Below are 1153433 nucleotides of genomic sequence, written 5' to 3' on the forward strand. Positions count from 1 at the left end.
TACTGATAAATCTCACTTTAGAAACACAATGGATGACAGCAAGCGTACCAAACGTAGGTGCTCTGAGAAATGAATCCAAATGAACAAGATCATTGGACCTTAACATTAAAAGAACTACCTGGCTGTATTTTGCAGAACTAAGTTAATTGAGACTCCCTTCTTTGATAATTATAATGCAGGTTGTAAAACAAACAGCTCGGCCACATATACAGAGGGATGCAGTCTAGCAATCACATTGGAAGTACTAGAATTGTACAGTATTTGTTCAAAAGGCAAAGAAAAAAAAATGCTACTAGGTGGGGGTGGTTTGTGGAGGTGGTGGGTCTAGCAAAGGATCTGATACTGTAGAAGTGAAAACCTCTAGATTTCTAAAAATCGTTCCCTGAGAAAAGTTCTGCCAATTAAAGTGAACGTGTCCCATTCTCTGCTGCTCTTTTGGGTGGAAAAGTTATCTAACTATATAGGGATTAAAATGTTATGTTTCTATGCAAACTAAATAGATTTCTACAGAAGTTTCTCTAAACACCTATAGAATTCAATAGAGAATGACATTCTTTGCATAGGTGTAGTCCTCCTGCCCTGTTGGGGGTATGAGAGAAGCAGCTCACACAGATAGCCTCACATAGGCTGCAGAAACTGAAACCACCTGGTTTAGCCTCTATGAGAGACCACAACCAATTGTGGCAGTTGGGATAGAGGAGGAGTTACCAGGATGTGGTGTCCCTATCCTCTGTTTGTCAGAGGGTGGAGATGGATGGCAGGAGAGAGCTCACTAGATCATTACCTGTTAGGTTCATTCCCTCTGGGGCACCTGGCATTGACCACTGTTGGTAGACAGGATACTGGGCTGGACAGACCTTTGGTCTGACCCAGTATGGCCATTCTTATGTTCTTATGACAGAGCCCTGACTGCCATGCCTGGGCAACTAACTGAAGGCCCCAACAGTCTGCACATTGCTGAGACTGCCTGGACATGTGACTGAACATGGACAGACACCGTGTTTGGGGGAAGGGGGCTTGCTACTGGGTGTCTGCTTCCAGCAGCACAAAGAAACTTAGTTACTCATTGCTTAATAGGGGAACGAGAGATTTGCCAATCAGAAGCACCCAGCTTCACGGGGGATGTCCCCTCTCTAGGGTGACCAGATGCTAAATCCAAAATATTGGGACCGCCGCAGGGGGAGCGCCTTTTCAATTGTTACACTCACTCGGCCCGTTCGGCGGCGGGAAACAAATCTTGCTGATGAAGAAAGAAGTATCCACCGCTGAAATGCTGCCGAAGCCTGTCAGCAACTGAGTTTCCTGCCGCCGAAGTGCCACCAAAGACCCGGACGTGCCGGGCTCCCCCTGCCTGTCACCACCGCCTAAGCAAAAAAAAAGGGCTGCCTCGCCCAAAACAGAATATCGGGACAAATATCGGGAGAAACTGCTCAATATAGGGATGTCTGGTCACCCTATCCCTCTCAGCTAGCTGTTCCTGGAACAGTTTGGTTATTTAAAGCTTCAGGCAGAAATAGAGAAGCCAGTACTCTTAAGATCACCAGTCCTAAGGTTGACAGATGTCCCACGCAGTTAGATGTCTTAACAGTGAATATTGGGATATTTGACCTAGTTAGCCAAGGGCATGAGAGTGAGGTGTCTTTTGGAACCACATCACATACAAAGTACAGTCAGGTGCATGCCTCCCCATTTTCCTTGAGAGACTGGAGTTTTAAAACACAACATTATGTGCACTTCTTTCATGAAAGACAGAAGCTCTTGGAAGATTTATTCTTAGGTTTCTCTTGGGATCTATCTTTTCTTGTCTGGAAGTTGATGAACATAATAAAGGCAGGAATTACAGGATCCACAGAAGCTGTAGCTCACAAAAGCTTATGCTCAAATTGGTTAGTCTCTAAGGTGCCACAAGTACTCCTTTTCTTTTTGCGAATACAGACTAACACGGCTGCTACTCTGAAACCTGACAGAAGCTTCAGTAGACCATAGAAGATATGTACGTGAATCAGAATCATGTGTGTCCCTAAATAGGTACAAACCAGGAAAGGAAGGTCCTGAGATGTTTATGGATTTTCAATGGATTGTGATGGATGAGGTTATGAATGCAAGGGGATTTGCTGTAAAGTCTTAGTGCCATATTTTCATGTGGTGTTGGACTCACCTTTCCTTTCTTGCAACCGGATTGATGGGAAAGAAATGCGCATAAAATAAAAGCACCATCCTCTTGGGAATTAAGAGAGGTTTTGGAAGATTAACAGAGCAGTGTGCACAGAAATCTCAAATGTCAGGCAGGAATCAATGAGGTCACTAGTTCACATGTATGGTATACAAACAAGGCCATTTTCCATTGTGCAATTTCAGATGGAATGTTAAAATCAATACCTGATTTCACTTGGACTGCGCAAGAAGGTTCTGACAGGGGAAGTACACGGATTACTTTTAGTATGTGATAAAACTCAAATGATAAAACTTTATTTCAGGCCATCTAAAAATTAGAAGTACCTAATTTTCAGGCATGTAATTTAGTCGTCAGTCCAAGGCAAAATAAGTGTAGGATCTGGGTGTGACATAAGAGATATCTAACGTTTTTAGGCTATGGTAACTTATGTTATGAATAAAAAAGTTAGATCATATTGTACAGACAAATCTTTGTGTACACATTATAGAGTACAGTGGATCTCTTGAGCTGGTTTACACTTTTTTCCTGGAAAACCTTTCTAAAAGAAAAAAAATGCATTTACAATTAAAATTATGTAGGAAATTTCTAAGGAATTCCTAGGCAAAATTTAAGACGGGAAATTAACTTAAGTAAGAAACCCTTCTCACATACAGGCTATTCAGATGTATGGCTGAAAGTTAGAATCTTCATGAGAATGAAGTTCAGTCTGAAAACAGTTATTATGTACAGTGAGACTGATATGAAGTAACTAATTTTATTGTAACTGTGTGCACTATTATGATAACTAATGTTTTCTAGATTATGGGGAGATTAATCCCTATGAAATGGTTATTTTATTTCTCACAGTAGTAATGTGAAATTCCTAGATTCATAGTTTCCGAGGCCGGAAGGGACTGTTGTAATCATGTAGTCACATCTTCTATAGATGATGGGCCATAGAATTTGCACAAAACAATTCCTAGGCATATGTTTTAGAAAAAGTCCAATCTTGATTTTAAAATTGTCAGTGATGGAGAATCCACCATGACCCTTGACTAGTTGTTCCAGTAGTTAATTACTTTCACTGTTAAAAATGTACTTCTTATTTCAGTCTGAATTTGCCTAGCTTTAACTTCCAACCCCTGGATCGTGTTATACCTTTCTCTGCTAGATTCAAGAGTCCATTACAAAATATTTGTTTCCCATGGAGGTTTTTTGACTGTTATTAAACCACCCTTTAGCCTTCTCTTTGTTAAGCTTAACCTCTTTGAGTCTGTCACTATAAGGCATGTTATCTAATCCTTTTATCATTCTTGTGGCTCTTCTCTGCACCCTCTCCAATTTCTCAACATCCTTCTTGAATTGTGGGCACCAGAACTGGAAACAGTGTTCCAGCAACGGTAGCATCAGTGACAAAAACAGTGGTAAAATAATCTCTCTGCTCCTACTTGAGATTCCCTTGTTTATGCATCTGAGGTTCTCATTAGCTCTTTTGGCCACAGTGTCACACTGGAAGATTATGTTCAGCTGACTCTCCACCATGACCCCCAAATCTTTTTCAGAGTCACTGCTTCCCAGGATAGAGTCCCCCATCCTGTAAGTATGGCCCATATTCTTTGTTCCCAGTTGTATACATTTACATTTAGCCATATTAAAACAAAAACAAACAAACACATTAAAAAATTCCTATAGTTAATTTCCAACTAGAGCTGATTAAATACTGAAAGCAATTATTTGCTAAATAATTTATTCAACAAAGAATAGCAAAATTTCCCCCAACTAATTTATTTGACTAATAATATCCAACCAGCTCTAATTTAAACTAACAGTTCAAAAGACTCCCTGCTGTTTCTAAATTAACTTTACCAAAATGACAGCTGTATACAGCCAAAGTCTGAGGCCATCAGATAGAAGAATTTTTCAGCTATTTTATTTTTCTGATAAGGAAGATAAGATACAAATGTTGACAGATATGGTAATTTTCTGTATATCCCTGGAAGACTTTACTGAATTACATTTAAGAATCTTTGGAGTCCAGTGTATTAGATGAATGGTTGATGTGTTATTTTTAGCTGAGATTGTATGTAACCTCTCAAGAGAGCAGATGTGACAGATATTAGGCCTGGGAGTTCAAAGGACTATATTGAAAATGTGCCAGACAAGAATGGACTTTGGGGACAATAAACGTGAAGTGGATTTGATGGGGGAATACCTACGTAGAGGATGCAAATTTACCACCTCCGATTATGCAAAAACCCAGCCTTTTGAAGCTACAGCCTGAGGAGTCTGCTAACTACCTGTTCCTAGAGACAAGATGATGGGCTTGAGCTGCATAAAGAAATAGCTGAACAGCCCAGCCTGGGTTCTGATTCTGAATCTGAGACAGTTTTTAACTTGTAACCATGGGGAAAACCCAGACATGTGTTCTGAAGGACTGACACTTACCGGAGTCAGAGGATGGAATTAGAATGACATGTGGTAAGCTTTTAGCATGTGCGTAGGTTCTTTTATTATTTTTAATATGTTTTTTCTCAGTAATGCTTTCTCCTTCAGAATAATGGTGCTTCCTTATAAAGAGTTCTGTGGTAATTTATAACTGTGGGAAATACAGTGGGTATAATCTCTGGAGAGAAAATAAAGTGCAGATGCTGACCTTGTAGGCAGTCTGTCTTGCCGGGCATATCACCGTGTAAATTAGGGAGTTGTGCGGCCTTAACACCCAGGTCTTGGGGAAGAGAGATCTGGGATTTCTGCCCAAGAGACGTGACAGTTAAAGAGCTGGAGTCCTAGAGTGGGTGCTCTTGGTGGACTAAGGGGGGAATATAGATGCCATTGCCCTGAGCTATGACATGAATTAAATCATAGACCTTAGAGCCTACACTGCCATATAGGGTGCCAAAGAATCACGCTTAGCTGGGCTGAGCCACACTTCTCTCATGGAAAGATTTCCCAATAACCTCTGTACTTAAAACAAGATTTTATTTTTCCACTACTAAGGGAGAGATTTTTAATCGTGTTCTTGTTAAAACCTAGGCAGGGTTTACAGTATCTTCCCCCATTCAGTCACAAGCCCAAATTTAATGTTCCCATGTATGTGATTTTGATCCCTTAGGTCTGATTTTCCTCTCTATTCCATAAAGTTACTCCTGATTTGCACCAGTATATGTGAGAGAAGGAAGCCTACAATTTGCAGGGGTCCTATCCGTATGGGTACTGTGTAGATAGATGGTAAATACATGTTTTTTTCTAACTTGGCTTGAGTCAATACTATGACTTATTTTACAGTTTCTAAACTCAAAGTATGCACTATAAAGGGTGCAAAAATCATTTTACAATGCTGGGTAGGGGGAAGGGTAGGATAAAAACACACACCAAATTTTAGATGAAGAGAGTGAACAGCAAAGTATCATCTAGGCAGAGCCACAATACACTACATCAGACACACCAACATTGAAGTTTCTGGGACAATTTCATCTCTGAAGGTTCAGGAAGTTTCAAATCAAGCTTCCTGTATCAGTAAGGCCCATGACAGTGAGGTGAGCAGCAATGTATCCACAGGGTAATGCCCCAAAGAGTCCACCATGGAAGGTAGCTTTAGCCCTTCCTGTGGTGGCAGCACTGGATATACTGTGAATCATGCTCCTCTATGACTTGCACACAGATTGCAGGTAACTTGTGGCACCACAATCACTTATCTCTAGAGGCTCCTCCATCAGAGCCTGCACTGGGCAAGCCAACACGAACATGTACGAGATTCTGGCCCTCACATGAAGAATCTGTAAAATTCGATGGTTTGTGAGGTTCCTGTGGTAGTGCCAGTGCTTTACTTCAGTGTATATGTATTATATATTTATATTGTAATAAAGAATATTTTGGGGTCCTCTTCTATAATGGAGACCTTTTACTGACTCAAGATATTCACATGAAAAAGACAAAAAGTCTACAGTCCTGCTGCATGTAACCCATGTGGCTGTAGAATTCCTTGCTAGAAGAGATCAGACAGCCCAAGCCTGATGTGGCTTGAAATCAAGATTAAACCATGCCTTTTTAATAAAAACTTTGAATCAATGTTCTTAGAAATAATAAGGAATAATCGCACAATAATAATAAGGGAGAAGTAATAATCTCAATCACACTCCACTGCCGGGAAGAAAGGAGAGAGTTTTGTGCTCTGTAGTTATGTGACGTATTTAGATCTAAAGGAACTGGAGAAGAGTGGCTGTTAATAAGCAAGCAGAAGGTTAGCGAAAAGGCCAATATGTCCATTTACTATACAGATCCACCATGTAAAACTCCTGCTTGGGTGAGCAAAATGGGCAGGTGTTCCATTGTTAGGAGGAGGATTCCTTCCCCTCCACTCCAGCACAGTTCAGCCTGATAACTTTTAAAGGAATTTGCTCTCTGTATTTGTTTGGAAGAAAAAATAACTGAGCAACATTAATGAAGTCAGAAATGAAGAGCCAGGGAAGAATATCTGTCTGCAGCTATATCAATTGCATCCCATTGTCCGATATTTTTGGCTAACGTTAGGACATATTTTGTTAAATGTTTGTAAATCTAAATGGTTTATTACTCTTAGGTTTAGCATAATTAACTAAGCTAAGGTCACAAAATGAACCCTCAGATCATAGAAACATAGAATGTTAGGGTTGGAAGAGACCTCAGGAGGTCATCTAGTCCAATCCCCTGCTCAAAGCAGGACCAACACCAACTAAATCATCCCAGCCAGGGCTTTGTCAAGCTGGGCCTTAAAAACCTCTAAGGTTCGAGATTCCACCACCTCCTTAGGTAACCCATTCCAGTGCTTCACCACCCTCCTAGTGAAATAGTGTTTCCTAATATCCAACCTCCCCCGCTGCAACCTGAGACCATTGCTCCTTGTTCTGTCATCTGCCACCACTGAGAACAGCCAAGTTCCATCCTCTTTGGAACCCCCTTCAGGTAGTTGAAGGCTGCTATCAAATCCCCCCTCACTCTTCTCTTCTGCAGACTAAATAAGCCCAGTTCCCTCAGCCTCGCCTCGTAAATCATGTGCCCCAGCACCCTAATCATTTTCGTTGCCCTCTGCTGGACTCTTTCCAATTTGTCCACATCCCTTCTGTAGTGGGGGGACCAAAACTGGATGCAATACCCAGGTGTGGCCTCACCAGTGCCAAATAGACGGGAATAATCACTTCCCTTGATCTGCTGGCAATGCTCCTACTAATACAGCCCAATATGCCATTGGCCTTCTTGGCAACAAGGGCACACTGCTGACTCATATCCAGCTTCTTCTCCACTGTAATCCCGAAGTCCTTTTCTGCAGAACTGCTGATTAGCCAGCCGGTCCCCAGCCTGTAGCGGTGCATGGAATTCTGCCTTCCTAAGTGCAGGACTCTGCACTTGTGCTTGTTGAACCTCATCAGATTTCTTTTGGCCCAATCTTCCAATTTGTCTAGGTCACTCTGGACCCTATCCCTACCCTCAGCATATCTACCTCTCTCCCGCAATTTAGTGTCATCTGCAAACTTGCTGAGAGTGCAATTAATTCCATTGGCCAGATCATTAATAAAGATGTTGAACAAAACTGGCCCCAGCCCCTGGGCACTCCGCTTGATACCACTTAGATGAGTCTAAGTATCCTTTTAAACTGGCTAAAATTCAAAATGAATTATTAGAACATGGAGGAGTTTTTAAAATGTCCTAATTTATCAAACTGCTAAAATAATCTCAAATTACTCATACACCCTGAGGTTTTTTAAACATTCCCTCTTTCAGTATCCCTCTAGAACATTTCCATTTTAAAAGTGTCATTATTTGTAATACACTCTTAAAAGCTTGAACATAACCATTGTTTAACCATTTTACTTACTGATTTTCATCCAGCAAACAATGCATTGTTTTTGTATTTTTGAACAGGCTTATGACTACCTCCTGCAATGTTCACCAACATCCCTGAAGCTTGTTAACACTGCTCTTGAACAATAAAATTCTCAAAGCCTTACACAAGTAAACTTCATGCAGTAATCCCACTGAGATCTAGACAAATTCTCAGATACATTGGGTAAAATTTTCAAAGGTGCCTAAGTGACTTCAGAGCAAAAGTCCCATTTTACAAAAGTGACATGCAATTAGGAATCTATGTCCCGTTGACCATCAATAAGTTTAACTTTCAAAAGCCAGTGTTTTGCTCCTTCCCACCTAGTTTCAAAATACACCTAACCCATGGGCAGGCTCCCAATGCTCCCAAAATGTGAACTCTCTCTAAAGTTGCACAGCCACTTTGTGCTTGACTCAACCATCATTTCAAAAACAAAAAGTAGATGCATAAGCTCCCTAAATGCACTTAGTTAGGTGCCGAAAAAGGTTATCTACCTTACAGTGACTATAGTTCTTCAAGGCGTGTTGTCCATATGGATTCCATTCTTAGTGCACATGAACCCCATGTGCATGAAAGCATGTCTTTTTGCCCAGCAGTGTCTGCTGGAGATGTGCCTGGGCTGTAGATATCCTGAGAGCATAAAAGGAAGAGTGGGCCCAACTGTCCCTCAATTTCTTCCCTATTACAGAATCCTAGAGGAATAGGAGTTTGTAGTAGTGGGGAAGACAGGTGGTCATGGAATCCATGTGGACAAAACATCTTGAAGAACCACAGTTACTGTAGTATACGTAACCATTCTTTCTTCTTTGAGTGATTGTCCACATGGATTCCACTCTTGATGACTATTAGACAGTTATCTATTTGCTTGGAGGTGGGTAGTAGGAACATCTCACTACCAATGCAGACTCCAGAGCTATACCTGTATCCCTCCTTTTGGTGTCTGAGGGTGCTTGTCTAGAGCACTCCAAGAGAAACAATTTTAAGTGGTCTTCTCTAGCTTTTCGAGTCTGCTTAGAGAAGGAGCAACATGTAATAGATTGCTGAGGAATATATCCCTCTGGTAAACAAAATAGGAACTTACAGTGCCCACCACTGAGTGGCATTGAAGCTTCACAGGAAGGGCAGGTTTTTAACTCTGTAGATTTTGCTTTTGACATTGTTAGTCTCTCCACATGGGCAGGGGGTGCTGTGGAGCGGGAGGGGTTCAAGGGTAAAAAGCAGAAACTGATTAAACTATTTCTGTATGTGTTTGGCCAATGGGCAACAAAACTATCCAGCACAGTATGCAGAGAAGCAGGTGGACATTGCTGGGGTTCTGTCTTGCTGCCACGGGTGGCAAGAAGAAACTGAGGGATGGCTAGGCCCACTCTACCCTTTATGTCCTTGTGGGGAGGGTAAGCAAAGGCACAATCCCAGTGGATACTGCTGGACAAAAGAATCCAATCTTGCATGGTTGTGAGGTGGGGGGCATGCACAACAAGAGTTGAATCTGTGTGGACAATCACTCAAATAACTGTTGTGTTTACAAATGAGATTTTCCAAATCACTCAGCATTGGCGTAAAACTCCAATTGACTTAAATGGGAGTAGAGTTAGGCCAATGTTGAATATGTTTGCAAATTGCACTCTGCCTGCCTATCTACCTCTGAAAGTCTTGGCCAGTATTTATTTAGATTTTTAAAAATCTATATGAAAAAAAATACAAAATATAGCAAATATAAATTTTCATTCTAAATTATAGACATTAGGAAGAAGCTTTCTCTATGGTTAGTTTCTTTAAAAAATTGCCCATTAGTGTGGTTTCTTGTACCTTCCACTAAATGTTTAGTGCTGGACTATATTGGAGACAGGATATCAGACAAAATGGGCAACTGATCAGATGTGGTATGAAGATCTTTGTGTCCCTAAGTTAACTAGTTTACAGGTAGAGTTTTCAACCACTTTGTACCTGAATGGTCCAGCAGACGAGAAGAATGTTTAGATATTATGGTGATGAGAGCTGTGGAAAACTAAGATCTACAGAAAGATGGAAGTCATGTATTTCAGATGTCTTGACAGAATTTATAAGCTCCTTAAACCTTAGTGGTTTGGTCTACGTAGGCTGCATAACCTCCCTGTCTGGGCAAGAACATCTCAGCTGATGCAGTTTATAAAGTCTGCCTGATCCCCCTTCTCTTTCATGTGGTTTCAGTAGTATACGCTCTTATCATAAAGTGGAGTGAACAATCTGAACCATTTATTGGATATTGTTAGCAAAGTCTGGAAGCAATAATATGGCATATTGATGCTTTGGTCTGTCTGGTAAGACATAAATATATGAAGAGGCATGTGGGGGAATAGTTTTTTGATGAACATGTGTAATTCCTATTAACGCTGATTGGAATGCTGTGCCAGTATTTAGAGGAAAAATATACTCCATAGTAATGACACATTTCTGGCATTTACATCTAAATATAAAAGGTTAGTTTTTATAATGTGGCTATTGAGAAAAGCCACACACAGGGATCTTTCTTCTAAGCAGTTTGATTTAATCATCAGTAGAAAAAGCTATAATTACATTGGCTCATTAAAGCCAACATTCTTAGTTTATTAGCTTCTGAGGATTGGTTTTCTTGTTGGTTGGTTTGCTTTGTTTTGGAAACTAGGGCATCACTTGTTTCCTCCTGTATGAAAAAACATTACTGGGCCTCAATAGAAATTATGTTTGTTGTCATCTTAATTAAAATTCTTGAATGTCAAATTGGAAAAGTATTATTAAACCAGTCTTCAAATTTACATGTCTGGTAATTGTAATGAAACCCTTTGTTACATAGTCTATGACACACTTTAAATTCCAGTTTAATTACTTAAGTCTCATTCTTTCTTCCATAGATGTTTATTGTAAAATCTCTATTGACTTCAGTAGTGCATGATAAGATCCTAAATTGTGCCCTTGGTTATGTGTTTGCAACTCAATGGATTTTCATAAGAGTTGCAAGCATGTACCTGGAATATCATGTGGCACCATGCTGTTTTTGCAGGCATATAATAACTGTAAAAACATGAATCACTAATAATCTTATTTATTTAAGACCATAGTCTCATGGCAATGGCCTTATCTACACTCATTATTTTCCAAGTTTGAAAATGGTTGGGCACTATAGGATATTATGCAGAGCATAGTTTACACTGACCACTGAATTGTGGTCAGCGTTGGCATCTAACTCGATTATTCACAACAGTGTTCAAACATGAGAAAATTGTATAACATATATAAGATCACTGAGTAAAGATTCATGCATAAGATTCACCACGTATTGGTATGAGAATGAGTTCCTGAATATTACCTCTCTGTTCTTGGCATTCCAAACGCTCCTTTGGTAAGCAGAAAAGAACCAGTCTCAGCTGAACCTTTGACACTTGCTTTGGTGAATTCCATCTGACTTTACATTGAGATTTAATTTTTCTCCCATCCAAAAATCATTAAGTGAATCTAATAATAAAGAAGGGCACCTGATCAGGCACTAAAAAAAGTAAAATATTTTATTTATCCACAAAACAGGACTAGAACAACTCTAATTAGGCTTGGCCCTAGCTATCTTTCTGAGCATCTAATTTCCGATATACCAATGTTTTTCATAGTTATAAAGGAATGGAACTGTTAGAATTTAGAGGATAGCAGTATTTTCTGGCTTTACCTCTGGTAGGAAATGCCCTTCCTTCCTTCTTGTTCTCAGTAAGGTCATAAAACTAACCCCTTTTAAAATAGCCCTGTATAACACAGCTTTTTATGTCAGAAAATCTTCAACAAAGAGCATTGATTTTATTTCGGACCCTACACTAATATTTTCTCAATGCTGTATGTTTTCAGTCTTTTCCTCAGTGTTTGTGTTACAGTAAAAGTAGCTAGCCTATGCATAACCTAGCAATATGAAGCAGAAGTTCACGTTCTATGCTGTCCCACCAATACACCTCAAAGATTAATTAAAGGAAGCTTTTTTAAAAAGGTGTGTATCCATGACCATTTGATTCTTGGCTTCTCTGTTGAGACTTCCAACAAGGTGGCAATTAATGCCACTTCTGACTGGTTGGTGATGTAGTCATCAGCCTGCTGGAAACTGAATTGTCATGTGAATGGCAGAACCCAGTTTTCCTGTTATTTCCTATAAGTGCTTCTTGCTCTACTATCTTTCAACATAGAAAGGGAGAACATTTCTTTCAGAATCATTGTTGCTGAAAGTTATTTCATTGCATGCTAGATTAGAGCATTCAAGGTTATTTCTCATTTTTATCTCTTTTTCATTTCTGTTATCTATTATATTTTTATTTCTCATATTTATCTAATTTCTTTGTGCAATTCAATTAGTGCTGCATCTTGTTTTTAAAAGTACATAATTCAAACTTAAAAAAAACAAAACAAAACAAAAACACAAAACACAAAGACTTGAATACTGGCATAATTCCATTGATTCCAGTGGAGCTATTACTGATTTCTATCACTTTTAAGATATAGTCCAATTCCCATTTGTAGTTGATAATGAAGCCTATTATTAATATGTTTATTACAGTAGTGACTAAGGGTCAACCAAAAATAGGATGGGCAAAGGGGTATAACACACAAGCAGAGTGAATAACGTGATGGCAGCAAGTGTCATGTTAGTTACACAGGTTTCAGAGTAGCAGCCATGTTAGTCTGTATTCGCGAAAAGAAAAGGAATACTTGTGGCATCTTAGAGACTAACCAATTTATCTGAGCATAAGCTTTTGTGAGCTACAGCTCACTTTAACCAATGAATGCATCCGATAAAGTGAGCTGTAGCTCACGAAAGCTTATACTCAAATAAATTTGTTAGTCTCTAAGGTGCCACAAGTACTCCTTTTCTCTTTGTTAGTTACACAGTTTTTGAGGGGAGGAGATATGCTAAGTGGATAAAAATGAAGCGAGTGAGGGAAACAGGGTAGGGAAGAAGAGGGTGAGAAGGGCAGATGAGGAGTGAAGCTGAGATGAAGACACTCAAGTCCCAGCCCTGGGTCCCTATCTATGAGCCTTTTCACTGAAAGTTGGATCATATCCTAGTGAAATCAGAATCAGGCCCTTCCATTATCTTTCACTGGGTACTTTAAAGCACAAATATGTCCAGGACATGAATTGCGTTTGTGTGGCTTGAAGACTACAGACAATCTATTTACAAGATTGCTAGTGCCTGTGATGTCCAAAGCAGCATGGATCTATCCACAGCTCCTGGAGCCTGCAGAGTGGCTCAATATCTGTCAAAACTTAAGACTCAGCCTTACTTCTGATGAAGGCATTATGAATTTGATCAAGCCACTGTCGAGCTGTGTTGTGTTGTATTACTGTAACAACCAACAGCAGCAAAGTCAGAGTCCATTCACATCTTTAAGTCCCAGTGTAATGAATATCTTGAAAATCAGCTTTAACCCTTGAAGAACCTAAGATGAGTACAATTAACCTTAGTAAAATACTTAGGACATATATACTTATATGTCCTAAGTATTTTACTTATATACTTAGGACAAATATACTTAGGACAAATATTTGAGTTCTGGATACCTTAGGCTACTTCATTCCTCCAAACAAATGGCCTACTCCCCATCTTATCACAGTTCCCTTCTTTACATTCTTCTGCCAACCACCCAGCTTTCTCCTAGCTCTGAGTACAACCACTGAAGAGCCCTTTGGAACTGAGTGTGCACCGGGTCTAATTTCTCACAGCCCACCTGTTTCGGGCAGCTGTCTATTCTTCCTTATGGCACATACAAGCACATGATGTTTTGCCCCAAATGCTTTGCAGCAGAGAGGTGTATCTCAACCTAGTGGGCCAGTTGGCAAAGAAGTGGTCATTTCTGAAAAGGAGGAAGTGGGGGTAGATGGGTCATAAGCCACAGATCCTCCCCGCCCTCCCCCTCAGCACAGCCACCAGTAGCGATCTCACAAAAAACCCAGAAATTAGATTGTTCCCAGAATTTATTCTCCTAGGAAACAGAAAACTCCCTGTAGATTTAGAGGGAAAAGGAAGCCACTGGATGCAAAGCAAAAGAGTAGTCAGAAATATATCTTGAGCTGAGCATTAATAACCAGACAGTTCATTAGTCACAGTTCATTTTTCATGTGCATTCCTCCTTTTCCCCATTTTGTAGCCATTTAGATAAACAATGTCAGAAGGGCAAACCTGAGCTGGAACCACACTACCAGCAAGCCATTGTCTGGTGCTAGCTAAAGGCTTCATGAATCTGTTCAGCTCATCCCTGCAGACAGAGAACTGTATTTATTATTACTGCTTATTTGTATGATTAATTGTCAATATATTCCAGCCTTCTGTCTACCACACAGTGTGAGAGTGTGCCTGTTCCTCAGACATAGGGAAAACATGACAGAAGTTAATAATTCTTACCAGCCAGAAGGGAGTTAGATGCAGCAACCAGCAGCCAGGGCCCAAACAACCATTTTAGGGCTGTAGCTTTTGCCCCTGCCAAGTTTAAAGGGCCAGCCCTCAAAGAACATGCTGGGAAAAAAGTTCCTATAAGAGGGTCAGTACAGAGTAAATACTCCCAAAGGAAGGGACTACTGCATTTTTTGTACATCAATACATGTCAGACATGCACATTACAAAAGGGATCAGAGCTGAAGTGCCTACGCACACATTATTTTATAACTGTAGAGTTTTTTCTTAACACTAAAATGATAATGTCTTGCTCTATTTATTCAGACACCTTCCTAAAGCAGAAATAATAATGAGTGCTCTTTACAGGTGCTAGAAATTCTTTTTTCCTTAAAATACCTTAAAAACACAACAAAAACAAACAAACAAAAGACCCTAAAGATGAGCTGTTTTATAGAGACTTTACCAAAATATAACTGAGGCTTTGTACATTTATAGTTTTAAGATGGGTTAGATAAATGGCAGTATTTACTCTATTTGTACAGAGGTTTGGATTTTGAACATTATATCACATTACTCTACATTGTTTGGGGGGAAAATGGACTCTAATGGTGCAGTTTATTTCTATTTAATTCTGGGTGTTCAATTACAGGCAGTGAGAATTATTAGAGACAGAAAAACAGTCATATGAATAGAGATTTTGAAAAATTGGGACTGTTTATTTAGAGAAGAGGGAACATGATAAAATATGCAAAATAAAGAATGGCATGTAGAGAAAAAAGAGAAAAGAAACTTCTATTCACCCTTTCATAACACAAGAACAAAATGGCATTCAATGAAACTGAAAGGTAGCAATTTCAAATCTAACATCAGAAAATATTTTTCCACATAAAGAACTGATATCCTGTGGAACTCATTGCCACAAGATATTCTTGAGGCCCAGACTTCAGCAGGATTCAATAATGAGATATCAAGAATATTTGGAATTACAATAATAAATATTTTTTAAAAAAACAAACAAGAGTTTTGGAAAGGATATAAACTCTCAAACTTCAGGACATAAACTAACATCTAACTATTGGGAGTCAGAAGGAAACTTTTCCTGAGGGCAGGTTTCCCATAACTTCCTACTGCTTCCTACTTTCTCTGAAGCAGCTGGAGCAGACCACTATTCAAGATCTGATACTAGACAAGGGGAATCATTGGTTCTGATTCATCATGGTGATACCTATGTTCTATACAAATTCTGATAGCAAACAATGCATACTTTTAAAATTACGATCAAATAGCCACAAAAGCCCTGTAACACTTTGAATTTGAACTTTTAAAGTTCTAAAATAGTTAGCAGTAAGATGAATAATTTGCACTTCAGATGAAAATATTATAATCCTTTTACTTTGATCTATATAGCTATAATACACTCCTTAGGTTACAAGACACATGCAATTTGCAACTCCTGTCTCTTTGAGGCTATGTCTGCACTGTGCATCAGTGGCATTGGCATGTAGGATATGTGTATCTGCACACCACAGTGGAAAAGCTACGTCCACACTGCAGTGTGTAGCTATGTGTTTTAGTGAAAGGCTTTGTTGGTGGGAAGCAGCAGGGAAAGGCTTCAGCATCTCCCCTCTTCACTGCCAGAGCCTTTCCCCTCTGCCTTCCCACTGCCAAAGACTTTCCCTGCTGCCTCCTCTACCAGAGCCTTTCCCCATGGCAGGAGACTTTTCCTGTGGTGGGGAAAGGCAGCTGGACACTACCCAGCTAAAAATAGCAGTATAGATGGGGGAGGCACTGTTCGGGCAAATAAAGAACTGTGTGGGTATGTACATGGGTATATATGCACAGATTTCAAGCCTGTATTTACTCTGCTGTCTAAGCCAGGCCTCATCATCCACACTGCTATGTCTACCCGAGCTAGGGGGTGTAACCACGTACGTACTCTACACAGTGCCATAAGGAATGTGCTGTTTAGATATACCTTGAGTTTTAGGAAAGGGCAAACTCTAAGATCCCTGAAGCCATATAAAAATGCAACTGTCCTCACTGCTTAAAAATTCCTATGTTTTAAGATTTTCCTCAATTATTATAGAAGATCGGACAGTCACAATCAGAGAAATCTAGTGTCGACATGAGAGAAATTTACTGCAAGTGACACACAAAGGTGCTCCAAAATACTGTACATTCATGGCAGCCACCATTAGGCTTAGACAGTCTTAGTTCCATTTCAGCCTGCTCCATTTTAGTAGCTGTGTGGACAAATGTCCCTAGCGCCAATAGTTCAAATAGTCCTGCCACCAGCACTGTGTTATCCTTCCAGGCCTTCAAAATTGGTTTGTAGGAGCTGTGCTGGGAACTGCGGGACAGGTATCCACGGGGGAATATAATGGTGTGTAGGACACCTCTACTGAGGACATGAGGTATTGCTGCAATGGTTCATAACATGAACCTGCATGGTTAGTGTGCATGCACTCAAATGTAAATAGTGACCCAAAAGTATTTGCCAATGTGCTGTCAGATAAACATTTGTGATGATACTCATGGCCCTTTTTATTTGCTTTCTATAAATATTCATGACTGATACCCCAGTGACCACAAACTATGATCATGCCTGATAGACTGAGCTGTGCTTAAGCATCTCCATTCTTTTCTCTTTGAGAGGCCTTTAGAGTAGCACTGAGTGATTTACTCCTGTGCCCTGCAGTCTGTATTTACCACACTGTGACATTCCCCTCTGGTATTACACCCAACATGACAAACTTTGCATTAGATACCACACAATCATATTATAAGAATGAACATGGGGATGTAGGGTGTTCCCCCAAGGTACAGAATGTCACACTCCACAAGTTTCTGTTCTTTCACCATTCATGTACACTGTGGATGGGAGGCTGACGTGGGAGTCAGGGAGGCTGTTTGGGGTTCAGTTCTACCGCTGTGCTGCCATTTGGCATTTCTGCTTATTTAGCTATCTAAACCAATGTGTTTCATTCTTCCTTTTAAAAAAAAAGTTAATTGCACTGTCTACTCCTCTTCTTCCCCTCCCTTCTCATTTGTTCCTCTCAATCCCTCCCACTTTTTCCCTATACTTGCTTCTCTATCATCTAGATCCTTTTCCTTCCCTCCCCCTATAGATGTTTCCCAGTTGTCTGATCCCCCACTTCTGCATGTGCTTCCCTGCTGCTTGATGTCATTTCCCTGGACATTCTTGCCAATCATCTGGTCCTCTTCTCTCTCTCCTTCTCAGCTGCCCATCTACCATATTTGTTTCTCCCCTGGGCCTTCCTCTCCCATGGGTGAGTCTGGCCCTGAGGGTGAAACCTGTTTCCTCTCTTTCTCCATTTACATAGCAGTGGATCCTGGCAGAGGTAGCCAGCCTGCTTCTTCTTTCTTGTTTTCAGATACTTTTTTACTAGCCTCCAGGCTCTTTGCAATAAAAGATGTAGACACCTGTAGAAGCAGCTGGAAACAAGGAGGTGAGCCAGTAGCATGATACAAATCCATTCTCCATGGACCAGTTTTAGGGAAACACATTCAGTGAACAGTTCTGAATTATATCTAGATTTGTAAAACACCAAAGTCTCAGAGTCCTAATATCAGAGAGTTTTCAAAACAAAAAAAGAACTAAAATCCCTGTGACATATTACTCTGAATGTTTCAACAAGCACTGCCCAATAATCTTAAACTGTTCCCAAAACGTAAATTTTCACTAACCTAAAGCATAACTTCCCTTCTGAACTGAGAGTTCACATTAGTCCAGATCCTTCACAGTAAATGTTATAAAGCTAAAGGTGCTGTACAAATTTTAATTGTTTTATCTCATTCATAAAAAAAAAAAAACTCTTACATCCTTTGGTAGGCAAGGTGAGACAGGTATACAAGTGCTTTATGGGTGGCTGAAGGCATTTGAACTTTGGTCCCTGCCACTGTCTCATAATGTACAGAATGTATGTAGAACTGTAAACCTTTTGGACTAGCTGCTTCACCCTTCCCCCCCTCCCCCTCCAACCACATATACTTGTTACTATTGCTATAAGAAAGCAATAATCTCATTTCTGAAATTTTGAATCACAGCACGTTATTTATAGTTAGATGATGTCACCTTGACTTGGGTATTACCCCAGAGGAGATGTTTCTATGTTCTAACCCTATTTAGCTCACTCTGATTTTTGGTCCACAGGTTTCCTGAGACAGTGCTGGGAAAGAACTAAAACTCTGAAAGGATTGGGAAGTTTACAACTGCCTCTGAAGAAAAGCTTGTGTAAGCCTTTGAGGAGAAGTTAAAAAGAAATGCAACAAATATTTCAAAGTACAAAGGTGATGTCCTGCAGTGGATACTGACCTTTCATGCTTGACCTAAGATTCACATATAAATGGTCTATTTTTACAATAAAATCATGCTAGATAACCTGGTCAAATTACATGCAAAAAGAAAAGGAGTACTTGTGGCACCTTAGAGACTGACAAATTTATTTGAGCATAAGCTTTCGTGAGCTACAGCTCACTTCATCAGATGCATATCCACTGAATGCATCCGATGAAGTGAGCTGTAGCTCACGAAAGCTTATGCTCGAATAAATTTGTTAGTCTCTAAGGTGCCACAAGTACTCCTTTTCTTTTTGCGGATACTGACTAACATGGCTGATACTCTGAAAACTGGTCAAATTATATTATTCTTGTTTATTTTAGTATTTTAACTTGAAAAGAAAAACAATAGTTGTATACGGTTTTTATGGACATTTTTATCTGGTTGTTATGTTTGCTAATTGTGGCCACATAATGCCATATATTGTTCTTTTTTTATAAGAAAATCAGAGTTGTTCCTTTAAGACATTTATTTATTTGTAAAGGCTTATATTTTCCCCATTCTTAGAAATATGGCTGTTCATTTCAGAAAAGCCTCACAGTCCTACAGCTAACTTCATCTCAGGTCATATATATACTACTACATAATATGGAAAAGAAAAGTAAACTACAATGTATAGAGAGCTCTTCTGTGCCCTTGGTTTCTCTTTATGGCCCGTTAGTGAGCAGTAGGCTGCTTTCCCATTTGCTGTATGTTAAAGGGTGGGACTCATCATCCCAGCATCACCCCAACAGAGAGGAAGACTGAAAAGGTAACAAGACAGTGGGTCCAGTGTGTAAAGCTGTGTGCATTCTAGGTTCTCTCTTTTATGACAGCCTTTGCCAGATCTGCTTTACAGATACACTATTGGAGTGGGAACCCTCAGGTACACTTTTCCTCAGGGTAGAGAGAGAGACTCATTAAGCGGAGGAGCGATAGAGAAAAATGAAGGGAATTCAAAAACTGGTGGGAAAAAAGGAGAATAGGAAGCAGGACTGCATTAAGGAAGAGTGTGTGTGAGGGGAAACTGGGCTAAACAACCCCACATATAGCCCCACTCCCAATATTTCTCTGTCCAATTTTTGCAGTGGTGGTGACAGAGGCCACAAAATCCATACACTGCAGTGGCAGGGGACATGAACTATTCAATTGTAGATGACTGGTGGTCACCCTATTCCTTGTCTTTTAGTGGGCTACATTCAGGAAAAAGGGAGCCCTGGACTATATTGCCAACCCCCAAAATTGTGAGTCAGGCCCTTCCAAAAAAATCATGAGATAGGCTTAAAAATAATGAGTTTTAAAACATATTAATGTGGTTTGGTTTATTTTTATTTGCTTTATGGTTTCTGAGCCTTTAGGATGCATTCCCTTCTAGTTTCTATGCTTTTCTATGCAACCATGAGTGGTAGAAACTTAATCTTTTAATCATACCTGAGATTCTTGTGCCATCTGTTGATTCCAGCATTTGGGATTTTCTGAAAAACCTAAGTATTGTGAGACTCATGATAAAAATCACGGGAACTGGCTACACCGAGACTCAGCTGCATGTAGAATCTCTCCTGCCATCCCAGCAGAAGGCACTGTGTGGAAATCTCCTCTTGACAACAAACATGTGCTTTTTATAAGGGGCTTTCCTGCTACCCACCTGCCATCACAGCATAAGATCCCATATGAGGAGCCCTTCTTGCCCTCCCGCCCCAGCAGTAGCGGCACTGTGTTTATGGGGGAGAGAAGGGGCACCACTGCTACCACAACAGATGGAACTACCTCACAAACACAAAGTCTTCTGGTGGGGGAGGGAGGCAGGAGAGATTCTCTACACAAGGTCCTCTGCTGGGATGGCAGAGTGGTGATGGGGGGAGGGATCCCCACACGTGTAATATCTTTTGCTGGTTGGGGATGGCAGGGTGGGACCTGCACACAGGGTTCTTTGCTCCATGGAAAATAAAATAAAACAGAGGCAGTTCTCCACTCCCTACACAGGGCCTTGTGTACGGAGGGTTGCTGCCTCCTCTGCAGACCCTTTTCGTTAGGATTCTTTAGTCGTGTGTAGGAAGTACTCTTCCACCCTAGTTCCCTACAGACATTTCCCCAGATATGGCATCACCAGCTGCAGTAGGCTGGATTGTACGCATAGCCATAGTTGTGGAAGCCAGGAGCTTCCTTCTCCCTTGCCATCTGAAGAAGAGGACTGGCAACAGCTGGGGAGGAGGAATATGGTCCGTTACTCACTTGAAGAGAAACAGGAATGGCAGTGACAGCAGTCAGGTCCCTGTCATCTCCAAGCGCACAAAAAGGGGCATAGGAATAGTAGGCGGTCTCTTCTTCTTCCCTGGCCTCCTGAAGGTCAGCTGCAGCACTAAGGTTCAACCTCTCCCAATCCATGGCTGTCTAAACAGTAGTGTCAGCAGATGGCAGAAGGTCCCTTCATTCCTGACCTCCTAAAGAGCAGTGGCAGAGAGTTAGGAGCTCCTGGGTATCCCAAGAATGGCATTACTAGTGGTCGCAGTTCATCTGGCCCCTCCTGACCAATGAAAGAATGATAGCACAGGTTTCTGGGTATCATCCCCTCTGCAGGTACCTAAAGAACAGTGCCACCTGTATTCCTCTGTCCTTCCTCTACCCCTTGGTGAGTAGCTGTAGTCGTGGTCTGGAGTCCCTGGTTTATGTTCTGTCTGATTTTTGGCCAGCAAAGCTCCTTTATAACTTAATTCAGCTGGGCAGCAATTGGTTGCACATGAGATAGAAGTATTAGGAAAATATTTACATATATTTACTCATCTTTAGTACAATAAATATTTTGTCTATTTTGAAAACAAGTTAATCACCCTGTTTACTCTTCCTTTAATTTCCCCTCACATCTTTTCTCTCAGCTAGAAGGGCACCATGACATGAGCCAGCTCTCTGCAAGCCAACAGGAAGTTGTTCATGGACAAAGGTTTGGGATTTGCTCTGCTAGATGTTCTAGTACATTAGACCAGAGTTTGTTACATAGAGTGAAAGTTGTAGTGCTAGGGAAAAAAAGCCTGAGCCTTGAATAGTAACTTCTGAAATAATATATTTGTCTAAAATTGCATTCCTTTGATGCCTCATAATAGAACAGTTGAATTAACCCCTGGCTCTGCAAATCTTAATTATTCCATTCACTTGGTGAAGATACCCTACAGATATTAGCCGGTGCAGCAAACAATGAAGAAAAGTTACTTATCTGAGAAACAAAATTATTCTAGCAATGGTATTTCTTCATTTTCACTGATTCTTAATAATAATGCTGAATTTTAAATAAAGGTGAATAGCAGAACATGGGCTGGTTAATTTTTTTTTTAAGAAGTATTTCATCTTCACAGTGAGAAATGTTATTCACTTCATTCCTTAATTTTTACACTTGAATTGATGTGTGAAATCTCTCAGGTTCAAATACCGTAAGTTTTTATATCTCTCATTTTCTGGCCCAGATTCACTCTGGTTTCTGCAAGCTGCTTTCTAATGCATATCAAGGCACACAGTCCTTGGCAGTAGAGTCCCTTAGTAAGGAGGTGCTGCAACTTCCCCTCTGTCAGGGAGCCTATGGAAGCTGGCACACCCTGAAAAGAGAACAGTGCTATGCAGAGATGTGGCCAAGATTCTGTGAATCCATTTGGCAGCAGCTGCTGATGGGGCTATTATAGAGCTCTAGTGTTGCTTTTAAAGGTGCTCTTCCCTGCTTTAATCCCATAAAGGAGGAGAGTGGTGGAAAATCATCTGCCCTGACCTAGCAGTCGCTGAACCACAAGTCTAGGGTGTAAGGAATAAAGGGAAAGAGAATGGAGGAAATGTGGGGCAGAACGTTTGTATGTTTACAACTAAAATGCATGCACATTTTATATTAAAGAGTAGTATAATAATTTTTGACCGTATAATAAGAGTTTTCATTTTTAACATATATTTATTGGATTCCCTCAACAATCATCACTTTCATTCTCTCAGCATCTGGAAGGATCTATAGCCATCTCAGGAATACGTTAAAAGGAAAAACAGGAGAAAAGTATAAGAGGAACCAAAATACTTACCAACTGAAAGGAAGGGAAGTTCAACCTGTTTTAATTTACAACAAACATATTAGAGCTGCAGTTGATTGTTGTATTTAATGTTAAAGGGTTAGTTACCAGTGAGGAGCACGCAAAGAAAGAGTTCATTGGTTGCCAGGTAGCTAGAATAGTAGCTCACTGAAAGGAGTTAAATTCTTAACCCTAAGACACAGGGAGCTGGATGTACATTATTCTCTTAGACAGTTATAGCCTGGTGATTCAGGTAGCTGGGATACTTATGTATGGTTTTGTTGCATTAATGCAATAAAATCCGGAATTCCTAATATTACCTGAAGTCTACCACTACACACTCAAAACAAAGGCATTTCTAGATATTATAGAAAATTACACACAAACCTAGGTTAAAATAACATTCAGGTTGCAATGGGGTCCTAGTTCGTAACTAGGGCTTCTCAGACGGCCTTTGGTGAATATAAAGACATTTATAATATTTCACATATTAAAAGAGGGAGAAAAAAGCTTCCAAAATATTGCTGATTAGAATGAAGAGAAATGTGTCCAGACCCAGGGTAAAAAAATAATCTAAGAAACTGGCATATAAGAGCAAAGATACAAGACAATCTTTGAACCTGGAAGCTTCCGGTATCAACCGAGGTCCTTCTCAATAAGGAATAGGCGAGCATGTGATTATGTGATGGTTTGAAAGGAGATGCACTGCACATACATAAAGGAGTCATCCAGGGCACTCTGATTTAATTAGTACATATTTAGGTATTTTAAATAGTTAATTTTAGAGATATTCAGGCAAGTCTCATACTCAAAGTGAGCAGGGAGCGAAAAGAAGCTTGACTGCCAGTGCTTTCTCCAGCAGGAGATGAATCTGAGCATTTTTCTTGAATTTAAAGAGACAAATATTGTACTGTTTCATTTGACTAATTTTGGAACTGTTGATTTATTTTAACTATGATATGATTCTGACCCACTGAAGTACATGCTTAACTTGAAATCAATCTGACTTGTATGTATGATGAAATGCTTTGATGAACTGGGGCCTTAAAAATCAATTAAATATTAGATTTTCATTGTGACCAGTAGAGCTGGTCAGGAATTTTTTTAACAAGAGGGTTTTTCATTGGAAAACCCATTTAACTGAATCCAAAACTTTTCATGGCAGTGTATCTGTTTCAATGAAACTTTCATTGGGAAGGTTTATCAGGTCTCAAATTGAATTTCTCATCAAAACCAGAGAGCATCCCACCCTAGAATAGCCAATCACCCAGTGATAGGTCAATCAAGTGGGTTATAGGAGACCAAAGCTCAAGACCCTCAACTCAGCCAGGCTCTCTCAGTCATATATATCTGGCTAAGTACATGGATTATTAAGGGCAAAATTTGAAGAGGAGAAAAATGGCTAATAAAGTCCTTAGAATAATTAACAAGCAAATATATGAATTTAAAACTGTTAAAATAAAACCTGCTTCTGTTGCAGTGCGTAAGGCAGGCTGAGTTAGAGTGCAATTTTCTTTTGTGGCAATGATATTCTCATCATGTCCTTTAAACATAAATGAAAAGGTGAGATTTGTTTATAAAGAGAATGAAACCAGTCCCTCCTTCAATTAATTGGCAATTCTGGTTCAATTCTTAACTGCATACTGAGATAGATACCTTTGTATTGCTGACATTCTTTTGAGTAGAGTGACCTCAGTGTGGTGTATTGAAAACTGTGTAAAAGTAACAAGCAATCACTTTAATGTTGAAGGGGTTTCCTTGTCCTGCTTGCAGGCTAGGGGGCTGTGAGGGAAGCAAGTGATATGTCTACACTGCAGTGTAAACCCAGGATAAGGAGAACTCACGTTAGCAGACCCTGGATTTGTTAATCTAGGGCTTGAGCATCTACACCTGTAGTGGGCAACATGCGGCCCGTGGGCCACACACAGCCCATCAGGGTAATCCGCTCGCAGGCCGCAAGACAGTTTGCTTATATTGACATGGCCGCCCACAGCTCCCAGTGGCCGCAGTTTGCTGTTCCCGTCCAATGGGAGGTGCGGGAAGCAGTGTGGGCTGCAGGGATGTGATGGTCGCTACTTCCTGCAGTTCCCATTGGCTGGGAATGGTGAACCGTGGTCATTGGGAGCTGTGGGAGGCCGTGCAAATGTAAACAAACTGTCTCGTGGCCTGCGAGTGGATTACCCTGACGGGCTGCAGGTTGCTGCAGGTTAGGAACTGTTAAACCACGAATCCCAATTTGCAGTTCCATGGTCTACACTGCATTATGCAGACTGGAATCGAACCACCCATACCTCAGACTTCCTAGTGCCCTCCCAAAATGTGGCTACTCTAGCCCTTCATAAATGTGAAATGTGGGAAAACTTGACTCTCCACCAAACTTGAATGCCCAGAGAACAAAGAAAGTCTGCCCTTGGGATTGTGGAATACTTGTGGTGGATTCCCAGAACATAGGTCCAGTGCGGAGCTCTACACTGAAAAGCTATAGGACTTGAACCCTGGGCCTAGGCTTGACTCAGTCTCTAACCCTCCATGCCTGTGGGGTCCTGGAACCCTGGGTTTAAGCCCTGGATAGATTCAAGGGAGGCGGTTAGGTTTCAGACTGAGTTTGAACCCTGGTCTTATATTGCAGTGTAGACGTACCGTAAATCTTCTGTAGTCTGTCTGCAAAGAGCCAGCTTAGAGCAAGGTGGACTGAGTTATGCTTCTCTTCCTCATAAAACAGCGTGCTTTCTCTGTGTTTGTGTGTTTTTAGTTCTTGTGTGTCATGGTTGAGGATTTTCAGAAATAAAGTAGTGTTTCGTTGCAACTTTCCAGAAAGAGTATTTTATTTTTGTCCAACTTCTATGTATATTTCATGAACATAACCGAGAAAACTAGTGCTGAAGGAGGGATTATAAAAGAGAGAAAAATAAAATTGCTACATATGGCAAAATGGATTTTTTTCCAAATGAATGAAAAAGAGAGATTTTGCAACATATACTGAGAGACTTGAGCAGTATATTTGTGCAAATGTTAAAGAAGACACTGATAAACAAAGGACTGTTTTCCTAACTTTGGTGGAGAAAAACAATATTTGCAGTGCTTAAAGATTTATTTTCTCCATAAGAACCTCCTGAGCTGTAGTATAAGGACATAATAGAGATACTGAAGAAACATTATATATCATAGAATCATAGAATATCAGGGATGGAAAGGACCTCAGGAGGTCATCTAGTCCACCCCCCTGCTCAAAGCAGGACCAATCCCCAACTAAATCATCCCAGCCAGGGCTTTGTCAAGCCTGACCTTAAAAATATCTAAGGAAGGAGATTCCACCACCTCCCTAGATAATGCATTCCAGTGTTTCACCACTCTCCTAGTGAAAATGTTTTTCCTAATATCCAACCTAAACCTCCCACACTGCAACTTCAGACCATTACTCCTTGTTCTGTCATCAGCTACCACTGAGAACAGTCTAGATCCATCATCTTTGGAACCCCCTTTCAGGTAGTTGAAAGTAGCTATCAAATCCACCCTCATTCTTCTCTTCCGCAGACTAAACAATCCCAGTTCCCTCAGCTTCTCCTCATAAGTCATGTGTTCCAGTCCCCTAATCATTTTTGTTGCCCTCCGCTGGACACTTTCCAATTTTTCCACATCCTTCTTGTAGTGTGGGGCCCAAAACTGGACACACTACTCCAGATGAGGCCTCACCAGTGTCGAATAGAGGGGAACGATCATGTCTCTTGATCTGCTGGCAATGCCCCTACGTATACATCCCAAAATGCCATTGGCCTTCTTGGCAACAAGGGCACACTGTTGACTCCTATCCAGCTTCTCGTCCACTGTAACCCCCAAGTCCTTTTCTGCAGAACTGCTACCCAGCCATTCGGTCCCTAGTCTGTAGCGGTGCATGGGATTCTTCTGTCCTAAGTGCAGGACTCTGCACTTGTCCTTGTTGAACCTCATCAGATTTCTTTTGGCCCAATCCTCTAATTTGTCTAGATTCCTCTGTATCCTATCCCTACCCTCCACCATATTTACCTCTCTTCCCAGTTTAGTGTCATCTGCAAACTTGCTGAGGGTGCAATCCACACCATCCTCCAGATCATTTATGAAGATATTGAACAAAACCGGCCGGAGGACCGACCCTTGGGGCACTCCACTTGATACCGGCTGCCAACTAGACATGGAGCCATTTATCACTACCCTTTGAGCCCAACAATCTAGCCAATTTTCTATCTGCCTTATAGTCCATTCATCCATCCCATATTCTTTAACTTGCTGGCAAGAATACTGTGGGAGACTGTGTCAAAAGCTTTGCTAAAGTCAAGGAACAACACGTCCACCACTTTCCCCTCATCCACAGAGCCAGTTATCTCATCATAGAAGGCAATTAGATTAGTCAGGCATGACTTGCCCTTGGTGAACCCATGCTGACTGTTCCTGATCACTTTCTTCTCCTCTAAGTGCTTCAGAATTGATTCCTTGAGGACCTTCTCCATGATTTTTTCCAGGGACTGAGGTGAGGCTGACTGGACTGTAGTTCCCAGGATCCTCCTTCTTCCCTTTTTTAAAGATGGGCACTACATTAGCCTTTTTCCAGTCGTCCAGGACTTCCCCGGATCACCATGAGTTTTCAAAGATAATGGCCAATGGCTCTGCAATCACATCTGCCAACTCCTTTAGCACTCTCGGATGCAGCGCATCTGGCCCCATGGACTTGTGCTCGTCCAGCTTTTCTAAATAGTCCCAAACCACTTCTTTCTCCACAGAGGGCTGGTCACCTCCTCCCCAGGCTGTGCTGCCCAGTGCATTGTCTGGGAGCTGACCTTGTTCATGAAGACAGAGGCAAAAAAAGCATTGAGTACATTCGCTTTTTCCACATCCTCTGTCACTAGGTTGCCTCCCTCATTCAGTAAGGGGCCCACACTTTCCTTGGCCACCTTCTTGTTGCTAACATACCTGAAGAAACCCTTCTTCTTACTCTTAACATCCCTTGCTAGCTGCAACTCCAGGTGTGATTTGGCCTTCCTGATTTCACTCCTGCATCCCCGAGCAATATTTTTATACTCTTCCCTGGTCATTTGATGAATCTTCCACTTCTTGTAAGCTTCTTTTTTGTGTTTAAGATCAGCAAGGATTTCACTGTTAAGCCAAGATGGTCACCTGCCATATTTACTATTCTTTCTACACATCAGGATGGTTTGTTGCTGTAACCTCAATAAGGATTCTTTAAAATACAGCCAGCTCTCCTGGACTCCTTTCCCCCTCATGTTATTCTCCCAGGGGATCCTGCCCATCAGTTCCCTGAAGTTGTCAAAGTTTGCTTTTCTGAAGTCCAGGGTCCATATTCTGCTGCTCTCCTTTCTTCCCTGTGTCAGGATCCTGAACTCGACCATCTCATGGTCACTGCCTCCCAGGTTCCCGTCCGCTTTTGCTTCCCCTACTAATTCTTCCCGGTTTGTGATCAGCAGGTCAAGAAGAGCTCTGCCCCTAGTTGGTTCCTCCAGCACTTGCACCAGGAAATTGTCCCCTACCCTTTCCAAAAACTTCCTGGATTGTCTGTGCACCGCTATATTGCTCTCCCAGCAGATATCAGGTGATTGAAGTCTCCCATGAGAACCAGGGCCTGCGATCTAGTAACTTCCGTGAGTTGCCGGAAGAAAGTCTCGTCCACCTCATCCCCCTGGTCCGGTGGTCTATAGCAGATTCTCACCACGACATCACCCTTGTTGCTCACACTTCTAAACTTAATCCAGACACTCTCAGGTTTTTCTCAAGTTTCATACTTGAGCTCTGAGCAGTCATACTGCTCCCTTACATACTGTGCAACTCCCCCACCTTTTCTGCCCTGCCTGTCCTTCCTGAACAGTTTATATCCATCCATGACAGTACTCCAGTCATGTGAGTTATCCCACCAATTCTGTTATTCCAATCACATCATAATTCCTTGACTGTGCCAGGACTTCCTGTTCTCCCTGCTTGTTTCCCAGGCTTCTTGCATTTGTGTACAGGCACTTGAGATAACTCGCTGATCGTCCCTCTTTCTCAGTAAGAGGCAGGAGCCCTGCTCTCTCGCACGCTCCTGCCCGTGCTTCCTCCCGGTATCCCACTTCCCCACTTACCTCAGGGCTTTGGTCTCCTTCCTACGGTGAACCTAGTTTAAAGCCCTCCTCACTAAGTTAGCCAGCCTGCTTGCGAAGATGCTCTTCCCTCTCTTCGTTAGGTGGAGCCCGTCTCTGCCTAGCACTCCTCCTTCTTGGAACACCATCCCATGGTGAAAGAATCCAAAGCCTTCTCTCTGACACCACCTGCATAGCCATTCGTTGACTTCCATGATTCGACGGTCTCTACCCAGGCCTTTTCCTTCCACAGGGAGGATGGACGAGAAGACCACTTGCGCCTCACACACCTTTATCCTTCTTCCCAGAGCCACATAGTCCGCAGTGATCCACTCAAGGTCATTCTTGGCAGTATCATTGGTGCCCACGTGGAGAAGCAGGAAGGGGTAGCGATCCGAGGGCTTGATGAGTCTCGGCAGTCTCTCCATCACATCGTGAATCCTAGCTCCTGGCAAGCAGCAGACTCTCGGTTTTCCCAGTTTTCCGAGTTTTCCTATCTACCAGAGATTTTTTTTTAAATAGAACAAAAATGCAAAAACTGTTTGCTTCTTGTTGTTTTGGTAATTTTCAAAAAGAGGATCTCAGAGATCAATTTAGTTTTGGAGTAAAATACATAGACCTAAGAGAGATTGTTGAATGTTGTGCATGCATAAGAAGGAACTACCCCTGTAGAAACTGCTATGTTTGAATCCACACCAAAAAAAACATACTAAAATTTGAAAATATTTTGGCCCCATCATGCCATGCCTAGGAAGAAGGCCCTTGGCTGGGGTGTGAAGAAAATGGTGAAGACATAGGTCAGCACTTTTCACAGAGTCTAGAACACACCAAAACCAGAGAGAGTGAGAGAGCAGACTGCTCCCTAAAACAGAGAGGCACAACTAACCCCACCTTACTTTAGGCTGGCTTTTTGCAGACTGGCTGCTACCACATGCTTCCCTGAAGAGTAACCTAGCCTGCAAGCAAGCATAGGAAACCCCTTATAAGTAAAAGTGATAGTTTGTAATGTTAACAGTTTTCGATATACTACACTTAGCCCCTATCAGCTTCCTCAGACTCCTAAATTTAAATATTCCATCACACCTTATTACCTTTTTTTTTTGTGCTAGCATATTGGTTCCATTTTGGTTAATATTTTACCCTCTCCCCATCTACATATTGAGAATCTGATGTTCCCGCATCTAGTTGGTCCTGTGCATGGAATTGAAAACATTTCAGACAAAGCTATCACAGAGCAGTTAGAGTACCAGATATTTTAAACAAAGTCTTTTTCTTAGTAATCTAAATTTAGGTTTGATGGGTGAAATCCTATCCCCATTGAAATTAATGGCAAAAAAATCCAAACTTTCTACATTTTCTGTCTAATTAAGATTGTAAACGCCTCATGTTAGTGGACTTCTGTTTGTATACTAAATGTGTGAAAAACCCCTCATACAATAATAATATGGTCATGGGTTTAGTCAATAAAATGGTTACACTCCAGAGCATTTAAAGTAGAATTTACAAGGCTAAGCTCTTTAGTGATTTTCTTTAATCCCCATGACTCTAATGCAGAGGTCAAAAGGGCTGTTATTATTGGCAACTACATTATAACTAGGCTACTTTAAAAGCAGGCTAGATATGCTCACAGTTTAAAGAATCCATAATGATAAGAAAAATAAAATAAAATATTGTTATTACCAAAGAGACTCAGCCCTTTGTATCACCTATTTTAAGACCTTAAACACGCCTCGAAGGGTTGTTAAAGAAATCTCTGGGAATATTAATGTAAATTATTTCAATAGTTAAAAAAATCACAGACTGAAAGGATGAAATAGAAGATCATAGCAAATCAAGTCTGAGAGCGGGAAAAAAAGAGAAGAACAGATTTCAAAAGTTGAAGAGGATCCATTCAGTAGTGGTGACTTCTGTACTTTGCTTTGGAATATTCTTCTCCAGTCCCCAATGAGGACCCAAGCTGAATTGTTATAGTAATTTCCTCCACTTTCAGCATTTACTAATATGTATCTACCTGTAAAAGAGCATATGTCCGGAACTGCATGGGATGTGCTGCAGCCTCCACTAGCAGGGCTCCTTTGGAGCCATCAGTGCAGTTTAAAGCTGCACTTTTATCCTCTAGCAGAAACTCCAGGAGAATGGCCATAAAAACACAACCAACCTTCTCCAGGGCTGAATTACCCGGGACCTAGCTGACCCAGCTTATCTGCCCATATTATTTGGTATGAATGCAGCCAGGAGTATAGTTAAGTCGACACCGATAACCTGGTGTCATTTTTATGATGAGATGACAGAGAGGTGGAGTTAAAAGAGGAAGAGGAACCAGTAGGTTACAATATACTACCACCTCAGCTACTGTCCCCTCTCTATTTCACCTACAACAACATTCACAAACTAACTTAACTTTCTGGCGTGTATCTTACAGCGACATTTACATACCTCTGAATTGAGCCTCATGGCTATACCTACACTAGAGTTTTTCAGACCTGTAATGACAATAGGCATAGTTCTATCAAGAGTACCATTAGTGGTGGCTGAGGCAACGCAGGATATACCTACACAGGAGCTGGAAGCATGCTTCCCAGTGTGGGTAATAATAACCCAAGTACAAACCCCCGCCCAACCCAAGGTACGTACTTGGGCAGTTAGACCAACCTGCCACCAGTACTGCCACGGCCACACTGTTATGTTTAGCATGCTAGCTCGAGCAGAACGAGCACATTTGCCTACCCATATTGATAAGCGTGCTTGCAGCTGCTGTGTGCACGTTCCCACAGTGGTCAAAATGGGTGAGCCCGTTTCAAGCTGTTTACACTACTGCTACGACCAGCAGAACTACAACCACTGGGAATTGCAGGTCTCAAAATTACTAGCATAGACAAGGCCTTACAGGGTGGTGAATAGTCTAAGAGGTATATATTATAAATGGATTATAAATAAATCTCTCAAAAATCTGTCATTTAGATGAATAGCCTTATTTGTTTGTGAGATTTGTTGCATCTGCCCTCACAACGTGATACAAATTACTGGATCAACAAATTATAAGTGTTTGTATGGTTGTACTCAAATATTCAATTTACTTCAGAAATCCTCCGCCCCAACCCTCATCTAAAGTTTGGAATAACCCCAAGTGTGCAGAGCTAGTTAGGCCAAAATCTAATTTACAGCATATTATATAATGAAAAATGCATAAGTGAAGGGTCTCATTTGGTTCATAACTATGTAATAAATATTGTTTGAGGAGGAAAGCACAGTTTTTAAAATGCTTATCTAGTTCTGTACAAAGCCAATTTCAATTGTTGGGGGGAAAAACAATAGATGCCAGAGAATTAAAATGTATCTGAGTTTTTAGTATTCTTTTAGAAAAGAAATGAATACATACTATGATCTGGCAAATTAAAAGGAACTGGGATAAATAAAATATATCAAAAAATTAACTCGTCAAATGTATTCAGCAAAATGTTTTAAAGTGAGACAAACATTTCAACCAAATGAAATAAAAACTGGGACACTATCTTCACTCAAGGAATTACTAAATATTTTTTTTTCCATGTTCAACAGCTATGATTTAAACAAGACACATAACAACTTTTTAATGTTTTTGTCATGGTCCCGACTTAAGCTCTGATCCTGCCACAAGCTCTGGTGCGGGTGGACCTGTATGGAGGCCCACTGGAGACAATGGGGTTCTAGAAGAGTGGATCCACCTGTGGGAAATGCAGTGAAGAATGGGGGATAACCAGTGCCCAGTAACACTTGGAACCTACTGACTCAGCTCAGACAGGTTTTCTAGCCTGATTAGTACTACAATGATTAATGAGTAATCACTGATTAATGCTATTTATTTTTGCAACTGTAAATTTGCATTAGAGCTTTATTTGTAACCATTAGAATTAGAGTGGTGCAATCCAAAACACTTAAATTAAAAGACTGTGTTTTCAGTATTAAGAATTATTTGTAGGAATTTACAATACAAACAGTATAATTTCACAGAGTTGAACTGGGCATAAAAGATTTTAGTTAAGGAATATTGGACAGTTATGCTAATCTGGGGGAAAACATAGAGGAAAAAAGAAAAAACAGTTTTTAACACATTACTTTTTAAAAATAATACTGTTGCTCAAAATCAGCTGTTTTGGTTGTTGTTAGTTTTCAAGGAATTAGTAGAAATAATAACCAGTGTAAACTGTAGACTAAGACAAATGTTGTTTAAATCACTCTTTTTAACAATACTAAAGGCTAGATTGTGACTAGCCTAAACATGGCCAAGTAAAAAAGATTAAACACAAACGCATCTCCTCCCCCTCCCCACCACCTCTTTGTGCGGCAGCGGCAGGCAGGACGGGCTCTAGGCACCAGCAAAGCAAGCACGTGCTTGGGGCTGCACAATTCCAGGCGGCACAATTGTTTGCTTGGGCAGTTGCACTCTCAGAGCTTGGGGTGGCAAATTTTTTGCTGGGGGGGGGCAAAAAACCTAGAGCCGGCCCTGGCGTCAGGGCTTCCCAGAGCACAGCTCCTGGTGCTTTGGAGATTACAGGGCCTTGGGGAGAAGGGGGCAGGGGAAATGGAGAGTAAGCAGAGCTAGACCTCTGCCCCTCCTGATTTGCCAGCCTGTAGGGCTGGTTGGGTGCATGGTGCGGACTATACTGTACCCTTTAAAGGTCTGTTGCTAATTACTTTAATATCTTCCTCTCCAAACCTGACAGGAGTCACTGAAGGAATTGTGCATCAGAGAGATCTCTCGTTAACAAACAAACAAAAAACCTCAAAAAACCACACCTCCATCCGTGTGTAGCTGTGGGACAGTACACCTATGCACCAAACACTACTCAGGCCTGAGCCTCAAGCTAGCCCTAATGATTTTTTTTAAAATTGAATATAATCAGAAGGATATTTAAACACTTGAAATTCAAGCATGAATGTGCATTTCCAGTGTTTACTTAATAGACCATGGTATATTCCTGCAGTCCAGGGTAAATCACCCATGAACTACAAAGTCCCTAAGCAGGATTTGATGTGATAAACTTCAGTGATTCTGAAGGAAATCTGAAAACCATCCTGTCTTACTCCATTTTTTAAAACTGTCTTAACACCATATATACCCACTTACATTTGCTGAGCGTTACACATTCTATAGGGCTAAATCCTGAAGTGTTTAGTTAGATTTTACTCAGTTCCTAGTCAGGCAAAACTCTGGAGAGCTAACCTTCAGCAGAAGAGGGCAAAGCTCCATCCAAAATAGAACAATAAGGGAGAAACAACACATGGCAACTGTCACACTGAGTCATTCCCCAGAGTCCTTTCCTGCAGGCTTTTTCTCTAGTAGAGGAAGATCTGTGTCAATATGTCTTGTCTCCTCTCCATACTCCTACGTAACTGCCATTGTCATTAAGTAGAACCGGTCAGGAATTTGCCATCTAAAATGATTTATTTTGAGAGAAAATGCAGTTTCTGCAAAAAAATCAGAACTGCTTCTGGTAAAACATTGATTTTGCCATAAAAATGTTGATTTTTGTCAGGAAAACAGGAACAGGATATTTTGCTTAGGGTCAGGTTGACATTAAGTCTGTGTTTGCCGGAGAGGCTGCAGTGTCTCCTGCGAGCTGTAGGTCAGGTGCTTCATGCCCCCATTTTCTTTCCTAAGTTGCCACATTGCCTCAGGAGAGTTGTATATGGTGTGCCTCGTGCCCCAATTTTCCCTTTATCGACTGAGCTCCACAGCAAATCTACATCCCTCATGATGCTTTGTCGTCATAGGAAACCTATAGTACATAAGTGGAAGTTTTGCTAGAAGGGCAGCTGCAGTGCATAAGGGGAGAGGTAATTTGGCCAGACAGATGATGCAATTTAATGTCCAATCAAGCTGAAGTGAACTGTTTCACTTCAGTTCAGCGACCCAAGACAAAATATTTACATAATAGTTTATTAAACTATTTATTCTGCCAAAAATGTTGATATTTTAGTGTTTTTGTCCTGACTTGCACTGAAAACTGTCAAAAATACCCCAATTTCTCACAGAGTAGAAGTTCTGAATTTCAGTCAGCTCTTCTACTTATCAAAGTTATATGTGGTTATGAATAGATTAGGTCCTGACATGTTTATTCAGCAATCCATCATGGATCCAAGTGATAGATTATATTAATAGGCCACTGATTTATTTTTGGATGTACATGACTGGGACTTTTGATATTATTGTGAACAAAGAAGATTCAACTTCCAGCTACATTAATTCAATTGATAAATATCTGGGACATACAATGCAATATGTTCAGAGCTGAGTCCAAATAGCTAAGCTGATACCTCAATAAGTTGGAGAGATAGTCAAGATTTTTATCCCTATTTTTTATTGTTCATGTATCTATGGGGTTAAGTCACATCATTAATAAGATTTAACTATAGTCTCTCATGAAATGTGAATACTCTGACACAGACATTTTAGCAAATGTGAGTAGCACATCTTGGGAGTGCATGCTACAACTGATTCCTTTTGACCTGATATTTGTCATGCTTCACGTTAACCTGAAATGAATAATACTTCCGTGTTGGAGAAAACTGGTTCAGCCATTTTGAATTATGAGTGCATGAAATAAGCCAACTAATCTTCATAGGTTCCTTTCAGAAATTTTGCACACAGAGCTCAACAACTGATGCCAAAACCCTCAAACTTTGTTTGAGTGCTAGTTCTAAGCAAAAATCCAAGTTTAAAGAAAATTAGTTTGATAGTTTTACTTTAAAATTCTTTCTCAGACCAGTTGCAGTCAGTGAGAGTTCAGACTGAGATAAAACTGAAAATATGCTTCAGAATTTGGCCCATAATTATGAATGCGTATAGTGAGAAATTTTATAATGTAAAATAAAACGTTGACATGTTTTTAGACTCAAGCTAAGGTTCCAACCAAGCAGTACACCTGGATAACATTGCTCACATAATTAGCCCCATTGAGAAGCATCATGGTTTGCAGGATTGGGCTCTAAAATGGAAACAAGGCCGAGAACATTGGAGATACCAAACCACTTACAATATAAGCTGATTTAAAAGTTGACAAGCTTCTTATTTGAGAAGAATGAGGTATTTCAGAGAAGACCTCAAGAAAAAACTCTATAGTTTTATACCCTTGCTGGATTTGATCAATGAATTAGAGGTGTTTCAAATACTGGAAAGGCCGAAAATAGCTGAACCTAGAGATGAAACCAAAAGCAGATTTTGTCATTGTCTTTTCTGTGTACTGTACTTTTAAATATAGAGGAGTCTCTGTGCTGGGGCAGCTAGAGGCAGCTGCCATTTTATATTTTAGCTTAGCTGCAGAATGTACAGAATGATTCACTGTTTTCTTTCATATTATATCTATTTGTTCTTTAATGTGAACTAAATGATCTACAATTAAAATACACGTTTTGCTTTTTCTACATGGGAAAACAATGAAATCTGGTGGGAAGGCTGGGATAGTAAAATCACAAGAGCTCAATAAAAGTGAAGCAGCAGTTTAAAGACTTTTGTGTTAAAAAAAACAAAACAAAATCAAAAACAAAACCTAGAGGTTGAATATGGGTCACCTAGGGAAATATGGGAGGTTTCCAGCATAATGAATAGGAGGAAGGGTATAAAATAGATCTGAAGTGGCTTTATGTATGCAAATATTATTGAAGACAAGAGAAGATCTTTTTTCCCTATCATTTGTGGGGACAATGGTATTTGTGGTAGCTGGAGATTTGTCTTTTCCACAGTAACCTGACAAGATGGAGGCCATGTCTATTCTGCAAAATAAAGTTAACCTAATTTACATTGGGATACAGATAATGCTGTAATTAGATCCTTTGTGCATATCCACAGTATACTCCTGTTGTCAGTAGTGCACATCCTCATTAGGAGCGATTGTGTCAATGCAGAGAGCAGTGCACCATGGGTAAGTATCCCACTGTGCAGCTCACCCCCATCCAGCGCAGGGTGTTTTGGGAAGTTTTTGCAGTGCCTCATGGGGCCAAAATTAGTCATGCTGGGTTACTAAGACCATGGATTCAACTTTCCATAATGGAGTATTCTGCATCCCACAATTACAACTGCACCAAATAATGTTTCACACCTCTTTTCAAAATCCTGCAAACCCATGGGTCCGCTTCACTATCTGCCCTCTCTAACAGAAGCATGGAGCCTGCACAACTTTGCACTATTCTGATGAGTGTTGCATAGAATCATAGAATATCAGGGTTGGGAGGGACCTCAGGAGGTCATCTAGTCCAACCCCCTGCTCAAAGCAGGACCAATCCCCAACTAAATCATCCCAGCTAGGGCTTTGTCAAGCCTGACCTTGAAAACCTCTAAGCAAGGAGAGTCCACCACCTCCCTAGGTAACCCATTCCAGTGCTTCACCACCCTCCTAGTGAACCTAAACCTCCCCGACTGCAACTTGAGACCATTACTCCTTGTTTTGTCATCTGCTACCACTGAGAACAATCCAGATCCATCCTCTTTGGAAACCCCTTTCAGGTAGTTGAAAGCAGCTATCAAATCCCCCCTCATTCTTCTCTCCTGCAGACTAAACAATCCCAGTTCCCTCAGCCTCACCTTGTAAGTCATGTGCTCCAGCCCCCTAATTATTTTTGTTGCCCTCCACTGGACTCTTTCCAATTTTTCCACATCCTTCTTGTAGTGTGGGGCCCAAAACTGGACACACTACTCCAGATGAGGCCTCACCAATGTCTAATAGAAGGGAATGATCATGTCCCTCAATCTGCTGGCAATACCCATACTTATACAGCCTAATACGCCATTAGCCTTCTTGGCAACAAGGGCACACTGTTGACTCATATCCAGCTTCTTGTCCAGTGTAACCCCTAGGTCCTTTTCTGCAGAACTGCTACCAAGCCATTTGGTCTCTAGTCTGTAGCGGTGCATGGGATTCTTCCGTCCTAAGTGCAGGACTCTGCACTTGTCCTTGTTGAATCTCATTAGATTTCTTTTGGCCCAATCCTCTAATTTGTCTAAATCCCTCTGTATCCTATCCCTACCCTCCAGCGTATCTACCTCCCCTCCTAGTTTAGTGTCATCTGCAAACTTGCTGAGGGTGCAATCCACACCATCCTCCAGATCATTTATGAAGATATTGGACAAAAAACGGCCCCAGGACTAACCTTTGGCGCACTCCTCTTTATACCTGCTGCCAACCAGACATGAGCCATTGATCACTACCCATTGAGCCCGACAATCTATCCAGCTTTCTATCCACCTCATAGTCCATTCATCCAGTCCATACTTCTTTAACTTGCTGGCAAGAATACTGTGGGAGACCGTGTCAAAAGCTTTGCTAAAGTCAAGGAACAACACATCCACTGCTTTCCCTTTATCCACAGAGCCAGTTATCTCATCACAGAAGGCAATTAGATTAGTCAGGCATGACTTGCCCTTGGTGAATCCATGCTGACAGTTCCTGATCACTTTCTTCTCCTCTAAGTGCTTCAGAATTGATTCCTTGAGGACCTGCTCCATGATTTTTCCAGGGACTGAGGTGAGGCTGACTGGCCTATAGTTCCCCGGATCCTCCTTCTTCCCTTTTTTAAAGATGGGCACTACATTAGCCTTTTTCCAGTCTTCCGGGACCTCCTTCGATTGCCATGAGTTTTCACAGATAATGGCCAATGGCTCTGCAATCACATCTGCCAACTCCTTTAGCACCCTTGAATGAAGTGCATCCAGTCGTGAAGTGAGCTGTAGCTCACGAAAGCTTATGCTCAAATAAATTGGTTAGTCTCTAACGTGCCACAAGTACTCCTTTACTTATTTTTTGTGTTTAAGATCAGCAAGGATGTCATTGTTAAGCCAAGTTGGTCGCCTGCCATATTTACTATTCTTTCTACATATCGGGATAGTTTGTTCCTGCAACCTCAATAAGGATTCTTTAAAATACAGCCAGCTCTCCTGGACTTCTTTCCCCCTCATGTTATTCTCCCAGGGGATCCTGCCCATCAGTTCCCTGACGGAGTCAAGGTCTGCTTTTCTGAAGTCCAAGGCCCATATTCTGCTGCTCTCCTTTCTTCTTTGTGTCAGGATCCTGAACTCGACCATCTCATGGTCACTGCCTCCCAGGTTCCCACCCACTTTTGCTTCCCCCCTACTAATTCTTCTCAGTTTGTGAGCAGCAGGTCAAGAAGAGTTCTGCCCATAGTTGATTCCTCCAGCACTTGCACCAGGAAATTGTCCCCCACACTTTCCAAAAACTTCCTGGATTATCTGTGCACTGCTGTATTGCTCTCCCAGCAGATGTCGGGTGATTGAAGTCCCCCATGAGAACCAGGGCCTGTGATCTAGTAACTTCCATTAGTTGCCTGCAGAAAGCCTCGTCCACCTCATCCCCCTGATCTGGTGGTTGAAAGCAGACTCCCACCATGATATCACCCTTGTTGCTCACATTTCTAAACTTAATCCAGAGACTCTCAGGTTTTTCTGCAGTTTCTTACTGGAGCTCTGAGCAGTCATACTGCTCTCTTACATACAATGCAACTCCCCGACCTTTTCTGCCCTGCCTGTCTTTCCTGAACAGTTTATATCCATCCATGACAGTACTCCAGTCATGTGAGTTATCCCACCAAGTCTCTGTTATTCCAATCACACAATTCCTTGACTGTGCCAGGCCTTCCAGTTCTCCCTGCTTGTTTCCCAGGCTTCTTGCATTTGTGTATAGGCACTTAAGATAACTCACTGATTCTCCTGATTTCTCAGTATGAGGCAGGAGTCCTCCCCCTTGCGCTCTCCTTCTCATGCTTCCTCCCGATTTCCCACTTCCCCACTTACCCCAGGGCTTTGGTCTCCTTTCCCCGGTGAACCTAGTTTAAAGCCCTCCTCACTAGGTTAGCCAGCCTGCTTGCTCTTCCCTCTCTTCATTAGGTGGAGCCCGTTTCTGCCTAGTATTCCTCCTTCTTGGAACACCATCCCATGGTCAAAGAATCCAAAGCCTTCTCTCTGACACCACCTGCATAGCCATTTGTTGACTTCCACAATTCAATGGTCTCTACCCGGGTCTTTTCTTTCCACAGGGAGGATGGACGAGAATACCACTTGCACCTCAGACTCCTTTATCCTTCTTCCCAGAGTCACGTAGTCTGCAGTGATTCGCTCAAGGTCATTCTTGGCAGTATCATTGGTGCCCACGTGGAGAAGCAGGAAGGGGTAGCGATCTGAGGGCTTGATGAGTCTCGGCAGTCTCTCCATCACATTGTGAATCCTAGCTCCTGGCAAGCAGCAGACGTCTAGGTTTTCCCGGTCATGGCGGCAGATAGATGACTCAGTCCCCCTGAGGAGGGAGTCCCCGACCACCACCACCACCTAACTCCTTCTCTTCGTAGCAGTGGTCGTGGAACCGCCATCACTAGGACAGTGCATCTCATGCCTTCCAATTGGTGAAGTCTCCTTCTACTCCCTTCCCTCAGGTGTATCATCTAGTCCACTCTCCGCATAAGTATCTGTGGAGAGAACATGAAAACAGTTGCTTACCTTTATCTGCATTCCTGGCAAGCACTGGCCACCTGATCCTGCAATATTTGCAGAGCCACAAGAGGAACCCCAGGGAACATGATTATTCATTGGAGACCAGATTGTTGTGAGACATAGAAAGAAACATTTCAAGGTTGTTGGTGGCATTCATGGAAAAGCTTCAGAGAGTGGTGCACCAGTTCTGGGCCCGAGAAACAAGCACTGACTGGTAGGATCGCATTGTCATGCAGTTTTGGGAGGACGAGAAAGTGACTGAAGAACTTTCGGATACACAAGGCTACATTCCAGGATCTGTGTGCCAAACTTGCCCCAGCTCGTCAGTGCAGTGACATCAAAATAAGATCCACACTGACAGTGGAGAAAAGAATGGCAATCACACTCTGGAAACTTGCAATGCCAGATTGCTACTGTTTTGTCAGGAATCAATTTGGAATTGGGAAATCCACCATGGGAGCTGTTGTGATGCAAGTGTGCAACACCGTTAATCACCTCCTTCTACAAAGGACTGTGACTCTGGGCAATGTGCAGGACATACTGGATGGTTTTGCAGCAAAGGGGTTCCCAAACTGTGGTGGGGCCACAGAGTATTTCAACAAAAAGTGGTACTTTTCTATGCTAATGCAAGCACTGCTGGATCACTTTACCAACATCAGTATGGGCTGCAAAGGGAGGCAAGCACGGGATTGCTGAATCTGCAGATCCCGGGTTTGCAGCATGTCTGTTTGCTCCCTGGCAACTGAAAGCATCTCCTGTTGCATATCCCCTTCCTTTTCCTGTGCCTCTCTCCTCTCCGCTCTATCCCTGGCCATCCATGAGGGTGATCCTCCAAGCCCTTTGTTCAGTATCTTAAGCAGCAGAGGTTTGCAGACTCTCTGGGAACAGGTAATTCTGAGTCCTCTTCCTTCTTATCTGGCTCAGCCATTTGGCTGGTGTGGATGGAGAGACCCTCAAGGCCACATTTGCAGCAGTTGAAGATACAATACACAGAGCTACCATTGTCAGGGTATTCACAAGATAAATCAAAACTTCAGATACTGAACTCACTCCCCTTACAAGTTGTAAGCACTACAGCCTCACTTCTCCTTGGGATTTATACAACACGGCAGCAGTCTCAGCACCAACCATGGTGCGTATGTCCCTGGAGAGGGGTGAACTGGGGAAAATAAGGGAGGTTAGCTCACAGGCATGAATGTATGTGTATAGGGCTGGGAAAGTGAGCTGAATTCTGAGACTGTTTTCCACAGGCGGTGGTGATTATAGCTGCTCTCTGACTCCTGAGGGTAATGGAGGCTGAAAGGGAACAGCTCCTGCAGGTGTTCAGCTGCCACCCAGGACTACATGCTGCTAGCCTGTGTTCTGCAATGGTTTCTGCCGAAGCTATCACTGAGTGGCATGGGACAGTGTCCTACTGTGGCAGAAAGAATAAGGCAGCCCTCCCCAGAAATATTCGGCAGAGGACTATCTGCAGGAAAGTTTCATCAAGATCCCTATGGAGGGGTCTGGTGCACATAAATCGAGTGTTCTGCAGTGCCCCCTCTGCCTAGCTCTAGGGGGGATGAGAAGCAGAGAGCAACTCTACCTCTAATGGTTGTTTCACTAACTCTTCTAGCATAAGTAAAAAAGAGTAAATGAATAGATGTGTCCTGTGACTTTGTGGGTTCCCTCCCTGTAATTTCAAAGCAAACAGCATACATACTAGAGGTCCCTTCCCATACCTCAGGCTCACCTGTGCTGGACTGTAGGGATTGGATGGAGTTAAAAAAAAAACAAACATGTCCTGGACTGCTGTGTAGCTGGCTCCCCCAGCTGCCTGTCCCCCACACTCCTCCTCCTCCTTGTCCAACATCTCCTCCTCACTGTTGAAGGCAGGAACCTCCGACTCAGGATCCTCTGAAGTATCCAAGGGGTTCTGGGAGAGAGAGGGGTTTCTGGTGAGGATGGCATGTAGCTCTTTGTAAAAGCAGCAGATCTGCAACTCCACAGCAGAGTGATTGTTAGCCTTGCCTTCTGGTATGCCTGCCACAGCTCCTTGGCTTTCACATGGCACTGTCACTGGTCCCTCTTGTAGGCCTTCTCCTGCATGGCCTGAGAAATATGCTTGTAGATGTTGAAGTTTCTATGGCTGGATCAGAGCTGTGCCTGCACAACCTCTTCTCCACTCAGATCCAGGAGATCCAGCACCTCCTGTGTATTACAGGTAGGAGCATGTCTGCAGCGTGTAACTGGCATCGTCAGCTGGGCAGTTACTTGGTGTGGTCTCCAAACAGAGCTACCAGGAAATGGAATTTCAAAAAATTGTGGGGCTTTAAAGGGGATGGGCAGCGGAGTTCACAACGCTGACCAGAGTGGTCAGGGTGGGGAATTGTGGGGCACATCCTGGAGGCTACTAATAGTCCATATGAGCAATGCAGTGTCTACATTGACATTGTGTTGACCTAACTACATTGACCTTCGCTCTAGGTTGCTCATGGAGGTGAAGATATTAAGAAGGCATAACAGGGCAGTTAGGTAGGCAGGAGCAAAATTTAAGTGTTGACATGTCCATAGTTAGGTTGACGCAAGACAACTTACGTCATTCTAACTCTGTAGTGTAAACTAGGCCAAAGTATAACAACTTAATGTTTTTTAAGCATCTCTATTAAGTATGAAAAACAAATTTTGTAGGTGAAAGCTATGCTTCATCTGAGAAACCTAATGGATGAAGGAAATCTCTGAATTTCCAAGTAGTCTACAAAAGCTTTCCTCTATTTGTAATTTTTGTGAACTTTTGAGAGATGCCATTAGAGATTGTTTTGATTTTTGTGCTGAGGATCTTTGACTTAAGAAAAAGCAAGCTGAGTGTTGTTTTAATAAAGGCACTGGACCTGGAAGGAGCTGTGGATATTGCTGTAATGTTCAAATCCACAAGGAAAAATGCTCTACAATTCATTAAAGAATGTCTACCAGATTTCCAGGAATGAGAAGGACCCAGTCCTCAGGCTAAGACAACAGGGATTCTCACATATTTGTAGAGGTTTCATATTTAATTCTACGTGTAGAGAAGTAGTTGCACCATCTCCTTTTTTGCTCAGCTGTTTATCTTGACTGATAGCTCCTCAGAATCTCTTTAAGAGAAAAGACAAGTTAATACAAGTGGACAAGTTAATACACTATATGAACCAAGTTGCACCTTCACCCCAAACAAGCTCCCTTTTCTGGGGTTCATTAAAGCTCAAAGAACATTTTGCAGATGATTTTTAATTTTCTTATCCCCCTCTGCACATCATGGTTCTGGCTGAGATGGCCTGATCGGTGGAATGTTTCTGATCTGAATGGAAGCCGTGTGTGTGTGTGTGTGTGTGTGTGTGTGTGTGTGTGTGTGTGTGTTATATACATACACACAGCTACACGTTTGTATTGATCTAAGAAAAAGTGACAGGAACATGGAAATCTTACGAGGAAATATATAAGCTGCATCTACTGAGTTAATCTCCCTCTCTGGGCTGAGCCCTGCAAGGCTCTGAGCACTTCCAATTCCCAGGGATCATGAAAATCCATTTTATCTGTAGTCATGAACAGTGCTGCCATCCCATTAGAAATCTAAACAGGTATCAGTCTGGCTGTAGGAAGATTCCCTAAAGCAATTTTAAAATATTTAACTTTCAGCGGAAACAGATCCAAGTGATTTGGCATCAGGAAAAAAAAAGTGATAGGCAATAAGTTAATAGCTGAGTCCAAAAAAATGTGTATAAAATTGAAATAAGATATGGCATGGTACAGGCTTTGTATGATAATTTTTGGTTTTCTTTTAAAATAGGGTTCAAAGGGTAGCCGGTATATTTTTTCAGATTTTGCCAGTGGACTGGTTTGAGGTCTTCATATTAAATAAAGCCTTTTCTTTTTTAATAGTATTATTTATGTGAAAGGTAGGCCAAGGGCTGACAATGTTTATTCAATGATTTTTATATTCTTTGTTCTTTACCAGCTGTTGCATTTCCTTTGTTTTATGTATTCTTTAAAAACGTAGTAATCAACATAGCTTGTGTCTCAGAGCTTATTCTGTAATTTAGTGACGTGAGCTAACCCCCAAGCTTCTGCACTTCACAATAGCCAATTATAACTGCAATCTATCCAGTGGTAGCCATGGTATCTGCAGGCTTTTCTGGTTGTTCTCTCAGCAGTCTCGGAGCTTAAATAAGCTCAGACACTAAGTCCGACAGTTCAAAATTCGTACTGCTCTAGCTTTTTCAGAAGGATCACACTTTCACTCATTAGGGACTGTGGAGCAAGGCTGCAGAACCCAGAGGGCTTTGTGCTATGCTAGCTAAGCTTCACAAGCACAGGAATGTATTTTCAGGCCCAAACATATTATAATTTTTGGTTTATTCACACCTATATATTCCGTGCACTTATACGATACATGTTGTGTCAGATTAACATTTGTAACCTGGTTCCAAATGATGTATGGGAATGGGAATCAAAATATTTCATTCTTGAGTTTGTATCAAAGTCCTAATTTAATAAGAAAGTAAAGGGACCCAATCTACTATAATCATTGAGTTTACAGTGGCAAAAACAATGGGTACAAGATTCCACTGTAAGTCCTTGGTTTTACTTGCTTGTAATTTGAAAAAGCCATCTTTATGGTGAAATCCTCTATTCTTGGTCTCAGGGTAAAGTGATTTGTTCTTGTACATTTGAAGAAAGTGGCTGCTGGGGGTGTTGAGTTATGGGAAAGTGAAAAAAACAAGCAGGTTGATTTTGATTGTGTGTGTGTGTGTGTGTGCGCGCGCGCATGCACGCACACGCACTGTGAGCACTAATATGAGTGGCTGGGAACAAAACCCATAGGAAGTAGGGAAGTATGCATAGAAGAACAACCCAGAGACGGTGAAACCATTGCCTCCAGAGGCTGGGACTGTTTAAAGACCGCAGTCACACCTGGTCACAAAAGATGTGGGTGTCATGCTGTTACAGCCGGATTCTTGCAGACAAGCACAGAAATCAGAGAGATGCATAAGTGGGGCACTTTGCCATGTAACCTCACCTGTAGTAGAGAGGGCCCTCTCCTGGCCCAGATCGGTAGTATGCACAGTCACAGATCCCCAACAGAAATTTTGTGGGGAGGGTTGCGGGAGAGCAGTCACAAAACACACACCAGAGAGAACAGTGCATCCTGTAAAAAGAAAAATCCTTGGGGGAAAAAAAGGTTCTGAAATCCAAGGAATTAATGACTTTGTAATTATGTCCTTTTCTAGTTTAAAAATTCCACTGGAAGAGATAAACCAATGAAAATAAGAGCACTACCTTGGGCAGATGCAGACACCAATTAATTCCCCAAGGGCTTTACCATATTGCAAAAAACTGAGAAACTGAAGTTATATAGTGAAGCTTGAATATATTCGTCACAGAATAGCCCAACTCCAATGTATTCACACACACACATATATGTAGACGCACACACACTTTGTGCAGACTCTACAATATACATATTAAGATACACCATATCTAATGAGTAGAATTCATGTACCAATGGTGGGATCGAGTATGGAGAATTCAATGTTCCTAACAGATCATAATGAGCATACAAAAAAGAATAACCAGACAATAGCATTTTTCGGGGTGTGTGGAGGGGCCACAAGGGAGAAATTAGTAAACATCCATGTCATGTTCTTTGGAGTCATTAAAATATCAATGGCCAGTCCCTGCCACTCTTTTGATTATTCTGTGATGAATGGGACAATGATGCCTACTACTGCCTTTCACCCAGCAATGCTACTCAAAAAAGCTGCTTCCTTCTGCTTCACTTGTCTCCCAGAAATCTGGGCAGAGCTGTACCATACCAAAGTTTTTTCTCTTTTGTTTTTGTTTTTTTTTAGGAAGCGGGGCAACAGGGGTGCCTGGAAAACCTTTAAGCTTAGGCCTCTGGACAGTAACAGAGACAACTAGCTTATTACTCATTGGTTCACAGTGAGCACATATAACGATCCCTCTTCTTTGTGATAAAGGGGATTAAAATGTCATCTGCTTACCCACTTGAGTACATGGAATAGGCTTAGTTAATGAAGATCCAGAATAAATACCATGTACTTCTTCCAGCTCCTGCAATAAGTGCCATCATAGCCTGAAAAATGAAATTTCAGACTGCTCTGTAAAAAAACTGCTTTTATGTTTTCCCAAGCGTGCAACTACTAACCTTTTTATACCCAATATTGACCTTCATTTTCTGGTGACGTGAAAATATTTTGCATGAAACACGCACTGTTCACAGCAGTTCAGTGAACCTGAAAATGGGGACATTTCAAGTGTCTTCAATTTCTTGTCAAATATTTTGCACAGCTTTAATCATGACCCTATTTGTGCCTTTGTTAACAAATCAAAGTCTTTGAAATGATTGCATGTACAGTAATTAAATGAGAGCAAAAAAACACATGCCTAGTGTATAATAAAAATATGATTATGGAAATACAACAGTCCTCTATTGCTCCACAGAGGAAGCACTGAAAGATAAAAGAAAAGAAAAACACAGAGAGCTTAATTAATTACCTCCAACACAAGAGAAGTTAAAGATATCTTTGTAATCATATTGAGCTAGATTGTGCCATTTTAGACACAGGCCTGCATTGGGGGAGAGGATTACAAGGAAACATTCTGCCTCAAAGAAACAGAATATCTTCTGGACATTCCCTGTGGATACTTGACCTCTGAATAGGTGGAGGGCTCTCATGAAGAAGAGCTATGCCTGTGCCTACTCATTCCCTTTGGATTCTTGCAGTGGTTTTCAACCTTTTTTCATTTTCAGATCCATAAATTTCAAATGGAGGGGCAGACCCTTTGGAAATTTAACTTGTGGTTCGCAGACCCCTAACACAGAAGTCTTAAACCAAAAACGGACTGAACAGAATTCAACTGTAAGTGTTGCACATGCCCGGCATGGCATTTGATGCAGCGTGAGAAACAGTTCTAAACTGTGGGCTTCTATGGTAACGACAACACTTCCAGTTTTTGACCAGTAGGTGGGGGTATTCACATACATTTAATTGATCAGAAAAACGGAATGCCTTTTCTGAGATCTGAAACTTATTTTCATAGTCATCTTTTGTGGACCCCTTAGATATAGTCTGCTGACCCCCTGGAATCCATGAACCACTGGGCTATTGTATGCCCTGCAGGAAGCATGTTAATATCAGGCCTGAGCTCCCCTCACACCAAGGCCAGCAATTCGGGCTATCCCTTGCATGGCTTCCATGCAAGATGGGGAGACACCTTACTCCCTTCTGCCACCACAGGCTGCCCTTTGTAAAGGCATGTCAGGATCTAGGCAATTAAATTAGAGGATGGTAAAACTAGAAGAACATCAACATTTCAAGCTGAGCAAGCATCAAAAATATTCCTGGTGAACTAGCTCTCTATCCTTTAAGTTATTCCAGACATTTCTGGTCTCCCTGGAATATAGCAGAGACGTAGCAAATGCTTGGTCACTTACTTTTGCCATTTGCCATTTCTGTCAGTAAAATCAAATAACTTTCCCTTCTTTCAGTGTCATGAGGTTCCACATGTAATTAGACTTACTTTCTACTAAACATCAGAGGGGTAGCCGTGTTAGTCTGGATCTGTAAAAGCAGCAAAGAGTCCTGTGGCACCTTATAGACTAACAGACGTATTGGAGCATAAGCTTTCGTGGGTGAATACCCACTTCATCGGATGCATGTAGTGGAAATTTCCAGAGGCAGGTATAAATATGCAAGCAAGAATCAGGTTAGGGATAACGAGGTTCGTTCAATCAGGGAGGATGAGGCCCTCTTCTAGCAGTTGAGGTGTGAACACCAAGGGAGGAGAAACTGCTTTTGTAGTTGGCTAGCCATTCACAGTCTTTGTTTAATCATGAACTGATGGTGTCAAATTTGCAAATGAACTGAAGCTCAGCAGTTTCTCTTTGAAGTCTGGTCCTGAAGTTTTTTTGCTGCAGGACGGCTACCTTTAAATCTGCTACTGTGTGTCCAGTGAGGTTGAAGTGTTCTCCTACAGGTTTTTGTATATTGCCATTCCTAATATCTGATTTGTGTCCATTTATCCTTTTACGTAGGGACTGTCCAGTTTGGCCGATCAGTACCTTCCTCCATGAGTCATCTCACTGCTGTCAATAGGACTACTCATTCATATCCTGGTGGCAGAATCAGAACTTTAGTAAATCTTGGATTTTTCCAAAATGATTCAGCAATAAGGTGACCTTTAATTAATTCTTTTTAGTCAAGATATAATTTAGGGCTCTTAAGTGCTTCTGATATATAAAGCCATAACATTCATATTCACAACATTACTTTTCCGTAGTGTTCCATGATGCTTCCAACATTGCCAGCAACAGTCTATATTAGCATTTGTAACTGTGGCTCTTTTGCCTACAAGTGTCCACTTTTACCTTTCACCATGTGTGATCATTTTATAGTCTCCATATGGAATGGCCTTCCCCTATAACTAGCAAAATGACAAGTATAACTGAAAAGGCTTTCAAAATTCTCCCTAGAAAGACATATACTTGATAGCATTAATATTTGGGGCTAGATTATGGCTTTCAAGCCACAGCCCCAAAAGATTGTGCCTCAGAACTTTGCAATTATTTCAATTATTTAAACACAATTGAATCTGGCATTCAAGTATGTTAAATCCATCTTCTGATAAGTAATGACCATGCTGTCATTAATAAATAATAAAGAGATACATGCCAAATTCAGTACAAAATATATCCGTCCATTTGAAACTGGAATGGGCTCTAGACTTGCATAATCTTCTCTGGTGGTTTTCAAAGTGCTTTTCAAAAGACGGATTAAAAGACCAATCTGTAGGAATCAACCAACAAACCATGCATGGTCTCTGGTCACTAGAAAACCAGATAAAGATATATCAGAGCCACCACCTTCCTAGATATTAACATAATGATAGATATTAACATAATTAACAAAAGTGTGTGGGGCTACCCTTTAAACATGCATACGACTGTCTAATTTCCCACCAGTTTTTCAAGCATTTACAAAGTTAAATGGCTTCTGGCTGGTTTTTGTGTTAGAGGTAAGATATTCTTGATTTGCACCATTAAAGTTAATAATGGAAGTGTCCTACTGAAGTGAGTACGAGTTATCCACACAGTTCCTTTTGCATGAGTGGATTTAAAAAACAATACTTGAATCATTTGAGGGCCTTTACTGTATGTGTATTAAATAGGCTGAGCCAGACAGTTGTACAATGTGATTCTGATGATAATCGTGCATCAGAAGACCCAGTCATATCACACATGGGACTTGACCAACTCTACTCTTGCAATATTGGCTACATTATAATTTATAACAAAACTAGATGAATTCCCTTGTGAGGTAAACCACATTTATTCTTAAAGCCTCAATGACATGTTGCTTGCTATGTATCAAACCCAGAGATGCAAACTGAAGTGTTTGGTGTTGTTCTTTAAATAAAGCAAATAGTCTTGTGAGTGTTGGGAAAAATAGCACATCCCAGACATTACAAGGGTTTTAGTTTTTATCTTTGATGTCACGAGGTACTCTCTAACGGTATTACTTTGAGATACAAATGCCCGAGACCTCAATACCAGTATTTGTTCTCTCTTTGAATTAGATCCTTAAAGTAAATTGGTCTTGCTCCAGTGAAGATTATGCCAGTTTACTTCAACCGAGGGTCTGGCCCATTATTGCTCTCTTATGTCTGGTTCACCTCTGTTTACATGCACACTATTTCACTTATTTTGTTTTTTTTAACTCTTTTTAAGTGAACATCTCAAAAATGAAACAGTTAATGTAGTGGAAGTCTGTGGCTTAGAGTTTGGTCACTGTCTCTTCTGAATTCCTACATCTGTCTCTATGACTGTACAGGCAATTCTCCCAGAGCAGGCAGGAAGTCTATCCCCTCTGAGTGTTATACCTAACCAGACAATGTTTGTATCCTTATTCAACTCTGCATCTGCAGTGTAGCTCTTTCCCTGATGACATAGGGGAATCCCCAGACTTTCCCATTACCTCTAGTTTGCATTTTAAGGAGCTTGGAACTATTTCCACCCCATTCCAATGTATCTATTGTAAAAACAGGTTCACAATAAGATAGTCAAGGCGTAGTCTTCTTATCCCAAATATATTCTTCTTCTGTACTACAGATATTGGGCTTATAACTGCAACTCTAACTCACATAAGTAAAGCTTAGTCAGTTGAGTGCAGTCCCACTGATTTCAGTGGGGATATTCATTTGAATAAAGCATCTCTCTGTACTTTTTGTTCAGTTGATGTGCTCTTAAACTGAAAAAAAAAGTGTTATGAAAGTGACAATCAAACTTTGTTATGTGTCTGTCTGGTCGGTTAGGTTTTTATGCTAGCTCTTCATCACAAGCATGCTATGCATATTTAGATTCCACGAAGGAGTGCAGCTAACAGGTGAACTGCAGCTAACATGTGACCTGTAAAGGCACTTGTACCCTAGCCTTTGTAATTTTCATAACATGTGCTGCAGCTCAAATCAAAATGCACATAGCATTTTCAATGCCCCTCTGCCATGTACATTGGCCAGACCAGACAGTCTCTACGCAAAAGAGTAAATGGACACGTGTCTGACATCAGGAATCACAACATTCAAAAACCAGTAGGAGAACACTTCAACCTCTCTGGCCACTCAGTAAAAGACTTAAGGGTGGCAATTCTGCTACAGAAAAGCTTCAGAAACAGACTCCAATGAGAAACTGCTGAGCTTGAATAAATATGCAAACTAGATACCATTAATTTGGGTTTGAATAGAGACTGGGAGTGGCTGGGTCATTACACATATTGAATCTATTTCCCCATGTTAAGTATCCTCACACCTTCTTGTCAACTGTCTAAATGGGCCATCTTGATTATCACTACAACAGTTTTTCCTCCTGCTGATAATAGCTCATCTTAATTAATTAGCCTCTTACAGTTTGTATGGCAACTTCCACCTTCTCTGTATGTAAATATATAAATCTTCTTACTATATGTTCCATTCTATGCATCCAATGAAGTGGGCTGTAGGCCATGAAAGCTTATGCTTTAATAAATTTGTTAGTCTCTAAGATGCCACAAGTACTCCTGTTCTTTTTCCCTCCCAACTGTAATTTTGGCAATGTTGATGTGATTAATTAAAAGCTTGCTGATTACATGCTACTTTGTGAAGTTGTTGTTATCCATTGTGGTCAAATGAACATAAGCCAATGATGGAAAGTAGCTAAAAAAAAAAAATCACATAATTACTATATACTCTGTTTTCATTACTGGGAGTCTTTCAGGATTCCCGAAACTCTTCCTCTGCCCCCCACACTCACCCTTTAGCATTATTAATAGGATTTCTGGACAATGTGTTGTAATGAAGTGCATGAGGATGACTAACTTCTGATATAATGGCCTGTTAAAAAATAGGAGACTTCTTCCAAAAGAAACAGCCATAGAAAATTGAGAAAGAAGTCTTGATAATGAAATAACTCTCTCTCTCCCGCTATTCCTGTCCAGTCTGTAAAAAACACACTAAAAATTGAAAATGTACTTACTCATAAATCTTCATGCTAGTGTGTGTTTGATGCAGAGCTGAGGGGTTCATTTTTCAGTGGAGTCGTATAGGGACCCATGTAATTAAAGATGAGACAGAGGAACTTTACTTAAAAACAGAAAGCTTTGGGAAATCTTCACAGATGCTAAGGATGGTTTTGTTTTCTTGTTGGTTTAATATGTGTCATGGTTAAAGTGATCATGGATTTCAAATATTTCACTAATGGGGAAAAAAGAGGTCTATTAGCTGTTAGAGATAACTGTATGTTTCAGTTCACTGAAGATTCAAACAATGGCAGATTCATTGTTAACCTTCTGTCCTCACCCTCATTTAATGAAGTCTGCAAATTTTTTTAGCCAATAGACAGGGTCAGGTGTGCTTGCAGCTTACAGCAAGTGCAGCATTCTGCATCTTGAATATTTATTTCTCTCTTTTGCTTGATGCTGAAATAATGTTGAAAAGAGCCCAATCTATTCAAATGTCCTGTAAACAGAAAGGTAGGGAGAGTAAATAGCAATTAAAAACCTGTATTAAAAATTATGTAGAAGGAAAATGCCATTCATTGTGCTGGAAAGCACCATTCTTATTTCATTATGAAAATCACAAGGACCCCCGTTAATGGACTTAAGAACCCATTGGACACTACAGAGTCAGGCTGTTTCTAAGGCACAACATTTCTTTTTTAGGATTAGCTACAAAAGACAGATCGTCACAATGTACAGCTCCCAAAGTGGGGAAGTTTCTTCAAATCATCCCCAATGTATTCTGAAAGCTGTTCTGTACAGAAGGTGTTTGGCACATTTTTGAATGATAGGATATCCTTTTACCCCAAGTGAAGTCACTGAAGAAATGAAATACAGGAGCAATTTCATACAGTATGTGCAAAATGCTTTTCTTTTACTTCAATCTGTCCTCAAACTTGATTTGTTTTCCACAAAGGTTCTTCTGACAGAGCTTACGGATATTCACTTTTCTTTAAAGTATTAAAATTCATGAAACAGATAATAGTCAGCAAGACCTTGTGGACAGAAGCCTAGACAAGACATTTGCTGCTTTGACAAGTAGTTCTATGCTATTCAATACTGAATGATGCGTGAGAATGCTGCTGTCAGTTTTGTTAGCAGCATGCATCATTCCCCCTTATAATCAATATCTTCAATGGCTGATGACTAGTAGGGGACCAGAAGCGGGAGAATATTTAGCTGCTTGTCTTGCCATATGCTGTCATTTAACTTCATCCTAAAAGCTGCCTTAAGGTGTCATTGAACAGAAGTAAGAGGCTACAGACCAGTACCTTGAAATTAGTCTTTCATTTTGATGTTATTTTTATCTTGATGTAAGGCAACATGTTGTCACTATACTAACAACTAAGAGCCTAGTGACCTCCTTATGCCAGTAATCCTTTCAGATTTCTATTTTGGTCTTCAGCAGAAAAATATTTTACATCTGTCCTGCACAGACAGTAAGACTAATTCCACATATGGCACCTGTTAATAATATTAGCAATGTAGGGATCTTGCCAGATCTTTGGATGAAAACCGAAATATTTTGATTTAGATATGCCATCACAATGCTCCATGGATGTAATTTGGTTGCCTCATGTTCCCCATTAACCTCTGTGGGCCAGGGTCCCAAACGAGGCTTGATCTCCCATTATGAACCATGACCATTATTCTCACCACCAAGCAAGACTGTGGTGCATCATGAGAAATATCGTCTGAGCAGAGATTCCCAACTGAGGGAGGAGAATGGGAACATGAGGTATCCAAACAATGCCTCCCATGAAGTACCATGGAAGCATTTTCAAATCAAAATCTTAGATTCAGCTAAAATATTTTGGGTTTCATTTTTTTAAATGACCAAAAAAAAAAAAAAAAGATTTCTGTGGAAAATGCCAATGAAAATGCATTGTCAATGTTTTCTGAAGAAATTTTTTTTCTAACCAGCTCTAGTTCAAGCATTCAGAGCAAGATTCTCAATTAGTGTAAATTGGTGTAGCACTACTGAAGTCAATGAAACTACACCTATTGACATTAAGGCCAGCTATTCAGCTGATGTAAAGCATACATTCCAAATAGATGAGCCTTGCATTTCATTTACACTGCAAAGGAAGACTTAAGGATACACTAACTGGGAGGATCTAAAGGACTAGCCATTTTAGATTATAGGGATTCTATCCACTTAACCATCCTGTCCTTTAAGCGTGAGCATGAAATCTCATATTCCATTTTCTTGTCATGCTTATTTACAGCCCTGGGATGTTTACATTTGTCACCACTTCTTAAATACATGGCTCTAACCCCACCTGATTCATCACCTTTAGACCCAGACAGGTATCTGTCTAAGTTTGACTATATTGGAAATTAAATATATTTTCACTCTTTTGGCCCTCTCTTTATGGGCACAAAGGATGTGTTTTTCAAATGTGTTCCTCCCATAGGCCAAAACAGACAGCTAACCCATCTTCAAATGTGTTAGCCTGCATCTTAACACAGTGAAGGCCTTTTCAGTCATGTGAAACTAACTTGATTGAGCTAACATGATTGAAATACACACCCTTTTAGCCCATCAAGTTAGAGCACACAATGAATTAAAAAAACCCACTAGACTTGCCTTTCTCAGTATTCTGCCCACTCCCCCCCCACACACACCCAGGGATAGGCTCAATAGCTCTGACAGTGATTGCGGATGATGTGCCTCTAATCAACTGTGAAGAAATAAATATTTATATTTTAAGCCACTAGCTGAATACTGATTACCTTCTACCTGCATGCTGTAGTGGAAGTCACGGGGTGTTCACAGAATCATAGAAATGGAGTTCTGGAAGGGACATAAAAAATTATCTCATCCATCCCCTAGAATTGAGGCAGGGCCAAGCACACCTACACCATCCCCAACAGGTGTTTGTCTAACCTGTTCTTAAAAACCTTCAAAGACAGAGATTCCATAACCTCCTTTGGAAGCCTATTCCAGTGTTGGACTATCCTTATAGTTAGAAAGTTTTTCCTTCAATGACCATGGAGACCAGTTGAACACCACACTCTTTAATAAGAGCGCTCAACATATTTAAAGGCTGTTACCAGGTACCCACTCAGTCTTTTTTCCTCAAAAGTAAACATACATTTTTTAAACCTTTCCTCATAGATCAGGTTTTCTAAGCTTTTTATCATTTTTCTTGCTGTCCTCAGGACTCTCTCCAGTTTGTCCGTATCATTCTTAAATAGTGGCACCCAGAACTGGCCATAGTACTCCAGCTGAGGCCTCATCAGTGGTAAGTGGAGTGGGACAATTACTTCCCATGTCTTAGATACAAAACTTCTGTTAATACAACCGAGAATGACATTAGACTTTTTTGCAACTGCATCACATCATTGGCTCATGTTCAATTTACTAGGAACTGAGACATTTTGTTCTTTTGATTTCTGGGCTCAGGGTTGACCATCCTTGTCAATAATTTTGAGATTTATCCAATTTTTTAACTGCCTCAAGGTAACCTTGTCCAGTGATATCAGTGATATGGGACAGACAGGGGTATGTGACTAAGAGACATTGCAGTAGAAGAGGCAGGAGAGAGATTGTGAAGCACTGTGGGAAGGTAGAAGGAGACAGAGAAAGGGAATCTGGGAAGAGAGAATGGAAGAGTAGGAGGAAGAGAAAGGGGAAAAAGAGAAAGGGAAAATGAATAATTATCTAAAAGTTGAAGTGGAAATGGAAACAAAACAAGGAAACAGGAAGATAAGAGAGAAAAAGCAAATTAAGACAATATATGGATAAAATCAGTTCTTTATTGAATACTTTCATCTCAGTGTATTGCTCTAGGAGAAAACGTGGTGAAGAAAACAGTGTATTATAACTTTTACAGAGAAAAGGTGGGTGAGGTTCTCTGTTATTGGACCAACATCTGTTGGTGAAAGAGAAACTTTCAAGATTACACAGTCTTCCTGAGACCTTTTAAATATACTGCCTCACCCACCTTCTCTCTCCAATAGCCTTGGACTAAAACAGCTACAACAACAATGCAAACATATTTTATCTTCTACTCTTTACACAACAAAAGTTATATGAATGGACCCTACTGTGCCTGTGTAGTGCAAACCACATTTACTAACTTTACACAATATACAAGATCTAGCTACATATATACACTGCTGCTGTGGTAGAGTTCTAAAATATAGCAGACAATAAGGGCCACTAGAGGGCTCACCAAATTTTTAAAGTGATACTACCCAGTTCTTATACCCTACAGAGCTGGAGTCAATCTGGAGCCTTGGCAATGTTAGGGTTCAATATTGGTTTCATGCAAGGAGAGCACTGTGCAACTGACTGTAAGACTTGGGGGTGGAGGCAGGTAAAAATAGGTCTTTAGCTTTTTTCTTTTCATGGCCCAAGGATGGGCCCCCCTCAATTCAAGTACTTGCACTGATCTATCATTTCCATCCCTTGAATGCCTGATTACGTCACTGATCTATTTTGTCATTGCATTTTTGATATCTTTACTCCTGAAATAAAGGGTATCAGACAGGAAACCATGGATACAGATTTTTATTTTTATTTTTTTTTTGCACAAAGTGTGTTACAGTTTTATTCTTGCTATGCACTAGTTACAAAAAGGTTGTGGGGTCGGCATTGTAAGTTCTCTTACTGGCCAGATCTGCAAAGATATTAAGGCACTTGTCTATCTGTTTACATGTCTAAGTCCACCATTAAAATGCTACTGATGTTCTCAAAACCACTGTTCAGCTGCGACTCAACCCCATAGGTGTTTAAGTCCCCTAGGCACCTAAGTTTCCATCTGTCTGCATTTGCAAAGTTACCTAAGTGCTGCCACTGCCCCACAGCTAATAAGCTGCTCAGAGCCCTAGTTCAAGCCAAACACTAGATGCCCTGAAGTGAGATTCTCACACTAGGCTGAGGAATGCCTACCTCACCAGTGGGGCCCAGCCCCATAAATGTCCTCAGAGCATGTCTCAGACCTGTCAGAAAAAGGCACCTGGGTGTGAGCAGGTCAGGGATTTGTGTACAGATGTGTGAATGGTTAGGGCATTCCCCTAGACTGTAGGAGGCGCAAGTTCATATCCCTGATTTGGAACAGAGAGTTGAACTTAGGTCTCCAATGTGCCAGGGGAGTGCCCTAACCACTGGGCTATTGGCTATTCTCTGTCGCAGCACCACAGCTCTGGATCCCAAATGGCTGGAGGTTCCTATCAATGGGACTTAGGTGCCTAAATACATGTGAGGATCTGGAGCTAAGCCCCACCCCTTTGCTCTGCCTTTCTCTCCTTTATAGCTTATGTGGATTCTTACTTAGCTTCTGAGGATCATAAGAACACAAAAATGACCATACTGGGTCAGACCAAAGGTCCATCTAGCCCAGTATCCTGTCTTCCAACAGTGGCCAATGCCGGGTGCCCCAGAGGGAATTAACAGAACAGGTAATCATCAAGTGACACCTTCCTTAAGCAACTAACTCTCCCCCGTGCAATGCATAGGAACATGGGCACTTAACTCAGGGATGAGAATTCCATCAGCTGGCAGCAGGAGCAAGCCAGAATTTTCCTAAGGAGTAGGCCCAGGGAAAGGACCCTTCTCCATCCCTCAGTGGACAAGATAGTGGGGCACAGGGTGCCATGTAGACATGGGTTGGCTCATGGCCTACAGAGGGCAGAGCCAGTTGCAGGCAGGTTTTCAGGGCTGGTTCCAGGAAAGGAAGTACTGGGATGTGTCAAGCCTGGGCCTCCAGTGCCAGGGTAGGGCTCAGCCCAGAAAGTGCAGGGTGTGGGGTACTGTGCAGCCCCCATAAGCCTCCAGCATCCCAATTCCCCATGGAAAGCCTCAGCATCCAGACTGCAGTCCCTATCCCTGTTGCTGATCTGACCAGGCAATGAGGCTAAGGGAAGTGCCAGGGCTTCTCTTCTCAGCCCATAGTGCCAGGACTCTAGCAGGGATTCCCGTTGGGAGGGGATTCCGGGGCCAGCATGTTTCCTCCTATCTGGGTGGCAGGTTCCAGCCACAAGGCTGCCCTGTGCTGCAGTCTCAGGCATGGCTGGGAGGGAGGCAGCAGCTGCTGGGTCTCCACTTCTTCCTCCTCCACCCTCATTACACACCTTGTTGGTAGAGTGCCTATAGGCTAGGCATTGCAATGTCTAAGTACCTTTGTGGATCTGGCCCCAAATGCTTCCTGTCTCTATGCTTACTGAAACTCCAACCAATGCAGATAATACACAGTCAAAGTGTTTAAATGCCATAATTTCTCCAAGACGATGAGTGGAGATTTTTTCTTCCATTATACTGATGTGTTGAATTAGTTTTATTCTGTTAAGTGATTCATATATTATGACAAAATCTGTCAGTGCTGTAGCATGAGTCACAGGAAGCATTTATAATAGAAATTAAATTGTTTTAAGTGGCAAAACTCATCTTATCCAGAGATCAAAATCCACCCAAACTGTAAACTAGACCTTTAGTGACATTCCAGACACTTTTGCAAACCTAACAAGATCATACTGGTAGAAACACTGCACCTCTACTAAAAGAAACCACCAACTGGTCTTTTGTTTTGGCTGGTGAACACACATGGAAGGAAAATAATCTCCTCGTTCTTCCTTTAAAGACAAAGGGTAAGATCCTTCCCCCTCACACACACTCCAGTCCCTTACATCAAGGTAAAAGGGCAGGAACGTTGAAAAGGGTCCCTCAAAGTCCCATATCTGGTTGTGGGAAATTTTCCTACCTTATGCACTGCAGTAGACAGTCCTAAGACTCCCTCCAAGGATTCCTCCACAAGCACTGGTACAGGGGGTGTACCTGGGGAGGGAGGGCATTGCAGGATTGGGGCCACCACATGCAACACAGCACATATTCCAGGATTTGCTGTAGTCCATAGGGCAGCCTGGGCAGGTTCCTGTAACAGTAGAAAGGCCCCCAGGGATAAATTATTTTGAGGGCCTTTCTAGCAGCCCAGGATCAGGAAGGTAGAGGCGTTGTTGAAAGCCATCATCTTCCCCCAACCCTTTCCAATGTGCTTCAATCACCTCACAGAATATCATCCTAAATCAGTATAACACACTTTCAATCAAAGTTATATATATCTGAGAGCAGACAATTTCAGTTTAGTACAGCAATGGGGGAATTCTTGTATATAAACTGTATTCTTACTGTTTTGTCTATTTTCACCAGGGCTGCAAATTATGTAGTTAGTGTTTACTAAGTGACAGTTATGAAAAATTATATAGGGATACTTTCAAACTAATTGATTAACTTGTCTGAACAATAAAACTTTTCTACTCTAGCAGGGGCCTGTCCTTTCAAGAAGTGATAACAAAAAGTACTGTCTGTAGCACACCAGGGAGACCCTCTCTTTCAAGCTACCTCTTTCTGAGTTATTATAACACTTGAACCCAGCATGAGCTCCATCTCCCTGTAATTGGAGCATTTGCAAACTTCTCAATTCCCTTTTTGTATAGAACAAGCTAGCCTAGGTCCCTAGAGCAGCGGAGAATTCACTTGTTGCAGAAAAAGCACAAGCTGAGTTGCTTTGACTGGGTAGCAATTTCAAAGAAAAGGCATAAAATGCTTTGTTGAAGTTATGTGATTTTGATATTAATAATAGGAAAAGTTTCAAAAGACAAAATTTCTATTACATATTAATAGACTTATTTCTTGTCTTAGATACCTTCAAATAACCTGTGGAATTGACACGGTAGAACATAGTAATTTAATATCTAATTTTCAACCCTCATCCACCTTTTTCTAGATATATAATCTGTATGTTTTATAGAAAAAAAAATGTAAAAGTCCTATCTGAACTGAGGATCAAACTTCAATGGAGGAAAAACATAACGGCGCATTTACTTAACATAATGCTGCTGAATGTTTTATATGCAAATTGGTTAGAGCACATTATACTGTACAAAGCTTTTCATAGTTTAGATGGTGTCAAGATTTTTACAATCAATGAAATCTGTTTTCTGCTGCTTAATTGACTAAGCTGAATGCCTCTCAACTGTAATGGCTGCACCGCACATTAAGTGGTGAGGACCGGTGTCTGGCTTGCTGGAAAAGGTGTGTGCCCCTTAAAGGACTAGATACAGAGTGACTTGCCATGGCTACTTCAGACCAGATCAGCAGCTGACCCATCCTCCTGCCCAAGGTGACTGGAACAGAGGGGAATCTATTTAGATAGACAGGGTGCAGGAAACTTGAGCCTGATTTAAAGATCCATTCAGATGCTTCACAAGGTATAAGTTTTGGAGTATTTTACCAAGGCAGGTGGTGTGTTCAGAAAAGACCCTCCACCTGGATACAAAAGGGTATAGTGAAGGATATAACATCCTCCCTTTCCCCGCCATTGTAGTTGCAGAGGTCATTTGGAGACTGAAGTTCGGTAATAAAAAAAGGCTGTTTCTGGTGTGACAACATAGCAGTAGTACATGTTATCAATTGCCAGCCCTCCAGATCACACAGGTTATAAGTTTCGTGAGGGCATTTGTACTACAATGTTTAAGCTTCAATAGTTGTTCCTCTTCCAGACATGTCCGGGGTCGATAATGACATAGCAGATGCATGGTATCCTTTTCAGATGGACAGAATTCAGGTGCTGGCACTAGGATCTAGCAAGGAACCCAAATGGATGCCACTAGCACTATGGAGCCTTGGCATATGATGATTGTCAGTGTGGCACAGACATCAGTGGCTTCATGAACATTACTGCACTACAAGAGAAGTTTTAATGATTTTGTGCAATTTCAGGAGTGGGCGGGTCTGTCACTGATATGGCCCATTATGGAGGAATGGCTGCTGCAGTACATGGTGTCATTAACAACCCAGCAACTGGTGTCAACCATCTCCACTTGTGTACTGATTTGTCAGTAGATTGAATGGTTACCCAGACCCTTGTAGTTTGGAAGTTTCGAGTGGACTGGCCTCAAAGCACCAACCCTGGGAAGGATACATGTCATCCCCATTACTGTTAATACGTTTAGGGATCTGATGCAGATCCTAGAGTCCATATGTCATTGTGGACTACGGGTGGCCTTATTCAGGGCAACATTTCTGGTGGCAATTTTTTGGAGCTTTTAGGATCAGTGAACTAGAACCTGGTTCCTCTAGGGACTGTTCTGGAAGGGCTTTGGAACTGAGGGATATACACTGGGAGGGGAGATCAGTGATATTAATCTTGAGGAGGTCAAAGATGAAGGAGACTGGGGTGAATCCATTATTCCACAGAGGGTGGCAAACCTAACATCTGCCCTGGGGAGGGTGTGAGGGCATACATGGCAATAAGGCCAGGGAGGGATGGGGTCCCCTCTTAATTTATGGTGATAGAAATCCCCTCATAACATACCAGTTTTCCACACTTCCCAGACATGGACTGATGAGAATGGGGCTTCCAGCACATGAATTTGATTTCCTCATGTTCAGGATCAGGATGGCCACAGCAGCAGCCCAGCCATTCAGGCAGTGCCATTCAGGCAGTTGGCATTCTGATGCCAACAGAATGCACAAGAGACCCCCAAGTAGGGAATCAGTGTTAGTTTTCCTTTGTGCTTTCATTTGAAGCGCTGGCAGATTGGTCAGGCAGATGGTGGTGTGGATCTGTGGGCATAGTATTGTTTACTGGGTGCACAGGTGGGCTTCTAGGCTGTCTGGAAGTACACAGCTAGGCCTCAGTGGAAGCCGTCCTGAGTTGGTATGTTATGGAGCCAACTGTTGCCCCTCTATGGTGGCGTGTGAGCAGATACCCAACATCAAAGTTGTTCACCTTGGGGAAAAGTGATTTAGGAACATGTAAGAGGACTTGGGGCAGATCCTGGCATTTCTCCGAGGAGTAAAAATTATTTGGTTAGACATGGTGCAATGCAGGGTGTGGCGGGGAGCTGTGAAGCCCTCTTGGGTCAACTAGGCTAGGAGGTATGTGAATAGGGAGGTGGCCAAACTCATAGGCTGCATTAGCAGCTAGTGTTGAAAATTTCTCTTCCAGATATAGCATACAGCACACCAGAATTATTTGGGGAGGATGGTGTCCACCTGCCAGACTTGGGACGGGAGCTGACACACTTTTGGCTGATATTAAAGAGGGCATTAATAGATGTCTGGGAGCTGGCTACATACTCGGGGGTGGGGATGGTGGCCAATCTAATTGCTGGCACCTCCTTGTGGCAGATGTTCAGGGCAGGTACTCCACATGGAAAGGATATTGATCAGATCAAACGGATTGGTAAGAGATTTAAAGGAGGTATTCTTTAAATGAGTGGAAAAGGGAGCATTTGGGGTTCCAAAATGTGGTATGGCAGGGAGTCAGCTCCCTACTGCCTCTCATTTGAGGGGTGGTGGTGATGTCCCAGCAGCAGGTGGTCTGGGAACAGAGATGGATAAAAGGGAAGGACTGATAGCAACTCCCCCTCCCCAACTATATGTCCCAGATTAGGGAATTACTAGCACTGTACATTTTTGTCTGCTGGGTATTCCCTGAAATTTAGGAATAACACTGCAGCCTAATTAAATTACACTCAGTGTCTCCTGTCCTTCCAGCATAGCCAGACACACCGAATCACTGGAGTCAGGGCTGGTCTTCCATTTTCTTATCAGCAGGAGCAGTGGCGGATTAGCCACTGGGCCAACAGGGCCCATACTCAGAGGCCCTGGCCAACTGGGGGACCCTGAAAAATGTGCTGCTGGGCAGCAGAATCCCAGAACCCTGGCCACCGGGCACTGCCCGAGCCTGTCCGCAGCAGAAACAGGAGGGGAAGCACCCCACCCAATCCCGTTCTCCAGCAGAAGCACTGGGCGGGCGGGGAAGGAGAAGCCCCAGCGTCCCGATCTTGGTCCGCCACAGAAGCGTGGGGGAAGCCCCAGCACCCAGACCCCATTGCAGCCCTGGGACTGGCGGAGCTCTCACTCCCTGCTGTGGCCCCAGTGATGGTGTGGGGACAGAGCTTCTCTGGGCTTGGGGCTGCAGTGGGAGGAGGCAGAAAGGAGCAAATGGGTTGTGGGGCTGCAGTTGGGGGATAAGCTGGGAGGGACCCTGGGTAGAACAGGAGTGGGCTGGGGAAGGGGCAGAATGGGGTGGGGTTGTGGGCAAGACTGCAGGTGGAAGTTGTGGGGAGGGCCCCCCCCTCACTTGCTCTGGCCCAGGGAACCTTAATCTGCCTCTGAGCAGGAGGCCATATTCTGTATTTTTCAAATTCACCTGATCTTCAAAAGCATTTTGTTCTGTCTTCACATAGAGATGTGCTACTACAATGGGATTTTTCAACCTATTTATCACCTAATTGTTAAATACTTCACTTTATTATATAGTTGTATAATATATCCAAGAGTCATGCTTGAAAAGAACATACACCACCTCTGTAATGTACGTACCTTTAAATTAGGAATTGTTCAATTTAATATTAGACAGGTGAAAATAAATGAAATAAGGTAACATGACAGGTTCATGTTTAGCTCTTTTTCCTTGCTAAAGGTACTGAACTTTTGGGCAATGACCTCCCCCAGTTAGTAATTCTAAACCCCACAGGAGATGCCAGCAGGTGCTGAGGGAGGGGATGGTTCTTGAAATATCGATGCTTCCCTACCAGAAATAAAGGATTATGACATTCTATTAAATTGCATGAGAACTGATCCCTACTTGCAAGTGCTTTGGACACTGACAAGAATGATTCCAGGGAGCAGTTAGAAGTACTGCAGCATGTTGAGGTGGCAGGGAAGGGTCTGCCCAGGTAGTTATAATAGGAGAATGTTTGAGATCATCAGGTTTTAATCTCTTACCTGTTCCAAAGCTTTAGAATGATGGCAAACATCAGAGGAACAGAAACCACTGGGAATGAAACATAAACCTTTCATGAGTTACACACCAGTGGGAATCCAAACTATAATAGTAAATTATTATACACACACACACACACACACTGAATAAATATAACAAAATACTGTGTAACTCCCTGCATATTGATTTCACTGATGCCATTATGTCATTTGCTGTGAAAGTTGCTTCCTGATAAACTGCAGCTTGATGGAAAGATAGTAAATATAGACACAGGGCTCTTGTTTAAACACAGTGAAACAAACATGATGGGCTTCACAACCCCTTTCCCTTGGATCTGAGGCAGAGACTGACAGCCAAAAATAAAAAGGAGCTAACCTGACTGATATTCTGAGTTTATCAGGCTGGCCAGTTGCGTGTTTTTTTGCTATATTTCAGATATTTAACATTGTATCTTATTTATGTATATGCTCAATACTTTTTACAAATCACAGAAAACTTATATGGAAAATCTGCTGGGTCCCCCACCGGAGAGCTTACCCAGCGTGAGAGGGTGAGGAGATAAGAACAGAAATGAAGAACACTAATTCACCATCTGATGCACCAGGTGAAAGCGAAAATAAATGGGTGATTTGGTCAACTGAGTTGGGGAAAATGAAACTGGGTGAAATTGCAAAGTTCAAAGAAAGCTTTTCAGGAGTTGGTAGAGTAAAACAGTGTTGAGTAACTCCAAGAATGGAATGAAAGGATTGAGCAGGAGTGCTGCCAATGGCTATATTTAATGCTTTCAAAATAAGATTATTCTGGAAAGGTAATCCGCTGTGCCAAATTTTTTTAAAGGAAACCATAAACTATAAGAATTCTTTGGTGACCATCAAAATAAATTAGGAAAGCAATTGTCTATTAAATATTGTCAACTAATTAAATAAAGTTGCAGCCTGCCCAGCTGTAGATTACAGAGTAGGGGGAATCTGTTATTTTTAGCTTATAGTGCAGCCTCTATGTTTGTTTCTCTTGTGGGAATGGGGAGGGCTTAGCTCGGGAAGTACTGCTCATGTATCTTCCAAATGACCAACCTTCTTTCCATGCATGTGCAGCACAGTTTCCAAGTCCGTCAATTTAAGGAGGCAGCAAAGATTCAGAGTGTTCTTTTATAGAGTCAATTTCCAATGCTATGGGTGGATGGTTCAGAAATTCAAAAATGCCTCTGTTCCGGAAGCCTTAAACTCAGCCTCTGGGCTGTTCCAAAGCCCATTGTCACACAAGGGTATGATACACAGGTACATTTGGTCTTTCAATACAAGGAAGGGTTAAACTATTGGACAGAATTTGCCACCACTGTGCTGTATGTCCTTAGGCAAGTCTGCATGCAGTGCCCAGTATATGTTTTTTCTACTCACCCAAGATGAAACTGGACTTGATGGCTTCACTCTCTGTGTCAAGGCAAAGGTCAGTATCCAGTGTCTACTGTTTCAGGCTCTATTAGTGTGAGCCACTTTCCATCATTTTTCAATGTGTGTATGGGTGTATGTGGTGAAGAATTCGAAGGATCCTTTCTAGTTGCTTGTAAAGGACTACCTTATAGCACCCTCTTCTGGCTGTTTCCAGGCTTGTGCCTGCAGATCCAGCTCTCTCCCTTGGAAAATCCTGTCTGGGGCCCTAACACAGAATCCAGGCAGGATAGTTTTCAGTCAGATTAATTAGTGTGGGTTTTATTTCAAGCCTTCTTAAAGAAAACCTGGATCACCGCTTCACAGTCTCTCCCACCAAAGTCTGCATAGGTTTAAGTTCCTATCCTCTAAGTCTGTCCCTCACCCCATGACCTCATCAGCCCTAAAATTCCTGGTTCTTACCTCAGAGCCTTTTTTGTGATAACAGGGATTTCCCCAGCCTCCCTGCTGTCTATCTGTTTCTTAGATCTCCATCTCCATCTCCATCTCCATCTCCATCTCCATCTCCATCTCCATCTCCATCTCCATCTCCATCTCCATCTCCATCTCCTCCTCCTCCGGCAGTTACTCCAGCCTCTAGCAAGTACTGCAGCCCCCTTTTTTAATACCTGCTCCTCCCTTTATAAGGATCAGCCAATTAGGTTGCCTGGCTTTTTTCAGGTGCAGCAGGTGGGGCTAATTAGCCAGCTTCAGGTCTCTGACCCCAGAAGAATACTAGTCTTAATCCTTTCACAGTGCCCCAGACCTACTCCCACCCAACTCAGTGCAGACTGAACCACAAGGAGCCCACATGGAAGGTGTGGTCTTACTATTAAGGCTTGCATTTAAGCAACTAAATTATTTTTATTTAACCATTACATAACAGAGCAATGATATCCCACTATAAGCCTCATCCTACCAGTCTGTTCTGACCCCTATAGTCCAGAGACTCAGCTTCCAAAGTGCAGGATAACCTTTGGTCTGGGAAAAAAACACTCTGCATCCTTACACAACAAGAACAGCTACCCTACTCAAAGGGAACTTCCATGATGGTAGAATGGAGGAGCGTGCTGCGGCTGTGGAATGCTCCCATTCTGTGGACATAGGCTTCGCTCTGCAGGTGAAGGGGGCATAGAGCCATTGATGTTTAGGCTAGTAAGCTGCCTTGAGATTCTAGTGGACTAATGTCCTTGCTTCGTGCCTTTGAAACATTAGTTTTACCTTGTGGATGTGGGAAAAGGTGCATTTAGTTTGGCCGTTTCATTACAGTCCCTGCTGCAACAATGTCTAGCTCACAAATCCACCATACAATTCAACACAAGCATGACAGTCTCTGCTCAGGGGATGCATAGCTAGCCAATACTAAAACAGCAGAGTTGCTGTAAGTCAGGACTGAAGTGGCTTTGCAGAGATGTATAGAGATGTTAATGCACAGCTCCTATCAGTACTGTGCCTTGCACCAGCCAGTGCTATAAATCTCTCATTTTCATGAGCACTAAAATCCACCAAACTCACAAAGAAAAATAAATGCAATAAAAAGTGTTTTCCCAGTGCCTGAATACAGTTTATTTTTTTATGAATATACATGTGCTTTTTTGTGACCTACCTTAAATCTAATGCTCTGTCAAGAGCTGTGTAAATGGGAGCTAGAATATATGCAAGGTACCTTTGGAAAAAAGCAACTTAAATACAAACATAAACCATTTTCTAAGTCCCCTGAAATATAGTGTGTTGGTTCTGAAAATCTTTGATTTTTTCTTGATGCTCCCCAGCATGAAATAATTCCTTGTATGGAGTAAGTACATCTCAGGGCAGGGCATTTTCAAATTTACTATACACTCAGTAGAGAGCCATAGAAAGTACAATGGGATTTCAGGCCTGGACATAGACATAGAATCATAGAACTGGAAGGGACCTCGAGAGATCATCTAGTCCAGTCCCTTGCACTCTTGTCAGGACTAAGTGTTATCTAGACCATCCCTGACAGGTGTTTGTCCAACCTGCTCATAAAAATCCCCAACGATGGAGATTCCACAACCTCCCAGGGCAATTTATTCCACGCTTAACCACCCTGACAATTAGGAAGTTTTTCCTAATGTCCAACCTAAACCTCCCTTGCTGCAATTTAAACCCATTTCTTCTTGTCCTATCCTCAGAGGTTAAGAAGAACTATTTTTCTCCCTCCTCCTTGTAACAACCTTTTATGTACTTGAAAACTGTTATCATGTCCCCTCTCAGTCTTCTCTTCTCCAGACTAAACAAACCCATTTTTTTCAATCTTCCCTCATAGGTCAGGTTTTCTAGACCTTTAATCATTTTGTTGCTCTTCTCTGGACTTTCTCCAGTTTGTCCACATCTTTCCTGAAATGTGGCACCCAGAACTGGACACAGTTGAGGCCTAATCAGTGCAGAGTAGAGCGGAAGAATTACTTCTCGTGTCTTGCTTACAACACTCCTGCTAATACATCCCAGAATGATGTTTGCTTTTTTTGCAACAGTGTTATATATGATCCACTATAACCCAGATCCTTTTCCGTAGTACTCCTTCCTAGGCAGTCATTTCCCATTTTGTACGTGTGCAACTGATTGTTCCTTCCTAAGTAGAGTAGTTTGCATTTGTCCTTGTTGAATTTCATCCTATTTACTTCAGATCATTTCTCCAGTTTGTCCAGATCATTTTGAATGTTAAACCTATCCTTCAAAGCACTTGCAACCCCTCCCAGCTTGGTATCGTCCACAAACTTTATAACTCTACTCTCTATGCCATTATCTAAACCAGTGGTTCCCAAACTTGTTCTGCTGCTTGTGCAGGGAAAGCCCCTGGCGGGCCCGGCCAGTTTGTTTACCTGCCACATCCACAGATTCAGCTGATCATGGCTTCTGGAAGCGGTGCGGGCCGAGGGATGTACTGGGTCATGCAAGACAGTATCAAAAGCCTTACTAAAGTCAAGCTATACCACATCTACCACTTCCCCCTATCCACAAGGCTTGTTACCCTGTCAAAGAAAGTGATCGGGTTGGTTTTACACGATTTGTTCTTGACAAATCCATGCTGACTGTTGCTTATTACTTCATTATCTTCTAGGTATTTGCAAATTGATTTTTTAATTATTTGCTCTACTGTCTTTCCGGGTACTGAAGTTAACTGAGTGGTCTGTAATTCCCTGGGTTGTCCTTATTTCCCTTTTTATAGATGGGCACTATATTTGCCCTTTTCCAGTCTTTTGGAATGTCTTCCATGACTTTTCAAAGATAATTGCTAATGGCTCAGATATCTCCTCAGTCAGCTCCTTGAGTATTCTAGGGTGCATTTCATCAGGCCCTGGTGATTTGAAGACATCTAACTTGTCTAAGTAATTTTTGACTTGTTCTTTCCCTATTTTAGACTCTGATCCTACCTCATTTTCACTGGCATTCACTACGTTAGACATCCAATCACCACCAACCTTTTTGGTGAAAACCAAAACAAAGAAGTCATTAAGCACCTCTGCCATTTCCATGTTTTCTGTTATTGTGTCACCCTCCCCCCTCATTGAGTAATGGGCCTACTCTGTCCTTGGTCTTCCTCTTGCTTCTAATGTATTTTTAGAATGTTTTCTTGTTGCCCTTTATGTCCCTAGATAGTTTGATCTGGTTTTGTGCCTTGGCCTTTCTAATTTTGTCCATACATACTTGTGTTATTTGTTTATATTCATTCTTTGTAATTTGACTGAGTTTCCATTTTTTGTAGGACTGTTTTTTGAGTTTTAGATCATTGAGGATCTCAGGAAGTATGGCAAAATACCACCCTGGCTTAACCATTCTGGCCTACGCAGTGGGATAGTTTGCTCTTGTGCCCTTAATAATGTCTCTTTGATAAATTGCCAACTGTCTTCAATTGTTTTTCCCCTTAGACTTGCTTCCCATGGGATTTTACCTACCAGCTCCCTGAGTTTGCTAAAGTCTGCCTTCTTGAAATCCGTTGTCTTTATTGTGCTTTTCTCCCTCCTTAGAATCATGAACTCATTCCTTAGAACCATGAACTCTACCATAACAGTTGTATTTCTATTAGTTTGTAAAGGAGGGACATATACAAAATATAAACTTATTACGTTTATTAAACTGTTTCTTTTTATTATTGTTATTACTATTATTATAATTTTATCATGTTGGAATTATTGTTTCATTTGTAGTTTGAACTTTCTAGCCCTATAGGAGAAATGGGATCCTGCTTATTGTTATGTATATTGAGGGATTTGTGAAATGACAATATATCCATTAACGTAGCTGTAAAGCAATAACACTGAAAACATGCTAACGTTCGTGCATCTGCTGTTGATGATAGTCCTATTAACACAGATTTTATTTTTCATTTTTCCAAATAATGTTTCAGATTATCTAAAAATAAACATTTCTAATGTAGCATGATATCTGGAATGGTTTAGGCTTCAATTGAATATACACATAAGTTTTAGTTAAATCAATAAAAGACCTTGTAACTGTATAAGAAATGTCAATATGGCACTGCCCTGCTATCTGCTTCCAATTCCAATGCACTAAAACACATTAGTATTCTGGTCCTGCATATAGCTTACAACATCTTGAAATGCATATAATTATTTTGCTCATATCCACTCTCTTGAAATGGGCTTGATAGATAAGGCTAAGTAAGACAAAAGAATAGATTTGTTTGTGTAAAGATTATTTTAAGCTTGCTAGAAGCAGTCGTGAAATCTCAGGAGAGGAAATAAAAAGCAGGCAGGCAATCTGTGTGCCTCTCATCTCCCTGCAATTCCTAGAGGTTACATATAAGAAGCTTAGGAAACAACGCACAGACACAATTGAAAAGCTTCCTAATGAAAACAAATTTGCCATGTTTGATGGTTTATATTTATCATCATTCTTTGACAGCAGCATAATGCGGAAGGACAATTTAATGCAATACAATGATTTCAGTTTATAAACAAATTGTTTGGGATAGTTCCCTTGCAAACACAGAAAGAATTCAAATGACACTGGAATAACCCAACCCCAATACTCAAAAAGGAAGGAAGGAAGATGTTGATGAAAGTAACTCCGTCCTTTCACCTGTTTCATTTTCTATGGGGAATGGCAATTTCAGAACGGCCAAAGTTCTGATGCTTTGGCCAATGGAAATATGATAACTGCGGGGACAGTCCTGAAGTCCTTATTAGGGCAAAACTCTGATTAACAACATATGCATCTCACTTCTGAGACAGAAAGCCCTATGAGCCCTAATGAATCCATCATCTCCAAATGCAGGACTGTTCTTTTTCAATATGCTTTTGAATAACTTCAGTGATTGAACCTCCATTACAGTATATTCCTTGGGAGACCACTCCATAGATTAACTGACTTTATTATTAGGAAAGTGTTCATATTACATTCAAGCTTCCTGTGCTTAGAGGTGAAAGTAAGCCGGTATGCCCCAGTACGGCGTATTGGCAAGAGCCTGTGCACCGTACCGGGTTGGACCGGCTTCCCCAGGTGGCAATTTAAAGGGGCTGGGGCTCCCAGCAGTGGCTGGAGCCCCAGGCCCTTTAAATTGCTGCCAGAGCCCTGCTGCCAGAGCCCTGGGGAATCGGTGGCAGGGCTCAGGTGGCGATTTAAAGGGCCTGGGGCTCCTGCCGCAGCTACTGACCCAGGCCCTTTAAATCACTACCGGAGCCCCACCGCCGCCTCTCCAGGGCTCCGGCAGCAGGACTCCAGGGATGATTTAAAAGACCCGGGGCAGTAGAGGCAACTGGAGCCCCGGACCCTTTAAATGGCCGCCTGAGCCCTGATGCTGGAGCCCCAGGGGTCGCGGTGGCAATTTAAAGGGCCCAGGGCTCTGCTGCGGTAGCGAAGACTGGGAGCCCCTGGCCCTTTAAATCGCCGCTGGAGCCCCCAGCTGCCACTGCTACCCCAGGCAGCAGGGCTCGGGTGAAGATTTAAAGGGCCCGGGGCTCCCACTGCCACTACCCTCTGGAGCCCTTTAAATCGTCACCCGAGCCCCACTGCTGGAGCCCTGGGGTAGTGGCAGCGGGGCTCCGGCGGTGATTTAAAGGGCCAGGGGCTCCCAGCTGCCACTACTGCAGCGGAGCCCTGGGCCCTTTAAAGCTCCGCCAGAGCCTGGGGCCCTGGGGTAGCAGTGCCAGCCGGGAGCCCCTGGGGCTCCGATGGTTATTTAAAGGGCCTGGGGCTCCGCTGCGGTAACGGCAGCTGCAGCCCCGGGCTCTTTAAATCACCCCCGATCCCCAGGGCTCCCAGCTGCCTCTGCAGCTGGTAGCTCTGGGGTGATTTAAAGGGCCTGGGGCTCCCAATTGCTGCTACCACAGTCCCAGCCCCGGTCCCTTTAAATCTTGACTTAAAGGGCCCAGGGATATAAAGGCCCCGCCTCTTCTGGTAGAGGTCACGCCTCTTCCAGTTGAGGCCCCGCCCCCTCCTAAGGACTCCGGAGTACCAGTAAGTCCTTTAAGTTACTTTCACCCCTGCCTCTGCTCATCTTCATCCCACTATTTCTTCCTAGAGACACTGTACAGTTCCTCCCTTTTCTTAACATTGGTGCCTATCAGTCACTCAGTTCTTCGTAATCTGTTAGCAAACCTGTACATATTTTAGTCTTTTCTTACAGTCATGATCTTCCTCAGAACTTTATAATAGCAGTTGATCTTCTCTAGATTCCTTCCATTTTATCAATGTCTTCCTTGTATTGGTGACCTCAAAACTCCAGGGGCTTTATTAAAATCAATAGGAGCTACTCCAATCCATGGCACTGAGAATAAGGGTAGGTCTACACTACAAATATATACCGGTGCAGCTGTGATGCTGTAGCATGTCTGTTGAGGATGCTTTAAGCTGATGGGAGAGAGCTCTCCTGTTGGCTTAATAACTCTACCTCTGTGAGAAGCCGTAGCTATGTTGCAGAAGCTCTCCCGCTGATGTAGCACTTTCTACACAGTGGGTTAAGGTCACTATAACTACATCGCTCTGGGGTGTAGATTTTTCACACCCGTGGGAGACACAGTTATACCGAAGTAAGTATGTAGTGTCGACCAAGCCTAAGCCCCTTGTTGCATTCAAAGTTAATTCACAGAAGGTTAAAAAAGAACATTGGTTTACAAAGTCAGGACTCTAAAGATAGGACATGACAGGATTTGTCTGTGCAACCTTAATTCTACTCCCTTGTATGTATGCGACTATACTGTAGTCTTTGATTATAAAATCACATGCTATTATATTAGTTAATTATTATTATTATTTGCATTCAGTTCACAGGAGGAATGGTGCTCAGGGGAAAAGATCAAAATAGAATTTTTTGATATAATGAAAAATGTTTAAGCAACCTCAATAGAGAGGCGACTATCAGCCCTGTTATATCTACTTTTCTGCCCAGTACCAACTCCAACCTTTCTGGGCATTATTGCTTTCCATGTGCTACCCTTGCCTTAGACCACGGGCAGGCAAACTTTTTGGCCTGAGGGCCACATCGGGTTTCCAAAATTGTATGGAGGGTCGGTTAGGGGAGGCTGTGTCCCCCAAAACAGCCAGGAGTGGCCCAGCCCCCACCTCCTATCCAACCCCCCTCCCCCACTTCTTGCCCCCTGATGGTGCCCCCGGGACTCCTACCGCATCCACCACCCCCTGCTCCCTGTCCCCTGACCACTCCTGAACCCCCCCCACCCCTGACTGCCCCCTGCCACCCCATCCAACCCCCATTCTAATTCTTGACTTGCCCCCTGGGACCCCTGCCTCATCCAACACCCCTTCTACCTATCCCCTGACCACCCCAGACTCCCCACCCCTGACTGCCCCCTGCTGCCCCATCCAACCCCTCCTCTCCTTCCTGACTGCCCCCCCGGACCCCTGCCCCATCCAACCCCCTGTTCCCTGCCCTCTGACTCCCCTGGCCCCTATCCACACCCCTTCCCTCTGACCACCCCCCCGCAACTTCCCTGCCTCTATCCAAACCTCCCCCCCCCCGACTCCTTATTGTGCTTCTGGAGCACTGGTGGCTGACATCACTACAGCCACGCCGCCCAGAGCACGGGGTCAGGCTATTGCACCGGTGGCGGGTAGTTCTGAGGCTGCGGGGCAGAGGGGACAGCAGAGGAGGGGCCACGGGCGAGCCTCCCGGGCCAGGAGCTCAAGGGCCGGGCAAGAGGGTCCCACAGGCCGTATGTGGCCCACGGGCCATATTTTGCCCACCTCTGCCTTAGACAGTAAGTTTGTATTTTAGATAAGTGTTCTGCAAATCGGTTTTTATTCAGATAGAAATGACATTTTAAAAAACAATTTCTTTCAAGTTTCTAATTTGTGTAGATCAATATTTATTTAATCAGTATTTTCCTAAGTGCTTGCAATATGTCCTGGTTTAATACTGGCCGTGAGTTTAATTAATGATCTTCTTTCATTCTTTTCCAGTTCATTAATGGAGAAGTTAAAATCAGACCCAACCTCCGACTTGCTCATACACACCAAAAGTAATGAAAAATTACAAGTTTCTCCGGAGTAACCCAAATGTACTAATTCCTACAGTAATTGATATCATGCTTGCAATAGCTCATAATTAGTTGGAATACCAACTGTTCTGAAATATGATGGAGAACTCTATTGTAATATTAACTTAATGCTTAGGTTACATTTAAAACTGGTTATTATTCCCAATGCAACTGATTAAACAAAACCCACCAACAACCCTGCAATCAACGAGATTTTCACCTTCAAGTTGTCAGTGATTTCAAGAAACAAAGAAAACATAAATATGCAGTAGTTGCACAGTAATTCTTAGACCTTTGCATTTTTAGATGTCTGTCAACTGCTTTTATTACACCAACCAAACACTGTATTCAGGCTTATAAAACTCTCTGTTTTATCCTATTTATCTGTCTCTCAATAGATATCCCTGGACAATGTCATGCACAGAAGCTTTACACAATAACACATTGTTGATCTGTGGAGAATATGATGTTTTCCCCTTTTCATGTTTAAGATACACATTCATATTGTGTATTTATTTATAGAATTTTTAAAGAGTGATGAGTCTCTTTCTTTTTCATTACTAGTCTCATATTCTCTTTTCACTAAGCTGTTTACTCCTGAAATATGACAGAAGATAAAGTAGAAATCTATACAGGCTTAGAGTGGATTAATGTGTGATATCTGTTATTCAGAATGGATATATACTTGCACACCTATGGAGCCTGGACTTTTCAAATGAGCCTATAGGAATTAGATGCCAATTCCTCTTGAATGGTATTTGTGTGCCTAACTCTCTTAGGCTCTTTGAAAATCCCAGCAGTAAAGTATAAATGCTACACAAAGGGGGAGGGGTGACTGTGGACACATTAAATATTTCCAGGAGGTATTGATGATGACTTACAAGTCATGAATATCAGAGCAAATACCAACCACAAGCAAGTTACTAAAGGTCATCAGTAAGAATTAGAAATAAATAATGCATCCACAATCTACATTGGTTAGTGTCTAAGCAATAGCATATTTTTGTTTTTATGGTTTTGTTTCCCCTGACATTTTACTTTGAGAATTAGTAGCTGAAATTCCATACTGCCACCAGAGTGTAATTCATAAAGTTATGTGTGTCGACAAGCTGAAAACAGGGGCTCTTGTTTCCATGTACTGGGTTACAATGAGCAATGTTTCCATTTGGACACATTCCCCAAAGTTTGTGCACGGAGCTGCCCCCTGGTTGGAGGTACAACCACTTCTTTTTTACTCCACAGAGCTGTTATACCCACCTTCTCTAATCAACTGTCACCTTTCAGTTGCTGTAGAAACTTTGGGCTCCAATACTTCTTCCGTTCTCACAGGGCCCAGCGAGGATTGAAGCTGGTGATATTCTGAACAAAAAAGAGCGCTCAGCCGTGCTTGTCGCTGTTTCCATCACTTTATACTGACTCAGAATACATTCTAGGCTTCAAAGTGACACACAGAATGACTAACATGTGAGAATGGTGTGGATTTGTGGTGGTGGTGGTGGTGAAGGAGGGGTGTGTGCTGCCACGTATTTGGGGTTATTCTGTGTGCTGGTTGTGTTGTTGTGTAAGTGGTTCTGAACAACTGTGGCAGTTGGGCCAAGTAATCCACCATCTGTGCAGTCTTCCTCATACAACCAATGAAACTGTTGCATGCAAATTAACTGCGGAGTAACTGTGATGATTGGTTGTTACCCCTGATATCACAGTGGTCTAGGACTCTTCGCATGGCACAGATACATGACATACTGTAGCTGAAAGTGATATCATGACATACATTAACTATAAACAACCCTCAAAAGCAAGAAATAACTTTTGTGAAATGACCTAATTTAGAACCAGATTCTACAAATGGCTCTGTGCAGGCAAAGGCACCTATGAGTTGTAAGATCTAGGCTAGTCCTCTCCTTCCTGGTTCCTGTTGTAATATTATTTTAAGCAATTCCCTTAATTTATGATGACAACCAGCAAAAGAAAATAACAGACTCTCTCCCTGCCCACTCTCCAAATATGCAGGCTTTTCTGAAGATTGAGTTGGATCTAGAGATGTGTATCTCTACTCACTGCTAATAAAGTAACAAGATTGTGGGAATTGGCAAGGAGGGCTGGGACATCCAATACGACTACTTTGTATGAACTACAGGCTTGGCAATCTTCAGTTTCACACCCCATGTGTTTCCTTTAAGTTGGTCATTTTGCACTTGGCAATCAGCTACTTCCTCATTCATAGCGAAACTCAATTTATTATTAAGGTCAAATCAAGAAGTGGAGGATTTACTGAGTTATGGATGGTTCCTGAATCAATACAATAGAGTTTCTTTTGTAGGGAGTTTGGATGCCAGAGTTGGACCTAAATGTTTAATTGGATGCATCATGGGGTCATTGGGTCTGGGCTTTCCACCAGGGCAATGGTGGTGATTGGAACTGGGAGGGGATACTAAAAAGCAGAATCCTATTGGAGTTCTTTCCCAGACCAGTGACAACCTGTGGGAACAAGGTCAGGAGCGAGAGAAGTGATCCTGAAGTGAAAAACAGGCCGTGGTCTATGTTTGTAACTACTAGTGCTTCAAAGTCATTCTGAATGTGAGGTGGACTGAATTTGATACTTGGTACTGGGATCCAATGAGAGGCCCCGTTAGGTGCTGTTAGGCCTCTGGAGCCTTGGTTATTGATCAGATTTGTTTTAGTGCAAAGCATCTAGCATCATGAACATGCAGGTGTATATTAGGGGTATTGAAGAATTCCCCAGAACTGGTTAAAAAAATTCTGACAGAACAGAAGGATGTTTGGATTTGCCCCCAGGCTTCCCAGCTCCCTGACTGCCCAGCTGGTGGACCACTCGGATCTACTCCACTACAACAGGCAACACTAAAAGTAAAACCAAATCCTTTCTCTGAGTTCTGGCTTTATGATTGGTTCTTGCAGTAGCTTCCAGCTTGTTCCAACTCGGCACGGGATTCTAGGCTACCCAGGAAAGACAGACCCGATCCTCTGCCACCATTAATGGTGTAGTCCAGGAGAGAGTCTCCTAGAGTCTCAGTGTGGTACTTCAGGAGCATCTCCTCCAAAAGGGTTACATAAATTATGTGTCACTAACTTTTCTTTTTAATTTTGGGGGGAACTTTCCCATTACCAGCTATGTAGTTCTTGCTCAAGGATTGCAAGGCTTGTTGCTCTGACAGGGATGCACAGATACATAGGAAGACAATGGAACTAGCAGAATGCACAGAGTCAAAACATGGTCTTGTGCCATTAAAGATAAACCGATTGGGCCTTTTGAGTGCTACTGCAATTTAGAATAATAGAAATGTAGGGTTAGAAGGGACCACAAGAGGTCATCTAGTCCACTCCTTTCACCTCCTTGCTGAAGCAGGATTAAAGTATACCTAGATCAGCCCTATATAGATCAGTATCTGTAATGGAAGATACTACAGTGATGAGCATGGTAGAAGAACCTGTATAGAATAGAAGTCCTTTGAATTAATGTTTTAATAATATTTCTGGATGCTTCCCCCAGTTTAGGATGTGGGGTGGGCTGGGGGATGCACGATACCCACCCCATCCCAAAATATGGATTCTTTCATGCTAGGTCTTGCTCTCACTGTTGGTTTGAAAGGCTGCAACTTGTGGGACAATCTTTTAATGGGGTTTTGAGGAGAAAGTGCAGCAGTTTACAAATGTTATGACTCTTTTTCTTCCCCCTCTATAGGGAATATACCAAAATATTACACTCTGCATTTAAAGAAGCTCTTGCAAAGAACAAAACACAAAGGTACTATAATATGCCACTGCCCGACATTCAGCACTAAATGTAGCAATAGACTGTCAATGACATCTGCTGTACTTATAGAGACATCCAGCTCACTTAGAAAACATTTCAACCCACAGTGCAGTAGCTCTGACTACAAAACCTGGAAATCAGAAAGATCTCCAATTAAAAGCACAGGTTACATTTGGTATTGACTTCAGCAATGTGAAAGCCCAGATAATACATTTGAAATGGACGGAATCCAAAGAAAAAGAAAATAATGTGTTACACCTAACTGGCATACCTGGAAGTAATACCCTGATGTGTCGAAGCCTTTTGTGATGCTGTGTATGGAAGATGCTATAGGCCTTCGCATGGAAGTCTCTTCAGATCATTTTTGACCTAGAACTGCATACACTGCAAAACTACCTGCACTAGTTCTCAGTGGCATTTACTTTACTCTAATATAATGACATTATATTGTTTTTTAATATAAGAATCCAATGAATTTGCATGATAGATTAGAGCTCAATCCTGTTAAACTTAACCTTACACAGTGAAGCAAATAAGACGACTAGTATCTAAATTGAAGCACGTGTGTAAAGCTTTGCAAGTTCAGGAATATTCAATATATGCAATATTCAAATATTGCAAGTTCAGGCAAGCAAACGTCTTATACACTCTCCACCCCAAATTGTTTCAGAGACACTGACACATGGTGTTTCCAGTTAACTACACTGCTGCTGTTTCAGCAGTGACACTGACAAGAGTGTCGTTTTCACTCAGTGGCTGTTGGAGCTCCCAAGATATTCAGCTTTGGGGCAGCCATTCCATGCAGTCTGCCCCCTGTTTGGGGAACCCAGGGGGTCCAGACTCCTGGGCCAGCTGGCTTCTGGGGTGGGCAGGGTCAGACTCCTGAGCAAGAAGTCTGGGAAGCCAGCTGGCCTGGGAGTCTGGAAGCCCTATGTTCCCCAGCTCCAGGGCCATGCAAGATGGGTTGGCAGGCAACCAGGCAGTTTTCTGATGGAGCCTGCTTGTAATTCAGCAAAAGTTTGTCAAGCCCAGCTCTCTTTCACAAGAAATGTTGGTTCACTGAACCGGCATTTTCTAATTAAACTGGTGGGGGGGGGCGGGGGGCGGGTTGGAAAATTTCCAACTAGCTCTACTTACAATACAAATTACCAGGAACCTTTAGAGTCTCTCCTTCACCTCATCCCTGAATTACATCTGCAGCAGGCACATTTCAGTAATGCATGGTGCAAAACTTGATAGATTCCCAGTGAATTCAAGTCTCTTCTAATGCTTGGAATTATCAGCCAACTCCTATCATACGAAAGGATTGAACTCCAGTCATTTAGTATACATCTGTAGTGTTGGATAATCACTGGAAATACCAAAAATAATTATTCCCTTAAGAAAAAGTGGACTTGAGGGAGAGAGGGAGGTGTTGTGGAAAATGGTTTTTAAATTCTTTATACCCCTAAATCTCTTGAGAACAAAATAAGAGGAATTTCACTGTGTAGTGTGAGCCCTCTTTTGTTTTGTTTTTTTTAAAGTGTCAAGTTGGAAGAACAGAAGAGAAACTTCTAAAGAACTGCATAGAGCACTGGAGCCACAGGTTACAGACCTGAGATTTTAAGGAAATAAAAATTAGGCTGTACTTCTTTTATTAAAAGACCCTTTTCAGTTTTTCCCCCCAGTCACTACCCTACAAAACTCTCAAGCTCAAGATAAAATACAAGGCAGCTGATTTTGAATGTTTCTACTTGTTTTTAAATTAAAATTTAAAAGTGGATTATGAGCCTGATTGTGCTCTGACTTACATCAGTATTAAACCCGACGTCAGCCCATTGACTTCAATAGCCTTACTCCTCATTTGTAATGGCGAAAGTGAAAGCAGAAGCCGCGCCTCTCTCTCTCTTCAGTATTTGTACACAACAGGCAGTATTAAAACAAAAACAAAAGGGGAAACTGAAAGCAAAATAGCACTAATCTCATATTTGAGCCTTCCCTAGAGGCAGCACTCTTTTTTGGCAACAACAGCCAAAAAATCAATAATATCTCAGTTCTCCAGCTACAAGTCTTTAACCATCAGAGAATGCCAAGACTGTTTCAAGTACGAAAATGCCTCAAAGATGCACAGTGCCTTAAGATACACTTGAAGTTTTGCCCATTAAGGGCCAGATTGTGCAGACTTGGCATTCCATCAGGACTGAAAGATCAGATCCTAAGAAAACAAGCTTGAAAAAGTAGCATAGAGGACCGCATTTTACCCTTTGACACAAGTCATGGGGCCAATCTCTCTTTTCCACTGTGTAAGTGGGAATTTTGTATCCACTTTACATGTGTGTGGGAGAAGAGCAGTAAGTTAGATATCAGACTACTTTAAGATCTACATTGTCATATTTGCTAGGGTTTCAATACCTATGGGTACCCCTTTATTGTAATAATTGGGTGTGCAAAATTATCTTAATTGGAAGCTCAACTAAATATCACAATAACCTATAACAATAAATGTTGATGGGAAAAAATGTGAAAAGGAGAAAGAAGAACAGAATTAGTCCAAAGAAGGCGGCCAACTGATGTAACTCAACAACTATGTTAAGATCACACCAGGTGAACAAAAGAAGTGTGAGACTGGAAATCAAGGCACTAAACTTGGTGTGCTGAAAATGAGGCCTAATTGGTAAATAAAATAATGAGGTGATGGGCTATTCCACCCAACACTCCATTTTTTAGGTCCTCAGAAAGAGACTTTGGGGGGACAGATGAAAAAGCGAAGGGGAGGTGAACAATGGTTGACTGAAAGGTGACAGCCATGGTGGTGAAGCTCGCTTCTTCCCTTCCTGTCAACTCCATCATCTCCTGGGACCCCCAGAATCCACTGACATCCCTGGACCTTTGTCATCCTGATCCTGAGAGATGTCCTGGCCAGACTGTGCCAGAGAGATGCACCCAGCTGACACCACCACCTCCATCCGTTCCCCCTAAATCCCAACCACTACCTCCTTTCTTCTCTTTCCCTTCTGTTTAACAAAAGTATGGATTAGTCAGCCATGACTATATATTTCGCAACACTGCTGTAAGCCTGTCACCAGAGAGCGGCAGCTTTATGCATTGCCCTGAACAGCCCAATGCTGGTACAAGTTGCCAGGTCATCAGAGTGGCCAATTAGACAATGTGCTGTGCCTATATTTTTCCAGCAGCAGGAACTGTCCCAGTCTTCTTAATATCTCCTCATGTGGCAGTTCCATATTCCCAATCTTTTTTGTTGCCCTTCTCTATACCTTTTCCCATTCTAATAGTTACATATTATATACCTCATTATATGAGAACAACTTTTAATCCTTATTGAGCTGGGCTGGATTCACATTGGTGACTTATGGGTCAAAGGCATATTAGCAATATCCGGACATAGATGTCCCACACTTTTGAGGCTGAGGCTTGATTTCTGGAAAGATGAGTGTATTAAAAGACAGGAAAAGGGAAGCACTTTAAACGTCTTGCCTCCTCTATAACCTTACAAATTAGCAAGAGCCCCAGTCTTTTAAGTTGATGCACAGCCTTGGGATAATTCTGGACTCCTTAATGCTATTAGATATCCACATTGTCATGTCCAAAGCATCAGGTGAATAGCCATTTTCACAGGATTTGGCTGCATCCAGGGAGACCAGAATATAAAATAGTTTTGAATCTGACCTGGAATGAATGGGGTAGGAGTGAGTTCATCTCTTAGAATTTCAGCCTGAATCCCCATATCCTTGAAATTGAAAGGGGGGTAGAAGACAAGGTTCTAGTTTGGACCTTCCCTACTTTTTACACCCAGAGTCTGGCATGTGTAGGATTCTTTATAGATGTGATTTTGTTTCTACTGCTTCAATTTTGTTTTCAAATATAGAGGGGACTTCCTAGGAACTTTTTTCAAAAACGTGGAATAGCCCAGATCAGCTTACTAAGGCTATGTCTACACTGCAATTGTAGGGGTGAGTGCAGCATGTGTAGACATAACCAAACTAGCTGTAATATAGGTAGTGCAAGTACTAATAGCAGTGAAGATATAAATGCACAAGTACTCAAGAGTCCTGGCTGACCTTTTAGTGACTTCACTAATACAGATACCCAAGCTAGCTAGATTAAAGCTAGCTCTGGTATGTTGATATGTGCTGCAATTACACCTCCAACTGCAGTGTAAACATACCCTAAGAATGAATAGCACTAGCAGAAGAATGTTGTAATGTTCTGCTAAAATTCTAGTGTTCTGGCAGTTAATTCAAAAAGAGCTTTACTTGATGAATAGTCCTGAAGAAGTTTAAAAACAAACGAACAAAAAATCCCACCCACCCACTTGTTTTTTAAGCAGATCAAGCCCATGCACAGCTTGTTCACATTTCTCTACTGAATAATGGTGGTTAGCTGCTAGGACTCTGGAGTGTCAGAAGGAAATTAGCTAATCTCTGGTAATACGAAGTTCAGATGATGTTCAATGCTGTACAAGTAAATATGTTTCCTTTGATGTGACATTTGATGGACAACACATACAGTTTTAAAGAGAGACACATAAGATGCTAAATATTTTTATAAACTAAAGGGAAACCTAAAATCAAAGAAAAATGGAAATTGGAGATAGAGAAAACCTATCCAATTTTCTCACCCATCATCCTGATAAGAAAGGATTGATTGATACATTATACAACCAGAGTATTTTTCTAGTATAACTTTAAGCAGCACAAGCAATGCAACATCCACCATTTCCTAGGGAGATTATTTCACGTGGAAGTAGCTTACGTTCTAAGGCCCAGTCCTGCAATGAGTTCCAGGTAGACACACCCCAATGCCCAAGTGGAGATTGCAGTAGGATCAGGGCCAAACCTGCCAATCAGATCTGCCTGAGTGGACCCCTGCAGCCATGCAATGCCTAATGTGCTCCCTAGAGTGACAGAGATCTAGCCGTGTGACCCCAAATTTGTGACTGAAGTTCAAGAAAGGGTAAAATAAGGAAAGCTACAGAAAAAGAAGGTGTCAGACAAAATGGGAGAAGCCTGTTTATTGTTCTTCCTCCTACAGCCCCAGTCTATCCCCTTATAGTTAAAGTTGCATTAGTTCTGCCAGTCATTAAATGTCACACTTTAAGTGTGTTACAGTAAGTTATACTACTTTACCACTTACACTTATTGTGTGACAAACTCAGTCTCAATATGTGCGGCTGCTTATATCACCGCTGAATTTAGCCCTCTGTTTCTGATTATTATTCACCAGGTTTGTCTGGCACTGTTCCCTCTCCCCTTTATAAATCCATGTTATTTAATTGCTGATGCTTCTGTTATTCTCTTGGGGCTGGATATTGCATGTATTGGGCAAGGAATGCATGTTCAAGCCCTAAATTCTTACAGATAGTTTTACTCAGTACAGTGGCTACAGTGGATTGAAACAGGAGGAGACGCTCTCGATTCACCCGCCATGGAGTTCAGAGAACCAGGAGGGTGCCAGGAGAGGACGAGCCGCGTTCCCCACTCCTGACTTCAACTCCTATCTTAATATCCATTTTATTTTTAAGTTATTATTATGACTAGAGGATGTAGTCAGGCTTACCTGCCAGCAAAAGTCAGGAGATCTCTTCATCTTTTTTTGAAGATCAATGCCACATTTGCTGTATTTTCAATCCTCTGGTAATAGTTAAAGGGACACAATGTAAAATGTTTTGAGGCTGACTCCTTCAGTGTTCTGACAGGGCACACTTTAATTGTATGGCCTGATTTTTTATTATGATTATTTTTTAAACTCTTTTAAAAAAAATATAAGGGGTTTTCTGCTCCCATGGTGATAACTGGAAGGATCTTTGGGGGCAGTTCCAAGAAGAACATTAAGTAATGCAGGATCAGGGCCTAAACTTGCTTCATCCCATCTTCACATTTCTCTCTGGGAAAGCAGGCATTTCCTTTTTTTCTTCAGTTTCAACTTTGCTCTTGCTAATCACTCTCTTATAGAACCCAGGAAAGAGTGTGCACAGCCTCCCCTCCTTTGGGAAGAAAGAAGTCCAGAAAGACAGGACGTGCGGCTGGCCATGCTCATGCTCAAAGTTCTGTCACATGGTCAAAGTAAACAAATTGACAAGAGAAAAATCTTCTCTCTCTAATCCCCTTCAGTTTATAGATGTTACTTGCAACAATAGGTACAAAAGGTCAGATGCAAATATGATTTTTCACCCCCCGTGACATATAAACATTCCCAACAGCTGTTTGGTGACAATACAGGTTTCCCAGGAAATGAAGTATGTGCAAAATTTGTTCATTACAAAAAATGATGGGCTTCATGGTTTTCCCATTTTATTCAAACAGTTAACAGATACAGAAATAAATGACTACATTTCATATCGTTTCTAATCATTCCAGGAGCGAGGTCCTGGAACAGCCACCTAATAGGAGCAGTGGAAGCAAACAACCCTATGTCATTTTAAGATGGCATTTGATAAATTTATCAAAGGGATTATGTGATGGGGTTGTTTGAGATACCACGGGACTGGATGTGACCCAGGATGTCTCTTCTAGTCCTACATCCCTAATGCTTTCCTTAACAATGATCTATAATAAAATCATTAGTGTGTATATAAGTTAAACCACCAAACAAAGTAATGCAGCAAATAGTTCCATGTAACTCTGAAATGTTAAGTTATAACTAAATACATTCACAGCTTGTTTGGGAAATAAAAAATGATGGGTGCAAACCCTGAAGACTAAATATTTAATAGATCTCCAAATGCAAGTCCTAAAGATAGAATTCTGCAGGGCAGAACTAATGGAAGAAAATATGCCTGTCGTTACTTTAGCTTATACAGATTCATAATATAACTCATGTCTCTGTGTTTGTGGGGGCTGGGGTTAGGGTGAGCATCTGGCACCATCTGTGGGGTGCAGAGAGTGGCTAGCACCATCTGTAAAGGAGAGATCAGCTGGCACCATCTGTAAAGGAGGAGAGAATGTGAGCAGCCAATACCATCTGCAAAGGGAACAGTGAGAGTGCAAGCTGCTGGCACCCGCCTAAGGCACCATATTGGAAGTGTTTCCCTCTTAAATGTTATTTTGCCTAGACCGAGTCACTTGGTTGCTTTCTCGCTTTGTTAAAATTGAACATTAAACAAAAAACACACTAATTCTGTAGATTTAATAACTCTAATGACCAGAGCTCATTGATAAAAATGTTATCGCTAATCAGAATTTGTCTAAATTCAGCTTCCAGATATTATATATAGTCTTATATTTTCTAGTTTAAAGAACCATCTACTATCAGGAATCTTCAAGTAGGTACTTATAGACCATTATCACCTTCTCTTTGATAAATTAAATAGAGATAAGTTATTTAAAGATAGGTTTCAGAGTAGCAGCTGTATTAGTCTGTATCTACAAAAAGAAAAGGAGTACTTGTGGCTGTAGCTCATGAAATCTTATGCTCAAATAAATTTGTTAGTCTTTAAGGTGCCACAAGTACTCCTTTTCTTTTTGCGGAAGTTATTTAGTCACTCACTTCAAGAGGGTTTTTGAATCTTGAATCATTCTCATAGCTCTTTCTGAACCCTTTCCAACTTGCCAACATCCTTATTAAAGTGTAGAAACAAGAACAGGACACAGTATCTGTGTCCAGTGATTCATATTATTTGTGAATACAAGTAAACAATGAGCAAATTTTATCCTAGAGCAGTGGTCACCAACCGGTCAATTGTGATCGACTGGTCAATCCTAGAGAATCTCCCACTTGATCGTGATCTCTGGTGGTGCAGTAGGGCTGCAACTAAGATAGGCTCCCTGCCTGCCCTGGCCCCAGGATGCTCCTGGAGGCGGCCAGTGGAGCCCCATGGATGGGGGGGGCAAGGGTCTCCCTTCATATGCTGCTCCTGCCTGCAAGCACTGCCCCCACAACTCCCATTGGCCGGGAAGGGGGAGCTGTGGCCAATGGGAGCTGCAGGGTGGTGCTTGCTGAGAGGGGCAATGCTCAGAGCTACGTGCCGCCTTCCCTCCCCCCGGGGCCGCAGGGATGCATTGGTCCCTTCCGGGAGCAGCGTGGGGCTGGGTTAGGCAGGGAGCCTGCCTTAGTGGCAGCCATGTTACACTGCTGACTGGGAGCTGCCAGAGACAAGTGCTGCCCAGTGGGAAGCCACATCCCAACCCCCAGCCCCCTCCCGGAGCAAGCACCCTGAACTGCCTCCTGCACCCCAAGCCCCCTCCTGCACTCCAAACCCATCCCTGAGCCCCCTCCCAGAGCCAGCACCCCAAAACAGCCCTGAGCCTCCTCCCAGAGCCAGCACCCCCCATGCTCCCCCTGCACCCCAACCCCCTGACCCAGACTCAGCGGAGAGCCCCCTCCCACACTCAAAGCCCCTTAGCTCCAGCCCAGAGCCCGCACCCCCTCCCAAACCCCAACCCCCTACCCCAGGTGGTGGAGAGCAAGTGATGGAGGGGGGGATGGAGTGCATGGGGCAGGGCTTTGGGGAAAGGGAGGGGCCTTGGGGGAAGGGGTGGGGTAGATCCTGGCTTGCCCTTAAATTCAAAAAGTGATCTTGGGTGTAAAAAGTTTGGAGACCACTCTCCTAGGTTTCAGAGTAGCAGCCGTGTTAGTCTGTATCCGCAAAAAGAAAAGGAGGAAAGTCCTCCTTTTCTTTTCACTCTCCTAGGGTATCTCCTTTGACTTGAGAATCAGTGGAGTAATATCAGGGATGAATCTGGCTCTACAAGTAGATTTGGATATTTTGGACAGATTATAAAGTAAATGGTGTGGCTATACTTAGATTAGGGCTGTTAAGCGATTAAAAAAAATAATCATGATTAATCGTGAGATTAACCGCACTGTTAAACAATAACAGATTAAATAATTTAAATAATTATTTAAATATTTTTGGATGTTGTCTACTTTTTCAAATATATTGATTTCAATTACAACACAGAATACAAAGTGTACAGTGCTCACTTTACATTTATTGTATTACAAATATTTGCATATATTACAAATATCTGTAAAAAACAAAAGAAATAATATTTTTCAATTCACCTAATACAAGTACTATAGTTCAATTTCTTTATCATGAAAGTTGATCTTACAAATGTAGAATTATGTACAAAAAAACCCGCATTCAAAAATAAAACAATGTAAAACTTTAGTGCCTACAAGTCCACTCAGTCCTATTTCTTGTTCTGCCAATCACTCAAACAAGTTTGTTTACATTTTCAGGAGATAATGCTGCCCATTTCTTGTTCACAATGTCACCGGAAACTGAGAACAGGTGTTCGCATGTTGTAGCTGGCGTTGCAAGATATTTACATGCCAGATGTGTTAAAGATTCATATGCCCCTTCATCTTCAACCACCATTCCAGAGAACATGCATACATGCTGATGAAGGGTTCTGCTCAATAAGAATCCTTAGCAGTGCAGAGCGACACATGTACATTTACATCATCTGAGTCAGTTGCCACCAGCAGAAGGTTGATTTTCTTTTTTGATGGTTCAGATTGCGTAGTTTCTGCATCAGAGTGTTGCTCTTTTAAGACATCTGAAAGCATTCTCCACACCTCGCCCCTCTCAGATTTTGGAAGGCACTTCAGATTCTTAAACCTTGGATTGAGTTCTGTAGCTATATTTAGAAATCTCACATTAGTACCTTCTTTGTGTTTTGTCAAATATGCAGCGAAAGTGTTCTTGAAATGAACAACATGTGCTGAGTCATCATCCGAGACTGTTATAATGTGAAACATATGGCAGAATGTGGGTAAAACAGAGCCAGAGACATTGAACTCCTTGGAAGAGAATTGTGTCACAAATTTAAATAACACATTATTTTTTTACCAAGAGTCATCAGCATGGAAGCATGTCCTCCAGAATGGTGGCTGAAGCATGAAGAGACATACAAATTTTTAGCATATCCGGCATGTAAATACATTGCAATGCCAGCCACAAAAATCCCATGTGAATGCCTGTTCTCACTTTATCCTGACATTGTAAATAAGAAGTGGGCAACATTATCTCCCGTAAATGTAAACAAACTTGTTTGTCTTAGTGATTGGCTGAACAAGAAGTAGGACTGAATGGACTTGTAAGCTCTAAAACGTTACAATGTTTTGTTTTTGAGTGCAGTTATGTAACAACAACAAAAAATATGCGTTTGTAAGTTTCACTTCATGATAAAGTGATTGCACAACAGTACTTGTATGAGATGAATTGAAAAATACTACTTCTTTTGTCATTTTTGCAGAGCAAATATTTGTAATAAAAATAATATAAAGTGAGCACAGTGCACTTTGTATACTGTGTTGTAATTGAAATCAATATATTTGAAAATGTAGAAAAACATTCAAAATATTTAATACATTTCAGTTGGTATTCTATTGTTTAACAGTGCAATTAAAACTGTGATTAATAGTGATTATTTTTTTTTAATCGTGATTAATTTTTGAGTTAATTGTGTGAGTTAACTGTGATTAACTGTCAGCCCTAACTTAGATATTTGCTCACTTACTTCTATGATCCTGGCAGACGAGGGGCCAGCTCATGTCAAAGCCCCAGGCCAATTCACTTGTGTATTAGTATAAATCAAAGTGTTTGTTAAATGCACAAGAGTGTATTTGGTGTCTAAACTTCAAGAAAATAAATGGGCTATTACTTGCATTGTTTTCTCTTATCTGTACCCCATTATAATGTAATAGCAAACATTTATATTGCGTATACCCCTGTAACTAAAGAACGCATCAAGTGAGAACAGGCTTGTGGAATGCAAATGAAGAACTTTAAAAGTGCTAATTTCAAAGCAAGTGGTCATTGTGTGTGATGATGAGAAGAAGCTATAAGTGCGGATTCAGGGAAGGATCCTTCATCTCTGAATTGTTTCGACTCTTACAGGGAAGTGTACCAGATGCAAAGCGGAGATCCCCAGAGACAATAGGGGTACCCTGAAAAGACTTTTGGGAAACTGGCAGTTTATTACATCACTGCCACCATTTGGAATTACAAACTGTGACTCACCTGTGCATATATTTTACCCGCTTTAACTTCTCAATAACTCTCATTTCCTTTTCTTAGCTAATAAACTTTCAGTTAGAATACTCTAGAATTGGCTACCAGTTTGTCTTTCGTGTTAGATCTAGGATACCAATTGATTTTGAGTAAGTGACTGGTCTCTTGGGACTGGAAGGAACATAAATGCGATGTGATCTTTGGTAGAAGAGACCATTATCAATAAGTCCAGTTTGTCTGGGCTGCAAGATGTATTGCAGAGTCTAAGGGATTGTCTCTGACTCCATGGTAAGACTGGTATAGTGATCTAGGAGTTTACATTTGTTACTGGTTTGGTGAAATCTAATTATAGAACACATCACCAGATTGGGGTGTGTGCCCTGTTTTCTGATAGTCTGCCCTGAGGTAGGCACTCACAGTCACACACGGACAGCATGACACCTTCTATAAACAAAAAATCAAGTGTTTGTAGTAGAGGTGTAAATGAATCTGTCTATCCTATTACCTCGGTTATGGTCTGTGCCCATGAGGAATCCCATTGACTTCAGTGGGGCTGCACATGGGTGCAAAGGTCCATTCAAACAGAATGCATTGTAGGATCAGGGTCTTAGTTGTATAATATTTTTAAATGGGTAATTCACTGATTAAATTTTAAAAAAATGAGTAAAATTAGAGATAGCTATGGGAATATTAGATTTGAAACAAACATGCACATATTGGATCATTTCTTCATGCAAATGTTGATTTCCTGGTAGCTAGAATAATATTTAAAGGGAAACTACTAAACATGACACTTTGCAAATTATTTGCTTCAAAAAATTGTAATTGAGTTTGTAGTTGCCCTGAATTGTGACAAGTCCCTAGCACAGAGAGTCCCTGGCTTCTTGGCACTACTGCAATATAATTGAATAATAAATAAAAAAAATTACTACTACTACTGTGGCTTAGGAAGGGGTGGCGTAGAATTCTACAACTGAAGAGTGAGGGGAAAGGAAGATCACTATTATAATGTACATCAGCTTAGTGCACCAGAATACGGAGGGGTTCATCAATTTGCTAGCTGCATGTCAGAGATGAGCACGTTTGCGTTTTAATGTCATTCACATTTTAATTGGATACAGACATTCATTCTGTGAGGCCAAGGTAGAGGAAGAGTAAAACAAGGGGCAGGAAAAAAAGAATGAAAAATCTTTTTTTAAGATATGTAGATATGTCACTTAACTTTTTTCCTGTCGCCTTCCCATTTCACTGCTCATGTTCCAATGATATTTTAAGGATTTGCCACCATCATAGACCGTGCAACTTTTTCTTTTTAATTGAAAGGATACCATCTTTGCCAAGTAGGTTTCCCTAAGGTTTTCCAGCTGTAATTCAAATGTTATACATCACCATATATATCTCCATCACATTTCAAATATGGTTCAGTAATTTCAATTTATTATAGCATCACAGTAGTAACACTATAGTTATGGTTGAGGAGGTACTTGTATTATAAACTCCTGTTTTCAGACACTTATAACTTTGTGAAAAAATGACCCTTTGAGCTGAAATTTCTTATACTTGTTCCTAGTCTGAAGGTGAATTTATATTCTGGAAATTTAGCAAACTTCCATTTGTTCATTTTAAAATAAGTTAACCACTTAAAACATGAAAGAGCCCTCACTTTTTTACAACACTATTCAGATGATTTGCATTTGTTTGAGAAACTCAGAAACATTTTGCCTTGAAAATTCCCAAAACTGATCCACTTCATTGCTTTGATAAATATGAAAAAGGATTAATAAAAAAGTTTGAATGAATGGAAATAGCAAACCACCTTTAACATTAAAACTTAGAACAACATGCTTTGATGAACCTACAACCTCTGTGTGTTTGGATTTATTTCTCTTCTCTGTGTCTTCTGCATAAATAACTAACTTAGATTATGGTATTGAAATGGTTAGTTATATATTACAGTTCCAGCCAACCAAAAAGTTTGCTTGTTTGTTAGCTAGAAGATTAATATACATTTTTTTTAAAGATGGGACAAACTCAAAAATGTCAAGGCCAAAAGTTTCCAAGAGTGGCCACCAATTTTGGGTGCCCAGCTGGTAATACCTTGGGACATGAATTTTAAACTGGGATCACCCACAAGTTCAACTCAAGTCAATGGAACCTGCAAGTACTCAAAAACGCAGACTGAGGGACCACTAGCAGCTACTTTTGAAAAGTTGGCTGCATATCTGGATCAGGATTAACCTTTGTAAGCTACGGTTTTATACAGAAACAGCAACCATAGGTTGCCCTGTTTCTATGCAGTGTTTAGCAGATTTTTTAAGAATGTTTTTAAAGGACATTGAAAAATTGAAGAAGGTGCAGCAAAAAGCCACAAAATTAATTAGAGGGCTGAAGAAAATTCCTTACAGTGGGAAAGTTAAAGACTGTTTACCTCATTAAAAAGCAGATTGAAAAAAGTGACTTGATTAGAGTGTTTTAGTACTTTCACTGGAAGAAAATGCTAGGTACCAAAGGGTTCTTTAACAGAATGGAGAAAGGCACAGCAAGAACTAATGACTGGAAGCTAAAGCTAGACAAATTCAAATTAGAAAAGAAATAACAAATATTTAACAGTGGGGGTAATTAATCATGGAACAAACTATCAAGGGAAGCAGTAGATTCTTCATCTCTTGATGTCTTCAGATCAAGACTAGATGCCTTTCTGGAAGATCTGCTTTAGTCAAACAAAAGTAATTCAACTCAATGCAGGGCTAACAAGATAATATTCCATGACCCATGATATAAAGGAGGTCAAACTAGATCAGGGATCGGCAACCTTCCAGAAGTGGTGTGACGAGTTTTCATTTATTCACTCTAATTTAAGGTTTTGCGTGCCAGTAATACATTTTAGCTTTTTTAGAAGGTCTCTTTCTACAAGTCTATAATATATAACTATACTATTGTTGTATGTAAAGTAAATAAGGTTTTTAAAATGTTTAAGAAGCTTCATTTAAAATTAAATTAAAATGCAGATCTTATCAGTTTAGTGTAATCCTTGCCCTTGCTTTTCCTTGCTGAGTTTTCCAATGTCTGGCATGTATTTGGATACTTTAAGCTGCACTTCTGACAGGCTTTGAGTGATCAGTTGTTAATCAGCTCCGAGAGGGACAGAGGACAGATTTCATGTGTGAAAATACCTGTTTACACATGTATGTGGGATCCAAATGTTGAAAGCATTGCAAACGCAATTTTCTTCAAACAGTTAAATTTCACTGGCAGGGACATCCAGCAGCTCATAATAGAGGCCTCATGATCTCTCTCGGTAGCTTCAAGTACACTCTGCAGATCTCCAAACTTTGATGCCCACAATTCTGAGCTTTTTGACTGAATGAGCTGCATTTCAAACTCTTCAACACCCATCCACTGAAATACAGACAAATCCAAGTCGCTTTTGTTGAACTTTTTAGGTTTAATTAGAAAAGAAAGCATTGGGCCAAATCGCTGGAAATCTTGAAATCTGTCAGAAAATTCTGATTCCAGTTCTTGCATGTACATTCTAATCTCAAAGTCAAACGCAGTGCACTGTTCCATGTAGCGTGATGGTGATATAAGCAGCAAATCAGGACTTAAAAATATCCCAGTACAGTGGCGCTGGAACAATTTTTAAGGTGGGGTTGCTGAGCTGTACCCCCTCTTGCCCTTGTCTGCACCCCTCACTGCCCCAGGCTGAGGCCAGTGGGCCACAGCTGAGGGCAGCTGCAGAGCCCTGGCTGGCAGCCGGGACCCCAGACCGGCAGCAGAGCCCCCCGGACCAGTGTCTGGGACACGGGGTCTGCAGCAGGAACCCCAGCTGGCAGGGGGCCAGAGGCTGGTACCCCAGGCCTGCAGCGGAGCCCCCGGGACTGGTGGCCTGGATTTGGGGCGGGCAGCAGGCTGAGCGGGGCCGGCGGAAGGAACCCCAGCTGGCAGGGGGCAGGCGGCCGGTACCCCAGGCCAGCAGCAGAGCCCCCTGGGACCGGTGGCCAGGACCTGGGCAGTGTGAGTGCCACTGAAAATCAGCTCGCGTGCCATAGGTTGCCTACCCCTGGACTACATGATCTAATGGTCCCCTCTGGTCTTAAAAAAATGCTGTGAATTTGACTCTATAAGGTGATTTAGAGTCCATCCTCCCAGCTGAATGGTTCCTTACAGAATATTTCCCAAAATAAATGTATATGTACCAGATTATGAGGATTCAACTACTTTCTCTGGGAAGTGCTCATCTTCCATGGACAATTTGGAAAGAGAAACACAGAAGGAATACTTTCCTCACTGCTGAAATGTATCCATCCACCTTTAAGGTGGTACATGGGGCACTGAAATTCTGCCCTATATCACTGGACAGTAAGTTAAATTAACTGAAATTACAGGGGAATGTGATGACCTAATTTAGAATTTGGCAAAGTTGCTTACACTCTTGTGAGACCACACCCAGAGACTTTGAAAAAAGCCATGGAACCTCTAATGACCAAAAGTGTTCAGGTCCTCAGCATTTCACATGGCCACAGCATTCATTAGAGAGAAGACTGTAACTGCAAGTATTAAAGTTATGAGCAAATTGCTAAACCACAGTGAAAACCACAGTGAAAACCACCTTATCCAGGATAATGGTCAAAATTCTGTGATTGCATCCACTGTGTCCCAGCATGTCCAAACATAGTTGAGACACAGCAAATTATATTACTCTTGAAAATGTACTCCATTACAACCTTTGTAGCAGCATGTAGTCTCTTTCTTTGCAGATCTTGTTGGCAACAAAGATGATTAAGAAGCCTTTTTGCTATTGATTATTCTACACCTCTTCATTACTATTTACTTCTGTCTCTTTCTGTATGTTCTGCATGAACACACTTAATTTCATTTTTGATTTTGGAACATTTACCAAAAGACTAATTTAGCAGTGTCTTGTGAATGCTCTTTATTTCTGATTTGGAGCTATTTCCATGTCACTAATCTGCTAAATAAATGGTGATGAACAGCACTAATTTTACAGATTTTTTAGTAATTTTTTTGTCATCCAAAATAAATTGTAGTAAACAGTTTGAGAGACATATTAATTAGGTAAAGGATAAACTGGTTCATCTGATTTTGATATGTAAGAATCTGGGACATTCAGAAGCAGCATGACAGGCTTGTTACTTGGGGTTGTCAGAACCTCCATAAGGGGTAACTTAACGATTTCACTCAAAGCAGTGTAAGGAATAAATCAACAGGAACCCAGCACTTCCATCTGATAAGATTCAAGCAAGTAAGTGTGCTCTATCTAACACTGCAGTTTATTAGATTTAAGCACACACAAACATAAACAATAGGTTTAGAACATCCCAGATATGTACCTAACATCTGGAACAGTACTGAGTAATTAAGAGCAGGTTTGTAGTGGCCAGTTGCTCACCCACAGGTGAGAAAGGGTGTCAGGAAAAACGTCTCTCAGGATGGCTTCAGAGGACTACTCCAAGTATATTCTATTAACTAATCTTTTATAACTAACCTCTATAAAACACATAGGTCATAATGACCCCTACTGTATCATCACTTTTCTAACTGTCAATAAACTGAATATCAGAGGTGCCTAGACTCAAGGTTTTCCATCCACCAAGGTTTTCAGTCTCAGTTGTTTACTTCTTTGTCCCCGCCTCCCCTTCTGATTAGCAGAAACTGCCAGCTAGACATGACCTTGCTTCTAAAAGCCTGTCTCCAAATTAACCCTTAACTACATGGTGTTCTATTTCATTACTTCAGGGTCGCTGAATGCACATAACATGGTTGCAATTAGCTTGATCACATTCTGCAGTATACACAACCTTCAAATCCAGGGCAACAGGCTCTCCAGATCCTAAAGTCAATCTTTCTTTTAACTAACAGATTTAGTGAGATGAATCTCACTCTTTGGAGAGTAAACAAACACAAACAAAAAAACTATCCCATTACTTCTAGTTTAATTTCATTAACAAAAAGGTAATTCCAAAATAACACTGCATGAACCTCATCTTAAGCCTTTTTCCTAGGCTTGGCTGTTCCTACCTTCCTTCTTCCAACCTCCTACCTTGGCTGTTCCTTCCTTCATTCAAATCTCTGCAGAACAAACTGTAGCTCCCAGAAGGCCCTTGTCCCTTATACTCGTTGTGGCAAAGTACTTCCACATATGATATCTTAACTTTATACTACCCAGCAGTTCAGAGTAACCATGAACACAGATGCACTGTCTATTTTAAGCAATTTTTTTTCACGTTTATTATGCAAGGTATTTTAAAGAAATAATAAATTAACTGGTCATATTTAACACTGGGACAAGTGAGATGAAACTCTTTATAACCCATTTCAATTTTCCTCAAACTTCCATTTTTTAATTTAAATCTTAGTGTTTTTCTAGACAAACAGTATGTGGCAAGCTGGTTGTAAATCTACAGCTCACTACATTACCGTGCACTAACTATCCGTGTGGACCCTGCTACACCATACTAAAAGTTCCCTAGTGCGCTTTAATCTACTTTGCTTTGAAATGGGAGTAGATCAGAGAACATTAAGGAACTTTTAGTGCACACTAGGAAGGCCCACATGGACTGTTACTGCACGGCATGCTAGTGAGCTGTAGATTTACACCCCAGCTTGCTGTGTACTAACTGTTCTCCTATACAAGCCCTTATTGTGATGTTTTCTGACCATATTTTTAAATTCTTTAGGTTCTTCAGTATTATTTCTCTGTCCTCGCTGGTATCTATTAATTTTGTTAACCTATGTTCTCCTTTTCCAGATTACTTATAAAGATATTTGAGAAAACCAAACCTAGCACAAATCCCTGTTTTTATTAGACTTGGTTTAGAATCCTTCAGCCAATTTTCAGTTCATGTCACCATGCTTACATCCAAGCCAATCTGAATTAAATTTAGAGAAAGAGCTCATGAGAGTTTTTAATAAAATGTTTTACTAAAACCCAAATATATTATTTCTACTGCATTCATCCACCAAAATAGAAATTGGATCCAGGCTGGAAAACCCATGGATGTGCATGGAGCCACACTGACTCCAGTAGAAAGTTCCCATGGGCACAAGATTCTCCTGACACAGTTCAGTCTCAGGATCAGGACCTAATTTCGTAATGCTGTCCCTCCAAAAAAATAAAAGTAAAATAAAATAAAAATTCCTCACCTGGCAAGCTTTATTCCTTATAAACGTATGCTGGTTATTGATTATATTTCTCTATCCTTTGGGAGGGGGGTATGTGTGGAAGGAAGTTGATAACAGCTCTTGTTAACTACAGTGAAGCTCCCAGGTGCTCCATGCCTAGATCATAATTTCTCTTATCTGTTGAAGAGCCCCATCTTTTCCTCTTTAATCACAATTTGTAGCATGAATTTTATTTGTTTGAAAATTTATACTGACGAGGTGTTTTCCACTATTCATTATTCTCCTGTTTCAAAATTTCAGCTGTCCAGTCAGGAAGCTGTGATAGGGAACACTCACTGCTATTGCTACCTAGTGGTCAAGTGAGGGTTCAGCTGCCTACTTCCTGGATGTCCCCTTAATTCACTGTAGAGCCTCTCTGTGGTGAGCTCTCTCTTGTGACTCAGCCCTCCACCCAAGTCACACATTCCAGTACACCCCTTTCTAGGTACACATACACCAAAAAGACCAGTGATGGGGCTGTCTTCAGATGCCTGCAAGGGCTTCAGGGCTTTCTCTTTAGGTTGGAGAATTGGAGGTCTTGACCCTTGTATATTCAGGGCCTTCCCCATTTAGGTTCCCTATTAAGTGACAGGCACCTAACATTGTTCCCTCTTTAGGAGTTGGTAGGAGACCATGGGCCTACCCTCTCCACTTGGCTCCACTCCAGGGCCCAATGCAGGGCAGCTAAATCCTGCACCTTGGGGTGATAAGTAGCTGCCTCCCAGGATCACTTCCACCCCTTATTCCCCACAAGGTAAATTAAAGAACTGAACACAAAATAAAGGTTCTGACCTTCAAAAACAATCACCAGTCCCTCCTTTGCAGGCTTGGTCAGGTCAGCATCACCAGACCTCCAGCAACAAGAGCTCCTGAAGTACTCCTTTCCCAGAGCCTAGGTCTTCTCCATTCCACTATCTGCCTCTCTCCGAGCTTCCCTTTTTAAGCTCCGCCTTCAGCTTGTGCAGGCTCTGCAGGTGCAGCAGTGCAGGGCCAAAGCAGCTCCCTAACCCTTTCTCCATTGTGAGGTTTGTATACTCCATCACAGGAGCAGAAACAGTAATATGTGAATACTAGCAGCACTGGTGATACATCTCCAATGAAGAGAAACTTATAAAGTGCACCTGTCATGTTTGCAAAGAGTTAAGTCAACCAACTCCAATTCCCGCCCCCTCCCCGCAATATTTCACCACAACAGTCTGCATTTCAGAATTTCCTTTGATACTGAAAATACTGTTGGCACATAATGCCAGTTCCTCACTTCTTCCTTTTTTGTCTATTCTATACAATAATTGCATCTGAAAAAAACACCCTACATTAAAAGAAGGTTAAGGTTGCATTGAAAAGTTAGGAAAGGCCTGAATTAAAGTAGCTTATGTTTCCTGCCAGATATCTGTTACACTCATTTCATTATAACCTTCATCTTTCAGTATCACCTTCCTCTCTTCTGATTTGTTTTGAATACCTTTTATATTTGTGTACAGATTTTTTGGTACATATAACTCTAATTTTTTCCCCTCTTTTCTTTCAGAAGAACTCTTTGCTCTGTTTTATTTTGCCATATTATTTGAATATGAAGATATAACTCTCCATATCCTTACTTCCTGAATAGTTTTAAGCCAGTCTAACAAGTTCTGATGGTCTGGATGCAGGAGGTTGGTGTGCTATCTACTTAAGCAGAGGCTAATTCAAACAATTCCCTCCTGCCATGAATCCAATCCTCTTTTCCCTACAACATTGCTGCATCCATTGCCAGAAGGAGCTTTATGGTCTCTAAATCCCTAAATTTACACTTGAATAAAATGCATCTTTCTCCAATGATGTAATTTGCTCCCATATGTTCTGCAGGCAATTAGAATTCCCAAGTATTCTTAAGGATCCAAGACATGCTGATGAGGACATTCATTGTGATGGCACCCATGAAATAAAGAAAACAGGATGTTATCTTATCTGGCCCTCTTATTACTGAGCCATCAATCAGAATGAGTCATCTATTCCCTGCTTTCAGTAGCTCCCTTTCTGTGCTTTTTGCTCTTGGCATGGATCCTTCAAGTCACAAAAAAGCATCAGGGAAAAGAAAAAATACATGGCTCTATATCAGGCATTGGTGAATTCACTTTGCTCAATTTCAGGCCATTTTTACATATTAGGTTCATGATTTTGAACTCCGCCTCAAAACACTATGGGCTTGCATTCTGCACAGAAAAGATACTCCAAAGATATACACTATGTAGCCCCTTACCCCTGGTCACGTCTTCCCCAGAGGACAGGGTTTGCTTTGCATACAGAATAACTTGTAGATAATAGATACAATTAAATACTGGGAAGTTCAGCTAACAATTTGACGTAAAACTCCCTTTGACATCAGTAAGACTTGTGTGTGTACAGTACACATCTGTGTCCTTTAAGCCAGTTGTTCGCAACTTTTTGGGACACTGTAATAGTTCATCAAATTAGCAATGTGCAGCAATGTGAACCAGTGTCTCCTGTCACATATTCAACTATGCATGTTCTAATGCACAGTGAAGTTCAGTCTGCTAGAAACACTAGTATCACTCTGAGGTTATGGTTTAGAGAAGCCTAAGACAGGAAGTGACTGTTGCTCTATTTTCAGACATACATTTTCCCCCTTTCTATATCTCTTTGCAGTGCAAAGATCAAAAAACCATTTTAGTGCAAATTAAATACCCAACAGCTGTTGAGAACACTTTTGCACTGTTCAGAAAAGACTGATGCATTGCAACTTCATTTGTCTGAGGAGAAACAAAAAGAAAGTGCTGGAAGGGACTGGATCACTTGTGGGACTATGAACCGGATATTTGCTGCCTACAGAAATCCAGTTTATAAAAGCCTCTATAGTAAACCTGCATGCTGTTTTTAAAGAGAAAATGTATTTTGCTTAAAGGCCATGATTCACTCAGAGTTCTCTACACAATGATGGGAGCTCCTGCTTTCATACTAGATATGTCCCAGCAATCTGGTGTGAAGAGAAATTACAGTTAGAGTCAGAAAGTGATGTGACAACCCCAGGACCCTGGCTGCAGAGGCAAGGACAGTCATAAGAATGGCCATTCTCCATCAGACTAAACGTTCATCTACCCTAGTATCCTGTCTTCCAACAGTGTCCAATGCCAGGTGCCCCAGAGGGAATGCACAGAACAGGTAATCATCAAGCAATCCATTCCCTGTTGCCCATTCCCAGCTTCTGGCAAACAGAGGCTAGGGACACCATCCCTGCCCATCTTCGCTAATAGCCATTGATGGACATATCCTCCATGAACTTATCTAATTCTAGTTTGCATCAAGTCCTGGAGCTATTCTTTCCCTACACATTTTTCATGGTTTCTGGACAAATCCACACAGTACAATGCCACTGAGTGAGACATGTTTCTGCACTTGTGGCCCAACACCTTGAAATCAGAGTGACTATCCTTCAATGTTTGATGTCTTCATCTTGAGCCAGCAACCAGCACTTGAGTACTGTGGGACTCCATTTTAGCTCTTAATAATCACGCTGTTTCATATAAGCCTTACAGAGGGAGACCTGCAATGTATATATTTCACCAACTAGGCTGACATTTCTGGCCTGAACAAAAGCAATAAATCCTTGCAAGAACGTCTGCAGCAATGAGATCTAATTCTTGATTGCCGAGCGAAGGGGTTCAGACAGAATAGGTAATATTCAGAAAATAATTTGAACTTTGGGGGAGCTTACCTGCATCCAACCTCTGTTTCCTAATGTACTTTCTGCACAGGGAAATAGAGGATTGTTTAAAATAAGCAGAAAATGGAGGCTGAGACCAGAGAAGCAGAATTCTCCCCACACTCATGTCAGCTCTAATTCAAGAGAAACTTCCTCAGAAATAAGGAAGATCCTACTGGTCTGGAGCATTGCTGTAGTTAGGTAGGATGATAGACACATCCAAATACCTTAAAATAGAAAGTGGAAATCTGAATACAAGGCCTTACTATGTAATAATGCAGAAATGATGAGAGTGAGAGAAATCACATCCCTGGTAGGTTGAAGATCAGAATGTATATGTAATGCAGCTGACAGTAATTTGGTTTTGTGGAAATAAGGGTATAATTTATGCCAGACCTGTTAATTAAACTCTAAACATCTCAACACATAATGCTTACCCAGGGGTTAATTTAGCTAATCTGGATGGACATGGAAAGAAGACTGTACAGTGTGTCCATAATGGAAGCTCTATATTAATCAAAAGGCCTTTGAGGCTGGTGCCTAAGGAGCAGTGAGTTGGGGCCCACCATTTTGGAGATGCAGTGAGGAAAAGATGTAAACATGGGAGAAACAGCAAAGGATGCTAAATATGAGGGCCTTGAAGAATGATGGCTGGCCAGTATATATTTAAAAGCAGTAGATATGTGCTGTCAAATTAGCAGAGGAACAGTAGTGAAGCGTACAGTTGTACATACCAGAGGAGTTGCCTGCTGGCTGGTGGGGATGAGGCAGGGCGGAGGGGGAAAGGGAAGGAGAAGAAGCGGAACACAGAACTAGTTGAGAAGAGCTGTCTAGACTGCAGAGGAGCAAAAGGGTAGTAGAGTGATGGTAAAACAGCAAACCTTTGATCTGTGAGCTGTTCCCAGTGCAAAGAGTCACTGCATAACCAGATTAAGGAATGATACTGCAAATTGTTTCTGGAGAAGATGGGCATGCTGTACTGAATAAAGCGACTCACATGAAGTATTCTGCATTGTTCAGGGTTTGTCCTGTAGTCTTGACCTGCATTGGGAATACGAGCACAAAGAAAACTGAGGGCCAACCCATTAGGTTGATCCAGCCCTGCTTATGAAGTAGTGTGCACTGGGCACTTATGGGTGCTGTAGGTATGTCTATACTGCAATTAAAAAGCCATGGCTAGCCTAGGTCAGCTGACTCAGACTCACAGGGCTTGGGCTGCCAAGCTGTTTAACTGTAGACTTCCAGGCTAGCGCTAAAGCTGGGGCTCTAGCAACCTGCAAAGTGGAAGGGTCCCAGAGCTCCAGTCCAAGCCCAGAGGTCTACATTGCAATGAAACAGTCCTGCAGCCTAAGCCCCATGATCCCGAGTCAGCTTTGATGCGTCAGCTATGCGTGTCTATTTGCAGTGTAGACATACCCTCCGAGGCTGACTAACTTTAAAGCCAGTCTACATTAGCTTTTAACAGAACTCTTAAAGGTTTTATACTTTCTATTACAGTCATCACCTTTTCTGCAGGTCAGACATTGTTTCATCCACATATTAAAGCTTTTGATTTTTCATGTTTTATATACATTGGAAAATGGTCCATTTTATTGTCACTTACTGTACTCCTTTCTGGAAAAAAAATAGTTTTCTGAGATTAAGGCACAAGCAGGATTATAGAGATTCCATCAATGAAGAGATGATTAAGCAATGAATACAACCCCCCATTCCCAAAATAAATAATACATGAACTTGAGAGAGGGAGGGAGGGAGAGAGAGAGAGAGAGAGAGAGAGACCGCCATTTCATTTCCTTGTGCCTAATTAAAATTAGAATCATATATGTACGGTTCTTTAATAACAGCTAATCTTTGAACTTTACCTTTCAGCACAGCTTTTTTTTATTTGAACACAAATCCAGTGATTACTTTGAGTTCAGAAATAATTTCTTTTGCCACTGAAATCAGAGCTGTATCATGACAGCTATATACCAAAGCTATCTTCTGTTGAAATTCCTAAATGTAGCATACATCAATGTCCATTTCTTAGAGCAATGTCATTGTGCTCTACAAAAAACACCAGCTAATCAATCTTTGTAATAAATAAATTAGGCTAAAAGTAATTTTGTGTCACTTTGACTTTTAACTATATTCACACTGCAATATTACAGATTCTACTTTTGCTTCAGGGAATGTTTTCTTTTTTTTCTCCTTTTCCATCTAAGGCTCACTTTTTCCAATTTAGATTAGGCAAAAGAAAAGTCAGAGATAGAAAAGTATAATTGACTTAATTTGGTTTAATTAACTGCAGGAGAATGAAGACAATTAGTTAATGCATCTTAATGAATTGAATTATGAAATGCATTGCTCCCAATGGGAGCAAATGATCCCTGTAATGGGAAAAATGGGAATGAAAATACATTGAAGTGTCTTTTTTGTTTGTTTCCCCCTCTCTCTCCCTCCCCCTCTCCCTCACCATTAGGGTGGCCAATTCAAAGTAGCTGGAGTGTTATAGATACTTCGTATGCATGTACTAGCAGGCCAAAAGCTTAGAGATGAAATCTACTTGGGAGTTCAGAGTGAATTCTATCACCTACAATTCCCCAATAGGCCCCATCTCCTGATTTCTAGAAATGATTGGCAGTGTTAATCCAGCTCCCAGTTTATATTTGTCAGTCACTGTACAAAGGTGGGATTCAATGATTAACTGAAATAGAAAAATAATAAAAAAGACAAAACCCCTTTTTCAGGGCTAATATATACGTTGTATAACTGAGTTGATTTAGCTGCTACAGCAGATGAAGATTGAATATGAACCACATTTCATTCAGAATTCTTACCATTACCAACTAATATTCAAATTCTCACCCCCCCCTCCAAAAAAAAATAGTGCTACAAAATCCTTTAATTCTGAAGTTCCATATTTTCTAGGGGCAAACAGGTCTAATTATAAAAAGAAAAGGAGGACTAGTGGCACCTTAGAGACGAACCAATTTATTTGAGTATAAGCTTTCCTGAGCTGCAGCTCACTTCATCGGATGCATTCAGTGGAAATTTATATACATAGAGAACATGAAACAATGGGTGTTACCATACACACTGTAAGGAGAGTGATCACTTAAGATGAGCTATTACCAGCAGGAGAGCGGGGTGGGGGTCGGGGGGAAGAAAACCTTTTGTAGTGATAATCAAGGTGGGCCATTTCCAGCAGTTAACAGGAATGTCCGAGGAACAGTGGGGGACTACCAAAAGGTCTAATTATAGTATACACAAGGTAAATACAATGCTGTAAAGAGCAAGCTTCCTTCAAAATTCATGTTGTACAGTGTGTCCATAGTTCAGTAGAAAGAAGAGATTAATTACATTTTGGAATATAAATGAACTATCTTAGTTTTTTCTGAATTGTCCTTTGTTCACATAATCATCGTATATTACAAAAAAATCTGGTTATGTTGATATCACACCTTCCATTTATTTCCACTACCATTTAATGTATTTTATTCATTTAACCCAGCAGAAAATGAGATATTCACAGCATTCCCTTACTAACTTGATAACAAATACATTCCTGGAAAATTACAAATCTTGCATTAAGTCAGTTGTAAATATGAAACCTAATTGTTACTGATAGTTAATAAAATTCATTCTGCCACAGTCATCACTTTTGTCCAATATAGGGTTTTATGATTTGAAAATTTACACCATTTTGAAACTTTAAGGGGTTTATCCATAAGTAATTTGGGGCATTTAATACTCAATTTGTATGTAATTTCCACATGAAAATTGTATTATGCCCTGATACTATGTAAATGAAATGAAATTGATACTCATTTACTCAGGTTTCACAGTGCTTGATGGTAGAGGGTGTTCTAAATGAAAAAAAGATTAGAAAGATTTAATATAAAGAATGCAGCATCAGCACATACATAGAGTTGCTAATATTGGGGTGGGGGAACTGTTACAAAGTCTCTAAGAAGCAGGGTCAGTTAAACCAATATGTGACAGGCACCTCTTTATATTCTGAGTCAGAAACATTTGCCAAGCCAAGAGAAGAGGGTAACAATTGCAGAACACAGCTGTCCTGGCTGTACCACTCCTTGGAGAGCTACTATAGCAGAGTTCACTAATCAAACAAGGAGAATTGGGCTTAAAAATAGACTCATCAGAACAATATGGTTAGTGAACCTCCCATTAAAAGGACTAGAGAACATTTAAAAAGTGCTTTTAGTTGTGGGGCCATAATAAGACACATTTTGAATGTATTTTTTCCTGTAGGTCAGAAGGTTGAAGCAATAGGAAGGGAATTACAAATAACATGTTTTCAGCTTTGCTTTCACAATAGTTTCCAGTTCCAGGGACTTTTCCTGAAATATTTTCAGTTTCTGAAAACTAGAGCTTTATCAATGAAAGTGAAACAAGTCAACTTTGTTTTAACAAAAGTTCAGATGTAGCTCTGATTGGGGACGCTTGAGAGCACATCAGTGGCAGTCTGCATTGCTAGTGCTGACAAGAACATTTCACTGCCCCTCAAGAAGGACCTGTACTTAATACTTAATTTTAGAACATAGTAACAATGTGATCTTTTTACTGTGTAAGCTTTGTCTTTCCACACTTCCTATTGGTTGATGCTAAAAGGCGTTCTGTCACATCTCAAATTAAATTGCAAACTCTTCGGAGATAGGATCATGTCTTTGCATTTTTGCTGTACAGTTCCTTGCTAGTGGAAGTGGTAGTAATAATAAATATTGGCCAGATATTACTGGACGTTAACTAAAGAAACCCTGATTTGTAAAAGGTTGCATGATGAAATAAGTTGCATTGGGATTTTGCTAGATGGAGCTAAATCGTAGTTATGTGTTGCTTAATCTAACATGATCAGAGTCAGCATAACTAGTTAGAACAATTAGTTAAAAGAAATAATGAGCTTGATTTTTCTCTTTCTATGTCTTAAAATAAAACAAAATATTTAGTGATAGGAGAACCCATGCATTCTGTGGGCTTCAATGACTAGCTCTTCAAAGTCTTGTATGTCTCTTGTGCGTTGTCAGGGAGATTTTCAAAAGTACAAATGGGGGTTAAGCACCTAACTGGTATTTATGCCTTTGAAATCTCCCCCATGTGCCTCATCAGTTAAGTGTAAAAAATCATTTCCAGTTTCCCATGTAAGGCTTTACTCTAGCTGTGCAGTGCATATCACATCATCGCACACTTATTTGTGTCCTCTTACTGTTAAAGACCAGGATGCCTTTCCAGATTTGGGCACTGTAGAGCCAAATAGGAACAGAAGTCAATTCTTCAAAAGGAAATGTGTGGGTGCATGAGCCTTTCGGGTCAGGCAAGTCTAGATAAATGAAGTGAAAGTCCAAAAATATTACATTACATCATCTTCATCCCACACATTAATAAAGAAATCATCTTTTCTTCTGTTAATGCACAGAGTAATTATATGTACATATGTTAATAATAATTAGAACTGGCCCTCTAGACTAGAAGTCAGGATTTGATTAGATAGCATGAAAATCTTATGAGTTGTTTTGGTAAGGATTGATCACCAACAGTTTCTTCTATCATAAGTTGAAATCTTACAAGAAGAGAAGATTATTCACCAGGAATCTGCTTTAATATAGTCTTCTCTTCCCTTATCTTACTGGGCAACCACCTTGGCTAGCGATGGTACATCTCAACCAGTCACAGATCAGGACACCAGATCCACCAATCAATTACTTTCCCTCAGTTAGTGAGACTTCCACAGAAGGAAAGAATCAGTCAAAAGCATAATAGGTGGTGTAATGCAAATAGAATTGGTTGGGAATTTTCTGTCAAAATGTTGTTGTTTTTTCTCCAAATAGAAAAGTCAGTTTCTAAAAATTGAAATTGTCTGTGGGAATTTATCCAGGCAACCCACCCAATAGAGGAGACCTAAAGACCTGAGCATCCAAACTACATTTCCCATGAGGCATTGCAGAAGTTTAGGTGGACACAATTCAATGCTAACCAAAAACAAAGCTGAACAATGCCAAACCAAATCAATACATTCTGATATGTTCAACAATCCAAAACTAAATATTTTTATATTTCCTTCTGAATTAAATGTTTTCAAAACTTTCTGTTCAGCAAAAAAAATATGTATTTACACTTTTCATCCTGATTCTGGATGACAAAAAAAAAAAATCAGAACACTGGAATTTCCCAGAAATTCCCATTTTCAGCTAGCTATAACTCCAAGCAACATTCCATGAGGAGATGTAAGAGGAACAAACCAGATTGTTTATAATAGTTTTGAGATTTTTCTCCTGCATAAAAAAATCCATTTTTGAAGAACACACTAAAATATACCTATAAGGTTTTATAAAATGAAACATAACACATATAAAATGATTTACTCTGTAATCACATTTACTCTTCAAATGAAAAAAGGCACACACTTTATCCAAAATGAAAAGTAAAACTAAAACACAATAGAGTCCCCAGTCCATTAACTAATTTTGGACTTTCCATATTTTAAAAGCTGTTTTTCAATAACAATAATCTCTTACCAATGTATTTGCTTTCCAGCACCTACTCTGTTATGAAGTTTTGTCCAAATCAATCTGAATGTGCTAAAAGTAAACATGATTGAGTCTGAGCTCGCTGGACAGGAGTAGAAGTCTTTTAAAAATTAGCAACGTTTTAAATACAGCCATCCCATCTTCCATTTCCTACAATTTCTGGTGTAATGAAGTACAACAGAACAGCCTTTAAAAAAAAAGTAGGTATGTGGATTTTAAATACTGAAAGAGAAGGAAGTAATTTAGGATTATCTCCCATTAGCAACATTTCAGCCTCTACTTTCTGTTCTGAGCACAACCCATGACCCTTGCATTTGATGTCAGTCATGTTGGCTGAGTAATGGAAAAGTTCCCTTGCTTCTGTAATCCCTCTGCTAGTGGTTAATGGCAAGAAAAAAGGTCAGCTTCAAAATATCGAAGATCCCTCTTAAAACTAGCAAACACCAGCAGCTCAAGACCCCACTAAGAATTTCTGGGTTCATGAAATACCTCCTCAGGACACCTGTAACAGTCCACACTTTCTCAGCTGCAAGTATAGGGTTCATGTATGAAACAAGGAAAGCGTTACTGGGGGAAAGGGAACTTAACAACAACTTGGGAAAACAGCAATGATTTATCTATGTGGATGATAAATAAGGCACCTGCACAACATGGTAACTTTGACAGGAGTCTGTTAAATTGGTTCCCCACCCACTGCGGGTATATCCAATTGGTAAATTTCCCCTATACCATGTTACTTCCCTCTCCCACATCTGCTAAACCCAACTCACAGTGTGATGTCAGTTGGTAGTGTAATCCCAGATTCCTGAGCTGCAATTGGCCATGTCCCTTGGGAAGTGCTGCGTAGTCCCAAGGCTTCACCATCTAACTCAATTGTAGTGATTTCAGCTTTATTTAGTTGCAGAGTAGGAAGTGTCTCACCAGAGTTCACTCAGCTCTGCTGTTGTCCTCTATGGCTTCAGTAAAAGTAGCCTCTGTGTCACCAAAGAGTCCCTCAGTGGTGTAGAATCTAAGAACATATAGGACTCTTGAGCAGAGTCCTTGCCAGAAGATAGGAGCCTCTTTTCCCCATCTCCCTTTGATTCCTCTATTCAACCAATTCTGAGTTTGTGTACAGTTATGGTGTCTCCCAAAGTGCCACTGGAGAAATTCTGGGTAGAAAACTTATAGAAACGACTCTCCCCCCTTGTAGCTATACTTCGTGCTTTAACCAATGGATGGGATAGAGCTCCTTCACCTCTGGAATTTCTAGGTAAATAATTTATGCAGATGAATCATAGAATCATAGGACTAGAAGGGACTTTGAGAGGTCATCTAGTCCAGTCTCTTGCACTCATGGCAGGACTATATTATCTAGACCATCCCTGACAGGTGTTTGTCCAACCTGCTTGTAAAAATCCCCAGTGATGGAGATTCCACAACCTCCCTAGGCAATTTATTCCACTGCTTAACCACTCTGACAACTAGGAAGTTTTTCCTAATGTCCAACCTAAACCTCCCTTGCTGCAATTTAAGCCCATTGCTTCTTGTCCTATCCTCAGAGGTTAAGAAGATGGATGAAGATCTGTGGTCATTCTTCCCCTCTGTTCAACAGATGGGACCAGAAAGCTTTGTAGTGTCTAGGGCTTCAGGCCACTGGGCTTACACTTCTCTGAGTAGAGTTTTTCTTGCACTGTTCCAGTTCTTTGTTGTTGCTTAGCTCAACAAGATTTCCCTTGAGACTGCAGTAATAGTGTCATTGCCCATAATTTGTTAAATCCCTCTGATACCATCTTCAGAATCCATTGTTGTGTAACTTACTTGCCATGTTTATATCAAAATCCGTGCTGTACCCAGCACAACATTCAACATACTTATGTTAGTTGGGTGGAAATGTACAGGCAGAGGGCTCAATCTTGTCATCTAGCCAAGATGGATTGAATGCAGCACTTGAGGTGAGACATGGAAAAAGTTGGGTATATTCTTTCTTTACAACCCCCTTAATCTGGGGGCCATCTCCATCTCATAGTACAAATTAGATCAGCCCAGAGGCTGCTTTAATTAGATCTGGTTGATGACAGCTCCCAGTGTTCTATTATGTCATCCTAGATTTGCTAGACCTTCTTCCTTTCACCGTGTCCCTTTTGCTGGGGGCTGGGGGATACAGCCAGCTTCTCTGGCTGTATGTTACCCAATGATTCTTCCACACCAGGGGACTTCTCAGCTGGCTGGGAAAGCAAAGTGTAAAACCCCTTAGTGCATCTGGAGTGGCTCAGAAGGGCCATAGATAGAGGTAGAATCTTGTCCATGATCTTCCTGACAGTTCCACTAAATATTTTTTGGCAGCTGGAGCACCAATCCTATTTTTCAATCAACAAGCTATGAAGCTCATGGTTGTGGAAGAATTTAACCTCCACAGTGTGAGTTAGGACTGTGTGAGGTAATTCCGCTTTCTCAATTTAGTTTAAGGAATCTTCCAAATGTCCATAAATTTGGACCTGAGATGTCCTCTTGGATTTTTCATTTTATTTGTTGTCTGAGCAAATGGCAAATACCTCTTTTTCATATACCCTCCATGTCCTTGGATAGTGTCTTCAGCAACTTGAACATAATATTCTGTGTTACTTTTCAGATGTAAAATCACTAGGATTAAGGAGGAATGCATTTTCCCTGTTGCCTGGATTCTTGTAGCCATTATCAGGACATTTTTCATGTTTGGCCAAACATATGTATTGAAGTCACTGTTGATTTTTTATTATTCTTAGCTTTTCCTCAGCCACACTGCAGATGAAGATTGCCACTATCAAATAGTGTAGATAACATCACTTCCTCACAGGGGACAAGCTATTATCTTGTTTAGGTTAGCTCCCAGAGAAGCAGAGAAAAAGTACATCAACTCACCTCCACTTTCACAGACAATGTGGTTCCTGACCTCAGACAGGTGAGTTACCTTCCCAGGGGTACTATTTTTCTTTTGCCTCAGAGTATAGCAGTTGTCACATTTAACAACAAGGGGACACATTTGATAGGACAGTCTTGTAAGATGCCAACTTTCATACTTTGACTTATCTGGCTCATTGAATATGCTTCTTGCAGGGTAAAGTGCTAGATCCACAAATAGATGTAGGTGCCTAACTGCCAATTTTGGTGCCTAAATCCAAAATTTAAATCCTCAAAAATCTCTGTTCGACAGCTGCCTAACTTTATTAAGCGCCTTTCCAATGGTAAAATCCCCTAGCCATCTATATTTCTGCTGGTGAGCATAAGCAGAGCTACCTAAGTCTTGGTACTGCTGAGCTGCTCACTATCTGGCTCACACCGAGCACCTGCAGGATCCTCATACTGGGTGTTCTCTTTCCTTGCCCATCTCACCTGTGAGACCTGATCAGATAGACATGCTCTGAGCATGCCTAACACAGAAAAATGATGTGATTGTGATGGTACCTACCCCCATCTCTCTTATTCCCTATAGCCCAGTGGTAGCACTCATCTAGGAGGTGGAAGACCTAGGTTCAAGCCTCCATTCTATCTGACTTGGAGCAGGGATTTGAACCTGGGTCTCCCCTATCCACTAGGTCACAAAAGGGTAGTCTGAGGTGGGAATATCTCCTGTTGAAGCTGTTCTACTTTGTATAAATATTTAAGCCTTCGTTGGCCAGAGAGAGAGTGTGAGAATGACTCTATAGCCTGGTGGTTAGGGCACATCTCTGTTAGAGGCTGTAACAGTTCCCAGATGGGGAATATGGGGAAGGGGAACCCAGGCCCTCCCACTCCACAGAGCTCTGACCCAGGGCCCTTTGGGCTACCAGTAGTCTGGCAACCAAGGTTGCCCTCCATGGGCCTCTTCCCCACTGCCCCAGGAGGTCAGCTTAGTCCAAGGTTTTCCCATGGTTGCGAAACCCAAACCACAATAGATAAGAGGAAGTTACCAATGTCCAAGGTTCACAGCATACTTCTCTCTCTGGTTGTCTCCAGGGTGCCCTCCCCCTTTCCTGATGGAGGGCCCCTTTGGACAGCTGTATCAGTCTTAGGCTTCCCTCTGCTCTGCTTTGCTGGGGCTGTGGGCTGCAGGTCTTCTCACCTCCAGCTCTACCACCCAAATGAGCTAATTCCCTGCCTTTTAATTTGCTCCAGCAGATGGAGCATTTACTGAAGTTGTGGCAAGGCAGGGCTGGCTGAGCCTAAAATAATCCCTCAACCCCTTGTTGTCTAGTGTGGGGTTTGTACACCCCATCACAGAGAGACACTGAGGTTCCAGTTCCTGCTCCCAATTAATATTTATTTATTCAGACAAAGTGAAACAGCATCTGTGAGAGAGGTATAGTGAGACCATCTCCAGAATAAGGTGGAGCCTGGTGGCTAGGGTGCTCACCTGGGAGATCTGGGTTTAATTTCCTGCTCTAGGTGGGCTATTGGATAATAAAAAAAGAGAATGGAGATGATGCCTCCTTTTGTGGATGATGCCTAAGACCTCTTGGAAATCTAGCCTGAAAAATTGAAACCTTTCATTTCAGTATGTCCATTGTTTACTTTCTTTAGTTTCAACTGACACAATTCACTGAACTCAACACATTCATAAAATGTTTCGGCCAACCCAAATCTGCATTTTTCACTGGAAAAATGTTTTGGACAAAAATAGTCATCCAGATCATTAGACCCCAACCTCAGAGATATGTGTGATTCTTCTTACAGATGTTAGACTCCATGGCTTCATGCATCTATGTGACATCATTAGCCAAACTATGCTTGAGGCCTCTGCAGGGCTGTCTATGTCAGGAAGCAAACTAACTGCATCTTGACAGCATGGAAGCACTGGTTTACAATGCCTCAGGACATTCAAGACTCATTGTTGAGGGAACAAAGGAGAAACATGTCTGTCAGGGAGTTCCTTTCTCACCAGCCTCATCTTTTGCAGAAATAAGTCTCAGAGTGAGCGCAAATGCTTATCTAGATCACCACAGTACTGATGGTTTATGGACTCTGCAGGAGATGTTCCTCTGTGCTGAAAATTAGAGCTTTCTCCCTCTCATTGATTCCAAACCCATACAAATACTGACAAATAAAACCACAATGATGTATTATTACACCAACTGCCAAGATATAACTTGATCATTACATCTCAGAGGCGAAATCTTGAAGTCACTTGTAATTAACACTCCTCAGAATCACCTCATGAAAAGCCTTTATTTTTGTATTCTCCCAAGAGTAAGGATGCATATGGACAAGCCTCAAAAGGACAAAAAAGTCAACCTACAATTATAACTGTTCTCTGAGATGATTTTTCATGTGGCCCTATAATCATGATATCCCTCTTCACTTGCAGCCCCAAGTGCTGGCTCTGAAGCTCCCATTGGCCAGGAACCACGGCCAATGGGAGCTGTGGGGGCAGCGCCTGCAGATGGGGTAGCATGCGGAACCGCCTGGCCACACCTCCACGTAGGAGCTGGAGGGGGACATGCCGCTGCTTCCGGGAGCTTCTTGAGGTAAGTGCCGCCTTGAGCCTGCACCCCTGATGCCCTCCCGTGCCCCAACCCCCTGCCCCAGCCCTGATCTCCCTCCCACCCCCCAAACCCCTCAGTCCCAGCTTGGATCACCCTCCTGCACAACAGAACCCCTCATCTCCAGCCCCACCCCAGAGCCCACACCCCCAGCTGGAGCCCTCACCCCCCTGCACCCCAACCCCCCTGCCCCAGCCCTGATCCCCCTCCCACCGTCTGCATCCCTCAGTGGAAGTGGAAGTTGTTAGGCCACTAGTAGGATATGTCCATAGCTGCAGCTGTGCCAATATAGGACATCAGTGTAGCCACTACAGAGCTGGAGGGGTTCTCCCATCATTAATCCAGTTCCCTGAAAGGCAGAATTCTTTTTTTGTTGTTTTTGATTTAGCACTGTCTACACTGGGGGTTAGGTTGGCTTAACTAGGTCTCTCCTGAGTGTGAATTTTCCACAACCCTGCAAGACATAGCTATGCCAATGCAACTCTTCAGTGTAGACCAGCCCTTAGAAAGGGATTCCTCCTCTCTAGGTGGGTAGGCTCTACTACCCAAACCACGCCCTAGGGTGAAATATACATCCACATGTATTGTATAGACATACCATGCTAACAGCAGATCCAGATACCATATGAATGATTATTAAAGCACTCTCCCATATTTGTCACAGAAATCATCCATACATTTCAGAGAGCCCAAGATTCACCTGTAAAGAATTAAAACCTTACAAAATGAACAGTAACGGACTGTTCTACTATTCATTATTTTATGTCTTTCTTTTTTTGTTTTTGTTTTAATTACTCTGTTTGTTCCTCTTTTTGTCTGTTCTCTCATTGTAATAAATAACCTGTTATAACCTATGCTGTGTTTTAGCCTGTATATTCTTTATTATGTAAAAGTAGGTCCTTGTTGTACATGATCTTCAGAAAAATGGACTATTAAATTATAAAGTCCTTGTACTATTCATCAAAATAATTTATAAACCATCACACATTTATGGTGGTATCTGAATAATAAAATATAATACTAGTAAGAATATATACAATAGATATATCTGTAAGCTTGCAGAGAAAACTTTCCTTAATGTTTTTGTTACTTGGCTACTTAAACAGTTTGGAGAACCAATGGGATAGAATAGTTAGGAAGACAACTCATAGATACAATATGCTTTCCTTACAGCAAACAGACTGACAACATCCTATACTTCTGTTCGCATAGGAGATCTGTCTTTGACTTCTGTGATCAACTCCACAGGCTGCTGAAAAGTAGAGTGAGTCCTGTACTTCAGAAAGTACTTTGTGCCTCTGTTTTAGTTATGAGGTCTCTTCAAAAGGTTACAGTGCATATACATTAGCTCAAATAATTCAATTATCAGTGTCTTGCATGCCTCATACAATCCATGGATATTGTGCTGAAAATTATACCAGCATTCACTTTGTTCCAAGGACACATCCTCAAAAGAAAGTCATACACTATGATATGCCTCTATTCCCAAATGTCTTAGGAGCATGACACTATTCCTGGACCTATTGTGTGAGCAGTAAACAATGAAGAAATCTGTTAAAAGAGAAACTATTTCCACAGCATAAATATGCAAATGCCAAAATATTATAACATATGGATTTGCAAATTACCTGGGTTCTACTCATACTCCTTTTAATGCTGCACGTTAGGAGTGCAAATTTAGATTTTGGAAAAAGGGCATTTTGCATCAAAAATCATTCAGATAGAAAATTTCCAACGAGTTCTATTAAATAGTGAATCTTCACAGCAGTCTGTGATTATAGGTAGAACAATAAGTAATGTTTTTTTTAATTGTTATTTAGACTGTAAGCTATAGGGCAAAGACCAGTGTGTTTGAATAGTGTTTAGCACAATGGGCCTTGATCTTCATTGGAATCTTCAGTTTTGCCAACCCCAAGCATTCAGAAATCAGGAGACCCTTCCCCCACCAAAATAATCAGGTTAAAATACACTTTAGATCCTTTTTATTTACCCTCTGGGATTTGATTCGTTAGGTTACACTTGGGTCATATTTTCAAGCTTTTCTCTGAAAGCACAAAAGCCAGAAACTTACCTTTTAAATGTTAAAACTTGAAATTTTCACATATTCACATCAGTCCAGGGGCTGGCTTTAGGAAAAACATCAAGTATTGCAAGACTTGTGATATAATAGTAAGAGCTGTGCTGCTTTTAGATTCTCCAACTCAAATGCATTAGATGAAGATGCATCTCTCTGACTCACTGTAAATTAAGAAGAAAGATAGTCTGAAGACTAGCAATAGACAATAGGCCATAGACATCTCAATCTGAGACACAGCTGATAGGAGGGAAGAAGAGCAGTATGAAGCTTCTACATCTGGGGCTTACTTGTTCTATTCCCTCTTAATGCTAATCCTCTATTGATCTGCATCTTTAGCTCTTCTATGAACATCATAGTAAAGATGTGCAAAATGATTTCCTATGACTAATATTAAACAGAACTTCAAACAAAGTTTTTAATGTTTTTAAAATATCTCTGGAGCAAAAATTCAGGATACAGAAGCAGAACTAGCTGCTGTAAGAGGTTCTGAAAAAAAGGGAGAGAAAATCTAGTGCACATTGTTTTATTTTGTCACAACTCTTCCTATTTAAGTGATTTCATTCATGAAATTTAAATTCAGTGCACTTCCAAAAGGCTATAGAGTTAGGTCTTTAATTTTTCCAGTTTATTGCAGACAGCACAAAAACAAGATTAGAGTCAAGAGTCCTAGATTTATTTGCCTTCATTCCAGAGAGCTTTCCTGGGATGTTTGTTTAGAAATCAAGATTATGTATGATTTTGCTGCTTTGGACTAAATCCTGCCACCCATACTCACACTCAGAAGTACCTGACTCTGCGAGATTCCCCATTGAGTTGTCCCAGTGGTATCACCAGCAGAGGATATTGGGGAAACTGATTTGTATTCAGCATGAACATTAGAATGTTATGCAGCATATGATAATGCAACTGGAGTCCACAGTCCCTTTTTGAGATTTATAAGAAAGTGAACATTCAAAGTAGCCTGGTGTGCATTCTTCACAATGCTTTCATCAGTATGAAGTCAGAGTTCATTTCAGACTATTAGCTTATTAGCTCCATTTTCAAGAAATCTGTAATCAAAATTCTGCATGTAAAGTTAAATGTTTTAGTACAAAAACACCTTGCTTTGTTTTTTTCTCAGAGACTAAAATTCAGATCTTAACCTGAATTCCTAACTAGAATTATCAGTGATGCCTAGTTCTGTCTCCAGTGACATTACAAACTACACACCCACACACACACACACACACACACACACATCCTCCACAAATAATTTAGCACAATAGTGAATTTGTATTTCAGGAAGGTCATAGAGGAGGGAGGCCACATTTCATATGAATTCTATAGGGACTGATCCTTTCAGATCAAGGCAATAGTCACAGGCAGTTCAAGGCAGACTGTCAGATTCATACTTGCTTTTGTACATGGTTCTATTATTAAACCCACATAAAGTCAATTTCTACCCTTGGCTGCACAAGGTGATATGCCACAAAATTCAGTAAGGTTCCACTTGTGTAAACTGGAATAGATTTTAACCCTTAATTTTTATAAATTGATTTAACTTTGATTCCTCCCTTTTGTAAAGAAAACAAAACAAAACAAAAAGCCTCTACCAAGCCATGTGAAGATCATTAGAATAAAAATTCTTCTTCTTCAATTCACATCCAACAGGTCACCAATGGCAATGGAGCCAAATGAAGTAATTTTCCACTCTGTATTTGTTTTTTATGGTCTAAAATTCACCAAGTGTTCAACAATGACTCTGTGGTGTGCACTGGGAGAGCCAGACTTGCCCTTTATTAGTGGTTGCCACCACTGGCTACTCTCCTTACAGATAGCATGCCAGCTGAGGTAAGGTCCTGGGGTGTGGCACCGTGGGGCACACGAAGCTACCTGGAAACGCTAGTGAGAATTGAGAGATTTGCTAGGACCAATTGCAAGCAAACCACCCTTAAAAATGTGGCTGTCTACTATGCAGAGGGGACTATCTGTTGAGCTCACCCCATGCATCCAATTAAAATGATTAGTTATGGAATAAAAATAAAGTATATAATACTATTAATCAAACAGAGGGAAACACATTTTTCAGCACTGGTAATTTCCTGAAAAAGGACATAATCTTAATTTTTCAATATTATTTTTAAACTGCAATATTCATATATGAGTTTTAGGTTCTGGTCATCATCAGTACATTGACTATGGTTTTATATTTAATTAATAAGTGCCTGATGTTTATGTCATATTACACTGACTGGCTTCATCAAACCTATTTTAGTCTTTAGCCGTGCCTCGTTTTAAATCAGCTCAATGCTTGACTTTTTGAATACGGACACTAATCAACTCTCCAGGAGAAATGAGATGTTAGCTGATTCAATTCTTTCAGCTTTCAAAACAGTAAATATCAGCCTGAAATGATCTATTCTGGTGGCAAATTAGTCTAGCAATTTCCCTTGAGAGACAGCTGACAGGTGCCAATCAGATCTGCAAAATGTTGTTTTTGTTTAACCATTGAGCATTGTATCTCGGGAATTCAGAAGAACTGCAAAGAACATTAACTTTGACACATCAGATGACCTATTTGCCTTTACTTTACAACAATAAAGTTTTAAAAAGGCACAGCAAGTGGTGTTTCAAGCAATTAAACGTTTTCCAATGAGTTGTCAGGGTCGGGCTACTTTCTCTACACCATATGTGACAATTTTAGTGCATAGATAGTTTGGGTTGAGACAGAATTAAGGTACATATCTGCATTGCTATTTATGTTTTGTAAAAACTCATGGCAATTTAAACATATTTGTCTTGTCAGCTAGAAAAACACATTTTAATTTCTATTGTTGTCTGTTCTGCCAAAAATAAAATAAAGTCCTTATGGGGGTGGGATAGGAACGAATTAAAACCATTTTGTAAATATGCTTTCTGAGATCTGGAAACATTCATGTTGAAAATTCAGACAAGATTCTGTGTTTTGCAACAGTATTCAATCTAAATGTAATATTTATTACAGTACCACAGAATAATGGTGAGTAATATGATTGACATTCACAATTTTTACACTGTTAGTTATTGAGGCCGGATTCTTTCATCTTTATATTAAGTTGTACTCTGTGTTCAGTCCCATTTTCTTCATTGGAATTGCACCTGAAATAGGACAATACTCAATGTGAGTAAAGGTGGCATAATCTGACCCTGAAATAGTCTCCTTATTACTTATCAGGTAAGTGTCTTCATTCTCCTCCTTCAAACCTAACTTCTTTTAGCAATCCCTCCCTTGTTTTTCATCATTAATAGTCTCTCCCACTCCTTCTCCTGAACTGCTGGCCTGTATTTTCTCTTGCATTTGTCTTGTCTTACTTCAACTCTTCAGGAATGGGAATGTGTCTCTATTTATGTGTGTATAACACCATTTAAAAATGATGGTGCTGTATAAAAGGAAGGATTTACAAATATTTGACAATTGCCACCTGCTCGATGTCCCATTCTGACAAGTTAATATTGAGCTGGTAATAATATAGAGTTGGACACTGTTTGACAGTAATGACCAGGGACTTAGTTTTATCTGGATTAATAATCAGACCAAATGTGTGCTGCTTCTTGCCCAACCAGAAGGCCATCAGCTGCATCAATTCACCAAACTGAGCAAATTGGCATATTCAAGATCTTAAAGCAGAAAGCAGAATGGTGCTTAGCTTAACACCATCAACAGCTTCCTCCTCAAGCTTATCCATCAACCAAACAAGCAATGCCAATATTGAACAATGATGGTGACAGAACACAGCCTTGCTGAACTCCTAAGGAGACAGGAAGCCATGCCATGTATCTGCCACTGACTTCATTAAATAAATAAAGCTGTGTACTTTTTACTCTAATTGACTTTTGCCCTGGCTATATTGGCTCAATACAAATCCACACCCTTTTGCGGCTTGGCTAGCCCAGAAGGATATGGATATTTTCTTATGAATCATGACAGTAAAATTATGACACATCAGGATACCATTTTTTAATTTAAGGGAAGACCAAATTCTATATGTCAAGGGATGAAAAATCAAACCAAACATAACACCACAAGAATGAAAGAAAGTCCCAGAAGAAGAGGTGTGTGTAGATACCCCTTTGATTCTAACTTCCATTATAGAGTTAAAAAAGAAAATCCACTAGCCAGTTAGAAGACATTAACTTTTCCCTGTTACCTTGACAGATGAAAATACACTTATCAAGAAATTCTCTTCCAGTCTTTCATTCCTGATGATCTTATGTGAAGTATACAGTCCTTCATTAAACTGCGCATCTTTTTAGTCATATTGGTCATTCCAGAACTGCAGCAAATTCCTGGCATAAATCATCGAAAGCACAACATCATTTACATTTGCACTGAAGTCCTTGCAGAGGCTACTTAACAAGGAGACTTTGACTTACTTTGCAAGCTTTCTTTTAGAAAGCCTTATAAAAATGCCGACCGGCTTTACTCGTTCCCTTCTCTCATTGTGAAAGTGCCATAAGACTATTGGTAACAGAACTAAAACTTCTTCATAATTTAGAACGGAATATGCTTTTAGATGTTTAATAAAATTAACTCTACACAAGATACAACAAGAATCACTCAGCAATAAGATAACTCCATTGTAGACAGGTCCAACTAGAAATCAAGTTGGTATGACTAGTGAGCAGTTGAGATATTCAACACAGCACAATCTTTAAAAGGCAGATCAGTGTCTGAATTAGAGTTTGTTTCCTTTGGAATTGCAACATAGTGATAGACATGGGATTAGAAGCAATTTGGCCAGCAGAACCAAGAAAGCCATGCCATTGTTGGATGTGTATGTTTTGGGTAACAAAACATTTACAACTGAAAGTCTGAGGAACACCAACAGTTCCTAGCAGGCTGGGGTCAAGTAGGGCTGATCTGAGGAGAATGTGGGTGTGTAGGGGTTTGATCGACACAGTTTGTGAGTCGGCAGGTCTCATCTGTGTTTTTATGCTATTTAACACCTCTGTTTAAATTAATATTCATCAGGAACTATGAATACTTAAGAACAACTTCAGAGTTAATGTAAATTTACACAATGAGAGGCAAGGTTATAACAGAAAAAGCAACTAAAGTGGGAGTAAGGAGGAATAGTATAAAGCAGAACCTAACACCAATTTAAATGCACGATGGCACTGTACTTTACACAAGAATATACAACACCCTCTCTATTTGACCTTTATATTATGAGCTGCTTGAGGGAAAGGCCCCTTTTTCTGTACTACACCAGGCACATGCATGGTGGTTGGTAAAATTAATATTATTTATAAATAAAATAATGTGGAATAATTTATTAATCCTGTGTTTATTCATTACTCTCTCAAAAGAGAAATAACCCACTGAATGTCTATAGCTTCCTTAATGCATAGAGGCTGAAATGTACTATTGATTACTTTCCATAGTGATACCATTGTGTACCACGTAAACCCAAATGTTTGAAGTATCACTGTACATATACGATAACAACATGCAAAGGCACAACTTGTTTAGGACAACAGGAGAAACAATACACAAAGAAATACTTTGCTATGGTAATTTTGTAAATGACAACATGTTTTTTTCTGACAAGAATATCAAATGTTACAGGTCTGTCTGAGTCACAATGTCCTGCCACATGACATGTTAAACAGATATGTTAAAAGGGGTTTTAAAATTAGCTTTAGGGAGTAAAAGTTGGCAGCATCAGAGATATTGAGGCAGGTGTCTGACTCTTAAAAAGAACAACAACAATCAACACTCATCAAATTAAGTGAGAATTACATTTGCTAGCTCGGAATACTAAAGTGTAAATAGAGCCACTATTGGGCATTCACAAAATCACTTTCTCTCATTAGCCGTAATATGTGTGATGCGTACATTTCCATTAAGATGTGTTATCTGTTATATTACCTTGTCTTTATATCTATGTTAGATACTGATTTGGCCCCTCTTGCCATAGTACAGGGATCAGCAACCTTTGGTATGCGGCCCGTCAGGGAAACCTGCTGGTGGGCCGGGACGGTTCACTGTTCCAAGCCAATGGGGGCTCCGGGAAGCAGCATGGGCCGAGGGATGTGCTGACTGCCACTTAGCGCAGCCCCCATTGGCCTGGAACGGACAACCACAGCCAGTGGGAGCTGCGATCAGCTGAACGCTGTGAACAAACCGTCCTGGCCTGCCAGCGGATTTCCCTGACAGGCTGCATGCCAAAGGTTGCCGATCTCTGCCATACTATCTAGGTCTCCTGTGAGGTAGGGCACGTGATTTGGCTAAGGTAACACAGAAAGTCTTGCAGAGCAGGGACCTGAAGCCAGGTCTCCTAAGTCCTAGATTAGTGTCCTAACCACTGAATCATCCTTCCTGTCAATAAGAGCCAGATTGTGGATATTAAAACGACTTCAATTCTAGTGGATGAAGGACACTACACAAGCAGAAGTTCCTGGAGGCATTCTGCTTCCAGAGGAGAGGAAGGCTGTCTCTGGGTGTGCTGGGAGGTAAATACAGAGCACTAACCACTGCTAAATCCTCCAACATACTGCATCCGCAATCCTATCTTGTACGTGGTGTGCAAGAAGGGCATGCACTTTCCTCTTCCCTGATCCCTTTGAGATACATAAGGCTGCTGCAGGCACTAACCCACCTCTCCTGTGTGCTAAGGGAGCAGATAGAGCAGGCTGCAGCTGGTCCCTGTACGAGGGGCACAAGAGAGAAGAGCTGCCTGTGCCTTTTTCCTCCTACAGTGTGCACTTCCTAAAAATGCTGAAATATGTATTTATATGCCACGCCATATATTGGCTTCCAAAGAAAACAAAAGTAGAAAGGGTGTATTTCTGTTTACTAGAGAGAGCTTAAAATAGGGATCAAGGTTAGGATTAAGAACAGCCATGATTTCTAGTTTTGAAAAGTTGACATTGAGTTAGGGGGAAAGTTATATCCTGACAGCTAGTGGGCTAGAGAGATGTACCTTCCTAAAAATCCTGTAAGGCAGTTTCCCTGGGGTACAGTGACTGCTTTAATACCCTTATCATTCCTGCCAGTGGCTGGAAGGTACAGCACACACTACTCAAAAAATCTAAAACATGCTGTCATTCAGCAGGCACACGAAGCACTAGTGCCTGACGCTGGGATTCTTTGGGGAAATCTGACATATGTTTGCACTAGTGGGACCGGACACATGTTCTGAAGATGTGATGTTCATGGCAATTCCTCCTCTTTGATCCCAACAAATCCAATAAAGGCTCTCTTGTTAACACAACAAGTGGAAGAGGATAACTGGTTTTTGTGAAGTGTAATTTTGCAGCCGAAGAGGGAAGCAGTTTGAATGTCTGCAGATCCCCCCCCCCATATTTATTTCAGGCATCAGGACCAAATTTACTTAAAAGAGACACATTTGTTTGTGCAAAGTGTTGTGATTCCAAGACTACATGTATTTGTTCAATTAACGAGTTTGGCTGCAACACAATTGAATTGAGTGTCCAATCATGCAAATTGCACACAAACGTAGGCATGAAATTGTGTGAATTAGCACACATTGCTTGGGTTTTATTTGAAAAATGTATGACACTCACTGTTTAGCTTTTGAAAGTTCTTGAAGACTGGTCAAACAAAGGATTGGACTGGGCAAAACTGATGATCATTTGTATACCATATTGAGGGGGCAGGGGTTGAATTGCTTAGAGATTGGCTTATGCAATAAGTGTAGCTATATATTTCACATTTTTTAAAACGGCACTCATTTGAAGCTTCTCCCCAAAGTACCACAGAATCTGTCTTTGGCAATACTGGCTTGTGAAGAAAAGACCAGGAGACAGAACAAAGCACGGACAGTCATATGCACGTCACAACAGGTTATTTATGAGCAGAAGTAGCCAGGATACACGCATGCACTACAGTTCCACCTCCAGAAGGAGCTCTGGGAGGTATAAGGATCACATGCCATTAAGAATGCTTCCCTCTTGTCCTGACAAGTTATGAAACCGAACTGAGGCCCTGGAACGAATAGGAGCCAGTTGTGCTCCAAACATCTCCTGTAACTTTGGACTGCCCCCGTCTATGACCAAGCAGGAAATGGATGACCAGGAACTCTGCCCACTCATTAGGAGAGGCAAGAAGATCCCATTGGAAAAATGGCTGAAATAACCTCAAGGTTGGAGGCAGTCAAAAAATGTACCTCTTCTGGTGCACCCCTGGTACTTGGCTTCTCCTTAGACCCTACTAGTCACCTTCTCAGCCCTCTCCTTACAGAGTTTATGGGAATGCAGAGAACTCATGAGAAGTGATTCCATCAAAGAGACATGGCTTTGGGTAGAAAGAAAAAGTCTGAGACAGCTTGTTTCCCACCACAATCCCACAGTGCACCTAAAAATTACCTACTATCTGTCCACTAAAATAACAAATACCATACAAACCCTAGCACTAAAACATCAAATTAAACGTAAACAGATGCTATAAACTATTACCAAAATAGGCATGTAGTGAGGTGGTGTGGCTCCCCACCACTCCAGAGAGGGACACGCCCATCCAGAGGCTGGGGTGGGCGGAGCTAGGGAGCTCTGAGCCCGCCCCTCAGAGGGTCAGGCAGCAACCCCGAAGTATAAAGGCTTACCCTCGGAGCTCACTGGAGGGACAGCCGCCAGGGAGGCCAGATGCCTCCAGCCTAGCCTGCGACTGGGAAGCCCCTGTGGCCCAAGGTGCATGCCAGGACTGGCCTAACTTGCCCTGTGCCCACTACCCAGAGGAGGTGCCGGACCTGCCCTGTGCCCCCTACCCGGAGGAGTTGTGGGCCTGCCGCTCGCCCACTACCCCGAGGAACCCATGATGCTGGACCCCCTGGAGGACACCACCGTGACTCAGGTACCACAAGAGGGGGAGTCAGGAAGTAGCCGGGGTCAGCCGACCCTAGTCTGGCTGTACCACTGCCAGAGCACATGTCAGCGTGTTGCGGCCAGGATCCCCACTGACACAGCAGCAGGTCTTCTGCCGCTGCTAGGGCCCCGGGCTGGGATGCAGTGGAGTGGGAGGGCCTGTGTCCCCCCTGCCACCCATCTCGTGGGTGGAAGTCTCCCCCTCTCCCAGACCGTTTGGAGGCTTGGGCCTGCTGTTACTGCTCAGCCCTGCCTGAGGGCCTGAGCTCCTGATTCAGTATTGTCCTGCCCTGACCTAGGGCTGGGGCTTACTACTGTTTATATTGCTACTGCTATAGTATTATTGCGCAACCCCTGCCTGAGGGCCTGAGTCATTGTTGCCCCGCCCTGACGTAGGGCCCTGGCATAACTGTACTTATTTTCTGCCTCCACAAGAGCCGCCGGGAAGACTTCTGCGGCCGAACTAATTCCCCAATACTCAGCTGGGTGTAGTAAGCCAGTGTGGCTCCCCACCACCCTGGAGAGGGTCGAGCCCCATCTAGCCCATTTACAAGGCAAAATACATGATACAAAGTAGCCTCAGGGTAAAACTGCATTAATCTTGAGTTGTGGGAAATCTCGGTAGGTTCCAAATTTGTATGCTATTCTAAAATACCTGGCACTGTGGGGACTTCATGCAGCCTCACAACCCACAGCCTCCCCAAACAATCTTGTAAGGAAGACTGATGGACAACTATGTCCCTCTGGCATGGGCCATTAGTACCCCTGTGTCTTCTGGCCAATAGGCAATGCCACTACCCCCTCAATTTGTGAATAACCTTTGGGAAAGATGAAGAGCAGCCCTTCTCCTCACACAATGTAGCAAGGAATAGAACAGAGCGGTTCCCTCCTGTCATTAGCAACTTCTTTTCTGACTGGCTCAGATAGCCCAGAAAGCCACCTGCTCTGAATGAATGAATAAAAATGTCTTCAACTATCTTTCCAGAACGCATAAGGTAAACTCAGGCAGTCGGGGGGGGGGGGGGAGGGGCAGGGCAAAGCCAATACAATGTAACTTATGTGATCAAATACAACCAATTTACCCAGCTTGAAATATGGGAAGTAATCCAAAAATTTGTCAACCTCAGACATTTTGTTTTCAAAGTTAACAGGTTTTGTTTTTTCCCCACAAAAAGGCTATTCTTCAACGGAAAAGCTTTTTGTTTAAAAGATTTCTAGCAGTTCCCATCACAGCATTGTCACTGTCATGCTTAGAGGCAAAACAAAAGAATAATCAAAAATATTTTCAAATATCATAAAATGTCTCTCTTTTTTGAGTGTTCCAATAAACCAAACGCAGTCTAATTTGGCAGGAAAGATCTTTTTTTCATTATTGTGTAATTCTGATGGAGATCTTGTGAAGCATGTGGTATCTGGAAACCTATACGAGCTGTAAGTCATTTAGCTTTTTGTACTTTTCATTTTCTCTTTCTTTATGATAAAGCAGTTAAAAATAATCACAAAAACACACACCCCAAACCCATCACTTTGGTCAGCTCTAGCAAAACAAGTATGCAGATGCATCTGTGATTATAAAGGAAATCAAGAAAAAACAAAGATTTCTAAAATATGCTTTCCCCCGGGACATCATAGCCATTTGTAACAGGGAGAAGGGAAAAAGATATTGTATGAAGTTTTGATCTGAGAGTTAGACTAGTAACAATTAGAAAAAAAACAAAGGGGTTTGGAATGGATATCAATCCTCAATCTTCAGGGCCTTTTAAAACAACCTTTTAATTAACAGGATTAGCACATCATTGTGAGCACATCATTGCTGGTTGTGTTTTAAACTCACTTTCTGCTGAATCAGCTGGTGCTGACCACTGTCTCAGACAGGATATTGGTTAGCTGGACAAGTGGTATGATGCAGAAGGGCAGTTCCTAGGATTCAATGAGCCATTCACTGGACACTTTTACCTGTGAAAAAATTATGGTATCCTACATTAGAAAGAATATTAATCCAGTGCATTTTCACATAAAATCACTTCCAGGTGTCACCAAATGAGTGATATTCACAACAAGGATGAGGATGTTGGGGAACTTCCCAAACCTGAGCCATCTTTTGTAGGTGACAAATCTGAGGAATTGTCACAGATTGAAGTGTCACTACAGGAGGTTTTGGAATTAATTGAGAAACTTAACAGTACAAGTCACCGGGAACAGATGGCATTCACCCAAGAGTTCTGATAGAACTCAAATATGAAATTGAAGAACTATTAACTATGGTTTGTAACTTGTCCTTTAAATCAGCTACTGTACCCAATGACTGGAAGATAGCTAATGAACGCCAATATTTAAGAAGGGCTCTAGAGGTGATCCTGGCAATACAGACCGATAAGTCTAACATCTGTACCGGGCAAATTAGTTCAAACAATAGTAAAGAATAAAATTGTCAGACACATAGAAGAACATAAATTGTTGCACAAAAGTCAATATGGTTTCTGTAAAGGGAGATCATGTCTTACTAATCTATTAGAGTTCTTTGACGGGGTCAACAAACATGTGGACAAGGGGATCCAGTGGACATAGTGCACTTAGATTTCCAGAAGGCCTTTGACAAGGTCCCTCACCAAAGGCTCTTACATAAATTGTCATGGGATAAGAGGGACGATCCTTTCATGGATTGAGAACTGGTTAAAAGACAGGGAACAAAGGGTAGGAATAAATGGTAAATTTTCAGAATGGAGAGAGGTAACTAGTGGTGTTCCCCAAGGGTCAGTCCTAGGACCAATACTATTCAACTTATTCATAAATGATGTGGAGAAAGGGTAAATAGTGAAGTGGCAAAGTTTGCAGATGATACTAAACTGCTCAAGATAGTTAAGATCAAAGCAGACTGTGAAGAACTTCAAAAAGTTCTCACAAAACTAAGTGATTGGGCAACAAAACGGCAAATGAAATTTCATGTGGATAAATGTAAAGTAATGCACATTGGAAAAAAATAACCCCAACTATACATACAATATGATGTGGGCTAATTTAGCTACAACTAATCAGAAGAAAGATCTTGGAGTCATCATGGATAGTTCTCTGAAGATGTCCATGCAGTGTGCAGTGGCAGTCAAAAAAGCAAACAGGATGTTAGGAATCATTAAAAAAAGGGTTAGAGAATAAGACAGAGAATATCTTATTGCCCTTATATAAAACCATGGTACGCCCACATCTTGAATACTGCATACAGATTTGGTTCCCTCATGCCAAAAAAATATACTAGCATCAGAAAAGGTTCAGAAAAGGGCAGCTAAAATGATAAGGGGTTTGGAATGGGTCCCATATGAGGAGAGATTAAAGAGGCTAGGACTTTTCAGCTTGGAAAAGAGGAGACTAAGGGGGGATATGATAGAGGTATATAAAATCATGAGTAGTGTGGAAAAATTGAATAAGGAAAAGTTATTTACTTGTTCCCATAATATAAGAACTAGGGGCCACCAAATGAAATTAATGGGTAGCAGGTTTAAAACAAATAAAAGGAAGTTCTTCTTCACTAAGCGCACAGTCAACCAGTGGAACTCCTTGCATGAGGAGGTTGTGAAGGCTAGGAGTGTAACAGGGTTTAAAAGAGAACTGGGTAAATTCATGGAGGTTAAGTCCATTAATGGCTATTAGCGAGGATGGGTAAGGAATGGTGTCTCTAGCCTCTGTTTGTCAGAGGGTGGAGATGGATGGCAGGAGAGAGATCACTAGATCAGTGGTTCCTAAAGCTGGTCCTCTGCTTGTTCAGGGAAAGCACCTGCCGTGTCCGCAGGTTTGGCCGATCGCGGCTCCCACTGGCCACGGTTCACCGCTCCAGGCCAATGGGGGCTGCGGGAAGGGCGGCTAGCACATTCCTTGGCCCACACCACTTCCTACAGCCGCCATTGGCTTGGAGCGGTGAACCGCAGCCAGTGGGAGTGGCAATAGGCCGAACCTGCGGACGCGGCAGGTAAACAAACTGGCCTGGCGCGCCAGGGGCTTTCCCTGAACAAGCGGTGGACCGGCTTTGAGAACCACTGCACTATATTATTACCTGTTAGGTTCACTCCCTCTGAGGCACCTGGCATTGGCCACTGTTGGTAGACAGGATACTGGGCTGGATGGACCTTTGGTCTGACCCAGTATGGCCGTTCTTATGTTCTTAACAAGGTTTGCTGCAATACAAGGTAAAGTAAAGGGAATTTTCATGAGAAAGTATCCCCCAGTGTCTTAAACAAATTCTCAAATAATAAAATTTATCTCTGTGTGAAATTTATTTATAGAGCTTATTGCAAAAGTATTATACTTGCTTTTGCTATATTGCAATTTCCTTGGTTTATCTTGCACCCACTTGGCTTCCAGCAGAGAAATAGCAAGTTTTATTTGGGAACTCACTGAAGAAAATCCAACCAAGTGTTGATGGCATTACAGTTCTCCATTGTGTTGGGACAATTTCATTTTGTAGGAAGCCAGCTCAGCTGATGAGACTGACTGCAGGCTGGATGAGCGTATATAAGACTCAAGGACCTGTCACTATCCCTCACAAAGCATTCACAGAACACCAACCTTTAAATGAGTTCTCACACACAAGTACTGTGTCCAGTTTTGGGCCCCACACTACAAGAAGGATGTGAAAAAATTGGAAAGCGTCCAGCGAAGGGCAACAAAAATAATTAAGGGACTGGAACACATGACTTATGAGGAGAGGCTGAGGGAACTGGGATTGTTTAGTCTGCGGAAGAGAAGAATGAGGTGGGATTTGATAGCTGCTTTCAACTACCTGAAAGGGGGTTCCAAAGAGGATGGATCTGGACTGTTCTCAGTGGTAGCAGATGACAGAACGAGGAGTAATGGTCTCAAGTTGCAGTGGGGGAGGTTTAGATTGAATATTAGGGAAAATCTTTTTCACTAGGAGGGTGGTGAAGCACTGTAATGTGTTACCTAGGGAGGTGGTGGTGGAATCTCCTTCCTTAGAAGTTTTTAAGGTCAGGCTTGACAAAGCCCTGGTTGGGATGATTTAGTTGGGGATTGGTCCTGCTTTGAGCCGGGGGTTGGACTAGATGACCTCCTGAGGTCACTTCCAACCCTGATATTCTATGATAATTACAGTCAGTCTCCGGTTAGTACCACTGGTGATGAGCTTGCAGGCAATTCATTCCCATCACCACCTTATACAGATTACTGGGCTGTAACCTATGCTTCAGCTCACATCCTGTACCAGAGTAAGAACCTGATTCTCGCAAGACATGTGGTGGGCAAGGAGGAAAAGGGAATAAGTGGGGAGACAAAGTAGAGAGAAGGAATACAATAGAGAGATAGAATGAATAAATAAATGTAGAAGAATTCATGTAAGAATGAGTAGGGAAGGAGGACTAGACTGAAGTATAGGGGAGAGAATAAAGGGGGGCGGGAAGTAGGAGAGGATGAGGGAAAAGTTGTGGTAAGGGAAGACCAAAAAACCAGCCCAGTGTATACCTTCTTAACCCTGGTCTTCACTTGGGGGGTAGGGGGGAACTGATCTAAATTATGCAACTTCAGCTACTTGAATAACGTAGCTGAAGTCGACATACTTAGATCGACTTACCATGGTGTCTCCACCGCGGTGAGTCGACTGCTGCCGCTCCCCCGTCAACTCTGCCTGCACCTCTTATTTAGGTGCTGGAGTTCCGGAGTCAAGGGGAGAGCACTCGGGGTCGATTTATCGCGTCTAAACTAGACACGATAAATCGATCCCTGCTGGATCGATCACTGCCTGCCCATCCGGCGGATAGTGAAGACATACCCTTAGACTCATAGAATCACAGGTTTAGAAGGGACTGCACGGGTCATTTAGTCTACCCCCCTGCCAAGCTACAGGATTTGTTTATTTAAAGCATCCAAGACAGATGGCTTTCAAGCCTCCTTTGAAAACCTACAGTGAAGAAGGTTCCACAACCTCCTGAGGCAGTCTGTTCCATTGTCCTACTGTTCTTAGAGTTAGGAAGTTTTTCCTGAGATTTAATCTAAATCTGCTATACTGTAGTTTGAACCCATTGCCTCTTGTCCTGCCCTCTGTGGCCTGTGGCAAAAGAGAGCAACTTGTCTCCATCTTTTTTTTGTGTGTCAGCCTTTCAAATATCTGACTTAATCTCCTCTTTTGCAAACTAAACATACCCAGTTCCTGCAGTCTTTGCTCATATGGCTTACATTCCATCCCTTTGATCATCTTTGTTGTGCACATCTAGATTCTTTTAAGTGTCTCTATATCCTTTCTATACATTAGTGACCCAAACTGGACACAGTACTCCAGCTGAGGCCTAACTAGCACTAAGTAGAGTGGTACTGTCAACTCCAGTGACTTGCATGCTATGCCTCTGTTAATGACACCTAAAATTGCATTTGTTTTGTTTGCAATGGTATCACATTGCTGAGAAGGATCTGGGGATTGTGGTGGATCACAGCCTCAGCATCAGTCAGCAATGCTCCTGCCAAGCCAGTTTTTCCCCATTCTGTATTTTGGCATTTAATTTTTCTTCCCTAAGTGTAGCATGTTACATTTGTCTTTGTTGAATTTCTTTTTGTTGTCTATAACCCAGTTCTCCAATTTATTAAGATCCCTCTGAATTTTAGCTCAATCCTCCCAAGTATTAGCAACCCCAACTTTTATGTCATCTGCAAACTTGAGCAGGATGCTCTCTATACCTACATCCAGGTCATTAATAAAAATGTTAAACAACACTGGACCCAGAACAGATCCCTGTAGAACCCCACTTGAGACCTCCCTCCAATCTGACATCATTTTATTAACAGTTACTCTTTGTGGTTGCTTAACCAATTCTGTATCCACTTAATGGTAGTTCTGTCAAGCTTGCATTTCTCCAGCTTACTTATCAGAATGTCATGTGGGATTGTGTCAAAAGCCTTGCTGAAGTCCAGGTATATTATGTCCATTGCATTCCCCCTATTCAGCAAATCAGTTACCCTGTCAAAGAAGGAAATCAAGCTGGTTTGGCACGATTTGTTCTTGGTAAATCCATGCTGGTTCTAGCGATTCCACCTTCATCCCCTAGCTAGTCACAAATTGAATGTTTGACACATTGACCTATTGGCTTCCCAGGTATCAAAGTCAGGCTGACAGGTCTATAGTTCCCCGGCTCCTCCTTTCTCCCTTTTTTAAAGACAGGCACTATGTTAGCCCTTCTCCAGTCTTCCTCTCCTGCCATCCATGAGTTTGTAAATATTATTGCCAGTGGCTCTAAGATTTCTTCAGCTAATTCCGTCAGTACCCTCGGGTGAATAGCATCCAGCCCCACTGATTTGAATTCATTCACACTGGACTGGACGTTCTCTGACATCTTTACTTATCCCAATCTGCATCCCTTCACCTTTATTGTCTATGGTAACTTCACTAGTCATCCAGTCACATGTTTTATTTTGTGAGAAGACTGAAGCAAAGTAGGCATTGAGCAGCTGTGCCTTTCTATCTTCCATTACCAGGTCACCTTCCCCATTGAGCAGTGGACCCACACTATCCTTGATCTTTCCTTTTTGTCTGACATATTTCAACACACCATTTTTGTTGTTTCTAACATTTCTTGCCAGCTGTAACTAATTCTTGAGCCTGTCCAACATCCTTCTCCCTTTATCTATTACCCAGGAAGAGTATCCCTGTTGTTAAATGTGAAAAACTGATCACCCTAGGTATGCCAGTCCTGATTTGAGTCTTCATTCAATCAATAAAAAGAATACACACAGAAAGCAGTGCAAATTCTGATCTCAGTTACACCACATTAATTCTACTAGTTTTCCAGTGAAAGAATAATTCCACTGCTGTATTTTAAGTCAACAGAGTCAGCTTGATTATTAACAGAGCAATATATAGGGGAGACTGCTAATTAAATAAGTTCATTCTCATGTCTGGTCACCAGCTATCAAACAGTTCTTTGAGATGATCATAGACTATTTCTTTGCATCTTAATAAGGCTGAAAGTGAAATAAAATTAAAGTTAGTAAACTTTGCTTAGTTTCTACTCTCTCACATTGAAACTTTCAGTTAATAGAATATAATTGCTTCTTTCTTGTTGCAGTTGCTTCACGTCTGCAGCTAAAAATAAATGGAATAAGCTTACCCATCCAAATCCATTGTACAATAAATCATACCTGTGTTTTATGAAATAATGTTATCTCTAATATTGAAACTTTCATTTTTTGTACTCTGCTGCAACAATTATTATTTATGATACACAATGGAATACATCAATTTGATTATACTTTTTTCACTTTACCAGTCACTCTGCTGTCCATGGTACTGCTATACGCAGGCATATCATATCAATTGAATAAGGGCCAAGATGGTTCTCTCCATATCAATAGACTTGTTAACATTGACTTTTTAGAATTTTCCAGTGAAAGAGAGGTGTCTCTACTTAAATTATATATTTTACTGAAAAATGGTACCTAAAGTATATTGGGATGCCTTCTGAGACCTCTTTCCACTCTGGTCCCCAAGAACTCAGTTTGATTCCAGACTTCATCACTCAGGTATCTTTATTTCGCATATAGCAACACTACATTAAGTTGATTGGACTCAAGCACAGATGGGTAGATGCAGGGTACATCACAGCTCCAAAGTTGCACAGAAATTTTCTCTCATTTTGTCCCTTGTTATCTAGTTCATGGTAAATAGTTCCCTGGATGTTCTCCTTATTTTAGCTGGCTTAGATATTCTTTCTTTTTAGCCTGCTGATCTATTTATTTACTTTATTTAGCACAATTTTCCTGGTTTTAGACAAAGAATTTGTTTACCTCCCTAACCGTATCTTCTACCCATGTGTTAATTACCCATGTCAGGCCAGGCCTCTGCTAGAAAGTTAAGCTCTTAAATGTCTTTGTATTTACCTAAATAAGTAACCTGATTTTCTAAAAGTGCTGAACACTCAATAGGTCCCACTGAAGTTAATAGGAGCTGCTGAGTGCTCAGCACTTGTGGAAAATAAGACCACTTATTTAGGTATAAATAAGCATTTAAGAATCAAGCTTCAGGCACTCAACTTGATCTAAATGGGCACAGAAGGAACGGAAATTGCACTAGTTATTTGGCTCAATATACAGGTAACTAGGTGAAATTCTATAGCCTGTGTTATACAGGAGATCAAATGGGATGATCTACTGGTTCTTCTGGTCTTAAAAATCAGTGAATATATGAACTTCGAACTTTGTAGATACACTGATTCCACCTATGATTCAGCACAATAATCTTTCAAATTTAATTTGATGATATTACAGAGTATTGTAAATATGAAAGCTGTGGAAAAGATACAAATTCTCCAGAGTTTGGAGGACACAAAGTCCTGCTACTTTATCATGCATAGCAACCAGACGGAGTACAGCCAGTACCCAGAAAGCAGGAGAAATACCAATGCTTGGCTTGAAGTAAAACAAAACCAGCTTCTTACCATGAGAAGAGCAGTGATTTAGAATAGATCCATTTAGCTTTTCTAATCTAATAGGATTGAGCAGTAGGCAAATAAAGTGCTGTCTGTGGAAAATTTGTACATGCATTAAGCTATATTTTAAATATCTGAAAGTTTAGAAGCCCTTTATTGAAGATAGGATGGATTCAATTCTAAACAAATATCCAACTGTTTTATCTTTCATCTTCTTCTACTAAAAGCAAAGAGAACATAGTCTTTGCTTAATAGTCAGGAAGGTATAAACAGTTAAGTTACCTTTTATGAATCTATGGCAGTGGTGGGCAACTTGCGGCCCATGGGCCGCACGCTGCTCGTCAGGGTAATCTGCTGGCGGGCTGCGAGACAGTTTGTTTACATTGACCATCCACAGGCACGGCCACCCAGTGGCCTCAGTTCACTGTTCCATGTATTTATTAATGTATTTATTTTACATTAGTTAATTTAATATATTACAGTGCTTTTACATAATCAAAAGAAAACCTATTTTACATTATCAACAAAAATGTTGATGGTTCTGAACAGAAAGTTTTCTTAGATTTCATTTTTGCAAGAAATTTCAAAATTTTAGCTATTTGTTCTAAAAATGAAAACAAATTTAGAAATGCAAGTTGCTTGAGATAAGGACCTTGTATTCCTGTGTGTCTGTATACAGGCTATGTAAAGACTGGGGCATGGGAAGTCAGGGTTTGTGGTCAGAGTTGGGTGCCAGGAACTGGAGCTGTGTGTCTAAGCTGTTGACAGAGTCACGCGTCAATCCAAGGTTCAAAGGTGGAGTTAGTCAGGGGATGAGCCAGAGGTCAAGCCCAGGATTGAAGCCAGAGTCAAGCCAAGGGTCAAGCCGAGTCAGGGCATGTCTACACTACAGACATCCAGCTGCCACAGCAATTAAATCAGTAGTGCCTGTCCACACCACACTCCTTGTGTCTCTGGAGCATGTCCTCACTATCAGTGCTTGCATCAATGCTGAGAGAAGTGCACTGTAGGTAGCTATCCTACATTGCAACTCGCCGCAAGGGGATTTGAGAAGGGCTTCCAATGCCTCATGGGGCCAAAACATTTTCACAGGGGGAACTGGGAACATGGTGTCAGCATCCCATGATGCTGTTTCCCCACCCTTTCCCCTGAGCTCAACTACAACCCATAATATTCCATGCGTTTTTTCAAAAGGCTGGCGTAGCCACGCGTACACCATCTTCTGAGAAGCATGGATCAGACTCAGCTCTGCACTATTATGGTGAACATAATAAACACCACACGCCTTTTCCTGCAGTATTTCCAGAGCCACAAAAGGAGCCACTGCATGGAACATGGCAATATCCTTCAAGAAGCCCTGCTGAAAGCCATAGAAAGAAACCATTCCCAGTTGCTTCTGGCAGTAACACAGCAGATGAATATGGTGGAGTGCTGTTTCTAGTCCTAAGCAGCAAGCACTGACTGGTGGGATTGCATCATTATGCAGTTATGGGATGATGAACAGTGATTGTAGAACTTTCGTATGCACAAGGCCACTTTCCAAGAACTGTATGCAGAGCTCTCCCAAGCCCTGCAGCACAGCAACACTCTGACAGTGGAGAAGCAAATGGGGATCGCTGTGTGGAAGCTTGCAACTTAAGACTGCTACTGGTCAGTGGGGAATCAAGTTGTAGTTGGTAAATCCACTATGGGGGCTTTTGAGATCCAAGTATGCAGAACCATAGATCACCTTTTACAAAGAAGGTTAGTGACTCTTGGCAATGAGCAGGACGTGGTTTTTCCTAAATGAGGTTCCCAATAAATGGCATGCATATTCCTATCTTGGCACCAGACCACCTTACCTAAGGGTACATAAACAGAAAGGGATACTTTTCAATGGTGTTACAGGGACTGGTGGATCACTGGGGCATTTTACTGTCATCCATGTGGGATGGTCAGAGAAGGTACATGACACTTGCATCTTTAAGAACACAAGTCTGTTCAGAAAGCTGCAAGTGGAGACTTTCTTTTCAGAATGCAAAACAAGTATTGGTGATGTTTAAATGCCAGTAGTGATCCTAGGAGACCCAGCCTACCCATCACTCCCATGAAGCCGTACACCAGACACCTGGACAGCAGCAAGGAATGGTTCCGCAAGAGGCTGAGCAGGTACCGAATGGTGGTTGAATGTGACTATTTAAAGGGTTGCTGGCACAGTTTGCTTACTAGGTTAGAGCTCAGTGAAAGCTACTTGCTGTGTGCTCCATAATATCTGTGAAGCAAAGGGTCAGAAGTTTCCATAGGGGTGGGGCATGGAGGCAGATAGGCTGTCTGCTAATTTTGAGCAGCCAGATACCAGGGCAATAAGAAGAGTGCAGCATAGAGCACTGCATCTCAGGGAGGATTTGAAAACCCAATTTAATAATGACTCAGAGTAATGTGCACTGCTTCTTGAGTTGCGCCTTCCCATACTGTGAATTTTGCTGTGCCTGCTGGGTTTCTCTCTTGGGCAGTACTGGGGGTGTGTGGTTGAGACTTCCTGTGCCTCCTTCTGATTTAAATAGTACATCCAAACCAATTGGTGGGGCCAGACATCTCCCCCAATCAGGAACTTCATGGGTACAGTCCTTGGTGAGCTAGAACTCTGCTAGCTCAACTTCTCCAGATGTTCCAATGAGCTGCCAGGTTGCAGCTGCTGTCTGAGCACTGCCTGAGGAGTGTGGGCCTGGAGATGAGACTTGTGATCTCTCACAGGCTAGCACAACACAATACAAATATTTAAAAAGTAAAATGCTTAGAACAGCAAGAACAGATTTTTGCCTTATGTTCCTCCTAGAACTGGCTAGTTGAAGTCAACATACTTAGATATACTTACTGCGGTGTCTTCACTGCGGTAAGTCGACTGCTGACACTCCCCTGTCATCTCCACCTGCACCTCTCGCTCCGGTGGAGTACCAGAGTCAATGGGAGAGCACTCGGCGGTCGATTTATCGCGTCTTCATTAGATGCGATAAATCGACCCCTGCTGGATCGATTGCTCCGGAGGTAAGTACAGACATGCCCTATGTATCTGGCATGTAGCAAGGAGCACAACAACTCAGTAATTACAAAACAATGTCTGCAGTTTCTCTGTGCATGGGGCAGTGATTTTTATATTTATTTTATTATTTACAACCTACCATGATTATTCTAAAATGTCCTTAACCTAAAATAGTTAAAAGGGTAATGTAAAGCAGGCTCACTGGGCACACTTTTAATTTCTATTGCACTAAACAGCACAAGCTACACAGATGCCAAAAATCACTCTCTTACACAAAGAAGAAGAAATAGATAAAATACTGATTTCTATTATTTTAGTCTTGTCTCTGCTCTAGCACATAAGCCATCATTTGCTGGTCTTGACATTAGTCTGATATACATTTTACATATCACCATTACATATTAACCATTCTGGGAAACTTGTTTTCACTGAATGTACAGAACCTTTTTCTCTCACTACTATGGTTAGGAAAAGTGATAGGGTACTGACTATTATTTGTTACTGGCATAGTATAAATATACAGATAGAAAAAAAGAAAGAGGGGGACAGTGCATTATCTATTTGAATTATTTATTTGTTATTATTAATTAATTATTATTATTATTATTATAGGAGTTTGGCTTCACGGTGATAGGTTTGACTGTGATAGACAATTAGTTAATTATACTAAACACTTCCTGATTCACACAAATAATAATCCCACTGGCTTAACCTGCGTAGTTCCATTGGCTGCAATAGAACTACTCATGAGTAAAATAATCAGGATATGATTCAAGGTATGTAGCAGTCTAAAGGGTGTTATGTGTACCATCCAAATATTGTACTCGGCACGTAATTTTTTTCTCAGCTTCTTGTTCCATATTAATAGAAAATGGAGAGCATCTGGTGTATAAGGGTATGTCTACACTGCAATGTAAGCACATTCTTGAGTCCAGGCTCAAGCCTAACCTCCTAGTGTGTCTACACTGCAACTGAGCTAACCCAAGGCTTAGACCCAGGGTTCCAGGACCCTGCAGGGCTGGAGGGTCTGAGCTCAAGTTAAGCCAGGACCTAGGGTCTGAGCTCTATTGCTTTGCAGTGTAAGCACAGCCCCACTAGACTCAGGTCCCAGGAGTCAGCCAGAATTCCATGGAACAATTCCTCAGTCCTCTCTATCTGAACAATCTGTAATCCACTCTGTTGAAAATGGAAGCCAACCCCTCCCTTTGCAAACAGCAGCAGTTCAGGTCAGCGTTAACCCACTCTTTTCTGATCACCAGTCTGCAAACACACTATCAGAGAACCTCCTGGGTTTGCAATGGACAGTGATTCCAACAAGCCTTTTGCAAAGCAAGCTACTTCCTGGTAACATGCAGGGTGGGTAATAAAGTTTTCCCACAGTGCACCATGGAACTAGGGCTAGAGAAGCCACATTTCAGGGGGAGAGATGTTAAGGACTCTGGGATATGGTTACTTTGCGCACTGCACTGTGGACACCAGAGTCTTAGTGTGATGGGGTGTCTGCCCCACAAGGTGTTAATAGAGCCCTGGGGAGGCTGCACAGGAGGCAGCCAACTAGAGAAGGTCTGCAAGGAGCAGTCAGTCAGGGCTGGGCTTGCCCATATAAGAAGGGCTGGGGAGCAGAGCAGCTTCAGTCACTCCCTGGAGCTTGAGGAGGGAGGAGGACTGGCTGCCTTGCAGGCTGAAGGCAGCAAGCACCTGGGACAGAGCAGTACTACAGGCAGAGACCTGGAGAGATAAAGGGAGATCCTGGTGGGCTGCAGGGACCTGCAGGCTGAGGCCCTGAGGCAAGGGCAAAGAGGGTGCTGGGGAAGCGGCCCAGGGAGATCTACAAAGGAGTCTGAGGGGGTGCCACAAGTAGTAGCCATCTACAGGGTCCTGGGGCTGGGACCTGGAGTAGTGGGTGGGCCTGGGTCCCCCCACATCCCCACTCGCCACTGAGGAAGTGGGTGGACAGTGGACTGAAGGTCCCCTTGAAGGCAGGAGCACAGAGCGTGGCATAGCCAGAGGGCTGTGTCATGAAGAGGATGCCGTTGTCCTGGGAGTGACATGGGTCCTTGAAGCAGAAGTGATGGTGGTGAGACACCACCAGAAGAGGGCACACTGGCTAGCAGATCTGATCCCCAGGACATCCAGCATGGGGTGCCACAGTAGTAAGCTGCACCCCGTCACACTTAATTTTGAACACAGGTTAGAAAAGTCTTAAGAGAGTTAAAATACAGTTTTCAGAGTAACAGCCGTGTTAGTCTGTATTCGCAAAAAGAAAAGGAGTACTTGTGGCACCTTAGAGACTAACCTCTAAGGTGCCACAAGTACTCCTTTTCTTTTTAAAATACAGTGTAGATGCTCAAGCCTAGGGTCCCGTAACCTGGGTCAGCTGACTCAAGTCTCACTAACCCTGGGCTTACATTGCAATGTAGACACATCCTGAGATGAGGGTAGGTGGAGGCAGGAAAGAGAGGAAGCAAGTTGCCAAAAAATGCAGTGAAATTCTTTAAATCAAAACAAAAGACCTGGATCTCTTTGAACTTACACCAATGTAAACCAGGTTTACTCTACTGAAGATAGTGGAGTACCACTGATGTCAGTCAGAACTGAATAAGAACCACAGTGTGGGTTGTTGTTTTGTTTTTTTAAATAGATATAAATTCTTATCTCAAAAATGTTTCAGTTTTCAGGCTGAAGCAAAACTGAGTCCCTCTCTATGCCCTCTGCCACTCATTTCCTTTTATGCCAATAGTCTAAAGTAATGTTTTTTTTCATTTTCAAACGGGCATAATTAGTGTCAGTGACAGTCAGAGAGCATCTATAAGAAAGTGAAATTATTTACAGAAACTTTCTGGTGAGAAATTATTTTGAAAATCTATCTTCATTTGAATTATTTTCACTCTAGCTTTAGATGCTGCTTTTTCACATGCTCAGGATATCTAGATACCAATCTACTTACCAGAAGTTTGGTAGGAAAAGGAGATATATATATGTGTGTGTGTGTAAACATCTATATAGATTATAGATACAGATACACATACAGAGAGATAGTTGCTGAAACAGAAAAGACAATATGCATTTCTAGTCTAAGCCTGTATTCTACACACAGGACTCCTATTGAATTCAGTCAGAGTTCTCTACACAAATGATTTAGCAGGATTAATCCCCATACAATATAATAGTATATATCTTCCTTTTCCACTTCATCATTTAAACTCACTTTTCTACATCACAAACTCTTGCATGCTACGGAGATGGGCTCAGGTACAAACCAATAAGACAGAAAGATAGTTATACCACAATACTCAATGCATAATAGTATGTTGCATCTCTACAGAATAGTGTTTCCCATCAGAAGATATCAGCATACCTACAAATATAAATGTAGTATCACATCACCCTGGAATGATACGCCATTTTTTTTAAATGAGGAAATTGAGGCACAATGAGATTAAAGTGACTTGTCCATGGTTACACATGAAATCTGTGGAAGAGCAAGGAGCAAAACACAAGTCTCCTGCCTCGTGGTCTTGGGATTTAACTAAAATGTTATTAATAGATACGCAGGTGGAGAGTGACGGGGGGTGAAATTCTGATTCCACTGCCATTAGTGGTAAAATTCCCATTGATTTCAAGGGGGCCAGGATTTCACCCTGTGACTGTGTGGGGGGGGGGAGGGAGAGGTTGGGGATGTTATATAGCTACAGAGGGCTAGGCAAATAAGGTTATAGTAAAGATTATCAGTATGATTGATATCTTGTGTATTTACATCTATATAAAAATAGGCAGGAAGATAGTATGTGTGGCCGTACATTCCTATGGCTATTACCCTCCACACATTCCTATGGCTATTACCCTCATTCTTCCTCTCTGCCTCAGCCTCTTTGCAACACCCTAAGTCCATGCTGCAACCCCCTAAAGACTAAAGGCCTCTGCACAGGAGCAAGAGTCTACCCATGAAGATGTCATTACAACCCCCAGGCCTTTGACAGCAACTTCTTAAGGGCTTGGACTTTAACTATGGGTTTGTAAAGACTGAAGAGCCCAGCACAGTGGGGTCCTGATCCTTATTGGTCACTACCGTAATACAGAGAGATACTCAAACATACAACCAGACGTATATGCATGTGTTTGTGTTTAAATACAGTTAAATGTAATAAATATGGCAGAACAGACATGTAGTTATTTGAAAACTGCATTGCAGCTTTCACTGTCTGATAAATTTATGACAATGGAACAATAATCAATCCATACTTAATAGTAGCACAAAGACAACTCTTTGGAAAGCACCTGGGCTTTATATTTAATTCACAGACTCCTGTATGGAAGGCATTATCAAAGTCAGATGTGATGAAATAATTTTATTTTATTAAAGAAATTCTCTTAGAAAATCAAATTAAAATGGAAAGTTTCGTGATTCTTTTTTTCCATCCAGAAAAGTTACAATCCATAAAAAGCACTCACCGTGGAAAGCAGGTAATTACAGCATCAAGCGTAGAAATACTCATTAGAGTTACAACAAGCTGTTCAAAGGGGAGTTGAATTCTGCTACAGAGCCCTCCAGGCTCTTTGGAAAAAAGTAACAAACTCATTACTATTAACTGTTGAGACTTGGGATAAAAACCTGGCATGAAAGCTGCCAATATATTTTGTTTGAATCAGGTGTTTTTCTCTAAGTATAAGATCAGTTGGGAGACAGGGGGAAAAAAAGCTCCTTAAGTTAAGAAATAAAATGGACCATAAGAGCTTATTCCTCATTTGTCTAGGAGAAAAGAAAAGGAGGACTTGTGGCACCTTAGAGACTAACAAATTTATTTGAGCATAAGCTTTCGTGAGCTACAGCTCACTTCATCGGATGCATGCAGTGAGCTGTAGCTCACGAAAGCTTATGCTCAAATAAATTTGGTTAATCTCTAAGGTGCCAAAGTACTCCTTTTCTTTTTGCGAATACAGACTAACATGGCTGCTAGTCTGAAACTTGTCTAGGAGAGTTCTTATTTGATTATCATTAAACTTCTGCATAAGTCATCATTCTGGAAAGCTTTCTCATTTAAAAACAAGTGGTTTTTTTAACAAAAGGTCTACTTACATTTGGTTTTCACAATATGCTCATACCCCTTATACTCATTTCATCTTTAGATATAAAGGTGCCTTCTATAGCAGAGTACATCTTCATGGGACAATAGCAGTGAAAATATTTTATTTTTTAAGTCAAGAGAAATCCTCTGCAGGAATACAATACCTGTACTATTTATATAAATAATTAAAAAAGGAAAAGTCTGGAATTACAAGTATCTTAGAAAACTTTTAAATAGTGGCATGGGCATTTGGTAGAGATAGTGTTCATTTTGTTCTTCAGTAGGAATCCTTTCTTGCTTTCCTTCAATACTGGTTAGATTTATGGTGCTCAGTGCTGGTTTCAGCACTGGGAGTTTTACCATCAACATCAACCAAAAAAGAGTCAGCCCAGTGCTCTTGAAATCCCATCCCCTGAATCCCACTTTGCAACTATCTCATTAGATTTCGTATTATCCCCTTGGTACTTGAACTGGGGAAAAGAAAAAGTTACACTTTCCTATATCCCTTCTCCATGCAGGGTTAGGGTCTGACCTTGAAACTATTACCACTGCAAGTAGGCAACAGGAGTCACACTGCAAGCTGTGCATTCTTTCCAGTATGTTTTCTTTTACTCCTTTCAATATTTATTTTCTCAGTATATGCTGTTCACATGAATAATGGCTCAGAATGCATTTTATATTATGTACCTATCATCCTGCTGTTCCCCTCCCTGAAATCAACCCCTGCAGAGTTTCATAGAAAAGAAGAGCTTAATTAGAACATACTGTTCCTGCTCAAATGGTTATTATTCTTTGTTTCATTGATTGATTTTTTCCACTCCACTTACTGTCTGTTAGTAGTTCTGTTTCTGCTGAGAGATGGGTACTTCAAAACTAATAGACAACTCAGAGATTTTTCTTTGTCTGCCAAATGCTTTTCATCTTTAATCCAAAAATAGAGTGAAACGCAGATAAAAAGTATCCCCCCCCCGCTACATATTCAACTTTTAAGTTTGAAGATATTAATCAGGATTCTATCAAACAAACAAAACCCCAAAATACACCCCACAAACATTTTACCTATGGGGAACATTTTCAAAAGTGCCTAAGTCTCAATTTCAAAAGTAATTTAGGCACTTAGGAACCTAAGTCCCATTGACCTTTACTATCTTAACTGTTACCCACTGACATCAAATTACATGAAACTGAAACTCAGAGTTAAACAGCAGAGAAAGGAACAAACAGAGCAAGTGGGGAGTCATCAGAACCTCTTCTTGAGATTCTAGATATCTCTGGAAGTCTAGAAGCAGTTGGAGCTGTACTGAGATACTGTGAAATCCCCAAGGCTGGAAGCAATAGCTTTATTACTTTATTAATATTATTATACTCATGTTTATTATGGTTGTGCCTAAGGGTCATTTAAGAATGGGACTCCATTGTGCTAAGCACTGCACAGACACAGAATAGTAGATGGCCCCTACCCCAAAGAGCTTACATTCTAAATAGACAAGACAGACACAAGGAGGAGGAAGGACTATAAGACACAAGCAGAGTGAATAATGTGATGGTGGCAAATGCTATGTTAGTGAAATTATTATTATATTATTTTGGGTTATTTTACTTAGGCGGAGATCAGTTAAATAGAAAGGAAAGGGAAGTGGTTGAGGGGGGAAGGGAAGGGGAGAAGATGGCAAGAGGGTCAGGTGTGAAGTGAAGATGAGGTGAAGAGGCAGCAGAAGGGTTGGAGCAAACAGCCAATCAAACAGAGAATGTCCAGACTGTAGAAAGTTCTCTGAAGGTCCCTGCTTTGGATGCTTTTGCTCCTACCAGCTGGAATCTCTCTGGCTGGCTTCTCTCCACAGTTTTCTCCCACAACTTCCCCATCTCACACATCCCTGAAATAGAGGACAGTACAGGAGCCACCAAAATGGACTCCCAAACATTTTAGACATTGTTGGATTTTGCACTTTTCAGAAACTGAGGGTATGTCTACACTCCAATTATATACCCATGGCTAGCCTTTGACAGCTGACTCGGGCTTGCACGGCTCGAGCTAAATCACCTCAACTAAAGGGTTGTTTAGTTGCAGTGTAGATGTCTAAGCTCAGTCTGCAGCCTGAGCTCTGGGAGCCTTCCACCATGCAGATATAATCAAACAAATACAATTAATACTCAATGGGGACTCCATTCTGAAAAAAATCTTCCCTGACCTCCCTCTTCTGGCCTTCAAACAACCTTCCAACCTCTCTAAGCTCATCATCAGAAACAAGCTCCCCACAGACCAGGATGCACCAACTCAAAACTGAGTGTCTGTTGTGGGGACAGTTTGACAATTTGACCGTGTGCTTGATTGATTGTTTGAAAAGTGTGAATTGGGAGCGCTTTGTTCCAGGTGAGCCTTGAGTGGGCCTGACTGTTATAAAAAGCCAGTCAGCTGTAAACCAGCTGAGCAGCGAACAGCAGAGAGGCTAACAGAGGGAGTTTGCCTGGGATCTCCCTGGGGAGAGCCCACTGAGGCTTACATCTTGCCAGCTTCTCTGAGTAGTCACTACAACTCCTGAGGAAGCTCGTAGAAGGAAGGTAATATGGATGGGGAGTGTTCAGCTGTTGTGACCTGCACTAGATATGCCATGTTTATCTTTCTTCCACAGGACAGAAGCGACTTTGTCTGTACAAAGTGCGAGCTGGTCTCCATATTGGAAGAGAAGGTTCAAAGTCTGGAGAAACAAGTATCGACCCTGCGTTGCATAAGGGAAACTGAAGATTTCCTGGACAGACGTCAGGATATGATTCTACGGACACAATGTTCTGAAGATTCAGAGCAGGCTGCGCAGCGGGGACAGGAGGACGGTGAAGAAGTTTGGCAGCATGTGACCTCAGAAGAAGAAAGGGGAGCGTCTATGTACCAACAACGTAGACACAGGTAACCGACCATTTTCATGTTCTCTCCATAGGTACTAATGCAGAGAGTGGACTAGATGATACATCGGAGGGAAGGGAACAGAAGTAGACTCCGCCGACTGGAAGGCATGAGATGCACCTTCCTAGGGATGGGGGTTCCATGTCCGCAGCTCCCAAAAGAAGGAGGCAGATGGTGGTGGTCGGGGACTCTCTCCTCAGTGGGACTGAGTCATCTATCTGCTGCCCCGACCGGGAAAACCAAGAAGTCTGCTGCTTGCCAGGAGCTAGCATTCACGATGTGATGGAGAGACTGCCGAGACTCATCAAGCCCTCGGATCGCTACCCCTTCCTGCTTCTCCACGGGGGCACCAATGATACTGCTAAGAATGACCTTGAGCAGATCACCGCAGACTATGTGGCTCTGTGAAGAAGGATAAAGGAGTTTGAGGTGCAAGTGGTGTTCTCTTCCATCCTCCCCGTGGAAGGAAAAGGCCGGGGTAGAGACCATCGAATCGTAGAAGTCAACGAATGGCTACGCAGGTGGTGTCAGAGAGAAGGCTTTGGATTCTTTGACCATGGGATGGTGTTCCAAGAGGAGGAGTGCTAGGCAGAGACGGGCTCTACCTAACGAAGAGAGGGAAGAGCATCTTCACAAGCAGGTTGGCTAACCTAGTGAGGAGGGCTTTAAACTAGGTTCACCGTGGGAAGGAGACCAAAGCCCTGAGGTAAGTGGGGAAGTGGGATACCGGGAGCAAGCACAAGCAGGAGAATATGAGAGGGGAGGGCTCCTGCCTCATACTAAGAAAGCAGGACAAACAGCAAGTTATATCAAGTGCTTATACACAAATGCAAGAAGCCTGGGAAACAAGCAGGGAGAACTGGAAGTCCTGGCACAGTCAAGGAATTATGATGTGATTGGAATAACAGAGACTTGATGGGATAACTCACATGACTGGAGTACTGTCATGGATGGATATAAACTGTTCAGCAAGGACAGGTAGGGCAGAAAAGGTGGGGGAGTTGCACTGTATCTAAGAGAGCAGTATGACTGCTCAGAGCTCCGGTATGAAACGGCAGAAAAACCTGAGAGTCTATGGATTAAGTTTAGAAGTGTGAGCAACAAGGGTGATGTCATGGTGGGAGTCTGTTATAGACCACCGGACCAGGGGGAGGAGGTGGACGAGGCTTTCTTCCGGCAACTCACGGAAGTTACTAGATCGCAGGCCCTGGTTCTCATGGGAGACTTCAATCACCCAATATCTGCTGGGAGAGCAATACAGCGGTGCACAGACAATCCAGGAAGTTTTTGGAAAGTGTAGGGGACAATTTCCTGGTGCAAGTGCTGGAGGAAACAACTAGGGGAGGAGCTCTTCTTGACCTGCTGATCACAAACTGAGAAGAATTAGTAGGGGAAGCAAAAGTGGATGGGAACCTGGGAGGCAGTGACCATGAGATGTTCGAGTTCAGGATCCTGACACAGGGAAGAAAGGAGAGCAGCAGAATACGGACCCTGGACTTCAGAAAAGCAGACTTTGACAACTTCAGGGAACTGATGGGCAGGATCCCCTGGGAGAATAACATGAGGGGGAAAGGAGTCCAGGAGAGCTGGCTGTATTTTAAAGAATCCTTATTGAGGTTACAGGGACAAACCATCCTGATGTGTAGAAAGAATAGTAAATATGGTATGCGACCAGCTTGGCTTAACAATGACATCCTTGCTGATCTTAAACACAAAAAAGAAGCTTACAAGAAGTGGAAGATGGGACAAATGACCAGGGAAGAGTATAAAAATATGGCTTGGGCATGCAGGAGTGAAATCAGGAAGGCCAAATCACACTTGGAGTTGCAGTTAGCGAGAGATGTTAAGGGTAACAAGAAGGGTTTCTTCAGGTATGTTGGCAACAAGAAGAAAGTCAAAGAAAGTGTGGGCCCCTTACTGAATGAGGGAGGCAACCTAGTGACAGAGGATGTGGAAAAAGCAAATGTACGCAATGATTTTTTTTGCCTCTGTCTTCACGAAGAAGGTCAGCTCCCAGACTACTGCACTGGGAAGCACAGCATGGGGAGGAGGTGACCAACCCTCTGTGGAGAAAGAAGTAGTTCGGGACGATTTAGAAAAGCTGGATAAGCACAAGTCCATGGGGCCGGATGCGCTGCATCCGAGAGTGCTAAAGGAGTTGGCGGATGTGATTGCAGAGCCATTGGCCATTATCTTTGAAAACTCATGGCAGTTGGGGGAGGTCCCAGGCGACTGGAAAAAGGCTAATCTAGTGCCCATCTTTAAAAAAGGGAAGGAGGAGGATCTGGGGAAGTACAGGCCAGTCAGCCTCACCTCAGTCCCTGGAAAAATCACGGAGCAGGACCTCAAGGAATCAATTCTGAAGCACTTAGAGGAGAGGAAAGTGATCAGGAACAGTCAGCGTGGATTCACCAAGGGCAAGGCATGCCTGACTAATCTAATTGCCTTCTATGATGAGATAACTGGCTCTGTGGATGAGGGGAAAGCAGTGGATGTGTTATTCCTTGACTTTAGCAAAGCTTTTGAATCTGTCTCCCACAGTATTCTTGCCAGCAAGTAAAAGAAATATGGGCTGGATGAATGGACTATAAGATGGATAGAAAGCTGGCTAGATTGTCGGGCTCAACGGATAGTGATCAATGGCTCCATGTCTAGTTGGCAGCCGGAATCCAGTGGAGTGCCCCAAGGGTTGGTCCTCGGGCCAGTTTTGTTCAATATCTTCATTAATGATCTGGAGGATGGTGTGGGTTGCACACTCAGCAAGTTTGCAGATGACACTAAACTGGGAGGAGAGGTAGATACGCTGGAGGGTAGGGATAGGATACAGAGGGCCCTAGACAAATTAGAGGATTGGGCCAAAAGAAATGTGATGAGGTTCAACAAGAACAAGTGCAGAGTCCTGCACTTAGGACGGAAGAATCCCATGCACCGCTACAGACTAGGGACCGAATGGCTAGGCAGCAGTTCTGCAGAAAAGGACCTATGAGTTACAGTGGACAAGAAGCTGGATATGAGTCAAAAGTGTGCCCTTGTTGCCAAGAAGGCCAATGGCATTTTGGGCTGCATTAGTAGAAACATTGCCAGCAGATCGAGGGAAGTGATTATTCCCCTGTGTGTGGTACTGGTGAGGCCACATCTGGAGTACTGCATCCAGTTTTGCGCCCACCACCCCACTACAGAAAGGATGTGGACAAATTGGAGAGAGTCCAGTGAAGGGCAACAAAAATGATTAGGGGACTGGAACACATGACTTATGAGGAGAGGCTGAGGGAACTGGGATTGTTTAGGCTGCAGAAGAGAAGAATGAGGGGGGATTTGATAGCTGCTTTCAACTACCTGAAAGGAGGTTCCAAAGAGGATGGATCTAGACTGTTCTCTGTGGTAGCAGATGACAGAACGAGGAGTAAAGGTCTCAAGTTGCAGTGGGGGAGGTTTAGGTTGGATATTAGGGAAAACTTTTTCACTAGGAGGGTGGTGAAGCACTGGAATGGGTTACCTAGGGGAGGTGGTGGACTCTCCTTCCTTAGAAGTTTTTAAGGTCAGGTTTGACAAAGCCCTGGCTGGGATGATTTAGTTGGGGATTGGTCCTGCTTTGAACAGGGGACTGGACTAGACGACCTCCTGAGGTCCCTTCCAACCCTGATATTCTATGATTCTATGAAGACATCTTGGCATGCGGCCAGGAGGGTGGTTGGCAGAGATGTGTGGTAAGTGACCAGCAGAGAACCTGGTGGAGAGGGCCAGAGCAGAGCCCTGCAGAGGCATGGCAGTTGGCTGTTGGGGCAACGAGTGAGTGCCCAAGCATGTTGGGGCAACGAGTGAGTGCCCAAGCAATGCAGTGTGTAAGGTGCCTCCTCATTCCTCCGCATCCCACTGCCTTCCACACAGGGTGGGAGGTGAACTCTGTGGATGAATCTCTGAACTCTGGGGCTGCACTGGCCAAGGACAGCAACCGTGAGTGGGGTACAGAGAAGGGATGGGCACATTAAATGGACTTTTGGGCTGCTGGACTTAAGATCCTGATGGAGAAAAGACACTCCCCAACTTACTTGGAGATGGGTCTTTTGCTCATGGTTTGTGTTTGTTTATGAACCCCAGTTGCAGTGTTCTCCCAAATTAATGCTGAGTTAATTCCCTCCTTTTATTAAAAGTTTTTGCTACATTCAGACTCTGTGCTTGCGAGAGGGGAAGAAGGGCCCGGGGGGTGATGTTTAATTGTCCCAGTCACTCGGTGCGGGCTCGAACCGGTTTTGTGTTGTATTGTTGAAAAGGAACCCCTAGATACTGAACCCGGGCCCTTGTTGCTGCTGGCTCTGCCTGGCAGAAGGGTTACACACAGGAACAACATATTTAATAACAAGCATATAGTAACATTTCCTAACTACAAACACATTTGAACAGGAATAATAATAATTTACAGATTGTAGCTTTTCAAGTGATTTCCAGGTACTACAAGGCATACTTTCTACAAATTTATTGTGTTTGTGCAACAGTGGTGATAATAGTAGTGTAAACATGGTCACCTTCCTTTTTATACCGTAGTAACAACTGGACCAGGAACTTAAGTGAAGAATAACAGAGTCGGGAGTGGGGGTCGTAGGTTAAAAACTAGGGATCCAGAGGGGCACACCGAGCAGAGAACCCCAGACAGCACCCACTGCTCCTCAAAGGTGTCTAGAGAGGCATCAGACTCTGCCTAGAGGAATTCTGCCCGGATGCATAAGACAAGGAGGAATGGAAATAGTCCCCATAGTTGCAGATCAGGAGGTTGATGAGGTGGTCTCGTGACTTCGTGGGGCTCTAGACAGGGTTTGCATATATGAAAAGGTATCGAAAAAGTGCAGTCAGAACTTCAACAGGAGGTTCTGGAGGAGCCGTAAAAGGGGCTGAAACCTGGCACATTCCAGATAGGCGTGTTCCAGGTCTCCCTCATGCTGCAAAAGGTGCAGGCATTGAGGATGGCGATGAACTGTACCAGGTACATGCCCGTGCTCACGGCTCCATGAAGGAGCGGCCAACTGATGTCCCCGGCGGGCCGTGGAAACATGGTGGAGTACAGTCTGGCCCACCAGGGTTCCTTACCCTCCGCAGGTGGTAAAAGGTCCCACCACTTAGTATCAGGGCAGGACACGAGAGTGAGAAAGTGAAACATGTGGAGTACGATCACATACAGTTGTTTCTTAGGTGCATTCTGGAAAAAAAACAGCTGCAGGGTGCACAGCTGGCTCAGGTTGTGGAAAGGAGGGTGTCAGAGTGGGCTTGCAGGGCAGGGGCCTGATGAAAAAGTCCAGAGAGCCAGGGATGAGGGGCAGGCAGGGAGCACCCTCTCGCAGGACCCACTAAAGGGAAGCCCGACAGATGGGTGATAAGTTTGCCCCCACCTCCTGAAGCATGAGTGGCGGGGGGGGGGATATGAAGGGTGGAGAGCCCCCTGCACTGACCAAGTGCCTGAGGATCCACCCAGTCCCCCCAGTCACAGTTCAGGGGATCTCCAATTCTGGTGGTTTCTGCCAGGACCAGTCTCCAGAACACTGAAATGGACTCGAATGTGTGGCAGAAAGGCAGACGCCCAAATAGAGCAGTGGACCCACACTCCTCGGAATGGCCTGAAGCACGAGTGGGAGGGAGCTAGTCTGCCACCCATCCCCGACCATCAGGCCAGAGCTCTTGACCCAGCTGACCCGGGTGGAGGAGGCCGCTGAGTAACTCGCCTGGCAAGTCTCCACCCATACCAGGTCGCCCGGGTCCTGGACCACAAGGAGCACATTATCGGTATATACTGACAGGACCACCCACAACTCCGGCTCATGAAGCACCAATCCTGTCGTTCTCTGGTGGAGGACACAGAGGAAGGGCTCGACCACCGGAGTATACAGCTGGCCTGAGAGCGGACACCCCTGATGTACCCCTAGCCCAAAGGTGACCGTTTCAGTCAGGCTCCAGTTGAGCTTGACCAAACACTCCACGGAAGTGTACAGCACTTGGAGAAAACCCACAAACTGGGCCTGATGCTGAATGCCCACAGACTGCCCAGAAGATACTAATGGTCCACCCTCTTGAACGCCTTCTCCTGGTCCAGAGACAGGAGGGCAAATGACAGACCATCCCTATACCCGATTTCCCCCAGGTCCCAGACCAAATAAAAGTTGTAAAAGATGGAGCGGCCTGGGACAGTGTAGGTCTAGTCGGGGTGGACCCTATAGCCACAGTGAGATGGCCTTCGCTACGACTTTGTAGTTCGTGCTGAGGAGCAAGACGGGACGCCAATTCCAAAGGAAAAAATGGAAATCCCCCTTCTTTGGTAGCAAGGCGAGCATGGATCGCCTGCACGACAGGTGGAGGACCCCGCTCCCCAAGGACTTGGCCCAGACGCTGACAAGGTCCGGGCCGAGGACTTCCCAGAACATGTGGTAGAACTCCACGGTCAGCCCGTCCGTGCCCGGAGATTTACTAGTGGGCATAAGACAGAGGGCTTCTGAGAACTTGGCTGGAGTGAAAGGCAGCCCCAGATGGTCCCGGTCACCCACTCTGACCGTAGGGAGTTCATCCAAGAGCACTCTGCAAGCATTGGCATCAGTCGGATCTGGGGAGAAGAGGCTGGCATAGAAGGCCCTGGCTCTTCCATGCATCTCTTCTGGATCCGTGACGGGGGGCGCCATCCTCCACCAAAAGGCAGGTGACATGCTTCTTGGCCCCCTCTTTTTCCTCCAAGGTGTAGAAAAACAGCCATGTCGAGGGGCGAAGAGCAGGTCCAGATGGCAAGTGGGGATGGTGGAGGGGGAGGAGTAGATGGGCTAGGAGGAGGGCTTCATGCTGCTCTTCCTTCTCTCCACAACAGCAGTAGCTACCACCACCACAGGAACAAAGTTGGAAAAGTTACTCAGTCCAGCAACAAACCCCCTCCACAGCGTCCTGCAGCATCCTGCGTGCTCTCCCAACAGGGGTCCTCCTCCTTGGTGGCAGCAGCAGTAGCAGCCTCTGACACATCAGGACCAAGCAGCAGCCAGCCAGGAGAGACCCCACTGATGGTGGTAGCAGCAGAGGTCCTCACTCCCCTCTGGAGGGCAGGCCAGCAGGGACCCTCACACAGAAGCAGCAGCCCGGGAGACCTCAAGCCAGCAGGACAGCAGGGAGAACTCGTCAGTCACTGTAGTGAAGCCAACGGGCCTCCCTCAGAACTGGAGTGTGAGGGACCACTACACAGTGGTCACAGTGATTACATTTCTGTGGGGATAGGTGTTACTACTTGTTTATTGTGCAAATACAAATCAGTCGTAAACTCTGAAGATACTAATAAATCAGAATACCAAAACTTGTATGCGAACTGCTTTTGAAAAGTATTTAACATTTGTGATTAATTGTACATCCCTGTTCTTCAGCTATATAACAATTCCTAGCTCTTATCAATAGATCTCAATCACTTTACAAAGGAGGTAAACATTGATATCATCATTTTAAAGATGCAGAAACTGTGGCACAGGGCATGTCAGTGACGAAACAAGGGACAGAACCCAGGTCTCCTACATGCCAATCTCGGTCTCTATGCCATAGGCTATACTGCCTCCCTCCCTTAGTGATACTTGTGTTTCTTCAGGGAAGAAATCAAACTTTATGTTACGATACAATTTTACAGGCTTATAAGTATAAAAAGAAAAAATAACCAAATCAGCATCAACAATACTGGCATTGTCACCTCTGACTCTGATATAATGTAGATTACTAAATATTCTTGAAAGTAGAGTGTGAAATACACCATTGGAGATAATTCATTGGGGAAAAATATGGTATAAAAAGGTGAGAAGGCCAAATTGTGCCCTCAAATGCATGTTTGTGACTTCCAATAAATAAAATAACTGTAATTGTGTCTTCCATCTAAGGATCTCAAAGGACTTGATAAAATGAATTAATGGAGTGTGTTGCAGGATAGGTACCCCCGTGAGGGGGGTGCTATGTTATGGGAGAATTAGAGTAGGGGTTTGGAGGCCTGAGTGGCCTACTCTCCCACATTGCCATAGCAGCCCTGGCTCCCAGGGCAGCACGGCCTAATGGCCAGAGTCAAGGGAACTACCCTCCGATGCGGTTCAGTGCAGCCTAGTGGCAAGAGTCAATATGGCTACCCTCCTATGCGGGGCTTAGTGGCCAGAAAAGAGTGGGACACTACCCAGGGATGGGTGGCAGCTAGGGTAGGGGTACCCAGGTGCTCCCTACTCAACCAGGTCCCAGCCCAGGGCCCTAACTGTGGTGGGTGTATCCACCATGGGGGTCAGTGGGGGGTACTTATGAAACACTGGATCAATGTCTAGTTTCCCTGGAATAGTTCCTACCCTTCCGAGTCTGGGTGTCTCATGGCTTCTGGTCTCTCTCCTCTGTCAAGGTGGTGGATGGCTGGGGGTCGGTTGGCGTCTCAGCCCAGCTGGTTCATAGGTGCTGGAATTAGGGTTGCTGGAAGTACTGCTGCACACTCTAGCTTGAAGTGGTTTCCATCAGACACAAGGTTTACAGTTTACAGCACCCCCACTATAAAAATTATTCCAGCACCCCTGGGCTAGTTTCTGTGTCTTCAAGCTCCAGAAGTCTTTTTGTAGGAGTCTGCAACACACATAGAATCATAAAATCATAGAAGATTAGGGTTGGAAGAGACCTCAGGAGGTCATCTAGTCCAACCCCCCTGCTCAAAGCAGGACCAACCCCAACTAAATCATCCCAGCCAGGGCTTTGTCAAGTCAGGCATTCAGAACCTCTAAGCATGGAGATCCCACTACTTCCCTAGGTAACCCATTCCAGTGCTTCACCACCCTCCTAATGAAAGAGTTTTTCCTATATCCAACCTAGACCTCCCCCACTGCAACTTGAGTCCATTGCTCCTTGTCCTGTCATCTGCCACCACTGAGAACAGCCTAGCTCCATTCTCTTTGGAACCCCCCTTCAGGTAGTTGAAGGCTGTTCTCAAATCCCCCCTCACTCTTCTCTTCTGCAGACTAAATAATCCCAGTTACCTCAGCCTCTCCTCATAAATCATGTGCCCCAGCCCCCTAATCATTTTTGTTGCCCTCCGCTGGACTCTCTCCAATTTTTCCACAGCCTTTCTGTAGTGGGAGCCCCAAAACTAGACACAATACTCCAAATGTGGCCTCACCAGTGCCCGATTAGAGACGAATAATCACTTCCCTTGATCCTCTGGCAATGCTTCTACTAATGCGGTCGAATATGTCATTACCCTTCTTGGTAACAAGGGCACAATTTGAGCCCAATGATCTAGCCAGCTTTCTATCCACCTTATAGTCCATTTATCCAGCCCATACTACTGCTGCCTGATCATATATTTCTGGTTCCAAATGAGGTATGTGGTTGACTGATCAGTTCATAACTCTCGTGCTTGTAACTCTGAGGTTCTACTGTACTACAAAAAATACAAATAAAACTGGGATTGGTTACTGATACCTGATGCATCTCTAGAAACTTATTACCACTTTAATATTTAATACTGCAATTACTTTAAGAAAACCAATAAAATTCTATGACACTAGTGCCTTCAAGCCTGGAGCAATTCCATACATAGTTACTTTTAGTTACCCATTGTTTCCAATATCAGCGATTTTCAAAGCAATATAAAATGTTCCCCATCTAAAGTATACCAAGAATAATGTACCTTAGAGATTAAAGGTTTGGATGCTGTACTTTGGCAAATGTTTTGTTAGGATCCAAGTTTATGAGGTATGTTATATCCTTTTTTCATGTTGGCAGTAGTATCCTCAAGTAATTCCAACAAATTAGTGAGATGTGACCTTTAATTTCTGAAACCGTGTCAGCTGTGTTTTATCAAGATATGGTTTTCTAAATGTTCACTCATTTGATGTCTTGAAATTTCTATTACTTCATCAGTCACTGAAGTTTAACTAACCAGACTGTAATTTCTTAGCCTGTCCTTAGGCTTTTTCTTAAATAATGGTATTATGCTGGCCACCTTCCAGTCTTTCCGGATGCCTCTTGAATTAAATGAGCATGCATAAATGCCTTTAAAAGTCCCCTCAAATTTTATCTGCCTCATTCAATATTCTCAGATATACTGAATGTCTGGTCTTTGTATCTTAAATCCTCTTTTTTTTTTTTAAGATTAAATATATATTTAATTTATACATTTTAACAATTTCTAGTCTGGCCCCAAAGACTGATTTTAGAATTGTACACAAGAAGCTACCCAATATCAACAGCAGAGAAGTATGCTGGATTAATTCAAATTGAGAGAAATTTTCACTCCAAGGGGCAACAACTCTTCAGGGAAGACTCAGTTTAGTTTAATTGAAAACGTATAATCAGCTCCCAAAATTCCCACCCAGGATCCTCAAGGATTCTGTACATTTCTGGAAGACACAACATTATCCATTATCTATAAAGCAATAATTCAAGGTGCAACTTAAAAGCTGCTAACAGATCCAGCAGGCCTGATACATCCATCTAACCCTAAACTAGCAAGAGCTCATTCATGATCCTGAAAATATGGAATACAGACTGGCACCAGCCTAAGGTGTGCCTGATATCTACATGAGCCTGGAACTAAGTAGCCACCACCTTTTCAATTACCTTCTCCAAAAAAACCCAGAAATTAGAGACTGAATGGCAATTAGCAGGCACTCCAGTGTTCAAGAAAAGATTTATAAAGGCAGGGGCAGGATTCTGCTTCATTATGAATTGTCAATATCCTCTTACCAAAAAATAACACATCAATAATGTTTGCCAGTAATGGCACCAAAGTCACACCATTTGTTTTAGCAACCAAAATGGTCAGAATCACAGGTGCTGAGCACCAAGGAACTCAAAGCTCATGGAAATATTCACCAGAAAACAAATCAAACTCAGAAGGAGGGATCTACTGCATTTTTAAATTGCCTGTCACTGTAGTATCTAAAGAGAGCAGGTTAGAGCATGTCTTAGCAGTCAAGAATATGACACTCACCCTATTATACATCAAATATTTACATTGCAGAATCAGAGTTCTCACTCAAGGTTGAGGTTTCAATGTGTGAGGTCAGTGCAAACATATTAAGATACAGTCCTTGTCCTGATGAGATTACCCTTTTAAGACGACAAGAAATAATAGTAAGGTCATCATTTCATGGTTTTCCTTATATATAAACAGTGATTAGTGAAATTAAAAGATTTCATAGGTCCCTCTTACTTAGGCAGCCAGCTCAGATTATTTAGAATTTTGAATCAGAAGATTCCAAAACCCTAGTTTGAACCACAAATAGCCCCATGCTCTCTTCTACTTATGCTATACTCTTTGGCAGAGGCCTGATGACTTGCTATGACTGTCCTGTAAGTTGCTTTGTGAAGTTAGGCCTCCATACAAAAATTAAACCCAAAGTTGTTATTTTTAAGAAGAAAATACTTTTATCCCAACTGAGTTAAACCTCTAGCCCAGGGGTGGGCAAACTATAGTCCAGGTGCCACATTTGGCCCTCCAGCCATTTTAATCCGGCCCTTGAGCTCCGGATGGGGAGGGGGGTCCAGGGCTTGCCCCGCTCTGGAGCTCCAGCTAGGGAGCACGGTCCAGGAGTGCGGCTCCCGGAAGCAGTGGCATGTCCCCCCTCTGGCTCCTGCACATAGAGGCAGCCAGGGAGTTCTGCACACTGCCCCCGCAGCTCCCATTGGCTGGGAACCGCGGCCAATGGGAGTTGCAGGGGCAACACCTGCGGACACTTGGCCGTGCCTCTGCTGCTTGAGGTAAGAGCCACCCGGAGCCTCCCATGCTGACCTCCTCCCATGCCCCAACCCCCTGCCCGAGCCCTGATCCCCCTTCCACCCCCTCAGTCCCAGCCCAGAGCACCCTCCTGCACCCTGAACTCCTCATTTCTGGCCCCACCCCAGAGCCTTCACTCCCAGCTGGAGCCCTCACCCCCTCCTGCACCCCAACTCCCAATTTTGTGAGCTTCATGGCCCATCATACAATTTCCATACCCAGATGTGGCCCTCGGGCCAAAGAGTTTCCCAACCCCTCCTCTAACCTCTTACCCAGATTTTGAGAGTTTAAAAAAAGGCTGTTCAGAGTTGAGCTGTGGAGTACCAAAACATAAAGGGGAAGCGATAAGCATCTGTCTGAAAAACAGAACTGTCCCTCTCTGGGCATGGCTTAGTGAATGTATAATCAGTGTGTTCCTATGATTTTAGTTCCAACCTTTTTTCTAGTATCAATTTTTAAAATTATTTTTGAGTCAAGACTTCTTAGAGTGGCTGTGATAATGCCTGTAGAGTAACCCATGATTTAAAATGTCTCAAAACACCGATAGATCTGCTGACTGACCGGATTTTTGGATACATGCACTTTCTGGGCCCAAGTTAGTGCAATGGGGGGATGTTCTTCATTCACATAAAGATGGCCTAATCAGACCCAATTTAGTGATGCCTGAAGAGGAGTGTCCAATACTGATTCACCAAGAAGCTCCTGAGAATTCCAAGGGAGAAAAACTACTCAGGCCACCATCTTCAAAAACAGAATGAATAGAAGAAGCCTTATGGCTGGTGACTGGCTTGCATGTTTCTGACGTCTTTGCCTGTCATGACTGCTGCTGTAAACATTTGGTTGTTGGCCTATGGCTTTGCAATGTGACCATGCCTGACAAAGAGGCCTATGCTTCCTCCATTCTCCCAAGTGGCCACTGAAGGATAGGAGTCCAGAAACACAGAACACCTAAGACATCTAACAAGAAAGTAACCTCTCCCCAGCCAGCAAGTCCATCAATGTTAAACATTGGTACCAATAAGATTTTCAATCACACATGAGCTGAATGAAACCACAAGAGCTGCAAGGAACATCCTGCATAAGTACAAATCTTTTTGGTGTTGTTTTGTTTTGTTTTAGTAGAGGTATGCCTATATATCAGCATTCTTGCACTTGGATTCTTTGCTAAAATATCATACACATATATTTCATGGGTTAGGAATCTTCTTCATCTGGTTGTTGTAGAGGTAGAGCAATGATTATAATTTTACAAGTAGGTGGTTAAGACAGATAATTGTATGAGCAGTAGTGGAGGATATCGCTGTGATGCCTCCTTTGTATTTTGGGATTGTATGTTTAATCCAGAGAAATCATGTCATTTCTCCTCTAACTTTGCCATGTAAATATTAAAATAGGACAAGTTGTGTCACCTTGAGTTCTGTTTCATTGTAATAGTATGTTGGGGGATGGGGAGAGAAGAAATGGCTATTACCTAACCACCAGTAATTTGGAGAAATTGCCTTAACTGGCATCAGAGCTGTAGTCTCACCATTAGCTTCAACCTCAGAGTGATCTGACCCTCCCTGCATTGGCTATTTGTCTGAAACCTATTGATTGGCATTGACACTGATAATGACACTGATACTATTTTGGGGTCTGATAGTTTAACAAGACTCTGCTTTACCAGATTATTACCTAGAGTTTATAAGGAATTGTTGGCTTAGTTCATATGTTTTAATTATATGGTGGACTAGATTAATTTGATATAACCCACTTAAAAATATTTATTTATATATGTTATGCTTTGTTATTTAGTTTAGTTATTAAAACATAAAACGAAAGCTGTATGGACATTTCCTCTCCAGGCATCAGGGCTCCGATGCTGAGGAATCCCTGGAGTAATGAAGAGGCAATGTAACCCTGTCATACATATAAAGGGAAGAGTAACCACCTTTCTGTATACAGTGCTATAAAAATCTCTCCTGGCCAGAGGCAAAATCTTTTCACCTGGTTAAGAAGCTAAGGTAACCCCGCTGGCACCTGACCCAAAATGGCCAATGAGGAGACAAGATTCTTTCAAGTCTGGAGTGAGGGGGAAACAAAGGGTTTGGTCTGGCTGTGTGATGCTCTTGCCGGGAACAGATCAGGAATGCAGCCTTACAACTCCTGTAAAGTTAGTAAGTAATCTAGCTAGAAAATGTGTTAGATTTTCTTTTGTTTAATGGCTTGTAAAATAAGCTGTGCTGTGAATGTATAGTCCTGTTTTTGTATCTTTTTGTAACTTAAGGTTTTGCCTAGAGGGATTCTTTATGTTTTGAATCTGATTACCCTGTAAGGTATATATCATCCTGATTTTACAGAGGTGATTCTTTCACCTTTTCTTTAATTAAGATTCTTCTTTTAAGAATGTGATTGATTTTTCATTGTTCTTAAGACCCAAGGGTTTGGGTCTGTGTTCACCTGTACTAGTTGATGAGGATTATTATCAAGTCTTCCCCAGGAAAGGGGGTGTAGGCCTTGGGGGGGATATTTTGGGGGAAGACGTCTCCAAGTGGCCTCTTTCTCTGTTCTTTGTTTAAAACGCTTGGTGGTGGCAGCATAGGGTTCAAGGACAAGGCAAAGTTTGTACCTTGGGGAAGTTTTTAACCTAAGCTGGTAAGAATAAGCTTAGGGGGTCTTTCATGCAGGTCCCCACATCTATACCCTAGAGTTCAGAGGGGAAAGGAACCTTGACAAACCCTGTGACCCACTGTGACATGATCCCTGGGATGTGGGACTGCTGAGCCCTCCAAATACACCAACCTGGGCTGCCTCTTACACGGTGATGCTGACATCAACTGCAAACCTCTGACAGGCACTGCACTGACACAGCCATTCATAGGCAGAGACACACCCAAATGAGTTACATGAATGATCTTCCAGTCACTCATGAACCATCAATACAGGGGCTCCAGCCAATTCCCCCACATCCTGGGTCTTGCACCTCAGAACTGTACTATCTTGCACTGGTCAGAAGTCTGGCCAGTGTAAGTGCATTACTTAGTTTGCCATTTGTTCCTAGGAAAGTGGACATGCACCAGCCTTTGTAACCTGAGCAGATTAACCTAGAGTTCAGAGTGGGGAAGGAACCTTGGCACCAGTGCTTGGGAAAAGATGTAGGGACCTGCATGAAAAGCCCCCAAGCTTATTTTTACCAGCTTAGGTTAAAACTTCCACAAGGTACAAACTATTTTATCTTTTGCCCCTGGACTTTATTGCTGCCACCACCAAGTGTCTAACAAATATATAACACGGAAAGAGCCCACTTGGAAACGTCTTTCCCCCCAAAATCCCCCAAACCCTACACCCCCTTTTCTGGAGAAGGCTTGATAAAAATCCTCACCAATTTGCATAGGTGAACACAGACCCAAACCCTTGGATCTTAAGAACAATGACAAAGCAATCAGGTTCTTAAAAGAAGAATTTTAATAGAAGAAAAAGTAAAAGAATCACCTCTGTAAAATCAGGATGGTAAGTACCTTACAGGGTAATCAGATTCAAAACAGAGAATCCCTCTAGGCAAAACCTTAAGTTACAAAAAGTCACAAAAACAGGAATATACATTCCATTCAGCACAACTTATTTTATCAGCCATTTAAACAAAACAGAATCTAACGCATATCTAACTAGATTGCTTATTAGCCCTTTACAGGAGTTCTGACCTGCATTCCTGCTCTGGTCCCGGCAAAAGCAACACCACAGACCGAGAGAGCCTTTGTTTCTCCTCCCCTCCAGTTTTGAAAGTATCTTGATGATGGATATGTGCGGATTAGCCTAAAAGCTGACCAGTTTCCCATTATAATTTTATATGCCTCACATTTGTTCTTCAGGGGAATTTCATGGATCAGCACTCTTCTGGCATCTCACTCCTGTCTGAGTTTTAGGGGACATCTGTGCTGTCCCCCTTCAGTAGCTTTCTGATATTTTTATCTAAATTGGAAAAGATATTTTTGGGTTTAAATACCAGTATGCCTTGCCATTTTGAGATATCACCTTCATTCCCACCGGGTTAGCGATCCTTTTGAAAAATGGAAGAAGGTTTTCAAACTTTCTGGGATTCACAATACCACAGTGCACTAAATGCCCACAACAATGCTAAATTTATAAAACAAAAATTAGAGAATAGTTGGATTTGAGGATCAAAGAATGAACATTCTCAAAACTTAAGAACATTTCATTTGAGTTCATTTCAATGGACTGGAAAATCTTTGGTAGGCAGGAGCCAGGTGTTAATTTTCTACATCAGTTTCCTACCACTTGTTAGGCTCCTTTCAAGCACATTTCCCTGGCAAAGCATGGAAAATAGCCTTGTGCAGAGTGCACAGTACATTTGTAAAACTTGTTAGATAGGACAGTTTTCCATTAATTTATTGCCAGGCCCTGTAATTTACAAGAGTTAAGATGCTTATGTTAATTTGTAGCCTGCCCTAAAACATCTGGATTGCAATATAAAATGTGAGATTTATAGTAAAAAAGTGACATTAGTATTTATTCAGAAAAATGCAGATGAACATTGCAGTAATTTACACTTGATGAGATGCATTTGCACATATCATTCAGAGAGTTCTATTGAGGCAGGAATTTGTATGTGTTCAGCTCTAAAGTTAAGAAACCTAAGAAGGAAAGGAAGCAATAGAGATTAAAAAAGCAACCGCTGTAGACTTTTAGAATTTCTGAGATGCCCATTAAACTAGATGTACAATTTAAAAATGTGTACTTCACAGTCGAATCATTCTGTAATCTCATCATTGTCTGAATCCTGCACAGATAACTGCCAGCTATCATCTGGCATATGCGATTATTATGGCAGTCCATACGCTTTGTAACAGTGGGTGTTCAAATGAAAATTTGCAAAGTCAAATAAAAACGTGACCCAGGCAACAGTTATTTGCAGCTAATTATTAGCAGCTATAACAAACTTCAGGCTCTCATTCAAAATATTTTGTCATTTCTTTAAACTGAATTTTATGTTTTATATCTTAAAAAGTGAGCTAACATCATAACCCTGTGTATGATATGCTTAAGAGCCAGGTAATCTCAGGTAGGTAAGATACAAATGAGTTTCTGAGCCATGTTTTCTCAGTGTGAATGATAATATAGGCTTGCCAGTAAAGTTTCCTGTTAAGAGAATAGCAATGATTAAAAAAAACCCAAAAAACAAAAACACTACAATTCTGAGAAACCTGGGGCCAAGATTTCAGAAGTGCTGAGCACCCACTATTACCATTGAAGTCAAAGGGAACTGAAAGATGCTTAGTGTTACAACCTGGCTAAGTACCACTCTATTTGTTCATTAGTCACTTGCAAGTGGACCCACATGCTGTGTCCCAGATGCTTTCAGGTGAAATGGGTTTAGGGAAAAACTAGTCACTGTTTCCAGCTCTGGAATTACAAAGCAGAATCCCAGTCTCAAATCTCCTGTCTGACCCCCTTCTTTGGGAAATGAGGTGCTGCATTCAGTTGCTTTAAACATGGAAATCAGAGTCTGAGGACTCCAGAGGGCCCCCCTTCCCCAAGAGCGCTACCTAATCTATGGGGATTCTGGCCTTCTAGCTGAACCCTCTTTTGGGACATTGTGGCAGGCAAACAAGGAACACAGTCTTAGCAAAGGAATTTCTTAACCACAGAAACTTTACTCTTAAAGCACTGGAGAGTGGAGCTGGGCAGGATATGGTTTTGAGTTTGTCAGTGTTTCAGCCTAGGCAGAATGCCTCATGCCTTCATCCTCCTGCAAATCCTTCTTGCATATAGCAATATTTGGCTCCCCACTCAGAGCAGCACCCCACTTTTAAGAAGAGTCGTTGGGTTAGCTCCAAAAAAGGACTAGGGCATTGCAATACCTAAGTAGTGGGCACCCTGCCACCTTGTGGAATCCTCAGCTTCAATTTAGGCATCCAGGCACCCCATATAAAAATGGAGAGAACCAGGTGCCTAAAAAGGGACTCTAAGAAGCCAGCAAGCTGAGCAGGGAGCCATCTAAGCTAGCCAGGAGATAATACAAAATAAAGGTACTTAGGTGCCTAGCTCCAGTTGATCTGGGCCTTAGCACCCTGACTGATGGGCTGGAGAGGGGCTCCTCTGGCTGCTTGGCATTCTCAGCCATGAACCCTCTTGGAGTTCAGTACCTAGCCAGGTAAGCCAGAGGTAGAGATCCCCTCACTGCATTATAGCCAATAGCCCGTTGATTAGGGCATTCATGTGGGATGTGGGAGACCCAGATTCAAATCCATTCTCTGCTCGATTTGGAATAAGGACTTGAACACCATCAGTTTTCTAGCCCTTGGGCAATGGACTCTCTCTCTCTCTCTCTGGTTTAATGAATATTTAATTATTTATACAAAATGGCAAAGCTCAGAGAAAGAATGAGACACTTCCACCCTAAAATACCCTGGTGTTTAGGCACTCCCCTGAAATAGGGGAGACCTGGGTGCAAGTCTCTACTCCAAATCAGGCAGAGTGGGGGATTTGAATCTGGGTTGCCCGCATCCCAAGCAGGGCTAATCACTGGGCTATTGGATATGCTAGGGAAATGCACACCCCAAGCCCAAAAGCTTCCTGTCATGCTTGCCCCAGCTGCCTTTTATATGAGGCCTGATCCAGTAAGTGTGATCTGAGAACTCCAACAAGGTTGGGCTTCTCAGGGGAGGTAGGCAGGGGAAGGCCTACTTTGGAAAAACTCACCAAGGCTTTGGTACGAGCAAAGGCTCTGAGCAGCTCGTTAACTGGAGTGGGTCGGGGGGAAGAGCGTCAAGACATAGGCAGAAAAAAACCCACAAAAAACGAGGAGTATTTGTGGCACCTTAGAGACTAACAAATTTATTTGGGCAAAAGCTTTCTTGGGCTAAAACCCACTTCATCGGATGCATGCAGTGGAAAATGCAGTAGGAAGATATATATACATAGGCAGCTTTCTAATATGCAATTCAGAAGACCAACTAACTGGAAATAGTTGAGTAGAGGGCTGATTGAGTCAAGGTAGAATACTCCATGCTGGATTCTGTTGTCTTTGCGGGCCTTATCTATCTGTTTGAAAAACAACAGCAGCAGCTGCACTCTGCACCATATTATTCAAGTGTAGCAATCAGTCTCCTACAAAATTGTGGTTCTATGTAGTTCTAAGTCAGAAAATATTTAGTTACCACTGGTATAACTCACCTCATAGGTGGTGGAGGGGAAAATATATATTGAGCAATCCAGTAACATCTTTTGATTTTTAATCTTCATCTATAAATGCCAGCATATTATCAATATTAAGATTGTAATTTTTCCCACAATCTTACCTCATGTTACCTCTGAGTCCTATTTTCTAACAAATAGTTTTAGGATCCAGATACAAGGATTCTAGGACACCCAAGGAGCAGGAGAGCAGGGACAAACTGCGTTGCCTCATCCAGGGGTTATGCTAGGTAACAAACAGATTTGTAAAGGTAGGGCACCCCCTGTATGCAGAGATGCATTACTTTAAAAATTGTATGACTCATTCAAAAATAAGTTTTAATTTCAAGGATGCAACAGCTGCATTTTAGGGGTTAAAATATGAAAACAAATATACTAATAGTATCTGGGATGGTGATGCCTGAAATGGAGAAGCCAGTTACCATGGATTTTTTTTTTTTTAAGAAATGTCTCAAACTTTATATGTGGCACACCAATGACAGCATAGGAATGTGGCCTGGGGACACAAAATATCTCCACATGTCACTTTTCAGTAAGCTGGCAGCAGACTTCAGGGTAGCTGACAGTACCAGGCAGTTGGAGCTGTGTCGATAGGTTTCTGACAGAAATAAAACATGGCAATGTACATATATCCTCTGTGTCTACTCTGTCAAAGTCCAGTATGTCACACTGCGGAGGTAAGACAAAGAATAGCTTTGAATAACCACCATAACCAGCAGCTACAATGTCTCTGAAGAACACTATAACCAATACTAGAAACAACCTGCTTAATTTTCTAATAGTTAATTGGATATAAATGAGTATATGGTAGACCATATTTATTTGAATGATATGTATTTTTCTTGTGGCAGAAGGGTAACCCAACTGCTTAATGGCAGTCATTTATGCAAATGGATTCATAGGATTCTATGCTGGAATAGAAAAAAGACATGTCTCCAGAGAAATAGTTTCCTGTTAGTGATTTGGCTATAATTCAGTTAATTGCTTTTCCTGATACCTACATTAAAGAAATGGTAATATTGTACACAGCATGTGTTCTAGGGTGATGTTGGAGAATTACTATCTGCAAGTCACTAAGGACAAGGATCTATGTTTGTGACTAGATACGAACATAATTACTAATGAATGGCTATAGTGGGTCAGACCAGTGATCTGTCTAGTCCAGTATACTGTTGTCCAATAGCAGCTGATGCCAGATGCTTAGGGGGAATGAACAGGGCAATTATCAAGTGATCCAGCCCTAGTCATCAACTACCAGTTTCTAGCAGTCAGAGGTTTAGGGGCACCCAAAGCATGGGGTTCCAGCCCTAACCACCTTGGCTAATAGCCATTGATGGATCTATCCTCCATGAACTTATCTAATTCTTTTTTTTTAAACCCAGTTATACTTTTGTCTTTCACAGCATTCCCTGGCAATGAATCTCACAGGTTGACTGTGCATTATGTGAAGAAATACTTCCTTATGTTTCTTTTAAACTTGCTGTCTATTAATTTCATTGGGTGACCCCCAGTTCTTGTTTTGTGAAGGGATAAAGAACACTTCCCATTCACTTTCTCCATACCATTCATGATTTTATAGACTCGTAACCCCCTTAGTCATTTCTTTTCTAAGTAGATCAGTCCAAGTCTTTTGAATCTCTCCTCAGATGGAAGCTGTTCCATAGCCCTAATAACTTTTTGTATATCTCATTTCTGAGGGGGTCAGCAATAATATTTTCTTCCTTATTATGTATCCCTTTCCTAATGGCTCCTAACACTGTTAGCTTTCTTTTACTGCTGAAGGACAGTATAGTTGGGATTATGTTTTCCAATGTGCATTAATTTTCATTTATCAACACAGAATTTAATCTGCCATTTTGTTGCCTAGTCACTCAGTTTTGTGAAATCCCTTTGTAACTCTTCACAGTCAGATGGACTTAACTGTCTTAAGTAATATTTGATCAGCAGCAAACTTTGCCACCTTACTGTTTACTCTTTTTTCTAGATCATTTATGAATCTGTTGAAAAGCACTGGTCCCACTACAGATCCTAGGAGGATCCCACTATTTAACCCTCTTCACTGTGAAAACTGAGCATTTAGTCACACCCTTTGTTTCCTATCTTTGAACCAGTTACTGATCCATGAGAGGACCTTTCCTCTTATCCCGTGACAGCTAACTTTGCTTAAGAGCCTTTGCTGAGGGACCTTGTCAAAGGCTTTCTGAAAGTCCAAGTACACTATATCAGCTAAAGAGGTTTGGATGGAGTGACAAGAAGGAATACAAGGTAGAAGCTAAATGGTCCTGTGGATAACTGACAGATAACTTGGTAGTAGAGCTGGTTGGAAAGAGAGTCTTTCCTCTCCCCGCCATTGACTTTTCAAGTTGAGTAGCTGAATACTTTCAGTCCAAAAGCAAAAGTTTCCATTGAGAAAATAGAAACAAAATATTTCAATTCTGGGTCAGTTCCACATTAAACTATATCTTCCTTTGTTACATCCTGGGGTGCACCCTGGGAGTGTAGTTCAGGTCCCTCATGTTTCCATCCACCTCTATGTGCCAGGGTCCCTGGCTAGACTACATCTCCCATGGTGCACCAGAGTCTCGCCTCCTAGGAGCGGGGTAGTAGATCTGTAAACCATCAGCACAGAGATAGTATTTCACACTTATGAGAACACCCAAAGAAAGGGTATACAAGAAGAAGTGGACGGAACCAAGAACAGAACCCTGTGGTATGCCTGTGTAAAATGGGAGAGAAAAGGAAGACCTGCCAAAAGAGATGCTGAAGAAAAGGGCAGGGATGCAGTAGGGGAACAAGGAGAGTTGTCCATCACAAAGCATGACAAGATTGTGAATGATAGTGCCATGAGGTGGAGATGTAGAGACCCTAAGATTGAAGTAGGTGGAGGAGGTCATTAGAAAGCTGCACAGGCTCTCCGCCAGTCTAGATAGACTACAGAGCTGTTTCCCTGTAGTAATTTGTATGTTCTCATGTTAGTACGTGTTCCTACTTTCCATCTGTGATGTACAATGGTGTTGGAGCTCTTTAACATACCCAGCTGTCATTTAGAAATAGCCAAGAGCTCCAAGTGGCAGGTAAATCTATGATGAACCAACTTTGCTTTTCAGGGACACCTGCATTTAATAAAAAGGATTAAGAGACTATTTACAACATACGCACATAGTATGTACTAAAGCTTTGCATACTGTACTATTTATCATGTCAGTTATTCTACTCTCTAATGCATATAGTATTAAAGGATAAAGTAATTTTCTTCTGACAAATGCTAGAGCACATGAAAAATTATTTTGCATCCTCTTGTATAGTATAAGTATGCTGATCACATATTATTCCCTTAAGCATTAATGAGAAAATTCCTAAACATGAGTCTCCATTTTATGGATGTGCTTAAATTAAGCATTAACAGAAAACAAAAGACTCAAATTCCATACACAAATGCAATTTATCAATTCTAATTAAAATTCCCACGCAATAAAGAAATTCGTTTTTATAAAAAATAAAACAAAACCCACCACATTTTGCAGCTGATTGAATATAATTAACTCTTAGAGCCCTATAAGCACTAGTGGGCAGATCTTAAATAGTTATTGGTTAGCTTGCTTGACCCTTCTCATGCTGAATAGTACCTTACTATACAATCAGGCCCAATGTTAATTATATTGTTATGCTGTCCTTCTGCCCCGCCCTCCCTATTTGTCTGTTCATTATGCATTTTCTAAATCCTGGAGGACAAAAGTAATTTGTACAGTGCCTCCAGACACAGTAGGGCTCTAAGCCCTTAGGGTCTCAAGTAAAGATTTCAAAGATAGTACTCAACATGAATAATGGTGGAAGAGTCAGGCATTAAGAGATTTCATTCAATTTGGATAAGAATTTGCAGTGTTAAAGGTTTTTTTCCCCAGACAATCCATACCCTTTAGGAGCCCTACTCCCTACTCTACCTAGTTTATTTCCAAGCCAAACAACATGATCCCTTCATCCCTAGAATGCTGACCACAGGGTCTGTTGTTTTTGATGATTTAAGACTAAGCAGTATTCCAGGGATAAACCACAACTGTAAATTGCTAGTGTGTAGAGATCTCTCCACTCCCCTCATGAGTTTTTTTTCCCCAAGCTTTTTGAAATTCTCCCATCACCAGACAGGCCTCTCTGCATCCCCAAGTCTTGGGTTTTAACTCCTCTTTTACACAAGGCCACCTCAGTCTTCCTAATGAGTCTTTGACTCATTTGTTCAGGTTGTTTCTCCACTGGCTTCTTCCTCTCTAAAATCTTTCTTCTCTCAGGCTTCCTGTAGTGTATAGGAGATGGGTAATATCCCTTTAATTAGTTTGAGAACCCTCTAGTGGCTTCGAAGCCATCCAAAACAGTTTTCCCATCCCATTAAATTTTTTTGAGATTTCAGGAAGTTTTCCCATTTCAGAAGGAAACCAAGGCCATTCATACTTTTTCATAAAAAATAAGTGACCAAAACCAGACTATCCAATAGTCTGGTGTTTAGGGTACTCATCTGGAATGTGGGAAAGCCAGTTTCAAGTCCCTATTCAGCCTGCTTCAGACCAGGAACTGGAACACTTGGGTCTCCCACATCCCAGATGTGTGTCCTAATCACCAGGTTATTGACTCTTCTAAAGCATGCCTCATGTTTTGACCAGAAATTCCATGCTGGACCTGAGAAACTATTTCCTGAAGAATGTTTGTTGAAATGGTACATTCCTGTGAAAAGTTTCTATAAATCAGTATTTTCTAGTGATAAAATATTTCATTGAAAATTTCTCTATCAGCTCTATTCAGAACCCTGCCAGAGAAGCAGTGTACATAGGGAGCTACATCTTGTATATTTGTACATAATTAATAAGCACAGTTAATTGGACTCCAGCTATGCCACTGTGGTATCCCCCAAATTCTTAATACTGTGTGTTCTTACATTCCACAACACTACCTTAATTCTGAAAATCCTGGAATGGGCCAATAAGTCCTTAACCCTGCTCACCTACTAAAATGTTTCCATCACTCATTTTTACTTTATTTGGAGGAGGGTCTTCAATAACTTAAAAAATAATTTTCATACAGAGAAATATAGATAACATTCCTAGCTATAATGCCAATAAATTGCATGCAGTATCTATCAAGAAACTCAAGGTCCTTTTTGACCCCAATGCATCTTTTAGTGATCAGATAGAATGACACACTCTATAGTATGCCCCACAGTGTTACTGAATGTGCATTCCATCATTGTGGAAGCACAGTTAAACTTCTGAATATAAACATTTATGTCTGTGACCATTAGCATCATTTGACAATATTCTTTTGTTGGTCTTCCGAAGAAGTTAAAGACTGGAAAGGCTTTACACAGTCTGATTTTTTCTCTCCGATATAAGCCAAATCAAAATAATAAATCATTTCGATCCAATTGCTGAATTTCTCCATTGGTTTTACGTGAGTTCTAGCACCAACTTTAAAATTCTGGTGATTGTATATGCACAAGACTTTCCATGCCCTTTTCTCACTCATTGGAATTATTTTATTCTTGCTTTCTCGGCTGTGAGCCACTGTGCTTTCTTTGGCTGGTCTCCTAGAGCTATCAACAGATTCATCTGGCATCGCTTTTCAAATCTAAACTTAAGTATTTTATGTTCGATTTAATTTATCAATACCAATTACGTGAAGAATAAAATTCCCATATTTACATAGGTTTTTTGTGAGATTCATCTATAGCCTTCACTATTCTTCTTTCCTCCGTGATACCACATTAACGTTATTCCTATATAAAAAAAATGAAACCATGGAGAATGTGGATAAAAAAATTGACAGCTACAGTGTGGTAAGATTAATCTAAAAGATGAGCTATTGTATAATACTGGTAGAATTAAATGGATGGAGAGGGGAGGCATTAATTGATGGTACTGAACCTACCGAAGAGACTAGAATCCAAAAATCTAAATTTAAAAAAAATCTGAAAGATTTAAGGAAAATAAGTGTATGATAAATGATTCATAAGAAACTATAAATAATGTTTCCAATATAGTATTCCACAGACATGCATGGAGGATCAGGGCTTATCTACATGGTGCATTTGTCTGCAGCAGAGTGTGTTGTTCACTTACTGGTGTGTATGGGCCTGTGGGCACTCACTAAAAGTTCCCTAGTACATGTTACTGAAGTACAGTTTGAATTGGGACTACATTAGTGAGCACTAAGGAACATTTATGGGCCCTGCTGTGCTCACTACAGACCAGTTAGTGTGCAATACTAGTGCACCCTGGAATTTACATGCCTCTAGTGTGGACTATGCACCATGAAGACAAGCTCTCAGTCAGATAAAATGCCAGGCCCCTGCCTAGAGGGGATAGATAGAAGAATGAGGGTCACAGAGTGTTTAACACTATACACACGTATTATGAAGGATAGAGTTAGGGTTGGGAATGAAGACAGAGGCAAAACAAGTGATCCTTTTGGAGGGATTTGACAGAGTAGGATTCATGGCTCATAGGTTCAAAGAGGATATTCCAGGCATGGGAGCTGGCATGAGACGTTGTGGAGACACTTGTGTTTGAAGGTGATGGATGAAGCTGCAGCACCTGTGATGTGGCTATAGGAGATACAGTACATCTAATAAAGTGTTAGTGTATGGAATTCCACTCAAAACATTTCACACTGTGCATTGTACTGACAGCTGTTCTAGAGCTGCCTAAATAGATACGAGACACAGATAAGGTCACCCACAGGATTAATTGCCTTTCCCAGAGAAGTATCATCAAGTGACAACCAAATGTCAGCAAGATAAAAAATAAAATCAAAGACGCTACTAATAAATGATCCCTTAAGAACAAAAGCTTTCCAGACAATCATAAAGTACAAAATGAGGCAACAAGCATATGTGACTGAGTGCATGGATCAAAACCTAATAATTGAAGAATCTGTGGCTTGAAACAAATGAACTTTGGACCAAGAAAGTAGTCATATCAATGTTGACAAGTCATTCTTTAAAGCAGACTTGTGTGTTATTGATGAGTCTATTTCAAGGTTACTGGATAAAACAAATTAGAAAAAATATTTGAGACACTGAGTATAGTGATTTGAAGATCTTGGGGGTGGGGGAAAAATCACAAGCCTCCATCCCAACCCAAATCAGCTCCAGGAGAAGCATCTAGAAGACCAACACAAAGCCGAATATACTTGAAAATAATTACCCCTTTCACTGTTATTTGTTTTGTGGTTCTCATGAAATTCACCCAATCGGAGCCCAGGGCCCTATTGTGCTAAACATTGTTCAAACATTCAAAACCACAAAATTCCTACCGAGTTATGCCACTGCCATGAAGGAGGCAAAAAGATTATTGTTCCTCCGCCACTGAGGCAGCAAATTCACACCCCACAGAACTTTTCCATGATGCCAACTGTAGCAAAATCCAGACTATCTTGCGCTTAGCCTCATAGTTAGGGCCCTACAAAATTCATAGCCATGAAAAACACGTCACAGACCGTGAAAACTGGTCTTTTGTTTGCTTTTACCCTATACTATACAGATTTCACAGGGAGAGACCAGTGTTTCTCAACTGGGGGTACTGACCCAAAAGGGAGTTGTGGGGGGCGGGGGGAGGGTCAGAAGATTATTTGGGGGGGGGGGGTTGCAATATTGCCACCCTTACTTCTGCGCTGTCTTCAGAGCTGGTGGCCAGAAAGCAGCGGCTGTTGACTGGGCGCTCAGCTCTGAAGGCAGCACCCCACCAGCAGCAGTGCAGAAGTAAGGGCAGCCATACCGCAACCCCCCCCTACAATAACCTTATGTCCCCACACAACTCCTTTTTGGGTCAGGATCCCTACAATTACAACACCAGGAAATACCGTCATACTGGATCAAACCTAAGGTCCATCTAGTCCAGTATCGCATCTCTGACAATGGTCAGCGCCAGAGGCTTCAAAGGAAGGTATATGAATCCTGCAGCTGGAGAGTGTTCGTCTGCACGCTTCATCCACCCATCACATGCACTCATTAACTGTTGAAAATTAGGAGGACAACTTGAGACTGATTTAAACTAAACACTTAAGGTTTAATAACTCTTTCAAAAATTTTGTTAGCAACAACAACTTTGAATATCCCTATATTATATATATCTCCATCCAATCCTTTTTAAAATCTTGCTGTCTTGGCCCTAACAACTTCCCCAATCTAACTGTGCATTGTATGAAAACATTATCTGTTTTGAATTTTTCACCTCGCATTTTCACTGACTGTCCCCTTGTTCTTGTCAGTTTTTTTGAGGGGGGGAGGTCAATCTATTACTTTGTTAATATATTCACAGAACTCCAATAGATTAGCAAGATATGACTTCCCTTTGAAGAAATCATGCTGGTTAGTATATACTATCATGATCTTCCAGGTGTTTTATTATTCTGTTTTTAATTATTATTTACTTTTTAATTATCTAAGAAAGAAGCCACTTGCCGGAAGGCCCAAGTCATAAACAACAGAGCTCTCCATCTGGTTTAGCAACATTGGTCATCATGAATACATCACTCAAGCTCTCTCCTCTTTCTGTTAGCACCCAACTGAACAAAATCCTGTTCCATCACTCTGTCCTAAAATTCAACGTCCTTCCTGGGGCTGATTCTAGCTCCCTGTGCGATTGCCTCTCCCTTCATTCCTGTTACCACTTTGTACCACTGAAACAATGAAATATGGGAAAGCTTATAATTGCAGAATCCAGAACCTTGACAAGAGTAGAGCTGGTCAGGGAATATCTATGGCAATATTTGATTTTCAATTAGAAATATTTAAAATCAAGTTGGATAAATAAAACATTTTGATTCAGTTCAACAAAACATTAAACTGCATTTTCTTATAAACCCTGCCTAATGGAAGTTGCACTTCAGGTCCATATTCCCTCCTATGGGCCAACCTCCCTAGATTACATCTCCCATAATACAATGAGGATTTGTAATTGACCAAATCCATCCTGGCAGTTGTGTAAAATAGGAGTCACAGGACTCTGGGAGCATTATGGGAAATGTAATCCAGCCAGGGAGGCTGGCCCACAGAGACCTCAAGCATCAAGATTCAAAACTACAATTCCCATGAAGCAATGTGTCATGAAAGAAAAATGCAATACAATAAAAACAAACAAATAAATACATAAATTAAATAAAAGTTGGAAATGTCCAAATGATGCATTTAAATTGAAAATATCAAAACAAAGTACTTTGACATTACCAAATTTAAATTTTTCAGAATTAATTTCAAAACGTTTTGCAGAACAAACTTTTTATCTCAATTTGAAATGAAAACAAAGATGAAATATCAGAATTGCTGGTGGGATGGAAATTCTGAATTTCACAAAGCTCTAGACCAGATATGGACCTATGTTATCAAAATCACTCCAACAAGAGATAAGATCATTCCTATCACCACCACTTTCAGAACTAAACACAAAAATCATTTATTCAGTTCAACTTCCCTTCATTTCCCCCCCACACATTCACAAAAAAACCAAAATCATACTGTCAAGGTTACTTTCCCACTCTGAACTCTAGGGTACAGATGTGTGGACCTGCATGAAAGACCCCCTAAGCTTATTCTTACCAACTTAGGTGAAAAACTTCCTCAAGGTACAAACTTTGCCTTGTCATTGAACCCTATGCTGCCACCACCAAGCATTTTAAACAAAGAACAGAGAAAGAGGCCACTTGGAGACGTCTTCCCCCAAAATATACCCCCCAAACCCTACACCCCCTTTCCTGGGGACGGCTTGATAAAAATCCTCATCAATTTGTACAGGTGAACATAGACCCAAACCCTTGGATCTTAAGAACAATGAAAAAAACAATCAGGTTCTTAAAATAAGAATTTTAATTAAAGAAAAGGTAAAAGAATCCCCTCTGTAAAATCAGGATGGTAAATACCTTACATGGCAATCAGATTCAAAACATAGAGAATCCCTCTAGGCAAAACCTTAAGTTACAAAAAGACACAAATACAGGAATATACATTCCATTCAGCAGAGCCTATTTTACCAGCCATTGAACAAAAGGAAATCTAACGCATTTCTAGCTAGATTACTTACTAACTTTTTACAGGAGTTCTGAGCTGCATTCCTGATCTGTTCCCGGCAAAAGCATCACACAGAGAGACAGACCCTTTGCCCTGCCCCCCTCCAGCTTTGAAAGTATCTTGTCTCCTCATTGGTCATTTTGGTCAGGTGCCAGCGAGGTTATTTTAGCTTCTTAACCCTTTACAGGTGAAAGGGTTTTGCCTGTGGCTAGGAGGGATTTTATAGCACTGTGGACAGAAAAGGCGTTTACCCTTCCCTTTATATGTATGACACATACGTACCAATAATTCTATGCACTAATCTAGATAACTCTCCCAAGAACAGGGAAAGGGAAGGGGAAAAAATGCCTATGCTTGGGTGGTGCTCAGTTATTACGTTGATTGACTCATGTGATATATTTGGGTTTAAAATGTTGCTGAGAAGTAGGGTGTAGTTTGAGAGAACTATCAGGCTTGTGGAATAGAGAAAAGAGAATACATAAGATTTTTCTACAGTACCTGTATGCTAAGGTGCTGGCAACAACCATAATCTATGATATGAAATAAAAAATGTAACACCTTATATCTTGCTGCCCATTTTTACATGGGTTTGGCAACAGAAGAATACACTCAACAAAAGAAAAGGTTTAATGCCAGTCTAAAGTTAGGTCACAATCTAAAGATGGATTGGACTAGATCATTATTTCCTCTAAATGTTTTAAAATATTAAAATCTGAAAGCACAAAATCTGAATCTTTTCTGCATCTTATTATTTCACAGGAGTTGTAGCTATAAATGTAATTTAGAAGAGTTCAAACTCAGACAGATTTTAGTCTTAACTTTGTTCCATGAGGAACTATGAGAATGCCTAACCAATTTTCAAAGGCCTTCTACTGATAGTATTAGTTGTTGCCTTTGGTTCAAACAACTGACAGGAACAATAACTTTGAATATTAACTCAAGTTATATGAGAGAGAAGCAATTACAAACCTAGACAGCTTTTGGCTCTAGATTTATGGCTTTTCTGCCAACAATATAATCCCAAAACATAGCATAATTATCTTGAAAATGTACACATGCCAATTTTATTACCAAATGAAAAGTGCATTCTTTATTTCTGTTTTGCTTAGTCAAAACTAAGCTATAAACTTAGGAGCTGTAGTAGCTCTGATAAGATAAACAAGTTACAGGTCCATCATATATGCTCTCAGATATTTGTTTTAGCCAGATGTCTAAAAGATTTTGGTTTTAAATCTCATGGAATATTTAAAAGTTAAATGACAAATCACCATCAACACACAATAGCCATTAGAATAATCTGCTGTTTAAATAAAATATATTTCCAAAACCCATATACATCAGCAACACTATGTTACTTGTTTCAAGAGTATTTAAAATCATTTTTCCAAAATATGACATATTCCAGTGCAGACAACACAAACATAAAGACACTCTTATAAACAACCATCCACGTGGGTTCCATATTTGTGGGTGCACTTTTTTCTCCTAATTGTATCCAGCATAATTAGGATAGTTACATATTTAAGTTCTACCATTACTTGCAAGTGCAAAACTATAAGTTTAGTTATAGCTACACAAATAGACTGCAAGTGTCATAGGGGGATTGGCCCTTTTAAGGGGAGCTGGGCCCAGCCCCACCAGTGAATAATCAAGGGCCTCACAGCATCAGATGAGAGGCAGCTGACCAGGCATTAGCTTAAAGATCACCCGGTCCTCATGAAAGCCAGCAAATAGTTCACTTCAGTGGGAGCTGCAGAAGTATGGAGGCTTTTGTAGGAGACTCTGGATCAGGGCAGGGACCAGGAAGGAGGCTCACCACACTAGCTAGATGAGAGCTGACTGGGGATAGCTGCTGTGCAGGGAGTAGCAGAAGCCCTCTGAGACAGATCCTTAAGAAGAGCCAGGCAGCAGGACCTGTCTTACCTGTTTTGACTGATGGTGAACTGTTTGAACAACTAGTCGATCCTGGGGAAAAGAAGATTAAATAGTGACACTATTGGGAGTTTCACTGATGTACCAAAGAAAGTCTATTTACTTTGCATGCATAGACACCATCTCAGAAGGGCATTATTAGCTAGAGTGATCACTGCTAAAAGTTAATGTTGTCAATTCTAACACTTGCCAAAGATTCCATACCATTCCTATAATTATTTCCTATTTTAGGTATAGGAAAAGTGATGTATCATCTCACATATTAACAAGTGGAGAGGGGACTGTTGGCATGTACTGACATTTTAGCAGTAATGACTGTAATATGGTTTATCTGAGATTTTTTTAAAAAGGTATGAACAAAGACCTAGTAAAAGAAAGGTGGGGATTTACATTAGCAACGTTTTTGAAGAGTTTGAAGACACAGTCCATTACAGTTCTGGGCCGCACACTACAGAAAGGATGTGGACAAATTGGAGAGAGTCCAGTGGAGGGCAACAAAAATGACTTTGTGCACATGACTTACGAGGCGAGGCTGAGGGAACTGGTCTTATTTGGTCTGCAGAAGAGAAAAGAGTGAGGGAGGATTTGATAGCAGCCTTCAACTATCTGAAGGGGGGTTCAAAAGAGGATGGAGATAGGCTGTTCTCAGTGGTGACAGATGACAAAACAAGGAGCAATGGTCTCAAGTTGCAGTGGGGGAGGTCTAGGTTGGATATTAGGAAAAACTCTTTCACTAGGAGGGTGGTGAAGCACTGAAATGGGTTACGTAGGGAAGTAGTGGGAATCTCCATCCTTAGAGGTTTTGAAGGCCCAGCTTGACAAAGCCCTGGCTGGGATGATTTAGTTGGGGTTGGTCCTGCTTTCAGCAGGGGGTTGGACTAGGTGACCTCTTGAGGTCTGTTCCAATACTAATCTTCTATGATTCTCTGATTACACTGGCAAATGATTCAAATGGCAGAGAAAGCATCTGACCACACAAGCACCTAACCACGGGAGAAGAAGTGTTCATAAAACAGCTGAGCAAATCATGCAGACAATTGTTTATGAATATTTATTCCAATTTAAATGCAAGTTTGCTTTGGTCATTGTCATAAATATAAAGGGAAGGGTAACCATCTTTCTGTATACAGAATTATAAAATCTCTCCTGGCCAGAGGCAAAACCCTTTCAGGTTTTAAAGGGTTAAGAAGCTATGATAACTTCGCTGGCACCTGACCAAAATGACCAATGAGATGACAAGATACTTTCAAAGCTGGAGGTGGGGGGAACAAAGGGTCTGTCTGTTTGTGTGATCCTTTTGCCAGGAGCAGATCAGGAATGCAGCTCAGAACTCCTGTAAAAAGTTAGTAAGCAATCTAGCTAGAAATGCGATAGATTCTAGATAGATTTCAAGATAAATTCTTGAAAAATTCTTGATAAATTCTTGTTTTTGTGTCTTTTTGTAACCTAAAGTTTTGACGAGAGGGATTCTCTATGTTTTGAATATGATAACCTGTAAGGTATTTACCATCCTGATTTTACAGAGGTAATTCTTTTACTTTTTCTTTAATTAAAATTCTTCTTTTAAGAACCTGACTGTTTTTTTCATTGTTCTTAAGATCAAAGGTTTTGGGTCTGTATTCACCTATGCAAATTGGTGAGGATTTTTATCAAGCCGTCCCCAGGAAAGGGGGTGTAGGGCTTGCGGGGGAGGACATCTCCAAGTGGGCTCTTTCCCTGTTTTGTTTAACATGCTTGGTGCTGGAAGCATAGGGTTCAAGGATAAGGCAAAGTTTGTACCTTGAGGAAGTTTTTCACCTAAGCTGGTAAGAATAAGCTTAGGGGGTCTTTCATGCAGGTCCCCACATCTGTACCCTAGAGTTCAGAGTATGGAAGGAACAGTCATACAATACTAATATTAAGCTTGTATATTTAAATGATCAGAGAAAATGAATTAAAAATTGTCCTTTCATGAGCATTCACACCCCAAACTTCATTGCAAAAGTGTCCAATCCACAGACCAAAAATCGTACCTTCCGACTTGTGTGGCTACCTGAAGCTACGCAGTGCACCTAAAATTTCAAACATTCGGTACTGAATAGCAAGCCAAAGAGATCACTATTTTCAAACAAACACACACATCTGAGATAATCATGAGCGGCTTGAAGCTCCTATCTGGGTTCTTGCATTAGTATCCGTCACAGTAATAACGGAGCGGTTGCTAAAATTCTTCACGTGAAAAAAAAAAAAAGAGGCTCAAGTTGTTGAATAAAGTATGCCTTATAATTATTTGCTCAGTTCTACTGCACAAGGAGAGCCTAAAAGATTGCCAGAAGAGGTGAGTGATGTCTGGATCACATTATGGCGTAGGAAATTTTTAGACATCCATCATGACTTTGAAATTACCCAGACAAGCAGACGTATCGGGGGAAGCAAAAATAACTCTTAGTGGTAATTTTAATCTGTGTGTCATTAACAATTGAAATTAAAGCACTTCAGCTGATCACTATATCTTGCGGAACACTGTACTAATTTAAGTTTGGGAAACTTGAGTGAAAACAGTGATCTGTAGGAGAAGCACATGAACACAAATACAGCACGTACTCTCTCAACTTTCTTCCAACTCAGTTATTAGGTTGAGTGTTGCTTTATGTTGGGTGCAGTTTTCTATAATTTATTTCAGATAGTGGTCCTGTTGCATTGACAGTACCTCACTGCTATTGCATGCTCAGTAATCAGGAAACATATTTTATTAAAAAAAATTGCAATGCTGAATATAGTGCAAAATGCAATCTGTTTGTAAAATTAATCATAACCAGTGCCTGGTCTCTTAAAAAAAAAAAATCAGCACTTGTTTCTATAGTGACTATAATGCTGTGTTGTGTCACTAAGCTCTGCTAGTGTTGCACTTAATGCCATCACAAAATGACTAATCAGGTTCTTGCTTCAGTCCTGTCCCATTTATAGTGGGCTTTAGATTTATAGATAAAGTTTAACAAAGTCTCCAACTGTTCAAATGCAATGGCAAAAGATGCTGTAACCTAGTTATATGAATGTTCTTTAAAAAAAAAAAAAGACGACATTCCTGGTACATCTTGATCTAATTTTGATTTTGTTATGTCTGATGAGAGAAAAGTAATTCTGTGTGGAAATAAATATTAAAATAATAAATAGCTGGAGGGTGTTATTTTACTTTAAGATTTTAGTTGATGCTAATTAATTCAGTGATTATTATTTCAATATTGCTAGAGCTTAAACTTAAAACTTGAACCTATCTTGACTTTGCAAAAAAAACCAAAACCAAATAAATTTGTGTGTATGTGCAGAGGTAAAATGAATACAACATTTTAGCTGTGCTTCAGAACATTGTTATATTTCATAATTTACATAGCTTAATGTACTAATAGCCTGTTAAACTAGATCAGAAAGACTGATGTCCTGGAGATAAGATATCTTTACATATGATTCAAACTTCCCTTCTTTTCATTCTTTCTGTGAAAACAGCAGGAGAGGATTCAGTCACTAGAAAACTTTTGATCTGTGCAGGATCACCACACTATTTCAACTGGAAAAAGCCAGCTCCAAAACAGAGAAAATTTTTAAAAAAAGATAAAAAATAAAATGGCTTTTCAAGTTGAGAAAACGTCAGTTAGAATTTGCGATAGGTAGTCAACACTCCGTCTTGGAGATGATCCTTTTATTTTTCAAAAGACATTTAAATTGAAGTTGCCCTTCAGTTCAGAATTTTATCATGACTCTTAGTCAGGAATTAGTGGAAATGCAGATACAAGGACTAGAGCCTATTGTCTATTAACACTGATTTATGCTACTCCCAATACATTTAGCCACACTGAAGTAGTTCGTGGAGGACTAACCTGTTATCACAGGGATGCTGTGCCAGCTCCTACATAACAGCCTTCTCAGGCCTGTGGGGTATACGGAGTAGCTGGGGGGCAAAGAGAACATGATCAGTATTTTTCCTCTGCCCTTGCAATATTTGGCTGCCAGAATGGCTCTGTTCCAGTGTCAAATAGAACTCAGCTCTAGTTTTCGCTGGCAACCAGCTCAGGAAAATGCAAATATAACTTTACACCTCCTGTAGTGAATGGTTAAACTGCTTTTCAGAATCGGTCCCAGAAATAGCTTCATATTTACACTGGTGTAACTGAAAGGAGAATTTGGCTCTATCAATCCATTATTCTATTGATTGATAACAATCATTCTGGGACATAGCTCTGGAAAGGCAATGAAGTCTGAAAGTATACAGCTGCCAGCTACTTCTAGTAGTAGCGATACTCTACTCCAAAACAAATCCCTGTAATTAGCTGAGTATCAGAAGACTGGGCTAGGTCTGTCAGACAAATGAGCTGAATTTTGAAAAGACACAATATGCAAGTTGTGTGTAAGAAATCAGAAAAGCAATGAAGACTTTCTGAGCTAAGTATTAGGCCCTTTGTCATGAGTTGTTCTCTCTGTGTTCTCCAGTCTCTGTGACAACAGTATTCATTTCCTTCAAATGACCACATGAAGATAACCCAACCTGCTCACACAAACATTGCTGATTCAACACTCTCCAAAAATCTACAGAATTTGTATGTGAATCATTAAAGGTATTTGTGTTTAGAGTGTAACAGCAATACATTTTAAGGGTTTGATCCTGTAAAAAGATGAGCAGTCTAGTTCCCCACAGAAGTTACTGAAAGTATCAGGTGCTCAGCACCTTGTGGGCCCAAGCTCTACAGTAGCAAAATAGGAAAAACTTATATATGATATGATCAAATATGGCATCTTATCTTGTACCAGAGAGTATTTTTTTCTAGTCCTACCTGTAGCTAAGTGATAAAAAATATCCTTCAACTTTTTTTTGTTGTCTCAATTCCACATCAAAATAGTAGCAATATTTATGCAAATTAAGCCAGTGACTTTATGAATTGAAATTACTCCATTACATTTGTTCTGTATAATCCCAGTTTCACATGAATTCTCTGGGTGGAACCAACCAGTTCATTTGTGTGTAAATTCCATCCCCTATGAACATTTGGGGCTAGATTCACAAAAGACTTCAGTGCCTAATTGCCACACTTTAAGCACCTAAATCCTAGAATCAGGCCTCATACTGCTGCTGAACCAGTAAACACCTAAATTCGCTTGATGCCTAAATGTTTGCAGTACAGGTTCCCTAGGCACCTGTATTTCTGCCTCTAACCACATGCATTGCAGTCCCAAGTCACTCTCCAGCCAGTGGGATAATTAGTTCCTCCAGGCACCTAAGCCCCATTGCGATGCACAAACTGGAAAAAGATAGGCATCATCCACTTAAACTGCCTCTTGGGCCTGATCCGGTAAGTGTGCACAGACCTCACCTACTAGATTGGGCCCTATAACAGAGCAGGCCCCTCTCCTGTTCTGAGAGACCTCACAAACAGCCTTGGATGCTTTTTGATTGGTTATCATCTCTCCATGTTTTATTTCTTACCTTCACCAAACCACCATCACAATCCCCTGCAGCAAGACTATTTATAGCTTTTCCTAAACCTCAACCCTTTCTCAAGGAAGAACTCTTGCCACCCTGAGACCTTTCTTCCTCAGGCTGTGCCTTCCCTCCCTTTTGCACTTCCTTCCTGTGCTTTTAACTAGCTTCCCCAGCCAGTGGGATAATTAGCTCCTTAGCTCATCAACCCCCATTCTGCTTCAAGAATTAAGTACTCTCCATCTCCACCTGGCCTTTCTTGGTGGGGGATAATTAATGGTGATGTGATTACAGTGTTTGGTCACCTACCGACTCTCAGCACTCTGTAACAGGACCCGATAGGTGAGTTTGTACAAAACAATGGTGGTGGGAAGGGAGGTGGACATCCTTCATACTTTTTAGCCCAGTGGTAGTCACGTGCGATGCGGAAGACCTAGGGTTGCCAGGTGTCCAGTTTTTGACCTGAACATTCAGTAAAAAAGGGAACTTGTCAGTGTCCAGTCAGCACAGCTGGCAAGACACGAAAACTCTGGTTGGCCACAGTAACCAGCCTCTGCCACTGTGGGGTGGGAAGAGCAGCAGCTGCGGTTGGAGCCACATGGAGGAGCTGCCCTCTGCTCAACTGCTGAGAGCAGTTGGCTGGCTTCTGGACTGAGCTCCAAGAGGTAGATGCTGCCACCGGGGGGACAGGAAAATCCTGTCCACCCACCCCTCGTGCCCTGATTGCTCTGGCGCCTCACTACAGGGACCGACCCCTGCCCACCCCCTTGCTCCAGGGACCAACCCCACCATGTCACACTGTGCCCCAGCCCCCCCTCAGACCTGCTGTGCCCTGATTGGGCAGGTGGGTAGCTCCATGTCAGCTCCTCCCAGCCTGGCTTTGCAGGCAGCAGGTGAGTCCCAGGAGAGGGGAGAGTGAGCGGGGGTGGAGAGCGCAGGGGGTAGGGCCTTCAGGGAAGAGGCGGGGCAGGGTGCGGGGCAAGGGTGTTCCCTTTTCAGCAATTAGAAAGTTGGCAACCCTAAAGACTCCTGGTTCAAGTCCCTCTTCCACCTGTGAGGAGGAATCACTGGGCTATTTGATATTCTGATATGGAGTTTCCTCAGTGTCTCCTGTTGAAGATGTTCCACTGTGGATAAATAATTTAAAAAATCATTAGAGCAAAGAGACTGGATCCTGGGTCTCCCCACATGAGCGCTCTAACCATCAGGCTACAAGTCACTCATGTACACTCTCTTGCACGTGCAATGATTCCTTGTTTATCCACAGTGGAACAACTTCAGTGGGAGAGACTGAGTGAAACACCCCCTGCCCTCATAGCCCAATGGGTAGAACATGCATCGGATAGGTAGCAGATCCCAGTTCAAATCCCTCGCTCTCAACAGGTAGTGGGGGGATTTGAACCAGTGGTTTCCCACATCCCAGGCAAGTACACTATTTGCTGGGCTAAAGTTTAAAAGGGAGGTCCCCTTTTTACTTTCCTGCTGTTGTCCTCTTCTTGCACAGCCAGGTCTGTGTACAGTTTACACCAGGTCCATCACTGGGCTAGGTTTGCGTCTGCAAAATCCAGACTGTGGCGGCTTCAGACTGAGTTCCATGGTTCACGCAGCCAGCTGCTGCATTGCAGAGAACTCATAGCTCAGACACTGCCACTAGGTTACACTAGAAAAGAATGAGGCTGACTGCCAGGTCAGCTGAACAAGTGGAACTTCATTAAAACACAGTGGACTGCTCTGCCCATGTGGCTTCATTGCTCCCAATTCCACTGATGTTCCCTGAAGGGACTGTTATTTAGGGGATCTTTGACTCCAGTTCCACTTATGGTGCAGGCTACTGTAGTTTCAGTAGTTCTTGAGGCCCCTTCATACAGAGCAAAGAGGGCACTAGGGGAAAACATAGCAACCCTCAGCAAACCCTGATCCTGAACTATGCATGCTCCTGGTATCCTGCCTCTGTTCAGTGGAATTATATTGGCTCCACTGTGGACAGGGTTATATAAAAGACATTGATTTGCCCCTATTTTTTTATGCATACAGATACTCTTCTAGCTATGAAATCTCTACAGACTCCAAGGCCTGACTAGGCTTGCACATACACTATTTCTTTCCAGGTGACAAATTATAGCCAGGATTTAACTTGCATGAAGAGATCAATAACAGAAAATCTCATTTCAACATTCATACTTCACCTAAAATTATATTTCCCTATCATGTACCAGGACACCTTTAAAAGCCTCCTCCAAATAATTACACTTCCTCCAAGAGACATAGACAATAGATCACTGACAGAGGAGGTAAATTGTAATCTGTAATTTTACTTGTTTAAATGTATGTGATGTACTACCAAGAATGGTACCAACATATCAGATGGAGCTGACTGCCCAGCACAGTGATGATGAGCTAAAATAACAGCCCAGACAATTTGGAGTGTTGAGTAATATTTGGGGATTATGGTTGTCCTTAGAAACCCAGCCATGTCTGGCATCTGCTAGTCATTTCATGTCTGTTTTAGTTTTATTGTTTTGAAGTGCTTTGGAGTGATTGCATTACGGGAGCTATATGAAGTGAAGTGATTGTCCGATTGATTCTTCCCATCTCTGCTAGATAAGTCAGGCTATGCTAATAACAGCTGCCAGAGTGAATTCTCTACAGATTGTAAGAAGTACCTATTTATTTCAGATAACCAACTCACTTCATAACTTAAAACTATTGTTGTGTTATTGGATGGTCAAATTATTTTGCTATTAACTACTAATTAATGGGTCTGCAGAATCACTGAAAATCAGATTGGAGACAAAAATATAACTAGGAAACAGCAAACAAAGGTGTTTGAGACTTAGCAAATCCTTTGACAGCTTCCCATCTCTCAGTTTTCTGGGACAGGGCCACAGGAATAAGTTGAAGAGAAAGACAAAATAATGGATATGTTTTGAATAAAATATTTATTATTAACTGTCCATAAGGGAGACATGCACACAGAGACACACAAATCTAGAATTTTCTTATTCAGTCCTGAGCACTTAACTGTTACTTACAATAACATTAACACTTCCTGACAATTGCTAATCTATACGTCAGAGTGGTATTTGAGTTTCTCGTTAGTATTGCATCCTTTACTTCAACTTCAGAGGGGGAAAAAAAAGGTGCACAACGAGATGTCAGGAAGTTTTGTAAATTAATTTTTAGGAAAGTGAAATGCTCAGCATCTTTAAGAAGGGGTCTTTCATTACCAACACTGTCAAATATAGCTCTAAATATGCAGCCAGAATACACAATCAATAAGAAGCAACTCAAGAATAGAATAGTAATATCTGGCAAAACCGTTTGGAGCTGCCTGCTATTTTCTCAATACCTTTTACGTTTAAGAGGAAAACTTATTCAGAAATATTCCCAAAAGTTCCTCGGCTCCATTCATATCGGGATTCTGAAATCACTAAAGATAAGAACTCACTCTGCGAGTGTGTTTGCATGCATGTGGCCACCCATGTATATAAATGCTTTTATCCTAGGGAAATTTTCCACAGGTGCACTGGGATCCTTTAGGTCCCTCAACTTAACCATGGCATGGCAGTTTCCTTAAGAGGAATTCATTCTGATGTTCAAGAATTGTAAGATTCCCATGGAGAGTAAATTGTATTTTTCTGTACATTTGTACAAAATATCAAGACAAACAGGTATTCAAAATTAATGTTTGTTCAAAGTGAGTACCACAAAAATAACAGTGAGAGACTCTACCTAACTAGTAACAGAAAAGTGTGGACTTATATGCTCCACATCCACACTTACAGTACTTCTCCATCACTGATCTTCAGTATGCTGATGACTGTGTAATCCTCATGCACACTGAGAATGACCTTCAGTCCATACTGGATTTTCTTGCACAAGCTTACTGAAGCCTAGGACTCTCATTTAATATTGAGAAGACTAACATGCTCTATCAACCTGCTTCAGGCCTTGCACATGACCCACCACAAATCACCATCGAGGGCCAGACTTTGGAAACATTGAGCACTTTTGCCACCTCGGTAGCCAACTTTCTCAAAACACAAAAATAGACAGTGAGATCGAGCACAGGATCCAGAAATTGCTCCATTGCATTTTCACAGACCGTGACCTACGGCAGGACACCAAGATCCAGTTCTATAAGACAATTGTTGTTCCTACACTCCTCTATGGATGTGAAACCTGGGTGACTATCGACAGCACCTCAAGAGTCTAGAGAGGTATCACCAATGATGCCTCTGGAAGATCCTTCACGTCAAGCGGCAAGATCAGTGCACTAATGCCAGCATACTCGCTGAAGCCAATGTCACCAGCATTGAGGCAATGATCCCCATGCACCGACTTTGCGGGGCTGGACATTGTTTGTGGATGCCAGACTCTTGCCTCCCAAAACAAGTCCTCTACTCTCAGCTCACCTCAGAGATCCCACAGTGGTCAGAGGAAACGCTACACAGCACTGAAAGCGTATCTTAAGAAAACTGTTGTGGACATCAGGAGCTGGGAGGAGCAAGTCACCAACTGACCCCAGTGGCTCCATATCCTCCATCAGGCAGTGACCCACTTCGAGAAGAAGTGCCTTGCCCTCTAAGCTGAAAAGAGAGAGAAGAAAGGAAAAAGAAAGAACATTCTCCCAGCAGGCAGCTGGCTTGCCATGAAATGTCTGTACCTACTGTGGGCAGATTTGCGGTTCCAGGATAGGACTCCTGACTCATCTCAGGACCCATATGTAATTCTGTGGTAGAGATCATTCTTAAATTGAGGGATCACCAATAAAAGCACTCTCTTTAAAATGATTGTTATGCTTGTACCAAACCAGCATTCAGCACAGTTGCCATAGGTATGATGGAAAAAAGAGCAACAAAAGCATATAGTAAAAAGGAGAACAAGGTTAAAGAAAAAAACCCAAAACCTGTTATCAGGGTGCTCCTTTTCTATGTCTTTGCTTCTCTGCCCTCATCCCCAGCTCTAAGATCAGTTGTCCCGTGGTATATTCTGCAGATGCATCAGCATTGGCTGAAATGCAGGCTCAGGTTGTGATACCATATACTCATAATGAATAGCACTTCCCAGTATGAGTAGTTCTAGTTGACAGTTAAATGAGATTGTGTGGAGCAAGGTACTACTCCAGGAGAGTCTATCTCAGGGTCTTATCCTGATGCCCATCACACTGGTATCCGAGAACCTTCCATATAAAATCAATAGCAACAGCAGAGTCTCTTGGAGCTTTTTCACAGAATATATGGTAACCCACTCTCTGCCTTCTTGGGCAGCTTCTCTTTCTGAAGCCAGAGAAACAAATCCTTCTGAGAAGAATTTAACAAATTTCACCTTTAATATATGTGGGTGCTCTGGCATTGATTCATTCTGTAATACTGAATTATTCATTATAAATCAGTCTAATGGGAAGTTTGCTGATGTTTTGTCCCCAACATTGCTGTGACCATTAATGGATGGTTCTCTTGTGACAGAGGATGGGTATTTGGAATGGACCCAGATCTACCATCGGATTTTAGTTTTTTGTTGGTTTTTTGGGGGGGGAGGAGGTGGAGGGAACAAACCTGAAATTTTGAAGAAAGTTTTTCATTAAAAAAAATGCAGTGTTTTTCAATCATCTCAAGTAGTAACAAACCAACTAATTGCTTCTCTATTCCATAAATGTACACCCCAAATTGTTCGTTGCATTAAGCAACATCTGGCTAACACCCAAGGTAACTAGAAGTAACTACATGTCATAATAACCCCGTTAAATTCGACGAATGTGAAAGTTATGAACAAAAAGGTACTATTTAACCAAAAGATCAGTTTCTAATTTCAATGCATCAGCATGATAAAACAATGACCACAGTAAATCAGTACAAAGCCCTTAGGAGCTTTTCCTATTCTATTGATGTGCATACATGACACAACTTAATTTCACTCTGAGAATACCTGTCTAATTGCAAGTCTGTCCCCAAAATATAGTTGCGAGACATACAGTAGTCTCCGTTTTCCCCATAGGTTAATATAGACTTAAGTGCCTCCCACCACCACCATTCCCTGCACACACAATCTAAAGTAGATCACTAAACTTAGTGTCTTTTTGTAGTTTGTTTTTAAACACAAATACAGTTTTGCGAACACTAAAAATCACAATGAAATTCTGAATACCTTATTACGGCAGACAGTTCATTTTTTTTTCTTGGTTTTGTATCTCAGAGCTTTCCTCAAAAAGACAAGCGAACATCCAAGTAACCACTGTCCAGAGCAAAGCAAAACAATCACACCCCATATGCATTCTATTCTAGGCACAAAAGCAACTAGGACTGAGTTGAATACATTATGCAGTGCATCTATCATAGTAAGACACTTTGGGCTAATTCTGTGCAGGTGTGAAAAAAGTGTGTTCCTTAGACTGGGCCTGTTCATATTCATAATGGTGTGATAATGGTGGAGAGACATCACTTACACTAAAATACTAAGTCTGGTTCTGCCATTCATGATAATCTTTGTCTAGGAACCTGAGTCCTATATAATTTACAACCTTTTGCAACACAACACCTGCAACATGGGCAGCACATAAAGCAATTCCTGAAGGTAAACACTGGGCATGTACCCTGATCTCAGCAGATACCTCTACCTCACTATGAGGAGATGTCAATCTGTATAATTCCTCACTACTATGAAAAGCTTCCTTACAGCCAGCAGTGGTGACCATTGTTGTGGTATCCCTCTATTGAAGGCTCAAAGAATTTTCTATTAAAATAGTTACCGTTGTAATCAGATACTCAGAAGTACTGTACAAACATCTTCAGCTCTTTGCAATTAGATTTCCATTTCTCCAATCTCTTCTGCAAATTCTTAAACTGTTCCTTTTGCCTTAATTTGTTCTGCATTACTGGATACAGAAGAACATTCACTGAAACATCAACAATATACTTTTTCTTTATAAATGCTTAGTATAATTGAGATTTTAAACTAAAAGTTATCACGAAAATAAGATACTTTGGAACTGCTTGTTTCTTTCAGTTTAGGCCTTTGAAGCACAATTCCTTTACAAGGCAACTTTGTGCACTCATCTTTATCAAATATCCTTAATACACTCAGAGTTTAGTCATTTCAGCTGTGCTTTCTTGGGGTTAAAAATAAAATACATGTATAATACTTTATTGCTATATTGATCTGCCATGGCTTCATTCAGCCTTGCAAAAAGAGTAACCCAGATCTGCCACAGGCAACATGCATAGGAGATTGCTTCAGAGACAGTTTTGGTGATGTTCTTAAAGGTAGCAGAGGTAAAACTGAATTATTACTTAAATGTAATCTTTTGGTTTTTCTAAAGCGTTTCAGTTGGACTGGACATCTGTTTCTGAAATAAACATGCTATCCAATGGCAACTGTCTAAGGGCTCGCAGCAACACTACAGAAAAGCCCAGGGCTCAGAGTGTAGAACAACATATCCAACTGAAAAAGAAGAGGGTGGGGGGGGGAAGGGTTGGATTAGGCAGAATATACTAGGGTTAAAACTTTTATTCTTGTATTTAGTGCCATGAGAACTTTAAAGGACAACAAACACCACCTCAACTCAGTGGACGGGCAGCACCTCCAGAAACAGAATACACTTTAACAGACTGCTGGGAAGTTAGTTCCATACTGACTTCAAAGGAAGTGGACCACTCAGTAATACAACACCTCGATATCTTCTATCCAGTCACACCTTGTGTGACACTTTTTTGGGGCTACCTGAGGTGTCTGGGATGAATCATTACCACCTGTTTACATCATGAGACAGTATTGTCTGCGTCCACCCGGGGAAAGCTTCCCCAGCTCCCAGCTGTGGGCAACACAAGTGCTTCATTCTGGGCTCCACAAGCCCTACTTCCTCTCTCTCTCTCTGCAGGCTAGCAATATACACATCCCACTTTGGTACAGACAGGTGCCCAGTCCCTTATCTTCTGGCACCCACTATGTACGTGGATTCGCTACCTCCATAGAAACAGAGACTCCCAGTGCCCTGGTTTCACTTCAGTCCAACCCTCTCCTGAGCACAAGTCACTTAGGTTTATAGTAAAACCAAATTGAAGTTTATTTAACAGAGCTTGAGATAAAGTTTCAAATAAAAGCAAGTATAAGAATTTAGAATCATAAGGTTACAAATAAAAGAAAAACAAAAGACCCAAACTACAGCCTGTGCTTATTATGAAGTTACTTGCCTGTCTAATAAGGTATCCCTTACCCAAAGGTCAATTCTTGCAGCACTGGTCCAGTTCCAAGAACTCAGATCCATCTTTCCTGAGACACCCACACCAGCAGTATCTCCTCTGTAATAGATAAAAATCATGTGGCCTTTCCTTTTCTCTTATACAGTTGCAGACTATTGCCTCTTACCCCCAGAAAAAGCTCCCAACCCAATTCAAAGTTTTAGATTTTGACAAATCAGCAATATTTTGTGGGGATGCTTAGGTTTTAGTGAAGTTCCTCTGGAACCCCAAACCTGCCTTGGTTCCTGCTAGTTTGCCTGCCTGCTTGGATCTTCAGAAACATGGGCTTATAGTTCTCCAGCCACTCAGCAGTCCACCTGGTGGGCGGATGGGGAGCCAAGAGACTGGAAGCCCTGGCTCTTTGGCTCATGGGTCTTCATCATCCCTGGCTCCCAGTTCTTTGGGAGACTGTTAGGCAGACTATAGAATATCAGGGTTGGAAGGGACCTCTGGAGGTCATCTAGTCCAACCCCCTGCTCATCAAAGCAGGACCAATTCACAATTTTTGCCCCCTCAAGGATTGAACTCACAACCCTGGGTTTAGCAAGCCAATGCTCAAACCACTGAGCTATCCCTCCCTATCCCAGAGTCAGGATCCCAGGGTTTCTATCTCTGGGGTAGCCTACCAGGCAGACTAATCTGGAGTTAGGTCTCCATTTTCATTTGCAGAGAATTTTGAAATGTTGGGAGGGGGAGTTGTTCTAAGTCTGAACAGACTCACATTTCAAAATAACAAAATCCTCTGAGAAAGGGAGTTACCTTTCCCCATCCAGCTCTGCATAATGTGTCCAGGCCATTACAAAGTGTATGACAGCAAGGGACAACACAGCCTCAGTTGAGAAGATTTGAGTATGATGTGTGGAAGGATGTTTTGGAAAAGATCAGATTAATCTAGAGTATGACCACTTTTAGGAAATCCTCTGAAACCTTCCTTATTTGCTAAGCCTTTGCCATGCTAACCCGAATGACAATCGGCTCCCCGCCTCCTTCCTCCCAGAAGATACCCAACCCCTCTATCACTTGAAAAGGGACAAGACTCCATGAAGTCAACTAAGGACTTTACTGTTGCTTATCTATTTTACATGGAGGCCATTCAGATACTATGCTATGGCCAGCGGTAAAAATAACCCTGAAATGAATTGATATTACCAGCAATTATTCTGTTCTAAAGCAAATAATGAATGACTTTGACTTGGAAGAGTGTAATTCATGTTACTTTGTTGGTTTCTATACTTGAATTTGAGCCAGTTTCAGTTTTAATGAAAAGTTATCACATTAGTAATAAGCTTAGTATTTATAAATCAAAATGAATGAGACGAGAGACTGAAATATCTCATACTCTTCTGGAAGCGTGTGTATTCCACAGTGAGGACTTTTTACCTTTGGAAAAATGGCAGCATTGTCCTACCTCTGACATGATTTATGCATTGCAAGAGTTCAAGTTACATTAGATCCTGTCATTTCGGATAGTCTCACATATATGTAGTCAACCTCATAGACACTCTACACATTACATTTGGATTAAAATCAAAAGGTTATTCTTGCTGTACAAAAAAGCCCAATGGATAGAGTGAATTATGCTTATCCTGTTAGATTGCCTCTCCAATGCACAGTTGTTTTTCTTTTGGAATATACTGAAAACCCTGGGGTTTTTTTGTTTTTTTTAAAGGTGCCAAGGAAAAAGACTCCATCTCTAAAACCAAGAGAATAACTGCCATGTTTTCCCAGAAAGGTGCATAATTTTTTTTAGATTTGCTATAAAGTTCTTCCATTCGTAGTACAATTTTTCTCATTTTTAAAGCAGAATTCAGATAAGAACATTGGTCTCAAGAAGGAAACTAAAAATACATATTGCAGTGAGTCACATGTCCTTCCAAGTAATCCTAGGGAACAAACAAAAGGATTTTCAGCACCTGTTTTTTGGTGGACCTCTAAAAAGTGTGTCTGCTACCATTGCAAGCACGCTCATTTGTGCATGCAAAATCTAGCATTTGCAGAAGCAACCCAAGATTTTACTTGCCAGCTTTCTGCACATTTTCATGGCTATTTGTACTCACTGAAGTTGGTTGGGATTTCTTCAGCAAAATGCTGATTTGTCAAAAATGAAGCTTTTCACCAGAATGGGCTGGCTTCTACAAATTGTATGAACTGAAAGTTTCAATTTCTTTAAAAATGTTTCCTTCTGACATTTTTTAAATGAGGGAAACCACATTAGTGTTAGATAATCTGGAGACAAATTTGCTTCTGTTTGTTGATTATCTTCGAAATTTCAGCAGAAAACAGGATAAGGTACAAAGGAAGTGTCTTAGAACCCTGCAATGCGCTGCTCCCCGCAGAATAAACTCTTCTATCAAGAGACATACACTCTCTCTGATATCATGTTAGCCATTCCTACTCACGACAGACTCCCTCATCTCCTCCTGATCCCTTCCGAATTCATTGTTCCTATCCCTCCATTGTGAAGACCCCGGGCAGGGTCCCAAGCAAATTCCTCCACAACATCTATAACTATCCTTCCCTATAACTCTGTGACTGACAGAGCCATCGGACTGCCTTCACATGCACTTGTTTCGATTAGTATTTCCCTGTTAAATGCATTTTTACAACCTCAGAACAGTTTTTATGAAGCTCCCCAGATTCCCTTTACAATTCAACATTCTTACCAATAGTTCAAAATTGACTATAAAATCAATTAGGTAAACTGCAAGCACCACACACAGAACACTGGACACAGAGTTCATGTTAATACAATGAACCATGACCATCTAATCCAATGAACATGGTGGTGAAAATTTATCTCCCATGTATTCCATTGCCTCTGCTGTTAAGGGTTTCTCCTCAGACAACACTGTATCTTTCACCATGTGTAATAAAGTTTATTCTCTTCTTTCAGATTTCCCCACCCAAAAGATTGTGCTCTCACTGATTTACAAGATCACCAGTTACTGGCTGCACACAGTCTATCATCTAAACACAGAGATCCAACCAGCCTGATATACACTACTATGCTAACAGATGGCAGCAAGGATAAATAGCAAAAAGACTTAGTCAGTGTATGCCTTGTGAGGGTTTGGGCACAGTATGAAAATTTGTGGCATTTCCTTTCACACATCTCCACACACACAAGGAGTGAATCAAATCCCTAGCTGGAGGGAGGAAAGGAAATATAACAGTTTTCAGATAGAATAATTAAAGGGTTGAGTTAACTGGGAGAAATTGATACTGTCATGCTGTTCGAAGCAATTCAATTGCATGGGTATTTCAATTCCCTTCTCTCTCCAAATATAAATTTCCTTTACAAGTTGGCTGAGAAAGTGCCTGATCCAAAGATCATTTAAGTCAATGGGATTCTTCCCATTGACTTCAGTAGAGTTTGGATCAGGTCCCAACTTCCCAATTGCGTTAGCTTGAAATCCTTGTCAGCCTATGTATAATTTTCTCCATAAATATTTATCATTGCTGGAACATCCTTGGAAATTTACATTGCCATATGTCCGTGTATTTACTTAATAGTCTGTTTTGGTGGTTGTTTTACTAGCACCCAGCTAGCTGCCCCTCCTTTGAAAGCAATGACACTTTAAAAATCTCTCTTTTGACTTGCTACCCATGTATCAGATTAATGAGCCATATTATGCAAGGAAAGTAGTGTATCATTTCATAATCAGTCCATGATGCAGAGAGAGGGAGGAAAATGTAGTAGCAATATGTTTGGAGAATTTATGGTCCAGGGCAGTGAACTAGAAATGAAAAGAAAAACTATCCAGTCAAAGGTGAGGTGTAGCTCACCTGTAGTGGATTAATTATACTCGTAAATAGTAAGGCAGCAGAAAATGTTACAGGGCCACATTGGTGATTATTTAACAATTATTGAATTCCCACACTACACTAGGCACTTTGCAGAACAAGTAAGAGATTTTTTTCATGTCTTACAGCTTAAAATATTTGAAATATTGATCTAGACCAATGTTTCTCCTGGGGTGGATCTGTGGGGGGGGGGGGGGGGAAAGGGAGGATTTGGAAATCCTAAATGCCCCAAATCAGGTGTGGTCTCATGTGGTATGAAGAGTAGAGAAGTAGCTTGCAGGTTGTATATTCATTCTGGCTACCGTCAGTGCCAGCTTCTGTTGCAACATGTGTGTATGGTGCTTTTGGGGGTAACATCCATTTATAAGCCACCCTGAAAACTGTTCCTGATCAATTTCCTCTCCTCTAAGTGCTTCAGAATTGATTCCTTGAGGACCTGCTCCATGATTTTTCCAGGGATTGAGGTGAAGCTGACTGGCCTGTAAAAAGGGAAGAAGGAGAAGCCGGGGAATTAAAGATGGGCACTACATTAGTCTTTTTTCAGTCATCCGGGACTTCCCCCGATTGCTGTGAGTTTTCAAAGATAATGGCTAATGGCTCTGCAATCACATCTGCCAACTCCTTTAGCACTCTTGGATGCAGAGCATCTGGCCCCATGGACTTGTGCTCGTCCAGCTTTTCTAAAAACACCTCTACCCCGCAGGTTCGCATACAACGCGGTAAAGCTCTGACACACTGCTCTGAGCAGTGTGTTAAGGGTGCCGGGCTGGGCCGGGCCGGGCTGGGCTGAGGGGTTGGATAAGGTGCAGAGGGTCTTGGGGCAGTCAGGGGCTCCCCCTCCCAGAGTCTGGGAGGCAGGAGCTGTGGGGGGGCACTTTTGGGGGGCCCAAAGTCCCAGAGTGGCCCAGGGGATTAGTGGGGGGCCGGGAGCAGCCCACTCCGCTTCCCTCACCCTAGCCCCAGCCGTTAACTGGGGGGAGGGGATGCCCCCCGCACTCACTGGCAGTAGCGGAAGCGGAGCAGCCCGGCCCCAGCCCGCTCCACTCCGCCAGCTCCCAGCCGCGGCTCTCTGCTTCCCGCCACAGGGGAGTGCGGGACCTTTCCCCAACCCTGCCCCCAGCGACACGGCTGGAGCCAGGGCAAGGAAAACGGAGCGGGATGGGTCTGTGGCGCTCCACTTCGTGCCGCCGGTGAGTGCGGGGGGCGTCCTTTCCCCAACCTCCCCACACTCACCGGCGGCGGGAAGTGGAGTGCTGCGGCTGGGAGGTGGCGGAGTGGAGTGGGCTGGGGCTGTGTTGCTCCACTTCCCGCCGCTGCCGGTGAGTGCCTGTCAGGAGGCGAGGGGTGTGGATAGGGGTCGGAGCAGTCAGGGGACAGGGAGTGGGGGGTGGGTAGGGGGTGATTAGGGATGGGGATCTTTGGAGCGGGTGGTCAGGGAACAAGCAACGGGGGGCCAAAGCAAGTTCGATATAACTTGGTCTCACCAATAATGCGGTGAGATCTTTTGTCTCCCGAGGACCGCATTATATCAGGGTAGTCCTGAACCACTTCTTACTCCACAGAGGGCTGGTCACCTCCTCCCCTTACTCTGCTGCCCAGTGCAGTAGTCTGGGAGCTGACCTTGTTCGTGAAGACAGAGGCAAAAAAAGCATTGAGTACATTCGCTTTTTCCACATCCTCTGTCACTAGGTTGCCTCCCTCATTCAGTAAGGGGCCCACACTTTCCTTGGCCACCTTCTTGTTGCTAACATACCTGAAGAAACCCTTCTTGTTACTCTTAACATCCCTTGCTAGCTGCAACTCCAAGTGTGATTTGGCCTTCCTGATTTCACTCCTGCATGCCTGAGCAATATTTTTATACTCATCCCTGGTCATTTGTCCAATCTTCCACTTCTTGTAAGCTTCTTTTTTGTGTTTAAGATCAGCAAGGATTTCACTGTTAAGCCAAGCTGGTCACCTGCCATATTTACTATTCTTTCTACACATCAGGATGTTCATTCCTGCAACCTCAATAAGGATTCTTTAAAATACAGCCAGCTCTCCTGGACTCCTTTCCCCCTCATGTTATTCTCCCAGGGGATCCTGCCCATCAGTCCCTTGACGGAGTCAAGGTCTGCTTTTCTGAAGTCCAGGATCCATATTCTGCTGCTCTCCTTTCTTCCTTGTGTCAGGATCCTGAACTTAACCATCTCATGGTCGCTGCCTCCCAGGTTCCCATCCACTTTTGCTTCCCCTACTAATACTTCCATGTTTGTGAGCAGTAGGTCAAGAAGAGCTCTGACCCTAGTTGGTTCCTCCAGTATTTGCACCAGGAAATAGTCCCCTACACTTTCCAAAAACTTCCTGGATTGTCTGTGTACTGCTGTATTGCTCTGCCAGCAGATATTGGGTGATTGAAGTCTCCCATGAGAACCAGGGCCTGTGATCTAGTAACTTCTGTTAGTTGCCAGAAGAAAGCCTCATCCCCCTGATCTGGTGGTCTACAGCAGACTCCCACCATGTCATCACACTTGTTGCTCACACTTCTAAACTTAATCCAGAGACTCTCAGGTTTTTCTGCAGTTTCATACTGGAGCTCTGAGCAGTCATACTGCTCTCTTACATACAATGCAACTCCCCCACCTTTTCTGCCCTGCCCAACAGTTTATATCTATCCATAACAGTACTCCAGTCATGTGAGTTCTCACCAAGTCTCTGTTATTCCTGTAACTTTATCGCCCTTCTGGCCAAGATGGAGTCTACTCTGCAAGCAGCTCTGGCTAAGAGACGGCGCACACAGGAATGCAACAGGGAAAATTCCTTCCACCCCAGGGGCACCTGTTCCAAACCCCCCAGAGTGAACACACCCACCCACAGGAAAAGTACAATGGATATAACAAAGGGAGATATTTATTTACAGAGGGATGAGAGGAGAAAAACAACAAGGGGAAATGTAGGGGGAGCAGTAGAACAGGGTTGCATCCAAACCAAGGCCCCCCAGGCCCAGTGGTAGCACAGTCTGAAAGGGCAGACGCTGAACAATGTGTCTGCACCCAGAGTTCAGGAGTCCTGAGCAAAGTTCCAGTCCAGTGCTCAGGCTTGGGTGCTCCTGGTCGTCTTTGGCGCCAGTGAACTTTCCCCAACAAGCACCTCCATTGCCCTCTTCTGCCGCTCTCTGAAAAGCCACACAGAGCGACCACCTCCCCACTTAACTACCTAGCAACCTCCCTCCTTATTCCCAATGCAGAGTACTTACAGCCCCATGCAGCTGTGGGCAGCAGTGATACTGGGTCCAGCTCCCGCCTGTCCTTCTCAGGCAATTCCTCCCTGGCACAGTGCTCCTCCTGGCTCCTGTCCGGGGGCGTCCCCAGTCTGCTGCCCTGTCCTTCCCAGGCTTCAGGCAGGTTCTCTCTCCTTCACTTTGTCCAGGGCCTCCCTGCTGCAGCCCTTCTCTCCCTGGGCTCCAGAGCCACACCCCCAAGTTTCTTTCCTTTCTCTCACTGATCCCCCTCCCCAATAGGAAAAAAGATTTAAAGGGGCCATGCTCTCTAAACCCCAAGGGGTTACATTCCAATCACATCATAATCCCTTGACTGTGCCAGGACTTCCAGTTCTCCCTGCTTGTTTCCCAGGCGTCTTGCATTTGTGTACAGGCACTTAAGATAACTCGCTGATCGTCCCGCTTTCTCAGTATGAGGCAGGATTCCTCCCCTCTTGTGCTCTCCTGCTCGTACTCCCTCCTGGTATCCCACTTCCCCACTTACCTCAGGGCTTTGGTCTCCTTCCCCCGGTGAACCTAGTTTAAAGCCCTCCTCACTAGGTTAGCCAGCCTGCTTGCGAAGATGCTCTTCCCTCTCTTTGTTAGGTGGAGCCCATCTCTGCCTAGCAATCCTTCTTCTTGGAACACCATCCCATGGTGAAAGAATCCAAAGCCTTCTCTCTGACACCACCAGCCATTTGTTGACTTCCACGATTCAATGGTCTCTACCCAGGCCTTTTTCTTCCACAGGGAAGATGGATGAGAAGACCACTTGTGCCTCAAACTCCTTTAACCTTGTTCCCAGAGCCACGTAGTCTGCAGTGATCCTCTCAAGGTCATTCTTGGCAGTATCATTGGTGCCCACGTTGAGAAGCAGGAAGGGGGTAACGATCTGAGGGCTTGATGAGTCTCGACAATCTCTCCACCACATCGTGAATCCTAGCTCCTGGCAAGCAGCAGACATCTAGATTTTCCCAGTCGGGACAGCAGATCGGGGACTCCCTACTAAGGGGGACTGAGTCCTCTACCACCACCACCACCACCACCTGCCTCCTTCTCTTGGGAGTGGTGGTCGTGGAACCCCCATCCCTAGGACAGTGCATCTCATGCCTTCCAATTGGTGGAGTCTCCTTCTGCTCCCTTCCCTCAGATGTATCATCTAGTTCACTCTCTGTATTAGTACCTGTGGAGAGAACTTGAAAATGGTTGCTCTCCTGTATCTGCATTGCTGGTACACGGATGCTCCTCTTTCTTCTTCTGCATGTCACATACCACCAATTTTCTTCACCGCCCCCCTTTCCCCGCTGTGCAGCCTGCTCTGATTCTTCAGAAAGTTGTGCCCATAGAAGCATATCCTGACTTCTGTCCAGGAAATCTTCAGTTTCTCTTATGCAACTCAAGGTCGATACCTGTTGCTCCAGACTGTGAACCTTCTCTTCCAATATGGAGACCAGCTTGCATTTTGTACAGACAAAATCTCTTCTGTCCTGTGGAAGAAAGACAAACATGGCACATCCTGTGCAGGTCACAACAGCTGATTGCTCACCATCCATATTACCTTCTTTCTAAGAGCTTCCTCAGCTGTTGCAGTAACTACTCAGAGAAGCCTGCACTATGAAAGCCTCAGTGGGCTCCCCCCAGGAGAAACTCTCTCTGTTGGTTCGCAGCTGGCTGCCTTTTTATAACATGCCTTTTAATATGTTTGTGACAACTGTTTATTAACTTCTTAATATCTATGTGGCTTTAGAGTGAATGTGTTAACAATGCTACAAACCATTAACTATTGTTAATAATCTGAAGGCTTTGTTTGCAAATGTGTTTAATTAATTAGACTGATACAATAACTTTTACAAGGTTAGTAAGATGTCATAACCTGATGGTATTTGTTTACTGTCAAACAAATGTGCATTTGCCTCAAGTTACTCCCTTAAATAGAGGTCTATAAAACAAAGAACACAGAGCACAACGGTTTTAGAGACATCATCAAAGATCATGTCTGAATTGGATCAACTTCATTGTCATTTTCATGTTTATTAAAATCCATTGATAACTTACAAACTATAATACTGACATACGTTTAATAACTGCAACTTACAAAAGCTTCTATTATTGCATGATTAGCCATTTAGGGGTCAATACTGAAAACACGTATGTAGATTATCGCCATAACTATCAAGAGTAGACAATGGGATATTCTCATGCGGTGTGAAAGGGCAAAATTTCAAAAGTACTGGGTTGACCTAATTTTGTTCCCATTGACATCAGGTGGAGCAATTAGTCCAATGCTAGGTGTTTTTGAACATTCCACTGTAAGTGCTTGCATGATTGTGGTTTATATTTATATGTTTAGCAATTAGTTCTTGCATAATGTTTATATTAGAGCTGGGTGAACAGTTAACTACAGTATCAGCAACCTATTTGCTAAAATTAGCCCTTTTCCCTCTTCAGAAAATGTCTGAATAGATTACAGGTTTGTTTACTTTCAGAATTGTTTTAGGTTTTGTGCAAACAAATCTGAGCCTATGAATTGCGCACAAAGTGTCAGCTGCTAGTATTCACTCAAGTATGTCATATTCACAATTAGAAAACCAACCTGTGTTACTGGTTTATAACAGTGTTATTTCTGGTTAGTGATTTGATCATCAACAAATTATTTATTCTAATGCAGGGCCCAAAAGTTCCATTTTGTTAGGACCCATGCAAACACATACGACATGGTCCCCTGTCCAATGAACTAAGAGCCAAAGAAGGCAATTAATACTAGAAGGGTAGGGGAGAGGGCTACAATCTACTTCAGGACTGTTATGCCAAACTGAGCCTCAGCTAGGCTCAGTAGAAAAATTTCTAACTAAACTTATTTTGATGGAAAACTGGGTTTTCAACTAAATGAAAACATTTGTGGAAAGTTTGCTTTCCTAGAAAATTTTTAAATTTCCTCCCCCTGAAAAACTGGAAATTCAAACCCTCACACCTTTTTCAGTTTTCAATTAAAAGTCAACATTTTCTGCAGAAGATAAAATTCTGACCTACCATAAAAATAGCCTTAAATTACTTTTAGGTATAATGGAAAAAATTTGGAGGATGGATTTGAAGGAAGAGATAGCTCTAGTGAAGGAAGCCCAAACTTAGGGGGCATCATAGAAAAGGTACAAAGCAGGCTATGAAAGAAATGTACAAAAGTCTATTGTCATTGGCAGAGTGGAGAATGTTGGGAATGTTACACACTAAAAGTCAAGAGCGGATAAGAAGAGAGCAGTGGAGCTTTGAATGGCCTTGAAAGTGAGGGCAAAATGTCTGGAATTTGGAAAAAAGGGAGCTCATGGAGGCATTAGAGACTGAAGTCTGACAGTGGTCACCATTTGTAAGTGTCGTGATTTTAACTGTAGTACTGTGTCAAGAACTCATAGGCACAAACAAAAATAAATCTGAATGAATAAACTTGATAGTGTTACTGCTTATAACCTATTCCAACGCCCAGTGAAGTAACTGAGAGTCTTGTCATCGATGACAATGGGCTTTGGATCAGGTCCACAATTCCCATATTTATTTATTACAATGAAATCTAAAGTAGTATTAATTCCTTGCAAAGGAAGTCACTGTATATAATAGTGAAAGATACAGGACTATCAAAATCCAGAGCTGTTTGGACCCAGGATTTGATTCTATTCCATCTGTAACATAAATGTGTTTACAGAAGATGCACAAAAAGCAACAGATGGCATGCTCTTTGCATACTAAGAAATATGACTGAGGTTAATGGGAATTTTGCCTGTGTAAGGACTGCCACATCAGGCCCTTTATTCTATATTTTTTAACCTCTGGATACCCATGTAATTGATAAATAAAACCAAAGCAGAGGTCCTAAATTTTAATGCATGGACTGATTTGCTCTTGGATTTTTATCATTTACAGCATTAAAGAAGTGAAAGGATAATTTCTCTTGAAGGACAAACTGTGTGTCTTTTAACCAAGTGTTATCCTGGGACCAAAAAGAAAAATAAAAAAAATCTGCAAACAGGTGGATTAGTTCACTGTGCACTAAATCTAAAAGGCACTGGGCTGCATGATATGGACTATTCTACATCTCTATGCTTAGCTCAAGGTCACATTTGACTAATTAGAATATTTTTCTGATCAACCAGTTCTGTTAGACGTTCACAGTAATATACCTGACAGGAACTTAAAAAAAAAAAATCCTTCAAAATCAATTTTGAGTTTCATTGGACTATCACATGAATATGGATACTATTTTTAAACACACCTTAGTCCTACATACACAAGAACTTAAAGGTTAGGCCTTGCAATGCTTATGTTGCTAGAAAAATCACTGGAACCACAATGGGTTCCACAAAGCCTGAGTTATACACCTAGGTTCCCTGTACAATGAATGGGGAGAGAGAGATGCCTAAGCCTGTAATCTACACAAGCCAGCATGCTACATGGGGAGCTGCGTAAACCAGCCAATGGAGGATGCTTACCAGAGAGGTATGTCCTAAGCTTCACTCTTCTCACAGAGTTCGGTGCCTAGCTCTGCTTGCAGTCCACAGCTGGAAACAGGAGCAGTGGCCTAACTCCACCCAAAAAGGTTGGGGGAGAGGGTGGAACCTTATAACTTTTAGCCCAGTGGTTTGGGTATTCATTTGGGATGTAACAAACCCCAGTTCACTTCCCCTGATTAGAAGGGATTTGAATAGGGTTCCACATCCCTGAGTTGAATGCCCTAGCCACTGGACTATGGGATAGATATGGGTCTCCCTTAATTGCTCTTTTTGAAGTTGTTCCACTTCTGATTAAATAATTGAATAATTAAATACTTTCTCTGCTGCATTAATAAGAATCACTCCATAGTCCAGTGGTTAGAGCCCTCAGAGAGGTGTGGAATCATTGTTTAAATCTCTTCTCATCAGGCAAGGGGGGAATTGACAGGGTCTGCCACATCCAATCTGCTAAGGGACTATGCTGAACACTGATCTAAAAGTGATAAGGGAGACCACAACCTTCTCCTCCCCCTCCCCAAACCCCCAGATACTGTATGAGGTAAAAAGAAAAGGAGGACTTGTGGCACCTTAGAGACTAACAAATTTATTTGAGCATAAGCTTTCGTGACACGAAAGCTTATGCTCAAATAAATTTGTTAGTCTCTAAGGTGCCACAAGTCCTCCTTTTCTTTTTACCTCATACAGACTAACACGGCTGCTACTCTGAAACCTGTGTGAGGTAAGTGTGCTCTGAACACACATGCATCCAAGATAGGCAGAGAAATGCCTATCATTCCCCAGTTTGCAGATTTTGCTGGGGTTTAGGTGTGAGATAGGCATTCAGACACAGAGTGAAGCAGGACTGTGCATGCCCAGAGGCAGAAATTTAGGCACCTAGGGAACTTTGATAGCAAAAATTTAGCTCTGAGTGAGGTTATTGCTTACAGGGTTAGGTGACAGCCAAGCCTGGGGTTTGTGGATTGCAGTGGTACCTAAAATTGGTACTTAGGAGCCTAAGTCACAAAAGACCAGATCCAGTCAGACCGAGGTGCCTAAGACCCATTGACTTTCAATGAGACACCTTCCTAAGTTCCTGAGGTACTTGGAAGTTTTACCCCTACACCTATATTTCAGTTTTTACACTTTGGAAATTTTAGTCATTGCGTAATGCTTACAGTAGGTATTAGAAATTTATGAAAAAATAAATAGTTAATTTTGGCAGTAATAGTAGCATTTGAACACAATGCACATCAACAAACAGTGTAGACACATACATAGTAATGGGCAAAAAAATTAAGCAACCCTACCTACAGTCACCTTGTCTATTGATAGAACTTCCCAATCCCAGCTGCATCACAATACTCAGACAAAAGCCTATGTCGGAGAAAACCACAGTTCTCACTCTCAGGTTGGGTGCAGCAAGTCAGATACACTTTATTATCTCAAGCAATTGCACAGAGGGAGAGAGTTCACTAGGACACAGGGTTTCCCCCACCTAGGCAGGTCTCTCAGAAGAAAACAATTAGAGCAAGCATTTATACCTTTATTACAGACAATAATAAGCAACAGCTGCATATTGTTTATACATATTCCTTCGTGATATCTTATTTTTCTCACCAATTTCTCTTATAGTCTACATTCTATTCTTATCTAATACAAGGTCACAACAGCCTCTTTCACAGTTCTTTTCCTACTCACTTCACACTATCTCTGCTTCTACAAATCTTGTGTTATTAAAGCTAGAGTTAGCCTGACTCCTGCTCATTTCAGAAGCCTGCATCCAAATTCCCTTTATCTACTTCCACACTCCCCCCTTTTGTGCTTCCAGCACAACTATCAATTTTAAAACTTCCATTTTCATTAAATTTTGTATTTCAAACTCTACATCAAGTACTTCAACCTTAGGGGTTTTAATTGGATACAATGACAAAGCATGGTAAGTATGGACATTGCTTCAATGTTTTTTTTTGATTCAATAAGCTGCAGGGTGTTAGGATATAGATATTCAGGCCTGTCTGTAAAGGCCTGTACTTTAAGAATTTAGGGGTATTCTTATCACCTGGCTAGTTCTAGAGGTATAAAAGAAAGAATCAAAATCACTGTCTGCTGGTGTAAGGGCCTTCTCTTACTGTGACAGTTTGAGGCCCTGTGCTTAGGCTAAGGCCTTTGGCTAAGCAGCAGAGGCAGCCATAAACCAGGAAGCGAACAGTCACATCCTCACATTCCAAACTAGTCACATTGAAAGAAGGTGCTATTGGGCTGTCCTGAATACAATCCTGTCCTGAATACAATCCTGTCCTGATCATTCCTATCACCTCCAGAGAAAGGGAAGTGCCTAGAAAATGTAAAAGGAAACTTAGTTTGATAGCATCCTGTCTGGCAAGAACTCACTTATCAATAGTTGGGATGTGAAATCCTCACTTCTGTATTGTTTTGTCATTATAGTTCCCACTTTGCTATTGTTTGTCTGTATAATCTCTGTCTGGTTCTGTGATTGCTTCTGTCTGCTGTATAATTAATTTTGCTGGGTGTAAACTAATTAAGGTGGTGGGATATAATTGGTTAGCTAATCATGTTACAATATGTTAGGATTGGTTAGTTAAATTTCAGTAGAATGATTGGTTAAGGTATAGCTAAGAATATTACTATATAAATTAGGGGCAAACAGGAAGTAAGTTGGGATTCGAAAATAAGGAAAAAGGAACTTGTATTTAAGCTTGCTGGAAGTTCACCCCAATAAACATCGAATTGTTTGCACCTTTGGACTTCGGGTATTGTTGCTCTCTGTTCATGCGAGAAGGACCAGGGTAGTGGGAGAGTGAAGGAATAAGCTCTCTAACACAGGGGTTCTAAGGGCCCTAATATCCACTAATTCAAATATCAGGTGTTATTCGAGGAGCACTAACAACAAATCAGCTAGGCATACCAGGTGGTCTAATCTCCCAGATTTCACGGTGAATAATCCAATCCCACATGCATCTTCCCCATGGACCCGGCAGGATTTGATATGTGGGAGCCCACACCCCTCCTACTGGCCCATATGCTTGGAAGGAGCACTGCGAGTACTTGCACATCCATCCTGAAAATCTCCAAGTATGTCTCCATGGCCACAAATCAGATGGTACTCCTGAAACTCTAGTAAGGGCGGTGGGCCAAGCCTGATGCTCTAGATCACTCCGAATGGCCATCAGCTGGTCATTCAGGAAATCCTGGATTTCTGAGCAAGCCAGATCCCACTGCAATGCCTTCCCAGTCTCAGTGATATTCAGTACCATCTCTGTTAACAGCTGGGCATGGGTCATTGAACTAAGGGCGGAGATAACATGTAATACACCAACTCCTGCTTGCACCTGGGTCAGCTGTGCTCCAGTAATAAGACCAGTGGCTTTTTCCTAGTTGCCCTAATTTTCCATCATGTTGTTGGCCCTTAAGAATATCCCAAATTGCTGCTGCGCTATTGGCACCATCCCATAAATGTCCAGCTAAATCTCTTTTCTTCCTAGGGGAGACCTATGCCATTTTTGCTGTGCTAACCTAATGATAGCCCCTCTTGAGCAATTTGGATATGTAGAGGTGATCTGAAAACTGGACAAGGGCAGCATGAATTTTATAGTCCCTAATGTAGCATTAATCACAGTCCATCGATATCCTAATACATCTCTTTTTGGTACAGAACTATACCACATCTGTTATTTAACTATTCTCAGGTACTTTCAAGAGGCATTAACATTAATAGCATAGGAGAGGTATATTGTAATATGGTACAGGTTAGATTATTAATTACTGGGACCATCTTAATACAAATAAAATTTCCAGTGGCAGAACACACTCTCTGAGTATGAGTCTGATTGTTTACTAATTGGGTAACTAAATCTTGAACCTCAAGAATAAAATTTTCAAACAAAATTTAAATACTTAATCACTAAAATATATAAAGGCCTTGGCCACTGGGTTTCATCAGAATATATGGCATTATCTGCATTATAGGGGTAGTAGTATAGTGTAGGAGACGTTGGGGGCAGTGGCAGCGAGGCGCCATTGGTATGTGTGTGTGTCATCTGAAAGCCAATTAGGAAGGGCAATACATGCTGAAGATACTTATCCAAAAACAAGGGGCGCAGCCTGTGGAATAAACCCCAAAACCCAATCACTACCACATTCCCAAGCATGGGTCCCACAAGTTCCTTCCTACCTGTAATTCTTTGTTTCTTCACCAGGGTCAGTTCTTAATGTCTTTTGTAATCAGGAAGTCCTGGACTTTGGCAATTTCAGTGGAGCGAGTATTCCTTCTTCTTTCCTGAAGCAATCATGGCTCAGCATCATACAGGGGAGAGGTTACCAGCATGTCACCCTGTAGTGCTTTGCTTTCTTTAGCAAATACTGAATGTAGGTTAGCTTTGTCAGTGGACAAGGGAGAGGTTACTAGCACTTCACCTTGTCCTTTTCCCCTGCTGTCCAAAAGGAGGAAAGAAAAAACCCAGAAGGAGGGACAGGCTAATCAGTAGTTGAAGTGAAGTCATCTCGAGGCGGAGGGGTCTTTTTGCAGTAAGAAGCATGGGTCCAGGCAGTCAGTCCTTGGCACTTCACAGAGGTGTTGGTAGTTAGCAGGACTTAATAAGGGCCTTGCTAGCGTGGGGCCAGAGTAGTCTTTCCTTGATGGACCTTTATGTAGACCAAGTCACCTGGTTTTAATGAATGGCAGGTTTGCTCAGGATTCTTGGAGCAGGATTTCTTTCACCTGTAAATACAGAGACCGAACACATTTCATTAATGTCTGGCAGTGTTTTGCAGATCTCACAGTTGCTTGGGCACATTCAAGCCCCCTTCTTTCTTGGCTGTCAGCCAAATCCTAGTTGTGAGCAGTGCCCTTGAGCGGGTCAGCATCTTATCTTTGGACCGAGCCTGCCAGCTACAGCATTGAATTAACTTGTCCTCTGTTCTTTTTCTTTTCCCCTTCTTGGCTTCTTTTAACCTACAACGGAAACTTCCACTCTCCACTCACACACCTTTTTCCAAAAATGAACACATATACATTGCCCACTATACAGCACTTTAGTCTTATTGTTCAATGTATGCCACATACACCCTTCTAGTAAAATGACTTTATTAGAGAGCTTTGGAGCAACAAGCCAGGACAAGCACACCCACTTTTGAGGAGTCCACTTGGTACAACCTCTGGTGTCCAATAGCTTTCCTCCCTTCCCAGCCCTCTGGCTAGAGACCTTGGGTAGCCAGAAGGATCCCATGTGCAATATGGGGAGTGGGTTAACTTTTCACGTTGTTGTTTTCAAAGTCTGTTGGTGTGCAATTTTAACAACAATTTTTCTTTGCTTTAGCAAGTGCATTAAACTTTAGTATATCAGATTTCCTGATATTATCCAAAACACTTTGTGTTCCAAATTGAATAAAACAAGTATCTGCATTTTGATTTAACCCTTCTATTTGATTTTGAACTAGACTGTCTTATGAAAATATTAAACACAACAATTTTGGCCACAAGACAAACACCACAAGACAGGACATAGAACACATAACATAGTTCCTATTGTGCCAGTAAATTCATGATATGTTGGATTGCTTTTCAGCTGGCATCAGTTTTCTCTGATTTTCTGAAAAACAAAAAGAACATATGTCTATCCCTTCTGGGCAGTCAGTCATTGCTTAAAATATCTCCTTTTTATACAAATATCCTTTGATTTCAGGCAAAACAGAAGAATTACCCCATATTTTCTTGTGTTTGTTTCATAGGCAGACCAAGTTTCAGTAACTTCTGCCTTATCAATTAGATAATTTACATTAACACAAATGCTTTCTGGCTTGCTTTTGGATCCAAGAGATGAAGAGAACACTCCATGTGACTGAATTTTAAAACTTCATTAATAAATAATAAACAACAGAGAGTGTTGAGAACGTTCTCACATCACTCAAAGGAAAAAGAAAAAAACGTTAATGCTCAAACCCTGCCCCCCTTTTATACTCACAAACAAGCTTCCCAGGCTGCCCAGGCCCGGGGGTAGGAGAGACAGAGAGAGAGAGATGGATGGGAGGTTATCCTGTGCACAGATTGTTCAGAGATACGCTGCAAAAATTTCCAACTTGCTTCTGCTTTTGGGAGGTATTCCAGTCCAGGCTGGCTGCCTGTGGCTTCTTTAATGTCCCCAAACCACATCGGCTCCAGGATTGCAAAGGCAGACTGTTGGGTCTCACTGGGTGTCCAACCTTTGCAAATGTAATCTCAGTCCTGCAACTTATTTGCCTTTGTTTTACCTTTATCTATATTTTCTTCACAGCCAGCTGGGCTGAAAGCAGGGTTTTTTTGTGCTTGGCATCATCTGTGTCGATTCTTACCCTTGGACGCAAAACAGCTTTCTCCTTATCTCTAGGCCAAGCTGCCTTTTCAAATTAACCTGTTCCTTTCCGTCCTTGACTTCAGCCTTAACTAATTGGGAATATAAAGAATACAGAGGGGTTAAGAAAAAATAATTTGGGTGGGGAGGCATCCGGGTGCTTTACATTTAATTTTAAATCCTGCATTTGCATTTGAATTTTGCCTGGGAGTCCTTCAGACTCCTCACTCGAGAGTCATGGAGTCTCTTTGTGGCTTCCTCTGAGGTGTATGATTTTATTTAAATTGAAGGTACCTTCGAGTGGTAATTGTTTAGATAAATCATGTAAAAATTCCAATCCTCTAAGTACTTACAAATCCTAGAACTATAATACACATATATATAATAAGCAGGTGTGCCCTTCAGTGGCACGGGAACAGTCTTAGACTGATTTCCACCCATTCTCTAAGCATGTGGGGGTGCCCTGTCCACTGCAGCGGCTCATAAACTAAGACACGTCTCTATCCTGTCTGCTGAGTCAGCGGCTTATAAAGCTAAAATTACCACACCATTCCTCGGGCACTCACACAGGAAACATTTATCGAGGATGTCCACGACCCTCCTACACCCCCCTTCAGCAAAGAGTGTTGGCTTATCTCAGAGTGACAATGCTGTGTACTCTAATTGCCTCCGGTGAGGTGATTAGACTAGTCAGTGGTTCAAACAGGGAGGAGAGGGGGAGGAGAAATGGGGTCACACAATCCTAGACCCAGGCAGACCCCTCACCAGTCATGCCATGCAGAGACAGCCACCTTGGGTCGGATCTTTTACTGATCCACTAAGATGCAGCCACTGAGCTTGTGTTAGAGATATCTCCGGTCATGAGCTTACAGCTTTGCAGGGAGCTCTGGGCATCTTTCGGTGGCCCTCATTCACACTAACACCCCCCTCCCCCAAGGCCTCTGTATCTTCACACCACGATGCATCTCCTGTACAATAACCTTAATGCTTTATGTTCAGACTTAATACAACCTTTGAGGCAGTAACAACTCCTCAGCACCGGTGCAATAACCTAATGCATTAACCTTATACATGAACCTTATTGGGGGCGGCAAACAAATCCCCAATACCACTCTGTGCTTGATCTTCTTGCACAACCAATAAGTTCAGATGGCGTAAGCCCAAAAGGGACAGATGACCTCATGGGCAGTCCTCCTCCGATACCCCAATAGAGATTTCAAAAGGTCTGTCAAGGTTCCTTCCCCACTCTAAACTCTAGGGTACAGATGTGGGGACCTGCATGAAAACCTCCTAAGCTTACTTTTACCAGCTTAGGTTAAAATTTCCCCAAGGTACAAATTAATTTTACCCTTTGCCCTTGGATTTCCACTGCCACCACCAAACTTTATCTGGGTTTACTGGGAAACATAGTTTGGACAAGTCTTTCCCCCCCAAAATCCTCCCAACTCTTGCACCCCACTTCCTGGGGAAGGTTTGGTAAAAATCCTTACCAATTTGCATAGGTGACCACAGACCCAAACCCTTGGATCTTAGGGCAATGAAAAAGCATTCAGTTTTCTTACAAGAAGACTTTTAATAGAAGTAAAGGAATCACCTCTGTAAAATCAGGATGGTAGATACCTTACAGGGTAATTAGATTCAAAACATAGAGAATCCCTCTAGGCAAAACCTTAAGTTACAAAAAAGACACACAGACAGGAATAGTCATTCTATTCAGCACAGTTCTTTTCTCAGCCATTTAAAGAAATCATAATCTAACACATACCTAGCTAGATTACTTACTAAAAGTTCTAAGACTCCATTCCTGTTCTGTCCCCGGCAAAAGCAGCATACAGACAGACACAGACCCTTTGTTTTTCTCCCTCCTCCCAGCTTTTGAAAGTATCTTGTCTCCTCATTGGTCATTTTGGTCAGGTGCCAGCGAGGTTACCTTTAGCTCCTTAACCCTTTACAGGTGAGAGGATTTTTCCTCTGGCCAGGACGAATTTTAAAGGGGTTTACCCTTCCCTTTATATTTATGACAAAGTCTCTTACCTCTTTTGTGGCACTATGGGGTTTGAAGGGGAATGGTCCGCAGCAGCTGCCGTTGTCTCTGCGGGCGTTGCCATCCCGGATGAGCCCCCAAATTGTCAGAGAAAACCACAGTTCTCACTCTCAGGTTGGGTGCAGCCAGTCAGATACACCTTATTATCTCAAGCAATTGCACAGAGGGAGAGAGTGCAGTAGGACACAGGGTTTCCCCCACCTAGGCAGGTCTCTCAGAAGAAAACAATTAGAGCAAGCATTTATAACTTTATTACAGACAATAATAAGCAAGAGCTGCATATTGTTTATATATATATTCCTTCATGATATCTTATTTTTCTCAGGTTTCAGAGTAGCAGCCGTGTTAGTCTGTATCTGCAAAAAGAAAAGGAGTATTTGTGGCACCTTAGAGACTAACAAATTTATTTGAGCATAAGCCTTTGTGCACTGAAGCTCACTTCATCGGATGCATGTAGTGCAAAATACAGTGGGGAGATTTTATATACACAGAGAACATGAAACAATACATGTTACCATACAGACTGTAACAAGAATGATCAGGTAAGGTGAGCTACTACCAGCGGGAGAGCGGGGTGGAGTAGGGGAAACTTTTGTAGTGATAATCAAGGTGGGCCATTTCCAGCAGTTGACAAGAACATCTGAGGAACAGTGGTAGTGGTGGTGGGGAGGGGGGATAAACATGGGGAAATAGTTTTACTTTGTGTAATGACACATCCACTCCCAGTCTTTATTCAAGCCTAAGTTAACTGTATCCAGTTTGCAAATTAATTCCAATTCAGCAGTCTCTCATTGGAGTCTGTTTTTGAAGTTTTTTTGTTGAAGAATTGCCACTTTTAGGACTGTAATCAAGTGACCAAAGAGATTGAAGTGTTCTCCAACTGGTTTTTGAATGTTATAATTCTTGACGTCTGATTTGTGTCCATTTATTCTTTTACATAGAGACTGTCCAGTTTGGCCAATGTACATGGCAGAGGGGCACTGCTGGCACAGATGGCATATATCACATTGGTAGATGTGCAGGTGAACAAGCCTCTGATAGTGTGGCTGATGTGATTAGGCCCTATGATGGTGTCCCCTGAATAGATATGTGGACACAGTTGGCAACGGGCTTTGGTGCAAGGATAGGGTCCTGGGTTAGTGGTTTTGTTGTGTGGCGTGTGGTTGCTGGTGAGTATTTGCATCCAGTGAAGTGAGCTGTAGCTCACAAAAGCTTATGCTCAAATAAATTTGTTAGTCTCTAAGGTGCCACAAGTACTCCTTTTCTTTTTGTGGATACAGACTAACACGGCTGCTACTCTGAAACCTGTCATTATGCAAGGCACTGAATTTAGCCGAACGGAGTGGAAATCTATCAACTTCATGAAAAAAACTCATACAGATACAGACAGACTTCATCTTCCTTTCCAAATGCAAACAGATGGACATCATACCAAAAGGACTGAAGGTAAAAAATCCATTACAATCTACATACCACACAGACTATGCTGACAGCTTGTGCCACACACTCTCAAAGAAACTGCGGAACCACCCGATCAACATCCTCTATAGCAAACAGGGAAAGATTAAGAATGAGCTCTCAAAACTGGATACTCTCATAAAAAAACAACCTTCCACACAAACTTCATTGTGGCTGGACTTTAGTGAGCACACACAAAATATGGTCCATAAAGCATTTGCTGGTGGTTCAGGATGAGCTGGCTGGTTGACTCTCCTGGATTCTAATTGCTGCAGTTTCATTAAAGATTGATTGGGGAAAAAATCCTAAAATTCTTTCCTGAAATTACATTTAAATGAAGGATAAAATGAAATACAAGTTAAATAATCATGTGTCAGAGAGGAGGCAGTCCACAGAGGAATGAATGGGAGAGCAGTAGCTCACAAAACAATACCGTTAAGATGCCATCCACAAGATGAAAATGTTTGAGAACCCCTTCATATGGTTATTTAGAGACAACCAAGTGCTGTCTGGCTTTGTTTTGTCCCAGTGCTAATATCCATGACACATGCAATTGGTGTCAGTGTTTCTCTTTGTCCTCCGAATCTCCGTAACTTCATAACACTCCAGTTCATTCTTAGGGGACGAAAACTGCAAGAATAACTTGAGTGAGATCTATGATCTGTGTTACATTGAAGGACAGACTTGAAATCCATTAAAGAGACTTAGGAAAAGGATGACTCACTGCTCACTCCTCCTCGGTGCCAGACATGGCACAGCAGCTGTCTTCTCGTCAAGTACCTGCCTCTGACCATGGCTCTGCCTCCATGGTGGCCTGCCTTTTCCTGTGACTTGGCCCCCCCCAGCCAGGTCACTTTAAAGTCTCTCCCCTTCCAGGGTATTTCATGCATAAAAAGCAAGGGGACTTAATGTAAATAAACTGAGTTCAGAGGAAATAGGGGGGAATGACCCTCTCAAAGTGCGTCAGAATCTGGCACTCCTTTCCCTCAGGAAGGGGCATTAAGCAGCAGTTGTTTGGGAAGCTCCTACCTTCAATCACTCCTTTCCTCAGCTGCTGAAGGACTGAGGTCTTCCCTGGTCTGCCAGCAAATGAGCATCTCTGCTCCCCTTTTAAGCTCCTCCTCCAGTCTCTATATGCTGAAAAAGGGAACAGTCCAACACATGACCACATCTAATTCCCATGATGGAACTCTGTAATTTAATATAATGCCTCTTAAAAATAAAACAGGAATGCATAAAATGCTGAGTTCATATCTATACATGAGGGAAGTGCAATATGCTCCCTCTGAGTCTCACTGATTTGCTGTTTGGGGTGCAGGGTAAAAAAATTGTTGAGATAAAGCTGCCATTGTAAGGAACAGGATGCTCAGTGTCGCATAAAAAAACTAATGAAAAAAAGTGTTTGGGTCTAGCCTCCCTGCAACAAACTTTGAGGAAATTTGAATTTAGATATGAATCCTGTTCAGGTTGGGTCCTTTCCTACTTTTTACAAAGAGAAGGAAAATATAGATACATTTCATGTGAATGAAAGATAATACTCCATGATAACTAAATATGGGTAGGTATTAAACGTTCTTCTAGATGCTTTCAATTAGTATCCTTACATGTTTTATATTGTACCACTAGCCTTTTCGCAAATGACTACATTGGTCAAGTAAAACCAGAAGAAGTTCTGAAGACTTACAGATTTTTTTTAAAAAATGGTTTTATTTATTTTATTTTTAATTCAGAAGACCAGCACATTTTCGGGAATTACTTTTGTAGCTCTCATACACCACTGAATGTGACACCCATCGTGTACCCTGTGGTTTGGGCACATATTACAAAAATGTGAATAACGGGTATCTTGTAATCAAAAATTAATCTTGGCACATCTTTTCCCGTAATCTTGTGTCATCGGGTTATATCACTTACAAATATCAAGTATTTATAAGCAACCTATGAAAAAAAGGGTACCCCGATATTCTAGAGACAAGGAAAAAGCAGGTTGACCGTTTCACTCATGTGTGCAGGGTATTAGGTATAGTCAGAATCACATTATAAAAGCGGGTGCCCGTATTGGGAAAATGAGTTACCATTGGGAGAACTCCAGCAGGAACCATCTTTCTATTGATGATCAATTTGTGAGGAATCCATCAGACCCTAAGACTATCTAGGAGGATTTGAGTAAGACTTTAGCTATAACTCGTGCACAGGTATTTTTAGGATTTAGATAATCATAACCTTTTCGGTAACTTTAATAAAATTGATAAGGCAGACTAGACGTTATGAATGTCTGTGTTACTATCCTTGCTCTTCATGTGTTCCTAGAGACTCTAGATCTGAGACAAAGGAGAGAGATTACTTTCACATGGAGCTTGAAACTGCAGCTACCAGAGCTGGACCCACAGTGGTATAATACATAATTACTTAAAATAATAAATTAACTATATTCAATTTAAATAAAATATAAGGCTACATGGTTCAGCTGAGTGCGTACATCCCATTTTAATACACTGCACTCACATGAACTTACAGTAAAACCATGAATAAGTGTATTAAAAGAACAGATTTAACTGATATTAAGCAAAGATAATAGAAAGAGAACATGATTACAAACAAAAGTACAGTATGGTTTCTAATAACTAAAACTTAACAGGCTACTATCCTTTCCTAAGGAAGTTTTCTCACCTAAAGATTCCTCTCAGTGTCACAAGCCATTCCCCACCACCCAGGTCAGGATCCAGCTTTCATGGATGCAAAGATTGTTGATCTTTTGCTTCCCTCAGGCTATATCTACATTACAACAGCTATAGTGGTGCAGGTGCACCACTGTAGTGCTTCTGGTGAAGACACTCTAAACCAATGGGAAAGAGCTCTCCCATTAGCTTAACAACTCCTGCTTCTGCAAGAGGCAGTAGCTCTGTCAGCAAGAGAAGCGCTCTCACTACACAGAGCTGTCCAACCAACCATTGCTTAGGTCGGTATAATTAACGTCGCTCAGGAGTGTGGATTATTCACACCCTTGATTGGCTCAAGTTATACCGAAGTAATTTGTTCTGTAGGCATAGCCTCAGTGATGAATACCAAAAATGTCTTCCCCTCCCACCTTTGTTTTATAGTCAAGTAAACCTTTGAAATGTATTCTTTGAGGTATAGCCCAAATTTCCTCTCTCCCTCTGACTGTTCTTCAGGGGGCAGTTGCCATGTCATTCCTGTATTTATTTGCTTTTCCCGTTGACTCAAAATGCAAATAAAGTTTTCATTGTCTCTGGCTCACCTTGTTCCCTTTACATTCAAGATCCAGGCAGATAGGCCACACAACATTCCTTTGTCTGGGACAAACTAGTTTACCATCCCTGCCTGGTTTCATGGTTTGAGCATATATTAAGTATACATATACATCTTTTGTAATTGTTACCCATACATACACCACTCAATTATTATGATGACCATTATGATATAAGCTTTCATTTGATGTGTTACACAACATTCTTTATAGATGAATGCTAAGACAGCAATGGATTAGTTGTAGTGAGTATGTCAGGTCTTATAGGAATTGCTGTTACAGGCCTATGAACCCTTTGCAAGTGGACACTGAGGGGCTCTTAGGGTCAGTGTGGGCATTTTGGGTTAGGATTAGGGTGTGGGCATTTTGGCCTAGATTCACTAAGGGATTTAGATACCTTAACCCCAATTCTAGGCTCCACTGTGATCCATAACCCCCCTGCTCAGCTGTCTCCTAATCCTGTAGAACCTAAACTCACTCAGCAGCTAAATCTTTGTTGTAAAAGTTCTGTAGATACCCAAGTTTCTGCCTCTTGGCATGCACACTGCTGCTTCGCTCTAGGTATCTGGACACCTATTTCATGCCTACACCTCAGTGCCATCCATGAACCAGAGAAGTTAGGGTCTCCTCTGCCTATCTTATCTGTTGGGCCTGACCCAGTAGGCGTGCTTCAAGTACACCTAAATCCACACAAAATAGCTATCCCCAGTCTACCTTATAACCTTTATCCGCAGTGGTTAATGTACTTATATGGGATGTGTGAGATCAGGGTTCAATTTCTCTGAGTTCCTGATGGGGAGAAAGGATTTGAGCAGGGTTCTCCTGCTTCTTGGGAGAGAGCTCTTGCCTCCGGACCATGGGATATTGTGGTGAGGTCTTTTTAATCTATCCTGTTGAAATAGTGTTACCAGATTTGGCCGTTACATTGGGGTATGCTCATTTATAAAACAAATTTCAGAGTAGCAGCCGTGTTAGTCTGTATTCGCAAAAAGAAAAGGAGTACTTGTGGCACCTTAGAGACTGTTAGTCTCTAAGGTGCCACAAGTACTCCTTTTCATGTATAAGAGTTACTCTTCGTGCGGGGGCGGGGGGGATCCTGTAATTCTATCAATGTACTGCTTGTGTCACTTGTGTTCTTATATGGAGCTCTACTTCTCCCTTTTGTAAGTTCCCTCCCAATGGAGCTATCCTGCAGGACCTAGGTTCCCCCGGGCTCGGTTCTTCCAACCCCAGAATCAGACAAACACACACACACCTCTGAGAGGAACGGGTTAATCAGCACTCCCAAGCTGACCCCTTATATGCCCCTGGACTCAGCAGACTTGGTCAAGCAGCACTTCCAAGCTGCCACCCTCAGATGCCCCAGGTTCAGCATGTAACCTACTTGATGAGCAAACCCCACAGGATTTGTGGGTGCTGCAGGGATCTTTAGTTTAGGTATGAGTAGCGTTGCTGCAGAGCGAATGGGGAAGCCAAAAAAACCCGCACCCATGGGGTGGAGGAGGAGGGAGAGAGAGAGAGAAGCAACCAGCTTAACTGTGAAAGTTATTTATTGCCAGGTAATAACCATACAAGGGGAGCCAAACAAACAAAACAGTTATAATATTAAATCTAACTTAAATTTGATTATAAAAATCTGGTTTAGAAAACATAAGTAGGGCATAGGACACATGTCAGAAGGCTAAACCTAGAGAGCATGAGAGAGCTGGGTTCTCACCACTCCGTGAAGCTTGACCGTTCAGGATTCCGAGATGGTGGGGGTATCTGAGGGTCCGGAGTGCTGGAAACAGGCAGAGCCCCCAGCATGATCAGTCAGGAGAAGATGAAGTCCCATGTTAGATCCAGGCATCAGAACACTTTTTTGAGAGTGGATAGGGTTTTCTGTAGGGAAAGAACAATGGTTCAAGGGAGATCACTAGATTTGTTTATGGGTAAACTGATGGCTCAATGGAGTATACTCAAGTTGTTTGTTCAGGCTAGACAATAGGAGCTGATCATTCCTGGCTATAGGCGGTGTTCCTTACAGGGAGCTCACAAATCAATTAGGCAGCTTCAGTATTTTGGATACCAGTAAAGGTTGCACTTTCACAATAAAGAGATTGCAGTACAGTATTTGTATGAGGTGAACTGAAAATACTATTTCTTTTGTTTATCACTTTTACAGTGCAAATATTTGTAATAAAAATAATATTATGAAGTGAGCAGTGTACACTTTCTATTCTGTGTTGTAATTGAAATCAATATATTTCAAAATGTAGAAAAACATCCAAAATATTTAATAAATTTCAATTGGTATTCTATTGTTAACAGTGTGATGAAAACTGCAATTAATCATGATTACTTTTTTTGAGTTAATCGTGTGAGTTAACTGATTAATCGACAGCCCTATTATTTATTTATACAACCTTGAACAGCTTCAACACCAGAGGCTGAGAGAGCCCCATAGTACAGTATACCATCGCCCACTTGCAGGGCTGCTCACGACACATGAGACCCAAGTTCAAATCCCTTCTCTATATCTGGGGGAGGGTGTGGGGGGAGAAACTGGACCTGGGTCTCCCACGTGAGTACCCTAAACACTGGGCTTAAAGTTATAAGGAGGCCAGTCATAGCATCTCCAACTGTTTATGAATGGCATCTAAGTCCTGAAAAATGTTTTGAGGGTGTAACTATTAGGCCATTCATGTTGAATTAGCAGGCAGTTTTAGGGTTGTCCAATACTGCATTTTTTAAGAGAATACATTATTTGTCTGAAAATTTTTGCCTAGCTCCAGTGAACTGTTCAGTACCATTTCATGGATGCGCTTGTTGAAGGATATCTGTGCATCTGGGAAAGAGGGAGAGAATAATAAAGTGAGCAAGCAAATATGCCATTTACAGTGTGTTCCATCTGTAGAACGGATATTATTACATTTCAGATATATGCCTCCAAATTTGAACTAATTGTATGAATTAATACACAAATCAATATGAGCATCAGCCTTCATACACAATCCTGGTACTATATCCTCTGAACAATTCTGCAATTTTGTAATCAACCTTTTCTTCTTCTCCTCTGCACCCCTTTTTATAAGGAGATCAACCAATCAACCAGCTCCCACTATTAGGCATGACCATGCCCATCACAGTTTCAGACAGTTTTATTTTAACATTCACATGATCAAATTATTCAGGAAATAACATGTTTGTATTTGTAAAGTTCAATATTGAAACTCAGACAGAATGTCATATCACAAATTTCGCCATGTTAAAAAAAAAAAAAAGCCCCAAATACAGAAGCATCTTTTGCCCTGCAAGGTAATATTAAATAGAACAAAGCCACTGGACAATTTTACATGCCTCTAACTGTGCTAGTAGGATGAAAATTCTCTAATTAGAAGTTTTAATTGTCTATACTATAGACTAATTAATTGCTGGAAAGCCTGTCACGTCACTGATGCATGTATTTATGACTCCATGAGAATGCAGTGAAGTTATAGAAAGAACTGGCTATTAGAGAGCTGTTACAGGGCATTGTGTCAATAATACATGGATTAAGGGTCTCCAGGAGGACACATTGACAAGACAGACCATAATAGCTCAGTAAGAGGAATCACAGTCCATCATATGATGCCAATGATTTATAGGTTAAGTATGGAGAACTGTCTCATATACTGCCATTGAGATCGCTGGAAAACAGATTAATTTTGTCACTCACATGTCAAAGAAAATTAAAACCAAAATTTATGTATTTGGAAATGTCTAATTCATGAGTTTGAGAAGAGTGTTATCTATCCTATCATCCGGAGGCATGATATAAACTACTGAAAACTGAGAAGCCATTAACTGTGGCTTTCCTTGCTTTATTAGATTTAAGCTAAAACCTCTGTTGTTTAGCTGAATTGTATGTATAGTACCAAAAGAAAAATTAAAAATAATTTTACCACAGTTATTTACTAGTTGTATTGAAGTAGCACCTACAGATCTCAACAAAAATTGGGGCCTCATTGTGTTATGCACTGAAGAAATACATAGCAAGACCAAACGTATTAAATTTAACCGTAATATTTACAGTTTCCCCATTTTACAGCTGGGGAATTGAGAAGTTAAAAGACTTGCCCATGTTCACACAAGAAATTTGTGGCAGAGACAGGCATTGAACACTGATCTAAGTCCCAGTTCAGTGCCTTAACCACAACACCATCCTTTCTTCTGGCAAATATAAAACTTTAAATCAGTGTGTGTATAGATAGATGGAGAGAGAGAACGAACGAACGAACAAACGAACATGAACATTATTTAGGAAAATTGTATTCAGAACTATAAAAAAATAAAAAAGTGGATCCTATGCTATCTATTCATAGATTTCAAGGCCAGAAGGGACAACTGTGATCATCTAGTCTGCCCTCCTGTATAAAACAAGAAATTCCATTGATTCATTCCTGTTTGAACTAGAGCACAACTTTTAGAAAAAGCAAAACCCCGCCCCAACCCTTGGTAAGCTGATCCAAAGGTTAGTTATTTTCACTTTTTGTCTGCTAAACTGAAGAGCTCATCATAAAAGTTTTGTACCCCCATGTACTTACTTATAGACTGATGAAGTCACCACTTAACCATCTCTTTGTTAAACTGAATACATTGAGCTCCTGAAGTCTATCACTAAAAGGCATGTTTTAATCATTCTCATGGCTCATCTCTAACCCCTCTTCAATTTATCAATCTCCTGGAATTGGCTTAATTTTTGAGGTATTTATATATAAAATAATTACATAGTTCTCTGATGGGATGTTTGAGAGGCAACAACTAACTCACATATCTATTACATTATCTTAATTTTGGCAAAACAGCGGCAAAAATCCCCAACCTGACGATCATGACTTCTTGCAGGCATGAATGAAGTACAAAGTCTGGATTCTGGAGCCTGACTCTAACCAGGTCAATACCCTCCTCTATATAGCTGCTCAGGATAGTCCACCATTCATACTAGGGATTAATCCTATCCTCCTGCCTTGCACTTTTAGCATTCCCTTATTATCAGAAAAAAATGTTTACAAATTCAGGGGATGCTGCAGGCAAGCCAAATAAAGTCAATATCATATGATTGCTGCTATGCAATTGAACCAGTCAGAAAAATAACATTGTTTAACTAAATAGCAAACATCAAATGTGTGAACAAAAGACTGCACTGCATTTCACAGAATGCTACAGCGTCAAGGGATCAGAGTAGCAGCCAGGTTCACAATACAAGAACATAAGCTTCCATCTAATCCATACAAAACATTCTTGCAGCACAGAGAAAATAGAGATGACAACTCAGAATCATTTACCTGAATATATTCTTGAATAAGAAGAGACAATAAAGAGAGAAGAGTAAAAAGGCTGCTTTTAAAATACAAAACATACCTCATAAATGTAGCTTGTTTTTAAAAGTGCAGTTTTGCTTTGAAAATAGTCTATGTAAAAGATAGCACCTTCTTACTCAGGCCTGCTACCTGAGTATAGTCAGATTCATATCTGTCAAAAATTAAGCGGTAATAAATTGAAAAGAATGCCAGTCAGGTAGAACAAATACAGCTCTGGCAGAGTGAACTGTATACTTGTGTGGCTTGTACATCATCAGTACAGTTGCATAACTAAAAGTTTCAGGGTATGTCTACACTGCAAAAAAAAAAAAAAAGACCTGCAACAGTGAGTGTCAGAGCATAGGTCAACTGACTCAGGCTCACACTACAGGGATAAAAAAACCCAGAAGTGTAGTCATTCAACCTCAGGCTGAACCCTGGGTTTTGAAATCCGAGGGGGTGGGTCTCAGAACATAGGCGTATGCCTAAGCCGCATTCTCTACCTCAGATTTTTGGCCCTGTAGCCAAATTGACCTGGGTTCTGAGATTCATTGCTGCAGGTCTTTTTTTTTTTTGTTGCAGTGTAGAGATATCCTCATTTGCAAAGCTACTTTACAACCCCATTATTTTCTCTGTTTTGCTCTCAGTTACACTTATGCAACCCCACTGAAAGTAACAGAGTTGCAGAATTGTATTTGAAGGCAATACTTGACCTGTAGAATCTTTATTACTGGTAATACATGAGTCTGATAGAAAACAGCTGAACTTCCAGATCCCAGCCAGAGTTTTGAGGTCTGGCAGATAGAAAAGCCATCTCTAGCTGTAAACTACTTGTGATTGGGAAATTATTGAGAAAAATAACTACTGAACATGACAACACTATTTTATAGTCAATTTTCAGATAGCCATGCACTTTAAGAATTAATCACATCCTGCAGCTTATTCCTTACTTGAAGTCAAAATGCTCCATTTTTGATATCACAATTGGTTGCTATAGAAATGATAATCAGGTCACAACAGGGAATTATGATTTCAGGTGAAGAATAAGGAACATGGGCAGATGAACCCGTAAGAAACGAGAGCTATTTCTCTTGCTTATCATAATAAGTGCAGAGAACAGAAATGAAATACACTTTGTACTATTATATATATATATATATATATAGGTTTCAGAGTAACAGCCGTGTTAGTCTGTATTTGCAAAAAGAAAAGGAGTACTTGTGGCACCTTAGAGACTAACCAATTTATTTGAGCATGAGCTTTCGTGAGCTACAGCTCACTTCATCAGATGCATCCGATGAAGTGAGCTGTAGCTCACGAAAGCTCATGCTCAAATAAATTGGTTAGTCTCTAAGGTGCCACAAGTACTCCTTTTCTTTATATATATATTACACACACACACACACATATATACATATATACACACACACACACAGAACAAACAGCTTATTTTGAATTTGGAGAAATATGCAATTCTATCTGGAGGTGAACAAACACAAACACATATATATATATAACATCTTGCTCTTGAAGGCCCCAATCCTGCAAAGGCAGTACAAACTGTGAGTAGTCCTTTGAAGTTAATGGGATTACTCACAGTGAGTGAAGTTAAGCATGTGCTTAAGTGTTTGCAAGATTTAGCCTGAATAATATGAGCCGCATAAAGCTAAATAAATAAAGCTGGATAAATTTCACTCCTTCTCATCCCTTCTTCCACAAAATAAAGAATGCAATGGGAATGTAACCTCCAATTAATTAGATATTGCATTGACTGATTTTTAACCAGATGTCATGAGGGAGCAGGAAGCTTGGAATATAGCAAAAGATTCTAATTTCCTAACAGGAAATAATAAGTAATACCCGGCTCTTTCATAGCACTTTTCATTAGTAGATCTCAAAGGCTCAGATCAAAGGGAGTTAGGTGCCTAAATACCTTTGAGGATCTGAATCAAAGTGCTTAATAAAGGAGATCAGTATCATTATCCCCATATTAGAAATGGTGAGGCTGAGAAAGAGGGAGGTAAAGTGACTTCCCCAAGGTCACCAAGCAAGCCAGTAGCACAACCAACAAGAGAACCTAGGTCTCCTGAATCCTAGTCCAGCACTCTACTTGCTAAGCAACACTGCCTCCCTAAATAAATGAAAACAAGACAACATATGCTAACACGGTTGGTCCTCAAACTTTTCCATAGCACGACCCCCACGTTACCAAAAAAAAAAAAAATTCAGGTTATCTTTCCATCTACATAAAAAAGAAAGACGGTGGTCATAACAGGGATGTGGTAACAACTTTCAGTTTGAAAACCCTTATGCTAAAGGATGATTAGAGGCATAGAACAGCTTCCATACAAGGACAGATTAAAAAGAGTGGGAAAAGAGCTTAGAAATGAGATGACTAAGGGAATGTATATTATAGAAGTCTATAAAATCATGAATGGTGTGGAGAAAAAGTGTTATTTACCCCTTCACATAACACAAGATCCAGGGCTCTCACTCTTGAAATGAATAGGCAGCAGGTTTAAAACAAACATAAGGAAAGACTTCTTCACAGTAACCTGTCTAACTTGTTGGTGGAGCATGTTGTGAAGGCTAAAAGTATAACTAGCTTCAAGAAAAGTATTAGATACATTCATGAAGGGTAGGTCTATTAATGGCTATTGGGATTTCTTACCCATACCCTTTTGTTTTTTGTTAAGGAGTCCTTAAGAGCAGAGCTGCTTTAAAGGGGTGGGAGAAAGGGGAAAAAACAAACAAACCATCATTCCCTCTCCAAGATCTTATTGTTTGGTTTCTTCTCTCTCCTGAAAGTTCCTTTCCTTGTGGCATGTTGTATATGAATGCTATATTTTCAACTATTATCCAGAGCAGAGAGGAAACAGACTTTCTTTTTATTTCCCTAATTAAGGACTTCCCTGGTTAATGGAGTTATTTCTACAATAGAGCTGGATGAAAAAACTGCCACAAAGATTCTTACCTGAAAAGGAAGTGTCAACAGTTGCTCATTCTAAGGTGAGGGGGAAAAAAAATGAACCTGAATTCACCAACTTTCAAATAATTGGTAGCTCTTAAGCTACAGCCAGCTCAACTATGGCTAAATTTCAGAAAGTCACAGGTGTAGTGCTCTGTGATCAGGCAAAATGGGTGGTGTGGGTGCTTATCACCTCTGAAACTCAGACCACTTTTATTGGGTTTCAAAATATAGAGTTAAGAACTGAACTTCAAGGCACTCAAATTTGAAAATTTAGACCCAATTGAACTTCATTTTGAAGAATGCCACTCATTGTCCCAAGGTTATGTACATTCCACACAAATATGATTTCCCCTGACTTTTCATGTTGAAAATTATTTTAATAAAAAGCCATGAAATTGAGGTTATCATTTTAATTGTCCTGCATAAATAACTGTTTGTATCTATGGTTTTGGGCCTTTTTACCCTCTGAACCCCATATTTGGGCTTAGGCAGAAGTAGGATTCTGAACAAAGTTTACATTTCTTTACAATACAGCAACCTTATCTCTCCCCCATGGGTTACTGTGGCTATTTTTAGTTTAATTTTGATTTTACTAAATATTGTCTTCTAAAAGGCTCTATTTATTTTAAAATACCATCCGTTAATGTATTACTCAAATGATAGATTGCAGAGGAGAAAATATCTGTATTGAAAAATTGCTATTTGAGAATGATGTGTATGCAGTTGTATGGGAAGTTTATGCAACATGGATTAGTGGTATAATTATGGGTGTAGATAACCTTCCATTTGATGCTGATCTATGTCCATGCTTACTGTGTACCTGTATATGTCCTATCCTGCATGCTTCTACATGTACACTGACCTGTATGCCGGTGTAGAAACCTCTTAAAGCTAATGGAGCTGTTGAAAGTCACAGGAGCCTACCTAGAGCAGCAGCATGTAATTATTCACTGGGCAAAAATACAAACTTCCTCTGCATTACTCATGCTCTCTAGACCCCTGGTAATCCCTCCTATGTCATTTTTTAAAAATATCCTCTCAAGTTCACTAGTGTATTATAAAGATTTCCTGAGTGGGCTATCTTGTGGGGAGGTGGCAGGGGGTGGGGGTAGGGTGGAGGGACCCTTCCTCTGAACAGCACGGAGAGTGAGAGGATCTACTGGGACTTGCAGGGATGGGCCAGTCAGCTCCTGGCTGGGAAGAGGTGTACTAGTAGTTCCTACTGTCATTCCTATGGCAGTTCCTGGACAACTTGTTCCCAGTGCCACCCCTCGGCAGCTGGTGCTCATGCCCCATCCTTCCCCTGGGACTGGTGTCTCGACTGGAACCTGTGATGGTCCTACCTGCTCCCCAGCAGCCAACATTATCTCATATGCCATGGTGGCCCTACTCCAGGTGCCACATTAGTCTCCTTCCCTGCATGTGAAACATCGATCTGACCCATCCCACCCCCAATATTTCCACTGAGGGGGCGCTAGTCCCAAGCCTGGTTCCACTGTCTCTGGGGATACCAATATTTCCTTTGTAGCTTCCTAAGACAACAATGGCAAGCAAACATGAAGCATACTTTCAAGTTTCACTCATATTTTCAAACTCTCATTTTTGGCTAATATAAAGAGTTGCATCACTGCTGTACTCATTTATTTATTTGTCAACCCAATTAGTTGTTCATATGTTATGCTGTAGTTTATTTTTAGTATGAGATTTGCAACTGGTACCGGAAAATAAGACCTGTCAAAGCATGGATTCAGTGGGAGAAAAAAAGTCTCCTGAGTTAGTGAATAAAAATGAAACAGTTTAGCCACTGTGCAGCTATCAGCAGTCAGAACTAGGATGGGTACTACGGCTCCATAAATACTCATTAAAAGAACTAATAACTGTAGATGGTTACAAGTACATTAGCTAGAGAGCCTCTTAGCACAATATAATAGATGTGTAGGATATGTGCAGACTTCATCTGATGGTGTCTTCCTCTTTTCCTCAAGGGAGTAATTAAAGTCTGTTTAAACTAAGCAAACAGATCTAGTGTAGGATTTTACCTGTATGGGGGATGGATTAAAAATGTTTCCTAATGAAGGTTAAAATGGTGTCACATGGACAGAAGACTCCTTGGGAACAGTATAATTAATAAGGTGTGAAAGTCACAGGAAAAGCCCAGATTTGGGTTTCTTGCTTGGTTGAAAATGATAATCATTATCTATAATCACGGTAGATATCCCAGAAAAACAAGTCAAACAAATATGGACCTAACTAGACATTGCCTTAAATTACAGGAATCATCTCCTTTCTGTCTCTTCCTCCATTACATTTGCTTCTACAGATTAGCTATACTGCATTGTCTAGCATCTGAAACGGAATGCAACATCAAAAAATAAGTCAGACAATCATGCTAATATTCTCTGGCATTAATTCTTAAGAAATGTTCTATACATAACCACTTCAACAACCATAGTACATGTGTGCATTTCCACCGGAGCACAGATCAGGCTATTTCCTGGGGATCAGTGATTGAATGGGGTTAATAGCCCTTGGCTGCATATCAGGCTAACTCCTTCTAGAAGGTCATAAATTGCAAGAAAATGTCCTGCTTCTTGATTGTTATTACTTAACTATTAATGTGTGTTTTGGTCACTTCAGATCCATGGCCTGTGTCATGCTTCCATAAATCTCCTCTCTGGTGCACTACTGTTCCAGTCAATGGCATGCTATTAATTAGCAAAGCTATGCCAGTACCAATCTCTTCAAATCTTCCCTTTGTATATTCATTCGAGTCTTCAGAAAGCTCCTGGAAAAGAATCAATGTAATGTACCACATTATAAAATATCCAATGAAGTTATAAACAGTATAAAGAGGTGAGTTAGGAGAAGGAACTTAGGAGATGCATACAGAGAGAGAATGGGTGATTCGATAGCCTGCTGGTAAGAGCAGCCACCTGGGAGGTGGGAGACCAGGGTCCAGAGTTGCCAACTTTCACGCAGTAAATAAGCACGCCGTCTTTCACAATAAGCCAAAAATCAAGATAATCCCATTTCAAAACAAGGCCAAAACAAGCCAATCCCTAAGAACCCCAACATGCTATGTGACTAGATCCCCTGGCGTGCAGTCTGGGACTGTGGTGGTCCCGCTGTGCACCCCTGACTCTCTCCCTCCCTTACCCCTTGCCCCTGCTTGCTGGGGGGAGGATCAAAAAAAGCAGAAAGCTACAAGCCAAAAACTAGCCAACAAGCAATTCACAAGCCGATTAAGCCAAAAACACGCCCAATTTCTGTGTTTTTTCCGTGAGTTTGGCATGTCTGCCAGGGTCACGTCCTTTTGCTCCAATGACTGATTATCCAAAATGAAACAGCTTCAACAGGAGAGATTAAGAAGGTAACATCTCATATTTTAGGGCATCTACATGAGAAGGGGGAGACCCCTGTTCAACGTCTTTCTCCCCAGCAGGCAGAGGAAAGAATTGAACCTTTGTCTCTCATATCCTAGTTGAGTATTCTAACCACTAGGCTGATGGCTATAAGGGAACTAATATCTCCACCTCTTCCAGCTGGATTCTGAACGGGGCCTGATTCTGTGGGTGTCCTCAGAGACATCTACTGGGTTGGGAACTGCAGGTAACATAGGTATTCTCTTCCCCTTCCCCTCCCCCACCCCACCCCAAGTTCCCATGGATAATGCTGGGGCTTAGGTGTCCAGACACCTAGAGTAAGCCAGCAGTTTGCATGCCCAGAGGCAGAAATTTAGGTATCTAGGGAATGTTTATAGCAGGCATTTAGGTTACAAGTGAGTTTAGGCTCCTACAGGGTTAGGCAGAAGCTGAGAGGGGGTTTTGTGGATGTGTGATGCCCAAAACTGGGATTGTGGTGCCTAAATCCCATTGCAAATCTGGGCCTTATTGGCTTTGTAAGGCAATGTAATAATATTGTCAATACTTGGGCACATTTTTCAACTGCTCTCATAGATTATTTCTTTTATCATGCCTGCATTTTGACCCTAATTACTGAAATAATTGGCTCCTTGATTTAGCTGTACCAGATTATCCCAATGAAATTTAAGGCTCTTCCATTTATCTAAACTTAATTTCAGCAAAAGCTTACATGTACTGCCTGATCTTCAGCTGGCATAGATGTGGGTAATTCTTTTGACTTTAACCAGTTACAGATCTGTACAATAATATCACTTAAAGATCCTTCAGAAGTGTGGAAAACATTCCCTATACTTTCTACATGAGAAATGTCAGTCTCAAATGAAGGGCTTTTTGTTTGTTTGTTTGTTTTTAAAATAAAAATAAAACACCTTTTCATTAGACCATCAGAGTGCTCTGTGTCCGGACATCATCCACAATTTCCATCGTAAATCCTTAAAGAAAAAATGTACATATTGTAACCAGTGAAACCACTCGGGGAACAGAAAATATTTCAAAATGTCACGAATTTAATAAAGAACAATATCCTACTACAGAATACTATAGGGAAGTTTAAAAATTCTATAGAAAGATCAACATTTTCTATTAAATTGTATAGGGCTTCTCTAGGGGATGTATTTCCATATGTGTAATCTATACAACATTAAAGTTCTCAAGCTAAACTTCTGCATTTTAAACCAGCACGTATAAGACTAAGCTTAACACACTGCAATTTGCCTTTCACTTTGAAATACAAATTGAACCTTTTATATTACTGTTCTGGATCCTGAACATGATGTTCTGTAGGCTTCTATTAGTTTAGATTGGCTGCCATGGAAACTGGAGTGTGAAGTTTTTTGGGTTTTTTTAACCTAAGTCATTTGTCTCTTTCCTCATTTCTTTAAAACAAAATTCAATGATGGCCTAAACAAGTAAAGACAACATCTTGTTTGTTGGGAGGGGTTACTGTTCAGTCTAGAATTTTTGGGAGTGGAGTGTATTTAGTATTCACAAAAGGCGACAGATTTGCACTGATGTCCTCTATTTATACTGAGAACATGTTTGTTGTTATATGTTAAAAAAATTTACACCACTGGGACAGCATTTTAGGAGCACAGCTACAGTCAGCATAACTGATGGAAGAATTCATTCTCTCTCTCCTTGGAAAATAAGGGAGTTCAAGGTGGTGAATACAGGATATTCATCAAAGTAGTTGAAAATGAGTGCATTGATCCCTTGGGGATACTCTGAATTCTAACCCTGGAACTACTACTGTCAGATATTTGGACCTTTAGGGTCTTGATTATTAAAAAAAATAAGTATATCAATTTTTGTGCCCATTTTGCATATGCAATTGTATTCCTAATTTATATTTCCATATGAGTGCACAACTAAATGGATAATTTGTATGCAGAAATATTCAGGAAAATACATAACTGGCCATTTACACACAGCATCAGCTGATTTCTGTGAACAATCGTGGTAACGGAGTGTGTAAATTAGAGTTTTGTTTCTTGTAGACTCTATACCTATTCTCAGCTGATGTACAAAACCACTGCTCCCACTGTCCAAAGGAGAATAACTTGTAGGCCATGAATCAGGATATGCTTGTATTCTGTGAAGCTCATGTCACTATTATGATATGTATCCTGTTTTGATCTTACAGTGTAAAATCTTTTCAAGTATTCTCCCTCATCAATGTCCACAGTAGCAATCTTATTTCTGGGGGACAAAGGGATAACAGCTAGGTTACTGGGATGCAGGTCCTTTGCTACTCACCTAGATGTTAGTATATAGGTCTGTTTGCTACCCTGGGCTAGAATTTTGGGTTTGACTTTTTGATACTCTTACACTAATGTGTAAAAAAGGGCTAAACACACTGATGTTGCTTCTGCCTAGTCAGCTGGATTTGTTAGTACAATGGGAACAGATCGGAGCAGTTAGAGTGTTACTGGAGAGCACAGTTTAAGATTGCCTCAACCCCTATCTCAAGGCAAAATCAAGCAACCAGTTGGGAGGGGCAAAGGGGCTTGTGGGTTGGGGGTGGGGGAAGAGGTTTAAAACACTAAAAGACCAAAGAAATGCTGACTGGAGCACAACCTCACTCCTTACCCCTCCCATGGGGTACAAAAGGGGTGGGATGACGACCCCAGACCCAAAATGGAACATCATGCTAAGTTGTAAGGGGTGGGACTGTGGGTGTGTATTTCAGGTATATTTGGGCCTGTTTCATAGATATTAAGGTCAGAAGGGACCATTATGATCATCTAGTCCGACCTCCTGCACAACGCAGGCCACAGAATCTCACCCACCCACTCCTGCGAAAAACCTCTCACCTATATCTGAGCTATTGAAGTCCTCAAATTGTGGTTTAAAGACTTCAAGGAGCAGAGAATCCTCCAGCAAGTGACCCGTGCCCCATGCTACAGAGGAAGGCGAAAAACCTCCAGGGCCTCTTCCAATCTGCCCGGGAGGAAAATTCCTTCCTGACCCCAAATACGGCGATCAGCTAAACCCTGAGCATATGGGCAAGATTCACCAGCCAGATACCCAGGAAAGAATTTTCTGTAGTAACTCAGATCCCACTCCATCTAACATCCCATCACTAGCCATTGGGCCAATTTACCATGAATATTTAAAGATCAATTAAGTGCCAAAATCATGTTATCCCATCATACCATCTCCTCCATAAACTTACCGAGTCTAATCTTAAAGCCAGATAGGTCTTTTGCCCCAACTGCTTCCCTTGGAAGGCTATTCCAAAACTTCACTCCTCTGATGGTTAGAAACCTTCATCTAATTTCAAGTCTAAACTTCCCAATGATCAGTTTATATCCATTTGTTCTTGTGTCCACATTGGTACTGAGCTTAAATAATTCCTCTCCCTCTCTGGTATTTATTCCTCTGATATATTTATAGAGAGCAATCATATCTCCCCTCAACCTTCTTTTAGTTAGGCTAAACAAGCCAAGCTCCTTGAGTCTCCTTTCATAAAACAGGTTTTCCATTCCTCGGATCATCCTAGTAGCCCTTCTCTGTACCTGATCCAGTTTGAATTCATCCTTCTTAAACATGGGAGACCAGAACTGCACACAGTATTCTGGATGAGGTCTCACCAGTGCCTTGTATTACGGTGCTAACACCTCCTTATCTCTACTGGAAATACCTCGCCTGATGCATCCCAAGACCGCATTAGCTTTTTTCACAGCCATATCACATTGGCGGCTCGTAGTCATCCTATGATCAACGAATACTCCAAGGTCCTTCTCCTCCTCCGTTACTTCTAATTGATGCGTCCCCAGCTTATAACTAAAATCTTGTTATTAATCCCTAAATGCGTAACCATACACTTCTCACTATTAAATTTCATCCTGTTACTATTACTCCAGTTTACAAGGTCATCCAAATCTTCCTGTATGATATCCCGGTCTCTCTCTAAATTGGCAATACCTCCCAGCTTTGTATGATCCGCAAACTTTATTAGCACATTCCCACTTTTTGTGCCGAGGTCAGTAGTAAAAAGATTAAATAAGATTGGTCCCAAAACTGATCCCTGAGGAACTCCACTGGTAACCTCCCTCCAGCCTGTCAGTTCACCTTTCAGTAGGACCCGCTGTAGTCTCCCTGTTAACCAATTCCTTATCCTCCTTTCAATTTTCATATCGATCCCCATCTGTTCCAATTTAACTAATAATTCCCTGTGTGGCATGGTATCAAACGCCTTAGTGAAATCTAGGTAAATTAGATCCACTGCGTTTCCTTTGTCTAAAAAATCTGTTACTTTCTCAAAGAAGGAGATCAGGTTGGTTTGGCACGATCTAGCTTTTGTAAAACCATGTTGTATTTTGTCCCATTTACCATCGACCTCAATGTTCTTAACTACTTTCTCCTTCAAATTTTTTTCCAAAACTTTGCATACTACAGATGTCAAACTAACGGGCCTGTAGTTACCCGGATCACTTTTTTCCCCTTTCTTAAAAATAGGAACTATGTTAGCAATTCTCCAATCATATGGTACAACCCCTGAGTTTACAGATTCGTTAAAAATTCTTGCTAATGGTCTTGCAATTTCATGTGCCAATTCCTTTAATATTCTTGGATGAAGCTTATCTGGGCCCCCCGATTTAGTACCATTAAGCTGTTCGAGTTTCGCTTCTACCTCAGATATGGTAATATCTACCTCCATATCTTCATTCCCATTTGTCATGCTACCATTATCCCTAAGATCCTCTTTAGCCTTATTAAAGACTGAGGTCAAGTATTTGTTTAGATATTGGGCCATGCCTAGATTATCCTTGACCTCCACTCCATCCTCAGTGTTTAGCGGTCCCACTTCTTTCTTTGTTTTCTTATTTATATGGCAATAGAACCTTTAACTATTGGTGTTAATTCCCTTTGCAAGGTCCAACTCTACTTGACTTTTAGCCTGTCTCACTTTATCCCTACATGTTCTGACCTCAATAAGGTAGCTTTCCTTGCTGATCCCTCCCATCTTCCACTCCCTGTATGCTTTGTGCTTTTTCTTAATCACCTCTCTGAGATGCTTGCTCATCCAGTTTGGTCTACAACTCCTGCCTACGAATTTTTTCCCCTTTCTTGGGATGCAGGCTTCCAATAGCTTCTGCAGCTTTGATTTAAAGTAATCCCAGGCCTCCTCTGCCTTTAAATCCATAAGTTCTTCAGTCCAACCCTCTTCCCTAACTAATTTCCTTAATTTTTGAAAGTCAGCCCTTTTGAAATCAAAAACCCTAGTTGCAGATTTATTTTTCTTAATCCTTCCGTTCAGTTTGAGCTGAATTAGCTCATGATCACTTGAACCAAGATTATCCCCTACAACCATTTCTTCTATGAGGTCCTCACTACTCACCAAAACCAAATCTAAAATGGCATCCCCTCTAGTTGGTTCAGCAACTACTTGATGAAGGAATCCATCAGCTATCGCATCTAGGAAAATCTGAGCCCTATTATTATTACTAGCACTCATCCTCCAGTCTATATCTGGGAAGTTAAAGTCTCCCATGAATTTCCATTAGTATTTACTTCATTCAAAACATTAAAAAGGGCTCTATCCATATCCAGATTAGATCCTGGCGGTCTATAGCACACACCAAGCACTATCCCAGGGGAGGCTCTACTAGTTTTCTTCCCCATCGTAATTTTTGCCCAGACGGACTCTGTCTTATCCATTCCATCACTTCTTATTTCTTTACATTCTACCTCATCATTGATATACAATGCTACTCCACCACCTTTACTTCTGTCTTTCCTAAACAGCACATACCCTTCAATACCTGTAGTCCAGTCATGACTACTATTCCACCATGTTTAGGTTATCCCTATAATATCTGGTTTCACTTCCTGCACCAGTAGCTCTAGTTCCTCCATTTTGTTACTCGGTTCCTTGCATTGGTGTACAAACATCTTAATTTTTGCTGTTTGGCCTCGCTCACATTCTGTACTGTATTAGGCACGGTCATTCTACTGCCAGTATAACCTATTAGACTGGTATCCACACTGCCCTTCCTCCTTATATACATTCTCCTACCCATGGCTGTATCCTTTCTTACTTCGTTTTCTTCCCTCTCAATGCTAAAATCCGGCGTGGAGATTACCTGGACATCTCCCAACCATCTCCCCCAAATTCCTAGTTTAAAGCTCTCTTAATCAGTTGTGCCAGCCTCCATCCTAGAAGTCTATTTCCTTCCCTACCCATACCAAGAGAACTGTCCTCTGTCCATGAACGCCTCCCAGTGGCCATACATCCCAAAGCGCTCCTTATAGCACCACTGCCTAAGCCATCTGTTGATAGTCATAATCTTGTCACACCTTTGTTGCCCTTCTCTCGGAACAGACATAATCCCACTAAAGATCACCTGAGCCTCTATTTCCTTAAGCATCTTCCCCAGCCTAGCATAATCTCCCTTCATACATTCCAGTGAGAATCTAGCCGTATCATTTGTTCCCACATGAAGGATAATTAGGGGATTCTTTCCCTCTCCCTTTAGGATCCTTTTCAACCTCAGGTCTACATCCCGTATCTTAACACCTGGAAGACAGCACACCCTTCTATTCTCTGGATCAGCTCTAGTTACAGGCCTGTCTATTTTTCTCAGTAAAGAGTCCCTGATCACATAGACCTGCCTTTTCCTGGTGATGGTGCTATTCTCCGGTCTATCCCCTGTTCCCTCTGGCTGCAAGTTCTTTCCATTCCTATTCTCTCTTGTAATCCTCCTCAACCCATCCTGTATCCTCCTGGGGCTCATATTTGGTGTAGTCTCCATTGACTCTTCCCCTTTTCCTATTGGGCTAGCTGCTCTTCTCTTCTTCCTAGCCCTACCACCTTCAGTGACTACCTGCTGAGCCCTTTCTTCATTTTCCAACTCTGCAAACCTGTTCTTGAGCTCTGTTTCTCCTTCACTAGCCCGTCTTTTCCTCTGCCTGGTTCTTTTAGTCACATGCTTTCACTGACCACTTTCCTCACCCAGTCTCCCCTCAGAATTCCTCAGTCCTGCTTCCATCTGCAAGTCTGAGCTTTTCCCTTCAGATACCTCATGTCTTTGCTCCATAATCTGCTCGAACCCCTTTCTAAACTCAACCAGACTTTTCACCTGCATCTCCAAACCTCAGATCTTTTCCTCCATCAGCTCTATCAGACTGTTAAGGAGGAGGAGGTAGGAATAGGGGGAATGGGGAAGGAAAATGAGAATGGGGAATGGAGACACAGGCAAGGCTCTGTGGCATCAGAGCTGGGAAGGGGGATATAGGGTAAATGCTCTGTGATGTCAGAGCTGGGAACCGAACACTGGGAAACAGACTTTGCCGGCTTGTAGAGCTATGGACATGTTTGCTTGGAACTAACCCCAATAAACATTGCATTGTCTACATTTTGAACTTCTGGTCTTTTGCTGCTTGCTGTCTGTATGACAAGAACCAGGGAAGTGGGAGGGTAAAGGGAAAGCCCTCAAACACTACATAAAATCAAAGACAGCAAGAGGGAAATACTTCCAGACTGAGGACAACATTGATGATAATAACCATCACCAGCCCATCAGGATATTCAATCATAAGTGAGGTGGTGTCATACATTGTGCTTTATAAGATGAGCCGAGATGACAGGACCATGCATTAGCTTCCATGCTTGTTAGTACCCTACAAGAAGAGTGAAAAAAAGAGGGAGCAGAGTTAGCAAGGCAAGAAGGGAAGCAGTATTTGGGGGGCGAGGAGAAGACTTGCAGGAGGAAGCAGTCATCAGGTGGTGCTCTTAAGCCCATCTGCAGCTGCTTTTCCCTGGCTAGAACACATCCCCATCTCTGCATGACAGAAAAATATTTCAGAAGCTAGTAGGCGCAAACTTGAACTCACTACTCTCCTCATCACACTAGTATGTGAACTTTTCAAGGTACACTCCAGTTGTCTCAACCAAGCGTTAGTTTGTGAAGCAAAGCTTTGGTTGAAGTCACAGCCCATGCTATGAAGAAAAGTTGTGTTTGGGCTGGTTGAGAAGGGGCAGAGAGGGTGATGGGGATGGGACAGTTTGCCCACTATGGAAATATCAAAAAATACCATGCAGTATACCTCTTAAATGTGAATACACATTAGTAGGGCTGATTTTAAAATGGTAAGCAATTTCCAGGGAAGTTTGAATGAAACAAAAACACTCTTTCCCCCCCCAAAAAAAATTATAAGAAAATGTTTGATTTTTCATCAAAATAAGAAATCACCACTTTTTCTCATTTCAAATGGAATTGTGTTTCTTCAATGGAGTTCCTACCTTATTTTTCTAAAGGGAAAAAAGGAGAGAAAGGGTGATCCCTCTGGCCCCCATCCTCCAAATCCTTATAATTGGAATGAAAACACAAAATATTGTTGATTCTTGTCATCAAAATGAAACAAAAAAGAAGAAATTACCAAACAAAAAAAAAAACAAAAAAAGCAATTTTTCACTGATAACACTTTGACAAAAAAATTTCAACCATTTCTACACATTAGTTATATATTTTGAGGTCTAGGTGCCTTTCTGTAATTGTTACAAAATAATTCTATAACCTTAAATTTTATTGAAACGAATTAACATTAGTTTCCCAGTTTACAGCAGAATTCCATGTTGCTTTGGTGTATAAAGGTCTTGTTCCTGCAAACACTTATGCAACTATGCATGTCCTTAAAGTTAAGCACATGCAGGTATGTGTGCTGGATCAGGGCCTTATACGAGTGAGAATTTTGCACTAGAAAATGTCTTAGTGTTATAGGGAGTTTTCCAATGAATTATTGGATTTGGTTTGGAAAAATATGTTTTAGCTAATCCAAAAAAAAAAAACCCTTTAAGAAAGAGAAACACTATGACTACCTGGGCTCAATTAAAATGACAAATGTGAATTATACATAATATATAAGTACTCTGGATATACTAGTAGGCCATATGTATTATCTACCAATGCTTTCATGTTGGGAGCATGCATCAGTAGGAAACATTTTAAATTAAAAGGATGCAAAGTGGTTGCAATGCAAATAGAGACACTGAAAAGATGATGAGGCTATTGAAAACTGTTAAAGTGCTGCATTTTAAGATGGCATAATGTATGAAAAATCATTATGCAATTATGAGAATTGAGCAAGATTGAATCCAATGCTCAATACACTTACTGTTATTCTTCAGCTTTTGCTTAAAGTTCTGAGAATGACAATTCATTTCTTCAGATTAATTAATTTGATAAACAATTTTTTTGGATAAATTCCCCCTCCCCATACCTATGGCAAGCAGTTACTTTCAGTTCAGCTCCATCACAGTGACATCATTGGGATCATATCAGTTTTCAACACCAAGAAACATTCAAACTAGGGCTGTTGTTTCATTGCAGGTAACTCATGCAATTTACTCAAAAAATTGATAGTGATTAAAAAAATTAATCGCGATTAATTGCAGTTTTAATCACATTGAAAATTTAGAAAAACCATCCCCAAAATTTAAATTTCGATTGGTATTCTATTGTTCAAATATATTGATTTCAATTACAACACAGAATACAAAGTGTACACTGCTCATTTTATATTATTACAAATATTTTCATTGTAAAAATGATAAACAAAAGAAACAGTATTTTTCAATTCACCTCATACAAATACTGTACTGCAATCTCTTTATCATGAGAGTGCAGCTTACAAATAGATATTTTTGTTACATAACTGCACTCAAAAACAGAAACAATGCAAAACTTCAGAGCCTCCAAGTCCATTCAGTCCTACTCCTTGTTCAGCCAATCACTAAGACAAACAAGTTTGTTTACATTTACAAGAAATAATGCTGCCCACTTCTTATTTACAATGTCACCAGAAACTGAGAACAGGCGTTTGCATAGCAGTGTTGTAGCTGGCATTACAAGGTATTTACGTGCCAGATATGCTAAACATTTGTATGCCCCTTCACGCTTCGACCACCATTCCAGATGACATGCTTCCAATGCTGATGATGCTCACTTAAAAAAAAAAAAGTGTTATATTTTTTGATTGAAGTCCTTGGGGGGAGAACTGTATGTCTCCTGTTCTGTTTTACTTACATTCTGCCATATATTTCATGTTATAGTAGTTTTGGAGGATGACTTAACACATGTTAATTTTAAGAATACTTTCGCTGCAGATTTGACAAAATGCAAAGAAGGTACCAGTGTGAGATTTCTAAAGATAGCTACAGCACTCAACCCAAGGTTTAAGAATCTGAAGTGCCTTCCAAAATCTGAGAGGTAAGCTTTCAGAAGTCTTAAAAGAGCAGCACTCGGATGCGAAAACTACAGAACCAAACCACCAAAAAAGAAAATCAACCTTCTGCTGGTGGCATCCGACTCAGGTGATGAAAATGAACATGTGTCAGTCTGCACTGCTTTCGAGCAGAACCTGTTATCAGCATGGACGCATGTCCTCTGGAATGGTGGTTGAAGCATGAAGGGACATATGAATCTATAGCGCATCTGTCTTGTAATGCCAGCTACAACACTGCTATGCAAATATCAGTTCTCACTTTCTGGTGACATTGTAAACAAGAAATGGGCAGCATTATCTCCATCAAATGTAAACAAACTTGTTTGTTTTAACGATTGGCAGAACAAGAAATAGGACTGAGTGGGCTTGTAGGCTCTACGTTTTACATTGTTTTATTTTTGAATGCAGTTACTTTTTGTATATAATTTTACATTTGCAAGTTCAACTTTCATGATAAAGAGATTGCACTACAGTACTTTTATTAGGTGAATTCAAAAATACTATTTTGTATTTTTTATACTGCAAAAATTTGTAATCAAAATATTCAGTGAGCACTGTACACTTTGTATTCAGTGTTATAATTGAAATCAATAGATTTGAAAATGTAGAAAACATCCAAAAATATTTAAATATATAGTATTCTATTATTGTTTAACAGTGTGATTAATCACAATTCATTTTTTAAATTACTTGACAGTCCTAATTAAAACCATTTTGTGATCGTGCTTTGCAGGATTACGACTTCTGTCACTATCCCACATCTGAAGATAATACTGTATCTGATTATGTGATGATTGCCTATAGAAGTGTCCTGAAGAATCTTAGTATGTTGCAGAATTACAAATGAAATATTCTTGTATTATAAAGAGCTTTTAATTAACAAAATCCTGGAGAATTTCTGCTAAAAGCTATCAGTGTGATAATGTCATGCGAATAGTTTGTATTACACCATTCTCATAAACCAAGGCAAATTTTCAATAGAGAAAATATTTTTCTCACAACACAAGACACACATATCTTCTCCTTACTGCACTTGCTTTTAGAAGCCATCATATTATACATTACATTTTAGTAAAGGTAATTTTATTAGGCTGCATTTGTGTGTGTGTGTGTGTGTGTGTGTGTGTGTGAAAGGCTTCCTTTTGTTTTGTGCTATATCATGGCACTGAGCATCAGGTAAGCCTTTTGAGCTGAAAATCCCCAGATTTGCAGGTTTTGCCTAGTGGCAGGCTTTTCTCAGTGGGAAGCCAACTCAGGCAATTTAGTTTAATAGCTCAAAATTTGTTGACCTTCAGTTCGCTCTGTAGAGCCTATTTACTGAGCTTTTAAGGAGCAGTAGGGGTGAATTGGTAGGGTCTTAGGTGGTGGAGTGGTTTACAAGACATTATGTTAGTTTAGGTTCATTTCTATAAAGTGCTTTCATTACACGTACTCAAGCTTTTTGGAAGGCACATTATATAAATCAGAAAAAAAAAAGCAAATATGCTACCATAGATTTTAAATTAAAAGTATGTTTCTTCAATAGTTGATTTATTGAAGTACCTCCCTTTCTGCCCAGTGTTTTCCCAGAATTAATTCTTTGGCTTTAACACGCCACACTTAAGGTTTCTCCAACTAATGTATAGAATATAAGCACTGATGAACCAAGGCATTCACCCACTTGACTAATATTTTGTAGAAGAAACATATGTAATACTAGAAATCAGGTGATGAGAGTTTGAATCCCATCCCTGACAAACCTTTGCTTTATGGCTTTGGACAAGTCAACTTAATCATTCTGTATCTTAGGGCTTGTCTTCACTATGGAGCTAAATCAGCATTGCTACATTTGATGCAGCGGCATTGATTTAACAGCTCTAGTGAAGACACACTCAATCGATGGGAGAGTGCTCTCCCATTAATTTCTGTTCTCCACCTCAATGAGAGGCAGAAGCAATGTCAGTGGGAGAGCATCTCCCGTCAACATAGCATAGGGTATGTCTACACTACGAAATTAGGTCGAATTTATAGAAGTCGTTTTTGTAGAAAGCGGTTTTATACAGTTGATTGTGTGTATCCTCACACAAGTGCTCTAAGTTCATGTAGTCGGCAGAGTGTGTCCACAGTACCGAGGCAACCGTCGACTTCTGGAGTGTTGCACTGTGGATGTCTATCCCACAGTTCCCGCAGTCTCCGCCGCCCATTTGAATTCTGGGTAGAAATCCCAGTGCCTGATGGGGCTAAAACATTGTCGCAGGTGGTTCTGGTTACATACCGTCAGGCCCCCGTTCCCTCCCTCCCTCCATGAGAGCAAGGGCAGACAATCGTTTTGTGCCTTTTTTCTTGAGTTACCTGTGCAGACGCCATACCACGGCAAGCATGGAGCCCGCTCAGCTAACCATCACCATATGTCTCCTGGGTGCTGGCAGACGTGGCAGTGCATTTCTACACAGCAGCAGTTAATTGCCTTTTGGCAGCAGACAGTTCAGTCTGACTGGTAGCCGTCATTGATGTAGTCCTGGGTGCTCTTTTAATTGGGCGCCTGGGCAAACATGGGAGTGACTCAGCCAGGTCATTGCCCTTGTTTCATCTCGTGGCGATTCAGTCCTACCGGCAGTGTGCTGTCTTTTAACCTCCAGCCAGCAGAAGATGATGGCTAGTCGTCATACTGCACAGTCTTCTGCCGAGCACCCAGGAGATGATGACGGCTAGCGGTCGTACTGCACAGTCTGCTGCCAGCAAGATGTATAAAGACAGATGAAGTGGCTCAAAATAAGAAATAGACCAGATTTGTTTTGTATTCATTTTCTCCTCCCTCCCTCCTTCCCTCTGTGAAATCAATGGCCTGCTAAACCCAGTTTTGAGTTCTATCCTTGAGGTTTTGAGTTCTATACTTGAGGGGGCCATTCAGTTTCTCACAAAGCCACCCCCTTTGTTGATTTTAATTCCCTGTAAGCCAACCCTGTAAGCCATGTCATCAGTCGCCCCTCCCTCCGTCAGGGCAACGGCAGACAATTGTTCCGTGCCTTTTTTCTGTGCAGATGCCATACCACGGCAAGCATGGAGCCCGCTCAGATCACTTTGACAATTAGGAGCACATTAAACACCATGCGCATTATCCAGCAGTATATGCAGCACCAGAACCTGGAAGAGCGATACCAGCGCGGTAACGTGAGTGATGAGGACATGGACACAGACTTCTCTCAAAGCAGGGGCCCTGGCAATGTAGGCATCATGGTGCTAATGGGGCAGATTCATGCAGTGGAACGCTGATTCTGGGCTCGGGAAACAAGCACAGACTGATGGGACTGCATAGTGTTGCGGGTCTGGGAGGATTCCCAGTGATTGCGAAACTTTCGCATGAATAAGGGCACTTTCATGGAACTTTGTGACTTGCTTTCCCCTGCCCTGAGGCTCAAGAATACCAAGATGAGAGCAGCCCTCACAGTTGAGAAGTGAGTGGCAATAGCCCTGTGGAAGCTTGCAATGCCAGACAGCTACCGGTCAGTCGGGAATCAATTTGAAGTGGGAAAATCTACTGTGGGGGCTGCTGTGATGCAAGTAGCCAACGCAATCAAAGATCTGCTGATATCAAGGGTAGTGACCCTGGGAAATGTGCAGGTCATAGTAGATGGCTTTGCTGCAATGGGATTCCTTAACTGTGGTGGGGCTATAGATGGAACCCATATCCCTATCTTGGCACTGGAGCACCAAGCAGGCGAGTACATAAACCGCAAGGGGTACTTTTCAATAGTGCTGCAAGCTCTGGTGGATCACAAGGGACATTTCACCAACATCAACGTGGGATGGCCGGGAAAGGTACATGACGCTCGCATCTTCAGGAACTCTGGTCTGTTTCAAAAGCTGCAGGAATGGACTTTCTTCCCAGACCAGAAAATAACCATTGGGGACGTTGAAATGCCTATATGTATCCTTGGGGACCCAGCCTACCCCTTAATGCCATGGCTCATGAAGCCGTACACAGGCAGCCTGGACAGTAGTCAGGAGCTGTTCAACTACAGGCTGAGCAAGTGCAGAATGGTGGTAGAATTTGCATTTGGATGTTTAAAAGCGTGCTGGCGCAGTTTACTGCCTCAGTTAGACCTCAGTGAAACCAATATTCCCACTGTAATTACTGCTTGCTGTGCGCTCCATAATATCTGTGAGAGTAAGGGGGGGCATTTATGGTGGGGTGGAAGGTTGAGGCAAATTGCCTGGCTGCTGGTTTCGCACAGCCAGACACCAGGGTGGTTAGAAGAGCACAGCAGGGCGTGGTGCGCATCAGAGAAGCTTTGAAAACCAGTTTCATGACTGGACAGGCTACGGTGTGAAAGTTCTGTTTGTTTCTCCATGGTGAAACCCACCGCCCCTTGGTTCTCTCTACTTCCCTGTAAGCTAACCACCCTCCTCTCCTCCCTTCGATCACCGCTTGCAGAGGCAATAAAGTCATTGTTGCTTCACATTCATGCATTCTTTATTCATTCATCACACACATAAGGGGATAACTACCAAGGAAGCCCAGGAGGGGTGGTGGAGGGAAGGACAAGTAAAAAACTTTGAGTGCCAGCCTTCTGTTGCTTGGGCAATCCTCTTGGGTGGAGTGGCCAGGTGGCCGGAAGCGCCTCCCCCCATCGCGTTCTTCGGAGTCTGGGTGAGGAGACTTTGGAACTTGGGGAGGAGGGCAGTTGGTTACACAGGGGCTGTAGCGGCGGTCTGTGCTCCTGCTGCCTTTCCTGCAGCTCAACCATATGCTGGAGCATATTGGTTTGGTCCTCCAGCAGCCTCAGCATTGAATCCTGCCTCCTCTCATCATGCTGCCACCACATTTGAGCTTCAGCCCTCTCTTCAGCCCACCACTTACTCTCTTCAGCCTGCCACCTCTCCTCCTGGTCATATTGTGCTTTCCTGCACTCTGACATTGTCTGCCTCCATGCATTCGTCTGTGCTATGTCAGTGTGGGAGGACAGCATGAGCTCAGAGAACATTTCATCATGAGTGTGTTTTTTTCGCTTTCTAATCTTCACTAGCTTCTGGGAAGGAGAAGATCCTGTGACCATTGAAACACATGCAGTTGGTGAAGAAAAAAAAAGGGACAGTGGTATTTAAAAAGACACATTTTCTAGAACAATGGCTACACTCTTTCATGGTAAACCTTGCTGTTAACATTACATACACAGCACATGTGCTTTCGTTCCAAGGTCGCATTTTGCCTCCCCCCACCACGTGGCTAGCCCCTCACCCCCCCCCCATGGCTAACAGCGGGGAACATTTCTGTTCAGCCACAGGCAAACAGCCTAGCAGGAACGGGCACCTCTGAATGTCCCTTTAAGAAAAGCACCCTATTTCAACCAGGTGACCATGAATGATATCACTCTCCTGAGGATAACACAGAGAGATAAAGAACGGATGTTGTTTGAATGCCAGCAAACATACACGGCAATGCTTTGTTCTACAATGATTCTCGAGTACGTGCTACTGGCCTGGTGTGGTAAAGTGTCCTACCATGGTGGGTGGAATAAGGCTGCCCTCCTCAAACCTTTTGCAAAGGCTTTGAGAGTACATCCAGGAGAGCCACAAACGCCAGGGCAAATTAACCATTAAACATGCTTGCTTTTAAACCATGTATAGTATTTTAAAAAGGTACACTCACCAGAGGTCCCTTCTCCACCTGGCGGGTCTGGGAGGCAGCCATGGGTGGGTCTGGGGTGGGGACTGCCTCCAGGCCCAGGGTGAGAAACAGTTCCTGGCTGTTGGGAAAACCGGTTTCTCCGCTTGCTTGCTGTGAGCTATCTTCCTCGTCCCCAAAACCTGCTTCTGTGTTGCCTCCATCTCCACTGAAGGAGTCAAACAACATGGCTGGGGTAGTGGTGGCTGAACCCCCTAAAATGGCATGCAGCTCATCATAGAAGTGGCATGTTTGGGGCTCTGACCCGGAGCAGCTGTTTGCCTCTCTAGTTTTCTGGTAGGCTTGCCTCAGCTCCTTAAGTTTCACACAGCATTGCTTCGGGTCCCTGTTATGGCCTCTGTCCTTCATGCCCTGGGAGATTTTGACAAATGTTTTGGCATTTCGAAAGTTGGAACAGAGTTCTGATAGCATAGATTCCTCTCCCCATACAGCGATCAGATCCTGTACCTCCCGTTCGGTCCATGCTGGAGCTCTTTTTTGATTCTGGGACTCCATCATGGTCACCTCTGCTGATGAGCTCTGGCCAGCGTGGCAAGCTGCAGGTGATCATGAAAACAGGAAATTGAAATTCAAAAGTTTGCAGGCCTTTTCCTGTCTACCTGCCCAGTGCATTTGAGTTGAGAGTGCTGTCCAGAGCGGTCACAATAGAGCACTCTGGGATAGCTCCCGGAGGACAATACCAGCTAATTACATCCACAGTACCCCAAATTCGACCTGGCAAGGCCGATTTAAGCACTAATCCACTTGTCAGAGGTGGAATAAGGACATCGATTTTAAGAGCCCTTTAAGTTGAAAAAAAGGGTTTCATCGTGTGGACGGGTGAAGGTTTACATCAATTTAACGCTGCTAAATTCGACCTAAACTCCCAGTGTATACCAGGGCAGAGTGTGGACCCTGCAGTCAGGAGATCTAAGCTACGCTGACTTGAGTTATGCTACAAATATAACTCAAATTGTATAGCTTAGATCAACTGGCAGCTGTAGTGTAGACCAGGCCTTAGTCTTCCCATCTGTAAAACAGGGAATGAAGAATTCTGAAAACCTTGAAAGATGCCAAAGATTGGAACTGGCACAAAACGGAATGGTCAGCCTTTAGCCAGCTCTAGTATTACTTGAAAGAGCAAAAAACATTTTTTTTTGTGTGTTTTTCCCCCCCTTCCCCTGGAAGAGGTGTTTAAAGTCTACAAGTCTTTGTGTAGCAAGAGAACCTCGGTCTCTGAGCCCTGAACCTGGAACCAAAAAGCCTTTTTCAAAAAAAAGTCTACATTGGCAATGAAACATCTCCACAAAATATTTTACCATTGATGAAAATGCATGTTTTGATGAAATTTTATCTAGCTGAAAGTGTCCCAACTTGTTCTAAATAAAACCTGAAAACTTTCTCCCAAAACTGATTTTTTGGGGGCAAAAATTCTCTTTTGTTGAAGACACGTTTTCACTCTGAGAATAGAGGCTGAGATCACCCAGTGCTGTTAAGTGGCAGAAACAATAAAGAGTGATAAGCTCACTGCTTTACCTTGTCTATAATGCTAGGACTGTATTAACATTTCTCTTAGTGAGCCATGTCCATTAAAGTACAATCAAAATTAAAATTGTTCCACAATGAACTAAAATGTTTTGATAGAGAACTTCATTAATAGGCCAAAATTCTGCCTCATCGGAACCAATGGGAGTTTTACCATTAATTTCAATGAGTCCAGAAGTTCACACACACTATTTATATTAACTCATTTAAGCTGATTTGCACATTAAAATTGGAGATGCACGTGCAACCCAAGCCCCTTACGAGACAAAGGGTTCTATTCTTCCTGGGAGTCTGATACATAGCTCCTATAATCCCATTAAAATTTATGGGCACATGCATCTTGATCTCACTTTTTTCAGTTTCTAGAAACTTAAAGAAGAACAATGACACTCAATTTCAACATAGTGGGAGTCACAACTTTCACAGTGTTTCTATATCAGGTCTGCATGCTTGCTCTTATCTTTAGACACTTCTCTTTCTGGCTTAATTTAAATGAGCTTTCTAACATAGATACAGGAATAATTTCATAATAAGTAGAAATAATTAAAGAAAAATCTCCCTTATCACAAGTCCTCCCTTCAGTATTAGAGCATTATGGGGCCTTTTGAGTGCTGTACATTGAGCAGAAAGATCTCCTCTAAAACTGAGATTAGCTAATGTGCTCTAATCTTTCCTTAGGTTCAAGTGACAACACACAAATTTATGTAAGGTCTCTTTTTCCCCCGCTATCATCTATTTGTTTAAGTAGAAGAGCATAGGATTTAGCTAGCACCAGAAGTCCCAGTAACTCAACATCCAGTCAATTACCTCAAGAAATACATATGTTTCTCTACCGGGATAGAACGGATGTAATAATTATTCTGACAATTATGGGCTAAATCGTGACTTTGACACAAGCCCCCTGTACTGGCGAGTGCATTGTTATACTACCTAAGCGACAGCTCAGCAAGTCACAATCTGCCTCCTGATTTCTTGCTGCTCTAGGAGACGTGGGTTAGAACATATTCCAGATATAGAGCTAGTGCAGGGTAACATCGCACAGCTGCATTGCCCAGTTCATTGGGGTTTAGATCCAAGACTCTACCCCCTTACCATTTCTTCCTACTGACTTGCTCTGGAGAGGGAGCAGTGGTTCTGAAGAAGCTCCCACCTCCTTGCATTACTTTCCACCCAACGTATGCCCCCGTGCGAGCATAAAAAGTGTGACCCACCATCAGGCCTATACTTGTCACAGTAAGTTAAGTGCAAAAAGTAACTGCATTATCAGCACCTACCTCCATGTTTCCAGGTATCAACATTTTTGTAGTGGTCCTCACAAAACCACCTCCCCAACCTACAAGCATATGAAGGCACAGAGGTTCCTGTGTGGGTATTGTTTCTGTCACCCGACTGAGCAACTGAAACCTTTCAAGCAGGATAATTAAGTAATAAATGATTAACAACTACTCTTTTATGCAGGACTACTGATGTTGACAAACAAATACAGGTTTTTGTCTGAAGAACAGACAATCATGCAAACAAACATTTTGAAATACATTTTCATAATAAATAAGAGGTATGAACGTGGTCAAACCAATCAGTTATTTAGAACATGAATGAATGCGTGGAGCATTGTTTTTGCCGTACTAAGGTAGGGTACAAGCCACAAAAATACTTAGGCACCTAATTAGAATTGGGGATTGCACTGTTTCCATGATTTTCTAGGTGCCTACATGTTAGGCATTGCAAAGCACATCCCTTGGCGTGTGCCACTTCCCGCGGCCCACATTGGCCTGGATTGGCAAACTGGGGCCAGTGGGAGCTGCGATTGTTTACCTGCAGCATCTGCAGGTTCAGCCAAACCGTTCTGGCCCACCAGCGGATTTCCCTGATGGGCTGTGCGCCAAAGGTTGCTGATCCTTGACCTAAGTCCCTTTGTGAATCTGGGACCCAGTCTTGCATTGGCATACTGAGCATTCCACTTCTAAATTGCCAGTGGAAATCCATCCCAGGCCGGTAATAAGTTATGTAACCAAAAGTTATCGCCATGTGTCTGATGGCTATTTTGTAGACTATACGAATTGAACTGATTATCTCAATCCATTTCCTGCTGGACTGGTGACTACAACACAAAACCATCATCACACTTGACACTAATTGGCACCCTTATTTGTAGTCTCAGCAAAGAGACCAGGATGGAACAGACTTGGATACAGAATTATCCTATCAGGCTCCTCCAGGACAGGTTTGCAGGATACAGTTGCATGGGGAAAGCTTGTTTGACACTGGACATCCTGTATTTCTTCTCTGGATAAACAACTTTAGTCTCCAAGTAAAAATATCTGGGCTTAGATTTAATAAAGTGCCTAAGGGAATTAGGTACTAAACTTCCATTTAAAAATCCTTTTTGCAAATCCCACCCTATTACCTTTAACGAACATGCAAAATTCATTTAAAAGAAGCAACAGGAGCAAGTGTTGCATAAATTATTCAAATGTAATATAAGGCATAATTAGTTCTGATAGGTTATATTTATTCATAAATGTTTTAGATGGATGCTATTCTTTTTTCAGAAAAAGATTTCCAGGATGCTGAGTTTGCTGGAATCAGTATATGTACAACTACTGAGAAAAGAACACCTCTAATAAAAGGCACAGACTATACACCTTGTGACTTTACTATGCGAGTCAAAATATTAGGTCTTGTAATAGTCAATCAGTGCTGATTTGATTTAAAAAAAAAAAGTTAAACACACACAACAGAATGCAGGCCAAAGCCCACAGAGCACTGACAAAAGTTGAGATACAGCTAAAATTGAGCTGGGAATAAAACCATTTTTTTTTCTAAATAGTGATTAGAGTGGAAGATTAGCCACTCTGGGATTCTTCAGTCCACAGTAACAGATGGCTAAGTTAGTGATGAGCCACTGAGGGGGCTGAAGAGTTGATTAGCAAGACTGACTGGATGCATGCATCCAGAAATTGGCAGAATGCCTGGTAAAAGCAGTGACCCATCACTTTACTGAGTCTTTAAAATATTAAGTGGACAATTCTCTCCTGAAGAAAATGTATTATTTTCAAAAAGTTTTGACATGGAACCAATTGCATGATACTAATTTCTGTTTACTTTGAGTATATATATATATATATATATATATATAATTTTTTTTTCTTCCTTTCTCCCCACATCTTAGTGTGTGCTTTATTATTCAAAAAAGGATTGAATATGATTTCATTGGACATACTTTTTCTTCAAAGAAGCAAAAACAGCTTGGCTTCAGTTTGTGACATGAGGTTGCCTTAATCATCCGACGAGAAGGCAACTGCCATTGTTTGTTTTCAATATTGATCTCAATGAAGCAATTGACAATGTGTATATTTTTGGACAGTCCTGGCCTCAACTCAGAGCTAAAAACACCAAAAAGCTTATTCCAGACTGAAAGAAGGCTTAGACCATTGGGGTGCTGACTTCAAAGATCTTACTCATTTAGGGTCAAATTCTACTACCTTTTCTCAATTGAGTACTACATTATATATAGATTAATTTCATTTAGTAAAGTACTACCCAGTATGATGATAATAGAATCTGGTGTTTGGAAAATGTTAATAGGGTCTTCACTGAGGAAAATTTGGTAGTACCATGGGACAAGACTGAGCCAAACCTTCAGGTGGTGTAAACTGGTGTTGCTCAATTCACTTAATATCTGTCCTCCCTTTCTAATGCACCATGCAAATGAATAGCAATCTAGCAAAGGTTAACTAGCAATAATGTGGGATTTATTCTTTTGCCATTGGAGTTTTATTATTTCAATGAGATCAAGATTAGGCCTATCACAGTAGTTCTCAAACTTTTGCATAACACTGAGCACATGTTTAGAGCTACTAGAGCTGCGTGAAAAAGAAATATTTGCAACCAGAGGAACATCCTAGTTTCACTGAATTTGCAAAAAGCTGAGCATTTTATATAAATTTATTTTCCACAACAGACTTTTAGAATAAGAATATTGTCATTTTACATGTGCACACACACGATATACATGTACAGATTACCCCACTGGCACTGCAAAGACTGTGGTTTAACCAAGCAGCAGGTCTGTTAAGCAACACATATCCTGATCCCTAAACTCCAAGGTCCTAATTGAATCTTCCCCTGATCACCCCTGAATAGCAGTGTCAAGGTTCCTTCCCCACTCTGAACTCTAGGGTACAGATGTGGGGACCTGCATGAAAGACCCCCTAAGCTTATTCTTATCAGCTTAGGTTAAAAACTTCCCCAAGGTACAAACTTTGCCTTGTCCTTAACCCTATGCTGCCACCACCAAGCGTGTTAAACAAAGAGCAGGGAAAGAGCCTGCTTGGAGACATCTTCCCCCAAAATATCCCCCCAAAGCCTACACCCCCTTTCCTGGGGAAGGCTTGATAAAAATCCTCACCAATACAGGTGAACACAGACCCAAACCCTTGGATCTTAAGAACAATGAAAAAAATCAGATTCTTAAAAAGAAGAATTTTAATTAAAGAAAAGGTAAAAGAATTACCTCTGTAAAATCAGGATGGTAAATACCTTACAGGGTAATCAGATTCAAAACAGAGAATCCCTCTAGGCAAAACCTTAAGTTACAAAAAGATACAAAAACAGGAATATACATTCCATTCAGCACAGCTGATTTACCAGCCATTTAAACAAAAGGAAATCTAATGCATTTCTAGCTAGATTACTTACTAACAAGTTCTAATACTCCATTCCTGTTCTGTTCCCAGCAAAAGCATCAGACAGACAGACCCTTTGTCCCCCCCACCTCCAGCTTTGAAAGTATCTTGTCTGCTCATTGGTCATTTTGGCCAGGTGCCAGCGAGGTTATTTTAGCTTCTTAACCCTTTACAGGTGAAAGGGTTTTGCCTCTGGCCAGGAGGGATTTTATAGCACTGTATACAGAAAGGTGGTTACCCTTCCCTTTATTTTTAGGGCAAGCAGTGATTAAGATTACCCCTCCAATAGTCTAACCAATACCTCCCAGAATTCTGATAACCTGGTATCCTCCTACAAGGTGTGTTGTTCTATAAATAGGGTCCTACCAAATTCACAGCCATGAAAAACGTGTCAAGGACCATGAAATCTGGTCTCCCTCCATGAAATCTAGTCGTTTGTATAGCATACGGTAAAAGCACACAGATTTCACAGGGAAGACCAGCGTTTCTCAAATTGGGGGTCCTGACCCAAAGAGGAGATGCAGAGGGGTCACAAGGTTATTTTAGGGGGCAGTCGTGGTATTGTCACCCTTACTTCTGCACTGCCTTCAGATCTGGGCAGCCGGAGAGTGGCTGTTGTTAGCTGGGTGGCCAGCTCTGAAGGCAGTGCCCTGCCAGCAGCAGCGCAGAAGTAAGGGTGGCAATACCAGGCCATGCCACCCTTACTTCTGTGATGCTGCCTTCAGAGCTGGGCAGCCGGACAGTGGCAGCTGCTGACTGAGGGCCCAGCTCTGCAGGCAGCAGCACAGAAGTAAGGGAGGCAATACCATATCATGCCATCCTTACTTCTGCGCTACTGCTGGCGCTGGCTCTGACTTCAGAGCTGGGCTCCCAGCCAGCAGCCACTGCTCTCCAGCTGCCCAGCTCTGAAGGCAGCACCATTGTCAGCAGCAGCGCAGAAGTAAGGGTAGCAGCACCACAAACCTCTCCCCACAATAATCTTGTGACCCCCCCCCACCCATAACTCCTTTTTGGGTCAGGACCCCTACAATTACAAGACCATGAAATTTCAGATTTAAATAGCTGAAATCATGAAATTTACAATTTTTGAAATCTTATGACTGAAATTCACCAAAATGGACCGTGAATTTGGTAGGGCCCTATCTATAAATGAACCAAAATAGAGTATGATGCTAACCCATAGTGTACCAAGACAACACAGATTGTAATATTGAGCTCTGAAATAGGTCAGATTTTGAGAGGGTTCACCTCTGCCCTTTGCTGGAGTTAAATAAATTCCTCCCCCCCGCCCCCCCAACGTACAGCCACCTGTTTAAGGTTCTAGTTGCTTTGCACTAAGACAAAATTAATCAATAACCAAGGTTCCAAAGGCCTAGCTGTTCCCTAATGGGACATTACCTTGCACCCAGCACCAAGTCTCAAATTCTACCCACCTCATACTCTGAGTGACTTCAAAACACAACTCATTCAAGAGTTGTCCAACATTCAAATCCACCATTTATTGAGTTTCCTTAATAAGTTGAGGCCTGGTCTATATTAGAAAAGTTTTGCTGGCATAACAATACCGGTATTGCTAAACCAGAAAACCCTCCAAGTGTAGATGTAGCATATGCGGTCATAAAAGTGCTTTGCCAGCATAATTTACACCTCCTCCCCAAGCTATGACAGCAAAACACTTCTATGCCAATATAATTGTGTAATCACTAGGGTTTATACTTCTCGGCCTCATAGCTAGGTCAGTAAACAAAAAAAACCCACACCTCTAACCAAAATAGCTATGCTGGTATAAGTTTAAAGTTTAGACCAAGACTGAGTCTGGCCATGACTAAGGAGGCAGTGCAAAATACTCATCTGAAGAATATCACCCTGCATATGAAATCAAAGATGGCCAGGCTTGTAGTTCATGCAAAGTAAACTTGGATTCCCCATCCCTATTAGCCTACAACTCTGCCAGTTTATTAGCAGTGAGTAGAAATAGCTGCCTCTATACCCAACTCTGTTGCCAGAAAAGCCAGGCAAGTGAGATGGGGGCTCTGTTTTCCTTTTGCTGGTAGTATTCCTAATTTAGCAGCCTACTTGAAGTCAGGCCAACAGGCTTGTATCCTTTCATGAATCAACTCTTTCTGAAAATAATTTATCCATTTGGCCCATCACCTGTAACTAACCAATCTGGTCTTTGTGCAAATACCCACTCTGACACTGTACTGAACCTTTAGAAGCTGAGCAGAGCACTAATGGGCTTGGCATGTCAAAATAACGAGAGCCTCTGAACAAAAATCCAGCAGATTATCTTGAAAACTGGAGTAATTGAAATAGGATGGAATTTAATAGTGCAAAGTCATGCACTTAGGACCTAATAGACGTTTTTGCTATAAGCTAGGGATGTATCAACTGAAAACGACAGAGGATGAGAAATATGTGGGTATATTGGTTGATCACAGAACGACTGTGAGCTGCCAATGTGATGCAGCCTTGAAAAAGGCTAATGCAGTCCTAGGATACATCAGGCGAGGTATTTCCGGTAGAGATAGGAAACTGTTAGTACCATTGTACAAGGCACTCGTGAGACCTCATCTGGAATACTCTGTGCAATTCTGGTCTCCCATGTTTAAGAAAGAAGAATTCAATCTGAAACAGGCACAGAGAGCAGCTACTAAAATGACCTGAGGAATGGAAAAGCTACTTTAAGAGAGGACACTCAGAGCTTGGCTTGTTTAACCTAACCAAAAGAAGGCTGAGGGGGAAAGATATGATCGCTTTCTACAAATACATCACAGGGATAAATACCAGGGAAGAAGAGGAGTTATTTAAGATAAGTGCCAATGTGGACATAAGAACAAATGTGTGTAAACTGGCCAAAAAGTTTAGGCTTGACATTAGACAAAGGTTTCTAACCATCAGAGGAATGAAGTTCTAGAACAGCCTTCCAAGGGGAACAGTAGGTGCAAAAATCCTTACTGACTTCAAGACTGAGCTTGATATGTTTATGGAGGGGATGGGATGGTGAGATTGCCTACAATGGCATGTGGCCCACTGGCTACTGCCATAGCTGCCCATTGGCTATTGCCAACTGCTGGAGACATGACATTAGATGGGGAGGGCTCCGAGTTACTACAGAGAATTCTTTCCCAGGTATCTGCCTGGTGGGTCTTGCCCACCTGCTTAGGGTCTAACTGATCACCAAGAAATTTGGGGTCAACAAGAATTTTTCCCCAGAATCAGATAGGCAGGGAACCTGGTGTGTGTGTGGGGGGGGGTTGGGGTGGAGGGAAGAGGGTTGCCTTGCTCAGTACCATGGGGCACAGGTCACCGGCAGGTTTAAACTAGCATAAATAGTGAATTTTCTGGAAGCTGAAGTCTTTAAACCATGATTTGATGACTTAATTAACTCATCCAGCGGTTAGGGGGAAATTGCAGGAGTGGGTGAGTTTCTGTAGCCTGCAATATGGGGGAGGTCAGACTAGATGATCACAGAATGGTCCCTTTTGACCTTAATGTCTATGACACCTGTGTCAATACTCAGTTGGCAGGATCTCATCTTAGGATAGCAATAGCATATAAGTACTCTAGATCACACTGACCCGGGCATGACTTTCTAAAGCTCCATACAATTTGTCTTGAGTAATAATAAGTCTCCTATCTTTGATAAACTTGGATTTTCTCATTAATCACAAGAAATATAATGCAGGATATTTTTATACTAGAAAGATTAGTTTTAGGGAGATGCTAACAAGGGCCTTCAAATGTTAGAGATGGTAGAAAAATATCAAAAAATTTTGTGAGAAATTTAAAACCAAAGTATTTTCAAAACAGTTTTGATTCTATATTTTTTAAAATGGTGTTTGACAAATTTTGGTCACATACCCACACCCTATTGTAGTGTTGACTGTTACATTCGGTCAGGATTTTTTAAAAACTGTGTGTCAAAATATCAGTTTGTCACATATATGTCCAAAGCTGAACATTTTTCAATTTCTGTGTTTTGAGTGAAAAAACTGGAAAATTTTGACCAGAAGGAAAATTATATGAAGATTATTCTTGTGGTCAAAAGCCATTTTTCATTGTAAAAATATTTTGATGATAAAAATATCAAGGACTGTACTAAATATATTAAAGATACATGTAAAATATTGTGGTTTTCACCATTGTCAATGTCTTCACTAAAAATTTACAATATTTTAAACTATTCCTTAAAAAAATACTATATGATACTTTGAAAATACTTTAGCAGTATATTTACATCTTGAATTTCACAATAGTCTATGTTTTAAAAAAGTGTTCAATCTGCTGTGCTTTTCAAATTTTAACATTTTGTGATTTAAATGACTAAATTACAATATCTTGAAAACATGTCTCTGCATTTCAGGACTTGTGAAATTATTATATATTTTTTCCAGTTTCTTCCATTTCTAGAAATGACAGCAAGATCATTTCTGGAAGGTTACACTGAAAATAATTTGTTATGAAGGTGTCCAGTGATTCAGATTTAATGAGGCTCATATTTTGGACCTTAACATACTAGAAACAGCAGCTGAAAATTAAAATCACAGAGGACAGCCAGATCTTGTGCTACTGAGCGTTACTTACGTCTTACCTACAATAATGGTTTGGACCTTTCCAGAGAATTACTGGATATACACTACTGAATCAGTCACTTTAATCTCATCCTCTAGCCTGTTTTGTTTGTTCACACTTCATCCCCTATTTGGGCAAAGAAAATGCAGAACAAGATTGCTGTTCTCACTTTAAGTGCTTACTAAACTAAGGGTTCAAATGGATTAATCTAACACCACGTAGGGGGATCTGTATAGTTTACTCCACAGTTATCATTAATCAAAGTTAACCATATGGGGTTTGCCATCTTTTATATTATGGTCTTGTCTTCACTCTGTCATGTTAGGTAGAGGTATAACTCAAGTGCTGCCCCTAACCAGACTCCTGTTCATACACAAGCCTCTAGCTCGTGTTGAGTGGTGCTTTAATCTTGAGCTACCTGATCTGTCAGGGTTGAAGCTTGTATGCTGCTGATGCTTGATATAACGCAGCTGGGATACAGGTTCTCTGTGCTGCTAATACAAACATTCATTTCCTCAGTACTGGACAAAAAAAGCGAACTCCAGTCTGCCCCTAACTTTTCAGTTCCAGTCTCATACCGTGTACTAAGACAATAGTCTTGCTTGGTCTTCCAAATGCTTACTTCACCTCCTAACTCCCATAATCATCATCTTCCCTCTAGAAAAACAAACAGAGTATAGCTACATTTTCAATAGTTCTTCATAACCATGGCTTCTGTTTTTTTCCCCCCTTTAGAAGAGATTAAATTCAACCGTGAGATTCATGGAGTGGAAAATAGAGACAACCACTGGATCTCTTCCTTTCAGTGGAAGCCAAGAGGAACCATGATCATTTTGCTCCACAAGTGCAACAAAAATCAAAATGTAATCTTCTTGATCCAAGAAGGCAAGAAAATATAGGTGTTTAATTCCCTTTTTTCCCCCCCTCTCGAAGGGCTGGGGGTGGGGGTGGGGGAGGGGAAGACAACAATCCTTGAAGAGAACACAACTCATAAAAAGGTGCTCCTTTGCCTCTGTTAGCAACTTCTATGTTGACCCACTCTTACCAGCCACCTTTCTTTCCCTTATAATTGCTTCAGGCCGGATTTCCAGGTTGCTAATGAGCCTCTGCTGACTCATCTCTCTTTAACTCTTTCTTCAGCTTTGAGACACCTCTGGATTTCTATCTTTGTCCATGCTACCAACCATCCCAGAAGCCTGAGGGCACAGCACATTCTGTCGCAGATAGAATAGGTGATACTGAAACCAGCTGAAGTTCTTCAATTGATAAACATACTATGTCTTTATATGCTAAGCCCCCTTTCACACGTAAAGTATCACATGGAAATGGAATTACTCAAGTGGGCACAGTTGATTGTGCAAGATCAGGCCCAAAGTGAGTTGACATTGCTGCTCAAATTCATTGCAAGTACAAATATTGAACCATGGAGAAGTTTACACACACACTGTACGTATTATATATAATAGTACACTAAAAATTCTTTCATACAATAGGTTAAAAATGTTTTGAAAACAAGGGACTAAGGGGAAAATGTCAGATAGTCATTTGATCAAATGACTGATTTTAAAAGGACAAAACCACTCTCCCCCCTCTTCATGATGAGGCTTTTTACGAACTGAAGATTACCCTTGTGTTTCTAGAAGTATTCTTGTTTTCTGCCGCAAGAATACCAGTATCGTCCAGTTGAGGAGCCTCTTTTGTAGTATCAATGGTAGAGCAAAATGGGAATATTTTTCACAATAAATTTTGCAAAGATTCATCTTTGGCTTTCAATGAAAAATTTTAACATTCAGAAATTTATCAGCTCCAGTCAAAGGCAAAAATTTAATTAAAGAGGATTCTTAAAAGGATGTAAGAGGGTTCTGGCAGCATAGTAGAGCTGGAGTGTTTGCCAAAGGAATTTTCATACCTAGTTTTCCAGTAGTTTCTTGTATTTATTGCTCATCAGGAAGTTATTTTCCCTGCAGGAATGTCCTAGAAATATCTACCTACCTTAAAAGTTGAACTTGGAGCCCAGTTGGGTTTGTGATGGGTCCATGCTCAGCACTTCATCTTTGATTGGATGCTGCAGACATGGAGTACACAACACTTTAAAATGAATGTGTTGCTGGGCTTTAACATCAGACACAGAGAAGGACACCCTAGGGGTTCAGTGGGCCACATATTGCAGAAATTCAGCAGATTGCCCAGGCTCACTAACAAGCAATTCCTGCTCTGTGGGGAAAAGATCAGAAGGAAAAGTCCTGTGTGAGTGCCTCAATAGAAATTAAGACACTACAAAATACAGTTGATCTGAGAGCTGGCTTTTCCTAGCTGCCTATCTTTGGATCAAGAGATTTCTACTTTTGAGGACTAGTTCTGCAGTTATTCCACATAAAGAACTCCCATCATTCTTAGGGAGGATTCTGTGTAGCTGGCTGCAGAATAAGATCAAAAACAATTTCACATTTACCTTACAGGATCTCTTAACATTTAGCTAGCTTCTTACTGGATTTTGACTTAAATGGGCCCAGGATTTGGCTCCTAAACCCGGAGACTTATCAGAAGAGGAAAGAGAAATTCAAGAAGCATATTTTTCCAAGTATTAAAGAAAATGTAATGTAGGAGATAATGTTCTGTAGTAAATAATTTTAAAAGTTTTCAATAATTCTAGTGTGTACTTAAGCCTTTCAGGCAAATCACTCCAGTTAATTTGATTTCTACCTAATTATTCATATTCATAGTTTAAGTACCATTTAGTACTCTTTCATGACCCTTTGTTTTTGAACAGTGAACCTGAAATTATTCCATATGGTTCACGAAATTCACCATGTGCTTGGGAGTAGTATAACAATTGAGGCAGGCACCTTTGCACATGGCATCTTCTTAATGAAGAAATTACACCCTTTTGCTTAATTAGAGAGGAAATTAATGACTAAATATTATTTTTCCTTCCATCACGACACATCTGTCACAAAGTAACTTAACATTTCAATGGAATGTGAGTGGTTTCCTCAGTTTACAGTGAAATTGTACCTTCCATTAAACAGCTACTAGATCAGCTACCACCAAAGAAAAGGGAAAGAATTCACATTCCCTAGACCATCTTCTTGATTAATAATGGAAAATTACCTGTGCCACAGAAACCAGTGGGTTCTATTTTGACCTCAATCAGCTTGCTGGTAATTTACACAGACCATTGTTTATTTGAATTCAAATATACAAAAGCTCATTTAATAATAATTAAATCAATCTCATTATAAATTATTGGTGCCATATGCATCCTTTAGACAATGTAAATTAGATTAGCTTTAAATGGATCATCATGGCCAAATTATGGGCATATGGCTGCAAGGTGTTTTTCTGTTATTTTGCATTTTGTTGTGAAAAGAGAGGTTGGGATGATGAAAATGATCTTTCAATGTAATGTTGACCTAAAACTTCCAATTATGATGAATACATATTTAGTGCAAAAAAATAAACATGGCCCTTTTCTAGTAAATCTCTAAGGATCAAGGACTTTTTTAGGAGTAAACATGGTGGAAATCATAATTTTCTATATTGCTATAGGCAAAGTAGTAATTATCAGTGTCCCATAACATAGAAAGCAGGACAAAAAATGACTACCTATCCTCTTACAAATGTAGGCCCTTATTGTGCTATAAGTTCCATCCTGGGAGAGAATACTCCATCTGAGCACAGCCCCATGGAGGTAAATATTTATACTTATAGAATCGTAGGACTAGAAGGGACCTGGAAAGGTCATCTAGTCCAGTCCCCAGCACTCATGGCAGGACTAAGTATTATCTAGACCAGTGTTTCCCAAACTTGTTCTGCCGCTTGTGCAGGGAAAGCCCCTGGCGGGCCATTCCAGTTTGTTTACCTGCCGCATCTTCAGGTTCCCACAGCCTCCCACTGGCCGTGGTTCGCTGTGCCGGGGGGCTGCGGGAAGTGGCGCGGGCTAAGGGACGTACTAGCCACCACTTCCCGCAGCCTCCATTGGCCAGGCACAGCAAACCGTGGCCAGTGGGAGCCGTGATCAGCCAAAATTGCGGATGCGGCAGGTAAACAAATCGGCCGGCCCCACCAGGGGCTTTCCCTGCACAAGTGGCGTCCCAAGTTTGGGAAACACTGATCTAGACCATCCCTGACAGGTGTTTGTCTGACTTGCTCTTAAAAAATCTCTAATGATGGAGATTCCACAACCTCCCTAGGTAATTTATTCCACTGCTTAACCACGCTGACAGTTAGGAAGTTTTTCCTAATATCCAACCTAAACCTCCCTTGCTGCAATTTAAGCCCATTGCTTCTTGTCCTCTCCCCAGGAGGTTATGGAGAACAATTTCTCTCCCTCCTCTTTGTAACAACCTTTTAGGAACTTGAAAACTGTTATGTCCCTCTCAGTGTTCTCGTCTCCCGCCTAAACAAACCCATTCTCCCCCTGCCCCTCCATCTTCTTTCACAGGTCATGTTTTCTAGACCTTAAATCATTGTTGTTGCTCTTCTCTAGACTGTCTCCAATTTGTCCACATCTTTCCTGAAATGTGGTGCCCAGAACTGCACACAATACTCCAGTTGAGGCATAATCAGTGCAGAGTAAAGTGGAATAATTAATATGTGCATGGATACCTGCCTGCAAAGAGCTATCTAGCTATTTTAGCTACTTATATAGCCCTCCATTACCATAGACAGTGAGTTGTTCAGATATTAACACATTTATCCTCACATCTTTGGTAGGTAGGGAAGTACTATTGTCCCCTCTATACAGATGGAAAAACTGAGGCACAGAGTGACTTGTCAAAAGTCACACAGGAAGTCTATAAAAGAGCAAGAAATCCTAACCACTGGATAATCCTTCCTCTCATTGCAAGATTGAAGCCATAGGTCACAGTTTTCAGTAGACTCTGGATACTAACATGCATAAGGATTGCCCATAGGGTTTGCACATTTGCTAAATCAGGCTCATGAGACTTAAGGCACCAATTCTGTGAGACAGTTAAGCAAGTAAGTAACATCAGTGAGTCAAAGGGACTACTCATGATCTTAGAATTAGGCATATGCCTAAGTACCTTGCTGGACTGGGAAACAAAACTAACTATGTTCACTACAGCTGTGAAGAAGCCTTTCTGAGCTCACAAATAATCAGACATTTACCTAGAAACATCCCTCCTATTCTCATCCTCTACACATCTTTCCTACATCAGACCTTCCATTTGTACTACAATCTCTGTATTTATGAGGATGCACTTAATTTTACATTACTCAGGAATTTTATTCCTGAAAGATATGAAAGTAAATAAATTCACAGAATATGGTTTGTCTAATGAGAAAAGGGCCCTCAATATTACCCTATTTATAACTTCTTGCAGAATTGGCAATTCAATTATTTTTAGTCTGCCAATTATTTTTTCTTCATTTTAAGATATTGTTTGATTTATGGTCTAAAAAAATGCCTTACCCACATTTACTGGACCAAATTCTCCTTCCTGACTCACATTGCCATATGTATTCGACACATGCTCCACAAAATATTCTGATACAAGCATAGCCAATAAAATGTACACTGCAGAGACGAGAACTGCAATGCATGTTGCAAGAAATTTTAGATTAGATATGAATTGAATTCATCTACAAAGCCTAGTCTGTAAAGAGGTTTCAACTTGGCCTCTAAAACTGTACCTGCAATGTTTCATACCAATGATTTTGAGACGCAAAACTCAAATTCACACATTTTAGGGAATTGTAACCACCTGATCCACACATGCAATGCAATTCAAAACATAGAAATCCTGCTCCTCCCCCCCATCCCCTGCATTAAAAACCCATTGAATGAAATCCTGACCCCATTAACTTTTGTCATGGAATTCAGTGGGACAGGATTTCACTCCTAGGCTTTGCAATACAGTATTACAGGCACCACTCTGGAGGCTATTTGAACTCTCATCACTGGATTGATAATCCAGGAGGCTGGCCATTCTCCAATAGAACCAGGTGTGGTGACTGAATGGTTAATGAGCTCAACTATGTTCCTGAAGGTTGTTTTTTCAAGTCTTGTTCAATTATATGCTGAAAGGCCCTCTCCAGTTCACCCTGCTGTAAAATGAGCATCTGATCCATTGGGTTAGGGCAGCCCAGGACAGTCACATGTGATGCTGGCCACATCACTCTCTTGTGTACTATTAGCCGTAAAATTGACATGCCTTAATCACATTAGCCCAATGAGCCATTAGCTCAGGGGAACTTTGACTTTACAGGCTGCTTTTGAAGACCCCATAAAAGTTCCAATAATATGCCAGGAGTTGGAGCAGTTCTTGTAAAGTTAAAATAAATTTTAAGCAATAAATCTTAAATCTTCAGCTATGCATAAGGATCTGTTTTCCTTGAGTGATTATGACTTTTGGCAAATCCTGAATGAGCAGGTTGTGTTTAATTATAATTTGGATTTTTTTCCCTAAGATTTTATATCATATATATCTTTAATTAACTCTACAGCACCTTGACTATTGGATGAGTGCTTTATAAATCAAAATACTGCTTGCACACACATTCTTCTTATTTCATGATTTGACAGTCCAATAGCTGCAAAACCTCTTTGTTAAAATAAAGTCAACTCTGCAAGCTGCACTCAGAGATGGAGACAATCATCTTCAGGTGATTTACTCTTGCTAATGCCATTACAAGTGAAGGAAAGAGGTGTCAGCCCCCTACTGTTAGCATGCACTTCCACTTCACTGATGGTGTGGAAATGAAAGTTTTCCCCCCTCTCTCAAGCCATTTACAACAGTTCATGAATGTTTGTGATAAGAACTGCACCAAGGGATTATCCACTGACTCTAAATCCAAAGAATACCCAATGGTTTATGTTTATTTGCACAAGGACATGACAGGACAAGATGTGTGGAGATGCATGCTTGTGTGCCCTGAATAAGTAGGCAGATTTCTTTTTTAAAATCAGACCATTTGTCAGCGGTATAATGGTAATCAATAGTGCATGCATATCCCAGGGGGGGGGGGGACAGGGGACATCTATACAATAATGTGTAATTCAAAGTTATTTAAACAAGGGAATATTTATTCAAAAAATATTACCATGAATGGAGACTAGACAGAAAGTGACTGTAAGGTAAAATGCCATAAGAGAAATAGCAAATTCATTTTTATCAGGAACAAAAAAAGCAGTGAGAGAGCCAATTAAAAGTAAGATACCCAAACATCTGGGATTAGAGAGTTATAGTACCTGGTGTGTTTACAGCCAGCATCAGAAAATTCATTTACTGCAACACACTGATCTCAGTGCTGCAGTAGTTGAGCTAGATCCCCAGGTAGACCAGAACACAAAGGTATGCCTGAACGCAATGTCTGACCAGTATTAAAGAAATCATTGCTCAGTGCTAATTACTTTTTCATGTACCACCTATTGTCTAACCTCTGTTGTTTAAGCAAAAAAGTTAAGCTAGGAAAAAATTCTCCAGTGCTAACCTTCAGCTACTAGAATCATGGTACACTTTTAGGAGATATTATATGAAGATGGAATGCTAACTCAGTAAGACAAAATTTACAATGGTTTACAATTAAATTAATATTTTCAAGGTTTTCCTCACCACCATAAAGAGCCTAATATGTTTTTAAATGGAAGTTTGGATTCTGGAGCATAATTTTGCACCCAGGGGTAGATTCTACAGCAAATTATGCAACCACATTGTAGCAAGCTCTCAGTTGTTCTTCCAAGCCACTGGGGGTGGTGGGGAGCTAGTGTCTTGCCGAAAGGCCTTGGTCACACCTCTCCATGGATGGGGAATTAGCACAGGGAGGTTGGCGCGACACAAGAGTACCAGCCAGAGTCCGTGACGGGCCCTTCAGGCAGGGGAGTGCCAGCAGGAGTCCTTAGGTCTTTATCTGGGTTCTGCTGAGGCAGGGTGGCAGGGGAACGCAGGTCCATCCGACTCCACTGCATTCCAGACTAGGGCCCTGACAGTGGCGGGAGGAGAGGGTACCACCACTGGGTCACCAGGGATCCGTCCGCAACACCCTGATCAAATACTGACTGACCACTCTGTCCAGTTCTGCCCTTGGGCTACTTCCTACCCAGTCTCTTGAGTGGGTCCCTCTGGTTCCTCCAACTCTTCAGGGTATTCAGCCACCGGTAGCTCCAGCTCACCTTTAGCATCAGGCTCAGGTCGCTGCCCAGCTCCTCCAATTTCTCAGGGTACTCTGCAGCTGGCAGTCCTGGTAGCCCAAGTCCTTCCTCAAGGTCAGGTTTCCCCTGGTTCAGCAGCAGGCTCTACAACCAGCAGTCTGTGTCTATCTCCTTCCCTAGTGCTACCCTGACTAGGCTAAGGGCCCTGCCTTTTGTACTTCCTGTTCCACCCCTCCCCTTCTAGGGGGTGGAGTAAGCTTGGCCTGGCTCCACCCACCCAGGCTGAGAGAGTGGCTCTTTACCCTCTGGTTCAGAGGGAGGCCACCCTGGCTCCCTACACACATAATAAAAAAGGTCTTGCATATAAATATCTAGAGAGAAAGGGAGCAGAGGCTATGCAGTGTGTATTATGGTGGCAGAACCATGAAAGTGGCAGACTGAGGCAGAAGCAACAGCATTACAATAACGACAATAAAATATTACTGAACATAAAAGTATAAACTACCTTTCAAGAAAACAACTGACCTGTGTTGTACACAGAGAAGGTGGAAAGTAGTAGCAGTATCACAAGACACTTTCATGAATAACCCAGACTTGGTTTTGAATATATTTTGGCATACTATCTATCTATGATTAACCTGATCTGTTGTGGATGGAATAAGCTGTGCTAATATTAGTACCAACATAAAGAGCACTATTTTGCTTCACAGTTATATAGAACAGATATTCAGGTTATGCTTAAAGCTATCTAACAGCATATAAAATATGCATCCTATAACGCAGGGACATTTCCAGAGGCAGCTCCCTTTGGTACATGATGACCTATGGGAATTTTCTTTAAAGATTTTCATTTTAAGAACTGTAAACTCCATCTTAAACAAACATTTGCATTTCAGATCTGTGCAGCTGTTCCATGGGGCTTCCAGTACAATATTCTAAGATTACTACTGTGGTTCAGATTAGAGCTACAATGTTAGCTCTTTCAGAAAGGGTACAAAGACTATTTTTCCTTTGCAAGGGTGGATGTGGCTTAACTGCAGGAATAAAATTATGCCAAATTATTATAATGAATGGTGTTCTTTTAATACACAATAAAAAGTATGAATTTTCGGTTAATAGAGTATAAATCAAGTGAGTGTTTCTAATCTCATAAACCATGAGAATAAAGTTCTAGTGGTCTGTAAAAACATCAAGACCCTGAGTGATTTACTGTGCATCCCAGTTATCCATGTTACCCAAGCCATTTTTATCAGCCTTTCCATAGTCTGAAATGTCACCAAAGGCTATGGAGTACTGGAAGAAAATGTCAGAAAATATTTCTCCCCAAAATCATGATAACTGAAGCTGTGAAAATCTTCTTGCTTTGGATTCTCTTTGTGGTTAAGGAGTGGTAGTGATAGGTTCAGTAAAGGCCAAGCTTTGAGTTTCATAAAAGGAGGAAGATCACAGGGGGATATGTGAGAGCACATGTAGTGAGTGTCCTTTGAGGGTTTTTACTGCTCCATAATAGCTGAAGTGATGCTAATGACAATATCTGTTAAAACTGTGATAATTTATAACACAGTTATAGTCAGTGCCTATTCCTGCTCCCATTGACTTTAATGGCAGAGGACTGAGTCTTCATATAATACTGCTTTGTCCTAAATGTCTCCTAACCATATATGTGCATGCAGACACACACATGGAAACAGGAATCAAGCAATCACTTCAATCACCAGTGAAATGCAACTGTTCTGGGCAGGGCCAGCTCTACTGCTTTTGCCGGCCCAAGCACTGAAAAAAACTGCCGCCTTGGATGGCAAAAGGAGGAAGCTGCCGCCGATTTGCCACCGCTGATGGCAAAGGGGAGAAGGTGCCGCCGAATTGCCGCCGCGGCCAGAGGAACTGCCGCCCCTTGCTAACTGCCGCCCCAAGCGCCTGCTTGGAACGCTGGTGCCTGGAGCCGGCCCTGGTTCTGGGGTAGAGTGCAGAAACAATTTAACATTTTATAGGAATAAAGAAAGACAGCATGACGGGTTAGGACAGGAAATGAAGACTATATTGCACTGTTCCATTACCAATTGGAATAAAGGTGAATTTGAGAAGATACAATGTACTGCAATTGTAACCCTTCTGGGTGTGGTGTTCTGTTCCAGCTAGTGGCACCAAGACCACTTAGAGTTAAATGAGGCTGTTCTACAAGCACTTGGCTTTTAGCTCATGTGGTAGAGGCTCATGCACTAAGCTCCACAGGTCGCCGGTTCAATCCCACCCGTCCATGCCTGGGGTCTGTAGCATTACGCAATCACCTTCATTGGTCTTTGTCCAACAATGAGACTCTTTCCCCGCCTCTTTCAAAAATTGAAACAAGAGCTTTACAGAGGTCAGATATTACGTTTTGCTTTTCCCCAAACATCTGCAGCTACAGAAGAAGTGTTCCCAACACAATCTCAGAACAAATGTAATGTTGCCAACAGTTTCAATTTTATCATGAGACGCATGATATGTGGTGATTTTCTGAAAGCCCTTGCTCCTGGAGTCACGTGATCACATGAGACTCTCCATTTTAATTTGGGGGGGGGAAGGGATCTAGCTCTCTTGGTTTCAGAGAAAAGCTTGAAAAGGTGAACCCTAGAGACTAAAAAACAAACAAAAACCTCACCAGAAGACATTTAGTAATCAGTCCAACATTTATTAGTTTTAAAATCTCTTGAGTTTTAAGATAATCTCCTGATCTGGAGTTGGCAATAGAGAAATCAGAAAATAAATGTGACACTGTAAAACCCTGACCTTGTTTTAAAGTGTGAATGAATTTAAATACACATTGTACCATATCAATTCAAACATGATATTGCAATATACCATATGTTAATAGCGTTTAAAGCAGTATATCCCACTTATAGTGAAAACAAATTAGTATAATTGTTTGCATTTTAAGAGGGACACATATGGGACAGATTTATTCATATGCTTAGCTGCTTTGTGTGCCCATGCCACAAAGCAATTGCAAACCTCTTTTAGCCAGTCAGTTAAACTGGGTTTATTGCTGCTTTGCATTATTGGAGCAATGGCGAACAGCCAGATCATATTGTGTAATCTAGCCCATATATTTGTACATAATATAGTTCTAGGATGACATTTATAAAATGTCCAGCGTGGACTCCATTGTTCAAGCTGAAACTACATTTTGCTTACAGTGTGATATCTCTTTTATGGTCTCCTTAAAAATAAAATCTACTTTGGGCAAGAAATATTAGGAGGCAACACAAAGACAGGAAAACATACTCACCACAAAATAAAAGTACCAAACATTATAAAGAAGGTATAAATGGATTAGGAGTCTACAAAGTCTAGAAAGTCTTCATCACTTCACATTAAGATGAACTTCCAATCAAACTGCAAGGAGGCTACGTAGTCTGTGATACATAATGACATATGTTCCCCTGCTCATGGATTTACTTCACTCTGTGTCCAATTTTCATATGGCTATATCTTAATAACTATATGGGATGTGAATTTCTATATCTTCTTCGGCTGATGGCCATTATTAGCTAGTCTGAGTGCAAGGATTTGCATAATCTCTGCATGGTTACTTCTTGATAACTATATGCCAAATATACAAATAACTCTACTCTGATTGCTTTCTACACTCAGAATTTTGAAGCTCTTTGCCAGTCACCAAACCCCTATGTTAGCTTTTCAATCCTGTTTGAGGAATCAGAAAAAATCAGTCTTTATATAAAGGAGAACAGGGGAAATCCTGCCCCTGCCCCTGCCCCAAGCAAAGATGACAGTAAAGAGAGAATTTTAAAAGAGTAAAGGACATGGACTCATTTTCTGCATCCCTTCCTTCAACCATGCATTACAAGTCCTTACAATTTATTAACGCTTTTGTCCCCACAGTAACTGTTATATATTTGTGTTCACATTTGGGAATCACAACCAATTCCTGTTAATTCAGTTTAGCAATACAATGCAAAAGTATATTACAGTTATTCTGGGAGTAAGAACTTTATTATTAATTATTATTATTATTAGCATGACAGTAGCACCTAGATGCTGCAACTAAGATCTAGTCTCCACAAGCATTGTACAAACACATTATAAACCCATAAGAACAGAACTGTCTGACTATCTAAACAGACAAGATAGATTGTAAGGGGTGAGAGAAAGGAAATATTATCCCCTTTTACAGACATGAAATTTAAGTAAAATTAAGTGATATGTCCAAGATTACACAGGAAATCTGTAGCAGGGCTGGGAATTGAAATCACAGCTTCTGAGTTCCAGGCCTGTGTCTCTGTCAGAAGGCCACTCTTCCATTATGCCCTTCAGGAAGGGAGGGCAGGTGGAGAGTGGAAGTAAGAGAAAAGAAAGGAAAATAAAAGAGAAGAGACGGGCAATTGCAGTTTTGGAAGAGGAAATACAACTGTACAGTAATGTTTCAACTTTTTCTATAATAATTTACCTTTCAGCAATATGACAATTTTTCTTTTAGTGCCTCTCTTCTTTTAGTTAACATTTATTTAAAAATTCAGTAAGGTAATAACTTGAGGGTCCTTCGTATAAACTTGGTAACAGCCATATCCTTGGCTAATAAAATCCTTTGCCTTCAGCCTCAGTGGTTATTCATTCCAGGTTATGGTTATTACCTTGTCTCAGGTTATTATTATAGGAACACAAGGAATAACTTTGTTAGATCATAATATGAACAGAGACTTCTCCATAATCAAAATGGTACAGAAGCCTGAGCAGATACATTTAAAGTTCTGTTTCTACACTGAATCAAAAGGTAGAATTAGAAACATTCCTTTCTGCTGTTCAGATTCTTTCCAAACAGCACAAATTAGCCTGCTTGCTGTCTGTTCCCTGAACTTATTTAAAATGATCAAATGTATGAACTTATGATCACAGAAAACCTCCAATACAGTTTTGCAGTACATCAATGAACAAAACCAGCATTTTTTTCAATTAGTGTAAGAGACTTGGATGGGTTGCGTGAAATCTGTGAGCATGAGTGTGCCTGTATCAGCAGGAGTGCAGGTCTCTGTGGGCATGCAGAAGAGAGATATATAATCATGAATGAGATTTCCATTTTAAATGACTTCTCATTTTCATATGCACATGTAAGTAAATGTGCATTGAATGATGAGTGCATCAAGATTTTCAGCCAAATTAAGCAGGTAGTTCTCCATTTGTACAGCGTGTTAAAAATAGCTGGATTCACCTACCAATGGTTCAACACTTACCAATACTGCAAAGCTAAAGCTGACCAACTAGATATAGATATAGATATAATTTTCTAGTCTCTCCTCTTGCTCGCCCCAAAAAGGGTTAATATTTACATCACTTAGACATATTTATTCTGTTCCAAATACTTTGGAAAGGCTCAGTTTAAAACCTCCAAAGCAGCATTTTAAATTAAAGAGGACAAGCAATGTTTCTATTGTCCTTGGAATCAAAGACTGGCAGCAGGTTTACAATGTTGTGGCAGCTACAGTAAAATGATCAGCATGAAGTCTTTGTGCAAACTACAATTGTGAGCACAACACAGGCAAATTGTGGTCACAGCTAACAGGAGCTATTTCTAAGTGCAAAACCTGCTGCATGCCCAAAAGTAAGTGGGTGGGTTGTTTGTTTTTGTTTTTGTTTTTGTTTTTTTTACACAGGTTAGCAAAAACATCTGTCTATTAAAGATACGAAAGGAAAAACGACACCTTCACCCTCCAGAATTTATGGTTAGGACCCATCGCCTTGGACCATAGGGTCCCAGCTACCTTAAAAAGAACCAGAATTGGCCAGCAGCTGCTGAGGGAGTTGACCATTCCTACCTGCCAAGCTCCTGATTTGCCCCCTTAGATGCTTTTCCATGATTTATTTGTTGACTGCTACCATTTGTCTGCCATGTTTATTCTGATTGCAAGCTTTTCAGGCAGGGGCTGTTTTCTTTTAGGTATTTCCACAGCAGGTTCAAAATCCTGATTGGGGCCACTAGGTGCTAATAGAATACAAATTATAAGTAACAATATAACAGTCGGCACTAATTGAACTTCTAAATTTGTGGAGGGATATGCATTTCTAGAGAATCACTGAATTGATCAGCATGTTGCCCTCATGGACTGATGTATTAATAGTCCCCATCAACAAGCAACTAAGTGAAATAACAACAAAACATTCTGAAATAAGCATCTGATTTACCCCTCTGATGATAACATTATAGAATGAATGTTCTTTTTGTATGAAGGAAACTGAACTCATGCACACACACATAAACCTTCAAATACTGCTTACCCAAAGACAATGTACAGACAGGAGATAACTATGTGATTTAAGACTGGAAGAGGATAGACCTCCCATTTAATTAATATGAAGAGGGATTGAGTGCCTCTATTGTAACCAATTGATCTCACGGGAAAAGAAGATTTGAGCTAGTGAACTTCTGTATCAGATAGTTCAACAGAAAGTATTCAAAGTGATCTGAAGGACTCCTAGGGTCAATTATGGTTAGTATTGTTGTGAGATCCAAAATCAAAAGCAATTATGGTTAGCAATAATCTAAAGTGAGAGGTAGATTGCTGCCAATTTTAGCTTCTGAAGCTTCAGCTGTATGAAAGAATCAGAATCCTAATGGAACTATTTGAAACAGGTTATCAGTGGGATGATCCTAAAATTGGAAAGCAATAATTGTTGCCAATTGTTCTAGAATTTGATTTTTTTAAAGACAAAAAACTTTGCTTTCAACAGATTACTCTGCATTTGTTTTTAAAAATGAACATGTATCACCCAGAACAGAAAGGCAATTTTTGTCTAGAGCCACTATTGGAGTTTAATGCTAATTAATCCTACAATAAGTTACTGAGAAAATGCTGAATACACTGTAGTAATAGGTCCAGGTTGATGTTCAATTTAAAGACAATAGAAATTAACAGCATTCAGCCTCTTACAAAAATCAGACCCAATTGCCATAGATTTAGAAGTGAAGAGAACAAAGGGGCTGATGTATTTATTTGATGTGATGAAGAAAAGTAGGCCACTGAAAGTATGCCGAGTAATTCTTTCACAAGAAAATTCTGAAGAATTATTTTATGCATTATTCCTATTAATAGTAAAGGGGGAAAAAAACCATGAGCATGTCTTGGAGAGTAGATCATCAGGAACCAAATTTGATTCTGGTACTGTGAATCTCTAAGCTAGGCAATGGAGTGTCTGAGAGCAGCTCCTGCACATCAGATATGACCTGTCAGTATTCTGCCATCCTGTACTAGGATGTATCTGTAGGTCTGCCTGCCTTCTACACATGGGGCCCTCTGAGTAAAACCTCTGGAAGAATGACAAAGTCCCAGGAACCCTCCAAAGGGTTACCTAATGGAGTTTCCTTTTAATATTTTTAGTGTGGATCTCAAGCCACTTCCCCACAGGAAGGGAGTATAGCCTTCCAGCCCTGCACATCTTTGAAATCTCTAGCAAAAGGAAGCTGTAACCCCTTGCAATGCTGGACATCCATGTAGACATCCACGCATCACTGAAGGAATTATATCACAGAGCACTACCACTCCTCCAGTACCACCACTGGCTATCCCTGGTACACACATCATAGCGTCATGGAATCCTAACGAATTGTGATGGCTCCACAAAGCGGGGGACTACAAATCCCATTGGCCCTCTCCCTACTGCACTTTCTTTTCACCCAGGCAGGGAGAGGGAGAGGGAAAGGTCCCGAACCAGAAAATGGTGGTTGCATGTAACAAGCGTGGAGCTGCAGGGAAGCTGAAGCAGAGGCTGCATGGCCAAAAGAGAGCTAGAGGCTGGAATGGATGCAGCGCCATATGTCGCACAGGCTAACTAATGGACATTACAGCTAGGTGTAGGTCTGTGTGGGACTTCTGGACAGGAAGGCAGTGTGGAGGGGCCCCAAAAGGAGGCATTCACTGAGCCTGGCTTGGAAACCCACACACTCATATTTACTGGAATGGAGACTGGACTGGAAAGGGCACCCAGGCACTAGGTCTGAAAAGTCCTGACTCTTAACTGGATTGCCCCAGGGACCCAAATATTTATCATTATTGCTCCCTTTGAACTATAACTGTTAAACCTTCTGTAACTACCATATCTGCAACCTTTCCCTTTCCCGCCAGTCCTAGTAAAATGCCTTTTCTCTTGGCCATGTCTGAGTGGTTACTGGGACACACCAGGGATAGCACCTATAAGGCTTAGCTGCTGAAGCAACTTCAGTGCTTGCATCCAAATGGTAGTGAACCTGGCATGCCACTGGCACCTTAAGAGTTTGAGATATGGTACAGCCCCAATATTTATACTGTAGGGACTTGGGGAAAAGGGCTTCTATGATCGTGCTTTGGGTAATAATGGGTATATTTAGCATGAACTGTAAGCAAGACTTATGTAGCAACTGGAAATAGGCCAGTCTTTCTTGAACCGTTTAAGTGAGTGTAAATTGCAATCAATTTTGGAAAGAATACAATGCCCTTGAGATGCCTGAAAGACGTAATCAATAAAGGAAGCCTTCTGGCTACATGAGGTTTTCTATACCTTTCACCGAACTCCCTGGTGTACTTTGGGTCCATGAAACAGTGACCATGAAACAGTCACTAGATTGTGTATGTTGTTCAAGTGCTGCAAATGTTATCTTGCTTCAATATTTTACATGTTTGCTTTTCTCACATGTGATGTTCTGAAATAATCAAAATGGAAACTGTTCATACAGTATTCAGATAGACTTCAGGCATATCATATAGTTGCACTTAGGTACACACAAACATACACAGATGTAAACCTTTTGCCAGCTGCAACAAGGGTCAGGGTCAGGTGTTAGAGGTTCCTCTTAGCACTACTAAATAGAACAAGCTTGAGTGATTGCCCAGAAATCTGTGAAAACTAAACACCACCCCTAGGTGCCTATGAGAGGCAATACTCACAAGCACTGAGTCTGTATATAACAAAAGAAAACTTATTTTAAGAGGAGAAGGAACACAATATTAATTTGGGAAAACACCACAACAACGATTCAAAAGTGTAAGTAAACACCCACCCCACAGTATCTTGGGCAGTAGTGCTTTGCCTCAGTTTCCCACCAGGCTCTGTAAAAGTCCAAAGGACGAATGCCCTTAGAATCATAGACTCTCAGGGTTGGCAGGGACCTCAGGAGGTCATTTAGTCCAACCCCCTGCTCAAAGCAGGACCCACCCCAACTAAATCATCCCAGCCAGGGCTTTGTCAAGCCTGATCTTAAAAACTTCAAAGGAAAGAGATTCCACCACCTCCCTAGATAACCCATTCCAGTGCTTCACCACCCTCCTAGTGAAATAGTGTTTCCTAATATCCAACCTAGACCTCCCCCACTGCAACTTGAGACCATTGCTCCTTGTTCTGTCATCTGGTACCACTGAGAACAGCTGAGCTCCATCCTCTTTGGAACCCCCTTTCAAGCAGCTGTCCTTGCTGTTGTTCTGACCCTCCAACCTCTGCAGCAGAGCCTGGCAGGGCAGCCTCTGGCAGGCAGGGAGCCAGCAGGCAAGGTGCAGCACCCTGTGCCTCGGAGCATCTACCCTTCTAGGTGCAGAGTCACCAGGGCGGGACTCCTGAGGGCATTCTGCTCCAAAACATTAAAAATTCTGCACACAATATTTTAAAATTCTGCAAAATTCTGCAAATTTTAATTGTCAAATAAATGCGGAGGCTCCACCATGGCACTGGAGAGCACAGGCCACTGGCTGCACAGAGGTGGGAGATCACTCTGCAGCTCCCCCCAGGACACAGACTCAGCAGTAAGGCTGCACCCAACCCTGACACAGTGCAAGGACCAGGCCTGCCCCAGAAACACCCCAGGGTCCTGCCTCTCCGTGCCAGGTCCACCAGGTATGGGGCCGGCAGGCTCAGCAAGGCAGGATCCACATGTGGAGGGGCTCAGTGTGGGGGATCCAGGTGTGGGTTGAGAGGGTTCTGTGTGGGACAATCTGGGTGAGGGCGAATCAATAGGGGATCCAGGTGCAGGCGGGGCTTGGGGGGAATCTTAATGCACAGGGGCTTGTTGGGGGGTTCTGGGTGCAATGGTAATAGGACTCTGCAGGGGGTCCAGGTGAATGTGGCTGGGGCCCAGCAGGAGGGGTCTGGGTGTGTGTGGGGGATATAGCTCAGCAGGGGGGCCTGAGTGTAGGGGGCTCGTTGCGGGGTTCCAGTTGCTGGGGCTCAGTGGGGTGGGGATCCATCTGCAGCTGGTTGGGGCTCAATAGGGTGGGGATCTGAGTGCAGGTGACTTGTTAGGATGGTCCAGGTGCAGGGGGAGTGGGACTCATCAGGGGGGTCTAGATGTGGAGGGATAGAGCTCGGCAGGGGGCCTGGGTGTGTGTGGGATCAGTGGAGGGTCTGGATGCTGGGGGAGTGAAGCTCCATGGGGTGGGGATCCAGGTGCAGCTGGTTGGGGCTCAGTGGGGTGGGGAATCCGGGTATGGGTGGCTTGTCAGAGTGGTCCAGGTGCAGGGGGAGTGGGGCTTATTGCGGCGGGGGGGGGGGGTTCTGAGTGCAGGGTGGTGAGGCTCGTGAGAGGGTCTGGGTATGAGGGGGTCTGGATGCATGAGGTTGGATGGATGGGGAAGCAGTCATGGTGCAGCTGCCCACAGAACAGGAGATGCTGGAAGCCCAGCACATTTCAATTGTGGCCACAAAAGCACCCAGGACAGGAGCTGAATCCTGGTGCCTGTCCTGATAGCACTAGGATGTGCGGTCACTTTCCTCCTGTCACCTGCAGTCACATGGGTCACCTGGGACCCTTGGATGGGAGGAAGAATAAATGTCTCCCTACACCATGGGTCCTCAGCCTTGGAGCTCTCACCTCCCACTCCCCAGGGTCTTGACCCTTCTGACCCCCCTCTATTTCTAAATGGAAGGGGCCCCAAGTAGGTCCAGGCTAGCTGGGGCAGGATTCCCATGCAGGAGAGAGGGTCATGGTATGGAAGCGGTTGAGAACCTCTGTGCTGCACAAACCAATAGCGCAGCCAGGCCAGCGAGAGATGGAGATGGCCAGGGGAAAGCCCAACACTGAGTCACATGCCAAGAGCACCTGAGCCGAGCATGGGGAAGCTTGGGCTGGATTCTTTAGGGCCTCCTCCGGTGATCCCATGATCCTGAGCCCAGAGAGGGATCCTCCAGGCCCATCCGGGATCAGCTGCAGCCGTGGAAATGCTAAGGTGATGGCAGCAAAGATCAGGGCATTTAGAGAGGGCTCAGCCTCCCAGCCCACCACTCGCCTTTCGTTCTTTGCCTCCAAAGGCCTGTCAGGCTGACACCTGCACCTCCCAGCTCGGAGCCTCTTGCTGCCCTCAAAATAGCCTTGGCTCAGCTTTGGCTTGGTTAAATTTGGCTCCGGATCAGGCACCTCAGAGCTCCCGGATTACAGGCGAGTCACATCATACGCTTATTTAACTTACGTGAATTCAACTATACGCGCTTGGCAAAAAAAAAAAAAAGAAAAACAACAAGATACCTGTAAATAGTGTGGGCGATTCCACCCACCATTCCACTCAATGAGCATATGCCCCCGAGTGAGCATGAGATGGGAGACGTGAATCTGCTGTTCCCTCAGTTGGTCTCAGTTCCCGTGTCCCTCTCATAGAATGAGCATCTCGCCGTGCTGAGTGTTGACATGCCCTGGAGGGAAATAACACACTCTCTGTGCATGCAAGAGCAGGAGCAGATCTGCTGGAGTCTGCTTCAGTCACTGAATCAGAGACTTTCAGGGTCCACTAGCCCTCAGAAAGGCTCCCTCGCTCACAAGGAGGCTCCATGAGCCCCGCACTCTGCCCTGCATTATGGACAGCAGAAGCTAAACCATCGCGAGAACCAGCTTCTCTTTTTTCTTCCTCTTCCTCCTCTTCTCCTCAAAATGGTCAATCGTATCAGCAAAGAAAGTCACCTTGTCCTTGGCCTCAATCTCTCTCTTCAGGAACTGCAGCCCAGCCATATTGAAGCCCAGCACATTCCTGACCTCACTGACTTTGGAAATGGTGGTTTTCTTCAGATTCTCTATCACTATCACGAGCAGCTGATTGCTTGTGATGCACCCAAAGTGTATCCTGAGCAGAAAGAGGAGTGCACAGCAGAGGAGTTCCTCCTCCGAGCCCCGCTGGATGTGCTCATTAAAGAGCACAAGCAGGTCAGGCACATACAAGAAGGGCAGCACCAGCAGAGACTCCTCCAATTCACATATTTTTCGTACAACATGGCCCCTAAATGCAAGCCAACTACTTCATCTGGTGCTTAGCCGAAGAACCAGCGAACTGTTCCAACGCTGGGGTTAAAACTGGCTGTGTTGGACTTATTGAGAGACGGTATGTCGGTCTCCAATGCGGCACGTAAATATGGCCACAACGAATCTAGCATCCATGCCATCAAGATTTGAGAGAGAGAAATTCGTCAAGCCGTGGCATCAAGTGCTCCAATAACTGCTAAGGTGACGAGCCAGGTGCATGATGAGACTTTAGTGAAGACTGAAAAGGCATTAAACTTATGGCTGGAAGACATGAACGGTAAACATGTGCCTATCGATGGCAACACGTTGTGAGAAAAGGCTCTTAGCCTCTACACGCTGTTCAAACCTCCCGCCAAAGATGGACAGCCTTCTAATGAGAAGGAATTCAAAGTCAGCCATGGTTGGCTTAACAGTTTTAGGAACCGCTTCAACCTCAAAAACGTGCAGACTACTGGTGAAGCTGCATCTGCCAATGAAGAGGCAACAAAAGCCTACCCCGAACAATTAAAGAAAATCCTAGAAGAAAAGGGCTATCTTCCGGAATCCGATGAAGTGAGCTGTAGCTCACGAAAGCTCATGCTCTAATAAATTGGTTAGTCTCCAAGGTGCCACAAGTACTCCTTTTCTTTTTGCGAATACAGACTAACACGGCTGTTACTCTGAAACCTTCCGGAATCAGTTTTTAATGCTGACGAGACTGGGCTCTTCTGGGAAAAAATGCCCAACTGCACTTACACTTCGAAATCAGAAAGACAAGCCCTGGCTTCAAAGCAGCTAAAGGCCATGTGACTGTGTTGTTTTGTGGCAATGTGGCTGGGCATTCAATAAATCTGGGCTTGCTCTACAGGGCTGCAAATCCCCGTGCCTTCTAACATGTCACTCCCCTGCTCCCTCTGCTATAGCCCACCCACAGTTTGTTGTGTGAAGTGAGTGAAGCCCCGGAGTTTGGGGGTACATTCCAATGCACTTACCACCTTTGCTGCTGCTTGCCATTGTTGCTGGCACCTCTGCTGCACCTCACCACTGTTGCTTCTGCCATTGCTTGCCGTTGCCTCTAGCCAGGGCCAATCGTGGGCGGGAGGGAGGGTGCAATTTGGCCTGGGCCTCAAGCTCAAAAGGGGCCTCAAATTTAGACTCTTGTTAATTTGTTGGCATTTGATAAGTTTCACAACTTGTTTTTATGCGAATCCGTATTGGTCCAAAATGTGACACACTCTCTCAGCTTAGAGCTGCAAATTTAACCAAATAAGACATTTGATTTGGTAAAAGACAATTTTTTTGTTAACTGATATAGATTTTGTCATATTAAAGAGTTAAAAATGTTCATAAATATTAATAAAAATATATTGGTTCTGATGGCACAAGATTAGACCGTGATGAATGTGTCCTCTCAGATCAGCTGATTATATAAAGAAACCACTACTAGTGGCTGGTGCTGGATCAAGTGCGTGTTGAAAGGTAGAGAATTGTTACATTTTAGTGTCTTTATATTTTTATGTCTAGTTGACTAAGGAACAATTTGTTTGTGAGAATTCCTCATTATTATCTTCATATGGTAGCTACAAGAGGTGACTGGTTGGCTGGTTGAGCCCTCGCTTGGCCATCATCATAGGCTTTCGTAGTTTACAGACCCAGATTCAAGGTGAAAATTTGCGAGGACAATCTTGTACAGTGAGTTTTGTGAGGATACACATTTAAAATTTTTGGACTTTATCCCTCTGTCTCTATCATGTCTGTGTTTAATATATATATGTCGTCCCTTTGTCTTCAGCTCAGCCTGTTATATTATACCTTGTGTGCTTGAGTTTTGATTCAGTGATAAGGATAATAATCAGTCTGAAGAACGAGGAGTACTTGTGGCACCTTAAAGACTAACAAATTTATCTGGGCATAAGCTTTCATGGGATAAAACCCACTTCATCAATGCATGCAGTGGAAAATTCAGTAGGAAGATAAATATACAGACTCCAACAAGAAACTGCAGAATTGGAATTAATTTGCAAACTGGACACCATTAAATTAGGCTTGAATAAAGACTGGGAATGGATGGGTCATTACACATCCCCCACTGTTACTCACACCTTCTTGTCAACTGTTGGAAATGGGCCATCCTGATTATCACTACAAAAGTTTTTTTCTCCTGCTGATCATAGCCCACCTTAATTGATTAGTCTCGTTATAGTTGGTATGGCAACACCCATTTTTTCATGTTCTCTCTGTGTATATATCTTCCTACTGTATTCTCCACTGCATGCATCCGATGAAGTGGGCTTTAGCCCACGAAAGCTGATGCCCAAATAAATTCGTTAGTCTCTAAGGTGCCACAAGTACTCCTCATTCTTTTTGCTGATACAGACAAACACAGCTACCGCTCTGAAACCTGTAACCCGTCTGTCTGTTTCATTTTGTGTTCTTAATTAGCATTCCTTCATTTTAATTCTTTTCAGCATTTGAGTACCATTCAGCATTTGTGTACATCTTTACAGTAGACCTGCACAAGAGACTGGTTATGCTGGAGTATGGAAGAACAATCTCTGTACTGTGCACCCTGCTTCATTTTGAACAAAAAAGTGCTGCAAATGCATAAGTTCTCTGTGATCAATCAGGATGGAGCATCAACAAAGGTTGGAGGAAGTTGAAAGACTGAATTCCATCACATGAGAGTTCAACGTCACACAAAGAATATATTGCAAGGAAATCAGCCAGTAGGGCAGCATCAGCTGAAAGTTCAGTTGAGAATTTTCTCTTGACTGAATTCTCTACAGAAAAAACTGGAAAAAACTTCTTGAGCGCATCCTGAATGTCATTCTTTTTCTTTCTGAGCAAGGATTGGCTTTCTTCGGTTCCAGTCAATTTATTGGTGATCATGAAAATGGAAACTTTCTAGCCACAGTTGAGCTCCCCAGCAAATGTGACCCACTTTTATCAGAGCATGTTAAACATGTTCAAGAATCGCAAAGGAGTCAAAAGCGCACGCAAGTCCATTATCTCTCCACACGCATAGAACAAAATGAGTTTTCATTGAGCTATGTGGGTCATTCGTACAAACAGCAATTCTTGATGAGATTCGAAATGCCAAGTATTTTTCAATCATTGTTGGTGCAACTCCAGATTGTTCTCACAAGGAACAGATTACTATGATTATTCAATATGTTAAGATTGTAGACACCTCAAAATTTTCAAATGAAGAAAGGTTTATTTTGTTTGATAATTTCACAAGAAAAACTGGAAAATAAATTGCTGCTCGAGTACTAGCAATTCTAGAAGGTTTTAAGTTAGATTTTCAGGTCTGCATTGGTCAGGCCTATGACAATGGATCTAATATGGCTGGGAAGTACAAAGGTGTACAAGCAGTTCTGCCTGAGCGTAATTCAAACTATTTTCTCCAGCTGTGGAAACAACACACTAAACCTTGTAGGTGTTGACTGTGCTGAATCATGCAAGGAGGCAATTACTTTGGAACTGTTCAGCAAATGAACAATCTCTTCAGTAGCAGTCCACAAAGGTGGAAATTCTCAAGCAATATCTTCCTGTTTCACTGCATGGGATGTCCAAAACTAGATGGTCTGCATGGATTGATGGTGTTCAACTAGTTGCCGCAGCATTTGAATTCAGTGAGAAAGACTTTAAATGACCTGAGAAGAAACAAGGACTATCCATTGAATCTAACCAACAGTGTCTTTAAACACTGGAGATAGATGGTCAAATAATATATAAAACCCTTTAACTGAATCCACACCAGCAGGTAAGAACACTATCTCCTCTATTTCAATTGGATTTGACATCACTACTCCATGCTTAGTGAGGGAGGTTCAATTTAGGGTGACCCTGTCAGTTAGGGCATATTAATTACAATGTGCTGACTTTTACTCATACAATAAGGAACATATTTTATCACCCCTGCATCAAAGATGTAAGTGAATTTTAGCCCCAAAGAGCCAAAATTGGACACTTTGGCAAAGCAGATATGTCTGCTGATCACCTAGACAAAGGTGTGTTTATGCAAATAGTCTACTCCTGAGGTCTTTCCCCCCAGTTAATTAATAGGGGGCAGGAGAAAGTTCAGCCAGTCACAAAATTTCTATATCTGGTTCAGTACACTCTCACCAACAGAGTTCAGCGCCAGATGCTTCAGAGGAAGGTGCAAGTAACCTGTGGTTGGCAATTATGGGATAACCTGCCTGTAGGGAATATTTTTTTGTTCTTAATCCTTAACAGTTACATGTTGTTTTAAGCTCTGAAACATAAGAGATAATATCTCTTCCAAAAATTGTGTTTATACCTTTACTATTATAACTCTATACCATTTTTTACACATATAAATGTCTAATCCCATTTTTAATCCTGCTAAATGCTTTGTGTTAATTATATTTTATGGCAATGAGTTCCACAGTCTAATAGTATATGTGGAAACATTTATTTTTGTCATTGTTAAATAGTTATACTTCATTCCTTACTGATATTTTAGGTATATATTTTTTCTTTCCCTTGTTAAAGCCCTGATTTTTGGAATGTTGAGGCCCTAGACCTGGACCAGTTTTGCAAATGCACTTGGGCTTTCTTTGTGCATTCAGTAACCCAAGCTGCAAGTGCAAATTAAACTCATCTGTACACGCAAGGGACAGCACCCAAAACAATGCAAACAGAGACATCACATTCTGAAACTTTGACCTCGAAAGAATAAATATTTTTTTCACATATTTAATATATATTAGATGTCACCTAATCTGTATATATTATTTTGGACCCTTCAGTTGTATTAATTTGTTAACTGTTGATTAATTATTTTCAATAAAGTTTCCACAATTTTTTTTAAAAGCTTCCAGTTTATTGGCATTGTATCAGCACTAAATATTGACAGCTTTCAGTCCGACATAAATTTGATTTATCTGTAAGTTTCCAAAACTTCTGCACATCCCCTTATGACACAGGTTTGAAGGCTTTAGAAAACCATTTTCCACCTAGTTCTTCCAAATGAACATTTGACTTTTCAGTATGAGTGATGAGTTTCCCCAACGACATGCTTCATCACACTTCTTGGATTTGATTTTCATTTGTAATGGTCTTTGCAAGGGAAAACCTGAGTGTTATTCCTAGGATTTGTGAAAGAAATCAAATAGAAAGGGGATGTTATGTGTATTTTATGATTGCCATTGTCATGATAAGGATATGGCAAGTGGGAACAAATGTTTACAATTAACAGGGTTGGTAGCACTGCCTATTAAGATTGCTCACCATTTATTATAAAACATTTATTCAGTTGCTTATTTTCCAAAACTGGTTGCTATTTTCCAAAACTTCAACCATTGGGGATGAAATTTTCTATGCTGAATGTCTGCCTCAGGCTAAATATTGGTTGAGACAATTGCAGCCAAAACAGTTCAGCCATTTCTAAGAATTAGGGTATGGAAAAAAATAAGTTGTTTTGTCATTCAAAAAAAAAAAAAACAAACAAACCACTCCGATGAACTCTTGAGAAGCTCCAGTGCCCCAGTGCTTTGGAGCAGGGAATTGAAATTTGCCAGGGAGTAGCCTTTTTGTTAGGGACATGCCTTTTGCTGTTCCTTTGAAAATATGCCCAAATTTGGCCATTTTGTAAACCTACAAAAATCCCATTTCACACATGCTCTATAGAGAGAGAGAGAGAGAGAATTTAACCGCTAAAGTCTCTGAAGATTCCAATGCTACAGAGTATGCTCAAGCCTCTCACAGCTTCTAGGGCCCACTAGACAGCCCACATGCACCATCCCCAGAGCAACTGAGCTTACTCCCATCCCCTCACAGCGCTTAGATGTGACTGGACTGCACAGGTGCCATCCCCACAGAGCAACTGCATGCTCTTGACCAAAACTGCAGTTCCTGGCTGCTGCAGGCCAAGGTAGGGCCAGATACTATCACTGAGAGCAAGGACCCTGGCTCTCCTGCATTCTCACTGACCCCTCTACTGGATGCAGTGTTGTTGTAGCCATGTCAGTCCCAGGATATTAGAGACACAAGGTGGGTGAGGTAATATGTTTTATTGCACCAACTTCTGTTGGTGAGAGAGACAAGCTTTTGAGTTTACACAGAGCTCTTCTTTAGGTCACCTTGTGTCTCTGACCCCTCTGCTGTCACCCAGTCAGCATGGAGGAGGAAACCACTTGACCCAAATACAGTGAAAACAAGGGCCAGACTGAAGAGGAAGAAAAGATATATATGAGGACAAGAACCAACCTGGGACTGGGAGCCATGTATGTGTGTTGGGGGGGGGGGGGGGAAGAGCGGGACTGTATGTCACAAGGACTGGCCCTTTGAAGGGTTAGACACCCACCCTACATGTGATAGGTTCACACAAGGAGTATGAGCCAACCCAGACCCACCTGTATATAGTTATTGCCGAAGTAGCTGGGTAGCAGTTAATCAGGGAAAGAACAGATGGGCCTAATAAAGGCTTAAGAGGGCCCACTCAGATTTATTTACTGCACACTATTCAAGCTTCCACAAACCATTACTTTCGAGCAGGGAATATGCTTATTCTGTACTGTTTTGCCAGAATATTAACTTCTTGTATAATATGCACACTCTATGGTGGGCTGGTTAAGAAAGATTAGGACACACTTACACCACTGGATAGCCAAAATAAAGATATTTGTAGACACACGTTTCATTCAAGTCCCTACATGCAAATACTTCACTGAATATATACACAGTCCTTTTTTGCCTCTGTAGAGATTTCATTCCACACCATAATATGACATGTACATCATACACATTTTTTACTGTATATGTACTTTTATATAAATGAACATTTATTACTTAACATTTGTTCTTTCACATCAGGAATCATGTCTTTCAACCTATAAAGTTTGTTAATTTTGAAGTTTGCTCCTTCAGTATCATTAAAAAATGCAGTACAGGCAATCTAATCTCTAAATTAGCTTCTGACTACATAACATCTTTGCTGTTTTATATGAAATTTATAAGTCAGGTTTGATAAACTGTATTATCCTTTGAATCCCAGTGAAAGTCAAGTCAACATGCAAAAACTATTATATTCATGCTGTTCATGTTTGTCCTGCAAAATCAAGAAACATATCAAAGCTTATCGTAGTTGTGAATTGGTACTGGAATGCCTTTAACAATTGGCCTGCTATATGTTTAAATTGCAGCAAGGGAGATTTAAGTTGGACATTAGGAAAAACTTCTTAACTGTCAGGGTGATTAAGCAGTGGAATAAATTGACTAGGGAGGTTGTGGAATCTCCATCATTGGGGATTTTTAAGAGCAGGTTGGATAAACACTTATCAGGGATGGTCTAGATCAGTGGTTCCCAAACTTGTTCCGCCGCTTGTGCAGGGAAAGCCCCTGGCGGGCCGGGCCGGGCCGGGCCGGGCCGATTTGTTTACCTGCCGCTTCCGCAGGTTTGCTGCTCCAGGCCAATGGGAGCTGCTGGAAGTGGTGGCCAGTATGTCCCTCGGCCCGCGCCACTTCCAGCAGCTCCCATTGGCCTGGAGCAGTGAACTATGGCCACTGGGAGCCGCGATCGGCCGAACCTGCGGATGCGGCAGGTAAACAAACCGGCCCAGCCCACCATCTAGATAATACTTAGTCCTGCCAAAAGGTCCCTTCCAGTCCTATGATTCTATGGGAATATTATTTTCAGGTATTCAAACTGCTGACTTAAGACTGCTTACTTGTACAAAAATGCAAATCATTTCAGCCTTTCATTGGTCAATGAAAAATGTATTGAGTGCAAAATACTGATAATCACTCACATGGTTTTATGATCAAGCAAATCTTATTCATCTTAGTAAACTGAAAATTACTTTGCATTTGCCTTCCTCTGACATCTTGATGGTTCCACTGAAATCGAAAAGTACTTAGAAAGACAAAACATTCCCTTAATACTTGCCATTATTTTGGAATTCAGTTGATTCTGTATCAGCTTTATACTACAAATTACAGCAATCTTTCCCCTCTAAACCATGAGGAAAATATATTTCCCCAATAAACATCTGCCTATGGATTGTGGAAGATGCGTTCTCAGTGTTATACTTTCATGAAGGCTTAAAGTGAGGCTATAACACTGATCTTTAAGGTGCTTAGATTAGCTTTACTCTTTTCTGTTGTGCTCCATTTCTAGCTGGAGATGGGGGCATTAGTGGCAGGCAGCACCTTCTGGAGGGTGCAAGAGTGGGTGGTGTATGAATATAACAATGAAGAAAGATTGGTATTAATGTCATGGAGTGAGAACAGATAGTTTAGAATAATGTGGACGAAAACCTGAGGAGCATAAACATTCAAACCAGTGTTGTATCCTGCCTCGAGGCTCTGCACAACTTTCTGCAGGAGTCTTGGTGCAGGAAGAGGGCTGAAGGGAAATCACCTTGTTGGCCAAGGTATTCCTGTGGCACAGATATACCCAGTTGCTGGAATGACTGGTGAAAGTTAGAGCTAAGGCTGCTTCAGGATTGTCTTTCCTCTCTGTCCCTATGCTAAGCTCACCACTATGAAAGGGATCAATTCCAATGTGCTCCTAAAGGCTACATATGCTACTACCAACCATGGAAGAGGCTGTATGTGCATTCTACCTTGTGCCCAAACGTTTCTGGGAACATTACATTCCTCCAGCCCCCCCACAGACTGTCCAGTCAGGGGCCATTTATTCAATCTTTACAGAGGTATTTGGCCCAGAGTGTGGTTTTCCCTTCCCCACCAACCTCAAGGTTACTAGCTGTTAATGGAAAGTATGTAAACTGATCAAAATTATTATTTTTTTTAAACAAGTAAAACAGACAATTATCAGACAAAGAGCAACAGGATATCCACAGTCAGTCTGAGGTCGATATATATTCAGCAAATGTTACTCCCTGTAATTATTTAACTAATAAAAATGATTCAGAGAAGTTGTGAAGAAAAAAATCTTAAAATAAATCCAGACATGTAAAGGTATGAGAAATGTACTGTTAAGGCATCCAAACAACCTTAACTCTGCCCTTTAGTGAGATCAGTAGGAAGGGGAAAGAAGAAAAAATGCAAGTGTCTTTAAAAGTCAATTTACTATAATCTGGGATCAAAAACATTAAAATGCTTTAATGATTGTATGATTTTATAGTGTCGCTACTGGTCAACGTTAAGTTGGCTTTGGTGCCTTAACTGTGCATTAATTCCTAAACTGTGTGGATTTCTTTTAAATGTAATGTTAACTGTGAATTTCCTGAGTTTATAAATCTTATTTTCAGGGATAACTACAGTAGCCCTAAAATATAGATTTACTCAGAGCTGTAATGATGATGAAAATTCTGTTTCATGAAGGATTTTAATATTTGTCAAAAGAGGACTGAAATCTATATATTTTAAAATTCTCCACAAAAGAATATTGAAAAAATGTTTTCGGTCAAATTGTTTTATTTCAACAGCATTGACAACATTTTGATTGTGCCCTGTAAGAGTTTATATTACAGAATTTAAAAATCTTGAAACAGTCATTTTAAAACAAAAATCAGTTTTTTATTCCAAAATTGTTGAAATGGGATGTCTGGATATTGTTGGACTTTTTTTTTTTTTTCTTTCCAGATTTTGCCAAAATGAAATGAAGTTTTGGCAAAATAGATATGATTTTACAAAGCACTTTGACAAAACTACATTCTCGAAACACCAAATGGTTTGAAGAACTTCAACTGAATCAACTCTAATTTTACCTTTAATTTTTGATATGTACTTGTCAACATACTTCAGTGGGTCACGCTGAGAATGCCAAATTCAGGACATACTGCTAAGTAGTAAGGCAGATTTACCACAAACAGGTGATTATTCTATCATTTCTTTTCTTACTGGCTTGGGATAATCTAAACTTCTATCTCACCATGTTAGTTAACAAGAAGTCAAAGAGGCAGTCTCCTTAGGCATTCCAGCCCTTATCTCACCACCACCCAGACACTGGACTGTATGATGAGTGGTTACTGAAAACCAATTTCATCACATATAGGGTCCCTCTAATCACAAGAAATCAGCCACTTAGCCAGGTCAATATATAACTCAGATCTTACCCAATAATCATGCTAATGCCAATCCTTTAGTGACTAAAAGTAAACATTTGATTAAATAAAGGAAGAAGAAAGTTAATAATGATTAAAAGATCATACACATACAAATACTTGCAAAGTCCTTATACCAGGTTTGTAGCAGTAATGGAACAGACTGCTGGCTTATAAAGTTTCTCTGGTAAATTCCAGAAGACTGGAAGGTCCTCAGTCCATAACTCAATATGCTCCTTTTAGTTGTAAATCCACAGTCCAGAGAGCAAGGGTAGGAAAGAGGCAAAATGGAATAATCTCAGGGGTCTTTTATATCCTTTGCCATGTGCCTGGAAATTTCCTGTTTCAAACTGAGCTCACAGTTAAGTTTGTGGGAAGTTAGTAGCACAAGATGGATTCCAGGGTCACATGAGCATATCACCTGACCTTACGACTCACAAGGGCAGTCATTGCCCTGATCCGTGCTGAGGCATCCACAGGAAAAGCTATCTTGGCAGAATGAGTTCCATCCATGGGGAATGCCAAAGGGGGGGTTGGGGTGACTCATCTGTTTTAATTTGTTTATCTGTATTTTCCTGGATGGCTGGTGTTGGTTGCCTTTATTTCCCCTTAGGCAAATGAACCTGGGATTTTTATTTTAATTGTAAAACAATTTATAAATCAATAGCTTTGTGGGAAGGCATAGGTGAGTTGGGTGTGGGACAGTTTAAAACCAGAACTGGGAGGTGAAGCCAAAAAGTCCTATACAATTGGTCTTTAGCTCATAAATTCAGGGCAGACTACTCCACTAAAATGTGATCCTTAGGAATGGGTAACAAGTCTCAGTAATGCTACCTGGCTTTTGTTATCTGAAGTTACGTAAAAAGAATGAATCAATTTCTAAATGCTGCTATTAGATTGCTCCAAGGTTAATCAGTCCCAGGACCTAGAGCTGTTTGTATAGGCACTTTTAAGTTACAGTTTAAATCTAAATAAGTATTTTTAAAATAGGATTTTTAAAATTAAAAATAAATAACCCCTCTGTCAAATAATGGCCTGCTCACTTATTTTTACTCTTCATTGAACAAAATTGACTTATACCATCTGAAACCTATGCTATGATGGTAACTGACAGGACCTATTCTCCCTTGATGTGTGCATCTAACTCCATTAATGTTAAAGGAATAATGCATACATTCTGTCAGTGGGAGAACAGACACAATAATTGCTTTAGGGAAAATTGCAGAAAGAGCTCTTTAATTTTTAACCTCATGAATTTTTGGTTTCCCTCTAAAAATAAAAAGCATTTTCATCTGCATTCTAATGTACAGTGTAACATTTTTACAATAACTTAGTAATAAAAAACACGGTGTTAAGTGCCATAGTTAAAAATGCCCTGTTGGAAAAAATCTTTTAGTCCATTAAGCTGGTATTTACTTGTCACCTACACATTCCCTCTGTTATTGTTTAATAAATTACTTTTTTCCAGTAATATGCCTCTTTTTATTTCATTAGTGTAAATGGATCTCTTTTTAAGAGATAAAAAAATATCTTTCAACATCCATATTTTCAATACATGTTCAGGAGAAAGACAGCCAGTGAAAAGAGGCACCTCTGCCCCCAATTGCCCCAGGAAATCATTTAATCCAGTTTTGTTGAGAGTTGTGTGACAGACTGGTATCAAATTAAAGTACTTGGAATTCAAGAAGCTTTTTTGAATAAACCCCTTTGCTCTCATAGGCACAAAAGTGAAGAACTTACGTCAAACAGTTACCTGATTTGATTGAAGATAAATCATCAAACACTTAAGCCCTCCACTCCTTCCAAAGTACAGTAACTCAACTCGCTGATTGTATTGCACTTGGTAGCAAAAATAACGTATAGCTAAAATATTTTTGATTTGTGTTTTGCTGAATTCAATTGCAGTAGAATTAGATCAAAAAGCCTTGCAGGTTATGTTCTGCTAATGTCCATGCCTGCTCCTTGAAAGTTTTCTCTACCTGCTTCTGAGGCACTGGCCTCACAGATAATTCTTTGAGTCCTTTGCCCCAGAAGTCTTGAGACAACCAGTGTCCAGAAGGTTCCAGACTGTTGAAGTCCCTGTCCCTCTGCTGTCTCTTCATAAGAGAAACTGACAATCCAGTTTCTGTTGAATTGCAGAGTAGCCATCAGGTTCTTCTGATGCAAAATTAATCTACACAGTAGTTAATGACTGTGAGTATGGAATCAAGAAATCAAGTTCCCAGGATGCCCTAGCCTTTTTTCCCCCCACACCCCATCCAAGCACCTGCCAGCAATGACTAGAGGGGAGAGCAGGCCATTGCTCAGTCCCAGGAGCAGGATACCAACTCACAGCTGCTCTCATTAATGATCTATTCAGTTCAGGTTGTATCCATGCCTGAAATGTGGTGTCTGATCTCCTTCCAAAGACTAAACAAAACAAAGTAACTAGCAGCTGTCACATATAGTTTATTCTCCTTGGTCAGAGGAATAGAGAAATTTGGTGTGTGTGTAGTAGGGAGATGGAAGGGAGGGGAGACAGAGGGTTTTTTGGGTTGTTATTTAAAGTTGGTGTGGTATTTGCTTGTGTCCTGGACTGGGGAATTCACTCCCACTGATATAGCTATCTCAAATCTCTCCACTGTCCAGCCAAAATAACACTATTCTTTGACTTGTCCTTCACAAACAAAAGCAAACTGTCCTGGACTGCAGAATGAGAGTTCCAAGAATCCTGTCTCATGAAAAGATTAACTTCACCTTTGCAGGAAGCAGTTCCATTGTTCCAAAAGAGAGGAGTTGTCAGTGAAAGTTGAGGTCCTGGAGTTGGAGATGGTCTTTTAGGTATCCAAGGCTCAGGGCATTCAAAACCTTGCAAAAAAAAGGACTGGGGCAAGAAACACAACATTCTATGGGAAATCAGCAAAGTACAAGTGTGAGGTGCTCACAGTTAGAGCTGGACAAGAATTGTTAATCAGAAAGATTTTCTGAAGGGAAAGTGCCTTTTTCTCAAAATCAAAATTTTACATGGGAAAAATTTAAATTTTGCTGAAAAAACTTATTTTCCATGAGAAAAATTGAAGTGATGGCTGCTCACCTAGAAGGCTTTTGTCAGTTTCACTTTCTGGCTGCTGAGAGAAGTCCATTTTGCTTTTTGGGGCAGGTGAAAGTGAAATTTACAATAGTCTTTCAGGCAAGCAGCTGGGGAGCACAGGCAGGCTTATGCTGGGAAGTAGTGAGTCTGAATGTCCCAGCTCTTTGCCTGGCCCTGAACCTCCTCTCCAGGGGGAAGGTCTTGTCAATTTTTCATTCTCCCATGAGGGAGAACGTGAAATTATGAGTCTTCTAAGCAGGCAGCTGGCAAACTGAAAAATTCCATCTTGTTTCTCCTAAAACTGATTTTTTCTGGACATCCCTTCCTGTAAAAGATGTTGCATTTGACATTTCATCACAATTCAGGGTGACTTTTTTTCCAAAAACTGCAAAGCATTTACACAAAAGCATTTCTCTTTTTCAGCCAGATTTACTCAGAATCACCCACGTGGCTGAGGAGATGAGCTGTTGCATTCTGTACCATTTGGGGTAACACTCCACCAATAGGTTTCAGGGTGGTAGCCATGTTAGTCTGTATCAGCAAAAGCCACAATTACTCCTCATTGTTTTACTCCACCAATAGTGATAGTGCTCTCCTTTCAGTTCCATAAACATGGTTACTTCCACATTCTGGGTGAGACTCTCATCCCCAATCTGACCCTTTTATGCCAAGTAAAAGGGCCAGAGCAATGAAAAACACCTCTCAGAGCCACAAATCTGGTTAAGGAAGAATTTCCCCAGCTCAGGAACTCACAAGCCCTGACATAAGGAGCATGCTGGGGTGGAGACCACAGCTTTACTTCTGCAGAAATTCACGGAAGGCACTGCCCACAGGTAGTCAGAGCTAGGCCTCAGGGCCCTCTAAATTACAACACAGGACACTCCAGCCCCCAGAGCATCCCAGAATGGGGAGGGTGCAAAGTCAGTTAAAGACCTTTTTGTGCTGCTTCCCCTTGGGCTGTGAGTTTGTACTGCAGCTTTCAAAGGCATAGCACAGAACCTCACCCTCTAATTTTGGGTGCCACAGAAGAAATCTCAGGAGATGGATAACAGCAGAGTTTGGACTTCCCATGCAAAGATGTGAAAATTCTAATTAAAATGCCAAGCACAGCCTATAATGGTGAAACATTTCACTAATATTCCTAGACACGCTATAGAACTCTAGTCTTAAAGCACTCTGACAAAATGAAGTGTGGAGTATGTTTTTTATGATCACTGTACCAAGGTATGGCAGAGCCTACCTTTGCAGCACTCCCTTGTGGCCTGCCATGAGACTACTCACCCTGCCTCAGTTTCCCTCAAGGTCATCAATGGTTAGCAGCTACCCCCAACATGGTCCAGTGCTGTGGTGACTTAGCCCTCTGGCTAAAATACATCAAAGTTTCACCAGAGTATCCAAGTTCTAAAACAAAATGTAGTTAATTCCAAACCCTCTGCTCATGTCAACTATGAACTCTGCCAGGGATCATCAGTCACCATTGTATGAAGGCTTCCTGCCAGAGCCTTTCTACACTTGGCAGCTCCTCACCATGGCTACATTTGAGACCCTGGTCAATACTGGTCCCACCAGAGGAACATGTATTCCAGTCCTTGGCTGGCCACAGCCATTCTACTTAGAGTCTGCTTTTCTCAAGTTAATGCTCACCAGCGCTCCCTTTCTCTGGCCTGCTTTCCTTGATGGAGGCTCTGTCAGGCAATCATTTCCCCCAGCATCCCCAGGCAAGGTGCTGAAAATAAATTTAAACAATAGCCCCAAAAGAAACAAAACAAAAGGATTTTCTATCTGCCTGAGCTACCATTACAGCCTAATGGCTCACAGATCACTGACTCTGGAGTTTCTCCCCAGAGACCCAGCTCCTACCCAAGCTACTAACCCTCAAGGCTTCCTCTCTGAGTCCTTCCCTCAATCTGGTTCTCCACAGGTTGGATTTTTATACCCAGTTTATCTGCAGGCTCACTGTCTGGAGGCTGGCCTTTTCCAGGGCCCACTCCAGGATTCTCATTCTCTCCAACCGCCTTCTTCTTCTTTCAGGGCTAGTCACATGAGACTACCTCACTCCTGAAACCTTCCTCCCCAGTTTAGCTCTCCCAGCGTGTTATGAAAATCCCCTGACTCCTTTGCAGCTGGGTCTACTAATTGATCCATTCCATCTGATCCCTAACCAATTAAAATTAGCTTGGGTCACAGTAAGGTTTCTTTGGTAGACAAGGCTGAATGTGACTCCTCTTAAAGGGCCAACCACCTATGACACAAGGTTAGATTGTAGAAACATTAGTGGGAAGGTAGAAGCATTGGAACTATCTGAGACACCCATCTCTTCTTCTCTCAATAGTATCTTCCCTCCATGTATCAAAGTAGCTGAAGCCTCTAAGTCCTTCTGGCAATAGCACTAATTCTGGATGACCAGATAGCAGAAAAGGGTGACCTTAGCTGGTTAGGAAATTTTGCATGTCTCTCTTGAGCAAGGATCTGGCTACCATAATTCATTTGTGATTCTCTCTACCTGGGTTTGAGCCTGGAAACAATACAGAGGCTGCCTTCATCTTGTGCAAAATATGGTGGTGCTCATTCTCAATGGGTTCAGGCACATCAATTCTGGGCTTCCACTACCAGTTCCCCTGCCCTGTCCCTGCAATGCACAGTTCAAGGCCTTTATCCCAGTCTCCAAAGTCATCAAAAGATCAGGCCCAAGCTACCAACCAGCTCACCATCCACGAGATGGTAAAATAGTTGTGATCCACTGGAATAATGCCAATTAATACCAGGATGAAATGGTCTGTCGTAGAGATGGCCAGACTTACTAACCCTCTGAGAAGCATACGACAATCTACAAAAGTTTGAGAGCCAGGACACGCCCACCAGGGCTTGGGGCTTCAGACCTGCAGCGGGGTGGTGGGGCGAGGGGCTTCTGTCCTGTGGAGTCGGGGGATCTCGGGTCTTCAGCCCCAGAGGGCTGAAAACCCGAGACCTCCCTCCCTGCTGGGCAGAAGACCCTAGCCTCACCACCCCACCACAGGAAGGAGCTGCGGGGGGCTTGAGAACTAAACTTTAACTGTAAAAGAGCTGCATGCGACTCACGAGACAGTTTTGCCACCTTTTGGCTATAGTCAGAAATAAAGGGTTATATTAGTCTTTATTTACCTTCTTTTCTGTACCTCTTTTCTTACACTTACCTAAATGGATAGTTTGCTCTGGCAAATGAAGCGCACAATGAAAAATGTCCTGGGGGATTATATAATGTGAGATTTTCACTCTCAAATTTAAGCAGAAATTTGCCGTTGGAAGAATATTGTTGAGAAGAAGAAGTTGAAAACAAACAGTTAGACAAAGAGTTTATGAACGGGAACAGTTTCAAGATTAAATTTCACAGAATGGCTTAGGTATATGTCCATTTATGGTAGTTTATACCAGGAACAAAATTCTCACTTCTCAACAAAAACTCAAAAGAAGTCATAATGTTAAAGATTTTACTGTAAGTGATGGATAATGAAAAATAGTCAGTCATCCATATCCATCAAATTATATTGAATCATAGAAATGTAGGGCTGGAAGGCACTTTGAGAGATCATCCAAGCACTAAAACCAATTGCTACTGATGTTGATTAATGTCTGAATTCAGAGTCCATCACCACAAAGGTTAACATTAAGTGGCACTGATTGAAGAATTTGAAAAATCTCGATGTAAATGGGACCCATACAGAATCTGACTTAATAAATTAACTAATGGAACATGATCACATGTTGTGACTCAAGTGCCTGGTTTCTAGCACCTCGCCAAAATATATACTTTTGTTTTTTGCCAAAAATATAGAAAAGTTGAAGATTGTTTCGTGTCACAGTAATTTCCCAATTCAGGCTGCCTCTGAAGAATGAATTAGGACTTAATAAGGACTTAATGTATCCATACCTCTCTAACTACTATGTGCATTTTTCAAAAATTACCTGGTTGACGTGTAGGTAACAGTGGTGGATTGAGTTATACTAAAAATCCTGTAGCCACAGCATCCCCCCGCCCCTTTAAAAAAAGGGTCAGTTGAGGGAGAAGCTGGCAAAGACCCTGCAATTGGCTAACCCACAAATCAGTTCTAGAGAGGAAAACTGGGGTCAAGGGCTCTTGTTTAAGGACTAAAAATAAGAAACTAATTAGTACAGCCCAGTTCCAAACATGAGAGCTGGGAACTTCTGCTTAATGAAGGACTGGGATGGAGTAACCGAGAGAAGGAACCAGGAAGGATTCCAGAAAGAGAGACTGTTTCAAGATGCAGGAAAGAAAAGTATCCTGATGGAAGGAGCCATAGACTGCTAGTTGGACTGAGCCTGAGAGGACAAATGCCTTGGCTGTATCTGAGTAAAATCCTACTCATGCTTATGACTGGTATTAATAAGTCAGACTCTTAGAAGGGGGTGCTCTCATATAAAAAGGTCTCTCTAGACTGCTTTATAACTCAGCTGAAGGGAAACCAAGAGAGGGCTTACCTGCTATGCCAAACCTGACCGAAAGGGGATGTGCCAGAGTGACTGCCCCGGCATCACACTGCACCTAAGAGCTTAGAATATACATGTAAGACAAGCAACAATAGGTTGACACAGACAGACAGAGAGGGTGGAGTACAAAGAAATAAAAGAGACCCTGTTGGTCAGAAAAAAAGACATTGGTCTTAGCATACCAACGGCCTACTTATTGTCAAGTTTTTTTTTGTAGGGATCATGGCAAAGGAGAATTTTTAAGGAGGATAAGGTAGCTTTATATATGTTTATGGGGAGCTCCTCCCAAGCATGAGGGACAGCATAGGAGAAATCATGAAGATACTTCTTTGAAATTTTAACAAGTGGGCGATGGAGGCTGGGATCATTGGACAATAGGAGATGGGAGTCAGTCTCTCAGTAGTGAACTAGAGATGATTGGTAAGGTGTGATAGCCTGAAGAGCCTTGAATATGAATACAAGAAGCTTACGTTTAATGGAGTAGAGGAGTGGGAGCCAGCAAAGGGATGCAAAGAGAGGAGGTGATGTGCTCAGAGTGATGCGTGAGGGAAATGATCTTTGCAACAGTATTCTGAATGGAATGACTGGGGCTAGCTTGCAGTTGTCAGCACCAGAGAAAAGGATGTTGCAGTAACTGAAATGTGATATGATGAGAGGCATTCCAGTCCTTGTTATCACCACCAAAAACACTAGACTTAGAGATGAATAGTTCTTTAAAACCAATCTCCTCAAATAAAAGGTTCTTCTGATCCCAAAGGATCCCAAAGGAACAGCCACACACCCAGGTCAATATACAACTCAGATTTTACCCGAAAATCACGCTGTTGCCAATCCTTTGGTATCTAACATCTAAAGATTTATTTATAGAAAGAAAGAAAGAAAGAAAAGTTAAAATTGGTTAAATGAATCAAACACATACAGTAATTGCAAAGTTCTTGGTTCAAGCTTGTAGTAGTGATGGAATAAACTCCTGGCTTGACAAGTCTCTGGTTGCATCCAAATCATTGGAAGGTCATCAGTCCTTTGGTTAGAATACTCCCATTAGTATAAATCTGTAGTCCAGAGGTTTGAGCAGGAAAGAGGCTGGAGCAGGAAAGAGGCAAAATGGAGGTGTTTTCAGGGCCTTTTATATCTTTTGCTATGTGGAGGGAATCCCATTGTTCTTACCGTGGAAAATTACAGTAACAAGACGGTATTTGGAGTCACATGGACAAGTCACATGTCCATGTATGATATCGCCTAGTCACAGCAGGAAATCATTACCTATACCTCAAACAGCACATTCACAGGAAAGTCCCATCAGGGTAGGTGGGTGTCTTCCATTGTGACTTAAATGTTCTTTTGATCAGCCTTTCAGTTTGCATAGTTCCTCCAAGATGTGCTGGCTAACTACCTTGTTGTCGTTCTCCCAGGAGCAAACATTTGAAATATAGGTATAGAGCCAATACTCATAGCTTCAAATACAAAAAATGATACATGCATACAAATAGCAAATCACATTCAGCAAATCATAACCTTTTCATAGACATCTTACGTGACATATTTAGTACCAGATTTGTTGCAAATATATAACAGTGGTTGCAACAATGATCTATATGGTCATATTTTAATCAGATAACGTTACAGAGGTCCAAGTCAAAAATCATGCCTTAGTTATAGGGCTGAATGACAGGCAAGCTAGGATGGTGGTGTCCACAATGATTGGAAAGGGAGTTATTGGAGTGGGACTTGGAGGGGAAGATAAAGAGCTCTGTTTTAGCCATGTTGAGCTTGACATGACAGCTCAACATCCATGAGGAGATATCAGAGACAGGCCAAGATTTTAGTTTGAAGAGAAAGGCAGTTCTGGAGAAGAGGGGATCTGTGAGTCATCAGAATAGAGATGGTGGCTGAATTTGTGTTTCTGGATGAGACTACCCAGAGATAAGGTGGAGAGGAGGAAGAGAAAGAGACAAAGGAGAGAGACCTATGGAACTCCCACAGAAAGTTAGAAGGGGGATGAGGAGGATTCTGCTAAGGACATGCTGAAGGAGTGATTACATAGCTACAATACATCTCACTAAAGTTATTTCTTTTTATTGAAAAATATGCATAACTTGGAGGTCAGTTGTTCAGTCGGAGCTATATAATGAAAAAGGAGTGCAAGATTTGGTGTAAAAGTGGTGGTCGACTTGACTATACAATTTTGCCCTAAATAAACTGCAAAGACAGCAGAAACATTGTGACAACTATATAATCTCATTTATGCTACTTTCAATCTATGTTGGGATTTGAGTCAATTCCTAATAAAATGTAAAGGTGGCACACAATTATTTAAAAAAATGAAGTTAAGAAATGACAGTGTACAATTTCTCTTTGCCTTTTTCTCAAAATCATGGAAATATTACTTTACAGAAATTGCTTCTCTAGGTCCATCAAATCTTTCACCTTTCTTGAAGGTATTTAATAGCCTTAATACTTCAAAATGATAAGAACTATATAACAATTTACAAACTCTGATAATAGATCTCTAATGTCATGCTTAAGCTTGTATTCTCAACTTCAGCTCCTGCATGTCCACATGAAATCATCCTTGATAAATGAGTGTCTTTAACCATTTTAAATTATATATTTTTGCATTAATCTTCAGTTTGGTGCTATAAACAATGATACAATGAGGACCATATATTGATTAATAACATGCTTATTATCATGCCAATTATCTAAAAAACCTGGACTATTAGACTTTGAAGACAACCCATTTTTACTCTTTTCATTGAATAATCTGACTGCATATTGAGCATTTGCAGGAGATTAAAGTAAAGCTTTCTTGTGGAAACCTGAACTAACCTCAAGCTAATTAGTTTTCCTGACCTCCATGACTTCCATATAGTGAAGAAAAGCAATAGCATGTGAAGCAGAACATATTTTCCCTGTTTATGGAGCATTATGATTATTTTCTTTAGCCATTTTAATGTTAATGGATGATTATGCAAATTAGATATAATATGAAATATAACACATACAAATATAACTATTACTTTTGAACCCGGGGCAAAATCCTTATGATTTTTAAAAGTGTTTCTTTAAGACAAGGCGAAGACATCTCAGCTAATGTCAACATGAGGGGGAAAAAAGGCAGTTTTAAGAGGCTTGGAAGGTCTCTTAGGGTATGTTTACACTATGAAATTAGGTCGAATTTATAGAAGTCGTTTTTTTAGAAATCGGTTTTATATATTCGAGTGTGTGTGTCCCCACAGAAAATGCTCTAAGTGCATTAACTCGGCGGAGTGCTTCCACAGTACCAAGGCTAGAGTCGACTTCCGGAGTGCTGCACTGTGGGTAGCTATCCCACAGTTCCCGCAGTCTCCGCTGCCCACTGGAATTCTGGGTTGAGATTCCAATGCCTGATGGGGCTAAAACATTGTCGCAGGTGGTTCTGGGTACATATTGTCAGGCCCCTGTTCCCTCCCTCCCTCCATGAAAGCAAGGGCAGACAATCGTTTCGCACCTTTTTTCCTGAGTTACCTGTGCAGATGCCATACCACGGCAAGCATGGAGCCCGCTCAGCTCACTGTCACCGTATGTCTCCTGGGTGCTGGCAGACGCGGTACTGCATTGCTACACAGCAGCAGCAACCCATTGCCTTGTGGCAGCAGATGGTGCAATAGGACTGGTAGCCGTCATCGTCATGTCCAAGGTGCTCCTGGTTGCCTGTGTGAGGTCGATCAGGAGTGCCTGGGCAGACATGGGCGCAGGGACTAAATTTGGAGTGACTTGATCAAGTCATTCTCTTTAGTCCTGCAGTCAGTCCTATTGAACCATCTTATGGTGAGCAGGCAGGTGATACGGATTGCTAGCAATCCTATTGCATCATCTTCTGCCGAGCAGCTATGAGATGTGGATGGCATGCAGTCCTTCTGTACCATCTGCTGCCAGCCAAAGATGTAAAAGATAGATGGAGTGTATCAAAACAAGAAATAGACCAGATTTGTTTTGTACTCATTTGCAAACCCCGCCCCCTCGTCTAGGGGACTCATTCCTCTAGGTCACACTGCAGTCACTCATAGAGAAGGTGCAGCGAGGTAAATCTAGCCATGTATCAATCAGAGGCCAGACTAACCTCCTTGTTCCAATAAGAAACAATAACTTAGGTGCACCATTTCTTATTGGAACCCTCTGTGAAGTCCTGCCTGAAATACTCCTTGATGTAAAGCCACCCCCTTTGTTGATTTTAGCTCCCTGTAAGCCAACCCTGTAAGCCGTGTCATCAGTCGCCCCTCCCTGCGTCAGAACAATGGCAAACAATCGTGCATCTGAGTTGAGAGCGCTATCCAGAGTGGTCACAATGGAGCACTCTGGGATAGCTCCCGGAGGCCAATACCGTCGAATTGTGTCCACTGTACCCCAAATTCGACCCGGCAAGGCCGATTTATGCACTAATCCACTTGTCAGGGGTGGAGTAAGGAAATCGATTTTAAGAGCCCTTTAAGTCGAAATAAAGGGCTTCATCGTGTGGACAGGTGCAGGTTTACATCGATTTAATGCTGCTAAATTCGACCTAAAGTCCTAGTGTAGACCAGGGCTTATAGAGTACATAGGAGAAATGATGACCCCAGTCTGCTACTGTCACCAACTAAATCTAAATCCCACACGTAAACAACCAAATAAAGTGAGATCCTTTTTGGAACTGTTTTAATCCCAAAGTGTTGGCAGTTGGCAGCATGTTTTAGCAGCAATCTTTTTAGAGCTGGAGAATCCTATCTCTTGACATGAAGCTGCGATATATTGATTTATTTATTTATTTATTTAGCATAACTGAGTTCTACAAAGGCATCGGGTTGCCATGTGAGGGATCTAAACATGGCATCTCTGTAGTTGCAAGGCAGTAGAAGAGATGAACAATGCCGGAGTCAGGTTCCCCTAGCAAAGAAGTTTCTGTAACAAGGGCTCTGCTTCTGCCAGCTTTATTCCCATTGGGTAGTACCTTACTCCATCAGTAGTGTTTTGAGGTCAGGTCCTTGTCACAGATAAGGCTACTTGGAAGTGCTCTGGAGGCACAAAGCAGTCTTAAACTAGGCAGTTGGGGATTCTCCTGCTGCAGGGAGAACCTCTGTTGGTGTAGCTGTAGCATAGCTGGCTCTGTTCAGTCTCTCCCAATTTCCAGCGTAAAGGCATACGGGGGATGTGGTCAGAGTTAGACTAGAATCCCTAAAACTGCTCTAATTTATGCCAGAGTCTGAATCAGCATCCTCCAATTCCCTGAGGTTCATAAAAATGACATAGAGACACCTTTGCCCCCACCAGTGTGCTTCCTGGAGTGGAACGTGGCTAAACCTGGGAATTAGGTCACATTATTTACTTACTACCTTAAGTAAATGCACAGTTGAACCATGATCCTATTGATCAGGCTAAACTAAATATCTGATGAATATTTTGAGACTGTATAGAGCTATACAGCTAGGCTCCATGGTATACAAAGATCCTGCAGCTAGCAGATAGATTCCCGAACTCATGCCCACTCGTCTCTGCTGTATAGATATTGACTTCAAAGGCCCAAAGAGTTAAAGGTGTTTATAAACTCTTTCGTTGTCCCATATTAAGCAGTGATAGGTAGGTTCAGGGTTCTTTTAAACAGAGGCTTTGGTTTTACTCTGTTACTTTGCAAATGCCCCAAAGCGTTTTTGTAAATTAAAAATTTATTGATTGAAACACAAGAAGGAACAAGAAACTAAAACAGGCATTTATATGAAACTGTGGTTGAGTGATTGTGCAAAACAGAATCAAAACCTTGAAAGCCTTTTGGAGGCAAAATATCAGAGTCTGTTATTTTTAGAGGAACCTTTTTTTGATGAAAAGTAAAAGGTTAATTTTCCTATCAGTCCTGATGTGTAGAGAGCATTTACTTATTCTGTTCTTAACAAACAAACAGTCAGACACAAGGTGGAGGAGAGTCAGGACAGAAAAGCTGGTGAAACACAGCTTTCGTTGATGATTGTGGGCCACATTCTACCATCTGGTCAGAGATGTCATCTGATTGGATCTTTTCTTCTTAGACAAGGCAGGCTTGGATGAATACTGCACAGCTGACATCAGGATTCAGTAAAAAGCCAAGAGATATGACAGAAGAAAAGAAAAAAGTGGTGGAGGGGGGCAGAAAAAAACACAACAGGAGAAGGGAAAGCAATGCAGGATCTACATGCCTCTGCAATACTGGAAATTAGTTATCCGCACTGATGTGCTGAACATAGGAGCCAACTCCATGGGTGCTCCAGCTCTGGAGCACCCACGGAAAAAAATTAGGTGAGGACCTGACCTTAGCACCTCCCCAGTGCTCCCTGCCACCTCCCCAGTGCCTCCCGCCAGTGGCCTTGCCAATCAACTCCTCCCCCCTCCATCCCAGTGACTACCGCCCACCACAATCAGCTGTTTCACGGGGTGCAGGAGGCTTTGGGAGGAAGGGGGAGGAGCAGGGATGGGGCACACTCAGGGGAGGGGCAGAATTGGGTGGGAAGAGGCAGGGAAGGGGTGGGGATTTGGGGGAAGGGGTCAGGTGGGGATGGGCCATGGGGAAGAGCAGGGGTTTGAGCACCCCACAGGGCCAGAGGAAGCCAGCACCTATGGGGCTGAGGATTGGATGCCATGATAACATAATGACTTTCAGCACTCACAGGTGAAAAAGTTCCTTGAACAAGATTAAGGCCAGCCAGACTTCCTCGCAGGAAGAAAGTCTTTCAGATGAGCCAAGCTGACCTGCAGTGGCAGTTCGGTATGGGGATGAGCTAGGTGCAAGGTGGGACAAAGATGAGAGGGAAAGCAGAACTGAACTATGGCTTTTTAGGAACTCAAAAAGAGGAAAGTGGGCATCCTAGTTCATCTCCATTGTTTTGTCCACCAAATAGGCCTAATATCCATCATACCAATTTTGGTCTATTTTGGTCCTCTTCCCCCTCTTCCATTTTACCAAGCATAATTTCAACAGCCCTGATTTAGACTAATCCAGCTTCTTTGTCTAGTTCCTTTGCATTTATAGAAGGATAGCATTGTAGGTCTGGAAGGGACCTCGAGAAGTCATCCTGTCCAGTCCTCTGCACTCACAGCAGGACTAAGTATTATCTAGACCATCTCTGACAGGTGTTTGTCTAACTCTGCTCTTAATAAATCTCCAATGATGGAGATTCCACAACCTCCCTAGACAATTTATTCCAGTGCTTAACCACCCTGACACTTAGGAAGTTTTTTCCTAATGTCTGTACTAAACCCCCCTCGTTGCAATTTAAGCCCATTGTTTCTTGTCCTATCCTCAGAGGTTAAAGAGAATAGTTTTTCTCCCTCCTCGTTGTAAAAACCTTTTATGTACTTGAAAACTGTTATTATGACCCCCTCAGTCTTCTTCTCTCCAGACTAAACAAACCCAGTTTTTTTTCAATCTTCCCTCATAACTCATGTTTTCTAGACCTTTAATTATTTTTGTTGCTCTTCTCTGGACTGTCTCCAATTTGTCCACATCTTTCCTGAAATGTGGTGCCCATAACTGCACACAAATACTCCAGTTGAGGCATAATCAGTGCAGAGTAGAGTGGAATAATTATTTCTCATGTCTTGCTTACAACACTCCTACTAATACAACCCAGAATGATGTTTGCTTTTTTTGCCACAGCCTTATACTGTTGACTCATATTTAGCTTGTGATCCACTATGACCTCGAGATCCCTTTCTGCTGGACTCCTTCCTAGGCAGTAATTTCCCATTTTGTATGTGTGCAACTGATTGTTCCTTCTTAAGTAGAGTACTTAATATTTGTCCTTATTGAATTTCATCCTATTTACTTCAGACCATTTCTCCCGTTTGTTCAGATCATATCCTCTAAAGCACTTTCAACCCTTGACAGCTTGGTATAATCTGCAACCTGTATAAATGTGCACTCTATGCCATTATCGAAATCATCGATGAAGATATTGACCAGAACCAGACCAATTCCTGCAGGACCCCACTCAGTATGCCCTTCCAGCTTGACTGTGAACCATTGATAAACTACTCTCTGGGAGCAGTTTTCCAACCAGTTATGCACCCACCTTATAGTCAAGATAACCATGTCTACCACTTTCCCCCCATCCAAAAGGCTTGTTACAACATTCAATGTTGTAAACAACTTAACCTATTTTTCATGGTTATTGTAACAACTTATGAACTTTCACATATTTTTTACATTTGCGCTCACAATAGGGTACACCTTGTAAGCCCAATAGTTACAAAATACCCTGCATCTGGAACCTTCTGTGGCCACAAAGGAGGAAAAGGAATAAATCTCATGGTATAAAGCTCAGTGGAATAAATAAATAAATAAAGCTCAGTGGAATAAATCTCATGGTCTTACATCACAGATTCACAATCCCAAAGCATACCCTCCTTGCTGGTCAAGATGCCGCAAGTTCATCCTGTGACAGTTTCTACTCTTACCACAGACACAGAAGGACAAACACCAGCCTCAAATTGAGCGTGATTATTAATAATCAGGCTATCATTTTATTTCTTGTTACCAATAATACACAAAGTTCTGCTGCCTTCCATAGAATTTTTATCTTCACCCTTCTGTTCCGGGTCTGCAGTAAACCTGGTTATTCAGTATTTCTTGTCAGCTCATACTCTGAGATACGGACCTTTCAGAACTATTCCCCTTTTATCCAGGGCCTTAAGCCAGGACTTCCTTTGTCCATAGGTTATTTCTTTTCACCATACATACCATAACTTTCTCCAGACTGATTAAAGTTCCTTTCATGTTCTATCACTAGACTTAGGGACCCCACAAAAGCCTGTAGCCTTCCTGCAATCTCCTTTCACCAGCCCATCATATAGCCAATCTCACTGTACTGGGCAACAGGACCTGGACAGCTTTGTCCCTTCTGTAGCTCCTTCCTTCTCTAGCACACATATGAGCTAAACATTTCAAAGCACCTCTGAGCTAATGTAAACATGTGAAAAAAATTGCAGTAAGCAGCTTAAGAGGCTTTGAAGGTCTTTAATACAGTGCACAGCAGAAATGGTGACCCCACTGTGCTACTGTCACCAACTAAATCTAAATCCCATGTATAAACAAACAAAGAGATTCTTTTTTGGAACCATTTTAACTACCCTTCCTGACTTTATTAGTATCAGCTGGGAGGCATCTATTCCATCACAGGGGAATTGGAACCCAATTCTCTTAAAGGGGCCAGTCATACTGTGACATCCTAATTCCATTTTATAATGTGAATTTTATGAGTCAGTGCTAAAGATCTCAGATTTTGACTATATTGCTAATTTTATTATTACTAAAGTTGGAGGTATTAACACTGCTTCTAGTCTGAGATGATTAAATTTTTCCATTATAAAAACCTGATTTCAGTTGCTTATAAATGTGCCAAATGTTTATTCTTTGGGCTGAAATTTTCCATGCTGGGTGTCTGCCTCAGGCTCATTGGAGCCAATTCAGACATTTCTGAGAATGAGATTTGCAAGGAACACATTGATTTGCCCATGTTAAAAAAAATTCTTACACCTGTTTCATTGAGAAGCTCTAGCACCTCAATGTTTTGGAAAAATATATAACTATGTAATTAATGACTGTATCCTAACATGTACACCTGAGTGGGCTAAATTAGGGTAGCACAAGCACCTTAATTTGGAACATTTCCCAACTTTTCATTCCTTGACTTTGCACTTTCATGTTTTTTTTAAAGCAGTATTTTAGATGTAATTTGTTTTGTGGTAGTACTTAAATGCCCTTGTCATGGATCTTCCCATTATACTGGGCACTGTACAAACACATAACACAAACATGGTCTTTTTTCTTTTCCACTGCCCTAGATTTTAGGAGATAAAGAGTTTTTAAATGTGGTAATTGTATTGCACTTAAACTTCAACTGCTGGATGGGAAGGTATTTTTCCTAATCCATATTATACATTTCTCCCTTTTATACTAATCAGTTACGTGATTTGACTCAGAGCAACTTCATCTTCTCTATTAATGAAAAGTTGATCAAATGAATGATTTATTTTGTAAGGTTTCAAAATTCTGCATAATAAAGGCTTAATTATAAAAGTTTTTTTACTCAGAATTTATACCATATATTAAATATTATATCCAAAAAACCATTAAAATATTACAGTTGCAAAGTCAAGCTGTGATGAGGCATTGACCCCACACCAGCACCGATGGGGTTAAAGGGGCAAGAGATGCCAGTTAACCTTACTTTGTACCTATTGGGGCAATGAGACTGATTGAGAATGAAGCTCACCTGGGCAGGAACAAGCAGGACTTCTATAAAGACTAGGAGTTGAGAATGGAATGGGTAGCTTCAGTCAGGTGACCCTGCAGTCACACACCCTGATGCAAGGGGTTGAGAAGAAGCCTGAGAAAGGTAGAGTAGGAAGCAGTCCAGAGAAGGATGTGAGAGAGATAGGCCTGAACTGCTGGTTTGAAGGTCCCTAAACTGGAAACCAGTGCAGAGGGTGAGCCTGTGTTCTCCTAATAGCCACTGCAGGGTTGGCACAGTCAGCACAGTGGAGATGGAGTCTGCCTGAGACTTTGAGGAAGGAGACTCTGATAATACCTTGTTAGGGGAGGATGATAACGATTTGGCCGAAGGGCCAAGCCACAAAGGTGAGGCAGTACAGCTCCTGAGAAGCAAGAGAGGGGCCTCAGTGTGAGTGACTGAGGCAACAGGCTGAGCGACCACTGGATGGGGCACAGACCATGGTGAGCTAATTCCCCAGATGAGCCATAAGGAGGATCCATCGAGCTGTGAGTAGCAGACTCTGTGACACAAGCTCTGAAAGCTAGCACATTCTAGACTTAAGGATGCCCATGCAACCTTAAGTTTTCCCTTTGGAGCATTGATACAGTATTTAATTACATGGTTGCACACTACTTTTCCTATAGGATCTGTATCTCATTCAGTGAATAGGTAGTTATTAAATGTTTCTTTTTATCCCCCATATTCATTGTGTAGCCCCACACCTTATGTACAGCACACCATTAAAATACTGCACTGAATTAAAACATTCCTCATGAGCTTTTCTATGGCATTTTCACTACACTATCTATCCAAATGTTTCACAGGCATTAATTAATCCATCTTCAAAACATGCTGTGAGAATAGACTGTATTATCCACATTTTACACATAGGGTACTGTGTCAGAGAATAGGGCTAAAACTGTCAAAGCTTCTGTTTTAGTTGAGTGCTCAGCACTGCTGTAAATCTGGACCCATGTCTGTCACACTGGGCACCCAGAGAACTTAGTGGGACACACAATTAGTGACCACCTGTGAAAAGATTGTTTAAGTGACCTGCCCAGCATGACACAGGAACTCTGGCAGAGAAGGGATAGAATCCAATTCTCCAGGATAACACTGATGATCAGTGACTGATCTCCCTTAACCATGCAACCATCTTTTCTCTTCCTGCAATTCCCAGCATTGTTCAGTACACACCTTCCAGCTTCTGAAACAAATGAGGCAGAGGTCCCACATAAAATAGCCTCATTCACTACACAACACCAATTCATTCCCAGAGCACGATCCATCCTCTGCACTGAATGAACCAGGGCTCCTTTCCTGCTCTCACTTCTGGGGCCAGGTGTCACAGCTGCCCAGGGCAGCAATTGCAGGAATTGTTCTGCTCAGCCCTGAACTGGAGCATGCTCAGTCACTCTATAAGGATGGGCATATGGAGTACATTCACAGTTAGGAGCTGTGATGGTCAAGAGCATGCTCAGTGCAGATAGAATTGGTTGATAAATTCTGTGAAGTTTCCAACAAGTCTCTACCGAGCATGTGTGTGAGCTAAGTATTTTTTTTTCAAAGGCTCATAACTTGGCCAAATTTGCAAACTTTTTCACATGTACAGTGTAAGGGTTATCTCTGGAAAAAAAGGCTACCCTTTGACAAATTTGAATCCCTTGCGCTAAACCATGGGGGCAATAAAGCTCCTCAGTTCTATTCATATGTGGCCTGACTATTAGACTAGGTACTGCTGCAAATATAGACAAGTTGAACACAGTGATGCTTTTGAGATCCAAAGATGATTAGTAGTTTTTTTTTAAACATAAAAATGATAAAGGTAACATAATTACAACATTTTTTGTTGGAAATAAACCTTAAAAATCATGGGAAAATCCCAATGGACTTGAGTATATTTGCACTAGTTGAGGATCTGGCTCTATGAAAAGTGTGAAATCCCCACTGGATTCACCTGCTTCCTTTATATATCCCCAAAGATGAATGTTGGCTAGTCTACTTGCCTTTCAGCTGTAACCAGTTACAGGCATTTGGCAGTTGTTGTTTTTCTCTTAAAGGGTCAACTCCTGAGGCTCTTCCTACACCTGGTCAAATTATTTGTTGTAAACAATTTATTCTTTTTATTTAGCCCTTTTTATGTCTGTAAATTCCCAAGTGTTTCTGCTGAATTTACTAATCTCCTGTTATCTGTCAACCATCTAGCCACAGGGCCATATACTTGAGTCTAGTGTCCTTAAAATGTTTGCCTTTCTGTAGAAAACATCAAACCTCTACTGAGTTCCTTTCAATAGTTGAAATAAAGGTTAGATGGAATCTGAACCAGCAATTTTAGGTACTATAGTTAAAGTTTTAATTTTTCTTCCAACTATACTTTTTTTCATCTTAAAGTGATAGAGTTCCTTTTTCTTCTTGATCCATTTGTTCTAATTTTCAAACAGTAGACTAGGTTTGATCAAGAGTATGTACTTTTAAAGAAAAGCTCTTGGTGCATCTCATCAAGCACAATCTTGCCTCACAAATACTAGAATTTTAAAAGGGCATATTAATACAAAGAAGAGAACTCATACAGAGGAACTGTGAAGATCAATATAATTAGTAACATAAGATTTCTCATACCTGATGAGACCATTTGCCCATCAAGTCTGGCATTCTGCTTTCAACAATGGCCAATACCTAATGGTTCAAAAGACAGGTCAAAAACCCAATAATTCATTTAACCAACTGAAGAGTGATTGAAATGAATGAAAGCCTAAGACTCCAAATATCATTGGCTCTTTATTACCCTCCTAGCACCATCAGCATCCAGATTCACATGTTTTGCTTGTAGGTGAATCTCTGATTAAAGAGCTCCTTTTGAAATGCAGGCATATCTCTAAACTTGTGGTTTTTCCAAGATCCCTCTCCCTTACATATCTTAGTTCATGGGACTCCATTAAATGAAATGATGTTATTGAAGTGGTTTGGACACAAAAGAACAATACAGCTTGTAGTTTTTATTTGATTCCTGTAGAGACATAGTTCCTTTCTAGTTTAGTGGGCAACAGTTCTTACTAAAAGTTATTTTTATTATATATAATTCCTCAAATTGGAAAGATTTGTCCCCCAAGTCCCATATTTAAGAAACGTGATTAGGAGGATCTGTCTTATTCTAGACCAGTGGTTCTAAAACTGTGGGTCGGGATCCCAAAGTGGGGTTGCCAGAGCTGGCTTAGACTTGCTGGGGTGGAACCAAAGCCTGAGTCCCACCGCCTGGGGCCAAAGATGAAGCCTGAGGGCTTCAGCCCTGGATGGTGGGGCTCAGGTTACAGGCCCTCTGCCTGGGGGCTTGGGCTCTTCCCCCCTCTCCGTCCCCTGCCCAGTGTGGTGGGGCTTGAGTGGGCTCAGGCTTTGGTACCCCCTTCTGGGGTTGTGTAGTAATTTTTGTTGTCAGAAGGGGGTTGCAAATGAAGTTTGAGACTATTAAATTTGAGACATATAAACCTCCTCGGCATAATTTCCATCATATTCCCAAGAGTATGAAATTTTCCATTCTGGAATGAGTTTTTAGTTTTTAAATAAATGTTGGACAGGTTTTAGATTTTTTTCCTCTTAGAAAGCTTTCCAAATCATTATTACTTCTATTGACCCTTTGTCTAGTTCAATTGATATGCACATTTTTCAGCAAAACATTAACCAGTCTAAATTTGAATTCAAAAATGGAGATATTTGTACCTAAACTGCCTATTGTAGGTTATAAAAGATATTCTAAATTGGTTTATGTGAGAAATTTAAATTGGGGAAAAGAATCTGATTAGGTTTGCTAAATTAATGTTGCTTAGTTGATTGTTGTGGTGTTTACCATCATTTTTGTGGTTAGAATATCTCTCATCTATGTCCTCATTAGTTCTCTAATATTAATGTATATATGCACATCCCAGATTTTTTACAAATGACCACTCAGGAGGGAGTAACTTTCAACAGACTCTGTGATGCACTTTTTTTCCCTTTGTGAGTTTATCCTCACCCACATTCCTTGCATTAAGAGGGAGTATGGGCACAGTTTGTGCAACTGATCCCATACGAGTGTGGGGATATATCTCTAGCTGATGTCTTGATATTCCAAACCCAGCAAAACATTCTTTCTATTTAGCTTTTAAAATTGCTATTTTTGTGCTAACATAAAACCCTTGAGTACAAAGGACTTCTAGGAAAACAACAGCATCCTGGTCAGCTACCAATTCCATGAAAGGGCATCTGTTGCTCTTGTATGAGGAATTTCTGCTGCTGCTTTTTTTTTTAAAGGTACCCTGAAATTGGCCTTCTATTATGTGTTTTTTTTAAACTTACTAGAGTTTATAAAGTGTGCCTACATGTCTTTTAAGCCACATTCAAAAGATATTCTATCTTGACTGCAGCAATGTCAAAACCACTTGGTTAAGCCCATGTTGTAACGTTTATTATAGTTCACCTAGCCTGCAAATCAGTAAGCAAGCTGAGATGCTTGCCATTGATCTAAATCTGCATTCTGCCAGCATTGCTATCATCTTCTGCTGTGAAACCCTAACACTCATTGTTGTGCGGTGTTAACTTCCCTTCCTGATTCTATTGTTTGAGAGGTCTTTGGCTGCTCATCTTTAGTCTTATGCTTACTACACTATAAAATGTCCAGTTCTCTTATATTGCTGCATTCTTGAGCATTGTGCTCCCTTTTCCCCATACTGATAAAATGAGGGTGTTTGTCTGTTCCCCTATGTGGTGATCTGTCACTTTTAGTTTATATTAAAAACCTTGCTGCTGTTTCAGGAAATGGACAGCACCAAATATTGTTCTTGTTGCAGATTTCTTCTATGCCTCAATTTTAGATTTTCTTGCAATCATCTACACTTTCCATGATGACAACGACAAATTATCTACAATTTCATCTCTGTTTATCACTTGTGACATCTCCATATTCACACATTTGTACAAAGCCAGTTTCAGGGTATTGCATATCATTCAAGCAATAACTATGAAAAAGCCAATTTTTCCCCATGTGTCTTAAAAAAACTAGTCTGAACCCTGAAAGTACAAAGATTTCCATTGCCGTAAATTAGCTGACAAACATCTTCAGTGCCAAAATGATACCATTCCTCTAACACAGGAACTCACACACTCTTTCTGTTCACATCAAACTAGTTTCCAGTCTTCTTGTTTACTAGTAAAGTATGTCCTAAGTGTTTTTCATACAATTCATTGCATAATTCAGATATGTTTCTGACAGAATAATTCATGTTTCTTCCTTTTGTAAATTGTGGTCGTGCTGGCACTCTATATGAAATATCCTGGTTTTAACCCACTACCCTGGTACCTTTCAAAAGAATGCTGAATACATTTCACAAATTGTTGGGCCTGGCATCATCTAGTAAATAACCCACATTTAAAATTGTAGACCTAGCTCTTTGTTCCATAATATTCTCTTTGGCTGCAGTACACAGCCTACAACTGCACTGGTCTCTTCTGTGGCAGTATTGCACTATTCAAACTCAGATTGTCTAATTTGCCATCCATTTTCACCACTGGGTCTAGTTCAGCATAGCTATTCCCACATTTCTCCTTACCCTTGAGTATGTTTGTTTCATATTACTTTCCCCCATATATATGTTTGCATGTTTTGAAGATGAGTGTCACTGATATTTTCATTGCTGTACCCTGTAAACGGTAGCTTATTCCACTGCTTCTCAGAACATCTGACATGTGAGGTTTTGTAAATCTGGCCAAGTTGGAGGCTGCCCAAAACTCTTGTTTTGGAAGTATCTTTATGCTTTCACAATATTTCCCTACTGTTCAGATGTGTGTTTAGTATCATAAGCAATCAAAAATCAATAATTGCTTATGATACTAATTTATAGATGTAAAATTCTATCTGCGATGAGGTACAGAATTCCCAAGATTGGTTCAACTAAAGCTATGAAGGATTCATTGCAGATTTATTTATTTAGCTTGGCTTTTGTTAAATCTTCATTATATTTCTTTGTTCAGGTTATTCACCTTCAGGCATTCAACTGACCCTTTAAGGATCTGGGGCAAGAGATCCAATCAAATACAGTATACATGATTTGCATAAATATTTATATTTGCAAAACTTGTAGCATTTATATTGTAAATCAGCCTACCTTTATCTGATATACAGTCTAATAATCATGAAATTGCCTGATTTTTTTGGGAGAGTCATGATGACAAAGCAGTGTGACGCTGTATAAAGGAATGATAACCAGGTATATACTAATGTATCATCACCATTATATCACTCCTGTTACAATCATAACATATCACCAGTGCTACACAATTGCACTAAATCTGATATAAAGTAGGTCATGTAAGGTATTGCTGTAAAAGTTTTAATCTGCTAAATATGGCAATCTTGTTTGCATGCATGTATCAACTTTGTATCTACAGCTATGAAGATTGACTGTATATTTGTATATCAAACATGTTTTCTTGGGTGATGCCCCAAGAAAGATTTACATCTAGATGAGCTATCCCATTGATGGGCCATCTGTGTTTTAATGGGCCAGTGAAGAGACTCAGCTCACACAGTGGGCCCCTCCTGGAGATGTTTCAGAAAGCACTGAAAGGCAATGGCTGCCTTGAGAGTCAGCATAGCATGTAAGGACATGTGATGAGGACATGTGACCAAAAACTCCATCTTTCACCAGTAACTTTCCATGCTTATGTGACCCTGCACTCCATATTGGCCAGTAAATTTCCATGCACATGGGCTGAGGTATAAATTGCAAGCTGTGACATCACTGCTTTGTCTTCCATTCTGCTCCACATCTCTGGATATGATTTCTAACAAACAGCTTTAAACAAGGGACTGAATGACCCCCAATCTGTCTGGGTAAACCAGAGACTTTTTACAAGATAGCAAATTTACCTCACTGCTATGTTCCTGACCTACATCCCTGAAAATCAATTGTAGTGTATATGATTCCTTAACAATTTAATAACTTTTCTTTTTATATTATCAAACCTGTAACTTTGTTACTAAATGATTGGTTATAAGCATGGTTTCTGCGTAAGATCTGAGTTACATATTGACCTGGTGAGGTGGCTGATCCTTTGGGATTAGAAGAACTGTGTGTGTGAGATTAGTCTTGTTTTTGATAACCACTCATCATAAACTCCATGTGTGGGTGGTGAACCAAGGGCTGGAATGCTTAAGGAGATAGCATTTTTGGATTCTTGTTAACCAGTGTTGTGAGACAGAAGTCCACTTTTGTTATTGGTTTGGTAAACACTAATGATAGAATAACTGCCAGTTTGGGGTGTGTCGTCCCTGTTTTTCAGCAGTCTGTCCTTAGTTGGCATTCTCAGCTGTGACCTACTTTGGCATGGTGACAAGTGGATCTTGGGGAAAGATTTGAAGGTAGAGAGGCTAGTGGTATTATAGATCCATTCAAGCAGCATGTTCCATGCATAAGGAGAATGTGGAAGAAGGCACAAGGATGCATGGGAAACTGACAAATGGGCAAACAAGGCTGGCATCATTGGTAGAAAGATGAATGTAAATATAATGTGATAAGAGACAAAAGAGGACAAATAAGGAAGATAGATTTGTGACTGGCATTGAAAGTGAGGCCAAAAAGCTTAAACTTGGGGTGGTGATGCACGGAGAGCACATGGAAAGATTCAAAGAAGAGGATGACTTGACAAAAGTGAAGGGCAAGAAAGCTATTTAACTGCAGTTTGTGTAGTTTGGAGAGGGAGGAATTATGCTTTCTGCCTGTTTAAAAACATGCTTGAGTGTCTCCCTAAATGTAAGTCCATATTGAAGTCCCCTCAACTTCATTACATCCTGTTCAAGCTTGACTTCAATAGGACTTAAGCATGCGTCTTTGTGCTTCACTGAATCATGATGTAATGGTGTTCTCCAAAACCGGCTGACGAGAATGGAAACACACTCGTGGACATTGCATCAGATGATCACTTTGCAAGATAGCTGCCATGTTTACCAGCACACTTCTGGTGTTACAACTGGCAAAGCAGACAAAGCCCTGCCAAAACGGAGGCTACTTACCTGGAACTGGAAGTTCTTTGAGATGTGTGGTCCCTATCTTTATTCCACATGTGTTTATGTAAGCACACCATGCACCTGAGACTGGAACATCTTGCAAGCAGTGTCCATTGGTCTGTGCTTGTGCCCAGGATCTCGTCATTCTCAGCATCAAGGGTAGATGGGGAGGTGTGAGCCAACCACTTCTCCAGTTCCTTCTTTACAGTGAATCCAGTCATGATCCAAAGCAGGGAGGAATGAGGGTAGGTAATGGAATATACCTAGGGATCACATATCTCAAAACAACTCCAATTACATGTAAGTAACCTCAATTTCTTCAAGTGCTGGTCCCAACTCAGAGGCAGTCCAGCTCATTGGTTAAAACCAGGCTAAAGGAGGCCAGGGGTTGAAGTCAGAGTCAAGAGCCAGGGCTCAGAGCTGGAATCGGAAGCTGGGAAGGGGTCACAGGCTGGGACAACATGAAAGAAAAGCTGGAGCATGAGCGATCACAGCTGTAGGCCAAGAGCTGAGCAGCTAGTGACTCCTGTACTGTTGAGCTCAAAAGCAGCCTGCTAGCTCTCTTCAGCCTACCACAACCCATAGGAGCTCATTAATCTGTCCAGAGGCTAGCCTGTTTTGTTCTCAGGATTGAGCACCTTCAGCTGAGCCTGATATCTATGGTGGTGACTGTCAGTGTTCAAATGCGGGGGCTAGGGGGGCGGGGTGTGCAAGGATATAGGTGGCACAGATGTCTATAACACTAATACCAAAGGCTGCATCAGCAAAAGAGGCTTGGACCAAAATGAAATGCTTTGTGAAAGTATGACGAAACTCCAGATTGCTTCCTTAAAATTGTCCAGAACAGGCACTTCTCAAAGAGATGCTACTGAGGTCACCTGTCTCTAGTGAAATGGGCCTTCACCTCATCTGTGGAAGGGATATGTACCAACTGATAGCAAAGAGGATGCAGCCAGAAATCTATTTAGACAGTCTGTGCAAATATTTTCCCCTATGCTTACTCTGCTATAGCAAGAAATAGTTTAGGTGATTTTCTAATTTTTGTTTGTTTGTTTTTGCAGGTAGAACACCAGTGCATGTCTGATGTTGAGATAATGGAATATCCTCTCCTTGCTTGAGGCTTTGGGAAGAATACTAGTAAGTGAATTTATTGCTTTGTGAAAATCAGAAATTACTTTACATTTAATAAAGAAGATGTGGTGGGTCAGGCAGGAGAGTACCAGTTCACCCACCCTCCTGGGCTATGTAATGATGACCAGGAAGGCAGCCTTCATAGACAGAAGAGGCACAGAGCATGTGGTCCAATAAGTACTGAAAGTAAGAGATGTAGGTCCCACTATGGGTTACCTAGGGAGGTGGTGGAATCTCCTTCCTTAGAGGCTTTTAAGGTCAGGCTTGACAAAGCCCTGGCTGGGATGATTTAGTTGGGGATTGGTCCTACTTTGAGCAGGGGGTTGGACTAGATGACCTCCTGAGGTCCCTTCCAACCCTGATATTTTATGATTATATGGTATTGGCCATCATCTACCTGACGATGAAATGCACTAATTGTTGGTTAGTGGATCTGCAGCAAGCTAATAGAAAGACCCCATGTCTTGAGGGTGAGGAGGGAGTTTAAAAATAGCATTCTTTAACTGGTTTTGTTGCACCCAGGTAGAGAAATACCTTAATTCGGCTAGATATATCCTGGTAGAATCTCTCCTGCTGTGATTGAACAGCCTTTGACCATGACCACTCTAGGTCTGATGACCATCCAAATACCAGCCCATGAGATGAGAGTCCAGGTTCAGATGGCTGATTCTGTTGTTCTAAATTTTCAGGTCTGGAAAGAACTGAATACTGATGGGTTGACAGGCTGACATTCACAGCAGATCTGGAATCCAGAATTGTCTGGGCTAATTGGGTATGATTAGAATTACCTATGATTTGTTTTGTTGAATCTTCTGTATACTCTGGGGTAGTAGGCATACCTCAAGTGCCTGTCCAGAACAGGAGGAGAGCATTGATCCTGGAGTCCTTTCCTTGTGCTCCTTTGGAACAATATGCATTGAACTTTTTGTTTAGCTGGGAGGTGAGCAAGTCCCAAGATGGCATTTGCCACTGAGTGAAGATGTTGTTCAGCACTGAATTGGGTGACTCCCACTTGTGATCAGTGGCAAAATGTCTGAGGCCATCAGCCAGTGAGTTCTGAGTGCCTGGGAGGCTGTGATTCCATATACACCAGTTCCATAAATTGGCTGCATTTGAGAGGTATTTTACTCCTCCTTGTTTGTTAAAAGGAGATGGTTATATTGTCTGGCATTATCCATACATGTCAGGCTTGTATAAGTGGTATGGATACATTGCAGCCCTATCTGACTGCGCGTAGTTTAAGAGATTGAAATGCATCTTGGCCTCTCAAGGCTTGCAGACAGAGCAGATGCATCCTGGCAAACAGGATTACATAAGTACAGAATTACATTCTGTGGCCTATCATACAAAGACAGACCCAGATTGTTGTTCAGGGTTTGTAAGTGACTTCATAGAATCATAGGACTGGAAGGGCCCTCGAGATGTCTTCTAGTCCAGTCCCCTGCACTCATGGAAGGACTAAGAATTATCTAGACACTCCCTAACAGGTGTTTTTCTAACCTTCTCTTAATCTCCAAGGGGGCAAGGCATTAGGTATAGTGCTCTCTTGGAAGGTAACCCTTTTTGAATGCAGGATGTGAACAAACAAGACACACTCAAAGCCATGTCTGAGCTAATCTCCCTGGGTAGGAGAAGTGATAGTACATCCTGAACATTAGATTCAGCCAACAAAAATGCTGAATCTGGCTCCATCAGTGGTACCACTGATGCCAGGTGGAGGAAGCTCGGGCTCTTAGACCAGGGGAAGAACTCCTCTTCCTTGAGGTAGCATTTTCTTTTGGGGTCAAAACGTCCCTAAGAAGGACTAGGACCAAAAGTAGAGGAGATTGTTAGGGTGGGTGAAGATATCCTGTGGGTAGTGCATATATATATATATATATATATATATATATATATATATATATATATATAATCAGTCCCAGAGCATGAGGGGTCCCAGGTGTTGGTTCCACTAGCTTTGGTGCAATGACAGACTTAGTGGATCCTTATGAGGCTGGCCTGGTACCAATATAGTCCAGTTTTCAGCTACCAGAGGATGTTGGTCCTTTGGCTTGCTAGTGGTCACAGTCCGCATTGGTGTCAGTATTAGGCTCGGAACCATTGGAGCTGTGCTTCTATACACTTTCCCTAAATCCTATGGACTTGCATATGAAGACTCACCCAACTTCTAAGGAGTCAGGGAAGGATCCCTTTTCCTGGAAGCAGAATTGGAGGTGGCTCTGTTTTTATGTCTGTGAGTGCCCCTTACTGTCACAAGAAGCTCAAGATAATGGGTCTTTACAGTTATCTGATTCCGCGTCTGTTCTGGAGCTTGTGCTCGGAGGTGTGCTGCTCAAGAATCGGTGCTGCTGTGTGTATGCGTTGCGGGGGCTGTGTCTCATGATTCGCTCCTTGAGGTACTTCCTCAGTCAGAGCTCTTTTTCCCCCTCAGATCCCAGGTGGGAAGGAGTGACAGATACTGCACTTGGCAGACATACCGCCCCACGCCCCCCCAAGGCAGTAAAGGCAGCACTGGTGATAGCTGCTGACTGAGAAGGCGTGAGGACAGAACATGGCATTTTTAAATCCCACAATTCAGGGCATAGTCTACTCCTGAAAGGAAGGACATAGAGAATGAACACTATAAAAACCACTATCAGAGTATATATAATTATTACGGAGATGAAAATGATGTGAGGATAACTTCAGCCACAGAGTATTCCTACTCAAGCTATGTGGTGGTAAGAAGGAACTGGAGAAAGAGGAAACTGATGGTGCACCTACACCCCACCCCCCCAGGACATTATTTGCAAGATTTACCAGCCTTGGGTGCATAGAGCAGACCTGTACCTATACATAGACTACACATCGGGACCAGCAATGAAAGAAGAAAGTTATTTTTTTCCTAATCTGCAGAACCCATAAAGGTAAAAGTGGGTGTGGGGGGAACCAGTTATCCTTAAATAAAAAATTATTCTTGAAAACAAAAGGGTACAGTCAGGTGCTGTCAACATATAACCCTGTCAAAATTTCAAGTATGGTAGCTATTTTTTATTTTGTTAGACAGGATCTTTCTTCTGTTCCTACATGTAAGATAGATCCAAACTGTGACATCATCATATTTATTTGGTGCTGCAGATCATATTTGAATTAGATAGCCTCACCAAAACTTTGTAGATCTTTCTCTAGTCCTTGTTTCAATCAATTATATTTATTTATATCTCACCTTTAATACTAAAATGTGTTTTCAGGTTTCCTATCTATTATACAGTTTTTACTGCTATAGTCTAGAGGATGCAATTATCTTTTACTACTCTCATTTGCATTTGCAATTCCTCTGTGTTAGAGGCTCAGATGCATTTTGTTTTTTATTTCCCCTTATACAGTCAAATTAATGCCTGCTGCTTTGGGGAATTCATTCCTGCCTAAAGATCAATAAATTGTTTTCCTTCTTTCACCCACTTCTGTACTAGGTGACATTGTGTGTGTGTTGTGTCATTTGCATATATGACAGAAAAAAATACAAAATAAAGTGACAAAGTAAATTAAGTAAACAGTCCACTTTGCACTCTTGGGCACTTAGTAAACATTGTTTTTGGAATTTATATAGTGTGCTTGCACATGTATTAAATTTCAGTGTCAACTATATTAAGCTTTAATATATAAAATAGTTGTCATGTACAGTATTGTACTATGTCCTGTAGTGTATACGGTGTTAAAACAAGCTATTCAATTGCACTTTCCAAAAAAGGAAAAACAGCATGAACAGTATGAGCAACACAATTGCTCATACACCTGTCTAATCCTTTGGTTAATAGTAGCTATTGTCAAATCTGATATAACTGATTTCAGCATACTGTATGATGTCACTGATTTTAATAAGCATTCAAATAAGGACTAGTTATTGGAGGTCAGTTTTGTATTTACCTTTAGTTCTCCAAACATCAGCTCACTGCTAAGTCTAGTTGTACTCTGGTACTCCAATGTTCTTTGTGAAATAAAACTCAGAACAAAAAGTAATCAATCAATCTGCTAACCTAAGAAAAACATTCCTAAGGACAGTTGTACAATTTACATTAGATGAACAATGTGCAGAAACATGTCATGAAAATCAAAGAAGCAAAGGGAACTGTTTAATTTGCATTTCAAATGGGTATGTGCAGTCCAGTGAAACCGGGGTGGGGGGTGGGGGGGAGAGCATTAAAAATTACCCTATATGTATTTGTTCACATACTATGACTTGCTACAGTATTTATCTGTATTTTTTCTCAGAAACATGGTGGGAATAATTCTTGATCTAATTAAAACGAACATATTTTCATGTATTATGTATATACACCTGCTACTGTATTTTCCACTCCATGCATCTGATGAAGTGGGTTCTAGCCCATGAAAGCTTATGCCCAAATAAATTTGTTAGCCTCTAAGGCTATAAAGACTCCTTGTTATTATTGCTTCTTGTTGTGTCCCACTTGTTCAGACATCTTGAAACTGATTATTGCAATGTTTTATTTCATGTACAGTCATGGAGAGAGACTGTAGAATGCTGATGCTGGATCATAGAATATGAGGGTTGAAAGGGACCTCAGGAGGTCATCTAGTTCAACCCCCTGGTCAAAGCAGGACCAATCCCCAATTTTGCCCCAGATCCCTAAATGGTCCCTCAAGGATTGAACTCACACCCCTGGGTTTAGCAGGCCAATGCTCAAACCACTGAGCTATCCCTCTCCCATGTTAGTCATTAGGAAGAAACAATACTTTAAAGCAGTAGTAGCATCCTATAGATTTCTGAGTAGTGATGGACAAAAAGCTTGGTCTGGTCAAGCATTTGATTTGGTCAAAAATGTAAGTTTTCCAAACAATGTTTTTCTGGTTAGAAAAAATAGGGGAAAAAAAGAAAACTGAGATTAACTGAAATGTATTTGAAAGTAAATACTTTGTCTGATGTTTCATTAGTAAATTGAAAAGTTTCCTAAGAAATTAAAATTTCACAATTTTTCTTTGAAGAGCCATTTTCCCCCCCAAAACCAGCTCTTGTTTGGATAGTAACATTTATCTGAAGCTTAACTGTTATCTGAAATCCTTGTGTCTGTAAGAAAAGCTTCTCAATATTTTTGGCACTTCACCCCCACCATCTTCAGTCCTCTAGCAAGTCCCGCAACTCAACTTTCCTTTGCTGTCTGAACTCTAAGACAGCAGAGATTGGAGCTTGAACTGTAAAAATACTATATAGTGTGTGTGTATATATACAAACACCCTGAAGCATCCACCAACTACAAATAAATTTTAAGCTTACATCATGAGTATACACATCAGAATGGCATATTTTACATGGAATGGTGACCTGCTCATCACTGAAGTGGGATCAATAGAAAGACAGAGGCATTTAAATGAAACAGATGAGAATCTGAGCATACACTTCATGACTGAGGAGCATGGAGACAGTGATTATGAATGAATATAATGAAATTAAATTTAAACATTGCACACAACCATTATATTTTATGGTGGCCTAGTTTTTTCCTAGGAGTGATACTTATCCAAAGCATCATTCAAGTCATGTGTGGTCCAGAAAGTTAAAGGATGAAGGAAATTAAATCTGAAATTCCCTCTGCCTGTTTAACTGCTCCCTCTCCACAAGACATTCAAAGCTCCATGGCTTCTTCAAGCCTTCCATCTGGGAACAGAAATAATCACTGTATGTGACTGATCAGAACTAAAACAGCAGAATTCTAATTTTGAATGCTGAGTATCAAACACTAGTGTGAATGGGTTGCAATGAGAAAAATTAAAATAAAATCATTTAGGATGTTGTTTGGCATAATAAATAAATTCAAGCAAGTCAAGCAGTAAGCAGGAAAAAGGGGTGGGGGAGGGATAAGTTAGCTGAAAGGCTAAAATCAGAGTAATCACTCAGACTTTGCTTATTTCTACTGCAGTTCCCTACCCTACACAACAAAATTCTTAGGAAGCAAGTTCTGCCTTCAAGTTTTATGTATTTGAGGTTTTTTTGATTCTCCCCCATCCCTAGGCAGCTCTTGATTCCTGCATGGGAACTGTCATCATCAGATTCTCCTTTTGCAGGTACCTGCAGCCAGCAGCTTAACTGGCTGCTTCTGCCTGCCTAGTACCAAGCACATTGTTGCTTCCCCTCCAATCAGCTTTTAGGTGCTGTACAGTATGGCCTACAGAAGCAATGTGTAGTTGGTCTGAAGAATTTGTGGAACAAAGCATCAATGCCAGTAGCAAAAGGAGAGCGTAATTCTGGGTTAGTGTGGTAAGCCTTATTGAGGGGGAAATGTAAACAATGCCAGTTCTGGGGCTGGGGGAAATCTGAAGAGATGCAAGCCTTGGGAAGGGGAATATGGTAATATCTTGAACACATTTAGATGACACTACATTTGTTTGTGTGTGGTAACAGGGAAGTGAGGTTAGGGGATCCAGAGACAACCAAATAATTCTTGGAGGAACAAGTGGGAGGGACAAAGGGGAAGGAGAAGAAAAGTCTATACCCACATTATAAATAAAAGCATTTTAATCAAGTCCTTCACTAAATAGTGCTCAACTCAATATGGAGAGTGCACGAACAAGGCAAAAGTAAATGTTTTTAGTGTTCCAAACTAAAGGAGAGAAGTAATTTTAAGCAGGGGTTCATCCAGAACTTTTTCCCTCCAGTTTGGATGAAGAAAGAGGCTTAGCAGAACAGAGGAAGGAGGGAACACATAAGGTAAAGGAAAATAAACAGTGGACAATAATTAAATAAAATGGAAGCTCTAAAATAAGAAAATTGAAGACAGCTAAATAAGTAACTCAAGGGAAAACAGAATTGTGGGACTAAACCCAAAAGTGCCTGATTCTGCCTGCGTATACCTCAGTGGGAAGCACACTCATAACCAAGGACAGGATTAGGCTTTCTACCAGGAAGCTATGTGAAGGCTGGATACAAACAAGAACACAAGTGTGTAGAGCTGAGGAGAAAAACAAAAAGATAAAGGGAGATAAGAGATCACAAAAAGAGAAGTGTAGTACACTCTAACCTTTTTTAAAAAAAATATCACTTAAGCATTTATAATATAGATTGTGAAATGGGTCTTCATTTTACACATAAAATATCTGACATTTTCCCCCCATGTTTTCATACATATTGACTTGTTAAGATGTCAAGACATGAACTCTAAGGCAGTGGTGGGCAACCTGTGGCCTGCAGGCTGCAAAAGGCCCATCAGGGTAATCTGATTGCAAGCCGCGAGACATTTTGCTGATGTTGACCGCAGTGTAGGAACGGCAAACTGCAGCCACAACGTCAGCAAAACGTCTCATGGTCTGCAATCAGATTACCCTGATGGGCCTCATGCAGACTGCAGGTTGCCCATCACTGATCTAGACCATCCCTCACAGGTGTGAGTCTAAACTGCTTTTAAATCTCCAGTGACGGAGATTACACAACTTCCCTAGGCAATTTAGTCCAGTGCTTCACTACCCTGGCAATTAGGAATTTTTACCTAATGTCCAACCTAAACTGCCTTTGCTGCAATTTAAGCCCATTGCTTATTGTCCTATCCTCAGAGGTTAAGAAGAACAATTTTTCTCCCTCCTCCTTGTGTGTACAACCTTTTATGTACTTGAAAACTATCATCATGTCCCCTTTCAGTCTTCTCTTCTCCAAATTAAACAAACCCAATTTTTTCAATCTTCCCTCATAAGTCATGTTTTCTAGACCTTTCATCATTTTTGTTGCTCTTCTCTGGACTTCCTACAGTTTGTCCACATCCTTCCTGAAATGTGATGCCCAGAACTGGACAATACTCCAGTTGAGAGCTAATCAGCACAGAGTGGAGTAGAATTACTTCTTGTGTCTTGTTTATGACACTCCTGCTGGTATATCCCAGAATGATGTTGGCTTTTTTTTTTTTTTTTTTTTTTGCAATAGTGTTACACTGATTCATTTACCTTATGATCCACTATGACCCTCAGATCCCTTTCCTCAGTACTCCTTCCTAGGCAGTCATTTACCATTTTGTATGTGTGCAACTGATTGTTCCTTCCTAAGTGGAGTACTTTGTATTTGTCCTTATTGAATTTCATCCTATTTACTTCAGACCATTTCTCCAATTTGTCCAGATCATATCCTCCAAAGCACTTGCAACCCCTTCCAGCTTGGTATCATCCACAAGCTTTATAAGTGTACTCTCTGTGTCAGTATCTAAATCATTGATGAAGATATAGAACAGAACCGGACCCAGAACTGATCCATGAGGGACCCCACTTGATATGCCTTCCAGCTTGACTCTGATAGTATTGACGGTATAGACCTTAAAATAAAACCTTTTGAAAATGATTGTATTAAAAAATCTTTAACTACTGGTTTATTTTGGAAATTTTAAAAGGCTTAAGATCCTTGCCATGTAATATTAAAAACATTGCTAAAGAGAGAGACATACAATAATAGTAATCAGATCTCTATTTAATGGGACATTACCATATTACAGAGTCACCATCATTAGTAATATCCATGATGTCATTTCTAGTGAGTAAATTCTGATTATACATTTAATAGATCAGGCATGTCTATCAAATATTAATATTCAAAAAATTGGACGGGTGGGCTGGTGTTCTTGTAGGGGATGTACTTAGATATTTGGATACCATTTATTCAATACTCAAATTATCTATTTGTCCTGTCTAATTTGCTTGTGTATGGAATTGGTGCATTCATGTTATTCATGTGTCAAAACTGAGGTACAACTTTTATCTAGAATAAGTGGAAATTTTTGGATACAGCAAAATTTTAATTTTAGGAATAAAGATGGAATATGGATATTAGGAATATAGATTAATACAGAAGGATCTGAGGTTTTTTTTTAAATGTTTTTTATTATTCTTTGGGCATGCTCTTGCTTGAATAAAGTTATCACCTTATAATAAAGGCATTTCTTTTCTGAAATTCATGTTTCCTGTTTTTTGTTTGGTTGTTTCTTTAATAAAGATGGGAGAAGTGTTCTATGACATATGAACCTCTAAGAGAGTGAGATGGTTCTCTGAAGTTAATCTAACTTGGAAATGGGACTATACAGGGCAATCCTCAAAGAGACATCTTATAGGTGTGATGGGACTTGATTTTAAAAATTTCAATGAAGTGGTGTTGTACTAATTTGCTAGGATGACAGTTTTCATTGGCCAGCTGTATTTGTTCCATGTATTTGAAAGAGTGATATATTACAAAGTGTGTTCTTGAGTATAGTTTGTTTTACATAAGGTAACATTACAATATTTCTTAAAGAAGCAATGCCATTTTGCAAAGACTCATTTCCACCTGAAAATTTTGTACCTACTGTTACAAGCAATTCCTAATATTTAATAGGAAACAAAAGATTGAAAAATTTGAGAATTTATTTATAAATGTCAAGTTTACATCTGACACTGTGTATAGTGAGTTTCACTCTTCTGTGACTAGAACACAACCTTCCAAGAGGGTATTTACTAGTGACAGTAGCAGCAAAGATAAAATTGAAACCAAAGAGGGAGGCAGGAGTGTGCACAGACATAAATGAAATTGGGTGGGGAAGGAGGCATCCAACCCCTGATCAGAAGACTCTAGACATTAACAGCAGAGAAACACTAATGTTCAACTAAAACCCCTCAAACAATCAAATGGGCCATGCAGCCCAATATTTTACCTCTGACAGTAGCCAACATGAGGTGCAGGAAATCCTGCAGAAAATAGCTGTGGTATAATCCATTTCCCAGAAAGATCTCATTCTAATCCCTTATTTAGTTAGGCTTGGCAGAATTTTTTTTAAATGGATAATTGATTATTTTAAGCTTTATTTTTACCAGTTTAAATTGTGACAGTTATGGGAAATTATGGGGGTAATGTAATGGTGGGGGAGGGTCAGTCAGTAGCTTTTCATGACAGTTGAGTTTAAAAAAATTAAAGCTTTATAATCTTTAAAACATATATTGTATATTTTGATGTGATGCTGACAAAGTAAATTTCCTTAAATCAAACTAACAAGTTCTCAAGCAGCATTTTTCTTTATAGCTGTAAATTTATATCAATGGAATTTTTTCTGTTGTGTGTACCATGAAATTAACGTTTACTGACACTTAATAAAAAATAATCCTTGCAAGCCTACTTATAGAGATTGACTTAAACCCTGAAAAATGAGGTTTAATATCCTTTTGTTAGCAATAACTATTGTAACAAACTGGATGAAACCTTATTACGGGCTGAGTTAAAACCTTGTTCAACCTAATTCATGAAGTGAGCTGTAGCTCACGAAGGCTTATGCTCAAAAAAATTTATTAGTCTCTAAGGTGCCACAAGTCCTCCTTTTCTTTTTTCCTCCATTTAAGTTAGTGGTAAGAGACAGTTAAGGGCCATACCTACAACAAAGCCTAATATAGACTGCCCAGAAACTAGCACGATGTGGGCATACACTTCAAGTGGGTATTGTAACTAGGTAGGTGTGGGGGAAAGCAAGAAAATCAAGCAGTGGGCTCCAAGCACAGTGACCCCCTGGAATAAGGTAAAGAAAGCACATGTGGGTCTGGTGTTGTCTAAAAGGAGCTTGAAGAACCACTAAGCTAAGAACCTGCTCCTTTTTATTCTTGGTTCTTTGTAAACAAGATGGCAGCAAAGAAAAACCTGGCTACCACCAGTTTCTACTCCCAGCTAGAACACTCACAGAGCCCCGAATTTTGACTAGCTTCTTGGATCAAAAAGGGGAAACATGATTGTAATTCTGGATATTCTTCCTATTATATAAGTGTCCAGTCCTGCTTTGAATCTTGCTTAATTCTTGGCCTCAACTATGGCCTGTGGAAATGAGCTCCACAATCTAATTTCACATCACATATTCCTTTTATCTGTTTTGAATTTTCCACTTTTTAATTTAGGTCTGTCCCCTTATTCTTGTTTTATGAGATGTGAGAACAGAGGTTCCTGGTCTACAATACAGTAGTAAGTGTTTGCAACTTTGCATTCCTAGTGAGTTGGTGTATGAAAACACAAAGTGAAGACTACTTTACCTTTTATACTATCGGAAACTGTACTTGCAGAGTTCAGTTAGGCACAGCTTTCCTTTGTGAATACCTGACCAGAAATAGCATGTTGTTAGTTTGCTTGTTCACAGAGGAAGGGCTCATCTAATCAGCGATTTAGGGTATGTCTACACTGCAGTTAAAAACCAATGGCTGGCCCGTGATAGCTGACTCAAGCTGTGGGGCTGGATCTGGTATGTCTACACTGCAGTTAAATAAGGACCCCGTCCGAGTCCTGCGAACCAGTGTCCACTGACATCGGCCAGCCATGGGTATCTAACTGCAGTGTAGACATATTCTTAGAGCTACCATTTGACTTACACCATGAGACTGTTTTTCAGAGAACTCAAAACAAACTAATACAATTCAGTATGCATCCGATGAAGTGAGCTGTAGCTCACGAAAGCTTATGCTCAAATAAATTGGTTAGTCTCTAAGGTGCCACAAGTACTCCTTTTCTTTTTTAAAATATTTATGCTTATCTAGCTGTGGCAAAAAGTGTACTTCCCCTTTCACAGGGAAGGCTGACAGGCCTGAAAGCTGCTATCAAATGCATTAGGTTTAGTTATTGCATGCAAACCCTAAACAAGGAAGGTTCAGAACAAAAGTTTGGAGCAACTCTGTCTACAGTAAGAAGTCTTTTCTATCCCTAATATGTCAGATTCGACAAATTGCCCTTGCTTCTTTTGGTGATACATTTTCCAAACTAAGTTGTGGGTAAGAGCAAAGGAAGAAAAATAATGGTCCAGTGAAAGATGAGTGAAGAAAATTGTCAGCTAAGACCCACAATTTTTCTTCCAGAAGAAAAAAAACTGTTTAGATAGAGCTGAACTTGAAGCCAAACACAGAATAAATGGCAATAACAGACTTAGTAGTGATAACCTAGTCCCATGACTAATGCTACACAGCACCATATGAACTGCCAGTCATTCCAATATCCCACTGCTGTGACTCATGCTACATAGCTTTAATCTGCTTGTGTTGAAGGATGAAAAAAAGAGCAACTCTCCCATTCTTCCCTCCTCCACCCACAATCTTGAAAAGAGAAGGATTTCTCTATATACTCATGAGAACACTGGAGACAGAAAGGTAGTATAATGCTTTCCCATGTCATAAGGGTATGTACACTGCAGTGAAACACCTGTGGCTGTCCCAGGTCAGCTGACTCACACAGCTCAGGATGTAGGGCTAAAAAATTGCAATGTAGACATTTGGGCTCAGTCTGGAGTCTGGGGTCTGAGACACCACGAGGTGGGATGGGTCCCAGAGCCCAGGCTTCAGCCTGAAGGTCTCTTCTGTGACTTTATAGTCCCCAGAGCCCCTGCCTGAGTTAGCTGACCTGGGTCAACTGTGGGTGTTTTACTGTAGGGTAGTGTAAGTGGTCTATTGGTCACAGTGCTTTATGCAAAGACAATGTCTAGCTCCCCACAAGCTGAATAATGCATCCTGAGCAGTAAGTACTAGCTCTATGTGTGTGTGTCATACTTTGCACCTGCTCCAAAGAGCAGCAAAGCTGGGCATTGCAATCCATCCCTCCAGCTCAACGTAAAAAAGAATCCTCCTCTCACTGCTGGAGCCTTATGTCAGAAGATACTGTTGCTGTATTTCTGTGCTCACCAAGGACGATTTAGTGTAGGTAAAATATCAGGAGTGCATATATGTCAGAACAGTCTAGGGCTGAGGCCTAAAAAATTAGGCATCTCATAAGAACATTGGAATGGCGTACTGGGTCAGACCAAAGGTCCATCCAGCCCAGTAACCTGTCTACCGACAGTGGCCAATGCCAGGTGCCCCAGAGGAAATGAACCTAACAGGTAATGATCAAGTGATCTCTCTCCTGCCATCCATCTCCACCCTCTGAAAAACAGAGGCGAGGGACACCATTCCTTACCCATCCTGGCTAACACCCATTAATGGACTTAACCTCCATGAATTTATCCATTTCTTTTTTAAACCCTGTTATAGGCCCAGCCTTCACAACCTCCTCAGGTTCCTCAAGGAGTTCCACAGGTTGACTGTGCACTGTGTGAAGAAGAACTTCCTTTTATTTGTTTTAAACCTGCTGCCCATTCATTTCATTTGGTGGCGCCTAGTTCTTATATTATGGGAACAAGTAAATAACTTTTCCTTATTCACTTTCTCCACACCATTCATGATTTTATATACCTCTCTCATTGTAGAACTGATCAATGAAATTGTTTTTAACTGTTCACTTTATTAATATAACTTCATAAGCAACGTTTGATGAATGAAGCAACATTCATTCATAAAACCGGTTACCCCAATGACTGGCTAATTGAGTTTCACTTTCAATCCAATTGCTGCTTAAAATCGCTGAAACTTACAATGTTTCAACATTGTAACTTCTGCTCACTGTTTGTCATTCATTATACTTGTCTATATTGGAACTTCTGTTCACTGTTTTTCATTCCTTACACTTGTCCATATTGTAACTCAAACTCCATTTTAAAATGCTCACTTCATTTTGTAAAAGCTTGCTGCAACCTTCATTTTTGCAAAACCATGCTGTAAACTTATGAGTTTAGATGTGTGAATGAGGTATGTATGCATGATGGAATCAACCTCCAGCCCCAGCCTGTCCTGATGAAATAAAGTGTAAACAGCCCTGACAAAGTAAGAGGAGTCCACCCTCAAAAGAAAAGAACAAAAGTACAACTGAAGAAACATCAAAGCCAGGTCCTAGGCTGAAAGTCATGTCTGCAATTGATGGGTGATCAATCACACCAAACCCAGAGGCCGCATGACACAGCAAGACCTATAGACTCTGGATTCAAACTAAAGCCTACAAAAAGGATGGGTGAGATGGAAGACTTTGGAGGGTAACATTCTGCTACCAACATGGAAGGGCATCAGTGCATGCCCAACAGAGACCCAGCTCTTCCTTGTGCCTGGCTTTCCTGGCCAGTTAGCTGCCACAAGCTATGAACCCAAGCCACAAACTCAAGCTACATTCAGGACTGGTAACTATACAGCAGCTGCAGAACCTGTGTGTATGTATGAACGAATGTGTGAAACTGAATGAAATGTTATAGCTATAACTGATTGCCTACTATGATTCTTTTTGTATTCACAATAAATGTGACATTTTGTCTTATCCCCTTTAATAAGATCCTGCTGGCTTTTATTTTATTAGTATAACATCATATCCCCCCTCAGTCTCCTCTTTTCCAAGCTAAAAAGTCCTAGCCTCTTTAATCTCTCCTCATATGGGACCCGTTCAAAACCCCTAATCATTTTAGTTGCCCTTTTCTGAACCTTTTCTAATGCCAGTATATCTTTTTTGAGATGAGGGGACCACATCTGTATGTAGTATTGAAGATGTAGGCGTACCATGGATTTATATAAGGGCAATAAGATATTCTCCGTCTTATTCTCTCTCTCTTTAATGATTCCTAACATCCCGTTTGCTTTAGAGAACTATCCACAATGACTCCAAGATCTTTCTCCTGATTAGCTGTCGCTAAATTAGCCCCCGGCCCCATTATATTGTATGTATAGTTCTTTTTTTTTTCCACATGTGCATTACTTTACTTTTATCCACATTAAATTTCATTTGCCATTTTGTTGCCCAATCACTTAGTTTTGTGAGCTCTTTTTGAAGTTCTTCACAGTCTGCTTTGGTCTTAACTATCTTGAGCAGTTTAGTATCATCTGCAAACTTTGCCACCACACTGATTACCCCTTTCTCCAGATCATTTACGAATAAGTTGAATAGGATCAATCCTAGAACTGACCCTTGGGGAACACCACTAGTTACCCCTCTCCATTCTGAGAATTGACCATTTACTCCTACCTTTTGTTCCCTGTCTTTTAATCCATGAAAGGATCGTCCCTCTTATCCCATGACAACTTAATTTACATAAGAGCCTTTGGTGAGGGACCTTATCAAAGGCTTTCTGGAAATCTAAGTACACTATGTCCACTGGATCCCCTTGTCCACATGTTTGCTGACCCCCTCAAAGAACTCTAATAGATTAGTAAGACATGATCTCCCTTTACAGAAACCATGTTGACTTTTGCGCAACAATTTATGTTCTTCTATGTGTCTGACAATTTTATTCTTTACTATTGTTTCAACTAATTTGCCCGGTACTGATGTTAGACTTACCCGTCTGTAATTGCCAGGATAACCTCTAGAGCCCTTCTTAAATATTGGCATTACATTAGCTATCTTCCAGTCATTGGGTACAGTAGCTGATTTAAAGGACAGGTTACAAACCATAGTTAAAAAGTTCCGCAATTTCACATTTGAGTTTTCAGAACACTTGGGTGAATGCCATCTGGTCCCGGTGACTTGTTACTGTTAAGTTTCTCAATTCCAAAACCTCCTCTAGTGACACTTAAATCTGAGGAATTGTCACAGATTGGTCACCTACAAGAGATGGCTCAGGTTTGGGAATCTCCCTAACATCCTCAGCCGTGAAGACTGAAGCAAAGAATTAATTTGGTTTCTCTGCAATGACTATGGTCTTTAAGTGCTCCTTTTGTATCTCGATCATCCAGGGTCTGCACTGGTTGTTAAGCAGGAAGCCTCTTCTGATGTACTTAAACATTTGGTTATTACCTTTAGAGTTTTTGGCTAGCTGTTCTTTAAACTCCTTTTTGGCTTTTCTTATTACATCTTTACATTTAATTTGGCAGTGTTTATGCTCCTTTCTATTTACCTCACTAGGATTTGACTTCCACTTTTTAAAAGATGCCTTTTCATCTTTCACTGCTTCTTTTATAGTTGTTAAGCCACAGTGGCTCTTTTTCAGTTTTTACTGTGTTTTTTTTTTAACTTGGGGTATACATTTAAGTTGAGCCTTTATTATGGTGCCTGTGCAGCTTGCAGGGATTTCACTCTAGTCACTGTACCTTTTAATTTCTGTTTCACTAACCTCCTCATTTTTGCATTGTTCCCCTTTCTAAAATTAAATGCCACAGTGTTGGGCCGCTGAGGTGTTCTTCCCACCACAGGAATGTTAAATGTTATTATATTATGGTCACTATTTCCAAGCAGTCCTGTTATAGTTACCTCTTGGACCAGATCCTGCGCTCCACTCAGGACTAGACTCAGAGTTGCCTCTCCCCTTGTGGGTTCCTGTACCAGCTGCTCCAAGAAGCAGTCATTTAAAGTTTCAAGAAATTGTGTCTCTGCTTTTTGTCCTGAGGTCACATGTACCCAGTCAATATGGGGATAATTGAAATCTCCCACTATTAATGACTTTTTTATTTTGATACCCTCTCTAATCTCCCTTAGCATTTCATCATCACTATCACTGTCCTGGTCAGGTGGTTGATAATAGATCCGCACTGTTATATTCTTATTAGAGCATGGAATTACTATTAGAGATTCTATGGAACATGTGGATTCATTTAAGATTTTTATTTCATTTGATTTTACATTTTCTTTCACATATAGTGCCACTCCCTCCCCCCCCCCCCCCCGCAACCTATTCTGTCCTTCCAATATATTTTGTACACCGGAATGATTGTGTCCCATTGACTGTCCTCACTCCACCAGGTTTCTGTGAGGCCTATTATATCAATATCCTCCTTTAACACAAGGCACTCTAGTTCACCCATCTTATTATTTAGACTTCTAGCATTTGTGTGCAAGCACTTTAAAAAGTTGTCGCTGTTTATTTGTCTGCCCTTTCTGATGGGTCAGATTCTTTATGTGAATGTTTCTTGCCTGATCTGGCCCACACTTTATCCTCTTCCATCCGCTCCTCCTGACTAAAAGCTAGAGAATCTATCAATAGACTCTCCTCTAAGAGAAGTGTCTGTCTGATCCACGTGCACCTCTGCAGCAATCGGCTTTCCCCATCTCTTAGTTTAAAAACTGCTCTGCAACCTTTTTAATGTTAAGTGCCAGCAGTCTGGATAGTCCTTCCTGTATAGGCTCACCCTATCCCCAAAGTTTCCCCAGTTCCTAATAAATCTAAACCCCTCCTCTCTACACCATCATCTCATCCACGCATTGAGACTCTGAAGCTCTGCCTGCCTACCTGGCCCTGTGCGTGGAACTAGAAGCATTTCTGAGAATGCCACCATAGAGGTCCTGGATTTCAGTCTCTTTCCTAGCAGCTTAAATTTGGCCTCCAGGACCTCTTTCCTACCTTCCCTATGTCATTGGTACCTACATGTACCACGACCACCGGCTCCTCCCCAGCACTACACATAAATCTATCTAGATGACTCGAGAGATCCGCAACCTTCGCACTAGGCAGGCAAGTTACCATAAGGTTCTCCTGGTCATCACAAACCCAGCTATCTATGTTTCTAATGATCAAATCTCTCATTACTAACACCTGCCTTTTCCTAATGACTGGAGTTCCCTCCCCTGGAGAGGTAACCTCAGTGCGAGAGGATACCCCAACATCTGGAAGGAGGGTCCCAACTATGGGAAGGTTTCCCTCTGCTCCTGTTGACTGCTCTCCTTCTCTGGGCCTTTCGTCCTCCTTAACAGCACTGGGGCTGTCTGACCAGAGGTAGGAACAAATCTACAGTGTCTCGGAAAGCCTCATCAACATACTTCTCTGCCTCCATTAGCTCCTCTAGTTCCGCCACCTTGGCCTCCAAAGCCCGTACACGGTCTCTGAGGGCCAGGAGCTCCTTGCACCAAATGCACACATACACCACCTGCCCACAGAGCAGGTAATCATACATGCTACACTGAGTGCAGTAAACAGGATAGCCCCAACTCTGCTGCTGGGCTTCTGCTTGCATTCTCTCCTACAGCTACCTAGGTTAATGATAGGGTTTTTGTTTAAATCAAGACATTTTGATTATAGTTTAAAAGGTTTTAAAGAATGGCAAGTGTACCTTGCCCCCTTGCCACTCCCCTTCCAAACTCCCTCTCGAAACTCCCTTTTAGCAGTCCCTGGTCACTTGCTCACTGCTTTATAAAGCCCTGGCCTTCTTGATAGCCCTGCCCCCTGACTAAGGCTCAGCCAATGAATGGAGGCTTCTAGATTTCAGACCTTGTTTAGAAGCTCACAGCTTCCAACTGCTGGCCACAGCACACGGTCCTTCAAACACAAACACACAGCACACAAGTACACAGCAACCCCCAAACACAAACACACACTACAGACAGCCACTTACCCCAGGGGTCCTGTATTTTCTCCTCCTTCACCTGCAAAACTTCCTCTTGAAACTCCCTGTTGGCTAACAATACTGTTCTATCCCATTCAGGTTAGTTCTCCCACAGTTTGTAAGAGTGCAAGATTAGATTATTTTCTCTCTGCTGCTGTCTAAAAACTGACCACCACCTAAGCACTTCACATTAACTGAAAAGTGCTCACATGTTTTCAAGAGAAAGGAATAAAATGTCACTTTCAGTTACCAGGTTTTGTGAGGGTTTTTTTTCCTTCAACTTTTATAATTGCTTGTTCTCTAATGTACTGTACTTTTTTTTGTATTATAGAATGAATAGTTATAGAAGTTCTTTTCTGCCCCTTGGAAGCCCATGACAAATGCCTCAATCACCCTCACAGTTATCTGTATAATAATGTTACAACTTGATATTTAAAAGAACCTTCTCTGGTGAACAGCTCAGGATAGCTGTTGTCTTAGAGTACACTCTGGCATAAGTTTGAGGCATTAGCAGGTTATATACTATCCTTGCTCCATCAGTTTCGAATGCACTGAATATTTTTCCTCATAAAGAGCGAATGAGAGTGTGGGGGAAAAACACTAAGGCTATGTCTACACTACATAGGTTTTAGCAACATGGCTGTGTTGCCAGTCTGAGCCAGACACGATAGCCTGTTACAAGCCCAGACCCAGGTCTGAACCATATCCCCCCCCAGCAGCTGCAGGCTTAACTGAAAACAGCTTATGAAGTGTTCCTGTCTCTATCACTCCCAATGGGGTCCAAACTCCAAATAAATCCATTTTATCCTGTATAAAGCTTATACAAGGTAAACTCATAAATTGTTCACCCTCTATAACACAGAGATATGCACAGCTGCTTGCCCCCCCCCCAGGCATTAATACATACTTGGTCCCCAAACAAGCTAATCTAGGAGCATGGGCCAAATATGGTACTCTAGGGGGAATTTTATTCAAACTCCCCCATCTGAGATTCAGTTGTTAGATGAAGAATATTCAAGGAAACAATCTTTGAAGTAGTATAAAGAATATAAAATATAATTAGATTATTTATCAGAAAATGTCTTTCCAATAGTCGTATTTCAGTGAATCCTTCCAGAATTTGTCACTCTTTTAAAAATCATAATTTAAGTTATTGCATATAACCATTTGGACACTTGAAAGTGAAGTCTGTTTCCATACCTACATGTATTGCTCTGTTGCGTCTGCACATAGGTTGTGTGTTTTTGGGGTTGCTCTTAAATTGCAATTTAGAATAAATAAATAAATAAAATTAAAGAACACAATGAATTTGTTTTGGAGAAAAAAGAAAAATACTGAAATTAATACATGTACTTTTCAAATAGATGTAAGAATTAAAAAGTGAAATTTACTACATAAAAACCTTGACCAAATTTGTTGAAGTTATATAAATATGGGCTCCATTAAAGTCAGGGGCAAAATCCCACTGGCTTCAATAAGACAGAGTTTTACTCATGGACTCAGCAAGTGAAGTGACATTTCTAGATAAATGTCTGATCATTTGTGAGCTCAGTGATTCTTTAAGAATTCTTTAATGTAAACTGGAAAAAACCCTGCATTCCCTGTTTGATTTGTCATTCTGGCTATATTTCACAGCAAATGTGAGAAGAACCAAGTCCAACAGCAGCCATTTCCTCACACCAAAACCAAATTAAGATAAGTATCCAGATAGATGAAAGAGCTGTGCAATGAAAAGGAATTAAATTCCATCAAGTTAATATTTTTGCCATTTCTGCCCTAAATGCATTTTGGGTGGGGGGAGTTTCTGGTTACTAGATTTATCGCCCCTCCCCCCCACAATCACTATTAGGACTGATCTGGTGATCTCATCCTAGAGACCAGTGAACATTTGCCATCATCTTGAAGCCTGCATGCGACCGATAGGCCCAGGACTGTGTTAGAATATGTTCAGATCATCAAATCAACAAGACATCACCCTTACTCACATTGTAGTCCCACTACCTTCAATGGGAATTAGATACTACACAAGTTAAGTAAGTGTGATGGAACCTGGCCCTTGGATTTAGAGAAAAGGATGCCAATCTCATACCCTTGAGGGCCTGGAACATTGTTTTAAAAAATACATTGTGACATCAGAAAACCAGCAGCATGCCTAGAACCACTTACAAATGTTCAATGTTAAGTAGTGCCCATCACAACCCTATTACACCCTAACTATTGTCCCCCAAAACTTTCCAGCCTGGGTAAGGAGTTGTAATGAGCTTCAAAACTCTAATTTTCAGTCTACATAGTATTACAAAGGGAGTGAATTTCAATGCTTGGGACCCATCATCTCTGGCAGAAGCCCCCTCTTTTCATATCAAGGGACTTCTTTTTAAGTGTTTGTGCTGATCACAGCATGGGTAGGATGGCACAGGGAAAGAGGTGACTGTTTCTATAGGCAGGCATCAGGCCATTACAGAAAAAGTATATTCATCATAATGCTAGAATACGGTTGGTTACCTTTCATAAATTCCAAGGGGAGAGGGGACCATTGTGGTAATCTAATCTGATTGACTTTGTAATATAAGCTATAGAATTTCACCAAAATAATTCCTAAAGCAGATCTTTTAGAAAGACACCCAATCTTGATTTAAAAATTTCTCGTGATAGAGAATCCACCAAGACCATTCATAAATAGTTACAATGATTAAGTTACCCTCGCTGTCAAAAATTTACACCTTATTTCCAGTCTTAATTTGTCTAGCTTCAACTTCCAGCAAACTTTATAAAAAATGTTAAGACTTCAAAGAGAAACTGCAGAGCTACAATTCATTTGCAAACTTAACACCATCAATTTGGGCTTGAATAGGAACTGGGAGTGGCTGGCTCAATACAAAAGCAATTTTCTCCCTCTCTTGGTATTGACACCTCCTCATCAATTATTGGGAGTGGACCACATCCACCCTGACTGAATTGGCCTTCAACATTGGTTCTCCATTTGTAAAGTAACTACCTTTTCTTCATGTGCCAATATATATTTATGCCTGTATCTGTAATTTTCACTCCATGCATCTGAAGAAGTGGGTTTTTTACCCACAAAAGCTTATGCCCAAATAAATGTTGGTCTTTAAGGTGCCTCCTTGTTTTTATAAAGTCCATATGTAAAGAAACTTGTCTTTCCATGGAGATGATCTTGCAACAGCAGACAATTGAGCTATGTACAGAGATTTTTAAATATTAAGAGAGGCTGTTTTTCCTAAAAGATGTACACTAGGAATGCTAGGATGCTTCACGAGGAAGCTTGTTGAGATTAAGTAGGGGGAAAAGGGGACAGGAATCACAAAGTCTGATGGAGTACAGAATAGGTTCTCTTTTGTGGCATGATTTTAACTGAAAATAAGTGAAACTGACTATGTATATGAAGTAGAGTTAAATTAAAAAACAAATAAAATATAAAATGTGAGGTTTAAAGCTTTACAGCCATAGCAGGAAAAATATTGGTCAGAAAGGTAACAATAACATTCTTTTTGGCTTATCTATTTCATATAATCTTCAAAAAAGTTATGTATGTTTAGTCAGACTGTCCTAGCAAACAAACAATCTCAGAAATACATAGGGAAGAACTCAGGGGTGTGGGGAGGGGAAGGTTCTTAATAAAGAAGATGTACAGATACCAAATATCAGAAAAAGTTGACAGAACTTTAACTTCAACTACAAGTTATCTGAATTGGAAAGAATAATTAGGATATCAAACAAATTATCTTCAAACAAACAATTTCACATGCTGTGATTTATACTCTTCTCCCCGTCCCCCATAAACAATGATGCAGTTAACACCTTCCACAGTGCAGACAAGTCACAAGCTATTATAAATGCAGACTGAAATTTCTTATAGTTCCTAGGAGAAGCAGTAGGGTACAGTGGATAGGGAACTGGACTGGGACTCTAGCAACCTAGTTTCTATTCTCAGCTCTGCTGCTAACCTGTTGTGAGACATTGAGCAAGTCTCTTCACCTTTCTGTGTCTTTCTCCTACCACACTTCCTGTGTCTTTAGTTAGATTGTGAACTCACTGGGAGGATTGTATTGTGCTCTGCATTTGTATAGTGCATAGCACAAGGGGCAATAATATTCAGATGGGGTTGCTAGACACAACTGTAATACAAATAACATTATTTCTATATAAAAATATAGAAAAAAACAAACAGTGAAAACCGTAATTCAGACAGAGCAAAAAGAAAGGGGGGAGGGGGAGAAATGGTGGAGGCTAAACCAATAAGAACTGGTTAAAATCATAGGGCTAACTGACCTTCTAATCTTTTAGTAAAGATTCTGACACAATTTGTGTCTGATTAAGCATGTGACGGTAATCAATTGAGCTACACTGACTTACTGTAGGAGTGAAATCTGAAGCTCTGTTTATTTATTTCTTGAATTTTTCCTGTTATATTTCATTTTGATCCTTTTGGGGGAACGGCAATTTATTTCTACAAACAAATCATGTATACTTGTATATGCTTATTATCTGCCATTGATTCCTTCTGGCTTCCATGTCTCCAGAGCCTTGTTTCATGATGGCTTCTGTTCATTTGTAATTCTTATCGCTCTAGCTCCAGAGAGAAAGTTTTGTGGAAGACATTTAATACAGAGGAACCTTTCCACTACATTTGAAAGACACTGTAAAAAAGATAAAAGCAGGATTTAAAAGTGCTCTTTGGCTTCACAAAAGGGCTGTAAAGTTTAAAGCCATTTTGGTACATTTTATATTAAATCTGCTTTAATTACGGTATCTCTCAAAGAACAAACCATAAATATGTCACAGTTTATAAATCAAAAGTTAGTAGGTATCACTAGCTAGAAGTGCTCTTTGGATTTTCAGAAAGCTAATATATGCTTTGTAGGTTTATAGAGGATATTATTAAACACTTTCAATAGTCCTTTCCCCCCCGCCACACACACACTATTTATGTTTCCCTAACATTACAAATATTGCCCCTTGTCATCTACTACTGCATTTTAAACAGGGGTCTGGAAATCACACTGCCACAATTCAAGTAAGGAAAACCATTTCTCGGAATGCTAACCACTGACCTTTCTTCTGTGTCTTATTATTGCTTCTCTGTGTGCTTTTTCTGGTCAAAGACTATATCTCAGATGCAATCTCCCAATCAAAAAGAGTCCTATGAATTCAAGTATCATCTTTAAGAATGACTGTTTGCGACTGTTTTTGCGCAGCCTAATTTAAAGTGAGTTGGAAAACCTGTCACATTACTTAGAGGAGATGATTATTTATGACGATGGCATGTCAGTTGCTATCTAAAAGTAGTATTAATGGAATCTTATTCTTCATATTTTCAGATGCACTGACAGTATTTACAGATTACTCCTATGTCTTATTAAATTCCAAACTAATTAATAACAGCAAACACTAAAATATCTGCAGTAAACTCTTACCCAATTCTACTAGAGGATTGCAAATAATTACCTTTTTAAGAAACAAAAAGGCTAATCAAGACATAGGGACTATCTGCATGGAAGACCATATAATTTTTGAAAGAACTCTAGCCCTGTGATAGGTCCCAGTCCTGTCATGAGCTCTGCACAGTCAGATAACATTGAACTTCATAGAGTCATAGGGTTAGATGGGACCAAAGGGTCTGAGTCTAACCCCCTGCCAAGATGCAAGATTTGTTGTTTCTAGCCATCCAAGACAGATGGCGATCCAGCCTCCTTTTAAAAACTGCCAGAGAAGGAGCTTCAACAACTTCCCAAGGTAGTCTGTTCCATTGTCCTACTATTCTTACAGATAGGAAGTTTTTCCTCAGATGTAATCTAAATCTGCTCTGCTGTAGTTTGTACCCATTGTCTCTTGTCCTGCCCTCTGTGGCAAGAAAGAACAAATTTCTCCATTTTTTTATGGCCATCTTTCAAGTATTTTAAGACTACTATCATTCCCCCCCCCCCCCCAATCTCCTCCTTTTCAGACAAAGCATACCCAGTTCCTTCAGCCTTTGGTCTCATGGCTTGCATTCCATCCCTTTGATCATCTTTGTCTTTCACCTCTGGATCTTTCCCAGTTTCTCTACATCCTTTTTACATATTGGGGGCCAAAATTGGAGACAGTACTGCAGCTGAGGCCTAACCAGCTCTGAGTAGAGCAATACTATCACCTCCCATGACTTGCATGCTATGCCTCTGTTAATGCAACCTAAAATTGCATTTGCTTTTTTTGCAACAGCATCACATTGCTGACTCATGTTGAGGTTGTGATCCACCACAACCCTGATATCCTTCTTAGTGGTGCTGCTGCCAAGCCAGTTATCCCCCATTCTGTATTTAGGCATTTGATTTTTGTTCCCTAAGTCGCACCTCATATTTGTCTTTGCCGAATTTCATTTTGTGGTCTATAGCCCAGTTCTCCAATTTATAAAGATCCCTCTGAATTTTAACGCGATACTCCAAAGTGTTGGGAACCTCGCCCCACCCCCCACCCCCAGCTTTGTATTATCTGGAAATTTGATCAGTATCTCTCTCTATATTCATTGAGGTCTACCCACAGAGCTTATTGTAGGATTGGAGCCTTATATTCTACACCACAAATCAGGGAATCTCTGCTTTATGAGTCATGCTGGTAGAATAAGGACGTGCTTGAGGAACCTCTGATAAAACAAACTGTCAAACAGACATTTACAAATTAGAGAAACAAAATTTCTTCAGGTCACAGGCCTGTACTGAAAAGGTATGTTGAAGTATGCACTTCTCTGATCTATATTCTCTTATCACAGCAAGAGATAGTTGGTGTCATAAATATAAAGGGAAGGGTAAACCCCTTTAAAATCCCTCCTGGCCAGAGGAAAAATCTTCTCACCTGTAAAGGGTTAAGAAGCTAAAAGGTAACCTCGCTGGCACCTGACCAAAATGACCAATGAGGAGACAAGCTACATTCAAAAGCTGAGAGGAGGGAGAAAAATGAAGGGTCTGTGTCTGTCTGTATGCTGCTTTTGCCGGGGACAGAACAGGAATGGAGTCTTAGAACTTTTAGTAAGTAATCTAGCTAGGTATGTGTTAGATTATGATTTCTTTAAATGGCTGAGAAAAGAGCTGTGCTGAATAGAATGACTATTCCTGTCTGTGTGTCTCTTTTGTAACTTAAGGTTTTGCCTAGAGGGATTCTCTATGTTTTGAATCTAATCACCCTGTAAGGTATCTACCATCCTGATTTTACAGAGGTGATTCCTTTACTTCTATTAAAAGTCTTCTTGCAAGAAAACTGAATGCTTTTTCATTGTTCTAAGAGCCAAGGGTTTGGGTCTGTGGTCACCTATGCAAATTGGTGAGGATTTTTACCAAACCTTGTCCAGGAAGTGGGGTACAAGGGTTGGGAGGATGCTGGGGGGAAAGATGTGTCCAAACTACGTTTCCCAGTAAACCCAGATAAAGTTTGGTGGTGGCAGTGGAAATCCAAGGGCAAAGGGTAAAATTAAATTGTACCTTGGGGAAGTTTTAACCTAAGCTGGTCAAAGTAAGCTGAGGAGGTTTTCATGCAGGTCCCCACATCTATACCCTAGAGTTCAGAGTGGGGAAGGAACCTTGACAGTTGGGAAACAAGTGTTTGAAGTAGTATTGTAGAAAATCAGATCAAGTTCAGTAGACACCTTCCTCAATGGAAAACAGGAATGAAGGTTTCTTCATAATGCAATAAACTGGAATATAAATGAAGGGGAAAAAACCTTTCTAAATATAAGGGAGATGCACTTGAACTGTGAAGAAATGAACTGCTGAACAGTGTTTCCTTACAAAAGTTAATTAAGGGTAGCCTGGCATATTGAAAATTTATAAAATCAACATAGATATAAAACTCGAGTCCTGAGGGTCTCTGAAGACTCTAGTAACCCTGGATTATATATTATTATACATATACCATGATTCCCAAAGTGCTCAGTCTTGATTTCAGATATGATCCTATTTACATAGATAAAGCCTTCAGAACCCTGTTCAGGAAACCCCAAAGCACAGGAAAATGAGTACAATCCTAATCATCATCTGACTACTAAGGACCTGATACTCATCTCACTTATACCAGTTTTTTTTTACATGGAATTCCCTTGTTTTCAGTGGAGTTAATCCAGGTTTATTCCAGTGTAAGAAAGAGGCAATTCAGGACTAGAATATTTGAATATATCTTTGATAATCAGGGATGATATATTTGAAAGATACCTGAAAGGACAGAATAATGTTTTCATGCAGCCAGCCGTCATGACATAGGAAATGTTCATGTATCTTGGAAGAGAGGTCATTGTACTCCAATGGCAAAGGTGATAATGAAATGCTTAATATAATAAGTACTTAATATGGAACTATATAGAAGGGGGTAAGTATAGATTGACTTATCCCAAAGGGTGGCTATAGCAACAGTACACGGGCTGTTGCTAAGGGTATTAGGCCAGTGAAGCAGAGCAGTTGGTTGGCAGAGCAGTTAGCTAAAAAAGAGCAGGTAAAAGGAGTTAGTGCTTAGGTCCACATGAAATAGCCCATGCATTTATGCTATTTAACTTGGGCTAAGTGTTTTTTCAGGACACAGGAATAAAGTATGATTAGGGTAGAATAGAGAGACCAAAAAAATCAGAAAGGGGACTGCTTCCTAGCTACAGGGACTGGACAAAGCATCTTTACCTGGGCTTCTGCTAGCGGGGTTGATGATATGTACATAGCTGTTCAGAACCTGGGTCCATCTTGTTTAAACAGGCTAAAAGAAAATACTTTGAGGCTGTCACTAGTTTCTTTGGAAACTGAAAAATGAGCCTCGAATCTGTGCAATGCCTCGAATCTGGCAAAGGGGGAAAATAGTATTATATGAAGGGAAACCGAGTGATGCAAGCTTCCATTTTCTGGGACTCATCTGAAAATAAGCTTCTAGATAAAATAAAGGACTTTAAGGCACAGGGCTCTGAGCTTAGAAGTAATTTGGCAGTAAGCTATTTTGTAAGGAAACTACTGAACAAAGACAAGGACATTTGCTTTATAAGAGACCGGAGTCATGTTACTGTCTCTGTTTCCCCTAAGTAGGCAGTTATATAGACTGAATAGGTCTAGTTATTTCCCAGGTCCCCCCTTCTTGTTATGGTGATGGATAAACTGAGTAGTAGAGTTGCTTAACAACATACATATTTTTGTTATTTGGAAAAATCAAAATATTTCCCAACTAATCATTCCATGTTAAGGCTGGGACGTTAAGCTTCCCCATCTCCTTTGCGTGCAGTTCAGGGAAATATTCTACTAGTCACTGCTCTGAAGCTGTCATAAATAGAAAGGGAAGGGTAAACCCCTTTAAAATCCCTCCTGGCCAGAGGAAATCTCCTCTCACCTGTAAAGGGTTAAGAAGCTAAAGGTAACCTCGCTGGCACCTGACCAAAATGACCAATGAGGAGACAAGATACTTTCAAAAGCTGGTAGGAGGGAGAGAAACAAAGGGTTTGTGTGTCTGTCTACATTTTGTCTTTGCCGGGGATAGACCAGGAATGAAGCCTTAGAACTTTTAGTAAGTAAGCTAGCTAGGTATGTGTTAGATTATGATTTCTTTAAATGGCTGAGAAAAGAATTGTGCTGAATAGAATAACTATTTCTGTCTGTGTATCTTTTTTGTAACTTAAGGTTTTTGCCTAGAGGGGTTCTCTATGTTTTGAATCTAATTACCCTGTAAGGTATTTACCATCCTGATTTTACAGGGGGGATTTCTTATTTCTAATTCTATTTTTATTAAAAGTCTTCTTGTAAGAAAACTGAATGCTTTTTCATTGTTCTCAGATCCAGGGGTTTGGGTCTGTGGTCACCTATGCAAATTGGTGAGGCTTTTTATCCAACATTTCCCAGGAAAGGGAGGATTGTTCATTGTTCTTAAGATCCAAGGGTCTGGGTCTGTAGTCACCTAGGCAAATTGGTGAGGCTTTTTACCAAACCTTGTCCAGGAAGTAGGGTGCAAGGTTTTTGGGAAGTATTTTGGGGGGAAAGACGTGTCCAAACAGCTCTTCCCCAGTAACCAGTATTTGTTTGGTGGTGGTAGCGGCCAATCCAAGGACAAAAGGGTGGAATATTTTGTACCTTGGGGAAGTTTTGACCTAAGCTGGTAAAGATAAGCTTAGGAGGTTTTTCATGCAGGTCCCCACATCTGTACCCTAGAGTTCAGAGTGGGGGAGGAACCTTGACAGAAGCCTTGAGCAGGATCCAGGGAAAACAGAGTGTTTTCCTAGTTACTGTGCGTAGTGGACCCTGGACTGCCTCAAGCCTCAAGTCAGCATGGGTAAAGCATCAGTAGCAACAGGAAGCTGTCTTGTCCTCATTGTACTCCTCTCCTGCAGCAAACAGTCCTCCTACACTACAAGGCCCTGTCTACACTGGGAAAAGCATTGTATTAAAGAGTACATTAGCTTAGGGTTAATATGATGTAAAATACGATTTTTCCCTTTGAGGACAAGGATGGTTGCATTTATAAATGTGTTACGGTTAATGTGTAACAAGACCAGGATGATGTTTCACTGGAGTATAGTAGTCCCTGTTCTCCCCCTGCCCCCCAAATCCAAACAAGCAAACACAGCTTGCAAAAACCCACAACCTGAACACCTTCCAGGAGTACCTCACCTTGCTGCAAGCACACTGAGCACTAGAGCTGTGGCCCTCTGACCTCCCCAATAGAGGTCCACACCTTAAAGCAGTGGTTCCCAAGCTTTTGTACTGGTGACCCCTTTCACATAGCAAGCCTTTGAGTGTGACCCCCCTTATAAATTAAAAACACTTTTAAAATATATTTAGCACCATTATAAATGCTGGACACAAAGCAGTGTTTGGGGTGGAGGCTGACAGCTCGCGACCCCCCATGTCATAACCTCACGATCCCCTGAAGTGTCCCGACCCCCAGTTTGAGAACCCCTGCTCTAAAGAGGCAGGACACTGAAAAATAGAGCCCTGACATTCCATCCAGTTCTCACTAAAAAAATAAACTACATTTACACTAACAGATATTCAAAAGTTTGAGTGCTATATTAGCTGGCTATGCTTAAAAAACAATGTTCATCACCACTATAGACAAAACCTCAAACTTCCCAGGGTAGGAGAAGAGGTTTCCTGGAAGCTCCTTCAAAGATTTAAAGCAGAAGGGAAAAAAAGGAAGTGCAGCAACTTCATCCATCCATAAATGTATTTCATCTCATTTCATTAGAGCACGTGGAACTCATCGTCAAGAAAAATCACTGAAGTCAAGAGCTTAGGGGGATTCAGAAGAGAATATAGATAAAGATATGCAGAGTTCTATTAGTCAATATTACAAAACACAAGAGCCTTAGAAAGGGACATAATCCCTCCATTTTTGGAGCATAAACCTGCTTCCAACTATTGGGAGTGAGATGGAAACGTCATGGGTAGTTTATCTGGTACCTGATGACTGTAAGGTTTCGTCTTCAGACACAGCCGGTACAGATCACTGTCAGAAGCAGGATAACGGACTGGAGGTACCACTTGCCTTTTTCAGTATGGTTTTTCCTGCAGTATTCTGGTTCCGTCATTGCCAACATAACTAGAATACCCTCCTCTGTGTAGTTCAGTTGCTGTGCAAAGTCTACAAGTGTTTACAGTACAAACTGTACTATGGTACAAAGTACAGTATAGTTTCATCCACATGAAAAGAAATATTACACATAATACTGATTAGACAAACAACATACTGAAGGCCATATTTCTCTGTTCTTCTATTCAGGCAACGTGTTCAGTTATCTTAGGGTTTTATAAATCACTTATCACTGTAGTTCTGGATCTAAGTGACTTTTATGCATCTGATGAAGTGAGCTGTAGCTCACAAAAGCTTATGCTCAAATAAATTGGTTAGTCTCTAAGGTGCCACAAGTCCTCCTTTTCTTTTTGCGAATACAGACTAACACGGCTGCTACTCTGAAACCCGATAGAAGAGATGTGACACCAAATATTAAGAGCTAATTATAAAAGCCTCTTAGGCCCAGACAATTATATTGTACCTTTGGCATGGATAGCCGTTGTTAGTGTGCTGGCAAATCATACATTTACACATGTATGACATCACATATGCAGTGGCTTCTACAAATGTAAGAATTCTGTAGCCACTGGCTGCCAATTTCTTAAACCTGTTATTCAACAAAGTGTGAAGAAAAGACTGAAGGATGGCCATGATGTGGTCAAAATGCCAGCAGCTTTCATCGCTACAAGTTATGCATTGCTCCAATCTGAACTTCTTAAAGCTTTTAGCAAAAGTTCCAGCTGAAAATTTTCATCCAGTTCTAGTTTGAAGTTCATGTGAAAAATCAAATATTTGTGTATCCACATGGATACACAGTTATATATTTAGCCACGTGTGCTTTGTGCATACTCATCCAAGAATGCATATGCACAGTCAGAACTCAGCGATTCAGAAGAATATGTGCAAGTATAAATTCAAACAGACTGATTCAGAAGAGACATCTTATAATATCACCCCTCTATATTCAGGGTAAAACCTGCCAGATCACTTTAGATATGAAAGGAACAAAGATGTGAAGATTGGAAACTGGCATAATTACAAAGGCCAGAATTAAAATTGCAGACAACTTTCCATGTATGAGTATCTTAAGGTTGGGTTGAGAATTGTATATTTAACCACAGATGATCATTTCCATAGTTTAATACTTGTTTTGTTTTTGGCTAGTTTGTGTAATTGTATTATGTGTATACACACATATATCAATTTTCAACCTTACCATTCCAAAACAAAATCATAATTGAAATTAACTAAATGTGAAAATCACTGAAAGTGTCAAACCTTGATGGCACTATGAGTAAGGAATATTTTACCAACCGCTATAAAACTCACAGCAAAGCCATCACAGAATCCAGAGTAAAGCATTCAAGGACAGAGAAGATCAGAGAAACATATCTTTCCAGCAGCTGCAGATTATCTAATTTAATATACAACTCCCAAACCACATATAAAGTAAGCAAGTTATAAACAAAACCAAATTTACCTCCACTGCATGAGAAATGTAAATTGGATAATGGAACCTACATGTAACATACAAATCTGCCTGCTTCACCCATTGATTTCTAGGCACAATAAGTTTCTGCCTAATTGTATCCAGTTCCTAAAAATAGTTAACTCCATGGAATGCAAATACTTTCCTTTAAAAATGTTAAATTACAACATTTTAAAATATAAATCCTTTGGTTTTGGTAAATGAGAAAAGAAATCATCCAGCATTTTAAAATTTTAGAATCCTATAAAACTAAAGTTCCGAATACTCCCAGTGTATGTGTCTCAATTCACATAACCAGAGGGTCTTAAACTGAGGTCTGTAGAGCAGCTTTGATGGTTTGCAGATAGCTAATAAATTGCATGGTATTGGCTCCTCCTCCTCCATTTTCAGATGCTAAATTGCATTAAAAATAATCAGAAATAAAGCAAGATTAAGATTTTCAAAGGTGCTTAATGTATTTGGATGCTCAATTTGCATTAATTTTAATGGGAATTTGGGCCTCCATATTCTAGCAGTATCGAAAATGTCAACCTAAATAATCTCCAGAATTACATTTCCATGGAAGCAATTGCTATGGTTATCACAGAGATGTATGTGCATGTCGGTGAACCACCTGTTCCTCCATTCACCATGTATTAAATCATGATCTGAGGCATGGAAAAATTTGAGATCCCCCTATCATACCCAGTGCTGGATGTACATGTGGAAATCAAATGCTTGTGTGAACACATGGACAGACAGCTATATATTTAGCCACATTTACAAATACTTGCTTTGTGCATACACTTCCAGTAGTGCACAGGTACAGTAGGAACTCAGTTGAGTATGCAAAAAAGCGCAAGTAGCCAATCAAAAAGATTCAAGCCCTGTGTTTGTTTGTGGATTATTGGACAAGGTTAGTGTATTAGGACTTTTGAATCAAGGCAACAAGTTGTAAACAACAAGAAACGAAATGCTTGTCTGGTGTAACAGAAACAGAATTGTGTAGTTTGCATGTCCTTTTCACAACATTCTATCCAGAACAGAAAACCCAGAGAAAGGAAAAAGGCTATGAAGCTGTGGCTCACTAGCTCAAATTGTAGCTGCTCGTGCTTTTACTTTTTTAATCCCAAGACGGTTGGTATCACATTTTACATAATAAATTGCAACAAAGTTGTGCACATACTTTTAGAAAATGTGGGATTTAGTGTCTGAAAAACATTCAGACGACATGAATGGGACATTCTTCTCCACAAGAGAACATCTGCTCTACAGAGCAAATGGTCAGTCTCTTTACATTTTGAGGTTATCTTTCCTCCATGGCTGCTTATTCGAAACAATTCGAAACAACCTCTAGAGAGGTTCAGAAGTTGATTTACATTTCTTTAGCACCACAGGACCTTTCTTAGCCACTACTCTTCTTAGACGCTTATTTTGTGCATCTGCTCCTTTCAGCTTCATTTTTCCTCTAAGCATGAAGGAGGAAGAGTTCCCATTAAGTCCAATACTGGACCAAGTTATATTTTCTATTCTTCTTGGGTTTTTTGTATTATGCTGGAGGGCATTTCAGGCAGTCTGCAGCTAACAGCATGGTTTTGTGATGGGACTGTTTGATAGTACAAACTGTTCCTGCACATCTTTTATTATTTCCCTGTTGGCAACACAGTTGACTTTAGAATGGGGGAGGCTTTTATTTTAGCTACTGTCTATGCCTACTTACAATTTACTGAAATCTTGTTTTAGATTTTAAAAAAAGTTGATATCAAACTGTTTCCCTTCTCTTACCCAAGAGATATGACAATTTTAAAGATGTAATTCAAATATTGCACCAACAGCATCTAAATAGAGTATACTGTATGAAACAAAGTACCATAAAATAGGACTTCACCTGATCACCAATTGATAAGTATCTGTATAGTGCCATTGAAAGTCATCCAAAAACTTGCCTGAACAAGTGTATATTATTATTACCACAAGATTTTACAAACGTGCTCATCACTGCAGTGGGTTGCATTTTATCCAGTTTAGATCATAATTAGTCCTTGATCTCTCAATAATATTGACTACAGTTTTTAATCTCAAGGGAGGATTTTGCTACAGAATTCCCACTAATTCCAATGGCAGTTGTGTGGCAGAGTCCACTATTAGGCTTTGGAAACACAACCCATACTATCTCCATAGTTAGGGTTACTGGGCTCCATTATAAAGCTGATTTTCAATCTCCTGATACAGCAGCACCAGATAGCCATCTTTCTTAATGAAGGCCCAGATTCACAAAAGGACTTAAGCATTGAACCAAATGTTGGTGCCTTTAAAAGAAAAAAAAAATCCACAGGAATAGGTGCCAAAGCTCCCTCTACAATGAATGGGGAGAACTAGGAACCTAAGAATAGTGTCCACAAAGCTAGCATGCTAGGAGGAAAACTGCCTAAGACAGCCAATGGGAGATGCCTTCCAGAGAGCTCTGTCCTAGGCTCAGCCCGCTCATGGAGATAGGCATCTAAATCCAAGCTGCAGTGAGGTGCCTATCTCTGCTAGCAATCAACCACCAGGAACCCCTCTCTTAGATTTAGGTGCCAAAGCTGATTCTTGTGAGTCAGGTGCCTGTATTTCTCTAGACAAAATGGGCAGAGGTGCTCACCTTATAACTTTTAGCCCAGTGGTTACAGCATTCACCTGGGCCATGGGAGCCATGGGTTCCACTCCTCCCTTTGCCTGATGATGCAAAAGAATTTGAACAGGGCTCTCTCATCCCTCTCAGGAGAGTGCTCTAACCACTGAGCTATGGGATAATTTGAAAGGGATATAGTCTCTCCTCTTGAAGTGATTTCACTTTTTTGAAATACTTAAAGAGTCATTGGGCCAGAGAGAAAGACAGACAGATGATCCATAATTCAACGGTTAAGACACCCACCTAGCAGGTGAGAGACCCAGGGTCCAGAGCCAGTGACTCTTTTTAATTATGTATCCAAAGTGTAATGACTTCAACAGGAGGGAGCCACTACCATCAGCTCTTCCTCCTCCAGCCAGGTTTTGAATGGGAACTGACCTGGGAGATGGGCTCTGAGCACACTTACTAGATCAGTCTCAATAGGTGACATAGGTGCTCCTTAGCCTGTCTTCCCCAGTTCATGAATCACACTGGAGCTTAAGCAGGAGATAGTCATCCAGATGCCTAGAATGAGGCTACAGAATGCATTCCCAGAGGAAAAACTTAGGCACCAAGGGAGCTTTTACCAAGGAAATATAGGCGACTAGTGAGTCTAGGCATCTACGGGGTTAGGCTGCAGTTGAGGGGGACTTTTGTGGATTGCAGTGGTGTCTAAAACTGGGACTTAGGTGCCTAAATACCTTTGTGGTTCTGGGCCTAACTGCCTAGAAATTCCCCTTATGCCAACCCCAAATGGCATAGAGCTGGAATAGCAGCTTATTCCCCTAGCCCCCCCTGCAGGAGAAAAATACTAATGGAGAGAGGTGTGGTCAGGGCTCCTCTGTGCCCCAGGTGTCCCTTGGTCAAAAAATTTCACCCAGGTCTAAGTAAGAGAGAGCTTAAATTTGGGGAAAACAAACCAAACCCAACCCACTGAGACTAATAACTGAAAGCAATTGGGGATGGATATCTGCTGGATATGCTATGCTTATTCACAGATAGCTGGAGCACAGGGTTAACAGAAAGAGAATGAGCTATACCAGCTGACTAGTTACATGAATAAAGCCTTATGGCAAATGATATTCTGTTTTACAAACTACTGTCTGTGTTGTAATTCTGATTGGAAAGTCTTAAGCTGTAGAGACTCTCAGCTGCATAATGAATTTGAAATCAGCAGGCTAGGAATAAGATGTCTGCAAAATGACTATCTAGCAAGGACACACACAAGATCTGTGTAATGATTGTGCTATTTTAAAATGTATCGATGCAGAGCCAGGAGGAAAATTGTTGATTAAAGTGATATCATCTACATCACTGGTTCAAATACCAAGTGACTGAAAGTCAGCTGGCTGAAGAATGACCTGTGGCCAACATAAAATTTGTTTGTTGGCTTAGCATCCACATCCCAAATCACTCCCAGAAATGGCACCTTTGCCAGCAATCTCAGGAGGCCAAATGGTCATATAGTTTTGGTACTCTTCTAGGCGGTCCCTCCTGATCAAGGCTGGAATTAATGGTAGGTCAGTTTGAAGAAGCTTGTATTGCTGCCTCCCCCTTTTCTGGGGACAGAAGCTGTGCAGTGGTAGCTCTCATAAGTGCTACATTCACTTTGCAAAATTTTGAAAGTAAAAATAAATAAAAACAGATAATTTATTCTTGGATAACCGATTTGCCAGAAATATGATGAAGCTGAAGTGCTTAGAGAAATTAAGGTTAGCATACTTTGGCCCAGATTGTTAAGGTATTTAGGCTTTGCTGTGCTAAGCCTTGCAACACTTAACTGATTTGGAGCCTAATTTTAAATTTTCAAAAAGGCTCAGTCTAAATACCAATGTCTGTCAATGGGATTTTGGCTCCTAAGAACCTAAATCCTTTTGAAAGTTAAATTTAGGTTCCTAAATCAGTTAAACATTGCAACTCTTAGCACACCAAGACCTAAATACCATAACAATCTAGGCCTTCGTGCACAAGACCAACATTTTATGGTATACATTTATTACACTACCGTATACAATATAAGGAGGGGAAACAAAAAGCAACAAACATGGGGGGAAAAGTTTGATTGTATTTAAGGAAAGTGCAGGTGTACTAAGCACTCTTTAAAAACATCATTCTTCATGAACTTCTCCATTTTTTTTACTATTGAGAAGATACTGAATGGATAAAGATTGCCAGTACTGTTGCTGCAGGGATGATGTTGTCATGCCAAGAAACTCTAGCTAGAAACGTAGGGGCAGAGCTTCAGCAGATGCAAGTGGTCATAGCGCCATTGATTTCAAGGATCATTTACATTAACTGATGATCTGCTCACAAGTTCACAGCTGCTACATTAAAGTCTGTGATTGAAATCACCCTGCCCTGCAGCATTTTATGGGTCACGTTTCACCTTTATGGCAAAGGCCTGCACTGGGGTTGGCACAATAACCACTCAGCCCCAAGAGGCATCGTGCCTTCTAAAGCTTCCCTCCAGAGTTCTTTGCCACAATAGAGGCACAACCCCACCCCATAGGAGAGGGCAGCATGCGCTCCATAGGGCATCTTGGTGTTGCTAGCAAGGAAAAGCACCTTCATTCAGGAAAGTGCATGGGTTGCAATTTTCACTTGTATTTGTTTGTGGGGACTCAAGGAACAAGAAGATTCCTCTGCATGTCTGTCACCTCTCATGCAATAACCATGCATAATCTGTGTCTATACTATTGTGACAGGGTGCTCCACTCACCACTAGATGGCACCTCCTCCTGGTTGTTTTAGGGAGTAGCTCATGAGGTCAATGCCCTTTCCCAGGGCTGCATGACATCTTCTCACACTCTCTCCAGGTCCAGGGCCCCTCTCTCACTCCATGAGCTGCTGCTGTCTCTTCATGACTCAGCTCTCCAACCAGGTCACCATACCAAAGTCTTCCTTTTGCAGTCCTAGGCAGTCTTCCCATTCACTGCTTTGTAGTGCCACTCCCTCAGTGGCAAGCAGGGAAATCCAGGCCACTTTCTACTCCAGGTTCCAGTTCAGGGACCCTCTAGCCAGCAGTCAAGCCCTGTTCCCTTCTAGACTTTACTGCCTTTCCCTGAGCCTTGTCCTACCTTCCTCGCTTCCCGCCTCGCTGGGTTTGCCAGCACAAACACACCTCCCTTCTCCCAGGGAGCTACTGCAGATGTTCCCAGCAGCCCCATTCTGCTTCCAATTTCCTGTCTTTATAGACCCAGCCTATAGGGTTTCCAGTTTTGGTTGGACATATTCCTGGCAACTCCAGGACAATCCTGGACTTATTGGAAAACCTACCAGCCTAGCTCTTTCCTTCTCAGCTGGGCCCCCTCACTCAGTCAGATGATTACTTGGCCACCTGATTTGTCTTAGCTGTGGCCTGTTGAGATAATTAGCCCCCCTCTCAGTCTGCATTAACCCTTTCATGGCAAGTGTGGGGTGAATACCCCATCACAACTATATTATAAAAAGAACTAATGGATAGACCTACTGTTCCAAAGTTTTGAAGTATGTCCAAATAAAAAGCCTCTGCTGCATGTGACAGATACATTTTAACATTTCATTGATTTTAAAAGAATGTTATCAGGACTCTGGTAACACAGCAGGTGCCGTGGAGAACTGGGGTAAAAGGATCAATGAGCTTGTGTCACATACTCCCCACCCTTCCAGGCCTAAATGATCTACTTAGCTGGTGGAGAATAAATCATTAGATCTTAAAATTCAGCAATCAGCGGTTAGGACCATGAAGCTACCTTTCATTGGCGTCAAAATAATAAAGCTTGGTGGGGCATATTTTAATAAGTCTTTTCCCTGTAAGCCCTGTATAGCTGCAATTTTACATTTCAATTCTGAATAAGTCATCAATCAGTTATTTTCCTTAAGGACATGTTATCTGCCCAGAGCTTCTGACATTGTATCTCCTTTTTTACGTACTCTGATCACAGGTATTAAAACTGACCTTACTACCCATAAAGTTAAGCTCATTTTCAGAGGCTTCTGACAGTTCTTAGTGGGTCTAAAAGATTAGAATCTCCTATTTGCCTTCTCAAAAAAAGAGAAAAGTCATCTATTGAGGAGTCTTTCACTGGCATGTGACACACACAGTAGAACAATTTAAAAAAAATAACATTAGTGAGATCTTCCTTGAATATTTCTTCTCATTTTAGATCTAGTGGGAAATGAGGAATGACCTAGAATGTCCATTCAGATTTTATTCACCCATATTTGATATATCTGCTTTTTTACTATATTTCCTTTAATGAGGTAGCACATGATGACTCCCATATCTGTAGTGTTAGGATTTCATGCATCTCAGAAACCAGGACTACATAAAGTCCAATTGTTTCTCATGGTGCCAACAATGTATGACCTTGATGGATATACATAACTATACGAGAAATGGAGTACGGCTTCCTCTCAAGGGAAGATCACAACTCCAAGCCACAGCAGAGGAGAATAATGAGGACTAGGAGAGAGGCTAAGGGCTAAATTCAGAGTTGATATGAATAGGTTGTCACTTACAAACCCACTTACTCAAGTGTAACTTGCACCAGAGGGCTGGATTTTGATACCCATGCTCACATTGAGTAGAAACTCACTCCATGAGAAGTCTCATTGGTTTCACTGGGACCTCTTGGGAACTAAGGCACTACACAATGTGAGGAAGGGTTTGAGGATCTTGCATTGAGATGACAGTGTGGCAGAAAGTAGTAGAGAAGAAAAAGTAATCACAGAAGGGAGTAAAGAAGGAATAGTAGAAAGTGTGTGGGGGGGGAGGGGAGGAAATGGACTTTTGCACCTTCCTGTTAATTGCTGCTTTGGTCCTACTAACCCCATTGCATGTAAGTTATATGAATTACACTGTTCTACATCATATTTGTATTTGACCCTAAATGTATAATTTTCTGCAAGTCTAATGGCTTTTTGTTCTCAGTAACTGCATTTTAAATAAATGTTACAGTTCTGTTTACTAAAGTTGTATATTTCAATGCATTCAGTAGAAGAGCATTTAAGCAAAAATGCCTTGAGGAGGCAAGTTGTGCATAGTCAAGTTCAGTATCTTTTTCTTCTCAGGATAACTTTATTTCAGGAATCATAAATTATTTGCAATTTAAAGACACTGAAGTGATTAAAAACTATATTTGCTTATCATTTATGTTTATGGGTTCCTTAGATAAAAAGTTGTGTTAATTACTAGTTTGAAACTTTCTTATTCTATAAATAATCATTACCTCAGGGGAATGAATAGTTAGGGAAATTGATAACTATAACTGAAATGATGTGTTTATCTACTTTTGATTCCTTTAATGCATTTTTCATTAGCCTATATCTTATGTCCCACTTCAGAGCAGTAAGTCAGTCTTCTTGTATTTAGTGATAAGGGTCCTAATTCAAAGTACAGCAAACCATTTGCCCCCTTTGACAAAGTCCATTATGAATGTACTATATAGAGGCTGGCTCTTTACCGTCAGTCGAATGCTTCTTTTTACTGGGCCTGTGATGAAGACCAAGACTAAAAATACGTGCTTCAAATCTTGTTGAGGCATTAAAGGTAGCAAGTAGCAAAGCTCAAATTTCAGAAATCCCAAACTGCATCTGGAGACAAGTGTGCATAGGCTAACATCTGTGCGTATATTGTTGGTCCTTTTTTAAAAATTTTAAAATAACCAAAAGGGATTTCAAAAATGTTGGATTTTGTGTGAGGGCAGGACAAAAAAAAATCAAACAGACACAATTGACTCCATGCTATCATACTCCCTCACTGCCCTATTTGGTTAGCATTGTAAAAATCAGATAATCTGGCGCATATCCTCCTGTGCATAGTCAGGAGGAAGGCCACACACATATGGTGAATAAAAAGAAAAAGCAAGGTGCAACAGTGGGTAGATTATGTAAGCCCTTGTTTAAAGTGGATTGATGAATGCTATGGTCTGCCTAAGCCCCAGCCATGGAACTGCCAAAAACCCAGCTTTACATAGAAACATAGTTGCACTGTTTGAGATGTGGGTTTTGAGAGAGGTGAACTAATCTAACAGACACTGACTGGAGAAAGATGAATCCAAAGTTGACTTAGCTCTGATGTGTGCTGAAACCTAACCTCTGTGTCATCAGAGAAAAATGAAATACTTCTCAGGATTCCATCAAGAGAAGTGCCTTCTGGTATCATGAGCCTTCTGTGAATTCGACTCAAAACTTGCTTGTGTTTTTTTTCCAGAAGCTATTTAATTTAGACCAGGTGTACCTGTTCCTTTACCACCAAGGAGTGGCATGGCCTTCAAAGGAATTTGTGATAAACAAGAGCTGTAAATTCTTCTGTGTGACATTTCAATGACATCATCCCCAAGAGGTATATTCTTAGGTGACGGCTGTGAACAGAATGGCACAGCTCCTGGAACCTGCTAGTACAGGGGGGGTTGATCACTGTGGTTATTCTATTTCCCAATGAAGCAAATTCTTCAAGAACAGGTTCAGCTGTGGACATGTGCACATCTCACAGTGGATGTTGATCCCCACTACATCTGATGGATTTCAACAGATTCACCCCAGTTTTATTGTAAACTATACACAATCATTAGCACAGTGATAGTGTCACCCCTCCTATTGGCCAGAGTGGAAGGATAGTCTTCTACTGTAAACATGGAACTAAGATCTGGGTTCAAGTCCTTGCTGATATGAGAACAAATACGTTAAGATTATGTCACACCCATCAAGAGGGCTGTAGAAGTACCTAAGGCAGACTTTTAGCATCAAGAGTTTGAGTACATATACCTCATGATTACTGTGTTTCTGATTTGTAGATGCACAGAGCAGTTTAGTGAGCACAAATTCTCTCATAGTGGAAAGATGTCTGAGTTTGCTTCTTTGTTAATGTCAAGGGCTGAGGTTGGTTTTTTTTCTTCAGTTTTATCTACATTGCTGTTTTCAAAAAGGTTTAACTTGAGTACATGTGATCATGACTTGATCACATTTATAATGTGCAAGCAGAATAAATATATATATCTGGTGCCTTAATAGAGCCAATTTAACGAAACTTAAAACAATTATGAGCCAAATACATGGGGAAGCATTTACAAACACCTTAATAGATACCCAAAAACCCACAATCACAAAACTGAGGAAGAAGGCTATGTTGGTTAAAAACTGACCTGGTTTAGATGAGAAGCGAAGGCAGGTTTAAATACACACATGCACGCATGCACAGACACTATACTATATATTATATAAAGGGAATAAAAGGGATGTTGACAGCAATGAATAAAAATCAGAAGTTAGGATTTGTAGAAAATTGTTAAGGGAAGCAAAGGAAAACTAGGAGAAATTATGGCCGGCAGGGCTAAGGACTATAACAAGGAGTGGGTTTTTTTAAAAAAAAAATAATAGGAAGAGAATCCTGACAACAATATTGGTCCATTACTAGATGGAAGTGGTAGAATTATCAATAATAATGCAGAATAGGAAAAAGTGTTTAATAAATATTTCTGTTCTTTATTTGGGGGAAAACAGATGATGCATTTTCATCATATGGTGATAACACGCTTGCCATTCTACTAGTATCTCTGGAGAATGTTAAACAAAAGACTCTAAAATTAGACATTTTTAAATCAGCAGTTCCAGATAACTTGCATCCAAGAGTTTTAAAAGAGCTGGCTGTGGAGCTTGCTGGTCTGTTAATGTTCATTTTCAAAAGTCTTGGAGCAGTGGGGAAGCTCCAGAAGACTGGAAGAAAACTAATGCTGTGCCAATATTTAAAAAGGGTAAACAGGATGACCTGGATAATTATGTTTGTCAGCTTGACATTGATCCCTGGCAAGATAATGGAGCTGCTGTTACAGGACTCAATTAATAAAGCATTAGAGGAGGGTAATATAATTAATACAAACCAACATGATTTTATGGAAAAGAGATCCTGTCAAATTAACTTGACATCTCTTTTTATGAGATTACAGCTTTGGTTGATAAAAGTAATAGTGTTGATGTAATAGACTTTATAAGGCATTTGACTTCCTGCACAAACTCACTCACAGCATACTCTTCCAAAAATTATGACAAATTATTGCAAATAGTCTATTAAAAAGCAATGTAGATAATACTGAAGAAAAAAAAAACACCAGAGACAAATTATATTGTGTGGGACAGATTCAGTGCTGCATCTTCTAAGATGTGTTGTTCAAAAGGTATAGCCCAGGAGGAAGGAGGACAAAGTGTTTTTGCCAATTTTAAACCATGTGGACTGTGCCTGTCCAGGCCCAGGCATAGGTTAGAGCACAGAATATGAAGGGGGAAGCATAGGCCCACTTACATCAGATCTATGCTGCTCCTGCATCGGGGAGAATTCTCTCCTAACCTGCAAAGTCCCCGTTTCATCACAAGAGCTGGTGGAGGAGGTGGGTAGGGTAAAAATCAGTGATGACCATAGTATAACAATCTGGATATACTAGAGCTGCTCACCCTATGCTGACTTCTGTAGGTTAAAGTAGTGGCACAGACAATTTGATTCCCACTTCTGCTCATGTGCAGTCATTTAGAAATTTTGTAGTGGCCACGTTTTCCAAGCCACTTTTCTACTCTATCCACTTGTAAACTTCGGCAAATATGCCTCATGGTGGCAGTCGTCTTTTAAAATCTTCAGCAGACGTATACCTCACTGTACTTGTGGACGCAAGTGTCTGTTTCAGTGTCATAAACCCTTTGCAAACCTTTTTAACCATAAATAAAGGTAGTGACATCAAACCAAACCATCAAATAAAACCCAGTATTATATTCTTGTAAACTGGAATAGAAGGTTAGCCTGAGATCATGGTTTAGTAGATCTGACAGAGATGAGATATTACAGAATGCGTGTGTATGTGTGAGAGAGCGCAAGAGAGAGTGAGACCAGAAACAATGGTACATAAAGGGACACTTCAACTATACCTCATTTTAGGTCATCAATATTTCTTCATTTAGGGTGGCAAGTATTTCATTATATTGAAATTTTACTGTCCCTACAAGATTTGATTCCTTCAGCAATGAAGACAAGGCTGTTACTATTTTTCAAGCTTTTGTTTGAAATGATACAAGCTTCTTTTGATTAGTAAAGGAAGAGAGATAGAATGCCCTGAAGTAGATTTCTTAAGTAGCTGCATAAATTCATATGCTGCTGTTACAATTGTAAGGACATTACAGTAGGTGGTCTGTTATTTTTAGCCATGGTACAGAATTTGGAAAGCATATAATTTATTGCTATCCATTTATACAATAGTTATGCTGTGCATAGCCCTAGTGGCTTAGATTCTAAGGCAAAAAAGGCAATTTTAATAACATATTAGAACAAAAACTGATTCAGAATAGATTAAATAGAAAGGATTTTTCTTTTCATTCCTTCCATATCTCAGAACACACACTGCCTAGTATATTTTGCCTTCATAATAAGTATTTGGTTTTATTTTCCAGGCAACAATGAGATCATAGATTAGCCAAGCAATTCATAAATTGGGGGCCAGTTTTGACTAAACACACAGGCTGACACTATGCAAATTTGCAATGTATATTTGGGTCTAGAACATCAGGCAGGATAAATTCACAAAGCTCCACTGACACCAAAAGGAGGTTTTGTCCTCATATCTGCAACTATATAGATTAAATTACCTAAGAAGGAATGGGAGGCAAAATGAAGGTGACAGAAGAAATAAACATGTAGCCCCTCTCCGAAGGTGTCGCTCAAGCCTTCTCCCTAGTCCTTGCTTTTTGGAGTGGCTTCTTCCCTCTCCCACATGGATTGGATCCTGAGTTCTTTGCTATGATGCCTTGTTGCTCCATCCACTCTGTGTGTGGGGGACACAAGGAGTGCTGCTCCTTGGAAAAATAGATAATACTGCTACTCTGAACAGGAAGTTTGATCCAGTACACAAGAAATAAAATGCAATATTACAAATTCCAACAAATGAAATGCCACTCCTGAAAATAACAATGTAAAAATGGGGGTGGGGGAGGCTTGATTGGAGTAGGAAATAGAGGCTCTAGGTTAAGGTTAACTAATACATACTTAAACATTAATAGCACATCAAATTCCCCACCTCCCACCATTCACAATTGTACTGCAGCCCTATGTTCCCTCCCTGACATCTTTCCGGGCACATGGAAAACCTAGGATGAGTCTAGAGACAAGAGTAGCAATGCTGAAAATGTTGGCAGGTTCAGAAAAAACAAACAAGGCCCTCTTACAGTGTTTTCAACCCCAAATGGGGCAGGGTCCTCTCCTGGATCCCTGGTCTAGAGTCCTAAAGAGGTCTTGTCTGGCTCTAGGTAGCTGTCATCAGGTTAGTTCTCTGCCTTTCTGGCTGCTGGTCTCTGCAGGGCTGGAACTGTTCAACTACACGCTAGATCCCACAGCAGTTAAGAACCTATAGATGGCCATACTGGGTCAGACCAGTAGTACATCTAGCCCAGTATACTGTATTCTGACAGCAACTGGTACCAGATGCTTCAGAAGGAGTGAACAGAACAGGGCAATTATTGAATAATTCATCTCCTGTCATCCAGTCCCAGCTTCTGCTAGTCAGAGGTTTAGAGACACCCAGAGCATGAGGTTGACTCCCTGATAATCCTGGCTAATAGCCATTGACGGACCTATGCTCCATTAATTTATCTAATTATTTTCTAAAACCAGTTAAACTTTTGGCCTTCACAACATTTCGTGGCAGCAAGTTCGACTGTGTGATGTCTGCACAAGTAGTTCTGTATGTTTGTTTTAAACTTGCAGTCTATTAATTTCATTTGGTGAGCCCTGCTTCTTGTGTAATTTTGAAGGGATAAATAACACTTCCTTATTCATTTTCTCCATACCAGTCATGATTTTATACACCGCTATCCTTAATTCTCTCTCTTCTTAGATGAACAGTCCCAGTCTTTTTAATCTCTCCACATGTAGAAGTTTGTTCCATACCCCTACTCATTGTTGTTGCCCTTCTCTGTAAGTTTTCCAATCTAATGTGTGAATTTAGATGGTGCAACCAGAACTGCATGTAGTATATAGTGGCATTAGGATACTTTTCTGTCTTCTTATCTTCCCTGTACTAATGGTACCTAATATTCTGTTCGCTTTTTTGCCTGCTGCTGCACATTGAGCAGATGTTCTCAGAGAATTACCCATGATGACTCCAAAATTTCTTTCCTGAGTGATAACAGCTAATTTAGACCCCATCATTTTGTATATATATTTAGGATTATGTTTTCTGATATGCATTACTTTGAACTTCAAAGACTCCCTTTGTGGGGAGGGAAGGGGGCATTAATCAGAGACTCCCTGAGCTATTCTGCTCTTCTTTCAGTTCTATTCCCAACTCTAAAGCCCCCAAATGAAACTAAAATGAGGCCCTTTGTCTCTGAATCAGGTTGGCCCCACCCAATGAGGAACTGAACAGTCCTGGCTCCTTATTGGTCCAGAAAACTGTTTGTATAAATCACCACATCAGAAACTGCTCTATCGGCTTTTGTGGGAGTTTTCAATCTTTTATGTCCCCTCCCTGGACTCTAAGCAAATTGGGGAATGATGCCTGAAGACTCTGGAGCCAACATCATTGAATTAATAGGATAGGACTCCTATGATATCTACATAGCAATGTAAGCCCAGGCTTGAACCCAGGCCCAGGCCAAATTCCCCTTGCATCCACACACCAATTGTGCTAACCTAGGGCTCAGATCTGGGGTCCTACGGCCATGCAGGGCTGGAGGGTCCAAGCCTATGCTAAGCTGGGATCTAGGTCCAAGCCCTACTGCTTTCCTGTGTGCACATGGCTCTGGCTTGACTCGGGTCCCAGATGTCTGGATGTATCCCAGAGTTCCCAGCAGCAGAGAAGCAGCACTGCAGGCAGCCAGTGCAGTGGCCAGAAGCACCATTACTGAATCACACTCCTCATTCCTGCTCCTTTTGCAGCAGCTTCTGCTCCTGCCCCAGCTCCTCCTCACTGGTGAGCAGAGCTCACCCAGACCAGGGAGCAAAGGGGTGCCTCCCATCTGCAGGGATTTGGGGGGTCATCTTTCCACCAGACATGCTGAGCTGGGAGCCCTGCCACTCCCCCTACCCTGAAGGACAGTCGCTTCGTCCCTGTTCCACTCTCTGGCCCTTGATCCTGATTCCCCCTCCCTCCCTGGGGCTGCATGTGCAGGGACACCAAGGCTGTGTGCACCATCAAGGCAGCAAGTGGGAGCCAGCACCAAAACCTCCTCACAGTGAGGAGCCAGAGCTGCCGTCACGAGTGGCTGTGGGGTGAGTTTGGGGGTGGCTCCCACTCTCCGCCTTGACAATTCACTCAGCCCAGCTACTCAGCACTGGTGAGGCCTCAGCTGGAGTATTGTGTCCCGTTCTGCACACCACACTCTAGGAAAGATGTGGGCAAACTAAAGAGATTCAAAAGAACAACAACAAACATAAAAGATTTTGAAAGCCTGACCTATGAGGAAAGGTTAAAATAAGTGGCCACATTTAGTCTTGAGAAAAGAAGATTGAAGAGGGGAACTGATAACAGTCTACAACTATGTTACAGACTGTTACAAAGAGGACAATGTTCAATTGTTCTCCATGTCCACTGAAGTTATGACAAGAAGTAATGGGCTAAACAAAGATTTAGGTTAGATATTAGGAAAACCTTTCTAACTGTAAAGGATAATTAAGTTCTGGAATATATCTCCAAAGGAAGTTGTGGAATCCCCATCTTTGATAGTTTTTAAGAACCGGTTAGACAAACACCTGCTAGGGATGATCTAGGTATACTTGGTCCTGTCTCAGTGCAGAAGGCTGAACTAGATGACCTTTTTTAGCTCCCTTCCAGATATACATTTCTGTGATTTGATGTTCCATAAAGGATACGCTATTCTGGAACTATCCCCTTGTAGTCCATCAGAGTCCAATTTGTTGAAGCTCAGGGCACAGTACAAGGTTCATTTTGAGGTGTGGATTTGGACTGACTTTAAAAACGTGTACATGGATTTAAAGTTGATAAGAACAGGTGCTTACGAAATAAAAGCTGTGTGCAAGAGTTGTGGATATATCTCATAAGGATCACAATATTATACAGTCAGCCATAGTTTGTTAATGCATATGTGTGTGTATATATTATATTGGGAAGTGTTAAACAACCTTAATAAGCAGTGCTACCACCCCCATTTATAAAACCTTGTATTCAATTGCTTATTACTTTGTTAAATTGTGACCATTGGGGCTGACATTTTATGTCTGTTCTCTACTTCAGGCTAAAATATTTTGGAATTTTGGAAATTCCAAAATATTTTGGAAAATTTTGGAAAATTTTGGAAAATTTCAGCGAAAATAGTCAGGCCATATAAGACAATGAAACTAGGAAAAATACATTGTTGTTCCCCTGTTAAAATATTCTGGTGACCTTTTCTTTTAGCAGCTCTAGACCTCCCTGCTTGGGAGCAGGGGCTTGAGATTTGACAGAAGGCTAGTTTTTGTATCAGGAACATGCCTTTTGCCATCTCTATGAAAATCTGCCCCAAATTTGGCCAAATTATGAGTCTTTGACTAATCACAGTTTGCACATGCTCAGAATAGACTTAGTTTATTTTTAGCTGCTAAAATCTTAGAAGATTCCATTTTCACTGAACATGCTTGAGCCGTCTATTGCTGATCAGATGGCACATGTGCCATCCACACAGAGCAATTGAACATGTTCCTTCCCTTCAGAGCTCCTTCATTTGAATATACTGCATATGCACCATCCCTACAGAGCAGCATGCTCCTTCCAGGCCAAGGCTACAGGGATAAAGACAAACATTCCTTATAATGGCTGCTCCCAGCTGCTGTAGGATGGTGTGTGACTGAACACCAGAACTGAGAATAGGGAGCCTCTATCTTCTGTGCTCTCAGTGACACTCTTCCTCCAACAAACACAGTGGTTGGCACTCAGTCAATCTGGAGGAAGCAGTCTGACAAAAAGCTAGACCAGAGGGGAGGAACAAGAGAAGACTGGATTAAGCAGTCTGGTGAGCACTGGAGTAGAGGGAGGGGAGGGGAGGGGAGGCTGATACTGGGAGCTGTTGTGGGAGGAAAAGTTGAGACTGCTTGGGCAGGGAAAGTAGGACTCCTAGCAGAGTGGACAAGAGTCTGAGACTAGTTGGGGCAGGAGATTGGGATTGGGGACCATGGAGGGAAACAGTGATGGGACAGGACTGGGAGACAGTTGTCTGGGAAGAGTGAACACTGAGATCAGACAAAGAAATGTGTGGGATGGATGGGGATGGAGGATCTGAGAATGATTTTGGTGGGAAGGAGGGAGAATGGACTGGATGGGAAAAGAGACTAGGGCAATGCGCTATGCAGGTGTGGAAGACAGACTGAGACTGCATGAGTGTCTGGGGAGGGAGATTAGGACTGAGAGCCAGTGAGGGGGAAGGAAGAGACAGATCAGATTAGTTGTGATGTGGGAATTAGAACTAGATGGGCAAGGAGACTGGGATGGGGTGTGGAGAGGGGGAGAGACTAGAGGGAGGGAGACATTGGGGCTTGGAGGGGGAGAAAAGTACTGGCTGGGCAAGAAGACTGGGACTGGTATGACAAGACTGAAGGGTGGAGACAGAGACTAGGTAGGTAAAAAGAATGGGACTAAGATGAACAAAGAGGCATGGGTGGGCATGAGTCAGGACTGGGATAGGGACAAGTTGGATGGGACAGGGCAGAAGGGCTCAAGCTTGGGGGCAACAACCAGAAAAATCTGTTTCCACTAGAGTACACTCTCCTCTGTACTATGCGAAGTGCTCAGATACAGTAATGATGAACACCATAGAAAAGTTCATAAGGAAATAAATAATTCTGTCTTCAGAACAAAGTTGAATAGTGTGCTATAAATAAGGCATGAGGCCATATATTGAACAATAAGGAGGAAAAATATTGAATTGGATGCTCATTGAGTGAACATCATCCATTCTGTGCACGGAATGAGGCAGGAGTCCAGTGGAAATAAGTGATCATATAATTAAAGACTATATAATAATGCATGAGCACCAGGGGGCTGAATTAAAGTTACACAGGCAACTTTTGAGTGCTTGACTTTGTAACATAAATTATATTCAATTAACATAGCTTTTTGGATGAACTATGACTGTATAATATTTTTGTCATCTTGAGATGTTTCCATACCAGTTAATATGACAACTAAAAATATACTGACAAAATAGGGTACATACAATCAACTAAGATAAATGTAAGTACACAATATAACCTTATTTCCCCCTAGTAGCAAAGAATAAGCAATATTAGGTATCTTTAGAATATAGAGGTGAAATATTTGTATTAATTAATGTAGTAACACAGGGCCTACAGGCTTCAGGCCTGTAAGATATTCACTTTAGGCCTGAAATAGACTAGCATGACTAGCTGACCAAAAGAAAACCCTGTACTAGTAAAGGGTAAAATTACAGTAAAAGGTGGGTTACATGCTGTTGCTGTGGAAACTGTGCAATAATACACTAGAAAATATGCCACAATATACCAATAACTACCACAAGATGCCCACTAGTAATAATTCAGGGGATTCTGTTATAACTATGGTAAATTATTGATGTAGATGTTAGTGAGAATAAGGGGATAGCCAGTGAGATAATGGGATAGAAAGCCTAAATTAGTGGGTATGGAAGGATGGATAAAGAAAAAGGAGTTTTATGGGCCTTATGGATATGTGTGAGCTTTAGCAGGCATAAGCATAACGCAGGCTAAAAAAGCGTTATTTGATCTGCACGTGTGTATGGGGTAGGAGGACACACCATGGGTGACGATGAAGATGATGAGGAAGAAGATAATACTTGACACTCCAAAGGTCCCCCAGCAGGAGATGTGAATGATGCCAGTCGTAGGGCTAAATGCTTTGCACTATCTCTCTATATGCTATTGTATTTCAGTGTTTGTGGGGTTGTTTATCTGCTTGGTGGATTTGTTAATAAAAAGGACTGGTGATAAATTGCAATTGTTTCTTGTGTGATTCTAGGGTCTCTTATTCTAGTGAAACTGAGGGAAATATTCCTGATGCTGTAGTCCTCAGGAGACCAAACCTGTATTGACCACTGTGATCTAAAAGATAATCAGTTTCAATCAATATGAATTAATTAATCAATGAATCACCAATCCACAATAAGGTTACAGTTGCTTCAGCACTTGAGGAACAAAGGAAGATGACAATCTAGCAATTCTAATATAATACAATATTAACCTCTTGGAGTTTCAAATAGCTGTTAATCCTGATCTTTTATTTTTTTGTTTACAGCTTCACCATGCTATAGCAAATTAATGAAATTATCAGACAATCAATACCAATACCCTCAAATGACAAAAATAAACCCTGATTTCACAGAATAGTTATGTATTAAAATACAGCTACTTTGGGCCAACTTAACCCCATGTGATGCATGGAGGTATAGAATGAACTATCCTACCATACCCTGCACGCTTCTGCCTTAGGTGTTGAGCAAGGCAGGAGTATTAATTTAATGATCATTTGCATGTCAGCTAAATGTATCATAAGAATTTGCAGTTGTTACAAAACGTCATGTGTATAGCAAAATTGTTTCATATTTTTTTATTAAAGCAGTGGCCTCTGTGTCTTTGATAATAGAATTTGGATTTACTAGAGAAGTCTGCTTTACATGTGGAAGGCTATGGAAAATAATAGCAAGATACACATTTTTATCTCGGAAATATTTCTAAAAAAATATCTTTAATGTACATCACCACAGTGTGTGTAATCCCCCTTGGGAGTCTGTCAGCTTCTGAAATGCTAGACTGAGCCTCTAGCAGTATGTCTACATAGCAATGTAAGCCTAGGGTTAGTGGGACTTGAATCAGCTGAGCCGTGTCAGGGAACCATGGCTTTGAGCATCTACATTGCATTTTAACCCAGACCTGAGTCAAAGCAGCCCTATCCCAGAGTGTCTAGTGCCCTCCGTCCCCTGTGTTGACACTCTAGCCACTTGAATGTGTTGCACTGTGGGAAAACTCTATTGCCCACCTTGTTTACTAACTGTGACTATGCAATTGATGGGACTTGGATTCACATGATACATAAACTGCATAATTATCTCCTTCAATGCCTGTCTCAGTAAAATGACTGCAGTCAGAGAAGGCTTTATACTGAACTACCATCTAATCTGAGAATCAGGCTCTCCACCTCTAGACCGAGTCACACTGGCAGGAAAATGCCAAGGGGGATCTATTCTGAGGATAATTAGGTCATCAGTCTCCAGGGCTGGCAAACTAGGAAAATGAAACATTGCAATTCTTATTTTTTTTTAAATGGGCTATTCAATGAAAGTGTGTGTTTATTTTTGTCTGTTTTGAAGTTTGACATAAAATGTAGGTTTTGGATGAAAAACACACAGACCCCCCGCCTGTCTGCTGCCAGCTGTGGTGCCGTGAAGTGCTCCAGCACCCCCTGCAGCTCCCTCATCCCTGACTCCAGGAGGCAGGGATAAGGGATCCTCTGGAGGCTGTGGGGAAGTTTGGGGGCTGTCTCCAATTCACTGCCTTCACAGTGTATGCTGCCTCTACACATGCAGCCCCAAGAAGGGCAGGAGGGGCCCAGGAGAAAGGGACAGAGAATGGAGCAGGACCAAGCAGCTACCCTGCAAGGAGGGGGAGTTGCAGAGCTCCTGGATCAGCACAGCTGGGGGAGGGATGACCCCCAACATCCTGGCAGCCAGGAACTGCCTCCCGCCTGGGAGCTTTGCTCCCTGCTCCAGGCAATCTCTGCACAGCAACAAGGAGGAGCCAGAGCTGCTGCCATGGGAGGATTCAGGGAACTTTTGGGGCTGGCTCCCACTCACCTCTCTGACAATGCATGCTCCCCGGATGCCCCTCCACACGCAGTCCCAGAAAGGGTAGGGGGGCCAGAGAACAAAGCAGTGACCAAGCAGCTGCCCTGCAGGGAGAAGCAGTGGCCAGGATGTTGGAGGTCATTCCTTCTCTGACTGTGCTGAGCCAGGAGCTCAGCAGGGTAACCACATTCAAATCTCTGTCCCTCACTTCCCTGCACAGATTTTTTTTGTAACTCCATTAGATTGCTGGCTCATATTCAATTTGTGACCTACTATGGCCTCCATATCTTTTCCAGCAGTACTACCACCTAGCCAGTTATTCCCCAATTTGTATTTTTGTGCATTTGATTTTTCCTTCTTACATCTACTACTTCACTCTTTTCTTCATTGAATTTCATTGTCATGATTTCAGACCAATTCTCTAATCTTTTGAATGCTAATCCTGTCCTTCAGAGTGTTTGGAACCCATTTTCAGCTTGACATCAACCACAAATTTTATGAACATACTCTCTAGTCCCTTATCCAAGTCATTAATGAAAATATTGACTAGTACTAGACTCAGGACAGACACCTGCAGACCCAGCTAAATATGCCCCTGTAGCGAGGTGATGACTTACTGGCGCAGTGCCTCCTGCTGCTTGTCTCGGGAATTAGCTCTTCCAGCCTGGAGTGCCCTCTGCAGGCCAGTGCCTTGCCTGCCACTAGCCCCCATATCCCTCCCAGACCCCGGTGCCCCTCTACGTCAGGGTTCTGCCCCCAGTAACCCAAAATCTGGGTCTCCCCACTCAGGGGAACCCCCAACCCTCTATCACCACCTTGATTCAGTGGCTAGTGCCAGTCACCATCTAGCCCCAGCTCACTGGGGCAGACTGCAGTCTGTAAACCACTCATCGGCAAGGGGGGGTTGGACCAGCTGCCCCTGTCTATTCCCAGGCTAAACCTCTGTAGCCCCAGTACCTTTCCTGGCCTTTAGCAAGGCCTGCAGCCTAGGGTTTTTCCAGGCTGGAGCTCCTCTGGCCTTCCCCCAGCTCTGCTCCACTGCAGCTACCCTTCTCTCCCAGGCAGCCAGTCCTTCTCTCTCAAAAGCGAAAGAGAGTCTCAGCTCCTGGCTCACTGCCCTTATAACAGGGCCAGGTGTGGCCTGATTGGGATGTGCCTTTCCAATTAACCTACCCTATTGGCTCCCCTGGGACAGCCCTTTCCCAGGGCTGTTTTAACCCCTTCAGGGCCAGAGCAGGGTGACTGCCCTGCTACAGCCCCCCTAGTTTGAAAGCAAGCCATGAGCTTTGTCTTCTAACTAGTTAGGCACCCACTTTATAGTGATTTCATCTAGACCAAATGTCCTGAGTTTACTTATAAGAATGTCATATGTCACTATGTTAAAAATCTTACCAAAAGTCAAGCTATATCATTTTTTACTGCTGCACTCTATCCAGTAGGCCAGTAACCCTGTCAAAGAAAGAAATAAGATTGGTTTGGCATGATTTTTTTCTTGATGAATACATGGTGACTACATATCATTGTGAAAGTACTTACAAATTGATTGTTTAAAAATGTGTGCTAATATCTTTTCAGGCATTAAAAGGTAGGCTGACTGATTTATAATTCTCTGAGACCTCTTTGTTCCCCTTTTTTAAAGACTGGTAATATGCTGGCCCTTCTCCAGTCCTCTGGGCCCTCACCCATCCTCTATGAGTTCTCAAAGATAATTGAGAATGGGTCTGAGATTGCTTTAGCTAGTTCCTTAAGTGCCCGCGGGTCAATTTCATAAGGGCCTGTTCACTTGAATACATCTAACTTTTCTAAATATTCTTTAACCTGTTTTTCCCTATTCTAGATTAGAGTCCTTCTCCCTTGTTGTTAATATTAATTGTGTTAAGCAATTGTAATAATTGTGATTCCAATTACTTTTTAGTGAAGACTGAACCTAATGGGCATTAGATACCTCCGCCTTCTTAATGTTGTCTGTTAGTAGTTCTCCTTCCCCACTAAGTAAAGGACCCGCATCATTCTCCTGTTCCTCAAGTATTTACAGAGCCTCTTTTATTGCCTCTTATATCCCTTACTAGATGTACACATTTTGTGTTTTAGCCTTTCTGGTTTTGTTCCTATGTGTTTGTGCTATACTTCTATACTCATCATTGGCAGTCAGTCCATGTTCAATTTTTATATGATTCCTTTTTGATTTTCAGGTCATTAAAGAGCTCCGAATGGAGCCATATTGGCCTCTTACTGTTCTTCCTATCTTTTCTTTGCTGTTACTTCTTTAATATTGTCTCTGAAAAACTGGCAGCTTTCCTACACTTGTTTTTCCCTTAAATTTTATTTCCAATGGACTTTACCTACAGGTTATCTGAGTTTGGTAAAGTCTGCTTTATTGAAGTCCATCATCCTTATTCTGCTTCTCTCATCCCCCCTTTTCCTTAGAACCATGATATCTGTCATCTCCTGATCACTTTCAACCAAATTGCCTCTACCTTCAGATTTGTCACTAATTCTTTTCTGTTAGTCAGAATCAAGTTTAAAACTATTGCCATCCTGGTTACTTTTCTCCATGTATGTAAGCTTTAAGTAGAAGAATGTATAGGGATGCTGATATACTGTACCTGTACTGTGCACTGAAGATAAAGTTTCTATAGAAATGTAGGGGAATCATAAATGCCTGTGCATCACACCATGTAGACTCAAATTGAATGGTTATAGTTTCACACATTTTCAATAACATTTTTGCATGGGTGAATAGTTTTTGCATCCTTTTCCTATGCAAATTATTCATTTCCAATCACAGAGCTAGCACAGATATATGTAGGAAACTGAGTTATTTCCCCTCCATTTGCTCCTAATGTCTAACTTGAATGTCATATCAAACTGCAAATCACAAAAAACTCACCTTAGCAAAAAGACCCATTTTACATGAATGAGAAAAGTAAAGCTAGAGTCACAGTAGATTATATATATTTTACCAGAAACTGCAGTTAATCCTTAATGAAACTCCAAGAAGAGATGTCATCATGATCATGAGTAACTTTAATGCACAGGTAGGAAAGGCACGTACACTCAGGCGGTTTGGTATCAGGCAAAGATCAGGAATGGATAGCAACTGCTGGAATTTGCAGCTCCCAATGACACAGTGATCACTGACTTGCACTTCCATCACCCAAAGATTCACAAGAAGACCTAGCACAGCTCAGATCATTTCACTAGGACTGTTATCAATCAATCATTGGTGGTGAACTATCATGGACGTACGAATTCACAGAAGTGTTGAACTTGACACTGATCATCTGCTTCTGCTGACAAAAGTGCACCTCCAATTTCAAAGAAAGCCAGTTAATGAGCTGAAATTAGTTCCACTAACCAAAAGCTCATATTACAACTAAGCTATCAAGTAGGTTTCTGTTCTGAACTGCTTAAGGACATCAAAGCATTAGAGACTGAAGTCTCAACCTCTCTGTCATCTGAGGAGGAATAGCATTATTTCAAGTCATCTGTGCTGACTTCTACCAGCTCAGCGCTGGGGCCTCAGCCCTACAAACATCCATGGATCAGTGAGGAGATGCTTACAGTTGTTAGAGCTAAGAAAAAAAAAAAAGTGAGGCTACAATTTGAGTCTTCACATACATGTTTGTCAAGAGCAAAAGCAAAAGCTGAATGGGTTAGACATCCTGCTCAAGATTACAGCCAGCTCAGTTTTCAGAGTAGCAGCCGTGTTAGTCTGTATTCGCAAAAAGAAAAGTGAGCTACAGCTCACTTCATCTACAGCTCACGAAAGCTTATGCTCAAATAAATTGGTTAGTCTCTAAGGTGCCACAAGTACTCCTTTTCTTTTTAACCAGCTCAGTGTTAGAATCATAGAATATCAGGGTTGGAAGTGACCTCAGGAGGTCATCTAGTCAACCCCCTGCTCAAAGCAGGACCAATCCCCAATTTTTGCCCCAGATCCCAAATGGACACCCCCAGGGATTGAACTCACAACCCTGGGTTTAGCAGGCCAATGTTCAAACCACTGAGCTATCCCTCCCACCCATGTTAAGTGTTAAGCTGTCCAGAAGGGACACTGAGCAGGTAGTAACTGTCAAATGTTTGGGCCAATGTCATAGACAGTGCTGGAGGATGTTCGAAGGATGTGGACACTTGTATAACAGCAACTGCTGCCATGTTTTGAGCCCATCTGTGGGAATGCTGTGACATTAAGCTTTCCATGAAGCAGCAGATCTATAGGACCACAGTTATACCATTTTTATTGTATGGTAGTAAATGGATGGCTACTTACCCTATAGTAATTGTGGTTCTTCAAGATGTGTGCACATGTAACATGGAATATTTTCACCCGTAGAGTCCAGTAGGGTTTGAAGTCACACTCTTCATGTCATCATGCTCCCTCCCCCAAGAGCATTAAAAGCACAGTGATGCCAGCCACCACTCAGTTCCTTTACCCCCCAGAATCTAATTTATAAGGTTCCAAACTGTGGGTAAGGAATGGCAGGTCTTAGGGAGACCTGCATGTGCAGACATCTCAAAACAACAGACTTACTATAAGGTAAGTAACCAGTCTTTCTTTGAGTACTGCACCTGAGGCTCCCACTCATGATGATGAGCTAGCAGTCATCTTAAATGAAGATGGGAGCTAGGAGGTATTTGAAAAGATATTACAAAACCACCCTTCCAAAATTGGTGTCTGATGTGGAAGCATTCACCCATGATGAATGCTTTGTAAACATTATGAGTTGAAGTTTTGGTAGCTGCTCTGTAAACCTCAAGCACGGACACTTGACTTAAACATGCCACTGATGTCACTTGTGCTCAGGAACAATGAGTCCTAATGTCTGAAGGAGGATTCACCTTATTGTTGTATGCAGTCCTAATATAATCAGATACCCATTTAGAAAGTGTGAGATGATATAGCCATCTCTTTTGGTTTATTACCATAAGCAATAAAAAGTCTTGAAGTGTTATGAAAAGATTTAGTTCTATCCAGATAGCATAACAATGATCTTTTAATATCCAAGATATGTAATTTCATTTCTTCAGCTGTTGACGAATGAGGTCTTGAAAAGAAGACTGATAGGTGAATACTTGATTTATATGAAAGTCTGATAATTCTTTTGGAATGAAGGATGGATGGGATCTCAGAGTTACTTTGTTCAAATGAAAAATCCTGTAGAAAAGGGCTTATCATTAATGCTTGTAGTTCACATATCTATGTGCTGAGGTATTCGACACCAAAAATGTACTTTCATTGGTAAAAGGTGAATTCGACAGCTTGCTAGGAATTCAAAAGGCAGCTCCATTTGAGAAGAAATGGAGTTAAATCCCATTATCAAAAAATCTTTATTATAGGAGGAGAGTCAGACTAGACTCCTCAGAAAACTTTTCATTGATTGATGAGGGGAAACGGAACCCCCTTCTACTGGCAGATGAAATGCTGAAATCACTACCAAATGTACAGGGTCCCACCAAATTCATGGTCATGACAAATGCGTCACGGACCGGGAAATCTGGTCTTTGGTGTGCTTTTACTCTATACTATACAGATTTCACAGGGGAGACCATCGTTTCTCAAATTAGGGGTCCTGACCCAAAAGGAGTACAGGGGGGTTGCGAGGTTATTTCAGAGGGGTAGTGATATTGCCACCCTTACTTCTGAGCTGCCATCAGACCCAGGCGGCCAGAACGCGGCAGTTGTTGGCCAGGTGCCCAGCTCTGAAGGCAGCACCCACAAGCAGCGGTGAAGAAGTCAGGGTGGCAATACCATACCATGCCACCCTTACTCCTGTGCTGCTGCCTTCAGAACTGGGCAGCCGGAGGGTGGCAGCTGCTGACTGATGGCCCATCTCAGCAGGCAGCAGCACAGAAGTAAGGGTGGCAAGGTATGGTATTGCCACCCTTCCTTCTGTTGTGCTGATGGTGGCAGTTCTGCCTTCAGAGCTGGGTGCCTGACCAGCAGCCGCTACTCTCCAGGTGCCCAGCTCTAAAGGCAGCACCTCCTCCAGCAGCGCAAATGTAAGGGTAGCAGTACCACAACACCCCCAACACCCCCCACCCCCAACTCCTTTTTGGGTCAGGACCCCTACAATTACAACACTGTGACATTTCAGATTTAAATAGCTGAAATAATGAAAATTTATGATTTTTAAATTCCTACAACCATGAAATTGACCAAAATGGACCATACATTTGGTAGGATCCTTCACATGTACTTTAAATTGAAGAGATAAATCCAAGTGCTTCAAGTGTAATAAATAATCCAAAATCACCAAACTAGAACACTGAGAGACTGTGAACAATAATGAAAAACACATTTTAGAGAATACTTAATTCTTCTAGATAATTTTCTTCTCCAAAGTAAGACATTCTGTACTTCTGAAAAATACACACTATAAGAAGGACATCTAGAAACCATCCAAGACGTAGTTATGACGTAGACGTAGTTATGCTGGATCTGGGTGTAGAACGGAGTTATGATTTTGAAATATGAACTGGGTGTGTGGTAAATTGGCAATTGGACAATATCAGGAGACCTGAGAACCAGACCTGGAAAGGGCCAAGAAGGATCTATCAATATAACCTGAACTTTTTCTGGCCTTATCTTCCTTAACACCCTGGGACTTAAAGGAAAAGGAAGGAAGACATACATCAAATGATGTGACCTGCTATGGATTCTGGACTCCTTCCTGCTCAAAAACAATACATTGAACACTTTTTGTTCTGACTCAAAGAAAATGGTTCTGTTTGGGGAAACCCCCATTTTTGGAAGTTTCAGTCCAGTAATTAATCTTCTAAATCCCATTTGTGGGACAAGGTCTTCTTTCTACTTAGCCAGTCTACTAAACCATTTTTCTCCCCTGGACAATGAAGAGGAGACAGATTGACATGATTCTGGATATACCACTCCCACAGTGCTTAAGTTGTAATGAAAGAGGTGCCAAGGCTCAAGCAATTTTTTTTTACATTCATGACTAATGCAGCAAGCCCAGAGGTGATGGGGTTATGAACTGCCAAGCCTAGAGGTGCCAGGGCTCAACCCTCACAAGCCCTGGCACAAATTAAGGACTGTCCCACAGTCTTATGACTTCTTGACAAGCTCTGATCTTGTACCTCCCAGTTTGTTTGTCCAATAAGCCACTGTGGAGATGTCCATAAGAATCTGGATAAAAGAATCCTTGATCAGTGGTAAAAACATCTTGTGCAGTATTCATACCAATATCATTTATGTGTATCTTGGAAACCTGACAAAACCACAGGCCATTAGCCTGAACATGACCTATATGTGCTCCCCAACTGTTTTTGGGTCCATCTGACATCGGTGTTGTTCACAGTATCAAAGATCTTAAAACTTTACTTGGAATTGCCATCCTCAGTGACATGTCATTAATTTTTAGTTTGTAGATTGACTTAATCCTAGCTTAGAAGAGTCTCAATAGCAGAATAGGAAAAGGAGCCACAAAGGTTCATGATGCCATGTGGCCTAGAAGTTTGAGACACCTCCTTCAAGATCACCTTCAGACAACAGTAAAGATGAGGATCAGTTGTCTTGTATGAAATCTATTTGATGGAAGGAATGCTCTTATTGCTTGTGAATGTAATTGAGCCTCAATAAACTAAATCTGATTTTTTTTTTCAAATTGATTCTCAAACCTAGGGATGAAAATAGGAGGATCACATTTCTTGCTGCTCTAGTCATTTATTCCTGCAATTTTCCCCATACAAGTCAAATGTCCAGAGTAGGCTAAAAATGTAATCATTGTCTACAAAGATGAGCTGCTTCTATGGACTGGCACTTGGTGAACACCCTCTGAGCTGAATAAATTCCAAAGGGTAGTATTTGGAATTGACAGTGGTTTCCTAAACCAATAAGCCAGAGAAACTTTCTTGGTTTTAGAACGAATTGACATATGAAAATAAGCATCCTGCAAGTCAAGGGTAATGAACAAATTGATGGGAACCAGAGTAGGAATAATTGAAGCAAGAGTTATTATACAGAACTTTGCCTGCCAAATGTATTTGTTTAGATTCCTGAGATCTGGTATCAGATGCCAACCTCCTTTCTTTTTCATTTGAGAAAATAAGGGGAATAGAAGCCCTTTCCCACAAATTCTTGAGGTACCAGTTCTCTCAGACTGATTAGGTCATTTATTTCTTGATGCATAGCATTCTCTTGAGAGTAGTCCTGAAAAGTGACTGGGAAGGGGTCTGGGTAAGAGGCAGAGATTCAGACTGAATGATAACCATCCTTAACTTGAAGGACACATTAAACTGTTGTGATGGCCATGCAAGCCACTTGAAAAAGATGACGTGGGAACCAAAGGGAGGGATAAGGGATATAGATCCCTGAAGATTAGTCTAAGATCCTTAACCATTAAATCAAATCTGATGTCTTTGTGTCTGGCCTGAGAGGTTACCAAAGAGAATGATGGAACAATCTCCTTTTCTGATATCCCAATCACTTTTGGATTAATCATAAGTTTTCTGTTGGTAAAAATATGAGGAAGATGTAGTATTCCTACAGCTCAAGGAAGAAGGCTGAGGACATAACTGTTTCTTCCTAAACACAGGTGTATATAAACCTACAGATCTGAGAGTGGATCTTTGAATCTTTTTAATGAGTATAGGGACTCATCCACTTTAGTACTAAACAAGCTCAGTACATGAAATGGTAAATCTTCAATGGTTGTCTGTCCTTCATTAGGTTTACCTAATGATGGACAAACCATAATGCACATCTCAAAAACAGTTGTAGCCATTGAATGGACACCACTACCAGTCACATCTAGAACAACTTGAAAAGAAGTTTTAATAATCAACTGGACTACTTCACACATGGATCTGAACTCATCTCTAATTTCTGTAGGTAACTTTCCTTAAAGTCAGACAGTGTGTATTATATACAATCATATTTAGATAACATAGCTTGATGACCCACTGCAGACAGGCTGATGTTTTTTTTCCCCCAAACATGTCTAATCTCTTTGGTTCTTCTTTGGCAGTTGACTTTCCCAATTGTTTTGTCTTATTTACAGAAGTAATGACCAATGAAGATGCAAATGGATGTGTATAAAAATACGCAAAACCTTTGGAAAGTACTTGATATCTAGTATCAGCATGTTTTGAAGTCTCTGAAACTGGGGCAGGAGTGGACCAAAGATCTTTTGCCAGTTCTAAAATGCCTTCATTTATTGGAAGAGCATCTCTGTGTTGAGATGTTGGTTGTAAAATATCAAATAATTTGTATGCCTTTTCATATAGCATTTCTTATGGGACTTCCAGTGTTTCCACCATGTGCTTCAATTACTGAAAGTTTTTAAAATCATCAGTTGTCAAAGGCACGGTGAATGAAACAGTCTTATCAGGTAAAGAAGAATTTTCCTGGTGAACTGTACCTCTTCTTCATCACTAGAATTCTGTTGTTCCTCTGTTTCCCTAAATTTGAATTAGGATTGCATGTCTATCCCAGGTATTGTGGGGGAAACTTGCCCTGAATTCTGTAGCTATTGTAGGCATGAGGACCAATATGACAAAGGCACATTTTCCCAGTTGGGGCATAACCAAGGAGAGTAAAGGTATAAATCCTATTTAAATTCATAATGAGGTTCCTTTGTATCATATCTTTCTCTCTCACTCTCTCTCTTTTTTAATTTTTTTTTATTTGCTCTCTTCTTAGAAAAATGGTTCCTATTAGAGTCTGAAGGGGAAATCAGAGTTAGAAGATGAGACTGATTGTATCATGGAACAAAACCAGGAGATTTTAAAATCTGAGTAGCGGGTTGTATTCTCAACCGTATTGATAAATCTTCATCACAACTATCCTACATCCTTCACCAGGAGGAGATTTAACAATGGTGATCCATACTCTGGAGTAATTCTGATAACTAGGGAAGGTATTAATGAGTCTTCCAGTGCTGTGGAATCCCCTTCATAAGACATCTGAGCTGAGGAAGTCTGTGACTCATTTTGCTGCTTTGAAGGCTCTGAAGACAGTGAAACTGCTAATGCTAAAAGAGATGCTCTCATTAAAGATGCCACTAAAGCGGATACCGGGGCAGACTGAAATTCACACACTGGTGATGAAAGGGATGGTGCAGGTAAGTCCTGAGACACCTTTTTAGGACCTTCTTCTCTGCACACCCTCTGGTGTGAGTGCCTTCTATGTTAATAGGCCATGGAGGGCTCTGGAACCGACTTCTTTGGTGCTAACTTAATCAATTCCTTTGATGGAGACTTTCTCCTGCCAGGCACAGGAAATAGAAAGTGGTGCTGAATAACAGATTTTTTTTTTTTTTTAAAGATGGCAGGGATCTAGAACTGCTTCAAAAGTGTTTGCGTGGTCGTTTTAGGCCTTACTCTTGAGCTCAAAGACACATCCCTGGTTATTGGAACACTAAAGGAATCTGTCAGTGGAAGAGGAAGTTCCTGAGTTTTGTCTCTGCTCAGAATTTTTCCATGAGAAAAGCTTTAACTTGGACTGTCTCTTTCTGTGTGCACTTCTAAAAAGATTTATAGATTAATGACAGTATGTTCTTCGCCCGGGCAATAAAGACACATGGTAAGTGTCCCCCACCCCCACAAAAAGAGCATAATTTAAAACCTGTTTATTTGTGTTCTGCCATATCTCAACTAAAATTCTAATTAAAAACCTGAACAAAAATAAAAGTTTAAATGTAACTCTCTTCATATTTTTAAGAGGTAACACTAACATAACAAAAAAGTACTATTGTCCTAACTAACAAGTAAATAAAATAGGGACACTGGTGTTCTAGCTGTTCTGCATAGGGTGTTCCAAAGGAACTGAGTGATGGCAGAGGTCACTGCACTCTTTATGCCTTTGGAGAGGAGTATGAGGACATGAAGAGCTTGAGCCTGGCCCTTACTGGGCACTACTAATGAAAATGTTCAGAGCTACTATGCTGGGGTGCCCACACATTATGAGTGGGATACACATGTGTAGTACTCAAAGAAGAAACATAGGTGATGAGGAAGGCTGAAAACACCAGTTTGATGTTTTTGATTCTCATCATTTTCATTGGCTGCTCCATAGTAAGTGGCAGGACAAGATCAGAAATGAGGTTATTTACATTGAACCCTGAAACCACCTCTATCAACACTGGTTCCGTTTTGGTGGCTTTCCTGGTATGGGCATATTATTAGAATGGAAGACCAACAAATTCCAAAGCATGCGTACCAAGGAATGCTGCAGAGCATGTGGATGCCACAAACTTCAGTGGTGCAATAAGATTGCTGATGGACAGAAACTGAATATCCAGCCTGACCATCTTAAGGACCTAGTCACAGGCTGATCCAGGTGGCACTCAGCCTGCAAGGAGACTACATCCCTTGGGAATTTGCTATGGTGATGATGATGATGATCTTGTAATATATGAAAACGTATGTGTTATTTTTGTATTCTTCTTCCTTGACCATTCATATGCTGTTTGTTTTCCTAGATTGCAATCTGTTCAGAGCAGGGATTGTGTGTGCGTGCGTGCATGCGTGTGTGGCTGGCATCTAACAAACTCTGGGTACTACTAGGATACTATTATTACCACCACTTTTATTCTTATCTTACATAATGGGGTAAGTTTGTTTCAATCTTAACCACCATAGTCTCTAGGTGCTATGTGGTCAGTACAATCACAGATAGCTTTTAAATAAAAATTACACCCATAACACTGAATCATTCCTGTTTTGGTTCTGGGTTCTTACAGAGTCAACTTTATGTACATAATGTTTAAAAACATGTGTTTGTTTGTTCATGAGCCAGCTTGTCTTTCCCATTCTCTTCCCTCTTACTTGATTTCACATTTGCAATTTGTGCAACAGACAGCTGTCCCAATAAGCTCTGAGAAATTGGTGTTAATAAACCATTGATTTCCTGTTACACAGTAGGAAGGCATTTTTAGATTTCTCTGTGTAACTTAACCTGACACAGCATGTACTTCATTCATGGATTGGGTTCTTAAAAATGCAAGTGCTTAGATTTTTAAGCAATTTTTCTGTAGTTTCTGGTATTTAGCTCTCAGATATCTGACCAAGATATCCTTATCCATTTTCTACAATTCCCAGCTATTATCAACTTTACCTTCTTCCATTTCTTGGATATAGATTTTTTTTTTAATAGCTGCCTTTACTTCCCCTCTAAACTAGGTTGTTTTTTAAACAATACAGCCTTCTTACTTTATTGTGAGACTGTGGCTTTCTGGGCACCTCTAAATGTGTTCTTCAATTATCATTTACATTTAAATTATTTATTTCAGCTGATTTGTCTCAGTGGTTTCAGCTTTGTGAAATCGGCCCTATTAAAACACTATGTATACATTATGAGTTCAAACTTCATTATGTTTGCACATCATGATTACTTGTACCTAGGCTACCATTAACTTTTAGCTGTGTGATCAGTTCCTCTGTATTTATTGATATGTTGAGTAATATAGAACCCCCCAACCCCATTCCTTCTTGTTTGTTTGAATTAGGAAATAGTCATCGATAATCTTTAGAAATTCCAAGCATATTTTTTTACTGGCAACATGATGCCGGTCAGATTGAAGTCCCTCAGGACCTTATAGCTTTTTTTCCCCCCCCTTAAGATAGGTACATAAGGAGCTGGTCATCCTCTTCCTGGGTATGATTTGATGGTCTGTAGCAAATGCCAACTAATAGCCCATCCTGTTGCAAGGAGGGATTTGTTAAATAATGTGACCAGTTGTTTGTCAGAACTCAGGTTAAAATTTGCAAGTTCATTTAAAAAAAAAAAGAAAAATATTGCAATATTGATGTAGCTATATGGTAGCTGCAATGTTTTGCAGTGTAAAATATATTTTTTTGATTATCTGTGTTATAAATTGTTAAACAATCAAATTACCCCAAAACCATGTTACATAACAGGGACCTGATTTTTAATTTGGGTTAATTATCAAAATTATCAACCCAACAAAGGGGGACAACAGGCTACGCACCCTGTACCTGATCTTGAAAGATCTACCTTAAATCAGCCTGTAGTTGATATGCTAAGTCATCTGGGCTTATTAATTGTACATTAATGAATTATCATTAGCTGAATCAAAGTTGTTGCAAAAGGGCCACATTCTGCACAATAGATTCTGCACTTATACTGAATTGATGGAAATGTCTTGTTTAATGGAATTTTGTGGTGCATCCTCAGTTAATATTGTAATTGAATTGTAATTAAATATTCCCTTATCATCCACATGTTGGGGATAGCGAAAAGGATCATTTCTCTACTACTTCCAAGCTGAGCAATAAGAAACTGTTCCAGTGACAAAAGAAACAAAGCAATCAGAACTAATAATATTATGTTGGAACCAAATTCAGACTTGCATATGAAGACTCCTAACTCAATAATATTGATTTGGGCCCAAGAACAAGTGAGATGAGATTGAGAACATGACTGCCCATCGGATGATGTTTTATTCTAATGGAGGTGTCAACAAAAACAGGGGCAATTAATAACTAAGACTTGGAATAATATATTGTTCACAGCATGGACTAATAGTATTTGTCACCAATTCATAGACTGAAAAGTAAAGAATACTATTGTCTTTGTAATCATGTTCCTCTTTTTAACCATATTTATGGTTCCTATATGAATACAGGAAGACCCAAATCTGTGAAGACTATTCTGCAAATAGTAAAATATGGGTAAATCACCCAGAGCAGTATAATGAGGCCTGAAATTCGATGGTCAAAAATGGTCCAAAAGAAAGAAATGTTTATATTTTTATATTCTGTGTGCTTTAAGAGTGGCCATATCTTGGAATACAAAGAATTCCAAAGAATTCTTCTACTTGCAGAAATTCTACCCAGTTTCCACAGTGGAGAAAAGGGAGTACTTCTTAAAGGTAATGGAAATGAGAGTAATGTAACTCAAAATAGTAATGAAGCTAACATGCTCATACACCCTGCCATATTATATAAAAAAACCTCCATGTGTAGTGACTGCCAACTATTCACATAGCACCCCCCAAAAAATGCCCTTACAAATGTAGAATGGCAATTGGCTTTTGATTCTTAGAAAAAATTGGTGATTAGTCCAAAATATGGAACTAATAACACTAGAGCTGAGGAACTGGACATTTTTATTGGGAATCATTCTAGTTATTTGTATCTCATGTGGACAAGGAGAATGCAAAGATTATCCAATAATACCCAAATCTGAATTGTTGTAATAACAGAATACTTTGAAGTTGTTGAATAACGTGTTAATCTACCATACTGGGCAATTTGTCCTAATGTTACAGATTGGTCTCTAGTTACTGATAGTGTTATTATTATTAGACAAACCTGACAGATGTTGTTTATGAATGAAATTGACATGATTATTTCATTAGTGTTGGGTTTTTCTACTTATGCTTTGTCTTCATGATGTCCTGAGCTGTACTGAAACTGGATGAACATGTTAAAGTAAGGAATTATCTTTCTTTATCAAAAAGATTAGGGGGAATAGAAATGATACATGAGATCAGGAAAAACAAGAACCTGTAGGATAGAAAAGGGACCTCAGTGGATTGTTAGCATCAGCTGATTCTACTGTTAACACATACAACACTGAATCTCTGTGGGAAGATCAAACATGGACCAAACAAGCCCCGATAAGTATTGGCTTAATATTAAAAAAAAAAAAAAAAAAAAAAAGAGAGGCAAAGGAAGAAAATACAGATGTGCCTATGATGAAAGTTTTGGTCCAGACAGTAATGTTAATTATTTCATTAACTTCACCTAAGGTTGATGCAAAAGGAGGTGGTTTTACAAATGTCTCAACTGCTATGATGTGTGTGTGGCAAGCACGATATTTTCCGTCTCATTTGGGAGCTAAGATTAATTGAACTTCAGCAGTGAGTTATCCCACAATTCATCAATTATTCTTATTTTAATCAAATTATGGACACAAACAATACACAGCCAAATTGTGAGGAATGTAAGTATGCTTCTGCAATGGTAACCTCACATGTGTGTTCAGAAAAGAATCCTAATTTGATTCTAATGACGTTAAAACTTCCATTATCAACCTCTTCAAACTATAAATTTGTGTTAAGTCAAATTCTCTCATTCGAGCAATTACAGGAGGTTGATGATACCATGAGAATAAAGCAATACCTACTACAGGTGCAAATGGTGATGCAATATGATTCATGGGTCAAACCCATTTGGAATGTTGCCAGAAGGGGAAAAAAAAAAAAAAATCTACTTTTCTTTGCACTTGTGATTCTGTGAATAATGGTGAAGCACCTTGTGCAGTGGTAGGGAGCACAAATTGCTCAGTCTACATGTCAAATTGGCAGTCAAGATCTATCAACAGGTTTCATGTTCGTAATCATACCAAATGTCAGAATACAACTTATGGTTCAAATTGTCTCAGTTTCAGAACCCCTATTATGGCATGGTGTGTAGAAGGAGATAAAGTATTTGAAATTAACAAACAGAAGTACCATTCAGACATATACCTAAACCGACATTGAATTTAAATACGGACAATGAGGAGGCATTTTGGGATAACATTCACCCACAATTTATGGTGCCTTTTCTTCCGTTAAGCCTTAATCTAACTACAGTACTTCAAAGAAAGTAAAGCGGGGAAACTAATTTGTAGGAGGACAGTAAGGAAATATAACAAGACATAGTTGATTTCAGTGTACCTAACATATGGGACAAATTTGTAAATATATTTAACATCATAAGAACACAGCCATAGGTTTGTTATATGTTAAGCATTTAAGCTTGTAATTGTAATAGCATTGTTGATAATGTATTGCCAGATGAGAATTGTAATTCAAAGACAGACAGAATCAATAATGCAAAACTAAAGCATTATTTTATCCCTTAGGGACCAACAAGGTCTCAAGTGGGGGAGTGTAAGGAGATAAGACAGTAATTAGGTGAATTTACCTCATGTAAAATGGTAAGGGCCTAAATGCATCTAATCATTTATTTAATGGATCAAATATATTAACATAACATGTATTTATTAGTGATATATATAACCAAGAACATAACCAAAATAACTAATACAAAGGGTGGCCTGTGAGTAACCCTTTCAGGAAGGAGTACAAAAACAGAGCCATTTTGCTAAATAATATTTGGCTTACTGTGCATGCTGTTATTCAACTCTTGAAGTGCCCCTGATGTTTGGGTACAGAAGAGGGATGAAGGTACAATGAAAGGTCACGATGACCAAGCCAAATAGAGTCAGAATAAACAAGGAAAGTCCCTGTCAATATAAAGATGGACAGTTTTGTTATGGTTAATAATTAGATAAGTTATATAACTTAGTGTGTAATGTGGAATCTTATATTTGGTCCTAGAATATTAGTAATGTTATTACATGACAAATCAGAAGAGAGGGGTTTTGATAAAAGTAGGATGTCATTTTAGGTACAAAAGATGGTACTGAGACTTAAGTCTCTGCTCTTGTTTGTGTACAGACTTGTTTGCATATTCTCAACCAGATCACTGGCCGGTCACCCTTAACTGATCACTGGGGTGTGGCACTTTGTACCTATGCTGAAATAAATCTTTTCCTTGGATCTGAACTCTGGAGTTTGCAGTGGTTTTTTTGCTACAACAAGCAGTGGTTGTCTGCTTTGCCAGGTTCTTAAGGTAATGTGTGGTCCTGTTGATGATCCTGAAAACATTTTTACATTTGTGCTTTATCATAGATCCATAAGCATTCATCTTTTTTTGAGTTATCAAAAGTGACTTGGAAACAGACAATGACATTTTTGACAGAGTGCTACTCTCCCTTCCCTTTTGCCCACTCAGTACTTTTAAAATAGTTTATAGCCATTGGTTTTAACATTCCAATCATATGAATCATCCTACCAGCTAGGTCAAATTTATGCTCAAAAATGAGCAATTCCAGTTCCTCTTGTTTGTTACCCAGGCTCCTAGCTTTGGTGTACAGGCAATTCAGTAATTTCTTCCCATCATGTCCTTTGGCTCCTTGATTAATTTTGATCTCAAAAATCTTGATTATGTGCTAAATGAATGCTCATATCTTCCCTCTTTTCACTCTCCCCTTTTGTAATTAATTTAACACCCACCTGACTACTGTAGCCAGCCTGTCCCGAGAAGATTGGTTCTCCTTCTAGTGAAGTGAAGGTATCCAAATTATACAGCCCCCTCTACCAAAATGTGGAGGACCAAAGCTCCACAAAAACAAAACCTCTACCACCTACCTAGCCGGTGGCTCACTTCTAGAATCTTCTGCCTTCCTTCTCACAGGATAGGAATGCTTTTCTGGAAAGATTAGACATTCATCTTCAGAATCTTTCCACGTTTTCTGATGTCACCTGTTATCTGTGAGATATTCCACAATTCAATGTCACCAGTGCTGATAAGAACCATCACCAATAGATCCCTGCCCATTGACTTCAGAAGCCTACCCAGTCTTAGAGTGATGTTGCATGTCTTGGCTCTGGGAGATAGCACACCATCCTGTTATCTGTTTGTCCCTTGCAGAATATTCTCTCTATTCTTCTGAGTACTGAATTCCCAACAAGTATCCTAGGACAGGTGGAGAACTCTTTATGGGCAAGTTTGCTATTCTTACAGGTTGTGCCAAGCAGCCATCTACAGTTTTCTCCATTCCCTTTGACCATCTGGATTTGAGAAATATCTTCTACAGTTTCCATGCTAAGGACCAGGTATTGACTGAGAATTTCTAGCTGTGTGGAATTCCCCCTGGACCTATTTGCTCTGGTGGCCGCATCCTGCCCATCCTTGTCTGTTTCCAGCTCTAGAGAATGCTGATGTGATCCCTTGCCTCTGGTGGTTACAAACTGCAAGGCTTCCTCTCTGACTCCTTATTGGCCATCTTCTTTCTTTGTTGAACCTGGGGTATGGATATTTTCCAAACTGGCTGCCTAGGAACTCCTCAACTTCTCTGATTCTCAGTAGTGTCTCTAATTGCCCCTCCAATCCAATCTTTTCTTGTGAAACAGCCACCAATTTGCACTTTGTCCACAGAAATACCTTCTGGCTTCAGTCAGGAAAGACCCCATGACAAATCCATTGAAGGTTTCCACCATTGTTCCAGCACGGGTCATACTGAAATCACAGGGAGAGCTGAACCTGGAAGGAAAGCCTCTTATATGGACTCTCAAACTCCCTCCGAAACTCTCCTGTTAGCTTCCCTGGTTTGCAGCTCTTGAGCTCAGCCTTGCCTCTCACCACAGGGAACAATTAACCATTCAGAGATGTCAAATAGCAGGTCTGATCAAAGCTCCAACGGTCAGACCCTTCACCTTTCCCAATGAAAGTTTAGTCAAAACAGACATTTCCATGAACAGTTTTGGTTTCAATGAAAATATGTTTCACTAAAAAATTCCCAGCCAGCTAAACTTGAGATCACTATATAAATTTATCATCATTTGTAAGAGTCACATTTTGCACAATGATAGCACTAAGAACCTGTCGTTACACAGGGTGTTGTTAACTCCTCATCCTTCTATTGTTTGTTACACTAACTGGTTGTATCCTGTTATCATGACCTGCCCCTTGCTTTACACGGTGTCTCTGGGTCACTACTACAGCTCTTTTACCCTTCTCTAAGCTTCCTTTCAGGGCACTTGCCTGTAAATATCCAGCAACACTGCCTGCTTTTCCTCACTCTAGTTCAGGGAACGGCAAGCTTTGGCACGCAGCCCTTCAGGGTAAGCCCCTGGCGGGCCAGGCCAGTTTATTTACCTGTTGCATCTGCAGTTTGTTTGTTTATCCGTGTCCGCAGTTCACCGCTCCCGACCAAAGGGGGCTGTGGGAAGCGGCACAGGCCGAGGTACGTGCTGGCCGCCTTTTGCAGGGCGACGACTCACCGGTGCGGCACCTCCTGTCAGTCGTCCTGGGAATTAGCTCTTCCAGCCAGGAACACCCTCTGCAGGCCAGATGTCTCACAAGCAGCTGGCCCCCATGTCCCTCCCAGACCCCGCTGCCCGCTCTATATCTGGGTTCTACCCCCAGAAACCACCCTCAGTTGGGGTCTCCCCACACAGGGGAACCCCCAATCCTCTATCCCAACCTTGCCTCAGTGGCTACTGCCAGTCACCATCTAGCCCCTGCTCATTGTGGCAGACTGCAGTCAGTTAACCACTCATCATTGGCAAGGGGGTCAGCCCAGCTGCCTCTGCTTATCTCTGGCTAACCCTCTGCAGCCCTAGTACCTTTTGTAGGTCTTTAATTAGGCCTTCAGCCTGGGGTTTTGTTGGGCTGGAGCTCCTCAGCTCCCCAATCCTTCTCCAGCACTGCTCCACCCTAGGTACCCTGCTAGTACCCTTTGTGGACCCTTAAATATGCCTGCAGCCTGGGGTTTTGCTAGGCTGGAGCTCCCCAGCTCTCTCTGCCCTACCCCAGCACTGCTTCACCTTAGGTACCCTTCTCAGCTCCCAGGCAGCCAGGTCCTTCTCTCTCAAGGAAGCTAGAGAGAGTGTCTTGCCACTTCTGGCCCACAGCCCTCTCATAAGGGCCAGCTGGGCCCTGATTAAGCTGGCCACAGCTGTGACTGCTTTCCCAATCAGCCTTCTTTTTCCACTCACAGCCCTCTCTCGGGCTGCTTTACCCCCTTCAGGGCATGAGCGGGGTAGTTACCCCACTACACAGCCACTTCCTGCAGCCCCCATTGGCCTGGAGCAGCAAACTGTGGCTAGTGGGAACTGCGATCCGCCGAACCTGCAGATGCAGCAGGTAAACAAACCAGCCTGGCTTGCTAGGGGGCTTACCCTGGTGGGCCGCATGCCAAAGCTTGCTGATCCCTGCTCTAATTCAAGAGCCCAGCTGATCCCTTCAAATCCCTACAACTCACTATGTCTCAAACTTCTGGGTTTTAAAAAAACAGTCAACTTTTATTTAACCACATAAAACATAACAGAAGCATAACAACAGCTTTCAGTAACACTTCTCCTTCTTACTCCTGGAAGGAAAGCCTAATCTTACAGGGTCCTGCCAGTGCTTCCTTCCCTGATCACAGTCCAGCTCCCCAGCCATCTCTGTGACCCTGTCCCATCCTCCTAAGGAGCCAACCAAAGACTCCCGATGTTCCAAATGACCAGTCTGGGTGACCTTCTGTCCAGGAATCCAAGCCTGTTCATTTCTGTGCATCCAGGGACACATGGTTCTTTAGGGCTTTGTCCCAAAACATGACCGATCATGCAATTTTGCTTATCACTTAAAACAACATTTTGTATCAAACAATTTAAAGTTAACATAGTCCTTTCTCCACACTTGCCTTAAACTCTTTGGGGCTGGGACTATGTCTTACTATGTTTTTGTACAGTGCTTCACACATGGTTTCCTGACTCTGACTGGATAGACTCATGGAATCATAGACTTTAAGATCAGAAGGGACCATTATGATCGTCTAGTCTGACCTCCTGCACAATGCAGGCCACAGAATGTCACCCACCCACTCCTGTAACAAACCTCTAACCTATGTCTGAGCTACTGAAATCCTCAAATCGTGGTTTAAAGACTGGAGGTGCAGAGAATCCTCCAGCCAGTGACCCGTGCCCCATGCTGCAGAGGAAGGCGAAAAAACCCCAGGGCCTCTGCCAATCTGCCCTGGAGGAAAATTCCTTCCTGACCCCAAATATGGCAATCAGCTAAACCCTGAGCATGTGGGCAAGACACCCAGGAAAGAATTCTCTATAGTAACTCAGATCCCACCCCATCTAAATCCCATCACAGGCCATTGGGCATATCTACCACTAATAGTTGAAGATCAATTAATTGCCAAAATTAGGCTATCCCATCATATTATCCCTTCCATAAACTTATCAAGCTTAGTCTCTAAGCCAGATATGTCTTTTTCCCCCGCTGCTTCCCTTGGAAGGCTATTTGTCTTGAAACCTTTGTCTAATTTGAAGTCTAAACTTCCTGATGGCCAGTTTATATCCATTTGTTCTTGTAGTTCACCACTGAGGGTACTGAACTTAAATAATTCTTCTCCCTTGTGTTATTTATCCCTCTGATATATTTATAGAGAGCAATTATATCTCCCCTCAGCCTTCTTTTGGTTAGGCTAAACAAGCCAAGCTCCTTGAGTCTCCTTTCATAAGACAGGTTTTCCATTCCTCGGATCATCCTAGTAGCCCTTCTCTGTACCTGTTCCAGTTTGAATTCATCTTTCTTAAACATGGGAGACCAGAACTGCACACAGTATTCCAGATGAGGTCTCACCAGTGCCTTGTATAACGGTGCTAACACCTCCTTATCTCTACTGGAAATACCTCTCCTGATGAATCCCAAGACCGCATTAGCTTTTTTCACAGCTATGTCACATTGATGCTCACAGTCATCCTGTGATCAACCAATACTCTGAGGTCCTTCTCCTCCTCTGTTACTTCCAAGAGATGCCTCCCCAGTTTATAACAAAAATTCTTGTTATTAATCCCTAAATGCATAACCTTGCACTTTCCACTATTAAATTTCATCCTATTACTATTACTCCAATTTACAAGGTCACCCAGATCCTCCTGTATGATATCCAGTCCTTCTCTGTATTGGCAATACCTCCCAGCTTTGTGTCATCCGCAAACTTTATTAGCACACTCCTGCTTTTTGTGCCGAGGTCAGTAATAAAAAGATTAAATAAGATTTGTCCCAAAATTGATCCCTGAGGAACTTCACTAGTAACCTCCTTCCAGCCTGACAGTTCACCTTTCAGTGTGACCCATTGTAGTCTCCCCTTTAACCAGTTCCTTATCCACCTTTCAATTTTTATATTGATCCCCATCTTTTCCAATGTAGCTAATAATTCCTCATGTGGAACCGTATTAAATGCCTTACTGAAACTGAGGTAAATTAGATCCACTGCATTTCCTTTGTCGAAAAAATCTGTTACCTTCTCACAGAAGGAAATCAGGTTGGATTTACATGCTCTATCTTTTGTAAAACCATGTTGTATTTTGTCCCAATTACCATTGACCTCAATGTCCTTAACTACTTTCTCCTTCAAATTTTTTTCCAAGACCGTGCATACCACAGATGTCAAACTAACAGGCCTGTAGTTACTCGGATCACTTTTTTTTCCCCTTTCTTAAAAATAGGAACTATGTTAGCAATTCTCCAATCATAAAGTACAACCCCTGAGTTTACAGATTCATTAAAAATTTTTGCTAATGGGCTTGCAATTTCATGTGCCAGTTCCCTTAATATTCTTGGATGAAGATTATCTGGACCCCCCCGATTTAGTCCCACTAAGCTGTTCAAGTTTTGCTTCTACCTCAGATGTGGCAATATCTACCTCCATATCCTCCTTCCCATTTGTTGTCCTACCATTATCCCTAAACTCCTCATTAGCCTCATTAAAGACTGAGGCAAAGTATTTGTTTAGATATTGGGCCATGCCTAGATTATCCTTAACCTCCATTCCATCCTCAGTGTTTAGCGGTCCCACTTCTTCTTTCTTTGTTTTCTTCTTATTTATATGGCTATAGAGCCTTTTACTATTGGTTTTAATTCCCTTTCCATGGTCCAACTCTAAATGGCTTTTGGCCTTTCTCACTTTATCCCTACGTGTTCTGACCTCAATAAGGTAGATTTCCTTCCTAATCCCTCCCATCTTCCACTCCTTGTAGGCTTTCTGCTTTTTCTTAATCACCTCTCTAAGGTACTTGCTCATCCAGCTTGAACTACAACTCCTGCCTATGAATTTTCCCCCCTTTCTTGGGATGCAGGCTTCTGATAGTTTCTGCAACTTTGATTTAAAATAATTCCAGGCCTCCTCCACCTTTAGATCCACAAGTTCTTCAGTCCAATCCACTTCCCTAACTAATTTCCTTAATTTTTTAAAGTTAGCTCCTTTGAAATCAAAAACCCTAGTCACAGATCTATTTTTGTTTATCCTTCCATTTAGTTTGAACTGAATTAGCTCATGATCGCTCGAACCAAGATTATCCCCTACAACCATTTCTTCTATGAGGTCCTCACTACTCACCAAAACCAAATCTAAAATGGCATCCCCTCTTGTTGGTTCGGCAACTACTTGGTGAAGGAATCCATCAGCTATCGCATCTAGGAAAATCTGAGCCCTATTATTATTACTAGCACTCGTCCTCCAGTCTATATCTGGGAAGTTAAAGTCTCCTATGATCACACAATTCCCATTAGTATTTACTTCATTAAAAACATTAAAGAGGTCTCTATCCATATCGGATCCTGGCGGTCTATAGCACACCCCAAGCACTATCCCGGGGAGGCTCTAGTAGCTTTCTTCCCCAATGTGATTTTTGCTCAGACAGACTCTGTCTTATCCATTCCATCACTTCTTATTTCTCTACAGTCAACCTCATCACTGATATACAATGCTACTCTACCACCTTTGCCTTTATTTCTGTCTTTCCTAAACAGCACATACCCTTCAATACTGTGCTCCAGTCATGACTACTATTCCACCATGTTTCTGTTATCCCTATAATATCTGGTTTCACTTCCTGCACTAGTAGCTCTAGTTCCTCCATTTTGTTACCTAGGCACCTCACATTAGTGTAGAAACATCTAATTTTTTGCTGTTTGGCATCTTCTACCACAACTCTTATAAAAGCTAATAATGATTTAATTAAAGCTTGACTGGAAAATAATATAGTTTCAAATTTCCTGTTGCAATATACTAAAGCTGTGTCTATGGAGAAAATCATACTTTTACATGCTGGTTTTGAGCATTTCTGATAAATACAGACAAGCAAAGACTTCTGCACAAAGAGGAAAGCATCTACTCCTTTTTCCTTTGTGCAATAAATACCCAGAAAATTAAGTTGATAAACAGAACAGAATGAATTCCTACCTCTTTAAACCTGAACAGGTCCTTTCTTCCTTCAACTTTATACAGGGATGTTTGGTTATTCATGTTTTTAAACTATGTTGTTGATCATAATTTGATAAACAAAGGCAAAATTCAAAGAATGATAGGAAAATTTCTTGAGGAAAAATCTCTAGAATCTACCTATTTCAAATATCTCATACTACTGCTTTAGAGGAATTTCACAAGAGGACATATTTAACAATGCAGCTACTACCATTGGGCTTGCTTCCACTCCCACTGAAGCCCAATTGACTTCAATGGGAGTAGGTTTGGATGTATGATCTGTTTTGCTTTAGGTTAGCCAAATCAAGTCTCAAAGATTCAAACATCTCTGATATTATTACTCACTCCCGGCAAATGAGTCAAGCAACTAACTACAGGCAAAATCAAGGTCAGGTATGAGCTACTGCTACCTGACTTTAAAGTCCAGTTAATATCATGTAGGGCTTGTCTACCCTTAAAATGCAACAATGACACAGCTTCAATGTAGACACTACCTACACCGACAGGAGGGGTTGTCCCATCTTCCGTCGACCTAGCGTTGTCTACATGGGGGCTTAGTTTGGGTTAACAATGCCACTCAAGGGTGTGGATTTTTCACAGCCCTGACCAACATAGTTAAATTGATCTAATTTTCTAGTATACACTGGGCCTTAGCCTAACAAATATAACATTTTGCAGGAATTAACTAGAAAATGTGTTGCTAGAGTAAGCAGCATGAAAACACCCCTTATCGTGTACTTAGTTTTTAACCTAATAGTATATGCACTGTATTAACAATTAGGCAAGGTCTGAAAAGCCCTTTGGAATAATCAACAGTCTTTTGTTTCGGGCATGCACTTGAGATGTCAGAGATTCAAGTTCTATTCTTCGCTACAATTCAGAAAAAGCAGGGACTTGAATCTCCAGTATCTAAAGTGATTTCCCTAACTCCTGGGCTATTGGTTATTGTAAGGTGGGTCCCTCTCTTTCTCTTATGCATACCCTAGCATATCTGCTGTTCGTAAATATAGAAAGTTTCATGAAAGTGTGTTAAGTTTCATCATTAACTCTTCTTTTAATAAAAAATAGTTTGATGCTGACCTGTGTAGCCTGACCTGTGTGGATTTTTCTTTCTTGCTAAATTTAGTATTTAGTTATTACTTTGTCCAGCAAATCATAATTTTAAGAGATCTCAGATTTTTTAATTCTTGAAATGCTTACAGTGCATTTCACTGTTGACCAATATATGCTGGCTAGCATGTAATATTAATAATATGTATTATTCACACCATGTATACATGATATGCATCAAGCACAAATAGTATACAGTTATGTAGGCTAAATTGGCCTATATCTTTACTATAATCCTGTTCTCTTATGCTAAGTGTCCCATAACACCTTGCAGTAGCTTAAGTAAGCTTTGGCATAAGCAGATAGGAAACTTGTCAAAAATCAAGATACATTTGTTCTGGGTCTTAGTACAAGCTAGAGAAGCACTTTCATGGCCCAGTACCCAGAATGCTATTATCCAAAACCAAGATAAGGAAGGAACAGAAAAACAAGTTAGGGAAATGGGAGAAACTGATAGATTGCATTTTAGTGACGTGTAAAGAAACATTTAACTTGTGAAATCAACATATAAATAATACCATATAAAATATGTAACTTTGGGAGTACACCTTCTGTGTAAAGTGAATGTAACTTCATTATATGAGTTGGCTTCCCAGAAACTGGTATCTTACAGAACCCTTTTTCCTGTACTATATTCTTATTTGCTTAAAGTAATAAATCTGACTAACATGGTTATTTGGTCTATTAAGCATATTTCATAATAAACCAAAGTATGGTCTAGCAATTGACAATACAAATTATCAGCATCACTTATATAACATCTGTTGTGGTATCAGTAATTTGCACTACAAATTCCATGAAAAATAGACTGTTTTTCCAGTATGCTTTCCAAGTTGGAGAGAGTTTTGTGCTTGTTTGATAACATACATATATAACCCAATATATTCACCTGCATCTGAGGTTCCTGTTTTGATTGGTTTTGAGATGTAGCTTTTCTCTTTTATGTCTTGTATACTTAATATAATTTCCTTTGATCCTTCTCTTTTTTTCTTTGTTGACATTTTTCTTTTTACTTTTGTTCTCCCTCCCCTTTACTGTAAAAAACTTTCATGTAATCTCTGCCTATGTCTTCCTCTGTATTATTGCTGTCATAGTTCTGATGTCTCTTTTTAGTTTTTCTTTTTATCTGGCTATCTGCTGCTGTTTAGCTTTTAATCTTTTAAACTCTCTCCATTGCTAGGAACTCTTTTTATCTTCTCTTAATATGGCTTCTTCTTGTGGCTCTTGATCTTTCAGAGGCGGGTGACAACATTGACTGAGACCATTGCTCTTTACTTCTTATTAAATCTGAGATTAAAACAAATCGATGTAATTATTTTTATACTGCTAAATAGTGTAAAATGTGTAATCTGGAGCTCGAACAGAGAGGTACAGCTTTGCTTCAATACCTTTGAACATCTGCGGGCTGATACTGGAGGCCTATGGCTATGTGGAAACAGTGTTGGATAAACTATTTGACAGTTTGCCCTATCTTGTCTTTGCAAAATGTATGCAAACTGATCATGCTTTTTATGCATTTTATTTTATGCATGTTATTCATAAATTGTCAAACGATTTTTACAAATCTACTCAGCCTGGGAGTTTCATGAACTATTCATACTGACAGGTTTCAGAGTAGCAGCTGTGTTAGTCTGTATCCCCAAAAAGAACAGGAGTACTTGTGGCACCTTGTGGCTCGGTCATTACACAAATTGAATCTATTTCCGCGTGTTAAGTATCCTCACACCTTCTTGTCAACTGTCTGAAATGGGCCATCTTAATTATCACTACAAAAGTTTTTTTCCTCGTGCTGACAATAGCTCATCTTAAGTACTTAGCCTCTTAGAGTTGGTACGGCAACTTCCACCTTTTCATGTTCTCTGTATGTATATATATATATCTTCTTACTATATGTTCCATTCTATGCATCTGATGAAGTGGGCTGTAGCCCATGAAAGCTCATGCTCAAATAAATTTGTTAGTCTCTAAGGTGCCACAAGTATTCCTGTTCTTTATTCATACTGAGTGATCTACTCAGTATGTACTCAGTACTCAGAACTCAGTGTTCAAACTGTGTGATTGGTTCTCCTAAAGTCATGTGACCCTAATCTGCACATGCAGGATTAGTGTTTGAAGAAATTATGTGGGGTGTTGAATCCCTTATAGAGAATCTGTGGAACATTTTAAGGTAAGAGAGAGAGAGAGAGAAACTGACAGTAGATAAGCAGAGCAGGGGCATTTTAGGACATAAAAATCTATTTCTGTCCTCTTCAGTACGAGAAAGAAAATAATATTTGGCTACATTCCTGGATCCAGATTCAAAAACAGTTGGATTCCTTCCTGGTGAGGGAGAGAGAAAGCTATAAGCCACATTTATTGGCTGTCTTGCAATGTGTTTAGTTTTTTTTCCTTTTAAAATTCCATTTGAGTTTGTCGGTAGAGGTTCGTTGGTTAGCAATTGTGTAAGCTTTGGGTGGCCTAGAGTTTGCTAAATTTCCCTTCTCCAGTGCCCCAAGAAACCCCTTCTAACTCCCTTATAAAAGCAACTGGAGAAGCAGAATTCAGTGTCTAAGGATTGGACAGGGTCAGCCTCCCCCACATTCAAGTCCCAAAAGAAATGAATTTAACAACTTAATAAAATCTTATGATAAAGAAACATAATAAATGATACTAATTTAAATTTTACAACATAACATGGCTATTTGATAATCCACATACATTATCTTTACAGTTATACATAAATAAAGAAAACAAATTAACTCTGAACAGGTCAGTCCCCACAGAAACACAGTGAGAAGAAACTCAGAGTTCCCAAAAGCTTAGGAGTTGAGTTCATCTGAGTCTCAGTTAGAGTCTTTCATCTCCAAATCTATCTGGTCTTCTGAGTCAAAAGCAACATCTTCCCTACACTTGCTTGTAGGAATCTTCAGTTGGAATCCATGCAGACTCTTCCTGTGCTGAAATCACTGTTAGCCAGCCAGCTAACTGACTAACCAACCACTCAATTAAGTATATAGATTTAAAAAAAAAAACACCTGTTACAAGAAAATACAAGAATGGAGAATAGCAAAGTATAATTGATTCTTTCCGCATTACTATATTTAAAGAAAAGTTGGTCAATCATACTAGTTTAGACAATTTAACTAAAACAGTTTGGCTAAAATCAAACAACATTCAAGTATACAATTAAAATTGAAGAAATTTGTCCTTTCTATAATTAGCATTGCCCATGCTTCCCTGTTGGAGGGTTAACAATATCACTAACCTGCAGCAAAATGCTTCAGAGTTAGGGACAACAGCTGGCTTTCTGGTCCTGGGCTTAGCTTCTCCCAACTCACACAGTGCCTTTAGTAAATCAGTTGCCCTGACTGCTTGCCCTCATGGAGTCTGACCCCATCAACAATGAACCTACTGGAGCATACCCAAAACTACCATACCCAATTCCAGAATTGTGCACGTGCCTAGCAAGAGTGACCCAGACACAACTCACTCCTACCTCCCAACGATGGGGCTCTTAAAGAGATATCTATCTATTGGGCACATGGATATGCCTAATATATGCACCATGAATATGTTCATACGTTTGTCCATACTAATGGTCAAACACAAATAAAAGGTCCTCCTCAAATATTAATGGTATTCACTGATATATTCAATGTTAATGAAAGAGTGACTGAAAAAAGAAACAAAAATGATGTACCTCCAGATCTGTTTGTCCTTGACAAAGGTGTTGTTGCTTCTGTAAGAACTGAGCGGAGACTGACAGAGGAGAGACAAGCCACTGTGAAATGGATAGTGAGGGGAAAAATACTCTTGTCAACAATCAATATATTTCTCATATTTTTATTGGACAATGGCCATTTTTATCAAAGTGCTAAAAGCTATAGATGAATTACCCGAGTTTCAAGTGTTTGAAATATTTGATTTGCAAACACACAAAATATCAGCAAGTTGGGGCTGCATGCACAAACATATTTAAAAAATGTTGGCCTCAGTTAATTTTTCCCCAAAGCAGCTCTGTCAGGAATATTCTTAAGTTGTATTAAATTCTGGTTGGATGTCATTATGTGGTCTTTTCTGGCAGCACTGTTTTTCATAAGACAGTCTTCTGTGAATACCGGTGTTGACGGTTGGTGTCCCTTCTGCTTTCCGTTAATCATCTGTTTCAGAGAAAAAGATTTGGAAAGTACTGCAAAGGCAACAACTTACCAGTCATTTCTGTTGCATCCCAGCTCTTGTAAAGATATGCAAATCGCATTTGATCACTTTATGGTATGCAATAGATGTTACATATGTGGTTATTACTCCTTCACTTCAGAAAAATATTTTTACCTGGGCAAACTCAGGATAATAAGCAAAAGTTTACATTACTACACTGCCATTCTGTACCAGACACATTTTGCAGATTTAAAACATGACATTTCCACTGCTGTGGATCTTGCACCTTTAAACTTATTTCCAAGTTTTCAAATATTACAAGTTTTCAAATATTTAGGCATCTAACTAAAAGCAGCTTGGTCTTCAGAGATGCGGAGCATTTTTATTTAGAAATATTGGCTTAGCTTAGCTCCCACGATAGGTGAGGCAGTATTGTAGAAAATGATTAGAAACCTCTGAGAGGTGTTTTTTGAAAACACTGCCTACTGAACAGTTTGCATCTCTATGTTTGTGCTTATTGATTGGTGATCTTATTTATTGTGCAGATTTATAAAATAGATTTTATTATCCCACTGAATTTGTAAGAAAACCGAGGGTTCATGTAGGGGGAAGGGAGAAAAGTTAACATTAATAAAGATTAAAGATTAACTCTGATGTTCATCTTTTTTATATGGTTTGTAATTGCTTCACTATTTCTCTTTTCTCTTGATATTATAAGGGTTAATGCCTAACTTCTAACTTTATTCAACTTCTTTCTCCTCCAGGCTTTTCCCTTGTTATAAGGAGGAGATGATCAGCATGTATGAATGTTCAAAGCAAGCATGTGAAAACTCAAAAAGTTCTAACATTTTTAAGTTTGAAAAACTCTTGCATCATAATCCCTTTGAGAATCTTTTATTAGTTCTGATTAAATCATCTTTTCAGTTATATAAGAATCTGGTTCTATTCCTGGGAATTCCCACCCTTGTTCTTAGCCTATCTTCACAGGAACTCTGAGCCAAACCATTTAATTTAATTGCAGTTTCACTGCACACCTAAGGATTGCACTGCAGGAAAAACAGTTGATGCAGGGCTGAGTATTGACTAGAGTTTTAGTGAAGGTGATGGCATGACTGATTAAACCATGACTGTATGTGACATGCTGATAGACACACAGACACTGGTGTAAAAATGAAGTCCTCGCCTACCTCATTGTATTCTAAAGGCTGCCTCATCATGGAAGTTGAAAGGGCTTCACTTTTTTTCTTTCCTAACATTTATAAACATTGGGGAAATTAAACTCTCTTTGAAAGCAAAAGTTTGATTCACAAGCAGGCTGGAGAACAGAGCAAACCTGAAACATTAACTATTAATACTCTAATAATCATACTCTACTTGCTTTTCTTACACAAGTAATACCTCAGGAATCAATGGGTCTATTCACTTAAGTAATACCATCCTCCTTACCTAAATGATTCAGGGTGCATGTCATGCCCCCAATCAAAAAGAAATCCTATGTCCTGTAGGCATAAAAAATGTTATAGCTTTGCATTAGTATCCTACTGTACTAATATCCAGATCAGAATTTGATTATTTATGTTTTAGATGCACCATATCTGATTAGCAGAGTTATTGATACTACAGCTGAAGTCACTTCAGAAAACAAACAAACAAAAAAGATGGAGCGGGGAAGAGCGGGGGAGAGCAAAAAAGAGCTTAGAATCTAATTGTAGACATAATGGATACAAGCAATCAGAAAGGATGGCAGGGAGGCAGCAAAAGGGAAGACAAGATGTGATGGGTGGCAGACAGCATTCATGACCATTACAGGAATCCTTGTAGTTGTGGTTCCCCCACATCTCAGCTTCCTAAATGAAGGAAGGCAACATTAGTCCAAGTGGTCGGAAACTCAGAGGCAGAAGAGTTCCAAGGAGCACTCAAGAGCAGAAGGCAGGACAGCTGCACCCAATTTTCAAAAGTACCAATCAAGAGGGCAGTCTCCCAAGAAGATGGCTGCTGCTTTGTGGAGAAAAGCACTCTTCACTCCCAAAATGTTTTTCCTCATTTTGCATTATGATCTTAATTTTGAATAAGGAGCCTGAGGAACTCAGAGCCTTTGAAGAAACATCACTTTGGGGTGGCTTCTGTCTCAAGAGTTTTTCTTCTGTACCAGAAAACTGTCTCTTCCTGTTCATGGCAAGAACTGTGGGATGGACTCTCATACAGGAAAGTTAAAACAATAAGATTACTCTATTATTTAGGTTAACAATGGTATTACTCTTTTGTATTCATTTTTAAATGCCTCACTTATTACTTCCCTCCTTACTGGGGTGGAGAAGGTATTTGACTGATGAGTGTTATTATTTGAAGGCATTGGAGAAAAAGTGTGTCCTTAGTGGGGATTTGAATTAGATAACAGAGGAGGCCAGGTAAATGAGACTGGGAGGCTCTTCCATTCCTGGGAGCAACATGGAAGAAAGGTCAGATTTGGAGAAGAATATAAAGGTGACATACAGGGTGCAGTGGTAGAGGGAACACAGTAAAAAAGTACTGGACCCAGAATGTACCCTGGAGTGGAGTTGGGCAGAATCTTAAATGAAGAGCAATAAGTATGGACTTTACTGTATTGCAAGGCCAGAAGGAATCATTATGATAATCTAGTCTGATCTCCTGTGTAACACAGGCCAACCACACTAAGGTAGAAGGTCCCAGTGGAGGGATTTGAAGAAAGGAGTTACACGGTATGACATTCCAGAGTGTAATCAGAGTGTAACTGAGACCAGTGAGGGGCTGTATCATCCCTGCCCTGCAACCTAGGGTGACTCACAATGCTTTGCTGCTGTAGCTACCAACCTGGGCTCCTAACAAACAGACAGACATCATGCGTAGCCACAGCCCTGGTCTAGCAATTCTAACCCCAGTAGCCTGTGAGCAAACACCAACCACACTCTGGCTTCCAGCAGCCTTGGCTACTACTTCCAGGGTAAACCCAACACACTCCCAGTTCTGGATTTCCACCCAAAAATATGTGTTCTACACTGCCCAGCCCTCTGCTGGACAGTTCAGATATATTAGGTCCATTGCCCCTCTAAGGGGATCAATATAAAACAGTCTGCTACCTTAAATGGAGTTATCTAAACAATTCAATTGAAAGAGAATACTGGATCAGTATTAATAAAAGAATAAAACAAGTTTATTTAACTACAAAGAGACTGGTTTTAAGTGAGTACAAAGGTTTAGAGTTAGAAGGGTTTAGAATCAGAAATGGTTACAAGAGAAATAAAGATAAAACATTTTCTAAACTTAACAAACTAGTCTTAATTCAAGGTGAAATTCTTATCGAAGGGTCCCAGTAACATTATTGACCAAATTCTCAGGCCAGGATCTGCTCCCAAAGCCCAAAGGATGTTTCTTTTGTCTTCTTAGGTGGGAGAGATGGAGAGGGGGAGAGAGAATTTGGGGGTGCTTTTGACACTTTTATAGGTCAGTCTCCCTTTTAAATGAATTTTCCTGAGGGTTACCTCAAGATAAAATCCCTTCCAGCTGTGAGGATGGAAACATGGGGTCTGTTGTGAGATAGGTGTCATGATGTTGTTTGCTAAAATGCAGAGTTGCCTCATCTCCCTCTTGCTATTTCAAGGACCTTGTCTATTACTTATATGTAAATTGAGGTAAACACAATTTCCTTTGTTTAAGATAGGTCTGCTTGATCAGTTCAGCCTAATCAGAGCTATGTGGGTTTGAACATATGCCACCAACATCATTCAGGGGAAATTAGAAATGGACCCCTGGACCCCTCCTCCCGGGCAGCTGCCCCAAACTCACGGGACCAGGTGGCTATCCCAGACCCTGCAAGGCCAGGCAGCTGTTCCCACTCGACCTCTGCCACTTGGGGAGGGAGGCAGCTGCCCCCCCATCCCTCGCCCCACACCGTGCAGCTGCCCAGGACCCTGTGGGGCCAACTGGCTGCTCTGGACCCTGGAGCTCATGGGTACAGATGGCTGCTACCCAGAGTTCAGGGTAGCCATCCAGCATCGTGAGCTCTGGGGTCTGGGACAGCTGCTCAGAGGGAAGGGTCCAGGCTGCCCCAATGCCTAGTATGGGGGGGGGTTGGGCTCCTGGCCAGCCCTGGGGGGTCGGAGGTCCAGGGCTCCCCACTGGCCCTTGCGGGGTTGTGAGCTCCAGGGTCCAGGGTAGCCACCCGGCTTCAAGGTCTGGGGCAGCAGCCCACCCTACAAGCTCTGAGGTCCAGGACAGCCGGCTGGCCCCATGAGCTCTGGTGTCTGAGGCAGGTGCTTGGGGGGAGGGGTCCAGGATGCCCCACTGCCTAGTGCAGGGGGACAGGCTCCTGGCTGGCTCTGTGGGGTTGGAGGTCCAGGGCTCCCCGCTGACCCCCAGGGGGTCGTGAGCTTCGGGGTCTGGGGTAGCCACCCAGTTCCAAGATCTGAAGCAGCCACCCTACCCCTTGAGCTCCAGAGTCCAGGGCAGCTGGCTGGCCCCAAGAGCTCCGGGGTGTGGGGCAGCCACACGGCAGGGGACGGGGGCGGGCAGCCAGTCTACTCTGAGTGGCAGGGGTACTGGGGTTGGGGCAGCCAGCCAGCCCCGCAGGGTTTGTGGTCCAGGGCAGCTGCACGGTGGGGGACCCTGGTCGGCAGCTGGCCCAACCCAGCCTGCCCCACCCGGCAGGGGTCCTAGGGTCGGGGCAGATGGCTGGCCCCACAGTGTCCTGGGATGTGAGGCCCCCAGGTGTGGGGCAGCTGGTCTGTCCCACATGGTCTGGGGTAGCCGCCTGGCCCCGCAAGATCTGAGGCAGCCGCACAGCGGGGTACAGTGGCAAATAGCCAGCCTGCCCTGAGTGGCAAGTGTTCTGGGGTTGGGGCAGCCAGCTGTGGGTTCCAAGGTCAGGGTCAGGGTCCACTTCCCTGCCACCCAGCCCCTGCAGCTCAGGTTACACATTGTGGGCTGCATATGTGGCCCACAATGTGTAATATGTTGATTACCACTGGTCTAGGCTATGTTTCTCTCTTTTGTTTATGAAAAGATCATGTCAGATAGTATCAAAAACCTTACTAAATTGAGATATAGCACATCTACTACTTCATCTCATCCACAGGCTTGTTACCCTGTCAGAGAAGGATATTAAATTGGTTTGACATGATTTGCTCTTGACAAATCCATGCTGACTCTTACATATCACTTTATTTTCTTCTAGATTGTTTGATTCAACCAATCAACAAATTAATTGTTTTATTATTAGCTCCATTATCTTTCTGGGTACCAAAGTTAAGCTGATTGGTCTCTATTTCCCTGCATTGTCCTTATTCCCCCTTTTATAGATAGTTCTATATTTGCCCTTTTCTAGTCCTCTGGTATCATTCCCATCTTCCACGAATTCTGAAAGATAATTGCTAACGGCTCAGAAATCTTTTCAGCCTGTTCCCCGAGTATTCTAGGATGTATTTCATAATTTTTTCAGACGATACCAGGCTGGGAGGTATTGCAAGCACTTTGGTGGATAAGATTAGAATTCAAAATGATTTTGACAAACTGGAGAAACAGTCTGAAATAAACAAGATGAAATTGAATAAGGATAAATGCAAAGTACTACACTCAGGAAAGAATAAACAATTGCACAAATACAAAACAGGAAGTGACTTCCTAGGAAGGAATACTGCACAAAAGTGTCTGGGGGTTATAATAGATCACAAACTAAATATAAGTTCACAGTGTAGTACTGTTGCAAAAAATGTGAATATCATTCTGGGATGTATTAGCAAGAGTGTTGTAAGCAAGAGACAAGAAGTAATTCTTCCACTCTACTCAGCACTAATAAAGCCTAAACTGGAGTATTGTATCCTGTTCTGGGCACCACACTTTGGGAAATATGTGGACAAATTGGAGAAAGTCCAGAGGAGAGCGACAAAAACTATTAAAGGTCTAGAAAATATGACCTGTGAGGAAAGAGTGAAAAAATTGAGTTTGTTTAGACTGGAGAAGAAAAGACTGATGGAGAATACAGTAACAGTCCAAGTTTGTAAAAGGTTGGCAGAAAGAGGACAGTGAGACAGTACTCTTCTTAACCACTTAGGACAGACAAGAAGTAATGAGCTTAAATTGCAGCAAGGAAAATTTCGGTTAGACACCAGGAAAAGCTTCCTAATCATAATAGTAGCTAAGTACTGGAACAAATTACCTAGGGAGGTTGTGGATATCCCCATCACTGGAGGTTTTAAAGAACAGGCTAGACAAACACCTATCAGGAATGGTCTAGCTAAAGCTTACTTCTGCTTCAGTGCAGGGGACTGGACTAGATGGCCTATCGAGGTCCCTTCCAGTTCTACATTTCTGTGATTCTATATGTTTTTAATGGAGTAAAAAGAAGAATTGGCTTTTCAAAATGCAGAAGAGGCAGTATTAACCTGAATGGGAGTTTCCCTGTTCCCTAGATTTGTCCCAGTAGGCAGCACCTCAGAACTGGCATGTTTGTCAGCCCTAAACAGAACATTATTATGACTTATTTGTATAGGACTCCAACTGAAATCGAAGCTCTGTTGTGCTAGGCCCTGTACAAACATCATTAAGACAGATTGTGCTCTGAAGAGCTTAGAGTCTAAATAGACGAAATGGACAAAGTGCGTGGGGGAACAGAGGCACAGAGTTGAAGGGACTTGCCCAAGGGCATCCAGCAGGAACCTGAGCAGAAGAATCTCAAAAGTGTTTGAGCCCCACAATATTTATGTGGGTCCATAATTTGGTAGAATCAGTTCACATCTCTGCATTTCACTGAGAACATCAGCAACATCTTTCTGTAGATTATTTAGCAAGTTTGTCTTACTGTAGGTGCTTTTGTAATTTCATGCAATACACACACCAACTGCATTTACTATGTATCTTTTGTGCACACAAATTGATTATTCTCAGTTGTTTCATAGGTATAATTATTAAGTGTGCGCAGAAATGTTCCTTTTGTCTGCCCATCCTTGAAAGGCAATAATTAGTGTAGTGTTGAAACTCCACCAAGCTAAAAAAGAAAAATAGGCAAAATTAATGTGTTTGGCAATAAGGGTTAACTCAAAAGCCCTATAGTAAAAACACACAAAATCAAGAGTGGTTAAACTGAAAATATCTTAAAAAACCCACAACAACCACCGCACAACACTTCCAATAAGCCAGAGGAGCTGATATTCTCATTAGAGACAGTTGGAAAGAGACAATTTACTCCTTGACAGGATTTCCTTGAGGGTGTTCTTGCATGAAGTAAACATGTTTAATTGAAGTTGCCTGAATCAATACAGTGAAAAACAACAATTGTGATCTCATAGAGTTGAAATAATACTGAAGACAATGCCTAAAACATAGAGCTAAAGTCTGAAGCAACAGAAGTGCCAAAGGCAGAGCAAGAAAGATGTGTTGTAGATGTAGGAGAGCAGGTTAGACTAGAATTCTGTTCAGGGCAACACAGAATGAAATTTAGCCTAGAATGTGTCCCTCAATACACCCAAGAAAGGGGGCAGCAAGAAATTTACCAATGAAGCCAACTTTTGATAGGAACATTTTCATAAAATGTGAGTTAAAATTGTTCTCTATTTCCCCCCAAAGACCTCTAATGTGGAAGTAAAAATATTGACATTCTTTAAGAAAATATAAAAAAATAAATCCAGATCCTCAGGTGGTGTAAAATGATTTCAATAGAGCTATGCCAATTAAAGCCAGCTGAGAATATGGCCAGCTGGGTTTAAAGTAAAGTTGGCTTTAGTGTGAATAAAAGAGAAGAATTAGCACTTTAAGTTCACCAGTGCATCAAAGATGTCCCAGTGTGTTGTAATATTTAATGTATCCCACCAGTTATAATTTCAGTAAAAGTAAATTTCTAAAGCAAGTCATTTGTGGGCAACAATCATTCTTTCAATACATACTCCATGAATTCCTATCTGCTACTCCATGGGCTAGGTCAGTCAAATCTGGCAACAAAGAATCTCTCACAGTTACCATTAGTCAAACATATTAGATATTTACCCATATTATTAATTAAACAAGTTCAATATCAATTAAGCAAGTAACAATATCAAAAGGTATCCAGAGGCAGGTCAGTACAAAACATCCAGTGTAATTGTAGGCTTTCAAATTCCTTTGCTCTAATTCAAACATTTGATATGAATTAATCCACTCCACTGTTATTTCTATTACACTATTTAAAGCCAAAACAGGGAAAAATCCTGAGAAGTTTAGACAAAATTAACCATGTTCAATGTTAGAAGGCAGCTTTAATTCTTGATGCCACAGATTTTCACTTCTGAACCCACTGCCTACATTATTAAAACAGATATCCCAAGGCCTTTGGTTTCGACGAACAGCAAGTACACAGCAGATAACCCAACCTGACACTGCTCTAGGCATCTGACAAGCTGACACTGACAACATTCTAGGCAGCAATATGGAGGCTGTCTGTGTGTGAGGATAAGCCATATCTCCAAGTACGAGTCAGATAATTTTTATTTCAACATCAGGCATACTTTTCCTTTTGTTCCAAGCAAATATATGTATCGCAGATACTGCCAGGAAACTAAGCTGTTTAATTCTTCCCAGATAACGCTATGGTAAATTGGAGTGAAGACTGAGTACATATAAGTAATTTAAAGTTAAAAATATTACAGGGCTATACTGCAGTTATCTCAAACAAGCAAAAATCACAAGCATTACAAACATAGAAAATTCAGATTTCATGTTAAATTTAGAAGAAATTCAAATATATGAATGTAGGGAAATGCACAATTAAGGCATTCAAACAAAATGAACTTCCAGGTAGTGCTTCCATGCTATAATAAACATACAATTAATATTAGGGCATGGCAGTATTTCTTGCCCCTTATTAGACAAAAATTATTTTAAGGACAGATTAGACACTTTCACTTTCTTCTTTCTTTGTGTGACCACAGGTTGAAGTTAATAATAAATCCATGGAAGATGCATTTGGGTTTCAATAAGTGGCACTCTTTCTTCTGAGTCAGGAACGAACCAACACTCTCATCTGGGTATTAGGACTAGCCACTCTGCCTCTGGAGCTGCTACCTTTCTATCAGGTGAAAAACTAGCGTTCAGACCAGTTGCAATAATTAAAGATCTTGTGGTACTGTTTACTTGTGTAGGGTTGTTAATTCCATTGTCCTGCCTAAATTCCCAAACTGATTGGGTAATTTAATTTCCTTTCCTGTTTCAGTTGGATAGTGTTAGTCTTCAAATCCTCTCCTACACTGCCAAAATTATTGGCATGTTTCAAGTCGTTGCACTTAAGTAGAAATGATGCTATTCCTATTAGTTTGGTTTGCAAATCACTTTGGGATTATTTGAAATCAAAATAATTACACAAAATTAAGGGGCAAAATACTGCCTTGGTGTAAATGGCTTCTGCTGAGCTTATAGTTGTACTTATTTATACCAGGACTTAATTTAGCATCATTTATTAATATTATTGGTCATTCCTGTAATGGCCTATATCTGATTTAAATAAAAGGGTGTAATTGGATTCCAAAGAAAACAAATTGATATACTGTCTTCCCCTTTCATTTTGTACATGCCAAGAAAGAGGGCAGGTAAGCAGAATCATTGGGTTGGAGATTGTTTTGAACACAGTAATTCAGGTCACTTCAGCCTCTCTCTGAATTAACTGTAACTGCTTGATCTGAAGAGGGAAGGGGAAAAAAGTGCATTATATTTCGTCACCTCCGAATGTGACATGATATGTCAAATTAAAAATTTTAAAAAATGACTTTGCCAGCATCCTCTGTTAATCTGCATTCAAATTATTTTTGAACAATTTGGCCCATCTCTAATTATCTCCATGCTTGAGTAAGAATAACGGCAAAAGCACAGAAATTCAGTGCAAGAATGAATTATAGATGGATTATTTCTTTGCAGTTAAAACATTAGTCTTTCTTCAGCCACAGCAGAAAAAAGAAGCTTGGATGTTTCAAGATGAATATTTCTTCTGAGTGATTATAATTTCATAAATCTCATGTAATATTATATTTCAGGGAAAAAAATAAAGGGGATTTTGCTTTACACCACAGCTGACTGCTACATGGATATCTTTTCTTTTCTTTTTTTTAAAGCAAGTAATGCATTATCTCCAGAGCTGTCCTATGAATAATAATGCCAGAAAGTTATATAGATCAGTTCATTTGTCAGGGGAAGCATGAGAGTTTTGCATGTTTTCTTGCAACAGACTCAAAATTGGTAGTGTAGATATTTAGCTTGGTAATTGGGACATCTTAAACCCATAGCTTGGCTGTAAGTTTAACCCTGTAGCAGTTTTATTTCTTCATTAGGGGCAGATTTCTGTTGCTTCAACTGCAGTCTTCACATAAGTCAGTGCAAAAGAGATATAGGGTGAGATTCTGTCCTGTGCCTCTAAGAGTACCTATAAAATAACTTTGTACCCCCCCCCCAACTGAGGGCTGTTCCAGGGTTAGAGAGGCCCCTGGTATAATTTATGCAACCCTGGGGTCCTGTCTAAGTTACAGCAGCCTCCCTAGGCTACCCTATGACCCGAATCACTGCAGCACTGTGTGCTGTAGCCCTTCTCCTAATATATATCCCTGCCATCCCACACGTGGCATACCACCACTTGTCCCCTATGCCAGGGCTTGAGCTTAAGTCCTTGGGACGGTCCTTATGGCTGCTTTCTGCTGTTCCTGCACTGAGGAATCCTTCCAGACTGAATGTGGGGACTTTAGGTCCCCTTTATATAATTCTAACCCTTTTAAATGGGCTGAAGGAGGGGTGAGTGTGACCCAGACTTTTTACCAGGTCTGATCACTTAACTTTTCCCCTTCTTTTTCTTTTATTATATTAAACAGCTTATTATTTTGTCTGTTTGCATTGGGATGTAAATCATCATACCATATTCTGTATGTTTCACACATATCTCACAGTCTCTGACAGAAGATGGGTCTCATTTCCTCTGGTTTACAAATGGGGAAATTGAGGTGCAGAGATGTTAAAAGGCTTGCTGATGATCAGACACAAAGTCAGTACAGACCTCTATTCCCATGACCGATCTTCCAAACTCAGTCTCATCAGCCAGTAGTTCCAACAACCTCCAGAATCCCCAGAAGACTTTGGGGAAGATTATATTATGACACTGTTTTAACTACAGACCAGAATGTCTAGCTGTTTGTTCTGAGATCCGAGTATTTGCCAACATACCATTGGGCCTTCTTTCTCTTTGATCTTGAAAGGTGTCCTGATCAGATGAAGGAAGAACATGGGGAAAGGAAACCAAACAACAATACCATCTCCATAGCAATATCTGAGCAACTTCTGAGATGCGAAGTTACGTTTCTTGCTATTCCCTACCTGCTATGTCAATTTCCGTCACCAATTTATTCCTCCTACCTATCTTCTTTTTCTATTCACTTTTTGTCTAATAAAAGCCTGGCTTAGCCCGTCCAGACAAATCTGACACTGGACCACTGATGTTGCAAATTTGGCAAGCTAAAAGAGCAATATTGTGTTCTGTGCCTGTGCTTTTCCAGAAACAAAACTGCATGAGAGAAGCTGCATTTTCTTTGTCTTTTCTTTCCCCTCACCCCTCAACTTTTTGTGTGTTTTCCTTATTTGGTCTTAAAAAGGAAACAGAGTCAACCTTTAACAGCAGACCCTGGGAGCTAGAAGTGACTATCAAAAACTGACTCACCCCCACACACACACAAACACCCAAAAAAACATTTGATGGCATTTAAGGGAATGTAAAAAAGAGGTTTTTCCTTTAGAAAGACGCCATACAATTAATGAAAGAATAAGGGAATTTATAAAAAATTAAGATTCACATGTTTGAGTTTCAAATATTTTCATAGTTTCTTTCCACCTCCTTTTTGTTCTTTTATTGTGCGTTACAAATAATTTCTTGTTAGATATTTTACAGTAGGAGAAAAGGACTGCATTCTATATTATGTTTGTACAGCATCCAGCACAATAGGTCCCTCTTACCCTGATGAGGGCCTCTGGCTACTTCTGTAATACAAATTAATAATAATCAGAAGTAGCAGCCACTTTTCCCTTCACCATATACTCAAAAGGGGCTCCTACAGTCCCTGATGGCCTGCTTTTTCCTTAGTCATGCTATGAAAAATAGACTGCTTTGTGCACGCGAAGGAGATCATTATGGCCTGCTACTAGAAGCAGCCTCAGGTTGTGCTGGCAAAGCTATGTGGGTGCCTTTGTTAAGGCTGTTCTGTGGCATTTCCATTGGACCTAGTCATCCTACCTCCCCTGCTTGAAGGGTTGCCTTTCTTGTTCCTTTTATGTGCAGATGGCCAATAAAGGCAGCTATTTAAGGGCACTGTTTCATCTTAACATGGGCAATTGGTAACATTGGATACATCTACACTGGACTAAAAGATCCATGGCAAGGCCAGAACTGGCCTAGGTCAGCTGACTCATGTTTGTGGGGTTTGAACTGAAGGGCTAAAAATTGCTATGTAATTGTTTGGCTCAGGGTGGAGCCTGGGCTCTGGGACCCTCTCCCCTCTCAGGGTCCCAAAGTTCGGATTCCAGTCCTAGCCCAAACGTCTACACAGCAGTTTTACAGCCCCACACCCGGAGCCTCTTGAGCCTGAATTAGTTGACCAAGGGAAACTGCAGCTGTTTAATTGCTGTGAAGACGTATCTGGAGATACCTCTACTTCTATCCTTAAATCTTAGCATTACCGATTGAACTCTGGAGATGGGTTATGATGTTAGATGTATACACCATATAGAAAAGGATTATTATGCACAGCCTGTCTTATGGAAGAAACAGTCTTATTTCATTGCATTTCTGCTTTGTTCATGATTCTACATTGTACTAGCAGTATTTCAGCAGTGTTCAGATTTGAAGGTGGTAAGGCTGAAACTAAAAACATTTGTGCTTTGTCAGTATATAGAGTGCAAAATAAAAATAAGTTGACTAATCAAATAAGAGCAAGAGACAGAAAAAGCAGATTAGAGGTGACATTTTGACTATGAGGCTTGCCTCCAGCTAGGGAAGAAATAGAAGAAGTGTTAGCTGGAGAAGAGAGAAAATGAAGAGCCAATACAGAGAAAGAAATGCAAGGGGGGGGAGGGTGTTAAAAAGATAATACATGAATTAAAAAAAAATAGGGTCCTAGTTGTTGAAATGCTCAGATTACATGCAAAGGAGGTGGGGAAGAAAGAACTAATCAGAGGGCAAAAGCATTACTTAGATGATCAAAAGATACATTTTTAAAATGCGGAGTGATTAAAATGAAGCAGCCAGAAAGGATTAGAATAGAGAGGTAATAATTAGAATAGGCTGTTCATTTTTCTCTATTAATTCACAGTGCTGTCCTCATTTGCAAGTTTATGAATTTCTAGACTTTTAACCCAGATTTTGCATAGCCAATTTGTTCCCATTTCATCTAGAAGCCATTAGTAGACTCCTCAGGTAGAAGTGCTGTATGTGTTTTCTGATACTTTTACAGTTTTGAAGGGGTTCCACCTTTTCATCATTTTAGGTTCACGACATCATTGAATTACACATACAACACAGAAGTGCAATTATCTAAATAATGAGAATCTCTATTCCTACTGACAATACAATTAGTATCCATTTATTGTAGCTGGGGTTCATGCCTATCATAGTTTTCCCAGATGAAAATAAATGCAAAATATTTGCAGCAGATTGTTTTCATTCTGCAATATCCTAGGACAACCTAGCTTATTTGTTTTTCCTTTTGAAACAATATTACATTGTTTGCTTCCAGTTCAAATCACACCCTTTAGATCCATGCACATAGAGGATCCTTGGTGTAGAGATCTTTCCCCAGCCATGCAATTGGTATGAGTGTATGGCTCTGGTTTGGCAATGCCTCCACAGTATGGGCTCCACCTGTGACTGGTTCCACAGAGGTTACTGTATGGGTTGGGGATGGTTGCCTGTTCAGGAAAACATCCTTATTCATGACAACATGAGCCTAAAGTTAAGCATGTTTGGACCTGAATGAGTAAGTGCTGTCCCAAACTTAGGTAATGGATATGACCATTGGGTGTGGGTGTGACATCTATCGTCCTCCCAAAGCCTTGTGGGACATCCCCTCAGGTCATACAGTCTTGAATCCTAAGCAGAACCTGTTAATGCTGTGTTTCAGAGTAACAGCCGTGTTAGTCTGTATTCGCAAAAAGAAAAGGAGTACTTGTGGCACCTTAGAGACTAACCAATTTATTTGAGCATAAGCTTTCGTGAGCTACAGCTCACTTCATCGGATGCATACTGTGGAAACTGCAGAAGACATTATATACACAGAGACCATGAAACAATACCTCCTCCCATCCCACTCTCCTGCTGGTAATAGCTTATCTAAAGTGATCACTCTCCTTACAATGTGTATGATAATAAAGTTGGGCCATTTCCAGCACAAATCCAGGTTTCCCCTCCCACCCCCCAAAAAACATACAGACACAAACTCACTCTCCTGCTGGTAATAGCTTATCCAAGGTGACCACTCTCCCTACAATGTGCATGATAATCAAGGTGGGCCATTTCCAGCATAAATCCAAGTTTAACCAGAACGTCTGGGGGGGGGGGGTGTAGGAAAAAACAAGGGGAAATAGGCTACCTTGCATAATGACTTAGCCACTCCCAGTCTCTATTTAAGCCTAAATTAATAGTAAAGAAGAATTCCAGCTGCAGCCTATTGGGAGTAGAAAACCTCTCAGGATAGCAACTCTGTCCAAAATGAGCAAAATGACCCACAAGGTAATGTGAAAATTCCTCTCAGCAGAAACACTCAACTCTGCCACCGGAAGCAGCTACTCTGATAAACAAAGTCATCTGTGGCTCAGAATAGTTCCACTACCTGAGAGTGAGGAAACTATGGCAGAAGCAAGTAAACTATTTTTCTACAAAAAGCCACTTTTGCCCCCACTAAAACCAAGTGTGTTACTTTCTAACTTATTGTAATATTTTAGCAGTGAGCTTTCTAAAAATCAATTTTTAAAAATAGCTTAGTGTTTGTTATTCTTTCGCTTCCCTTTCTTCTTTCCACATTTTCTTTTTCCCCTCAATCTATTTTTCTATAACATATCATAATAGTTACTTCTCTTTCTCTCTGAATCCCCCTTTCCTCCTCTTTCTTTTCCCTTTGTTATGTTCCCTCCTTAATTTCTTATGTTTTCTGTTATGGAGCTTATTCCTTCACCCACTTACTTCCCTGGACCTTCTCGCATGAACAGACAGCAACAATACCTGAAGTCCAAAGGTGCAAACAATTTGATGTTTATTGGGGTGAACTTCCAGCAAGCATGATTCCAGTTTCCTTCCTTAGTGCCCCCCTTCCCAGCTCTGACACCACAGAGCCTTACACCTGTGTCCCTGTTCCCATTCCTGCCCTTAGCCAACCATGATTCCAATTTCCCCACCCCCATTCCCTGTTCCCATTTCCCACCCACACACAGCCCTTAAGGTTAACCTGTCCCCCTTATTTTCAGGCTTGACTTGTTTTTTCACCTCCCTTTCCTGGAGGGCCATAATCTGAGTCTTCTAGTAGCTTGTTTGCTGACCAGATGTATTCATTATTTGCAGCTCCTTTGTGCCCATCAGCTAGGTAATTTGCATTTACACAGGGGCTTACTAGCTTGCTTTTGGATCCAAAGCTGTTAGCAGCTCAGAGACTGTCTTAAAAGGGAAACATTTTACTTCCACTAGAGTTCTGATTACTTTCCACTTTCATCTCCTGCTCCAAAACACACAGAGATCTTAAAAAGAAAGCACAACCTATTGTGGCTCCTTTCGGAGCCCTAATAGGATTTTAATTAAGTACCATGTTTTCTTTGCATTTCTTTTACCCCTTCTCCAAAATACACTGCACACGTCCTGGGAAAATGCACACTCCTTCCATAGTTTAACCTCCATAACATTATATTAGCCATATTAATTTTATACAAGGTGTAACTGCCTCCCCCATGCCCACAGAGTTTTCATGCACACCCACCAAAGCAACAATCTGATCTCCCAGAGACACCCCAAGGCTCAATGTTCCCATCATTTTCTACCAGTCTGATTTTTCTGTTTGGTTCTTTATAGAAGTGGTAAGAAAATTAATCAGTCTATAATTGCTTTGATGAAAAAAAACCCCTAATGGACATTTAATAAAGGAACAACAGGACCATAATATGAACAAATCCATTTCACAATATACAGCAAGCACATTATCCAGTAAGCTATCAATATACTTTATGGGAATTTAGAGGTATTAAGTTAGCTACAGGAGGGCTCCCCTATTGCTCTGTAAGTGGAATATAAACACAGAGAATGTAAAAATAAAGAACTAATGAAAATTGATTATATTTACTTCAGAGATCAAATAAAGTTTGTTCTCTTGTTCATACCATACTCTACAACAGTACGAAATATCATGCACGTTTAATCTAATTTGCCTTTCCAATAAATTAATGAGATTAAGTTGAACACGACTTTCCTTACATCTTTTCTACATATTGTCCCCTAAACAAAACATTTATGAAAACTAATGTTTATGTTTAGGAGCGTGGAAAAGAAATAAAGTTTCAATTCCTGACAGGATAAATACTCTAGATTCCTCATCTAGGGCTTGATAATGAATCCTGTCAAATCGATTGCAAAGGAGCTTCCATTGACTTCAGCTGGTCAATCTTCATGCAGAAGGCTTTCAGAGTCTGTCCCCAAATCTAGTGGTTCTTTGATAGAAACAACTTCTTAACTTGCCTCTAGTCATTCACATCCCTCCCATTATTTAGATTTTTTTCATGTTACTTAAAGACGTTATAAAATGTGAACATTTTTTCCTATAATACCTTCAAATGGGATTAGTAATTGGTAAATGTTAGCTGCACAACAAAGATGGTGCCATTTTGTCATCATGCGTGGAAATACTGATGGTTTTTAAAGACATATAGCTGGATTGATGGTTAAGTGGCAACAAACACAGCTCCAAAACATTAACTGGAAAATTTCTCCCTAATATGTTGATGATTATTTTAGTATGAGACCAATTATCCAAAGCCACACCTTTTGTACAAATCCACAATACTGCAAATGGGGGCCCTTGCTCCCAAGCAGAGCACTACTGTGGCCCGTTGTTACAATGCCAAAAGGTAGAATACAACTGAACACAGGTTTAGTTCCAGTGCACAGCTAATAGGGGAAACCGTAAATGAGAAATGGAGGTAATAAAAACATTTTTAAAAAATGTTACACAAAGTTTGATCAGCTTCTGGGGGAATCTTTTCAAGCTCTTTAGCCTTAGAAAACTGCCTTTCTCCTACTGTGAAAAAAGAACAGAATACATTTCAATGGTCTTGGAAACCCTTTGATTTTTCTCCCCAAAAGTTTCCAGATTAGTGTGAAATCAACATTTAAGAACTCAGTCACTACTGATTAGAGAGAAAAATGATTACATTATTAAGCTTATAGCTTTAGAACTGAACTGTGCATGTAACATGAAAAAGATCACTCAGATGTTCAAATGCATTTTCCTTCATCTTGAATATGTATATGTTCTTTTAAATCACATAAAAGTAAAGGATTAGCTTGATGAGATAGAAATGTTTTCTGCAGAAGAAACTATGAACATCTGTTTTCCATTTCTCCCTCCATCATTCTGTTTTTTTTTCTATACTCAGAATAACAAATTCAAATTTTTAAAAAATTACTGTAAATAAAATATTGTGAATGGTGACAGACTGTGTGTAAAGTGTGCATGGATGCGTTGGGACGGGTAGATTTACAATAGCAGTAGCTAACGCAGGAATCTCCATGCAAACAGTATCAACCTACCTTAGTTTGGGCCCATTGACTTTGGATCCCGACCCTAGTTCAAAACCTTTCCTGAGCCTGGACTACCAAACACGTTAAACTAAGGATAGGTTTCTGATGTGGCTGAAGACAAGGATGAAACTACCAAACTCACTTTTCCTTTGACCTCAAATAAAAACAGAAATCAGGTCTTAAACTGTGAAAGCCTAGATTATATGTATACTGAGCAGCCTACGCCCTCTCTGCATATTTATTCCAGTTTATAATAGACCTCCCATCCAATTGCAGAGGGAACTGTTATATTAATTAAGCTTACCATCAGAATAAAAGCTGCAAAAACTAATATCATGCAAACAAAACCGTCTGTCAGGCCCTAATACCCTTAATCCACTGTCTCCCATATATCTCCCTGCCCCACTCCTCCCTAAAAAAAACAGGACCTTTAACACATGCCAAAGTTTAACAAATCTGGGGTCTGGCAGAACAAGGGGAGGAAAAAAGAATATCCTTACATGGTAGTGGAAGGTGAAATATCATAGAAGGAGATTGTCTAGATGCCAGGACTTTATCAATAGTTGTAAGGCAGCAGCATTACAAGAACTGATGCTGCCAAAACTATCAGTGCTATATAAACAAAGATAACAGAAAAAGAAAAGGAGGACTTGTGGCACCTTAGAGACTAACAGATTTATTTGAGCATAAGTTTTCATGAGCTACAGCTCACTTCATCGGATGCATTCAGTGGAAAATACAGTGGGGAGATTTATATACATAGAGAACATGAAACAATGGGTGTTACCATACACACTGTAACGAGAGTGATCACTTAAGGTGAGCTATTACCAGCAGGAGAGCGGGGGGCTGGGAGGAAACCTTTTGTAGTGATAATTAAGGTGGGCCATTTCCAGCAGTTGACAAGAACATCTGAGGAACAGTGGGGGGGTGGGGTGGGGGAATAAACATGGGGAAATAGTTTTACTTTGTGTAATGACCCATCCACTCCCAGTCTTTATTCAAGCCTAAGTTAATTGTATCCAGTTTGCAAAGTAATTCCAATTCAGCAGTCTCTCGTTGGAGTCTGTTTTTGAAGGTTTTTTTGTTGAAGAATTGCCACTTTTAGGTCTGTAATCGAGTGGCCAAAGAGATTGAAGTGTTCTCCGACTGGTTTATGAATGTTATAATTCTTGACGTCTGATTTGTGTCCATTTATTCTTTTACGTAGAGACTGTTCAGGTTGACCAATGTACATGGCAGAGGGGCATTGCTGGCAAATATCACGCTGGTAGATGTGCAGGTGAATGAGCCTCTGATAGTGTGGCTGATGTAATTAGGCCCTATGATGGTGTCCCCTGAATAGATATGTGGACACAGTTGGCAACGGGCTTTGTTGCAAGGATAGGTTCCTGGGTTATTGGTTCTGTTGTGTGGTGTGTGGTTGCTGGTGAGGATTTGCTTCAGGTTGGGGGGCTGTCTGTAGGCAACGACTGGCCTGTCTCCCAAGATCTGTGAGAGTGATGGGTCATCCTTCAGGATAGGTTGTAGATCCTTGATGATGCATTGGAGAGGTTTTAGTTGGGGGCTGAAGGTGATGGCTAGTGGCGTTCTGTTATTTTCTTTGTTGGGCCTGTCCTGCAGTAGGTGACTTCTGGCTACTCTTCTGGCTCTGTCAATCTGGTTCTTCACTTCAGCAGGTGGGTAACAGAGTTTTTGCTAACTGATGGACACAATACTAGGCTACTACCAGATATGAATTCTAAGCATTCTCCAAGCATTTCTGTTTAAAACATAGACTCACAGAAATCTAGGGCTGGAAGGGACCTCAAGAGGTCATCTATTCCAGCCCCTGTGCTGAGGCAGGACCATGTCCTTCCAAAATAAAATAATAAAGCTTTTACACTTACAATAAGATCTTCGTGGACATTTTTCCAAGAGTATGCACAACAACAACTCTTCCTCCATCTCTCTTTCTCCACTGAAATCTAGGCTCCACTGAAGTCCCATTGACTTCAATAGGGCAAGGATCTTACCTTAGTTACTTTTTTGATGTGAAATTATTTTAAGAATATCTTTTTCAAAAGATTCATCATAGATTTCAGATTTCACCCACCTTGTTTCTCTAATATCCTGGAACCAACACAGCTACAGCAACACTTCATACCTTATATAAATCTTAGCTCTTAATTCCACTATACTTACAGAGGTTATTGGATTTTTTTTAAACCCTCCTTGATGTTTTATGCAGTGTTTTTCAATGGATTGAGAAGGTACTTTGTGAGTAATTAACCCCAAGTAAACCATAAATCAACATACTAGTGCTGGATTCTGTAATCTGATTTGATTCCTTTCCACCTTTAGGAGGCGCAAAGGGTCAGGAAAATGGCTGTAACTGGCCAGCAGAGAATTCCCCTGTCACAGAGGAACTTTATACTTTGGATGCTGCCTGTTGTCTATTCACCTGCACCTCGCACTTCTGAACATATTGGGGCAGGAGTGGACATGTTAGGAGTGGAGACTTGGAATCCAGTCTGAAATTGGCTTCCTTCCATGGGTGTAGGGTCCATTAGAGTATGTCTGCAGTGCATCTGGGAATGAGCCTCCCTGTCTGGGTTCAGACAGTTGTGTTAGTGAGGAAGATGTTATTTAGTATGGAACTCAGTCTCTCAAGGCTGGAGACATGTCATTGAGGTGCTAAAATGATTTTTTTCAAAAATATTTAAATGACAGATTTCAATCAACCTGATTAAAAACAAAACACAAAACAAATTGCAAAACCTCAACCTCATACAATCTTCAGATTTTTGGTTCACAATTTTTTGTTCTTGTTGTTTTGTTGAGATCTTGACTTTTTGTTCCGATTCAGGATGGACACATTTTTTAAAATCGCAAAAGTTGTCATCAGGTGGGCAAACCAGCTCTTGCCCTGCTCTAATTGAAATGACAGCTAACGATTAGTGGGATAGAGAGAAGGACCACTCACTTCAACTTTTCACAATTATGCCCATCTGTGGGTGACAGGGCTAGGAGCTTCTGTGATGGCTCTATATGCAAGGTGGATCTCCTGGCATTCAGAAATCAATAGTTAATCTGACTTTATGGACAGATTCTAACATCAGCACAGTGCAAAGCATCCACACTGCATTCCCAGAACTGGCTTGTGGTTTTGAAGAATTCTTTGTTAATCTACATCCTTGTGCAGAAAATTGAAATTTGACTTGGATGCCCCAAAGCTAATTTATTCCATGCTCTGGCAAATGTCTTTCAACATCTAGGTCTAATTTTAAAGCAACCAGCTTCAATGTTTAACATTGTTTCTTAATGGGCAATGTTCATGGGAAAGTGAACTTTCCAATGGGTGTTTAATTATGTTTATAAATAAAGCAAACAATTAATACAGTTTCTTGAGCCATGCAAAAGATGCTGAAAGTGAGGCTTATGCTAGCAATTCCAGTTACAATTTATGTACAGGAATATCTATTGGCCACATCACTGTAATTCCCAGAGAATTCAAACTGAACCTCTATTAAGGTTCAGGATTTTAAAAGTCAGTTTTAGCAATTTTGACCAGGCTGCATAACTAACATCTGACATTTTCTTTCTGACCCATTAAACATAAAAGTCTCTAACTCATTGCTCAATTGCAGAGAAATAATTAGATCTAATGTCCAATTTAAAAAAAAAATCTATGGCTGTATTTTGAATATCAATGTCTAATGGAAGCGACAAATGATTGATGTTATCTTTGAGAGAGGTGAATAATTTGTTTGTTCATTCCCTTGCGGCTGACTGTAGTAGAACTGCATCAAATGTTTCAGAGTAACAGCCGTGTTAGTCTGTATTCGCAAAAAGAAAAGGAGGACTTGTGGCACCTTAGAGACTAACCAATTTATTTGAGCATGAGCTTTCGTGAGCTACAGCTCACTTCATCCGATGAAGTGAGCTGTAGCTCACGAAAGCTCATGCTCAAATAAATTGGTTAGTCTCTAAGGTGCCACAAGTCCTCCTTTTCTTTTTGCATCAAATGTGGCATTTCAATTGTCATTACAAGAGCCTATTGCTGTTCTGTAGTTACAGTAATTCATAAATAACATTTTACACATTTTTTGACTCATAGATGATGAGTGAAGGTCACTGTGTATTACAGAGTAAGTTCAGAGAAAAGCAACAAAAATGATTAATGGGCTAAAGGGACCGACTTATTCAGTGACTAAAGAGGCTACAGGACATAATGATCATCTACAGAAATATGAATTGTGAAAGATGAAGAAGGTAAAGGAATTATGACATACTACAAAACAGTATGAAAGGAAGTAGTGGCATGTAGTGAAGAAAAGAAGAATTAGGTTACATATAATGAAAAATCACATTGCAATATTTTTTTCAATTGTAGATATTGTCCAAAAAGATTCTCTCTTCAGAAAGTTGATGCCCACCTGGACAAAACAATTTCCAAAGAAAGTAATAATATAATCAGGTGTATAAATATTAGTCGCAATTGAAAATGTACCATTTGCATTAATTTTGTTCTACTGTTACTCTGAAATTCACTATATTCACATTATTTTCCATTCCACATAAATTCGAAGTATAGGAATGCCATCATCTCTCCATTATATAGTCAAAGTTGCCTTATTTTGAAATATAAGTCAAGATTTCCAAATATAGGTGCCTAAAATTAAGCAGCAAGAAAATCAGGCCACTTTTATTTAGACACTCAGATGAATATGAAAGACTGTAACTATGCGAAAGATAAACAGGTTACATTTGAAATAGTCTGAAATCAAGAGTTCAGTGGTGACTAAAGTTGGCTTTTTCACAAGCGTAAGTGTAATACTGCATGAAGTTTCAGCAGTGATGTCCTGCCAAAATTTTAATATAAGGATTCCTCAGGAACTTTCCATCTTTGTCAATGACACATATGACATTCTCTAGATAAAATAAATATTGGTTGTGTGAGTGAACACACAAAATCCATTACATTTCATGTCTATCTCATGCTCAATCCATCAATCCTACAACCCACATCTCTCAGACCATTGTGCTTCTGGCTCCCAAAACTTCAAGAAGATTGCTGTAGGTAATGTCCCTCTGGTGTCAAGCAGATGTCCTGTGGCCTCCTCTTCCAGTATCAGTGGTGGTACATAGGTTGCCATGTGTCTGGAGACGACCAGGGAAAGGACTGGGAAAATAGGTGGCTATTGGGTGTTAAACAGAGCTGATTAGGAACAGGAATCTCCATTCAGCTGGAAATTCTAACATTTCAAAATTGGTCTTTCATTCCAAATTGGAATGAAAAGCCAAAATTTAAAAAATGTCCTATGAAACAAATATCTTAAAAAAACAAAAACAAAACAAAAAAAAAACCCAAACCAAACCAAACCAAACAAAACAAAAACAAAACAAAAAAACCTCCACCCTTCAGGACAGTCAAAACATTTCATTTCAACAGCATCTACATATTTTGTTTCACTGTCATTTTGATTAAGTTATTTGATATTATATTAAGTATAAACAATTTCATAATATGGAAGTTAATATAACAAAAGTCAAAATGAAAATTTCAACTGTTTCCCATTGAAAACGTCATTGAAATCAACATGTTTCCATGAAATGTTTTCATTTTGATGAAACTGCATTTTTCGTCAGAAAACTGGTCCATAAAAATAAATAAATAAGACCAAACTTACTTTTGAAACTCCAGGCTCCCTCCCTGAATTCTCTGTTCAACCTATGGGCTACAGCCAGGCAGTCCCCTCAGGCAGTGAAAGAAGTTAGGAGCAACAGCTGTGGGACTTCTATTTAGTGTAAAAATCCTTGGCCTCATCTCATTCCTGTGGTGAGTGGCCAGCCAGGGATTTCACTCATGATTCAGATTATTCAACTTTAAATTATCTTGCTTTCTCCAGAGATGGAAATCCAAACATATATGTTTCATATTTTTGCTTGCTCTTTACTCTCCCTCCACATCTTCTGTGGAAATTCATTTCTCTCAAGAGCCTTTTCCTCCTTAGTACTCTCCTCAGACAAATGATCTCACTTGAATTAAAGCTTTCCTTCTTTAGAATAACAACAATATAATCTAATAAAAAATCTAATATGCAATTAAAAGCCCTAAATTTTACTGCTGGACAGATAGTGTGTGTGCATGCATGTTCATATGTGTCAGTCTTAATCTCACTTTCTTCCTGGGCAGAAAAACAGAACTACATTTGACAAATTAATTACGTCCCTTAATGCACTACTGGAAGGCACTCGATACCACAGTGGTGGATGTGGTGTAATAACATGAACAGAACAGAATATTTATCTAGAATGTTAATTACTCATGTCAAGGACCTTGTCTTTATACTTAAAAAGGACCTTGTCTTTATACTTAACTTCACAGTGTTGGGACTATGCAAATAACTCCTCTGAGATTTACTGCTTCATCAAATTCATGTTTGAAATTTTTAAAACTTTCCAATTTACAACCTGTGATGGGGTGTACCAGGCCCTTGAGATCTCCCGCTGCAGGCCTCATGGTCCTACCACAACTTGCCCTGGAAAAGGAACAGTGAAGGTGGGTCTTTGTGGCCTGCCTAGAATGGCTGCTTCCCTGAAGCCTATCAGAGCGCAGCAGGCTCCTTTAAAAGCAGCTGCAGGGCCTGAGCAGTTCAATGCATGGCTGGGACCAGAGGAGCCAGGAAGGGTGCTTCTTGCTGGTGCTCAAGGGTGAACGAGAAGACGGGTTCTGGTGGCACTGGCATTCAGTGAGGAAGAATAGGAGTTGAGAACTTCAGTCTTGAGGGAAGGGTGAAGAGAAAGGGTCTATGTGGGAAAGGCCCAGGAAATAGCAGCAGTGAACTAGTGGCCGTGGTATGTGTCTGCTGTTCATAGGGCCTCTGGTTTGGCAACGGGAGTAGTGGGTGGGCTCAGATCCTCTCAGTGGCCACCAGGGAAGTGGCCTAAACCCCAAGAAGGGGAAAAGGCTTGTTCAGAATTTAAAGGGCTGGAATTTAAAGGGCTCAGGGATGTGGCTGAAGACCCTGGTAAGGACAGACAGACCATGTGGTGAAGTCTTGGTTACCACCCCCAGGAAGGGGACTGAACTTAAGGAGTGACCTGGCTGGAGAGCTGAGACACCAGAGAACCACTGAGTACAAAGAGCCCTGGGCGGGAGAGAGCAGTGCTCCATAACAGGCCAGAGGCAGACTTAAAGCTATAAGGGGCTGAGAACTGAGACCAGAGACAGGGCTGCAGATACCAACAATAGCACAGTGATAATCCTTGTTGGACCTCTGTAACACTTTAAGGGGTTTATCCATTTTTGACTAAGAGTGACTTAGCCGGAGGCTGAGCCACTGAAGACCTGCCTGATGAGGACAACAGCCAGCAGGGGGTGACAGGAGCAGATAAAGTAAAGCCTGCAGGATTGCACTCATCTGCCAGGAACAGATGGAGGAGCCACAGGTAGCATGAGACTCTTAACGGATGACCAGAATGGGTAGAGTATGCTAAGGAAACCACTGGTAACATAGGAGGCATCACAAGAAGACTGGCAGGCTGAAAAGAAATAACAAGCAAGGAGGAGGCAGGGAGCCAGAAATAGTCAGTATAGGCGGGAAAAGGCTATAAATACAGATTAGAACCAAACAGCCAAGAAAAATCAGCGTGGGAGGGATGAAATGTCAGATCTGGGCAAAATGGACCAAATCTAGGTCCTGTTGAAGTCAATCGGGATTTTACCATGGACTTCTATGAGATCAGGACTTAGCCCCAGGTTCCCATGTACACATTAAGGCAGTACTATACACCATAGCAAATGCCCACTTACAACAGGTTTGGAGTCAATCTCCTTATATATCACCTTATATTTATTACTCCTAGTATTTAATTTAAACTTTCCCCCACATTTATATATTAACTTATTTATTCATATAATACACGGTTGGTTTTCCTTTGTCCTTTGTTTATCCAGTGCTTACAGCTTTTGAATTTTATACCTGAAACTGTCTTACTAAATTGATGTGCTGTCTCACCTCGTATTGTTCAGTTCCTCTGATGCTGGTCATGTTTCTCTAGCCTTGACTACCCAAAATAATTCTTGTCAGCAAAATTTGGCACCTCATTGCTCACTCCCTTTTGCTGGTCAATTACGTTCCAATATCTACAGTAATTAAAAAATAGTTATTCCTAAAAGGTGGACATTAAATGATGGACTGTTAGGAAGCACTCAGTATAAAATATTGAAAATAATATTAAAGTAGACTAACTGATCATCTGAAAGCTCCTCTAATATTTGGTTTTGAGAGCTGTCATTCAAAGCCATTTGACTGGATTATTTCCAGATTATCCAGAAGTTTGAAAATACGAAAAAAGCCATCCAATTGTTAAATGTATTCTACCTCGTGAACACATTTGGAAGCCAGCTCTGTATTGTAAATCTGTTACACATAAAAATCTGTCAATTTTCTTTCTTTTCCTTTCCACTCAGTCCTCCCCACATCCTAGATTTCAGCTAGACACAGGGATTGCATAAACATGCTCCAACCAGACTCTTTGAATGCTATGGACCCAAACCAAAGTTTCACGCTTTGGGTTCAAAGAATAGGAACATTATTAGTCACAAGGTGGTGGTCAACCAACGAAAGCCTTTCTCTGACTATAGTTCCTACAATGCAGAGAGAAGAGAAGCCGGGTACCTTTGGTTTATTCATTTAAAATTCCATAGGATCTCTGAGTTCCTTTAAACATTTTGCATCTGACTTTAACATAAGAACATACAAATGGCCCTACTGGGTCAGACCAAAGGTCCATATAGCCCAGTATTCTGTCTTCTGACAGTGGCCAGTACCAGGTGCCCCAGAAAGAATGACCAGAACATGTAATCATCAAGTGATCCATCCCCTGTAGCTCATTCCCAGCTTCTGGCAAACATGGCCATTGATGGACCAATCCTTCATGAAACATATCTAGTTCTTTTTTGAACCCTGTTATGGTCTTGTCCTTCACGACATCCTCTGGCAAGGAGTTCCACAGGCTGACTGTGCATTGTGTGAAGAAATACTTCCTTTTATTTGTTTTAAACCTGCTGCCTATTAATTTCATTTGGTGACCCCTAGTTTTTGTGTTATGAGAAGTAGTAAACAACACTTCCTTATCTACTTCCTCTACACCAGTCATGATTTTATAGACCTCAATCATATGTCCCCTTAGCTGTCTCTTTTCCAAGCTGAAAAGTCCTGGTTTTATTAATCTCTCCTAATTTTTGTTGTCCTTTTCTGAACCTTTTCCAATTCCAATATATCTTTTTTGAGATGGTGCGATCACATCTGCACACAGTATTCAAGATGTGGACATACCATGGATTTATATAGAGGCAACATGATCTTTGTGTCCTATTATTTATCCCTTTCTTAATTATTCCCAGATTCTGTTCACTTTTTGACCTCCGCTGCACATTGAGTGGATGTTTTCAGAGAACTATCCACAATGACTCCAAGATCTCTTTCTTGAGTGGTAACAGCTAATTTAGACCCCATCATTTTATATGTATAGTTGGGATTATGCTTTCCAATGTGCATTACTTTGCATTTATCAACATTAAATTTCATCTGCCATTTTGTTGCCTAGTCACCTAGATTTGAGAGATCCTTTTGTAGCTCTTCACAGTCTGTCTGGATCTTAATTATCTTTAGTAAGTTTAGTAATTTACTGCAGCTAACAAATATTTGAGGAGCATTGGCCATGATGCTGAGGAACAAAAATGAACATTATTTTGTTTACTATTTATCACTTTTTTGAATTCAGCATTCACACTGGTAATCTGTTTGATGTCTTACTGCAACTTTGGAATGAACTGCTGGGTATAGTGTACACAGATGTACAGCTGGTGTACATCAGTGTAGTTTCATAAATACAATGGAGCTATGTACATCAGCTGAGGATCAGGCCCAAATTTATGTACATGTGCACACTTTCACTATACTGTGTATAAATCACTCTTGCTCTATAATTATATTAAATCCTTACTAGTGCCTTGTCTTACACCTTTAATATATTTAAGACCTGTACTGAAGTTATTTCAATATCTCTTTCTATGAACTCCACAAAAGTTTATTTTAATTCCTTGAGAATACAAGTAGAAATAAAGCAAAATTTGCCACAGGAAAAAGAAAATGTGACAGTGACATTTATATTCAAACTTCAAAGACAGCAGAGGACAAACCCTGGAGAATGAACATAATTAACTCCTTCATAATACTTTACAATCTTTTTTATTTACAAATAACCACTGAGAGATTGGCCCAAAGCTGAACATATAACCTACTTATGGTACACCAGCATAATGTCTTTACTGGTATTGTGGTATGGATTCAAAGTCCTCAGTGACACTAGTCAACAATGCATGATTTTGGATCAATATGTAAAGAATGTGCTGGTACTTGACTGTTTTTACTATTTAGCACTATTCAAGAGTTCTTACTTAAGAAGGGAGTTACAGGCTCATTAAAATTGTGCACCTTCTCTGCAAAAGAATTATCTCCACTCATACAACACTTTCACATGAGGGGGTTATTATAACACAGCAGATGGAGGAAAACTGTGAGGCCCTACTGAACTTTTAATATCAACTGGTCCTTGATGAAACTTTCTAATTACAGAGAAGAGCCTTAGGGGGTCACAAGACAGAAGCCTTTTCAACTTACAGATCAAAAGGAAAACCAATTGAAAGCACATCCTGTGGCCAGTTCTACAGCTGTTGACTACTGGTGCCCACCATAGTTACTAGGTCAGAGGAAAGAATCAAAACTAACAGACATTCTTTAGTGAAATATCTCTGTTGGGTGTTTACTAGCATCACAGAATGAAAGGAGAGGCTGACTAGAAAGTTAATAGAAACGCAAATTGTATGAGGCCAGATTTAAAACTCCCTAGTAGTAAAATAAGGAGTTACAAGTAATTATATGTTTCAGAGTAGCAGCCGTGTTAGTCTGTATTCGCAAAAAGAAAAGGAGTACTTGTGGCACCTTAGAATGCATCCGATGAAGTGAGCTGTAGCTCACGAAAGCTTATGCTCAAATAAATTTGTTAGTCTCTAAGTTGCCACAAGTCCTCCTTTTCTTTTTAAGTAATTATATGTTCAGCTTCTCAGAGAAAGAGATTTATTATGTAAATTGTAGCCCATTGAAGTGAAATGAGTATTTCACTTTTTAAAAGTATTAGGTATGTAAAATGTTCACACAATAATATGTTACTGTTGTTTTATGGAAAGTAAAATAATTTGTTGCTCATTATGCTAACTAATTATGTATTGTAATCTTGATTAGGACTGTCAGGGAAAAATCACTTGGAACCCATAACTGACCCACCATTAGGATACACTCAAGTTTTAGCCAAAGTATTGCCTATGTCCAAGAATGTGTGCTGACTTGAACTGTCAGTTCACACAGCCCAGGTCCCTCATCTTCTCCTGATGCACAAACAATTCCCCTGCAAACATACTTTTGCTGTCTAGATGGATGTTTCAGAATCACGTTTGTGTAGCCTTCCTGAATGAAGTCCTTTAGGGCTCATCAACTTTTTAAAGAGTAGGTACAGAATTCTACATGACCAATCACACAGTTCATGAGTATGAAAATTTATAGATACTTGTTAGTTATGTATTGCTACTCTCTATAGCAATAAACCTAATCCAAAATCCCCAATTTTACATTCTTTGGTGAAGTCTGGATCCAGACCTATACTATAGTTGGGCAAACTCCAGGAACACATTATAGGTTACCAATTCATACTGAGTTCTAAGTGGCAAAAACTCACAAATGCACATATGTTGGCTGGCTCATAGACAGTGGCACCATTGTCTTGGATAAGGGACTCCAATCATTGATTAGGAGATTAGCAGCCATAACCTGGGGATCCCTCAGGAATCATGGTGTTTCTATGCACAGTGAAGACTGTGCAGCCTCTTCTAATTAAATTGTTGTCAGTGGTACCCAGATAACTCACAATTTCCTTCCTGCCAGCTGAGGAAGGGACCTAAATATTGCTGAGCAGGACAGGATCAGATCGCTTCTCTGTCCTGATACACATCTCTTGTCCTTTCATATCACATTCTCATCCCTGGCCTGGAGTTTTCCCAGAGGTCCTCACTGACAGTTTAAAAGAATCTTGGATACTTTGTGTAAACAGCAGGATCTCCTGGGCAACACTTCTTTGATTGCAGCTAGTAAAGGATGATTCAATAGTTCTGGATGGGACAGTCATTGCCCTGGATTTCCACTGGTCAATGCCCAAAGTTCAGGGTTGCTTCTCCTCAGTTTTTTACTCCTCCTCACCCCTGGCCTTGGATTAATTCAGAAGGACTCTAGTAACCTTTCACTGGCTTTCCAAAGAGGTGCTTTTTCATTGCCATCACAATTAAAGCCGAAACCACAGCTCCAATCAGAAGGCTTTGGGAATGCTGTTGTTTCTTGCATCACTGTTGTAAATAGGACAAAAAGAAAAGGAGTACTTGTGGCACCTTAGAGACTAACCAATTTATTTGAGCATAAGCTTTCGTGAGCTACAGCTCACTTCATCGGATGCATACTGTGGAAAGTGTAAAAGATCTATTATATGCACAAAGCATGAAAAAATACCTCCCCCCACCCCACTCTCCTGCTGGCAATAGCTTATCTAAAGTGATCACTCTCCTTACAATGTGTATGATAATCAAGGTGGGCCATTTCCAGCACAAATCCAGGTTTTCTCACCCCCCCCCCCACACACAAACCCACTCTCCTGCTGGTAATAGCTTATCTAAAGTGACCACTCTCCTTACAATGTGTATGATAATCAAGGTGGGCCATTTCCAGCACAAATCCAGGGTTTACCAAGAACGTCGTGGGGGCAGGGGGTTAGGAAAAAACAAGGGGAAATAGGTTACCTTGCATAATGACTTAGCCACTCCCAGTCTCTATTCAAGCCTAAGTTAATTGTATCCAATTTGCAAATGAATTCCAATTCAACAGTTTCTCGCTGGAGTCTGGATTTGAAGTTTTTTTGTTGTAATATCGCAACTTTCATGTCTGTAATCGCGTGACCAGAGAGATTGAAGTGTTCTCCGACTGGTTTATGAATGTTATAATTCTTGACATCTGATTTGTGTCCACTTATTCTTTTACGTAGAGACTGTCCAGTTTGACCAATGTACATGGCAGAGGGGCATTGCTGGCACATGATGGCATATATCACATTGGTGGATGCGCAGGTGAACGAGCCTCTGATAGTGTGGCTGATATTATTAGGCCCTGTGATGGTGTCCCCTGAATAGATATGTGGGCACAGTTGGCAACGGGCTTTCTTGCAAGGATAGGTTCCTGGGTTAGTGGTTCTGTTGTGTGGTATGTGGTTGCTGGTGAGTATTTGCTTCAGGTTGGGGGGCTGTCTGTAGGCAAGGACTGGCCTGTCTCCCAAGATCTGTGAGAGTGATGGGTCGTCCTTCAGGATAGGTTGTAGATCCTTAATAATGCGTTGGAGCGGTTTTAGTTGGGGGCTGAAGGTGACGGCTAGTGGCGTTCTGTTATTTTCTTTGTTGGGCCTGTCCTGTAGTAGGTGACTTCTGGGAACTCTTCTGGCTCTATCAATCTGTTTCTTCACTTCCGCAGGTGGGTATTGTAGTTGTAAGAATGCTTGATAGAGATCTTGTAGGTGTTTGTCTCTGTCTGAGGGGTTGGAGCAAATGCGGTTGTAGTGCAGAGCTTGGCTGTAGACGATGGATTGTGTGGTGTGGTGTGGTCAGGGTGAAAGCTGGAGGCATGTAGGTAGGAATAGCGGTCAGTAGGTTTCCGGTATAGGGTGGTGTTTATGTGACCATCGTTTATTAGCACTGTAGTGTCCAGGAAGTGGATCTCTTGTGTGGACTGGACCAGGCTGAGGTTGATGGTGGGATGGAAATTGTTGAAATCATGGTGGAATTCCTCAAGGGCTTCTTTTCCATGGGTCCAGATGATGAAGATGTCATCAATATAGCGCAAGTAGAGTAGGGGCATTAGGGGACGAGAGCTGAGGAAGCGTTGTTCTAAGTCAGCCATAAAAATGTTGGCATACTGTGGGGCCATGCGGGTACCCATAGGAGTGCCGCTGATCTGAAGGTATACATTGTCCCCAAATGTAAAATAGTTATGGGTAAGGACAAAGTCACAAAGTTCAGCCACCAGGTTAGCCGTGACATTATCGGGGATAGTGTTCTGACGGCTTGTAGTCCATCTTTGTGTGGAATGTTGGTGTAGAGGGCTTCTACATCCATAGTGGCCAGGATGGTGTTATCAGGAAGATCACCGATGGATTGTAGTTTCCTCAGGAAGTCAGTGGTGTCTCGAAGGTAGCTGGGAGTGCTGGTAGCGTAGGGCCTGAGGAGGGAGTCTACATAGCCAGACAATCCTGCTGTCAGGGTGCCAATGCCTGAGATGATGGGGCGCCCAGGATTTCCAGGTTTATGGATCTTGGGTAGTAGATAGAATATCCCAGGTCAGGGTTCCAGGGGTGTGTCTGTGCGGATTTGATCTTGTGCTTTTTCAGGGAGTTTCTTGAGCAAATGCTGTAGTTTCTTTTGGTAACTCTCAGTGGGATCAGAGGGTAATGGCTTGTAGAAAGTGGTGTTGGAGAGCTGCCGAGCAGCCTCTTGTTCATATTCCGACCTATTCATGATGACAACAGCACCTCCTTTGTCAGCCTTTTTGATTATGATGTCAGAGTTGTTTCTGAGGCTGTGGATGGCATTGTGTTCCGCACGGCTGAGGTTATGGGGCAAGTGATGCTGCTTTTCCACAATTTCAGCCCGTGCACGTCGGTGGAAGCACTCTATGTGGAAGTCCAGTCTGCTGTTTCGACCTTCAGGAAGAGTCCACCTAGAATCCTTCTTTTTGTAGTGTTGGTAGGGAGGTCTCTGTGGATTAGTATGTTGTTCAGAGGTATGTTGGAAATATTCCTTGAGTCGGAGACGTTGAAAATAGGATTCTAGGTCACCACAGAACTATATCATGTTTGTGGGGGTGGAGGGGCAGAAGGAGAGGCCCCAAGATAGGACAGCTGCTTCTGCTGGTCATTATGCAAGGTAACCTATTTCCCCTTGTTTTTTCCTAACCCCCTCCGCCCCCTCAGACGTTCTTGTTAAACCCTGGATTTGTGCTGGAAATGGCCCACCTTGATTATCATACACATTGTAAGGAGAGTGGTCACTTTAGATAAGCTATTACCAGCAGGAGAGTGGGTTTGTGTGTGTGTGGGGGGGGTGAGAAAACCTGGATTTGTGCTGGAAATGGCCCAACTTGATTATCATACACATTGTAAGGAAAGTGATCACTTAGATAAGCTATTGCCAGCAGGAGAGTGGGGTGGGGGGAGGTATTTTTTCATGCTTTGTGTGTATAAAAGATCTTCTACACTTTCCACAATATGCATCCGATGAAGTGAGCTGTAGCCCACGAAAGCTTATGCTCAAATAAATTGGTTAGTCTCTAAGGTGCCACAAGTACTCCTTTTCTTTTTGCGAATACAGACTAACACGGCTGTTACTCTGAAACCTGTAAATAGGACAGTATTTAAATGAACCCTTTGACTTTGCAGGGAAGACAAATGGTAATTCCTACTGGAGCTACAGAAGTCTGTGAAACTGTATTCCTACACGTTATGACACATTGCTATGAATACCTAACAGACATATTCTCAAATGTTTTGCTTTGTTTTGTTTTACTATTATTCTGACTAGCAAATGCACATTGACAGGAGTACAAGGAAATATTGTATTTTCTTCCAATGAGTTTTTCTAGAAAATACTTGAGGGAATGGTCGCTAATTTTTTAAAGAAAAATTGGGGTCTGGGAGAATATTTGAAGTAGCTAGTATACCCCAGCTATTATAATGTATGGGCTAAAGCTCTGATCTTGAAATATATGATCCCTTAATTTAACCTAATTCAGGGTCTGATGCCTCCACCTGGAAATTTCCAGGATATAAATAAAAAGGGTGAAATCCTGCCTCCATTGTAGTCAATTGCAAAATTCTCATCCATTTGCCAGGGTTTCACCCAAATTATCTAATAATGCAGAGCTGGTTGAAAAAAAAGCAAGGCACTCTTGGTGATCAAATATAGATAAAGATATAAAATTAACCTGGCACACATTTAAATGGATTAACAACCGGATAACTGATAGGTCTCAATTGTAACTGTAAATCGGGAATCATCATCAAAAGATATGTTTGTAATGGAGACCTACAGAGATCGGGCTTGGCCATGTGCTATTTAACATTTTTGTTAATGACCTGGAAGAAAACATAAAATTGTCACTAATATAATTTGCAGATGATGCAAAAATTGGCAGAGTGATACATAATAAAAAGGACAGGTCACTGATACAGAGCAATCTGAATTGTTTGGTAAACATGGGGCAAGCAAACAATATGCATTTTAATATGGCTAAATGTATACATCTAGGAATAAAGCATATAAACCATACTTATAGGATGGGGGACTCTATTCTGGGAAGCAGTGACTCTGAAAAAGATTTGGGGGTTGTTGTGGATAATCAGCTGAACATGAACTCCCTGTGTGATGCGGTGGCCAAAGGAGCTAATACGATCCTTTGAGGTATAAACAGGGAAATCTTGAGCAGGAGTAGAGAGGTTACTTTACATCTGTATTTGGCAGGGATACAACCACTGCTAGAGTACTGTGTCCAGTTCTGATGCCCACAATTCAAGAAGGACGTTGATAAATCAGAGAGGTTTCCAAGAATAGCCCTGAGAATGGTTAAAGGATTAGAAAACATGCCTTATAGTGAGAGACTCAAAGAGATTGATCTGTTTAGCTTAACAAAGGGAAGGTTAAGGGATGACTGGATTACAATCGATAAGTACCGATACGGACAACAAATGTTTGGTCAAGGGCTCTTCGATCTAGCAGAGAAAGATATAACATAAATTAATACCTAGAAGTTGAAGCTAGAGAAATTCACACTGGAAATATGGAGTAAATTTTTAACACAGAATAATTAACCATTGGAACAATTTACTGAGGGTTGTGGTATATTTGTCATCACTGGCAATTGTGATTGGATTTTTTTCTAAAATATATTCTCTAGGAACTATTTGGGGGAGGATCTGAGGCCCGTGTTAGGTCAGATTAGATGATCACAGTGGTCCCTTCTGGCCTCAGAATGTATGAATCTATGAAAACTTGGCATTAAAAAAAAAGTCTATCAAATGGCAACCACCACAAGTGAACAGAGATCAAAGTATGATGCAGAGCAAATGAAATAAAAATATATACATAAACCCAATATAAATAACACTATGCATTTACCCTTTCCACAAGATCTAACCTCTGAATTTCAACAAACGATTAGATGTAGAGTAACTTACATTTATAACACGAAGACATGCAGGTGTTCTGAGAGTGGGCTCCAAACTCTTATCACTTGGGTTTCCACCTTGAGCAAACCTCACAGAAACACTTCCCTTTGATATTCAGGATTTCTCAAGGTTTTTAGTTGTGGCTGATGGTCCACAGTCACAGCTACAGCATTGGTGGGATGTATAAACTGTCAGAGAGACACCTGTTTATACTCCAACTAGCACCATACAGCTTCTTTCTGCAGATCCCCTCAATAGAGTGTAGTCTCCCAGACTAGAAGGTCTTCTCAAGAAGAGGGCCTTTTCCCTACTGCAGTACTGCCCTCTAGCAGTATGTCAAATTTATAAAGGATGAAGTTTCAAAACATGGTCAGGAGTTTTAGACCTTCAATTTCTACAGGCTTTAATGGCAGATGTGCACAAACGGCTTTTTAAAAATATTCTCTTATTTATGAACACAACAGATCTTCAGCAAAACCTAAGCTTGATTCCCATACTATTGCAAGACCATGAAATTCAAGATTTTTCGGGGCTTCTAGATCCTGGAGCCTTTCATCTGTATTATGATGTTGTCAGCTACACTCTATAGGTTAGAATGTGGACTAATTAATTAACTGCAATTATCCCTAGCTGTTAGTGGCTTTCCCAAGAGCACAACAAGCTAAGCTTCTATGTCAATAAGTCTCATTTTCCTCAGCTGTAAAATGGGGGAAATAATTGACCCACGTTTGTAAAGCTTTTTGGCTTCTATGGATAAAAAGTGCTACATGTTTGTTATTTTTATTACTTTCCTTTGTTTGTTTAAAAAAGTCTTAATATTTAGTTTTCCATTTCAGAATGAAAGATTGAAGTTTCTTAAAATCCGAAGGTGAGAGTGTCGATCTTTTTCAGATAACTGCTCAAGAGGAAAAAAGGTTTTCTGCATGACTCATTAGGCTCTTTTGAATTCAAGTGGTTTTAATTGGGTTCAGCAACAACTGCAAAACAGCTTTGAACTAAAGAGGTAGAAGACTGTACAATCGGTGTCATTAGGAAATGGACATTTAACATACTGCAGTGTGTTACTTTTTCGGTATTCCTTACATTTAAAATAGGAAACATCATGGTGAATTCAACTGTTGAGGGTGCCAAACACCCACTCCACTGAAGGTCTTAGTTGTTCAAGCCTATCTTTATTGTAAACCTGGTGAACATAACCGTGTGCTGAATAGATCTGAAGCATCCAGATCAGAGGGGTAATGGGAGGAGGAAAAATACAATAGGAGTAGGAAAATAATCTGTTTGATAGAATTAGGTGTCTTTATTTCAGAAATATATTTGGAGTAGATGGGATCAACTGATATTCCCCAAAAGAATACAGTATCTTTGATTATACCAATCAGGATAGCTGGGCAGAGATTAAGCCAATCATATGTCCTCTGGATATCATGGTGATGGTGTTACCCAGGGTTCCACAAACCCAAAGCTTTCAGTAACTTTACTCTCTGTAAGGTGGTGTCAGGACAAACCAAAGGAGACACAACACTTTTGTCTGCTATATGGCTGACACAAACAAATCAAAACCAAGTTCTTTCACTTAAAGCCTCTTTATTAGTGTCCAGCACTCTCATCAAAATGCCTTTACTCAAATTCTCTGCTTTATTTAGTCTTAAGCATGCACAAACACAATAGGTTATAGAGAAACCCAAATAGTTACCTATCGTTTTGAGTGGTCAAGCAAGTTTCAAGCAGCCAGCTGTCTGCCTGTCACTGGGGATTCCAAGAGATGTCCAGAAGATCAAATCCAAATTCCTCAGACCTGTCTACTGCTTTTTTGTTAGTAGCTGCTACAATTATGTCAACAACATGTCAGTCAAATTAAAAACCATTAAGTACGCACTTTTTAAGCAGTTAGTTATACAGATGTGTTTTTGCAGTCTGCAGTCCCATGGGCCCCGACACACACGTCTAATACAGACAGACATCCTGTTTTTCACAGACTCTTACCCCAGCATATCAGAGTGGACATAGTCAGGCCCACTCCTTGTAATTGTCCCCCTTCTTAGCTTTGCCTTAGTGATGCTAAGGCTAATACAAAGGCCTTACAGGATCTACTTCTGGCAATAAGCAAAATAATTGATAGTCAATTGATCACTGAAAAATTGGCAGTGGCTTGCCCACCTGTTTGCTAAAAATGCCCCTCATCAAGGGGAGTGGAATAAGAACCTGAGCAGAGCAGAGGAGAGAAATAAATCTAAGACCAAATGAAAAATTTGTGAATGGATCATCCTTATCTCTGACACATCTTCAGCATGTATTGTTAGGTCCTTCACACCATGGTTATTCAGAATGGGTGCTTGGAAGTGTCATATCTATCTTTAACTGCCCTTCTCAAAATGCTTTCCAATTGCATGCACACATTGACTAGATAGGTTTTATTATTGCATTTTTGCATTCCATTTTTTCCATATTTTCTGTTATATGATTTTCCCTTATAAATACATTGTATAGTTATGATTAACTTTTGCAGCATCCTCTCAAAGGTACTTTAGCCAGCAAGAATCAATCCATTACAGACAAAAAGTGGACAGTCAGGAGCTTGTTTGATACAAAGACCCCAAAGCATAGGAGAGCTCATTCTAAGACAAGTCCTGGAGACTACACAAAAACCATGCAGCCTATAGTATCCTTTCAGATTCAGGCAGCCTCATATGGGCCCAAACTGTCAAGCAGACATGGACTTGAGAAGTGTGTGACTTGTATAGAAGATGAATCACATTATTTGCTAAGAATGGCCTAACACAACTCCTCTTCAGCTGTCAGCATGGTCTTGTCTCTGTGGCTAAACAATGTTAGGGTTTCAGTAGGGAAGACTTAGTAAGTCATGTAGCTTGTGTAAGAAGAGATATATAGATGGAAATCCCACGACCTGAATGACTGGGAAAGTTCAGAGGCACAGTATTTTTTTTAAACATTAACTTCCCAGGATGCCGTACAATAATATGCCAATGTTATCATCAGAAAACGATATTCTTGCATGATGATAATATTTCTGATGGCCACAAGAAAGAATGTGCAACAATTACAAATACAGCAGAATACAAAAGCTGGAATAATGTGATTTATGAATGTTTAGGTAAGAAGTACTGTAGGAGGAAGAGAAACAGTAAACAAATGTGTCTGATATGTTTATGACTCGAAGTTACTAGAACTGAAATTGTGCATGAATTAATGTGTGAATTTTTAAATTAAATAAAACCGGGAATTAATTCCATAATAACTTCTTAGTTCTTAATTGGGACAGCCATTCATTCATCTCCAGTGAATTTAACAATTTGTTCTAATTATATTTCATTTCAGTATTACAAAGAGGATGGTTGCTTTCAGACATGTTGAGATAGAATAATACAATCTAAATTTCAACTTTCTTTTTTGTCACTATGTCTTGTGAAGCATTCAGACTGCATTCTCCCCTTCTACTCCAGTCTGTAATCTAATGGCCGCTTCAGATGGCAGACTTAGATTGGGTTTCAATCTGGGACTATTTCCTTTGTTTCACATGTAGGAGAAACTAAACTATTATCATGCTACCTTGGCTCTGGTCATAAGGGCAGATCTAAATTCTACTAATGTCAGTGGAAGTCTTCCCACTGACTTCAGTAGCCTTTGGGCTAAACCCATAAGGCTTGGTCCTGTGCACATTGAAGCCAATGGGAAAGCTTCACCACCTGAAAGCATGACCATATCACCTCCTTAATGTATTAAAGAATTACTCGCTTGAGTATCTCCATGTTACTTCTGAACCTAATTTTCTTACATGACCAATAAAATATACCTATTTTATGACTGAAAGAATATCTTTTGCAGCACTAACTTGGAATTATTGCTTGCAAAATTATAGTGACTTTTACATAGAATGCATGTAAAGTTTCATCCAAAATTAAGCTTAACAAAATGAACAACAAAAGAGTTAAGACTTATTCATTGTAAAGTTCTGTCACTTGCTTTTGGTACAATAATTCATAAACCATCATATTTCAGTAACAGCATAGTCCATCCCAACTCAATTTTATTCAAATGGTGGTGGAATTTCAGCTAAACCTCACACATGAAAATAAAGCTTGTACAATAGTTTTTTTATGGGGTAGAGAGTTTGATTGTATATTGGGTACACATTGTTGCTCCTATAAAAGTTATTCAAAATAGCCTTGCTCCTATGTAATCCTGATCCTTTTTAATTTATATGCTTAATGCTTGAAAGCATTACATTACATTACATGAGTGTAAGTAGTTATTTATTCCTGTATTCAAATGAATGAATACACTTTGACATTACATAATTTAGTTAGGGTTTTTGTTTAGATGTAGTTTTATAGGGTTTTTTATATGTACATAATACATGTGGAAAGGTGCTTTTTATATATATTTTTTAAAAAACACGTAATCTCAAAGCACTTTTAAAACACAAATTGGCCCTCATAACATCCCTGTGAGTTAGGGACCTTTTTACACTTAGGGAAAGTGAGGCATGATAGTTAAGGTTAGAGTTTTCAAATTTGTATGTTTCATACTGGCACGCAATTTCACACTTAGGCACCTATGTAAGAGTGGTATGATTATTTTCAGAGGTGCTGAGTACTTGCAGTTCCTAATTAAGTTAGCATAGGTACTGTCATAAATATAAAGGGAAGGGTAAACCCCTTTAAAATCCCTCCTGGCCAGAGGAAAACTCCTCTCACCTGTAAAGGGTTAAGAAGCTAAAGGTAACCTCGCTGGCACCTGACCAAAATGACCAATGAGGAGACAAGATACTTTCAAAAGCTGGGAGGAGGGAGAGAAACAAAGGGTCTCTGTCTGTCTTTATGCTGCTTTTGCCGGGGATAGACCAGGAATGGAGTCTTAGAACTTTTAGTAAGTAATCCAGCTAGGTATGTGTTAGATTATGATTTCTTTAAATGGCTGAGAAAAGAATTGTGCTGAATAGAATAACTATTTCTGTCTGTGTATCTTTTTTGTAACTTAAGGTTTTGCCTAGAGGGATTCTCTATGTTTTGAATCTAATTACCCTGTAAGTTATCTACCATCCTGATTTTATAGAGGGGATTTCTTTACTTCTATTTACTCCTATTTCTATTAAAAGTCTTGTAAGAAAACTGAATGCTTTTTCATTGTTCTCAGATCCAAGAGTTTGGGTCTGTGGTCACCTATGCAAATTGGTGAGGCTTTTTATCCAACATTTCCCAGGAAAGGGGGGGTGCAAGTGTTGGGAGGATTGTTCATTGTTCTTAAGATCCAAGGGTCTGGGTCTGTAGTCACCTAGGCAAATTGGTGAGACTTTGTACCAAACCTTGTCAAGGAAGTGGGGTGCAAGGTTTTGGGAAGTATTTTGGGGGGAAAGACGTTTCCAAACAGCTCTTCCCCAGTAACCAGTATTTGTTTGGTGGTGGTAGTGGCCAATCCAAGGACAAAGGGTGGAATATTTTGTACCTTGGGGAAGTTTTTGACCTAAGCTGGTAAAGATAAGCTTAGGAGGTTTTCATGCAGGTCCCCACATCTGTACCCTAGCGTTCAGAGTGGGGGAGGAACCTTGACAGGTACTTTAATATGAGTACCTTTAAACACCTTAATTTGGATGTTTTGGACTAAGGGCCAGATTCTCAAAGATGTTTAGGCACCTAAAGTTGCAGATACATACCTAATGGAATTCACAAAAGCACATAGGAAGATTAGGCATCAATCTCCAACTGAAATCAATAGGAATCAGGCATCTAAACTGCTTAGACACATTTGAAAATCCCACTAGGCACCTATGTGAATATCTGGCCCTACCTGACTTTCCCAAAGCCACGTAGTATTATACCTGCAATTTGAAACCCAGTAGTTCTTGTGTCTCAGCTTTGTGCTCAGACAACTACTCATGCTTTTGTACTCCCACGTCACTCCAATCCAGCAAGAATTCCAACATGATACAATAGAAAGGGACAATGTGACTGAGCTCTAAATATACATTGCAATCTTCATGCTAATTTTTAAGCGACCTTTGAAAATTTTGGGGAGATATGGAACAAATATTAAAATGTTCACAGAAGTCACCCAACCCTTCCAAATGTAGATTTGAAATAGACAAAATAAAGGTTACAAAAATTAAAGTCACTGTCACAAGTGTGGAGTTTCCCATGCATGGTGAGAGAAATATAAAAGGTCAATTTTAAAAATATGACTGACATTGAGCATATGATTCAGGACTTTAATGATTTATTCTAACCTACAAGTAACAAATCAGCCCTCTCTGTGAGCTAAGTAATATTTCCTCATCTTTTCGTCCTTCTCCTTTTTCAGAGTCTCTCCACTTCATTATGCTGTCTAGAAATTTTGGCCAATTTTCCATATCTGAAAGCTGGCTGGCTGGTATAATAACTCAAGGAGTCATTTAAACTGTCTGGGCTTTTAAACTATTAAATGACAAAAACTACACTAGGGTAATTTGTTAAGGGCCTGACAAACATATAGAAGAAAGAAATTTTAGAGTTAGAACTGAAACCGTATCCCTGTCTTACCACCAAGGTGTGCAGAGATAGCAGACGATAAAGGGACAGTGTTGTCTGAAGCAAAAGACTTATGTAGGAACTTTTGCATTCTAATGCTTGCTCTGTCCCTAATGTCCTGTGTAATCCAGTGGCAGAGCCAATAGAGGGTAGAGAAGGAGGTTGCCTTCCCAGTGCCCTTTAGGTGTATGTATAGCACCTTTTCAAGTACTGTATATTTGAAAATGGACACCAAAGACTCATCACCTCTTCTGCTACCCATTAGTTACAAAACATGGCTCCACTAGTGGTGTGACCTGAGGCAATCTCATTATTCTTTATTTGCCTTGGAATTTCCCACCTGCAGAACAGATATAAATGTTACCTACTTACTTCATTGAGTGGTTGCCTCTCCCTCACTCCTGCAACAAGTGTTTTCTATTGTTACAGTAGAACTGCATGTTGACCAGCTGGGATAGTTCATGAACAGGAGCATGATGGGAAAAGAAAGAATGGATAGGCAGCCAATAGTGAGACTGTACATGTGTGTGTGTGTTGGGAAATGGAGCAGGTTGTGGCATTGGCTGGGAAGGGAGATATTGGATGTGAGGACTTGTGTGTGTATTATGTGTATGTGAAGGAGCAGCTGGAAGAGAGAGGTATGTATGTAAGGACAGCGAGTATGAGTGGTAGGAAGAGCAGAAGTAGGTGGTGTAGAAAGGACCAGTGGTGGAGGAGGTGGATTGACTGGGATTGGGTATCATGTGCACTGAATAAGTGGCACCTGGCACTGCATGAGATTGCCAAAATATTTCACCACAGAGCCAAACAGTTGTAAAATGGCAACAACAGTTTGTCATTATTACTGTGAGCCAGATTCTCTGCATATTTATACTTTTATGAATATGCCAGTCTTTATCATGTGCTTTGCTTTACTAGGAATTATGTCATTGCCAGTTTATTGGTTTATTCCCCCACTGTATTTTTTAATTTTAATTTATATGTTTTCCTTTACTACCGAAGAAGCAAAATATTCTCATAGGTAATGCAGTACAGATAATTGAATTTCTATTCTGAAATAAACATAAGCCTTAATTGTTCAAACATAATACTGCAAATAGCTCAGATTCTTTAGCTAAACAAGCTATTATTGCAACTGTTTTTTTCTCTGAACCAGACTGCTTTGCAGAATAGTCCCTCTATCGTGAGTTGAGCAGATAAACAAATACACATATCTGATGTGGAAGAAAATAAAGCTCTCACAGTTTCTGTTAAAATAAATGTTCTTTATTTGCTCTACAACAATCTTCTTTATTCACTGCTACTGAATATATTAGGTTAAAAATGCCCACTGAATTCAAGTTACTATCCTATTTCTACTGTAGCAAAATCTTGCCAGATTAACTAATTATTAAATAAGAGATACTGGGATGTTTATAAAAGTATCATATTTCATATAGCATTCAGGATACATTTAGTTGATCTTGGTAAGACTTTTGCCACAGAATAGTAAAATAAATTCATTTCATTATCATGGATGAGCCTGACAGATTTCTAGACAGGTCTCTGTTGCTCTGATTGAATGTGGAAGCTAACAAGAAGGTGGCAAAAAAAAAAAAAAAACAAAAAAACAAATACCAGAGTGAGCATCAACATTGAAAGCTAGAAATTCACATAGCAGATTGGATCTGAAAATATTGCAGAGAAAACAACAGGAAGGAAACTAGAAAGAAATCCAAGCCCAATTAAAAGCATCAGAAGAAGCCACAAGATTCAAAGGTTGATTATGTGAATAAATCTCATCCCAGCTACTGAGAGAGTGTGTATGTCCTTGGAATGGAACTTTTGGTAATGTACAAAACTTATGCTATAAGCTATTATGCAAAGAGATTGCAGAAGAGGCAGCTAAGAGGGTAAATTCAATAAAAATATTTTTGTTGCATTTTTCTTATAGAAGTATCTCAAAACTGCCCACAACTATACATGGCTTATATATATTTACATACATGAGAGTTGCAATTAGACTATGAATTACAGTACATAGCATCACAGAATCGTAGGACTGGAAGAGACGTTGAGAGGTCATCTAGCCTAGTCCCCTGCACTAGCTATTATATAGGCCAGCCCTGACAGGTGTTTCTCTAACCTGCTCTTAAGACTCTCTAATGATGAAAATTCCACAATCAGCCTCGGCAATTTATTCCAGTGCTTACCCACCCTGACAGTTATGAAGTTTTTCCTAATGTCCAACCGAACTGCTCTTGCTGCAATTTAATCCAATTGCTTCTTCTCTATCCTCAGAGATTAAGGAGAATAATTTTTTCTCTCCCCCTTCCTTGTAACAACTTTTTTTTTTTATACTTTAGAACTGTTATTATGTCCCCTCTCAGTCTTCTCTTCTCCAGATTAGACAAACCCATTTTTTTAATCATCCCTCATAGCTCATGTTTTCTAGACCTTTAATCATTTTTGTTGCTCTCCTTTGGACTTTCTCCAATTTGTCCACATCTTTCCTGAAATGTGGCTCCCAGAACTGGACACAATAGTCCAGCTGAGGCCTAATCAGCACGGAGTAGACCAGAAGAATTACTTCTCATGTCTTGCTTACATCTCCTGCTAATACATCCCAGAATGATGTTTGCCTTTTTTTTTACAGTCTTACACTGTTTACTCATATTTAGCTTTGATCTACTATAACCCCCAGATCCCTGTCTGCGGTACTCTTTCCTAGGTCACACAGGATCTAATAAAAACATAGACAGGTAGACAGACAAAAAGAAAGGAAGACAGAAGTCTGAAAACTATGGCATGATCAGGAGAATAAGACAAACATACTGTAAGGGGGATGCGCTGGATGACCTTGAAAGTTTGTGGGCACATTTGGAATTGGACTCTGACATGGAGAAGAAGCTATCAAGAAGATGGTAATGGAGATTTTTGGTTACAGGTATGTTATTATTCGGATTACTGTAGCACCAACAGGTCCTAACTAAGACTGGGTCCCCATTGGGGAAGGCACTGTAGGAAAAAAAATAGCAGAGGCAAAGGGATGGGTCCAATAGGAGTCGGTCTCATTTCCTCCAACGGCTTGACTGATTATGGTTCCACTTCAGTAACAAATGTGTTGACTAGTAGGAAAAAATTTATGAGCTCAGGAGACACAAATTTCTTAAGATGTAGCCCAAAACTGTAAAAGTCACTGGAAGAAGATAAGTGAAGAGTGGAGAAGGGCAAATAATGGATTTTTTGGTTTGCTTGAAATTCCAAAATAATAATTAAAAAAAAATCAGGTGAACAAAAATCAATTTTTCTTTGCAAAATTTGCAATTGGAAGAGTAGACAATAATTTCATTTCAGTAGAACTAAACATTTCAGTTGATCCTGGGTGAAATATTTCATTTGGATTTTGATTATTTTTAATGCTAGCTTTTAAACTAAAATTAAAGGCAATTTTGAAATCAAAAGTCATTATAAATAAAAAAGCTAAATGTTTCATTTTGAAGATGACAAAATTACATTTCAACTTTATATAGCCTTTTCCTCCCTGTCCCCCTCCCCCAGTCTCCTCCCCCAGTCCTCCACCCCGACTGAAACAATTTGGCAAAATGGACATGATTTTGTGAAATCTGTCAGTGTCACCAAATCTTAATTTTTTCCCCCAAAAAAAATTCATTTGAAAAACTTCTCTCAGCCCCATGAAGAGTTCTCTCCATTTTCAGAACTAATTTCATCTCTTCAATTTAGCTTTCCCATATGAACTTTTTTGCCAGTAAAACAAAAATTAAAATCCCTTATAATGAAAGCAACCAGATTATTACTAGATACAAGGATGAAAGAGAGGAATAGTTCATTCTATTTTTAAAATGTGTAACATACTCAGATACTATGGTGGTGAGTATTCCAGAAGAAGCTAGACAGATAAATAGAGATGGAGGATGGTAAAATTATATGGGCAAATACTTCTACTTCTCCGACATCCAGTTTCACACAGTAGCAACAAATGTCACAACCTAACAAGGATTCTTTTTAAAATAACACTTAAAAAGCATTTGAATGACCTAATGATCTGTATTTAGTTATGTAAGAACATTTTTAAAATAGCATGTAAGGAATTAGACAAGGAAGAGTTTTCTGAAGGAATGAGGAAGATAAGATCACACCACTAGTTCAGCACATCTCAAGGGATTGGAACCAGGAGGGGAATACTTACCAGGCTCAGGGGGAGAGATCTATACATTAATGCAAACTTGGAACCTTTTAGTTCACATCCAGGGTCCACATGGGGAAGTTACAGCGCAGATGCAGACTGCTATTCACACTCTTGTAGTATAAACAGTGGAGAGGTGTAGACATAGCCCAAGCCTTATTGATAGCAAGGAAAATGTAATAGACTATTCCCCATTAAAACTTGCCACACAAAACTAGGTTGTGAGCCAACATATTCCATTAAAGCTCATATATACTATACATAACATACAGATGTTTTACAGTACTGAGTACTCCCAATCCTTATTAAAATATTTCCTACACACTGTCTTCCCATTATTCATGCCATACAGGCTAATGTTCTTTTTTCCTCTTATCTGCTGAGAAAAATTCTTCAAAGACAGACATTTACCTATTAGAAGCTTAATAGCAACTAAATAGCAGGGTATGAATGTGGTAAATTTCTGTTATCTGGCTCCTTTGCCCCGGAAGGAATCCTCATCTGTTATTCTTTTAATTCATGCTTGCTACAGTAGTTAACACAATATAGCACCTTTACTTTGTTTTTTTAGTTCTAGTCTCAGTTTTTCTCATAAGGGGTTACCATGGTGCTAGTTTGAATGGAGTTTTGAAACTTCTTATCCTTTTGCATTTTTGATTCACTCTCTTGTGAAATAATATTTTAAGCTAGTGAATGGTTAACTATTGCTTTATCATGGTAGGTTCCCCTATTGTATTATAATGCCCTGCTAGAGAATTGAACACCAATAAATGGGCAAAATTTCAGGTACTTATTCCAAAACATATCTTGTTGTCTATTTGACACTGTAAAGTCACAGATCATTCATGCTCCCACCCAAACACTAATGAACAATTCCACGGGGCAGAGGGTAGGAGCCTCCTGCAGGTTTTTCTTGGGATTGCAGTTCTCAGAGCTTTGATAGTTAGGATTGCCTGCCAACAGACTCAACATACGCACATACCCTTGTTCTTCCTATATCTTTTTCCCGCTATTATTATATAGTTATTATTTATCATTTTCTGCCTTATCGCTTTTACCCTGCTTTGGCCTGACTGCTTGTAGATTTGAGGGACAAGAAGTTGCTTACGATTTTCTAGTGGGTTTTAGAATCAAATACTAAATTACTGGTCATAGTGAACTCAGCTGTTCTTTCCTAGCTTTCACCAACCAGGAAAGAAAAGGATGTGTTATACAAGTGATGTTCTGAATGCTCTTTGGGCCTTCTAGTGATTCATTACACAGTGTGGCAGAATTCGCTCAGGATGGAGGATAGTTCTGCTTTTCCAGCCTATGTTAGAATGACCTGTTACCACTACTTCCTTATAAAACAAATGTGTCCCTTAATCTCCACCCCACAGGAAAAAAACATTGTGTTTGGGAGCAGCAACGTATTAACATTCAGTCTGTTTTCTGCAAAAAGAATGTAATTTTTTTCAGATTATTTTTGATGAATTGTATTATTAATCTACTGTAGAAACAAAAAGGAAAAATCATTATTTGAATACTATGCTTCTGGTAGTGCTAATAGCATGTCTTTTTGGTCTTTGTACTTTTTTTTTCCTTTAGGTGTCACAGATATAAACCATCTGGTATGCCAGATGCTTGCATTTCTTTGTACATTTACAGAAAGTGTATGTGAGTGGAAAGGCTCCAAAAATCGAAGACAATATTATCCTTTTTTCCTTATCACCATCATAATCTTCATAGCATTTTAATATATGATGTTGCTTCTGTGTTTTGTGTCCTGTAAGATCTGTTGATATGGTGTACTCTGGGTTTTTTTGTTGTTGTTGTTGTTTTTCATTTTTTTCCCTGGTAAGATATCAGTGTGGTTTTAGTGGCCCAGAAATCTGGAATATAGCTTATTATGACTTTGTTGTTCATAAACTCCAGTTTTATGAGTGTGTTCCCTTTTTATGCTAAATGTTGTCTTACATTTTATTATAGTATTTATCAACCTGTCTGTGCTCAGCCAGGTTTTTCTTTCTTAATACAAAACAATTCAAACTTGCTCTCAGATATGATGGAGGGCATATTAGATCTTAACTGACATTGAGTTGTGTTTTCTGTTTACAGATTTAACGTAGTTGTCTGAGGTTTGCCCTGTCTTAAGTATATAGTTCAGAAGCCTATAGAGTAATATGTAATAGAGTATATGTTTAGAAGCGTATAGAGTAATAATTTAATTACCTGAAAGTAGCCATCAAGATAATTATGAGCCACATATTAACCACTTGCTCACAGTGGGCAGATGCTGACATGAATAATTCCATTGACTTCAATGCGGTCCCATGTGTTAAATCTATAGATTGCAGTGGAATTTAACAAGGAAATCAGTCCCAATTGCTATTCTATTCCATCTCAAATCATGTCTATAAAGCCAGCCCTTCTCCCTATAGGGTAGTGGTATTTAATATGATCTCTCAGGATCAGGCAGAAGCAAATCATTAGTGACTTTAGATTTTGTACCTATAGCTTCACAAACAATTTCTCTGTCCCTTGGACTACCATTAGATATTTTTACTTTGGACTAACTGATCAATCTAGAGAATCTCTGAGAGATATTTCTTATATGCAGATATTCACAAATTATAGGAATAAAGAGGAGTTAACAAAAACACTCTAACATTAAATTGTTGACAATTTCACCCAAGGATGCCTCACCTTCCAATCTCCATTTAGATTACACTCTTCCTGACTGCCCCTAAAGCAAGAAGACGGTCTCAGTATGAGACAGGTATTTACAAAGGTGGCACCTCTCACAAATTGGAGATGTAGAGTGAGAAATTGCATATTATGGAGCTAGGGCTCCTTAGGGCGTTAGTAGATTATTGTTCAACATATTGGAATATTTGTATTCTTCTGGTGGTGATGGTCATGAAAGTTATGGTGGATATAATGGCCTTGTAAAAGGTCTACCAGTAGAACACCTTGTATAAGTAGGTATCCTATGTTACTACTACAAATATGTAAATACGTTCACAAAATCTCACCAGCTCCTCTTCCTAATACTATGGATTTACTATTAGTTTAGATGGAACATATGGGCCCAAAGACTCAAAGGTATTAACATAATCCAGTCCAACATTAAGGAAGTTTTAAACAAGGTTTGCAGTTTGGTATACAGAAACCTCAGCCTACTTAGTACCATGTCAAACACACTGTTAGATTTTTTTAATCCTTTACTAAAGATATAGAAAAGAAGGTGGCGGAGGTGAAAGCATATGAAACAAAAGTGTTGAATAATGCTTTCATTTTACCAAAATTTCTTGTTCCCTTTCTCTTTAGCTGTAGAGAGAAAAAAAACACCTTGTCTGATAGTCTTTTAAATAGCTATTCTTTCTGTGAAAACGAGAAGACAGCTGAGATGTGCTGAAATTCTTGTTATTGATGCTGGTATTAAAGTCTGATCCTGTTTCATAAGATGACAAAAAAGACTGAGAAAAGAACAATAAAGATTGGAGCTGCAGATTCTATTTCTGGTGTTGACTTTCACCTGTGATGTCACTGCTGCAAAAACACAGCCCAACACGCTGTCTTATCAGCAACTCTGGGACTTGGCAAACTTGTACCCAGATCGGGTTGCTGTTTATGGCATTGCTTTTGGCTGCCTCTTTGGTCACAGGCTCAAAGCAGTGTTGTGAAATATGTACTCTTGGCCAGCCAGATGCTGATCAAACAGAAAGCAAAAGGAGAAGGATTAGAAAAAAAAAATAAAATAGGGAAGAAAAAAAATACATACTAGCGGCTGAGGAAAGTCCCACATCCCAGCTGGTGTCTGAGATTCAGCCAGAGCCTGTAGAGGTGGAAATGTTATCTGAGTCCCTCTCCCTGGGCTGGGCTGGTTAGGACATCTTTCAGGATTAGCATAACAAAGACCCAGAGTCCTTGGAGATTGGTGAGTGGCAACCATGATGGTGAAGCTACCTCCAGTACTATTTTTTCTTCCTTAAAGTCTCTTTCTTTAAGGACCCCAAAAATGGAGTGATGGGTGGAACAGAGCACCCCTGTGATGGGCTGAATCACAGAAATCCCTTTGGGACTGCCATCTGATGTGCCTGGACTACCTCTGAGACTGTTTTCCCTGCCAGCTTCAGGCTTCAGTCCCTTGCCTGGTTTGAACCAGACACACTTGCCTGCTGCAAACACAGATCCAAGTCTGAACCACGTCCCCCACAAGATGCAGGCTTAACTGAAAACAGCTTAAGAAGTGCTCCTGTCTCCAGCACTCAGATGCCCAACTCCCAATGGTGAATAAATCCGTTATACTCTGTATAAAGCTTATACAGTGTAAACTCATAAATTGTTCGCCCTCTATAACACTGATAGAGAGATATGCACAGCTGTTTGAACCTCCCCACCCCCCAGGTATTAATACATACTCTGGGTAATTAACAAGTAAAAAGTGAGTTTATTAAATACAAAAAGTAGGATTTAAGTGGTTCCAAGTAATAACAGACAGAACCAAGTGAATTACCAAGCAAAATAAAATAAAACACGCAAGTCTAAGCCTAATACATTAAGAAAACTGAACACAGATAAAATCTCACCCTCAGAGATGTTTCAATAAGCTTCTTTCACAGACCAGATGCCTTCCTAGTCTGGGCACAATTCTTTCCCCTGGTACAGACCTTGTTCCAGCTCAAGTGGTAGCTAGGAGATTTCTCATGACTGCAGCCGCCTTTGTTCTGTTCCATCCCCTTATATAGCTTTTGCACAAGGCGGGAATCCTTTGTCCCTCTCTGGGTTCCCACCCCTTCTTCTAAATGGAAAAGCACCAGGTTAAAATTCAAGTGACATGATCACATGTCACTGTAAGACTTCATTACCCACTTGCCAGCACACACTTGCCAGCACACACAGGAAGACTTACAAGTAAACAGAGCCATCTACAACCAGTTGTGGTTAATGGGAGCCATCAAGACTTCAAGCCACCATTAATGGCCCACACTTTGCATAATTACAATAGGACCTCAGAGTTATATTTCATATTTCTAATTTTGGATATAAGAATGATACATTTATACAAATAGGATGACCACACTCAGTAGATTATAAGCTTTGTAATGATACCTTACAAGAGACCTTTTGCCTGAAGCATATTCCAGTTACTTTATATTCACATTCATTACCATATTTTCATAAAATCATATAGAGTGCAACATCACAATCCCCTCATTATTTCATCTACCAATTAAACCTAATTACCAACACAACAATTTTGTTTCAGTGATATTTGATCCCACACTTCTTTACTTAACACAGTCCTTCAATTATGTCAGTAGGCCTTTTTGTTTGGACTAATTCAGTTTGTTTAACTTTTGCACCTTTTCCCCAACAACATTTGTTGTTATAAATTACTGTTATACCTTACAAAGTTTTACTCACTTTTTACAGTTGAACTCACAATTAGGATACATTTGTAGGGCAAATCATCACAACAGTAAAGTCAAATTTAGCAATTTTTTCCTATTTGCAAATGGTCCATTGCAAATGATCTGCAAGTGTATTTGTCTGAAATTATTTGATCAACCTTTTCTGCAAATGTACTGTGAAAATTGCTTGGAATGAGTAGGTCTGATTTTGAATTGCAGCTGCTGGTTTAACTTAAAGGGTAGGTCAAATATCAAATGTCTCTTCCCGGATTGTGGGTCTGATGCAAAACCCACTGAGTTCAGTGGAAGTCTTTCCAATAACTTCAATTTGCTTTAGGGTCAGGTCCATGTAAATTTTGAGTCAGATTTCTGAGGTGAATACACATTATTAATAATTTCAAATGTACTTTCCATGACTATTCTAAAATATTTGCTTAAATGTCCCTGTTTCAGCAAGCATTACTGACACTCAACTTTTTTAATGAAAATATTTGCTAAAAATATACAATAATGGGCACGAATACAGATGAGGCAAACACAGTGACTTGATTTTTCATAAAAATAATTCTGAAAAACACGTACAATGAAAATGGAGTATATTATTTAAGATAGCCTAGTTTCAGTTAAGCCTTGATAAACCTTCATGAATATGAAGTTCTTTAAAAAAAATCTTCTCATTTTATCTCTCATTTTTTCTGCATGTGTCTCATACCTGGAACACCCACAGAAAAAAAAAATGCCAGCAGCCCCCCATCATAGAATCACAGGACTGGAAGAGACTTTGAGAGGTCATCTAGTCCAGTCTCCTGCACTCATGGCAGGACTAAGTATTATCTAGACCATCCGTGACAGGTGTTTGTCTAACCTGCGCTTAAAAATCTCCAATGATGGAGATTCCACAACCTCCCTAGGAAATTTCTCCCAATCTTCTTAACCACTTTGACAGCTAGGAAGTTTTTCCTAATGTCCAACCTAAACCTCCCTTTCTGCAATTTAAGCCCATTGCTTCTTGTCCTATCCTCAGACATTAAGAAAAAAAATTTCTCCCTCCTCCTTGTAACATCCTTTTACATACTTGAAAACTGTTATCATGTCCCCTCTCTGTCTTTTCTTTTCCAGACTAAACAAACCCAATTTTTTCAATCTTCCCTCATAAGTCATGTTTTCTAGACCTTTAATAATTTTTGTAGCTGTTCTCAGGTCTCTCTCCAATTTGTCCACATCCTTCCTGAAATGTGGTGCCCAGAACTGGACACAATACTCCATTTGAGGCCTAATCAGCGTGGAGCAGAGCAGAAGAATTACTTCTTGTATCTTGCTTACAACACTCCTGCTAATAAATCCCAGAATGATGTTCTCTTTTTTTGCAACAGCATTACAGTGTTGACTCATATTTAGCTTGTGGTCCAATATGATCCCCAGATCCCTTTCCACAGTACAGTACTCCTTCCTAGCAGTCGTTTCCCATTTTGTGTGTGTGCAACTGATTGTTCCTTCCTAGATGGAGTACTTTGAATTTGTCCTTACTGAATTTCATCCTGTTTACTCAGTGCCTCTTCTTCCCCCCAGTGCCTCCCATCCACTGCAGATCAGCTGTTCTGTGGCATGCAGGAGGCACTGTGGGGGGAGGGGAGGGAGGATGAGCAAGGATGGGGTGCACTCAGGTGCAGGAGTGGAGCGGAGGTGGGAAAAGGTGGGGCGGAATTGGAGTGGAGGCAGGAAAATACAGAGTGGGAAGAGGCCAGGCAGGGGTGGGAAAAGGCAGGTGGGAGTGAGGCCTTAGGAGAAGGGCTGGAGTGGGGACGGGAACTGGGCAGAGCCTGCAGGAGCACCCCCCCCCAGCATATTAGAATGTTGACACATATGATCACATGTACACTGAAATCATAGAATGGTAGGACTGAAAGGGACTTTGACAGGTCTTGTAGTCCAGTCCCCTGCACCATGGCAGGACTAAGTATTATCTAAACCATCCCTGACAAGTGTTTGTCTAACCTGCTCTTAAAAATGCCCAGTGATGGAGATTTCACAGCCTTCCTAGGCAATTTATTCCAGTGCTTAACCACCCCGACAGTTAGGAAGTTTTCCCTAATGTCCAACTTAAACCGCCCTTGCTGCAATTTAAGCCCATTGCTTCTTGTCCTATCCTCAGAAGTTAAAGAGAACAATTTTTTCTCCCTCCTCCTTGTAACAACCTTTTATGTACCTGCTCACTCTTTTCTTCTCCAGCCTAAACAAACACAACTTTTTTCAATCTGCCCTCATAGATCATGCTTTCTAGATCTTTAATAATTTTTGTTGCCCTTCTCTGGATTTTGTCCACATCTTTCCTGAAATGTGGTGCCCAGAACTGGAAACAATACTCCAGTTGAGGCCTAATCAATAAGGAGCAAAGTGGAAGAATTACTTCTTATTGAATTTCATCCCATTTACTTCACACCATTTTTCCAGTTTGTCCAGATCATTCTGAATGTAATCATATCCTCCAAAGCAAAAATTCTGCAGGTGTAATTTAGTAGCCTCACATCGCAGGTTTAACACATCTTATTTAAGGAAATGGAATATACAATAAGTCATACTTTTAAAAATTGCCATATTGAACCCTATCTTGCTGTCCTTACAAAATTCTCATTAAGGTCAGAAGAAGTTCTACTTGTTTAGGAACTGCAAGTTTGAGCACCTGAATATCTCTGGTTATCTGCTAAAGAAGAATATTTGATTTTTATTTATTTATTTTGCACAGGCACTAAGCACAATAGAAGTATTGTAACAGTCTATGGCATTAATGTGAGCAATCAAGTACCTTTTATGGAAAAGAAACCCACAACAAATATAATAAGTAATAACCATAGTTGTTTGTTTTGCTTGCATCCTATAACAATCATTGGTTGTACTTGTTAAAAGAAATTGTTTCAGCCATAATTCACAACATGTATCTGGCATTTATATCTCAAACAAACATCCAGGAAACCCTTGTGACATTTATCAGGAATGGCTGGGTCTCTGCGAGAAGACTTAGATTGGTTAATTTCCTCTTTCCATAAACACTCAAATGAGCTGACATTCAAGTTTAATGACAACAACCCTGGCTAACTTTCTGTAGCTTAAACTTATTATCATCTCTTTTTTTGCACCATTGAACAAAAATCCAAAGCAACATCATTTTAAGTAATTTTGTAGAAAAAAAACTCAAAACAACTTTAGTAAGAGTCAAGTTAGATATTTTTGTTTGGGTGGAAGAAAATGATGATGACTACATTTGCATGTCTCTGTTGGCTTGCTTTATGACTGACTATTAAATATTGTCCACATGCTATTAATAACTTAGACAGTCGAGACCTAGATTACTAAGTCAGTGGACTGTTATATCAAGGAGAGTTTTCTACAGAGATAATTAATAGTGATAAAATGTTAGCAGTTCTGACTCAGGGAGAAAACTTAGTGGTTGAGTCATGAATCATATGTCATTTTAATCCACATCTTAGCTAATTTGCCTTGGGAAACCCTAAAAGTTTATTTTTTATGAGAGTGGGTTTGGTTAAGAATTAATGGCAGCAATTTTCACGATAGCTGCAAAACCCCTGAAGATAACAGTTAAGTCACCGCAACGGAAGAAAAAAATGGAAAGGTTTGCTAAAATAAGATCTCTCTACTCATTTATACTGACAGGAATTGCTGGAGTTTGGTTTCTAGCACATCTCCTCTGTCATGTTAATATAAAGTTGTTTTTAATGAAAGACTAGGGCTCTGACATAATGGATTTATATTTTCTATAGATGGATGCCCAAAAGCTTTTAGAGTTTTTTAAATCAATTTATTACTAGAACAGAAAGATACTCCATATCACCTGTGCGCAAAGAAAAACAGTTATTTTGCCTTTTAAGTTTGGTAAACTAACAACCTTAAAGCACTGCACAGGATTTAGAATAAGTTGCATCCTTGCCAGATATGTCAGCATTACAAATGTTAAACCGTTTCAAAAATCCAGCAGTAACCACCTTTGTGTTGAAATGCTACTTATTTTGTGTTATGATTGTTTATTGCAGGTCTGGCCAATAACACCACCTATTATAAATGTTACCTAACATTTCACATTATAAAACGCTGCTTTCAGTTGCTCATAACTTTGCCAAAATTTCATTGTTTGCAGTGAAATTTTCCATGCTGGGTATCTACTTGAGGCTGAATATTTTGGAAAATGTTAGCCAAAATAGTTCAGTCATTTCCAACGACAAGGCTAGAGAAAATTACATTGTTTTGCCCTGGTTAAATTCTGGCAAGCTAGGCATCTCAAACTGGACACCCAAAATTAGTGCAAATTTTTGACATAGTATCTCGGTGCCTCAGTTGCCCATCTGTAAAATGGGGATAATACCCCCCAATCATCTCACAGGGGTGTTGTGCAACTAAATGTATTAATATTTGTGAAGCTTTTAGATACTTTAGCAATGAGTATCATAGAAAGATTCCATGAGGAAATTACTAATTCTGTCTTCAGAACAGGGTTTGGATAGTGCTCAGTAAATAAGCCATGGGGCAACACACTGAACAACAAGTAAATAAAATGTCGAGTAGCTGTTCTTTAAGTAAGCATATCTGCCCTGTGCACTGAATGAGGCAGGGGTCCTGTGCAAATATATTTGAGCATGTAATTAAAGACTATCAAAATGTATATACATGGGCAGGGGAGACAAATTAAGGTTGCACAGGAAACCTTAAATCTGGCATATCCTACCTTTGGAGTACTTGACTTTGCAACCTTATGAATGTTCTTAGAACATAGGGGTTTTTTAGTGCAATTTTACACAGGGCGCACAGCAGGGAGAAAAGTATTCTACCATTTTTTTTACAGCAGATTTCAAATTCCCAGATTGTTCTTACCTCTAAAAAGTTGGGATAACACTATTTTTCTTATGTTAATCATCTTAACATGTGTATACCTTGATTTAATAGGATGCTGAAACATAAAAAAAGGATATGTTATGGAGTCTATTTTAGGTTATCATCCTTCATCTCATGTGTACCATAGAATCTCTCTCCTCCTGGGAAGTACCTAGTTATTTCAATATTCTTCTACTGACAAGCATTGTTCCATTAAAGATTTCAGTTTCAAGGTAGCTGAAATATTTTAAAGTAGTTGAAGCTTTTTTCATATTGGAGTACAGCACCAGTGAGAACTCTCAATAATTCCGATAACTTCCTTTGATGGATAAAAATCTTTGTCAGTGACTGGACACACTAGAAATATATTACAGGAAGAAAAATTCTTGGGTTATCTCCTGTATAAGCTGGTTGCAAGTGTTAAACCTGTGGACAATCTTGCTCACTCTGTCCTTCCACATTCCCCTCTGTGCTCTCTCTCTCTCTCTCTCTCACACACACACACACACACACACACACACACACACAGAGAAGATCCCAGGATTATCCGGGGCTGTAGGAACTTTTGTCAAAAAACAAAAATTCAAAAAGAAAGCTGTTAGGATATAGATATTCAGGCCTGTCTGTAAAGGCCTGTACTTTAAGAATTTAGGTGTATTCTTATCACTTGCCTAGTTAGAGGTATAAAAGAAAGAAAGAATCAAAATCACTGTCTGCCAGTGTGAGGTCCTTCTCTTACTGTGACAGTCTGAGGCCCTGTTCTTAGGCTAAGGCCTTTGGCTAAGCGACAGAGGCAGCCATAAGCTGGGAAGCGACCAGTCACATCCTCACATTCCAAAGTAGTCACATTGAAAGAAGGTGCTATTGGGCTGTTAGGAATACAAGCCTGTCCTGATAGTGCCTATCACCTCCAGAGAAAGGGAAGTGCCTAGAAGATGTAAAAGGAAATTGAGGTTGATAGTTTTCTTTCTGGTAAGAACTCACTTATCAATAGACACAGCTGGGAAACTCTTATGTCTTTATAGATGTAGTTGTGAAATCCTCACTTCTGTATTGTTTTGTCATTATAGTTCCCACTTTGCTATTGTTTATTGGCATGGTCTCTGTCTGGTTCTGTGATTGTTTCTGTCTGCTGTATAATTAATTTTGCTGGGTGTAATCAAATTATTGTGGTGGGATATAATTGGTTAGCTAATCATGTTACAATATGTTAGGATTGGTTAGTTAAATTTCAGTAGAATGATTGGTTAAGGTATAGCTAAGAATATTACTATATAAATTAGGGGCAAACAGGAAGTAAGTTGGGATTCGAAAATAAGGAAAAAGGAACTTGTATTTAAGATTGCTAAAAGTTCACCCCAATAAACATCGAATTGTTTGCACCTTCGGACTTCGGGTATTGTTGCTCTCTGTTCATGCAAGAAGGACCAGGGAAGTGGGAGAGTGAAGGAATAAGCTCTCTAACAAAAGCCAGCAGTTGCTTCTTATCTTCAAGCCAGATAAATTGACCAACTTCAATAAAATTGAGTCCAAAGAATAGTTTCTCCCCCCTACAATCATCTGCCCTGGATCCACTAAAGTTTGTGTAAATTGCTGGAGCTTGTAGTGAGAGCCTTGAAGTTCTGCAAACCTGGGCAATTTTGGATCAAAAAGGTGAGGATTAAATTTCAAAGTTTAGGGGACCTTGGGGAGAATGCGGCTGAATATTATGGATATCATATCCATGAGAAGAGATGTAGTCTCTCAAGTAGGCAGGACCCAGGCTGTTTAGGGCTTATAAGGACGAAACCACCTCCTTAAATCCATGTGCTCACAGAGAGGCACTATGCTTATCAAGCAGGCTGCTGCATTCTGTACTGGCTTTCATTTTCACATTGATTTAAGGTACAATCACTTGTAGACAATGTTGCTATAGTCTGATCTTGACAAGAGAAAGGACTGATCATAGTAGCAAATTCTGCCTTTGAAAGAAATGATCATGATTAACACTGGCCAAAAACTTTTCAACTGAACAGGTTTCTTTGGTCCTAAAATCCAGATTCAACAAAATCAAAATATTTCAAGGGAATGTTTCAACTCTGAAGACATTTTCAATGGAAGAAAGTCAAAATAAATCATTTAGACTTTCTTTTTTTCCATTTAGCTAATGTTGAAACATTTCATTTTGATAAGATAAAATATTTTTGGTTTGATTTTTCTCATTTCATTCTATTTTGTTTTGAATGTTATGCTCTACGTATGTTTTCACATCATCTAATTAAACAATCCTCTGTTATCAAAATGAAATATCTAAATGGTTCCAATATGATTTTTTTTTAAATTCCATTTTGTGGGAATGTGTAACATTTCCAATTCAGAAAATTCAGGGCACATTGACACTACAAAATAAAGTTACATTAGCATACAGAAGCTGCAGTAATTAAATCGCTTGGTGTGGCCACGCTACGCTCCTTCTGTCAGTGGTGTGCATCCTCACTAGCAGCACTTGCATCGATGCAGAGACCAGTCAGTGGACCGTGGAAAGCTATCCCACTGCGCAACTCACCATCATCTAGTGCAGCGTGTTTTGGGACCTCATGGGATCAAAACGAGTCACGCAGAGGTGACTGGGAACATAAGTTCAATGTCCCAAAATGCAGTGTTCTCTATCCAATATTTTCATCTGCATCCCATAATATTTCATGCCTCTCTTTTTAAATCCTTGCAAACCCTGCACGTCCCTCGTCACTGTCTGCCAGCTATGACAGAGACATGGATCCTGCACAGCTCTGCACTATAGTGTGAGTGTTGTGAGCAAGGGGTGCTTGATCTTGTGGTATATGCAGAGCCTCCAGAGGAGCTGCAGGGAACATGATGATTCCTTCAAGGCTAGATTTCTGTGGGACACAGAAAGAAACAATTCGATCTTGTTGGCAGCATTCACGGAGTAGCTGCAGATGGTAAAGCGCTGGTTGTGGGCTCGAGAAAGGAGCACTGACTGGTGTGATTGCATTGTGACGCAGGTTTGGGATGCTGAGCAGTAGGTGCAGAACTTTTGGACGCACAAGGCCACATTCCAGGACCTGTGTGCCATACTCACCCCAGCCCTCCTGCACAATGACACCAAAATGAGATCTTCGCTGATAGTGGAGAAATGAGGGGCAATTGCTCTTTGGAAACTTGCAACACCCAATTGCTACTGATCAGTCAGGAATCAATTTGGAGTTGGAAAATCCATCATGGGGGCTGTAGCGATGCAAGTGTGCAAAGCCATTAACGGCATTGAGCTATGAAAGACTGTGACTCAGGGCTACGTGCAAGACATAGTGAATGCTTTTGGAGCAATGGGATTTCCAAACTGTGGTGAGGCAATAGATGGCACACATATTCCTATCTTGGCACCAGATCACCTTGCCACAGAGTATAACAAGAGAAAGGACTACTTTTCTATGGTAATCCAAGCACTGGTGGATTACTGGGGACGTTTTACCAACATCAGTGTGGGCTGGTCAGGGAAGGTGCATGATGCATGCATCTTTAAGAACACAGGACTGTTCAGAAAGCTGTAATCAAGGACTTTCTTTCCATATCAGCAGATTACCATTGGGGATGTTGAAATGCCAATAGTGAGCCTGGGATACCCAGCCTACACTTTACTCCCATGGCTCATGAAGCCAGACACCAGTCACCTTGACAGTGCCAAGGAGCACTTCAACTACAGGTTCAGCAGATGCAGAAGGCCAGTTAAACATGCCTTTGTTTATTTGAAAGGTCGCTGGCATGGTCTACTCACGAAATTGGACCTCAGTGGAAACAATATCCCAATGGTTATAGCTGCTTGCTATGTCCTGCATTATATCTGGGAAGCAAAGGGGGGAAAGTTTCTGCTGGAGTAGAGGGCTTAGGTGGAATGGCTGTCTGCTGATTTTGAGTAGCCGGATATCAGGGCGATAAGAAGAACTCAGCCTGGAGCTACTCGGCTCAAGGAGGCTTTGAAAGACCATTTCAATAGTGAGCCACAGTAATGTGCGTCGCTATAATTTGTTCACTGTAATTTGGCATTGCCCTTTTGTGCCCTAGTATGAGCCTTGTAACAACTGCTGTGTATGTAGTAATATAACATTGCAAATGCAGTTATTACTATTATCTGTGAATCCTGTCAGCCCCAGCCAGCATATGCTATAAACTAATAAAGATGAATTAAGTTTCCATAAATAGACTTTTATTCCATACCCATGCAAACAGACACATTCATAATTTAATGAAGCTGAATAGATAAAGGGAAAAGAACTTTTGGAGAGGAAAAAACAATCATTTCCATTTCAGAAACACATACGCCAACCATGTCTTTCACAGGTCAGTGTATGTTCAGTTGTGATTGCCTGTACTCTCCCCTAGGGTGGAGTGACAGGGGTAGTGCACTGGCCCCAGACTCCATATATAGACTGTGCGGCGGGGGGAGGGGATGGAGGTGCTGGAATGCAGTTCTTTATGCGCTGCAGAGGCAGGTGAGCACAGGACTGTTGAACCTGAAAGGGAACAGCTCCTCCAGGCAGCTGCAGTCTGGAGCCATGTGCTGCTAGTCTGTGTGTTGCAATGGCACCTACTGCAGTAATCACTGAGTGGCATGGGAAAGTGTCCTACCGTGGAGGAAGAAATAAGATAGCCCTTCCCAGAAACCTACAGCAAGGATTTGCAGACTACCTCCAGGAAAGTTTCCTCAAGATCTCTGTAGAGGATTTGTGGGACATCTTGGTGCACATAAACAAACTGTGTGGAGGACTCCCTCTGCCTAACTCTACAGGGGAATCAAAAGCAGATAGCAACTTTCCTCTCTTGGTTATTTCACTACCTCTTCTATTATCAGTAAAAAAGAGTAAATCAGCAGATTGTCCTTCTATTTTGGGGATTCCATTCCTGTAATTTTAAAGTAAACAGCATACTTATTAGAGGTTCTTTCCCATGCATCACACTAGACTGTAGGGACTGGCTGGACTGCCCAGGACTCAAAAACAGGGACTGGCTCACTATGCCACTGGACTCCCAGTCACCTGTCCCCATACTCCTCCACCTCTTCCTCATCCATCTCATCCTCTTCCTCACTCTTCATGCTGGGGGCCTGTGATTCAGTCTCCTCTGAAGTATCCATGGGGCTCTTGGGATTGGTAGTGGTGTCTCTGCCAAGGATGGCATGCAGCTCTTTGTAAAAGCTGTAGTTTTGTGGCTCTGCACCAGAGTGACTGTTAGCTTCCCTTTCCTTTTGGTACGCCTGCCACAGCTCCTTCACTTTCATGTGGCACTGCTGCTGGTCCCTGCTGTAGCTCTTCTCCTCCATGACCCAAGCAGTCTGCTCATAGATGCTGACATTTCTACAGTTGGATCTGATCTGTGCCTGCACAACTTCTTCTCCCCACAGACCCAGGAAATCCAACACCTACTGTGTACTCCAGGCAGGAACGTATCTGCAGCATGGAGCCAGCATGGTCAGCTGGACAGTTGCTAGGTGTGCTCGAGAGTTGCTAGGTGAGCTCTCCAAGCCAGGGAAACAGGAAATACAATTTCAAACTTTTGCATGACTTTAAAGGGGAGGAGTGACTTCTTGTTTACCTGGCTTCTGGGCAACAAAGCTCAAAAAGGTGACAAGAACAGTCAAGGTGGGGCATTGTAGGTCACCTCTTGCAGACCACTAAATTCGATGTAAGTAACTTAAGTTTACTTTAACACTGCAGCGACTTAAGTATGTCAACCTAAACTCTGTGCCGCTCGTGGAGGTGGAGTTACGTTGGAGGGAGTGAAATTTTAGTGTAGACACTTTCATTATTCAACATAAGCTGCCTATGTTGACCTAACTTTGTAGTATAAACCAGGCCTCAGAGATGTGGATTGTAATGGAGGTGCACTCACCTCTTTCATGTGCCCTCTGGTTGAGTGTGTGTGTGTGGCTGCAGTTTTTTCTTAATTTCCCCCATTCATGGTGCCCCCTGTCAGCCACTGTTCTTGTCAGGGGGTTCTTTGATGACTCAGCTTCCTGGCCAAGTCACACTCTGTCCATGTGTGAAACAAACAAACCCTTTCCAGGGTACACAATCCAAAATGTCCCCAATGTTCTGCAGCCCTCCCTGGGCTCAGTCTTTAACCAGTCCAACAGGATCCATCAGGGTACCCTCACTTGGTCTGGCCAGGTTGCAAAGCTCATACTCGAATTGAGTAGTGCCCCAAGGACTTCTTCCCTGGGGAACCTTACCTCTACTAGAGTCCTCAGTGACCCTAGGTTTCCTGCTGAGCCACCACTCTTGGACTCATTTCACTGACCACAGCTCCCCACTGAGTCAGTCCCAGTGAAGCCCCCTTCCCTGGGGTACCACAGTTCTAATTCCCTTCTTTAGGGCATAGCCACTTCCCCCCAGTGGTTGCGGGGAGGACCCAATTCCACCCACTGCTTTGGGTCCCAACCCAGAGACCCTTTAAGCATAGCAGCCTCATGCAGCATCCCTTTACTAATTCCTGTTCTATGTTTCCTTGGGCCACTTCCCTGTAGCCTGTCTTAGTTGAATCCCAGCAGCCAGCCCAGAAACTCCTTCCTTGCTGCCCAGGTCCTTTCCAGCAACTACCAGCTTTGGCCCTTGCAGCCCCTGCAGCCATTCCAGGAGTACCTCTTGCTCCCCACAGTCGGCTGTTAGCAGACTGATCTGTCCAGCCCTCTCAGCCCCTTTTATATGGGCTGCTGGGCCCACACTGGCTTCTCCTTGCAGCCACTTTAGCCTGCTTGGAGGACCTCTCTACTGCTACTTTCCTGGGATGGGTGTGACAGGACCCTGAGGCCACAAGCAGTGGGCCTCTGGGCCTAGTCCACCCTGTCACATGGATTTACAACAACCTTTCCATCGCTTCAAGTAAGTGTCTACACTACAGCACAACAATGTCACAGCCGCAGTGTTTCAGCTGTGCTTCTGTAGTGTTTCTAGTGTAAAACGTACCTCGAAAGAAGTGTGGTTAGCACACCCATCAACTGTAACCAGGTCTGTGATTGGTGACAGTCATTAACACCTTCCAGCACAATACTCTGCATAATCTAATTTGTACAATAGTGACTTTATGGAGGGTCAAGACAAACAAACAAACTGCTCTTTTCTCAGGCTTCATTGCATGAAACTGAGGCCCTGTCTACACTGAAAAGGTTTGCCAGTACTTCTATACTGGCAAACCCTCCTAGTGGAAATGCAGCTTATACAGGCAAGAATACTTTCCCCAGTATAGTTCATGCCAGTTCTCTGAATGAATTAAGCTATACAAGGAAGAACTTTTTTTTGCAGGTGTAACTGCATATACACTAAGACTCTTGCTGACATAGCTATATCTGTTACGGGTGTGATATTTTCCCTACAGTCTTAAGTGGCATTGCTATGACAGAAAAAAGTAAGTGAAGACCAGACTTATAGGTTCCTTTTGTGAGGATTGTATCTATGAAGGAGACTATTTACAATATTTTAACTACCCAATTGTGAAGATTTGGGTTGTTGAATTTTCTTCAGAACTCTTGTTTGAATGAGATGGAAACTGATCTAGGGGACAGTTGCCTACTTGTCTTTTCCTTGTCAATCCCAGGAGCTAAAGCTCTTCGTATTCTAAATCATGTCAAGTGGACAGCAAATTATTCTGAGGCCTCTGGCAGTAAATGGAAATGCAATCAGGGAAGTAAAATGAGAACTTCTATATCAAGTCAAATGCATGATTTCACCATTTGTGTGTTCCTTTGGATATAGCTGTAATTTATGTGAACAGACTGAGTAAACCCTACAATAGAGAAGATTCGGAAGGAAAAAAAAAAAAGCTGTTTCTGAGCTCAGTGAAATACACTTCATCCAAGCAATCAGGCTCTCTATGGGAGAATTCCAGAGGACTAGGGAGATAAAATCTACCCCAGAACCTGGGGCCAGGATGAATTGATGTAAATAGAGTAGTTATATCAGATGCTTCTTATCAATGGGTTGGGTGTTGGGGCCACCAGATGTGTGTAAACAGGGTCCCTGACCTCATGCTTCACCTGGCTCTGAGTCAGAACCAGGTGACTCATCTTACCACCACAGTTCCCTGAGAGAGCCTACCCAGGGCTAATGTGAGGATTGTTTCTTTGGCATAAAGGGGTGAATGTCTACTCAGCCCACAATTGCCTCACACAGCCCTATTGCAGAGCTAAAGTGATGCAGATAGTCTTGTGTTGTTCCCGTCTCCCACAATGTCGATCCCTCACCCAGCAGGCTAGTTTAACTCAAAATATTTTATTAGCATTTAAATTAAACAAAAAAACAAAAAAAACAGACAATTTTTCCTTCTGACTAAGACAGAGGGAAAGCATTTTAGAATTGAACAAAATGTATGCCTGCAGGTAGAGAAGATGGGTGTGAATTTGTAGGCCAATTTGTACCAAATCACCATAGTTATTTGTTAAACTCCAGCAATGTGCTCAAGGCTGTGGAAAACACAGCTTGAAGATGGCTCATTCTCATGATGTAAAAGGCAGGCCAAGAAGGCAGGTAATGACAAGGAAAAAAGAGTAAGTGACATGGAGTACTTTTCTGAGGAGTAACATATGACTGATTTCTTGAGAAAGGTGGAAGAAATGAGGGTGAAATCCTGGCCCAACGGAACTCAGTGGGAGGTTTGCCTTGACTTCAGTGGGACCAGAATTCTACCTTGCATCCTTAGGAGTGTTGGCTTGGTGTACTGGGTGTGCAATGCAAGCAGAGAGGGAATGTAGAAAAAGTCACAGAGATAGGACATGGAGATGAACAGGGCATCAAGGCTGGTTCTGATGGCAGAGCAGAAGAGCAAAGAAATATGAGACAGGGTCAGAGATTTAAGCTGGGGAGTTATATTTGCCTCTGAAGACAAGCAGAAGGATTTTTTTTTTTAATTTGAAGCAAATTAATTTAGCATTACAATTACCCAGACTATTCCTGTGTAGCACGTGCACTTTATGCCCATATGTGCTCAGCATTTTATAAGATAACTTAGGGAGTAGTAAATTTTCACCTTGCATTTGACTGTGATGGTCCCATGTAACTGTTTCAATTCACCTGCTGAACTCAATCAGCCATTAAGTAATCAATCTTTAAAGCCTTGTAAACGACATATGTGAACAAATCAAGTTGTCTATTAACATCATATCAGCAAAATGTGTGTACACACTTCAGCCTTTGTGCCTGCTGCTTTGAAAATGGGCTCCTTTGGGCTCTACCCAAAGCCAGTTGATTGAGTGCACTTAATATATTCTAATGTATCCACTTGATGCTGGATATGTATCATGCATGAAAACCTTTGCAACGCAGTACACACATCCCCGCTTGCAAGTATTGTGCTAAAGATTATGAAGGGTATGCAAGCTTTGCAAAATGCAACTATCTCCCTGCAAGTAGGTTTGAAAACTAAAACCACTGCAGTGATAAAAACTTGCCAAGGTTCCCTATTGATGCAAATATGTTGTAACCATTAGGATATATTTTTCTTAAAAAGTACCAGAGTTAGGCATATAAAAGTGAGGGTGCAAATGAGCTCTATGTAGGAATAAAGCATTGTGGTTTCTAACCAACAGATATTTCACTCACTCATTCTTTCTCAGCCTAGCCTTCCACCATGGTCTTTTCCATTTAACTCTCTCCCTAGCCCCTCTCCCTTCCATTACCATCATTCTCTTCCTGGACCTCTTCTCCCATTGCCACACTTTCTCTCTCTCTTATTAACCTCCCCACCCCTTTTCTATCTTTTTCTCATTTCAAAGGGCTTTCCAATTTTAACTTAGATAAATGGAGTACAAGAAATAGCTGGAGGATACTCCAAATACTGAGATAACAATACTTAGACATATAAGTCAAATGGAAGGCCTTAAGTGTGACCAGGATAAGAGTGTATACATATACATAGGTCGGTAGCACATGCTTTTTTAATACATATAAGTAAATATATATAAAATTGGACTGCTAAATTGCTCAGGCTTGCCAAATACTTAGAGTAAATTTTCTTAGGGAGGATTTTGTAAAGCATGACATATAGTAAATGACATTGTGCCTCTCCTATTATGACAAACACAATTCATTTTTCATGTAAACCTGTTTTGACATAATTTCCTCTTGTAATTTACATATGTATTGTATATTAAACTAGTTACCCTCAAGCAAATTTTATGTGACAAAGTATTACAATATATATATTGTAGCTGGCCTTGCTAGCATAATTTAGAAACCTTACCATTTGCTTTATACGTGAAGCTTTATTTTTTAAAGTTTTTTTTTAAACTTTATTACAATTAACGTCTAACATGTCAGTTGCCCACTTTTCTACTTCTCAAAACAGTATAAACTGAACTGAATTTTAATTTTAGAGTAGATGAGAAAAATGAATATGACCACATAATTCTTTGATCTTGCACCTTTAACCAAAGGATAACTATAGGCCTATAGAGCAACAAATATTTTCCAGTATATTTGCATCTACAGTAAAAAAAGTCAATATTGATAGTACAGCATAGTGTAATAGTAAGAGGTCCAAAATAGCTGCATTACACACAGTACAGTGCCTATGGAACCAGAACTAGACAACTGTAACAGTTTATTCAAGTTCCTTCCCTAGGAAGTCTGAGGATCCAAGGAAAAAAAATCCACAGGATGTACATCCAAATCACTTGTCTTAGAATATGCAAAACAAAACCGAGACAAAATATTTTTTGCAAAGTTAAAAAATTACCTTGTTTTGCCTATAATTTGTTTCAAACAGAGGTGGGCTCAAACGGATTGACTTCCCCTGTCCCGCTCTGCCTGGGGCTTAGAAAAAAGTTGAGAAAGAAGACTAAAAAATAAATACTACATGAATAGAATAAAGAGTTTTGCAAAGAGTTTTGAAATTTGGACCACGTTTTCTTTTCAAAATGGAACACTTACCACTTACATTTGCTTCTTAATATTTTTAAAGTTATCCCCAATCTTTTTTTTGCCCCAAAAGAACTGTGTTCAGGATTCCCTCCCTCCCCATTTTTTTCTTTATTTTTATTAGTATTTCTTTTGCCATTCTAACTTTTCAAAACTTCCTCAACTTTTCAAAAGTTAGAGTGGAAACAGAAGAAAGAAGTGATAAAGAAAACAATTAAAAACACACCACCTCTCTGTCGCCCTCCCCCCCACCTCTTCCAAAAAAGCCCAGGACATCATTTATCCTAATGTGTTCTGAACTCTTTTGTTGTTGTTGTTTCGTTTTGAAAGTGGGTGGGGGTGGGGGGAGAGAAAAGGAAAATGTTGATAGAAAAACTGGAGTTAAAACAACAGAACAAAAGTTTCTCACTATATCTTCTTTTTTCTACACAACCAGTTCTTATCAAAGAAGAAATTCGGTATGAGAAATTTCAGCTAGCTATTAAATGAAGCTACTTCTGCTTTGGATTTGCAAAGATAAAACATACCAGGTAAATTTTTGCAAAGCTTAAATTTGCTCTGCTCTGTATGGAATTTCTTTATATCCTAGTACTGATACTATACTGGTTCCAAAAGGGGCATTAAAATATCAATGGGAAACTTATTTTAAAAAAAGAACATACCCACCCTGTAACATGCCATTGTCACTATATTAGGGCCTTAGAAGGGATATTCATTTTCATACTCAAATATCTGATATTAAAATACTTAGCCATAGCTATCAAGTACTGTTGAAATAAGCAACAAGCCAGAAAAGGTTATTCTGTTTGAAATTACTTAATTTTTTTATTCAAATCAATTATTATTTTGGGCCAAAGTATAGTACTTCTAGTATGGTAGATGACAGTAGAGGGATCATTATTCCCTTCATCTGCACCAGTCCAGAATATGATAAGGTCGCCAAGGAAGGGGTTGTAGAGTGCCATTGCAGCCAGGCTCTGGGTGAGACTCAGAGATATGTGTTCATGTCAGCATGTTAAACTTGAGCCTTATGCCTATTTTCATCTGTTTGAAATTAGCGGTTTGCAATTAGAGTTCCAGGTTAAGTTATTTTCAATTCTTATGCAATGAGATACACCCGTGCTTGTGTGATGTGATAAACTCTAGAGTTCAGAATGACTGGCCTTCCTCTAGACTGTCTCCAGACTGAGAAATAAAACAGGATTGGGTCTTAATTCTCTTGGAATTACAATAAATCAAGATCTCAGGGTGCTCAGAAAGTATGTGATACAAACAACTACATAGGTAGCACAACCTATATGGTTCCAATTCCCAGTTTTTCCAAGAGTTACATCAGCTCCTTGCTTTTGAAAGTCTAAGGCTGATGTCTATCAATAATCCTCCATGTTCCATAATAGTCTCTCGGCCTCAAATCAAAAATGCTTTATAAAAACAAAAAGCAAATAAAAATAATGGTAAGATGATTGACTGGCTTTTAAACAATACCCTGAAATATTTTCTGTTTTTCAGGACAAATGCAACAAGGAGTTTCTTCACCCTTCAGGTCTTGATCCAAAATCCATTGGTGTCAATGAAATCGGTCAATGAGTTTTAGTACAGATCCTAAGACCCTGAACCAACAAAACACTTTAGCACATAATTAACCTTAGCATGAGAACTCAATGGTACACACATGCCTAAATACTCTGGGGGTAAGGGTAGAAGGGCTAAGACCTGAGTGTGTACACTCAGAGAGACCAGAAAGGGGCACAGGGACAAGCAGGCCAATAAACATGACAATACTTTTAAACAGAAATGATAATGGGGAAATCAAACCTGAGCTATTTTAGGTTAATGTAATTATTTGGATTGGATTGGCAACTGTTAGGCTCGAAAGACGATGGTCTAAGCCTCAAAGCAGTTCAGTTACTGTGTGTCATGATGCAGCATCACAAATAGCTAAAATTCTTGAGTGACTGTCCTTGCCATAAATAGTGCAAGAATAAGATGCAGGGCCAGAGGATAAATCCAGTGCACGACTAGCAGTTGAAGCCTGCTACAGTTTCCTCTTTGCTCTCTCCACATTTCTCTCTTTCAACCATCTCTCTTCAGCCTCTGACTCCCTGGCACACCAATGTGGCCTGTTACCAACTGCACCTTCCCAACTTGCAGTGCAGATGTTGGACATTTTCAAGTCCCTCTTGCAAATGTCCTTGAACCTAGGTGCACCCAGTGGTCTTGGAATGTCCACAAGCTTTCCATACAGGAGATCCTTTAGAATGCATCTATTGTCTGTCTGACACTGACGATCAAGCTAATGGAGACGTCCGTGTTTGACAGTGGTGATTAGACTTCTCGAATATTTTTGTGTCCGGAACTTTGTTTTCTCAATTGATATTTAGAATACAGGAAATACAACAGGTATGGAAGGTATTTAGCTGTCTCTCATGCCTGCTGTAGGTGGTCCAGTTCTCAACACGATACAGCAGCATGTTCAAAATGCATGTCTGGCAGACCAGTATCCTGGCGTTCAGTATTAGTTTCCTGATATCCCACACATGCTTGGTCAGTTGGGTGAATGTGGTCTTTCCAATTAGTGAATTAGCTTATCTCTAAATGACAAAAACTTATTTAATATAGCTGATCCAAGAGAGCAGAACTTGTGCACAACCTCTAAGCTCACATTAACTTTTGAAACCTCTGGTGCAGCCAAAGACTTGTGCCATAATCGTCTTCTTTAGACTGATGGTTAGTCCAAATTCATCACGAGCTAGCACAAAGCTATTGCAACGCTGCTGAAGTTCATCTTCACTACATGTGACAAGTACGGCATCATCACTTATATTTGGTGATCAGCAGGTGTTTAACTTTGCTTTTTGCTCTTAGTCATGCAATGTTGAAGAGTTTTCCATCTGACTTTGAATGGCGATGTACACCCTCTGTGCTCAATCAGAAAGCATGATGAAGCAGCAAAAAGAAGGAATAGACAGAGTGTTGGTGCCAAAACACATCCCTGCTTGACACCACTGTGGATTTCAAAGCTGTCAGATTGATCACCATCATGCTGGACTTTAGCCTTCATGCCATCCTGGAAGGATCAAATCACACTGAAGAGGATTGTGCGGCAAGCAAACCTCTTACATAATTGAAAACGTTCCTTTCTTGTGATCAGGTTAAAGGCCTTTGTAAGATCTGTGAAGGCCATATAGAGTGTTTTCCTTCTTTTTGACAATTTTCTTGTATCTGCCTTAGCATGAAAATCATGTTGATAGTACATCTGCTAGCACAGAAGTCCCACTGTTCTCTGGATATACCCAGTCAGCAAGAACTTGCAGTCCTTTAAGAATGACTCTTGTGAATGCCTTCCCAGCAACACTAAAGAGAGAAATGCCTCTGTAGTTGTTCCAATCACTCTGATCTCCTTTGTTTTTATAAAGCATTATGATGCTGGCATCTTTCATATCTTGTGTTATCCCTCCTTGCCCCAGCAGCCAAGAAAGACATTGTGCAGATGTTTAAGCACAACCTGCCCACCTTGTTTCAGTACTTCAGCTAGAATTCCATCTCCTCTGGCAGTCTTTCCTTATGCTTGGAAGGTGATTGCCTTTTCAAGCTCATTTACAGATGATTGTATATGGAACTCTTCTATAGTCTGGAGCCTGGGGTTCACATCTAGGGCTGCTTCAGAAACAGTAGTTTTCACACAAATAGAGTCTGCAATACTGTTCCACCCAGCACTGCACCTGTTTACTTCTGTCAATGATGATGCATCCACAGAGATTTGAATGGGGCAATTTTCTTATCTGCAGGACCTATTGCTTTGTTGATTCCATCATACATACCTCTTAGGTCTCCAGTCTCAGGACATTTGTATCTCCTTGCACAGATCAAGCCAGTATGATTGAGAACAATGCCTTGCTATTTGTTGCAATGCACTCTTGACTATTTTGAGGTTAGCACATATCTCAGGAGTAGGGTTGACATTGTAGTGGAGATATTCCATGTGTTTTTCTTCAATAACTGGACATATTTCTTCAGAGTGTGCTGCAAACCAGTCTTTATCTTGCACAGTCTTTTTACCAAAAGCTATGATTGCAGCTATATGGATTTTTATTCTGACTGTGTTCAGGTCAGACATGTGTGGTCTGGTACTGGTACCACATAGTGCATACAGGATAAAGATTTGATTATGATGATCACTGTCTTCAAAACTGCTTTTTGGAATGTGAGAACAATGTGCATTGGTATGTCAAATGATCTAGAGGAGATCAATGACCTTAGGAAGACCACCATCATTGACAAAGCTGGAAAAGCATGACATCAGCATAGACTCTCTCTCTGGTACCAGACTAGTTGACACAGGATTTCTATGCAAGATGCACTACACCTTCTTCTAGCATCAAAAAAGCAAACAAGACCTCCACGAACACCTGGTAGGTTTTGTAGTCAAAAATTCATCATCATCCATGGTCAAATGGCTTCTTGTAACATCACAATGTAACATATCTTCAAGAATATCTACCACTCATGGCTTAGCTAACATCATTAGTACACCTGTTCCAACACTTTTTTCCACCACTGAAGAAAAAATACTTATCTAACAGCTACCTGATTGTATCTTCAACAGGTGAGTGACTATCTCCTGTGAGACTTCAATTCCAGAGTCAGCACAGATCACAAAAAGTTTCTGCTATGCATTGGTCACCATGGAGTGGAAAAATTAACAACAATGGGCAAAGATTACCGGATGTCTGCATGCACTGAGGACTGTATATTATTCCATTACCTACTTCCAAGGTGGTCAATTCTGGAAGGTCTCACAGAGACACCCCTCATCTAGACACTAGCACAAACTGGATGTAATGGTCATGTGCTTGTATGCTGCAAAATAAGTCTTTCATTAAGGAAGTTTCATTGTACAAAAAAAAAAAAAAAAAAAGGTTGCCCACCCATTAACATCAACACTACAAAAGACCAAGGAAGGTATCTCCAATTTACTACAAATCTCAGGGAATCTATGTCATTGGTTGCACATTCTGTGAATGCTGACACAGCATGGAACACACTCAGAATAAAAATCTATATAGCTGCAACCTTAGTTTTTTGTTTAAAAAAACCTATACAAGATGGAGGGAGGTACACTCAGAGACCAGAAATGGGACACAGGGGAAAGCAGCCCCAGCACCATGACAATACTTTGTTAACAGACATGATGAGGAGCTGAAACCTAAACCGTCTTAGGTATAGAATCTCAAAACTCTTAAACTAGAAATAAAAGAATCTTAAACTGCTCCCAAAGGTAATCCTATTATCAGTGAAGCGGACTCTAATATTACAGAAAAGTGTGTCCTTAAAAACCCAAAATACCCTTTGAAACACTTCCTAAGAAACATTTCTGATCTATTATGTGAACTCACTAATTTTGATATATGTTGTTTTATTTCAGACCTTTCAAGAAATTTATAGTATGCAGAGTATTTTGTCATTAAAAAGGTTATTCCACAGCTTTACTATGTTCTTCTATGCAGAGACTATCATGAACAACCCCCAAAGGTCATCATGCTCATGTCCACACTGAAACACTATATGAAGAGATGATCAAAATGGTTTCTTAGACTCCTTTAGCTGCAAATTGGCTATGTTCCCAGTTTGATTTCTCTACAACTAAAAGAACAAATAGAATAAATTAAAAGCTCTGAATAAAAAACATATTGTATTTACTATATGGCATGATTTATAGCAATTTATCTGAGGCTTATTCTTAGTCCTAGACAATGGTACTAAAATAAAACAAAGATGTTGTAAACCACACAACAATTTGCAGAAAGTCAGAGTATTCTCCATTGTGACTGTGTTTTAATCCTCCATCAGCATACACACCATAAAAAATATATTATGCTTCTTAGATCTCCTAGAGCAGTGCAAAAGTTCCAAAGTTTTGCAGAAAAAGGGAGATTTTTGCAAAGCAACCCTACATGTTTTTCAGTGGGCGAGAATGAAAATAGATTAAGAATAATAAACAGAGTTCAGTTTCAGGAATAGAGAGACATACTGATTGGTGGAACAATAATGCAAAGCTGAGTTAAAATCTTTAGGGCCATTCTATTCCTTCGTGTCCTATTTGATGCAGTGACAGCTTTTTGAATGTACTAGAAAGATGCCATAGAACATTCTTCTGGTCGGGTGATCTCCCCAGGACAGAGTGGTATTCAGATGCATCACAGTATCCATCAGCTAGTGGTGCAGCCTTGAGCTTCAAGAGATTTTCTTGTAGAAAGTATTTTTATTCCTAGTATGTTTGAATCCTGAGTTATTGTCCCTTTTTCCTGCTTTAAAAAAAAAATCAAGCCTTTGTACTGCTGTCTCTTTGACTGGTCTCAGTTATAATAAAATAAATCCCCAGACAGAAATGCACTTAAAAGGGTGATTTACTATTGTTTCAAGCACACAATCCTCTTTCTGTCTCCCTAATACATTTCAATAATAAATCTCGATGAGGGAAGCTCTTAAAAGAGCTGTTCTGATGCACCCAATTTCCTCTTCCACTTTTAGACACTCATAAGCCTTTGTTGGGAAGCCAGGGCCAGGGGCTTATCAGGAAAGAGACACCATTGGCTTGATCCTAAAACACTTACTTGTAACTAGTCTACTCCTTAGTTACTTTAGATGGACATTAGAAGAATTATGACCAGGAGGACTACCCCTGATTTTGATTAGGTTTCCCTTACATTGCATAGCACCTATGTTATGCAGCTTCTGAGTCAACAGGAAAATAGGAAGATTTTGCAAGAAGTGGCCACTGATTTGGGGTTCCTCCATTTTTCAGTGCCCAAACTGATTTTCCTGGGACTGATTTTCAGAAAGTGCTGAGCACCCATGAAATGTAATCATTTAGATACTAAAAACTGGCTAGCAAATTCTTTTCTATAACAACAACAACAGTCTACCCAGAGGACTGGTTAAATGTCTTGTTGCTTGTTTCAGAGTAGCAGCTGTGTTAGTCTGTATTCGCAAAAAGAACAGGAGGACTTGTGGCACCTTAGAGACTAACCAATTTATTTGAGCATAAGCTTTCGTGAGCTACAGCTCACTTCATCGGATGCATTCAGTGGAAAATACAGTGGGGAGATTTATATACATAGAGAACATGAAACAATGGGTGTTACCATACACACTGTAACCAGAGTGATCACTTAAGGTGAGCTATTACCAGTAGGAGAGCGGGGGGGGTGGGCGGGAAGGAACCTTTTGTAGTGATAATCAAGGTGGGCCATTTCCAGCAGTTGACAAGAACGTCTGAGGAACAGTGCGGGGTGGGGAATAAACATGGGGAAATAGTTTTACTTTGTGTAATGACCCATCCACTCCCACTATTTAGTCCCCACCCCCCATTGCTTTGATGTTACTCACTGTTAAGGGACAACTAATACTGCATTATATGTTCTATTTAATGCTTTGCATTATCCACGTGATTGCACATGTTGTACTGAAAATACATCAGATTAATTTTGTACAGATTTCCTAGCTGGAACAATCCTGTGTCTTTTGATTTATTTCCAATATCTGTGCTACCAATTTTTGGGGGGTTGAATTTTAAGCATTTTAGGTTTTATTAACAATATCCACTGAACTCTTTCAGCAGTATTTTCATTGTGGGCTTTATCTTCTTTCAGCCTCCTCTCACACCATTGTTTTCTAGTTTCTTTTCCTCACAGTGCCTGTTTGGACTATCACACCAGTATAATGGTTTCAAGATTATGACTTGCGAAAACGGATGTGTGCTTCTCAGTTTGATGCAAATTTGGGGTCACTCGAAAAAGACCAAATTCTGGATTGGTAACAATAAAGATTATGGTGAAATATTTCCAAAGTGTGTGTGTGTGTGCGCGCGTGTGTGTCTGTCAATCTGAACTCCAGGTATTCGTCAACTCTGAAAATAAAGCCAGTTTTTTAAGAATGAATGTGGACTTGATTGCTTAAAACTAGGCCAAAATTTTCAAGTTTAGGTGCCAAAGATGGTTTTTGTTGGGTTAGGCAAATTGTTTAAAAAAAAAGAAAAAAAAAGAGAAATGGGCCAAACCAGTCTTCTGTGTAGATCTGCATTCTTCAAAGGCTTAGTGTTGTGATACATATAGACAATCACCACATGGTATAGGAGAGAACTGCCCCCTTTTTATGCAAGTGACCCTTTCAGTCAGGCTCTGTCTCTAGAACAGAGGTGGGCAAATACAGCCCATGGGCCACATCCGGCCCGCAGGACCTTCCTGCCCAGTCCTTGAGCTCCTGGCTGGGGAGACTAGTTCCCGGCCCCTACCCTACTGTCCTCCCTCCCCCGCAGCCTCAGCTTGCCATGCCGCTGGGCGTCGGGGCTGCGAGCTCCTGCCAGGCAGCATGGCTGAGAGAGCCACTGGTCTGCCCCAGTTCTCTAGACTGTGCGGCGGCATGGCTGGCTCCAGCTGGGTGGCACAGCTGCCAGTCCTGGTGCTCTGAGTGGCATGGTAATGGGGCAGGGAGTGAGGGGGTTGGATAAGGGGGGCAGTCAGGGGACAGGGGGCAGTTGGAATGGGTGGAGGTTCTGGGGGCGGGGCGGTTAGGGGACGGGGAACGGGGGGGGGGGTTGGATAGGCATGGTTGTCCCGGGGGGCCTGTCAGGAGGCAGGGGTGTGGATAGGGGTTGGGGCAGTCAGGGGATAGGGAGCTGTTAGCCGATGGCCAAGGATGTTTGGTGAGGTGCCAGCTATGCCCGTTTATACCATCTGTGACTTTAACTGCTAGGACGCACTGTCCCTTCGCGGCGGGCAGCCCGGGCTAGGCTGACGGATGCCCCAAGGTCCTAACCACCCATGACTTTAACTGCTAGAGCTCAGAGCTCCTTCGCAGCGGGCAGTCAGGATTGACTGACAGGTGCCCCAAGAGTTTGCCCCGTGGAGGCGGCACAAAAGGCTAGGCTCTTAGTACTCTCACCTAATGGCCAGGCTTTATAGCCAAAACGGCTGAGGTTCTCTAATTGTGTTGGCTGCTTTACAGTAAACCAGAGAAACAAGTCAGGCTTATGCACAAATGGTTACCAAAATTTATTAAACTACATTCTAATCATGTGGTTACAAAATTGCTAGTGCCTACTTATTTAAATGTAGAGATGTTACACACACAAACAAGTTACAAAACTGAAGCTACAATCCCAAAGAAAGAAAACAAAGTATAGAGCTCTATTTCAAAATATGTGTACACTAAAGATAGGAGATCAGGTGTGGGTGCTTCTTACCCTCCTTGCATCTCTCGATTCCAGCGGTGCCAAGCCAGGATCGGTCACTCAATTCCACGGAAAGACGAATAAGGGACAAGGCTTAGGGACCCTCTTAGCTGCAGAAGCCTTGGGAGGCTGTCACTTATCTGACCAGCAGATAGATAGTGAAAAGCACTCAAAAATCATGGTGCTGTAGGTCCCCTACTTATACCTCTGTACTCCTTTATTCTCTTTCTCCTTTCTTGTGCCAAATTGGGGCTGGTCTATCTGGGTGACGCCAGCTCTCGCAAGAGTAGTTTACACTTGCAAGGGAGAGAAACAATAAGTGTTGACTGCTGGACATTCCTTTTATTAGGGTAAATATTTTCCCACCTAGGATGTTGGTGTGTGTGCATCATGCTGTTTAGTAGGGGCTAAGAGCCATGTCTGTCACAGCGCCTCTGCCTGCTGTGAGCCCAATTGTTGTATATGTTCCCAGAGGCACATTGTAGCAGCACACCTGTGTTTCTCTCAGCTTCAAAGGCTGTGCTGGAATTCATGTTAAGTGCCCTGTGGTTTTGGCTTCCGTTTCCCAGCAATGCTGGGGGGGGGGGGGGGGGGCTGGCTGTCTGGCTACAGGAGCAGGGAGGGTTGGATAGGGAGTGGTCAGGGGACAAGGAGAAGGGGGAGTTGGATGGGTCAGGTGTTCTGAGGGGGGCAGTAAGTGGGAGGGGGCAGATAGGGGGCTCGGGCGAGGCTGTTTGGGGAGGCACAGCTTTCCCTACCTGGCCCTCCATACAGTTTTGGAACCCCGATGTGACCCCCAGGCCAAAAAGTTTTCCCACCCCTGCTCTAGAATATGACTGACAAAATCCATCCCCAAATATGAGCTCTTCAGGGCACAACATTGCATGACGCTGACATCATAGTTTTAACAGCACAGCACCATTTGGGTTCACATTTGATACTGTCATGTCAGTATGAAACTCTTCAGAATCACCAGTCCTAGCTTTTATACCATGTCTGTCAGCATAGCATCTGAGTATCTCAACATCTTGCCACTCATCATTTATATGAAGAAAAAGGCAGGATGGCTAGGACCACAACTGCCTGATTCAGTTTTGAACATTGAAATGTGCATAGCAATATAATTCCTAATCATTGTTTTGTATGAAGGTCAACAATCCTATGTTATTATCTGCTTTCTTCTGGTGCGCTGCTATAATTTTTCTTCCTAAAAGAAAACTGACAATACTATATTTTAATGACTCGTTGGATCAGCCAATCGTAGGAAAATACTTAACTAGTATCAAAAGTGATATCTTGAGGTGATAAGATTTCCAATTGCACCGTATTTTTCTGGTTTGAAACAAATGCATTTTATTAATCACTGTACAGTTCCATACACTGATTATTAATTGATACAATTTGCATAATGGCACAAACAGAACTGAGTTAGGTTGAAGGAAGATTGAACCATATGTGATATATTGTCCTTGTTTCAGAGGGCAGTGCTCAAGAAAATTAGGAGGTAAACTCTTTAACCCTCTTTGTATGTGAATGTGTATTAGAAGTTTTACACATGCATATACCATTTACACAAACTCATACTCGTACATATTTTACATCCACATTGCATCGTGTACAGATAGCCTGAACAGAACAAATACGTAATTTTGAGAAACCGCAAACTACACATTTGAAATACACAATATAGGTAGTGAGCTAAAATGCTTCAAGAGAAGGATATTGCACTTGCAGCACTTATATGCAATGATGGGCTTCTAAAGAGGGGTGTGTGTGAAGCCGTGAAGAAAAGCAATTCTATTCTCAGTAGGTTACCACAGTATTTTCAAAAGTTTCTAATTGAAGATATGCTTCATTTGCCTTGGCTATAAAAGAAGTCATATTTAGTCTTGATTATGTCTGTAAATGACCTCATAAAATGTACTCTGGGGGAAAAAAAACAACTACAACACAGTTTGCAGGTTACTTGAGAAACCTTTTTAAAATTTGTAAAGTTGTATGTCTCTTGTTTGTAATATCTACTAAATGGCTAGAGTAGTTAAACTCCATTAAGTTCACTAAATTTCATTTTTATAGCATATTTTAGCTATATTAGGAATACATGTGTCTTATAATATGAAAGAGAAAGGTAGTAAGTCTCTCAAACCCCATCTGTATGATTAGAAAGTGCACAATTCATCATTCATTGTAAATATGTACTGAGGATCCTTCAGGGTATTACAATGAAAGTTTATTAATAATGTGCACAGATTTAGTGAAAACATCCAAACTAAATGATATGGTGTAAAACAATTGAATTTCACAATCTAATTAATTTAACTGCTCACATACAGTTTAATTTTGTAATTTACCTATTTAATGTTTGGTGAATATAGCTATATTTAGAACAATCTTAAACCCAAGTTTGATCTTTATGAGTTTTATATTAAAAACTGTGTGCCACATCCTAGCTCCTGAAAAGGCTTCTTCACACCATTCTGATAGTGTAAAATAGCATCAGCACCATCTTAACTGTCAATGTGGAGTCCTCCTAACATACAGGTATCTCTGGGTCGCATACAGCCCTCATTGTCTGCTCTCCTCCACCTGCTCTAGACAACATCGATTAGGGGGTCTGGCTAAGGAAGAGGAGGCAGGGCTAACATACTGTTGTGCTCCAGTGAGCACCAGCCATCAGAATAGCCCCTTGAGGAACAACACTGCTCACACAATTTAGAGAAGCCCTGAGGCTGCTCTAAATTGATCCTCAGGACTAGTCTGGTTAGAATGGTAGTCCTTCCCACCTCCAAATATGGGGTGCAGCAGGTACCAAGCAGACATTCCTTAGGAGATGGACCTGAATTCCATTTTACTTAACATTGCAAGGGAGTCATGCTCCCCTGGATGACAAGCCATTAACATTGATGGGAAGCACATACAAGGACCAAAAGATGAAATGGCATCTTAAAAAACAGAATGGAACTCTCCCTATCAATCCCCTTTTCTCCCTCAACAGCAAACTCCTTTCAAGATACTACTCCTGCAGCTATCACCCCAGAAATGGTAATTGCCCCCTTTCTAGAGACCTGTAAGGCAAATGCGGCCATCCAATAAGGGGGAAGAATGTTCAGCTGGGATATCAGACAACTCAGGAGGGATGGTGCTTCCTACTCAAGACTGTGGCTGAATGCGACAATCTAGTCCTTCCTCAGGCAAGTTTCTAGTAATATGTACGTAAAAGTGGATTTCATGCAGGTTATTAGCAGGTTATGAATATTTATTTATTTCTACAAAATGGAACAGCCCTAAAAAAGAACACAAGATACTGACTCTGTAGCTTGGTGGTTGGGGTACTTGCCTAGGCTGTGGAAGACCTACGTTCAAGTCCCTACTCTGAATCTGGTGAGTGCCATAGTTTCTGGGTGCCTGGCTATTCTGGGGTGGGATGAAATGGCATTCTTGCTTTCTGGTCATAACTGTATGGCAAAAGAGAGGCAGTTTAACATTGACCTCACTTGAAACAAAGCATTTCAGGTGAGTTCAACAATGATTTCTGAAATGTCAGAGAGTTTTGTTCAAACAAAAATATCACAACGTATTGACATTTCTGAATCTAAACTCAGAATTTCTGTTCTATTAAAATTTCAGTTTGTCCCATTTCATGATGAAAACAAGTGTTGAAGTGTTGGAATTTCCCCCCAGGATAGAAAGTTCAAATGTGCTCATCTCTATTCATTACATTATATTTTTAAGTTTCTATCTGTGAAAAAAATCATTAGCAATTTAAATATTGTAAAAGATTTCGTGAAACTCAAAGCTGCTAAAGATACTAGTATGGCACAGAGCAGTGTGATGACAAAACCAGCTGGAATGCTTGTTGATGAAACCGAGGTTGTCCATATAGACTTGGCTTCCTAATCAAAATAGCCGCACCTGTGTACATGTTAACATATACATTTTCTTCTCCACTGGTTAGTTAAAAGTTAATCTAAGGTAATTTAGCTGAGCCATTTAGAAGACATAGTATATACGGCTGTCTCCAATATTTTCTCTACCTTGGTAGAATAAGTGAAAACATACTATGGTTATATAATGTGAGGGGGGTCTTTATTCTATTACAGTACCAATCTTCAGAGTAACAGCCGTGTTAGTCTGTATTCGCAAAAAGAAAAGGAGGACTTGTGGCACCTTAGAGACTAACACATTTATTTGAGCATGAGCTTTCGTGAGCTACAGCTCGCTTCATCGGATGCATACTGTGGAAATTGCAGAAGACATTATATACACAGACACCATGAAACAATACCTCCTCCCACCCAACTCTCCTGCTGGTAATAGCTTATCTAAAGTGATCATCAAGTTGGGCCATTTCCAGCACAAATCCAGGTTTTCTCACCCTCCGCCCCCCCACAGACAAACTCACTCTCTTGCTGGTAATAGCCCATCCAAAGTGACCACTCTCTTCACAATGAGTATGATAATCAAGGTGGGCCATTTCCTGCAGAAATCCAGGTTCTCTCACCCCCTCACCCCCCTCCAAAAACCACACACACAAACTCACTCTCCTGCTGGTAATAGCCTATCCAAAGTGACCACTCTCCTTACAACCTGCATGAAAATCAAGGTGGGCCATTCCCAGCACAAATAGAGGTTTTCTCACCCTCCCCCCTCCCCCCCCCACACAAACTCACCAATCTTGGAGACCCATGAAGGGAAGATGCATTAGAGTTGTTGGTCAGAGAAATTAAGTGTATGTTGGTTTCTTGTGAGCTCTATTTTAACATGCTTGAAATCTTACAATTTGTTCCTTAAAAAAAAAAAATGGTTGAAGCCATTTAACCCTTCTCACTGATTTTTCCCTAATGAATTTTGCTTTGTGTTCCCTTATTACAGGTATGTTGATACTGGAAGAGAAAGGAAATTGCAGCAACAGCAGATGTTTGGAATCCTGTCTGTGGTTATCATTATCGGAGTCTAGAAATGGCTACAAATATGGTTCTAGAACTAGATTTTGAAATTGGAGGGTGTTGGAAACCAGGTTTTTGTCGGGCTCTTTACAGACTTAGGGAGCTACATGTGACAACTAGATTTGGAGCTGGGTTCCAATTGCACACAGACACATCCCAACAACACACCCCCACCACTCACACAAAGATTTTGGAGTGATCAAATCTGGCATTTGGTTCAGTCCCATTTCTAATTGAACCTATCTGCAACTCAGTAACACAGAAACTCAAGTTTAGAAATGCTGATTATTTTAAATGCTATGTTAAATCATTTACGTTTTATAGTTTCTGAATCTCTAATATAAATTACACATCCCATCACAATTTAAGAGACTGATAAAGAAACATATAAATCAATTTATAAAGAATACTTAAACAGGAAGTAAAATATGACAATGCCTCACACAGGGCTTACATAATTTTTTGCTTGTATGCAATGGAGTATTTTTGGAAACTATCATCTGAGATAAGTCACAGTCAAAACTTTTTGGATTAAATATTTTGCACAAACATAAATGCGCATCTGATAATGGTAATCTTAGATCAGGAGATATTCTTTACTAATTCAGGTGGGATAAGAACAGAAAAGCATGTTACCAGTATGTGTTTGGCAGCTAGAACAAACCACCTCAAACAACAAAACATTAAAAATCAAGCCCCGGCATCATGACACTTGGCTATATAATGATTGTGGATGTGTCTACTGGCATAGTTAACTTGGCCTCTTATGCAGGTTTTAGCCTTAACCACCTTACTGTTCACACAGAAAAACCTATAACCCAAATTTGGAGGGCCTTTAAAACCATGTTAATTTACTCATCTTGAGGGTGGGATTAGAGCACAGTCTCTGAATTAACCCTGACTGGAACCCGCCCACTTTGCAAAGGACATTGCAGACAAGTATCACTTGAGTGTCGATAGTCCTCCAATACCTTTCCACAATTCCTCCTGAAGAACAAACAAATTCTCTTGCAATTCACACAATTGACCGGGCAACAGTAAGAATGTCTCGGCAAAAAGAATCATGGGGCATGCCCCCAGACATACATGGTTATGTGTGCAGGAACAGTGAGGACATAGAACTCAAGTGGGTCTGCTCACACCCAAGCTAGGTTTACCCAGGTGACCAGAGCCAGATGCGAGTCACCCTGGTTAACTGTGCAGTACAAACATAGTTTATGGCTTTGGATCATTGACCATGAAAACCTCTCCCACTGTTTCCTACAGCACTCATCTTTATCTACTAGGAAGGTATTTTTAATGCATATGCTCCCAAGATCTGTAAACAGTCTCGATATCTAATTTCAGGATGTTTTTGCTCTTAGAGTGAAATTTATTTCACACATCTAAAGCCCATCTAATTGGGCTTTATTTAAGAGAAGTGCTTAGAACAGATGAAATCCACCAACCTTAACCAGCCTCCAGGGCATGGAGCTTCCAGTACAGTATAGTGTCTTCCTTTTACCTTTCCTTCCATCCTGCTCAAGCCAATGGGCTAGAATAGCAACTGCAGACCCTCTGGTGCCACTTGTGGTGGATGTTAGAATGTGCATAAATACCCTTACAGGCATGCCCCAATAAGTCTCCAATGCCAATCAGTGTAGACTGGTGCAGAGAACTTATCTGAAGCATGATCTCTACAATACTGCTTCTTGCCCACACAGCAGGTGGTAGATCAACAACATGGCGGGGGTGGGGGAGGCTATGCTGTCGTGAAGTGTGCTACTCATGTTTTGCATGGATCCTCAGGAACACAGTCAGTCAATTTCCCCTTTAATGTTTGTCTCAACAAGCCTTGGATATGTTACTACAAATCACGTTTTCTGTTCTCTGTGGAGACGGGGCAGGTCTGAGGAGCAGAATACAAGTGTGTATTATAAACAGCTGGGTTGGGTGAGGTAATCTCTTTTATTGGACCAGCTTCTGTTCATGAGAGAGACAAGCTTTTGAGCCACAGATGTTGATCCAGTAAAAGATATTACCTCACCCACCTTTTCTCTCTAATATGCTGGGATCGGCATGGCTACAACTACACTGCATACAAAAAGCTGGGTTGCGATGTTGTCCCCAGCAGCACAGTCTGAAGCAAGAACAAAGAGTTTCTGCTGTGAGAAAGCCAGGGAAGGTATTCAGGCTACTTGAAAGTTGTTTGTGCATTAGCAAAATCCACGAGATTCATGAATGTCTGACAGTTGAAAGTCATACTCACATTTATGCAAACCTCTTTACGGCCAGCAGCAAGACTTTCCATTACTTTCAAACATTTCTTTGAGCTTTATGCAAAAAAGAATAGTTGGGCCACACAGAGCTGGTGTAAACAAGCACAGCTGAATAATTTAGCTCTCATGTTTTCTGCAGTATACTGGATTTTTTGTACAGGAGACTTCCAAGTTATTAAAATGGATCAACTTAAAGAAAGAAATGAAAATGATAACTATGGTATCCTCTCTCTCTCTCTCTCTGTGAGTTTGCTTCACTGGTGATTTGAACAAGTTTGTCAGACCACGAAGTTTATGGGCACTTTTCTTTCTTCATCTGATTATGGGTGCCCATCGGGCCAACATATGCAATTTAACGGTGCAATTTGCTGCAGTGACAAAAAACAGGATCCCCGCTGAAAATTTAAAGTGGGGGGTGTAACTATTTTCTGCTTCTATTACTTCATATAATGGGCTCCCAGATGAGACAACATAGCAAGCAACACAAATGAAACACTAGTGACGCATGACTTCCACCAACTGCTTGTGAATTGAAAGCAGATGTGGACAGTAGGAGGTTGGCCACCTCTAAATACAATGCAACTGAAAAAAAAAAAAAAAAAAAAAAAACCTAAAGTCTACTACTGGCAAAAAACAAAACAAAACAAAACCCAACCAAACAAGCAGTGGATCTCATTAGAAACCTTGCACCATCATATTTAAAATAGACTGAAAATGACAAATAAGGATTATGGTGATAAAGATTGTTAATGGAAAGGAACTTTTATCAAATGTGTAATTGTTCCAATGAAATGTACATTGTTTATGTATAGTAAAATACAGTAGCCTTATATGGCATATTTCAAGGTACAAGGCTATCATATATGTACAAATTATTAGAATTAATATTAAATATGGCACCCACAAGTTTAATATCCTTGTAATTTCCTTTCCACATGCTTAAGTGCTCTTCTGCATTGGGGCCAAAGTGAACAGAACTGACCCTGACTGAAGGCAAATCACTGGGGCATATACTAGTCAGCACCTAAATCCTCAGAATGAACCATTTACAGTTACCCTCTGTCACTGTAATTCAGATTTGTTGAAATTCTCTCTCAATTACAATGCAGTTCACTCCTTATAATGTACATATTGACTTAATTTGCTGGTGGTATGTTTTCTATTGTAACAAAAGCTTTCCTGAAGTCCAGACATGCTAACAAATGTCTATAGCTTTCCCTCATCAATTCCTTTTGACACTCCCAAAAACAATAAAAACCCAACAAATGCCATGATTTATAAGATGTGCTCTCCCTTACTAAAAATCAATGCCAACTACCCTTAATTAAAGCCAAAGCTTACTGTTCCAGTCTGCACCTGATTAGAGTTTAGAGTTAGTATACTGAAGGAAGTTTATTGGGCTTCTGGGACTATTTTCCTAAAGCTGCTCTAGATCACTTTCCATGTACAGTGGTAACATTTAACTTCCTCCAGTCTGTCATTTTTCCTTTTTCCAAGAAGATTTTGAACATTCTGGTAACAGCTGAACAATCCTTTTAGCTGCTCACTCAGAATAGTAAGTTAGGCTCTATTTGGTCTTGGCGGTTTGGCAGTCTTCAGAGATTGATATCTGAATGCATCCGATGAAGTGAGCTGTAGCTCACGAAAGCTTATGCTCAAACAAATTTGTTAGTCTCTAAGGTGTCACAAGTACTCCTTTTCTTTTTGCAGATACAGACTAACACGGCTGCTACTCTAAAACCATCCATCCAGGTGTGAGCCTTATTTTCCCCCACTATCTTTTTTTTCCTCCCTAGTGAAATGTAAGTCTTTTTTTTTTTTTAACCCCTGGAATATGTTCCTGTTGTTCACTGTCAATACTGAGGTTAAGAACTCATTTCACATTTTCCTATCAGCTGTCTCCTATTTCAAAAAATTACCATTCTCATCTCATAGGTATGTTTACACTGCAATAAACAAACAAACAAACATGGCAGGAAGTCAGAGAGGCCTGGTCTACATATTCACATTCATGAAGCTTGCACTGTGGCAATAAAAATATCATGTAGACATTCCTGACTGGGCTCTGAAACCCATCCCCCTCCTCAGGTTTCAGAGCTCAAGGCCCAAGCAGGAACATCTACATACATGGCTATTTTTTAGTGCCATAGGGTGAACCCAAGTCTCTAGACCCAGGCTATAAGTCTTGCTACTGTGCGGCATTTCCCCTCCTCCCGCCCAGTGCAGACATACCCTCAGATTCAGATTTCAACCTGTGACTCTAAGGCTGTGTCAGCACTAAGAGCAAGGGTGTGATTCCCATCTTGCATAAACATGCTCATCAAGCTAGCACAAAAAATAGAATGCAGCCACTGTGTACATGCTCACAGGGTCCAGGCATGTTTGGACTTGAGGAGGGGGCTAGGTCATGCTGCTGCTTGCCTGAGCTACAGCAGCTACACTACTATTTTTAGTGTGCTAGCTTCATGAGAGCTATTGCAGATATGTCTACCTGAGCTGGAAATCACAACCCTAGATCCAAGTGTAGATGTAGCGTGAGATTTTGTTAAAAAGAATATAAGTTTCTCGCTCACAGCTGTGTAAATCAACAACTGATTGTGATGCAGCTACATCTGTCTGAGTGTGCTGATAGTCGGAAAGCATAGCTATAAGACATGTAACTCTGAAACCTGCTGCTCAGGGGGCTCTCGCAAAGGCCACCTCAGTACAAGACTCATGGAGGGCCTATCCTATCAGAGCTCTGTGGTGGTTTCACAGGGCCTCCCTCTGTTGTGGGGAGGGAAAGACACCAGCAAAAGAGACCAGCTTGTCTGAGGACAGGGAGCAGGGAGGCCCAGCCATCCCAAGGAGACTGGAACAGTGACCATTCCTCCAGCAGATAGCTCCAGTGTGGGTGGCCTCATGCCCTACTTGTGGTGGTAGGGTCAGGGCACTATATGTATGGGGGCAGAGTCACAACCCTGGGATGCCTTGGAGACTGCTTATGGTGTAAACATAGAGGTATGCCTGTGTACCTCATATTAGTTGTGCAAAGGGTGCCTGAACCAAATGTGGACTGGGATGTGAGGTCCAAAGTTGCCAACTTGCAACCATAGATCTCTTGGTAGTTTTCTTAAAGACACAATTCCTGGAACCATGCAGTTCTGTGAGAATTTCAGCTTTTTGTTAAGTTTGGTTCTACTTTAGTCTTTGTGGTTTAAGAGTAAATCCTGAAAGCCTAAATGCTAAAGGCTCAAAAATGAGAAGAAACATCAAAAGAACCCATAACTAATTCTTAATGTCTTATTTTATTCAGCCAATCTCATGATTGTCTAATTATTTTTAATTGTGGGGTGGGCAAAATGGAAGGTCCCAGTAGAAGCAGGAAGTTGATAGGTCAGGAGAGAGGACTGCAGTTTTATGCACATGAAGACCCTGTTGCTCCAACTACCTGAGCAATGGTACAGAGGCATCACAGTTGCTATTCCAGGACTGTAGTCTTGCACCCTTGTCATGGGTTTGAATTTGGAAGGGATTTTATCCTTCTTCCCTAAATTCAACTTTGGATCTGAAAGTCAATTGTATCCTTTCAACTTCAGCATTGTCTCCATTAACCCCAAGCAAAATGAAGTGTACTATAGATGCAAAAGAGGCAGACAACTTTTGGACAACTAGAGAAGAAAGTTCTACATATAGAAGTTTCCTAAAAATTGTGTTGATAAGCAAATCAGAACAGAATCTAGTTCACTCTTTCATAGCTATGTTGTCTCTGTCAGCAGTGGGAAAAGGAGTAAAAAGTAGTAAAACCTTATTGTCACTAAATTTAACAAATATGACTTTGGAAATGCATAGGTGCCAGATATATGAAGTGTGAAAACACACTATTTACATAGTTGCTTTTCTACATACCTAGAGATACACCATTCTTCAACAGAGTGGGACATGAACTGTAGTCTATATTTGTCTCTGCAGCACTTAGTACAATGGGATTCCTATATTCTTTTGTAAGAAAAATAATGACAATACACAACCTCAAGAGGTGGCAGGTTCAACGGAGTTAAATTAATATTGTCTGGATTCCTAATTTTTATCATAACCTTATTAGAAACTTCTGACACTCCTCCTTCCCCTTCCAGCACAGTGCAATCACTGTGTCTTTACTCCTGAGTTTGTTTTTTTTCAAAATTCGCAACTTGTTCCTTTAAATGCACTTTTGCTGAGCAATGTTCTCCTGTATTTTAGGTACCTGTATTATATTTGGAGGTAAGTGAAGATCCGACTTATTAGTGGTGTTTGTAGAGTTTACCATTCAGAGCTCAGATTTTAATATCTGCTGCAAATGTGTCTCAGTCCCAAATTTCTGGAATATTTTACCTGAGCATTTAAAACACATTTTTGGCAAATGTCCAATATTGGACGAGAAAGCAGCTAGCTCCCTGAACAGCAGCACCACAATTGTGTTTAATTATTAACGAAGATCTACAGTACGGTGTCTGTTATTCCTTTTGAACTAATATGTTCATACTGATACTACTGTATGTAATGACTCCACCTAAATCCAGGAATATGCTTACAATCATTTCCTATTTGCATGAGGATTTCAGCAGTGCAAACTAACCACAAATCAGTGTATAAACAATAACTTTATTCCCGCAGCAAATATAAAAAATAGTCGTACACTGGGAATGGTACCAAGAAAAAGTCATCCGCCAGTAAAAATCCATTTGTTTTGCATAATTATTCCAATTTCAGAAAGGGAAAGGAAGAATATAAAATACTTTTTGTCCATAAACATAATCACTGCATTTTCAGGAAAAGGAGAAAGACAGCACCCTGTACTGGGTAAGATTCCATCTGAAAAAACAGAATAAGCTCTCTGGGAGTACAGAGAAATTTTGCATGAAACAGATGGATTATATCAAAGAGATTCAAGGAGAATTCATTTGAGTACTTTGTTTAAAAGTGTTGCTAGGTTAGTCCCAGCTAGTTATTTCTGTGTAAGCTAAGTCATTGTTATTAGTGGTGGTATGCATGTCAAATGCAATTTTATTTGGAAAAGAGCAACATCAAGATAACAAGAAGCACATCGCTCTGCTTTCCAAGCAGCCTCCAGCTGTTATATTAATTCAAAATTAATGCAATATTGGGACAAGATTAGTTTAGAATTACTCCTGGCTAACTAAAATAGAACTTCATTACAAGCAGTGAACAGATTCATTCTGGAAAACCTAGTAGTATTGCTATGTTCTAAAACTAAACTGTTCCTGGCATGTCTTCATCAAGGAAAGATCACAGTTCCTTTACACATCTGCATTAGATGCTTCTTTCACAGTGAATGACATGCAAACGAAGGTTTTCTGTGTGGTTAGAAACAAATCCTTAATGTTATTTCATTCACAACTCTCAGAATATAATTATGGAACCACAAATAAGTACAATACTTTAAATATATAACATGTTTTGCCAAGTGAGGCTTATTATATTTGAGCTATGCTTCAAGTTGCCATGACCTAAATCCTTATTTGTAGGATGTAGGAAGAACCCCCATTATTTATGCAAACTAATCCTCTTGAAGGTGTTAGAAACTGTTTGATTAACAAGTGTAATAATAAATATCACAATATATTGCCATACAAACTGCCCGCAGGGCTGTTGCCTGTCAAAAATGCACTATCTTTAAAACTGAAATATTGGCTTTTACATTATTAATGTGGTTTTATAAAGGAATTTCTCATTGAATTGCAGCTTGTATTGTTATTCAGTTAACTCAATTACCCCTGGAATGTAAAATACATTATTAACTACTTGTTTTAATTTGTGCTTTATTAGTAGTCTCCCAACATTTATATATATGTGGAAGCAGAGGAGGAACCTCCAAGACATGTAAGAGTTACCATTTACTACTTCTGTATTTTTGGTTATTAAAATGGCAAACAAGTAGGTGTGACAAAGCTCTGTCCTTTCCTCCATGGGTCCCACGTTTCCTGGCGGATTTCGCTAGCCTCAGAGGCTCACTGTGACCCTCCACGTAACCCTTCTTTCTCTAGAGACAAGGGTCACAGTCTACCAAGCCATTTTCATCATAAGCCAGCAAGGGAGGTGAGGAGAAGTTATCCTTCCTTGCACAGTCTCTGTTGTCTCCCAGTCTCAGTGATTAATCAGCAGGCAAAGGTGGGGGGAGGGAGACCGGGCCCACCCTCTACTCCGGGCTCCAGCCCAGGGACCCTAATAGTATCAGCTACGGTAGCTGACCTTTTAGAAACATGACATGTACAATTCCCTGGCTACTTCCCCCACAGCAGCCCTCACTTCCTCAAGCTCCACTTCACCCTTACCTCAGGGCCTTCTTCCTTGTGCCTGATATGGTGTGTACTACTCAGTCTCTCCAACAGCACAACTTCCTCCCACGGCTCCTGACATGCAAACCCCCCTGACTGACTGGGAGGCTTTTAACTAGTTTCAGCCAGCCCCTGATTGGCTTCAGGTGTCCCAATCAACCTAGCATTCTCCCTGCCTTCTGGAAAGTTCTTAATTGGCCCCAGGTGTCTTAATTGACCTGGAGCAGCTTCCATTTCACTTAACCTGGTACCAGGGATTTGTTTAGCCTGGAGCTAATATATCTATCTCCCACTACTTTTCTATAGCCAGCTGGTCTTGCCCCGTCACAAAGGGTAAAATCCAGGCTGCATTCAAGTCAATGGCAAAACTCAAATTGACTTCACTGGCTCCAAGACTTCATCCAAGTGTCAGATTTCTTTTACAACAGCAAAGTACCCATTGGCAACAATGGGAATTTTAGTTGAATAATGAAGTCAAGTTTAGATAGACATATATCAAAAGCCGCTCATTGAGATGAAGTTTAAATTTTATTATATACTGACTTCTTTAAAATATCACCGTTTATAGGGATGCAATTTTGTTCAGGAATATTAGAAACAATTAATTTTCCTTAGGGGATTCTCATATAGCTGAAACTCAACTGGATCTATAATTAATGCTTTCTGATCATATGCATCATGTAATTGAAACTGGATTTTTTTCAGTTACAACTTCCATCTTAAAAAAAGCTGAAAAGCAAGCCTAAAGAAGCTTCATAACACAGCTGCCTTTCTTAATTTAAATAAAATTTAATCTACTTGCTGAAACGCAAGTAGACACGCAAATGTAGAGGGATGTCACTTTAAAGAGCTCTACATGAGAAATTGTTCTAGAAACAAATCATACAAACAGTATCAATACCTAGTAATGGGTATTGTACAACCATGTAGCTAATTTAGACTTGCTGCTTTTAACTTGACAGAGTGGGTCACATAAATCGTATAGTATATCCGTGTTCATGCACGCAATTCAAAAGGCAAAGGTAGCAAAGTCTTGAAATACTTAATTCATTGCATAATTTATGTATCAGAAATGTACACATCTTATAAATCATGAAGGGAGAACATGGAGTGAAGGGCACTTCATATTTTTCTGTATGATGAAGATAAGTGCATAAGCCATAATGATATAAATAAGCTTCTTTGATTTCTGGAGGGCTTTCTATTCAGTGCAAAAAAGGCACTGCAAAACTTTGATGGGAATCAGTTTTCTGGAAGATAAAACATAATTACTAAATAAAAAGAAAGCAATACTACAAATAATTGCCAGGCTGATGCAATTTATAACTCATTCATTTTTAAAAAAGTATAAAGACCATGTCTGAAGGCCAAATTTTACTCATGCTGAGCAGTTCTGTTCTCCACAAGTAGTTTCCTTCATTTCAGCAATTTCATATTTGCATTCTATTTCAGGAATTTCATAATACAGCAAACAAAAATCAGAACTTTTTGTAAACCCTTGTAGTTACAATGTAACTACATTGTAGTTAATGTATCTGTATTAAGTGTGTTGAAAAGTTCATTTTTAGGCTGAGACCAAATGAAATATATGGGAGAAAGTTATAAGCCACTGAGAAGTTGAATTGGTATGAAAATAGGAGTTAATAGGAAAGAGGTGCTATGTTTTGCCCTACTTCAGTCCTCTTGTGTATAGGCATTAGGATACAACTTTAATTACATAGTTTCATAATACTTTTTTCCATAGAATTATAGCCTCATTTAACGTCTGATTCTACACCCACTGAAGTCACCAACAAACTCTTATTAACCTCACTGATGCAGTGCATGGTGCTCTTTTACTGAGGCACCATTTTAATATTTATTTTCATTGTCCAGTGTCTGATCTCAAGACTAATACACGGCACACTGCCACCCCCATCCCTGCACTAAGTGAGGCTGAACTTCTAACATCTAATATTTCATTAGTTAAGGATGAAACTACCCTCCTCCCATAAGCCCAGTTCTGGCACATACTTCTCCCCTAGTTTCACCAAAATCAAACCTGTTGACTCAAAAACTCATACAACAAATGTTAATCCACAGTAGAATTTTACTGAGTGCTGGAAAGTTGGGGTAAAATCAGAGAAGGCATGTAGAATTGTGGGGTCTAAAAATTAGGGTTTAATTGATATTTTTTGAACACAGTTCCCTTACCATTTGGGGATTTGAGAAATGTAGCTCCCAGCAGCCAAGAGACAGAGGCTGGGAATTAAGCTGGGCAAGCAGTGTTGTGCTTCAGACCCTGCTCTGCAGTGGGGCTGAGATAGTGAAGAGCTAGAGGCCAGACTGACATGTCAGGGCAATCTGTTTCATGACCCAACAGCCTGTCTGTGGCTGACACTGCCCAGACACACACATTGAGCATGGAGAGACACAATGTTTGGGGAACAGAGTTGGCATCTGGTTGTTGGCTTCTAGTACTAGAAGGAGATGCAGCTCTTCCGTTGCTCACTGCACCATGAGAAAGAAAATATTGTTTTTGTCTATTGGCAAGAGAGGCTCAGCCAACCAGGAGCACCCAGCTCTGTCATGTTGAGGAGAGAGCCCCAGACTCTATATGCAGAGGAAGAGAGAGCATGCATGTCTGAATGAGTTAGTAGGGGCTCTAAAGAGCTTGCAGTGCATTTGCCTTAATGCAGCTTTGGAAATCCCCCTGCACAGAGCATATACCGGACTAAAGTGTTGTAGAAGGGACTTCCATGCAAATCTAAAATGGAAGTAACAGAAATAGAAACATGGAGCCCCACAATATCTGTTAATAAGGCTCTTTATATTTTACAACAACCCATTTATTGTGCTTTTGAAAAGGTGTTTTGATGAGTTTTCTTGAAGGTTAGAATGTAGGTAAAAGGTTTTTTTTTTTTCCCCCTAACGCAGTGTCCTGGCACTTATTCCTTATTTTTTGTTGTCCAAAGCAGTAAATGGGAAGATTATGAATACATCCTAACATCTAAATGCTTATTGTCCAGATGTCTGCAAATTTAAGGAGAGGGAGAACAACAAAGGCAAAGGATTAATGGCAAAGGATTAATGGCAAAGGATTAATCTAAAAGACTCTCAAAAGTTTCTCAAGTTGGCAGAGAGGTGCCTTTTTTTAAAAAAAAAGGTAAAAATGAATATATTGTACCATCAATTATGTGCCTAAAAAAAAGCATCCCTCTCACTTCTTAGCATGATGCCCAGATCCTGTGTTTCTCAATTATCACTTTTACTTTTCCCAGATAGAAAAGTCTTCAGTGTGATTAATCGCCTGTGGTCTTTAATAAAGAGACATAGATGCACAATTATTTTCATCATTAAATTAACTACTACATGAGTCCTGCAATGTGTCTGTTCAACTTGTGGCTGTGTTATAAATTCCTAACAGGGCATATTAGGAATGAGATTCATATAATCCTTTTGCACAACTGTTCTTTATTAGCAGTCTTATGGGCTTCCTGAAGTCATTGATGAACTAGATCTTGATGATTACATTAGGTGACACTAACAGAACACCACAGAAATATCAGTAATAACCCTTCTCCATGATTCATATGACCTATCAACATATTCTGATAATCTAGCATTTCTTGTTACTGTCTTGTAATATCTGCTATCTGCCACTCTTTGTGTCCTTCAGAAAAAAATCTCAGGCAATGAGGCAGAATATCTAGTAGGGTTGCTATGGTAATTTAATAAGAGGTAAAAATGATTAATAAGGCAGAATTTATCCAAACTGAAGTTGGGACACTTTACATTTAATTTATAGCCAATACAACCCAATTTTATCACAGCACTTCACTTGCAATATTTACAGTAATAGGACTATAAAATTAAATCAGTAAATGCCCTTAAGAAATGAATTTTTGGAGGCAGCAGATGTCATTATAGCTATTGATATTTTGTGAAAGGAATATCCTATATATCCTTTCACTGAAAATTATATTATGCATGGATTAATTTTGCAGTATTTCCTTGGAAAAAAGCTTGACAGGAATTCTGTAATTGAATATATTTTGTCCCTGGTTTTAAATTTAAGTACTAATTTGTCTAAATAAAGGTTGAAGCAACAAAGTCACAACAATGACTCTCCTTGTTGCTAACAGATTCTCTCTCTAAATAACAGTATCAAAGGTCCTAAGAGATGGTCCGTGAAAACTACATCCCAAGAAGTCAATGTAACCTGGAAAACAATATTTCTGATTTTGCTTCCTGCTATTAGTCTCAGGCAAAGTAACATATTTTGTAAGCAAATTTATTCTCTCTCTCTTTCTCTCACACACACACAAAATGATATTTTAAGAACCAAAATATTAATATCAGAAGCATCTCATTTTCTACAGCACTGTCTAGCATTATTTTATAGCAGCAGAAACACAAATTGTGATCATTCCCCTGTCTTATGTCTCATGCCGGTTATTTGTGATTCAGTGCACGTCAGTCTCAAAAATAAGGACATACTAAATGAAATGCATTAGGTTTCTGAGGGGGAAAAAGGTATTCTAAAAAGGCAGCATTTACAACAAGTTAATGTAGCTTATAATGAGGTAGACTTTTATTCTGACTTCTTTGCTTTTGAGTCCCTGAAAAGAAAAAAACAGTATGGTAGACCTTTGAACCAGAGATGATCTTCAAGAGAAGAATATGAAGAAAGTCAGCTTTCTTCACAACCTAGGACAAGTCAGCATGCTTCTGGTCTTGTTTACACACAGGCAGTTAGATCAAAACATTTCTCCTGGGAAACCTAAACATAGAGGATGCATTTTTGAAGTTGTGCATATCTATCCGTGAGCTCACGCACTGATTTTAAAATGTAACCCTCTCTGCTTAGACTTCTGATAGTGGTGCACTATTGAGAAGAGGGTGGGAATGAGCGACAGATCACTTGATGATTACCTGTTCTGTTCATTCCCTGTGAAGCACTTGGCATTGACTACTGTCAGAAGACAGGATACTGGGCTAGGTGGACCTTTGGTCTGATCCACTAATGCGTGAGGAGAGGATGTTTTTTAAAAAAAAAAAATCTTGAAGGTTTGGATGATGAGCTAGGAGAGGACAGGCATCGAAATTGTCATATTTATACCAGGACAATTAAGGATCTAAGTTAGATAATTCTCTAAAACTTTGATATTTTGCAGAAAAAATAGGCCTTTACTTCTGTCTCTATATGTGAGCATTATAGTATTATGTTTTGTATTAATATGGTAATATAGTACTTTAACCTACTCCAAACACATTCATTTCACCTATCATTTTTTCAGATCCTTGCACATGAACTATTTTAAAATTTCACTGCATAACTTTTTATCGTTCTTGGATGAATGTGTCTTTCTTTATGTCATGTGCTTGCAGAAACCCAGGTCCTACCTACAGCTTTATTTTCCACGTGTTAACTTTCCCTCTTTAACTGTAGAGTGCATGTGCATTTCACTAAATACCTTGTACAAAGCAGAGATCTTTCATGTTCTCCCATGCTGGCTATGTCACTGGGGGAATCCTAAAGCGATGTTCAAAATACAGCAAGCCAAAGCAAGGCTGTGTCATGTTTAAAGTACTCAGCAGCTATTGAAGTACCTCTAAGTTTATGAATAACAATATATGTGTGTATTTATATAAACTAGTACAAGTAGTACTAGCGTATTCAGTTACACCCAAATTACATAATGTCCCAGAATATTTTAATCTCTTATTACCAACAAGTCAGATACAACTCCATTTTATCTCCCTAATGCTTTAGAATCTTGGGGCTACATTTTCAAATCACACTATTCTTTTCAACTTTAGATTTCATTCACTTTTTTTCTTAGCTTTGCGATGTTTTGAGAGTTACAAAGGATTGTAGCTTTGACATTGACATAAATGGGAGTCTCGTAGCTAAATCCCTAGACACTGCTTTGAAAGTGTATCCATGATTTACTAGTAATGAAATAATATTTCAAGCTATTTAGGACTATTGTATATAATCTTGGCTAAAGCACAACTCAGATTCTGCCCAAATCAGAAGAACTTGACTGGGTGGTGGTGAGCGGTGGAAATTATAAGTCTTCTGGAGAGAAATTAGTATCAAAGATACAGTGATAAAAAAATCCAACCATTTTTGTTCCTTTACCATAAGTAAGGAAAGGTCTCACCCTGTAATTGAATGATCTCTTGCCCAGGTCGCAGAAGATGCAAGAATTAGGCCAGCCCAAGGTGGAAATAGACTGGAGCCAGTATTGGAATCTGAACAACTCAGCTGGAATCAGGTTGCCTCCTACCCATCTCCCAGTGCACTCAGGTAATTGGGAACACATCTGAGCCAGCTCCTGTGTGGCTTTATGGTTGTCTACCTCCATTAGATTTGACCAGACCCTTTGTAGCCACTGGGATCTTGGGCTGTAAAGAAGAGATGTTGAGAAAATGAGAGGCATGGTCTGGATTGGGTTCATATTTTCCAACTCCATTTACAGTAACCTGTAAGTAACTCCTTGTCTGGAATCAGGGCCTGCAACAGAGCGAGTTTGGAAGCCCAGCCTGCAACAGAGCAGGTCTTCAGGCAACCTAATGAGTGCAGTTGGCCTGCAGTAAACTAGCTAATTGGCTACACCCTCTGATTGGTTAGATTTCTGGAACTCTTATTATTGTCTGTGTATAAATCCACTTTTTCATCACACCACCATGACAAATGCAAGTACTGCTCATAGTTTACATTCAATGTCCTGCAATTTTTTGTCATTTCAAGGAGATTTTTACAAAAGAAAGATTTAAAGATTTAAAACTCTGAAATCTGTAGTGTAATCTTAGCTGTGGTGGAGCTGCCACAGCACCATAATTTATCAAAAATGTGTGTGTTAAACAGCACTTCTGTGTTTGTACAGTGGACACACAAAGTGCATGTTGGTTTCAGAGATATTCCAGGTTTCAGAGTTACTCTTATTGTAAGTATTTCACTAAAAGGAATTGTTTTCCTGTGCCTTGTAGGTGAGTCTCCCTGACTGTTGCAGGGGCAGCTGTGGAGCAATGTTACAAAGTGAGTCTGTGAGAACAGCGACTTATTTGATTCTTGGTTTTCTTAATCTGAAATGAAAGTAACCTAGATTCAAATATGTGATTTGCTTTGTGTGTGTGGGAAAAACACACCGAATAAATACAGTATGCCTTTAAGATGTTTAAAATAGCTATTTAACCGATGCACAAATGATATTTTAAAAACCTGTTTCCTTTTACTTTGTGTTCACAGTTAGACAAACCAACCACACTGATCAGTTTAAGGATACATACAGCTCAAACATTGTTCAACAATAACTCCCTCTGAGCTGTCCATCAACAGTGTTCTGATTAACTAAACATAACATTCAGTCAAAATGAATGTGCTTCAGACCCTAAACCAAACTAAAGATTGAATTAGAAACGTAACATGAGAAACCAAGATTCCTTGTTAAAAATAATAACTGACAGTCATACAGTGCCTTTCATCCACAAATCCCACAGTATTCAACAAACTTTAAAAATCCATACAGAGAGACCACATCACCCATCACTGAAATGCAGCCTCATTCTCTAGAAGGTTGCATTTCAAAACAGACGTATACCTTATCCATTTTCAAACCATAATGTTTCTACCATAATTGTAGTTTATACAATGTATATCACCTCAGTTTTTGTCCCCAAACTTCCTCTTTCACATAACCCATCCATTTTTCTGATGTCTTCTATATGTTCTGTATCAGATTCTGATAGGCCCTTGTGTGGACTCACAGGGGTTGAAAAGAAGGTCCTTCCTGACCTTCTTAATCCACCCAAGGGTCTGTCATAATGGCTTCCCTGACACGAAAGGCAACATAGATTGCTCCCTTAGTACATCCCTGAGGACACATGGTACCTCAATAGACCCTTCTTCACACTCACCCATAGAGAGGTCACACAATCCTAAAAGATTAGGTAACAAGCTCCTAAAGGGTTTTGCAGCCTGCATAGTCCCTCTCATACAGTTAGAAGGATCTGTGCCTGCTTTAAGGTCCAAACCTCTCTGAGGTTCCCCAAGGCAACTCACACCACTTTCTACTGTGGTTCATGAGTGCATAGTAAAATGTGCCCCTTTTGACCAAATTCAAATGTGTGGAACAGCTCATTTGAAGTCAGTGAATTTACACTTGCTCTTTTCTCAATATTTAGAATTCATTGACTTAGTTTCACATTAGTTCGGGGCATCTATTAAGGTAATGTAATTATTGTTTAAAAACACACTAATTGTCTTAATAGATATAAAGGACCGTATCAAGGAATAGGTTACATTGACTTCTGTTGATTTTAGGCAGAGTGAACTCTGATGGCAAATAGGTCAAGAGTGAGGGAACAAGGCTTCATTGGAACTAGAGCTGAGTGGAGAACTGTAATTCTGTTTCATGGAATATTTTGAAATTCGGTTTCATATCAATTTGGAATGAAATCCAAAAATTTCAAAATTCTGCATGAAGGAGAATGGCTCCATAGACCCTGGAAACCTGAGGTGCTGAGGAACTGTGAGCTGGTGCTCTCAGCCCCTTAGCAACCCACCTGCTGAGCAGCCAGGAAGCCCTGGCAGACCCAGGAACCTCAGAGCTTGGTAGCCATGGCTCTCGGACTCCCAATTCCCCTTCAGTCTGTCTGCTGACCTGATGGGGAGCCAGGGAGATAGGGTCCCAGGCCCTTGGCTCCCCATCAGCCCACCTGGAGGACAAATGAAGAGCTGGGAAGCTGAGCTTCCCAGCAGCCTGACAGGAGAGCTACCAAGGAGCTGGGCAGGTGAGCTGGCAGGGAACCCTGTGTAGGTTCCATAGCATCCTTATTGAAATCAAACTAACTCTGTGAAACGTTTTGATTTCGATGAATTAGCATTCTCCGATGGAAAAAAAATGTTGTGTTGGAGAATTTCTGATCAACTCTAATCAGAAAAAGTTGTCTGGCTACCTCCCTTCTAGTAGCAGGTCCACAGCCGGCCAGCACAGCCCAAGGAGATGGGCAAAGCTGGCTGAGGTGGGAAATGTTCAGGCACCTGTGGAGCACACTCAATCAGTTCATAACCTCGGCAGCCTCTACTAGCATGGTTCATAGCCTGGGGCACATTAAGATTACCTTCCGTTAGAACCCAGAGTGATAACGACTGTGCAAACAGCTTCGGCTCTCCCCTGGAATGCAGTTGCCTCTGCTTGCACAGCTAGCTGCAATTTGAGCGAAAGGTGTAACAAAGCCCAAGATCTTTGGGATTGATTTACTCAGTTGCGTGATTTTAATGGCCACTGTTAGACACACAACAATAGACTTTAGTTCTCTTTTGAGAATGCTGTTTACATACTGGTATAAAGCTAAGGAAACATATTTGGGAAGAGTTACACAGTCACACCCTTAATGAAAGTTGTAGCTGTGGTTATCACAGCATGTTACAATTAAATATAAACACTTTTGTGAAGCATTTCCCTTTCTAAGGAAGTCCTGCAACAGTACAATGTATAATCTTATGTGAGAAGAACATGGGAACTACATTTAGGTCTGGAGTCAGTAGTACATTCCAGGTAAGTCCAGTGCATCTCAGAGGTTTTAGAGAATGTTAGGTAACGTGTTGGTAACCCATGGGCTTAATAGGGAGATATCCCTTTAAGAGATCTAGAGACAAGTGGGGTGGGAGAAGCGGATTGTGTCTGGGTCACCATTGCTAAACAGATGCACAATTAGTATTTCACACCCAGAAGTTTCTGGAATTGAGTGTGGTAGTTTTGGGTATGGTCAATCGGTTTCCTGTAGCTGGACTTAGGCTCCATTAAGGGCAAGTAGTCAGGGCAGCTGCTTTACAAAATGACACTTGACCTCCATGGGTTGGAAGAAACTCAGCCATAGGGGCAGAAAGCAGGCTGTGGTTCCCTAACTCCGAAGCCTTTTGTAGCAGGTTAGTGCTATTTTTAACATTCCAGCACAAAGGAAGCATCATCAGTGTTAGTTGTAGACAGAGGAAATTGGGAAGGGAAACTACTTTCATTTTAATTTTATATCTTGAATATTATTAGATTTTTACCCAGACATTTAGTAAAATTGCTTTAACCAGTATGGTTCCCAAACACTTTTACTATTTAAATGTGATGATGGGGAAAGAGTCATCTATATTTTGCTATTCTCAGTTTCGTATTTTTCTTGTAACAGAGTTTTTAATGTATATACTTAATACTGACTGCTTGCCTAATCAGATAGTTAACTGAATGATTCCATAATTCAGCAGAGGAGGAGAAAAGTCTGAAAGGGTTCCAGCTGGAGATTTCTGCAAGCAAGAGGAGGGAAGATATTATTGCAGTGCTTTTGACTCAGTGACTCTGTGACTCTTTGTTCATCAGCAAAGAGCTGATGAACAAAGACTCAGGTGAACACATCATCAGTTTTTGGAGCTCTGAGTTACTTCTCACAGTATTTCGGTGGGGACTGACCTGTTTAAATTTAATTTGTTTTATTTGTTTATATTTCTGCCTAACTGTGCAGATAAGATATGTGGATTATGAAGTAGCCTAAGATTTTATAAAGTTGGTATTCAAAAATTAAGTTAATTCCTTTTGTTCTTTTTGAATCTGATAGTAGGGAGGCTGACCCTGTGCAATCCTTGCTGAAAATCCTCAGTCACTGAATTCTGGATTTCCATTTTCTATAGGAGTTGTGTTTAAGCACTAGAAGAGGGGTGGTGAAGTAAACTCTAGTCCTCCCAAAGTGTACATGTTAAATCAATGTTTTATTTATGGGGCTGTAGGGTGAACAACATGTGACAGGAGATGGTGATTTAATGTCTGAGGACTCAGTAAAGTCCTGTTTGCTTTCTAAGAGCAACCATGGAATATTGGTTCAAATGTGAGCAGCTGGGCAAGGACCACAGGAAGGGAGAGGTCAGACTTCCTAGAGAGAAATGGGTTATTAAGATGTGTCAATGAAGAGACTAGTCCATCAGGGAGTGTAGGTGTCCAGGGTACTGGGAAGGTGGCATTGAGACCAAGCTTGGAAGACATAGGGCACAGCAGCTTCTGAGAAGGAAGTCTGAATTGGGATCTGTCCCTTGCTTGAGAATGTATCTCTAGCTGACCAGTAACTGGAGTTAATTCATTGTAATTAATAAAGTAGGAATTCATTAAACCAAATGTGGGATGGATCTGTAGTGATTGGGTTTTCCTGCAGTGGCCTATGAAGGGTACCGACTATACTCAGTGAGCACCCCGCATCCTGGGGAATGGTCCTTGGAATAAGGGAGAAGAATGAGGGGTGACAATATAAATTTCCAAGTATGAAGGTTGGTAGAGACAGCAGTTACCCAAACCCAGGACATTATAATGACCCTGGGATTTCTGAGGTAATTTGGGATCCTGCTAAGGGGCAAAAAGGAGGGGAGACTTTTAGTTTACAGCTAAGGTTCCCTAAGTGTCTCGGGAGCAGAGGTTTCTGATGGGATACAGTGTATCAGCACAAGGGCAGTAGGCACAGGCTCTCTGTCCAGTATCACTCACATTGTGGGACTCTGCTAATACCCACGGCTCCCTCAGTGCAACCTCACACTACAGAAACCATTTTCCTGGTGGATGTTCCACCACTGACCCTGCACTCAATCAAGCTCTGTCTCGTTGTCCTTATTCAGTTTGGGGGGTTTCTTTAGAGTTGTCTGCTCTGTTGTGAAGAAAACAAAGTGTTCTATATTTTTGTGTCACTCAAATTGTTTTTGCTGGGTTTTCATTCTTAGCAGCCACACTCCTCAATTTCAAATAAAAATGCTCCTTTGATTATGCCATGCACAGCCACAATTGGTTTCTTTGAACTTTCAGAATTAACATTACAGGATGCAGAAGTTCTTCAAAGGTGCCAATATGAGAGGATTGCTATTGGGCAGTATTATCCTGTTGAATGTTTAAATATGAACCTTTGCCTCAATGTTCTTCACTTGATTAGGTAAGCTTTATGCACCAAATTCTACTCTTAATTTCACAAGTGCAATCCCATCTAAATAAAGCTAGACGGGAGAGCAGAATTTGTGTCTCTTACAAATAAGATGATACTGATTAAGAGTATAGTCATGTATCACTCATAGTTGGGACAGTCCAACTGTGATTTAAAACTTGTCTCATGGTCTTGCTGTCTTTGATCTAGACATTTTTATTCTCTCATCTCTGGCAGGGATTGGACTTCTGCTTTGAAAGCAGTTTGGCTTCCCAATCGTGTTCTCTTAATTGCCCCTTTAAAAATGTTTATTCATTTTCTGGATTATGGTGAGAGAATAGTCACAGAATGCAAAGCCAAACCCATTTTAATTGTGAGCATAGTGTTGCATGAGATTTTATTAAATGCTTTGCAAATATCCATATATTACATTTTTGTTTACTTAATATTGAAAGTTTATTAAATGGCTTGCAAAATCATTTGTATATCCATACTATTTATTGTTCGCAATATTGTTGTCACCCTGTTGCCCCCAGGATATTAAAGAGACAAGGTGGGGTGAGGTAAGGTCTTTTATTGAATCAGCGTCTATTGGAGGAAGAGATAAACCTGTGATCTTATGTAGTTCTTCAGCTTGTCTCTTCCACCAGCAGAAGTTGGTCAAATAAAAGATTCTCTCACCCACCTTGTTATACTGCTTATTGTCCATCGTATTTTCTGTTGTCCTCAGAATGTTTGTTGTGTTTTCTTAAGAAAAACATTCTAGACTTGCAGGATAATTGCTATGATCACCTATCTGTCTCAGTATTCACATTCTATTTGCTTAATTCATTGCTCCATGATTTTTTAAAATAATTACCGGTCAATTTATACATTTGTTGCCTCATTCCATTAACATGCTGTGGTGAGTCATCCATTGCTGTTGCTTTGTATATATTCATTCATGTTTTCCAAGTATCATCTGCTCTTCATCAATAGGTATTTTTACTATTTCAGGTTATAGATCCACAAAGAACTAAGTGATCATTTACTATCAAAAACCTTGTATGAACATTGCTCTCTCTAGTTTTCTTCTTTATTACTTTGCTCCTAAGAAGAAAAGGAGGACTTGTGGCACCTTAGAGACTAACCAATTTATTTGAGCATAAGCTTTCGTGAGCTACAGCTCACTTCATCGGATGCATGTTTCCCTATTTTTCTTTGCTAAAAGATGGGCAAAACTATTGCTTTGATTGTACTAAAATGGGGGGGGGTGAGAAAACCTGGATCTGTGCTGGAAATGGCCCAACTTGATTATCATACACATTGTAAGGAGAGTGATCACTTTAGATAAGCTATTACCAGCCCGAGAGTGGGGTGGGAGGAGGTATTGTTTCATGGTCTCTGTGTATATAATGTCTTCTGCAGTTTCCACAGTATGCATCCTATGAAGTGAGCTGTAGCTCACGAAAGCTTATGCTCAAATAAATTGGTTAGTCTCTAAGGTGCCACAAGTACTCCTTTTCTTTTTGCGAATACAGACTAACACGGCTGTTACTCTGAAACCTACAAAGTTATTGTTCATTCTGTTCTGTATTAAATGGGGTTCTGCTGTACCTCACACATTTGAATGGAGCTGTCACGTTTTGTAATTCTGCTCTTCCTTAAGTATTTTATATTTCTCCCTCTTGCAAAATTCTTGTTTCAGTGGCAATGAACTTAATCCCTGTCAATACTCATTTCTCAGAAATCTTCTGAAAAGATAGTCAATTTAAAATTGTATTCTAGTGTTGCTCATCTCTAAAGTCAAAAATATTGTTGTGGTTTTATTTTGCTAAGTTTCTCTCAGTGTCCTTAAGTTAGTTCCTGTCATACCTTCCCTCTCAGTTTAAAAATAGTTGAGGCAAATGTTAAAATATTCAGAGGATTGCTTAAGATAAAAATACAGACGTTTTTATGTGTATACAAAATGTATTCGACTATGTCTGTGACATGTAAATATCTTGCAACCTCGGCCATAACAGTGCCATGCGAACGGCTGTTCTCACTTTCAGGTGAGATTGTAAACATGAAGAAGGCAGCATTATCTCCAACAAATGTAAACAAACTTGTTTGTCTGAGCGATTGGCTGAAAAATAAGTAGGACTGAGTGGACATGTAGGCTCTAAAGTTTTAGATTGTTTTATTTTTTGAATGCAGGGTATTTTTGTACATAATTCCACATTTGTAAATTAAATTTTTATGATAAAGAGATTGCACTACAGTACTTTTAATAGGGGAATTTAAAAAAATTTTTTTTTATTTTTTACAGTTCAAATATTTGTAATCAAAAATATAAAAAGCACTGTACACTTTGCATTCTGTGTTATAATTGAAATCAACATATTTGAAAATGTAGAAAACATCCAAAATATTTAAATAAATGGTATTCTATTATTATGTAAGAGCTCAATTAAACATATGATTAATCATGATTAAGTTTAATTGTGCGATTAATCATGATTTTTTAAAATCTCTTGACAGCTCTAAAGAAAATAAAATACACCTCCCAGGGTTAAATTATGCCTTAAAATGCATCTCCCAGTGGAACCAGCAGAAACTGTGCCTCAAGGGACAAATTTTGACTCTTACAATGTTGTGGTGAAGTAACAAACTTTCACCTTTGGCGACCTAGCTTGAGATATACTTTGAAAATCGCCAAAGGAAAGAGTTTGGTTGTTTTCTCCAATACAAAAATTGTTGTTATAATCTGTCTAGGTTCAGAAGAGGCTAGAGATTATCTAGGTCAAGACTGTTGTGTATCGAGAAGGTAGAATCAGGAACCTATCTGTATTGTGTCTGCCATTACCTAGAGTTCTGTTAACCATGTGCTGTTACTGAAAGTTATTTTTTATTTAGGAGAAGAGTTGCTAATTTGAGATATTGCTCCCCAACACACTTGATCTCTAATCCTTTAAAAACTTAATTAAAAACTAATGTTTCACAGTTTACATGTTTCATTCAGTCCTTTCCCTTCTGAGTTTCCTGTCTTTCGTTACTACATTCTAGTAACCACTGTCTCTAGAAAAAAAAAATCCACTGCCAGAATAAGACTAATAAAATGTCAATCTCACTCTGAAAGTTACTTTTCAGCATCTTGAGTGAATCCCAGTTTAGCAAATATTTTGGACACATTCAGGCCTCTAATATATAGACTGCTAGGCAAATGTCAAAACTTAGAATCTACTATAAAGTTTGTGAACTGTAAGGAAGCTTATTTTCTGCATTGTCCATCAGCAAAGAGAATCTCTATCTCCAATTTTTTTAGTGTATACTGATTCCAGATTTCTCCCTGTCCATTTATTTATGAGCACTGGTTAATCTCAGTGGTGCTGAAGATCTATTCTTTAATTCCAAATACCAAATCCTACATTTGAGCTAGAGAAGATCATCTTTCAATTCACAGGCCTTTTCTGGGTGCTCTTACTTTAAACACTTCTCCTCTGGCTGGGAGATTGAATGAGACATTATGAACCATAACATTGCTACGATAAAGAGTACTCAGGCTTATTCTATATTTGGTTCACAAAATAAAAAGACTAGGCAAGTATCTATTTCCTCTTCTACGGACAATAAGGTCCGACTCATACTGAATCCCCTCAAGCTCATTTCTAATAAGCATACTTGTTCAGAGTAAATCTCCTCTTAAGCACACGGATCCCACTTCTATGCATCTGCATGGTCAATATGTGCAGCTTGGTCATCTGGGAACTTGGTGTCATTTCAAATAATTAATAGCTATTTAAATGCTGCATCCACTAGTCACAAAAGCATCAGATAACCCCTTTATATTACTAAATTATATTCTGTTCTTTCCAATAAGGATATTAAGATACTGACTCAATTCTTTTACTTGAGGATTCATTTACTCTTCACATCACTTTACCTTACCATGCTTTATGCAAATTTGTTTGCAAGAAATCAGCTACTAGATTTGTGATGTTTTCTAACCCCCGCATCTCTCCTTTAGGATACTTGCTGAGTATTTATGACTCAAATCAAGTAATTTTTGACTGTCATATCACTACAGGCATACTGGAGTTTTAAAATACAATCTGTTCTGCACCGGATTTCCTGCCCATCAAAGTAAATTCCACTGAGGAACACTTAGGAACCTCAGGAGCAGTAACAAACAAGTTAATGAAACACCTTATTTTCTATGACAGATCATATTTTCAGTTTAATTATAAATTTGATGGACAAAAGTAATGCTGTGGATGTTTTGAGGTCAATAAGGTTTTGGGTTGAAAGATCTTAAAACAGTGAGCAATTAATAGTTCCAACTAAAAGGGTTCTCAAGTGCAGAATTATATGCCAAAAGAGGCAGAGGATCTTGTTAAAGAGAAGTTTAAGGTCTGTGAATATCAGGAGTTGACAGTAAAATTTGGGGATGCAAAACTCAATAGCATATGTTTGAAATTCACCTTGCACACAGCTGAAATTCCAAGCTGGGTCTGACAACCCAACACTTGAATTTCACCCAAATCACTGAACTGAAGCTGAGTAGCTCTGCCCAGGTCTCTACTCAGAGCTGTTAAGATTTATTTTTTTAAAAAATGTCTTTTCTAAATTAAAGAGTAGCATTCTTTTTTCCCCATATTCTCACATTTAGCATCAGCTATGTGGTGGGAAAAGTAGTTTAGAACCATTCTGAGAATTCCGTATCCAATTTTGCTTTGACAGTATTTACTCCTTTTATTTGCTTTTTGTTCATGAGAGTAAATTTGCTACAACATTTGTGAAATGAGAAAGTGAAGAGAATACTCAAGCAAATTTGTGTTAACATGCATATCCATACCAACATCATAGCTACTTTGAAAACTCATTGTAGTTTTGTGAATTGGAAGAAGAAGGGAGGGTTTGGAAAAGGATGAAGAAAAATACGTAAGTGGCCAGCAGCAATGAGGAGGTGTTAGGGGACTGTTTGCACATCCCTTATCACCATTCCAAAGAGAAACAGAGGAGCATATGTATGTGTATTGGTTTGGAGGAGAAAGAGAAGTCAGAAGGGACTGCAGTGTGGCAGCAATTCCTGGTCAGAGTGTCATGTCATCTTCTGGTTATGTGCAAGTGGTTGCTGAAGAAAAATATTCAGTCCTTTCAATCTACCATTTTAGTTTATCTTTTCTGGGCCTTTTAAAGCCTTGATCCTAGAAAGACTTAAACACATTTCAACTTTACTCATATGAGTAGCCCCACGTAGCAGATCGCTGACTCACTGCTGCGCCGCCTCCTGCTGATTGTCCAGGAATTAGCTCATTTTAGCACACAAAGCACCTCCTACTGGCCAGTGTCTCTCCTGCCTCATGCCCCCACAGCCTTCCCAGACCCCAGTGCCCTTTACTTGGGGGTTCTGCCCACCACAGTACCCCCACACTCTGGGTCTCCTTTCCCAAGGGAACTCACCTATGCCCACCTTGCCTCAGTGGCTACTCCAAGTTGTCATCTAGCCCCCTTTCTCTGGGGCAAGCTGCAGGCTGTGATGGCCACTCATCATTGGCAAGGAGGTTGGACCTGCTGCCTTTCTTAGCCCAGCTGTCCCCCTGCAGCCTCAGTACTTCCTTTGGCCTTCAGCAAGGCCTCAGCCTGGGGACTCACCCAGTCAGAGCTCCCCAGCACTGCTCTGCTTCAGGTACCACGTGCTCCCAGGCAGCTAGGTCCTTCCCACCCCAAAGCTGGAGTAAGACTGTGACCCAGCTCCTCCCTTAGCCTTCTTATACTGGTTCAGCTTGGCCTTGATTGGCTGCCTCAAGCCCGCTCAGGATTGGCTCCCTGGGGCAGCCCTTTCCCAGGGCTGTTTTTAACTCCTTCCAAACCAGAGTGGGGTGACTGCCCCGCTACACCCCACTAATGTCAATAGGAGAGTACTCACATGCTTAGAGTTAACGTGCTTAAATCTTGCTGAACTGGGGCCTAATTTGAAGTAGAGAGAAATACAAACTCCTCTCTAGTTCAAGGTACAGTTGGTCAAAACTCAGAATTTCCATTCCATTCCAAGATTTAAAAAAAAAAATCCAAATAAGAACAAAGTCTATTTTTTTGCAGTTTTCCATTAAATGTTTGATTTTTTTTTCAGGTCAATCAAATGTTTTCCTTTCAATTCTGACTTTTGATATATGCTGTTGTAAATTGTTTAATGTATATATTTGTTTATATTTTAAAATTGTAATATAAAAGATTTACTTATACTCATGTTGTAAACCGGTGACTAAGTCAGTAATTGGTGTAATGTAAGAGTAATACAAATACAATTTCAAAGAGTCATTTCAAAACAAAATGTTTAAATGTTATGTTCACAGCATATTTCTTAGAATTCAGAATGATTGCTCACAAGCACCCAGAAATAGAAAGAGAAAAAGCAGGTTGGTTTAAGCTGGCTCTTTGCAGATTGACTGATCTCACACTTCCCCACAAAGCCCCTAATCTGCAAGCAGGAGCAGCAATCCTCCTCCAATGCCATGGTTCTTAAATAGAGTCTTCTATACACCATAATTCTGTTATGATAAAGGTGAATTCTTTGTTTTGATTTCCCCGCTCCCAAACAACTTTGACACCTTCCACTGGACAGTTTCAATTTTGACAGTCAGCATTTTCCAGTGGAACATGTTATGTTGGATTTTTTTTTTAACCAGCTCTAGTTCAAGGTAAAACATGTATGCCTCAGGGTTTGTGCTATCTTTTTGACTTCCCCCCCCCCTAATGTTACCTTCCCATATTCTTTGATTTTATACTATTTATTGTCTAAAGCTTTAGGCACTTTTGAATAAATTGTTTTTGGGATACTGTCAGATCTTCTAACCTTAGCTTTCCAAAGCAAAAGGGCAAATGTGAGTCCTTAGAGCCTGAAGCCTCCTATTGGCATTCCAAATGTAATCAAAGAGTTGTACTTATAGTAGTGGTTCAGAGTAAATGGTTTAGCAGACAGTTTGCCAAGAAACTTTTTCTAGCCTTCTCAAAAATTTGCAAAATTATCCTTTACATCTTTTTAGGTGTTTTTCCATGCTTCCAAAAGAGTTTGCTTTCAAGCAACATTTGAGAAGAAGTATTCTTTAAATGTTTGACTTGCCTGCCCTTTAATTCCACAATTCCTACAAATTATATTTGTTCAGGCAAAAGCGGCAGTCACATTCTTGGTCTAAAGCCATTTTGATAGAATAATTCTGGCTAACAGATACTGTAGCACACAGCAGCAGATTATATATAACTTCATTCACGAATTAGTGCAGTTGTGCAATTTGTTCATTCAAGTAGGCAAAGGCAATTTTACATTAGAAAAGAAAGAAAGTATAGGTACAGTTTGGAAATGCTGCTTTATAATATTGGTTTGTATAGACTGCACTTACTGGGGGAAGCCACACCGGTAGATATACAGGTGCCTGGTGAGCAATGTGCAGTTTGATAAGGACTGGATAGCCTGTAGCACAGCACATAACTTGAAAATAAACAAACAAACAAAAAATACTAGTTCTTATCCTGCTTGTCATCAGTAGACCTCCAACTGCTTTACAAAGGAGGTCAGTATGATTATCTGCATTTTACAGATGGGGAAACTGAGGCACAATCACTTGCATAAGGTCACCCTGCAGGCCAGAGCTGAGAACAGAACCCGGGTGTCCTAAGTCCCAGTCCAATGGTTTATTAGACAGCACTTCTCTGAAGAGCAAGCAAAAGAGTACACACCTTTACTGCTTTGAAAAGAAGTTGATTGCACTCCGTGTACTAATCTAGCCTACCAGAATATTTGTTGAAAGCAAATCCAAAACTTAATTGAAGCCAAGTTCAATTACATTTTCACAAAGTATTCTGCAACATTTGCCTACCTGTCTTATGAGGTACTTTTAAAAAAAAATCATTTAACATTCCATTGTTTTTAGTTGTAGCTTGTCAGTAATGGACTAGGTTTAAAATCTCAGTGACAGGCATCTAGCTCTATGTACTTTAATAAATAGACAATGCAAAGAAACTGAAATCCAGTACAGAATAGTCTTTGGGTCTAATTCTGATCACAAACATGCAGAAGAATTTCACTATATATACAGCTAACACAGGTAAATTCCTTTGTATGCAACTTTTTTTTAATTAAAAATGCTAAAATCAGTAAATGCAAAATAATATAATCCTACATCTCTTAAATCAAATGTGAGTTCCTTTGATAATGGCCCCACAGTCATTCTGCTAGGTGTTTGCTAGGTACATAGAAGCAGCTGTATGGTGTTTACTGATGTCCTTAATTTCATATAAATAGTTACATTTTGGGGCCTGTTAGTTTAAAGATTTCAGCTGGCATACTGTCTTTGTGTGGTTATTTACTTGATTTCATAGACGAAATCTTTTATCTGACTTTCGAAAGTCCAATCACAGTTACACTATACAAAAATAAAAGCAACACATCTGACTGTGAAAACTACCAGGATCTCTCCCTGATATGTGTTAGATCAGTAGTTTTCAAACTGTGGGTAGCGACCCAGTATGGGTCGTGGAATGGAAGGCACTGGGTTGCAGTGGCTCTGGTACGCACTGCCAAGCAGGCCATTAAAAGTCCCATTGGTGGTGCTGCCCAGCTAAGACAGGCTAGTCCTCACCTGTTCTGACACTGCACTAAGCCCTGAAAGCAGCCAGCAGCAGGTCCAGCTCTAGGCGGGGGGCCACAGGGCTTCGCGTGCTGCCCCCACCCCGAGCACTGGCTCCACATTCCCATTGGCAGGGAACCAGCCAATGGGAGCTGGGGGGGTCGTTGCCTGTGGGCGAGAGCCGTGTGGAGCTGCTTGCACACCTCCACCTAAGAGCCTGACCTGCTGCTGGCTGCTTCCGGGGCGCAGCATGGTCCATCGTGCCAGGAGATGCAGGAAGCCTGCTTTAGCACCCCTGCCTGGTCCTGAGACTAAGAGCGCAAGCCTGTGTATGAAAGACTGTGACCAACCTGCAGTATCCAGTGGGGTGAGAAAAACTGCTTAATCTAGACGTTGCCCTAGATGCTGCTTAATCTAGATGTTGAGAGTTTAGACTGTGTGCTTAAATTTTCTTTTCTTTTGGTAACCACTCTGACTTTTCACTTAAAATCACTTAAAATCTATCTTTTGTATTCAATAAACGTGTTTTACTGTTTATCTTTATCAATGAGTTTGCCTAAAGTGCTTGGTAAATCCGCTCAGATCACAAAGGCTGGAGTATGTCCACTTTTCATTGATGAAGTGATGAACCAATTAATAAACTTGCATTGCTCAGGGAAGGGTCTTGAGCAGTGCAAGATAGTATATTCCTAAGGTACAAGACTGGGAGTTGGGTGGATTTGGCTGGTGCTTTTCTCTGTGCAATTCATGAGTGGGTCTGGGAGCATTCATGCAATCTAATTGGGTGTTGGACTCCACATGTGGTTGAACTGAGTTGTAACAGCACCTGGAGGGGGTTGCTGCTTGCCACCATTTAGGCATTGTGAGAGACAACCCAGAATAGTGAGCATAGGTACTGGAACTAGGGGTGCTGTTGCACCCCTGGCTTGAAGTGGTTTCCATTATATATAGGGTTTACAGATTGCTTCAATGGCTCTCAGCAACCCCACTATAAAAATTGTTCCAGCACCTCTGATAGTGAGTAAAGAGGGCACAACAGTCACACAGTCCCAGGTTGCACCCAGGGGATCCCGACACTCCCACACTTTGGGGAGGATCTTGTGGAAGCCAAAAGCATAATTGGGTTTGGAAAATAATTAGATAAGTTCACGGAGGATAGGTCCATCAATGGCTATTAGTCAAGATGGTCAGGGATGCAATCTCATGCTCTGGGTGTCCCTAAACCTCCAACTGACAGAAGCTGGGATGGGATGACAGGGAATGGATCATTTGAAATTGTCCTGTTCATTCCCTCTGAAATATATGGCACTGGCCAGTGGTGGCAGACTGGATACTGGGCTAGATGAACCACTGGTCTAACCCAGTACAGCTGTTATGTAAAAATTTCAGAGATCCAGTATGGATTTAGATCAGGCTGGAGCACCACAGACATGGTTATTATGATTCAGAAAAATGCATTGAACAAATTATGGAACTGTATGCTGCCTTCATTGATCTAAAAAAAAATCAATACTGTGGATGACACAAGTGACAACCTTCGAAAGGGCATCTAAATAATTGGTGGAAAACTCCAAAGGCTTACTGCAAAACCAGAAGTTCTTGAGGCACTTGTATGTGTAGCCCTTGTCATGGTGACTGTACTTAGTTTTAGTGAACAGATTGTCAGAGGGAACTAAACAGTTTGAACTCACCATTAGCCTGGAAAAAAAGTAAAATGCTCTTCAACCGGTCCCATCAGCCAATATGTACATTGGCAGCACCATCTCCTGTGATGGTTCCCAAGATCAAGAAATATCAAACAGAATATGAAAGGCAAGCCAAGCCTTCAGAATGTTTCACCATAGGATACACAGCCACCATGCCATCCAACTGTCAACAACACTGATAAACAAATTAATGCAGCAGGGATAACATCCCTTTTTATATGGGTGTGAAACATGGACATTTTACCACAGACATCAAGAAACTTGGAAAGTTTCACATGCACTGTCTTCACTGTTTCATGTGCATCTGCTGGAAAGACAAAGCATTAAACAATAACATTTTTGAAAGAGCAGAAACAACCAGCAATGAGGCAATGACTATCAAAACTCCTCTTAAATAGATAGATCATATTGCCAGATGATACACTCCCCAACAAAGTCCTCTATGGTGAGCTGAAACTCAAGTGTAAGAAGGGTGTTCAACATAAATGCTTCAAAGATACCCTTAAGCAGAACCTCAAATCATGCAGCATAAATATGGATAATTTCAAAGACACACCAAGGACAGACCTGAATGGATAGCAACTATAAATAAAGGTTGTAAACCCTTTGAGAAAGACAGATGCAAAAAAACTGGTTGAAAAAAGGGCAAGCTTTGGTGGGAGCCTAGACATTCCTATGTTGACATCTGTGTGTGACCTTTCTCCTCACAGACTGAGCTATAAAGCCACAAGAGAACACAGAAAATGCCATGATGTTGCCATCAGAAATTCAAACTCCATGGCTGTTCATCATATCTGTGTGTTCAAGTGAATAACTCAAATAACTTTGGAAATACAATTGCTGCCAAATTCAGCCGGCCCTATGCTATTCCATTGGTTTCACTAGCATTACACAAATTCTGAGCTTGGCAAATAATTGCCTTTTTTTGGTTCACTGCAGTTCAAAAAAATGGAAAAAAATCTATTTGGGTTGAACCAAATTTGATAATAGTGAAAAATTTTCACCCAGTCAAAAAAAATATTCCATCGTGACATTTTAAAAGAGCTAAACTCACAAATGGGAAAAGGCAGAGAGATCTCCATATAACTTTTAGCTCAGTAGCTGGAGCTCTCACCCAGGAGACCTGTGTTGAATTCTTCCCTCTGCCTGATCTGGAGAAGGGATTTGGACTTGGCTGCACCCTAGCCAGTAGCATGTTCTGGTGTGTGTCTGTTGAAGTTGTTTATCTTGTATAAAAAGTCATTGAAATGGGGACTTGAACACGGTCTCCCAGATCCTAGGTGACTGCTCTAACCAGCAGGCTATACAAATCACTCATGCTTTCCCTGGTCCAATGACTATTCATTGTCATTCACAGTGGCAATTCAGAGACATTTAGAATGACAATAATTACTCCTGCAAAGTAGGAGACCCAACTTCACATTCCTTCTTGACATCAGGCAAAATATGAAATTGAACTTAAGTCTGCCATGTTCCTGATGGATGCTGTAACCACTATGGTTATAAGAAGGGCACCCGTACCACATTTTGTGAATGGCAATTAAGTCACCCCACCCCTGCAAAAATATGATTAAAACTATTTCAGGAGTTCATGTCAAATTCACAAAACGTTTCAGATAGACTCAAACTACCTTTCTGAGGCAAATAATGTATTAATGCATTTTTTCCCTCAGCTCTACCCACATGTAACTCAGAACAGAACTTGCCCTCTTCTTTATAGCATTTTCCTTCATGACCCAGTTTCAAGGTCACAAGCAGCTATTTGAAGGTTACATGATACTAACAAAGTTAAGCACATTTGAAAATGTGTAAAATATAGGACCAGCTAGAGTTTCAGAAACTGGTTTAAAGACTCAAGGTGAATGAATAAACTAAGCATTTAATGAATGACTAATGCAAGCTACCTGCTTGATATAGATTTGCACTCAGTCGTCTCATTGCAGATCAACTATTCATATCTGTTTAAAAAATGGTGACCTTTGACATTATGTGATGTGGCATAGTACATGCCACAGTTCAAAATACTCCTGAAATTACCTTTTCTATTTGCCATCCCCACATCATGGCAGGTATAGCATTTTATTAGACATTATGTAAATGATTATATTTGTACAGTACACATCTGAGAAATTGTATTTACATACAGATATTGGGTGGGCTAATATATAGTAGTATGTTTGGAAGAAAAAATGTTGGATTGTGAGCAAACATGGGAGAGCTTATAGAACAACTGAATTAATAGTAGGGAAAGACGGATTTGGTCACCTGTCAGTAGTCTATCCCCTGATAATGAGCAGTGCTTTATACTGTCTTATTTAAAAGGGAATTAAATGATAGACATGGTGTGACACTCTGTATCTCAGGGGAACACCCTGCACCCCCATGTTCATCCTTATAAAATAATTGTGTAGTATCCAATGCAACATTTGTCATGTTGGGTGTCTTCAGAAGGCTCCTGATGCACTGAGCATTGTTGTTATAGTAATGTTATAGGTTGTAATTTCATGTATATAGTTATGAGGCTGAAAATGTGTCCTTGTGGCTTAAAACAAGCCCAGGCAAAAACTCTCCAAGAGCAGAGGCCCAGGCAAAACTCTCCAAGAGCAGAGGGGCACTTCACACCTCATTAGGGCATGTATGGGACAAACCAAGTTCAGCCTCACAGGAACAAAGGACACTGGCCTAGGCAGCAACAAAGGATCTGTTGGACTCTCGAGTGAGTCATCCCCCTTCCCTTGGTCAGTTTGGGACTACGATGAGGTAATGCTCACCTGACTCTGAAGGGGGGGGAAAGCCAAGAGGGAAGAAAGAATATGATAAAAGGGAGAGACATTTGCCATGAACCCTCTCTTCCACCTACATCTACAGAAACCACCACCAAGCGACTAAAGCGCTGATCAAAGGGGGGAGCCTGGCTGAAGGGCAACCAGATGGCCTGTGGTGAGAAGCATCTAAGTTTGTAAGGGCACTGAAAATGTTAAGATCAGCTTAGAATGCATTTTGCTTTTATTTCATTTGACCAAATCTGACTTCTTGTGCTTTGACTTATAATCACTTAAAATCTATCTGTTGTAGTAAATACATTTGTTTGTTTATTCTACCTGAAGCAGTGTCAGAGACTCCCCTTGGGATAACAAGCCTGGTACATATCAATGTCTTTGTTAAATTGACGAACTCATATAAGTTTGCAGCGTCCAGCGGGCATAACTGGACACTGAAAGACAGAGGTTCCTAGGGTTGTGTCTGGAACTGGAGATATTGGCTAGTGTCATTCAGTTGCACAATCTAAGCAGTTTACATGCTTGCAGTTGTGCATGAAAACCCAGGAGTGGGGGTTCTCACAGCAGAGCAGGGTAAGGCTGGCTCCCAGAGTCAAGGATTGGAGTGACTTAGCAGATCACTGGTCCGGATAACCAGGAGAACATCACACATAGTATTTCCCTTAGGAGCTTATTCCACAGTCTCAGTTAGGATTTTTCCCCTGATATTCAGCCTACAACTTTTTATAATCTCATTTCTAATTTAAAAGATCCAACCCCCTCCTTTCTTGGGTCATGGTATATACGCTTAGCATCTGTAGATTGTTATCTTGTTTCCTCAATTTTCATTTAGCAAAAGTAATTTGCTGCTCCCAGAGCACATCTTAGACCTGAAGAAATAGAAGAAGGGCTTATGATTTGGGGATTTTGCGGGTTTTTGGTGTGGGGTTTTGGTTGTTTTTTTACCAAGTGCCAGTGAAAACAATTCTATTCAGTGTGTTCCGGAGTGATTTAGATGTTTATTCCTAATTACAGCTATGATGGACCTTTATAAAAGAACAAAAGAATTATCATACTACCAGTGACCAGTATCTGATGCTGCTTGTTGCTTATCATGATGTCCCGTGCCTGTGCTACTCCAGGGATGCCAGCCTAGATATTTTCTCTTCTTTGCTTTTTGCACAACCAACTTTGTGCTTGCTTCTATGCTGCCTGCATAGGATGCATATTCATTAATAAAATTAAATCAGTTTTTTTCTGATGCAATAAAATTATACTTTACTCTTATTAATTGCATGCAAGCAGAAGACACCAACAATTATTTCTATATCCTACTGATGCAAATCAAGTGTTGCAAATCAAGTATGCCTACAATGCAATTAAAAACCGATGGTTGACCCATGCCAGCTGACTCTGGCTCACAAGGCTTGGGCTAAGGGGCTGTTTAATTATGGTGTAGATTTTTGGGGTTGGGCTGGAGCCTGAGCTCTGGGACCCTCCCACCTCTCAGAGTCCTACAAGCCCAGGCTCCAGCCCAAGCCCAAATATCTACACTACAATTAAACAGACCCTTAGCCCCAGCCCCACGAACGCAAATTAGTTGGCATGGGCCACCTGTGGGTGTCTAAGTGCAGTGTGGATGTACCCTAAGATCAGAAGTAAGCTCAGACTCCTTACCACTTTTACTTTTTACAGATCCTTAAATTCATAAGAATATTGAATTAATTAGAGTCGCATGTACATTATTAGATCCAGATAAAGAGAAAACTGAGAAAGATGGATTGTAAACTAGACAGCCAAGCAACACTTTGAAGCCAAATGTTTTATTTTGAAACATAAATTAAACCCAACATGTTTTAATGGGTTTTAATACCATTTTAAGTTGAAGTGTCAATTCAAAACAAAATGGGTATTCTAATACAAATTTTAGTTTTGAAAAAAAAAGTTGGAATTTTCCAATTTGGTGTTTCGAACTCAGTTTTTTTCCATAGCTTTTCATACTTTGAAAGTTTTCACTATTTTAACTTTTTGTTTTGATTTGGGAGAAAAAACAGAAGTTAAAATATCAGAATTCCCAGCAGAATAGAAATTACTTTCTATCTATCTTAAATAGTGCTCAGTACTGCAAGGTTTAGAACACCCTTCATTCATATAACTTCAAAGGGATCTGAGACATTCAGGGCCTCATTTTTGAAGGTATTTGTGTTCCAAAGATGCAGAAAGGTGCCTACTGGGAGTTCAGTGGGAGTTTGGCACTCAAGCATTTTTGAAAATCCCATCTTCGCCATTGAAGAGGTGGCTGGAGCAATCAAGTCTTGATTATTTCCACTCAACCATTGAGCCATGCACCTGAAATATTCCAGCTGGTATAAAATGAAGCAGCCCTTCCGATGGCAGATTACTGTGAGCATACCACTTCTGTAGTCTTCTCCTTGCATACTTGCAATTGAATACAGAGTCCTGTTCATGGTCTCTGTTTTGATATTTCAACATCTTCATTGGAGTGACCCTAGTTATTTAGCTTTCCCACAATAAGTTATTCACACACCCTTTCGCTTACTCAGAGTAGTTTTTTTCTAGAGGATGGGAAGAAAGAGGGAAGGATATTATTTCTTCCATTTGTAGCTGAAAACAGGAGGTACTCATATACTATATTGACTGGGAGACAGTAAGTACCTAGATAGATTCTGAGTTCACCTGTCCAATCCTTACCCAATTTTTTTTTGAATTATTAAGACAAACAATTCTGTGACAGGCTCCATGAATCCCAAACATTTGGTAGAATCCTGAAGCTGAGTTGGATTTTGTACTTTTATTTTGACAAATGAATTTACTGAAATGTTTCATATTCTTGAAAAATTTATAGTCACAAATGGGAAATCAGTTGTAACCTAATAGAGTCAGTTAATGCATGTATATCTTATTAAATATCCTGCAGGGAGCCTGGGCGGAGACAAGGTGAGGATATGTGGCACGGCAGAAGGAGGATAGCATGGACATGAAAAACTGCAGTAATTACAGTAAGTTGACCTAACATACATCCACTTAATTTTTGCAGTGTAGACATTGATCTACTTAAACAAATATTGTCATTCAAAACTTAAACAAATCAGAAACAGACAATTCAGAACTATAGCCATTTTCCTAAGGTTATGTTCTCAATTAATTTAATCAGGGCATATAAATTTTCTTAAAAGGACTCTACTAAAATTAGGCTTTGTTTAAAAAAAATGGAGGCAGGAAATAAAAAAAAAAACTAAAGAAAATGTGTTTTTTGGTGGAATTTTAAACAAACATGGAAATAAACCTTTCCCTGTGGTGCTGAAATCAAAATACAATATCACTTTTCTCAGGGGAGAAAAAAGCTAGTGAAACTGGTAGTCTAGTTTCAAACTGTCCAGAGAGAAAAAGCAAAGACTATTAATAGAGGACAATTATATTTCTAAAAGTTTTCTTTAAAATCTATTATTAGTAACAACGTTGATTAAAAGATATTGCACCAAGTTCTAAGGTAATGTGCTGAACACCTACATCAGAAATATATTGTCTATAGCGTCTATAGTCATGGTCACTGAAGTTCAGAGTCTGAGCTTTGATCTCTATTGACCATCCTGGGCATAATTTTCAATGAAGACAGTTCTTTTCCTTGGCAGGAGGTCATCCATTTCCAGGAAGTGGACTGATTATTGTTCCTTGCTCCAAGAAACTCAATGTGTGTGCTTGCTTTATAGATCTATATATCTTTTTAAATTTATCCCTCACACACTATCTATCTAAATGTAATAAAAGACCAAGTAAGACAAAAGACAGCAATAAGGTCTCATATTTTCAATGCAAAATTCAATACACGACTTCTCTCAGGCATTTAGAATGGGTAATGTAATAAAAAAACCCTACATTAAATAGGATTTCAGAGTTGCTAAAACCAACTTTTTTGAAAGCAAATTGGTTTCTTTCTGTTTATGCTGTCTCCTTTTATGGGAAAACATTGCTTTCCCTACATTTGTTAGCGAGGAACTTTTAGAAAACAGTATGAGTAATAATTAATTGCAATTATATAGCAGCTTTCATAAAATCCATACTAGATATGATAATTGTCTATTGGTCTGGTTTGAAGAAGGGCCTTAACCAAGATACCATTTTTGAGACTTTTTGGTCTTCAGTGGTCCTAAACCTTTATAGAACAGTTATGATCTTGCCTACATTACAAAATACAGCCGTGTTTCCGCAAAGAGGTTTTTAAGGCCCAGCTTGACAAAGCCCTGGCCTTTAGTTTAGATGTATTTGGTGTTGGTCCTGCTTTGAGCCGGGGTTAGACTAGATGACCTCCTGAGATCTCTTCCAACCCTAATCTTCTATGATTCTATGACCATGTTTGACAAAATACCATCACTCATTTTCAACTTTCCATGACTAAATTTGGTTCTTACCCCTCAGAGATAAAGCAAGAGACCAAAACAAGCCTGATTCCAATATCTCACACTTGTTTTATTTTCATGTCACTCCATTGACTTCAGGAGCATCATTTCAGAAAAAAATCAGCGGTGTGGTGGTGAGGGAGATGGCAAAGTTGTCAGCATAAGGATATCATATGTGATTATTATATCCTGCAAAGTCAGGGGAAGGGGACAGTTCAAAAAGTGGAAGACATGATGAGTGTTTTGACCTATGAGAAGTCAGAGGCGGCAAACCGAGGTCTAGGTGGGTAACCACCCCTCCTTGACCCATGGAAAATAATGCACCAAGTGACTTCAGTTGAATTACTTCTGAGTTACACAGTGTGAAAGGGAGAACAGGACTGGAAATTCCAAGATTAGCTTCCCCCATTTATCTTAATGATGATAACTTTGAAGCTGGAATTGAAACTCTGATTACCAAGACTAAGAGCTTGTCTACATGTTTTAATGAGCATTCAGGACCTGTTAATGCATCCTAACAGGGTCTAAATGGTCCAATTAGTGTGCAATATGTTGGTGTGCTTTAGAATTCACACCCCTCTAGTGTGCACTACTTCACTGTGTAGACAAGCCCTAAGTGTTGGATCATGATTTTGCCCTGATAATCAATTAGTGCTGACAAATTTTAAATATCAGCTACCCCACACATTCCTTATTCCATTAATGGAGAAGCCTTGGGAAATATTTGTACATAATCATATACTCTGTGGTTACCTTTTACAATGATTTACTGATCATTTACCTTTAAAAATCAGGGCAGTGTCAGTGAAGAATCCAGGAGGACAACTGAACTCACCAGTTCAGTTATTGCAAGTCATTTTGATCTTCTGATATTTCCAAAAGTTAAACTGGTTTGCAAGTTATGCTTCTGGAAAGACTTTCCTCACATGGTACAGTAGAGTTGAATCGAACTGAAAAAGAATTGACATTTCACAGGGAAGCATATCATCCCCTCTGATATTTGCCTATTAACATATCTAAATTGAATTTCCAGTGTCCATCCCTGGCTCAAGAGTCCTATACAGCTGTTAAAATGTACCAGAGGTAAAACAAACAAAAAATTACCAATTTATGCATATGTGTATATATGTTAAGTGGCTCATGTGGAGAATCTAGTGCAGTGCTTTTTTGGTTGGGACCCCTCAGGGGGTCATGAGGTTATTACATGGGGGTCACGAGCTGTCAGCCTCCACACGAAACCACACTTTGCCTCCAGCATTTATAATGGTGTTAAATATGTCAAGAAGTGTTTTCAATTCAAAAGTGGGTTGCACACAGAGGCTTGCAATGTAAAAGGGGTCACCAGTACAAAAGTTTGAGAACCACTAGTCTAGTGTATATGAAGAAATCCTCAAATGCCTAGGGAAGTTGTACAATGAGAAGATTGTGCAAAGAAATATCCCTAACACGGGAAAGTAGGCAATGGTGGTTCATATTGCATTGCTTCATATCCCCTTCCTCTAACAGATTTTGGTCCAAGGGATTATATTTTCCACTTCTCCCCAGCCACTGTATGATATATTCCATAGCTTTTCCTTGGAGATTAGTGACTATACCAAGCATGTTGATATTCTATAGCGTGTGTTATTCAGAAGGTCTGACCAGATCATCATAATGGATGCATCTGGCCTTCATCAGTGAACATTTGTTATATAAGATTGCGTGTGTACACATTACACGTGAATACGGGACTGTGACTCAAAGATGGTTAGCTGTGCCAACCCAAGTTGCTTTTAGAGCACCACTTGTTTCTTCTCTTCTTCACACCAAACTCAAATTGTGGCTTTGCCACAATACCTGAACAAGAAGCAGCATGTCTCTTGACTGGCCCTGGAGCAGACAGAGAAGCAGATTGTGACCCAGTCATTCAGCCTTCCTTTGGGTCTCTCTGTAATTTTCTCTCCCTCTGCCCCAAACACACTCACCCCTAAACAACTTGTATGTATGGGGTGGAGGGGGTGAGGAGAAGAACAGAAACTCTGCTAGACCTGCGCTCCTCCCTGCACTCTGAGTCCTAACCATGGCACAGGTAGCCAGAGCTGGAGAGTAAAGAGGTATCTTATACCACCAGGCAAGCTGTGTTACGATTTAGCCCCCACATCTCTGTTGCTGACTAGACTGTTAAGGGGGTGTCTAGACTCCACCTACACTTTTCCCCTCCAGTTGCTTATGGGAAATCAGGAAAGGAGGGCATACCAGTGATCCTGGGACGGGGGGTACTTTTCTTGCCCACCCAGCTTCCTAATCAAGGCAGTTCACACAGGAGGGTGGGGGACCATGCACTCCTCTTCTGAAGCTGCTATAGTGCTTGTGAAAATCTGGGCTTAGTCAGTCAGAAGTAGGCATAGTGTACATGGATTGTGTGTAGCGCCAGTGGCTAAAATAGAATAAAACAGTGGGGGAACTTTTCTGGCAGCAGCCAAAAAGAGGGAGAGTGCTGTTCAACCAAGCCCAGGAAGAGGAAAAAGCACTCACCCTCTGGTTTTAGCAGAGAAAGGGGAAGCGAGCCCTCTTCCACCCTCCCCCACTCTTCCACTCTCCTCCATTCTGTCCAGGGCTTAAAGTAAATTACATTGGTTTGCACTTACCTCTGATTTTAGCCCTTTGTCTGACTAGTTTTACCCATATTTTTAGTAATGTTGACACAGGGAGGCTGGTTTTAAAATCCAATTCACACCCTCCAATTTACCTAAATTAAAGTGAGATAAAAACTGAGTATTTGAAATGTAATTTTCCCTATTGCAGTTGGATCTTGTTTGCCATGAACAGCCTGTCCTTTAAAAGCAATTCTTCTCCCTTCCCTAGATCCTTATTGGCTCTACACTTTTGAGGATAACTAGATTTACTCCTTGCCAGCTGCTTCAGTCTAGAGTCATCATATCTACTTAAGACCCCAGGTACACAGTATATTCTAGTTTATTTCTTATGTGAGGGAAATGCCATCACAATGTAGGTCACATGAGTTTAGTTACCCTGAAGACAAGATTAATGCTAAATTGGAGATATTCAAGTAATAAAATACTTCTAATTTACAAATCCAGATGATGTGCTTTGTAGCCTGGCCTGCATTGGGATTATATAAAAAACTCCTAGAGATATCGTTCCTTATCTTATTATTGACTGATTTGGAGTGGGTACCCATGGCTATTGTACTCCTGCACACTTCAGAATAGTTTTCACTTTCCAAGGGTACTAGAAAGGATCAGGAATGTGTCCAGGGGCTGGTACAAACACCAAAGGGTTGGTAACTAACCAACTTATAACTAACATTGCTTATAATGTTCTTTCTTTATATTGCAATTTTATTCTACTTAGGTTTTGTACGGCCCTTGTTACCGTAGTACCTATCATGTTCTAAATTACTTGAAATTTCCTTGACTTTAAATGGGTTTTAAGGTCAAAAGTTACTTACGCACTTATGCGAATGGGATTTGGTCATGTAAATCACTCAGTCCTTGCACCACTGAGCAGAGCAATGTTTAAATATCTTTAAAAATCTGGGCTTTGTGTCAGTGAAGAATCCAGGAGCAAACTGAACTGACCAGTTCAGTTATTACAAGTCATTAATGTCACCATTTCAAGGGCTTTGCAATATTTAAATACTTGTCTTCACAAGTAAGAATATGTAAGTTAGGCAGCAAACTTTTTTGCTTTTTTGCTTTTTATATATTGCGTGTACATTTCCTGATGGTAAAGAAACAGTAAAGAAACAAGCACATCTACATCTGCTCTAAGAAATTTTTAAAATCCAACACTAGCCACACAGTTGAGCAAGGCCAGGGCCTTTGTCTTTAGCAAAGAATGGGCAATCTTTGTATAAAATGAAGGTATAGAAGGGAACGGGAGCATCTTCTCCTAGAGTTGTTAAATATAAACTTGTCTAAAATGAAATCAAATAAGCAACAGAAGACCTTGAAGCTTGTTGTGAAACTTGTTTTAACTAACAGTTCAACACAAATACCCTTAGTTATCAGATCCCTGGAAGAGTGTTTTTGTTTGTTTGTTTTTCTATTTTGCCTTACTCATAGAAAACCAGAAAATTAATTGATTGAGTTTGTTTAAATACATTTTTGGAATGAGGATGTCTTGTACTGTAATTTTAAACTTCTCTGGTTCTCTCTGGTGATTTTTTTATCATTATAATGTGTAGGCTTCTCCACAGATCTTTAAAGAAATTCTTTATTTTAGAACAAAAATAAGAAGGCATAGTATGTTCTGTATTGTAGCCACAGACTCTTTGGGACCCAATTATCTGAGGCTCCAATCACCCTATCATGGCAGTGAAGATCATCTAGAAGTCTCTTGTCACCACTGAGTGTAAATTTTGTCAGGGGCAGTTGTAGAGCTTCCTCAGTTGAGTACCCCTACCTTTGGAATTTGTTCTTCACTGTTCAGAGAAAAAGTCTAGCCAGGCTCTAGGAATGATGCAAAATGTATTTATTCTTTTTGAGCATCACTATTTTGTTTCCTATCATGTAATTTCATGTAATTAATGCAATTAAACTTTGTAAATAATCACCAACTGTTATGGTCAAGAATCCTACACAAATCAATAAAATAAATCACTACAAATAAATTATCACAGGAGGCACCCGCAGGAGAATTAGGTAAAACACTAATGGAGTCTGATGTCCTTCAGCTACTGCAGCGACAGCTGAGAATCTTTTGTTATATAAGAGAAGGAGAAAGAAAGCAGTAGAGAAGAGTGGGGGGGGGGGAAGATCCAACTCCTATCAAATTGATTGAATTTTACCCATAAGGTTCAGAAACTAACTGTGGTGGGTTTGTGCACTATGTCTCTAAGAAGGCCTCCAAGTCTTTTTCTGCTTCACAGGCCAAATATACCCTGACATGAACAGACAGCCAGTTGGTCTGCCTGGAATCCCCATAGCATTATGCCATACATGTCCCCAGCATAACCCTTCTCACTCTTGGAACAACACTTGTGAGCGGGAGCACATAAAGCACACTGCGGCTGTTTTGCACAATACCTATAATGGGTGAATTTTCCCTAGGCTGATTAAGGGGCTTTCAAGGACCATGTACACTACTCCAGTACTGCAGATGGACAGGAGCAAGCTGAGGGTGGATTGGTCCATGTACATTACATATAGAGGATGGAACAGTGCAGGGGAAGTCTCAACCCAAGATATATACTAGGATATATCACTGTTAGGGCTGGGAGAAAATTTTCCATCACAACTTAGTTCAACAAAAAATTGAGTTTTCAACTAAATGATGCTAAACAAAGCTTTCCATGAGAAGTGCCTGCTTTGCAAAAGGAAAAAAGTATTTTTCCAGTAAAAATAAAGATTCTAGATTGCTATCACAGTGCCTCATGGGAGTTGTTTGGGTACTTCACACTCTATGGGGTGCAATCCCCAGCCAAGCTACATCAGTCATGTGACTGTCATGATGCCTGGCTTCTCCTCACCAAGAATGGAGTTTGTGATGCATCATGGGAGATGTAGTCCAATGAGTAAGCCCAGACTGCAGTGGAGAATGGCAACATGAGGCACTCAAACCTCATCTCTAATGAGGCATTGTAACAGTTTTCCAAGATCAAGGTATTTGGGGTTTTGATTGTTCATCAAAACTCATTTTCCATAAATTATTGTGACAATTTTTGTTTGCACTGAAATTTTCTGTGGGGAAAAATATTTTCTGACTAATTCAATCACTGTTTACAATTTATGCTTTAAATTAACAAGTCAGTAACTGAAGACAATGATTTCTATTTTATCCTTTCCACCCTTGATGCTGACACTTGATGCTGGGCTAGATGATTGCCCATCAAGAGTTGCTGATTGAATAAATTATTATTTATCCTTTGGTAAGCACTGACAATGCAGTCAATACTGAACAGAAAGGAGGAATATGTCCATGAAAAAAACTAACCATTTAGTTCAGAGACTTATATTTAAAATCTGGTTGTTTACCAGAGCTCAACTCTGCTGTCTGGACATGTTTTAAGTTTCTATAGGTAAAGACTGATGAATTTTCACAGTTAATTTTTTTCACATCTAAAAGGAAAGCATAACCTACTAATGTCTAACTTAAATATCTAACTAAATATAAATGCAATTTATACTTACGAGAATTTAAGGAAAAGTACTGCAGCATCTTAGTTTCAAAATGTACTTAACTTTCTTTAGCTAAAGAAAAAGCTTACCATTTGGGTCAACAAGATGGCTAAGCTGAAAAATAGCTCAGAATTGTGAGCACGCTAATCTCTACTTCCCATCTTTTTTCCTTTTCTCTTTTGCTGTTTATACCCTGCATTAAAAAAAACAAACTCACTCAAAGAAACCTTTCTTTATAGTGAATCACAAAAACATCTTGCTACTTACCAGTATGTTTCTAGGGCAGGGATTTTTTAAAATTTCTAATAGGTCTTATATTTTCTTTCATATTAACAGTTAGAGTGAGGATTGGTGGTGGAGTAGGCAGAGTATAAATGCAATAAGGGAAACAATTGCTATGAATTTATTAGTATCAATACAATAAATATTAAAGTTGAAGAATCTGTATTTTAGGTTTTACACACACACGTACACACACACACACACACACACACACACACACAAACCCTACCTCAAAAGTTATTTGCATTTTACAGTGACACTTAGTGTCCTCAGCCAAGACTGCGTCAGTTGAGTTGCTGTCCAGGCACAGGGTAAGAGACAGCCCCTGCATTGAAGAGCTTACATTCCAAATAGTCAAGACAAATGTTTGGAGGGGAAACAGAGATTTGACTTAGGTTACACAAGGAGTGGCAGAGTTGTAAATAGAACCCAAGTCTTCTGATTTTCTAGCCAGTGACCCATCTATTATGCCTAGAGCTGGTTGAGAATTTTCTGTTTCAGAATTGCAATTCATCAGAACTATTTGTGGGAACATACTAGGTTTGACAGAACTTTGACCAGGAAAGATTTCTTGGGTCCAGATTGGAATTTCTGGTAAAAACAGAGACCAAGGGCACTCACCTGGGATTAGGTGACCCATGTTCAAACCAGGGAGATTTTAACCTCAGTCTCCTGGTCACCAGGCTATTGGCTATTCTGGGGTGGGAGGCTCAGTCTTTTCTTTTGGAGCTGTTTCACTTTGTATACATCTTTAAATGTTAATTAGAATGGGGAATTGAACCTGAGTGTCCCAGCACAGTGAGTGCCCTAACCAATGGGCTATTTCAGGCTGGGCTGGTTTCTCCTTTAATTCCTGAACATTTTCAAAAGGTCTCAGTTTTGTCCTGAAGCTAAATGGGACAAATTTGAAAATCTCATTTTTTTGCAGAAGGGAAACTGCTGAATCTGAATTTAAATCTAATGGCTCTCTTTCATGTCTATGATCAGAGAACTAAAACAATACCCATCCAAATCTAAACTCCCCATCCAAATTCTGGGGAAGTTTGTATCCATATGCAAACTTTGCAACTGACCTCCTATGTACAGAAAAAGACAATCAATATCTCTCCTCACCACTGAGGGACATAAAGTTGCAACATTAGAATACAAACCATGATAAGTAGCGTCATGTGTCAGACATAGGCAATGATTTATTTTATTAGATGTGGATTAATTCAGTGGAGGAATAGCTTTTGTGAGGCACTTGGGATATTTTTCATGTGCTTGGGATTTTACAAAGTAGATGAGTTTTGTGAAATCCAGTGCATAAAGAAATTTGGAGGCAAACTCAGAAGTCGTCAGAAGGGAGCAGTGAAGATTTCCTGCCTTTCTTCCTTGATCCCACATCAAAGTCCCAGATACTGAACTAATCAAACTGATGGCAAGTCCCTTTCTTTAGCATTGACTATGTTCTGGGAAGTAATTAGCAACCCTCCTCCCCACTATCTTTTATTGGGAGCAAGGTGGGGAGAGAGCCTAAACATAATTCAGAAAATTCACTGTACCTGGTGGGGCCACCAGGTAGCAAATAGGCATTTACAACACAACGGATGTGCACACAGAGCATATAATGTGAGTATCCTGAAATATGCACTACCCACACCATGGGCACCATTAGAAAAGTCAGCATGTTCCCAACCTTTACCACACAGCATTACTTAAGATTCAGAAGTTTGTGTAACCCTTCTGCCAGTTGGTGTTGACAGTAACAAGAGTTGGGTTCAATATCATGGACTTCCTCTTAGCATTACAAGATAGAAACGGCTCAAGCACCCACTCAGAAATCTGGGAAAACTAAACACCACCCCAGGCACCTTGAAGAAGCAATACTTTCCCACTCACAAGCACTGAGTCTGTGTATAACACAAACCAAACGAAAAAATGAGGGATATGACATTTATTAATTTGAGAAAACATCACAACAAAAGGATGAAAACCATAAACAAACACCAGCCCCACAGTATCTTGGGTTGTAGTCCTTTGTTACAGTTTACCACCTTGTAGTGTGAAAGCCCAGTGAATAAAGGGGGAGCCCTTTAACAAGCCTCCCCCACTTTCTCTCTGCTGGATCCCACTCACAGTTGGTTATCCAAAGTCAGCAAAGTCCCAGAATTCAGGGGTATATTCAAGAACTCTACACTGGGTCTGATCAGCTCTATCTTCAACCACTAGAGAAGGCATGTCAGATAGAATCTAGAAGTCTTTAAACAGAATTCACGTCAGAGGCAGGAACATCTGTGCCCATCTCTTCTGACTTACATCTGGATTTGGCATCACTACCTGCTGCTTAGTGAGAGGGGTTAAAGTTAGGTCATAGGACTTCTCAATTAGGTCATGCTAAGTACAGTTTTGCTACTCCTTAGTCATACAATAAGATTTACAACATTTCTTTACCCTGATGTTAAAAACTAAAGTGAATTTTAGCCCATGACAACCCAAACCGATCACCGAGGAAAGGATGTGTTTCTACACAAATATTGTCTGCTTCTGAGGTCTTCCCCCACCCCCACCCCCCCGCCAGTTCATCCATAGGTGGCAGGGGAGAGCTCATTCAGACCGTGGCTTACTTTAAAAAAATATTCATGTTTAGGTGCATTGTGCCTGTGCGCAGAACCTAGACCAGGTAGCCATGCTTTAAAAAGGACTTTGAAAATGTGCTTCATGGATTCCCAGTAATACCCCACCACCCCACCCCGGCTTAAAAATTACAGTCATTGCAAAACATGTATATCTTAAAAATGTTTGAGTCTATTCATTTCTAGACAATCCCTCAGGGCTATATAAGCCTTCATCGCCACCACCTTGTATGACTCACTTCAACCACCCACCCATACTTAACCCCCCCCACACAGTTTTTCAAAATATATGCAGTGAAGTACTGAAAGATTAGAAGATTAACATTTCTGTTCAGGGGATTCACTTTAAGGACATAAAGTGGAACTTGTGGTGTATAGGACTGTGCTGAAGCTGTGCAGAGGGGTGAATGTCATCCTGACAGTCTGGAGAAATTACTTCTAAGGACTTCTACTGGAGAACACCCTACTGCTGACCCTTAAACACTGATTTTCAGGCAGTCACAGATGTTGTAAGAGAATATTACTCTATAGAATTATTGGATCAATTTCCCAGAGACAAGTCTATAGCATGAATAAGTCATAGTCAGTCCTGACATTGCACTTCAGTGCACTCATAGATGTAATCCACCTGCTTCTTATCTATTTATGCATCATTTATGTGTTATTTATTTCAATCACTTTGGGGAGTTACAGCTTTATTGTTGCATTCTTATGCTACCTCTGAGAAATGTGATGTGTTTTAATCTGTGTGAAAACCTATTAGTATATAGTTTTTATTTTGAGCTCCCTGCCTTTGTTAGTCACAGTAATGAATTACTTACTGAGGCAGAAAACTAAAGCAATCTGGATTTGTTTTATAATAAGTGGTATCAGATTGTGCCCAGAGGCCTAGGTAGAAAGTTTGTTCAATAATAAGGTCAGTTCATTAAACATTAGAGCATTTTGTTCTCTCCCACTGCTCACATGTTGCTTTCATATGCAATAGTAGAATTTGCTTCTACATTAACATGTTTCCATAATACGTAGAATGAAGTATTTTATACACTATAACCCAGCCACAAAACACAACCAGCTCCCCTAAAAACAAATTAACTGTGAAGGCAAACACTGGTGAATTATTAAACTCCATCCCTTGAATTGAGGAGGAGAATGAAAGAGCCAGGTAAAATAGAGCAAAATTGATCATATCTGTCTTGTGACAGGCTATCATCTAAGATACACTAATCTTACTCTGCAATCTTTACTCACTGATCTGGTTTGAATAGTTTAAAAGCCTGACTGCAAACAGCTCACTGATTTTGAAACCAGGTTTCAATTGGGCCTTTCAAACCCCTTAATTTTTGCAGTTTTAAAGCTAGTTTGGAGCAAATTAAGAGGCAATGCACGTGAATGGTTACGTAAGCACCCCACTTGATTCCGTAATCTTCTAAATTAATTTGAACCAGCCAACACCCATGTCCAAGAGTGTCAAGGAATACCAAACCTGGTAAATGGTTTTTTTTAGGCTCAGATATCCCCTAAACCGAACAGAACATGCTGAGATCCAGAGTTCCCCTTCTCCAATTCTACTAACTGGCTTTAAATTCTGTACATTTCTCAACCCTTGGATATCCAAACTCACATCATCACCAAATAAGTAGGTAAATATAATCACCCCCACTTTACAGGTGAAGTGACTAAAACATAGGGATATTAAGCAAGTCACAGAAGACCACTCAGAAGTTAGTGGCAGAACTAGGAGCCGTATCCATTCCTTTTGCAACAGAGCTGTGTTTTATCTACTAGACCACGGGTTCAGAAAAATTGCTTTAAATCTATGTATTTAGTTCTACAAATGGGGCTACTCAGGCTGAGATCCAGTGCTGAAAAAAAAAACCACGCACTATATAAGTGTTAGGCCCATTTCACAGATGGGAAAACACACATAGAAAGAGTGGGTGACTTGTCTGTGATGTGTTAGGCCTTCATACATAAGCCAGATGACTTCAGTTAGACTCAGGGTCTGCTACTTATTTTCTGTGTCCTTACCTGTACTTTACTGTAGCCATATCATAGGAAGACCATGAATACAAAGAGTGATTGCACAGATTTTTGAAAGGAAAGCGCTATACAATTAATAGTATCTTCATTTCCTTTTATTTGCAGGTTCGGGAAGCAGATAACAGTGCAGGGGAGACAAAAAGCATCCTCTTCCTTTACCCTAACTCTACTGCAGTCTATAGAGTTTAGGGATATGCAAGTGGGATGAGCTTAGATATATTAGGAAAGTCAGAGGAAGGATTTGGGGACTGAAACGTTGAACACACACTTGTTCTGTAGAGAAAGAAGTTAGTTTTAAAGAAAGAACGTTCCCATTGTACTCGTGTATAGCTTTCAATCTGACACACAAAGTTAGAAAATGTTGGTCTGAAGCCTTTGGCATGTCTGGAAAGAGCTCCTGTTGAATTCTACAAAAGCAGTAGTTTGTCCTGGTAACATACCAACTCTCACCTTCTCCCTTTCCTGGGCAACATGCTTGACTGATCCTTTCCAACTAAAGGGCCAGTTCCATGGTACTCTATATGAAGTGCTTTGGAAAGATCTGTTCAAAATATTTTAGTTAATTGGGGCACACACAGAACGTCAGGACAGCCATTTTAGGGGGACAGCTCTCAAACAAGTTTAGACGTACGATAGTGAATAGTACTAACTTTTGCTTATTAGGGACAGTATTATCAAACATTTAACTAGTGCACAATAGTTTAAAGGTGAGTAACCAGATGCTAAATATGTATTAAATTTAAAACTTTACTTTAAATATACAAGTTGCCAAATAAAGATTCAGGGGAACATATTCCTCAGTGGGCAGAAGGTCTCAGTGAAAGACCACTGGGATTCTGAATCTAAGTCAAGGGTAGATAGGTGTCTAACCAAAAGTTCAGTATAAAAAACCCCTATGTGATTCCTACAAAAAACCCTACATTGACAGAATGTTAAGGAAGTTCTTATAAGAATGCAAAATTCAGGAAATACCAAATGTAAAGTTACATGCACAACCTTAAATCTGGTTCCCTTTGCCCATGTGTATTATATGATACTAACTAATTGGATGATAATTCTATTTCTCAAAAAAAAAAAACCCTTCTTTAGATACACATGTGGCATTGTTTAATACTACCTCTGAAATGTAAGCAGACCAAGAAGTACCTCATCAAATGTTCTTAATAAAGGACACCAGGCACCTGTTTCTTTAATCCTTCTGCAAAAACTTTAGCACAAAATCATCACATAAAATGTGGTGCCTACACTCCGACACACACACTATATTAAAGAGAGGGAATGTGTATTATGCTTTATAAATATTCTTGCTCCTTTTTGACCTAAACAGGTAGTCAAAATTTAGGGCCCTGGGGATGATCATGTTGTGAGTAGAAATTCATGCTGGAGCCTGGTATTTTCTTTTATGCAATCATGTATATTTACAAGGCGTATACAAGATTGTTTTGTTTCTGGTTCTTCCTGCATTCAGAGCAGCATAATCACACCTCAGTTTTCTCTCCGTCTCACCCACCCTCCTCACAGAAACCTCTGGACACATGAGGCTACTCTGGGTAGACTCTATTGGTATGTCTACACTACAATGTAAGCCTGTGCTCAAACTCTGGCTCAAGTCTAACCCCCGTTCCACCCACACTCAAATCGTGCTCACCTAAGGCTGAGACCAAGGACCATACGAGGCTGCAGGGTCTGAGACTAGGTCAAGCCCTTACCCAAGGTTTAAGCCCTATTGCTTTATAGTGTAGATGCAGCATTGATTGACTGATGTCCTGGGAGACCTCCAAAATTTATTCCAGAACCCATGGAACAACTTCCTTTGTCTTCTTTTTTCCCCAAGAATCTTGAATCTACTCTATTGGTGTACTGCAGCAGCTCAGTGTTATCAGTGTTAACCCTTCTGACCACCACACTGCAAACACGCCATCCAAGAGCCTTCTATGTTTACAGACTGAACAGAACAAGCCTTTTGCCAAGTACTCTGCTCCATGGTCATAGGAGCAGAGCCTGATTTTGGTAAATCTCTGCTGCAAGACTGTGGACTGGGAGAATAACATGAGGGGGAAAGGAGTCCAGGAGAGCTGGCTGTATTTTAAAGAATCCTTATTGAGGTTACAGGGACAAACCATCCCGATGTGTAGAAAGGATAGTAAATATGGCAGGCGACCAGCTTGGCTTCACAGTGAAATCCTTGCTGATCTTAAACACAAAAAAGAAGCTTACAAGAAGTGGAAGATTGGACAAATGACCAGGGAAGAGATAAAAATATTGCTCGGGCATGCAGGAGTGAAATCAGGAAGGCCAAATCACACCTGGAGTTGCAGCTAGCAAGAGATGTTAAGAGTAACAAGAAGGGTTTCTTCAGGTATGTTAGCAACAAGAAGAAAGTCAAGGAAAGTGTGGGCCCCTTACTGAATGAGGGAGGCAACCTAGTGACAGAGGATGTGGAAAAAGCTAATGTACTCAATGTTTTTTTTGCCTCTGTCTTCACGAACAAGGTCAGCTCCCAGACTACTGCACTGGGAAGCACAGCATGGGGAAGAGGTGACCAGCCCTCTGTGGAGAAAGAAGTGGTTCAGGACTATTTAGTAAAGCTGGATGAGCACAAGTCCACGGGGCCGGATGCGCTGCATCCGAGAGTGCTAAAGGAGATGGCGGATGTGATTGCAGAGCCATTGGCCATTATCTTTGAAAACTCATGACGATCGGGGGATGTCCCGGATGACTGGAAAAAGGCTAATGTAGTGCCCATCTTTTAAAAAGGGAAGAAGGAGGATCCTGGGAACTACAGGCCAGTCAGCCTCACCTCAGTCCCTGGAAAAATCATGAAGCAGGTCTTCAAGGAATCAATTCTGAAGCACTTAGAGGAGAGGAAAGTGATCAGGAACAGTCAGCATTGATTCACCAAGGGCAAGTCATGCCTGACTAATCTAATTGCCTTCTATGATGAGATAACTGGCTCTGTGGAGGAGGGGAAAGTGGTGGATGTGTTGTTCCTTGACTTTAGCAAAGTTTTTGACGCGGTCTCCCACAGTATTCTTGCCAGCAAGTTAAAGAAGTATGGGCTGGATGAATGGACTATAAGGTGGATAGAAAGTTGGCTAGATTGTCGGGCTCAATGGGTAGTGATCAATGGCTCCATGTCTAGTTGGCAGCTGGTATCAAGTGGAGTGCCCCAAGGGTCGGTCCTCGGGCTGGTTTTGTTCAATATCTTCATAAATGTTCTGGAGGATGGTGTGGATTGCACCCTCAGCAAGTTTGCAGATGACACTAAACTGGGAGGAGAGGTAGATACACTGGAGAGTAGGGATAGGATACAGAGGGCCCTAGACAAATTAGAGGATTGGGCCAAAAGAAATCTGATGAGGTACAGAATGTGAGCGAAGCCAAACAGCAAAAATTAAGATGTTTGTACACCAATGTGAGCAGCCTAGGTAACAAAATGGAGGAACTAGAGCTACTGGTGCCGGAAGTGAAACCAGATATTATAGGGATAACAGAAACATGGTGGAACAGTAGTCATGACTGGTCTACAGGTATTGAAGGGTATGTGCTGTTTAGGAAAGACAGAAATAAAGGTAAAGGTGGTGAAGTAGCATTGTATATCAATGATGAGGTAGAATGTAAAGAAATAAGAAGCAATGGAATGGATAAGGCAGAGTCCGTCTGGGCAAAAATTATATTGGAGAAGAAAACTAGTAGAACCTCCCCTTGGATAGTGCTTGGGGTGTGCTATAGACCGCTGGGATCTAATTTGGATATGGATAGAGCCCTTTTTAATGTTTTGAATGAAATAAATACTAATGGAAACTGCGTGATCATGGGAGACTTTAACTTCCCAAATATAGACTGGAGGACGAGTACTAGTAATAATAATAGGGCTCAGATTTTCTTAGATGTGATAGCTGATGGATTCCCTCATCAAGTAGTTGCTGAACCGACTAGAGGGGATGCCATTTTACATTTGGTTTTGGTTAGTAGTGAGGACCTCATAGAAAAAATGTTTTTAGGGGATAATCTTGGTTCACGTGATCATGAGCTAATTCAGTTCAAACTGAATGGATAAACAAAAATAAATCTGCAACTAGGGTTTTGATTTCAAAAGGGCTGACTTTCAAAATTTAAGGAAATTAGTTAGGGAAGTGGATTGGACTGAAGAACTTATGGATCTAAAGGCAGAGGAGGCCTGGGGTTACTTTAAATCAAAGGTGCAGAAGCTATCGGAAGCCTGCAACTGAAGAAAGGCGAAAAAATTCATAGGCAGGAGTTGTAGACCAAACTGGATGAGCAAGCATCTCAAAGAGGTGATTAAGAAAAAGCAGAAAGCATACAAGGAGTGGAAGATGGGAGGGATCATCAAGGAAAGCTACCTTATTGAGGTCAGAACATGTAGGGATAAAGTGAGACAGGCTAAAAGTCAAGTAGAGTTGGACCTTGCAAAGGGAATTAAAACCAATAGAAAAAGGTTCTTAAACCATATAAATAAGAAGAAAAGAAAGAAAGAAGTGGGACTGCTAAACACTGAGGATGAAGTGGAGGTCAAGGATAATCTAGGCATGGCCCAGTATCTAAACAAATACTTTGCCTCAGTCTTTAATAAAGCTAAAGAGGATCTTAGGGATAATGGTAGCATGACAAATGGGAATGAAGATACGGAAGTAGATATTACCATATCTGAGGTAGAAGCGAAACTCAAACAGCTTAATGGTACTAAATAGGGGAGCCCAGATAATCTTCATCCAAGAATATTAAAGGAATTGGCACACAAAATTGCAAGTCCATTAGCAAGAATTTTTAATGAATCTGTAAACTCAGGGATTGTACCGTATGATTGGAGAATTGCTAACATAGTTCCTATTTTTAAGAAAGGAAAAAAAAGTGATCCGGGTAACTACAGGCCTGTTAGTTTGACATCTGTAGTATGCAAGGTCTTGGAAAAAAATTTGAAGGAGAAAGTAGTTAAGGACATTGAAGTCAATGGTAAATGGCACAAAATACAACACGGTTTTACAAAAGGTACATCGTGCCAAACCAACCTGATCTCCTTCTTTGAGAAAGTAACAGATTTTTTAGACAAAGGAAACGCAGTGGATCTAATTTACCTAGATTTCACGAAGGCGTTTGATACCATGCCACACAGGGAATTATTAGTTAAACTGGAAAAGATGGGGATCAATATGAAAATTGAAAGGTGGAAAAGGAATTGGTTAACAGGGAGACTACAGGGGGTCCTACTGAAAGGTGAAGTGTCAGGCTGGAGGGAGGTTACCAGTGGAGTTCCTCAGGGATCAGTTTTGGGACCAATCTTATTTAATCTTTTTATTACTGACCTCGGCATAAAAAGTGGGAGTGTGCTAATAAAGTTTGCAGATGATACAAAGCTGGGAGGTATTGCCAATTTAGAGAAGGACCGGGAAAGCATACAGGAAGATTTGGATGACCTTGTAAACTGGAGTAATAGTAACAGGATGAAATTTAATAGTGAGAAGTGTAAGGTTATGCATTTAGGGATTAATAACAAGAATTTTAGTTATAAGCTGGGGACGCATCAATTAGAAGTAATGGAGGAGGAGAAGGACCTTGGAGTATTGGTTGATCATCGGATGACTATGAGCCGCCAATGTGATATGGCCGTGAAAAAAGCTAATGTGTTCTTTGGATGCATCAGACGAGGTACTTCCAGTAGAGATAAGGAGGTTTTAGTACCGTTATACAAGGCACTGGTGAGACCTCACCTGGAATACTGTGTGCAGTTCTGGTCTCCCATGTTTAAGAAGGATGAATTCAAACTGGAACAGGTACAGAGAAGGGCTACTAGGATGATCCGAGGAATGGAAAACCTGTCTTATGAAAGGAGACTCAAGGAGCTTGGCTTGTTTAGCCTAACTAAAAGAAGGTTGAGGGTAGATATGATTGCGCTCTATAAATATATCCAACGGATATATACTGGAGAGGGAGAGGAATTATTTAAGCTCAGTACCAATGTGGACAGAAGAACAAATGGATATAAACTGATCATTGGGAAGTTTAGACCTGAAATTAGATGAAGGTTTCTAAGCACCAGAGGAGTGACGTTTTGGAATAGCCTTCCAAGGGAAGCAGTGGGGGCAAAAGACCTATCTGGCTTTAAGATAAAACTCGATAAGTTTATGGAGGAGATGGTATGATGGGATAACATGATTTTGGCAATTAATTGATCTTTAAATATTCATGGTAAATAGGCCCAATGGCCTGTGATGGGATGTTAGATGGGGTGGGATCTGAGTTACTACAGAAAATTCTTTCCTGGGTATCTGGCTGGTGAATCTTGCCCATACGCTCAGGGTTTAGCTGATCACCATATTTGGGGTCGGGAAGGAATTTTCCTGCAGGGCAGATTGGGAGAGGCCCTGGAGGTTTTTCGCTTTCCTCTGTAGCATGGGGCATGGGTCACTTGCTGGAGGATTCTCTGCTCCTTGAAGTCTTTAAACCATGATTTGAGGACTTCAATAGCTCAGATATAGGTGAGAGGTTTTTCACAGGAGTGGGTGGGTGAGAGTCTGTGGCCTGCGTTGTGCAGGAGGTTGGACTAGATGATCATAATGGTTCCTTCTGACCTTAGTATCTATGAATCTATGAAACACATTTAAAAGGTATTTTTTCTGGAAAGGCACAGATTTGTGCTCATTCCATTCCTGTTTTCTTAAAATGAACACCTTACACTGCCAGGCCTGTGAGTATGCTGCTCTGTAACCACTCAACTGTGCTGGGAGGAGCTGGACATGTTCTCCATTTACAACTCAGTCCATTTCAGTTACAGGTAGCCGATGCAGTTGATAGGTGAAAAAATCATTTGTGCCAAATTCAACCGAGGTTTGAAAATTTGTCCAGAAATGTGGCGATGGAGGATGGGGTTTAGGGGAAGGCTGTGGAGTTGTGTGTGTTTGCATGTAGCCATAACAGGATGAGACATGTGGAAGTGAACATAGCATCCTGTTGACACCTATCATGGAGTCTGACCTAATCCTGGGTGCTGATAGCTGCAAACCTTTCCTGAAGCAGTTAGATAGTCCCATTTCAGGGAAAGGCATATTTTCCAAGGGCACCTCGGCCACTGAGCGCAGTGACTCCCCAAACCCAAGTAGTTTTGCAATTTTCTAAAGCCAAAAATGCAGCCTTGCATTTTTAAAATATCATTGTGCCTTCAATTATTTTGCTGTGATTAACCAAGCCATGTTCAGGGAGTTTCTGTGGTCTGAAACATCCTTCTCACAACATATTGAAGTTCAGGATGTGAAAGTATCATTTTACGTCCTTGTAATTCCACAAGGATTTTTTTGGTGCTTCTGCACTGAGCTCTTTGAGACAATAACCTTCTGTGTCTTGTCCAGTTCCAGGCCCCTGAACCTTTCCTGATTCTAGTACCACCAGAGCTCGCCCACAGTGCAGCGGAAGCCTGGGCCAATGTACCTTCATGGACTGTTCCAAGAATAAGTGTTTTTGTGATGAGCTCATGGTTGAAGTTCTGGACAGGGCCAACAAGCAGGTCAAGTGCCAAAAACAGAGGGATTTATGGGGAGAGGAAAGGCAAGACAAGAGGCAAGGCTGGCTGCACAACTTGAGGACAGTGTTTCAGCAGAGGAACAGGCACTTGCTTTGCAGTTCCTGGAACAGGAATGGAGGCTAAGGGAGGACAGAGTTCATGAAAGAGAACTGTTTGAGTGGCTGATATCACTAGTGACTGAGAGAACAGTGGTTCCTTCTCCTGCACCATCCACACCGCAGACTGAATCCCCTGTGCACAACCTGTGCTACAGTCCAGAAGCAGTTTGGAAGACTCCACAGCTGTGTGGCCCATGAAATCAGGCCTTATGAGCATCTGGGCAGGGCAAGCTTGGCCCATGCAGCCCTCCATATAGACCTCCTCCCCCGAGGATGTCTCCATCTCCCTCCTACAGCGGCACATGCATGGCAAATATGGAAAGAAGGAAAAGTAGAACAGGTGGCCAGTGGACATGCCCTGGTAGAGGAGCTTCTATCTTGTATGTGATTTTACTGTTTACACTTGTTTGTTCAATTTATTTTTATTTTATATTTTGTTCCGTAAGGTTCCGTTGTTACTGGTGTTGTGGGATATGTCTACACTGCAATTAGATTGCCGTACATACTGACTTGGGCTTGTGGGGTTTGGGCTAAGGGGCTGTTTAATTGCCATGTGGATGTTTGGGATTGGGGTCTAAGACCCTGTGAGGAAGGAGGGTCCCAGATATCACATTGCCAGCCATAGGTATTTAAGTGCAGTGTAGACATATCCTTGGAGTGGTAACGGGAGCTGGCCTGCCTCGGAATGAGTGAATGTTGTACTTTTCTAATACAAGTTTATTTAAATCAAGAAAGTTTATTTCTGTTACTGCTTCACATCATTTGATGTATGTTCAAAATTTCAGGTAAAGACATGATCAGGGACCATTAGGAATTAGTTGGCAAAGACCATCCCTCAGTTTAGTTATGTATAGCCATTCATACTTCAATCACTTTCTTACATCATTCCATAATGTGAGTCACCTTCCTCCCTACATGTCTTTCATAAGTACATTGCATGGTACTAAAACTCCACAGGGGGCACCAGAAGCTGTACCAAATGTGCTCAGAAGCATCAGCCAGTTCATCTGCCAGAGCTGGGTGCTCCTCCTCCTCGTGCTGCTCTATCATAAGCTGTGTCAGGTGCCTTTGGTGGGTCAGAAAATGCTGCTGAAACGTCACGGAAGCTCTGCCCGTTTCCTGACACAGGAAAATGCAAGCAAGAGAACTTCCCCCAAAATCTTCCTCCTCGATGTCGCTGACTCCAGTAGCTAGGAGCACACTGACCAAAATGACTCCTTGGTAGACCGTACTGGCAGGCTGTTCAAACTTCCTGTATCATGTAGGGGGGACACTCAAGTTTTCCCCCACAGTGCACCACAGTCAAAGGTTTATAGCAGCCATTAGGGAGTCTGGGATATGGTTGGTTTGATTCAGGTCTATGTACTGCAGTGTGGATACCAGAGCCTCAGGTTCAAGCCTGGGTTAGAAAATTCTTAACCTAGTGTTAACAATCAGTGTAGATGGTCAAAACATGGGTTCTCTAGCCTAGGGTCAGCTGACTTGAGACCCATTAACCCTCAGCTAACATTACAGAATAGACATATCCTAAGACCTTGTTTTAGGTGTGGCCCCTTAACTGTCTCTTACAACTATTTTAAGTGAAGGGCACATTCACGTATCAGTTTTAATGAGGTTTTAACTTACCATATAAAAAGGTTTAACCCAGTTCCTAATATAAATTAGTCTTGCCCATTTGTGTTCCATACATATTTGTGGCCATATCCTGTTACCTTTCATGTAACTAGACTCAGTGACTTAGGCTAGCTATTAATTTATAGTCCATAGGTCTAATAGTATCTTTCATTATTCTCTCTTTAAGTCCAAGATTCAGACATAAGAAGGGTATGAGCTATCAGACCACAAAAGGACCATCACTACTGCCTCAATCTGAAAAATTTGATATCACTTACTATAAACCTGGAATGGTCAGAAAAAGACAAATGATTCTGATAAACTGAAAATTAATGGAGACACTGTAGTTCCCACCACAGATGCAAACTGCTGGAGAGATTGAAAAGATTATTTAGACAGTTACATACTATTTTTGTATTTGTGCTTCCTGAACTGAAGATGTAACCTGCCCCATATGCCAATTTGATTTTATTAAATAAAATCACTCAAATGAAATAGCTTTTTAAGTGGAATAATGCCTTCTGTATGTTTCTATATATCTAAACATTAGTGTTAAGGACTGTCTCTGTTATATACTGTAGCACTTTCTCATCGTATGACAATGCGTAGGGCTTGTCTACACTTAAAATGCTGCAGCTGCACCTGCACCACTCCAGTGAAGATGCTATCTATGCCAACTGGAGGGGTTCTACTATCAGAATAGGTAATCCACCTCCCCTAGAAGCAGCTGCTAGGTTGACAGGAGGATTTTCCTGTTAAGCTAGTGCTGTATATACCTGGGGTTAGGTCGGTTTCACTGCCTGATGCAGAGATGTGAATTTTTCACATCCTGAGCAACATAGTTATAGTGTCCTAATTTCCTAGTGTAGATCAGGCCTGAATAATTAAATTACGCTACTCTAAAATTATTCATTATGTCAGTACCCATAATTACAACAAATATAGCATACAAGTGTTTATAAGCCTTTCCTAGTGAGAATACTGTCAAAAGGAAGGTGTATCCAGTTTGTACCTATCACTTAGGACAATTTAAGAGGCTTTTTCCTCTGTTATCTTTGCTGTGACTTAAACTACCCTTGCCCACAGCAGAAATAAACCTGTCAAACTGTGTTTTAAAATTTATCAGTTGAAAGCTTCGTTTTAGGGCACCCAAAAGTTATCTATATTGAATTAATTACCTAACACATAGATCTTTGCTTTATCTACATTCCAAAACAGAGTGGGACCAGGCTGAAGTGATGTCTTTCTGACCTGTCTTGGTTGATTCAATACGGTGTTCACTAAAAGCAATTGACTTCCCCCACAGCTTTCTCTCTTTTTGAAAAACACAATTTGGTAGGCTGTAAAAATGTCAGCACTTTTGAAACTCATTATTCAGTTCCATGTGTAAAAAGAGATTACAAATACAAACAATGCTCCAAGAGGAAACAAATATATAACATTAAAATAAATGGAGGAACAGCAGAAAATATTAGTGGGGTGGTTTATTTTATAGTCAAATGATCTACTAAAATGCTTGGCTTTTAAGTCTTGTGATAAGAACTTTTTCTGAGCATGTTTTAAAGTAATGATTTATTATTCAAGAAGATGTGAATGTCCCAAATGATAATATTTTAAACGAGGATTAAAAAAAGCAATTGTATTGTGAAATTAATTTCTTTTAAAAGGAAAAAGAAATCTGCATCAATTCAGTGTGGCTTACAGATTGCTTTACATTCACTTAACAAAATGTGCTTGAGTAACAATCCAAGTGACTTTTTTCATGAATTAACATACATTTGTACACAACCTATTTTGATATTGCTATTCTGTTAGTTGTGCTTTAACAGGCCTTTGGAGCTTTAGAGACTGCTCACTCCCACTTTGTATTACAGCACATCAAGAAATTCAATCATTCATCCTCCATGGGGATCAGTTCCCTTAAAACAATTTCTCTGCTACAACAAGCCGTCTAGAGGTAGCTTTTAAAATCAACATTATGGGATTTTACACTTCATCAGCTAAATGTAAAACCCTTATGAGAACATGACATTCAGCATTCTGTATTTTCCTTTCTATATAATCAAACTTCCCAGTAATTAGTTTTAGTTCCTCAACGCTCCCCATGACAAAAAAAAAAAAAAGTCTTTGACCAAATGAAAGTCTAAAAGAATCAAAGTGTATTAATACTCAGGTAGACTGCAAATACAACCCTCCACAAGAGGAAGGAGGAATTATGAGTGAAGCCCATTTCTTTGATTTCTAACATATGGCATCAGAAGAGGGCTAACTGATGACAGCATGAAATCTATGGCATTGTATTGATTTCATACCCATTTCCCTTTTTCACTTCAGTCTGTGTCTTTGGAATGAATACATTTTGTCCCCGATTCTGTTTTCATTATACTGTGGTTTTACAGCTTCCACAAGAATAGATAACTCCATGCTATTTTTTCTTCTCATTTTACAGAGGAATCTGTCAAAGAAATTTATTTTCATATAGTTTTATTTGATTTTGTGTATTAATTGCAAAGAAAGATTTTTAACGCAAATGGAAAAAGTAGGAAGAATGGCTCCATTCACGTAACAATTTTAAGACCGTCAAAAGAACAGAGTTTTTACCTACTCAATTTAAGGTACCCCATCTATACCCTACCAAGGGCTCAAGGCATGACCTGGTCAATTTAGGCACCCCCATCCTTTCCCTTCTGAGGGCTCAGGGTGTAACGCACCTATCCTTACTCACGGGGCTCAGGAAGAAACCTGGTCAATTTAAGTAGCCACCCTTTCCCTCTAGGCTCAGGACTCTCTACGGGTCTGCAGAACATTTTCCCAGTGAAAGAGCCTTACGCAGCTGTGCTCTAAACATCTGTTAACAACACACAGAGAATACATATACAAAGCAAATATTTTATGCTCACCACTCCCAATATACAGACAAATTTCACCCAATGGCAGGTCAGGATTCATTCATCTGGGGGTTCCTGGCAATGCATCTGCATGTTATGGTCATGCAGGGGGCTCAGAGTTCCAGCAGCTTGATGTTGAACTGCAGTCCAGAAACAGCTCCCAAAGAGCATTGTATTTCATCTACATTATATAGGTAAAACTAGCTTCCTCCTTCAAATTTACTAAACCTATCACATTACCCTACACTCCTAAATAACAAAAATTGGAATCAATTACACACTGACACCTATGTGTCCTCCTTCCTGCCCAAGTTTATTTTATATTTTATCTTTCATGCCCAAATTGTAACTTAGTTGTGACTGTCTCTATTTGTCCAGATGGTCAGCATAAAATGCTGGTCAGAGCTTATGTTACCATTTGTTGTGTCTCTTTCTGTATCCGCCCTAATTTCCCAGCGTCTTTACAACCTTGGTGGTTATAACTCTCATTAGGGACATTCCTGAGGTGGGAGTGCTTTATCAGCAGCAGAACATTCCTTTTTCTTTTTTTTTCCAACTTTAGTGGTGAACTCCCTGAGTTTCACCCAAGATTGGTTTAATGCGGGGGCGGGGAAGGGAAGAGGAGGCTTGATCAGGTCTCAGGTTTACAGAGTGGTCTTAATCCACTAGGTATGAAAGCAACTTAAACCAAGTGAAATGGTTCAAGTTCCATTAGTTTGTTTGACCATCCTCAAAATTGTATTTACTGCCATGATCCTCCCAGTGTACTATGCTTAGCCCTCGTGATTTTGCCTTAATCTTAATCTGTTGCCTTAATCTTTCCCTTCCAATAAATAAAATGTTTATGAGTTGGCATGAATTTGTTACACATAAAACGGGAAGGAATCATATCCTTCATCCAAACTCAAGTAAAATCTTCATAGTGGTCAGCATCTTAGATAGCACTTGGGGTTTTTCTTTTAAACTTTAGGTAACCTATGATGAGAAAATAAATGCACAATAAATGCTTACATCTTAGATAAGTGATATGGCTGAAAAATTCTATGCCTGAAAGCTGTGAATGAGGAAGGGGGCTACAGGAAGTGAAAAAATGTTAGTGATTAAAGCTCTTGTAGTCAGATTCACGAAGTCTGGGTTCTTCACCTCTCCAACAAGTTCCTTGTGTGATGTTGGACAAGTCACTTAGGTCAACATTTTCAGAAGCGTCCAACTTTATTCTGCACAAAGTCATCAAAATAAGATGGCAAGCATTTGAGTGCCAAATTCTGCAGGGAATTTCCACCAATTTTACATAGGTTACTCATGATACAAAGCTTGAAATGGTCAATTATGGTATCTTTGGGTATTTCTGAATGTCCTTCAGAGGGTCACGTTTTATGCCTTCAAAAATGGTGAAGTAAAAATTATTTGACAGGGGAATGATCCAATTGCTTTTCAAACTACAAGGGGTAACAAACCAATCACAGTACTCTTATAGGTGTGAGCCTCAGGAGAAAGGTTTTACATTTCCTGTTATCTAAAGGAAAAAACAGAGGTTCATCTAAAAATACCTAAATTAACTACAGCAATTTATATGGAAATATCTGGACAATATTTGTGAATTGCATACAGCCATTAAGAATGCTGTATCTCTCACTCTATCTTATTTTGCTATTTCTTATTTTTGCAGTAATTTTGTTGCTATATTTTTCATTTCTATGCTTTCAAGCTAATTGTATTGCTAAGTTTATATCTCCAATCAATTCCATATCAGTTTCAAACTCATTTGATTTCAAAGTAGTTTCAGTATTTAAATCATTTAAAGAACGCAAAGGTAGAGTTTCCCCTCTTCTAATCTGTGCTGTCAGAACCAATACACACCAGAGGTAATTTTTTTATGTACATATGGAACACTCATCATCATTAATGGAAGTTATGTATATGCCCAGTGGGAGACCAGACCTCATAGGCTGGTGAAATCATTTGATCAGCAACTGGCATATTTGCAACAGACAAACAAAATGCACAGGCAATTTGCAGATAAAATAATTGCTGTCATTCAAGTGACTACTGTAATTTCTCATTTTTGACTGTTAGCAAAAAAGTATCAGATGCTCAACTCAGCTCAAGATCAGTATTGAAAGTACTGAAGTACACTGTCAACTTGCAAATGCTTACTACCAGGTGTAGTTCTTCCTACGGTGATTAATTCCATTAAAGTTAATGGGGGAACTGTTTTGAAGGTATGCATTATTTCTGGTGTAAGCAATTTGCAAGATTGGGTCTACATTTGACTTCAGTGAAACCAGTTGGGTAGTGAGTTCTTACAGGATCATGATTCAAGGCCTGTATAGTATCAATACCAGTTTAGAAATGTTTGTTCCGACTCCCAGCCCTGGGCTTCATTCACAAAGTCATGATACTTTTATCATACATATCCACATTTGGGTGTAGGAATGGTATTTAACACGATTGTTAAGAATTTGATAGAAAAGAATATATATCTGTTCTTTAAACTTTTTCTTTTAATCATCCTATAAAATACTATAAAAAGGAATATAATTCTCTTCTGCATTCCACAAGAACATTAAGAAAACTATACTAAAAGTATTTTTCTATTAAGTTCTATAGAGCTTTTTTGCAAACTTAGATACTGAGTGATAACTGGGGAGGCTGAAAATGCTAAGACATGGTTTCTTGAGCAGAAGCTTTACCACCCTCTCCAGACACCTTCTCTTCAGCAGGGAAGTTCTAGTAGTCCTCTTTCATGGGCCCAAATATCACTGCTGATCTTTACCCACCACAAGGGCAAGAGTCCAACGTTTAAATTGTCATATGCACCTCCGATTGAGGAAAGATGATCTTGTGCATAGGATAAGATATGAATCTGAAAGGTAGGTGACTTGGGTTTTCTCCTATGCCACAGGTTTCCTGGTATACTTTGGTAAAGTCCTTTGGCTTTGGGAACCCATCTGTAATATGAGGATATTACTAATTATGGAGACTTGCAAGACTGTTGAAAGGCTAAATTCAGTAATGTTAGCAAAGCACTTTGAAACTTCTATAGAGTTTAAGTATTATCATCATCCAAGATCTCTTTGGCCAAAGCAAGAGCTCAACCTGTTTAAGGTTTTGGTTTTTTAACTACAGATTTGTGCCTCTTCCCTATTCTTATCTACCCATAAAACAAATGGAAGGGCTTGGTGCATCGCCAAAAAGTATAATGTCTTCCCCCATTAGATGCTGCTACTAAGTTGAACTACGATGAAAGAATGTACATTTGTCCATTTGAATTTTTGGGAACTACTGTACTGGTGATCATGTCACCAGGGAAAACGGAACACTTTCTGGAATTTTTGAAATGTATTGACAGGCTAAGAGGAAAGACTGTTTGATTATTTGTATTAAAATTAGAATACAAACTATTCTTCACTACTTCAGTTCCCAAGTCACTAGATGTATAAATAAAAACAAGAGACAATGCTACAAATGTAGCTTGTAAGGGAAATTCCCATTAGATATTTAGAAGGAAAACAGGTTCCAACACATACTGTACTTTTCCCATTTTCGTAAGTTTAACAATGTCACATAGAGCACTTGGCTTACATTACTCTCTGCTCTACATATGGTGTCACCCTCAAAACTATTATCAGAAAGACAGAAAAGAAACTTCCAGTGTTACACTGGGATAATTTTATCAGCCACATCCAAATTCAGGGGATGACAGCAAGGTAGACACTGACAGCAAATATCACGCTTGAGGGTATTTAGAAGAAAATCTATCATCTGTAAAGCTAGAGTGATAACAGCCATTAGCTACAAGGGATGTTCTCCTTGTCAATTTTCCAAAAGAGAAAATGCATTTACTGAAAAGATAAACTGTGACTGTCAAGCAAAGAAGACAGTCCTTATCATTGACAAGATTAATCACTAAAAGATACCAACAGGCTAGTGTATTGGGATGGTTTGCAGGACTACCACTGAGTATTGTTGTCGAACACTAAGTTTACCAAGAGGTTGCATTTTCTTTTTGTATGTGGAGAAAAAAAAACAATGCTTTAAAGATAAGTAGAATTTTTTTAACTTAAACATTAATCAAAACCAAACTCAGGTATTTAAAATAGTAACTGCAATCTTTTAAGTTTAGGGCTGGGTGAATATTTTTGGACTAAATGTTTATTCACCAAAAATGGAGATTCCAGTTGACCAACAAATTTCACACATTGTTTTGGTCAACCCCACAACCATCACAAAAAAGCCTCAAAGTCTAAAAGTTTCATTTTGACATTTTCTAACTGAAGCATTTTGACTTTTTGTTTCAAAGGGACTTCATTTTGCAATTTATGTCAATGTTATTAAAAAATAAAAAGGTAAAAAAACCCTTGGAATCCAAATGAAGAAAAAAAAGATTTCAGGTATTTCAGTTTGTTGGGATTATATATGTATACACACACACACACACACACACACACAGTGATTCATATATCCATGTAATATGTTGTAGGTCATTGAGTCCTGGTATGATTGACGCATGCTTGACATGAGTGTGTGAATTGCAAGTTAGCAACCGAAACAAAGGACTTAAGGTCAAGGACTGTTTTTGCACAAAGAGTTCTAATAATCTTATCTTCTTAGAAAAGTACGGAAAATCATCAGAAAAGGAAATAGCACCAGTTGGACTGATATAAAATTGTATAAGAATTGGAGGAAATGGCATACCTTGGATCATGGCGGCCCGCCCAGGATTGTCTCTTTGGAATTGTGTGGGTAGAAGGCCTAGTAAACAAAGGCAAAGAACCGGTAACGCAATGGAATGGATGTCAAATGGATGCCTATGATTTCTGAAAACTGGAGTCATTTATTGATTAAGAGTCCCGTGTAGATACAGATGTGGTTTTTGCTGGCTCCCCACATCTTAGACCTTATCCTGACAGAAGGAACCTCAACTGGCCATCGGGACCATTCTGACCTTTGGACTCTGGTTTAGTATGTTTGGGGTGTGAATGTGGAGTGAGTAAGGTTTGTTTTGTAATCAATAACTAGCATTTAGAGTATTGTATACCAACACTGAGTCCGGAATCTGCTTGCTCCCCATCCCACAGCGAGACCTCTATTGCAAGTCTAACAAGTTTACCAAAACCAAGTTTACTTTCATTTCTTCAGTTCAGTTATTTGCATAGCTATGTTTGAGTAGAAACAAAACAGTTTACTTTCGTAGGTAGTTTTAAGCATCACAGAAAATCACAATCCATGGACAAATGGACTCGTTTGAGTCACCTAGAGGTTCCTAAACAAACACAGACTTTAACAAACAACATCATAAGAGCTACCATAGTGGGTCAAACCAAAAGGTCCATCCTGACCAGTACCAGAGCTTCAGGGGTCGTGTACATACTAGAGTAATTCTGTAGAAATCCACCTGTCTTCCCCTTCTGGCATCCCTGACCATCTTGGCTAATAGCCATGAAAATACCTATCCCCCATGAACTTATCTAATTCTTTTCTGAACACAGTTATACTTTTGGCCACCACATTACAGAGAGCCCTCTGCAGGGCAGTGTCTTGCTGCTGGCCCCTTGTCCCTCCCAGGCCACGGTGCCCTTTACCTGGTGCCCTTTACCCAGTGCCCTTTACCCTAAATTCTCCCTTAGCAGTACCCCCCACACTCTGGGTCTCCCCTCCTAGGGGAACCCCCAACCCTCTAAACCCACCTTGCCTCAGTGGCTACTGCCAGACATCATCTAGCCCCCGCTCACTGGGGCAGACTGCAGTCTGTAATGGCCACTCATCACTGGCAAGGGGTTAGGACTGCCTCTCCCTATCCCTGGGCTGCCTCTCTGTAGCCCCAGTACCTTTTGTAGACCTTCAACAAAGCCTGCAGCCTGGGGGTTTGCCAGGCTGGAGCTCCCTTTTGCCCTTCCCCAGCACTGCTCTACTTCAGGTACCTTGCTCCCAGGCAGTAAGCCCTTCCCACTTCACGGCTAGAGTGAGACTCCCTCCAGCTTCTGACCCACAGCCCTCTTATAGACTCATAGATTTTAAGGTCAGAAGGTACAATATGATCGTCTAGTCTGACCTCCTGCACAACGCAGGCCACAAAATCTCACCCACCCACTCCTTTAACAAACCCCTCACCTATGTCTGAGCTATTGAAGTCCTCAACTCATGGTTTAAAGACTTGGAGGTACAGAGAATCCTCCAGCAAGTAACCCATTCCCCACGCTGCAGAGGAAGGCGAACCCCACCCCCCCCCCCAGGGCATCTGCCAATCTGCCCTGGAGGAAAATTCCTTCCTGACCCCATATATAGTGATCAGCTAAACCCTGAGCATGTGGACAAGACTCACCAGCCAGACACCCAAGAAGGAATTCTCTGTAGTAACTCAGATCCCACCCTATCTAGTGTCCCATCACAGGCCATTGGGCATATTTACCGCTAATAGTCAAATATCAATTAATTACCAAAATTAGGCTATCCATCATACCATCCTCTCCATAAATTTATCAAGCTTAATCTTGAAGCCAGATGTGTCTTTTGCCTCCACTGCTCCCCTTGGAAGGCTGTTCCAGAACTTCACTCCTCTGATGGTTAGAAACCTTAGTCTAATTTCAAGTCTAAACTTCCTGAGGGCCAGTTTATATCCATTTGTGCTTGTAGTTACCCCACTGAGGGTACTGAGCTTAAATAATTCTTCTCCCTCCCTGGTATTTATCCCTCTGATATATTTATAGAGAGCAAGTATGTCTCCCCTCAGCATTCTTTTGGTTAGGCTAAACAAGTCAAGCACTGAGTCTCCTTTCATAAGACAGGTTTTCCATTCCTCGGATCATCTTAGTAGACCTTCTCTGTACCTGTTCCAGTTTGAATTCATCCTTCTTAAACATGGGAAACCAGAACTGCACACAATATTCCAGATGAGGTCTCACCAGTGCCTTGTATAATGGTACTAACACCTCCTTATCTCTACTGGAAATACCTCGCCTGATGCATCCCAAGACCACATTAGCTTTTCTCACAGCCATGTCACATTGGCGGCTCATAGTCATCCTGTGATCAACCAATACTCCAAGGTCCTTCTCATCCTCTGTTACTTCCAAGTGATATGTCCCCAGTTTATAACAAAAATTCTTGTTATTAATCTCTAAATGCATGACCTTGCACTTTTCACTATTAAATTTCATCCTATTACTCCAGTTTACAAGGTCATCCACAACTTCCTGTATGATATCCCGGTCCCTCTCTGTATTGGCAATACCTCCCAGCTGGGCCCTGATTGAGCTTGCCATACCTGTGGCTGCTTCCCCAGTTAGCCTAGCTTTTCCCAGCTGCAGCCCTTTCCAGGGCTGCTTTTAACCCCTCTTTGCTACAGTAGGTGCACCATTGATTTATATAGTGGGATTATGATATTTTCTGTCTTACTTTGTCCCTTTTCTAATAGTTCCTAACATGGTTAGTCTTTTTGATTACTACTGCACATTAAGCTGAAGTTTTCAGAGGACTATCCAAGATGTGTCCAGACAGAGAAGCAGACCGTGGTTGCCTCTAACCTGCATTTCCCAGTTACAGAAATACAGGCTGGGAAGACCGTCCTGTGGGAGAGGTGCCTACTGGAAGAATCTCTCAGAAAGCAGGTGGGAGAGATACAGGAGGAGGTGGCTAGGCTGAGGAGCATCTGCATACACAAATAATTCATTGAAGGTAAGCCTAGGAAGACCCCCAAGGCTGAGAAAGCAATCCCACTGGAGAGGACTGCATTATCACCACTAGGGGAAAATGACTTCTTCACAGGGAGGAAGCTGGCTGCTAGCTACTTCTGGCACCAGACAGTGCTCCATCCATGCTCCCAACCCACTGTCCACAGAAAAAAAGAGAACAGTGTGCTTCTCTGACAATAAGGGATGAGGAATCTCCTCTAAAGGGAGGAGACACCATGTACCATGTACCACCAAGGCCGGGAAGATTGCAGCCACCACTCCCAAGAGGAAATGAAAGGTGGTGGTCATTGCTGACTTCCTTCTAAAGGAGACAGACATCCACCTTCCAGCCTGAATTGGCAACCCAGGAATTGTGCTGCCTGCCAGGGGCTCATATCAGAGACTTTACGGAAGGACTGATGAAGATCATAATACCCTCTGACTACTACCTGGTGCTGCTTATCCATGTGGGCAGTACTTCCTGCAGTGCATACTCTCCGTAGTGCTTCTTTGCTGTGCCTCTGCATGGCCTCCTGGTGGCACTGTGGGAATATTAGCTGTCCCAGGCTCTGCAGACCGAGGTTCTACTCCCTAGTTTTTTACAGAAGGGCCCTGAGTAGATCAAAAGTGACTAAAATGCTCTGAGTGAGGGTAAAAGAGTTGGGAATGCAGATGGTGTTCTCAATAATCCTTCCAATCAAGGGCAGAGACAGACATCCTGGAGAAGGATGCATGGATGGTGTCTCAGGAGGGCTTCAGCTGTCTCAACCACTGGATGCTGTTCTGAGAAGGGAAGGAATATCTTTAGATGAAGGCAGGCTAACCTAGTGAGGCAGGCTTTAAATTATGGTTGTCAGGGGTTGGAGAAAAAATACCACAGGTAAGTCCAAAACAGAAAGCAATAACAGCATGGAGAAAGGAGACTAGAGGAAATAGAGCGGTGAAATCTAATTAATATCTTAGATATCTGTATACTAATGCAAGAAGTATGGGGTGTAAAGAGAAAAAAAACTAGCAATACTACTGAATAATCACAATTATGAAATAATAAGCAGCTCCGAGACTTTGTTTGGTCATTCACATGACTGGAACGTTGGTATAGAAGGATACAGTTTGTTCAGGAATAACAGACAGGAAAAAAGGGAGGCGGCGTGGTCTTTTATATCAAAGATGTATAAACTTGCAGCGAGGTCGAGATAGGGATGGGAGGAAGACCTGTTGCAAGTCTTTAGATAAGGAGTAAAAAACAAGGGTGATGTCATGGTAAGGGGTCTACTGCAGACCACCTAAATAGAAAGAAGAGGAAGAGGAAGGTTTTTTAAAAACAACTGTGCTTTTGGAGGACGTTGTTAAAACTTGGTTCTTATGGAGGACTTCAACCAGGCAGTTATCTTTTGGGAAAATACAGAAAGAAACACATTATCAGAGTTCTTGGAATGCATTGGAGTCAATTTTATATTACAGAAGGTGATAACTAGGGGAGACACTGTCCTATATTTGATTGTGCCTAACAGGGATGAAATGGTAAAGAATTGGAAGGCAGCTTGGGGGACAGGAAGAGAGTAATCATGAAATGATGAATTCATGATTCTAAGGAATGGTAGGAAGGAAAACAGCAGCATAAAGACAATGGACTTCAAGAAGGCAGACTTTAGCAAACTCAGATTGGTAAGACCCCATGGGAAGCAAGTCTAAGTGGGGAAAAAAAGTTCAGGATAGTTGGCAGGTTTTGTTTGTTTTTTAAAAGAGACAGTAAGGCCACAAGAGCAAGCTCTCCAAATGTGTAGGAAAGATGAGAATTATGGTAAAAGACCACCCAGACTTAACCAGGAGATGTTCAGAGACCTGAAACCAAAAAGGAGAGTCACACAAAAAGTGGAAAGTATGTTACATTACAAAAGATACAAAAAGATGGGGGGGTGGGACAAAAACAACAACACAGCCTCACACAACACAAGCATGTAGGGACAAAATTAGAAAGGCCAAGGCACAAAATGAGGTCAATTAGAGACATAAAGAGTAACAAGAAAACATTTTACAAATACACTAGAAGTAAGAGGACGACAAAGGTCCATTGGGCCCAAGAGGAGAGAAAGAACAAAAAATGCAGCAGTTGCTGAAGTGTTAAATGCTTTTTTTCTTTCACCAGATTTTTTTTCATGAGAAAGGTTAGCAGTGACTGGATGACTAATATAGTGAACACCAGTGTAAACTGGGTAGGATCTGAGGCTAAATTAGGAAAAAGAACAAATTAAGAATATTTAGACCGGTTAAAGGTCTTCAAGTCTGCAGGACCTGATTAAATACATCCTAGAATCATCTGACTGGAAGGGACCTTGAGAGGTCATCTAGTCCAGTCCCCTGAACTCATGGTAGGACTAAGTATTATCTAGACCATCCCTGACAGGTTTTTGTCTATCCTGCTCTTAAAAATCTCTAGTGATGGAGATCCCACAACCTGCATAGGCAATTTATTTTAGTGCTTAACTACCCTGACTATTTGGAAGTTTTTCCTAATGTCCAACCTAAACCTCCCATGCTGCAATTTAAGCCCATTGTTTCTTGTCCTATCCTCAGAGGTTAAGAACAATATTTCTCCCTCCTCCTTGTAACAACCTTTTATTACTTGAAATTCTTAAAAATATCCTTAAGGACCTGGCTGAAGAGATCTCTAAGCCATTAGTAATTATCTTTGAAAATTTGTAGAAGATAGGAGATGTTGGGGACACTGGGGCATGGCCACTAGGTAACTCGAGGGGATGGAAGACCACGAGTGTCGATGAAGCCCCCTCGCACTAGGCCCAGGTGTCCTTGGCCCCCCTGTCTGGAGGCACTCACAGCAGTTATGCTGAGAATCTGCAACAATATGTTGCAGAGTCAGACGGCCTGAAACTAAGCAAGGCCAAACAGGGCAGATATGGAAGAACAATGCTGAATAAAGCAGCTTTATGTATGGTCTAAGAAATGATACAGAGAACAAGGGCACTAGCTGGGAACTGGATTGGCTGGCTATATGGATACTTAGGGCAGCTTGCTATTGGATAAGTATGCTGGAAAAAAGGATGTATAAAAGCCTGTGTAACTTCCTGCTCTGTGTGCAGGATTTGAGATTCTATTCTCCCTGTACCTTTTTGCAGCTGCAAATAAACTTTTCTCCTTCTCCACCCCGTTGTGATTATTGGGTGTAGCACAACGGGTAGCGAACCAACCCAAGCTGTTGTTTAGCCTCTCGGCACTGGGTGCCGGCAACAGAGAGATACCAGAGTACTGAAAAGGGGGCAAATATAGTATCTATTTATAAAAAGGGGAATAAGGACAATCCAGGGAACTATGGACCAGTCATCCCAACTTCATTACCCAGAAAGATAATTGTGCAAATAATCAGACAATAGTCTAAGCACCTAGGAGATAAGTAACAGTCAACACAGGTTTGTAAAGAACAAATGTCAAACCAACCTAATATACTTCTTTAACAGGGTAACAAACCTTGTGGAGGGAGCAAGAAGTAGGTGTGATATATCTCAATTGTAGTAAGGCTTTTGATAGTGTCTCACATGACCTTTTCATAAACAAACTAGAGAAATACAGCCTGGACAAATTTACTATAAATTGGGTGCACACCAGGTTGGAAAACTGTGCTCAGAGTAGTTATCAAAGGTTCACAGTCAAACTGGAGGGTCACAGAGAGTGGGATCCCCCAGGGATCTGTCCTGGGTCCACTTCTATTGAATATATTCATAAATAATTTGAAGAATGGCAAAGAGAATACACTTAAAGTTTGCAGACAATACCAAGCTGAAAGGGGTTGCAAGTGCTTTAGAGGCCTGGATTAGAATTCAAAATAATCTTGACATACTGGAGAAACAGTCTGAAATAAATAAAATGAAATTCAGAAAAGACAAATGTGAAGTACTACACTGAGGAAGGAATAATCAATTGCACAAATACAAAATCAGGAAATGACTGCCTAGGAAGGAGTAACGCAGAAAGTCGTCTGGGGATTATAGTGGATTGTAAACTAAATATTAGTCAAGAATGTAGTACTGTTACAAAAAATGTGAATATCATTGGGATGTATTATCAGAGTTGTTAGCAAGACAAAAGTATTAATTCTTCCACTCTACTCAGCACTGATAAAGCCTCAACTGGAGTAGTGTGTCCAGTTCTGGAAACCACATGTGGGAAAGATGTAGACAAATTTGAGAAAGTCAACAGAGCAGAGGAAAGCAACAAAAATGATTAAAGGTCAAGAAAATATGACGTATGATGACAGACTGAAAAAAAAGTTTATTTAGTCTGGAGGAAGAAAAGACTGAGTGGGAACATAACAGTCTTCAATATGAAAAAGGTTGGTTTAAATTACAGCAAGATTTAGGTTAGGAATTAGGAAAAACTTCCTAACTGTAAGGGTACCTAAGCACTGGAATACATTATTTAGGGAGGTTGTGGAATCTCCATCCTTGGAGGTTTTAAAGGAGCTGGTTAGAGAAACACCTGTCAGGGATGGTCTAATAATATTTAGTCCTGCTTCAATGCAGGGGACTATACTAGATGTCTAGATTTAAATTTCTGTGATTCTGTGATTACTCCAAGATCTTTCTTGAGTGGTAACCGCTCATTTCAACCATCATATATGCATAGTTGGAATTTATGTTTTCCAGTGTGCATTGCATTTGCACTTATTGTTGAATTTCATCTACTATTTTGTTGCCCAGTCACCCAATTTTTTGAGATTCCAAAGCTGACCGTGAACAGTTACAAAGCACTTAGTTATCTTGACTAATTTTATATGCCAGAGTGAACATTAGTGCTTCCATTTAATAAGCAAAGACTTTACTGAATTATTATTATTTCCACTGTGGATGCACATAAAAGCTCCAGCCCTGTGATGTTAGGCATTATGCAAACACATCATAAGTTGACAGTCCCTGTCCCAAATGTCATGCAATCCAAGTATGACAAGGGAACAGGTGGGTACAGCAAAAAATTGGGGGTAGCACAAGGCAACAGTGGAGATATTAATTAGCAGTGTGCTCAGCGGTGGTTACAGAACAACAGCTGCCTGATTGAAATAAGGAAAGCTCCAGGGACTACTTTTAGTCAAGATATTCCTAAAATCAACATGGAGGCACTCATCCTGAATAAAAATAGCAAGGAGAGGAAATGGAGATGGGTTATTTATTATCCTCCTTAAGGACAGAGGGTTTTTTTGTTTTGTTTTTTAAATATCACAATATTAATGTTTGAAGAAAAACAGAATATTATACATTTAGATAGGCTCTTTTCACTGAGACTCAGTTTTGGTGAGGATTTTGTCAGAGTAGGATTGTCTTTAGGCAAGACTAAGGGTATCATCCAAAAAAGAATTTCAGTGTTGCATGCCAAGTCATAAATGATCTGGAGGATGGTGTGGATTGCACCCTCAGCAAGTTTGCAGATGACACTAAACTGGGAGGAGAGGTAGATACGCTGGAGGGTAGGGATAGGATACAGAGGGCACTAGACAAATTAGAGGATTGGGCCAAAAGAAATCTGATGAGGTTCAACAAGGACAAGTGCAGAGTCCTGCACTTAGGACGGAAGAATCTCATGCACCGCTACAGACTAGGTACCGAGTGGCTAGGCAGCAGTTCGGCAGAAAAGGACCTAGGGGTTACAGTGGACGAAAAGCTGGATATGAGTCAACAGTGTGCCCTTGTTGCCAAGAAGGCCAATGGCATTTGGGGATGTATATGTAGGGGCATTGCCAGCAGATCGAGGGACGTGATCGTTCCCCTCTATTTGACACTGGTGAGGCCTCATCTGGAGTAGTGTGTCCAGTTTTGGGCCCCACACTACAAGAAGGATGTGGAAAAATTGGAAGGAGTCCAGCAGAGGGCAACAAAAATGATTAGGGGACTGGAACACATGACTTATGAGGAGAGGCTGAGGGAACTGGGATGGTTTAGTCTGCGGAAGAGAAGAATGAGGGGGGATTTGATAGCTGCTTTCAACTACCTGAAAGGGGGTTCCAAAGAGGATGACAGAATAAGGAGTAATGGTCTCAAGTTGCAGTGGGGGAGGTTTAGGGTGGATATTAGGAAAAACTTTTTCACTAGGAGGGTGGTGAAACACTGGAATGCGTTACCTAGGGAGACAGTGGAATCTGCTTCCTTAGATATTTTTAAGGTCAGGTTTGACAAAGCCCTGGCTGGGATGATTTAGTTGGGGATTGGTCCTGCTTTGAGCCGGGGGTTGGACTAGATGACCTCCTGAGATCCCTTCCAATCCTGATATTCTCTGATTCTATGAAGTCTTCAGTCCTCACACTGTGTGCTTTGGTTGTTAAACATACAAACAGAGATGGGGTAAGGTGTAGCATAGTAAGAGTAAAGCAATTTTCAGATTTTTCAAAATAAGAGGTAAGCAGAGTTGTTGCAGCTCTGTCGGTCCGAGGATACAACAGAGATGAGATGGGTGAGGTAATGTCTTTTATGTCTATTGGTGAGACAAACAGCTTTTGAGCTTACACAGAGCACTTCTTCAGGTCTGGGAAATTTACTCAGGGCTTGTCTTCACCCACAATGCTGCAGCGGCACAGATGCAATGGTGCAGCTGTGTCACTGTATCACTTTAGTGAAGACACTTCTACAGCAACGGGAGAGCTTTTTCCATTGACATAGTTAATCCACCTCCCCGAGAGGCAGTAGCTGTGTACATGGTGAGAGGCGGGGGAGAGATTAGGTCAGTATAACTACATCACACTCCTGAGTGATGTAGTTAAATTGGTAGGTCTGTAGTGTAGACCAGGCCTCAGTTTCACAGTCAAATCCAAGGTGAAGCAGATTTTTCAGCATAAGTAGTTAACACATATTTCAACAGACCATTCAAAAGTGTAGTGGCCCATCAATACCCCATCAGTCACAGGATGGAAAGGAAGGGAAGGAAGACAGCTGAGGGGAAGTTATTAGTGGGTTATAACTTATTGTGATATGCCATAAATCCAATATCTCTAAAAATGATAGACTGAATAGCATCTAGCAAAGTTTCAAATTTAAATTCCTGGGCTCATCTTTAGAAAACATTATTCAGGTTTCCTTTGAGGAGGAGGAGAACAGGCAGATACAGAGTGATCACTTTGTGGGGTGAAAAGTGTTCACCCAAAGGTGATATGGTGTTTTTCTCTTATTTTCCTGAGAGATTTCATTTTAGCACATAGTGATTGTTTGGTTTCAGCCACATAGTGGCTCTTTAGAGCACTGGATGAGGTACACACCACACTGTGATAGGCATGCATAGGACTCATGGACCTTGAAAGGGGTATTGTGGCAGGGTGTTGATCATTAGTTGGGATCTGCAGATTTTGCATCTGTTTTTCCAAAAGGTGTTAGTGAAGCTTTAAGTGGGTATGTAGGGAGCTTGTGTTTAATGATGAGCTTGTAGAGGTTGCGGGGAGGAGGGTGTATGAAGGCCAAAAGAGGGGGTTTGGGGAAAAAAGATTTCTTTTTGGATGGGGTCCCCATCAAGTTTGGGCTGTTGTAGTTTTATACTCCTGATGGGTTCCAGTGTGGGGTGGTATATGACAATTGTGGGGGGCTGTCAGAAGAGGTTTTATTTCTGTATTGAGGCAGGTTCTCTATCCTTGACCAGGCAATCTGTAAACATCACATCCACACATCTGCCTATGAAGATAGGTGTGGTGATCTGTGGGTTTCTTGCATACAGTAGTCTGTAGGCCTTCTCCCATGTGACTGGAAGGTTCTAAATGGACCACTTCACCTTGAAGGGCCCCTTGAAATATGTTAGCTACTTATGATAAGTAATCTGTTCCACCTTGTATTTAGCTGTGACACTGCATACATTTCCCAGACCTGAAGAAGAGCTGTGTGTAAGCTAGAAAGCTTGTCTCTCTCACCAACAGATGTTTGTCCAATAAAATATATTACCTCACCCACCTTGTCTCTCTAGTAGTTAATGAGACTATTTGGGATGTACACAGTCAGAATAGGACAAAAATGCCAGACTATAGAAGATATTCTAAATATTGCACCGATACCGGTGTGAAAATACTAACCTCGATGCATGAATACATGCACACACCCACAAAATTGCCATCGATATTTACAGCCAAACTGGAATGTTATAAAGATGTATGCAGTAGCATGACCACCTAGCATTCACTGATGATATGCTGACTGTCACATGCTAGGAACCTAGATAGAACAGAATAGCTATGAAGTTTATACATGTATGTTAGCTCCTGCACAGTTTACAGTCTTTGCATGTTACTTACAAATAATTGATAGCCAACAACAAAAAAGCCAGAGAGAGTATTAGTATACCAACCTTACTAGTCTAACAATTTACACCCACCACTGTATGATTATATTGGTGGAGTTAATACAATCAGAGGGGAAACTGAGGTTCAGACAGGTTATAGGCTCAATAGGCATAGTATTTGATTCTCATACAATGCTACATTGAGTTTAACTTCGTGTTATGTTTGGTTTCCATGTGGAATAAACATTTATTCAATCATAGCAGAGATAAGAACTTGCTGCAGTAGGTAAAACACTGATTTTTTTTCATCTGTAAATAAAATACATTATGGGATCTGAAGAGTATATCATGGTCACATTTTAATTCAAAGACACAGTATTCTCAGTTTCTCCCAAAGGGTAAAGATGACCTAGAAAACTAGACTTAGGTGCCTCATGTATACCCTGCTACAGGACCTGTAAAATCAGATTAGCTGAAAAGAAGAACTTCCTTTATTGAAGTAGAGGACAGGTAGAAACAAAAAGTGGCAAAAGTCAGCTTTAATTTTCTTATGCTTACTTTTATATTTAACAGTGATATCTTTCTTTCTTTTTTTAAAAAAAGCTACTTCAGAAGAGAAACTCTAGATCTTTTACATTTACCAGAACTTCTTCAAATCTTCAGGTTTACAATCTTATTTAAATTCTCCAGGAGTTTTGCCCAAGTAAGACATCTAAGATCAGATGGTCACACATTTTGGCTACTTTTGTTACAAGAGCTTTTTGTGATGTACTTGGTTGTTACACAAGAATAGCTAAGAAATAGCTGATTATCTATAAAGGTCAGCTAAGGTGAGTATGCAACTGAAGGGAAAAAGGTGGAAGTTTATGGGTAGTAGAAGAGGTAGGAATAACAAGACAAACGTAACAGCAGTAAAAAACAGCACAGAAATCAAAAGATAACACCATTTGATTGTTAAGGAACTGAAAGGAAACAAGGAAAAGCTTTAACACCACATCTCTTTCATTAGCAGTAAGGGATGAGGCAGGGAGATTATGAGCATCTGTATAGGCCAATGTTATATGCTGAGAGGTATGTGTTTGTAGTAACTGCCTGCCATAAGGGTGAGCCCTTGGAGTCACACTAAACTACGTCTCTCTTGAAACCTGGCTCCTCTTTCCTTAGTTCCACTCACCACACTACAACATCCAAAGGAAAAAAATCTACACAGAGATTAATGGTGACAAAATAGAATGTTATGGGGTAAGTGCAGAACAACAACTATTGGGAAATGCCCTATGACTCTTGTCCACTCCCTATCCCAGTAAATCATGTTTCTCTTCCCCTTCCCTTAAATCCTCTGCCTCTTGAAAATTTATCCAACCATCTTTAATCAATTGGAAAGGATTCCCTCTAAAGCTTATCCGTTTCATCATTGGGTCAGCTGGATAAGGCTATGCTTCTTCCTCCATGTAACCATAAATATACGGTCTCATTCAGAGTTAATTTGCTTTGGTCTAGGTGGATGCATGAACTGCAGTGCATTGAAATACTGTCCACTATCTAATAGCTTGCAACTCAAGTGCATTGTGTTTTTCATTGAGTGAGTTTGTACAGAAATGTAGAGTAAGCAGAGGGTAGAAGATATAGGATGCAAACAGAAATATCAGCTCTTCCAGTGGACACAACAAAATAAAAACTTCAGTGCCTAATGTCTACTAGGGCTATCAGCTCTAAATGACTAAGGGATATTAAAATTGCAGGGTACCTCATTGGAATATGGCTATCACCACAGACACCATTTAAAAAATTCACATTTGCCATTAGTTACAACACAATAATAGCGGAGTTAATATTGTTATTTGGTATGCTGTGTTTTGTACAAAGAACACCCATTAACTGTGTGGTCGATATTGACAGACATTAACTGGCTGAAGAATACTCCTCTAGCACAGTGGTTTGCCCACTAGGGTATGTCTTCACTATAGACATACCACAACTGAATCAGTTAGAAGTTACTTAGTTTGTTTCAGCCTAATCTGAGCGGTTACAAGCACACTGCAAGAGAACAGTAGCATTCCACACTCATACTGTACCCAAATGCAGGGGATGCAAATGTTTTCAAGGACATATCCTATAAGTGATGGTGCAGTTCGCTGTGCACTATTCTATGCTTGCTTCTGCAAGGTATTATGGTAGAATTTGTCTGTCCCATTGGTAATTGTGGAACAACACAGCCCTGGGAGTTGTGGGAAAGCACTGGAGGATCATCAATCAATCAATTGCTGTGCTTGGTTGTTGACCAGAACTTTCACTTGGTTCACTTCCATTTAGCTGAAAGCAGGACAAAAATAATTCTCAGTCTACACTATACCTTTGAGCAAGGTAGCTGCTGCCACATTGTGTGTCATGAGTAGGATACTGCTAATGCAGGCTGTATATCTGAACAGGGTGCAGGTTAACCAAAATAATCTCAGCAAACAAGCTGTATCTCTAGCTAAGGGAAAACTCACATGGTCATATCAAAATGGAGATGTTAAAATATAAATTGATAAACTACAGAAGGATTGAAGCAATACATTCCAAAACTATTAACAGATGTGGAACTGTTGCCTTTCCTGTCATTGTTGCTGGCTAGCTAAATATAACATTGAAAATGGAATTATAACAAAATATTAAGTGAAAAAGACAGAACAAGATTTCAAAGTTTACTTCTTTGCAACAAAACTGTTTCTCAATAATCTACAAAGCAAGAACTATTCACTGAAGAAATCTACAAATAATTTCAAACAGTAAGTAAAGTCAAGTTTTTTTTAATGTATCCAAGGACAGTTATGATCAGAGAAGAGTTATGAACTAGCAATCCTGGTCTATTATAAAGATAGCAGAATTCTAATCCAATATAAGAATAGAGGTTTTAGGACATGGGAGAAATACCTTGCTTGAAGAATGACCTGACAAATTTGAGGGGATGAGTTATCTTCAGATAAAACATGATTTACTTTAGAAAGTAATTTAGATTAGGGCCCATCATTGTAGTAGCGCATAAGCTCTTTGGGGCAAAGACAGAGTTTGGATCTGTCTACAGTTAACAGCAGCGTGTAGAGTAGAGACACAGGATGCCCAACTAGAATGGGAATAATAGCAGAATAGATGGTGAGGCACTGCTTAAGTGAGGTACTGACCTATGTGCCTGAACCCTAGGGCTCAGCACCCTACACAAGCTCTCCACATGACCAAGCAATGCCTCCTGTACCAATACTGTAATTTTTAGCAACATAGTGTCCCACTGTCTCCACCTCCCTGTTGCCAGAGCATTCCATTGCTGTGCGTAGCTACACACATCAGTGAATGTGGCTGCAGCCTACCTTTCCCTGCAGTGTGTAGCTACATGCACCCCACATGCCACCTGCAAGTGCAGGCAAGTATAGACCAGGTCTTTGTTTTACATTGGCACAGTGCCCAGAGCAGTGGAATCCTAGTCCTTGATTATGATCCTAGGTGCTAATGTAATAAAAAAAATAGATCTCTAATATTGTTTGTATTTTCCCCTTTTCCCTCTGACTACACTTGATCTTTTTCTTGAATCAAGTGCATGTTGACCTCACTGTTTTGTTCACTGTTGTATTACAGAAACACAAAAGTGTGTAAGGTAATTTATACATAGCTCTCAAACATAAATAAAAACAACTATTGCACAAAAATGTGAACCATCACTTTTCACTGTAACGCATTAAAGATATTGCAGTAAAACTGTGAGTTCCCCATTTATGGGTAACAGTTTTATGTCAAGTTCTATAAAAACATATTTGCCACAAACAGAAAAAGAAATAATTGTCTATTGACCTGCGTATAGATTGGATTAGAGAAAAAGGAAAGATGATACCACATATTATGCAGAGAGGGATAACAGTTCTCACCTACAACAAAAAACTCAATCGTTTAAAAAGTTGATAAATATTTTTAAAGTTAAAATGCAGTCAACTTTGTCTTAATAGAAAACAAAAACAAAAACAAAAAACATTTGACTCTATGAAAAATTTCCTATGCATTCCAAGTATGTAATTCACATCACCACAGTGGAGATGGAGCTGAAATTCAAAGTTGGTCTACAGCTAACACATCAGTTGATCTTCATTTCAGTGGTCAACACTGCTTATTATTTTAATGATGGGAGACTTTGGCAGAGGATAGAAATTTAAAGGGGTCAGAAAAATTATGATAGTGAATGAAGGATCACTTCTCTGTGCATAAGAGTTTTCCAGGTGTGTTATTTCAGATAGTGCCTACAAAAACAGCTGTTATAACAGAAGATCTGACTAGGAAAAAGTAGTACATAGAATGAAACGGGGGTGGGAAAGGCAAGCAGTGGTAGCGATGATAAGTTTATTGGCACCTGAAAAACTAAAGAATCTCTACATATGGCAATGAAATAATCACAAACATTATATTTATACCTGGTGGGTCCAAACCAAAAGTCGCAATTCAAACAGTCTAAAATATTAAACAGTTTCAGTCTAGGATTTGTAGTTTACCAATGTTTCTGTAAAAGGTTAAACTCCTGGACTTGGGACAGTTTGGGTCCAGAGTTGATTTTTCTGCCTCAGACCCTCCTAGAGTTCTTGTGTGAGAGAGATGTTTTTCCTCATTTAGAAGATTAGCAGGCAAGAAGAGGCGATTGAGGGTAATAATTGTGGTCTCTCTCACACACACTCAACCAATGTGGCTATTAGTACAGAGAAGTCACAGAATGTTAATGAAGAGTCAACATTCCAAGACTAAAAGTTTGAGTAAATGGGTATTTATAGAGGAGACTTTGACATCAAGGAGTAAGGTGGGCACATTCCCCTATGCTCATCACCCCCACCTCCTTTTTTTTTTTTTTTATAAACACAAAGTTTTCTTTGAGAGAGGAATGGAGAGGAAACCTGACATGACAGATGTTAGTATTCCCTGCTTATTCTTAACTCCATCGGGGAGTTAGCATCTATAGTTGTGGTATTTATGTAAAAACCTAAATACAATCCAAAATACTCTAGCCAGTCATCTTTGGAATGACAAGACAATAATTTAAGAATAAAAAAAATGTACCTGTACAATAAATACAGTCAGGAAGCAAAGAAGAGTGCTTTCCATTGAAACTACAGAGGTGTTTTGATAGGTAAAATGTAATTTCTCCAGAATAGGAAAGTAGACATGATATCAGGATTCATAAAGCTACTCTCACAGGAAGAGTCAGATTCTGAATGAGCACAGGTGATTAGAGCATGCCTGATACATAGCAAGAACTGAATGTGACAACACCATACCGAGGTATCGGTTCACTAATAACCTAGAAGAAAGTATTTAACTTATTGTATTACCAGTATGACTTCTGGTAACAACTGGGTTTTTCATTGGAGGTCTACAAATACAATTCATACTTAAGCTTGTGAGATCTGAGGAGACCTCAGCCCAAGGATGTATGAATTCACGGGAAAAAGCAGTGTATTATGAGCCAATGCAGAAAGAGCCCTACTTTAATCAGGGAATGTGAAAGGTTGTTGCCATATATATGGTTTGAATGTGTTCTATTTTATTTTAATTGAGTTGGATGAGAACATCAGCATGATATACATTCACTGTAGTATTTTTAACCAATAATTTGGTTAGCATAAGAGTCACATAATTACATCATCCCATGCAACATTTAAAACAAAACAGTAACTTAGTATACCTATGGGGTAATTTTTCAGCACAAAACTAAGCTACAGTTTAAACAGTGACCAATAGAACATCTCTTGTACAATGGTCTTGTGCTATATTTTCTTAGTTTTTCATTTCTAGTGTTAATGTGTGTGAATTGAAAGATTCTTGCCATGCTATTCATGAGCATTCAAACTGTGAACTCAGCAAGATGTCTGAGCCCCCATGTCCTACCCAGAAGTTGAAATGTTCAATACTACACATTTGAAATTCTTACAATGGCTTGAGACACCATTAGAGGGTGCTTTCATGAAGTCAATATGTTTGTTCTAAAGCAATCCAAATAATGAACGATAGTAAGAAATTTAGGTTAGCAGCAAGCCCCTTTCCAGGTTTCATCTCATTTATTTGAGCCAGGCACACATTGGTCTTAAGTAGAATGTATACATACCTGGATTCTAAGCACTTTAACTGTTAACTATACTAGCTAGAGGACCTTATTACTACGTCTTCTTCTGATTAATAGGTTGACATCCAAGTAGTTAAGGGCCTTCCAGATCAGCAGCAAACTTACATGCTGCTATCTGTGTTAAAACTGAGAATATATGCCCATTGGAGATTTCTCATAAACCTCTTTGGAAACAATATTTGAAAATTCAGTTGGCTGTCACTGCATGGTTTATTTTACATACTGTAATACATCTTAAAATATATAAGTTGCTAAAGAGTTAATGAGCAAATAAAGAAGTAATTTTTGTGTGCACACAAACAAAAGGACACATTGGAGTATGTTTTAATAAGCAGTTAAGGGTTTGAATGAAAAAAACCTGCTATTTTTGGGTTGAAAGGGTTGTAATGGTGTTTTATGATGGCATGTGCCATATATACATGTATTATGTAAAGCTTATTTATTTCTATGCAGGGTTGAGAAATAAAGAGTTATAGTAATTAATTATCTGGTTTCACTTCAATTTGCTTTCTATTGAAAAAATCTCATGCTGTTTTATTGTACTTAATAAAATCTAACCCATTAAGCAATGTGATAGAATCTGAACATACATATACTAAATCCAGCCCCCTTAGGTTCCAAAACCAATTTATATGTAGATGATATCCATTTTAGTGTAATATAGTTTGCAGTTTCAAGAAGTGTTCAGTTTGTACTTCCTCCTCTCAAAAGGCCACTAACAAGTTCCAATTCTTTCTTCACGGTACAGTCTATTTAAAAAGATAAATATTGAAGCTTTTTGGAGAAAACTTCATTTAACGTACAAAGTAAGCAGTCCTATAATTCATTAAAAAGCCTAGCAATCTGAAAGATTCCTGGTAGGTTGGGATTTGTTCTCAAAGTTCATTGGCAGCATTACTGGTCGGATTAATTAATTAGCTACATACCATTATTTTGATTAATATGAACTTTACTTATGAAAAGCAGAAGACATTGCAGTAAGTAAATTCCAAGGCTCCTAGCAGCAAATTAGTCATTTATTTAAAAAAAAAAAAAAAAGATTGCAAAATTGTATTATCTCTTACAATCTAAAAATAAACAATGCCCTGGAGATATTATATAAATGGTAGGAAAAAATGTTTTGATCAACTGTCCATGGCAATTTTGTCATTTTCTGGTCTTGTAAATCTGATCTCTTCCCAGGGAAAAGTCATTAACTTCACCCATGACTCCTGGAAATCACATCCCTCCGACCACCGAAGACATTTCCTTACAACCAAAGTTTGGGGAAGGGGGCTCCCAAGCATTCCTGATTATCTGCATTACCTAAAGAGAGAGACTCTCACTGACCTATTCAAAACAGATTGAGACCAGAGGGGCCAATAACGTCAATGTTTCTCCTGTCTCAAATAGCACACTGGCAAAGGAAGCTCACAAGCTACCCCTCTGCAATCAGAAGTAGTGTGACAATGTTAAGTGAAAGAAAAAAATATATTAAATCTTTATTTCCAATATTATATATAAAATGGTTCTAGGAATGTTAAGCAAGTATAAATGAGAAAACACTTGAAATATTACATGTTTTAATATCACTTTGCGCAATATATTGAAGAGGTCACCTTGCAAAGTTTTAAAATGCTTATGAAAATCTTGCAATCTAAAATAACCTTCCTCAGACATGGATATAGAGATCTTGCCTCATGTTATATATGGCCCACTAGTCAATATTAAACTATTTTTTTTCTTAAAAAGGCATTAGCCTAGGTCTAGAATATATTCAGCATAGGTGTAATGTTAACATGATGGCAAAACATAGGTTCCCAAACTGTGGCCAATGGGACACCAGAGTTTCACCAAAAGTTGATGATCACATGGTGCCATCTCTCCTCTTTGCTTCTAGCTGCCAAACATTATTTAAAGAAACCAAAGGCAATTTTTCCTTCCACTAGTATTACTGTTTCATTTGTACTGTTTTTGTAGTGCCAATGCAAAATATGTGACGGTAAAGTGGGAGGGGAGATGATTCACAAGACAATCACTTTATAAAGACATGCTCCTCTGGAAGCTTTCAAGAACCCCTGGCCTAGGACCATTCTAATCCTGACATCCCCTAATGATGCCTTTAGGATCTTCCTATGATTTTAGGTGGTAATGAGAAAAAAACCCAAACCTCTTATTTCCCGTCAGATATCAGTAAAGATAAATAGTAAAACATTTAATCTGGCTAACTGAATAAACAGACGTTCAATTAAATTAAACCCTGTACAGCAAGTTATAGAGTCAACGGGTACTGAAAACCTTAACCACCTTCTAATAAAATTTAAGATTTGATGTATTACACACACACTTTAAACACAGAAAGTAATGTAAAAGTAGTACAAAAATTAAAACATAAGTAAGTCACCTATAGACTTGATTTCTGTATAATACAAAGTAGCATTGAGATCTTAATATGAAAACCATTTACAGATGCTTTTGACACAGGGATAACCATTAAAAGCCAGTATTTGCACATATCACTCAATACTCAAGTTACCACTATAGTTTGATGAGAACCTTATATTCTTAAAATAATTTGAAAGAGAATATTTTACTGATTTTTTTCTATGTGTCACACAAGTAAGTTTGGAAAGAAATTAACAGATAAAAATCTGTCATTTTACACACTCACACACACACACACACCCCCAAAAAATATTTCCATCAATAATAGAAATTTGAATATAGTCAAAGAAAGAAAAAGGCTGCTGGAGAATTTAAGAGTTTGTTTTAAGGATGTTTACTTTGTATATTTTGACATGTTAATTTGTGTTTTAACAGTTATAAAGCTTTAATTTTTTGAATCTCAACATCTATCATTAAATAATTGTCTGACTCCCCCCTAACTACTTGCAGCTGTGCAAATTTAAATTAATACAAAATCTTCAAAATAAATATCAATATTATCCATTGAAATTATAACAAAAAATGTAAAATTTGAATGTTGTCAAGCCTAAATGCAAGCTACATAGAGTGAATTGGTAATTAGTACTCTTCTTCACTGGTAGTTGTACAGTATCATTTGACAGAAGTTGATTAGTTAATATCAATCAATGTAACTCAGAGCGGTGTGTAAACACCTACTTCTCTTCTAGTTACTTCCTTTTAAACAGCAATTACTGACTTCAATAAGGGAATCCACTAAATATTATGTGACATACCGGTAATATATGAAAGTTCTAGAAGGTATGTCAAACATCCAGAGAATTTGATCCAGTCCATCCCAGCAACAGATAACAATACAGATATCAGCTTGAGTAAACTGCTATAGCTCCATTGAAGTCAATGAATATGTGATCCAAGTTTCTCAACTATTATATTAAATGTGTATAAAAAGCTTTCAAATTAAAACTAATATGGACTGAGTTTTGCTCACTTTATGCAAGCAAAGCCACCCATTTGTCCTAATTCTATTCTTGTAGATGTTTTATGCCATTAAATGGACTTTAACATGACTACTTGATGAATAAAGGAACCAGAATTTGGTCCATAAAATATATTTTGATTAATCTCTAGTAGTTAATTGAACAAATACTGTGACGGGTTCGGTCACAGAGACCCCATTGGGACTGTCACCTGATGTGCTGAAATTACCTCTGAGCCCATTTTCCCTGCCAGCTTCAGACTCCAGAGCCTGTCCTGTTGAGCCAGACACTGCAAACAGACCCAGGTCTGAGACACCCCTCCCAAAGCTGCAGGCTTTAACTAAAAAAACACTCAGCAGGTTACCTATCTCCAGCACCCAGACACCCAGTTGCCAATGGGATCCAAATCCCAAATAAATCCATTTTACTCTGAAGAAAGCTTATAGAGGATAAACTCATGAATTGTCTGCCTTTTATAACATGGATTGAGAGATATGCACAGCTGTTTGCTCCCCCAGGTATTAATCACTTACTCTGGGTTTACTAATAAACAAAAGTGATTTTATTAAGTATAAAAAGTAGGATTTAAGTGGTTTCAAGTAATAACAGACAGAACAAAGTAAGTTACCAAGCAAAATAAAGCCTAATACATTAAGAAACTGAATACAGGTAAATCTCACCCTCAGAGATGTTCCAATTAGCTTCTTTCACAGACTAGACTTCTTCCTAGTCTGGGCCCAATCCTTTCCCCGGTACAGACCTTGTTAGTTCCAGCTCAGGTGGTAACTAGGGGATTTCTCATGACTGGCAGCCCCTTGTATTCTTTTCCACCCCATTTTATATCTTTGGCACAAGGCAGGAATCTTTTGTCTCTCTGGGTCCCTACCCCTCCTTCTAAATGGAAAAGCACAAAGTTTAAGATGGATTCCAGTATCAGGTGACTTGGTCACATGTCCTCCGAGACCCCCTAATCTCCATTCTTCCATGGCTGGTTGGCAGCTACCCCGGAAAGTTTGCAAGTAAACAGAGCCATTTACAAGTGATTGATTCTGAAGCATCCTTAATGGCTTCCACCTAACATGTTTACATCAGTAATGCAAGTTTATATCTTATTCTCCTAACTGCCGACATAGAAATAATACATGCAAACAAATAGGATGAACCCACTCAGTAGATTATAAGGTTTGTAATGATAACTTACAAGAGACCTTTTGCATGAAGCATATTCCAGTTACATTATATTCACACGTATAAACATTTTTATAAATCATATGGAGTGCAACGTCACAATTACATTTTGAAGAAACTAGGTCAGAAACAAGAAAATATTTGTGTATAATTTTTGGATACTTTTTAAATAAGAACTTAAAACTTGGACATATTAGTTTATTTTAATGTATTATTCTCTGAGTGTTTCGGTATTATTAAAAGATGTATTGTAGTGATTACCATTGTAAGCATTCATTTTTTGTTAATTATCAGACACAGTAGACGTGTAAAAATACATGTTTATATTTTATGACTGACTGCTCCCTTTGGATCCAATCAATTATAAAACTTTAGAAAATTGTCATAGTATTTCAAATGAATGACATACTTCATGCAACAGATCTGAAAAACTTGTTTTTGTCTGAGTAAAGTTCTGTGGAGTTCTGCACCCCTCAAGAAAATATCTCAACTTTGAAAAGAAGTGCAGCAAATTGCAGAAATATTTTATGCAGTAAGCTCTCTGTCAGATGAAGTACACTAAAAAAGCCTTACAGAAATGAAACGGCCTCAGAAGCAAATGATTTTAAAAAACAAAGAAAAAAAAACAACCCACACTACTGACTTTGTGCTTCCTGAAGGATATGACATAAGTCTGTATTTAACTTTTCTTACCTTAGCTGTATTGCTTGCAAAATAAAATATATTGATTTTCTGATAATATAATTTTAGGTCCTAATCCTACAAGTGGATCTGAATGACCAAACCCTTGCATTCACACAGAGCCCCGCTGAAATCAGAGACAGGGATTGGCCCACAAAGATTTGCTTACAAGATCAGGACCTTTGTTATTTGTTGGCTGCTGGCAGTACGTCTTAGGAAATAAGTTAAACAAAACCTACCCAAATTATTTTCTCCTCTGGTTTTCCCTGGTGTGCCCTAATCTATTTTCTTCCAATTGAAAAGGGGAGGGTGGGGCTAGTGAAAAGACTAGGGTGAACTAGATTGCACATAATACATTTCAACAAGTTAATGGAGTTCAAATTCTGCCCTTGTATCAGCTTGTGTTGATCCCCCAATGACTTTGTAGGATGGCATATTAAAGGACAGAATTTGGCCCTGTGTTTTTGTTACACACCCATACAAATCCATTTATTTTTCACATGCATCTCTCATCTTGTCCCTGTGACCAATGTGTATATTTTCATTGGGAGCTCTGTGTGCTACAGAATCAGACCCTCTGAGTGACAGTAAATCTGGGTATTTTGTGTATGCTCCTATTCCAAACAGTTATGAAAAGAAACAAACAAACAAAAAAAAATGTTTGGGGAATTGTGCAAACAGAATGTAAAAAAAATTAACATCTAAACTCCTTCCACTATGCTGCAGAAAAATTGACTCCACCAAGATGATTAAAAAAAAATAACTGAAGGAAAGGACTTGCAACCCCAGTGCAGAGCTCACTCACTGAGATCCTCATGCATATGCTTTTTCTGTAGTTTTATTATCCCATACTGGACTAGGGAAGCTGTCACAGGATTCCCTAGATCTGTAAACTTCTGCTCAGAGGTTGACTGCATTCCAAATTTGGCCTGGGCCTTCTGACATTTTTCTACCAGGCAACGCATAGGAAATAAAGGGTTTTAAAGATTCTGAAATGGCAGGTTTTGATTTTAGAAACTGAACTACTACAAACGTTTCATATGAAAGGCTAGAAATATTGCACCCTCACCTCAGATTGGCAATAATTCTGAAAGTTTTTTTGTTGTGAAAATGTAGAGACATCTGATAGTTCCCAATTCACAGCAGATTAAAAAGACCAGTGGGAGTTCACTAGTCAAAGCATTCACAGAATGATCCCATCTAAACTGCAAATATACAGCAACTGACATAGTCTAAACTGTAACATTGCCACATACAGCTGAACATTTGTCGAGTTCCACCATATGCAGGTGGCTCATTCTCCACAATGAGTAAAGTGATTCCTATGTAATGTGGTTTTCGATCATTCGGATCAAAGATGCCATGAAAATGTTATAAATTCTCTCTGTATTATGAATAAGACAAGATGGGTAAGGCAATATCTTTTATTGGACCAATTTCTGTCAGCAAAAGAGACTCTTTCCCGCTCCTCAGAGCTTTTCTTCAGGTCAGGGAAAGGTAATTACAGCTATATACAAGATGGAACAGACTTAAGCATAAGGAGTTAATACATGTTGCAAGAAACCATTCAAAATGAAGTGGGCAATTAACACCTCTGCAGTCATAGGACAAAGAAGAATTATTGTATTACAAATTGTTATAATGAGACAAAACATTTATGAAGGAATATCTGGTCTCATAAAAATCATCCTCAAAACTCTCATCACACAAAGGGCAAGTTTTCTCCAGGACACAGTCTACTTACTTCAGAAATTCTGGAACATCAACAACCTTTCTCAGACTACCATGTTTTCCACAATGGATGTCACCATGCTATACACCAGCTTCCCTCATCATGATGGCATTGCTGCCTGCCTCAAATTTCTACAAGACAAGGGACAGCCCTCAGATATCCATTCCAAACACATCACCAAAACTCATCCATTTCATCCTTACCCATAACAATTTTACATTCAACAAGACAGACTTTGGGAACACCCAATGGGTACTAGGATGGCTCTCCAATATCCTAACCTCTTCATGGCCATTTCAAGGAAGAATTTCTGGAAAAAGTGTTCAACAAAACCAATGCTATACATTGATATTTTCATCCACTGGACAGACCTAAGCTCCCTCACAGATTTCCACCACAAATTCAAAGCCCACCACCCCTCCATCAAATTATCTATAGCATTTCCTGGACACCATGATCAGCTACATCAATGGAACCCTAAGACAACTACATACAAGAAACAAATGGATCAACATGCTTACCTTCATAGGTCCTGCAATGACTCCATACACACCAAGAAATTTACCATCTACAGACAGGCACTCCTAACACAGAATACGCTCAGAGGAGAAAGTCTAGAATACACACTTTAACACTTAAAACTGACTTCATCAGACTCCACCAGAGAAGTTGATCATATTATGGTATGGGGCTATAGGCCACTCTAATTCCCTGAGAAAACATGCTTCAATATATAAAAAAATACTTACTCCTCACACTGGACTCTATATGGGGTATAAAACAATTACAACTTGTGCCTGAGGGGATCATATCCTGAAAGAAATCCTGCAGAAATCACCTCTTCTGGACTTCAAACTACCCCACCCCCCACAACCTTGCCAAGCTTAACAGACATAGGCTTCCCATAGATCAGGGCACACAAACTCAAGATGGCACCAGACTGTGTCAGAAAGAAAGAGATGCAATACAAAGCCATATCAATACCTTCCACAAAACACATTTCAAGATTGCTGGGTCCCATACATGCATATCACAACATTTGGTGACCTCATCCAGTGCATCAAATGCCCAGACAACAACTATGTGGGTGAAACCAGACAATCGCTACATTTTCAAATGAACTCACAAAGAAAAATGATAAAGACACAAGGAAAAAAAAACCAAACAAACCTTATCACCCATGGATAAACTCATTTCACAAAAGAATCACTCCCTATCTGACCTGTCAATCCTTACCCTCAAAGGAAACCTGCACAATAGTTTCAAAGACAAGTCTGGGAGCTTCAGTTCAGAATTTTGCTAGACACCAAAAACCCTGGACTCAGTAGTAATAATCTTGTCTCTTTCATCAACAGATGTTGGTCCAATAAAGGATATTACCTCACCCATCTTGTCTCTTTCAAATGAAAGGCTCTTTGCTTGTCAAACAAGACACCTCATGAACCACAAATCATGAAACCAGAACCAATAGTTCAATGGTAAATGGAATCTAACCATACATTATTAAAAAATTTAAACAATAAATAATCCCCTGTGTGACGGGTTCCCCCACCTGGAACTGGTGTACCACTGAGCCCTCTGACCCACCCGCCTGGGCTCCATCTCATACTGTGCTGTTGTGACAAGCTGCAGACATGCTCCCAGTCTTACACTTCCACCAGCATGCATACACGGGTAGGGACACACCCAAACGTGGTTACGTGCATGCTCTCTGACCAGCCAGTGCATGTGAACCAACAATAGAGAGCCTACAGCCAAAATAACCCCCAGATTTCCAGACTAGGACCCCAGAGTGGTACCGTCCTGCCCTGGTCCAAATCCAAACCAATATGAATTTATTATCCAGTTCACACCTCCCCTCCTCCCCCCACTGTGGAGAGGAATATGCAACAGCCTCTCTGAGCTAAGATTCCCACACATTTTGCTCCAAACTCACTGGTGTAGATTAAAACATAAAATAAATGAATTAACTACAAAAGATAGATTAAGTGATAGCAAACAGATCAAAGCAGATTACCTAGCAAATAAACAAAAACACAACCTAAGCTTAATATACTAGATAGATAAGGTGAGAATTTGCTGTTCATATCCAAACTGATGGTACAGGCAGACTTGTAGATTCTTAAGGCACAAGCTGCATTAGCTTTACATCTTGGGTTTCTCAGGTCTTCATACACAGTCTAGAAATCCCTTTAGCCAGGGTCCAACACTTCCCCCTATTCAGTCTTTTTTCCTCAGATGTTTCCAGGAGTCTTCTTGTGTGGGGAGTGAAGAACATGATGTGACAACCTGCCTTACATAGCTTTAGCATATGTTGGGAACCCTTTGTTTCAAAACTTGGTTCCCAGACCATTTTTTGGAAAAATACTGACATCCCAAGATGGAGTCCAGAGACATGTGGTCTGGTCACATGATCTTGCAGTGTTATAGCAGCCATTGCTTACAGGCTGGCCAACAGGCTCACAGGAAGTTTATGCTATTCCAGAGTCCATTGTCTTTACTGATGGGCCACCAGCCCTGTCTGGGTTCTTCATTATTGTATCTGAAAGGCTGGCTGTGGGTGTTTTCCAGAGTAAGCCCATTTGAAATACAGATCCCTAGTCAATATTCATAACTTCAGATACAAAAATGATACATGCATACAAATAGAATAATCATATTCAGCAAATCATAACTTTTCCAATGACACCTCACATGACTTATCTTGTATAAAATGCATCATCATTATGCCATAATCATATTACAATAATATTAGTCTGATGAATATGCGGTGCATTGTCACACACTCCATAAGCTGCAGTTGATCCAGAAGACCAAAAAGATCTATCCTTCTGAACAGGCTAATCATGGAGATAATTTTGCTTCAGTTTTGATTTCAAAAGCGGCCTATGTTGTTCCTCATTTAAAAACAAACAAAATCACAAAACCTTCATTTGAATGTAAACCCATTAAAATTGCATGCAAACACTTAGGTTTTGTGTATGTATATATGCACAGAGGATAAAATAAGATGTTTGTACATTAGATTTGTAGCTCCCAGATCCTGGAGCCAGTTCAATTCCATCCTGATCTCTGGCATCTTTCAGAACACCGTCAGATCTACTAGGAATCACCGGACCACAATACAACCTCTTCCCCACACCACCTAGTGCCTGCATCCCCCTTCTCTTCAGAAAAGGCTACCTGAAGATTCAGCCTTCAGATGCCTAATAAGGACGATAGACTGATGGATAGGGGACTTGTGTAGGCTAAGAGTTAGTCTTTATCTTACAATCCTGAACAATAGTTGAAGCTATAAGTTCAAATGGGAAATAAGATGCATTTTTAACAGTGAGGATAATTAATCATTGAAAAAGATGAACAAAGGATTTGGTAAATTTTCCATCACTTGGAGTCAGTCTTGAAATAACATTTCAACTTTGGAAAATATGCATGAGTTCAACCACAAATATTGGGCTAGATGCAGGAATTTCTGGGTGCAATTTTAACTGCAGTTAAAAATATTTCCCCTAAAGGAAGCTTATAAACTGGGTTGTATATATTTGGCAGCTTCAGGTGTCAGTATTAATGCAGATTTGATTTCCCTTTGTATGAGTTCATGCCCTTTGAGGCTCCCTGAATTTCCAGGTTTAAATGAACCCAAAATATCTAACAAATTTAGCGAGAACTGCTGAGATTCCAACAGCACTGAGTCCTAGCTGTCATATAAAGCGATCTAACACGGCTTCATCTGAAACAGCTCAAAATTACCCAAAGGTTTGAGAGTTTTGGAAGAACTTTGGGCAATCAGGTCCTCATTTCAGCTGAACAATGCTATCCCCAAATCCAGACTAAGTAGTATTATGTGGCAAGCTATGGTTGTTATTGCTGACAAATCTTAGTTTAAAAGAAACACAAACAAAATGCAAGAAGGTATGAGGCAAGACAAACAAGTCCTAGCATATTTTCTGCTTCGCTTTTGTACAGGTTATTGATCAAACATGTTTTATATAAATAACAGGCAATGTAGCTTTACTTCTGCAATTGAATCATACATAATTCCCAGTATGATACAAGATCAGGTATCAGTAACAGGAGACTGCCAAGCAGCTACATTCTCCACTAACAAATCCATCCACCATGATCAATTCAATTACTTTTCTAACAGAGGAATCGATTCCTGCCAGAATAGATATGTCAAAGTGCTCTATAGAAAAACTAAGGGTAATGGAGAAAGATCCAATCTAGGTATTCAAAATAAAAATGAATATGCAGTAAAGATGAATGTGGACTTAGGGAAACTCAAAAAGAGATGAGAAACCATTCTTAAAGTAGACCATCAAAGAAAGCCAAATCTATGGAGCAGCAACAACATATACTCATGCCATCCTTTCCCCCAACACTGCTCTTATCATCAAAAGAGCGAGTGACCAACCAGCAAGGGGGACTCTTGAGAAGTTGCAGGAAGAAAACAGCTGCTTAGGGCATGTGTTTACTTATACAGAGGCAGCTGGAATTTGCTGGGGCCCCCTTTACCTCCACATAGTACAAATCTGCCAGCATCAGATTTCTCCCTACTATCAAAGCCTAGTATGGCAGAGTAATGTTACCACATATAGTATAAGGGTTCTACATGCTGCCCCATCACCCTAATATCTGAGCATCTTTGCTATAAAAATCAAAACAATAGCAAAGTTTCTAAGGCCTTGTCTACACTATGAAATTAGGTTGAATTTATAGAAGTCAATTTTGTACAAAGCATTTTTATACAGTTGACTGTGTGTCCCCCTCACACAAATGCTCTAAGTGCATGTAGTCTGTGGAGTGCGTCCACAGTACCAAGGCAACCGTCTACTTCCAGAGAGTTGCACTGTGGGTAGCTATCCCACAGTTCCCGCAGTCTCCACCGCCCATTTGAATTCTGGGTAGAAATCCCAATGCCTGATGGGGTTAAAACTTTGTTGTGGGTGGTTCTGGGTACATATCGTCAGGCCCCCCTTCCCTCCCTCCCTCTGTGAAAGCAACAGCAGGCAAATTGTTTTGCTCCTTTTTTCCTGGGTTACCCATGCAGACGCCATACCACGGCAAGCATGGAGCCCGCTCAGCTAACCGTCACCGTATGTCTCTTGGATGCTGGCAGATGCGGTACTGCATTGCTGCACAGCAGCGACTTATTGCCTTTTGGCAGCAGACAGTGCAGTGTTACTGGAAGCCATCGTTGACATAGTCCAGGGTGCTCTTTTAACCAACCTCAATGAGGTCAGGAGTGCCTGGGCAAACATGGGAGTGACTCAGCCAGGTCATTACCTTCTTAAGGTTCATCTCATGGTGATACAGTCCTGCCGGCAATCCTACTGAACCGTTTTTTAATGAGCAGCCAGGAGACGATGGCCAGCAGTCATATTGCACCGTCTTCTGCCGAGCACCCAGGAGATGATGATGGCTAGCGGTTATACTGCACAGTCTGCTGCCAGCAAGATGTATAAAGATAGATGAAGTGGATCAAAACAAGAAATAGACCAGATTTGTTTTGTATTCATTTTCTCCTCCCTTCCTCCGTGAAACAAGAAGAAAGCCAAGGAAAGTGTGGGCCCCTTACTGAATGAGGGAGGCAACCTAGTGACAGAGGATGTGGAAAAAGCTAATTACTCAATGCTTTTTTTGCCTCTGTCTTCACGAACAAGGTCAGCTCCCAGACTGCTGTGCTGGGCATCACAGCATGGGGAGTAGGTGGCCAGTCCTCTGTGGAGAAAGAAGTGGTTAGGGACTATTTAGAAAAGCTGGACGTGCACAAGTCCATGGGGCCGGACACGTTGCAGCCGAGAGTGCTAAAGGAATTGGCAGCTGTGATTGCAGAGCCATTGGCCATTATCTTTGAAAACTCGTGGCGATCAGGGGAAGTCCCAGAAGACTGGAAAAAGGCTAATGTAGTGCCCATCTTTAAAAAAAGGAAAGAAGGAGGATCCTGGGAACTACAGGCCAGTCAGCCTCACCTCAGTCCCCGGAAAAATCATGGAGCAGGTCCTCAAGGAATCAATCCTGAAGCACTTAGAGGAGAGGAAAGTGATCAGGAACAGTCAGCATGGATTCACCAAGGGAAGGTCATGCCTGACTAATCTAATCGCCTTCTATGATGAGCTTACTGGTTCTGTGGATGAAGGGAAAGCAGTGGATGTATTATTTCTTGACTTTAGAGAAGCTTTTGACACGGTCTCCCACAGTATTCTTGTCAGCAAGTTAAAGAAGTATGGGCTGGATGAATGCACTATAAGGTGGGTAGAAAGTTGGCTAGATTGTCGGGCTCAATGGGTAGTGATCAATGGCTCCATGTCTAGTTGGCAGCCGGTATCAAGTGGAGTGCCCCAAGGGACGGTCCTGGGGCCAGTTTTGTTCAATATCTTCATAAATGATCTGGAGGATGGTGTGGATTGCACTCTCAGCAAATTTGCGGATGATACTAAACTAGGAGGAGTGGTAGATATGCTGGAGGGCAGGGATAGGATACAGAGGGACCTAGACAAATTGGAGGATTGGGCCAAAAGAAATCTGATGAGGTTCAATAAGGATAAGTGCAGGGTCCTGCACTTAGGACGGAAGAACCCAATGCACCGCTACAGACTAGGGACCGAATGGCTAGGCAGCAGTTCTGCGGAAAAGGACCTAGGGGTGACAGTGGACGAGAAGCTAGATATGAGTCAACAGTGTGCCCTTGTTGCCAAGAAGGCCAATGGCATTTTGGGGTGTATAAGTAGGGGCATAGCCAGCAGATCGAGGGACGCGATCATTCCCCTCTATTCGACATTGGTGAGGCCTCATCTGGAGTACTGTGTCCATTTTTGGGCCCCGCACTACAATAAGGATGTGGATAAATTGGAGAGAGTCCAGCGAAGGGCAACAAAAATGATTAGGGGTCTGGAACACATGACTTATGAGGAGAGGCTGAGGGAACTGGGATTGTTTAGTCTGCAGAAGAGAAGAATGAGGGGGGATTTGATAGCTGCTTTCAACTACTTGAGAGGTGGTTCCAAAGAGGATGGTTCTAGACTATTCTCAGTGGTAGAAGATGACAGGACAAGGAGTAATGGTCTCAAGTTGCAGTGGGGGAGGTTTAGGTTGGATATTAGGAAAAACTTTTTCACTAGGAGGGAGGTGAAACACTGGAATGCGTTACCTAGGGAGGTGGTAGAATCTCCTTCCTTAGAAGTTTTTAAGGTCAGGCTTGACAAAGCCCTGGCTGGGATGATTTAATTGGGGATTGGTCCTGCTTTGAGCAGGGGGTTGGACTAGATGACCTCCTGAGGTCCCTTCCAACCCTGATATTCTATGATTCTATTAAATCAATAGCCTGCTAAACCTGGTTTTGAGTTCTATCCTTGAGGTGGCCATTCTGTTTCTCGCAAAGCCACCCCTTTTGTTGATTTTAATTCCCTGTAAACCAACCCTGTAAGTCATGTTGTCAGTCACCCCTCGCTCTATCAGAGCAACAGCAAACAATCATTTCGCGCCCTTTTCCCTGGATGGCCCGAGCAGGAGCAGACACCATAGCACAGCAAGCATGGAGCCCATTCAGCTCACTTCAGCAGTTATGACCATTGTAAATACCTCACACATTATTGTGCGGTTTATATAGAACCAGCACCTGAAAAACCAGGCAAGGAGGCAACAGAAGAGCGGTGATGAGGACATGAACACACTTTTCTCTAAAACCGCGTTCCCCCGCAATTTGGAAATCATGGTTTTAATGGGGCAGGCTCATGCTGTGGAATGCTGATTTTGGGCCTGGGAAACAAGCACAGAATGGTGGGACAGCATAGTGTTGCAAGTCTGGGATGATTCCCAGTGGCTCCAAAACGTCGGTATGCATAAGGACACTTCCTTGGAACTTTGTGACTTTCTTTCCCCTGCCCTGAAACACAAGAATACCAAGATGAGAGGAGCCCTCACAGTTCACAAGTGAGTGACAATAGCCCTTTGGAAGCTTGCAACGCCAGACAGCTACCAGTCAGTTGGTAATCAATTTGGAGTGGCACAGTTTACAGACTCTGTTAGACCTCAGCAAAACCAATATTCCTACTGTTATTACTGCTTGCCATGCACTCCACAATATCTGTCAGAGTAAGGGGGAGACATTTATGGTGGGGTGGGAGGTTGAGGCAAATTGCCCGGCTGCTGGTTACGCGCAGCCAGATACCAGGGCTGTTAGAAGAGCACAGGAGGGCGCAGTGCACATCAGAGAAGCTTTGAAAACCAGTTTCATGACTGACCAGGCTACAGTGTGAAAGTTCTGTTTGTATCTCCTTGATGAGCCCCCCCCCCACCTTGGTTCACTCTGCTTCCCTGTAAGCTAACCACCCTCCCCTCCTCCCTTAGATCACCGCTTGCTTGCAAAGGAAATAAAGTCACTTTCTTTATTAATTGATTATAAAAATAGGGAGATAACTGGCAAGGTAGCCCGGGTGAGGTGTGGGAGGAGGGTAGGAGGAAAGGAAAAGGCCACTTTAAAACTTGTTGAATGACAGCCTGCTGTTGCTTGGGCTGTCCACTGGGGTGGAGTGGTTGGGTGCCCAGAGCCTCCCACCCCGTGTTCTTGGGCGTGTGGGTGAGGAGGCTATGGAACTTGGGGAAGAGGGAGGGTGGTTAAGCAGGTGCTGCAGCGGCAGTTTGCGATGCTGCTGCCGTTCATGAACCTCCACCAGACGCCGGAGCATGCCCTTTTGATCCCACAGTAGCCCCAGCATTGCCTCATGCCTCCTCTGATCTTCCTGCCGCCACCTCTCCTCATGTTCATCGACCACTGTCCTGTACTCTGCTATTGTGTCCCTCCACACAGCTCTGGCCGTGCCGGACGACTGCATGAGCTCAGAGAACATTTCATCGCGCGTGTGTTTTTTTCGCCACCTTTTCTGAAATTGCCTTTAGGACGGAGGAGGGAGGCTTGAAACATTTGCAGCTGCTGAAGGGAAAAAAGGGAGTGAAGTATTTAAAAAGATACATTTTACAGAACAATGGCTGTACTCTTTCACGGTGAACAACACTATTCACATTAAATAGCACATGTGATTTTGGTACAAGGTCGCATTTTGCATCTTATATTGAGTGCCTGCGGCTTTGGCATTAGAGATCACACACGCAGTGCCGGGCAACAGAATTTGGCTTGCAGGCGGCCATAGTAACCTTGCAGCTTCTGCAACCTTCATAACAGCAGCGCCCTCCTTTCCCATACCAAGGAAAGCCTGTTGAGTTGGCCATTTAGTGCTGCGGTTTTCCTGTTAACGTGCAGCAGCAGAAACCAAACTAACCCCCTCCCACCATCCAATTCTCTAGGATGATTGCTTTACCCCTCCCCCCACCGCCTGGCTGGTATCAGGGAAGATCCCTGCTAGCCAAACGCGAACAGCTCAGCGCCAGTGTCCCACCCTTGCCCCCTCCACGGCGTGGCTAACTGCGGGGAGGATTTCTTTTCAGCCACAGGCAAACAGCCCCGCAGGAATGGGCACCTCTGAATGTCCCCTTAATTAAATCCCCCTCTTTCAACCAGGTTATTGTGAACAATATCACTCTCCTGAGGGTAACACAGAGATAAAGAACAGATGTTGCTTGAATGCCAGCAAACACCGGGACCATACGCTGCCAGGCTTTGTCATGCAATGATACCAGATTACTTGCTACTAGCATGGCGTGGTAAAGTGTCCTACCATGGAGGATGGAATAAGGCTGCTCTCCCCAGAAACCTTCTGCAAAGTCTTTTAGAGTACCTCCAGGAGAGCTTCATGGAGATCTCACTGGAGGATTTCTGCTCCATCCCCAGACACGTTAAACAGACTTTTCCAGTAGCAGTACTGGCCACGAATGCATCCCAAGTCCTCAGGGCTACTTAATCATTAAAAACGCTTGCTTTTATAAAATTTATTATATTTAAAAAGGAACACTCTCACCAGAGATCCCTTCTCTGGCTTTGTTGGGTTGGGAGGGCATTTCAGTCAGGGTAATAGAAAGATCCTGGCTGTTGGGGAGAACGGTGTGCTGTGGGCTCTCCCCAAGCTCATCCTCCTCCTCCTCATCTTCCCCATCTGCAAAATCCTCAGCCATGGTGGAGAGTACTCCATCATCGGACAGGGGTGGGGTAGTGGTGGCGGCCCTCCCCTAGAATTGCATGCAGCTCAGCGTAGAAGCGGCATGTCTGGGGCTCTGTCCTGGAGCGTCCGTTTGATTCTTTGGTTTTCTGGTACACTTGTCTGAGCTGCTTAAGTTTCACGCGGCACTATGTTGCGTCCCTGATGTATCCTCTGTCCCTCATGGCCTCTCAGATTTTTTGAAATGTTTTGGCATTTCGTCATTTGGAATGTAGCTCTGATAGCACGGATTCCTCTCCCCATACAGCGATCAGATCCAGTACCTCCTGTTCGGTCCATGCTGGAGCTCTTTTTTGATTCTGGGACTGCATGGTCACCTGTGCTGATGAGCTCGCCTGGCCAAACAGGAAATGAGATTCAAAAGTTCCCGGGGCTTTGCCTGTACACCTGGACAGTGCATCCGAGTTCAGAGTGCTGTCCAGAGCAGTCACAATGGTGCACTGTGGGATAGCTCCCGGAGGCCAATACCTTCGAATTGCGTCCTAATTCAAAACGGCAATGTCAATTTCAGCGCTAATCCCCTCGTTGGGGAGGAGTACAGAAATCGGTTTTAAGAGCCCTTTATGTCGAAAAAATGGCTTCGTTGTGTGCTCGGGTGCAGGATTAATTTGGATTTAGCAGTGTTAAATCCAACAAACTTGTAGTGTAGACCAGGCCTATTAGACTTCATGGAGTCTCTGGCCCTTTCAATTTCCTGATTAAAAGCTCTGCCAGGGATAGAGATTGGGGGTTTTATTTTATTAATTTACTTTTTAAAGGTTGATTTGTTTCAGGGCTTATGTTTTGATTGGGTGGGACTTATTCAGTGGAAGGGGGTGTCAGTGGCATCTCAGAGTTAAGCTGCTGTGGAGTAATTGGATGACTGAAAACAATCAATTTTCCATGTCTAAGAGCCAATTGATATTTGTGGAAATGTGAACACAGTGTTGCAATTGGTTCCATAGTTGCAGCTCTGCATTAGAGTCAAACTACCACAAATCTGGAGGCAAAACCTTTTGAAAGTATATTATTCTTTGAAGAGCTGGCTGAAAAATTGAAAGGTACAAGCGTTTTTCCATTTATTCATTTTTCATCCCTTTTCTCCAACCAGACCACCTGCACTAACAAGTTTGTATACCTTATACAAAGCTGGGCTCTTTTAATCATGGTGATATTTCATTTAGATTCTAGGTTATAGAGATTCCACAGCTCAGGACTCACAAGTGTAGTATTTGGGTGACTAGATCCCTAGCAATATTACTGCAGTAAATGACCTTGTTTAGATGAGAAGTAAAATTTGATTCTGTACACATTTGAGGAGAAAAATGGGCAAAAAAGTTATTTTACTTTTCTCTGTGGAAACAGAAGACGTTGTTTCCAAGTATTGTTCTCATTACATATTCTAAACAGTAATGGGTATACTTAATTGAATTGAATTGCATTACATTTAATTACAGTCAATTACAATACTAGTTAACAACATGCTGCTATACAATTCTCCACATATTCTCGGTCCTTAGTACATTCAGAAGTTGATATGCAGGAAAGAATGTACAGTTTATTATGAACTGGAATCTATACCCCACCGCACCCTTACTCACACTGGATAATACATTTTGCTATGTATAGTTCAACTGAGGTCCATAGGGTTACCTGTAAAGTACTACTCAGTATAATTAGGAAGGGTATCAGACCTTTTGTGTTTGGGTCAGACCATTTGAAGGTTCATAATTGAGTGCCACACACTGGGGTGACCAGATGTCCTGACATTAGGGGCTTTGTCTTATATAGAAGCCTATGACCCCCCCCCCCAAGCCTGGTACTGATTTTTCACACTTGCTATGTGTTCACCCTATCCTACACTGGCATTCTGTTCTTTCTAAGCACCTGAATTCAAGAGGTCTTATGCACTCGCACGTCCTTTGACCTCATTGGGATTGGAGGTTGTTCAGCACTCTTGAGGATCAGGCTTTAAGATTATTGATTAATGATTTTTTTTTTTATAAAAGTGAATTCCTTTAAACACCATTGGTGTACGACATCATTGTCATAATACTTTTAGTCATTACAATGTAATGTATAATGTAATCCCTATCATGTAATGTAGTCTGACATTTTACAATTGTGTATATTGAGTAAAACACTCTGGAATACTAAGTTCCATAGCTTAGATGTTGCTTTGAAGTGATGTTACTAAGAGAAGTTTAGTTTTCATTGAGCGCAGAATACATTCCTTGGGATTGTATCAGTGGGTGTTTGTTTTGTTTTTTTCATTATCTAATGGAAGGCTCTCTCTTATCACAACCATTCATGGGCCAGATTCTGATCTCACTTATACTAGTGAAAATCCATATTTTAGATCCCAACATACCAAGTTGGAATTGAGGCCCCATTGTGCAAGACACTACACAAACATAGTAAGAAACTGTCCTCATCCTATAAAGCTTACAGTCTAAACAGACCAAACAGACTAGTCAAACAATAAATGGGAAACTAGCAAAAGTATGGAACTCCAACATAAAACACTGTTCTCTGCTCCCCAAAAAACCAACACCTTTTGACAGGCACTTTCCCATTTCCCCCTATACACTGGGTTTGATTTTTTGTTTTTAAAGATAATCAGAGATACAAAGCTTTCTTCATTACTCTAATTTCTCCCAGCCTATAAGGTCTGTTTCAAGACATTCTACTTGGACCCGTTTTAGCTAGTGCTGACTCCTGTAACATTCTGGCAGACTTTAACCACAAAGCAACAGAGTGTCAGTATGTTTATTCAGTATTCTATGCTTTTTATTATTTGTAAAAGTGAATGTGGGATATTTGCAATCAGACTCTATAGCAGTTTTAATGAAACTTCTGCTAAGACTGTGTTGTGGCAGATGGTTGCTTGTGTAAGTGCAATCACCTCTGTCTTCCAGCAATTAGGCTAGGACAACTTTTCTCTAAAAATTCTATTGTCAATAGACAGTCATCAAAATACATACTGACAATTCACTTGTTCAGGCACCCACAATAAGTGTCATTCTTTCTGTCAAGCTCCCTAACTCCTAGGAACAAAGATACATAACATAAAATATTTATAATCACTCATAACTCCTCAGAGTTTATATAAGAAAATGCACAGTGGATACCAATGGTATAGGATGCCAAAATAATTCAAGCATTGACTTGACTAGTTATGCAGACAGCTATGTTTTTACCTAAATATTCACATCCTCATTAGATTTGGGGTGACTTAACAGGTTTTCTGTACAAGGAAGTTCCACAAACAGAGAGCCAAGCAGAAACAAGATTGGGTACCAGAAAGAAAGTTCCAGTATAAGAAAATCTATAGTTAGAGGAAAAATACTTTGGGCCAGAATCTGGCCCACACTGTGACTCATTTTAGCTGCTCCTGCAGCACAAAAGGGCCTTAAAACTGTCCTCAAACATCTAAGGATTTCATTGATATGGAGGAAATAGGAAGGTGGAATGGAACTAGCATAGTCAGTTCTATGCCACTTATCTTTCAGCCCCACCCAGATTCAGATTAGGAAACAGGATTGGCAGGTAGGAGGCCCTGTGCTCTGGCAATCTTCGTGTGTGTAGAGGTATATGTCACTTGGGAGCTATTTCAAACTAGTGTAGGTTGGGAGCTTTCCTATGGCACAAGTTATAGATGTGTCAGCTCACCAAGGATGAGGTGAGCCAAAGAGGCAACATACAGACACTTTTCCTTCTTGGAGCCTGTGCTAAGCACAATACAGCTGACAGGATCCAGGGATTGGGATTTCAGACTTTGGGGGAGAATAGAGTTCTTGCTGGCATGAGTTTATAGGGGGAAAAAAGTAGTCAGTAGGACTGGGAGAAAATATTCTTCCGCTGATAATGGGGTTGTCAATTAAACTATTTTTTCCTTTATAGAAAGCATAAAATTTGACTGTTAAAAAAGTGAACTTCCAAAAAAAAACCCAAAACATTCAATTTGGAAGCATTGAAACATTTCATGTTGACACTTAAATTAAAAGATTTTGTTGGCATTCCCAGATTTAAGTGTTTCTGACCAAGTTTGACATTGAGCTACATTGCCCTAGGCCACGCAATGCCTCATGCCCCCATTCTTTTCTATGGGATAGGCTCCTTGGGTAGACTACATCTCCCTTGATCCATCAAATGGGTCAGTAAGAGGTGAGACAGCAGTGAACATGAATGTAGTCTAGCATGGGCCATAGGGGAGAATAATGGGTATGAACTAGAATTCCCAGGAGGCACAGTGACTGCACAGGTGAATACAGTTTAATGTCAAACTGTCCTGAAACAGAACATTGCACTATATTTTGACAAACTGCATTGTTTTTCTTTGATTTTCCCCAGTGGAAACTTTCTGTTTTCAGCTGAAAGTTTTAAGTTTTCACAAAAAAGTCAAAGTTTTCCACGGGAAGAGACACCCTATTTTCTAACTAGCTCTAGAAAGAGTTAGTTATGGATGGTAACATGTAAGGTTACAACAACTAACTTAATATTTATGACCAAGATGTTCCACCTTCTCAACAAGTTCAGCCTTCTCTCTTTTTTTTTTTTTTTTCCATCTCTTAGGCAATTATTGTCCACATTCAACTGTCATTACTGAAGGAACAAGTGCTGACTGCCCAGCTTGAAAGATAGGATAACTCCTGTATCTTAGTTTTTAAAGCTGCCACCCATCACCATGGTATCTGAGAGTCTTCCATGTAAAATCAATAGCAAATACAAAGAACCTAGCAGCCATCATGGAGCAGCTGTCACATTTCCCTTTCCCTGATGAACCACAATTATACATTTGGCTTCCAAAGCTATTTTCCTCCAAGCCCTTGCTAAAAGGAAAAAACAAAACAAAACAGTATGCCCATGTCTGTGCATTTCTCAGCCAGTTCTCAGGCAGCGATGGTCCTGTGCCACAAACTCAGGAATTGGGGGTAGTGGTGGTTGGTTCGGGAAAGGTCCCGGTTGGTGAAGGGAACAGAACACAGTTGTAAGAGATTTACAATAAGTTATCTAAGGAATAGTTAATTACAGCATTTTTTTCTCCTTTGGGGGATTACAAATGCTATAGTCTGTCCCTGTTACCTGTCCTTTCCTATCACTGAGACATACTGCACAAGCAGGCATGGGGTGGGGGAGGGCAATAGGATTCCATCTGGCAGTCAGATAATGTGGCATCCCTTTCCTGTTGCCTGAAGGTTTGTGTTTGTGGTGCTTTGCTGAAAACCAGCTTCCTACTTCCCCCTTTAAAGGTCAATCTCGATCTTTTCAGCACCCTGGCATCATGAACCTTTGCAATGTTTCCCACATTTGTATTCAGCAATCTGCTCTTGGGAGGTCTAATCAACCCTTATGGAATGAGAGAACAGTAAGTTTTTTGGTTCACACATTCATGCCCACTTGTGGTGGGCAAAGCACTGGGATACACCTGTCATCTATGGCTCCTGCACAGTTCAGAAACCTCATCCTCTGAAAGCCAGCTATTATTTCTGGAACTTTTCTTATAGCAACTACCGGTGGATAAATCATAGTGTTAATTACTGATAAACTACAACGCCTACAGTGGCCTTTCTAACTCCAGAGAGGTTTGAGGCAGACCTATAGATCTCTGTTGCAGCCTGCTTCCACAGAGCAATAGCAACCTGCTTCTCATCCTGAATCAAGTGTTCTGGAGTTGGAAGGTTGGTGCAAGCTCCTCACATAGCTCCATGAAGCTTTGTTTCCTCAGTTCTGAAGCCACTGCAAGTCATCCCAGGCTTCCAGAATGATGTGATCCTACCACCCTATGCTGGTTCTCCTGCACCAGAAGCGACAGTCAACAAAGGGGACACTGTGACAATACCAGCATTCAACATATCTGTAGTGTGACCTGAATGAATTGCCCTTGATCCTCAAGATCAGCAGTCTTTGACACATCAGAAAATGCTGTACAAATTTCATCTAGCATCTCACTGAGTGTCCACTCTACTGCGTAACTGTTTGTCCCACAACAAAGAGCAGGAGCAGAAACAGATTGTCATCATCAGCCCATTCTTCTATATCTTCCACCCAGTTTTGCAGGGAACAACGGGGGGGGGGGGGGGGGGGGGCTGATGAACTGCCATCTGCAAATATGTGAAGGTAGGGGACAGTACCAACATCATACAATAAAGTAATTGCTATAGCATCCCCCTGTGATACCACCCCAAAATGGTAGAGCTATTATGTACCCACAGCAAAGTCTGGACACATGTATATGCATGTAAACAGCATTATATCCATGTCCAGCACAGCATATGTGGATTCCTGGGCACGAGTATGGGAGACACACAGGAGCATTACAGAGTTTACTACTCAGATATGCATGCAAGTGTAGACAGCCTACATGCGACCCAATCACCACTAGAGAAGAACAGCATCATGTTGAGAACATGTGATATCACACACCCCTCAAGTTTTGAATATAAACAATTCCAAGGAACTGCATACAATTGAACAATAGACCAGGAGTTATTCATACCGATTTATCTGATCAATCATTTTGATACAATCCTAAAAAGTAATTCACACACAGGAGAAACAAAAAATCAGTTATTTCCATGGGTCCACATACAATACTTCCATGTAATTTTATCCTGCTTTTTCCACAGGCATGACTGTTCTTACATATTTCATACTGAACATTTCTGTATGATCCATTTAGCTTTTTTTTTTTTTCTTCAGACAAAACTTTCATTGAGTTTAGTGGATTTGGCCTGTATGAGGATTGCTAGAACAGGCCTAAAATATCTAGTAATATTTCCTAATTAACTAGTGATATTTGGAAATTGTCTTGTTTGCAGCTGAAGATTTAAAGCATATGTACTGATTTTTCCAGGGATTGTTCAGAGGTTTAATTCATTCCCTTTGTGAGATTTTTTCCCTTAATTATGTCCACTCTCAAAAATACTTAATTTCTTTGTTTATTATTTAATTATTTCCTTGCTATTGCCTGATTAACATTTTGGAGTATATTATCATCTGTTTGCATTAACTTAATTCTTGGTTTAAAATAATCTTCAACATCCAGTTTATTATCTTCACGCTGCTGGTCTAGAATTGTCACTAATGTTGTAAACAGCTTAGCTGAGCGTTTGCATAGATATTTGATTTTTTGCACCTACCCTTTCTATCCTGAGCTACACTAATTTCTTTCTGCCTGCTAGTGATGTTCTTCAAAAGTCTTACAATTCTTCATTCTGAGCTCTTAAAGTGCTTTCATAATAACTGTGCTCATCAAGGCTGCATGAAGCAGTAAGTTTAACTGCAGACTACTCATGCTCCTTGAAAGTGAAGAGCTTGATGTACATTTATTCAGCACTGGAAGAAAGTAGATTTTGTTGCACTGTGTTTTACCTCCAATACTTTCTTTGCCTTGCTAATAGATTTTCACGATTAGTTTTTACAGTTTATCTCTATATACAACGTCATCTTGTTTAGTAGCTTCCATACAAACTGTACCCCAAATGCTGAACTGAATTAAATACAAGCATGTTGATACTATGTAGTACAAGAGAAAACAGTCAGAGACTTTGCATAATTAAAACATTCACTTAAAAAGCTGATGACTAAAGGAAAAGTGAAATTAGCAAGCAAAGGCCAAATATAATGTCTATTAGTGAGATGAAAAGTGAGGCGGAGGTATAGAGAAAGATATTTCAGATAGCAGGATGCTACAGAGAATTCTTTCATAGCCATACAACAAGATTATTTAAAGGGGTAAAGAAGCAGAAGATGAGCAGAAAATACACAGCAACTTTGCACTAGATGTTGAAATGAATGAGGAACTTATGCATGAAGCTGATATGGTCATACTTCTTGGAATATACGGGAAGAGTCTGAATAGAGGATACTGCAAAAGAAGAGACGAGGAGGTAGGCATGGACAAGCATCAGAAGAGGAGAACATCATACACAGCAACACAATTTGAGATGAGCTAGCCAGTCTGTTTCCCATCGGCTCCCACATAGACATTTGTTTGTATGTTCCAGTGACGGAACATCATAATTGAAGGATTAATGCAATTAATTTGTTCAACAGAAAAATAATCGAGCTACTCCCACTTGAAAATTAATCTTGTTTTAAAAGATAACTAAATATAAAAACACAACAAAAGTGAAAGATGAGAGGAAATAGCAATAAATGCAGTCAATACACCGGAGTCTAATAAAGGGATTGGAGAGCTTCCCTCTCTCTCTCTCCCAGTCATACCTTTAAGTTCTTCATCTACTGTATGTCTTGCCAAGAACTACTGATAGCCTACCTTAGAATCATAGAATATCAGGGTTGGAAGGTACCTCAGGAGGCCAACTAGTCCAACCCCCTGCTCAAAGCAGGACCAATCCCCAACTAAATCATCCCAGCCAGGGTTTTGTCAAGCCTGACCTTAAAAACTTTTAAGGAAGGAGATTCCACCACCTACCTTCTACTCTTGAGTAATGCAGTTTGCTTTGGGTCATATTTTTTTCCCCATGCTATCAACTGCAGAGAGCTAACCAATGGCTCTTTTCATCGAACCCACTAGAAGGTGTCAGTTTGGTAAGCTAAAGAACAAATAGTTCCAAAGGTTTTGGGCTGCTACTTTTCAAGCCAATAGCAGGCAGTGATGTAGTCCTAAATCTGAAGATGCTAGAATGCCACTAAATTCACATTTTATTGGAATACTGAACTTTTAATACAGTAATTTTTGGCTAACCCAGGCATGTCTGGAGACAGGCAGGTTCTCTTAAATAATGAGGTGTAGGGTTTGAGAAAAAAAAATATACACATACGCATGCATTTATAGTGTTTGGGAGAAAGCAAACACATGTGGATCAGAAGGCCGTGAAAAGAGAGGATTGCAAGAACACTGGAGACCGGTCACTGCCTGTTGCTACTGATCTAGGGTTGGAAAGTACAGAAGCACAGTAACAAGATTTCCAGTGAACTTCTTCCTGCGACCCTAGTCCCCTGCTCAGTAACCTGCTGTAGCCGCAGCATCCGTTAGTCTCTGGATCTAATGTGATCCCTGCCAGATTCACTTTCCCTACCTCCTGTCCACTCCAGTGACAGGCACTCCAGGATGCATGGATCTGCTACACCCACCTCAATCCCAGAGCTGAGCTGCCCTTGTGAGGTGGCTCATATGACCTGGCTGGAGGAGGAGCAGGAATTAGAAAGTGAATCCCCCTTGCTAATGGCTGCCCCCGCAGAAAGGATCCATCCAGCTCCTACCCTGCTCAGAATACTCCAGTGTCTTAGGGTCACTATGTACCTCTGCTGGGTGCTGCAGCTTGGCTCTGGAGCTTTGCAGAGCCAAGCAAGGCTGAGCCTGCAACATGCTACTCAGCATAGGTGAGTGCATCCCCCAGTGCCCAAAGAAGCTCAGGATAAGCAGGATATGAGGATCAGGCCCCCCTTCTGGCTCAACTATTATGCTGCTGCTGCTTAATAGTACTGGAATGGCATTCCGGCTCGACTACACCAGTGGTTCTCAACCTGGGATACATGTGCCCCTGGGGGTACGCAGAGGTCCTCCAAAGGGTACATCAAGATATTTGCTTAGTTTTAAAACAGGCTACAGAAAAAGCACTACCGAAGTCAGTGCAAACTAAAATTTCATACAGACAATTACTTGTTTATACTGCTCTATATACGAGATGCTGAAATGTAAGTACAATATTTATATGCCAATTGATTTATAATTATATGGTAAAAATGAGAAAGTAAGCCATTTTTCAGTAATAATGTGCTGTGACACTTTTAAAAATTACTTGCTGACAAAATCTGATATAAGTGGGGGATACGCAAGACAAATCAGACTCATGAAAGGGGTACAGTAGTCTCAAAAGGTTGAGAGCCACTCGACTACACCACTGACAGTAGGAACTTCTAGAGGATGCCAATTCCATTTTGTGGCAACTGTCAGGTTTCAAAATTTGTTTTATTTTCACATTTGAACAAAACCTTTCGAACATTTTCTCAAAACTTGAATTATCAATGTGTCCATTTGTGAATCAAAGCCTGAGCGTTTCAATTCAGGAATATTTTCTGAGCCCAGGGTCAGTCCAATTTATCATTGGGTGGTGGGTAGGCATTAGCTTAGGATGTGGAAAACTCACACACAGCAGGACCTTAAAATGGAGTCTCCCACCTCCCAGGCTAGTTCACTAACCACTGGACTACAGAGTATCTGTTTTCAAGAGAGACCAGAGAATCCTAGACACAGAAAACCTTCCTAACAACAAAAAACAAAAAACAAACACAAAAAACCCACAACTGTGTCTCAACAAATCATTCCAGCTTCAGTGAAACAGCATATTTTGTCAAAATTTTGTCTTGTGAAAGATCTGACCAGCTCTCATCAATAGTCTTTACTGATGTGCAATCTCTCCACAGAGAAGGAAATGCACAGAAGTTATTCCCACCCTTTAAAACTCTTTCCATCTACTGTGTTGTACAGAAATGAACACTTCAAGTAGTTGAGCACCAAGCAACATTATTCCAAAAATTTCTGAAATTTGTAGTGTAGACTAGAGAAACAAGAAATGGTAGGGATCACATCTTAATTGCCTCTGTGAATGTTCAGGTTTGTAATTTCCACTACTCCTTGCCTTAGGGGATGCCATGATTAAAAACAAGCAAGCTAATTACCATTGTTAATTATGAATATTTTGTTATTAAAGGAAAACAATATAAACTGTGAACAATGATTATTTCAGTTACAATCTCTCATGCCTCTCTGTGGAGTGCTTAACAGAGATTACGTGTTTGAGAGTGGGTCTGCCGCTGGTGGGGGTGCAAAATTAGTAGTGAGTCCTACAGTACTTTATCATAGATACATAAAACAGTTTATAGATTTCCAAAGCAATTTGCTTTAAGGGTAGACAATCCCTGTCTAGTATATCATGAACAACAAAGTGTATAAAATGGGCAAAACATTAAGTAAGTTTAAGAAACCAAAAAAGATTTAAATTTAGTTACTTAAAATAACAGTTTCAAAAAGCAATTTTCAAACAGGCAAATTAGTAAATATTTAGCATTTTACATTCAAATTAAATCTGTTGTATCTTTGTTTTCCAAGGTTAGCTTATGTCTCCTTTCTAGAAATACATAGTCTACAGCCATTTCAATGTTTAAGAGCAGAAGCTTTTACGGTCTTAAATTACAGTAGAATTTCAATATCCCATTAAAAATATTTACATCTAATTCCTTGGTAGTGCATTGGCGAACTTCTTCTGACCCTCACTGTTGAAGTCTTTGGGAGATTGTTATGTTGCAGAAGTAGTGTTGTACAGGAAAAATGGTACTTATTGATGCTGGATGGTGGCTTAAAAAAAAAAAGATGTAATGTACATATTTAGATGAGATCAAAGTGTCATTGAAGTTGAAAGATGGGAGCAGATTGTGCTGCTTGCTTGATCACAGAGATTTATACTCTTCATAGTTTCAGTGGAAGCAAAGGACATCTCTTTTAGGGTGAGGTTGGATTTAAATATAAACTAATGTCACTCTTTCATTGGTTTAACAACTTATAGGATGGTCCGGGTAGCAACATCAGCTCATGAATATGCAATCTGCTAATACATATACAACAGAGTGGTAAATATCTTTGTACTCATGGAGTGAACTTTGAACACTTTTAATGTTAATACTCAACTTTTGTATTCATTCAGTTTTCTGAGATATTCCTTTGGTTTCATTAGAATTTACTAGAAACTCAAATTCTTCTTTTAAATGAGTCCAAACACTTTACTTCTTTATATAAATATTCTTTGGCTTTAAAATAGTCTTTTTAAACTTATGATTCATAAAAGACAGTCTTTCACTAAAATAATCAAAAAAAGGCCTTAACTCTTAATTCATGGAGAGGTGGTTCTTGCTTTTTGAATTTAGCACTGCCTTAAGCACGGCCAGAAAACTAATTCATTCCTCAGTTAATAAACATACTATAATTAAATGGCATCTTATACTAGGGAAGACCTAACTTATATTTATACATGCACACTTTTGTAGCCACATAATAGTATTAGGTAATTATAGTAGGTCTTTCATTTAAATATAAACATTTGCAAATAAACATCTAGGAGATGTTTATGCCATTTCTAACATGTAAGGAATAAAAGATTTTCTACCAAAAATATTTCCTAGTTAAACAAGTTTTCCTTACAGTTACACAATGATTTTAAATCAGCTTTTAAAAATATTTCTAGAATTCTTCATATGAGTCATATATGGAGCTGGAAGGGACCCACAAGAGGTCATCAAGTCCAGCCACTTGAGCTGAGGCAGGACCAAGTAAACATAAAATATCCTTGGCAGTTATTTGCCCGGTCTGTTCTGAAAAATCACCAATGATGGGGTTTCTGCCATCTCCCTTGAAAGCCTATTCCAGAATTTAACTACCCTTGTTTCTAGAAAGTATTTCCTAACTTAAATGTCCCTTACTATAGATTAAATCAATAATTTCTTGTCCTACCTTCAGTGAACATGAAGAATAATCGATCACAATTCTCTTTATAATAGCCCTTAAGAAATTTGAAAGATGTGAGGTCCACCCTAAGTCTTTTAATGTGGGATTTCATAATAATGAGGAATTTCAACTATCCTCATATTGACTGGGTACATGACACCTCAGCACAGGATGCAAAGATAAAGTTTCTTGACACCTTAAAAGGACTGCTTCTTGGAGCAGCTAGTCCTGCAACCCACAAGAGGAGAGGAAATACCTGATTTAGTCGGAAGTAGAGCACAGGATCTGGTCCAAGCGGTGAAGATAGCTGGACCTCTTAGCAATAGTGACCATATTATAGTTAAATTGAACATCCCTGTGGTAGGGAAAACACCACAGCAGCACAACACTGTAGCATTTAATTTCAGAAAGGGAGACCACACAAAAAAGAGGAAGTTAGTTAAACAGAAATTAAAAGGTACAGAGCAAAAAGTGAACCCCTGCAAGCTGCACTGAAACTTTTTAGAGACACCATAAGAGAGGATCAACTTAAATATATACCCCAAGTTAAAAAAAAATAGTAAGAGAACCAAAAAAAGTGCCACTGTGAATAAACAAAGTAAGAGAAACAGTGAGAGGCAAAAAGGCATCCTTTAAAAAGTGGAAGTTAAATCCTAGTGAGGAAAGTAGAAAGGAGCATAAACTCTGGCAAATGAAGTGTCAAAATATAATTAGGAAGGCTAAAAAAGAATTTGAAGAACAGGTAGCCAAAGACTCAAAAAGTAATAGCAAACATTTTTTTAAGTACATCAGAAGCAGAAAGCCTGCTAAACAACCAGTGGGGCCACTGGATGACTGACATGCTGAAGGAGCACTCAAGGACAATAAGGCCATTGTGGAGAAACTAAATTAATTCTTTGCATCGGTCTTCAAGGCAAAAGACATGAAGGAGATTCCTCAGATTTGTCACCTATAAAAAAAAATGGCTCAGGTTTGGGAACTGTTGCAGTTTGGAGGTGTCATTAGAGGAGGTTTTGGAACAAATTGATAAACTAAACAGTAATTAGTTACCAGGATCAGATGGTATTCACCCAAGAGTTCCGAAGGAACTCAAATGTGAAATTGCAGAACTACTAAGCATAGTCTGTAACCTATCATTTAAATCAGCTCCTGTACCAAATGACTGGAAGATAGCTAATGTGATGCCAATTTTTTTAAAAAGGGATCCAGAGGTGATCCCAGCAATTACAGGTCAGTAAACCTGAGTTCCATACCAGGCAAACTGGTTGAAACTATAATAAAGAACAAAATTGTCAGACATATAGATGAACATAATTTGTTGAGGAAGAGTCAACTTGGTTTTTGTAAAGGGAAATCATGCCTTCCACATCTATTAGAATTCTTTGTGGGGGTCAACAAGCATGCGGACAAGGGGGATCCAGTGGATATAGTGTACTTCGATTTTCAGAAGACCTTTGACAAGGTCCCTCAGAAAAATTCTTAAGCAAGGTAAGCAGTCATGGGATAACAGGGAAGGTCCTCTTATGGATTGGTAACTGATTAAAAGATAGGAAACAAAGGGTAGGAATAAATGGTCAGTTTTCAGAATGCAGAGAGGTAAATAGTGGCGTTCCCCAGGGGTCTGTACTGGGCCCACTCGTATTCAACGTATTCATAAATGATCTGGAAAAAGGGGTAAACAGTGAGGTGGCAAAATCTGCAGATGATATAAAAGTACTCAAGATAGTTAAGTCCAATGCACACTGCAAAGAGCTACAAAAGGATCTCTCAAAACTGGGTGACTGGGCAACAAAATGGCAGGTGAAATTCAGTGTTGATAAATTCAAAGTAATGCACATTGGAAAACATAATCCCAATTGTACATATAAAATCATGAGGTCTAAATTTGCTGTTACCACTCAAGAAAGACATCTTGGAGTCATTGTGATAGTTCTCTGAAAACATCCACTCAATGTGCAGAGGCAATCAAAAAAGCAACCAGAATGTTGGGCATCATTAAGAAAGGGATAGATAAGACAGAAAATATCATATTGCCTCTATATAAATCCATTGTACACCCATATCATGAACACTGCATGCAGATGTGGTCCTCCCATTTCAAAAAAAGGATATATTGGAATTGGAAAAGATTCAGAAAAGGGCAACAAAAATTATTTGGGGTATGGAACAGCTGCCATATGAGGAGAGAGTAATAAAACTGGGATTTTAAAGCTTGGGAAAGATCCAGGGGGAAAAATCATGACTGGTGTGGAGAAAGTATTATTTACTCCTTCTCATAACAAAAGAACTAGGGGCCATCAAATGAAATTAATGGGCAGCAGGTTTAAAACAAACAAAAGGAAGTGTTTTTTTTATTACAACATAGTCAACCTGTGAAACTCTTTGCCAGAGGATGTTGTGAAGGCCAAGACTATAACAGGGCTCAAAAAAAGAACTAGATAAGTTCATGGAGGATAGGTCCATCAGTGGCTTTTAGCCCAAATGGACAGGGATGGTATCCCTAGACCTCTGTTTGCCAGAAGCTGGGAATGAGCAACAGAGGATGGATCACTTGATGATTACCTGTTCTGTTCATTTCCTCTGGGGCACCTGGCCTTTAGCCACTGTTGGAAGACAGGATACTGGGCTAGATAGACCTTTGGTCTGACCCAATATGGCTTTTCTTAGTTTGTATGTTTTCTCAAGGCTAAATGTGCCTAATTTGTTTAACCTTTGCCCAGAGGTGAGGTTTTCTAAACCTTTTATTATTTCTGTTGCTCTCCTCTGGATTTCTCCAATTTGTCCACATCTTTCCTAAAGTGTGACACACAAAACTGGACACAGATCTCCAGCTGAGGCCTCACCATCGCTGAGTAGAGCTGAACAATTAGCTCCCATGTCTTACATGTGACATTTTAGTGTGTATTAACAGAATAATATCAGCTTTTTTTCTGTGCAACTGCATCACATTGTTGACTCATTCAATTTGTGATCCACTATAAACTGCAGATCCTTTTCAGCAATACTATCACCAGCCAGTTATTCCCCATTTTGTTGTAGTGCATTGGATTTTTTCCTTCTTAGGTGTAGTACTTTGCACTTGCCTCCATTGAATTTCATCTGGTTGATTTCAGAACAATTCTCCCAGCTTGGTGTTATCCTCAAATTTTGTAAGCCTACTTTCCATTCCATTACCCATATAATTAATGAAAATATGGAGTAGTACCATACTCAGGACTAGCTCCTTCAGGATCACACTGTCAAACGAGAAGAACTGATTTAGTATGTCATTGATAACTACTCTGAGTTTAGTATTTCAACCAATCATGCACCTAATTTACAGTAATTCCTATCTAGACCACATTTCCCTACTGGTTATGAGGATGTCATGTGGGACTTTATCAAAACCCTTACTAAAATCAAAATATATCATGTCTACTTCTTGTTTACTCCCTATTCACTAGGCCAGTAACACCATCAAAGAAGGAAATTGGATTGGTTTGGCCTGATTTGTTCTTGACAAACCCATGCTGGCTATTGATTGTTTAATCGTTTGTTCCAGTATCTTTCCAGGTATCGAAGTTAGGCTGACAGGTCAATAATTCCCTAGGTATTTCTTGTAAATATAGGTACTATATTTACTCTTTTCCAGTCTTTTGGACCTCACCCATTCTCTGCAGTTCTCAAAGATACTTCTTAATATTTCCATAATGGCTTCAGCTAGTTCCTTAAGTAGCCCAGGATAAATTTCATCAGGCCCTGCTGACTTCAATACATCTAACTTATCTAAATATTCTTTAACCTGTTCTTTCTTTATTTCGGATGGTGTTCCTTTCTCCTTGTTGTTAATATTAATTGTGTTGAATATCTGACCACCATGACCCTTTTTGTGAATACTGAAGCAAAATAAGCATTAAACACTTCAGCCTTCTTGAGGTCTTGAGTTATTAGCTCTCCTTTCCTGGTAAGTGGAGGACTTACACTTCTTCATTTTTCTCCCACTCCTAATATACTTAAAGAACCCCTTCTTATTGCCATTTCTATCTAGGGCCCTATCAAATTCACAGCTATGAAAAATGAATCACGGATTCGTGAAATCTGGTCTTTTGTATGCTGTTACCCTCTACTACACAGATTTCAAGGGGGAGACCTGCATTTCACAAATTGGGGGTCCTGCCCAAAAAGGAATTGCAGGGGAGGTCATAAGGTTATGTTAGGGGGGGTCCAGTATTGCCACCCTTACTTCTGTGTCGCTGCCTTCAGAGCTGGGCAGTCAGAGAGTGGCAGCTGCTTAGGGAGGGCCCAGATCTGCAGGCAGCAGTGCAGAAGTAAGGGTGGCATGGTATGGAACATGAATTTGGTAGGGCCCTATTTATACCCCTTGCTATCTCATTTGTTGCAATGTGCTTGTGCTATACTTTTGTACTCAGGCTTCACAATCTGTACATATTTTCACTTTTTGTAGGATTCCTTTTCGTTTTCAGGTCATTCAGGATCCTGATTGTGGAAGGTCAAAATGGCCCTATTCTTCCTGTCTTTCCTTTGCATCAGGATAATTTGCCATTGTGTCTTTAATATTCTCCCTTGAGAAAATACCAGCTGTCCTCAAGTCCTTTATCCCTTATATGAGTTTTAAAATGAAGTTTTTCTTTATGAAGAGAGAAGGGGCTCCTGGCTCAGTCTTTAGTAGCCTTGGGAACCCCGTGCTCTAAATTTCTCTTTGAAAGTCTTAAAAGACTATTTTTATAATTCTTAGCAAGGGGGAGAGAGATGTTGTGCTTTTTGGTTAGATTCACCTGTTGTGTAACAGTTCCCATGATGACAAATAATAACTCCTACCAGCCACCATACAAAACCCAAAATCATTAGTATTCAAATATCTCTAACATTACAACATAAACTATATTGAATAATAAATAAAGTAGTTATAGAACTATTCTATAGCCCCCAACTGGGCCTAGAGATGATAAGTACAGATTTATAGGTGAGGAAGCTTTTTGTGCCTGTCTTAGTAGAAGAAAGCAAAAAGGTTTTCCTAGGAGTTTCTTTAATTGGCTTGAATATTTCCTTTAGTACAATAGATAACCAAAACCATAAAAGATATGAACTATTGTTCTCCAAGCACTAGACATAAAATATTTCTAAATGTTTTCAAAAATTCAGTAAAAGACAAAAGGAAGGCTAAACCTAAAATTACCATAATAAATTACCAGAGCTTATTAATAAGCTTTTTGAATCAACATTGAAATTTAGCCTCTACAACTGCATCAACAATTAAATTGGCTTGCTCTCAGGTGAACTTTGTGAAAAAAAAATAGAATTTGAAAAAAAATCACAACAGCCATAGGCCTCGCAAGGTACATATAATTACTAGGTAAAGAAAAAGGAACCCAGCCATACTTACTGTCTATCCCTAAAAAATATCTGTCCCTGTGCGTCACACAACCCATAAAATATGCAATTCTTTACTTCAGGGAAACATGTTCTGCTAAGAGTAACATAGAACAAATAGTCAACAAGAACTCACCTCCCCATGCCCTACTTCATGAGGCAAATAACACAGAACCATCTCCTCCTTTATCCATTTAATTCAGATCTTAATAGAAGCATTTAAGCCCTTTTCCTCTGATATTTCCTACCTTGGACTATGTGCCCTCCCTTGTTACCTCATTATCTTCAGCTCCCAGGTACTGACACTCACTTCCACCCTTACAAGTGAAAATAATTACTCTCTAAGGAAAGATAAGCTACCTTTGCTTCCACTTATATTTTCTGTTCCTCATTTATTACAGCTGGAGGTCTATTCCTTTAGAATTAGTATCTGAGATACTAGTGAAAATGTGGGGCTGTTTAGAACAATCTGTTAAGCGTTTCTTGTCCTGACCAGGTGTGTTCATCCCATCCCACACACAACAGAAAACTCTGGTGAATTTCTTTATGTAAACTGCAAATGTCACTAGATGCATCCCATAAGTATAAGGAATTCTTTGTATTTGTTACTCATCTCTCTGTGAAAGGCAGTGGTGCTTGTTTAGTGGCTAGTGCACAGGGTTTCTTGTCTGGAGACTTGAATTTCTTTCCAGGCTATAACATGGACTATATGAATGACCTTTAGTAAATTAACTAACTTCTCTGTGCTTTGGTTTCCCCATTGACATAACAATGCTTAACTTTCAGTGATTTTGTGAGGTTTAAATAAAGTTTGCAAAGATTTTCAGATAGATGGTTAGGCAAAGTATTATTAGAATGCAAACTGTGGGGAATGCCGCTAGAAGATCCCCATGAAAATAAAGAATCCGTAATAAATGGTTGCATCCATTCTACTCAGGTTCTTATACAAACCTCATTATCATGGTGCCTGAGCACCTTCTACCTGTGATTTAAGTAATGTGACTAGCATCTGCCATGCATAAATAAGAGCTGGGTGAATAACTGATTTTTCAGTTCAGCCAGCAAACCAAAAAAAAAAAAAATAGGGAAAATATTATTTTTGGGTTCTGAAAATGTTTTGCTTTTGTTGGCCAATTGGAAAACTCTGTTTCAGTCATTTTTAAACAGCCAGGTTCAGAAAAATACCTCCCTCTTGTTATAAGCTTTAGGGTAGTGATTAGGGCACTAGCCCAGGATGTAGAAGACTCAGTGTTGAATCTCTCTGCAGAAATGAGGGATTTGAACTCAGACCTACTCCTTCACAGGGGGGTCTAACTACTAGGCTATTTGGGGGCGGGACCTTAACTGCTCTTGTTGAAGCTGTTCCATTTTGTATAACTATGTAAGTAGTCATTGGGCCAAAGAGCCCAATAACTCTATAGCCTCCTTATTCAGACATTCACCTAGGAGATGGGAATTCAAATCTCAGAATCAGGCAGAGAGAAGTTTTGAATCCATACCACCCACATGAGAGCCTTAATCACCAGACAATTGAGTTATCATACTCTCTTTGGCTCAATGAGTACTTATATATTTCTACAAGTGGAACAGATGCAATAGGAGAGATTGAGAGCTACCTATCCCAGAGTAGCCTATAGCCTACTCATTTAGCTGTTCAGCTGGGACATGGTAGATCTGAATTCAGAAGGGAGATTCAAAGCTCATTCTCCCACCTCTCAGACAACTGCCCTAACCACATGGCTAAAACTTATACGGACAGATACACACCTACATTTTTCTGAACTTTTTCCCAGACCAAACTAATTAGATTACATTTTGTAAAAAGTTTTGTGAAAACTTCATTTGTCATCATATAAACAGTTCCCCCACCCAAATTTTCCCAGGTCTATCTGTAACACATTTTCCCCACCCCAACCCTTACATAAGAGGAAAATATGGGAGTCTCTTTTTAAAAAAAATCAAATAAATTATATGTACATGTTGCTATATGTTTATATTAGAAAAGTCAAGATCAAAGAAATGTGCCTTTGCACTCCCAGTGCTGGAACTAGGAATGTTGGGGTGCTGCCACACCCCCTGGATTGAAGTGGTTTCCATCATATACAGGATTTACAGTTTTGTTCAGTGGCTCTCAGCACTCCCACTATACAAATTGTTCCAGCACCCCTGTTTGCACTTGGCGTGGAAGGTGGTGAAGCTTATGGTGGTTCTGAGAGCCTGTAAGAGTTCATCAGACAGGCTTGAACCAGCTTCTGATAAAGCACCATCGCCTTCACAGACAATCTTTACCCTTCTGATAGATACTTCTATCCTGAATAAGAAGTGAAATTGCTGACCACTGCTCTTGTCCTGAAGCTTTAGATCTTTTAGGTATCCTCAGCCCAATTCATTCAGCACTTTGGAGACTTGGAATTTGACAATTTTATGGGAAGCCAGTGAAAAGATTGGTATATAGATTTGAGGTGCTTCCAGTGGCCTGTGTTAACGAGGAGGCATGCTACTCTGTTCTGTACTATGCATGGTGACTGTTTTCAGAGTGGTAGCCATGTTAGTCTACATCAACAAAAACAACGAGGAGTACCTGTGGCACCTTAGAGACTAACAAATTTATTTGCACATAAGCTTTCATGTGCTAAAACCCACTTCATCAGATGCATGGAGTGGAAAATACAGTAGGAAGATATATATAACAGTATATGAAAAGATGGGAGTTGCCTTACCCAGTGGAGGGTCAGTTCTAACGAGACAATTCGATTAAAGTGGGCTGTTACCAACAGGACAAAAAAATCACATTTGTAGTGGTAATTGAGTGTTACTGAGTGTCCAGGGAAGTCCAGCATCCAGAAACCAGTCGGAGAACACTTCAACCTCCCTGGACACTCAATAACAGACTTAAAAGTGGCAATTCTTCAACAAAAAATCATCAAAAACAGACTCCAACAAGAAACTTCAGAACTGGAATTAATTTGCAAACTGGACACCATCAAATTAGGCCTGAATAAAGACTGGGAGTGGATGGGTCACTACAAAAACTGTAAACTAATTTCCCCATGCTAATTTCCCCCTACTGTTACTCACACCTTCTTGTCAACTGTTTGAAATGAGCCACCCTGATTACCACTACAAAAGTGATTTTTCATCCTGTTGATAATAGCCCACTTTAATTGAATTGTCTCATTAGAACTGACCCCCCCACTGGGTAAGGCAACTCTGATCTTTTCATGTACTGTTATATATATTTTCCTACTGTATTTTCCACTCCATGCATCCGATGAAGTGGGTTTTAGCCCACGAAAGCTTATGCCCAAATAAATGTGTTAGTCTCTAAGGTGCCATAAGTACTCCTCGTTGTTTTTTGTTCTGTACTAGTTGAAGTTTCTTGAGGGCTGATAACTTCATGCCCAGCTATATTGTATTGCTGTAGTCCATTCAGGAGGTGAAAACGGCATGTATCACTGAGGCCAGCATAGAATGCAGTCTCCTTGACACCCAGAGATGGCAGAAAACATTCCTCACAGACACTGCTTTTTGAGAACTTAGTGAGGAATCCAGAAACATTCCTAAACTGTGGAATTAATTGATAAGTTCTGAGTGTTCACTTTCAAATAGAGAAGATTGCATTGGGGCTACAAACGCCACAAAGCGTTTTCTGCCCACCAGCATAATCTTTGTCTTCCTCAGGTCCAGCTTCAACCAGGGGTTATCCATCCACTGGTGGATCTCAACCATGCATTGGGCCAGCTTGGATCAGGGGATCAGTAGATGTTCCTAGAAACAGGGAGAAAATCAATATATGAATTAATGGAGCACTGTGTAAGTAGAAATCCTTTGCTTGTTTTATTTTTTTTTTTCCCATGAAGAGCAGGGATGGGAAAGGGCCTGAATAATATCAGGATGGTTCATGGGGAAGGCAGTGAAAATAAAAGTGATGAAGAATGTTCAGGAGGTCTTGAGGTGGAAGAGGTATTAACATGAACTACAATACTACAGTTTGAAAAAGAGTATACAACATTCTTACACCTGGCAGAGGAAAGGGTTGGAGAGAAGGGAGTGGGCAAGTAGAAAAAAAAAAGTTACACAACTGCAGACAAGACAAAGCATAGCCAGTGCATCTGACTGAAGGTATTGATGGGACTAAAGTGGGAGACTAGTGAGACAGGTTAATATTATGGAGAAAGAATCACTTTAGTAGCTCAAACACAATTCAAGCCAGTGTACAGGATATCATGAACAGAATAAGAAAAGGGAGCTAGTGCTGACATGAAGGGTATGACTATGGGTATGAGTCAGAGAACTGATAGACCGGGTAAGGAAGACAAAGATGGAGAGGAAGCTGGAGGAGAAAAGTTATTTTTACTTGTATATAGTTTAAAAGGGATATTCCAAATAAAGACTGATGAAAGCACTCTCCATTCTTTTCACAATTGTGCTATGACATGCACCTTCGTTCTGGAAGTGGCACTTCTTGGAAATATGAACCTCAGAGCAATATATTGCAGTAAAGTGTTTTTTGCTCTGCTGTAGGGTTGACACACAGTTACAACACTTGGTAAATAGCATGTATCCTAGCAGGAATAACATCAATTTACCCTGTCATTTGTGGCAGTGTATACAATAGCTATCTAACTTTCCTTAATTAAGAATGTTCCTTGTTGTCTATAAAAATGAACATGCAATTCTGAGGTGCCTAATAGATTAATGTAGAGCCACTTTCTGTTATTACAACTCCTGTCAGAGGGCTGAAGTATCTGAATGTTAATGTCTTCTGTTTCTGTGAAAGATAGGAGTGTGTTATTCTACCTTGAACTTTTCCAAGTTCAGTATTTTTAAAAGGTCAGCCATTTTCATTCTTCCCTGCTCACAGCTTTCATGTTCTGTGAGGAACAGAGAAAACACGATCCATTCAAAACTGAGATTTGATTATTTTTTGAGCTTTCCATTAAACATTCTGTGTTTCCTCCTATAATGCCACATTTACTATTCAGATGTAAATAACTGAAATTAATTCCTGCTATCAGTTTATTTTCACTGTGCAGTCTATATCATCCACAGTGTGTCCACCCCCCACTGGAATATACTAATTGATCATTGACAGCAATAACTCATGAGAGGCACAGGCCATAGGCACACTGTAGTAGAGTCCAAAATCATCTTCTAATACACAGCAGAATAATATAATTACTCACAACTGGTTAAAGCAGTATTCCTCTATAACCGGGGACATGGGGTCCTAATACACAACCTGCCCAATTCAGGGCAAAATTTTCAAAAGCACCTAAGTGACTCAGGCCACGTCTACATTAATGAGCTTACAGTGGCACAGTTGTACTGATGCAGCTGTGCCACTGTAAGATGGTCTGTGGAGCTCCTCTATGCCAATGAGAGCGAGCTCTACCATCAATATAATAAAACCACCGCCTCGAGCGGTGGTAGCTAAGTTGGCAGGAGAAGGTCTCCCACCGACATAACCCTGTGCACACAAACACCACTTATGCCAGTGAAACTTGTGTTGCTCACGGGGAGTGTTTTTTTCACACCACTGAGCAACAGAAGTTTTGCTGACATAAGTGGTAGTATAGACATGGCCTTTGCTCTTTTGAAAAGTCTGCTCACAAACACTGCAGAGTGCCAACAAAAGACATCTGCGGCCAGTTTATCCGTTGCCCTGAGCCTTTACACCAGTGCAAGGTGAATGTGAAGTACCAGTCTGATTGAGTAGCATTTTAGTCTCTCCTTATAGTGATGTAACATGGCAACAGAGAACCTGGCCCCAGCTGCCCAACTTTATTATTAGTGTTAGTTAGTCACTGAGTTCCCAAAAGTTTACAGAATGAAACATCCAGACTAATAAATGACTGCCTGAGCCTGAAGAGCAAACAGATCTATGGCCCCAGTGCTGCAACTGACTAATTGTAGATGCAGGTGTACAGTCATGCAGAGTCCCATTTTTAGTTAATTGACCAAATGCCTATAAATGTTAGTCATTTGATCAAAATTACAAATTTAATAAAATAAGTGAAACACACATGGGCCGGATTCATCACAGGATAACTCCAGTTTTACTCTGGCATAATTCTATTGAAACCATGTTTATAGGGAACTCTATATGTAGACACAGGAATTTTGAATAGAACTACTATAACTATCATCAACTGTGGAGAACCACAATCTGCTGGACATAAAAGAAGACAGTACTAGCAAACCAGCAAATCCAGCGAACACTACGTTGATGGAGAATCAGAGCCACAATAAGTTCTTCATCTGAAATACGGTATCTTCACAGCTAAGATTAAGATAAGAATTGTGTGCTGGAGCATTAGATTGTAACCCCAGAACTTGACCAAACTAAACCGCAGCCATTTTGGGTGTATTTAGCCACCAGTGATTAAAAGAGGAACACCATATGGTTAGGAATAATTGTTAGGTGTCTCATAGGCAAGGCCAAATTGCTGTAGTTGCAGTTTTGCTAATCTGAATGGGAGGGGGGGAAAAGAGTTAGCAGATCAAAAGAATGGATGAGAGTGAGTAGACAGCGACCTTGGTTCTGAGTGCCCCGACATATACATGTTATTGTTGTTATGACTAGAAATACTAGAAAAGCTTTGCTGGTAAGAGATAATGAGTAATTTGTTGAAGACAGGAGAATTGGTGACCAGTAGGGGTTACTATGAGTTACGTGATTTGTGAGAGTTATCTATAAAAGTAAAAGTAAACACCTCAGAGCAGTCTGAGGGAGCTTTTCTTCAGGCAAGGAGCTCCCATGGGCTAGACAGAAGGAGGGCTTCCAGAAGTCTGGCTGCTGATCACTCAAAACAATCTCGGCCTTTGGGTAACAATGTTTTGGGTGCTTGGAACCTATTGCTATAACATATATGTGTGTGTGCTTGAGGCCTAATAAAAAAAGTAGTTTTAGGTAAAAGCATTCTGGTTTGTATCAATCATTTATTTGACAGAGGAGCTTTGTCCCTAGAGATTTATTTCTGACACCAGCTGGAGCCAAACAGTTAAGTTATCACTGTTTTGGGTTCTGAAACCCCTGGGTAAGTAGATCATTTTGGAGCACTGACACAAGTTATCAGAGAAATGAACATCTTTGGCCTAAGTATACTTGGACTGAGTGAGATGAGGTGGATTGGACAAGGCAAATTATGGTCAGAAGCCACGATTGTTTTATACTCTGAAAGAGAGGATGACAGGCACCCAGAAGGTGTAGGTTTATTATTGAGAATGTAAGCTACTAAAGCACTGAAGAATGGAAAACAGTAAAGTCAAGAATATTGACTGCTAGTTTGTGATGAACCACACAAAAGTCACAGTTGTTAAGTGTTATAATCCAACAAATGATAGCAACAAACTGGAAGACTGGTTCTATGAAAGATTGAAGAACATCCTTGGCAAGATCAAAAAATACTCTGCAATCTATGCAATTTTTCATTGAGAGTATATTGCTTTCACACAAGGAAAGGCAAACTGATCTGGAGATCAAATGATGTCTCCACCCATAAACAGTTAGATTATATTGACATTTGTAGGTGCTGGAGAAGATCACTGTTGGATGCTAAGGTGTATATGTGTGTTGATGTAGGAAGTGACTACCATTTTGTTATTGGAACAATCAAAATAAAACTAAAGGTAAAATCACACAACACAGAGAGTATGTACAATACTAGAAAGTTAGTAGATCCAGCAGTGAGGGTGCATATCAAGCTGCAATTTAGGAATAGATCTGAAGAGTTAAAGACACTGTTGGATGACTTTTTTTCAAAGAAGAAAGTAGTATCTGGAGGCTTGTTAAAGACAGGAAAGAATTAAAGAAGAGAATTCAACAAGAACAAGACAGTAGTGAAAGAATATGAGCAACAATATGGAGATGAAGACAAGAGAGAATGGATAGAAAATAAAGCAAGAAAAGCTATGGATGTGTATAAGAAAGGAGATTCTAAAAAAAGCTTTTTCTAGTATCTAAACAACTTATATCAGAATTTTCAAAGTATTTTAACACTGTGAAAGCTCAGGATGGTACAATTTCATCCACAGAAGAAGGACACAGGATGGAACACATTGGATCACTGGATGGAATATTTTCAGGCTGTGCTCAACCAGTGAAAAATCACTAATACATATTGAGAGATCTGAAGAAAGAGGACTTACCTATATCACTAGAAGTAATAGCCTTTGGGGAAGTAATTAAGGCCATAACGAAGAGTGGTAAAGAGCCAGGATATGATCAGATAGATGCTGAAATATTAAAAGCTGAAGAGGAGCTGATGGTGAATTACACGTGCAGGTTGTACAGCACCATTTGGGGAAAGGAGATCTGTCCTAAAGCTTGTAGAAGACATGTTATCTGCAGAATTCTTAAACAGGGACCAACTTATTTGTGATAACAGGATATGACCTGGTCATATCTGTACCTGAAGCAGTGTTTAGCATTTTCATTCTGAATAGGATAAAAACTGCTTTTACAGATTACTCTGAGAAGAACAGGCTGGATTTCGATCTGGTGGCTCGTGTTCATACCAGATTTTCACCTTTAGAAGACTTACTAAGAAAGGCTTAGAATACCACCACATGGTTTTTAACTTCTTCGATTTTACAAAAGTCTTTGATAGTACCCACAGAGAAGCTCTCTGGAAGATCCTGAGACACTATGGAATTCCAGATGGGTGGAGGTTCTGTGAAACTATGCATACTCAAGTTTGAAGAAACAGCTAAGGGCACCATAGAGGGGCGTCTGCAGTAATAAAAATTTGTCCACTTTTGGAGTGGTATATTCTGTGACCCACCCACCCTGGCCCCAGATCTGGAGAAGCTGTCTCTCCCCTAGGGCCCCAGGACTGGAGAAGCTCACTCTCCCCGCCAAAGCCCTGGGGCTGTAGGAATTCTGTGCCCCCGTCAATTATTGGGGGGAATTTCCCTGCTTGCCCTGCCTTGTACACACCCCTGGCACTATAAATCCCATAGAGCCAACAAGTCCTCTGTGGTAGTGAATCCCTGGGGAGCATCCCTCGCCCTGCACTCCTCCAATCCACTGTTGCTGGAACAGACTGTTTGTATCAGGGATAATTTAGAGTGGCAATACTGCAGTTGTGACTGATCTAGCTCAGAAAGAGCTGCAGGATCAAGGAGCAACACATGGCTCCTCTGTACTCCCCTTTGTTAGCTAGGCCGATTGGAAATGTGCAGATGCTGAGTATTACTCACTACTGGCCTGATACAACTCTAGTTGAAGTCAATGGAGGTCTTTCCCTTGATATCAGTGGACATTGTATCAGGTCCTTAGGAAACCTCTCTTTTTTTCTAGTAGAGAAAGAGAATGACTAAGGAGGAAGCAATGACTCATTACCTAGGAGATCCAATGTAGTTTTGTGTTTTTATGTAGTATGTATGATAAAGGGATAATCCTACTACAAAGTATTATGTGATGGGGAATAGAGATGATCACTTAAGCCTAACTCTTGAGATATTGAGCACTTTCACTTTGGTCATCTTTGTGAGAATAGCTCCTAAGCTGGACTAGGTCATGGAGGAATCATAGAATCATAGAATATCAGGGTTGGAAGGGACCTCAGGAGGTCATCTAGTCCAACCCCCTGCTCAAAGCAGGACCAATCCCCAATTAAATCATCCCAGCCAGGGCTTTGTCAAGCCTGACCTTAAAAACTTCTAAGGAAGGAGATTCTACCACCTCCCTAGGTAACGCATTCCAGTGTTTCACCACCCTCCTAGTGAAAAAGTTTTTCCTAATATCCAACCGAAATCTCCCCAACTGCAACTTGAGACCATTACTCCTTGTCCTGTCATCTTCTACCACTGAGAATAGTCTAGAACCATCCTCTTTGGAACCACCTCTCAGGTAGTTGAAAGCAGCTATCAAATCCCCCCTCATTCTTCTCTTCTGCAGACTAAACAATCCCAGTTCCCTCAGCCTCTCCTCATAAGTCATGTGTTCCAGACCCCTAATCATTTTTGTTGCCCTTTGCTGGACTCTCTCCAATTTATCCACATCCTTCTTGTAGTGTGGGGCCCAAAACTGGACACAGTACTCCAGATGAGGCCTCACCAATGTCGAATAGAGGGGAACGATCACGTCCCTCGATCTGCTCACTATGCCCCTACTTATACATCCCAAAATGCCATTGGCCTTCTTGGCAACAAGGGCACACTGCTGACTCATATCCAGCTTCTCGTCCACTGTCACCCCTAGGTCCTTTTCCGCAGAACTGCTGCCTAGCCATTCGGTCCCTAGTCTGTAGCTGTGCATTGGGTTCTTCCATCCTAAGTGCAGGACCCTGCATTTATCCTTATTGAACCTCATCAGGTTTCTTTTGGCCCAATCCTCCAATTTGTCCAGGTCCCTCTGTATCCTATCTCTGCCCTCCAACGTATCTACCACTCCTCCCAGTTTAGTATCATCCGCAAATTTGCTAAGAGTGCAATCCACACCATCCTCCAGATCATTTATGAAGATATTGAACAAAACCGGCCCCAGGACCGACCCCTGGGGCACTCCACTTGACACCGGCTGCCAACTAGACATGGAGCCGTTGATCACTACCCGTTGAGCCCGACAATCTAGCCAACTTTCTACCCACCTTATAGTACATTCATCCAGCCCATACTTCTTTAACTTGCTGACAAGAATACTGTGGGAGACAGTGTCAAAAGCTTTGCTAAAGTCAAGAAACAATACATCCACTGCTTTCCCTTCATCCACAGAATCAGTAATCTCATCATAGAAGGCGAGAGAATCTTAAAATTTTGCCTTACATATGCATGCACAGTGCCTATCAATTTCAATGAAAGCTGATCATTCTTATCAAGGGCAGAATTTAGTCCTGATAGTCTTGAAGTTTTAGTTTTAACCTGCACCTGTGTCCTCAGGAGCTATGTCATATTGTTCTGTGATGTTTGTAATGATTGACATTTGTTATTTTTAGTGTTTGTAAAATTAAATATGTATTCTCAGAAGCAGGAAAAATCTTTTCACTGAAAAAAAAGTTTTTGTAGATATACCATGTACCCTCCCTGTGTGTAAGTAAGGAAAGAAGGCTTGAACCTTTCAGTGGAATTTGAGGGCCCTCAGGGCCCACCCCATACCCTTTCTTGTAAAAAATCAAAGAGAAATAACCCACCCTCTTTTAGCCACTAGTCCAGTGATTAGTGAAGAAGGAAATCTAGGTTCAATTCCCTGTTCTGCAGGAATTAAAGCAGAAACTTGTAACCAGTTCTCCCATATCCCATATTGAGTGCCCTAACCATCAGGCCAAAGAGTATTGTGGGTTGTTGACCTCTTAGTCTCCTGTGTTCAAGGGGCTCCACTTTGTATAAATAAATACATATTCGTTTGCATAGAGATTTGAATCTGGGTCTCCCACGTCCAAGGTGAATGCCCCCAGCCACTGTACGACTGGGTATTCCAGGACACACATGCACACCCACCTCTGTTGCTGTCTTCTGTGCAAAGCCAGATCCTATAGACATGCTCTGAGAACACCTGTTGGATTGGGCCCTGGAGGTGAGATAGGAGGGTGGACACCTAGTTTGAAGATGCAGTCAGGGCTTAGGTGTGAGCTAAGGCTCCGAGTAGTTTGTTAACAGTGGGCAGTATCAGAAGTTAGGTGGATTTGTGGAAACTTAGGTTCCATGGAGACTTTAGTTGCTTACAGGATTGGGTGGCATCTGAGTGATGGTTTTAAGAATGTCAGAATATTGGACCTAAATACTGGACTTTTGGTGCCAAGCACATTTGTGGATCTAATCCTCAATGCCTTTCATAATCAACCACCAAATTAGAAGTTAAAATAAATTTTCAAAGTAATATTACAATTTTAGGTGTAACTCACATGGAAATATATCCCAGCTACAATTCCCATATTAATGCAATATTAGGAACTAAAACATTGGAAAGAAATCTTCAAAACCCTGGCATTATTGTCAGGTTTAAGTCTCTAGTTACTAACATTGTGCTTATTTTGAAATATTTTGCTGAGCGGAAAAAAGAACAGTTAATAATGCTTTCCAAGAATTCACAAAAAATCATATCTCCAGAGCTGCTTGATCTGTTTGTGGTAGTTCAATAGCTCTTTCTTCAGCAAGTGGAGGTACTGTAGGTGGTTCACACCACACAATTCATTTACAAGGCTTCAAGCTCTATCCGCTGCAGATACATCCTTTGCTAGGAGACAGAGGGAATGCATTCAAGTAAATACACAGCCAGTGTAACTCAGTCAGATACCATCCTCAGAGAAAGTCCCTTTGATATCATGATCATTTTGCTTGGTACGGGGGTCATTCAATCTCTCGATATTTCTTGCTTAGGATTTATGCTAATCAAATCGTTTTGTTTAAGGTGCATATAGAGTCTTTTTTTATGGGATACAATACGGTAGGATACAAAAGTGTCTTTTAGAGAACACAAGTGAAAACAATGGTTAGGATTATTTTTACTTCTGAATTCTTTACATCATATCTGGGGCACTGGAATATTGTCATCAAAACTCAAATGTTCTGTGACTGCAATTGCTGTAGGTTTACCTTATTTTAATTGTGGTCCAATTATCAAGCAAATCTTTTATGCAAAAGTGAATAGTGGATTGTCAAATTGATAATTACTAAGGCCCAAATGTTACCCTGTGTTGGGCTGACATGATAGAGCTAGGAACGGGAAGAGGGCACATGGATCCTCTTATTATGCCCCTCCGCACAAGAAACAGCACAGTTCATAGCACTGGAATTAGAGCCCAGAAAAGCACTGCATTTAAATCCAGGTTTTGTGCTGGAAATGGCCCAACTTGATCATCATACACATTGTAAGGAGAGTGATCACTTTAGATAAGCTATTACCAGCAGGAGAGTGGGGTGGGAGGAGGTATTGTTTCATGGTCTCTGTGTATATAATGTCTTCTGCAGTTTCCACAGTACGCATCCGATGAAGCGAGCTGTAGCTCATGAAAGCTTATGCTCAAATAAATTGGTTAGTCTCTAAGGTGCCACAAGTACTCCTTTTCTTTTTGCGAATACAGACTAACACGGCTGCTACTCTGAAACCTGTTACTCTGAAACCTGTCATATAGAGACTGGTTGCTGAACCATGTACTGTAGTCTCAGATGAATACAGTACAGTAGAACCTCAGAGTTATGAACACCAGAATTATGAGCTGACCAGTCAACCAAACACCTCATCTGGAACCAGAAATACACAATCAGGCAGCAGCAGAGACAAAAAAAAAAATCAAATCAAATACAGGACAGTACTGTGTTAAATATAAACTACTAAAAAAAAGGAAAGTTTAAAAAAAAAGATTTGACAAGGTAAGGAAACTGTTTCTGTGCTTGTTTTATTTAAAGTAAGATGGTTAAAACACATTTTTCTTCTGCATAGTAGTTTCAAAGCTATATTAAGTCAATGTCCAATTGTAAACTTTTGAAAGGACAACCATAACATTTTGTTCAGAATTACGAACAACCTCCATCCCCAAGGTGTTCATAACTCTGAGGTTCTACTGTACAAGATAAGAGATTTGGCTAGACTATCACCTATTGTGCAAGCACCAAGTAAGGACATGCATTGCTCCTTTTCAGAGAAGTAATATAATGTGCTCAACTGCATGTCTGTTAAGTCTGCCCCTCAAATTCCTGCACTAGCCAGAAGGATACTGGAGATGGCTCTGCCAGCATTCCTTTCTCTGGCAGGAACACTGGCAGGATGTGACACTATGCTTTATCACATATCAAAGACTTCAGGAATATTAAACAATGGGCTCACATCCCATAAGCATTCTGGCAGTAAGTGTAATGAGTGATTATCATGTTAATTAAACTAAATGAGTTTTGTTTACCTTTGACTTGCTGAGTTAATGGAAAGGACTAAAGGTGACAGTGAGATAATGAAGAGTGCAGAAGTGGGGGTGTAAGAAACTGTTTCCTTCCCCAAACAATCAAAATAATTGTTCTTTAAGGGTGTTTTCTTCTAAATAGTCACCTATTGAAATTAACTTTGAGCAACAGTTTAAAGGTCCTAATACTTAAATATTGCGGACTCACCAATTACCGCTTTCCAGACAGAAGTATCCAGCGATTTTGAGGATATTGTTTAGTAATACATTATAGCATTGAAATATAAAAAAGTATAATTTATTTACATGGAAACTAAATTATTATTATTTTATATTTGGTGTGTGTGTGCATATATATTATACGCATAGCACCTACCACAAAGCCCTAGATACTTACTACAAACATAGCCTTTGGGAACATTGTATAACATATAGTGTAGTATAAATAAGTTGACATAAAAATGTCTGCGGGTACAGAAGCCCTTAGACAACAGAAACGCTGATGTTCTACTGCTTAGGGTCAGTGACTAAACAGGGAGAACCTGTGAAGGGGGTCCTTACCACCTGTGTAAAACAGCTTTCTATTTGAGTGTCTCCCTAATAAAACATCAGACCTCCACCAGCTCTTAACTGGCATTTCTTTCTCAAGCAGTCAAAGCCTGCAATAGATATGCTCTGTTTGTGAGAAAGCTTTGATTTTGTACAGCAGCAACATGGACAGTTTCCTGATTTAAGAGCTTTTTCGACTTTCTCGATATAGTGAAAGCTTCAATCCTCATAGAGGAAAAGATTTATGGATGTTACCAAAGTGAATAGATTGCAAACCTTAGTCTGTTTTGTTCTCAAAAGAACACCAATATCCTGAAAAATGGAGAAGTAGAGGCACTAGATTACAAAGAGTCAATAAGTAAGTTAGTCAAACGTTACACAAAGATGAGCATGTACAAAGATGGGCCTACAGCCAATAAAAAAAAAAACACAAGATGAAGTACTCAGGAAGAAAGACAAAAAGAATCTAAAGATGTGAACACAGATCCAATTGAGTACCCTGTTTTCAGAAAGATCTATCTCATCCACAATGCAACAGAGAACCTTGAACCAAGCACATTTCCTGTGCTGGACCTCATCTATGGCAATATGATAAAGCACTTTGGGAATAAGGCTAAAGCACCATGTTATGACACTGTTGGACATCATCAACGAATTCTGGATAAAAGGGAAAGTGCCTAAACAGTGGGAGTCGACAGTTATTATTACTTTTCTTAAGACTGTCCAGGATCCCTTCTTTCCAGGCAGCTGTCAGCCTATTCTCAGCTATGTTTAACCAGTCATCTCTCTAAAATAATGGAAGGATTGGTACAATCCAGGCTTCTATCTACCCTAAAAGAAGGTAAGATAGAACCTACACAAATGGCATGTAAGCATTTCCACGCAATTACGGTCCTACTGATTGCCTTCTGTCAGCCTATTATCGACAGATTCCAACAAAAGCTACCACAGTCATCGAAAAGAGTCTTTGGAGCTCAGTGCAGGATTTGATAGTCTGACATTGATAAAATCTTAGTTAAACTCAGAGTGCCTCTGGATAAGAGATTTCAGTTGGTACAGGAATATAATAGTAAGACTAAATGATACTTTTTCGAAGACGAGGCAACTTAGGGCAAAAGTTTCTCAGGGCTCAGTTTTAAGTCTTCTTCTTTTCCTTCTGTACTGTGTACTTTCAGGTCCCTGGATATCATCTGTATACATATATTCAGAGGATATTGCACTTCATATCGCGGGGTTGTGAAACAGATGTATTGGAGAATGAATTAAATGAGGACCTGGACATTGTAACTAGATGGACAAAGGAACATAAATTCCAGCTGAATCCAGCAAAAACAAATTCCTCCTACTTTACCACAAAGTGCAAGAGATTCAATTATAGTTGAAAACTGACATTGGATGGAGAAAATACTGCTGTTCAGAGGACCCAGAACTACAGCTTGGACCACAAATTAGAATGATGGAAGTCAAAGCAAAGAAGAGACTGAATCTGCCATGATGCATCACTGGCATCAATTATGGTTCACGTGTTATAATGATGAAAACAACATAATGCTTGATAATTCACCCAGTATTTGAATATGCCTAATCTGTTTGGTCACATACCTCTCCCAAAAAGAAAAGGAGTACTTGTGGCACCTTAGAGACTAACAAATTTATTTGAGCATAAGCTTTCGTGAGCTACAGCTCACTTCTTGCTCAAATAAATTTGTTAGTCTCTAAGGTGCCACCAGTACTCCTTTTCTTTTTGCGGATACAGACTAACATGGCTGCTACTCTGAAACATACCTCTTCCAGTAATCTTGCCAAGATCAGTGTTGTGCAATCTGCAATTCATATAATAATTGCAGTTGTGAGATACATTTCAACAGCAATTTGGGAACAAGAATCTGATGTTCAACTTCTTGAGAATCATAGAACGGAACAGCTATTTGGTATGGAAGTCATCTTTGTTTCCTACCTGAATGTCCTCATTGTTTCAGTTTTGAATTGGTTTTCCTATTTCTAAACAGACCTGAACAATCATATTCTTTGAAAAGATGTATAAAAACTACTGAAGAAATGAAAGCATTTGATTATATTAGGAGGGTAGTGTCTGCAGAAGCTTGTATGCCTGGTAATTCCTCCACATGAACCTATTTACTTAGTAGTAAAAATCACCTTTTGGAACCTTGCTCAAAAGAACATATGGACCTGGCCACCCTAAAGAAAATTGCAGAAAATATCATCCAATACTTTCAATTACATGTCAAACAGATTCACATGTACACTGATGGTTTGTCAAGTAAATCATTCAAGAATAGTGGTTGTGGTGTCTTCATACAGTGACCTAATGGAGAAACTACAAGAAAAAACATTAGTTCAAGATATATCAGCTCAAATTATATGTCTGAAATGAAAGACATTGGACATATGACCAGGGAAGAGTATAAAGATATTGCTCGGGCATGTAGGAAAGATATCAGGAGGGCCAAATCACACCTGGAGCTGCAGCTAGCAAGAGATGTCAAGAGTAACAAGAAGGGTTTCTTCAGGTATGTTGGCAACAAGAAGAAAGCCAAGGAAAGTGTGGGCCCCTTACTGAATGAGGGAGGCAACCTAGTGACAGAGGATGTGGAAAAAGCTAATGTACTCAATGCTTTTTTTGCCTCTGTTTTCACTAACAAGGTCAGCTCCCAGACTGCTGCGCTGGGCATCACAGAATGGGGAAGAGATGGCCAGCCCTCTGTGGAGATAGAGGTGGTTAGGGACTATTTAGAAAAGCTGGACGTGCACAAGTCCATGGGGCCGGACGAGTTGCATCCGAGAGTGCTGAAGGAATTGGCGGCTGTGATTGCAGAGCCCTTGGCCATTATCTTTGAAAACTCGTGGCTAACGGGGGAAGTCCCGGATGACTGGAAAAAGGCTAATGTAGTGCCAATCTTTAAAAAAGGGAAGAAGGAGGATCCTGGGAACTACAGGCCAGTCAGCCTCACCTCAGTCCCTGGAAAAATCATGGAGCAGGCCCTCAAAGAATCAATCCTGAAGCACTTACATGAGAGGAAAGTGATCAGGAACAGTCAGCATGGATTCACCAAGGGAAGGTCATGCCTGACTAATCTAATCGCCTTTTATGATGAGATTACTGGTTCTGTGGATGAAGGGAAAGCAGTGGATGTATTGTTGCTTGACTTTAGCAAAGCTTTTGACACGGTCTCCCACAGTATTCTTGTCAGCAAGTTAAGGAAGTATGGGCTGGATGAATGCACTATAAGGTGGGTAGAAAGCTGGCTAGATTGTCGGGCTCAACGGGTAGTGATCAACGGCTCCATTTCTAGTTGGCAGCCGGTGTCAAGTGGAGTGCCCCAGGGGTCGGTCCTGGGGCCGGTTTTGTTCAATATCTTCATAAATGATCTGGAGGATGGTGTGGATTGCACTCTCAGCAAATTTGCGGATGATACTAAACTGGGAGGAGTGGTAGATACGCTGGAGGGGAGGGATAGGATACAGAAGGACCTAGACAAATTGGAGGATTGGGCCAAAAGAAACCTGATGAGGTTCAATAAGGATAAGTGCAGGGTCCTGCACTTAGGATGGAAGAATCCAATGCACCGCTACAGACTAGGGACCGAATGGCTAGGCAGCAGTTCTGCGGAAAAGGACCTAGGGGTGACAGTGGACGAGAAGCTGGATATGAGTCAGCAGTGTGCCCTTGTTGCCAAGAAGGCCAATGGCATTTTGGGATGTATAAGTAGGGGCATAGTGAGCAGATCGAGGGACGTGATCGTTCCCCTCTATTCGACACTGGTGAGGCCTCATCTGGAGTACTGTGTCCAGTTTTGGGCCCCACACTACAAGAAGGATGTGGATAAATTGGAGAGAGTCCAGCGAAGGGCAACAAAAATGATTAGAGGTCTAGAGCACATGACTTATGAGGAGAGGCTGAGGGAGCTGGGATTGTTTAGTCTGCAGAAGAGAAGAATGAGGGGGGATTTGATAGCTGCTTTCAACTACCTGAAAGGGGGTTCCAAAGAGGATGGCTCTAGACTGTTCTCAATGGTAGCAGATGACAGAACGAGGAGTAATGGTCTCAAGTTGCAATGGGGGAGGTTTAGATTGGATATTAGGAAAAACTTTTTCACTAAGAGGGTGGTGAAACACTGGAATGCGTTACCTAGGGAGGTGGTAGAATCTCCTTCCTTAGAGGTTTTTAAGGTCAGGCTTGACAAAGCCCTGGCTGGGATGATTTAACTGGGAATTGGTCCTGCTTCGAGCAGGGGGTTGGACTAGATGAGCTTCTGGGGTCCCTTCCAACCCTGATATTCTATGATTCTATGATTCTATGAAAGCTATTCTGATTGCAATACAAGAAATAAACAGATCAGAAATAGAGGCAGATGTGATGTTTCCTGATTTGCAGGCAGTGATCCTCACTTCCTTTTGAAGAAATTAGATACCGGCAACAATGCAATTCATAATGAGGCTCTGCGGATCGGAAAGTGAGGCAATATATTATTGACTTCTCAATGGATTCCATCATACACTGGTATATATGGGAGTGAAGTAGAGGATGATCTGGCCAAACTTAGAAGACTGGAAACTCAGGTTGGAATAACAATGGTGGAGGCTATTGATGCCTTATAAAAAAAATATATATTAGCTGAAATAAATGGTCAAAAGATAAATGATTCTCTGACTTATATCCAAACATCTTGGAAAATAACATTCATTACCATGAGAATGTGGACAGGCACTCTGCAAGAACGAAAATCAGCAGAGATAGACCTACGATATAGCCACTCTGCAAGATGTGTCAGGGGAAGACTTTATCCTCTGCCCACTTTTTTGAATATAATATTGTAAGGAAAATGACACTTTTCAGATTTCAGAGCTTGAATCCAGCCCTTACAAAAGACCCTTTAAGAGTTGCCAAATTCAGTCTCAAACTTCCTGGCCTGATATGATTATCATTGGACATGATAACAACACAGCTCTGTAGTGATCTTCTTCACCCTAATGCCTAACCTGGTAGACATTCAGAAATCACAGTGAAAGGCACAGCACAAGAACCTAGACAAGTTGTAACTATGCAGATACATTGGTAATTGTTTCTGTACAGTGGGGAACACACCCGAGTCACGTGAACTACTGGAGTCCTGAGACTGCAATATCATCCTGAAAATAATTTTAGTGTTGATCTACAGTCTTACTGGGGATGAGTCCTTTTCCCTGGATATCAGCAGTTCTCTCCTGCACACAGTAGAATACTTGGCTGTGCACAGTGAAGTACATGTAGCCCATAGAGAACAATTTTCTTCTGGTTACACAGATGTAACAATGACTGAATTTGGCCCATAACCTCCTGAAGTAAATCATGTGTAAGTAGCAATCACAGTCTTGTGCAGAGAAGAAACAACAAACGGGGTGAAATCCAGCCCTGCTGAAGTCAGTGAGAGTTTAGTCCCTGACTTGAATGGAGCCAGGATTTCACCCAAGATCAGCAGCAGTTATCATTTGAGTACTGTATTGAGAAAATAAATACCTATTAAAGGTTTTTAGAGAACATTTCTGTTTCCACACCTCTTTAGGTCCCTATACCACTCAGCTCTGTATTATGAAGTGTCTTTTTCTTGCTGAGAAAATCTGGGTGGTAATCCTTTTGAAGGCTGTTAATAGAATTCCAAGCATGGGTGAAAGTGGACTGAATGAAAGTCAGGTGAGATGCTCCCTTTTTCCCCAAAGTCTGTGTATTGTAATTTGTATCTACAGTTGGGTAAGCATTAAATAATGAATTTACAGATTTTGCTTCATTTTCTCTTCATGAATTGTCCACAGGAAGACTAGGATTTGTTCTTCAGAAGTTATTTGCTGAGTGAAAGAATTTTTTTTATTTTGTTTGTTGCTCATTTACAAGTACTGTATTTCAAATAATCAGTGTTTGAAAGCTGAATTGTTTTGTTTGGGCACATAAAACACATTGCATGATTCTATTTCCCGACTTCATAAGCATCACTTTTGTGATGTAAATATTCATATTTATCAATTAAAATTAATTTTCTGTAAGTATTCTCTAAAGTTCACCAGGCAGTCACTTTTTGGGGGAAACATTTTTGTAGTGGCTCACTCTCGAGAATATTTATCGAAAATGAATTAAGTCAAAATTAATCCATTAGGAAACTGAGCAGATCTTTGTGGGAAATAGTTGGCAGTATTTTTCTAGGTCTAGTTATCTGTAATGCTAATTGAATAGAGCAGGAGAGACTAGATAAATGCAATACTCTCTTGAGAATGCTGGCATGATATTGGGAGTTAATCAGCAAAGAAAAGACAAAGAAAGATGGCTATGACTTGCATTTTTCTACTTTGCTTGGAAAAACAAGTCCAACTTAATCCTAGTGCCTGATTGCTTATGTTATTTAAAATACAATAGGCCAGAGGCTCAGCTGGAACAAATCTGTGTAGCTCCATTGACTTGGATGGAAATGTGCTGATTTAAAACCATTGAGCATCTGGCTTTATTTTATTTTATTTTGCAACAAGGCTCATTTATTCTGCCTTTTACTAGCTCTCTTTGAAGTCTATATTATTACAATGTTTAAAAAAAATTACTACTACAACATTTAGATTCAACACCTTCCTTTTTTCTACCTTGACTTGGACTGTGGAACCTATGAATGTCCTGTAGAACCGAAAGTATTCACTATCCTTTTATTTTCACAGATTTTGAAATCCATGAAAATAGTGAACATGATGACAATGAATATTTTGGGCAGGTTCTCTCCTAAGATTAGATAGATATAATATCATTCATTACAGAAATATCTGAGCACCTCACAAGCTTTAATATATTTATCCTCACAATACCCTTGAGGTAAAATTACTATTTATCCCCCTTTTACAGATGGGGAACCAAGTCATGGAGACAAACAGGGTATGTCTACACTGTGTTTTAAAACCTGTGGCAGCCAGTCTCAGAGTTCAGAGTAGCAGCCGTGTTAGTCTGTATCCATAAAAAGAAAAGGAGTACTTGTGGCACCTTAGAGACTAACAAATTTATTAGAACATAAGCTTTCGTGAGCTACAGCTCACTTCATCGGATGCATACAGTGGAAAATATAGTGGGGAGATTTTATATACGCAGAGAACATGAGACAATGGGGGTTACCATACACACTGTAACGAGAGTGATCACTTAAGGTGAGCTATTACCAGAAGGAGAGCGGGGCGGGGGGGACCTTTTGTAGTGATAATCAAAGTGGGCCATTTCCAGCACTTTACAAGAACAGTAGGAGGGGAAATAAACAAGGGGAAATAGTTTTACTTTGTGTAATGACACATCCACTCCCAGTCTTTATTCAAGCCTAAGTTAACTGTATCCAGTTTGCAAATTAATTCCAATTCAGCAGTCTCTCGTTGGAGTCTGTTTTTGAAACTTTTTGTTGAAGAATTGCCACTTTTAGGTCTGTAATCGAATGACCAGAGAGATTGAAGTGTTCTCCGACTGGTTTTTGAATGTTATAATTCTTGACGTCTGATTTGTGTCCATTTATTCTTTTACATAGAGACTGTCCAGTTTGCCAATGTACATGGCAGAGGGGCATTGCTGGCACATGATGGCATATATCACATTGGTAGATGTGCAGGTGAACAAGCTTCTGATAGTGTGGCTGATGTGATTAGGCCCTATGATGATGTCCCCTGAATAGATATGTGGACACAGCTGGCAACGGGCTTTGTTGCAAGGATAGGTTCCTGGGTTAGTAGTTTTGTTGTGTGGTGTGTGGTTACTGGTGAGTATTTGCTTCAGGTTGGCAGGGCCGTCTGTAAGCAAGGACTGGCCTGTCTCCCAAGATCTGTGAGAGTGATGGGTTGTCCTTCAGGATAGGTTGTAGATCCTTGATGAAGTGTTGGAGAGGTTTTAGTTGGTGGCTGAAGGTGATGGCTGGTGGTGTTCTGTTATTTTCTTTGTTGGGCCTGTCCTGGGTACTCTGGGTACTCTTCTGGCTCTGTCAATCTGTTTCTTCACTTCAGCAGGTGGGTACTGTAGTTGTAAGAATGCTTGATAGAGATCTTGTAGGTGTTTGTCTCTGTCTGAGGGGTTGGAGCAAATGTGGTTGTATCATAGAGCTTGGCTGTAGACCATGGTTCCTGTGGTGTGGTCTGGATGAAAGCTGGAGGCATGTAGGTAGGCATAGCGGTCAGTAGGTTTCTGGTATAGGGTGGTGTTTATGTGACCATTGCTTATTAGTGTCCAGGAAGTGGATTTCTTGTGTGGGCTGGTCCAGGCCAAGGTTGATGGTGGGATGGAAATTGTTGAAATCATGGTGGAATTCCTCAAGGGCTTCCTCAGAGTGTAAGTTTACAGACCAAGGCTCAAACTACAGCGCTAAAATCACTAGTGTAGATGTTGCAGCTTCTGCTCTGAAATCCAACCACTACCCCAGGCTTTCAAGCCCGAACTCTAGCCCAAGTTCAAATGTGTACACAGCTATTTTTAGCACCATCCCGCAAGCTAGAGTATGTGGACCTAGGCTCTGAGACTCACTGCTGTGGGTTTTAAAACACTGTGAGACTATGGGTGGTGGGTATAAGAGGCTAGGGGAGGTTGAGCCTCCACGAACAGGATGTGGAGCACCTCCCTTTGGAGGTGCCTCTGCCTTTGGAGTGCCACCACTGAAAAGACACCCAAGCCATCCCACCCTATGGCTCTTTTGCAGCCGCATGGCCCCTCTTTCCATTCCTACTCCCCCTCTTCCCCAGAGGACCCCATCCGCCACTTGTGCCTCTCCGCATTCTTCCCCAAGACTCCTCCACCCACTGGGAGTGGAGAGGCACAAGCGGTGGTCAGGGAAGCCTCAGGGGACAGGGCAGAGAGGTACGAGTGGCAGGGTCAGGTGGGCTCAGGGGGAGGGGGTGAAGAGGTGTGAGCAGTGGGCAGGGGGAGCCTCCGGGGAGGAGTAGGAAAGGCCTGGCTGCGGGGAGCCTCAGGGGAGAGGGCGGAGCAGGTGTGGGGCCTGGGGCGGAGTCAGGTTGGAACATGGGCGGGACCTCGCAGTGAGGAGGCTGAGCAGGAGCGAGCCTCGGGGCAGAGCAGGAGATGGTGCTGCGGTTCAGGTACCAGTGCCCCCCACTCCTGCCCCCTTCTAGGGAGCTTTTGGCACTCGCACCCAGCCTCCCCAATTGCAGGAATCACGTGCCACCCATTTGTGTGACTTGTCCAAGATCACAAAGGGACACCTGTTTAGGAGCAGGGACTCCCAAATCCTGAATTCGTACCTAACTATTGGATCATCTATCCTCTCCCACCTGATCCGATCAACAGCTCAAGTCTGGTGCCTGCATGCCACTATCTACAGTGATCCCTGGAAGAAGATCACTACCTAAAATGGCATTCAACAAGATTGGTGGCATATTGGTGCCCACATGGCCACCTACTAGTAGAAACATGCTCCCGGCTAAGCAACGCCAGCCTAGTGTGGAACAGTCCATTTTGCTATTTGTTGGTCCTAGGAGAAGCTGTCCTTGCAGTCTGCTCGTTATTTTGGAGTCATTGCCCAGTAATAAAGGAGTGATAGTACCTTCCCACCACAATAAATAAAGAGCTTGTCTCTACAGAGTGAAACAACAGTGTAATGATATAATTTAATTTACAGTATATTTCCAGAATGTTGTGAAAGCTATCAACAGAGATACTTTTGCTGTAGGATGAAGGAAAGTTCTTCTTCTTCTGTGTTGATACCACAAGAAAAAAGACTTAACTGTTATAGAATATAAAGCCAGAAAGGATCACTACAATCATCTAATATGATCTCTTGTAAAACACAGGCCACAGAACTTCCCTAAATTAATTCCTTTTGCACCAGATGGTCTTCCAAAATCTTCAAACTATAATAAAGACATTCCTTGGTAAGTGCTTTGTCCCAAAGCTAAATGTTTTGACAGAACACTTATTTCTATCAGACAGCCCAAAACCAATGAGAACTATCTGATAGGCATGTAACTGCTTTATGAGAATTACTCTCCCTGTGCAACATTGGTATCAGGTGGAATGATTCATGATCAAATATTTGAAAAGACAAACAATTCCAAGAGTGGGTGATGCCTGATAATAGAGAAATATTTAATTCTTGATTACACTGAGTGTTAAAAAAGACTTAAACCATCCACTGCAGGTACAAAAGCATTATCTGTTTGCAACCTAGTGACATTCTATAGAGTATTAAAGGAACACTGTCAATTTAAAATTTAGGCTCCAGTCCTGCATTTGGATGGAATGGCACGATTCATGGTGCATAAAGTTAAAGTGGTGCACTGTAGGATTGGGGCCATAGGTTAAAAATAGTTTCAGGTTCTACATTTGCCCAGGAGTCTCATACCAATTATTATTCATTTTGAAGACTTTTAGAAGTGTTTTGTTCCCTTTTCTTCTGTGTAGAAGTCTGTGATGGGATGTCTACCCCAAACAGGATTGCGTGGGGGAAAAGGGCCAATTCACCCTGTAAGAGGCTGCACCTGGAGCTGAGTCAGGGCTGATAAGCTCTGATTGATGACGAAGCCCAGCTGGGCAGGGGCAGGCTGAGCTAGTATAAAATCAGAAGTAGCGAGCAAGAGGGGTTGGTAGGAGAGGGAGGATTTTTTGACCTCAAATGAATTCACTCTAGATCCTGAAGAACAGTTTATTAGAGAAGCGGGAATAGATACAAATTAGGAACAAAAAGGAAAAGAGTAGAAGCAGAATCAGATAATAATGATATCTGCAGAAAGCAAAGTTGAGGAAGGAAATCATCTAAAATTTTAAAAATATAAGATTCCTAGCCAAAAAATAAGTGTGTCAAGTAACTGACTGGATTTTTTTTTTAAAGCATAGGAGATATTGTAAGAGCTAGGAGCAAGCTGATAAACTGCTAAAAACTAAACTACTGGGAAAACTTAAAATAAGTTACCCCCTGTATTTCAGTCAAATATATTTTGTAGATGGCAATCTATATTAGAGCTGACCACTGATGGAATAACCAATAGCACAGTACAGAATTACATGTTCGTACATAAATGAGGAGGAGAAAACAAGCCATTAACAGCTGTACTGATTACATTTATGGGAGGGACTCTACCTGAGAAAGTAATACTAGGGTTTCAGATATTCAGAACCAAGCCAAATATACCCTCACGCCCAAGGTGTTATAGGTGTCAGTGGTATGGACATGTAGCACCTGTTTGTAAAGGGAAAACAAGATGCAGTAAACAGGGGGGGAAGCATTCCTATAAAAATTGTATAGAAGGGACAGAGATTCAAATGTAGTAACTGCGGTGGTAATCAGAGTCTGGCATATAGAGGGTGTATTGTAGCAAGGCAAGCTAATGAGATACAGAAGACAAAAATTGTTAATAACATATCTTATGTAGAAGCTTTAAGGAACTCTCAAAGCATCAGGTGGAAGACAGAAGAGATGATCATCTCAGGAGAAGGGAACTGCAGACAGCCTAATGTTATAAAAAACACTGTGTAAAGACAGGTTTCAGAGTAGCAACCATGTTAGTCTGTATCCGCAAAAAGAAAAGGAGGACTTATGGCACCTTAGAGACTAACAAATTTATATGTTAGTCTCTAAGGTGCCACAAGTACTCCTTTTCTTTTTACTGTGTAAAGAATAGGTGATGATATATTAGTAATGAAAAAGAAAGACAGGTTTGTTTACCTGCCACGTCCGCAGGTTCAGCCGATCGCGGCTCCCACTGGCTGAGGTTTGCTGTGGCCGGCCAATGGGGGGTGCGGGAAGTGGTGCAGGCTGAGGGACCTACCAGCCACCTCTTCCCACACCCGCCATTGGCAAGGCACAGTGAACCGTGACCAGTGGGAGCCGCAATCAGCCGAACCTGCGGACGCGGCAGGTAAACAAACCAGCCTGGCCCATCGGGGCTTTCCCTGCACAAGTGGCATCCCAAGTTTGGGAAACACTGTTTTATTGGCATGTGCAGTGTGATGGCACATTGTCAAGAATTATAAGAAAATAGCCAGGAAATGAAAACTAAACCAGATGTCATGTGTATCCAGGAAACATAGTTGTTTGAAAAGTTATTTTTTAAAATTGCCAGGGTACATTTCCTTTAGGCAAGACTGAAAACTAAGAAGAGGATGTGGCATTTGTTCTTTCATAAGGGAAAAATTAAACTACTTAGCAGTACAGAATGAAGAAGCAAGCCTAGACACTCATGCTGTTGAGATCCCAATGCAGAAGAGTAATATTTTTAAGGATTTATAATATCTACAATCCATGTAGGAAATTAGAAAGTTCAGAGCTAAATAAATAGTGAAGAATGCTAAAAGACCATATATTATATGTGGTGACCTAAATAGTCATTATAAATTGTGGGGAAGTGAGACAACTGATAAAAATGGTGCATGCTTAGACAAGTTCATTGATTAAACCAGTCTAGTGGTTTTAAACTTTGGCACTCCGATCAGATTTAATGAAACAGATGGTAGTTTTTTGCTGCTTAGACCTGGGAATTATAACAGCAGATATTGCCAGTAAACGGAACTGGGAAATATATGTCAGAAAGAATAGGAAGTGATAACTTTTCAAGGCCAACATATGGTTGAAGGTAATGGAAAATTACCCACCTGGAATTTTAAGAAAGCTGAATGGAAGCTATTTACAAATGTACTGAATTTGTGAATAATCATTGTCTGATTAATGATAGAGAATTTCAATGACAATGTAATAAAAGGATTGATAGCAGCAGCTATTGTAGACATACCTAGAAAATTGAAGTACCCCAAAAATAAAAACTCACTTCCATGATGGAATGAGGAGTCAAAATGGCAGTTAAAGAAAGGAAAAACACCTATAAAAAGCAACAAATACAGTGAATAGTGAAGATCTAATGAAGTATAAAAAAGTAAGGCAATAGCACATAGAATTATAAAAAAGATTGAAGAAAGAGTTGGAGGATGTACTGTGGGTAGATAAACAATATACGAAGACATCAGAAATATACAGGTAAATTAGAAGAATGAATGGAATTCAGACTAAGAGTAGCCACATCCCAGGGACTGACAACATAGTTAGAAGATCTGATAAAGAGAAAGCGGAAGTTTTAGCAAAAACTTTCCAAAGGGGTGAGAAATGATATTAACAATCAAAGTGAGTTTTTTTTCCAGCAGATTAAAAGACAAATCAAACTACATATGATTTATTATGTAGTTGGTGTAAAACATTAATTCAGTGTAGTATGTTCATGTTTTGTATATGAGATCTTGAGAAAGCTATTGCTATCAGCAAGAATACATCCCCAGGTAAAGATAATATTGTAACAATGTTAAATATCTCTCTGAGGGTTTGAGGGTTATCTTTGAATTATTTAACACTATATGTGAAAAAGGAATGATAGTGGTAGGGTGGAAACATGAAGTAGTAATTCCATTATCAAAACCTGGCAAACTATCCACAGAAGTGGATGTGTATTGACCATTTGCCCTTACATTCTATCTAGGTAAAATTATAGAGAGAACGGTAAATGAAAGATTGGTTGCCTCGTTGGAAAACAATGGCATTACAGATAAGGTGCAGAGTGGTTTTATGAGAGGAAGATGCACCATTGATCACATTGCAAAATTAGAAACTGAAATGCAAAAAAAAGTAAAAGACCAAGGATTTCATGATAGCTGTTTTTCTAGATATTGAAAAGGTATATGACATGCTTATTGTGCAAAGTAGGTGCACTAGTAATAAGGGGAAGAATATATGGGTGGATTAGAGAATTTCTGAATAAAAGAACCATACAAAGTTAAATATATATATAGATATGAATATGTATATATTCAGCATGATTAATTGCACTGTTAAATAATATATATATATATATATATATATATATATATATATATTTGTATGTTTTCCACATTTTCAAATATATTGATTTCAATTACAACACAGAATACAAATTGTACAGTGTATATTTATTACAGCACTGTAATAATAAAAGATAGTAGTATTTTTCAATTCACTTAATATAAGTACTATAGTGTAATATCTTTATCATGAAAGTTGAACTTACAAATGTATAATTATGTACTGTCAAGATTCCTTCTCCACTCTGAACTCTAGGGTACAGATGTGGGGACCTGCATGAAACCCCCCTAAGCTTATTTTTACCAGCTTAGGTTAAAAACTTCCTCAAGGTACAAACTTTGCCTTGTCCTTGAACCCTATGCTGCCACCACCAAGCATGTTAAACAAAGAACAGGGAAAGAGCCCACTTGGAGATGTCTTCCCCCAAAAATATCCCCCCGAGCTTGACACCCCCTTTCCTGGGGAAGGCTTGATAAAAATCCTCCCCCATTTGCATAGGTGAACACAGACCCAAATCCTTGGATCTTAAGAACAGTGAAAAAGCAATCAGGTTCTTAAAAGAAGAATTTTAATTGAAGAAAAAAAAGTAAAAGAATCACCTCTGTAAAATCAGGATGGTAAATATCTTACAGGGTAATCAGATTCAAAATATAGAGAATCCCTCTAGGCAAAACCTTAAGTTACAAAAAGACACAAAACAGGAATATACATTCCATTCAGCACAGCTATTTTATCAGCCATTTAAACAAAACAGAATCTAATGCATATCTAGCTAGATTACTTACTAAGTTCTAAGACTCCATTCCTTTTCTCTTCCCAGCAAAAGCATCACACAGACAGAAAGAGCCTTTGTTTCTCCCCCCTCCAGCTTTGAAAATATCTTGTCTCCTCATTGGTCATTTTGGTCAGGTGCCAGCGAGGTTATCCTAGCTTCTTAACCCTTTACATGTGAAAGGGTTTTTCCTCTGGCCAGGAGGGATTTTAAAGGTGTTTACTCTTCCCTTTATATTTATGACATGTACAAAAAGCCTGCATTCAAAAACAAAACAATGTAAAACTTTAGAGCCTACAAGTCCACTCTGTCCTACTTCTTGTTCAGCCAATCGCTCAGACAAACAAGTTTATTTACATTTTCAGGACATAATGCTGCCCGCTTCTTGTTCACAATGTCACCTGAAAGTGAGAACAGGTGTTCACATGGCACTGTTTTAGCCAGCGTTATGAGATATTTATGTCCCACATGCACTAAAGATTCATATGTCCCTTCATGCTTCAACCGTCATTCCAGAGGACATGTGTCCATGCTGATGATGGGTTCTGCACAATAAAGATGCAAAGCACAGTAGACTGACAAATGTTTATTTTCATCATCTGAGTTAGATGCCACCAGCAGAAGGTTGATTTTCTCTTTTGGTGGTTCAGGTTCTGTAGTTTCTGTATATATCAAAAATGGAACACCTCAGGGAAGTGTTATCCACCCAACCTTATTTAATATAAGTTATGTCCCAAAACAACTAAGTGCTGGGGTAGGTGTCACTCTATTCGCAGACTGTGCTCTGTGGATTAGGAGGAGGAATACTGAGGTGGCAGGGAAAAAAATCAACAAAGTGTTATGTGAAACCTCTGACTGAGGAAATGCCTGGCATGCTCTCCATTGCTAAAACCAACGGACATATCTTTACAAAAAGGAAAGTTACAAAGGAATGCAAACTGAATGGAGAAAAAATGGACATAGTTAAAAGGTTCAAATTCTTAGGAGTAATATTTGAAAAGGAGCATATAAACTATGTTAAAGATGTATGTACATGAAGGATTAGCCTGCTTAAAAGTCTTTCTGGGACTAATAGGATGGGGGTGGATAAGAAAACACTGCTGATGTTATACAGAGCTTTAATCAGACCACTTATTGATTATGGCTGGCAAGATTTGAGTCAGCACAAAAATCAGAACTTAAAACATTTGAATTAATATAAGCCCAAGCACTACAAATTGTGTGTGGTGTATTTATTACACAACACTATATGCACTCTACAGATAGCTTCCAGTGAAATACCGGTTACACTACAAATTTAAAGTACTGGACCTAATTTTCTGGGACAAAGTTAATGGGATCGTCAATAATGAAAATACAAAAAAAATATTGAGGACTGCGGGGAATTCACAGGCAAACTATCACTCATGATATTAAAACTCTACATGCCACTTGAGTTAGTGTGGACAGAAGAGTTGAAAGACAAGGAAAAGGTGAATGAAGTCAAAACTTTTTGTCATGGGTAAAGTCTAAATGAATACCTGACTATGTAGATGTCATGATAGCTGAACTACTAGCAATAATACTAGCATTAAATTAGATCTGGGATGTATACATAGCAGCAGTGGTCATTTTTTCAGATTCAATCTCAGGCCTTATGGCAGCAAAAAAGGGTGTCTCAGTATGGAGAAGTGATTTAATCAATGAAATTATATTTCTAATAACAGAGTTAGTACAGGTGGGGATACATGTAGCATTAGCTTGGATCCCAGATCATGTTGTGCTAAAAGGGAATGAAATCATTGACAAAGCAGCTAAAAATGCAGTAAGAAATGGAAAGTTTGACATAGAAATACCCTTGAGCAAACAGGAATTCAAAAGACTAGAAAAATGTAAAAGAGGAATGACAAAGTTGTATTAATGAAAAGAGAGAGAAGATTTTTTGAATTGTGCCCTAGAATTGAGGACTATGATATACTTCAGGGCCTTGATAGCACTAACAAAGTGCTTTAGAGTACTAATAGGCCATTGTGTCTTAAACAAAAATCTGTTTTGAAAAACTAGACACAAATAGATTGTATGCACTCTGTAGGAAGAAACTATTGATCACCTTCTATGCATACGTAAAACTTTTTGATAAAGAAAGGGAGAAAACTTTTTGAGCAATTCAAATGTCTAAAGGTTAAAAAAAATGTGATTTAGTAAAAACATTGAGGAAATGGAGTACTATTAAAAAGGTTCTGTTATATTACCTGAAAGACACAGTGCAGAGTGAGAGGATATAAACTGCTAAGTAGTGAGGAATTATAGTTGGTGATGGCTAGAGACTATTTAGCAAAGTCTGCTTCACCATAAAAAAGAGGGGGAAAAGAGAAAGAAGGGCTGGTAGGGAGGAATTCTGCAGAGAGGAGGGAGTTAGCAAGAAACAAGGAGTCCTAGTGGGGAGCCCTGGTATTCTGCTGTCATGCTGGCTGGAGTGCCTCACAACTATGCCACTGAATGCATCTGATGAAGTGAGCTGTAACTCACGAAAGCTTATGCTAAAATAAATTTGTTAGTCTCTAAGGTGCCACAAGTACTCCTTTTCTCCTCACAACTATTAGTGCTTACCTCAGCACAGACTTCCAGAAACAGGGAAGACACCCCAAACTGGTGGCGTGTTCTATAATTAGATTTCACAAAACTAGTAACAAATGTGAACTCCTGGATCACTATACCAGTCTTACAGTGGAGTCTCAGATAGACGTTTAAACACCTGAATACACTCTTACATTTATACTCATTTTGATCTATACTAACACACAAATAAATTGGCCTGTGGGCCCTGATCTGCCTTGGGATACAGAATCTGGAAAGAACCCAGAAGAGGGAGCAGAATAGGCACAAGTGCTACACCAGGAGTGGTCTAGAAGACAGAGAAAGGAAGGTAGGAAACAGCCCAGAAAACAACAACAGGGTCTGAGATTGTGTAGACCATGGTTGCTGGGGCATAGGGTACTTGGGTTGGAACTTGCAGCAGACACGGGCCTGGGCTTCCCTCTCAGCCACTGGGGAAGTGCACAGTCTGGGCAGTGGAGCAGAAGACAACCTGAGACAGATCATCCAGTGGGTCTTTGTTATCCCGGAAGGGGAAAACTTTAGTCACCTGGCTGGAAGACTAAACCATGAAGAGGGAGCAATCAAATCGAAAGACACAGAAACCACGGGGATAAGCAATCAAATTAGGGGGCATCAGACTGGTAGAGAGCTAAACCCAGATTCAGCCACAAGGAGGTGCTCCAGAGGTGAGTAGTGAAAAACCCTGACAAAGGGCCACATGAGCATTAAGGAAATTGACTAAATGACTATAAATACATAAGAATCAGTGAGATGACTAAGCATTTGACTGCATCTGTCTAAAGTAAGCCATCTGTAGTAGATGTGATACTGTATAAAAAGGAAGATAACTAGTTACACTACTATAGTCACCAATGTCACAAAGTTGCAATAAATCTTGTACAATGTATGTCATGTCAGGTATCAATGGAAAAGTTAGAGTGCTAAGTGCTAGGGGGCTTATTCCTTCACCCTCTCACTTCCCTGGTCCTTCTCGCATGAACAGAGAGCAACAATACTCGAAGTCCAAAGGTACAAACAATTCAATGTTTATTGGGGTGAACTTAAATCCAAGTTCCTTTTTCCTTATTTTTGAATCCTAACTTACTTCCTGTTTTCCCCTAATTTATATAGTAATATTCTTAGCTATACCTTAACCAATCATTTTACTAAAATGTAGCTAACCAATCCTAACATATTGTAACATAATTATTTAACCAATTATATCCCACCTTAATTAGTTTACACCCAGCAAAATTAATTATACAGCAGACAGAAACACTCACAAAACCAGACAGAGATAATGCAGACAAACAATAGGAAAATGGAGACTACAGTGATAGAACAACAAAGAAATGAGGATTTCACATCCCAGCTATATATGTGAGTTCTTGCCAGACAGGATGCTATCAGACTAAATTTCTTTTTACATCTTCTAGGTACTTCCCTTTCTCTGGAGGTGATAGGCATTATCAGGACAGGATTGTATTCCTAACAGCCCAATAGCACCTTATTTCAGTGTGACTAGTTTGGAATGTGAGGATGTGACCAGTCGCTTCCCAGCTTATGGCTGCCTCTGCTGCTTAGCCAGAGGCCTTAGCCTAAGAACAGGGCCTCAGACTGTCACAGTAAGAGAAGGCCCTATACAGTCAGACAGTAATTTTGATTCTTTCTATTATACCTCTATAACTAGCTAAAGGATAAAAATATACATAAATTCTTAAAGTATAGGCCTTTGCAGACAGGCCTGAATATCTATATCATAACACTAAGTATTATTATCCTGTTTAAATATCTATCGTCTTTGTATCTGAAGTAAAGAATATTTGCTGTGTGTTTGTATCTCAAACCTGTTGTTTTTTTGGGTGACATTCCAAGACTGATTTGCATCAAGGCTAGCCAGCCTGCTTAATGGCCTATTAAGGACAATCCACTCGCCCACAGAGCCCTTCCTGGAGATGTTTCACAAAGCACTGGCAATAGCTGCCCCGTGATTCAGCAAGGCATGTAAGGGCATGTGATCTAAGATTCCATCTTTTGCCAGTAACTGTCCATGCACTTGGGGTGAAAGTATAAAAGGAGACTGTGACATCACTGATTTCATTCCTGTTCCACATATCTAGACATGATTTCAAACAAAGAAGTGCTTTGAACAGAGGACTGATGACCCCCAATCTAATGGGTGAACCAGAGAGATTTGTTACAAGCAAGCAGATTTACCATCATTGCTATGATACTGAGACTCTCAAATAACTTGGAATGTATATGATTCATTTAACAACTCTTCTTTTTTATTATTGATAAAACTTTAGTTTATAGTTTTACTAAAGAAATTGGCTACAACATGGTATTTGGTAAGATCTAAAGTGTGTGTGTGTGCGCGTATATATATATATATATATAATTTATTGATGGGGGGGGCTGATCCTTTGGGATTAGAAGAACTTTATGTATGATGAATCCTGGTTTTCAGTCCTCTCATCATAAAGACCAGATGTCTGGGTGGTGCTAGGGACTGGATTGCCTAAGGGGACTATGTTTTGGCTTCTTGTTAACTAGTGTGGCGGCACAGGAGCTCCCTTTTTTTTTATTGCCTTGGCAAAATCGAATTGTAGAATAAACCACCAGTTTTGTGACCTCCCTGTTTTTTATCAGTCTGTCCTGAATATGGTATTCTCAGCTGTGACCCACACTAGGCATGGTCACAGTAGACATCAAGGAAGAAATCTGAGTTTTCATGCAGGATTAAAATAAGGAGAGCATAGTAGCAGAGGAAGGAGAGTTTTCCATGCATAGGGAATGACATGAATAAAGACACACACATACTTGTGAGGGAATCAAAATGCCTCCAGAAAGCCAATATTAAGCTTGCATATTCACATTGGCAGTGGCGTATTTTATAAGGGATGTGATGGTGTTTGGCAGTACAAGGTAATGGGTTTCCCAACACCCTTTGTGAAAGCCACAGCACAGACGCATGTAAATAAACTGGACAAGGATCTGATTGTACCCTTCACGACTAGGATTCTATGTAAACATATGAATGTGATGACATAATATCTAACGTAAACTCTGATTCCAGCAAATAGATCATAATCTATTTTAGGAATAACATGTGGGAGCAGAATGTGCCCCAGAATGGAAATTTTTAAAAACGTTCTACAATTTATAATCCTCTTGACCTCTCTCTGGGCTCTTCCAGTAGACTAAATTTAGAATAACCTCTTAGAGCAAACTTCTTTGATCAATAGAGTACAAGGAAAAAAACTCACACCAAAAATGTTCTCAAATGATTATGCAAAATATATTTTTGAATGTCACAATCTGCTCACAGATATTCCACAAAAAAGAACTAATTTGATTAAACAAATTATTTGCTGTCAATTATTCACTCAGCTCCACTTAGAGCACACAAATGCAATGGTCAATGTCAAATTTGAATAGAACTCAGACCTTTCTGGCCTGATTTTGATTTCGCAGGGCTTTGTGCTGAAATAAGTGCACAGACTTCAGTAGAGTTATCCCTGACTTAAATTTGTGTAAATGAGACCAGAACCACATATATTAACTTTTAACTCATTGCAGGCTGCTGTCTCTTATCAAAATAACACTGAACCGTTTGATATAATTATGGCAGTTGTCACCAGGTGGCACAGTTACAGTCTTTCATGTTCCTTGTCTTAGTATGTGAACAAATGTTCTGTCTTGGGAAGATGTGCTATGTCATTGCTGTTTTTTGGTTAGGCAAGGTCCTTGGAAAAGGGGCTATGTGACCAACAGTAGAGTTCATTCTCTGCCATGGTCTCCAGTTAGTCAGTTCTGGATGCAGAGTTGCTCCTTGGGAACCAGGCATTGGTATTGGGCTGACATTCCTGAAAAAAGGGATTGACTGCTTGCTATTTGATCACTTCTATTCCAGGACTGGTATACATATAATGAAAGTTAGATTCAGATTCTACATCAATGATATCTCCTTTACTGAGAAGCCAAACCGCCAAATTCCACCATCCACTACTGCTCAGCAGAAATGGGACACTAGTGTTGGAAGAAGGGATGACAACAGCATACAACCTATTCACTAATGCAGTCCCCTATATAGCTTCCTGTTTCCTAAAACCAGCAATAAATTATTTGGGAATGAAACCCTTCTGGAAATCTAGAAACAGGAAATGTCATTACAAATCTGCTTTAGGAATGTCACTTTGTTGTTGTTTTAGATACATGCTAAATAAATGGAGAGATTTCTCCTTGGTGAATTTTCTATCCCTCTTGGAAATAAAGTCCTGTCAGCCAGTGTGAGAAACATGAAATTATTCCAGCCTTGTCAGGAATCAAGTTAGTTAACTGAAAGTTTAGAAAGTCTTTAAACTGTGGGACTACTTTACAAATCTGGAAAGAGTACTCAAAATGCAAAACAGATCAGTGTAAGTGTTTACCCTGGGTCTTTTAGCAGCATGTAGAAAATTTATGGCCTGGGATAAAGATTCTTGAAGGCAATGGTAGTCAAATTGTAGCTCTTAAGGAACCTGAATATGGCTCTCATAGAATCCACATGTCTGATTAGTGTTGCTATTGTCGTGCTTTAATCTCAGGCAGAGAAAAGGATTGCAACATGAATTTCTGTGCAGTCTGGTACCTGGGAAACAACACAGAGCACTGACTGAGTGGAAATTAGCATATCAATAATTCCAACATAATGAAAGATGACTGGGAAAGGGAGAATAGTAACCATTGTTATTCCTCCTCCCTCCAAAACAACTAATCTTCCAGTACCCAGAAATAGAAATGTGCCCTGGCTTCCTTAATAATAACTGTGGTGTATCAGGCAGGCACAATTGTAGGAAACAGAACTCTATTAAATGTACTGAGGAGCCACCATTACTTGCTGAAGCTTGGCCTGGACTTCCATTCCATTTATCATACTGCACTCTTATCATGAGGACTAATGGGTTGTATGGAAAGCATTAATATTGCTTTAATTCTGCATCTTCTGACCCACAAATGTTCCTGACTGAGGAGAATATTAGGGCAGAGAATGGAAGGTGAGATGTAAAAGAGGGGTTGGTGATTCCGTTCAGACAAAGTAAGACACTCTTACATTTTTACCCATTAATCAAACTAAAACTTAATCCAAAAACAGAAGAAGCTTGGTTGGCTGTGGCTGCATCTTCTTCCCTCTTGCAACTTTCTCAGGTTTTCAACAGGCTTCACTTTCTGTAATCTGTTGCTCTCTGTAATCTGTCACTAAGGCCCAGAAGCACTGGCAGCCTCTTCCCTAGACCTCAATCTAGATTTTGGGATTTGATTTGCTTGTGCAAATCAAACAGAAAATGCAACCTTTCTAAGAGTCTCATTTTAAAACTCACCTGGCTGAATTTCTGAATAGCTAAACGTGCTCTAGAGCTGGGTGAATGTTGCAACAAAACAATTGAACAAAAAAGGTCCCTTGGGCAACTTGGCACCTGTTTGCATCCTTTTCATATTGGCTTTCCCCAGACATTCTATCACTTCACTTTATTGCTGATATTATTTCTTGAAACAGCTGTTTTGAACTGCAGTTCTATGCTGGAAAGGACCTGTGTAAAAGTGGTGTCTTGTTGTTCATCGGATGTGTATTCAGTGTCTGCTGACAAGAAGGAAGTTGTTTTAAGTCATTGTCATTATTTATTCTCGTGATTCTTTCAGAGCCAAGGTCCCAATTAGAGGTGACATGTACCTTGATGGTGGAGGGGCAGGCATTCTGGGCCCCAGGGCACTTTTGCACTCCCCTGTGCATCCCACACCCACTTCAAGTCAGCACCACTTCCCCTCAAAGCTCCTTCCACAGTTCTCCCATCACCTCCTTGCTGCGGGCATGGCACAGATTGAAGCGGGCTTTGGTCAACTACTGCTGAGCACTGGTAACTACAGCTGTGGGCAAGGAAGGGATGGGGCTTAGCTGGCTTCCCTACCCCGCCTCTGGCAGAGCTATGCTGCCAGCCTGGTCTCCCTTCCCTGTTCCAGGTGCCTCCTAGCAGGGCTCAGAGGGAGCGCTAGTTGCTGGTGCCTGTCCCAGGCACATCCTGCTCTGCCATGCTGGTAGAAATCTGCAGGACGGGCTCTAGGCACCAGCAAAGCAAGCAGGTGCTTGGGGCGGCACAATTCCAGGGGCAGCGTTCTGGACCCCCCCCCCTTTTCCTTTTTTTTTTTTTTTTTTTTGCTTGGGTAGTTGCGCTCTTGGAGCTTGGGGCGGCAAAAAACTTAGAGCCAGCCCTGGAAATCTGGAAGGGCACATGATTCCAGGTCCTGACCTCACACATTGCCTCTAGTCCCAAAATGTTAAGTGTTTTGTCGAACAGAAATGACTTAGGTCAGGGGAGGGCAAACTTTTTGGCCTGAGGGCCGCATTAGGTTTCTGAATATGTATGGAGGGCAAGTTAGGGGAGGCTGTGCCTCCCCAAACAGCCAGGCGTGGCCCGGCCCCCGCCCCTATCCGACCCCTGCTGCTTCTCGCCCCTTGACGGCCCCCCCAGGACTCCTGCCTCATCCAACCCTGCCCCCCCAATTCCCTGACGGCCCCCGGGGACCCCTGCCCCATCCCCTGCACCCGCACTCAGTACCCTGACTGCCTCTGGACCCCCCGCCCCTAACTGCCCCCCGCCACCCAGAGCATTGCGTCGGGTGAGACTGCAGGGGAGGGGGGCAGCAGGAGAGGGGCCGGGGACTAGCCTTCCGGGCCAGGAGCTCAGGAGCCAGACAGGATGGTCCCACGGGCCACCTCTGACTTAGGCATTTGCTTAAGGCTAAGAATTTTGGCCTTGATCCAGCAAAGCACTTAAGCATGTGCTTAACTTTACACATGTGAGTTGCCCTACTGAAGTAAATGAACCTAATACATGCAGCAAGTTAAGTGCTTCAATGCTTTGTTGGATCATAGCACAAAAGAGCTATGTCTACACTGCAATAAAAAACCCATGGCACTGAGTCTCAGACCCTGGGTCAGGTGACTTAGGCTTGCAGGGCTCAGCGTGCAGGGCTCAAAATGGCAGTGTAGATGTTGGGTTCAGGCTGGAGCCTGGACTCTGAGACCCTCCCCCCTCACGGGGTATCAGAGCCTGCTCTCCTACCTGAGTCCAAATGTATATACTGCAATTTTATAGCCTGAACTTTGTGAGCCTGAGTGAACTGACTTGGGCCAGCCATGAACATGCTATGGGTCTTTTATTGCAGTGTAGACATACCTTTGGTGATCTTCTTAAAGCCCTGAGTCCTGGAATAGTGAATATGACAGCTTTCCTTTCTTTAAAAAAGAGGGGAAAAGTTTCCAGTCATTTTTGTGGATAGAAGTTGGAGAATCAGGCTCAGAAACCAGATGGCAAATGAAAAGACCCCAACCTTTTTTCTTTTCATTATTGCAGCCAATTTCATGATTATTGGGCAGGAGGCCTGACTCATGAATGGTACACAAAACTGCTTAGTCTACACAATATAAACTTGTTACAATCAACTAATCTGCAGACCAAAAATTAGTTATAGAATTTGGCAAGTGGTTTTGATTGATGAATATATTTGCAAAAATTGTGATTGTAAACAATCTGTGAATAGAAAATATGGAGAAATGCATGAAATAAATATTATAAAAGTTATTCACTCAGCTATAAGTTGTTCAAATGTGCTTAAAAATAACATGAATAAAATGGGGGCGAGAGAATTAAGCTACAAATGAGATGAATTATAAATAAGACTAAGGAGGAAGTTTTATTTAGTGTCCCTAGCTGTGTGTGTAAACCCTTTTTTCTCCATATGGGATATTACCTTTACAAAAAATATATCATTAACATAAATAACAGTATAATTAAAAACACTCTCAAATTGTCCAGATCTAGTGATGAAAAGTGCAACATAACAGCTAAGTATCATTATTAAATGGCACTGTTTTTCTCCTGAAGAAACCAGTTCGCAGAACCTATAATTATGCCTTCACTGTATCATGTATCTATATTAATAGTTTCATCCACCCATGTCTCTTTTAGTATTAGGGCATTAATGCATTCTCATTAGAGATATGAAAGAAATAAGTGCTTATGTGCGTCCATTAAAGAACCACTTTTCTTCACATAGAGTAGTGCAGAGGAAGCCTGCTGGGCCCATAACCTGGAGGTCAACTGATCTTAAGCATCCTCTGCTAATTTGGTTTGGCCTGTATTATGCAGGAGGTGAGAGCAGATGATCATAATGGTCCATTCTGGTATTAAACCTATGCAGTGAAACTTTAAAATGAACATCATCAGTGGTGTGATGTAATATATGAAAAGAAAAGGAAGGAGGAGTTGAGAAGGGAAGGTAACAGGAGACAACACTAAAGTCAACATAATATAAAGGAGGGTGAGGAGAGTTTTATAGAAGATCATGTACAGAGGGAAGTCTGGATTGTTATCCCACATTATTATGGGATTTATTTACCAGATAAGAGAGAGAATCTTTGCACATACAGAGCAAAGTAGAAAGTTTATGACAACACTCTTTCCCACCCCAAAAGACATCCTGAAGCTGAAGGGTCTTCAGTGCTTTTCACAAGACACACCAGCAAGGTGCAAACAGAGTTGCTGTTTGTGTTGAATACTTATGCTCAAATAAATTGGTTAGTCTCTAAGGTGCCACAAGTACTCCTTTTCTTTCTCTGAAACCTGAGAAATAAAGGCTTTCAGCCACAGGCCACAAGTACTGTTTACATGAGATTTTCAGGGCAACTGCATCCAGGTAAAGAATCCAATATTTGAATAGAAATGCCAAGATCCTGTCACCATTATACTGAGCAGTACATTAATCAAAAGTAGCCTGAGATCACTGGGACAACAGACAGCATCAGGTGCTACAAAACGTGATTAAGTGTCACAGAATCTGACCCTAAAGTCGTACAAACACAGAAACTATGTTGTTCGGCAGAGCATTATTTATTTGCTTTTAAAGGAATCAACTCATGTTTTTTAATGAGTTGATATTTCAACACTGAATTACTGGGAAATATGGATTGCTGACAGTTTTCAAGTTTTTGACAGTTTCCAGTTCATATGGGGTCTGAAGCACTTCCCCAGGGACAATTGAAAAGACTAAAATTATTTCAGAGGTTAGTGTTAGAAAATAGCCTAAGTGACACTTGTCTACTTTGACATGACTTTAAAGCGTGCACAGAATCATTGGTGGCCATTAATAATAGGTTTCTTTTTTCAGTTTATTATTATTCGAGCGGCGGCGAACCAGCTGAGCAGCGGGGAACAGCAGAGAAGCAAACAGCAGGAGTTTGTCTGGGATCTGTGTTAGTGAGTATCTGGGTATCTGAGTGTGTGTTTGTTGAGAGAATTGGAGTGTTTGTAGTGAGGGCAGCTTGAAAGTTTGAGCGAGCGCTTGACTGGTTGGCTGAAAAGGGCGGGAGTTGGGAGTGTTTTGTTTCAGGTGAGCCTGGCTGTTTAAAAGAGCTGGCGCTCCACGAACCAGCTGAGCAGCGGGAAACAGCAGAGCAACAAACAGCAGGAGTTTGCCTGGGAGTTCGCCTGGGGTGAGCCCACTGAGGTTTACACCATAACAGCTTCTCTGAGTAATTACTGCATCTCCTGAGGAAGCTCGTAGTCGGAAGGTAATATGGATGGGGAGTGTTCAGCTGTTGTGACCTGCACTGGATGTGCCATGTTTGTCTTTCTTCCACAGGACAGAAGCGACTTTGTGTGTACAAAGTGCAAGCTGGTCTCCATAGTGGAAGAGAAGGTTCAAGGTCTGGAGCAACAGGTATCGACCCTGCGTTGCATAAGAGAATCTGAAGATTTCCTGGACAGACGTCAGGATATGCTTCTATGGGCACAAGGTTCTGAAGATTCAGAGCAGGCTGTGCAGCAGGGACAGGAGGATGGTGAAGAAATTTGGCAACACGTGACCTCCAGAAGAAGAAGGGGGAACGTCCATGTACCAGCAATGCAGATACAGGTAAGTAACCGTTTTCATGTTCTCTCCACAGGTACCATTGCGGGGAGTGGCCCAGATGATACGTCTGGGAGAAGGGAGCAGGAGACTCCGCCAGTTGAAAGGCATGAGATGCACTGTCCTAAGGTTGGGGGTCCCACGACCACCACTCCCAAGAGAAGGTGGTGGGTAGTGGTGGTTGGGGACTCTGTCCTCAGGGGAACTGAGTCATCTATCTGCCGCCCTGACCGGGAAAACAGAGAAGTCTGCTGCTTGCCAGGGGCTAAGATTCGCGATGTGATGAAGAGACTGCCGAGACTCATTAAGCCCTTGGACCGCTACCCCTTCCTGCTTTTCCATGTGGGCACCAATGATACTGCCAAGAATGACCTTGAGCGGATCACTGCAAACTACATGGCTCTGAGAAGGAGGATAAAGGAGTATGAGGTGCAAGTGGTGTTCTCGTCCATCCTCCCCGTGGAAGGAAAAGGCCGGGGTAGGGATCATCGAATCGTGGCAGTCAATGAATGGCTACGCAGGTGGTGTCGGAGAGAAGGCTTGGATTCTTTGACCATGGGATGGTGTTCCAAGAAGGAGGAGTGCTAGGCAGAGACGGGCTCCACCTAATGAAGAGAGGGAAGAGCATCTTCACGAGCAGGCTGGCTAACCTCGTGAGGAGGGCTTTAAACTAGGTTCACCAGGGGAAGGAGACCAAAGCCCTGAGGTAGGTGGGGAAGTGGGATACTGGGAGGAAGCACAAGCAGGAGCGTGTGAGAGGGGAGGGCTTCTGCCTCATACTAAGAATGAGGGGCGATCAGCGGGTTATCTCAAGTGCCTATATACAAATGTACAAAGCCTGGGAAACAAGCAGGGAGAACTGGAGGTCCTGGCAAAGTCAGGGAATTATGATGTGATTGGAATAACAGAGACTTGGTGGGATAACTCGCATGACTGGAGTACTGTCATGGATGGGTATAAACTGTTCATGAAGGACAGGGAGGCCAGAAAAGGTGGGGGAGTTGCACTGTATGTAAGGGAGCAGTATGACTGCTCAGAGCTCAAGTATGAAACTGCAGAAAAACCTGAGAGTCTCTGGATTAAGTTTAGAAGTGTGAGCAACAAGGGTGATGTCGTGGTGGGAGTCTGCTATAGAACACCGGACCAGGGGGATGAGGTGGACGAGGCTTTCTTCCGGCAACTCGCAGAAGCTACTAGATCGCACGCCCTGGTTCTCATGGGCAACTTCAATCATCCTGATATCTGCTGGGAGAGCAATACAGCGGTGCACAGACAATCCAGGAAGTTTTTGGAAACTGTAGGGGACAATTTCCTGATGCAAGTGCTGGAGGAACCAACTAGGGGTGGAGCTCTTCTTGACCTGCTGCTCACAAACCAGGAAGAATTAGTAGGGGAAGCAAAAGTGGATGGGAACCTGGGAGGCAGTGACCATGAGATGGTCGAGTTCAGGATCCTGACACAAGGAAGAAAGGAGAGCAGCAGAATACGGACCCTGGACTTCAGAAAAGCAGACTTTGACTCCCTCCGGTAACTGATGGGCAGGATCCCCTGGGAGAATAACATGAGGGGGAAAGGAGTCCAGGAGAGCTGGCTGTATTTTAAAGAATCCTTATTGTAGTTACAGAGACAAACCATCCTGATATGTAGAAAGAATAGTAAATATGGCAGGCGACCAGCTTGGCTTAACAGTGAAATCCTTGCTGATCTTAAACACAAAAAAGAGGCTTACACAAAGTGGAAGACTGGACAAATGACCAGGGATGAGTATAAAAATATTGCTCGGGCATGTAGGAGTAAAATCAGGAAGGCTAAATCACACCTGAAGTTGCAGCTAGAGAGAGATGTTAAGAGTAACAAGAAGGGTTTCTTCAGGTATGTTGGCAACAAGAAGAAAGCCAAGGAAAGTGTGGGCCCCTTACTGAATGAGGGAGGCAACCTAATGACAGAGGAAGTGGAAAAAGCTAATGTACTCAATGCTTTTTTTGCCTCTGTCTTCACGAACAAGGTCAGCTCCCAGACTACTGCACTGGGCAGCACAGCATGGGGAGGAGGTGACCAGCCCTCTGTGAAGAAAGAAGTGGTTTGGGACTATTTAGAAAAGCTGGACGTGCACAAGTCCATGTGTTGCATCCGAGAGTGCTAAAGGAATTGGCAGATGTGATTGCAGAGCCATTGGCCATTATCTTTGAAAACTCATGGCGATCAGGGGAAGTCCCAGAAGACTGGAAAAAGGCTAATGTAGTGCCCATCTTTAAAAAAGGGAAGAAGGAGGATCCTGGGAACTACAGGCCTGTCAGCCTCACCTCAGTCCCTGGAAAAATCATGGAGCATGTCCTCAAGGAATCAATTGTGAAGCACTTAGAGGAGAGGAAAGTGATCAGGAACAGTCAGCATGGATTCACCAAGGGCAAGTCATGCCTGACTAATCTAATTGCCTTCTACGATGAGATAACTGGTTCTGTGGATGAAGGGAAAGCAGTGGATGTGTTATTCCTTGACTTTAGCAAAGCTTTTGACACGGTCTCCCACAGTATTCTTGTCAGCAAGTTAAAGAAATATGGGCTGGACGAATGCACTGTAAGGTGGGTAGAAAGTTGGCTAGATTGTCGGGCTCAAAGGGTAGTGATCAATAGCTCCATGTCTAGTTGGCAGCCGGTATCAAGTGGAGTGCCCCAAGGGTCGGTCCTCAGGCCAGTTTTGTTCAATATCTCCATTAATGATCTGGAGGATGGTGTGGATTGCACCCTGAGCAAGTTTGCGGATGACACTAAACTGGGAGGAGTGGTAGACCTGCTGGAGGGTAGGGATAGGATACAGAGGGACCTAGACAAATTGGAGGTTTGGGCCAAAAGAAATCTGATGAGGTTCAACAAGGACAAGTGCAGAGTCCTGCACTTAGGGTGGAAGAATCCCATGCACCACTACAGATTAGGGACCGAATGGCTAGGCAGCAGTTCTGCAGAAAAGAACCTAGGGGTTACAGTGGGCGAGAAGCTGGATATGAGTCAACAGTATGCCCTTGTTGCCAAGAAGGCCAATGGCGTTTTGGGATGTATAAGTAGGGGCATTGCCAGCAGATGGAGGGATGTGATTGGTGAGGCCTCATCTGGAGTACTGTGTCCATTTTTGGGCCCCACACTACAAGAAGGATGTGAAAAAATTGCAAAGCGTCCATCGGAGGGCAAGAAAAATGATTAGGGGATTGGAACACATTACTTATGAGGAGAGGCTGAGGGAACTGGGATTGTTTAGTCTGCGGAAGAGAAGAATGAGGGGGGATTTGATAGCTGCTTTCAACTACCTTAAAAGTGGCTCCAAAGAGGATGGATCTAGACTATTCTCAGTGATAGCAGATGACAGGACAAGGAGTAATGGTCTCAAGTTGCAGTGGGGGAGATTTAGGTTGGATATTAGGAAAAACTTTTTCACTAGGAGGGTGGTGAAACACTGGAATGCGTTACCTAGGGAGGTGGTGGAATCCCCTTCCTTAGAAGTTTTTAAGGTCAGGCTTGACAAAGCCCTGGCTGGGATGATTTAGTTGGGGATTGGTCCTGCTCTGGGCAGGGGGTTGGACTAGATGACCTCCAGAGGTCCCTTCCAACTCTGATATTCTATGATTCTGTGATTCTATATGTATGCACCAAATAAATAAATTTATTTTTCTTAAGTAATCTCAAAAACTCAGCAAAAAACAAGCTAATAGTAGTAATAATAAAACAGATGTCTAGCACAGGTCTTTAACTAAAGATCAGACTAATTTTTACTGGAAATTTTGAAGATATTTTAAATTGGTCAGTTACTGTATGATATGGCTTTGTCTCTTGCACGAGGTCCTCATCTAACACAAATATCCTTGATAGGCTCACGAACTGCCAGGCTTAGGTAATCTGAGGGGCTAAAGTATTGATTCATGGCAGTCTTCACTAATGAATACTAGTTTCTAAGAGCTCAGTGCTACATTCTTTGCACATATCAAACCCCACAGGTATTAACAAGTTGGTCCTGAAGTGACTGCATATTGCTTGATCATAAACAGAAAACAGAGAAAAAAATATATCTTTGCTCTGTAGAAATCATGTAGCTTCACTTATTGCTCTCAAAACTCATTTTTGGCTAGATAAATACCTCTTCTGTGAGGGAAACTTCTAAACTACATTGTGAACAGTTAGGTGCCTCTCCTAACTGACTCTCCAAACGTTTGGCGGTTTACCCATCACTGCCTTGAAAATACCATGATATTGCATTGTGCTGCAGCAAAATGCTTTGTTTTAAACATCTCACACCAGGAGCAGTTTTGGGAAGAGAAAGGGCTAGTGTGATTAGGCAGAATGATTTCTCACAGTAATCAGAAGAAGAACACACTTTAACAAGAGCGCAAGGGGACCAATACTCCAATTGAGATATAAGCATTTAAAATAATCTCACATGGAATGCTCAGTATAGTTTGTTGCTCTACAGGTAAGCATATAACATTCTTATTTTTATTTGACATTGTGTCTCCTTAAATAGGTTACTGTATGTGCTACATTACAGCACAGAAATCTCCATTACTTTAAACTAGGTTCACTGGGGGAAGGAGACCAAAGCCCTGAGGTAAGTGGGGATGTGGGATGCCGGGAGGAAGCACGAGCAGGAGAACGCGAAACGGGAGGGCTCCTGCCTCATACTAAGAAAGCAGGACAAACAGCAAGTTATCTCAAGTGCCTATACACAAATGCAAGAAGCCTGGTAAACAAGCAGGGAGAACTGGAAGGCCTGGCACAGTCAAGGAATTATGATGTGATTGGAATAACAGAGTCTTGGTGGGATAAATCATATGACTGGAGTACTGTCATGGATGGATATAAACTGTTCAGGAAGGACAGGCAGGGCAGAAAAGGTGGGGGAGTTGCATTGTATGTAAGAGAGCAGTATGACTGTTCAGAGCTCTGGTATGAAACTGCAGAAAAACCCGAGAGTCTCTGGATTAAGTTTAGAAGTGTGAACAACAAGGGTGATGTCATGGTGGGAGTCTGCTATAGAACACCGGACCAGGGGGATGAGGTGGACGAGGCTTTCTTCCGGCAACTAATGGAAGTTACTAGATCGCAGGCCCTCGTTCTCATGGGAGACTTCAATCATCCTGATATCTGCTGGGAGAGCAATACAGTGGTGCACAGACAATCCAGGAAGTTTTTGGAAAGTGTAGGGGATAATTTCCTGGTGCAAGTGCTGGAGGAACCAACTAGGGGTGGAGCTCTTCTTGACCTGCTGCTCACAAACCAGGAAGAATTAGTAGGAGAAGCAAAAGTGGATGGGAACCTGGGAGGCAGTGACCATGAGATAGTCGAGTTCAGGATCCTGACACAAGGAAGAAAGGAGAGCAGCAGAATACGGACTGTGGAATTCAGAAAAGCAGACTTTGACAACCTCAGGGATCTGACGGGCAGGATCCCCTGGGAGAATAACATGAGGGGGAAAGGAGTCCAGGAGAGCTGGCTGTATTTTAAAGAATCCTTATTGAGGTTACAGGGACAAACCATCCCGACGTGTAGAAAGGATAGTAAATATGGCAGGCGACCAGCTTGGCTTAACAGTGAAATCCTTGCTGATCTTAAACACAAAAAAGAAGCTTACACGAAGTGGAAGACTGGACAAATGACCAGGGAAGAGTATAAAAATATTGCTCAGGCATGCAGGAGTGAAATCAGGAAGGCCAAATCACACCTGGAGGTGCAGCTAGCAAGAGATGTTAAGAGTAACAAGAAGGGTTTCTTCAGGTATGTTAGCAACAAGAAGAAAGTCAAGGAAAGTGTGGGCCCCTTACTGAATGAGGGAGGCAACCTAGTGACAGAGGATGTGGAAAAAGCTAATGTACTCAATGCTTTTTTTTGCCTCTGTCTTAATAAACAAGGTCAGCTCCCAGACTACTGCACTGGGCAGCACAGCATGGGGAGGAGGTGACCAGCCCTCTGTGAAGAAAGAAGTGGTTCGGGACTATTTAGAAAAGCTGGACGTGCACAAGTCCATGGTGCCTGATGCGTTGTATCCGAGAGTGCTAAAGGAATTGGCGGATGTGATTGCAGAGCCATTGGCCATTATCTTTGAAAACTCATGGCGATCAGGGGAAGTCCCAGAAGACTGGAAAAAGGCTAATGTAGTGCCCATCTTTAAAAAAGGGAAGAAGGAGGATCCTGGGAACGACAGGCCAGTCATCCTCACCTCAGTCCCTGGAAAAATCATGGAGCAGGTCTTCAAGGAATCAATTTTGAAGTACTTAGAGGAGAGGAAAGTGATCAGGAATAGTCAGCATGGATTCACCAAGGGCAAGTCATGCCTGACTAATCTAATCGCCTTCTATGACTAGATAACTGAGTCTGTGGATGAGGGGAAAGCAGTGGACATGTTGTTCCTTGACTTTAGCAAAGCTTTTGACACGGTCTCCCACAGTATTCTTGCCAGCAAGTTAAAGAAGTATGGGATGGATGAATGGACGATAAGGTGGATAGAAAGCTGGCTAGATTGTTGGGCTCAAAGAAAAGGAGTACTTGTGGCACCTTAGAGACTAACCAATTTATTTGAGCATAAGCTTTCGTGAGCTACAGCTCACTTCATCAGATGCATTCTGTGGAAAGTGTAAAAGATCTTCTACACTTTCCATAGAATGCATCCGATGAAGTGAGCTGAAGCTCACGAAAGCTTATGCTCAAATAAATTGGTTAGTCTCTAAGGTGCCACAAGTACTCCTTTTCTTTTTGCAAATACAGACTAACACGGCTGTTACTCTGAAACCTGTCATTGGGCTCAAAGGTTAGTGATCAATGGCTTCAGTCTAGTTGGCAGCCGGTATCAAGTGGAGTGCCCCAAGGGTAGGTCCTCAGGCCGGTTTTGTTCAATATCTTCATTAATGATCTGGAGGATGGTGTGGATTGCACCCTCAGCAAGTTTGCAGATGACACTAAACTGGGAGGAGAGGTAGATACACTGGAGAGTAGGGATAGGATACAGAAGGACCTAGACAAATTAGAGGATTGGGCCAAAAGAAATCTGATGAGGTTCAACAAGGACAAGTGCAGAGTCCTGCACTTAGGACGGAAGAATCCCATGCACCGCTACAGACTAGGGACCAAATGGCTAGGCAGAAGTTCTGCAGAAAAGGACCTAGGGGTTACAGTGGACGAGAAGCTGGATATGAGTCAACAGTGTGCCCTTGTTGACAAGAAGTCCAATGGTATTTTAGGACGTATAAGTAGGGACATTGCCAGCAGATCGAGGAACATGATCGTTCCCCTCTATTCGACATTGGTGAGGCCTCATCTGGAGTACTGTGTCCAGTTTTGGGCTCCACACTACAAGAAGGATGTGGAAAAATTGGAAAACATCCAGCGGAGGGCAACAAAAATGATTAGGGGTCTGGAACACATGACTTATGAGGAGGGGCTGAGGGAACTGGGATTGTTTAGTCTGCAGAAGAGAAGAATGAGGGGGGATTGGTTAGCTGCTTTCAACTACCTGAAAGGGGGTTCCAAAGAGAATGGATCTAGACTGTTCTCAGTGGTAGCAGATGACAAAACGAGGAGTAATGGTCTCAAGTTGCAGTGCGGGAGGTTCAGGATGGATATTAGGAAAAACTTTTTCACTAGGAGGGTGGTGAAACACTGGAATGCGTTACCTAGGGAGGTGGTGGAATCTCCTTCCTTAGAAGTTTTTAAGGTCAGGCTTGACAAAGCCCTGGCTGGTATGTTGTAGTTGGGGATTGGTCCTGCTTTGAACAGGGGTTTGGACTAGATGACCTCCTGAGGTCCCTTCCAACCCTGATAGTCTATGATTCTATGATTACAATTCATAGGTTCAACTGTTTGCAATATATTAACAAGCAGCCACGGGATATACTGCATCACACAAATACCGTTTTTCTGTGTTCTAAAATACTACTTACAATAATTGCCGTTATCATTTTATTTACTTCCCTTTATGTATTCTGAATCAATTGGAAACCACCGGTTCAGGGTTTTCATAAGAAATGGTGTTGTTAATGTGTAGGATCCAAATAAACAAACAAATAAGCAAAACCAACTTTTATTTCCAGGAAGTTTCTAGCAAAAAAATAAGTTTAAAAATAAAGCCTAGGAAAGTGAGCTGTGGGTACTGCTTACAGTTTAGTATATGCAGCTTCATATTCAAGTTATATTATCAATGACCTGGAGTTGTAGCAGTGAAAGATAATGATTTCTAGGGCCTCCTAGTCACATGATCACACAGGTTGCTCCACATATCTCATAAAAAGGAAAAATGTTGTCCTTTACTTAAAGTAGTTCCATTTAAACCTATGGCCAGATTGGATTCTCCACACAGAATCATCATACAGATTATTTTCCCTGTTGCTTTCTTAATTCTTTTCTATTGTAACAGTATTGTTGGAGGGACGGGAGCATGGGGGAGAGAGTTGTCCTTGCACTGAATACCTAATTCTAGTATTTTCAAGATTGACAAAAACCAGAACTTATCTATATTTGTGGTTAATTAAAACCTAAATTCCTTTCAGTGAGACTCTAGCTTATAATTTACAATTAATTATGTGGGGTGGGGGGGAGTAGAAAATGTTCCATTTATAAAATAAGTTCCCAATTAGGACTCGGTGGCAATCAAATATTCTACCTTGTATTATTTTTGCTACCTTTCACTCTCACTCTCACACACAAAACACACACAACCCCACTGTGTTTGACTTTTTTCCTGTTGTTTTCATAAATATTTATATATAATTGCATTTTCCTTGTAAACAATATTTTCCAGCCCAAAGGGAGGAAAAACAATTTGTGTGTTAATTTTATCTCACTGGTTTTGTTCAGCTTCAGTAAGTCTTTATATAAAAGAAGAGAGTTAGATAAAAAGGAATACATGCAACCTGTGTTTGCTAATATAAAGAATTTTAATTGTGGAATGTTGTTAATTTTGCAACAATTCAGGTACATTGTACTTGCCCATATATGGTGGGAGGGGGTAGGCAGTTCAGTGTTTCTCTTCCCTCCTCACACTTTCATACTTATTTTGTTTAGATTCTGCTGCCCCCTACAGAATAACTGAAAGTATTCCTGATTTTACAAATGTGAGGATTGTTGTCCATTCCTATTGTGACATTGTCCAGCACTATAAATGCATGACTCTTGTAGTCCTCTAGGGATCCAGAGCTATGTTTGTTATCTCTGCAATGGTTTGAAGTTGTTTGCATAAGTTATGACTCATAAAGAGCTTGCCACTTTAAGTGACTTATTGCTAAATAAAAATAGAAGTGGTAGGCACTATTGATTTAATGAACCTCTAAAATGGAGTGAGTACCATATTCTACATGCTCAAGGAGAGTAGAAAGGAGATTCACTAACCTTTTAGTGTCAGGAAGCAAACTATTTTGATACCTTATCAACTGCTATGCATGCAGTATTCTTTCTATACTTACTGACTGTGGAAAACAGCAGTAGATAAATACAACACTGCTGTCACGGGTCTAATAGAAAGCAGATTGGCAATAGGACTGCTGGGAATAGAAATCACTATTTTAATGTAAATTGTATGTTTTCACTTACAGATCAGAAATGCACCAGGCTACTCTGAATCAAAGTCATATTTATATCAGTTGATGCTCCTCAATAATAATGAACCAGATCATACTACCTAGATCTGTGCCCAAAAGAGACTCTGTACTCATGGATAGGCTCTGGCTGTCTCCATTGTACCACTCCCCCTATCTGTGGACCAATGGATAGCTGTTCATCATTTCGTAAACCACCCATGGGGAGGGGTCTTCTCACACATCCTCACCCAGTAACCCTTTGGGTAAGCCCCAGGAAAGTTTATACAGCCTCAGGTGCCTCTCCCAGATGAGGAGCCCCATCATGGAGCATCCTTTGGACAGTCACCAAGCTATGACAGCTCCGATGGAGCCATATTACTTGAGAGCTGGATGTTGGGAAGGGAAGAGCAATACCCAGTGATGATGCGGGCTGTGGTCTCCTTGTGGGTGGGACTAGCCTCGTGTGGATCTGCAGAGAAGGGTGGTAGAATGATTATGTATGCCCAAAGATAGAACCCACTCCTCCCCCTGTTCACTCACTAGGGGTACAAACTGCTATTCCTCACAAAACTATTTTGGGCAAATTCTCAAAAGGGCCAATTTTCCTACCCCTCCTCTGAGCTCTCATGGGAGAGTACAATTTTTAAAAAAAAACACGCTGGATGTTTTGTTTTCCTTAAGTGTCCCAAGCTAGAAATGAAAAATAGCAAATAAAAATCTCTAATCTCTGTACTTCCATAGATCTTGCAGCGCTTTAAAAAAGAGGTCTGTATCACTATTCCCATTTTAAAGATGGGAAAACCAAGGCACAGAGAGGTGAAGTGACTTGCCCACAAATCACATAATACGTCAGTGACAGACCAAGGAACAGAATCTAGGTCTTCTGCAGTTTTAGTTTGGGTTGGCTTAGAGTGTGTCTCAAGTTCACTACAGAGTTACAATTTACAAAAACAAATTTCCTCCAGAAATTACTCAGTGGGAAAGAGTGCTTCATCTCTTTCAGTTCTCATTTTTACATATAAGTGATCAATGTACTTTAAACCCTCTTGCTCTGGGCCCAATACGTTGCTACTTGGGCAATCATGGGTCCCTGCTGGTCTCCCAGCCCCATATGCAGCCCTGCATTTGAAGGCATGCTTTCATGATAATCATAACCATGTAATCATATAACTGTGGTCTTCATCCTCCCCTCCTTCATTGGTTCCATTCATTTGTGTCATCTCTTTAATAAGGCCCATATCTGGGAAAAACTCCTGCATATGCTTAACTTTGAGTATGAGCAGCCCAATTAATTCAATGGAATTAAACACATGCTTGAAACTAAGCATGTGCATAACTGTTTCGAGGATCAGAGACTAAGCTCTTCAGGGCAGGAATCCTATCTGCCCATGTGCACAATGAGACCCCCAATTCTTATTGGAGCCTTTTGCCATTATCATATAAAATAAATATTATTTACAAAAGTGCAAATACCCCATTAGGACAGAACAAAAAGATACAAATTGTACAGGGATTGTTAAAATAGTATAATATGGATGTCCCCTGAGTTGCACAAATTCTGCTCTGGCCATTGAAACCTATTTTTGGTCACACTCATTTGCAATGACAGCTCCCACCTTGTAGAATGCAGCATATACACTATCACACGTACTTAGAACATATGCAGAGGAATGGACTAGAAGACTTCTTGAGGTGCCTTTCAGTCCTACATTGCTGTGATTCTGTGTTGTCCAAATAAACAAACATATTTGATGAGGTTACTTTCAAATAAGAAATGGTTTCCTTTTCTTTTGAAATAAGTTTAAATAGTTTACCACTTGTTTGTTTAAAAGACAGATACATTTTGTTTTGTAGTAGGAAAAAAACCAGGATAAGAGTGAAGGCTTCTGAAACAAGGCTGTTTGATTTGTGTGGACTAGACACTCTGTTTTTGAGGAAGAAGAGAGAGATGTTAAGGGTAGACTAAAACCCCACACATTAATGTGCTTGTCACATGTTTTATTTAATCCCTTCACATAAACATTCACTCCTTTTAAGAATCTACCCATTCACTTCAATCACACATTTATCTTCTGTGCACATCAGGAGCATGCATGTTCACTACATCACAAAAACAATAGCATACAGCATGAGGCTATTAAAGCTAAAAGCTTTGGGAATAAATCACAAACCTGACACTGTTTTCTACAACTTTCACCCAACTAGGCTGAGGGAGGGATTTGAGTAAGGGAACAGCTTCATCAGGAAAATCTAACACTTCAAATAGCCTAAAGTGCAGATTCTGTAGATTTAAATATGTATATTGATATTGATTTTCAGGGGTAGCAAAGAAAAAACAACAACCTCAGAAGGAGGGAGAAATCAGTCCTAGTATGATTTGTTGGATAATGAAATAATAGAATTATTAAAAGCTGAAAAGTCCTAGATTAGAAAGACATGCCAGTGATTCTAGTCCAGACAGAAAAAAATAACCTGATAGTTACTAATTCTATGGGTAGATCTACACTTGTGAGTGGACGCAGTTACATGTCCATGTACAGACCAGAGTGTGTACCCTGTATCCATGTGGAGTGTCCACATATGATGTTCTGGGCACAGGTATATGCTTTGCCCAGACATATACCTGCATTCACACTGCCCCTTTTCAATACGCAACGTTACCACTAATATTTCAGGGGTGGTATCCCAGAGTCCTGTGCATAACAAGAGACATTCTAGGAACTGCCTTGTTGCACATTGCTGGAATTGTACACTGCCTTCACATATTTGATTACGACAGCACCCTGCCATCTCTCCTTTCTGCCATACTATGTTGGAGACCTGGAACAAGACAATGAAGATATGGGTCAGCTCACTAGCCAAATGTTCCTGTGGTGCAGTGTCAGATACAGGACAGTACTGGTACAGAGAGATTTCAGATGGTGAAGATGATGGCTGACCCAGGTGTCCGGGGGGATGAAAGTCCACTTGGTATGCCCATGGGTGAACTGCCTTTTCTGGTCCAGAAGAACCAGCATAGTGTGGTGGGACCACGTCATCTTGGAAACCTGGAATGACAACCAGTGGTTTCAGCACTTCAGAATGAGGAAGCAGACCTCCATGGAGTTGTGCAAGCAGCATGCACCAACCTTCCAGCACCGCTCATTTTCAGAAACCCATACCAGTGCACATGTGTACGGCTATTGCCCTTTGGAAGCTGGCAACTCCTGACAGCTACCAGTCAGATGCCAACCAGTTTGGGATTGGGAAGTCATGTCAGGGCTACCAAAACTATGATCCACCCAGGGGTAGTTGCCATAACCCAAGTCTCTGAAATTATAGCAGTATTTCAGAGGGGATATGGTTTTCAGACTGTGCAGGGCAACAGATGGAACACTATACTTTGCCCACAGAAAAGGGCCAGTGAACACGTGAACTACAAAGGTTATTTTTAATTGGTTCTCTGAGGTTTAGTGGACCACAGGGGTCAGTTCATGAACATGAACATCGGAAAAATGGAAAAGGACCATGATGCCACAATGCACATGAGATTAGGGTTGTACTGCTGGGGGAAGCAGGGCCTCTATTCCCCAAATGATGTGACTATGTACTCTGCCAACATTTATTTTGGGGAAATCCCCCATAGTGTCTCTTACTGTGGCTCATGAAGACTTACCCTGACATTGCCTGAGCAAAACTTGGCTGTAAATCAATTATTTTATTGAAATCCCATGAGTCACTGTAAAGTATTTAGTGGAAGATAGAGTATTAATGAGCAGTCCTTGTGCCCCTGTGTATCTGTGCATTTGTCGGTCAGCACTCTGACCAGCAATAGTTCCTGGGTGGAACTGACTGGGGGTGGAGGTGCAGGTTATAAAAGGGCCTGGATGGGGAAAGAACAGTTTTATGACAGTTATGGTAGCTCAAAGATTCAAACCCACCCCTCTTCCCCACCTATTTCCTTCCCCTTGAAAATGAGAGTCATGCAGAAGGAGGGAGTTTTTTTATGGCTTGTGTGTGGGTCCGGGAAGAGAAATGGGGAAAGGATCCATTTGTTTGTCCAAGGAAATTCAGAGTGGTGCATTATCTCTGTGACCATTGCAAATGCATTTTACTATACCCAGATGCTGGTGTGTGGTCACGTGACATCCTGTGCTGAGCCACTCTGAAGAAGCCAGGAGAAATGGGGTGGGTGAAGCATCTGTTGCAGTGGTTGCAAGAACACAGTGCCATGTCCCTTAGAAGTGGAGAGGCAACTGGCTTGCAGTGTTAAGTCAAAAGCTCAGGGAAGAAAATACACTTTTGAAAATACACTATTCTGTGTTTCCCTGTCCCTTTCAGTGCTGTTTTCTGGACACAGGGGCTGGACTACCTGGCAATGAAAGAAGGGCAGGGGGTGGGAGAACATTGTTTGTGGTTCTCTGTTCCTGTTCCATGGAAACTCCATTTTCTAGCTTAGAATACAGTCAATTTCTTCTCCAATTGCCACCCATGCCTGTAAGCATAATTCAGCAAATTTTTGGTGTAGCAGAAATCCAAGCTGGTTCTTCAGGTTTAAAAGCAATATGTAGGGATGTCACTAATATCAGAATCATCTCTCTGGCATAAGAGGCCAGGTGTCCTTCACTGTACTGGAAAGCAACTTCTCTTTTCAATTCCAGTACCTTCAAAACTGCTATGCTCTCAAAGTGATGGCCAGCCTTTAAAGGACAGAAAGGTGACTTGGTAATGCTACCCCTGAAGGAAACTCAGCCACCACAGGCAGTCCATCCACGCACTGTAAATATTACATTGTAATAAAAGTAATGTGGGTATCTTACCCTGTGTAACCTCAGCTCCTTCCTTGTGGGCTGTAAAAGTTGTCTGAAGGAAGGAAGCTGTAAGAGCTACAATCCCCCAGCTAATGATCCTACAGTGATGAACACGTTGTAAGTACCTATGTAACTAGAACTCCATATTTGTTGATTATCGTCATCCTTTGTTAATTTGAGCAGATAACTCTTGTATAATGAGACTTTTTCATAGATACATCTTTATATGATTGAACACAGCCTCTCTCTCTCAGCTGGCTTTTTCACACATTAAATGTTTTGGATCAGATAGACATTACAAGCAGTACACCAATAAAAAATTTAAGACACCCACTTAGACATGATTTTTTAAATCTGAAACTGCATTACTATATGTCAAACTGGCATACTGAAACATTTTTATGTGGATACAGCAAATGCAGAGTTATATACAATTGCTGTGTCTATGAATGACAAACTAAGCCAATATTAGGTATCTAGTAAACAATATGTGCACAAGAAGCCAATTAATGAAAAAATATTCTCATCAATTTATAAGATTATTTTATAAAGTTATTATTTTATTAAGTTTCTGGTGCCACTATACTGAGAACAGAGATGAGCTTTACTTGAGGGGAGAGACCCTCCATGGTTCAATGCCTAGGTAAGGAGTAGAATTCCTTCTGAAAGGACAAGATCCTTGGCTTCAATGCTTTTTGCCTTGCCTACTGCTTACAGTTGCTCTTGTTTCAATTTCCTCACTGTTTCTTGTGGTGGTTAATAATTTTTAGCCAGTCATTGCTTTGCCATCCCTCTGCTCCCACTTATTGCTTCAGTATGACAATCAATGCCACCTTGAAATGCAATAGAGAATTAGTCTCTATTGAATAAATTTGATACTATAGAACAATGGAAGACTGTGCAATCTCATTCAGTGCATGGCATTGTCCATAATTTCCTGTTTTGGCAAGGTACTTGAATACTAATCTTTTGACAAAAGAACAAATAGTCATCAAAATCAATGCTAAGCAATTTGAGGCACATGCACCCCTGGATTCTTGTAAGGTCAAGGAGCTTGTGGATATCTAACCAGTCACTATTCATAGTGACAACAGATCAATATAAAAATGGAGGGGAAACACCTGGAAGTGGTGATGTGTGGATGTTTAGGGGAGCATCCAAGAGTGTAAATGTTCACATGATCCCCTCATAGAATCATAGAAGAATCATACAAATTTATTTGAGCATAAGATTTTGTGGGCTAAAGCCCACTTCTTCAGATGCATGCAGTGGAAAATACAGTAGGGAGAGAGAGAGAGCGAGAGAGAGAGAGATACACACACAGAGAACATGAAAAAATGGGGGTTGCCTACCAACTCTTAACAAGACCAATCGATTAAGTGGGCTATTATCAGCAGGAGAAAAAAAAACTTTTGTAGAGATAATCAGGATGGCCCATTTCAAACAGTTGACAAGAAGGTGCAAGTAACAGTAGAGGGAAAATTAGCACAGGGAAATAGTTTTTAGTTAGTGTAATGACTTATCCACTCCCAGTCTTTATTCAAGCCTAATTTAATGGTGTCCAGTTTACAGATTAACTCCAGTTCTGCTATTTCTCATTGGAATCTGTTTTTGAAGCTTTTTCTTGAATAACTGCGACTTTTAGGTCTGTAATCGAGTGTCCAGGGAGGTTGAAGTGTTCTCCGACTGGTTTTTGAATGTTATAATTCTTGACATCTGATTTGTGTCAAATTGGCTCAGTATGTTAACTACTTCAAATTTTACATTTAAAAGGAAAATAAATGAGGACTACATTTTGGCCATGTCTTTTTTGACGATTGTATGTGTTCCATAATGTCAATTTTAAGATTTGTAAAAAGTCAGAGCACTGGATGTGCATTCAAAAATATAAACATTATTTATTCAGTTACAAACTTTAACCAAACACTGAGATTGCTTCAGGACAAGTGTAGATGTACTTAGCACAGCAGTTGAGATTTGTAGGTTAGAAAAGGAGGCATAGACCAGGAGTTGCCAAACTTACTGACCCTCTGAGCCATGTAAAATAATTTTCAGAAATTTGAGAGACAGAAGACACGCACAACCTGCCCAATGGGGTGGTACCTCTCAGGGTGTGGGGCTTCTGCTCCAATGCTCACCTGTGGGGCTAAAGTCCTTAGATCCCCCGTCCCTGCAGGGAAAAGCCTGTAGTCCCATGCTCTCTGTCTAAGGCACAATTGAGTCCTATACGTTCTGGGGCATTAAAGTCCAAAAATAAAGGACTACTATGAACTCAAAACCAGGATTGTCAGAGGAGCCTTCAATTAGGATCCTGACCTTGTAGCTGGGGCTTGTCTTCATGCAGCCAGTCTTTTTATTTAGTCTTCCTGGGCACAGTTGTCCCATCTACTGGAAGACTTGCCCAGGCAGCAGATTTCTGGCTAAAACCAGGCTTCTCTAACTGAGGGAGAAGCAGAGCTCTGCTCTCCTTCCTGGTCAGCCCCAACCTGAGCTGGGTCTTCTCCTCTCCTAACACCTGCTGGAGGTATAGGAGGGTGGGACCAGTTGAGTCGATAGGCCCTTCCTGACCACCTCCTTGCCTGTATGCCCCATCACAAACCCTAAACAAAGAAATTATATCAATTAATGTTAAAAAAAATCACAGAAGGACATTAATAAAAATGTTCTTAAGACCATTATTTGGAACATAAATCCTTTATTTTTCGCATAAACTTCTTGACATGTCCTCTTTAACAGTGGGTACCTCTGAGCTGGGAGATGTGATTCCCTGCTCGCATTGATGTAACCGTTGTTGATCGAGCTATCACCTAAAAATAGCAACATGTCCATGTTGGCATGCAGCCACGAGAGCTAGCTGCCCCGAGTACAATCCTGCCTGACTCCTGGGTATGTACTCAGGTGGCTAGCACATGCTGCCATGGACACACTGCTATTTTTAGGTGCTAGCTCAAGCACATTTGCGCAAGCTGGGAATCACATTTCCCAGCTCAAATATAGACTTAGACATAGTTAGAGGTGTGCTTTTTTCCCCCTAAAGCAATTGCTCTTTTGCTGGACTATCTTTTTTTTCCCCTTTTGTTACATGTAATACTCATAGGTCATTATTACAAGGCAAGAGCTGAATTAAGTGCTAATTTCAACACTTTTCTAAAAGGCAGGGAGCTATGTGATAGTTTTTTTTTTCTTTTATTTGAATTTGATCCTTTCTTTTGTGGCTAAATCCTGTTTAACATTGTCTAATTAGGAATGTTGAATGACTCATTAGAATTCAAACTTCAAAATAATTGACTAATTACCGTACATCAAGACAAACATGTGTTGTTTTAGATACTGCAACTAAAAGAAGCAAAAATAACGAAAACAAATCCAATCCAGGGGGTACTTTTGATCTTACTTACACTGATTTTACAGTAGTACAACTCAGTTGATATCACTGGAGTTACTCATGACTTGTGTCAGATGGTTTAGCTCTATTTCTGCTTATTGCATTTTCAGTCTGTAAGAACTTTGCTTTCGCCACACAGTAGCAGCCATTTTGTGGTCAGTATAATCCAGGCTGTTATAGAAGGGCAGAAGTGAAAGTAAGCCGGTATGCCCCAGTACGGCGTACCGGCAAGAGCCAGTGCGCCGTACTGGGGCAGCCCGGCTTCCCCAGGGGGCAATTTAAAGGGCCTGGGGCTCCCAGCAGTGGCTGGAACCCCAGGCCCTTTAAATTGCCTCCAGAGCCCCGCTGCTGGAGGCCTGGGTAGCAGCTGCAGGGCTCCGGCAACTATTTACAGGGCCTGGGGCTCCCCTGCTTTTACTGCCCAGGCCCTTTAAATAGCCACTGGAGCCCCGCTGCCACTACTCCAGGGCTCCGGCAGCTTTTTAAAGGACCGAGGAGGTAGAAGCAGGGGAGCCGTGGGCCCTTTAAATAGGCCCCGGAGCCCTGGGTTAGGGGGGGCTCCAGCTGTCTCTGCCACCCCAGTCCTTTAAATAGCCGCAAGAGCCCACCGCTTCCCCAGGGCTTTGGCGGCTATTTAAAGGGCTGGGGCGGTAGAAGAGGGGAGCCCCGGGACCTTTAAATAGCCCCCGGAGCCCCAGGCTGCTGCTGCTACCCCAGTGGGGGCGGCACTTACCTTACAGGGTGGGTTGGGGCTGGCTCTGACCCCCTCAACCCCGCCCCTTCTGCCCTAGGCCCCGCCCCTTCCGGGGGCCAGAGCTGGCCCCAGAGTACTGGTAAGTCACTCGACTTACCTTCACCCCTGCAGAAGGGACACACCCACACAGTGGGGCAGATTGTTAAGCATAAGGGATGTGCTGGCCACCACTTTCTGCAGCCCCCATTGGCCTGGAACGGCAAACTGTGGCCATTGGGAGCTGTGATTGGACGAACCTGCAGATGCGGCAGGTAAACAAGCCATCCTGGCCCGCCAGCAGATTTCCCTGATGGGCCACGTGCCAAAGGTTGTTGATCCCTGGAATAGAGAATTAGTAGGCTTCGGGGTGTATTACAAATTGTTGTAATGGGCTGTAAAACCAGAATCTCTGTTAAGTCCATGGTTTTTACTGTTATGAATTTAAGTTCCCAGGCTTGTCTTTTGACAATGTTGTGCAGGTTTCCATTGATGCCAAGGTCTGAGATGGAGTCATCCCTTTGTGAAAAGTGTTCACCTCTCAGTTCTTGTCCTCAGAGGAAACCTGCACAGAACCTTCAAAAGTCTCCCACACATGTTTGAACCTCTTGTGCTTAACAATCTCTCCAATTTTGTATTTAGCTTGAACACGCTGGTGATTTTCTCCAGACCTGAGTAAGAGCTCTGCGAAGCTTGAAAGCTTGTCCTTTCTACAGATAGTATCTTTTATTGGACCAACTTCTATCTCACCCACCTTGTCTCTCATATCCTGAGACCAACACAGCTACCACAAACAGCTACTGCAAACAACATCAGACTGAAATTATCTTTTTGCTCTGTATTTGGAGAAACATCATTTATTACAACTATAAAGGATTCATAGAGTTTAGGGATGAAAGCGACTAAATTGTTAAATCTATTAAATCTAATCTGACCTCCTTATACAGTAGACCACAGAATTTCATTCATTCATTTACTTCTGTACTGAGGCCAATAACTTGTTTGAATAAAGCATATCTTCCAGAAAACATTTAAACTGGATATCTGTTACTTCTTAAGGTCTTAGCAGTTAGTTAAAATTCAGGGTCCTGCGGGTTGTTTTTGCTAGGAGAAGAAATTGATGATGTTGGCATGCAGCCACGAATCAGGTATTTTCTTGATACAAACCTATCTATTTACAAAGAATATGTACAGAAAGTCTTGTTTCCTTGAATACAGTCGGAAACAAATAGCCGGGGACACTTTCTTTGCTCAAAATTCTGAGCACCTTTTCAGCCAGAGCTTTACCCAAAAGCACTCTTAGCTTTTCTCAGAGTCACTCTACAAGTGCATCTCTGACTGTGTCTTGGCTTCCATGGTGCCTTTTCTGTCTGATTCTTGAGTGTTTCTGACGCTTCTCTCTCACATACTGCAATCAAATCAATCCCCTGCACCAGTGTGTGTTATCAGACCCCTAAGATACCCTTTGGGCTGAATGACCCAGCCATTACCCAGGCTTGCATGTGGTCTAGTCCTAGGGCAGTGGTTTTCCATTGTTACAGCTCTAACTAAACATAGGCCTATTTAATTGTTCCCTCATTTACCCTGAGAAGAAGGCAGCTTTCACTCCCAACAGCATCAGCAAAGTGGTGTTATTGCCTAATTTCCAATCAAAACAGAGTGATCAGAATCAGGCACTACCAATCTACAATTTAAATCATCTGAAAGAAATCTTATGGATCTTCTCTTGTTTTAGTAGAAATGATTCTACCATCATCTATAGTAAAAGGAGCATTTTCCACATCATTCTGAATAAAAAGATACACAACTAGATTCATGATAGATAAGCAGCAGCTGTAAGGTTAATATTAGTCTGAACACTGTGTATGGTATCTGCTATTAAGTATTACTTGGGCTCCTCTTCTTAATAATCCTCCCTAAAGCTTCAAAGTATTGGCTATGGTTAGAGAAATTCAAAAGGTTTTCTTTACAAAAAAAGGGGGCTTCCAATTGTTTCATGAAGGCACAGGAAAAATAATTTGTTTCACTACTTTGTGGTTCCACCAGAAGCAAGATTTTGCCAGAGAATCTTAAAGTTAAGGTTCACTCTCAAGAGAGGTCAGAGATTACTTTCCCTTCCTTAGCAATATTTATGAAGGTAGAATAATATTATTAGACACTGACTTACCAGTGCCTTGCAACCAAGTCTGGTCAGCAGGGTTCCATATGACTCTACCAGACCCTCTAAGGGACAGATGGAGTTGCACTCTTTTGATAGTCTCCTCACCATACCTGGAAGGATACACGCATTTTGGTTTTTGCTCAAGTCTCTGTCTGAAATGATTTCATATCTAGTCAGCTAATCAGGGTCAAGTAGCTCCCTCTAATGTATTATTGCTAAGTACATTATCTCCAAACCCAATCTGTGAAAGCACTCCCTTTTAATATGATGGAAAGTATACCTAAACAATAGCATGTATTGTATATTTATTAGGTGAGGATATAAAACAGAAACAGATACAAAGGCTCTCTATTCAAGCTCACTTGATTAATAAGATATTGTATATAACTGTCTTGTTATATAGCCGTATGAAATATAGTTAACACTATTCATTCTCAGACAATCATTTTACTGTGTTAACTGTGATTGTTATTCCCTTAACTAGGGCTGCCAGACAGTCACAACTCCCATGGGCCCTTCTCTGAGAGACTTTTTCTTTTAACCGTCAGGCCCTTATTCACTCTCAAAAGTCCTTGGAGGATAAAAGTAAATTAGGCTGATCTCCTGCCTGGGGCTTTGAAATAGGCATATTTCAAGATTATCATATGTTTTACCATGTATAAGGCTGGTACATCAGCATAATGGCTATACCACACTGCCACTGAATGTCATAAAATGTCCTCTAAGAACCTTGTTTGTTTCTGATTCATCTAGAATTCCAGCTAGAGTCTTTGATCTTTTGGGAACAGGGATGCAGGTGGTCTTTCAGCCTTCATGGCTTTCCAACTGTGACAGGGTGGACTAGATCTGGGGGATCCCTGCTGAAGGCTTTGCGCCTTGCCTTGCCTCACCCTGCCCCAGAAAAGAGCAATGGAGAGGTCCTCCAAGCTGCCTAGAGCATCTATGTGGGACATAGCCAATGAGAGGGGCTGCAGGGAGCAGCCAATCAGGGTCCTGCTCATATAAAAAAGCCTCCAGGAAGGAAGGCAGGGACTCTGGGAGTAAGAGGTGCTCCTGAATGTCTGCAGGGACTAAGGCAGATAGTTACTAGCAGGGAGTGGGAGAGTGAGGAAAATAGCTTCTGGTTGGCTGCCAGGACTCAATTCAGACAGGCTATGGAGAAGTGGTCCAGGGAAATGAAGTTAGTTAAAGGGATGTGGCACATGACTGCTACTTAGTGGGACCCTAGGCTGGGACCCAGAGTAGTGGGCAGGCCTGGGATCTTCCCCCCTCCCCACCAACAGCCACTGGGGAAGTGGCTGTGCCCTGAGAGAAGGGAGTTTAGAGAGGCCAAGGGAAGGGACAGTACGTGGACCTGTTACCCCCCTGGGAGGGGCCTGAACTAAGACTGACCCAGCTGTAAAGCTGGGGTCAGAGGACTAAAGGGCATATGAAGAGCAGCCAGGGAGGAAGCCCTGGGGGTGCTGCTCCAACCCTGAGAAGGAACCTTCGCACACAAGCTGGCCAGCTAGGGTACTGAGACAGGCCCTGTTCCTCAGACTGAGGACAAGACCCTGGAGGGGGGGTTGGGCCTCGTTGGACTCTTAAAGGACTGAGCCCAGGAAGGGCTGCAGGACACTTTGGACTTATACCCCAGAATCGTTTTTTTTTTGTTTTTTTGGGGGGTTTTTTGCACACTGATTGTAAGTGATTCAGCCAGAGGGCTGAGTCATGAAAGACCTGCCTGACAAGCGCAGCAGACAACAGTGAGGTGAAGAAAGTGGACAGTGGAAGCATGTGACTCAAAGAACCAGGCAGAGGAAAAGACGGGCTAGAGCTCAAGAATATGTTTGCAGAGTTGGAAAATGAAGAAGGGGCTCAGCAGGTGGTCACTGAAGGTGGAAGGGCATGGAAGAAGAGAAGAGCGGCTAGTCCTATAGGAAAAGGGGAAGAGTCAATGGAGACTACACCAAATATGAGTCCCAGGAAGATACAAGATGGGTTGAAGAGGATTACAAGGGAGAATAGGACTAGAAAGAACTTGCAGCCAGAGGGAACAGGGGATAGACTGGAGAATAGCACCGTCACCAGGAAAAGGCAGGTCTATGTGATCGGGGACTCTTTACTGAGAAGAATAGACAGGCCTGTAACCAGAGCTGATCCAGAGAACAGAAGGGTATGCTGTCTTCCAGGTGCTAAGATACGGGATGTAGACCTGAGGTTGAAAAGGATCCTAAAGGGAGCGGGAAAGAATCCCTTATTTATCCTTCATGTGGGAACAAATGATACCGGTAGATTCTCGCTGGAACATATCAAGGGAGACTATGCTAGGCTGGGGAAGGCGCTTAAGGAAATTGAGGCTCAGGTGATCTTTAGTGGGATGTTGCCTGTTCTGAGAGAAGGGCAACAAAGGTGTGAAAGATTGACTATCAACGGATGGCTTAGGCAGTGGTGCTATAAGGAGGGCTTTGGGATGTATGGCCACTGGGAGGCATTCATGGACAGAGGACAGTTCTCTCGGGATGGAGTTCATCTGAGTAGGGAAAGAAATAGACTTCTAGGATGGAGGCTGGCACAACTGATTAAGAGAGCTTTAAACTAAGAATTTGGGGGAGATGGTTGGGAGATGTCTAGGTAATCTCCATGCCGGATTTTAGCATTGAGAGGGAAGAAAGCCAAGTAAGAAAGGATACAGCCATGGGTAGGAGAATAGACATAAGGAGGAAGGGCAGTGTGGTATCCACTGAGCTATCCCTCCCCGCAATTTGCATAGGTGAACACAGACCCGAACCCTTGGATCTTAAGAACATTGAAAAAGCAATCAAGTTCTTAAAAGAAGAATTTTAATTAAAGAAAAAGTAAAAGAAAAACCTCTGTAAAATCAGGAAGGGAAATACTTTACAGAGTAGTCAGATTCAAAACATAGAGAATCCCTCTAGGCAAAACCTTAAGTTACAAAAAGACACAAAAACAGGAATATACATTCCATTCAGCACAACCTATTTTACCAGTCATTTAACAAAAGGAAATCTAACACATTTCAAGCTAGATTGCTTACTAACTTTTTACAAGAGTTCTGAAGAGCATTCATGATCTGTTCCCGGCAAAAGCATCACACAGATAGATAGACCCTTTGTTCCCACCGCCCCCTGCTCCAGCTTTGAAAGTAACTTGTCTACTCATTGGTCATTTTGGGTCAGGTGCCAGTGAGGTTATCCTAGCTTCTAAACCCTTTAACCTATAAAGGGTTTTGCCTCTGGCCAGAAGGGATTTTATAGTTCTTTATACAGAAAGGTGGTTACCCTTCCCTTTATATTTATAACAGAGGCCAAACAGCAAAAATTAAGATGTTTGTACACCAATGCAAGGAGCCTAGTAACAAAATGGAGGAACTAGAGTGACTGATGCAGGAAGTGAAACCAGATATTATAGGGATAACAGAAACATGGTGGAATAGTAGTCATGACTGGTCTACAGGTATTGAAGGGTATGTGCTGTTTAGGAAAGACAGAAATAAAAGTAAAGGTGGTGGAGTAGCATTGTATATCAATGATGAGGTAGAGTGTAAAGAAATAAGAAGCGATGGAATGGATAAGACAGAGTCCGTCTGGGCAAAAATCACACTGGGGAAAAAAACTACTAGAGCCTCCCCTGGGATAGTGCTTGGGGTGTGCTATAGACCGCCAGTATCTAATTTGGATATGGATAGAGCCCTTTTTAATGTTTTGAATGAAGTAAATACTAATGGAAACTGCGTGATCATGGGAGACTTTAACTTCCCAGATATAGACTGGAGGACGAGTGCTAGTAATAATAATAGGGCTCAGATTTTCCTAGATGCGATAGCTGATGGATTCCTTCAGCAGGTAGTTGCTGAACCGACTAGAGGGGATGCCATTTTAGATTTGGTTTTGGTGAGTAGTGAGGACCTCATAGAAGAAATGGTTGTAGGGGACAATCTTGGTTCACGTGATCATGAGCTAATTCAATTCTAACTGAATGGAAGGATAAACAAAAATAAATCTGCTACTAGGATTTTTGATTTCAAAAGGGCTGACTTTCAAAAATTAAAGAAATTAGTTAGGGAAGTGGATTGCGCTGAAGAACTTATGGATCTAAAGGCAGAGGAGGCCTGGGATTACTTTAAGTCAAAGCTGCAGAAGCTTTCAGAAGCCTTCATCCCCATAGGCAGGAGTTGTAGACCAAACTGGATGAGCAAAAATCTCAGAGAAGTAATTAAGAAAAAGCAGAAAGCATACAGGGAGTGGAAGATGGGAGGGATCATCAAGGAAAGCTACCTTATTGAGGTCAGAACATGTAGGGATAAAGTGAGACAGGCTAAAAGTCAAGTAGAGTTGGACCTTGCAAAGGGATTTAAAGCCAATAATAAAAGGTTCTTAAGCCATATAAATAAGAAGAAAACAAAGAAAGAAGAAGTGGGACCGCTAAACACTGAGGATGGAGTGGAGGATAAGGATAATCTAGGCATGGCCCAATATCTAAACAAATACTTTGCCTCAGTCTTTAATGAGGCTAATGAGGAGCTTAGGGACAATGGTACCATGACAAATGGGAATGAGGGTATGGAGGTAGATATTACCATATCTGAGGTAGAAGCGAAACTCAAACAGCTTAATGGGACTAAATCAGGGGACCCAGATAATCTTCATCCAAGAATATTAAAGGAATTGGCACATGAAATTGCAAGCCCATTAGCAAGAATTTTTAATGAATCTGTAAACTCAGGGGTAGTACCGTACGATTGGAGAATTGCTAACATAGTTCCTATTTTTAAGAAAGGAAAAAAAAGTGATCCGGGTAACTACAGGCCTGTTAGTTTGACATCTGTAGTATGCAAGGTCTTGGAAAAAATTTTGAAGGAGAAAGTAGTTAAGGACATTGAGGTCAATGGTAAATGGGACAAAATACAACATGGTTTTACAAAAGCTAGATTGTGCCAAACCAACCTGATCTCCTTCTTTGAGAAAGTAACAGATTTTTTAGACAAAGGATACACAATGGATCTAATTTACCTAGATTTCACTAAGACGTTTGATACCATGCCACATGGGGAATTATTAGTTAAATTGGAAAAGATGGGGATCAATATGAAAATTGAAAGGTGGATAAGGAATTGGTTAACTGGGCGACTACAGGGGTCCTACTGAAAGGTGAACGGTCAGGCTGGAGGGAGGTTACCAGTGGAGTTCCTCAGGGATCAGTTTTGGGACCAATCTTATTTAATTTTTTTATTACTGACCTCGGCACAAAACGTGGGAGTGTGCTAATAAAGTTTGCGGATGATACAAAGCTGGGAGGTATTGCCAATTTAGAGAGAGTCCGGGATATCATACAGGAAGATTTGGATGACCTTGTAAACTGGAGTAATAGTAACAGGATGAAATTTAATAGTGAGAAGTATAAGGTTATGCATTTAGGGATTAATAACAACATTTTAGTTGTAAGCTGGTGACGCATCAATTAGAAGTAACGGAGGAGGAGAAGGACCTCGGAGTATTGATTGATTACAGGATGACTATGAGCCGCCAATGTGATATGGCTGTGAAAAAAGCTAATGTGGTCTTGGGATGCATCAGGAGAACTATTTCCAGTAGAGATAAGGAGGTTTTAGTACCGTTACATAAGGCACTGGTGAGACCTCAGCTGGAATACTATGTGCAGTTCTGGTCTCCCGTGTTTAAGAAGGATGAATTCAAACTGGAACAGGTACAGAGAAGGGCTACTAGGTTGATCCGAGGAATGGAAAACCTGTCTTATGAAAGGAGACTCAAGGAGCTTGGCTTGTTTAGCCTAACCAAAAGAAGGTTGAGGGGAGGTATGATTGCTCTCTATAAATATATCAGAGGGGTAAATACTGGAAAGGGGGAGGAATTATTTAAGATCAGTACCAGTGTGGACACAAGAACAAATGGATATAAACTGATCATTGGGAAGTTTAGACTTGAAATTAGATGAAGGTTTCTAAGCACCAGAGGAGTGAAGTTTTGGAATAGCCTTCCAAGGGAAGCAGTGGGGGCAAAAGTCCTATCTGGCTTCAAGATTAAACTCGATAAGTCTATGGAGGAGATGGTATGATGGGATAACATGATTTTGGCAATTAATTGATCTTTAAATATTCATGGTAAATAGGCCCAATGGCCTGTGATGAGATGTTAGATGGGTGGGATCTGAGTTACTACAGAGAATTCTTTCCTGGGTATCTGGCTGGTGAATCTTGCCCATATGCTCAGGGTTTAGCTGATCGCCATATTTGGGGTCGGGAAGGAATTTTCCTCCAGGGCAGATAGGAAAAGGCCCTGGAGGATTTTCACCTTCCTCTGTGGCATGGCGCACGGGTCACTTGCTGGAGGATTCTCTGCTCCTTGAAGTCTTTAAATCATGATTTGAGGACTTCAGTTTCTCAGACATAGGTGAAAGGTTTATCGCAGGAGTGGGTGGGTGAGATTCTGTGGCCTGCGTTGTACAGGAGGTGAACTAGATGATCATAATGGTCCCTTCTGACCACTAGCAAGAGGTGGGTGCCACCCCATTACACCTACCCATCAGAAAACAAATCCAGAGTGGGTTATTAATGTTTCCTGAATATACTAAGAAAACTGCAGATTGAGGGTTCTAATTCTCACTGAAACAAAAGTTACAGAAAAGGGAATAAAAATTAAAAATAGCACAGATCTGTAATAGAATGTTACATCTTTGTTATCTGCAATGAAACAACTATGGAGTTGTGCCTCAGTGGGGTAAGTGGGAGGGGTCAGAAAGCAAGGGAGACAAAGAACCTGTATGGCCCTGGGGAAAGACCCAGAGGAAATAACGGTCCAGTGCTCCACTGCTCTGCATCTTTGTACCTCTACATACTGTGCAGGTATAAAATGTTACCATGCTAGTGATAGCATTTTACAGCCACTTTGCATTAGGTGTCAGTGACTGCACAAGGTATAGGGCTATGAGGAATCAGGTATTTAGAGTGAAATCATGGCCGCACAGAAGTCAATGACAAAACTCCCCTTGACTTCAGTTGGCTAGGAATTCACCCTCACTATTTACAATTCACCGCTTTTGAATATTCTGTTCAGTAGATTTTATTTCCCCCTTTTTCATAGGAATTAGATGATAATGTAGGTTGTCCCGTTTAAACTTCAAGGTTATGTAACATCCTCATGAATGATCAGACACTCAGATGCTATGGAAGAGGGGATCAGTTTAAGAACCCAGTCCCTAATTCTGCAGCTCATGGGAAACAGAGCCCCGTGATTCTGCATTCATCTTGTTGCAGGACCCTTAGAGAGAAAGACTTAGTAAACATACTAATGTAATTTTCAGATGATATTAAATGGGGTGGAATGAAAAACACCAGCCAGGACACACAGCTACAAAGACTTTGAGAGAGTCAAAATATTGGTAGAAAAAAGTAATTTAAAATTAATCTTCAATAATATAAAATACTACATTTGGGGAGAAACAACCCAAAATACACACACACACTGTATAGAGACTCTCTCGCTAGGGCTTCAGATATTATGATAGGTGCCAAATTAAGAGCCTATATAAATAGATATAGATATATTAGACCATGGCATCATCTCCCATTACAAGTGGCTGACTTTTTAAACTAGTCCACACCAAAGACTAGAGTGTGCACTATATGAGGAAATGCTGCTTTGATAGCCGAATGGACAAAATGATTAAGTCTCTCTCTAAATGACTGTGTTAGTGAGTGAGCTGAAAAGAAGAGGTGGAGCAGGTGGCTTGTGGAACCTCCTCATCATCTTTATCATGGAAGAGGAATAAGAAGTAAGAAAGAAAACCATAGCAGTTCACATGATACGCCTCTCAATTTTTTTGTTCACATTATGAGGCAAAGCAAATGGCAAGGGCAGCAACAGTAAAGTCTGCTACTGAAACAGTATCAATAGCAGTCCTAAGTACTGTCCCTCCCATCTCCTGTGACTAAGCAGAATTGCCTTCGCTGAATTCTGCTCTTTGAGGGAAAATGTCATTGCAGGAGTCTGCATCATCATTTGTGCCATTTTTCTTACTACTCTTCTATGCTTGCAGCTGCATTGCAGGAACCACTTCAATCACTCATTCATGTCACTTTTATGAGCAGCTTACTCAGCAATCAGTTTCTGTGAGGCTGAGTCAACTTCAGTTCCTGGTCAGAGCTGCAGACTCATACTGGTAGACCTGATATATGGATAGTATTATTGGTGTCACAGGATCAGAATGGATGGACAAAATGAGAGCTTTGGTGTGCCATGGCAAAGAAAGTAAATTGAATCAGTGGCATTACTATTATGATTGTTATTCTTCAAAACTTCATTTTGAGGTGGCTAACCTCAAACTGAAGTGTTCAGCATCAGCAAGCCTCATTTTAAAAGTAAAGTTAAATAATAACTATCCACGTTAAAACTGTTCAGAAATAACTAGGGACAAGTGATTTAATTCAGAAAAATCTAAAAACATGCCTGAACTTTTTTACCTGCCCACTGAACAGACCCACTAGGTCTAATTCAGGCTTACTGAAGACACAAGCCAAGGACAGTGTGGTCCAAAAGTAGTTCTGCATAACCTTTGTGACCTCCACTTTTTGGGCTACTCCATGGACCAAAATGACACACTGTGTAAATCACAGCAGACCAATCTGCACTATCCATAGATTTTGGTGCAACCCATCCCTTGCTCTGCCTCCTAAACAGGGACTTGAAAGGAGGAATGTGTAGAGTAACTAATGGTGGACCTACCCTGTGTCTGTACTTGTGGAATTCTTCCCCCAACCAGTTTTGGCAATTAATGGACCCATATGCCTCTAGAGTTTTGGAAAGGGGCCAGAACCTTTCACGTTTTTTGAGTCATCTTCCTTTCTCAACATAGCAGCAGATCCCTCTCTGCAAATTCCATATGTTATGTTGCTCATTCCCTCCATAAAATCCTGCAATAGGTCCTTAATCAACCCCCCAACCCATGTAAGGAAAATGATGAAAGATATATTGCACACCAGACAAGTGCAAGGCAGCCACATCAGAAGAAATAATGTAAACTACTTGGCTCTTGAATTTGTTTCAAGAGAAAAGTAAAGTAGGCTTGGCTTCATGGTCGTAGTTCACTGAAGTTCAATATTGAAGTGGCCAAAAAAACTAAAGATTCTACATTAAAAAGGGGATAGAGACAATTACATAGAATAAGATGTGCAGTTTGTCTCACTTCATTTTACAAAAGACCTTGAGAGAGGCAAAAACAGAGAGGCAAAGGGAATTGAATCTTCACATCGCATGATCAGGACCAAAGACAAGTCTATCTGTTCTCGTTATGATGGCAAAACTTAGTGGAAGTTACCTCTGACATGCTGATTATGGAGGGTTATCCAAGAATAAGCTGTCTGTTTATGGGATTTTTGATGTCCAGATGAACTCTCAGAATTCAGAATCTTACACAGGGCTGATGATCCTGAGCCTGATTATCACCACAGATTTGGGTGCCTAGCCCATCTGATAGTGAGGTCCTTATTGTTCCAAATATCTATTTATATATTCTGTCTCCTCGGCAGGTCTTCTCTTGGGTGCCATAGGCCATTATTTTCAGATTCACAATCACAAATACTGCCAGTACATACAGCATGGTAGGATGGCTCCCTGCTTCCAGTTCACTTTCCAACTAGAACAGCTGATTGGTTCCTCCATATCCTGCCCCACGGCTAGATTGAGGTTGGCCCTTATACAGGTTCACAGTTGTGATGGCGGAACAAAAGAACTTTGGATGGAAAGAACTTCCTCCCCTTTTGTACATTTATGTGAGAGTTTTCTATAATTTTTGTCTGAACAGTCTCTTCTCTTCACTGATTGGCTGTTTTCTTCACTCCTATCTTGCCCCCTCTCTCACAGTCTCTTTACCTCAGCTTCACCCCAACTGCTCTTCATATTTCATCCTTCTTTCTACTCTCCCCTCCCTTGTCACCCCTTCCATCCCTTGCCTTTCCATTTAGCTACCCCCCCCTACATATTCTTAAAGGGTGTCACTAATATGACATTTGCCACCATCACACTTTTCACTGTGCTGGTATGTGCTCTCTGCTCTATTTAGATGGTAAGTTCTTTGTGGTGAGAACTGCCTATAATTCTGTTTGTACGGTACCTAACACAATGATGGACCAAGAATGGGTCTCAAATACTACCACAATAGTCAACTGTGCAGCCCACAGAAGGGGGAGGCAGAAATTTAGCCTTGCTCTCTGAGAAGTACAATAAATGTTTGATTGTTATTTCCCTGGGGGCTCCCCAAATAGATTGCAGGGGCAGGTATAAGCCAGACCAGTCTCCCCTCCCCACTATGTAATGGTCAGTGGAACTGGCTGATAAAAACAGGAAGCAAGGGAGGAGTACATTACACCTCCTAAATAGGTGTGCAGACTCTAAATGTTAAATAGAGCAGAATGTACCAATATTACACACAGTATTTAGGTCATGCCTAAAGAAACACCTAGGATGGAAAGTGTGTAGTTAAATACAGCTGCTCAGATGCAATGGGCATCATATATATCCCTAGATTTGATACATAGAAAAACATGAATAACCACTGCCGATTTTACTTCTGTGTATACAATGCTGATGAAGACAGTGGAAAAATTGCTTGAAGACAAGCCAAGACAAGAGTGTAGCAGGTGATGTAGGGTATCACGTCTAAGGACAGAAAAAAAGCAATAAGTGGATTTGTCAATGGACAAAGGTAGCCAACATAAGAAAAAGTGACCAGTGAACTGCCACCTCCTTCTGACATGGGCAGATGAAAGATGGTTTGAGATGGTTTTAGAAGGGTGTCCCATAGATTGCAAACAAAGCAGAGGACAGCCACAAGCTAGATAAAGCAATGAGGTGGTAAAGTAGGTAGGAGTTGTTTGGATGAGAATGGTGCAGGATACCAACATACAGTAGTACTCCCACTTGAATGTCTTAACAATTTTGTTGCTAGTAAGATTGTTTTCCAACACATAGTATTGACACTGGAACAGATTATTTGTGTCAACTATGATTTTTTTTTCCTGGAAAATTTTCACAGGATTCACCACAAAGAAATATCTGACTATGACCTAGGGCAGTGGTTCTCAAACTGTGTCAGAGGGCCCCAGATATACAGAGTGCCCATGTATTTTCTCTCGGCAAAATAAGAAGGTATGCCAAGGATTTAAAAAAAAAAAATAGCTCCCAAGGCATTTACTGAATATTCCTTCTTTGCTTGTTTATACTGTTTATATTGTTTAGTGTTTAACTTTATATTATTGTAGCAGCAGTGACTACAGTTAAAATTGAAAAGAAGCTTCTGTTCCCTCTTTTCAGTTTATCATAATTTTGTGCTAAATTTCACTATGCTTAGTTTCCACTAGCACTGGATGAAGAATAAGTTGCAAGACAGTATTATTGTGAGTTTTGGCAAGTTTATTTATTAACTAATAATAATTTTCATTATTCCTCTAATTCTATAAGTGACTGAATAATTCATAGAATCATAGAATATCAGGGTTGGAAGGGACCTCAGGAGGTCATCTAGTCCAACCCCCTGCTCAAAGCAGGACCGATCCCCAATTAAATCATCCCAGCCAGGGCTTTGTCAAGCCTGACCTTAAAAACTTCTAAGGAAGGAGATTCCACCACCTCCCTAGGTAACGCATTCCAGTGTTTCACCACTCTCCTAGTGAAAAAGTTTTTTCCTAATATCCAACCTAAATCTTCCCCACTGCAACTTGAGACCATTACTCCTTGTTCTGTCATCTGCTACCTTGTCTGAGTAATATTCACTGGGAATTTTGAGTCAAATAAATATTCCAAAATAGTGGTAAACTGACCGTACAAGATGTACAATACAATTAGCCCTTCATGCAACATTGTTTATTCAAGTTTCCTTGAACATTTAAAAATCCAAACGGCATGTCATCTACACAGCTTCCATAACTATATTGATTGGGGCAGAGTTAAAACATATGTACAGTAATTCTTTGTTCAAAAAGACTAACTGCACTCATGCTGACAAAGGTAATTAGTTAGTTAGATCACAGTGGGCTACATTTGCATCCAGAGTATAATTACATTTACATCTTAGTATCACTGATTCAAGAGGGTCTGAGATGAAAGACTATTTCCCAAACATTTCATCTTATTGCCGTCCCTTTCAGCTGCAGATTGTTCATATTAGAAACAAGGCCTATGAATGTAACCAATTATTGAAGCCCAACAGGATTGCAATTTCCCATTTATACAGTATTAGTTTAACAGCTGTTAGCCCCAGTGTCTTTAAGAGTGGAATGAAGGTTACAGTATGGTGCAACATTATTTTTCACAGCATCTTCCAAGTAAGCTCTATCCCAAGACACTTTACAGGGTAAAGTAAAACAATATAATTCAACAGAAGCTGAAGGGGGCAGAAATTAAAGTACAGCCTTACAGTCCTGGGTCCAATTTGTATCCTTTTATGACACTGAGCCCAGCTGAGATAGTGGTGGAGGAAGTAATCTGCATCATGAAAGGACTGTTGCCCCCAGGAAGCAAATGGGTGAAACCAGGGATCAAATTGTCTTCAGTCAAATTGTCTGCTGCTGGGGCAGAATATAGTTGTACTGCCCCTCACACAAGGCTTGTGGCAACTCCACATTTGAACTCTGTGGCATTAGCCCTTTCTTACTGATAACATTTGAGGTTTCAGGAAGCAGCCTCATGCAAGAAAAAATCATATAAAGTGATGTAAAGTCAGTTAATATGCTGCCTCTCTGTGGCAGCAGTTGGTAAAGTAATATCACTTAATTTGAAACACATTATTTCTAATGCTCAGAAGCTTAGTGGAAGAAAATATGAGAGAATACTCTAAAGAAAAACTGAACTATTGTCAAAAACTAGATGCACTAAGGAACTCTGTGAAATTGAATGCCTGTACCAAACATTAAACAGAATAATTACTAGGCTTGTATTCAGAGCAAAAAGCACCCACCCAAATTAAAATAAGAAACTGATTGACACAGCACATTTTCCATCAAATACTCAAACTAAATGAATCCATGAGTAGGCATTGAGAATGGAACTATGAGAAGAGAATAATGTCTGGAAAAGAAAAGAAATTAGAAGATGCAATACATAAAAGAATACTGGAGGGCCCAAAACCCGCTATCAAGTTTCTTGCATCATTTGCATTTCTTCTTCCAACTGTGCAGAATTTCTTTATTCCTGTGATTATTTTCCACTTTTTGGATACCAGGCAGGTGGGATTGCCCCTGGCTATTTTGACTCCAGCTCTCTAAAGAAACATAAAGGAAATTTGTCTCAAGGGTACATAATTTCAGAAAATTGATTTCTATAAAAAAAAAACTATAAAGCATAATCTTTTACTAAAAGACAAGATTTTCCTACTTAACAAAATTAAATTTGTCTTCAGAGACCCTTTGGGGGAGGACAGATGGATGCAGCTATGCTTAGATGATAAGAGATTGTAGCATCTGACTGGATTAATAGACTAGTACAGTGTAATATATTTCTATATTTCTTAAATGCAGCTATGAGAATGAGTTCCTACTAATGTTTGGTGATTAGAAATCCTATATGCCAACAATATTGGGCAGGTAGACTTTTATAACAAGGAACAGAATTACATGCAATCCTTGAAAAAAATCAGGTCTCCATTACAGTAGTTTGAAAGCCCATCTTGTCAGTTTTCTGGAGCCCATTGTAGCCTTTTTTAAATTGCAGTAAATTTAGTAATGTTGTATTTCACCACTGTGGGTTCATTTCTGGTGGCTACAGTCTCAAGTTCTACAGTTACCGCTGCCATTTGTTTTCAGATCTAGGACTGATAGGAACATATGAAGACTGAGGAAAGTAACATACAGTCACAGGAAAAGTCTAATATCTTCTATCGATTTTATTAACATTACCACCAAAGTTATGAATATCACAGCATATACATATCCTAGATATATCAGTTGTACCAATTATAACTACAGTCATACTCACATTCTGCTAGATAGTGTTAGGGTCTAATGGGTCTCTCAGGGATTGACATCAGCAGACGGCTAGTTCCTGCTGAAGTTTCCCATAGGGAGCTCAATTTTCCCAATCTGGGCACCTTCTTTTTACAATGTGATTATGACTATACCAGAACTCTGTGCCTGTGCATAAAAGCGTCAACCCTCTTTTTCCTTATTGGTCTTGTGTCCCCCAAGAATCTTGATGGACCCAGTTTCCTATAGCTTGTGTATAGTTCTTTTTATTTTCATTAGCATTGATGCACAACCTCTACCCTGTGGTTAAGGTACATGCTAGAGAAAAATGTGCCTCTACAGGATTTTTGTGATCTAAAATTAATCTTCCAGCTAATTTCTTGCAATATCACCCCTTGGTACATCTTTCCTGTAATTTTATGGCATTAGATTATTGTCACTTACATATGTCAGCATTTCTTAACTCTAAGGCCTAAAATGGCTAAGCTAAAATCTTACAGGCCCCAGCCTGTAGGCCTTGCATTTCAGACCTCCTTACTTAGATACCTAATACATAATTATCCCTTCTAACTACTGATCAATCTTATACTTCTGTAATCCTATCACACAATAAATGAATGATAAAATCAAGTCACTGGCTATACCATATGGAAAATGGTTAACAAAAAAAACCTGTGTATCAACTTTACAAATCAGCCTAAAGAATATAATATAATATAATTAATTAATATATCTATTTTTTCAAGGCATAAACCTAAGGGTGGAAATGCTGAGATGAAACATGGCCTCCTTCACCATCCCCATGAGAACTATGGAATTTGTTTAACTCAGAGGGTACTCAATTGCCTGCTAAGAATGGGCTACATCAGTGACAGGTCTGAGGAGGAAGGAGCAGCTGATGTGAGCCCTTTGTCCCAGCCATTGCTGGATACACCAGAACCTGCCAGTGAGACCCAAGCAATCATGAGTCAGACTGACAAGTGTGATGCCCATCGAACATCTGAACCCAGGGAGGAAGATGACTAGGACTTGTTGAAATCATGGTTGGAGAAGGTGAACTGAGAAGAAGTTGCTCAGATATATAGACTATAAAAATGGAGGTCAAGTGGGTGTAGTAGGATAGGAACTGACTTGGAGTTGCATACATCTAAAACAAGGGACTTACAGCTGTTTCTCTTGAAAATCCTTCAATAGTTCAATGATGCCTTTTTAGAAGACCCTGAAACCCTGGCCCACATTGCATCATAGAGCAAAGATCCAACATCCCCAACTTGATTTTGCTCAACACTGAGACAGAGAGCTCGGGGACACCTTATGTGAAGAGGATGATGGCTATATAAATTTAAGGAAGGCATTTGCATAGAGCTAGCTGAGCCTCTGCCACTTCGTGAGCATGTAGAAGTTAATGAGTTCTATTGTATGCATTTCTCTTCATGCTTTCTTTAAGCATTGTCTTAGGAAGAAGCTTTCTGAAGACTGAGGGCTGTGTTCTAGACACACCAGGCCAATGACATCATGACTGTGTGAATTGTACTTCAGAGGATATAAACTGCAATCTCCAGGCCCTATGCACTGGCCCGTGTCTGGCAAGTTTATTAAATGCTGTTGTTGCTATAAGTTATGCAATGTAATGCCTGTGTTTAACCCAAGAAGGGGTGGTCTTGGTAGATACTGTGCAAAGTGGTCGAGACCCTAACAGTGTTTTAAACAAAATTACAAAACCAATACATACCTACTTATTGTATTGCATTGACCACCTGATCCACACAAAAAGATACAGAATGCTGCTTAGGAAAAAGACTATTTGTAAAAAAGGAAAAGGATGAAGTTGGAGAATGGTGAGGGGACAAATGTGATGTAAAACATAATAAAACTTGGTATTTGTAAATAAAATTAAAATTACTATTGAAAAGGTCTTTGTGTCTGTCTTTCTGTTACAAGGTCTGTCTTGGATTTATTAGGGCATCTTGGTTTGTTTCCAAGGGGTTGTATGTTTTCAGTAAAAATAGTTTGTGAGAACTCTGATGTTGTGTTTTTAAGATAGCAGACCTGTTTTACAGCAAAAACCTGACATGCATGTATTAGAAATGGGGAAATTAAAAACAACAACCACCGTGTGCTTAAAATAAAGCAAAAAATACTGTTTTATAACTTTATAAGATATGAATGTTTTAGACTTGTGGTTGAGAACAACAGCACTGAATCAAACCCATTGAAATGAATTGAGGCATCTTGGGTTTAAACCACCGTCTGCTGTGACTCTATTGCCCTCAATGATCCTGTAAGTGATGGGTAGATAATCATATCTATCCCAAGTTTCCTTAACATTCTATCAGGGTTAAAGATGATATGCCTTGTTGAAGGTTGGAAAAATTATCAGTAAATGGGTTTATTATGTTTACCCTCAAAAAGAGAGGTGGTGAGCTCTGTTTAATATTAAATAAAACCTCACGAGGTCATAGAATGCTATTGATCAATCTTTCTAGCAACTCAAAATATAATGAAAAATTTACAAACACTTTATTTTCAAAAGTAACTCCTGGTTTAACCCAAAACTGAAATGTTGCAAGGAGCCACAAACCTCCACCATATTTATAAAAATAAGCATGTGCCTAAAGAACAAACTCCTCCCTATCAAACACTTAAAAGCTGAGGATATTTGAGAGCTGTTGACTACGGTGGTCCTACATCCACTTTTATTTAAAAACAACCCAAAATTTAAGCACAAAAAAAAACAGTTTAAAAGGGGAGGAGAAAAGAAAGAATACAGGGGGGAAAATCACTAAGATTCATTGTCACCTCCAAAGACTTCAGCCAGGATGGAGGTTACAGTAATTCAGGATTGTTGTATATGGGGATTTACTGTTTCATACCATAAAAAGGCTCTGTAGAGCTCCATTTTTAATGGAAAACAGAATAATACCTTTTAACTAAAAATAACCAAAAGTAGCTTTGTTATTCAGACAAATTAATTTTCACCCACAGGTCACAAAAGGGAAGAGTGCATAAATTCCTTAAATATCTATTAATTTAAGAACTGTAGTGATCATCTCATCCTGCAAACTACAGCCACTGAATTTTGATTGAAATAAAGAGGTTGGCTGGTATAAAAGTCTGATCTTTTCACCACAGGAAAGCATCTTGAATAGCATGACTGCTTCTAGACTACAAGAAGAGGTTGTGTATTTATTTTATAACTCTGAAGTTAGTATGGAACCAACACCTTCAAGCTGTAAGGTGTCAGGCCAGCTAAAATTCCATTTTAACCAGACCTGTGTTTAACAGATGATGGTAGTGGGAGTTCTTAGAGGGTGAAATGCCACCCATTGCTTTTGGTCACATGCTGACATCTTCACTGGAAAGAATATCCCAGGTGAAGGTTCAAAGTTTGATTGATAGTAGGCCCTTACGCTATTCCTACCTCCCCACAAGGTGTCAGCCAGAGTGTTACAGTTTATAGAAGCACCAATCTGAAGACTGGAATAATTACAAGACTATTCTTATACTTTGAATGCAAATTACTTTTTGTGATAGAAGGCAAGAATGCAAAGGTTAGTAAATCAACATAGGATACTGTAACACCATGTAACTGAACACAGTCTAACAGTATCCTCTCAGCACATGAGTGAGGAAAGCTTTTAGGCAGCAAAGGAGGCAGGATAGAACTTCACTGTGCTCTGTGAGTACAAGCCATGGCTCCACAGACCACCCTTTAGATCCTGAAGAATTGACCAATAAAGCAGCAAGGATTTTCCTCTCCATACTTTCATATGTGTGTACGTGGGGGAGAGAGGTGTCAGACAGTAAAAGGCATCAACTTATTCTGCCTTCTCTTGAAAAAACTCAACAATCTTGCACACAATTCGCATACTTTCCTCCCTCCCACCCCTGCCATGTTTTTTAAAAAGATACTGTAATACATAGCCACTTAACCGAGAAAGTTTTAACTATACTCCATATGTTCTAAGAAACCCAGCAGCCTGGAATGATATTTATATGTAAAGTAACTTCAGGAACTCAAATATATTTTATAGATGGATCTTCCTGTCAAGTTTACTAAGTTTAAAAAAAGTCAACAAACCCCTCAATCACTGTGCAATTGTGCTATTTTTGGTCTTTAAATATCAGATGGATTAAATGAAATTCAGTGCTGTTGTCTGAAGTAACTGAATGTGGGAGAATAGTGTACTCCACTGGCCCTATTGTTCCTCAGAGGCAGAGCCCTTCCTTAGAGGTGTTGCCAGATTTGAACCCTCCCAGGGTAATAGCAAAATAAATTTGGTTTCCTGAACTTCCCTACTTCTCACCCCAAGCTTCCAGTGGGCAGAACCTCTTCCCAAAATAGTATCACACATACGATCCAGACACTAAAAATAATCAGTCTAATCTTGGATCCTGCAAAAAGTATTACAATCTCAAATACCAACTGCACAGCTAATAATTAACACAGTTACTTAAAAACATTATCTTTGGTACCATTCCCCCATATTTCCACATCATATTTTCCATAAGAAGTTCAGCTGTTTCATTCCTTTCCATTGCCCAGGATTCACTAAGGAAGACTATCAGCTTTCATTTCTAGTTACCACAATATTCCTTACCTGAAAAGAAAATCAAAGCTAAAATATGAAGTTGGCTTCAGGTCTCTGCTTCCCAAAACTGAAAAAGGTCCTGTCTGATATTTCCTGCAAGTACAGTATCATCATCTTGTGAACAGTGGAATAACTATTTCCTTCTTAAATATATTCCCCAGCAGGTTCTGTCTTCTGTTTTATAGACATATCCCCGCAATTTAATCATTTCATTGATATATTCTATTAAAAAGTCATCTTAAAATTACAGTAATAATTTTTGCTAATTTCTATTTTGGGTGGCCAACAATTACATAGGTTAATCTTGATTACGTCTGATGTAGCAAATGCTTTTGTTCAACCCACATGTTCCATAGAAACCCAGTGTTTCAGTTGACTAACATTTTCAAATTCATTGCCATTCAAGTGCATCATGAGTGCAAACTGATTAGATCAACTTTCAAAAGTAGTCAATATTGTCTTTGATACTTTAGTCATTAAATCTGTTCATTTACTATCCTTTCAAACACTACATATCCAGATTACTTTTCCTATATCAATCACCTTTAAAAAAAAACCTAAGAAACTGCATGTAGTGCCTTTCATTCTTGTGCAGTTCAAATAATTTAGTCATGCAATGAATTAGAGATTGGTGCTGCAATTAATGAGTAGGTAAAATCAAGAAGGTGAATTCTACCCTCAGTCTTATCCTTGCAACCCATCGATTTAGCTGGGGTGGCAATGATTGGACTGGGTGGAATATGGTCCAGGCACTAGGAGGATGACTGTTGTCTGGTCACCTCTCCAAGATGACAGGTGAAAGGAGTAATAAAAGGGAGTCGTGGGGCAGAAGTTGACCAAGGACTACAGTTGGCTGGAAGTATAACTCATATTGGGGAAAGGCTGTGGACTCCTCCTTGGGAATCATGAATTTGGAGGAGAGCTAGGAACTTCTGAACATGGGAGACAATGGTGGCTGGCATTAGTCCCTGGGCCAGAAGGAGGATTAGATTTAAGTGGTTAATGAAAAGGTGTGTTAATTTTTTTTTTTGTACTCTGTACTAGGAGTTAAAAAAAATGAGTTCCCCACAAAGGGGAGAGGGGGAAGAGAGAGTCTGTTTCCAGGTCTGAGTAAATCATTGCAAGACATCAAGAGTGAGAGGAAGAAGTTGCATGGCTAAGCCATGCTACAAGAGAGCATGTTCAAGGGTATCATCATATAAGAAGCAGGAAGAGGAGATGAAGCAAGTAGGTTAATAGTGTCTGGACCAAATTCTGTCCAGTCAAATCATTACAACCCCAGCTAACTCAATGGGTTGCAAGGATAAGACTGTGGGCAGAATTCACCTTCTTGTTTTTACCTATTCATTAATTGCAGCACATATCTCCTATCTGCTCTCAATAATATAGTATAGTATTTTCATGAAAGCAATGTTCTATTTTTATTATTGTTCCAGTGTTTTTCTTGCCGTGTGTGATGCGTTCGGTCACAGAGACACCCTTTGGACTGTCTCCTGATGTGCTGAAATTACCTCTGAGTTGGTCTTCCCTGCCAGCTTGGGACTCCAGAACCCTGCCTTGTTGATCCAGACACACTAGCCTACTGCAACACAGACCCAGGTCTGATCCATGCTCCCAAAGCTGCAGATATTCTAACCAAAAACTGCTCAGCAGTTCACCTCTCTCCAGCACCCAGACACCCAGCTCCCAATGGGATCCAAACCCCAAATAAATCTATTTTACTCAGTATAAAGCTTATAGAGGGTAAACTCATAAATTGTCCACTCTCTATAACACTGATAGAGAGAGATGCTCAGTTGTTTGCTCCCCCAGGCATTAATCACTTACTCTGGGTTTACTAATAAACAAAAGTGATTTTATTAAGTATAAAAAGTAGGATTTAAGTGGTTTCAAGTAATAACAGACAGATCATAATAAGTCACAAGCAAAATAAAGCAAAAACATTCAAGTCGAAGCCTAATACATTAAGAAACTGTTTACAGGTAAAATCTTACCCTCAGAGATGTGCCAATAAGCTTCTTTCACAGACTAGACTTCTTCCTAGTCTGAGCCCAATCCTTTCACCGGTACAGTCCTTGTTTGTTCCAGCTCATGTGATAACTAGGGGATTTCTCATGACTGGTAGCACTTTGTTCTTTTCTACCCCCTTTTATAGCTTTGGCACAAGGCGGAAATCTTTAGTCTCTCTGGGTCCCCACCCCTTCTTCTAAATGGAAAAGCACCAGGTTTAAGATGGTTTCCAGTATCAGGTGACATGGTCACATGTCCTGTGAGACCTCATTCTTCATTCTTCCAGGGCTGGCTTGCATGTATCCAGGGAGGTTTGCAAGTAAACAGAGCCATTTACAACCAATTGTCCTAGTCAATGAGAGCCATCAAGCTTCCAAACCACCATTAATGGCCTATACTTTCCATAATTACAATAGGACCTCAGAGTTATACTTCATATTTCTAGCTTCAGATGCAAGAATAAATACATACAAATAGGGTGAACACACTCAATAGATTATAAGATTTGTAATAAGAAAAAAGAAAAGGAGTACTTGTGGCACCTTAGAGACTAACCGTTTATTTGAGCATGAGCTTTCGTGAGCTACAGCTCACTTCATCGGATGCATAGCATATCGTGAAAACTGCAGAAGACATTATATACACACAGAGACCATGAAACAAAACTTCCTCCCACCCCACTCTCCTGCTGGTAACAGCTTATCTAAAGTGATTATGCTATGCATCTGATGAAGTGAGCTGTAGCTCACGAAAGCTCATGCTCAAATAAACTGGTTAGTCTCTAAGGTGCCACAAGTACTCCTTTTCTTTTTTCTTTTTACGAATACAGACTAACACGGCTGTTACTCTGAAAGATTTGTAATGATACCTTACTAGAGACCTTTTGCATAAAGCATATTCCAGTTAAATTATATTCACACTCATAAGCATATTTCCATAAAACATATGGAGTGCAATGTCACAATGTGTTCTCTGATCTTCCAAGGCAGAAGTCAAAGTCCACTGTATAGATCAGTTGGATAAATATACATATTATATTAGTTTTGTATCTCACATACAAAGAGTGTTATATTCTCACTGTTCATACTTTGTGCATCACTGTTTGTGACAGACTTAATCTTCACAAATTCATTTCCATTCTGATAAGCAGCCAAAACTTTAGACACTTCTTCAACAGTTACATAACCATTCACCGCAAAATGAGGTGGGTCTCCTAAGAACCAGTGTCCTTTGAGATGTCAATACTTCCTAATTGTGGTCAGGCAAAAGTACTGTAATAGGTATTTTGATGACGCCCTTTGTGATCCAGAATTGGATTATGTAAAAACGGACAACAAAGAGATTGAAACTATCAAAAAATTAAGGTGTTCCGTTTGAGTTTATGGCAAAGGTTTAGATTGTCCATGCCAGTTGCCATGTCTTGCATAGGTCCAAACATTTTAAATTTCAGTTTTACTTTTCCACGTATCAATGAATGAAGTACAATATCTAGATTTTTCATAGTTTTTAATAACACCAGAAAGGATAATTATGATAATATATTCAGAATCCATGTATAACTCAAGCAATACATTTTTAAATCCAGTAATTCTGGAACTTGCCTGTTAACTTGTGGTTGAACTAGAGTTTTTAAAAAACAGATCCAGTCTTGTTTTGAAGACAAGTGAGGGATAATCTACCATATCTGTTAGTAACTTTTTAACAGTTAGTGTAAATAAGGAATTACATTGATCGTGGAATCACTTTTGGATATGAGATTAGTAATGCCTTTGACTTCAATGCATAAGTAGTGTACATAGAAGTATCTACATACCTGTTTGCAAGACTGGAACTATAGTTAGTATTAAACAACCTCTGTTACTCTTTGTATTAATGTTGATCGATCTGTATTTTGGTCATTTGTTTAAAACTATTAAGTTAATGAGTGAAATATTTAACATTGTTTTCCCTGTATTTTCAAAAAAGGCTATGACTACACTGCAAATACTTTTGCCGGCTTGTACAGCATATGCTCGAGTAGCTCCCCCTAATTCTTCTCCTCTACTAGAGCCTTTCCCTCCCCCAGGGAAAGACTCCAGCAGCTTGGAGGCATTGGGGAAAGGCTCTGCCAGCTCTTGCTGCTGGAGTCCTTTTCAGCCACAAGGAGAGGCTCCAGCAGTGGGGAAAGGTTGTCAGCTCCCACAAGGAAGGTCTCTAGCATCTGGAAAGATAGTGGAGTAAAAGGGTGAGCCTTTTGCTACTGCTTCCCCTCTAGCAGAACCTTTCCATACCGAAGTGAAAGGCTCTGGCAGTGGGGAGCAGCTGAAGCCTTTCCCCACTGCCTGCTCTCTGCCAGAGCCTTTTGTGGACAGGCGTAGTTACTCCTCACAGGGTGGAGACTATGTGCTTTTCTCTGTGGCATGTAACTATAAGTATACTACATGCTGTTGAAAGTGGTAGGTAGTGGAAACATAGCCTAAATATTAGAAATACATGCCCATTAGGAAAATGTGTGTGAACTTTTACTATTTTTCCATCTTTTAGGAGCATTTGCTATTGCTAAGATGAAGCATGCTGGAGATTTAAAGGTCTGTTCACATACGGTCTGCATGCTACTTAAGGTGATATCCATGACAACTTCGTCCAACGAGCAGAATAAACACCAGCCGGATGACATTCAAGTCCAAACTGAGAAAGCAAGTTCAGGGTCAAGAGAGACTAGAATGAGTTGTGGATGATGAAGATACTTGCTGTAGAATGGGTGAAGCTCACTTTCAGATACTGTATAGATAAAAACATAAATAATAGAAGAAATAATTGATAATACAAATGTGTGAAGGAGATAAGGTTCAGATAAGCATCAAGGCTTATCCAGAATAAACCTCCAAACCTTAGGAAGTTCTCCTGCCACACCTCTGAATACAATCCTCTTCTTCACAGCAGCCAGAAGTAAGCTGTGAAAAAAGTTTGCTAGCACTTGGTTCTCTAACCAGAACTCTAAGAGATGAACAGCCCAATCAGACTCTCACTAAGACAGTGAGATAGTAGGTACTCTACAAACACCTGGCAGACAAAAAGCCCCTGCCTCAGACAGCTCACTATCTAGGTTACAAATAATCAACTAAAACAATAATAGACCAAACAACCCTATTTTATCCCCAGGCTCATCACACGTCCTCCCTCTAGTTACGACAAGACCTAATTTCTACAGCCCTGAAGAGGAAAAAAAGTCTTCTCCCTCTGTCTGAGCAACTCTGGTATAAGCCCGCTTCTTTCCCTATTATTTCTTGTTCCTCGTACTGTTAGAGTTTGAAGGCTCACTTTCCAGGATTGACAGCTTAGCCCACAGTCTATTTCTTTAGGCTCATGGCAGTCCATTAACTGTTTCCTGCATTTCAAGCTGTTGGTTTTGTACAACCATGAGAAGAATGCTATAGCATTTAAAAAAATACTCATTGTCTGATACTGTGATTTTACTCCTGGGTACTGTACTGTTTCCCAGATAAGGCAGTGTGGATAGTGACACTCTTGTACAGAAAAGCTTTGTCAGGTTAACGACATCTTTTGGTGGATGTTGTATATGAAGCTGGAAGCCATCTCTAAACTTTCCCCTAACTATCCCATCTTTGGAATTCTATTATTTATAATGATGAAGAAACATGACAGTACTTAGCACTTAGACAATACCACAATGGATGTCTTATAAATATAATAGATAGCTCTTCTAACTTCTGTAATTCATCTACTACTATTTCAGGAATCTTTTACAGACACCTTAATTTAGCAGGTGTTTTTTAAAATGGTTTCAACAATAAAAATACAAACTAACAAGAGAGTAACACTCTCCTTCTCTCTCTCTCTGATGGTTCTATCAGCTCTCTAGAGCATAGAACCCAATCTGATAAATATCAGTATCAAATAATTTAATGTTACATGTCCCACTTTTTATTGAAACTTGATATTGTTAACTTACAAGCTGTTGTGCTGACATCCGATTACATTTTTATAGGACCATGAAACTAAACATAACAGAATTTACTTTTATTATATGCCTTGCACATCCAAGGACATTTAATCCTGCAAAATAGATCAGACACAATGCTGTATGTTTACCAGCATGTGCTGCTAAATAAAATGTTATTGACACAGCCAATTAGTTTCCTTACTAAATGGCAAGTATCTTTGTTTTATGCTTGGGAGCTATACATCCCTTAAATATACTGATGGTGGTTTGTCTTTGGAATTAATATTTCAAAAATAAAGAAATTTTATGGGCATAACAATATCTGCTACTTTTAAAAAAATCATTTTTATCATACCTGTGCACATAGGTTCCACAAAATCTACATGTTTAATAATTGATAATAGAAGCAATTAAACATTTCCACTTTTCAAATTCCTGGATTCTTTATTTAATATCCTTTCTCTCTGACCCGCGCCCTTAGTTTTTGTGACGGATTTTTTTCCAGTGGAGAAAAGTGGTGGAGCTCAATCAGTAAACCCATATAGTGGCATAAGCAGTACATCATCCTATTAGGAATGTTATAGAGATTTAATATATACTCGCCACTAAACTTGTCACCAACTTCTATTTACAAGTGGAGTGAAATTACCTTCCAATCATTGGTAATTATTAGCTCATTTATTTGTTTGTATAGTCATTTTTAAAAAGAGATGCTTAGTAGTGTTGTGTGAATAATCAATTTTTAATTCACTGGCAGAAACAAACAAACAAAAATTTGGATTGACCTGAAAATAAATCTGTTTTGTTTCTCAGCAAAACTAAAACTAAAAAGTCCTTTCAGGTCAAACAAAATATTTAGTTTGGCCCAAAACAAGAGAGCGTTTAGATTTTGTGCATTTTAATCATGCATATCTATATAAAGCAAAGGAAATTTGGAAATACCATTCACAAAACCAAACCACAGGAGGAGATGGCAGTGGTGTATAAATAGTCACCAAAGCAGGGACTGGAACCCATCTGTACCATCCCCCACCAGTTGAGTGCCATAACCACCACACTATAGACTCCCTGTCTAGTCCTATGAGTATTTAATTCTTTATACACAATGAAATAGCTTCAACAGGAGAGACAGAGAGCCTTCTACCATAACTATCCTGTAGCCTAGTGGTCAAGGCACTTATACAGTAGGAGACCTAAGTTCAGATTCCTTCTTTGAATCTGGTAAAAACTATTTGGGAAATTCATGTTGAATTCACAAATAGTTTATTTACCAACAAATTCAGTTTGAGGTCAACCAAAACTATTTGTCTGAAAAATTTCTCCCAGCTCTAATGCTTAGCCAGAGCTCTATGTATCTTTACTATATATTAAAAATACTAATCTAAATATTGTAGCTTCTCTTAAAACTGGAAATTGGGTGGTTGACACCTTATCAATCACTGATCTCCTGCTGCTTAGCATGACCCACAGACCCTAGAGACACACTGAGGCTCTACATGTGTTGTTCAGGGTAAAAATAAAAATCTCTGGCTGTGGGTGGTGATAGGTAGCTGAGTTTGAGGACGGGGACTGATGATGAGTTGAGTCTGAACGAGGAGTTGAGTAATTTAATGAAGATGTTTGTATGAGTAGTGTATACAATATACCTAACACTCAGTGATAAATGGAAAGATATGGAATAATAGAAGCAGGATATTGGTTTGATGTACTGTAGCCAAGATGAATGTGATGTCAATATTAGATTCTAGGCTAGTCAGTTATTTGGCTTAGTGCTGGAATATAATTGTCTATACAGAATCATTAGTTTTTATTGTCATGACACAGATTTTTGATCATTTAGAACATTCCTTAGGTCTTATGCTTTCCTTTCTTCAGTTGTCAGTCTTCAGCACTGAATTATCAGCAACAGCCCACATGACAGCTTGGATATGAAATATTCTTCCCAATTATGTGTAAATACTTTATTTTTTTTTTTTAATAAAGAGGTCATTGCTTGGAGCTACTATACCAGTATTTGTCATGGGGAGTGAATATAGGCCACTTCAGTTATCAAACTGATAAAAGAATTAGTAGTTTGATCACAATCTAATTTTATGTATGCACTGTTGTTCCAGTTATCTGATAAACCAAGAAAAAATTGCTTCCAAACTATTTCAGCTACAAGCTATTTTGTTTTCTATAATCTTCTGTATTTTCTCTTGAGTGCCATGGATTCACAAGTACAACATGCATCTTCATGGCATAGCTCTGCAGGCAAACTACCCTCATTTCTTCGTAGTTCTGCCAATACCTTATTCACAACCCAGGGTACTTGAGGTAACCTTTTTCTTGGGGCCTAATGTATTAGTCTTTTATAGAACACAGTTTCCTTTAGCCCATCAGGCCCAACCCCCTTCAGGTATCCAGCTCGCCTAATATGGTTCAAGCTGTCCTCCAGGTCTATAGCTCAGCAGTCAGATCACTCAACAGGGATGTAGGATACCCAGGTACCACTTCCTGATCTACATCAAGCAGAATGGTACATCAACTTGAACCCAGATATCCCATCTTGTAGGTGAGTTCCCTGACCAGGTGACTGGTCTGGGGTGTAGGGGTAATCTCTCATGTTTTTCCACAAAGAACTTTCTTCAAAAGGTCTTAATTTCATCCCAATGCAAGATGGAAAAGGAAAAAAAAATCCAAAATCTTGACATATTTCATTGGACAAGCAAAATATTTCTTACTCCATTCTACTCACAACTCGGTTAAGAAATTCCACAGCCCTCCTTCTTGGGGCTGTGTTGTGATTCAAGCAGGCTTCCCCCCCCCCCACCCCCCATCCAGGTTCCATCCCTGCTCCACAGAGTCTTCCATGGTCCTTGGACTTACAGGCTGCTTGCCCTTAGCACAGGCGCCCCCAATTCTCCTCCTTAGGGCTGTGCTGTGATTCAGGCAGGCTTCCCCAGCCCACAGTCTCCCTGCTTGTTCTGACTCCCATCCCATGGAACCTCTCTCCTGATTCAATGATCTACAATGCTCCTCTGTAGGTAGGTAGATTGGTCACTCACACTCACTCTCTTCTTTTTGGTGACTCCCAATAGCTGTGTTTTATAATGTTCAGGAGGAAGCTATCTGATTAACACCTGGCCCCCATTGCCCAGCTTATCTGCTGCTCCCTTGAATACCCGTTTACTTGCAGAGCCATGTCATGCAACATGGTTTGGCTGGCCTCTAGCCCCACTATCCGTTAACAATGACAGCCCACCCTTCTACATGTAGAATGCAAACCTTCAGCCACTGATTGCCAAGACTTATTTTAGAATCTGGTGTTTGGCTGTTCTGCTATTTTTATTACTTCCTACTACATAAAGTCATATAAACAATGGGGAGTCTGGTGGCACCTTAAAGACTAACAGATTTATTTGGGCATAAGCTTTCATGGGTAAAAAAAACACTTCAGATGCTTGGAATGAAAATTACACATACAGGCATAAATATACTGGCACAGGAAGAGAAGGGAGTTATCTTACAAGTGGAGAACCAGTGTTGACAAGGCCAATTTAGTCAGGGTGGAGTGGTCAACTCCCAATAATTGATGAGGAGGTGCCAATACCAAGAGAGGGAAAATTGCTTTTGTAGCGATCCAGCCACTCCCAGTCCCTGTTCAAGCCCAAATTAATGGTGTTAAGTTTGCAAATGAATTGTAGCTCTGCAGTTTCTCTTTGAAGTCTGTTTTTTACATTTTTTTGTAGAAGGATGGCTTCTTTAAAATCTGTTATTGAATGTCCAGGGAGATTGAAGTGTTCTCCTACTGGCTTTTGTATGTTACCATTCCTGATGTCTGATTTGTGTCCATTTATTTTTTTATGTAGAGACTGTCCGGTTTGGCCAATGTACATGGCAGAGGGGCATTGCTTGCATATGATGGCATATATTACATTAGTAGATGTGCAAGTGAATGAGCCCCTGATGGTGCAGCTGATGTGATTGGGTTCTATGATGGTGTCACTAGAGAAGATATGGGGACAGAGAAGACAACAGGGTTTGTTACAGGGATTGGTTCCTGGGTTAGTGTTTCTATGGTGTGGTGTGTAGTTGCTGGTGAGTATTTGCTTCAGGTTGGGGGTTTGTCTGTAAGTGAGGATTGGCCTGCCTCCCAAGGCCTGTGAGAGTGAGGGATCATTTTCCAGGGTTGGTTGTAGATCGTTGATGATGCGCTGGAGAGGTTTTAGCTGGGGGCCGTACATGAGGGCCAGTGGTGTTCTGTTATTTTCTTTGTTGGGCCTGTCCTCTAGTAGGTGACTTCTGGGTACCCATCTTGCCCTGTCAATCTGTTTCCTCACTTTCCCAGGTAGTTTTAGGAATGCTTGATAAAGATCTTGTAGGTGTTTGTCTCTGTCTGAGGGATTGGAGCAAATGCGGCTGTATCTTAGGGCTTGCCTGTAGATAATGGATCATGTGATGTGTCCTGGATGGAAGCTGGAGACATATAGGTAAGTATAGCAGTCAGTAGGTTTCCGGTATAGGGTGGTGGTTATGTGACCATCACTTATTTGCACAGTAGTGTCCAGGAAGTGGATCTCTTGTGTGGACTGGTCCAGGCTGAGGTTGATGGTGGGTGGAAATTGTTGAAATCCAGGTGGAATTCTTCAAGGGCTTCCTTCCCGTGGGTCCATATGATGAAGATGTCATCAATGTAGCTCAAGTAGAGGAGGGGTGCTAGGGGACGATAGGGGAAGAAGTGTTGTTCTAAGTCTGCCATGAAAAAGTTGGCATACTGTGGATCCACGCAGGTACCCATAGCAGTGCCACTGACTTGAAGGTATAAGTTGTCCCCAAATCTGAAATGGTTGTGGGTGGGGACAAAGTCACAAAGCTCAGCCACCAGGTGTGCCATGGCTTCATCAGGGATACTGTTCCTGACCACATGTAGTCCATCCACATATGAAGAAGTGGATTTTTTACCCACGAAAGCTTATGCCCAATAAATCTGTTCATCTTTAAGGTGCCATCGGACTCCTCGGTTTTTTTGTGTATACAGACTAACACGGCTACCACTCTGATATAAAGTCACATATATACTTTTATTGGTAACAGAATCAAATAGTGCTACATTAATTAAAGCTGAATTGCAATGAAAGAAAATTTTATAAAAGGAGCCAGGAAGTGATATATACATTAATGCAAAATGAGTTTAACAGGAGTAATTTTACTGGAATATATAGGAAATTAATTTAATTGCTGAGTCTATTAATTGTAGGTGTTGCCTTACTGGTAAGTGTATGAACATGGCAAACTTTCAGCTGAATATTCCAGTCATTAGAGCACCATAAGAGTAAGCATAATGTAGGTATTAGTTTTTTGGCTCATACTTCCTAAGATTCAAATAAGGTTACTAAAATAAATAAGAAAATAAATAAAATAAAACTCTGATTTATACATAATTTAGTTCACATTCAACCAATTTTTTTTAAAAGTATATATGTGACCAAATGTAATTTGCTGAGCAATTCCTAGTATTTTCTGCCTCATACAACCACTGGAAGAGCTTGGCATTCATATTATCCACCTACTGCCTGAAATTGAAATCAATATCCGGGCTGATGGCACCTATCTAATCCAGACACAAAGACTGTTTTTCAAGTCTGGATTTATTTTTAAAAATAGAACAATATTTAGCTAGATTCTCAAGCGAACTCCTTATACAAACAGAGAAGAAGCATGGCATAGAGATAAGGGTTCTGGCATACAATTTATGAGACCCAGGTTCAATTTCATACTACACTACGGGCTCTCTCTTTTACCTAGAAATGACTCACTCAGTCTCTCTGGCCCAGGTCCACCAAAGTATCCAGGCACCTAAATCAGAGTTTTAGATACTACTGTGATTTACAAAACTCCCACATGACTGATACCTAACCCTGTAGATACCCACTCGCTGCCTACATTTTCAGGGTTGAAGTTCCCTAGGCACCTACGTTTCTGCCTCTGGGCATAGAATCATGGAAATGTAGGTCTGGAAGGAACCTCAAGAGGTTATTTACTCCAGCCCCCAGCACTGAGCATGACCAAGTAAACCTAGACCACCCCTTACCGGGGTTTGTCCAACCTGTTCTTAAAAACCTCCAGTGACAGGGACTCCAAAAAGTCCCTTGAAAGCCTATTTCAGAGCTTAAATATCCTTATAGTTAGAAAGCTTTCCTCATATCTAACCTAAATCTCCTTTGCTGCAGATTAAGCCAATTACTTCTTGTCCTACCTTCAGTCGATGTAGAGAAAATTGCTCACTGTCTTCTTTACAATAGCCCTTAGCACATTTGAAGACTGTTATCAGTTCCCCCTCCTGTCTTTTTCAAGACTAAACTTGCCCATTTTTTAACCTTTCCTCATAGATCAGGCTTTCTAAATCTTTTGTCACTTTTGTTACTCTCCTCTGGACTCCCTCCACCTTGTTCACATCTTTCTTAAAGTGTGGAGCCCAAAACTGGACACAATATTCCATCTGAGACCTCACCAGTGTTGGGTAGAATAGGACAGTTACTTGTTGTGTCTTATATATGACACTCCTGATTATATACCCCAGAATAATATTAGTCTTTCTCACAGTGCATCACATTGTTGATTAATATTCAATTTGCAATCCACTATAATCCCCAGATCCTTTTCAGGAGTAATACTGACTAGCCAGTTATTTCCCATTTTGTAGACATGCACAATGCTGCCTTACTCTGGGTGTCTGGACACCTATCTCCAATCCTAAGCATCAGTGTGATCCATAAACTGTGAGAAAATAAATATTCTTCCACTTAACTCACCTGCAGGACTGATCCAGTAGGTGTGCTCAGAGACTGCTTACCATATTGAGCCTCATTCAAGATCTGGTGGGAAGAGTGCCCATCTTATAACTTTTAGCCCAGTGGTTAGAGCACTCACAGAGGATGTGGGAGACCTGAGTTCAATCCCCCCCCCCCCGCCTCTGTTGGGGGGAAGAATTTGATCAGGGGGTTTCCACTGCTCAGGAGAGCGTCTAACCATAGAGTTATGGGCTATTCTCATGTGGGCTCTCTCAGTCTCTCCAGTTGAAGCTCTTCCACTAGGTATAAATAAAGAGTCACTGGAGCAGAGGGACTGGACCCTGGGTCTCACAGCTCCCCAGTAAGTGCTCTAATCACCAGTCTAGAGGAGCATATTGTGTGTCTGTCTCTCTCTCTCTCTCTCTCTCTCTCTCTCTCTGCCCCAATGACTAAGTATTTATACACAGTAGAACAGCTTCAGGTGCTGTGGTTGCTTCATTCTCTCTAGAAATGGCTTAGGTGCTTAAGCTGACTCCATTAGAGATGTTTCCCATTGTGGATCACAAGCAGGGATAGGTGTTTCTGTGAAGCCCAGATTCAGGTGCTGAACACTTAGGACATCCTTCCCTTGTCAGCATTGGCTCACTTGGGCGTCTCCCCACCTACTATGCTGGCTCTTGTGGATAGCACTGTTATGAACCTATCTCTCCCCACTCATTGTGTAGGGATTCTAGACTCCTAACTCAGGGTTGGTGGATCCCAGTGGTTTTCTAGTGATTTTTCTAGGAACTGCAATGCTTTGTGGCTCCGGGCATCTGTGCCTTAGTATTCCATCTGTAAAATGAGGATAATAGTACTTCACTGCCTCTCAGAGGTGTTGTGAAGATAAATATGTTGAAGATTGTGAGGCAATGAGATCCATGTAAGTACTTAAGATAGATGGTTTGATATCTTCCATTGGCTCAGTATCCTATAACATTGTCATAATTTAGGTCAGCCATATGGTTGCTGTAAACACTGTCAAGGCCCAAATTAGTGCAGACTGGCTCTTAGGATAATGCAGTCATAACCAGCTTTCTGACATCTTTCACCCTCTCCTGAATTGAGTGGAACTTGGTCACAAGACAGAATCAGGCCCTTTACAATTGTAGGTAGGCCTGAATGAGATGCAAACATCCCTGAACTTTGAAAAAACTTTAGATTCATATCTGTTTCTAAAACAAAACTTTGCAACTCAGGCCCATTTCTAAACATGTTTACCCCTTTTGGCCCTAGTGGAAAACCAATATTTGGGGTCTTCCAGGTATTTTCTGTTAAGAGTAACAACTGATGATGGAGACAGGTATTTTGAGGATGTAATCCTGTTTATTTACAAAACAGTAGGAATCAAACAACAAGAGGCAGTTTCTTGCTCACAGTTCTAAGCTTCTTTACAGCCAACTCTCTTTGATATGTTTTCAGTCCTTCTCCTGGTGTCTGCTTACTTTTGGATGCTTTTCTAAGCTTGTTCTCTGGCTGCTTCTGCTCCCAGACACACCTACCTCCATCAAATAATACTCAGGAAAACGCTTCCACCCCCATATCCCAGTTTCTAAGCAGCCGTGGAGTGTTTTCAGCAGCATATCATACTGTTTCAGCTATCTTACTCCAAAAAGGAACTTAATTGGTTATTTCATTTATCCTGAATGAAGGGTGGCTGTCATATTCACCAGCTTCAACAAGGTTTCACCCAACATCCATCATAACAACCAAAAACGTGGAGATGTAAATGCTTGGCAAATATGGGGCATATGGCATCAGATCATGCTGCTGAGCTGTATAGTTTAGACCTCAAGGATTTCATTCCCTAAAGCTGGAGAGATTAAGCACACTGTTGAGGCAAATCAGGTAGAGAGTGATCCAAATCCTAAGACTCCTTCCATTGATTTCACGGGGCTTTGAATCAAGCCATTAATCTCCAAGAGAAAGAGTGGTCTGTTATCCATGCAGAAATCAGCTACCCTTCATACTGGAGGTTTATCATTGGGGTTCACTCATGGTTCTGAATTCCCCATTGTCATGATGAACTCTTATTTGGCCACGAGTATCATTTTGAACAGCAGCCTGACCAGTGAAGAATCTAGATTGTGAAAAGATGGGTTTTTTTCCTTCCTGGTGGAACGTTTACTGTAGTAGCTTCACCAAGGATGTTCTCTCCAAAAGAGATCAGGCTATACAGTAAATTACAAATTATACACTATACAATTTTGTTACAATTTCAAAAAAATCGAAACACTTGATCTGGAATTCTTCAACCTTTCTTAAAGAAATAAAACTAGTTCATGTGAATGCCTAAGGTTAAAATCAAATTTCTCCAAGTGTGCTCTGCTCTAATGATGACTAATTTAGATAGTTAGATAACCATGCTTAAGGGAGCCTTTTTTTAGTAGGAAGAGGTCAACTTGAAATGGCAATTTTTGTTTTCATCTATCAATGCCATGTATTCTAACCAGCGCTGAATGACATTTAAGCTTCGCTCATTCATCTGTACACTGCAAGTCAAGTATACTAAGTCTGTAAATTTTCTGTACCAAAAACAAACAAACAAACAAAAACAAGGAAAAAGAAAAATCCAATTCAATGTAATAATGGATTTAAAAAAAATTAAAGCACAAATAATTTACACAACATCCTGTATTTCCTTCTTTTGGCTACATCTCATTTTCCAATACAAATTCAAATCATTCCAATGATTTTTCTCACTTAATGACACTTACAGAAATGTGTGTGTGTGTGTGTGTGTGTGCGCGTGCGCATGTATACATATATATACATGTGTGCGCGTGCGCATGTATACATGTATATACATGAGCAAGTGAGAGAAATCAATGCTTTGTTCTAACACTGATGTCGATTCAATCACCTTCAGTGTCGAGCAGTACATTACTCCAATGAATTATATGGATTGACTTGCATGGTATTGCATAGATCTACTACTCGCTCTCTGAATCTGTCCTATTACTTTTTAGTCATTTGTACTAGCATGAAGGGTTGCTTTAATTATGGAAGGTGAGAATAATTTTGTCTTTTATCTTGCTATATTTTAATTCTGAACTAAGCAACAGCAAATTACTTGATGAAAATTAATGATTATCTGTCCTTTTAAAAAAGAATTGACTTAATTATAAGTTTTATAAATAATGGATTAGTAATTCATTACATAACAAGCTGTTGAAGTTAGCCCATTAGTGTACCTTCTGTTATGGTTGGAGGAGCCTGCCATACATAGCAATTCAATTTACAGAAATATACTCTGTATTATAGGAGCACTCACTAAGACCAGGATGATAAAGTTAACTTAATTTAGCCCATCCAGCTGTTTCAAATATTATCTGATTGAACTTGGCACACAAATTTAACACTCAATTGTTCCCCCCCCTCCCCGAGAAAATATGCAGTGATTTGCTATTTCTCTTGCTATACTTTTTCTTTGCTATGCTCTGAAAGAAGACAGTTGAATTTTAAAATGAGAATTTTTGAGAAGATTCAGGATGGTGCCTAAGATTAACTTGCCCATTTATGAGATATGACATCAAGTAATAAATTTTGAAATGACTGAAATATTAATTTTGAAACTTTGCTACTAGACTTACACAGTTGCATTTTTATAACAGTGCACTAACAGAGCACTGATTTTCACGGTGAAAACTTTACTACATACCAAAATTTTACTTATATGTTTATTATGTTCCATGGGGGTTCCTACTGGTATAATTAGAGATTATTTTGCAATAGTTTTCATTATGTTAAAAAAATGGTTCTATGAGGAAATATATTCCTCATAGAAACATGTTTGTACATTACTGTTAAAAAGATCCAGGGGATTAGATGCTAGGAAATAGAGCAGAAAATAAAAATGTTACTACTCACAGATAAAACTGTAAGTGGAAGTAAAATATCACTGAATGATACCATTATGTTGTATCTTGGCATTTCAATATACATTGTGTTCATAAATAATGGCCCCGAAGACATGGATTACCATTAATTACCTCAATAAACAGAAATAAACTCTTTCAGTTTGAGCCATTTTTCTTTAAATGAAGTGTATTTAATCCATGCTTGATTAAGAGATAGTCTATAACTTTGTTCTTTTAAACAGCAGATCCATTTATCTTGAAAGTTTGAGAAGTTTATAAAAATCTCAGCCACAATTGAAGCCGATACTATAAACAACTATTTTTAAATAGGTATATCTATTAGAGGGGAATGATATATTATTTTCACCATGGCATAATCACCTGTAATTCTAATCCCTGGCATCAGTTGAGAGTTCTAAATCCTTGTGATACAAAAACTGCACTTCCTTCAGTTGGACGTTGTCAGGGTTCCTTCCCTACTCTGAACTCTAGGGTACATGAAAGACGCCCTAAACTTATTCTTACCAGCTTAGGTTAAAAACTTCCCCAAGGTACAAACTTTGCCTTGTCCTTGAACAGTATGCTGCCACCACCAAGCATTTTAAACAAAGAACAGGGAAAGAAACCACCTGGAGACATCTTCCCCCAAAATATCCCCCCAAGCCCTATACACCCCATTTCCTGGGGAGGCTTGAGAATAGTATCCTAACCAATTGGTTACAAAATCATCAAAGACCCAGACCCCTGGATCTTGGAACAATGGAAAAATCAGTCAGGTTCTTAAAAGAAGGGTTTTATTAAAAAAAAAGAAAGGTAAAAATCATCTCTGTTACATCAAGATGGAAAATACTTTACAGGGTATTCAGATTCAAAACACAGAAGATACCCCTTTGGGCAAAACCTAAAAGTTACAGAAAATAGGAATAAGCCTCCCTCTTAACACAGGGAAAATTCACATAAAACAAAAGATAAACTAATCCGCCTTGCCTGGCTTACCTGTGCTGGTTGCAATATTGGAGACTTAGATTAGGATGGGTTGGAGAAGATGGATTTCCGTCTGGCCTCTCTCAGTCCCAAGAGAGAACAAACACATAAACAAAGAGCACAAAACAAAAGCCTTCCTTCCCGCAAGATTTCAAAGTATCTTGTCCCCTTATTGGTCCTTTGGGTCACATGCCAGCCAGGTTAGCTGAGCTTCTTAACCCTTCACAGTTAACAGGATGTTGCCTCTGGCCAAGTGGGATTTTATAGCACTGTATACAGAAAGGTGGTTACCCTTCCCTTTATATTTATGACAGAGGTCATCTTATTTCCTGTGGATAATTGATTTTAAAGCATACAAAGACTCTGACGGTTAGGATGCATAAACATAAAGTTATGTATTCTTAATTCTGAAGAGAGGTCTTATAGACTCATTATACAAACATTAAATACACTGACAAAAGATCAAGACTAAAATTATAGATATAAATAGTGATGGAAGATACCTTTCTTTCATACCTTTTGTAACATATCCAGCTAATAGGGATAGAGAACCACACTGTATGTATGGGTTAAGCCTTCAAGCAGATAAAATATAACAAGCACACATTGCCAAGAAAAATCTGGAAATTTCAGGAAAAAAGGAACATGCACAGAGTTCAAAACAACAATTCAGAGGTTTACTACAGAAGAGTTATCTTTATGAAGTAAGAAAGAACGTAATGCTTTTTTTTTTTTTTTTGGTTTATGATTCAGAACCTGGTTTCTTTGTATCTTCCGCCTGTAATGAAGAAAAGGTGGAATCTTACCTTCAACTAAACAAAAGAGAGGTATCTGATACATGTGATAAAAGGGTGAAAAGGGTGTGTAATAGAGACTTTTCCTCTCGAAAATAAGTGTGTGTGTGTGTGCGTGTGTGTGTGTGTATGGTGGAAAGAGGAGGGCGAATAACAGGTATTCCCTTCTGTGGAGTTATGTGTTTGATTTTTTAATAAATATTACAGGCATCTCATCTTACCTGAAGGCATAGAGTTAAATCAAAGGAGGCTATAAGGAGGAAACTAACAGGAAGCTAAACAAAGGCAAAAATAACCTGCTTTCATAAGGAATGTCAAGGATCCTTGAAGAAACAATGGGGTAGCTGTTGATTGGGGAATACCATCTACCTGGGTTCATTAAAGCAAGAACCATTTATTTTTCCCAAGGTTAAATCTAGGATCAAGGGAAGATACTAAGCTATTATAGGACTCTGGGCTGAGGAAAGGGAGGGGGCGTCAAATGTGTTCTTAGAAGGCTACCTAGGGGCCATCAGCTAGAGCTGCCAAGAATCGCGGACAAGAATCGAGGCTATGCCTATGCTATGAGCTAGGGGTGGGATTTCCCTGCTCATGTACATGTATTCTCATCAAGCTAGTGAGTACAAATAACAGAGAGACCATGGATTTGTGGCATAGTCATGCCTCCGCTACCACTATCCATGCTGCAATGGCTTCACTGCTATTTCAACTTGCCCTAGCTCAATGCGATCCAGTGCAAGTGTGTGTACATGAGTAGAGAAATCACACCCCTAGTTCATTGTGTAGATATAGCCACAGAGAGAGATGAAGAAACTGCAGCAAGTAGGCTGGATTGCCCACCCCAGAGGTGGGAATAAACTGGGCCTTCTTAAGCTATGGATAGAGAAGTTAACTTAGGTAAGGAAATATGCTTTCCTAAAGGGAGCATTCCTTTTGGCAAAGAAATGCCACTTTGTTTTGAATAAGCTGTTTTTGAGTCACATTCATCAGCTGCTGTCACAGGCTCCTACAGGTAAAAGGCTTCCGGGTGACAAACCCAGTTGGGCCTGTCATGTTAACACAGTTGCGAACTGGTGGGCTGCAGTGGTAAGACAGTGTGGCTCCATGCACAGGAGAGGGAAAGTAGCTAAACCTGTCCCTAAGGGGGTGCACTTGAGAGAGACTAAAAAGGGTCAAAGGTGCATCTAGCCCTGTAACTGTGACATCCTCAACATAATTAACCCTTCTTAAAAATCAAAGTCAATATGCTGTTATCTTCTGGGAATAAGAAAAGGAGTACTTGTGGCACCTTAGAGACTAACCAATTTATTTGAGCATAAGCTTTCGTGAGCTACAGCTCACTTCATCGGATGCGTACTGTGGAAACTGCAGAAGACATTATATACACAGAGACCATGAAACAATACCTCCTCCCACCCCACTCTCCTGCTGGTAATAGCTTATCTAAAGTGATCACTCTCCTTACAATGTGTATGATAATCAAGTTGGGCCATTTCCAGCAGAAATCCAGGTTTTCTCACCCTCCGCCCCCCACACACAAACTCACTCTCCTGCTGGTAATAGCCCATCCAAAGTGACCACTCTCTTTACAATGTGTATGATAATCAAGTTGGGCCATTTCCTGCACAAATCCAGGTTTTCTCACCCCCCCCCCCCTTTTCCAAAAACCACACACACAAACTCACTCTTCTGCAGGAGAGTGAGTTTGTGTGTGTGGTTTTTGGAAAAGGGGGGGGGGATGAGAAAACCTGGATTTGTGCTGGAAATGGCCCAACTTGATTATCATACACATTGTAAGGAGAGTGATCACTTTAGATAAGCTATTACCAGCAGGAGAGTGGGGTGGGAGGAGGTATTGTTTCATGGTCTCTGTGTATATAATGTCTTCTGCAGTTTCCACAGTATGCATCCGATGAAGTGAGCTGTAGCTCACGAAAGCTCATGCTCAGATAAATTGATTAGTCTCTAAGGTGCCACAAGTCCTCCTTTTCTTTTTGCGAATACAGACTAACACGGCTGTTACTCTGAAACCTTCTGGGAATACTACCACATCATTTTTGCGATTGAGATGTACCACCTTCAAATACCTGACACTTCCATCTGTAATGAGGTACTTAACAACTGAGTGGCTCCAGTAGTGTTTTGTGATGGTTCTGTCACCAGACCAGTGAATTGTGACTAAGAGTTTAGCAATATAGCATCTGCTACTAACTGCTATGCCTGAAAGGCCACGGACTTTGACATGCCTATGCCTACATTTTTCTTATGTGATTTGCTCCAGGCTCTGGCTGTATTGGGTTTAGCTGGTTTGCAGGGATCTGCAGCTGTTACTAAGAAAGGTATATGTTAAGACAATGACTAATTGTTGGTCTATTTATTCAAATATTACTTGACTAGAGATTTAACTAACCATTGAATGGGATTTTCCTTCTATTTCAGTCTGTGATTTTGCCCATTAAACAAAGGCCCTATAAACGTCATTTCAGGATTTCCTGGTGGCAATTTCCACCCTGAGAACAAGAGTTTCAGGAGTATGCTTCGGATGATTATCAGGCAAATACCAGCAAACCATTGACTGAAGAGCTGTCTCATCTCTCCTTGCATATGGATCTCTGTGCCAAGTTTCTCCACTATTAAGATACTGTAACCCTGGTTGATATGACCAAGACAATATGATCAGGAAGCCTCTCCTCCGTTACTACGCTAGTAAATTTTGAGTCCTTGGAACTGGGAAACAGAGAGAGAGAGAGTGTGGATCTGTTCAGCAGATGAAAGTGGATCCCTCCCAGCTGGAGCTCTGCATGAACATCTTGAAAAAAATTCAAAAGTTTGTGATTGGATTGACACCATTATGTTTCAATGATATAACTACTCCTTCCTGGGGAACAATAGGAATTTCCAGCAGCCTAGATGATGAATGGTGCAAAAGGATTTACTTTTGTCTGTTTTTGCCAAAAAATTCTGTTTGAACATATCCATGCTAAATAGCTGGGCAGTGGTAAGAAGAATAAAGGATTTAGATTTATCAGTGGACAATATTCCCAGTGAACAATGAACTACATATAGAGACCAGATCCTCTAAAGCAGAGTAATTCCATGAAATTCGATGGAAACATGCTGATTTACACCAGCTGAGGTGGTGGCCCACAGAATTTATCAAGCCCCTCAGAGTTCCTGTTTTACCCCTCAGCTCTAGGTTTGCCCTTCCTTATTTCCTCCTCTAAGACCAGCAAAATATCTGTGTCTAGAATTAGATGTTTTCACACTCAGTAAGTGGATCTTTATCCCCCAAGTGTGTTATTCAGAGGTCTCTAAGAGGAAAACTTAGCTGTAGACTCAGGCAGGAAGGTCAGAGGTGTTGGGGCAGTGGGCATCAGGATGAGGCTGCTTGGGAGAAGGAACATGTATTGTTTTGGTCCCATACTCTCTTCTTTAACATAATGATCGATATATTAGTTAAGGAAATCCTCCCTGAAAGAGCATGGGGCACTTCAAGGAATCCTTTTTTCCCCTGCCCCACTCTGAGGTAAGCTTTCATTAGTGGTCTGGGCCCCCAGGCATGGAAGTAATTTAGTCAGACATATGTCTCATAGGACAGAGGCAGGTTCAGCTTCAGGAAGTCCTGAATGGTTGTCCATTGTAGTGCCTGTCACGTTCTCTTGGGGAACTGAGTCTAGATCAAAGCAATTCTCCATGACAGTCCTCTGCTGCAATTAAGTTGATAAGGCAAGTTGAATCAGTGTAAGTAGCTGCCACACAGGAAGTCTCAGGTGAGGGGAGGAATGTCTCTCTCCTCTGTATGCAGTGACAATTAAAACAAAAAAAAAAACATTTTCACAGAGGAGCTAAGCTTTATTTATAGTAGAGAGGACTGCGGGCTTGTTAAGCACAAGGGACTGAATGCAATCTTCTGATGGCAGGATATAAAGTGACACTGATTACCCAGTGGTAAGAGAAATATGATATTACTCCCTGAGGTATAAAGGATCATTTTAATTATTCAACTTCTTGAAGATTGGGTAGCTGTACTTTAAATACTTCTCATGTTCCAACTGATGATTTTCTATGCATTATTCAATTTCAGCTAATTTTTAAAAATTCATTGTCCATTTCTTCCGTGTCTGAATTAATGTGATGGGGAAGTTGCTGAGTGCAACAAAAATGAGAGCAATACTATACAATTTTACAAGCAGCAATGTTGTTGTCTATTATATCCTTTTCCTTCACAATAGCCTTTGAAATAAAAGATTCACCCTTGTCAAGACCCTTCTCTTTGAAGACGGTGTTTACATAACACCACTGTGAAATTCAGCTTCAAAGAAGACAGAAAAATCGATTCACACTTCATACTTCAGTTAACAATTTAGAGCTTTGCCTCTGTTGGAATGGGAAGGAATAAAAATTAAATTTCAGGTAATAAAATAAATGTAGAAAGATTATATTAATGTCCCATGACAGTAAGTAAGTTTTATATAATTAATGCTGAGCTTAGTCACTGAGGTATCTATATAACAATGTGTATGTAGGAAGAGCAAATGATAAACCTTGTGGAGGGCTAATGAGTTAAGGAGACACAGCTTTTTATTAGTGTTTCTGCTGCAGGTACATTAGCTAGAGAAATTGCAAAGCTTCATAGTTATGTTGAACTAATAGTTTTAATTTGAGATGTAATATCCACTGCATTTTATGGCTTAAAGTTAAGCATGTGCTTAAGTGGTTTCCTGAATGAGGATGCTTTCCTGAATTGGGGACCTAGGATTTAATCCTGTACAGTGCTAAACACACTGGTTCTAAGCCAGCAAAGCACTTCAGCACATGAGGAGTCCCACTAAAGTCAGTAGTTAAGTAAGTTTGTGTGAGAAGTCGTATACCCCAAGGGACGGATTCCCAACAGTGAAGAACATGTGTGCGCATTTGTGTGTGTGGTGGTGGTCAAGTTACTGGTTGATCCCAAGCCCTGCCACAAGCTAGCATTTCAGGGGAGCAGCTGTAATTTACAGCTATAGTGTAAGGTCAAATATCCCTAAGAGTCCTATATCACTGGAGGATGTAGTACTGCTCCATAATACCTCTGCCTCCAGAATGCCCTCAATACCAAGGGCAAAGGGAGCAGTTGGCGTGGGAGGTGGCAAAGCTCTGCAAGCTTTATGCCTTTGGAGAGTTCTCCTGCACAGGGGGAATTCCCCACCAGTCTTCTCTGGCTGCTTCAGATCCACTTTGTACACATTATGCAGCACAAAGTGGACTTAGAATCCTTTCCTAAATATCAGTTCTGAGAATTTTAAATCTTTGAATTCACAAAAAAATCTGATAGGCCCTCAAATATAAACAAGCATTGGTGTGATGTAGATATAAGAGAGAGCTCACCAGTTTCATTACTGGATTTTATATTGTTTATGCTGTGACAAATGTTATTATAATATGACAGATTTATGATAGTTTCTATTTAGTTATAATTTTACATTAATACCTGCATGGTTTGTATAGCTCACTTGAGTGTTTTTATGGCATTTTATTTTCTAGGGAAGAAGTTATAGTATGTAAATATCTTGTAATCCAGATTAATAGGGCCTTTCATGTGTAATTTGGAAGGCAATTACATAAGGTTGTGACAGGGTCGGGCCAGATGGCTATAGGAGAGTAATTTTTTTTTTTAAGCAAAAGATGTTTTTTTATTTTCATAACACACTTACAAAGTAAAAACAGCAGCATATGCAATGTGTAACACAGCAACCAATCACAATTGTTTTCTCATTAGCTTCAGGGGAGAGAAGTGTTCAAGCTTGCCTGGGCCCAGAGTGGGGGGGCTTCCTCGACTCTCGTGGTCTTCCACCCTTCCGAGTTACCTGGTGGCCCAGAGCAAGGGGGCTTCATCGACTCTCGTGGTCTTCCACCCCCTCGAGTTACCTGGCGCCACGCTCGAGTGTCACCAACAATTCCCTCCTCTGAAAGCACCCAACAAGAGGGGCAGGCTGTTGGGTAGACAAGCCGGGGGGGGGCACGTGCACCCACATGTGAAAGGACCCCTGTAAGGTGGTGGTGTCCGCAGCAGCAATGGCTGGGGCTGGGGTCCCTTACTCTCTCCCCCAATCAAAGGTTCAAACAAAGGGACCCGGATGGGGACACTGAGCAGAGAACCTTGGACAGCGCCCACTGCTCCTCAAAAGCATCAAGGGAGTCGGTGGATGCCACCCAGAGGAACACCGCCCCGATACGTGAACGGACCGAGGATCGGAAAATGGCCCCACAGTCACAGGAAACTCCATCGGCCAACCTCCTCTCTCTGGTTTTATAGATGGCCGTTTTAACCAGGGCCAGGAGGAGGTTAACTAGGAGATCCCCAGACTTTGTGAGGCCACGGATGGCGAGTGCATAAATAAAAAGGTGAGGGGAAAAATGCAACCAAAAACGTAATAGGAGATTTGTGAGGAGCTGGAACGGGGCTGCAGCCTGGCGCACTCCAAATATACGTGCGCCAGGGTTTCCCTCTCTCCACAAAAGGGACAAGTCTCTGGGATGGGGGTGAACCGTGCCAAGTACGTGCCCGTGCTCACAGCTCCATGAAGGAGCCACCAACTGATGTCCCCGACAGGCCTCGGAACCAAGGTGGAATATAGGCTGACCCACCGGGGCTGCTCACCCTCCAAAGGTGGCAGAAGGTCTCGCCACTTTGTGTCGGGGTGGGACACTAGGGTGAGGGCATGAAGGGTGTGGCACACAAGCGTGTATAGATGTTTCCTTGGCGTGGTTTGGAAGCCTACCGGCTGCAGTTCATGCAGCCGGCTCGCAGTGAAGGGGTGAGGGGGTCGATTGGGTCTGCAGGGCAGGGGTCCAATTAAAAGGTCCAGCGGACCTGGGGTAGAGGGTGGGCGGGGCGTGCCCTTGAGCAGGACCTGGTCGAGGTAAGCTTGAGCAATGGGCGGCAAAGCAGCCTTCGCCTCCTGAAGTACGTGCCGGGGGGGTGCGAGGTCTGGAGAGCTCCATGTGCCGGGCGAGCATCAGGAGATCCAGCCAGTCTCCCCGGTCGTAGTCCAGGAGGTCTCCGACTCTCGTGACTTCTGCCAGGATCAAGCTCTGGCGCACCGAGCGGGACTCTGCCACCTGCACACGGAGCTGGGGGTTGTGTAGCAGGGGCTCCGCGAGGAGATCTACCCCCTCGGTGGCCGCCATGGACCTGGTCGTTAAGAACAGTTTCCAACTCCGGAGGAGGTCCTGGTAGAAGACTGGCAGCCCCGAGAGGTCTCGCGGAAGACCTCCCGGATGGAGATAAAAGAGCTGCCGGTCATAGCGGAGCCTTCGGATGCGGCACAGGATGGCTTGCGCCAGTGTACTCCACGCCGAACTGCCTGCACCATAGAGGAGCCTCTGTAGGGCCTGGAGGTGGAAGACACGGACCTGAGTGTGTAGACACTTCAGGCCCTGTCCTCCTTCCTTCAGGGGTAGATGAAGAACCCCTACAGGGGCCCAGTGCGTTCCTGACCAAAAGAACCCCAGAATCGATGTCTGGAGGTTGGTCAGGAAACCTGGGGCTGGGACCAGGGTGTTGAGCCGGTACCAGAGCATGGACAGGACTAGTTGATTAAGCACCAGTGCTCTTCCACGAAGGGAGAGACATCGGAGTAGTCCCATCCATTTCCGGAGCCGCTCTATCACCCCGCCCTCTAAATTTTCCCAGTTTTCCAGTGGAGAGGGATGCGTGGCAGAAAGGTAAACGCCAAGGTAGAGCAGTGGACCCACACTTCACTGGATGGTCTGAAGCGCGGGTGGGAGGGAGTTCACCTGCCACCAGTCGCCTACCGCCAAGCCAGAGCTCTTGACCCAGTTGACCTCGGCGGAGGAGGCTGCCGAATAGATGGCCTGGCAAGCCTCCACCCGCGCCAAGTCGCCGGGGTCCTGGATCATGAGGAGCACATCATCAGCGTACGCCAACAGGACCAGCTGCAGCTCCAGCTCCCGCAGCACCAACCCTGTCAACCTCCTGCGGAGGAGACAGAGGAAGGGCTCGATCGCCAGAGAGTACAGCTGGCCCGAGAGGGGGCACCCCTGCTGTACTCCTCGCCCGAATCTGACCGGTTCAGTCTGGGTCCAGTTGAGCTTAACCAGACACTCTGCGGAAGAGTACAGCACCCGGAGAAAACCCACAAACTGGGGTCTGAAGCCAAATGTCCGCAGAGTGCTCAGGAGGTACCCATGGTCTACCCTATCGAACGCCTTCTCCTGATCTAGGGACAGGAGGGCGAACGACAGACTGTCTCTATGCCCGAGTTCCAAAAGGTCCCGAACCAGAAATAGGTTATCAAAGATACTGCGGTCCGGGACGGTGTAGGCCTGGTCTGGGTGGATCATGTCCGCCAGCACAGACCCTAGCCGCAGCGAGATTGCTTTCGCTACGATTTTGTAGTCCATGCTGAGGAGCAAGACGGGACGCCAATTTCGTATATCGCGATGGTCCCCCTTCTTCGGCAATAAGGCGAGCACAGCTCGCCTGCACGAAAGAGGGAGTACCCCGCTCTGCAGAGACTCAGCCCAGACGGTGACTATGTCTGGGCCGAGGACGTCCCAAAACACGCGGTAGAACTCCACGGTCAGCCCGTCCATGCCTGGAGACTTATTAGTGGGCATATGACAGAGGGCTTCTGAGAACTCGGCCAGAGTGAGAGGCAATTCTAGCTGGTTTTGGTCGCTCCCGCTGACCGTAGGGAGCTTCTCCCAGAGCACTCTGCAAGCACCAGGGTCAGTCGGATCTGGGGAGAAAAGACTTGCGTAGAAGGCTCGGGCCCTCCCACACATCTCTGCCAGTTCCATGAGGGGGATGCCGTCTTCTGCCAGGAGGCAGGTGACGTGTTTCTTGGCCCCCCTTGTTTTCTCCAGGGCATAGAAGAAGCGGGAGCCGCGATCCATCTCCCAAAGAAGGCGGATGCAGGATCGAACAGAAGCGCCCCGGGCCCGATGGTCCTCGAGGGCCCGGAACTCCTCCTGCTTCTCCCGGCACACTCCACAGAGGAGCTGGTCTTCGGGGCTGGCGGCCAGGCGCCTCTCCAGCTCTAAGACCTCCCTTCCAACTGCTCTATCGCCGCATTTCTTTGTCGGCTGGTGCCCTGGGTGTAGTCGCAGCAGAAGAGCCTGGCGCGCACCTTCCCCAGGTCCCACCATCACCGCGCCAAGGGAAAGGCGCGCCACTGCCCTCGCCAGGCCAGCCAGAATTCCCGGAAGGATGTCACAAAGTCCTCATCCTCCAACAGGCTGTTGTTAAAATGCCAGTTGGCCAGCCCCGGCCTCTCCACACAGAGGGAGGCTGTCACGGTGGCTAGGTTATGGTCAGAAAATGGGGCCAGCTGAATGCTGGAGGAGTGGCTCGTGAGAGATGGAAGCGTGATAAATAAATGCGGTCCAACCGGGAGTGGCTCGACCGATGGGCTTCCACCCAGACAAAGGTGAACGTGGAAGTGTCATCCAGGTGGTGGTCACACCAGATGTCCACTAGGGAGTGATGTTCAACTATCTCCCGGAGGGTGTCCGCAGCGGCCGGGCTTTGCTCGGTCCCCGAGCAGTCTCGCTCCTCGAGGGTGGTATTAAAATCCCCTCCCAGGACCAGGCACTCGTGAGGATCTAAGGTGCCGAGGAAAGCGGACACCTGGTGATAGAATTGCAGCTGCTCTGGGCCCGATGTCGGGGCATAGACGTTAATGAGGTTAACCACGAGCCCCTCTATACGGACCCGGAGATGCAGCAGGTGACCCGGTACGGCCTCGGCGACCCCTAGCACCTCAGGCCATAGATCAGGGGAGAACAGGGTCACCACTCCAGCCTGCCGAATCGTGGAATGGCTAAAGTAGACCCTTTCCCCCCACTCCAGCTGCCAACTGTCTTCGGCGGTCGGATCCGTATGGGTCTCCTGCAGGAAAATCACAGAGTACCCTCCCTCCCGAAGGAAGGAGAGCACCTGGGACCTGCGGAGAGCACCTGGGACCTGCGGAGAGCCATCCTACAACCCCGGGTGTTCAACATGGTGATGGTGAGAGGTGTCATGGGGGGGACTGGGGGGGATTCTCACTGGCAGGGACGCTCGCATCCCCCAGCAGGCCACACAACAGTCCTTGACCCATCCCGTAGGTGAGTAATTGGTCACGGAAGACATGGACCCACCAGTAGGCCGCGGCATCCTGCTTCCTGTCCCTTTACCTTCCCCCATGAGGGCCCTTGTGGCCCGGAGGATTTGAAAAAAATCCCCCCATCGCTGGAGAGCAAGCTGTACCTTGTTGCGGGAGCCACGGACATCCTCTAAAAACTTCCGCAGCTCTCCTCGCAGCTCATGGGGAGGGCTGAGGTTACGGTTTCCCGGTTGTTCCCCGGAGGGGCCCTTGGTGCAGCCCTGTGGTCCACTAAAACGGACAAGCAGGGTGCGGACCCCCGACGGGGTGCCTGATGGGCTGGAGCTTCTAGGCCCGCCTCAAGCTCTGGGGCGATAGGGGGCGGTGGAGGGAAAATAGCAGCTCCTAATGGGTTTGGGCAGGAAAACATAAAGGCCACTCCCTGGGGGTCATCAGTTGGGAAAGGGAAGGAGACAGCTCCAGGTGTGGCAATGATATTGCAAGAGGTAAATTGGATAGGGGCAGGGGCAGGGGCAGAGGCGAGGTTCTGGGTTTCGGAAGGCAAGCAGCTGGATGGTGGTGCCTTCTGATCAGGCTCAAGAGTTAAGGGGGTGGGGAGGGAGCTCTCAGTGACACTGGGCACGTGCTCTGTGGTGGATTTAGCAGCCACAGCATCAGGAGGTGGATTATCTTCTGTAGGGCCCTCGCCTGGGAAGGAAGTCGATTGCTACGCACCAACGGGGGGTGCCCCAGTGACTCGTGCCCTGGCCTCGTGGCACCAGCTGTCACCTGAGCAGGCTCGGTGGTCATTAGCAGGGTGCCATCAGCAGCTGGGTCGGTGGAGGAATCCAGGGGCTCCTTGGAGATGGGAGTGGAAGCAGCAGTTAAGGGGGGGTAGCATGGGGAAAAGAGGGGTGGAGTGAGGTCGCCCAGATCGATATTTGCTGGCAAAAGGTCGTCCTCCCCCGGGCGACCAGGGTCAGATCTAAGGCCTCGATCTCCTCGAACATGGAGGAGAGGACACTTTCCGCCCCGGGGTTCTCCCCACTGGCACCCGCCACGACGGTTGTCTCAGGGTTCACGGGGGCTTCGAGTAGCGTCAGGACAGAAGGGGCTTCCTTGAGGGTCTCAGAGGGGAGGGTCTCCTGTGGAGGGGAGACACTTCCCTCCGGTGCTGCCGCGTCTTTCCCAGCTGACACCGGTGGATGGGACGCACTCGTGGGCAAAGCGGAAGGTTCGGCATCGGTGCCCCCCTTCCTGGTCTTCCGGGGGGCCTCTGCCTCGGGTAGATGAGGCGGAGCTCGAGCCTTCCACTTGCCTCGCTTCCCCTGGACTAGGGCCCAGCCCTCCATGGCGTCATCTGGGGGCTGGTTAGCAGGGGTCGTGTCAGGGGGTAAAGGCGATGGCTCAGGGACTTTGGGGGGGAATGGTGGGGCAGCATAAGGGAGGGAGGATTCCCCCTGGGGCAGGCTCTCTCCCATGCCTGGTGGTATTTCTGCCACACCCTCCTCCATAGGCCCTGCTAGACTGTCAGCAGCGAGGACGGGGCTCTCTCGCTCGTCTGGGCGTTGTAGGGGAGGTGCCCCTTGGGCCTGAGCGGGAGTAGAGGTGGTCCGAAGAGGAGGGGGGGTGGGTTTGGGTACCGGGCAGCCAGGGGCATCGGCAATGACGGGGCCAATGTCCTCCCGGCTCTTGGGGATCCCAGGTGCCCCTCCTTGCCGGGCTAAGGGGCAGTCCCTCCGGACATGCTGCGACGCCCGGCAGAGGTAGCACCAGGCTTCCCCCGTGGAAAAGTACACCCGGTAATGGGTCCCCTGGTGGGGGACTAGGAAGGACCCTTCGAGCGCCACTCTGTCGAGCGCCGCCGATGGCGATAAAAGTTGCACTTGCTGGCGGAAGGAAAAAATGTGACGGAGGGTTGGGTCTTTGCAGCCCAATGGGAGAGGGCTGATAACAGAAACAGGTTTCCCCAGGGTGGAAAGGGCGGGTAGCAGGGCAACATTGGGAAGAAAAGGAGGGACAGAGGTCAGGACCAGGCGGGCTGCCCAGGTCCTCTAGCGGCTCTAGGGGGACAAACACCCCCCCCCGCAATGTCAGGCCCCTCTCCACCGCTTCCTGGGCAGCAGCCTCCGATGCTAAGAAGAAGACAACCTTCCCATACATTTTGGAGGCCGCCACAATGGCCGAGGGCCCCACTACCCTTGCCAACACCCACACGTAGGTCTCCACATGGGACGAGGTGGGCACCAGGAGGCATCAGACACTGTGCTTCCTTGTCATGGTGGGAAAGGGGCCCTGGCCGCTATTGATGGTGGCGGAGGCGGTGGGCTGGAGAGATGACAAGGCGGCAGGCGGGGGGGCTGCCACCACCTGGGCATACGTCCTGGGGGCTGAGGGAGGGACATCCGCAGAACTGGTGGAGGGGGCAGCGGGGGAGGACGCCGTGGTCGGTGGCGGGGTCGCAGCAGTGGGGGTGGCCCCTGCCATGGAGGGCCCGGTGGTTTTAACTGGGCCCTTCCCCTTCTTCTTGCCCTGGCCTTTCCCGCTGGCTGGAGGGGCTTCCTTAGAATCTGGGGAGGCGATGGGCATGGCAGCGGTGGAGGTCACCCCGGTGCCCTCCATTGCCTATGTCCCAGCGCGGGCGGTGGCAGGTGGTTAACAGGAATTGGGGTCAGATAGAAAGGGACAAGCTGTGGGGTGGACAATTTGTGGGGGGGGGGCACATAAACCACTGTATGCTTGTCCAGAGAGTCCTGTTTGGTTGGCTGGTGCTTCTGGTCCACGCGGTGGAATCAGGGCGAGCAACTAAATCCAGAGGCAGATGTTAGATAGCCAGCAAAGATGGCTGGAGGGGGGGGGCAGTGAGGAAGGTCATAGTGTGGGGGTTGGGAGGACACAGATGAATCGGGGGGCAGCTCCGTGCTACACCCAACGTGTCCCTACAAACACAATTAAGACACAGTCAAGGCCTCCCCCCACACGAGAGCACAGTTCGAAAGTTACTCAGTCTTAGGCCTCCTCCACGGCGATTTGTAGATTCCCCGGGTGGTGTTCCTCTGGTGGATGGCTTTTTTTCTGTCTATTCCGGGTTTTCTTTTTTTCAACAACAGCATTCCAGAAATGCCGGAGTAAGTGGTAAGAATCCTCTTGACCGAAAATGGATCCGCAGACAAAGAGCAAGCGGCTAGGTCTGGGGGCTGGGTCCTTCCACTGCTCCCCTCTGGGGAGTGGGCCAGCAGGCCCCTCCTCTCTTGGGGGCGGGTTCAGCTGAAGCGGCAGCAGCATCTGAGGGCGGGCAGGGGGGGCTAACAGCCGGCCGGCAGCTGGCCAGCCCTCTAGCAACAGCAGGAAAGAAAAAAACAAAACAAAAAAAAAAGAAAGGGAGGAGAAGCGGGGGAGCATCTGGCCCGGTCGGGGGGGAAGCCGAAAGCAGGGGCAAAAAGCAAGGAAAGCCCAGGCCAGAGGGCAGCAGCAGGAGAGCAGGCTAAGTAGGTCCCTTTTCCCTGGGTAAGGTAACAGGGAAGGGGTTTTTTTTGTTGTTTTTTTTTGAAACAGAAAAGAATTTTATTGTGTAACACTTGCAAAGAGTTACCAAAGGAAACAAAACAAACTATGCAACAAAACAACGCAAACAGAAGGTATAACACAGCAGCTTTCAGGAGGGAGAAGTGTTCAGGCTAGCCTGGGCCCAGAGCGGGGGGGGGCTTCCTCGACACTCGTGGTCTTCCACCCTCCTGAGTTACCTGGTGGCCTAGAGCGGGGGGGCTTCCTCGACACTCGTGGTCTTCCACCCCCTCGAGTTACCTAGTGCTGCGCCCAGTGTCACCGATTATCCCTCTCCTGAGAGTGCCCGGCAAGATGGGCACGGCTGCGGGGTGGGCAGTTTGGGGGTGGGGGGGGGTAGACACCCATGTATTATAGGACCCCTCCTAGATGACAGTAATGATGGTATCCACAGCGGCAACAGCTGGGGCTGGCGTCTCTCGCTCTTCCCCTCAATCAAAGGGTCAGACAGAGGGAACTGGATGGGGTCACCGAGAAGAGAACCCTGGACAGTGCCCACCGCTCCTCAAAGGCATCAAGGGAGTCGGTGGATGCTGCCCAGAGGAACTCCGCCCAGATACGTGAATGTACTGAGGATCGGAAAAAGGCCCTACAATCGCAGGACATTTCATTGGCCAACCTCCTCTCTCTGGTTTTATAAATGGCTGCCAAGGAGGAGGTTAACCAGGAGATCCCACGATTTTGTGGGGCCATGGATGGGGAGTGTATAGATAAAAAGGTGAGGGGAGAAATGAAGCCAAAAGCACATTAGAATATTTGTGAGGAGCCGGAAAAGGGGCTGCAATCTGGCACACTCTAAATATACGTGTGCCAGAGTTTCCCTCACATTACAAAAAGGGCAAGTATCCGGGATGGGGGTAAACCATGTCAAAAACACATCCGTGCTCACAGCTCCGTGAAGGAGCCACCAACTGATGTCCCCGACGGGCCTCGGGACCAGGGTGGAATACAGGCTGGCCCACTGAGGTTGCTCATCCTCCAAAGGTGGCAGGAGATCCCACCACTTTGTATCGGGGCAGGACACCAGGGTGTGGGCGTGAAGGGTGTGAAGCGTGAGTGTGTATAAATATTTCCGTGGTGCGATTTGAAAACTGACCGGCTGCAGTTCATGCAGCCGGCTTGCAGTGAAAGGGTGAGGGGTTTGTTGGGATCAGCAGGGTAGGGGCCCAATGGAAAGGGCCGGCGGGCCTGGGGTAGAGGATGGGCGGGGTGCGCCCTCGCGCAAGGCTCGGTTGACATAAGCCCGAGCAGCGGGGGTCAAGGCAGCCTTCACCTCCTGAAGTACGCGCCGGGGGGTACGAGGGCTGGAGAGCCCCATGCGCCGAGCAAGCGTCAGGGGATCCAGCCAGTCTCTCCGGTCGTAGTCCAGGAGGTCTCCGACCCTCGTGACTTCCTCGAGGACCAAACTCTGGCGCACCGAGCGGGACTCCGCCACCTACCCACTGAGTTGGGGATTGTGTAGCAGGGGCTCCATGAGGAGATCTGCTCCCACGGTGGCCGCCATGGACCTGGTCATTAGAAACAGTTTCCAGGTCCGGAGGAGGTCCTGGTAGAAGACCGGCAGGCCAGACAGGTCTCGCGGAAAACCTCTCGGACAAAGATAAAAGAGCTGCCGGTCGTATCGGAGCCCTTGGAAGCGGCGCAGGAAGGCGTGCGCCAATATGCTCCATGTCGAACTACCTGCACTATAAAGGAGCCTCTGCAGGGCCTGGAGGCGGAAAACGCGGACCTGAGTGTACAGACACTTCAGGCCCTGTCCTCCTTCCTTCAGAGGTAAATGAAGAACTCCAACAGGGGCCCAGTGCATTCCTGACCAAAAGAACTCTAGAATCAATCTCCGGAGGTGGGTCAGGAAACCTGGGGCCGGGGCCAGGGTGTTAAGCCGGTACCAGAGCGTGGACAGGACTAGTTGGTTAAGCACCAGTGCTCTCCCTCGGAGGGAGAGACATCTGAGTAGCCTCGTCCATTTCCGGAGCCGCTCTATCACCCCGCCCTCTAAATTTTGCCAGTTCTCCGGCGGGGAAGGGTGCGTGGCGGAAAGGTAAACGCCGAGATAGAGCAGAGGACCCGCGCTCCACTGGATGGTCTGAAGCGCGGGTGGGAGGGAGCTTACCTGCCGCCAGTCCCCCACCGCCAAGCCAGAGCTCTTGACCCAGTTGACTCGGGCGGAGGAGGCTGCCGAATAGATGGCCTGGCATGCCTCCACTAGCGCCAAGTCGCCCGGGTCCTGGACCACGAGGAGCACATCATCGGCGTACGCTGACAGGACCAGCCGCAGCTCCGGCTCCCGCAGCACCAACCCTGTCATCCTCCTGCGGAGAAGACAGAGGAAAGGCTCGATCGCAAGAGCGTACAGCTGGCCCGAGAGGGGGCACCCCTGCCGCACTCCTCGCCCGAAGCTGAGCGGTTCGGTCAGGGTCCAGTTGAGCCTAACCAAACACTCCGCGGAGGCATACAGCACCCGGAGAAAACTCACAAACTGAGGTCCGAATCCAAATGCCTGCAGAGTGCTCAGGAGGTACCCATGCTCTACTCTATCGAACGCCTTCTCCTGATCAAGAGACAGGAGGGCGAATGACAGACCATCTCTCCGCCCGAGTTCCAAAAGGTCTCGGACTAGAAATAGGTTGTCAAAAATGCTGCGACCCGGGACAGTATAGGTCTGGTCTGGGTGGATCACGTCCGCCATCACGGACCCTAGCCGCAGCGAGATTGCTTTCGCTACGATTTTGTAATCCGTGCTAAGGAGTGAGACGGGACGCCAGTTTCGTAAATTGCGGAGGTCTCCCTTCTTTGGCAACGAGGCGAGCACCGCTCGCCTGCACGACAGAGGGAGGACCCCGCTCTGCAAGGACTCAGCCCAGACAGTGACTAGGTCTGGGCCGAGGATGTCCCAGAACGCGCGGTAAAACTCCACGGTCAGCCCGTCCATGCCCGGAGATTTATTGGTGGGTATGCGACGGAGGGCTTCCGAGAACTCGGCCAGGGTGAGAGGCAGCTCTAGCCGGTCTTGGTTGCCCACGCTGACTGTGGGGAGTTCCTCCCAGAGCACCCCGCAAGCGCCAGGTTCGGTCGGATCCGGGGAGAAAAGGCTTGTGTAGAAGTCACGGGCCCTCCCACACATCTCCTCTAGATCCGTGAGGGGGGTGCCGTCTTCCGCTAAAAGGCAGGTGACGTGTTTCTTGGCCCCCCTCGTTTTCTCCAGGGCATAGAAGAAGCGGGAGCCGTGGTCCATCTCCCGAAGGAGGCGGATGCAGGACCGAACGAAGGCACCTCGGGCCTGGTGGTCCTCGAGGGCCCGAAGCTCCTCCCGCTTCTCCCGGCACGCTCCGCAGAGGGACGGGTCCTCAGGGTTGGCGGCCAGGCACCTCTCCATCTCTAAGACCTCCCGTTCCAACTGCTCTATCGCCGCATTTTTCCGTCGGCTGGTGCCCCGGGTGTAGTCACGGCAGAAGAGCTTGGTGCGTACCTTCCCTAGATCCTACCATCACTGCACCGAGGGAAAGGCACGCCACTGCTCTCGCCAGGCCAGCCAAAACTCCTGGAAGGACGTCACGAAGCTCTCGTCCTCCAACAGGCTGTTGTTAAAGTGCCAATAGGCCAGCCCCGGTCTCTCTGCACGGAGGGAGACCGTTACGGTGACTAAATGATGGTCGGAGAATGGGGCCGGCCGAACGGTGGAGGAGTGAGCCTGTGAAAGATGGAAACGGGATAAGTAAATACGGTCCAACTGAGAGTGGTGTCACCGATGGGCCTCCACCCGGACAAAAGTAAACGTGGAAGTGTCATCTGGGTGATGGTCACGCCAGACGTCCACTAGGGAGTGATGTTCGACTATTCCTCGGAGAATATTCGCGGCGGCTGGACTCGGCTCGGCCCCTGAGCGGTCCTGTTCCTCGAGGGTGGTGTTAAAGTCCCCTCCCAGGACCAGGCACTCGTGCGAATCTAGGGTGCCGAGAAAGTCGGACACCCGCTGATAGAATTGTGGCCGCTTTGGGCTCGTTTGCAGGGCATAGATGTTAACAAGGTTGACCACGAGCCCCTCCATATGGACTCGAAGGTGCAGCAGGTGGCCCGGCACGGCCTCAGTGACCCCCTAGCACCTCGGGCCGTAGGGTGGGGGAGAACAGGGTCGCCACTCCAGCTTGCCAAGTCGTGAAGTGGCTAAAGTATACTCCGTCCCCCCACTCCAGCCGCCACCTGTCCTCGACGGTCGGGTCCGTATAGGTCTCCTGCAGGAAAGCTACAGAGTACCCCCCTTCCCGAAAGTAAGAGAGCACCTGGGACCTGCGGAGAGCCATCCTACAGCCCCTGGTGTTCAAGGTTGCAATAATGAGAGGCGTCATGCGGAGGGCTGGGGGAGTGGGGGTTTCTTATTGGTGGGGATGTTCGTGGCCCCCGGCGGGTTGCGCAGCAACCCGTGACCCATCCTGTGGATGAGTAGATCTTTTCGGAAGCCGCGGGCCCTCTCCTAGGCTGCAACACTGAGCTTTCCTTGCTCCCTGCCCTCCTGTATAAGGGCCCTTGTGGCCTGAAGAATTTGATCAAAGTCCCCCCATAGCTGAAGAGCTAGCTGGACCCTATTGCGGGCACCACGGGTGTGTTCTAGGAACTTCTGTAGTGCATGCCGCAGCTCATGGGTGGGTGGGGTTACAATTTCCGGGGTATTCCCTGGTGGGGCTCTTAATGCAGACTCGTGGTCCGCTAAGGCGGGTAGGCAGGGTGTGGACCACCGACGGGGCGTCTGACAGGCTGGGGTTATTAAATCCATTTCATGCCTTGGGGTGAAAGGGGATGGTGGGGCGCGACTAGAAAATGCAAAGACTGCTCCCTGGGGGGAATCTACAAAAGGCGGGAAAGAAATAACCCCAGGGGCGGCAATAGCATTGCAGGAGGAGGTAAATTGGGCAGGGACAGGGATGGGGGCAGGGGCAGAGGTAAGGCTCTGGGCTTCAGGAGGCGAGCAGCTAAAAGAAGGTGCCTCCTGAGCAGGGTCGAGGGTTAAGGGGTAAGGGAGGGGGCTCCCAGTGGCGCTAGGCACTGGCTCCGTGGTGGTCTTGGCGGCCTTGGCATCAGGTGGTGGACCACCTTCTGCAGGGTGCTCGCCCGGGAAGCCAATTAGCGGGAGGGAGCATGGGGAAAGGGGGGCTGGGGTGAGGTTGCCCAGATCGAGGCCAGCCAGCAATAGATCATCCTCTCCCTGGGTGACCGGGGTCAAATCTAGGGCCTCAATCTCCGCATACACGGAGGAGAGGCCAACTACTGCTACCCTGAGGGCCTCTCCTCTAGGGCCAGCCTCAACGGTCGCTTTGGAGTTCGTGGGGGGTTCGGGTGGTATCCGGGCAGGAGGAGCTTCCTCAGGGGTCTTGGAGGGGAGGGTCTCCCGTGGAGGGGGGATTCTGCCCTCCAGTGCCAGTCTGTCTTCCCCTCCCGACACCAGCGGGTGGATCTCACTCGTGGCCGTAGCGGAAGTCTCAATATCAGTGCCTCCCTTCCTGGTCTTCCGGGGGGCTTCTGCATCGGATGGGTGCAGCGGAGCTCGAGCCTTCCGCTTGCCTCGCTTCTCCTGGACTAGGGTCCAGCTCTCCATAGCGTCGTCTGGGGGTTGATTAGCAGGGGTCGTGTCGGGGGGCGGAGGCGATGGTTCAGGGGTTGGGGGGGTAACGATGAGGCAGCATGAGGGGCGGGGGGTTCTCCTTGGGGCGGGCCCTTTCCTATACCCAGTAATATCTTTGCCACACCCTCCTCCATAGGCTCCGCCGGATTGGTAATAGCAAGGGTGGGAGTCCCTTGCTCACCTGGGCATTGTAGGGAAGGTGTTTCTTGGGCCCGGATGGGAGCAGCAGCAGGTCGAGTAGGAGGAGGATTGGTTTCAGGTGCTGGGCGGCCAGGGGTGTCGGCATCGACGGGGCCGATGTCCTGCCGGGTCTCGGGGGTCTCGGGTGCCCCTCCCCCCTGGGCCAAAGGGCAGTCTCTGCGGACATGCCCCGCTGAGCTGCAGAGGTAGCACCGGGCCTCTCCAGTGGAGTAGAAGACCTGATAGCGGGCTCCTTGGTAAGGGACTAGGAAGGACCCCTCGAGCGCCTCTCCGTCACGCACCGCCGCTGGCGGTAGAAGCTGCACTTGCCGGCGGAACGAAAGGATGTGACGGAGGGTGGGGTCCTTGCAGCCCAACAGGAGAGGGCTGATGACAGAGACAAGTTTCCCCAGGGCGGAGAGAGCGGGTAACAGGGCAACATTGGGTAAAAAGGGAGGAACGGAGGTGAGGACGAGGCGAACACCCAGGTCTTCTAGCGGCTCTAGGGGGACAAACACCGCCCCCCACCGCCAGGCCCTTCTCCACTGCCTCCTGGGCGGCAGCCTCTGAAGCTAAGAAAAAAAACGACCTTCCCATACATCTTGGAGGCCGCCACAATAGCCGTGGGTCCTACCACCTTCGCCAACGCCTGCACGTATGTCTCCACGTGGGGCGAGGCGGGCACCAGGAGGCAACGGACACCGTGCCTCCTGGTCAAGGTGGGGAAGGGGCCCCGGCCGCTGGTGATGGTAGCGGAGGCAGTGGGTGGGCGAGATGACGAGGTGGCAGGCAGGGGGGAGCCTGCCACCGCCTAGGCATACGTCCTGGGGGCCGGGGGAGGGACGTTCACAGAGCTGGTAGAGGGACCAGCAGGGAGGGACGCCATGGTCGATGACGAGGCCACAGCGGTGGGGGCAGCCCCTGCCATGGAGGGCCTAATGGTTTTAGCGGGGCCCTTTCCTTTCTTCCCGCCCTGGCCTTTCCGGCCAACTTGTGGGGGGGGGTTCCTAGAATCTGGGGGGGCGGTGGACGTAGCAGCAGCAGTAATCGCCCCAGTGCCTCCTGCTGCCGGTGCCCCAGCGGGGGCGGTGGCAGGTGTTTTGACAGTGGTGGTTGGGGGGGGGCTTGGGGGTTGGGCAGGGGGGTAGGTGGGAGAGGGACAACTGATATTGTTAGAGGGGCCTTGCCCCTCTCATTCCCTGCCATTGTGAGCAGGGAGAGACGGGAAGACACCAGAAGGAGGAGGGGGGAGGGGGAAGCAGATTAACCGCTCCTCCCTGCTGGGCTGCAGGTGGCGGGGGGGAATTCCAAATGGGTTGGACTGGGAGGGGGGGAAAACAAAAATCGGGGTCGGTGATAGGGGCAAGCTGTGGGGTGAGCAGTCCCGGGGGGAGGGCGGGTAGACCCACGCACGTTTGTCCAAAGAGTCTCGTTTAGTCGGCTGTTTTGTCCGGTCTGAAAGGCAAAGTTCAAAGCAAACAGCTGGATCCGAAGGCAGATGGCAGGTTGCCAGCAGGGACGGACGGCGGGGGGGCCGTGACAGTTGTAGTAATGTTGGGGGGGGGCACCGATGGATCGGGGGTAGCTCCGTGCCACACCCCCTGTGCCGCCACAAACACAATTAAACCACAGTCAAACTCCCCCCCACGAGAGTATAATTCAAAAAATTACTCAGTCTTACGGCCCCCTCCACGATGATTTGTAGTTTCCCTGGATGATTTCTTCTCCAGCTTGTTGGCTGTGTACCAAGGCTTCCGGCAGGCCAAGAATGTTGTAGAGATAAGAAAGGAATTCCAAATAGACAGCAAAACGGCTGGGTCTGGGGCTTCCACTCCCCCGTCCGGGTAGCAAATCGGCAATCTTCCCCCCCTCCTCCGGGGGTTTCAGCTAAGGCAAATAGCTGCGCCCGAGAGCAGGCGTCGGGGGGGGGGGTGCTGGCGGCAAGCTGGAAGCCGACCAGCACTCAAACGGCAGCAAAAAAAAAAACGGCAAAAAATCAAAACAAAACAAAAAAGCGTCTGGCCCGGTCGGGCGGGGCGGGGGGGGGAACTAAGGCAAAATCAAAAAGTAAGAAAAATCCAGGCCAGGGGGCTTTAGGAAAGAATAGAAAGCAGATAGCTGAGGAGCAAGTGAGGGAGGTCCCGTTTCCCGTAACAGGGAAGGTTCCAGAACAATCAGGAAACTTCTGGAGACAATTAAGATAGACAGGCTGATTAGAACACCTGCAGCCAATCAAGAAGCTGCTAGAATCAATTAAGGCAGGCTAATCAGGGCACCTGGGTTTTAAAAGGAGCTCACTTCAGTTTGTGGTGTGTGTGTGAGGAGCTGGGAGCAGGAGGCACTAGGAGCTGAGAGTGACAATGCGGACCATTGGAGGACTGAGGTGTACAAGCATTACCACACAAGGAGGAAAGTCCTATGGTGAGAATAAAGAAGGTGTTGGGAGGAGGCCATGGGGAAGTAGCCCAGGGAGTTGTAGCTGTCGCACAGCTGTTCCAGAAGGTACTCTGGACAGCTGCATTGCACAGGGCCCTGGGCTGGAACCCGGAATAGAGGGGGGACCCGGGTTCCCCCCAAACCTCCCAACCCCTGGTCAGACATAGGAGGAGTCGACCTGGACTGAGGGTTCAGAAAAACGGCCAAGCTGAGGGCTGTCGTGAAGCTCCAAGGTGAGGAAATCTGCCAGTAAGCGCAAGACCCACCAAGATAGGGAGGAACTTTGTCACAGGTAATATGAAATTTTAACAAAATTGAATATCAATTTCTTAGCATCCATTAGTATACACCCCAAATTAGAACACCATATTTTTTGCAGGATGAGGTGGAAAGGGATGCTGTTGTTTATAAGCATTTTTAGGGAATGGTTAATATCAGGTTGCTATTGAATAAAACCACAAGTTTCTCATCTTCCACAGTATAATACTGTGCTGCAGTAAATCATCGCTAAAATCTTGAGTAATAGAATTCCCATGAAAAGTGTATAGAAATCTGAAATACTCTCAGAATGTGTAGGACCTTTAATTTACCCATAAGGCATACTTCAGGATCACCTTTGTATATATTGTAAGAAGTTAATGTGCTCCTCCATCATTTGTCCTACCTAACTATGCTTCACTGCTTCTAAATTAGATTACTGTAAACTGAGTCATTGTGCTGAAGTCTGAATACAAGACCACTTCTGAAGAATCTTTCTTTTCTTTACATTTTAACAGATAATATGTATTGTGAAGGTAATGTATCTTAAGCTCCTTTTGAGGTGTTCCTTCAGGAAGAATTTAAATCTGTTGTAAGGGGGCAGGTGATATAGTATTCTAGAAGGAGAGAGAGAAAAAGAATAGCAGAGATTGAGGAGCACAGCACAGGCACTCTCTCAAGCTTTACACAAATATATCATGTTGTGCATTCTACTTAACTTCAGCACACTATTGTTTAGATTTAATTTTTTCTGTTCACAGAACTTCTGCTTCAGAGATAACTTGAACTAAGATTTTTAATTGTGTCACCCTGAAACAACATGGTCCAGCTTCTGCGTTCAGTTATGCCCCTGCAACTCACTAAAGTCGCAATGGGTCAGATTCAACCATGCTGTTACTACTTTGATTTCAATGAAATTATGGCCTGTTGCAGTAGAGCTAAATTGGCCCAAAAGATTGGCAGGGATGCAAAAGAGAGCAGAACTTGGCCTGGCTATAATTTAGACTCTTAATTTAATATTAATATAATACAATGACAATAATAGCCTAGAGGCAGACTTTCAGTTTTAGAACCATCTCCTGAGCTGTTTCAGTTTCAGTCATCCCTGGAGGTGTTTCAAACTAAAGTAATTGCTTTGGTAGCTGATTCTAATCCAGAAAAGGCATACCTTAAACGTCAAGCCTAACCTTTCAAAATCAAATTGCCTAACCTTCAGCTGATTTCTAAATCAATTCAATTCTGTTTCAATTCAAAGAACGATTTTTCAGTACACAAAATGCTATTAAATAGGATAACCTAACCAATGAGCCCTACTTGCTGTGCTATACATTAACATTCCAGGGTTGAAATAATGGGGCCCTTACCACTGCTGTTACCCCTGATCGTGCTCGGATCTCTGCCTTCAGATGGATATAGTCAGTGACATCCGTGGCAGGCAAGTCAAAAGACCCGACTACCCAAGGAAGGCCCCTTTCGAAGCAAGCACCCGACCCCGACCCTGGAAGAGTGGGCAGCCAAACCCCTGGGGAGTCCTAGGTGGAAGAAGGGGGGGGCGAAAACCAGCGGGGACCCCAGAAGGAAGGGATTGGCCTTAGTGGGGGGAACCCTGGGACTAAACCCCCTAACCCCCAGGATAGGGGAGTGATTAAAAGCAATTATAGATGTTATGCATGTGGGGAGTGGGGACACATAGCAGCACAGTGTCCCAGCACCGAGGAGCCTATGCAATGCAACTTGGGGGATTGGGAGGTCCCATGCTCCCTTATCCACCTCGGGGGGGGGTCACATTAGCCCCGCATAATTACACCAGGCCAGTGAGGATAAATGGAGCAGAGACTACAGCACTTGTGGACTCTGGGAGTGCTATCACCCTCATATCGGGTAAGCTGGTAAAAAATAGTCAGCTGCTGCAAACCAAACGTGTAGCAGTGACGTGCGTGCATGGGGCCATGAGCCATTACCCCACCATCCCAGTGGAGATAGAGTTTCAGGGTTCAGTAGTTCCTAAACTTCCATGTCCTGTAGTCATTGGGAGGGACTATCCAGGGTTTGATAATTTACTCCCCCTGGAGAGGCTGGAGGGAGGTGGGAACCCTGAGGACAGCGACTCGTCACTGGGGCAATGTCAACCCCCCAATGTTCGCTGAGATTTCTCAGAAAGAAAAGGAGTACTAGTGGCACCTTAGAGACTAGCCAATTTATTTGAGTATAAGTTTTCGTGAGCTACAGCTCACTTCATTGGATGCATTCAGTGGAAAATACAGTGAGGAGATTTATATACACACAGAACATGAAAAAATGGGTGTTATCATACACACTGTAAGGAGAGTGATCACTTAAGATGAGCTATTATCAGCAGGAGAGCGGGGGGCGGGGGAGAAAACCTTTTGTAGTGATAATCAAGGTGGGCCATTTCTATGTCTGAGGAACAGTGGGGGGTGGGAGGGAAATAAACATGGGGAAATAGTTTTACTTTGTGTAATGACCCATCCATTCCCAGTCTCTATTTAAGCCTAAGTTAATTGTATCCAGTTTGCAAATTAATTCCAATTCAGCACTCCCTCGTTGGAGTCTGTTTTTGAAGTCTTTTTGTTGTAATATTGCGACCTTTAGGTCTGTAATTGAGTGACCAGAGAGATTGAAGTGTTCTCCGACTGGTTTATGAATGTTATAATTCTTGACATCTGATTTGTGTCCATTTATTCTTTTACGTAGAGACTGTCCAGTTTGACCAATGTACATGGCAGAGGGGCATTGCTGGCACATGATGGCATATATCACATTGGTAGATGTGCAGGTGAACGAGCCTCTGATAGTGTGGCTGATGTGTTTAGACCCTGTGATGATGTCCCCTGAATAGATATGTGGACACAGTTGGCAACGAGCTTTGTTGCAAGGATAGGTTCCTGGACTAGTGGTTCTGTTGTGTGGTGTGTGGTTGCTGGTGAGTATTTGCTTCAGGTTGGGGGGCTGTCTGTAGGCAAGGACTGGCCTGTCTCCCAAGATTTATGAGAGTGATGGGTCATCCTTCAGGATAGGTTGTAGATCCTTGATGGTGAGTTGGAGAGGTTTTAGCTGGGGTCTGAAGGTGATGGCTAGTGGCGTTCTGTTATTTTCTTTGTTGGGCCTGTCCTGTAGTAGGTGACTTATGATTATGGTGTCAGAGTTGTTTCTGAGGCTGTGGATGGCATTGTGTTCTGCACGGCTGAGGTTATGGGGCAAGTGATGCTGCTTTTCCACAATTTCTGACATCATAATCAAAAAGGCTGACAAAGGAGGTGCTGTCGTCATCATGAATAGGTTGGAATATGAACAAGAGGCTGCTAGGCAGCTCTCCAACACCACTTTCTACAAGCCATTACCCTCTGATCCCACTGAAGGTTACCAAAAGGAACTAGACCATTTGCTCAAGAAACTCCCTGAAAAAGCACAAGAACAAATCCGCACAGACACACCCCTGGAACCCCGACCTGGGGTATTCTATCTGCTACCCAAGATCCATAAACCTGGAAATGCTGGACGCCCCATCATCTCAGGCATTGGCACTCTGACAGCAGGATTGTCCGGGTATGTAGACTCACTCCTCAGGCCCTACACTACCAGCACTCCCAGCTATCTTTGAGACACCACTGACTTCCTGAGGAAACTACAATCCATCGGTGATCTTCCTGAAAACACCATCCTGGCCACTATGGATGTAGAAGCCCTCTACACCAACACTCCATACAAAGATGGACTACAAGCCATCAGGAATAGTATCCCTGATAATGTCACGGCAAACCTGGTGGCTGAACTTTGTGACTTTGTCCTTACCCATAACTATTTCACATTTGGGGACAATGTATACCTTCAAATCAGTGGCACTGCTATGGGTACCCGCATGGCCCCACAGTATGCCAACATTTTTATGGCTGACTTAGAACAACGCTTCCTCAGCTCTCGTCCCCCAATGCCCCTACTCTACTTGCGCTATATTGATGACATCTTCATCATCTGGACCCATGGAAAAGAAGCCCTTGAGGAATTCCACCATGATTTCAACAATTTCCATCCCACCATCAACCTCAGCCTGGACCAGTCCACACAAGAGATCCACTTCCTGGACACTATGGTGCTAATAAGCGGTGGTCACATAAACACCATCCTATACCAGAAACCTACTGATCACTATTCTTACCTACATGCCTCTGCCTTTCACCCAGACCACACCACATGATCCATCGGCTACCGCATTTGCTCCAACCCCTCAGACAGAGACAAACACCTATAAGATCTCTATCAAGCATTCTTACGACTACAATACCCACCTGCTGAAGTGAAGAAACAAACTGACAGAGCCAGAAGAGTACCCAGAAGTCACCTACTACAGGACAGGCCCAACAAAGAAAATAACAGAATGCCATTAGCCATCACCTTCAGCCACAACTAAAACCTCTCCAACGCATCATCAAGGATCTACAACCTATCCTGAAGGATGACCCATCACTCTCACAAATCTTGGGAGACAGGCCAATCCTTGCCTACAGACAGCCCCCCAACCTGAAGCAAATATTCACCAGCAACCACACAACAGAACCACTAACTGAGGAACCTATCCTTGCAACAAAGCCCATTGCCAACTGTGTCCACATATCTATTCAGGGGACATCATCATAGGGCCTAATCACATCAGCCACACTATCAGAGGCTCGTTCACCTGCACATCTACCAATGTGATATATGCCATCATGTGCCAGCAATGCCCCTCTGCCATGTACATTGGTCAAACTGGACAGTCTCTACGTAAAAGAATAAATGGACACAAATCAGATGTCAAGAATTATAATATTCATAAACCAGTCGGAGAACACTTCAATCTCTCTGGTCACCAATTACAGACCTAAAGGTCGCAATATTACAACAAAAAGACTTCAAAAACAGACTCCAACGAGAGAGTGCTGAATTGGAATTAATTTGCAAACTGGATACAATTAACTTAGGCTTGAATAGAGACTGGGAATGGATGGGTCATTACACAAAGTAAAACTATTTCCCCATGTTTATTCCCCTCGCACCCCCCACTGTTCCTCAGATGTTTCTGTTAACTGTTGGAAATGGCCCACCTTGATTATCACTACAAAAGGTTTTCTCCCCCGCCCCCCGCTCTCCTGCTGGTAATAGCTCATCTTAAGTGATCACTCTCCTTACAGTGTGTATGATAACACCCATTTTTTCATGTTCTGTGTGTATATAACTCCTCACTGTATTTTTCACTGAATGCATCCAATGAAGTGAGTTGTAGCTCAAGAAAGCTTATGCTCAAATAAATTGGTTAGTCTCTAAGGTGCCACCTAGTACTCCTTTTCTTTTTGCGAATGCAGACTAACACGGCTGCTACTCTGAAACCTGAGATTTCTCAGGATCTGTTCTCAGCCCCCCGAAAGACCCAGAAGACAAAAAAAGAGGGGAAGGCTGTGAAGGCCTTGGGAACCCGGATCCTGACCCAGGGCCAGAAGACCTCCCTAGTAGGCAGATGGATGTGAGCAGCCAACAGAGAAACTTCCACCACAGAAGGTGAGCCAGAAGCTGCCCCCAGGCATGACGGCGGCGAGCCGTTGGAAGAAGCAGAAGCCAGCCCCTGGGAGCTTGGGCATGTTAGTCCCGGGAGAGAGACTTTTGGGCGGGACCAGGTGGAGGACCCCAGATATGACAACACCAGGAAAGAGGTGGCCGAGATCGATGGGATACCCGTGGATGGGAAGGTCTGGGGTTCCGGACCTTACTTTATAGTGAAGAAAGATCTCCTGTACCGCGTGGTGCAAATGCAGGAGCAAGAGATACAACAACTTCTGGTGCCACGAAAACATCAAAAAGCCATATTGAGTCTCACCCACAGTCACCTGTTTGGAGGACAACTAGGGGTAGAGAAAACCCAGGCACGGATCCTGCGGAGGTTCTTCTGGCCAGGAGTACATGAAGATGTCCGGTGATACTGCACCTCTTGTCCGGAGTGTCAGTTACATAGTCCTCACCCGCACTTGCTGGCTCCTTTGATACCTCTTCCAATAATAGAAGTTCCTTTCGAACGGATAACCATGGATCTAGTAGGGCCCCTAGAGAAGACAGCTCGGGGCCACCAACATGTGCTTGTTGTACTGGACAACCCGGTACCCGGAAGCTGTTCCCCTGCACAACACAGCTTCCAAGACAATAGCTAAGGAGCTAGTACAGATCTTTGCCCGGGTTGAGCTACCCAAGGAGATATTGACTGATCAAGGGACACCTTTCATGTCCAAGTTATGAAAGATCTCTGTTCATTGCTCCATGTACAAGCCCTACGGACCTCTGTATACCACCCGCAAACAGATGGCCTTGTGGAAGGATTCAACAGGACCCTCAAGGCCATGATCAGGAAAGTGGTGAGCCAGGATGGGAAAGATTGAGATACCCTATTGCCTTACCTCACCTTTGCCATCCGGGAGGTTCCACAAGCCTCCACGGGTTTCTCTCCATTCGAACTACTATATGGGCGCCACCCTCAGGGCATATTGGATATAGCCAGAGAAGCCTGGGAAGAGGAGCCAAATCCTGGAAGGAACATAGTTGAGCATGTACTGCAGATGAGAGATCGGATAGCCCGAGTTACGCTCATTGTACGGGAGCACTTGGAGAGAGCACAGGAGACCCAACAAACCCATTATAACCACCAAGCGAAGCATCGACGGTTCCAACCAGGGGATCGGGTGATGGTACTGGTGCCCCCAGAAGAAAGTAAACTGTTGGCCCAGTGGCAGGGACCCTACGAAATAATCGAAGCCATGGGAGAGGTGAACTATAAGGTGCGGCAGCCAGGCCGCTGGAAATCGGAGCAAATTTTCCACATCAATCTTCTAATACCTTGGCATGATCGAGAGGCATGCTTAGTCATGCAGGAGCCCCTTCCCCAGGAGGATAACTGACACGAGCAAGTGAGGATATCATCCGACTTGACGCCGATCCAAAAGATCGAGGCAGCCGACATGATTAATCACAACAGAGATGCGTTCTCTACAAAACCAGGGTGGACGACTGAGACCTATCACCATAGCCGCACGATCCCCAGAGCCAAGGTAACATTGAGACCCTACTGAATCCCAGCAGCCAAAAGAGAAGAAATCAAGGCCGAAGTAAAGAAAATGTTAGAATTAGGGGTTATTGAAGAATCTTACAGTCAGTGGTCCAGTCCAATTGTTCTAGTGCCTAAACCTGACGGTACCATGAGATTCTGTAATGACTTTCGCTGACTGAATGAAATATCCCAGTTTGATTCGTACCCCATACTACGGATCGACGAACTGGTTGACCGACTGGGTAGTACCCGATTCTTGACTACACTGGATCTGACAAAAGGGTATTGGCAGATTTCTCTGACCAAAGAAGCTAAAGAAAAGACAGCATTCTCCACCCTGGATGGGCTATTCCAGTACACTGTCCTCCCTTTTGGGCAACATGGGGCCCCAGCCACATTCCAGCACCTCATGGATAAGCTGCTGCGCCCCCATACTAGTTATGCAGCTGCATACCTAGATGATGTCATCATCTATACGCCAGACTGGGGAACTCACTTGGAGAAAGTTGAGGCAGTACTGCGCACCTTAAGGTGGGCTGGCCTCACTGCAAATCCCTCTAAATATGCCATAGGGCTAGCAGAGTCTAGGTACCTGGGATATATTGTGGGGAGGGGCATAGTGAAGCCCCAAACGAATAAGCTAGAGGCATTCAAAACTGGCCCCGGCCGACCCGAAAGAAGCAGGTCCATGCGTTCCTAGGCATGGTAGGCTACTGCCGACGGTTTATTCCCCACTTCGCCACTAGGCAAGTCCCCTAACGGGGGAAGGTGAAGGCCCGAGGTCCAGACATGGTAAAGTGGACCGACACAGCAGAGGGGGCATTTACAGACCTTCGGACGGCCCTCTGTAATGACCCCGTACTCATAGCCCCGGACTTTAACAGGGAATTTATTTTACAAACAGATGCTTCCGAGGTGGAGTTGGGAGCAGTTCTGTCGCAAATGGTGGGAGAAGAGGAACACCCGATCCTCTACCTAAGCAGAAAGCTTCTCCCAAGAGAACAGAAATACGCAGTAGTCGAGAGAGAATTCCTTGCTGTCAAATGGGCTATGGAAACACTGCGTTATTACCTCTTAGTCCGGCGATTTACTCTTGTGACGGACCATGCACCCCTCCAGTGGATGCAGCAGAATAAGGAAAAGAATGCAAGGGTCACCAGGTGGTTCTTATCCCTCCAACCATTCCAGTTCCACATATGGCACAGGGCTGGATGACACCATGGCAACGCTGATGGTCTGTCATGAGCATACATCCTGGCGTCCCAAGTTGCCGAACTCTATGAGCGGGGGGGGGGCGGGGGGGGGGATATGTGATGGGGAAGACCAGCTGGCTATAGAAAAGTAGTGGGAGATAGATATATTAGCTCCAGGCTAAACAAATCCCTGGTACCAGGTTAAGTGAAATGGAAGCTGCTCCAGGTCAGTTAAGACATCTGGGGCCAATTAAAAACTTTCCAGAAGGCAGGGAGAATGCTAGGTTGATTGTGACACCTGAAGCCAATCAGGGGCTGGCTGAAACTAGTTAAAAGCCTCCCAGTCAGTCAGGTGGGTGTGCATGTCAGGAGCTGTGGGAGGAAGTTGCGCTGTTGGAGAGGCTGAGTAGTACACACCATATCAGGCACAAGGAAGGAGGCCCTGAGATAAGGGTGCAGTGGAGCTTGAGGAAGTGAGGGCTGCTGTGGGGGAAGTAGCCCAGGGAATTGTATATGTCATGTTTCAAAAAGGTCAGCTACCATAGCTGATACTATTAGGGTCCCTGGGCTGGAGCCGGAGTAGAGGGTGGGCCTGGGTTCCCCCCTCCCCCTCCACCTTTGATTCCTGATTAATCACTGAGACTGGGAGATAACAGAGACTGTGCAAGGAAGGATAACTTCTCCTCACCTCCCTTGCTGGCTTATAATGAAAATGGCTCAGTAGACTGTGACCCTTGTCTCTAGAGAAAGAAGGGTTACATGGAGGGTCACAGTGAGCCTCTGAGGCTAGTGAAATCCGCCAGGAAATGCAGGACCCATGGAGGGAAGGACAGAGCTTTGTCACAATATGCTTTATATTAGACTGTCCTGTTTTAATTGGTTATCTATACTTGTATGGCATTTTCACTTATGATTTGGAGATACATGAATTACAAAATAAACTGGGAGATTTTCAAGAGGAAAGATCCTTGTTTGTATATAGTTGAGTGTGTCATCTGTCATTAGATTAAGATCTAATAAGAGATTAGATTATTACTTCAGAAAATCATATTATTAAAAATTAATAAGGAATATTAGTATCCTATGCATCTGCCTTTAATTTTAGACATCAATAAGTGAAGTTTAAACAACAGACATGTTCTTCATATGCTCCCTGGGATGTACACACATCTTAATTTTCAGTTTAGACAAATGACACTACAGGACATTTTGCTGATTAATGGGCACGTGATTGTCTAGAAACACCATCTATAATTATATCTTTGTCTGATGCTGCTGCTTAGTAAAAGTGTGTTCATCACAAATGTCATGGTTTAATTATTTAATTTACACTGAGTTGAAACTTGGTATTCAGGTTCTCCAATTACAATTCTTTCAGAACACTGTTGTTAGTTCAGATCAGCCATTTTTAGGTTGAACATAGAAAAAAGTTGGCAACCTCCAAGATGCAGGCTCTGTTCATTTGTTAAAACATTAAAAACAGCTAACTTGTTTTCTTGTAGAGTGACCAGACAGCAAGTGTGAACAATTGGGATGGGGGTGGAGGGTAACAGGAGCAAAGAAAAAGACTCAAAAATCGGGACTGTCCCTATAAAGTCGGGACGTATGGTCACCCTATTTTCTTCACATTTGTAGAACATCTATTGAGCATGTGCAATAGCTACCTCTCATATTTAACAAACATCACATTCCATGTTGTCAACAGGGAATATCTTAATACTTCCTCTTCAGCCAGAGGGTGCCAGACCCATTGGAGTCACTGAAGTTCCTTTGTGCAGTGAAAAGGGACAGGAGCTGGGGAGCCCACACTGAGATTCTGTACCCCTGTACATGGAGCACGGCTTTTTCATTGTACAAAATACTATTAGTGTTTATTTTAGTGTAACTATATACGGATGCATTGCATTAATATTCCAGTCCTGAAGTAGTTTTACCTGATCAACTATACAAAATACATCTTTAAAAGCCTATTAAAATGTTTCAAGGAACTTTTGTTTAGCAGCTTCTTGGCAACATTATGTTAGTGCTGTTTTTCTATTGCCTTTCACCTCATGTAATCATTGATATCTTTGTAAAATGAGAGAGATGCAGTCTGTTCTTACAGTATTTATTTCTCCTGGACCCAGAATGAACATGAGGCCTCCTGACTGAGGGTTTTGTTCATACTAAACTCAAAACATTGGCGACTCATCCAGAATCCAACTGCCCCTGCCCTTGTCCCCACCTCATACTTCTAGGTTGGGGTAGACTTTAATTATATCTAAGTTCTATTAAAGTAAAATCCAAGTGCCAATCATGTTTAATGCATTGCATTCTATAGCTTGTAATTCCATACAGGGGGAACCTCAGTTTTTAGTGAAGTGGTTCTGCAAATAAAACAATCTTCATTATAATATGTTGTTGAGTCTGTCTATAAATAGGTTTCAGAGTAGCAGCCGTGTTAGTCTGTATTCGCAAAAAGAACAGGAGTACTTGTGGCACCTTAGAGACTAACAAATTTATTTGAGCATAAGCTTTCGTGAGCTACAGATAAATAAATTTGTTAGTCTCTAAGGTGCCACAAGTACTCCTTTTCTTTTTGTCTATAAATAGAATGTTTATTCTGGTTTAGGTGATATTCCCTCCTTAAAGGCATTCTTTCCAGCACAGTCGTTCAGTCATACAGTGATCTAGGAGTGGTCTTTAGACCTCCTGTAACTTTTATTCAGGAGATCAATATTTCACTACTATAATCTTTTTGCACACTATTTGCAATTTCCTGGTGTAGCACTTTCCAGTGAGAAGAGAGGCAGCAAAAGCTCTCATCCCCTAACAGATGGCAATGTTCCAGGAAAGTCCAGGTGGCACCTATGGGCATGAGTGCTTCTGGGAGTAGACAAGCATTGTGTTACCCAGGACTTTAGCACTTCACTTATGTAAAATATCCCACCAGAATTAGATATAAGACATTTGAGGTTGCAGCCTCTTTATCCCTGTTAAGTCACCATGTTTGGCCTTAACATACATCATTTTTCTTTTCATTTGTGATTGATTTGTTGTTCAATTCGTTTTATTTGCTTGCAGTCATAGTAACGAATGGATGTACTAGCCAAATACAAAATTTGAAAGGGAAAAGGAAAAATAAAGACTTCAGGATCACCTTCCCATCTTAAAGACAGTGTACAGAAAAGCTCCCATTCAACTAGAAATTATAGGTTTTCATTTCTCCTCAGTATAAGCTCGCTATTTACAGTTTAGTGCCTCATGTGAACCCACTGTATGTGATTTACCATCCTGGGAAAGGCAGGAAATAATGAGACGTAATTTAATAAGGCTGTAGGATGTTCTAATTATTCTTGGCAAGGTATCCCAAATAGAGGCACAACATATAGATATAGTCAATAATAAATGTAGTCAACAATATAGTCAAAGATATAGTCAACAATAACCAAATGACATTTAAAAGTGAGTAAAGGAAGAACTGCTCTTTTTCAGCTATACCTGCTAGTGCTGGGTAGTTTTTATGTGTAAATAGTAGGGCTGTCCATTAATCGCAGTTCACTCAGGCGATTAATGCAAAAAATGAATCGTCATTAAAAAAAATAACCGTGATTAATCACAGTTTTAATTGCACTGTTAAAAAATAAAATACCAACTGAAATGTATTAAATATTTTCTTTGTTTTTCTGCATTTTCATATATATTGTATTCTGTGTTGTAATTCAAATTGAAGTGTATTATTTTTGTTTACAAATATTTGCTCTGTAAATATGATAAACAAAAGAAATAGTATTTTTCAGTTCACCTGATTCAAGTACTGTAAAGCAATCTCTTTGTCGTGAAAGTGCAACTTACAGATATAGATTTTTTGTTTGTTTGTTACATGACTCAAAAACAAAATAAGATAAAATTTCAGCACCTACATGTCCACTCAGTCCTACTTCTTGTTCAGCCAATCACTGAGACAAACAAGTTTGTTTACATTTAAGGGAGATAACGCTTCCCTCTTCTTATTTACAATGTCACCAAAAAGTGAGAATAGTCATTTGCATGGCACTTTTGCAGCCGGTATTGAAAGGTATTTATGTGCCAGATATGCTAAATATTCATATGCCCCTTCATGCTTTGGCCACCATTCCAGAGGACATGCTTTAATGCTGATAATGGTCATTAAAAAATAAGCGTTAATTAAATTTCTGAATGAACTCTTTGGGGCAGAATTGTATATCCCCTGCTCTGTTTTACCTGCATTCTGCCATATATTTCCTGTTATAGCAGTCTTGGATGATGACCCAGCACATGTTGTTCATTTTAAGAATACCTTCACTGCAGATTTGACAAAACGCAAAGAAGGTACCAATGTGAGATTTCTAAAGATAGCTACAGCACTCGATCCAGGGTTTAAGAATCTGAAGTGCCTTCCAAAATCTGAGAGGGACAAGTTGTGGAGCTTGCTTTCAAAAGTCTTAAAAGAGCAACACTCTAATGTGGAAACTACAGAACCCGAACCACCAAAAAAGAAAATCAACCTTCTACTGGTGGCATCTGACTCAGATAATGAAAATGAACATGCATCGGTCCTCACTGCTTTGGATTGTTATTGAGTAGAACCCGTCATCAGCATGGACGCATGCCTTCTGGAATGGTGGTTGAAGCATGAAGGGACAAGCATGAAGCATGTAAATCTTTAGCGCATCTAATGTAAATGGCATGTAAATATCTTGCGAAACTGGCTACAACAGTGCTATGAGAACGCGTGTTCTCACTTTCAGGTGACATTGTAAACAAGAAGTGGACAGCATTATCTGCTGCAAATGTAAATAAACATGTTTGAGCAATTGGCTGAACAAGAAGTAGGACTGAGTGGACTTGCAGGCTCTAAAATTGTTCATTGTTTTATTTTTGAATGCAGTTATTTTTGTACCTAATTATACATTTGTAAGTTCAACTTTCATGATAAAGAGATTGCATTACAGTACTTGTATTAGGTGAATTGAAAAATACTATTTTTGTTTTTTTGAAATCAAAAATAAAGTGAGCACTGTACACTTTGTATTCTGTGTTGTAACTGAAATCAATATATTTGAAAATGTAGAAAACATCCACTAATATTTAAATAAAAGGTATTCTATTATTGTTTAACAGTGCAATTAATCAATATTATTTTTTAATCACTTGACAGCCCTAGTAAATAGAGATTAGTGTAACAGAGAAAACAATTCACATTGCCAATTTGGTTTGTGTGACTTGCTAGTGACAGGCTTGACCCCCTATGAACTTCAATGGGAAGAAGACCCAGTCAATAATGGGGCATTGGTCCCATGGGGCCTCACATGGAAATCCTACTTCTGGTAATACTATTATAATTCCATAGGACATTATCACATTGCTGAGTTGCATTTGAATGCCCTTGGAAATCAATACTACAAATATATTCATATAATCATTATTGATGTACTTATTGCAATACCAAATATGTCAATAATAATCACCCAATAATTAACCAACAACAGAAACAAATTGAAGGAAAATTGGAAATAAGAAATAGTAATTAAAGGTATTTTAATGCCCACAACCCTGCTTTCATTTGCAGGCCTGCAGTTTGTATTTCTTTATGCTTGTATGAACAAAGACTGCATTATGCTTGTCAGAAGATGTTACTTCTATTCTGCTAAATAGAGAAAACTATGGAAGAAAGTAGTACAAACATTTTTGTGTGTGTGAGTGCACACACGGACAGCTCCTTTGCACTTGTTTCCCTGAGGCGACTTAAAACTATCTTGAACAGAATTTTGATTTGTATGTTAGAACCTGAAATTCAGCGAAGATATAAATGAGAGCACACATTTCATTTCAAACTTCAGACTACCACTTGGTAGTGTGGTTGATATTGACGGCTGATTATAAACTAAATGGTGCAAGAAGAAAAAATTGAAATGAACTGCAGAAATTTATCTTTGCTACATATATTCTTAAATGCTTTGCAGTTTGAAAGTCCTTTGAGTCCCTGCACTGTTCGCTTCCCAAGGGTGCAGAATCAAACCAATCTGTCCCTGGCAGATGAAATTTTGGAATAACTCTGACTAGAGCCTAGGAGGACCATCCTTAATATTGCTCAGATAGGGTTACATGGTGCCTACGAGGACTAAGCATACACACTTTGCAGCACTCCCAGTTTCTTCTGGATCAACTATGAAGAAGCAAGCTAGTTTAGCTTCCCATAGAGTACAGTTTGAATACTTTTGATATCAGATTGAAAGCTTTTGTCTAGTTCTGCTGAGACCAGAAGACATTTTCTACAAATTCTGAGATTATTAATATGCCTCATTCTTGTAAATTTATCAACCTTAACTAGTGGAAGTTTTACAGGGTTGTGAACAAGTGTTCTTTTCGCTGCCAACATTTTATAGGCAAGAACTTATTTCTTTTGAGGGTTTTCACACTGAAACCATCATTGAAAGCAAAATCTCCCAATGGAGGGGAGAACCTGAAAGGAGAAGAGATACATAATCTAACATACAATAACTAAGAATAAGCCATCTATAGTGTCTATGCAGCAGACAAAGACTACTGGGAGCTTTGAATAGCTTTTATACTTATGATCAAGATGCTAGAGCAAACAAAGTACTAGATACAGCCAGATTATTAACCAATAAACAGACTGCTTTGCTGTATAATAGACACAGGTAACCACAGCCATTTGTATCACCACGTTGGCAATCTGCACATACACTTTCATCTATACAAGACAGCAGCGTCTAATGGATTAAGTTACTGGAGCAGAGGGACTGGATCTTGTATCTTCCGTCTCCCAAATGAGTGCTCTCTCATACTCTCTCTTTGGCCTCTCTCTTTCATTATTTATCCACTGTGCCACAGTTTCAATGCTAGGCAACTAGCCTGAGAATGACTCCAGAGCCTGGTGCTTAAAGCACTCAGCTTGGAGACCGAGAATCCAGTTCCTCTGCTCTAATAACTTTCTAATTATTTATCCAGAGTGAAACAGCTTCAACAAGAGAAACTGAGGGCATTTCATCTCAAAATATCCTATATCCCAGTGATTTGGATGCTTGCTTGAGAGTAGCAAATCTCTGTTCACATCCCTTCTTCCTCTTAGGTGGAAGGTGGACTTGAACCAGGGGTAAGTATGTTAACCAGTGAGCTAAATGTTATAAGGAAGGGCCACTTCCCTGAAGGACATTTCGTGTAAGCTTGCCTATAGTGGCCTGATCTGGTAGGTGAGGTCTGAGTATGCTTACTGGATCGAACCCTAGAGGTGATTTAGGCAGAGTGACATCTATCTTCTTGTTTCATGCACCACACTTGGGTAGGGTGACCATATTTTCCCAAAGGGAAAATGGGACATCCCTGGCCTGGCCCAAGCCTTCCCTGAGGTCCCCCAGCCTCCCCATGCGCGGGGCTGCTGGAGGCCCCTTTCATCCATCTGTGTGTTTGGGGACCTCCCCCAGGCTCAGGACTGATCTGAGATCCCACTTCTCCCCTGCAAGTGGGGCTGGTCCTCCGAGCGCCCCCCTCACCCCGCTTGCCCATTGTGACGTTCCCCTGGTGTTATCCGGACCAGTGATTTGCTAGGTCACGCCAATCCTTGACTCTGGGAGCCAGCCTTACCCTGCTCTGCTATGAGAATCCCCACTCCTGGGCTGTTCACACACAGCCTCTGGCATGTAAGCTGCTCCTTGAATTGTGCAACCGAGCGACACTAGCCAATATCTCCGGTCCCAGACACAACCCTAGGAACCTCCATCTTTCAATGTCTAGTTATGCCCGCTGGCACTCCAAGCTGATATGAGTTCATCAATTTAACAAATAAATTGATAAGTATCAGCCTTGTTATTCCAAGGGGAGTCTCTGACATGCTTCAAACCAAATGCACTGCTTTAGGTAGAATAAATAAACAAATTTATTAACTACAAAAGATAGATTTTAAGTCAAAGCATAACAAGTCAGATTTTGTCAAATAAAATAAAAGCAAAATGCATTCTAGCTGATCTTAACACTTTCAGTGCCCTTACAAACTTAGATGCTTCTCACCACAGGCTGACTGGTTGCCCTTCAGCCAGGCTCTCCCCTTTCATTAGCTCTTCAGTTGCTTGGTGGTGATAGCTGTAGATGGAGGTGGAAGAGAGAGGAAAAGCATGGCAAACTTCTCTATCTTTTATTATGTTCTTTTTCCCTCTTGGCTTTGCCCCCCCTTCAGAGTCAGATCAGCATTACCTCATCACAGTCCCAGACTGCCCAAGGGAACGAGGGTGACTCACTTGAGAGTCCAACAGATCCTTTGTTGTTGCCTAGGCCAGTGTCCTTTGTTCCTGTGAGGCTGGGCTGGGTTTGTCCCATCCATGCCCTGATGAGGTGTGAACTGCCCCTCCGTTTTTGGAGAGTTTTGCCGTTTTAAGCCATGAGAGCACATTTTCAGCCTCATAACTATATACATGAAATTACAACCTATAACATTACTATAACATTACTATAACATTACTGTAACAACAATTACTATAACATCATAACAATGCCCAGTGCATCATGAGCCTTCTGAAGACAACCGACATGACAAACTTTGCATTGGACACCACACAATCATATTATAAGGATGAACATGGGAGTTGCGTATTCCCCCAAGGTACAAGAGGTACATCCATGATCTCCCCGTGGCTCCCTTCCCCCTCCACGTGTAGGGCTGTTCTCTCCCCCATGCTTGGGGCTGGTCCTCTGAGTCACTCCGCTGCCTGCAGAGCTGGTGATCTAAGATCCCCAAAGCACGCCCACCAGTGGGGCTGGTGGTCCGAGCCCCCACCCCGACTGCATGCCTTGCCTTCCCTTCAGCGCAGAGCTGATGTGGCCACTCTCCCACACCACATTCCTCTGTGCCCCACTAGTGTGTGTGTGTGTGGGGGGGGTTTGGCAGCAAGGTGAAAAGCTGCTTGCACTCTGCTCCCCCCACCAGGGGGCCAGCATAGCCCCTCCGCCCGGGGGAGCAGGTATCCTCCCCAGAGGCGGGCAGGGGGCACAGCAGGTGCATGGAGGAGGGGGGAAATGCCCTGCCCTGGCTACTCACCTGAGCAAGGCAGGAGCTGACAGCAGCACAGTGTGGGTGCTTCCCAGGTGGCGGGGCAGGAGCAGCAGCAAGAGAAGCGAAGCCCGGGCTGCTTCTGTGTGTGCTCTCACTGCCCATCCCTGGTACTGCTGCCGCTACTGATGCTATTGCTGCTAGAGGGAGACTGTGGTGCAGGCGTGCAGTGGGGCAAGCAAAGGCCCCCCACTGCTGGCTCTGTGCTGTGATCCCACAAAATATGGGACAATTTGAATAAGAAGCAGTTATTTGTGTTTTAAAACTTGGCCTTGGAGAACTCCCTTAAGGAGAAATATCCACTTTGCTTTATACTGGCAGTTTTTTGTTTTGGTTCTATAATAGCAACTGCAACTGCTTTGCTTGGGTTCTCTCAGAAATCACCATATTCCTGCTGAGGAAAGCTACTATGTCCTCCTCATTAATCTGTTTGGAAATGGAGTCCTCAGCCTTTGCTGGTGGAAGCTGAGAGAGTTGAGGGAGAGAGTTCTGTCTTCTTGAAAAATATGGTTGAGATTTTATGCTCTATTGGTCCATGACTGGTCATTAAATAATGCTGGAATGGTGGGAGGAAGGCAAAGTGTTCCTATTTTGGAATATTTATGTTTTGCAGCTTCAACATTGTGTTTTTAAATGTTAGTCAAGGGCATGCAGGACTTTAAATGGGCACATATCGGCGTGGAGGATATTTTTTAAGTGAAATCTGAACAAACAAACTAACACTGGACCAAATGGAGGTCACCAACTAGCATTCAACGGAATGAAATCTTCACTTATAGCTCAGTTGGAATGAAGAGTGATGGATATTTTTTTAAAGAAAAAACCTCACACTCTGATTGAATGAAAATTCATGTGTGAAAGCATTCACTTAAGGCCAGATTCTGATCCCATTACTCACAGTGAATAGCATCTTGACTTCTGTGGGACTACTTACAGAGGAAGGTATTATTAAATGTGAAAAGGGGGACCAAAATCTGGCCTTAAGGCCTCAGAGTTTGCTTTAAAATCACTCATTTGCTCTCCTCTTATACTGAAAGCTACATGAATATTAGTCAAATGCTTAATTTTGAAAGATCTCAATGAGGAATACTCAACATTTGATGCATTTTAGTTTCATGCTGAAGTTTATTCTTACTGACCTAGCGGCTTTGCTTTGACTATCACCATTCCCTCTCCAAATTTGACCTATGCTCACATGTTTACACTACCTCTCAAATTATAATCCTCCCTTCCCCCTAAAAAATTGCTAATACTCACACAGGAATACCTTCAGATGAGTGTATCATAGACACAACCACCATCACAGCCCTAGATATATTTTATAGTATCTCGGGCAGTTTATCTGAATGTATAGTAATAGTAAATATACTCATAATGTGTTAGCTATGCATTTATTTATACTGATGGAGTTTCTCCAATTGAAATATAGTAATTGAGAATACCTTTAGTTAGTGAACCAGAGTGACTAACGGGAGTTGCACGAGGGAGTTTATAGAGGGGGAGTGTGAAGGTGGGCTAGATACACATACCATCCTTGAAATTTCTTTAAACTTAAGGCAAAAAACATCCCCAGATAAAAACAAAATCTCAACAAGGGAACTAACTTCAGGGGTAAAAAGAGAATGCAGGCAGAAGTCCAGCCACAGAGTGGGGCTATCCAGTTTATTGCACTCAATGCTGCATGTATCATTATGTATGTGTGCATTCAGTCCAAGGAGCTCCTGGCCCTCTGAGACAGTGTACGGGCTTTGGAGGCCAGGGTAGTTGAGCTTGAGGAGCTAAGGGAGACAGAGAGGAATATAGATGAGATTTTCCAGGACACAGTAGAACAGTCCCACCCCAGGTCTCTGTACTGTTGAGGAGGATGAAAGTCTCAGGGAAGGAGAACATCCAGTTGCGCAGAGGGAAACGATACCATAGTTGTGACCCTCCTTCCAGATGATGTCCGGGTATCCTCTCACACTGAAGATGCCTCTCCGGGGGAGGGAACTCCAGTTATTAGGAAGAGACAGGTATCAGTAATGGACAATTCAATCATTAGAAACATAGATAGCTGGATTTGCGTTGACTGGGAGAACTGCATGGTGACTTGCCTACCTGGTGCAAAGGTTGTGGATCTCTCAAGGCATCTAGATAGACTGATGTGTAATGCTGGGGAGGAGCCAGTAGTTGTGGTAGGCATCAATGACATAGGCAAGGATAGGAGAGAGATGCTGGAGGCCAATTTTAGGCTTCTAGATAAGAGATTGAAGTCCAGGACCTCCATGGTAGCATTCTCTGAAATGCTTCCAATTCCACATGCAGGGCCAGTTAGACAGGAAGAACTGCAGGGTCTCAATGCATGGATGAGACAATGGTGTAGGGAGGAGGGGTTCAGATTTATTAGGAACTGGGGAAACTTTTGGGAAAGGGGGAGCCTATACGGGAAGGATGGGTTCCACCTAAACCAAAATGGAACCAGATTTCTGGCACTTAGTTTAAAAACTAGCCTTTTTAATTTTAAGGACTGGGGGAAAGCGGACAGATGCAGACGAGCACATGGTTCGGACTGAGACATCCCTTAGGGGAGGACTTACAAATGGAGGTTCTCTATGTCCTAGTAAGGAGGAGAGGATGGAGGATGATAAAATACAGGTAGGATCTTATGAGAAACAGTCAAATGAAAAAAAAATCTCATTCAATTACATCATGTAATGGCAGACAGCTAAAAAGTAACAAGTCTTTTAAAGTGCTTATATAACAATGCTAAAAGTCTAAATAATAGCATGGGTGAACTAGAGTGTCTCATATTAAATGAGGATATTGATATAATAGGCATCACAGAAATTTGGTGGAATGAGGATAATCAATGGGACACAATAATACCAGGTTTCAGAACAGCAGCCGTGTTAGTCTGTATTCACAAAAAGAAAAGGAGTACTTGTGGCACCTTAGAGACTAACACATTTATTTGAGCATAAGCTTTCGTGAGCTACAGCTCACTTCATTGGATACATGAATACCAGGGTACAAAATATATCAGAAGGACAGAACAGGTCTTGCTGGTGGTGGAGTGGTAATATATGTGAAAGAAAGTGTAGAATCAAATGAAGTAAAAATCTTAAATGAATTAAACTGTACCATAGAATCTCTATGGATAGTAATTCCATGCTCGAATAATAGGAATATAGCAGTAGGGATATATTACCGACCATCTGATCAAGATGGTGACAGTGACTGTGAAAGCTCAGGGAGATTACAGAGGCTATTAAAATTTAAAAAAAAACTTCAATAATAATGGGGGATTTCAACTGTCCCCATATTGACTGAGTACATATCGCCTCAGGACAGGATGCAGAGATAAAGTTTCTTGACACCTTAAATGACTGCTTCTTGGAGCAACTAGTTCTGGAACCCACAAGAGTTTTTGAAGAACAGCTAGCCAAAGACTCAAAAAGTAATAGCAATTTTTTTAAGTACATCGGAAGCAGGAACCCTGCTAAACAAACGGTGGGGCCACTGGATGACTGAGATGCTGAAGGAGCACTCAAGGATGATAAGGCCATTGTGGAGAAACTAAATAAATTCTTTGAATCGGTCTTCACAGTTGAGGATGTGAGGGAGATTCCCAACCCTGAGCCATTCTTTTTAGGTGACAAAACTGAGGAACTGTTGCAGATTGAGGTGTCATTAGAGGACGTTTTGGAACAAATTAATAAACTAAACAGTAATAAGTTACCAGGACCCAATGGTATTCACCTAAGAGTTCTGAAGGAACTCAAATGTGAAATTGCAGAACTACTAATGTAGTCTATAATCTATCATTTAAATCAGCTTCTGTACCAAATGACTGGAGGATAGCTAATGTGATGCCAATTTTTTAAAAAGGGCTCCAGAAGTGACACTGGCAATTACAGGCCAGTAAGCCTAACTTCAGTACCATACAAACTGGTTGAAACTATAGTAAAGAACCAGATTGTCAGACACATAGATGAACGTAAGTTCTTGGGAAAGAGTGAACATAGTTTTTGTAAAGGAAATCGTGCCTCACCAATCTACTATAATTCTTTGAGGGGGTCAACAAGCATGTGGACAAGGGGGATCCAGTGGATATAGTGTATTTAGAGTTTCAGAAAGCCTTTGACAGGGTCCCTCACCAAAGGCTATTAAGCAAAGTAAGCTGTCATGGGGTAAGAGGGAAGGTCCTCTCATGGATTGGTAACTGGTTAAAAGATAGGAAACAAAGGATAGGAATAAATGGTCAGTTTTTAGAATGGAGAGAGGTAAATAGTGGTGTCCCTCAGGGGTCTGTACTGGGACCAGTCCTATGCAACATATTCATAAATGATGTGGAAAAGGGGTAAACAGTGAGGAGGCAAAATTTGCAGATGATATAAAACTACGCAAGATAGTTAAGTCCAATGCACACTGCGAAGAGCTATAAAAAGATCTCTCAAAACTGGATGACAGGGCAAAAAATGGCAAATGAAATTCAGTGTTGATAAATGCAAAGTAATACACACTGGAAAACATAATCCCAACTATACATATAAAATGATGGGGTCTAAATTAGCTGTTACCACTCAAGAAAGAGATCTTGGAGTTATTGTAGATAGTTCTCTGAAAACATCCACTCAATGTGCAGCGATAGTAAAAAAAAGAGAACAATATGTTGGGAATCATTAAGAATGGGACAGATAATAAGACAGAAAATATTATATTGCCTCTATATAAATCCATGGTACGCCCACATCTTGAATATTGCATGTAGATGTGGTCGCCCCATCTCAAAAAAGATATATTGGAATTGGAAAAGGTTCAGAAAAGGGCAACAAAAATTATTAGGGGCATGGAGCGTCTGCCATATGAGGAGAGATTAATAAAACTGGGACTTTTCTGCTTGGAAAATAGATGACTAAGGGGAAATATGATAGAGGTCTATAAAATCATGACTGGTACAGAGAAAGTAAATAAGGAAATGTTATTTACTGCTTCTCATAATACAAGAACTAGGAGTCACCAAATGAAATTAATAGGCAGCAGGTTTAAAATGAACAAAAGAAAATATTTTTGACACAATGCACAGTTAACCTGTGGAACTCCTTGCCAGAGGATGTTGTGAAGGCCAAGACTATAACAGGGTTCAAAAAAGAACTACATAAGTTCATGGAGGATAGGTCCATCAATGGCTATTAGCCAGGATGGACAGGGATGGTGTCCCTAGCCTCTGTTTGCCAGAAGCTGGGAATGGGTGACAGGGGATGGATCACTCGATTACCTATTCTGTTCATTCCCACTGGGGCACCTGGTATTGGGCACTGTTGGAAGACAGGATACTGGGCTAGATGGATCTTTGAGCCGACCCAGTATGGCCATTCTTACGTTCTTTATTCCTACAGGTCTTTTTTTCCTACATCAGGTTTTGTTTTTAAAAACAAAACAAAACAAAAAACATGGTCCTTAGTGTGTGATATCAGAAGATACCTAAGCTATCTTGTCCTCTTTTACAACTGTCTCAATTGTCTCAGTAGTACTGATTTTTTTAAAGTACAGATAATCTAAAAAAAAAAATGCTAGTTTTACATGGAGTTTCTGTTTCATGTCTGCACAGCACATTAATATTAGCCCCAAACACTACTCTATGGAAGTGAGAGTTTGAAGGCCATTGAACAATGTGAATTCTCCCAATGTATCATAATTGCAGAAACACCTGCACTCAATAGCTTTGTTCTCATCCACTGTGAAAATTTGTAGTGTTCAATAGGCCTGAAAATTTCTCATTTCTTACCTGTGGTGAGGTGGTTTAGTGATTGCACATAGGCACTTAGATTAAAGACCTCTGCAAAGACTGTTACACTGTCTGCAAACTATATCTTTTTCCCCATTTCTATATTCTTAAAAAAATGTGGCAATTTAGTTTGGACTGTATTTAACACTCATGTCTGGAAATTGGGTGTGACTTGACAAATTTTAATGAAAAATTTGAAATGTGGCTAGAAGAAATGCCCCATAGGGCCAGATATGAACAGAAAGTAAGATGTTAAGGGGGATTTAATATACATTTATTTTTATTTTAATAAACTCACTACAGGCTCCTATAGAATGCCCTAGGCATCCATTCTAAGACACAGTTAGAAAATAAAATCAAAGCAGCATTTAATATTTCAAAAAGGAACTCAGCGAGCCAGAAACCTACAAAATACTCCTTCCCTCTCCCCCAACTTCATCATTCAGAATGATCTTGACACACTGGAGAAATGGTCTGAATTAAATAGCATCAAATTCAATAAGGACAAATGCAAAATACTTCACTTAGGAAGATATAATCAACTGCAAAAATACAAAATGTAGTGGGTCACAAACTAAATATCAGTCAACCACGTAATACTATTGCAAAAAAAAAAAAAGTGAACATCATTCTGGATGTATTAGCAAGAGTGACGTAAGCAAGACACAAGAAGTGTCTTCCATTCTACTCAGCAGTGATAAGGCTTCTACTGGAGTTTTATGTCCAGTTCCAGGCACCACAATTTGGGAAAGATGTGGACAAACTGGAGAAAGTCCGGAGAAAAGCAACAAAAATGGTAAAAGGTCTAGAAAATATGATCTACAAGGAAAGATTGAAAAAATGGGTTTGTTTGGCTTGGAGAAGAAAATACTGAGGTAGGACATAACAGTCTGCCTCCCACGCAGGCAACTCTCAATCATCAGGTCTCTAACTGGGTCCTGCTCCTCAGCTCCCTCGTTCTTTATAGATGCCAGTTGTCACTCCATCCTTTTAACTGGCCACATGGGTGCACCTGTTCTTGCCTACTTCATTTACTAAGGCCAGCCACCCTGCACATAGAACTCACCCCCTATAACATAAAAATATGCCAAAATATGCACCTGTTGACCAAATGATATTTTCAGTCTAGGTGACCAGATCCACAGATGGTGAACTGTGCAATATACAGAGTGGTACAATGTGATTTCCCCCCCATGGAATGCTATCACCCTAGCTCAGTGCTTGAATTTGGGAGGGTAGAGAGAGGGAAATGATGGGGAGTATGTTGCAATTTTCTCAATTCCCTCCTCCCTTCCATTTTTTTCAGCCAAAAGCAGATAGAAGTCAAGTTATAATAACTTTATGAGAGGAATGTCTTGAAATTCATATTACATAATAAAGCATGTACAATCCCTAAACTGGGAATTCAGATATAACAAGGAGAGAACAGATTTAATATAGAATTATAGCCGAGGAGTGTAAACAAAATGTAATGTCTAGGAAAGAAGTCAATATTTGGTGAAACTAGTGTACTATATCATTCTACAATGCTATACCACACACTGAAACAAGTATGACTGTGTCAAATACAGTAAACAAATTAATGTAAGAGACATTCATTCTTAAAATGAGGTTGCCCCATAACAGAAAAAGAGCTAAAATGCATACATATGGGTATGTAAACTCAAGTAAAATAGCAGTGTGTGATTGGTAGTATAATTCATTTGTAAATAGTAGGTGTAAGAAAAGCCACTTTAGGTTGTAAGGGAGATGCTTAATAAAAAACCTATGGAAATCAATGACAAGACTCCCAAACTTTTTCAATGTGCTTGTCCCTTATACAGAATGAGAAAAACAAACATATCAGAAGGATTAATACCAACAGTGCAATAAGTAGAGTTGATCCAAGACAAAAAGCGAGATCTAAATGCTCCTGAACTTTGGAGAAGTTCATATCAAAGTTTGAACTTTACAGCTTATGTTTCTAATATTGGCCAAAGCAAAACTATAGATCTGGATACTACCTGATCAATGAGGAAATCTGTATCCAAACTTTGTAGCTCAGACCAATTTCTAGTAGCTCAGGGCCAGATTCTGTCACTCTACAGGTTTAAGTAGTTCCATTGATTTCAATGGGACATTTTGTGGAGGTAGGTACGACTCAACATTAGTAATGGTAGCACAGTCAGGATCATATAAACAAGTAAAACTTAATTAAAATCAGTATGGGCCTGATCCAAAGGCCACTGAAGTCAATGGAAACACTCTCACTGATTCTGATGGGCTGTAAAATACATCATAGTAGAATTAAAAAGAAAAAGGAATAACAGAAGACAGTATATTTTAACCGATTAAATATTCATAATTCATAGATTATAAAGCCAGAAGAATCCCCGTGATCATCTAGTCTGTCCTATCTAGTTGTTTTGTATTCAGGTAACAATGTGGGTGTGGTTTGCTATTGTTTGTGGGGTCATATTTTTTATTTGTTTGCAAGTAGTCAGTAAACTGCTTGTGAATTTAAAAAACAAATAAACCAGTTTTAACAATGATCATTTGTCTGAAAATTCTTCCTGGTAATTTATTAATTATTTTTATCCTCTTTTCATCATACTTTATCTCTGATTTCAAATGCAGAGCTGAAACAACATGTTACTCATGTGATCAATTACATACCACAAATAACAGTTACTAATTAAAGTCAGTAGTTTCCAAATAATTCATAATTAGAAGCTTCTGCACCCAAAGTATTCATTAAATACAAAATGAATGTCTTCATTTTATACAGGACTGGCTTACATATTTCAAAATTTAAAAAAAGGTGTGTGTGTGGGGGGGGGCTCTACCTTTGTAACAAATATTATTTGCAATGAATAATTTGATAAACTCTGCCAAATGTCAGGTATTGCCCTTGATTCATGTATTCTGCTCAGTGAGAATTCTCCCTTATGTAAACGGCTATATTGCCCTATATGTATAAGTAAGGAAGATTTCACAACTGGTCACAAATTTGACTACTTATCTCAGCAGTTCTCTGCAAAAAATTGTGAAATGACATAGTCCCCACTCCCATACACAAATTATTTCCAGATTAAGGAAATTCTGGACTGTAATGATATAAGGAATCACAGCCCTTCTTCATGTGTGTATTACAGTAAACAGCTAAAACTACAGACACAAACAAAAAGATTTCTGCAGAGCTTGAGTTCCAGCTTTGTCTCCTTTTTTCACTAAGGAACACACCCTATCAAACTCTACAGCACAGAGACATCTTATGGCTGAATAACATACTACACGTAAACATAGCATTACAAGGTCCTACATTTTTACGTACGACAAACTGGCAAACCAGATATGTGCATCACTGTATTCTACATTATTCACCTTTTAAAGGGCTTGATTCTCTTGACAATCCACTCACATTACTCCCATTGAAGTTCTATTTAGTTCAATAGGAGTTTCATATATAGAGTAGCTGTGGAATAAGCCTAAAACAAATGCAATCAGTTATATGATTACTGTACACTGTGGTGTACTCTGGTAGTAAAAACAGCAGCACTCATTCTGTACCTCTCCTGATAGGAGATCAAACTTCTGTAAATGGAAATGGTTCCACTGGGTTTGGTGGCCAAATTCCAATTTCAGGGGTAGGTTTATTTTCTGCTGTTTATGAGAAGAGAGAGAATTATATCATGATGGTCTAAAATACGAATAATCATTTAACTATCATTTTCTGTGCATCCACTAGGAACATCAGGAAACATTGGACATCAATTTAAAGCTCCTGAGATGAACTTTAAAGTGGTAAGGAACTTGACTTGATATACCAAATGGATACAGAAAAGGCAAGCATGATCAAATCAAACAATTTGTCTTACTTTTTCCCTCAGAGATAAATGGAAATGTCAGTGAAAGCCTCTACTCAGATTTGTAACTTACTAACCCATCATTTCATGTAAAGTCTGACAATGTAAAAGCTGCAATAATAGACCACACAAGCCTCTCTCCTTTCACAAGGACAACACAGGATGGATTCTAAACAAAATCACTGCTGTACATTGTCTTTAAAATTATGCTACTGCTCATGTGCACCGCTGCACATGGAGCTATGTGAAATGCAGCAGTTTCATCTCAATAATTATTTAGCTTCTCTTTGAATGAGTTCACATCCAGATCACATCCCCATAAGTTTCACTTTGACTTTCATGTTCAAACAAAGCAAAACAGTACAAGCTTCAGCCAAAAACTGATACAACTTCCTCTGGTGTTTGTGCCAAAACCACAGAGTTTCTGATGCCACTCAGAAACATAAAACAGTCTAAGTTTGCTCAAGCCTCAGGCTAAGTTTACACAATGGCCATTCGTGGCAGCCCTCACTGAACATACATCCTCTTTTAATGCTAGATTTCAGAATGTGTTACAGAAATGTGATACGACTCTATTACTACTGTTTTAAATTCTTGGCAGTAATGTTCACAGTATTTTATCTATCTGTTATAAATAATGTCCTAATAATTGTGCAACCTAGTCCCGCTGATTGTTTTTATTATATTTGTATTGTGATACAACCTAAGAATCCCAGTCATGGGCCAGAACCCTATTTTGCTAGGTGCTGTACAAACAGAACAAATAGATGGGTCCATATTTCAGTCAAACACTGGATTTCAGCCATTAAGTAAATGTCTCATTATTTAATGGCATTTGTACACTTATTAAAATCTTCCCTTATTCATTTTAAATTCAACATACATATAATTCATTCTGATATTGTCTTCTATGATTATTTCCATAATTAAATAGAAAAATACAAACAATAAAATGTTTTAAAACATTAATGCTGTAATTCAGTCTAGTATTGCATATACATATATAATGGAAAGCTTTAGCAGTTAAAATCACAACTCCCATCTGCATAGTACAGTACTATAGTTACAGTCAGATCATTGTTGGATTTCCCATCAACTGCTTAAAATGAGATATAAAGCTGTTATTCTTTTTACCAGCTGTAAAGATACTGTATAGTCTCTAACCTTTTACAGATGTGACTTCCCTTTCCCCAATGTCCACCCAGTAATGGTAGAAGGAGAAGACAATGGGGTGCCTCAATTTATCCCAGCTAAATTTCTGGTCTTAAGAGGCTAGTTTACCAGTCAGTGGACCACATTCTTAAAATCAGGGGATCCAGGGAGTTCTATTTGTGCAGTAGTTCACCTGACCTGTGATTATACTCTTTAGCACTGGCTCGACTGTGTATATAATACATTTAATACTCATCCCATTGTTTTTTAAAACCAAGAATTACTGACATCGTATTTTAAGTTCTCTCAGTAGATTAGTACTATTCTTGCCTATTGTGCAGCTCAGATTCATGGAAGCCACTTTAATATTCCCAAATTCCTGTAGAGATGATTGCTTTGGGCTGATATAATAATGAGTGTGACAGCCTTATTGATGAAACTCAGTTAGTGCTCAAGCCACAAGTCAGACAGCCGAAGAGTAGGAAAAGGACATATGATGAATAAAAAGACCCTTGGGACAAAAGGCAGAAGAGACACGTGTAACTTGGGATGAATGGGGAAAGATCAAGGAGGAAAGACAAAGCATCTGCAGGATAAAAGGCACCACATGTAATTGAAATCTGTGGCACTTTTGCATATTGGGTGCTAGGGTACAGAAAAAGTTGGGAAAAAATAAAAGCTGAAAAGACTGAACAGCTGGGAAACTGGGGGATGTTGGCTGAGTGCTCTCTGTGACAGAACAGTAAGGGTAATTGGAAACAGAATTTAAAACAAAACAAAAACAGGGCAGTGATTTCTTTGCTAGGAACAAAGATTATGGATTTTGAGGGGAAAAAGGGGGTTTGTAGGCCAGGTAATTCAGAAGGGAGGGAAAGCAGCTGTGAAAGTGAGTCACGCCTAATTGATCTGTTGAGGACAAGGTTCAGAGACTGAAGACTGAAAAAGCAGTAACTTTTTTTTTTTAAACACAAGTTAAGCTCTAGTGTGAGGAACAGGACAATGTTTCTATGGTGATTACAGCATCCACCATGTGTAGATATTTCTGATATCTTCTCTCTCCCCATCCCCACCCCCTGATTGTGTTTCTTGTATTTGGACTTTGAAATAGATTCATACTAAAATCTTTGATCTTGTACTCAGGAACAAAATGGGCAATTCAACTCAGATATACCTGCTGTGACTGAGCCCTATATTTATAATGGGCTGAACCCAACCTCCAAGTTTAAATGCTTCTCAACTATGAAGTTTTCAACCTGACCTTCTAGAACATCTTCAGATATAAAAATAATTACACTTGCCACATTTTTAGCACATAGTGAATGAGCAGTCCCCAAAGGCGTTATATACACTATGATAAATGACTAATGGTTTAAACACTGAGTTTGTTCATCAGAATAGAAGAAAGAAAGAAAGAAAGAAAGAAAGAAAGAACGAACGAACGAACATTTACATGCTAAACTGGATCAAGCTAGATATCTCTAATACAAATGGACACCCTTGGCCACCTCCCCCCCTACTAACAATTGCTAAAAAACAATAGTGGCTGAATGTTTTAACATCCTTCCACTTCAAAAAAAAAGTATGCACTATTATTTACTTTTTTTTTTTAATATCTGTATGGCACTTCAGTAGTTGATGAGAGAGTAGAAAAATACTAAAATAAACTATGCATTCGTCATTCATGTTTTCTTCAAATCTGACATATATTGAGATTGGAAGACAAAGCTTCCTCATTGCAAACAATGTTTCTTTTCACTAGAACAGAAGATTTATTACTGTACATGTAAAAATACTTTGCTGGATTTCTCACAGAGGTCTAATGACACTTAATGCATTAAATTACAGTCTTATTTGCATCACCAGTTTACAGTGAAAGCTACACTAGGTTTTCCATAATAATGCCACAGTGACAAAGATTAATATAAACAAAGGGTCAAACACTTCCCTCCACCTCCATGGTGGCAGCAGGTCCAAATACAGGAAGGGTGCCAAAGCGTGAGTGTATGAGGGGAAGTGCTAGCTCAGCAAGATACTTCCTTCACACCCTTATCCTGCGAAAACTTCTCTTTGGATTAGGAGGGAGTGAGGCTAGAAGTATGGCTGCTTTCCACTGCATCATTCCCCATCCCAGCCCTGGGGTATGGTCTTATGAGCATTAATTTACACCAGTTCCGCCAATACAACACTGGGCCTGGGGAGCAGTGACAGCTGGGGACACCATGAGAGAATAACTCCCACAGGAGCCATTTTGCCATGGTGCTAGAAAGAACCAGCTCCTGTGAAGATCAATGGCCTTGAAGTCAAAGTCCCATCCCCACAAAGAAACAATCAGTTGCAAACCAAGCTTGTGGAATTAGTTGTCCCAGCATGGGGACAACTTGTGCAGGGTATGGTAAAGCCCTTATTTGTTAACATTGATTCCTATCTGAGTTGGCCTGAGAATGGACGTTAGCTTTTGGCAGCATTGAGAAGAAAATCTGATTAGTTACTACAGAATTAAAAAGATGCTAAAAAAAGTTTGCACTTTAAAGGAATTCTTTGGGTTGATATAACTTGGATGGGTCTGATAATTAGCTCTCATTACCAATCAGATTGTTGTGATTCAGTTATCTCATGAATGGAACCCTTTGTGTGGGTTTTGAATTATTTGTGAACTGATCCATTTCCTATGAATGCATTTGATATTTGCAAGTATGTGAACCAATTTCATCATATGATCATTTGGAAACTGTTAATTCTGACTATCTGTGACAGCTGGTAAACCTAACATATCAGCACAAACACTTGTTTCCTGCCTATTCCCATCTGATTATTGATCACTGAAACCAGTGGAAAAATCCCATGGTTTTGTTTCTACTGACCTGTTAGATAGCTGACACTTTTTATATGGTAGAATTAGGAAAAATGAATGAAAAAACTGCAAATACACTTCCTCCCCCCACCTCAACAAATATTTTGGGGCTTGTCTACGAGGGGTGGCAATGGACACTATAGTGAATTCTAAAGTCTACCCATGTGCGTGTGGACCCTGGCCTATGTAGACATTGCTGGAGTAGATAAAAGTGCCCCAAGTGTGTGTTAACTTAGTACACAGTTCACATTAATCAAGGAACTATTAGTGTCCATCAGCAGGGTCTACATGGGCCAGTTCAGGTGCAACACATTGGAATTCACACCCCTCTAGTGCACATCACTGTACCATGTAGACAAGCCCTTAGTCACATGTGACTATAGTATATGAAAAACAGCCATTCTCCCTAGCATCCATGGTAGAATCCATATGAGAACGTCCTAGCCATCTGGTCAAATGCAAATCTAAAAGCTCTCTTGGGCATGCTAGGATATCCAGAATCATCTCAGGAACCAGCAAGACCCAAGTTGAAAATTTTAGTAACACAATTTGGGCAAACCCTGCAGCATAAGTAGCTGATATACTCTCTGCCATTTCCTCTAACTTGTTCCTTCAGTCTATCAGAGTAACTTCTCTGGGCTGAGTAGCAGCCAAAACCTACATCCAAAACCCAGTGGGTAAACTGATCACTTCCCAATTTGATGAAATAGACACAGAGAGGAGTATAATCCACAAACTGGATATATCACATGATCTCTGAGTGATCTCATACACATACTGAAGGGATATAAGATAAAATCCTGAAATACCCCAGGCCACATGAGACCCGCCTCCAGGAGAATGAGCAATCACTCCCTTTAAGTCCTCTCAGCAAGAATGGAACCGAGCTTGTAACAAGGCAGCAGGCTTAATGACCCATAGCGATGTGGCCCTCTTCTGTTGAAAGGAACTAGTATAAATTAGAGCCCTGCATAAAGTTTCTGAATACATTCCACAGACTCCTTGTGAAGCTGCCAGATATGAGAGATGGGTAGCACCCTCTGGTCATAGAGGAGAGACAGGGAGGTCCTGTAGGAAATCCTAGGAACAACTAGACTTGTGGAAAATGTGTACATTGAGGTTTAAATCCTGTTCTTATTATTTGAGTTACCAGTATTGCCAAACCCCAGAAAAGGATAGGTGTGACTTTACACAGTGTATGCAGACTTGACTTAGAGCAGAGTGAGAATATTACCTGTTCACAGAGCCACTCAGGAATGATCATGTGCATCTCTTACTGGGTGCACAGCATACACATCACAGTAAATAGCACCAAAGGCATCCGGGAAACCTAACACATCAGCACAAACATTTGTTTCCCACCTAGTCCCAGCAGATCATTGATCACTGAAACCAGTGCAGAAATGTAAATAAATAAAAATACTGTCATCTTGTAATTAACAGACTTCAATTTACTCTTGCAAAGTCCTGTGTGTTATACACACAAAGCTAAATTGTAAGCAAACTAAGATACAAGTGACAAACGCTTGATTTATATAGTTTATTAATTCAGGTTTTAATGTACTTTTGTATGATTTACTAAAGTACTTTGAGTCTTATCCATAATGTCATTGGCTATGCAATACTTAATCAATGAAAAATGTACAAAAAAAAAAGTTAAATGCAAATTCATGATACCAGACCCCACATTCATGCAAAAATGTATAGACTATGTAGAAAACATCTTTAGAGAAGAGACATTCCCAGAAATTAAGTGGTTTCAGTAAAAAACAGTTTAACACCTTGCTGATCTTTTGTACATTTGAAGTGGGATCATTTTAATAAAATACAACTTAGAAGCTAGTCAGTTTTGAAAATCCCATTTGTTAAGCATCGTCATTGACAAATTAGCCTGTGGGCTCCAATATGTCCATTATTTAGTCACTTTTGTGTACATAAAGCAGTGAAAATACAATCAAACCACGATGCAGAGGTGGCTGTCATTGTTATAGGTATGATGTGCATCTCAGCTGCAGCAGCCACTGGGAGCTGATTTATCAAATGGCATTTGTTGTAAGCATCCCTTTTGAATGGCGTACTGTTAGTGAGAGGAGCTATGTTAGCATGTGAATCTATAGAAGTGAATAAAATGTCATACACAGAACACTTCATTATGGTGCTGTTGCAGATATTTTCATCTGTGTCTTCTACACAGTCTAATAAACAAAAAAACCCTTGTGATATAGACGTACTATTGTCTAGCAGTTAGAGCACTGGACTGGACTCAGTTCTGCTAACTGTGGATTAGTCACTTCCCTTTATCTCTGTTTCTTCTTTCATACTTTATCTCATCTATTTAAATTGTAAACTTTTCTGGGCAGGGACTGTCACTCTGTGTTTGCACAACACCTAGCAAATATAGGTCCTTGATGTCAGCGGGACCTCTAGCAGCAATGGTAACAAGCGGTGCCGCTCCCAACTTCCCCTGAAATCAGAAGAAGATACTCATCCCCTCTTGGGATTGGCCACTTAACTGGAACGACAAAATAATTACTCTAGTCAATAGGTGTAAAGGATTTTTTAATCAATGATTTCATATTATAATGTTAATTATTACTAAGGCCGTGTCTACACTTCCGGGGACCGATACTGCTGTGATCGATGCAGCAGGGGTCAATTTAGCGGGTCTAGTGAAGAGCACTCTCTGATCAACTCTGGTACTCCACCAGAATGAGAGGAGTAAGGTAAGTTGACGGCACAGTGTCTCGCAGTGAAGCAGCGTAGTGTAGACACCACAGTAAGTTGACCTTAAGCTACATCGAGTTCAGCTATGTTATTCGCTTAGCTGGAGTAGTGTAACTTAGGTTGACTTACCCTGTGTAGCAGTAGTGTACACAAGGCCTAACAAAGAGCGACAGGCAATTTATGGGAACCCAAGCATTAAAGAAAAGTGTGGAAAATGCAAAGCTAATATAAATGGGAAAAATTAACCATTTTTGCCAAAGAAAGTTTTTTCTTTTCTTGTTTTGAGACAACAATCCATAAATTCAGCTTGGCCACTTGCTCCTCCCCAAACATCTGCAACAAAGCTAAACATTTTCTGAGTATGAGTCCAAGGAACAGATACAGTCAGCAGCTTTATTGTTGGCATGTTTAATATGCTGTCACCAGCTCTTTGACTTTCACTCAGGAAAGTCCTTCCCTTGTTTTGTACACCAGGCCCCATTCCTGTTCACATGGGCAGAAATTTGCCCCTTTGCAGAAGTCCTGTATACCACTTCAGTCCCATGTAAACTATCAGAGTAGGATGCAAGTGGAACTTAAATAGTTCACAGGGCTAATGCGTGCCTGCATGGGGGAGCCTTTTTTATCTCAGGAGAAAAAATAATCTTTTAAATATTTCAGAATTGGGTTCAGCTAGAGAGCTTCAAGTACACTCACACCATTACACTTTGTCTGAATTGAAATGGACTAGGAGCAAATTGAAATTGTTCTGAGACTAAACAATAACGTGAGTACTAGATACTCTTGGAGCCAAAATGTGAATATGAATGTTTTATCACAAGCCTACACCTGCTTTTTTAGTTTTGTTTCTTTAGTCGTGTTTCAGAATTATAGATAGCCCGGCAGAAAAAAGTCTGCTTTCTTCTCCTCAGACCAAGTACTGTCCTGCCAATGTGTCTACAACCCTGACATCAGGGGACCACTTTTAGAGGTGAACAATTTGCTCATTCTCCATTCCTAGTCAATCCTTCCCCTTTCTGCTGAAACTGCCAGCTAGCGCCAGCTCTGGTACCTTTTTTTGGGTTCAATGAGAACAGAGAGGACACAGGACAATAAACAGTAGCTGCCGAGGGATGCGCGGGCTGAGGGATGTGCTGGCTGCCGCTTCCCGCAGCCCCCATTGCCCTGGAGCGGCGAACTGCGGCCAGTGGGAGCTGCAATCGGCCGAACCTGCGGATGCGGCAGGTAAACAAACTGGGCCAACCCGCCAGGGGACTTACCCTGGTGGGCCACATGCCAAAGGTTGCTGATCCCTGCTCTCTACTAAAGTGTTGATCAGAACTGGAGAGCAGGAGGTGAATTTACAAGCTATTAATGTTAGTGACAAGTTTGGCTCAATTTGGATAAGCACCTACAGGCTGGATCCTTATCTGAATCAGATATAAGCTATCCATACCTCTTATGTATTGTTTAACTGGGCTGGAAATCCTTTAAGAATAGAGTTCCTTAATAGATTTTCAGTACTCTACTTCCCTATTGAAGCTGGTTCAGTGAAGACTAAGTTCAAATTTTGGGGCAAATACTGTATGTTCACTCATCTCTCATTGAAACCCAGAAATTTCTTTTGGCCGCTGATGTTTGCTTTCTTTTTTTTTTTTTTTTTTGGTCTTTGGCTCTGTGGCACGTTTATACATGTCTATATTTAGTGCACGTTCCTAACTTCCAGAATCAATTACATATCTTTTTATTTATTTACAAAGAAGGCTTTTTGGAACAATATTCTTAGTGTCTTTTTTCTCCAGAGGTTTTTTTTAAATTCAGATGTGGCTTTAATTTTTTTATTCATATATTTTATTTAATAAGAGGTAACATGCAAGTAATAAGACGTATTAGAAAAGAAACAACAAAAAATTATCATGGCCAAGCAAATGCATGATAAGATCAATACTAATCGAAATACGTGCTTTACAAGAGAGAACAATAACATCAAATGGTAAAGGATATTGCATTGTCATGCAAACCATATATCGTAGTAGTTTATAGATCAATATATGGAGCATCCACACATACTGTATTGATTTTCCTTTCCTAAGCAGCTATCTCAATATGCTGTGACTTGTCTATACTGTACTAATAACATGTTTAGTATCTCCTTCACTTTATTAAGATTCCCAACCCCCCACTTATTTTACTCTAATGTTTTTGTACCTAGCTGCTTAAATTACATTTAGTCATGCTACAGATTAAACTTAAGTAATTCACAGCACTCCCAATTATTAAGAAGCAGTTTTGACACCCAGCAACTTTTGACTCAGTCATTTGGTTAGTTGAGTGTCTTTCATAAGAATTCCATAGAGTAATATAAGGAGAGAATGCAAATAATAAATAAGAAACCTCTTTTTGATTAATTTCCCCATCTGTAACAGAAATGATCTAAGTATAAGGCTACCGAACAGTCTGGGGATAAGTGCTGCTTTATATGACTAACCAGACCAGCATACATCTGCATCTTTGAAGCCCTCTGCTCAGGGTTACTGGAGACCAAAGTGCTATGTGGCATGTGTAATAAGGAAAGTGGGTAATAGTGGCAGATTTTAGCTTAATATGTGCCCTCCTACATTCCTCCCTAGTTATCTGGGTCTAATTCAATTGATATGTCCTTTCCCTGCTCTTTGCTAGCCTAATACTCCCCATCATTTTTAATGCTTTGTAAATTAGAGAAGCTTTTTGCTTCCCATTGATATGTCTCATAGACATTTTTGCCTCTATGAAAAGTTTCATGAAATTGGACCTCTTACAAAGAGGATTTTTAATTCAATCTTTTTAAGTATAGCTATTAATGATAAAAACAGCCAATAGGCACAGGTTTCAAATGTAGCCAATTACTCACTTATGCTTAGATATCCTAGAATATGGCTGCCAAACTCTTGGGGTGCATCTGTACTTTTGAACATCAGAGGAAACTTTTAATTACAGGAAGGGAGAATGAAAAGATACCACATTTTCATTTATAGTAAATATATGAAATGTTTGAAATTTGGGGAAGTTATTACACAGAGGAATTCCAATTCTTAGCAAAGGGGTCTTCCCACCGGCCCGAAGAAAAAAATGTCACTAATTAGATTCAAAACCACTTTGCCTCTTTCCCCCTTACCTCAGCTGTACTGAGCCCAATGGTCCAGCTGAGATATTGGGTATCAGCTCAACTCAAGATGATATTATAGCCATTGGGCAAGATTTAACTCCAATGGTGTGGGGGGACCTACAGAAGCGGCTGCTCTCAGTGGAGGATTCAGTGCTGGTATCATCTTCTTATGGGTTTGGCAGAGGAGAGGTAACTATAAATTCCTCACTGGAGTTCTGCCAGCAGAGGCTCCCAGTGACAGGCACTGAAAAGCTCTTGGCTACCTTCATCCCATTGCCCTCTATTAGGTCTTACATCTAGCATATTTTAATTCTCATTCCAAGTAGTGGGAGACTATTTAACTGGCTCTCCCTGTCTTTAATGATATTAATTATTGTATACGGAATAGCTATTCTGTGTAAAAACTGCAGTATATTGAGCTACAACTCTCATGAGCAGGTAGGGTGACCAGACAGCAAATATGAAAAATCAGAACAGAGGGTGGGGGATAATAGGCGCATATGTAAGAAAAAGACCCAAAAATCGGGACTGTCCCTATAAAATCAGGACATCTGGTCACCCTATGAGCAGGTTTATAGAACAATTTAGTTATCAGCACTTCCAGTGGTAGAATGGCTCTCAGAAGTATCAATGTTTGTTTACTTCTATATAAGTTTTACATGTGTGTGTCGTGTGTGTGTGTGTGTGTGTGTGTGTAGCTACTGGAACTGTTCTGACCTCCTGGACTGAAGCTGATCAGCACAATCTAATGTTGAGTGAGTATGGGCTAAACTTACACTTAAACTCGCATCAAAACTCATACCTTTGCCTGAGGAAAAGAGGTGTCTTCTTCAACTACGATAATGTCCCCATTGCAGCGTCTGTTGATGTCTTTTTCTGCTCTTCTACTGCCACATATACCTCATGCCCTTAAAGTAAACATTTACAACACAGCAGATTTTGACATTCCTGCAGAAATTCCTATATTTTAAAAAAAAATAGTGGAAGCATTGTCTAGTAACGAGCGCACTAACCTGGGATTCAGGAGATGTGTGTTCATGTCCCTGCTCGGATCTTTCTGTATAATGTAAGGAAAGTCACTTAGGCCCAGATCCTCAAAAGTACTTCAGTGGTACAATGTTGAGTGGAGAAAATGTCTAACTCCTAGGACCCCTGCTGCATAGTGGAATCCTCAGCCCTGAATTTGACATCCAAGCTCCCCATTCAATACAGTGGGAGATTTAGGTGCCTAAGGAGGGGATCCTCAGAAGCCATCAAGCTGAGCAGGGAACTGCCTAACCTTGCCAGGAGTGAAATACAGAGGGAAAGGATGGCTTAGGGCTCAGATTCACAAAGTATTTAGGTGCCTAGCTGACAGGCCAGAGGGAGGTGTCTATCTCTGCTCAAGATTCTTGTCTGTGAATCCTTTCCTGAAATTAGATGCCTAAGCCAGATCAGCTGCATAAGTAGCCCATTCTGTAGCAGGAAAAAAAACATTTAGACAACACTGAAACGTTTTGATTTTTTGGGGGGCGGGGGTGGGGAGGGAAGCAGGGAGAGGTTGGCCAAAGGCCTGGTGATTAGAATCAAGGAGTCCAACCTATGTCTCCCACATCGCAGTTGGGTGCCCTAACCACTGGACTATAGAGTTACTTTCACTCTCCTTGAGAATATTTAATTATTTATACAAACTGGAACAGCTCTAATGGGAGAGATTGAGAGAACCAATGCCAGAATCACCAATAGCCCAGTAGTTAGGGCACTTACTAGGAATATGGGACATCTGGTGTGGGTCCCTGGTCTGAGTCAGGCGGTGCAGTGTAGCTTTATCTTTCGATTATGTATTAATTATATTGATTACTTAAGAATTCCCAGTTATCACTTTGGAGGTTGACAGGGTCTCGTCCCAAGATCAGGCCCAGTACTATTAACATTTCTGTATAGTTGGGAACCACAATGTGCACAGTTGCAACACTCAGACTACAGGAACCCTTCAAGGTTTACAATAGTTTATTAATACATTTAGCAAAGTCACAAACACTGTAACTCAGTAAGTTTGATAGAGAATGTATATCTGAACATCCATACTCACACTATCCCTTGCAGAACAAACAGAAATGTTAGCCACTATCTTTCCCATTGTCATCACCTTCCTCCTCATCTCCAGTGGCCATCATTCTGGCACCTCCCAAGAGTTACATCTCTCTCTCTCTCTCCCCTGCACACAGACTGGGATAAAACTTTTGGAATATGTTACACTGACGTCACTATGTCTAATGTATATTCAGCAGGCAGTTTCTGCCTCCTTCCTTATTCGTATTTCCTTGCCCTACTAATGCTGGGGTGCTTTCCTCCTATATGTTAGTGTATGAATGATCTCAGTTTATTATTATATACATCAATTTGTTGCCATGGCACTCTTGTGGTCAGATATCTGCAAATGTTAGCTCATGTTCCTGTGGTTGGCTGGTGTCTTCATGGCAAAGTCAGACAAAATTCCCCCTTACATACACTATTCTCAGTTCCCCAAAACTTGGGTGTTATCATTGGGGCATTTATCTGTGCTGAAGGTCACAGGCCTCACGCCTTATGCTGACTGCTGAAGCTAATGTATGACAGGGTACAGACCTGTAGGTTCCTTTTATTACGGCTGAGTATAATAATGGCAGAATATAATGAAGGCAAGGCAGTGAATATAATAAAGGTGAGCAGGGTTTTGAATTTGGGGTCAACTGAGTGCCCTAACCACCAGGCTACCCTCTCCCACAAATAAAACAGTTTAGTCCAAAAAATTTCCAATGTGCTCGCCCCTGGCTTTCTTTTGTATGGGTGCTGTGCTGCTTCCCTAGCTATCAGTTGCCTACATCTGGCTCTCCTGCTATGGGCTCTGACAAGTATCAGGTCTTAGGTGTGATCAGACCATGCCTACAGGATTGGATCACACTGGCAAGACAGATGTTCCACTACTTCGTTTGAGAATCCTGCTCCAGGAACATCTATCCAAGGAGCTTGTTAGCTGTGGGTGGTATCCCTACTTACATTTCTGGAAATCAGCATTCATAAAGCTACATAGGTTTCAGAGTAGTAGCCGTGTTAGTCTGTATCCACAAAAAGAACAGGAGTACTTGTGGCACCTTAGAGACTAACAAATTTATTACAGCATAAGCTTTCGATGAAGTGGGTTGTAGTCTCTAAGGTGCCGAAAGCTACATAGGTGTGTTGTGGGGTGGTCAGCCGCTCCTGCCCTGAAGGACTTGAAATCAGCCCTCGGAGCGGGCTGAGGCTGCGAGAGGGCTGCTGCTAGGGAAAGCAGAAAGCCTCAGCTGATTGGGGAAACAGCCACAGCTGCGGCCATACCGTAGTCAGGGCCCAGCTGGCTTTATAAGAGGGCAGTGGGCCAGGCAAATACTGTCTCTCTCTAGATGTTGAGAGGGAGGGGCTTGACTGTTGGGAGCTGTGCAGGGTACCTAAAGTGGAGTAGGGCTGGGGCAAGGCCAGAGGAGCTGGGGAACTCTGGACTGGGAAACCCCCAGGCTGCAGGCCTTGTAGAAGGCCTAGGAAAAGGGTACTGGGGTGGCAGAGGTCAGCCCAAGGGTAGACAGAAGCAGCAGGTCCAGACCCTCCTTGCTGATGATGAGTGGCAATTATACTGCAGTCCACCCCAGGGAGTGGGGGGCTAGATGGTGACTGGCAGTATCCAAAGACTGAGGCAATGTGGGAATAGAGGGTGGGGATTCCCTGGGGGTGGGGGGAGACCCAGATATGTGGGGGTACTGCCAGGGGGCAGCACCCTGGCATGAAAGGGGCACCAGGGTCTAGGAGGGACTCTGGGCCCAGCGACAAGTGGGACACCGGCCTGCAGAAGGCGCTCCAGAGGCTGGAAACACTAATTCCCTGGATGACCAGCAGGAGTCACTGCAGGGGTGAGTCATGCCCTGCTACAAGGTGGCTTAGTGGGGGATGGAAACATATATTATTTGTTGGGTTTTTTAATGTATATATTTGTGACCAGAAAAAAGAGTGTCAAAAAATCCCCATACTCAGTGACTCCTTGTTGGAGATAAAATTAAGAACAATAGGATGAATAAACTTATTTAGATACAGATAAAAGCTGTTCTAAAGAGCCTGTACACACTCAACTTAATAAAGCTTTCACTTTATAAGTTTCCATAGGAATTTAATACCCTTGTGTAAACTGGAATACAGATGTGCCACCTAAGAATGGAAAAATACAGGCCCAGCTACAGGTCTCGTCACATCCCTTTCTTCAGAACTTTATTTCTAAAAGCATATCCTCAAAACTGGAATGAATCATTTCATACTACCTGATAATAACTACCCAAGGCCTCTCCAACTTCAGCTAGCTAGAGAGGAAGAGGAAATGTGTTTCCCATATGGTAGCTTCCTTCGCACCAGCTTCCCCTTTCCTTTTTAATAATCCTGCCAGCATCATCCATGTTTTAGGAAGGAACACGATAACCCCTTAACTGCCAGAGTGCTCATCATATCTCAATTCATCTGGAACCAGAAATAGCAAAATATCAGAGAAAGTCTGTTCTCAAGATATTTATGGTCTAGCTCATGTCCATAAATACAATACTAAATGTCTCATTTGAAAGCCCAGTTTCATGAGATTTCTAGCTCAAAAACATTCAGTTAAGGTTAGATAAGCTTTGGAGAAAAATCTGAAAACTTTGATGCTTATCTGCTCTTCACCTCTCAATCATGAGAGTTTAGTCCTCTTATCTTCTGAACCATTTTCTGTGTCTTTCAAATTATTTGTATCTATTATGTTCTTATAATAAAGACTTGGCTTCATCTGGATCTTCTAATAGCACAGAATTGTTGTTTCCAAACCAGTCTATGAAAAGTGAAATAACTTTCTCAGCTAAATACACTACTTACATTTTTTTTCTTGGTCATCACATATCTGGAAACATAAAAGTATATGTCCTTTGGTTTTGAAAACATATTTCTCTTTTCTACTTAAAGAACATTGTGCTTTTCAAATATATTGCAAGTCCACCAACAGAATCTTCATCACTTTTGTTTCTGGTTAAAGGAGTTGAATTTCTTTTGGTTATTTGTTGAGATACAATATGCTTTATCAATTGCAGAGACATTCTGCCTTCAAATTTGGAGTACAATCTGAAGGAAAGTCTGAAACAAATAAAAAAAGGTTATCATCCTCAAACTCTAGTAGGGAACCCTAGGCAATTGGCTTTTCCTTCTGAATTTTCAACTAGTAATTATGTTTTAAATTGTGAACCTGCTCGTACTCTCATTGAAGTCGACAGTAAAAGTCCAACAAGAGTGACATCAAATTATATCTTCTGTCTTTTATCTTCTAATTTACAGAACATAATAAATTAGGAACAATATTGTGAAGTATTATCCGTAATCTTCAAATTCACGTAACTGAATTTTCATGTATCAAAGCACCATGTGATTTCTCTAGGTTCATAAGATTATCTCCCCGCAGCCCACTTTAGCATTTTCCACCACTTGAAATCTAGCATCAGAAAGCCCAATTATATTTATCACTTATGTACCATTTACCTCTTTTATGTGCTACACAAACTTTAATCCATGAATAAGTCCCTTTGTTTTCAGTTTAAACCAACTTTTACCTGAAAATTCCCAGGTTTCACAAAATATTATTCATTTTTTTCTGATTTTCACCCTACTTTTGTATCATTTAAATATATGAAAAATAACTTGTCTTATTAGGAAAATACAATACATTACATGAGGTATATGTATTACAATACTACATTAGTCTGTGTATATGCAAAGCTGCCTGTTGAAGTAAGGTCATGTATTAGTCTAGAAGATACACACAGTAAACAGGCATGCATACCTGCTCTGAAGTGCATGTGCATCTGAATGTACTGATGAATCTCACACCCACAATATACACATTTCAGGCTGTCTGGAGATACCAGTTTAAAGATTTGATATGCTAAAATGAGAAGAAAATGAAAATCTGAATCAGAATACATTTCAGAACACAAAGAAGTATTCAAAAGTTTTTAAAAAAACAAACAGGAGAAAAGGATGAAGTTGAGTATGCGCTGCAAATCGTGTGGCCTAATTGTTAAATGTAAATATTTATAGGCTAATAGTTCTAAGTCTACAACAGTTTATTTGTGAATTAGCGATATATTGTTTTCTTAAACTTAGAGGTGGCATTGTATTTTGAGTTTTTTTAGTTCTGCAGCAAACCACAGTGATGAACGGAATTCAAAGCATTAATCTACTGAATACCTTTTCCCTGACTTTCCATCCACCAAAATAAACCCCTATATTTACCCAAAAAAGTTATTAATAGTTTTTTGCACTGATTTTGACCTGTTTTTGTTCTTGTGATAAACACTGAAATTCTTGGGGGGAAAAATAAAAACTGAAAATGAAGGGCCCTACCTATGAATCATCATAATGCCCCTGTGGAGAATGGAATACAGTTTTCTATAAAGGGTTTTTTATTCTTCAATTTATGTGAATAATTTCTGGTCTGTAGATTGTTCACAAATTGAATAGTGAATTCTCATAAGAAATGAAGTCCAAAATTCATGCTGTTTTTGACTGGACATACAGGACACATGGTATGTTTCAATTCTGTGATTAGAAGTCTGTAACTCTCATATTCAGATTTCTGAGAGTAAATACTTCCACTCTGAATTCACTTACTGTGGATAAACTACAATATTTGCTTAAAATTTGCTCAATAATTCCTTAAAATCTTGCCTTTCCTATCACTAATAGGAATTAGTGGGACTAAACTGCAACTTTGGCTCAGTGAGTTTCATGAAAACCTTGTAGTCATCACTGTGTCCACCCCCCCCGCCCCCACTTTTTGCGGGGGGATTAACAGCCTTGTTTTGAGTTTTTAAAGTCAAGTGAACCCATGTTAAAGCACAGAAACCACCACCATTTAAAGTTCTGCTTGGCTCTAGATTCAATTTTATATATTCAAAAAGGTCAAGAGCGATAACCCAGGTAATTATAGGACATCATTCCCAGGGAAAAATAATGGAAAAACAGATTATTGAATAAATAAAGAATTAAAGGCTGAAAACTAACTACTACCAGTCAACATGGTTTTATGGAAAATGGGTCTTGTCCAACAAACCTGATTTCATTCTTTGAGCTTAGTCATACCCTGCTGAAATTTATTTAATCCCAATCTCCTGTCTTCTATTGGTCAATTCAGTCAAAGTCATCCATTTTGATGTCTCTAATATAAAATAATTGTGGTTGCCATTTTGGATTTCTAGCTATAAACAATCATTATTACTTATCAAAAGCCTTAAATCTTAAACTAACCATATTTTTATGCAAGTTAAAGTGTTATGATACTGTCACCATCTTTATGATTTTAATTGGGAGAGGTGATTTTCTACAATTTTTTTTTGCTCCTCTTTGGCTGTTTAAAGCTATATATATCTGCATGTCTCTGTCCTGGGTGATGTATTTCTTATACAGAACCAAGGAGCTAAAAAGCCTCTTGTATCTTGATTTTTCATAAGGCTTTTGATATAGTCCTGATACATCATCTCTACTGCTTCTCCCCTAGCCACTAGGCCAGTAACCCTGTCAAAGAAGGAAGTTAGGTTGGTTTGGCATGACTTGTGCTTGACAAATCAATGCTAGTTCTTTATATACCTGTTATCCTCTAGGATCATACAAATTGATTTAATCATTTGTTCCCCTGTCTTTCCGGTATCCAAGTAAGGATGACCGGTCTATAATTCCCTGGGTCCCCTTTGTTCCCCCTTTTTAAAGATAGGTACTATGTTTGCCCTTGCCCAGTCCTCTGGGCCCTCATCCATCCTCCATGAGCTCTTGAAGATAATTGCTAATGCTTCCAAGATTGCTTTAGCTAGTTCCTTAAGTACCCTAGGATGAATTTAACCAAGCCCTGCTGACTTATCCTTGAAAACAATGACTCTGAAGAAGATTTTAGGGGTCATGGTGGAGAAACAACTCTACATGAGCTTTCAGTCCAATGCTGTGATAAACAGGGCTATGTGATCCTTGAATGTATAAAGAGGGAGTAGAAAGTAGGAGTAGGAAGGTGATTTTACGTCTGTGAACAGCATTGGTGAGTTCAATACTAGAATACAGCATCCAGTTCTGGAGTCCATATTTTGAAAAGTGTTCAAAAATTATAGAAGATGCAGAAAAGAGCCACAATTACTTGAGGGCAGGATAAAATGCCTTCAGTGAGAGACTTAAAAAGCTCAATCTGCTTAGTTTATCAAAAAATTGAGTGAGAGGTGACTTGATTACAATGTGCAAGCATCTTCATGGGGAGACAATACTGGGTACTAAAGGCCTGTTTAATCTGGCAAAGAAAGCAGAACAAGAACCAGTGGCTCGCAGCTGAGTTTACCTGCCAGGCAAGTTCAAATTAGAAATGTGGCACAATTTTATAACAGTGCAGTGATTTAATAATTGAAATAACTACTAAGGAAAGTGGCAGATTCTCCATTTCTTCAAATAAGGCCTTTTTGGAAGATATATTTTTGTCAGACACATTATTGCGTTCTTTACCAAGGTAGCTGGGTGAAATATGCTGCTGTGTCATATAGCAGGTCAGACTAGATGATCTAATTGTCCCTTCTGGCCTTAAAGTCTACGAAAACCAGTTGTAATTAAAGAGTTCAGCATTTTTTTCATTCTAAAAATTAAATTAGCCTGGGTTGTTTTGAAGCACAGCATGGATTTGCAAACGACCATATTTTCTGTGAAAGTTTTGGGTTTTTGTAATTGTGTGTAGGTCTGCTCTGCACTGCCCCCTATTGCTCTCTAGATCAGCAGCACTTGTCCTCTATTCTTCTCTCCCCCCCATTCTCTTCGATATAAAACCAGGACCAGAGTAATCAACTACTTCTCAAGTCTAGTTTATTAGCACATAAAATAACTAAAACACAGTCTCTTTTCCCAACCCGTCAGTGGGAGAAACACCATCTCTCCCAGTCTCTCTTCAGGCAAACACAGTTCCTCTTTACTGAGGTATCTTAAATTGTCTACAACCAAACATATACTTTAGCTTCTCCAGTTACTTCCCTCGCTCTCATCCCAGGACCATTTTCCTAAACAACAGTTTCTCTTAGGCTACATCTAAACCAGGGATCAGCAACATTTGGCCCGCGGCCCACCAGGGTAAGGTCCCTGGCAGGTGGGGCCAGTTTGGTTACCTGCTGCATCTGAAGGTTCAGCCAATTGCAGCTCCCACTGACCGCGGTTCACTGCTCCAGGCCAATGGGGGCTGCGGGAAACGGCAGCCAGCACATCCCTAAGCCTGCGCCGCTTCCTGCAGCCCACATTGGCCTGGAATGGCAAACCGCGGCCTGTAGGAGCTGCAATTGGCTGAACCTGCGGACGCGGCAGGTAAACAAACTGGCCCGGCCCGCCAGGGAGCTTTTACCCTAGTGGGCCGCAGGCCAAAGGTTGCCGATCACTGATCTATACTATACACCAGATTCAGTGGAGTGGAGTATGTGTAGCTATATCCCATAGTGAAAAGCATGCCATGTTGCACACTGTGGTGTATAGCTAGCTACACATCTCCATGAAAAACTGGCAGCAGCGAAAGGCTTGAGCAACTCCCTGCTGCCAGAGCCTTTCACTAAGGCAACCAAAGGCTCTGACAGGGGTGGGGGACAGCAGGAAAGCCTTTCCCTGCTGCCGGAGTCTTTCCCTACTGGGGGAGACGTTACTTGAGACAGGGAAAGGGTCCAGCAGCAGGGACCTGCTGGAGTCTTTCCCTGTGGCCTCTCCAATGCGGGAGTCTTTTCCTGAAGCAGCAGGGAAAGGCTCCAGCAGCGAGAAGCTGCCACAGCCTTTCCCCACTGCCACAGTCCTTACCTGCAGTGAAAAGACCCCAGCAGCACTGAGGGAAGGCACCCGCAGTGGGGAGCAGGCAGAGCCTTCTTTCCCCCCATCCCCCTCAGCCAGAGTCTTTTCTCACTAGGGGAGTCTTTTCAAGCAACAGGGAAAGTCTCCAGCAGCAGGGAGGAGCAGGAGACTAACTGGTTAAAAATAGCTGTGCAGACAGGGGGCATGGATTGAGCTAGTAGAAAGCCATGAATGGTACCTACTCATGTATATACTCACACCCTTCAGATATGTCTCTACTGTAGTTGCCTAAATCGTGCCTCAGCAGCTACACTGCTATTTATGTCTATGCTAGTGGGGCTACACGGGTATGTATACTACAAACCATTGAACAAAGTATGCATTATAGACACACCTTAAGTTTCTGGCCACTTCTTGAAGGCTTACCAGACTATTTTCTTTTAGGAGCTCAGTTCAGCCCCAGCAATGTTTTCCTATTATTGACTCCTGATTGTCTTTGAGTTCCTTCCTAATTCCCTTCCCACAGCTAGCATTAGTTATTATAATTAAACCTCCCTTTCTAGGAGGTGCTCAGCCTCTTATAAAGTCCAGGTGCCCTCTTTTAATCAAACAGATAATTAGTCCAAGTGTACTGCCTTAGCTTCCACTTATGGGCCAGTCACTCTGTGACACGTAATGGAGCATTTAACAAACCAAATTTTATTTTAGTTTTCAATTTTATTACAAAATTTTCCACACATCTAGTGGACTACTCAAAACTGTAGCAATCTAAGATTTTAAAGCCCACTTTATCATTAGACACATTAGGTTAAATTCAACCCATGTGTAAGCAAGTATTTTCATCTACTTCCTTCAGGACTGAATTTGTTCCAGCATTAATACTGAATTAACATACTAAGACTGGCAGTCTGCTCTTGGGAGGCATTGGCCATAATATCACAGGGTACCGGCAATAAAAAGATGGGATTTTTTTTTACATATCCCTGACTTTTGTTGGAAAAAAAAACCCAAAATTATCTACCCAGCTCTAGTTATGGGTTAGAAAAACCCACCTGCTGACTTTTCAGACCTCATAGTACCCCATGTGGTTGTACCAAAGGCATATACAAAAGTCACCAGTCTTGTTTGGCCCTTGTCTGAAATCAAATTGTCTGAAGAGTTTTTGTGTGCTATGGTATAACTGGGAGTGTTAAATCTAGTTTATCTTTATGATGGTGCTGTCAACTTAGATTTACCTCAGTGTGAGCACCCTCTGTTTGTGTACAGTATATTTATCACAGAGAGATAAATAGGGCTTGCTGTGTGTGTGACATTAATTACTAGGTTTCCAGCACAACATCACTAAATTATATTTTACTAGTGCAAATCCAAACAGACAGAAAATTTGCCATCAGCAATCTATGAAAAGACTTGGCTCCACTAAAAATTAAGAAACAACTCTTTTCATGTGAAAATGACATGGTAATTTTTGGTATTCGTAAATTATCAAGCAGCAAACATATTATATACAGTGTTTGCTGTTGTAACTTAGCACATCCCGATTGTGTGCTTGACTAGAAAATGGAGTGTGGCATGCTGAGCCTCAGACAGTGGATGATAGAACATCAGCACCATAGGAATGCAGTATCTGCAGTTCTGGACTATCAACTGTCCCTTGCCCATAACAGTTGCTCATTCTTTCATGCCGTTTTTCTGCCACTTGTTGAATTTGATAGCATTTATGTTTAAGTTGAAAATCATCTAATATCTTAAACTAACCAATTTATTTGAGCATAAGCTTTCATGAGCTACAGCTCACATGCATCGGATGAAGTGAGCTGTAGCTCACGAAAGCTTATGCTCAAATAAATTGGTTAGTCTCTAAGGTGCCACAAGTACTCCTTTTCTTTTTGCGAATACAGACTAACACAGCTGTTACTCTGAAATCTAATATCTGTATTCAGTGGGGCTCCTGGAGGTAGATCCACTTCATTTAAATTACTTTTAGTGATGCAGTGGTGTTTCTTGCTACTTTGGATAGCTTTCTATATTAACATTTCAAGGCATTTAGCGCTATCTTTCTTAAACAAGGAGACTATATAATTTGCTTTTGCATTTCAAGCCTACCAATTTTTTAATTGTGAGCCCCCTGCTAGTAAATGGGTTAAACTGATTACAGTGAATTCTTGAGTAATTACAAGAAGCTCATTATCAGAAAGTTATGTTATTGATCTTGTTATGCACTATATTCATTAACAGTGTCTCAAAATGACCATTCCCCTGAAGACAATTTGCAGAACTCAGACATGCTTAATTAATTCTAACAGAAGGACAAACTCAGTCAATTGTTTCTGATTTGTGTTTTAAACAGACGGAGAAATGAGTTGAGATCCTTTTGTTCTGATGATGCAAAACAAGAACCGAGCATTAAAACAACTGTGAAATATCAAACCTACTTTATAAAGACGGAGCTTCCACATTTCATAATTCAAATAAATTAATCCACTGAGAGAAGTGAGTTTTCCTCATATCAGTAAGTCGATGAATTCCAGTCAGTGTTTTGCAGCTGTTATCCTGTCTGATAGTTATAGGCTGCCAACCAAAAAAGCCTGAAAGTAAATCTACTTTACATCTGGCAAATAGCAAAATGTTTGTTTTATTATATGTTTAAGTAACAAAAATCATGTGTAATTCACAAAATTAGATGGTCTATTTTGAGCTTTCAGCACTGAGATGTAATAGGGCTACTCCCATTAGTTTCCAGTCCTTCCATTTGCAGGGACCAAGGTCTGGAAGGTCTCTTCCATCTTTAGTTTCTAAGTTTATGTAATTAATACTAAAGGCAACTGATTCCTAAATCCTGATGCAGGAGACTGACATTTTATCTCTCAAGTGTTGAAAACAAATGGCATAAGAAAAACATGGGTCAAGATTTACACAGCTGCCCTGATTTGACTTAATTTTCAAGAGGACATCCAGATCCCTTAGCCATCTTTGAAAATCTCAGCCTTAATTTTTGAGACAGCTATACATTTAAAGATGGGAAGGATCAAGTGGCAATATCAGTAACATGGACTTTCTAATTATGAACTTCAAAATGGCAACTCTGACCACCACAAGCAATGGGTAATGCAATTCTTACATCTACCTCACCCTACCACATGATTCCTGATAAATCTAGGGCCTAATCCAAAACCCACTGAAGTTTGGGAGAGTCTTTCCACTGATCAGGCTACTAATCTTTAGTAGAGATTGTGACACTGACAATTTCCTGCAATATCTTGAAGGAACCTTACTGAATTAAATTAAACTTCATAGAATTAGGCTAAGGTCCATTGTATTAAAATGCTACTGTGTATGTGTTGCTGTGGAATTGTATATATTTCCATGGGAAGAGTAACAAGGAAAATTGAAGTGGGTGATTAGATAAAATCACTTAGGATATAACATCTACATTGAAACCACACCCTTGGAAAAGTAAACCAGAAGTCCTGTTCACTTTCTGGATCAGTAAGAAGGCCCTGAGCCATTTTAAAATCTGGCTATTTATCCAAAATTCTATTCATAGAATATCAGGGTTGGAAGGGACCTCAGGAGGTCATCTAGTCCAACCCCCTGCTCAAAGCAGGATCAATTCCCAATTAAATCATCCCAGCCAGGGCTTTGTCAAGCCTGAACTTAAAAACTTCTAAGGAAGGAGATTCTACCACCTCCCTAGGTAACACATTCCAGTGTTTCACCACCCTCCTAGTGAAAATTTTTCCTAATATCCAACCTAAACCTCCCCCACTGCAACTTGAGACCATTACTCCTTGTCCTGTCCTCTTCTACCACTTAGAATAGTCTAGAACCATCCTCTTTGAAACCACCTCTCAGGTAGTTGAAAGCAGCTATCAAATCCCCCCTCATTCTTCTCTTCTGCAGACTAAACAATCCCAGTTCCCTCAGCCTCTCCTCATAAGTCATGTGTTCCAGAACCCTAATCATTTTTGTTGCCCTTCGCTGGACTCTCCAATTTTTCCACATCCTTCTTGTAGTGTGGGGCCCGAAACTGGACACAGTACTCCAGATGAGGCCTCACCAATGTCGAACAGAGGGGAACGATCGCATCCCTCGATCTGCTGGCTATGCCCCTACTTATACATCCCAAAATGCCATTGGCCTTCTTGGCAACAAGGGCACACTGTTGACTCATATCCAGCTTCTCGTCCGCTGTCATCCCTAGGTCCTTTTCCGCAGAACTGCTGCCTAGCCATTCGGTCCCCAGTCTGTAGCAGTGCATTGGATTCTTCCGTCCTAAGTGCAGGACCTTGCACTTATCCTTGTTGAACCTCATCAGATTTCTCTTGGCCCAATCCTCCAATTTGTCTAGGTCCCTCTGTATCCTATCCCTACCTGCCACCGTATCTACCACTCCTCCTAGTTTAGTATCATCCGCAAATTTCCTGAGAGTGCAATCTACACCATCCTCCAGATCATTTATGAAGATATTGAACAAAACCGGCCCCAGGACCGACCCTTGGGGCACTCCACTTGATACCGGCTGCCATCTAGACATGGAGCCATTGATCACTACCCGTTGAGCCCAACAATCTAGCCAACTTTCTACCCACCTTACAGTGCATTCATCCAGCCCATACTTCTTTAACTTGCTGACAAGAATACTGTGGGAGACCGTGTCAAAAGCTTTGCTAAAGTCAAGAAAAAATACATCCACTGCTTTCCCTTCATCCACAGAACCAGTAATCTCATCATAGAAGGTGATTAGATTAGTCAGGCATGACCTTCCCTTGGTGAATCCATGCTGACTGTTCCTGATCACTTTCCTCTCGTGTAAGTGCTTCACAATTGATTCCTTGAGGACCTGCTCCATGATTTTTTCCAGGGACTGAGGCTGACTGGCCTGTAGTTCCCAGGATCCTCCTTCTTCCCTTTTTTAAAGATGGGCACTACATTAGCCTTTTTCCAGTCGTCGGGACTTCCCCCAATCGCCATGAGTTTTTAAAGGTAATGGCCAATGGCTCTGCAATCACAGCCGCCAATTCCTTTAGCATTCTCGGATGCAACGCATCTGGCCCCATGGACTTGTGCACGTCCAGCTTTTCTAAATAGTACCTAACCACTTCTTTCTCCACAGAGGGCTGGCTACCTACTCCCCATGCTGTGTTGTCCAGCGCAGCAGTCTTGGAGCTGACCTTGTTCGTGAAGACAGAGGCAAAAAAAGCATTGAATACATTAGCTTTTTCTACATCCTCTGTCACTAGGTTGCCTCCTACTGGTCCACTGGGAATGACCGACAGACAAAGCAAGTGCTTTGGGATAAATCTGATTTTAAACAGGCTACGGTAAGGGCCTTCTTACTGATCCAACAAACAGACAGGACCCCTGGTTTATGGAAGGCCCCAATGCTTAGGGTAGGACTGGAAGGACTGGACCTGCCAGAATCCATGTTAGAGTTCAGGTTAATTCTGGTAAGTTTATTAGCATGTTTGTAAGTTCTTTTGTTGTTGTTAATATATTTTCTCTATTACTTTATTACCTTAAGAATAGAATAGGTTTGCATAGTCAGAACTGTGTGGTATTTATAACTGTTGACAATCACTCCATCAGTCTCTGAAGGGAAAGCAAGCAGGTGTCCCTGGGCAACCTGTCTGTTGGGAAATACACAGTGAGGCAGGGAGATGTGCAGTCTGGGAATACTCTGGTCAGGAGAGAGATGCAGATCTCCACCCAGAAAGGCACCAGCTGGGGAGCTGGAAGCTGAGCATGGATGCCTTTGCAGGACCACTGAGGGAAATACAGATGAAGTTGCTGTGAACTGTGACAGAGATATTTACTAATAGGTGCTTGAGATGATCTCATACTTACCCTGTGATACTACTGGTGGCCAAGTAAATATTTATCTTTTAAAAATCATATTTCTGGAAGTAAAAAAAAAATGGAGACAATGCATGAACAGGTTTGTTTGAACTCATATTAAACCTGAGTCCCTTTGTTGTTGAGTATCCTCAAACCGAATTAATTCAATGTGATTTCAGGGTGCTCAAACCTTGCATAATGAGAAGCTTTGTTGTTGCTGTTGCTGTTCAATAATGCTGGGTCCACTGGGATGTTCTGGGGAAGAGGCAAATCCTCTTGGTCGTCGGCTGAGCTCTCACTTATTACTGGTTGTGCTTTAGGGGTAGAACAATTTGACACAATGTTTACTTATCAAAATTTGTACACATGTTTAATCAGTGCAATTATAATTAGTCTGCTGAGTTTCCTTAATGAAGCCTGTACACCTTTGAGCATTATTTGTTGGTAGTGTGGATATTAGCTGTATAACCCCCTCTTTTAAACCACTCAGATATAAATTAAGCTTGCACTCCAGGGAGTTTTGCATGCTTCAATAACAATATTTTTAAAAACTCACACTTTTTCAATTGTGGCAAAACTAAATGCAGTTGGCTGGATTATGCCTTCAGACACAATCCTGTGTACGAGGTGGTGCATAAAATGCATTGCCCTTAAGGAGCCACCAGGCAGAATTTGGACTTGGTCACACTTTATCACCTGTCCCCTCTTGCTCTGGGCCCCACTCCCTCCGTCTCATGCAACAACCAGAAGAGCTGCCTGGGCACACAAGGGGAAGTAAGCAGCAGCTTCTTCAGAATCATGTGTCCACCCATTTCCAGCCCCATCCCACCCACTTTCAGGTGGCCTTCTCCTGTTAGTTATGCAGGACAGTAAGTGACAAAGCTATTGACAAACTGGCCCAATGTTAGTAAGTGCTACAACTCAGGATTATGCAGTAAATAATGCAGTAAGTGATGCAGTAAAAAAGACAGCTGAAAATGGGATGAAATTTGCATAACTATGAATTTATAATAGTAGCAAATTTCATGTCCTAAAACCTTGAGAACATTCCTTCAAAATGAAACAATATTTTTTCAAGCCCAGAGTACAGTCATGGACACATCAGATTTTGGTGACTTTATCATTCAACAATTTGTTGTAGATAGAATACTTTAAAAGAATGAGTAGAACTTTGAGAATGTTCAAAGAACAAGCAGCAAAAACTTCACTGCAGTAATTCATTCTCTCTCTGGGTTTTATATGGCTGCCCATCACTGCAGTATCTGAGCACCTTCTATGGAAAATGAATAGCAATAGCAAAGTCCTTCATGGAGTGTCTGGGATTTCTCCCTTTTCAAAGTAAAAACTCTGCTTGTGGTAGGGTTTCCTTTTCTGATCTCTCTCTCTCACTCACTAACACACACTCATTTTACTTAAGTAAGCCTACTGCCCGGTGGAGTCAGCAGCAAAAAGGGCCTGGTTCAATATCTAGGGCAGGGGGGAGTTTCTACATTTCCAAACTACTGTACCCCTTTCAGGAGTCTGATTTGTCTTGCAGACTCCAAGTTTCACCTCATTTAACTACTTGCTTACAAAATCAGACATAAATTCAAGTGTCACAGCACGCTATTACTGAAGCATGGCTTACTTTCTCATTTTACCATATAATTATGAAATAAATCAATTGGAATATAAATATTGTACTTATATTTCAGTGTATTGCATATAGAGCAGTATAAACAAGTCATTGTCTGTAAGAAATTTTCATTTGTACTGACTTTGCTAGTGTTTTTTCTGTAGCCTGTTGTAAAATTAGGCAAATATCTTGATGAGCTGATATACCCCCGGAAGACCTCTGCGTACCCCCAGGGGTACACATACCCCTGGTTGAGAACCACTGATCTAGGGGCTCCTTTTGACAATACAACACAGAACAGGCTTGAGCCCTGTCAAGGTTCCTTCCCCACTCTGAACTCTAGGGTACAGCTGTGGGGACCTGCATGAAAGACCCCCTAAGCTTATTCTTACCAGCTTAGGTTAAAACTTTCCCAAGGTACAAACTTTTACCTTTTGTCCTTGAACCTTTATGCTGCCACCACCAAAGTGTCTAACAAAAATAACCAAGGAAGTGCCCACTTGGAAACGTCTCCCCCCAAAAATATCCCCCCAAGCACTACACCCTCCTTTCCTGGGGAAGGCTTGATAAAAATCCTTACCAATTTGCATAGGTGAACACAGACCCAAACCCTTGGATCTTAAGAACAGTGAAAAAGCAATCAGGTTCTTAAAGAAGAATTTTAATTGAAGAAAAAAAAGTAAAAGAATCACCTCTGTAAAATCAGGATGGTAAATACCTTACAGGGTAATCAGATTCAAAACACAGAGAATCCCTCTAGACAAAACCTTAAGTTACAAAAACACAAAAACAGGAATATACATTCCATTCAGCACAACTTATTTTATCAGCCATTTAAACAAAACAGAATCTAACACATATCTAACTAGATTGCTTACTAACTCTTTACAGGAGTTCTGACCTGCATTCCTGCTCTGGTCCCGGCAAAAGCATCACACAGACAGAGAGGCCCTTCCCCACCCCCCCAGCTTTGAAAGTATCTTGTCTCCTCATTGGTCATTTTGGTCAGGTGCCAGCGAGGTTATCTTAGCTTCTTAACCCTTTACAGGTGAAAGGGTTTCTCCTCTGGCTAGGAGGGATTTAAAGGTGTTTACCCTTCCCTTTATATTTATGACAAGCCCCAACCTGGTAACCTGGGAAAATTACACACCACCCTGGGTACCTCCAAGAGCCAATACTTCCTCTCTTGCAAGCACCGAGTCTGTGTAGAGAAAAGAAAACTTTAAATACAAGGGGAAAGGAACCCAGCATTAATTTGGGAAAATACTACAAGCATGAGTCAAAAACATATTGACCATGAACACCCACCCCGAGTAGACCAGGCAGTGTCCTTTTCCTCAGTCTCTCACCTTGCTGTATGAAAGTCTGACAAACAAATGTCCTTTTAACACACAACTCCCCTCTCTCTCTCCTCCACACCCCACTCATAGTTGTTGTACTTGGTGAGCAAAGACCCAGAGATTAGAGGTGCATTTGCATGCATTTGTACCTCCCACCATTCCACCATTGGCCGTTCAGTCAATCACTCCACCATCACTTCCTCCATTACTTTCCTCTGTACTGCAATCTCTGGAATGTCTTCAGGTTCTATCACTTAATACAGCTCTCAGTGATTTCAGTAGTTAGTGGGGGAGCCTCATTGCTACTACTGCCTGGGTACTCTTTCACCAGAGCTTAGACCTGGTTATCAGTGATTTCAGCTCCAGTGATTTGCAACTAAAGACTCTCAATTGGGTCTTATTAGCTCTGTCATTGAACAGTGGAGAAGGGAAAGGTCTAATGGTACTTAGGGCAGGGCCCACACCACCAGGCACAAAAGCCTAAGTCTAAACCTGCCCCAGCCCTCCCCCCCCCCATCTCCACTGGCCTTTGGCACCCTAAACCCCTGCTTGTGAGTGCAGTTGAGGGTGACTGCCCTCAATCAGGGCATGCCAAGCATAATTCTGCTGCTCTTTACTCACACAACAAGAGTAACAACACTTCATCACCCCTGCACCCAATAACAAAGTGCCTTGCCATCCAACGCTAGCCAATAGTGATCATTTGGGTAAAGCAGTCCCATCATGCTGCACACATACACAGAGTAGACGTGTCTATGCAAACAAGGTCAGTTCCTGAAATCTTCTCCCCCAGCTCATCGCTAGATGTCAATGGAAAGCTCATTCATACCCTGCTTACACTTACTAATTGCAATTTAAGAACTTGAAAGTGAATTTGATCACCTCCTAAAGATGACAGTTAAACATAACCATGGGTTAACCCGAAGATCGAATTCAAGTGAGTATGCAAAGGTTCAGATTTTTGTGTAAGCTTTGAGCCCCTCACTTCCTGCCACCCTCTGACATTCATCTAGGGACCCCTTCCAGATACCAACCCTGTCTCTCCAATATATTATTCCCTCCCTGCTATCTTTGATCTTTTGGATAGATAAGACAGGTCTAGGCCTTTAAATTCTTCATTCAAATTACCAGGTAATATTCAAGGAGAGGCCCCAAACAACACACTCCTTATCTTCCAGGACAATAACTTAGAGGGAAGCATGTAGCTAATTATTCCTCCCATTTTAAAAGCTTTCTCTCACACATCTTCTCTGCTAGGGCCTGCTGATGCTGAATTTAAACTTTGTATGTTCTATGACTGTAAGTATTCATTTATTTTCATCTATATTGTGCCTGTGCCTCATATTCATGTGAGCATCCAGTTCAGTCATGGTTATGGCCCAATAGAGAAACTGCTTGTCGATCTGGGCTTCAAAAAGGATTGGCAAAAATGTAAACATGGAGTTGAAGAAATTAATCTATTCAAGGGATGAAGTTACGGCTGCTCTGCTGAGGTGTGTTGGAACATTAGGGTAGGTTGGGAGGAAGGAGCAGCCCTATCAGACCTTCTTAGCTTCCTTCCCAACATCACACTGGGTTTTTATTTAGAGAGTCTTAAAAGAGGTTTGATTTCAGTTTGATGTATAGGTCTAAGTTTGGTCAGTTCACCTATCCTTATTAAAAATGGTTTGCAAAACTTCAATATCTGCACTTTCCCCTTCTCTTGAATATATTGAACTCTGGCTACAAACAGGGATGATCACTGCTTCCTCTAAAGACTGCAAACAATTGTTAGTATAAAAAGGTAAGATAGCTTTGGTTGTCAACTTATCTCACAAGGGAAATTATGAACAACTTGTCACCACTAAATTATCATTCCTGACAGCCAGGGGCAATTCCATGAAGACACAGTATATATCCTTAAAAGTTTATTACATTATTTTTCCATCAATCAAAAAATCAACATCCTGAGACCTCTGGAAAAATACAGAAAAGAGATGACCAGTGATCTGACAGATTAACGTCAGCAACTATTCTCCAAATGATTTAATTTTTGGAGTCCCAATACAATTTATCAATATGACGTTTTACAAAATGAGTTGGTATTTTTGATTGTCTTAATTTTTTTTATTAAACTGTACCCAAATGTTGGATGGTTCTACGAAGCAAATTCTATTGAAGCTACTTAGCTGATAGATCTATCTGGTAGCCAATTGAAGACATTCAATTTTATATCAAATTATTTAGTGACACAAATTGTATTTTAATTTGCTAAGTGAACTGTTTGGGTAAATTGAAAAGACATGTCTTTGTTATATTATATGCAGTAAATAAATTAATTAACAGAGAAAATGAAGAAATATGAAAAGCTATTTTCTTGCTTTCATTTGCAATCAGAGGCTTTTCTCCTTTATAATCAAGAGGTTTCAAATTCCCCACTGAATTATTGTTTTTTTTTTTTCTTTTTTGGACTGGGATGTTGACAGCATTTAGATCATGAGACTTCACATCTAGCTGAAGCTAAACTAAAACTTTTAGATACCCTGTGAGTAGACCAGGGATCGGCAACTTTTGGCATGCGTCCTGTCATGGCAATCTGGATTTCCCTGATGGGCCGCGTGCCAAAGGTTGCCGATCCCTGATTTATCGCTTAATCCTAAATTTTAATTACTGGATGAAATAACACCATAGAAACAGTTAAAAATCATTCAAAAAGTGGGGAGAATTTGCTTCAGAAATTAGCATCCAATCATAGGCCAATAAAGTGAATGGCAAAATTCCCACTGACTTCTATGGAGTAACACTAGTGTCCCTAGCTCCTTATTTTGCTTTAAAAAGGGGAAGGGGGGGAGATTTTCTGTTGAGGGGGGAAAAATTCACTGAAAAAGAGAGCTTGTTGGACACCATGTCCACTTCTATTTCTCCATTATTCCTCCAGTTGTCTGCAGTGTGGGCTGGAGTGTCCCTATGTTTGATCTTCAAGTACCACTAACATTAATGGCCACTTAGCAGCTTGCAGGATCAAGTTCATTGTCACCCAGCAAATCGTTCTCTATTTCTAGTTTTTTACCCTTGCCTTTACCTTCATGTCCACAGCACTTGTTCTTTTTTCTGCCTTCTGTTTAACCTATTATACATCTTCTTTTTATTCCTTCATTTTTCTACCATTAAATCAGAGATCACACAACTTCAAAACTGGTCAGAACACTGTGTCTAACACCCTAATTCTTGTTCTCCATAGTAATATTATAAACTATAGACTGATTGATAGTGGGACCTTCAGCACCAAACCACAGACTTTTGCCATTTGAGCAAAAGGGATAATTCAATTGACTCTTATTTATGCAGATCACCAATCAGAGAACCACATGACACACTTAGCCTGTGTGAAACACACTCCCCCTCAAGGTAAGCACATCCTGGGAATTTGAAATTTACAGTGATTTAATTATTTTTCAGGGATCACCATTTTATCACAATCCCTTCCAAGGGGATTGAAGCCAGGACTACTAGCACTAAAAAGCACAAGGCTCCACCATGTGGTCTAAAGAAGTAACTTCATTAGCTGTGACCAGTAGCATTCTATTACCTTCTACATGACACATCACACTTATCCAGTACAATACTGTAACAGGCCATCATTTGTAACATCCTATGCCTGTGGAGTTCTTCTGAAAAGACAACTACTTTGATCCCCTCTCTGGAAGCTTGCATCTCAGAGGCACTCCTCCAGAGAATGCAAGCTTTCCCCAGAGGCTGGGTGGCAAAGTCTGAACAGCAAACTGAAAGTCTTGTATGAAAGTTCAAATAAAGAACACAGTTCCTCCCCAGAAGGAAATGAACCATTCTGTACAAAGGACTAGGAAAGAAATCAGGGCAGCACTTCTGATACGAACGTGCAAACCACAAATTTAAAGAAGAAACTCTCCAGCTGATCCTAAGAGAAAATCTTAGCAAAAGATTCTTCAGAAGTGATTAGTGATTTTGGTAGCCTTGGATTTTGGGTGCCCCTTAAATGGGCCTGATTTTCTGTGGGTCAGGGTTCATCACTTTTTTTACATTCAGGACCTTTTAAGATATTGCTCAATGAAAAATTGTGGCAGCCAGAACCATTACTCATTTTTTAAACATCTTGGCCTCAGTGTTTATCACTACTGTTCTAGAAGTATATTAGAAAAAGATTCAACGCTAAAAATCTTTACAGCTTTTGGGTAATGTAGCTGGGCAATAAGTACAATAACATTTTTGGGAAACTGGAAGCTCTGGATAATCTGCAACATAATTTTAATTAGAGCTTTTCAAAATTGATCAAACATTTTAAAAAATAAATACTGGCCTTTTATCAGAATTTAAAAAATTCATCAAAAATTGATGAAAACCCACATTTTAAAATACATACTTTAAATACAATTGCAATGAGGTGTGTGCACTAATTAGAACAATGGATACCCAAAATAAGATGAAAATATTTAATTTGCCCCCCAAAATATCTACAACTCTTGAATATTCAAAAACTTTAGAATATACTAGTATGAGGTGAGTGACTTATACAAAGACATTTCTAATTATTAAACCCTTGATTTGTGTGTCTTCCAGTAGATCTTGTGCTATGGTCCAAACAAGCTAACACTCTGTCCAAGATGGGGTGACTATTAGGTTATGCCATAAATTCTTGATTGGAAGTGAGGCATTACCTAGCAAACAAAAATATCCCATTTTATGTAAAACCTACTTATTTTAAAAGGTAGCACTTGCATTGCTAATTTGTTGGTTTGGGGAACATTCCCTACAACTAAACTCCTTAACTGCTACCAGAACCAGTGTGTGGTCTGTCCTCTTTCCATAGTAGAGAGCAGCAAATACAGGTCCTTCATCTCATTCTCTCAGTCTTCCCTCTCTTCTATCCCTGACAATTTTCTTCTTGTTACTAGCTTCCTTTCTCACCCCAGGTCTATTAATTACTGTGCCAGCCCCTAATTCTCCTGTTCCTTCGTCCTTCTCCCCTTCCCACCCCAATTGTTGCTTTTAGTCCAAGCAACCAGTGAGTACTGTACTTAACCTCCCTCTCCTCATGCAATGTGCCATGTCCTACTAAAGTCTACCCTCACAGGTTCTCAATATGTACACTGGGAAGTTGGCAAAACTGCAATAGACAAGTTAACTCCCACAATCTTATTGCAAGTCTTGTGATGGTGTTTTATTAGGGCCTACAATGACAATGGAATAGAGCAGTAGTTCTCGGTACGCAGAGGTCTTCCATGGATTACATCAACTCATCTAGATATTTTCCTAGTTTTACAACAGGCTACATAAAAAGCACTAGCAAAGTCAGTGCAAACTCAAATTTCATACAGACAATGACATGTTTATATTGCTCTATACACTGAAATGTAAAGTACAGTATTTATATTTCAATTGATTTATTTTATAATTGTATGGTAAAAATGAGAAAGTAAGCCATTTTTCAGTAATAGTGTGCTGTGATACTTCTGTATTTTCATGTCTGCTTTTGAAAGTAAGTAGTTTTTAAGTGAGGTGAAATTTGGGTATGCAAGACAAATCATACTCCTGAAAGGCGTAAAGTAGCCTGGAAAGGCTGAGAGCCACCGGAATAGAGAACCCCTCCAATTCAAAACAGTATTGACTAAATCACCATGGTGTAATCTGTTTGGTGCCCTTGCTGAAGTGGGTTTGTGTCTCATATCCATTGCCAAGTGCATATGTGACAAGAACCACCATTGCATTGAAACTGAATAGACATGTAGAAACTGAACTACTCATTATGGTATCAAATAGTTCCTCAAGGTCAGGGAGAGGCACACTGGTTCAGGAGATGTGGAAAGCTATGCTGTACCTGTTCTGCGCATAGAGGCCTTTGTGGGCTCTCATTTTGTACTAGTAACTCACAGGCTTTAAAGTGCAGTGGGGGGCTGGTAAGGGTCAGAAAGGAAGGGTATGCAAAGCAAAATAAACATTCAGGTCTTGTTTGTGTTTTGGGCTCGTTCTTATTCCCAAAACCAATTTATCTATCCTTATTCTGTACATAAAAAAAAACTGGCTGCAAGCATGAAACTTTACAAAAGCAAGAAAGAGAGGCAAGATACCCAGTCAGATCAAACTAAAACAGGCAATTAGTGTCTGAAGCCTTAATGTATTAACTCTCTGTGGATCCATTTCCCCGTAATTTTCTCATTCAAATGCAGTAGTTACATTCTTATGTGCAAAAACTACATTAAGGCATCAAGATTACAGAATGGCAAGTCTTCATTTTTTTTTAACAGAATAATTTCTGTCTGAGCAGTTTCTGGTCTGTGTTCTTCTCTGGTGTAAGCAGTTAATAGAAGATATTAGTAGACTACACAAAACCAGATTTTTGCAGAGGGTGAAGACTTCTACACCTATGGAAAACCAGGATCACATATATAAAACAGGAGTGGAGAAAAGATACATTAGAGAACTTCAGTAACAAAAAGTGTCATTAAAGGATAGACTTTTAAGGCTGGGTCAGCCATAAATTCCCCACCACAAAAGCAAAATTAGTCTGAAACTAATACATCTTCCCCATTCTTACCCTTAATGATTATATAAAAGAGGTCTTACATCCAGTTTAAGATCACCAAAATGTGTAAATGCAATCTCACTGTTATATTAGCTTGTTTCCCCCCAAGCACCCTTCAATTTAGATTTGCATCCTATAATATCTTTAAACGAAGTGCATATATGGATCATCTTTGTAAGAGCAAACCCCTCTTCTCATACTGGCACTAAAGGCACAGAAGAACACACCTACTCATTCTCCCAGTCACCAGCTCACAAAATTCCCACCCCCCCCCCATTTTTCCAAAAAATCTTCTACTCCAACACTTTATATAAATTCTCATTTTTAAAAAAATTCTTCTTTAAATCAAGAAGAAGCTTCTCACCATTACTGTAAATTATTCCACCAAATAAGATGAGTAAGTCCTGTAATAAAGTCAAAAGATCCCTTGGTACTAATAGAAAGACAGCTGCCTTAATTAATACCATAATGCCATATGCGCACCGTCAATGGGCTAAGCCCTCCAAAGTGCAGAACTCCCTCACTCTCTCTCAGAGCAGAGACAACACTGAGCAGCTGCTTACAGGCCCTATGGCCTGGTACTACAGATGCCCAAATGAGAAAATTTGCATTCCTGCTTGACCATTTGTTTTCTTGAACCCTTCACATCTAATGGTCTTGCAGTCAGTTTCCTCTGTCTCTTGAATGGTTTGGAGGCAGAGCAGACGGTTGACATTAGGCTGGGTCATAAAACCCCTTTCTCTGGTCTTCCTCCTGCAACAGTCAGACTCGCTGGTACAATTAAAAAAGGAGAAATAAAGACCATAAACTTTCCTAAAATTGTAATGTAAACCAAAGTGATTTTGGATAACTTAATTCTCCTATTATTCTTTCACTTTTGAGTATCTCTACATTTCCTTATGGTGACCGTGTTTGGAATCAGAAGTGAGGACATACAGCATGGAAATCTGTTTTCATATTATTTCCATCCAGTTCCCTAGTTTTGCAAACCCAAGGAATGTGGATAAATATCTGCATTTTTAGGAGCATAATAAACCAAATAACACCTTTTAACTTTTTCTATTACGAATGTATACCCCATGTTACTGAAGAAAACCTTAGCATACCATTCTGCCTTGGGCTGAAGTTATGATTCCATCCTTAACTGCATGAAGACAAAGGGCACAAACTCAAAGAAAGCTCTCCATAGAGGGAGGAGATGTCACTGCCAAGGAAGCAACTCTATGTGGAAAGATAAGGATAAGGCTCATACAAAACAAGGGGTTACCATGAGGCCCTCAATTATTTTAGGAAAAAGATCAATTCAATCTATATTCACTATGAACAGTAGAATTACCTAAAAGAAAAAACAAGAAGAAGCTACTCGCAATGCTGGCAAATTTAGAAAAGCAGCTTGCTCTCAAACAGGAGGTTTTTCTTCTCCTTTTCTAAATGTTTTTCCTTTGCCAGCAGACATAATGCTCCTTTCCTGCTGTGAAGAACTTTCTATATTTAGAGGCAGAAAAGGCTATGCTGTGGATTATTAACTTATTACACAGTAGCTTGTTACCTTTCTGTAATAGAGCCTCTGACTACACTGTTTACTTTAATGAAATGCTAATTAAAGTGGGTTATATAGAGTCAACTCTTTTCTACCCTAATATAGATGGAAAGAGCGGTTGATTATGATTTGTTTTTTTCACTACATTAACATGGGCCTCTTGTGTGTCCCAAATAACTATGGCAGAATTTATTTTTAGATTTGATTGTTCGTTTTGAGGAAGCATTTTGTTTGTTCCAATCCCAGCGCTTTATCACAGCTACTAAGTAACATTAATCACTGTATTATAGCCAGGTTCATGTACTGGATGTTACTATTATAAACTCTGTATTTCAGGGATTTCCAAATCATCAGAGTTGTACATAAACTGTCAGATACAGTGAGTCTTTCCTTTTAATTGTAGTTAAAAAGCACCCAATAAAATACCCCTGTTTGACTATTTCTCCATGGAGACTGCTAGTTTCTCAGAGTACTTTCTTGAGGAAACTGAGACTATGGCCACACACACACACACAAAGCCATCGATGGAATGGGGAACAAAACCCCAATTTAGAGAGACACAAAACCTGGCTTTAAAGCATGGTATGTGTTTCTTCATTAGATCTTCCTCCCTGGTGCTTGAATATATGTTATGTTCTATAACATGGGTGCTCATTCTGGGCCTGATTTCTTACTGTCTTATATCTTGTGTCATCACTGGCATCTCTACATCATACCCATTTGGTAGCATTTCCTCCTCCCTCCCCCTCCCCTGCCCCCAGTGCTCCCTCTTCCCCTGCTCCCAAATGCACACATTTTGCTCCAGAGTAAATGACCACGCAAAATGCCTGGCGACAGAAAATCTGAGGGAGAAACTATCAAACAAACAGTGTCGATTACATTGGAAATGAATCTGCCTTTTAAAATGTTTAAGCTGCAAAACAGAAAAAATATATTTGTATGATTTCTGAATAATTGATTTTGTTTTTAATATAGGTTATTATTGGTGTTTAACCCATCTACTCACTAGCTGTAATTTGAAATTGTGTCTAATCTTTTTTTCTAATATCAGAGTGAACCAACTCTCAGTTTTGCATCAAATTTGCACACATTTTTATAGCATTCAGGATAATAATAGGATATTCACTCGCCAAAAAGTAGCTTTTTAGCATAATATGCTATAGGCAGGCTAAATTGGAGGGTTCAAGCCCTTTCCTTGGTGATTTAACAGTTTATTGGGTGAAGCAAACTAGTCTGAGTTTACCTGCTTCCTCACTTCATATAGCAAAAGTCTTTTCTATCACTCGTATGTCCTCCCAAATGTGATTCCCTTCTGGGGAAGCAGCTGATGTACAGTCTCTTCTCTTGCTTTTTCTCCCAGAAGGGATGCAGAAAAACCTCATTGGGTTTCCCCAGTAGCAGAATGCACAACACAAGTAAAGTGCACTGGGTGTCAGTGGCCGCTGAACCTGCCACAGGTATAACCTTTCATAACTTTGATCCATGCCATGTGACTGGGGTCAAGAAATAGTTGAGTATCTTACCAGCACTCATGTACATTGTGGTTTTATTACATAGGCCTGTTTTCCAACTGTCAGACATTGAGGCATTCTTACTGGTGGAACGCTAGGTGTGGAAAACTTTAGCTGTGATCACTGGTCTGAGACCAAGTGTATGTCCAGGGCTAAATGCAAGAACCATTTCCCTCAGAATCTCCCCACCATGAGCAGTCACTAATGGCAAAGATGGAAAGAAAGGGCAAGAAGAAAATGAACCACCACAAGAAAGGAAAGAGGAAGAAGAGAAATTAAAAATTAGGAACAAGAATGTAAAGCCTAATTAGAGCATACTCAGTGCTATCTTTCATTGTATAGAGCTTAGATGTCCTGGTGATAGAAGCCTTAGAAATACCCTGGGGATGGATAGATACATACAAAGCAGCTCATTCACTTCAGGCTTTCCATTCACTCAGCAGTTCCTGTCAATGCATCCTGGCACAAATACTCAGCTAACCTGGCTACAGCTTAGGAGTGCACAGCTCAGCTTGCAGGATCCAAATTTGATGGCTTTGCCCCATGTCTAATAAATCCAACAGTTGTTAAAGAGAGTTCCTTTCCCGGCCCATCCGTCTGTGAGTGATGTTAAGATTGTGTAATGGATTGGTGTAGAACAGCGGTTCTCAAACTGTGATTCAGGACACCAAGTGGGTCACAACCCTGTTTTAATGGGGTCACCAGGGCTGGTTTAGACTTGCTGGGGCCCGGGACGGAACCTGAAGCCCGAGCCCCACTGCCCGTGGCTAAAGCCAAAGCCCAAGGGCTTCGGTTTTGGCCATGGGTGGCGGGGCTCACGTTACAGGCCCTCTGCCCAGGGCGGCAAGGCTGGGGCTTTGCGCCCCGCCCCCCATCTGGGGTGATGGGATTGGGCAGGTTCAGGCTTCGGTCCCCCATCCTGGGGTCCTGTAGTAATTTTTATTGTCAGAAGGGGGTCGCGGTGCAATGAAGCTTGAGAACCCTGGTGTAGAGAACACCTTCCCCTTCTCAAGCAGGTAACTCCTTTTTCTACACATGGTCTATGATTTTCTCTCTCCTCCCTGATGTATGGATGTTATTCCTGATCTGGGTGTACTAACTCCAGCTGCCTGCACAGTGAAGCCCCAGATTTGGGGAAAAGGAAAGGTCCAGGACAGGGAGAAGTGATGTCCCCAAAGAAGGAAGAAAACTCACTTTTTAAGCTCTTCTCCCTACAAACAGCTCTAACTCCCATACACGTGGGGCGCTTTTTTATTTCCTACGTCAGTAGGAAGACCTAATGAATACATTAGTTCATCTTTCTGTGCAACCAGTGTTTGCAGCTTTTCATGGTCCAGAAACCCTAGGATTTTTTAACCACATGAGTAGTCAGAATTACAAGGTTTGTGGCTGCAGATGCTTCTCTCTCTCGAGGCCCTCTGGAATTCCCTTCCTCTCCTCATTCACACTTAATGTAACCTTGGCTCTGCATCTTCTGCAGTGGACTCCAGAGTTCATCAGTGCTGCTCTGGTCACTGGCCAGAAGGAGTCATCTGAGCATGACACAGGTGGTCCCTCCCTCCAGGGGCTGAGCCATGCTGCTTCTACAGTACTCACAGCTTGTGGTACATAATCCAATGATAGAGAAACAGCGCTCGCTTCTAAAATTACTTCCACTGCAGTGGTGTTTTGTGAAAACAAGGAGTGCTAGTAAATATCACATAGATATTTTACATCCTTCTTTATGTCCATCACAGCAGACAGAGCCTACATCAGGTGGTATAGGATCAGAAGTAACAAAAGCGCTAGTGGGAATCACAACTTAAATTGTCCTGGCTGTATGGTTGGTGTAATTCTGTCCAGCAGGGGAACAACAGAGATGAAAATATTGTTTTTACATCTGAGACCATTTTGTATGTATACATTTGCCTTTGCAGTGCAGTCTAAGGACAAAAATCTTCATGCTTCATGCCAAGGAAGGGTTGATAGATGAACAGATGGAGAGAATACTCCACTGGGTGTCCTATCAGCTGTCTACCATTAGCAGAATGGTGTGGTATAAAGAAATAAACAATACAAATAAACATATTACTATGTTTTCTTATAAACAGCAAGTGTTTTGACCAATTGTGAAATGGCATTGGAGATCCTTTTCCTGCATGTCTCAGAGATTGTTTTTCATTTAAAAATTCCCTATAGAAAAATGCATAAAACTAACATTTTTGGATGCTATAAGCATGCATTCAGTGTAATAGACAGAGCATGATACATGGGAATAACAAATCACGTCAAAGGCAAAGCAACTCAGTCACCCAGAGCTGTCTCATGAATGCCTGCCAGGCAATTATTCAGCTATGTTAAAGCTTTTGGATAAGAGACTGGCACTGAATGATTTAATTATCCTAATTGTTGATATGAATCTTAAAATATCAGTGCAATCAAGAAGGAGGTGCACAGTCTGTAAATTTGGTATTTATGTAGTCTTGTGGTGTTCGGTGTTTAGACAGTGTGAATTTGTACCTAAGAATTATAGGGAAGGGAGGTTAAAATGCATGTCATCCTGAAGTGATATCAGTTAGCTTTAAGCGGTACAACGATTCACAGAAGTAATAAGTTTTAACTGGTCCAGTTAGAGCATTAGCCTGGGCCTTAGGAGACCTGGATTCAGCTTTTGCTCTGTTACAGGCTTCCTGTGTGACCCTAAGCAAGTCACTTAGCCTCTCTGTGCCTTGTTTCCCAATATGTAATAGGGATGAGAGATCATCTGTACCTCAGGAGTGTTGTGAGGGTAAATACATTCAAGCATGTGAGGCACTCAGATATTGCAGTGTTGCCGGCCATATAAGTACCTTAGATAGGTTTCAGAATCATGAGGCTGGGGAAGGGACTGGTTAGCTCTAACAATCCTAATTTCATTTATAAATTTAACAGTTATACATTTAAAATTCTAATCATCTCTTTCCTCCCAGCTAATCCACTTAAAGGTTGTCCCTACAAAACTACTGTAAAAAACAAGACACCTGTGTGATATGTCACCCTTTGTTAATGTGATTTTTATTATCCTTGGCCTACAACATCAAAGCTTCTTAAATAAATGGATTCCCTGCTGCCTAAACCCTTTTCATGAAAGTGGCCGTATTAATCAAGATTTATTTTAATGAATGTGAGGTAGACAACATAGTCCAAGAACAAAGGTGATTTCCTATTAAAACAAATTTTAATATTCATGTAAGTGAGCAATATTCTAAAGAACAACTCTGAAGAGTGTAATGTAAAAGATACCATCAAAGAGGTGTATTTAGTTGCAATCTTTCAGAAATACAACTTTCTAACTCTGAGCTGTGGTATTCCATGGAGCCTTAGACCTCAATTTGGGCCTTTATTTTTCTGGTTCATCAGCACAGAGTTGTTTAAGGAAACTAAAGTAAATGGGATTGGCAAAAACTCATCATTTCTTAGTATATTTAAAGTCTCTCTTCTTGCTCACAGTTACCACTAACATAATTCTGAATGCCTATATTGCTGTTTCTCCCACAAACCTGTCTCTGTTTAATGCTATGCTGTCCTTTCTGTCTAAGGTATTATAACATAGTATCTGAGCACTTCACAATCACTGAGGTGTTTATCTTCAAGTTATTATCCCTCTTTTACAGATGAAAAATTGAGATACAGAAAGACTACATGATTTGCCGAAGGTCACACGAAAAGTCTGTGGCAAATCAGAGAATTAAACCCAGGTATCCCAATCCTAGGCAAATGACCTCACCACTGGACCATCCTTCCCTACTGTCCTCCATCCACGCCTTTCCTAAATTAAACTGTAATATCACTATCCTTCTCTGATTCAAAACAAGACTGACTTCTACTGTGCTACAGTGATTTAGCCTAGCAGTTCTTAACCGGAGGATCTGCGCCCCCTCCCCTTTCCCCCAGGGGTGCATGAGCCAGTTTCAGGAGGTCTGCAAAGCAGGGCCGGTGTTAGACTGACTGAGACCTAGGGCAGAAAGCTTGGAGCGCCGAGCCCTGGTGCCCCGCAGCTGAAGCCCGGACACTTGAGCTGTGGCACCCAATGGGGCAGAAGCCCCAAGCCCTACCCACCCCATGGGGCTAAAGCCCTGAGATCCCAGCCACACTGCCCTGGGGGGCAGAAGGGCCTAGTCCCATCACCCCCACCTGGTGGCTGAAGCGCAGAGCCCTGGCCAATCCCTCCTCCCCTGCTGGGCCCTGGAGTTATTACAGGCTGTTGGCGGGGAAGGGGGGGGCTCAGAGGGAAAAAGGTTGACAACCCCTGATTTAGCCAACCAAGGAGGGCTAGGCAGTTTGTCAGTCAGAGATAGATGATTTTATTATTTTAAATAGATAAAGTACATTATTTATGACCATCAAATGATAGGATACCTAACCTAATTGTATTCTTATTTTTGCTACCCTAATCTTCCATCCCAATTTCCCTCTTTTTTTTCTGTGTCATGCTCACTTGTCATGCCTTGTTTCAAATTTTTCTTGTAATTTTTTTCGGGGGAAGAACTGTGTCTGCTTGTGCACCTAGCATGATGGGACCTTGATCCTGATTGGGGCCTCTAAGTAATGCAAATAAATAAGAATAATAAATAATAATTATATGTAAGAATCTTTTGCCAGGCCTGTAAAACATTTAGTCACCAGCCACCATGGGCAGAGATTATAGCAGGTCATGTGGGGGACATTGCCCCTCCACCCCTCCAACTGGATACATTGCAGAGGTGATGCATGGGGGCAGGAGGTGCCTAGATTTCTACTTCTATTTGGCCCTGCTTCCTCCCTGTAGAGGAACGTTGCACCGGGGGGGGGGGGAAGGGGGGAGTGGCAACACCAGGTGCTATCTGCATTCAGGTCAATTTCCCCATGTGGGCTGCCTAAGGGGAGGATAGGAAAGCAGTTTCTGATGGTCACAGCAGAGCTCCAGCTTGGGGCCATCTCAATTTTACTAGTCACTCCAGAAACACAGGCATCTAGACATAGGGGCCACATTCTAATCAGCGGCAGTAACATTGTAGCAAGTGAACATAAGATCTGAGCAGCTTCCCAAGCATCTGTGCATTGACTGTGTCAAGCCCAGGTGAGTGACAGAGTGAACAGGGAAGGTTAAATGTCAGTGGAATGTGCTTAGGCAGATGGGCAGAGGGGACAGGTTTTAGTGATGGATTTGTTTGATGTGTGCATTGCATATTTATGTAGCTCTGAAACCAGGGAGACATGATTCATAGTTACATTTAAGTGTTCAGTTCTGTTTATTGAAGAATTTGTTTTTATGCTAACGTTAATTTTTAAGGAGTAGCTGTAAAGATCACAAATAAGTTAAAATAAAAATTTAAGGGTTGTTAAATAATGAATATAAATTGCATTTGTGATTTCAAGTACACGGTATTTTAAGTACCACTAACAGTTGGTAAATGCAGAAGTTAACGCTATACCTATTATTAATAGCATTAAGCCCTTTGCATCCCCAAATATAAAAGTCAAACTATGTCTATGCAGTCACCTGAAATAGTAATTAGTGGCTCCTCCCCTCCCTACTTCTCCCAACAAACAAAGAACCTGACTCTTGCAATCCATGATTGAACCCATTCTGCACTAACATAACTGAAAAAAGCACAGTTTCAGGTTTTAACTCACTAAATAGGGGAACAACATTTTCTGAACACAGGATATGCCTTCCTTTGCCTGCCCCTGTCTCCCTGTCAGTTTGATAGTAAACCGTGTTTTGCCATGTTTTTTGTGAACACCAGTACACTGGCTACTTGAAGCTCTTGGCCAGTGGAGCTGGTAAAATGAGAAGAACGTTAAGGACTACTCTTGGCTCATGAATACTTGTAATGATAGCATGACCCTATTAAACTGGAGTAGTTTATTAACACAAATGTTCATTTCTTATCAGTTTTTCAATCCATTCTAACAGACACACTTACATACTTGATTTTTCTTCCACATACAGAACCTGGCAGGAAATGTTGCATAAAAGGTAGGTGAGGAGTTGTCATGAAGGAGAATTCTTATACAAGCAGAAAATATTCAGCTAGGCAGTAACACAGGCCATAGATTTGAAAGGAGAATCAGACCTCAGGTGCCATATATTCAGAGCTTGCACAGAACTCAAGAGGATGACAATAGTTTTCTATTTAAAGTCAACATGCTATCCAGCACCAAAGGTGTCAGAGTCATGCTACTTTTCAATTCAGGATACTATGAAGTTAATGTACAGAACCGAGAACACTGTATTTGAGCGCATGCATTAAACTTATTATTTTTACTAAGTTTTATGAATGTACATTATGCACAGTGTTTTAAAACATACCCTACAATGTCACTTTTGACCTCATAGGGAATTAGGAAATTATTGAATAAGGAGATCCAACAAAATTACAATTACAAAAGCTTGGAATGCACCATGTAATTGAATCTATCCACAAGCCAAAAATCAATGCAGTCAGCCAGAAATACACCAAATGTGACCATTCATTTTCTTCTGCTTTATCAAGCCTAACTGATGACTGAGAAGCTCAATAAAAGAAACTGGCAGCCTTATGGCGGCAGTCTCTAAAGATATTCAAGTGGCTGTTTGTAAGGGCTGTAGATAAGTCATATTTTTGAGTGCCTATTGATGATGTGATGGAAAAATTCTCCTGCTTTCATCTACCACTTGCCCCAGCATTAATCTTATTACTATTATTATTTTTCTTCTCCCTACTGGGAGAAGTAACAGGCAAAAATCCATCTACTTGGCACATCTTGACTTAAAGTAGCTCTTGATGTGTCAGTTTGGTTTTGGACTGAAAGTTGATATGCCATAGCTAATGAGTGATGTTTCGTGGCATTTCCTAACAGTATTTGCCATAATGCATATGCATACATAAAATACATTAATATATTCCAACAACAAAGGGGAATACTTGCATAAAATTAATAAAATAGAAAATGAATCAGAGTAATAATCCAGTCTCCTGCCCCCGATCCCTTATCTAAAATGATGGAATAAGGTCTAAGCCAGTGATAATAGCAACAGTAAGATGTGATCTTTCAATCTCTGAATGTCAAAGGACCTGACCTTTGTCAACAACTGTGAGATACAAGGAAATATTAAAGGTTGCTTAGCTGACATCTTGGGTATAGTGGAAATTATTAACCAATTGGTTTGGTGTTTGAACACTTATGAAAGATCTTTGAAAAATACAAACACTCTTGTAGTCTTGATTGATCACATGGAAGACCTTGCTGAAACTTTCCTCATTCAAACTGATGGCACATTTCTTGATTTAAGATACCTTTTGGCACTGGCATTGTACCGGAATGATGTGCAAACAAGAGAGGGGTATCGTGCCGTCTTTGGACAGTTCTAATGTTTCTGTCAGGCTCATTCCGTGGGCTCATTTCACAGTGCCGCTGGTAGATGCCTATCTCCTCCTTCTGGTGGCTAAAGAATATAGCTAGCTCGTGTTGCCTTCCGTGGGACAAGGAGGTAACCACTGTAAGGCAATGGCTACCACACTTGAACTCCCAAATAATTCAAACTCACACAAGCAAACAAACTAAAAACAATAAAAGCACATTAGGTCACATGACCACACACTCCCTAGTGTTCCTAACCAGATGTCTCCCGCCTCAGTACCATCTCAGGCACCCAGGTAGTGCAAGTGGACATGTTGCAGGCCTATAATGAGATGTCCTTAGAAATGTGCTTTATTATACTGGGAACTGGCAGTGCAGGTCTTGATGATCTGGGTAGATTAAAGCCCACACATTCAATGTGCCTTAATGGTGCAAGATTAAACCCGAACTACCAATCTAACTATAATACAGGGTACTCACTCTTCTGGATGAGCGGACTGGAGACTGGGGAGAAGGCAAGTAAATCCTCCCTTGAGATTGCTATAGAGGGACAAACTGCCCTCTCCCTTCTGGATTTGTGTTGACAGTCTTTATAGCTTGGAACCCACACATTCAGATGGAACTACATGAGGTCTCTGGATCCAAAATCCTGGATTCAGTTTGGGCAGGCAGAGGCCGAAAAGATGGGCTGTCTCCTCCTCTTGCTGGCAGACAGGTTGCAGAAGGAGCAGATTGTCCACTCCTGAGGCTTTTCTGCAGGCCGAGGGGCAAGACAGACCACTTGATGGGCCTAAAAGCACTGACCTGGCAGGCAGCCAGGAGACCTTCTCTCCTTTCTGTTCCCCGGCTGGTCTCTGCCACATAGAGGAAATGCAAAGCTATTTACAGCCTCCCTCCTCCTTTCCCGGGCACCCCGGGCTCTGCACAGGATCAGAGAATGCTTGCAGTGCTGCCAGTAGTCTCTCTTCCTCCCATTGCTTAAGGGAGGAGGGTCACCAGGGTGACTTGGGGGTCACAACGCCCCCTTCAGCTGCCCTGGGGAAGTCACTACCACAGGATTTTCTCATGGATACCAGAGGAGCCATAAGGGGTGTCATTTTTCTTGGGGCACATCTGCCTTGGTAAGTGAAGCGGGGGCTACATTAATATTGTCTGGACCATAGCTTGTGGCATTGGCATTTTCCAGTGAAATATAATAATAATCTTAATATGCAGATCAGCCTCTTTTCATGACTGGTTGACTATAATTCAGCAGCAATATTTGAGGAGACAGCAGTGTGAGCCAATCCCATTTTAAGGGCTATTACCATTTTAAGTATTTTGGCTGGGATTTAGGAGCCCAAATTCCATTGATCAGGGTTTCTCTCACTTGCTGACAGCAGTTTTGACCCTTTGCTGAGCAGCAGTATATGTTATGATCTTGCAGTTCAGTTTCCTTTTGGAGAAAAGTCAGTGTGAGTTTGTCATCCACCTAGATACTTCTATAATCCTCATTACCATAGTATCTGAGAGCTGCATGTTCATTAATGAATTTTATCCTCTGACTAAACCTGGGAACAGGAACCTTGGTCCCTGTTACCAAGAAGTACAAATGAACTCATCTCAAAAAAATTAACAGAGTATGAAAATTCGTTACAATGTTTTTGGTCATCCTGATAAATAGGGATAAAAAATATAACTGGGAAATTACTGTTCTGCTTTCCTGGAACACTTACAAAACACTATCTGCTCACAGAAGAGATCCAACCATTTTACCTGCATTATCAGAACTGTTTGGAATGGAGTTTGATGTTGGTGTGTCTCAGAACCAGTTCATTCTGAACCATGTGAGTGCCACTGAGAATATAGACAAGCTGATTCGGTTTAGCTAGAGGCATTTTGAAATCATCCAGAATCTGCAGACACCACAATCATACACTCCTTTCCAACACAATTGGTATTCCTGATCAGATGGTTTTAATGACTGGCTTATTTTTAGGCTTTCCTTCTTTTGGGGGGCTTCAGCAGTTTGGCCCTGGTACAGACTACAGGGAAGATAAGTAAGAAATAATTGGCACTGCTGAGCTCAGCATAAAAGTGGACTAGACACCTGCAGACTGTTAGTTACCCTTTTCCATCTGCTGTCCTGAGCCTTCCTCTGAATGCTGATCACTCACTCAGCTTGTTTGCAGCTCCTGAATTCCTCACTGTGATCTGTGAGTATAAGTCCCATAAAATGACAATAGGAACATAGCTTTCTTTTTCTTATCTCCTCTCCCCTGAAGAATCATGTCTAGGGAGAATATCACACACAAGAAGAATATGCCACTACCTGCCCATCAACCTCTCCGATTCCCCTCTTTCCGGCATGATTTCTGCATTTCCTTACTTCAATTTGACTGATAATCGCAATACCAGTGCTAATTATCAATATAAAGGGTCTGATGGCAACACAACCCTTCCCTCCTTTCTCTTAAATAGCACACCAGCAGTTTTAGCCTTCAACTTGCCTTCCTTTCAGGGGGTTGCAGCCTTTTATTTCAATGTAAAAGTTTTCAGTTTTTTTACAAATATACATGTTATGACTATGAATTCCAAAAGCCTCACTAATCATGGAAAGGTCTAGGAAAGCTCCAAGCTAATTATATCTCGTAACTAGAAGAAAAGAAAAGAAAAAAAATGCCCAACTAGTTCTTACTCAATCACAATACTTACCAGCTTGGAGCCTGCAGCTAAGCAGAGGTGATTAGCTGCTAATTGGAGGCAGTCAAAAAGAATTAATAAAAAATTAATTTTATATTTTAAAATAGCTCAGACTTTTATCTGATTTTTACGAGAGAGAGACTCCTTTGTGTGTATACACCTTCCCCCCCCCCCACCCCAGAAATATGGGAAGTAACAGAAATGTTTGTTACATGTACAGTAAAGTGCTTGCAGGTTCTAAGTATTTAGGGTTGAAATGTAAATGCATACTTTGTCTGCTAAGGCCACTTTGCACAACATAGCTATCTGCTGGTGGTGACATAGCTACCTCTTCCACCTGCCATACCTTTCCCTGGACATAAGGGGGGGCATATCAGGAGGGTTCTGAGAGCAGGGCAGGAGAAAGGACAAGGCACAGTCAAGTTAAGCTGGACAGAATCCTTTACTTGTATAAGTCCCAGAGGGACCTTTGCCAGCTGGGCAAATTGGAGCTGTTCGTGTTCAGCTCTAACTGTTTTAGGGCCAGGTGTCTGCATCAGGAAGCCTCTAGTGACTACCTGTAGGCCTATCTCTACATCCTCCGAGGGATAGTGAAAAATTGGGACTTCTAGATCATGTTGCTCAGAAGGGGCCTCATCTGAAACTCTAATATTGCAGGTGCACTTAGCGGTGTAACTACAGTGTCTAATTTTGCTCTTCAATCAAGCATGGTAGTTAGAATTCTACACGTTTATAAAAAGCTCCAACAAAATGGAGGCACAAAATTGGAGCCTGCTTTGTAGGATCAGGCCTTTAATATTCGATTGTTGACTTGTTTTTAATTCTTTTCAGTATTCTTTTGTTTAATATTTTACTTCTTTTGCTATTTGTTTGGAAACTTAATACTTGATTTACCAGCCTCTCTTCCTTGGAGAAGAAGTAATGTCTGATTAGCATTAGCTGCTTTGCTTTAAAATTGATTGAGATGGCTGATAGTATTTCAGCTGATGATCACAAGGTGGAAGTGACAGAGATAAGAAATAGCTACAGTTAAAACACCTTCTAACTGAAATTTGAAAGTAAGAATTTTATCTCAGGCTGGCAAATCACATCCTCATCATGCCTAAAGAAAAGTACTGTAGTATATTTCATAGTTAATAAAAATATCATACAGGAGGTGAGTTATATGTGGTAACTGCTAGAATCCCGATCTGAGCCAATATAGGTTCCAAAGATGATCCACAGTCATTGCTTCAAAGTATTATTCCAGGAAAAGATTAGGCTGTGAAAACTGCTTTTGAAATAAACTAAATTGAGTTAGCTAATCCTTCTGATGGGTTGATGCTTGAGACATATAATCTGGTGGAAACACCATTATCAACATTACCAGTGCTCAGCGTTGTGACAGTGTTAACACAAATTGTCATCATTATTTCCAGTGCAGTTATGGTGTTTGTACATTAAGATACCACATGTCAATAGAAAAATGAGAAATATTTGTAAAGAAAAGCATTTTAATTAGGGCTGTCGATTAATCGCAGTTAACTTAATTTTTTAATCACACTGTTAAATAATAGAATACCAACTGAAATTTATTAAATACTTTTGGATGTTCTTCTACATTTTCAAATGTATTGATTTCTCTTACAACACAGAATACAACATGTACATTGCTCACTTTATATTTTTATTACAAATATTTGCACTGTAAAAATGATAAAAGAAATATTATTTTTAATTCACCTCATACAAGTACTGTAGTGCAATCTCTTTATCGTGAAAGTGTAACTTACAAATGTAGGGGTTTTTTTGTTACATAACTGCACTCAAAAACAAAACAATGTAAAACTTTAGAGCCTACAAGTCCACTCAGTCCTCCTTCTTTTTCAGCTAATTGTTAAGACAAACAAGCTTGTTTACATTTACAGGAAATAATGCTGTCTGCTTCTTATTTACAAAGTCACCTGAAAGTGAGAACAGGCGTTTGCATGGCACTTCTGTAGTTGGTGGTGCAAGATATTTACATGACAGTTATGTTAAACATCCATAAACCCCTTCATGCTTTGGCTATCATTTCAGAGGACATGCTTCCATGCTGCTGATGCTTGTTAAAAAAAATAATTCATTAATTAAATTTGTGACTGAACTCCTTGGGGGGAGAATTATGTCTCCTGTTCTATTTTACCTGAATTCCGCCATATATTTCATGTTATAGCAGTCTTGGATGATGACCCAGCACATATTCGTTTTAAGAACACTTTCACAGCAGATTTGACAAAACGCAAAGAAGGTGCCAATGTGAGATTTCTAAAAATTGCTACAGCACTGGACCCAAGGTTTAAGAATCTGAAGTGCCTTCCAAAATCTGAAAGGTATGAGGTGTGAAGCATGACTTTCAGAAGTCTTTAAAGAGCAACACTCTGATGCGGAAACTACAGAACCTGATCCACCAAAAAAGAAAATCAGCCATCTGCTGGTGGCATCTGACTCAGATGATGAAAATGAACATGCGTCAGTCAGCTCTGCTTTGGATCATTATTGAGCAAAACTCATAATCAGCATGGACGCATGTCCTCTGGAATCGTGGTTGAAGCATAAAGGGACACATGAAACTTTAGCACATCTGGCACAAATATCTTGTGACGCTGGATACAACAGTGCCATGCAAATGCCTGTTCTCACTTTCAGGTGACCTTGTAAACAAGAAGCAGACAGCATTATCTCCTGCAAATTGTAACCAAACTTGTTTGTCTGAGTGATTGGTTAAACAAGAAGTAGGACTGAGTGGACTTGTAGGTGCTAAAGTTTCACATTGTTTTATTTTTGAATGCAGTTTGTGACAGGGTCAGGTTAGATGGCTATAGGAGAGTAATTTTTTTTTACAGGAGAGTAATTTTTTTTATTTGCATAACACACGTACAAAACAAAACAACAGCATATGCAATGTGTAACACAGAAACTAATCACAATTGTTTCCTCATTAGTTTCAGGGGAGGGAAGTGTTCAAGCTTGCCTGGGCCCAGAGCGGGGGGCTTCCTCGACTCTTGTGGTCTTCCACCCTTCCAAGTTACCTGGTGGTCCAGAGCAAGGGGGCTTCATCGACTCTCAAGGTCTGCCACCCCCTCAAGTTACCTGGCGCCACGCCCGAGTGTCACCAACAATTCCCTCCTCTGAAAGCACCCAACAAGAGGGGCAGGCTGTGGGGTGGACAACCCGGGGCAGAGGGGGCACGTGCACCCACGTGTGAAAGGACCCCTCTAAGGTGGTGGTGTCCGCTGCAGCAATGGCTGGGGCTGGGGTCCCTTACTCTCTCCCCCAATCAAAGGGTCAAAACAAAGGGAGCCGGACGGGAACACCGAACAGAGAGCCTCGGACAGCGCCCACCGCTCCTCAAAAGCATCAAGGGAGTCGGTGGACGCTGCCCAGAGGAACTCCGCCCAGATACATGAATGGACCGAAGATCAGAAAATGGCCCCACAGTCACAGGAAACTCCATCGGCCAACCTCCTCTCTCTGGTTTTATAGATGGCCATTTTAGCCAGGACAAGGAGGAGGTTAACTAGGAGATCCCCAGACTTTGTGAGGCCATGGATGGGGAGTGCATAAATAAAAAGGTGAGGGGAAAAATGCAACCAAAAACATAACAAAAGATTTGTGAGGAGCCAGAACAGGGGCTGCAGCCTTGCACACTCCAAATATATGTGCATCAGGGTTTCCCTCACACCGCAAAAGGGACAAGTATCTGGGATGGGGTTGAACCGCGCGAAGTACATGCCCGTGCTCACAGCTCCGTGAAGGAGCTGCCAGCTGATGTCCCTGACGGGCCTCGGAACCAAGGTGGAATATAGGCTGACCCACCGGGGCTGCTCACCCTCCAAAGGTGGCAGAAGGTCTCGCCACTTTGTGTTGGGGCGGGACACTAGGGTGAGGGCGTGAAGGGTGTGGAGCACGAGCGTGTATAGATGTTTCCTTGGCGCGGTTTGGAAGCATACTGGCTGCAGTTCATGCAGCTGGCTCACTGTAAGGAGGTGTGGGGGTTGATTGGGTCTACAGGGCAGGGGTCCAATGAAAAGGTCCGGCGGGCCTGGGGTAGAGGGTGGGTGGGGCGTGCCCTTGAGCAGGACCCGATCGAGGTAAGCTCTAGCGGCAGGCGGCAAAGCGGCCTTCACCTCCTGAAGTACGCGCTGGGGGGTACGAGGTCTGGAGAACCCCATGTGCCGAGTGAGCGTCCGGGGATCCAGCCAGTCTCCCTGGTCGTAGTCCAGGAGGTCTCCAACTCTCATGACTACTGCCAGGATCAAGCTCTGGTGCACCGAGCGGGACTCCGCCACCTGCACACGGAGCTGGGGGTTGTGTAGCAGGGGCTCCGCGAGGAGATCTGCCCCCTCGGTGGCCGCTACGGACCTGGTCATTAAAAACCATTTCCAAATCCGGAGGAGGTCCTGGTAGAAGACCGTGAGCCCCGAGAGGTCTCGCGGAAGACCTCCCGGACAGAGATAAAAGAGCTGCCGGTCATGTCGGAGCCCTCGGATGCGGCGCAGGATGGCATGCGCCAGTATGCTCCACACCGAACTGCCTGCACTATAAAGGAGCCTCTGTAGGGCCTGGAGGTGGAAGACGCAGACCTGAGTGTGCAGACACTTCAGGCCCTGTCCTTCTTTCAGGGTAGATGAAGAACCCCTACAGGGGCCCAGTGCATTCCTGACCAAAAGAACCCCAGAATCGATGTCCGGAGGTTGTTCAGGAAACCCGGGGCCAGGACCAGGGTGTTGAGCTGGTACCAGAGCTTGGACAGAACTAGTTGATTAAGCACCAGCGCTCTCCCACGAAGGGAGAGACATCGGAGTAGTCCCGTCCATTTCTGGAGCCGCTCTATCACCCCGCCCTCTAAATTTTCCCAGTTTTCTGGCGGAGAGGGATGCGTGGCAGAAAGATAAACACCGAGGTAGAGCAGCGGACCTGCGCTCCACCGGATGGTCTGAAGCGCGGGTGGGAGGGAGCTCGCCTGCCTCCAGTCTCCTACCGCCAAGCCAGAGCTCTTGACCGAGGCAGAGGAGGCTGCCGAATAGATGGCTCGGCAAGCCTCCACCCACGCCAAGTTGCTCGAGTCCTGGAACACGAGGAGCACATCATCAGCGTACGCCGACAGGACCAGCCGCAGCTCCGGCTCCCGCAGCACCAACCCTGTCAACTTCCTGCGGAGGAGGCAAAGGAAGGGCTCGATCGCCAGAGCGTACAGCTGGCCTGAGAGAGGGCACCCCTGCCGTACTCCTCTACCGAAGCTGACCGGTTCGGTCAGGGTCCAGTTGAGCTTAACCAGACACTCTGCAGAGGTGTACAGCACCCGGAGAAAACCCACAAACTGGGGTCCGAAGCCAAACGCTCGCAGAGTGTTCAGGAGGTGCCTGTGATCCACCCTATCAAACGCCTTCTCCTGATCTAGGGACAGAAGGGCGAACGACAGACCGTCTCTACGCCCGAGTTCCAAAAGGTCCCGAACCAGAAATAGGTTATCAAAGATGCTGCGGTCTGGGACGGTGTAGGTCTGGTCTGGGCGGATCACATCCACCAGCACAGACCCTAGCCGCAGCGAGATTGCTTTTGCTACGATTTTGTAGTCCGTGCTGAGGAGCGAGACGGGACGCCAATTTCGTAAATCGCGGAGGTCCCCCTTCTTCGTCAGTAAGGCGAGCACAGCTCGCCTGCACGAAAGAGGGAGGACCCCGCTCTGCAGAGACTGGGCCCAGACAGTGACTAGGTCTGGGCCGAGGACATCCCAAAACACGCGGTAGAACTCTACGGTCAGCCCCTCCATGCCTGGAGACTTATTAGTGGGCATACGACAGAGGGCATCTGAGATCTCGGTCAGAGTGAGAGGCAACTCTAGCCGGTCTCGGTTGCTCACGCCGACCATAGGGAGCTCCTCCCAGAGCACTCTGCAAGCGCCAGGGTCAATTGGATCCGGGGAGGAAAAGACTTGCGTAGAAGGCTCGGGCCCTCCCGCACATCTCCACCGGTTCCGTGAGAGGGGTGCCATCTTCTACCAGGAGGCAGGTGACGTGTTTCTTGGCCCCCCTCGTTTTCTCCAGGGCATAGAAGAAGCGGGAGCCGTGATCCATCTCCCGAAGGAGGCGGATGCGGGATCGAACCAGGGCGCTCCAGGCCCAATGGTCCTCCAGGGTCCGGAGGTCCTCCCGCTTCTCCCGGCGCGCTCCGCAGAGGAGCGGGTCCTCGGGGCTGGCAGCCAGGCGCCTCTCCAGCTCTAAGACCTCCCGTTACAACTGCTCTATCGCCGTATTTCTCCGTCAGCTGGTGCCCCGGGTGTAGTCGCAGCAGAAAAGCCTGGCGCGCACCTTCCCCAGGTCCCACCATCGCCGCGCCGAGGGAAAGGCACGCCACTGCCCTCGCCAGGCCAGCCAGAATTCCCGGAAGGACGTCACGAAGCCCTCATCCTCCAACAGGCTGTTGTTAAAATGCCAGTAGGCCGGCCCCGGCCTCTCCACACAGAGGGAGGCTGTCACGGTGGCTAGTTGATGGTCAGAAAATGGGGCCAGCCGAATGCTGGAGGTGTGGGCTCATGAGAGATGGAAGCGTGATTAAATAAATGCGGTCCAACCGGGAGTGGCTTGACCCATGGGCTTCCACCCAGACAAAGGTGAACGTGGAAGTGTCATCTGGGTGGTGGTCGCGCCAGATGTCCACTAGGGAGTGATGTTCAACTATCTCCCGGAGGGTGTCCACGGCGGCCGGGCTCTGCTCGGTCCCCGAGCGGTCCTGTTCCTCGAGGGTGGTATTAAAGTCCCCTCCCAGGACCAGGCACTCATGAGAATCTAAGGTGCCGAGCAAGGCGGACGCCCGCTGGTAGAATTGCAGCCACTCCAGGCCCGATGTTGGGGCATAGACGTTTAAATAGATTAACCACGAGCCCCTCCATGTGGACCCAGAGATGCAGCAGGCGATCCGGCACGGCCTTGGAGACCTCGGGCTGTAGGTCAGGGGAGAACAGGGTTGCCACTCCAGCCTGTCGGACCGTGGCATGGCTAAAGTAGACCCTGTCCCCCCACTCCAGCCTTCAACTCTCTTCAGCGGTTGGGTCCGTATGGGTCTCCTGCAGGAAAATCACAGAGTACCCTCCCTCCTGAAGGAAGGAGAGCACCTGGGACCTGCGGAGAGCCATCCTACAACCCCGGGTGTTCAACGTTGCAATGGTGAGAGGTGTAATGGGGAGGGTCGGGGGGGTCCTCACTAGCAGGGATGCTCGCATCTCCCAGCGGGCCGCGCAGCAGTCCGTGACCCATCCCGTAGGTGAGTAATTGTTCACGGAAGATGCGGACGCGCCAGTAGGCCACGGCATCCTGCTTCCCCGTCCTTTACCTTCCCCCATGAGGGCTCTTGTGGCCCGGAGGATTTGAGAAAAGTCCCCCCCATCACTGGAGAGCAAGTTGTACCTTGTTGCGGGAGCCACGGACATCCTCTAAAAATTTCCGCAGCTGTCCTCGCAGCTCATGGAGGGGTGGGGTTACAGTTTCCCGGTTGTTCCCCGGCGGGGCCCTTGGTGTAGCCCTGTGGTCCACTAAAACGGACAAGCAGGGTGCGGACCCCCGATGGGGTGCCTGATGGGCTGGAGCTTCTAGGCCCGCCTCAAGCTCTGGGGCGATAGGGGTGGTGGAGGGAAAATAGCAGCTCCTAATGGGTCGGGGTAGGAAAACACAAAAGCCGCTCCCTGGGGGTTATCGGTTGGGAAAGGGAAGGAGTCAGCCCGGGGGCGGCAATGACATTACAGGAGGTAAATTGGATAGGGGTAGGGGCAGGGGCAGAGGCGAGGTTCTGGGTTTCGGGAGGCAAGCAGCTGGATGGTGGCGCCTCCCGATCAGGCTCAAGGGTTAAAGGGGTAGGGAGGGAGCTCTCAGTGACACTGGGCACGCGCTCTGTGGTGGATTTAGCGGCCACAGCATCAGGAGGTGGATTATCTTCTGTAGGGCCCTCGCCCGGGAAGGAAGTCGATTGTTCCGCACCAACAGGGGCTGCCCCTGGTGACTCGTGTCCCGGCCGCGTGGCACCGGCTGTCACCTGAGCAGGCTCGGTGGTGGTCAGCGGGGTGCTATCAGTGGCCGGGTCGGTGGAGGAGTCCAGGGGCTCCTCGGAGGTGGGAGTGGAAGCAGCAGTTAAGGGGGCGGAGCATGGGGAAAAGAGGGGTGGAGTGAGGTCGCCCAGATCGAGATTTGCTGGCAAAAGGTCGTCCTCTCCCTGGGCGACTGGGGTCAGATTTAAGGCCTCGATCTTCTCGAACATGGAGGAGAGGACACTTTTCCACCGCCCCGGGGTTCTCCCCACCGGCACCCGCCACGACGGTTGCCTCAGGGTTCACGGGGGCTTCGGGTAGCGTCAGGACAGAAGGGCTTCCTCGAGGGTCTCGGAGGGGAGGGTCTCCCGTGGAGGGGAGACACTACCCTCCGGTACTGCCACGTCTTTCCTGGCTGACACCGGTGGATGGGACGCACTCGTGGGCAAAGCGGAAGGTTCGGCGTCGGTGCCCCCCTTCCTGGTCTTCCGGGGGGCCTCCGCCTCGGGTAGATGAGGCAGAGCTCGAGCCTTCCACTTGCCTCGCTTCCCCTGGACTAGGGCCCAGCCCTCCAGGGCATCATCTGGGCGCTGGTTAGCAGGGGTCGTGTCAGGGGGTAAAGGCGATGGCTCAGGGACTTGTGTGGGGGGGAACGGTGGGGCAGCATAAGGGAGGGAGGATTCTCCCTGGGGCAGGCTCTCTCCCATGCCTGGTGGTATCTCTGCCACACCCTCCTCCATAGGCCCCACTAGATTGTCAGCAGCGAGGGCGGGGCTGTCCCGCTCATCTGGGCATTGTAGGGGAGGTGTCCCTTGGGCCTTAGTGGGAGTAGCAGTGGTCCAAAGAAGAGGGGGGCAGGTTCGGGTACCGGGCGGCCAGGGGCGTTGGCAATGACAGGGCCGATGTCCTGCAGGGTCTCGGGGATCCCAGGTGCCCCTCCTTGCCGGGCTAAGCAGCAGTCCCTCTGGACATGCCCCGACAGCCCAGCAGAGGTAGCACCGGGCTTCCCCCGTGGAAAAGTACACCCGATAACAGGCCCCCTGGTGGGGGACTAGGAAGGACCCTTCGAACGCCATTCTGTCACGCACCGCCGATGGCAGGAAAAGTTGCACTTGCCAGCGGAAGGAAAAAATGTGACGGAGGGTGGGGTCCTTGCAGCCCAACGGGAGAGGGCTGATAACAGAAACAGGTTTCCCCAGGGTGGAAAGGGCAGGTAGCAGGGCAGCATTGGGGAGAAAAGGAGGGACAGAGGTCAGGACCAGGTGGCCGCCCAGGTCCTCTAGCGGCTCTAAGAGGTGTGGCCCCTCTCCACCGCCTCCTGGGCGGCAGCCTCCGAAGCTAAGAAAAAAATGACCTTCCCATACATTTTGGAGGCCGCCACAATAGCCGTGGGTCCTACCACCTTCGCCAACGCCTGCACGTATCTCTCCAAGTGGGGCGAGGCGGGCACCAGGAGGCAACGGACACCGTGTCTCCTGGTCAAGGTGGGGAAGGGGCCCCGGCCGCTGGTGATGGTAGCGGAGGCAGTGGGTGGGCGAGATGACGAGGTGGCAGGCAGGGGGGAGCCTGCCACCACCCGGGCATACGTCCTGGGGGCTGGAGGAGGGACGTTCGCAGAGCTGGTGGAGGGACCAGCAGGGAGGGACGCCATGGTCAATGATGAGGCCACAGCGGTGGGGGAAGCCCCTGCCATTGAGGGCCTAGTGGTTTTAGCGGGGCCCTTTCCTTTCTTCCCGCCCTGGCCTTTCTGGCCAACTTGGGGGGGGGGTCCTAGAATCTGGGGGGGGGGTGGATGTAGCAGCAGCAGTAATCGCCCCGGTGCCTCCTGCTGCCGGTGCCCCAGTGGGGGCGGTGGCACGTGTTCTAACAGTGGTGGTCGGGGGGGGGGCCTTGGGGGTTGGGCAGAGGGGTAGGTGGGGGAGGGACAACTGATATTGTTAGAGGGGCCTTGCCCCTCTCATTCCCCACCATTGTGAGCAGGGAGAGATGGGGAGACACCGGAAGGAGGAGGGGGGAGGGGGAAGCAGATTAACCGATCCTCCCTGCTGGGCTGCAGGCGGGGGGGGTGCCAAATGGGTTGGACTGGAAGGGGGGAAAGACAAAAATCGGGGTCTGGTGATAGGGGCAAACTGTGGGATAAACAGTCCGGGGGGGGGGTGAACCCACGCACATTTGTCCAAAGAGTCTCGTTTGGTCGGCTGTTATGTCCGGTCTGAAAGGCAAAGTTCAAAGCAAACAGATGGATCCGAAGGCAGATGGCAGGTTGCCAGCAGGGACGGACGGCGGGGGGGCCGTGACAGTTGTAGTAATGTTGGGGGGGAGCACCGATGGATCGGGGGGCAGCTCCGTGCCACACCCCCTGTGCCGCCACAAACGCAATTAAACCACAGTCAAACTCCCCCCCATGAGAGTATAATTCAAAAAATTACTCAGTCTTACGGCCCCCTCCAGGATGATTTGTAGCTTCCCTGGGTGCTTTCTCCTGTTTTCTAAATCTTCTTCTCCAGCTGTGTTGGCTGTGTACCAAGGCTTCTGGCAGGCCGAGAATGTTGTAGAGATAAGAAAGGAATTCCAAACAGACAGCAAAACGGCTGGGTCTGGGGGCTTCCACTCCCCCCTCCGGATAGCGGATCGGCAATCTTCCCCCCCCTCCGGGGTTTCAGCTAAGACTAATAGCTGCGCCCGAGAGCAGGAGTGTGGGGGGGGGGCGGTGCTGGCGGCAAGCTGGCGGCCGACCAGCACTCAAACGGCAGCAAAAAAACGGCAAAAAAGCAAAACAAAACAAAAAAGCATCTGGCCCGGTCAGGCGGGGGGAACTAATGCGAAGTCCAAAAGTAAGAAAAATCCAGGCCAGGGGGCTTTAGGAAAGAATAGAAAGCAGATAGCTGAGTAGCAAGCTAAGGATGGTCCCGTCTCCCAACAGGGAAGGTTTTTTTTTTTTTTTTTTGAAACAGAAAAGAATTTTATTGTGACAGTTACAAGAATTACCAAAGAAACAGACCAAACTATGCAACAACACAACACAAACAGAAGGTATAACACAGCAGCTTTCAGGAGGGCGAAGTGTTCAGGCTAGCCTGGGCCCAGAGCGGGGGGGCTTCCTCGACACTCGTGGTCTTCCACCCTCCTGAGTTACCTGGTGGCCTAGAGCGGGGGGGCTTCCTCGACACTCGTGGTCTTCCACCCCCTCGAGTTACCTAGTGCCACGCCCAGTGTCACCGATTATCCCTCTCCTGAGAGTGCCCGGCAAGATGGGCACGGCTGCGGGGTGGGCAGTTTGGGGGTGGGGGGGGTAGACACCCATGTATTATAGGACCCCTCCTAGATGACAGTAACGATGGTATCCACAGCGGCAACGGCTGGGGCTGGTGTCTCTCGCTCTTCCCCTCAATCAAAGGGTCAACCAGAGGGAACCGGACGGGGTCACCGAGCAGAGAACCCCGGACAGCACCCACCGCTCTTCGAAGGTGTCAAGGGGGTCGGTGGACGCCACCCAGAGGAACTCCGCCCGGATACGTGAATGTACTGAGGATCGGAAAAAGGCCCGACAATCGCAGGACGTTTCATGGGCCAACCTCCTCTCTCTGGTTTTATAAATGGCTGTTTTAGCCAAGGCTAGGAGGAGGTTAACCAGGAGATCCCGCGATTTTGTGGGGCCACGGATGGGGAGTGTATAGATAAAGAGGTGAGGGGAGAAATGAAGCCAGAAGCGCAATAGAATATTTGTGAGGAGCCGAAAAAGGGGCTGCAATCTGGAACACTCTAAATATACATGCGCCAGGGTTTCCCTCACATTACAAAAAGGGCAAATATCCGGGATGGAAGTAAACCGTGTCAAAAACACGCCCATGCTCACAGCTCCGTGAAAGAGCCGCCAACTGATGTCCCCGACGGGCCTCGGGACCAAGGTGGAGTACAGGCTGGCCCACCGAGGTTGCTCACCCTCCAAAGGTGGCAGGAGGTCCCGCCACTTTGTGTCGGGGCAGACACCAGGGTGTGGGCGTGAAGGGTGTGAAGCGTGAGAGTATATAAATATTTCCATGGTGCAAATTGAAAACTGACCGGCTGCAGTTCATGCAGCCGGCTTGCAGTGAAAGGGTGAGGGGTTTGTCGGGATCGGCAGGGTAGGGGCCCAATGGAAAGGTCCGTTGGGCCTGGGGTAGAGGATGGGCGGGGTGCGCCCTCGCGCAAGGCTCGGTTGACATAAGCCTGAGCAGCGGGGGTCAAGGCGGCCTTCACCTCCTGAAGTACGCGCCAGGGAGTACGAGGGCTGGAGAGCCCCATGCGCCGAGCGAGCGTCAGGGGATCCAGCCAGTCTCTCCGGTCATAGTCCAGGAGGTCTCTGACCCTCGTGACTTCTGCCAGGACCAACCTCTGGCACACCGAGCGGGACTCCGCCACCTGCACACGGAGTTGGGGGTTGTGTAGCAGGGGCTCCGTGAGGAGATCTGCTCCCACGGTGGCCGCCACGGACCTGGTCATTAGAAACAGTTTCCAGGTCCGGAGGAGGTCCTGGTAGAAGACCGGCAGCCCGGAGAGGTCTCGCGGAAAACCTCTCGGACAAAGATAAAAGAGCTGCCGGTCGTATCGGAGCCCTTGGAAGCGGCGCAGGAAGGCATGCACCAATATGCTCCACGTCGAACTACCTGCACTGTAAAGGAGCCTCTGCAGGGCCTGGAGGTGGAAAACGCGGACCTGAGTGTACAGACACTTCAGGCCCTGCCCTCCTTCCTTCAGGGGTAAATGAAGAACTCCGACACGGGCCCAGTGTATTCCTGACCAAAAGAACTCTAGAATCAATCTCCAGAGGTGGGTCAGGAAACTCGGGGCCGGGGCCAGGGTGTTGAGCCGGTACCAGAGCGTGGACAGGACTAGTTGGTTAAGCACCAGTGCTCTCCATTGGAGGGAGAGACATCGGAGTAGCCTCGTCCATTTTCGGATCCACTCTATCACCCCACCCTCTGAATTTTGCCAGTTCTCCGGCGGGGAAGGGTGCGTGGCAGAAAGGTAAACGCCGAGATAGAGCAGAGGACCCGCGCTCCACCGGATGGTCTGAAGCGTGGGTGGGAGGGAGCTTACCTGCCGCCAGTCCCCCACCGCCAAGCCAGAGCTCTTGACCCAGTTGACTCGGGCGGAGGAGGCTGCCGAATAGATGGCCTGGCATGCCTCCACTCGCGCCAGGTCGCCCGGGTCCTGGACCACGAGAAGTACGTCATCGGCGTACGCCGACGGGACCAGCCGCAGCTCCGGCTCCCGCAGCACCAACCCCGTCAACCTCCTGCGGAGGAGACAGAGGAAAGGCTCAATCGCCAGAGCGTACAGCTGGCCCGAGAGGGGGCACCCCTGCCGCACTCCTCGCCCGAAGCTGAGCGGTTCGGTCAGGGTCCAGTTGAGCCTAACCAAACACTCTGCGGAGGCATACAGCACCCGGAGAAAACTCACAAACTGAGGTCCGAATCCAAACGCCTGCAGAGTGCTCAGGAGGTACCCATGGTCTACTCTATCGAATGCCTTCTCCTGATCAAGAGACAGGAGGGCGAACGACAGACCATCTCTCCGCCCGAGTTCCAAAAGGTCTCGGACTAGAAATAGGTTGTCCAAAATGCTGCGACCCGGGATAGTATAGGTCTGGTCTGGGTGGATCACGTCCGCCATCACGGACCCTAGCCGCAGTGAAATTGCTTTTGCTACAATTTTGTAATCCGTGCTAAGGAGTGAGACGGGACGCCAGTTTCGTAAATCGCGGAGTTCCCCCTTCTTCGGCAACAAGGCGAGCACCGCTCGCCTGCACGACAGAGGGAGGACCCCGCCCTGCAAGGACTCAGCCCAGACAGTGACTAGGTCTGGGCCGAGGATGTCCCAGAACACGCGGTAAAACTCCACGGTCAGCCCGTCCATGCCCGGAGATTTATTGGTTGGCATGCGACGGAGGGCTTCCAAGAACTCGGCCAGGGTGAGAGGCAGCTCTAGCCGGTCTCGGTCGCCCACGCTGACCGTGGGGAGTTCCTCCCAGAGCACCCCGCAAGCGTCAGGATCGGTCAGATCTGGGGAGAAAAGGCTTGTGTAGAAGTCGCGGGCCCTCCCACACATCTCCTCCGGATCCGTGAGGGGGGTGCCGTCTTCCGCTAGAAGGCAGGTGATGTGCTTCTTGGCCCCCCTCGTTTTCTCCAGAGCATAGAAGAAGCGGGAGCCGTGGTCCATCTCCCGAAGGAGGCGGATGCGGGACCGGACGAAGGCACCTCGGGCCCGGTGGTCCTCGAGGGCCCGAAGCTCCTCCCGCTTCTCCCGGCACGCTCCGCAGAGGGATGGGTCCTCGGGGTCGGCGGCCAGGCGCCTCTCCAGCTCCAAGACCTCCCGTTCCAACTGCTCTATCGCCGCATTTCTCTGTCGGCTGGTGCCCCGAGTGTAGTCACGGCAGAAGAGCTTGGTGCGTACCTTCCCTAGATCCCACCATCGCCGCACCGAGGGAAAGGCACGCCACTGCTCTTGCCAGGCGAACCAAAACTCCCAGAAGGACGTCACGAAGCTCTCGTCCTCCAACAGGCTATTATTAAAGTGCCAATAGGCCGGCCCCAGTCCCTCTGCACGGAGGGAGACCGTTATAGTAACTAAATGATGGTCGGAGAAAGGGGCCGGCCGAATGGTGGAGGAGTGAGCCTGTGAAAGATGGAAACGGGATAAATAAATACGGTCCAACCAAGAGTGGTGTGACCGATGGGCCTCCACCCGGACAAAAGTGAACGTGGAGGTGTCATCTGGGTGATGGTCACGCCAGACGTCCACTAGGGAGTGATATTCAACTATTCCCCGGAGGATATTCGCGGCAGCCGGGCTCGGCTCGGCCCCTGAGCGGTCCTGTTCCTCGAGGGTGGTGTTAAAGTCCCCTCCCAGGACCAGGCACTCGTGCGAATCTAGGGTGCCGAGAAAGTCGGACACCTGCTGGTAAAATTGTGGCCACTTTGGGCTCATTTGCGGGGCATAGATATTAACAAGGTTGACCACAAGCCCCTCCATACAGACTCGAAGGTGCAGCAGGTGGCCCGGCACAACCTCAGTGACCCCTAGCACCTCGGGCCGTAGGGTGGGGGAGAACAGGGTCGCCACTCCAGCTTGCCAAGTCGTGAAGTGGCTAAAGTAGACCCCGTCCCCCCACTCCAGCCGCCACCTGTCCTCAACGGTCGGGTCCGTATGGGTCTCCTGCAGGAAAACTATAGAGTACCCCCCTTCCCGAAGGTAAGAGAGCACCTGGGACCTGCGGAGAGCCATCCTACAGCCCCTGGTATTCAAGGTTGCAATAAGAAAAGGCATCATGCGGAGGGCTGGGGGGTGGGGGTTTCTCAGTGGCGGGGGTGTTCGTGGCCCCCGGCGGGTTGCGCAGCAACCCGTGACCCATCCCGTAGATGAGTAGATCACTTCGGAAGCCGCGGGCCCGCTTGTAGGCCGCAGCACCACGCCTGCCTTGGCCTCTGCCCTCCTTTATAAGGGCCCTTGTGGCCTGAAAAATTTGATCAAAGTCCCCCCAGAGCTGAAGAGCTAGCTGTACCCTATTGCGGGCGCAACGGGTGTGTTCTAAGAACTTCCGTAGTGCATGCCGCAGCTCATGGGGGGGTGGGGTTACGGTTCCCGGGGTATTCCCCGGTGGGGCTCCTAATACAGCCTCGTGGTCCGCTAAGGCGGGTAGGCAGGGTGCGGACCACCGACGGGGCATCCGACAGGCTGGGGTTATTAAATCCATTTCATGCCTTGGGGTGGAAGGGGATGGCGGGGGAAAAATTGCAATTCCTAATGGGTCGCGACTAGAAAGTGCAAAGACTGCTCCCTGGGGGGAATCTGCAAAAGGCGGAAAAAAAACGACCCCAGGGGCGGCAAGAGCATTGCAGGAGGGGGTAAACTGGGCGGGGGCAGGGGAGGGGGCAGGGGCAGAGGTAAGGCTCTGGGATTCAGGAGGCAAGCAGCTGAAAAAAGGTGCCTCCTGAGCAGAGTCGAGGGTTAAGGGGTAAGGGAGGGGGCTCCCAGTAATGCTAGGCGCTGGCTCCGCGGTGGTCTTGGCGGCCGTGGCATCAGGTGGTGGACCACCTTCTGCAGGGTGCTCGCCCGGGAAGGCAATCAGGGGGAGGGAGCATGGGGAAAGAGGGGCTGGGGTGAGGTTGCCCAGCTCGAGGCCAGCCGGGAGTAGATCATCCTCTCCCTGGGTGACTGGGGTCAAATCTAGGGCCTCAATCTCCGCGTACACGGAGGAGAGGCCAACGCCTGCTACCCCGGGGGCCTCTCCTCTAGGGCCCGCCTCAGCGGTCGCCTCGGGGTTCGCGGGGGGTTCGGATGATATCCAGGCAGAAGGGGCGTCCTCAGGGGTCTCGGAGGGGAGGGTCTCCCGTGGAGGGGGAGTTCTGCCCTCCAAAGCCAGTCTGTCTGCCCCTCCCAACACCAGCGGATGGATCTCACTCGTGGTCGCAGCGGAGGGCTCGATATCAGTGCCTCCCTTCCTGGTCTTCCGGGGGGCTTCTGCGTCAGATGGATGCAGCGGAGCTCGAGCCTTCCGCTTGTTCCGTTTCCCCTGGACTAGGTTCTAGCCCTCCATAGCGTCGTCTGGGGGCTGGTTAGCAGGGGTCGTGTCGGGGGGCGGAGGCAATGGTTCAGGGGTTCGGGGGGGTAGCGGTGAGGCAACGTGAGGAGGGGGGGGTTCTCCTTGGGGCGGGCCCTCTCCTATGCCCAATAATATGTTTGTCGCACCCTCCTCCATAGGCTCTGCTGAAGTGGAAATTGCAAGGGTGGGACTCCCTTGCTCGCCCGGGCGTTGTAGGGAAGGAGTCTCCTGGGCCTGGACAGGAGCAGCGATGGATTGAGTAGGAGGAGGGTTGGTTTCAGGTGCCGGGCAGCCAGAGGCGTCGGCAACAACGGGGCCGATGTCCTGCCGGGTCTCGGGGGTCTCGGGTGCCCCTCCCCCCCCGGGCCAAAGGGCAGTCTCTGCGGACATGCCCGGCTGAGCGGCAGAGGTGGCACTGGGCCTCTCCGGTGGAGTAAAAGACCCGATAGCGGGCTCCCTCATAGGGGACTAGGAAGGACCCCTCGAGCACCTCCCCGTCACGGACCTCCGCCGGCGGTAGAAGCTGCACTTACCGGCGGAACGAAAGGACGTGACGGAGGGTGGGGTTCTTGCAGCCCAACGGGAGAGGGCTGATGACAGAGGTAGGTTTCCCCAGGGCGGAGAGAGCGGGTAACAGGGCAGCATTGGGTAAAAAGGGAGGAACGGAGGTGAGGACGAGGTGAACGCCCAGGTCTTCTAGCGGCTCTAGGGGGACGAACACCCCCCCTACCGCCAGGCCCCTTTCCACCGCCTCCTGGGCGGCAGCCTCCGTAGCTAAGAAAAAAACGACCTTCCCATACATCTTGGAGGCCGCCACAATAGCTGTGGATCCTACTACCTTCGCCAATGCCTGCACGTATGTCTCCACGTGAGGCGAGGCGGGCACCAGGAGGCAACGGACACCGTGCTTCCTGGTCAAGGTGGGGAAAGGGCCCCGGCTGCTGGTGATGGTAGTGGAGGCAGTGGGTGGGCGAGATGACGAGGCGGCAGGCAGGGGGGAGCCTGCCACCGCCCGGGCATACGTCCTGGGGGCAGGGGGGGACATATGCAGAGCTGGTGGAGGGAACTGCGGGGAGGGGCGCCGCGGTCGATGACGAGGCCATGGCTGTGGGGGCGGCCCCTGCCATGGAGGGCCCAGATGTTTTAGCGGGGCCCTTTCCTTTCCTCCCACCCTGGCCTTTGCGGCCAGCTGGCGGGGGGTTCCTAGAACCTGGGCGGGCGGTGGGCACAGCAGAGGCAGTAATCACTCCGGTGCCTCTCGCTGCCGGTGCCCCAGCGGGGGCGGTGGCAAATATTTTAACAATCGCGGTGGCGGGGGGGAGGTTGGGGGTTGGGCAGGGACGGGGTGGGGGAGGAACAACTAAATTTGCTAAAGGGGCCTCGCCCCTCTCATTCCCCGCCATTGTGAGCAGGGAGAGACGGGGTGACACCGGAAGGAAGGGGGAGGGGAAAGCGAATTAACCACTCGTCCCTGCTAGGCTGCAGGCGGGAGGGGGGAATGCCAAAAGGGTTGGACAGGGGGGGGGGGGAAACAAAAAGGAATCCAATAATAGGGGCAAGCCGTAAAGTAAGCAATCCGGGGGTGGGGGGCGTGTAGACCCACGCACGTTTGTCCAAAGAGTCTCGTTTGGTCGGCTGTTATGTCCGGTCCGAAAGGCAAAGTCCAAAGCAAACAGCTGGATCCGAGGGCAGATGGCAGGTTGCCAGCAGGGACGAATGGCGGGGGGCTGTGACAGTTGTAATAACGGTGGGGGGGAGGGGTGGGGGGCACCGATGGATCGGAAGACGGCTCTGTGCCACACTCCCTGTGCCACCGCAAACGCAATTAAAACACAGTCAAACTCCCCCCCACGAGAATAGAATTCGAAAAATTACTCAGTCTTACGGCCCCTTGCCGATGATTTGTAACTTCCGTAAATTATTTCTCCTGTCTTCTGAAATCTTCTTCTCCAGCCATGTTGGCTGTGTTCCAAGGCTTCCGGCATGCTAAGAATGTTAAAGATAAGAAATAAGGTCCGAGCTGCCAGCAAAACGGCTGGGTCTGGGGGCTTCCACTCCCCCCTCCGGATGGCAAAGTCGGCAATCTTCCCCCCCTCCTCCGGGGGTTTCAGCTGGAACAAATAGCTGCGCCCGAAAGCAGGTGGGGGGGGGCGGGTGCTGGCTGCAAGCTGGTAACCGACCAGCACTCAGCAAGAAGCGGCAGAAATCAAACCAAAACAAAAAAAAACACAAAAAAGCGTCCGGCCCGGTCGGGGGGGGGAGACTAAGGCAGGGTCCAAAAGTAAGAAAAATCCAGGCCAGGGGGCTTTAGGAAAGAATAGAAAGCAGATAGCTGAGGAGCAAGCTAAGGACGGTCCCGTCTCCCAACAGGGAAGGTTCCAGAACAATCAGGAAAACTTCTGGAGACAATTAAGACAGGCTGATTAGAACACCTGCTGCTAGAATCAATTAAGGCAGGCTAATCAGGGCACCTCGGTTTTAAAAAGGAGCGCACTTCAGTTTGTGGTGTGCGTGTGAGGAGCTGGGAGCAAGAGGTACTAGGAGATGAGAGTGAGAATGCGGACTGTTGGAGGACTGAGGTGTACAAGCATTATCAGACACCAGGAGAAAGGTCCTATGGTGAGGATAAAGAAGGTGTTGGGAGGAGGCCATGGGGAAGTAGCCCAGGGAGTTGTAGCTGTCACACAGCTGTTTCAGGAGGCACTCTAGACAACTGCATTGCACAGGGCCCTGGGCTGGAACCCGGAGTAGAGGGTGGGCCCAGGTTCCCCCCCAAATCTTCCCAAATCCTGGTCAGACATGGGAGGAGTCGACCTGGACTGCGAATTCAGAAAAACGGCCAAGCTGAGGGCTGCCGTGAAGCTCCAAGGTGAGTAAATCCGCCAATAAGCACAAGACCCACCAAGGTAGAGCAGAAACTTTGTCACAAGTTGTTTTTTGTACATAATTCTAGATTTGTAAATTCAACTTTCATGATAAAAAGATTGCACTATGATACTTGTATTAGGGGAATTGAAAAATACAATTTCTTTGTTTTTTACAATGCAAGTATTTGTAATAGAAAAAAATATAAAGTGAGCACTGTACACTTTGTATTGTGTTGCAATTGAAATAATTATATTTGAAAGTAACCCCCCCCAAAATATTTAAATAAATAGTATTCTATTATTGTTCAACAGTGCGATTAGTCGAATGATCATGATTAATTTCTTTAATCACCTGACAGCCCTAATTTTAATGAATATATGATTGTTTTTAAGATCATTAATTTTTTCACAAAATGAAAACTAACTATAGTCACAATTTCTTGGTGACAATAAAGTGTGAACAAGCTGTTTCTATAATAGAGAACTGAACCATGTGAAATGGAGCCAGTTGTACAAAACCAACTTCTGTAAGTAAGAACATAAGAAAGGCCATACTTGGTCAGACCAAAGGTCCATCCAGTATCCTATCTTCCCACAGTGGCCAATGCCAGATGCCATAGTTCAGTGCATCCAAATTAGTTAATCTGAATCCTGCAATTCTATACTTTTTCAGTTGCCATGCCCTCTGGAAACATATCCCTAAATCCCTGAATTTTCTTTTGACTGTGGGTTTGGCAGACAGTGTTAGCTTCCTCCTTCTGATTTCTCTTCCCTAGTGGAAACAGAACATAAAAAATAAATTAGGCAGGCATTGCATGAAGTCATCATCAATAAGGATGCCCAAAACTAATGCTGATTGGACTGACTGGTGTTTCGTGACTACTACTAATCCATCCCCTTCAACCGGATCCAAAGTATGAGTTCTTATATATTAAAGCATTAGCAGGCCAGTTGGATTGTGCAATTACCATAGATAAATAGTTTTAATTTTCCAACACAATGACTGTTAGTAGCAATAGTTTTAATTTCATTTGGTATTTAAGTGCGTGGGGAATGACCTTACAATAGAGATTCAGGCTGCCAAGAATCTACTAGACTTTAATTAATGGTTTTGAGACCTAAACCATCACATTTTACTTATGTAATTAAGTGCTGCGTGAGCAATCCTCTAACCTTCAAATCAATGATCCTGAGATTGGAAAAAGGGGAAAGAGTCATACCTTGGATTTTCATTGTGCACCATAATATTTGTAAGGGTGCTCCCAGTTACTAGAGTGGTACGTGTTTGGGAAATCAATATATAATAACATTATAACTGATTGTGTATGATCAATTTTGTGTGCAGTGGGGAAACTTCGATACTATTTTTTTCCAATTTTGTACTGTCTAAAATATTTAATCTATGCCATGATGTGTCTGTATTTTTATCCAGAATATTACAAGACGCACACCAGCAGAATGTTTATGGAAGCTATGAAAGAAGTTGATTTATGGATGCTCCAAGAGGTACAACATAGAACTCAGTCACCTTTGCACCCTTCCAAATCTATGATGCTCTGGGGACCAAAACAGCGTACGCTGTTAGTCAGCTATCATGGGCTGCTTGTGGCAACAACAATTATATTCTAGGTGCTGACCCTTCTAGCTCCTGGCCACAGCCTATATGAAACAAGGAATGCAGTTTCAGAGTAAACTTAATCAATAGTTTTTATTTAAACAAAAGACCATTTTTACACCATTTCAGATGAATTAAGAGATTGCATTTCAGACATAAATTAAAAAACAAACAACAACTTGTTACCCTCACATGCTCTTCCCTCAAGGTGAACGGTGAAAGGTAATATAGAATACTTCATATGGCTTTCTTGAGTGAGATGGGGTCACCTAAATGAGTTTGAATATTCATTATTTATTAACGAGAGGGCATTTTCTGATTGCAAATTGTCCATGAAAACATCATGATTTTCACAACTTTGATCATTATTTGAAATTTGTGCAAAAATTACATTTTCAGGAACATATTTCAGACACAGAAGATTCAAAAGCTCTTAATATCAAATATTCAGTCAACTATATGTAGTTTATAACTACTCACCTTAGGTCAGGTCACATGGTATTATTTCTGAACTAGCCTTTATAAACTACATCAACTTCCACCAAAACAAATATAATTGAGTCATGACACAAACGTTTCTTGAATCGTGTAGGGGCCAGAAAGTTAATGTTTGAGATCATTTGTACACACACAAAACATGCACAAGTGTTTGCAAACAGTGAATAGTAAAAGGGTATAAAAAGGCTGAATTTAGGATGTTTTCTAAGATGTTTTCAAACTCTTCATGAACATCTTTTTATGCAGTTTAGTCAGCTCTAAGCCCAATATATGGGTATTGATCTAAACTTCTCAAAAAATTGTGGAATATTTGATTCTGGTTTTTTTAGTATGAGTCCATCAACACTATCCAGTCCTTAATTACAGCTCTGCCAATTAAGGATAGGGTAGAATTATAGTTCTATCAAGTAAGGATGGGGAAGAAGCATTCAATATATAGAGCCACTGTGTTACAGGTTTTTTCAAGTAGCAATGGATAAATATTGGCTTACCTGAACAAACTTGTTTGCTTCACAAATACTTGAGTTACTTAGGACCATGCATGTTAAATAATGTTAAAATGAAAACTGCTGAGTCAAATTCTCTGTTGGTGCATATGGGCACTGCTCAGTTGAAGTAAATGCAGATGAACCAATTTACATGAACAGAGAATTTGGTCCAAAATGTTTATGTGCAGTATATTTTGTAGTTGTATGTGATAGAAAATAAAATACATGCACTCTAAATATGACATACCAATTGACCATTTAAACATATACAATTTTTAAATAGACACAAGCATCACACTAAGTAGCCACAGTGTAATCACAGGATGCACTTTTATGTATACATATTATATACAAGCTTAAAAAGAAATCAAGTCCTTCATTAGTAAGTCCTTAAACATCCATTTCACTGTATACATACAAACCAATGAAAAAAATATTTCCATCAATAATTAAAATTTAGTGATAGCATTTATCAGTGTTTTTATTTGTTTGAGAACTTACTAGAGTTTGATGTAAGTTTATTTACTTTGTGTATTTTGACATAATGCTGACAATTTGTATTGTAATGGTTAATAAATAATGGTTTAACCTTTTGAATCTCAATGCCTACTGTCATAAAATTGTCTGATCTCCCCATTTTTCTGTCCATCACAATTGCCTTCAACTGAGAAAATACAAAATCGATAAATTTAAAAACTGCTTAAAAATAATCAGTTATGTCAAAATTATAAAAAAGTTGAATTTTGCCAAGCCTAATTACACATACACCCCTTCCTCCCTTGGCTAAATTAAAACTTGTGACAAATTCATGCCCTAGTGTAATTCTTTTCCAGCTAATCAAGTTACATCAGAGATAAAACTGGGCCTTATTTTTAGCACAGCATCAGTACTTAATAAAAATGAACAAATCGGTTACTTGAAAAAGTATCCACTGTTGGAAATCCTACTCCAGTGGAAGTCAATGAGCATTTCACTATTGACTCACGAGGGACTAGGATCAGGCCCCATGTCATCAAGATCGCTCCCTACTATTGGGTGTAGTCATATGTCATTTGCTACATACTGTAATTGTTCCATGGTTATGCATATGCCCTGTGAAACTAAGTGACATTGCAAAATTGATAAATAAAAATGGTAAATGGTAGCTTTTTTGTGTTTTGCACAATCCAGAACATGATGAGATAATAGACTCTTAAGGGAATAAAAAAACCTTCTACAGTTACTGTCTCTGAAGTGCAGGGAAAAGAAAAGTAAGAAAAAAAGGTAGATATACGAGCAAGTATGTCTAAAAAGAGCATGCTAATGCTCTAAATTTGCATAAGACATTTACTGTGAAATCAATGTAGATGAATAAAACAAGGATTTATTATCATGTCTTTTATTCTTTGCTCCATCTTGGCACTACAGGGAACTGATAGTTATAAAATACTTTACCTTTTTTCTCTCCCTCTTCCCCTCTTTTAGGATAACTGTTCCTGGCAAATGTTTCTGTAAGCTTTACGTATGGAAAAGACTAAGTGTGTTTGAAATTGATAAAGATTGTACAGTGATACATTTGCAAGACAGCGTTTCTGTGAATATATTTTAATGCAAATCTTATCAAGAAAATGTCAGTAGCAGCCTGGTGATATTTTCTATAGTTGCAATGTGTTCACTGCAGGGCCATAGTAAGCTGCTCACCAGAGATTCAAACTTTAAGCAGAGACAGAAAAAAATATGTACTGTATATTTCAGATAAACAGAGTTGCTTCCTTGGACATTCTATGTTTAAATAAAACTTGGGACTCAACGTTTCATTTAGATACTGTCAGGCAAGGAGCAAATAGATAAATGCATACAGCATGCTGTTGCTTACATAGTTCCAGTTGAAAAAGAAATAGATTGCCTTAGGAACTTAATAAATATAACACATTCCTGCCTATGTCTTATTTTGGATGTGTTCTTTTTCTTGCAAAAGTCATTTATGTGTGGGAGAGCCATAAGCACTGGAAAAAAGTGTCATTAACTAATAAAAGTACTAGACAGAAGATTGCTTTTTAGTTTTTAAATTGCTTTGAAATGTTTCTGTGAATTGGGGGTAGACCAGGATGTAAGATTCAGCAGCTAGGAGGGAAAAAAGGAAGAGAGATCGTTATTTTATATTAATGTATATAAATCAAACTAACACTTCTGCTGCTGTGAGGGCTGTATTTTTAGACCTGTCATTCATATGCCTTCTCCCACTTTGACTTTTTTTTTTTCAAAACAGAGATGGAATGCAAGGCAAATGAAGACAACACTATTGAAGAAGTGAGCATATTTATTTGCAGTTTTTATTAAATTCTCCCCAGGATTTTAAGTTTGTAAAGGCTTTTGTTGGCTTGTTTAACAGGAGAATTTGGGCAATTTCCTCTCCAGGTCACCAGTTGGAACATGGTACATTTCAGAAGTGACTGCCATTTAATTTGTGGCTAACTTGAAATGAATTGGTGGATTCAATTCATAGCAGAGATGTCCAGAGGACTTAAATCCCCATATTTTCAATCTAGCACCATTCACAGAGCTTCAAGACAAATTGTTTCACACTGCATTGTTTTTAAAGCCATTTTCATCCACTCAAATTCTCTTGTAAACCAACTATCAACCAATTAAAAATTGATAGGTAAATGTAAATGTAAGCACTTATATATGCTCCTCATGGGAGTTGTGGCTAAGAGCCCCATTCTCTTCTATGGGCCGAGCTCCCTGGAGGACTAAATATCTCATGATGCATCAAGGATTCCCCTCTAACTAGCTGTCTACTGCATCATGGGAGATGTAGTCAATCCAGGGAACCTAGCCCATTAGGAAGAATGGGGACATCACAATCCTGAAATACAACTGCCATGAGGCAATGCATCACAACAGGGAAATACAGTTTAATGTTAAAGGGGTCAAAACAACATTTTTGGGTCATTTCAACAAACAACAAAATAAAATTCAGTTTCAGAAATGGGCCATCCTGATTATCACTACGAAAGGTTTTTGTTTTTGTTTTTTTTCCTTCTGCTGAAAATAGCTCACCTTAACTGATCACTCTCGTTCTAGTGGATATGGCAACACCCATTTTTTCATGTTCTCTATGCATGTGTGTGTATATGTATCCTACTGTATTTTCCACTGCATGCATCCGATGAAGTGGGTTTTAGCCCACGAAAGCTTATACTCAAACAAATGTGTTAGTCTCTAAGGTGCCACAAGTCCTCCTCATTAGATATATGATAGTGCAAGATGGGGAAATGTTAGGGACTATATAGGCAAGAAAAAATAAATGTGTACAAACAGAACTGGCACGGTAGAAAAACCACACTTAGGAAAGACACTTGCCTTTGCAAGGTAATACTGGATAACCCTAGCCTGATATGATCTTCATATCAGTGACAGAACCCTTTGCCCAAGTCAGATAAAAACAGATTGACACTTCCGCAGAAGAACTGCTTGACTCCGGTTGCCCGTCTTTACTAGGTGCATATTCAGTAATTCATTAGTGGGGAATGAACTGCCTCAGATAAACATACTAATCTAACCACTCGCCTCAAATTTGAACTGAAGCTGAAACCAATCGTTTTTGAAGTTCATATAAATTAACTTTTTTAGAATCATTTTCCATATTCATCTGTCTCTAGGGCTTCCTGATTCCTGCTGGGATTGGCCATCTATTGAAGGAAAAGCTGATATATAATTTACAGCAAAAATATCCATGATAAATTATGTCAAGACACAAAATATCCTGCAGTTAATGTGGGACCTAATTCCCTTCAAAATATTTATATTATACATCATATTGTATATATGCATGTAAACACATATCTCCAGAATAAAATCACATATATAATTATAGGAATGCATATGATTATGCAAGTGATCTGCACACTGTTCTCCTAGATTTGGCCCACAAGGGTTGTAACAATATATATAATAACAGAAAGAAACAGTACTGAATAATATATCTCTCAGGCTAGTTTTAAAATAGTTCTCATGTATTTTATTTGCTTTTGTTAATAAAATATTTTGTAAAAGTTAAAATATTTATTGTCCTTTCCCCAAACATGAAGGGGATAAAATATGATCCCTATTTTATTCCCTATTTTAAATGTACTAACATACTCGGGCCCACATCTGTTCTCATTTACACCAATGTAAAGAAGGAGTAAATGTATTGAAGCCAATAGAATTACTCAAATTAAGAACTAGTGACATCCAAATTAGGCCCCTTGTTTACAAAATATTGTATTCTTAACTTTTCTCCCAAATCTAAGATAAAATAATTGTGTGCTTAAAGATGATTTCAAGTAATATTAAAGAACATTTTCAGTTAATTAAGTCTTCATTATTGGGTGCAATTGGTTTTTTAAATGAAAATGTAGACTTTAAATTAAGTTCCATACTATAGCATCAACTTGAGAAAGTTATCAGTTAATTAAAGAAAGAACAAAAACAAAAATAGCATTAGGTCCACAATTCATATCTTAAACCATGAATTTATAAAACACTGTCTTTTTATTTTACCAAAAATGCTAGATGTCCTTTAAGTCCCCAGTTGTCATTCAATTATACTTTAATGAACACGGGGAATTAAAGTTTATGGGGTTTTTTTGCAGTTTTAAAAATCATACATTATAGAAATTACTATTTTAAAAGTACTAAGAGGTAATAAATGGTAATCTTGCTGCAAAATGTTGTGTAAATTAGCACATTATTTTCTTAAATATTAAAATCAAGTAGCATTTCTAGTGAGTTTTAATTATATGATCCAGTTACTTATGTCCGCTATAGTGCTAATATTGATAAATACAATGTTATAGTAGTTATGAAGACACAATTAACTTTGTATTTAAATCCATATGATTTTTTTAAAACTGCCAAATCATACAATCCTTATGTGCAAAACAACTGTCACTGGCATTAGTCAGACATTAAAGCTTATAACGGCTGCAGAATCAGCCCATAATACTTTACCATTAGAGAGTAAGTTAGTCAGTATTTTGAACAAGTGTGTCCTAACAGTCATGTAAATATGTTTGCAACAATACTGTTGCAGCATAGTATTAAATGACAAGTGTCTTCTACCCCAGAACCCTAACAATAAAACCCATATCCTGAAACAAAACAACAAAGCAGAAAAAAAATCTAAAAAACCTCTACTCTAAGCAGAGGTTTTTTTAATCCCAGAAAGGGAAACCCACTTGCGACTTTTACTACTGACTTATTTCATGTGTAAGGTGGTCAGGTACCACACTGAGAGGAAGCTGCATAAAACCCAAAGTAAGAAAGATAGAGGACATGTGAATGGATGTTACAAAATAGAGCTGCTTGATTTTGTTTGAGGTTTCAAGAAAACTCCAAATAATAAGTTTCACCAATTTTTTTACCATTTTTTTCCAACCCAATCTACTAAAAGTTTTCTCTGAAGTTACCAATGCTTTTGTGACAGCACACTGGTATCTGCTAGTGAGTTTCAACTGGCCTGATCCCAAGACACTGATGTTATAACCTATATCTAATATCACTAGAAAGCTAGCAACATACTGATCATTAACATTATTGATTGGCGAATGTACAGAGGAGAAATTAAAAATTACAAACATACTGGGAATTATGTTCTTAATGTACATATGCCAGGCTGGGCTGAAGTTACCCCATCCTAGACAAAGGAATGTGGTTCTGCCACCTTGAACGTACTTCCAACGTACATAAAGAGATATTCCTACACAGCAGTTAAAACCTGCATCTGGCCCATGCCAGTTGACTCAGGCTTGGGCTAAGGGGCTGTTTTGATGTTTGGGCTCTGCCTGGAGCCCGGGCTCTAGGATCCCAAGAGGGGGGAGGGTCCCATAATGCTGGCTCCAGCCCTAGCCTGAACATCTATACCTCAAAAAGAAAAGGAGTACTTGTGGCACCTTAGAGACTAACCAATTTATTTGAGCATAAGCTTTTGTGAGCTACAGCTCACTTCATCGGATGCAAACCTGTCATCTATACCTCAGTTACACAGCCCCATAGCCAAGCCCTGCGAGCCCGAGTCATCTGGCAAAGGCCAGCCATGGTGTCTAATTGCAGTGTAGACATACCCTCAGAGACAGTGGTAATGCAATTTACATAAACGGTAAAACATACACACCAAGGCAACAAGGGAGGAGACACCCACTCATAATCACACAGGGGAGGAGATTGCAGGAAAGATCAGTTTACATTTAGCAATCATCCATGGGAGAAGAAACCAGAACAAAACTTCCTTGACCATGAGACTCCATGTCGCCTTCCTCATAGCTTGAATGAGCTTTACTGTTGGGGGTAACCTTCAGAAGAATCCATTTCAAAGGTTCACCCGGGCTATAAAACAGAGGCACAAAGAACTCCCAGTTATCTTTCATTTAAGAAGACAAAGGAACCAAGCACTTTGGACTTTGTGGAAGAACCTCACCAGAGCTTTGGTCAGCCGTCTGGCTGGAAAGTAGTGTGATAACAATCTCACCTTGGCCCAAGACTATAGTTTTGTTATGCTTTAGTCCCTAGAAAGCATTTTTCATGTATTTGCTTGTAACCATTTCTAGCACTATCATTTATACTCGAACTCACTTGAATCCTATTCTTATTTTGTTAAAAAAAAACATTTTACTTTTAATCTAAACCAGGACAGTGCTGTGTTTGAGTTAAAGACAAAGAATGCAGTTCTGCCACATTGAAGATACATTAACAGAGAATGAGAATGCTATTTACAATTACATAGAGGAGCAGATAAGCAGTCTCTGTAGAGGAACAACAAACCTTTTTATTCCTGTGAAGAATCATAGGAGAGGACTGGACACTGTAGAGCACACAGTTTTGAGAAAATTTGGGATCGGGGTATTGGGGGTCACCTTGCCAGGTGTAACCATGTTTATAACAGAGTGTGGGGGTGCTGTAATAAGCAGGCTGCTGGGATTAGAATTCCTGATTCAGAGCTGTTTATCACACAAACAGTACATGCTTGTTTGCAGGCTGTCAGTGTCCAGGCTGTGAGCCACAGCAGCAGAGGATTCAAGGCACCCAGGGTTACAGGGCAGGCAATGACAAACCTTGACTGGATTGCACCCCAGAACTTGACAGCTGTATAAATACAGGAACCATTATGTTCTCTTGGATAAATGTAATGAAATACTCTAGAACAGGGGTGCCCAAACTAGGTGCACATACCCCAGAGACATCTCTGGGGGGGGTACATGGAAGAAATTGTAAAATGGTGGATTTTATTTATTTTATGTATTGCATTTTCATAATAGGTTACTCAGAAGAAGCTTTAAAACTCTGTGGGAATTTGTTCTATAAAATATGCTATGTAATTTACTTCAAGATGTACCAATGAGAACACAGATATACAGAGACACTGACATACAGAGCCCTCACCTCCAATCATGTTACAGTGCAGGTTGAGTTGCCCAGGAACTATACAGTCTAACTGAGCTCACAACTTAGTCAGGGTTTTTTTGTTTGTTTATTTGTTTTTGTTTGTATACGTCACACTATAACTATATCTGTACGTAACAGTGAAAGATGCACAGATGGCTAAATATAGGTAGTGTTAAGATGAACACAAAAAGTATCCGTGATGACAAGGGTAAGGGTACATGGGTAGATCTGGAAGGGGGTACACAATAAGAAAAGTTTTGGAGCCTCTGCTTTTGAAGGCATAAGCATTGCCAGTAAGTTTAATGCCATACAATAAAATGAGGAAGACGTAAGCACAGCACCAAGTACTACTATTAATCAGCATTTTGGCAGTGCCTAAAGGTCCCAATCAAAGATCAGAGTCCCATTGTGCTAGGCAGAGAATGGACATAGATGCATACAAATGTATCTATGCACATACACAGCTGGCTGGAAAATTCAAAAACAAGTATACTAATGGAAAACTAAACAAACAAACAAACTGAAAAAACAACACATCCAAAACCTGAACAATTTCTGCTACAAAATATTGCCATGGTTCCTTGTGGGAGTGAAGTTCAGCAGCCCCACGCATTCTCACCCATTGGCTGGGCCTCTTGGTCAGACTATGTATCCCACAATACATCACCATCTTGCCTCCTGGGAATCCCTAACCATGGTGCATCATAGGAGAGGTAGTCCAGCTGGGGAACCTATTCCACAGAAAAGGATGGGGGTGGGATATGAGGAAATAGAACTACAATGCTTATGATGAACTACAGCAGAATATTCTAACTGAAATATTTAAATTTTCAACTAAAATATTGTGGTTCAGACATTCAGTTTTGTGACAAAAAAATCCATAGAAAGGAGACATTTTTACCAACGAACAAAAAACCCCAGAACAAAAAAACCCAACTTTAACACAAGTTCCAACTTCAAAAACTGTTTCAGTGGAAAAAAAATTGACTAGTCCAATAATAATACAACCAAAATAGGCAGAGAATAGGAATCAGAGGATCCACTGAGTCACCTAGAAGAATTCTCCTGACATGGGTGCACATTGTTATGATTCACAGAACTGAGTTCTAAAGGGAGTTTTAAATGAAGTTGAATGGTGTGTGTCAATGACATATAGAGGCCAGTTTAAGGAAAGTGGGCCATATAAGGGAACACCTGCATTGCATGCTTCTTTTAGCAGGGTGTAGTGTGCACACATGTGCAGACCCCTAGCACAGGTATACAGTTCTATTTAGACCATAAGGCATGGCTTAAGCAAGCAAAGACTTACCTGAAGTGAGTACCAGACTACATACCCTACATGGCTCCCTACTCGCCCAAACCAATGCCTCCCCCATCTACACTATTTTTAGCAGTATAGAGTCCCACTGCCTCCCTGCTGCTAGAGCCTTCCCCCACCCATAGGGAGCTGCGGGAGCCTTTCCCTGCTGCAGACAAAGACTCCAACAGTGGGGAATGGCTCTGGCAGGGGGGAGGCAATGTGGAAAGGCTGAGCCTTTCCCCACAGGCTCTGGCAGAGGAAAGACATTCACATACCTGTGGAGCTACACACCAAAGGATGGACTCATCCTGCTGTTCACTGCAGCATGTAGCTACACATACTGCTCCCAGTATTGTGTAATATAGATGTAGCCTAAGACAGAGAGACATGAATGTAAGAGTGGGAGAATAATGTAAAGGAAGAGGTGAGGCAGGTTTAATTGGGGAAGAAATGACCATATTGCTATTTTTAGCACACTAGCTCAAGCAGAGCTAAAATGAGTCTGTCTATCCACATTGGGAAGCATGTGCCCAGCTGCTTTGTAGACATGCCCGTCAGCAATACAACGGTATTGGTCAAGAATTAATAATCATCTGAAATATGGCAGAGCTAGGAAGCAAGACTGCAGCAGCTGAGATCACAAAGGATTATTCTTCCAAAGTCTCTGGGAAGTTTAATCCATTTAAGGGCTCTTCTGAGTCCCTTTGTAGGCCAAATAAAACAAGTAATAAAAGAATAAATGAAATGTTTCATGTCTCTCATGAACAAAAATCTAAGGCGCATTTGTGGTATAGAACACTAGTTCAGAAATGACAGGCAGCTTAAAAAGGGAGGAGGTATTGCATTATAAATTAAGAATATATACACATGTGTTCTGATGTCCTGAATGAGGTAAGAGGCAGACTAGTAGAAAAATCTCTAGGTCAAGATAAAAGGGGCGGGGGGGGAAACAGGGGTGATGTCATGATAGTGGTCTACTATAGACCACCAAATCAGGAGGAAGAGGTGGATGGTGCATTTCTAGGACAAACAACAGAAACATTAAAAACACCTGGAAAAATATTGGAATAAACTGGTAATAATGGGGGACTCCAACTATCCAAACATCTGTTGGGAAAGCAATACGGCAAAACACAAATTGTCCAGTAAGTTATTGGAATGTGTTAGGGACAACTTTTTATTTCAGAAGAGGGAGGAAGTCACCATTTTAGATTTGATTTTAACAAATAGGGAGGAATTGGTTGAGAATCTACAGGCTGAAGGCAATTTGGGTTGACGTAATCAAGCAATGATAGATGTCATGATTCTGAGAAAAGGAAGGCATGAGAATATGATAATAAGGATAATGGTATTCAAAAGAGCAGAACAAGCTCAGAAAACGGGTAGATAGTGTCCCAGGGAAAGAAAATGTAAGGGAAAAAGGAGTTTAGGACAGCTGGCAGTTTCTCAAAGAGACAATATTAAAGGCCTAACGGCAAACTATCCTGATGCAAAGGAAAGATAGAAAGAACAGTAAGAGGCCAATATGATTGATTCAGGAACTCTTGAATAACCTGAAAATCAAAAAGGAAGTCTACAAAAAGTGGAAACACGGACAGATTGCTAAGGATGAGTAGAATAGAATAGCACAAGAATGGAGTGGGGGGAAATCTGAATGGCTAATGCACAAAATGAGTTACAGCTATCAAGTGACAAAAATCAAAAGAAGTTCTATAAATATATTAGGAGAAAGAGAAAGGTAAGTGTAGAAACTCTACTTAGGAAGGAAGGGGAGCTAATAATGGACAACATAATAAAGATTGAGGTGTTTAATGGCTGGGATTTTTTTTAAGTCTTCACTAAAAAGGTAAACTGTAACCAGATACTTAATATAATTAATATTAAAAACACAAGCCAAATTAGGGAAAGAACAGTTTAGAGAACATTTAGATAAATTAGATATTTTCAAGTCAGCAGAGCCAGATTCATAGTAGGATACTTAAGGAACTACCTAAAGCAATCTTTGAGAACTCATGGAGGACAGGTGAGGTCCCAGAGGACGGGAGAAGAGCAAACATAGTACCTAACTTTAAAAAGAGGAGCAAAGAGGACAAGGGGAATTATAGACCTGCCAGCCTAACTTTGATGGTGTGTGTGCAGGAGGTCAGACTAGATGATCATGATGGTCCCTTCTGACCTTAAAGTCTATGATACCTGAAAAGATACTGGAATAAACTATTAAACAATTTGTAAGCATCTAGAGGATAATAGGGAGTTAGGAATACTCAACGTGTATTTGTCAAGAACAGATCATGCCAAACCAACCTAACTTGTTTCTTTGACAGGGTTACAGTCCTAGTGGAGGTGGGGAAGTTCTACCTATGAGATATCTTGATTTTAGTAAGGCTTCTGACATAGTACCACAGGATTTTGTCGTAAGCAAGCTAGGATAATGTGGTCTAGATGACATTACTATAAGGTAGTCACAAAACTGGGTGAAAAATTGTACTGAAAGAGTTTCAATGGCTCACTGTCAAACTAGGAGACATATTCAGTGGGGTCCCATAGGTGTCTGTCCTGGGTCCAACGCTATTCAATATTTTCACTAATGAGTTGGATAATGGATTAGAGAATATGCTTATAAAATTTGTGAATGACACCAAGTTGGAAGGGGTTGCTAGAACTTTGGTGGACATAATTAGAATTCAAAACAACTAGAATTTGTCTGCAAACAACAGAATGAAATTCAATAAAGAGTACTACATTTAGGAAAGAAAAGTCAAATGCATAATTGCAAAATGGGGACTGACTGGCTAGGCAGTAGTACTGCTGAAAATGATTTGGGGGTTACAGTGCATTACAAATTGAATAAGTGTCAACAATGTAAGGCAGTTGTGAAAAAAAGGCTAATAACATTCTGGGTTGTATTAACAGGAGTCTCATATGAAAGACATGGGAGGTAATTGTCCCACTCTAATTGGCTTAGAATACCTGACCAATGAGGAAAAGTTTACAAAAAAACCCACAACCCTGGGCATGTTTAGTCTTGAGAAAAGAAAACTGAAGGGCATTTGATAACAGTCTTCAAATATGTTAAGAGTTATTATAAAGAGGACATTGTTCACCATGTCATCTGGATAAGAGGTAATGGATTTAATTTGCAGCAAGGGAGACTTAGAAAGTTTTTCCTAATCTAACTATAAGATGGTGGTTAAGATATGAAATAGGCTTCCAATGGAGGTTGTGCAATGCCCATCATTGGAGGCTGTTAAGAACAGGTTAGACAAACACTTGGCAGGGATGGTATAGGTATACTTGGACTTGCCTCAGCACAGGAGGTTGAACTTGATGGCATCTTGAGATCCTTTCCCACTCTACATTTTGATCATTCTATGTCAGTGCAATCTATGCTGTTTGGAACCACTATTACTTTAGCAGAAAGTAAAGATGAGACATTAAATTGCAAGTAGTAGTAAATAAACAGATGCATTAATTTAAATAAATGAAGTTGTCATTGTAACAAACATGTTTACCATGAAAGTTGTAAAATTGAACACAAGGCTTTTTATTATTAATTATTATTATTATTACTTATAGCTATATAAGAGAAGATATGAAGTATATACCTAAGGGCTTGTCTTAACGCCAGGGTAGGAATAAATGGTCAGTTTTCAGAATGGAAAGAGGTAAATAGTGGTGTCCCCCAGGGACCAGTCCTATTCAACATATTCATAAATTATCTGAAGAAAGGGGTAAACAGTGAGGGTGGCAAAATTTGCTGATGATACAAAATTACTCAAGATAGTTAAGTCCCAGGCAGACTGCGAAGAGCTACAAAAGGATCTCTCAAAACTGGATGACTGGGCAACAAAATGGCAATGAAATTCAATGTTGATAAATGCAAAGTAATGCACATTGGAAAACATAATCCCAATTATACATATAAAATTATGGGGTCTAAATTACCTGTTACTACTCAGGAAAGAGATCTTGGAGTCATTGTGGATAGTTCTCTGAAAACATCCACTCAATGTGCAGCGGCAGTCAAAAAAGCAAACAGAATGTTGGTAATCATTAAGAAAGGGATAGATAATAAGACGGAAAATATTATATTGCCTTTATATAAATCCATGATATGTCCACATCTTGAATACTGAGTGCAGATGTGGCTGCCCCATCTCAAAAAAAGATAAATTGGACTTGGAAAAGGTTCAGAAAAGGGCAACAAAAATGATTAGGGGCATGGAACGATGCCATATGAGGAGAGATTAATAAGACTGGGACTTTTCAGCTTGGAAAAGAGATGACTAAGGAGGAATATGATAGAGGTCTATGAAATCATGACGGGTGTGGAGAAAGCAAATAAGGAAGTGTTATTTACTCCTTCTCATAACCCAAGAACTAGGTATCACCAAATGAAATTAATACAGCAGGTTTAAAACAAACAAAAGGAAGTATTTTTTCACACAATGCACAGTCAACCTGTGGAACTCCTTGCCAGAGGATGTTGTGAAGGCCAAGACCATAACAGGGTTCAAAAAAGAACTAGATAAATTCAAGGAGGATAGATCCATCAATGGCTATTAGCCAGGATGGAGAGGGATGATGTCCCTAGCCTCTGTTTGCCAGAGTGACAGAGGATGCATCAATCGATGACTACTTGTTCTATTCATTCCTTCTGGGACACCTGACATTGGCCACTGTCGGAAGACAGGATACTGGGCTAGATGGACTTTTGGTCTGATCCAGTATGGCTGTTCTTATGCAGTACAGGGACCACAGGGGTCAAGAGGTGCACCTGGATGCAGTTTCCCCTTCTATGATATTTCCAGCCCTCTCTGAAACTCCAGGAAAAACTAGAATTTAGATTGCAATTCTAACTCTGGTGCTTTTCCAGACCAAGTCAGCCTTGTCAGACAGAAAGAAGGATGATGTGCTTCTGATTGAGGCACTGGACTAGGACTCAGGAAATCAGGGTTGAATTCTGGCTCCCTGCATGATCTTGGGAAACCCCTAGTCTCCCTTTGCCTCAGTTCCTGAGGAAATAAGACCTTCAGTAACTAAGTGTTTTATTTTTAGAACTCTCATGGATATGTATAAAATTATATGTACAATGCCATCACTTTATTTAAAAAAATGATGCTAAGTTTCTTTCTGAGTAGTGAGAAATAATGGCTGTTTAATATGTACGGATGAATAAAAGCCTGTTTAAACTTGGGAGCTTTCAGAGCTTTTAAATACATTTAACAGAAGCAGTGAGGACTTAGCTAAGAAGATATTTCTGAAGAATAGCAGTTTTAGTTTGTGACCTCTTTGGAGCAGGGACTACATCTTCTTAAATGTTTGGAAAGTAACTAGCCTATTGTGGGAGCTATTGTAACCTAAAAGCTGGTTTGGCGGGATTTCACAGCTCCCACTATATGGGATTCTTCAGCACTTAGAGGTTTTATAGATTTTAAAACTATGCTTTGGGGGGAAAGAGTGATAAAAACAATTCAGAAATATTATGGCAGACAAGGACTGTCTTCTGGATGTCTGTACAGAGCCTAGAACATTGTGTGTGTGCTATCTAAATAAAGATTAATAATAACTGTTAATTATAATAATAATTTAAATTCTTCAAGGTAGGGGCAGTCTTACTATGTGTTTGTCCACTGCCTAGGAGAATAGGGGCCTTGCTTTCAGTTGTGGCCTCTAGGGACTCCTGTGATATAAATAAATAACTAATAATAATAAATAGAAAAGGAGTACTTGTGGCACCTTAGAGACTAACTAATTTATTTGAGCATAAGCTTTCGTGAGCTACAGACTAACACGACTGTTACTCTGAAACCTAATAATAAATAGGTATCCCACAAATACATTCCATGTATTATTAGAAATTTCCAGAGTTGAAGCATGAATGAGAGTTTCAAAAAGCTGAAGTTTGTGACAAATGTGACAGGAATAAATATTACACTGTTTGAACAAAGACAGTAATTCATAACTGTGATGTTTCACCCATATTCTTTATGAAAATATGATTATGATATGAATATGGCATAACCGAGATGTACTATATACAAGATGGGTCTTGTAAGATATCATTGAAAAGGTTAGAATTTACTGATTGTCATTATCTAATTTGTATGCCCTGTATCATTTCTGTATCTTAAGTTAGGAATATTGACTATGCATTTGTATTTCAACTACGCTACTTTGGGTGAAAATGCTTGGCCTTCCTGCGGAAACTCCATACTGCCACTGACTCATGAACACTGATACTACAAAGTCAGGTGGTCCTGTCATCTGATACTACACATTACCTGGGACTTCTTGTAACTTTCTACTGGAAGGGAAGGGAGGTCAAGTTTGGGAAATAAAGGATTCCCGCCTTATGTAAATCCTATTTAAGGGTGGGAGGAAGGCAAATGGGACTCCTCCTCTCCGTGGCCTGTGTGCCCAAGCAGAGAGACTACTAAAGCCACCTGAAGTGAAGGTGGGGGGGGGAGTCCAGACTGAGACAGGGATCCAGACTGAAAAGAAATATAACTGGAACTCTGAACCACAGAAACTTTGCAATCTGCCTAAAATAATAATTACGGTAAGAAATTACATTTTGTAACCTATTTCTTAAGTATATTGAGCTTAGCATGCGTATTGCTTTATTTGGTCAATAATCTGCTTTGTTCTGCCTGTTATCTCTTATATTCACTTAAAATTCACCTTGGGTAGTTAATAAACTTACTTCTTGTTTATAATATAACCCAGTTTATGTAATTTCTAACTTGGGGTGGGGGCAAGAAGTTGTGCATATCTCCCTCCACATTGTGGGTGGAGGTGAATTTTATAAAACCTTTGGGTTTGTACCCCTCAAAGGGAGTGGGTACCGGAGTATTGGAGCAAGCCCCTAAGGCTGAATCTTTCCAGAGCAGATCTCTGTCTCTGTGCAGCTGGGTGTGTCCTTGCCTGTGTGCTTGACTGGAAGAAGCTTGTGAGCCTAACCCAGCAAGGCCACGTAAAGGGGACCCAGACTGGCAGAACAGGCTGACTCAGTGGCATCCCCACAAATCAGGTGACAAGCCAAAGGACCTCAAACCTGTCACAATAACCTGTCTTGATTCTTGCTTATGTTGTCTAGGTGCTTTTAACTGAGCTGACCCAACATGTAGCCTAACTTCAGTTCATTTACTCAAACTTTCCTTGTGTAATAAAGGAAGGTGCCGGGGGAGATGATAAATGTAGACAATGATGTTCTATTTCTGTCTGAGGGAGACTTTGAAGCAAGGGTACCAATTCCTGGCTGACAGTCCATCTTTGCATTGGACCAAGTATTTCAAAGATTAATAGCTTGTCAGAAACTGCTCAAGCTGATAATACTGATCTGTAAAATCAAATGTTCCAATGTATGAAAACATTTCATGCTTGACATTAAAATATATATGCACTCTTGGCAGTTTTTTAAACCAATATGCAAAATGTCAATATTATTATTAAAGACTGCATGATAAATGAGAATGGGAAACTTAAATTTGAAAGCTAGAGACAAATAAGATTTTAAAGATTTTTTCAGTTTTTTTTAAAAAAGCACACCAATTGGATTCACTGCCTGACAAACTGTGGCATGAAAAAGCGTCAAGGCACACATTTCTTATTAGCATAAGTTATACCCTATAACCAAAAGGAAATCAGCCCTTTTATATTGATGCATATGTCTTCCATCTTCTAGAAATATAGGACTTAAATGTCTTAAAAAAGGTAACTATAGCAACTTGAGCATTCTAAGCCATCAGTGAATTTGGAATGCATTTCAAATGACACAAATGATAATTGATTTTACTTTTTCAAAGTGCACAAGCAGTACTATTGAATATTTTGTAGTGACTATAAATACACAGTGATATAGAGAGAGAACTGAGCAACAGAGTGTTCCCAATCCATACTTTGGTAACAAGGCAACGTTTCTCTCCTACAATAACGTGCTGTTGGTGCCTTGCCAGGCACCAGGATGAATGAAGAGGAAGGGTGAAATCCTGGTCCCGGTGAAGTCAGTGGCAGCTTTGCCATTGACTTCACTGGGGCCAAGATTTTGCCACAAGTTATTTCACCTAGCTGAAACGTGCAGCTAACATACATCTTGGAGTTCCTTCTTGCAATTCTAAAACAGATCTGCATTGTTTCTAAAGACTGAAAATCGTACTTTACAAATGCTTCCAACTTCTATTTTTGATCAACTAATGAAACTGTGGTGGTTGTTGTATGCAGTGTTGTTGTGGCTATGTTGTTCTCAGGATATTAGAGAAACAAGCTAGGGGGAGGGTAAATGTCTTTTTATTGGATCAACTTCTGTTGGTGACAGAGACAAGCTTTCAAGTTTAGAGCTATTCTTCAGGTCTGTGTAGCTTGAAGGCTTTCTCTGGCACCAGCGGAAGCTGGTCCAATAAAGTATATTACCTCACCCACCATGTCTCTCTAATATGTGGTTGTTGTACACTCTGGGTAGGTCTACACAGCAAAGAAACACCTGTGGTTGGTCCATGCCGGCTGACTCAGGCTAAGGGGTTCAGGTTAAGGGGCTGTTTCATTATAGTGTATACTTCCATGCTCGGGCTGGAGCCCAAGCTCTGGGACCCTCTCACCTCACAGGGTCCTAGAGCCCAGGGTCCAGCCTGAGCGTGGAAGTCTACACAGCAATGCAATAGTCCAGCAGCCCAAGTTGGCTAGCATGGGCCAGCTGCGGGTATCTAGTTGCTGTGGGGACATAGTAAGTTTTGACTATGGGTATCAGCCAAACAGTTTGCTCTTTTATCTAAAGCTGTGGTTGAGCCATAATCTTCTATAGAAAGAAAGAAAAAGAACTAAGTCATCCAGAAGAGGCTTTAAAAAAAAACTTTTAATAGTCAGTACTGTATCAAACAGTTGACACCTGTTTCCCATCTAACCCTGAAACATTATCTTTTAAGTGAGTTTTGTGCTTTGTGTATCTGCAGCTGCTTTCCTCCCTAGCACATGTCACATCATATGCAGTTGGCTTCCGCTTATTATGACTAAGGCATGCAGTCTACTATAGAGTGCATCTTTTGCCTCTTCCGTTTCCTACACTCAGTATATGGTTACTGTTAACGATATCCAAGGAGATCTAGTGAGAGACTATGGTGACAAAAGGAGGGAATGTACTTGTGGCAGTAGTTCAACCTGAATTGAGAAAGAGCTCAGGCTAGGAATTGTGTTTTGTTTGCTAGTTTTCCCTTCAAGAGTTTCCCATCAGAGTAATATCATGAGCATCAAGTTCTGACTCACCTTTGAAAGACTTTCAAAAATTTTCCATTGGGCTGGAAAATATTTGGAAAACAGCCCAGAGAAATAGCAACACAACGGGCAACACTTTAAAAATGGCACCATATTTATACTGAGAAAGGAAGGACAAAAATATATCTGATTTCAAGATTTTATATGCATTGATCACATAAATTGATCTAACACAGTTTAGTTATTCTATTATAAAAAATAATGTTATTCAAGTTTTAGAAGATGCCTTTATTCTTTTTCAATGGAAACATCATAATTCCAAACTGAATAACTTCTCTTCTGCAGAAGGGAAAGAAAAACGTTGGAAAGTGAATTAAAAATAAATACATGCAAAATAGTTGTATTTCAGCACACTATATATATTTTTACTTATAAACTTGAATTTGTCTAATAAATCTCATATGAAAAGTGTGCTCCACTGAGCATGTGACTGTGCCATATACTAAATGTACCCCGTGCCGACAAATCATAATGTTGGCTGGTTGTCATTATTTATGGGTCTAAAAAAAGGCCAACATTTTCAAAGCTGAGCGATTGAAGATAGGCAACTAAAGTTAGGCTTCTAAATAAGTGGCCTGATTTCGAAAAGTACAATGTTCCCACTGAAGTCACCTATTTAAATATGGATTAAGATGCCCAGTTTCAGGCACCCAATTCTGAAAATTGAGACCTTAGTGTACTGCAAACTCCAGCCAATCAGAAAGTAGCCTACTGATATTTTTGAAAGCTACAAACTTGTATTTTTATGTATAAACTGGTATCTGATTGGCTGAAGTACACAATTGATCTGTTGTCCAAGTTGTTCAGAATGCATCAAATCAATGATGGCACAGTGCGTAATTGTCAGCCTATTGCACCCACACCCATGAGACAAAATGATTACATCTAAAGAAGTCATTTGGTATAATATAAATACAGGCATTGAAGGAGGATGTTACCACAATATGATTGTTTCCTACTTTGAAAGTAAACACCTTAGCACCATGTAGCTCCATTATACTCGAACAACATTCTATTCCACTGACACACTCTCTTCACAAGTGTGTATGTGAGTTCACTCTCACAATAAAAAGTCAAAGAATAACTTAACATCACAACAAAAAATTCCAATAAGGTAAAATCAGTGATAAAAAATTCTCAGACGTGATTTATTATGATTATGCAATAAGCCCACGTGATGGGGTGTTCACTCCACACTATCCCAGAAGAGGGTTAATGTGGCCCAGGAGGGGGTAAGTAATCCAATAGGCCACACCACAGGGAGAGTTAGGCTTGATGAGCAAGCACTGATTAAAGATGGAGCCCAGCTGAGCAAGAATAGCTAGGGGCTTGTATAAAGCCAGGAAGTGAGAACAGAAAGGGCTACAGTGTGGGAGTCTACAGGCACTGTCTGGGTTTAGAGAGAAGGGAGGAAACTTGGGGGAGAGTAGAAGCTCTCTGATCCTGACCCAGAGAGAAGGGTTTTACCCAGAAGGGTGGTCTATCAGGCAGCCTGATAGAGACAGAGTAGGAAGTAGTCGAGGAAAGTAACAGCAAGGTTTGGGAGGGAGCAGACCTTAGCTGCTGATTGTACAGTTGCTGCACTGGAGCCTGGTATAGTAGGCAGGTCCAGGTTCCCCTACCAGCCACTGACAACATGGCATAGCCTTGAATTGGCCGACTGCTCTGAATGATACCCAGTCAGTCCAGGGATAGTTTGATTCCATGGAAGGGGAAAATTACAGTGACTGGCCAGAGGGCCAAGCCCTCCAAGAGGGTGGATCCTAATTCACAAAGGGGAAGCACTAACTCCTTGAGCATGAGAGGGCCTGTGGTGCAAATGAGAGATAGGAAGGGATGTCAGACCTGGTGGAGCTATTTCCCCAGATGGAACCACAAGGAGGTGCCCCAGTGTTGAGTAGTGTAACCTGTGGCAACCCATATCTCTACTCCTCTCCTACTGGCCTTGCCCTAAAATGTTTTTTTCACTTGTTCTTAATTCATCATAAAGTTTTCTAAAGTACACAAAACAAAGAGAAACCTATTCATGTTCCAGCCCCTTCCCACCTCCCACTCCCTCTTTTTTTAAACAAAAAGCCTTTCAGGAATTATTTATGTATTGCTAAAAAGCTAAAGGCAGAAGAACTACTTTATTTTTCTATTGTAGGTCAACTTTTAAGCAGGAACTTCACTGTAAAGTGATTAAAATGCCACTTTTCATTTTTCCAGATAGCAGAATAATAGCTGTAAGTATTATCATGGTTTTAAATTAAAAAAAGGTAAAGAATCTGAATGACTAACCTGCTCAGGTATTTTTCTCTAATTACAATCCTTGTGAAGGCACATACTCAAAATGGCAAGCAAAAGGAAATGTGCCAAACTAGAGGTTGCTGCTATCCCCGTTTCTCCTATGATGTCTTCTGTACTTACTACTTCTGTGTCTGCACAGGAAAATGTCACAGCCTTTACAATTCTTAGGTTCAGATGTTCTTGTACTGCATAGGTGGATGACAGCTTTAGGATACTCCAGCGTTTGTCATGTGCTGTGGAAAAATTACAGCTTACAGGAGGCTGAAGTGAATATGTAAAATATGATTAAATATCAGCTTCTGCATGAAATTAAAAAAAAACTTTTTTTTAAAAAAGGGATATTTAGAAAGTTGAAGATTTTAGAACAGGATCTTGCAAATTACACATCTTGTTTGCTGTAAGTTAAACGCTATGGGGTGGGGGCAATGTTTCCAGTGGGAGTGCTCTGTGATGGGATGGTCTGCCTGACTCCCCCTTAAAGGTAGTAGAGCCTACTCGCCAGCAACCCACCCTGCCATGTGGAATGGCCTTTTAAAGGAAGTGGTCCCAGGAATGAACAATGCTGGGGCTGGGGTGTGAATTCTGTCACTGTATCTTTAAGGGCTCAGGACCAGGAGTCATGCAGAAAGGGCAGGGCAAGGTTCCCCCAACCACCCAGCAATGATCTGGGAGAAGGGGACCAGCTGCCTCCTCCTCCATAGCAGGACAGATCCTACAGACACTGCAAAGACTAGGAAGACTCCTGCAGGCCCTTGAGTTAGCAGGGAGAGTAAACACCAGCAGGAGGTGGCTTCCTGCTGGATCCTCCTAGCCTGAAGATTAATCAAGGAAAAAGCTGCCTGCTGAGGGAGAAGCTGGCCAATGCCCCACACCTGGTTCAGTTATAACCCAGACCCTAAGGAGGAGGGCTAGGGCTCCTGCTACAAGGAGAGAGAGTGGCTATTTAAAGCACAACCTCAGCTCCAGGCAGGGCTGGCTCCAGGCACCAGCGAAGGAAGCAGGTGCCTAGGGCGGCACTCTGTCCGTGATTGGGGCAGCACGTCCACGTCTTTGGCGGCAGGCCCTTCACTCCCTCTCCCTCTTTGGTGGCTGTTCCTGCTTCTTTTTTTTTCTTTGCTGCTTTTAGGCGGCAAAAAAGCTGGAGCCAGCCCTGGCTCCAGGAAGGATACTGAGGCGTGGATGTCTCCTGAACCAGGACAGAATGCAGGACTCTTAGGGTACATCTGCACTGCACATATTCCTTACAGTGATGTGTAGAGTACAGGCACTGCACATCCCCTACCCCCCAGCACTGGTACAAATAACAGTGGAGGCAGTGAGGCATTGCTTAGGTGAGTAAAGACATGCCAGAACCTTAGATAATGTACCCTACACAGCTCTCTACTCACCCAAGAAATGCCTCCCCCCCCTCCACACTGCTATTTTAGCTGTGTAGTGCAATGCTACATCCCTGCTGCAGGAGCCCTTCCCTGCTGTGAAGAAAAGGCTCTGGCCGGGGAATGGTAGCAGGGAAAGGCCCCGTAAGCTCCCTGCTACTGGGGCCTTTCCTCACTGCCAGAGCCTTTCACTGGCACATGTAGCTACACACCACAGGAGGCATTCAGCCTGCTTTTCACTGCAGCATTTCGCCACAAGTACCCTCCATGCCCCCACCAGTTGTGTGCAGTATAGACATACCCTTTGGGGAGTGACCTGGGGCAACTAACAAAGCAAACCAGTCTTTGCAGAAAACTTCATACATCAGATCCCACAAAGGCGGTGCATGATCTTGACCCAACCTAAGTTTTATAATTGATTGAAAGAACTCTAGGAGAAAAGGGGGCGGGGGGGGAGTGCAGTATGCAGCAGTCGAGACACAAGGCAGCATGCTGGAGAATCTCACCCCATTCACATACCCCTTTCACGTGGAAATCACTGTCTTCGGATAGTTACAATTCTGACACTGATTTTTTATCCCAATAGTGTCACTAAATGTAGGTCTGTCCATCTGTTTATTCACCTTTCTTTTGATAATAAGAATTATTTTTTAAAACTATGGACCCAATCAGCAGGTTGGGCTCTCTCCCTCTCCATGCAGAATAGGGGGTCAACCACCTTTATGACAACTCCCCAGATCTCTGCAGGATCCAGGATTCAAGGTTAGCAAGAGGGGAAGCCTCAGGTGATTGTGTATCTCTTTTTTCCCAACAGGTACTCAGATACTCTGGTGATGGGTGCTTGTGACGGGATCAACTCACCAGAAGTGCCTCTTCAAGGCCGGGCATGGCAAGGAAGTTCTCTCTCTGCTGGAGTCTGCTGCCACTGGCTGCTCCACCTCTGCAGTGCTCTGCCTCTTCCTGTGACTTGGACCTCCAGCCAGGTCACTTCAAAGAGTCTCCCCTCTCAGGGTATTCTATAAACAAACAGCAAGGGAAACAAACACAAATAAACAGAGTTAATAAGAGACAGAGGGGAATGACTCCTGCTCAGGCTGCATGGGGATCTGGCCCTCCCTTTCCTCAGGGAGGGGTCTTCAGGGAGTAGTTGTCTGGGAAGCTCCTGCCTTCAGGTCAGCCCTTTCCTCAGGAGCTGAGGGTTGTGTTTATTGTGCTCCTCCCTAATCTGCTAACAAGTGAGCTGTTCTTCTCCCTTTTAACTCTTCCTGCAGCCTGTGCATGCCTTGCAGGTGGGGCAGGGTGGAACTGGCTGAGCTCAGAGCAGCTTCTTAACCCCATCAAAGTGCCATATAAACAAAATCCGATCAGAAGCCAAAAGAGCACAGGATTGCATTAATTTAAGAGCAGAGATGCTCTGTGCTGTAGAACCCCTTTACTTACGTGGAAGCCCACAGAGTATCACTAATGTTCCATAGAATCCTTACTTATGGCCTCCAGAACTGAAATATTTTTAAAACCAAGGAATGATCAGATCAGTTTTCTGTAGCTATTTCCTTGTGCAGAAAGTGTTGTTCCAATTATTATTTCTTTTAGCATACAATAACCCCATGTAGTGGGGTGGCTGCTCTACTCCTATACTAGATGGGGTGTCAGCAGGCCAGAGAGGCTGTGCAGGTGGGCAGCTAATCAGAGAAGGCCTGCTAGGGAGCCAATCCGAGGCTGAGTAAGAGGCAGCCAATCAAGGCCAGGCTCAGCCCTATATAAAGGCTGCCCAGGAAGGGAGTAGTCAGTCTCTTCTAGGCCTTCAGAGGGTGAAGGTCTGTCTCATGTGAGAGGGGACTAGCACCAGGGGCACTGCACCGGCCCAGCTGCAGACCCTGGGGGAAGGGCCTAGCCGGTGCAAAGGGGCCGAAGGGGAAGTGGCCCAGGGAGAGAGGGGGACAAGGGGAAAGGAGGGCAGGAAGGCTGCTGCTAAAGGGTTCCTGGGTTGGGACCCAGAGTAGAGGATGGGCCTGTGTCCGTCCCCCCCCTTACACATACACCCAGCCATTGGACATGGTGATAGCTGACTGCACCAGACCCCTGGCACAAGGGGTTAGACTTTGGCGTGTGGGTGGCTGCTGCAGCTGGGTGAAGTGAAAGATTGCTGATAACCTTCCCCTCCCCCTCCCCTGGAAGGGGGTGAGCAAGGACTAAGGGGCACTGCCGGAGGGGGTAGTGTCTTAAAGAGGACACTGCAAGAAGGGAGCAACGTGGGTCTAGGCGCCAAGGGAGGGCGAGAGACGGATGGGACACCACCAGTGGAGGGCGCTCCACACTGGACTAAGCTAATTCCCTGATGAGCGAGCAGGAGGCGCTGTGGTGGTGAGTCCCAACCCCATCACGTGAGAACCGCAATAAGGATAATCAATAAAGTTTGCAGATGACACAAATTGGGGAAGTGGTAAATAATGAGGACAGGTTACTGATACAGAGTGATTGCTTGTACCCAGTGTACCTAGCTAACTATGCATTTTAATATGGCTAATTGTAAATCTACAGACCTCAGAACAAAGAATAAAGGTCAAATTTACAGGATGGGGGAAGCAGTGATTCTGAAAAAGATTTGGGGGTTGTGGTGGATAATCAGTTGAACATGAGCTCCCAGTTCGATGCTCAGGCCAAAAGAGCTAATGTGGATGCACAAACAGGGGAATATAGAGTAGGAACAGAGAGGTTATTTTACCTCTGTATTTGGCACTGGTGTGACTGCTGCTGGAACACTGTGTCCAGTTCTGGTGCCCACAATTCAAGAAAGATGTTGATAAATTGGAGAGGGTTCAGAAAAGTACCCCAAGAATGACTGAAAGATTAGAAAACATCACTTACAGTGATAGACTTCAAGGAGCTCAAACTATTTAACTTAAAAAACCCAGAAGGTTAAGGGGTGGCTTGATTACAATCCATAAGTATCTCCATGGGAAACCAAAAAGTTGATAATGGAGCAGTGAGGGTAATTAACCACTGGAACAATTTACCAAAGGTCACGGTGTAATGGCAAATTTTCAGTCAAGACTGCATTTTTTCCCTAAAAGATGTGCTCTAGGAATTAGTTTGGGGAAGTTCTATGGCCTGTGTCATACAGGAGGTTAGACTGGATGATCACAATGGTCCCTTCTGGCATTGGAATCTCTGAATTTTATCCATTTATAGCAGACATCAGGAAAGTAACATGGTCTCCTGTATAATGAGAAGACTGCACAGCACAGTGACACAAATGAAGCTGCAGGAAGTTCTACTACTGAGACGGCAATTTGAGAATTTTAGAGTCCTCATTTCCATACCTGGCAAAATTCCACCTACAGATCCAATAAAAGACTTGCCTTCTTTGCAACTTGATTACTGAGACTGAGGAAATAGTACTAACATGTATGGTGTTTAACAAATTTCATTCTCAATTGACCCATCCCTGTATACTGTACTTAAATTATTTGTGATATTAATTATCAATGATTTTGAACAGTTTCATGAAAGTGCAGCAAGTACATGTAAGATTCTAGTGGTTTCCAAACTGGGGTATGTTAACCACTCATGGCACATGGGCCAGTCACAAGATAAGCAGGGTTGGTTTATCAGAAGAAGAATCTATTATAACTACACAAAGGCAATGCACCAAGTACATTTTTTCAATTTTAGATGTGGTATACTCAGGTCATAAAGTCTGAGAACTTACTATATTAAAATATATATCCATTTCAGAGTGGATGAACTTCATGCTTATGAGATCCTGAGTCCTATAGCCCTAAAATTGTTGTTTTTTATGCTGTATGGACGTACCTAATTAAAATTCAAAAATATACATTTATAATATCCTAGAGATCAGTTCTGACACCTACACCAAAAAAGAAAGAAATCCTGAAAATGTAATGTTCTCTTTGATTTAAAAGAAATTTTTACATATGCATCTTACTTTCAGTAGTTTGTCCATTAAATATATTTAAATGTACCATGATGATTTGATTCTGAACTACCAAAATAAATACAATTTCCCTCTTGAGCAAATATCAAAGATGAGGGGAAATTTAAGTCCAGCAGTCTTTTATGATCATTACAAGTTTGTACGGTGGGGCAAATTAATATAAACAGCCACATAATCAGACGTTCCACATTGATATTGATGCCTTTTAATATCCCCTTACATGGCTACAAATGCTAATTCATGCAACTTTTCTGCTTTCAACACCGTTACTACTGCATCAACATGTCACCTAAATAACTGTAATTAGGCATTCTCTGTAGTTGCTGATTACAGTATGCTGATGAACATTCCCACTGGATTTAACAGCCTCTTTCACAACAACTACAATAATCATCTCGTATTATAATGTCTGTGCTTCTGAAGACTTCTTAAATAATCTAAAATTTAAATTGTACAGACTGTTGATTATTGCAATCTAAAGTTCAACAGGAGCTTAATCAAAAAGGTTCAAGTATCACATCACTGACATCTATTAAGCAATATGGTAATATAAATCTTGGGTAATAAATACTTAAGCTGTTTGGTCTTCGAACCAAAGTAAACTTTTTACAAAAGTCTGCTTTCCTACTTCTAGAAAGCCAGAGCACTTCTGAGTTCAGTCTGTGTTGCAAAGAAAAAAAAAATGTTGGTATTTTTGTTTTGTTATGTATCGGGGGTTGCCGTGTTAGTCTGTATCCACAAAAGCAACAAGGAGTCCGGTGGCACCTTAAAGACTAACAGATTTAATTGGGCATAAGCTTTCATGGGTAAAAACCCCACTTCTTCAGATCTTTTCACCCATGAAAGCTTATGCTCAAATAAATCTGTTAGTCTTTAAGGTGCCACCGGACTCCTTGTTGTTTTGTTATTTTCTCCTTCAACAAAGGTTTCTTCTGTTTATTAGTTAAGGACAAAGTGTTGTCATTTTTTCCTAAAAGGAATGAGTGAAAAGCAAAAGCATACGATGAAGTCTGAGATTAAGACTATTTATTATTTTTGGCTTTCTAACCTAAGAGATCAAAATGTAAATCAACTCTGCTTATTGCATTTCATGACCTACATTTTCTTTGACTTCAAACGGGAAATCCAGATATGCTTGTAGTCACCTATACAAGGTGACTACAAGCTTAGTTATGTCTAAATATCGAACCGACTCTGTAGTCAATAAGGAATGTAACATATTCACAGAGTTTCACGTTGCTTAGTAGTCTGGTGAAAGGACCTGACCTTAATATTTAAACATTTGCAGAGGGACTGACAAAGTTTCTAAGATACCAGACTGTGGTAATACCCACAAAGAAAGAAATAGTGAAGTTTCAGAACATAAGAACGGCCATACTGGGTCAGACCAATGGTCCATCTACCCCAATATCCAGTCATCCAACAGTGGCCGGTACCAGATGCTTCAGAGGGAATGAACAGAACAGGGCAATTATCAAGTAATCCATCTCCTGTCAACCAGTCCCAGCTTCTAGCAGTCAGAATTTAGGGACACCCACAGCATGGGGCTACATTCCTGGCCATCTTGGCTAATAGCCATTGCTATACCTATCCTCCATTAACTTATCTAATTCGTTTATGAACCATTTATATTTTGGCCTTCTCAACATCCCCTGGAAACAAGCTCCATGAGTTGACACTGCATTGTGTGAAGAAGTACTTCCTTATGTTTGTTTTAAACCTTCTGCCTATTAATTTCATTGTGTGACCTGTGGTTCGTGTGTCACATGAAGGGGTAAATAACAGGGTTTTATTCATTTTTCTCACACCATTCTAGATTTTGTAGACCTCTATCATATCTCATAGACTTTAAGGCCAGAAGGGACCATCTTGATCATCTAGTCTGACCCTCTGCACATCACAGGCCACAGAACTTCACCCATCCCCTCCTGTAATAGACCCCTAACTTCGGCTGAGTTACTGAAGTCCTCAAAGCATGACTTAAAGATTTCAAGTTACAGAGAATCCACCATTTAATCTAGTTTAAACCTGCAAGTGCCCGGGCCCCATGCTGCAGAGGAAGGTGAAAACCTCCCAGGGTTTTCCCCAATCTGACCTGGGGAAAAATTGCTTCCCGACCGCAAATATGGCAATCAGTTGAACCCTGAGCATGTGGCCAAGATCCACCAGCCAGACACCTGGGAAAGAATTCTCTGTAGTAACTTAGAACCCTCCCCATGTAGTTATTCACAATGGCCATTGTGGATTTCTACTACTAGCAGTCGCAGATGGGTCACATGCCATTGTAGGCAATCTCATCATACCATCCCCTCCATAAATTTATCAGTTTCAGTCCTGAATCAAGTTAGATTTTTTTTGCCCCTCTGATGCAAAAAAAGTTTCACTCCTCTGATGGTTAGAAACCTTCATCTAATTTTAAGCCTAAACTTGCTGATTGCCAGTTTATATCCATTTGTTCTTGTGTCAACATTGGTGCTTAACTTAACTCCTCGCCCTCACTGCTATTTATCCCTCTGATGTATTTATAGAGAGCAATCCTGTCTCCTCTCAGCTTTGAAGTGGTTAGATTAAACAAGCCAAGCTTCTTGAGTCTTTTGTAAGGTAGGTTTTCCATTCCTCTGATCAACCTAGTAGCCCTTCTATGCGCCTGTTCCAATTTGAATTAATGTTTCTTAAACATGGGAGACCAGAATTGTAACAGTCTTCCAGATGAGGTCTCATCAGTGCCTTGTAAAATGGCAATAACACTTCCCTATCTCTACTGGAAATACTTTGTCTGATGTATCCTAGGATTGCATTAGCCTTTTTCACAGCTGCATCCCATTAGTGGCTCATAGTCATCCTGTGATCAATCAATACACCCAGGTCTTTCTCCTCCTCTGTTGCTTCCAACTGATATGTCCCCAGTTTATAGCAAAACTTCTTGTTATTGGTCCCTCATTGCATGGCCTTGCTCTTTCCACTATTAAATTTCATTTCTATTACTCCAATGTTCAAGGCCCTCCAGATCTTGTATGATATTCCAGTCCTCCTCTTTATTGGTAATACCTCTCAGCTTTGTCTTATCCACACATTTTATATCCCACTCCCACTTTTTGTGCCAAGGTCATGAATGAAAATGTTAAATAAGATTGGTCCCAAGACCAGTCCCTGTGGAACTCCATTAGTAACCTCCTTCCAGCCTGACACTTCACCTTTCAGTATGTTGTATGCTCCCCTTTAATTTATCCACCTTTTGATTCTCATATTAATCCCACATCCTCTCCAATTTCACTAATAGTTTCCTATGCAGAACTGCGTCAAATGGCTTACTGAAATCCAGGTAGATTAGAGCTACTGCTTTACCTCTCCCCTCTGTGAAAACTGATCATTTATCCCTACCCTTTGTTTTCTATCTTTTAACTAGTTATTAATCCATGAGAGGATTTTCCCTCTTATCCCATGACTCCTTATTTTGCTTAAGAGCCTTTGGTGAAAGATCTTGTCAAAATCTTTCTGAAAGTATTGTTGTCCCAGAACATGCAAACACATTACAGCCGAGTATAAGAACAGACAATTCTGCTTATTTGAATTCATGATTGTCCATGCACCTCATCCTTTGCCCTGTGGCCTAATGGACAGTGTTAGGACGCAGGTCTGTGGTGGACTCAGGAAACCTGGGTTCTATTCCCAGCTCTGCCACTGACCTTGGGCAAATCATTTACCTCTCCTTACCTTGGTTTCCCCATCTGTAAAGAGGAGATAATGATATTGACCTCCTTTGTAAAACACTTTGATATCTGCTTCTGAAGTGCTAAATAAGTATTATACATACACATTGTATAGTTTCATCTTCTCATCCTTTGAAGATGCATGTCTATACAATCATACTTTGGTTTAGTGAAGCTGAGTCTCCTTTCTTTTTCTTTCCATACCTTGCTTAGGATGGCCTCAACCCAAGCTCTAGTCAGAAGCCAAAAGAAGATAGAGCCCCTTCATATGGAACCTCTGATGAACCAACCCAGATCCTCTGCTGGTGTGAACATGCACAATTCCACTTAAATCAATGGAACTATGCTAGGTCTGGGACAATCTGGCTTCAGATTTCTCCCCTTAGAATTTGTTTTGATTAATAATTAGTATTTGGGACTTTCATGTTTACATCTAAATTTCCCAAGTTCATGTTGAAGTAGATGATTTTCATTAGTTAGAACTTTTTATTCTTTGGAACACAGTCATCTTTTTCATTCACCATTTCTTGATCAGAAAATCTATTAATTGCCTTTTACTAGGTTTCTGAAGAAAAATAACCCTCACACCCCGTAGCCAAAAATCCCAACCCAGACATGCACTTCTGAGATGTTAAATTCTCATGATCAGATCCTCTGAACACTTATACAAGTGAGTGAAAAGTCTGACCCCTTATTATGTTTTTACAGGTGCCTTCATCTTTCCATTCAATTCAAAATTGATTAGCACAGAGACAATCCCTATTCAAAAGGGAATCAAACAGATGATTTTCAGGAATCTTAAAGCTTTTAGATGATGCTCCTTTAATTAATGTCAGATGAATACTCATGTGTGAAAAGTAACTCACTTCACCCTTAAGTAAACAGGATTACCTAATTTTAAAAATGAACTGTTTGCCTAATCCTAATTTTTTATGTGTGAATTCAAAAGAACAATCTAGAGAAGTAAGAAACATAGAAAAATGCCCCAGAGTATTCTTAATATGTGAAACACTGCATTGTCTGTATTACTTTTGCTCATTGCTGGTTTCTGGCGTCCATTTCAGCTGTTACCATTCAAAGCTTTCTTGAGAGGTGCTGTTGACCTTTAAGTTCCAGGCAGCATTTAAGTCTACATACTGTAGCATATCCATATGAATGATTTGGGGGGAAAAAAACAGGTCATTTTTGCCCTTTAATTCCCTATAATACAAGAGAAAAGAGTAGGGGCCAAAGGAAATCAATTGTAACTTATCCCTTGTCGAATATCAGCAAACACTATGTCACAAAACCAATGTGAAGAAATGGAGTATGGATTTTCTGCTGACATTTGTAAAGTGTTTGTGCCAAAGTATTTTCTAATATAGCAAAGGTTACAGTTTAACAAATTAAAGCACATGTTTCTTTTGAACTGACATGATGGTCATTTGGGTTAATTTAAATGCTGTGTGTTTTTCTAATAAACGCTTAACCTAACCTGCTGTGCCCACTCTGCATTATTCTGCAGTAAGTAATTGCTTTTTCATCAAAAGTGAGTTGAATGAGAGAGGCTCAAAAGTGGGCTATTACACTATAGTTTTAACTAGAAAAATGAGTGGAAAGAATACACGCTGTTTTAAATGTAGTACAAATTTACCCCACATGTATACCAGTAATAGCTCCTTTCTCTGTTAGGGACATAGGTGCCTAGACAGTGGTGCAATCCTAATTTTTACAATTGCCGGTGACTCCACTGCCTTTTAAGTGTGGGGATGCTTAAAGTGGATACTTTCTTTATTAAAAGGTCCATCGTTAAACATCTTTTCAAGGAGAGAATCCTGCTTTTTTTCAAGTACACGTCACTAGTTCTATCTGACCTAATTTTAAATCTGCTTTATCTGTGTATTTTGTACTTCTGGATTATAGTAGAATGAATTTTCATTTAATTTGAAAATATATAAATATGGCATATTAATGATTAAGTATATATAATTAAGCATAACATCAATAGAATCCTGTATCTTATCAGAGCACAAAACTTTCTCTGGAACTAATTTCACTGCAATCACTAAGGGAATACTATGTGTGATTTTATAATTGAAACTTTATTCTCTGCTGCCTTCCATGTAGTCGTCTTTACAATAGATTTTCTTGTAATTTTACATCAATATAAATACCTCCATAAAGGTACTATATGTTACAAATACAGTATATGCATGGCTTCATAATAGATTATTCTGTGGTTAACCCAATATAAGTTACTATGGAACCTAAAATGTATTGTATTTGGGACCAAGAAGTATATGAATGTTTCTGCTTAATCACCAGTCGCGTACGTAATACCACTATAGTACCATAGCTATATGTTGGCTGCATTTAACTGGGCATAGATTGCCCAGCCAGTCTAGAAAAAAAATAGTTCCCACATCTTTGTGAATTTCTGTATAGCTTGCATTATCATTCTGGGCTCATCCAAAGCCTGCTGAAGTCAATGGGCATCTCTCCACTGACTTCAGTGGGTTCTGGAGCAGGCTGTTAAAGCGTACAAAAATGGTTTGTTCCACACAGGATATTATCATCTATCACCTCCTCACTTTCTCCTTGTGTACAGTGGTCTTTGTGTCCTCTGTTCCTTCCTTGAGCGTTCTTCTGGATCCTCTCTGAACTTTCTGATTCTTCACTTGCCTGTTGACTGTGTTCACTTAAGGAAGGTTGGGGGTCTGATCCTGTGCTGAACCTCTTGGAGGTTCAGCTCAGAAGATGCCATCCAAGGAGAGTGGAATGAAAGATAGCTTTAAACAACCTATGCACCCGTCAGGTTCTGGGCCAGCTGTCCTCTGAGATTGCTTTCACTTAGGGCAGCCTCCTAAGGGCTGCCTATGGGCTGTCACAGCTCTAAGTCTCTTTAGCATCATGTAGCAAAAATGTCCCCTTTTACCTCTGGCATGCCCTTACGCAGCTAGAGACTGCAAAGGGACTAGTGCAGGGCCAATGATATGGTCTGTAAACTGCTCCTGTGCCAGAGGAATTCTTTCCTAACCACTTGTGGTACCCTCATAGTTCCTGTATGCCACTGAATTAGCGAATAGGGGTGAGGGCACTGATTGGGGGGGGGAACTCCCCAAATCTTCCCTATACCTTTTTCTTTCTACCTTTCCCAAAAGATTTTCTAATGCATGTTGCTTTAGAGCAGACATTGTATAACAGGGAGGAAAACAAATCAGGATTTGACTCATGATTTTACATTAGGCATGTTACACTTGGCTAAATATGTAAAATACACCCTGTGTGCCAGGTCTTTACTACACTTTTTTTTTAAAAGATCTTATTAGTGACACGCAATGTGTCAGAAGGGTAGCCGTGTTAGTCTGGATCTGTAAAAGCGGCAAAGAGTCCTGTGGCACCTTATAGACTAACAGACGTATTGGAGCATAAGTGAATACCCACTTCGTCGGATGCATGTAGTGGAAGTTTGCAGAGGCAGGTATAAATATGCAAGCAAGAATCAGGCTAGGGATAACCAGATTAGTTCAATCAGGGAAGATGAGGCCCTCTTCTAGCAGTTGAGGTGTGAACACCCAGGGAGGAGAAACTGCTTTTGTAGTTGGCGAGGCATTCACAGTCTTTGTTTAATCCTGAGCGATGATGTCAAATTTACGAAGGAACTGAAGCTCAGCAGTTTCTCTTTGAAGTCTAGTCCTGAAGTTTTTTTGCTGCAGGATGGCTACCTTTAAATCTGCTATTGTGTGTCCAGGGAGGTTGAAGTGTTCTCCTACAGGTTTTTGTATATTGCCATTCCTAATATCTGATTTGTGTCCATTTATCCTTTTACGTAGGGACTGTCCAGTTTGGCCGATGTACGTAGCAGAGGGGCATTGCTGGCACATGATGGCGTAGATTACATTGGTGGACGTGCAGATGAATGAACCAGTGATGGTGTGGCTGATTTGGTTAGGTCCTGTGATGGTGTCGCTGGTGTAGATATATGGGCAGAGTTGGCATCGAGGTTTGTTGCATGGATTGGTTCCTGAGTTAGAGTTACTATGGTGCGGGGTGTGTAGTTGCTGGTGAGAATATGCTTCAGGTTGGTGCGCTGTCTGTGGGCGAGGACTGGCCTGCCTCCCAAGGCCTGTGAAAGTGAGGGATTGTTGACCAGGATGGGTTGTAGATCAGTGATGATGCGTTGGAGAGGTTTTAGCTGAGGACTGTATGTGATGGCCAGTGGAGTTCTGTTGGTTTCTTTCTTGGGCTTGTCTTGCAGCAGGAGGCTTCTGGGTACACGTCTGGCTCTGTTGATCTGTTTCCTTATTTCCTCATGCGGGTATCATAGTTTTGAGAATGCTTGGTGAAGATCTTGTAGGTGTTGGTCTCTGTCTGAAGGGTTGGAGCAAATGCGGTTGTACCTCAGTGCTTGGCTGTAGACAATGGATCGTGTGGTGTGTCCGGGATGGAAGCTGGAGGCATGAAGGTAGGCATAGCGGTCGGTGGGTTTTCAGTATAGGGTGGTGTTAACGTGACAGTCACTTATTTGCACCGTGGTGTCTAGGAAGTGGACCTCCCGTGTAGATTGGTCCAGGCTGAGGTTGATGGCAGGGTGGAAGCTATTGAAATCATGGTGGAATTCTTCCAGGGTTTCCTTCCCATGGGTCCAGATGATGAAGATGTCACCAATGTAGCATAGGTAGAGAAGGGGCGTGAGTGGACAAGACCTGAGGAAGTGTTGTTCCAGGTCAGCCATAAAAATGTTGGCATATTGTGGGGCCATGAGGGTGCCCATAGCAGTGCCACTGGTCTGGAGGTATATATTGTCACTAAATTTGAAATAATTGTGCATGAGGATAAAGTCACAGAGCTCAGCAACTAGTTGTGCTATGGCATCATCAGGGATACTGTTTCTGACAGCTTGTATTCCATCTCTGTGTGGGATGTTTGTGTAGAGAGCCTCTACATCAATGGTGTCTAGGATGGTGTTTTCTGGAAGATCACCAATGCATTACAGTTTTGCCAGGAAATCAGTGGTGTCATGGAGATAGCTGGGAGTGCTGGTGGCGTAGGGTCTGAGTAGAAAGTCCACATATCCGGACAGTCCTTCAGTGAGAGTGCCAATGCCCAAGATGATGGGGCGTCCAACCCCGGTCGGAGCTCTAATGGTATGTTGATTTGTTCCTGTGTTAATGTAAGGAATGTCCTGAGTAGTGTATTCCTCAATGAGATCTGAGGAAAGTGGCCTGTAGAATTTGGTATTGGAGAGTTGTCTGGCAGCCTCCTTTTGGTAGTCAGACCTGTTCATGATGACAACAGCACCTCCTTTATCAGCGCCTCTTTGATTATAATGTCAGGATTGTTTCTGAGGCTGTGGATGGCATTGTGTTCTGCATGACTTAGGTTATGAGGCAAGCAATGTTGTTTTTCCACAATTTCTTCCTGTGCACGTCAGTGGAAGCATCCTATGTATAGGTCCAGACTGTCATTTTGACCCTTAGGAGGAGTCCATTTGGAGTTCTTCTTCTTGTGCTGTTGGTGGGAGGGTATCAGTGTGCTGTTCAGTGTTATCTTGAAAGTATTCTTTGAGTCGGAGACGGCAAAAGTAGGCTTCCAGATCACCGCAGAACTGTATCATGTTTGTGGGGTGGTGGGGCAGAAAGAGAGTCCCCGAGATAGGACAGACTCTTCTGCCAGGCTGAGTGTGTAGCTGGCTAGATTGACGATATTGCTGGGTGAGTTAGGGGTACCACTGTTGTGGCCCCATGTGGCAGGTAGGATTTTAGACAGCTTACAGTCCTTTTTCCTTTGTAGAGAGGTGAAGTGTGTAATGTAGATCTCCTGTCTTATTTTAGTAAAGTCCGTTTGTATGGAAGGTTGGTTATTTATGAGAGTCTCCAGGTTGGAGAGCTCTTTTTTGATGTTTTCCTGTTTGCTGGATAGGATGCTGATCAGGTGGTTCCTCAGTTTCTTTGATAGTGTGTGGCATAATCTCTCACTGTGGTCTGTGCAGTATGTAGATAACAATGGATTTTTCACCTTCAGTCCATTTGGTATGATGTCCATCCCTTTGCATTTGGAAAGGAAGATGATATCTGTCTGTACTTGTGCAAGTTCCTTCATGAGGTTGATGGATTTCCACTCCATATGGCTAAATGCAGTGCTTTGCATGGTGTCAGGTATCAGAAGGGTAGCCGTGTTAGTCTGGATCTGTAAAAGTGGCAGAGTCCTGTGGCACCTGATAGACTAACAGACGTATTGGAGCATAAGCTTTCGTGGCTGAATACACACTTCGTCGGATGCATGTAGTGGAAATTTCCAGAGGCAGGTATACACATGTAACACATGAAACTGATAAAATCTTGTTGTTGATATCAAGGTCTCACCTTGTCTGATTCCTATTATACAAGTGAACTCATCCAGTACAAATGGCCTGGCATACACACTTCATTCAAAGTGAGCATCTTTGAACCCCACACTCGGGAATAGGGGTTAAGGACCAACTCTGGTTGCAAGAGGCTTTGCCCAGCTGTGCCTGATAGCCATGCTCTCAGTGGAAGTGGAGCTTAAAAAGGTTCAGCACAGCTCAGAACGGTCAGTGCAAGGGAGCAGACCGGCACTGATAGCAGTGTGGGGGCTCCTACAGGAGCCCTCACACTGCTCCAAACCAGACCTCCATTCAGAACCACAAGCAGAACACTGCAGGCTGTAAGCTAGGCCTTTGCCGTATCTCTGGAGAGGCAGGGACATGGTGGGAAGTATCCCAGTGACTAGGTTGGGTGGTATCCTTGTCCAGATTGCACAGGTGAGCTGCCTGTCCCAGGCAGGGCCAGCTCCAGGCACCAGCGAAGGAAGCAGGTGCCTGGGGCGGCCAATAGAAAGGGGTGGCACTTCCAGGTCTTCAGTGGCAATTTGGCCAGGGGTCCTCACTCCCTCTCTTCCTCTTCGGCAGCACTTCAGCGGCAGCTCAATCGGGTTTTTCTTTTTTTATTCTTTTCTTCGCAGCTTGGGGTGGCAAAAAAGCTGGACCCGGCCCTGGTCCCAGGACCCTGAATTGGAACCTGGTGGAGTGGGAGGACGCAGGTTCTCCTACCACCAGCCCTGGACTTGAACCACTAGGTGCTACTACCAGTCCACAGACTTTGGCCATTAGGTAGTATGGCTAGCCAGTGCTCTCACTGCTAGGGGATGTGATCTAGGGAGACTGTCCTCCCATCATACTTGTGTGTCTATTTTATTTACACTGCAACATGTGAGCATAATAATTGTGAGATATGCACTACCAGTAGTATCCAGAACATAGTATTTAGGTACAGTATTCAACTTAAAGCATATTATTCCTATCAGTGCTAATGAACAATGAACTATGAACAATTCCAAGATCCCAAACCTTTAACATTTAACTAGAACTTTTCTATTATGTCTATTAATTTTATTACTGTACCTTTGTGGTAGGCACTGTACAAATGCAGAACAAGATTGTCCCTGTCCCAATGACCTTACAATTTAAGAGGAGTGTCCATGAAAGGCCTTGAAAGAGAATAGAAGCAGTTTATATTTGATGAAATAGTGAAAGGTAACCCGATGAAGGGATGCAAAGGGAGGGATGATATGGTCAAAGCAATGGACTAGGAAAATGTACATGAGCACAAAGCAGTGGTGAAGGAGAATTAAAGAAAAAGCCTTCCCAACATATTGCACTCTTCTTCAGAGTCCAAGCAAAATCCCAGTTGATGAAATCTCAGTGCACCAGGACTTTGTGGAATCTAACATTGATTGTGAGGCTAGCCTCACAAAGGAAGGGGAAGGGCAGTAGTGGGATGTTGGCTCCACCTCCCTCTGAACCAGTCAACAGTGATGCTGAGGGAGAAGTCTCACTGCAATCTGTGAAAGAATATATCAGCAGGCGCTGCTTCATGCACCCTGCTGACTGCACCACACTACCAGAGGGACTGACTATCACAAAAATGCCTGTTCAAGATGCTTTCAGTGCACACCTTCACCTCTCCCAATCTCATTCCTCCAAAGAGGACAGTGGTTTAGAGCTAAATTTGACTTTGTTATTTTTGGTTTAGACAATACAGTAAAAGTTGTGTTATCCAGCACTTTACCAACCGGAGAGCTCTATAAACCGGCATTTCTAATCTTCATTGAAAGTCCAGTTTATAGTCTGGTTGGCACAGGGCCAGCAGGCTCCCTACCTGGCTCCCTACCTGGTTAGTCTGCAGAAGAGAAGAATGAGGGGGGATTTGATAGCTGCTTTCAACTACCTGAGAGGTGGTTCCAGAGAGGATGGTTCTAGACTATTCTCAGTGGTAGAAGAGGACAGGACAAGGAGTAATGGTCTCAAGTTGCAGTGGGGGAGGTTTAGGTTGGATATTAGGAAAAGCTTTTTCACTAGGAGGATGGTGAAACACTGGAATGCGTTACCTAGGGACGTGGTAGAATCTCCTTCCTTAGAAGTTTTTAAGGTCAGGCTTGACAAAGCCCTGGCTGGGATGATTTGATTGGGGATTGGACTAGATGACCTCCTGAGGTCCCTTCCAACCCTGATATTCTATGATTCTATGATTCTACGTGGCTCCCCGGAAGTGACGTCATGTCCCTGCTGCTCCTAGGTGGAGGAATGCCCACGGGGGCTCTGTGCGCCGCCCCTGCCCCAAGCACTGGCTCTGCAGCTCCCATTGGCTGGGAACCATGGCCAATGGGAGCTGCGGGGGTGGTGCCTGCGGGTGGAAGCAGCGTGCAGAGTCACCTAGCTGTGCCTCTGTCTAGGAACAGCTGTGCCTCCGTCTAGGAGCAGCAGGGAGTCGCCCGAGGTGAGCACCCCCTGGATCTGCCACCCCACACCCTCTCCCATGCTCCAGCCCCCTGCCCTGAGCCCCCTCCCACAGCCAAACTCCCTCCCAGACCCTGCACCCCACACCCACACTCCCTCCCTCTTAGTTAATAGGAATATTTGACTTACCAGCACCCCCCATTCCCATCATCAATGAAACCAATTTAAGGCTTATAAAAATGAGACATAATATCCTCTAAGATGAAAGGGAAGGATTTTGCTCACTTAGACATATCAAAGTACTTAGACAATACAGGAACAGGCACTACTGAAAAACCTAAGAAAGATGAATAGATAGTGGAGATATGCAAAGCACTGTCTTCCGTACCCATCTCTGCTATTTCAGCATAAACTCCTGCTATTTCAGCCCTGGTCTTCTCTTGTCAATGCCTCATAAGTAGTCACAGCAAATCTCACCCAATATGTAGAGGATTAATCATGTGGAATTTCAAGGAACTGGATAACTACATTCACTTTTGGCATAACAATAATCAAGTGCCTATGTATTATTTATCATATAGTGCCTAAAAATCCCAATTTAGATTGGGACCCCATTGTGACAGGTGCTGTGCAAACAAGCAGTGTGAACTTTTCATGGCTCTTAATCTAAATAAACAAGACAGACAAAGATTGGGAGGAAGAAAGTTTTATCTCCCCATTACCAATGGGGAACTGAACCACAGGATTAAGTAACTCCTCTAACAACAGACAGGAATTAAACTTCTATCTCTTAAGACCTTTTCTAATGCTGTAATCTCCAGACAAATTTCCTCTCACAAAAGCATCCTGATTTGAAGTCAGGCCTTTATACAGTATTAATCCACAACTCAGATACTTCCATGTTCTCCCCTCATTTTGAATGTTTAGTTTGATGCCAGACCATCGATGCATGAACTCAAACAACATATGTACCAGAAACCTCCGCTTCTTTTCTGTACCATTGTTTGCACCTACCTGCTTTAACTCACCCAGCTTTCTGTGAACACTCATGAACTGTGCTTTCGAACATCAGTCTCAGAACTCTTATTCTTTGCCCAGTTTCTCTAGTCTGACGGAAGTGTGCTTGGTGCAGGGCCAGAAAAGAAGGGGACAAGATGATGTTACATCAGCTCAGAAGCCTAGACTCACCCTTGGACCAGTCTAGTCCCTGCCTTAAATTAGAACAGTCTGAGGCTCCTCTAGCTTATACCCAGGTGTCCATAGCCTCATGTAGCCATTCTGGCAACAGAGGATAGCTGGTGCACAGAGGCTTCTTGCCATACCCCCTCATCCCAGGGCAGCACCCCACACTATGGGCCAGGTAGTGGATGGTATGGAACCACTAAGACGAATCGACATTTGGCGATCCCCCCTTATGCCAGGGGAATTTGCAGGAAGACTGTTAAGACAGTTTTCTGTCTGTTTTGCACTTCCAGAGCAGGGGGTCAGTGTATGGTCTTGTAAGGGTGTGTATACCGAGGATATTAGTCCAGTACAGCTATTCCTAATGAACTCAATGTGTGCAAGCTCTTATTCTAAATTAATTTAATCCGCTTCCAACGTGGATTATGCTAATTTGGAACAAGGCATTTTTATTGCAGAATAATAGCATCCACACATGAGTTCATTAGGAATAGTGAATCTGTTTTAAATTGACATCTTACCTTATTCTGGATTAACTTTCATGTGTAGACAAACTGTAAATAAAGATGCCTAAACAATTCATTCTTATGTCCCAGCTCTAGAGAAAAGACACTATTTACTATGCTGATGCCTCTTGTCTGAAAAACGCAAAGTTTGCCAAGGTTGGCCAATGTCTCTTATATCTAACAGGTATTAGAATTTATTTACAGATGTTATCCATGGTGGCTCTGATCATCCAGGAAAGATAAGTAGCCATAAAGTTGTTTTAACTAGTCACTTTCTCCTTATAGGGGAATCTCAGGTGGTTCCTATGTTGCCACTCCCTTCTGGACACTGGCCCAGGAGGCATATAAGCCATTGGCCCTACTAATATAAGTAAATATCCTAAGTTTTTGCAGACTTGTTTGCTGGTAAACACCATGGTTGAATTTACTGAACGCCTAAACACTTTGACCCGTATTTTTAACCTGATATTCAAATACTCAGACATCCAGTACTCTCAAAATATCAGTTTACTCTTGTTAATATACTCCTATATGAAGATTCTGCCATTTACACCAGACAGGGGTCAAACATAACTGCTAGTAAGTCCAAAGTGTATGTTGTAATGATTTACTGGGGAGGAGCTGGAGGGCATATTGTTTCCAGGCAGATTAAGGTAAAGGGTTCAGAATGCATAATTAATTAAGAGGAGATTGTGAGTAGAACCTAGTTCATGGAGCCGTGAACTGTCACTGTATGTTTCTAACTGAAATAGAAAACTGTTCTCCTTTTACCTTCAACAATGTGAATGGTTCATGTATTTGGAAGACCCCCCCCCGCCTCAGGCTTTCAGAATGTGAATGCAAGATTTCATGCACATTAAACATGGTTTACTTGATTGCTTCAAAACAAGATGATGAAAATAAGATCCAGAACTTAGACAAAATTTAGCTATGAAATTCTCCAATGCTAGGATGACTGATTTTTCGTATGCAATGTTGAAATGATGAGTTACGTATGAGATCTCCCAAAATATTAAATTCCTATACTTGAAATTGTTAGGGCAGTTTACCTACCACAACAGCTAACGTCTGGACATGCTGATGCTGTCACACAACACCTCACTGCTGCACTTTCCCAGGTCCCCTGCTTCTACTTCTGGACTCAGTCCAGCAAGATAGTCACAATGAAATTTATGGGATTATACATATGCCTAAAATGAAGCACCTGGCAGAATTGAACTCTTTGTGCATTGAACAGCAGCTGCAGCTCTAATCTACCTAATCCAAAATTACCTACTCCTGGTTTTGCCACTGGAGCCCAGCACACTGCTGGACTTAAGCCACAGTACCACCTGCCCAAGCCTACTGGCAGCCCTGGATGAACACATACTCCAAGCACCGTACACACTAGTGAGTCGGTGTGATGAAGCAATGCTCATTTAAATTACAGCACATATCTAACTCATTACAGTCATTTTGTCATTGGAGCTCCCAAAAGAAACACAGGAGCACAGAATGAGAGTAGGGCCAAGAACATTTTCATTCTATAGCACTCCAGTGTTACTGGGCAGATCCTGATTTACTTTATCAGTATCAATTCAAGGAGAGAAGGTTTGACAATGTCAACTCAGAACACAAAAATGCGGTGCTCAGCTGGGGAATGAATTAGCATCTCTTTTTGACCTGTCTAGCTGCCATCAAATACACATTCATAAGTGCAGGTGTTATTTGCATGTACATCACTTGTACAAGTGCTGATTGTAAGATGTGCCACAATTCAGGACTGACATCACGTCCCATCCAGTCAGTAAAGTCCAGTGTCTTTCACTCTGTGCCCTGCCGTCCCCAGCTGAAATAGTCCTAGTGTATCAGGGCACACTCCAAGGAACATGTCTTTTCATGAGCTAAAGACTCAGGTGGGAGATCATAAACATTCAAAATATGCTTGAGATTTGATTTAAGTTAATGATTATAAAATGGGATGATCTATTGTAATTTTCAACTGTGTTAAGGAGTTTTTAGAGCAAAGAATAGACACTTTTATGCATTGTATTTAAATCAAAAGTAAATAAAAACAAGTTAAAATAATATTGTGATATCATGCCCTCAATTACTACACTTATTATTTGCAGAAACTACATTTAAGATAACAGGTGAGTTCAGGAGAAATTACCAAGCCAAAATCTGGTTTACACACACGACTTTGAATATTGTTTAGTATTTCTATTACAGTTGCACCTAGGGGCCCCAGTCAGGATAGGGACCCCATTGTGCTAGGCCCACAGAGTAAGAGATAGTCTCCTGCCCTGAAGAGCTTACCATCTAAATAGACAGACAGAAACTAAGGCCGTAGGTCTTGTTTATGCTACAAAATTAGGTCAAATTTATAGAAGTTGGTTTTGTAGAAAGCGTTTATATACAGTTGATTGTGTGTGTCCCCACACAAATGCTCTAGGTGCATGTAGTCTGCGGAGTGTGTCCACAGTACCGAGGCAACCGTCGACTTCCAGAGCGTTGCACTGTGGGTAGCTATCCCACAGTTCCTGCAGTCTCTGCCACCCATTTGAATTCTGGGTAGAAATACCAATGCCTGATGGGGTAAAACTTTGTCGCGGGAGGTTCTGGGTACATATCATCAGGCCCCCCTTCTCTCCCTCCGTGAAAGCAATGGCAGACAATCGTTTCGCGCCTTTTTTCCTGGGTTAGTCATGCAGACGCCATACCACAGCAAGCATGGAGCCCGCTCAGCTAACCGTCACTGTATGTCTCCTGGGTGCTGGCAGACACGGTACTGCATTGCTACACAGCAGCAGTTTATTGCCTTTTGGCAGCAGACAGTGCAGTATGACTGGTAGCTGTCATCGACATAGTCCAGGGTGCTCTTTTAACCGACCTCGATGAGGTAAGGGGCGCCTGAGCAAACATGGGAGTGACTCAGCCAGGTCATTACCCTTTTAAGTTTCATCTCATGGCGATTCAGTCCTACCGGCAGTGCACTGTCTTTTAATCAGCAGCCAGGAGAAGACGATGGCCAGCAGTCTGACTGCACCATCTTCTGCTGAGCACCCAGGAGATGACAATGGCTAGCAGTTGTACTACACAGTCTGCTGCCAGCAAGATGTATAAAGATATATGAAGTGGATCAAAACAAGAAATAAACCAGATTTCTTTTGTATTCATTTTCTCCTCCCTCCCTCCATGAAATCAACGGCCTGCTAAACCCAGTTTTGAGTTCTATCCTTGAAGTTTTGAGTTCTATCCTTGAGGGGGCCATTCTGTTTCTCGCAAGCCACCCCCTTTGTTGATTTTAATTCCCTGTAATCCAACCCTGTAAGCCATGTTGTCAGTCACCCCTCCCTCCATCGGAGCAAAAGCAAACAATCGTTTTGCGCCCTTTTCCCTGGATTGCCCGAGCAGGAGCAGACACCATAGCACAGCAAGCATGGAGCCCATTCAGCTCACTGCAGCAGTTATGACCATTGTAAACACGATTGTAAACAGTTTACAAGTGAGTGGCAATAGCTCTGTGGAAGCTTGCAACGCCAGACAGCTACTGGTCAGTTGGTAATCAATTTGGAGTGGGCAAATCTACTGTGGGGGTTGCTGTGATGAAAGTATCCAATGCAATCATTGAGCTGCTGCTATCAAAGGTAGTGACTCTGGGAAATGTGCAGGTCACACTAGATGGCTTTGCTGCAATGGGATTCCCTAACTGTGGTGGGACTATAGATGGAACGCATATCCCTATCCTGGGACCGGATCATCAGGGCAGCCAGTACATAAACAGCAAGGGGTACTTTTCAATGGTGATGCAAGCACTGGTGGATCACAAGAGATGTTTCACCAACATCAACATGGGATGGCCAGGAAAGGTTCATGACACTCACGTCTTCAGGAACTCTGGTCTGTTTGAACAGCTGCAGGAAGGGATTTTCTTCCCAGACCAGAAAATAACCATTGGGGATGTTGAAATGCCTACAGTTATCCTTGGGGACCCAGCCTACCCCTTAATGCCCTGGCTCATGAAGCTGTACACAGGCACCCTAGACAGTAGTAAAGAGCTGTTCAACTATAGGCTGAGCAAGTGCAGAACGGTGGTAGAGTGTGCATTTGGACATTTAAAGGGTCGCTGGCGCAGTTTACTGACTCGCTCAGACCTCAGCGAAACCAATATTCCCATTGTCATTGCTGCTCGCTGTGTGCTCCACAATCTCTGTGAGAGTAAGGGGGAGACGTTTATGGTGGGGTGGGAGGTTAAGGCAAATCACCTGGCCACTGATTACGCACAGCCAGACACCAGGGTGGTTAGAAGAGCACAGCAGGAAGTGCTACACATCAGAGAAGGTTTGAAAACCAGTTTCATGACTGGTCAGGGTACTGTGTGACACTTCTGTTTGTTTCTCCTTGAAGAAAACCCACCCCCTTGGTTGCCTCTAAATTCCCTGTAAGCCACCCGCCCTCCCCCCTTCGATCCCAGCCTACTTGCAAAGGAAATAAAGTCACTATTGTTTAAAAAAAAAACATGTAGTCTTTATTAATAGCTTATAAAAATAGGGAGATAACTCACAAGGTAGCCCGGGTGAGGTGTAGGAGGAGGGTAGGAAAAGGCCACTTTAAAACTTGTTGAATGACAGCCTTCTGTTGCTTGGGCTGTCCACTGGGGTGGAGTGGTTGGGTGCCTGGAGCCTCCCACCCCGCGTTCTTGGGCGTGTGGGTGAGGAGGCTATGGCACTTGGGGATGAGAGAGGGCGGTTAAGCAGGGGCTGCAGTGGCAGTCTGTGATCCTGCTGCCATTCATGAACCTCCACCAGACACCGGAGCATGTCCGTTTGATCCCGCAGTAGCCCCGGCTTCTTCATGCCTCCTCTGATCTTCCTGCCACCACCTCCCCTCAAGTTCATTGGCTACCATCCTGTACTCTGCTATTGTGTCCCTCCACACAGCTCTGTCAGTGCTGGACGACTGCATGAGCTCAGAGAACACGTATCGCACGTGCATTTTTTTTGCTGCCTTATCTGAGATAGCCTTTGGGACGGAGGAGGGAGGCTTGAAACATTTGCAGCTGCTGGAGTTAAAAAAGGGAGTGAAGTATTTAAAAAGATACATTTTACAGAACAGTGGCTATACTCTTTCACGGTGAACAATACTATTCACATTACATAGCACATATGATTTTGGTACAAGTTCGCATTTTCCATCTTATATTGAGTGCCTGCGGCTTTGGTGTTAGAGATCACACACGCAGGGCTGAGCAACAGAATTCGGCTTGCAGGCAGCTATGGTAAGCCATAGTCTTTCGGCTTCTGCAACCTTCATAACAGCAGCCCCCTCCTTTCCCATACCAAGCAAAGCCCATTGAGTTGGCCATTTAGTGCTGCGGTTTTCCTGTTAACATGCAGCAGGAGAAACCAAACTAACCCCCTCCCCCCATCCAATTCTCTGGGATGATCGCTTTTCCCTTCCCACCACCGCCTGGCTGGTATCAGGGAAGATCCCTGCTAGCCAAACGTGAACTGCTTAGCGCCAATGCCCCCCCACACCCCCCTGCATGGCTAACTGCGGGGAAGTACACTCTCACCAGAGGTCCCTTCTCCGGCTTCGTTGGGTTGGGAGGGTATTTCAGTCAGGGTGATAAAAAGATCCTGGCTGTCGGGAAGAATGGTGTGCTGTGTGCTCTCCCCAAGCTCGTCATCCTCCTCCTCATCTTCCCCATCTGCAAAATCCTCAGCCATGGTGGAGAGTACCTCATCATCAGGGTCCACGGACAGGGGTGGGGTAGTGGTGGCGGCCCCCCCTAGAATTGCATGCAGCTCAGCGTAGAAGCAGCATGTCTGGGGCTCTGTCCCAGAGTGTCTGTTTGATTATTTGGTTTTCTGGTACATTTGTCTGAGCTCCTTAAGTTTCACGCGGAAGTGTGTTGCGTCCCTGATGTAGCCTCTGTCCCTCATGGCCTCTGAGATTTTTTGAAATGTTTTGGCATTTCATCTTTTGGAACGTAGTTCTGATAGCATGGATTCCTCTCCCCATATACCGATCAGATCCAGTACCTCCTGTTCGGTCCATGCTGGAGCTCTTTTTCGATTGGGGACTGCATGGTCACCTGTGCTGATGAGCTTGCCTGGCCAAACAGGAAATGAGATTCAAAAGTTCCCAGGGCTTTTCCTGTACACCTGGCCAGTACATCAGAGTTCAGAGTGCTGTCCAGAGCGGTCACAATGGTGCAGTGTGGGATAGCTCCTGGAGGCCAATACCTTCGAATTGCGTCCACACTAACCCTAATTCGAAACAGCGATGTCGAATTCAGCACTAATCCCCTCGTTGGGGAGGAGTACAGAAATCGGTTTTAAGAGCCCTTTATGTCAAAAAAATGGCTTAGTTTTGTGGACGGATGCAGGGTTAATTTGGATTTAATGCTGCTGAATCCGACAAACTCGTAGTATAGACCAGGCCTAATAGCCAAAGAACAGAACTTACATTTCCCTCTGCACCCTGATTCATTGTTTTTCATTTTCCCAAACCAGCCCCTCCCACTCACCCTCCTTCTTGCCACAAGGCACAATTATCCCCAGATTATCTCCTCTTCACCCCAACTCCTGTCCGATGAAAAATCAGAAGCCCTGACTTTACTACATCATCCTAGGAGAGGGTAGTAACTTTTAACTCATGAAAATCAAACAGGTACAACGGATACATTGACTACTGATGTATTCTCTTTCTGTCTAATACCTTTAAAATTGAATGCATTACCTGGGATCTCATTTATTTCTTGCGCTGATGGCTGACTATATCATATTATAAAAGCCTAAAAATGTGACATGCTTGATAGCTTTTTAATGAGCAACCTCCAAAATAAATGTTCTTATTTTAACATCAAATCCTTGCACTTTGAGAATATAAAAATATTTTTGTTTTTGGTTCACCCATCTCATATTATGTTGATTTTATTGCATAGAAAGTGTGGTTTTCCTCCACTTATCTAGGCTATGACAATCTTAGACTGCTGTACGTCTCACTTCCAGAATTTTTAATGGGCTATAAACTACCGCACACGCACTAATGCCTGTGAAAAGTCATGAAGTTGTAAAATTGCATTAGTGCCATAGAGTACAATATATTTTTTAAATGACTGAAAATGAGGACTGCAGAATAAGAATCAGGAGGTTACACTTTTCCATTCTGATTGAGATTAGATTTGAGAGTGAAAGAAAATGATTTCCAGGGGATAAAAGAAGAGTGACAATCAATGTCACTTTTATGTGTAATCCCCATGTGACATTTTACCAGCTCCTGGAGCTGCAAACATCCTCGAGAGGGCTCTGCCAAAAGGGCTTTAGCAGTAATGGTTACCAGAGCTCTCTGACGCTATTTCCTAGCATTCTTAGAGTCAGGAGTGGGGATAGAAGGAACAGGACACATCTGCAAAGGCCAATAGGGAGGCTGCTGCATGGGGTAATATGTGAGGGGACAGCTTGACTCTATCCAAAGGAGAGAGAGTTCACTTTCTGTTTTGGTGTAGAAGCTGGGAGAGAGATAAACTCACACTGCCTCCAAAGGAAGTTTTGCACTGCAGTGAGACTCTAAGATGCCTGGACCAGGTAGCTCCAGCCCTTTAGTAACCAGCATCCCACAGAGGTACAGAGATCCAACCCAGCACCAGCTACTGAAAGCCAGTCCAGACTCCAGGAGAATTCTAGACCAGGGAACCAGTGAGCCCATTTGGAGACAAGAGACAGCTCTGCCCTGCCAAAGGGTGAAGATAAAGTAAGATGACTTTTGCTTAAATCAGCTAATGCCACAGAGCTGCAGCCCTGCATCTTAGGAAACTCAGCCTCAGCCTACCCTCTGCCTTGGGAAGGTGCTAGGGACAGCTAGAGTTTGAGTGTTGGGAGGCAGGGAATGGCTTATTTATTAATGTTTATAAATTATTAGTTAACTTTAAAACTTTTCTTCCTCAGATGGTATTTTCCTATTCCCATTAAAGTTTCCCTTTGTTATTCTGTTATTTGTGGGTGTGTCATTCCTTTCCTGGGAGTGGTTTTATTTACTTTATTCTCCCTTGTGTACTGGGCTTTACAATCCTTGCCAGCTAGTAGGACACAGGACTGTCCCTTGCTTTTTCCTCAAGGGACAGTCCTGTGTACCTGGCACAGTGAGAAGTCACATTGGGTGGAGGACCCAGGAACCAGAAAAGCACCCAGGACCGGACCCATATGAGGAGAGGGGAGAAGCAATTCCAAATATTGGTTATAGCAAGCACCAAGGAGAGGGAAAGAGAGCGTTGAGCCAGACCTGAGAAGAGGGGACCTGGAAAGGTCCTAGAGAAATGTGCTCACTGCAACTGAATGCACAGAGTCTTTGTCTGGCAGCGGGAAGAAAAGGGGTCTTTCAGGGGTTGCATTAGGCTTATAAGGGGGAAGAGGGGAGACTTATCTGCATGGAGCCAAGGGAGAACAGGAAGGGGCCAGACCAGGTGAAGTTACTGACTCACCATGGGCACTAGGGGCAGAGGGAAGGTATTTATACACTCTGAATTTTGGAAGGAACCCTGTCTCTCATCATCATCATGATCGCCCTGCCACCCATGGGATCAGAATAGGACTATGTTTTTATAATCTGATATAGGCATTGTGTTGGTTGTCTTTTTGAGGCAAGGAAGGAATAGATTCATAAAAGCACAAAGCTCTAGAAAAGGAGATGTGTCACGATTGGGCAAAGTACGTGAAAGGATTCTTAGCTTTAGGGCTGTGCTTACTATTAAGCATGTGTTTAAGTGCTTCCTGGAATTGGGGCCCTGATGCTCAATGAGAAATCAAGAAAACAGAATAAGAGTGAAAAAAAAAAACCCAGTAATGATTGGAAACGCTATTAGGGGAAAATAGTTTATAAAATAAATAGCTAAAGAAGAAAAATAGGGGATGCACTCATGGAAATCTGGAGAAAATGATACAAGTAAAACCCAAAGGACAATGAAAAGTAAGAAAGGATAGGAAAATGGTAGAAAAAAGATTTTTGAACAGTTTATTCACTGGGGCTGTGTGGGTGTGCACGCACACATGCACAGGGATGTATCTGTACAGATCCAGGAACAGGATCAGGATCTAAACTTGTATTAGTTACCTCCAGGCATGGGGGTGTGATGTGGCCTTCTTAGTCTGCATATAAACCCACCCCAGAACTGTCAAGATTGATGTGGCTAAATCGTGTCACAGAGGGGCTGTCATGTGGTGCCTTCTACTTAAGCTAAACTTCCCCAAGCTGTGTTCATTTAGGCAAGATTTTCAACAGTGACTAGTTAGTTTGGGTGCCCAGCTTGAGATACCTTAAAAGGAACCTCATTTTCAGAGGGTGGATGCTCAGTATTTTCTGAAAATCAACCCCATTTAGTGTCTCTCAAGTTGGGCACCCAAACTCATTAGTCGCTGTTGAAAATCTTGGTCAAAGTACAGCAATAGACATGTAGCTCAATGAGTTGTAAAATGCATCTGCTCTCCCCATGGATAGGCCTGTAGCCTAATGATCCAAATCACCCACACTTTTCTAAACCACAGGGATCCATCTGTCACATTCTAGCTTTCTCACTATGTACCTAAGAGCATTTTATAAGGAAGAAAAAAAGAGTTCTAGTGTGCTCCGTCTGACCTCAGAGAGAGGGGTCACTCAAGCGCTGTGTAAATTTAGCATTTTATTTATAAACATAAGAATTCCAACACAGAAAAATTCAAACCCTCATATATGAATCAAAGAGAATGGGGCCAATCTTTCAAACTTGATTTACATGAGCAGTCCTCATTGAAGTAAATGACTTTACTTGGGCACTGAGATTATTTATATATGTAAGGACTGCTCACAAGAGTAAGAATTTGCAGAATGAAGCCTATTATCTTATAAAAGATAATATATAGCTTATGTTTCCTCAGTTTTCATATGCTGTGAATTCCTATGTGTATAGAATACAACACAGCACACACACACAGAGAAAATCTGTAGACACTTTTCAAAGATTGTCATGGGTACAGTAAATCCCATTTATAGCAATATTTAAAATTCTGTGATGAGTAAATTAGTTAATTAATCTAAATCTTCTGGCTCAGTATCAGATACCAAATCAGAGTTCTTAGCAATGCATTTTATATATAGATGAACTCTCTAGCTCCATCTTTGGATCTTGGCCAGGAAAAACTTGCTGGCTCTAGATCACGGAGTTTACATTTACTATTTAAGCAGTCAAGCTGTTTCTGCCTTTGTCAGGTTATTCTTAAGGAATCTGGGAATACTTGATCCTTGTTCCCCCAGCAAGATATGGTCCCCTTTCTCTGCGAACCCTCATGACATGAAAAAGGTTTAAGAACTACCGGTAAAGTAGGGACACGATTCTGTCAAATTCAGTTCGCTAATATGTTCATCATTTACTGATATACTATGGTGATGTTTCAAAAAGAAGCCTCCTTGAGGGTTGTGTGGATAAGTGACCTGAGAGTCCCTATGCTAATAAAGAAAGCACTTATTTGTATACCTCACTAATGGCAGATATGCACAAAGCAATCCCAAACACAACATAAAACCTTGGGGTTTAATCCATTATAGATTGTGGCTGGCCCTTGCACTAATACACAGTTGGGGAGGGTTCAAGTAGCTCTGCACTGGGGACAGCCACAGTTGCAGACCCTGAGCCAGATTCTTAGCTGATGTAAATTGGCCTAACATCATTGACTTCAAGGCAGCTATGTCAGTTTGCACTGCTGAGAATCCAGCCCCCTCTGTTCTCATAAATTAGGGGCAGCTTCTTTTTAGTGGGATGCAAGACACCCCGGAAGATGTGGGGAACTGGACTACTATGGGACAGTTACTATTAGGTACACTCCCTGCTGTATGCTGGGGAACTCTAGCAAGCATTCAGTAGTTTTACAAGAAAAGCACACAGGATATGGTTTGTCACTGCAGCAGCTCAAGTAAGTGCAGTTAGCACCATAATCCCGTGTACCCATGGGGGCAGCTGCATCAAGGGATCTGCTTAGAGGAAGTACTTTCACCTTTCTCCAGAAGTTCTTCAGCTGGGGATGTAATTTTGAAAGTTCCACAGAACCCCAATCAACTCATCTCCTGGACACCCAAGCCCCATTGCCACTGGCCCTACCTTCTTTCTAAGTTGAACTGGCCTGTTATGGGTCTCCAGCAGACCAGGATAATTGCAGGCATCCTGTGCCACTGTTTCTGTCCTTCGATTTTCCTCTCCACAGGTGCTAGCAGCCTGGGGTCTGCCAGCAAAACCTGTGTGAATGAAGCCCACAAATAAATGTTAAGAATTCAACTTTTCCTACGCAGAGACACATCTGCACTGGAGAAAGGGAGAAAGGGCACCATCCCCTGAGCAGAAGTACCCAGAGGCATTAATCCTGTATAATAATAATGCCACCTGAGGTGCTGGAGGACAGTGTTGAAAAGCAGGTTATGCAATGTGATCTAAAGCACTCCTCCCATTGCAGTTTGATGAATGCATGGGGTGGGGCTCCAATCCACCATGTTCTTTCTGGGTTCAGCGCTGCAGCCTTCGTGCCCTAGCTCTCTTCAGCACCTGCAACCAAATTGCAGCTCCAAGAAGGAAATACAGAGTTCCCCATGCCCTATAATACCCCTGTACAAGGCCAAACAGACTATCTTGAACTTTACTGTTTAATCAGACATTGTTTGGTTACTTTGAGTAACAATAAAGTTTGCAAACAAATTCAGACAATTTAGATCTGGAATGTATTTCAAGCTATTGTCACCTGCAAAACTCAGCCCATTCAGTCCACCTATTATGACCACAATGAGCTTTCATAAAACAGATCAGTCCTAAATCTTTTATATTTTTAAATTTTCGGTTCTGACTGAAGAGCTTCAGTACAAAGGTTGCCAACAATAATGGCTAAATCTGAGCATTTAGAAATAAATTACTAAGTATAACGGGAAGATGTGGATTTAATTTACATTAACCATAAAAAAGGACTGGACTTTAGCCAGCATTCAGATTTATTAACATTCGGAAATGCTGTCACAGCTCATGTGTACAAGGGACATTAGTCATGCATTTTGTTCATCTAACATAATATGGAACATAATTTATCAGGACATCAAAATAATAGCTTTTACTCCATTTCCCCATCTCTATGAGGACATGCACAATAGACTCTGAAGCTATACATGCACTCTAGTAGAGCTAATTGAAAATAAATGATACAATTAACCTGCTTCTTAATGAAAAACATTAACACTTAATGTAAAATTCTAATCACAATAAAAGAGGTTAACATTGGAAGGAAATGTGGTGTATAATTCAAAATCATCCTGTTTTCTTTCGTACAAAACAACCATAAAAAGCTACAGTTAAAAAAATCAAAAGTATCATAAGAATCAGATGGGCCAGTTTTGCTTACTGTACTTTGATTTTCCATGGGACTGTGACATTTCAGTCACTTCCAGAAATGATTAAGTACATTCATGATATTTAGGCACATCATAACAAAACTGAACAGGTGGCCATGGTACGAATGAGTTGTAAAGACCATCCATTTACAATCTACACTGTGCTGTTATGAAAATTAAAATTGCTGTTTAAACCTTCTGTGTAGGAATGCATACCAATGATGCAGTCAAACTATCTACTTAATTTTACTCTCTAATCATTCTGTTGGTTATGATGAATTTTTAATTCAGTCAACTATCAAAGTTTCCGTGACGGGGTGCGACTCACCACAGCAGTGCCTCCTGCTGACTGTCTTGGGAATTAGCTCTGCGCCCTCTTCTGGTGGTGTCTCGCCTGCAGCCACCTCTGCTCCTGGACCCAGGTCACCTCAAGGACCATGGCTTTCTTTTCAGGAAAAAGGCTTCTGGCTGTGTTACACTTGGCTTTCCCTCTTCCGGGGGAATGGTAGTCCACCATCCAGCCACTTCCTCAGTAGTGAGTGGGAGCAGGGAGGGACACGGGCCTGTGCAGGGACCCCGGACATGGCAGCCACATTCTGTGTCCCCTCCATCCCCTCAGTTTACTTCCCTTGGCCACTTACCTGCAGCCCCAGCACCTTTTCCACCCTTGTCTCAGGGCTTCAGCAGTTAGCCAGGAGCTCACTCGCTCCCCTCATCCTGCCCAGCAATGCTCTGTCCAAAGTGCTAGCTTTCATCCTCCTGCAAGACTGCCAGTTTTCCCTACTTGAGATCCAGGGAGCAACTGAACTGCTCTGCTCTGTAGCCCTAATTATATGGGCAAGCCCAGACCACATTGACTGCTCCTTGCAGCCCCTCTCTTATTGGCTGCCTCCCTCTCAGCCTCCTTAGGGCTCTCTTAACCCGTTATGGGCCAGTGTGGGGAAGACACCCCATCAGAGTGTCCAAGACAGTAATTATCCCCACCCCCTTTTTTAGAATCAAGTAATTTTTTACCAAGTGCTTCATTAGTAAAAAGCCTCCAGTTGTATTTGCTATTTCTTCAGTTTGAATAAAAAATATGCATGGAGGAATGTTGGAAAGACTAAACTCAAGATGTTGAATGAATAACCATTTGTTATATGAATTGGTGAGATCAATGTTCTAAAAGACTGCATATGGAATACCATGGAAACCAAACATCACATGATAATTCATATAATATAATCCACTTTATATTTAGTTTTTTATGCTGCTTATTTGTATTTTGCTCTTCTACCAGCTTTATCAATGGAAGTCAATGAATCCACTTTCACAATCTAAACAGATTTGGGGCCAAATGTGATTTTACAGTGTTCTTTAAATACCGCCTCAGCTGTGAAAGTTCTCATAATGTACTATGACTTATTTATTACCTTTGAGCCAGGAGTGAGAGGAACGGAGGCTTTGCAGGGTCCTCACTGAAAAAGGTGCAGCCACATTCCTTTGTCTTTCTTGTCTAACTCTTCACAGGTCCCCTCCCACAGAACTGGGGAGGGAGATTCCAACAGAGACACTTATAGGATTAACTTCCTCTCCTAGCAGCTCAGAAGAGGAAGAGATAGAAAGCCAGAAGGATCTTCTGTCCCTAATTTCTCTCCCTCAAGTACAAAGAGGAAAGGTATGAAGGCACAAAAAACAAGATCCTCAAAGATATTTAGGCACCAAACTCCCATTGAAATTAATGGGAGTTGAGTGCTGAAACACCATAGAGGATCTGCTCCAAAGAGCCATGGGGAATCTGTACTCCTTTTCCCAAAGCCCATTGAGAAGGGATTTTGGGAGACAGACAGGCCACTTGTGCTGCAGAAGAGTGCAGGGTGCTTTTTATGTCCCTGTCCCCTGTCCTTCCCCTCCCGCCCCCCCGGTCCTAAATTGTACCCCCACACTCCTACAGAAGAAACAGGTATGAAAATAGATGTGAAAAAAGAAAAAATCCCACATTGCAGCGGCAGTCACTGGAGGGAGAATATCTAAGAACTTAGCTCAAAGCAGATGACAACACTGAACCTATTTTTAAAAAGAAAAGACATGAGAAACTGTGTGTGAAATCAATTTGCATTTTCAGAAGACAACCCAATCATTTATAATCTGAGCATCATTCATAATTAAGTCAGATTATTAGTCTAAAAACAGAATGAAAGAGCCATATGAGTACTTATGCAAGAGCAACACTGGCATACTTAATGTTTGTTGAAATTGACTGAAAAGAAGGTAGGGGAAAGATTACTTAAAAGAAAGAAGAGCAATTCAGTGCTGCATGTGAGAAAGGAGCAGAATTTAGTGCTAAAATAACATTAGTATTGTAATATAAAATTGCACTAAATGACACTAAATGGGTTTTAAAATGGAAATAATGTTGTGAAATTACTAGCTGTGCATTTTAAATGCAGTGAAAGTAACAATGTGCTTATCACATGGAAAATACAGGTTTATTTCCTTGGCACTCATAAGCAAATATACCAATACATTTAAGCTTTGCTGAATTTCATCCCACGAGAATGTCTAGCTGTGCTACCAATCTAGAATAAAGTAAGAATGACTGGGAAAAAAAATTGCTAAAAAAATCCTGCTCTACATTTCAGTGTAATAAAAATATAATGAATAGAGAGGGTGAATAAATGGGATACATGGTCAATTCCAGCAAATATCTTTCTTTATGTATTATAAAAGTGTCTGGGGCTGCCACCTTAGATTTTGATCCTGAAACCCTTTCTCACATGAGTAGTCTCTGATTTTAGTGGAACTATTCATGTAAGTAAGGATTACAAGATCAGGTCTTTTTGTAGTTTCACTACAGGAAGCACCAGCACCTAAAGTGATACCTCCAAAAATGATGTTACCCTATGAGCCAAATGAAGCTGAACTACTGTCATATTTCTCCCAAAAGTATTGTTTTCAGGTATGGGGCTTTACATGGTGACAATCAAAATAATGCTGTGAACCTTATAGTGGGGCAATTATGTTAATGAAGTGTGATACAATGACCTATTGTACCTGCAAGATTTTCAAACATGAATGCAATCAAATCCTGCACATCTCATTCAAGACAAAATTCCTATTGACCTTAATGGGAGTTTTGCCTTGAGGAAGGAGTGCATGGCCCCATATTATCCAAGCTCACTGAGTCCTTTCTCAAGGCAGCACTGTTGACTCAGAACCCAATTCAGCAAAGCATGGATAGTATTTAGGAGCCCCAGTCACAGACCAGAACTCCGTTCTGCTAGGTGCTGTACAAACACATAACAAAAAGGCAGCCTCTTCCCCAGAGGGCGTAGAATGAATGTATAAGACAAGAGATAACACAAGAGACAGACAGATGGGGGAGTACAAGAAACAATGATGCATCCGTCGAAGTGGGTATTCACCCACGAAAGCTTATGCTCCAATATGTCTGTTAGTCTACAAGGTACCACAGGACTTTTTGCCGCTTTTATAGATCCAGACTAACACAGCTACCCCTCTGATAAGAAACAACGAGACTCTATTGATTAGTCTGATTGGCAGTGGCCTCAGCACACTAGTGACCTAACTATTTTCAAGTTTTTCTCAGGGCAAAGGAGAGCTAAGGGAGGTTTTGAAGGATTAGCAAAAAGGTTATCATAATCTGATACTAAACACAACCCAAGGTTTATATAACCTCCTAAAAATGATTAACTACAATTATATATATTATCCAAATCCACAAATAGAAATGAAATTTACATAATGCACACTCAGAAGTAGAAATACTCAATAGCTTAAGTTTAACGATTAAGAGTTAGTTTTGCAGATGTTCATGGAGAGATTCTCCCAAGCATAAGAACCTATGAAAGAATGTAACAAGTGGGAAATGGAGGCTGATATCCTGGGCCAATCAGAAGAGGATATATTTTGATACTGAATAAGAGATGATAAGTCATGAAGGGCCTTGAAAGTGAAGACAAGCATTTATGTGTGATATGATAGAAGAGAGAGAACCAGTGAAAGGATGCAAAGAGAGAGATGACATGGTCAAAGCAGCTGGCTAGGAAAACAAACTTTGCAGCAACAGTCTAAATGGATATCACTATGTGCTTTTGCCTATTCCCATTTAGCAAAGCACTTTGACATGTGTCAAAGTATAATTAATAGCTGTTCTGTCTTTTGATCTTTGTACAAGAATATGAAGAGGCCACATGGGTGCAGCTGAGTACTGAATAACCACATTTATAAATGTAAACCCTGTGGCCTGAAGATCTCTAGAGCAGTGTTTCTCAATCTTTTTGATACCAGGCCCTGGTTTGCTACTTTCCTAAACTGTGTCAGGGAGATCTTAGGGACCAGCACTGGGGTCCACCAACTGGTCATTGAGAAATATTGATCTAGAGGATAAGAAGCTCTGACTGTCATCTACTGTGGACAAGGGGCTTTATTTGCATAAACTTTCTTCCCAGAATTCTTTTAGTAACACTTTAGGAGTCACAGTAACTGTACACCAACTCAGAATTGGTTGGATAGTGGAACTGAACTGAGAAAAGGCAGAGTGGAAAATAGAAGCAAAGCTTTTGCCATAAGGTAGAAGTTGGATCCTTCCTGATACTGATTCTGTCTCTGCAGAAGATCCTGTGCCTAGTGGGAGGACTCTGCTGGGAGATTATGTAGAATCAGCTCTTTGTTGAAGCCATGAAGCAGAGTAGCAGAGCTGAGTGAACTCTTGGAAGTCTTCCCACCCTGTCACTAACTAAAGCTGAAGTCATTGTTCCTGGGTTAGGTGGTGAAGCCTCAGGACGAGGGGACACAGGCCTTCCTGAGTGCACCTCAGGATTCTGGGGGTATGTCTACACTGCATTGTAAACCCAGGTGTGTGGGACCCATGCTCAGAGTTTCCAAGCCTGTGTTTGAGCATCCACACTGCATTGTAAATTTGAGTTTACAGTTAGTGGACCTGGGTCTCATAATCATGCTAATGTGACCATACTGCACAATGCACACTGTAGGAATTACTGTTGTAGGTATTAGTAAAACAGCATACCACCAGACACTAATTTAACCATAAATTCCTGTATTAAGTCTGAAGGCCAACTGGTGTTTATATAATTGCTCTAAACACATCTAAAACACTAAATAACAAGCAGTTACTATATCTAAGCAATAATAGACATTCACAAGTATTTGATCAAGATATTCATGAAAGGGCTAAATCCAAGTGTTCTTAAACTCATGTTGGTTGATTCCAACTTGGTCAGGCAGGTGTTAGCAATGAACCTTTCAACCTTTACTCTTTAATGTGCTTCCCAATTGCTAACTTTAGCTAAAAACAAGGTTTTGGCCAGTACAAGGTCACTATTTTAACATGCATAATCCTTCCTTATTATTAACCATCCCTGATAATTAGGGCCTCTTATCAGTTACCTTTCAGGTCCAATTTCCAATTAAAATCACATTCTTTGAAACCCTTCCCACAACTGCTAACAAACCTGTTCTTTATGTGACCTACAGACACATGGTTTTTTTAAAGTAATTTAACTTTTTATTTTAACTACAAAGCACATTTTTCTTCATCCCTACACAGACTTTCTGATTCTGCTCTGCAGCTTGAGCTGTACTCACACCACAAAATGACAGGCTTGGACCAGAGTCTCAGCAGGACTAGGGCTCATACCCATCCCCACTGGTGGGTCCTAGAACCCATGTCCTGCTTGCGGCTGACAACACCTGGCAGAAGGATTACACTAATATCTGAGGGACTAACGATGCAAGTTCTGTTGCTGTGACTGGTTTCTAGCAGTGTATAAAACAGAAAGTACGGTGAATGCTCCTAGAGCAGTGATTCTCAACTGTGAAGGCGACCAGTAAGTCCCTCGCCCGCACCGTTTCCTGCAGCCCCCATTGGCTGGGCACAGCGAACCGCGGCCAGTGGGAGCCATGATCGGCCCAACCTGCGGATGTGGCAGGTAAACAAACCGGCCTGGCATGCCAGGGGCTTTCCCTGAATAAGCAGTGGACCACAGTTGAGAACCACTGCCCTACAGGGCTCATGACTATTTAAACACATGATATTCTATCCCTGTGCACTGCTACAGTGTGTGATATTTTTGAGGCCCTGATTCAAACTGTCCCTATTCAACAAAGCGCTTCAGTCTGATTGACTTTAATGGGACTTAACCATTACATTCAGCTTTGCTGAATAGGGAAAGTTTGCTGAGTGTGAATTTAACAGAAGATGTAGCATACGTTACTCGAACGGAGGTAGACCACTAGCTGGAATAATGACACACGATAAACAGCAGCAAGATAGATGGAGGATGGTTATGGTAGAAACTTGAAGGAGCCCATGTGGTCTAATTCTTACTAAGGGTCTTCTTTAAGCCTAGAAATAAAGGCCACACTTTTTCAAAAGTGGCCCCTAATTCTGGGTGCCCAACTAAAACATTGTCATAAATATAAAGGGAAGGGTAAACCCCTTTAAAATCCCTCCTGGCCAGAGGAAATCTCCTCTCACCTGTAAAGGGTTAAGAAGCTAAAGGTAACCTCGCTGGCACCTGACCAAAATGACCAATGAGGAGACAAGATACTTTCAAAAGCTGGGAGGAGGGAGAGAAACAAAGGGTCTGTGGGTCTGTCTATATTCTGTCTTTGCCAGGGATAGACCAGGAATGGGGTCTTAGAACTTTTAGTAAGTAATCTAGCTAGGTACGTGTTAGATTATGATTTCTTTAAATGGCTGAGAAAAGAATTGTGCTGAATAAAATAACTATTTCTGTCTGTGTATCTTTTTTGTAACTTAAGGTTTTGCCTAGAGGGGTTCTCTATGTTTTGAATCTAATTACCCTGTAAGGTATCTACCATCCTGATTTTACAGGGGGGATTTCTTATTTCTAATTACTTCTATTTTTATTAAAAGTCTTCTTGTAAGAAAACTGAATGCTTTTTCATTGTTCTCAGATCCAAGGGTTTGGGTCTGTGGTCACCTATGCAAATTGGTGAGGCTTTTTATCCAACATTTCCCAGGAAAGGGGGGGTGCAAGTGTTGGGAGGGTTGTTCATTGTTCTTAGGATCCAAGGGTCTGGGTCTGTAGTCACCTAGGCAAATTGGTGAGGCTTTTTACCAAACCTTGTCCAGAAAGTGGGGTGCAAGGTTTTGGGAAGTATTTTGGGGGGAAAGACGTGTCCAGACAGCTCTTCCCCAGTAACCAGTATTTGTTTGGTGGTGGTAGCGGCCAATCCAAGGACAAAGGGTGGAATATTTTGTACCTTGGGGAAGTTTTGACCTAAGCTGGTAAAGATAAGCTTAGGAGGTTTTTCATGCAGGTCCCCACATCTGTACCCTAGAGTTCAGAGTGGGGGAGGAACCTTGACAGACATGCAGGGAAATTTTCCAAGATCCTATGCTGGCCAACCAATGACTCGATACCAAGACCACAGCCCTTGTTTTAGAGGCTCTATGGAGTGCCTCTACAGTACATGTGAAGAACGTTCAGAAAATAGAAAAAAGTCTCAATCAAGTTGTCATAAATATAAAGGGAAGGGTAAACCCCTTTAAAATCCCTCCTGGCCAGAGGAAAAATCCTCTCACCTGTAAAGGGTTAAGAAGCTAAAGGTAACCTCGCTGGCACCTGACCAAAATGACCAATGAGGAGACAAGATACTTTCAAAAGCTGGGAGGAGGGAAAAAAATAAAGGGTCTGTGTCTGTCTGTATGCTGCTTTTGCCAGGGACAGAACAGGAATGGAGTCTTAGAACTTTTAGTAAGTAATCTAGCTAGGTATGTGTTAGATTATGATTTCTTTAAATGGATGAGAAAAGAACTGTGCTGAATAGAATGACTATTCCTGTCCGTGTGTCTTTTTTGTAACTTAAGGTTTTGCCTAGAGGGATTCTCTATGTTTTGAATCTAATTACCCTGTAAGGTATCTACCATCCTGATGTTACAGAGGTGATTCCTTTACTTCTATTAAAACTCTTCTTGTAAGAAAACTGAATGCTTTTTCATTGTTCTAAGATCCAAGGGTTTGGGTCTGTGGTCACCTATGCAAATTGGTGAGGATTTTTACCAAACCTTCCCCAGGAAGTGGGGTGCAAGGGTTGGGAGGATTTTGGGGGGAAAGACGTGTCCAAACTATGTTTTCCTAGTAAACCCAGTTAAAGTTTGGTGGTGGCAATGGAAATTCCAAGGGCAAAGGGTAAAATTAATTTGTACCTTGGGGAAGTTTTAACCTAAGCTGGTAAAAGTAAGCTTAGGAGGTTTTCATGCAGGTCCCCACATCTGTACCCTAGAGTTCAGAGTGGGGAAGGAACCTTGACACAAGTTCATTTCTGATTTTTGTCAAAATTTTCCAATCAGCTGTCTAGCAATGTTTCTCAAGCACTCTCACTTTGAATTTTTTGGCTCATTTAAGTTGTTATAGCTAAAGAGCCCTTGAACCAGTTTAGAAATAAAAATAAACAGAATTTGGCTGACAGAGGGTTTGTTTTTTTTTAAATTGAGAGATAGAATATATTAGTGCAAGCTAATGCTGAGCAAACAATTGCTTCTATAATCACTGAATTACCAGTTGTCTAGCTCATAACACTAAAGATTTCTATTTTTTTTAAAAAATACGTATTTGTTTTTTGGGTATCAAGAGCAATATATAAACCCCAAATCTCATGTATTGCATCTTTCCTTCTATTTTTCCCACCCGCCCAATTTGGCTGGCTACTTACACTGTCTTCCCCACAACTGCACCCACAAATGAGTTCCTCTCTGTTCCTTATCAGCCTCCTCTACATTGTAGCCCATAATTGTACAACAGACCATATTTTTAGCCAGTTTGTCAACAAAAATGCTGATTTTTTAAAGTGATATGGGGATTCTTACAACTTTCGATGGATGTCTCTTATTACTATGAAAACCTACCACTATGGATTATGCAGTCTCCTAATTCAACTTAATGGGCATCTCCAGGCTATCCCTAGAAAACTGTAAAAATCAAATCTCTCCTATGTGACAGATCATTTGCTGTTTTATAATATGCATTTCTTTCATTTCTTTTAATTACTGTTCCTTTTTATATAGTAGCCTGAATTGCCAAATGCTCTCAAGTTATAAGAGACATAAAAAACTATATATGCTTGGTCATTGACATATTAGTGTCAAATGAGTAATGCTGAGTTTATACATATGTCCGCCTGACATCTAGGCTTCCATCTGAATTTTTAAAGGAGAGAATTTTCTCCATATGCATTTTAAATGTGTGCAAATCCAGATTGTGAGTGCATATATCAAATTCACATGGCTTTTAAAATGATAAGATGGATTGTCATGGGCCATGATGTAGATAAATGTATTATACATTTATGGATTACCATATTTTATTTATTATTAAGGTCTGTTCCTAATGCATGTTATATTCAGGAATGTCTTCAGAAAATTTAGGGTGCATTTTTATTCTTCTTACATTAATTTGTAGGGGGCAGTTTCTATTTTTTTTAATATTCCTATTAACTCAAGGCATAAATACAAAAATAAATTCCCTCAATGCAAAGTGAAAACTCTTTTCCTTATCCAATCACAAGGATGTTTTATTCCTTTAGGGTCATAGATTTATAGCTACCATTACCACAGAAACAGATAAATATTAAAATACTGGCAATAGAGAAAGTTGATGATCTCATTTACTAAGTGAAGATGCCTATTTAAGAGATATTAATATTTTGATAGTAGATCTTGCATGATATTAATCAAATAAAATGTTCTTGTCTGTGCACACTGTAGACTGAAATGAAATAGCCTACAGAATAGACTCTCCAGTGCACTAGCAAGCAGCACACTCCAAGTTGTTTAAACCTTGCTTTTCCCAGGAGAATATCTATTGCTCAAGCAAATCACATGTAACTCTTAAAAAAGTGCTAGAAGTTTATTGAGCATAAAATAATAATAATAAAGTCGATACTATAAAAGAGTACCAAGATAGAACTGAGATATCAGCTGTAAAAAATGTAGAATCAACTAGAACACTTAAAGGTTATGGACTATCGTTTTATTTCCCTGGAAAATAAAACTTTACTTTACTGGAATAGAAGTGATTTAATTTTTGACATCTTTCTGATATAAACTATAATGTACTATAATTTGCAATAATAAAAAACTTGGGCAATAACAGAAAGCTCAAAAGATACGAGGGCATAAACCTAACACATTAGGATTAGAGGAATCAAGAGGCCAGATTCTCTCCTCTTACATCAGTATCACTCCCTTGTGTGACAAAATGAAGAATCAGACTTAATCAATGTAAATGCTTTATAAAACTAATAATTGATTCTTGCACATTGTTGTCTATCCCTTTTTATCCAAAGGGAATTTTAATATATTGTTTTCAATCTTAAACATTTTGAATGCTATCTATAATGTGTTTATTATGTTATTTGGTAAAGGGACACTTGTTCCTGTAAAACAAGGTTTTAGAGGAGCTGGTAGTGACCCCTATATTTAGGTTGCCTAATACTTTCCATTACAGAAGAATCTTGCAGCCCTTTTTCAGAAATTTGAACACCTCTATTGTTTGCAGCAGGCCTTTGAAATCTGGTATGGAGAAAACCCTGGAACCAGAGATATACCTTGTCTTTGTCCTGTGAAATTCCAGTGGAAAAGTGAAATTCGGGGGAGGGGGATCACTTTTTCTCTTCAGTCATTTGCGCTGTCAGCAAAATAACTGACTCTGACTCTAATCTGTCCGGTTTCACACCACTGCCAAAGCACCACCACTAGCAGCAGCGACTGCACTGGAAACTCCAGTAGAAGACAGCCACTGTCGAGAACCAGGCCAGATACCCCCAATAATGCCCCACCCCTGGATAAAGTGGCCCATCCCCTCGGTGGGTTACCACATGCAGAAAGAGCTCCCCTCATGCCTGGGGGTTGGGAATGGGATGAACCAAATCAGCTTCTCCCAGCCGCCCCAAAGACCTAACATATGACCCTTGCAGCCCATTCCTCACCCTGGAATCAGAGTAGGGTGACCACCTTTTCAAAGGGCAAAAGCAGGACGCATGCAGGAGCCGCACCCTCCTCCATGGCCCCAACTCTGCTCCTCCTCTTCCGCTGAGGCTCCGGCCCCTGCTCCTCGTCTTCCCCGTGAAGCCCTGCCCCCAGCCAGGTCAGAAGCTGGAGTTGGGCTGTAATAAGAGTCTCCCAGGGAGCCTGGGGTGCTGGGGGGAACCCTGGACCTTCCACCTGCCCTGACCAGGGGGCTGGGTGGCCCAAAAGCAGTTCCTGGCCAGTATCTCTGCTCCTCAGGGAATGTTGCCCAGGGGAGGTGGTGGGTCCAGGTCTCTCCACAGTGGCCCAGGCTCCCTGGGCAGCTCTTACCACAGCCGGCCTCCAGTTTTTGTCCTGGCCAAAGGCCTGGGCCTTGTGGAAGGAGGATGAGCAGGGGTGGGGACTCATATCAAACGGGTGCTAAGGCCTACCTCAGCCCCCTGGTCCTCATCGGGAAGAGGCTGGCACTTCCGTTGAGCCCTGGGCAGGCACGGAGCAGCACTGCAGGGAATCCAGGCCAAATGCTGCCGTGGAGTCATTAAGCCTGGAACTTGAACTCTGCATTTCAGGACTGTCCCACCCAATTTAAGACAGGTGGTCACCTTAAGTAAGCGTCTTCTCCTGCTCACTGAAGCACCTACTGCTGCAGCTCAAGTTGTGTTGCAGAGCAGAAAGCCCCAGGGCTCAGTGAAGTATCACTGGGGGTTGTTACAGTTGTGCATAACTGAACTTGTTTTTATCTTTATCCTTAAAAGCCACACACACACACACACACACACACCACTTAGGAAATTACATATTCCCCCCCAAAAAAACCCCCTAAAACAAACGAAGAGAACATTAGTTACGTTGCAAAGTGAAGCATTCCAAAGTTAAGAAATGGCAGAATTTGGGTTACACAAGATCCTCAATGAACTACTAAAATGCTCCACAGTAATTACATATAAAAAATCTGTTAAAAATATTATTTAGATTGCAATATTTCTGCCCCCAAATTCTGTTCTGTTACATAGGGGTAAATCCCAGCCAGCAGACTTATTCTGGACATAGGTTCACCAGAGAAGAGACTTTGGCCCTACCGCTACAATTTAGAAAAACCCAAAATGCACATGAAATCATTCCCTCTTCAACAAAGCAAGTGCTTAACTTTAAACATGTGCTTAAGTCCCATTGTATTTAATGGGAATAAGCACATTTGAGTGCTTTGTTTAGCAGGGATGTTATGTTGATGGTAAGTAGCATGAAGATTTTCATTTTGTAGAATAGTCCAGTTTAACAAAAGTTGTCAGTTTTCTGCAAAGGCATTCAAAATATTACTTGCAAGCAAGTTACATAGTGGGAGGGATGAAGAGAAAAGAAAATAATGGTATTTGCTGTAGGTAACTGGATTCAGAGAAACAAGGAACTATTTTAGCTTCTGTTGTTCAACAGAATGTTATAAAATCCTCAGTTATGATCCATACGAGCAGTAGTTTAAAGTAAGATCATACAAGCTAAAGCTTGTTCTTGTTCAATTTTACCATTGAACAAGTACATCAAAACTGCAGTCAAGATGCAAAATGCCCTTGCAACTAGTAAATCTGTTCACATCATTGTGCGGGGAATCAGAGAAGCAGGGAGAAAGGCCAGAAATAGCACTAGCATGTAAATCAGGAAGGCCTAGATTAAAGTGCAGAAGGAACCCTCTGTTGAGAAATCTCCACATGGAAGGGAAGGGAAGCTGCTTTTCTGTCACTATCCTTCCCTCCTTTGGACCCTGCATAGTCTCCTCTATAAATTGAGGGACAATTAGAGGCACACTTGTTCTACAGGGGGACAAATCTCACCCCCACAGTGGAAAGAGTGGGAGGAACTCTGCAAGGCAATTAACACAGATTTTCTCCTTGGCCCATTCCAACCAGGGGTTTTACCATGGTACAAGCAGATCCAAACCCAATGACATAGCTAGACCTTGGAACCCCCCTATTCACACAGTCTCACTGAAGTCGGACTATAACATGCTACTCAGGAGTATGGGTTGCATGTTCAGCATCTACACAAAGGTATATAATATCAAACAAAACCTTCATGAATGTTGTACGGCTTTGTGCAATTACCAGTCAGCTTGCTGATCTTGCCACATGTCAGTTGTTTGGCTCTGTGCTAAAGGAAGGGAAAGAGACTTTAGAGCACAGAAATGATTTTTTTTTCTTTTTTCCTCTTTTTACTGCTCTCCTTTTATCTCTTCTCATTTTTCCTTCATCCTTCTTCCTGCTGCAGCAGTGGTTCTGAATCCTGATAAGTCAGTACCAGAAATTCATTTCAGGATAATAAGTCTAGGAATTAAAAGCCAGAAGCTCAATACTAGGAGGGAAAGCCCCATGTGGGCTGTGAGGTGCACTTACCTCTAGGTCTTCAAGACACAGTGCATGGGGGCACCGTGACAACAATAGCTGGTGAATAGTATATGGATTCTAGATGTCGTCTCATAAATTGCACTTTTAGCCTTGTAAATCTAGGGGGAAATGGCTCTCAATATTTTCTGAATGGGTAACATTTTCCTTTCATGGCCTATGTGTGCAATACCTTCAAAAAAATCAGACTCAGACACATAGGTGCCGACTCTATGGGTTCTCTGGGGCTCAAGCATCCACTGAAAAAAAATAGAGGGTGCTTAGTGCTCACAGAGCTGGATTAATCTTTTGTGGGCCCCAACCCCAGACCGTGACCCCCCCAACTCACCCCAAAACCCCATGCCCCAGGCCTCTTCCCCCGGAAACCCCACCCATCTCTCGTATGGGAGGGAGGGGGCAGAGGAACACCAGCCAGCAAAAACACAATTCAGCACCTGTGCTTAGACAGGCCCATTTCTCAATCAGCACCAATATTCAACCATTAAAAAAACTCCCTAAGCCTTCACATAGCTCACCCTTGTAAATTTTTTAGACAACCACAGTGCCCACTGATGTTTCATTTCACAATCTTTATAAGACACCGCACTCAGAGCTTCACGGTCCCCTTCATTTTTTTTATTGGCATTAAGTATCACAGCACTACTTGATGTTTAATTTTCAATTCTCTTGTTAAAAAAATAAGAAAATTGTTCAGCCCCAGCTTCCCTCTTAAATTTTCAGACACCACAGTACCCCTTTTCTGATTTTTTGTAAATCTTTCCCTTTACCCCTCCCAAAAACCACTACCATGGACAGTAATCATAGCAAACTGCTTGATCATTGCAATCATCTGACAGTGATGCTATTTGTAATCTTTCCTTACACTTGCAAAGGGAAAATGTAGGTTTTTAATTTCAATACACCACTCTGCCTTACTGTTTGTGTATCTGCTATTCCGTATTAGAAACCCTCTCAATTAAATCATTGAAAACTGAGCATACAAAGCACTGAATAATATGCTGTACTGTAATATAATGTACTGTAAGGAACAAGACAATTGAATAAATACTTGAACAGTCCTTGCCTATTTCTGGAATTGTATGATTTTGACCCAAACCTGGTTTTCGTTTACAGAAGTGTTCATTTCATTTGTGTTTGTGTGTACCCCAGTGTACATGTGGGGTGAAGTAGTGGCCCTGTTAAAGTCAATGGCAAAACTCCCATTGATAAGGCCAGCATTTCACCCTGGGTCTTTCTATTTGTAATCTAGTTTCTATTTTTAGGCTAGGGCAAATAGTTGACCATGACTACCCCATTTGGAGTTGTATCCAGTCATGACAGCAGGGGCAGGATTTAGAACCCTAAGGTCATAGGCCGTGTAAATCTCTGGGTATCCACAGAAGACAAAGGTCTCTACATAGCTCCCTAGACTGCAACAAGTCCATTCTATCATGTCTTCCTTATCGACTCCTCTCAGAGGGGACGGGCAGCAGTATAAAGCAAGTTACTGCTGCTCTAAGCAACACAGAAACTTCTGGATGGGCATGGAACATGCCACACAGTGTAGTTATTCACTAGATTTTTTTCTGACCACTCTAAGTAACTGAGGAGGCCAAAAATGTGAACTGATTTCTGGAGTGCATAGAGTTGGAAGTACCAGGCAAGAAGACACTGCTATTCATTCAGCACGACCTCCAATTTTGGCATAATTTGCAATTCTCCTTACTGCACAATGGAGAGTAACATATGACCCAGTATGTGTGTAAAACAAGATTAGTTTTACATGTATCTAATTAACCTCTTGTTGATCCTGCAAGGTGCTGAGCACTCACATTGCATTGACTAGAACAGGAGCTGAAGTTCCTCAGCCTTTCCCAGGATCAGGGCTTTTATTCCCAATTATTTTTCTTTGCCTGTAGTAGAATTCCCTCGGGTTTTTTGCCCTTTGCATGGTGTATGAGTTGCAGTAGTATTTTTAACGCTACCTGTCTAATTCTGAGTGATTGATTGTTTTCATCAAGGGTTGGCTGCTTTCCCGTAATTGTCTTCTCCTGCCTAATTTTTTGTGTTCTTCACCAGACCTTTATAATATGTCATTACCACTCTTGCAAAGGTAACCTTCAATCACTGCAGCTCCATTTCCTCCCACTGGTGTTTAATATTTCTGCTGATGTTCTTCACTGTGTTAATATTTAAAGTAAATCTTGACTCTGGGTGTTGGATTGAAGGTGAGAAGCTTTAATTAAAAATGGTTTCATCTTGCATTGTAGGCACTCTTCAAAAAAGGGAGGCATGAAACAGGTATATTGGAGTATAGAGATCGGGAGAAAACACTTATCTAAGAGTGCTGCTATAGGAAGAGAACTCCCAGCATGTAGATACTTCTTCAAAATACACCTCTTAAAACAAGCATCTTACCATACCTCATCTGTTGAGCCACACGCAGAAGTTTGTTATGCCCTCTAAATGGGCCACAGACAAGAGGGCAGATCCTCAGCTGGTGTCAGTTATCCTAGCTCCATTGACTGAACTCAGTGGAACTATGACAATTGATACTAGTAGAGGCCCTACCCGTGGTCAGTTTTTTCTTATACACACAAGTAAATGAAAGCTGTGCTCATATCTCAGAGGGCAAATTTGGTCCCACACTAAATGTTTCCTTAAACAGCATTTCTCCACAACTCACTCTCTCTGCTCAATGTCTGGAAAGTCCCAAATATATTCCTGCACTTGGACAAATGTCTGCACAATTTGAACCCAGCAAAAAGCCAAATATTTTAAAATACGGGCTTCTCTCAATTTTAAAGGAAACCAGTGTATGTCTATATCATGAACATTTTCAAATGGAAAAGGTATAATATCTACTTTTTAAACTTTCTTCTTTAAAAAGGCAACCCCATTTTAAAACAAGTCAGAAGTTATAGCTGACCAACATGCATTAGCGTTCTTGAATTTACTGTACGTTAATAAAACAACAAAAACTTTGACCTCTCAATCATTAAAGCTGTCGGCAAGATAAATTACCGCAGAAAGTGGTTTGTAGCTTTTAGTGAAAGTGTGATCACAAATGAAACTGAATTAATGTCTTTGGTAAATGCTGAGTGGATTTCTGTGTATTGCTATTATAAGTATTTCATCTCAGAAAAAGAACAGCATTAGAAGATATGGTTAATAATGCCCTGATTCTGTAAGGTGTATGCCTATTTTTAAGCATATGAATAGTTCCATTGACTCTATTGAACCCAATAGAACTATTCATATGCTTAAAGTTAGCCATATACTGAAATGCCTTGCTGAATAAGAACCTCTGTGCCTCTCTTATCCTAATAGCATGATTTCACTCTCTCACACTAGTTCAGTGTCAGGATTGAGTATCTGAGGGAATACCTGTGGACAGCTAGATAGGCTAGGTAATTCAGTATTTGCTTGCCCATCTGTAATAACTATGCTATTTATAACAAAAGACAAGGACACTATGACTGTGATTCTATGTACAGGCAAACACCTTCAAAAGTAAATAAAGTTTCCACTGATGACAGATAGCACATTTTCTGACTATGACAGATAGCCATTCTCCGTATTTTCTATATATCTTCTGCACAAATTCTATTTCATCAGCCTGATAAGAAAAAGTGATAGCAGATAGAAATCTGTGTCAACACAAAGTAAATTAAAAATGGGTGCCTTTCATCTGATAGTATCTTTTTATATAACGTAATTTCTTTGGCTAATGTTCTCTGTTTTACTTCAAAAGGTTATAGAAAAAGGGTGGGTGATGGATGATAAAGGAAATAGGCAAAGCTGCACACAAGGGCACAACATAAAGTGTAGCAATAAAGGAGCTGTTCTAGAATGTATTATAAACCCTATCATCATTTCTCTACAAGTCATACATCACTGGTTACTGTAAGAAAGCCTAGAGTTTAAGTTGCAAGACAAAATGCCTGTAGAAACACAAGGGCTAGGGTTGCCTATTTCCCACTAAGTATGATGATTAATGTCAATGGTGTCTGAATATTTCATACTTTTACTACTTGTGCATTAAACGTGACCTGATTCACTCCATAAACTTTTTTTTTCAAACAAAACAAGACACAAGTTAATGGATACATTTCAAACACAATGGATGGAAAAAATATATACATAATTCCTATAAACAGCAGGATTTGTTTAGCTAATTCTGCACGTTTTTCAATGAAAATCTACCCTCAAGGTCTCACAAAAGACCACAAGTGAAATCCGTGAAATTGATAGGTGTTTTAGTGAGGCCAGGATTTCAACCCACGAACAGAAGACAATTTGATTATCCACGTGCCTAACATTAGGCATTTGCTTAAGTATTGATTGCTTATTGATTTGGAGCCCATAGTTATGTCCAATCACAGACTGTCACAGACAAAGATGCTTGGAAAAAGCAAATAGCAAACGCTATGTGGTATTTGAAAAATCAAGTGTTCTGTAAAGATTACTACTGACTTTGACTCTGAATGGATGGAAATACTACATGTTGCCTCTGAAAATAGAAGCAGAAATCTCAGTAAATAGAAACAAATGTTTTATTATTCAGAGGATTTTTAAGAAATCAATTCCATCATCATAATCTTACAATCAAACCTCTACTTGTACAGATGATTTATATACCACCTTGTGTTACTGTATATAAACATTCAGACATGCTGGACTGAAAAAATGGTAAATAAATGGTAACCTGCTTGGCATTTCTGAAAAGCATAATCTATAAAACAAATGTTCATAGACTAAAAAGAGGGAAGCAGATGTGAATAGAGAAATAAGGGATTGTGTATGTTTTGATACTGTCATGTGCGGAAATCTACTGCAATTATCACTTACATTTTTAAAAAGTGTGAATTTAGTGTTTGTGCAAGGTGCTGGATTGACAGATCTGAAGGCCTCGATCCACCAGTAGGTACAATATATGCTCTTTCAGTGGAAGACTGCCCCACAGTAACTTGTTCATGTAGCTCCCCCTGCTCTGCAGTAAGAGTTCCTAGGCGTGAAAGGGCAGTTTAATTTCTATAGCCATTGAGCCCTTGGGCCAGCAGTAACTGGCCCTAACAGCTGAAGGATAAGGTAGGCTTTCAGGCCACAAATGAGCAAAGCACTTAAACATGTGATTAGCTATAAAATGTGTTTAACTCTCAATAACTTTAATATACTTTGCTAAATAAGGATGGTCTGCTTAATCAGTACCTAAAGCAGATTCTTGCCTGATTCAAACCCATTGATGTCACAGGGAATCTTCATCTTGACTTCAATGGACATTGGATCAGGTCTTAAATTACCAACATACCCTTATGGAAATGACCTATAGACCCAATAGGGTACTACAGAAATTAAATATAATTATATAGAAATAAGTGAAAACATAATATTTAATATGGAATCCTATCTCAATTAAACCAATCTATAGAATTCTACAGCAAAGTCCACAGAAAAGGTTATTATTGGCTATTCAGTTCATTGGGAATTTTCTATAATGGTAGTTTTTCAGTAGACAAATAACCAGTCTTAAAAAGGAATAATTCAGTATAATATGCAAATAGTTAAAATACAGGTGTGTGATTATGTCTACACTGTGACAAAAAACCAGCAGTGCAGCAGCTGGCCTGGGTCAGCTGACTCAGGCTTGGGCTTCAAGGCTATAAAACTGCAGTGTAGACATTTGGGTTCAGGCTGGAGTCCAGGCTCTGGAACCCTCCCCTTTTACAGGCTCTCGAAGCCCTGGCTCCAGCCAGTGGTGCTGAAACTAAGGGTTCTCAGGGTGCTGCCATACCCCCTGGCTTGCAGTAGTAATAAAGAACACCAAATACATGGTTTCCATCATTGGTACCCCATTATAAAAATTGTTCCTGCACCCCTGGCTCCAACCAGAGCCCAAACAGCTGCCCTGCCATTTTATAGTCTCACAGCCAGAATCCTACAAACTGAAATCAACTGACCTGGGCCAGCAGTGGGTCTTATATTTGCAGTGTAGACATACCCTGCGTGTCAATAAATGACAGGGATGAGAATAAAATAAGTGAGACACAGGACTGTATGTTTCATTATGTATGAACTACTGTAGCAGTACAAGTGCCAACTTTTGTGTTTCCATAAAAAAATGCAGGACAGATGCTTACAACTATAATGTATTGTACAGTGCATTTTGGTGAGTGGTGAACTTCAGAAATGTCTTACCACAGAAAATGAAGATATCCATCAATGAGTGAGACTTTTCAATGTCTGTCGCATCCCTAAAATTTCACAATCTTTTTCATCCTGTTGCACTAATAATTACCTTTGTAGGAAACTCCTTTGGAATTGTATAGGACTTACCCTTTACATAGAATTTTCTTATTTTAAAACATCCTATCGAACAAGAACTTATATACCTGCTATACAATCCTAAAGGAAGATTCAAAACACCTATATCAGGAAATCATAAATGTTATTAATCAAATTTTCAAATTTCTCCAAGCATGAAAAGTGGAGTGAGCAAATTGGAGAATCCAGCTTTCAAAGATCTTCTTATAGAGCCCTATTGGATTCAGCCATATTATATAGGGCTTTATTCTTCAAAGGGACTTTTTCATTGCTTAACACCCTGAGTCAGGATAAAGCTTATTTGTATGTTACAGGTTGTGATAAATGAGAGCGGGGATAGCTTCCTTTTGTGGACACCCAGCCAGCCAGTTAGCTATAAAATCCCTCTTAGTAACTGTTCTCTACTTGCTTTACTTGTAAAGGGTTAAAAAGACCACAGGTAAAAGGGAAGTGAGTGGGCACCTCACCAAAAGAGCCAATGGGAGGGCTAGAACTTTTTAAGATTGGGAAAAAAACTTCCCTTTGTCAGGGTGTTATGGTTCTCCGGGGAAGAGGGGAACATGGCAGCAGTTACGCTGTGAGAAGCTGAAGGCCAGGTATGAAAATCATCAGAATCATACCTAGAATTGCTTATTTGGAACCCAAATATGTAAGTAGATCAGAAAATGTGTAGGAAGATGTGATCAGGTTTATTTTGTTGAATTCTTATGGCTTGTGGATTCCTCTGTGCTAACCTCAGATGCTTTTGTTGCTTGTAACCTTTAAGCTGAACCCCCAGAAAACTATTTTGGGTGCTTAATTTTTGAATTTCTCTTTTAAAAATCTAGCAATAGCCTAAGTTCCAGATGTATTTTCTTTCTTTTTGTTTTGAATAAAATGTACCTTTTTAAAGAACAGGATTGGATTTTTGGTGTCCTAAGAGATTTGTGCATATGTTGTTTAATTAGCTGGGGGCAACAACTAATTCCCTTTGTTTTCCTTCTCAGTTGTTCCCGGGGGGAGGGGGGGCGCGAAAGGGCTTGAGGGTACCCCACAAGAAGGAATTCCCAAGTGTGCCTTCCTGGGTTCCATAGGGTTTTGCAGTTAGGTGGTGGCAGCATCTACCCATCCAAGGTCAGAGAGAAGCTGTAACCTTGGGAGTTTAATACAAGCCTGGAGTGGCCAGTATTAATTTTTAGAGTCCTTTCGGGACCCCACCTTCTGCACTCGAACCGCTAGAGTGGGGAATCAGCCTTGACAAAGGTGTTTCTCATTAAATTGGTTTAGTTTGTCTTTTGTTGAGGTGTCAGCCAGAAGGCCATCCCTTTTTCAGTCTCAATCTTAAATTTTACAGATTTTTTTTTTCCAGAAGGGGGACTTCAGTTAGTAAGGATTAAACTAAACGGAATACTATAGAAGTTAAAGAAGTTAGTCTAAAATCCTGTAGAACTCTATGTTCTTTCTATATAACTTTAAATTGTACAAAGAAATAGAGAATTATTGCCTGGATATATAATTCTATTGATTGGTTAAAATATTATAGAAAGGTTAATATTTATTACATTCTATTAGAGTTTTCTACAAAAGCATATTTTCCCATAATTCCTTATATCTTAATAGGAATCTGTATCAAATATCAATTCTTGAGCAATGGCATCTATACTTCTACATTGATGTCTGAGTTTTCTAAATTTGAACTATTCAGGTAACAGAAGGTACAGATGGAATGGTGAACTTGTAGAAATCCATATTCTGCTGAAATACAGCAGCAATGCACATTATCTCAGTCGGTTGGTGCAGTGTATCACACAGTCTTTGCCAGCTACCAATAACTAGATATATATTTTCTACAGGAAACAAATGCAACCAAGGATATCACCTCCCTATAATATCATAATTACGTTATCTCACTTTAAAGAGACTATTAGTTAACCCCTCTTTACTATCCACTGAGCTCATTCGAAACAGATCGCCTACTGCTGATTTCTGTCTGAACTGCCAGAATCGGAAACTCTTCTCTCACCTTTCCATCTGCCAGTCTTGAAATATTACCGTATCATTTAAAAGGAATAGATTCTCCTCATACTGCTTTTGCCAATTGTGAAACTGGTGTTCAAGATTTGGCAGACTGGAGCTTCAGTCTCCAGTGAGAAGATTTATCATTTACAACCTATTTAGGAGCTGTCCATCAAGATGAGACTCAAATAATCCAAGCTTTAGGAGTTAATGCCAGTTACAATCATTCCAATTTGTATTATGTAGTCAGGGCTTGTTCCAAATCCTACTGAAGTTGATTGCAAGGCTCCCATTAAACTTCAATGGATTTTGGATCAGACCCTAATTAGGATGTATTGAAAGCAAATGTGTTGACTTACTTACTGGTGGTATCCAGGATAAGGAAGCAAGAGCATCATACATTTGTGCTAACACAACAACATTCATGCTTTTTATACTAGTTTCACAGGTACAATAGCCCCCATGTAGCAGTTTGTCAAGGTAGGATAATATTTTCAAGGAACAATTGTAGACATTGATTTTAGGACAATTACCTACCTGTCAAGGGAAGCTAATAGGCCCGAGGTTAATTCCTTCACATCTGTGACTAGAGGTAACTTGAATCTGATATAGTTGGGGTGACAGGCATAGCAGGGGGCAAGAAGATCACAGCCTCCCTCACATTGGTCTCCCTCTTTTGCACCGTGTGGCAGCTTCTCTAGAGGTGCAAGGAGTTGGAGATCTGTGGGATGGACTGGCTTGCTGCTGTTGACAAACAGCTCTCCACATGCCATTGCAAGATTTCAAATCAGGAGTCAGTGCTCCTTCAAACGGTAGGCCCACCATGGCTGTTGCTGCAGAGCTGCAGGAGGCCGTTTACAAGAACACTCTATGCAGATTCTTCTTTGTGTCTGAATCTCTCTTTCCAAACAGGTCCCTGGGATCTGCAGTAGATTTAGATGCATTTATTGCATGTGCTCTGCAATATTATCTCAGTGTGTTCATTTTTCCCCCCAGTTTAAATGATCAACTCCCCTAAAGAAAGGGCAAGGGAGTTTACAAGTTAATTGCTGGATAATTTAGACTGAAATGCCCTTTTGCTAGCAGTTTTGACCTTTCGTACTCTTCTTATTGTTCTGTCTGAGAAACCTTTATGCTCCATTACTCTTCCTACTTATAGATGTTTGGATGCCTGCAGGCAGGTGTATCAGAGCAGAAAATACAAGAAAAATGGTAATTTGATACTCCATAGCCACTGTTGGGGCAAAATCCAAGTAGCGTCAATCAATACCTTTTACCTTTGCATTGAAGAAAATTTGTTGCTCTGTTTTTTACCTTTCTGTATCAGGGAAGGTTTGGACTCCTATATGTATACCTGCAGGACATTCTAGAGACAAAAATAAAATTGCCTATTGGCTGCAATAATTTTTGTTCAAAGAGAAAAAAATATATTTGCACAGAACATTGAAAGCAACTCAGATTTAATGTGGGGTATATTAATTGGCTTTCATAACTCCTTGTAAGGCGATCTGTAGCTTTCAGATTCTTGAATTAAAGCTTGCAATGTCACACACAGCTGAATACAGGCTTCCTGTCATTTATGTACCAGAGGAAGCTCAATTTCTAGAGAGTCTTTCTTGCATTGTACTGCTCACATGAATGAAACATAAGGAAGGAACATGGCTTGCTTTTTGTTATCATGAGCCAGTAGCTCAGGTGGTGTTAGAACACAGGAACTTTTTGGCTTGGCTTTCAGGCCTATCTCTTTTAAATTTAGCAGCGCAAGCAGAGCTCTCTTTAAAACTCGGAAAGTGTATACAAATCAAATATAGATCTAAAAAGTCTGGATTTGTGCAGGACGCAAATGTTATACATGTAATCTGTAATTCAGACACTGACTAATTCAGACACAGACATTTTCCCCACTCTCAGTTGAGACTTACAAACAAAACCCCTGCATGAATAACAGCATCAAAAGGGAGTAGGAAGAATGCAGACCTCAGCACAAGGTGGGTAGAAAGTTGGCTAGATTGTCGGGCTCAACGGGTAGTGATCAATGGCTCCATGTCTAGTTGGCAGCCGGTGTCAAGTGGAGTGCCCCAGGGGTCGGTCCTGGGGCCGGTTTTGTTCAATATCTTCATAAATGATCTGGAGGATGGTGTGGATTGCACTCTCAGCAAATTTGCAGATGATACTAAACTAGGAGGAGTGGTAGATACGCTGGAGGGCAGGGATAGGATACAGGGGGACCTAGACAAATTGGAGGATTGGGCCAAAAGAAATCTGATGAGGTTCAATAAGGATAAGTGCAGGGTCCTGCACTTAGGACGGAAGAACCCAATGCACCGCTACAGACTAGGGACCAAATGGCTAGGCAGCAGTTCTGCAGAAAAGGACCTAGGGGTGACAGTGGACGAGAAGCTGGATATGAGTCAGCAGTGTGTCATTGTTGCCAAGAAGGCCAATGGCATTTTGGGATGTATAAGTAGGGGCATAGCGAGCAGATCGAGGGACGTGATCGTCCCCCTCTATTCGACATTGGTGAGGCCTCATCTGGAGTACTGTGTCCAGTTTTGGACCCCACACTACAAGAAGGATGTGGATAAATTGGAGAGAGTCCAGCGAAGGGCAACAAAAATGATTAGGGGTCTGGAACACATGACTTATGAGGAGAGGCTGAGGGAACTGGGATTGTTTAGTCTGCAGAAGAGAAGAATGAGGGGGGATTTGATAGCTGCTTTCAACTACCTGAGAGGTGGTTCCAGAGAGGATGGTTCTAGACTATTCTCAGTGGTAGAAGATGACAGGACAAGGAGTAATGGTCTCAAGTTGCAGTGGGGGAGGTTTAGGTTGGATATTAGGAAAAACTTTTTCACTAGGAGGGTGGTGAAACACTGGAATGCATTACCTAGGGAGGTGGTAGAATCTCCTTCCTTAGAAGTTTTTAAGGTCAGGCTTGACAAAGCCCTGGCTGGGATGATTTAATTGAGGGTTGGTCCTGCTTTGAGCAGGGGGTTGGACTAGATGACCTCCTGAGGTCCCTTCCAACCCTGGTATTCTATGATTCTATGATTCTAAGGATTCATCTTCAGCTTTTGCCACAAACACACCTTTTATAGGACCTTCAGAATCTTCTCTCTCTCTCTCTCTCTCTCTCTCTCTCTCTCTCTCTCGCTCTGTAGGTATAATAGGGTTTCATATACTACCTATCACTGTAAGGAAGACTTTTCATTCTGTAGAATGTTAAGCATGTGACTCCATTTTATGACTAGAACATTGTACCACAAATATGCTCCTACTGTTGAAGCAAATAGGATCCACATTGATGCATACACTGATATTTTTGTAAATGAAAACAAAGCAACAAATCATTCATACAGTCTGTGAAGTGCAGTGTCTGCCAATTCAATGATTCTTCCTGCTCCCAATCTTTGTTTTTCTCCAATCTCATACTTATCCCATCACAAGCTCCCCATGTCCAGAATCCTTCCAATGAAAAGAGCCAAATAGCACCACTTCACAACTATCTAGAATGGTTATTACAGATTGGCAAGGGACATTCCTTCGGAGCAGAGCAGGAGGACCCTGCTAGACTGGAAATTTCCATTCCAAACTCCTATATACATCTGGTTAAAAAAAAGATCATTAAAAATATTATCAAAAGCTCAAAAATTCTGAAACTTTCCGCTCTACTTCTAACCATTCATTTAACAAACATTCTAGAAAATCCCAGCAATCTAATGGTCATTTAGTGGAAGATAAACAAGTACTTAAACGCACTGTGACTGAATACATTGTAGACAAAAAAATAACCATCTCAAAGCCTCTCACAATTTTAGTTCATCAGTTACAATGGCACCAGTAAGGCATTTAGCTGTAGACAAAGGATAGAAGAAAAAAGCATGGTCTAGTCAGTGGCCCGAGCACAATCAAGTACAAATAAAAAAAATTCCCAAGCTCTGCTACTGACTTTTCATGTGGCCTTTGGAAATTCATTTAATCTCTCTGTATCTCAATTTCCCAGTCTGTAAAATTGGAATCATAATGGACATCAGAGTTAGGTAATTTTATGCAACTCTTGGATAAAAAAAGGAGTGCTAAGTATTATTATGTAGACAGACTCAAATTCAAAGCTGTAGCATGTTTCTATATTCTTTCATGTGAGCTTCTTTGATTTTAATATTTCTATTTCCTATGTTGTTCTCCTCTGCTTTTCTAGCCATTAATTTCAATTGAAGATTTGTCTGGCACTAGGCTCAGCTAATGTTGTGGTGTTATCTGATGACAATATGAACATATAGATCATTGTTGCAACCACTGTTATATATTTGCAGCAAATCTTGTACAAAGTTTGTCAAGTGAGGTGTCTATGAAAAGGTTATGATTTTCTGGTTATGATTATGCTATCTGTATTCATGTATCATTTTGGTATGTGAAGTTATGAGTACTGGCTCTATACTTGGATTTCAAATGTTTGCTCCTGGGGGAACACCCAAAAAGTAATTAGCCAGCACATCGTGGAGGCACTATTCAAATTCAGTAGCCCATCTAAAGAACATTAATCTGACAATGGACCATGGGAGATGCCTTTCTACACTTAATGAAATTTCCTGCTGTGCCTAGGCAAAATGCATGAACATGTGTCTTGACCATGTGACTCCAAACTCCATCTTGTTGCTATAATTTTCCACAGTAAGAATAATGGGATGTTCTCCACAGGGCAAAAACTATAAAAGGCCCTGGAAACACCTCCATTTTGTCTTCAATCCTGCTTCTTATCTCTGGAGGAACTTTGCTACAAACTGAAGTTCTGAACAAAGGACTGAATGACCCATCCAAGCTGTGGATGTACTCCAGAGACTTAACTGAAGGCAGCAGTTTATTCCATCATTGCTACAAGCCTGAACCAAGAACTTTGCCATTACTGTATGTAATTGATTCCTTTAACCAATTTTAACTCTCACCTTTCTTTCTTTCTTTTTATAAATAAACCTTTAGATTTTAGATACTAAAGGATTGACATCAGTGTGATTTGGGGGTAAGATCTAAGTTATATATCAACCTGGGTGTATGGCTGGTCCTTCGGGATCAGAAAAACCTATTATTTGATGAGACTGGTAGTAAAGAATCACTCCTCTCTGAATACAATGTTTTTGGTGGTGATATAAGAACTGGAATGCCTGAGGAAACTGCCTTTATGTTTTCTTGTTAGCCAGTGTGGTGAAACAGGAGTTTACTTTTGTGGCTGATATGGTATATCTTAAAAAAGAATAACCACCAGTTTTGGGTTGTATTTGCCCTATTTTCTCAGCAGTTCGTCCTGAATTTGGCATTCTCAGTTATGACCCACTAAGACATGGTTACAAATGTACAAAAGCAAGCACCCTAAAATTCTGTGGGTATATTCATAGGTAGTAGTGGCAGTATTTTACTACCTGCACAGGTCCATTGAAAACTATAACTAAATTAACCACAAATGTAATGGATGCTTTGGAGTTTAAATAATGACTCACTCAAGCAACAGAGCAAAATGAAAAGTGCTAAATGAATACAACAGCTAATGGAGATCAGCCTCTTAATATAATGCTGAGACTACTTAGCGTGCTTTATAAGGTCAATTTCTACATGTTTGATAAGGTCAGTCTCTACATTCTGAATCTGGTAATTAGTGCTTTTTAGCTATTATGTACTCTTTTACATTTTATCAATCTAATGGCAATAGCATGATGCTAAAATAGGATATTCTCCCTCCTTCCACACACCCACCATGCTGCCTCTGAGCGGTTGGACCACTCTGCAAACAAAGTAATTCATTTATCACATTAGCAATTATTCCTGAAATACTAAGTACTTGCCATAAGAAAACTGTACCTAGAAAGGTTGCTCAGTACAGCTTTCTGAAATCTCATTCAGTGGAAATATCTATTGCCTTATCTAAAATTTTAAATTAAATTTGGAATTAAAGTTTTCAATTAGCTTCTTGCACTTGTTGCTCACCCCCATCGCTGAAATGTGATGATGTGCATGGGGTTAGGGTTTTATGGTGTGATTTGAATTGTGACATACTCTTCAAGGATATAACTAAACTATTGCCCCACTAGAAGATATTTAGAAAGGGATCCAGTGACCCTGTGTACATTCTGTTATAAGTGTAGAACTGGTTGGGAATTTTTTAATAAAGTTCTCTTTTATCAAAAATACCAATTTACCAAAACAAACCCTTTGCAGAAAAGGTCAGTTATGACAAGTCTCTTTACTCAATGTCTTTTTGTTTGGAAATGTAAGCTAATTTGAATGAAAAAAATGTCAGTGGTCACAAATAGGGTCAACACTAATATCAAATAATCAAAACAAAATGTTTTGATTTACCCAAACCTTTTTTTTTTTTTTTGAATTTTTGATTTGTGCAAATTTTCAAGATCGACTTTTCAACCTGATTAAGGGTGGAAAAATGTTTGGAATCTTTAACATGTCTCACTCAGCACTATGTAAGACTCAATCCTCCATTACTGAAGTCAACAGAAGTTTTACCGTTGATTTAGAGAGAAGGACTAAGGACTAAATCAGCGAAGGGATTGGACTCCCTTGAAGCTAATTAGCTCAGTTAGTCCTGAGTTTCTACTGTACTATTATGTAACTCACTAGGGACCTAATGTAGGCCTATTAAAGTCAGTGGAGAGATTTCACCCTGACTTCACTGGGCTTTGGATCAGAATCAAAATCAGCTTTTAACTGATGATTCTTAAGGAGAAAATCAGGAAAGGGGGAAAATAACATAATTCCTCTCATAGTTATAGGTAGTATCATAAAAAGAAAGGGAAGGGTAACCACCTTTCTGTATACAGTGCTATAAAATCCCTCCTGGCCAGAGGCAAAACCCTTTCCCCTGTAAAGGGTTAAGAAGCTAAGATAATCTCGCTGGCACCCGACCAAAATGACCAATGAGGGGACAAGATACTTTCAAAGCTGGAGGGGCGGGGGGGAAACAAAGGGTCTGCCTGTCTGTGTGATGCTTTTGCCGGGAACAGATCAGGAATGCAGCTTCATAACTCCTTAAGTTAGTAAGTAATCTAGCTAGAAATGCGTTAGATTTCCTTTTGTTAAATGGCTGGTAAAATACGCTCTGCTGAATGGAATGTATATTCCTGTTTTTGTGTCTTTTTATAACTTAAGGTTTTGCCTAGAGGGATTCTCTGTTTTGAATCTGATTACCCTGTAAGATATTTACCATCCTGATTTTACAGAGGTGAATCTCTTACCTTTTCTTTAATTAAAATTCTTCTTTTAAGAACCTGATTGTTTTTTCATTGTTCTTAAGATCCAAGGGTTTGGGTCTGTGTTCACCTGTACAAATTGGTGAAGATTTTTATCAAGCCTTCCCCAGGAAAGGGGGAGTAGGGTTTGGGGGGATATTTTGGGGGAAGACATCTCCAAGTGGGCTTTTTCCCTGTTCTTTGTTTAAAAAGCTTGGTGGTGGCAGCATAGGGTTCAAGGACAAGGCAAAGTTTGTACCTTGGGGAAGTTTTTAACCTAAGCTGGTAAGAATAAGCTTAGGGGGTCTTTCAGGCAGGTCCCCACATCTGTACTCTAGAGTTCAGAGTGGGGAAGAAACCTTGACAGGTAGTATGAGGAATATATTGTTCTTACAGTTCACACTCTATCTCCCATTAATACTAATAAAGATAGTTCTACAGCACAGAGGGGAACACAGAAATATTCATAAATTTTGATCAGGTCTCACTTTTTGTGTGACTACATCAAATGTCTGCATGTTTTTAAGGTTGTCATAACAATATATTCTAATTTTTTTTTATTATTAAATGGTATTTTATGGGACAGTTCTATAATCTCAGCAATAGCCATGTCCCGATACGCTTTTATAAATGATCCTTACGAGTCAAATGTGGCAACCTCCAGGTAAGTTAAATATTCTAAAAGTTGGAAGACATGATAAATAAAAAATCCTTTATTAAAAATGTGCTTCTCTACTTACAATGATGAATGACTGTCTCTGCCATTCATAAATAATAGAGGCTGTATTTGCTGTTCTCTCTGCCCCCACCTACCATACTTCCTTTCTTTCCTGATGGCGTACTTGCTATTCTAAAGGCAGATAGCCTCTCTGTTTTTTCCCCTGTTATTTTGCATAGCATCACATTTTGGTTTGCACATTGTGCTTGCAAATACCCTACTTGTGTGTTGACAATGATCATGTGAAGAAAATAGACCCCAGACTATTGAATTACAGTGGTGTAATTCCCACAGGCATTGTGCTTATAGGATATCCTTACTATGGGAAACACTACCAAAAAACTCCTGTGAAATCACAGTATGTTTGTATTAGTTGTCATTTATTGCTATGCTGGGTTCAACATTCACACTGTAACCCATATTAAAATGTTAACTGCACATTCCAGCTATTTTAGGACCCAATTCTGCAATTCTAACTTTGAGTAGTATATACTCATGTACGTAGCACCATTTAACTCAGGCTATGTCTATCCCAGCTGCAATCACACCTCTGAATGCAGTGTACACATACCCTCAGTGTGATCACTCAAGGATGTAAGAACTGCTTCCCAGCAGCAGAATCCCACTCTTAAGTTGTATTTGTTACTATATTTTTTCTTTGTTTGTACTGATATTGCATAAGACACAAATACTATTTCTGCCCGAAGCTCTCAGATGCAGAAGAGCTGGTGCTGTTCTGCTGATGGGGAAGAGACAGGGGCTGAGATTTGGGTGATACTGATCATAAGTACTTGCTACACTTTGCAGAACTCTCTTTCTCAAGGTCTCCCAACATACTGTTACAGAAAGAGACGGAGAGGTTGGGCCAGGGGTGTGGTGAGGCAACACATTCCTGGATCCACAGATCTAATGGCTGATGCCTCCCTGTAGAGAAAGAAGTTCAGGAACTTGAAGACCTTGTACAGTACAGAGGCACTGATTTAGATAGTTTTTTTTAATTATTATTATTTAATGATATAGTTAACTAGTGCAAACCCTAAACCTATTACAGATTGACTTAAGCTAAACTGATAAAAGCCACTCTTAAACAAGAATAAGAATGCCTATGCTGGGATTTGCACCAGTTTAAATTCACACCTTAGATATTAATGGCACGACTTTCCTGTATAGACAAGCCCTTGGATCTACTTGAACTGCTGTGCTGTTGCTCTGCAGCCTTGATTAATAGGGTGGGGGAAGGGGAATTTCCCCGCCCTCCACCCCCCCGTGCAATTTCCCCCACTAATTTACATAAGCTGTGCTTATGGGGAAGGCTCTGATCCTTGAAGGTTACAAGCCTGATCCAAAGTCCCTGGAAGGCAATGGGAAGAATCCCATCATTATTGTAATGGCTCTATTTTCTTTCTTTTCTCTGTGCCTCAAACATCTATTGTTCCTCAGTTTGTGACTTCCAAAAGGAAAAGGAAAAATGCATCCTGAAGTCTCTCAGCCAACTAGTTTATTTAAATTTATCCAGTTTAATGCTATTTTTCTTGTGGTTAAAAGCAGCTCATTTATTCACATTTCTTGACAAAACAATTTGCAGCATTCCCACCTTCTCCTTCCCCCTTTTATATTTGAAGTGCTGTATTTCTTGGTGCAGATCAGCCATCTAATAGAACAAGTTGTTTGAATTATCTATACAAACACTACATTTCCTGCTGGTTCTTTTCTCTGCCTCCTCCCCTTCTCTCTTGTTTTTAGCAGCATGGTTCCTTCCATGCTGCTAGACCACCTGTTCAAAAAATAATAATAATGATACCCCTCACTGTTAAAAATATAGCACTTCTCCCAAGATAATAAATTTCCCATTACACCACTTTTGAATTATCTTGCTGCAATTAACATAACCTGATTGATCCCATTGGAAGCATCCCGCCACTATAATGCAACTAGTTAGTCTCCACAGGAACTGTCAGCCAAACCACCTGCCCAAATTCATAGGAGGGTCTAAATTGAGTTCCACTAGCACAGGCCCTGGGAGAGGAAATACTTATCAGAATGTCTGCCAGTAGTAGGTAGTGCTTGTAGAAAGTCTCTGCCACAGCCCTTCTGCCAAAGAGCCTGCACAATCTCATAAGGGAAGGCCAGAGGCCTGTGTGCACCCTAAACTGCAATTTTAGGACCCATTTCTGAAGTGAGGCTCCGTGTAGGCACAAGGGTTGCTCATGCAAAGATGAAATTGCAAGATCAGAGCCATAAGCTATCTTCCTAGAAACCGTGAACCCTCATCCTGATGGTCTCATCTCTATACCTCCCAGGCATTTTGAAGCTGAGAGTTTTTTCCTGTTTGGTGAACATAAAACACGTACATAAGAATGGCCATACTGGGTCATATCAACGATCCATCTAGCGCATATCCTGTCTTCTGAAAGTGGCTAGTGCCAAGTGCTTCAGAGGGAAAAAACAGAACAGGGCAATTGCCGGGTGATCCATCTCCTGTCATCCACTCTCAGCTTCTGGCAGTCAGATGCTAGGGACACCCCGAGTATGGGGTTACCTCTCTGACCAGCTTGGCTAAAAGCTATTGATGGACCTATCTGCCATGAACTTATCTAATTCTTTTTTAACCCACTTATACTTCACAACATCCCCTGGCAATGAGTTTCAGAGGTTGACTGTGAATTGTGTGAAGAAGTTCTTCCTTTTGTTTGTTTTAAACCCACTGCCTATTAATTTCACTTATGTTATGTGAAGTAGTAAATAATACTACTTTATTAACTTTCTCCACACTATTCATGATTTTATATATCTCTGTCATATCCCCCATCCTTAGTCTTCTCTTTTCCAGGCTGAAAAGTCCCAGTCTTATTAATGTCTCCTCAAATGGAAGCTGTTCCATTCCCATAATCGTTTGTGTTGCTCTTGTCTGTACCTTTTCCAATGCTAATATATATTTTCTGAGATGGGACAACGAGAACTGTATGCAGTATTCAAGGTGTAGGCATACCATGGATTTATATAGTGGCATTATGATATTTACTGTCTTATTATCTATTCCTTTCCTCATGATTCCTAACATTCTGTTAGCTTTTTTTGACTGCTGCTGCACATTGAGCAGATTTTTTTCAGAGAACTACCCACAATGGCTCCAAGATGGCTCTCTTGAGTGGTAACGGGTAATTGTTTGTCAGATTTCTTTGTAACTCTTCGCAGCCAGCTTTAGACTTAATTATCTTCAGTAATTTTGTATCATCTGCAAATTTTGCCACCTCATTGTTTATCCCTTTTTCTGGATCACTTATGAATATGTTGAACAGCACTGGTCTCTGTAGTGAACACCACTATTAACCTCTCTCCATTATGAAAACTGACCATTTATTCCTACCATTGGTTTTCTGTCTTTTAAATCAGTTACTGTTCCATACAAGGACCCTTCCTCTTATCCCTTGACTGCTTACTTTCCTTAAAAGACTTTGGTGTGGGACTTTATCAAAGCTTTCTGAAAGTCCAAGTACACCATAGGCACCGGATCAAGTTTGTCAACATGCTTTTTGTCCCCCACAAAGAATTCTAATGAATTGGCAAGGTATGATTTCCCTTGACAAAAGCTGTGTTGACTCTTCCTCAACAAATTCAGTTAATCTATGTGTCTGATAATTCTGTTCTTTACTATAGTTTCAGCCAATTTGCCTGGTACTGAACTTAGTCTTACTGGCTTATAATTGCCAGAATCACCTCTGGAGCCTTTTTAAAAAATTGGCATCACAGTAGCTATGATCCAGTCAACTGGTACAGAAGCTGATATAAGCAATAGGTTACATACCATGGTTAGTAGTTCTGTAATTTCACATTTGAGTTCCTTCAGAACTCTTGGGTGAATATCATCTGGTCCTGGTGACTTATTGCTGTTTAATGCATCAATTTGTTCCAAAACCTCCTCTATCAACACCTCAGTCTGGGACAGTTCCCCAGATTTGTCACCTCATAAGAATGCCTCTGATGTAGGAATGTCTCTCACATCCTCTGCAGTGAAGACAGATGCAAAGAATTCACTAGGCTTCTCTGGAATAGCCATATCTTTGTTAAGTGTCCTTTTAGTTCCTTGACCATCCAGTGACCCCACTGGTTGTTTAGCAGGCTTTCTGCTTCTTATGTACTTAAAAAAAATTGCTATTACTTGTTGAGTCATTTGCTAGTTGCTCTTCAAATTCTTTTTTTGGCCTGACTAATTATACCTTTAACTTGACTTGCCAGAGTTTATGCTCCTTTCTACTGTCCTTAGTAGGATTTGACTTCCATTTTTAAAGGATTCTTTTTGCCTCTAACCGTTTCTTTTAGTTTTTTGTTTAGCCATGATGGCATATTTTCGGTCTTCTTACTATATATATTTTTTTTAAAATTTGGGGTATACATTTAATTTGAGTCTCTATTATGGTGTTTTTTAAAAAGTTTCCATGCGCCTTGCAGGCGTTTCTTTTCTGTGACTGTACCTTTTAATTTCCATTTAATAGCTTCTCATTTTTGTATAGTTCCCCTTTCTGAAGTTAAATGCGGCTATGGTGGTCTTTTTTGGTGTTTTCTCCCACAGGGATGTTAAATTTAATTATTGCATGGTCACTATTACAGCACGGTTCAACTATATTCACCTCTTGGACCAGATCACATGCTTCGCTGAAGACTAAATCAAGAATTGCCTCTCCCCTTGTGGGCTCCAGGACTAGTTGCTCCAAGAAGCAGTCATTTATGGTATCTAGAAATTTTATCTCTGAATACCATGCTGAGGTGACATGTATCCAGTCAATATTGGGATAGTTGAAATCCTTTGTTATTATTGAGGCTTTTTGTTTTTAGAGTCTCTTTAATCTCATGATTAGATTCTCTAATTATCCTCTCGAATCTCATGGATTCACAATCACCATCGCTATCCTGGTCAGGGGGTTGGTAGTATATTTCTACTTCTATATTCTTATTATTCAAGCACGGAATGTCTCTCCATAGGGTTTCTATGCTACAGTTTGATTAATTTAAGATTTTTACTGTATTTGATTCTGTGCTTTCTTCCACATATAATGCCACTCCCCCATGAGCATGATCTACTCTGTCATTCCTTTATATTTCGTACTCTGGTATTACCATGTCCCATTGATTATCATCGTTTCACCAAGTTTCTGTGATACTTATCAATATCCTCATTTAATACCAGGCACTATTGTCACTATTTAGCTGTCTTCTATGATGTGATATAATTGAATGTAACTCTTTTTCATTTGACTGTTTCGAGTTCCTACCTGTACTTGATCAACTTCTATCCTCTCCTCTTTACTAGGACATAGAGAATCCCCATTCATAGATCCTGCCCTATGGGAAATATTTGTCTGAATCATGCACTCCTCCACTCCTGTCAGCTTTCTCCCAGCCCTTAGTTTAAAAACTCATTCAGAACCTTTTTAATTTTACATGCTAGAAATCTGGTTCCATTTTGGTTTAAGTGCAGCCCATGCTTCCAGTATAAATTCATACTTTTCCAAAAGGTTCCCCAGTTCCTAATAAACCTGAACCCACCTCCCTACACCATCATCTCATCCACGTATTGAGACCCTGAAGTTCCTCCTGTCTAACTGGCCCTGCACATGGAACTGGAACCATTTCAGAGAATAATACCATGCAGGTCCTGAACTTCAATCTCTTACCTAGCAGCCCTAAATTTGGCCTCCAGACCACTCTCCTACTTTTCCCTATGGTGCATTGGCACATGCATGTACCATAACCACTGGCTCCTCCCCAGCTCTGCACATAAGCCTGTCTAGATGTCTTGAGAGAACCACAACCTTATCACTCAGCAGGCAATTAACTCATGCAGTTCTCCCAGTCATTACAAACCTAGCTATATAGATGTCTAATGATCAATCCTCCATTACTATTACCTGTCTCGTCCTAATAACTAGGATTCCCTGGCCTGAAGAGGTATCCTCAGTGTGATAGGATCCCATGACATCATCTGGAAAGAGGGCCCCCAACTATGGCATAGTTTTCCTCTGCTCCACATCCCTGAGACATTTATCCTCCTCAAGAGAACACACATTGTCAGACTGCGGGTGGTTCCACTCTGCTATGTTTCGGAATGTCTCTCTGCTGTGTCTGGGAAAGTCTAGGAAAAGTAGGGTTAAATTCTCAAAGAACTTATTTCAAAGGTGTTAGGGCATGCACAACTACTTTTCCTGTGCCGCCAGCATTTTAATGAGAAGCTCCAACAGACAGTGTTCCCCTTCCTTTGTGATAAATCTTGTGTACGGGATTGCAAAGAGAAATAGTGAGGGTCCAGAGAATGTGTTTTTGTTGTTCCATATAAAAAAAGACTTAAATGAAGGTGGCAATTTTCTTGACAAACGTTATTATGAATAGAATTATGAATCTTGCTGGAAATGTTTTACAATTTCTTCCCCCAAAATATTCTGAGTATATTGAGAGTAAAACTAAGTGTCAGGTTTTAGACCAGAAGGGACTAGAACTTTCTGACCTCCTATATGACACAGGCCATAGAATTCACCCCACTACTCATGCATTGAGCCCAATAACTTGTGTTTTTGGCTAAAGCGTATCTTCCAGAAAGGTGTCCACTCTGGATTCAAACACATAAAAATGGAACATTTACCACATCCCTTGGTCGTTTGTTCCAATAATTAATCACCCACAATGTTTAAAAAAAAAATAACTTCCAGCCATAGCTTCTTGTTGGAATCTAAAACCAGAGAATTACAAATTAGAAAGTTAAAAGAATGATGAGAAAACAAAATAAAGCAAAACAAAACAAAAAAGATGGTAAATAATCCCCTGATACTTGAGGCAATCTAATCCACTCCAAAGGTGCTATTCAGGAGTACTATGAACCCTAAGGATAAGCCATTTCTAGCAGAGATGATTTAGCAGCATCCAGAGGAGATAACTCTATCAGATGCAGAATAATTAGCCCAAATATTCCTTCAAATTAGTGTAGGAATTTTAACAAGGGAAGCCCAAGTGTTCCCTGACAAGGAATATGCAAAGCAATCTTTACATAATGGCAACATAATAATTGATATTAAATATTTATACTATAGTAGCTCCCAGAGGCCCCAGGTTGCTGAGCCTTGCACAAACACAGGTGAAGACATGCTTTCTGCCCCACAAGGGCTTATAGTATAAGAAATTTAAGCATTTAGTCCAGTGGTTTTCAAACTTTTTTTCTGATGTCCCAGTTGAAGAAAATTGTTCTTGTCCATGACCCAACAGGGATGAGGGGTTTGGGGTGTGGGAGGGGCTCAGGGCTGGGGCAGAGGATTAGAGTGTGTGAGGGGGTCAGGACTCTGGGATGGGTGTAAAGGCTCTGGGATGGGGCCAGGGATGAGGGGTTAGGGGTGCAGGAGGGGGCTCTGGGATTGCGGTGGGCTCATGGCAGGGGATTGGGGCTTGGGGTTGGGGCGTGGGCTTACCTCAGACGGCTCTTGGTCAGCAGCACAGCAGGGGTGCTAAGGCAGGCTTCCTGCCTGTTCTGGCACCATGGACTGCTCCGCACCCAGGAAGCAGCCAGCAGCAGGTCTGGCTCCTAGGTGGAAGTGTGCAAGCGGCTCCGCATGGCTCTTGCCCGCGGGCACTGCTCCCCCTCCCCCAGCTCCCATTGGCTGGTTCCTGGCCAATGGGAGTGTAGAGCCGGTGCTTGGGGTTGGGGGAGCGTGCGGAACCCTGTGCCCTCCCCCCTCCTAGGAGCTGGACCTGCTGCTGGCCGCTTCTGGGGCGCAGCGTCATGTCAGAACAGATAGGAATTAGCCTGCCTTAGCCAGGCACCACCACTGATGGGACTTTTAATGGCCCGGTCGGTGGTGCTAACCAGAGCCGCCACAACCCAGTGCCTTACATTCCGCGACCCAGTACTGGGTTGTGACCCGCAGTTTGAAAACCACTGATTTAGTGTAACTCATACATGTATGAACATATCCATAATTTCTTTGCTCTACCTACTAAAAATGTTTAGAGTTCCAGATTGTCCCGAGTGGGTCCAGTGGCTACAATTCTGGGTCCTAACTGGGCACAGTAGCAACCAAAGAGTGAGCCACTGTAGATCAGTGATATAGCACCTATGCAATAGTCATATCCCATCTGGTGCCCAGAGATGGAGTTGTGACTCTGTCTATCCAGGAACCAGTTTACATCATGAGAAGAGATCTGCAATGAAGCCATGGGATTGCCTCCCATGAGCAGCAACGTATGTGCGACAGCTACATATGGAAAAATGAACAGAACAGTTTCCCAACAAAAGTTTGCAGCAAAATAAGTTTGAAGGTTACATCTAAAAACCCCAAACAGGACGTTTTTTCAAACATTAGTTAGCAAACTATGAAGTGTGCCCCAAGTTTAATGTCTTTGAACAGTTCTCTTCCTCCTCATCCAGGGGGAAACACCATCTGGTGCTTGCACAGATACCGGGGGGTGGGGCAGAGGGGCAGTTCCTAACAGGTGGTGTTGGGCTAACAGCTCCTAATAGGTGGTGGTGTATCTCTGGATTCACCATTACTCCAGCAGGCTCAGTATTGTCATCCTGGCCAGTCTGACGGGTGTTGAGGCATAGAGTTGCTGGTGTAGTAGCACTCTGTGCCACAGCTGGAGGAGGAGGAGCCAATGTGCTGCAGCTGGGGCCTCAGCAGCAGGTGGATGCTGAACTCTGTCAAAGGCCCGTCCTATTAAATGTTCCATGAGCATATTCTCTCATGCCCTGTGCTCCCTCTCTTCCTCTAGGAAGCACTCTATCAACCTTTCCTCCTGCTGCAGAGGCCACTATATCTCTCACACACAGAGACACAGAGCAATGCATGAAATATTAGCCAGGGAAGAAAAAAAAATCTGGACATAATTTCAAATTCCATTGGTTTTAGGAGTGCAAATTTTACACTATAACAAAGTGAATGAGCTGAGGGTAGGGCAGTTGGTTTAACTTAGAACCCTAGGGGTCTGGCCCCTACTGAAGAACTAGACCCTCTTCAGGGTCTCATCAATGTCTTCTGCAATCTGGTCCTCCAGGTACAAGTGTGCAATCAATTCTTGGCCCTCTGTGGAATCTTTCTGGCTCCTAGTTGTATCATCCTCATCATGATCCCATCAGACAATGAGCTCAGCAGGGTTCAGCAGCACATAGTGAAACACAGTAGGCTCAGGGCTGGGGACCTGGACATTGCACTATGCAGTTCCCTGTAGATACACATTCCCAGACTGTTCATTTGAGATCTGGACCTTCCTTTACTGCTACTTCAAATGCTTCATTTTTTTTTCTCCAGCATTGCACAGCAGTATGATGAATGCCCAACTCTGCCAGCCTTCTGGAAATTTGAAGGTATATTTGTTACCCCACATGAAATCATGTTGACCACTGGGCTGAGCCCATATACTATTAAAATTCATGTCCTCGTCAGGTCAACCAGCTGCTCTCTGTCCTGTTGCGCTTTTCACCTGTACTAGTGAACTTTTCACACTACAGCAGAACTCTGGTGGGATTTGGAGAGAGCAGCATGCTACTTCACTACTTACAGGGGGAATGGGAACTTTACAGATTTATGGTCAGGAAAATATGAGTACAACACATTGTGGGAATAGGAGTGGATGACTATTAAAACCTGAGACCCACATCCACAGTGATAAGAGCAAGAGCTCACCTTAGCCTTCACTCACATCTGTCAGGGGAGCTGGTTAGTGTGGTATCTACTCACCCCAAGCCAAATGCTTCAAGGATTTCACTGTGGACAACAGGGGGCTTTGGGCACAACAACTGCATGCCTAGACACAGGTATGGTCTTCAGTGTAGGCCAGGGCCAGCTCCAGGCACCAGCTTTCAAAGCAGGTGCTTGGGGCGGCATTCAGAATGGGGTGGCAGTCTGTGTCCGGCGGGGGCAATTTGGCAGCAGCCCCGCAGCTCTTCTGGGCTCGGCGGCAATTCGGCGGCAACTGCTTGGGGCAGCAAAATTGGTAGAGCTGCCCCTGGTGTAGGCATACACGTTGTGACACTAGACCACCAAAAATGCCCGCAAGCAAAGTGTTTGGGTTCAAATGTTGTTCAACCCAAAACAGAGATTTTAAATTCACCAAAAATTCAAAAAACTAATTCAGTTTGAGTCAAAGTAAAATTTGTGTTTGATTTTTTGGAACTGCTACTTGTCATGTGACTAGGGTGTAAGCAGTCCTTCCCAATGATCAGAGAAGGAATCAGTAGCCAGTAATCAAGTTCAAGGTGAGAGCTAGAGTCATAAATCAGAGCCAAAGGTCAGAACAAAGTGACCTGGAATAAAGCAAGGCAGGGGCTACAGCAGCCATAGATAAATATCTTCAGCAACCACTTAAGTGGTGCTGCTGCTGGGTTTAAGAGCCAGTCTGCTGACTTTTTCCACCAATCAGGCAGTGCAACCAATCAGACAACCTATTACAGGCCAGCTGTGCTCATTAAGTTGCTGGGAGACTTGTTCCCTTGCAGGCCCTGCTTCCTGGAAAAAAATTTGAAGGAGAAGGTAGTTAAGGACATTGAAGTCAATGGTGAATGGGACAAAATACAACATGGTTTTACAAAAGCTAGATCGTGCCAAACCAACCTGATCTCCTTCTTTGAGTAAGTAACAGATTTTTTAGACAAAGGAAACGCAGTGGATCTAATTTATCTAGATTTCAGTAAGGCATTTGATACCGTGCCACATGGGGAATTATTAGTTAAATTGGATAAGATGGGGATCAATAGGAAAATTGAAAGGTGGATAAGGAATTGGTTAAAGGGGAGACTACAACGGGTCCTACTGAAAGGTGAACTGTCAGGCTGGAGGGAGGTGACCAGTGGAGTTCTTCAAGGATTGGTTTTGGGACCAATCGTATTTAATCTTTTTATTACTGACCTCCACACAAAAAGTGGGAGTGTGCTAATAAAGTCTGCAGATGATACAAAGCTGTGAGGTATTGCTAATTTAGAGAAGGACAGGGATATCCTACAGGAGGATCTGGATGACCTTGTAAACTGGAGTAATAGGAATAGGATGAAATTTAATAGTGAAAAGTGTAAGGTCATGCATTTAGGGATTAATAACAAGATTTTAGTTGTAAGCTGGTGACGCATCAATTAGAAGTAACGGAGGAGGAGTATTGGTTGATCATAGGATGACTATGAGCCGCCAATGTGATATGACCGTGAAAAAAGCTAATGTGGTCTTGGGATGCATCAGGAGAGGTATTTCCAGTAGGGATAAGGAGGTTTTAGTACCGTTATACAAGCCACTGGTGAGACCTCACCTGGAATACTGTGTGCAGTTCTGGTCTCCCACGTTTAAGAAGGACGAATTCAAACTGGAACAGGTACAGAGAAGGGCTACTAGGATGATCCGAGGAATGGAAAACTTGTCTTATGAAAAAGACTCAAAGAGCTTGGCTTGTTTAGCCTAACTAAAAGAAGGTTGAGGGGAGATTTGATTGCTCTCTATAAATATATCAGAGGGATAAATACTGGAGAGGGAAAGGAATTATTTAAGATCAGTACCAGTGTGGACACAAGAACAAATGGATATAAACTGGCCACCAGGAAATTTAGACTTGAAATTAGACCAAGGTTTCTAAGCATCAGAGTAGTGACGTTTTGCAATAGCCTTCCAAGGGAAGCAGTGTGGGCAAAAGATCTATCTGGCTTTAAGATTAAACTTGATAAGTTTATGGAGGAGATGGTATGATGGGATAACATGGTTTTGGTAATTAAATATTCATAGTAAATAGGCCCAATGGCCTGTGATGGGATATTAGATGGGGTGGGATCTGAGTTACCCAGGAAAGAATTTTCTGTAGTATCTGGCTGGTGAATCTTGCCCATAGGCTCAGGGTTTAGCTGATCGCCATATTTGGGGTCGGGAAGGAATTTTCCTCCAGGGCAGATTGGAAGAGGCCCTGGAGGTTTTTCGCCTTCCTCTGTAGCATGGGGCACGGGTCACTTGCTGGAGGATTCTCTGCTCCTTGAAGTCTTTAAACCACGATTTGAGGACTTCAATAGCTCAGATGTAGGTGAGAGGTTTTTCGCAGGAGTGGGTGAGTGAGATTCTGTGGCCTGCATTGTGCAGGAGGTCAGACTAGATGATCATAATGGTCCCTTCTGACCTAAATATCTATGAATCTGACGTCAGTGAACCAAAAAATCTGTTAGCAAGCCAGCTGTAATCATAGCACATCTATTTGGATGTCTCTGGCTATGTGTATAGAGTAAGGATATGGTTAATGGTTATTTGCTGGATGCTTGAATGTAGTATTAATCAGTTTTCACTAGATCTAACTGTGTTTTACCCATCCCATGGATAAGCATAGTATTTTGTATAATTATCCAGGCTTTTGCCTCGCATGAGAATTAATTTTTAAGTATTTCCATTAGAGGCCCCAATCAAGAGTACGGCCCACTATGACAGATTCCATACATATACATAGTAAGAGACAATTGTTCCCCTGAAGAGCTTACAATCAAAATAAAGTCCCAATTTACAGATGAGGAATTGAGAAGGAGTGATTGAATAGCTTGCCCAAAGTCATAAAGAAGTTGGGAAAAGGTCCAGGAATTGAATCCAGATTGCCTCAGTCATAGGTCAATGCTTTAACCATAAGGCCATGTTTACTCTCCGCTAATAGTGCTATTTGATTAATCATATAAAATTATACTTATTCCAAGCTTTGTCTCGTCTTATACAGTAATAATATCATATTTAAAAAAACATTCTTCAGTCTTGTGTACTGCTATAAATTCTGGTGCACAAAAACAAATATCAAGGAGCTTAAAAATAATAATTTTGGGTGTGAAAAAGCCAGATTCATCTCAAAGATTCCTTTGTCCTTAAACTTCTCATTTAACCTATTCTTCTGTTACATATTTCGTTCACACAGGAAATTAATGAGAAAAATTCCACCCTCATTTACACCTTTGCAACCTCACAGAAGTAAATGGGTACCCAAGAGTCAAACTGAGGGCAGAATTGGGACCAATAGTTTATTTTTGTTTGCTTGTTTTTACACTCCTCTTACTTCTAAGCAACAAGAATCTACTGTATTTGTTTATAATCAAGCAGTGAGACATAACAGGCAGTGATGTTCATGAATGTTACTTCATGCCTAGGATAACCGTATAAACCATGAGGCTGAAGGGCAAGTGACTACTCCAGAAATGCTCTCATACCCTTGAAAAAATATCTCAAATATATTTACTGGGCATTGACATGGATGTGACATTGCAGAGAGTCAAAGAAACTATTTGCTTTCTATCTAGGCTTTTAGAGACATGTCACAGATGACATTAATAAGCGTTTATTTGATTAGAAACTATCAATGCTGGCCTTACAAAGATATACTTTTTGACAAGATATGAACTCATCTGCAATGTTCACAGAGCAGATGCTAAAAGTCAGCACCTTGCACCTTTAAAACAGATTTGGAGTATCTGGAGAGATGCATGCAACAATGACCCATCCAAAGAATAAATTCTATAATATTTACAGAGAAGAATGTGCTCTGCATAGAAAGGTCAGTTCCTCTAATGTTGTGTGAAAAGTTATGCACCTAAAGCAATTTCTGAAACCTTTGCCTTTTTGTTCATTTCATTAAAAGGCAAAAGATTAGATTCTTTTTTTGCTCTAAACAGTTTTGAAAATGTTGGCAGGTTTTGTTTTTTTGCCTATGATACATTCTTTCTACTTTGGTAACAAATGGATCCTTAGGAGACATCATCTTGAGAGGGACATGGGGTATGAAAGGTCACATGCTATTTGCTGTTACATGTTTCTGTGAGCTGAATCAATACCCACATAATCAGCAGCTCCCACACCAATAATGGGGAGAAGCTGGAGACTGAAACGGGCTTGTATGGGCATGGAGAAAGCTTTAGAAAGAAAAACTGCAAACAATTCTGTGGAAAAAATGACGTGTTGTAGGTAGGTTTTTGGGGATGTTTTAAGATTCCCTTTCACTTTGAAATTGAAAACATAATATTTAAGTACAGCAAAAAGCCATCTGGGTTTACATGGCAGATCTGTTTAATTGGTCGTAGTCCTACTTTCCTGCTTTTTCAGAAACAGTTTTCTGTTTCAATCATATACTCTATCAACTTTTTAAATATTTCTCCCAGAATTATCTATTTACTCCATATTTCCCATCTTTTTAGAGTATACCCCTGACATGAATTTGTTAGATTTTTTGTTTTGTTTTACCTTTTACTGGTATGAAAACCTTTTCTCTATTAATGTTATCAACTCATGTCATGATTCTGAAAGCTCCCATTATGTTCACTTAAAGTCTCCTTTCAAATGAGGATAATTGAAAGCTCCTCAAATTTCCTTCATAAAATAAATTCTTGGGAATTGATATCACCATGGCTGCACCCTGTACAAGACAATAATATTCCGAGTACGAAAGTGAGTAATTGTTCTCATGCTGTTCCAGAAGGAGACTGCCAAATACTGCTTTGTCACTCTCCTTCTACTAATATAACCTACCATCCCACTGGCCTTTTTAATGGATCCTGTTCACTCAGCAGACAGTTCCAATGATTTTTTCAGAATAAACACTTTCCCCGATTAGTGTCCTGGATGCTTCCTGCAATTATCAACTATTCCTGAATTTGGTTCTCAGAAACACAGAAGATGCTATGATAGAACATTCTGATGGTTTCCCATGTTGGGAGACTATGGTACCAAATGAGGTCTTGGAGATATGGAGCCTGTTGAAAACAGTATGTAGTTTTATTTACAATTCCTGACCGGGAATGACCAATCAATGAAACAATCATAGAAACCATAAATGCACAAACATTATAACAAAACACCATTTGGAGTATGTATCCCACCAATAAAGTAACATATTTATTAGGTTGTAGTAACTGTAAGTAGATAGTCTGTTGTTGTGTCCCTATACAAAAATTGTCGTTTGCAGTCTAAGGATAAACAAGGAAAGAGGGCAATACCATTTGTTAAATTTAAATCGAGGGCCAAATCCTCCTCCTCTGGAACTCAATGGCAAAACTTCCTTACCGCTGCTTTTTAAGTGGTTTGTTAAACTGAATTGGCAGCCCTCAGGTTTAGCTCCACTGGCATGGTGCTGTATTACGTGATGGAAGATGTAGAGTGGAATTTTCCAAAGTTCTCAGTCTTGACTTTACTCCATGGGAGCAGAGTGCGGCCAGTGATGACCACTTGTGAAAATCCCACCCTAGCATTCTCTAAGGGCCTGCACCATTTAGAATTTTGAACTTCAAAACCAACACTTAGAGTTGAACCCGGAAACAAGTGGGAAGACATTTGTGTCTACAGTGCGCGCGTGTACGTGATCCCCTCCCTGGAGCACCAGTAGGCATTCAGTCGGCTGCTGTAGCGACCTGAGCTTTTCCAGTGGACTTCGGAAGTAGTTTCACCAATAAGGGGGAATATTTCAGCACCTTCCTCATAATATGAGCAAATTTTGGTTTAACTTTACTTAAAAGAGTTAGTGTTAATTGTGGGAAGAAGAAAGACAATCTTTTACCACTGTTGAAAAAGGAGGAAAGAAGTCTCTTCCGGTTTAACTATTTGAAAAAAATTTATAAAGATCAAGAGGCAGGGTTTTTTTACTATGGTTTAGCCTCCGGTTTGTTTAGGTGAAGACTACTATTTGCCTCCCTCTTCTCTGCTCCACAGTTTAACACCAAGGAATAAGATATGTAGACCTAGCTCACTTGATAATTATATTTGTTTCATCTGTGTACACTTGAAAGCGGCTTTAAGATAATAATACATCTTATTTAGAATTTTTCATCCATAGACCTCCAAGTGCTTTATAAAAGAGGTCAATATCATTTTCCCAAAGTTACAGATGGGGAAACTGAGGCACAGGGAGGGAAAGTGACTCACCCAATGTTACCCACCTCGTCAGTGGTAGACCAAAGAGTGGAGCTGAAGTATCATGAGTCCTAATCCACTATCCCATCCACTAGGCCACACTGGAGGGATTTTGCTGTAGAATTTAATTTGACTACATTAATGTGTATTGTAAGTCAGACTGGCTGGAAAACAAGAATTCAGTTTTGCACAAAATTCAGTGGTCTCAGAATTTGTTTTCTTTCCACATCAGGATGAAACACCTTTTTGAATTAAAATAAAGGAAAGAAAGGGACCCAACCCACAATAATCTGTTGGTCAGTGATTGGGGCATTCAACTGGGATATGGGACATGAAGGTTAAAGTCCATGCTATGCCTGAAGTGGAGCACTGGACCGCAGAGTCAGGCTCTTTCAATCTCTCCTGTTGGAGCTGATCCACCTTGTACAATTAAATATTCACTGAATCAGAGAGAGACTGATAGTATAATAGAGTGAAACCTGGGTTTCTCACCTCCCAGGCAATTGCTCTAACTACTGGACTATTGGGTCTTCTGTCGCTGTGCTCTCTTCCTCTCTCTGGATTATACCAGAAATTCCATCTGGACCTGAGAAGCCTATCTGGGTGAAATATTCATTGAAACCAATATATTTTCAATAAAGATTTTGCTTTAATCAAAAAATTAGCAACTTACCCTAACTGTAACCATTGTAAACTTTATGATGTCATCTACATGTTAAAAAAGAAAACAAAAACAAAACAGAAGAGAATTGCATTATATTTTTATTATCTGGGGTCATGCAGCCTTCATTTTGCCGTCCACAATGTTGATGAATTACAGTTTTGTACTACATTGACAAAAGAGAATAGATTTTGTCATAAATGCATTTCTACCATTCAAGCTAAAACAGCATAGATTTACGCTGTCACAAGGTTTTAATATTTTTTTATTTTAAACTGCTCTTTTAGAATCAATATTCTTGGCCTGAGAAGTAGCACATTGTCAATGATTATTGCAACCCTAGCACCGTGTGCATTTGTAGCCCAACCAAATAATAAAACCATAAACTTTCCACACTAATGTTTATTAATAATAACTCACTTATGCTATTTATTAATTATCACTGGTTCTTTCCAGAAGTTTCTCTTACAAATGTTTCTTTTTAATTGTGGGATTGATGTGATGTGTGAGTGAGATATGTGTATTCAATTATACCCTTACATAAAAACCATATCATTCTACTCATCAATATGACCAAACAGCAGAAAGTCTCACATATAACAAATATGTTTAAGCCATAAGGTATCATAGCATGCTAACAACAATTACAAGAAATAAAGAGATGAATACATTGTTAGTGGAGCACTGCAGAAGGCCACAGATCAGCTGACACCGATTCAGGAGCCCCAGGAACCTGACAATTAAGAAATTTGACTGAATATTTTATACCCCTTCTTTATGTAACCAGTTGTATACACAGCCATATTTGATCATTTTATGTGATCATAACAATTCCTGCCCATTAACCATATGTGGCATTCTAGGTGCCCATAATTATACTTCCGGTCATTAATATTAATCATTTGTGTCAATCATTTCTTAACAATGCCTATCTATTAATGCAGCCTAACTCCGCAGTTACTGCCTAATTACTATGTTGCCAAAGGCCCTCCAATGTTCCCTTATTGCAGAATTACTTCTGTAATTCTGCAGTGTACCCATATTCTTGTGGTCACTAATTTGTCTCTCAAACTGAGAATGCAGAATTCATGATCTGGGGTTAACATATCGGACATGCACTTTTTTAGCCATAAGCTGAGCCTTAGTATAACTGCTTGCACAAGGCCTCACACTAATAAAACAGGAATCTAACTACAACAAAGCTTAATAACCCAATTAATTGTATTCTCCTGCTTGCCCCCTAATATATTTCAAGCCGTATAAAGCTATCAATATTACACCCAAAACCAGTTCTAGCATTAAAAATAGGGTCATATGGCAACACTTTTATACTCCAGATTATACTGTCATTTATATGATCAGGCCCCTTGTGTTGCAAATGCCTGCAGGTGGGGAACTCCATTTGTTTGCAAAGTGTAAATGGACCGTAAAGTGATCATAAATTTCATTTACACTTTAAGGCCCATTTACATGGCCTTAGCAGTGAGCATAATAAATGACAGAGCAGGTAGACATACCACTACTATTTACGCTCTCCTAATACAGAAACAAGAGGGCATACGAGGAAATTAAAAAGCAATTAATTACAAGTGGTAAGATTTTAAAAAACCCGCATGCAATGCATTTTATCTATGGAACTCATAACCACAAGATACAGAGGCAGAGACACCTTTATTATTATTATTTATTATGAGAGAGTAGAGTTAAAATAACAGCAGCTGAATATCACTTTAATTAGAAATTTTGTACTATGACTTACGGATAAGGATAATGGATACCATTAATCAAGGAAAAGTGAAAATAGCCATAATCAAGGGTACTTTCCATATGTACATTATTATGCGAAGAGTTATTCAGCTAGAAGATACTGACCACGAAAATTAATCTGTATATGAAACAGATACAAAAGCTATGTTATTTAGGTTTCAAAGTCAAACACTTGAAAATTAGGAAATGCCAGATTTATGGTTCTCTGTGAAATGTTAATTCTGCTCCCTTGTGCATATGCATTATGCTATCTTTAATTACACGAACCCATACATACTAAGCAAGCAAAGTTTGAACCTGAGCCTTCAGCTTTACAGCACAAACGATCACCACTTGAGCTGTAGGCTATCGGCAGCTGAAGATAGTTATTCCAGAGGATGTTTGGATGGGTTTAGAAGTATTTGGCAGTGGGATCAACTGTTTTTTGAGTTGCTGGCGCTCAAGCCCAGCATGTAGAATCATGTAGCGCCACTGATGAAGAGAAATGGACCATAGGGGGCCATGTGCTGGGTCTTTTGCCATTGCTGCAGCAGCTCTGCTGGCTCCCCGGTGTTCCCTGTAGAGTGTGCTGTGACTACTTTGGCTGCAGTGTGAGCCAGGCCTTAGAATTTTCATGTGCTCTGTTATGATTTTGACATGTGGACATATTTTCCTGAGGAATGAAAAGCAAGAGAAGGGAAAGTGGCAGTGTTTAACAGTTTATATCTCCTCTAAAGCTTAGCGGAATTTGATGAGACCAAGAAAAGCCACAACCCCTGTCAAATACTGAAGGCCTGCTGTAATCAATGGAGCTGTCAAGGTTCCTTCCCCACTCTGAACTCTAGGGTACAGATGTGGGGATCTGCATGAAAACCTCCTAAGCTTACTTTTACCAGCTTAGGTTAAAACTTCCCCAAGGTACAAATTAATTTTACCCTTTGCCCTTGGAATTTCCACTGCTACCACCAAACTTTAACTGGGTTTACTGGGAAATGTAGTTTGGACACGTCTTTCCCCCCAAAATCCTCCCAACCCTTGCACCCCACTTCCTGGGGAAGGTTTGGTAAAAATCCTCACCAATTTGCATAGGTGACCACAGACCCAAACCCTTGGATCTTAGAACAATGAAAAAGCATTCAGTTTTCTTACAAGAAGAGTTTTAATAGAAGTAAAGGAATCACCTCTGTAAAATCAGGATGGTAGATACCTTACAGGGTAATTAGATTCAAAACATAGAGAATCCCTCTAGGCAAAACCTTAAGTTACAAAAAAAGACACACAGACAGGGATAGTCATTCTATTCAGCACAGTTCTTTTCTCAGCCATTTAAAGAAATCATAATCTAACACATACCTAGCTAGATTACTTACTAAAAGTTCTAAGACTCGATTCCTGTTCTGTCCCTGGCAAAAGCAGCATACAGACAGACACAGACCCTTTGTTTTTCTCCCTCCTCCCAGCTTTTGAAAGTATCTTGTCTCCTCATTGGTCATTTTGGTCAGGTGCCAGCGAGGTTACCTTTAGCTTCTTAACCCTTTACAGGTGAGAGGATTTTTCCTCTGGCCAGGAGGGATTTTAAAGGGGTTTACCCTTCCCTTTATATTTATGACAGGAGCTGTGAAAGCTTCTTAAAGAAAAAGATGCACAAATTCACTCTAATGGTACATAACTATAGGGATCTGCTGCTAGCCTACACCTCAAGTTGTGATAGTTTGTGCTGTAATGCTGTAGGTTCAGGTTCAAACCTTGCTGGAGGGGAAGTTGCACATTAAAAGAAGTGTTTTTATTTTTCAAATTTTAAACTCCCCCTATGAGCGGTATTTCATATTTTTACTTGATTTAATGACTAGAAAAAATATTAAACTTGGTAATCACTAGTCAGTCTATTGAGTACTTTTGTATCCCTCACTCGGTGAGCAAACTAGATATCAGTCCTTTAACAGTCTATTGAAGTTATGGTGAAAATTTGCTGTCCATGCCTTTAAACTTGTAAAGAAACACAAACACAACACAAAAGGCAAAAATTTGACTAGGGTTTTGGATTAGGCCTGAGGCACTCCACTCCTATCCCAGCTCCACCCAGTACTCCCCCTGGGATGAGGCTGGCAAACCTTCATTACATTCCTGCTGGTTTGGAGATGGTTGATTAGCATCTCTTTCTGGCCCATGTAGGCCCCTGGCAGGCTCAATCTTGTTTGTACCCAGGGTTTTGTCAGGGCACTGACACTTCCAGAAATGGGCAGAGACAGTCTGATAGACCCTGTTAGAATATGAATAAGTGCTAGAGAAACTTACAAGATTTACTGCAAAATGGTTTAACTGAGTGAAGGTCCTGAGCTGGATATCTTCACCTGAAGTCCTTCATAGTTTGTGTAAAATATAAAGATTTGAGGGTTTGGTTCAGTCCCTTTTCTGATCAGATAAATATTCAAACGAAACTTCTGAACTATTTTGAAGTTCGCCTATTATCACTAATGGTGAGGTTTACGAAAGCTCCGAGGGTGGATTGATTTAAATCAGCAATTTAAATCATGATTTAAATCACCAAGTGGAAAGCCTTAATGTAAATCATCAATTATAATCAGCTTCTCCATTTGTACTTCACTTATTTTCTAAAGAAAGATGCAGTCTCATTGGTTGATATAACCATTAAAACATTGGTTTCAGAGTGGTAGCCGTGTTAGTCTGTATCAGCAAAAACAATGAGGAGTCCTTGTGGCACCTTAGAGACTCCCTTGATATCCTGCTGTTAATTGATTAATCTCATTAGACTGACCTCACACTTGGTAAAGCAACCCCTCATCCTTTCATATATTTATACCTGCTCCTGTATTTTCACTTCATGCATCCAGTGAAGTGGGTTCTAGCCCATGAAAGCTTATGCCCAAATAAATTTGTTAGTCTCTGAGGTGCCACAAGGACTCCTCATTAAAACATTGATTTCCAACCAAATAGAGCATTTACACTATATTTAGTACATCTTTTTGCTATCTAGAAGTATATATACTTTTATTTAAGTAATTACATAGCTTAATATTTTCAGATTCTTATTGTCCTTTTTAGTATGTTAGAAAATAATGAATGATATATTGCTTATTTACAAGATAGTTAACACTTTGCTGATGATTTGTGTCAAGCTGCATTAGGAAGGTAACTGAGATTTAATTAAACACACAACACAGTGTATACAATTTATTTCATTAAACAAAACAACCTTAAATATTTTGTTTACATAACCTTCTCTTATGAAGACATATTTCACAATTATAACTAAATGATTTATTAAACAGAGGGATTAAACTGATTGTTTCAGTTCAACCTGGGAACATTTTCAAATAAGGCTAATTGAAAATGACTAGACCTTAAGTTTCCAGTCTTGTGTAAGTCTCTTGTAAATGAGGCAGTCTCCTAAAATACTTAGGTTGACTTATTACGTCTATAAAGTTTGACCTCAACGGTTATGATTTTCCTTAGTTTCTTTCTTTAAATAGAAAAGCAGCTTCTAACTCAAAATTGCTGATAGAGGCTCATGGATTCAGCATGTTTATTCTTTATTTATATATTTTAAAAGATTATAAGTTTAGGCCTTAACATATTTTGTATTAAGCTCCGATTTCATTTTAACAGATTTATTTTAAAAAAAGAAAAAAAGTATAATTTAAATTTAAAAAAATTAAAAATCCAATTTAAATAAAATAATCATCCATTTTTTAACACCCTGAAAGCTCCTAGAGGAGTTAGATGCACAGCTAACTGGGTGCTGGAGACCTATCTCTTGAGATGGTCTGGAATTTTCTGCTAAAACAGACTTTTATCAGAAAATGCCAATTCGTTGAACCCCTCCAAGCAGGCTGCCCCAGGACCATAGATACGAGTTCCCAGGGTCAGTGTTGCTGGGGCAGCCCAGTCATGCCAGGGCTTCTAAGCCCCTACCATGGAGCCAGGGAAGTCTGGGGGTTCTGAAGTCTTCCAGGCTCCCTGCCATGAAGCTAGGAGTCTAGAAGCCCTGAGCACCCTGGCTTTAGCCTGGGCTCAGTTCCTGGTTCCACAGCAGGGAGCTTCTGCGATCCTTGGTCCTGAAAGGGCTTCCAGACTTTCTGCCATGAACTTGGGAGCTTGGATGTCCTGGGATGGGCTTCCAGGGTCCACTGTTCTGGGTAGCCCTACCATGTGTATTGCCCCAGGGACAGGCACCTCATGGCCTTGAGACTCCTGGGTCAGCTGCCTCCTGCTGCTGCCGGTTCTGAATTAGAATGAAAGCAGACACTGAAATATCATTTCCCCCCACACACACACAAACTGAGCATCCATGTTTTGGACAGCTCTACTTTTCTCTCATATATGCTTTTGAATCCCCACCTAGATCACAGCTTAGTCCCAGCTTCTAGGGTCTGCAGTAGAGCTTTTAAATGTATCTGATCTGGTGTGAGAGAGAAAAAAAAGACAGCTGACACATTTCAGACTACCTTTATGAGAATGTGACCTGTCGTTAGGAAGGAGGATAAAACACAAACATTGAACAGGTACAGTACAGCAAGTTATATTTGTCCACTTCGTCCAGGGTAATTTCACTCAAGCAGGAACATTACCTAAATAGCTGTGCGGAACAATTTAAGCTCATACTTTTTTAATTAAATGATTATAAATAAAAATCTATGAAGCACATAACTCATAATATCCTTCAAATCAAAGGTGAGCTTTGGTATTATAAATGTTGTTTTTCAATTAGGTTGGCTTCTAATAATTTGTGTATTAGGAAGTATGTAAATGTAATCTTCTATCAAGTAAAGGTATTGTATCTACAGATAACACGGTAAAATTGATGCATTATAGAATTTCAGCGCATCATTTATACATGTCAAAACGTAATAGCATGGGATGCATCACCATAAATCATTTCTTTCATTATTTAAAACATTGGAAAGGTCACCTCCAAATTTAGAACAACACTAGCCATATTGGTTTTATTAGGTAACTGATCAAACTAATCATCAAGTGACTGACCTTCATTCTTTGTTTCTTTTTTTGAAGACTTGCTTGATAATTGTAACAAAAAACAAACAATGTGAAAAGAAGAATTCTGAGTTAAATGAGTCCATAAAATAAAATGCAAAGCGGCTTGATAAGGAATTGCAAGTCACAATAAATTAAACAGAAACCATGCCACAGAGGGTGACTGCAGAATTTTTAAATTCTGAGGAACTCATTTGTCATTAACAAAAATACATTGACTCATGCAAAACTGGAGTATGAAAGATCAGACTGAAGAGCGTAAAGAGTTCCTGAAACATAGACTCTCTCTATATGCACTACCAAACAGACTGTATTGTATATACAATGCCACTGATTCAGATAGCCACTGACACTAGTGTTAATAGCTATAATGTGTTATCACTATAGCAAGAATGTACAAGAAGTGACATTTTAAAAGGCTATGTATGCTTTAATAAACTATTATCACTTTATTATTATTGGTACCTATCAGAAACTAAACCTAATATTGGATAATCTTTATATATTGCTTAATTTATTCCCCCAGAATATTCTCCCAGAATATTCATATTGGATTAAATTCTCTGCTGTGTGGATAGCCAGCCCAAGGCCTTTCCAACATTTGAGTCTTCAAAATAAGATTTAAGTGGAAGTTATGTGATGCAAAGTGCATGCACAAGCCTGCTCCACAGGGATGAGTTTCAACAGCTGTGAATCATATGAAGAGAAAAACCTTTGAGACAGATTCTGGGCTGCTTTGCACTACCTCAGCAGAGAGAAGCAGCCACAAAGTTGCTGCACAGGGACTCCTGAACACTCCCCAAACACTGAGCTGGGCTCTATGCCACCTATATTCACTTCCCTCTCTCCTGCATACGGAGCATGTCGGTGGCAAAGCAGAGTGCATGGCTTTCTGCAGGTAATCACTGCAGTTTGCATTATTAGGCAACTGTAAATTATGCCTGGGCCAGGTTGGCTGGAGAGGATTGTTGGGATGGGGAGTGGAAAGGTGGTTAAAGTTACCACTCTCCTCAGAGTCTGGTTTAATATGGTGAGGGGAGGGTTGATCAGGTTTCATGCATACTGTACTGAGCCCAAACTTGGCACAGCTGTGGATCTAGCTCTTTCTTTATGTATGGTTTTACTTAAATGCCTGCCTCCCAACATTTATCAAAATAAAACCATGAAGAGAAATTGCAGTAATTTACATAAGTATAGAAATCAACAAAAGTAGAACAGAAGTAATACATCCCCAGGGGGAATTTTCTCCGCATACTTTATGTACAGTGAACAAGAATCATTATGTTGCATGGAAAACCTGCAGGAGCACAATTCTACTTACGTAGTTGGTAAAAATAAACATATGTTCATCTTGAATAACAATTCATTTGCCTTATAAGCAACTTTTAAGGATACATAACTCAGTTGAAGCTGAGTGAAACTGATCTGCTTTCCCTTCCATATAATCAAAAAAGATTAGTCTTCTCCAGTGAGAATGGTACAGAATTTGAAGGCTATGAATTATTCCATGATTAAGTACTTATTACTTTTCATCCAACATGGTAGACAATGAAAGGTTAGTGTTATGGTGGATGAGTGTAAGAGTCAAATGGGTTTTAAGGGTGATTGTAATCCAAATGAAGGCAGAGACATTTCATAATCTGAAAAGTCACTTTTGGACACAAGTCAATGCCATGTACTTTATGGAGACAGAGAAAATTCAGGGTACTATGACAAAAGTATAGCAAAGATAGTGTTATGACTTTTTGGTGGGGAGGGATGGGTTTGAGGGATTAAAGCTAGTAAGAGTCCTCCAAAAAAAGAACTCCCTCATTAAAAGTATAACTGGTCATGGTGAAAGGTTTGTCATGGTGAAAGGAACTTTTAAACAAAAGTTGATAACATTTTGATGAAATTCCAGAAAATATAATAAATGGAACATTTATAAAACTAGTAGACTGAAACAGTCTATTTTTTCAATTAAGAGCAATTCTAACACATAAGGAATAATTAAGACACCAGTCTTGATTTAAGGACTTTAAGGGATGGAAAATCTAACACATCCCTAAGTGGGTTGTTAAAACTCACTGTTAAACATTTACACAAAAGTTCTAGCCTCAATTTTTCTAGCTTCAGCTTCCAGGAATTAGATCTTGTTATACCTTTGTCTGCAAGATTAAAGAGACTTCTACTATCACAATTTTTCTCCTGACATAAGTATTTAAACACCACAATAAAGTCACCTCTTAATCTTCTCTTGGAGAAATTAAATAGATTGAGCTTCTTTAGTCTCTCACTGTGAAAGAAAGTTGTCCAGACCACTAGCTGGATCCTTTCCAATTTTTCAACTTCATATGTAAATTGTTGACATCAGAAATTGACACAGTATTCAAATAATAATCTCATCAATGCCATATACAGTGATGATAATGCCTGGTCTTCAGGGCTATGTCATTTGTACTGAGCAGCATCTGCTAGTGCAAATCTGCCATGCCAGGGTACTCTTCCTCCTCTGCCTCCTGCTGCTCAATCATGAAATCTGTTAGGTACTCTCGGTGGGTCAGAAAATGCCACTGAACTGTCCACCAGCACCTCATGGATGCTCTACCCATTTCCTGATACAGGAGTGAAAGTACAAGCAAGAGCAGTTCTTCAAAAAACTCCTCCTCCATGTTGGTGGCTCCAGTAGCTTGGAGCACACAGATCAAAATTATTCCTCAGCAGGCTGTGTTGGTGGGCTGTTCAAACTTCCTGAAACATGCAGGTTGGGCAGTAAAGTTTTCCCACAGTGCAGCACAAGTCAAAGGGCTAGAGCAGCCACATCCCAGAAAGGCACTAGGGACTCTGGAATATGGTTCGTTTGACTCAGGTCTATGCACTGCAGTTTGGATGCCAAAGCCCCAGGTTCTAGCCTGGTTTAGAAAAGTCTTAATGTTGGGTTAAGATTCAGTGTAGACACTCAAGCCCAGGGTTCTCTAGCACGGGTCAGCTGAATCAAGTCCCACTAACCCTGGGTTTACGTTGCAGTGTAGATATACCCTATGACTTTGATGGGATTACGCATTATGATTCACTTGATGGTTGCCTGTTGTGTTCATTCCCTCTGGGACACCTGACATTGGCCACTGTCAGAAGACAAGATACTGGGCTAGATAGACCTTTGGTCTGACCCAGTATGGCCACTTTTATGTTCTTATGGGTGTCCACCTGTGGAGATCAGATTGCAGAAATGGGCTTTAGATTATAAATTCTTCCAGACAGGAACCTATGTATATGTTCTATGAAGCACCTAGCACACTTGTGGTTGATGTAAGGGAAGTAATCATTCCTTTTATCAAAATGCATATTACTTTGTGGATAGTGGTTAACTAGGTGATTCAACAATGTTGAATTTGTAAAACAAAAATGTTAGCTGTGGCTGTAGGATGTCCTCTGAAGAGAAGTAGATGTCAAACTGATTCATTTACAAAGGAAGTTACCCAACTGTTACATGAAAATTTGGGAAATATATTTCAAAATCAGATCCTTAGATGAAATGGAGATTAGAACCCACAGGAGTAGTAAAGCTCGGGGGGGGGGGGGTCCATGAGTTTTAAGAGGAAGATGAGTTTTGAACGCAATATTACAAACATAGGACATTCAGAACAAATACCCAGTCTAAATGAGTTTCCTCCCTACCTCTGTGCTAGAGTTATGTGGCTGATAGGTTGGTCTGAAAGAGAAACAATACACAATAGGACCCATCAACTCCTAACATAATTTAATGATTGTTTGTTTATTAATAACTTCAGGGGCTGATCTTTCCAGTGTTTTCATTAGAATTCGTAAGGATACCTAAGAAGTTTGCTGCTGTGTGTTACCACTGCAGACATTTTGTGCTCCAGTTTGGTTTGTTACATTCTGCCACCTTACAAGGTACATAGAGGGACATAACCCTTTGCTTCAGCATTTTTAAGGGCCCAATATTCCCCTTCTTCCAAACACCCAATGAAATTTGAAGGAAGAAGTTGGCAGCAATAAGCAATACAAGAAATTTTCTTAACAGAGGAAATTTTAAATCTTCAACAAATTCCATTACTTCTAACTTGAGATAATTTCGTTGTTAGACAATTAGTGTAAAAAAAGTTCATGACTCATGTTAAAATTCATGCTTAAGATGCAAGAATCACCTTACAGCCTTAAACTTAGTTCTCATTTTTGGTCATTAGAAATTTCTCATGTATCAGTTGGACTGCAACCCTTGAGTGAGAAGAGTACCAAAGAGGCTCATTTCTTCACTCTGGCTAAGAGGTTGAAGAATGTTTCACTTCTTGAGGAGAGTTGGCACAATGTTTTCAAAGAACAGTCTAAATAAATAAATGAACCATAAGGAGATGAATAAAACAAGATTAAAAATATAGAAAAAACAGATTTAAAACTCCAAAGAAACTCTATGCATCACATATTTAGCCTTATACTATTAAAACAAAGTCTAGATGATTGTTTATTTATAATGCAGTAACACTTAGCAACACCATTTATGGATCAGGACCCCATTATTCTGAGAAATGTACAAGCACCATAAAAAGATGGTCCCTGTCCAATGGAGTTTGCAATCTAAGTATAAGACAAGAGAGAAGAGGTGGATACAATGGACATGGGGAGCTCAATGTAACTATGAGACAATAATAGGTGGCATGATGAGCAGTGTTTTTTTTACTTTTGTTTTTTTAAAAATATACTGCCAAAGAGAGAGCTGTTTACAGGGAGCAACTCCCATGCACAGTGTTACAACAAGATAAACAATGGATTTCATTCCTAAAGTGTCTATCCTTTCTTCTCGTCTGTCCTTTTGGCAGGTAGCATGTCAGAGACAATCTTTGTTATCCTTTGCCTTGTGTTATCTTTTTCCTCCCTGGGTCCATCAGTTATACCTTTTAGGTTAGTTTGACCTTGCTGCCTGAAATGTCATCCATAAAAATATCTAACCCGATGCAGAGTTCCCTTCTGAAATGTCCACTGATTGTGCCCCAGATTCATTCTAATTAAAGTACTTATATGCCCCCCCCACACATCAGTCTTTAATATTCTTATTCAGGATACAGTTCCCTTGCAGCAAGTAAGAGTTTTTGTTCCTGATTTCCTGTACTATTTTTACAACTAGCCAGGTAATTTTGAAGGCCCTATACACATAATTGTTTCCCAGACCACTCTCATATCATTTCTAAATTTGCATCCCCCACTGTACAGATTATCTTCTCTTTTGTCCTTGCTAACAACTATATTTATATGTTACTTGTCCTTGCAGGAGATGTTAACCTGAATTCAATGGGCCATCTGCCATGCATCTAAGTTTAAAAAGAATGGGCTCAAACTTCTTTAATTTTCTCCACATTAATTCTGCTCTGTAACAAATACAACAGGACAGATTAGGACAGGTCCTTCTATCTCAGTGAATGATATTTCCATGATAGTGGAAGAAGTTTTTCCTGCTCAGTTTTTCACCAAAAAAACAAAATAAAGTCTGGTTCTAAGTTATATGTTATCAGATATGCTGAGGTGACAGATTAATTTAATCTTCTAATCGATAAGTTTATGGAGGAGATGGTATGATGGGATAACATGATTTTGGTAATTAATTGATCTTTAAATATTCATGGTAAATAGGCCCAATGGCTTGTGATGGGATGTTAGATGGGGTGGGATCTGAGTTACCCAGGAAAGAATTTTCTGTAGTATCTGGCTGGTGAATCTTGCCCATATGCTCAGGGTTTAGCTGATCGCCATATTTGGGGTTGGGAAGGAATTTTCCTCCAGGGCAGATTGGAAGAGGCCCTGGAGGTTTTTCGCCTTCCTCTGTAGCATGGGGCACAGGTCACTTGCTGGAGGATTCTCTGCTCCTTGAAGTCTTTAAACCACGATTTGAGGACTTCAATAGCTCAGACATAGGTGAGAGGTTTTTCACAGGAGTAGGTGGGTGAGATTCTGTGGCCTGCGTTGTGCAGGTCAGATTAGATGATCATAATGGTCCCTTCTGACCTTAGTATCTATGAGTCTATGAGTCAGCTGAGGGTCAGTATAATATATAAAGAGAAAATAATTTCCTATAATGGGGTTTGAATAGCCTAAAGACAATAATGTACTAATTCAGGAGATGCATTTATTACCAGAAGAAGCCAAAAGGAGAGAGAGGTGGGGTTGGTCATTGCTTCCACAGCTTCTCCATGGCAATTTGGTAATATCCATTATTTGTACAATATCCAAAAGCAAGCAAGGTGCTTCAAAAAAGTGCTACCACAAAACACTTCCATGCCCCAAATAGTTTACAAAACATAGAGACTCAACTGTCCATCTTAATTTAAGGGTTTTTTTAAATCTATTTTTCTTTCTTTTGCCTGTTTTTCCTGTTATTTTAGTAGCTTTTGCATTTAGTTGTTAAACTCCTCCTCCTTCTGGCATAAGCGTCTGATGGCACAATGATTTAGATGGTCGGCAAGTGGTATAGCCACTCTACCATGGCAGCATAATCTGGAGATATATCAAGTGCATCCATCCACCATGAAGATGATAAAAAAAAGGGCAGTCCATATCCAGATGGAATGTTATTTGTTCTTGACTGCCACAGGGGCAGAACGGGAAGCTCAAGAATCCCTAACAGTAAGGATGTGAGTTAAATGGCTCGTGACGACAATGTATCCTGTTGTAATGAAAAAGGATCTTTCAGTTCATATGGTTATTCTGAGGGTCATGCAAGAGCAGATCGATTAAGATTAGGGGACACAGATCTGAGTTGTTTATCTGCTAAGAAATGTGCCATTGATCCAAAATACAGGCCCACACCACTTGTTGCCTTGTTCCTTAAAATATTGTAGCTGATATACTGAGAGGCTCAACCACCTTCAGAAAAGGGGTATCTTGACTTTAGCTGGCATTTTTAATGTGGCTTTGAGATGGAATTATGAATAAGCTATTTTGACAGTTGGCTGCGCACAATAATGTGTCCAGGGCCTTGCTTAATTGCCAGCAGAGAAATACCAGCCAGGACCAGAAGGATGGACACTGGTGCAGCTGAGGATCTGGTGCCTTAAGATTCGTTATTTGATATGGTCTTAATTTAGCACTGTAGCACTCTGAATTTTTTTTAATAAGAATTCTGACAGTTCCCAAGGGGACAAAGAAAACAGAAGGATGGAGGATGAAGCAGGAGAGAGTGAAAACACGCAAACTTATCCTTGGACCAACCCAGCTACAACAATGCTTCAAATTTTACATGGTTCACCTGAATCGTTATAATTTTGGCCCAACTCATTAGTGGAAATAGTCCTTTGTTCTTTTAATATATCTTCTAGGTTACTTGCAAAACACTTTTTTTTTCCAGGTTTCAGAGTAGCAGCCATGTTAGTCTGTATCCGCAAAAGAGAAAAGGAGGACTTGTGGCACCTTAGAGACTAACAATTTTTTTTGAGCATAAGCTTTTGTGAGCTACAGCTCACTTCATCGGATGCATTCAGTGGAAAATACAGTGGGGAGATGTACATACGCAGAGAACATGAAACAATGAGTGTTACCATACACACTGTAACGAAAGTGATCAGGTAAGGTGAGCTATTACCAGCAGGAGAGCGGGGGCCTGGGGGGAAACCTTTTGTTGAGATAATCAAGGTGGGCCATTTCCAGCAGTTGACAAGAACGTCTGAGAAACAGTGTGTGTGTGTGGGGGGGGGATAAACATGGGGAAATAGTTTTACTTTGTGTAATGACTATTCACTCCCAGTCTTTATTCAAGCCCAAGTTAATTGTATCCAGTTTGCAAATTAATTCCAATTCATCAGTCTATGATTGGAGTCTGTTTTTGAAGTTTTTTTGTTGAAGAATTGCCACTTTTAGGTCTGTAATCGAGTAACCAAAGAGATTGAAGTGTTCTCCGACTGGTTTTTGAATGTTATAATTCTTGATGTCTGATTTGTGTCCATTTATTCTTTTACGTAGACACTGTCCAGTTTGGCCAATGTACATGGCAGAGGGGCATTGCTGGCACATGATGGCATATATCACATTGGTAGAAGTGCATATGAACGAGCCCTTGATGGTGTGGCTGATGTGGTTAGGTCCAATGATGGTGTCCCCTGAATAGATATGTGGACACAGTGGGCAACGGGCTTTGTTGCAAGGATAGGTTCCTGGGTTAGTGGTTCTGTTGTGTGGTTTGTGGTTGCTGGTGAGTATTTGCTTCAGGTTGGGGGGTCGTCTGTAAGCAAGGACTGGCCTGTCTCCCAAGATCTGTGAGAGGGATGGGTCATCCTTCAGGATAGGTTGTAGATCCTTGATGATGCGTTGGAGAGGTTTTAGTTGGGGGCTGAAGGTGATGGCTAGTGGCGTTCTGTTATTTTCTTTGTTGGGACTGTCCTGTAGTAGGTAACTTCTGGGTACTCTTCTGGCTCTGTCAATCTGTTTCTTCACTTCAGCAGGTGGGTATTGTAATTGTAAGAACACTTGATAGAGATCTTGTAGGTGTTTGTCTCTGTCTGAGGGGTATTGTAGAGCTTGGCTGTAGACAATGGATCGTGTGGTGTGGTCTGGATGAAAGCTGGAGGCATGTAGGTAGGCATAGCAGTCAGTAGGTTTCCAGTATAGGGTGGTGTCTATGTGACCATTGTTTATTAGCACTGTAGTGCCCAGGAAGTGGATCTCTTGTGTGGACTGGTCCAGGCTGAGGTTGATGGTGGGATGGAAATTGTTGAAATCATGGTGGAATTCCTCAAGGGCTTCTTTTCCATGGGTCCAGATGATAAAGATGTCATCAATGTAGCTCAAGTAGATTAGGGGCATTAGGGGATGAGAGCTGAGGAAGCGTTGTTCTAAGTCAGCCATAAAAATGTTGGCATACTCTGGGGCCATGCGGGTACCCATAGCAGTGCCACTGATTTGAAGGTATACTTTGTCCCCAAATGTGAAGTAGTTATGGGTGAGGACAAAGTCACAAAGTTCAGCCACCAGGTTTGCTGTGACGTTATCGGGGATACTGTTCCTGATGGCTTGTAGTCCATCTTTGTGTGGAATGTTGGTGTAGAGGGCTTCTACATCCATAGTGGCTAGGATGGTGTTTTCAGGAAGATCACCTTGATTATCACTACAAAAGGTTTTCCCCCCTCCCGCTCTCCTGCTGCTAATAGCTCACCTTACCTGATCACTCTCATTACAGTGTGTATGGTAACACCCATTGTTTCATGTTCTCTGTGTATATAAATCTCCCCACTGTATTTTCCACTCAATGCATCCGATGAAGTGAGCTGTAGCTCATGAAAGCTTATGCTCAAATAAATTTGTTAGTCTCTGAGGTGCCACAAGTCCTCCTTTTCTTTTTCTTTTTCATTTTTCCTAATCTGTTTGAACATTTGATTTCCACATTTTTTGGATTTGCAATATTTGAGAATGTAGCAGGTGCCATTCAGTTCAGTGTAAAAAGCCTCAATTACCACTTCCTTCCATTAGAGACATATACAAGTATTTTCCAATCTGAGCACCAATAAGTAAGTGTGTGCATAACAGCCAGGAGCAACCTGATCGAGGGAGTCCCACAGAATTTCAGCACTGAACAAAGATGCTGTATATGAGAGTCAAATGGGAATAAAGAGTGAGACAGGGAGATTAATGAAGGCTAGAGTTAAGAGTTACAGTATTTATGATAAAGTAGGCAGTTACTGTTAGCAGAAAAGGCCTCTGTATGTGAAGTAATTAGATAATAAAGGAAGGCAGTTTGGAAGAATAACTGAATGGAATATATTTTTTGTTAGGTTTAAGCAAAGACTTGCTGTTTGAGCAGTAATAGAAAACTCACTCTGCAAAGCAAACACTTATTGGATTTTACTGATGATCTCTAGAGATAGGTGTGAACCAAAATGCAGGTTAGGATTCAAGTTCCTACATGCTCAGACCTCTCCATGTAGATCGATGAATCCAAATCAGAACATTCTGGAGTACTGAGAAGTTGGATCCAGACTTTGAATCATCATGGCTTCCCCTTTAAATCTCAGCTGTCAGTTGTTCAATCTTTTCAAAACATAGTTACCTAATCATTTAACTCATTATCCCAACTGTCATTAATACAAAGTGTGAAACTGAGTGAAACTTCAGATTAAATGTGCAATGGACTGGGACTTTTGTTTGTAAAACTGAGCCATCTACCTGAACTTTAAAAATAACCTTCTCCCTTCCTTCACCCCAAATATTGGTACTGTTTATCGCAGTGTAGCTTTAGGGCTGTATTCTGCTGTGACTTGCATCACATCACTAGTCTAATTGTCTCATAATTCAGATGGAAAAATGCCAGAAAATGACTTTGCCAGACAACATATGCCAAACTGATACTCTTCCACCAGGAGTTTTCTCAACACATTAAGATGCACTTCTGGCACATAGGAGGGAGAACTGCTTTGATCCAAAAGAATGAAGGAAACATAAGTAAATAAATCAAAGAGACAAGCTACACATATGTCTACATACACACACACTCCAATTTGAAAGCATTAAAAATCCCCCTAGAGAATGGGACATTCAAGAGCACCTCAGTGAAGGTCCAACTCTCACTGACATTCACTTTAAATAAAACTAGTGTAACATTGGAGGTATCAGAAGGCATAAGGTGGAACAATGTGGTCTAAAAATCCAATTCACTTTATGGCAACTAGAGCCCTCCCACAGTGATAGTTGCTTCAAAGACGAAGAACACTGTTTCAATTCCCATTCCCCCAGCCCCTCTTTCAAATCACATGCACCTTCAGTCCAGCTAATATTTTAATTGTTAAATCATGCTCTCCATTCCTTACTGAAAACACTGGAGGAAGTGGCCTGGACATTGAGGCAACCCCAGAGGGGGGAACTGAACTGCAGTGGCCCAGGTGGAGAGTTGTGGCCAGAAAGGCCCTAAGAGAGTAAAGACTATCACCAGGGAGGGAGCCCTGGGACACTGCTCTATCCTGGAACAGGGACAACCTGTGGGAGACATTACAGGAGGCACTGAGAGAGACCCCTGTTGGACTTGTACCCCAGAAGGAATTTTGCTTTGCTTTCAACACACAGGCAGATTGTGTGTGACTTGGCCAAAGGGCTGAGTCACCAAAGACACCAGAGAGAGAGTAAGAGCAAGCACTCGGCCAAGGGTGCGCTCACGAGAAGTTTGTGCACCCTGTTACACCCCATCATTAAAGGTTTTTAAGAACAAGTTAGACAAGCACCTGTCAGTACTAGTCTAGATATACTTAGCACTGAGGATAGACTAGCTGACCTCTTGAGTTTCCTTCCAATGCTACATTTCAATAACAGTGTCAAATGCAGGACTTTGGACTGATTGAAATAACATCAGTTTGTCTGCAGTTTAAAAAAAATGTTTCTCTTATTACAGCACAGGATGTTTATTTTACAATATCAGGTATTAAACTGCCTTCCTTAGAAGCTAGTAGCAGGTAAGCTAATCAATTAATCAATCATATAAGCCTCTACTCAAGGCAGCTGGCTGCTTCCCTGTGAAAGCAGAAGGTTAGATGTGTGAGCATTTGAAAAGAAAGGCTTTCAACAATTTGTTAAAAGTCTTAGATCCAATTCTTTTTTAAAATGATCACAAAACAGAAGTTTTTATTCCACTGAGATTTAACTACCAACTACATCTTCTGAAGAAGACAATACATAGTTCTTCACAACTTTGTTTCCCTGCTGAGCTCTACATTTGAAAGAGAAAAAGAAAATGATAGAATTAACAGACTCTTGCTGGGAGACCAATGCCTAGACAGAGGGCCCAGTTTACCAGTAGCATAAGAAGGTATAACTATCAACTTCAGTGGAGTTGTACCAACTTATGCCACTGGTGAACACAAATCTTCAGTTGCTGACCAGAGTGTTGTTGACCTATGACTCTCACCAAACATTTACTAATCTAGCTGGATTCATGCCAAAACATATCTCTTATCCTAAAGGAAATATTAGGTTCTGTATAATCATGATTTGGTTCCTAAACAATCACATTTTCAGCAAATTTCTTATATGCAAAGTTCAAGTGGATTGTTTAACCCTTTCTAGCGAGAGCTAACCACTGTAGCTTTTGAGATTTAATATTTGTGCTTGCTTACTCCAAAGACTTTTTCACTCATTAGTATGGTAGATTGAAAATTATTAAAATTACAAACTATCACTTTAAGTTTGTAAGGGGTTTCCTGATCTTGCCTGCAGGCTAGGGGACATGGTAGGGAAGCATATTATCTGGGTCTTTTAGCAACGAGTCAACAAAAAGCCAGGCTAGAGCATGGTGTATTGAGTTGTGCCTCTGCCTTAGAGAACAGCCTTCTTGTCTCTTGCTCTTTTTAGTTCTTTTGTGCCAGGACTCTGTATTCTAAGAAACCTTAGAATCTTATCAAATGTTACACTGCAACCTTCCAGAAAGATTTAAAAACCTAAAATACTCTAACTTCTTTGTTTATGTGGTGAATATAACAATTAGTGAGCAAGAACGGGCAAGATTCCAGTGGCCAACAATTTGTGTAATCTTTTACTGCTTTTGTGTGCGTGTGTGTGCGAGAGATAGACTTTATTCCTAGAAGGTGGGGAGCCTTGTTTTAAAATAAATTTTGGTGATCACACAGGGAGCAAAACTAGAATAGAATCAGTCACACATATTGGTTTTATCAGTTCTAATGGGGAATATTTTAAAATAGATTCTTGGAGGCAGGGACTCCTTGTGTTTGCTCAAATAAATTTGTTCATCTCTAAGGTGCCACAAGTACTCTTGTTCTTTTTGTGTACTTCAGGTTACTCTTCAAGAAACACTTTACCTCAGGAAGCCCGATAAAAGGTAGGGGACTGTCCAAAGCCTGACAGGAACATGAAGAAGGAGCAAATCTGAAAGAAGGGAAAAGGAAGAAAAGGGGCAGTAATAGGAGCTGAGTGGGAGTGGCAAGAGGAGGAGGAAATAAAAGCAGATATGTAGGCCATGGCAACATTATGTGGTACCTTGTAGTTCAGGCTCTTTGCGCTTGCTTTCAATACAGGCAGCCAGTGGAGGATTTCTGTTTATTTCCCATTTTAATGTGTCCAATTTTTAAACTCTTATCTGCTAAAAACTTAAAATGTGTAAATGGTGGGCGTGAGATTCATCAGTACTTTCAGACGTGCATGCACTTCAGCGTTTGTGTGCATGCCTGTTTGTGTGTATTTTTCTGGACTAAAACATAACCTTACTTCAACAGGCAGCTTTGCATGTACACACAGACTAATGGATTAGTGTAATTATATATAATGTATTGTATTTTCCAAATAAAACAAGGTATTTTTATATATGTGAATGATACAAAAGCAGAGTGAAAAATCAGAAAAAATGAATGATTTGTTTGTAAAATCCAGGATTTTTTTGGTAAAAATCCGTTTAAACTGAAAACGAAGGGGCTTAAGAGTAGAGAATGAAGATGCAGGAATGCTACTGAAAAGGGCATTACAGTAGCCAAGGACACATTACCATTATGTGGTCAAGAATTTTAAATGTAGGTGTGAAGGAGGACAGTTTTTGGTGATGTTATGGAATAAGTAGTGTTTGCTCCTACTGATGTCAACTGAAGTTTTGCCATCGACTTCCAAAGGAGTGGGAACAGAGCCACAGTTACAGAATAAGTAAAAAATTAGTGAGGTAGAGGGGTAGAAAAACAAGGATGACACCTGAGACGCATGTCTGGCTAACAGGGAGGCTAGTAAAGTTGTCAAAAGGGTCTACATATTATGGTGAGTGGTGTTCTATAAAATTTCTAAGTACCACAAACCAGTAACTGACAATGGAGGGGACTGGAAGCGAATTATGAGAAATTCAAATCTGGACACATTGTGTATGAGACGGTGGTAGGACATCTAGATTATGTCAGAGACAGAGATACAGGGCTAAACAGATGAAACTGTGATAATGGAGGAGGTCACCTATAAATAAAGGATACAAAGAGGAAACCAGGACAGAACAATGAGGGACACAGAAAGACAAGGATGGATATCTACCACATGAGATTCTGAAGTGGAAACTGAAGGAGGAGTAATGCCCCTTCTCCCTTGCTAGAACAAGGTCTCACATTTACATGAAGCCCTTGGGAGACCCAGTGAGATGACATGAGCTAAAGTGCCAGCAGTACACAGACAACACCCATCCTTTACATACATCCCTTATGCACCTCTCTTCCCCTTATGAGTCACAATTGGGCCCTTGATGAAATTTGGTATTTTACTGCTACTTCACAGTAGGAAATCCATTCAACTGACATAGGGTCTGTTCCTACTGATGTCAATTTAAGTTTTGCCATGACTTCTGTGACAGCAGGAACAAAGCCATCATTTGTGACCAAAAAATTGTTAGTTAGCAGATTGATACATAGGGGAGGCTGGGGACATTCATGGTTTTTGGGTAAATTCTACTGTTTTCTAAAAAAAAAATATTAATAATCGTATATCCTGAACCCTTTGGCCAGGTGCTGATGATGGCAAGAAGGCCCAGGGTTCAATATTCCAGGGGTTTCCTTAAAGGCTTAACTAACACCAGCTCAAGCCTCCATCCAGAAGTCTGGGAAATCATATCTACCACTCTGGGTGCCCTGATGGGTAACACTTCCCCACTCAGAAGCATTAAGACCAGGGGTTTGAAACAAAGCCAACTTTATAAGAGATGGAAAGAGGAGGGGGGCAACAGAAATAAACTTGGAGAAAGCAATTAATAAATCAACAAATTCTATGAGGTAAGACTCCCACCTCTCAAGGGACCTTAACAATTGTCCCAACCTCAACCTCGCTGGCCATTGTGAGAGACTGTTGCATTCTAACCACTTCCCTGCTCTCCAGCTCCCCGCTCACAGTTAACTGTCTAGGATGGAGAAGTCCAAAGATGCTGGCAGGCCAGTGATACCTGGGCTACTCTAGGGGCTCTACCACATGCCCCAAGTGATTTCACCTTTAATTGCTGGATAGGGTCCTTTATGAAAATGTTGCTCTCTCTGTGGCTTCAGCCCAAGCTGCCTCGACTGTGCTCTGTGCTGTTCATTCCTCCTAAATCACCTTTAGCTCTGTGCCATCCACTCTATTGCAGCAGTCTCAGCTCAGCTTTTTAGAGATAACTTAAGGCCTGGTCTACACTAGGAGGCTAAGTCGACCTAAGTTACACAACTCCAACTACGTGAATAACTTAGCTGGAGTCAACGTAGCTTAGGTCGACTTATTGTGGTGTCTACACTGTGCTGGGTCGACAGGAGAAACTCACCCATTGACTTACGTTATGCTTCTCGGGCCGGTGGAGTACCGGAGTTGATGGGAGAGCTAAATTGACCCCGGTAGATTGATCGCCGCAGCATCGATCCCCGATAAGTGTATCCATTTACAGAGTTCTCACCTCCAGAAGATAAGAATCTTCCCCCACTCCTTTTAGGTCTGTCCAGGCTCCCTTACCAAATTGTGCCTGGCAGTAGTCTTGGTCAGGGTGAACCCATGCTCATTGAATGTCATTATCTTGTCTCTTATTGCCTCCAAACTCAAAATTGAACTATTTTAACCAAAAAAAACCCAAACTGTCAAAATAAAATGCAAATGAGGCCTGACCCAGTCAATTCTCCTTGCTTTTTAGCAGATGCCAGAAAAGCCCCTGCTCATATTCTGTTCTTAATCAGCTTTGGACAACTCTTCTGCCATTTCACCGTCAGATGACAACAGAGAGCTCCCTTCTCTCTAAGCTTTCAGGCCACAACTATTGTTCATATTTAATCAATGTTATAGATATGAAAGTTCATAGCATTCCCTGTGCATCCATATAGATGCTGAGTAGAACTTCCTTTGTCACACCCAAGGGCCTGATGCTGGAATCATTGTTTAAACACCCACATTAAAGTCAATGATAATTTTGCTTGTGTGGACCCTATGTCAGTAGACAGGCAATGTAGCCTCTCTTTATTTCTATTGCATTTAATAGCTTTCAACATTGGTGATTTTCAAACCTGAAGCAGTGATTATGTAACCTTTAAAATAAATTCCATTTGCCCTTCAGTAACATGCAATAGTGTTTTGCCATTTCCTAGTGTTTCATTCCAGAAGTTCAAATCTCAGTATCCACTTCTTTGCTCTCCTCTGTAATGACTGACAAGGCATCCTGCTGCCATTCTCTCCTCTACATGTGTGTCTTCACGGCAGGAGAATTTGCCTCCAGTTGTCTGTGCAGCACACAAAAGGTTTTAATCTTCCTTCTTACAAGTGCAGAAATGTTCTTGAGTCTCAGTGTATCCGAGAGTTTCTAACATTCAATAACCTATTCCAAAGACATTATCTTTTCTCAGGCTTCCCTTTTCTGCTCAAGACCATACAAAAATGTTGTAGTTACTTTCAGTTTTATACTTGATGTAATTTTTTAAAAATAAAATTAAAAAATGCATTTTCTTCCACTTGGCTCGTGCACAGCATGCCTCTTGACATGTGTGTTGAGTTAGCAGTGGTAGATTGTGTGAATGCTGCTTCTGTAGAAATACTGAGAATGTGTCCTAGATTTCCTTAAGAACAGAGATATTAGTTTTGTCAAAATTTTCTATTTTGTTTTGATATTGTGGATTTGCAAAAGTTGTTGCAAAATTTAAATAATTTTCAGTGTTTACATCAGAAAACTCATGTTTGTTAGAAAAATGACAATACCCCTAAATTAACCAGTAGTTTGTCTAAATTTAGATGAAAATTGGAAAGGTGAGGCTAGATATATATTATAAGGCATACAGAAAGACAGAAAACTGGGGTGACACTAAAATCTTTACGTTTGCTTAAATAATATTATCTATGGCCTATGCTATACTTAGCATAGAGTGTACCATAAATACTGGTGTAACAGTATCTAAATCAACAGGACAAGTTGTGTAAGTGTTGATATACATAGTGGTGCACTTACAATGCTGTATATCTGTGTCTCATAATTTATGGTGTCCCGCTCATAACAATTTACTAGGAGATCACTTTCACTGTTAGTAGCAGTGACAATAGGAGTGACATTATGAGCACACTCACATTAGCTACTTCTGGGGAGCATCAGGAGTGCTCCTGAGCGGTGGCTTACATAACTGTGCTTGCACCTAGGGCTCTAGTAGCCTATTGCTAGGAGTGCTCACATTTATTAGGAACACGCATCATGAGTGACAGGCTGAGCACATGCTGGGGTGCTCATTGCTAGGCAACATGAACATTTGATATCCATGCTGTGCTGCAGTATCTGGAATAAATGTGCTTTCCAAATGTGTTATCTGATGCTAAGCATTTGTTATATGCTTCTGGCAGAGCCCAAGATATATCAAGTATTTTCCAAATGGGAATAAGAAACAATCCTTGTTTAAAGGAACATACAATCTACAGACAAACAGATTAAAGGTTACAATATATAAAGTTACAAGGAAGGGGTATGAAGTTGCTAGATTTCTCAGAAGCGGCAATGTAAAAGTGGGTCTTCAAGAGGGACATAAATACATAGAGAATATGGGCCTTTTGAATTCGCTCTGGAAGGAAATTGTACCAGAGGAGGAGAAACTGTGATCAGAATGGGAGGAGGTGAAGGATAAGGTGGCTGGCTTGCTGCTTTGTGTCTCGTAGGCAGAGTACAGGTGCTTCATGACCAAAGCATGACAATATTCTGATTGACTACTAATTAAGGGTGTCATTACTGTAATCACTTCAGTGATTTTTAAAAAATCTGCAAAAATGTGCAATAAATATTTCCAGTCCTATGTGTCATTTTCCCCGATAAATGAGAACAGCTGTGCTATATTTTTCTTCCTTTTTAATTTTTTATTTTTTTTGTGCATGCTGTCAACACTCATCAAATGCTAGCCAGAATATGGTCTCTATTTCAAAGTGTATGTTTTCTGTTTTATCCATTGTTCTTACCTGGCTTCAGCAGCAGCAAACTTAACAAAAACTTCACGATCTTGGTAGGATATTCCTAGTGTGCGAGGGAGCTATTGATTTCATCCGTAGAGAATTAATATGTCCTCTAAAAATCACAGGCAATGTCTATCACTTAATAATCCTGCAGTATAATGGTGTGCTCATCGTAAGCCATTTTTAGCAGTGGAAGAAGTGGCTATTTCTGATAAGGATGCTAAAAGAGGTTGATGACTTCTTTTTAAAATGCTGATCCTACTCTAGGTCTTTGAAATTTGGTTTGACAAGAAGCAACCAAGGCATCTGACAGTCCCATTATTTCTCTAACAATGTTCCAAGTTTCCTAGAGGCTCCCTCCCTGCCTGCAGCTGACTTCCACATATTGTCCCTCTCCCCATATTGGAGAACAGTTTCAATCTTCTGTAACTGAATGAATCTTTAAGATTAACTGGCACTGCTGTTATCACCTTCTGGAGGGAAGATGAGCAGCAGTAGACAGGTGACCTACATGGTTTGGTCCAGCAATCTCCTATTAAGCCCTGTTGCTCCAGAGCACTGCTTGGGTCCCAAGTTACAACAATAGTGTTAACTTCTAGGCCTGCAATCATATCTCAAAGGTTGGAGGAGCTGCAGAAAGGGAGGGGTACTGAATGGCAATGGAATATTCCAAGAAGAGGAAGAAGATTGGGGTGCAGGAGGGAGTAAGGGCTCTAACTGTGGTGTGGGCTCTGGGGTAGGGACAAATGAGGGGTTCAGGGTGCAGGAGGCAGATCCCGGCTGGGGCAAGGGGTTGAGGTATGGGAGGGGGTGAGGGCTCTGTCTCGGGGTATGGGCTCTGGGGTGGGGCCAGGGATGTGAGGTTTGGGGTGTAGGAGGGGGCTCCAGGCTGGGGGGTGGGGCTGAGGGATTCAGGGTGTGGGAGGGGGCTCTGGGCTGGGACAGGGGATGGGGTGCAGGAGTGGGTGAGGGCTCCATCTGGGGGTGCAGGCTCTGGGGTGGGGCTGGGTTTGGGGTGCAGGAGGGAGCTCTGGGTTTGGAGGGGCTCAGGGCTGAGGCAGGGGGCTAGGACTCAGGGTTGGGGTGCAGGCTTACCTCCGGAAGCTCCCAGTCAGCGGTGCAGCGGAGGGAGCTAAGGGAGATTTCCTTCCTGTGCTGGCACCACAGACTGTCCTGCACCCTAGAAGTAGCCAACAGGTCTGGCTCCTAGGTGGAGGCATGGTAGGTGGCTCTGTGAACTGCTCTTGTCTGCAGGCACCTCCCCTGCAGCTCCTATTGGCTGCTATTCCCACCCAATGGGAGTGCAGAGCTGGTGCTCGGGTGTAACAGCTCCTGTTTCTCTCAGCCTCTTCCACAGGTTCATGGCAGAGCTTCTTAGCACCTTCTGCCACCCAGCTAGATCTCCTGCAGGAGAGTTTTCCCTATCCCTTAGCAGGACCCTCCGTTGTCCTTGCCCTTCAGGAATCTTCCTGCTCCCTGAAGGCCCCTTCACCATCACAGGGAACCCTGGGTGGGCATGTCCTGCCACATTCTTTGCCAACTGCCTTGGGCCCCCTGTTTCAATGTACCTTCCTTCAGGGAGGCTCTGTCTGCCAGCAATCCAGTTCAGCTTCCTGACTCCAGCCAGGCTTTTCTCCCTGAGTGAGAGCCAGACCTGCTCTCTTTCCTGGTCAGCCCCAAACTGAGCCAGGTTTTTCCCTTTTAACTCCACCCGCCAGGCTTTATACCTACTGCAGGTGTACCGGGGTAAGGCTGTCTGAGCCCACAGGCTCTCATGAACCCTTTCTGGCCCAGTGTAGGGTTAGCGTACATCATCACAGTAGACAAATTATCAAATTGATCAGTTTGATTAGGACCTTAATTCAATGGAGGAGTGTGCCAGGAACAGACACTACTATGAGCACTAATATATCAAAGAGTCTTTGGGCCTCGATATACATCACCAGTAGCCCAAGAGTTCCAATTTTACAGTAAGAAGAAATAACCTGCTGTTTGTTGTCCTGCCTCTTAGAGCTAGGTATAATAAATTTTAATAGAAAAAGTCTAATTCCGCTAAGCACAGTGATACTAATATTTCTCATATCAGTTTTCTGCATATTGTTGCTTTCCTGAAGATGACATTAACTTCTATAAATAACTTCACAACTACAGATAAATAAATAGCCAGTATTCACTTTTGGTTCATGAATTTGGTCAGCTGCAGTAGCTTTTGTTTATGTCACCTGAATAACGTTACACTTGCATTATGTGAAACACATGAAATGTAACTAAAGGTTCTCAGGAGTCAATAGCAAGGTCATAATTTACTTTCAGGATTCTGCTGACATTTTCAGACCACTTAAACTTTGTTCTTTTGGTTTATAACATCAGCATCAGCACAGTCCTTGAAGTGCATCACTGCCTGCAGTGTGGCTGTAATGGAACTCACATGAATGTAGCAAAGAATTAGAATCCCTATTCATGATTTATCTATGCACCAACTGTAAACATTAAAGTAAAAAACTCTTCATTATATAACAGTTAAATGAATATGAAAATTCAGCTGATCCTGTTAAAAGCACAAGCTTTCTGTGCACTATTGGGCTACAATGTTACTTGAATTCTTCATAAATAAAACTAGTATTAAAAGGGTATCCTTTCCTCCATGAGGCTGAGGATTTATCAGTGCTTCTCTAATCAGACAGTTAAAGCTGGCTTTTAAAAAATTACCAGAGATAGGAATATCTGAAACCCATGTAAGTATTGAGGATCTGAATTTTCTGCCCAATTAAAACCTGGAGGAAAGTAGAGAGTTTTTTGTTTTTGTTTTTTTTAAATACTGTTTGGGAAGGGTGCAGCATATTTGAATCTTATATCGGTGGGTGGAACCCAACAAAAAACAAAACAAAACAAAACACTGAGGCCCCTGCCTGTGTCCCTCCCTGGCCCCGAACCCCCTCTGAGCCCCTTGCCTGTGCCCCTCCCAACTTGGTCCAGATTAGAAACAGTGATTTTTCAAATGGAAGGCTCATCCATTACGAATATCCTTAGCCAACCATCACCTGTGACAGTATGCTTACAAAAGTCCAGCATCAAGTTATCTATGCCTCATATGTCCAACATTGGTCTACAGCAGTGGTTCCCAAACTTGTTCCACCACTTGTGCAGGGAAAGCCCCTGGAGGGCCGGGACGGTTTGTTTACCTGCTCCTTCCGCAGGTTCGGCTGATTGCGGCTCCCAGTGGCCGCGGTTTGCTGCTCCAGGCCAATGGGAGCTGCTGGAAGCGGCAGCCAGTATGTCCCTCAGCCCGCGCCACTTCCAGCAGCTCCCATTGGCCTGGAGCAGCGAACCGTGGCCACTGGGAGCTGCGATCAGCTGAACCTGCGGACGCGGCGGGTAAACAAACCAGCCTGGCCTGCCAGGGGCTTTCCCTGCACAAGCGGCGGAACAAGTTTGGGAACCACTGGTCTACAGTCTCTCTCAGATGGCAGGATAATTTGGCTCTCTGGTCAAAGCAGAAGCTGCTACTTCTGGTGTAAGAAATGCCCAAATGACATTTTTTGACCCTCTGCCCCAATGCAGGATTTTACATTTCTTTTCCTTCCCGGGGTAAAAAACTGAATAGTTGTTTCTCCAGGAACCACCCGGGTCTTTCCCCTTGTTGCAGCAGAATGAAGGGAGGCTCCTTCAACCCAGTCATGGGCATTGAAACAGGAAGGTAGCACTTAGTTCCCACCCTGACACTTCTACACAACATTTGCCAAGGAACAAATTATCTTTCCCTGGGTATGCTGCCTCTTACAGGCCCATCTCCAGAGCTCCTCCTGGCCCACTTCCTAAATGCCTGTGCAGGTCTTACCTCATTCCTACTCTGAGCTCTAAAAACAGAAAGGCTGTTTCCTTACTTTCAACCTGCCACTGAATGATCTTTCTGGCAGCAACAGCTCCCAGAATGCCAGTCCGTAAAGAACTAGATCATGAAGCAGGGATGCAATGCAGCTGAGCCTGCCCTGAAGGGGACAACACACTCTGTGGCAGCTTCTAAAAGTGAATATTTTGACTCCATCTTATTCAGCCTTGCAAAGTTGGCCTTTTGCCATGGTGACCGACGTTTATATTTCATGTAATCCTACATGATTTTTATAAAGGACTAATGGACTAACTTCTGAAATGTAAATAAAAGATGTAAAGCTGACCTACTTTTCCTGTTAACACAAGTCCTGAATACTTATTCATAATAATGACAAATTGACAAATATTCCTTGCAGCTTGTGCCTTTAGTTCATTGCAAGAGAGGAAGAATACAATGCAGGCATATGACCTACTGTGTGCTTTGGTAGTTCCCAGAAAGGACCGGGGGAGGAATGGGGAGAATTATCAATCCATCATGCAGCTGATTGGCTGGAGATGGCGGCGAGGGTTTCTACTTTGACTTGGGACCCTGCACCCTGCCAGCCTGCTGATTAGCTCTTCCCCTCTCCATTTACTGGCCATATATAGAGGCCACCAAGTGAAGAACTTGGCATTGCTGTCTCTACTATCAAATAGATCAAATTGAGCTTCCCACCCAGCCATCCTACTGAGGATAATTTTGGTTTCTGGTACTGTAGTTCATTTGGGTTATTGTAAGTAGCTGGTTGGTATCAGATCTTCATTGTGCTTTCCAGAATACTCTGAGTTATACATGGCTGACTGCCTCTTGGGATTGGTAAAGACTGAAAATTTCCATCTCTGTTGATTGGCTTTAGTGGCATGGCAAGGAAGGGGAGGAGAGGGGGTACAGTTCTGCCTTTGCTTAAACTTCCAGTAGGTGCTGCTAACAGATACGTCCAAGGAAGACAAAATGGTGTTTCTGCTTGCGTTGCATTGTTCGAGTTTCTAGGCATTTGATGCAACTTCAGCAGGAGCCCTGCTCTGTGATAATGGGGCACATTAGTTCCAGCTAGCTGCTGTACAGCAGAGAACTCACAGATTAGTCGCTGCCACCATGTTTCATTCACAAAGTGTGAAGCTGAATGCAGTTTAAATTGAATAAGTGAAACTTTATTAAAACCTGTGCACTCCTCTGTCCATGTGTCTTCCAGCATAATATTGCACATTCCCTGTTTCGTTGGTGATCCCCCAATAACAGTCCCTCCAGGGAAAATTGGTCCTCTGACTCCAGTTCCACTGATCTTGATACACCTGCCACACTCTGCATCCTGGGGCAACTCTTTCCAAGCCCTCTACTTGGGCTCAGGATAAGGGATGTCTGCTATTAAATCCCCCCTCACTCTTCTCTTCTGCAGACTAAGTAACCCCAGTTCCCTCAGCCTCTCCGCGAAAGTCATGTGCCCCAGCCCCCTAATCATTTTCATTGCCCTCCGCTGGACTCGCTCCAATTTGTCCACATCCTTTCTGTAGTGGGGGACCAAAACTGGACATGATACTCCACATGTGGCTTGACCAGTGCTGAATAGAGGGGAATAATCATTCCTCTCAATGGCAATGCTCCTACTAATACAGCCTAATATCCCGTTGGCCTTCTTGGCAACAAGGCAACACTGCTGACTCATATCCAGCTTCTCATCTACTGTAAACCCCAGGTCCTTTTCTGCAGAACTGCTGCCGAGCCATTTGGTCCCTAGTCTGTAGCGGTGCATGGGATTCTTCCATCCTAAGTGCAGGACTCCGCACCTGTCCTTGTTGAACCTCATCAGATTTCTTTTGGCCCAATCCTCCAATTTGTATAGGTTACTCTGGACCCTATCCCTACCCTCCAGCGTATCTACCTCTCCCCCCATCTTAGTGTCATCCACAAACTTGCTGAGGGTGCAATTCATCCCGTCATCCAGATCACTAATAAAGATGTTGAACCAAACCACCCCCAGGACTGACCCCTGGGACACTCCGCTTGATACCAGCTGTCAACTAGACATCAAGCTGTTGATCACTACCCACTGATTCCGACAATCTAGCCAGCTTTCTATTCACCTTATAGTCCATTCATCCAATCCATACTTTTTTAACTTGCTGGCAAGAATACTATGGGAGACCGTATCAAAAGCTTTGCTAAAGTCAAGATATATCATGTCTACCACTTTCCCCATATCCACAGAGCCAGTTATCTCATCATAGAAGGCAATGAGGTTGGTCAGGCATGACTTGCTCTTTGTGAATCCATGCTGACTGTTCCTGATCACCTTCCTCTCCTCCAAGTGCTTCAAAATGCTTTCCTTGAGGACCTGCTCCATGATTTTTCCAGGGACTGAGGTGAGGCTGACCAGTCTGTAGTTCCCCGGGTTCTCCTTCTTCCCATTTTTAAAGACGGACACTATACTTGCCTTTTTCCAATCGTCAGGAACCTCCCCCAGTCACCCTGAGTTTTCAAAGATAATGGCCAATGGCTCTGCAATCACATCAGCCAATTCCCTCAGCCTCAGATGCATTAGATTGAGCCCCATGGACTTGTGCATGTCTAGCTTTTCTAAATAGGCCTTAACCTGTTCTTTCACCACTGAGGGCTGCTCACCTCCTCCCCATACTGTGTTGCCCAGGACAGCAGTGTGGGAGCTGACGTTGTCTGTGAAGACCCAGGCAAAAAAAGCATTGAGTACTTCAGCTTTTTCCACATCATCTGTCACTAGGTTGCCTCCCCCATCCATTCAATCCCCCATCCATTACATAAGCTATCCTCCAGTCACCTGGTATAGAGGCTGATTTAAGTGATGGGTACATACCATAGTTAGTATTTCTGCAATTTCATATCTGAGTTCTTTCAGAACTCTTGGGTGAATACCATCTGGTCCTGGTGACTTATTACTCTTTAATGTATCAGTTTGTTCCCAAAACTCCTCTATTCACACCTCAATCTGGAACAGTTGCTCAGATTTGTCACCTCAAAAGAATAGTTTGGCTGTGGGAATTTCCCTCACATCCTCTGCTGTAAGACTAATACAAAGAACTCATTTAGCTTTGCAACTGCATCATCTTCCTTGACTGCTTCTTTAGCACCTTGTGGCCCCACTGATTATTTGCTTCTGATGTACTTAAATATATTTGCTGTTATGGCATTTGCTAGTTGCTCTTCAAATTCTTTTTTGGTCTATGCGTTTACACTTGACTTTCCAGTTTATACTCCTTTCTATTTTCCTCAGTAGGATTTTACTTCCAGTTTTTAAAGGATGCCTTTTTGTCTCTAACCACCCTTTTACTCTGTTGCTTAGCTCTGGCGGCTTTTTTTTTGGTCCACTTTTTTTTATTTTATTTTATTTTTATTTGGGGGCTTACATTAATTTGAGCCTCAATTATGTGTTTTAAAGGTTTCCATGAAGCTGGCAGGGGTTTCACTTCTGGCACTGTACCTTTTAATTTCTGTTTAACTAGCTTCCTCATGTTTGTGTAATTCCCCTTTTTTAAGTTACATGCTACTGTGGTGGGGTTGTTTTTTGTATTCCCCCCTGCCCCCAAGGATGTTAAATTTAATTACGCTATGCTCACTATTACCAAGTCGTTCAGCTATATTCACCTCTTGGACCAGATCTTGTACATCACTTAGGACTAAGTCAAGAATTGCCTCTCCCCTCGTGGGATCCAGGACTAGCTGCTCCAAGAAGCAATCATTCATGGTGTCTAGAAATTTTAGCTCTACATCCTCTCCTGAAGTGACGTACCCAGTCAATATGGGGATAGTTGAAATTATTACTGAATTTTCAGATTTTGCAGCTTCTCTAATTTTCCTGAATATTTCACAGTCACCATCACCATCCTGGTCAGGTGGTCGGTAGAATATTCCTACTGCAATATTCTTATTATTCAAGCATGAAATTTCTATCCATAGAGATTTTATGCTACAGTTTGATTGATATAAGATTTTTGCTATATTTGACTCTATGCTTTCTTTCACATATAGTGCCACTCCCCTCCAAGACAACCTACTCTGTCTTCCTTTATATTTTGTACCCTGATATTATCATTGATTATCACAATTCCACCAAGTTTCTGTGATGCCTATTATATCAATATCCTCATTTAATACAAGATGCTCAAGTTCTTCGTATTTATACTTCTCGCATTTGTATGCATGCAATCATAAAAGTTGTCAAGATTTAGTTGTCTGCCTGCATGTGAAGTAATTGAATGGGACTCTTTTTTGTTTGTCTGTTTCTCTTCAATTCCTATCTGTACTTTATCAACGTCTATTCTCTCCTCTTTACTAGGAAATCCTTTAGTAATTCCTCCCCTAAGGGATGTCTCTGTCAAACCATGCATTTCTCCACACCTGTTGGCTTTCCCCCAATCCTTTACACCACTCAGGCAGTGGAAAGAGATCAATAAAGGAGTGTAATTATGCTCACAGCATAATTGATTATAATTGTAAATTGCTCTTAATCTAAATGAGAATCATGCCTTTCAAATTTTATATTTATCAAAGTAGAGTTTATTTGCAAGCACTGAATGCAACCAATTTCTTTAACTTTAGCCACATTCTGATTTGAGTCTCTCAGACTTTAAGGTCAGAAGGGACCAGTGTGATCATCTAATCTGACCTCCTACACATTTCAGGCCACAGAACCTCAACCACCCACCCCTGCAATACACCCCTAAACTTTGGCTGAAGTCCTCAAATCATGATTTAAGACCTCAAGTTACAAAGAATCTACCATTCACCATTTACACTAGTTGAAACTTGCAAGTGACCCGTGCCCCATGCTGCAGAGGAAGGAGATGCTGGGCGAATGTGCCATTATGCATATAAAGGAATGTCTCCATTGAGGAACATGAACTTCATATAATTCAGAAGAAAGTTGTAGTCAGATGTTATGACACATCTGACTTACATCATGAAGTAGATACTGTCTCATGTTGTCCCTCTCTTCGTTTCCCCGCTCACTCTCCCTATTAAACATTCATAAGCAAATTCATTGCAGGGTATCAGGGTAGCAGTATAACTTAAAGCCTTTAATGCATTTATAAGGGCAAGTAGTACACTGGGGATGAACTGTGACCTTTCACTAAGAGGATGACATCTATAGTAATAGGTTTTTATACCCTGCTGATTTAAACATGCCATTATAAAAAGGATTTGGCAGTTGTTAAAAATTTGTTAACATATTCATGAAAGATAATGTGTGAATTATTATTCCATTTAAACAAAAGAAGGTTACTCTATTCCCACGTGATGCTTAGAGTCCCTTTAACATTGTGTAAAATGTAGTTTCCTAGTTGTGCTTGATAGAACCTAGTTTAACAGGTACAGGGCTCTAAAGTTTTATTGCCCAAACCTAAATTTCTTTTCCAAACTCTGATCTTAGTTATGTATCCTGGAATCAGACATTAATTGTGAAAGATGTTTGATGTTTTGGAGTTCCTTTGTAATCAATATTGTCCGACACAAAGGCAGGTTGCCAAGTTATCGCCCCATGGTAAATTCCCCAAAACACAGCACAGAAACTAAAAAAAATTAATATCCCCTTCAGTGTCTGCTGTTCAATACAATGAAGGTATTATGTTCAGACGCCATTCACACATATGTCTCTCGACCCTTCAACTTCAAGACAAAGTTTGTAGGTTTTTCTTTGTTTGTTTGTTTAAGAGGAAGAGAATAGTGGGAAGAGAACCTCTTGTTTATTTACACTCAAGGATTATTTCTATTAGTTTCAAGTAGATATATGGTCATCTGTAGGTTTTCTTCCACTATGACTTTAACGTAGTTCACTGTTAGGGACTATCCCGTAGTGCAAAAAGACAGACACATCATTTCACTTTGGAATACTCAGTTCTGTATATTAAAACAATAAAATCATGAAGTGTGGCAAACAATACAGTAGCACGTATATATTAAATACTGATGACCTAAGGTATAAACAGTTTACCTTCCATTCGGTTTTCACAAACATTCTCTTTTTCCCAGATCTGATTCTAATCTGCCTACAGACAAAACTCCCATCAAAGTCAATAATATTGTTGCTGTTGTGAAAGTACTACACCTTATGGCCTAGCTATTGCTGTGCTCAGCATTTCCATGCCTCACTGACTTAGGAGCCTAAGTGTCATTTTCAAAAGTGATTTTGGCAGTTTGGAGCCCATATTCCATTGTCTGAACCTATGTGGTTAATACTTGTAATGGAATGTGGCACCTAATCTGAATGAAAGCATCACTGGTTTTTAAAGAGTGATTTGGATAAATATTTAAAATATGCTACATTTTTAAAAAATCATAATGTTTGCTTGAAAAGCACAAAAGCTTGAGAGCGGAGGGGGGGACTAATTCTTTAATTATACAGCTTTGCTAATTACATGAATGCTGCTTCAGAAGCTTTTGTCTTCAATGCTGACAGATAAATGAATAGGGCTGTTCAAAGATTCAACAGTCATGTTAAAAAAAATTGCAATCTACAGAAGCAATTTCATAACTAAACCTTGTGGGATGCATATCTTCCTTGAAATGAGTATGATGGATGGCAGTGAAGGCAAGAAGAACATTGGTTTCTGGATGCATCTGTTTCTGACTGTTAAATCTAGCCATCACAGAAGATGTCTGTTGGGTTTGAAACTGCATGATTGGCATAGGTTATCAAAAATTGGGAAAATATACATTTTCAATATTCAGCAAGTGAATATTTGGCTGACCGATAGGATATACAAAATTTCCCTTGAAATCACAAGTATTCTTATTGTCTGTTACAGATTTTGATGTACAAACACTATGAACGCTGACCATTTGATCCTAGGGTCCTAATTTTTTTCTAATTTTGTTTACTATATATCTTCTCTTGGCCATTGGTTAAGATACGATTTAGAGATGTTTTATTCCTGGTAAAGTTTATTCCTGGTAAAGCTACATTGGCTTAAAAAGCAATTACATACCTGTCATAAATATAAAGGGAAGGGTAAACACCTTTAAATCCCTCCTGGCCAGAGGAAAAACCCTTTCACCTGTAAAGGGTTAAGAAGCTACGATAACCTCGCTGGCACCTGACCAAAATGACCAATGAGGAGACAAGATACTTTCAAAGCTGGCGGGGGGGGGGGAGGGGGAACAAAGGGTCTGTCTGTCTGTGTGATGCTTTTCCCAGGACCAGAGCAGAAATGCAGGTCAGAACTCCTGTAAAAAGTCAGTAAGCAATCTAGTTAGATATGCGTTAGATTCTGTTTTATTTAAATGGCTGATAAAATAAGTTGTGCTGAATGGAATGTATATTCCTGTTTTTGTGTCTGTTTGTAACTTAAGGTTTTGCCTAGAGGGATTCTCTATGTTTTGAATCTGATTACCCTGTAAGGTATTTACCATCCTGATTTTACAGAGGTGATTCGTTTACTTTTTCTTTAATTAAAATTCTTCTTTTAAGAACTTGATTGCTCTTTCACTGTTCTTAAGATCCAAGGGTTTGGGTCTGTGTTCAGCAATGCAAATTGGTGAGGATTTTTATCAAGCCTTCCCCAGGAAAGGGGTGTAGGGCTTGAGGGGATATTTTTTGGAGGGGAAACATTTCCAAGTGGGCACTTCTCCTATTCTTTGTGTAACACTTTGGTGGTGGCAGTGTTTAACCTAAGCTGGTAAGAATAAGCTTAGGGGATCTTTCATGCAGGTCCCCACATCTGTACCCTAGAGTTCAGAGTGGGGAAGGAACCTTGACATGGTGGCAGAGAAGCGGGATTAACTTGAAATCATTTTGAGATCATTTTGAGATTTTTTTTTGAACCAGAAGCACAGAAGGATTTTAAAAGATTTTAAAGGGTTTTGTAAAAGGGGACAAAGCAACAAGCATAACAAAAGGGAGCTTGCTTTTGTGAGCTGGAGTTTCTCTACCTAAAGGCAGGGTAGTTAACCTCCTGCAGGGAAATTCACCAGTCTTCACAGACCTGAAGTTTGTTTGTTTGTTTGTTTTACCTAAGAGCAACTAGAGGGGTTTTCTGCCTATTTGCCTGGAGACAAAGGATTTTTCTGTAGGCTGAGAATACTATCACAGAACATCAGTATCCGGTTACAGCACAACCTATTTTTTTGACAAGCCAAGTTTTGTTTGTTTGTTTGTTTCATTTCTAACTCTCGGGTGTAAAGTTAGTTAAAAACAGAGGCAAAGATGACAGAAACCAAGGAAACAGCCAAAGAGGCTGCCCACAGGAGAGCTATGGAGGCAAAGGAAAAAGAAATGTAGGGAAAGGAAAAAGAGAGGAAGCATGCTGAGGTGGAGAAGGAAAAAGAGAGGAAGCATGCTGAGGAGGAGAGGAAGCTTGCTGAGGAGGAGAGGAAGCATGCTGAGGCAGAGAAGGAAAAAGAGAGGAAGCATGCACTGGAGATGGAGAAGGCAAAGGCTGAGCAGAATCTACTGGATAATCCTAACAATCCTTCCCCAACAATCCACAAACGGGAGAGACTATGTCCACAGTATGATGAATCCAGTGATATTGCTGAATATTTTCCCACTTTTGAGAGACTGTGCACTCTCCATAAAATTCCTGAAGGTCACAAGATGATGACATTGGTCGCAAAATTGACTGGAAGAGCTCCGGACATATTCAATAAGATGCCTATTGATGAGGCTTCTGACTATAATAAGTTCAAGGATTTGGTTTTAAAGCAATTTCAAATTACATCTGAAATGTACAGAGTAAAATTTTGAACCCTTAAGAGAGGGCCTGGACTAAGTAATGTGGCTTATCTAAACCAGATGAAGGATCTGTTAGATAAATGGGTCCAAGGAAGGGGTGTCACTAGCTTTGACGGAATGTGTGATTTGATAGCTCAGGAGCAATTCCTGAATATGTCCAAGGAGGAAATAAAACAGTGCTTATGGGATAAGGAAATGGACTCAGCAGAAAGTCTTGTTTCTTATGCTGATCGATATGAGCAGTCCCAGACTGCCAGAGAGGCAGGGCAAAACGGAACAAAACGGGTAGAGGGAGGAGAGAGGAACAACCCTGGTCGCAGTTGAAGCGGATACCAAAAGGAACACCCTCAGACCACACCCTATTACCGGGGGCAGCCCAAGGCCCCAACTACACACCAAGGAATACTCCAGACACCTTATCATCCTGTCACACCGTTCTCCAGCAACCCACCTCGCCCCAGTGACCCGTCAGCTGGACAATGTTTTAAATGTAATGAGCCGGGGCATGTAAAGGCCAACTGCCCCAAGAACCCCAACAGATTACAGTTCATTGCACCGGAATCACACCAGAGGTCCTCAGGCCCAGATACCTCCCAGATACCCTCAGAGTGGAGGGAAACTGTGAGTGTGGGCGGGAAGAAGGTCACCGCATGGAGGGACACCGGAGCACAAGTGTCGGCTATCCATGCTTCCTTAGTGGACCCCAATTTAATTGACCCAGAGATCCAAGTAACAATTCAACCCTTCAAGTCCAACTTTTTCAATTTGCCTACAGCCAAGTTGCCTGTCCAGTACAAGGGCTGGTCAGGAACATGGACTTTTGCAGTCTATGATGATTATCCCATCCCCAGGCTGTTGGGGGAAGACTTGGCCAAACATTTGAAGTTAGCCAAGAGGGTGGGAATGGTCACCCACAGCCAGGATAAGCAAGCTGACACACCTAGCTCTTTTCCAGAAACTTCAACCAGGACCCGGTCAGAGGTGATGGACCCGGACCCCATGCCAACGTCTGCAACAGCAGTAATGGAGCCAGTCCCAGAACCAGAACTGGCAGAACAACCAACACCAAAGGGCCCCACTGAACCTGAACCGGCAGCAGCCAATAACCCTACACAAGAGGCTCAGCCAGAGCCTGAACCCCAACATAGTGCACCAGCTGAGAGCGGTTCACAGTCAATGGAAACAGCCCCATCCCCTACATCGCTTCCAGAGGGCCCAAGCCTAGGTCCATAATCCAATGAGAAACTGATGTCTCCAGCATCAAAGAAACAGTTCCAGACCAAACAGGAAGCAGATGAAAGCCTCCAGAGAGCTTGGATGGCTGCACAGAGCAACCCACCGCCTCTCAGCTCTTCTAATCGATCCAGGTTTGTTGTAGAAAGAGGACTTTTATACAAGAAAACTCTTTCTGGTGGACACAAGGAAGACTGGCATCCTCCGAGACAGTTGGTAGTTCCAACTAAGTACCGAGTCAAGCTCTTGAGCTTAGCCCACGATCATCCTAGTGGCCATGCTGGGGTGAACAGGACCAAAGACCATTTGGGGAGGTAATTCCACTGGGAGGGAATGGTCAAGGATGTTTCTACCTATGTCTGGTCTTGTGAGGTATGCCAAAGAGTGGGAAAACCCCAAGACCAGGTCAAAGCCCCTCTCCAGCCACTCCCCATCATTGAAGTTCCATTTCAATGAGTAGCTGTGGATATTCTGGGTCCTTTTCTGAAAAAGACACCCAGAGGAAAGCAGTACATACTGACTTTCATGGATTTTGCCACCCAATGGCCAGAAGCAGTAGCTCTAAGCAACACCAGGGCTAAAAGTGTGTGCCAGGCACTAGCAGACATTTTTGCCAGGGTAGATTGGCCCTCCAACATCCTCACCAATGCAGGAACTAATTTCCTGGCAGCAACTATGGAAAGCCTTTGGGAAGCTCATGGGGTGAATCACTTTGGTTGCCACCCCTTATCATCATCAAACAAATGGCCTGGTGGAGAAATTTAACAGAACTTTGGGGGCCATGATACATAAATTTGTAAATGAGCACTCCAATGATTGGGACCTAGTGTTGCAGCAGTTGCTTTTTGCCTACAGAGCTGTATCCCATCCCAGTTTAGGGTTTTCACCATTTGAACTTGTATATGGCTGCGAGATTAAGGGGCCATTACAGTTGGTGAAGCAGCAATGGGAGGGGTTTACACCTTCTCCAGGAACTAACATTCTGGACTTTGTAACCAACCTACAAAACACCCTCTGAACCTCTTTAGCCCTTGCTAAAGAAAACTTACAGGATGCTCAAAAAGAGCAAAAAGCCTGGTATGATAAACATGCCAGAGAGCGTTCCTTCAAAGTAGGGGACCAGGTCATGGTCTTAAAGGCGCTCCAGGCCCATAAAATGGAAGTGTCATGGGAAAGACCATTCACGGTCCAAGAGCGCCTGGGAGCTCTTAATTATCTTATAGCATTCCCCACCTCCAACCGAAAGCCTAAGGTGTACCATATTAATTCTCTAAAGCCCTTTTATTCCAGAGAATTAAAGGTTTGTCAGTTGACAGCCCAGGGAGGAGACGACGCTGAGTGGCCTGAAGGTGTCTACTACGACGGGAAAAGTGCTGGTGGCGTGGAAGAGGTGAACCTCTCCATGACCCTTGGGCGTATGCAGCAACAGCAGATCAAGGAGCTGTGCACTAGCTATGTGCCGATGTTCTCAGCCTCCCCAGGACTGACTGAACGGGCATACCACTCCACTGACACAGGTAATGCTCACCCAATTAAAGGCCAACCTTATCGGGTGTCTCCTCAAGCTAAAACTGCTATAGAATGGGAGATCCAGGATATGCTACAGATGGGGGTAATCCGCCCCTCTGGCAGTGCATGAGCATCTCCAGTGGTTCTAGTTCCCAAACCAGATGGGGAGATACATTTTTGCGTGGACTACCATAAGCTAAATGTTGTAACTTGCCCAGACAACTATCCAATGCCACGCACAGATGAACTATTAGAAACTGAGATGGGCCCAGTTCATATCTACCTTGGACTTAACCAAGGGGTACTGGCAGGTACCGCTAGATGAAACTGCCAAGGAAAGCCTTCACCACACATGTCGGGCTGTATGAATTTAATATACTCCCTTTCAGGCTGCAGAATACACCCACCATCTTCCAAAGACTTGTAGATGGTCTCCTAGCGGGATCAGGAGAATATGCAGTCGCCCACCTTGATGATGTGGCCATATTTTCGGATTCCTGGGCAGATCACCTGGAACATCTACAAAAAGTCTTCGAGTGCATAAGGGAGGCAGGACTAACTGTTAAGGCTAAGAAGTGTCAAATAGGCCCAAACAGAGTGACTTACCTTGGACACCAGGTGGGTCGAGGAACTATCAACCCCCTACAGGCCAGAATGGATGCTATCCAAAAGTGGCCTGTCCCAAAGTCAAAGAAGCAGGTCCAATCCTTCTTAGGCTTGGCTGGATATTACAGATGATTTGTACCACAATACAGCCAAATCGCCGCCCCACTGACAGACCTAACCAAAAAGAAACAGCCAAATGCTGTTCAGTGGACCGAAGAGCATCAGAAGGCCTTTAACCAGCTTAAAGCGACACTGGGCTAAGGGCCCCAGACTTTGACAAACCGTTCCTAGTAACCACAGATGTGTCCGAATGTGGTGTGGGAGCAGTTTTGATGCAGGAAGGACCAGATCAACAATTCCATCCTGTAGTGTTTCTCAGCAAGAAGCTGTCTGAGAGAGAAACTGGTCAGTCAGTGAAAAAGCAATGTTACGCCATTGTCTACGCTCTGGAAAAGCTACGCCCATACGTTTGGGGACGGCATTTCCACCTGCAAACTGACCATGCTGCACTACAGTGGCTTCATACTGCCACAGGAAATAACAAAAAACTTATTCGGTGGAGTTTAGCTCTCCAAGATTTTGATTTCAACATCCAACACATCTCAGGAGTTTCTAACAAACTGGCTGATGTACGCTCCGGTGAAAGTTTCCCAGAATCAACTGGTTCAAATCGTCCTTGAGATGTGGAAAATATTGTTAGTCTTTATATACTCGGTAGTATATGTAGAAGTGCATGTGTCTTATTAACTCTGTTTTCTCCTAGAGCTCCAGGAAGAAATCACAGCCAGCGTTTCACCCTATCTGTGATTTGGGGGGCATGTCATAAATATAAAGGGAAGGGTAACCACCTTTAAATCCCTCCTGGCCACAGGAAAAACCCTTTCACCTGTAAAGGGTTAAGAAGCTACGATAACCTCGCTGGCACCTGACAAAAATGACCAATGAGGAGACAAGATACTTTCAAAGCTGGCCGGGGGTGGGGGGGGGACAAAGGGTCTGTCTGTCTGTGTGATGCTTTTGCTGGGACCAGAGCAGGAATGCAGGTCAGAACTCCTGTAAAAAGTCAGTATAAGCAATCTAGTTAGATATGTGTTAGATTCTGTTTTGTTTAAATGGCTGATAAAATAAGCTGTGCTGAATGGAATGTATATTCCTGTTTTTGTGTCTTTTTGTAACTTAAGGGTTTGCCTAGAGGGATTCTCTATGTTTTGAATCTGATTACCCTGTAAGGTATTTACCATCCTGATTTTGCAGAGGTGATTCTTTTATTTTTTCTTTAATTAAAATTCTTCTTTTAAGAACCTGATTGCTTTTTTCATTGTTCTTAAGATCCAAGGGTTTGCGTCTGTGTTCACCTATGCAAATTGGTGAGGATTTTTATCAAGCCTTCCCCAGGAAAGGGGTGTAGGGCTTGGGGGGATATTTTTTTGGGGGGAGACATTTCCAAGTGGGCACTTCCCCTGTTCTTTGTGTGACACTTTGGTGGTGGTAGGGTTTAACCTAAGCTGGTAAGAATAAGCTTAGGGGGTCTTTCGTGCAGGTCTCAACATCTGTACCCTAGCGTTCAGAGTGGGGAAGGAACCTTGAGAATACCGGATCCATTACTTCTGCCTCCTGTGCCCCATATAGTACATTCCCAGATTTTTTTTCAATGAAGTGTTTAATAGCTCACCCATAATTACTATCTTGATTTCCTTGACTTGTCAGTCTGTCACAAAAATACTGAATTCCCATACCTTGAGGTTATATCATATACCTATTATGAAACTATTAGTCTTCAATGTTTATTACTCTATATGTCACAGTTGTGTACAGTTACTGTCAAGTAAACTTTTAATTTTCCCTGATTTATTATTTCCCCCGGTGGAGAATCCAAGCAGTACCGCATGTTGCATATATTATATTTTTCCTAATTATTCAACCTTATTTGTGCAGCTTTATTGCAAATTTACAGTTCTTTATCATGAATGCTTGAAAGTCAAGTATTCTTCTTTGAACATTCCCTATATAGAGCCCTACTTGATCCCCATTTTTGGGTATCTCTAATTCAGCTTTCACTTCTTCTAGAATTCCTGTCCCAAGAGCCAAAGAGAAGATAGTTCATGTAGATATGAGTTCTCTGACTCTGCTGGAATTGGATTGTGACCTTTTTCTGTTTCTCAATTATTTTGCATTCTTGTGATGTCACTTAATAGAGGAAGTGTGATGGAGTAGCTAAAGCAGGGTCCTAAAATCAGAACTCCTGAGAGTCCTTCCTATTTATGCCACTTGTCATGTGGCCTTTGGCAAATGACTTAACCCTTGTGCCTCTGTTTACCTTTCAAATGGGTATACACTTATCTATTTCATACCGTCACTGTATATAAGGCTCACAATAATGTTTTGCAAAATGCTTCTAAAGAGTCTCAGATGAAAGGTAAAATGCACAGCAAGGGCCAGCAATTATTATAATTGTTAATAGTGTGGTATACTGTTGCTGCACACCATTAAAACAGTTGAGAATTTTTTTTTCTTCCCTGCAAGAGGTGATACTGTTCAGTGTTGGAGAAAGTGTTCTATAACATTTGTAATCATATTTGTACAACACTTTTGGGTCCTTCATGATGAAAGGTGCTATAAAAATGTAAGATACATTAGTAATAGTAGTAGTGTTAAATATACAGTAACTGCTGAAGCCATACTTTAGAAAGTGAAACTATTTTGGACTACTATCCAAACTAGATATCTCTGAACATGGTGCACAGGGAATTATGGGGCCTGAAGTAAGTAGACAGAGCCCTTATATATGTTCTAATTGCTCTGACATGCTCTTCATTGATTGCTGTCCCTGACTTAATGTCATCAGGCACTAGGTGATTTACAACACTCTGAGTAATAAGGCAGAGGTATGGAAGCAGGCAGATAGTGAGGTTTTTTACTTGTTTCCCTACAGTTCATTCGCTGGGTAAGGCAATACCATGGTGATAATCAGCACATAGCTGAATATAATGAAAATGAAGAACTGTGGGCCGAACATGCAGAGAAAAAGAAGCCTCTTCTCATTGACTTGTAATCAATATTGTGTCAAGCAAACAGGAGCCAGTGTTTTTGAGCTCTGTCTGCTGCGGCTCTTACACTCCATTCAAAAAGGCTGAGAAGCCTCGATGTTCCATTGGTGAAAAAAGTTACACTGGAATCACAATGAGAAACAACATCTCTTCGTTGCAAAGAAACCAGAATTCTATTAACAATGCAATTCATAAGGAGGATCAGAGAGTGAGGCAATAAACTGACTTTTCACTGGGTTCCATCACATGCTGGTATACACAGGAGTGAAGTAACTGATGATCTGGCCAAAGCTGGAAGATCAGAAACACAAGTTGGAATGAGAATGGTTATTTGACACCCTATCAAGGAAAATATTAGCTGAAATACATGGTCGAAAGATAAAAGATCTTCTGATATCAATGCATCTAGGAAAATTACATCCAGTATTATGAGAGTGAGGACAGGACACACTGCGGGAATGAAAATCAGTAGAGAAAGGATCAAGATAGAGCCATTCAGCAAAATGTGTTGGGAGTGGGCTTTAACACCTGCCCACGCTTTTTTGAATATAATATTGTAAAGAAAGTGATGCTTTTCAGATTGGACCTTACAAAGGACCCTGTAAAATTCATTTTCAAACTTTGTGGCCTGATATGATTATCATGGGTCAAGACAAACACAGTACAAAGAAAAGTAACAAATGCCTTTTGAAATGTTGTTGTGTGTTTGTTGCATAACACTTCCCAAATAGAATTATCAGTATTTTAGAATCCCATAGTTTTTCAATGTTGTTTCCTAGCTATCCCCAGTACTCTAGGAAGTTACTTGAGGATACAGTATATGTAAATCTCTCCTTCCCATCCCACATCCTGAGAATTTGTCACTCACTTAACCTGCATGTTATAAATCTGTGTTGGTGTCAACATACAAAGTTGTCACAGTCTAAAAGTTGTCTAAAATACAGACAAATGTATTTAATGTATTTTGAAATAGATCAATAGATTCTAACATCAGAAGGGACTTCTGTGATCATCTAGTCTGGCCTTCTGTGTGGCACAGGCCATAGGACTTCCCCAAAATAATTCCTAGAGCAAATCTCTTAGAAAACCATCCAATCTTGATTTAAAAATTGTCAGTGATGAAGAATCCAACACAACCCTTGGTAAATTGTTCCAATGATCGATTACTCTCACTGTTAAAAATGTATGCCTCATTTTCCATCTGAATTTATCTAGCTTCAACTTCCAGTCACTGGACTGTGTTATACCTTTCGTTACTAGATAGAAGAAACAATTGTTAAATATTTAGTCCTCATGAAGGTACTTTGACTGTAATCAAGTCACCCCTTAACCTTCTCTTTGTTAAATAGTTAAATTAGGTAAAATAAACTGACAATTAAATTTTTAAAAAATTAGGAAAAAGGATCCAGGCCCGGCCCACAACATTTTGATACCTGAGGCAGGGAGCTCAAATGATGCCCCCATGCCTCTTTGCTTGGGCCAAAACTTTGAAAGGTCTCAATTCTGCCTTCTTCCTGTTCTACTCTTCCCATGGTACTGCTCTGCTACCTACCCCAATAAAGGAGAGCTAACAACTTAAAATGCCTTATTCAAAAATGTTAAGTAACACTTAACTTTCAAACACCTGAATAGCAAATGTAACTTTTCTTGTCTGCATAGTAAACACTGGCATTTTTATCTGTTTGAATAATCAAAGTGGTGCTTTCCATGCCTTCTTGGTTGCAAAGATTTGAACTTCTGCCTGAAGGTCCACAGTCTGGGCCAGCTCACGCTCTATTGAGATGTTGCAAGGCCAAACAGCCTCTCCAGTGTCATTGTGGTGCATTGATGTGTTTTTATTAACTTCAGCTTGGAGAAGCTGCGTTCTCCACTGGCAACTGTTACAGGAAGTATTAGAAGTATGAGCAGAGCAACAAAAGCATTTGGAAAGCGGGTGGTCATCTTATTTGTGCACATATATTCCAGAACAGCCTTTGAGTTGATCCTGCTGAAATGTATCTTGAAAGGGCTTTCAGTTCATCACCTAAATCACTCGCATCAATATTGTGCATGTCATCATGTGTCAACACTGTCTCTAGTGCCCTGCATTGCTGGTGTAGGTCTTCTTCAGGTACAGTGAGGAATTTTGGAATATCATACAACATCCCAAATATAGTGCTGTGTTCCTTGAGCTGCATGAAACGTTCTCCAACTTATTGTATTGCACAATCTAGCACCTGGTTAAAGAATTAAACTTTGAATTGTTGTTTGGGGTCTCTTATCCCATGCCTCATAATCAAAATGTTGTCTTCTTCGGTGACTCTTGTGTTCTTGAATGGGTGGGCAAATAGCTTCAATGTGAAGTTCCTCTACCAACTTCTGTGCACTCTTCAGAATGTTTTGAAATCCCCCATCTGACCTGTAAGACTGTAGGTATGACTTTGCTTTGTCCAGTTGTTCCATTTCTCCAGATATATCAAGGTCAACACCTTGGAGTCTCTTGCTTACATTTATTTCAAACAGTATGTCATGCCACAACACTAAGCCACACAGAAATTTGAAGTTGTGCATGTTTCTGGTGATTCCATTTCCCTCTGCCACTGTTCTCCCACGAACAGTTCCTGTCATAGCATTATCCTCCACAATGGCAACTATGGCATCATCTATCTTCCCAATTTGGTGTTTGATAGGCTTTATCGCCTCCACTTAAGTTTCCCATTGTGTGGCACTCAGTTGTTTCAGTGTCAGCGAGGATGTTCCCCGATGTTGCTTCAAAATTTGCCATCAATGAGCTGATGCCGAGAAAAATACATAGATTTTTTAAATGTAATTCAAAGCATTCATCAGCCTCACTAGAAGCTGATGCTGCATCACTGACCACCAAGTTCAATGAATGAGAACTGCATGAGACAAAAAAAGCTTGAGGGTTTAACTCTCGGATCCGTGTCTGCACTCCTCTGTTCTTTCCTCTCATGTTGGCACCATTATTGTAGCCCTGACCTCTCATGTCAGCTATCGCAATTCCCGTATCTGCCAGTTTTTTAAGAAGCACATTTGTCATACCAGCTCCTGTAGTATCATCAATGTCAATAAATTCTAGAAAATGCTCTCTGACAGTCACCATTGCAGGAACATTTTCACTAGGTTCTGTTGTTGTTACAAAACGCATCATTAAAGTCATTTGTTCCATATGGCTGATATCAGGTGTGCAGTCCACAATAACAGAGGAATATCTTGCTGACTTCCGATCTGCCACAATCTTCTGTTCGACTTTTGTTGCCAGTAACTGTATGATCCCATTTTGAATGGTTTTTCCAAGGTAGTAGTGTGTGTACATTTCTTGGGTGGTGACTCTTCTTAGATGCTCCCAGAGTACAGCATCAAACTCAGCCATCAGCTCCACAATTTTAAGGAAGTTTCCATTGTTTGGCACATACAGCTGATCTGAAGTGCCACATTGTGCTAAGTTTTGCTTCCTTTGCTTTCTTTCTTTTTCTGAATGCTGCCCCAGAGGGGCGTTTTCTTCTTTCACTTATGACTGCTGTTCTGTGCCAGCTATAATGGCTCTCAACACTCAATTCAAGGGGACAAATAAGCAGGCTGGTAGCAGGGCCTGAGTGAGGGAAGATATCAGGGTCTTAAAGGCCTAACTGCTCCTACTACTTCAGTTGATTGCCTGTTCACCTCAGGTGGGTTCAAGGAAGCAGCAGGAAACAGGAAGCTCCCTGAGAAGCTGGTGTTAATCAGTCCAGGTTCCTGGGGGTGCTGGAGAGGTACATAAGAGGCTCCTCCTCCTCTCTCTCCCTGCAGCTCCTGTTGCTTTCTGTTATTCCCTCTCACCTTTTCTCCTGACTGCCTGTTATGTCTCTTGTGCCCTCCTTCCTCCAGCATAGCACTCCACCATCTCTGTGCATCTAGAGCAGAGAGAATACATATGCACCAGCACAGACAATTTTCTACACTCTGGGTCCTAGTAGCGCCCCCGCCACACACACACACCAGTTTGGCACCTGAGGCGGCCACCTCAGTTCGCCTCATGGTAAGGCCAGCCCTGAAAGGATCTAATGTATCCATAACCCATTTTATATTTCTTAAATTGTTTTTTATATTGGAGCTGCCCAAAAGCCAGCTCTTTAATGAAAGGAGTGAACATGGGAACAGTAGATGTGGCTTGAGTCTCTGGAGTGAGATTGCAGGTTGCAGACTCATCATTCCTCCAGTTCCTTGTTGGCTGGCTCTCAGACTTAACATTACCAAGGACTATGATTGCTTGGACTATCTCACCGCAGAACACTAGAAATATTAGGTTAAACAAGAAAAAAATCTCCATTTTAAAAGGTAAGCTGAGAAAGTGATAGCAAAATACAAAAATAAACTATTATTAATTGTCTAGTTGTGACAATCATCCCTCTTTTAGGATGAGATTGCCCATAGTCTCATACACAAAAGAATTACAATTTTCCTTTTCCAATTAGATAATAATTCACATATGCTGCAAACAGACCAAATAACACACCATGACTCAAACTTCTCCATAGTAAAACCATATTTTTAAAGTTTCCCAGTCACAGACTTCAGATTTGGGTATACAGTGCCCATAGCATACTGCGGGCCGGATCCCCAATCTAGAACCTCCCGACCCATAATATAAAAATTATGAAGTGTTGCCAACATCTTGTAATTTTATCACAAGTCTTGTGATAACTGGTATTTTCTTAAACCCAACATGGAAGCATGTTATTATATGAGAGTCTCAGTTTTCATTCATCAAAAAGTAAGTTTCTAGCCTTGATGATAGCAGAGAAAAAAATGAATATGTGAACTGTTAAAGACTCAAAAACCAGAAGACAGACAAAAAGAACCCCAAGTTAATTATTTTAAACATCACATGATTTTAAAACTAATGTAATGATATTTTAGACCTGACTCATGACATTTTGGACTTGCCTTGTGATTTTTGGCAGCAGCTCCAAGCATTGTCTACAGGGGGCTGGTCCTGCAGATCAGGGAGCTATAAGAATCTTTATGGGGGCCTTCCTGTCTCGAGTATTGAGTAGTGCTCTAGTGCAGAAGTGAATCAACCCCCATATATATATAACAAGCATTTAGACCCAAAACAAAGGATATGTCATTAGCATCTTAGAAGCCCTGATGTAAGGTGTCAGGATTTCCCAAAGCAATATGTAATCATTTACATCTTTATATGTTCTCACTAATAACAGATTCAAGAGGGTTTTTTTTTTTTTGGTACATAACTTAAATATGAAATACTGATCATTCCTCTACTAGGTGGCTTGCTTTTGATCCCAACCAAGGGGAATAGTGAAAAATAGGAATTTAAAGTGCCTTACCACTGCGTGTGCTATTTTGCCTTGCTTTTCTTCTTGCTTTGCATAAGTAGTAATGTAGTATCACTATTCATTATGTGATCATTTAAAAGAGGGTGGTTCACTGGTTACTCATTGGATGCAAGGCAACTTCATCACAGAAAACTAGGCATTACATACAACTGGAATAGGGCATTGATTCATGGAATCATCATAGAATCATAGAATGTCAGGGTTGCAAGGGACCTCAGGAGGTCATCTAGTCCAACCCCCTGCTCAAAGCAGGACCGATCCCCAATTAAATCATCCCAGATTAACATAGTCTTGTAAATTTTATTATGTATTGTAGAAACGTTGTTGAATCAAATGTTTTAAATTGTTTTACTTGTTTTATATAGTTGGCTGAACATTCTGTACCTCGGTTTACTTCCTCTTTCTTTTCTCATGGATATTCTAACGCCGGGATTTTATGAGTTCATAAAAACGTATCATCTGAATTTCTCCGATGTGAGTAACATCAGAGAATGTGGAATGTGTTGGTGTAAATGTTTATTTCTTTCAGGTCAAAGAAGGATATACAATTATTTCTGCTTGGTAAGAATATAATAACCATCTTAGCATGTTGCTCAGAGTACTCATGAGAGGATGTAGCTAACCTGAAGATCAGTATTGAAATTGTATTAAGACATACTGCAGATGAGTATAGGGAAATGTTCCCTTTTATAATATAAGATCCAATATATAAACTTTTTCAGGTGCTTTCAAAATTGTCTATACTCAGATAAAATAGCAACTATTTCTTGTAAAAAGATAAGTTGAAAAAATGGAGAAGTATAAGGACAAGACAATCCAGACAGGCAGTCAGAAATCAAACCTGTAATTGTCTACAACTCTCTAAAAACTTTCACTGCCATGACTCATAACCTCTGGAATGCCAGGAAAACAGGAATCATTATGTGAAGAATGCCTATAATTTTCATATAATGTAGGAATCTCTGACCCGTGATTGCAAATTTATTGAGAAAATGGAGGAACAGAATTTTTTTTGCCATGGACTCACTTGATATTCATATGCATTAACCTTCTGCATCATTTTAGTGCTTAATTATTTTCAGTAAATATGAATTCATATAGCATCTGAGAATAAGGTGTAACTTTAGTTTCAATTAATAATCTAGGCTTGATTTTTATTTTATTTTTTACTGTACAGTACATGTGCTTAAGGATAAGATTGATGGGGAATTTGTCAGGAGAAAACAAATATTTTCCATTTTAAATATTTGGAAAACTAGCAAAAAGAGAAAATTTGCTGGTTTATTTGAATCTTATCATATGGCCTCATTCAGAAGACTGCAGTTTACTTCTGCTTTAACAGAGTTTTGTGTAAAGATCATGGAAGTTAGCAGGATTTGGCACTCATACAGAACATTATTAAAAGGAAAGTCCAATCTCTCCTGACTGTATGCAGTCAAGTCCATATATCAAACACTTAGGAGGAAAGCTCTTTTCCTTCAAGGACTGTGCATAGTAAAGGTAAACCCCAAATGTGAGGAACCTAAACAGGGCTTGACTGCCTTTCTGGGGGGATATGCTTTAGTCAAACACAAGTTCAGCACAAGTTATTGGGCTCAATTCAGGGGGAACTGGGTGCAACTTAATGCCCTGTGATCTACAGGAAGTCAGATTATCTCATGATCCCTCCTGGTTTTAAACTCTGAATTTTCTTGCCAGATCTCATGGACGTAGGGCTCTACCCACATGGAACTTTTTGCATGATCAGGGTATACAAGTCCAATTCAATGGAGAACAAGAACCTTAAGCCAGAAACTGTTGTATTGACATAGCATGGTGAACCACACATGATACTTTCAACAGTTCCTCAGTCTACACAGAGAGAGGGCTTTTCAGTGCCCCTTATTAAATTGCAACAAAGAACCCCTTGGAAATTCCAGCATACAAACTGTTTCCCAAATCCCTTACAGTTGCTAAGTGTGAACTCTGAAGCTATCTGTAACAATATTTATGAAACCAAAGCAGGTGAAACAAGGCTATGAATAGTTAAGGATATCATACATCTTATATTTTCCGGAAAGAAACACATTATTCTTATCAAGTATAAACCAGTACATACCTCCTCACAATGCTATAAGTCAAGAGGGCTTACAATGAGTGATGAAAGTTTTGCTGGATCTCTTAAGTGTTCATTTCCAGACTTGTTAACGATTTAACACTTGAAAAAAAAATCAATTTTCTAAAGAGAGTGTACAATTTCGGTAGATGTTACCTGGACTCCATCAAAAAAGAACAATGGTTGAAAGTGATGACTTTTTGTTTAGGATGTGTATGATATTTGTATCTGTTTTAATTAATCTATGTGCTGAATACAATAATATTGGTATTTCTGGCTTAAATGAAAGCAGTGTAGCCAACAATTAGAGACAACAGAAAAAAATGACTATTTTTTGTGAAAAAAGTCAAAATAATTTTTGGGCTGCAGGTTTAGAAAATGAATGATTTTCCATTTATTCAAGATTCAGATTTTTTTCTCTTTCCCATTTTTTCCTTCCCCTTCCCTAGTTTTCCTTTTTTTCCCCCCAATTTTTTTTCTTCATTTTTTTCCATTTTTCCATTGGAAAAAAGGGGACAAAAGGGAAGAAGTGTAGGAAGAATAACCAAAAAAGACCCCAAAACTAAACATCTTTTTTTCCGGGTTTTTTTTTTTTGAGGGAAACAAACAAACAAACAAACAAAAATTCTAGTGAACAAAGAAAAGTACTGATTTTTTTAAAAAAATTTCCACTGAATTTTTTGTTCAAAAAATTTCTACCATCTCATGTCACAAAAAAACCTCTCTTGTGGCATTTCCATCCCAATATTTCTGATTTAAAAGATTGAGATTGTTTGCCAGACCTTATTCAAACTTTAAAACTTTTGCTGCTTATCTGAACCAAAACTTCAGAGGTTCATATATCATTATCACTAATCAGAACACCCTGAATATTCAGAGACATCTGTCCTCAGATGTATTGCTCTCACACCTAAGGTATCAGAGACAATGAGGCTGTCTTTGTATCTTAGGCCTGGGTCTAGCCTTAAAAGTTAGATTGATGTAGCTATGTCACTGAGGGCTGCGAAAAATTTAAAGCCCCATGCGACACGGTTAGGTCAACTTTAGCGCCACTGTAGACACAGTGTAGTCGATGGAAGAATTCTTCTATCGACTTAGCTACTGCCTCTCATAGACATGGATTAATTACATTGATGGAAAACCCTTTCTGCTGCTGTAGGAAGCGTCTGCACTATGGCACTACAGGGGCACAACTGCAGCACCATAGCTGAGCCGCTGTAGCAGCCAGAGTATAGACATACCATAGACTGCAATAGCGCCGAAACACTTCAGCTTTGGATCCATTGCACTAGGCTCTATGGTCTGTGTTCTTGTGGCCTCCTGTCCTCAATGCCATTTGTCCCCTGTAATTTTTGGTATTCTCTGTTCTTTGACCCTTCTGACTCTGCAGTTTACTCTCAATGTGACCTTTTTAATGTCTGAGATTTCCACAATGAATTCCATTTAAAATAGGCAAAAGACCCTCTACTCTTTTAGTCTCATTTTTTACACACTGCCTCCAGATGCCCATTCAGCAATTTAGGACTAATTTCTGCCTTTGGCACACATGGCCATTTTGAGTTCAGTGACATCTACAAATGTGCATCATATTTGTGCAGATGTGACCACTGGAATCTCTAGCTGGTGTTCCCAGCTAGAGAGCCATAGCTACTCAACACTTGTTTTGGATGCAGTTAATCTGCTCACAGATTTAGAAGGTCTTTGAACAAATTATTTGATTTTGGGACTTAATTTCAGGAGTCTTAGGTATTTGAATGCCCTTATGGAATAGACATATATCTGTTTCAAAGAACCAAAGATAGCTGCCTTAGAGTCAAACAGACATCACAACATCTATGTCTATTTCTGATCTGTTTATTTCTTGCAATGCAATGATAATAGCTTTCATTTCAGCTGTATAATTCAAGTTGGTATATCCCAGACTAATGCTCTTTCTTGTACTCTCTCCATTAGGTCACCGGATAAAGATACCACCATTTTTGAAGGATTTATCTGATGAAACATCAGTGTACACATGTCTTGTAACTGATACTATTGGTTCGTATTTTCTGCAATTTTCATTAATATGATCAGGTCTGTGTGTTCCTTTGAGCAGCGTTCCAAAAGGGAAGAGACAGTTACTAAAGTAAATAGGTTCACGTCTTTCAAAACAAGATGATTGTTTCAGCCTTGATTTGGTGTTTCAGTTTCTGAACAGACTTAAACAGTGACATTCAGGTAGGGAACAAAGATGATTTCCATACCAATTACCTATTCTTTTCTATCATTCTCAAGAGGTTGAACATCAGACTCTTGTTCAAAAATTGCTATTAGAGTGGAACTTGCAGCTCCTGTTATTGTGTGAACTGCAGACAACTGTACAATGTCAGTCCTGGCAAGGTTACTGGAAGCAGTATGTGACCAGACATGATGAATATTCAAGTATTAAGTGAACTATTGAGCAGTATGTTGTTTTTAGCGTCTTAACACATGAAACCCAATTGGGGACAGTGATACATTATTGAAATTTCAGTCTCTTCTTTGCTTTGGCTGTCATCTTTCTCACTTGTGGTCCAAACCTTAATTCTGTGTCCATGGTCACCCCAAGATATGATAGGGTTTCAAAAGCAATACCTTTTCCATGCAATATCAATTTCAAACAGTAGTTGAACCTCTTATGTTTTGTGATGAAGTAGGTGGACTATTTGCTGAGTTCAACTGGAATTTGTTACTTTTGTACATCTAGTTACAACTCTAAATCTTCATTCAATTCATTCTCCAATACATCTATTTCATGACTTGTGATATCATATGCATTTGTGCATACAGATGATTCAAAGCTATCTGACAATCCTGAGGAATACATCAGGAAAAGAAGAGGACTTAAAACTGAGCACCAAGGAACTTCCCTGAGGGGCTTTGTCTTTGAAAAAGTATCATTTAGTCTTGCTGTTTTTCTTTACCATAGGAAATTTTTATCCAGAGGCATAGTTTGCCCCAGATTCCCACTGAGTTTCACTAAGAGCTTATCATGTCAGACTCTATCAAATGATGCACTGAGATCCAAAAAGACTCCTGTGGATGACTGTGGTGGCTTTTGTTGGAATCCATCAACAGTAGGCTGAGGGCAGCACATGAATAAGTCTGAAATTGAGTGCAAGTGCCTGTATGCCATTTGGATAGATTATATCTTCCCTTCTTTTCAAAGTCACCATACAAATCTTGATTGTACCATTCTTTCCATTATCTTGCAAAGGTGACTGGCTAAAGATACAGGCTGACAGCTGCCCAGAAAAGAGGGATCCTTGCCAGGCTTAAGAAAAGGAACAATAACTAATGGCACCCAGCAGTTAGGTACCTTCCGTTTTATCCAGAATTCATTTATGATGTCCAACAACATCACAATGTGGTGGACTTAGCTTTATTCCCAAAGTGCTTTTATCATATAGCCACAGATGAAGTCCAGTCCTGGAAACTTCCTTTGTTCAGGGTTCTCTATTTCATCTTCTAGCTCACGTATGAGAAAGATCTTTCTGAAGCTAGGGCACTCAGTTGGATTGGTGTGCAAGTTTTTAGATTCTCTTTGTCTTTCATCTTGACTACTTCATCTTGTGTATTTTGCAACGACTCTATCCTCTTCTTTACACATGAGAATGCTAGTCTTGACATAATATTTAACCAGTATCTCTGCAGACTCTTTGTCATCTAATGCTTCTGCACCTCGATTTTTCAGAATATTGGTGTTCTTTTGACTGCAAGCCTCTGTCTGTTTGTTTTCAGTTTGTTTCAGTATCTTGCAATAATCTTTTTGTATGTTAGGATCCAGACTTTCACAAGTCTCCTCCAATGCCTTTATCATTCAGCTATTTTCACAGCAAGCTCTTTCAAGAGTTTGCTCTATTTCCTTCTGGCCTCTTTGTCTCCAGGGTTCCATCTAAACTCCAATCTAACTTTATTTTTTCCTTAACACTTTCTGTACCAATATCATTCCAAAGTGGAACCCATTTCTTCCTCTTACCTCTTAGGATGTTCTCTTTTGCTCAGTTCTGCACAGCAGATTCAGACACCATAAGGTCTTCCTCAAGGCTACCTGTATAGGTGTTATAGGAGAAATAATATTCTCAGATGTGTCTGTGAAATAGGACCAATCAGCCTTATAAAAATTACACCTCCTATTTTTCAAGTGAAAGCTCACTATCTTCCTATTCCAACACATGAGAACAGGTTGATGATCACTTCCAACATCCTCCAACACAGTCCATGTGCAGCTCACAGACATGCTGCTGCTCACCAGTGTTGCATCTAATGCCAACTGTGTGCCATATGATCTTGATGTATAATCATGGTCTCATTAATCAAGACAACGAAATCATTGTCAGCAGTAAAGTCCTGTAGCAAAGTTCCATTCTAATCAATGGTTCTGTCGCCCCAGACTTCACTTTTGGCATTGAAATCTCCAAAGATAATTGTTTGGCTGCAATTTCCAAATGCTGTTTCAAAATTCTCTTTATCAATTGAGCTAACATCAAAATGGTAGACATTAAAACTCTTAGCTCCTCATCTCTTCCCCCCGCCCCCGCACAGCCCAAATTTGATAGTGATGCAGTCCAACTCGGTATCTGTGTTCAACTCATACACTTCCATTATCTTTCATATTTGAGTGTCTCCCTAATAATAAACAACAGTCAAAACCTACAATAGATACACTTTGTCTGTCAGAAAACTTTGTTTCTTGTATGGCTGCAACATGGATATTTTCCTCACAACAAACTTTTTCAACTTCCCTGATATGGTTCCACTTGCCAATTATATTCAACTCTGTGGCATTAAAGGGGTCTTTAGCATATTTCTTGACACCATCTTGACACTTCTCCAGAAACCACAGGAAGTGACACATCAGTTTCCCTGTACACAGTAGCAACACATTTCTGAAATACTCACCATACGGTTGTGAAGGAAATATGGTTGCCAGAACTTTGTTAGCCAGCAATTTCTTTTGAGAACACCCTAATAGCATGATGAAGTGAGGACAGTCTTTGCTGGGGTTTCTTTTCACTCCTGCTAGATCCTTTCCCTAATCCAGGAGCTTCTCTGCAGCTGTCTTCCCTCCCCACCAACTGAGCTACTTGTTAGTCTTATCTCCCCATGTAGGAGACACCTAGCTAGTCAAAGGTGAGGCCTTGTCCAAGTCTCTTAAACGGGCCCTCCCAACCTGTGACAGTTACAATATGTTCATTGCTTTAAACCAAATATATTGTAACTGTCACAGGATGGGAGGGCCCCTTTAAAGGAGTTGGACATGGCCACACTTCTGACTAGCTAACTGCCTTTTAGATGGAGAGATACAAAATTAGCAAATAGCTCAGTTATGGAGAAAGCTGCACGGAGGCTCTTTGGTCAGGGGAAAGGGGAAATGCCACACCAGATAAGTACTTGAGTTAGGATATCTGTTGTGTAGGCAGCAGAAGAAGCCCTCTGAGTCAGCGCCATTAAGAGATCCAGGTAGCAGAACCTGGTCTGATTGACTGATGTCAAACTGATTACGTTTGAATGTTAAATGCATCCAGGGGGAAAGGACAGGAAATAATGACACTGGTGGGAGTTACATTTACACAGCTGACCAATGAGTTGGCCCACTGACTTGCACAAGTGGGGAAGCTGAGGCAAAGTTGGGCTTTGATGCCTGGTTTGGGAAGACCATGTTACATTAATACACAAAGATATCAGAAAAGACTTTCCAACAACAGACACCCACTAGCAGGAAAGGGCCAGAGGAGAAAGTGAAGTGAATGTTCATAATCCAGATGCTGCGGACACTCTCCAATTAATTCATCACTGGAGTCAATGTGGCCCTTTCCTGAGCAGATGTAGGTCCACCAGGGGATAGAAGGAAAAACTGCCAGTGGTATCTGACTTTAGCATCTGACTTCAAACAGCTACTTCAACATTAGTTCTTTGCCTGCTGTGTTAAAACACAAACATAAGTGCAAGCATTACAACAGCATTTACACCCACATAGAGACTTACCTTTCAAAGACCTTCCCCTCATTCAAAGACAGACACAAACACCCTTTCAAAGTCACACCAATACCTAGACAAACACTCTACAGAAAGGCACATGCCACAAAACCAATGAATGTAATATTCATACTACTGAATCCAGGAGGACTCAATGGCAAAGCCACTGCAAACCACAAACAGCAATATCTGTTGTTGTTTTTTTGTTTGGTTGGGTTTTTTTGATTCAGTGGAGAAAATGTCCCAAATTTCTAGGAAATGTTTCTATACTCATCTTCAGCATGATCAAGGAGAGATTTTTTTACTGCAAGTACCATCCAAATCTGCCTCTTCTACCTAACCACTCTGTAGGTGTGTATTAATTGTTTATGTGAACAAGTATCTCTCATACAATTGTCCCACCCAATCAGCACTTAAAGGGTACCAGGTGTAACCTTTGTAAGATCTCAGCCCTTCCATAAAGTATCTCCAGTAAGGCTAGCCCATGAATTATTCATCATCATCATCCTATATTTTCTCTGCAAACAACATTTTTATACCTTGACTTGTAAGGTCTGATCTAAAGCCCTTTGAAATCAGTAGGAATCTTTCCATTTGCTTCAATGGGCTTTGGGTCAGGCACTATGTGGTGAACAATTTTAAAAGGGCTCCATTTTTCTGTAGTGTTTATTACTATTTATTACTCCTACCAACATAGTAGCATGTGTTGTAATTATTTTATTCCTTGTTTCCTTTCCTAATTTCCTGAGCCAACTTTTCATTTATTCCAAAACTCCCACAATTAGACGTCATTAACCTCAGATATGTAACTTTGTCAAAAATGCTTTCCTAAGGAAAAAATAGCCTTGTCATTTCGTTAGAAAATTTGCACTTGGGTTCAGAAAGAATTCTTACTTTAATCCTCTTTTAATCATCAAAGTTGCACTGTCTTCCATCATAACCTTTGATTTCTCAGAAGAAGCTAAAATAATTTCCTTTGCACAAAATCCTGACATCTGAAGTCCTTGTCATGACATTAATTTAGTTATTGAACTCATGATGAATTTATGTAGGGAGATTTTTCTTTTCAAAAACTTTTCCCCAGAGAAATGCTCAGAATACAATTTACATATTCATTTACATATTCTGCTCAAATAGATTACTTTACACCTTCTTAAGGGTTTAGAAAGAGGGTTTTTTTTTTCATATTTAGACTCCCCTTCACTAATAGCTGGTTTTCACAAAATGATAATCTGGTCCAAATTATGAAGATCTCCCATTCATTATGTTTCCAAGGCTACCTCACTCTTCCTCCCCATGAGGTTTATTTCTGCGTGCAGGAGCAAACAATCTGCATGTTTCAACTCACTCTTTCCTTAGAATTCTTCCTCTGGGAGATTGGATGAGAACACTGGGCTTTGCCCCCTACTAACGAACTTACATGGTTACTGTTATATTTGATCACATCACATCATTAACATATTTATCCTCACAACAACCCTGTGAGGCAAGGACCATGTTACAGATGGCGAAGTGAAGCACAGAGAGACGAAAGGTACATCTATGCTGGAGGTGTAATTTCCAGTTCAGGTGGACATACGTGCATTAGCTTCGATTAAGCCAAGTATGTACCTAGGGTCTCAGACAGAATTGTAGTTGGGGGCAGCTCGCTCCCATGCTGCCACAGCTACCCAGCTATTTTTAGTGCGTTAGCTTCTCCTAGTACAGTTCTGTCTGAGACCCTAGGGATATACTTGGGCGGCTAGCCCATCCTGCTGCCTTTGCTGCGTGTCTACACTGCTATTTGATCAAGCTTGTGCTCTAAAAAGCTAGTGCACATACCTCTAGCTGAGCTGGCAATTATACTTTCAGCTCCCGTGTAGACGTATCCTAAGTGACTTGCCCAAGGTCACACAGGAACTCTGAGGTACAGGAGGGGAATGGAACATAGGTCTCCTAGGTCCCAAACCTTAACCACAGGACCATCCTTCCTATGAAAGAAGCCAAAGATTACACTCTGTAAACCTATGTATTTGGGGGTACTGCTGGTCAAAAATTCTACTTCAAAATTGTTTTTGACAGAAAATTGAGCTTCTGACTCAACTTTTTTCACAAAAAGTGCCCGCTTCCTGCAGATTAGGCCTCATTTCCTGGCCCATCATATGATATGAATCAGTATTATTATGGCAAACATTTTGCAAACATTCAATAGTAGTTACCTTAAAAGATAAAACATTTTAAATGTTTTTTCCTGGGATTCATATGCAAATAATTCATATTATAAAAAAATCATACAAAGGCAGGTATGTGTATTATATTCACATAAAGAACAATAGAGGTGGAAGGTTAGAGATCATACCAAAAACAGATTAGTCACTTTGTTTGCAACACATTAAATGAAACTAATAAATATGCAAATTAGATTATTATTATGTAAATTGCACAATTCCAATATTCTGGTGAAGAACCATATCAACAATTTCAATTAAAAATTACAGTTGTCTATGTATTATAGTTTTTGAGCAGGAATTACTTGACAGCATCTGAAACGCTTATTGAAATGATTATTTCTTTATTACATTCCATTTTACATCAAACTCCACCAACTGAGTCAATCAGAAGCTAAATGCTATTATAGAAATGAGTGTAAAAGCTGTACTAGACAGTTATATTTCCTTCAGCTTCATTCATCATAGAAAGTGTCTTATGAAATGAATCTCCTGAAGACAGAAACTTTACTGCTCTCCTTCTGGTAAATTCTCCTTCAAAACAAATATTTTCTCTTTCTCTCTCTTAGAAAAGCTTTCATTTCTTCTTATTTTTGTTTGAGAAAGAAATGCAAACAGTAATAATGGGGATGATGTTTTAATGGGATATTTCTATTTGATTTTATTCAAATGCATTTTAATCCCATTCACAATGCCTCTTAAAACATTTCCATAAACAAAATGGGCTAGTCTTCATACCCACTGAGAAGTGCTCATCTAAATATTTTCATGAAATCTTTAGAATGTTGAAGAATTTCATATTGATGGCTGTGCTATGGTAACTAATAGCAATTAGGACATAGTCTGTAGTGGAAATCAAGTGACACAGTGAGCAAAGAATTCCAAAATTGTATTGATAGGAAGCTGACACTGAATCACTGGCAGAAGACTCTTTATTATTTAATGGCAATATGAGCCTTTATGTTCCCCTCTGCTGCATTATGTGCACGGTGAACAAAAGCATGGAAACATTATGCAAAATATGAGCGGGAGGCTAGGCAGAGAAAACTGGTTGTTATTTCTCCACCAAGTAACCACATGCAGGATTGCTGCTCCATTTCTGCAATAAACTGGACACAGTAGGGAAAAAGATGAGGAGAAAGGGAAAGGATCCATGGAACATTCTGTTCTACAAGTTATAGTCCCATTATAAATCACTAATAGGATAACTGTAGGATCTGCTGGCAAACTGTTTAAATTACTGCTGCCCTAAGTAGCATTAATTCATCCTATGTGCCACTGGTGGGCTCACAGGGTAGTAGGTGGTGGGGCAGCTAATGGTATCAGTTTGGTTTTGCTAGCCACACTGCTATTGCTAATGATGGAATTAGGAGGGGTTCAGAGGCAGGGAGCTTGTGTAGATGACCTGCTATGCAAAGATCTTCCTCTGCTTTTTACCCCCAGCCTAATGCACATTATCTCAGCCCTGCCTCACTGTGGGGAGGGTGTGGAAAAAGGAATCTTTTGAGCTTCTAAGGTCAGGCATTCGCTTCTGGGCGTTTTGAAATAGAAAGATATCTCATGACAATTTACAAAATGTTTGTGAGATCTGTGAGGCTAATGTCACATGTTTCAGTTCTCATGTTCTACCTAACTAACGGCTAACCTCTTCTCGGACTACATGGCCATGCAAGTTTAAGAGGGAGTAAAAAAATCTGCATGAGTTACCTGGAGATTAGGTTCAGGCATGAAGGAATGAGTGTGAGCTGGGCTCTGAGCCAAATTCTCTTAGGGCTACTGTGGAGAGTGGTGTAGCTTATACAAAACCCCTTACTCCAAATTATACCTAAAATCAAATATCAGTCCACTCTGAATATTTAGTTTCAAAAGCTCATGGTGGGAATAGTGACACTGGAATAAACAGGTCAACTTGCATACTGATGTGTAAGTGTTCACTGACAAATGCAGTTGTAGCTTAACAAGGGCATAATAGTCATAGGTTCAGTTAGCAGGCCAATTAACTATATGGATTTGGCATGTAAGGTCCAATTCACTAAGCCATATGTGGGGCATTGTAGTCATAGTTAATGGATATCAAGGACATGATAGGGCTTGGTAAGACTGGCAAGTATAGCTACTGAAGATAGATTTACAGTCAGATATTTGCATAATAAAGAGACAGATGCAACAGGAGCAGGTAGAAGAGGTTTTAAATTTAAAGGGTGTTAGTGAAAAAAAATCATTCCTTTAATGAAATCAGTTTGAATAATACAAATGTTTATTGGTCACTACACTTTTCTAGGACAGAGGGAAGAGGTTGTATGAGCTAATGGGTGAAGATTGTTAACAATAGCTGTAAAGGATTTCCTGAGATTGTTTTTTTCAGCAGCAATTAACCCTGAGTATAAAGAAGTTTGCCCAAATGCCACTCAGATAAAGGTGCTGATACTCTTTCCAGAAAAAATAATGAACTTAAAATACAGAGATTCTTCATTGCCACTTAAGCTTTTGACTAGAGGTAGATGCTGTAGGATCATTTGTATGTTTGCAGAGAGAAATGAAGGACAAAAGCACTTGGAAAAAGAAAAATGTAATCAGTAATATGAGTGAGATTAATGTGGCAAAGATAATCAGCAGTTTCTGTCTGTAGACCAAACCAGTGAGGATTGGATTTTACTGAAAAAAAAACAGAAGGACAAAGAGGACAAAAATAACCACTACTTAGAAATGAAAATAGAAGCTTTAGGTCAAGACTGTCTGATAGGAATATAACTATACAAGATAAAGAGACTGGCAGCAAAAGAATTGTGAAACTGTACAAAACATCTCCTGATGTTCACTGAAAAAAAAGCATGGAAGGTAAGAAAAGAACAGAATGAACAATGTGTAGTTTACTTCCTTCATTTCCTGTGCAAATATGGAAGGGAAGGATTGTAGGATCCAATTTAAGAATATGTTCTAAAACCTACTGGTGACATGCAGATGCGATGACAACACTAATAAAGTATGAGTTTTATTATTAATATTATGCATATCAAAGGATTTAAGTTCCAAACTCTAGACACAGGAAATCTGGGTTTTCTCTGCTCTTCCACAAACTTCCTGTGTGACCACTGCCAAGTCACTGGGGGTATGTCGACCCAGTAATTAAACACCCATGACTCGGACTCCTGGGCTTCAGGATGTGGAATTGTTTAATTGCAGTGTAGACGTTCATCCTTGGGCTGAAGCTCTTGGATTCTCCCCCTCACAGAGTGTCAGAACTTGCGCTCCTGCTCAAGAACAAACTTCTATACAGCAGTTAAACAGCCCCACAACCTGAAGCCCAGGAGCCCTAGTCAGCTGACACAGGCCAAACATGGATGTTTAATTGCTGTGTAAACATACCCTTAGGGTAAAATTTTCAAAAGGTACATAAGAGCCTAGATCCCAATGACTTTTAGTGATACTTGGGTTCCTAAAGTCCTAAATCACTTTTGAAAATGGAACTTACATGTTTTTGAAAATTTTACCCTAATTCTTTCTGGGCCTCAGTTGTTAATAGTAGTGATGAGAGCCAACAAAGTACCTGAATAGACAGGTAGATGGAACACCTTTCGCTGGGCAAAATATTTTCAATGAATTCTAAGTTCATTAAAGCATGCATTTTTGGGGGCATCAAATTATTGATGAATTTGGGTTCAATTCAGAAATAGTTTCAGCCAAAAAATACTGAAAACAAAAATTTTGAAAATGTCAAAAGTTTGTTTTCAGAAAAATCAAAGCAAACTGTTTCAAAAAGGTTGTTGAAAAAGTCATTTGACTCAACAGTCAAAATGTTTAATTTCGACTTGAAAGAAGATTTCAGTTTTGCATTTTGTCCAAAAAATGGGAAAAAAATGGTTTCGGTTCAAAACAATACATTTTTTTCCCCTGGTTATTTTTCTTTGGCCACAAGACAAAGAAAAATCTTATTGTTTTGTCTGCTCTATTCCCAACAGAGCAAATAGAAGCCACTTCCTAGGCTTCACAGTTTCAGATTGAGACATTACTACCATAAATCCTTGCATTTATGAAAGAGGAGCTTCTCTTTTTCTTTTCTGTGGTTTGGTTTACACTGAACTAGGGAATGATGATTTCAAGTACAGTACAGACCCCTGGGGGACACCACTATTTATCTCTCTCCATTCTGAAAACTGACCACTTATTCCTACCCTTTGTTTCCTATCTTTTACCAGTTACCAATCCATGAGAAGAACTTCCCCCTTATCCCATGACAGCAAATTAAGTCAAAAGTCAAAGAGCAGTTGATTATATAATATTTCAACAATATCAAATTTAGAAGAGCGGACTTTTGTTTCCAAAGGCTTTTAAATTCAGACTAAACTTGTACTGGATGGAAGGAAAAAAATCAGTTCTAAATGCAGCAATTTCACTGGGAACCTCCTTCCTATTTAAACTTTAAAGTGGCAGGTTTCAGTTGCTAGGTGTTACAGGGGATGGTTATTCCATCCTGTCCTCTGAAAATAGCTGGTCTTCTGTTTGGCTTTTCAGTATAATGCAGTAGGAAATAAAATTATAGAGTGCCCTTTATAAAAGTTCTGAGGGTGTTTTAAATAAATAAAACAACACCATTGCTTTATTTATTCAACTTTGAAGGGCTCTGGCTTATTCAGTTTCATCTAGGAATGGAATCCATAATCAGCAAGCATAATTATTACCACAGGTGTGAAATCATTTCATATTATTTTAGCATAGTATATATTAATAATTCTTTAAGTATAATTAGTACACTATTGAAGATGGTCTTAAATCAGTAATGAAAACATGACAGATAATCAGCAGTAGCAGTTCTGTGTGAAAGGATGGGGCAAGGGAAGTCAGAGAGGAAAATAAGAACACATTCTCAGTGCAGGTTTTGTAATTAAGCAAAAGCACCTTAAAATCAACAAGGGATTTCACTGTGCACCTATGGAGAGATGTAAGGCCAAGAATTACATTGGTGCAGAATCAAGAAAAATGTAAGCTGTCATGTTCATTTGCTGGAGCCTATGGATGACATCCTCTGGGACACATGCAATGCTAAAATCCTGTAGTCAAACCTAGAAATGACATAGTTACACAAAGTTATGTGACTTCCAGAATTATACATTATGGAGACCATTATCTAGGATAGAGACTGCAGTGTGGTGGTTGAAAAGAAGACCAGGCTGTCATAGACCTAACCATGAAAACCGGAGTACATTAATGAAAACTCCATCCAAAGGGCAGTCTATCAGCATTGAAAAGCATGGGATCTACAACTGCATTGTTGTCATGTCAAGACAGAAGTGGTATTGGTCAGACGCAACCTTACTCTAAATAGAGGTAAATTAGAATCAAGCCAGACAACAGCTAGCCCCACGCTCATCGAAATGTGGAAAATTCCATGGCTGACAGCATCAAATGCTGCCAAGAGAAACAATGAAAGCTAAAGACAGCTAACAAAGCATTACAAACTTGGGAAGTGGCAGAGGAATCTTGAAATCAAATCTTTTCAAGTAAGCCACAATTTTAAAAGTAAGGATAACTTGGAAAAGGGGACCCAGATTACCCCTGAGGACATTGTTCTTCCAGCACAAACATACATATGCTTCAGATATTGCTATCTCCAATTAATGAGAAAACAGTAAGGGCCAGATTTAGGGATTTAGGCACCTAAATAGGCATATGGGTGCCTAAGTCCACAATGTAGGTGCCACTAACATTTTCAAAGCTGCAGCTCAGGTGCTATTTAATCCCCGTAGGTGGCTAAGTTTCCACCAGTCAGCATTTGCAAAGCATTTAACTATCCCTGTGCACATTACAGGGAGTCTAGGAGGCACAGAACCACCTAACTCCAGGCTGAACATTATACTAGGTGGTGGGGCACCTAGGGATTCAACATTTCTCCTCTCAGCCAAGCAACATTTAACTACCTTTAAAAAGCTGGCCCCAACTTCCTTACTTGGCTCCTTCAGCTTCAATAACAGCTTCCATCCAAGGATTCCAAAGCACTTTACAAAAGTGGACAAGTATTATTTGCCAGATGAGGAAACTGAGGGAGCGGGATTAAGTGCCATGCTAATGTCACACATTTCTAGACTGAGTCACTGTTTGTGCCCTGGGAGAGGGGCAATATGTAGCCACACCAACACAGGAGGAGCCCTGGGAAGGAAGTATGATTTAGAGCTGCAATTCCTTCATTGCTCCTGCTTCCACCCGGGGTGAGTAAATTAACTGGCAGCAATGGAAAGTCGCAGTACTTCTCTTGCGCCTGCTCTGTTTGCTGGTGCCTGTGGGTGGTGAGGCAGGGCGAAGGACCATGAAACCAGGGATCTTCCAGCCCCCCACTCCATAACCACCTGCTCAGGAGAAGCACAGGTTGTGCAGCCCTTGTGCTCCAGACAGTCTGCATGTGGTGCTAAGAAGTACTGTTTTTCACTCCCTTGTGTGGATGCATTAGGACGCTTTGAATTAACAAAAACCTAAAGTCAGACCCCGGGCTGCCTATAAGAGTATACTGAGTATGTGTTTCTGAAGTGCACATCTGCAAACTCCTCTCACAGCTGGCCCAGGGCTAGATCTATTGTTAACAATACTCTGCTCTTAACAGCTTGCCAATTTTATCATAAACAAAGGTTACCACATTACCTGCAGTATTCTCAATGTTTTCCTGTAGGAAATACCTTAAATATTGATATAATAATATTATATATTTATCTGAGGCAAGTGGCAAGAATTTAAGTGACCACGGTAACCTTTAGACAAGATTATAAACTGTTTTAAAGTATTAAGACTCACAACACCTCTGTGAGCACGTAAACAATATGTAAGTATACGTATGAGAAAAGTGTATGTCTGAGATATGTAAATTTTGCCACCCTCAGATAATTTTATAAATCTGATAAAAATGTACTCAGAAGCTCGGACATTTAAGTACAAAAGCATTAGCTGGAAGAGATTACAAGGAAAGCCATGTAATAGAAATTGACCCAGAAACCAGCTTAATTGTTTTCTAATATCCAACCTGAGCAACTTCCTATGAGTTTCTTCTCTGTAAAGGAAAAAGCTGTATCTGTAGGAAAGGGCATTCCATCATGAGCCATTTTCAATTTAAAGATGAGAAGAACAGTAATGGAATACAGAAGAAATTCCAGAAAGGAAACCTTTATCTCACCACCCACATGACTGGAAATGAAGTGAGTCAAAGACACAGGGTCTGATAATGGTAAGCTGTTAAAGCATATCTTGAATGATAACCTTCTGGGCCTAGGTGATCAGTAACTCAGGGACTACATTAATGAAGTGATAATGGTATATCTGAGAGGCGAATCTGGTCCATGGTCATTGAAGTAAAAAAGTATAGCTTGTGGCAAATGTTAGATGTGCCAGGCTTTACTTAGATCATGCACTGTACATTGATAACACCTACGTACCTATTCCTACTAGAAAAGAAATGAATAAAACCTAAAGAAATCAAAAGTTTTTCCCCAAATCTTGTTTGAAATTTTTGTTTTGGAAATCACAAGTATTGCTGAGATCCACCGTCATTCATTTAGTCCAGGCAGGATCACACAGTATACAAAGAACATGATCAGACAGTGGTGGTAATGGGGGTGGGTGGACACTTGTAGTGCGCCACTCCAGTGAAAGAGTCATAAGTAGGGACCTACCAAATTCAAGGTCCATTATGGTCAAAGTCATGGCCATAGGATTTGAATTTGGTAAATTTCATGTTTTCAGATGTTTAAATCTGAAATTTCACAGTGTTGTAACCCTGGGGGTCCTGACTCAAAAGGGCATGGGGGGGAAGCAAACCTGCTGTAGGGGGGGGTCACGGAATTGCCTCCCTGACTTCTGTGCTGCCTTCAGAGCTGGACTCCAAAGACAGCAACCGCAGAGCTTCCTGCAGCCGCAGGAGGTTCCCAGAGGTGGAGGTAGGTCTGAGCACCCACCAAGAATAACTGTGCAGGGAATGGACAAGTCCTATTCCTCTCCTGCCCTGCCCAGCCCAGCCAGAGCTAGGAGCCCCCTGGCTGAGGCACTCCTAGTAGCATGGGGAAATCAGACCCACCTCCACAAGCCTCCTCCAGCTGCAGAAACCTTTGGAACTGCTGCCCAGGCCCAGAGCGTCCTACAGCAGGGGAAAGCACCCGGAGACCAGGAGGTGGGTCTTAACTCCACCCTCCGCCCCCAGCCCGAGAGCGACTGTGCAGAGGATGGAGAAGACCTTCCCTACCCAGCTCAGCAGCCCCATGGCTGCAATGCTCATAGCAGCAGGGAGGAGAGCGGATTTCACAGGGAAGGCTTATTTCATGGTCCATGACGTGTTTTTCACAGCCATGAAATTGGTAGGGGCCCTAGTCATACAGAATACTTCAAAGATCAAGGACAAGGGAGGAAATAGGTGGCTTTATAAATTGTCTGTAGAATTATATTCTTACAGTGTTACTTTGTCAGGACTTCAGTTCTAATGAACTAATCAAAGAAAATATCACACATTAGGCACCAGCTCAGACAGGGTGTTAAAATATAAAATATAATAAGATTCTGCAGGATGAAATTCCTCCAGTTTATTCGTAGAACTAATGCAAACCAAGTGAAGACCCTTGCTATATTCTATTTTAAAGCATCTTTTAACCATGACAACTGGTCTTGTGTCTTTCAAGTTGTTCAATATTTAAAACCATCAATACCTAAAATGTCGGAATTCTAGTCCTGAAAAGCTTAACTTGGTTTGTTCCTTCTGCAGTCATAACTATCAAGAAAAGCCAATATTTTTTTCTGTCATGTGCATTATGTGTGCAGCACTGACATGATTCATTGGCATGCTTCATGACTCATGAAAAAACAGAGCCTGTTTGCTTCCACCAGGGAATTTTAAACTTTTAGGGTATATTAGTATCTCTATTGTTCATTTGGAATAGATGGAGCCTTTCTTGGAACCACAAACCATATAAATAAAATGAGCTGATGTACCTGAAATAGAGTGTAATGACAAATGACAACAATCATACTGGAATTCAGTATCAACATCAAATAATCAAACACTGAATGAACCTGACAGAAGACCTTCAAAATGCTGCCAAACTCTATTTGGATAAGTTGAATGTTTACAGCAAGCCTAATGATTTCATCAGTCTTAATTATTACTGTGGCTTGGTGAAAGACTCACATGCACTAAAAGTAATGAAGAATGTGTCAAATGTTTGAACAGGAACAATTAACTTCTGCCCAAATGTGTATTGTTTTGCAAATAATCAGAAACTGGGGGAAATGATGGTAATTGAAAGAGAAAGTCTATTCTATTGTCTGCACTATACCACAGTGATTCCCTTACACAGCAGGTTAGAGTAATAAATTCTAGAGCTATAAGCATTGTGTGGTCTATTTCCAGCCTAGAAACATATATAAAGTAAACTTTAATTAATTACTCTTATATGATTAAAATAGAAGAAAATGTTCAAAGCTGACAAGCTCACATAAGACATTTTGCTTCCCATGACACACACAAATAGAAGCAGTATGTTTTGTAAAGATGAGGAAAACTCCTTTTTGTTTGTCTTTATCTATGATCTCATTTGAAAAAAAAAATAGTGGTCCAGTTTTTATTGCTGCTAATCCTCATTTTCTGTATTAAACTCCTCAATTTTCCCCTAAATTGTCATTCTTATGTTTTCCTCCTCACTTTTGTAAAGGTAGTGCTCAGTGCAACAAAAATAAGTCTATGTATGCAACTGCAGACTGACTGCTTTATTTAACTGCATCACAACACATTTGAGGCAGGGAGAGAACTTCCACTAAACAAACAGGAAGTAAAGGGTGGGGACATGGCTCCACCCATAATACTCTGAGTAACCCATTAACCTCTTGATGATTACTATAGTATGGAGTACGTAGTTGAATAATATAGCTAGGCTTGGAAGGATTTGACTTTGGTAAATATTGATTTCACAATACACACAAATCAATGAAAAAATATTTTAATCTATAATTTAAAAATTGCAGATAGGCAAAGAAAAATGCTGTCTGAGAATTTATTAATTTGATGTAAAGATATTTACTTTGTGTATTTTGATGTAATCTTGACAATTTATAGTTTAACAGTTATAAAGTTTTTACTTTTTTAATCTCAATGGATACTGTCATTAAATAATTATTTTCTGACCACTTCCTGTTGTCTGATCCCTCCATAATTTCCTGCATGTGTGAAAATTTAATTCAATAAAAATAGGGAGGGGGAATAATTACAAATAAACTACTCCGAAACTAGTACCATGTGGATGGAGGTTTCCCCACGTACTGTTCTGATCAGGTCCGGTGTGTCTGTGGGTGTGGAAAAAAGTCTATCTGGGAGAATAGACAAGAAACTGGCAGAGACTCAGAGGTAGAGGGAAAAAGCTAAGCCAAAACTTGTTAGCATGACCATGGGAGAAGCTAGAAAGGGAACTTTTGGGTTTGGTGCTAACTAAAGAGATTTGGGGCTGTAAGCAAAGAAGCTACCCCCTGATTTTAGTTCCTGCTGTGTCTGGTGAAACAGATCTTTGTACATTCCTTCAACATAAACAAGATTGCATCATAGAAAATACCAGACTCCATCATCAGTTTTTACTCCAAACTGGAACATTTCCAAGGCCCTGAACTTTGACACGCTGCTTGGGTCAAAAATGGGCAAACTTGTTAATAAAGCTGGAGTAAATATATTAAATTGACAAGCACTATATAAAAATACACATTCACACCCTAATTATAAAATTAATCTTCCTCCCCACGCAATATAAAAAAAAAATGCATGATGGTTTGCTGTGGTACCAGTATAAAGTTTTTATCAGCATGAGTTTGGAAGGCTGCATTACTCATCTTAACTCATCTCAGCTGTTGGGAAAGAACATCTTGAAAGATGCAATTTGTCTGTTTTAGCTCGTGATTACCTTAACATTGGAATTCAGTGCAGACTACAGAGCACAAATGTAATATGTCCCATGCAGGAAGCTATGCTACATGAGTGAATGTGACATTCTGCATTAGCTGAAAATTCCAAGTAGACATCAGGTTTAACTCTGAATAGAACACATTTCAGTAATCTAAGATGAAGATGATAAAAGCATAGATGAGCATAAAGTAATCTGGACCTCAGAGAAAAATCACACTTTCTTTGACAAAGCCAGATGGGGTGTGGGGCGGAAGCATACTGTGATGGTCACAGAGACCCCCTTGGGACTGTCACCTGATGTGCTGAAATTACCTCTGAGCCCATTTTCCTTGCCAGCTTGGGACTTCCAGAACCCTGTCCTGTTGAGCCAAACATGCTAGCCTGCTGCAACAAAGACACAGAGTCTGGTCCATGCCCCCAAACCTGCAGACTAAACTGAAAACAGCTCACCAGGTTACCTGCCTCCAGTACCCAGACACCCAGTTCCCAATGGGATTCAAACCCCAAATAAATCCATTTTACTCTGTATAAAGCTTATACAGGGTAAGTTCATAAATTGTCCACCCTCTATAACATTGACAGAGATATGTATGCATGGCTATTTGCTCCCCTGGGTATTAATCACATACTCTGGGTTTATTAATAAACCAAAGGGATTTTATTAAGTATAAAAAGTAGGATTTAAGTGGTTTCAAGTAATAACCAACAGAACAAAGTAAGTCACTGAGCAAAATAAAACAAAAACATGCAAGTCTAAGCCTGATACATTAAGAAAGTGATTACAGGCAATATCCAGTAAGCTTCTTTCACAGACTAGACTCCTTCCTAGTCTGGGCCCAATCCTTTTCCCTGGTGTAGTCTTTGTTAGATCCAGCAGACCTCTCAGGTGGTAAGCAGGGGTTCTTTCATGACTAGCAGCCCCTTTTGTCCTACTCCAACCCCTTTTTATAGCTTTGGCACAAGGTGGGAATCTTTTGTCTGTGCTTGTCTCCACCCCCACCTCATCAATGGAAAAATACGAGGATTAAGATGATTCCAGTATCATGTGACATGGTCACATGTCACTGTAAGACCCCTAGTCTCCATTCTTCCTGGGTTGGCCCACACGTACACAGGAAGTTTTGCAGGTAAATAAACCGTTTACAGCCAATTGTCCTAGTCAATGGGAACCATCAATGGCCCACACTTTGCATAATTATAATAGGACCTCAGAGTTATACTTCATATTTCTAGCTTCAGATACAAGAATGATCATGCATGCAAATAGGAGGAATATATTCGGCAGGTTATAACCTTTGTTATGATACCTTACAAGTGACCTTTTGCATAAAGCATATTCCAATAACATCATATTCACACTCAAGCATATTTCCATAAAACATATGGAGTGCAATGTCACACATACATTCTGGACTGTTGTTGGAAACTGTGGTCATGCAGTAATATACGATGTAGCCGCACTGAAGGAAGGTCATCCTCTATTTTGGAAGGACGAGCTCAGAACTGCAGGGATAGATCTGGGGACTGCACTGCAGCGGGCTCTGGGTCATATACTGCTAGAGCAGGTTGAACATGTTTCATCAACACTGCTTTTTGATGAGAACATTTCCATTTTTGTCAACAATTTTTGGGTTGTGTTAAAAAAATGGAAAAAAAATAATTTTCTTCAAAATCATTTGTGAAAAATATACATTCCTGACAAGCTCCATATCATGTTTGAATAAAAGAATAATTTAATTGTTAAATACAAGCACTTGTTGCATTAATGCTGAGAGCAATACTTGAAAGCAATCAAGGATCCAGGAGGAGCCCTAGACTATGAAATTCCTCTCACTCAAGGGTGAAATTCATCTCTGCATAGAGAACGAACATAAAGCCTGTGAAACTTTTACACTCTCTAAAGAAGGGTTTAAGTGGGACCTGTGTGTATCATAGGCCACATGTCGGATCTCTGCACAGAGGTAAATTTCACCCATGGGGTTTGCACATGCATATGAGCTAACAGGATAAGGACATATCTTTTATGTCTTTAAGAAACATGTTGGAGGTGGCAAAGGAAATCTAAGCCACCATTTTTCTACTAAAGGCTTAGCTATTGCAATCATTTATAAAGCCATAACCCAATACATATAGCTGTTGCTCTGCAATGCAGATAACAAAGTAACAATTCTGAAAGGAAATGATTTGTGCTGTTAATATTTAGCAGTTTATATGCCATTCAACATCCATGCCTCAACTTAATTTTATTTTTTTACATAGAACATTGCTTTAACCCTTAGAACATTGCCTGAAAGAAGAAAACAGTTTCCACAAACAAATCTGGTCAAACTGAAACACTAGATTCTGTAAACAAAGGCAGAAAACATTACTACATTATAACAAAGAATGACTGACATGACATGCAAACGTGAAAAAAAATGCTGTAGAATAACCTCACACCTCCAAGAGACCTCTAGAGCATTTTTAAATGTCTGATCAGTATTATTTACAAATGTTTGCTGTTTTTGTTCATTTCTTCTGTAAGACTGAGCAATGACCTGCCTAGCAAATGGCTAGCTGTGGTTTGCACAAGGACAATCTAATCACAAAAAAATACAGATGCAGCATTTGTAAAATCCAAACCCTTATCGAAGCTAGAGGAGAAAGGCCACAACTTCTACCATAGTAGAAAAATTTTAAGCACTTATCAGCCCTCTGCAGGAGAGGACTCTGCTGGCTCTATGTTTGCTAGAAAAGACATTCAGTCTCAGCCTCTTTAGTTGAACTGTGTTCATTTTCTATATGAAATTAAAAGGCTACAAGTAAACATAACAGTGCAAGTCAGAAGCCAGGCAGTAATAAGCAAACTACTCATGATGAACAGAACTTCATAACAAATATAACTGAGGGAGTTACAGCAGCTTAATCACTATTTTGCTATTGTGAGCCACTTTTCAAATGCAGACAGACACAGACAGGTGGACACTGGGTGGACGCAAACCTGAGGAAGGTGGCAAAGGTGGCTTTAAATCCCCTTCAGATTGAGCCAGTTGGGGGTCACAATGGCCCTCTAAATAATTTATGGAGTTGGAAGGACTGCTGTAAGCTTCAGCAGCCTCATAATTGCTGTCTATTGGCATCTCCATAAGCCAGAATTGCTCCAAAATCTCTGTCATTCTTTGCTATGGCCTGGGCCCCAGTCCTGTCCCTGTAACTTGTGGGGGAGCGTGTGCAGGATAGCCTGCGTCAGTGGTATATAAAGGCCATAGAGGAGGAAGACTCCTTTCCACTGTATATAACAAATACCGAACACTAGGTCAGCAAATAAGCCCCTCTAAACCAAAAATGAGGATAAAAGAAAAGTGACTGGCAAACTCATGGGTAAACTACCTACACTCAGGCAACATGACTGTTCATGAAACAATCTCTCTGGTTAAGTATTTCAAAGGTCCTTGCTCTCATTAAGCAGTATGGCAATAGGGGCCCATGTTGTACGTAGAGTAGTGGTTGGTAGGGCGGTAAGGCACAAAAAGCCGTCTTCTGTTGTGCCCATTTGCAGCCTAATTACAGTCCCTTTGTACATCCTCCTGAATGCTAACTGTCTCCAAAAGGGTGAGGAGGGACTGGCAGCAGACTGGGACATACTCTCTACACTGGTGTGGCATGCAGGGGAGAGACTGCTGAACGCCTTAGAGGCCTGGAGTGGCCTGCACACTCTCCCTGTGTATGGGAACACAAGGAGACATTGTTTCTCACTGAAGTGCATTGCTTCCATGGGTCAGTGCAGCTCTGTGCCACACACAGCAAAGCTGGTCCCATTATTAGCATTTGAATACTCTTACTTGGCACTGGCAATACTGCCAATCTCCAAAATCATGAGTTTTAAAAATAGAATCATAGAATCATAGAATATCAGGGTTGGAAGGGACCCCAGAAGGTCATCTAGTCCAACCCCCTGCTCGAAGCAGGACCAATTCCCAGTTAAATCATCCCAGCCAGGGCTTTGTCAAGCCTGACCTTAAAAACCTCTAAGGAAGGAGATTCTACCACCTCCCTAGGTAACGCATTCCAGTGTTTCACCACCCTCTTAGTGAAAAAGTTTTTCCTAATATCCAATCTAAACCTCCCCCATTGCAACTTGAGACCATTACTCCTCGTTCTGTCATCTGCTACCATTGAGAACAGTCTAGAGCCATCCTCTTTGGAACCCCCTTTCAGGTAGTTGAAAGCAGCTATCAAATCCCCCCTCATTCTTCTCTTCTGCAGACTAAACAATCCCAGCTCCCTCAGCCTCTCCTCATAAGTTATGTGCTCTAGACCCCTAATCATTTTTGTTGCCCTTCGCTGGACTCTCTCCAATTTATCCACATCCTTCTTGTAGTGTGGGGCCCAAAACTGGACACAGTACTCCAGATGAGGCCTCACCAGTGTCGAATAGAGGGGAACGATCACGTCCCTCGATCTGCTCGCTATGCCCCTACTTATACATCCCAAAATGCCATTGGCCTTCTTGGCAACAAGGGCACACTGCTGACTCATATCCAGCTTCTCGTCCACTGTCACCCCTAGGTCCTTTTCCGCAGAACTGCTGCCGAGCCATTCGGTCCCTAGTCTGTAGCGGTGCATTGGATTCTTCCATCCTAAGTGTAGGACCCTGCACTTATCCTTATTGAACCTCATCAGATTTCTTTTGGCCCAATCCTCCAATTTGTCTAGGTCCTTCTGTATCCTATCCCTCCCCTCCAGCGTATCTACCACTCCTCCCAGTTTAGTATCATCCGCAAATTTGCTGAGAGTGCAATCCACACCATCCTCCAGATCATTTATGAAGATATTGAACAAAACCGGCCCCAGGACCGACCCCTGGGGCACTCCACTTGACACCGGCTGCCAACTAGACATGGAGCCATTGATCACTACCCGTTGAGCCCGACAATCTAGCCAGCTTTCTACCCACCTTATAGTGCATTCATCTAGCCCATACTTCCTTAACTTGCTGACAAGAATACTGTGGGAGACCGTGTCAAAAGCTTTGCTAAAGTCAAGAAACAATACATCCACTGCTTTCCCTTCATCCACAGAACCAGTAATCTCATCATAAAAGGCGATTAGATTAGTCAGGCATGACCTTCCCTTGGTGAATCCATGCTGACTGTTCCTGATCACTTTCCTCTCATGTAAGTGCTTCAGGATTGATTCTTTGAGGACCTGCTCCATGATTTTTCCAGGGACTGAGGTGAGGCTGACTGGCCTGTAGTTCCCAGGATCCTCCTTCTTCCCTTTTTTAAAGATTGGCACTACATTAGCCTTTTTCCAGTCATCCGGGACTTCCCCCGTTCGCCACGAGTTTTCAAAGATAATGGCCAAGGGCTCTGCAATCACAGCCGCCAATTCCTTCAGCACTCTCGGATGCAACTCGTCCGGCCCCATGAACTTGTGCACGTCCAGCTTTTCTAAATAGTCCCTAACCACCTCTATCTCCACAGAATACACTTGGTTTGTTTTACTTGCCTTCTGGTTTTTGAGCCTTTAAAGTAAACCTGGTTCATGTTCCCAACCTTTTCTCCACGTCAATGAGGGCTAGAAACTTACTTCTCTAAAGCAAAGCTTAGAATGCCAAGCAATCACCTGACTGCATAAGCTGGAATTTTAATTAAAATAACAAATATTGTGATACTCACCAACTCGCCCGATTTCATCGCAACCCCTCATTCGCAATACACAAAGGTATTTTAAACACAAATCCCCAGAATTTTAGAGCCTTAAAAATTGGCGGGGGATTCCTTCAATGGAAGAGAATTGAAAATGATGGCTAGCAGAGGACTGCCACAGCTTTAGAGGCATTTTAAAGAAAAAGCAAGGATCACACAGCTCTTCAAATTGCTATAGCGGACTTCCTGGCAACTGATGTTGCTTTAACCATTTTAATCCTTGTGTATTTTAGAAGGTTTTAAAATTTTGTTTTTAATATTTGCTCAGGTGTTTTAAGAAAAAAAAAGGAACATAATTGTGATGAAATTGGAATGTGTTCAAGGAGACTTCTTTTAGAATTTCTTAGTGGTAGATTTAAATATGTTTTAGAATCTTGCATTCAGTCCCCATGAAACTATACCAATTTTAAGACAGATCATAGACCTTGACTTCTTGATACTGTTTTAAAATATATATTTAATTTTACACAGATTTAATGTTTAAAATACAAAACAATCTTTAACTTGGCTTTTAAACACCAATTAAAATATCAGATCCTGATATATTAATAAAATCTAATGAAATGTGAACATTTTAAAGAAGCAAAGCAGTAATTTGAAGTTGTGGTTATAGCTATAACCATAGCAACAATGACAAGAAAAGGAAAGCTACCTCTTCACTTCCCATGTTGGCGTGCTTATAGAATTGGCTTGAATGGAATATATTATGGTTTATTTCACTCCATTATAAAAAAAGAATGCAGCATATGTTCAGATCCGACCAATCTTTGTTCCTTTTTTAATTTCAAAACTATACATAAGTATACTAATTCTAAGCTGTAAGGTGCATCTATTATATAAGGGCTTACTTTTTTTTTTAAACAATAGCATTGAAGATATTGATCATGTTAGAATGCATAATTAAAGGACATAAAAGGGAAACTGTTAATGTCAGGTTATAATCTCATTTGACAAGCTGCAGCAACACTAGAGGCCCAACAGCAACCGACATGCTGAGCATCCTCAACCACCAATGCACATCCACTTACCGCTGACATTTTGGTGGCAATGTCATGTAGTAATGTCAGTCACTTTCCAGGATTGCAGTACAACAACTTTTTTCTTTTTAACTACATGTCTGATCTTAAAAGAAATACTTCTACAAATACAGTTGTTACCATGAAGAAGTCATAGAATCATAGAACCATAGAATATCAGGGTTGGAAGGGACCCCAGAAGGTCATCTAGTCCAACCCCCTGCTCGAAGCAGGACCAATTCCCAGTTAAATCATCCCAGCCAGGGCTTTGTCAAGCCTGACCTTAAAAACCTCTAAGGAAGGAGATTCTACCACCTCCCTAGGTAACGCATTCCAGTGTTTCACCACCCTCTTAGTGAAAAAGTTTTTCCTAATATCCAATCTAAACCTCCCCCATTGCAACTTGAGACCATTACTCCTCGTTCTGTCATCTGCTACCATTGAGAACAGTCTAGAGCCATCCTCTTTGGAACCCCCTTTCAGGTAGTTGAAAGCAGCTATCAAATCCCCCCTCATTCTTCTCTTCTGCAGACTAAACAATCCCAGCTCCCTCAGCCTCTCTTCATAAGTTATGTGCTCTAGACCCCTAATCATTTTTGTTGCCCTTCGCTGGACTCTCTCCAATTTATCCACATCCTTCTTGTAGTGTGGGGCCCAAAACTGGACACAGTACTCCAGATGAGGCCTCACCAGTGTCAAATAGAGGGGAACAATCACATCCCTCGATCTGCTCGCTATGCCCCTACTTATACATCCCAAAATGCCATTGGCCTTCTTGGCAACAAGGGCACACTGTTGACTCATATCCAGCTTCTCGTCCACTGTAACCCCTAAGTCCTTTTCTTCAGAACTGCTGCCCAGCCATTCGGTCCCTAGTCTGTAGCGGTGCATTGGATTCTTCTGTCCTAAGTGCAGGACTCTGCACTTGTCCTTGTTGAACCTCATCAGATTTCTTTTGGCCCAATCCTCTAATTTGTCTAGCTCCCTCTGTATCCTATCCCTACCCTCCAGCGTATCTACCTCTCCTCCCAGTTTAGTGTCATCTGCAAACTTGCTGAGGGTGCAATCCACACCATCCTCCAGATCATTTATGAAGATATTGAACAAAACCGGCCCCAGGACCGACCCCTGGGGCACTCCACTTGACACCGGCTGCCAACTAGACATGGAGCCATTGATCACTACCCGTTGAGCCCGACAATCTAGCCAGCTTTCTACCCACCTTATAGTGCATTCATCTAGCCCATACTTCCTTAACTTGCTGACAAGAATACTGTGGGAGACCGTGTCAAAAGCTTTGCTAAAGTCAAGAAACAATACACCCACTGCTTTCCCTTCATCCACAGAACCAGTAATCTCATCATAAAAGGCGATTAGATTAGTCAGGCATGACCTTCCCTTGGTGAATCCATGCTGACTGTTCCTGATCACTTTCCTCTCATGTAAGTGCTTCAGGATTGATTCTTTGAGGACCTGCTCCATGATTTTTCCAGGGACTGAGGTGAGGCTGACTGGCCTGTAGTTCCCAGGATCCTCCTTCTTCCCTTTTTTAAAGATTGGCACTACATTAGCCTTTTTCCAGTCATCCGGGACTTCCCCCGTTCGCCACGAGTTTTCAAAGATAATGGCCAAGGGCTCTGCAATCACAGCCGCCAATTCCTTCAGCACTCTCGGATGTAACTCGTCCGGCCCCATGGACTTGTGCACGTCCAGCTTTTCTAAATAGTCCCTAACCACCTCTATCTCCACAGAGGGCTGGCCATCTCTTCCCCATTCTGTGATGCCCAGCGCAGCAGTCTGGGAGCTGACCTTGTTAGTGAAAACAGAGGCAAAAAAAGCATTGAGTACATTAGCTTTTTCCACATCCTCTGTCACTAGGTTGCCTCCCTCATTCAGTAAGGGGCCCACACTTTCCTTGGCTTTCTTCTTGTTGCCAACATACCTGAAGAAACCCTTCTTGTTACTCTTGACATCTCTTGCTAGCTGCAGCTCCAGGTGCGATTTGGCCCTCCTGATATCTTTCCTACATGCCCGAGCAATATTTTTATACTCTTCCCTGGTCATATGTCCAACCTTCCACTTCTTGTAAGCTTCTTTTTTATGTTTAAGATCCGCTAGGATTTCACCATTCAGCCAAGCTGGTCGCTTGCCATGTTTACTATTCTTTCGACTCATCGGGATGGTTTGTCCCTGTAACCTCAACAGGGATTCCTTGAAATACAGCCAGCTCTCCTGGACTCCCTTCCCCTTCATGTTAGTCTCCCAGGGGATCCTGGCCATCTGTTCCCTGAGGGAGTCGAAGTCTGCTTTCCTGAAGTCCAGGGTCCGTATCCTGCTGCTTACCTTTCTTCCCTGCGTCAGGATCCTGAACTCAACCAACTCATGGTCACTGCCTCCCAGATTCCCATCCACTTTTGCTTCCCCCACTAATTCTACCCGGTTTGTGAGCAGCAGGTCAAGAAAAGCGCCCCCCCTAGTTGGCTCCCCTAGCACTTGCGCCAGGAAATTGTCCCCTACGCTTTCCAAAAACTTCCTGGATTGTCTATGCACCGCTGTATTGCTCTCCCAGTAGATATCAGGAAAATTAAAGTCACCCATGAGAATCAGGGCATGCGATCTAGTAGCTTCCGTGAGTTGCCGGAAGAAAGCCTCATCCACCTCATCCCCCTGGTCCAGTGGTCTATAGCAGACTCCCACCACTACATCACTCTTGTTGCACACACTTCTAAACTTAATCCAGAGACACTCAGGTTTTTCCACAGTTTCGTACCGGAGCTCTGAGAAGTCATACTGCTCCCTTACATACAGTGCTACTCCCCCACCTTTTCTGCCCTGCCTGTCCTTCCTGAACAGTTTATAACCATCCATGACTGTACTCCAGTCATGTGAGTTATCCCACCAAGTCTCTGTTATTCCAATCACGTCATAGTTCCTTGACATCACCAGGACCTCCAGTTCTCCCTGCTTGTTTCCAAGGCTTTGTGCATTTGTATATAAGCACTTGAGATAACCTGTTGATCGCCCCTCATTCCCAGTATGAGGCAGGAGCCCTCCCCTCACAGACATTCCTGCCTGTGCTTCCTCCCGGTATCCCGCTTTCCCACTTACCTCAGGGCTTTGGTCTCCTTCCCCCGGTGAACCTAGTTTAAAGCCCTCCTTACTAGGTTAGCCAGCCTGCTGGCAAAGATGCTCTTCCCTCTCTTCGTAAGATGGAGCCTGTCTCTGCCCAGCACTCCTCCTTCATGGAACACCATCCCATGGTCAAAGAATCCAAAGCCTTCTCTCCGACACCACCTGCGTAGCCATTCGTTGACTTCCACGATTCGACGGTCCCTACCCAGGCCTTTTCCTTCCACGGGGAGGATGGACGAGAAGACCACTTGCGCCTCCAACTCCTTTATCCTTCTTCCCAGAGCCACGTAGTCCGCAGTGATCCGCTCAAGGTCATTCTTGGCAGTATCATTGGTGCCCACGTGGAGAAGCAGGAAGGGGTAGCGATCCGAGGGCTTGATGAGTCTCGGCAGTCTCTCCGTCACATCGCGAATCTTAGCCCCTGGCAAGCAGCAGACTTCTCGGTTTTCCCGGTCAGGGCGGCAGATAGATGACTCAGTCCCCCGGAGGAGAGAGTCCCCGACCACCACCACCCGCCTTCTCCTCTTGGGAGTGGTGGTCGTGGAACCCCCAACCTCAGGACATCGCATCTCATGCCTTCCAACCAGCGGAGTCTCCTTCTGCTTTCTCCCCCCAGACATATCATCTGGTCCACTCTCCGCAATGGTACCTGTGGAGAGAACATGAAAGCGGTTGGTTACCTGTGTCTGTGTTACTGGAACCCGGACATTCCGCTTACCTCTTCTGGAGGTCACATGTTGCCAAGCTTCTTCACTGGCCTCTTGGCTCCTCTGTGCAACCTGCTCTATATCTTTAGAGCTTTGTGCCCCTAGAAGCCTATCCTGTGTTTTGTCCAGAAAATCCTCAGTTTCTCGTATACAACGCAGGGTCGTTATCTGTTGTTCCAGACCTTCAATCTTCTCTTCCAATATGGAGACCAGCTTGCACTTTGTACAGACAAAGCCGCTTCTGTCCTGTGGAAGAAAGACAAACATGGCACATCCAGTGCAGGTCACAACAGCTGAACCCCCCCCTTCCATATCACCTACCTACTATGAGCTTCCTCAGAGACGTTTGCAAGATGTAAGCCTCACTGGGCTCACTCCAGGCGAACTCCCAGGCAAACTCCTGCTGTGAGCTGCTCTGCTGTCCCCGCTGCTCAGCTGGTTCGCGAGGCTCTGGCTATTTTTAAACAGCCAGGCTTCCCTGACGTAAACAGACAGACACCCTAATGCCCGCCCCCTGCAGGCTAGCAGCCAATCAGACACTCACTCAGGCTCTCTCACTGCCCTCCCAGCAAACACACGCTCGGATACTTCCTCAGCAAGCAAACACACACACACTCGGATACTTACCAGTCCCAGGCAAACTCCTGCTGTGAGCTGCTCTGCTGTCCCCGTTGCTCAGCTGGTTCACTGCCGCTCAGCTGGTTCGCGAGGCTCTGGCTATTTTTAAACAGCCAGGCTTCCCTGACGCAAACAGACAGACACCCTAATGCCCGCCCCCTGCAGGCTAGCAGCCAATCAGACACTCACTCAGGCTCTCTCACTGCCCTCCCAGCAAACACACGCTCGGATACTTCCTCAGCAAGCAAACACACACACACTCGGATACTTACCAGTCCCAGGCAAACTCCTGCTGTGAGCTCTGGTTCCTCAAAGATCCTGGTTGCAACCATGGTTAGAATTAGAGCTGGGCTGAGAATAGAAGCATGTTTCAGAGAGGATTCTGGGACTTCAAAATTTGTTTTTCTTTTGATTTGGCATGAAACTCGAACATTTTTAAATTCTCCATGAAATGAATTTTAAAAAAAAAAAATCCTTTCAGATCAAAATGTTTCATTTCCATTTTGACTTTTTCAATTTTTATATTATACTGTGGAATGTGATGTGGATGTGATTTGTTACCAGAATTGTTATATTGGTACAACCCCTAATGTGGACACAGTTATATTAGTTAAAGGTGCTGTATACAAGTATAACTTGTTTCCCTTCCTGTATAGGAATAGCGGTGTACCAATATAACTAAGGGGGCTGTACCGCTTTGACTATACCATTGTAGTCTTCCTTTTATTTAGCTCTTTGATGGTGTAGCAAAGCAAGACTCATTGGTGCAGCACCTCCTGCTGGTTCTCCTGCGAATTAGCTTTTCAGCCTCCAGAGCGCCCTCTGCTAGCTCACTTGCCTTTGGGCCCCTGTGTCCCTCCCGTATCCCACTGCCCCTTACCCTGGAGCTCTGCCCTCTGCAATACCCCTGCTCTGGGTCTCCCCTCCCAGGGGAACCCCCAATCCTCTAAACCCACCTTGCCTCAGTGGCTACTGCCAGTCATCATCTAGCCCCCGCTCACTGGGGCAGACTGCAGTCTGTAGTGGCCACTCATCACTGGCGAGGGGGTAGGACCTGCTGCCTTTGCCTATCCCCGGGCTGCCCCTCTGCAGGCCCAGTACCTTTTGTAGACCTTCACCAAGGCCTGCAGCCTGGGGGTTCACCAGGCTGGAGCTCCCCAGCTCCTCTTGCCCCTTTCCCCAGCACTGCTCCGCTTCAGGTACCTCACTCTCAGGCAGCTAGCTCTTCCCACTCCCGGGCTACAGTTAGACTCCTTCAGCTCCTGGCCCACAGCTCTCTTATCAGGGCCAGGTGGGCCCTGACTGAGCTGGCAACACCTGTGGTCAGCTACTCAGGTCCTTTCACTCCTTTTCCCAGCCACAGCCCTCTCCAGGGCTGCTTTTACTATTGGCTCCCCCAGGCAGCCCTCTCCCAGGGCTGTTTTAACCCCTTCAGGGCTGGAGCGGGTTGACCACCCCACTACAGATGGTAAACATCCATAGTCACAACAAACATCTCATGTATTTATTAGCATGACTTTCTCAGATAAAGCCTACTTTTAAAAATTAAACAGAAAAAAATGACTATGTTTTGTCATCACAGTTTTCACTTACACCAAGAAGAACTGACAGCAATGTTACCTGCTATGTACTTGTGTTCTGCAATGCCATTTCCTTAGCCCTGATGCATAACCTACTTCCCTGCCTCCTCAGTTCTGGCTTGTCAAGGTGATCTCTTCTCTTTTTCAACGATATCTTGTGAAAATGCATTGTATTTTTTTAAATGTCTTTCCACTGCATTGGATGTAGTTACTGATATTTGTATTGCAAGAGCACCAAGAGGCCAAGATCTCATAGTGCTAGGCACTGTATAAACATATACAACAAAGAATCCCTGCTAAAAAGAGCCTATAATCTAAATTACATACAAGGATATTCCCTTCCCCTTTGTAGTAGCAGAAAGGGTAAATAGGAGTGTCCATCTGACCTTCTCCATACCATTCATTATTTTGCATACTTCAGTCATATCCCTTATTCAAGTCTGATCTAAATTTCAATCCTTCTTCATAATGACGTCTTTCTCCATGTAGAATATTTTTGTCATCTGCAGCATCAAGCTCATTGTTAAAACAATGAGGAGTCTTTGTGGCTCCTTAGAGACTAACAAATTTGTTAGTCCCTGTCAGGATTCCTTCCCCATTCTGAACTCTGGGGTACAGATGTAGGGACCTGCATGAAAGACCCGCTAAGCTTATTTTTACCAGCTTAGGTTAAAAACTTTCCCAAGGCACAAATTCTGCCTTGTCCTCGAACAGTATGCTGCCACCACCAAGTGATTTAGACAAAAAATCAGGGAAAGGACCACTTGGAGTTCTATTCCCCCAAGCCCTACTCCCCCTTTCCTGGGGAAGGCTTGAGAATAATATCCTCACCAATTGGTACAGATGAACACAGACCCAAACCCTTGGTTCTTAAGAACAATGAAAAATCAATCAGGTTCTTAAAAGAAGAATTTTATTTAAAGAAAAGGTAAAAGAATCACCTCTGTAAAATCAGGATGGTAAATACTTTACAGGGTAATCAGATTCAAAACACAGAGGATTCCCCTCTAGGCAAAACCTTAAAGTTACAAAAAAACAGGATAAACCTCCCTCTAGCAAAGGGAAAATTCACAAGTTGAAAACAAAAGGTGCTCTAACACATCTTGCCTTATTTACTTACTCTTTTTGTACTATCAGAGACTTGTACAGGATGGTTTATAGGGGAAGGAGTTTTTTGACCTGATGCTTCTCTGCTTTCCCCAGAGAACACACCAACAAACCCCCCCCCCCCCCCAGATTTGAAAGTATTCTCTTTCCCCATTGGTCCTTTTGGTCAGGTGCCAACCAGGTTATTTGAGCTTCTTAACCCCTTACACGTAGGAGGAATTTTAGGCTACCCTTAGCTGTATGGTTATGACAGTCCCTAAGGTGCCACAAGAACGCCTCGTTGTTTTTGCTGATACAGACTAAAATGGCTACCACTCTGAAGCTCATTGTTGCAACTTTCACAGTCCTGGAGACACTGCCTTCAGGACTGTCTCCTTGCATGTGGACTACTGTAACTTATACAGTAGCTAAAGGCCCCAAGAGGACAACACTAAAGCCAGGGATCAGTGCATCAGAAGGGTGTCATGGCCACATCTCCTTTTCTCTACCCCTGCCTTCTGTGCTAGCAGCCGGAATAAGGGTAGCATCTGAGCCTGTATCTTTACCCCTCTACACTGTACAGCCAAGTTCTGCCCCACAGTGGTGGAAAGCTGTTGTACCACCTCAGAGGATCTGGTTCACAAAATGTATTATACAGCATAATGATTTCCTTTTTATGATACTTTATCTCCCTTGTGTATGTGTGTGTGCGCGCCTGGCACACTCACATGCTTGGGGTCAGGAGGCCTTTTGACGTGTGGCTGTGGTACCAAAGGCTTCTGAGACAGAAATGCAACTCCAGGCAGTCAATTTCAGGTAATTTGGTCCTGAACTTCTTACCCTCACTTTTTCTGGTACCAAAGTACAGGAATTACATGATTCAATGTGGGTATGTTGGTGATAGCCATAAATTAGAAGTTTCAGTATTACAGCTATACTGAGGGCTAGTTTCTTTCTTTCTTTTCCCTTCTAGAAATAAATCCCAAACTTAGAAATGTTTCCTTCTTATTGATTCAACTTGCCTTTCAATTCTGCACTTGAAAATAGCATCGCAGGCAAACTAACCTCCACCTGCTAGTTTGGACACATGGAGGAAATGGACATTGTGGACATCACCATTGGACTTTGCTTACTCTGGGATGGTTCCATGAGATACCAATCACTTCCTATGACACTCTGCGTGCCCTCAATGTACATTGATTTTAATGGAATTGAAGGTGCTCAGCACATTACCGGACTGGGCTTTTTCTGCTTCTGCCTGAGGTTTTATAAAACATATTGAAGATAATCTCAGGTCTTCAGCTGTTTTCAGTTCAGTAGGTGTTCATCTTAACACTGCGCATGGAAGGCACTGATTCAATCCCATACTCTGTGGAGATAAAACTTGTGGATTTTGTCCCGCTGGTTTTGTATCCAAGCTGTTGTTTTGCTAGCCTACAGGTTTATTTTAACTGCTTCATGATTTTTTAATGCCACTTTCCTCTAATCCTCCTTCAATAAACTCAGCAGGTTAGCCTCCATTCAAGTAAAAGTCACAGCAGTCCAGAATTTCTGTTAAAACTCTACACATTCAAAAATAAGCTTTTCAAAACTCATAGTAGAACTTGATTTGGACTGGTGGTTTGGGGCACTTTATTCAGTACTTATTCTTGAGAGACACGTATAATTTAAAACCAAAATTAATTCTGGAAATCTAATCATTATCTTTCTTTTGGCATGTCTGTGGAAAGGTGTTGCATACCAGTCTATCACACTTTTTTATTACACTATTTGCAATACTTTTATTGAGACTCCTGCTTTTTTTGTACAAAGGACTCTCTTAAACAAAGGCCTTATAGAAGAATAAATGTGTTCATGGAACAAACGTTCTGCCATTTCACTTTCTGCTACATTGAACTGTGTATGGACCTACGAGGCATAATTTAACTAATGGGTGGTAGACTAGCTGACTATCCATATGAAACATATCTATTTTACTATTCACTGGACTAGGGCACTTCATTTAAAGAGATTTCCTTTGGCCTGCTCCTCCCCTATACCCTCTTCCAAACACTGGTAGAACATAAATTACTAACCCTCTCTCTTTTAATCTTTGGCTGAGACCTGAGCTGGATTATGGCTAGGTCACAATAAGCACACGTCAAAGGCTCAGACTTCCAGAGTCATGTGACAGCATCAGGATCTAAAGCTGTTATTCTAAAGAAATTGTTTGTGGCTCTTCTGTTTGAAGATGTGAGTCAAGTGTTATTGATGCAATATCACTGTATTTTCCACTGCATGCATCCGATGAAGTGAGCTGTAACTCACGAAAGCTTATGCTCAAATAAATTTGTTAGTCTCTAATTTGTCACAACTACTCCTTTTTTGGATGCAGTTATGTATTCCTTAGTCAGCAGACAACTTCCAGGAGAAGGAGGAGCATCACCTACTAGAGCCATGGACAAAACTCCCTGGCTTGACACCCTGCACCAGAAGACACCAGGGCCCCCTTATGGGATAGGGGTGCAGTTTGTTTCTGTTCGGGGATGCAGACACTGTTGGCACTAGTGGACATGTCAAGCTGTCTGGAGAGGCAAATCGATGTGGGTGCCAACCTCAGGGCAGACTGTTACAAACCAGGGCACAAACTCCAAACTGGTTATGTGTTCTGTAATTAGATTTCACCAAGCAAGTATCAAGCGCGAACTCCTGAAGCACTGTAACGGCCTTAACATGGAGTCACAGACAGTCCCTTTGCGCACTTACAGTCTATCTTGCCACCCAGGCAAGCCTGCCTTTGTAACAGATGGTCACTTACTCCAAAAATCACAACAATATTTAGGTTACTCCTTGTCCCAGAGGACCAGTTACTTACTCCAGGTCAATTGCACCACAGATCACACACCAAAGACAATGTTTATAGCCAGTCCTGTAATAAACTAATTAAATATTAATAACTAAGAAAAGGAAACAAGAGAGTTATTTACAAGGTTAAAGCAGACAAACATACACATGCAAATGAGTTACACTCTTAAGTTCCAAAAAGCAATAGAAGCTGCTGTAATGTGTAAGCTCTATGTGTCCTCTAGAGCTAACCCAGCTTGGGGATCCCTTGCTTATACTTAGAAATATTGCCTTCTCCAAATTCAAAGAAGCATAGTGATACAGTCCCTTCCGGTCATGGATTTTTATTCTCTTTCCTCCATCAAACTATGATGGGATGAAGGTTTGTGCACATCCCCTCTTCACGGATGTGAGGAGAGAAATCAACAAAGTCTTTTGTCCACTGATGTTCCATAATGGTTCGTGTGGTGTTTATAGGCCTTCTTTTGTTGGGCAGGAGATAATACTATGGTGAATTAGCATTTCACACTTGGTAATGCTTCTTTCCTGACTGAGGGGATTTCCAGTTTCATAGAAAACACTTCTATAGTTACAAAGAAAACACTTAAACATTACCTTATAACATGGGATACAGATATAAGTGAGGTTAATGCATGCAGCAACTCACAAGCATTTAATCAAGTCCAAACACATTCTTACACACTTAACATCTATTTTAACAATGCTAACACAAAAGTGAGCCAGACTGGTTTCCAGCTATGCATTTGTCAGTATTCAGTGAGGCCTAGAGGCTTTGGCATGAAGTGGTACCAGGTCTGTCAGTGTCACAGGAGGGTACAGAGGGCCCCCAGCACTGGTCCATCTTCTGCTGGGGTGTGGCCATGGGAAGCCTACATGTTGCATGTTGTGAATCAGTGCCCTGTACTCTGCCTTTGCCTATTCTGTCCCTATAAATAGGTTTACATATGAAATTGCAACACGTATATCATTCATTTACAAGATTGAAATAACTGTATTCTTAAAACACTGTTTCAATAAAACTTCTTACCATTAAACTATCTCACTAGACATCTGTACTTGTCTGAAGAAAAAGAAAATTTACTTACTTCTGTTGTCCTTTTTCTACATTAAAGACCAATTTACTAAAGGAAAAGAAAACAGTATCAGGATCAGCCTATAAGTAAAGATTTCCACCCTTCCCATTTACAGAGAAATTCTAATCTCTATATTCATTTTAGGATATCATTAGTTAAAAAGATTATGTTTAGTTCAATATCCCTTATGGTTTCCTGCAGTCACCCAGTAATTCATTACCTTGCAGAATTTTTTGTGATTGATGCTACAAGGCACAATAGGCTGGATTCATCAAAGAGATAATGAGGAGAGTTTGACTTCTGGAATATTAATTAATACATGGAATTCCCATTCATTAATATTCAAACACTGATAACAAACCAGTAGCTGTACTGAGAAGTAATGGACAACTGGCATCCAATTTCTGTCTTTGAATGGAAACGAACACATTTCTAGATAACAGCACAATTTGATACTTATTAAGTAAGTACTGGGTGTTTATTAATAAGCTATATTCAGCTATATTTGTAAAAAATATATAACCATGTACCTGTTTTCAGATTTTAATAACCAGAAACACTATTTATACAATAAGGGTCAGTGAGTGACTGCTAGGCCCTGGCCGGCATTGGCACACAATCGTTCCTAGAACACATGCAGGGGAGAGTACATGCCCTACCTCCTTTTCAAATGGCTCATACCTCAGAAGGCACTTGGAGGGATCAGTCCCTGCACTCAGGTAAATGTGGGGGGGAGGGACAATGTAAAGTGAATCACTGCACCCAAATTTCCTAATTTGGGAATTATAACTAGATCCATAATTAAGCACCTATATAAGAGGCCTGGTTTTCAGAGGTGCTGCCTGCCTGCACTCACACTGCCTCCAGATTAAATCAGGGGGAGCTGGGGTTGCTCAGCACTGCTGAAAATCAGGCCAATGTGCCCACTCCAACCTTTATGCTTTGGCTTTGGCGAGTGGGTCTGCAGCCGGCTAGCTGGAAAAAAGGTAGTGTTACCTCTTTCATGGCTCCCTCACAGCAGATAGGGAGAAGGGGGAAAGTTTACAGGGATGGGTAGGATAAGGAAACAGTTGGGGCCCGGTTAGGACAAGATCACTGCTTTACCCTTCTTGATGACCAGAAGAGTGGGAGGATATTTATATCCCATGCAGCCCTATGTGAGGCCCACTTTAACAGGATCAGGCTAGCAGCAAGAATATCAGCAGTAGCAAGGATTTGCAGGCTTCCAGCATCAGCAGTTTCTCCATGTGAAAGCAGCCTGCCAGTGGTACCAGATGGTGCTGTCCCCACTCGTTGGGGTAGGAATCATTAATATGGAGGGAGAAGAAAAATTCAGATCCCCCTCAGAGAATGTTAGTTCATGGGATAAACTCGCCATTCGGGGAGTATCCAGGGGGGCTTCAGGACACTGAAGGTTACATGGAGGTTAGTGGAGAATATGGTTATGCAGGAGTGTGGTATTCATTCGGTGTTCACCTTCTCTCTAATGCTAAAGATTAGATATTGAGAGGTGAATACATAGACATTTATCACTGCTCCACAGGGACACTATGGCAAACAGTAAGACGGGACAGGACAAGCAAAGCAGTGACAGCCAAATTTTCAAGAGTGGCTAGACCTGGGAAAATTGGGAAGCAGCTTTACACAGATGTCAATTCCCAGAAAGAAGGCCAGCATTATTAACATATACAGGTATAATCAGACAGGCATGTCATACTTTTGGGGGCAAGGCTTGGTTTAACTATGATCAGCAGTCTAGACCGAGGGCTGCAACACAGGCTGGGAGTCAGTGGGACATCCTGCATCACTTGCTTTGATTAGAGTGGATGACACCACAGGACGCAGGTATTCACGCTGACAGTAGCCTATTTACTACTCATAAAGCCCAACAGAGACCCAGTGCTCTGAGTAATATTTGCTGGGCTTTTAATGAGGATGGGTGTTTTCAGGGCATCTGCAAATTTAATAATACCTGTGAGATGTGCTTTGGTATCCACACAGCCCACAATGACTACAGCTTTCAGGGAAGGCCCCAATATGATGGAAAATTGGTGGGGTAAGTCCAGCCCCTGTTTGCCCCCAGGTACATGGACAGGATGGAGGTCAGGGCACAGGAAAAGGGGGACAGAGGAGCTGGCAGCAGGAATAATGGAAAAAGCTTTTACTCCAGTTAAGCTCATAGTGTTACAGATATTCCTTTGGGGTTACCTCCAACAAAACAAGTGGAGCACATTTATGGGAATGGTTTACTTCGGGGCATAGGATTCTCTATATGGGGGTAAGAGGTCATGTAATGTCAAAAAATTGAAGTCAATAGAAGGGCTGGTGCACATTGTATAAGGGGGAAAAAAGGATTGCACAGGAAATAAATGCTAATCGAGTTGCAGGGCCATTCAGTCATTTACCTAAGAAGAACCTTTGGATTTCTCCCCTGAGCTTGGTTTCTAAGAAGGCATCTGGTAAGTATCGCTTGATCTACCACCTGTAATATCCATCGGGTAGTTCAGTTAATAATGCGATAGACCCTGAAGTATGTACAATGCATTATTCTGCCTTTGATAAGGCTGTGTGCATGCACTGTGGCCCAGGTGCATGATAAGGACCCGTGGCCAGGGGATGCTTTTGGCAAAATCTGACATCAAGTTGGCTTTTCGATTATTGCCAATATATCCTTCTGATTTTAACCTTTTGAGTTTCTGCTTTGATGGTCAGTTTTATTTTGATAAGTCAATTCCACCAGGATTGTCCATCTCCTGCTTGGTGTTTGAAAAATTCAGAATGTGTTGATGTGTAACTCAACTTGACAACGCGCATCATCCCAGGAACTCTCCAACTGACTCATGTTCCATGGCTTCCAGTTCAGAGACACATCGCTCCCCCTTACATCAGGAAGGAAATTGCAGCTGGCAAGTTGCTTGAGCAGGTATGTGACAACCCAAGCTTTTTCTTGTTCCTGTTCAACAACATTTTTAGCCCACAAGCTACATGTCTTTCATCATGACACCAATTGTGGTCAAGGATGCCATGCCAGGACGTGACAGTAGAGTCCCTGTGGCTGGCAGACTGGTACTTAACATCAACCACCAATCAGTTCCTTGTCACAGACCCTACTACTCTCCCACCTAGCTTCGAACCTGCTATATCATCAGTGGATCCTTCTTAACTGATTCTGGACTGGGCAAGGCCTTTGTGCAGCCAACCAGCACCGTTAGGGTCTTTGAGACAATCCAAGTTGCAGCTGTGGCACAGATCAAACAATGATGCACATTGCTGAGGAGTGCCCACTAGCCAAATCCAGTGGCAGGCTCCAAAACTCCACTTGGCCACTAAGAACACTATTGTCGCCTCAGCGAATATGCAAATGCTAAATAAATACAATTGAGCATCTTAACTTTGCTTGTTGAGTGGTGTTCCTGTGGGGGTGTGTGGGGGGGTGCATTTTGCACCAGATTGTCAGCTGTCACTGTGGGAGTAGCAAACCCCAGCCATTTTATAAAATTTATTAAAGAGGTAGAGGATGATTTGGGGGGTTGGGAACAGTTTATGAATCAATCTAATGGAGTGTCTTTTTGGAAAAAGGAATGGATGATAGAGATTTAAAGATTTATTCAGAGTCATCAGGAGGAAATAGGTTTTGGAGTATTTGCAAAGACAGGTGAAATGCTCAGAAATGGCCCTCAGATTGGATACAGAAATGTATAGTAAAGGATATAACATAACTGGAATTTTTTGCTTTTTTGGTAGCAGTAACTATTTGAGAAACAGATTATGCAAACAAAAGTGTGTATTTTTGGAGTTCTCATGACTGCACATGAAAATTAGATATTGCACATGTTGATGGAAATTTAGACACATACCTTTGTGAAAACATACATTTTGTGTGTGCAGCTGCAGTAATTGTGTAAGAAAGTTAGTGTAGCCGTACAACAGAATGCATGTTTTTGCTTTTGTATTTGAATGGTTGATATTTTAAACGTCATATCTTAAAAGTGAACAATAAAAATCATAACAGGGTGTACTATAAATAAAGTTTTAAATAATAAAAAGACATGTCAGGATCAAAAACAGGCTCAGATGTTCATAATCAGTGTTGTTATTTTTAGGCTTGTTTTCTGGCTTTGCCTAATGATCAAATTTTAATACAGTTTAACAAATATAGACAGTATATCTTTTTCTGCTTCAAAAAAAATCTCATTATGATAATTCTGATGTGCCCTTGGTCAATAATATTGTGTATCCTACAATGAGAATCCTTAATGCTTATTTTACTCCACTCTTCAAGCTACATATTTGCTGCTTTATGGCATGAAATCACGAGTCTCAAATAAGCTTTTTGACTATTCTACATTGAATATATTTGGTAGTTATCTTCTTATTTTTATATTTAAAACATTAGAAACTAGACACTTAAAACTATCTACAATTAGGCTATAAACAAGGCATTTGAATTGTGGTAGAATATAGTTTCAAAATCCATTTTGTGGGGTAGGATTATGTTTGGGACCTTATGAACTAAATTTTGTTTGGTTTGCATTTTCTTCTAAATGGAACTTTCTGTGATAAAGCAAGACATGTGCTCTGTGAGGTGCATTATGAAAACATCGCTTAAAAGCACTACAAAGTCAGGAGGATAGGGATCTGATAAGAAGAAATCTCTGCGAAAGCTGAGGAAAGCAGCAATGAGTTATTGAACGTGACTGTGGGTGGCAGATTTAAGATGAGTCAGCCTGACAGGTGACGAAAAGAGCATGGTTTGTGGTCACCATAACACCATGAAAACAGCTCCTCCAAACTTTGATGTGGCAGGGGACCAGTAAGATCTACTGCAAGCACATAACCACTTGGGACTGAGGACAGGTAGGCCTTGAAAATGCTGAAAATATGTTTCATGATAAATAAAATTTGTTTTCTAGGCAAATTTTCCAAAGCTCACATACATCTAATTTTTCTTCAATCATTATTCATTTCAGGGCTCTGATTGGTTTGAAGAATATTTTCTCCTTGTACCCTTAACATGCTCTGCTGAAGTTAGCTTTCATGTTATTAGGGCTGGTGGAATAATTTCAGATGAAGCATTTTCCATTTGAAAATAAGATTTCATTTCAATAGAAATTTTCCATATGAAAAGATCGATTTTGGAGAAATTTGACATCGGGAAACTTGAAACATTTCAGTTTGTCACCCAAATCAAAATGTTTCATTTCTGTATCTGAGTCACCACAGTGCCTCATGGGAGTTGTATTTTTAAGTCTGTCATGCCTCCATTCTTTTCTATGGGCTGGGTTCCCCAGCAGGACTGCATCTCTCATGATGCAGAATGGTCTCTCCCTTTGCCATAAAGTGTCCAGGAGCCTCAGCCACTATGCCTTCAATCTGTTGTGCATCATTGGAGATACAATCTGAGAAAGGGAACTGTGCTCAGAGGGAATGGGGACTTGAGAGACCTAGAAGTCCAAAAAAAAAAAAAAGGAATTCCCTACAGGGTGGAAATTACCTTTTCCAAACAGCTCTACTACTTAATTTTCTCTTTTCTGCCTGGGAAATAAGAAAATAAATGCACATGACAATATAAATTTTCTACTGTTTCTCTATTTTATTTCCTTCTATTTTCTCTCCTTCCCTCTCCACACAATTTACTCCCATATTTTGTTTTCCCTTCTTATACCATTTTCTCTCCTCCCTCTGATTTCCCTTTTTCCATTTCTCCAGGATCTCACCCACTCAATGTCTCTGTTCATGACTTCCTTGCTACCCCCATTCTCATTCCCTTGTTTGCTATATCCCTCCTCCCTTCTGTACCCAACCTCCAACTCTCACTTTACTCTAAGTCTCTGTTCTTGTAGCTGATGAGAGTAGGATGTCTTCCAGGGAGGCAGAGGAAAAAAACAGCCGTGGAATATGCCACTGTTATGCCAGGAGGAAAAAAAAAAGACCAAAATGCATGTAGAATTCAAATCAAGCATGGGTACAGCAGCACAAGGAAAAGATTAGACTATTTAAATGATGGAATGGATGCACTGGTATTACAATCATAGATAGATTCAATCACTAATTCAGATATAAAGTGCTTCTGCACCATAAGGATTTTGAGATCTTTAGGGAATATTACCACTCTTCACATTATCTGAGCTCATATTATAAGTGGGGATTATTAAACTGGATAGATTTCTCTCTAACAGAGACACTCAACGTGTGTGGATGTTTTTTATTGATAGTGATTGACAAAATGTGTATAAGAAAAATTCAAGCCAGTCCTCCTGGATTTTTCACACCCCTGAGTGACATAGTTATACCGATATAAGTTTGAAGTATAGATCTGGCAGGGTTCCTGCTTCTGATGTACTGAACTTTAAAAAAAAAATTGCTGTTCATTTTTGTGTCTTTTGCTAGTTGCTCTTCAAATTCTTGTTTGGCCTGCCAAATTAAACTTATATACTTGATTTGCCAGAGTTTTTTCCTTTCTGTTTTCCTTGGTAGGATTTGACTTCCAATTTTATCTTTTTGCTCTAACTGCCTCTTTCACTCTGTTATTTAGCCACTGTGGCTTTTTTTTTTTTTTTTGGTTCTCCAACTGTTGTTGTTATTCTGCCTTTGATAAGGCTGCATGCACCGTGGCCCAGGTTCTCTGACTGTTGTTGTTTTTATAACTTGGGGGTATGCATCTAGTTTGAGCCTCTATTACAGTGTTTTTAAAAAGTTTCCATTCAATTTGCAGGCATTTCACTCTTATGACTGTTCCTTTTAACTTCCATTTTATTGACCCCTTCATTTTTGTGTAGTTACCCTTTTTGAAATTAAATGCTACTGCTTCTTTGGTATTTTCCCACCTACAAGGATGTTAAATTTAATTACATTATGGTCACTGTTACTCAGCAGTTCAGCTATATTCATCTGTTGGACCAGATACTGTGTACCAGTTAGGACTAAATCCAGAATTGCTTCTCCCCATGTGGATTTCAGGACTAGCTGCTCCCACAAGCAATCAATAATAGTATCTGGACATTTTATTTCTGCATACCATTCTGAGGTGACGTATCCAGTCAACATGGGGATAGCTCTAAGCTCCCTGAGCATTTCACAATCACCATCACCATCCTGGTCAGGTGGTCAATAGTATATTCCTATTGCTATACTCTTATTATTTCAGCATGGAATTTCTGTCCATAGAGATTCTATGATACTGTTAAATTCATTTAAGATTTTGACTATATTTGACACTATGCTTTCTTTCATATACAGTGCTGCTCCCCCACCAGTGCAACTTAATGTGAATTACCACTGGTAATAGATTAACCATTTAACTGAATATGAAAGTGCCTTACTGAGTAACTGTGTAATGTTCTGCCCTTCACATTTTTTTAGTGATTAGAGCTGGTCAGAAAAACGTTGACAACCATTTTCTACTGGAAAATGCAGGTCTGTCAAAATTGAAACACTATGAAATCACGACAAGTTCACTGAAATTTCATTTCAGAAGACAAACTGGGAAAAAATGTCATCCCATTTCAATATTTTCAAAAAGAAATACTTCATTTTTTAAAATGACTTCATTTTTATAAAACATATAGAAAATCAATTAAAACAAAAAAAAACATTTGATTGATTCAAAGCATTTTTTTCCCCCTGAAATGTTCCTTTCTGGAGAATTTTGAACTTTTTAGTTTTCTTTCCAACTTGAAACAAAGTCAAATTTTGAAATCTTGAAATCCTTCATAACACAGAATGCTCATTTTCTACCCAGTTCTATTAGTGACTTTTATTTGATGTGTAGTGGTGAATTTAGATTGACAGTTCTTTGGGGTAAAGACTGGGTTTATTGGTTTTTTTCTTTGGGGTAAAGACTGTGGTTTTATTTGTTGTGGTCAAGTGGTACCCAATCAACATGATTTTTGACCTTCAGTGGAAATGTGCTATGTATGGGTCAGATAGATTCTGTCTAGCCTTGATGTAAGTGTGCTTTAGAGTAGAGAGATGGCTCAAGGAACTTGGCCAGCACAGAGGATGGTCTATCATACCCTGCACTCCAAGGGATAGACTGCTCCATCCCTACTCCTTTGGGGGTCTGTGGCACTCCAAAAGGAGTAGGAAGTTGGCAGGGCCATCTCCACTTCCCACCGTATTAGATTATGAAGAAGAATTAATGTACAGGAGGGAACCGGGAAGTACTTCCATAGAGGACTATAGTAGTAGGTGAACTCCTCTGGACACCAGGGATGCCTCACTGTGCTGCTCCTTTGGTGGCATAATTCTGCATATATCTTATGCTGAGCTGTGCTTTAAAGTCATGACTAGGTTCTTTATATATATATCTGCAAAATATGTTTGAGAAACACAAATGTGTATATATATATACACACACACACACATACATGTGTGTTTCTCATACATATTTTGCAGCTATACATACATATATATGTATACATCTAATTTCTAAAAGTGCTGAAATACCTGCTAATCCTATATACTTCAATGGGATTCATGCATGCTTAGCCCTTCTGAAAAATAAGCCTATATATATGTATATATCTTCATACTTAAAGAACTAAATGAGAACATTAGTCTATTGAATTGTGCAGTCTGCTCCTCACAGCTGTTAGCAAATCATGGTGAGATTATGAGAACTGCACATTAGAGTGCAGATATTTTAGAACTTGCAATTTGATTAACCATAAGAAGGCTAATTTCTGTCAGTTACCTAAAGATAAAATACTTGCCAATAGAATTCAATGATGCTTGCCTTAATAAGATTTCATAATTATGTAATGGCTAATTAACTGATTGTTACAACTGTTTAAAATATAGACTCCGCTATACATGTAAAAGTTACTTAACATGAGGAGCAAGGCATATCTTTTTTACTTCCTTAAGATATGGGATACTTTGTACAGTGTTATACTACAAAATAAAATAAATGCCAGGCACTTAAAGCATCCAAATGGTGAAATTCTGACACTGCTGTTACTAAATGGCAACCTCTCAAGGATAATAAGCTTCCAGGAGTATTTCTTGAGTAAAGAGTACGAAAAATATGCTGCTCTGCAAATGCAAATCTCAGGGGTTCCCCTCCCACCCCCTTCACTTTTTTTAAAAAAAGTGCTGATAGCACAATTAATGAATCTATGGGAAATATTTGAGGGTAGGAGTTGTGTACAATAGGCCAAAAATCAGCCTGGGTGTAAGTGGGCATGACCCCATTGGCAAGAATGGAATGCACTCACTTTTACCGGGGCGGAATTTGACCTAGTGTGTTTATAGCACCAAAACTTACCCTTAAAGAATGGCAGATAAATTTTGCACCTGCCATGACATTTGGAGTGATTTCCGGAAGACATTGTGACAGGATGTGATTCTGCAAGTCATTATTTCCAGTGGATCCATTTCCATTTCAGCCACTGACAACTGATGACACACAATAGGTCCTAGAGGAATAAAAAAGTAGTGGGCAGACAGTTTGAAGAAACGTAACTGACAGAAGGCATTGCTCACCCACTGAGCAATTTTGCTGGTGGCTGCTGATCAAACAGAGAGCAGAAAGGGGTCCAAAGATTGTAGATAACATCAAGAGAAAAGGAGCACTTGTGGCATCTTAGAGACTAACCAATTTATTTGAGCATAAGATTTCGTGAGCTACAGCTCACTAAAAAAAAACATCAAGAGAGAATCACCACAGGGCATGGGAGCTGAGAGAAGGATGCTTTCAGTTTCTGAGAACTTGTCATGCAGGCAGGTAGCCACTTCGCTGCTGCCATGATATGCACCATGGTGGAAGAAAAGGCTTGAGATGTATCAGTTCATTGGTACGTATCCATGTTCATTTAATGCCAACCTTGGGAAAGGGAAGAGGCTGGAGCTTTAGCTGATTTTTCTAGGAAGAGGAAGAGAGATGGGAGCAGAAAATAACTTCTGAAATCTGCAATGTCTAAGTATTAGTCATTGCACCAAATACCCGAAGGCCAGTGAGGCACAGGATTACAGATGACATAAAGTAAAAAAATAGTGACTAAGGGCCTGGCCCACTATTTTGTTGTGTGATTTAGACTCTGATTTTACATTGATCTCTGTCGACCTGCACCCACATGATTTCAGTGGGACTGCCCATGAAAGCAGTCCACGAGCAACTCATTGCAGCACTGGGGTCTTGCTGATATCACTGGAGTGATATCAGTATATAACTGGAGTAACACCATAATGAATCAGGCCTTAAAATGGCAAAAATAATAAAAGCTTAATTTCCCCCAAATACATTCCAAATGCGTGCATGCATACATAGGAGAAACAACTTTGATATGCATTTGTCTTTTGACAATGAACAGTCTGGAATATACTTGTCTCATGCAATGAAACGATTCAGGTCTGTGAGATAATTACCTGGCATATGTGTATGTGCCAATAAGGTGAGATTTGGCTCAGTGAATGCAACATCTTACTCCAGTCGTTGTGTTTTAATAAATTTGTTGTGCTTGGTGATTGTTATTTTCTTTCCATTTATACCTACATCTTTTGACAAAACAGCAGTTTGGAAGGCTATCTTTTCGTAAAACACATTTTGGTAGTCCATGTTGGGAGGTGGCCCTGCATATTTGCAATTACCATACAGATTTTAGCTGTGCATTCATTGTAGTTCAGGAGTGATCCCTGACATGTGGGATGTTTCTCACTAATTCCCACTATGCTATTTAAGGAAAGGCCTTTGTGCAAACCTAGGAACTGCCAATAATGAACTTTAATTTTAGGTAAGGTAGCTGAAATTATTTTAAGTAATCAAGTCATGGCAGAATTAAAGAAAATGCATTGTTGGCTGAGCCTATCGGTCTGATAGTGCTCGACTTGGCTCTGAGTTGTCTGTATCTCTGCCAATTGGTAATAGGGCTTCTGGTAGTCAGACTCAAAATCTGAAGCAAACTCTCCTCTTATTCCTATTCAGGATAATAATTTAAAAAAATGAAATGCATGTCTGTCTTTCTCTCTCTCTTTCTCTCTCTCCATTTTAAGACCTGATAATGAGATGAATTTAATGCTAATGCCCTCTCATTTTCTCTCATTAGGGTTGTTGGCTATTTTATCCTCATTCTTGCTAAAGAATGACTTTAGGGATATAGCCACCTTGCCATTCCTCTTCATTAAACTGGAAGAAGTAGAAGTATGTAAAAATCGCATTGTGTCAGCAATCTGGACAAGGAGTTTAATGGTTATAAATGGGCTATCTCATAAAAATCTTTCGTGTTATGTAACCTAGCACTGTTGTATATATGTTGCCTGCTTTGGTTTATATGTTGATATGCTGTGTTTCTAAATGAGTTAAATGTGTCCTTAATTTTATCAAGATGCAAACACATTCACCCTTTCAGTTTCAAAAATATGAAAGGGGATTCCATTCCAGCAGAACTGACTGACAAAACAACACATGGCCAAGTCTTCAAAAGTGCTCACCATTGGCCTAATTGGCTCTCATTGCAGTAAATGGTATATTTCCCATTAACTTCAAGTAGTTAAGTGAATGTTGTGTGCTCTCAAAAACTTCACCCTAAACATTTATAATTTAATACAAAGTTGTATTTATACTAATCAATTCATTGTAACAGAACATCCTTTTCCTTTTATTGCTGACCTTCAAATCAACTTGTACTACTGGAATAATGCTCTTTACACATGTTCTGAACATATATTTCCCAGATCCATGTCAACAAAATAATCCAGTTCCTACAAAATGACTCCACTAAACACTCTCCCTTTATCCTATTTGTATCAGTGTGGCCTGCCCCTCTTAGTTGCCACAGGCCTGAGGCTAGTCAGCTTTGTTCACTAATCAGATGCAGCTGAGAAGAGATAGCTATAAAGGGCTGAAGGAAAGAGGCTGGGGAAGGAACTGCAGAGTGAAGCATCACGAAGAAGCAGTCTCCTGGAGTAGTCCCTGGAGGTGGGGAAACACGAGGCAGTAAGCCTTTACAGTTGTGATTGGGTAGCAAGCCCCAGCTGGAAGTTTGTTTTTCTTTTGCCGAGTTTGTGCTTGTTTGGACAATAAATTAAGCCTGAAGAGAAGAACTTGGGTGGCTGATAATTCCCCAGGGTGGTGAGGAAGGTTGCCAGTATACAATATTCTTATAACTTCAGTGTTCATGAATAAAAGGTCAGCTCCCAGACTACTGCACTGGGCAGCACAGCATGGGGAGGAGGTGACCAGCCCTCTGTGGAGAAAGGAGTGGTTCGGGACTATTTAGAAAAGCTGGACGAGCACAAGTCCATGGGGCCGGATGCGCTGCATCAAAGAGTGCTAAAGGAGTTGGCGGATGTGATTGCAGAGCCATTGGCCATTATCTTTGAAAACTCATGGCGATCTGGGGAAGTCCCGGACAACTGGAAAAAGGCTAATGTAGTGCCAATCTTTAAAAAAGGGAAGAAGGAGGATCCTGGGAACTACAGGCCAGTCAGCCTCACCTCAGTCCCTGGAAAAATCATGGAGCAGGCCCTCAAGGAATCAATTCTGAAGCACTTAGAGGAGAGGAAAGTGATCAGGAACAGTCAGCATGGATTCACCAAGGGCAAGTCGTGCCTGACTAAACTAATTGCCTTCTATGACGAGATAACTGGCTCTGTGGATGAGGGGAAAGCGGTGGACGTGTTGTTCCTTGACTTTAGCAAAGCTTTTGACACAGTCTCCCACAGTATTCTTGCCAGCAAGTTAAAGAAGTATGGGCTGGATAAATGGACTATAAGGTGCATAGAAAGTTGGCTAGATTGTCGGGCTCAACAGGTAGTGATCAATGGCTCCATGTCTAGTTGGCAGCCGGTATCCAGTGGAGTGCCCCAAGGGTCGGTCCTCGGTCCGGTTTTGTTCAATATCTTCATAAATGATCTGGAGGATGGTGTGGATTGCACCCTCAGCAAGTTTGCAGATGACACTAAACTGGGAGGAGAGGTAGATACGCTGGAGGGTAGGGATAGGATACAGAGGGAGCTAGACAAATTAGAGGATTGGGCCAAAAGAAATCTGATGAGGTTCAACAAGGACAAGTGCAGAGTCCTGCACTTAGGACAGAAGAATCCAATGCACCGCTACAGACTAGGGACCGAATGGCTGGGCAGCAGTTCTGAAGAAAAGGACTTAGGGGTTACAGTGGACGAGAAGCTGGATATGAGTCAACAGTGTGCCCTTGTTGCCAAGAAGGCCAATGGCATTTTGGGATGTATAAGTAGGGGCATTGCCAGCAGATCGAGGGACGTGATCGTTCCCCTCTATTCAACATTGGTGACGCCTCATCTGGAGTATTGTGTCCAGTTTTGGGCCCCACACTACAAGAAGGATGTGGAAAAATTGGAAAGAGTCCAGCAGAGGGCAACAAAAATGATTAGGGGACTGGAACACATGACTTACGAGGAGAGGCTGAGGGAACTGGGATTGTTTAGTCTGCGGAAGAGAAGAATGAGGGGGGATTTGATAGCTGCTTTCAACTACCTGAAAGGGGGTTCCAAAGAGGATGGATCTAGACTGTTCTCAGTGGTAGCTGATGACAGACCAAGGAGTAATGGTCTCAAGTTACAGTGGGGGAGGTTTAGGTTGGATATTAGGAAAAACTTTTTCACTAGGAGGGTGGTGAAACACTGGAATGCGTTACCTAGGGAGGTGGTGGAATCTCCTTCCTTAGATATTTTTAAGGTCAGGCTTGACAAAGCCCTGGCTGGGATGATTTAGTTGGAGATTGGTCCTGCTTTGAGCAGGGGGTTGGACTAGATGACCTCCTGAGGTCCCTTCCAACCCTGATATTCTATGATTCTATGAATATTATTGCATAAAATGAACAATAAATAAAGTGAGATAAGGTGTGTGAGGTAATACCTTTTATTGGACCAGCTTTGGTTGGTGAGAGAGACAAGCTTTCGAGCTACACAGAGCTCTTCTTCAGGTCTGGGAAAGGTACTGAGAATGTCACTGCTAAATACAAGATTGAACTACATATGTTAAATGATCTCTTTGATCTTGTATTTAGCTGTGACACTAAGTACCTTTCCCAGACCTGAAGAAGAGCTCTGAGTAGCTTGAAAGCTTGTCTCTCTCACCAGCAGAAGTTGGTCCAATAAAAGACATAACCTCACACACCTTGTCTCTCTAATATCCTGGGATCAACAGGGCTACAACTACACTGCATACAATAAGTGTCTGTCATAATCATAAGTTTCTAAATATTGTATTTTCTCTTTCAGCAAGTAATACTTAATTTCATAGTTCAAACACAAGATACAACATAATATTCATTACCTAGAATCAATCCAGTTTTATGGGGTTTAGATTTCTTTGGGTCCAAAGCTCTTGTTTTCTTGTTTTTCTCTCTATCTCAGCCAAATTCAATGGGAAGTTATTTTCTCTTCTGCTCACCGATCCCATCTATGGAATACAAATAAAATGGCTACTCCTTGTGCAGAATTCTACTGCCCCTCCCAAATCAATGACTTAATGAACATCCTTAAAGATCCCACTTAGAAATCACATTTAAAGAGTGAAGACTTTTCAAGGTCACTACAGTGTCCCACATTTGTGACTATGAGTGCATGAATGTGTGATGTCACCCTCTAATGGCGGAGCCGTAGAGGATACGGGACCTGCTACAGGAACACTCCTTTAGCTCAGATAAGGCCTGCAATTTCAGAGCTGAACAATGAGAGTTCTAGTCCTGGATTCCCAGTTGTGTGTATGATTTATAGAGTAATTGTGTCTGCTGTCCACAGAAAATAGATTTGTTACAGTGAAACAATTTAGTCACATTTTCAAATGGCCCCCCATAAGACAATTTCTACCCCATCCTGTGAGGCCCACAATCACCCATACCACTTCTCATTGATAAGTCTCCATGTCTGGAACAACATAGTGGCTCCATGAAGTACCGGTTCCCCTTTGCTCCACAGTCACAATTATACATCGAAATAAGCAGACAGACTAGAGGTTTAATTCTTTATAATTATTTGCTTTGAAATGACACATGGGGCAACTTTTTCTAGCCACCTTCATGGGTGTACAAGTGGAAGAAGGGCACAAGGAGAGTCCCTCTGCTGTTCCGCAACCATATAAGAGCTGTGCAATATCTCTCTGTTAGGATATAGATATTCAGGCCTGTCTGTAAAGGCCTGTACTCTAAGAATTTGGGTGTATTCTTATCACTTGGCTAGTTCTAGAGGTATAAAAGAAAGAATCAAAATCACTGTCTGCCAGTATAAGGTCCTTCTCTTACTGTGACAGTCTGAGGCTCTGTGCTTAGGCTAAGGCCTTTGGCTAAGCAGCAAAGGCAGCCATAAGCTGGGAAGCAAACGGTCACATCCTCACATTCCAAACTAGTCACACTGAAATAAGGTGCTATTGGGCTGTTAGGAATACAATCCTGTCCTGATAATGCCTATCACCTCCAGAGAAAGGGAAGTGCCTAGAAGATGTAAAAGGAAATTTAGGTTGATAGTTTTCTGTCTGGTAAGAACTCACCTATCAATAGACACAGCTGGGAAACTCTTATGTCTTTATAGATGTAGTTGTGAAATCCTCACTTCTGTATTGTTTTGTCATTATAGTTCCCACTTTGCTATTGTTTATTGGCATGGTCTCTGTCTGGTTTTGTGATTGTTTCTGTCTGCTGTATAATTAATTTTGCTGGGTGTAAACTAATTAAGGTGGTGGGATATAATTGGTTAGCTAATCATGTTACAATATGTTAGGATTCGTTAGTTAAATTTCAGTAGAATGATTGGTTAAGGTATAGCTAAGAATATTACTATATAAATTAGGGGCAAACAGGAAGTAAGTTGGGATTCGAAAATAAGGAAAAAGGAACTTGTATTTAAGCTTGCTGGAAGTTCACCCCAATAAACATTGAATTGTTTGCACCTTTGGACTTCGGGTATTGTTGCTCTCTGTTCATGCGAGAAGGATCAGGGAAGTAAGTGGATGAAGGAATAAGCCCCCTAACACTCTCAACTGAATTCAAGGACTACACAAGGCTGATCTCCCCCACCCCCTTTTGGGGAGTCTAGTGGTAACTCCCTGACCCCTTCCACATGAGCCAGTGGAACTGGCCAGTGATAGAGAGGGGCAGAAGCTGTACCTTCTTAAGAGGTGGTGTGGTAATTGCACTCCTCAGCACCTGTGGGAGGCTGTTGGGGTTTTTCAACCTCTCAGCATCCCCCAAAGCAAGACTGAAATCAAGAGCCATAGGAGAGGCCTTTATCTGTCTAACAATCTCAGAAATTTAGTAGTTAAAGCAGATAGTATAAAATAATGTGGGTAGATGTTTGTGAAATATTGGGGGCAGGCGGGTGGATATATATATGAATATATGTAACACACTCGTGGCCAAAATGGAGTCTGCTCTACAGGGAGCTCTGGCCAAGAGAAGGTGCGTGTAGGAATGCAGCAGGGAAAGTCCCTTCCATCCCAGGGGCACCTGTTCCAAACCCCACAGAGTGAACACACACACACACACACACACTGGAAAAGTACACTGAATATAGGAAAAGAAAATATTTATTAAAAGAGGGATGAAAGGAGAAAAGCAATAGGGGGAAATATAGGGGAAGTGGTAAAACAGGGTTGCATTCAATTCAAGGCCCCACAGGCCCAGTGGTAGCACAGTCTGAAAGGGCAGACACTGAGCAATGTGTCTGCACACAGTTCAGGAGTCCTGAGCAAAGTTCCAGTCCAGTGCTGAGTCTTGGGTGCTTCTGGTCATCTTCGGCACCAGTCAACTTTCCCCAACAAACCCCTCCGGTGCCCTCTTCTGCCGCTCTCTGAAAAGCCACACAGAGAGACCACCTCCCCACTTAACTAGCTGACAGCCTCCCTCCTTATTCCCAATGCAAAGTCACAAGCCCCAGTACTCACAGCCCCATGCAGCTCTGAGCAGCAGTGATACTGGGTCCAGCTCTGATTTGTCCTTCTCAGGCAATTCCTTCCTGGCACAGTGCTCCTCCTGGCTCCTGTCCTGGGGTGTCCCCGATCAGCTGCTCTGTCCCTCCCAGGCTTCAGGCAGGTTCTTGGCTGCTTCACTCTGTGAGGGCCTGCTTGCTGCAGCCCTTCTGTCTGGAGCACCAGATACATACACCCTCCTTCTGGAACAATCAGCACTCCCCCCCCCCTCAGGAAAAAGATTTAAAGGGACCATGCTCTCTAAACCCCAAAGGGGTTACATATATATATATATATATATATATATATATATATATATATATATATATATATATGATTTCATAAATACTAGGGTGACCAGATAGCAAGTGTGAAAAACCGGGACAGGGGGTGGAAGGTAATAGGCGCCTATATAAGAAAAAGTCCCCAAAAACAGGACTGTCCCTATAAAAACGGGACATCTGGTCACCCTAATAAATACTATCGTAACAATATTTTACCAAAAGACGCAAACAAATAAGGATTGGAAATGCAATTCAAAGGGTAACATTTGAAGAAAAGTAAATCCATCCATTATCCGTTTCATGTATATTACTCATTGTTATAAATTATGTCACTATTAAATATAATGTGCTATTATAATCTGTTATTTCATCCCAAACATTATTTGCATATCCAGATTGCTCATTTATAATAGTTATGTTCATTCTTCACGTTTATTTGAAATGTAATTTAGTTAAAGGCATAAAACACAGATAAGAAGCTAGCTTGAAATATAGGAGTGCTTAAATTAAATGAATTGGGATTGAAGAGATGCAGAAAAAAATCCACAACATATTCTCTCCTGCCCCCGCCCCCCTTTGCCCAGAGACACACCAAAAAGTGCTCCAAAAATACAGATATGCTGTGAATAGCAGTGGACATCACTTTTTTTTTTTTTGAAGCAGCACTTCAAAAAATAACATTCCAGGGTCAGCAGTGCCGACCGACCAGAAGAATGTTTCACAACTACTTTCTTCTGGTGGGGCTGAATCTAGGCAATGACATCACAGGACAATATATTTAACAGAACTAGGTCCTTTAGGAATACTGAGCGATATTGAAAGCACATATTTCAATTCTGACCTGTTACTATTAGACTTTTATGAGGAATGATAAATATACTGGGGAGCTTTTTAAAGGGTGTATTTTTAAGGTCACACTTAGGCACAATATTGTACACAATTTTTTTTTCAGAAGTGTATTCAAAGCCTCTAATGCAGCTAAATAAAGATGTTCCTATTATCCAGCTGTACACTTAATGTAGGGCCCAATCTAGCTCCCACTGAGGAACCTATCCATTGACTTCAGCAGAAGTTGGATTGGATTCATAGAATATGATCCTGGGAGATCTTCAGATACCATGGAGTTTAGCAGAATAAAAATGTGAGCAAGAGAGATATTGAACACTCACAATTTCAGGTTTTTGAAGCCTCTGGTTGTCCATGAAATTTATTATAAGTTTTTCAACAAATTCAAAAGTTTGGGGTTTGCAAACAACCTGATCCCCACCATCTTATTGTATAACATACACTTCCACTCCTATCTGTGCTTATTTTCACTCTCAGGTTTCAGAGTAACAGCCGTGTTAGTCTGTATTCGTAAAAAGAAAAAAGAAAAGGAGTACTTGTGGCACCTTAGAGACTAACCAGTTTATTTGAGCATGAGCTTTCGTGAGCTACAGCTGAGCTGTAGCTCACGAAAGCTCATGCTCAAATAAACTGGTTAGTCTCTAAGGTGCCACAAGTACTCCTTTTCTTTTTTCTTTTTATTTTCACTCTGTAAGCAGCTTCTAATAGTTCCTTTTCCCTCTTTGTTTAAACAAATGGCAGCCTTTAAAACAAAGGCTTGTCTACTTGGTGCGTTAGTGCATACGAAACCAGGGTGTGAACCTACAGCACACTAACTTGCTGTGCACTAACTTGCAATGTGAACCCTGCTACCCCACACTAAAAGTTCTGTAGTGCATCTTGGTGTACTCTGTCTACATGGGATAGGGTGACCAGATGTCCCGATTTTATAGGGACAGTCCCGGTTTTTGGGTCTTTTTCTTATATAGGTTCCTATTACCTCCCACACCCTGTCCCGATTTTTCACACTTGCTGTCCGGTCACCCTAACATGGGATCATATGGCAAATTAGTGCATGGCCAGCTGCTGCACTGTAGATTTACATCCTGGCTTGCTGTGCACTATCTCGCCATGTAGATGAGAAGAAGAAAAATCACAAACAGGTGAAAGCTTATTTTTAAGGCTGCTGAGCCAGATTTACGTAGGTTCCTAAAGATACAAATAGGGGCCTAATGGGATTTTTGAAAATGCCTAAGCAGGGTAGGTGACAAAGGGAGTCAGACCCCGTTCCTAAAGGATACCTAAAGGAATTTACAAAAGCACCTATCTATATGTTTAGGCTCCCAAGTACCTTTGTAAATCTGGCCCACTGTGACCAAACTAACATTTAAATAAGATATAAAGCTTGTTTTCATCCATCTCTCTTTTACTCCTGACATACATTAATTTTATATTATCATCCCTGGTTATGGAATTCATTTCTGAACCTTATCAGCTAGGTAAACATTTCTATTTTTGACATTACATATGGGACCTGACACTGATCCCTTTCAAGTTGGTGGCAAAACTCCTGTTAGGCCATTGATGAAAACATAAGAGGCCAGATTTACTCCAGAGGTGCCATGGCTTTAATATTGCCAATCCCAAGCACTCAAAAATCTGACCCCAAAAATCATGAGGTGTTTTAAAAATAATAAATGTTACATTTTTATATTTAGGTCTTTGAATTTGTTTTCTTCTCTCTCTCTTTTTTTTTTTTTTTTTTTTAGCCTTCAGCGGTCACATTTGCCAGCTTTTGCTTATATTTATGCCAGCCAGCTTTCTTCAGGCAAAGCACCTGCTAAGGAATTGAAATAAATACTGAATAATCAGTAGAATATAAGAGTCACACTTTTTCTTTTCTTTTGACTTTGATCAGCATGAATAGCCATGCTGAAAAGAGAACTAAAAGGATCTTTAGTAAATTGTACAGCGTTTTGGAGGCGACTGTTAAGTGCTGTGTTCTCTTTCACTGTGTGTTCGTTTAGAGACAAATGGACATCAGGATTTTATACTGGAAAGGCAATTATTCTTATGAGGTCATTATCCTGCTCCCATTTCCATGTAGTGGAGATTCCAAAAGTAGCAGAACTGCTGCACTTTAGTGGGGGTTAGATGATGCATGTGGGATGCAGCCCACAGCTTTTTTGGGGGTGGTCATAACTGGGCTAGGGGATGCACTAGTACATAGATTCTCCCATCCTCTCCACCATGGAGATGCTTCAAAAGAATATTCAGAGTCTACACCAGCAACTGACTTGAGCAGACTTTTCAGAGCAGCTCCGCATCTACTCTGTGGCCCAGGATTCTTCCCATCTACCCCTTGAACATGTATCCAGCAGTTTGAGCCAGGGACTGGGGTCTGGATAACATTTTCAAAAGTACTGTACCTAAATTGACTTAGCCACCTGAATACCAATGAAAATCTATGGCACTTGGGCTCCTAAATCACTTAACTACTTTTGAAAAATGTTCCCATATATGCTTGATTTTCACAAACACAGGTGTGCAATTTCACAGACGAATCATGTGCAAATGGCCAGCCCTTAGAATTTTTGGTAGGATTTTCAAATACCTAAGGAAGTTAGGCACCAAAGCCCAGACCCTCAAAAGTATTTAGATGCCTAACTCTCATCGATACCAGTCCCTTGAGCACTTTGAAAATCCCACCCTACATACTCACATTTTACGTACCTGACTTTTTTGACTGTCCTCTCAGTATGACCGTACAATGTATAACCTTTTTTAAAAGGCTAAGAATCCCGAATCTAAACTCATGTCTGAGTTTAAAAAAATGCTGCATTCTACCGCTCATAATTTCAAGACTGAATGAGAACGTCAAATTGACTAGATTTGATACACTATTAAAAGTGACATAATGAATAATAATACACTATGCAAAGCAATATGAAAAATAAAAAAAATACTTGAGATGAAAAATGATTACAGCACTTGTATAATGGAGCTCACCAATCCAAGAGCTGTGGTTGTAAATTGTCCGGTTATCTATCAGCTCCTACATGTGACATGGAAGTTAAACCATTCTCTAACTCCTCCGTTCTGCCTGGATTTGGTATAGTTAAAATAAAACAATGTGGCAAACAGCTGGCATAAATGCCAACTATTATTCTTGTTAAACAACATGAAGCAAGAAAGCAACTTTTCAAATTTTGTTTCTAAACCATAATTGCACAACTCTTGCTGACAAATTAAGAAGCAAAAGCAAACAAAGCCTATTCACATTGAAATAATAGGTTTCCAAACTGGAAATGTCAAGCACTTCCTTATGAGGCACACTTCAGCCAGCAACTGTGTTTGTCAACTCACATATTTTTTCACTCATATAATGGTAGGACATGCCCACAGTGCAGCACACAGTCTTTTTCCCTAATAAAAAACACTTAAAAGATATTATCTTACGTGTTGAAGTAGACTTTGCCATTCAGAGTACAGGGTTAGGTTTATTAAAAATAAACAATATTAATTATGTAAATGTAATTATTAATGGTCCTTTTGCATCTTGACCTGACAGGAACTAAACACAGTACAGAGAGATCTTTGGGGCAAGGACCATTTATTGGAAAATATTGGTACATTGTTAACACAAATAGGGTTAGATTTTGTCTGGGGCCATAGATGTAACATAACGACTAAAATAACAATTTAACAAAATTCCCAAGCAATTGAAAGGGAAATTTATAGGAGCTGAATTCAACAACATATAATATGCAGTATTGGAGCTTGATTTTTTGACAATCAACTTTAGCAAGGGAGCTGAAATGTGTACTAAGGTTAAGGGGTTCTGCATAAATAATCCCCACCTTCTAGTCTCCTCTCATTACCAATACATTTCTCTGTATGTACACTAAGCTAGCTTCTGCTCTAAATTACACCTGTGCAACCGTGCTAAAGGCAAAATTTTCCTCGCTGATTGCTGGAATATCCCCCTTCACTTTTCAAAACACTTTTAAAAGGTGATACTAATTGCAAAATAAATTCTAAATTTAAGGGAGGGGGTTTAACATCAATGTCTTAATTCACCCAGTTTATGCCACTTTCTACCAGCATAAACCAAGGTGTAGGTTCCCTAGCAGCGAAGGCCATCAGGGAAAAATTGCAGCGGCACCTCCCATCCATAGCAGAGACTCAGTGCTGATCATAGATGTAGCATGGCTTGAGTGACCAGGGAAAGTACTGGGTCAGCAAACCACCTTGGCAGCCTTTGATGCTGGACATCCTTGGAGCTGAACCCAAGAAGGAGGCTGGCAGTGGAAAAACTTCCTGTTGTTCCCTCAGGGAGAATCTCCCTCAGATTGCGGAGGACCTAGCTGATGCAGGGATAGTAATATGTCAGGGAGGAGGACTTCAGTCATTTTCTCTTTTAAAATGTAAAATAGTGTGAGGTATTTATTTTAGAAAAGACGCATTGTAAGGATATACTTAACGTTCATGTTTACCCATAACTGGATGGAATCAGAACTGATCCATTGTGTGTCGGATGTCCTATATTGCCAGCAGCTAGAAAATTCTCCCTTGTCCTGCTTATCTCCTGCTATGTCTGTGTCCTTAAAATAGTCCCCATTCTCTCTGAGAAACTTAATCTCCCAATGATTTTACTTCATGCAATTCATTTTCTAAGAATTTTTCTAAGTCAGTGAATCAGGGAACATAGACAGCACCTCTGACTTAATCATAATTTGAGACAACATACACACCCAATACAAGTCTCCCCCACTATCATCATGACACACACCCACATCAGTGCATTAACACCACTAATAATACCATCTTTAACACATTCACTTTCAATTCTACAGTACTATAACCATCAGTGCACACATCAAGGAAAAGAAAATCACACTACACTGCAAAATCTGTGGCTGTTATGGTTGCAAAGAAAACTTCACAAATAAGAATCAAGTGTTGCCGATGCAGAGAGGCCTTTGTAGGTATGTCTACACTGCAGCTGGGAGTGAGCCTCCCAGCCCAGGTACATAGATTTGTGCTGGTGGGGTTTGAACAAGTGTTCGCAGGGATTGAGCTAGAGTGCTAACAATGGCAGTGTGGATGTTCTGGCTTAGTCTGGGTGCAGGTTCCCTAGCAGCAAAGTTGATAGTTGGGTTCTGAAGGCAAGGGGTGAGGTGGTTTTGAGAGCCAAAACTTCTGCACAAGTTGGAACGCCCACATTGGTATTTTTAGCATGCTAGCTCGAACACCACTAGCTCAAGTCTTTCTGTCTGGACTGGGGCTGCAGTGTAGACATCTGCTGTGAGATCTGCAGAGTCCTGGAAAAATAGCTCTGAGAGTGCCCCATTAACTTCATTAACGGAGATGCTCAGTGATCAATTAAATGTCAACATTGTTAACTATTTCATCCCTCATATAAGAAAGGAGAGGAGATGGAGACTCATAGATTTACTGTGAGCAATATCTCATGTGGTGCCACAAGAAGGTGATGCTTCCTCCCTCCCTCCCCAGCCCCAGCCCCTGCCTCCATTAAGAAGGAGCAAAGCCCAAAGAACCTATCAAAGCCCATGAGCATATTGAAGTGTCACTGAGGGAAAGGCAAGATTAAAGAAGGCAGATCGCTGGATGATCATATTTTTAACATTTGCACAATCTGTTGTGAGTGGTGTTTCATTTTGGCAACTTACATAGGCAGAGTTTAGTTTGTGGGCAGTGCTTGGAAGAGCTCCACCACCTTTTTATCTCCCCAGTCTGACCCCTGAACACACTCCGCTCAACAGAGCTATTCATAAATACTGTTGAAATGTGCACATGCACACCATTTCATCTGCCTATTCGTAACGTGATAAAACAACACATCGCTAGGTCCAAATCCCATCTGATGCACCATGAATCCAGATTTAACCCTCACTGTGAATACCTCAAGAACTACCTCACCCTCTGCCATCCAGTGAGAGTGCTGTGATCTATAGGTGAACTCTGGCTGACTGAGTCTGGAGGAAGCTCAGATGGAATGGGTGTCAGAGACACAGCTTTCTTGCAGGAGAGCCCTAGACTATAGAGGATTCTTCCACTGGAAGTCAGGTTGGGCTCATTTCTCATCACATTCAGGGCACAATGCAAAACTTGTCACAGTAGTGAGGAATGCTGCAAAATGATCTGTAGCATTCTTCCTTGGAATTTAAATGTCCATACCTAATGATACATGATATGCAGTAATGTAAACAAGAGCAAAGAATGGAGTTCTAGTAGCAATGATGCTTGTATTAAGCACCTAGATACCATGGTAATAGGTATGCTAGGAATAGATAGATAATCATAAGAGCCCTCAATTATAAGATCTTATTCTATACTCACATTAAACATTTACCTCTAGACACTTCACCTTGCAAATATATGTTAATTGTAATAAATATTCCTGTGGTAAAACAAGGAACAGGAGCAATCCAAAGATTTAGGAACAGTCAGGTTAGTACATATTATTAAGGTTGTGACAATGCTCTAAGTATTTATCTTGTCCACTAAAGGAGAACTCAGAAGCAGCAGTTTGCAAGTGCATTTCTCATTCTTAAATCAGTCTGAAAACTACCACCACAATCAGAACTACAAGCACAGTGCGCAATGTGTGACATTCCACATTGTGAAGACCCATTTATAAACTCTCCAGGAGTGAAAGAGCAATCACAACCACTTTTAAACCCACCTTGTAAAGCCTTCAACAATAACCAACTCACAGGGTCACCCTTGCCATACGGGTGCCCTGTGCTGTAAACGGCCGTGGCATTCTGAAATGCAAGCGGGGCACCAAGCAGCTTTTGCTATTTAATTGAATTGCTGCTGGCAACGTTGAGCTATCGAAGACGGCTACTGTCTAGCTATGCATCACTTTCAGCTTAACACAGTCTCTCACTACAAGAGAACAATCGCATGGCTCTTCTAGCTGACAACTGAAGAAGCTGAGGACCAGATGGTGCCCAGTCCCGGAGGGCTGAGCAAGATGGAAAAGAGGGGGCAAGCAACCTTTCCATTCTCATGGCTACGTGTTGGGGCCAGGCACAGTTGCTGTCTGTGCACACCCCTGCTGCAAGGACTCTGCCTCTGCCTTGCAGAGTCATTGTGCCTGCCTGCTGCACAATGGTTCCAGGGCGTCAGTGTAAGGCCCCTGCTACAGGGATGTTCTTTAAAGCCACAACAAACATAAATTTGCAGTACAGGAAAAAGAAGGAATTGCAGTTGTGCTGTACAACGATGTAAGTATTTCCCTAATTTGCTCATGTGTCAGTCTCTCAATAGTCTCCATCCATTTAAAATGTATTTAAAACACACATTGTTTCACATGCTGAGATTTTCAGTCACTATATATTTCAGAGGAAAAAAATCTTGACGTTTGTGTAGAGAATTCTGAAATTTGGAAACCACTTGCATTCTAAGCACACAGGGCCACAGCCCCTGAGGCGCTCCAGCGATGCAAAAGGGCCGGAAAGCTGGCAAAAGTAGCCAACTGGAGGAGTACCCTGGCATGGGGAAACCCCTGGTGATGTAACTGCTATATCAGAGGCAGGAAAAACTATGGCTGTAGTGCGGTCAGGAATGGTTCCTTAGGGGGTCTTGCAGCTGAGTGTTATTTAATACTGAGGATGCTCTAAATTATGATGAGGGATAGACTATCTCGTAGCTCCAGGGACTGGGGAAATGCAAAGTGTAGTTTAAAGCCACCTTTGCTTCCACCACCATCCCTGTTCAGCTACTGCAAGCAGATATTTGGCACAATTAAGGATCTGGGCCACAAACTTATATTACAGTGTCTCTATTGCATGTTTTAAATGCATTTCGCACCTCCATGCCGTCCTCGCAGCTTCATCAGCAATACACATACTTTTTTCACAGTGAATAATCAGGGAAACTGGAAAAGAAACCCTCAGTAAATCCTTTCACTCTTTGAAAAATGTGCTGTAATAACTCTGATTAGAGGATAATACTGCTCAACACTGGAGATTCTGTGCATTTCAGATTGCAATCGATTTTCAGCTGCCAGTAAAGATGGTGGTGGTGGACAACAGTGGCTGCGATTGTACCAATCACACCATAATCATTCAGAGTAAAATCAACTCCTTCCTCCATAGTCCGAATACCTGGGCTTGCTGATGGGAGCTCGACAGGGGAGGGGATGGTATTCATCGCCACCCCACAACAGATAAACTGGGGGGGCTGCAGCATAGTAACTTCACAGCTATTAATCCAAACTCTTGGGTGCTGTCTGGGGTTCTCAGCTCGTTGTCCCCTCTGGATCCCTTGTTATGACCCTGTGACCCCCACACCCACCCCTGTTTATTCATTTGTTGTCCCCCGGATTCAGCTGAACCCCAGATTCAGTGGCTCCTTTCCCTAGGCCTTCAGCGGTGGGCGGGCACAAGCCTGCCCACCTCCCCAGGATTCAATAAGTGTTAATCCAAACTATCAGCTGAACAGCAGCCGCTGCCCTCTAAAGTGCTGTGGAGAAACTGGAATTGCTTAAATTCAAATCCTATGATTGCAGTGCAGCCGCATGGTCTACACTACAAAATGATTCCGTGTTTGAACATGACTGAAGTGCTGACACAATACTGACCAATCTTGATCCTGCTCTACACTGACCACAAAGTCATGGTCAGCATCATGTCAGCTAATTTGCCTCTTCACATCAGTGAGAAAAAGGTTAATATTTTGCACAAGCCCACAGAGTTCAAGCGATAAAGAGAACTGTACATTGACTGCCACATGCAGGTGAATTTTACTCTTACAGCTTTATCTCTCCACATAATTCAGTCCTGATCTCTCCATGAGTCAGACAAAGTTTAAAAAAAATACAAACCTCTGAACCATATCTTTTTTTATTTAAACTCAAAACAGCTGTACAGAGAGAATGTCATACAGAGCTTTTACTTCAGATGTTCAAATTATAGTCAAATCAATTTCACTCCACCCTCCTTTTGTCTTTACAAATTAACTCCAACATTTGAATGCCCAATTGACTACATATTTTCTTTCATTTACTTAAGTAAAAGAAGGAACACAATTTTATAGTGTTAGAAATAATGACAGTCTTTTAGTTATCAAAAAGAACAATGACAAAGACGAGTTATATATTAAAAGCACATACAAATCTGGTTTTAAGATGATGTAAATTAAATTCCACCTTTTGGTTTAAATGTCCCCACATCAAGTCAATGTGTAGAGATTTGCCAACCAAAAGCAAACATTTTATGGATTACATTCATATTTCTACAGCAAAATTCTTTTTCATTTCAAAATTAGAAATGTAAGTTGATTTTGTATACCGAAATTGCTTTTTTGAACAGCTATGCAGAAGTTAAGACATTCAACTCTATAAAGTATTTTAAAAATAAGTTTGCATGTAAGAAATATCAAGAACATTTGCTTATGTGGAATGCAGTGTTATCTGAGAAATAGGCTCAGTTTGTCATTTACAATAGCCTCCTCATAATTATGGATTAGCAGACTTCACTCTATTATCCATATTTAAATTGAAGTGTCATTCATTAGCAGTTGAAACACCATGTTGACCTGATAAAAAAACTAATAAAAAACTTAATTATTCCAGTTCTGCTTAAATAAAATCCTTTCATGACATTTCCAAACAACATTGCACTGTTGGTCTCCAAATTCTTTCATTTTTGCTAAGAATGCATTTTCAATTAAAGTCTGTTAAACCCATTAATTTACTCTTTATAATGAAAGTAGGCCAGCAGGCACAGCTGTAACACAAGAGTTTTTTTTCACTGGTAGATCCAAATAAAGATAGAGTATGTTCCAGACCTTCTTGAACTAGCATCTGCTAGCTGCTTCCCTGAAGGGGTATATGTGCTGCCTAGAAAGGAGAGACCAGTAGCAGAGTTGTGCAAAACTTTTATTACAAAACTCAACCCCAGTGAATATTTGGGCTTTGGATTTTGTTAGAAACTCAAAGCAAAGCAAACTTTTCAAAGAACCCTAGCAATAGGCTTGTGGAATTCATACTGTGTCCAATTTGAATAAACCTAGGATATTTTCAAGGGAACTAGTATTGATTTATAGGTTTGGGCTTTTTGGTTTTTTTAAAACCATGTGAATCTCCTCTTTATTCACTGTTTTGAGATGAGACCAGGTGTAGCTTGGCTGCTCAAATGAGGAGATTGAGTTTTGGAGTTCATTCAAACCCAGCTTTCAAACTGAAATTCAGGAGATATAAACTTGGGCAAATCAAAGCTTTAAGAATGGTTTGCATGAATTTCACCAATAGCTTTTTAAGATTAGCAGCTGAGAATGATTTGTTCATATTGTGGTAGCATCTGTAGGAAATTTGACCAGACTTCCAAGCTAGATATAGGAAGACTGAGGCACTTGCAGTGCTCTGTAAGTAGTAATCGGATTTCCAACGCCTGTTTTGGTACTTGGTTCTACATATCAAGCTAAAATGCCTGCAAGATTTCTGTTATCCATTGAAACCAGCAAGTGGAGAGATAGGTGGAAGTTTTATTTAAACTTTCTACATGGAGATAACCAAGCATTTTAATTCTGAATAAATAGGTAGGAATAGTGTTTTTATTGACTATCCCAAGAAGATAACCAAGGTCAAAAATAACTAGAAAATAGCCAGTGATGAAAGAACAAAACTATCCCTTTACTCTGTGATATTCTATAATTAATATATTGAATGACATTTCCATATACATATATAAAGTGGGTACCATTATAACACAGCTATTTTCTAATCCAAATAGGTCTTCACCCAGCAAAGTGCTGAGCAATTCCAGGAAATGCTGAGCATGCGCAAATCCCTCTGCCTATTAGGAGTTGCTTAGCACCTTGCTTAGCACCTTGCAGGATCAAGTACGCATTTCTTGCAAGGTATTATAAATAGCTTGGTGTGGTAAACTTCCATTCTTTCTTAATGGTGCTATAAACAAATTAAGTTCCCGTCCTGCTCCCAACACAACCTGTATAAACACCATAACAAGTCTGAACACACTCACTTCCTAGGTTTTGGCTTTACTGGCAAAAAAAAAGGCCAAATAAACATAAGTGTCAGCCTAAGCTTTCACTTCATACTTGGCTCTTTCTAGAGTTTTCCCTGCAGAACTATTCTATCCTAAACACTATTTCTATCTGCAACCAGGAGACATGCCAACCCCTTTCTGAAACTAATTGAATTCACCTGATAGTATGACTCTGCAGAAATTCTATTGATTTCAAGCACCTGCTAACTGTGCAGGTGCCTACAGTCTGCCACTAGCCAACTATACATATAAAGCTTATGCCATATTAGCTCACATACGCTGTAAAATAAATTGGACTATACTTGCCTTCCTTGTACTTCTGAAAAAAGAGAGAAAAAGGAAAAAGAAGTCAATGTAATTTAAAATCTACAGTCGGCAGAGCATAGCAGATGAGTTGTAGTGAGATGTATGTAATCCTACATGGATTTAGAGTATGGTAGAACTTGAAGATGAAAATATTCTTGTGTTATAGTGCTTATTGATTCCCCCCACCCTCATGCTATATATGGTTTTGGAAGGAAATCTAGAAGTCCAGTTAAAACTTGCTGGTGTTTTTATGAGTCAAAATATAACAATTCTTTAACTCTCAAGTTATAGGACAAATTCTGTTCTCAGTCCTGAACAACTCAATGGGAATTATGCCCATGTAGCCAAGGGCAAGACTTAATATTGTTGTTAGGTGCTGAGTGCCTGTTGCTGTTGCTGAGTGCCCTCACCTCTTTAGGAGAGGGGCTATGTTTTCCCTTGTGTTTGGGAAGCACGTAAGACATTTGGGGGGGAAAAATCCTATTGACTTCCTTCACTGAAGGAAGTCAATAGGAGATTCAGGTACTTAGTATGCCACAGGATCAGCCTTTAGGGATGTTTAATTTCACCCTGTTTCTCCCAACTGGAATCAGAGTGAAAATGTTTGATTTGGTTTTCCCCATGGAGATGTAAAAAGAAATAAGCATAACTTCAGAAAACTTATGTAAATCAATGTATTTATAGTGCGAGGTGGGAAAACAAGTAATAAATTCACCCAATATAGGCTTAACCCATTTTCACCTGAATGTATAAGTTTTCAGACAGGATTATTGTCACTTATAGTTTCTGAACATATATTTATTCCAGACAATAAACAGATAAATTGGAACAGGTAGGGGACCCGAGTTACAGAGTTTCTGAGAACCAGGAAGCTCTCTTGCACTTTATTAGGGGCATATCAGTCTCTGATCTAGTCCTTCAGTTTCCAGTCCAGCCTGTCTCTAGCTTGGGCCCTTGTTCATTTGGTTTCTTTTCACATTGCAGGTTAACTAGCTTTCCTCCAATCAACATTAACCATGTCTGACATAACCCATACAATATGCCTACACAAGCTTCAATTTACATAACATTCTCTGCCAATATTATTTTCATGTCATTATGTCCTCAAGTTACCTTACTTCTATTTTTCCTAACACAGGGGCTTTTAACATAATTTTTGTGTGTTTTATCTGTGTCTTTCAACACAGTAACAAAACATCACCTTTGTCCTGTCAGCTCTGAGCATTATCTAAACAAGTCTAAGAAAAGAAAGATTGGCAAGAAAACAGTCATGCCAAGCAAGAGTTAGACCAAAGCCTGGCATAAATATTACCTATCCAAACTCATTCACAATCCATAATTGTAAACTATTAAATTAGACTAACAAGACCCTTATTTTTACCATTCCACAATTCTTCATGTTTATTTTTCAGTATATGTGCATTATATATGCCATCCTAAATTAGCCATTAACCTTTATTTTTATTTGACCTTTAATGTCAGTATTTCTTATCTTCTCCAGACATGAGTTTTCATGGAACTTTTTGCTCAAAGTCTAATATCACACTTGTAAATTATTAAAAAGCCTTGTCAGTAATTTTTCCTGTTGCATTTTTGAGGTGCTTTTTACTTTGACCTTGCCTCACACTAAGCAGGGGGATTGTTGTCGGAGCAAGGTGTGTACCTCTTTAAGCGGTTAGAGAAGCACAGAGTGATTTTATGGAAGTTGCAGGGCAAGTCAGCATGGGGATGCTGACCCATCTCCCGCTCCCGCTCCCGCTCCCACCCCCGCCCCCCAGTGACCGGAAGAGAGGAGGTATTATATAGGTTCATGCTGGGCAGGAAAAGCCCTCTTTTACCTGGACCAGGTGGAGCAGCAAGGACTCCAGTTCTGCAGTCTTCATGGCACCACATGCTAGCATAATGCTGAGAGTGAAGAAAGGAAGGGAGTGCTCCCACTTCCCGTCCACAGAGGGAAAAGCAGGTCTTTGGTAACAGGAAGAGAGGGAAAGCTAGTTTCAGATGTAGCTCAGAGCTGTAACAGTTCAGTGAAAATGGGGGAGGAGGAGCCTCCCCCTCCCAGCCCCTGGCTGCAGAAGCAGGCAGTTTGTGGGAGAAGGGGAAAGGGATTGTATTTCAAGCTCTTCTCCAAGCTGTAGCAGGTGGATGAGAAGAAGAGTTTGGTTATGTCTCCCCACTTCCAGGCAGGCATGGTAGAGCAGAGCAGGGAGGGATTGTCAAACCCAGCACCTGTGGATGGAGTGGGGCTGGAGGGCTATGAGGAATCACATGGTGGGATCCTTGCCACATGGGCAAGGAGCTGGCCCCAAGACTGGGGTTGCCAGTTCCCAGGTGATCTGTTTCTTTATCAAGTGGATTCCCCTACGCTGAGAGGTGATGTGGATCCTGGGGAAGCAAACATCCTTGGTGGTGAACTGGCTAATTTTGGGCAAGGGACAGCCAGCATAGACTTGATTGAAGTGGTTGCTTCTGAAATTGTTCCCACAGTACCGCAGGGCTTGCAAAGTGCACTGCAATGGGTCACCCACAGCCAGGGCATTCAACTGAACAGACTGCAGGAGAAGGTGGCAACACTGCTGGCAGGTATGAGTTTGATCAGCACCAGATGGAAGTTGCAGGGGTAGGGTCTGAACGTGAGCCCCTGCCACACAATACAGCAATGCGTGTCTGTAGAGGGAAACCCAGTGGGATTCAGGGACCTGGCCCACTTTTCTCCTCAGGGGATTTATATGGGGGAGGAGAGCATGGACCTAGTGGGGTAACAAATATGCTATGGGGAGAATCGAATGTCCTCGGAGCTATATCAGGGATGTCTGGGGTTCACAAACCTTCTACGGGTGCTAACCTTCAATTGTTGCCCAGAGTCCACACAAACAGGTGCCTGATCATTCCACAGCAAGCCCAACAGGGGCCCGAGATGTGTAACAATGTTTGCCTGTCATACAACGAAAATGGTTGTTTTCATAGTGTCTGCAAATTTAGGCACGCTTGCGAAATGTGCGTTGGGGTCCGTATAGCCCATTCTTGCTAGAACAGTAGGGAAAGGTTTCAGTGGGGGAACAGAATGGACAGGTATGATGCTGACCACAGGCCCGTGGGGCAGGAGCAGGGTATGAGGGACAAAACACAGGCAGGAGTAGAGAGAAAGCTGATAACGGTGGGTTGGACAAAAGCACCACCCCCAGTTAAGATGTAGGTGTTAAGAGTGCTCCTTTGGGACTACCCTAACAAGATAAATGGTGCATATTTGTGGGATGGATTTACTGTGTGGTTTAGGAGCCCCTTTATGGGGAAAAAGTATCAGGGGGGTAGCCGTGTTAGTCTGGATCTGTAAAAGCGGCAAAGAGTCCTTTTGTCTATAAGGTGCCACAGGACTCTTTGCACTTTTATGGGGAAAAGAAGTCATGTGATGTGTAAAATATTTAAGTCCTTAATGGAAACGGTTCATATTGTAAAGAAAAAGATTACACAGGAATTAAATGAGAATATGGTAGCGGGATCATTCAATCAGTTACTTAAACAGAACTTGCAGGTTTCTCCCCTAGGCTTGGTCCCTAAGAAGGCTTCAGGTAAATACTGCGTAATTCACCACCTGTCATAGCCATAGGGTAACTCAGTTAATGCAAAATAGACCGGGCTTTGTGTTGTGTGTGCTACTCCTCCATTAATGAGGCTGTGTGCATGGTTAGGTTTTGTGGCCTAGGGGACCTGATGGCTAAGTGAGATATCAAATCTGCTTTTCAATTGCTGCCAGTGCATCCATCTGACTTCAACCTTTTGGGTTTCTCTTTCAAGGGACACTTTTATTTTGATAAAGTTATGCCCATAAGATGTTCAATATCCTGTTCAGCATTTGCTACACTGGGCAGTGGTGTGGGAAGCTGGTTTATGGCAAGTAATACATTATTTAGATTATTTTTTGTTTTCATTTTTGGTGTGTTAACCTGTTTCAGGCCCTTGTTAAAAAAATTGGAGGGAAAAATCACAGGAACCTTCCACTACACTGACCTACCTGGGTATTTAACTAGACACATGGGCTGGTATGTTGCAACTCCCTCAAGATAAGCTTCAGGAACTACTGGGCTTAAGAAGTAGAGGGGCCAAGAAAGTTACACTTCGTGAGCTGCAATCTTTTGGCTGCTGGGTGGTAGCATTTTGCACCTGGCTGGCAGCAGCCACCGCAGGCATAGCAAGACTTCACCATCCTATAAGAATTTCTAGAGAGCTGAAGGAGGATTTGGGTATGTGGGAATGGTTTCTGAGCCATTTTAACAGGGTGTCATTATGGAGGGAGAAATGGCTACTGGAGGCCAATTTAAAAATCCACTTGGATGCCTTGGGAGCTACAGGTTTTGCAATATTTTACCAAGGCATATGATGCACCCAGAAATGGCCCTCCATCTGGATGCAAAACAGATGCAGGATACAACATTTCTAGAATTTTTTTCCTATTTTGGTTGCAGTGGTCATTTGGGGACTGGAATTTGCTAACAATAGGGTGTATTTCTGGTGTGACAACATGGCGGTGGTACGTATTATCAATCACCAATCCTCCAAAGTACACAGGATTATGAGGGTGGTAGAGGAATTTATACTACAGTGTTTAAGATTTAACTTCTGTTTCTTTGCCAAGCATGTGCCTGGGGTCGATAATGGCATAGCAGATGCATTGTCTCATTTCCAGATGGACAGATTTCAGGAGCTGGCCCCGGGAGCCTGCAAGGAACCCAAACAGATGCTGCTGACACTAAGGAGCCTTGGTCTATGATGGCTGTCAGTGTAGCTCAGAGGAAGGTGGCTACACGAACATAGTGGAGTTATGGGAGAAGTTTTAATGATTTTCTTTATTTTCAGGACCAGAAAGGCCTTTCCCCAATATGGCTAATTATAAAGGAACGTGTGTTGCAGTACATGGTGTCATTAGCAAGCCGACGATTTGTGTCCGCAACTATTGCCAATCGCCTGACCGCCCTTCCATTTGTCAGTAGGCTGAATGGTTACCCAGATCCTTGCAGCATTTTTTTAGTTCAAAGGTTTCTAGCAGCGTGATCACAAAGCACTGGCCACAGGGAGAATATGTGTCATCTCATCACTGTTAATACACTTAGAGATCTGGTGCATAGGTGGGCTTTCAAGTTATCTAGAGGTTCACAGCAGGGTCTCAGTGGTGAAGCAATCCTGAGCGGGCACAGGAAGACAAGCATGTTATGGGACCAACTGACACCCCTTCTCAACTCCATAGGGGCCCAGGAGTGGGCACCAGATATAATTGTGGTTCATCTTGGGGAAAATGATTTGGGAACATGTAAAGGGGTAGACTTAATGCATAGAGCTAAGAGGGTCTTGGGGCAAATCTTGGATTTTTCCCAGAAGTAAAAATTGTGTGGTCAGACATGCTGCAATGGAGAGTGTGGTGGGAAGTTGGGAAGCTTCCTCGGGTCAACAAGGCTAGAATGTATGTGAATAGGGAAGTGGCCCAATTCATTGCAGTAACTGGGGCAAGTAGTTTCAGAGTCAGACATAGCATGTGGGGCACCAGAATTATCTAGGAAGGATGGTGTTGGGATGGTGCTGAATTATTATGAACTACTGTGGTTAATATGAGTTTAGTAAAGCTTGGTAAGTCTTAATTTGCTTGAGGATTCTGGGAGCAAGGTTCTCTTAGCATCAGACAGGTTGGATGGAAATTTACTGACAGTGCTGAAATTGCACTTGGATGCTGACGCAACTATGTATTATGAATGTTTACGCGAGGTCTCTGTGTATTTGTGCTGATCTGGAAGAACTATGGCCATGGCCTTCAGTCTGTTCTTGTTGTCCCTCACAAAAATATTAATCAGAAAAACAAGTTATGAAATGCCAACAGGGCATATTTCGGGGAAATGTGACTCCTTTGAGGAAAAGAATATAAGTACTGGAGAACATCATATGCTTTTGCCCTATCCCAATTAACATCTAATGAGACCGGTGACGCTGTAAGATGAAAAGCCTCAGGGTAGCCAACCCGGCTACGAGGGACTTTTGAGGGACTATTGAGCTTGAGGGTTTCAGGGTAGCCAACACCCTGCCCCGGAGGATATTTAACAGACCAAATGCTTGAGAAGAAGAAGAAAAATATAGGCCTTCATCTCGAACTGGTAGCTATACCTGCTTTGTTTGCCAATCAGGATACCGTGTAGGGCCAGCATAGTTACTGAGGGTTTATGCTTGTGGAATTAGGGCTCATTAGGAAGAAGCATTGTGTAATCTTTTTGCCACCTGTCCGTGATTCTTTCAAATAAATAGTTTTGCACTGAAAAAAAAACAACAACAACAACAACAATCTAGGTTTTTACTGATGCTAATACTGTAAATTCTACCTAGTCCTGGGCCAATAAAGAACCCAGCTCTTCAGACTTGGGAACTGACACATTTTTGGCCACTATTAAAGGGGGCATTAGGAGATGTCTGGGAACCCAGCCAAGCTAATTGCTGGCACATCCTTGTGGCAGATGTCCAGTGCAGGAACTCCAAAGGGAATGGATATAGTGGTCTCATAAAATGGATTGATAAAGACTTTAAAGGAGGTATTTGTTAAAGGAGTAGATGGGAGTTCAAGGGGCTCTGATGACTGGCACATCAGGGAACCAACACCCTGCTTTACAGTCCCCCTCATTGAGGGAGGGTGAGATGGTGAGGTGCTAGCATGGATTGGCTGGGGTCCAAAATGGGGTAAGAGGGAGGGCTGATAGACACCTCCCCAGGTATATATGAAAATGATCATGGAATTACCTACACTGTACACTGTTATCTACTGGGTACTCCCAGAAGGTTAAGAATAAAGCTTTTGGCCTAATTAAACTACATCCAGAGCCTCCGGTCATTCCTCAAGCAGAGCTGGACAATAAGACCTTGATATTAAATTGTTCCTAACCATTAGGATCAGGGATTTTTTTTTAAATATTAGCATTTTTATGCTGCTATACAAATAAGTAATTCAGAAGGAAAAAGTATTGAAAGAATAAGTATCTAGTAACTGATAGTATGTGTAAATAGGAAGCAATTTATCAGTTCAAGGAGAGAAGCAAATTGGTATTCCAATTATTTTGTTTACAGAATTCCTTGATGTGTAGTTCTTCTCATCATTAGACAACCTGAATTAATTCAGTTTTACTGGAATTATATTGAGGGGTAAATTTTCCAGGTAGTGTGTGGGGATTTAGCCAATAGGGCTCTTATTAAGGTCGATGGGCGTTATGTGGCTAAATACCTGTTCACTGCACTGTGAATGGGATTTACCTTCAGGTTTGTTTGTTTTTTAATGTGCTGAGAACTGCTGCAGAACTTGCATTACATAAATATATGTGGTCTTCTCTGAATTTTTGGAATGAAAATTAATTTTTGGAAAAACTGAAATGATTTTCAGATTTTTTTTTAATCTTTCAATATAAAGCCACATTTACGGTAAGCTTTTTTCCTCCTGAAAAGAACTTTTAAAATCCTTTAACATAAAGAAAAGATTTCCCTATGCTAAAAACATACAGTCAAAACTTTATAGGAGAAAACAAAGGCACAAACTTTTCAAGCTTAGAGGAATGAGTTTTCAGTACTTATAGCACAGAGCTATACAATAAGCAACTTCATAAAGTCCCTATTCTCCAACAATATATGCAGCCTTGAAAATAAAAGGGATTTTGTCATTCTGTATTATTGCAAATTAAGGTCAGCTTTCTTATTCTTTTTCATTAAAGTGACAAGTGACTGAGCTTGTCTTCCCATGTCCCATATTCCATATAAAGAGAGTGAGCATCTTAGAACACATAAGAAGTAAACAAACAAAATAAAATCCCAGAAAGAACAATAAGATGCAACAGCAAAGGCAACAAGCAAAAGAAAAGCATTCACATCTCCAATGGCTTTATCTTCACATATTTCTGTTTATAAACTGCACAGTATAGCTATGCTTTAAAAACCTGAAGAATTAAAACCTGCCATGGTTACAGGGGCAGCTGCACTTTACACCCATTTTGTCTGTCTAGTGCACCCTTCAGATGACAGGCCTGGCTTCCTCTACCTCTCTCAAGGGTGGAACCACACAGTCCAACCACTCTGAGACTTGATCTCTGAGTTTCGGCCCCCATTTTCCAGCTGTGTTAACCTGACAGGCCCAAATGGGTTTGGCACGACTATGCCTTTTTTCTCTGAGACCCTGTGACCAATTAATGGGACTCAGAAACAGCTTCTTCAAAACAAAGCATTATTTATTCACCCAAAGGTACATAGCATGCAGAGCAAAAGATAAAACCAAGAAGGCCTATATGCATATTCCCCTTAACTACACCTTTCCTTCAGCCCAGCTAACTCCATCTCTGGCTGGGAGAGAAAAACTGCCTTCTGCAGCATACTCTGTGACTCTCTCTCTCTCTCCCGGTGTTGTCTGTCCGCATGCCACCAACTCACTCACTCCCCAGTCCTTCCTGCCTATTACTCATGGGGGAATTCTGCATCACTGCGCATGCACAGAATTCATATCCCCTGCAGATTTCTTTGTTTCCCTGCAGAAAAATGAATTCTGATGGGGAAGCCAAGGGAAGCCACAAGAATGGTCAAGTGCCCCTCCCCAGCAGCAAAGGCAGGTCAGTTTGGGCACCTGGAGCAGCCAATAGAGATGTAAATCACTACTGGGAGGGGTGCAAGTGAGAGAGAGAGACACACTCTGTCTTTCTTGCTTGTTATTGCAACATGCTCTGCATGGAGGGGCAGGGCATCGGGGTTTTTTGAAGAGGTAGGTGTGAGGCAGGCTTGGTCCCCTGAGGAAGAGCAGAATGTAGCAGCCTGCCGGCTGAGTAAATTGTTCCCATTGTCTTTGTGAATTCCCCCAGGAGTAGAAAACAGATGTAAAAGTTCTAAGGCTCTTTTACACTGCCAGAGTGGTGTAAAGGACAGTGTGGTGCTTATGCTTATGGTGCTTTTGTAATTAGTATTTTTTTTCAGTCCATAAATTTAGTTCAGTTCTATCAAAATGTGCTCCATGAACTGTTTGCTATTGACCTTTCAGGAGATGGTCAGTAGCCAACATAAATTATGAGTTTGATTCCCTAGCCCTCACTTGCTCTTCAGTTCCTATGATGTAACACTGAGCATATGACTGCATATATTGGTTGACTAATAACTAGAAATAAAGGGTCAAACCTAGGTACATTACTATTAGTCAATGGGGGTTGGGAATTTTCTCTAATGCTCCCCATTCTCATTCTCCATTCATTGCACTGTAATTTAAATAAATTACCAAAATAATTGAAACCAGCGTGATTATATTGCTTTATTTTGATAAATAAAACGTGGAATTTTGCAAATTTTTAAAATAGTATGCAGAATTCCCCCAGGAGTAGCCTATGCTAACATCTTTAAAATATTAGTTTAACTTTTGATTCTATGTTCAGCCAGGAGCAGTAAGCTTTGCCAGTCTGGTGGACACGAGACGAGGGGGTGTTTCCCACTTAATTTTTCCCAAGGACACTTAGTATTACCAGTGAAAGCATCTTATCACCATCATTAAATCCTCCACTAGTGGGCAAAAGGGGAAGGAGAGTGGCATTCTATGTCAAAAATGACATTTCCTGTTTGAGTCACTGATAACTCGGAAGAAAATGATCTTAAATACTTATGGATCAGGGTCTTAATAGATAAAGCACAAGATGGGATACTAGTTGGTGTCTGCTACAGACCACCAACACACACTAGGGAACAGGATGACCACCTCTTTACACCCTATCTATAAAGTGTAGGAAGCAACACTCTGATCGTTAATCAGACTACAATTTGGACTACAATTTGAGTGGCATGCTTGACGTTTCATGCTGCCAGTACTAAGACATCCTTGGAATTTCTAAACATTATAGATGACAATTTCTTAACTCAAAAAGTGTTACAGCCAAGATAGGAAAAGGTCTAATAAAGAATTCCCCTAACAGATAGGCACTGATCACACAACTAAAAGTTAATGGTAGCTTAAGTACAAGTGATCATGACTTTAATATTCAAGCAGAAAAGAGTCCAGACAAGTAATAAATATATGTATACTTAGTACTTTCACAGGGCCAATTTCACAAAGCTGAAAACAATTATGATCCAAATCAGGTGGGATGAAGAACTTAATTGGAAAAATGTGAATGATACTTGGGAATCATTTAAGAACACTGTACTAAATGTCCCAAACCCCATAGTCCCTCAATTGAGAAAGGTGGCTATGCTAGTTAAAAAACCTCTTTGGTAGAGTGGAAGAGAAGGCAGCTGTAAAAAAAATGAAGATATATATACAAAACAAATGGAAGAAAGGGGAAGTTGATTGTAGTGAATATAAATCAGAAGTTATCAATTTTCTACAATTCCTAAGGGAAGCCAAGGAGAAATCTATGGCCAGCAGAGCTAAGGAAAATAAGCAGTTTAAAAAATATATTAGGAACAAAAAGAATCCTGGCAATGCTATTGGTCCATTACTACATGGAAATAGTAGGATTATCAATAATAATGTAGAAGAGGCAGGTTTCAGAGTAACAGCCGTGTTAGTCTGTATTCGCAAAAAGAAAAGGAGTACTTGTGGCACCTTAGAGACTAACCAATTTATTTGAGCATAAGCTTTCGTGAGCTAGAGCTCACTTCATTGGATGCATACTGTGGAAAGTATAGAAGATCTTTTTATACACACAAAGCATGAAAAAAATTGGTGTTTACCACTACAAAAGGTTCTCTCTCCCCCCACCCCATTCTCCTGCTGGTAATAGCTTATCTAAAGTGATCACTCTCCTTACAATGTGTATGATAATCAAGGTGGACCATTTCCAGCACAAATCCAGGGTTAAACAAGAATGTCTGGGGGGTGGGGGGGTAGGAAAAAACAAGGGGAAATAGGTTACCTTGCATAATGACTTAGCCACTCCCAGTCTCTATTCAAGCCTAAGTTAATTGTATCCAATTTGCAAATGAATTCCAATTCAACAGTCTCTCGCTGGAGTCTGGTTTTGAAGTTTTTTTGTTGTAATATCGCAACTTTCATGTCTGTAATCGCGTGACCAGAGAGATTGAAGTGTTCTCCGACTGGTTTATGAATGTTATAATTCTTGACATCTGATTTGTGTCCATTTATTCTTTCACATAGAGACTGTCCAGTTTGACCAATATACATGGCAGAGGGGCATTGCTGGAAGAGGCAGTAGTGCTCAATAAATATTTCTGTTCTATATTTGGGGAAAAAAGATGGTATACTCTTATCATACAGTTATAACACTATTTCATTCCACTGAAGGATGCTAAACAGAAGCTACTAAAATTAAACATCTTTAAATCAGCAGGTCCAAAAACCTTACATCCAAGAGTTCTAAAAGAGCTGGCTGAGCTGCTCACTGGACAATAACACTGATTTTCAAGACATCTTGGTGCACTGGGAAAATTCCAGAAGACTTAAAGAAAGCTAATGTGCCAATTTTTTAAAAGGGTAATCAGGATGACCTGGGTAATTATAGGTCTGTCACTTGACATCGATCCTAGGTAAGAATGGTGTGGCTGATATAACACTTGATTAATAATTAACAAAATTAGGGTAATGTAATTAATGAAAATCAACATGGCTTTATGGAAAATAGAACCTATCACTAATATCTTTTTTTTAATTAAATTACAAGTTTGGTCATAAAGGTAATAGTATTGATGTAATATATTTAGACTTCTGTGAGGCCTTTGACTTTGTACCATGTGACATTTTGATTAAAACAAATAGAAAGGTATAAAATTAACATGGCACATATTAAATAGATTTAAAACTGGCTAACACATAAGTCTCAAAACGTAACTGTAAATAGAGAATCATCATTGAGTGTGTCTGTTTCTGGTGGGGTCCCACAGGGATTGGTTCTTGGCCCTATGCCATTTAACATTTTATTAATTACCTGAAAGAAGACAAACTCATCACTGATAAAGTTTGCAGATGACACAAAAATTGGAGGAGTGTTAACTAATGAAGAGAACAGGTCACTGATTCAAAGTGATCTGGATTGCTTGGTAAACTGGGTGCAAGCAAACAATATACATTTTAATATGGCTACGAAGAAAAGTATACATCTGGGAACAAAGAACGGAGGCCATACTTACAGGATGGGGGACACTCTATCCTGGGAAATAGTGACTCTGAAAAAAAAGATTTGAGGGTCCTGGGGGATATTCAGCTAAACATGATATCCCAATGTGATGCTGTAGTCAAAAGAGCTAATGTGATCCTTGATGCATTAACAGGGGGATATTGAATAGGAGTAGTGAGATTATTTTGTGTCTGTATTTGGCTGCTGGAATACTGTGTCGTTCTGGTGTCAAAGTCAGGAAGGATGTTGATAAATTGGAGATGGTTCACAGAAGAGCCATGAAAATGATTAGACAACATATGGCATGTTTTCTATTCATAGAATATCAGGGTTGGAAGGGACCTCAGGAGGTCATCTAGTCCAACCCCCTGCTCAAAGCAGGACCAATCCCCAATTTTTGCCCCAGATCCCCTAAATGGCCCCCTCAAGGACTGAGCTCACAACCCTGGGTTTAGCAGACCAATGCTCAAACCACTGAGCTGTCCCTGCCCCTTTTTTTATATTTAAAGTGAATTTAGTGATGTAGTATTACCCCACTGTGGATTTGGCTCTGGTGGCTACAGTTTAAAGCTCAGAGTTATCTCTGCCTCTTGTTTCAGATCTAGAACTTCTACGAATATATGAAGACCAAGAAAAGTAACACAAACATTCACAAGCACAATGTCCAGTATCTTTTATCAATTTTATTAATGTTAACAAAGTTATGAATATCTGAGCATAGATAAATCCTACATGTATCTACGCACAAATTATAGCTACAGTCAGACTCACATCTTCTTACCTAGTGTTAGGGTTTGATGGGTCTCTCATGGATTGATCATGAGTAGAAGAATGGTTCCTGCAAGAGTTTCTTCTAGGAAGCTCAATTTTTCCAATCTGGGCACACTCTTTTTATAATGTGATTCTGACTATAACCTGTGCATGTGCATGAAAATATCAACCCTCCTTTTCCTTATTTGTATTGTATTCCCCAAGAATATTGGTGTACCCCATTTCCTATAGGTTGTGTATAGTGCCTTTTATTCTCATTAGTGTCGATGCGCAACCTGTATCCTGTGGTTAAGGCATGTGTTGGGGGGTGGGGAAATGTGCCTGTAGAGTATTTTGTGATCTAAAATTAATTTTACAGCTAATTTTTTGCTGTATAATACCACCTCTTGGCACATCATTTCCTGTAATCTTATGGTATTCGATTATTCTTCAGTCCCTTATTTATGTCCAGCATTTCTTAATTCTAAGGCCTAAAATGGCTAAGCTAAAAATCTTACAAGCCTCAGCCTGTAGGCCTTGCATTTCAGCCCTCCCCACTTAGATACCTAATACATATTTATCTCTTCTAACTACTGATCAGTCTTATACTTCTATAATCCTATCACCACAAAACACACAATAAATTAATAATAAAGAAATTGATTACACATATATTGGTTGATGGAGCTCCTTCAGTCTATCCAGCTTAACAAAAAAGAAAGTTAAGGGGTGACTTGCTTACAGTTTGTAGGCATGTATATGGGGAACATATTTAAAAATGGGCTCTTCAATCTAGCAGAGAATGATATAACATGTTCCACTAGCTGAAAGTTGAAGCCAGACAAATTCAGATTGGAAACAGTGAGAATTAACCATTGAAACAATTTACCAAGAGTCATGGTGGATTCCTCCATCACTAGCAATTTTTAAATCAAGTTGATCTTCCCCCCTCCCCCCAACAGTTATGCTCTGGGAAATATTTGGAGAAGTTCATGGCCTGTGCTATGCAAGAGGTTAGACCGATGATCAGACTAGTCTCTTCTAGCCTTAGAATCTATGAATCATTGTTTGGGGTCCTGCTTGCTTTCTCCCTTACAGCCTCCTGTGATTTACCTTTATGCACTCAGGCAGGATAAAAATCACACAGATTAACTGAGGGGCATATGTATTTATAAAAACAATGCACACAACTCGCTCATTCTCCACAGTGACAAATGACTCCAACAAATCAAGGATGACAGTGTTACTGTGTCAATATAAAACACCCATTCTCTGAGTAAACCAATGTTCTCAGTTTTAATTTATGTAATATATTTAAATTCTAATACTTCACTGTGAAATATTTTCAGCAGTTTTTTTCTGGGGGAGAATGAGATTCATGTTAACACTTGTAATAATGGGGGGGGGTGCCTTTATGTTCTGAAAAATCTGGTACCATATGTCTAAGAGTACTATTCATATCCACTACCCTGGTTCTCTTTTAGCTGAAATACTGGGTTTTGTATCTTCATTTTCACAAAACTAGTGGAGACGGTGACAGGTTTAACTGTTCCCAATCACTGGAAAAACAAAGACGACTAAGTGCACAGGCAGTACAGACCAATACTCTGACTGGTTAACATTTCATGTAGAAATGTCCAGGGTATTAATGAAGAAATACTGACTTTGGTTACTAATGTGCTTCCAGTAAAACTGTAAGTGTCAATGGCCCCGATCCATTGAGCTCCTCTGTGTAGGCAGGACTCTTGTACCTGCATGGAGCTCAATTCACTTAAATGGGACTTTCCTCATGCAAAGCAGCTTTCAGGCTAATATCATTAGTATGACAGTTTTGCATAATTCTAACACTGTAGATTTTCATCCTACTCTTAATGTAGAGTCTTACTATTCACGACAGTTATTAGTGTAGCCTATATTTAGGTTGAATTAATATAGTAATGAATAGTTCTGTGTTAAACCACAGTAACCCTAGTGAGTAAGTCCATTTCCTGTGCTGCTACAGTTTTAGAATCAGCAGGAAGAGAGTTACCCAGAGGGATTTCCTTAGGTCTGAAGCCTGTAGAAGAATGAATGCAGTGACAACAAACACAGCTACAAGTAAGTAATTTTGCCTGTATCATAAGGTTCCCTAAGCAGATAATCAATGTCATTAATACATACACAATCTGAAGGAGAAGTGTACTCATACTCATATCCCCAAAGATATCAGAGTCAGGTGGCTCTCTCAACAGGTGGAGATCTCCTGATGGGATCTTCCCTCACTATCTGCACCAGAAAACCCAATTTATCTTGTGTGATGACCCCACCTTCTGCATCTGCATGAGGGTTCCAATCCCTTTTTCCTTATCTGTACTTCCATACCCCATACATTTTTGGGGTGCTCCACTTTTCATAGGTTGTTCTTAGATACTGATGAGAATAAGCGGGAACTATGTAAACAAGTCCAATGGTAAACAGTGACAGCAGAATTTCCCATGATGTTACAGTCTTGCAGTCTAGAGGTGTACATTGTGGCATATTTTCCCCAAACTTCATCCACTGGCATATTCTTTACAGTAATCTTCTAACTTCACTGGTACAGGATTACTCCTGGGTCACCTGCTATGTAAACCCTGCTTGGGCCTGAGGCCTAATATGCCTAAACTGCAATCGTACAGGCCTCAGCCTGTAGGCCTTGTGTTAATGACTTACTTGGCCTAACATGCACTCACTCATAAGTGAGTATCAACCTTATATTCCTATGATCCTAGCCTACTTAAACCTATCACATTAATTATAATTAACCAGAACAATAAATCCTATTAAAATGATTAAATAAAATAATTGGCTACATGAGGAGTAGGCAAACTGCAAAAGGTATATATGTCTACACTGCAGTTTTGAGCAAGCGTCCTAGGCAGGTAGACAGGCTCACACATATGGACTTATGGCTGAGGTGGTAGTTCAGCATCTGCAGACTGCCCAGTCCCTGGGGTCTAAAGTCAGGTGCCTAGTCCAAGTCTCTGGTGGAGCTCCAACATCTACACTGCAGTGTTTAGTGTGCTAGCTCAAATCCCAGTACTGTGAGTCTCTCTATCCAGATTAGGAGGCTCTCCCATCTGTGTGTAGACATACCCAAGATGTTCCAAGGCCAATCCCAGTCTTGAAAACTGTATAGGCAGGACATATCAACATTATGAATACATTTCTCCTGAAATTACTTTTGGAAGCTGATTGCGCCTTTTGTTTAAAAACCCATAAATGTTTCTTTGTTCAGTACTTCAGGTGCAACCTCACATTACAAGTCATACTAAATTTTATGTCATACATTTCACATCACAAAAACAAAAAAAGACTGGAATCAGTGCTTTATGAAATTTAAATACTGATTTTCAGAGTGAAACAAAGGAAAAAAAAGATTTTTATTCCTTAGGTATGTTGAGCAAGAAAAAAAGTTTTTTTTACAAATGAAGTAAATATGTAGGAACAAAAGAATGGCCATAATTGGTCAGACCAATGGTCCATCTAGCCTCTGACTGTCAGAGGCTTAGGGACACAAAGAGCATGGGGTTGCATCCCAAATCATCTTGGCTAATAGACACTGATGGACCTGTCCTCCATGAACTTATCTAATTTTTTTTTTGAATCCCATTACAGTTTAACCTTCACAACATCCCTTGGCAATGAGTTCTACAGGTTGACTATGTGAAGTAGCTCTTCCTTTTGCTTGTTTTAAACCTGCTGCCTATTAGTTTCATCGGGTGACCCCAGTTCTTGTGTTATGTGAAGGAGTAAATAGCACTTCCCCCCACACACTTTTTCATGCTATTTGTGATTTTACAGACCTCCTTCATATCCCCCCTTAGTCATCTGTTTTCCAGTTGGAAAAGTTCCAGTCTTATTAATCTCTCCTCATATGGAAGCCATTACATATCCTTAATCATTTGTTGCCCTTCTCTGTACCTTTTCCAATTCTAATATATCTTTTTTGAGATGGGGTGATGAGAACTGCATGCACTGTTCAAGGTGTGGGCCATCATGGATTTATGTAGTGATATTATGTAATGGTTCTCACTCGGGGTCCAGCTGGGAAGCGTGGCCTAGTGGTCACAGCTGCAACCCCTGACTTCCAAGGGGAGTGTGGGGAGGGAAGCCCAGGCCCTCCCAGTCTGCTGGACTCCCACCTAAGGCCCTTCGGGCTACCAGTGGTCTGGCAACTCTCCCATCCTCCCTGGGTCTCTGTGTCTCCCTCACCCCCCACCCAGGGTGAGCTTAGTCCAAGGCTTTCCCCGGTGGGGAAGTTCAAAACAAAATAAGTAAGTAGGGGTTACCAGTGTCCAGAGTCCACATTATACTTCCCTCACGGATTGTCTCTGGGTTAGGCCCCTTTGGGCAGCTGTGTCAGAGCCTTTAGGCTTCCCTCTGCTCTGTGCTGCTAGATCTGTGGGGTGTAGGTCTGCTCACCTCCAGCTCTTCCACCCAAATGACCCAATTCCCTGTCTTTTAATGCCTCCAGTAGATGGAGCATTTGCTGCAGGTGTGGCGGGTGGGGCTGGCTGAGACCAAAATAAATCCTTAGCCCTTTGTTGCCCAGTGTGCGGTTTGTACACCCCATCACACATTATGGATATTTTCTGTCATTATCTAGCCCTTTCCTAATGGTTCCTAACATTCAGTTAGCTTTTTTTTGAATGGCACTGCACACTGAGAGGATGTTTTCACAGAACTATCCACAATGACTCCAAGATCTTTCTTGAGATCACATAGTTTAGATACCATCATTTTATATATATAGTTGGAATTATGTTTTCAAATGTGCATTATTTTGCATTTATAAACATTGAAATTCTTCTGGCATTTTGTTGCCCAGTCACCCAATTTTGAGAAATCCCTTTGTAACTGTTAGCAGCCAGCTTTGGACTTAACTATCTTGGGCAATATTGTATTGGCTGCAAATTTTGCCACCTCACTGTTTTCCAGTGAATTTATAAATGTTGAACAGCACTGGTCCCAGTACAGACCTTTGGGGGACACCACTATTTACTTTTCTATATTCTGAAAATGGACCTTTTATTCCTATCCTTCTGAAAGTCCAAGTACACTATATCTGGATCACCCTTGTCCACACGTTTGTTGATCCCTCAAAGAATACTAATAGATTGGAGAGGCACAGTTTCCCTTTACAGAAGCAGTATTTACTCTTCCCCAACAGATCATGTTTATCTAGGTGTCTAAAAATTCTGTTCTTTGCTATAGTTTCAACCAGTTTGCCTGGTACTGAAATTAAGCTTACTGGCCTGTAATTGCCAGGATCAGCTCTGGAACCTTATTTTAAAAAAAATTGGCATCACATTAGCTATCCTCCAGTCATCTGGTACAGAAGCTGGTTTAAGTAACAGGTTACATACCATAGTTAGTTCTGTAATTTCACATTTGATTTCCTTCAGAACTCATGGGTGAATACCATCTGGTTCTGATGACTTATTACTATTTAATGTATCATTTTGTTCCAAAACTTACTCTATTGACACGTCAATCTGGGACAGTTCCTCAGATTTGTCACCTAAGAAGAATGACTCAGGTGTGGTAATCTCCCTCACATTCTCTGCAGTGAAGACCGATGCAAAGACTCCATTTAGCTTCTCCACCGTGGGTGCTCCTTTAGTGCCTTGATCACTGATTTTTTGGCAGACTTCCTGCTTCTGATGTACTTAATTTGAGTGGTTTGCTAGGGGCTCTCTCTCTGTCCCCCAATTCTTTGGCTTGCCCAATTATACTTTAAAACTTGCCTTGCCAGAGTTTATGCTCATTTCTAGTTTCCTCAGTAGAATTTGACTTCCAAATTTTAAAGGATGCCTTTAAACATCTTTTGGATTTGTGACTAGAATGGACCTCCTGGGTCATTCCAGTCCAGTCTCCTGTCACAGGCAATGCTGTCTTGTAATCCCTTAGATAAATTTATCAACTTTTTCTTATATCGTGTTAGGTTTTAGATAAGTTACGTAGCCACTACTATTGGAAAGCTGTAAAAGTGCTGGATCATATTAAAGAAGTTCTGTATTAAAATCACGAGTAAGTTTGATTCCCCATAGTTTAAATTCCAGGGCATTACTAATTAAGAGGTCTCTTGGTTTGGGTTTTTTTGGGTTACTGTTTCTCTCCCTCTGTGTGAAACTTGCAAGCTGCTAATTGTGTTAGTACATCCTAAAACAGAGGAAGACTCAAAGGGATACTTTGTAACAACAGAAACAGCACACAGAGACTCCCCACCCTTTTGTTGTATTTATCTCACTTTGTTAACAATTGTGATTAAAATAGAGATAGAGGATGTATGTGGATGGATGCTTGATGTAGATAATTGAATGATTGGGGAGGTGCCAGCCTAGGAGTTCAGTATCAATCAGCCGAAGAATGTGCAGAGTGGAGACAACCAGATGACCCCTGGGGGGCAGACTGGAATCCACCCAACAGCCTCAAGGATGGGAGAACCAAAGAACAAGATAACATCTGGCAGCACAGAGCCATCAGGAATGTGCCATCTGCTGACTGATTCAGCAACAGCATGATGAAGCAATTCCCATAGACTGGCATAGGAATAAATTCTGACAAAATTGGACTCTAGAAACTGAGAACTTTGAGTCTGGTTCTGCTACTACCCTCCAAGAGCATTGGATGCACATCTGACAGAGACTCGGCTCCATCCTCATGCCCAAGTTAACTGGCCAGTAACTTGGCATGAGCAACCTCTAGACTCGTAATTAGAACAAATTTGCAGAACCTGTGTGTGCGTGTGTGAGAATGAATATGAAACTGAATGAAATGTTATAGCTATAACTGCCTACTATTATTCTTTATGTATTCACAATAAATGTGACATTTTGTCTTATCCCCTTTAATAAGATCCTGCTGGTTTTTATTTTATTGGTATAACAAAAGTGGTAAACAGGATGACCCTGATAATTATAAAATGGTCAGTTTGACTTCAGTCTGGGGAGGGGAAATAGTCAAACAGTGATACAGGACTTGATTAATAAAGAATTAAAGGAGAATAATGTAATTAATGCCCAACAAGACGACTTTATGGAAAATAGATCCTGTCAAACTAACCTCATTTCTTTTTTGAAAAGATTGGTTGATAAAAGGTAAGAGTTGATATATACTTGGACTTTTGTAAAGCATTTAACTTGGTACTGCACAACATTTTGATTAATAAACTAGAAAAAATACAGAGTCAACTTGGCACATACCAATTAAAACCTGGCTAACTGACAAGTCCCAAAATGAAATTGTAAATGGGGAATCATCTCTGAGTGGTTGTGTTTCTAGTGGGGTTCTGCAGGGATCCCTAGTCCTATGGTATTTGTCTTTTATGTCAATGACCTGAAGAAAACAATGTCACCGATAAAGTGTGCAGATGATACAAAGATTGTGGGAGTGGCAAATAATAAAGAGAACATGTCATTACTACAGAGTGATCTGGATCCCCTGGTCAGATCAGTAATCAGCTGAACATGAGCTCTGTAGTCAAAATTACTAATGCAGATCCTTGATGATAGACAGGGAATCTTGAGTGGGGAGGTTATATTACCACTACATTTGGCACTGGTGCAACTGCTACTGGAATACTGTATCCAGTTCTGGTGCTCACAATTCAAGTAGATGATAAATTGGAGATGGTTCAGAGAAGAATCACAAGAATGATTAAAGGATTGAAAGGCATGCCTTATAGTAATTACTCAAGGATCTCAATCGGTTTAGCTTATCCAAATGAAAGGTAAGAGGTGATAATTACTGTCTATAAGTACTTACAAGGGGAATGAAACTTTCATAATGGGCTCTTCAATCTATCAGACAAAGGTATAACAAGATCAAATGGCTGGAAGTTGATGCTAGACAAATTTAGACTGGAAACAAGAGAGTTATTAACCATTGGAGCAATTTACCAAGGACTCTGTTAGATTCTCCATCACTGGAAATTTTAAAATCAAGATCAGCTGTTTCTCTAACATATATGCTGTAGTTCAAACAGACATTAATTCAGGGAAGTCCTAGGACCTGTGTTATGCAAGAAATCAGACTAGATCACCACAATGGTCCCTTCTAGCCTTATAATATATGAGGTGATCAGATTTTCACAACTCCCTTTGAGATTCTATTCCATAATCTAATGGGCCTCACCTAGATTGAAGGATACTGGATATTTAGTTATTTTAAAAAAGGAGAAGTAGACAGTCTGATTATGATTGTGATGTAAAAGCTGCAGAATAAAGACAGTGAAGAAATACACCTAATGATTTTGAGAGCCATTCACAATGTATTTTTGTGTTGGAACATTTAAGAATGCATTGTACTTTTATGAAGTAAAAGGAAAGGGAAAATAACTTCATGCTACAGTAAAGAAATTGGGGGAAGAATCTGTTAATATAGGGCCAGTTTTATCACTGGGGTAGTCCTACTGAACTCAGCAAAATACTGGTGATGAATCTGGCCTATTTCATCTAACAGCTTTTGGTGAAGGAAAACATGCAATTTAAGGCAGAACTTGCTATTTCTCAAAACTTTTGAGTCTCGCCATTAGTAATTCATCAGCGGTGTACATCTTTGACTTTTTGTAAAATGATCATTTATCTTTTGACACTTTAACCTTTATAATCCTTTTACAGCCAAGATAAATATTATGGGATCTCACCGATTTTGGGAAATACTTCTTTGATTAATGTTATGCTGTTTAGATTATAGGATTTCTAACCAGGCAAGTACAAATGTGCTACTTTAAAATGACTTTGAATACAATCCTGCAGATGTAGAATCACCATAATGGGATTACATTTCTCAACAAATGTGACTTTGGATACAAGTACCCTGCTTTATTTTCATTTAGAAAAATGTGCAGTAGCGTGAGCACCTCTGAAAGCAGATTAAAGTGAATTTTTACTAGCACCTATTTTTTCTTAGAGGTAAAAAAATGAAATAGTAGCATGTAGACAGTTACCAAGACAACAGTCTCCTTATTTGAATACAAAAATAGTACACAGGGGAGTAATTCTGTTGGTAAGAAAACAAAGCTAAGTTATTCGTTTTATATGTTGATTACCTGAGTCTATTGGTTTACTGTCAGTGGGATAAGTTATTTAAAATGTTAAACTAAATGATTAACCATATTAAGACCCAAGAAAGCATAATGATATTTACTTATCACATCACACAATGGGCTACATATTCAAAACACTGTCTGGGATTTACACATCTAAAAATTTGAGTTTAGGCATGGCGATATTTGCACCTCCTTGAGAATAGTGGATTTGCAAATAATCTATTCAAGCCATTGATGAAGTTGATTCCCTTTGCTGCTCAGAATTATTCCATCTAAAAGGTGGTGGAGTTGGCATGTCCACAGAACCAGCTTCCCACTTTTTTATGGGGCGAGGGGGGGGGGGAGAAGAGGTGAGGGAGTCAGTGTGGGAAGTCCAGCAGGCAAAGCAGTAGGTCAAGCATATGAAGCTAGGGAGAATCCAAAAGGCAGATTACAACTCAGTCACAATCTGCCTTACAGTCTGTTTTACCAGTCCCATAATGAGAATGATGAACCTGAGGAAGATTCTGAAGCCAATATGCGGTTGTATCAAGTTGCACATAAAGTGTGAGAACTGAATAATTAACAGTGACATGCAGACAGGCAGGCTATTCTGATGTGAGATACTGCACATATGATGTTCTGGCCTCAAGGGTGTTACTCTTGGTGGATTTCAGTGTGCACTGTAAATATGCTGTATGCTTTGTGTAGGCTGTGTCCTACTATATTTTTATGGGGAATATAGATGTAGTTGTGAACTCATGCAATTGCCCCAGGTCCTGATGCCCAGTGATCCAAATTTTCTGGACATTATAGGTTTCAGAGTTGCAGCCGTGTCAGTCTGTATCCGCAAAAAGAAAAGGAGGACTTGTGGCACTTTAGAGACTAACAAATTTGAGCATAAGCTTTCATGAGTTACAACTCACTTCATCGAAAGTCTATGCTCAAATAAATTTGTTAGTCTCTAAGGTGCCACAAGTCCTCCTTTTAATATATATATTATGTGACTTCTATGGGATACTGAGAACATAGCAGCTGAATGAGGTATTACATTAACGCATCAGCCTAAACTGATCATTGGGATTGAGCACTCTTTGCCAACCAACCCTCCATTTTCTTTTTCAGATCCTGTAGATGTCTGAATTGCCCAGTTTATAGACAATAGACATGTTTCGCCCTTAAATTGAAAGTAAGATCACTCACAATTTAGAATACTTACAATTACCAAAGAAAAGAAATTCATGACTCCTGATATAAAAGTAATTTGTTTCTGAAGAATATAAAGGATATAAATAGTTACTCACTCTACCACTCTATTCTTGGAGGAGATGTATGAGGAGTAGCACGTCCATCCTGGATATGTGGAGAAGGAAGATCGTTTAGTAGGTTATGCTAAAATTTGGAATACAGTAACCAAGAAAAAGGGTCATCACAAATGTTTCTGCTAATTTATATGTTCAGCCTGTGGAATAGCTGGCTGAGTACACATGTAATATTGATGACAGACCATTAATTCTGCCCACACCATCCCCAGTCACAAGCCCCATCTACTCATACTCCCTTATTGGTTCTCCCACACTCCCCCAATCTGTCCTAAATTCAATCAGATTGACTTTCACCTCTCAATCTCCTCCCACTCTCATTTATCCCTGTTCAGCCTCCCCTCACTCATATTATCCTCTCCCACCCCCAATTCCCTCTCCTCATTTTTCTTGTCTCCCCTCTCACATTCTCTTCCTATCCCCCTTCTCACCCAACCCACTCCTGAACTTGTGTTCTTTCATTCCTCATACTCACCTCAGATCTCTTTTCACCTCCCTCATTCCTGCTCTGTCATTCAGCCTCTCAATTTCACTTCATTGTACTAATTTTGATGGAATATATTGGTCTAAAGAGTCAAAGGTGTTAATGTGACCATGCCACTGTCCAACATTAAACAGAGGCAAACAGTTTGGGGTGTGGTATACAGAGACATCAGACTGCTGAGTACCATGGCTAACTCCACTAAAAATTCTTGAAACTGTTTATTAAAGATACATAAAAAGAAAAACAGTCAAAGCATTTGAAAAGTATTAAATAAGACTTTCATAGTAACATCTCGTTCTTTCACTGGAGAATTTTTAGAAGATGCTCATCCCCCTCTATTTAACAGTCTTTTAGATAGTATTAAAGATGGCAACTGTACTTTTAGGAGAAAAGAGATGTGCTGAGTTGTTAGACTCCAATCCCATTTCCTATAGGACAACACACACAAAAGGAGAAAAACAGCAGCAAAGATAGAAAACCCAGCTTCTGGTATGGACTTTCACTTGCAACCTCACAGCTGGAAACATGTACAACACATGGTTTTATCATACACTCTGAGACCAGTATCATACTGTTTAGAGAACTGCTTTTAGCTTCCTCTCTGGTCACAGGCTTACAGCAGTGTTACAAAATATAGTCTTGCTCAGCTAAGCCAGATTCTTATTAGATAGAAGGAAAAAAAGAAGAGGGATAAGAAAGAAATAAGGTGGGGAAGGAAAAGGACACAGGGGGTGAGACATTCTCAAATCCTAGATGGCTTTGGGAATTTAGCCAAAGCCATTGGAGGTGGTGATATAATCTGGGTCATTTTCTTTGGTCCAGTCTGGTTAAGACATTTCTCAGGATTAGGACAAAGACGCAGTGTTACATTGTTAACGAGGTCCCAGGACATGATGCGGATGGCAGCCATGATGGTGAAACTTGCCCTTTTCTGTTCTCCCATCTTGTAGTCAGACAGCATCCTTGTCCATTTCCCCTAATTTATTTATTTAAAGATTCCCCCCTAAAAGGGAATGATGGGTGGAATAGCCATCCTCATTATTTGGTCCACCAATTAGGCCTAGCCTCCAGCTCACTAATTTTGGTCCATTGATTTTCAGTCCCACACTTCTTTTGTTTACCAGACATGATTTTAACCATCTGAGTTATATTAGTAGGCCTTGTGTTTTGACTAATTCACTGTCTCCCCCTTTGTACCTTCCCCACAGCCAGTAATGTTTTATTTATTTCCCACAGTTAGGCCCACAATTACTGTGCCTCTCACCTGTCTTTGTCCATCCCATCCCTCTCTGCTGACATCCCAGCCTTTGCAAGTGTGTCTATGACTCCAAATGCCTGTTCAGAAGATGAAATATCAGAAGTCTGCTCAGTTTAGCTGTGTACAATCATTGAAAATGTGCAACTAAGTTAGAAAAAGGAGAGAGAGAGTATTTTAAGTGAGTCTTTGTCCTTTTAGTTGATAGCTCACTTCAGTAGCACTATTTTTCTTGCTCAGTGCAGAGATATGGTCCAGATAGAGTAATTATACCAAGATTAGAATCCGAGTAAGTTAGTTTATAAAAAGATACTTTGGTTAAATAATTGAATTGGCCAGTTACCTCTACTAGAGGTTTCACTGTTGTGTGTCTGCATTGATTAGCTAGAGAACAGACTGGATAATAATTACAAATTTATGGGTTTTATTAGCCAATATAGCACTTAAAGATAAGTTACTGTAATGGGGGACAATCTCTTGAGCACATCCTAGCAGCTGGATGTGCTACTGCAGTTCTTTTCTCACTCCTAATGCCCGCTTCAGGCTGCCAGCCAAACTTGGTTGGTCTTCCTGGCTTGGCCATCCAGCCAAGTCAAAGTCAAAATGAACCCCATTCAGGGTAGTAATGAGTTCAGTAACTGAAGAGTGTCATTGCCCTCACTAGGGTCTTCAGCCTTGGTTCTGGGCCTTTAAAATTCAGCCCTTTTTTCAGGCTCTCAAATAAGCCATGTCCCCTTCTTGGGTTTTATGCCACTATGGTCAGTGGGGGAACAGATACCTGCCCACTACTCTGGGTACCAACCAAGGGACCCTGTAAACAGCAGCTATGCCCTGCTCTATTTCAGTTCATTGCTCCTTCTTCTCTGGACGTCTTCCTATTTGGCCCCTTTTAGCTTCATCCTTACATCAGGAGTTAAGGCTCTTAGATCTGCTCTCTCCCTGCAAACCTATCTTAAGCAAATGGAGCCAGAACCAAACTCCAGGTGTCCCTTGAGCCTTTGACCAGAGAGAAGCACCCTTCCTCACCTCACTGGTCCCAGTCAGAACAGACCTGCTAAGGCCTTGCAGCTGCTTTTATCTAACCCTTCTGGGCTCTGATTGCAGCCTCTCTAGGCAGGCCTATAGGACACATGGTAGTAAGACTCTGGGGCCTCCAGAAGAGGGCCACAAAGGCCTGGTACATTCCATCATAGTTACAGAAAGCAAAATAAGGATGGTTGGATGATAAACTAGGGAAATAAAATCTAGATGGAGCTACTATAAAGTGGGTGCGTAACTGGTTGGAAAATTATTCCCAGAGAGTAGTGATCAGTGGTTCACAGTCATACTGTAAGGGCATAACAAGTGGGGTCCTTCAGGGATAGGTTCTGGGTCTGGTTCTGTTCAATAGTTTCATCAATGATTTAGATAATGGCATAGAGAGTACAGTAGTAAGTTTGAGGAAGATACCAAGCTGGGAGTTGCAGCAAGTGCTTTGGAGGATAGGATTAAAATTCAAAATGATCTGGACAAACTCGAGAAATGGTCTGAAGTAAATAGGATGAAATTCAGTAAGGACAAATGCAAAGTACTCCACTTAGGAAGGAACAATCAGTTGCACACACACAAAATGGGAAATGACTGCCTAGGAAGGAGTACTGCAGAAAGAGATCTGGGGGTCATAGTGGATCACAAGCTAAATATGAGTTAGTGTAACACTGCTGCAAAAAAAGCAAACATCATTCAGGAATGTATTTGCAGGAGTATTGTAAGCAAGACAAGAGAACTAATTCTTCCGCTCTACTCCATGCTGATTAGGCCTAAACTGGAGTATTGTGTCCAGTTCTGGGTGTCACATTTCAGGAAAGATGGACAAATTGGAGAAAGTCCAGAGAAGAGCAACAAAAATGATTAAACGTCTAGGAAACACGACCTATGAGGGAAGATTGAAAAAATTGGGTTTGTTTAGTCTGGAGAAGAGAAGACTGAGAGGGGACATGATAACAGTTTTCAAGTATGTAAAAGGCTGTTACAAGAAGGAGAGAGAAAAATTGTTCTTAACCTTTGAGGATAGGACAAGAAACAATGGGCTTAAATTGCAGCAAGAACAGTTTAGGCTGGACATTAGGAAAAACTTCCTAAGTGTCAGGGTGGTTAAGCATTGGAATAAATTGCCTAGGGAAGTTGTGGAATCTCCATCATTGGGGATTTTTAAGAGCAGGTTGGACAAACCTGTCAGGGATGGTCTACACAATACTTAGTCCTGCCTTAGGTGCAGGGGACTGGACTAGATGACCTCTTGAGTTCCCTTCCAGTTCTATGATTCTATAGAATATTAAACTTGAATGAAATGAGGAAAGTTATAATCAAGAGATCCTAACAGTTCATTTAATTCAAGGTCTTATCACAGTCTTGTTACAGAGGCAAATATTGTCCAGGCAAGTGAGGTAGCTATCAGCACAGAACTACAGATCATTATGTATAATCCAATCAAATTTATTTGCCAGTGGAAATATAGGACTGATCATGTCAGTTCAACTAAACAGTACTACAGAAGAAATTAAGACAGGTTACCTAATTGTCAAAGAATGTCAATTCAGTTCAAAGCTACCTTGCTGAGGTGATAGTCCTGCACATATAAGTAGCAAAACCTGGCTATGAGTATCACATTAAACCCATGGCAAAATAAGCAGGTAATTTTGAAACTATTCTAATTTCTCTGGAATTTCATCAATATTGTAAGATCTTACTACACTTTAACACAGAAATGGGCAAACTATGGCCAGTGGGCTACATCCAGCCCGTGGGCCCCCCAGCTCCTGGCCAGGGAAGCTAACCCTCAGCCACTGTCTCCTCTCCCCCACAGCCAGCACAATGCTCTGGGTGGCGGGGCTGTGAGCTCCTGGGGCAGTGCAGCTGCAGAGCCCAGCCTGACCCGGTGATCTGTGCTGCGTGGTGGCAGCGCGGCTGTAGCACTGACAGCCACTGGTGCTCCAGACAGTGCGGTAAGGGGGCAGGGAGCGGGGGGGTTGGAGAGAGAGAGAGAGCAGGGGAGTTTGGGGGTGGTGGTCAGGGGGCAGGGGTGTGGATAGGGGTCAGGCTGGTCAGCGAAGTTGGGAACGGGGTAGGTGGATGCAGCAGGGATCCTGGGGGGGGGGGGCAGTTAGGAATGAGGGGGGGTTGGATGGGGCAGCAGGGGGCAGCCAGGGGACAGGGAGAAGGGGTGGATGACACAGCTAGGAGGTGGGGGCTGGGCCGTGACCCCCTCCCCTAACCGGCCCTCCATACAATTTCTGAAACCCGATGCAGCCCTCAGGCCAAAAAGTTTGCCTGCCCCTGCTTTAATCAAAAGTTCAAATAGTGGTACAATCTTCACTTTACAAGCCAATTCAAAGCTTCTTCCTCTTTTTTGTGTAAGAAACTGTCAATTCTCCTGACCACAAAATCTGTGAGAGGATTTTAGGCCAAATTCTGAAATGCTGACTAGTGGTTTCTAGCAGCTAACTTTTGTTGTAGAGAAGCACAGTTTCCTGTTACAGGCTTTGTTAGCATAAAGCCTCACTCTCAGCTGAGTTAGTGACGACATGTAATTTCTAGACAACTAAAGTTCATCTTGTGTACTTCTATTTCTTCAACAACATAGGTTTTAGTCACTTTGAGGGCTTTGATCAGGTATGTGCCTTCTGAGAAGCATTTATCTGACAACCAAGTCATCACTTGGGTAAATGTATATATACAAAAGAGGTTTTGTTTCTTAGCAACTGGAAGAAGTATGATGGTGATTTCTCCAGCTCTGCTTCATATTTGCAATGACTTTTGGTGGAGAGAGAGTTCATTCAGGTAAAAAGACAAGGAGTACTTGTGGCACCTTAGAGACTAACAAAGTTATTTGAGCATAAGCTTTCGTGAGCTACAGCTCACTTCATCGGATGCATTCAGTGGAAAAACATTCAGGTAATTCACTCAAGTTGTTTGACAGTTGTGTTCCTATTTTCTTTCTGGATTTCACAATGATCTCCCTAGATAGGACTGTAAACAAGAGTTAGAGTGCTTGCAAGTGAGAAGATTGTAGTTGTCACCAAGCAAGGGGCGCTCTCGTTGGCCACACCATGACAGCCCCACTCCCAGCCTCACACCTAGATGTTTTAGCTTCAGGGAGCAACATGTCAACCACCTCAGGGAGCTTTATACATTTTCTGCTGGGTAGCACAACCTGTTTTCACTTCTTGGCAAAGCTGATGTAGGACACTCAGAAACTGACCTGTTCTGTGGGCAAAAGTTTGAAATGTTCAACCAGGATATGATATCCCTTATCATCCAATGAGATGTTTGCTTTATGGCTTCTTGCAATTTTGTATGGAAAATTCCAGGATCTTTGTGCCATACCAGTTTGCATAAGATATGTTGAGTCATACATTAAACACCTCCTGGCTTAGCTCCAGTGAGCAACCTACTTCTGAAAGTTACTTTCCATGGACCTCTCTGTGGTGTGGTGCTTTAGCCAACTTTGCAGGATTCTATATTCTTTCCTTCACCACTCCCATCTATCTGCAGAAATGTCCATCTTGAAGTTAGAGCAGAGTCTTTATAAAAACTCTTTTCATGATCCTGAATGACTATCTTAGTTTAAATACTTCATCATACCGCATTAAAGTCCTTTGATTCATTTGCTTGGTCAAACATCAATAAGCATTAACAATTAATGAAGGCACAAAACAGCTATATATGCACCTCTGCACCACGACTTCATTGTTCTCTCCACTTCAGTGATAAGTTTAGTAAGATCACTTCGCAAGCAAAACTCCATGCAACCACCAATCATCTGGGTAATCAAGTCTTAAAGCTTTATAACTAGGACCCTCCCAAATTCACAGCCATGAAAAATGCATCATCGACTGTGAAATCTGGTCTCCCCCTGTAAAACCTGTTTTTTTGTGTGCTTTTACCCTATACTATACAGATTTCACAGGAGAGACCAGCGTTTCTCAAGTTGGGGATTAGTGCTGAAACCCCCCCTACAATAATCTTTGACCCCCTACAATTCCTTTATGCGTCAGGACTTCTAAAATTAGAACATTGTGAAATTTCAGATTTAAATGGCTGAAATCATGAAATTTACATTTTCTAAAACCCTATGACTGTGCAATTGACCAAAATGGACCATGAATTTGGTAGGGCCCTACTTATAACATTTTGGTTGATTCACCTTAAAGATTTACACTTCCATTTGGGTGCTCAACATACCATTTGACTGTATCAGTTTCTTAAATAAAAAAGAAATACTTTGTGTATGCACACATTAGATAATCTAGATAATACTTAGTCCTTCCTCACTGAAGGGACTGGAATACATGGCCTATCAAGATCCTTCCAGTCCTACATTTCTGGAATTTCTGTGTGTGTATGTACACACACACACACACACACACACACACACACACACCTTTGTTAAAAATTAGTTATTGTTATGTTCATAGTATACATATATAGAATCATAGAAGATTAGGGTTGGAATAGACCTCAGGAGGTCATCTAGTCCAACCCCCTGCTCAAAGCAGGGCCAACATCAAGTAAATCATCCCAGCCAGGGCTTTGTCAAGCCAGGCCTTAAAAACCTCTAAGGATGGAGTTTCCACCACCTTCCTAGGTAACCCATTCCAGTGATTCATCACCCTCCTAGTAAAATGTTTCCTAATATCCAACCTAGACCACCCCCACTGCAACTTGAGAACATTGCTCCTTGTTCTGCCATCTGCCACCACTGAGAACAGCTAAGCTCCATCCTCTTTGGAACCCCCCTTCAGGTAGGGGAAGGCTGCTATCAAATCCCCCCTCACGCTTCTCCTCTGCAGAAGAAACAAGCCCAGTTCCCTCAGCCTCTCCTCATAAGTCATGTGCCCTAGCCCCCTGATCGTTTTCATTGCCCTCCACTGGACTCTTTCAAATTTGTTCACATCCTTTCTGTAGTAGGGGTCCCAAAACTGGATGCAATACTCCAGATGTGGCCTCACCAGTGCTGAATAGAGGGGAATAATCACTTCCCTCATCTGCTGGCAATGCTCCTACAATTGCAGCCCAATATGCCATTAGCCTTCTTGGCAACAAAAGCACACTGCTAATTCATATCCAGCTTCTCATCCACTGTAATCCCCAAGTCCTTTTCTGTAGAACTGCTGCTTAGCCAGTTGCTCCCCAGCCTGTAGCAGTGTATGGGATTCTTCCTTCCTAAGTGCAGGACTCTGCACTTGTCCTTGTTTACCCTCAGATTTCTTTTGGCCCAATTCTCCAATTTATCTAGGTCACTCTGGACCCTATCCCTACCCTCCAGCATATCTACCTCTCCCTCCAGGTTAGTGTCATCCGCAAACTTGCTTGAGGGTGCAATCTATCCCCATCATCCAGATCATTAATAAAGATGTTGAACAAAACTGGCCCCAGGACTGACCCCTGGGGCACTCCATTTGATACTGGCCACTGACTAGACATCGACCCATTGAGCCTGACAATCTAGCCAGCTTTCTATCCACCTTAGAGTCCATTTATCCAATCCATACTTGGACTTGCTGCCAAGAATACGGTGGGAGACTGTATGAAAAGCTTTGCTAAAATCAAGATATATCACGTCCACCGCTTTCCCCATATCCACAGAGCCAGTTATCTCATTACAGAAAGCAATCAGGTTGGTCAGGCATGACTTGCCCTTTGTGAATCCATGTTGACTGTTCCTGATCACCTTCCTCTCCAAGTGTTGCAAAATGGTTTCCCTGAGGACCTGATCCAGGATTTTTTCCAGAGACTGAGGTGAGACTGATCAGTCTGTAGTTCCCCGGGTTCTCTTTCTTCCTTTTTTTAAAAAGATGGGCACTATATTTGCTCTGGAATTTCCATTAGGCAGCCTGTGAAGGGGGTACTCATTGCTGAAGTGCCTCCTCATGGCTAGGTGTGGTGTAGCAGCTCTCTCCCCATCTGACATTCCCTGCTGACAGCTGTTCTGGTCATCTGGTAGTCCACCTCCTCCTGTGACTCAGCCCTCCATCCAGGTCACAAATTTAAGTCCACCCCATTTGGGGTAACAGAAAGTGCAATAAACCTGTGTCCAAGTGTCCAATAAACTTGGATCGGTCTTCAGCCCTGAAGCTGGGCTCTGTGGTCCTCAGTCCCTTTTCTCAGGGCTGTCCATCATCCTTGTCCCTTCTGAGGGGCTTCACATTACCTTCTCCAGTGGCTGGTAGGGAAATCCAGGTCCTCCCACTACACTGGGTTCCAACCCAGGGACCCTATAACCAGGAGCCAAGGACTGCTCCGTGCAACTGCTTGCTGCTTTTTCCCTGGACTTCTTCCTACTATGGCCTCTCTTGGACCTTCTCCCCTCACAAATCTCTAGGTTCACCTTTCTCACAGCTAGGACTCTCAGGGTTTCCCTCTGGAATCCAACAGCAAAATCTCAAGTATAAATTCAAAGCAAGTTCTGACCTCCTCAGGCTTGACCTCTCATCCCTCCCTGATGCTCTATTCCTCAGCTGAGCACCTCCCAAAGTTCTCTCACTGGTAGGCCTAATCCTGCCCTGTTATCAGTGTTTACCACTAGACCTTGCTCCACTCCCAGTGGCTTCTCTTTTTCTTCTGGCCTCTTACCAGACTTCCTTACTCAGGAGAGGATGCCAGGGCCAGTTCAGGCAGGCGGGCGGTCTCTCTCTCTCTGGGAAAAGAGAGACTACACACTATCTCCCTACTGCCCTCTTTCTGTTCTGAACTTCCTGTTTCTAGTGCTCTCCCAATCCCTCCCCAGCTAGCCTTCACCCTCAGTTAAGCCTGCCTCTCCCTCCAGTTTCAGCCCAGTATGTTAACTGCCTCTCAGGCCCACACAGACTCATTCAGGGCCTGTGTGGGGTAAATACCCCATTGCACAGCCATTTTGAAAAACCAACCTTCAAGATTAGTTTAATTAAACAAAAAGCTAAAAATCAAAAATAAAATGATCATTTTTGATTCTTAGCTTATCTCCAGTAGACTCAGTGCTTGATTTTTAGAGCCTTGCTTTCCTGCATAAATTCAAATGCAATACCACACCCCTCAGACGTTGTCTCTGCAGCAGCTACACTACAATAGTACCTTTTCATTAGTTTTCTTCAAATGAGACCCAGATTGCTCACATTTTACAAGGAATGCACTCATTGATTGTTGTGGACCATTAAGATCTTTGGTCATTAACTTATTGCCTCCAGAGATCCTACTGAACAGTTTTTGAAGTACTAACACTCACCCTCCAGGCCAGTGAAACAAGAAGCTTTTATTGAGGATATAACATTGTCAGACAGCATAGTTTTCAACTGAATAACTTACTGCTTCAGTAGATTTTACTTGCTGCTGGGCATTTTGACTTAGTCAGATGAGAAAGAAATCATATTAAAATAAACTAAATTTAAAGAGGATTTTTCCCTCAAGTAGTGAATACAAACATCAAATGCCAGCATTGGTACAATAGTGGCTTCAGTTTCTATCTTTTGGATAATGTTTGTTCTTTTCATCAAGAAAAAAAAGAGGGTTGGTTAAACTCTGCCTGCACTAGTCTAGCAGACACACAGTTTAATCATTCCATGAGAATGATCACAGGCACACTGGGCCAGCAAATCTTGTATAATTACCAGTCCTAGCCAATATTCCTCTACCTAACATCCAGCATCAGAATGCAGTCAGACTGATCATCAAGGTACAGAAAATGCCACACCTGTTGCTGTTTAGAGATATGAGGTTCACTCCGCTACTGACTACGTAGCAGGAATCCTATGCTGCACTTTCCATCCGGCTGATAACATCATCAGCTCACTGTGGTAGACAGAATCAGGGAGAGCCTCTACCACTACCAGGAACTCCTACAGCATCAGTCTGCATGAACAAATATCTGGCTTTGGGCTTCCATACCACATCTGGATCCAGATTAACAGCTGAGACCAATCATGCCTGGAGCATCCAGAACAGCCCACTGTGCATCTGTGGTGCCGTGGAAGATGCTGCACATATGCCAGATGTAAGACACATACTCTTTTTGTGCTGGGCTCCATAGTGGTGGTCTTCTCAAGCTGAACACAGCTGCAATTTTCAGAGCCCATTGATTGACTTGGGACCACGGGGGGGGGGGGGGGGGAGAAAGGAGCAAAAGGGGTTGTGGGGCTGCAGCAGGAAATGGAACGGGAGGGGGGCCTGGAGAGAACAGGGGTAAACCCTAGAGAAGGGGTAGAAAGGGTGGAGAGGGACCCCCACTTGCTCTGGGCCATGGCCCCCAGAAACCTTAATCTGCCTGTTTGCTTGCCTTGCCACACACAGTCACATGTATATTAACAAACCTTTATGCTCATTACATTTATCATTTAAGGGTGAATCACAGTTTTGCAGATCCTCTAAAGTTACCAAGTAAAAAATAATATTGAAATTGTAGCTAAGCAAAGACTCACCCACATGGCACCTCCTGCTGGTCATCTTGGGAATTAGCTCTTCAGCCTCAGAGCACCCTCTGCTGGCCACTGTCTCGCTTGCCTCAGGCCCCCATGTCCCTCCCAGACCCTGGTGCCCCTTTACCCCAGGGTTCTGCTCCCCAAAGTACCCCCACACACTGGGTCTCCCCTCCCAGGGGAACCCCCAACCCTCTATCCCCAGCTTGCCTCAGTGGCTACTGCCAGTCATCATCTAGCCCCCTCTCACTGAGGCAAACTGCAGTCTGTAAAAGGCTACTTATCATTGGCAAGGGGGTCAGACCAGCTGCCTCACCCTGGGTAGCACCTTTGCAACCCCAGGACCCATTTTGGCCAGCACCAGCCCCTTCTCTCTCCAATGCTAGAGAGAGACTCACTCAGCCCCATCTCACAGCCCTTTTATAGGGCCAGCTGCCCCCTAATTGGGCGTGGCCTCAGCTGTGGCTGCCTTTCCAATCAGCCTTTTCTTATTGGCTCTCAGCCCCAGCCCCCTCCAAGGGCTGGCTTTTAACCCTTTCTGAGCTGGAGCGGGGTGACCACCCCTCAACAGAAATCATAACTCATTTTCTCATATTTCAGTTTTATCATTTATGGAATAAAAATAAGGCATCTTTGTTTTTCTGACAAATGCTGAACAAGGAATTTTAAAAGCAATTAAATCTGTTTTCTTACTAACTGAGAGTGACAGTCACCCAGAATAGAATTTGCGTACAAGGCCCTCTATGCCACTTCAGCCCAACACCCAGTGTACTGAGCACTTTAGAAAATCTGGCCCTTGATACTGGGTTTAAGTAGCATATAAGGCTCTATGGAGGCCCTCTATCTAGGAGGGAATTTTGCCATCCAGTAGCAAGAAAACATGACTGATTGCAGCAAAATGTGCTAGTCTTACCAAGAACACTTATTGACAATTGCCAACTAATGGGAGACTGGAGCAACATAGTTATTGCCAGACAATCTTTCCCACCTGGTAGATTAATAAGAGCAGCAGTTGGAAATGAAAAAGATAGAAAACCTGACAACTAAGGTATACAAGAGCTACAGTAACAGTGGAGGTCATGTTACATTTCATCAACTTGCTTTTAAAAATGCCCCTCTCTGTCTCAGCATGGGGGCAGGGAGGAGAGGCGGGGAGACTGGTCAGGTCAGCAGTAGGGGGATGTCCAATTCTGCAAGGGGAGGACTCATGCCCAGACATGCTGGAGCCTGGCTCCTCTTGTACCTCATAATACATGTGGAAGGGCTTATTTGCTTTATATTGGCAAACCAGTCAGGTCATTAGGGGAGCCAATTAGTTCTCACAGACCCTCACTCTCTTAATTTAAAGCCTTCCCAGGGAGCATAGGGCCATATGGCCACTATTTATGCCTCAATAAATAAGGTATATTGAGCTATGTTTCCAGGACACTGTGCATCTGACTGATTGCCTGCTTTGTAGAGAATCAGGAAGGAATTTTTTCCTGTTGGCAAAACTGGCACGAACCCAAGGAGGAATTGCCTTTCTCACAGCATTGTAGAGGGACAGTTTCGGGTAAAAGGAGTAAGTCTAGGAATTTCAGTGCTAGGAGGAATATGGGAATGTCAGTTCATTTCAATTTATAGCCAGTGTCTAGTGTGGATAAAAGCTAAAAGGTTCAGTTCCTAGAGGTAAGCAGGAGCTGGGATATGACTGATAGACCTTTGGCCTGAAAGGAGAAAAGGAGACTTTGCAGACTGAAGTACTTTTTGGTACCCCTACGCTTCTTGTGGGGTGGTGGTGGAAGAATTCAGAAGTGAGTTGGTGTCAGGGACAGGCTGAAGAGATTCAACCATGAATTATCAGTTATATGGTGTGAGGCAACTGAAGCCCACTGGATCCAGTAAATGCATGGTATGCGAGAGAAGGTGGGCAGATAGCACCTCCTCCCTATTGTTAAATTAGTAAAGTTGCAGCTTGCTGCTTAAATCATCCCTCTGTCTGTGTTTCAGTCACCCATATGGCCTGAGCAATGTGCTTTAGTTTTTACTCTGTTATTAGAGTTTATGATTAGATGTTATTTATACTCATAGAGAAAATACATTCCAAAAATAATCACTAAACTCTTGAAAATGTTTTATAAAACACTATATCCTAGATAGAATTTTATACAAATTAACTAGCTTACAAGGGGACCTAACTCCATGCTCCACTATCTGTGGGTTCAATCCTGTAAATTCTAATTCACACTAATTGACTTCTTTACTGTGGCTGCTCACCCAGAGCTAATCATAGGCAAGATTTTGTGTGGCCCATAACCAAGTGCACAGTGGAGAGGGAGGGAATAAGATGTCTATCAGCACCATCCTTTCATGACCCACCTATGATATTGTTCTCCAACTAAAGGTAGGAGAAGAAGTAATGGGTTTAATCTGCAGCAAGGGAGATCTAGGTTAGATAGTAGGAAAAATCTTTCCACCTATCAGGGTAGCTAAGCTCTGGAGCAGGCTCCCAAGGGAGGCTGTGGAATCCCCATCATTGTCCCACCTGTTTACAAAAACCTCCAAACACCTGTCAGGGAAAGTCTAGGTTACTCGGTCCTGCCACAGGGCAAGAGGCTGGATTTGATGATTTCTCCAGGTTCCTTCCAGACTTACATTTCTATGATCCTATACAGGCAAGGAAGAACAGCAGCTCCTGTGCTCTGGGTAGCATAAGAAGTGCTTCCTCCCTTGAGGCACTGAGCACCTTAAAGAGAGGAAGAAGGTCCATTACTCTATGCCTTTGTGCAGAGCTGACCAGTCCCACAAGGAGGACGGTGATAGTCTATTGAGCTGACAAAGCACTAAGGCAGTGTAGAAGTGGGCATGTAACCTCTGCATTGTAGGGAGAGCTCCTGCAGATACTCTATGGGGAGGTACATATCTAACAATCCCTTTCCTTTGGACTGTACCTAAATGGCACATATGTACTTGTGTGATTGCAAGATAAGGCCCTAATGGCTGAATTCTGCCACCCTTACTTATAATGAATAGTAGTCCCAACCAAAGCCCATTGAAGGGGAGGAAGAATGGTCTAGTGGTTAGGGCATTAGCCTGAGACTTGAACAACCCAGCTTCAATTGTCTGCTTTGCTACAGACTTTCTGTATGATCTTGACCAAGTCACTTAGGGCCAGATTTTTAAAGATATATAGGTGCCTGAAGATGCAGACAGGCACCTCTTGGTATTTTCAAAAGTACCTAGGCACCTAACTCCCATGACATGATCCCTCCAGGACCATGTGGGATAGTAACTTGTTCCTGAACTAGTGCCCAGGAAATGTCTGAGAACTTTAGACAAGACAAAAACCAAAATAGGTACATTCAGACTGCACTAGCACTGTGATCCAAGTACAAACTGGATTAGATATTCAGTTCCTGACAGATTTTGGATAACTCCTCTCCTTTCTCCTGAATTTGGAGGCATATTCTCATTCAGACCCAAATGTGAGTCACGGCTGTATTAGATATGACTATAATGACAATATGTTTACTTTTATTTTAACCAGTCTAGCTTCTGCTCCACAATGTTGATGCCATATATTTATCAAGGGGAGGGCAGATTGCTAAGGCTGTGTCAAAAAGGTGAAATGTTAATATGTAAGAAATCAACAGCATTCTAATCCAATCTTCTTCAAATGTTGGCAACTAAGGGTTCCCTACTTTGAAAGTCTTGCCGTGGGAAAGAATCCATTAGAAGCAAGAAGTGTTGTCTTCCCCTGGAAACACATTCTTTTCTTGCCACCTGAGCTGATCAATAGAGCTCAATTTTGGTCAGCGTTCTGAAGAGCTGTGAACTTTGCAGATTCCATAGTATAGACAGCATTGCCTATATAAGACCAAATGAAATAACGGAGATGCTGGAGAAAGACAGAGAAAATGTCAATCTAATTTTCAACATTGGGAAGAAATATTTTTAAATGTAATTACCTATGTCCACTTAGGTACTAACTTGTGCTTTAACAGAAAAAACATCATCTTCTGCAAACATATGAGCAATTGTAGTGTACTGACAACTTTTAAAAGAGTAGGCTGTCCCCTGGACCGGCTCTAGGCACCAGCAAAGCAAGCACGTGCTTGGGACAGCACAATTCCCAGGGCGGCATTCTGGCCATCCTTTTGTTGTTGTTGTTGTTGTTTTTTTGCTTGGGCAGTTGTGCTCTTGGAGCTCGGGGCGGCAAAAAACCTAGAGCCGGCCCTGGCTGTCCCTTTAAATTTCAGGACTTTTTCCTGGTCCTGCTTGCAGTGTAGTTACCTCTGCAGCAGTGGCAGAGCTAGTAGGAGAGGTAAGGTGGCAACTGCCCCCTGCTGGTCTAGGTATATGTGTGAGGCCTTTCACATGGCAGTGGAGAGACAGGTTGCCCTATACCCACCTACCTCCTATATACCATGGTGCTGGGCCTGGCTCCCCACCCTGGGTGTTGCAACATGACACACAGGGTTACGCTGTGACCCAATGAACCATGTCACACCACCATTCACTCATATTTGCCCAGCTGCCCCTCTGTCATGATGGAGGGGTGGCTAGGCCAAACCTGAATGGTGCTTAGGGTTCCCAACTTTGGTTGGATGAATTCCTGGAGATTTCATCATATGACATGATCTTTAATTAAAGATTAATCTTTAATTCCGGGAGACACCAGGACAGTCCTGGAGGGTTGGCAACCCTAATGGTGCGGCAACCCCCAGTGCCAGGTTGGAACTCCTGGGAGTGGTGAGCTAGGTCCAGCCCCGCAGCACAGGAGCTGTTACTGCCAGGTGACTGCAGAGCAGGCTCACTCTCCAGCTCACCTCCAAATATCCATCACACCCCAACTGCAAAACCTGGCTTTGCCACTGCTTTGTAGGGAAGTGTGTGATCTGTGTCTAGCAGCAGTCAGTTTGCGGACAAACAGCCCACAATAATAATAATATGGGGTGAGTTGTGCCTCTCTGCTATAGTGAACAGCCTGCTTTGTCTACCTGTTTCCAGGTTATTGGGTGGTGGTGTTCTGAATTCTAAGAAATAAAGTCATGTTATATTGCAGCCTTCCAGTAAGAGTGTGTATGGTTTTATCTAACTTCTCTATGTGTGGGCTATGAACATAACAGCAATGTTATAATTATTAACTATGATAAGGCCCTTGCAGGCTTCAGTCACTCTGCATGGGGAAATATCAGTGTGAAAAACAAACACCAGCTTCTTGCCACACATTTATAGATCCAACAAATGGCTAAATTTAAGCTAATGATATAATTACTTCTTATAAATGTGATATAAATTGGGGGGGGGAAATCAGGAAATGAAAAATATTAATCACATCTCATGATTTTAAAAAAAAGTGTACAGGTAGTTCAGGTCACTGAGGACTAGATCTTTGACTGGTGTAAACTGGTGCAGCTTCATGGAAGCTAATAGAGTTATGTTGATTTACACCAGCTGATCATCTGGCCCTCTGCACCCACAGGCTGAGAAGCACTTGTTCTCACATATGCAGTGTGAACATACCTTCAAAACAAACACTGTAAATTACATCTGGCAGCTCTGAATATCCTACTTCTGGTGACAACCTGCTGAAAACAACATAATTTGTAATGCTGGCAGCATGAGACCCTGCATCAGCCAGGATTCTGTTAGGAAGATTATCAGGAGGAAGGAAAGCCAAAATATATGGATTAATTCAGGTAAATTTTGTATCAAATATACTGCTGCTCTGGAGATTAGGGAGACTTAAGCTCCTCCCAGCTGCATAGTTCAAGTAGCCCAGAAGGACATGGGCAGCTATAAGAAAGATTTTCCTGCCTGATCGGCCGCTGCTGGTAATCAGCAGTGGCTTGAGATAGAATTTTTAGTATCTCCACCCTCCTCCAATCGAGTGTTCCTACCCAGGCCTGGAAATATCTGCTCCCTACTGAAAGCAGGATGAGTGAAGGAGATCAGATGCCTGGGTTCCAGTCTATGTGGGCAAGAGTACAGGCTTTTTCATCTCAATTTCCACTGAATCATAGGTGGTAGGGGATGGGAGGTGTTCAGTTAGCCTGGCGGTGGCTCAGGAAGGAGCATACCAGCAGCCCTATCATGGTTGGGAGAAAAAGATGTTTTAGGATTGACTAAGATGAGATGTAGGAGAAAAGAAAGGTGAAGTGAGGGAGGAATAGGAGTATGGAGATGAGAAAGTGAGGAGCGGGGCCAGATTTAGGGGCAGGCGACGCAGGTGACTGCTTGGGATGCTGGGCTTGCTGGCACCAGGCTCAGGGTGCTGTTTTTGTTGTTAGTGACAAAAGGTAAAATAGAATGTTTGAAGACAAATGTTTCAGGTATTCTTTATGTGGATTCATTTTTCACTAACCTTCTCGAATGTTCTCGACCTTTGTAAAATCTTGTGGAACCTTCCAGACTTTCTTGGAACTACATTTTCCTTTAACCACCTAGAATGTTGTCAGCCATGTCCTCATGCGTAGATAAGAGGCAGGGTGTCACCAGTCATTCACTAAGATATAAGAATGAACTGAGAGCCCAGCTGCGATATTGTGAGCCTTGTTTTATTGTATAATTCTGAAAGTGTACTTGTGGTGTAAGACTTCAAGAGTGTAAGTAGCGACTAATAAAGGACATATTTAAGGAGATACCAGAGATATCTATTGAACCCCTGTCTATGTAACAATATAAAAGAAATACTGTTACTTCTTTTGCCATGCTTAATACATTATATTCCACAGTCTTAATAACACATCAAACATTGTTTTGTTTTCCCTAATACTGTCTGTTTTCCCCCATAGAAAATAAAAGATGCCCCCGAAGAAGACTTCAGGAGCTCAGTACGGGAAGTGAAAAGCTCAGTTGGAATTCAGTTTGCAGCAAGGGGCAAATTTCATAGGAAAATATCTGAAACAGAACAACATAGACCAGACTCTAGGCAGTTGTGATTGTCCCTGTGCAGAAGAAATTGAGGAGTGAAGTGTAAATGATGGAAGTCCTATTACTAAGGAATTAACAGATTGGCCTGAAGGTAAGGAATGGAAATGATGGAGAATCATCCCGTTTTCCTGGTGGCCTAAAGGAGAGGGATGATAAAGAAAAATGTGGCTCACATGAAAAGGAGAGTAATGACAAAGAAAAATCTGACTTACATGGAAAGGAGAGAAACAGCCTCGCATGATGACAGAAACAGCAGTGAGAAACTGCACACCACAAATTGATACATCAGATCCTGCTTTATGCCAGCGATCCTAAATTCTGCCAATATTGATTGTTAAATTTTGAACTGGCCAGGCAAAATCATGGCTATGACATTTCCAGTAAATGAGCAAAAGCAAGATTTCTCAACTGCGAAAGAGTGCTTGAGAATGGTGAGAAACTGAATTGGCATTGGCTAGTTTACTCTAAATCACCTGACAAAGTGCTCTGGTTTTGTTGCAAAATATTTGACATGAATGCAGAATTGTTGCTTGTGCTTTCCACGTACAATTATTGGCATCACTTAGCAGATGCTCTGCAGCATCATGAAAAGTCAGCCAGCCATTTTACAGCCTACTCCAAATGGATGGAGGTCGAGTCCAGACTCCAGCTGACTAAATGCACAGACTCAGAAAACCAGCGCATTATTAATATAGAAACTCAGCATTGGAGAAATGTGCTCAAGCGTCTGATCTCAATTACTCTCTTCCTTGCAAAGAAGAATTTGGCTTTCTGGGGCTCATCAGATAAGTTGTTCACTGAACATAATGGTAATTTCCTCAGTCTGGTAGAGTTCCTTGGGAAATACGATGATGTCATGCCTGAGCACCTACGTTGAGTACTTCATAAAGAAGCTATGGACCATTATTGCAGCAAAACAATTCAAAATGTATTGATTGACCTTATGGCAAGGAAGCTGATTGATAACATATTGATGCAGCTTGGTAAAGCGGAGTATTATGCAGTAATAATGGACTGCACTCCTGACATTAGTTACCATGAGAAGATGTTATTTACAGTAAGGTTTGTTGATGACAAGGATGGCTGTATCCAAGCAAAGGAACGTTTGATCTGTTTCTGGTCTGTGGATGATTCTACTGGAAAAGACCTAACTGAACTGTTTATAAATGTTTTGAATGAAAATAAAATAAAGCTTCAGGACTGCAGCAGCCAGGGCTACAACAACAGTGCAAACATGGAGGGAATAAACAGTAGTGTCCAGGCAAGGATCCTTGTGATGAATCCAAGAGCTTTCTTCGTGCCTTGTAGCTGCCATTCCCTCAACCTGATTGTGTCAGCTGTAGAGTCATCTTTAGATACAGTATCTCTCTTTGGAGTACTGCAAAGAATATATGTCCTGTTTTCACCATGAGCTATCAGGTGGAAGATCCTTGTGGACAATGTTACAAATGTGACTGTGAAGCCACTGACACTCACTGGGAGAGCCGTATTGACAGCATAAGTCCAAGAAGGTACCAAATGACTGAGGTTTACGATGCCCTGTTGGAACTAGCACAGTCGAGTAAAGCCAAAGCCAGAATCCCACACAAGGCTTAAAGCTTGGCAAACCAGATTACTCACTTCAAATTTCTGGTCTCAGTTGTGGTTTAGTAAAATATCTTGTTCCAAGTAAATGTTGTAAGCAAGGCATTACAAACTCAGTCATGCCCTGTTGGAACTAGCACAGTCGAGTAAAGCCAAAGCCAGAATCCCACACAAGGCTTAAAGCTTGGCAAACCAGATTACTCACTTCAAATTTCTGGTCTCAGTTGTGGTTTAGTAAAATATCTTGTTCCAAGTAAATGTTGTAAGCAAGGCATTACAAACTCAGTCAATGACATTGTGACTGCTACTACTTTGATGAGAAGTCTCTGTAGGCCTTGATTTCATTGTGGCCTACAGAGACAACAGATTTGAAGATGCTATCACCATTGCTAAAGAAATGGTGGAAAACTTAGGAGTTGAGTCGATCTTCAAGGCAACTCGTATTCATCAGAAGAAGCATCAGTTTGTTTGTGAGGGCAGAGACAAGTTGATGGGACGCTTGAAAGAAAAATTCAAAAGGGAGATTTTTTGCTCACTTGCTGACACTGCTTGAATGTCCACTGGAGAAAGGTTTGGACAAATGAAGCACCATGAAAAGACCTGGGGGACAGGGGAGTTGTATGACCTTAGTAAGCTACTGGTAGACAGAAAAACACTCTTGAACAATTGTACAGACCTTTACTGGATGCTGACAAATGGGGAATGTTCCGACATCCATTATAAAGACCTCTATATTGAACTGGACAACATCAGTCACATTTTGCAAAATGAGAAGCACTCTCTACTCCAAGTTATCTAGTTCATTCATGATGCAGAGCTGAAGGATACTTTTCCTAATGCATGGATTACTATGAGGATTCTGCTCATGCTGCCTGTCACAGTCGCAAGTGGTGAGCGCAGCTTTTTGAAGGCCAGGCTCATTAAAATATATCTTCAATTGACCATGGCTGATGAGAGATTGACATCACTTGCTATTTTATAGCTTGAAAATGCCCTTGGCCAGTCTTTAGATCTCTCTGATGCTGTGCTTCAGTTTGCAAGGGCAAAGGCAAGAAAAGCAACCTTTTGAACTAAAGGACTAGGGTTGACATTCTAAGGCTATTTAATACTGGGCCACCCAATGTTGGTGCACAAGTCAATTTCGTGATGTTAGTACATTTCAGTTACTCTTAAAATTAAAAAGTTTCTGTAAGCTCAGAGGAAATGATTTTTTTTAATTTGCATATATATGGCATGAATAAAGAACAGATTTACAGATCCTAGCATGTAAATTTATGGTCTTATATGACAGGGATAAATCATGCATGCAAACTGTGCATCAAGGTTGTGAAATGGGCTACAAATGCAATAAAAAATAAAGTATTCAAAAGTTGAACAAATGAGGAGTTGCTGAAGATGCTCCTCACCTGGGGCACCATTTGTTCTAGGGCTGGCTCTGGTGGGAGGTTGGGGAAGCAGGGAAGAATGAGAGAAAGAACATGTACAATAGAAGTACACCACACTGAACCTTTGCCCAGTACTGAAGTCCATTGAGTTTGTAACTTGATACATAAGAAATGTATCTTTTAAATATATATATTTTATACTTCTGTAGAGTGGTGAATTATCAGAAGTGTTTAGCCAGGTTACTGTGGCCACCCACTCACACACACCATTGAAGTGTATGCATACAACCTCTATGGGTGCTAGAACTGGGAGTTCTGGGGGGTGCTACTGCGCCTGGCTTGAAGTGGTTTCCATCATATACAGGGTTTACAGTTTGGTTCAGTGGCTCTCAGCACCCCCACCATACAAATTGTTCCAGCGCGCACACCTTCCCACATGTGTGTGGGCACATATGCTGTCATTTTGAAGATTTCCAATTAGAAAAACGTATAGCAACTTCCAGCATCAGAGAACAAAAGTTCTTTCTCCGCTAGAATAACAAAAAGGTTTTGCAGATTCTAGGAGACCATGCTATTAATGAAAGATGCCTTGCAAATTCTTGATTTGTCATTGTTTAAAACTGTGAAACTCTGTTATTTACTGGTGGGTGACAAGCTACTGTAGCACTAGATAAAATATATTTTTTACCAAAGCTCTGGATTTAAAAGCAACATCAGAGCTCACTGACTCAAACATTTAACGTGATTTATGGGTTGTACTGGGAGAGTACTAAGGCTAAGTCTTACTAAGATCACTTTAAATTACTTTCAAAATTAAGTAAAGAAGCAAATGTAACTACTAATCTAAACATGCTGTGAAACATTAATTATGCATTTCAAGTGAAGGGAATAAACAAGAAATAATTTAATCTGTGACATAAAATAAATCCCAAAATGTATCCTTGCTGAAGGCATTTTATAAATAAACACTTATGTTTAAGTCACAAAGGAACTGAAGATGAAACCATTAGTAACTGAGTCAGAAGCTGTTTATTATTATTATTTTTGCAGACATCTCGTAAAAACACAGAAGCCAGTTCTAAAGATGAATATGCTGACAGAAGAGTAAAGGACCCTAACACAAAAGGGAAGGGAAGATCTTTAAGTTATGCCTAATAAGGTTTGTTAAAAGAGAGCTCAAGATTTCCATTGCAATTGCTAAGCCAATGTAGAAGCACATCTGAATGGTGTGTGCAGCTGTAATATTTTTGACAACATGTTACACCCCTCTAAAAACACTGCCAGCATCTGGAGACCTCAATATTTCCCTAAAGGAAAGGTTCATAATACCTGAGGTGTAAATTCCTTTATGTTTTATCAATAAGCAAAAAGTTCTCTATATAAAATAAGTTGCACATGTTACAGTATATGTATTTCATAAACATATTCAAGCAGTGCGCAACGAAAGGGGCCTAATCAATACTAGAAATAAGAAAGGATGAGAATAGTTACCTGTAAAGTAAAGATCCCTTGTCCCCCTTGAGGAGCTTGCTTTAACCCCTTCATTGTGTTTCTGTTATATCTTCAGCACAGCAGTGGAACACACCAATATACTATGGAAGCACCTGGAGCTTCAAAGGTATCTCAGGCGAGTGTCACAAATAGCAGGCACATCTATTCAGCAGAGAAGCAGTTAAAGTCAGAGACACTAGAAGTAAAGTCCTCATGCCCTCCAAAAACTATCAAAGAGAGGAAAGAAAATGGGAACAAAAACATTGAGCTGTGGACTGCCCACCTCTTTCTCCCCTCCCCACACAAATAACCCAAGTAACATGGAGTGCTCTAGAGGGGGACCTCGCGAGACACATGAACCGCTCTGCATATTTAATATGGAAGAGACGGCTAAGATTTCAGGATGGGAAGAGACCAGGCAGTCTATCCAGGTTTGTTCACCTATCTGCCTTGTGTTTGCACTTTGTAGTGTTTTCCCCCACCCAACATGTGCCTTTCTAATTCTTTACTGACTGTGTTCATAGTTACAGGATCTCTTGCTGCTTTCTATAAGCCATACCACACATTAGTTGCTTTCTAGGTAAATGTGTTTTCCTGAACTATTTTAGGGACTGGATCTTTCTTTTCTTAATTATTTACATCGCTTTATTGTTATTAATGTGATAATGACAAAACGTCTCAGGGTTGGGGCCCATTCTGCTAGGTGCAGATAAGGTCCTGGCCTGAATGAACATACAGTCTAATTTGAATCAAGATATAACAAGTGACTGTTTTCAGTACATATCCTCAGGGCTTGGAGCTTTTGTTTAGTGAAGGGAGACTCTCCAGAGGCACAGAGGTTAGATTTCCATAAGCATCCAAATGTTCAACATCTTTTTCAAAATTAAATCAATCTACTCATACTGTGTATATTCAGTTAGGCCTGATTCTAATCTCACACTGCTGCAAATCTACATCCACTCCAGTGAAGTCAATAGAATTATGTCACTATAAAACACTGTAAGCACAAAGACAGACAACCTCTACAATCTCTTAACTGTTGAAGAACCTCTCTCTCCTTTAAGGTGGCAGGAATCTGTGAGCTGGAATGTGCCTTATAGGCACTTGTACAAATTGAGAGTGCCAGGAGGCATTGTGCTCAAGAGAAGACATACTAGAGGAATGCTGTTGCAGCACCCCTTAAAGGGGGACAATGTGTTTTCTCCTCCAGAGCAAACCAGTTCTGCTGTCCAGTTGTGGAGGGCTTAAGGCCATTATCGCAGTCTTTGAGTTGGCTAGCTGCCCTTAGACTTGTGCAGTGCCTCTGCGTGCAAGCACAAGGACTGAAAATGTTCTTGCTCCCTATGTGGGAGCATTAGATGGGAAGTTCCTTGGACAAGCATGTATGCATGTCCTGTGCCCCAGTGTGAGCAGGCCACAATCTAGTCCTTTATAGGCAATTGTGCCAAGATTGTGTTGTTAAGCAGATAGGTACAGACAGATTGCAGTGCTGTAACAATAATATCAAAATCTGTTCAGTTCATGCGGTACAGGAGTTCAGTAGAGTTGGATTTAAGAACTTCAGTAGCTCATTCAGAGGTTAGGGGTCTATTACAGAGTGGGTGGGTGAGGTTCTGTGGCCTGCAATGTGCAGAAGGTCAGATTAGATGATCATGATGGTCCCTTCTGACCAAATCTATGAATCTATGATGCTATAAGCTTTCCTGTCACGTGAATATTTTGGGGAGTTCAAATTTTTCCTCATCTCAAACTGCAAAGAAAAATCAAAATCTCAAAAATATTTGCAAACCAAAAACTCAAAAAATGTTTTCATTTCTAGTCCACCAAAATGTTTTCTTCTGATCATTTCAGAACATTTAGTTTAGATTTCAACCTTTATTTAAAACTTTTTTTTCAGTGTAATTCACTTAAATTTTGAAACAAAAAGTCATTTCTTTCAAAAATACCAAAATGAAATGGTTCAACAGTTTAGAAACTTTTTACCTCACCATTCTTTTCAAGTAAGGAAATTCATTGAACCCAACTCTGTTTCACAAACAGTTTTGGCTTTCACAAGTTGGCATTTTTGACGAAAAAATTAATCAAAAATTCCTGATCAGCTCTAGAGTTCAGGTCAAGGGAGAACTCATTTGGGTCAAGAATATTACTAGTTATTCTACCATGGGATTTAGTACTTCTATCATTTTTTTCTTCTTTTACTGGTTTCTGCCCTATTAATACTGAGTACAGATAAACTATCAGCCACATCTTATCTCTTAACACTTGCAAATCAACAGAGAAAATGACTGTCTGACTGTACATTATTTCAGCAGATGTGTGTCTAAGATACGGGCACAGAAGACCACATTCCCAGTTGCATTTCAGGATCTTTGCACCACCTGAGAATTTCCCTGGCTGAACTGGACCTTGTCACCACTCAGCCCCCATCAGCAGGACCCGGAGTCCTGGCCAGATCATTCTGCATTCCAACTATGCTCAACCAGCACATAGTCCTTTATGATCTTTAGGTTACTCTAATATATGCCAAAGCTAAGGCAGCATAGAATCAAATTTTAGCATCTGGCAACCCCACCCGTCCCACTCACTGCACCAAACTCAGCTCAGCAGACTAGCAATAACATTTTGAAGTAATTCCAGCAGATTGTGTATGATATATAAAAAAAATCACAGAGTTCAGTGATGACAGCTTTATAATCATGATTGTGCCTATATGTTTGTTCTGTGTTATAACCAGGTGCACATTATTCAGCTCATAAACATGCACTGGGAGAAGCAGATCTATTGATGACATCTCTCTCAAAAAAGAGACAAGGTGTTTTTAAAGCTGATTATTCACTTGTTTTCTCCATTCTAATATGTTATAAGAAGATACATCATATAAGTTAAATTACATATAAGAAAAAATACATTTAACTGAAAAGAATTCACTGGTTAAGTTCACAAGCATCACCCTGAAATCTGAACCTTTAAGGGTAGGAGATCCTTCTGGGCACTTATTTCCCTAGAAAATATTTACCTTTTTTATTCAAGTTGTGACAAGTGACGCTTGGATGAAAGAGCAAACATCTTTTTTTTTAATGCTTGATGATACATGAGAAGATCATGTACACATTGGACCAAAGATATTGCACATCTGTGTACTTCAAGGATGGTTTTAAACTCTACTGGGATTCTTAATTGTCTTTTAAGGGGAAGCGGTAAATGAACTTGTGCTGATTTATTTTTCTCCTGTGTCCTTAAAGTTGTATTGCAGCGGGTTATTGTTTTAAAAGATTGAGTGCACAATCTCAAAGGAATAAAAGCACTAAGTTGCATGCTTCTGAAGCTTAATCCATGTGTAGTTTTTTTGACAGTCAAACCTGACCTCACACACAATGCACACACCTGAACCTATATACAGCTCATGCCCTCAGTCTGCTCATGCTGCAGTGTGTTCATTGAGAAAATTACCCCATATATTCAACAGCTCTTCAGGATTCACACTTGGAGTCATTTGAACTTTGCCCAAGCTTCAATAACATGCTTTTTTAAATCAGATTTCTCATCGCAAGGATGACACACCATGGATGGTGAGCCTGAAAGCCTGGACGTGCCATTCCACCTATGCTTGAATCTTTGGCAAGCAGCTTGTATTAAACATTTATTTTAGTTCTTTTACAATCATAAATTATTTTGGGATATTCTTCTGCAGCAGAAGAAAACTTTACCAGTGAGGTTAATAAGCTGCTTAAAATGAAGAATAGCTCAGGATATATATATAAAGTAATCTGTTACCTCCATCTGCCTTTCCTTTTCCTTTTTGCTTTTACTAGCAGGCTGATTTACAGCTGTAGGAAACATGACTTTGAATTCCCTAAGTTTGGTGCATAAACATGAACTGATATTGGGCCGGGGAGGGGAGGTTGGTTCGCTATTATATCTGCCATGATCCCAAGACTGTGTTATAAACATGCCAAACTGCCAGCATTTTTTAATGTAACCATTTCATATATGGAGTGCTACCAATTTCTAACAAGCATGGAAGGATTGGGAGAGCTGCAAGACTGGAGTATTGACTCATTACACAAATATTTTGTCTAGTGATCAAAATAGTACAGTTCTAAACATGCACCTGTCAGCCGGCCTCGGGTCATGCAATAATTTTTTGCACGTGGCTTCGTAAATCTGCAGCACAGCCTTTTATGATAAGAACATGTGAAAATGGACCCAGGAATGTAGGGAAAATGCAGCCAAGAATGTAATGAATGGTTTGCTACAAACTATAATATCTGGCAGTATCATCATTTAGTAGTTCTACAGTGGTCTCAATCCAAACTTGCACAGATGGCTATTCACTGGATATTTGTTTTTCATCGCTACAGATAACAATGTCACTTCTCTGGGACTTGTGCTGCTTCATCTAAGGGCGTTGGTGTTGTATTTTACACATGTTTCAGAACTAATGGCTTACGTATTCTCAGAGACACTGCATGGTTTGGTAGACTGAGTACAAGGCTAAAAGCTGGGAACTGATGAGTTCTAATTCTGGCTCTGACACTACCTTGCTGTGTGGTTTAGATATAAACTCTCTGTCTCATTTTCCCCCTAAAAGTTAGAGGTGGTGATATTATTTATGAACCATTAAGAGGGTTTGGAGAGACAACTGTGATTATGGTTTTACAGTGCTTTGAAAATATAAAACAGTACATCTGTCTACCATGACAACCACAAGCAGCTGGGGTTGGAACAAGGTTTTCCTGGGCATTGGATGGAGGGAAAAAAAAATCTTATGGGCTGACTCCTCTCACTGGGGAAAGAGCCTTAGTTAGGGGAAGATGTATGTACTAGTGGTTGTGGGACAGGCCATACTGAACTACTTGGGGATATTATTCGTCCTGGCTGGACAAAAAGATGTGTGGTAGTTGCAGCAGTCTCTTAGTTTGTGGGGACTGCTGGGTTGAGCACTCTGCCAGAGGCAGGGTGAGTTCACTTCCACCTCCTTATTGCCCCTCACCCAGTTGCAGGTAAAAGAGATCTATCCTGAGATGAGAGAAGGCCCTAGGTCACCTGGAATCACAATGTGATTGGAACAAGGCTCATGCCTGGGGCAGGAGCAGGGAGGCAGCCAACCCAAATGCAGGGCCTCAGCAGCGTTCCCTAAGTTGAAGCATAGCATGTGTAAGCAGGCAGATGTTACCGTTGTGCGTTGCACTCTCAGCCTGAGAACATCAGCAGCTTGAGGTAGCTTTGCCAGATGCTTCACAGACAGATGCTCCTTGCTCCCTGCCAACGATCAGGAGCGGAGCAGCTTCCAGGCTGTCTGAGGTACCAGTCCACTGGCCCAAAGTCCATTAGCTCAATCTGGACCTACCTCAGGTCATGGAGTGGCAGAGTTATAATACAGTTACTTCTGCAGCTGTGAGACTGCAGTAGCCTCAACTGTTCTTGTTTCCCTGCCATAAAATGTGGGCCATTGGCTAGGGGAGCTACACACTTCTCTTCCCAATTCAGCGGGCCAGGGACAAACAGCAGATGATGGATGCATGCCCCTTTCACAGAGCTCTTCCCACATAGAATCCTCACACCAGCTCTATGCTTCTTGAGCCCTCAACGATGGTGGGAGAATGTTTCTGATTAAAATAATCCCTTACATGAATGTGGAGAAATGTGGGGGATTGAGGAAATTGGGGCACTGAGGTAAATAGTGTATAATAATAATTAGCAAATGATAAGAAACAAGCAAACAAATATATATGCTTGACTGGGAAGATATTGAATATTTATAGCAAGGGGAAAAGTTACTACATAAGGTCAGCAAATGCTTGGTGCAGCTTACTTTAGTTAGTTAGTTAGTTGCATACTTTTATTTCAATTTATTTGACATTAGCAATCAGTTGAATAGCCCATTTCACTCCATGAGAAAGGTATATATCCTATATACTTGGCTGCAAAAGCAAGCATATTAAAATCATAATTTTAAAAATTGGTCTTTATGCCCTCTGTTCCCAGGCTACATCTTTCTTATTTTACCAGATCCCCAACTAGATGACGTAAACTGATGAATCAAGCAGCGATTTGAGGAATAGCTGAAAAAATTCTGCACCAGCATTAATTGCTGTTCTACTTAAAGGGAATCCACATCTTTTAAAAATATTTACACCAAGGCTGGCAAAGAAGCAATAAGTCATTGGAATCAGAGATTCACTTTCAACATACACATGCTACTGCTGCCCATTCCATCTGCCCTTACTGGATTGTAGGGTCTAGCCTGTGGCCACCAGGATAGGTGGCATACACAGGAACAGCTTCAATAGAACATTCATAAAAAGAATTGGGACAGAAAGAATGCACTGTTCTGGTATTTCTACTTGGAAATAAAGCAAAACAATACAGCTCTATCATGTTTTGTTTCCCAATCTGAAAAATGCAAGGTATTCCAATATACAGGTAAGCATTAGGAAGTCAACACAGTGCATACTGGATTTACTGGAGAACAGCAAGGAGGCTACAGTGTTAACTTTAACAGCTATTAGAAATCCTTCTAAACACTGGTTGGGTATGGAGGTGATAGCTGGGTATAGTGGAGGAGAATTAGGTATTAAAGACAAATTATTATGCAAAAGGGTTAGAGCTCATGTCCTCCACCCTACCTCCCCCTAAAATACAAACACTTACAAAAAACAGCAATCATGCCACTTTATGCTCCGATCTTGTCAGCTCTCACAAACCAAAGGCCATTGATATCTTTGGGGGCAGGAATAGACCAAAGCCTGGCAGACTAGGTCAGTATTTAGATGGGAGACCTCTGAGGAACACATGGTTCAGGAAGTGGTGTAGGTGATCCATGAAATGGCAGTCTTCCAGATGAAGAAATACTGAATCAAGTATCCTGGTGTAATGCTCGGGGAACATTTCTCTACCACTCTTTGGCTGAGATTTAAATGACTTATTGTCATTACAGAGCCCCAAGAGGTGATCAGAGAGCAGAATCTGAATTTGTAGCGAATCATCATGGTTCATGGCCATGTAGCTGAAATGAAAGAATTTGGCACTCAGTGTGTGCATGGGGAGGCCGGAAAGGGATGAATCTGAAGTTTTTCTTAAATGTTAAGTATCATGGGGCCTTCACATCCAGGCCAGTTCCAAATGGCATTTCAAAATTTACTTCCCTTCTCCCCACAAGATCCTTGTCATCGCTACAAATCTAACTGGGTAAATAGATAGACACTAAGGTCAGAAGGGACCATTATGATCATCTAGTCTGACCTCCTGCACAACGCAGGCCACAGAATCTCACCCACCCACTCTCGCCTATATCTGAGCTACTGAAGTCCTCAAATCGTGGTTTAAAGACTTCAAGGAGCAGAGAATCCTCCAGCAAGTGACCCGTGCCCCATGCTACAGAGGAAGGTGAAAAACCTCCAGGGCCTCTTCCAATCTGCCCTGGAGGAAAATTCCTTCCCGACTCCAAATATGGCGATCAGCTAAACCCTGAGCATATGGGCAAGATTCACCAGCCAGATACCCAGCCAGAAAGAATTTTCTTTAGTAACTCAGTCCCACCCCATCTAATATGCCATCACAGGCCACTGGGCCTATTTACCATGAATATTTAAAGATCAATTAATTATTAAAATCATGTTATCCCATCATACAATCGCCTCCATAAACTTATCAAGTTTAATCTTAAAGCCAGATAGGTCTTTTGCCCCCACTGCTTCCCTTGGAAGGCTATTCCAAAACTTCACTCCTCTGATGGTTAGAAACCTTCATCTAATTTCAAGTCTAAACTTCCCAATGATCAGTTTATATCCATTTGTTCTTGTGTCCACATTGGTACTGAGCTTAAATAAGTCCTCTCCCTCTCCGGTATTTATCCCTTGGATATATTTATAGAGAGCAATCATATCTCCCCTCAAACTTCTTTTAGTTAGGCTAAACAAGCCAAGCTCCTTGAGTCTCCTTTCATAAGACAGGTTCTCCATTCCTCGGATCATCCTACTAGCCCTTCTCTGTACCTGTTCCAGTTTGAATTCATCCTTCTTAAACATGGGAGACCAGAACTGCACACAGTATTCCAGGTGAGGTCTCACCAGTGCCTTGTATAATGGTACTAAAACCTCCTAATCTCTACTGGAAATACCTCGCCTGATGCATCTCAAGACCGCATTAGCTTTTTTCATGGCCATATCACATTGGCGACTCATAGTCATCCTATGATCAACCAATACTCCAAGGTCCTTCTCCTCCTCCGTTACTTCTAATTGATGCGTCACCAGCTTATAACTAAAATTCTTGTTATTAATCCCTAAATGCATAACCTTATACTTCTCACTAATAAATTTCATCCTGTTACTATTACACCAGTTTACAAGGTCATCCAAATCTTCCTGTATGCTTTCCCGGTCCTTCTCTAAATTGGCAATACCTCCCAGCTTTGTATCATCCGCAAACTTTATTATCACACTCCCACTTTTTGTGCTGAGGTCAGTAATAAAAAGATTAAATAAGATTGGTCCGAAAACTGATACCTGAGGAACTCGACTGGTAACCTCCCTCCAGCCTGTCAGTTCACCTTTCAGTAGGACCCCCTGTAGTCTCCCTGTTAACCAATTCCTTATCCACCTTTCAATTTTTATATTCATCCCCATCTTTTCCAATTTAACTAATAATTCCCCATGTGGCATGGGTACCAAACGCCTTACTGAAATCTAGGTAAATTAGATCCACTGCGTTTCCTTTGTCTAAAAAATCTGTTACTTTCTCAAAGAAGGAGATCAGGTTGGTTTGGCATGATCTAGCTTTTGTAAAACCATGTTGTATTTTGTCCCATTTAGCATTGACCTCAATGTCCTTAACTACTTTCTCCTTCAAATTTTTTTCCAAGACCTTGCATACTACAGATGTCAAACTAACAGCCCTGTAGTTACCTGGATCACTTTTTTTCCCTTTCTTAAAAATAGGAACTATTTTAGCAATTCTCCAATCATACGGTACAACCCCTGAGTTTACAGATTCATTAAAAATTCTTGCTAATGGGCTTGCAATTTCATGTGCCAATTCCTTTAATATTCTTGGATGAAGATTATCTGGGCCCCCCAATTTAGTCCCATTAAGCTGTTCGAGTTTCACTTCTACCTCAGATATGGTAATATCTACCTCTATATCCTCATTCCCATTTGTCATGCTACCATTATCCCTAAGATCCTCTTTAGCCTTATTAAAGACTGAGGCAAAGTATTTGTTTAGATATTGGGCCATGCCTAGATTATCCTTAACCTCCACTCCATCCTCAGTGTTTAGCGGTCCCACTTCTTTTTTTGTTTTCTTCTTATTTATATGGCTATAGAACCTTTTACTATTGGTTTTAATTCCCTTTTCAAGGTCCAACTCTACTTGACTTTTAGCCTGTCTCACTTTATCCCTACATGTTCTGACCTCAATAAGGTAGCTTTCCTTGCTGATCCCTCCCATCTTCCACTCCCTGTAAGCTTTCTGCTTTTTCTTAATCACCTCTCTGAGGTGCTTGCTCATCCAGTTTGGTCTACAACTCCTGCCTATGAATTTTTTCCCCTTTTTTGGGATGCAGGCTTCCAATAGCTTCTTCAGCTTTGATTTAAAGTAATCCCAGGCCTCCTCTGCCTTTAGATCCATAAGTTCTTCAGTCCAATCCACTTCCCTAACTAATTTCCTTAATTTTTGAAAGTCAGCCCTTCTGAAATTAAAAACCCTAGTTACATATTTATTTTTGTTAATCCTTCCATTCAGTTTGAACTGAATTAGCTCATGATCACTCGAACCAAGATTATCCCCTACAACCATTTCTTCTATGAGGTCCTCACTACTCACCAAAACCAAATCTAAAATGGTATCCCCTCCAGTCGGTTCAGCAACTACTTGATGAAGGAATCCATCAGCTATCACATCTAGGAAAATCTGAGCCCTATTATTATTACTAGCACTCGTCCTCCAGTCTATATCTGGGAAGTTAAAGTCTCCCATGCTCATGCAGTTTCCATTAGTATTTACTTCATTAAAAACATTAAAAAGGGCTCTATCCATGTCCAAATTAGATCCCGGCGGTCTTTAGCACACCCGAAGCACTATCCCAGGGGAGGCTCTACTTGTTTTCTTCCCCAATGTAATTTTTGCCCAGACGGACTCTGTCTTATCCATTCCATCGCTTCTTATTTCTTTACATTCTACCTCATTATTGATATACAATGCTACTCCACCACCTTTACCTTTATTTCTGTCTTTCCTAAATAGCACATACCCTTCAATACCTGTAGTCCAGTCATGACTACTATTCCACCATGTTTCTGTTATCCCTATAATATCTGGTTTCACTTCCTGCACCAGTAGCTCTAGTTCCTCCATTTTGTTACCTAGGCTCCTCGTATTGGTGTACAAACATCTTAATTTTTGCTGTTTGGCCTCGCTCACATTCTGTATTAGGCACATCCTGTTGGGCACGGTCATTCTATAGCCCGTATAACATATTAGACTGGTATCCATACTGCCCTTCCTCCTTATATACATTCTCCTACCCACGGCTGTATTCTTTCTTACTTCGTTTTCTTCCCTCTCAATGCTAAAATCCGGCGTGGAGATTACCTGGACATCTCCCAACCATCTCCCCCATATTTCTAGTTTAAAGCTCTCTTAATCAGTTGTGCCAGCCTCCATCCTAGAAGTCTATTTCCTTCCCTACTCAGATGAAGTCCATCCCGAGAGAACTGTCCTCTGTCCATGAATGCCTCCCAGTGGCCATACATCCCAAAGCCCTCCTTATAGCACCACTGCCTAAGCCATCTGTTGATAGTCATAATCTTGTCACACCTTTGTTGCCCTTCTCTAGGAACAGGCAGAATCCCACGAAAGATCACCTGAGCCTCGATTTCCTTAAGTGTCTTCCCCAGCCTAGCATAGTCTCCCTTAATACTTCCCAGCGAGAATCTAGCTGTATCATTTGTTCCCACATGAAGGATAATTAGGGGATTCTTTCCTGCTCCCTTTAGGATCCTTTTCAACCTCGGGTCTACATCCCGTATCTTAGCACCTGGAAGACAGTATACCCTTCTATTCTCTGGATCAGCTCTGGTTACAGGCCTGTCTATTCTTCTCAGTAAACAGGTTTCAGAGTAACAGCTGTAGCTCATGAAAGCTTATGCTCAAATAAATTGGTTCGTCTCTAAGGTGCCACAAGTACTCCTTTTCTTCTCAGTAAAGAGTCCCCGATCACATAGACCTGCCTTTTCCTGGTGACGGTGCTATTCTCCAGTCTATCCCCTGTTCCCTCTGGCTGCAAGTTCTTTCTATTCCTATTCTCCCTTGTAATCCTCTTCAACCCATCCTGTATCCTCCTGGGGCTCATATTTGGTGTAGTCTCTTCCCCTTTGCCTATAGGACTAGTTGCTCTTCTCTTCTTCCTTGCCCCTTCAGCGACTACCTGCTGAGCCCCTTCTTAATTTTCCAACTCTGCAAACCTGTTCTTGAGCTCTGTTTCTCCTTCACTAGCCCATCTTTTCCTCTGCCTGGTTCTTTTAGTCACATGCTTCCACTGACCACTTTCCTCACCCAGTCTCCCCTCAAAATTCCTCAGTCCTGCTTCCATCTGCAAGTCTAAGCTTTTCCCTTCAGATACCTCATGTCTTTGCTCCATAATCTGCTCGAACCCCTTTCTAAACTCAACCAGACTTTCCACCTGCATCTCCAAACCTCGGATCTTTTCCTCCATCCGCTCTATCAGACGGCATTTCATGCAGACAAAACTCTTACCAGGTGCCCCCTCCAGGATCATGTACATACCGCAGCTTCCACATCCAGTCATCTTCATTGTGTCTTCCACTACATGAGTCACTCCCACTGCTGCCTCTGTATCTGTCATAGCCTTCCCACCTAAAACCTGTTAACCTGGGAAACACAAACCACACCAAAACACCACCGCCCACAGCAAAAACAAACCCCAAACAAGTACCACAATACATACGCCCCTTTCAAACTACCACTGAAACTCCCCTGTTTACAGCTCGGTTTGCTGTCTCCTGTGTCACTACAGTTGTCTGTGCCACTGCCTGACTGGCTGGCTACCTTTATAGGACCCCTAGTCAGAGAAGTCCCACCTCCTAATCAGGGCTCAGCGTCTCTCCCAGCACAAAGCCCCTACAAGCCTCTACACATACAAATAATACAAATACAAAACCAAATACAAATACCTTCTCCTCCAACAGAACTCCCACTCAGACTCCCCTGTTTACAGCTCTGTTTGCTAGCTCCTGTGCCGGCAGCTGTCTGTTTGCTCCTCCTTCCTGAATCTCACAGGAAAATGTAATTCTGGCAGCCAGTATCTACAGAGAAGAGTCAGAGGTTACAGGGGTAAAGGTAGGGGTTTGTTCCTACTGGTACTTCCTGGATATTACCATGGTACTTTTGGAAAGTTAGGCTAGTTGAACTATTTGATTCTGAAAATTCCATTCAGTTCAAGCCATTGTACAATTATGTTTAAAAAAAATAATATGAGAAATGTTAATTAGTACTCTAATAATTTTAAGGGATTTTTTAAAATTAAATGTAAATGTCTGAGTTTTGAGCAGGAAGCACAAATTCTTTATCTTTGAATATAAACCTTTTGTATTTTCCTTAAATATGAGTTTACATTCTCTACCAGTCATAATGTCCATATTATCCATAGGCCAAGTGGTACAATCTTTTCATATATTAGGGCAGGTCTACACTACAGCCGGAATCAACGCTCTGAGATCGAAACACGGTGGTCGATTTAGCAGGTCTAGTGAAGACCTGCCAAATCAACAGCAGATCGCTCTCCAGTCGACCTCTGTACTCTACTCCCAATGAGAAGAGTAAGGTAAGTCGATGGGAGAGTTTCTCCCATTGACCCCCCACGGTGTAGACCCCATGGTAACTCAACCTAAGGTATGTCAACTCCAGCTACGTTATTCACGTAGCTGGAGTTGCGTAGCATAGGTCAACTTACCATGGTAGTGTAGACATAGCTTTAGACTTTGACCTGTGGTAACCAGGTTTTAAAATTAGCTTTAGAAAAAATCCCATGGGGACATTTGTATACATCACAAATTTGCTCACTCTAGTTTGGCATGCTGGGAGCATAGTAGACAGAGTGCTGAATGGGATTGAGGTGTGTTGTTTCTGTAGGGAAACATGAATACATATGAACTATAGCCCAGGCTTTACCCTCTGCAGTTTCTGTCATGAGTACTGAAATTCACTGATTTCATTTAAATGTTATAAACATACCAAAACATTATAACAATGGAATAATAATGTAGATTACATAGGGCATGTAGCAGGTCAGTCCTGAGTAGGAAGGCCATTCATCCAGTTTAAAGTCAGACAGTCCTCGATTTGTGCAGCACTGTCCCTATCCGGTAGGGCCTTAGTACCAAATGTGATTTTGTCCGGTGACAATGAGAACAGAGAAGGAGAAAAGTGTGGATGCAGGAGGATGTCAGAGGGGGGCAACAAGTTGTGAACTCACGCAGGTAGGGGTGGGCTGATGCAAGTGGGCCAACATGTGCAGGGGTAGGGATGATCTATATTGTGGGGATGTGTAGGTGGCCACCTGAGTCCTGAGGCCACATTGCCTAAAGGTCAAGCCATGCCTTCACAATTCTTTGCAGTCTCTTTGCTCTGGAGTGGCCCTGCCAGGTCATACACAGAAATCCAAGCCCTTCCCAGATGTCCCCTTGGACTTCTGTCACTTCTGAGGGTAGGGGGAACAAGGTATGGGGATCCAGGCCTGCCTACTGCAATGGGACCCAATTCAGGGCCCTAAAAGGTTGTTACAGTATCTTGACCACTCATCGACCCACCACTCTCTCCCCTGGTTTACTTCCTGCTGTGCTGGAGCTCCTCCATTTGAGGCAAGGTCCCAGTCTTAGTAGCAGTTTAACCTGTTAGGGGAATACCATCCCTCTCTTGTGTCCTCTCTTGGCTTCCCCAACTCCAAAAGGGAAGAGAAGCAGGAGCAGAACCAGATCACTGCTTCCAGAATGACCTTACCCATAGCTCCTGGTATCAGCCTGTCACTTCCTGATGCAGCCTTTAACTCCTTCCACTGGGCTGTCAGTGCCCTTTTAGAGTAACAGCCGTATTAGTCTGTATTCGCAAAAAGAAAAGGAGGACTTGTGGCACCTTAGAGACTTACCAATTTATTTGAGCATGAGCTTTTGTGAGCTACAGCTCACTTCATCGGATGCATACTGTGGAAACTACTCTATCCTTGCACATGGAGCATGCCCTGCAGCTGCTGAGAGGTGGTGCTTCCGTAGGCATACCTTGTTCTGGCTTAGTGTGGGGTCTGTAAACCCCATCACAGGGTACAATATTGCCAACATTTACACACGTGAGTAAGGGCTCATAGTTAGGTAGGGGTAGTAATGTAGAGCATCTGAAGAAATGCATATAATGTAAATTCTGCTGGTAAACTAGAAAATATTTATAGCCTACTCCTGCCCTCTAGTGTACCAAGTGTAGCTATTTGCAGTCTTTTTGAAGTGATAATGGGGGAAATTAAATGAAAAGATTGCTGCAGACACAGGGGCACTTTAAAATGATTTTAAAGTAAAATAATTCCCAGAGAATCCAAAAAATATCTAGTGGTAGTCTTTGATATTTTTGTATATGCCAGCTTTGGCAAGGTGGAAAGCAACACCCCTCTTATAACTGAGGGAACAGACATTCTACCTTTAAAATGTTTTGCTTCGCAGACCCTCTGTTTTGCAACCTTTTTGCATCATGTGACAACAAAACAGATTGTTTGCTAATTGATATCATAAAGCAAGACAACCCAGTGAAGGCTGATAATCTTACTCTGACTAGCAGCTGATGTTGAGCTTGATAGGAATTGTTATTTTAAAACACAAACTATCCCATTACAAAGATTTTTTTCTCACTATAAAAATAGATATAGAAAGATTTGGAGCAAGCCTGGTAAGCAGTATATTAGCTAAAAGATTGAGCTGATAAATCTGATACAATAGGTCTGAGATTGGTAGCATTACTGGCAGGGTTAGTGAAATTGTTTAAGTACAGAGGACAAGACAGGCACATTTATAAAGAACTGGAACTTTTAAAAAAAATAATAGCATAGTGAAATATATATTCATGGAGGCGAAACTGAACAATGGAATCTGGTGCAGAAAGAATTAATATTACAGTTTAAGAAAGAGGGAACTGCATGCAAATAATTAGTGCATTAAACACAGAATAGGAAAGAGACAGAAAACAGCAGAAATTATTTGTGCTATGATGTTACATATAGCCCCAAGCATAGAGCAGTGCATAGCTGTGTCACCCCAGGAGCAGCCCAAAATCACAGTTCCTCCTAGGGTTTATCCCTTATTCTGGGGTGGGGGAAATAATCTGCTACCACCTTTGACAAGTAGCATATTCGTTCCTCATTTCTCCTGCATACACACCTCTGTGCCCTTCTCGGCTCAGTCTCTGCTGTGCAGGAATAGTGACCACATGGAGCCTCCTCTCCAGCCCCCATGCACACCCCAGAGATCCAGGGGAGCAGTAGGGGAAATAGGAACCCTTTCTCCCCTGCACAGATTCACAGTCCCAATTTTACCTTATATTTGTCCTAATTCCTGATTAAGTCACACCAAGGGGCTATTGATATACACATATCACTGGTACCTGAGACCAGTGTTGCCAAATATCCATTTTTATAGCATAGTTCTCTTTTCATACCAACTGCAATTAAATGCAGGGGGCGGGGGCGGGGATGGGAAGAGGGAACTGCCTGGACAATTTACATGATTTGTAACATCAAAACCACTTGATCCACAGTAAGGATAACCATTGGTAAAAATCTCATTCTTTAAAGTATTCCTAAACCAAGACAGAACAATTGAAACTATGAAGACAGTATGTTGAATGTCAGACCTGTGCAATTTGATGAACTCGGTTGGAATCCCCTCCCACTCCGCAAAAAAACAACCAAAACTAGAGTTTATCATGGGGCCACTGACAACTTCTTAACTTAAGCATTAGTGAAATGGAATTATTATACTGACATCAGTTGCCATGGAGGATAAAGCAAGTTTGACAAGTTCATTCTTTCAGCAAATCTGATTTGATAACTATTATTATTTTACATGGACCAGCCAGTAGAGGAGATTAAAAATTAAACAGTCGTGGTTTTTTCCCCTCATACTTATTTGTGAGATTCCCATGTACATATAGGGCTCACAGTGAATAGTACAGATAGACTCTGTATTTTTAAAAAGCAAATTCTCCTGTTAAATCAGTTTTATTATGTATTATTTTAATTTTGTTTCCAAATTCTTCAGAAAAGTTTTCAGAGCAGATTGTATTTATAGGCAAGGTTAACCACTGTTAATCTGTTTTTACACCAATGTAATTATCAATACTTATTTAAATTATTTGTTATAGTGTAGTAAAGAGGAGTGAATCAGGCCCAATAGCTTTATTCCTAGATCTAGGGTAAAGTTCTGGATATGGTAAGATAGCTGCTCAGATAACTATATTTGTGAGACACACTGCAAGTTGGACTTACGTCAGAAACATTACAAAAATATAAAAAGCCTCCAAAGCTATGTAGCTGAGATGAGAATTAGAATACAACTCGGGGTAAGGAACACCGTGACCCTTCTAAACAATAGGAAGTACTGTACATAATCTCAAAATTCAAATAATAATAATGATAATTGTGCAATTCAGTAGCACTAAGAGTATGTCTATAGAAAGAAAAATCCATGGCATTGAGTCTCAGAGCCTGGGTCAAATGATTCGAGCTTGCACGGCTCAGGCTGCGGAGCTAAAAAAAGCAGTGTAGACATATGGGGTTCGACTGGAGCCTGGGATCCGAGATCCTCCCCATCAACAGCTTTCAGAACCCAGGTTCTTGCCTAATTCCAAATGTCTACACTGCTATTTTTAGCCCTGTAACCTGAGCCTGAGTCTAATGACCTGGGCTGAAACTCAGTGTCACAAGTTTTGTTGTTATTGTTTTTTAGTGTAGACATACCCGTAGAAGCCCCAAATGAGATCAGGGCCCCATTGTGCTAGGCACTGTACATATTCATACAAAGAGATAGTCTTTGCCATGAACATCTAAGCAGTCAAGACAGAAAAAAATAAATCAATATTGCCTGTTTTTCTAAAAGGTATGCTCTAATAAAAAAAATAATTACTTCAGAGAAGTCCTATGACCTGTGTTACGCAGAGGGTCAGACTAAACAATCACAATGGTCCCTTTAGGCTTTATAATCTATGAAAAATGGTGCAAGGTGAAACAGAGGCCCAGAGAGGTAAAGCAACTTATGCAAGTGTAATGCCAACAGACCTTGATTGGCATTGAACTGGGGACCTCTGGAACTTAGTGCATGAGCCGCTACAGCATGAGCTGAATGTCAACTGGCTGTTAGCTAAGGCTGTAGAGCAGACTCATTTTCTCTCTCTCGCTAAGTGGTCTCGGTGCCATTAAATGGGACAGAACACCATACCCAGAAGGTGTGAGCGTTACACAAGGTCACTCAGCATCAATGAAAGAGTTAGGAACAGAACCTACATCTGCCAAGTTTCAATCCAGTGTCCACACTCCACGGTTGGACAATACTGACTCACTGTCTAGAGGGAACAGTCCAAGAAAACTTAAGAAACTTCAAGGAAATCCAAAACAGAGTCCAACATGTTTTACATCCAATTTCATTTAATTTCAAAACTATAATCCCTGCCAATTTGTTTTCCCATATCCCTTGTGCTTTTATGCCATAGTACCATATGCCACAGTTTGGAGTACTGCCTCACTCAGTTATCCTTTAATTGACTTGACCTATGGGAAACATGGCACAAAACCAAGCTAATTATATAAATTCACCTCAGGCTCTATAAAATCTGCTGCAGAATGACATGTGAGGTGACAAAATTTAAAAAATAATAATACAAATGAGTAATAATTTCTGTGTATGGTTCCACAGTATCTTTCCACTCCATAGACTCCATAGACTCCATAGACTGTGTTTATTATCAGCCTAGTGACTTTATTCAAAATGTAAGCTGACTTCAGATCTCATACACCTAAATAAATAAATATATTTTTTTTAAATAATCACAGGGCAAACGTCTAAATATCAGAGGATGTTTTTTTAAAAAATAAGAGATTTCCAGAGAATAAAAACCACTAGCAGTATGTTAGCAGGTGCTGAAACAAGCACCTCCCCAACCCACTTATAGGTTACCAATTTCTGAATAAAAAGACTTGACATTTCTGTCTTCCATTCAACATGCAACAACAATAGACAATAGTTGCTGTGTTGTAAATTGAAATATCATTTATAAGCTTCTGTAAAACTGTGCACTGATGCCTAGAAAAGACTGCTGCAAGTGATAAGTGACATGAATTAGGCAGTAAGGGAGGTCCACAACTATATGAAAGTCACATTCAAAGCCAAAATTATATGTCTCATGTGCCAGTAAAAAAGCATATTATCCCCAGCCAAGTTGTGTCCATTTTATACACTGATGTTTGAAATTATGTATACTCATAGGGCTTGAGAAATGCTGTCTCTATCATATTTCTAGCTACTTGAGGAATGAATCACTATTTCCTCTGACTAAGATTTTAAAAAGTGCCTAAGTGAGTTAGACACCTTCATCCCATTAAAAGTCAATGTAAATTGGTACCTAACTCAGTTGGGCACTTTTGAAAATCTCACCCTTACCTGACAATCTTAAATACATTTTAAAGAGTTTTGTACTGTGTTCCCTTAGTGAAGATATTAGGTTCATTGCTGATAGATGATAGATACACACATAACATACATTAAAATAATATACACACACAATAAAATACCCTTCTAGAATGTACTCTGATTACAACATTGCTTCTAGAGATGGGAGAATATTCCTAATAAACAAACCCACCTTAAAAAAGAATTCACAGAATAACTGTAGAGGTTTACTAAGGATCAAAGATGCATTTTTAGAACTAAAATAGAGTTTTCAGGTTTCAAGCATGACTATGGCTATTTTGGGGTCTGTTACGACACCCATTTAAGTCAACTAAAAACTCGAGTTGACTTCAGGGGGCATTAATTTGGGCCATATCTCCTCAGTGAAGCAATTTATATGATGGCTAATGCAATCAGTGCTACATGTTCCTCACTTCACAGGCTTGAGTGCAAGATTTCTTGGAAACCATGAGACTGCCACACTATTTTGCAGTTTCACGATGTCAAGGTTCCTTCCCCACTCTGAACTCTAGGGTACAGATGTGACGACCTGCATGAAAACCCCCTAAGCTTATTTTTACCAGCTTAGGTTAAAACTTCCCCAAGGTACGAACTATTTTACCTTTTGCCCTTGTACTTTATTGCTGCCACCAACAAGCGTCTAACAGATATATAACCAAGAAAGAGCCCGCTTGGAAACATCTTTCCCCCCAAAGGCTTTCCATAGTTCCTGCCAGGAAATTAGTTCCTGCATCTGTGAGGATGTTGGAGGGCCAACCTACCCTGGCAAAAATGTCTGCTAGTGCCTGGCACACACTTTTAGCCCTGGTGTTGCTTAGAGCTACTGCTTCTGGCCATCGGGTGGCAAAATCCATGAAAGTCAGTAAGTACTGCTTTCCTCTGGGTGTCTTTTTTGGAAAAGGACCCAGAATATCCACAGCTACTCACTGAAATGGAACTTCAATGATGGGGAGTGGCTGGAGAGGGGCTTTGACCTGGTCTTGGGGTTTTCCCACTCTTTGGCATACCTCACAAGACCGGACATAGGTAGAAACATCTTTGCCCATTCCCTCCCAGTGGAATGACCTCCCCAAACGGTCTTTGGTTCTGTTCACCCCAGCATGGCCACTAGGATGATCGTGGGCTAAGCTCAAGAGCTTGACCCGGTACTTAGTTGGAACTACCAACTGTCTCGGAGGATGCCAGTCTTCCTTGTGTCCACCAGAAAGAGTTTCCCTGAAGGAGGATAACTACCCTGCCTTTAGGTAGAGAAAACTCTAGCTCACAGAAAACAATTCCCTTTTGTCTCTGCTCTGGCCCCCAACCAGAGACAAAAAAAACCACTCTAACTGCTTTCAGCCGAAAACCTGCTTTCCAGCAGCCCAAAGGAAAAAAAAAATTCCTTTTTAAAATCTGTGCTTCTTGTTCAAAAAACCAAAGTCCTTAAAAAAACCCAAAAAACTAACACCTTTGTCTCCAGGCAAATAGACAGAAAACCCCTCCAGTTGCTCTTAGGTAAAAAACAACTTCAGGTCTGTGAAGACTTGTGAATTTCCCTGCAGGAGGTTAACTACCCTGCCTTTAGCTAGAGAAAACTCCAGCTCTCAAAAGACAATTCCCTTTTGTCTCTGCTCTGGCCCCCAAGCAGAGAAAAAAAAACTCTAACTGCTTTCAGCTTAAAACCTGCTTTCCAGCAGCCCAAAGGAAAAAAAAAAACATTTCCTTTTAAAATCTGTGCTTCTGGTTCAAAAAAATCTCAAATTGATCTCAAAATGATTTCAAGTTAATCCCACCGCTCTGCCACCATGTCAAGGTTCCTTCCCCACTCTGAACTGTAGGGTACAGATGTGGGGACCTGCATGAAAACCCCCTAAGCTTATTTTTACCAGCTTAGGTTAAAACTTCTCCAAGGTACAAACTATTTTACCTTTTGCCGTCGGACTTTATTGCTACCACCACCAAGCGTCTAACAGATATATAACACGGAAAGAGCCCGCTTGGAAACGTCTTTCCCCCCAAATCCTCCCCAAACGCTACACCCCGTTTCCTGGGGAAGGCTTGATAAAAATCCTCACCAATTTGCACAGGTGAACACAGACCCAAACCCTTGGATCTTAAGAACAATGAAAAAACAATCAGGTTCTTAAAAGAAGAATTTTAATTGAAGAAAAAAAGTAAAAGAATCACCTCTGTAAACTCAGGATGGTAAATACCTTACAGGGTAATCAGATTCAAAACATAGAGAATCCCTCTAGGCAAAACCTTAAGTTACAAAAAGACACAAAAACAGAAATATACATTCCATTCAGCACAGCTTATTTTATCAGCCATTTAAACAAAACAGAATCTAACGCATATCTAGCTAGATTACTTACTAAATTCTAAGATTCCATTCCTTTCTGTTCCCGGCAAAAGCATCACACAGACAGAGAGAACCTTTGTGTCTCCCCCCGCTCCAGCTTTGAAAGTATCTGGTCTTCTCATTGGTCATTTTGGTCAGGTGCCAGCGAGGTTATCCTAGCTTCTTAACCCTTTACAGGTGAAAGGGTTTTTCCTCTGGCCAGGAGGGATTTTAAAGGTGTTTACCCTTCCCTTTATATTTATGACACGGGATTATACATCTTTGAGTTGCCATAGATACTGCACATAGTTTATATATATATATATTTGCAGACATGCTAGTTTTTCATGGGATGTTCCAAAAAACATTCTCCATAAAACAAGCCACTTAGACAAGTTGTATTTGCCTATCTTACTTGATATCTCATTGTGCAGGTGGATATCCAGTAGTCCATGACTAGGTTGGGATTGTCAGATTATGGGTGGGAATAGGAGTCTGCAATAGAGTCTTGTTTTAGGAGGTAGTGCTTGTGAAAGTACAGGAATGGAGGATGTCAACAGACAGAAAATACATTACACAGAAACTCAAGTTGGGTTTGGAACCTGGATTGTTTCGTCTTTTGCACACTTTACAACAGTTTAAGTCATGCCCATTGTCTTTCTCTCCTATTTTCTAGAGTTTTTGCCTGCTTTACTTTGCTTTTTTTTTTTTTTTTTAATACTAGAGTCATTCAAATACAAAAAAAGATGATTTTGTTAGGAATCCATTTACTTCTGCCACTTATTCCTCATTTATCCTTATAATCCTTTTTTGGTGATGTTTCAGTCAGCTGTTGCAAAGACAATTATGATAGATACCAACCCATGATTGTAAGAACAGGCAATGAAAAGCACAAGCCAAGTGAACTTCTAAACAACTTCTAAGCCGGTTTACATGTAAATATCCTCACCAATTTCAATATAGTCTCGTATTCAGCAAAGTCTTTGATCTCTGCTATCCACAAGGTCAGATTAGATGATCACAATGGTCCCTTCTGGCCTGAAAAACAATAAAAAACAAGAGCAGAAAGAGATGACAATATATTTTATGCAATATAGGAAAATCTGTTTCTTACTCAAATTTTAAACTTTGTGGGAAGGGACTGTCTTTTTTGTTCTGTGTTTGTGCAGAGCCTCACTCAGTACAATCCTGGATCATGACTGGAATGCCTAGGTGCTATGAGTATACAAATGCAGAGATAATAAACAACACATTTTTTTCAAACTTTTCCATACTACTGCTCTTAATGTGAGCTTGTGATCCTCTTTGATTAGAAGAATTGGCCTTACTTATACCCCTGTTACACTGAACCTTTTTTAAAAAAAATCACAGGTTCCCAGGGGGCTTTAAGAGATGTGACAGACAAATGATTTAGACTCAGGTAAGCATCCACAGTTTATCCAAGCTTTTAGAGATGTGCATATCATAGATCTTAAACAATTGCTTAATTAGGTAAATAAAGTGTACAAGCTATACTGAAAACTATCTCTTGCTGAACTATATTGTAGACATCTCTTAGTAGTCACTGCTGCCTGCAGCCACAAAGTTTATAGTGGCACTGATGACTATTGGGATGTGAAGCCCATCCTGGGTATATATCCCCACCCCCCTAAGGTTGCCTTAGAAATTAAAAAGATGATAAGCAAATGAAAACAAAGATTATTTGTATGTATAAAGTAGAAGTCAAATATTATTGTTGCTCAGCAACATAAAAACTACAGATATGATGAGGAGGTGGTGGCTTTGGAATTATGGTCTGTATGAAATAGTTATCTTGTATAATTTTGCCTTCCAAATTGAAATTTTCTTCTACTCCCTTCCCCCTTTTGAAGTAATTTTGGTGCCTTTCTAGGATTACAAGAGGAATATTTAAAAATACAAACCTCAGTATTTTCACAGCAAAACTAAATAGAAGAATTTGCAGTAAACTTCTCAGAAAAATGACATATAAAAGCACCCAGTAAACCAGCCCTAGCACTGTAAATACCATATACAAACATTCAGTTAATTAGTATCACATCAAGACCACATGCAAGAGTATGGAAAACTCATCCCTGGACAAACATCTGGATTAGCAGTGAGCAAACCTCAGAAAGGTTTTAAGCTTAGTTTGGTTAAGGATAGAATAGTTTGGATACTTATCCAATCCACTCAAATCTATGGAGCTCCATACGTACCAGTACTGTGGCCTATCAGTCCCTCAGAGACACTTCCCTCCCCATGCCCACAAACAGGCCCCTCTGTCTTTCCCTCATACCCCAGCACCCTACCTTCTGATAGGGAAAAGTGGCGGGTCTGCTTTTCTCAGTGGTGTATTTGGAAACATCTCCTCCCTCCTTCAAATAAATGCCTGAATAAGCAAGCCAAATAGCTTCATCTGTGCACATGTCATAGGCCAGCTGATCAGGAACTGTGAGGAAATATCATGTGACTTTAATCATAAACCAATGAACTCAGACTGAAACTTGAAAATATACCATGAAAAGCTGCAGTGACATTTTCACTGACATTCAAATCATGAGAAAAAAATATTGTCTATAAAACTTAAGACTTTCATTGATGCGGCTTTTCTGGGGGTAGTACTATGGGTCCCCAACCTTCTTGGTCTTCCAGGTGGTACTCTAATATAAGTATTAATAATCATAATAATTCAAAATATTTTGCACAATCTACATTTTTATGGAAGTTCTTCAAACTGAAAAAGGGGCATATTAAAGTGGTTTTAATTTTGTCGTGAATATTTTGAACATCTGTTTTCTGTGTATATTACAGTGGCTGCCATTACTAATTATAAGAAAATTAGGTTGGTTAATTCTGATCTTTTAATGGTGATCACTGCAACCAACAATTGTACTGCAGTTTGGCTGTCATAGGCTTTTGGAGGGTTTTTTGATCATATCTCTTTCATACCCAGTGGACACAATATCTCACTGCAATTTATTTGTCCACTAATGTATTTTAATTAAGTGCATATGAAAATTGAAATGAATATGAAGATCTGTCTTAGGTACATCTATGGCAACCATCACCACAGTATCTGAATGCCTCATTTTTTTAATGTATTTATCATCACAATACTCCTATGAGGTAGGAAAGTGCTATCATTGACATTTTACAGATGGGGAACTGAGTCATAGAGAAGCTAAATCAGTGGTTCTCAACCCTTCCAGACTACCGTACCCCTTTCAGGAATCTGATTTGTCTTGCGTACCCCCAGGTTTCACCTCCCTTAAAGCTACTTGCTTACAAAATCAGACATAAAAATACAAAAGTGCCACAGCACGCTATTACTGAAAAAGACTTACTTTCTCTCTTTTACCATATAATTATAAAATACATCAATTGGAATATAAATATTATATCTACATATCAGTGTGATGCTTGAGCTTGTTTTTCACTTGTGAGCCTTGTCTGAAGCCCAAGTCCTGCCACCCAGGCCTGAAGCTCTGCTTGCTACCCCCAATGCACTTTCAACCTCTCCCCAATCTGTCCCATGACCCCACCCCCCACCCCGGGGGTTGCAAAACCCAGGTTGGGAAACACTGATATAGATGAGTTGAGTACCCCCTGGAAGACCTTTGAGTACCCCAGGGGTACATGTATCTCTGGTTGAGAATCATTGTGCTAAATGACTTTCCCAAAGTTACAGATGAGGCTGGTAGTAGGTTGATAACTTGAACCCACATTTGCCAATCCTAGGTTAATACATTAACTAGTGGACCATCCCTCCTCTCTAGCTCAAGTTTGCATTTGATTTTCATTTAAAATTTGTTATTTTCTGATTTCAGAGGAGAGGAGAGACTGCTGGCTTTATCATTTGTCATTTGGAAAGGTACCTGGGGCCAGGACAGGTGCTTAGTTTCTCATAATAATTATAAAAAAGAAAACTAAAATGAAATAAATACTGTGAACATTAATTTTAATTTATGCTTGTCCCTCTAGGATATATCAATAGGGGAAAAAATGTTTTCTCAGTGTTGCAGTAGAGGTGTACAGCCCTTCAAATGGTCAGTGTCTTCTGAAAGGCAGCTCTTTTATTTATTTAGGCAGTGTCTCTTACCATTTCCAACATATTTGTAAATGGTTTGTTGGGGGGGGGGGAAGAGAGAGAAACAGATTTACAATATCACAGAAATTATTTTTCTGCAGGAACTGTAAATACTGGTGTGTGTGCGCATCTGTGTGTCTATCTGTAATTATAGCAGCCATCAAGCTAAACTAAACAAGCCAGAACAACTAATCAAAATAGTATCTGATCCCAGTGGATAATATCAGTTGCTCACAGTTGCAACTGCTTGTAGAGAAAAATAATCTGATAAATAAGTAGATAATGTTATACAAAAGATATACTGTACTTGCACTGAACCATGTTTTCAGTTTATGCCTTCATCTACTGGTGTGTATAGTAAAAGATGGTTGCAACTGAAATTTGAAGTTCAAATGAGCCAGAGTATAGCAAACATTGAATGTGTTCTGAAGCATCATTTATATTGGCAAAATTCTCAACTAGAATTCCATAAAACTGCCAGATATTAGATAGATTCATTGCATATCAGCTTTAAACCAGAGGGAGGATATCTGCTTCTCATAGTGGAGAGCTACATTATAAAAAAATCAACTGCTGTACTCAGAAATCATCACTCAATCAAGTTAAAATGTATGATAAAGTTCCCTTTGTGGTTGATTCTTGTCTAGCAACATCTGCTTGTAAATGTTTTCACAGGGGAAGATGCCATTTGGTTTTAAATACAGAATAACTAAAAGCATTTCCTGGTATCTTTTTGATAGCCCCCTAATCTCCAAAGTTGTTGGCAAAAGCTGCATGAAGCCAGTCTGTAATATATCCTGTCTCTTTCCCAGAAACTCAAAAGAAAAGCAGGGCAGGGAGTGGGGGGCGAAAGTAAGACTCTCAGCTTATTCCCACCTTTGCTGGTCCAACTCCAACCAGTGGTGGTATGGATGACGGGCAGAGCCTATGTTCTCTGGTTGCTTCCTCACCTATTCGGGGCTCCATGTACTAGAACCATCCCTGTGTTCCTCAGAGCATGGGGACTAGAATTCTTCCAGGTCTTTCTGTGGGCCATCACAAGAGAGCTAGGGAGGTGGGGTGGGGGGGAAGGTTCCTTGCACCTTTCCCTTCCATTGCACAACCGTGCAACAGCCAAGCACAGTAATAAAGAGTCCTGTATTTCATAAGAGAAACAGAAAAGGCAACCTCTTTTGAAACAGCGTACACTGCATAGTAAAAGTAACCCATCTTTAATGTTACCACCTTATCCTGTGACAAAGCAATCAGTAATTCACCTCCACTATTGCCTTGCCAAGGTTTGTATATCAGGAAGAGAGGGAGATATACATTTTACTGCAATTCCCTTTCATTTAAATATCACAACACACAGATAAACAACAGAGCTGAGGTGCGAATGACCACACAAGAGGCAGGGCAGTGGGCAATCGGGACCCTTTTGGAGCTCCTTTGCGGTTTTACTCAGAATATTTTTTATTTTCTTTATTAATCCAATCCTGTATTCCATAAAACACCATTTGTTTCTCACATGCTTGTAGGCTGCATATTTTTTCTTTCTCATATTTTATTCTGACTCATTTATGTACAGAGAAACTTTACAATTCCTAATGGAGCTTTAAGTGGGAAGTGGGGTAGGGTTCTCAATACAAATTCACTCTCACACATTGAAATTCACATCTTCTACTGTTGTATCCTTTCTGAAATGTATTTCTCCTGTGAACTGAAATTCATTTCTTCCAAGAGCACTAGGCTGTTGGGCCCCCACAGAAACTATCATCTGCAACAGGAAGCATTATGCTTTGAGCAGTTGTAACATAGGTTCTCATGAAAGTGAGCTTCAACTCCTTTCTGAGGTCCTCCAACAACAGTAAAATGTATGTGCACGGACACCTTACTGCAACAGACAAAATATCTTGTAAGTGTTATCTATCCTGTATTATCTGTCCTGTAATTGTATGTATGCAAAGATCATACCAGAATTAAAACTGAAATTGTCTCATATGAAGGAAAACATGTAAGAGCTACATTTGTCATGGTGTGTGTCTTACCCTGCAAATAGCTACAGTGCACTGCAAACAAGCGGAAGTTCAAATCAGTACTGTTTTCATCCTGTGAGTGTGAACATGAAGTGAATACAAAGATGGTTTTGTGTCTGTAATATATTCATGAAGTCTTTCTTGCTCTCTTATATATTCCCATTGAAAAGAACAAATCCATTACATTCCTTGAAGATTTTATGGGTGAAAGGTTTGGAAAGTAGTTTGATTGACTTCCCCAGCCACTGGAATGTCCCTCCAGATTCAGATGTAATGAAGTTAAATTGAATGATTGGACACAACTCCAATTAATGGAGAGTTTGGGTTTTTCCTTTTTTTTCAAACAGTCCTCTGTCTTGCATTCTGTGTCTAGATTACACTGTATGGATTGGATCCAAGCTGTTATGAGGACTGTATTGCAATTGGCTTCACCCAGACAGAGCCAACTGCAGGACTGGTGCCTAGGATTATGCTTCTCATTTTGGTCCAAACAAGAGTCCCATATGATGTGATGATGGTGTTTTTCTTAACTATTCAGGGAAACCAATATCAAGTCTGATGCAACGTACTCAGTCCCAAATATGAATCGAATTTTACTGGAACTAATTCAAAATTGGAAAGAGAAGAAGATGAAAATATTTTTCTTATGATTGCTCCTAATTTGTGCTGATTTTATATGCCTGATTCCTGGAGTTCCCACACACAGACACGAAACCTACGAGTAGCTGCTGCTCATCCTCAGGCTTCTAAATAACGCATTTGCTCTGCTGATGTTGGATATAAAACTACACGCACTATTTAGCGTCTTTTTTCTCCACAGCAACTTCACTTGGTCTTTGATTTCTCAAATGAGGAAAAGAAGGGCCTGGGAGGATCTTGATGCTGTTCAGTGATATCACTGACTTCCATGTGGAATGGATTACTCATTCCTTCTCTGGCTAAATGCAATGGATATACTGCTTCTAAAGGATGCCTAAAAGCATATGTACCAAGAATGCTTCCAGATTTGCTAAAGGTAACAGACATTTCAGCAAAACTACTGACTTTGCTTTGAAAGTGTTTTTGTCTTTGCAGATATTCAGTGAACAATTTTTTTTTCACGAATACATGACTTTGCAATGGTGAGAATATTTTAGACAATTCTAATGTTTTAAGCTCCTTTCCTTACATAGACAGTAAATCTCTTTTGAGGCATCTCTCCCCATCTCACACAATCTAAAATATGCCAGAGTTTATTGGGTGCAGCTGAGAATCTGTCCTGATATATTTTCAGGTAAATACAAAATGCCAGCTCATTGTTTTGTCCACTAGTCTGTTCTTTTGTTTTGATTGAAAAGACATTTATTTAGACTCTGTTTCCTAGAAATCACATTTCTTTTTGGTTAAAGTTGCCAAGGAGTTAGACTGCAAACCATCACATTATCCCAGTCACATCTTATTACCTTCGATTAGATGTGATTGATGTAGCTGATGTTGTGTACTACAACAGTGTGTGTGTGAATATATGTTTAAAAGAAAGACAGTTTTCTGAAAGTGTCTTAAAGTTTCAATTAAAAGATAATTTTTGTAGTGATCCTCCAGGATTTCTGCTCCCTGTATTGCCTGCTTGTGAGATTTTTGTTGATTTGATTTTTGGAGTTGCAATAAATTCAGACAAGCAAGTTAAAAAAAAATAAAGACTCCTACCACTGTCTACCCAAAGGTGATTTCCTCCTAACCCACCACATACCTTCTTACACTGATTCACTGTGCTGACATATCAAAACAAGATGCATTGCTCTCACAAATGATATATTTCTGCTTTTATAATGACTCAATCAGGCACCAAATTTGAGAATACTTGCCTGTTGTTTTGGAGATGCCAATCAGATATATGTCTTTGTCCCAGCAGGGTCATAATAAAGGAATTATTTATTATATTATTATTATAATAATCTCCACAAAAATGTTGAGATTATTCAAGAGGACAGCTCGGTTAATGCTTAGTGCCAGTAGAGAGTAACTGCAATTGTAGGTACTTATATGGCCCCCGTTACCATAGTATCTACACACTTCACAATCTCACAAGGGTGCTGCGAGGAAGAAAAGGATTATCATCCCAATTTTACAGATGGGAAACTCAGGTAGAGAGAGGTTAAGGGATTTGCCCAGGGTCTGTAGCCTATGGCAGAGTAGGTTAATGCCCTGATCATTGAACCATCCTTCCTCTTCCCCAAAGGATGGATCCCACTTGACACATGGGAACCCAATTTAGTGGGGCTTTGTCTCTCCTGCTGTCTTGACCACTGCTAACGGATGGAATTATGCAATGCATTCTTATTGAAATGCAAAACTACTCACAAACAAATTTTGAAAGTGAGCTGTCAAGGTTCCTTCCCCACTCTGAACTCTAGGGTACAGATGTGGGGACCTGCATGAAAACCCCCTAAGCTTATTTTTACCAGCTTAGGTTAAAACTTCCCCTAGGTATGAACTATTTTACCTTTTGCCCTTGGACTTTATTGCTGCCATCACCAAGTGTCTAACAAATATATAACCGGGAAAGAACCCGCTTGGAAACGTCTTCCCCCCCAAAATCCTCCCAAACCCTACACCCCCTTTCCTGGGGAAGGCTTGATAAAAATCCTTACCAATTTGCATAGGTGAACACACACCCAAACCCTTGGATCTTAAGAACAATGAAAAAACCAATCAGGTTCTTAAAAGAAGAATTTTAATTGAAGAAAAAAAGTAAAAGAATCACCTCTGTAAAATCAGGATGGTAAATACCTTACAGGGTAATCAGATTCAAGGCATAGAGAATCCCTCTAGGCAAAACCTTAAGTTACAAAAAGACACAAAAACAGGAATATACATTCCATTCAGAACAGCTTATTTTATCAGCCATTTAAACAAAACAGAATCTAACGCATATCTAGCTAGATTACTTACTAAGTTCTAAGACTCCATTCCTTTTCTGTTCCCAGCAAAAGCATCACACAGACAGAGAAAGCCTTTGACCTCCCCCACCCCTTTGAAAGTATCTTGTCTCCTCATTGGTCATTTTGGTCAAGTGCCAGCGAGGTTATCCTAGCTTCTTAACCCTTTACAGGTGAAATGGTTTTTCCTCTGGCCAGGAGGGATTTCAAGGTGTTTACCCTTTCCTTTATATTTATGACATGAGCATTTCTGTTAAAAAAAAAAGGTTTAACCCTGCACACTTTCAATTGGTTCACTTTTCTGGGAAGAGAGGTTTGCAACTACAAAATTCCCAAATTCATGTTTTTTCACTGTGAAAGTAGGAATTCCACCTATTCCAGAGCAAGATGTAGCCAGTGAAATTCCCCATAAAGCAGAATTAGGGAGCAAGGGATAAATCTCACAAAATGAAATGGTGAACACATTCATGCAATAATCTGTGAAATTGAAATTCAGGAAACAAGGCAGAGATGGATTAGTATCACCCTCAGGGAAAGAGACCAAGTGGTTCATGTCCCCCTCTGCCTGCTAAGACCTAAACACTACTAGTGTGAGTGGCCCAGAATCCCCAATATCAAATTTGCCTTGGGTGTTAAACAAAATTCTTGAACATAGGGGTCACATTCATGGTTAGGGGCAATACTCTTGAGAAAGTCAATTTCACATTCATGGAAGTATTTCCTGGGATGATTTCCAATAGTAAGATCCCTCCATGCTCTGTTCTTTCCTACTGTAGTTTTAGCAGACAACAGAGAAAACTCATGCTAGGTAGAGCTAGTAAGACATCAGTCAGCATACTCCCTGTCCTGCCAAAACATCCAATGATGTGAGATTTAGGCATTTCCCTATTAGTGATTTAATAGCTGTGTCCATATATTTAAGATAGCCTTAATTTATAAGTGGCAATTTTCCACAGGATCATGTGACATGGTGAATATCAAAACCTTCATAAACTTTGTTTCATAAGCAATTATTTCAAACATACAAGGGACTCCTTAGAGACCAGATACAAGTAAAATGTGAAGCTTAATGTTTCAGCCATTTTAAAGCTATTCTCCTGAAAACAAAATGCAATAATTTACCTTTATACAGTACAGTGAAAAAACTGTGAATTTATTTGATCCTCTCAATGACTGGAGGGATTTTCCTCAAACTTTCCATAAAAGGAAGCAAAAGGAAAAAAATCCACTTCTTGTTAGAAATTAAGCATTGAAAGCTTCAGCCCGAGAAGTAAATTTTCAGAGAGTTATGCATTTGTGAAAACTTGGGAATTAAAATGGAAATTATTTAGCAGCCACAACTATAGAGATTGCTGCTCCGCCATTTGTGGTTCAGTGTGTCTACACTGTCATTGTATTTCTTCCCTGAAGTTCCTACATAAAATTCCTGATCCTTGATATATCCCATCATGGTTACTGGTGAGTCAAAGCTAGCAGATTAATGCCAATGTAGATCATTTTTTTTTTATGTATACCTGAGAAGGTTGCTATGCTGAAAGTTCAAGAATTCATTTCACTTGTGACTTTCTATAGGCATCTCTTATAATGATTTCCGTCAGTCATTTTAGCCCCAAATGAACTCAAAATTAGTCCCTCCACTTAAAAGACAGTGAAAGAGAAAAACACTTAATCCATGGGGCCAAGTAGCACTTTATATAATAAAATAAATAAATAAATAACAGCAACAACAATAATAAATAAGCCACACCCCCGAGCTACATAAATTACACGGACCTAAGCACCTGTACACGTGTACACTGCTATGTCACTGGGAGGGCTTCTTCTGGCGACATAGCTACAGCCTCTTGTGGAGGTGGATTTATTATGCTGACAGGAGAGCTCTCTCCAGTCAGCATAGAGCGTCTTCACCAGACTTGCTACAGCAGCACAGCTGCATTGATGCACTTGTAGTGTAGACTACCCCTGAGACCCTTCTGCAGGATCCAGAGCCTCTGTCTGGAAGGCTCTTCACCATGGTCCCAACAGACATTTAATCCAAATCTCATATGCTCTGGAGAATGAAATGTACTCTAGAGAACTTCAGTTGATCAGCAACAGGCCACACAGAGAGGCTGTTGGAGATGAAAGCCATTCCTAGGAGGAGGATCCCTGGCTTTTCCTTGAAGAAGAGCTACCCAGAGGCAAGGAGTACTTCAGGCTTCCCAGCCCAAGGGTAATTAAAAAAACAGAGACCTTAGGGTTTTGGCAGGAGAGGAGGAGGAGTTACATTAGAGAATGATGATGCTGGGATGATCTCTGTAGAAAGGAGATCACAGTTCAGATAAGCTTTGCCATAAGCATCCACAATTACGAGTGCCTGTCCAAAACCACATTTCCAGATTCAGCTAATTACTAATTATTATACTAATGAATTATCTTTTCTTCAATTTTGTTTGAATATCTGCTTTAGTTTCTTGACATGTCTCCAGCAGTTTGGAGCTTTCCATTTATCCACAGGTGCTTAAAGAAATAACAGTTTCTCAGTCTCTAAAGATGTCCTCCTTGGACAGTTTCTCAGTCTCTAAAGATAACCTACCTGAGAAATAACAGTTTCTCAGTCTCTAAAGATAACCTACCTGAGCTCAGGGTCAGGCCAGACCAAGAAAAATCATGAAACAAAGAATGTATTTTCTTAGTCTCTTAAGACTTGAATAAACTAGAAATGAGTATCATTTGCTAAATATTTAATAGTTAAATACTCATTTGAGTGCAGAGTGGAAATTAGATGACCCTGCAAGAAAGAGAAATTAGCATGCTTGCCTGTGCACATGATTGTAATAGCATATATATCCCCCAAACACCATCTATTCAGTATTTCCACACAGACAACTCTCTGCCCTGCCACCACATTTTTAATTTAAAATGTACATTAGGAGGAAGGTCCATGTGCCTTTTTTTTTTTTTTTGGTACTTAGGGGAGGGAAGTTATGATAGTTTGAGAAAATGCTCTAAATAGACAGAAAATCTGGCTTTGCTTCAGGTATACTGAGTCAAGAGACTGTCCATTTACAAAATATCAGCAGAGGCTTTCAAGACATCTGAGCAAAGACTGACTCTTTAGCATGTAGGCCACTAATTTTCTCTTGCTGGTAGTTTTCCAGTGAGCCTATCACAGCGGTGGTCACCATTGTGGAAAGGTCTGAGTACTTGAAACTGAGTAGCTATTCACTGTTTTCTAGTAGAATGCCTAGTCAGCTCAGCTGATCTAAATAGATAATTTTAGATTTTAGAATTTAGGGATTTTAGAACTACAGCCTCTTTCTCCTGAGCCACAGGATACAGTGATGCAAAGCAACCTTAAAGTTGTCCTTACTGCCCATTTTGGGATTCCCAAAGTATGGGCCTTACAAGATCTCTGGGCAAAGTCTGTGCATTTTCTTTCTTAACACACAAATGCAAACAAAAAGGAAAAGGAAATTCCATTTAAAAACCTTACATACAATTCTTAGGTTGAGAAGTCAAGTATTCATAATTAGGAAATGCATCATTAGGATTGAGAAATACAGGGTTAAGATTGAACTTCATATTTAACTATGCCCTTGTGCTTGTGTCTTAAAATATGATCTATTTTTATCATGATTAATTATTTAAATTAATACAATATAGTACAGGCGGAATTTTTATGCAGCCTTTCATAGGCCAGCTCAAGTAGTGCCTGGAATATTTTGCCCAGTCTATCTCCTTTAGCAGGAGTGCTTTAAAAAAAAGACAAAAAAAAAAAAAAAACAGAAATATAACCATGTAAAGGAATCAGTGCTTTATTCATGCTCCCTGTTCTGTGTGTTTGTCTGACAAAGTTACAATCCCTACTTCCAGGTCACATCCCACTCCACAAGCCATGCTGAATATGAAATTATGTTGATACAATAGTCTCACCCTATATGGATGTATGATACTTGAATTCAGTGTTCTTTCCAGTTGGAGTCTCCATCATAACTCTACATGGATCTGAAGCATCTGTGTGGATGCTGTGTGCTTCCTGGTGAGTCCAGTGGCCACATCGGTTTCAAAGAGAACAGAGCATTACTGGAGAAACTGAAGAAAACTAGCAGACTTTGCAGCATATCGAACTAGACATAGCCAAGGTGAGGCCAAGCCAGGGCCATCCCCATGACATTCTCCCCTCTACTGAAGCTCTTTCACCACAGCTTCCTTGGGGCTGGGACCTGCATATGAGTTACAGACAAAGATGAGTGGTGGGATCACTCTCTGCAACCTCAGCTCTCACCATCTCCACAAGACTTAATAAAGCCTCACAGCATTAGAACGGACAACATTTTTCTTTCAAAACAATTTGTTTTTCACTGAGAGAATTTTTGCTCTTTTGAAATTTTCCAAATTTTGGACCCAACCGCGCTCCCCCCTTTTTCTTGGCTTCCAACCCTTCCACTATTTTAATTTGGGGGTTTTATCACCATTTTCTCTCTTTTTTACCTCCTCTTCCCCACTTTTTCCAGTTGCAAAATGCAAAAAGGAAAGAAAAAAGGTGGTGGGGGGCTGGACAGGAAGAAAGAATGAGAACCAAAAACTGAAAAGTTTGGGGGATTTTTTTGAGTGGGGGAAGTTGTCAATAAATTTGACTTTTTTGCAATTTTTCACAAATAAAGAAAAGAAAATTAAGGTGTGTGTGTGTGAGAGAGAGAGAGAGAGAGAGAGAGAGAGAGAAATATATGCTTAACACTTTTCAGTCAAGTCTAGTCAGCACTAATTTACTCTGTCTCCTTAAGACTGGAGATCCAGAGATGTGAATGTTGGGAAGTCCTGGCTGCACATCTCCTGAAGTATGGTTTTAGGGAGCAAGAGAGGACTTGAGGAGACATAGGGATACTGCAAATCTCCAGGGATCCAAGACCTAATGTTTTCGTGTAAGCCACCCCTCTGATTCTCATGTTGGAATATCCCTCATCCCTAGTGGAAGAATTTATATCCTTGGAATTTTCTGTGCCCAAATACTAGTCTGTGTTGATGACAATAGGACTCTGAGATGTTTTTCCCTGAGCTCACAGTCAGTGCAATACACTTTCTACCATGCCAATTTCAGTAACAAATTAGGGATTTAAAAAAAGTTTGAGAAATAATGTGACATGGAACCTTAACCATTTTAACAACACAGTAAATTCTTATAGAGTATAATGGGGTTGCAACTAACTGTGAGTAGCTCAGTAGTTTATCATCTGTCATCTACGTACAGCAATATTTTAAACCAGATGTCTGCTAAAATATGCCAGTGGTAGGTTGCTCTGAGGGCTGGGCAGCCTAGCAGTTAGCACACCTGGCCCCTTGCCTCTCTGACAGGGCAGTAGAGGTGCCTAGTTCTTGACCATAAGACAGGAATCTTCTGGCCTCCACCTGCATCTGGGCCTCAGCCCTTAAGGGGGCATGGTAGGGTCATCCAGATCCTCCCTCGCCACCAGATCCCAGTACAGGGCCCTGTGGGAAGCAACTCCAGCAGGATCTAGCCTGCAGAGAGGTTAGGTAGCCGTGGGCTACTTCCTACTTATAGGTCCCTTCAGTTTGGGGCATGGCCCCTGTAGTCCAAACAGGCAATTGCTTAACAAAAAAAGAATCCAAATGAACAGGACCTTGCAGGTTTTCAAAGGGGGTGGTTGGAGAAGGCACTGCCTCTGAACCTTACCCACTCTGTGGTCCCCTCTCAGGCGCAACCTTCTCTTGGGCTTCCCAGCGAAGGATTCCTCTCTCCTGCAGCCTGTCCACTATCCGTTGCCTGGGCTTCTGAGCAACTTTTCACACACTCCTCCAGTCAGAGCATGCTTGGCAGGCCCAACAAAGCCGGGCTATCTGGGCCCAATATTGCCTTTTAACCCTTTTAGGCTCAGTTGGGTTTGTATATCCTATCACAATATCCATGATGCCAAAACAGTTCTATTATATAGTAATAACTGGGTTGTGGGTCTAATACCACGGCCCAGAAATTCTCCGGAGGAACCCTTCAGATAGTTTAGTGACTCATTGTAATGACTTTGCCCCATGTCATATCATATTACAGACATTCTCTCTAATACTTTCTGATATAATGTGAAAATCCTCTGTGTATTGCTCTAGCAAATTCCCATTATGCCACATTAGCATGATATTTCATTAGTACCCATCTTTTGCTAACATTAAACAAAAATCCCACTGTGTTAATAACTTTCCTTGCAAAATCCTGCTAAAAGCTCTTATCCCAGGATAGCATTAAATTTGTGTAACACTAAGCTGAATTTGAAAGTTTTGTGGATAATTCCCAGATTAAATATCTGCAGAGCCAAGCATGATAGGAAATATATCAAACAATTCATTGTGACCACAAGCTTAAATATATCCTTCTGCTAAAACAGCTCCAACACATTTTAATTTCAGAATTCCTGAAGACTGGTTTCTTTTACAATATCTAAGTTATTTTTCCCCTTTAGTTATTAATTTTAAAAAAAAAATCACAGTAATTCATTGTATTCTGACACAGTCCGCACTCTGTTGCGACAGACTATCTGTTCTCCTAAACAATTCTAAACAAATTGTCCATCTCCCTTTTAATTGCCTGTAAACCCTTCCTTTATATCTAAGCCACACTCCTTAGGTTCTAAGCTGTCTGGGACAGAGGTACAAACAATCCCTACCATGGAACAGTGTCTTGCACAAAGGCGGTCCAAGACTCACCAGACCTTTGGCAAAATAATAAATGATAATATTTATGGCCAGATTATGCTCCCAGCTCCTGCATGGAAGGGCAACAAGAAAGAAGGTGCAAGATGCCTTGCGTATCCTACGCTGGGGCCAGGCACTCAAGGGCCCTGATTTCCCAGTCCATTAGATCATTGACATTAATAGTGCTACACCAGTGTAAAGCAATGTAGTGGTGTTGGGAGTCTGACCCAAAGATTCTGTAGAGCGAGTGCACTTAGCTTCTCCGAAAAGGAAGCAAGGAGAATGGGTAGATGGCCCCTCCCCACATCAGACACATTAAAGAGAGTGCAGGAGCACTTCCTAAGACATTCTGGAGGCAATGAGCTTGAGTTGTTGACATCACTGTAAACCATGCGTAACTTGAGGTATATTGATATTAGAAAAATTTCTAAATTAAGCCACCCTTTACATTAGTGCACCGGTGTAAATAATTGATGCAGATACATCAATGAAAATCTCTGTAATGTAGAGACAGCTCCAGGTGAAGCCAACAGGTTACACTGGTGCAAAATCAGAGTGAATACAGAATCATTGTGTCTCTCTGAGGCAGAATACTTCCCTGGGCTCTCTTTGAAATGTTACACCTGGGCCCTGCCCCAAGTCAGGGCTCTGGCTTTAATGTTACTATTTAATTCTTTATAAGAAACAACCAAAGAAGCACTCGGATTTCTGGTGTATCATCTAAGATTGAATAGAGAATTAAACTACCTAAATAAATGTCAGGGTTTCCTTCAGGGCCACGGTACAGCCAATAAGACATCATTCATTTGCAGTACTCACCATAAAGAGAATCTGTTAAGATCACAGTTGCCATAAACATCATTAATGTCAACTGCATGATTTTGGAATTGGCTGTGCTTTTCCTAGGAAGGGACTCTAATTATCTGTTAGCAGTAGTGTTAAAGGCATTTACAAATATGGAATAAAAAAATGACATATGTCAACCGACATACAGTAGACAACACAGGAATAAAAAAGGCTATCTAGCATCAATTTACGATGTTTATTGAAGAAGAGTCATGAAATATCCAACTTATGATTTGATAACCTTGACCTAGAGGAGAAGGAAGAAAGAGACAGGTTTTTTTATCAGCGTGCAAAATCATGTTTTTCATTACATTATTAGTATTGTTCCAAAGGCAAAAAGATGCCAATCTCTCCACAAAGAAAGGAAATCGTTTTCCAGGGCTGTTTTTCATACTGATTTGCTTCAGTCTGTTGCTACATAATCATACATCCATATATCTGGTGCTTCAAAATTTGTAACACAGAGATTTGTTCAGGTGATAGCATTAACTGTATGCAGATTTAGTGTCATCATGAAATGCAGTTGATTGGGGAATTGTCCAAAGCAGTATTCAGAAGTTCAGTGTACAAATCTTATGATCAGTGCTAACTCTTGTGCACTGCTATGAAAATATAGCTTGATATGTTGTTATAAGGTATAAATATTAAATTTAGAAAGCAAGTTTGGCAAAAGCATTAATATCACTGACACCTAATCCTTTAGTTCTCATTTTGCCTCCAGACTGATTATGGTATTTTTATACCTCTGTCAATTAGTCTTTTTATGCTTGTTTTATATATTCTGAAGCTGAAATAAAACTAGAAATCCATATTAAGTACTGCAGGGTTGGGCAGGAAAAGGGATCGTTACCCCCACACAGAACTCTTTGAGAACCATGTGAAGACTTGTCTGGCTTTGGAAGAGGTGGTCCCTTCTCAAGTCATTTCAAATTCCGGGAACCCAATTTTTTTTTAAAGAAACCTTAAAATGAAACATAGTACTATAATCCCTGTCAGGTAGCTACCAGTCTCAACTACCATGTATTAGAACAAAGTTCAAAAACATGTTAAACATATAGCTTACATTCAGTATTCACTTCTGTTCTTCCCAAGTAAACTGGTGAATAATATCGACTCCTTTGCGCCAAACTTTCTCTTCTACTCTACACAGTTATATCATAATACTGATTTCCTAATGATTCATAATGAACAAAGTCATATCCTTGTCCACAGAACCCTTCTCTGGGACTAGGAATTTATTGTCCTTAGGTAATGAGGAAAAGCTTTGCAGCTATATAGTAGAAGCATATCTCCTAATGGGCTCTCACTTTGCAGGGCATTGATTGTTTCCTTTTCAAAAGGGAGGCAAATCCTGCTCACCCACTCCAAACTGAGTACAGACTAAAAGGCAGCAGAGTCAATGTGGTTCCATTACACAAATCAGAGGCAGGGTGAAAGAGTTCACTCAAGTAGCTCTGCACCTTCTGCACCCTACAGAAATATGTCCCCTGGGGCTTTACCCAGGGTAGTTGAAGGATGGAGGAATAACAGGTGGATCCACAACTGGGTGATTCTCTCAGGCAAACCTCACTGCTGTCTGTTAGGGGTGAGCTAATATAGCACTGAGACTACAATAGAAGCTATGAAGAAGCTCATCCAGCATTTTTTAATCAAATGCCTCTCCAATTCATCATGTAGAGATCATCACCACATATATGGGCAATATGTGTATATCTGCGTGGGTGTGTCCTCCTGACCTTACACACTAAAGAGACAAAACAGAATGTTCAAAGACAGAGAGAAAGATACAACATTCATGTAAAGTGCTCAGATGGTGACTGGCCAAGACTCAGTTTTCTATGATACATACTTACATTACTCCAGAGTACCCCCACAAGTTCACCATAATCATGCCAAAAACATCATGGAAAAAGTGGGTCATTCCCATTTTACAAAGAATAAAATGTAAACAACTAATCCTTATTCTCTTCTCTTCTCTTTTGTATCCTGTGCCCATCACTGTGGTATCTGAATGTGTTTCAACAATAAGTGAAATTACTATCTCGCCACACAGCATCTGTCACATGTGATTCTTTCTCTCTGCCTTTCCCCAAGCCAGATCGATGGATCACATGCTGCGCTTGAAATGAAAGGTGTTGCGGGGTTTGGTGGTGTGTAGATTTGGTGGGAGTTGGTTCCACAGTCTTGGACCAGCTCCCAAAAACTTCTCTTTCCTACACAGGCAAGCTTTCCCTTTGGTATGGATTTTGCTTGTGCCAGAGGAATGCAGTCCTTGTCCAGGAGCTTTAGGCCATCTTTTAGGTAACCTAAGCCCAAACCTTAATGAATTTGAAAGGCTGCCTGAAGCCTGAAAAATTTTCTAAGTGTGTGGGTTTTTTTTAATTGGATATCCAATCTATGCTTGAAGTATGTTGCTTTATTTGCTATGCTGCATACATTATAAATGTGAGCTAAATAAGGATTTTTTAAAAATTATCCACAGGATTACTCTGCAGATAGGCAATTTTCCATTTGTATTCATACGAGGCCAAATTCTACTCTCAGTTACTCCAGTGTAAACCTGGACTAACTCTATTGACTTCAGTGGAATTACTCCAGGTTTACATTGGAGTAACTGAAAGCAGGAACTGGTCCAGAGTTTGTTATTTTATTAATTCTGTGGTAACAGAAGACGGCAGGATAAGATGGAGACATGGTAATAAAATGTCAATGGTTACATCTGCCTTCTTGTGAGAAATTAGTAATTACTTATTTTGCTTCACTGCAAATACAGAACCCGATCCTACAAGCTGCTTCCACTTTATTTGTTAGGTAGACATTAGGATAGAATGGGATCAGAAACTGATTTTATGGATCAGTTCAACGCATGCCTAAATATCCACCACCTAACAAAAATCAGCTATCAAGAAAGCTGAACACTGCATCTGAGCAATTTATTAACTCTTTCTCTCAGGGCTGTGAACATTAAAAGAGTTTTACTTGACTGATGATCCCAGGATCTGATCATGGTTAGCTTCCATGATGTGAAGCATGATTTGTTCCAGTCTACACTCACTGCGAAGTCTCGCTCAACATCATGCCAGTTAATTTGAGTTCACAACCATGTTCATACAGTAAGCTTTTGTAGTATAGACAAGGCCTTAGCCATTACTGATCAATAAATGCATACATAAGAGCCCAAAAACTTCAAAAATGGGACTGGAGGCAACAGTTGAAATCTTATGGCTTTCTGAATGAAGACCCTTTAAAATACTTTAAAGTAATTTTCCATTTTACATAACACTTTAAAAAAACCTGCCTTTTGAAAGTAGCCTCCCCTAATATTTTTAACTGTGAATTAAATCTGTTTTGGTCATTATTTGCATGGTTCTCTAGACTCCTATCTTATTTAATACAAGGGCTTTGAGCCTGTATAAAATAAATTTTAAAATGAGATGATAAAAAAATGTATCTGTCTCCAGACAAATGACATCAACAGGAGAGGCAGCTACCTCAGCTAAGAAAGAAGGCAGAACACATTTAAGATCTGTACTGCGAAGGAGGTACACTTAAGAATATAAAGTAATGAAAAAAGAAACAGATGTAGTTCTGAAATAAAAGGTAAATGAAAAGAATGGGGGCAGTTAAAACTGAACAATTAAACCAGCTGAAAAACTAAAATAAACTCCCCTAAAAATAACAAAGAGCAATAGAAATGGAACAAAGGCACAAACCAGATACAAGTCAAATTAAACAAGGGAAAGAACAAAATGAAACTGCAAGTAATAGACAATGCTTTAAAACTAGAGATAAATGAAAAGAAACAAAATAAAAGGGATAAACTGTTTACTAAAATAAAGATACTTAAATGAAAAAAGATACAAAATTAAAGCTACATGAGAAACAAAAAAGCAGAACATTAAAGTTATCTGTCTTTGAGACAGGGATTCAGCTTGTATGAGTTTGGGAGGAATGGCTACAGCAAGGTTTTAAAATTTAAAGGCTGTAAAAGAAATTCACTGCTAGGATTTTCCCCCAAGTTTTGTTTATTTTTACACTGTGAAGTGATACTCAGAACACAATAAGAGCTAAGGGATACATGGAATATGATAATAGCAACAGCTGTCTGGTGTACTCTGAATATTTTCATTAAATAAGGGTGCAAGTTTTTGTTTCAGGTTGAAATTTGAAATGTTTTGTGAGATGAAATATTCACACATGGAAAAGATTCCAAACTCTAATTATCTTTACACTTAGACCGTTGTGAGTTTATCCCATAGCTGCAAAACATGTTGAGTGCAATACAATCCATGACATTTGGTGAAACAAGCAAGAGTTAAAAACAAAGAAATGAAATGTTCAGTCAGATGCCAAGGCTCAAATCCAGAGTCTTGCGCCCAGAATGCTCGACTGGTGCTGAGCAGATGAGTGGGAGGTTAAGGGGAGGGGAGAATCTTTGTCCTCAGGCTGCCGCGTGGCTCCTTATCCTCTTAGCAGAGGCTGCTTCAGTCTCATGGCTGGGGGAGTCTCTGTGACCCCTCCACCTCTTTTTCACTGCATCCTTGTTTGGGGACAACAGTGAGATCAGCATAGAAGAGGATCCTCCAGCCTTGCCTCTCACCCAGTCAGCTCTGGCCCTGCCCCTTACAGGCTATGCTATGCAAAATACCACTTCTAAAGGCAAGAGGGGAGTTTTATGATATTGGCTGTTGTCCAACTAGGAAACGCTGGGAGACTATTGTAGGATTCATAAAGGTTTATGCGCTTGGCAACATTCAGGGCACACCCGGAGTGTTGTGTAGGAGTAGTGCACACACTGCTCCATCCAAGGGCATCAACCTTGGAATCTCGCCAAGATGACATGAACCGTGGGAAGCCTCTCAGGACTGGGCTCAAGGCCCGAGAGCAAGGAATGCGGTAGATAGAAATTGGTAAATAAGAATGTTAAACAAAGCCAGTGTATTCCTTTTATCTGTTGGAGAATGTAATGCGCGGGGGGAGAGAGAGAATAAAGGGGAAGGTGGAAAGCTGACAGGGAGAAGCCCGTTAGCAGACACCAGCCTGCTTGCTTGCAAAAAGCTGTGTTCTGTCTTGTCATTGAACCGCCACAGACTATTAATTTATTTCATATAGGCTCTTAGCTGGCATGGCTTTCAGTCACTTCCAGTCTAGGTCTGTTTCAAACTGGTGACCTAAAGGTGAAACTACGCTCTTTCCTTTACCATTCTCAAGAGGCACCATGTTCCCTTCAGGCACAGAACCGAATAGCTTTTGCTGATGCTGGTGGAATACATTCATTGGTCTAGCTGCAGAAAGATGCTGCTATTATCTGGCAGTGATACGGATTTACATCGACTAGCTTCTCTTGTCTCCTCTTTCTATGTTCTCAGTTAACCGAGGAAACTTGTTTGCAGGCTTGAGGCTAGCTGCAGTCACCTTCACCCCCAAATGCTTGTATGGCAGTAATTGCTGCAGCTGCACACACTCCATTAGAGTCACAGGATCCATGGAGCCCGAGGAGGATGCTGCAGCTGCGTCTCCTGCTGTCATATCTCCATCGCTGTGATTTTAAACTTAGCCCCATTGACTACGCTGCTTCTTGCAGCTCTTCGGTTAGAAAAATCAGGGCCTGATTCTCCACTGCCTTGGCCTGTGCTGTCATTTACAGGTGTGCAAAGTGGGGCTTGCACACTGCCAAATCAGTATATTAAACAGGTGAAATCAAACTAAGTGAGCTGGTTTCCTTTTAATAAAATCATCAATAAGCCTAAACCCCTGCTTTAAGGTGCAAAGTTTTCTGCATAGCTCTACGGTTTAGATCCAGTTGGGGTTGATTCTTTGCAAGAAAAGCTATGCATATTTTCATAGCTGAGCACACACAATCAAGATTGTCACTGTGAAGGTGTTTTCCAAGGCTTACCTAATTCACACAGTGTGCTATTGATCCTATATTATGAAGGAAATTCAGACAGCTCCTACAATCACACTGAAAAAACGACCTGAGGCCATGACCAGTGGATCAAGGAAAAGGAATAATCATCACAGATAAACTTGTTAATGGGGGAGGGGAGAAACAAAAAGCTTTACCAAGGGGGAAATATTGTAAAGGACAATAGAATTGTTAGTTTTAATTACAGAGATGTAAGTGACAAAATGGAAGCTCTCTACAATAGATGAAAGTGGCATTTTTTTCTCCCTCCAAATAAAGCAGAAAAAGAAGTCATTACGAAACATGGCAAGATAGCTTTAGTAAAACAATTGCAAGAAAAGATGGATTCAGTGCAATTAAGGATGTAGAAAAGAAGGATGCCGTACAGAACAAGTTTGTACCCTCTACCCTTCATTGTACAGGAGATATGGATTACTAATGCCTTGCTTTTATTTTTTAAAATGTCCACCAGTTCCCCACCCCACTTCATTGCCATAGTGTATAATATCCCACTGTATTTCAGGGCAGTTCTGTTGGCTGTGTTGTTGTCAGGCTAGGTCAGTGGCTCTCAACCTTTCCAGGCTACTGTACCCTTTTCAGGAGTCTGATTATTCTTGCCTACCCCTAGTTTCACCTCACTTAAAAACTGCTTGCTACAAAATCAAACATAAAAATACAGGTGTGTCACAGCAGGCTAATACTGAAAAATGTTTACTTTCTCATTTTACCATATAATTATAAAATAAATCAATTGGAAAATACATATTTTACTTATATTTCAGTGTATAGTATATAAGAGCAGTATAAACAAGTCATTGTCATACATTTTAATTTGTACTGACTTTGCTAGTGCTTTTCACGTAGCCTGTTGCAAAACTAGGCAAATATCTAGATGAGTCGATGAACCCCCGGAAGACGTCTGCATACCCCCCCAGGGTACATGTATCTCTGGTTGAGAATCACTGGGCTAGATGATCAAAATGGCCCTGTCTCACCTTGGAATCTATACATGCTTAACTACTAATTTTAGAAGTAACAGTTTAGGGTCAAATGTTCTCCTATGCCAGTGGTTCTCAACTGGGGTCCACCGTGTGTTCAGGGAAAGCCCCAGCACGCCGGGCCAGTTTGTCTACCTGCTGCGTCTGCAGATTCGGCGGATCGTGGCTCCCACTGGCCACGGTTCGCCGCTCCAGGCCAATGGGGGTTGCGGGAAGCAGCGCTGGCCAAGGGAAGTGCTGGCCACCCTTCCTGCAGCCCCCATTGGCTTAGAGGGGCGAACCGCAGCCAGTGGAAGCCGCGATCGGCCGAACCTGCAGACGCGGCAGGTAAACAAACCGGCCCAGCATGCCAGGTGCTTTCCCTGAACAAATGGTGGACCCCAGTTGAGAACCACTGTCCTATGTAAAAGTACACATAAAGGAAAAACCTACCCAAAAAGATTCACAGCTTCTGGGAAGTTGCAGTGGCACAGCATCATTCCCCTTGCCAAAAGGGGAAGAGATCATAGGTAACATAGCATCCTTAAGGCCTAGGATCTGTGGACAGCCCAAAACTTGTTAATTTCAGCCCTTTTGCAGGTATGTGCTGAGTCTCTGTGCAGGCTCATACCCCTGCTATACCATCAACATGGCTGAGTGTGTTGCACTGTTTCCATTTGCACCATCCCTGGTGGATTCCATGATGTGACCTATCTGAAGGGAGCCCCAGAGCACATAGGTCAATTTAATCTGCTCAAAGCAGTGTTATTAATGTATGCAGCTTGTCTCTGATGGGAATTACACTTCTTTGGAAAGGGGACATGTTGCACAGAGTAGATGTTTCCTAACTCCTCCTCTTGTTTTTCAGGCCATACACCCTTTCCCCATGTGTAGCACTAGTGGCAGTTTGTCTGTCACAGGGTGGGTTTTCCTCACCCCTGGAGTCCTTGCTCCAACCAGTCCTCCCACAGAACTTGTAGCAGGTCAGCACCAGTGCTTTATTCATAGTATGAATATAACAGAACAAATTCCCCACAGTTCAAGGTTCTTACAGTCTTCCTAGGGACAGGGTCAGAGATCTCACCTCCCTGACATCTTGATGGTCTGCAGCCCTTCCTTCTAACCTACCCCTTTCCCTCTTCTTGTCTCTCTTTTAGTTGTCCTCAGCTGATGACCTGTGCTACCTTGTTAATTGGTTAATCATTCAATTCTTAACTAGTTATCTCCCTAATTTGTCCCATGTGGAGATGCTTACCAAGTGTCCAGAGTGGTGAGTCAGCCATAGGCTACTCACATTCTGTCATAGTCTCTCATATTATGATGATGAGCATTGTCTCCATCTAGCCATCCCTCCAGGTATCTGTAGGACCCTTCCTCCTGTGGTATGCAAACTGATTCCTTTCTGCATTGTATAAGGGAGAGGAGTATAGGGCCTTTGTTTGGTCATTCTCATACACACTTTTCTGCTTTCATTTTTAATGATACTCCAAATAAAATGTACAATACAATAAAATCAACTCAGAAGACTATTTTAGCAGTCTCCCATAGCCAACAAAGCAAATAAAAAGACAAAATGGATCAGAACAAGAACAGTAACATGCAATTGGAACAATACAGATCTGGCAACCTCGCTGAACTGGCTATCCTCCCACCAACTTCCCATCCGTGTAAGCTCACTGGTATGATACATGTGCAAAATTTGGTTTCCTGTGCTTGTTTTGTTTTCCTCAAAAGAAAGTGATAACTTGGAAATCTAAAATAAAAAAAAGACGATAACAACTGCCATTACTGACAAACTGGTCTTGCAGTGCAGAAGAGTCCCTTGCTGCTTTGCAATTAGTCAGGAATTTTTGACTCACCACTCTCCTTGCAGGTGAGGAACAATGGAAATAATGAGAGCTAATCAATACTGAGCATACACACCCTTTCATGTCTTTTGTCACAGTCACAACTCTGCTAAATGGCTCTGACTCTTGAAAAGCCAGTGGAAGAAAAACTTGAAACAGGAGTAATTATAAATAGATATTTGAACTAAATGTGTCTAGTAAGAAATTTTAGGCTAACAAGTATGCGTGAAAAGGATGCACCATCTCTTTCTAGGCTATGCATATTAATGCTAATTTTGCTGCAGTTGGGCTACAAGTAAATGAAGGCACAGTCATTATTTGCTGACCACTATAATTAAAAAAGTGATTGCTTTAACAAGTAATTGGTAGCAAAATGCCGAACCAGTAATCATAAGCACAGGCCATATGTTTTTAAATATGACCAAATCATTTGCACAGTGTTTATGTATAATAAATTAAAGCAAAATGAAAAATGTGCTGACAGGAAATAAGTAGCAATAAGGGTAGAGTGATGTGTTACATTCTTCATTCTGGATCATTTAGGTAATGTTCCATTCATTTTAGATTCATGAGTGGAGGCCTTTACAGATTGGGCATGCATACCATAAATCTCAGGTTATCCATTATTAGGTGGCATTTTGCTGTTTGCAATTGTACATGTTTACTTTGTGCATAATTAACTGCATAATAGCTGTCTATGTTCTGCACAGAATTTACACGCAGGCTCTCATCAAAACAAATGACTCCAGAAAGTAGGGCACTTCCATTAAGCTCACTGCAATCAGCATTTTCTAATACAGGTTTGAAGAAATGGCTTTGATTTCCAACTGCAGTCTGACTAAAATAAAATCTTGCAAAAGCCACTGTTTGTGTTTCCATTTATTTTACAAAACCTCAGAGAAGTGTCTAGAGCTCCGAAGGATGGAGGCAGAATGAGGCGGAGAATACCTAGGAGTAGCCAGGACAAGGAATTTCCATAAAAATAATAAGTGCGGAGCAGATCTGGACAGGCAATTGATCATTGTACAGCATCCTGCTATGGATCAAAGACATCACCCAGCAGTTCTTTTATTTCAGTGAGCAATTTCTACTACCAGGTCAACTACTTTTGGCTGTATGGCTTCTTTATACACAGTCTGTCAGAGAAAGCACCAAGATTTTGTATTTCATATAGAATATAAAATTGGGTAAAAAAAGCCACGCAGAATCAAAGCAATAGGAAAAAGCTGCTAATTTTAATGTCTGTAGTAGAAATGGAATAAGGAGAGATAAAATAGAGAAAAGTGGGGCATTTCAATAATTCATAGCACTGCATGCTGGATTCTGTCCATATATAGATATCGTTGCATATTCTATATACACAGTATTGGTACAAATGCAGGTATACTTAAAGTGAATATTATTTTGCTGATGATCTGAAGTATAAAAAAGTACTTTATAACAGGAGCTTTTTGAAGTAGCTACTATAAAACAAGAGTGTATACATGATGAAATCTTATAACTTACCTTATGTTTGAAGGAAGTATTGTTATAAAATGTAACTTTTTTTCTGTAGAGTAATCTAAATATTCATAACAAAGAAATGCACTCAGCTTGGGGGCAGCTCTAAGCTAAAAAACATGAAGAATATAAATAGTATACTAATTCTAATGAGCTTCTTTCTTTCCCCTAGAGTGATCTATGGCTACACTTGAGGGAAACAAATGAAATGCAAGATTAATTGCAAAGCTAATTGTGTGTTTTATATAAACTCCTTTGTTTCTATTGTTTTACTGGTTACCATAATGTAAATTTACCATTTTTATTACAATCAATCATATACTCTAGTCAATTCCATCCTTTTTTTCCCCTCCTTTGTCTATCTCCATTCTATACCTTTGCCTTTTCAGTTGCAAAATACTCAGCTTTCTTTCAGGACATTTTCCTTCACATCCACCCCCATTATTTTCTAATTGGTTTACTTGATTTTGGGGTTGGGGTTTTTTCCTCTTTCCCATATTTGATTAATGTACATTTCTGGAAGTATGATTTTCTGTATGAAAACGGTTCTTTCTCACTGTGTATGTGAAATTTAGGAGCTCTTATGCAGGCAGAGACAGTGTCTCTCCGAATGCAATGTAAAAAATAACTATATATTTCTACAACTTGTCATTGTTTTTTAATGATTATTTCCAAACTCTAAAACAGTTGAGATAAAATACATCAGAATCAAAATGTCTTGAGATTCTTTCACCGCAATCATTATGCTAATTGGTGCTCATTTATAGTGTACTCCTTCCCTTTTCTGAAATGTTCAGAACTATGAAACTGGATTCTACAGATGTGATTTTTTATGCTGAGATTTAATAAATAACTAAATACTTACATAAGTAAAATGGCATTTTATAACACTGCTTCTTTACAGTGTCTTTTTAGTAAAACCTATCAGTCGTGAAAATGGCTCCTGTAGACAATCACTTGTTTCATATTCTTTGTATAAGTGATTTATTAACATACATAGGGTCCCATACATATAAGAAGAGATTTTCAAGTGTTGTTAGGCTCCTAACTCCCACTGTACGACAATGGGATTTGGGTTCCGAACTCCAATTTATGCTTTTGAAAATCTTCCCCCAATGTAGTTGTAAAATATGGACTACATATATGCATCTATAAAACGCTAGCTTAGGTAAACTAAGCATACAAACTCATATATCTGCATCACTCACCATCCCCCCATCTGTAAATAAATGAAAAGAGGGGAGATTCTTAAAAGAAAAATACAATTAATGTAGTCCCCTTTCTTGCAATTGACGTCAGTGGGAAACAATGCAGGAGCAAGGGTGCAACCTTATTCAATAATGTACGGGATTGAGGTCCTAGTAGCTATTACAAGATGTCATTGTAAAATAATATAGCACTTCACTTACTCTATGGGGAGTATACAGTTTAATTTTGGAAATTAGTGAAGTTTATATGTAACCCATAACAACAAAGCAAATATGAACTATAATGAGCCAGGTCCTCAGCTGGTGTATAACCCCATTGATTTCAATGTAGCTATGCTGATTTGCACCTGCCGTGGATCCGGCTAGATACTTTATTTCTCATGTATCTTGTAACAGAAAAAATATGCCTAAAGAGTAGTTTGCTTTTGTAAGCATGACTAAGTTTGAGTGCTTTTAGAATACTGGGGTATGCGTGTCTTAAATGTCCTTGTGAAAATAATTTACAAAATGAGAAAGATAAGGGATTACAAAAATGAAAAAAGAGCTACTTCAGCACTTGCATTAGCCTTGTAACAGGGGGCAGTGTATAGATTGGCTCTTGAAGAGCACTCCTGAAAGAGACGAGAGCTGTAACTGTGAATTTTTATGTATACATATTAAAAACCCTTAAAGTGGTTCTTTTCACCGAGTCTACTTTCTTTGTATATTTAAAGTCATCTCTGATGTTTTCAGTAACACAAAAGTTTGACTGTTACTGACTTCTGTTAGCTTTGCAGAGACAATATAGCTATGGCAGAAAGAGCTGGGTTCTATTTCTTCTTGCACATCACAAATACATATTCTGGGAGACACACAAGGCCCAGCCCAAGGAGAGGTGCAGAGAAATGGGCCTTTCCTCCCTCCTTATTCTGAATTGCTACAGGGGCTGAAAAAGCCAATTGCATAATTTGAGGTAGAATCATAGAATATCAGGGTTGGAAGGGACCTCAGGAGGTCATCTAGTCCAATCCCCTGCTCAAAGCAGGACCAATCCCCAACTAAATCATCCCAGCCAGGGCTTTGTCAAGCCTGACGTTAAAAACCTCTAAGGAAGGAGATTCCACCACCTCCCTAGGTAACACATTCCAGTGTTTCACCACCCTCCTAGTGAAAAAGTTTTTCCTAATATCCAACCTAAACCTTCCCCACTGCAACTTGAGACCATTACTCCTTGTTCTGTCATCAGCTACCACTGAGAACAGTCTAGATCCATCCTTTTTGGAACCCCCTTTCAGGTAGTTGAAAACAGCTATCAAATCCCCCCTCATTCTTCTCTTCCACAGACTAAACAATCCCAGTTCCCTCAGCCTCTCCTCATAATTCATGTGTTCCAATCCCCTAATCATTTTTGTTGCCCTCCGCTGGACTCTTTCCAATTTTTCCACATGTAGCATTTTCCACAGGTAGCATTGAAGGCTGCTCCAATTTAGCACAGCCTTCCCAGGGCTGCTTAAGGACAGAACATTAGTCCATTTAGCATTATGGGCACCCCTTTGCACTCCCTGATCTACCCCCTACTCCAGGGCTTGCAATGTGGGGGGAAGTGCAGAGCTGTTTCTTACTTTGGTCCTAATCTGCTCCAGTGACAGGGGAACTCTCTGCTGACCTCTTGAGTTCCTACAAAGCTCTGATGGCATGAAGTATACAGAACAGAGGGGGCAATTGACTCCAGAATTGTTAACTAAAGGCCCAATCCTGTGAAGTTCTGAGCAGCCACAATGCAGAGTTGGGGACACTGTGCACCTTTCAGCACTGAACCCTCAGTTATACCCCTGCAGACCTGTAGAAAACAAGACTATTACACAGGCACAATTTGGCCTGCAGATTCTGATTTGAGTGGTGATAATATACAAGCCAGAGGAAAAACAAACAAAGACAAACTTGATTTTCAGAGTCCAAGTGGAGTTTGCAGGGCTAAGAGTTAGCAAAACTATCTTTTTACTCATAAATTGATCAAATTTGGCTTCAAGCACCCAGGATGTCAGTTTGAATTACTGTTCAGAGAAGAGCTACACATTGAGCATATATCTCAAGAGCAATATCCAAATCTTTTTTGCTGTTTATTAAGTCTCTAAAAATCTATCTTCTACAGAGTAGCTGTTTCACTCCAGCCCACATGTTGTACCAGTCTTCAATACTAGGTGATTTGTCTGGCTTCCAATGTTGTAAAACTTATTTTCTTGGCCAGGAAGCTAGCACAAAGTAGTAGCTATTTCTTTTGCACTTCTGAGAGATCACTTTTCCTTGAAATATTACCTAAAATAACAGGTCTATTTGCAGGAAGATAATAGCTTGTAAGATTGCATTAAGTCTATTACACAATCTGCCACCAAAAGGCTGCAAAAGTAACATTTCCAAAACACAGGTACCTGTGTAACCCTATGGCAGCATCAGCAGTAGCAAGATTTAGACGTGGTCTGGATGTCTAAATCTATTGAAAAGGAGGACTTGTGGCACCTTAGAGACTAACCAATTTATTTGAGCATAAGCTTTCGTGCTTATGCTCAAATAAATTGGTTAGTCTCTAAGGTGCCACAAGTCCTCCTTTTCTTTTTGCGAATACAGACTAACACGGCTGCTACTCTGAAATAAATCTATTGAGTGGTCTGTGTCAAAGCTGACTGGTCTGAGTGACTGAGAGGGTGAAATCTCACTGGGGGTTCCACTATTTTCTCAGCCAGTAGATGTTAAATAGGCATGACGATTGTAGGTCTCTGCTGGCTGGTGGAAGATCTTTCCCTCCCACCACAGAATCACTTGGCAAGGGAGGTGAAACCTCACTGCTTTGGCCCTTTCTCCACCTTCTGGCTATGTGGATCACCAGGAAGGTGGAGAAGGGACCAAAGTAATGGAGTAGATTGAACTATTCTATTTGACCCCCATCTTCCTAGCTGCTACTGGTGAGTATGCAGAGTATTATTGATTTTGGGTCTTTCTTCCTGTGAATGATTCCAGAGTCTGGCCCTGCTACTGCTCATAGCTTCTCCAAAGCAAGCAGCAAAGTAAAACTAACATGGTTATGGTCAAATTGATTGCTTCCTATAATATTCTGAAATGGTCATGTCAATTGCACTCAGCTGTTAGAATGAGAATTAGTGTATGGCCTCAGACTTAGGAAGATGGTGTTGCCTTCAGACATATTTGGGAGGTTATTTTTGCAACCATATATGTGTAACTTTCTTTTCTTTTCTGAGGGCTTAAGTTTCACAGAAAATGATGATGGCTTTAACACCTCAATTCCATTGGGAAAAGTTCCCTGCTCTCCAATGGTCACTGGATTTTTCAAGCCCTGAAGAATGCAATTATCTTTAAACCATTTTTTGAAATTTTACAAAATAGCAAAATGGTAACAAAATTCACATGGGAATTTATTTCACTGAACAAAGCCTTACAACTGCAGACAATCTAGTTATGAAAGGAAAAAGCTTTACACTATAGAAAATCCTTCATACAGAACACTGCATGCTAATTCCTACTGAATAACATTTATGGTTCTTTGTTCTAGGATCCTAGTAGAGGTGGGCAAATAATTCATAAAAAAAATAACGTATTGGGTGGATTTTGATCTTTTTCTGTTCACAAATTGTCAAACTCATTGCAATTTTCTTAAACATATCAATTACCCTAATTATTCAGTGACTATTTTGTGATTCTGCACAAATATAAACAGGATGACTAAATTTATTTGCATGAGTCATATTTGGACTGCTTAGGAAATAAAATTACTTGCACGGGTAAAGATCAGACCTTTGGTCTGTAGCTGTTGTGTGAATATTTTGTTACGTGTGATGTTTAACTTTTGAACTCAAGCTGTTTTGGTTGGCCAAATAGTTTGTTTCTGTTTTAGGTTTGGTCTTGGGCCTGAAAACACTTAAGCATATATGTAACTTTACTCACATGAATCCCACACTGGGACTTCTCCTGTGAGAAAAATTATGCAGACATTTAATTATTTACAGTTGTTATCACAGATGTCACCTGGTAGTGCTGTTACATATAGTCTTCCAAGTTCTTTTACTTATGGTACATCTACATTGCAAAAATTCCCAAACAAACAAAAAACCCTGCAGCAGCAGTACCCTCTCCTCTCTCCGGGTTTCACAGCCCAAGCTCCCGCCTGAGTTTGAATGCTTACACTGCTGTTTTTAGCCCTGAAGCGCAAGCCCTGCAACCCTGAGTCGGTTGACCTGGATTCTGAGATTCACTGCCATGGGTCTTTTTCTGAGGTGTAGATGTACTCTTAATGTATGAGCAACTGTTCAATCTTAGGAAGACATGCCCGGTGTGGTTGTTAGTTGTGGTTATTCAATACTATGTGTAGAAGGAGTTGTGCCAACTAGAGGAAAATTTGCTTTGTATCTTGATCTCAGATTGGAGTCAATTCTCAAGGCAGAGTTGGTCCCTGGGAACTGTGCATTGGTATTGGGATGAGGTACCTGAAGCAAGGGATGGCTTGAATCTCTGTTCCAGGACTGGTCTGTATGTGTAAATAAAGCAAGTTTCACTTAAAGATTGTCTAGATGAACATTTAGTTTACAGCAAGCTGGGATCTGAATCTGTCCTGCGCTAGCCTGCCACACACCAAGTGTCCTTGCTGATACACATTAATAGTTCCCTAACATGCTTTGATCTACCCTGCTTTGAAACGGAATAGACCCAGACTCCATGTTACTGATTTCTCCTGCACTGGGAAGCTGAGCTGCTAGGCTCTGGGCATCTGCACCCGCTTGGCAAAGGATTAGGACCTGGAGGAGGTTAGATACAGGTTTCTTGTGTGAATACTTGCGAGCACCAATTCAAAATGTGTTTCCTATAAATATTCTGCAATATTTGCTTAACATTTGTTGATTTTTAATGCATATATTTTGCCAGTAAACTCATTTACTGGCACATTCATGGAAAGTAAACAGAGTAAAAGTGACTTCATTTAAAAAATTCAAGGAAATATTATAAAATCATATAAAAATAGAAATGTAGCATTGGATGGGCCCTTGAAACGTCATCTAGTCAAGCTGTCTGTGCTGAGGCAGGACCAAGTATACCTAGACCACCACCCTAACAGGTGTTTGTCTAACCTGTTCTGAAAAACCTCCAGTGAGGGGATTCCACAACCTCCCTTGAAAGTGATTCCAGTGCTTAACTATCCTTATAGTTATTTTTTTTCATAATCTCTAAACTAAATCTCCCTTGCTGCAGATTCAGCTCATTACTTCTTGTCCTACCTTTGGTGAGCATGGGGAACAATTGATCACCATCCTCTTTGTAATATCACTAAATATATTTGAAGACTGTTATCAGTTGCCCCCTTCAGTCTTCTCTTCTCAAGGCTAAACATGCATAGTTCTTTTTAACTTTTCCTCCTAGGTTAGGTTTTCTAAACCTGTCATCATTTGTATTGCTCTCTGGATTCTCTCCAATTTGTCAATATGTTTCTTAAAGTGTGAGTCCCAGAGCTGGACCCGTTACTCCAGCTGAGGCTTCATCCGTGACAAGTAGAGCAGTACAATTACCTTAGGGTCTTACAGGCGACACTCCTGTTTATATACACCAGAATGTTATTAGCCTTTTTCGTAACTGCACCACAGTACTGACTAATATTCAATTTGTGATCTACTATAACCCCCAGAACCTTTACAGCAGTACTACTGCCTAGCCAGTTATTCCTCCATTTGTATTTGGGGGTTTGATTTTCCCTTCCTAGGTGCCATATTTTGCATTTGTTTTTACTGAATTTCATTTTGTTGATTTCATATCAATTCTTCAATTTGACAAGGTAATTTTGAATTCCAATCGTGGCCTCCAAAGTTCTTACAACCCCGCCCAGCTCGATGTCATCTGAAAATTTGAGAAGTATCCTCTGGACTCCATCATCCAAATCATTAATGAAAATGTTGAGTACTGGACACCAGTGGGATCCTACTAGATCCACACACACATGGTTTGACAGTGAACCATTGATAACTGTTTGAGTATAGTCTTTCTACCAGTTTTGCACCCCTTTATTGTAATTTAATCCAGATCACATTTCCCTAGCTTGCTTATGAGAATATCATGTGGGACGATGTCAAAAGACTTACTAAAATAAAGCTATATCATGTCTACCTGCTTCCCCTCTATCCATCACATCAGTAACCCTGTCAAAGAAGGAAATTGAGTTAGTTTGGCATGATTTGTTCTTGACAAATCTATGTTGGCTATTACTTATCACCCTGCTATCCTCTAGGTGCTTACAAACTGACTGTTTAATAATTGTTCCAGTACCTTTCCAGTTATCAAAGTTAGGCTGATAGGTCTATAATTCTGTGTTCTTCTTTTTAAAAATAAGTACTATGTTTGCCCTTCTCCAGTGCTCTGGGACCTCCAGTCCTCTCACAGACTCTTCCTGGAAGATTCACCCAGCTCTAGTCTTCAGGATGGAAGGGAACACCATGGATCCATACTACAGAGAGGATTTTATGTTGCCATCAGAAAAAATGTGACGTATATACCAGAAGAAGGTACTTGCACAAACATTAACTATTACGAGGTTTATGGGTTCATTTGAGTTCCTCCGTAATCTGTTATTTATAGATACTGAATTGAGAAGATACAGAGCACAGGCTGTGTCACTGTAAGCACAAATGTTGCTCACACATACTGGCTAACAATCAAGTTAGCTTTAAGTTTAAAGTGCTGTTCATGGCACTTGGTACTCCATGATTGTTGCACAACAAAAAAGATTAGGAATGCCAAGGAGCAATTTCTCACACACTTATAAATTCAACCCCAGCCATAGCTCATATTAATCAGATCTCTTGTATAGAATATTTCATTTATTTTCCAACCTAAGTGCCTCAGACACACTTGAATGAAATGCATTTCAGATCATAATGCCTGGTTTCTATTCAGTAAAAGCAACTACAAATGTATAATCTGACAGCAATTTGTGTCAAAAACACTGTCATGTTATTTTTAAACTATATTTGACAGGGAGATTGAAAAGTTGTGAATAAGGCCATCAGTCTCTTTTACCACCTGCACCCTCTTTGTAGACAATTTTCATCAGGTGAGGAGACTGTTTTAACACAGGAACGCTTTACTATAAGGTCCAAAAGCTGCACTTTAACATCAGTCGTTTTCTTACATTTTATTTTATATTATTGTGTGCTAGATATTTTCTGAAATGGTTATAAGAAATGTGCAATTTGTCCTTTCTTCCTTATTGAAGGATTTTTTGTAAACAAATTATTATTTGTGTTCATTACGATAATGTCTAGGGACCAACCAAGAACAGAGCCCCATTGTGCTAGATGCAGTGAAAACCCAAAGTAGTAGACAGCTTCCTTCCTCAAAGAGCTTACAAGTTCCTACTGCCAGTGATTGATTCAAGTGCTATCAAATGGTTAATAGGAACTAAAACCCAACAGAATCTATAGTGAAGTAGTGAATTACGAAACTGCCACACATATTAGACAGTGGAACTCACTACAATTTGCCATAAGCTAATGGTGTTTGCTTATGAGATGCTGTAGCTTTGGAAGGGAACTTTGGTCCTAAAGCAGATATTTGCCTCCGGTCTTTCATACAATATTGCTGTCTGCATCCTGCTCTGCCCGTCAGGTGTATTGGAAAGTAGAGGGCAGATCTACAGCTGATGTAAATGAAGTCAATGGAGTTGTGACAATTTATACCAGCTGAGAATTTGTCTCTAGATGTTTACAGTACATTACTACAGGGAATATCCTTGAAAGTACAAGCTGAAATAGAAGAAACAGGCAATCTTTAATTTACCAAATGATCATAGCAAAACTTATGCAAAAGTATAAGGAGAAAGGAAATTCTCTGGAAATGGTGATTGCTTCTCTGATTGAAGTGCCCCTGTCCCAGAAACTCTGAATAAGGGTTTTGTTTCTCTACTTTTCTTTACCTCCTCTATCCCTTCTTTACCAGTCTAGGAGTGAGAAGATTGGACAGAGAGGATATGCTCTGGCCCAGTGTTTATCATCTTATCAGTCTCTTACCATATGCTTTTTCTGACTTGTTTGAGCTTACTTTTTTCTCACTTCTTCCTTGTGTCAGGAGCTGTGAAAGATGGTTGGTCCATTTTATACAAGAAATCCCTTTCATAGAAGAAGTTATGCCAATTATTTTAAGATAGAGGACTAGGTGGAGTTGTATCTCTGATGGTGGTTAGCAGCCTAGCTTGGCTTATGGAAAAGGAAATAGGGGAAGGACCCAGCAGCTTCCTTTAGGCTGGTGGAAGCCAGGGGAAAATTTCCCACTGCGTATTACTATTCTGTTTTCCTGTCTGTTTTCCTATCCTATCATGGTCACAGGTTTGTGGGGGGAAAGGTTATATGGAGAAGGGCAAGAGAGGGTAGGTCATTTTACCTTGCACTAAAGACCCACATTTTGTAAATCCCTCCTCCCACAAATCTCTATATATTGCACTAACGCTTTAGTACACAGAAGTCTCATTCTCACCTAATCAGAGATGAATTGAAAAGGACGCCCTAGAGCCCTTCATTAAAACTGTATCATCAAAAAGGGAGGCTGGGTTAGAGTGATTTCTCCATCACTGGTGGATTTCATCACCTGTTCAGATATTGTCTAATGATCCCTGCCATGGGTGATTTATCCTGGGGGTTCCCAAAAATACTTCTGAGAGAAAAGGTAGGGGTTGGTGGTAGTGTTTTTGTTTGTTCAGGGGTTATTTTTGGTTTTGTCCTTCTGGACTAAACCAGCACTTCCTTCCCCAATCTGGTTTAGGCTAGCTGCTGCCTCAGTCTCATTTCCAGGGGCCAATCACCTGCCCACATTCTCTACCACATGTAAGCTTCTGGCCTCTCTCCCCAGACTATGAAAGACTCGCTGCCACACCCAGAATCTTTTTCCAGGGACAGTTTTATTCTCCAAACATAAAACTTAGGCAAAATATCCAAAACAGTGTTTTGGCCCACTCTGAGCTGCAACTCCCAGGAGTTTTCCCCTTTGCCTTTCCTCGGTCCCTTCTGCTTCAGGACTCTCCTGTAGGAGACCACGTCCCTCTCAGCCCTTTATAGCACTCATTTGATCCCTTCCTAGGTGGACCTGATAAACTGAACAGGTCTCCCAGGCCCCTTGACCCTTAAAGGGGAATCACAACTAGATTAACCACTGCAGACCAGATCATAGGCATCTTCAGCACAGGTAACTAGGGGGTGGCAGAATGCAAAAAATCTGATCTTTTTGTACTCTCCACATAGATGGGTGGTCTTTGTGCTCATCTGAACACAGTGTTTGTTCCCCACTGGTACCCTACTTAGCATTAGCCACCCAATGGAATGGGGAGATGGGCCATGCTAAATAACCCCTCAAGGGATGTAGCAGCAAGCTCAATCCACAGTATATTAGGCAGAACACAGTATGTTAGGCAGAATTGAGTCCTGTGCTGATGATATATGCCACTTATTTTTCAGGAGGAAGCATTTGCAGTGAAGTGCAATTAGTACATACTTAACAAGTGATGCTGCCTGCCCTTCTCCATTGTGGTTATGAGAGAACTGTTTTGTTTAAATGGTAAAAACTAATTAATAATTCCACCTCCTTCCTCCATGCACTCTGGCACACTCTTGTTACAGAAGAAGAGAAATTCCGTTATTGATCACAAGACAGCATATAGCTCATGGCAAAATTCTGCTCTCTGTGACCATTCTTGACTTGTGTATTATTGTCTTATGTGTGTTAAGTTTCCATTGATGCTGATGTATGTTCAGCACTTGTAAGGGCAGTAAAGAATCACCATGTAAATCTGAATGGAGACATTTTCTCTAATTCCAGAAGCCCACTTAATTGGTAATACTTTGATGAATCTCCATAGTAGTGAAAGAAAGAAAGAAAGAAAGAAAGCAAGCTTTTTTTCCAATTAGCACAGCTAAAATGAATCTTTTATAATTTGTTCTAGTCATCATAATTGGTATGCTAGTCATTAATGAACCATTTATGAACTGTCAGTTGCACAGACCTAACAGCAGTAAAGTACAAGTACCAAAAAAACAGATAAATGGCAAACTTTGTATTTTAATTGTTGTTTCTTATTTCAGTTTCACCTATTATCCATAATTACTGTAAGTGACAAAAGAATTCTGTATTTACTCCCAAGTTTTCATTCTTTCTCACTTGGTTCAAAGATCTTTTCTGAGATCTGTTTTGTTTTGTTTATTATAGGTGTCATTCTCTTGGGATTAGCTATAGCTGGAAGAGAGCTTTGATCAGTGAAAATGGTCCCACCAGTACCAAAGACCCTCACTGCCATACAATTCTCATCTTGCTACCTGTAACTGAGGTAAGGGACATTATTTTGAAGGAAGATGGTGATGCTACTTCAAGCTAACCATCATGATTCAAACTGTCAGAAGTACCACTCCTGAGTGTCTCATTTTGACATATTCACCAAACCAAAATGTAGACCGCAAAAGTAGAGAATGGTGAAAATCAGAATATGGGGGTAGGAAATTGCGAAAAAGAGGAGGTGGTTCTAAGATAAATTCTCAGTCTGCTGCACTTTGGTGTCTCCTTTAGGACTAAGAATTACATCAACAGCTGAGGTAGTTCTTGAGAGGAAAGTCCTGTACTGGATATGTGATGGAGAAAGCTGATGGGAAGGGATGGTATGTGACGGAAGAACCAGTAGCTCAGCACGCTTGAAAAACTATTTCAGTCATACTGTAGCAAATTGCCTAATGAGTATGTGTACCATTGCCCTTGAGCAGTTAGGCTCAGAACTCCTCAGCATTGTCTCATATGTCTTGAACTGTAGCTGAGAGGAATTTTTTTTCTTTGAGCTCAAATTGTGGGGCGTATACTTTTGCAGCAGAAAGATGGGAGGTTTTCCCCTCCTGTGTCCATGAATTTTTAAGGGGGCCACAGTGTGCAATATAGTGACAACCACAGAAGATCTGAGTGTCCACCCATTTATTCTAAGACCTTTAATATTGTTCATTAAAGAATTTGTCAACTGTTGTCAACTGCTGTCTGCCTCAACCTCTAATCTTGACATATTGAAACAAAAATCAGGAATCAAAGATGTGTGTGTGTGATGCTATGCTATTCTTTTTGAGCTATGCTTATGATATGAATGTCATAATTAAGATGTATTTTATGCAAGATGGGTCATGTGAGATATCATTGGAAAGGTTATGATTTACTGAATGTAATTATCCAATCTGTATGCATGTATTATTTCTGTATCTGAAGTTAGGAATATTGACTATGTACCAATTACAACTGTGTTTTCACCTGGGGAATGCCCACCAGATAGTATGCAAACAGCCTGGATGGGCCATTAGGAAGGACAATAGGAATTTGAAGATACTAATCTTCCACCTTCCTGAGAAGCTTCCTGGGATGCTGCTTTGACACTGCAGGGTCATGTGATCAAATCACCGGGTATTGGACACCATCTTGGAGTTCTAGTGTTTTTCCACTAAGAGGGGGTGGAGATCAAACTCGGATACAAACGATTCCCATCATATGCAAATCCTATTTAAGGCTGGGGTGTGAGTTAATCTTGGTTCATTCTTTAATGAATCCCCACCCAAGATGACTGCTGGAAAAATCTAAGAAACAAAGACAAAGGGGAAGTGCAGGGGAGAGGTACTGAACCTGGGCTAGGAATGGTGTCTGGCCCGTGAAGGATGTACCTGGAGTTTTAAGATGCAAGCAAGAGCTCTCTGTCCACAAAGAAATTCTGCTACCTGCTTAAAACAATATTTAGGGTGAGAAATTACTATTTGTAGCCAGTTTCTTTACTGTATTGAGCTTAGTTTTCATGTTTGTTTTATTTGCTCAGTAATCTGCTTTGATCTATTTGCTATCCCTTATAATCACTTAAAATCTACCTTTTGTAGTTAATAAACTTGGTTTTTTGTTTATTCTAAAACCCATTTGTGTAATTCATGGAGGGAACGGGGGTGGAGGGGAAGCTGTGCCTATCTTCTTCCACACTGAGGGAGGAAGCGAATTTCATGAGCTTTATGCTGTATAGATCTCTATACAGCGCAAGACAATATAATTTTGGGTTTACATTCCAGAGGGTATGTGCACGTGTGTGCTCAGCAATTCCTGAGCTGAGTCTTCCCACACAGAGCTGATCTCAGTGTATGAGTGTCCTTTTGCAGCTGGGTGTGGCCCTACCTGTGTGTGTGTACTAGAGGAGGCTTGAGGGCCTGGCACAGCAGGCTGGTAGCACAGGTGGGCTCAGTGGGACCCTAGTACATCAGGTGACACCTTGAAGGGGGGGGGGCAACCCGTCACAGTGTGGCTCTGCTCCTAGAAATTAACCACTCCATAACCACAGCGTTGCTAGGTAGGGAGTAATAGACAATTGAGGGGTTGGGTAGGGTAGATACATTATCACTGCTAGTTATTAACCTCTGCAGATCCATTTCAATTAGATGCAATTAGGAAAAATCTGACTGACCTTCTATGGTTCATAGCCTGCACATGGTGCAAGGAAATATTGACCTTATTGTGTATTCTGAATTTGCCTGTTTAAATAACCCTCACTTCTCTAACTTGATTTGTTTTGTAGATATTACATGGCTGATCATAATTTCTAACTTAATTGTTTCTGAAGGTGTGACTTTTTTGTTGTTGTTGTTAAATCATACAGATTTTGACTAAGCATGCTCACTGCCAAGGCGCTGCACTGTTGTAGCAGCTGTTCTATAAATGAGATTTTAAAGGGAAGTCTCTTTGGCTCAGCCACATCTGCTTGTCTGGCGAGACAGATGGAAGTTAAAAGACCCCCAGAAGTACTGCAGTAATGTTAATCCCACTGTCCTTGCCAGTATTCCATCTATCAAGCAAGCAAACTCTGATGTCCAGTATTGTGTATATGAGCTGCTGTTGAACACACCATGGGTGCTGAGGTTGGCTACATGGTCACTGCATAACCATTATTTACAATTTATTGATGTGCTTTCAGATACCTTGATATGCAGTTCACTGTATAACCAAGAGATACTGATCTGAACCAGAACCATAGATCTGAATATCCTTGAATTTGTGGGAATTTCAGATGCAGATCTGGATCCAAAATCTGGGCCTGATTCTGACCCATTTAAGATGGGGGTAAATCAGAAATAAGTCTATTTACTGAAGTTGCTACAGTATGATTTTATATCAATTTCAGACTAAGCCCCTCTGTAACTGATCCTTGTCTCTTTCTTCGGTTGAACCAAACCCTGGATCTAGACATCCTGAAAGTTTGGATCTTGGCCTGAGCTTTAAGGCTCAGGCTGATTTCTAATGTAAGTCAAACTCTGTAGTATTCCAGCCTGCATACAATGACTTAAGGACTTTATTTACTCATCTCCAATAATTATGAAGCTTTAGTTCTTCACTTTGTTTTTCTAATGTAAATTTTAATGACTTTTATATTTGGGTTTTTTCAGTTAAATTTTTAAACTGATACTTTATGTTTGCTCTGTATGGTTCATGCTAATTGCTAAAAAAAACCACCCCAAAAAAAACCCTAATTAAATATTCACTTTGACATTCTGGCCCCAGAAGAAATAACATTAGCTTCATACTTATCCATCTGGTTATCAGTTTTAGCTAGAGAATCGCTGCTTATAATTTTCTAGGGACATGTGGGCAACCTTCCAGTTGTACCATTAAAATCCCTTAGATCCTAACAACATGCTAATTAATGACCTCTGATGCTTGTGCATGGACAGCTGCAGTGGAAACTTTGTCCCAGTAAGAACTTTTGGTCTGGAATTCTATTTTTTTTTAAAATGACTCTTATTTTCTTCAGTTCAAAGGAAACCTCATGTTAAATATGGAATCAATTTTTTGAATATTTTGCATTTCAGAAAATATTATAGAAATATTGTTTTAAAGTCAGCTCTCACTTAGAGAGAACTAGCTGACCAATCATGTTGCTTAGCAACTCCATATTCTCACAGGGAATCCAACATTGGATTGTAATGACTTGGGAAGTGCTAGTTAGAAGTAATAATTTACATGAGAAAGATACCAGTGTCTATTCTGATTACGAACAACATCTCTTTACTAATATTGGTCAGCAACAGTTCAGAGTCAGCCATCTGTCTATGAATGCTTTTCTTTATGCTCCCTTTGAAAGGTGAGCATCATATCATCAAAAGCATATAGAATGGGGGAATAGACTGCTTCACAAATGAATAGAAAAGGGAATCTAGCCTGAGCTTTTGCACTAATAAAACAAAAACAATTTGTACTTTTAAGAACATTTTCATCAGAGGATTTCAAAGCATTTTACAAGCATTAATTGATGCTAGATGAAATTACTATGAAGTGGGTGCACAACTGCCTAAAAGATCATACTCAAAGAGTAGTTAGTTATCAGTGGTTTGCTGTCAAACTGGGAGAATGTATCTTGTGAGGTCCCACAGAAGTCAGCCCTGGGTCCAGTGCTATTCAAAAAATTCATGAATGACTTGGATAATGGAGTGGAGAGTATGCTTATAAAATCTGTGTGATACTACATTGGGAGGGGTTGCAAGCACTTTAGAGGACGGGATTATAATTCAAAATGACCTAGATAAATTGGAGAACTGGTCTGAAATCAACAAATTGAAATTCATTAAAGGCAAAGTATTACCCTTAGGAAGGAAGAATCAAGTGCACAACTATTCAATGAGAAATAACTGGCTCAGTCGTAGTACTGCTGAAATGGATCTGGGGATTGTAGTGGATCACAAATTCAATATGTGTCAACAATGTGATACAGTTTCAAAAAAAGCTGAATATAATTCTGGAGTGCATAGCCAGAAGTACTGTATGTAAGACCAGGCAGGTAATTGTCTCGCTGTACTCAGCACTGATGAGACCTCAGTTGGAATACAATGGCCAGTTCTAGGTGCCATACTTTAGAAAAGATGTGGACAAATTGGAGAGAATCCAGAACACAGCAACAAAAATGAGAAAAGGTTTTGAAAACCTGATCTGTGAGGAAAAGTTTTTTAAAAACAGGCATGATCAGCCTTGAGAAAAAGAAGACTGAGGGGGGACTTGATAATCGTCTTCAAATAGGTAAAGGGCTGTTACAAAGGACAGTAATCAATTGTTCTCCATCTCCACGGAAGGTAGGACAAGAACTAATGGGCTTAATCTGCAGCAAGGAACATTTAGGTTAGATATTAAGAAAAACTTTTTAACTGTGAAGGTAGGTAAGCTCTGGCTTCCAAGGGAGGCTGTGGAATCTCCATTACTGGAGGTTTTTAAATAACAGGTCAGCCAATCACCTGTCAGGGTTGACCAGGTATAGCTGGTCCTGCTTCAACATGGTGTGGTGGATTAGATTACCCCTCAAAGCCTCTTCCAGGCCTACATTTCTATGATTTAACATCTCTCAGGTATGCAGCTTCAGATGGTTAGACTGAGTCACATATGTCAAAAGTAGGTGAAATCAGTTACTGGATTTATATTTGTATGTATAAAGGTACAAGTAAGTACTGTTCTATATATTTATATATAAATGCATACACATTTATGTGAAATTTATATTATATATTTCAATGCTTAAAAACAGAGACATGTGCATAATGGATTTTTCACTTTGACAGCTGAATCAAAAATGTAAAAAATGATTCAGTTTAAACTGAAACAGATTTATTCTTTTCTTCACAGTAAACACAAAAGCTGAAAAGATAATTTTGAGTAGAATATTGTTCAACCTGAAAAAAAAAATAGTTGTTTTTTGGGTGTTCACACTTTTCCAAAAAATGCCTAAATTTCTAAATGAAGTGCCATTACATTTAGAAAGTTTCTAGATTTTGGCGGGGGTTTTGGCCAAAACTATTTGCCAAATTCTACCCAAATTTTCAAATAGTTCCAGAGCCCTGAAAAATACATTTTTAGATGAATTTGCTATTCACCAGAACATTCTTTCCCTATGTGAAGGGGTGGACCAGGCCCTCTGAGGCCCCCGGCTAGAGGGCTTGTGGACCTTCCACACCCCACCCCAAAAAAGGAGCAGTGAAGGCGTGTACTCCAGGTCTAACTTGAAAGGCCGTGGGGAAGCAGTCTGTCAGAGCCCAGCAGACTTAGTTAAAAGGAGCTGCAGGGCCTGAGCCAAACAGTTATTGGTGGAGACCAGAGGATCAAGGAAGGTGCTCCTGCTGGTTGCTGGAGCTCAAGGGAGAGCCAGAGGACAGGTTCTGGTGACACTGCCATTCCATGAGGAAGACCGTCAGCCCTGAGGTACGGGTGAAGAGGAAGGGGCTACGTGGGAGGGCCCAGGGAACAGCAGTAGCAATGGCGTTAAAGGAAGTATCACCTGACTGCTATTTGTAGGGTTTCTGGGTTTAGATACAGAGTAGTGGATGGGTCTGGGTCCCCCTGCCAGCCACTGGCAGAGTAGCCAAAGCCCCGAGAATAGGACAAGTGATGTTTATGGGCCCAAGTGAAGAACAGGACTCAGGATCTCCAGGGAGAAAGACCTGGGAGCACTGTTCTATAAGACAGCAGGGACACATTGAAATCTAGCCTACAAGGGGCTGAAAACTGAGCCCAGAGACAGGTCTAAATCAGTAACAAGGGTACAGGGACAGGCCCTGTTGGACGTTATATCCCGGAAGCTGTTTTGTTTGTTGATGTGTTAGACTATGCATGACTTAGCTAGAGGGATGAGCCATTGAAGATGAGCCTGACGAGGTTAACAGCTGGCAGAGGGTGCCATGAGTAGAAAGAGAGAGTTAAAGATCACACCCAGCTGATAGGAGGCACTCACAAGAGGTGAGTGTCCCCCATGACAGCTTGGTATCAGAAGTAGGATCTTTTCAGACCAACCCCTGAAAACAAGGGGACAATGGAGGAGTTAATAAGACTGCGAGTCCAGCAGCAGCACAGCTCTGCTGAAACCCAGAGAGTATGAGCAGAAGTGCAACAAGGGTCCCAGCCCGTCCCTCAACAACTGGCGCCTGGAGGTACTCCAGCTGCAGCAGCAACAACTCCAGGAACACCCATCTCAGGCCTGGCAGGGAGACCCGCAACCACAGCAGCACCCAAATAAGTCCGACTATCATAGATGTCAAAAGGGAACAGGTCACACGAGCTCACCCAGGGGTTGCAGCAGCTGGAATTGCAACAGCAGCTTGCCAGGCTAGAGGAACAACAGCAGTGCCTGTTATGGATGCTGTAGGAAAGAAGCAGCAATGGTTACACATTCTGGATACACAAGAGGGATCCAGCAGGCTGGAGGCCTTAGGTCCAGCCAAGAAGATAGTATGGTTGTGGACATATGGGACACTTAAGTGGTTTGCCCATGGGTGAATCAGGAGGGAACTACAGGAAAAACCACAGAAACTCCCCTAGGGTCTATGAGGCAGAAGGCCCAGTTGATAATATGCTATGCCTGTGGGCAATCTGGACATATTAGAAAGACCTACCTCTATGTGAACCGTGATGGCAAGAATGCAGTAGCCCTGTTATCCTGTTGCCCAGAGTCAATGGCCCTGAGTGATGCCCATTGTCAATGCAAGGGCAGCGGCAGTATATTTTGCTTGCGGGGTGACAGGGCATTTAAAACAACATTGCCTCTTAGAGAAATGAGTGGCAACAAGAGGGAGACTCCAGAATTAGGCAAGCCTGGGACCATCAAAGGAGGGACAGTGGAGACATGCAGGACCAGAGAGCTCAATGGCATGTTGGGGTGGTCAAGGGCCTGCCTTGACCCACAGTTCTGGGGAGAGATAGGTTGGTTATTCAGCCCTCATACTGGAGGGACTAGGACAGTGGTTAAGGACCAAGTGGGTCTGGGACCACCTGGGAAAGGAAGTAAAGGGTATAGTGGGGACTCAGACCAAGCCCTGGCACATTAGGATACTGTGGAAACCCAGGCTGACCTACGCATTGGAAAAGCTAGTGTGGGGACTCAGGGCTGTTCCAGCAGAGAAAGACCCAAGAGCAGGGCTGGGGTAGGCAACAGAATCCAAGGACAGAGAAATAAGCCTCTTAGAAGAAGAACCTGAGTAACCAGGGAAGAAAGTAAAAGCTCTGCAAGTAGAGAGGTCTGAGTGGGAACCCTGACTAAAAGGGGCTAGGATTGCAAAAAGCTCTCCAGTCAGATAGGCCTGGGAGAGAGACTCTGAGAAATCAGGGCAGAGACTGCTACAAACTCTCCAGACAGAGATGCCTGAGAGGAGAGAAGACCAGGACCAAAGCAGGGTACAAACACGGATAGCTCTCCAGGTGGAGAGGCCTGGTCTAAGAATGGCAAAAGATTGGATAGGAGGGGACGTTACCCTTAATAGTACTCCCAATCCTTTCTGCAGGGGAAGGTACATTACGAGAAGTGGAATACATAAAAAAGGTGTTGCCCTGGGAAAAACATTCAGAATCAGGACTATTACTATCACAGACATAGGCTTCCCAGTGACTGGCAAACCTTGGCTAGACAAAGAAAAAGGACTGAGGATCTCAAGTGAGAAGTGGGAAAGAAGTCCTTGGGTTCAAACACCCCTTTCACTGCGGGCAAGACCCAGCCTCCAGTCTCAGTTCTGGAGGAAGAGAACTTGGAGTATATGTAATTTGTTACAGGAGCTGAGTCACAAGTGGGGGCCTGAAATGACTCCAGTGGAGAAGAGCCCAATGAGAAGCTCTGAGAGAACAGAGAGCGAACCCAAGGACTGTAACCCTGAGGTAACTGGTGAAGGTGATGGGACCGAGTGGGAAGCAGCTTAGGGAATGCAGCAACAGCAACTCTTAAAGAAAGCAGCCACATACTGCTTCCTTTAACTCCATTGCTGCTGCTGTTCTCTGGGCCACTTCCCATATAGCCCCTTTCTCTTCACCCTTACCCCCAGGGCTGAAGTTCTTCCTCACGGAATACCAGTGTCACTAGAAGCCACCTTCAAATTCTCCCTTGAGCTCCAGAAACTTCCTTGCTCCTCTAGTCCCTGTCAGCAACTGAGTTGCTTAGGCCCTGCAGCTCTTTTAAATTAAGCCTACTGGGCTCTGATAGGCTCCTTTCCTGTAGTCTTTCTAGGACTGGGCAGGCCTGGAGGACCCACCTTCACTGCTCCTTTTCTGGGGTGAGGTGTGTTAGGACCCAAGGCCTCCAGCAGGGGCCCACAAAGGGCCTGGTACATCCCATCACACCCAGGTCTACCTGAAAGCCAAGAAATGAAAAAGTTAAAGATCTCAAAATAACATAAACACAGCAATGTTGCACATTCTGGATGTTTTTTGGTGTGCATTGACTGCTGCTATTTTACTGTATATATCTAAGGAGCAACACGGGAATACAAAAGATAACATACAATATATGCAGATTGTCTGAATTAATGTTAATGAGAACCTTTTTTTCCAATTTCTGAATGCTGACTTTTAAGTTTATAACCTTCATATGATGTTCAGGTAGACAGACAGATAGATTCACTTCTGTTTTTTTTCCCTTGAGGAACTTTGTGATGGAGTTTGTAAACTCCTTCAAGTGAAATAATTGGACTTTACTAGTTTATAAATTCTGCTGGCTTGCAAGCATACAGTCTGTGTTCACAATGATTATAAGCGTAACAGAAAAATAATCATCCTGAACATCCATGCCAAGCTACTGACCTAACTACTTAAACTGATGCTTTGGCATGAATTCAGCAAGTTCTTTAATGCAATTTAACTTCAATTTGCACTACTCATGCATGTAAATCAGTGTGTCTATTCTCATGCTTAAAGTTAAGCCCATGCTTACAGATTTAGCTGGATTGAGGTTTGAGGCTATATGCCAGTGTGACAAAATATACCCCTATATCCACACCCTACACACTATTGTAATAATTTTGTACAAGGTATGTCTTGTAAGGTATCATTTGAAAACTCATAATTTGCTACTCAGTATCATCCTGATAAAATATGTGTGGCAATATTGTATGTAAAGTTATAAGATTTCCCAGTCTGATCTTATTAACACATTCCAAAACCTCACAGCCCTGCCCAAAGAAAGATTGCCAAACAGGTCTGTCTTAAACAAAGGAATGTGTGCTCTGCTTAATTTTCATTTAAACAGTGAACGGAGTCATCAAGAAGAAAGGGAAACAAAGAAAACTTAAGCAGGTGAGAAAAAAGCCAGCAGAGAACTTCCTTCCAAATAGACTCTTTGTCGCCTCATGCCCTGCTGGAAATGTGTTTCAAGACAGGGAATGAAACTATAAAAAGGAGGGATAAATACCTAAAGGTGCCCCTCTTTCTTGCCTTGCCTATCTCATTCAGTGCACCTGAAGAGAAAAAAGAAGAAAGCATTGGACTCTGGGGGAGGAGTCTAGACCTACAAGGTTTGGTCAGTAAGACTGTTGTGAAAGCATGGGGTGAGAAAGTTTGCTTGAATCTGATATAGTTTATTAAGTTAGGTGTCTTATCTATATTTTTCTTGTAACCATTTCTGACTTTTAAGCCTCATTACTTGTACTTACTTAAAATCAATCTTTTGTCGTTAATAAACTTGTTTTACTGTTTTATCTGACCCAGTGTGTTTAAACAGAAGTGTCTCAATAATTATTTGAGATAAGATGGCATATTATTCCCTTTAAGGAATAACGGATTTAAAATATTCTATTCTGTTCAGGAGAGGATTGGGCAGTACAGGACATACATTTCTGGTAAGTAGTCTGGGACTGAGGGTGTGTTGGGGTTATCCTGAAGCATAACTAAGACTGGTGAGAGCCAGAGTGTAACCCAAGTGTGGCTGGAAGGCTGCAGTTACACACACACACTCAGGGTGTGGCTTGCATACTGGAAGACTGTTTGTGAGCAGCTCAGGTGGGAGCTACTTCAACAAGGCACTACGAGGCACTCTAAGGTTGCAGGGCAGGGGTGACACAGATGCTCATTATTCTTAATTGTACCCTGGGATGTTACACCAGGATCTAGGTCTATTTTTGTGTTATCATTATAGTGTTTCTCACTTGACATACTTTTTCCATCTAGTCATGCATGGCCTGATGCAAAGCCCATTGAAATCAGTTGAAATATGAACCATATAGAAGTGTTAGAAAACTTAACAAGAATTACAAGATGTGAATAGAAATGTTTATATGAATGTATTTTATTTTATGTGCTTCTTCTTGCACACAATTTCAGAAATAAGAAATATAAAAAGAACCTGATTAATATGGCCTAAAGCCGGTCTTCAACTGGATAACTAGCATGTACACATGAAATAATGTTATTGGAACTGATGCAGAGTCAGTAAAAACATTTAGAAGTATTTCAGTATTTGCAGAAATTGACAAATATTCACAAAAAAACAAGGAAAGATACTTGAGATTACTACAAAGAAACATTATGCAAACGTGTTGAGTAACCCCAGCTTCTAGGGACTCCAAATATATGGTCAGCATTACTGAAAATCAGGCCTCGTATGACCTTTCTTTCTTAATATCAAGAATAATATAAGAGCCAATTACTCATTTATTTGCACTTCTTCTCAAATACCAGGTCAGTAAGAATACACACTTGGCAATATGGCATGGGCTAGAAACTATAACACGCATCAGCTGGTTCTGTTCTGACTGATGTACCTAAAATTCAAGTACATACCTCAATCTCCACTATGCACTTCATTACCTAATATCAGATTTTGCACAAGACTGACCTCAAGAAGAGCAGATCAAATAAAACATGCAGAGTGTGAAATAAGCAGTGCTGGAAGGAAGACAGCTGAGCATACACATTGAGTACAATATATAGCACAACTCTCCAACAATTTGAACTAATTATTGGTGAACAAACTTCACTGAAACCCATTTAGCTATTTCAGGTAGAGATCATAATTCATCTAAGAATAAATCACAAGCACAGAAAGACATTTATTGCTGTAGCTGAATGGCCTATAACCACTAAATGGTGCAGTCCAATTGCCCTGTCACTGGACAGGTGGATTGTTAAGGAATAGGATCTACTGATGATGGAGAAGAGGACTAGCCTCAGGAGAGACTCTTATAATAAACACTGCACTACCTGGCTTCCATTCATCACATTCATAGAAAAGGTCAGTTATATAGCCAGGGAACCATCAACTCTTTCTGGTTTTTCACCATATTGAGTTAAGCCATCTGTTAAAATACCAGTGTGTAATTTGTTTTCATCTGCATCCGTAGTTTCTCTATTCAGAGGAACCATTGTATCTATGTTATATTCTTTCTATGGTTTTATCTTGTGCCCCATAATTGTATTGCTGTTGTTAACTCCGTGACCTGCATTAAACAAGATGTTCTTTTAATTCATTTTTATCTATAATATAAAATAAATTAGATCCAGTGATACTGAAAGTATCTGAATTGTCTGATAATTTGTATTCTGCTTTTTTACCAGTGATCAGAATTCAGAATATGTCCCTGTAGTTATGAAATCAAACCTTTGGATTGAAATTCAGTTTATTTATTTATTTTTGTTGTTTTGCAGCATGCTTGCCTTGTTCTTTTAGACTTTGTCTATGTTGTAAAAAAAAAACCAGATTAATTTAAAAACTCACCTAGTTAAGCTGAGGTGAGCTCCTAACATAAATGCATATAAACCAGTGTTACCCTTGTTTATAACAATTTCACTCGTGTGGATCAACTTAAATTGATGTAAGCCAGGATTCAACTAATGGAAGTGCACTTTATATTAAGGATTGTACCAGTTTAATTTGTTCAGTTTTTTTTAATGAATTACTGAAACCAGCTACGTTTTCTAGAATGGAAAATGTCTATTGTTAACCTCACTGTTACTTTACAATACGGGATATTTGAAAATATATATTTTTCTACAGTGACAAAGTATAAGATGTAAACACGGATATTTCTGAGTATTGAAACACCAAAAAAATAGCTTGAGAGATCTGATAAGAAATGGGGCCCTTTGGTTTCGCTGTAAAATAAAGAAAATGGATGATGACACCAAATATAAAAGTAGTTGTATGCTAGCTGAAATAGAGAACCACAAAAACTAGCCTTCATACTTCACAACAAAACACACGCCTGGCTAGGTTTCTGAAACACCCCCTTCTTAGGGGTTTATTCTCTCCTCTCCCCAGTACATAGAAGAGTTGTGTGAGTGAAGTGTGGTAGGGAGGCAATATTTGTAACTGTGTTACACCTCAGCTTAACTCCTTGCTAAAGCACAGGCCAGAACTGTCTCTCTTCAGAAAGCATTACACTGAGTTGAACCTCAGGCCTATTATATGTTAAACTGTGATAAGTAGGTGACAATAGTTCTCAGTCAGCTTCAAAGCAAGAGTTCCATGCTTCTTCCGAGTAAACCAACTATTTAATACACACCAAAAAAAAAAATATAAATAGTGTAAACTATTGTACATAGTATTTAGACTACTATGAACAACTTTTAAACAAAAGCAGTTAGACAGTAAATCTATTGGTGTTCCTTGTACAGACACCCTCAATTTGTTGCCGTTACCTAAATTAAATATAAGGTTCCAATATAACATTGACACTTCTATAATTCAGCACATACATCTAAACAGATTCCCCTCTGATTTTCTTTCTGAGATGATTATGTCCATAACATGTAGCATGTGTCACTTGGACTCCTCAGAACTTGAGAAGAATGGCAGCACCTCAGATCTTTCAAACATTCCAGAACAAACAAATAGACTGAGTAGTTCATCATCTAGTAGCATTCCAGGCCTTGGGTTAATAGCTGACTGGTTCTTTCAGTTGCTGGTGAAACAGACATCTGCCGCCTATATTCAAAGGCATTGGGTTAAGCATATGAAATATCCATTCCCTGGATTTCTATAAGGCTCTTACTCTAGGGCATTATCCAAACACTATCATGCATGACATTCTCACAAACAAACTAGGGAAATACAACCTAGATGGAGCTACTATAAGGTGGGTGCATAAATGGTTGGAAAACCATGCCCAGAGAGTAGTTATCAGTGTTTCACAGTCAAGCTGGAATGACGTAACGAGTGGGATCCCACAGGGTTCAGTTCTGGGACCAATTCTGTTCAATATCTTCATCAATGATTTAGATAATGGCATACAGAGTACACTTATAAAGTTTGCTGATGATACCAAGCTGAGATGGGTTGCAAGTTCTTTGGAGGATAGGATTAAAATTCAAAATAAACTGGACAAACTGGAGAAATGGTCTGAAGTAAATAGGATGAAATTCAATAAGGATAAATGCAAAGTACTCCATTTAGAAAGGAACAATCAGTTGTACACATACAAAATGGGAAATGACTGCCTAGGAAGGAGTACTTCAGAAAGGGATCTGGGGGTCATAATGACAGGTTTCAGAATAGCAGCCATGTTAGTCTGTGTCCGCAAAAATAAAAGGAGTATTTGTGGCACCTTAGAGACTAACAAATTTATTTGAGCATAAGCTTTTGTGAGCTACAGCTCACTTCATCGGATGCATTCAGTGGAAAATGCAGTGGGGAGATTTATATACACAGAGAACATGAAACAATGGGTGTTACCATACACACTGTAAGGAGAGTGATCAGGTAAAATGAGATATTACCAGCAGGAGACGACAAAAAACCTTTTGTAGTGATAATCAAGGTGGGCCATTTCCAGCAGTTGACAAGAACTTCTGAGGAACAGTGGGGAGGTGGGGGGGAACAAACATGGGGAAATAGCTTTACTTTGTGTAATGACCCATCCATTCCCAGTCTTTATTCAAGCCTAAGTTAATTGTATCCAGTTTGCAAATTAATTCCAATTCAGCAGTGTCTCACTGGAGTCTGTTTCTGAAATTTTTTTGTTGAAGAATTGACACTTTAGGTCTGTAATCGAGTGACCAAAGAGATTGAAGTGTTCTCCGACTGGTTTTTGAATGTTATAATTCTTGATGTCTGATTTGTGTCCATTTATTCTTTTACGTAGAGACTGTCCAGTTTGACCAATGTACATAGCAGAGGGGCATTGCTGGCACATGATGGCATATTGGTAGATGTGCAGGGAACGAGCCTCTGATAGTGTGGCTGTAGGCCCTATGATGGTGTCCTCTGAATAGATATGTGGACACAGTTGGCAACGGGCTTTGTTGCAAGGATAGGTTCCTGGGTTAGTGGTTCTGTTGTGTGGTGTGTGGTTGTTGGTGAGTATTTGCTTCAGGTTGGGGGGCTGTCTGTAAGCAAGGTCTGGCCTGTCTCCCAAGATCTGTGAGAATGATAGGTCATCCTTCAGGATAGGTTGTAGATCCTTGATGATGCATTGGAGAGGTTTTAGTTGGGGGCTGAAGGTGATGGCTAGTTCTGTTATTTTCTTTGTTGGGCCTGTCCTGTAGTAGGTAACTTCTGGGTACTCTTCTGATTCTGTCAGTCTGTTTCTTCACTTCAGCACGTGGGGCACTGTAGTTGTAAGAACACTTGATAGAGATCTTGTAGGTGTTTGTCTCTGTCTGCGGGGTTGGAGCAAATGCGGTTGTATCGTAGAGCTTGGCTGTAGACAATGGATCGTGTGGTGTGGTCTGGATGAAAGCTGAAGGCATGTAGGTAGGCATAGCGGTCAGTAGGTTTCCGGTATAGGGTGGTGTTTATGTGACCATTGCTTATTAGCACTGTAGTATCCAGGAAGTGGATCTCTTGTGTGGACCGGTCCAGGCTGAGGTTGATGGTGGGATGGAAATTGTTGAAATCGTGGTGGATCACAAGCTCAATATGAGCCAACAGTGTTACACTGTGCAAAAAAAAAAAAAAAAGCAAACATCGTTCTGGGATGTATTAGCAGGAGTGTTTAAGCAAGACATGAGAAGTAATTCTTCCTCTCTACTCTGCTCTAATTAGGTCTCAACTGGAGTATTGTATCCAGTTCTGGGGACCACATTTCAGGAAAGATGTGGACAAATTGGAGAAAGTCCAGAGAAGAGCAACAAAAATGATTAAACATCTAGAAAACATGGCCTATGAGGGAAGATTGAAAAAAAAATGGGTTTGTTTAGTCTGGAAAAGAGAAGATGGAGAGGGGACATGCTAACAGTTTTCAAGTATATAAAGTGTTGTTACAAGGTGGAGGGAGAAAAATTGCTCTTCTTAAATTCTGAAGATAGGACAAGAAGCAATGGGCTTAAATTGCAGCAAGGGAGGTTTAGGTTGGACATTAGGAAAAACTTCCTAACTGTCAAGGTGGTTAAGCACTGAAATAAATTGCCTAGGCAGATTATGGAATTTCCATCATTGGAGATTTTCAAAAGTGGGTTAGACAAACACCCCTTACGGATGGGCTAGATACTTAGTCCTTCCTTGAGTGCAGGGGACTGGTCTAGATCTCTCAAGGTCCCTTCCAGTCCTTATGATTCATTCTAATGGAGAGCTTTTCTAGTTAGTAAAGTTGGAATAGTACTCACTTGTATCCAAAGTGGTACAGGTTTTGCAACCCAATCATCACAGCAGACACATCTTTTGGCTCTGCATTGAGTGGCCACTGAGTACACAGTGTTGTCTTTAACTCCTATATTTATAACCTTGCCTTGCCTTGAGTGCTGATTGGCTCAGCTCTCAAAGGTTGACTAGGGTGTGACATACCAGGTGGATTACCAACCATGAAAACTTCCTAAACAGTCTCAGAGACAGCTATTGAGCATGTCTAGTAATGCCACACCCTACTTCTGGATGTTTCTAGATCCTTCTGGCTGCGTTCTCCTCTTCTCCTCCCTGCATTTGAGCAAAGACATGGAGTATTCTAACTAAAATCTACATCTCCCCCACCATAACACCAAACTGCTTCTCTTCCTTTCTTTGGTCCAGAGTCCAATGTTGCAGTATAATGCACATGGGGAACATGAGCAAGTCTCAAATTCATCAAGATAAACACACATAGAAGTAGCCAGTAAAAACTATTTTCAAAGCATACTAATCATTACTCCAATTATTTCTTATTCTAAGTAAAGGGAGTAATTATGGTGTCCCAGATAGTACGAAGTGATAACCTTTGGGTAATGCTGACTTTTTTAATTTAACCATCCTTTCACTTACTCTGTCTCTCTGTTAACCATTATTGAAAGGGACTAAGTTAGAATTAGTAGCCAGCTCAACCCTCAGAACAACACAAAATAGGTATCTGGCATGGGTGAGATTTGGGGGGGTAGGCATGTGGGTTTAGCAGGAATTGTTTTTATACTTGTCAGCTCAAGTGTGAAATTTTTACCCCAGAGTGTCCTAGCACAAGTTGAAATTCTGTTTCTCCTGTGTTCTGTGAAGAACATCACAATTTACTGTGACTAGTTTTGACATGCACACTGAGGGACTGGTATGCCCTATATGAATATATTTATATATGCATATCACTTGGTTATTCAACCTGCCTAACATTATAGCACATCAGTTTCTGAGCTTCTAAGCATGCACAACTGAAAAAATGATCTGAGCAGGTAAAATAAATACTGCTAGACACCTTAAGAACAATAGTTTACTTACCAATGGATATGTTCTTGCCAAAATTCAAAATGATTATAAGTAACTGTAGACTAACATTCACCAGAGCTACTTGCAATTAAATACCAAGTGAACTGTATGTATTATTATTGTGCCTTTTCAAATATATGGCATATGTCCAATTCTGTGATGACAGGTACCAATGTAAGAACAATAGATGATAATATATTAGTTAGATGTATACATATTATGATACGCATTGATATTAGAGATGGACCCAAACCATGGAGTTATAGAGTTTTTATACAAATCTGAACTTCCCTGACGTTCACTGGGCTGGGGAAGTGTGTTTGTGTTTAGGATCTAGTGTCTGAGGTCAGGTCCAACTTTAAATGATATTAATAACTGTTTACAAGCTTCTGTGCTAAATGACAAATTGAATTATATGAAAAAAATCCTTGCTGATCAAAACACACGTCATAGTCACTATTTAAGTTTGAGAGGTCTGATACACCATGTAGATAGTTTCATCACATTGAAAACCTCCAAATTCTGTCCTTACTATGCTATGGCTGACCCTAGGCTATTGCAGAGTATACAGTTGAATCACCCTGAGACCTGCTGAATGGATAAACAATGGAGAGAAGAAAGCTGTCACTCTGGAATGCCATCATCTGAGCATGAGGAAGAAGTGAGGGCTGGCTGCTCAAGCATAGCATTTGGTTGAAATATGTTTTATGAGTGCACAGAGAAGTTGAATCAAATAAAAACGAAGTATTTCAAGATTCTAAAGCTGCTGCAGGGATTCCATCCATCTCAAAGAGAAGTCAAGGTGGCAACCACTGAGAAATGGGTGTGCATGCTGGTGGCACCAATATTTTCTGTTTTCCCTTTGCAATTATTAATAGTTGTTGAATACTTTTCAAACTTGCCCCAGCTTCTGCTGCTGTTTGACCCTACAGTGAAAATCATAATCCTCTGAGAAGTCGGACCCCATGGAAGAAACCCTTATTTAACACACAGATGTAATTGATAATTAGCTCATTTAGAAAGGAAAAAGAACAAGTTACACCACAGAAGTCACAGTAAAGAATTGCTGGTATTCTAGAGTCTGTCTGCAGTCTCACTGTGATGCAAAACAACTGCAAAGTACTGCTCCCCAAAAATGGTCAATACTGACTGAAGAAGAAGTCTGGCCAGAGCAGCTGGGAGGATGCACTGGTTCAGAACATCCTCTCCAGCCTATCAGCAGATTAAGATTCTCTACCTCTTCAGAATTCCCAGAGCAAGGGAAAGCCATCTGCTGCCCTTACTTAGAGGCAAATCCTCCAGGGAACTCAGATGCCCTGCTAGCAATTTGCTCTCCTGTGGACTGTAATATAGTTCATAAGCTTAAATCTGATGTAATTAAATGTTCTCCTGACTGAAATTTCTTCCTTGAGGACTGGCAGTGCTAGAGCAAAGCTGAACAAACAACCCTTGGGCTGAATGATGGCTTTTGAGAGACATGAAAATGCTATGAGGAGGGAACATGTTTAGTACCTGAACACTGGAAAGAGTGGCATTATTCCACTGGATGGCATAATGTCTCTTGGGTGCTGGGGTAGATTCATAATGGTCTCAGAGATGTAATAGACACTAATGTCTCAGTGCAGCCCAACAAGTGCAATGTGATGCAATGTGTGCAGTGTGGAAGGCTGCAAGCAGTGCTGACAAGCCTCCTCCATTGTTCTTCCTACATTGTACGCCCAAATTATGGCTATCCTTTGTGTAAGTGCTGGAGGAAAGGCCTTTCTCAATCCTTTCCACCACCTCAGGGACAGGTATAATTTAGTTCTCATTGCATTTGTGGATTCAGCTTTTAGATAGATCTGTTTTTATTTTGAGTCTGACAAGTAGTGAATATGTAGAACTATAAGTTTTCTGGGTTCTGTGCTGACTTATTTGTCCCTTAATTTTTCTGCATTTTACATCTCTCAGTTAATAGTTATGGTTGGGGTTTTCAGAGACACCTTGGGAGTTAAACTGACCAAATCCCAATAAAATCAATAACAGTTGGGCAACTAGGCCCACATTGTCAATAAAATTTAGGCTTCTCACTTCCACTGAAATCAACTCCCATTGAAAACCTCAGACATTTCTTTTGATCCTGTTCCAGTCTAATGTAAAGTATGGTTCAATCTTCAGTCCTAGGCTTCTTAGTTTGTTTTTAATTTGTTTACCTTGAGAAATATTTGTCGGGGTTACCAATTATGTTGTATATGTTTTGATATTTATGCTGAGGCTACACTTGTGTATTAGCACAGTTATAGACATTCAGTCCAATCTTTACCGGCAAATTAGAGAAGACAGAAATGTTGTCTGTCTTATAGACCAAGTCTTTTCTTTAGTCTATAGTCTCTTCAAGATAAATTACTTTGTCTTCTCCCACAACCATGTTGTGCCTTTTATCAAGCCAATGCCTATGCCTTGGACCCCTTGCCTATCCTGATTCACCTGCCCCCTTCATTCAAATCCCTTCTTAGGAAAGATGCACTTCTTGGAATGTCTACAGGAAGTGAATCAATACCAAGCCATTATTAAAAAAAACAAAAACAGAAAACCCAAGATTTTTAATTGAGCCAACTATCTACTCATGCAGGGAGGAAAATGTGATTTTATTGCAATAGCCCCTGTCCTCTTTCACCCCCAGTCTCTCTTTAACTCACTTTTCTTTACCTATTGTTCTCTTTGGGAGCAATTAGTTTGTCTCTACATCATGCTTCTCCCGTTGCTTTTTCTGCAGCTTTTTTCATGCCATCTCAAAAGTATGGAATACCTTCACTTTTCCAGCCCAACAACTCATTACTCCATTCGTTCAAACCCTTGTTAAGATGCAGTTCTTCTGTGATAATCACCAAGAGTCAATCAATTAATCATTAACAAACATGAACATCCTTTTAACTGAGCCATCTGGGTGTGCATATGTCTAATCAGAATAACAATGTGATTTTGTTTCTGTCACCCTTATCTTTCTTCACGTCATCCTCTCTCTACTCTTTGTTAGTTCCCCTTTTTGTAGAAGTCTAATTTATGTCTAAAATTAGATTGTAAATTCTTGGGTACAGGAGTCAGAGATTTGTTCTGAAAAGCACCTACCGCATTTCTGGTGCTAGAGCATGATATATAATATCAAAAAGAATGTAGGATGATCTAGAGAAATCCTTTCATTTTGAGAAATGTACAGCTGCACCTTAGTCTCACTCAAGTACTCACCCTACATTATAGCCATTGTGTCTTATTCAGATGTTGACATGGGTTTCCTCACTTTTGGCACCTCAAAATTTGATTATTGCAACAACCCGCTGCCTAGCTCACTCAGTAAGGTCATGCATAAACTCCAGGTGATGCAAACTACAGTTGTCAAGTTCCTTGTGAAAAGGGGTCAGTTAATATTGATATATTAACTGGTTTCTGCTTAACTAATGTACTGATTTTAAAGCCTCTTTTGCAATCCAGAAAGCCTTACAGGCTTCTGTCTAACATATTTACCAATTTTATGTTCCCAGCCAACTACTAAAAGCTGCCAAAGCAAATCTGTTGGTTTTCCTGAGGTCTCTTAATTTTATGGAATGAGAACCATTAGCTACTATGTCCTTTGCAGAATTCTTTCCATTTGCAGCATACAGAGCTTAGACTATTTCTGTTTTTTAAATCTAAGTTGGAAACTTAGTCTGGCTGTTTAATGAAATCTGTATCAAAGTTTCTCAAGGTTCCTTCCCCACTCTGAACTCTAGGGTACAGATGTGGGGACCTGCATGAAAAAATCCCTAAGCTTATTTTTACCAGCTTAGGTTAAAACTTCCCCAAGGTACAAACTATTTTACCTTTTGTCCCTGGACTTTATTGCTGCCACCACCAAGCGTCTAACAAATATAACAGGGAAAGAGCCCACTTGGAAACGTCTTTCCTCCCAAAATCAACCCAAGCCCTACACCCCCTTTCCTGGGGAAGGCTCGATAAAAATCCTCACCAATTTGCATAGGTGAACACAGACCCAAACCCTTGGATCTTAAGAACAATGAAAAAGCAATCAGGTTCTTAGAAGAAGAATTTTAATTGAAGAAAAAGTAAAAGAATCACCTCTGTAAAATCAGGATGGTAAATACCCTACAGGGTAATCGGATTCAAAACATAGAGAATCCCTCTAGGCTAAACCTTAAGTTACAAAAAGACACAAAAACAGGAATATACATTCCATTCAGCACAACTTATTTTATCAGCCATTTAAACAAAACAGAATCTAACGCATATTGAAATAGATTGCTTACTGACTTTTTACAGGAGTTCTGACCTTCATTCCTGCTCTAGTCCCAGCAAAAACAACACACAGACTGAGAGAACCCTTTGTCCCCCCCCCTCCAGCTTTGAAAGTATCTTGTCTCCTCATTGGTCACTTTGGTCAGGTGCCAGCGAGGTTGTCTTAGCTTCTTAACCCTTTACAGGTGAAAGGGTTTTTCCTCTGGCCAGGAGGGATTTAAAGGTGTTTACCCTTCCCTTTATATTTATGACAAAGTTATATCCTCCAATATCACTTTATTGCTGATTAGTTATTATTTGTAAAGCACCCTAAGTGCCTGTGGATGACAGGCGTTAAATAAGCATATTCTGATATAAGAAACTGATTCACTGTATTGGCAAAGAGTAATTTTGCACATACTGATATATCTCCAAGCTCCAGGATTTTGTGTATCTAGAAATTAGATAGTTATGTGTTTTTCTTTTTACCACTTCATCAAAGTGTAGTCACTGGAACCATGCATACAAGTGGAAGCTGCTTCCATGGGAACATGGCAGTATGAAATATTATTCACTAACCATTCTCATTATTCATGTTAGGTGGAAGCAGGCTGGCATCAAAAGATCTAGCTGCAGAGACTAGAGTCGTGAATAAAACTAATTAGAGTCACATTTAAATCTTTATGTAGTTTTTGTCAATTTAACGGTATGTCTGTCCTTCCCAGGACAAGTAATAGGTCTCTTAATTTTTCCACAGTTAATCACTGTAGTTCTCCATGTTGGATAATACTTGAATAATGTAAAAATCATAGGAATTTTGTTAGAGCAGTTTTTTAAGCTTCTTGCTACCTTGACAGAAGGAAAGTTAATGAATAAAACTAGCGTTACAGCTAGTATTTCAATCGGAGTTGTAGGATAGTCATAACTTCTGTTTTTAATACCATCATATACACAGTACAAAAAGGACTGCATTGCTGATTATGAATAGGTTTTTGCAAAAATACCTTCTGAGTGACAGTGACATGTCTGCTCTTAGTTACATGGGAATGAATTCAGAGTAATTCCACTGAAGTCATTGGAGTTACACTGGTGTAAACCAGAGTAACCGAGACCAAATGTGGCTCACTGACTATAAAAACCAGGCAGGAAAGTAATTGTTTCTCCTTACACGTAAATTCAGGTGATCAGTGCTTTTTTATTTATTAGCGACAAGAAAAATCTCACCAGTGGCATGTTTATACTTTTACAAAAACAAAAAGTATTCAGAGGACAATAAATATGCCATACAATTCCTAGTTCTTAAAAACAGATTATGATACCCAAAGCATTTAATTAAAGTTTTTATTAATGTAAATATCACATTACCACAAAAAAAATCACCCCCCCCGCACCCAAACATTATAAATTTATGAACTATACAAGTAGAAGAAATCCAGGCTCCATTTTTAGAAACCCAAAGGCATATTTTAAAGATTCACCTAATTTGCTTCTGGAAAGGAGGTATTGCCTTCTTTTGGTCTGCTCTGCTCTCCCAGCATGGTCTTTGCAAAAGTGTTCTCTGAAGGGAATGAATGGGAATGGAGGAGAATCCCTATATTCCCACTCCCCAAAGAACCAATGCAGCTACTGTATGGCCACTACTGCACCCATACGAAGGGGTTCTCTAGTAACAATATGGATCCAGTTGCCTTGCCCCTTCCTCTGTCCACCACACCCTGAAAACTTGCTCTGTACTACTATAGGTGGAATCTCTATGGAGAACTACTCCCTGGTGCACAATGTGTGTCCCTCACACATGGTTTCATCACACCCTGTCCTCACCTGTGCAGCAGAATAGCATCAATTCCACTTCCTTTCATGGCCTAATCTTTCCATGAAGTGGATGGGTTTATATACAGATCTGAAAACACTAATATACCAGCCACCAATCAGCAGAAAGGACAAACGGAAACATAATTTGACCTGAAAAGTATTATGAACCCACTGGGACATAGTATCAGCTTTGCCACAGGAAGCTCTGTTCAGCAAAGGGTACTGGAACTGCTAAGCAAAACAACTTTGATCACAAAACAAAAACCTGACCATTATTATTATTTTCTAATACAGCATTCAAACAGAAGGACTCATAAGTATGAGGTTTTGACACAGACATTCTGACTCAGGTCCTGATTCAGCAAAGCACTCAAATCCATCCCTACCTAGAAAAGCACACACGCGTTAATTTGACTTTAGCACACACTTGAAGTTAAGTACATGCTTAACTGCTTTTTTGAATACCAGAGTGATACCAGTTTGGAATCTCCCCTCAGGAGTTATATTATTCCTTGTGCTTGTGGAAGAACTGGCATGCTAGCATGACCTCTCTTGTTAAGTTGTCCTGATACAGTACACAGTTTTAAGAATGTTAAGATCTTTTTTTCAATTAACCTTCTTTTTTTTTTCTTCAGGTTTATGCCTGCTCTGTAAAAAAAAAAGTGCATCTATTATATAGTGAAGTATTTAAGAAGATAAAATAAATTCCTCATCACTACTGGCATTGAGACACACTAGCAATTTAAATCCAGAGACAAGGAAAAACTGATTTGAACTGATGCTCATTTTATTGATTCCTGAAATTGTTTAATGAATCTAATTTCTTTAAGATATAATTCAGTTCTACAGGCACTTGATATGACATCTAAAATACACTGATTAGTAATCATGGGTCCTCAAGACTTCAGAAGAAATTTGAGAGGTCCTTCTGTGAAGCAGGAGATTATCACCTACCTCCCTTCTGACTGATACAGTCTTTCATGAAGGGACTTGCCTGATCAGAAGCTTTTAATTCTGACATCTTTAAATAAGCTATGTTGTCAGAAAGGGAACAGGGATAAAAGTGAAGCTTTTTTGGATTTTGGTCCAGAGCCTTAAAAGTATTTAGGAGACTAACTTCCAGTGGAAATTAAGCATCTAAAACTTTTCAGGATTTAGTGCTCCCGTGTGATGCTAGGCAAATCACTTAAATCAAACTTTTCACGGGTGATCACTAATTGTGTGTTCCTGATTTTCTGGATGCCTCAGTGGAGACCCTGGTCTGGTTTGTGGAAGTGCTGAGCAGCCACAGCTGCAACAGAAGTCACTGGGAGCTGTGCTCTAAACATATAAAGTGCCATGTTAATGGTAAGTACTCTGAAAAACAAATTGGAAATGCAAAATTAGTGGAAACTTTTTACCTTAATCACTCTGTACCTCAGTTTGCTATCTGTAAAACTGAAATAATACCACCCACCCTCTCCTCACAGGGGTGTTGTGAAAATAAATTCATTAATATTTGTGAAACACTTAGATACGATAGTGATGAGCACCATAGAAAAGCCATAGGAAAAATAATTCTATCTTCAGAGGAGGGTTTGAATACTGTGCAGTAAATATGTGTGGACGATACCGAAAAAGGAGAACAAAATATTGCCTAGCTGCTCACTAACTGAGCACTGTCCTTTCTGTGCACTGATTGAACTAGGGGCTCGCTGGAAAAAATAGAATGTGACCATGTAATTACAGACTATATTGTAATGCATACACACAAAGGGGAAAACCCTAATTCTGGCACTTCCTAACTTTTGAGTGCTTGACTTTTCAGCTTTAACACAGTTATTTTAGTGTAGTTGTTTTGCATGTAATTCTGTATGAACAGTGATAAAACTTCAGAATAAAAAATGTTTTACACTCAGTAACAGCTTATGAATGTAGAATAGGGTAGGCGTTATGTTCTGTACATGGGTGGCAAGTCGTATGGGCCCATGCTCCACCAATATTCAGGAATGTGGGCTCGGCTCCACCAATATTTGGACTTATATTTTCAGAGCCATCCCATTCATAGGACAGACCGGAGCAAATGCCCCGGGCCCCACACTTTGGGGGGCCCCATGCTTCAGGGGGATGCGGGTCTAGGGTGGCCTGGAAGGCTTGCAGGGGGCCTGGAGCCAGCACCCGCAACCTTCCCCCTGCCCTGCCCCACATCTTCCTGGCCCTGCCCTGCCCCCACCCTGCCACCATTCCACCCCTTCTCCCAAACCCCCACCCCACCTCTTTCTGGCTTCCAACCCCTCCCCTGAGAGGTGGGGCAGAGCAGAGCAGGGCGGGCTGGGGCCAGGTTGCTCACTGCTGCCAGCACCAGGCCCCCTGCTAACACCCCAGGCCACCCTGGGCCCTGCATCCTCCTGAAGTGCGGGGCCCCCCAAAGTGCAAGTCCCAGGGCGGTTGCCCCGTTCTACCCTATAGACGCGATGGCTCTGCTTGGACCCATTTTGGGCATCACCAACAATTATACAAACCTGGTGCCCATGGTTCTGTATCAGTACACTGTACAGAATGGAGATCATCCTGCTGTTTTACTTTTAATCTAGATCATTTGAAGATCACCTTATGTGTGCAGAGCATGGAGTTATAAAATGCTTCTCTGTCTGCCTCTCTCCATGGAAGTACTCATTCCATCCAATGTACTTTCTTTCCCACTCTCAGACCAGAAAACCATGTTCTCCCTTTCAGGCCCTAGAATGCTATTCCTCCTATCAGATCCTCCAACTGATTGGGTTGAGCTAGGCTGTGAGGTCCATTCTATCCTGCTTATTTCCTAGGCCACTTCTGCCTGAAAAATACTGCTGTCCACATGGCATAGAACCCTTTTATCATCCACATTTTCACAAGCTGTTCTCAGCAACTTGGAGGTCAAACTCAATCTGAAACAGATTCATCTCACAATTGGAATTTGGCCTGGATCCAAAATCAGCAGAACAAGTTCAGAGCCAGACATCTGGATCCAAACAGCCTAAATTCAGGGGTGTATTGATTTAGAGTTTTTAACTCATGTTTAAAGGAGACTATGTTATAATTCTTTGAATGTTGTAATTTGTGGCATATATCACATTGATATATGCCATCATATGACAGCAGTGCCCCTCTGCCATTTACATTAGCCAAACTGGACAGTCTCTATGCAAAAGAATAAATGGACACAAATCAAACATCAAGAATTATAACATTAAAAAACCAGTTGAAGAACATTTCAATATCTTTGGACACTCAATAACAGACTTAAAAGTGGCAATTCTTCAACAAAAACACATCAAAAACAGACTCCAGTGAGAAACTGCAGAACTGGAATTAATTTGCAAACTGGACACCATCAAATTAGGCCTGAATAAAGACTGGGAGTGGATAGGTCACTACAAAAACTAATTTCTCCAAACTAATTTCCCTTTGCTGTTACTCACACCTTCTTGTCAGTTGTTTGAAATGGGCCACCCTGTTTACATTGGGCTCGTTACCACTATGAAAATGATTTTTCCTCCCTTGGTAGTCTACTGTTGAGAATAGCCCACTTCCACTTTAATTGAATTGTCTCGTTAACACTGACCCCCACTTGGTAAGTACATCTTTCCATGTACTGTGTATATATACCTACTTACTGTTTTTTTTCACTCCATGCATCTGATGAAGTGGGTTTTAGCCCATGAAAGCTTATGCCCAAATAAATTTGATATTCCTAAACTTATCTCACTTATTTTGAGTAAATATATAAAGATTTAAAATATTTTTACTCAGG

The sequence above is a fragment of the Natator depressus genome, chromosome 3 (assembly GCF_965152275.1).
Source record: "Natator depressus isolate rNatDep1 chromosome 3, rNatDep2.hap1, whole genome shotgun sequence".
In the NCBI taxonomy this organism is placed as follows: domain Eukaryota; kingdom Metazoa; phylum Chordata; order Testudines; family Cheloniidae; genus Natator; species Natator depressus.